We start from the raw sequence: 1,141,850 nt of genomic DNA, 5'->3' as shown, positions 1-1,141,850 counted from the left end.
TTTCCATCCCAGATTCCTATTTAGATGCGAGTCTGACCGCGTTTGATCCCAATCTGACACCAAGCCTGGCTGTGGATTCCAGCGTCCAGTGCCGCCTGGCCCACATCAAAGAGACAGGAGCCCCTTTTTGTTCCTTAACGAATACAATCTGCCGTTTAATTTGTGCGGAGTGTCGGATTAACCAGGCCTTTGAGGAAGGTGACATTCACTGTTTTCTCCCTTCCTTTCCCCATTTTTTCACATGCTTTTTCCCATCTCCAGCCCCCCCTTTGGGTTTGTAGTTCAGCTAAGTTCAGGCAGACATTTAGTTCACATTTAACATGCTGTACGGATAGACAGCAGGAGAGGGAACGAGGTGGAGAGAGGGAAGAAAGGAAAAGGAGTCTGGGTAGCTGCTGATTAGCTTCACTTTGCAGCCTAATGAAGAGACGGCTTACCTATTAGTCTGCCGTATCCCAGTGTCAGGTGCCAGGCTTCGGGATTTAGGAGACGACACTGGTTTAGAAACGCACCCGAAGACTCATACGGTTGCGATGCAACAGCAAGCTCAGGAGCGAGGGATAACGGGGAGGAGCTAGAGGCCTCTAAACAAACACACAAACACAAAACATCTGCGCTTGGCAGCAAACAAATGTGTGATTACCTTGCGGAATGCGGCAGGCGCGGCAGGCAGGTGATCCACAGAGGTGCACAATGACATGAAATCCAACAGCTGCGGTTTTACCCAAGGGCCAGACATCCTCTTCAAACCTGTTTACCAAACCTGTTCTAAGAAGTTTGAGGAGCTGTTGTGGGGATAAATGCGAGAGAGATTATGAATGAATGGCTGTTTTGGTGCATCCATGACTTGGAGGAGTTGGTGGCACAGGTGAAAAGGGTGAGATGCCTTGCACTGTTCTGCAGACAGATGGTTTCTCCCCAGGGAGCCTCCCTCCCTTACCTTTCTCCGTCATTTCTGCAACGTAAGACTTCTCTCCGGGTATCGCGCTGACGCGGCAGCCCCTCTGCGCAGATCCGGGAGCGTAACGCGAAGAAGCGTCGCCCAATCTGCCCATCTCAGCCCCTAGCCAGACGTGCCGAGTTTTTCAGCCCCTCCAGGTGAGAACGACCGCGCAACCGGTGTCATTTTCTCCTGCTGATCCCCAAAATACCTATTCATTTCTCTCAGTCAGGTTTCCCTGCACCTGCACAAAACTGTAGGAACTAGCAATTCATTTCCCCTAGCACATCGTGTCCACATGGCTCTGAATGCACGATTACCCTCTGAGTATCAAGGAGGGATTGTAGCTTAGGAACAGTAAGCTTTGATTGCAGTGAGCATGTTCTTCATTAGGGATCTATTAGATTCTGTTTTGCATATTTATATTGCATATGGATATGTTTTGCATATCTAGATCAAAGGCTTGTTTGGATACCGTACAGAGGACAACATTCTTGTTTCTTTAAGATGGTTCTAATACAAGAACGCAAGGGAAAGCATTTTCTTTCGACTTTTCCTTCAAAGTCATTTTTGGAGCATTATGCGACTTAATAAATTATGCAGTAAAAATAGACAAACCATAATCATGTTTACATTGAGCAGGCCTTCATTATGTTTTTAAAGAAGTCATGAGCTCCCTTTTATTATTATGTTGGATGTTCTCTGAGGTCCTCTTATGATGTTTTTAAGATTTATACACCAAAAAACATAGTTTAGAAGTAATAGGCTATTTTCTATCCTGTTTTTAACCCATCATCAGAACAGTCTGTTTGAATAGTTGTGGGCGATTATAGAATTGAAAGTAAACGCCCACTGGTATGACTGGCTAACAGTTGTGTATGCTTGACTGCCTACATCCTTCATAGATGGACAAGACACTATAAGTGATTTAGGTTAAAATGCATAAATACTGAGCACACTCTAAAAAATTCTGGCTTAAAAACAACCCAACTTGGGTTATTTGGCAAACCAGCGCTGGGTAAATATTGGACAGAACACATGCTGGGTTATTTTGATCCAGCTGGTTGGATTAAATGTTTTTACCTAACATGCTGGGTTGTTTTAAGTCAACTATTGTTTAAAAATGATTATATTGCTGGCTTAAAATGGGCTGGAAATTAAAAATCACACACAGAATTATAGAGGCAAAAGCAATATTCAAAAGATGAACATTTATTATTAAGCAAGGACACCAGTGGACAAAAAAATAAGACAAATTGAATTTATTTGGTTTAATACAGCATAATCTATAATATTACATACATTTAAACTTGTTTAACAATCGTTTTATAAATAAAAAATGTAACATTTAAAAGTGTATTCAGTCATTCTCTGTAATCACTTTTCACAGAAATAGTGCTAATTCTCATGCCGGTGTGTCACTGGAATCTGAGCCAGTGAAGGGCTGCTGTTCGCCGGGGTAACTACGAAACTCAGAGCGCTGTCTCACGTTTCACTCGTAGCTGAAGGATGCTGTGTCTGACTCCATAACCTGCCCATAAATACAAGAAGACTGAGATTAGAGAACATATTTTAACATCAAATTAAATTAAATTCTGTATTGTAACAAATAAAATCAGTTTGTTATAATCAAGGCAAAAGGCGTTTTCATCATGTGAATCGACCGCTGCCAAAGCAGCTGACTGAAATCTCATCCTTGTATGTTGCTTTGTGTATATAATATAATTACAGCACAGTAAACACTTTATAAACTAAATAAAATGTACACAAGCCTTTATTTCACTGAAGTAGTGTACACTCTAAAAAACTGCTTGGTTAAAAACAACCCAACTTGAGTTATTTGGCAACCCAGCGCTGGGTAAATATTGGACAGAACACATGCTGGATTATTTTGACCTGGTTGGGTTAAATGTTTTTACCAAACATGCTGGGTTGTTTTATTTTAGTCAACTATTGTTTAAAAAATATCATATTGCTGGCTTAAACTGGAACTGGAACTCACACAGAATTACTAGAGGCAACAGCAATAATCACATGGACAAAATACAAGACAAACAGAATTTATATGGGTGAGTCAGCATAGTTTACAATATTACATACATTTTTTACTTTTTACTGAAATAGTGGTAATTCTCTTGCCAGTGTGTCACCGTAATCTGAGCCGATGAAGAGCTGCTGTTCGCCAGGGTAACTATGAACTTCAGACCGTGGCCTTGCGTTTCACTCGTAGCTGAAAGATGCTGTGACTGACTCCAAAACCTGCCCATAAACAAACAGTACTGACATTACAGAACATATTTTAACATCAAATAAATTACATTCAGTACTATAACAAATAAAATCCATTCATTTTATGCAAGGCAAAAGGCGTTTCTGCTGACGCAGCTGACTGACATCTCGTCCTTGTATGTTGCATTGTGTAAATTACAATTTACAGCACAGTAACGACGTTATAAATGAAATAAAATGTATACAAACCTTTATTTTGCTGAAGAAGTGTACCAAATTGCGGTGCTAATAAGCGCTTTCTCCTGAAGAGGACTCAAAAGCCAGCGCGACGACTGTAACCCAGCAGCTGAGTTGTTTCGTCAGTGACAGGCTTAACCCAGTGGTTGGATAAAAAAAAAATAAAATAACCCAGCTTTAAAAATGACCCAGCAACTTAGTTACAAAAAAACTACCGAGCACCTGGGTAAACAATATTAAATAAAACCCAATAAATAAGTCGAACCCAGCATTTGGGTTAAAAAAAAATATAGTAATAACCCTGAACATTTTTAGAGTGTACCAAATCGGAAGCGCTCAGAACCGCTTTCTCTTGTAGAGGATGCAAAAAGCCCACGCTCTGATTGTTTTTATAGTACAATTATCATGCCATGTCAAAAGATCAAGGGAATTGTGTATTGGTTTTTTATGCAAGGAGCTGGCTGCCTATGAGTGAGTCATGAATTGTTCTGTCTGTTGAGTGATTCAGTCTGTTCATTCACTCAGAGCTATTGTTCAGAAAATACTGATTTTACCATTGTGGTTTCAAAGCATTTGGCAACATAATGTAAAATGTACTTAACAATTAATAGTTAATTACAGCTCAACTTTCAATAGTGTTATTGAGGAAGTTTAGATCTTTACAATTGCATCCGATCGCTGTAGCACTAGATAAACTAACATTGCTTTTTCACAGTACTGCTCATTCCTTGCTACTCTTTATTACTGCAGACACCTGTATCTTCTTCAGCTAGCCATCGAGTGGAGAGAAATCTCTCTGTATTGTGTTTCCCATTTGTGTATTTGTTATGTGACAAATACACCTTAAGTTCTTTAACCACAGCACTCAATTTACAGCGAAAGGTTCATAGGCCTGGAAGTGCGGGCAAATGCAAGCACAGCGTAAATGAGTCATTGCGAGGAGAAAGGGTCGTGATAAACAGTACGTCTGCTTTGGGCAGGCCTGAAATGAAATTCATTAGGTCTGCCATCGTTTACATTTCCTCCCGCTGCCTCGAATTATATTTAGTGACAGCTGCTTTGATAAGCCGCACTGTATGTTTCTGGGACTCCAATGTATTGAATTTCCATTGGGATTTCTTTCATAATGTGTTTCATTTTCTTCTCTATAGCCTTTTCTTTTTCTCTTACTCCATCCCCTTTGCAATGGTGTGGATCAAGTCCTGAGGAGGAATATAACATAGATGTAGTTCCACCCCACCGGTGCAGATGAATGGAATGGGTGGGGCCATTTCCTGTCGAGGAGAAAAAAATAGGCGAATGATGAATTATCTTTTCTGCTTATCATCATTATCATAAGTCCGTAATTACTGATGACATTTTACAAATTACTAGGCCCTGTAATCTTTCTCTTCGGCCAGGAGGAGTCATTGAAGCCCTACCTGCCCTCCCCGCATGACCTGTCATGATCCTTCGGCTGTGTGTGTTTCAGCACAGGAAGCCAGATCTTTTTTTCTTTTCTTTTTTAATTTGTTCACTGTCTGTCCTTTTAGACCACTCGTCACAGGATATAGGGAGAATCTCTTGACCAACCTGGCATATAGGAAACTTTCCAAGAAGAAGGTACCAAATAGGGCCATTTCCTTTATTTCTTTTATGAGAAATGGCCAGTGAAATTAGGTACTTAACCTTTAGAAAGAGCTGATCATGCACCTCAGGAGGTCAAACTAAATATAATGTGAGCTGCTTTTTTCTAATCATTTAATTTGAGCTTTGCAGTTTTACAACCCTTTTACTAAAATGTTGGTCTTAATACAGAATAAAATGAAAATAGAATATCTCTATATTTATTTATTTATTTATTTTTTTTTTTTAAAGGAACACTTCTCGATTTGTAACATTCATTAGATGTCCATTAGATGTCATGAAATGATGATATTTATAGTATGTATTGATCTAGATTTCTGTTCTGTATGTACTGCGGCTTTTTGCTTTAGATTGTATAAACATGAATATGTTATGAACAAACATGAATTACATAAATGAACCTACAGTAGTAACTGATGCAAAAATAGTTAATTCTGAATTCTGAATGCACTTATATGTGACCCTGGACCACAAAACCAGTCATAAGTAGCACGGGTATATTTGTAGCAATAGCCAGCAACAGATTGTATGAGTCAAAGTTATCAATTTTTCTTTTATGCCAAAAATCATTAGGATATTAAGTAAAGGTCATGTTCAATGGTGATATTTTGTAAATATATCAAAATGTAATTTTTGCATTTGGACAGCTTTAAAGGCGATTTTTCTCAACATTTAGATTGATTTTTTTTTTTTTTTTTTGCACCTTGAGATTCCAGATATTTTAAATAGTTGTATCTCGGCCAAATATTGTTCTATCCTAACAAACCATACATCAGTGGAAAGCTTATTTATTCAAATAAATCTCATTGTGATGTTGCATAAATCAGTTTTTAAAAATTTACCCTTATGACTTGTTTTGTGGTCCAGGGTCACAAATTAACCTGTTGAGTCCTATTGTAGAATGTTATATAAAATAACTTAAAAAAAAAAAAATGGTAATAGTTACAAATTTAGCCTATAATTAGTTGTCACTCACTAGCGATTATAGCCAGTTTGGGACCAAAATTAGTTTGAGCTTATAATCAAAAGTGACAGTGAATAGCAGTTCAGCAAATAATGTCAAAAGCAAAATATTTCAATTTTTGGATACAGTCTAAGGTCAAAACTTCTAAAGTGGGATAGGCCAATTTTTGTAAGGGAAGCTACAGAAATTTGAACTGTTTAAAACTAATTATTCATGCTAGGTTTATATACATTTTAGATATTTTTTGAACACATCTTGTAGTTTTCAAAAAACTAAAATTGTGCTTCTAATGCTTCAAAAATTGTTCGACACCAAAGTGTACCTTTATTCTTGGAAGTTTTCAGATTCCTGTAACACTGCTGGTTTTTTATGCCACAAGATTGTGGGTTAGCAACCAGAGAGCTTGAGAGGTTACAATTTACCTCAAAAGATTAGAAGCACAACACAGTGTTTATCTTAGCGTTGCTATATCTTGCCAATCAAATACATTTTGCAGATCATTTTCAAGATGGTATATTCAGCAACACATAATGACCACATGAGCTGTTTTCCAACAGAGCACAGTCCTTCCATCTAATTTACCCGGGCAATGCTTTCTATGCCCAGTTGTTCCTAGCAGAATGGAAGCTTGGCAGGATTATGGGTAGGTTGCCCTTTCAGGAAGTCGGCCTTACTGGCAGAAAGATGACCGAGGTTATTTTCCTTCGGTGATAATAAGTAATGGCTTATATAGATCAGTGAGCCCTAATCACAAATTCCTCCCTGCATCTCATTACTCTAACATTCTTTTAGCTGTATCAGCGGCACCGCCACTTAGGCGATAATTTTCTCATCGGTCAGTGCTGAGTGGATCAGAGTTCTGGGCGAGATGCAACGGAATGACAATCCGCTGGCCAGAAAACACGAGGCTGAGAACAGTCTGTACCTAGACTTCAGACTTTTACAAAAATAAGAAAATAGAGCTCAAAGAAACTAATTAGACCATTAAACTTTTACAGCTGTATTTTTCTTAGATTTTATTTTTAAGAAAAATCCCTCATAAGATTTTCTCTATATTTCTGTGCTTTTTAACCAACACTTTGCAATGCACTTCAATATTTTGCACTTTTTGCTCATGCTGAGTGCCCGAGAAAGACGAGTGTTGCGGTAAAGTCTGATTCAAGCGTAATACGCTCTTCCGCACCTGCACTTTTGAAATGTCACATGGCCTGCAACCCGTTCCCCATCAATCTTCGACAGCATTTCCACTTGCTCGTGCTCTGTTTGGTGTTTGTCGGCGCTGGATGTTTGAGTTTTAGGTTGAATGGTCTGCTTACACAGAAAATATTGAGACTTTTGTTTTCTAATTGCTGTTCTCAGCAAGTTTTTGTTTATGGCAGTGTTTGTTTGCCATCGAACAAGTGTGTGTTTATGTTTTCACGTCCATTTGTGTTCGAGGACCGTGCTAATGCTGCTCAGACAGGAAGTGGAAAACCTTCCTCCGCATCTCGCAGACGAATTCTATAACAGAGTGCCACATTTTATGAGCAAGGACGGGAGGGAAGAAAAAAAAAACGGGGAGGGAGGGAATGTGACTACCTGCTGCAGTCTACGGTCTGCGGGCGAGCGGAGAGCCGTGCATGACCTCACCGTCTGAGGGGGCGGAATACACTGAGCCGTTTCAACAGTCTTCCAGGACGCCCCTGTTTATTTTTGTCTATGGAATGATGGGAAATTTGACTGCTGCAGAAACAAACTGACACCCTTGTGCAGCCAGCCGGCCACGCCAGACCAGGCCAGTGTGCGTGTGTGTATTCGTTCTGTTTTTGGGGTTTGGCTGCGCTGGGCAGGAGGCAGAATGGAAAGGATGGCGAGGCTGTGAGCAAAGTTTGCTGTTCCGTGGCCCATAATGGTCAGATTGTGTTTAAAGTTGAAACAAGACATAATCGGCGGTAATTCACTCATGTGTCTGTCTGCAGTGATTACATCCTTCTCCACCATCCTAAATCAAGTCCTTTCAGTTACGGCCAGCTGCTCATAACATGTTTGCTCAGCGCTCGTTCCATACTCCATGTGAATTTCCACGCCGTTTTTAACCTTTTTTTAGACGACCGATTAATTTATCGACTTTGAGTCTGAATGCCACTTGTGTCAAGTAAACTGCACCTTCTGTTATGTTTGGTCGCACGCCTCGTTACGTTTATGTTCACACAGAACCTGTAACGTGTACGGCAAAGAAAAGCCTTTTTGTTCTAACTTGATATCAAAACCTGATGTTGCACGAACCTATCTTTCTAATGAAACGTGGTTCTCTTTATGTTGCTATATGTGGTAGCAGGTTGGACGGCGTTCGTTGTTTTGCATGCCCACCCTTCAAACGTTCCAGCCACAGCTGCACCGAATCACCTTGTTAAATATTGCCGGAAACCTGCCTCTTTACCACCCACGTCTGCTTTCATTCACCAAAACCTTTATAATGATAATAAATGTCAGTGATAATAAAACTTTGCCAGCCATACTCCCCACCCACCCACCCACCCACCCACCTTTCCGCGACGTTATTTACATTTGAACCCAAGGAAAATATAAAATGAGAGGGTGTAACGCTATCTGGGTTTTGAGCGCGCCCATGATGTCGTTGACAAGCATAATTTCTTCACTGACAGCATGGCGGTTAGTTATTTTTATTCTTTAATTGTGTAATTGTTTTTTGATGTGTCAGTCATTAAATTCTACAAAAAAAATTTTTTTTTTTTGATTATGCCTGTCTTATAGATGTAGGTTTTGTACAAATGTGCAAAAAGCTGAGGTGGGATGTGGGGGATGAAGGAGTCTAATGTAAATATCCCCCTGTGTTCAAACATCTGGTTTTGGGGTGGGCTGTTAGGTGATTTGTGTCTCATCTGTCCTGATTCCACTAGTTTCTTATGGTGGGAACCCCACGTACGCCTTCTCTCAAACATGTTTCATCCTCTTCCACCCTAAATAATGCAGCGGGAACTGGTGTTTCTAACATATCTGCAGCTTTCTCTTATTGGATTTCAGGGGGAAACAGATAAGACACCTGCAAGTTTGTATCAACAGCCGTTCCAATCTCAGCTGATATTATACAAAGTTGGCCTTTACTCAAGTCTGAGTCACCTCCATCTGTTAAAACTAAAACTGTCAGTTGATTAAACATATATGTATATAATTGTAAATTTATTTGTAGTTTATTTGTAGCACTAATTTGACAGCACAAAGTGCAAGCATGGTTTTTGTGAACTTTTGTCATTCAAATATGTTGCTTAGATTAGTCACTGTTGTTTTAGTATTATTTATATATTATATATATTTATATAATATTTCAAATTAGCTTTTATTTGAATATTTTTTGTTTTAATTGTAATTTTAGTCATTTAATGTGCTTTTGTAGTTTTTTAAATATATTTATATTTAGCTTGAATTATTTTATTTCTAATATTTAGGGCTGCCTTCAACTAAAGATTTTTCTGGTTGACTAGTAGTAGCACATATTAAGCATTAGTCGACTATTAGTCACACGTTTACTAATAAACCATATAAATCATAATAATGAGCCTTTAATTGCCTATTTAGCCTAATAAGTGCTGAAGCGCACAAAAAAAGCTTGCCACAGCGCATTGGCGGATATAATAATTATGAATGTGTCTAGAAAAACATCAAGGAGTCTAAATGTCTTTAACGTCTTTATTGATAAACTAGTGCTTTCTTTGTTTTCGAGATGAAGAAGAGATGAAGTCGGCAACACTGATTCGTCATATCCGCAGTAGTCGATGGACCAGTATGCATGTTTCATATGGATTGCATAATTTGAGTGTTTGTTTTAGGGCTGTCAAACGATTAATCGTGATTAATCGCATACAAAATAAAAGTTTGAATTTGCCTAATATATGCGTGTACTGTGTGTAATTATTATGCATATGTAAATACACACAAATTAATGTATATATTTAAGAGAAATATGTTATGTACGAAATATTTGTATTTATATATAATATAATTTCTATGAAAATGATAATAAATACATATACTTAAATATTTCTGAAATATATACCTGAATGTTTTTGTATTTATATAAACATAATAATTACACACAGTACACACATATATTAGACAAACTAGACTAAAAAAAAACTGCGAAAAATCATTTGACAGCCCTAATTTGTTTTCTATTTGAATTGGTTAATTTGAAAGTAGACATTTCACTCTCTGTAGACATATTTTTCATGTCTGTAAGGCAAGTGTACAGTTTCGAAGTTTCGTTCTCAAGTTCACAGAGACCGAGACGGCATAAAAGCACATGGTTGCTTTCATTATTTTACAAAAGCGCAACGTTTCGTTGTTATTGTGAGATAACAGATTCGAAAGGTGTATTTAAGAGCAAGTGACTGCATTGGCACCTCCATCTGTCATGCAGGGAGATGCACCGACACTTAAATAGCACACATTTATCTGGGTTAACATTAGGTTGTGCGGCCATGTAAAAATGCTACTAAATGTATCTTTGAGATGTAAAGTGATATGTAAGGTCGATGAATGATAGGTCATCGTTTGGATGTCCTGCCTGTACTATATTACCACATAGACCAGCTGTTAACGATCTGTCCGCCACGGCGTCTCATAAAATTTTGATCGACAAAGCCTCTTCTCGTTGACTAAAGGTTAGTCGACTACTGGGGGCAGCCCTACTAATATTTATATTTTATTTCAGCTCTATTTCAATGAACTAATGTTTTTTTTTTTTTTTTTTAAATGTGCTTTAGTTACAAATAACAGCAGTGCAAACCACATGGCTTTTTGCTTTAGCATGGGCTGAAGAGATTATAAAAATCTTTTCTTCTCCATTCTGTATCACGAGGATTGTCATTTTTAAACCTCAAGCTCACTCAAAATAAGATCAGATCTAAATCTGGATTAGCAATACGTCACCAAAGATCATTTCTGCATTTAATGAGGATGCAATTGTATATGCGGCGTCATTCGAAAAACCTGGTTCGCTCATTGAACGGTGCCAGAAACAGCCAGGTGGCCCTAATAATGCAGGCGGAGCCTGAAACCAGAATCCGAGTGGAGCTATTTATGACCTACAGAAGAAGATGAGAGAGATGGGGAAAAAAACGGTACTGCATAATTTGAATGTTTATATGAATTATGCTTTTGATTTGCTGACCAAAGCTTGCTTGTTTGAACACAGAGGTCCAACTCCAGAGCCAGGCCGACTGCATTAAGACATCTGTTTTAACTATGCACGACAAAAGTCATTGACCTGACAGTGGATTTACCAGACCTTTTTTTTTGTTTCTTCTCTTTTATTTTTTTTTCTCCGTCAATCTCTCCCTCCTCCTCTTTCATGTCCTTTGCTCCTGTCTAGGGTGTGAGACGACAGCCATAGCGTAGAGGGAAACCGCCGTTGCGTGTAGATGAGTCGTTGTGCTCTGTACCCGACTGCAAATGAACATCTGGCCGGCATATTGGTTCCATGTGTGAAAATGAGATCCGTCCGAATAATGACCAGGCTCAATCAGGATTCAAGGGGGGGCAGATGAATGCATGCTGATCCTGATTTGCTCGACAGTTCAAATTGGCAGCACCTTACATAATTAAAGAGCAATTGGCCAAGATTAGGCGGGCTTCGGACCCTGACCGATCATTAATTTAGAACCCCGTCTCGGGCTCTGGCCCCCTGCTTTTTACTACCCCGCCAACCTCCTCTGGAGTTTGCCAAAGCACTATCAGCTGGTAGCTATTTGTCAGGAACCCCCCTCATAACGACCTTAATTGTTTTAGACAAACAAGCAAGCTTGTGGCCTAGGCTTGTTATACAGGAAGACATGGCTTCTTTGATCCGAACTATATTCCTTAGCGAAGCCTCGGAGCTATTTACCGAAGATATTTATCCGCGGATAGACAGACAGACAGACAGACTTTCAGACTCAAAATGTCCAGTTTATGTCTGTGCCACTTGAGAGATAAAAGAAACCTCAACGCTTAAAGCAGTAGTTTACGCAAGAATGGACTGTACAGAGCAAAACTGCAAATGCTTACAAAGAGTGCAATTCGTTCATAAAAAATGAACTGAATGAAAATCGAATACACATTTTTATGATGAGCATGTATTCATTTCTGAATAAAAATGCACTTTTTAACAATGTGCTGATACTGTAACAAAAAAAAAGAAATGGAAAAAAAAAAAACTTCTTAAAAGAATTAAATTCTATGACGCATAATACTTATAAAATTATACACTGTTCAGTAAGATTTTATGTTTTTAAAGAAGTATTTTCTGTTCATCAAGGTTGTTTATTTGATTAAAAAACACATGGAAAAAAACAATATTGTGAAATATTATGGCAATTTAAAATAGCTGTTTTTTTTTTAATATACTTTAAAATATAATTTATTCCTGTGATGCAAAGCTGAATTTTCAGCATCTGTTACTCCAGTCTTCAGTGTCACATGAACCTTTAGAAATCATTCTAATACGCTGATTTATTATCAATGTTGGAAACAGTTTTGCTGTTTAATATTTTTTTGAAAACTGAAGTTTTTTCAGGATTCTTTGATAAATAAAACGTTAAAAAAAGACAGCATTTATTTAAAATAGAAATCGTTTGTAACAATATAGACTACCGTTCAAAGTTAGGGGTCAGTCTTTTTTTCTACCGTTTTTTGAAAGAAATTAATACTTTTATTATCAGGGATGTGTTAAATTGATAAAAAGTGAAAAGTAAAGACTATATTGTTAGGAAAAATTCTATTTGGAATAAATGCTGTTCTTTTAAACTTTTAATTCATCAAAGAATCCTGAAAAAGCACAGGTTTCAAAAAGGAAAAAAATATATATATATATATATATATATATATATATACATTTCAACATTAATAAATCAGCGTATTGGAATGATTTCTGATAGCAATAGTATTTCTTAATATTATTTTTTTAAATCAAATAAATGGAACATTGAGCATAAGAGACTTCAGCAAAAACCATTAAAATAAATATTGTGAATAATCCTTCAACTGTTTTTGTTTAAAATGAAAGTTAATGGGGGCCAAACAACTTCGGACCCCACTGACACTCATTGTATGGATAAAAAAAACACTTGGATTGACATGATGATGAGTAAAGACAAAGCTTCACGCAAAAATTTTGTCTCTGAGCTTTGCTAAAAAAAAGGCCTGTAGAAATGTTTATGCATGGTCGTGTCATTTGTCATATTACTCAGCGCAGGTGGCATTTGAGGCGAGTGTGGCATAATGTTTGCATGAGTGCTGACGGTGGCTGTTATGCTTCATTAAGGGCCATAAATGCTGCCTTTGTAAGGTGTTGGTGGGGGGGGGGCTATTTGGCAGTCACATTGTAAGGTAATCTTGAGCGAATCCGCTGACAGATTTTCCAGGTATCACGATATGACAGCACACCAAGATTGTTTAGAGAAAACACAAGCTGATTTGGCACGACGATTCTCAGCGTGATACGAATAAACAAAGCGCAAACATTCCCATTGTTTATAGCCGTCGCTGGGCAACGGCTCCCGCGCAGCACAGCCGTCCGTCAAGGGCTTGGCCGCGCGGATGGTGTCAGTGATGGAACGGGCGCGTGAGAGGAGGAGACGTAATCAGGAGAATGTGCAGCAGCCCTAAAATGAAAGGGGCAAGTCCATATGTGTGATTCTCTAGCCGTAAACAGCTCGCAGCCAGTTGCAATTACAACGTCAGACGTGACTGCAGCTATAATCACAGCAAGATGGACCTGCAGCCGCCCGGCTCTCATGACTTCTCGTTCTCACTCATACTTGTCGGCACATCTGCGAGCTGAATCACAGATCGCGCTGGAGATCGGCGTTCATGTTTTTTGGCTCGCTCTCACGTTGCGCAGCGGCGGCTTCTGGGATCGCTCCCGGCGTCTGCAGGAAAAACGTGGCAGCGGGGCATCAAACAAACAAGCCGGCGTGAGGCATGTACGTCTGCGTACGCCGGGGGCCTGACTTTCTGCCCATTTGTTGCAGATCGCTGCCTGCTCTCCGCTCCTTTCTCTTTCATTTCCCTCTATAATCGTTTAATCGCTCACACCCTCGGGGCCGAGATGCCACACCTACGCTTTTCTACCAAGTCCTCTTCAGGTAGCAGCATGCTCCGATTGTCTTCCTGTACGTTTCTCAGCGTCTTCTCTCTGCAACAATAAGGAGAATGCCCCTTCTCCTTTTCTCTTCCGCTATCTCGCTCGCTCGGCAGCTTTGTTTAGAAAGGGGCCATGGAGACGGTAGAAAGGGGGAAGAAAACGAGAAGAGGGGAAGCGCTCTGTTTTTGTTATTAAAAGATGCTTTCACTCAGGAATGTGTGCATTAGCTGTAGATTGTTTCCTATTAGCAGCTTATCTCCAAGGCTTTTGGCTAAGGGCCTGGCCAGAGCTTTTTTTTTTTTTTTTTTTTTTTTTTTTTTTTCCCCAGAGAGAGAGGGAGAGAGAGTGTCAGGCTTGATGAGAAAGAGACCATGCAGGGCCTGGGGAATTAACCACTGCTGCCATAGAAACCCTGAAATCCATGACACTGGCAGGCCGGTCTGTGACGTGGCAACACCCTTGGCTGACCAAGCAGAACTTGTGCCCTCACCTTAGTAAGAGTGAAAGCATGAGAGAGAGAGAGAGGGAGAATGTCAGTGTGCTTTCGTTGCACATATTGTTTGAAATCATTAGTGAAGGGAAGATGGTGGCTTAATAGTGTAGTGGACTGTCAAGGACACAACAAACTATCACAATAGAGATGCAACTGTCTTTTAAAGATATTGTGACACTTCTGTGCGACACTTGACATATCAAGACTTAATTTGTCTTCTATTTAAATTGATTTTAACAAGACAGTGCAGTCATTAAATTATTTTTTAACCCTATACTTACAGAAAGTAAAAAATAATAATACTGTGTGTATGTGTGGCCATATGAAGTGAGTTTAATTTTTGTTTGTTTTAAAAACTTTGTTTTTAATGGTTAAATTAAATTGTATAAATCAAAAAAAACATGCCTAATTAATTGAAAGAACAGCAATTTATGAAAAGCTTAACAAAGAGTATATGTTTAGGGTCCTATGAAATGCGCTTTATTTATTTTTTTTCTCAAATTCAGTTTTATTTTTCTCAAATAAAAAATTCCATTTTTAATTTTCTGGATTCCATTTTAATGATTTAATTAATGTTAATACTCAAAAGCATTTTAAATTAATTGATTTTATTAGAAAAACAACTTTATTATTATTTTGTTATTTTTAGAAATACTGTGTGTAATTATTTTTTCTGGTAAATAAATAAAGGCATCGAACATTAGTTGTTTAATGAAATTAAAATTAAATGAACCTTTCCATGTTTTTGAGAAACAAAATGCAGTTTACTGTTTAGATTAAAACATGCAAGAAAAATGTGATTATTGCTTAAAAAAATCATGTTGTAATAATAACTGTATTAGTAGTAGTACTATTATTACATTGTCAAATTTCTGTCACAGTTTCTTAAAGTTAAACCAAACTTTTATTTTGACGGGTTGCTGAAGACTTTTAAATTTCTGTTTGTATATAATATGATGATAGTTTTTCTTTTTTATTTAAATGTACTGACCTACTTTTGATTTGACATATAAATCATAATAACGAGTCTTTAATTATCTACATACATAGCCTTAAAAGCACTCAAGTTCACCCAAATAAAAGCTTTCCAGGGCACACCGGCAGATAATAATTACGAATGTGTCAGGGAAAACTGCAAGGGGACGTTTTAATAATTTATTAATAAACTAGTGCTTTCTTTGTTTTCGGTTAAAAAGATGAAGTCGACGACACTGACTCGTCATCTCCACATTAGTAATTCACCTGTTTCATACAGATTACATAATAGAGAATAGGCCTATTTGTTTTCTGTTTAAATTGGTTCACTCTCTGTAAATACATGTATTTCACATCTGTAAGGCAAGTAGGCTATACATAGAGTGTCGAAGTGACGCGCTTAAGTTCACAGAGACCGAGACGGCAGAAAGCGCATCCTGTTTGCTTTATTTTACAAAAGCACAACGTTTTGTTATTCTGAGTGCACACAAATAAACATAGAGCCTTTACAGATTCGAAAGATGTATTACTTTTATCTGTATGACCAAAAAGGACGGAGTATTTTAAGCGCAAGTGACCGAACCTGCGCCTCCATCTGTCATGCAGTAGTGCGCTACTATTCAGCTTCCGCACTCCGCGCAGACACTTCAATAGCACATGTTTTTCTAGGTTACCATTAGATTGAGCTACCTTGTAAAGTTGCTACTCTTTCAGATGAAAAGTCATATTTGAGGTTGATGAATTATAGGTGAGCGTATGGATGTTTTGCCTGATGTACTATATTACCACATAGACCAGCCGTTAACGATCTGTCCATCACAGACAGCATGACTTCGCCACTTTGTGTGGAATTTTTTTTTTTTTTACCGAATAAGCGACCAATACAATTTTTGGTTGACGAAGCCTCTTCTTGTCGATTAACGGTTAGTCGACTAGTAGGGGACAGCCCTATTAAAATGTTTTGTAATAATATTGAATTATTGTTAAAATAATGTATTTTTAGTGTAAATAATAATAATGCTAAATACTATGTTCAATATTTAGCAGTAAATTATAAATGCATTTTAATTTCCAGCGCAATTTCCCTTGTGTTCCCAGACTTGTGGATAGTTTTTCTTTTATGATGTTAGAATGTGCAGAGCAAACTTTTTATGCTTTTATGTCTTTTAGACATGGCATCTGCCCCCGAGTGTAGTGTCTGCTGCCTAACAGATGCTGCAGTGAACTAGTTTTGTCTCTGTGTTTGAGAATACAGGAAGCAAGCTTTAACAGTCCCACACTTTCAGCAGGCAGATTAGTGTCGTCCAACAGAAGTTCTCAGAGAGCTTGTAAAAACCATTCCTGAACAAATGTGCGCACAATTCTCAGCATTCCTACACCACTGCATCGGTTGGCTTTGGAAAGTACGAGAGTTCGAAAACATGGTGTTCATATTCACTTTTATAGAGGCCTAATTAGGGATTTGTGTGTTTTCACAAACAGGTTGTTCATGGATACAGATGTTAAGCTTCCTCTGTGTTTGCTGAGCTTGGCCCGTAGGCCAGGACTACCGCAGACTATTTGCTCAGGGATAACTTCCTGCTCAGCTAGCACATTGCTGTTTCAGCATGCTTGTCTCTTTCTTTTGTGCGCATAAAGTTAGAGATTATATTTTTATGATACATCATAGATAATTCATGAAGTGCGTGCGGGTTTGCGTCGGCAACTTGCTTAATGTGTGTTACGGAGATGGGTCTGCAGTTAATGGGACCCCTGGCAAATCCGGCAGGAAAAAATAAGTCCGGTTTTGCTCGGCCCCTCCTGGTCGTTGGCTTTTTATTTTTAACTTCATTGTTGTAGAAAGGAGGATCAGTGCTGGCAGCCCTCCTGCCAGCTGCACTTTTATCTCCCCGGCCCTTTTCAGATGAAAAATACCTCCAGAAGCCTTACAAAACAACTGCACTTTTAGGCACACTCCAAAAAAAAGAAAATTATATTTTTGCTGTGCATTCAATAGAACGCCCCTCCTTTTTAATACTTAAAACCATATAGAATATCGAAGTCCAGTAAGAGATTTCTCTCCACAAGAGGGAGAAAGATCGCCTGGAAAGCAGCAAATCCTGAAATGAAATTTGGCTTAATCCTCGTCTCTCCTCTTTCTCAATGCTAACTCCCCACAGATGTCCCTCTGCCGTCTCCCTTCCTGCATGGAAAAGTGACTGGAGGTCGCAGACGCGTGCTACCCACTGATAAATCTCAAACAAAAGGTTGCGATTCAGCCGAACTCTGGTCAAAGTGACTCCGCCGCCGTAGCCTTTTTAAACCTTGTGACTGCTATTGATTAGCAGCTGTGTCGCTGCCCTCTTCAGACAACACCGCTGGGACGTCCCTGCTATTTCTGGGTACTCGACTAGACCAGATTTCCTCCCAGAACGGTTTGTGTTTGGAAAGCAAAGGTTATTTATTGTTTGCGAAACAGAAATGGGAAAAAAAGAAAGGTGTACATCATTAATGAACGCCTTTTCGACAGGAAAGGTACCATGTGATTTATTATTCATGCATGCCTGGCAGATGAAACAGTCTGGAATGTGTGTATCTGTTAATACACTATTATATATATAACTGAATTTAGGCACTACAGCAAAACGCATCAATTATGAATTGGCTTTCTAAGGATATAGCACTAAACTTTGTTCTGTATTTAGTGACTTTTATTATACTGTTTTCATTCAGCAGACCTGGGGCTAGATTCACGAAACATTCTTAAGAATTAAATTCTTTTTAAATGCAATTTTCTTCTTATTTTTAATTTAAGAATTATGTTAGGAATATTTTATATTCCTAAAAACATTTATGAATGTTTTTGTCTTCACGTTTTTTCTAGAGATGCACAGTATAATTGAAATGTTATTGGAATTGGCCGATAAAGGCTTAACATGTAAATGTCGGCATTAAATAATTTAATACAGATTTCTTCCATTAATATGTAATATATTGTTTCAAATCGATTATTAAAACTTAAATACAAGGAGCTTCAAATGATTTCTTGAATTTTTACAGAACTTTCACTCTAAATCCACAATTAAAAAAAAAAGTGTTATTTTCAAAACTTTCTATGTAGTCGTACTGAAAAAAAAACAAACTTAGAAATGTTTATTAGTTAAAGTTAAAAATAATTTGCTTATTTCTGCACAGGAGAGAAAATATGTATTTATATTGGCTGTCGGGCAACTTGTCTTAAATCAAAAGTTAAGATGTTTAAGGAATGTCTTGGGTTGTTTTAAATATAACACTAGCCATAGATAATATTACTGTTACTAGGTGTGTGCACAAGTAGTTCAGATTTTAATATCTTTTTTTTTTTCTGTTTATGAAAATAAAATCTTAACTTACTTTATTAGAAGATTTCCACAAATCAGGTTTTTAGCAGGCTTTACACTGTTCGACTGGTAGACGCTGTGAATACATCATCTGGTTTCAAAAAGCATTTATTCCCAATTGTTCAACAGTAGCTGAATATTCTGATAAAATTAATATGAATATGACTGCAGAGTAATTAGTCGCAACGCCTCAGGTGATTGGCTTGTATCCAGAGAGCCCATTTTTAACAGATAGCTTTCTCCAATTATTCTAGACCCTTTGCCTTTAAACCCTCGCGTTTCTCTTTTCCAAAAACTGTCAGCGCTAATGGTTACATTTCCATCCGTTATCCTTCTGACCTCCTCAAGTCATCAGACTGTCTCAGTTCTGTAGTTTCTCTTCGGTATCTGTGATGTGGCATGTGCCCACTCTTCCCCAGGGGCCCGGGGTCAGTGAATCATCCTCTAGCAGCTTTGTTATGCTCTCATTTGGGAGCCCGGGGAGCACAGGTCAGCATGGGCACAGAATATGATGAGACTTCTTTAGCTCTGGAGGCAGGTTCATCCTGCTCCCCAAGGACAGGTAGAGGTATGTTCAGCTATATGATGGTTTGCAGAAGCCGCTGTGTACAAATGTACCAGTGGGCTTTGTTAGTATGCCTGCCCCTGCTTTTGATGAGTCAGAAACTCTGATCTGTTTCTGTACAGCTAGCCACACAGTTAGAAAGATCGCTCTTCCCTCTCTACATTCTTACTCTCGTTGCACCGTTCTTTTGGAAAACTGGAAAAAGTGTAAAAAATCATGTATACTTTTGTATCCTTAAAGGGATAGTTCACCCAAGAATGAACATTCTGTTATTTATTACTCACGCTTAACGTCGTTTCAAACCTGTAAGACCTTTGTTCATCTTCTGAACACAAATTAAGATATTTTTGGTGAAATCCAAGAGCTTTCTGACGCTGCATAGTCAGTAATGCAATTTTAACAATGTCCTTACTACCTTTCTGGGCCTTGAACTTTGTAGTTACATTGTTTTCTATTAAAGTTTAAAAAAACCTGTCAGATTTCATTAAAAATATATTCATTTGTGTTCTAAAGATGAACAAAGGTCTTAGAGGTTTGGAACGACATGAGGGTGAGTAATTAATGACAGAATTTTCATTTTTGGGTGAACTATCCCTTTAAGTGCTGATATGAAGTCTTTATGTATTCATAAGGTATATGTATGTATTTTTAAAGCGACTGCCCCAGTGACAAATTTGTGATTTGCAGATTTTATTTGTTATTTTTTTTCCCCCACAGTGCATACATATACATGACTGGATGCAATATATGCAGTATTTCCAGAATCAACAATGTTGTACTAATGAAATCATGCTCTCTTTTTCCATATACTCTCATTCCAGTGTTAAGATCCAAGGTTTTCTTTATCAAATGCACATCAATACAGTATAGAGCAGCAGTTGCTGGCAGTGAAATGCAATTTCCTGCAAGTTCCCTAGAGGACCCACTGAGTTAAAATGGAGATATACACACACTGTTGTTGAATACAGGATGAGTAAAAAATACACATACATAGTAAAACAAAAAGAAATTAGTACTTTTATTCAGCAAGGATGCATTAAATTGATCACAAGTGACAGTAAATGCATTTGTAATGTTACAAAAGATGTCTGTTTTATTTTAACATTCTGTTCATCAGAGAATCCTGACAGGAAAGAAAATGCATCACAGTTTAGAAAAAGAAGAGATGTTTCTTGAGCAGCAAATCAGCATATGAAAGATCATGTGACACTGAACTGGAGTTACAACTGCTGAAAGTTTATCTTTGTCATCACAGGAATAAAAACTATTATATATATATATATATATATATATATATATATTCAAATATAAATTGTTAAAGCATTTTAAAATGTATTTAAATAGAAGTTGTTTTTGCAGTATTTCAGAATATTGCTGTTTTTACTATTTTTTTTAATCAAATCAGTGCAGCCTTTGTGAGCATGATAGACTTCTCAAAATATCATTCCTGATATGGCTGTGATTCAGCTGTAGGTAATCACAGCTTGCTGATATACAGCCATATCACACGGCTGCGAGTGTAAAAACAGTATTGTTTATAAAATTATAGTGGTTTTGAGTGTTTTTCCGCCATGACACTCCGCTGAGAAATACCGCAAGCGGAGTGATACAAACGATGATGTCACTAGAATATCACACTCCTCTCAGCCAGTCAAATTTGAGGACTAGACTAACCGTTGTGTATATACACAGTTGAGGTCAAAAGTTTACATACACCTTGCAGAATCTGCAAAATGTTAATTATTTTAAAAGGAAAAACAAAGCATTAAGAGCTGGGGCGTGAAAACTTTTTGAATTTAATGGTCAGGGTAAATTGAACATATTTTGTCTTCTGGAAACATGTAAGCTTCCAAAGGGCAGTACTAAATGAAAAAAATATGATATTTAGGCAAAATGAGAAAAATGTACGTGTCTTCATTCGGTTCAAAAGTTTTCACCCCTGAACTCTTAATGCATCGTTTTTTTCCTTCTGGAGCATCAATGAGTGTATGAGTCCCTCAGTGGGTAAAGATGGACCTCAAAATCATACAGTCATTGTTGGAAAGGGTTCAAATACACAAAAATGCTGAAAAACTAAAGAATTTGTGGAACCTGAAGGATTTTTCAGGACAAACAAAGGGACTCATGAACGAGCATCACTTTACAAAAAAAGAAAAAGAAAAAAAAAACAGCTGTGGATCATTCAGGTAACAACACAGTATTAAGAATCAAGTGTATGTAAACTTTTGAACAGGGTAATTTTTTTTTTTATAAATTCAGCTGTTATTTTTTCTTGTGGACTATGTGTAAACATCTTTTATGTGAAGTATATTATTCAGGTCAGTACTAAATAAAAAATAAGATGATTTTGTATGATCAATCTTGGTCAATTTTGGTAAAATAATGTACATTTTGCAGATTCTGCAAGGTGTATGTAAACTTTTGACCTCAACTGTAAATATAAATTGATGTTAATTTTATGAACTGTAGGTTAGTGACAGGCTTGCGTTTAGTGATATGCATCAGTTCATTATTTTTTTAAATTCAAAACATTCAAGTATACTTCATTTATATTTCGTGTCATTTTCATATCATATAATTTCATGCCTTTTTTAAATCATTAATTTGATTTGATTCAATTCGACACCAGTTTCCTTTCCTCCCTGTTTTCTCCCTCTATATCCTGCGTTTACCCCAGAGCTTTAAAAGAGCACAAAGATGTGTGCCGTTACGCTGTCGAGCAACAGCACCAGTCGCTGATGAGCATTCGTTCCCAGTGTAGTTTTTCCTCTCGCTCGTTTAGCGAGGAATCATCATGATGAGGGACCGAGTGTGCGTCTTTGTGCAAAGCGTTAAATTCTGCAGGAGGGAAATAATGGCGGTCCTCAAGGCCAGCACCATGGCAACCGGTGGATTATCAGGCCAGTGGTGTGGGCTCAAAGTGGGCACAAAGAGCAGCCGAGCAGCACCAAGACTCTGACTGCTTTCATTACCCTCATCTGGCTATGTACACACACACATATCTCTGTTTCTCCTCACAAAGCTATACTGTTATCTGTGTCCAATTAACTGAGAAACATCTTACTTTGCTTGTCTGTTTATTTCTCGCTTTCTTTCTTTCTGCCTTGCTCTGACGGTCTATCTTTGTGTCTCTCTTTCCATTCTCTTTTCAGTCTCTTTTCTCTCTCCATTTTTCTCTCTCCAACTCTGACCGCAACTGTCACACACAACATTAACTTACTGCCATATTTTATCAGTACAGAAAAGCAGCCTTTAGTCATGAAGTCTGAACTTGATTGATACCAGACGTGGCAAGCTGTTGAAAACGCTGTTTACATTCCCCTAAGAAATCAGATGAGGCCATTCTCTCCCTGCGCTCTGATCTGAAGGTGTTTAAACTCACTCATAACATTGTCAGAATGAAAATGCCCACTGTAGTACATCAGTACATCACATCCTCCATTTGTGCATCTGAATAAATCTATTGCATATATATCAATGAATTTGATACGATGTGTATATACATTTATAAAATAGGGTCTGTAGCATGACTCTGCGCTCTTGTAAAGCATTGGAAGACATGTAATGAAACCTCTTTACTGTTTGATCCCTTTAACGCAGTACTGAATGAGTTCTCTTTCCCATGAGCCCAGAAGCATTATGGGTATTTGAGTGAAATACTGCTTTTGTCAGGCCTCTCATGCAGGATATATTACGTATTATTTTCTCATTTTAAAGTTCTCTGTGTCGGTGTCTTCAGAGGACATGTCTAGAGCCTTTCTTTCTCTCTTATATATTTCTCTCCAGGCTTCCACTCTTCGGGTGAAATATGTACGTTTTAATGCTCTTATTCTGTTCTTTGCCTCCGTTCTTCTTTTGTTATTAGGTTTGTAACTGATTGTAAATATAGGGTGGACGTTAATGTGTTCCCCTCAAGTGGGAGTCTTGATAATTTTGCATAAATTTTATGCAACCGCATAGCGACACCCTGGCAACAATCCACAGCATCCTAGCATTGTGGCAACTGTGTATTTTTGAGAAACAATGTTTTAGATTTGTATTTTTATTTTGTTTGTCCTTGGATTATAAGAATAATGCTACAGCGACATACTTAAGGCAATTCTAAAATAATAATTGGAAAGAATAAAGCAAGTCCCAGATTATCACTTTTTTTTTGTTTCGATCTTTTTCTTTCATTCTTTCTGTTTCACTCATGCCCTACCGCTTCTTTCCCAGTCTATCTACACACGTTCAGAGGGGAAAATGAACAAATGAATAATTGAAGAGGAGAGCTGAAATTATTCTCCTTGCCTAGAGCTTGTTTCTTTCTTTTTTTTTTTTTTTTTTTTTTTTTTTTTACCACCTCCTTTTCTTTCCTCGAGACTCAGGTTGCTTCAGTAATATTGAACTTGCACGAGTCTAGTCCACAGGTGATGTCATAACATATTTGCACAATCCATTCTTGATCTCCATCTTTATCAACATCTTTTTTGAATGTTAAGGCATTTACCTGTGCAGACAGGCCACGCTGTCGTCATGTTTGCAGGGCTTTAGCAGTTTCTTTTGATTTATTCCTTTGTGTCAACGTGTGTAAAATATTTAAGTGCCACTGATTCCAGTAACCTACATATATTTTCATAATCCAGTGTTTTAGGACATTTCTGAATGTTATAGATGTTTAAATGTTCAGATTGGACAATGAAGAAACATGAAAGTACCCACAAGTGCGGGTGTGTCTATTATGGAAGCCTTCCAAAAAATAAAAAAAAGTTTATTGCAACTTTTTATCTCACAATTCTGACTTTTTTTGGTCAGAATTGTTATATACATTTTTCTCGCAATTTTGAGAAATGAAATCAGAATTGTGAGATGCTTCATTTCTCAAAAACATTTTAAAAAGTTTAAATCTCATAGTTCTGACTTTATAACGCAACATATCATGTCCTGTTTTGTTCCCCTCAAAATGATACTTTATAACTCGCAATTGCAAATTTACATCTCACTATACAGAGGAAAAAAAAGTCAGAATTGTGAGATACAGACTCTGATTTTTAAAAAAAAAGTCCAAATTGCGAGGGGGGGATAAAAGTCTGAATTGTGAGTTACAGACTCGCATTTGTGAAAAATGTGAGAGTTGCGAGAGAAAAGTGAGAATAGTGAGATGCAGACTTACATTTGTGAAAAAAAACGTCTGAATTGCAATTATGAGAAATGAAATCAGAATTGTGAGACATAAACTCAGAATTGACTTTTTTCTCAGAACTGCATGATATGAACTTACAATTGCGAGAAATAATGTCAATTATGAATGTGGGTCAGTATCTCACAATTCTGACTTTTTTCGCAAATGTCTGTATCTCACAATTTCTTTTTTTCTCAGAATTGTGAGATAAATTCGCAATTGCGAGTTAAAAAATATAATTTTTTTCTGGGGAAAAACAGGACTAATATGTTCTCAGAATTGCAAGTTTAAATCTCACAATTCTGACTTAATTTGCAATTGCGTGTTATAAAGTCAAAACTGCGAGATAAAAATTGCCATTCTGACTCTTTCTTCGCAAAATGCAAGTCTGTATCTCACAATTCTGACTTTTTATCTCGTAATTCGGACTTTTTCGCAAATACGAGTTTATATCTCACAATTCTGACTTAATAACTATTAATGACTTAATAGCGATATCAAGTCAAAATTGTGAGATATAAACTTGCAATTTTCAGATAAGTCACAATTGCGAGATAAACTCGGAACTCTGAGAAAAGTCTGAATTGCAACTTTGTTTCTCAGAATTGCGAGCTTAACTCTGAAAATGTAGGGAAAAAGCAAAAAGTCAGAATTGTGAGATAAAAAGTCGTAGTTACCTAGTTTTTTTTTTTTTGAACAGGCTTCCATAGTCTGTACACTTCTTTCAAAAACTATGTATTAATGATCTTAACTTATCTTAAACTTTTGATTGGTTGTATGTGTTTATATTTACGTATGTTCTTAGTCGCACTGCACCGTATTCCATTATTTTGTCATATGTGTTTACATATTTACACACATACCGAAATAATGTAATATAGTATAGAGTGCCTACATAGTCGCAAAGTCTAAGTGCTCACCCACCCACCCACTCACGCACAAATGTAAAAGTTGGCCCCCATCACGCTCAGAATGAATCAGCCAGTGTCTGTAGATTGATGGAGAGATAAGGGAGGCTTTTTTAAGAGGAGAGCTGGGAACATGTGTTTTAAATAAAAGCTTCAAGGCAAAGCCCCATAACCAGTGTTACATTACAAGAAGGAGAAGATTAAAACACAGGGAAAAACATGCTTCAGCATTTTTATATCATCCCTTATCGGCTCTACAGCTGGAAGTCTGTTGCACTTAAACTCTTCAACGTGAAACCATCCCTCTTCCCTAATCAGCAGAGAAATGATACATGTGTGTATGAGCTCCGACTGGAAATTCGGAAGGCCCTCGCTCAATGGAAAGACTGTACGCTCGCTCTCCTGCGTTCCGCCTGGCTCATTTTTTCTCTTTAAGCTCCTGTGTGTAGATGTGGTGCCTGCAGGGCAGCTGAGGGTAATGTACAGCCCACAGATGGATGGAAGTTAATAGGCTTACATACTACTACTTTTCTTCCTCCTTTTTCCTCGTCATTTTTCTTTTTTGTCCCGTTTTCCTTTTTTTTTTTTTTTTTTTTTTTTTTTCCTTGTTCCTTTCCAGTCTGTCAAAGTAAACTGTGGGAAGCATTATCCCTTTTCTCATTTGACGACGGGGAAAAAGGCCCGTTGTATTCAGAAACTAAGGGTGGCAAACTGACTCACTCATTCGTTCAGTCTCTCTCACACAATTCATTCTCTCATTTCGCCTCTCACACCAGGGATTTCTTGTTAAGCAGATGTCCCTCAGCCGTCACCAGATGTCGTAAGCAGTTTTTGCAGTAGTCTGGTAACGCAGACTGAAAAAAGTGTGCGAGGCAGCAGCTTCCTAGTGTTTGTGAGCAGCTTCATATGCATGTGAAACAGCTGTGCGTGTCACCTAGGTGCTCTTTTATGTTTTGTGTACTTTACTGGGGGTTCCTCCAGGCCGCCATTATTTCCTGGTTTGTGTGAACTGACAGAACATGCACATGAGTGTACCCTGCTAACTCCTTCAATATGCCTTACTGGTTTTATGTGTTACACTGTAATACGATATTGATTTGAATAGCTTTTTTAGCAAGTAATTTGTTGTAATTTGGCCTAAAATCAAATAAATCTATATGTAGTTGATATAAATGTTGTATATGTATTAGGGGTGTCGTAATATACCGTTACTGACGATAATCGTGATATTAATGAAATAATCGTGTTAATTGTCTCACTGTACCGGTTATGGGAATATTTGAAAATGAGTAGTACACATACATCAATATGACACATAATAATCCAGTGCCAGTGTCATTATAGAGCATTAAACTGTGATTTGTTTAATTCATACTCGACATCGGAGGGATAAAAAGTCCACAAGCAAGACCCACAAGGAGTAATAGAACAAATTATATATAGTTTAAGTCTGTTAACATATTTACTGACATTTCGCTCGAGACTTACTGATATAAAAATTGTAATTAAACTTTTTTTTTTTTTAATTACTACTTGTGCACAATGCACGTTACTTAATATTAAGCCTAAAATATGTTTTAATGTCACTATTGATGAGGATTGTATGATCTTTAAATAATATCGGTCTTTAAATGCGAACTGTTTAAAGTGTACCTAAAGTATACTTGCAATAGTTCCACTTTAGCACAATCAAATATACTTTAATATATCTTTAGTTGGACTTTAGCACTACTTCCATACAATTAAAGTGCATAAAGTACAAAATTAGTTGTTCCAATTTAGCAGACTTTAAATGTGCCAATTTAGTGTGTACAAGTGCAATAGCAGGGTTTTTTTTATGTACACAACATGTAAATGTTTTTGTAGTATACCTAGTATGAAATAAATGTATTTTAAATACATTTTAATATATTCATTTTTCACTAGGGATGATTGTAACAGTATATGGTTTATCTGCTTTCTTCAAGCCATCTCAGGTATTTTCATATGTTTAATGTATATTTATATTATGGTACAATTTCCTTACAGAATACTGTAAAATAAGAATCAGTTCATAGAAGTTGTTTCAAACACTCAGTTGATGCTATAATGCAAGTTTGGAGTAAAAATATGTACTTTTTCTCATAAATTGTCTTACTAAATTGTCTCTAAACTAAACAGTTATCATTGTAGTCTCTTCTGTTTAGTGTATTTGTTCCTTTTGTATGCAATGGTCAAAAAAGGGGAAAAAATACATAAAGATTAACTTGACTGATAGCATGATTTATTTATTTTATTATTATTATTATTATTAGTCATGATTAGTTTTTTTTTTTTTTTTTTTTCAAGATTTCCATACATATCACAATATATTGTTATTGTGAATTTTTGAGCCAATGTTTTGAATTTATTATTATTATTATTATTATTAGTAGTTATTATTATTATTATTAGCAGGGGTGCTCATAAGGTTTTTTTTCTTTTTTTTTTTTCCCACCTGGTTCTCATAAGAGTACCTGGACATTTGATTTGGTCCTCACACTGCACATAGTGTGACCCATTAAATATAACTTTTAAAAAAAAAAAGAAAATAATAGAGATAATAATATAATTGGACTTTATTTATTTAGTTTATATATATATATATATATATATATATATATAATAAACAAAATAAAAAAGTGTGGTAATAGTATTATATTTTAAAATAAAAAGTATTAAATAAAAATACAATTAGTTTATAGTAAACAAAAATAAAATGCAAATATTTACTTTTATATATGAATTTTAATCATTTTCAAACCTAAAATTAGCAAGCTTTTATTTTGGCGAGTTCCCGGCAAGCAAGTATACGCGAAGAGCGTCAGTGAATGAAATGTCACATTTTTACATTGTGATTTGAAAACGAATAGCCTAGAATTATGCTTTGAATAGAAACCTTATACAATATTACAGTTTGTCGATCTAAAGTTGTGCATTAATAGTGCATTAATAGCTGTCAAACATGTCGGCACACAAATGCAAGGTCTGAACTTATTTTCACAGCGCATTTCTTACTTTGGTCGCGTATGCGGACCTGTGGACCACTTATGTGCACCCCTGATTATTAGAACTTAGTATAGTTTTATAATATGTGTTATAATATTTATGTACTATTTTTTGTCTTAATTCACACTCAGCATTTGTTCTTTTAATTGATGCCAAAAAATGCATGGAAAATGTTTAATTTCAGCTATAAATACTTTAGCATAGCAATATTCCAGCATTATGGTAGCAGATTTCCCTTGGGTAAGCACTGCTTAAATTTTCTTCTTTTCATGTTAAAATGTAGATTTTTTCAGTGTACTTGTTGCTCTTTGTCTTTGTAGTGCATGTAAACGACGCCCACTGAGAACTTTTGTGTTCAGTTGTTCTACTAAAGTGTGGCTAAGTATAGGCTAAACTATGCAAAGATCTAAAAAGCATGTGGTGTTGGGAGGTTTTGTTAAAAGCAGCTACATTTATTGCTTTGTCTATCTCCCCTCATTTCCCAGACTTTTTTCTTGTTTGTACTTTTTTTTGGACTGCTATGCAGAACTTCCTTAACCTCAATTTTTGATTTGGCTGCAAACTGAGGGAGGCTGTCTGCTTTTTGTTTTCTACTAATGAAACACTTGTTCTCAAATTGAGCTGTAAAACCTGCCGTCCGAATGAAGCGGTTATGCTCCGCATGTGTGCGAAAGGCAGCATGTGTGAAATCTGCCCTCCTTTGGCCTTGCCTCTGTGGAAATAGTGGATTATACTTTAAAATAGGAGAAAATTCAAATAATAAGCCTTATTCCCAGTGATGAAACAAAAGATGGACAGCAGCACAGTAGTCCATCAGCATTCAGATACGCTTGTTTTCATTGATTCAACAATCCAAGTTTGGTTCTCAAAGGACTGTTTTTCATTTAATGTCAGTTTGTTGCAGTCGCTCGCTCAGGTTTGTGTTTACCAGGAGGGAGAAGAGAGTTCTTACGGGTTTAAGCCTGTAATCTTCCTTGGATGGCGGCGGTTAAACCAGAGAGGACGTTGAGAGCTAGTGTATGTCCGCGGTATTGAGATTTTGTAAATGAAGGTCAGAAAGGTGAGTGGCGTCAATCTTGACGAGCATCTCTTCCTACAAGCCTGAGAGCGTCTTGGAAATTTAGTGGTACAAATGAATAATTTAGATTTATTTCCTCTCGTTGGATCAGCGGAAGGTACAGCAGAGATCGTAGCAAAGGCCGGCACAACGAGAATTAGCTCAAATCCCCAGCGAACGTACGCTTAATCTGTATTTAATGATAAATAAAAGACGAAGGCAAAAACGATAGGGATATGCGGAGTCAGTCTGTTGTGATTAAACTGGAATTTGGAGCAAATCCACTGTTGCGTGGGGAGTCTAAAAAGTGCTATTCCAAAAAACATTCTTAAATGGGCTCATGGTGTCGATTGTGATTAGGCATGCTATGCTAATAAAAACTCATTATCACATAACGGCAACAGCCAGGCTGTTTTCCCTCACTTTTTAAGCAGACGAACACAACTGTACCCCAGTCGGAACAGACTTCCGCATTTCGATGTCAAATTGTGAACAATTAACTTTCTTTCCAAAGACTTGTAGAAAGTTGGAAGCCTGTGTTGTTCACATGGGACGTAAGCAAACCGTCAACCAGAGTTTACACCTGCAGTAGCCTGGAGGTCTTGTGTTTTTTTATTTTAGTTCCCTCTTGCATTGTGGCTTTTGGCTTAGCTATTTCCTGATTATTTCAAGCTTCGCACTAAGTAGAAATGGAAGCAGTTGTACGTAGCGAAAGTCAAGTCAGTCAAGACAGAAAGTCAAACTGCAACCTATAAATATCATTCAAGTTTATATTGACTTTAGTTTGCGGTCAAGAAACAGCGGTATCGTCGCACACAGATGACTACCTGTAGGGTGGCCGGGCTAATTTCACAGGCTGTTGAGTAGCTCTCAAGCGTGGAGACGTATCGCCGCTTAGCATGTTCTGTTAGCACGACAGCCCGTCTTCCTGTGAGGCAACGCGTTAACGCGGCTCACCTCCCCTCTGGAGATCGCCGCGGATTCCTTCATGCTAAATCAATTACGGTAACTATTATTAATCTATCATGCTGTTTCTCCATGCTGCCCTCCCTACCCTCCCGAACAGCAACGACTCCCATTTCCTCTTTTGAAAAATGGCCATTTTGTGTTGTGTTTTTCTTTGTGCTGTGTTAAAGAAAAAAAGACAACAAAACAAGGCTATTGGTAAAGTGATAACATCTGTTTGGAGGCGCTGGATGCCAGGAGTAAAAATGGTTTCCTCTTGTCTGGGCCAGTGAGAGCCTGATGCTATGCAGATGTGCAGCTGGGCCCCAACTGTAAAAGTTATAAGTATTGTCATAACATTGTTCGACTTCTCCAGTATTTCCTGTCTTCTGCTTAGCACTTTATTACAGATCCTGGACAGTGTCCAGCTCAGGAACGCTCCGAGTGAGTAAAAGAGAGGGAGAATGTGAGAGGTGATGGGGGGAGATCGAGAGCCTCTCTGACTTTTGTGCTTGGCTGATCAGCAGCATTCACTGACTTCTATTCTGCTTTTGATAGCCCTCAAGTTGTTGTTTAAATAGCATTGCAGGAGCTCAGAGGAAGTGGGAGGATGACGCGTGACAGGAGAGATAGAGATGCTCATACTCGTACAGGGAAGAGGACAATAAGAGGCAGACAGGTTCACAGAGTTGTCAGGTGAAGGAAAAGATGAAAAGTTCTTTCTCAGTACTTTGACACTGTAACAAAACCTAGTAAGCTGCCTTCATAGTAGGCAAAAGGAGGGCTTCATAATTGTGCTGTCTGTGTAGATAACTTTCTTGGCCAAATCTGAATGCAGCACTGACACAACTGTTAAAACATTTGCAGTCTAAAATTTGTTCCGATCCACCGATCGACTGGCCAGGGACTGGAATTCCATTTCGATGTCACATATACGGCGACTGATAATGTATTTGTGACATGCCAAATAATACTAGATGCATATTGCGGTACAAAAAAAGATATTTATAATATATGATTTAAGTAAGCAACATTGCAGGATGTTTAGCCGAATATCAACATGATTGCAATGTGACACTGATTTTATACAGTAGTAGTTCAATAAACAAGAAGTTAAAATAAAGTGACTTACATTTGAAACACAGTATCGACTGTTTTTGCTCAATTTCGCTGATGAAAATAGTTCCAATCAAAGCCACAGCAGAACTGCTGCCTGTCCTCGAGCGACACAGCGGTGTTTCATTACTGAGTGAATTCAAGTTTTTGAACAAATCAAGTCCATGATTCCGAAACCCATTCATAAAAGAGTCACTTGCCTCATTTCTATAGGCATCTGCCTTTGAATGAATCGAATGACTAAATGAGTCATTTGTACAGTTATTTGCCGCCATCTACTGGTAGTTTGGTTTCATATTTAAAAGTATCATTGCATTTTTCCCAACACTTAAAATTTTTAAAACATTGATCTTTTTGAAATTTTGCAGTGTAAATGCATTTATAGAGAATATCTGCATGAACTGTAATATTTAATACATTTTTATTATTAAAATATTTTTTTAGGTATTAAAGAAAATCGTAATCTTTAAAAATCTGTATCGGCAGGTCACGCTTACAAAAAAAAAAACACAAATTGGAATCGGCCAAAAAATTGCAACCGGTGCATCTCTAGTTTTTATGTTTATGTGAGGCTGCATTCCTTTTGATCAAAAAACAGTAAAACAGGAATATTGTTATTATTAATTTTGGAAACCTGACTTTTATTTTAGGTTTTGTTTTTCCATTCATTTTTATTTCAGTTCATGGAAAAGTTATTTAGTTTCCATTGATGGTGATAACACAGACCATGTGTTTTATGCTTATTTAAAGGGATAGTTCACCCAAAAACAAAAATTCTGTTGTTAACTGCTCACCCTCATGTTGTTCCAAAAATGTAAGACATTTGTTCATCTTTGGAGCACAAATTGAGGTATTTTTGATGAACTCCGAAAACTTCCTGATCTTTCATAGACAGCAACGCAACTTACACGTTCAAGGCCCAAAAAGATAGTAAGGACATCATTAAAATAGTCACGGAAGAGAAGAAATTGTTGAATTAAGTCAATATTTTTTGCACAGAAAAAGTATTGTCGTAGCTTCATAAAATTAAGGTTGAACCACTGATGTCACATGGACTGTTTTAACAACTTCCTTACCACTGTTCTGGGCCTTGAATTTGGCAGTTGCATTGCTGTCTATGCAGGGTCAGAAAGCTCTCGGATTTAATCAAAAATGCATATCTGAATTTGTGTTCATAAGATGAACAAAACTCTCACAGGTTTAGAACGACCTGAGGGCTAATTAATGACAGAATTTTTATTTTTGGGTGAAGTGTTCTAAGTAAATCACATATGGTCTTCCATGACGGTTAGCATGCTGCCTGTTAAGGCCTCAGTAGAAAGTGAGGCAGCTCACTAGGTTTTGGAAAAGAGCTCTTGTATCCTCTTGTGAGAACAGAAAAGCAGAGAGTGGGCATGAGCACCAGCTGATTCAGTCAAGGCTTGTGTTCATTTCCTGTCGAAGATGCCGTCTCTAGACAAGAAGAGAAAAGGGCCTTTCTTTCTTACTGAGCCTGTCCTGAACTCTCTGTCTCCCTCGCTTTCCTCTCACACGGACACGGCTCACTATCTCCGGCTTTAAAACTCACATAAATGTGCTCACACAGTCAAAACCCAACCTTTTCTCTTTCGCTTCCCACTTTGGCCTGGAGCCATTGATAAAGAAAAGACTATTAACACACTTGTATTCTTTGCGAGTCTCCATCCACAGCACAGCTTTCTGCCCCCCTCTGACTATCGCCTGGAGGTCCGCGGAACTCGGCTCTCCGTTCTGGCAGATTTTCCAACTGGCCTTTTTCCACAACATGTGCTTCAGCTTCTTTGAGTGATCAGCATGGTAATCTTTGATTTCCATGCAGATTCACGATCTTCCCAGACATTATACTTAACTAGCGTGCCACTCGTGAACGTATCTGTCTGGCTGTCAGTCATCTTTCATGCCGGCAGACTGCATTCGCAACACTTTCAGACAGGGAAGAGTTATCAGCCTGAGCACATAGCTGGAACCAATCCCCATTCTGATGCTCTCAGCAGGCCTCACTGCGCAAAGGCATCTCTTCAATATTCAGTGTTTGTGTTGTTTCATGGAATTAGCTGATAAGGTCATTTAAAAAACATGCACCTGGTAAAAAGTTAACATTTACCAAACCACAGATGGAAGTGCTGTGTCATGGGAAAAGTGGCAAGTTGATTGGAATTTGAATTGCATTCATAAGAGTACCACAACACATGCTTGACGTGGAGTAGAAGAAATTGTTGAATAAAGTGGTAATTTTTGTTTTCTTTGTGCATGTAACATTAAAGTTGAACTACTGATGTTACGTGGACTATTTTAATGTCTTGACTATTGTAAAAAAAAAACAACTAGGGCTGTCAAAAGATTATTCACGATTAATCGCATACAAAATAAAAGTTTGAGTTTGCCTAATATATGTGTGTGTACCGTGTGTAATCATTATGTATATATAAATACGCACTAATCAATTTATATATTTAAGAGAAATATGTTATGTACAAAATATTTTTATTTATACATAAAATAAATTTTATAAACATTCTAATAAATACATATACTTGTATGTGTTTGTTGTTCATATACATATTACACACAGTACACACACTTATATTAGGCAAACTCAAACTTTTATTTTGTATGCGATTAATCACGATTAATCATTTGACAGCCCTAAAAAAACACAATTTGTTGAGCCAACTTAAAATAATGTTACCCTGCTGCTGCCTTAAAATTAAGTTCAGTCAACTCTAAGTTTAGTCAACTTGAAATGTTAACTTGTACTAAGTGACAACAGATATTCGAGTTAACTAAACAAAAAAAAAATGGTTTGTTGAACTTAACAGCTGTTTGTTACCCAGCTGCCTTAAAATTGTAAGTTGAATCAACTCAAATATCTAAGCTGTCACTTAGTAAAACTTAACATTTCCAGTTGACTAAACCTTTTTTGAGTTGACTGAACTTTTAATTTTAAGGCAGCGGGGTAACAAATTATTATTAGTTGACTCAATAAATTGTTTTTTTTTTTTTTTTTTTTTTACAGTGTACACTGTAAAAAATAAAAAACAATTTGTTGAGTCAGCTTAAAATAATTTGTTACCCTCCTGCATTAAAATTTTAAGTTCAGTCAACTAAAATAAGTTTAGTCAACTTGAAATGTGAAGTTGTACTAAGTAACAACTTAGATATTTGTGTTTGCTAAACTTAACAGATGTGTAAGTAATGCAGCTGCCTTCAAATTTTAAGTTGATTCAAATCAAATATCTAAGTTGTCACTTAGTATAATTTAATTTAAATTTTCAAGTTGAATAAACTTGTTTTGAGTTGACTGAACTTAAAATTTGAAGGCAGCCAGGTTACAAATTATTTTAAGTTGACTCAACAAATTGTTTTTTACAGTGTCACTTTCTGGGCTGTTTGAACTTGTCAGGTCTGAAGGCTCTCAGATTTCATCAGAAATATCTTAATTTGTATTCTGAAGATGAACGACATGAGGGTGGGTAATTAATGACAGAAATTTCATATTTCAATTTCATATGAACCATCCCTGTAATTTTAATGCTGTTTTCTCAAAATAAATTTTTCTTTTTGCTGCCTCAGTTCAAATCAAATTTAATTTAAAAGGCAACTCATTCCTGTTCTAAATGACGCACAACTCTCGGTGTGAATATGAGTGTTTGCACACGTGTGCGTGCATCTCTGAACTTTCATGTGTGAAACCTGTTAAGAATGATTCACTGAATCAGAGTTTCACCAGTTTACAGAATTGGAAAATGGAAATGAGAAAAAAACAGGTAGAAGAAAGCTGTGTGTGGGATTCCCCTCCCTCAGAAATGCTGAGTCACAGTTGAAGAGGTGAATAACTAAGCTTGCACCTCATGTGCAGACATTTACTTGAGTTTAGTCAAAACTGTGTCGTATATTTACCAATGTGGCTGTATTTTGCCATTTAGAAGGTCAATCAGCAGATGAGTGGAAACTACTGCTGTGTGTGTCTATGTGCACATGTTGGGGTGAGGGTCAGTTAAGTTTTTACAATTTTTGCTAATAAAGCAAGTTGAGAAAAGACAAGAAATTAAAAGGAAGGGAAGGTTGAAATCCAACTTGTGACTCCCACATGAAAGCCTCTGTTTTACATGTTTAGAGCTCTAAATTTCGAGCCCACAGCTCAACAAACTGTATTTAGAGTTAAATAAAAGCTTTTCTCAGACGTGTCAGTTGCATCCCACTGCACCAGACGTCACTCACAGCCACAGCATGCGCATATGCGCCTGTGCCTTCATAGCTCACAGCTCGCCCATCATTTGTCATCGTGCGAGTGTGTTTGTATGCTGTACGAGTGCTGCTGTTTTCCCAGCGTAGGGCGTGTAGGAAAAGGACATTAATATCGGATGGGTTTACCATGTCTGATACTGGTAAGCCCCCCTCTCACAGTGACGCAATGCTTTCTAAATAGCACTGCTGCAGCTGCAAACCTCAGCTCTCATTTCTGAGGGGTTTTTCTTCTCCCTCATCCCCTCCTCATGCTCGAGCACAGTGCTTATTCTCATGAAGAGCATATCACAGGGGATAAAACAATGGAAATGAAAACCGGAGACTCCGCCAGATTACTTTCTCCTCTGAATATTTCTCTTGGTTTAATTAACAAGTAAAACTTTTATTCGTTACTTTAAAGAATAGTTCACCAAAAATTAAAATTCTGTCACTCACTGAGATCCCATCCCCCTCTCTATCCCTTTTTCCTGACTGCATAATAAAGGCACTGAAACACCAAAATGCATAAATAAACAAACAGAAATCATAATACACTGCTGTTCAAAAGTTTGCGATCTTAATGTTTTTTAAAGGAATTTCTTCTGCTTATCAAAGCTGCTTTTATTTGATCAAAAATACAGAAAAACAGTAATATTGTGACATATTATTACAATTTAAAATAACAGTTTTGTATTTTAATATACTTGAAACAAAATTCTGTGATGCAAAGCTGAATTTTCAGCATCATTACTCCATATGATCCTTCAGAAATCATTCTAATATGCTGATTTATTATCAGTGTTGGAAACAGTTGTGCTGCTTAATTTTTTTTTTTTTTTTTTTTTTTTTGGAAACTGATTATTTTTATACAATTCTTTGATGAATAAAAAGTTTGAACGTACAGCATTTATTTTAAATAGACATCTTTACTATCACTTTTTATCAATTTAATACATTGTTGATGAATAAAAGTATTAATTTCTATGAAAAAAAGAAAAAAATGTACTGACCCCAAACTTTTTAAAATGTTGTTGAACATATATTGTTGAAAAAGATTTCTATTTTAATACAAATGCTGTTCTTTTAACGTTTTATTCATAAAAGAATCCTGAAAAAAATTCACAGGTTTAAAAAAAAATATTAAGCAGCACAACTGTTTTCAACATTGATAATGTGTCTGTATATATATATATATATATATATATATATATATATATATATATATATATATATATATATATATATATATATATATATATATATATGTATATATATGTATATGTAATATTATTATTATGTCATAAATTTAAATGTGTACATTTTTAAGTTTTTACATAAAAAGCAAACAAGGCTTTGAAGTATACTGCTATTTTTTTGTATCTTAATTTTATATTATAGTATATAATAATATATATTACATACTGTGCAGAAAACATAAGATTTTTCTATTATATATTTTTACATTTTTAAATAACATTCTTGGGAAGCAAATTTGCTTTAGCTACATAAATATATAAAGTACAATTTCAGTTCATTTTACATTTAAGGTTGGCTTCATCCTTTCTTCTGTGCAACCCAAAGACAGGTATTCTGCAGAGTGCTAGTTGTTCTTGTTATAGATTCATGTCATATGGCTTTGGAACAATGTAAAGGTGATAAACCGATGAGTATTTTCAGTTTTGGGTGAACTATTCCGTTACAATGAGGTGTTAGCACTCCTGAGGCACTTTTTAAAAACACGTCTCTTTCGCTCACAGTTTCGCAGTGCCTGCAAATGTCAAGGTGGCCACCTGCGAGAAGCAGAAAATCTATTTCTCCTTTCCACTCTTGCATGGGCAGTGGCCTCCAGAACCCTTAAATTGATTTCTGAGTTTTCTGCCTCTGCTCTGGCATCTTAGCAATGCTCTGAAGTGATCTGTTGTTGAAACAGGGCGTACCTTTTGTCAGATGTTGGCTGACATCAGCACAAAAGCTATCAGAATTTCGCCAATGTGGCCTTGGTTGTCGTCAGTGTTTTCCTTGTTACAAACATCCTTTTAGAGAGCTGAGTAGAATCTGTAATATAAACCAGCGCTGCTTAATACACAGTCTTCAAAGTATTTTTTTTTTTCTTGTCATCATCACATTTGCACCTTGGTGCATTAACAAATTCATTATTAAAGTCAAAAGTTGTGTTTGTTAACATTACTTAATGCACTGTGAACTAACATGAACAAAAACTATTTTTTATTAACTAACATAAACAGAGCTTTATAAATAGTGTAATAAAAGTATTGTTCATTGTTTGTTCATGTTAGTTAATACATTAATGTTAACAAATGGCATCTTATTGTAAAGTGTTACCATAATGATAATCAAACGAGATAAAGTACTTTTCATTTGTGAAGTATTTAATGCACTGGAAATATTATAAGAATGCATGTTAAAGTAATGTAAAAACATTTTGGGTTTGATTTCAAGCTGTATAAAACCATAAAATTGTGATATTTCTATAAATACATGATATAATACAGTGCTATAATATCACTGAAACCTTTTCCCAAATTCAGTTTTATTGGTTTCCAAATTCCATCCCCCCATTTTAATTGCTCTGGATTTTATTTGTTTTTTTGCATTTTAATTTTTCTATACTCTGTTTTAATGGCTAATAATATTAATCCAAATGCATGTCTAATTAATTAAAATCATGAAATTTACACACAATTTTATTTATTTTCTTTTCCATTTTTTATTTTTCTGTACTCTGTTTTAATGGCTAATAATATTAATCCAAAAGCATGTCTAATTAAATGAAATCATGATATTTACACAATTTAACAGCAGTTTCTTAAAAGTATAAATTAAATTACATTTTTTAAGCCACTATTTTTACTTATGATTTTTTTTTTCTCAAATTCAGTTTTATTTTTTACCAAATTCTGTTTTCTATTAATTTTATGAATTCCGTTTTAATGATTTAATTATTATTTATTCAAAGAATCATGATTTAATAATAATTTTAAAGTACTACTACTTTTTGTTAGTAGTAGTACTGTCATTATATTAAGTAATATATTATATTATATTATATTATATTATAACATATTATTATAACATTTACTAATCCACATCACATTTTGATTTGTGTAATGACATACTTTTAATTTATTCATCCAAAATTTGGCAAATTCCATAACATTCTGTGTTATACATTATACAGTAAATTCCATTTTAATGACTGAATTCCATGATTCTGTCCATATTTTCCACATTGTGGAAATCATAGGGCCCTATAAATATTTATTATTTATTAACCTAGTAGTAGTAGCGACTTTTATTATCCTCATTTTGTTTCAGTGGGTTTCAACATGTGTTCACTGAAAAAACAAACAATATAATTATACTATTAAATGTACTATAATATTATTTTTATTGTAAATAATTTGTTTTCATGTTGCGCTTGACCTTTCCAAAGTTGACTAGCTCTGAGAAGTCACATGATATGTAAAAGTTGCACATCTCACATCTAAGTGTGGAAAGGGTGGACTTTCCCTGCGTACATTCTGCACACACACACACACACAGCGTCAACAAATAGACCAAACATAATTACTTATGTTACCGGGTCTGTCAAACTGTCTGGAGTAGACACACATGCATGTAATTGCTCACAGTGGGATATCCAACAGGGCAATTGAAAACACACAAGTCGCATTTGAGCCAAGCAAAATAACAGAAATCAAATTAATAAATGGTTAAAGCTTTGCATACCCCTTTATTTGTCTTTTAACATCAATGTAAAGTCCTCCCCCGTCTATAGACCTTGTCAGATTTGACCAATGACGCACAGGTGTGTGTTTCCTTAAGCATTTATAAATACCTCATTCTTGCCGATGTCATGTGGCAAATGTTCCTCTCGCTTTAAATACACATTCAAATTCGTACAGCAGGTCAGCTCCGGTAATTAAGTATTGAATACTGCTCAGAGAGGCCACACTGACCTTTCACTCAATTATCGATCGAGTTTGGCATTTTGACAGACTCTCGTTACAAAGGTGAATTAGGTCCCGCGAGTCCCATGATGTCACAAGGTCTCTTACCCGTGGCGTCAACAGCAGTGACACCTGAAGTGAACTGGTACCGTGCGCTCTGATTGGTCCGTCGCAGACACCTTTTCCATAATGTGCATCGGAGACATTCAGACCATGTGTCTGCTGGGTTTATTATGTCTGAAACAGAGCTCATGTCATAAAGGAAATAAAGTAGGTGTTAGGTTAATAAAGCTTGTAAAGTATTTAAGACTATTAGCAGTTTTATTGATCTGACTGAAGAGAAATCTGTATTCCACATACATTAGCTACTTAGGTTGATGGATCCAACAAGGGATTGCTCAGTAGAAGGGCATTTTGGCAGACAAAGTGAAACTCTTGCCATTGCTTCAAGGATAGGTTTGACGTTTTTCAGGCCAGTCGATAAAACAACAAGACATTCGAAGTCTTGCACTGCAGTGATTTTTACCAAGGTTAAAGGTCGTTTTTAGCCGTGACGCAAAGCCAAGTCATTTAGTTGATTTGCTTAACTGTAGGCAACTTGGCTTTTACTTATTTGTTTTATGTATTCTTATCTTTTACAATTAGTTTTGGGTCCTTTTTTATATTAAGTGGCTTTAACTACTGTGTACTTACTTTTAAAATAATCATTTGATACAGTGCACTTATTGTGTACGTGCATGTTTTTACATTGTACTTGTATTTTAAAAAATACATGAGTGTAATTACATCTGTAATTAATTTGTGTAGTAACATTTAGAATTACACCTTTAAACCTACCCATACCACCAAACCTGTCTTTAACCTTACCCGTATCCCACCTCAATAACAGCAAAAGTGTTTTGCAGTTAAATATGAACACAATAAGTACATTGTATTTATTTTATGTAAGTATACCTAATAGAAAGTGGAACCCAGTTTTGTTATATACATGCTATTTCTTCATTATATTATGTAGAATAAATGAGACACAACTGATCTAATCAGAAAATAAAATAATAAAATACAATTTAAAATAATTCGTAATTTCTTGACAAAACAAACTAATGTAGTTCATAGTTCTTAGCTGTAGGCGTTATATGGTTGCCAGAATAGCAACTTATTTATTGCTTATTATTTTGTTCATTTTATTTTTTTGCTATTGATTTTATTTATTTTAATTCTGATTGTCTTTAAAATTAAATTAAAATTAAAAGATTAAATCTAATCATAAGTGGGAACTATCCATTTTATAATTATGCAATTTAATATCTCTAAAGAACTATTTATTAATAATGTATAAGTAATATAGTTCATTAGCTTAACTGTGCACTGTTTACATAGCAAGTTGAATTTTATTTTATATTTTGATTGTCTTTATGTATTCAGATTATAAACAAATACTATATACTTTGCATATATTGTCCAGTAATTTCAAGTGTAGTAAAGCAAACTCATTTTGTATTCATTTTCATGTTTGTGTGGTCATACAGAAAATTAATATCAGTCAGTTGCTTATTAGCATGCATATTACTAGCATATTGGTTGTTTATTACTGCTTATAATTTAAACAGGGTTTAAAAAAAGTGCTTGAAGTACTTGAATTTGACTTTTTGAAATGTAAGGCCTTTAAAGTTCTTGAAAATAGCAATATTCCTGAAGAGGTACTTGAAAAGTGCTTAAATTATTAAAACACAATGTATCTATGAAATAAGTGTTTAATTTTTTTTCAATAAGCACATATCTTTTCACACAAAATTCATGCAAATAAAAAAAAAAAAAAAAAAAAAAAAAAAAAAAAAAAAACACTTTTTTCAGGCTAAGCCATTAGTAGTACTTACGATTACGCGAAACGAGGAACAGATAAACCAAATAAAGTCATTTATCCTGGATCCACTCCAACTGATTCAAACTTTAATTTTAAGTGATTCACTGGCAAATCATTTGTTTCAGATCGGGACTTCAAATTATGTATTGCGAATAATTTGATTTAGATTTGGACTTAAGAATGAGTTCGTGAATCATTTGATTTAGATTGAAAAGGGTTTGTGAATTATTTTGCGAAGTGAAGGATTCAAATAAAATAATTTCCAATGTGTGTGAGCAGTTTCACTTTTGTGCTTCACTTTTGTGTGCCATTTTGTTTTATTAGTGAGATCTCTGATTGAAGATTGAAAATTAAAAAAGTAGTTCTTGAAAAGTCTTGTAGACACTTTTCTATACCATGAGGCCAAGGGATAGGATTTATGAGTGGCAGTGAAGCAATGCAACTGAAGTACTTTTTTAATGGTTGTGAAGTTCAAGTTCAGATGTAGTACCTGCTTGGACAGTGAACATGTGTTCCCTGAAGTGTTATCAAAAACTTTTTTTCCTAGATAAAACTTGTAAAAGAGTTAGTTTTCCTAGTGCATGTTTAGATGACATTTACCATGTTCATTGGTCTCTGGTGAGCTCAAACTATCTTTTCTTCCACTTTGCAGTGCCAACTGAAATAGATGAGTAACCCAGTCTCTCTACATTCAAATCGAGGGTCATCCTATGCATCGGAATTCAATAATTAGAGCCGAAATATAGTTCTGTAATCAGTAATTCTTTTGGTTCAAAGATTCGCTGTCATAAGACTCCTGTGAAAAAGAACACTGTGACCCAGCACTCCACTTCCATCAATTCCCTTCACGGCTGTTTTGATCACTGCCCACGCTAGATAGGCTTCGATCCACTCAGCCACCGACGCGCACCGGGTCATGCTCAAGCCTGTGCCTGTTTGTTGTAAACCCGCTAGCGTAGCCCACCTCCATGCATGCAATGAGCACGCTCTCCCCACAGAGTGTGTTCAAGAGCAGAGAAAAAGAACGAAATTGTAATTCATCTATTGATCACAGCTGCTTTGCTCATCTCTATAGGTTTTGGTCTGAGAGATACTCGGAGAATGGCCATCTCCCATAATCCTCATCAGCGGCATTCAGTAACCACAGAAAACAGCTTGTGGCCAGGATTTTCCTCCTATAGAACATTCAGAAAATCTTGTAAAAAGACTGATCACTCATTTATGCATGTTATAATATTTAATAAAAGCATTCTCAATTTTTACAGCTGTATTTCCAGTCTTTTTCAACTAGGGAGAAAGTCTGCAGTTCTGAAATTACTGTTTGCATAAATCTTTATCATTTCAAAAGATCAAGGAAAATTTGATCTCTCATGATATAAAGTTCTCAAAGTATGAAGCTGTTCAGCTTGAAATACCTTTTGAATGCAAGTTATAAAAACGAATATATAACTGATATTTGCTATTTTTCAAATATATTTTGTACTTTGTGAACTTTTTTGTATTCATGTTAAATTTAATTAGACACACACATATATGCATTTTTATAAAATGGTTTATAATTTATATAAATATAAAATAACTAGAAAATATATATGAATAACTAGGAAATTGTTTATTATAGTTCAACGTTTTACATATAATATTCACATAATTTCACGTTTGACAAATATATAAGTGTATTTGAGGTGCGTATGCGCTAAATAAAAAATGCGCTGGATAAATTCAGACCGCTCATTTGCGCACTGAAATCTGTGAATGCACAAACACTGTTTTAGATGGATTATAATACTGTATAAGATTTCCATTGGGACTAAAAGCATAAATCTAAGCTAAACATTGCCGGTTTCAGAGGAAAATGCAAAACTGTGACATTCACGGACACGTTTCCCTCGACAGCGCTAAACCCCACAGTGCATATACTTGCCGGCAACATGCCAAAATATATTTGCTGGATTTAGGCTTGAAAATAATAAAATGCATATAGAAAGTGAAAAATTAAAAAATTAATACGTAAAAGGAAAATTGGGGCTTTAAATTAGCTTAACTGAAACTAGTCAGTACAGGTGTGTCAGGTGCCCCAAATATGTTCTAGGTCTTTAAGGGTTAACTAAATAATGTGCAATAATAATATAGTTACTACTTACTAATTATTTAATTTTTAATAGTTATATTTAATGGGTCACACTATGTGCAGTGTGAGCACCAAACAAAACCTTCAGGTGCTCTCATTAGAACCAGACTGAAAAACTGTCATTTCAAAGCAGCTTCACAGTATTAAATAGGAAAGTAACAGAATCAATAATGCAAACTTTTGCAAAAAATTTGGTAAATCCAAAAATCTGCTGTAAAGCAGCTGTAGCAAGACAATAGTGTAATGATTCATTCATATTTAGAAAATAAAAATCATAGAGCTTTGTTTGTTTTTTAAATGATAAGAGAATTTTCTTTTTCTGAGTGAACTATCACTTTAAGTTACTCCGATTAACACTGAGCCAGCAATGGTGGGTCACACAGCAGCTGCACAGCTAGTCTAGCCCCTAATAATAAAACAATGGGTTCAACGGTAAAATCACTGTTCCCACAGGCCACGTTAGACTGAGTGTTAGTGTCACTGAAAGGCGCTTAATGGTTCACGCTGACTTCCTATGACTGCAAAAGTCACATCTTATGAATCCGTGTGAGTGAAGGAGAACGAAATGAGTATTTTACTCAGTAACACACTTTATGAGACCTGACAGCAGTTTGCACGCTGGCTCTTTGTCTCTATATGCCACATTCTATTAGTGAGATTATTTTTAACTTTTGAGGGGTCAATATCTTGATTATTCAGTGGCAGGTTTATGACAAGGTGCAAACATAAAAGTATACCCAGTGTAATAGATATTGGATTTCATTTACGGAATAAATAAGGGTCAAGACTCTGTGCTAATATAACTTACACCGTCGAATATTTGTGTGCTTGACTTTCAGCACTTTATTAAAATCAAAGTGTCACAAAATGCCTACACACCAAACCCCTTCATCTCTTGCCTCTGGTGCCCTCAGATGGGATTTCCAGTGGCTGCATTAATTAAAAGTCCGCAAACCAGCACATTTAAGCATTTGGAGAGTTAATTAACAATGGCTTGCGTGAATGCTAAGGTCAAGACAGAAAGTGTGTTACAGGGACAGAATAAAAATTGCTGAATGTGTTATTTCATTGTTAAGAGCGTCAGTTGCACCAGACGAGAAAGAGGTTGGATGTAGGTATCTTTTAGATATTAGAGTTAGTGTGAAAATTGGAAACAGGCAAGTCATTCAATTTGCCTGAGGGCAGATGGGGGCCCTGTAGTTCGACACTCTTCCAGATGGAATTGGTAATGGACCTTAGCACTGCTTGCGCCCATTAAAAACATTGTGCTATCTGGATCCTGAGGAACAGTCCAGCACATAGAGTAGTATATAAGTATAAATGTTATAAATCAGATTTGGCTGGTTTCATCATATCTGTATGTTGGAGCAGTGAGTCAATATTCAGTTTCTACAGTTTGGCTGGCGCTGCATTTGTAACTTTTGGCATCCTTGGTGGCTCTATACTGAAAAATAAAGTATTTCCCGTTCGGAGGTCTTAGATTTTGTTCCGGTAACTTTTCGGGCATATGCCTGATTAAATTTTACTAGTACAGTAAAGGCATAATGGTTGAAAGGAAAGGAACAAATTACACCGTTCATGTCTCCATGTGTCTTTTTGAATGTGGAGGCCCAGAATTGTGTCCTAAAATAGATTCTCCTCCTCCACTGCTGGCCTTTTTGGCGGACGCTGGTCTGTGTGACCTGCCTGCTCTGATTAGCTCAGTGGTGGGGAAGCAGCCCAGTGTTGGGAAATGAGCAGAGCTCGTCAGGCCAGCGGGGTCAAGGTGAACATGGCCAAGAGGCTGTGACAGACTTCAGAAAAACTTAACTTCCTCATCCTCAACTTCCATTTCCTCATCCTTCACTTCCGGATCCTCTTTTTCCCTTTTTTAGGACTGCCAAATGCTTATAAATTTGAATAAAATACACATATATGTGTAATATATATGTTGAGGTGTGATTGAATTTTAATTTGACAAATTAAATTGTAATCCTTTATTTAAACTGTATATAAATAGTTATGGTAACATTTTACAATAAGATGCCATTTGTTAACATTAGTTAATGTGATAACTAACCTGACCGAACAATGAACCACACATTTATTACAGTATTTATTCATCTTTGTTAATGTATTAGTTAAAAATAGAGTTGTTCATTGTTTGTTCAAGTTAGTTCAGTAATGTTAACTAATGTTAACACACAATTAATAAATTATTTATTAAAGTATTGTTCATCCTTAGTTCATTTTAGCTAATGTAGTTAACTAATTTTAACTAATGAACTGTTGTGTACATTTATTATTTTATTAGATAATGTATTATTAAATGTTTTTATAAGTATCATAAGTATTTTTATAAGTATCAGATACCAAATCAGCATATTAGATGATTTCTGAAAATTCAGCTTTACCATGAAAGGAGTGAATTATTTTAAATATATTTAAATAGAAAACAGTTGTTTTAAATTTTTAAAATATTTCACAATATTGCTGTTTTTACTGCATTTTTGATCATATAAATAGGGCCCTATGAAATCAGTTTAATTTTTTTTTAAAAATTCTGTTTTTCCCATTTTAATTTTTCTAGACTCTTGACTTTTTAACATTTAAAAAATATGAATCAAAAAGCATATCTAATTAATTGAAATCATGAAAATTACACAGTTTAACAGCAATTTATTAAACATTTAACAAAATTGACATTTTTAAGCTCCTATAAAGTAAGCTTTATTTATTTTCTCAAATTCAGTTTTCTTTGTACCAACTTCTGTTTTCCAGTAACTTTCTGGATTCCATTTCATTAGTTTCATTAAATTTTAATAATCAAAAGCGTCTTTAACTAACTGATTTTATAAAACATTTATTTATTATTTTATGTTTTTTATTTATTATTTTTTAGAAATACTGTGTTGTGTATTTACATTTTTCTGTTAAATAAATTCTATTAAATATTTTTTTCTGGTAAATATTCCTTTAAAAAATGTTTTAATAATAATTTTATTATTATTAGTAGTAGTAGTAGTACTATCATTACATTAAGTAATATGTTTCTGTCACAGTTTCTTCAAGTTTAACCGAACTTTTATTTTGACAGGTTGCTGTGAAGACTTTTAAGTTTCTGTTTTTAAATGATACGACGATAGTCTTTTCTCACAAAAAACGGTAAAATATTTCACAGAAACTAGTCCATATTATGTTTGATTTAAGTGTACTGACCTACTTTTGATTTATTCATCCAAAATTTGGTAAATTCCATGACATTTTGCGTTATACGGTAAATTCCATTTTCCAATCATTGATTTCATGATTCCGTCTGCATTTTTAGCATCATGGAAATCATAGGGCATAATAAATCATAAATGCTTCAACATAAATGGTGAGCATGAAAGACATCTTTCAAAACATTAAAAATGCATACTGAGCCCTTACCTAATTTTACTACATGAACATATTAAATTGACACCCTGGTATTTTTATCTTCTCATTTTCTAGTTCATATTTTTTTACTATGAGTGAGTGTGTTGTATTTTTCTCATTGCAAAATGATCAGATTATGGTGCTGTAATGTTCTTCGCTGGAATAATTATCGTGGGCTGTTTTGGCCTTCTTCTATTTCTTCATGCAATCACACTTCCAGGAACTTCCCTCTCAATCAGAGCTTTATTATGACTTGATTGGGTTCATGAGGTACTTACAGTGGAATCTCAGTCATTGCCTGCAGACTGATGGAGGTGTTGGCCCCCATCCCCTAATATGTCTTTGCCATATTCCAGACATTTAGCCCCGGATTTAATACAACAAAGTGCCATTCATTACCGCAGTGCCTGAAAACTCCCGTAATTATCCAAATTTAGCACAATGAAATTTACTCAACTAGCTCAAAAGTCTCCCACTCTTTAGCAGCTAATTTAGAGAGCTCACTTGTCCAGGGTTGCTAGGCAATTACAATCCACGAAACTGCTCAGACGCTCTACTTGTGAAGCCGATCCGACGAATAGTACGCTTTTCCGACATTCCACAGTCAATGAACACATCATGTTAGTTTTGCCAAATCCCATAGTGCTTTTGCCAAGTCGCACTTTACCATCGCAAACAGACAAAGAGAAATACACAATTAAATAACGTGTGAAATGTTCCTTGTGCCTTTTTTCCCGTTTCAGCTTTATTGTACTTAATGCACAACCAAACACCGCTGTGCTGTTGTGTCAGTCAGGAGCGTTTTGTCTGAGCTCGGTGTCGATGTATAGTGATTTGAGCTGATGGGCACTGAACTATGGAAGCTCCATGGAGGCTTCATTAGTGTTAGTTGCTGGCTGATGGTCCCTTCCTGTGTACTCTGAGTGGGTGAATGATTTCTGGGCAACATGATGGAGGATCTCAGTCTGAGCCTCTTGGAGTTTGTCACGCTACTGCTAATTTTAGCTTAGTGGGGCATTGCCTTCCCGCAGCTTATCATTTTTTCATCTTCTTTACCCCCTTTTCTCTCCAGTTTTTCCTGTAGTTTTTGACTGCAAATGTTCCATTGAGGTGGTTGTTTTGATTGCTTTGTTATCAGTGTTGGTTATTTCTCATTATGACAAAGTCTAAGGGTGTCTCTTGAGAGAAAACGTTAGAAAATGTTTACATTTCAGGTATAATAATAGGTATAAGATATATAAATATCAGTTTAATTGGTATGTATTGAGAAGTGTGATATGTTAATGCCTGTTAAAAACTGATATTTTTAAAGGAATGGTTCACCCAAAAATTAAAAGTTTTGGATTTTATCAAAAATATCTTAGAGAAGTTCACTTCCAGAACAAAAATTTACAGATAATTTACTCATCCCCTTGTCATCCAAGATGTTTGTCTTTCTGTCTTCAGTAGTAAAGAAATTGTTTTTTGATCAAAAACGAAAACGAATATTTCTTTATGAATGAAGAAAGAAAGATATGAAAATCTTGGATGGCAAGGGGGTGTGTAAATTATCTGTAAATTTTTGTTCTGGAAGTGAACTTCTCTTTTAATTTGTGTTCTGAAGATGAACGAAGGTCTTACGAGTTTGGCGCAACATGAGGGTGAGTAATTAATGACAGAATTTTCAATTTTGGTTGAACTATCTCTTTAATATTGTATTGAACATCTCCGTTCAACATATGCATTATGACGTTTATTCAAAAAGTATTTCTCTTATTTCTTTAGTTATGAAAACAACTTTATAGAGCTCTTGTAAGTTATAAAAGTTGATGATTACCAAGAGATGAAATTCAGAAAAGTAAGAATAACAAATATTTTGAAGTAATTAAAGTACAATCAGGAAAAGGGTAATTATACGCATTTCTAAAAAAGTTGCCAAGTTGATTTTTTTTCTAATGTGTCCCATTATACATTGTTGTATAATATAATGATGAAAATCTGAAAAAGAAAAACATTTAGAAATGATGTTGAGACCATCTGGTGAATTGAATAACAAATGAACAAATAACATAGTCTGATGCTTTCATTTAAATAGTCCGCTTAAGAGAAAAAATCATTCCAAAAGTCAGTTTTATACGTAACGTAATGTCTGTCGCCTACCCTGAACCCCTGATCTAGTAGCAGCAAGCGGTCTCAACTAGATCTGACCATGTTTATCAAGTGAAATGGTGTCACTGTTATATCAGATCCTACGCAGTGACTGCATACACCACGAAATCTCAAACAAAATCTCTCTCACTCTTTCTGCTTTTGAGTGGGTACATTTGCCAGACTGTTCTCTGAGGTGAAGCGTATGAGTGTTATCCTTGTGAATTTGATATTTTCTCTGAGCGCAGTAAAATATTGGGTTCTGAGTTACAGGGCAATTATTGTGATGCTCCATGTCTGACAGTGAAACTGATATGAGCTGAAAAGCTCTGGTTATATTTTCGAGTATTTTCCAGTTGGCTTAATTGCACATAAATGGAAAGCGAGTCTGTGTGCTCTTGCTAGGTGTGAATACCTCAGTGTGTAAGCGTGTGCATGTGGTTTAGTTCTTTTCAATCATTCTCAACAGTGGCATTCTCGTAACTTGTTGTTTATTGCAAAGCCACAAACGTACAGCAGCCCACAGCTTACTTTAGCAAGCTTATGTGAAATTTACAGCAGAGAAACACTAGTTGAGTGGAAAAAAGGCTGTCATTGTTAGTAGTACGGAGCGGCTCACGTTCAGGTCCTGAGTGTTGTGTAGTATAGACTGTCTTCTCTCCCACACATAGACAGCTTCACATGTCTCTGTGGCCTGTGTTTCCCCTCCAGGGCAAGGTGAATTGAGGTTTCTATGTCCTTCTTTCTACACAATATTACAGCACACACTATTAAAGCAAAGTGTGCCAGAGTATTGCTAGTGGCAGTTCCCACAGACTCTATTTTACGTAAGTTGGGGAAGAATTAAAAAAAATGGATTACTTGCCCCCGGCCTGCAGAAAATATTTGGAAAATGTTTCATTGTGAAGTCTTATTTTACAAAGAGATACCTCTCAATCCTTCTATTTATCTGTTTTTTTTTTTGCAACATGCTTCGATTGGCTTGTGACCCGGCTAAAGGCCAAAACTAATATGAAGTACATGTCAGTAACATGCATGAGGGGTCAAGGAAAAATCTTTTGAAAATAGTCTTTAAAATATGTGCCATGGTTTTAGAACCCTATGAAACCAATGTATTTATATTGGTTTCATAGGGTTTTTATCTCTAAAATCCATATTATCATTTTCAAGAAATATCATGGCTCTGAAAATACAGTGCAATCAAGTAAAAACAAAATGTCAAATTAACAGATTCTCGGATTATTAAATTATCAGAAAGATCTCTATTATATATATTTTTATTTTTTGCTGCATGTTTCAGCACTTTGGTTACAGCATGTGACTGCTGACAAATATTAAGAAGCAGTGAAGCAGTTGTATGCATTTAATATTTCTATGGAATAATCATAAAAGTTGGTCAATACTGTTCAAAAATGTAATCGTTTTAATGAGGATTAAAGGATTAGTTCACTTCCAGAATAAAAATTCTTGATTTTTCTTTCTATGGTCGAAAATAAGGTTTTTGAGGAAAAGATTCCAGGATTTTTCTCCATATAGTGGACTTCAGTGGTGGCCAGCGGGTTGGAGATCCGAATTGCAGTTTAAATGCAGCCTAAAAAGGCTCTACACAGTCCCAGACGAGGAATAAGGTTCTTATCTAGTGAAGCAATCGTCATTTTCTAAAAATAAATAAATAAAACGTATATATACATTTTTAACCACAAATGCTTGTCTTTGCACTGGCTTGACTTCATGCATTACGTAATCACATTGGAAAGGTCGCGTGTGATGAAGGCGAAAGTACCGACCCTGTGTTTACAAGGCGAACGTGCAAAGAAAGTCAAGTGCCCTTTACAAAATAAGGTAAAATGTCAATGTCGGACGATTTTGAAGTTGGAAGAGAAAATGAGATGGAGCTTTTCGCCCAACCCTACCTTTTTGAACTGGAGTACAAAGATGAAGAAATAACCATGTGTGTCCTTTCCAACATGATTTCGCAATGCGTAAAGATGCGGACATGCATTGCAGAGCTAGTGCAAGATGAGCATTTTATTTATTTATTTTTTTTTAGAAAATGACAGATCGCTTCGCTAGATAAGACCCTCATTTCTGGTCTGGAATCGTGTAGAGCCCGTTAAGGCTACATTGAAACTGCAATTTGGACCTTAAACTCGTTTGCTCCAATGGAGAGAAATCCTGGAATGTTTTCCTCATTTTTCGACTGTAGAAAGAAAGACCTGAACAGCTTGGATGACATGGGGGTGAGTAAATTATCAGGAAATGTTTATTCCAGCAGAAAACAGAATTTATTGTTTTTGTCTCAATAGATGTTGATTTGTAGATCCAAGTGTATTCTTCTTGATCAGGAGGCACTTTTTCTGTGACTGCCAGTAACCCGACTGGCCTCTGTGACACACGAGCAGGTGTGCCGGTGAAGTCATGCCTGAACTCTTTGCTCTCTTTCCTGCCCGTCATTGTCAGTCACTTTAACTATTGTTTCGGGTCAGCTGGCCCCATGTTATGACATCCAGGACGAGTCGACACAAACAGCATTGAAGAGGACCTTATGGAGGTGACAGATGACACATTTAGAGGCCAGCTGCGGCGTATCCGGATTTCCTCTCCTGTCACCGAAACAGGATGTGTCCTCGGAACTGTTTCTCTGAAGAGGATACCACATATCTAAGGAAGACCTAGATAAGGGATACGGGTGTAGCGATAGTGTCAAAAGGCCTAATGCCTTTGTAGCGGTAAGGGGAGACCGGAGCATTGTTCGGCCTCTGGAATAGATTATTCCAGAATACATAAAGCCGCCTTCTATTTGCACAAGAAGGAGGGAGACCTTTAATTTTTTTCGCAGTACAATAGGCTACTCTCATGACTACAGCCATAAGCCCTCTGAGTGCAAATGGATATCTGCGCTTCACACTTTCAGATAGAGACCCGTCTGTCTTTGATCATGTCCTCCGATTCAATCTGATTTGGAGAGAAAACCAAGGCTCAGATAGGCTCATGTATCAGCGGGGTACGCCACGGTGCGATGCAGGGCAGGACAAAGGGGGTGGATGGGGATTTGGATAGAGATAACAGAAGGGTTGTCTTTGAATGGAAAGCTGAAGCCCATCTCCTCAGAGAGTTTCGACAGCTTGAATTTGGGCCGAGGGAAATAGTCGCTGTGGCAGGTTGACGTTTCCTCCATTTCTGTCTTGCATTTCCTGTAGATTCATTCCCTAGTTGTTTCTAAATGCCAGAATTATCTTTGCTGTAAATGTGCAGTTGCAACTTGCATATTTAACTTGGCATATTGGGTCTAGACAGAAGTGGCACTGGTTCTCAACCTTTGTCCACAAAATTTCATAATTCCAGAAGTTTTAAAACCAGAATATTCTTACATAAGTGTTTCCACTCTTTTTACCTAATGAATATACTTGATTTTTCCAGTAACTTATGAGTTACTAGAAAACAACTGACCATTTCCAGGTCTAGAAATCACAAATTAAGGCCTTTTTACACCAAGAACGATAATGATAACTACAAATACAACGATAACTATATTTGTGCCCACACCAGTGAACAATAACTGTCTGGTTTTGTTGCATTAACATGACTTTAACCAGTAGATGTTCTCAGTATGCACATTTTGAGCATATCTAAACGGTGAATCTAGCGTAAACTATCTGATCTCTAAAATAGTAAATGTAGTGGAATAAAACAATACGTACTCTTTTTTTTTTTTTTTTTACTGTACATTGTTACAATTTTTTAAAACTTAAATTTTGCAGCTGTCTTAAAATTTTAAGTTAAATCAACTTAAAAATATGTCATTTCAACTCATAAGTTAAGTCATTTTAACTTATTTTATTGTGGTGAGCTGAAATTACTTGTACTTTAAAAAAAAATATATATATATATATATATATATATATATTGAAAATTGAAAATTTAAGGCTGAACTTGAGTTTTTAAGTTGAAACTGGTGACAATTTTTAGTGTAACCTCAAAGGAGGCAAGACAATGTTGTACAAACTAGTGCTGAATTCCTTAGGTACTTTTATGATATATGTTTGCTGTACAATGTCGTCTGCTATTTCAAATGCACAAGCCCTTCAAATTTAAATGAAGTCTGATTAGCTGTCAGTGTTTTAGCGTTCATCAGCTGTAAAAAAAAAAAAAAAAAAAAAAAAATTCTGAAAATCATCCTCCTGTATCGCTATTGCTATAGTTGTGGTGTGAGCTCTGCTATTCTCTTAAATTTGAAACAATTTTTAGAACGTTATCTTTATGTAGCCACTGCTACAGACTTTAAACTTTGAGAAATGTTAAGTTTATAGACTTTCAAAAAATAGAACCCTAAGAAATTCACTGTAGTAAAAAAATGTGCCGACTGCTCTCTGACACGTGCTTAAATAACGTTCCGATTGACTACAGATGATTCGAAAACGTCCTTACTGCTTTTTAAAGACTTGATCCTGACGTGAAGCGTTTCGAGAGCGACGTGGAGAAATGTGAATGTGATGTGGGAATATTACCCTGAACCGTGGCCTCCCGGGTTCTAGGAGAAACGAAGGTTTCACAGAATATATTAAACCTTATTTATCAAACTGAATTATATAATTACGACTCCGTTTCAGCAAGAGACTTCGGATTTGCGTAAACCCGGTATAACATCCACCTAAGATGGGACTTGATGGTTCGATATGTCTGCAATTGTATCCAGATGTTTGCCGACGGCGTTTCGATGCTACAGCCTGAGCCTTGAAAAGTTGATGCAGGATTTCTGAAATTGAAATTGTCAGTAGGGGTTCACCTAATTTCCCCGCAGCTGATTAAATAATTGTTTATTTAATGTAAGAGGCCCCGCAGATTGCCTAAGTGAATTACATGTAATTTCATTTCACCGGCTTTGTGTGCAAATCGCCCCCTTTAAACCAAAGAATCCTTTCTCTTACATCCACACAGCATGCCAAATGCATTATTAGCCCTTATTTTCACATATTACATCTGTGATGTGTGTCAGTCTCCAAGCATCCCCTGCTTCCCCTCATCATTTTAACTGTCTCTGCTTTTAGGCACCATTTTGCTGTCCACCTCACCAAAAACTGACGTTCGCAGAGGCCTTTAAATCTCCCTGGTGCTGAAAGCTATTATTTTCAGCTCTCAAACAGACATTTTTCATAGGCGCCGCATTGTTTAGCGCCGAAAGTCGACAATGGGCGCGAAACCGGTTGCAGAACCTCGAGAGCAGCTGATTACCGTAATAGGTTTAAGACAGAAAGGTGTGATGTTTCTTCCCCGCCTCTTTCACCTGAGACTGGAAGCTTTTAATGGAGAGCTTTATGGGATTGTGGGAACATGCTCGTTAAATAAATAGATGTAATTAGGTCCTGCCTCTAATTACTTCAGATTCCTCTCACCAGGACCGAATTAGTCCGACTCCCTAGAGCGCCTAGTGTTAGGCATGCGTAATCAATCACGTACAAACAGAATGCACAGGCTACACCCACAGAAAGTACCAGAGTGCAGCAGGGTCATTCATCACAGCCCGCGATGCAAACAAGAACAGCCATTTTGTTGTTTACCGCGAGTACCTCTAACCCCGCGCTACCTGTACGCATACCTTTGTTGTGTGGAAATAAATGATCCCCAAAAAATACATAATCCAGCCTATTATTACACCTCATCGCCAGTGCAGATGAAAGGTAGCGCAAAGTTTGTTTTGATTATGATTAGTGGTGTTTTAACCAGTGACGGCGCTGTGTGATAATGCATGGCACCTAGCGAAGGCCGTGACGGATACCAGATAGCGGGAGCAGCGCTGAGAGCAGATACAGTGATAAACTGGAGCAGGCCAGGAAACAGACAGGGCCTGGGCTCTCTGCGGCCCCTCTAGCCCGCGGAAAAAAAACAATGCATCACCTCACAGCACGGCCAGACGTGGCAGGCGAGAAAAATCGCCCCACACTTTGGGAAAACAAAGACAATCAGGGCTTTCTCTCGTTCGCCTCCCCTCCTTTTCCTTTGGTGAGCAGCTGCAGCAAGCCAGTCAAATGTGTGTTTTTTTTTTTTTTTTTTTTTTTTTCCTTTTTTCTCTCGCCAACTTGTCTTTTTTTTTAGATGTAATGGAGGGAGAAAGAGATTTAAAAAAAAACAACCTGGCAAGGCAAGGTACGCATACGTTTTTACAGATGGCAGACCGGTCCAGTTGATAATTGAAAAGGAAGTCTGGGATTGTGCACCATTCAACAGGAGAAGGCTATTTCTGGGGTTTCCTGAGTAACTGACCCCACGACCTGCTCCTAAACCCATTCACATCTCAACTTATTGACACTCCCACTTTTATTTGACTCCGCCCTACTACTTAACATTTAACAAACTGTCACTATAATTGGCTTATTTTGTGCATTTTTTTTCTTTTGTTTTTGTTTTGGAAATCGCTTTGAGCTCAAGTCAAGCAGACATGGTCAGCCACTCCATCTGAATTTGTATTTATGAGTTTATTTTGGTTGTTTTATATACTACCAGTCAAATGTATTTTAATAGATTTTAAATGTTTTTAAAAAATATTTTTCTGCTCACCAAGCCTGCATTTATTTAATCCAAAATATAGTTAAAAGCAGTAATATTGTGAAATATTTTTACTATTTAAGTATTTAACTGCTGTTTGAATATATTTTAAAATGTAATTTAATACCTGTGATTTCAAAGGTGAATTTTTTGCATCATTTTTCCAGTCACATGATCCTTCGGAAATCATTCTAATATGTGGATTTGCTGTTGAAGAAACATTTCTTCTTATCATTATCAATATTTAAAACAGTTGAGGTTATTTTTTATTTTTTTTTTTAAGTTTCTTTGAATAGAAAAATCCAAAGATCAGCATTTATCTGAAATAATTAAATAAATATATATATATATATATAGAGAGAGAGAGAGAGAGAGAGGAAGAAATTATAGAAATTAATACTTTTAGTTAGCAAGCATGCTTTAAATTGATCAAAAATGATGATAAAGACATTTATAACACAAGATTTCTATTTCTTTTCATCAAAGAAACCTGAAAAATTATACTCTGTTTTAAACATAATAATAATACTAAATGTTTTTTTTTTTTTTTTTTTTTTTTTTAAGCAGCAAATCAGAATATTGGAATGATTTCTGAAGGAACATGTGACTGGGGTAATGATGCTAAAAATTCAGCTTTGAAATCACAGAAATAAATTACATTTTTAAATATATTCAAATAGAAAAAAGTTATTTGACATAGTAAAAATATTTCAGAATTGTACTGTGTTTGCTGTGCTTTGGATCAAATAAATGCAGTCTTGGTGAAGAAGAGACTTCTTTAAAAAAGAAACAAAAAAAATCTTACTGTTCAAAAACTTTTGACTGGTAGTGTATGTATTCTAACACGGGTTATCACGGGCAGTGGATAGCACAGTCGGATGCAGATATGATCGGCCGTTCATTCCGATTTAGTTTTGGCTCTAAGAGTCAGAGCTTTTGATTTATGTTGTTTTAAATCCAAAGCTTTTGGCTGACTGTATACATAACCATATAAGCTTTCTGGATGGCTAAACAGGAGGCCCAGCACAAATGAATGATTTGACCAACAAGATAAATTATCAGTTGTGTTCACACTGTGTGTAGGTTGTATGTATATTAACTCTCTGCGGCTGTTATACGATGAAGGACTGCGGGCCAGGCGAAGGGAACACGTGTGAGTGATTTGGCTCTGGAACCCAGAAGACCAGGGAGAAGAAATCCACAAAGCTGATGACGGACACTTTGTTTGGCTTGTAACGCTAGAACAGGATAGGAAAGAATAAATCAATCAATCATGTCTAAACTGTCAGGACTAGCATGTGGCCCTCTAAAAACCCCACTGAGATCAGAAAATATATACATTCTCGCTTAAAGCTTGTAAGAAAGCAGCGATTCTGACATAAATGAGCCGTAATTCGATTTTGAGATAATCTTGCAGCAAGGTATTGTGGTTTTGCGTCTTAAAGGGACAGTTCAACCTACAAAACTTATACTGGTGCTAATTGAAGTACCAACAGAATATTTAAATGCATTAAAGCCATCAACATAATATGGTAGCACTAGCTTAATGCTTAATGTCACGGCAAGCCATTAGAAAGGTGTTTATGTACTTTCGATGAGTATACCTACTTTTTTATGTGCATAATAAGGACGAGAGATCCCTCCCTGAAATGCTGAGCACATCAGAATGATGCTCCGCGGTTGCAAAGGGCAGTTGTCAGAGTGACTTTGCATTTGCTGATAATTCACGGAAAACATTGCTCCATCTCATTAAGTTATTGCCATCATTTTTATTCTTTATGATTGTGCGGGCTACCGTCCCTCATTCTCTTTTCACATTTGTTTTCTACGTGTCTATGATTAATGGGAGATGTCGAAGCGTAGAGTGAGCAAGCATCAGCGAAGGTGAGATCATAATTAGTTTAGCTGATGCAGGGCCCTCCAATGGCGCATCTGGATGGAAAAATGACCCTATAGGAAGCTGGCGGCGCCCCAAAACTTTTTACTGATACGTTGTGAAACACCCGATGAATCAAGTGCCCTTTTCCCTGCCAAAAAAGCTCTAGCGAGTCGAAGCCAAAATTATGTCTGCAGAAAGCTTTCCATTCTAAATGTATTAGAGCACAATTAGGAGCATTGTACTTTTCTGGCAGGAGAAATGTGCTCCCTGCACAAGCCATCTGAAGTTGGGCTAAATAAATCGTACACATTCTATAAGGCTAAATGAGTTTTACAGGGACCATAATCGAGATAATTCCTGTGATTTGCCCCGGTTGACTCTCGGGATTTACTTGTAGTTCTGTCCGTTCCCGGCGGATGATTCATGTGGCTATATCTCTCCTTTTTTTTCCTGCTTGAGTTTATTTTTTCCCCTTCTCTCACAGTAGAGTGCAATATTTCAAGCTACTAGATATTTTGGGTTCCAGCCATGTATTTAAAGGTTCACGTCATGAAGAGACGTTTATTGAAAGATCAAAATATTTCTGTCAGGCCGGTGGTTCTGAAGTTGGTGGTGTTGTCGTTGACGCAGCGGTATCCTACAAGGCCTATAAATCACAAGAAGGTTAATTAGTGTTAGAATCAGCTTGGTTCTATTAATTGTGCCTCATCCTGGCTTTTTGATTGGACACATTGTGTCTCTCACCATCAGAGCTGCCATATCCAGCTACACCCTGCTGAGTCTTGGGATTTTCTTCTCCTTTTTTCTCTCTCTGCCTCTCTTTCTTGCTTTCTCTTTTACATTCACCTCTCATGTCCATGCTGAGCGTGAATCTCCATCGCTCTTTTTCTCCACAGCCTGCTTTTTTTTTTTTACTCATTTTGGCTCTTTCTTTTTTATGATTTCAGAGACGGCGGGGCTCGGGGGTCTTCTGCGCCAACTGTCTGACCACCAAGACCTCGCTGTGGAGGAAGAATGCCAACGGCGGCTACGTGTGCAACGCGTGTGGCCTCTATCAGAAGCTGCACTCGGTAAGGGGGGAACTAAGAAAACATCGGTGCAAGGGACGGCGAGAACGCCTCGCCAGCCCACCCACAAATCGCAGAAACAGAGTTCAAAATGAACGGAGAGGTGACAGCATAGCTGCTCCGGTTTGATCGCTTCATTTCCGTGCTGTCAGGCGAGGGCCCCGGGGGAAGAGCCCTTTTGGCCCTCCTCAGCCCTGCAGCCAGCTAATGGCCCTATGGAAGTAATTTTGCACCAGCTGGGAGCCCCACTTCCCACAGTCCTAACAAACACCTGACCTTAAAACCCGAGACACAATGCCCACTGGCACCACCTTAAAAACCCAGTCAAGTGGAGGCTTTCTTTAACACTTACTCACTTTCATGTTGTTCCAAACCCGTATGAATTTCTTCGTATTATTAACCTTTATTAACCAGGCAATCACTTAAGAATGCATTCTTACACTACCAGTCAAAAGTTTTTGAACAGTAAGATTTTTAATGTTTTTCAAGAAGTCTCTTCTGTTCACCAAAGCCTGCATTTATTTTTTTTATTTTGTATCAAAGTACAGCAAAAGCAGTAATATTGTGAAATATTTTTATTATTTAAAATAACTGCTTTCTGTTTGAATATATTTTAAAATGTAATTTTTTCCTGTGATCAAAGCTACATTTTCAGCATCATTACTCCAGTCACATGTCCAATTCACATGATCTTTCAGAAATCATTCTAATATTTTAATTTGCTTTTTAAATAATAATAAATTATTATTAATATTTAAAACATACGAGTACCTTTTTTTCTGAATTCTTTGAATAGAAAGATCTAAAGATCAGTATTTAACTCAGATAAAAAGCTTTTGTAACTTTATACACTACACCATTTTTTTTTTTTTTTTTTTTTTTTGGAAAGAAATGAGAGAAATTAATACTTTTATTTAGTAAGGATGTTTTAAATGGATCAAAAGTGATGATAAAGACATTTATAATGTTACAAAAGATTTCTATTTCAGATAAATGCTGTTCTTCTGAACTTTGTTTATCAAAGAAACCTGAACAAATTCTACTCAGCTGTTTTCAACATAATAATAATAAACTTTTTTGAGCAGCAAATCAGAATATTAGAATGATTTCTGAAGGATCATGTGAATGGAGTAATAATGCTAAAAATTCAGCTTTGAAATCACAGGAATAAATTACATGTTAAAATTTATTAAAATAGAAAACTGTTATTTTAAATAATAAAAATATTTCAAACTTTGGATCAAGTAAATGCAAGCTTGGTGAGCAGAAGACACATCTTTAAAAAAACATTAAAAATCTTAAATCTTAAAAACTTTTGACTGATAGTGTATTTACAACAGCAGCCTGGTGTGGAACACAAAATTAGATGTTTAGCAGTATGTCTAAACTGCCTTTTTTCATATGATAAAGTTAATGGCTCTTTCATACTATGCAAAAAAGCAGCTTGGAAAATGCTAAATATCTCTTTTTGTGTTTCAAAGCCTGTAAGTCTATAAAAGTTTGGAAAGGTGAAAAAATAATAGAAATTTTGTTTAAAAAATTCCTTTTAAGCATTTTTAAAATCTCATTTACGCTATAGAATAAAAAATTGTGCTGTGCATCAATTAATCGCAGTTAATCGTATCCAAAATAAAAGTTTTTGTATACATAATATATGTGTGTGTTCTTTATATATTTATTAAATACACACACGCATGGATATATTTAAGAGAAATATGTTGTGTATATATATATATATATATAAAATTTTTATATATAATATTAATTATATCAATAAAAATACATGTGAATATTTTAAAAATATATACTGTATTTATATATACATAATAATTATACACAGTACAAACACATATATTAAGTAAACAAAAACTCTAATTTTGGATGCGATTAATCTCAATTAATCGTTGCAGAGCACTAGTAAAAATCACATTCATTTTTCTCATAGGGGTGTTGATTTTGAATGATAACTTGTAAACCTTTAAGAACAGAACTTTGAACTCCAAGGTTTTGCATTATTTTATTATTTTTTAAATAATTGTTCAGTTTTACAGTGGATTTCCTTGTGAAAAACTACATTACCCATGATTCTGCATAGAAATCTCCATCAGTCAAAGACTCAAGATAAGCAAATCGCTGTTAAGCTGTTAAAAACAGTCTGTAACTTTGTCTTTTTTGTGCAGTTTTAACATTTTTCCCTTTTGAATCAAAGTTTGTAATGTTGTCATTTACCTCATAGCTGGTTGGTTTGATTCATAGCTTATAAGTAAAAAAACATAAATAGCAAAAAGCTGAAAAAAGTGAGTTGGCACTTTTGCATTTAATAGTCATACACACCCTTTCTGTTTATTCGAAATTACATTTTAAATATGATGACATTTATGAATGCATGAAGCAGTAAATATTTTATTCATTCTTTGGGTTAGTCTATGTGAACTGCGCACAAGGAAAAGAAACTGCTTGTTTCTGGACTCTGTCACTAAATGACTTAATTTGATTTGCTTTATCGCTTCAGTTCTCTGCTCTCCCAATTTAATTTTGATCTGAATTAGCATTTGTAGCCGTACCTAAAGCATTGTCTGCAGCCTTGAAAGTGTTCTAGTGTTCTTCTATTTCCTTTGAAATGGTGTCTGGATAAACACGACGGGTAAACAGACTCGACAACGTGAGCAATTAAGCAGAGAAACAGAAAAAGCATTGTGCTCGGGCATGTTGCTGGACTTAACGTTGGTTTTGCATTCTAATCTTTGGAGCTCCTTCAGAATTGGGTCAAGTCTGTGAGCATTACGGTTTTTCCGTGTCTTGATACGCGATGTCGGAAAGTGCTCTTTGCCTCGGTGGCCTCGGGCTATCGGGACCAGCGCCTGGGTGGCACAGGCTCGGAAACAGGGGGCCGACTGAATCAGTGTGGTCGGCTGGGGTAAGGCATTAGGCACCGCAGCGCCCGGACCACAAGAGGCTCTTTCAGGGGCCATGCCACCTGGTGGCTTAAGTCGTGCTAACTTGACCCGGCAAAGGCGCTCACATCTGCCCGTCTGTCCGCACCGCATCATCAGAGAGCCTGCAATCAATGGGCGCTTCACAGCCGAGCCTGTGAAATACTGTACGTTCTATTTACTGCGCCACATTAAACACTGTCTGAAGTAAATAAGTTTCCTCATGCTGGAAGTTTTTCTAACTTTGACATTTATGTTGGAGTTCCATCATGCATTGATGCAGCAGCTGCGCTGATGCTCGCATCACTCTTTGCTTCGAGTTCCTGGGACAGAAAAAGTGGGGTGGCCGTGACTTTAAGGGAAATGGGAACGGTTCTCGACAGTTTTACAACTGAGATCACACTGATATTAAAAGCAGAGGGAAGATGAATTTGATGAAAGTGGAACACGGTAGCTTCAGTTATTTCTCAGGTCTAATCAAACACGCAGACAATAACTGGTTACAAGAGAAATATTGTGAAATGTTATTCAAAATGTATTATAAAATTTGTTCCTGTGTTGGAAAAGCTGAATTTTAAGCAGCCATTACTCTTCACTGACACATGATTTTTCAGAAATTAGTCTAATATGCTGATTTACTTAAGAAACATTTTTTATTATTATAAGTGATTATATCAGTTGTGCAGCCTAATATTGTGGGAATCATAATAATTTTTCAGAATACTTTTATGAATAGAAGTTTTAAAAGAACAGCATTTAAAGCCTATTGATCAATATAATGCATCCTTGCTAAATAAAAGTATTAATTTCTTTCAAAAAAAAAAAAAAAAACTTACTTAGCCCAAACTTTTAAATGGCAGTGTACAGTAATAATAATCAAATGTTCTCCAATTTATTAAGTAATTGTATTTCATGTTCACATACACTGCTGTTCAAAAGTTTGGAATTGGTAAGTTTTTTTTTTTTAAAAAGAAGTCTTTTCTGCTCATCAAGGCTGCATTTATTTGCTTAAAAATACAGAAAAGAAAAAAATTATAATATTGTTACTAAATAATATTAATATTGTTACTAAGTATTATAATATATAGTAATATTGTGAAATATTATTGCAATTTAAAATAGTGGTTTTCTATTTTAATATACTTTAATACAGAATTTATTCTTGTAAAGCAAAGCTGAATTTTCTGCATCATTATGCCAGTCTTTATTGTCACGTGAACCTTCAGAAATCATTCTAATATGCTCATTTATTATCATTGTTGAAAATAGTTGTGCTGCCTATTTATAATATAATATAATTAATTAATGAATTAGTGAATCTTTTTCAGGATTCTTTGATAAATAAAAAATAAAAAGAATTTATTTAAAATGGAAATCTCTTGTAAGGAAATAAACTACTGTTCAAAGTTTGGGGTCAGTAATGTATGTGTGTGTGTATATATATATATATATATATATATATATATATATATATATATATATATAAAAAATTTTATTTTTATTTTTTTCTTTGAAAGAAATTAATACTGTTGTTCAGCAAGGATGTGTTAAACTGATAAAAAGTGATAGACTTACAGTTTTAGAAAATATTTCTATTTTGAATAAACACAGTTTGTTTTTTTTTTTTTTTTTTTTTTTTTTTTTACTTTTTATTCATCAAAAAATCCTAAAAAAAACAATCACATGTTCCAAAAAATACTAAGCAGCCCTGTTTCCAACATTGATAATAAATTAGCATATTAGAATGATTTTTGAAGGATTTTAAAAGTATATTAAAATAGTAAACTGTTATTTTAAATTGCAAAAATATTTTTTTTCTATGTGTTTTCTAATTTAAAAAAAAAAAACATTAAAACTCTTACTGATCCCAAACTTTGGAGCAGCAATGTATATTACAACTTCGCTGTATTAGCACAGGAAAGAATGAATCATGCATTAAAAAGTAGCCGACGGAAAATAAGTCACAGTGATCGTTTTGACAATTGCAAAGTGGCACTAGAAGTATTGGTGAAAGAGTGTTGTAGAACCGTTAGAACCTCAGTTATGACCTATTAATAAAGACTGCTACTTTACGTTTCATAAGCGTACAGTGCTGGTAAAAATGTGTATTTTTCCTCAGCTTGTATATAGAACTAGCAATAGCGTAGATCTGTATTTTATTAGTTCTAGCTCACCACACACCTTTGATACTTACAAGTGTGATACTGTGTGCGTGATGATCTAAAGCCTGTGTAATCCAGCGGTGGACCGAATGACCAATTTAGGCATAGTCTTTTTTTGTGCTCTTCTCTGTGTTTTTACTGTAAAGTAGCTTCTGCAGTGGACCATCAGGTTGTGTACACGTTACACTCCACTAGAAGCTAATAAACAAGATGTGGAGATGTCTCTCCGAAGCCCTCGGGATCCTCCGAAACACTGCCGATTGGCTACAGGATTTGTTTGCCTGATGTTTCTGTTTTGGGTTTCTGCTATAAGATGCTGAGTCATCTTCCGCAGTTTGATTTCTGGAGCCGAGTAACGGCAGCGGGGCTGTTCAGTAAAAGATATCTCGTAGTGTTTCAGGTTCTCGGTCTGATAAATAATCGAGTGACTGTTTCACTGATGGCGCGCTAACGCGGGCCAGCGGAGACTGTGTCCTTCATGTCAGCCTGGCAGTCGGGTTTCCAGTAGTATTTTTTATATTTTTGAATAAAAACTTTTATATGCTGTACAGAAATCATTTCATAATAGCACCTCATAAAACCTCACTGTAGAGAGCCCTAAATGGAGGTCTGGGCTCCTCGTGCCAGAACACATTGCAATAATAAATGTCTCTCAGATTTTATCTTCTAATAATAGGAGCCGACATGCGCCGTAGCTGTGCGTCAATGCCCGGCATAAAACTTGCGGCTGCCTCCGTTTTTCTGATTCACCGTCATGGAACTTTTTATGTGGGACGCAGAAAGAATACGTCGTTCGTTCTCCAAAAAGTTCTCGCTGCTTCTGAACTCTGACCACCCGTTGGAACAAGAAAGCCCAAAAGGTAGAAAGAAATAGCTAGAATAGCAGCAAGTTTTTTTTTGTTTTTTTCCCCCATTTTCACACACAGCACAGTCGAGACAGGCCTTCCAGGCTCTTTTGAGCATTTCATACATTTCAGTGTTTAAGAAAAAAAACTAAGCTAAGGTACTTAAATTGTCAAAACTAGATAAGATGAAATAAATAGAGAGATACTCAAGGTTGCCGAATAGCTCTACGGTGTATTATTACAAAAGAGACAACTTGTAGAACTATTTTCTTTTTGTGCCATATGTATTTATCATTTAATCTTATTTTTGTATTTTATTATTTTGTAAGGATTTTTTTTTTTTTTTTTTTTGGTCAGAGGATGGGTGTGGTGTTGTCATGTGCATTTAGTGCCATACACAATTTTTTTTTTTTTCCCTTTTTTGTCATATACACTACCAGTCAAAAGTTTCTGAACAGTAAGATTTTTAATATTTTGAAAGAAGTCTCTTCTGCTCTCCAAGCCTGTATTTATTTGATGCAGAGTACAGCAAAAATGGTAAAATTAAAAAAAAAAAAATTTAATGTTTGGAAAAAAAAAAAGTTTTCTATTTGAATATATTTTAAAATGTAGTTTTTTCCTGTGATTTCAAAGCTAAATTTTTAGCATCATTAGTGTCATATGATCCTTCAGAAATCATTTTAATATTCTGATTTCCTGCTCAAAAAACATTTATTATTATTATTATGTTAAAAAAAACAGCTGAGTAGAATTTTTTTCAGGTTTCTATAATGAATAGAAAGTCTATCTGAAATAGAAATCTTTTGTAACATTATGCATGTCTTTATCATTACTTTTGGTCAATTTAAAGCATGCTTGCTAAATAAAAGTATTAATTTCTGCAATTTCTTTCCATAAAATAAAATAAAAAATGATAGTGTATAATGTTACAAAAAAGTATTTTATTTTAAATAAATGCTGATCTTTGGATCTTTCTATTCATCAAAGAATCCTGAAAAAAAAAATTACTCAACTGTTTTAAATATTGATGATGATAATATGTTTCTTGAACAGCAAATCAGCATATTAGAATGATTTCTGGAGGATCATGTGATGCTTAAGACTGGAGTAATGATGCTGAAAATGTAGCTCTGGTCACAGGAATAAATTACATTTTAAAATATATTCAAATAGAAATCAGTTATTTTAAATAGTAAAAATATTTCACAATATTACTGCTTTTGCTGTATTTTGAATCAAATAAATGCAGGCTTGGTGAGCAGAAAAAACTGCTTTAAAAACATTAAAAATCTTTCTGTTCAAAAACATTTGGTAGTGTACATTCTAGTTTAATACACATTTATTGTATTTTTCTTTTAGTTTTTTAAGGGGTTTTATTTTTTTATTTTTTTAAGAAGCACAAAAGGTCAAGTCTGCCAGAATTTGCTATATATTCTGGTTCTTTTTAAAATCCTTAAATTTTATTATTAAATGTGCAGGGACCACCAAACGTAATCCCACTCTTGTCAGTTGTTCATTTTGTACTAGTAAGTAGATATAATCAAAGGCTTTAAGCCTTTAATATCTCTTGTCTGGTTTAATATTTAAAACCGAAAAATCAAGAACTCAGCCACAGATAAAACAAGCACCATTCATTTAGTTAAATAATAATAATCCTTATTAAATTAGACTGAAATGGAAACAGGAAAGAATGCCTTGTTTCTGAAGTGTGCAGTGAGGGCCTGACATGGTCCGGCAGTAGAGGGCACTCTTTCTTTTTGTCTGGCTTTCATCCCCGTCCTCTCTTCAGACAGACAGCCTGCCTGACATGTTCCAAAGAGTGAGCGCTTGCATTTTAACACCATCCATCACCGGGCATTAACCGAACTTAGGCAACACAGTAAGATTTGTTTTAGATTTAACTCCGGTCCCCAGTGGCCAAACATTATTGAAAATATGCATCTCCCGTTTCTTCCTCTAGAACATATGGTGCGGAGCCAAAGGCTAGGTTGAGGCGGCTTTGTCGGGGCTACACTTCTACATAAATTATTTTTCCAGCTTTTAAGGAAAAAACGGGTACCAGAGAAATGACATTTTCCTTCGGGCACATTGAAGCGCACTTGTGCTTCCCAAGCCTGCGAAGGATTGCTTTCCTTAGCCTAAGAACATGACGGTGGATCTGGGTGCTACAAAGGCAAGTGGCTACCGTACATGATTGATTCCCCCGATGTGCCTCTACCTCAAAGTCAACAAGCAGTTGGAAGGTGGTGGTAAAGGGGGGAGCGACATGGTTCTTCTGCCAATTATCTCTGGCTCTGGGTGAGTCGTGGGTGATCTCTGCATCAAGCGAGGGCTTGGAAGAATGTGTCTGGCAGTGTAGCAGAAGACTAGATGAGTTGCGTCACCTTACTGAAGTTTCCCCCCGAGCCACTGCCTACCCGGATGGAATCTGAGCTCAGAAAAATAGATTACAGACAAGTGCTCCATTCTTTCCCTCCTGTTGCAGGTCTGCCACCGAAGGAAATATGCATATCTCACATCTCTCCAACCACAGTAGTTTCCATTTTAACGCGGACGTAAAGGATGAGAAATGAGAAGGAACATACTGTTACTTCAGGCTTTTTCTTGTAGAGCAGCACAATTGATAACCGTTTCACTCGTTGATTCCTGTCTCTTCCCGGTAGTCGAGTCACTTCGCTCATTTATATTTGTGAACTCAATGTACTGCCTTGGGTTTTTGAGCAAGGCTTACGTAGTCCAGTGAAAATAAAGCAGTAATTAATAGCCATTTGATGGCAGATTATTATGCTAACCAGCCTAATTACAGGAGTGTGTCCTCCGAGTCCCAGAAGGGATGAATCACTCTGCTGAAATCACAATATTAGATCAGAGACGTTTTTATGAGGCAGTAAATAGATCAGGTCCAGTCTTGCACACATTTGGGGAAGCGTGTGAATATTTGTTTGTTCGAATCACACTCGAGGAGAGTGCACCCAACCGTATCCAAATCTGGTATTAAAAGCGTTATATTTTTAACAGAGAAGCTCTGGTTGCAGTGTTTTGGGGTTTTTAAAAATTTAGTTTAAAAACATGTCTACATCTTTAGAAGGTTACTTTGGAAATGCAATAGTTTACTCTATTTAAAATGTAGTGTAAAAAGTAGTGTAACTCTTACAAGTACTTTATTAAAGTAGTGTAACTGATTACATTTGATTACTTTTCTAAATGTTTCATTACTCATTTTCAAACATTTAAACCAGGCTGGGTTAACCTTACAGTAGTACTCAACACTGATTACTGTCAGATTTTTAAAATCCTTCAAATTAAGATTATAAGACTACATTTTAAGGCACAGCCATCACAAAATCAGACTTTAGCAACTCTTTTACTTTGAGATTGTTCTAATGTTAAATACAGATTTAAAATCTAAGATGTAATTTAATACCTATGATACTGTTTTTGAAATCAAATCTTTGGTCAAAGTCAAGGTAAAAAAAAAAAAAAACAAAGTTTAAATTAAAAAAATAAATAAATAAAAATAAAGCATATACTTAAACCCAAATAGAAAATAAAATAGTCATGAAATCATTCTATTCTGTCCTAAACTCATGAACCACTGGTGATTCATATTTTAGATAAAAATAAGCATCATGTCACTGACCCCAGTTGACCTTTTGCAAACAGCTTGATTGACAGGCAAACTGACCAATCATAATGCTAAATTTGCCATTCTGTCAGACAAGCAAATCAGACAGGAGAGTAGATTATCTTTGGTGGATTTAAAGAAGTTCACTTCCTGAACAAAAATTTTACACATAATGTACTCACCCCCTTGTCATCCAAGATGTTGATGTCTGTCTTTCTTCAGTTGTAAAGAAATTGGTTTTTGAGGAAAACTTTTCAGAATTTCTCTCCACAAGTTTGAACTTCCAAAATGCAGTTTAAATGGAGCTTCAAAAGGCTCTAAATAATCCCAGCCAAGGAAGAAGGGTCTAATCTAGCGAAACGATCGTTTATTTATTTTTTTTTTTAATTGACAATTTATATACTTTTTAACCTCAAATGCTCATCTTGTCTAGCTTTCCGTGAACTCTGTGTATTCCGGTTCAGTACAGTTAGGGTAGGTCGAAAAACTCCCATCTCATTTTCTTCTCCAACTTCAAAATCATCCTACATCGCTGCAAAAATACCGACCCGGTGTTTACAAAGTGAACATACAAGGAAGATAAACGCCCTTTACAAAGAAAGGTAAAACAGGAATGAAGAAAATGAGAATGGGAATTTTTTTCGACAGTTATTGTTTCAATTTTAAAGCTGAGACATTGTTTCATACCAGAAGTGACCTGCTCTGTCTTGTCTGTTGGCATGTTGTCAGTTTCCTCTTTGCTCCACAATGTATTTTTCACTGTGTGAGAACATGAGGTGTAGTGTGAGAGCGGCATGGTTTGTCGTACATAGCCTCCTTAACAGTAACTAAGGAGGGTGGGTTTTTGTGATGGGTAAATTTCAAAATCTAACGATTTGCATGTCTCTCTTTCAGACCCCCAGACCGCTGAACATCATCAAGCAAAACAACGGCGAGCAGATCATCCGTAGACGGACACGCAAGCGCCTGAATCCCGACCCCGTACCGTCCGAGCAGGTTGGTTCCAAGCAGCAGCGCGTCAACAGCGAGGAACGTCTCAACGGCAGCCCCTTAGAGAGGAGGACTGAGGAAGCAGGATCCGATGGGTCTTTATCACGTGCCGAGGCTCAAGCCCAGTTGGGAAAATACGAGGCCTACGGTCCCTCGGGACCCAAAAGTCACCCTAGCCCCCGTTCCACCCACGCGTTCCTCGTCAACCAGACGCTGGAGATCCATAAGCGTATGCCACCCCTGCATATGCACAAAAGCCCTGTGGACGGCGGGGCAGAGGGCAACGGGCTCAGCGCAGGAGCACCCCAGGGCGGGGACGGCAAGGGAGGTTCCGAACGGGGCAGCCCTATTGAGAAGTACATGCGTCCGTCGAAGCAAGCCAGCTACTCTCCCCCTGGAAGCCCTATTGAGAAGTACCAGTACCCGTTCTTCAGTCTACCCATCCTTCACAACGAGCTGCAAAACGAAGCGGACTGGTTGCGCTTCTGGACTAAGTACAAGATGTCTGTGCCGGGCAACCCGGGCCACTATTTGAGCCCCGTAGCTGGCCTTCCCAATCCGTGCCAAAGCTTTGTGCCTTACCCTGCCTTCGGCTTACCGCCTCATTTCCCCCCACCGACCCCTTCTGGACCCGAAAGCGACACGCCTCTCGATCTGGCCATGAAACATTCCAAACCCAGTCCTACGCCCAACGGGACCCTCGTCGCCAAGGAAAAACGGGCATCGCCCGTTTGCGAAAGGGAGCGGGAGACGGAACGCTCGGAAGAACCCGAAGAGGACCGCCCAAATTCGCAAGTCCCCAAACCGGAGAAGGTGGATCAGGCCACGCAAGATGAGATCTCGAGCAAATGCGCCCACTGTGGCATTGTCTTCCTGGACGAGGTCCTGTACGCCCTGCACATGAGTTGCCATGGTGACGGCGGGCCCTTCCAGTGCAGTATCTGCCTGCACGCTTGCACCGACAAGTACGATTTCACAACACACATCCAGCGAGGCCTCCACCGGGCCGCCCCCGAGGCCAACGCCAACCCCTCTAACCAATGAGCTTTACAAACCTGCAGTGCGAGCACAACTAGAGCGAGCGCTTGTACGAATGAATGCATTGAACTTCTTTGCTTGAAATGTGCCAAGACGGATCATGGTGCCTAAGCAGCCAATGCAAGAAACTTCAGTCAGCATAGCATTTCTGTGGGAGCTCACACACACACTTCGAACGAACAAAAACTGCTTTCGGTACATGTAGCTACTCAATCTAGATATATTTTATTAGTCCGGATATGTAATTTTCGACAAGGCAGTTCAGCAAGCAAGGTACATCTACTCCAATCTAACGCTTCGTTTCTCGTCGTCGTGTGTTTTATGGAAAGTTCTCTTACCTGGTTCTGATAAAAAAAAATGAGGATGTGTTTCTGCATGTGTGGCTCGGTGTAGGAAAATGTGGCAGTCGTCTGTCACTATGGCAACAGCATAAATGACTGCCGTCCTCAAACAAACATCCAGCATCCTCAGGGAATGTGTATGGCTGAATAGACAACATTAGTTTATAGTCTGTCTCTAGTTAACATTATACTAAATGTCTTATGGTTTTGTTTGTTCTTGTGTTATAGTTATAGGGTTAAGAAACTCAAGTCACAGAATTCCATCAAACTTTTTTCAAAGCTGCTGCCTTAGTTGCTGGGATGCAATTCTCTACTTTAGAATTTGGGAAGGAATAAAAAAAAATATTTTTTTCTAGGTTGTTAATAGTAAAATCGTATTATCAGTGCCTGATATATTGTACAAAGTATTTTCTACATGAGATATGTTGATATGCAACATTGAACTCGCATCTGAATAAGAGCCTCGAGTTTGGCTCTGACAAACGTTTACATTTGCAAATGTAGCAAACGACGTAATGAAGCAACACCTGAACTTACTTTCTTTTTTTTTTTTCTTTTTTTTTCACAAAAACAGTAAGACGATTACATTTCCTTTCCTCCAAAGGTGGAATATTAAACAAAAGTACTAATTTTGTTTTTTTCTATTTTTAGTCTTTGGCCACAAAAGGGCACTATTCATTCCATTTTCTGTTGCCTCTCCTTATGTACTTGTGCTTTGTAGTTGATGAAGAAGCTTGTATTGGACTGAAGTCTTCCTGTATTTTTCTCCTGCTCTTCTGAAACCGAACATTCAAGGGAAACTGATGAGTCTGCGCTTTATTTGGACACTCTACGGGAGCCAGTGCTCTATAATATAAATATGATAACTTTCTGCCAGTCTAAATTCATTCTGTTCCGCCTTTAATTCTAAAGAGCAGTTGAAAACACCTTTGACTTGTTTTTTAACCATTTTATTCAGTGTACTGTTGACGAAACGTAATAACTGCAGGTGTTTCTGGTGCCTTTCGATGGCAGTTGTCTCAAAGAGGCATAACATTGTTATTTATATTGTTGTTTCACCCAGCTGTACTTTGGTTTTTATGCTCCTTTTGCTATTTTTAGCACGTGGAGTGGACTACCTGAGCGACTGAAAATGTGTTTTTATTAATGAGCTCAGAAATGATCCAAACACACTTTATCAAGTCAAGCGCTTGATATATATATATTTTAAAAGCTGTTGATGCATCTTCAGAGTTTTCCATTTTATTTGAATAGGAAAACGAAATTTTAAACTCCCAGATTCTGTTTTTGTTTGCTAGCAAACAAACAGTTTTTTGTTGTTTTTGTTGTTGTGCTCCCTCTCCACACTTGCTCCTTTTCATGGTCACAGGTTCAGAGTTGGGTCTGGTCTGACTTCTTACAGACTGTCTTACAGACATTATTTATATGAACTGGGGAGAAGGGGGAGAGATTGAGGCTCGAAATGTCTGATTTGCTCTCTCTCGGTTTCTCCGGAATAGCCTTACAACGCTGCTTAACTGCAAATGCCTCTTAAAAAATAACTGAAATCATTATAGACCGTCGCTTTTCAACAAACCATTTATACAGTTGGGTATTAAATAACATAAGATTCTTTATTTTTATTTTGTCTAAATTTCATTTTAATTTGAAAATGTTAATGCTTGCACTTCAGTTACTCTATTGCAAAAGATGAAAGATGAAATGTGTTATTAGCATGCTAAGTACAGGTACTGCATTATAATAAATGAAAGAGAACTTGCCTATGTTTGAAGGCCTTAGCAATATTGAAACACAAGGAGTATTTGATGGAGCCTGGAAGCTTGTTTGGCCAAGGTCAAGGCAAAGGGCATAAATATGTAAATGTTTTAACCATTATTCTTAGAATGTTGTTTTTACACTTGCTGCATTTAAAGTGCATAGATGATGATTTTAGGATTTTCTTTTTTTTTTCAGCTGCCACCTTAACTTTTATTTTTATTATTATTTTTTCTTTCTTTTTTGTGTGGTAGGTTTTTACATGCAAAAAAGGTTCAATAAAGATGGCAAAGATGTCTGTTACATCTAAACTTGAATAATAATGATGATGACGATGATAATAATAATGATAATAATAAAATAATAAAACATTTTAGCAATTTTTCTGTGTACCTTATTGTGTCATTAGAATTTTTGTCTGTTTGTTTGTGTTTTTTTGTAATTTAAGATTCAGGGACTTTATTGCTTCCATGATGTTTTTTGTTTTAATATATTACGGCTGTCACAGTTCCTCGATTCAATTTGAGTACTAAATCATCAACTGCAATTTGCACATGTCGAGTAACCGGCAAAAATACCGGAAGTGACGCATTCAAAGAACTAGATTCCATGAAATGCATTATTAGATCTTTTTTCAATGCTGCATGATATAATAAACCCATTTAAAATAATAATGCCATTGGGAATTCAAAAACGCTATGATTCAGTTATTCATCTGGGAATGCCATTTAATCAGATTTGTAAAGTAAATAATTTATAATAATGTATAATATAATATTTATATTTAGAATTGTTATATAATTATTATATATTTTTTTAACTTCCAAAATGTAGTTTAAATGTAGCTTCAAAGGGCTCTAAACGATCCCAGCTGAGGAATAAAGATCTTATCTAGTTAAACGATTTGTAATTTTTTTGGAAAATAAAAATTTGTATACTTTTTAAGCACAAAAGCTTAAGCACAGGCTCTGGGATGTGCGTTCACAACGCTACGTACTACTGAATCATGCTGAAAGGTCACGCGGAACGTAGGCGAAACTACAGACCCAATGTTTACAAAGCAAACGCACAAAGACTAAGAAAGTGCAAGTAAGTCAAACGCTGTTTACAAACAAAAAAGGTACAACGATGTTGGACGATTCTGAAGTTGTAGGAGAAAATAAGATGGAGTTTTTCGCCATTCTTTACCTTTTTGAGCCGGAGTGCACAGACGATGAACTTACACGTGATTCGTAGTAGTGATGGGAAGTTTGGATCATTTTACCGACTTGGACCTTTGAGTCAAATCTTTTTTCAAATCATTTCGTTCATTTTAGCAATATATAATTAAAATGTATAATTAAAACACATCTACTGCTTACACAAACGTGGATCACACTTCAAACAAGACAAAACTGTAATGCTACAAGAAACAGAAAATATTAATTCATTGTTTACCTGGGTCTTTAGTCTATGATTAGCTCACCTCACCTCTTATCTGACAAGTTTTTGGGTTTGAGTCATTCGTTCATCACGTGACAGTCCCATAAGCTCAAACAATGCAGTGTGAGCTGGAAAAAAAAGAATTGATTAGTTCATCTCTCGAGTCTTCAGGTTCGAGTCGTTCGTTCATCACGTGACAGCCCCGTAAGATGAACGAACGACTTGGAAAACCCGAAGACTCGAAACAGGTGAACTAATTCCAGTACAGAACCTAATAGGATGTTGCGCATGCACGACTGAACAAATCACTCCCCGAGACGACTTGTTCTTCCTGAGTCACATTAAAGATTCGTTAAAAATGAACAAATCATTCAAGTGTGACCCATAACTAATTCGTAACATCGTGGACGTGCATCCCAGAGCCTGTGCTTACATGAGCTTTTGTGCTTAAAAAGTATACAAATCTGTATTTTTCGAAAAGCTTTCTGCTAGATCAATCCTCGGCTGGGATCGTATAGAGCTCTTTGAAGCTGCATTTAAACTACATTTTGGAAGTTCAAAATCGGGGCACCAATGAAGTCTATTATATGGAGAAAAATCCTGAAATGCTTTCTTTAAAAAACATTTATTTACAACTGAAGACAAAAACATGAACATCTTGGATGACAAGGGGGTGAGTAAATTATTTGTAAATTGTTGTTCTGGAAGTGGACTTCTCCTTTAAACAAGGATTAGATCGCGCTGTGAAGTGTAAAAACAATCGGCATGCCGTTTTTTACAGTTTTGTTCAATTAAAAACTATTAAATATGTATTTAAGTCATTTTAAAGGCTATTTAAAGGATAGGTCTATTCTTATTACCACCAAAATTGATTATCATCCAATTACTCAGTTAATCATCAGAACAATTGACTGATTGCTCGATTACTAAAATTGTTAGTGACAGCTCTATAATATATTTGAAAATGTAATTTATTCATGATGGCAAAGCTGAATTTTCTGCAACCATTACTCCAGTCTTCACTGTCGCATGATAATATATGTATCACAAGTAATTTACACATTAGCTTTTTCTATTTCAAGTAAATTAACATTTTCATAGTTTTTTTTTTCAGTTATTTCAATCCAGTGGCCAGCAGTCTAGCTCTACCCATGTCTATTGATTATTCTGTTCAATCTGAAGAGCTAGATCTAACCTTTTGACGGTTGATGAACATGAGTCGCGGGATTGTAGTATCTTTGTATTCGCCGTGCCACATGACATACAATCCAAATGAAACCTCTGACCTCTCACAGAGCTGTGTGGAACTGCTATTGATCGCCATCCAATTGTTTTTTTCTCTTGTCCTACAAGACTGCTGGTTAAGTGCTCATTTATACATACAGTCAGTAGGATGTAGGCTAGTTTAAGTTACTGAAGGAAAAAGATATTTGCAGCTACGTAACTTAAGTTGCATGTTTGTCTTCTTTTATAGTGAAGACTTGTGTATTGAAATATTCAATTAGATTTTTTTTTAGTAAATAGTGAAAAATTTCAGCCTCCTCTTTACTCAAAAAATTGCCTTAAACTTTTCTTCGACTTTCTACTAGTCGAAAAAGCCATCTGGCATGAACAGTGACTTCTTTTGATTTTGCTTTTTTCAGTGCAAGTTGATTCCATTTCAAAACACTCCTCTGAGATAAAAGTGAGGATGAATGCTATCCACAACTGCCATAACCCTTTCTCCAAATGTTCTCTTGCAGTGACAGCTGCAAATGGAAGTCTTCATAGCCTCAATTTTTCCTTGCTCTTTCTTATTTTTGTCCCACTAACTCTTTACTCACCTTTAAAGTCAAAGGCCAACCAAACCTTGAGAAAAGGTCCCTGACCTCTGTGTGGCTGGCCAGTGGATGTTGAAGAGACAGGGCAGTGAGTCTTTGAAAGCAATCCTCACAGGACTCTTCTGGACATGTAGCTGGTCAGCTCTGCTCACTGTGGGATACTGGATGAGTAACTGTCACTCACATGAAGGTGATTCATTGTCTGGGGTTTTATGGCAGAAAGGCTTTAATGCCGGAGAGGTTGTCTGGCTTCTGGACTCTTGGAGTTACATACTTTACTCTATAAAACTCTGCTGAAGAATCCTGCAACGACATTGAAAATGTGACATACAAATGTGCAGTTTTAGAAAACCACAATTTACAGATAATATACAACTTAAGCGTTTATTGCAAGGACTTAATAAAAATGAATTAAAAGTAATTACAAATTAATATGAATTATAATGAAATTATAAGTAAGCAATAAGGCTGAAAAGCATTACCTGCTGGGGGAAAAAAGTTGGCTGGTTTTAGCTCGTTAGCAGGCTGGTTTTAGAAGGGTTTTGGCCAATTTGTTACAGAACGGCACCAGAAGGATGCTCTTTAACTGCGCTGTTTTTTCAGTTTCACTTTCGCTTTTGAAATCAATCACGTCCAGCAAGGAGAGAGGAGGGGAAGAGGGGGCAAGGCCCACAGATGACCCCCTTGGTGCCGGCCCTGCTTCCTTAGCTGGCCAGGATGAGAGACCAGTTGGAACAACCTGCTAAAACCAGCTTGACCAGCCTAGCCAGGCTGGGAGACCAGCTAAAAGCAGCTACTTTTATTTTCATACAGACCATTTTAGGCTGGTTTTAGCTGTTTTTTTTCCAGCATGATTGTTAGTAGGGCTGGCCCCTAATAGTCAACTAACCGTTAGTTAAGAAGAGGCTTTGGTCACAGAAAAAAAAAAAATCCAGAGGAAGTGGCAAAGGCACACAGTCCGTTACGGACAAAATATTAATGGCTGGTCTACGTGGTAATACTACATCAGGCAGGACATCCAAATGCACACCTATCATTCATAGAGCTCAATGTCTTTTCACCTGAAATAAGTAGCAGCAACTTTACATAGCCACTAGGGGTGTAACGATACATGTATTCGTACCGAACCATCACGGTATGGGCATCTTCTGAATGCGTCTCTCACTGACAAAGGAGTATAACGTTACTTTAAAGGCTTGTGCACTCAGCTTTCTGCGAAATGGAGCTTTGTGCTCTTGTATCCTACCTCTTTCATTCGGCACAAATCCAAATATTCCATAATATTTCCATTTTTGTAATGCATCCAAATGCTAAACTAGTATTTATTATGTAAATTATAGACTTTGTACTTCAGTCACGTTCTAACGGTGACACAGTAAGGCGGCCGCACTGATGTTTGTTTCACTGTGTTTTATTTTGATAAAGTGCTGACTGCGTTGTCAAGTTAGCAATGCTAGAAGCCTGAAACTGATATGTTTTGTGTTTGTGTGAGCCGGCGCAATTACTTCAACTTTCCTCATACCAGCAAAATCATCTTAAACAAAAAACAAATAGAATGTCTAATGTCTAATAGTCGACTAATGCTTAAAATGAACGACTACTAGTCGTCCAGAAAAATCTTTAGTTGAGGGCAGCCCTATTAGGCACAATGCGTGTCTGTAACCCATTCAGCTGCCTCGACTACCTTAATGCTTCCATAAAAAGGTTACCACATTATACAAACCAAAAATGTGTATTGATATGTTACTTTTTAAAAGGTGAATTCATTAAATGTTATCCTCCTGCTCAAAAATACTTCCTGACAGTGACAGTAATGGCAATAGGATGCATTACTAGGTGTAACATACCTCATCTTATGGAACTCAAATAATAACAGATAATAGTAACTCCTCTCATATTTTTTAATACTTTATATTATATTTTCTCACACACATCTCATCTGTTTATCTCTCAGCATGAAGCATGAAACCGCTGTTTTCCTTCTTAAAGTTTAAAATGAACCTATTTGCGGCACAGCAAGTGTTTGCAAGCGTCATTACAGTGTGAACTGATTTATATAAAGTACCATACCTGACACCAAATAAGTAATACAGCAATATCTCCTCCGCACTTCAGAAACCGCGGGCTTTCACACAGATGCGTGCACACGTTTTGACAAAGAAGGGCGTGGCCTCAACAATAAAGGTGAATGACGCCAGCGGGGGTCACTCATACCACATTCAATAAATAACAAACAGTTAATTTTGCCGAAATACGTAATACACGGAACAGTTTTGACGCCATATGGATTGTTTATGCTAAGGGTGTTTTGCAGTAATACACAGAACCGTTGAGTGAAGCCGTTCTTTATCGTGAATAAAACTGCTACAGTCGACCTCTCCAGACACATCGACGCGTTCGCCATCTTGGAACGGTCTATATGTCGTCACTCACAATAAAAATCAATGAGTTTCAAGATGCAACAACATTACCCCACCTAGTTGCAAAAAACTTGTACAGGTAAGAATGTGTTTACAAGTTTTTAAACAAAAGTACCTTTTTAAATGCCTTGTTAGCAGTGTATTGTGTTGGTTTAACAAATGCATCTTCTGTAGTCTGTTGAAGATATAGATATTCATACATGCATTAAAAAAAAACACAGCTGTTGACCAATCAGAATCAAGGACTGGAACTAACCGTTTTATAATAAAAGTGAATGTAATAATAATATAAATACGAATATTTATTTTAATAATATATTATTATTTAATAAAAAGGGCAAATCCAGCGTTATGGATCTGACATGTTGCATTAGGGATATGACATAAATGCTTAGAGAATGTATATGTTACCAATATACCAAACCATCTGTTTATATTTTAATAAACCCTTGTTGATAGTCTAAACATCAGAAAAATATCGGTCTATGCACAAGCTTCTGTGTTAAAAAAGGAAATAATCATGCGTTATGGATGTGACAAAAAATGGCACCGTTTTTGAGAGACTATATAGGATTTCTGCGAATTAAAATGCACAAACCAGACGCAATAATACCCAACAAACAGAGAAGCGATGGCTCTTCACAGAACATGTAATTGTTACTTTATTTTAATTTAAATGTGGCTATTTATGAGGAATATGTACTGTTATAGATGTGACAAGCCTGAAAATAACACTTACCAAACTATGGAAAATCATGCACTGAAAAAAATAAAGCTTTAAAAACTTTAAGAGAGATCTCACATAGGTATTTGAACCACCAAATGTTGACATCTGTGCTATCAGTATAGTAAAAACCTTTGGTAAAAACTTTATTTTTTCATGGTAAGGTTGACATTTGCATGGAATTACATGGAAAAACTAAAACTTATTTATAGCCTACAACTGCACTCATGCTTGTTATATTGCTAAATTGACCCTAGACCGTATTGTGTATAATTTTTAAGATGCAAATTATTATTAATGCAATAGTTTTATTAAGTATCGTCATTATTAACATTGTCTTGAGCATTTTATTGACAGAAGTCAAAGTTAGCCGACTGAAAGTTCTGCTGCTTGAGGCCAGTAGACAGATTACATGATCTGAAAGTGAGAATATCACAATCAGAATTTAATCTCGACTGAGAGCACAAAGATCAGGCAGTATCATTCATCTCTGCTTGCTTTTGTTGTCCTGCATGTATGGTCAAGTACTCAGACTGTGCCTAGGGCATGTGTATCTTTGTGTAGATAACAGTTATGGACAAATCAATTGACAGACAAACTAATTTCCATTCCCAATTAAACAAACAAACCAACCTCAGTCCTCGTAGCCTTTCCAACACACATGCAGTAGCTTTATAGTTCCTTCATATATGTTATATACATATTCACTTCATCACCAACTTATAGAAAAAGCAAGACTTGATTTGAAACCTTGATTTGCGTGCATGGCACCCAAGGCCAATGATGTTTTTTTCCTCACTCCCTTGCTTAGTTTTCATCAGCGCCGTGACCTTGGTGAGCAGTTCGATTATCTATCAGCCAAAAGAGGTTGCTTTGCATGTAAACAATATTCCGTCAAAGATGGAGGAAGTCCTTGAATATCAAACATCTGCATCCAATATGCTACTCCTCAGGTCATCTGGGGTGGAGATATGAGCTGATTTGGACATATATATTCTTAATGATATATATATATAATCTTTTTTCATGAAGTTTTTAAAGTCCACTACTTGCAGTACCAATTTCAAAGTTAACTTCAGGCAAAAAATATTAATTAAACAGAACTTTGTCTTTCCCTGGGCAAAATGTTAAAGATGGGTCTGCAGCCATGTGGCACATTTGACATTAAAACTGCAATAAGTTCTGGTTGTGGGCAATTATCCCACTCAAAGTTTATTCAAAACACCAATTAAGAAATAAATCTTGACGTAGGCCAACAACATTGCATCTAATATTATTATTCTCTTTATTTTTGCTTCTTATTTCTGTCCTCTTCCTTACTCAGTCAATACATACCTATCAGTTAGCAGGATGGTGAGGACATTGCCCCTTTCACCGATAAGAAGAAATAACTTTGAGATTCCTAAGTGTTTTGCCTCTTCAAGTGCAAGTGAAGATATTCCTATCTTCTGCCTTTTTATAATTTAAATCACAATGGACAATTGTACACAATGGGCTTTATCATAACAGGATGATTATGTACGCTGTGCACAGGCCTTTATCTTGGTGAAACACGGCTACTCGACTGACCTTTGTCCGGCTGCGCAGGCGTTCTAAACTGCCATTGCTCATTGATACACAATGCACCTTGTTCAGTGCCCTTCAGGTTTTCCCCAGCTGTACTCATTCCATCAACGTTCTTTGCAGAGGACTAGCTAATTTCACTCAAGCTGTATTCATCACCGGGCAGGTCCGGAGAGGTAGAACACTGTGGAATGAACAACAATTAGTTTTGTGAACATATTGGAAGACTGTTATTACAAACTTGGCCAGAGCTGTTGCCTTGGCCTAAAACACCCCCATTACAATTGTATTTTTTTTTCAATTGAATTGATTTGTATTGCGCTTTTAACAATGCATATTGTTCCAAGGTGGCTTTGCAACCCCAGTTAACAAGCTAAAAGTGACTGTGGCAAGGAAAGACTTTCTAAAATGTAAACTTTAGAAAAGTTGATTAGGGTAAAATGATCTGGCTGACACATTTTTAAACAAATTCACACAAAGTATTTATATTCACATAGATGCGTGGGTAAATTTGACTACATCCAACTGCACTGTTCAGGATATAACAATATAATGATTTTTTTTTTTTTTTTTCCGCTGGTCTAGTTGGTGCAATTTACCTTAACTTCATGTATTTGACAGAAGCATTTAAGGTACACAATGCATTCATGTTTTATGTGTTCATGGATTCCTGGGAGTTAAACCTATAACCTTGTGTGGCAAGCTCCATTGTCTCTCTAATTTGTACTATTTGAGTTACAACAATGCAATGCAATATTTACAGGCCCTATACCACTCAAGATTGATCTACTTTCATTTTTAGCAATTTTTATATATATAATATTTATATTTTTAATTAAATGTTACATTTATTTTAATGCTTATTAAATTAGAATGATATTTTAAGAAATATTTCTACCAAAACACATTCTTATTAAAGAAGAAGTTCACTTTCAGAATAAAAATTTCCTGATAATTTACTCAACGCCATGTGATCCAAGATGTTCATGTCTTTCTGTCTTCAGCTCCAAAGAAATTACGTTTTTTGAAGAAAATATTCCAGGACTTTTCTCCATATAGTGGCCAACGGGTTGAAGGTCCAAACTTCAGTTCCAATGCAGCTGCAAAGGGCTCTACACAATCCCAGATGAGGAATAAAGGTCTTATCTAAGTAGTGAAACGATCAGTCATTTTCTAAAAAAAGTTAAACTTTTTAACCACAAATGCTTGTCTTGCACTAGCTTGACTTTGCGTGTTACATAGTCACGTTGAAAAGGTCACGCGTGGTTAGTTCTTCATCTGTGTACTTCAGTTCAAAAAGGAACTTCATCTCATGTTCACCTCCAACTTCAAAATCATCCAACATCGTTGTTTTACCTTTTTTTTTTTGTAAAGGATGTTTGACTTTCTTTGCATGTTCGCCTGGTAAACATTGGGTTGGTACTTTCTCCTATAAGTCACTCATGACTTTTCCAACATGATAACGTAATGCGCGAGGTCGGGCTGGTGCAAAACGAGCATTTGTGGTTAAAAAGTATATACATTTTTATTGTTTTATGAAAATGACCAATCATTTTGCTACATAAGATCATTATTCCTTGGCAGGGATCGTATAGAGCCCTTTGAAGCTGCATTGAAACTGTAATTTGGACCTTCAACCTGTTGGCCACCATTGAAGTCCACTATATGGAGAAAAATCCTGGAATGTTTTCCTCAAAAACCTTAAATTCTTTATCACTGAAGACGACTGGAATCGTAAAGAGATCTTTGAAGCTGCACTGAAACAGCAATTTGGACCTTCAACCTGTTGTTCCCAGGATTGGAGAACAATCCTGAAATGTTTTCCTCCAAAACCTTAATTTCTTTACGACTGTGTGATTGAAGATGAATTGAAGATGATTTACTTGCGACTGGGTCACATGGGGGTGAGTAAATGATCAGGAAATGTATTCTGAAAGTGAATTTCTCTTCTAATACTTTCAAGACTCACACAAATCACTTTAGGAATTATCCATGTTAGCTAGCTAGATAACATTATTTCAAGTAATATTGAATACATCACAAAAAAACTCATATTTAAGTTAGCAAAGAATAGAAAATAAATGTACATGATTAATGAATGTAAAATTTGAAACTGCAGCACACACGTTATATATTGTGATCGTAACGGCTTCTAATAAAATAGGAACACGTGTATGACAGACACTGTGGCTGGCATTGGATGACACTCCATGATGGCAGATGGGGCACAGGTGTGGTTGATGGTGGCCCAGGGGCGGATCCGGGCATGACAGGAGCTAGTGAACCTCAGGATGGGTGTCTTACAGTGTGAGTAGAGAACAGAAATGTTTTTAGAGCAACATAGAGAGACAGAGGTATTAATAATATTCAACAGCAGATCAGAATGACACGAAACATCTCTTTTTAGCATACTGTACAAGCAGAAGATTTGTAAGAAGATTTGTCGTTTGAGATACAGAGACGGTTGCGCAATATCAGTTCAGATATTCCGTCTAATGTTCTTTCTAATTGTTTTAGTGAAACAATATTTGCACTCTGTTTGCACTGTAGGAACTATTAACTTCCGAGCTGTTTTTTTTAGTGTAAGTGTGGATGTCCATGATTCCATTTTTTTTTTTTTTCTTTTTAGCCAATTAATAATAGCAGAGAAAATTTGTGTACCATTATAAAACTGAGGGATAGAACGTACAGTTACTTGTTTACTTACTTGTTTACTTACACATATATATATATATATATATATATATATATATATATGTGTGTGACCCTGGACCACAAAACCAGTCTTAAGTCGCTGGGGTTTATTTGTAGCAATAACCAAAAATACATTGTATGGGTCAAAATTATAGATTTTTTTTATGGTGAAAATCATTAGGAAATTAAATAAAGATCATGTTCCATGAAGATATTTTGTAAAATTCCTAGTGTAAATATATCATAACTTTTGATTAGTCATATACATTAAGAACTTTATTTGCACAACTTTAAAGGTGATTTTCTCAATATTTTGATTTTTTTTGCTCTCTCAGATTCCAGGTTTTCAAATAGTTGTATCTCGGCCAAATATTGTCCTATCCTAACAAACCATACATCAATGGAAAGTTTATTTATTCAGCTTTCAGATGATGTATAAAGCTCAATTTTGAAAAACTGACCCTTATAACTGGATTTATGACCCTGGGTCATATATATATATATATATATATATATATATGAAGTCTGTATCCTAACTTTTTAAATGCGTAAGTTATTTTCTGTGACTGTGTAAGACTTCCGATTTATTAGCTGCTAAAAATAGCCAAAATAACTATAGAAGAATAACAATGTCAGTATTTTTCCCCTGCTTGCAATGATTTTGCAGAAATTATTAAATTCATACACAAATAGGACAGCTGAGAGTTATAGGCCATGCATACACAGTTCAAGAAAACGTGTAGAGTGAGTAGTGCCATAAATATTAACTGATTTCTTAAAATGAATAGTAAAACTAATACTGCAGCGCTAGTTACATAACTGTGAACAATAAGCGCAAAGGGAAATGAATCATGCCGCTGATCATTTATTTTTAATCTGCACTGTTTTTGACTAAAATAATTATGCCCATCTGATAACAGCACGACACTTTCACGCAATTTGCATGCCACGATTGTACCGCCGCCGTTTTATCTTAATTCCTTAAGGTTATTCTCCATTTTTGATACAGGTTTATCAAAGTATGCAATTAAGCATTAGATAACTCTGTGACACTGAGTCACTGGATGTCTTTCTTCTTCATTCTTGCCTATGTTATGCAATTAGCACTTCATTAGCGATGAGAATCGGCCCATTTTAGGTTGGGGTGTCTGACGGCCACATCCCCAGGTTGTCTTGTGATACCGAGGAAGGAGAATCTGAGGATGCGCACTGCTCTAATGTCACGAGTCACCAGTGGCCACATCGTCCCCAGTGACCGAGACATCTGAACATGTTGGAGCAGCCACACCGCTGCCACATTAATGATTTATGAGTGACCTGGCTCGCCCTGAACTCCCAGACACTGAATGACAGGCGTCAGACAGCTAAGCTGAAGTTTGCACACTAGACAGAAGAGGACTGTGAAAGGCAACCAGCTTCGAATTCATGTACACTTAGGTTTTTCTTTCTTCAAAAAAAAAAAAAAAGGAAGAGCAGGCTACACTGTTTAAAAAAAAATCGCAAGAAACTATTTCTATTTACTTTTCTAACTTTCTAAACCAGTTTATGTCAAGAATGCATGGGCAAACCATTAAACTCCAGACCAGCAGGAGGTGCGATGGGCTGTAGAAATGTTATTTTATTTTTTAAGCAAACTTTAAATAAGTTGTTAACATTTTTAATATAATACTGCCGTTCAAAAGTTTGAGATCAGTAAGATGTAATGTTTTTAAAGAAGTCTATAATGCTCATCAAGGCTGCATTTATTTGATCATAAAAAAATTTTTTGGAACCTTTGATACTTTTTTCAGGGTTCTTTGATGAATAAAAAGTTAAAAACTAACATTGTAAGTCTGTTACTTTTTATCGATTTAACACATCCTTGCTAAATAAAAAATGTAGGCCTACTGACCCCAAACTTATAAAGGTAGTGTATACTGTTAGAAAAGATATCTATTTTTAAAACGCTATTTTACGTCTTAATATTTCACAATATTACATTTTTTGCTATATATTTTTTTTATCAAATAAACACAGTCTTGATGAGCATAAGAAACTTCCACTTAAAGGGATAGTTCACCCAAAAATGAAAATTCTGTTATTAATTACTCACCCTCATGTTGTTTCAAACCTGTAAAACCTTTGTTCATCTTCAGAACACAAATTAAGATATTTTTGATGAAATCCAAGAGCTCTGAACCTCAGACAAACCTCTGAAGCTCAAAGCACAGAAACGTGGTAAGGATAAAGGAGAAGAATTAATGAATAAAGTTGTTGGTTTTTTTTTCCTTTGCGTACAAAAAGTATTCTCGTAGCTTTGTAAAATTACGGTTGAACCACTGATGTCACATGGACTATTTTAAGTAAGTCCTTACAACGTTTCTGTGCCTTGACCATGGTAGTACCCTTGCTGTTTATGGAGGGTATGAAAGATCTCGAATTTCATCTAAAATATCTTAATTTGTGTTCTGAAGATGGACGTAGGCCTTATGAGTTTGGAGCGACATGAGGGTGAGAAACAACAGAATTTTAATATTTGGGTGAGCTGTCCCTTTACTTAACTGAACAAAACAATGCGTGGAATGTTGGACACATCATACATGTAGCAAAGGGGAAGGGGCAACATAATGTTTTAAAATTCATATATTACATGGTTGGGTACATACTTCACAGTGTATAGTATGTCATTTGAGATGCAACTTTGGACAGTGTGGCCCACTTGTACATGCGTTGCATGTCATACATGCATCTGTACATGCATTCTCAAGTAGCCAAGGCCGCAAATGTTGGTATTGGGATGGGCCCATAATTAAAATTACTTATAAAAAATTTGTATAATGTCTAAATACTAAATACTAAGTAAGTTTACAGTTTCTTCATTAAAAAATTCAAAAATGAATTTAGTAATTCAGAAACAGTATTAGTTATTTCAAGCTACATTAACATTTCAGTTTCTGTTAGTTTGAATGGTATTTAATAAAACCTAGTTTTGTTGCATTCCAATAACCCACAGACTTTCAGCGTAGATATGTGCGGTAGTGTTCTGAGAGAATCCTGGGGCCAGTTGCATAAACTTAGCCTCTATGTTAAGACAGTTTCTTAAGAACTAGTTTGACCAACTAGCAGTTAACATTTTAATCAGTCATATATTTTGGATTCAACTTAGACTAATCTAAGTTTTTATGTAACAGAATTTTACAAATTTTGACCAGACTTATAGAAAGAAATTAGATGACTAATTTTTAAGACTAGTCTAAACCTTTTATGCAACTGGCCCCTGATGTCATAGTCTTCTTGCATGAAATTTTTTTTTGTTTTTTTTTATTTATTTGCTACTGCTGCAATAATTTTTTGGAAGGTCATGAGAAGAAAAAGCAGTTGATACTTCTTGAGCGAGAAGCCTACTCATTCTTCAGCTGTATTTTTCTTTCTTTTATTTATTTATTTGTTTCTTTTTGAGTACTGTTATTTATAAAGCCCTCAGAGAGGTAATAAGCTCTTTGACCTCAGAGATGAAGGAGCCGGCCCGGATGAGATGATGACCCGTTTATCTGGGATTCCAGAGGCCATGAGCGCACCAGTGAAAAACGACTGGTAAGCGCTAGTGACACTGCACAGTATATAGATTTGACATTTGTGAGCTGAGCTAATAAATAGTGCGCTGACAATGCCAGGGTCTGGTTGTAAAAGGAGACACTGTCCCCGATACATTTATCTACAAGTGTTGGTTCAAATTTTCAGTGTTATTTTTCATCCTTTCAAAGGACACGATTTCACAATGAAAAGAATTTAGCAGCAAATGCTGATTTATCATGTAATTAAGCTATTAAGTGACATATTTTCAGTCATGGGTCGGCTCGCAAACAAGGAGTTAATTTCCTGTAGCAGATTTTGTCACGGCAGCCCTTTCCCCTAATTGTTCCCTGTAAAGCGTAACTGGTCTATCACACAAAATGTGATGACAATTAAATTCAGGTGGGCTGAAGGAAGACAGTAGGCCAGCTTGATAGCGGATACAGCTTGTTAAAATTCGCCCCATCCAACTTATTATAAAGCTAATAAAATCAAACTATCCAGTTAACATCTGTGCATATGGTGCACTTGGAGTGCGGGTTTGAATTGTCAGTCTGAATTGCAAAATGAGGACTACATGTATGAAAAAAAGAAAAATCTGTCTCCTGAAGTGAAACCACCGGAGAACCACCGCATTACAACATAACTAAAAGCAGTTCCAGATTTCCGCACATTTTTCTTGTCCTGTTACATCAGCTATAGTTGCATTACACTAGAGAAACAACAAAAAACATGAAGCAAGCTGAAGCGAAATGACTTTGTTGTAAGTTTTGAAATATTCATTCCATGAGGAAATGCCTTTATATGCTTGACGTGCCACAAGATTATTCAACAAGGCAAATGTTTGTAACATAACTCTTTAACTCTTTAAAGATGTAATGGAACATGTTTACTCCTGTTCCTAAAATGTGGCAGTGTCTTCTTTGGTGTTAAGGGAGATAAATAGTTGTACGTGATCTTCTGCCAAACCCATGATGCTTTGCAGTTTTGAGAGTGTTTCAGCTGCACATTTTTCATCAGGTGTGCGTAAAGAAGCAGTGGTGTAATTAGTGGCTCCTGTGCGCTGAATGCCAGCATTAATTACGCAGAGTATTAATGAGAAGTTATCATGAACAAAGTTTCAAAAATCCACACCTCATTTATCTCCATGGCATCTCGACAGCCTGACTAATGCAGGATGTCACCAGGCTGGAGTTTAATTAAATGCTTAATGCAAGCTTCTGTTTGCTCTGTGAGTCCCTTCTCAGTCACTTCGTGTGTTAGCCTGACTGCTAATGTCATTGCACAAATATCTTTCTGATCTCTTTGCTCATTTGAGTCCAGTGTTATGAGTGTTTTTTTATTACCAGGTACAATAGGGCAGCTTTGTGGAGCCAAGGATGTTACATAAAGCTAGAATAAAAGATGAGCCATCAGCATAATCCACTGTAGTATTAATTACCAACATTGAAGTCCTTTAAAAGAGGAAATTTATTTTTATTCATTAGTGAACGCTTGATGTTTTTTCATGACTAATGATTAAGCTTCCGATAGCTAGATTTGTAATTTTTGGTATTATTTCTGACTAAATAAAAACTAAATAATATTTAAGCTATGACAAATAAACATATGCTTGATAAATTATTTTATTATTATTATTATTATTATTATTACGCACTGTACCAATGCACTGTGACGCTCCACCACTGTGTGTGTGTGTGTGTGTGTGTGTGTGTATATATATATATATATATATATATATATATTTATTTCTTTATTATATTTATATTTTATTTCAGTTAACATTTTGAAGTGTATATATATATATATATATACACTTCAAAATGTTAACTGAAATAAAATAAACTTTTTATTTCAGCTAGTTTTCTCAACATTTCTCAATTTTATTTAGTTTAACATGTACCAAAATAACTAAAACCGAAATAGGTATGAAAAAAATGTTCTTTTCCAATAAGTTTAAACAGATTTTTACCTTTATAAGGCAATTTTTTTCTAACCTTACTACACTGCCCTCCAATAGTTTGGAAACAGTGGGGTTTTGGACAATATTGGCATGAATCCTTTTTAATTTGTGATAATTTTGCGCTGATAAGGAACAACACAAACTACGAAAACATATTTTTTTACATAAACAGTTTATACATAGAAAAAACTTAAATTTTCTATTTATCAAAATATCCACCATTAGCAGCTATTACAGCTCTGCATAATCTGGGCCTAAATTCATTGGCAATCAATTGTTGAAGCCATTAAGGTGTGCTGACACAAAAATCTTTTAAAAATCTCAGCCAAGTTTAAACCAGTAACCAGGCATCACAGCTGGTAAAGGGGCATGTCGGACTTTGACATGTATATATTGCCATTATTATGTAATCAAAATGAAAATGATTATTGCTGGTCTTCAATGATAATGTCAAGTTACATTAATGTATTTGAACCACAAAATAAGGATTTATGGTGATATCGTCCAAAACCACACTTAGCCAGGGGTGTTACCAAACTTTTGGAGGGCAATGTCAAATTCTTAATCTGAATCAAAAAAATTAAATGGTAAAACACTATAGGGCTGTTATGAATGCTTCAAAGTGTGTTTTTGCGTTTTAATGTGGACATGATTTTTTTTTAAACTGTTTATAAAATACCTTTGTACATGTGGACTAGGCCTAACCTACATCTCATAGTGTATGCGTGCACTCTCTGAGTGTGTGTGTGTGTTTTTTTTTTTTTTTTTGCAATATACTTGATAATGTCAAATCGCATATGGATTTGGCCGCAACAGTTATGACATTATCGTAGAAACGATATATATTGAACACCCAAATAGACATATTTAGGCTATATATTTATATACATTAACCTTTTAAGTGTCACCATATATTGCAAATAAATTCTAATGTAATCATGACAAACTATATATCTTTGGAAAGGTCTAAGACTCCTAAATATATATTTTACCACTGTTATTTGCTACAAATTATGTAGGAACAGTAATAGATTAATTTATGACAAGAGTGCACCTCAAAAATCTATATCATTACAGGAGTTATGACATTTGTCACAAAAAGTCATTGTCTTTTCCCCAATCATGTTTTAGAGATCATAATAAATTATATATCAACTGAAAGCTTAAAACGTCAAAATTCATTCTGTGATAGCCATTTTAAAATTGGACATTGTATTACCATGGAAATGGTAATTTAAAATCATATTACAAAAATGTATACGTTCATGAATTATAATAATTTAAGTTTGGATAGTGCACTTTCACATCTATGATCAAAAATGGGGGTGACAGTTAAAGGGTTGAAAATAAAATAAAAATAAAAATAAAATGACCAAAATACACAACACAATTATTAAAAGTTTTAAAATAAAATGAAATGTAAAATTTGAAAATAAAAGTAGTATAGTATATGGTAGTATATTGGCATCTCAATGATTCTAAAATAACAATGTGTCTATTAAACTTAAAATTCTGTTTCTCACCTGAGAATTAATGACTGTTGCGTAAAGATTAATTATGCAAACTGTATAAATAATTTAATTCTGAACATTGTTTTTTCTCTACCAAACAAATATTTTGGGGGCTGTTCTTTAGAGATAAACCAAAAAGTTGAATTTATCAGTACACTGAATATTAAAGAGATGATGACTAATTTCATATGTATATAAAAAATATAAATAATTTGAAAGAACATTAGCTGATATCGGTCAATCTGTTTTAAGATTCATTCATTCATGCGTGCACATATGTTGTTGTGAATTGGTTTGTTTAGGCTTAGTCATTTGTCCCACTGAGACTGTTTAATTTTGTCTTTCATCTAGAATCCTGTGTATCAAATTCAGACACTTTTTTAAACATTTATAAGAATGTGCTCATGAAAGTCAAGTAGGCCCAAAATTAGCGGGAAATTGGATTTTCACAACAAATAAACGGTTGGGGGGAGACTGTGTAATTTGACTTGCTAAAAGGAAGTTCCTGTCTCTGCCAAAGCTAATTATTCTCCTTATCTGGGTCTTGGCTCTTTAAATACGTGTGTGGAGTTTGACTTGGGTCCCTCTGGCATGAGTAAGTTTACATTATGCTCAAAACATGAAAATGATGAGCCATATTAAATTTGCACTGAATTTACTTAATTTGTCTCTAGTCAGACACGTTGTTGGCTGTTTTTGCAGCTCGCTGTGATTTGCCTTTGTGGATTTTTGTAAAATTCTGCTGACTTCAAGCATACTCACTCAGCTGTCGTCTCCTGCCACGGTTTCATTCTAAACAATGATAATGTGAGGAGACTTTAGAGTTGTTAAAATAAAATAAAGTTTGTGCTTGACTTCCCATGCTCACTTATGTAGGACACATTGAACAAAACAATGCTTTCCGTTTCCATACAGACCTTTTGGGTGATACAAATAAGAAAGAAATCTAATTCTTTGAGATCAGCACTTTGTTTGACTCCTAATCTAATATAAAATAATTTTGCACTTAATTATTTTACTCAACATAGAGAAATCATTTTTTGCTTCAGAAGTGAGGAGGTTGTTCCAAATATCAGAAATGTTCTTGTAGTTAATGAGACTTATATTGTGACGAATTTGTTTCTGATAACAGTTTGTCATGTAAATTTTGACTGGTGCATATGGATATTTGCCTGTTACGGCACTCTGTTACATTATTTGTTCATCATTTGAAGATTCATGGCTGCTGTGATCAATAGACAATTCACACTCCTTCAAGCGGACTTCTGTTTGCTGCCTGCTTTCCCAAATTCACCCCAGAGTCTTGCTGACCTCTAGAACTTACACATACAGAGTACAAAACTGTGGATAGAAATCTTCTGTTCCTAACATGCAATTTATCAAGACACCATTGTAAATCAATACCTGAATCAGTACAGTATGGTTAAAAAGGCTGGTGCAGGATGAAAGTCGAGGTTAAGCTGCATGAGGAGGAAGACTGTAGATTTTCTGACTGTTTTAGCCATTTATCTCCCTCATTGTGTTTTCTCCTCATCTCTCACTAGTGTAATATCTGCTTGCATTCACCAGAGATTGAATGTGTAAAATTCTGTAATGCATCTCAAAAGATCAATAGTGCAAGATTAAATCAAACTGCAGGTTAAAGATGTAATTTATTTCACAATCAGAGCCTGCCTGCTGCAGTTTATATGTGGGTGCTGTCACTTTTAGCCTGTTACATTAAAGGATGGTATTGTTGGTCAGCATTCAGAGCCTCCCTAAAATCTGGATGACCACCTGAATGATATCTGTCTGTATCGGAGTGATCAAAATGTGTAATTAGTAGCAGTGAATCCACTCATTTGTATGTGTTAGCAAAGCTAAAGAGCAAAAGAGATCCTGATGTAATCACTTTTAATTATTGAGATGCAAATATGTGATTTTCAGAGCAAGCTTATGGTCGGTTTTTATGACTCATTTGACACTGTGAGTATTATTTTTGCTGATATTTTCTAGCTCTTTGCTCTTTCTTGACTTCCAAATCAATAATAGCTATAGAGACCAATAAAATATCTAGGGATGCACAGTGTTAGCCGATGTTGGGTATTTAATTGCGTGCTCACTTCCATTACATTAACATTTTGCATTTACCTTTTCTGTCATCTAATGCTCACTTTTGAGAACAACACATAAACTGAATTGAGCTTAATAATGACACTATTTTCTTCTTTAGAGCTGCTTAAAGGGATAGTTCACCCAAAAATGAAAATTCTGTCATTACTTATTCACCCTCATGTCATTCTAAATCCATAAAACCTTTGTTCAACTTTGAAATAGGGCTGAAACGATTAGTCAACATTATCAACAACGCTGACAATAAAATTGTCAACAAATATTTTTGTTGTCGAGTAGTAGTTTGATATCATATGACCTAATGTAAGAGTCTGCAATAATGTGGTTTGAGCAGTGTGGCACTGTAGCGCAACACTGTAATTTAGCCCTTTTGGATGTAATTTAAGCGAAGACGACACACACAGTGCCAGTGTTGCCAAGTCTGCAGGTTTCCCCCTGAATTGGACTACTTTAACGCTTTCATGTCCATGGGTTGAAGCGACCCCAAAAACTATTTTGCCCCTGCAGTGTTAATTTTACCAGGGGAACCCCACCAAAAAAACGTGTGTTTTACCTCTCTAAATGCAATTTTTAACAGGGGATCCACCTCGAAACGGCATTGGGCTAGTTCTGGGCTAGTTTTGAGTAGCGATTGGGCAGGTTTTGTTGTGAAAACCTGGCAACCCTCCCTAACAAAACACTTCAGAGCAAACACAGCCAAACTTGAAGCTGCTGATTGGCATTTGCATGAATGTGTAAATATACTGTATGCTGCGCACTTTCCTCTAAATAACGAAATAAACACAAAAAAACTGACAGCAGTGTGAAAGCAGCAGTTAAAAACGCATTGCACGAGCTCTGCAGTTCGGTACTCTATTAAAAGGTCCAGTCATATCACATTTATTTATATGGTACTTTATGCAATAGATAGCCTCAAATCAGGCAGCTTTACAGTATTAAACATGAAAAACCAGAGTCAGTGTCACTTTCATTTGGAATTACAACTTGATTTTCTGTTATAAAGCAGCTCTCCAATGTGGGTCTAGCTAATAATTAAAGGGGTCATCGGATGCTAAGTTCACTTTTACATGTTGTTTGAACATTAATGTGTGTTGGCAGTGTATGTACAAATCTACCCTATAATGATAAAAACCCATGCAGTGGTTTTTAATTAATCTGTGAAAATAATATTCCCTTTTTCAAATCGAGCCGTTCTCAGATGCCTGTTGTTGTGGCGTCGCACTGACAGAGGCCGCTCCCAAGATAGTTGATTGACATGAGCTCTTACCTCAGATCAGTTGTAACAGTCCAACCTCCATGTTTTGATGCCGGAGCAGGGATGTAAGTTAGATAAGAATTAAGCGATTGAGGTGTTGTGTTGCTGGATGTAATAATGAACGCAGTGGTCGTCATTTACTCCCGACATCTGAGCTGCTGAAGATGCAGTGGATTACATTTGTTTGTGAAGGGAATGCGCCTCCCGATCCGTCAATGTTCGCGCGAATCATTCATGATCCAGCTTCACTTACAGCAGAAGTGAGTATAAGGGTTTTTTAATGAATCTTTGCGATCGCCTTTCCTAATAATGTGCTAATTAGCAAGTTTAGCGGCTAAATGCAGCTAAAGTAAACAGGCTCGTCACTCCACAGAGAGAACAGAGGGGCGGGGTGAGCAGAGCTCATTTGCATTTAAAGCAACCTCGACCAGAATGAGATGATTTTTGCAGAGCTGGTTTGACAAGGTAAAAAGGGTGTTGTTTTACACTACCGTTGAGAATTTTTAACCAAAGTATATTATAGACTTTTCATTAAGACCTTAAAGAATCATATCAACTTGTGAAAAATAGGCATCCGATGACCCCTTTATTTAAAAATATGTATTTTATTAAAGTTATAGTTTGGTTTGGAGAGCTCAAAGCTTAATCTAGCTCAGAACTTTTTTGACTGTCATGACCCTATAAGGTATTTTAAAAGGGATTATATTGTGAATAAAAGCATTTATCCAAAAATAAAACATCACTTACCTTTTTGTTTCTTGTCCATATGACTTACAAAAGGAGATGTCAGGCAGAATGATGCCATTCAGTCACCTTTTCTTATAGCTAATAAGTGTTTTCATACATTTTGTGATACTTGTGGCGGGTGACGGCACATATTAATTTGCATATTTATGACGTCATTGCATCACGTTTGCGTTTAGATGAGTTTTGGTAACACAACTGAATGTCCAATAAAGCTGTTCACATTATATTTTCTGTTGGCATACATACATTTTTTTTTTTTTTTTGTATAAATAGTAAACAGGACCCTACAAGTTAACCAGAAATCATTATCTCGGGTGGAAAAGAAAGGTGTAAGAGTCTCACCAAACATACTTGGGTGGCCCGCCCAGGTAAAGTCTATGTGTGGGAAGCACTGCTAATGAAATGGTGAATAAGAGAGTTTCTCTGTCCGTCATCTCATTTTATGTGCCAAATATATTTATTTGTGTAAATTAATTGTATAATTGTAATTACATAATGACTTTCAAAAGCTGAAGTGAATACCTTTATTTATGCATTAGAATATGTCTAGCTCAATATTTTAACAAATTGTAAAAGCTGAATAATCAAAGTCTACTGATTAATCAGTGAAATAATCATTGATTAGTCAAATAATTATTTTAGTAATCATTAGATTAATCAATTATCAAAATAATCATTTGTTACAGCCCTACATCAGAAAACAAATTAAGGTATTTTTGATGAAATCCGAGGGCTTTCTGACCTTGCATAGACAGCAACGCAACTGACACGTTCAAGGCCCAGAAAGGTAGTAATAACATCGTTAAAATAATCCATGTGACATCAGTGGTTCAACTGTACTTTTATGAAGCTACACGAATACTTTTTGTGCACAAAGAAACAAAAGCAATTTCTTCCCTTCCGTTTCAGTCTTCAACGCTCATTTACAAGGGTACAGAATGCATGCGTAGAACCAGGATACACTGCATCTTTAGTTGCGTTGCTGTCTATGCAGGGTCAGAACACTCTCAGATTTCATCAAAATATTTTAAATTGTGTTCTGAAGATGAACAAAGGTCTTGGAACAGATTTGGAACGACATAAGGGTGAATAATTAAGGGAGTAGTTCACTTCCTGAACAAAAATTTACAGATAATGTTCTCGCCCCCTTGTCATCCAAGACGTTCATGTATTTCTTTCTTTCTTCAGTTGTAAAGAAATTATGTTTTTTGAGAAAAACATTTCAGGATTCCTCTCCATATAATGGACTTTTATGGTTTGAACTTCCAAAATGCGGTTGAAATGCAGCTTTGAAGGGCTCTAAATGGTCCCAGCTGAGGAAAAATGGTTTTATCTAGTGTACTTTTTACCCTTAAACACTCGTCTTGTCTAGGTCTGCATGAACTCTTGTTTTGTTTTTTTTTGTTTTTTCTGGTTTAATACAGTTAGGGTATGTCGAAAAACTCCCATCTCATTTTCTCCTCATTTAGGACGATTTTCGTGGAGGAGAAAATGAGATGGGAGTTTTTAGACATTCCCTAATAAACTGTCTTGAACCGGATAATACCGGAAAAAAAAAAATAATAATAACCAATCATTTCGCTAGATAATATCCTTATTCCTGAGCTGGGATCATTTAGAGCCCTTTGAAGCTGCATTTAAACTATATTTTGGAAGTTCAAACTCAGGGCACCATAGAAGTCCATTATATGGAGAAAAATCCTGAAATGTTTTCCTCCAAAAACATAATTTCTTTATGACTGAAGAAAGAAAGACATGAACATCTTGGATGACAAGGGGGTCAGTACATTATCTGTACATTTTTGTTCTAGACGCGAACTACACCTTTAAAGACGGAATTTTAATTACTGACACTTATTGAACTGGTTTTAGTTTTAAGACGTTTTATTTACAAAAAATAATTTATAATTTTAAGATTGTGGCAGTCCAACAAAAAAAAAAAACATACTGATGTTAATTCATATTGACTTATTCTAAAACCCTTATGTATGATTGCAATCTTAGATGCCAACATGCTGAATTTTATTTTTTATCACTTACCTGAAGAGCTTAATTTACCAGTCATAGACTGCATGATTTATTATGTTGACCAAGGACATTGAAAATCTTGGGTTAAGTCAGGGCTAAGTCTAAAATATATTTACATAACCCTGAACCACATATCCTTGGTTTATTCTCCGCTGTGCTGCCTCTGCTGAAGCGTTAGCAGCAGCCCTGACAGCCCTCCACAGCCCAGTGAGAGTCGTGAGTCAACATGCCAACATACAGTCTCGGTTTGAGAGAAACAGACCAGTAACTTGGGCAATCTTTTTTTTTTCAGTAAATGTACTGTAAGAGGTTGGAGCAACAGCTATGACAGTCACACCATGAGCAGTGAGTATGTAAATCATAGGGTGTTATATAATAGATTTGTTTTTTTGTTTGCTTTGTTTTATTGCTTTTCTTTTTCTTTTTGTTTTGCTTTTTTCATTTAGCTTTTTGTCCTTTTTTTGTTTTGTTCAGGGTTGTCTTGCTTCCATCAGTGAGTTTCCTACTGTTTCTAAGTGCTCTACCTAGTGTTAGTAGCTTTTTACCTTTCTCTCTCACCCCCTCAGCGAGCAGTCTTACACATGTTGTTACACATGTTTCCCTGCAAACACACACATCCTCTCAGCATCTGTGCGTTGTGCTTGACATGTCTGAGGCGCACACACTGGGAGGATATGACTGCTCTGGATGAGATCAGAGAGCAAAGTTGGACCTGACGGAAGACATGAATTAGAGCTTGGGATCTCTGTGGGAGCTCGGAGTCGGAAGCAAGTGTGGTGGACGGTGCGATCACATGATCAGACCCTGGAGCGCTAATTAAATCGGCTTGAAGTTGCAGCAAATTAAAAGGGGAATAAATTAAAGTAATTTACTTGTCGACCCTCCGCCCACCTGCCATGTGAAATGAAGGCTTTGTTACAACCTTTCACCTTTGTTTCCAGCTGTTAAGGTTTACTGTAGTCACCCATAAGAAGTCTATTGATGGATTTGGGGGTGGGCGCATGTCAGAGGGTCAGGTTCGAGTCTCTTTGTTTGTGTTTCCTTAAGAAATTGCTGTGATTTGTGGTGGGTTTCATGCTCCCTGGTGTCTTTTTCACAATGCATTGTTCACAGGAGGAGTTTACACTCCGTTTATTTGTTAAGCGGACCTGTCTTTGGTCACACCACAAATGTATATCATGCTGTGTTTAGTAAGACTTACAATTATACTTGTAAATGTTAGTAAACAACTTAAAAATGTGATGGCACAATGCACTTAAATATGTGCATTTAATGCTCATTTTGACAGCTTAGACTCTTTTCAGGATTGTCGAACGGATGTCATCATGTTTTTCACCTTGGTCTCCTATGAAGCAGTTGCAGTCCAGTGCGAAATTGTGACCTGATTATTCTATATGTCGAGTAATCGGCATCCTCTCAGTGTTATTGCTGGAGCAAATAGTCTTATGTTGGTTTTTTGACTTGTTCTTCTTCAAGGTTGTTTGCTTTGGCTTTTGAGTGAACTTTATTTGTGCATCCTCACTGTGAAACCTTGCATTCAACTCCACAAAAGAAAAAAGCACACACATTTACACAGTTTTATGGTGAATTCAGCGGATGTGTATAAGTGATATGTATTTCAATGGAGGCTCTCTTGCAGACGGTTTATTTTTTTTAACGCACGGGAAGACAAACCAACTGCTTCTCCTTAGGGGGAGAGAAAAACAATGAAACTGAAAAGGAGGAAAACGGCATAGAGCACATTATTTTCTAAAGTAACTGCAAATGTGGATGAATGTTGAATGGATGGTGCTAAGAGTGAAGGCTTTCTTGAGGTGATATTAAGAGCAGCTAGATGTGATGATTTATTGATGTGCCATTAGAATCTCTTGGGGTAAACAGGATTAATGCACATAAATTATGTCAGCATTTATTGAAATGAGATTGGTGAACGCCTGAGATTGCTGTATTTATGAACATCATCACCATAGATGTAATCCCTGTCTTTTTCAGAGTGTTTTATATGTTTATGGTGTCCAGCGATTGTGATTAATCTTGTGGTGTCTTGTTGAAAGCTGTGTTTACTCTTTTTAGGGATCTACAGTAGCTAGAAAGTCAACGGCCGGTTTGATCATTAACATACTGATTGCTTTAACTAAAGTCTAGCTCATTTTGGTGACATCTAAGGCTCTGTGAGGCATTTCAGTTCATGATTGTGACTTTATATCTCACACTATGACTTTACATCAAGGGACCTATGAAACTTGTTTTCCCCAAATTCTGTTTTTCATTTCTGGCTTCTATTTCAGTGGTTAAATTAAAATGTCAATCATCAAAAAGCATGTCTAAATTATTTAAATCATAAAACATTACCAATTTATTTTTTATTCTATTTGATTTTTTTGGATTGTGAGAGTTAATACTGATTTGTCATCAGTCTGTGGTAATTGAAATTAATTAATAAAACTTCAATCAATCAGTCTTTTGAAAATGTAACAACAGTTCCTTTAAAATAAAACACAGCGGTTTTTTTTTTTTTTGTCTTGTCGAAAAAAGTGCTGTACAACAGAGGCTTACTATATAAATAAAACATTAATGAAAAAAACTCTTGATGGATATTTATAACTAAAATGTTTAGATTCAGCTGAATTGTTTAAATGGCAGTCTTTTGGCAGTGTAATTATTACATACAGTAGTCCATATTATTACCGAATTATTACATATATTATCAAATTCTAAAAATTACCTATCTATATGTCAAACAAGTGTCATTCACTCACTCACTTACTCACTCACTCACTCATTCACTGACTGACTCATTCATTCATTCATTCGTTCACTCACTCTTATTCACTCTCTCATTGACTCATTCACTCAATTCACTCACTACTGACTCACTCATTCACTCACTGACTCATTCATTCACTGACTGATTCACTCTCTCACTGACTCATTTACTCATTCACTCACGCACTGACTCGTTCATTTTTCATTCATTTTCTCACTGACTCATTCGCTCACTTACTCATTTATGCATTCACTCACACTCACTGACTCATTTACTCACTCACTGACTCATTTATTCACTAACTCACTAATTTATTAATTCATTTACTCACTCACTGGCTCATTCACTCACTCGTTCACTGACTCATTCACTTATTCATTCATTTAATCACTGATTCACTCATTCATTTACTCACTCATTTACTCACTCAGTGACTGACTGACACATTCACTCACTAACTCATTTATGCATTCACTCACTCACACTCACTGACTCATTTACTCACTCACTAGCTCACTCATTCATTCATTCACTCACTCGCTACTGACTCATTCATTGACTCACTAACTCACTAATTTATTCATTTCTTTTACTTACTGGCTCATTCACTTATTCATTCATTTACTCACTGATTCACTCACTCCATTCATTCATTCATTCATTCACTCACTCACTCACTCATTTACTCACTCAGTGACTGACTGACTTACTCATTCACTCACTCACTAACTCACTCATTTATACATTCACTCACACTCACTGACTCATTTACTCACTAGCTCACTCATGTATTCATTCTCTTACTCGCTACTGACTAATTCACTCACTCACTAACTCACTAATTTATTTATTCACTCACTCGATACTGACTCATTCATTCACTCACTCACTCACTAACTCACTAATTTATTCATTCATTTACTCACTCATTGGCTCATTCACTCACTCACTCACTCATTTAGTCACTCAGTGACTGACTCATTCACTCACTCATTGGTTCTTTCTCTTTCTCACTGACTCATTCAGTCACTCATTTTCACTCACTCACTCACTCACTCACTCACTGACTCATTCACTCACGGACCCATTCATTCAGTCACTCACTTACTTACTCAGTCACATTTTATCTCACAATTACCTCTTTACTTATTTGCATATTCACATATAAACAATTTGTAGGAGTCTGTCCTCTCTCCTGCTAATGGCTTTGATGACATCCTCTGCTCTTTTGCAGTCTATATGATGTGTGTGTGTGCGGGTCTGAAGAAAGATGCTTCACACACACTGTCAGTGTCACCATAGCTCAGGTCAATGTCTGTAAATGTATGGAAATGAGCCTGTGATGCCTGCTGAGTTTTTTAATGTGTTCATCACTGACAGTGATGAACAGTCCCAGTGCCTTGATAAACTATAGTTTAGCAGAGGACATGGTGGGAGGTATAACATGAAAACAAGATCAAGTCATACAATGCTACTTTAAGGACTTCTTCCTTTTCTATTTCTCACTTTCTTATTCTCTCATGTCTGCTGTTTTTCTCGTTCCTTTGTCCAGTTTTACAAAGACTACAAAGGATGCTTTATGCTTTGAATCTCATCTGCAAATCAATGTTATGTTCTCTTTAGTACATATAGAACGTCAAGCTTAGTCATCAGTTGTGGTCAAATACGCAGACTGCTTTAATCCTGCATGCACTTGTCAATATGCCCGACAAGTCGGTCTCTCATGTCAATATACATTGAGGGCCATGGCCTGTACTAATCCTTCATCTGACATCAGGGGAGGTGCAGCCTTTAGTCGTGTCTGAGTCTAACATTTCTCCAAGAATAACCTTATTTAAGCCCCTCAGCCAGAAGTGTCCTGAATTATGAATTGGTAGGGAGGACATCTTAAGCAAACCTTATGATTCTGACTCTTTGCAGTCAAGTTCATGTGAACTGCTGAGGCTGTTTGAGAACCTAACAAATAAATGTGAAATCATAACATGTAAACAAACAAAAACACTGTTGCACTGAATTTTTAACTCTGTTTATTACTGTAGTTTGATGTAAAAATTGTTATATAATTGTAGTTTGTTCCTGTAATGGTAAATCTCATTTTTCAACATTTCAATTACTTTTGTTATTTTAAAATTTAATTTAAAAACTGTGATTGCACTGTCCAAATTGACATCAGTATGAGGTAGATGAGGTCTATAAGCCTAAAAGATGAGAACGATAAGTACAGCCTCTTCATTGTCTTTGAAAACTTTTCTATATCCTTAATAACAAGACATATGTAAAGACTCATGAGAAAAACAAACCTTGGTTTAACTTTGCTGTAGTCAAAGAGCGCTCACCACCATAGTGCCAGACAATTTATCATCTGACGTGTTCCTTGTTGCCATGGATACATTGCCTCCTTGGCATGCAGTGGAGATAAAGCATTGTCATGTCTCTATCCAAGAGTGGTAGATCAAAGAGCAGTAGTTTTACTACATGAATGGATTTTCTTATGGGCATATTACCTTTAAGGTCTCTGGAAGGATGCCTGGCTGAAAGTTACCTCAAGTGTTGCATTTACACCGTCACAGAACTGACAATGAAGGGCTACTGTGTGAGCATAACGTCAAAAATGATACTTGGTTGATACAAGCTACTGTTGAATGTCACTGTATTTGTGATGGATGACTACTGTGTTTCCATTGTGTAAACGATACAGAGCACACATATAAATATGTATATATACATCATTACATGTGCATATATATGCATACATTTTTCAAAGATATTTATCCTCATTCCTGAGCCAAATAACTTTGACAGTTTATTCATATTTTTATATAAGCACTTTAGCCCCATTTCAACCTACCTACTGAGCTGCTTGCAAATGCAGCTGGCGAACTTTTTAAACGGCAGTTAAACTGGTTCTGAACACTCAGCATAGGCAGCAACTAACATTGACACTAGCAACTCAGATTTAAGGCCCGTTCACATCAAGAGCGAAATCTATAAAGTTTTAATAATTTCAATTCTGTGAGGACAAGGAAATCCACATGGCATCTACAACAATAATGACACAGAGCAACAACTGTGTTGCAATCACTTTCAGAATTTTTTTTTTTCTGGGTGATGAACGATAAAAACATTCACTGGCAATCAGAATCCGCCTGGTTTTAAAGTGGAAGTGAAGCAGTCAGTCAAGTTTACATTTAGTAAACTGATTTCCACTTTACTAAAAAAAACAAAAAAACAACATGTGTCCCTGGACCACAAAACCAGTTGTAAGTCGCACCGGTATATCTGTAGCAATAGCCAACAATACATTGTATGGGTCAAAATTATCGATTTTCCTTTTAAAGTAAATATCATGTTCCATGAAGATTTCCTGCCGTAAATGTATTAAAACGTAAAATTTAATTAGTAATATGCATTGCTAAGAACTTCTTTCAGACAACTTTAAAGGCGATTTACTCAGTATTTAGATTTTTTTGCACCTTCAGACTCCAGATTTTCAAATAGTTGTATCTCGGTATCTAAAACGTATTTATTCAACTTTCAGATGATGTATAAATCTCAATTTCAACAACCACCATCTTGCAATACCGCAATGTGTGATGTCACAGAGGGAGGCGAACTTGAAATGACTGTTGAATCCAGTTGCATTTGAGCCGATACGGTGAGGGTGGAAGAAGGTTTGGGGTGAAGAGCGGGTCAGAAACAATTTGTGTTTACATTCTGACATAATTTTGTATGCTTTTGCTCAAGAAGATAAATCAGTTTGGTACTGTGCTGTCCACGCTGCAGCTTTTTTGCATGTATGCACACATAAACAATCTATGGTTATCGAAGCTTGTGAATACCACATTGAAATCTCTTTTGCGCTGTCTTGTGCTTGAATGGATTAAATGCTTTAATGTTTAAACTGACAAGAATTAAAACACATGAGAATGATAAACTTTCTTCAGCAACCAGCACTAGCCGGATCATTCAGAAAGGTGTAGCATCCTGTTAACAGCAGGAAAGCTAATGGTATTCGCAGATGAACATACAATTTTACATACCTTGTCATCCAAGATGTTCATGTCTTTCTGTCTTCAGTCGTGAAGAAATTATGGTTTTTGAGGAAAGCATTTCAGGATTTTTCTCCATGTAATGGACTTCATTGGTGCCCTGATTTTGAACTTCCAAAATGCAGTTTAAATGCAGCTTCAAAGGGCTCTAAACGATCTCAGCCGAGGAAGAAGGGTCTCATCTAGCGAAACGATCTGTAATTGTTTTTGGAAAATAAAAAATTGTATACTTTTTAAGCACAAAAGCTTGTGTAGCACTAGCTCTGGGATGCGCGTCCACGACACTACGTACTATCGAATCACGTCGAATGGTCACGCGGAATGTAGGCAGAACTACAGACCCAGTGTTTACAAAGCGAACACGCAAAGACTAAGGAAATGCTGTTTACAAACAACAAGGTACAATGATGTCGGACAATTCTGAAGTTGTAGGAGAAAATAAGGTGGAGTTTTTCGTCATACTCTACCTTTTTGAGCTGGAGTACACATTCGATGAACTGGGTTAAATGTGTTATATTTATAATAAACTTTTTTTCACTTAGCGCATATGAATTATTGGTTTTATTAATTTACATGTTAGGTAACTTTGTCTGTTTTTGCTCCACCAATGAAAATAGTTCCAAACAATGACATTCAAGCTTGAAGTAAGCCACTTCTTGTCTTTTCATTTCTTCGTTTCATTTACATAAATGTGATTAATTGCAATTAATCTGCATATCATATAATTAATTTGATGTAAAATCTTTATTCAGTTGAGAACCCTAGTTTAAATCTTGCAGGAGGGAGGGGTCCCCATCTTTGTCTTTGTCAACTCTTTTCCTCCTCTCAGGAGCTCCTTCTGTGTCTGTTAACCCCAGTCTATCCCTGCTCCCAGTCCAAGCCTGAGCTCTGTCACTGGGTGTCAGACTGGTGCTGTGAGCTGAGCCAGCAGGATCACCATGCTGCTGATTTATTCATGGAGACCACTTCCCACGATAACTGTGTTTAAGCAACGAGAGCAACGAGAGCAGCTCGTCTGCATGTCAGGTCCAATGGATGACTCGGGTTCTCCTGAGTGTGTGGAGATCAGAACCTTTTTCATGCCACATCAGCTGCTGTGTGCAGAGATATATAGATCTTGGAAAGCAAGCCTCCGCGCTCCGGCAGACGTTCAGGCCCTGCTTCTGAGACACGGGTTTGGCTCTGTGGGTATGCAGGTTGATGTTTCCTGAATAATTCATGAGCCACTCAGCATTTTAAGTGCTCTTTATTGAATTGCACAGGCCCACGATTTACCGACATCACTGGCTGAGAAAATTGCATGTTGCATGTAAAGGAATAGTAAACGGAGACCCAAGAAAATATAAGATGCTTATTTTGCAAGTGTACTTGACTCCAGCCTTGTACATGCTGTCCAGAGAAAATTGAACGAAAAACAGCAAGGCTGAACTGAAAGTTAGGAAAGACCTTTGGGGAGAAGAAAAATGGGTTGAAGGTCAAAGTTTCAATGCAGCTATCAAGGGCACTACATGATCCCAGTCAAGGAATAAGGGTCTTATCTAGTGAAACGATCGGCCTTTTAAAAGAAATAAATGTATATTTATGCACGCCCATGCACTTCTTACACCTTCGTCATGCATGACCTTTTCAACATGACATACGTAACGTGTGAAGTCAAGCTAGTGCAAGACGAACACTTGTGATTTAAAAAGTAAATACTTTTTTTAAAAATTTTTCTTAGATAAAACCCTTATTCCTCAGATGGGATTGTGTAGAGCTCTTTAAAGCACTGAAACTTCAATTTTGACCTTCAACCCATTGGCTCCCCTTGAAGTCCACTATATGGAGAAAAATGCTGTGTGTTCATGTATGCCTAGTTATTTTTTTAATAAGATTTTTCATTACCTCACATGCTGCTTGGCAACAAGCAAGTTCTTTAAAAGCACAAAAACACACTTTACCATGATGACTGGATTTTATATATAAAGTGCTTCATAACTGTTTTTGTTACGTCAACCAGTTGCACCACTTGCTGTAATTTCACCTGTATTGTCTTTCATTTTTGTGCATGCGTTGTGATATGCATGCACACAACTATTCAAAACATTTATGCATATAAATATCATGGATAATTTGAGTCAGTACAAAAAAGTTTACTGTCACTAGGTCATATGGAAATTACAAATAGAACTTTTATGGTTTTTATTACCAGATTGATCAGGCTATCGATTTTCATTTGCCAGAATGGCTGAGGTCCAGTGCTGTCATAGGAAAATGAATGAGTAAAAGGCAGGGTCATAAAGATTCCTGTGCAACCCATCTAAATTTTGTATTTACTATAATCTATGAAGAGGACAAATAATGTAATGGGATAATCAGGGACATATGGAGTCCTCGATATTCATTTGAAATCAATGTATGGTTCAACTGCGGACAAATATAGAGGACAACAATTGAAATGTATAACAAAATCAATCCTTATGTTTATGTGAAAAACACTGATTAATCATCACAGTTTTATGAGTTAAAGGAAAATTTCACTTCCTGAACAAAAAATTACAGATAATTTACCCCTTGTCATCCAAGATGTTCATGTCTTTCTTTCTTCATTTGTAAAGAAATTATGTTTTTTGAGGAAAACATTTCAGGATTTCTCTCCATATAATGGACTTCTATGGTGCCTGTGAGTTTGAAATTTCAAAATGCAGTTTAAATGCAGCTTTAAAGGGCTCTAAACAATCCCAGCCGAGGAAGAAGGGTCTTGTCTAGTGAAATGACCAGTCATTTTCAGAAAAAAAAAAAAAAAAAAATTACAATTTATATACTTTTTAACCTCAGATGCTTGTCTAGCTCTAGTGTATTCTGGTTCAAGACAGTTAGGGTAGGTCGAAAAACTCCCATCTCATTTTCTTCTCCAACTTCAAAATCGTCCTACATTGCTGTTTTGTAAAGGGCGTTTGATCTTCTTTGCATGTTCACATGAGATGAGGAATTTTTCGACCTACCCTAACTGGAACACACAGAGTTCACACAGAGCACGCAACAAGATGAGCATTTGAGGTTAAAAAAGTATATAAATTGTAATTTTTTTGGAAAATAACAGATCATTTCACTAGGTAAAACCCTTCTTCCTTGCCTGGGATCATCTAGAGCCCTTTGAAGCTGCATTTAAACTGCATTTTGGAAGTTCTAATTTGGGGGCACCATATCAGTCCATTATATGGAGAGAAATTCCTCAAAAAACATAATTTCTTTACAGCTGAAGACAGAAATACATGAACATCTTATGACAATGGGATGAGTAAATTATCTGTAAAAAAATTTTTCTGGAAGTAAACTTCTCCTTTAACATAAGCTTCAGAAAAAACAAATTGCACATTTTGTGGGGTTTATTTTGGTCAGGACTGATAGGTAGCATATATGTGTGCATATTGATTTGTTATTGTCACCTATTATTGATGGAATTTTACATTTGGGAGAGTTAGCTTGGTCTTTTTTTCTTTGGCATTTGAGTTTTCATAAAATAAACAAATAGACCTGTCAGGCATGATTTCCATTTGAATAGGGACAGAAAATTGATTGACAGTGTTTCCAGGAAGTCAACGGTGTGGCTGCTATCAGAGCAGGAGAGTCATTTACTGTCTGACTATGAACACTGTTATTGAGTTGATGATGAGATTTCCCAAAGGCCTGAGATTAGCTGAAGTGAAAATGTTCTCTGTTGGGATTTAGCAAAATGCATGTGATTAACATGGATTGAATGACCTTAGAGCCACAGGCATCTCAGATAAGACGCAAAGTTCAAACCTAAAGAGGACAGTAAATCAATCGTGCATCCCTCTTCCTGCACGCATGACACTTAAGTCTGATGCTAAGAGGCGGCTTGATTAGACGCACAGAATTGCTGTTTGCTTAACATACGATAATGAGCTTTGCCGAAAAGAAAGGAACCATTATTGTGGATTGAAATGAAAGTACTTGAGCTTAATTTCTCAACAGTACCACTCCATTGGACCTGCATGCGAAGATTTCATTTGAATCAGCAGTTGAAGAGTGTATGATACCCAGAATGACCTCATTTTGTCTCAGCACTCTTGCTTGTCCTCGCGGCCGTTCTGATCGGAATGGTTTTCACAAGCTAATTGGGATATGCTTTGGCAGAGACGTGCAGCTGAATATTATAGTTACCGCTAGGGAAGAAAATGACCTCTGTCCTGGGCTGGTGGCTATGGCAGTCTTATTTTAGTATGATTGAGATACTAGTAGTTATACTGAGATGCAAGTTTTTATTAATCAGTTTTATTTCCATTTACATTTTAATTTAGTAAAAGTTTTAGTGTTTTTTTTTAATTAGTTGTAGCTTTTGTTATGTCTGTATATTTATTATCAGTGTTGGGGAAAGTTACTTTTAAAAGTAATGCATCGAGTTACTCCCTAAAAAAGTAACTAATTACGTTACTTAGTTATTTTTTATGGAAAGTAATGCATTACTTTACTTTTGCGTTACTTTTTAAATCTGGGCAGGGCTTGCTTCTTTGTTTTTAATATAAAAAGTTCTATTTTTGGCAAATGTAAAAGCCTGTTCACACCAAAAGCCTCAGGCTTTGAGAAAAGTAAATTCACATCTGTACACTAGACCGCAGAAGAAAAAAAATGTCAACTCTTCAGCAGTAAAAAAAAAAAAAGGAAAACAAATGTTAGATTATTTTGAGTAATTTTTGCTTATTAGTACCGTTGAATTGGATCATGGAAGGTTGGCAGCAAAGACATTGGTTAATAAAATGGGATTAAATGCATAAAGGATACTTATAATATTTAACATATTTCATTTTTGAAGGTTTGCGTCATATTCTGAGTTGAATTTCACTGTGTTTATTCATTTTGAGGAATACTGAATCTGTTTTTTGTGAGTGAGATGAATTAATGCATGTTCACATTTATTCTATAACTAACATCTTACTCCCGATTTCTCTCAACATGGGGACAGGAGAGCTTTTAATCAATAAATGGGGGGAAAAGTAACTCAGATATTTTCTTGTTAATTAAAAAGTAAAGCGTTACTTTACTAGTTACTTGGAAAAAGTAGTAATATTACGTAACTGGTAATATTTACTTACTTGTACTTACTTGTATTTACTTGTACTTGTAATGCGTTACCCCCAACACTGCTTATTATTAATGTTTATTTCAATTTTAGTTATTTTAAAATATTCAATTAAACTAAATGCAACTAGCTAAAATAAAACGTATTTACTTTTTACTTTTTAAAAATATTTTATTTTATTTCAAGTAACTTTTTTCCTCTTTCTTTTTTTTAGTAACCCTTTAAGACCTAAGGGTAAAATAGGTCATTTTCACATATTTTTTCAGAAAACAAATGGCTTTAAAAAAGGTACAGTTATTGACCATTAATGTTGTATGGTGAGTTTGTAAACAGAATTTAATTAGAAATTAAAAAAAATAAATAAATAAAAAAAGCAAAAAAAAAAAAAACAAACAAACAAACAAAAAAAAACAGGAATACATTTTCTGATATATATATATATATATATATATGTGTGTGTGTGTGTGTGTGTATGTGTAAAGAAAAAATGAAGTATTTTTGTGACACTGGGTTGCAGTTTTTATTCAGGAGGCTTTTTTGTTCATACACCCATACATTTACACCCACTCCTCCTTTGCTGTGTTTTTGTTTGTTTCATTTGTTATTTTATGCAATCCAAAACTCTGCGCTCCCTATCTCTCCATTCAAATTCTTCCTTCCCGCTTTCCTGAAAATCTGCCGTCATTTGACGACAGGGCACCAGAAATTACCGCAATATGCCATATAAAAAGCGCAAGTTGTCTGCTGTTAGGAGCAGAATTTTTTTGATAGTGCAAACGGTTGAAGAGTTATGGTAACATGAATACAGCTTGGTTTGATGTGTTGGCGCCGACACAGTCGGTTTAAAAGGGTTAATGGTTTTACCCACAAATGAAAATTCTGTCATTACTCACCCTCATGTTGTTACAAACTCGTAAGACCTTCATTCATATTTGGGACACAAATGAAGATATTTTTGATGAAGTCTGAGAGCTTTCTGACCCTGCATAGACAGCAATGCAACTACCATGTTCAAGGCCCAGAAATGTAGTAGGGACATTATTAAAATAGTCCATGTGACATCAGTGGTTCAACCATAATTTCATGAATACTTTCTGTGTGCAAATCAAACAAAAATAAAAACTTTATTCAACAATTTCTTCTTTTCCAACATCTACTGCAGCAAAACTCTTGTCACGTCCCATTGTTTTAATCCTTGTTTTCTAACTTTGGTCAAAACTATCTCACAGAACTGTTGATATTCATGTTTGCTGTTTACAGAAATGCCAAATTGGCATTGCTGCAACATCCATCATGTTCAGAAGTGAGTCCTGTATTCCTTCCTGGAACAATCATTTGGAGAATCACGGCTACATGTTAATGTGGTTGTCACTCACAAAACTTTGCATTGTGTATGTGATCATAGTTTATTTCAATTGTTAGTTGTTTGAAACTAAAATCCTTCGTGCCAAAAACCCAAACACTCATTACCTGCAAAAGTTGGCAGTGGCAGTGGCCAAAAAGTTGGCCAATTTCTCAGTGCAAACTCAGAGATAACTATTTGGCTGGAATTGAATTACAACTCTAGTGGTTGTCAGAAAACAGATGATAAATCAGCTGGGAATTTTGGGTGGTGTGAGAAAAACACTGACGTTTTTGATTTGGACAGCAATAACATCTCAGACGAGTACCTGTAAATATTGAAATTACATTACGTCCCTATCTAAAACATCTGATAGATGCATCTTTACATGCCACTGAATCATTTCACAGGATGTAGAAACTTTGTGACTGCACAGGAAAATTGTGCGATGGTGGAAAAGATAACATCTGAATTTGGCAACAACACTTTGTGCCATGTCGTAGGTTACAGTTTACAATATCATTTTCCGTTGTGTGTGGATGGAAGCTGGTTTCATACTCCCTCATTCGAATAAATACCGCCCACATGAAATTTGCTCATCCTTGCCTTTTGACATTTTAAAAGAATACGCTGTGAAACTTGTCAAATAAATTAGCATTTTTTACTTTGAAAGATCAAAATACTATATAAAGACAAAGGCAAGGGGAAGTTCACAGACTGGCCTGTGATCATTTTATACAAACTGCATTTGTCATTGTTTGTTCTGCTGTATTTTCTTCTGTTGTGGTTAAAGGGCGTGACATGCATGCCGTAACTGGTTTTGATTCTAATTCATTCACATAAAATACCCCAAGGCTCTCTTTACTCTTTTTTTCTGGCATTTTCCTGTTGAGATCTTTTAAATGTTTTGTTATGCTTTTGCACTTGTTCTTATACATACTTCAGTCGGAAAGTGCCAGTGCACATTCTTATCACGGCATCTTATTAACATACCGCCACATTCAAACCACTGTGCAAAAACAAAGGTGTTTTGCCTGCTAAATGAAACATCTGAATTCATTTGTATGTTAGTCACCTAATTGTTAAAACAACAAAATGTTACAAGGGAATTAAATCGGGGAATGAACAAATCTATATATTTGTCCTTGTTTGAGTTTAATAGTTTGCTTTTTTGTAGATACCCTTTCGTTTTATTTGAGAAACACATGAGGCCAATGTGTTGTGAAATTAAAAATGGTGTGAAATCAATAATGGTGCAGTTTATTTTTCTTGAAATCAATTTATATTTCATAGTTTTGGAGGTTAAACAAAAAACATCATAAACATCCAAATTTTATTTTTCTTTATTATATTGCTATTATTTATATTTCATAGTTTCAAAAGCTAGGGTTAAGGTTAGGGTTAGTTATCAAAAAATATGACTGTTTAAGTGAACTGCAAATTTAATTAGCTCTGCCGGTGTGACAAATAAATGTGTATAGAAATATTAGATAACACTTTTAACTTATTAGCATGCCTATTAATGAGCAGCAAATTAGGATTTTATTGAGGCAAAAGCTGTAGTTAATAGTTTAATAGTGAGAACTGGACCTTAAAATAAAGTGTGATCAAATATTCTACATCGTCAGTTAATTCTAACATTATGAAGTCACAAAGACTATTTATTATACAAGAATTGGAAAATGCTATTAAAAAAGTTTATTTAAATTGCACAAATGATTGTCGTCAACCAATCAGTGTCTTTGTATGGCTGCTTTTGCCAACACATGATAAAAATAAATTCAGAGCTCACTTTCATCTTTGAAGATTGCATAATGAATAATATTTTCAGGCTCTCGATCTTTTTATGTAATTATTTAATCAGTGGAAGGCCCTGTGAGTGGCATTTTTAATTAGTTACATCGTCTTCAATTATTTCCAGGTTGTTCGATGACATCTTAGTCATCCTTGAGTCTTCCTAATGCATATGAGCCATTGCCTTGAAAGAGCAGAGCTTTAGATTGGGCCCTGCCTTTCATGACCCTCATTACTGCAATTATCATTAATGAACATGATCCATGTATCATAATTAAAAACATAAGTTTTTTTTTGGTGTGTGTATCCTTCAGAACTAGTTTTCTAGTGTCAATCACAAAAGCTATTTATTGACCACCTTTTGCTAATGATATATTTCCACTGTCAACAGAAACATCAATATCTGAAGTTGTTAGTTGAAATGTGATTCATGTATAGCTGACTTAAAGGAGAAGTCCACTTCCAGAACAACAATTTACAAATAATTTACTCACCCTCTTGTCATCCAAGATGTTCATGTCTTTCTGTCTTCAGTCGTTAAGAAATAATGTTTTTTGAGGAAAACATTTCAGGATTTTTCTTCATGTAATGGACTTGATTGGTGCCCCGATTTCAAACTTCCAAAATGTCATTTAAATGCAGCTTCAAAGGGCTTTAAAAGATTCCAGCCGAGGAAGAAGGGTCTTATCTAGCGAAATGATCTGTCATTTTTTTTTCTGAAAATAAAAATTTGTATACTTTTTAAGCACAAAAGCTCGTGTAGCACAGGTTCTAGGATTCGTGTTCACGTACTATTGAATCAGGTCAAAAGGTCACACCGAATGTAGGCGGAACTACAGACCCAAAGCGAACACGCAAAGACTTAAGAAAGTGACAGTAAGTCAAACGACAAAAGCTACAACGATGTCGGACGATTCTGAAGTTGTAGGAGAAAATAAGATGGAGTTTTTCGCCATTCTCTACCTTTTTTAGACGATGAACTTAGACGTGATTCATAGTAGTGATGGGAAGTTCGGATCATTTTACCGACTCAGATCTTTGAGTCTTGTTCGGCAAAATGAACAAATCTTTTTTCAAGTCATTTTGTTCATTTCGTTCATTTCGCTCATTTTAGCAAAATATAATTAAAATGTTACGTGTTACTTCCCTAACACATCTACTGCTTACACAAACATTGATCACACTACAAACAAGACACAACTATAATGCTATAAGAAACAGAAAAGATTAAATTATTGTTTACCTGGGTCTTTAGTCTATGATTAGCTCACCTCTTATCTGACAAGTTTTCGGATGCGAGTCGTTTGTTCATCACGTGACAGCCCCATAAGATGAACGAATGACTCGAAAAACCCGAAGACTCAAAACAGGTGAACTAATTCCAGTACAGAACCTAATAGGATTTTGCACATGCGCGACTGAACGAATCACTCCCCGAGACGACTCGTTCTTTCCGAGTCACATTAAAGATTCATTCAAAACGAACAAATCGTTCAAGAACGACCCATCACTAATTTGTAGCATCGTGAACGCACATCCCAGAGCCTGTGCTAAAACAAGCTTTTGTGCTTAAAAAGTATACAAATTTGTATTTTTTAAAAAAAAAAAAAATAATAATTTGACTGATTGTTTCACTAGATAAGACCCTTCTTCCTTGGCTGGGATCATTCAGAGCCCTTTGAAGCTGCATTTAAACTATATTTTGGAAGTTCAGAATTGGGGCACCAATCAAGTCCATTATATGAAGAAAAATCCTGAAATGCTTTCCTCAAAAACCATAATTTCTTCACGACTGAAGACAAAAAGACATGAACATCTTGGATGGCAAGGGGGTGAGTAAATTATTTGTAAATTGTTGTTCTGGAAGTGGACTTCTCCTTTAAGAAAGTCAGCATGTTTGGAACTCATTTAAATCTTATAATCTGGCAATAAGGCATTGTTATTGTTATTGTTAGCTTTAAAGGGATAGTTCAGCTAAAAATGAAAATTCTGTTATTAATTACTCACCCTAATGTTGTTCCAAACCTGTAAGAACTTTGTTCATCTTTTGAACACAAATTAGAATATTTTTGATAAAATCCAAGAGTTTTCTGACCCTGCATAGACAGCAATGCAACTATCACATTGAAGGCCCAGAAAGGTAGTGAGGACATTGTTAAAATAGTCCATGTGACATCAGTGGTTCAACCTTAATTTTATAAAGCTACGAGAATAATTTTTGTGCGCAAAGAAAACAAAAATAACGACTTTATTCAACAATTTCTGCTCTTCTGTGTCAGTCTCCGATGCATGTTCATGTGAGTACCATGACAAATGCCTCCTGGTCCTTACTACCTTTCTAGGCCTTTAACATGGTAGTTGTGTTGCTGTCTATGCAAGGGTCAGAAAACTCTCAGATTTCATCAAAAATATCTTAATTGTGTTCCAAAGATGAACAAAGGTTTTACATGTTTAAACCAACAAGAAGGGGGAGTAATTAATGACAGGGTTTAAATTTTTGAATGAACGATCCCTTTAAATGCAATTGTATCTTGCACACTATGACCGTGATCCATAAACGTGTTATAGAAAACAGGTTCGATTTTGATTTCATGCTGAGTTTTAAAAGAACATGAAAACAGGACCTCAGGGCTGGATTTATCAAAGCCTTCCATGAACCCAATGTTGTTTATATTTGTATTTTTAGTGCTACGATTAATGCAGGAAACGCAGGAGTTCGGGGGCTTAGGCGGAGAATGAAAGAAAACCTTGAGGTGAACCTTTTTTCAAAGCGAACCACAAACTGTTCCTGTCTAGTGATGGCAAACTGATAAATGGATGGCTTTACTTTGAAGCTGTTGTGTTAAGGGGAGTGGACACCTGGTTATCTTGATCAAAGCCTCGAGGTCATGCGCTCTGGCCCGCGTCTGGAGTCACGAGTGATGGCGATTCTGTGCGACATGACACATCTTTGACATTTAATTTCACCCATCAGATAATAGCACAGAGGAGGATGGTAGCTCATTTGTGTCGCTATGGAATAAATCCATGGGTTTTATAGGGTAAAAACCACTGAAACAATGAACAATTGAGCTAAAAATGGCTCTGAAGTCTAACAAAATAGTTTTTTCTGCTTTGCATATTCCTAAAAAGATATAAAATAGGAGTCAGTCAATACATTAAACTTTAGTACTCACATCCATTCAGAATATTATCACACTCAGAAATGCAAAGTGATGCATAAATGCATAAATGAATAATTGAACTTGGATAGATATCGGTGAGTTATATGTTGGTGGACAATAAATGAGCTTGCATTTGTACCAAACCTTGGCTGTGCTGTTTTAAAAGAGTTGTGAGTCATCCTTCTCTTGGAGAACTAAAAATAGATTCAATCATTTGGCAGCTCTAGGCTTTGGATCATTTAAACAATATAGTACTAAATTAAACATTACTGATGCATGCAAAGGCTGTGAGAGGAAGCACAGAAAACTGAAATCTGGATAAAATATATCTAAAATTGATCAAACCTTAGATTCTACTGGCGTACTTAATAATTAATATGGTAAATGACAGGTTTATTGGGTTGCATCAGCTTCCTAAATTTAGATTAAAGAAATAGTTCACCCGCAAATTAACATTCTGTTGTCGTTTACTCGTTTTAAACCAATATGACTCTCTTCTGTGGAACTCAAAAGGTGGATTTTTGAACTACTTTTATGGTGCTTTTTTGTCATTATTTTGACAGACACACTCTAGATTCACTTTCATTTCAATGAAAAAGAAATTGGAAAAAAGGATATTCTTTAAAAATTCACCGCTTTTGATCCACCGAAAAGAGAAAGTCATGCAGGTTTGGAACTTTCATTTTTTTTGGCGGGGTGAACTGACCCTTTAACAATTGATTAAATAAGATACTGTTTATCTGTTGTTTTAAATTTATTTTATTCAGACTAAACCTAATACAATGACACAATTAAAGCACAAAAATGACAAAATTAAAGCACGACACAAACACCTGATACCCTATAAAAAATCTGAACCTTTCAAAGTAAGAGGTGATGCAGAGGGAGGCAAACCACTGTGGCTTTTCATCATTGTTCACCATCTCTGTCCACGAAAAGCTCGAAAATTACAGAGGGTGCAGAAGGCCGACAGAGCCTGCAAAAACACAGACAAAGCTGTACACACACTGACTGTGTCAAACCTGGCTTAATGCACTATCCCTGTGGAAGACTCACTTTTAAAGAGCCGAATAAAGAGGATTAGGTGCTTTTTGTTTGGAGATACTTTTCTCCTGTGTAATAATTTGCCTCAAAGTGAGATGCTGGCAGACGCTTAAAAGTGAAAACGACTTTCTGGTAATTTTAAAGAACAGAATTCACAGCTCAACAGCCTGCCAGTCATAAATGCGTCATCATCCTTTCGTGAATATGATAACAATATCAAAAGTTTTAACAAAATATCAATATCAGAAAGTTAACAAAAAGTTTTTTTTTTTCTCATGACGATACCAATAGAGGTTACTTTTTCTTTTTAAGTGTCCGATTAATTAAAGGATTAGTTCACTTCCAGAATGAAAATTTACTGACAATTTACTCACCCCATGTCATCCAAGATGTTCATGTCTGTCTTTCTTTCTTTAGTTGAAAAAAAATTACGGTTTTTGAGGAAAACATTCCAGGATTTTTCTCTAAATAGTGGACTTCAGTGGTGGTCAGTGGATTGAAAATGCAGTTTCAGCGCAGCTTCATTGGGGTCTACACAATCCCAGCCAAGGAATAACGGTCTTATTTAGTGAAACAGTGTGTCATTTTCTAAGAAAAATACAATTTTGTATACTTTTTAGCCACAGAAGCTTGTCTTACACGCTTAACCTCACGCATTATGTAATCACGCACACATGACGTAGGTGGTAGTACCGACTCGGTGTTTACAAAGCGAGCGTGCAAAGAAAGTCAGTCGCCCTTCACATAAATAGGTAAAACGACAATGTTGGATTTTGAAGTTGGAGGAGAAAATGAAAGGTTTTTTTTGTCCTACCCCACCGAAGTACACAGACAAAGAACTGACCATGCGTGGCATTTCAAACGTGATTATGTAATGCGTGAAGTTGCGGAAGTGCATCGCAGTGCAAGACAAGCATATGTGGTTAAAAAATAAATAAATTTCTATTTTCAGTTTAAGAAAAGCACTGATCGTTTCAGTAGATAACGCCGCTATTCCTTGGCTGGATTCGTGTAGAGCACTTTGAAGCTGCATTGAACCTGCAATTTGGATCTTCAACTCATTGATCCCCATTGAAGTCCACTATATGGAGAAAAATCCTGCAATGTTTTCCTCCAAAAGCTCAAATCTTTTGCAGCTGTCTTTTGGATGACATGGGGGTGAGTAAATTATCACGAAATGATTATTCTGGAAGTAAGCAACTTCTTTAAGTAGAACAAATTTAAATTATAATATTTCTGATTTGACACAGTAACTAAATCTGTTATTATTATTAATATATAGCACATTGTGTCACATATTTTACGTACATAAATGTACATTTATTAATGAATGATAAATTATTTAGTGGCACATATGAAAATACCCAACTTTTGGTGTATCCCTGACATGCTCTAGGTCGAGATCAGATACCTGTAGTTAAAATCATTGGTGTTAAAATGTCTATTCCTCACCTTGAACTGATGCATGTACCACCTCAGGCCACCGTCTCGTGAGAATAATTGCAGTTTTATCAAGGTGTCTCACAGCCGGCTCAATGCCATTCATTCTGACAGTAAAACCATGGGCTCACAATCTCTGTATTCGGCTTCCTCTGGCAAGACTTTCAGTGAATGTTTTATTTTAAAGGAATGTTAGAAATGTTAGTCAAAAAGTTTGAACTCATACAACGGTCAGCGTTTGTAATAGTAAGACTTGAACTGGATTTAATAGATTTCAAATCTTGGATCAGAAAACTAATTATGATAAATAAAAAGGTTACAACGATAAATCAATGCATCGTGAATCGATTCTGAGATTTTCAAGATTCAGTCTTGAATTCTGAGCTTAGATTGCACTGCATGCATTAGAAACAGCCGTCCTCTGCTTGCTTTCAATTCCTTACACACACTTGAACCTAAAATAATCATTCATAAAGTTTGAAAAGGTTGGAGCAAATTACAAGGTTATTGACTGTGGGCTGTGTTTACAATAATCTTACATCAGAATTATATGACGCTATTCTTCGTGAGCTTTTGAATGTGTGATTAAAAACTAGATTAGAACCAGTGTTGGGGGTAACACATTACAAGTAATGCGGGTTACGTAATAATGCTACTTTTTTTAAAGTAACTACTAAAGTAACGCATTACTTTTAAATTTCTAAGACTTTTTTTTTTTTTCAAATAAGTAACGGCAGTTATTTTTTTCCCCATTTATTGATTGACAAATCTCCTGTTGGGAAATTGGGAGTAAACATGATGTTACTGTATTCTAGACTAAATGTGAACAAACATTAATTCATCTCACTCACAAAAAACAGATTCAGTATTTCACAAAATGAATAAAAACATTGAAATGCAAACTCAGAATATGATGCAACCCTGCAGTAATTAAATATGTTAAATAAAAGAAATATCCTTTGTGTATTTAATCAGTTTTTTTGCTTCTGTCCTTCAATGATGCAATTCAACCATACTAATAAGCAAAAATTACTTTAGATAAACTAACATTTGTGCTTTTTTTATTTTTTATTTATTTATTTATTTTTTTTATAGCTGAAGAGTGATCTCCTGTACTTTTCTTTTAGCCTGATGTGAATTCATTTCACTTTTGGTGTAAAAGATCTTTTAAATTAGAATTGTTTTATGTCAAAAACAAAGAAGCAAGCCCAGATTTAAAAAGTAATGCAAAAGTAACGTGTAACATTACTTTCCATACAAAGTAACTAACGCAAGGAGTAACGCAAAATTGTAATGCATTACTTTTAAAAGTAACTTTCGCAAACACTGATTAGAACACCATCTGCTGTAAAAAAAAATAAGCTCAGAATCGATTCCAGAGAGAATTGTAATGCATTCAGAAAATCCACGGATCGTGATGCATGGGCTTATTGTCACCACACTAATAAATGGCTTGAGTGTAATGTAAAATATAGTATAAATTACATTGCTGTACTTAAGGTGGACAGTCTGTGACTGAACAGAGGAACTGTAATATCATTTTCAAAATGGTCTGAAGTACATTTTATCTTTGCAATACAACTATTGTGAATTCTGTTTGAAAAACGCTATAGTGAGAAGAGCTCTTTTTATATTAGAGTCAGTGTTTTGTGCCTTTCAACACATTCTGGCAAAGTAAAAAGACTTCTTTTACACACGTCTCCTTTACTTGCCCTGCTCCAAGCAGCAGGTCTTTGAAAACCTTGGGAACAAAAAAAATAAAAAAATAAAAATAAAAAGACCTTTAAAGCGAATACCCATGGAATGGTGGCTTTCTGAGAGAATCTAGGTAAGATAAACGTAGGCTGAGACGTTTTCTCCCTAAAGTTTTTAGCCAGAAACTTTTTAACTTGACTCCAGAAGGAATAGTAAGAATGCACCTGTATTCCACCAAGAAAACAGCCCATTTCCGTCTGAGTTCCTGTTTTAATGTAATTTTACTTTTAGCTCCCTACTTGCAATTACGCCTGGAGACTAGTTTCTGTCTTGTTTGTCATTGACTTGCATCAGATCGGGAAAAAAGGCAGTTTATTTATTTATTTATTTTACACACAGATGCTGAGGGAGCTACATGAATTCAATTTTGTGCTAATCTTTTGGTGACAAAAAAGTCTTAAAATGTTCTACTCCAATCAAGAAGCACCTACTGTAAATTTTAATTGCTCTATACAGTTTCAATTCATATTGCAGCACGCTTCCTTAAGCTGCAACACGCCGAGAATGGTGTGAAAGACCACAGAACGGCGTGCAAATCCTCAGATTATTCGCCCAAACACAGTGAGACAGTCTTAAAATCAAGTGTTAACCTTACATGACCAGAGAAGAAACAAAAAAGAGCATTTTAGAATTGTTGGGGTTTGATGTTCATTTTTTTCCCCCTCACTGTGAGCACACCACACATACATCCTTACTTTGAAATGTTTTTTGACCAGGTTTCCTTCACAGGAGGCGTTGAGGTCAGAGCTCGTCTCTCTATACAGAGCCAATCTCCTATTCCTTTTCAAATGCACTGCGTAAATCCCTGACCCATATCTCATTCCCTTTTACTCGCTACATGCGTCTGTAGTAGTAAAATAAATGAATATGAATGCACATGAAAATGAATCAGTGAATGTCTAAATTAACAAATAGTAATTTCATGAAAGGGTGGAGAATGAGTGTTTTGAATTGAGAGATGATTGCGCTTGGGTTTGTGTGTGATGTAATGTGGCACAACAAAAGCGTTTACATAGGCATTGCAGTAATTATTGTATTACAATAGTAAGAGTATCAGTATTTGTTTGTAATCAATGTTTTTGTGTCATCTGTTCTATACTGTATATTAGCATCTTTAACATCATTAAGGTATAACAGGCCATTCCAGATGCTCAAAGTTTTCACAGGATATAAGATTAGGTCTCTAAAACATAATTATGTAGATGGCACTAGCTTCATCGGTGGAATTATTTAATTTTTTAGGCTGTGATTAAGATGGATGACTTACAACAGCCTTTAATCAATATCTTTCAAGAATATGTGATAAAAGTTTTATGGTTGATTGTCTTTGCCTGAATAAATGACCAGTGGGGTTCTTTACCTTCAGACAACATGTCAAGCCTCATTGGCTGTGCTGGATATAAAAAATGAATTGAATTTTGTGAATAAACCTTCAGTTTGTAAAAACTGGTGCTATGTAATATAAATAGTGGGACTGTAGAGAAATCCTGATCTAATGACAAAAACGTACTTGTGGAAACTTTTTCGCAAGACGCGAAATACCAATAACTACCAGTGCAGTTTCCAACAGAAATGAACACTAGGGGTGGTAAAACAGAGATCACTATTTAATAGTTTTCGTACACCGTTACAGATAAAGCTCTCAATAGGTTTCGCTTTCAGGTGTCGGATTTTGACCCCCGCCAGTCAGTATTGGTAGGGTTTAGGGTTGGGGGTTCATCCCTGCTGAATAAAAATATTAATTTACTTACCCCAAACTGTTGAACAGTAGTGGAAATTGCTAGGAAAGATTACTATTTTTAATAAATGCTGTTTAACTTTTCAAAGAGTCCTCAAAAAAAGTATTGCACGTTACTAAAAAATAAATAAATAAAATTAAAATTAAAAATGAAACCGTTTCCAACACTGATAATAATCAGCATCTTAGAACGATTTCTAAAGGATCATGTGACACTGAGGACTACAGTAATGAAGTTTTCCAGCATCTTTTGCATGTTTGTACCTTTTCCAGCAGTGACTGTATGATTTTGAGATCCATCTTTTCAGGACAACTGAGGGACTTAAACACAACTATTAAAAAGGTTCAAACATTCTCTGATGCTCCAGAGGGAAACACAGAGGGAGCTGGGGGGTGAAAACTTTTTGAATTTCAAGATCAGGGTCAATTGTACTTAATTTGTCTTCCAGGAAACATACAGTTATCTTCTGTTGCTTCCGAAGGGCAGCATTAAATGGAAAAAAATTATATTTCAACAAAATAAGAAAAAATAATCTTCATTTTGTCCAAAAGTTTTCACCCCCCGGTTTCTAATGCATCATGTTTCTTTCTGGGGCGTCAGTGAATGTTTGAACCTTTTTTAATAGTTGTGTTTGAGTCCCTCAATTGTCCTTAGTGTGAAAGATGGATCTCAAAATTATACAGTCACTGCTGGAAAGGGTTCAAATATGCAAAAGATACTGGAAAACGGAAGAATCTGCAAGACCTGGAGAATTTTTCTGAAGAACAGTGCTCAGTTTAACTGTTCAGATCAAACAAGGGACTTATGAACAACCATCACAAAACAAAAAACAGTCGTAGATCATCCAGGTAACCACACACAGTATTAAGAACCAAGGGTTCCCAAACTTTTGCAGGGGGTTATTTAATAATTTCAGCTTTTTTTTTTTTTTTTTTTGTCTTGTGGGCTATGTAAACATCTTTTATGTAAAATATCTTACTCAGAACAGTACTAAATAAAAATGTTTTGTTAAAACTATTCACATTTTCTCCCAAACTTTCACATAAAACTGTATATAAAAGTTTAATTGTCAATATATTGTAGTTGTGATGTTATAGAATGCTAATATTATTGTTATTAGTTGTAGTAGAAGTATTTTTTTTTCATTCTGTTTAATTATTTGAATTCTTGTAATTTCAGTTAAAATTTTTATTTATTCTCCTGTGGAACATGGTCAAATAAATTCAAATTCCAACTTACAAACTGACAAGAAGCTGTTTTAATTTCCCAACCCTGGTAACCTCTGATTCGTGTTCAGTCCCATTGTTTAGACCTCAAAAGTCAGAAAGGGCACGTATCCAGAGTATCCTCGATTCTCTGACCACACGAAACGAGATCTACAACACGTGTAAAAGCTGTTGTGCGAGGCAAAGGCGAAGCGGCCCAGGATGTGCTATGTGCTGTGTGACCTGAATTGCACTTAACGCTTCGATTGATTAAATCCTGGAAGCTGCTGAAACTCCTCTGCGGAACGGAAGGTGCTCTTTCAATCACCCAGTGAATTTCGTCATGCTTTGTGTATCGAGCCTCAGCCACAAGAGACGCACATGGATAGAATTACTAAGGCACCCGGGGAAAGTTCGCGACAGAAGAGGGGAGAACCGAATTCACTCGGATCACCCTGACAGGTTTGATTCCTTCATTAAAACCACTCAAGTGAATTATGAGTAATTACAGTCATAGAGGCAAGTTAGAAAGCGCTTCTGCCATGTGGCCTGTCTTGTGTTTTGGCACTCCCTGTAAACAATGGCTGAAGTTCTTGAACTCACGGCTTTCATTCTAATGTCTAAATTAGGTTATGGATATGATACTAAACTGTATGGGTTTGATCTTCATTTCACCTTAATTAAAGTGTGGGTTTTGGCTCTTTGCTGCTGTAGTAATAAGAGGATGAGAACGCTCTGACTCTGCTCATTTCCCTGAACATCTGTGTGGAGGCCTGACCTGGATTAGAGGTGGATGACAATTAGACAGTAAGACGGCAGGAGTTTCAGATCAAGGGGCAAGGGCTAATAATGATACTGGCTGGAGAAATGCAAAAAAAACTGGTGTAGACATTATCAACCAGAAAAATCTCTAAACAAGGAGACTGAGTCTTTTAGCATTGTGAATTGGCATAGTAGAATTTTTTTTTTTTTCTCCCTCAATGGGGCTTTACACATTTTTTAAATTATGCATTTTGTTGTGCATTAGGACTGAAGTGAAATATCTGCAAACTTACCATAAAAAGTATTGGTAATTTTCTGCCAGGAAATGCCATGTTTTTCATACATTGTTTGTTTTCTACAAGGAGTGCAGTTGGTGCATTCAAGACTCAAGCCATGTTGAAAATAATCATATTTGCATGTTTGACACATAAATGCCACCAAAATTTTCTTTGAGCTCATAGTTTATAAATTGGGGGGCATATATCATAGGCATTTCCTTAGAGGAGGCAAGGGAGGCAGTGTCTCCTCAAAATATTGGATGAGAAAAAAAATATATTGTACAAAATAAAAGTATTTTAAAAAATAGCATTAGAAAAGTGTCTAAATAACTCTAAACATTGTCCAACAGCGACAATAGCAGGTAAAGTTACAGCGGGAGTCCGCATCTCTCTCGCTTCTCCTGAGCCCATTGAGTTTTAACAAACCTAAAGTGTGTGGTGAGTTTAGTAATTGAAAATGAATGGGGGAAAGTCACGTGAGTTCCTCCATCACATTATGATTGGATGTGGCTGGTTATGTTCAGCTGTGATTGGTTCATGCAGTAAATCCCGCCTCTTGTGTTTGTGCATGTTATGCTTTTGTGAATCAGTCTGAATGAACAATATAATGGCGTTAATGGAAGAATAATTTAAAAAGTAAATAAACAACGCACACACTTAGATATGTGACCCTGGAACACAAACCCAGTCTTAAGTCGCTGGGGTATATTTGTGGCAATAGCCAAAAATACACTGTATGGGTCAAAATGATTGATTTTTGTTTTATGCCAAAAATCATTAGGATATTAAGTAAAGATCATGTTCCATTAAGATACATTGTAAAATTCCTACTGTAAATATATCAAAACTTAATTTTTGATTAGTAATGTGCAATGTTAAGAACTTTATTTCGACAACTTTAACTGTGATTTTCTCAATATTTTGATTTTTTTGCACCCTCAGATTCCCGATGTTCGAATAGTAGTATCTCGACCAAATATTGTTCTATCATAGCAAACCATATATCAATGGAAAGCTTATTTAGCTTTCAGATGCTGTATAAATGTCAATTTGGAAAAACTGACCCTTATGACTGGTTTTGTGGTCCAAGGTCACATGTAACCTATTTATTATACCAAAATAAGACTTAAAATGGCATGAAAACATAATCTGTGGGGATTTTTAGTCAGTTATCAAATTTTTTGATTAAATGTAAAGTAAATCTCTGTGTCTGTGACCAACATTTACCAAGCTTTAATGACTGATGACCTGAAAAATTCAAAAATAGTTAACTATTAAAAAGAATAGCTGAACAGTTCACATAAAAATATATTGTTAATTTTTTACTGCCCTGAGTTCTTATTTTAATAAATGTAAAATGCTTAAAAACACCACCTTGATGTGATGCATACACAGCTTTAATAAACAGAATATTGATTAAATTGTCAATGTAAAATTATAAATCAGATTTTTATTTTCTTTTTTTTTCTTTTTCTGATAGTGTAAGTGATGTTTATTTAACCAAGAAAATGTGACTGGAATACACTGTAAAAAATAAATAGTTGAGAAAACTTTAAAAAGTAAGGCAACTTGATGCAGTAATACTTTTGAATTTTTTAGTTATTCTCTGTAAGTACTTTGTTTAGCCAAATAGCAATGCTGATTGTCTCATTTTGGTAATAGAAAAACTCGTCACAGCAACTGAAACAACAATTACTGCCACTGAGGTAATTAATTTTTTTTATGTATGATTTTTTTGTTTATTTACAAATGACAAACAGTGAATTGTTATAGAAACCTTAATGGATAACTTAGTCTAATATGTAGACAAAATTGTCTTTTTTTTGTAAAACATCTTGTAAGAGTAAGATATCCAGCAAACAGATATAAGTGGTTAAACGTGCTCTAGGCCTCAAAGCTAGACACACAAACCTCAACGGTTGCAACCAACAAATGTTAAAAAGATGAGCTCTTTACATCACAGTGCAACAGATAACTAACAATAATGACAACACGACAACAAAAAGTTTAAATTAAGTCAACAAACAGCAAAAAAAATAATCTTATAACAGTAACTGCATAATTTATTCATGCGCAATGCATGCTGGGAACTCACAAAGCCTTAGCATTTCAACAATATGAAATTCTTTGTTCAGACAACTATGTTTGACTAGTTGGGACAACATTTGGGGCAATTCCGTTGGTCTGACAAGGGTTTTTGTGTCGTTTCAAGAGTATTTGAGACTCAAAATGTTTCATAAACTGGAAAATATGCATTTTTACAGTGCATGAATTTACATTTGATTAAAAAAAGAAAAGAAAGGGAAAAAAAAAAAACTTTGAGGACAATAAAACAAGCTAAGTTGCATAAATAAAATTCAATAGTATTTTAAAATTACAATATTATGTACAAACTTCATGAATTAGTTAAAAACAACTTGTAATAAATATTTGAATTTGCTGTATTTGTATAACGTTTGCTGTCTGTGTAGAGAGTGTCCCAGGTCAGAGTCCATTTTAATAAATAAATAAATAAATAAATAAATAAAAATGATTTTGCTCAAAGCAAGTCGGGGGGATACTGCTTTTTCTTGCAGATCAGTGGGGTCTTTTCACAAATTTCCTGAATTACCTTAATCCAGTTGATCCGTCAGGTAAAAAGCAGAGCATTATTTGTGGCATGTATGTTCCTTTGTCCTTCTTAAAGTCCAAAGAATAAATCGAATTTTTCTGCAATGTAGGTATAGTGTCACCAATTTTACAGTGTATGTAAATGATGCCCCAACATAATCTGTTCTGACACCCAACATAATTTGTTAGACATCTGGAGAAATCTTCAGGCTTATGGTTTTGTTCTGCCTCAGCAGATCTTGCATCTGCATCTATCCCACATGTGCATTCATATGCACATAAACCCATAAACACACTTAAATCTTCCTGGCTGATAAAGTCTGATTGACAGCTGTCGCCCCGACAGGTTTTCTCCGACCATATCAACAGGAGAGAGGTGTGTTACAAGCACAGCTTGCAGACAAAAGCATGTGTAAGACATCTTGTTGCACCATTATTTTGATATATATCAAGACACACAAGGGCTATCTCCTCTCTAACTCCATTTCTCACTTTTCCTTTGTTACCAATCTCACTGTTTCATTGTCTTTCTCAGTTTCCAGTATCCTAAAGGCATAGTTCACCCAAAAATTTATCATGATAGAGTAACATTTTATTTAATATTTTTGGGTGTTATTGTAGTATAATAGTATTTGCAACAATTGGAATTAAGTGATAATAATTATATACTATTAAAAGATGTTTATTTTGTTTTGTTTTAATTCCCATGTCATGTGAAGTCCTATAAAAACCAGATGTTTGCAAAACACACATTACTTGTTACATACTTGTCTCATTATAAAACCTTCTACTGCAGCATTAAGCAGAAAACAAGACAGACAGAAAATAGACATACTGACTGATGTGCAGCGAAATGATGACAACCTCCTTGCATCATTTTCGAGACACTCTTCCCAACTACAACATTATTAATGTGCAGCAATTCCTCATTTTTTTCAGTAAACGTGGAGACTTGTGAATGCACATTATTTATTTCTGTATAATTAACAGCCTGGTGTATAATAATGTGGAAATTTATTGCTGTGTGCCTAGACTAATAATATACACTTCAGCCAACATCACTTGTGATAACCGTGTCTTATAATTGGAAATATATGTTTCTAAATAAGTAACAGCTCAGGAATGTTTTCAGTCCATATTACAACAGACCACTAATGACTTACAATTACTGATTGCAGAAGTCTAGTGAGAAGCACATACAGTAGCCCCTCAGATTTCTGAGCTAAATGAAAAAAAAAACAAAAACAAATGTATTTTTGATAATTAAGTTGCATTATTGTGATTATGAAGTTAAAATGCTAAAAATGATTCTAAGTATTTGCAGATCAATTTTCTGTCATCTCATTTTGTTCCTGTTAGATCTTGGATAATTCCTGATTAAATTCCTAATAATTCCCAAAAATAATGCTACAAATGCAAATTTGTATCTCACAATTCTGACTTTTTCTTCAGAATTGTGAGATATAAACTCGCAATTGCGAGTTATAAAGTCCAATTTTGAAACTGATATGTTCTCAGAATTGCAAGTTTATATCTTACAATTCTGACTTAATAACTCGCAATTGTTTATAAGCTCGCAATTCTGAGAAAAAAGTCAGAATTTGAGTTTATAAATATTTCTCAGAATTGCAACTTTATTTCCCAGAATTGCAAGTTTATGTCTCACAATTCTGACTTAATACCTTACAATTCTAAGCAAAAAAAAACAAAAAAAACTGGGAGTTTATATCGCAATTGCGACTTCTTGACTTTTTTCTCAGAATTATGTGATAATAACTCACAATTGCGAGAAATAAAGTCTGAATTACTAGATAACTTGCAATTCTGACTTTTTTCTTGCAAATGCAAGTTTGTATCTCGTAAATTCTGACTTTTTTCTCACAATTGCAAGTTTATATCTCACAATTTTGACTTTTTTTTCAGAATTGTAAGATATAAATTCGCAATTGCAAGTTATGAAGTCCAATTTTGAGGGAAAGAAAGATTGATATGTTCTCAGAATTGCGAGTTTATATCTTACAATTCTTACTTAACTCGCAACTGTTTTATAAACTCGCAGTTCTGAGAAAAAAGTCACAATTGCGAGATATAAACTTGTAATTCTGAGAAAAAGTTAGAATTGTGAGTTTATGTCTTGCAGTTCTGACTTAATACCTCCCATTTGCAAGTTTATATGGCAATTCTAAGCAAAAAAGTAAAAACTGGGAGTTTATATCGCAATTGCGAGTTAATATAACGCAGTTCTGACTTTATAACTTGCAACTGTGTTTATATTTCACACTTCTGAGAAAAAAAGTCAGAATTGTGAGTTTGTGTAAACCTGCAATTGTAAGAAAAAAGTTAGAATTGTGAGATAAAAGGTTGCAATAACTTTATTTATTAAGTGTCGGAAACAGGCTTCCACAGGAATGTCATGTTTTAGGTTGGAAAAGATAAAATGCTCTGAGCACGTCTTTGAATTGATCTATATTGCATCATGGTTCTGCACGTATGATTTACTGTATGAACACCACCATATGGTTACCTATGTAGGTCAACAAACACCCAGGTGGCTCTTTTGAGGTCTGTGTCTGCTTTCCAGCCCACGAAACATTACATGCTTTATACTCTAGCAAGGCAGTATGAAGCATGTCCTCTTACGTCAATAAATATGTGCACATGTTCAGTGGAAGGCAGGGTTCAAATAAAATATCACCATGAATGTAGGAAGAAGTGACAGGGTTACAGAAGTACTGCACTGTTGTATTATCATCATCACCATCACAGTTTGCTGCTGGCATGTGTTGCCGTCACCCCATAGTACCAGAATGTCTGGCATTGAGCGAGCCACAATCCGATGACCTGTTTCCAAAGTAGCTCAGGGGATTATGGTGACCGTTAATGACCACGGGTCAAAGGTTATCTGTATGGGTCCTTTAACCGTCAACTGCCGAGACCTCTCATTATTGGATGTGAGGAGCCTATCTGTCAATATCTAATTTTCTTTCAGATTAAATCAGTCAGAACAAATAATTCATTTTTACCAGTGTAGACTCAACCAAAGTAGTTTTATATTGCCACATATGTATATATGGGCCATGCTGTCCCACAAACAAAAAACACATTTAAAAAGCAATTAAGTATCCAAATCTTAGATGTTTACTAAGGTCCTTTTATTATCTATTGAAACCCACAATAATATTTTAAATATGAGTGAGCTTAATATATGTAAAATCATCATTTAGTGGGTACTTGCAATTGGGAGGTGGCTGTCTTGAACCTTAACCCCTAAATATCAATTTATGAAAATGATATTGAAATTATTTTTGCATTTTTTCCATTGTTGTTTTTAAAAATATCTTTTTGATTTTTTTTTTAAGTGAAGTTAAATAATATATATATATATATATTTATTTAACTTCACTTAAAAAAAAAAAAATCAAAAAGATATTTTTTTTTGCACATAATCGTTTATTTTGAGGAAAAGACAAAATTTTAGTGCAGTTTTGCAAATTTTTAGTATTTTAGTATGTTTTAGTAGTGTTTTAGTATGTGGGTTAAAATTCTGTATAAAAAACTTGGTCACCACCAAAACATTATTGTCACTAACAAAAAAAAATGTGTAGTCACGAACAAAACATGGGATGTTTTGTTAAAAATAAATACATTGAATTATCAACTAAGTTGTTAAGGTAGTTTTTGGCTCAATGTATATTCAAACTAATAAAACCTTAAGGGGTTAATCGGATGCCCATTTCCCACAAGTTGATATGATTCTTTAGGGTCTTAATGAAAAGTCTATGTTATACTTTGGTTAATAATTCTCAATGGTAGTGTAAAAAAACACCTTTTTTACCTTGCCAAAATTAGCTCTACAAAAGTCATCCTGTTCTGGTTGAAGCTGCTTTAAATGCTAATGAGCTCTGCTCGCTCCGCCCCTCTCTGTGGAGTGACGAACCTGTTTACTTTAGCCGCGTTTAGCCGCTAAACTTGCTATAGCAGGTTATTAGGAAGGGCGATCACAAATATTCATAAAAACCCTTATACTCACTTCTGCTGTAAGTGAAGCCGGATCACGAATGGTTTGTGCGAACATAGACGCATTTATGTAGATTGGGAGGCGCATTCTCTTCACAAACAAATGTAATCCACTGCATCTTCAGCGGCTCAGATGTCGGGAGTAAATGACGACCACTATGTTCATTATTACATCCAGCAACACAACATCTCAATCTGAGATATTCTTGTCTAACTTACATCCCTGCTCCGGCATCGACACAATGGAGGTTGGACTGTTACAGCTGATTTTGGGCGTGTCTGAGGTAAGACGCTTATGTCAATCAACTATCGTGGGAGTGGCCTCTGTCAGTGTGACGCCACATCTGAGAGTGGCTCGATTTGAAAAAGGGAATATTATTTTTACAAATTAATTTAAATCCACTGCATGGATTTTTATCATTATAGGGTAGATGTGTACACACACTGCCAACACACATTAAAGTTCAAACAACATGTAAAAGTAAACTTTGCATCCGATGGCCCCTTTAAGTTTGAAATCAGTATGAAATTTTCTTTTTGCCTTTTACAAAGAAAAATTGGATTGAAGATACAACAAATCTTGAAAACACTTGAAATATTGTTAAAATTGTAATTGTTGTCGGCGTCAGTAGCCTTGGCAGCTTGCTGACATACAGCTCCGTTGCGCTACAGGCATCCTGAGTTCGAATCCCGACTCAAGGACCTTTCCTGATCTTGCCCCCCCATCTCTCTCCCACTTCACTTCCTGTAAGCTCTGATCTGTCCTGTCATAATAAAGGTGAAAATGGCAAAAAAAAATTAAAAATAAATTAAAATAAAATAAAATAAAATAAAATTTTATTTGTTATTGATTTACCTCTGAAACCTTTTTTAATCAAATAAAAAAAAAATGTAAGCAAAATCTTAATAGTTCAATATAACCCTTCTTACTAAATTATATATTACTGTGGTAATGAAAATATTACTATTATATATTACAATATATATTACTTTTGGTAGTGACAAATTTGTGGAGAGAACAAATATTCCAAAACTTTATGAAAATACAATATGAGAATTAACTGCACAATTACTAAAAATGTGTATCTTGGATATTATACAATTTGCATATATACATTTTTTTTTCAACTTTTTTTTTTTTCAAGCCATTTCCAACTCTGACTTTGAACCAAATATAAATGAATTTATTTTTCCAGAACACAAAGCTACATCTGAATGGCCGTCAATAGAGAAAGATGCTTTTTGTCTACCAGCAGGGGCTTACTGGAATGTGCTAACTAGCAAAATCTTAACCCTTTGATTTTATCACAGTGGTAAAATTCATCACCAGGTAACATCCAAATTGATTACCTAATCAAGTCACACCACAGTCTTAAGGCGGCACAGACAATATGGCTCACAATGCAGCAGCCATAAAAGGACAAGGAATAATAGTCTTTGGGTTTTTCACACCAGTGTCATTTCCATATCTGTGCAGTTTTGCATGGTCTACATGCAGTTGAAGCCTAAAGAGGAGTCATTACCAGCAAATGAGCAGCGTTTGCATACCAAGAATGGCTTAAGGTGCTTGTTTTTATGCGGTCCTCTATCATTTCCTGTAATTGAAGACAAGCGTGCTATTTTCTTCTCATTTACAAGATAATTTGATGGAAGGCAAATGTTATCATTTCGGGTGGGGGCGCATCGCATCTGTTTGCTTTTGCGCAATGTTCCTGTACGGCCAATGTGACACTGAGACCTTGTGCAATAAAAGAAATGTCAATGAAAAGAAAAGTAAAGGAATTAATCTGCCAGTATGCCTGGCTATGTCTCTCTAATTACCTCGGAAATCAAGTCAATATGGAATTAGTATGCAAATAGCCACACAGGATGAGACGCCACTTACACCGGCCTGATCAAAAGCTGGTTGTGCTGTGAAAGTAATTCACGTTGAAATGCATATGCAAGAGGTAATCAAGGGCTACTACACCAGCATAAAGCATCGAGAGCAACAATTACAAGCACAGAAGGCTGACGAGGTCTAATTCGACAAAGCAATTGCTACAAGTTTCCTTAATTAACGATCACAAACGAGACACAGAACAGTGTGACAAATTGATTTCTAAAGAGGTATTTGAATTGTGATTGTGAATGGGTCGAGGAGGCATTTTGTATTTGAATTTGTAAGAAAGATGTCAATGACCCAAGACGAAGCGGGTTCAGGACTGTTGAATCTAGCCCGTGTGTTTCCATCTACCTCGAGATTGAAACATTCTGGATCCATTACTCTACCCAAGAGCCACGCTCATTTCATTTCTGTCTTGTGTCTTTGATTGGATATAATGACTCTGAAATCTCAACACGATAAGAAAGAAGAATGTGGCCACTTTAACTCAGGAGAGAGTGTATGGGGAATTGTTAAGGCCGTGATTATTGGTGTATGTTTTATTTTTTTTATTTCCTTTGTTTTCTAGGTTTAGAAAAAGTCTCATTAACACCTACAATATGCCAAACCAACACAATCTGTGATAACACCCTTACATAATTTAAACGAACACTGAATAATTTGACTCTTTTGCATCTGTTGTATGCTTAATGACACCGCAGGAAACATTATGGACAGTGAAATATGCAAACGCATTCATCTTAATTTAATTTTATTACATTTAACGTGTTCATTTGTCCTTAATAGAGAAGTTTCCTATAAAGACTCATGAATAGATTTGAAGAATATGTTATTATTAGTATTTTTTTTTAATCCTACAACTTTATTCTAAAAATTAATACTAAAAAAAAAACATCATATGCATATTCCATATTTTAATTCATTAAAAAAAAAAAAAAAAAAAAATATGTGATTTTAGATGTTTAGACCCACAATATATGGCCAATTAGAATATTCTGGGTTCAAGAGAAATTAAGCTCAATCATCAACAGCACTTTTACAAAAAAAAAAAAAAAAAAAAAAGTCTGTCAATATCTAATTTTCTTGCATATTAACTAGTCAGATCAATCAAAACAAATCACTCATTTGTGTAGACCAATAATTTGGTTAAGGTTAGTTTTCTGGGTTCAATACAAGATAGACTAGAAGACTAGATAGTTAGTTGAAAGCATTTAATTTTTGTATCAAAAAAAAAACAAAACAACTATATATATATATATATATATATATGACACACACACACACTTTTTTATTAAATATAAAAATATAAATTGTATATGCATCCAAAATGCAACATTTTTATATTGCCACAAATATATATTTACCAATTTTACCCTTTGTAAATATAAATATATATATAAAGGCTGTCAAACGATTAATCGTGATTAATCGCATACAAAATAAAAGTTTGAGTTTGCCTAATATATGTGTGTGTACTGTGTGTAATTATTATGTATATATAAATACAAACAAATTAATGTATATATTTAAAAGAAATATATTATGTACAAAATAATATATTAATATTATATAATTATACAATATACAATATTGTTTATATATAATATAAATTATATAAAAATTGCAATAAATACATATACTTGTAAATATTTCTTAAATATATACATGAATGTGTTTGTATTTATATATACATAATAATTACACACAGTACACACACATATATTAGGACTTTTATTTTGTATATGATTAATCGCGATCAACCATTTGACAGCCCTAAATATATATAGGGAAATTTAAATAATTTAACCTCATTTTTTTACTCTGCATTACAGTGAGGGGCTTGAAGTAAATAGGGTAAAACTGTAAATATTAAAATACTCAACAGTTAGCCTGTGTTAATATGCTTTTATTTGTGACACAAAATATTTACACAGTTACAGCTACACTACTATGACATCATAACATCATAAACCTTAAAATGATCATTAAAAAGGACAAAACTATTTACAAAAATATACAAATTACACAAAATTTTACAACCATTTTATCAGAAGCATTAATGTATCCTAAGTGTGTTTTTAATATTCAATTCACATTCTTGCTTCCTTAAATAACTGGTCAAAATTACTTCCATAGTAAGTGCCTCACCAATATAATACATTTTTCATTTAAACAACTGACACAAGGGGGAGCACTGGGACATTTGGGCAATTAAATTTGACATGAGGAAGAAATTTTACTTCCTAATTTTCCTCTGACCTTTTCTAATACTTAAGCAAGTAGTCCTTTTTTGACAGGTTATTATATTTGGTCAAAGGAGGTCATTTTCCTCGCAGCAGGATCCAGCGTTAACTTCCACAAAGGTTTGAACAGATGTGTGATGAAATAGAAAATCTTGGAATCCATTGTGAAATTAGTCTGGTCTTTTTCTAAAAACAGAATCCTAATCGTTTAAAATAACTTTTAGAGGCTCTCCAGACAGAAAACATTGACTTACTGGACTTAAACCTCAGTGGTAAGTTGTTTGGTGTGGTTATTTAAAAATGTGGTTATTTCATGTTATTCTGTTTGTAAATTGTTAGTATATGATATTTAAATGCCATTTAGTGGGAATGAGTTTAATTTAAATACTGTTTATTACCAGAATCAAAAGAGCATTTTTGTTTAAAAAAAAAAAAAGTTTTCTTTTGTAAAATGGAGCAGTTCATGCGTTGGAGGACAGTGGAGCCTGTTTGGTGTGTGACGTGTCCAAGGCTGCGTTTAGCAGCGGTTTGCTTTAGCCTGTAGGCTCAGATCTCTTAAACCACATGATTCACTCAGTGGTCTTTAAGGCGACTGGTCATTTTGTGTACAAACATGCCTTGAAGAAACCTCTGTAGGAAGCAGGTGCCCTGCGCTCTGAACCATGAAAAGTCATCTTAATGCTTTTGCCAGCCACTGGTGCTGTGTGTCACTGATGTGGACCAGCCATGTGAATCTCTGAATCACTCATTCCCATTGTTGGGGTTTTGTTTAGTCTCCGACATACATTTTCATGTCCACAGGGTGATCTGTTTGGTAAATATATGTAGAAATAGTGTTAACATCTGGAAGAAAGTTTAAGGTGCTTCTACAATACAAATGTTAGTTCTGTTGTGTTGTTTTCCCCCTCTAAATATTGTAGTTACAGAACATAAAATGTTTGTTGTAGATATATGGTTGCAAATGACTTATCATAACAAAATGTGTGTATTTATTTGTGTTTGGTGATTAATCGCTGCATCTGTGTTTAAAACCGATAATATTTCTTGAAACAAATCAGCATATTAGAATGATTTCTGAAGAATCGTTTGACACTAAAGACTTGGAGTAATGGCTGCTGATAAATGACATTTTTGGGTGAACTGTCCCTTTAAGACATTGTTGTGAGCCGAGTTGCATTTGAGACTATAATTCTTCACTGCTCCCTTCCAGAATAATAATACGGCCTCCATTTATTGATTCATTAGGTCTGAAAAGGACAGCGAAATGAGCATAATCACTGGTTTCGGTGAAAGTCTGGAGTTTTTTTTCCTGTTGTTGTCAGTGAAGGAGTTTAGCACTCTGAGTCTGACTGCAATCAGAGCTCCCTCACTCCTCAGTCAGTGAGGTGTTGCCACTTTAAACTGGTTGGTATGCTAGTGTGTTAGAACTAATGGCCACATCTGTCAGGAGCAGGGAAGCAGGGCCAGGTTTTACCTGTCAGTTCAAAAACTGAGCACAAGCCAAATAAACAGCTTTTTTCCATCTGTCACATCACCTCTGACTGTGTGCTGTGGGCAAGGTTCAACTAGTGGACAACACCTTTTTACACCTGGGACAGGAGGGTAGAGGTGGTGATGGAGGGATGCCAGATTGCTTTTCCCACAGGTGCCAGGGCAGCAGAATGCCGAATGAACAGTGCTCCTGTCTTATTTTTACGTCCCACCTAGGCAGATAGGATATGACATTCACATCTATAAAGTCAAGACGAATGCTTGGAGTCAGCGTTTTTGGCATTTTTTTTTCAGAGGGCTCAGTGATAAGCGTGAAGCTGGTTCGGGCTTGTTGACAGAACCGCCACTTGCTAAGACGGGCCAATGCTGGATTTACTGAATGTTGTTGTCATGCCACCTCTTAGCTCTCTACGAAGGTGTGCTGTTATTGGGTAATGATGTGTAGGGTTAGAAAATTGTGTAGAGTGTGATAAGTTGTCAGGCTAATTAGTTAGGGGGGTTAGTTATCAGGCTAACCTTTTGCGGTATTGTGAGATATCAGGCTAATGCATTTACAGTATGCATTTTTACATTTACTTCAAAAAAATAATTTAGTGACTTTGTAAGCATCGCAATAAATAGTAACTATGTAGTAATAAGTCCACTTCCAAAACAAAGATTCACATATAATGTACTCACCCCCTTGTCATCCAAGATGCTCATGTCTTTCTTTCTTCAGTTGTAATGAAATTATGTTTTTTGAGGAAAACATTTCAGCGTTTTTCTCAGTCGATCTCAGCCAAGGAAGAAGGGTCTTATCTAGCGAAATGATTGGTTATTTTCATTTAAAAAAATACAGTTTAAATACTTTTTATTCTCAAATGCTCGTCTTGCCTTGCTCTCCTTGAACTCTGTGTATTCTGGCTCAAGACAGTTAGGTTATGTCAAAAAACTCCAATCGTATTTTCATCGCTGCAGAAGTACCAACCCAGTCTATTCAAAGTGAACATGCAAAGGAGATCAAACACCCTTAACAAAAAAGGTAAAACAGCGATATAGGATGATTTTGAAGTTGAGGGAGAACATGAGATAGGAGTTTTTCATATACCCTAACTGTCATGAACCAGAAAAAAACAGTCCAGGCAGGAGTAACACAAGACGAGTGGTTGAGATTAAAAAGTATATAAATTGTATTATTTTTATGAAAATAACTGATCGTTTTGCTAAATAAGACCCTTCTTTCTTGGCTGGGATTGTTTACAACTGCATTTGGGATTGTTTGAAGCCGCATTTAAACTGCATTTCGGAAGCTCAAAATCGGGGCACCATATCAGTCCATTATATGGAGAAAAATGCTGAAATGTTTTCCTCAAAAAACATTATTTCCTTTACGACTGAAGAAAGACGGACATGAACATCTTGGATGACAAGGAGGTGAGTACATTATATGTAAATCTTTGTTTCTGAAGTGGACTTCTCCTTTAATATACTTTCTGAATATCACTTACGTGGTTGTTGGACATAACACAATAAATGTGTAAAAATCCACCAGTTAATTTTGTCTAAAATTTAAAACAAGATGTATAAAAAGAAAGCAATATTTGACTAAATTATATTTTAAGACATGCTTAATATGTTTGTTAAATTTCAGTCAAAATGTTTGAGAATGTACAACTTATACTGATCACTTTCAAGAATGATTAACTATTAAGAACTTCAATATCAGAATTCTTGATTTTTATGGCCCTATAAAATATTGTTTTCTTCTCAAATTCTGTTTTATTTTATTCCACATTTTTTTCTGTTTTAATTTTTCTGGATTATTTTTTCATATAAATTTTTCTAAACTTTGTTTTAATGGTTAAATTACATAAAAATGTTAATCAAAAAGCATGTCTAATTAATTAAAATCATGGATTTTACACAATTTAAAAGCAATTTAATAAAAGGTTATCAACAATACATTTTAAGGCCCTTTGAAATACAGTTTATTATTTTTTTCTCAAATTCATTTTTATTTTTACCAAATTATGTGTTTCCCATAAATTTTCTGGATTCCATTTGAATGATTTCATTAAACTGTAATGATCAAAAGCGTCTCTAAATAATTGATTTTATTTAAAATATATATTATTATTTTATTTATTGATTGATTTTCAGAAACTAGATTCTAGTAAATAACAATAATTTTAATAATTCACTGTCACTGTCTGATCAAGTTAAACCAAACTTTTATTTTGACGGGTTGCTGTGAAGACCTTTCAGAAGTTTCTGTTTGTATATTATATGATGACAGTTTTTCTCAAAAGAAACGGTAAAATGCTCCTGAAATGACTCTCATAGCAGTTCTAGAGATTATGTTCATGTGTTCATGGACTTGAAAACTGGAAACACAGCGAGTCCATATCGCATTTTGATTTTAAACATTGCTAAACATTGTGGTGAAGAATAGAGCCTTATGTTAGCACATAGGTGCATTATAGCTAGTTAATAGTAAGCTGCTACTTTTAGTGGATTCATATGAAATAAGTTTACATTATTCATAAATATTAAAATTTCACTACTCAGTGCTCAAAAAATTGATGGGTTTATTCATATTTGCCATGGTGCCAAATGTAATTATTAAGATCTACTTCAAGCATCCTACCGCTGGACTTTATGATTATGCAAAATAAAAGGCCTTATAATTATTTAAAGTTACAGATCTTTTCTTAAGTTATGTATTGTGACATACATCCAAAGGTAAACTAATTTTTGAAGAAGAAAAATAACACAAGGCGTGGGGATTTGGTTCTGTCTATCATTTGTTGGATGGAGGCAGATCTGAATGCAAGCCAATTTAAAATAGGTATTTTTAGAGTGAATTTTCGTTTAATGCTGAATTTAGGTCTTAATGTTTGTTGTGCATTTGTTTTGTTAAGAAACATAAAACAGCAAAAAAAAAAAAAGCTGTGTATATACTGTAGCTATATAGGCAAGTGAAAATTTGACTAGGCCAAGTTAAAATGTGAACTTCTGGTCTGCAGAAAAATAATTTTTGTTGAGCCCTGCTTTATGCTGTCTTTTAGACTGAACTATGAAATCTGAAGTGTAAGAGAAATTTAGGGTATGCATCACATATAACATCTCTTCAGAGGCAGGGTGCAATTTCCTGTAGGACCCTCACTGGTCCCAATTCTTTTGGTTTGAAATGCCTCTTGAAACTTCAATACATGGAGTGAACCCATTTCAAAACACCTTGGGTCATACCACTTCAAGCTTTGCACAATGTGACGTAGCAATTATCACACATGCTGAGTATGATAAAGCAGTTCTCCATGAATTTGTAATGGAGCCACATGTTGTTGAACAGCGCTCCAATTAGAGCGCAGCTGCACAGAATGTGACACGAGGATTGTGTCTACTCGCCCATGAACACAGTCTCTAGAATATTCATGCTGCTCAGACATCACCACATATTTGTGTCATGGAAATCGACCATTGCATTTTTTGTCTGTCCATGGCTTTCCCTTAATTTAATTTGGGGTTAGAGCATTGAAGCAAATTACATGCATGGCAAGTGACAAGCACGTAGAATATGTACATATACAACCTTAAGTAAAATACATTTTATTTTCAAAACTGTTGTTATTTCTTAAAGCTATAGTACACCCAAAAATGACATTTTGCTAAAAAAAGTACTCATCCCCAGGCCATCTAAGAATGTTTTTTTTGTTCTTTACAACAGATTCGGAGAAATTTAGCATTACATAGCTTGCTCACCTATGGATCCTCTGCGGTGAATGGGTGCCGTCAGAATGAGAGCCCAAACAACTGATAAAAAAATCTGATCAGTTCAAGGTAAGTAAATTTTCAGGTAATTTAATTGCATTATTATATAATTATTGCAAGGAATGCCATAAACTCATAAACTGAGGTAAAAATGTAAGTGAAAAGTAGTTCACATATCTTGCATGCTGAAAGCATCTTTCTCTCTCACCTCTAAAGCAACTGACATGCTAATGCTCTTCCCTCAGGCAAAATTTTACCTGAGCCGACTAAAGTTGCTCATATTTTCATAAAAATATGTACATCTGATAAACCATCTCATATCTATGTATACAAATCCAGTTTTTGTATAAATGCATTTTGACATTGAAAGACACATAAAACACCACTTTCATATTTGCATTTTATCAGATACACCCTCCTTGCTTTGTTGGTTTTTATTTTAGTTTAGGACAAGTGTCTTTGAGCATGCAAGTTATGTGAATTACTGTATATATATATATATATATATATATTATTATTTTTTTTTTATTTTGAAGATGTAAGCTTTTAGTCTTTACACTTATGACATAATACTAATCCTGATGTTATGATGAAGTGTTTGTATTTTAGTTTGTAGATCATACCTTCAATCATCACTGTTATTGTTTTCAAATACGAGGGCAACAGGCCAGAAAAGCACTTTATTTCCCTTTATGAGTGTGCTTAATTGTTCATTAGACAACAGGAAGCACTGTTGATGGGAATTTCTCACCATTTCTTTTCACATAAAGTGGAAATTAACGGCTGCTGCGGCCCTTTTTTATGTTATAATGTCCAGTATATGCATGTACTGGAGAGATGAAGAGTGGCTCATCTCAATTGAGTGGAACAAAACAGACAGGGTTAAGGACCTGAGGAGCCGGGGATTTTCATTTCAGCACTGTTTGAAGAAGCTGTTTTAAATTTGAAATAAATCACTCTTCAGGAGACTGAGCATGGAGGGCAATGAGTGTAAAAACCCTGCCTTGTCAAACTGTTCTAAAATCAAGGTCTGGGACGGTACATCCCGCTCTTGGGCTTTCTCTGGAAAATACTTGATTCAATATGCAAGTCAGCACTTTGATCAAATCCCCCATGATTTGTCTCATTCGTTTCTGCTTTGTTTCATCAGTTGTTTTTCACATATTTGTTTACTCATTTTTTATTACTTCAGTAAAGCTAAATAAGGATTTCAGCAGATGTGCTGTGAGTTCGCTACGAGCGCCGAGGTGTTTAGAGATGCGTAAAGTTCTGTGCTGACAGGGCTGCTGAAATGAACCATAAATATAGCACATAATGAAATTTATGTCATTTGAACTAGATAGACACTTTTCAAAGACCAGTGTGTAATAAAAGCGGTGTTGTTTTACACAGAATTGTTTGCCTCATGGGGGCCAACATATTGAGATCACATGTCCAATTGTTAGAGATTAAGTACAGCCAAAAAGGTTTTTATTCTGTTTACAGGGGCTTCGCAGTTCTGGAGTGGAAAAAATCCTTCCCAAATTGTTGTTTCTGGAAGTTTCCAGAAGTAGCATTGTGCTTTGTTTGCATTTGTGCAAAGATTTACATATAATTTACTCACCCCTTTGTCATCCACAATGTTCATGTCTTTCTTTCTTTAGTCGTAAAGAAATTATGTTTTTTGAGGGAAAACTTTTCAGCATTTTTCTCCATATAATGGACTGCTATGGTGCCCGATTTTGAACTTCCAAAGTGCAGTTTAAATGCGGCTTCAAACGATCCCAAATGCAGTTGTAAACGATCCCAGCCGATAAAGAAGAATCCTGTCTATCAAAACGAACGGTTCGTTTCATAAAAGTAATACAATTTATATACTTTTTAATGTCAAGCACTCGTCTTGTCTTACTCTGCCTGGACTGTTTTTTTCCGGTTCATGACAGTTAGGGTATTGAAAAACTCCCATCTCAAATCGACCTATACTGCTGTTTTACCTTTTTTGTTAAGGGTGTTTGATCTGTTTGATGCAGCGATGTAGGATGATTTTGAAATGATTTTTAAAGTTGAGGGAGAATACACAGAGTTCAGGCAGAGCGAGACAAGACGAGCGTTTGAGATTAAAACGTATTTAAATTGTATTTTTTTAATGAAAATATCCGATCGTTTCGCTAGATAAGACCCTTCTTCCTCGGCTGGACTCGTTTACAACCTCATTTGGAATCGTTTGAAGCTGCATTTAAACTGCATTTTGGAAGTTCAAAATCGGGGCACCATAGCAGTCCATTACATGGAGAAAAATCCTGAAATGTGTTCCTCAAAAAACATAATTTACGACTGAAGAAAGAAAGAACTGAACAATTTGAATGACAAGGGGTGAATAAATTATCTGTAATTTTTTGTTCTAGAAGTGAATTTCTCCTTTAAGGAACTGAGCCAATTCAGTTAATTAACCATCCCATGTGTTTTTTAAGTAATGTATAATGAGGAAAGCCTGGGGTTATGAATTATGTTCCTGGAGATTCCAGTTCTGCTTTAACACACCTGTTGATTATACATTTTCTGTTGAGTTCAAAGACCTTGCAGGAGTTTTTGATTTTGGATCTTGGAATTGGTGAATGTGAGATATGTTGTATTGATTGTAATGCGAATGCCATTATTTTAAATATTTTGTGTTGTTGCACAGTTTCAGGGTCGTAGGATTTTTCTGTCTTTTTAAGATTCATGAGAGACCCCCTTTACACTGAAATATTGAGAAAAGTCTTATTCAGGGGTCTTTTTCAGGCCAAGAAATGAGCATAAAAGGGTAGCTTATTATTAAAATTAGAGAAGTGTTTTTGCATTTTAAGCCTGGGGCTACATGTAGCTTATTAATATATTTGGTTATGATGCTTATATTCATGGTCATAGCTAGCTATGAGGTCACAGAGGTCCGGACTTTGGTACATTTTTTTTGTGCTCAAAAATAAAATTTGTTCTCTGAATGACTAATTTGTTGTTTAAAACTCCTTATATGAGGAGTGAACAAGGCCTGAGAGAGCTGGAAATGAGGGTGCGGGCGCAGCCTTGCTGTGTTGCCAGATCAAGCTATTATAAGAATCTTTGAGCTTGTCTTTTCCACTTTATTTGACACAGTTAATAAAGTGGGAAGTTGCAGTTTAGGGTTAGCGATATCTTTATCTTAACTTATTTACAAAAGACTTTAACTAATTTCGGTTTATTTTTTATTTTATTTTTTCTTTAGGTTTTATTTGGCTTCATAGCAAAACCTGGCAACACTGCATTGGATTTAAACTGACAGTAATCAAAAAAGCCCACGGAAAGGTTATTGCTACATACCACATTCGGTAAGGCAAATGCAAAAAACATCATGATGTTATTTGTCAAAAACGTTATCAACACTATCAAAACCAGTAGCATTTAACACTAGTAGATCTGATTAAATAAAATGAAATATGCAAACACCATAAGGAAGGCTTTTTCATTCAGTAAAAAAGTCATGCTAAAAACATTCATAAAGTGTGCTAGACAAAGTTATCAACTATATAGCAATGGTTATTAATTCAAACTTTAACAGTAATATGTATTGTTGCATGAATAATAAGCAACTAATAAAATGATCTACCCGTAAAATTATCTACCCTTTACAAAGTCTTGATTTTGTTTTGGGGGTGTACTAGAATATTCTTTCATGCTTGGTGGTTCGAAAAACACATTATTTTTAACATAATTTACATTATTACAATACATTTCTCCCAGCCTGGCACAAATGGCTCGATTAGTTCCGGGTTTAATGAAGGCCTGCCTTCCAAAAAACTAAATGTGTTGTGATTAGTTAGTTGTCCCACTGCGTTGCGATTGGCGAACAGCTTAGACGGTGGTTCAGTACTGCCACGGCCCTTGTCAAAGAAGCAAGTTCCGTACAACTGTTAGCGCAACCTAGATTAAAGTGATTCTTACGTTTTAAATATGGATATTTTTCTTACAAAAATGCATCGATTCACTGCAGGAGGCCTTTATTGACCCCCTGGAGCCATGTGAGGCACTGGATGGATGGATGGATGGATGCACATTATTGGACTTGTTTTGGACTGATGAAGAGAAACACCCATCTATGCCATTCTGAAGTTTGGAAGTGCCAGGATAAATTTTAATATAAGGGTGAGTAAATAATACGCTACAGTAGTGTTGGGTCCTATCGTCAGCCTGCGAGATCGCTAATACATGATATTATTGTGCTAATTTATTTAATTATTTACATACTTAGTTTCATTGCCCGAAACCAGCTCCAGCATAAGGCTAAAAGCAAAGAACATCATCGCTGATTAGCCTAGCCTGTTCTAGTGCAAGTTTATGCATTTTATAAAACACTAGCGTTAAGTGAAGCTATCTACACTGTATGATCAATAAATGTCTTACCACACACTGCACACGTCTGCGGCGCGTTATTGCTCTGAAGAGGCCACTCTAGTCAATGCTTGTGTTTATACCCGCCACGCTGCGGCTCGTTGAAGCGGCTCTCCGCACTGCATCACTAAAGTTAGGCTAATCCCCCACCACGTCCCTACCCACCCCCCCAACAGTTCAAATTTCCATAGGTGGGATTTAATTTAATCATATTCTAATGGACCACGTTGTGACATCATTGCATGCGGAAAACAAACGCTGTAGTTCAAAGGAGCTGTTCGTTGTAGTTCTTGAAAAGAGATTTTTTTTAAAAACGAAATATCTCCCTTTGGAGTTGACTTTGAGATATGTATCTTTGTAGATCTATTTTTATGCCCAAAGATACACAACACCCACTGACTAAAATTCAAAAAGTGAAAAAGCATGATAGAACCCCTTTAAGAATAATGTATGTACAATATTATATATTTGTACATTACATTTTAATTTTACTTTATGCATTTTATTATACGTTTCAATAAAAATGTAGCTGAAATTTAGCTTCTCCACTTTAAAGCAGAAGTTAACTTATTTAGTGAACTTATCAAGTTAACTCACAAAAATTTTGTGAGATCAAACTGTATAAGGCAGACCCCCTGTAGTACCGCTACAGACCCCCTAGGAGTTACGGACCTCCTTTTGAACACCCCGTTCTTCGTTTATTTTCCTGAAAACTGCCAAAGCTCGAAATTCATCATTTATTTGTTTGCAAGTTGTAGCTTGTGACATCTGATGAATGGCTCACAGCCGCCTCCGTGTTTAGTCTGGGGAGCTAATGCTACACGATCTGATATGGTTAACCTGATTTCTTCTTCTCCTGAGATATGCACCCCTAACAAGTCAGCTTATAGCTTTCATGTGTCATATCTCTGTGTATCCACTGCCTTTCGGGATACCCAAGTCAGATTTGCCTTGATCTCTGATCAAGGATTGAGATAAATGAAGCTTGGGCACGTAACGGACTGTGGTCGTGTTAAGAGGTTAATTAGATTAGACTGTCTCCATATGCAATCGTGTTTGCTTTATTATGTTCCTTTATCATGAAACCCACCGATACTGTGGCGCAAAGGCGAATGTTCCCTGCTTGTTCCTTTGGTGACACAGGATCATTAGAGCAGGTGTTTGCCATGCTTTTATCATGGGTGCAGGGTGTTCTGGGACAGAACTGTACGGTGTTTTTAGGTGTCACTCTGACAGCACATGCCCTACATTTACCGTCTCTCTACAGCACAATATGACCTGAACGTAAGCTTATTTGTCCTAAAGTGTGGTGTCATAAGGTTTAAAGGGAACCACACTCAAAAAATTATGAGTTAAAACAATCCAGTGCTGGGTAAAATATGGACAAACGCAGCGATTGGGTTGTTTTGACCCAGCGGTTGGGGTAAATGTTTAACCCAGCCCTCTATAGGTTGTTTAACCCAGATATTGGTTAAAATATACTATATTTCTTGCTTAAAATAAAAATTATAAAAGAAAATACTACTTCAGTCTTTCTACTAAAAAAAATATTTTAATGTTCAATTTGATGTGTTACTATTGATTTTGTAACTATTTGTAAAATTTCTAGCAACTTTTAGTTGAAAATTGTTTTGGCTCCCTTTTTTTTCAGTGCACTGGAAAATTTTCACCCAGAAATTGCTAGTAAATTTTAGAAATAATTACAAAGAAACAGCTAGTAACACATTAAATTGAACACATTAGTAGAAAGACTAAAATAGTATTTTCTTGCAAAATGTACTCAAATGATCTTTATTTTATTTACAACTTGGATTTTTTTTTGTACATTATAAAAATATGATGCCTAATTGCACTAATTTCACTGCAATAAATATGCCTGTTTTATAATTCTGCTACAGTGTGACCCTGTTCAACTTGAAACACATGGGGTTTATCATTAAATTTGTTTAATCATAATTTAGTTCTAAATGCACTTTACTAGCAAGTTGCTCCACTGATACTGATTATCCATTTATTGTCATATTTTCGTTGCAAAACATGCACATACTCCTGTAACTGCAAAAATGAAACTTTTAAAAAATCCTACAAATCCCAAGAACTAAATCACTGAATCCTTTCAAAAGATATTTATATAAAAGGATGCACCATAGATTTTTTTTTTTTTTTTTATTGGCTGATATAACAGGTTTTTAAATTTAGAGGTATCAGTTCATATTGGATTCATAATCATTTTTTCTATCTTTAAAAACAATTAATTTAATAGCACTATTAAATGTAATCTTTAGCAAATAGCAAAAAAAAAAAAAAAAAAAGTTTTTTCATACAGTAATTTTTTTTTAAAGCATTTAATGCATAAATAATTAAAATAATATATTATTGTTTTTAAAAATGATAAAACACTAAAAATACTGGGTTAAATACAAACCTGCGCTAGGTGAAATATGGAAAAATTAAGCCTTCTGGGTATTTTTTTTTTAAACTCAACTATTGTTTAAAAATTACTATATGGCTGGCTTAAAATGAACCCAATTAAAATTAAAAATCACTGCAAAACGGCAAAAATTAAACTTTTGAAAAAATTCTACAAATTGCAATCACTGAATCCTTACAAAAGATATTCATATAAAACGAAGCACCATATTTTGTATAGACTGATACTTTACAGATTTTCAAATTTAGTGGTATCAGTTCATATTTTGTGTGTGTGTGTGTGTGTGTGTATTTTTATTTATATGATCTATCTATTTTTATATAAAATATGAAATTTTTACGTTTATAGATCATATTTTCTATCTTTAAAAACAATTAATTTAATAATACTGTTAAATGTAATCTTTAGCAAATCTGATGAAAAAAATTTCATATGATCAATGAATGTGAAAATGGTGAAATACACTTAAATATTTGCTGATATTTTGTATATATCCAATATGAACTGATACATCTAAATAAAAAAAAAACAGTGCGTTCTTTTATATAAATATCTTTTGAAAGAATTCAGTGATTTAGTGCTTGGATTTGTATTAGTTTTTCAAAAGTGTTATGTTTGCAGTTATAGGAGGGTGTGTCTTGCACCAAAAATATGACAATAAGTGGATAATGAGTAGCCTTTTATCAGTGGAGCAACTTGCCAGTAAAGTGCATTTAGAATTAAATTATGATTAAACGCAAATGTAATAAATAACAATAAATAACAGGGTCACACTGTAGCAGAATAAAAAACAGGCATATTTTCAAACTCGCTAACTTTGAAATGAAAACAAATAAAAGAAATAAGTAAATAACACACAGAACGGCATGCAAATTCAAAATACAGGTGTTCAGTTAAAGCGTGACTCTCCAGTGGCTCACACTGTGCTGACATCGGCATTCCAGCTGTTCGCAGTAGTGAGAGGGACGACCATCACGCTGACTTTCAGAGCTTTGGAAGTCAATAGCGTGTTTATTTATTAATTTTTTTATTTATTTTTGGCCTTTCACGTCTGTCATGATTAAAAGACTTATGTGTTTACTGCAAATGTACTTTGCGGTCGAAAGAGTCAGAGAGCGAAAAAAGCGTCATGATTTAATATACTAATTATCTCTGTCAGCTAATTAGAATTTAGCATTTTGCTCGTGTAAATAGAGACAGACATGGGCACCTCTGCTGCTGCAGGGAAGGAGCGAACGTCAAGCTGAGAGCGTCGCCATTCACACACCGGCTTCGGCCTCATTAATTACGCTCAGTAAGAGTTGAGAAGCCATGCTAATGACTGTGAGTGGCGCTGAATGAAATGAAGTACACAAGCCGGCTCCTTTTTTTCTTATTATTCCTGAGTGATCTTTTTATGCATTGAAAAACCTTGACTCTAATGGATATCAGGATACTGTACTCCATGCTGCCATTGTCATGTATGTGTATGTGTGTGTGTGTTTTCTGTGAGTCAAGGTTTCCTGTTCTCTTGACACATTTTTCAGCAATGTTTTTAATAATTATACATGTCATAATAGCAGTTATGTTTAAATTACTGTATAGTCAAAGTGCACATTATTTCTTCTGTTGTTTTGATTTCTTTCATCTGCAGCAGGTCAGCAGGGTCATTATGTGGTGCTTTAATGTCTTCAGACTCTTTGACCTCACCAAGTGCGCTTGCTTTAATAGCTTCAGTTCAGCAGCTGATTTATTCATTGCGTGGGGTCTCGGTGAACGGCCACCATATGTCAGCAAGTGCTTTGCTTTGGATGGTACATCTGATATAGTGTGAAGTGTCTCAATTTGTCATCAAGAGCATTCTGGAGCAAAAACACCAGCGTGACAGCTTTCAGCAACTGCACCAAACACAAGACATTTACAGTATTAACTGCGGGGTTCTTGACCTTTTTGTGATTGTATGTTAGTGGTGCGCTGTGGTCTTTTGAAATGCAGAAGCAAAGTCTCTTTCTCTGCAGTCTGGATTTTACTCTAAATTCTTGACCCAGTTACATTTGTTGTTTACATGGTTTCTGGGTTAAGGCATATGGAACAGCATTTTGAACTACCATTCAAAAGTTTGAGGTCATTTAAATATTATGTTTTTGAAAGAAAACTCTTATGCTTACCAGGGCTGTATTTATGTGATGCCACTGTATAATACTATTATAGAATGGTAGCAAAAATACCATTAAAAATAGTAATATTGTCAAATATTATTACAATTTAAAACAGCTGTCTTGTGTTTTAACATTTTAATTGTTTTTACGATTTTTCTTTTGTTTGTTTGTTTCAGAAATAATGTCAAATTGTACAGTAAAAACATATTTAATTTAGTTCATAACATACTATTAAAGGGAACCCTGGGTATTAAGACTTTTATGGCTTAAAAAAGTAAATGATATCTCTTACTGAAACATGCGCTGATAAAAAAATCTGTAAAATTTACGGTAAAAAAATTGCAGCTGTGGTTGCTGGAATTTTAGCGTAAAAATATGGTGGCAATGTTTTTGGTTTTATGGTTTTAATTTAGATTTTACATTTAAATGCTGTAATTTCCTTAACTGATGTAATTATTATGATGTTAATATTTCAACCTACTGAAGTACAGAAAAATTCATTTAACAACATTAGGCGTAACATACAAGCCTAAAGTACAAAACTGATAAGAAAAAACGTATTGTTAACCATTTAACAGTTTTTTACTGTAGCATTTTTAGAGCCTTTTACTGTTAAATTCACGGTTATTTTTTACAGTGTATAGTAGAAAACCCATGAAAGATTTAAGTTATTTTAAAAAATTCACATCATTTGATACATATTTTGGACTATGGGGGTGCCATTAGTTTCGATGACGTGAAATGGATGCACTCGGTGAGCTACTGGCGCTACTTGTTGCTATATTTACTAATACTAAAAATACTAATGCAATGGCACATTGTGTAGCTTTTGGTTGTCCTTTTCAGTCGAAGGGCAACAAGAGAAGTGATGTAAGTCTTCACTGTTTTACTGGAGATAAGAATAGGAGAAAAGAATGGGAAGATGCCTGTGGACTAAAAAAAAAATCCTAAAGACCTGCGTCTTTGTTCTCTCCGCTTTGGCCCTGATGTCTTTGAGGCTTTTAGCAGACCACAACTACTGAGGGAGTTTACAAACAGCAGAGACAAGAAACGCTAGATGCCATCCTGGCAGGATGTAAACATGCAACACTTGTCATGACCCGCAGCCACTTAAGGAGTTTCTCAGCGTGGATTTCACTTGATATCCGTGGATGTTGAGACTCGTTTCGGGATAAAATTTGATCATACTGCATTTGGTTTAAACGTTTGCTTATATCCATTGCCACCTGTAAGCTTTTTCAATCGTGTTGGGGAAAGTTACTTTTAAAAGTAATGCGTTACAATTTTGCGTTACTCCCTAAAAAAGTAACTAATTACGTTACTTAGTTACTTTTTGTGGAAAGTAATGCGTTACATTACTTTTGCATTACTTTTTTAATCTGGGCAGGGCTTGCTTTGTTTTGTTTTTTATTCTAATTTTGGCAAACGTGAAAGCCCTTTCACACCAAAAGTGAAATTAATTCGTCTCAGGCTGAGAGAAAAATACATTCACGCAGAAGATCACTCTTCAGCAAAAACATGAAGCACAAATGTTAGTTCATCAAAAGTAGTTTTTGCTATCATTCAAAGGTCAGCAGCAAAGATACTGGTTAATAAATGGGATTAAATGCATAGGATATTTGAAAAAAGGATATTTGTATTATTTAACATATTTAATTATTGCAGGCCTGCGTCATATTCTGAGTTTGCATATTGCTGTTTTTATTCATTTTGAAAAATACTGAATCTGTTTTTGTGAGTGGGATGAATTAATGCACGTTCCCGATTTCCGTACAGGAGACTTACCCTCATAGTCCAAATATGTATAAAACAAGTTTTTTTATTTATTTATTTATTTTTTAAATAACGCAAATCTTCATGGATTTTCTACTACATATTTCAGTAAGAGACATCATTTACATTATATTAAGCCATAAATGATTTAATACCCAGGGTTTCCTTTAATTGCTGCTCAAATAGTCACCTTCTCTTCAGAGCATAAGACATCAGATGTCATGACATAAATATAAAAAAAATAACGTTTATCACACATAAAGATGCAACTCAGCTGTTGTTCTGTTGATTTTGCATATCTTCATATTTTTGTTTTATTTTATTGGAATTTTATTGTCTATTTTCCTCATTTAGATTTTGCTATGGATGACAGATTCCACATCAAGTTTCATCTCTCTCTTTTCCTGACTTGAATGAGACATTGATGTACTAACTGCTGTAGTGAGTTTGACAGTAAATGAATTAGCTTCGATTAGCCTGAGAGGCCATGAAAGTTCTTACGTTGACACCCGCTACAGTCAAGTCTCTCCTGTGTGTCCGCATATTTTAGTTTCATAGTACATGATCTCCATTTAGCATTATACATATTTTAAGATGACTTTATATCACAATTTATAAAGGCATGTTAGTTGTTATCTGAATTCTTGGCCATTAAGTTTAGCAGTTTGACATTTATTTACTTCTGAGAAGTGAGACTTGACATGCAGTGTAAGCCCTTGACTTTGAAATGGCTTTCTGTTTGAACAAACATGCATTACATAAGGCCATTCAGCAATCCAAATGAATTTATTATATTCAGTGTTTTGTTTGGTAGAAGGATTATAAAGTTATTGCCAGATGAGTAGCATTGTAATGGAGAATAATGATTTCATTGTGACCTAAATTAGTGCTAAAATGTCAGGGGGAAAAAAAAGTCCAAAAAGGTTTAGATCAGTAAGTTATCCCTTTAGCTCAAACACTAGCTATATATATATTACTAGTGTACTATATAATAATATATAATGCACTATATATATATATGTATATATGTATGTATGTATGTATGTATGTATGTGTGTGTGTGTGTGTGTAAATTAGAATGTCGTGGAAAAGTTCATTTATTTCAGTAATTCAACTCAAATTGTGAAACTCGTCTATTAATAAATTCAATGCACACAGACTGAAGTAGTTTCAACAAATTAGAATACTTCATAAGACCAATAAAAAAACATTTTTAGTGAATTGTTGGCCTTCTGGAAAATATGTTCATTTACTGTATATGTACTCACTGGTACTTGGTAGGGGCTCCTTTTGCTTTAATTACTGCCTTAATTCTGTGTGACATGGAGGTGATCAGTCTGTGGCACTGCTGAGGTGGTATGGAAGCCCAGGTTTCTTTGACTATGGCCTTCAGCTCATCTGCATTTTTGGTCTCTTGTTTCAGGTCTGGTGAGTTTGCTGACTAGTCAAGCACACCAACACCATGGTCATTTAACCAACTTTTGGTGCTTTTGGCAGTGTGGGCAGGTGCCAAATCCTGCTGGAAAATGAAACCAGCATCTTTAAAAAGCTGGTCAGCAGAAAGAAGGATGAAGTGCTCTAAAATTTCTTGGTAAACGGGTGCAGTAACTTTGGTTTTCAAAAAGCACAGTGGACCACCAGCAGATGACTTTGCACCCCACATCATCACAGACTGTGGAAACTTGGTTTCCAAATGAAATACAAAATTTGCTCCCATCTGAAAAGAGGACTTTGGACCACTGGGCAACAGTCAATTTCTTCTTCTCCTTAGCCCAGGTAAGACACCTCTGACGTTGTCTGTGGTTCAGAAGTGGCTTAAGAAATAGAATATGACAACTGTAGCCAAATTCCTTGACACGTCTGTGTGTGGTGGCTCTTGATGCCTTGACCCCAGCCTCAGTCCATTCCTTGTGAAGTTCACCCAAATTCTTAAATCGACTTTGCTTGACAAGCCTCTCAAGGCTGCGGTTCTCTCGGTTGGTTGTGCATCTTTTTCTTCCACACTTTTTCTTTCCACTCAACTTTGTTAACATGCTTGGATACAGCACTCTGTGAACAGCTGCCTTCTTTGGCAATGAATGTTTGTGGCTTACCCTCCTTGTGAAGGGTGTCAGTGATTGTCTTCTGGACAACTGTCAGATCAGCAGTCTTCCCCATGATTGTGTAGCCTAGTGAACCAAACTGAGAGACCATTTTGAAGGCTCAGGAAAACTTTGCAGGTGTTTTGAGTTGATTAGCTGATTGGCATGTCGCCATATTCTGATTCGTTGAGATAGTGAATTGGTGTGTTTTTGTTAAATGTGAGCCAAAATAATCACAATTAAAAGAACCAAAGACATAAAACTACTTCAGTCTGTGTGCATTGAATTTATTTAATAAAGTTTCACAATTTGTGTTGAATTACTGAAATAAATGAACTTTTCCACAACATTCTAATTTACTGAGGTGCACCTGTATGTATGTGTGTATATATATATATATATATATATATATATATATATATGTATGTACTTTTTTATATGTAAAAAATTACATATCGATTTTAATTAAGTCCAGTGCTCTAGTAATGAACGTGAATCAAGAAAATGTTAAAATTAGAATAAGTACCATTTGTTTGTTTGCTTATCTGATTCCACTGGGCATAATTTCACGCTCAACTTGCTTTCTCTGTGGCATGAGCTTTTTTTTTTTTTTTTTTTTTTTCCCATTCTAGGCAGCAGAAGAGAGAATCTTTGTGAGAGCAGCCTCTTGTGTCACTGTGTGGTGAGGACTGTGATATCTCTGAAGGCCAAACACCACGTTCCTCCTCAGGAAATATTGAGCCCCAGCTGATGCTCCTGGCCCCCAGGTGACCTCTCTGAATGCCCGGTCCCTCTTTTCTTCCCTTCTATCCCGCTCTGTCCGTTTTCTTCCTCCCTTGTGTACAGACTACCTTCAAACACAACAACAACTCCAGCTAGCTTCAAAGTGTTCTTTTTGTCTGTGTAGCATATGATGCTTGTTGTTTGAAGTTTTAAATGTCTTGTCATTTACGATAGAATGCAAATGCACTGAAGTGTCAGACTAGATGTGCATGTGTGGGTGATTTCTTATGCAATATGTCCATCTGAGACTGTCTTGATTTATTAATGTTTTGACATGTTGAAACACTCATTTCATATGGAGTTTTTTTTTTTGTATACATGAAGGTATGTGAATTAAAAGAAATATCTAAAGACTGACACAACATTAACTGAACACTATTAGCCATACATTTATAGTCAATAATACTTTGATGATGGGTGCTAGTTCACCCATAAATAAAAATATTGTTGTCATTTTACTGAACCCTATGTTGTAACAAATAGAGTTTTAGATAGGATGTCTGAGCTCCTGTTTTCCACACAGGGGATCCAATGTTTCTTCTGCTAAGCTTTAAAAGGACAAAAAACAACCATAAAAAGTTGTCTATACATAACAGTGTATGTGTTTTATGAAAATCTGGACACAATTAAGTATTAAGTGCGTATTTGTGCAGTTACATGATGATATGATAATGATATGACATGAAATTTTGAGTAGATTGCACAGCCTGTTTTTTTTTTTCCTGCACACCATTTATATTATACAACAAATTATTAGTCATCCTTATATGTTTAGCTGTCACATTCATCTCTCAGTGATTTTTACTAGACATTTTGATTGTAATCCACTTTAATATATACACTGCTGTTCAAAAGTTTGGGATCAGTATGATTTTTACAGTTTTTTAGAAGTCTCTTATGCTCCATTTATTTGTTCAAAAATACAGTAAAAAGTAATAATATGAATTATTATTGCAATTTAAAATAACAGTTTTCTGTTTTAATATACTTTAAAATATAATTGATTTCTATGATGCAAAGCTGAATTTTCATCAGCCATTACCCCAGTCTTCAGTGTCACATGATCCTTTAGAAATTTTTCTAATATGCTGATTTATTATCAGTGTTGGAAACTGTGCTGCTTAATATTTTTCTTTGATGCATAAAAGTTCAAAAGAACAGCATTTAGTCAAAATAGGAGTCTTTTCTAACAATAAGTCTGTACTATCACTTTTTATCAATTTAACACATTTTTGCTGAATAAAAGAATTCATTTCTTTCAAACAAAGAAGGAAAGAACAAATTTACTGACCCGAACTTTAAACAGTAGTGTATATTGTTACAAAATATTTCTATTTTAAATAAATGCGCTCCTTTTTAACAATTTATTCATCAAAGAATCCTGAAAAAAGTGGAGGTTCCAAAAAAAGCAGCACAACTGTTTCCAACATTGATAATAAATAAGCATATTAAAGTGATGTTTAAATCATTGCAATCATATTTCACAATATTACTGTTTTTTTTTCCTCTGTATTTTTGATCAAATAAACACAGGTTTAAAGGAGAAGTCCACTTGCAGAACAATAATTTACAAATAATTATTTGTAAATAAATACTCACCTCCTTGTCATCCAAGATGTTCATGTCTTCCTGTCTTTCCGTTTCTGTCATTTGCTCGTCCCGCCACAACTTCCTTAGTCTTTGCATGTTTGCTTTGTAAACACTGGGTCTGTAGTTTCGCCTACGTTCCGCGTGACCTTTCGATGTGATTCAGTAGTACATAGCGTAGTGGACGTGCATCCCAGAGCTAGTGCTATTTGATCTTTTGTGCTTAAAGTATAAAAATGTTTATTTTCCAAAAAAAAATGACTGATTGTTTCGCTAGATATGACCCTTCTTCCTCAGCTGGGATCGTTTAGAGCCCTTTGAAGCTGCATTTAAACCACATTTTAGAAGTTCAAAATCGGGGCACCAGTGAAGTCCATCACATGGAGAAAAATCCTGAAATGCTTTCCTCAAAAACCGTAATTTCTTTACGACTGAAGACAGAAAGACATGAACATCTTGGATGACAAGGGGGTGAGTAAATTATTTGTGAATTGTTGTTCTGGAAGTGGACTTCTCCTTTAATGAGCAGAAAAGACTTCTTTAAAAAACATTAAAAACCTTACTGATTCCAAACTTTTGAATAGCATATATATACTGTATATTCTCTCTCTCTCTCTCTCTCTCTCTCTTTCTCTCTCTCTCTGTCTCTTTTTGGACATTTTGCCTTTCCTGTGCAGACATGAAAGTAGCAGTGAGAGAAATTGGAATGGGATCTGGACATGACCCAGGTTGGACTAAAACTATCATTTTGTTTAGCAAGTAATGAATTCTTGCTGACATGCAGTTGGCATTATAGACTGTTAGCTTGTTATCATTGTGATGGAGCGTTATCGGACTGATCTTGGCATGATATATAACACAGATGATCCCCGCTGCTCACATATACCAACACAGAACATTCCATTCCCCTAACATTATAGTGCATGGTTCTTGCTTGGCTTTTTTTTTTTCAATTCCTGCTGTTGTTTTTTTATAACGAAAACATTCTGGATGGTTCATTGCAGATGGTATGGTGCATTTACAGTATGTCTGCATTTTTTGCTATAGCCTATTTTCTGCTGAAAGTCCTGAACGTTTAACTTATGTTTAAGTATCTTAAGAGGCTGAGGCAGAAAATCCCTTGTTAAGACAAGCTTTTCTTTCAGGGGTCTTAATAGAGGATTAGAGGAATCCTCTGGCCAGAGCAGTCATCTGAATTTAATCCACCTTGCAAGATTGCCTTTAATTGTCATAACCTGACAGAACGGAACAACAGAGACTGATGCAAAGCTCTAAATTAGCCATAGAGAATTAAAATATGTCAACCTGGTGTATCTGGCCAGGACTATCTGCATCTAATGAAAATCCTTACAATAAAAAACATGGACAATTGAAGAAAATTGACCTAATTGGTCTGAGAAGGCTCCTACATGTTATGAATACATCGGAGATCGTCATAAAATAAGCAGATAAATCCTGAGGAACACATTATATGTTTTCATTCATTTTAATCCCTTTGTGTGTGTGTGTATGTGTGTGTGTTTTTCCCCTCTGTGTCCTCTCTTAGCTGTTGAGGAATTTAATTGGAATATTTTAGCATGAGCCCGGCCTCCTTTATTTGAGCCAGATATTTAACCCTTTAACCTTTTTCTGATTGGAGAGGAGTGCTGGCCTATCGTAAAAATACCATTGCTAAGTTATCTTCACTCTAAACGTAGGTACTAAATGAAATGGCAAAAATGACTCTATTTAATAGGTGGTTGGACAGCAATGATAATGCACTCTAATGTGATGAATAAATGCCATTTTAGATGGAGTGGATAGAAAGAGAGTGAACTAGAGAGCAAGTTAGATTGCCTGAGGAGAGGTCTGATGTTGTTTTAAAAGCTCTTGACAGTCTAGTAATCACATCATTCACTTGTGTGTTTCTCTATTGTTTGCACACTTGTAAATGAATGATTAATTATTTATCTTTTTTAACTAGCAAAATGCATTCTTAATTCTTCAATGGCCATATGGTGTTTTGCTTACGTTTTAATGATATATATGGCTGTAGACCAACAGGATGAGGACTTTTTTGTTGTGTGCTTCTAGTTTAATGTGCTTTAAGCTAGCAGCTTCACTTTGAACTGGTGTAATAATGTCATGCTTCATCTAATGAGTCATTTTATGCTGGCATATTCTAATACCACAGTGTCACTTCTAATGAATTTCATAAACATTTGCTTTGAAATTTATTTGAATAACCCTGTCATTCTGAAAATGTGATATGGATATATATATATATATATATATATATATATATTTTCTAATGTCAAACTCATATGAACTCTTTGAAGCACCATAGGCATGTGCAAACATCAGTATTTATCAGTATTTTTATATATATATATATATTATTTGAACCTTTGCTCAATTATCTTTAGTTGTCTCTACAAGAGAGTTGCAAAAACAAGTTTTTTCCCCTCCTGTTACAAGATAAAAAGGGAGAGTGACGGTGCTGAGTTCCCCTCTGGATATAAATATGCACCGTTTGTGATGAGACTGACAGGAACAGTCTGTTTAACTGTGGCGGAATTGGACATTTTTCATGTTTAAAAATTATGCCTTGCAGTGTTTAGCATACTCTGATGAGCACAGTTTTTCATACAAAAATACTGCATGTAAAAAAAATACTCCAGTGATTAAAGAACATTGTTAATGAAGATGGTAAAAAATTTTAATTAATTTGGCAGTCTTGATTGTCCGTGACCCCCATAAGAACTTTTCAAGCAGTTTTGCGAAATATGCCACCAGGCTTTTTCCCAGTGCCTAGTACTTTCTTTTTATAGACTTTTTTCCCCTCTGAAGACAAACTAAATGATTATATTCTGTTTATAGGTAAAATATTTCTTGACAGGAAATGGATTGACGTAAAATATATTTCTTCAGGCTGTAATTGCTGCAAGCGATCGATTCGTTGGGAACCGCATTAAACCGGAACTCAGTTTGGTTTGGTGTGATAAATCTGATTCTTCTTAAAGCACCTACTCAGAGACCAAGAATAGATTCTTGAGATAAAGGTTTAAGACATATTAACTGTAGTGTGTTTTAAGGATCCTTGTCGAAGGTAGAGGAAGGTACTGATTTCAAGGGTGTCCAATGATCCATGCAAGATTTTGCACCCAGTCATTTACTCATTTCAACAGGTATAGATGACAGAAACAGTCTCCCATTTGCTCGTTTTAGACTTTGCTGGCAGTGCACTCAGTGAAATGACTATCATTAGCTTAAATATCTTCAACTTGTCCTTCCTCTTGTGTTACTTGAGGTATAATCACATTCAGTGGGACCTAAAAGTCTAAAACCACATTAAAATCTGTTTTATTTTTTCTTACTTAAATGTGAACATTTAAAAATGAGTCCCTTTCATAAGTTTTTGACATTGATTATGTGAACTCCTTTGTGCAGACATTCTAATGTTCTTTCTTCCTTTGAAGCACAAGATGCTCTTCTCAAATGTTGAATCTTAAGATCATCTGGCTTTATACAAAGTTCATTTAATGCAAAAAAGAGACAAATAAATTTAAAAAGATCTCAGACATTTGGTCTCCCATATTATATTATATTATATTATATTATATTATATTGTAAAACGGTTCTATATAGATAGGGGTTCCCATCATAGGATCATTTTATGGATTTAATTTTTGTTTTATTTTAATAAAATTGTATGGTTTAAGCAACTGTAAGCATAAGCATAAGCATAGCACATCAAGTGTTGTGTGATCATTTAAGACACTTTCATTAGCATAATGACAACCAATATATAACACAATAATTCATAGTGCAACAGTTACAAGAATGAACACAAATCCATGTTTCTTTATTTATTCATACTATTCATTCTTTTTCTTAAATTGAATAAACAGCACACCCCAGTCATAAATACATGTTGACTGCTAGAACCCACAAAAAAAACTGAATGTTAATTGAATGTTGGACAAATAAATACATTTAAAGTTAACTTCTTAACTTCTGCAGTGATGTAGGATGATTTTGAAATGATTTTTGAAGTTGAGAGAGAAAATATGATTGGAGTTTTTCGATATACCTGAACTGTCTTTAGCTAGAATACACAGAGTTCAGGGAGAGTAAGACAATACGAGTGTTTGAGATTAAAAAATATATACTTTTTTTTTTTATTATTATTATAAAAATAACCAATCTAGATAAGACCCTTCTTCCTCGGCTGGGACAGTTTACAACCACATTTGGGATCGTTTGAATCCGCATTTAAACTAAATAAAAAATAACATGCATTTTGCTTGATCACTCTTATTTTGTTAAATTTATTCACATTTTTACAGATTCTGCAAGGGGTTCCCAAACTTTCGCATACCACTGTGTGATGTAGTTTAATCATTTTAAGTAGCTAATGTAAAAAGATACATAAAGCACTGTTTAGCCCAAAGAACTGTTTTTGTGCAAATCATTTATTTATTTATTTGTTTTGGCATAAAGGGTTCTTCGGAGTTGAGTAAAAAACCTTTATTTTCTATGTAGAACCCCAATGAATAAGTGTATTATATGCTGTTCAATGCTTGAATCTGATTAATAACTGCATTTTAGCCTGCTTTTAACAGCTCAAGCCTACATTACTAGGTCTAAAATGACATTTTGATCATTTTAGTATTCTGCTTTAATTGAGAAGAAACAAATGACTGAGCAAAATTTTAGGTTGTCTGTTTCTTTCCTCTGTTACTGTTCTAATATTGCTATTCCAGTCCTATTGTTGTTACCTGGTTCTGTCTTATCACTGCTGCTCTAAAAATATCAAAACTCAACAAAGAAACGTAGAAACAAGTGCAGCCAAATGTTTTTTGCTGATATGGTTAAAAAGATACCCTCTTTTTAAAGCTAAGAATACGCCAGTGTGTAAGACCCCGTTCTATAAACGTGGAGGGCGTGCAGGAGGAGCGAGAGGGTGAGAGAGGACCGATATAGAGTGAAACGGTGCACTTCTCTTGGCAGAATCACATAAGTTGAATATGTGGCTTTTTTCCCCTTTCCTCACACAGTACTCTTCAGATAGGATTATTTGTGACATGTGGGCCATCTCTCCGCAGAGGCTGGCTCTCATTAAATAGGGACCTTGGGTACGTAACCATGGAGAAGATGGGACTGGGGCTGACCGGTCTCGGCTCTTGGGACTGGTCATGAAGCGCCGTGCTTGAGACAGCTGGTTACCCAGGCAACGCATAGACCCGTTCCACTCAGTGTAAAAAATCGAAGAGAAAAACAGATATTAAAGTGTCAGCATGTTTGTTGGGATGAGGCCCGTCTGCAGCTGCACTGTGATTATTTTTTAGGGATGCACAATATTGGCCAATATTGCCATTTTTTTTCTTGGAAATGTATCTGTAGTGGTTTATATTGCAGATTTTTTGGACAAGCTCAAGTCCTTTATTTGTAATATTTAGGTTGCAACATTATCAAATGCTTATGTAAATGTAATCTTTAAAAGCAAATAATAACACTAAAATGTGACTCTGGACCACAAAACCAGTCATAAGGGTCATGTTTTTGAAATTGAGATTTGTATATCATCTGCTGAATAAATAAGCTTTCCAATAATGTGTGGTTTGTTAGAATCGGACAATATTTAGCCAAGATTTGGAATCTCAGGGTGCAAAAAAGTCAAAATATTGAGAAAATCATCTTTAAAGTTGTCCAAATGAAGTTCTTAACAATGCATATTACTAATCAAAAAATAAGTTTTGATATATTTACAGTAGGAAATTTACAAAATGCATTAATGGAACATGATCTTTACTTAATATCCTAATATTTTTTGGCATAAAAAAAAAATCGATAATTTTGACCCATTCAATGTATTTTTGGCTCATGCTACAAATATACCCGTGCTACTTAAGACAGGTTTTGTGGTCCAGGGTCACAGATGTTTGGCAAATCTACACTTTTCATAATTTAAAACAACTAATTTGAGTTTCATTTTAATTTATTTAGACAGAACTGTTTGCAATTCATCAAATAGCCACAATATGAAACCACAATAGGAAAATACCACAATATGAAAATAATTATTTATATTTCATTAATAATTAAAGTAGTTATCACTGTATTAACCACATTAGGCTGGTTTAAGCTGGTTCCCTGGTTTAGCTGGGGAGTCGAAGGTATTTATTTATTTATTTGGAAATTAAAAAGCCTTGTAAGTGAACTGTGAAGTTGCTTTAATAAATAAGAAAAGAAAAAAGAAACCGAAGTTGAATGAAATCCCCAGGCGGTGTTGCTGAAACTCCTTTCACAAAGTCTTGGTAATAAACAGAGCATTATTGTACATAAAGCAGTTCATCTGTAGTAAATTATGACAAAGACTATAATTACCACTTCAATAAAACACCAGATCATGTTCTCATCGCAGATAACAAGGTCAAGCAGGCCTCTTGTATGATTTTAAAGCCGACAAGAGGCGTATATTAAAGTCCTGAGTGTTTTTCCAAAAGCAGACAATACATTTCCCCTACGTGACAAACAATAACACATGCCATCTGTCATGGGTGGCGTCAGTGATAAACCAACACACTTATGCGTGCCGAGCTTGTGTTGCGTTTAGGCAAATAAATGATTTTCTGTACATGTCTGGGTCTTTGGCTTCTTATATGCCTTGCAGGGCCCCTCCAAGTGATGGCTTAAGATTGCCCACATGGGCTTTATTTGTTGATCCTTGGAGTCAGACATGCGTGCCCGCTGGGTAGATGTAAATGGAAAATTTGGAGAGCAGCACATGTTTTCAGCTGAATTACAATGGAATGTTTCCCATCTCTCCCTCTCTCTGTCTCTCTCCCCAACACTGCTCTTATTTCTCTCGTAATGATGATGGATTGGATACGAGGACAAAACAATAGCAATGGTATTTGACACTGTCTGTATTCCATTTTCACCGCCAACTACAGAATGTTGACAGGAAGTTCTTTTTTTTAGGTTGTTGTGTGTTTGATGGCTTGTTACCCTGGTTTTTTTTAAACTAAATGTGGATGTGTAATTGCTTTAAAAGGTTCCTGTGTTTATAGTTCAAAGGATTTTTCTCTCTATTAAACGTGAAATAAACTGATAAAATGTTGGAATTTCCGGTTAACTAATAAAGACCAAACTCAGACTAGTAGCAATGATGGTCTCCACTTCAGACCTCTGAAAATATGTATTTTCATACAACAGAGTGAATAATAGATGATAAAACTAATGAAAACTGACAGCTAGAGGCCTGAAGGCCAGAGTCTGTTTTATATGGAGATGAATTTGGCACATGACATATTTAGTTTTCTGTTCTTCTCTGCAACTACAAGCCATATTTGCCAATCAAAGTCACTAATTTTATGTTGAATGGCCTGTGAATAAGGAGTACTTATATTTTTATGTGAAAATGTAGGTGCTTTTAATACCAAATTGAATGGCTTACATACAGGGGTTGGACAATGAAACTGAAACACCTGGTTTTAGACAACAATTAGTATGGTGATGGGTCTCCTTTTGCGGCCAATACAGCATCATTTCGTCTTGGGAATGACAAATACAAGTGCTGTACAGTAGCCAGAGGGATTTTGAGCCTTTCCTCTTGCAGAAAAGTGGCCAGGTCACTACGTGCTTCTGGTGTTGGAAAACGTTTCCTGACTCGCTCCTCCAAAACACCCCGAAGTGGCTCAAAAATATTCAGATCTGGTGACTGTGCAGGCCATGGGAGATGTTCAACCAGATGTCACCAGTCTTGCTGTGTGTATTGGTGCATTATCATCCTGATATATGGCACCACCTTCAGGGTACAATGTCTGAACCATTGGGTGCACTTAAGCCCTATTCGGTCGTAATTGTTTCTCATATGGACGTCTGTAAAAAATCACCTCAGTGATAAAACTCATGGATTCGGATGGTAATTTATTCACAGTGAAAAAGAGAGTTCTGTGATCCTACAAACGGGGGAATGCGCTGTTCACGTGGCCAGTCACATTGACAAATTAATTTTATTTACAAATTTATTCTTATTATTACGTAAACTTTATTAAAAAATACTTATGTAAAATGTATTCTTATTATTTCAAGCATATTTTACAATATACAATCCTATTTGTTGTTTGATTATTTAAATCTCCAGTTTAAAAAATAGGAAAATAGAGGCGCTATAGTTATATATATTTATACGCGATATAGTTACGTATATATCTAAGCTTATATTTTTATTAATTTTGTTAATAAATTAATTATTTTTTGTTTAATATAAGTGAGTTTGTCGTACTCTTTTGTTGTCCATTCAATCAATTGACGCCAAATTTACGAATCTGAAAGTGAAAGTAAAATGTGCACGGGCATTTACAAGCTATTTAAAAGCGATTTCTTCTTGTAAACTCAGAGATGTGGATTCGGACATCGGACATTGCAATTAAAATACCACATGACCTTGGTGTTCATCAAAAAACAGTAGGTAATGCGGCCAGGGATTTTACGAGGGTTGTGAAAGAAAAACACCGACATCCTGGATTCGGACGACAGTTAAGTCACAAACTACCCCCTGTAAATGGTGAAAATCACTTACATCCCCATGAGAAACAATTGCTGTCTGAATAGGGCTATAGTCAACCTTCACATTCTGCTCTTACTGGTGGAATGTTCAATCAGTGAAGATTGGCCACCAGGCTGCACAAATATATCCATGAAACCTCCAGCATCATTGGCCAGTGTTTCAGTTTCATTGTCCAACCCCTGTAGGCTGAGCAATGAACCTTGTTTCATTTGTGTACAGAAATGGTTTTCTGTTAGTTTGCTCATGCACCTTACTGTCTATAGGTCTAAAGCAAAAAGGCTAGTTCAATCCAGTACATTTGAATTCTTAACTAGTGCTGCAAGAGGGCTGAGCACCACCATTTTGTCATCACAGATTTATTGCAATGTTGTGTACTGATGTTAATGTGCTTAATGAGGGATGTAAGTAAATACATGTTTCTGTATACAGTAAGCTTCATAAAGTTTACATTAAACTAAAGGTTAAACCAAGGACCCAACAGTCCCCCATTTAGTTTTTAAAATTTCTTTTTTTTTAATTGTACTTTTTTTTTCTGAAGTAATATTTTTCAATAATATTTTAATTACATTTTGCTTGACTGCAGTGTGACTACAAAATGTGAGGAAAAAGATTGCTGTGTATTGTCTGTAATGGGTAGAAGTCTATGTTGTATCTTTAATCATACATGCTCATTTCCTTTATTGTTCTACTTACATTACCTTTGTCAACATCAAACACTACATAAAGTTAATCTTTAAAGGGGTCATCATCCTATTCTGGTCGAGGCTGCTTTAAATGTTAATGAGCTCTGCTTGCCCTGCCCCTCTCTTTTCTCTGTGGAGTGACGAGCCTGTTTACTTTAGCCACATTTAGCTGTGTTTAGCCGCTAAACTTGCTAACTAACAGGTTATTAGGAAAGGCGATCACAAAGATTCATAAAAAAAAAACTTATACTCACTTCTGCTGCAGGAGAAGCTGATTCGTGCAAACATAGACGGATATATGTAGATCGGGAGGCGCATTCCCTTCACAAACAAACACACTGCATCTTCAGAAATTTTTCTAACACAAACACATTGATTCACTTTAGAAGGCCTTTATTAGCCCCCAGAGCTGTGTGGAGCACTTTTTATGATGGATGGATACAGACTTCAAAATCTCAACACCCATTCACTGCCATTTATAAAGCTTGGAAGAGCTATGCGATTTTTTTTTTTTTTTTTTTTTTTTTTTTTTTTTTTGCTTGACTGCAGTGTGAAGTAACAACATAAAAACCCCAATAAGGACTCTTATAGCCCATTGCATCATCATCATCATCATCGATTGAGCGATCAATCTGTAAGCTGTAATTCTAATATTTCTAGCACCCACTTACCTGCTTTTCAAAGAATCAGTTACAACCACGAGAGGAACGTTACATCACCTAATTAACATTCATGAGCCGGGCTTAGAGATTTTCAGATCATACTTAGAACTTTGGAGGTCTGTAATACCTGAGATCTGTCTGTTAACATTCCCATTCATCTCAGAAGTACATGACCTGCATTCTTCATCTTCACTCACTTCTGGATCCTTTTTTTTTTGAGAACCAGTCACCTGAGATGAAAATGCCATGTGGCTAATAATTCACATGAAAATGACATGGTGAAAACACTGATTGGTCTATGGCACGACTAAAACGCCCCAAGCATTGCTACTGACGCTCCTGAGCTCTGAAGTCAATGGCAGCGGACAGTAATGAGGTTAAATAGGAGTCCACATTCACACTTTTAAGAAATATTGGAAACATTTACTATGATAGTAGAAAAAAGGCAACATATTGTTTGCACTTAATTATTTAATCATAATGCACAGTTGCTTCTGAATGCTTTAGAGAAAGATACTTTTCACCAGTATAATGGTGTAGTTAGAGCTAAATAGCCTATGCTAACCAGCTAAACTTGGATCAAACACTGATGAAGGGCTCAAACAGAAATCCGAATCCATTTTGACAAATCACTTTGCTTTAAAATCAGAATTATTGAGCGGCGTTCAAATAAAGCGCTCCCTTTTGAGAATCCAGGACATTGATCACATCTCCACATGGTGCCACGTATCAATGTCCTGCTTCAGTCTCTGCTATAAGGTTTGGAGGGTGGTGTGCTGGGGGTTTGGCACGTGGCCCAAGGGAGCCATTTCTCTCTGTGTCATCCTCATTAGCACTCTCTTCTTTCTCTTCATTTCAGTCTGCTGCTGTTTCCAGGGCTGAAGGTCAAGGAAATGTCAACCTCTCTGGATGTGCACCGTTTTACTGTGTGCTTCATTAGAATGCACGCATTATTCACTTCTGCTCATATCTCTACCTCTCTTTCCCCCCTTTCTCGGCCGTTATCACTCCATCTCTCCTCCCTTCATTGTAGCTGAAATGAATATGCACCTGATATCAGTAATTCCAAAGCAGAGTGGCAGAAGGGACCCGAACGGCGCTGGGGCTTTTTAAACACTGCTCGGCTAATGCAGAGAGAGATGGCACTGCACAAGCTGAATTGAGTTTTTATGCAGGCATCTATCGTAGACATTGTTGCAGTCTGAGATCATGTCGCTTATTGTAATGTTTGCTTGGTGCTTGTGAGATGTATGCAAAGAGAGATAAAGGGCAGTAGAGTTGTTTGTGTTGCAGTGTTGTTTAGATGTGAGTAAACATCTTTAAAAAGGGATTGGTACATTTTTTTGAATTTTGTATTAAACTGGCAACATCATTCAGGATGTTGTGTATTCATATATTGTATTTTTAGTTCAGTTGTGAATGCTGCACAGTCCTGATGTATATGCCTGTATGAGCAGAGCTTTGATATGTGGGAAGGAGTGAGACTGAGCATTGGGGGGAGGCCAGGAGATGAAAGGGTGGGATCAATATGCCTCTTTGTGTAGCTTGTCACTCTTGTATTATTGACGTGACCTGTGGATCTCAGTGGAGATGGCATGTCAGGGACTCATCAACACGTTGTTCTAAAACTTTTTTCATTTGGTTCTTATGTGATGGTTTCATTCTCCAGATGTCATTCAGCATTATGGATGAACAACAGAGAATTGTCTCGTGTTCAACTTATTGTGACTCGGTGTTCAATAATAGTTCTTCACTTTTTATTTTTCTAGATCAACCTCAAAAAAGATACATTCTTAAAAAAAGGTTCTTTATTGGAACTGATGATTCCATCAAGGCTCTTTGATTGTAATGAAGCTTTCCATTGCACAAAAGGCTGTTGGTGGAAAACGTTTTTTTTTCTTCAGTTGAAAAGAAATTAAGGTTTTTGAGGAAAACGTTCCTGGATTTTTTTCCATAGTGGATTTCAATGGGGGTCAGCGGGTTGAAGGTCCAAATAGCAGTCTTTGTGCATTATGTAATCACATTGGAAAGGTCAAGCATGGTTAGTTCTTTGTCTGTGTAGTCTGGTTCAAAATGTAGGGTAGGGTGAAAAACTCCATCTCATTTTCTCCTCCAACTTCAAAATTATCTGACATTGCAGCCTGGTCTCATTGTTTATACGTGGGTACTAATACATAACATTTACAAGCACAAAACATACATTTTTGTATGTTTTTATTGATGCTGAAATGTAGAATTTAGATGGATTTCAACATCTAAAACGTACAAATAGCTACGTATTTTTAGCTAAAAAGCATGCAATGTCCACGTATCTTTCATATCATTAAGCTGTTCGTATCAATGCATTTTTTTTTTCATTTTATCAATAAACGATTTCGATTTTTAGTCCCCTTAACCCACCCATTTTAAATCAAATATACCTTTTTATCATTTTATCCATAAGTGATGTAGATTTTTAGACCCCTTAACCTACCCCCAAACCTAAACCTAGTCATTTTATAGCGAATATAAAATGATATAAAACATAATTGACATAAAACGGAAATTGATGCATGGAAATTGTCATTTTAGTAACAATATAAAATAAAAATTTATAGTCGCTAATCCCACTCCTTCTAAACCTAAACATAACTATTCCTGTACAATATGTACAGATATTCCTGTACATAACTATTCCTGAAAAATATGACAGACATATAAATGCAATCACAATAATTTATTTATTACAGAAATGTCAAAAGCAGTTTCAAAAGTAATCCAAATGACGATGCGTTGCAGCTGCAGTCCTCTCTGACGTATTACGGTAGGTTTGTGTGAGGTGCAGAGCAGAAGTTAAGTAGTTAATTGCTGAATATATTATTCAGATTATTATGCCAATCCACTCCATAAAGGTGTTATCATTTCCTATTAAGTAAATGAGTAAACAATTTAGTAATGCAATTGAAAACATAAGGCCATTGATATGACAACTAAAAACAACAATAATAATAAAATTAATGCCACAATTGCAGTGTTCATAAGGATTCATATTTAGGTGTCATTAATGCGTCAGTATTGTACGTTTAAATGCTGAAAATATGTAAGTATTTGTACATTTAGATGCTGTAAATACGTCAGCACTGTACGTTTTAGTGCTTCTAAAAACTTAAGTAAATGTATGTTTTGTAGAACCACGTTTTACATAAAATACATGCAAATTATCATGAGATCACGTTGGACATTGTTGTTTTACCTTTTTTGGTAAAAGGTGTTTGACTTTCTTTGCATGTTCACTTTGTAAACAAGCCCTTCTGCTTACATCACACGTGACCTTACCAATGTGATTATGTAATGCGTGAAGTCGAGCTAGTGCAAAATGAGCATTTATGGTTAAAAATTGTCTAAATTTTTATTTTTTGTATTTTGGTCCCACTTTATATTAAGTGGCCTTAACTACTAAGTACTTACATTGAAATTAATCATTTGATACAATGCAATTATTATGTACATACATGTATTTACATTGTACTTAGATTTTAAAAATACCTGTATCTAATTACATCTTTAATTACTTTCTGTAATTACATTTATAATTACACTGTTGACCCATCCCTTACACCTTAACCCACTCTTAAACCTTCCCATATCACTAGACCTCTCCCTAACCTTACCCATATCCCACCTCAGTAGCAGCAAAAGTGTTTTGCAATACAATATGAACACAATAAGTACATTGTACGTATTTTTTGATGTAAGTACATAGCAGTTATGGCCACTTAATATAAAGTGGGACTTGTATTTTTTTTTAGAAAATGACCGATCGTTTCACTAGATAAGACCCGTATTCTTCGGCTTGGATTGTGTAAAGGACTTTGGAGAATTTTGACCTTTCCAAGGTGACTACGTAATGCATAAAGACATAGTGTATATGCGCACCGCAAAGCTAGTGCAGCACAAGCATTTGTGATTAAAAAGTATATAAATGTTAAATATTTTAGAAAATGACTGATTGTTTCGATAGATACTACCCTTATTCCTCAGCTGGGATCCCTATTGAAGTCCACTATATGGAAAAAAAAAATTGACTGAAGAAAAAATGACATGAAAATCTTGCATGACATGGGGTTAGTAAATTATCAGAAGATGTTTATTCTGTAAGTGAACTAATCCTTTTAAGAACTGCTGACTGGTTCTTCAATGGCATTGTTGTAAAACAAACAAACAAACAAACAAACATGGACATTCATGAAACGTTTATTTTTAAGAGTGTGGAAAAGGTTATTGTTTTGGTTCCCCAAAGTACCTCTCAGTGAACGGTTTCTTCTTCTTCTTATTATTACTGTGAAGAACATTTTAATAATCTAAGGAACATTTTTCCATTTTAAAATTCTTTTATTCTGTGGAAAGATTCCATAGAATTATGAAACAATATATGCCAATAAGGAACCTTTATTTTAAGAGTGTATCTCAGCTTTACTTTAGAAGTTAGAACATGTCCTAAAATTGCATATTGGATTCATACTTTGAAGACCCATTGAAATCCTTCACAATCCAGACAGCTTTGACAAATTATTTTACACTCAAAAAGAAAGAAGTTCTTCTAGTGATGCTGTAGAAAAAACATTTTTGGTTCCCCAAAGAATCTTTCAGTGGCCAGTAAAAGATTTTTACTACTTATATACAGTGTATAGGTAAGAGAAGAACAGCACCGAAAAAAAGAATATTAGAGGACCAGACAAATGCAAGTCAAAAAAATTCCAGCCCCAACAGCCCTCATGCTACATTCCTCCCTAAACTGGATGTCCAAGTGGCTTTTAAAAGCTTGTCTTTACATCAGTGCAGCTGCCAGAAATTGGAAGCAATAATTACAAAAGCGCTCTCAGCGCTGAATGAGATGGTGTGTGCACAGGGCAGCTACAGAGTGATCAGTTCCTTCATTACACACTAGATACACCCACATGCCTTTCTAGCAGAGGAACCAGCGTGAAAACAAGTATTCCTGCTAGACAAAGAATACCAAAACCACCGCAGGAACAAAAGCTTCTGTCTTCAAAACATTAGCCACCCGTTTTCATTCAAAGCAAATTGCAGTAAACTAATTACACGGACAGTTCCTTTCAAGCAACATGAGGTTTGTGGCTATCTCAAGGGCACAGTGCAGATTGGAGGGCTGTGATCTCAGTAACTCGCCCATTCCAGGGTCACCCTTATTGGAAATTAATAATGTGGAAACATATTACTGTTGCCATGATGAATATCAAAGTATTCTCACTGCATTTTTAAAGCTGACTGGGACACAAGCAGAATAAATAAGTGGGAAAGATTAAGAAGCTTAAAGGTGAAGTGTGTGCGATTCTTTCAATGGCGAAATGCTTTCTCCTATTGCAATTTAATATGCAGAGACTGTTAATTAGCCATACGTAGGTTGACTCAGTGGCACTGTCAAAACGTAACAAAATTAATGGCTCAACAGTGTAGGGCAGAAAGAGCATTATGAGTGCTGTTTTTAATGATTATTCTGTCATTGCAAATGTTGCTGAATTTATTACATTTTATAAATTAGTCATCAAAATATAAATGTTTTATAGAATACTTTCTCTTGCACAAGCAACCGTGCAAAGTTCACATACTTGGGAATAATTGAGAATAAGAGAATGATTGCTAATAATTGTGTAATATGGAGGTTACACATATATGTTCCATGCTTTCAACAGACATGATGCAAAAAACTGTATGACACAGACTTTAAAATTGATCAACAGAGTCTACTGGGCATCAGTGAGCTTTTAGATAGTCAGGGTCAGCTGCATGCTTCTCGGCACGCCGCTTTATTGTATCACGCAATGGCCGAGGGGCAGATTTCATCATGCTAAAGTTGTTTTTTATCTCTCTGAAAATTTCAGTGTTTTTCTTGTGCAGCCCCAGAACATATTTCCAGTTAAATGTGACATTTATTGTAAATCAGAAATGTCTAAATTTAATTCAAATTACAGTCAAATTCCCCAAATACACAATCAGTGTTGTGATAGTCTTAGTGCTTTGGGATGGGTTGCAGATTACAAGTTATCCTATTTAAAATGTAATAAGTAGTGTAACTCATTTAAATACTTTATTAAAGTAACGTAACTGATTACTTTTTGATTACTTTTATACATTTTAATTTATATAAAACCATTAATAATTTTCAGATGACAGTCAACACTGATTACTGTCAGACTTTCAAAATCCTTCATCACTTGAATTAAGGTTATGATTATTTAATTTTAAAATCACAGCTACCATAAAATCAGACTTTAACACCTCTTTTTACTCTGAGATTATTCTGTGGTTAAATACTGAAAAAAATGAAGTAGTTATGCTAAGATAATATTCTTGAAACCAGATCTTTGCATAGCTATGACAGAAAACACTGGCTAACAATGCCTTGGAAGAAAACAGTTAATTTGGGAAAAAAAAAAAAAAAAAAAAATGAAACACAGTTATTGGATAAACTTATGTCCTATTCTGTGTCCTAAACTCCACACTGTAAAAAATAAAAAACACAATTTGTGAGTCAGCTTAAAATAATTTGTTACCCGGCTGCCTTAAAATTTTAAGTTCGGTCAACTAAAATAAGTTTAGTCAACTTGAAATGTTAAGTTGTACTAAGTAACAGCTTAGATATTTGTGTTGCTAAACTTAACAGATGGGTAAGTAACCTACCTGCCTTAAAATTTTAAGTTGATTCAGCTCAAATTTCTAAGTTGTCACTTAGTATAATTTAACATTTCAAGTTGAATAAACTTTTTTTAGTTGACTGAACTTGAAATTTTAAGGCCAGGTTACAAGTTACAAATTATTTTAAGTTGACTCAACAAATTGTTTTTTACAGTGCAGAAACAGTGGTGTCTCATATTTTAAAGCAATCAGTCCACTTATGGAAAGAAATCGATCAAATCTGTATGTGTGTAAAAATATTCAGATATACATTCCTTTTTTAAGTAATTGCTGACAATTGTGACCCTGGACCACAAAACCAGTCATAAGGGTCAATTTTTTGAAATTGAGATTTATACATCAACTGAAAGCTGAATAAATAAATTACTTGTTATGATAGGACAATATTTGGTTAAGATACAACTATTGAAAATCTGGAATCTGAGGGTGTAAAAAAATCTAAATATTGAGAAAATTGCATTTAAAGTTGTCCAAATGAAGATCTTAGCAATGCATATTACTAATCAAAAATTAAGTTTTAATATATGTATAGTGAGAATTTACAAAATATCTTTATGGAACATGATCTTTACTTAATATCCTTATGATTTTTGGCATAAAAGAAAAATCAGTAATTTTGACCCATACAATGTATTTTTGGCTGTTGCTACAAATATACCCGTGCAATTTAAGACTGGTTTTGTGGTCCAGGGTCACAGCTGTAATTTAATTACATCATAATTTTCTGTTATCATTTTTATCAGTAACTATAACAATTACATTTATTTTGTAATTAAATTATACAATTCTGTTACATGTAATTAGTTACTCCCCAACATTGTACACAAATAATTAAATCAGAAAGGAAAAAGGAAAAATCTGTTTAATGTGAATCATGTGACACTAAAACTGGAGTAAATTCTGCTGAAAATTTACCATCGCAAGAGTAAATTACATAAAAAAACATTCAAATGAAAAAATAGTTATTTTAAATTGTAATATTTATGTAATATCTTTGTATTTTACTGTATTTTGATCAGATAAACACAGCCTTTGTGACCATAAGAGACTTCATTAAAAGCATTTAAAAATCGTAATGTTTTCAAACTTTTGACAACTACTGTATAAATTTAAGCTATTTTTCTCTTATATTTCCCCAAAATTATGTAGCTTAAGAGAGACTACGGAAAATATACGAAAAGAGGAAAAAACAGAAGATAAACTGACGTCATCGTAACCATCATAATAAGCCAACTTCATGCATCCATGCTGATAGGTGACACTATAAAATGGAAGACCAATGAGATGAGCTCCTAGCTAGTCAAGCATGAGCAAAAAGTGCACTTTTAGGAACTCATATCATCAGTCATTCTTCGCACACAGTCACATCAGAAAGCAATGAACAAATCAAAGCCCAGTCCCAACAAAAGCTTTCATAACCTGTCTGTAGAGGGCCTGGTGCTTATAGCTTCCATTATGAAACTCTTATGATTCGTATTTATTCTTGCACGCATCAGTGAATATTGTGACTCTCAAATTCCGATCGCAGAAAATACACCCCGGCAGAAGCACCCAGGACGTCTCTGCGGCACGAGCGTGCGGGCTGGTTCATTAACAAAAGGACAAAGAGTAATTAAACAGCAGAAAGAAAGGGTCATCTGTATAAATGAACATCTGTTGGCGGAGCAGGGGAGACGGAAAGACACTCGAGAGCGTGTCTGGACGGAGGAGAGACGCTCTCTGGAGAAAAGCAGGAAATAAAGAGATCGGAGCCTCAGCTGCGCTGGGAAATTTCAGCGACTGCTGGAATACTAAAGAGCGTGATTGCCGTAATAAAGAAATGAGCCCTGAGCCATGTGTGTTAGGAATTTGACAGGCCAAATAAACAGGTTCATTGCTTCCGAAATCAGCGCCTTTGCTTCTCTCGGCAAAATCCTTGGCATTGTGTTGTATCTATTGCATTGGGGTATATACTGCTCTGACAACTGGGTGCCCTTGATAAAATGTCAGGACAGAAGATATAAATGTTGTATAACTGCAAGAAAACAAGTTTATTTTTTAATACACAGATGATATATATCAACATGCTTACACAGGATGTCTTATTTGTTGTGTTTTACTTTATTTATGGTTTTCTCGCTGACTGAGAGCACGGTGTGCATGCTTGGGAAAAGTAAACCTTGACGTAATCTTTTGAAATCTAATCGTGTTAGAACATTAATCCCATGTTTTTTCCTTAATAAACCAACCTTCTAGGCAGACCAACAAACAAACAAACAAATATTCATAACGTTTCCAGAACATCTTGCTAAAATAATCATTGTAATATACTGTGGTATATACTGAGTATACACCATTATTCAGTAGAGGGATTTTACAGCCAATGGTGTAGAAATACAGAGCATTCCTTCGTTTTTATTGTGCATTAGAAGAGAAGGGAGGCTGGTATATGCCAGGGCTGGGCTGCAATCTGGGCTCCAGATCTGCCACAGGCAGCAAATGAGCGTCAGGAGCTTCCAGTGGAATGCAATTACTCTTAACAATCCGGCCAGTGGCACAGTGAAAATTCATGACATTCATACCATGAGTCTAACTTTCAGAACTCTCTGTACCAGCAAGTGCTGGGAGGATGCACACAGAGAGGCAGGAGAGGATATAAATCTGTCATAGTTACTGGAAATAAGCTGTTTTAATTCATCAGGATTGGTGGTGAGCGCTTAGTATAGTTATGAAGGACAAAACTGATCAAATTTGAGATTGACGTCCAAGAAATTGACGTTTCTTTTTACAGTGGGTATTTGTTTGTTTACGCAACATTGCGCTGATTGTGCGTGTGAAGTGTGTGTGATGTTAATTCCTTAAACTGTGTTGCTTAATTCCAAAGAACAGGAGTATAGAAGGAAAAATTGATCTGCATATGTGGATTGTGTTCTTTGGATGTTAACACTATTCTGGTTGTCGATAAAGAGTGGCTTGCAGTCAATATGTTGCATGATTTTACAGCTCATAACTGAGCATTAGTCACTTGCTGACTCTCTGAACCAACAGCTTGATCTTGTTAGTATTCGTAACGTACATTTTTGCATTTTCGCTTGTTTGGGTGTTAACTGAAATTGACATATTCACTCTAAAAACTGCTGGGTTAAAAACAACCTAGCGCTGGGTAAAATATGGACATGCACAGCGATTGGGTTGTTTTGACCCAGCGTTTGGGTTACTACCCAGAAGGTTGGGTTAAACATTTAACCCAACCACTGGGTCAAAACAACCCAATCGCTGGGTATGTCCATATTTTACCCAGCGCTAGGTTGTTTTTAACCCAGCAGTTTTTGGAGTTTTGACAGCATCTAAAACAAAGAGTTAACTTATAAACAGCTTATAAACGGTACAGAAACCTGTACATAAAAAAAAAAAAATGTATACCCTCTAAAAAATGCTGGGTTAAAAACAACCCAATTTGGGCACTGGGTAAATATTGGACAGATCATATACTGTTTTTTTTTTTTTTTTTTTTTTTTTTACCTAGCTGGTTGGGTTAAATGTTTTTACCCAACATGCTGGGTTGTTTTATTTAAGTCAGCTATTGTTTAAAAATTTCTATATTACGGACTTAAAATGGACTGGAAATTAAAAATCACACACAGAGTTATAGAGGCAACACCAATAATCAAAAGGTGAACATTTATTATTAAGCAAAAACACCCATGGACAAAAATTTTGGACAAATTGAATTTATCTGGGTGAATACAGCATAGTTTACAATATTACATACATTTAAACTCGCATTTTAGAAATCGAAATTGGAACATTTAAAAGTAGCCTTTTAATTTAAGTGTGTTCACTGTAATCACTTTTCACTGAAATAGTGCTAATTCTTGTGCCGGTGTGTCACCAAAATCTAAGCTGGTGATGAGCTGCTGTTCGCCAGGGTTTTGTGAAGCTCAGACTGCTGCCTCGCGTTTCACTCGTAGCTGAAAGATGCTGTGACTGACTCCATAACCTGCCCATAAAATAAAAAGTATGGAGATTAGAGAACATATTTTAACATGAAATTACATTAAAATCTAATTTAGGAAATCATGTAAAAATATCTGTTTTCTATTTCAATATATTTTGTCTCTTTTTTTTTTTTTTTTTTTTTTTTTTCCGAAAGACTTAATATATATAAAAGTCATAACATTTCATGAATCTTTGATAATTAGAAATGTCAAAAGAACAGGATTTTTTTGAAATAGAAATATATTATAACATAAATGTCTTTACTATCACTTTCATCAATTTAATGCAAAAAACAAAACAAAACAACAACAACAACCGACAGACCAATTCTGTTTACATATAGTGATGACGTTTTGTTTTTTTGTTTTGTTTTTTTTTGTGGGTATAAAATGGCAGTTTTCAGGTAGCAGTCTGTGGAAGCCATGGGATAAAAGCATAAAAGAGGTTTAAAAAGTTTATATTTCAGAATTCTGACTTTATTCTCGCAATCCCGAGATTATATCTTACAATTCTACTAAGAAAAATCAGTTTATATCCCATACTTCTGTAGGTTTCTGTATGTTTAAGTCTTTGGTTCTTTTAATTGTGATGATTTTGGCTCACATTTAACAAAATCCCACCAATTCACTATCTCAACAAATTAGAATATGGTGACATGCCAATCAGCTAATCAACTCAAAACACCTGCAAAGGTTTCCTAAGCCTTCAAAATGCTCTCTCAGTTTGGTTCACTAGGCTACACAATCATGGAGAAGACTGCTGATCTGACAGTTGTCTAGAAGACAATCACTGACACCCTTCACAAGGAGGGTGAGCCACAAACATTCTTATGAAGTCTTATGAGGTCTTATGAAGTATTCTAATTTGTTAGAATTGGTGGGTTTTGTTAAATGTGAGCCAAAATCATCACAATTAAAAGAACCAAAGACTTAAACTACTTTAGTCTGTGTGCATTCAATTTATTTAATACACAAGTTTCACAATTTGAGTTGAATTACTGAAATAAATGAACTTTTCCACAACATTCTAATTTATTGAGATGCACCTGTATGAGTGTATTACATCTGGTGAGCTGGAGCGATTCTATGATTAACGCTTGCTTTCAGATAGGACTAAAAGATGATTGTTTGTTTTGTTTCTAGACTCCTGACGATTGCCGCAGACCCGTAGCAGATTTTATTAATTATGTCCTTAATCTAAATTGTTCAATCTCAAAAAGTTTTATGTTGATGTGGAGGATTCCAATCCTCCTCCCATCCAAAAGCATGTGGACGCTCCAGCTCACCACAAGCCAGCATCCTCCAACCTGCTGCTCCAATAAGCTTGCTCCCTCCACTCCTCCCACGCTTCCCCAAGTCCTACAGAGCTCCTCCCTCATCCTCAGCCCAGAACCCCTGGCCCGGATGGCCGCCTCGCCTGAGTCCCCAGCCAAGATGGAGATAATGGACATAATGGACATGGGGCTTCCCCTGGAGTTTACTGCCCCAGTCCTCTCTCCTGCATCTCCTGAGTCTCTGCTGGTCCCATCCAGCCCTCCTGAGTCTCCTACTTCTCCACTGGTCCTGTCTAGCCCTCCAGTGCCCATGCCTCCAGAGCGCCCTCCAGTGTCCATGCCTCCAGAGCCCACTCCTCTTGAGAGTCCTCCAGAGCTCCAGAGCATATGCCTGTGGCCATAGCAGCTCCGCCATGGCCTCCTGAACTACTGCTCTGCCATGGCTTCCTGGACTCCCTGACCCGCCGTGGCCTCCTGAACTGTCTGCTCCCCCATGACCCCCTGAGCTCCCTAACCCGCAATGGCTTCCTGAACTGTCTGCTCCACCATGGCCCCCCAAGCTCCTTGACCCGCCATGGCTCCTCGAACTGTCTGCTCCGCCATGGCCCCCTGAGCTCCCTGATCCGCCATGGCATCCCGAGATATTGGAATTTCAATATGGCTCCAGGAGTAAATCATAAAATTGTATTACTTAAATCAAATTTGTGGCTAAAAGTAGAAAAATCATAGCAGGTTTCATCCATATTCTGTGTGTTTAAACATCTGCATTTAGCTTCAAATGACGTCTTTGACGATATTCTATAAATTATATATTCTATTCTATAAAAACAAATTTCATGTAGGTTCTAACATCCAAAAGCACAGCAATACATTTTTCTCTTATTCAATGGATTTTACTTGTTTCCCTCTACTTGTTACCAGTGTTTTTCTGCCACCACAATGCGTGCGCAGCTGCAAGTGACGTCTACTCCGAACTGGTCTATTAAATCCATATATTAAATATTACTTGAACCTAAAAGGATTCTTAAACATTAGTCTGTATCTGCAGTTGTTCATAAGTAAAGGAAAGATCTCTGCTAGCACTTTCCATATGAAAACCTACAATACTAACAAGATCACAATGCTGGAAAATCAGTCATTGGAGTGTCTTTCTCCAGCAATATTTCTGGTTAGATGACACCTTTATGCTTTTTCTCATGACTCCCAACAGGTTGCAGTAAAAGAAGTGTTATAACCATGACAAATGGATCCACATCAGTACACTGTACAAAGTTGTTTTGTCAGTTGTTTTGAATTGTGTATCCCTCCAGCCCTGCTTCAAGACTCATGTTCTTTATATTGACCTTTTGAATGTCACACACCAAATATAATGTAATTGGCTACTTGTTGTAGGAGGTTTAGAGGCTGAGAAAGGTCAGCAGTATCATATGTGATGATTACATGGTAGCACGCCGGGCCAAGACGTTGTCTATCAGCATCACGCTGCTAAAAGCTCCGGCTTCGCTTGTCATGTTGCGCTCCACCTGTAGAGACACTAATTGTATGGCAGAAATGTATCTGACAAAACCACCCGATTCCAAACAACCAGCACTATTCGGAGGGCTTCAAATAAATAACGCAAGTGTCCAGATCAGCCTCAGGTTGTGCAAACAATTGAGCCCCCAAGGAGTATTTTGAGTGGTGCCGCTTAAACCACCATTAAGTTTGAGAGAATTACACGAGACTGAGGCGAGACCCTGGAGGAGCACGTCATTCTCTCCACCACGGAGCTCATTTATTATTAACTGTTTTGTGAATCTTTTATTTCATGCTCTGTAATGTATGCAGCCTTGCATTTTTAATTACATTTCACACAGTCTTTGGCCCACACTGTCACTCTGAGGTTTGCAGCCCTAAAATGTTATGACTTATTTCATTGGTTGGAGGAAAAAAAAACAAGCGTGTGCAGCCACAACACAGTGAAGTGTTCATCAACCATCAAGTATGACATTTCCTAGAAATCCCTGCTGCAATTTAACATTATTAAATGACTGCAATTGTAAGATGTTCTGTAAAGGAGGCACCTTACAGAAAGATGATGCCAGTCACCAGAGAAAATGGGAATTTGTGCTTAATGAAATGTTTTTGAGCTGCCGTCGGAGTGTAGATGTACCGTGCATCTCTTGATCTGTGAGGCGGCTTGAATATAAAAGCATTCCCCTAGAGGAGTTCAGGATTTCAAGTCTTGTAACTTCTCAAAAATCTGGCAAGTGACACTGAGGTGTGTACTTTTTGCTGAGTTCAGAGCTCTAAATAAGGATATAAATCAATTTTAGGGGTTATTTTGGAATCACATTTTTTGTTTTTCTGGATCTGGTTCTGTTTATTTATTTATTTTTCAGCACTAATCTACAGTAGGGAAGCACTCGGAGATAAAATTTACATTAACACTTCCATGTTGCTAAAATACAAAAATTGCATTATTCTGATTGATGTGAGCCTTTATTTATTTAGTGAAATTTATTTATTTAGCATCTGCAAATAAGCAATGCTCCTTGATTCTGTCTGACTTTGCACATCACATTGAAAAATGTTCCTCTGGCATGGAAGGCGAGGGAGAAAGGGAAAAACAGTTTGTGAGGAAGTTAAAAAAGAGTGAGTGAATGAAAGAAAAAAAAACACATGAATCTCTCTCTTTTTTACGAGATGTAACCTTGAGTTTTTGTGCTGCTGTCCTCTCAGGCTACATGTGTAGCCTGATATATATTGACATGGAGCTACTATAAAACAATGACTTATTTACTAGGTCTGTAAAGACGTTACAGCAGTTTCCCTGAAGAGGAATTTGTAAAACAGGGTTTTTGGGCATGCAGATGCCATTAAGAAACCTTGTTTTGAAATATAGAGTCATTCTGTGCCAATTCAACCAAATTTCAGTAACTACCCCGACTCACATTTTCTTCACAGCGATGCCATAAATGAACCATTTCTGGTTCCACAAAGAACCATTCAGTCAAAGGTTCTTTAAAGAATCAACTCTTTCTTACCTTTTTATAATCTGAACCTTCTTTCGCCACAAAGAACCTTTTGTGAAACAGAAAGGTTCTTCAGATGTTAAAGGTTCTTTATGGAACCTATGGAATTTATTTATGTATTTATTTTTCAAAGTTTGCGTGCCTATAACTCAAGAAGTATTAACAATATCTTAATATGATTTAAGATTCTAATTCTTAATAAACGTGTTTTGGACATTGTTCAGTCCCAGAGATATGGTAATCTCAATGAGGCTCCATGTCCGGATTGTTGAAAATTACCCATTTTTTGGTTGAAAACCAAATGCTACCGAATGTTGGCAGATTTGATTTTTTTTTTTTTTTTTTTTTTTTTTTTTTTTTGGAAGTGTTTGTCTTTTCTTTTTAATCATGTCTTCGAAATGATTTTGAAATAAAGGACCATTCTGGGCCAAAATCAACCAAATAATAATAAAAAAAAACCTTCCTTGGCTCACATTTTTGAATTTGCCCATATTTTTTTCTGAAGAATGAAAAACATGTATAGTGATAAAAGCCAAAATGTATCTTGTTTCCTCATTGCCAAAATATATTATTTTTCCAAAGTTTGCATGCCTGCAACTCAAGAAGTATTAAAGATATCTCAACATGATTTTAGATTTTAGTTTTTAATGAACATTTATTTTGGAATCTTCATTTCCAAGGCCCTACATCATTCAGGTGCTGAGATGTGTCTCAGTGAGGCTCCATATTCAGATTACTGAATAATACCCATTTTCAGTGGTCGAAAAACAAATGTTGGTCACTTTGTATACAACTGATATGGCAGTGTCTGAAGAATAAATAATGTTGAAAGTAGACATGTATTTTGTTTCCCTCTATCAAGACAATTTGGTTGTCATTTTGACCCCCACTACAAAATAGTGAATTACTCAGTAAATATACAGGTGAATATAAGGTGAAATGTAATATTTTGGCTTTCATCGATATACATGTTTATCTTTCTTCAGAAAAAATGTGAATAAAATCAAAACTTTTATTTTGTAAAATTACACTTTGCAATATTATCAATAAAATTACTATACTATAGTTTAAATATGTTGTACTTTAATCATTTTGATCTGTATATACTGAGTTGCATAACCCAAAGATCTGAACAGGTCTCCTTCCATTCAATTTTTTAAGAAGTGTTTGTCTTTCTTTTTAATGATATAGCCAGGACTGTCAATGGTGCCCACTCAAAAAATAGGCACGTGACACCCTTGCAATCCAAAAGTTATTGCAAAATCCCATTATTAAGCACATTAATGTGACACTAGTGTTTTAAATCTTGATTTGAACCCATACATCATACTGATTCTCTAACAGGTGGCAGCATAGCCCATGCTCTCACTGACTGAGCTGTCACTAGGAATTTATTTCTACGCTAAACACTCTTTTTCCCTGACTTGGCGGGCCCCTCAGAGCCTCACCAGCTGGGCGTCTCAGGGGAGTGCTGACTCTATTCATCATTTGGTAATTAGCCGGTTAACTCCATTAATGAACTCTCTACCCAGAGTGATTGAATTTGGAAGGCTGGGGATGGGATTGCAGTCTTTTTCCTTCTCTCTCTTTTTATCTGTCTCACTCTCTTTGCCTTTCTCTAAATCCCTCTCATTAAGTTCCTGTTTCACTAATTAAGAAGTCAGAGTGTATTGATGCACATTTGTGTGCATAATAACTATTTAAGTGCACAGAAATTAATCACTCACAGGTCACCAGTCTGCTTTGAATTGTGATATTTGTTTATATTTTAATTTTTAATTTAAATGAAAATGTGTACTCATTTTGAAATTGAGTAAAATAGTATATATAGTACATTTAACAGTTTGTACTATTATTTTATTGTTACTTACTAATAACTCTGTTATTATAACTTAGTTATTATAAAATGTATTAAAGATTAACTTGTGAGTGAGAATTAGGTGATAACAAAAGCAGTGTAGATGTTAAAATAGGTTGAAATGACCATGCACAATTAAATATCCAATACAGACAAAGCCAAATTATAATAATATATCATATCTCCCCTTTTGCTTTAAAGAGATTTGCTTTAAAGTTCATCCAAAAATGAAATGAATGAATGATTTGTCATCATTTATTCACCCTCATGTCATTCCAAAACTATATGACTTAGAAACACATCTTAAAATATTCCTATATTTTTATTTTAACTTTAACTTTGCCTCCATTGAAAGTCTAGGTAACCAAAACTTAAAAAAAAAAAAAAATCATAAAAGCAAAGTAGAAGGAATCCATATTAATCGAGTGGTTTAGTCTACGTCTCGTGAAGAAATACAGTCGTTTTGTATGATGAACGGATTTAGATATGAAGAAAAAGTCTAAATAAAACCTGTTCATAGTTCATTGCTTCACAAATCTTGGATTAAACCACTTGATTAATTTGGATTCATTTTAATGCCGCCTTTATGACATAAGTTTTGGTTACACTACCTAGACTTTCAGTGGAGGGACAAAAACTTTTCAGACTTCATGAAAACATCTAAATTTGTATCTAGAAGTTTTATTGGTTTGGAGCGTTAAAGATTTTCATTTTTGCCATTGAGCTTTTGAAATTTGAAAAGCTTCAAGTTTGGAGTTGGAATTTTAAATCTGTCATTTTCTATGTGGACTTAGATGTAGTTTATATGGATTTCTGTGGACTTATCCTAAATGAAGTATAGATCATACTGCCACTGATAAATAAAAGTGCTACCCAGACTATATACATGACTATAGATAAGAAAGTCACTCTGTATTTTCCCACACACTCGCTTTCATCCGATTGGCATAATTAATTTGTATCGTCCCTCACAGATCTTGCAAGAAGCTAATGCATATGAACAGGCCCAGATGTGTCCAAAACCAATATGTCATGCTAAGATATTCAATTATGTCTGTGTTGTGGAGACAGTATTCCTTACATTAGCAGTCTGGCATTCATAGGTCATGTGGCACGTCTAGAATGAAAAAAGAAGATGAATTTGTAATGGCCTGTCAGTGAGGGGGGAAAAAATCTAATCAGCATAAGCTGTCACTGCTAGAGCTAGTGCTCTGCCCTATTTATATTCATGTCTCATTTGATTGGCATCACCTCCTCTGGTATGCCCATCATATTCTGCCGTGTTGCATTGCCCACGTTCTTTCGGCCACATTTGATGGCCCTCAGAAGGACACACATAACAGTCTTTCAACTGCTAATCGGCAAAATTGTTTCCCTAAAATTGACAAAAGAATAAATGACAGGAAATACCTTGCCACCATTGACTGTGTTTAGTCCATGTTTGAATAGGTTGACATTTTCAAAGGCTGGCTAATTCTTGCATGGCTCAAAAATACCTTTTAATGTTACATGTAGATATATGTCAAACACACTGTGGATTGACATAGTGTACAATGTAGAATGTACAGTGTGATTCATAAACAACCAAGGTGACAATTTGTTCCAGAACCCATTTATCTTGTGACATTTGAGATATGACATACTTCGTTACAAGCTCTTGCATATGTCGATCTAAATGTAAACGGGAACGAAGATAACCAAAAAAGAAAGATAATGTAGATTGACTGATATATGGCATGCCCTTATACAGGCCATCTTTAGCTCATGAAACGTGACAAACCTTCAAGTCAATCACAGGTCTGTCAATCTCTGCTGAAACTCCATAGGTCAGGCTTTGTGACACTGGTCCAGCTAATGGGCCTCTAGGTTTGATTCTTTGCCCATGTTGTTGGCAGAGCGTGTCACAGTAGGTGCCAGACTCACAACAGAGATGTCAAGCGTCAGAACAAAACTGCAGATTTCCTGGGTTATTCATGTTGTGTTTAAACATTTTTGCATTTAGTATTTTTTATTTATTATATTACTATGTAAAAATGATCTGGTGAAACCAAAACACTTAAACATGTGAATTATTTAATTGATTACTTGCATAGTGGAAAGAAAATTAAAAGGTTTCGTAACAGGATAGAAATAAGATTAGGCCACTGCTCTGTTTGCTCAGTCAAGGTCATTTTTTATATTTTTCAAACATTCTCTGAAATGTTTTTCCACAAAATATAAATACAAAGAAGTGGATATAATATAAAGAAATTAATACTTTTATCCAACTGCATTAAACAGAATTTTTAGAAGGATGCATTAAATTGATAAAAAGTGACAGTTATGTCTTAAATTACATTGTTACAAAAAAACTTATATTTCAAGTACCTTTCTTTCTATTCATCAAAGAATCCAAAAAAAGTGCTTGAATCCGAATACCGTGTTCAGAAAGGAAATTATATGTACTATGGAACCCCTAAAGGGAATAAATACGAAATCGCTTTTGAATGCGTGCTCGCAGTTTACTTTCACTTTCGACATTCGTGATCACACGTACTCTGTGTTTACTACATAGCGGCAGTACTCACCACACGTTTTAGAAGATTAGATGTTTGTCAGTGGTGCTCCGTTTTTTAACATCAAGAAATGTTTCTTGAGAACCAAATCAGCATATAGAATGATTTCTAAGGGATCATCTGACACTGAAAACTGGAGCTTTGCCATCACATGAATAAATGTAATATTTAATATTATACATAATGTATGTATAAAGAAATAAAAAAGAAGAAATAATTTAAATTGTCAAAATATTTCACAAATATAGCTGCAAGCGATTACCGCGGTTCAAGCGCTTTAGGTATTTAATCACATAAGGAAAAAGACATTACATATTATTTAGCAAGCCTGTAACCACCTAAATTAATTATTAAAGAAAAACAAAATATTTTTTGGTCAAATTCAGGTGATTTACGATAGATATAGAAAAGTGGGTTTCGTGAAGTTTTAAGTTTCCGTTTAGGCTTTATAGGCTTTTGGGTATATTTGGAAAGGCCCCTTTTCTAGGACCCCGTTTTAGCTTCCCAAAGAATAAATTTCAACATGTTTTTGATAATTACTGACCTAGAGAGTCCAGAGAATTGCACTGTGGTGTTTTTTTCCAGACTATGCAAAAAACCTAGGACTAGTTCTCAAAAGCAGGTTTTTCACATCAACCATTTTAAAAAAGGTTTGACTGACAGCAGCTGTTCTAGAGGCACAGTTGTTCGGAACGAGGAGGTCTATCATACGCTATGAATATCGTGTCTATGTGCGGAAAACAATAGTACAGTAATGTAAAATAGATTACGCTATCAAAAAATGTGATACCGCCCCCCCAGTGGCCGATTTCTTTCAAATTTCTCACAGATCTTTTGGGGCTGTGAGTCAAACAGGCCCACCGAGTTTCATTCCAATCGGCCTCCGGAATGAAAATAATAGGTGCTCAAAATTCGTTGGCAAATGGCGGCCATGTTTTTTTGAGATACGCAAATGTCCCCATTGACACTTGTGGCACTTTGGACCAAGACAATGCACATCAATTTTCATGTTGTTAAGACAAATGGTTGCCTAGTTCTAGCCATTTTATTTTTTAGCACCACCAAGTAGCCAATATCCACGATTTTCTTCCTGTGACCTTAGCTTGTACTCTTACATAAGCGTACCAAGTTTGGCGAAGATATCTCATTCCGTTGAGCCTACGACTGACAGTTTAGGAGTTGTGAGCAATTTTGTACTTTTGAGCGCTGTAGCACCCCCGTCAGGCCGATTGGGGCGAGCCTGGGTCACGTTGTAGGCGGTGTGAGTACTGCCATCCCTCCAGCCTTCAAGTCTCTACGACTTATGGTTTGGTCTGCATGATCAGTTTTACATGGAAATCACTCATCCGTGACCATTTTAACAATTACAATAGGGTTTCAGCGCTACACGTTTGAACCCCTAATTATACTGTTTTAATCAAATATATGCAGCTTTGGTGAGCATAAGAGACATATATTTTTTTTAAAATCCTACTGATCTCTACTGATAATTATATAATTAAATGTGTGCCTCCGTTACAACCTTTCATAGTGACAAAGGAAATAAAACCTATTTGAACAGAACCTATGGGATGATAGAAATTCCACAGTGAATGAAAAAATGACTGAATCAGTAATGACATTACCTCATTTCATTATTTCACTCTGATGCCAGAGTCTCTACTCTAATTTGCATGGTATGAACTGCATATTTCTTTTATTGAAATATCATTTAGTCCAATTTGCATTCTCATTTGAGCAGAAAGTCTAAACAAATAGCCTCCTCCCAGAGGAGAAAAATGTAAGCATGGTGTAATATGGTGAGGATGGCCACAATGATAAGAGGAAACAATCAGCAAAGACCCAGCAATCACACATTTAAGCTCATTTGATCCCTCCTCTGGCAGCTCTTGTAATAAGCATTGATTTGCTCATGTACCTCGTCAGGGAAGCGAAGTCATCAAACAGTAAATGGGTATTTTTGATACAAATGACTGTTTGAATGGGGATGAGGATTTTGCAGAGTGTGGAGCAGACCGGTTTGGACCTGATCTGAAACAGATACTTTGAGACTCAACCTGCTGCTCGACTTGCCGAGACGTTTAGTAAATCCTGAAGGGAACGAGAGAGAGAAAAAGACAAAGGGAATGTGGCTTCTCATTTTGTGAACTGCCATTGAATATGGAGTGGATGGGAAATGGCATCAGAGAGCGATAGAAGGCCAGCTGTCTGGGCCGAGTGATTCAGCCCGCGCTGGCAGATGAACAGGTAACAGAAGATCGCCTCCCGGCACTCGCCGATCCATCCGCTCTCACTGGGAAGGAGAGGCGTTTTTCCCTCTGTGGCCTTGCTCTGTAAAACATTTGGCTCACTACAGATGAGACCATTTGTGTAAGTAAAAAGAGAAGTCAACACAGTCCACTTCTGATGTAGGCAGGGGAATAGTCCTTTCACATCAACATCCCAGCAGTTCTCAAGGCTGCAATGCGATAGCGCAGATGTTACTCCAAGCCAAAGGTTTTAGCCTTTTTTTCACAACTTTGCAATTCAGTCCTCATAGGTTTTTGATTAAAGAGGAGAAGAAGTGAATTACAGATGCTATGATGTAATAAAATCAAGATGCTCAAGTGCCATTTGACCTCAAATAAGCAGACACATTGACAGGCTTTTAACTGTATAAATGGCATTATTAGCCTGTGTATGAAAACGCATTCATCGGTGTACAAATAATGGAGGTGATCTATATTTTATGAACATTTGCATTAGTTGGTGTTGGCAAAAATCCAAATGCCTTAGAGGACTTCTAAAGGAATCGTATCATACATTTTTACTATTTATTCTTCTGTTTTATTTGTTTATTTATGACAATTTATTTTTCCAGTTTTTTTGCACGTATCATATAAACAGACAAACAAACCTTTTCACAATCTACACTTAAATGTTCTGCACATACTCTTTAAATTAGACTATTCTACTGAAAGTTCAATGAATACTGTTTGCACTCATAAACGTTTCTTTGTCTAGGTACAGTATTTGGTTACATAAAAAAACTTTAGCATCCACAGAACCATCCAACTGTGTGAAAGGTTTAGTAGTCTATAAAAAAAAAGTTCAAAGTAAATAATTTCATAGTTTTTTATGGGAAAAAAATAAGCAAATGAAGGTTTCTTTAGGGAACTTTTTAAAAAATCTTTAATTTAAAAAGAAATGTTGTTGTTTCCTTTGTATTACATCATTCAGATTTTTTGAATCGTGAATATGCTTCACATTGTGCAGGATACAGATTATGCTTAATAACCTGACAATGTGTAGAGGTCATATAAACGCCTTAAGCTAGTGAATCTCAAACTTGTTTCTGGTTTGGGTCCAACTTTCTTAAACTACTGTGTTTTTAAAAGTCACAAGCACCCAATTTTGCCCCTGGTTTCACTCTGTTTCACTTGATTCACTCCATTTCCCGAAAGTTTGGAAACCCCTTGCAGAATCTGTGAAAATGTGAATAATTTTAACAAAATAAGAGAGATCATACAAAATGTATGATCTTTTTTATTTAATACTGTCCTGAGTAAGATATTTTACATAAAAGATGTTTACATATAGTCCACAAGACCAAAAAATAGCTGAAATTATTCAAATAACCCCCTTCAAAAGTTTGGGAACCCTTTGTTCTTAATACTGTGTGTGATTACCTGGATGATCTACAACTGTTTTTTGTTTTGTGATGGTTGTTCATGAGTCCCTTGTTTGTTCAGAACAGTTAAAGTGAGCACTGTTCTTCAGAAAAACCCTTCAGGTCCTGCAGATTCTTCAGTTTTTCAGCATCTTTTGCATATTTGAACCCTTTCCAGCAGTGACTGTATGGTTTTGAGATTCAACTTTTCACACTGAGGACAACTGAGAGTCTCAAACACAACTATTAAAAAGATTCAAACATTCACTGATGCTCCAGAAGGAAACACGATGCATTAAGTGCCGGGGGGTGAAAACTTTTTGAATTTGAAGATCAAGGTAAATTGTGCTTACTTGCATGTTTCCCGGAAGACAAATTATCATCAGTTACTTCCGAAGGGCAGCATAAAATGGAAAAAAAAAAGATATTTCAACAAACTAAGACAAATTTGGACATCTTCATCCTGTTCAAAAGTTTTCACCCCCCAGCTCTTAATGCATCATGTTTCCTTCTGGAGCAACAGTGAATGTTTGAACCTTTTTAATAGTTGTGTTCGAGTCACTCAGTTGTCCTCAAAATAGGGTTATTTTAAGAATTTCAGCTATTATTTTTTGTCTTGGACTATATGTAAACATCTTTTACATAAGATATCTTACTCAGAGCACTACTGAATAAAAAGTAACATGCATTTTCTATGCTCTCTCTTGTTTTGTTAAAATTCTTCACGTTTTCACAGAGTCTGCATAAAACTGTAGCTGTGTCCTGGCAGCTTCTATAGTGTGCATATAAAAACAAAAAAAAATAAGTATTTTCAAATCTTATAATGTGAATGCATTTTTGTTATGTTGATGGGTTTGATAGGCGATTGTTATCAGCATATTGTTGTGCATATAAACACTCATTGTTTGTATAATTGTAGTTGGTCATGTGTCATCAAGTGAAAATTTGAGTTTGGAAAGTAGGTTTTCATGGTACAATGAACTCTTTTATCTCAAAAGAACAAGGGAAATTTGATTCCACACAATGTGATTAAAAATGTCTTAGAATGAGCATATTGGACAGCATTAATGTTCAGATGTTGCAATACTTTTCAACAATGTGAAATCTGATTGCCAGACATTTGGACAGAGAGAGTGTTTTTCAACCTCCTGTGGGTCTGAAATGAGTCAGAATGTCATTATTTTAAAACAAATTTTCCTGCAAAGCTCACATGCCTTACAGTCCAGTGGAAACATGCAGACTTATTGATGGATTGAAATCCCCAAACATGATAAAGTAAAAATAGCAAGTTAGTACATTCCTGTGGTTTGCAAAAGTACTTTTGTATGCTGCTAGTTTTGTAGTAGTTTTGTGTATTTATTAGGCAGAAGAAACTTTATTACTAGTAGAAACTCTGCATTCTAACCTTTAGTCAGATTTTAGTTTCCGAATTTACATTTACGTTTTTGATCATGCACAATGTAGATCATGCATCCAGCTAACTTGCTATTATGTTTTCATGTAAAAATGATCTCACTATGGTAAAAGGTAGTGTAAAAATGCTCCATAGAATGTGTGACCAGCAAGTTATATAAAATAAATGTCTAGTGAAAATGAAATACCACTGAACTCCCTTAGACAGCGGCCTCATCTGTTATTTAAGCACAGAATTATTTAATATCTGCTGGATGTGTGAGATGCTCAGTGTAGGAGCCCATGAGCAATGAGGTGGAGTAGGAGGCATATGTAAGGCCCAAAACAGTACAGATAGTTAGTTTGTTTGTTTGGATTTACTTTCTATAATACTAGCTTAAAATTAATTACTTATTTAATATATCAATACTTCAACATGGTTCTTTTTGCCTGTATCTTGCTAAACAGTTTGAATTATATAATATTCACTCACCAATATTTTCAGGCGGAAAGTAAAAAATTCTAAATGCTCAACAGAATGGCAAACAAGTGGATTTCTTGGAAGGAAATACTTAGTTGAAATTTACTTCTGTATCAGACCAGAGAAATGAAAGAAACACAAGTAAAATGGCTCTTCACCTTGAATAACTCTTCATGACTTTAAAAAAAGAATCAAACTATTTTTTTTTTTTATTTAACATAAAAAGTTGCTTATGAGACATTTGACACTTTGTCCCAAGAAAAACAATGTGGTTGTGTTTCATTCCTGAAACGGATCTCCCAGTGTTCTCTGATTCATTCAACCAATCTGTTTCTTTCATAGAGTGCCACTCATTCTATCTCTGAGATGTCCATGAGAGGTTATGTAGCACTGGAAAAGTGTGGACGGTGGGGATTGACCTGTCACAGATTCGCTTGGTTTAATGTGTGTGATCTTGTTTAGTCCCCTGACTCCCTCTCATTGTGAGATGAATCCCAGGGCATCATTGTCCATGAGCTGTCCGACAAGAAAAAGGTTTTATTGCAGCTGGATTTGCTATTGGATATATATATTTATATATCTCCCCTTTTTTGGCAGACATCCCAATCCTTATTGTCAACAGTAGGATATTGCAGTTCATAGGGGCTTATCCCATTGAAAAGTAGGTGTTATATTTCTGAAGAAACAGAAACTCAGCAGACTGTTTATCTTGAAATAACCAGATTAAAAAAATACACTCTGGTTTCAAAGATTCAATCTGAGATTGCTTTTAAAGAGTCACTAAGTGTTAAAAGCATTAAATAGAATGTCCTTCGTGACTGACATGAGTAATGCAACCGAATGATTGCCATAATGTCAATCATTCAGGCCGGAGACATTGTGTAAAACCTAATTCTTGCAATTGCAGAGCTCAAAACCCTTCACATTTGAACTTCACCTTGTCAGCACCGGTCAATACAATGTTCGCTGAGTGCAGCGAAGAGGAAGATAGTAATTACTGACTGGAAAGGTCAAGCACACCCAGCAAGGGTGGTAAGGTGACCTGATATACTGTGACAAATGCTATGAATGAGAAAATGCATGCAATGTATCGAACAAAGAGTCTTTTCATTAAAATCAAGCAGGAATATATTGCTTGGAGTGCTGGAGTTAGATAAAGCAGCCCTATGCCTGCTCACCTTGTCAGGAAATGAGAGACTTTTATGTGACCACTTGAATGTTAAATCACAGGGATACCAAACCCTTGTTCCTCAGTAAGATTGTTTAGCTTGCAATACACCCGTTTCATTCATGTGCGTCTTTGCTGTAAACATTTTCCAATAGTGTAAGGCTATTATGATCTTAGAAGATCTAAAAAAAATCGAACATTATATTCATAATTTATGTCATGTTGCTGAGCATCTAAGCATTCATCATTGCTTAGGTTTGTGTTACTGTATGTTACTGAGTTTTTTTTCCTCCTTGCTTTTTATAGCAAACATTTTAAACATTCTCTTTTTATGTAAATCCTTGCATGTGTATTATTTTTTTATTAGGAGTTTGAGAAATTAGAATAGACTGAGCAATATTTTGTGTGCAACGTGTTTTTCACATTGTAATTTATTTAAAACATGTTTAGAGACATGTTTTAAATACATTTATTTTAAGAATTTTTTGTTACTGATGTGCTACATAATCAGAAAATTGGGGAAAAAATATTGTATTATTTTGAAGGACTAATTTTGCAACCTTTAATATCTGTCATGCTCTTGAAAGAAAACATTTTGCCACTCACAATATGATTTCCGGATTTCCCTGGTGAAAAAGAAAAAATGCACTTACATAATGTACTTAAAGTGCTTTATTTTGTATTTATTTTGTATTAATATACTAAAAATGATTCTTTGGTAATCTTAAAGGAGCAGTTTACTTCCAGAACAAAAATTTACAGATAATGTACTTACGCCATTGTCATCCAAGATGTTCATGTCTTTTATCAGTCATAAAGAAATCATGTTTTTTGAAGAAAACATTTCAGGATATTTCTTCATATAGTGGACTTCCATGGTGCCGTGAGTTTGAACTTCCAAAATGCAGTTTAAATGCAGCTTCAAAGGGCTCTAAATGATTCCAGGAGAGGAAGAAGGGTCTTATCTATCGAAACGATTGGTCATTTTCTAAAAAAAAAAACATTTTATATACTTTTTAGCCTCAAATGCTCGTCTTGTCTAACTCATGCGCATGCGTGTCGAAAAATTCCCATCTCATTTTCTCCTCCAACTTCAAAATTCGTTGTTTTACCTTTTTCTTTTTGTAAAGGGTATTTGACCTTTTTTTGCACGCTTACTTTGTGAACACTGGGTCGGTACTACTGCCGCAATGTACACTCTTAATAAAGGTGCTTTAAAAGGTTCTTCACAGCGATGCCATAGAAGAATCATTTTTGGTTCCAAAAAGAACCATTCAGTTAAATGTTCTCTAAAGAATCATCGTTCTCACCTTTTTATAATCTGAAGAACCTTATTTTGCCACAAACCTTTTGTGAAACACAAAAATTCTTTAGATGTTAAAGGTTCTGGAACCATTTAGACAAAAAAGGTTCTTCTATGGCATCATGATGCACCTTTATTTTTAAGAGTGTAGGACGATTTTGAAGATGGAGGAGAAAGTGAGATTGTAGTTTTTCGACATACACTAACTGTATTCACCCGCATTACACAGAGTACGCATGTGCATGACAGAACTAGACAAGAAAAGTATAAAAGTAAAAAAAAGTATAATATTTTTTTTTTTTTTTTTTTTTTTTTTTTTTTTTAAATGTTTCACTAGATAATGCCCTTATTCCTCGACTGGGATCGTCTAGAGCCCTTTGAAGCTGCATTTAAACAGCATTTATTTTGGAAAATCAAACTCATGAGCACCATAAGTCAGACCAGAAGGTTTTCCTCAAAAAACATAATTTCTTTACGGCTGAAGAAAGAAAGACATGAACATCTTGGATGACCATGGGGTGAGTACATTATCTGTAAAAACTACTCCTTTAAGAACATCTAAGTGTACTCAAATGCGCTGTTTTGGGACAACATGAATATGAATTAAAATGCGCTTTTAACAAACTATCTCTGTATTAAAAATATATTTAGTTACCACTTGTAGTACACTTGAACCCAGCTATTGTATGAAGGATGGGTACAAAATTAGTGCTTGAAAATAGAGCACTTTAAGTACACTGCCCTCCAAAAGTTTTGAAATACCCAAAAGTGTGGGTACTGGATGATATCAGCATAAATATCAGCATAAATCCTTATCAGCACGACAATATCAGCATAAATCCTTATTTTTTTTTGGTGCAGATGTATTAAAGTAACTTGACATTATCATTGAAGACCAGCAATGATAATTTTCATTTTGGTTACATAATAATGGCAATATATACATGTCAAAGTCAGACGTGCCCCTTTGCCAACTGTGATGCCTGGTTACTGGTTTAAACTTGGCCCAGGTTTTTAAAATATTTTTGGGTCAGCACACCTTAATAGCTTTAACAATTGATTGCCAGTTAATGAATTTAGGCCCAGATTATGCAGAGCTGTAATAGCTGCTAATCGTGGATATTTTGATGACTCGAAAATGTATGTTTTTTCTATGTATAAACTGTTTATGTAATAAAATATGTTTTTGTAGTTTGTGTTGTCCCTTATCAGTGCAAAATTATCACAAATTAAAAAGGATTCATGCCAATATTGTCCAAAACCCCACTTTTCTAGGGTGTTTCCAAACTTTTGGAGGGCAGTATACATTATGCAAGTGCACTTTTTTTTCCTAAACATTTCATAGTAAGGAAGTGTAACTTTTTCTCAGAAATTAATCTCTATGAGATTCAAATGAAAATGCTAGCTAATTGCCTGAGACTGATCATGTTTTATTTTATCGTGTCATGCTTATTTAAGTTTAAGTACAGTATGAAGTGGAACCTTTTATTACTATAAATGATTTGAGATAAAATCATTGTGAATATAAAATGGCAAAATATTATTTTATGGGAATATAATTGCACCTATGATTTTAGCTGTCAACATGCTATTACACTAAATTAAGGGTTTTCTTTAATTCAGAACAGACTTCATCTGCATTTCTGTAAGTTAGACTTTTTTTCAGGCACCTCAAATAAAAAAGGGTTATGAAATTAAACAAGTGTTACAATGAAATTTACGACCTTTAAACTGTGTGAGAGCCCAGTTTGTTCTAAATGGAGACCTAGGCTAATGGTTCTGGGCAAAGCAGAAGGAACAAATGGAAGTGATTAAGATGTCAATGATCTAATTAGGCTGTAGTGTAAAATTACAGCCCCATATTACAAAGTGGAGCTGCCAAATGAATCCATAAAACAATTAAATAATATTTAATGTCACTTTTAGCTTGGCTTAAATTGTTTTCTGTTGACTAGCATCAGCTCTAGAACTCTTGAGCAAATTTCTGTCAGTAATTCTTTCACACGATGTTTCCAAAGTATGGTTTTGGGAAGATTTTAAATACTTGGATGATGGTTTACTGTTCAGACTGTAATTCTCATGTTGCTACTGTCTTGTTGATGCATGTTTTGTTAGACAGGGGTGTTGTAATAAAACTATTGACCCTTAGAGACTACAAATAACCAAAAAAAAAAAAAAAAGACCCAGAGATACAGAGCGAGAGAGTCTTATATACCATGAAGAATGTTATATAGAAACACTAAATGACAAACAATATCTTACGAACCACCATAAGTCCTAAGTTCAGTCAGCATGACAAATATGCATTCATACACGGTTATTTGAATTACTAAAGTTCAAATTACTAAAGTTTAATGCTAAATTGCTATAATATCATATTATAATGCTTGACTGACTGATGCTAAGTGTACATTCAGATATTTAAAAAACTATAGATATTTAATGTTATGGCGATTCTATTGCCAAGGTGTTCGTAGAAGGTTGATAATATGTACAATAATTAATTGAATTTGATAGGTGTCATTCACATTGTCCCACAGCAACATTAAATAGTGTAGATTAGTGTGCAATGTTTTATAATAATAATTTATTCTCTTAAGTGTCGTATGTTCATTCGACATATTTAATATTAGGGGACATTCAAGTAATTTGAGCATTTAAAAAAAAAAACATGCAATAGTTACTTTTTCTGGTAATTAGTTACTTTTATAATGATGTAACTCAGTTACTAACTCAGTTACTATTTGTAAGAAGTAACTAGTAACTATAATTACTTTTTTAAAGTAACATTCCCAACACTGATCATGATCTCTAAAAATGAATAATCTCCTATATGGCAAGATGCCTAATATTTAGTCATAGTCATTTTTATCACAGCTAACATTCATTTACTTTTCACACTTTCTATGTATAAGTATAGACATATTTTGCATTGTGTCTATACATACATACATACGTATGGAAAGTAAATGCTCTGAAAACTTCTGGTTCTCTTTCACAGCCGGTTTGATCAGGCGTTAATAGACTTTTTTTTTCTTCATGTAGGTGTTTTGCTTTAGAAATAACACAATAAGGCTTCACAAAGGCTGTGTGCTTAATTGTGTCCACAAGCAAAGGATGTGTTTAATTGTGATGAATGAGTCACAATTCTAAGAAAACTGGGTTTGATAAGAGAAGAGTAGACATTACAGAGGTTGGTAGAGAGCTGGTGTGAATCATTGTCACTGTTGTCCAGTGTGGCGTGATGATAAAGAGAAAGACAGGGAGAGGGGTTTGACCCCAGGAGTCTCATTTTTCACTTAACAGCTTTTTTTCTCACGTAGGCCATTCTGTCTTTATATATCAGATGGCTAAATAGGATACAGGTTCATGTGCGGAGAACATGTGTGATCATAGCTCAGAATGATAGCATTTGAGATTTAGTGTTTAGTCTTTGTGTTAAACCTGCACAGGCAAGCAGTAACATTTTCCCCTCGTGGTTGTAAATACTGTGTCTTATCGATATGAATCACTGAAAGGTGGAGTGATTAAACTGAACCTTACTGTTCCTTAAAATCCACTGTAAACACAGAAAATGGAGTTGTGTTGGCCCTGATGTGACCTTTTCAATTAAGAAGGATAAGGAGTGCCGGTTTTGTCGATGCAAGTGCTCTGAATCTGAAAAGGGCAGCAAATGGGTGACAAACCATTTAATTCTTGCAATTTTGGTAATTCAGCTATTATAATACAGTACCACCGAATAGCAGAACAATGGCACTAGACCACAGAAACAACAGTGACACCATTATTAACTGCTTCAGTATTTATGCTTTCTCTCTCACATATGAAATCTAATTCATATGTATCATTTATTAATTATTATAAAAAAGAAGCAGATCATTGCACACAAAAACAGACAAGGAAACTGTCAATAGTGTGTCTAAAATCAGGGTTCATACAAGGTGCTTAAAGTGCTTGAAACTCTTGACTTTTTGAAATTTAAGGCCTGGAAAACTTTTGAAAGCAATATTCCTGAAGAGGTACTTGAAAAGTGCTTGTATCATTGAAACACAATCTATCTATGAAATAAGTTTAACTTTCTCAATAAGGACATATCTTTCACGCAAAATTCACACAGTTTAAAAAAAACATACTTTTCCCCCCACTTATTTCAATTATTGTCATAAAAGTAGAGAGCTAAACCAGTAGTAGTACTGATAGTGTTCATTTTCAAGGAGCTTTTTGAAACTCTTAATCATTTAAACCATTGTGTCCCGGAGTGCACCAATCGAATCTCATATTGCGAATCATTTGATTTAGATCGGGACTCCGGAGCAAGTTTATAAATCATTCTGTGAATGAATGATTCACGATCCGTGCTCCAAGTCTGAAATGATGGTTCGCAAATCATTACTCAGATTGGGGGTTTGAAGCGCAGATCATGAATCCTTTGCTTCAGATCGGAACTTCGAAGCACATCGCGAATTATTTGATATAGATCGGAACTTCGGCGCAGTTCATGAATCATTTGCTTCAGGTCGGAACTTCGGAGCACAGATTGTGAATCATTTGATTTAGATTTTGTTTTTTTTTAGAATTTGAAAGATAAGACATTGTTTGATAAGTGAGATCTCTAAGTCCTTGAAAATAAAAAAACAGTGCTTGAAAAGTCCTTGAAAATCCTAGAATTTCATTTTACAATATCTGTACGAACCATGTAAAATGTAACTTACTTAAAGGGATAGTTCACCCAAAAATTAAAATTCTGTCATTAATTACTCACCCGCATGTCATTCCAAACACATAAGACCTTTATCTTCAGAACACAAATTAAGATATTTCTGATGAAATCCGAGAGCTTTTTGACTCTGCATAGACAGCTACGCAAGTGACACGTTCAAGGCCATTGCTTGTAAGGACATTGCTAAAATAGTCATGTGACATCAGTGGTTCAATCGTAATGTTATGACACACTTTTTGTGTGTAAAGAAAACAAAACAGCTTTATTTAACAATTTCTTCATGTCTCTTTTGCATGCTTGTGATGCTGCTGATGCAGGAGCCTGTGTTCTGACGCAGAACGTCTGTCTCTCTTAGTTTATCGTCTGTATATCCTGGTTTAAATAAGTAAGGCTGGGCAAAAAATTGCAAGTCATCCTCTCTGTTGAAATCTTCAGACATGTTTATGAAGACTGTGCGCCACCTTCTGCTTGTAAACAAGGCGCAGCACATCTGGGTTCTACGTCACTCAGATTGCAGGTTAGATTAATGTTTTGTAATGCACTGCTATTTTTATATAACAATTTGAATGAATTATTGTAGCTTCACGAGACAGATTCATAGGTTTTGGTATTACATTGCAAAATGTAATGCTAATGCAGGTATTACATTTTGCTCATTTGACAGTTTCATGTTTTATTGGATATACACTGTTTCTCCTCTAACCTTCCACAAAAATTTGATGTGTTCTTGTGTGCTGTAGATGAAGTGAGTATGACTGACTGACTGTCTCTGTAGAGGCAAGGCCAGATGGCAGAATCACATAAATTAGTCAAATGAATGGCTTAATAACTAAAGGCAAAAGTGACTAGTCCGAGGCATGAGTTTGCTGACGAACATCTACTCAGAGAATTTGTTTGTGTGAGCTGGGAGTGAATCTCTGACACCGCAGAATGGGTTATATAATTCCTAACCTGCTAATCTTTCACTTTGAATCAGAGTAAAAGATGACATCTTGTTCCCCGTGCTTGGAATGTGACATCTGGAGTTTGAATATTATTCATGATTTCATAAAAGCTACATTTGATGAAGCTTTGAAGTCACATTCATAGAGATTCACCCTTGAATTAACATTAATTTAATTGCGGAGGTTGGCTGAGATGCGCTTCATTAAAGGTGCCTCAAAGGTCTCTATGTTGTCAGCTAAGACACTTTCTGGTGTCTCTGATAATGAGGGAAAAAGTGAAAGTTTTATTAGCATTTCTTGAAACAATGCATGCTGGGTATTTTTCACATAAACAGAATTACCCAATTTACTTCAGTCTTTCAGCACAGCGTTCTTTCCTTTTGTTGAATTTACTGGAATTTTCAAGGATGCATTACTTGTTTAAATATTACACCTTGTCCTCTGAAATAAGCTGCAGCATTGTAATTAGTTTGTTCTGTCATGTATTTCATTCTTTTACTCAAAATGTGGACACATATTTTACCTTTTCAGCTTTATAAAGCCAAGTTTCACCTATTTGCTGTCGTCACTTTCCTGAATGGCAACTGTTTGTTCTGTAGAACTCCCTTAAATATGCTATTACATTAGATAAAATACTAAAGGAATTGGCATTTATTTAAAAATAAATAGCACACTTTTCAAGTAAAATAGTTGTTTGGCAGATCTACTATTTAAAATGAAGGCAGAGATTTCTTGGCAGTTGACACTTTGGTTTGATAATTTATCTATTCTTTGAAGTACACTACCAGTCATAAGTTTTTGAACAGTAAGACTTTAAATGTTTTTTTTTTTTTTTTTTTTAAGTCTTTTATGCCAAGCCTGCATTTATTTAATCCAAAATACAGCAAAAACAGTAACATTTAACAACAGTAACACATATTTTACCTTTTCAGCTTTTTAAAGCCAAGTTTCACCTGTTCGCTGTCGTCATTTTCCTGAATGGCAACTGTTTGTTCTGTAGAGCTTTATGTAACATGATTTGACATTCTGCTTTTGTGTTCATCGTTGTCGCTCTCTTGGTGCTTAATGGATTGATACATGGGATCAAATGACAAAGTACATAAAACGCTGCTCTGTGATTGTATTTTTTCATGCATTCTGTGCATTTCTGTTGTCATGACTGTGAATAAGTATAAAATCTTTAATGCTTTCATTTCTTTTTCAGATTTAAAATGTACATAAATGTTTTATTGTTGATATGCTATTTTGCATTGTTTTTTTATAGTGGTTCATCACCCTTAAACATGCTATTGCATTAAATAAAATACTAAAGGAAGTGGCATTTATTTAAAAATAATGCTCTTCTCAAGTAAAATAATTGTTTGACAGATCTACTATTCAAAATAAAGGCAGTGATTTCTTGGCAGTTGACACTTTGGTTTGATCTATTCTTTGAAGTACACTACCAGTCATAAGTTTTTGAACAGTAAGATTTTAATTTTTTTTTTTTTTTTTTTTTTTAAGAAGTCTTTTATGCTAAGCCTGCATTTATTTAATCCAAAGTACAGCAAAACAGTAACATTTTGAAATATTTGTACTATTTGAAATAACTGTTTTATATTGGAATATTTTAAAATGTAATTTATTCCTGCGATTTTATAGCTGAATTTTTAGCATCATTACTCCAGTCACATGATCCTTCAGAAGTCATTGTAACATTCTGATTTGCTGCTTAAAAAAACATTTATTATTATTATTATGTTGAAAACATAGCGAGTAGAACTTGAGTAGAACTTTTCCAGGTTTCTTTGATGAATAGAAGGTTCAGAAGAACAGCATTTATCTGAAATAGAAATCTTTTGTAACATAAATTCTTTATCATCAATTTAAAGCATCCTTGCTAAATAAAAGTATTAATTTCTATAATCCCAAAATTACTTTATATATATATATATATATATATATATATATATGTAATTGCATAATTACAAAAGCTTTTTATTTCAAATAAATGCTGGTCTTTTTATTCATCAAAAAATCCTAAAAAAAATTAAAGACAGTTTAAATAATATAAATAATAATAATAATAATAATAAATAATAAATGTTTCTTGAACAGCAAATCAGCATATTATGATTTCTGAAAGATCTTAGACACTGAAGACTGGAGTAATGATGTTCAAAAATTAGCTTTGATCACAGAAATAAATTAAATTTAAATATTACGTTATTTTAAATAGTAAACATATTTCACAATATTACTGCTTTTGCTGTATGCAGGCTTGATGAGCAGAAAAGAATTATGTAAAAAACATCAAAAATCTGACTTTGAAAAACTTTTGACTGGTAGTGTATGCTTTTTTTAAATATTTTGGGAACATTGTACATCTTCCAGAAGCATTGCAGTTGAAATGCATTTTAAAGAATATGGTAGATATAATAATATGAACTATTGTTACAATCTAAAATAACTGTTTTCTATTTTAATATAGTTTAATATCAATTCTGTGTTTTTCTATAATTCGATAATTCTGATGGCTATTACTTTAGTTTCCAAACTTTTGAGCCAAAAATGCCACATACTACTACTTGGCTGAATACCAATATTAATAATTCCACTTATTCTTTTATTGATTAAAAACTGGCCAACGTGCTGTTGTGTAGACTAGAGAGTTGAAATAACACTGCTAGTCTTATCGAGGACAAACTCGCCGGCTGTGTCATAAATCACAACAAAGCCCCCCTGATGAAATGACTGATAACTCCTTTAGGAAGCATTTGCCACCCCAATTAAGCTGTTAGCAGACTAATTCCTGTTTATCTGTGGGTAATTAAAAGCGGGTTGCACTTGTTTCCAGCGACTTTCATTAACCATCATTACCTGAATAAAATGAATCGGAAGCCTGTATGAAGGCTTTCGAAGGGCTCATTATCCATCGAGCTTGTCTTTACAGACTGAGCAAAAGCTCCAAATTCAAAATCATGAACATCATGTTCAGTTTGATTCTCCCTGATCAAAACATCAGAGTGGAATTCAAAAGAACTGAGTTAAACAACTGCGAGTGTCAACAATATTCTCCACCAATTAGCCAAATGGGAACATTTAGCACATTCAGTTCCTCACTGACATGGAGCGCAGTGGTGTGGTGGCAGGGAAGGAAGGCACACAGTAAGGCAGTGACATTCTCTTGGTGCTGTGTGTGTGTGTGTGTGGTCTTGCAGCGAGTCTGACAGCAGTGTGTGATCATGACATTGCTGAGAGCGGGCGGTTTGCATTAAAGACAGCAAACTCCTGCTGTGACAAGTCGTATTACTGTTCACTATGTCTGTTAAAATACATGTATAATCAAACTGTACAACTGCCTTGCTTTTCTTACTATACAGCCAAATAAAAACTTTGAATATTCATTAAGTAAAATTTGCAAAAGCATAAATCACCATAATATATAAATGATTACTTATGTGTTGCTTATAAAAAGTATAAAAAGGAAATGAAGCTTACTTAAAGGTACAGTTCACCTAAAAATATAAATTCTGTTATTAACTAATCCTTGTTTTTTAAAACCTGAAATTTTTCTTCTGTGAAGCATAAAAGGAGATATTTATAGCAGAATGAGCTGCTGTTTTCTGTACAAAGAAAGTAAATGTGTTCAAGAAAGATTTTCAAAGCAATTTTGAGAAAATATAATATGGCTGTATATGACTTGGAATAGTGCATTGTTCATATTAAAAGGATAGTTCTCCCAAAAAGGAGAATTCTGTCATCAATTACTAGGGTTTGGCCTGATATGATTTGTTTTTTAGAACCGATCCCGATCCGATCCCAAAAATTCTGAGTATCTGCCGATACCGATATCGATCCAATACCAGCACAGTTTTTTTGTACCCCAATATGTGTTGACCTGATCATCACTCTTTTGCATTACACAAAATCTACTAAATATAGACTTTATTGTAAAGAAAAACAACAAATGAACAAATATATAATTATAATATATGACAAAAATACTATTATAAACTAGGTTAGTGGATAATTCAGTAGCAAAAATTACTCTAGAAATATCATAAGTGCACAATTTTATAAAATCTGGAATTACAAAAAAAAAAAAAAAAAAACTACTTAGTGGGGAACAAATAAAAGTCAATATGTATAGGACTAAATCTGGTAAAATGATACACATTGCTCTTTGTATTTTTGTAAAATAATAAAAAAACAAGTATTTTATATATATATATATATATATATATATATATACTGTAATATTAAAAGAGATTTATTTTAAATGTATAGCAGAGTAATGAGGCAGCACCGTATGACAGATGAGACGAACAAGAAGGGCTATTTATAATCATTCATTGTGCAAAAATATTGATACGAAAGGCTCCAAATACAGAGCGTCACAAAGCACTTTTGCGCATCACGTGCACAGAATGTTGCGCTTGAAGCAACACAGAGTCACATGCTCCGCATACAAAATTTCAAAGTACAGAGATATTAATGCGTAGTGTATTAAATCTGTGCAATAGTTTATTGAGACATTTCTTTTAAATTTCTTTACATGACAACTTTATGGTGTAGTGGTTTATAATGTGTTTATGGTTTTGTGGGGCTTAACAGTAAGACGGAATGGTATACGCACAATACCGGATTTGGATCGGCCTTGTCTGACCGATACCCTGATCCGAATGATACCGATACTGAATATCGCATTAGTACTCCCCTATTAATTAGTCGTTCCAAACCCGCAAGAACTTTGTTCATCTTCAGAACACAAATTAAGATATTTTTGATGAAATTCGAGAGCTTTCTGACCCTTCATAGACGGCAACACAACTACCATGATCAAGGTCCAAAAAGGTAGTACGGATATCAATAAAATGGTCAATAAAATTATCATTTTTAAGTGAACTATCCCTTTATGATACTTTTATTGTGCTTTTTTTTTACCTCCTGTATCTTCACAGCCTATGGTCACTATTCACTTTCATTGTATGGAAAAGCACAGCTATCCGTTCTGATAAACCTCTTTTTAGATGTTTCAGAGAAGAAACAAAATCATATAGAAATGCAGTGATTCACGAGTGAGTATTTATGTTTCCCCTTTTCATTTTCCGGATGAACCCTTCCTTTAAAATACAGTTTTACTAGGTGTATTGGGAGCAATGTGTATGTCTCACCTCAGAATAACAACAACATCGTTAATGGCATATGAAAGAGTTCAGAACTGGCTGCCCCAGAATATATTTTTTCTATTTTGTTGCCCATGGTAACCACATTACTTCATTATTAGACAATATATGGTGGAAATGTGAATTCTCACGGCACAGTGTAGCGGAGGAGGGAAGACTCCTGTTGGCTTGCATTTACTTTTGATAAATTATCCTCAAAACCAATTTTAAACAATGAATGTCAGTGTGAAACCTGGAGCCAAGTTTATTAAAACATCTATTTTGAAATATAAAGCTTGGCTTCTTGGTTTCAACGTAGGATTGTACAGATGGTAATTAATAGCTGACAGTGAAAATATTTGTAATTTATATCTGTGTAAAACTTGAGAAGTTGCGTAAGAAACAGAAACTAATTTTCTTTCATCTAACTGCATGTCAGATGTCAAAAAGACAAGGTACAAAAACTGCATTTAAAATGAAATAAATCTTTCAGACTGTAATCATTTTTTTTTTTTAAATATTTCTGTATGTAGCTGCGAATTTGTGCATGATTCAAAATGGATATTTTATTCATTTTATAAAAAAATCATTTTATTAAATACATTGAATTTATATAAATCGAAAACTACAGAATCAGCCAATCCGGCATATTTTTATTACATTTTTAATATTGGCAAAGAAGGAGAAGCCGTCTAAAATAACAGTTTGAGGGAATTTGTTTCTAAACAAACTAAATGTCCCGGCCTCTATTTCTGAACACAGATGGCATGGTCCGTATGCCTGGCTTTAACTGTGGAATATGTTACATGCATCGATGAAGGAACAGAAGCTGAGATAATTGTACCAAAATGATACACATGCCTCCTTCAAAATGCTGAGTATTTTGGCCATCTGCTGCGTTCACAGTGTTACCTGCGACCTCTCAGCCGTCAGGCCGTCCTGAATCACACCGGGGAAGCACTCAGCTGCTGAGCCAAGGTGCAGAGCTGATCATGAATTTATACAACATTGTGTCTGGGGTCAATTAACAAGCCAAGTAATGTGAGCTGTGTGAGAAGGTGGGTAGTATCAAATGCACAAATAATTACCCTAATGTATGACATCTCCATATCATCGGATCCCCCTTGCTGATCTGTTTATTTTAAAGGAAAGATGAGTAAAACAACCTCAAACGTAACTGTGCACAGAGAAAAACTGTCGGTTGCATATTCAGCAGCTTCTGTGGTGCATTTCAGTTCAGGAGTCTGCTCATTATAGGCCTTGAAAATGTTCACCTCTGATCTAAAGCTTTTGAAGTGGGGATTTGGGTCAAGAAGTCAAATGGGGTGGTCATTATGAGATTCGAGCAAGTAGACATTTCCGCTTAATGTGGCAATGATAAAGGCTGTGATATCAAAGGCGATGACATATTTCTGAAGGGCATGACTTTAACCAAACGCAGACGGCCTTTCATTTAGATGGTGTAGTCATTTGAGATTTGTGGGGTTGCCAGGAAAATAATCCACACCATCTGCTTTTTTTTTTTTGTAGTGCTTTTAACATATTGATGTATGTTACACAGAGGCTAATATTCATGTACTTGCAAATGGATACCAAGCCAGCACTAGCCAAACAGTATAATGGTCTCATTTATCATACTTTTCATCATATACGCTATTGAAATTTGATGTTTGTTCATAATGTAACTGACCTCTAAATATCAAATCTGTTATCTTTATTTGATTATCACTATGGGGAGCAATTAACTGAAAGTGGTGGAGCCACTGACTGAACTACCTTTTTTTTTTCCAGTAGCATGATGGTAGCTCAGCTGTCAAAATAATGTTTTTCAGTAAAAAGATGTTTGGTCCAGTAAGTGTTACACTGCTCTTCGTGAAATTTTGTGACCACAGCCAAATTTAATGAATCCGTAAAACCTGCTCTCTTAAAATGGCTTTCTCTCATATGAAGAATCTGAGGTAACACTTTATTTTGATGGTCCCTTTTGAATATTCTGTTGACAATAAGTAACGTTGCACCCATATGTCAACTAACTCTCATTACAGTATTAGTAGACTGTCTACTTAAGTTCACTTCCAGAACAAAAATTAACAGATAATGTACTCACCCTTGTCATCCAAGATGTTTGTGTCTTTCTTTCATCAGTCATAAAGAAATTATGTTTCTTGAGGAAAACATTTCAGAATTTTTCTCCATATAGTGGACTTCTATGGTGCCCCCAAGTTTAAACTTCCAAAATAGAGTTTCGATGCAGCTGCAAAGGGCTCTAAACAATCCCAGCCGAAGAAGAAGTGTCTTATCTAGAGAAAGATAGGTTATTTTCCAAAAAAATGTACAATTTATATACGTTCGTCTTGTCTAGCTCTGTGATGCGCATGCAAACTCTGTGTAATCCGGATCAGTAAAGTTAGGGTACGTCGAAAAACTCCCATCTCATTTTCTCCTCCAACTTTACATTGCTACATTGCTGTTTTACCTTTTTTTTTTTTTTTTTTTGTAAAGACCTTTTGATCTTCATTTCATGTTCACTTTGTAAACACTGGATCGTTACTTCTCCAGAGATGTAGGACAATTTTGTAGTATTTAAAAGTATATAAATTGTAAATTTATTTAGAAAATACTTAATTGTTTTACCAGATAAGACCCTTCTTCCTCAGCTGGGATCATTTAGAGCCCTTTGAAGCTCCCTTTAAACTGTGTTTTGGAAGTTTAAACTTGCGGGCACCATAGAAGTCCACTATATGTTGAAAATTCTGGAATGTTCTCCTCAAGAAGCATAATTTCTTTATGACTGAAGAAAGAAAGACATGAACATCTTGGATGACAGGGGGGGGTGAGTAAATTATCTTTAAATGTTCTTGAAGTGAACTACTCCTTTAATCAAATTTGACCAAGAAATCACCCCCAAAAGATTATTTAATGTTATTGTTGTTGTTACATAAGAAAAATGTGAAACAGACATTACAAAAAGTAGCTTTAGAATTTAGTCATTAGCTATGTTTTCATTACCCTGTTTTTATGTTCATTTTGAAGTATCGCACCAGAAACAAGTGAAGGAAACACAAAAAAAAAAAAAAATCCCTTAATTCCCAAAATGTTTTTACACTTGCTTGAGGTGGTTTTTGACTTGTGCAAAGAAGGGTTAATGCGAATAATGGGAGAAACAAATTTGCCGAAAACATTCCTCTGCGCGCATCAAAAAAAGTCATGTGACTTTGTGCTATGAGTTGGCTTAACCTAACTAACCAGCTGACCGATCTTGTTGCACAGCATCTGAAATGTTATTGTTATAATTCTTAAATTCCTGAGCGAAGTCTGTCATCGAAGTATTTCTGTAAAATCAGAATTGTCTTACACAACCACGGTCCCAAAGAGCAGGTATCCATCTCCAAAAGCATTGACCACATTTATTGTGTTTCATGAATAAAGGCATCCGATAGCGAATCAATACGTTTTTGTAAGAAAAATATCCATATTCAAAATGTAATAATCACTTTAATCTAGCTTGCGCCAACTGGTCGTACATGGAAGCCTTTCCGGGTGGACGACGTAGACGTCGGCGTTGCACATGTGCTGGTGAGTCTCACACAAACTAGCATTTGTTTACAGAAGCAAAGGAAGCAAAGTTTCCTTACTTTCGTATCTTTGCTTATATTGAAATCCTCTGAAATTTTCTTTACAAATCCTCGTTTTGTACTTCTAATTTGTGACCGGAGCTGTGTTTACCTCTCTCCATGGCACGTTCGTCACTTCTGAGCAGCACATGCACAATGCCGACGTCCTACGTCATCTGCCTGGAAAGCCTTCTAGATTAAAGTGATTATTACACGTTTTGAATATGTATATTTTTCTTACAAAAATGCATTGATATGCTACAGGAGGCCTTTATTCACCCCCACTAGAGCTGTGTGAGGCACTTTTTGTTATGATGGATGCACTTTATTGGACTTGTTTGGACTGATGAAGAGAAACACCCACTCATGCCATTATAAAGCTTGGATGTAAGGGTAGTTTTTAATATAACTCCTACTGGATTCATCTGAAAGAAGGAAGTCATACACACCTAGGATGCCTGGAGGGTGAGTAAATAATGGGCTAATTTTCATTTTTGGGGGAACTATCCCTTTAAATTGATAACTTTGAATGGAAACCCAGCTATTGAGTCATTCCTGATTCATTCAGGAATTAAGTAAATGGAAAGGTCTTTATAAAAAGGCCATTGAAACATTGTTTCACTCGGTTTGCTCAAAATCCAGGTGCATTAGTTGTGTTAAAAGTTTAAATGCATTATTTTTTCTATTACTAATTATTAAAGGGGTCATCAGATGCAAAGTTCACTTTTTCATGTTGTTTGAACATTAATGTGTGTTGGCAGTGTTTGTACACATCTACCCTATAATGATAAAAAGGTGATCGCCTTTCCTAATAACGTGCCAGTTAGAAAGTTTAGTGGTTAAACACGACTAAATGTGGCTAAAGTAAACAGGCTCATCACTGCACAGAGATAAGAGAGGGGCGGAGCGAGCATAGCTCATTAACATATAAAGCAACCTCGACCAGAACAGGATGATTTTTGCAGAGCTGATTTTGGCAAGGTAAAAAGGTTGTTGTTTTACACAACCATTGAGAATTTTTAACCAAAGTATATTATAGACTTTTCATTAAGACCCTAAAGAATCATATCAACTTGTGGAAAATGGGCATCCGATGACCCCTTAAGATCAGCACTTTAAATCATCAGCCCTAATTTTTATGTTTATATATTCGCTACAGTTATAAAGTATCTCCTTCAACGCTGCTGTTCCGGTGAGCAATATCCACCCATTGTTTGTTAGATCTAATCTAGTCACCCATTAAATTGAGTCTTTGGCCTGAAAGACATAGAAAAGTGAGCCTCAGAAACAAAAAATAGCTGGCTGCTCTCATGGTGTTGTCTAGAAAAATGTCAGTGTTGCATTTCAAAAGGGCAGCCATTAATTGTCGGCAAGGACTTCCGCAACCACAAGCTGTATTAATGCATTTGTATCGCAGGCGCAGTCTTTAGTCTTGCCAAGCTGATGGACTCTTAGGGCTTCAACAAAAAGACCAGCTCCACTTTCCACCACGGGAGACTAATCACCATGATTGACCACCCTTGAAGCGTTGTCCTTCGATTGCCACCACTGTTTTGGTCAATCTGTCATCCCTCAGCAGCAGTCACTTGTGAAGCAGTATGTATGAGCATTGGCCACCTCAAGTCTATCGGCGTCTCTGGTGCGTTGCAGAGCGCAGCAAGGAAATCAATCAGCTGTTTCAGTTGTCAGGGGAAATCTGATTCTGTCTGATCAATACCTGACTCTTTCCGATTCTACGCTGGCAACTACAGCGAGCTACGACGTGAAATAAGATTCCAGCATATTTTAGCCAACATTGTGATATTCCCCACTGGGATCTAAATACAGCATGCATTGAATACGGCCAACAAAGTCATTCCGCTGGGATCTATACAGTATTTACTGTACAGTTTTACTAGTATTTCACATTCAGGATTGATTTTTTTTGTGCCTTATTGGTTGCTTGCACTGTTTTGTGTAACTTATGCTAAGTCCTTCTGTTTATTTTCTGTATTAAAGCCAATGAGTGTAATTTCCCATTTCCTTCATCAATGATTGGTCAAGCAATTGGTCATGCACCAAAAACAACTGATTTGGATGAGTCCAAGTTTAAATGTGGCTTCAAACGATCCCAAATGCAGTTGTAAATGATCCCAGCTGAGGAAGAAGGGTCTTATCTAGCGAAACGAACTTACAATTTATATACTTTTTAATCTCAAACGCTCGTCTTGTCTTGCTCTCCATGAATTCTTGTGTATTCTGGCTCAAGACAGTTAGGGTATGTCGAAAAACTCCAATTGTATTTTCTCAACTTCAAAAATCATTTCAAAATCATCCTACATCGCTGCAGAACTTCCGACCCAGTCTTTGCAAAGTGAACATGCAAAGAAGATCAAACACCTTTCACAAAATATAAAACAAAGATACATGACGTTTTTGAAGTTGAGGGAGAACATGAGATGGGAGTTTTTTGACATACTCTAACTGTCATGAACCGGAAAAAAAGCTGTTTGGGAAGAACAAGACGAGTGTTTGACATTAAGAATATATATTGTATATATATTGTATTATTTTTATGAAAATAACCGTTCGTTTCGCTAGATAAGACCCTTCTTGCTCAGCTGGGATCCTTTACAACCGCATTTGGGATCGTTTGGCACACTGAAACTGCATTTTGGAAATTCAAAATCGGGGCACCATATCAGTCCATTATATGGAGAAAAATCCTGAAATGTTTTCCTCAAAAAACATAATTTCTTTATGGCTGAATAAAGAAAGACATGAACATCTTGGATGACAAGGGGGTGAGTACATTATCTGTAAATGTTCTGGAAGTGAACTACTCCTTTAATCAAATTTGACCAAGAAATCACCCCCAAAAGATTTTTTAATGTTATTGTTGTTGTTACATATGAAAAACATGAAACAGACATTACAAAAAGTAGCTTTAGAATTTAGTCATTAGCTATGTTTTCATTACCCTGTTTTTATGTTCATTTTGAAGTATCGCATCAGAAACGAGTGAAGGAAACACCAAAAAAAAAAAAAAAAATCCCTTAATTCCCAAAATGTTTTTACACTTGCTTGAGGTGGTTTTTGACTTGTGCGAAGAAGGGTTAATGCAAATAATGGGAGAAGGAAACAAATTTGGCACCATATCAGTCCATTATATGGAGAAAAATCCTGAAATGTTTTCCTCAAAAAACATAATTTCTTTATGGCTGAATAAAGAAAGACATGAACATCTTGGATGACAAGGGGGTGAGTACATTATCTGTAAATTGTTATTCTGAAAGTGGACTTTTTCAAATGAGTGGACTCCTTTAAGCTGACACATAAGCTGGACACATAGCTTAACTTATTTCCAGTTCCCATCTTTTTCACTTCCGGTAAAGCACTTCATCTTAATGCTTCAGTGGTGATATTGTGGGTTTGGAGTTTTATTTTTTTATTCGCATCCATGTGAGAAACCTGTTTAAACAGCCAATTTATCTAAAACTGCTGTCCTTGTATTTCCAATAAGAGTGTAATCTCAAATTTAAGGAAGCAGAGTGGGTTGTTATATTGAGTCCTCCAAAGGCAAATTATATCCAACTGTTGCCCATCTCATCTGCACAGCACCCTTCAAAATGCAAACCTTCTCCACATGTCGCTGGCGAGCAGAATAGATATTGAAAGTCAGTGTTACTGTCAACGAAGCCTCTGTGGTTCTATGCAAATTGACAAAATATAACATGAATTTGTGGTGTGCATATTAAGATGACATCTCACATTTTCTCTCAGAGAGAAAATGCTGTAGTGAAAATTATTATTTGCTCAGAAAACATGGAGAATTATCATGCCAGAAGATGCTGTTTATCTATTCGGCATTGTCTGGGAGTATAAATACAGTTTGTATGTTCTGATTTAAATATGAAGGCAGTTCATTTTAATTTATTTTATTTTATTGTTTATAGTTCTCACAGATTCCAAGATAGGCTTCAAGGCTGTTCATAGGGAAGCATGGGAATTAACACCAAGTTGATCCAGCAGGTGCATACAAAATCATTTTTTTCCAAAGTCTGATTCTTCAAATAATGTGTCGTATGTTCTTTTTTTCTTTCCATTTCTCCTTTTAGCTCAATATAGCCTCAGTCCCCGGAATCATAAATTATTGATTGTGTTATCACGACCATGGAGATCATATCTTTCTTGGCTCTTCAAAAAGTTTATCAGTGTATCTCTAGTATTGAAGGCTGGAAGTGAATAACAGGATTACTTCTGCTCAATAATGTAAAGATTTCTATGTTGGGCGTTCACTCAGTATCTCTCTAGTGCTTTGTCATTGTAGAGGGTTGTCTACATCATCTTAAATAAATCAAATTGGACACGATTAGCAGACTTTTCACAAACACTACAGTAAGTGCTTGTGCTTTGATTTGTTGTGCATATAGAAGGTTTATCGCCTTTTTACCCTCATTGTGAATTTAGTTTTCAAGGCATTTCATCATTGAAGATTGTTGTCTTAATGTGCAACTGTGAGGAGGAATATTGTTAATTTATGCTCTTTGGTTAAGCACTTTATTAAATTATCTTATTGGGGCACACTTAAGCGCTCGATTAGGAGGCCTTGCTAATGAAATGTTATGCACTAAATTTTATATATTGCTTTCTGTACTCTGCATTTTTACTTAAAGGCATAGTTTACCTAAAACCAAAACATCATTCCAAACTTGCATCACCTTCTTTCATGGGAGATTCTGAAGACTGTTTTCCATGCTATTATACAATGAATAATGAAGACAAAATCACCATAAAATGATCATACAGTGGTCAATGCTGTATGATTTGTGTGCTGCATTTCAAGTCTTCTGAAGCCATATGTTAGCTTTGTCTGAGAAAAAAGATTAAAATCTTGCCATCTTGTAAGACTTTAACCCCTGAACTCCAGATTTGTGAACAAATCATTCAGGCCTTTTTTTATGAACTGAACCAGTCGTTTAAAGATCTAACTCAAAAGGATGATTCATTGACATATTGTGAGAATCAGTTCAATTCATGAACAAACCATTTAGGGTGGATTTGGAATCAACTGATTCATTCAAAAGATTTGAATGAATAAATACGATCAGTATTAACTCTCAATTTGGCCTGTTTCTACGGTGCCGAGAGAGCTCAATGTGCAACATCATCATCAATTTGACAACACACATGCTGCAGATGCTCACAACACAACTAAAAACAGAGCAAAACAGAAGTACGCTGCAAATACAACACAAAGAAATAAAGAAAAGTGCTGCTAAACAGAAACATGCTACAAATACTCACAACACAAAGAAACGTGCTGTAAATACTCACAACACAAAGTAACACTCTGCAAGGATATGCTAGGATAGGTAGGTTTTGATGCTGGAATGCTGTTTTTAGCTTGTTTATGCTGGTCCTTTACTGGTCACGTCCAGGACCAGCTTAAACCAGCTAAGGACCAGCAAAGAGCCAGCATAAACCAGCAAAGGACAAGCATAAACCAGCTAAGGACCAGCTAAAACCAGCATCCCAGCATCAAAACCTACCTAACCAGCATATGCTGTTTTTTTTTCAACGGGGTGTTGCAAATAAGAAGTTTGCTGCAAAAATAGAAATGCACTGCAAAAACTCACAACACAAACAAAGTAACACACTGCAAATACAACACAAATAAAGAAATGCACTGAAAGTGCCCACAATACAAACAAATAAACACACTGCAAAAACAGAAACGTGCTGCAAGCACAACACAAACAAATAAACACACTGCAAAAACGGAAACATTGCAAAAAAAAAAAAAAACACCATCAAATAAAGAAACACTGCAGAACAGAAACGTGTCGCGAATACTTACAACAAAGAATTGAGCAGCAAAAACAGAAACGCACTGCAAATACTCACAACGCAAACAAACACGCTGCAAATACAACACAAACAAAGAAATGCCCTGCAAAACAGAAATGCGCTACAAACACAACACAAATAAAGAAATGCACTGCAAGTGCTCACAACACAAACAAATAAACACGCTGCAAAAACAGAAACGTGTTGCAAATGCAACACAAACAAATAAAGAAACACTGCAAAACAGAAACATGTTTCAAATACTTACAACACAAAGAATTGAGCTGCAAAAACAAACTCACTTAAAATACTCATAACACAAACAAATCAAGAAACATACTGCAAAAGCAGAAACTCACTGCAAATACTCACAATACAAACACATGAAGAAATGTGCTGCAAAACAGAAATGTGGTAACATGGTAATCAATGCAGAGAAGAAAGAAAGAAAAGAAAAAAGAAACATGGTTAATTTTCGTATTGTTGGGGTAATTTTGTTGTGGTGCTATTTCTGTTGTATTTGCTACTTTGTGAGTTACTTTGTGTTGTGAGCATTTGCAACACGTTTCTGTTTAGCAGCACGTTTCTGTATTTAATTGTGTTGAGCATTTGCAGTGTGTGTGTTGTCAAATTGATGATGTTTTCTTCATTTGTAGGCCACCGTATGTTTCTCACTCAAAACTAATGAAAACATGTCACTGTAACATACCACTTTTATAGTGCTTTTTGTCATTTTAAAGCTTCACAGTCCTAGTGCTTATTTACTTTCTTTAAATTGAAAAGAACAGCCATTCTTTACAATTTCACCTTTGGTGCTCCACAGAAGAATGAACATTTGGAACAGCATTAGGTTGAGTATTTTATATTGAATATAATTATTATTTATTTATTTATTTATTTTTCTGCATTTTCGGCCCTGAGGCAGACAGATAAGAAGGATAAGACGCTTAACACTCTCAATGTTCATTTCAAAGTGAATCCAATAGATTGCATCTGTCTGAGAATCTCTGAATTTGACTCCCGGAACTAATGCAGCTCTTTTTCATATGATCTTGTTCTATTTCTCCTCATATTATAGAATATGTGTTTACCATGTGACACACAGCTGGATGCTATCCTAGTTTACTATTATGGTTGTAGTGGTACTGTTCAATTGTTCTTTTGGCACAGCTTCCACTCCAACCCCCTTGGGAGTAACTGTCCCTTTAGTTGAATCCTCAGCCTGTTTCCGAAGCAGTGAAACAGCTCTCCAATAAGCACACAGGTGTTGGTAATTATCCAGTCACTCGTCTAAATAAGTGAGCACCTGCTGCCGACCACTTAAGGGCCTCTCCTCCACCTGGAATACAATTCCCACAATCCCCCTGGGCATGCTCATTCATGACAGGATAGAGCATAGAAAAGCCTGCTGCTAGGAACAGAAATGAAAATAGACTCAAAGAACTCAAAACTTGAACTATGTGTAAAGACAATCTCTATCGAGGCTTGGATCTGTTGCGAAGGATTTGCAATAGGAGATATGTGATATAGTTCAATCCACTGGGAGTAGTGTAGTTCTTCAATAGGAATTATGCCTTTACACACAATTTTTACTAATTAATTTGAAATAACTCTGACTGATGGTATTAACAGAATCATACGCCTTTGTTTAACAACCCCTAGAGCTCACAGTGGGTTCGTCTTTAGGGGTTTATTGTGAAGTTATAATTAAAATTCTATTCCCCTACGGAGAGAATAAGTACTTTTTTTTTTTTTTTTATTCCCGAATCTGAAGTCCAAACAAAGCCAAATCAGAATTAACTGTTGCTTTATATTTGGAACACAAAATTAATCAAATTATTAGAGGAACTAACTGTTGAATCATTTTCTTTCTATGACTTTTTGAGCATTTTGACTTTCAAATGATATCATATCAATTGACAGCTTTGAGATGAGCATAAGAGCTGAATTACATTCTCTAAAATATCCCATTCGGATCTATCTTCTATATTATCATTATACTGGTGATGAAGGTCACAAAGACCCGTCTTTCGACACTACCCAAAGCCATGACCCGTAGCTTTGATACTGCGCTAGTTTGACACACTTGTCAAGTGTTTCTAGAGTACTTGCCACGTCCAATGAGACTCAAGGATGTGCAGGGGGGAAGACATTTTGAAGAACACACCCTTGGCGTCGCCAGTGCAACCTATGAGTATCTATGACACCTGCTCACATTTAGCCTTGTCAAGTACAATCATATCATCAAAAGTATGCTAGGCAGAACATGCCCCCTTTCTCTTTATCTCTTCCATAGAAACTGTGATTGCACCACACTGTACTTACATTTTTGCTTTGTTTCAAAAATCCATCAACTACTTGGAGGGAATCATAAGAGCATTCCTGGCCTGGAGTCTGTTACAAAAGGTAGGCAACTTAATGCTGCTTTTTAAAGGCAACCCCGGGTATTAAAACATGTATGGCTTAAAATAATGTAAATGTCTCTTGTCTCTTATTAAAATATGTAGTGGAAAATGCATGAAAGATTTATGTTATTTAAAAAATCACAGTTTTCTACTTATTTTGGACTATGGGGGTGCTATTTCAATGACATCAAATGGTTGCACTCTGTGAGCTACTGCTGCTACCTGTTGCTATTTTTACCGCAACACAACTCGGAAATAATCAACCCAAAAAATATATAGATACAATGCCACATTGTGTGGATTTGGGTTGTAATTTTAAGTCGAAGAGCAGCAAGAGAAGTGATGTAAGTGTTCACTACTTTCTTAGCAATAAGAAGAGGAGAAAAGAATGGGAAGATGCCTGTGGATAAATAAAGTCCCGCCTCTTTGTTCTCACCACTTTAGCCCTGATGCCTTTGAGGCTTTTAGTAGACTACACTACATGGTCTACTAAATGTGTTTAGACTCCTTGTGGGGAAAAATTGATAGTTCGACGTTTGGTTTAAGACTACAATTTTATCCATCGCCATCTGTAACATCTGTCAGTAGCTTCAGTCATTGTATCATATTTTATTTTTAGAGTTGTGTATTCCAAGTTGTGTTGCAGTGATAATAGCACAGAGTCCAACCATTTCACGTAACTGAAATAATGGTGCTCGCATATTCCAAAATATCTATAAAGCGATGTGGATTTTTTAACTGCTGTTTTTCTTTTGTGATGGGGTAAGTAAATAATGCTACAATTTTCATTTTTGGGTTATCTGTCAGGGCTCAACGCTAAGGGTTTTTTATGGCTTTTTTTTGTACTTGCCCGGTCAAAGTTTTGTGCCCTCCCCCCACAAAAAAAAAAAAAAAAAAAAAAAATTAAATATTTGCTGTTATCATGGGTTTTGACTCATGTTATTGTTTATTTTAATAAGCTTATTTGACACCAAAATTTTACATACCAATTAAATTGTACAATTCTCGATTCCAATTTCGATACCTACTAGCCTAACTAAAGTTCAAATATTATTTGTTTGTTCAAAAATTATTTTATTATTAATATTTTATTACAAATGAAAAGATGCTTTAGGGAAAAACAGCACAGACTCAAAAGCGCAAACTCAGTCTCTGCAAGCAGGTGGCGCTTACGGAATAACAATGATATTACGTTTCTTTGGTTACCGCTGTGAACAAAGCAGCGCCGTGCTTATGAACGCTACTTTAAATGTATCATACATGGGTAAATTCAAAGAAAACGCCACGTAAACTTTTCTTAAAACAGTCAGTTCTTCTCATACATTCATATAAATCCCCGTTTCAATATTTAGGATAATGTTTCCAACATTTTTACGCATTGTGAACTGTGATCTTGCTCTGCCTGCCTCAGTGTTTTTTTCTCATTGTGTTCATCTTCAGCGTCTCTGGCCTCTGTTTACGGATGTTTAAAGAGTTCGTAATATTACATTTTGAAAAATGATTGCATGCAGTTTGTGTGCTAGCCCGGAACAGAGATCGTTTGTAATATGTCCGGTCGATCGGTGCATCTACTCCACTTTATTAATTAATTATGGATTGATCATTGTTAAAGCTACAAAACTAATTGTCAAGACGAGTATTTTGACATACTTTTGTAGGCTGTTTGTCTGTCACAAACGCGTCTCTCTGTGGTCGCTTAAAATTTTAAATTAACAAGGCTTAAAAACAATGATAAACAAATGATAAACTTTCGTGACGACGCCACACTGACAAATTCGGCAACTGTCCCGAGCGTCTTTCACGCTGGCCATCGGGCACTGCTTATTGTCATGTACTATCTGTCCTTTTTAAGATTTAAGATTATTTATTTTTTGGTGAGCTACCCCTTTAAGACACCATTTTTTTAGCCAAATTCCTTGCAATCACATTATTTATATACTATTATAGTAGAATCACCTCTTTTTTACATTTTAATTTTTGTTAAAGCTGTAACAATATTATTGTGTTTCTGTCTTTATTAGATTTTCTTTTTAATATTTGTGTTTGCCTTTTAGTTTAGTTTTAGACATTTAGTACTTAAAGATACTTTAGTTCTTAAGCTTATTTTAGTTGGTTGCCATGGCACCATTTCTAATTTTTCCATTTATTTTTTCCTCAGCATTTTTCAAATATCAGAAGCGTGACAATAAGAAAACTGCTACTAACTTTCAAACCTTACCTACGTCCTTGCCAAGGCGAAAGGAGAGATGTGTTACTTCTTGAGTGTCATGTTTTTGTAAGGCCTAGATCAACTTTTACCACTACGGGCACCGATATGAATCAGATGTACTTCAAAGCTTGGAATAGGCTTTCTTTGTTGTCCGTCTGAGTTTCTCATAAAGTGTAAATAAGGTCAACCGAGAGACAGAGGAGTGAGAAGAGGGATTCATCTGATGTGGTAGACACCATGTGTTCTTCTGTGTGAATGTGTTAGAGAGGAGAGAGAGAGAGAGACAGACTCAATCAATGATATGTCTAGTGACTGAAAGCTCCAGATCTGTCTTTCCTCAGCTTCTTGTGCTATTCCCTCTCCCCTTTTGGCAACATGCGTTACCAGTATCGAGTGAAGAGTACCAATGTTGCATCACTGGTCAATTTTAACAGTGTCCTTGTCTGCTAAGATTGGCATGTCCAAATATATACCAAACAAAAAGTGAGTAAGAGCTAATACGAAGACTTAAGAGCCTTGTGGTCTTGCTTTCTGTTTTTATCCTTCCGTTCCTTTAATTCGATCTCATCCTCTTCAGATTTAATTGTGCTTTTTGCTAGTAATTAGACCTGTACAGGACGGAAGTCTGTTTCCTGACCTAAAAGTCTAATTGATCATTGGGTTCCCTCAAGGTTTTCCAATAATGCTTTTGGATTTATAAAAATAAAGGTATGCGGTGAACATTTTGTCCAGAACATAAATTACACATAGTCATACCTCAGTCTTTTGAAACTGTTGTGTACTTCAAAAATCTAAGACTCGCTTGGTCAGTGCGAGACATTAATGAGTTTACAAATGATTCCTTCCCTGACTCATAGTACCATAACTGTGATTTACAAAATGTATTACTGATTGAATTGACTACAAACAAAACTTTCATTGGGTGACATGTTGGAACTGTAATCAAGCTTTTTTTTTTATATCTCAACACTATCAGTTTAAGGTACGGTGTCATGTAGGTGGTTCATCATTCCAAACGCAACAGAGTAGGGCTGTCATGATTCCTAGATTTAATTCAAGTTTTTTATTTTTAAAATTGACTGTAATTTGCCTGTGTCGAGTAACCGGCAAAATACCGGAAGTGGCACATACATGCAGCATTATTAGACCGTTTTCCAAGGCTGCATGATATAAATTCATTTAAAAATCACAATAAAGCGTAATGCTATTGTGAATTCACAAATGCTACGATTCAATTAAATAAATATATATACGATGCATGTTTAATATATGCGCTTTAATTATTTACATGTGTGTAGCTTACGTGCACCTTTACAGTAGTTGCTGCTGCACACAAACTGTTATAATTTGCAAATAAATTCTTTAAAAATCAGACAATGTGATTTTCTGGATTTTTTTTTTTCTCATTTTGTCTCTCATAGTTGAGGTATACCTATGATGAAAATTACAGGCCTCTCTCTTCTTTTTAAGTGGGAGAACTTGCACAATTGGTGGCTGAGTAAATACTTTTTTGCCTCACTGTGTATGTATATATATATATATATATATATATATATATATATATATCATTTATAAAATCTTTCTCATTAAGCTAAATGTTTATCGCGATTTCAAAATAAAAGTTCAAGCTCTTACTCTGAGTTTACACGTTTTGATCTCCACATATTCGAGAAACTACAACAGCTATAGTATTTTTTGTCGTAAGAATTGGGCTAATATTAAAGATTGCGTGGACACTTTAATTAAATGTTGTTTAATCAATATTAAACAACGACTAGACAATGCTGTTTAGTGTAAAAACAATCGTCAGGCCGTTGGCATTACATTACAATGTACATTAGTTTATAATTGTTTATAATGTTATGTGTTTGAACAGTTGTCTTCAATAAAACCATTTGATTACTTGCTTTTGATACTTTATTTGAACTAATTATTATTGCCTCATTGCTATTAAGTAACTGTGAAGCCTATTGTTCGTTTGGGTCTTATATATATATATATATATATTATTATCCAATTACTCGATTAATAGTCAAAGCCAAATGGGCTTTTAGCGCCACTCACTGGATATTTTAAATTGAAAGTGATGCCAGACGTAAAAGAAGCAATGTTATATAATTTTGCCAAAGGCATGTTTTTCACAGTGACAATTATATGCCACCAATGCAGTTAGGATCTCTAGAGTAGCAGCATCAAGTTGGCTGGATTGCAAATCGAACAGATCTATATATAGCTTATATAACCACACTTGTTTTGAATTCACATGCTGTTCGAAACCGCCGATTTTGCGCTGTTTAATGTTCCCATTTATTATTCTACAATTTGTTTGTTGCATGATTCAGGCGGTGAGCATGTTAATCTTTTCATTTATACAACATAGTCTACTGCAATTTAACTCATTCTCCTTTCACTCTCAATTGCTCTCATTCAGCCTCGTATAATCTCCTCCGCTTGGAGTCTCCTCCCTCACGGTGTGGGGCCTTCTTGAAGACTGAGGCTTTGCACATCAAATTCATTAGGTCTGATTGGTTCGTTAGAAGCCAAGCCAGCTCTCTAATGACCAGTTTAATGAATATTCAAACACTCTTTCTGGCTCTCCGTCCAGTTCTGGCTGTTACACCCTCATTGCTGAGAATGAAAAGACAAAGCCAAGTTGTTTAACAGCTTGCGAGGCTTGGCCAGCATGACTGATGTCACACAGATGAATCTACATAAACTGTGGTCGCTCATGCTTGTGAACTGCCTCAATAAACTCTCTGGTAGGAGTTCTGTCCTTCAGGTTTTCATCTTTCTAAAATAATAGTTCATGAATTCTGTCATAATTTTCTCAGCCTCATGTCATTCCAAACCAACTCCAAACTTCATTCTTCATCCATTCTTGCATTTTCCAAACTGCTTGTCCTGTGGTCTCAGGGATGCTGGAGACTATCCCAACATCTCAAGCTGGAAGCAGGAACCTGCTTTCTTCTATAAAACACCCAAACATAAAACAGAATAATGTGTTTGTTGCTCTTTTTTCCATACTGGTACAGTAAATGGGTAGACCTTTTAGGCTTTCAAGGTTTGTGTGAGGAAAAGACTAAAATACAACTTGTAACAACCTTGGCTTGTTTCTCATACAGATGATTTTGGAAAATAGCACACCCCTTAGGGAGAAAATAGTGCAAATCATGGATTACTTTTATACCACTTTTATTGTCATTTTTGGAGTTTGATAGCTCTTCTTTCATTCCTTATTCCTCATTCATTCTGTTTACTTTTTATATAGAAAGTTGTAGATGTTTGAGATGACAGGGTGAGTAAATGGGTGCATTGTTCCTTATCTAACAAGCATTGCTTTTTGTTGTATCTTGCCTTGTGGTAACCAGCGTAGAGGGACAGTAACAGTGTCTCAGCTGTACTGAGAGTTTGGAAGGATTTAAACACTGAACAATAGCCAAGTCTCCTTGGTAACAATGGCAAAACTGAAATAATAGCAAACAAATAAAAAGGCTGCAAGGAGCTGTGGGTGCACGAGAATGTAGAACGTGATCTGTTGGGACCAATTTTACTAGTAACAATAGAAACCTAAAGCATATAAACAACGACTGTTCCAGGCCTCTAAGGCCTCTGAGCAGCTGCCCAGAGAAATTTCAGCGTTGACACATAAAGACCGTACCCGTACTTCATTTGCGAGAGTACATGCATACAGTACTGTGGTTTAAAAGTTGTGTCATAATATATTTAAAAATATTTTTGAATAATGTCTATTATGCTCACTAAAGTTTTTTTTTTTTTTTTTCTAAAACCACAGTAAAAAGTAATATTGTCAAATATTACTGAATTTTAAAAGCAATTCATTTCTGCGTTGTCAAAGCTGAACTTTCAGCAGACATTACTTCAGTCTTCAGTGTCACATGATCCTTCAGAAATGATTCTAATGTGATGATTTGGTGCAACATGTTCTGTACAGTGGCATGCGTTCAAACATTTACTGATGCTCCAGAAGGAAACACGATGAGAGCTGGGGGGTGAAAACTTTTGAACAGTATGAAGATGTCCAATTTTTCTTATTTTGTTGAAATGCCTTAATCTTCAAATTCAAAAAGTTTTCACCCCCCAGTTAATGCATTACATTTCCTTCTGGAGCATCAGTGAATGTTTGAACCTTTTTTAATAGTTGTGTTTGAGTCCCTCAATTGTCCTCAGTGTGAAAAGATGGATCTCAAAATCATACAGTCACTGCTGGAAAGGGTTCAAATATACAAAAGATGCTGGAAAACTAAAGAACCTGCAGGACCTCGAGGATTTTTCTGAAGAACAGTGCTCAGTTTAACTTTTCAGAACAAACAAGGGACTCATGAACAACCATCACAAAAGAAAAAAAATGTTGTAGATCGTCCAGGTAATCACACACAGTATTAAGAACCAAGGGTTCCCAAAATTTTGAAGGGGGTTATTTTAATAATTTCAGCTATTTTTGTCTTGTGGACTATATGTAAACATCTTTTATGTAAACTATCTTACTCAGGACAGTACTAAATAAAAATTAACACGCGTTTTGCATGATCTCTCTTATTTTGTTAAAATTATTCACATTTTCACAGATTTTGCAAGGGGTTCCCAAACTTTTGCATGCCACTTTATGTTCAAATAAACAATATTTAATCATTTTTATTATGTGGAATAAACAACAGTTCATCTTTTAATATGTTTATGTATATTTAGACAAAAAATGAAGACTACAGCTTGGCTATGCAAAAACCCACTTTAGCTCAATTATAATTGTGCATGTAAACATGCTGATTGTGATACACTGGGTGCTGGGCATCATTCAGGTTAAACCACTTACCTGATACATGCAAAATGCATTGAGTGTGAATGTGTGTGAAAAGGCAAATAGAAATGTTAAAAAAATGAAATCCTAGTAGAGCGCTGCACCATAGGTTAATGTGGTAATATCGCCTAACCCCAGTAAACTGTTACTTTTAATGTTTGAGCTGCGCTTCACACTCTGTTAAAGAATACTTAGCATTAACTCTCTCCGCTGTAATGCAGTCCATTGACTTTGATGAATCTTTTTAATATCGGTTTAATACCCTTTCTTGTAAAATCAAAGCATAGGCACTGGTGAAAGTCACTGTGTAATTATGATTGATTCCATATGACATTTGAATCCTTTAGCGGAAACGCTGTTTAGTCCCATCAATAGGTCAATGGCTAGTTGAAGAAAGACACGGTCGGCCCAAATGAAAAGCTTCTTAGAGACCAAAACATCCCTAAACCGGTTTGCAAAGCCTCCATAATTCCTCTCTGTGCAGTGAAACACTGACTCTGACTGTTGGAGACACAATAGCACGTGGATCTTGTACAGCCCAGTTCCACCATTAACAAAAGGACTTCGGTCATTTATCAAAAGTTTCCCGTCTGCAGTCGACACAGACGAGCAATAAACGGTTCAAGGCTCTCCAAAGTGTGTTTTCTGCAAGAAATTCAGCAGCATCGTATTATTTGACATTCATCAAAGATTAATACAACAGCGGTGGTGTTGTTTGCGATATCAGGGACTGCATTCGTGCACTCATTTCACTTTGCAATGTGCTTCTGTTTACTGTGGGGCTGTGACGACCTGATCGCATACCGTCGTATTCTCAAACAGATGCCGATACGCCTCTAAATTTAATTTCTTGCGCAGGGTCAGTCAAGGTCTCGGGAGCAGTGAGACTTGTCGTATTAGCCAAGCTTTATAAATAAAAAAAAATGGGCCCGGAGGAAAAAAGATAAAACAAACTCTTTGATGAAAAATGATTTCTCGTCTGGTGGCTGTAATGTGAAATACTCAACACTCCGTTTGTTTTATTTAAAATGGGGGCCCAGATGCAAAAGCGGCTGAATCAGAATGTACCTCCTGATCAGAGAGCAATTTCCTTGAATGCAAGCCCTCATTTTTGAAGTGAAACTTTTCACACCCACAACTCGATGTGTGTCACGAAAGCTACTGTAGACTCTGTTGGAGATAGCCTTTCCTTCCACTCCAGATATAATTATTCCATCAATTTGACAAGCCCAAAGGGTCTGGGGTATATTTAGGTTTCTTTCTGATTGCTGAGGCACTGGTTTTCTCACCAGCACATGGGTAATTAAGGGGCAATTTTCTTTAATTGACATATTCAAATTAATTATGGATTGGGAACATATAATAACTTCTGGCTGGCGATGCGAAGTGGACAGCATCAACTTTTTTTTTTTTCTTTTTTACAGAGTCATTTTGGATTGTAATATGCAATAAGATATGCAGAAATGCTGTTTAACCACAATCATGTAATTATATAATATAGAAATATATTTCCATATAAATAAATAAATAAAGTAAAAAACTTTTTTAAAAAAAGATTTTTAAAAATATGTAAAAATGCTGTTTAATGACAGTCAATTAAATATTCTATACTTAATAAATAAACAATAAAATTCAATAAAACATCTCTATCTATCTATCTATCTATCTATCTATCTATCTATCCTTAGATTTATTTATGTATTTATTTTTAAAATTAAATGTAAATTCATGTCCCAGTCACATTTTCAAAGCAAAGCAAAGCAAACAAACAAACATTACTTGCACTAAAAAATCTATATTGTAATTTTAAATTAACAATGTAATTAATATACTATTATATTTATTAAAACCAAGTTTAATTCTCATCTGTTTAGTGTTTGTAAGCATTTTACATTCATTCAAAAATAAACTCAAGGCAGTAACAATTTAAACAATATATTTTATTTAATCAGTTATATATTTAATGTATGTACTGATGTTTAGCTTTTCTTTTTTCATAATAAACTTATTTTCAGGTCATCAGTCATCACAGCTCGGTAAACACTGGTAACAGACGCTGAGATTAATTTCACCAAGCTGATTACTCACAAAAAAAAAAAAAAAAAAAAAAAAAACATCATATTTTCAGGCCATTTGAAGTTTGATTTTGATGTGACAACGTGGTAAGAGTTGTTTACGTACTTTTAAAAATTAGTCTTCCATTAACGCTGTTATTGCTCATTCAGACTGATTCACAAACACAGATCATACAGGAACACAAGAGGCGGGATTTATCGCATGAACCAGTCACAGCTTAATATAACCAGTCATATCCAATCATATCGCGAAGGAGGCATTGCCACACTTTAGGGGGTCTGTTAAAACTCATCTATCTATCTACCATTAGAAAAGAGAAAAGCTTGTCTGGTAATATTATGCATGGCTACAGTTTCTAAGGTAGGATTGGTAAGCAATGTTTTAAGTCAGGGCTCAGGGAGGGTCAGTTTCTTCTTTATTCTGTCAAAGTCTGACAATTCTTTCCTCTTCTCCTGTCTATCACATCTGGCTTTTCATGCCTTTGTCTCTCCTAACAGCGGCGGATCTATGGCTTTTGCCACAGGAGGTTGAGAAAGAATTGATGGGTGTGATGTTAAAGCTCTGACACTTTTAGGCATTCAACAAGACATTAGTCAGGCAGTGAACTCACCCCAGACTGCCATCATTACTTCTTCTTAGAGCCCTTTTCTATGGAGTGGAGGGAGAGACCGTGTAGATCTCCTGATCTGAAAACAGTACTGTGCCTCAGCAGATCTTACAGTGCCACACATCACTGTCAACTACTGCTACCAGCCTACAAATCTGTTTGTAGTTTCTAAACATGGAACAACACAGCATTTAGTGTTGGCCATGATAAATGACACCCACCTTTGTCCTCATGCTCTTTCCTTTTATCTCACATCTTCTCTTCCTGTGTATTTTATTCTGATAGTGAACATTAGGACAACACACCAGAAGAATGTCATTTCATTTATGGTGAATCAATAACTTCATTCATATTCCTTGCATGCCGGCTTTATGATTCAATCTAAAATATTGTGCTTGCAATTCAAGCCATTATACACAGAATCGTGATGGACAACCTAATGGTAAAGTTAAAATCTGCTTTTTCCTACTGAGTGACCACATGCTTACTAATGGCCAGTAATGAAACCGTAATTCACTTTTTCTTTCTTTCTTTCTTTCTTTTTCTTTTTCTTTCTTTCTTTCTTTCTTTCTTTCTTTCTTTCTTTCTTTCTTTCTTTCTTTCTTCCTTCCTCCATCCATTCTCCAAACCTCTTTGCAAGATCACACATTATTTGATTTATGAAAATTCTACACTTAAGTGGATTTGCATTTACTAGACTTATTTTATCATTTTAAACAGTATGTAAATTGAAGTAAAATTACTAAAAATAAATAAATAAATAGCAATGGTTAAAAATACAGAACAACTATATGAAAAACTATATGATATATATATATATATATATATATATATATATATATATATATATATATATATATATTTAAATATTTTATATATTATATTTGTAGATTTTATGTTTTTTAAATTATGTATTATATACATTAATTAATTATACATAATTATTATATAATTATATTTCTTATTCTTAAAAATACAGAACAACAGATCACAATGAGCACATGTAAAATATATAAAATCAATAAAAAATATTAAATCTAAAAGGCATTAAATAAAAAGTGACCACAATGCAATCCAGGGGCTGCAACCTAGGTCCCATTCGCACTGAAATCACATTTTATCATTTTATTTAAATACAGGGCTAACTGCAAAAATGGCTGTGAATGTACTTTGAATTCACACTGTTTTGTTTTTCAGCAAACAAGGTTGCCATGTTCAACTTCCGTCTACTGCTAATGAATCTGAATGGCAGGTGCGACAAAGCTGATGCCCTCCATAATGCACGCTTCTCCCGGTTATGATGGATAAGAGCTTGAAAGGCCTGAAGCTCAACAGTGCTTCAGACGGGTGCGCTTGTTGCTTTCGCCCAGCAGTAAATTCAAAGAGCTGGGTGGGAGGCCACGGGGAGTGACGACATACAATAAATAACAAGCTAAGAAACTCTCGAACACCTCGAAGGCGAGCTGTGCTCGTGACTTAATGAAGTGTGCAAATGAGGTCACTTTTCTACTCATAAGAATAACCCATCTTGAGCCTCAGGGCTGGATTGATGCATTGCATCTCCTCAAATGACCATGAGCTTTTTTAAAGCAGATGTTTCTGTATCTCATTGCTCAATGCCCTTGAAACTTGTTTTGCTCTGGTGTGATGCTTTGAGAGCAAGCAATGCACAGAAAGAAATCAAGGGTGATACTTTTAAGACTGGCACTGACTGATCTTCTACTTTTATTTCTTATCAGTGTCTTTTGATAACCATGCAAACGGCTGCGCAAAAGGAAAGACTTGGGTGTGTATGTATTTTGTTGACTTACAGCTAAACTTGTCTTGTGAACTTTTGATATAAAATCAATAAAAATGATCAGTTTCAGTGGCGGCATATTTGCTACATTTTGCCATTTTAGAGCATCAACAATCCCTATTTGCATTTATTTATTTATTTTTTTGGGTCAAGCATGAGATTACTTTGTGAAATCAGTACATTCTTATTAGCTGTTATTTGATTTTATTTTATTATTTTAATTATTTTATTTTATTGGTACTTTATCTTTAAAGCTTCTTTGTAAATGCCCTCTGCTATAATTGGCTAACCTCTTTGCATGTAAAATAGAAACAGTGCTTATGGGTTATACGTTTTCTGTCAGGTCCAGTATAGTTGTTGCGACCCCATTCTTCAGTAACAGCCTCTTTGCAGGTTCACAGAACAATATGTGCTGAAATGTGCTGCAGAAACTGTTAAAGGCTGGACTGAAATGATCAGTACTTGTTAAAAATAAACATCCACTCTGAGCCAAAAACAACACAATGTTTAGCCAACTTCTAGTTAACTGGAATAATAACATCTTATTTCTGTGTTTTGTAATTATAGAATCTGTTGTACTTCTTTCCACCAGACTGGCCCAAGTTGCTGGACATTGGATAGGTGTCATTGTCATATGTTATGCATTCATCTCTCTGAAAACAGAAATCCAATTATTTTGGATTGAATCTTCCAGCTTAATTTCAACAGATGGTCTTTTTGGATGAGAGGGCATTTCAGTTTTCAGTTTTGAAACTTCCATATGTTTATATAGTAATTCAAGCTATTTTATTTCAACCAGGATTTTTTATTTTTAAAATGAAAAACTCAGATATATCCTACAACCTAAAGAGGAAGATTTATCAAGCAAATTGTGTAAGTTTGATCCAAGCAAACCTGTAAACTGGAAAGTTACAATGAGTCTCAATTGTGTCCTTGATCTAGTGCTCCAGGGAGAGCAATTAGTATACGCTAAATGACTTTGAATTAAACTTTTCGGCTAAATGACATGTAACTAATCATATAGTGCTTCTAATATCGCCAAGGCTAATACATACCATTCTCATTTACTGTACAGTGTGAACTTGGTATTTGAAGACTGGCAAACAACACACATTAAAACTGTTTATGAGTTCTAAGTGAATGGCTTTGGAGTGCAGAGATATCATTCCCCAAATGTCCAGTCGCATTGAGCCAATCTAATATTTAAGGGACCTTAACTGGATTTTAATTTGGTGTGTTGGAGGAAGGAGGGAGAAGAAGGTTACTCTCTTGTACTCCAAGCAGAGGAGAAATGTGGATTTGATGAGGTGCAGTCATGATTCATTCTCTGGTGGATTTTCCACCATCTTCCTCTCTCTCCTGATCCTGTCATTGAGAGACTGCGATGAGTAAAGGTTATATGCTTATGCCTATGACTATATGATTTATTGCCCTTTCCTTTGTTCAGAGGGGTGTGGATCTGCAGAACTAATGAGGATGGAATTCCACTATCTAATTAGTGCTTGAGAGCATGTAGTGGCTAAAAAATTGGATGAATGACTTTGGTGAATGTTTCCCTAACTCGACATTTCGGCTATTCATACGGCTCAGGCTCTCTTCTTTATTGAAAAATACCATCGTATAAGATAACCTACAACCTTAGAAAGATGAAAATAATCATTTATACAGCATTTATAAGGTTTATACAGTATTTATACACTATCTATCTATCTGTTCAAACATGCTGCATCAGAGATTTCAGCACCTTGGACAGTTTTATGATTACTGTATGAATGGAAAAAGGTGGTCATTTGAATTTCATTCTTAATTTTCAGAAATGATGTGCTGCATATTGATCTTGGGTTCCGAATTATTAGAAATGACTTGTTAATAACTAAAATGTGGTGAAAAATGAGTACTAGTTATGACTGAAGTGTTGGTTTGGGCGATAGATAACTGTTTGAGGTAATTGAAATCCTTTGAAACGTCTTTGTTTTCTATTATATCTGTCTAGTTCTTCAAAGTGTGTGTGTGAGAGAGAGTGTGAGTGTTGTGTTTCATGCACGTGGTAATTCTCAAGCTCTCTTCTTTATTTAAAAATACCATATAAGACAACCTAGAACACCTTAGAAACATAAAAATATATATCTGTTCAAATGTGCTGCATCACAGATTTTAGCACCTTGGACAGTTTTATGATTATGTATGGAAAAAGGTGGTCATTTCAGTTTCATTCTTAATTTTCGGAAATGATGTGCTACATATTGGTCTTAGGTTCCAATTTTTTGAGAATGACTTGTTAATCATTAAAAAGTGGTGAAAAATGAGTACTAGTTGTGACTAAAGGGTTGGTTTGGGTGATGGTGAGATGACTGTTTGAGGTAAATGGAATCCCTAGAAACTTTGTTTTCTATTATATCTTTCTAGTTGCTCAAAGTGTGTGTGTATGAGAGAGAGAGAGATAGAGAGAGAGAGAGAGAGAGAGAGAGAGAGAGAGAGAGTTGTGTTTTATGCACGTTTGAATTCTCAGGCTCTCTTCTTTATTTAAAAACACTATATAAGGTAACCTAAAACACCTTAGAAATATGAAAATATCTTTCTATCTGTCTGTTTAAATGTGCTGCATCATAGATTTCAGCACCTTGGACAGTTTTATGATTATGTATGGAAAAAAGGTGGTCATTTCAGTTTCATTCTTAATTTTCGGAAATTATGTGCTACATATTGGTCTTAGGTTCCAAATTATTGAGAATGACTTGTTAATCATTAAAAAGTGGTGAAAAATGAGTAATAGTTGCGACTAAAGGGTTGGTTTGGGTGTGGTAAGATGAATGTTTGAGGTAAGTGAAATCCCTTGAATCTTCTTTGTTTTCTATTATATCTGTCTAGTTCTTCAAAGTGTGTGTGTGAGAGAGAGTGTGAGTGTTGTGTTTCATGCACGTGGTAATTCTCAAGCTCTCTTCTTTATTTAAAAATACCATATAAGACAACCTAGAACACCTTAGAAACATAAAAATATCTATCTGTTCAAATGTGCTGCATCATAGATTTTAGCACCTTGGACAGTTTTATGATTATGTATGGAAAAAGGTGGTCATTTCAGTTTCATTCTTAATTTTCGGAAATGATGTGCTACATATTGGTCTTAGGTTCCAATTTTTTGAGAATGACTTGTTAATCATTAAAAAGTGGTGAAAAATGAGTACTAGTTGTGACTAAAGGGTTGGTTTGGGTGATGGTGAGATGACTGTTTGAGGTAAATGGAATCCCTAGAAACTTTGTTTTCTATTATATCTTTCTAGTTGCTCAAAGTGTGTGTGTATGAGAGAGAGAGAGATAGAGAGAGAGAGAGAGAGAGAGAGAGAGAGAGTTGTGTTTTATGCACGTTTGAATTCTCAGGCTCTCTTCTTTATTTAAAAACACTATATAAGGTAACCTAAAACACCTTAGAAATATGAAAATATCTTTCTATCTGTCTGTTTAAATGTGCTGCATCATAGATTTCAGCACCTTGGACAGTTTTATGATTATGTATGGAAAAAAGGTGGTCATTTCAGTTTGATTCTTAATTTTCGGAAATTATGTGCTACATATTGGTCTTAGGTTCCAAATTATTGAGAATGACTTGTTAATCATTAAAAAGTGGTGAAAAATGAGTAATAGTTGTGACTAAAGGGTTGGTTTGGGTGTGGTAAGATGACTGTTTGAGGTAAGTGAAATCCCTTGAATCTTCTTTGTTTTCTATTATATCTGTCTAGTTATCTGAAAGTGTGTGTGTGTGTGTGTGTGTGTTGTATTTCAGAGATGTGGGAATTCTCAAATTCTCTTTGTTATTTAAAAATACCATATAATACAACTTAGAACACCTTAGAAATATGAAAATATCTATCCATCTATCTGTTCAAATGTGCTGCATCAGGGATTTCAGCACCTTGGACAGTTTTATGATTACTGTATGTATGGAAAAAGGTGGTCATTTCAATTCCATTCTTAATTTTCAGAAACGATGTGCTACATACTGGTGTTAGGTTCCAAATTATTGAGAATAACTTGGTAATAACTCAAAAGTGGTGAAAAATGAGAACTGTATGACTGAAGGGATGGGTGATGGTAAGATGACTGTTTGAGGTAAATGGAATCCCTTGAAACATCTTTGTTTTCTATTATATCTGTCTAGTTTTTCAAAGTGTGTGTGTGAAAGAGGGTGTGTGTTGTGTTTCAGACACGTGGGAATTCTCAAGCTCTCTTCTTTATTTAAAAATACCATATAAAATAACCTAGAACACCTTAGAAATATGAAAGTATCTGTCTATCTATCTGTTCAAATGTGGTGCATCAGAGATTTCAGCACCTTGGACAGTGTTATGATTACTGGAAAAAGATGGTCATTTTTTTTAAATTTCCAGTTTTAATTTTCAGAAATTATGTGCTAAATATTGGTCTTGGGTTCCAAATTATTGAGAATGACTTGGTAATAACTCAAAAGTGGTGCAAAATAAGTAAACGTTGGTTTGGGTGATGGTGAGATTACTGTCTGAGGTAAATGGAATCCTTTGAAACCTCTTTGTTTTCTATCATATCTGTCTAGTTGTTTAAAGTATGTGTGTGAGAGAGGGAGGGTGTGTGTTGTGTTTCAGGCATGTGGGAATTCTCAGGCTGTCTTTTTTTATTTAAAAATACCATATAAAATAACCTAGAATACTTTAGAAATATGAAAATATCTCTCTCTGTTCAAATGTGCTGCAGTTGAGATTTCAGCACCTTGGACAGTTTTGTGATTATGTATAAAAGGTGGTCATTTCAATTTCATTTTTAATTTTCTGAAATGATGTGCTACATATTGGTGTTAGGCTCCAAATTATTGAGAATGACTTGTTAATAACAAAAAAGTGGTGAAAATGAGTACTAGTTATGACTGAAGGGTTGGTTTGAGTGATGACTGGGAGATGACTGTTTGAGATGAATGAAATCAAATCATACTGTATCTGTCTAGTTGTTTAAAGTGTGTGTGTGTGTGTGTGTGTGTGTGTGAGGGTGAGGGTGTGTGTTGTGTTTCAGGCATGTGGGAATTCTCAGGCTGTCTTTTTTATTTAAAAATACCATATAAAGTAACCCAGAACACTTGAGAAATATGAAAATATCTTTTTAATGATATATCTATCATTCATTTTCAGAAATTATGTGCTACATATTGGTGCCAAATTATTGAGAATGTCTTGTTGATAACTAAAAAGTGGTACAAAATGAGTACTTGTTATGACTGAAGGGTTGGTTTGGGTGATGGTGAGACTATTTAAGGTAAATGAAATCCCTTGGAACTTCTTTGTTTTCTATTATATCTGTCAAGTTGTTCAAAGTGTGTGTGTGTGTGAGAGAGAGAGAGAGCGAGAGAGAAAGAGAGAGAGAGAGAGGGTGTGTGTAATATGAGGGGAATATGAGGGGGTTGGTGGACAGAGAGGGAATGCCGGGTGTCTGCGTACTTGTGAGGATGAAATTTGACTGGGTGTTTAGCCTGTAGATGGCAGGAGTGTCCTTCTACAGTGCAATCAGCCAGTCTTAGATCTCACGTTCTCAACTTCATACAAAGATGCCTTTCGTAGGAAATTATTATAAAATTAATGCTGGAATGGTAAAGATTACATTAGCATCAAGATTCTAAGTAAACAGTTATTAACATGAGGACTCCAAAACTTAATTAAATTAAATTGTTAATTCATCTACAGCATGTTTGACTGAATTAAACATGGGATAGTTTTTACAATGCAGTCTTTAAATGATGTTAAATTTACTGTTATGTGCATATATGTGCATGGCCAATGGATTGTTTTAATATGTCTTTTATATAAGCAACAAATTTTGCATTAAGAATCCCAAATGGTCAATAATAAGGCATGCAAATGAAGCATTTGCATATGTACGCTCTATTTCAAATGTTTTGTTTTTATTTATTTATTTTATACCTGCTGGGAAAACAAAACAACAACAACAACAAAAACCCAGACTGAGCTGATTTCTGGTGTTAGCTGGTTTAAATTAGTCTTCCAGTCTAACAGTGCTGGTTTACATCTAATTCATCTGGTAAAAAACACCTCTGGATAAGATCATCTAGTAGACCAGCTTGCCTAGATCAGCGGAACAGTAAACCAGCTCAGACTGTTTTTGTTTCCTCCCCCCTCAGCAGCAGTGCTTCATTCATTTATTTACTCATAAATGCACAAAATTTTTTATTTGAGCAATTCTGAAACATTGAGATCACATAGTTAATCCACAGAATAGCAAGTGAATAGAAGTCGGTGAGCGAGATCACAGCGCAGAGAGTTTGGCCCCTTTTGGCGAGATGGTTGAGTCCTCGTCAAGGTTGCTGTGGGATCCCAGCATCACCGTTCACTTCGAGCCACACCGCGATCCGCTCCGCTTCTGGCTGAGGGAAAGAACAACTACCTTCATGTGAATATGAACATAGATGACACAGAGGGGCACAGCGTCAGATCAACGGGATTCCTGACCGTTTTCAAGAGAGGATGTATTAGATGTGGTCCGGTGGACTCCCAAGCAAAGAAAATGGGGATTAAAACTGGAGTTACATTTTGGAATCTGATATTTTTTATGATGGTCACATGCGTGCGAGGTAAGTCACCAGTCTCGAGGAGTTATTCGGGGGTTTTGCATCAGTGTATACGGATGGGAACGAGCTCGGAGTGGATGTAGGGAGAGGAGAGCCAACCGTGCAGCAAATGCTTGAGAATAGAAGCGCATTTACTCAATGCAGGCATTGAGCGAGGACTCAATAAATATTCTTGCAGTATGCTCGAGCGGATACGTGAGTTGCTTGTGGTCATTAAGTGATGGATCACAAAGTAATATGAGGGCGTAGAGAGATTTTATCCGAGCTGTTTTACATACTAACAGCACGCAGGGTGGTTTCAAATAACCACTGTTAGGAAACGGCTAATTACTGTAGATGTGGGGAATCTCAGTCGAACGCGCGTTATGAGTGCTTATTTTCGGGTAACGCAGCTCCATATGGGTTGGAGATAGAAAGCGAAGCACGATTCCTTATGGTATAGTAGCTAACCAGCCACCAAAATGCACCATTAACACATGTGGTAGTCTATAAGTAGTCTAGAACATGCTGGATAACGTATGGCACGTAAGATTTCGACCTTACACTTGTCAGGGTACCATCTCACCCAGCATCTCGCGATGGAATTGACGCGTCTGGACGCCTATCGATCAGTCTTGATTTGGAGGATTTAACTGTTGCACGCCGTCTCCATATACAGCATAACACGATCACATATAGGTTTGAAACACCCTCGGCGTTTTCAGAGGGTTTTGCTTTTTTGAAAGAGTCTTGGTGTGAGCTTTCATCTTTGTGATATGGAATATACAAGGCTTTTCGATGCGAAGTTTTAGAAATGTGCGAATTGTTAGGTTTCTGGTTTCAAAAAACCTTTGTAGTTTGATTGAATTTAGTGGGGTGGAGGCAAACCCCTGGGCAGCACTTCTGCCTGATGTATCTTGGTCATTACCACCTGCCTAGCATTTTAATTTGCATCAGAGCTGATTCATCTGATGCTAAACGGTTTATAAGAACAGTACCGCCAGCTCAAATCAGATCTATTCATTCTCAGTCATTATTTTATAAATATAAACACATAAGCTATTTTTAGTTTGATTATTTTTCTATAATCTTGATTAGACGCTTAGCGCATTAAGTATGTCGTTACGCGGAATGAATACTGAAAAGGCTTGATGTGTTTCCTAGTTGGACTGGAGAGATATGGATAAACAGCAGTACCGGTGTCCGTAAAGTGCGAGAGATGCAGTCTTGTTGGCTGATAACCCGTCGCGTGGTGGCAGTGTGACGAGATCCCGAGGATAATTAATGCGATCTAGACCTCACATCACTGCCTTACTGCTAGATAGAGAGACCGCGCGTTGTTCAATGAGTCACTCTGACGGGCAGTTGTTTCATGTACTTAAATAAATACATAAACTCTTGGTGTGAACATATATTAGACTTTAATTCATACAACCAGACTAAGACGGTTGGCTGGTCTTAGGTGGTTTAACATAGTCTTGCTTGATCTCTCAGCCTGGCCAAGATGGTATTTAACTGGTTTAACTCATTTTAAACCAGAAAACTCATCCAGCAAGACCAGCCTGTGAGACCACTTTAGGCTAGTTTAAGCATTTTTTAACCCCCCAGCAGGGATGTGGTCAGTAGATATATGCTTTGTGCTTTAAGATCAGCAGGCCTTTGGACAAAACTTAATTATGGACATTATTTCTACGGCTGCTGAATTAAAAAATCACTGTTCTGGAGGGTTATTCTGCAGGTGGTAGATTTTTATATAAACCAGGTTCATCTCTACTAATTTCTTGCAGCAAAGGCACATTTTCTGATATAAGGAAAACCAGCAGGGCGTAACTGGAATGTGAGGACATTGTGAGATCATTTCGAAACTGATTGGAGAAAAAGAGTTTATGATTTTGTCATAGTAGTATAAAAATATGAGCTACAGCTTTAATAGTTGAACAGTCCAGTGTTTATGTTTTAGTATGCATTATTCAAATGAAACAGTTTGACATAATGGGGCAATAAGAGGCCTTGAGGTTGAAAAACCAGTCATAAAGGTCATTTTTTTTAAATTTGTTTAAATGAATCTGAATGCTGAATAAATAAGCTTTCCGTTGATGTGTGGTTAGAATAGGACAATATTTGGCAGAGATACAACTATTTGAAAATCTGGAATCTGAGGGTGCAAAAGAAAAATCAAAATATTGAGAAAATCACCTTTAAAGTTGTCCACATGAAGTTCTTAGCAATGCAGATTACTAATCAAAAACTAAGTTTTGATATATTTACGGTAGGAAATTTACAAAATATCTTCATGGAACATGATCTTTACTTAAAATAAAGAAAAATCAATCATTTTGACCCATATAATATTTTTTTTTTGGCTATTGCCACAAATATACCCGTGCTAAGACAGGTTTTGTGGTCCAGGGTCACATATGGGAGATTAATTATATAATTCAAATTCTGTATAGACAATTTTTTGTGTTTTAGGGTCCGCCAACGACAGCTTAAACTTTGTTGTTTGCTGCTTAAGCCACGTGAAGTGAAAATAAATGGACTGACTGTCAAATAATAGAATCATTTGTCCTCATTAATAGAGTAGAAAAGTCTAGTTTCAAAGTTTATTTCCTTAAGTTATGCTGTATCTAATTTCACAAAACAGCAGGGTTCTTTAAGTTTGTTTATTCTGAAAGGCTGCTTAATAAATCAAAATTTACGGAAAAAAAATAATATATTAGTCTGAGGCTGCTATGGTTAACCTGGCCTATCACAAATCTAGTTTGTCTGGCTTTATCAAAAGCCTCTTTAATCTCACTTGCTTCGAATTAGTTGCTATAAACTGACCACAGATCACCAGCTAGAAGCCGAATATGCCTACTCACTGGTGCACATACGGACCCAACTGAGGACAAGTCCTGAGGGGATGGATTAATAGCTGGAAGAGGCATCATACTTGGGATCAGTGCCCTATCTTACAAGTGTAAAATCCAGCATGTTACAGTTTGCCGCTGTGTAACACTGCCTCTTCTCTGGCATGCCTGAAAGAGGCTTTTAATCTCCATGAGCAAAGCATGGCTGTTGAAGAGCCAGGTGCAGAGCAGGGTCATTAAAGTCCCCAGATGTCTGCAGTCAAATAGATTTTAGGAGCTCCTCTTTTACAAAAAGCATGTTTAGGGTTGTTTGTGTGAATATGCACCTCCTACAGGATGATTTCTAGCAGCCGTTTGTGTGCGTGAGGCTTGTCGTGTAACATGTTCTGTAGTGTTTCCTATCAATTGACAAATAGCACACTGCCCTCAGGTTGGAATTACGTCTCGTGGGAAATTGAGCAGCCTCGATAAAATGGATCCAATTAGATGGTTTCTGTTTATTGGTGGACACATGAATAGGGCATAAAGGGACGTGAATACCTCTTCTGAAGGGAAGGTTACGTCGGGTTGAAGATGTGTGCTTCTGCTGCAGACCATGCTGTTGCCGCTTGGATATTCATCACCTTTTCTCCCGCCCTGAGGAGAATCGATTGGGAGATGGAGTGAACCTCGTGCAGTAACAAAGCTTTGCATGGACGCTCAGTGGATCACCTATAGTTTTCCCTGGACTTATCTTTCGTTCTTCTCTTTAACAGCTCCTGATGATCAACGTTGCATGAGTCATGCACAAATACTCACACCCATTTTGGTCTCTTGACTTGTACTTGACTACATCTGAAGTGCTAAACAGCTTGTAGTGCAAAACACGCAAAAACACTGACAGATGGATGGCTTTTCAGAAGGGATGATGTTTTAAATTAGTGGACAAGAGAAGAGGTAGTTGGAACACAAGTTGCTCCTTTGAGGGTCTTTATTATTCTACATCCCTAATTCTACCCAATACCTGAACTTAACAACTACCTTGCTAACTATTAATAAGCAGCAAATTAGGAGTTTATCGAGGCAAAACGGTAGTTAATGGTTTGTTAATAGCAAGAAGTGGAGCTTAAAATAAAGTGTGACCGAAGCTTTGATTTCGGGCTTTGTGGTTATTTAAAAAAAACTAAAATATGCAGTGTAAGCAGGTGCCAAATATATAACATTTTACCATGAATGGAGTGAATGGAATTTTTCATCATTCTTGTTGGGAATAATAATTAACATAATTTCAGATATGCTAATGCTGAGTACATACCATAGATGCTTCATTACTGCTATGACATTGTATTTTGCATTATTTTTATTGAAAATTTTTATTATAATGTGAAATCTGCTAACTTTGAGTTAATTTACTGACCATAAATATTTGTTAGCGATATGAAACTGTGTTTTGCATTATTTGTGTCTTACAAATTGTAATATATTTAAATAAAAACACTTATTTTCTGTCAGTTAAGACGATAAACTAACGCAATCTCACGACCAATTCATACCTTGTAATTCGTACAAGGTGGCTAATTTGTACTTTGTACGATTTCAGTAACTGGTAGGTTTAGGGGCGGGGTTAGGTGTAGGTCATTCGTACGAATTCATAAGTACTGTGCAATTCATAAAATATGTAAGTTTTAGCTAAAATCATATGAATTTGTACGAGTGAGGTCATACGAATTTACCACCTTGTAAAATATGTACGAATCATACAAACAGCCTCCTTGTAAAATATGTACGAATTGCCATGAGATCAGGCTGGATAAACCAGTAGGTGGCGACAAGTGACTGTTAAATGAGTGACTCATTAAATCATTCCTTTAAACAATTTATTTAAAATCACTCATTCATACTGAAATGAAACAAGTGAGTCATTGAATTATTCACTGAATTATTTTGTAACACTGATTAATTCGGGAAGGCTATCGTATTGCTCTGAGATGGAAAACTAATTGCTGTGACCTTGTTTGTAACTTCATTGATGGAGAAAAATTACTCAATATAATGACCAATATTGTGTCTCAACAAAATATTCCACAAACGTGTCATTATATGGTTACCTAAAGAAAAAAACTATAGATATTTCACACAGACTTCTGGTGTCTCTGTAATATTCAACAGAATTAAAAATTATGTTGAATTTCCTTGTAAAATTACCAGCCATTTTATTGGAATGTTTACAAGCATATATACCTAACCTCACTTTGCATTTTAATTATTATGTGTCTAGGGAAATAACCTGAAATCCCTAAAGGTGAAACTGCAGAAAACAACATTCTGGGATGCACAATTAAGGCTGCTTCAAGCACAGAATTCCCATGTACTTCATTAGAAATTGAATTATGCATGGGATTGTCATATATTGTTAACTGTTCTTAACCACCCTAGGCATTATTTACCATATGCTGCATTTCAGTGCTGTAACAACCAAAATGAGTTTGGATGTGCAATGAATATTACATATCTATATATAAATCATCAAACCATCAGCATTCGTGCCAGCCTTGTACTGTAAGTCACGTCTGTGGTAGGGTTGGTGTTGGTTGGTGAGAGCCAGCAGGGGGCACTAACTATTTCATCACTGTGATCTATGGTCCCGTTTACTACCTTTTCAGCCATAGCTTGTAATTGAGCATCAAGGAAGGAAATAACAAAAGGCACTGTCCAGATACTATGTTGATGTTTAGAGTACTGTCACACAATGGTAGGCTACATGAGTGATGGGTGAGTCACGACCTCATTTCTTGTAAAGGGCTTTCAGTGCATGAAGCACAAATGCACAGTGATTTATACACTGATTTTATTTTAACCCACAAGAACTAATTTCCTTCAACAGAGGCTATTAAATGTTGTATCAAAGCAATTTTGCTGTCTCTCAGCAAAGACTGAATCCATTTCAGTAGATCTTCTACAAAAATAAACGAAGCGTTGTTGCAGCATATGCAGTCATACTGAAGCATTTTTCTGACCTCAAAGAAGTGAAAGGCTTCCAGGGTGACAGCTGTGTTGGAAACATGGTCTGATTGGAGCCCTGTGTCTGTCAGGAAGGATCAGGTGCAGAGGCGTGGAGCTGTCTGTTTTTGCAACTCATTCTCACCACTACCTGTTGTGACAGAGTTGCTCAGTCCATACTCACCTATAAACATTCACAAACACATTTACAAACTGCTACTGTGGAGCCGCAGTGTCAAAAAAAAGAGAGAAAAAGCTGTTTGTTTTCATCATGCCGGAATACATCTGTACTGCTGCAGTATTCAGCAGCTACTTGCATTCAAGACATGCAAAATTCAACGGAGGAGGGTATTTTTACTCCAGTAATTTACTTTGTGACCTGTACTCTATTTTCATTTTGGGAAATTGTTACTTTAAAAACATAATATGACTTCTTACCAGTGTTGAGCAACGTCAGGACACAGAATCGTAATTTGAAGGAAGAAAAATATTCAAAAGAATTGGGGTGGTATACCATAATTAGATCCAGTGAATGCATATGCATGCCTTTGTGTGCCTGTGCACTGCTATTTTTACCAGAAGACTGGCAAATTTCCTAGACGTGTTGGACCTAGACCTCTGCCCTCATCAGAGTGTCCATGACCACAGTGCAGAGCCAGGCTTTTATGGGTCAACTTCTGTGAATGAAGAAATGACATCAAAGTCCATTCTGAAGTGACAGAGAGGAGTCGCCATCCCTCAATGACAGCCAATGGGGGTGATTCAGAGGAGGTGGGAGCGTGCGGCGTTATACATTTGACCTTTAGCCTAAGAATTCATGAGCAGGTCTTATGCACGGAGGCTCTCGTCTGTTTCGTTCTGCCTCATTGTTTTCAGCTGAGATGCGTTTAATACAGTCAGTGATATATTTGCGGTCTCATTGTTTCACAAGGGAGGCGTGTTCGTGACCGCTTCTCATGGTGGGCCTCTTGTTTGAGGGGAAAATAGCTGTCAGTACGATCTGGGTTCCCTTGAATTGGGGCTGCCTCATGCTGAGCCTCTCTGCCAATTTCCTCAAAGCTCATTTACTCTTTTCTCCCTCCAGTTCCCCTCACATATGTTGTTTCCCTTTCATAGACAGCAGATATAAATAATATCTCTTTGAGCTCGCTGTGGAGTAATATTTTTGTTAATGAAGAAAGAATGACACGGATACCTGTTGTCGGCTAGAGGACACAGCTGGACGGAGATCTGGACTAGCTTGACCCCTTGACCTTTTGTTCCCAGGCTTCTGGCTTCGGCAGAGGATACAGCTGCTTGCCGGGTTGTCATATTAGATGATTCCATAAATGAATAAACCCAGCTTTTCCCAGAATTCCTTTCGTTACAATATTAATATCATAAAGTGCTTGTGACTATGACTTACAGTCAACAGAAGCCAATATATTTAGCTACATTTAAAATACTACATGCCCCAAGCAAAGTGTAATTCTTAGAAATGTATCTTCTACTCTCTTATTTAATAAAGCATGAAGAGCTCCTAGCTGAGCGGGCTGCTTTGTAGTGTTGCTATTCCAAGTTTCAGGTGCCATTCATCTGAATTGAATCACCACGATAACCTATTTAAACTAGTTGTGCGAAACAAAGTTTGTTATGTAATGCTTTTCAACTCTGTTCCGGCTCAAATGTCACTGAATCACAACGCCCCCGTAAGTTCATCTGATAACGCAATCTCAGAGCACAATCTAATTAAAATGGCAAACATTTTAAATTAGCGTGTGCTATTTTGGGAGCGTGTCCACACGGTTTGAGATATGCAGAATGCAACTTCATCAGTTTTACCTGGGTCAAAGTCACCCTGAGATCATTTGTTCTAGTCCAGGAAGATTTAAAACCAAATTTTGAGTTACGGCCCTTCACTTCATCTGGTTGACAGTGCGTGCTGCGAATGCTGATGTTAGGCAAGCTTATCGCCTTTGTAATTAAGATTCATTATCACTATGCATATTTGAGTTATTTTTCACCCAGAATGCTTAACCATCCATGTCACATGGTCGGTGTCACATGATTTAGTAGTAGTTCACATTGCTGAAGGCTAATGTGATCTCCTGTGGCCTTTTAAAATATTACTTCAGTCGAATGGGGACTTTTTATAGCATTCTTGTGAAAGGCTTGGCTTCATGCCTTGAACGATCTTAGACGAGGATGACTTTGTTCCAGCTGTTTGCTGTTCTGTACCTGCAGAGGGCTGCAAATCTAATGAGGCTGGAAAGTTTTTGGAAACACTTTCGCTCCACAGAGGAAAGAACAAGCTCTCATCAGAATTTATATGCTTCAACAGGCTTCAAAAGGCCAAAGACTGGCTGAGGGAGAGAATTATAATGACTACGTGTAATTGCACTATGATTTATTATTATTGTCTGGCTGAGCTAGTGCTCAGAAAGCTACTGTGGTATTGTATGTTTAAATAAGTGAGGTTTTATAAATAATATTATTGGTCTTGTTAAAAGGCTAATCCACTTTCAGTGCTTTAATTACTGTAGCTCTGTGTTTTCGCCAGAACAAACCAGAATACATGTTTCAACTATGAAGGCCAGTCAATAGCTAATACGGGGAGAGGATGAGCAGGTTGAGTTGTAATTATGATGTCAGCAGCAGGTGTCTGAAACACAATCACTCTCATCTACGAGATACATTTGTCTGCAGAGCCACAGAGCCAGACGTCAGTCAGCTTCCAGACTCTAAGGCCTTTGTCAAGATGGAGGTTATTGACTAATAATGTGAAACTTGGACATTATTTCTTTTTATTTTAATGTTGTAGTACTGGATTAACAAAAACTTGTGTTTACTGGTTAGATATGTTTTCCATTAGCGTTATGTAAATAGATTATTTTTCATGCTTTATTAAATTCAATATTTCCACAATAACATGCCAAATTCCAAACCCTCAGTGACTATCTTTCCAGCATATGAGCTGTGACGTCAAAGGCAGCAGACAGGAAAAAAAACTCCATTTCACGCTTTTTAGAGCCCTTTAGAAAAAAAAAAAATCTGTCAGTCATAAAATATCTACTTTATCATGAAATACATGACTGATATAGGCAATATGTTGCTTGCAAAAAATATTTCATTAGAGTATATGGTTACTTGCCTACATATATATGCGTCTATATTTTAAAGTGAACTATTTTAGAATAAACTGTATTCCTATTTCGACAGTGACGCATCCTGTTAATAGATCTGATATTCCCGTTCTCAAATATGTGTAAGTAAATGTATTTTGTCTTTCACTGCAGCGCAGTCAAGAAGCAGTTCTGAGACTTTGAGACTTTAATTTGAAAAATGTAAAATGTAATTTTTCCATGTCTCCTGGAAAACTCAAAAGTGAGTGGCTGCTGGTGAGCTGAGAGAAGAATAAAGTAACTTTTAGACTTTATGGATACCTAGGCTACTCAGTGTTTGACTTTCAAATTATTATTGATTAAATATGATTATTTCCGCTCCATACCAAAATAGCACACGTACGTCTGCAAGATGTCTGTTAAAGATCACTTGATCTGGAAAGCATTTGCTGTGTACAAACACCTGACAGATGTCTGTATGTCAGTTTTATATGCATTCTAAACCATAAACATCTTATAGACATCTAATAGACGTCTATTTGACATCTGATAGGAGACGTCCTATAGGCATATTACAGATGAGCAAACACTCTAAATAATGTCTTGCAGATGTAAATGCAGACATCAAATAGACATCTCCATGATGTATGTGTGCTATCAGGGTAGACGTTGTGTATTTTACGAATTCTTGAATGCATGATTTTTTGCTAATTTTTTAATGTGCATATTTATATTTGCAGTTGAAAAAACTGCCTTTGACCATTGCGCTTATGTTTCACATCTTTTTCAGTGTCTCGCACATACACTGTAAAAAACAATTTGTTGAGTCAACTTAAAATAATTTGTAACCTGGCTGCCTTAAAATTTTAAGTTCAGTCAACTCAAAGTTTATTCAACTTGAAATGTTAAATTATAGCAAGATTATTTATTTTATAGATATTTGAGTTGAATCAAAATTTTAAGGCAGCTGGGTTACTTACCCATCTGTTAAGTTTAGCAAACACAAATATCTAAGTTGTTACTTAGTACAACTTAACATTTCAAGCTGACTAAACTTATTTTAGTTGACTGAACTTAAAATTTTAAGGCAGCAGGGTAACAAATTATTTTAAGCTGACTCAACAAATTGTGTTTTTTATTTTTTACAGTGTAGTTGTAAAAATGCATTGCTTAAGTTAAAAGTTCAACTTTTAACTCAAAAACATATCTCTAAACTTTGATATTTTTTTCCATTCCATTGCTCTGTGCTTGACGTTTTAAATACAATAAAAAATGCACATTGTGCAAATTACCACTAATTATTTCAATCATAATGTCACTAACATAAGCACAAAGTCTCGGCTGGGTTTGTGTGGTACCGTTTCATGAATATCAATATACTGTATAATCTGACATACAAAACCATTGATGTCACACATTCTGTCTTTGCTTTTCTCCAAGATCACATTGGGATGGTATTGTATAATCTGACATGCAACAGTCGCAAAGGACAACAAATCGCACAGTGTGCACCAATTTTACACCCCTGTCAGTTGGTGTAATGCCAGCAGACAGGCAGGAACACTGCTGTGTTTGATAACATAATAAATCTAGTAGTAAAATCAAAGATGAAGCAAACAATAAGAGCTCAGTATCTGCATCGCATAACAACAATAGAGAAATTACACACCAACACAAGCATGTGTGAACGTCTGAAGGAATAAAAGGGTTTCGCTGCTAGTTTGCGGTAAGACGCAAATCCCTCTAATTACCAAGAGAGCGTTTGACATTTTTCAGAAGTTCCAGAGATTTGGCAGGCGTAATTATCGCTGGTGGTTGCATAAAGTAAAGGGCTGCACTGTAAGTATTTTTTGTAATAAGGGATAAACTTTTCTCTATTCTAGTAGCCTAGAACTCACACCGTCACCTTTTTTTTTCCCCCAGCTGTCCTGTGGTGACATTTGGCATTTCTTAAATTACTTTGCTGATACGACCAATAATTAGGAATGAAAAACAGTCCTTTTTCATTTTCAAAGAGGCTCCTTGGCTAATTGGCTTTTCGTTGCAGTGCAGTTTTGAGAGAGTGCTGACAGGAACTACTGGCTCACCTCTTAAAACCTGTCAAAAAAAATCGCCATCCTACATCAGTATGGCGGTGGCCATGACCGTGCATAGATTTCTGTAATAATTTGATTTCTAGCAGTGAGACAAAGTCACATCTGTGGTCTCATTAAAGTTTTCTCAGATCAGGCCCTTTTCAAGATGCCGAGGATCTGTCTGTCCTCCTACGCTTTACATTGTCACCCTTGTTTCTCACACTTGCAGAAATGAGTTTGTTCTGGAAATTACACGTGTGAGGTGGAAGGTGTAATTTGACCCATTATTTACATCAATTTGTGACTTTTCCCAAGTCTGTGTGTTTAGTTGCTTCACACCACCGCTGAGACTCCACAGGCTGTTATTATCTATTGTGTATATATTATACAGGGGTGCGCAGCTGCTCGTTGTAGCTTCTTGTGGCATAATTATAATCTGTGCACAAAGTAGCGATTGATACTGCTTAATTGGATCTATACAAACATTAACTAGATCTTAATGTCAGATATAAAATGTATATTGAATGAGGAACTGACTTTAGCTGGTAACATTAAAGCCTTTTCGAACCAAGTCCAACACAAAATATAAATTAAAATCTGACCACATCCAAATTCAAATCCAGTCATAGGGCTATACTCTTATAGAGGTAAACACATTAAGCTAAAGAGGAAAAAAATGATAAGGGAATTTTATATTTTTTATTCAGTTTGCAGAATAATACTGATCTCCAGCCAAAAATGAAATTCTGTCACCATTTACTCATCCTCATGTCATTCCAAACCTTTTGAAAAATGTTTTGGTGCCCAATGACTTCCCTAATATGTTTGAGTAAATGATGACATACTTGTCATTAGCTGCGTTTCCATTACTCCTCAAATTGCGAATTGAAAATACTCCTAATGGAAACACATCAATTTTGCAAAAACTCCCATATATTGCAAAAAAGTTTTTACTTTCACATGAGGTGGTTTTTCAGGCTATTCAAAAAAGAAATATTTCGCAAAACTGTAATGGAAGCAGTTTTTTCACATTTACAGGTCATCTGACGTACATAAGATGTCACGTGGTTATTCTTTAATGTGCTATAACATCTAAGAAACACCTCAAACGTGGTTGATATCAAGTACAAGGGGCTTTCTATGTCATTAATTAACCCTTTATTTACACTGCACTAGTCTGCAACACATTACGGCTCTGACACGGCAACCGGAGCTGATTGCGGCGTGTTTCAAAAGTGTCCCAGAAGCCCACGTCTATTACAGTTTAAAAAAATGTGTTGGCTGCGATATATGTAGACCTACTAACATCTGTCAATATGATTTATCGCAGGAGAAAAAAATTCACTTTTTTTTCAACATTTATAAAAAATTGCAAAGGTTTTGCGCAAATCTATAATGGAAATGCAGATGTTGTTGAGTATATATTGTTGAGTATTTATTTGACACTTTAGGTAACAATGAATAGTAGAACATTGTTGCAGCAGCAGGTGGCGACAAGTGACCGTCTTTATGAAATCACTGAGTGTTTCATTCAACATTCATTTATACACCAAAGACAGAAGAATGAGTGAATTTTTTGAGTGACTCGTTTAATTATACACGCAACCAATTTATTCAAATCACTTAAACATTTAATAACTAAACACTAGCTGTGTTTCCATTACGCTTCAAATTGAAATTGTGAATTCACAAAATTTCGCAAAAAAACTCCCATATATCGCAAAAAAAAAGTGTTTACACTTACAGGTGATTTTTCAGACAATTCGAAAAAGGAATATATCACAAAACTGCAATGGAATTTTTTTTTTTTTTTGCATTTACAGGTCATATGTAAAAGTCACATGATCATTCTTTATTGAACTGTTAACCTCCAAGAAACATCTCATACGTGGCTGCACTCAAGTGTAAGGGGGTTATAAGCACCATAATTACGTACCTTACTGTGTGTTTCATGGCAGTTTCAAAGTGAAATGTCCACAGCGTGGCGCTAAAACACGCGTTTTATATGTGACCGTGGTGCGTTGTTATTACCGTAGTTTCACGGGGTTCGTACCAGAACTCTTCATCACTCAAGTGCAATGCCGTATCGTGTGAGCTACTGAGCAAAGCTACCGAATAAGAAAAATGCATGCATATCAAGCTGTATACGTGACAGCAACGTTGAAAGGTATCCATTTTTAAATCATTTTTGAAGTCATAATATTCTGCAAGTAACTGTGTGAAAATTAGGCTTTATTAATCTAAATTCTCTACCTGTAAATCATACTTTCTGTGAAAAGGAATAGTTTTACTGCCTGTAGTGTTCATTTCAACTTGGGTAAGGTTTTTCAGTTTTTCAGAAATGCATATAGAGGCACGTATTTCCAGTGAGCCTATGTTGTCTTATTTACACGGCATTATGGCTCTGACATGGCAACCAGAGCTGATCGCTGCCACTCTGGTTGTGGCATGTTTCGGAAGTGCATAAGTCTAAACGCATAAGTCTTCTTCAAATAATTAATAATAATAATGGCTATAATTAATGGTTAGTATGACATAAACCTACCCAGAGCCGTCGCCATGACTTATCGCAATAGGTTTTTTATCAACATTTATAAAATATTGCAAAGGTTTGGTGCAATTCTGTAATGGAAAACATTTTTATCAATCATTCATTTCATCGTTTACTCATTAGAGAACAGCACCTTTCTTTCCCTCTCTCTTTAAATTCATGTTAAATAATGCTAGTTATTTTTATATTGCTTATTGTTAAATGTTACAAAGTTTATATAGCTAAATGAATAGTGTACCATTAGAATCAGAATAATTTAAAGATATAAACCTAACCTCTGAATTAAACAATGACACCTTGCAGTTTGATATTTAATGCTCTTTGATTAGATATCTTGTTGTGCGTGCTTTTGTGCTGAAAATTGAGTAGGATAGACCTTTTTTCCTCCATTATCAAATGTGGCATCTTTCACGTCTCCGCATGTGCTTGATTGTAGGGATGAGAAATATCTCTGTGAGTATCAGGGATTACTTATGTCTTTAAACGCAAATGTCAGCCCTGCAGAGGCTGCACACTTAATGTTGAGTCATGCTGATGTTTTCATTCAAGTCCCCTTATACAAATCTGAAGATATGTTGAGCTTTTCCTTTGGGATTTCCAGACCCTAGTTTAAATGTCAAGTGCTCCAGCTGGAGATGGCGCACAATGGCCTTTGAGATGTTGCCCCCTGCTTTTCTGCCTCTGTCATTCCACTGTATATTTGCCTCTTTTCTCCCCTCTCCTCTTCCACCTTGACTCCGCTCCCTGCCGTCGCAGTATAAGGCCGATGTATTCCAACAGTGCGACTGCTTTTATACGTACAGCAGTTCTCAGTGGTAGAGCTCATTCACTGACACACACATACACACACAAACAGGTTGCTGAAATACTGTGCGAACGCTCACCAGTTGTTTGCCATGCTTGAAGGGTTTTCTTTTTTTCATCTTCTCTTGTATTGATCTAGTCTCCATATGTAATGACATCCATGCTGCATGGCTTTAATGTCAGACGCTACATGCCTTCTGCACTTCGTTGCTTTTAATTTGCCTCTTTGAGTCAGACATCCCCGTATTTCCAAAGCCCCCCGATACATTAATTAAAGGATTTCTGCAACAGTGTACTTCAGAAGCCTATGGTAAGGGTGGCAATAAAAATATAAATAATCACTTACACTCAGACTACCATGTGGAATTATAGCCCAAATATGCCCTGTTTTGAGTCAGACACTCATGTTTATTTAATGAGCTGTTGGAAAGCTAAAATACTGTGACAGTCACTTTAGTGTCAAGTTTACCGGTGTAGACTTTATCCTGAGAGGTTTGTTGTGAAGTTCCTGGACCTGTCATCACACAGTGTGTGCTTTTTTTAAAGGAGACATTGGTGTTATTTTTATTTTATTGTAAGTGAGAAATAACTTTTTGGATTTTGCAAGAAATTTTAAACAAGAGTTCTGCTCGAAAGCACAAATATCTGTGTTTGGTTCCTTTTTAATTTTATTATGTGTGTAAAATGACATTTGGTACAATTAAATTTAACTGGAAAATCTAATTCCAACATCTCTTTTCATAGTTTGAACAGCCTTTTAGGCTTGGATAGCATTTTAGGCTTTAACATCTGTCAGTAATTGGCAAAGTTAAGTTGTCTAATGTAAAATGATAGTTGCTATAATGACCTTTGACCTTTAGAATGCGTTTAGTTAGGACACTCACAATTTGGGCAAGAATTAGTTATTTTCTATTTGTAAAATGATTTGTACTGGCAGTGTTTTGCAGGATTTTTTAATCAAATTTGAATTTGAACATTTCAAGTTATAGAATAGGGTGGCAGAACATTTCGTTTTACTACCTGTATTGCAAAAAAAAAAAAAAAAAAAAGCTAAACAAACAAACAGACAAAAACAATTAACAAATAATTAAAAGTACTTTATATTTTTTATATTTTTGAAAGAATTATTGGATTGGATATTGGAATTTATTGGATCAAAACCAATATTTTTTATTAATATATTAACACTGTTATATAATGTATTTAAAATGTGTTTTATTCCCATGATTATTATTATTATTTTATTTTTATTTATCTGGAGCCATTACTCCAGTTGTCATTCTACAGAAATCATTCTAATATGCTGTTTTGGTGCTTGAGAAACATTTCTTATTATTATTCATATTGAAAACAGTTGTTTTTGTTAAACAGCATTTATTTGAAATATGACTCTTTTGTAACATACAGTAATGTAATATGCATCCTAAAGTATTCATTAGTTTCATAAATAAATACATAAACTGAAAATTTGTATTATTGGTATTCAGAAACAAACTTTTGAAACAGTAATGCATATGAATTGATATCAACTGTTTTTGGAAATATCCAAAATGCTGTGTGTATGCTTACATATGACTCACATTAGGTTTCAGCTGCATCAGTTCAAATTCAAGTATTAAATTGAAATTTAAAAAGCATTCTCTGAATGGCGCACTATCCTGCAACAGGAGCGGATGAGTAGAACCCACTGGTGCTGTTGATAAGGAGATTGCAGTACTTGAACTTTAAGCAAACTTCCTAAGGAGCACAGGTTCCATGTAACCATAATGAGGGACACTTAAGACCTTCATCTGTATTCAGTTTGTGGATTGTCAATAAACCGATGGAGATAGTGGTCTTTGTGGAATCATAGGTTTAAGGCAGAGGTGAACTCAAATTGCTGAGGCAGGCCTAGAGAGGAGATGAAGAACAAAAATGCACAGTGATTGTATATCATCAGACATACTGTAACAAAGTATCTTGATTGATTTTAAAAAACATGAAAGTGATTTCAAGGTAGTTTGGGGACCAATTGCAAGAGGTCAGTTATTGTTCACATGTTCGACAGTTCATTCAGTCCAGTGGGAGAGGAAAAGGCTGACTGTACACATAAACGTTTCAGTGGATGCATTTAAAAGAGAATGACTGAAAATGGGTCTGTTAGTTGGTCTCTAGCATCAACAAATACTCTTTCATAGCCTTTCTTCTAATGGACTGAGGGAAGTCCTTGAGGACAAAGTTCATACAGTCTTCAAAGCCTCAGGACTCAAAATTTTTCTGCATCTACAAAACTATTATACTGGGAAACTATTTGGCCGTCTGCATCTATCAGCAGATTGCAAACGCGCAGGCTCTTTGTGCCATCAAATCTTTTATACATTATAGCTTAAATGAGAATGCTTTATTCCGACTGTTACATTCTTAATCATTTTTGGATTTTATTTACTCTCTCTAGGACTGAGACACACACGCAGACAGTCTTTTGTTCAGAATTAAGAGGCTTTTCACAGTCCTCCTTGGTGCGTTTGGAATCGTCTCGGGCTTCAAGACTGCGTTTGCTGACCATTTAAAGGAGAAGTTCCCTTTACTCACCCCCTTGTCATCCAAGATGTTCATGTCTTTCTTTCTCAAGAATAAGAAATTATGTTTCTTGAGGTAATCATTTCAGGAATCATCTCGTATAGTGGACTTCAGTGGTGCCCCCAAGTTCGAACTTCCAAAATGCAGTTTAAATTAAGCTTCAAAAGGCTTTAAATGATCCCAGCCGAGGAAAAAGAGTCTTATCTAGCAAAACTTGACAATTTATATACTTTTTAACCTCAATTGCTCATCTTGTCTATGTCTGCATTAACTGTTTTATGAACGTTTTACACGTCAATACAGTTAGGATGTCGAAAAACTCTCATTTCGTTTTCTTCCCCAACTTTAAAATCGCCCTACACCGCTGCAGAAGTACCAACCCAGTGTTTACAAAGTGAACATTCGTTTAGAGCCATTTAAACTGCATTTTGGAAGTTCAAACTTCAGGGCACCATTGAAGTCCACTATATGGAGATGATTCCTGAAATGTTTCCTCAAGAAACATAATTTCTTATCGACTGAAGAAAGAAAGACATGAACATCTTGGATGACAAAGATGTAAGTAAATTATCTGTAAATTTTTGTTCTGGAAGTGAACTTCTCATAAAAATGGATGCAGGGCAGAAATACGACTATAATTGCATTTTGAAATATTTAAAATTTGATAAATGCAATCAGAAACATTATTCTATATAATAAATAATATTATAGATTTTTTATATTATGTATGTTTGAAATAATTTATTTAACTTATTAATGAAAAGAAAGATAGAATAAGGTTAAATGTTGAAGGTCCAGGAAATGGAAAGGCAGAGCTATGCTGTAATAGGACACTTTCATCAGTTCAGCTGTCTGCTTTCCTCCATTTCCTCCAAAGTCACTTTGCACTTGTGCTTCTGGAACATTCCTTGAGTTCCTTCTGAGAGGTACTGCAGTTCAGCGATAAGCATTGCTCTCTTTCACATTCATTCTTCCGCCATGCTTCCCAGAAGTCCTAAAGTCCTATCAACGCCTCCAGCCAGTGTGTGTGACAGGGAAAGTGTGTGCTTTATACATGTGTGCGTGTTTTTCCTCTCTTAAGTTATTGTTTTTGTGCAATGTGCTTATAACCTTACATCATGCTGTGCTTTTCAAGTTTGCATTTTGTAAAACCCTGAGAGGTTATATAGAACTAATATTTTTTTCTGATTATTTCCATCCTGTGTTTTTCACACAAATGTTCATGTTTCACCTTCCCTTACACTTTTGAGCTTCAGTTGCTTCTCTGTTTTGCCTCGAGTAACATCACAGGCACAGTTTAGAGAGCGTTTAAAATTAGAACAGCCACATACGGCACAAACACACTCCAAACACATAAGGCCTGCTGTTGCTCTCAACAAAAAATGTTTGTTTACAGCAAACATGGAAAACTCATTTGAAAGTGACATTTTTCATAGTCACATTTGGAGTGTTTGTGCGGTCACTGTGTTTTTCAGGAAAGCATCCGTCGTAATCCTAGTCAATGAGCATTACTGCCGTCGTGCTGATGCGATTTTACAGCACACAAATATATCAGAATCTAAACAATGAAGGTGGCTCGAGACGCACAGCGTCTTGGCCCGGTTTTCAAAACGTGCTCTTCCAGGCGCGAGAGAACGCAGGCCCCCGTCATTGTTGGCTCCCCATCAAAGTGAGCTGGGAAACAAGGCTAGCCAGCTGGGAAATGGCACATCAGCACAAACAGAGCCAATCAACATTAGCCCAGGCTCACCCCGAGAACAATAATGCGAGGGCTGGGAAAGTATTTACCGGCGCTGTGCTGGGCTCCACAGGGTGCATGATCCTTACTTACCCTCCAACCTGTTTTAGACATTAGAGCACTGTGGCTTTCATTAGAGCAAAGGACTCTTTTTCATCATCATCATCTGCCTTTATCGAGGCATCTCCAGAGGTGGGGTGAACACCTGCTCGTGCGAATGGAATGCCGCTATGTGTCGGCAAATGAGCTAAGGAAATTAAATGTGCTTGGTACTTCATTGAGCTTTTTTCACATGTTCAGTGCTTATATGGAAATTATGTGTACTATTAGTACATTTTATTTGTACTTGATGCATATTTAGCGACTAATTATGAGCAGGAATAGAGAATTTGCCAGAAAATTTACTCACCCTCACACCATTCAGTATGTAGATGATTTTTTTTCTTCATCTGAAAAGATTTGGTCCCTTTGAACGGGTGCCAACAGTCCAAACAGCTGATAAAAATATCATATATAACATATAAATAATAAATATAAATGTCCTGTGGAGTGAAAATCTGCATGTTCACTATAAACAAATTCATCATTAAGACGTTTTGTCCTTTAGCTGTCCATTATAACACTTGAAGGGATCCGAATCCGAATACGTACATGTTAGGAAAGGAAAAGATGTGTACTACGGAACCCCTAAAGGGAATAAATACGGTTTTATGGGAGGAAAAAAATAGATTTCAGTACTTTCTCTTCCAATTATAACGTTGGGTAATTATACTGTATACATTGCGGAGCCGCTATTACCGTATTGACCCGAGTATAAGGTGTTGTTTTTTTTTTTGTTTTGTTTTGTGTTTTTTTGAAAATGCATCTATAAAAACGTAGTCGTCTTATATTTAGGGTCTAGACTTTGACATGTCAATACGACACCCACAACAATAGGTGGCGCCAAATACGCGTAAAACGAGTGTGTCAAAAAATACATAATATATTGTTGTACTTAATGTTAGAACATCGCGAGCGAAAAGCCAACATATTCTCAGTCCCAACAGCGGCATGACTGTAATGTTAGCCTGATGGCACCAAACTTCCTCTGTAAGTGATTTTAAAACGTGAGAGAGTACCAAGATTTGAAGACTACAATACGATTTCACTTCTGCGTTTAATGAAATTTTGGTAGGCTACTAGATGAAAAGCCTAATTGTTATATAATTCAGATGGGCTACCTGTTATTTTTATGGTATATCAAAAAGTGTGTATTTTTAAATGTGATTGTTGGTACATTTTTATCACATGATTGTTGATTGTTGGGTCGTTTTATAATCAGTGTCTCTTATATTCGGGTCAATACGGTAATATGCAGTGCATTGAAATCGCTTTAGAACAGGCCTTTACTTTTTACTTTCACACATTTAACAAGATTAGATGTTTGTCAGTGGTGCTCACGATCTGCAAATCATCTGCCATCATCCCATCAGTCATCTCTCCTTACTCCGTTTATGTGGTAAGTAAAATTTTATGTACTGTAAAGTAACAGGCTACCCCTAGCAAACGGCTAACCATGTCCCTTGAGTGACTCCGTGTAAAGTGTTATTCGTTTTTCATGGCTTTCCGAATATGGATTCAGTATTAGGGCACACCCCTAGTTGTCCTCACACATCAAAACTAGGGATGTAACCATATTAAAATCTCACCATATGATGATCTAAATGAAGTCACATTTTTTTTTCCACATTATTTATTTATTTATTTAGCAATATTTAAAAAGTAAAAAAAAAAATAAAAAAAAAAAAAAAAAGTTAATAATAACAACAATGACAGTAATAGCCATATATTTAATAAAAACTACACTTTTTGCCCGGAAGACCTATAATTTCATATTGTCATGTGACCACGATAATATGGAGATAGCAAAATTGATAATATCCTTACATCCCTAAAACCCACAGACATATTTGTTTAGAACAGCTTTTGTGTTTTCACATGAAAACGGTGCTTGATATGTGCATATTCCACTCCTGATTCAGACAAGATGACTGTTTTGTTGGATAAAATAATATTATGAATACAAGGCCTATTTTAGCCATAGGCAACAATTTGAAGTTAAAACCGTCTTGATGATGGATGTGTTTCTTGCAAACACACAGCTTTTTCTTATCACAAGATGTTAATTGATGGACTGGAGTTGTGTGGATCACTTGGGAGTTATTGTGATGTTTTTATCAGCTGTTTGGACTCTCATTCTGAAGCATTCCTTTAAACTGGATATCCGCAGTTGGTGAATGATGCAGGTTTTGACTGCAGAAGCGGTGCAACTGTTGTGAATTCAGCTCAGCATGTGGCATGTGAGAGAGTATCGCTCTCCATGGTGCTGAATATCACTTGCCTGTTTAGCTCAGGCGTATTTATGAAGAGAAGGAAAGACCTTGCCTGCATTGCCTCAAACATTTCTGTGTATGTGTGTGTGTGTTTTTCTTTCTAATATAGTATAAAACGAGGAGCAAGATTGGGTCTGTATCCATTCTGCTCTGTCAGCAGGAGCACTAGCACTAAAATTAACTCCTGGAGATAAAAGACCAGCCACAGTGTTTGGCAAGCTGTATAAAGACTTATTTCACTCCAACTTTGTTGTTATATAATTAAAAATGGGCAAACTTTCTTTTGTTTCTCATTGATATGCTGACATTTAATTTAACAGAAAAAAAAAACAGAACAAAAAACATATTTATGATTTACAAATGAAAACATATTTCCCTAATTTAATTTTACTGCCATCTTAGAGCTTGGAATGACTATTTGACTACTAAAATGCTCTTTTATAGTCACATTTTATGTTTGATCTTTATGTCTTTGTATAAAAAATAAGATGGCTGTCTCAAATAACACTATTTCACATTGATAGTATTGCAATTTTGCATATTAATATGAACATTTGCTATTTTGGTGCATGGCTTTATTTTGCTATGCTTTAACCACTTTTGTCTATATTCTTTAATAATAAAAATAATAATAATAATAGTCCACACTTAAAATCTGGGATTAAACATTGGTAAAACTTTAGTATAGGGAACAATTCTCACTATTAGTTAGTTACTTATTAGCATGCCATTAACATATTGGCTGTTTATTAATACCTGAACTTAACAACTACCGTACTAACTATTAATAAGCAGCAAATTATGGGTTTACTGAGACAAAAGCAGTAGGTTATATGGTTTGTTGATAGCGAGGACTGGACCTTAAAATAAAGTGTGACCAACATTTAATTGAACAGAAGTATCAGAAGACATAAAATTATATTAGAAAAAAAGAATGGAAAAAAGTAGCTATTTCAGATGTTTGGATCCCGCTATACATAAATTATACTGACCAAAATTATAAACACAACACTTTTGTTTTTGGCCCTCTTTTTTTTATGAGCTGAACTCAAAGATCTAAGACTTTTTCTATGTACACAAAAGGCCTATTTCTCTCAAATATCGTTCACAAATCTGTCTAAATCTGTGTTAGTGAGCACTTCTCCTTTGCCGAGATAATCCATCCACCTCACAGGTGTGGCATATCAAGATGCTGATTAGACAGCATGATTATTGGACAGGTGTGCCTTAGGCTGGCCACAATAAAAGGCCACTGTAAAATGTGCAGTTTTATCACACTGCACAATGCCACAGATGTCGCAAGTTTTGAGGGAGCGTGCAATTGGCATGCTGACTGCAGGAATGTCCACCAGAGCTGTTGTCCATGAATTGAATGTTCATTTCTCTACCATAAGCCGTCTCCAAAGGTGTTTCAGAGTATTTGGCTGAACATCCAAACGGCCTCACAACCGCAGACCACGTGTAACCACTCCAACCCAGGACCTCCACATCCAGCATCTTCACCTCCAAGATCGTCTGAGACCAGCCACCCGGACAGCTGCTGCAGCAATCGGTTTGCATAACCAAAGAATTTCTGCACAAATTGTCAGAAACCGTCTTAGGGAAGTTCATCTGCATGCTCGTCGTCCTCATCGGGGTCTCGACCTGACTGCAGTTCGTCGTCGTAACCGTCTTGAGTGGGCAAATGCTCACATTCGATGGCATCTGGTACTTTGGAGAGGTGTTCTCTTCATGGATGAATCCTGGTTTTCACTGTACAGGGCAGATGGCAGATAGCGTGTATGGCGTCGTGTGGGTGAGCGGTTTGCTGATGTCAACGTTCGTGGATCAAGTGGCCCATGGTGGCGGTGGGGTTATGGTATGGCCAGGTGTATGTTATAGACAACGAACACAGGTGCATTTTATTGATGGCATTTTGAATGCACAGAGATACCGTGATGAGATCGTGAGGCCCATTGTTGTGCCATTCATCCACGACCATCACCTCATGTTGTAGCATGATAATGCACGGCCCCATGTTGCAAGGATCTGTACACATGTCACCCACTGACTTGTCACCCATTGAGCATGTTTGGGAAGCTCTGGATCGGCATATATGACAGCGTGTTCCAGTTCGTGCCAATATCCAGCAACTTTGCACAGCCTTTGAAGAGGAGTGGACCAACATTACACAGGCCACAATCAACAACCTGATCAACTGAGGAGATGTGTTGCACTGCGCGAGCCAAATGGTGGTCACACCAGATACTGACTGGTTTTTAATACAATAAAACTGCACATTTTAGAGTGGCCTTTTATTGTGGAGAAGTGCTCACTAACACCGATTTAGACAGATTTGTGAACACTATTTGAGAGAAATAGGTCATTTGTGTACATAGAAAAAGTCGTAGATGTTTGAGTTCAGCTCATGAAAAAACAAAAAAAGTGTTGCGTTTAGAATTTTGGTCAGTGTATGTAAAATAAGTCATATGGAGTGGGGTCTGAAAGTCCACATTGAAAAATCTTTCAGTGTACATTCAATTTACAGACTTATATTAAATTACTTTCATTGCGATGTGCAATGATGGTTTAAATGGTTATTCAAGAGCAGCTGTGTGCAGTATTGCAAATATTTGAAACCCTTAATAAGCTGTGGCATTCTGACCAGTGAAGGTCTCAGAACCAGCTGAATTATCTTTCTCAAGCTCTGGCATGTCAGGCAACAGCAGAAAGCAGAGAACATTTTGCAGTTTCTCTCTGACATGAGACAAAGAAAAATGCACGACAGACACCAAGCTGTCAAGGACAATCTATCTTTCTTTTTTCTCCATCTCTGTCACTGCCTTTTTTTCTTTCTTCCCTCCTTTCTTCATTCCTTGTTTCAAAAATATACCAAAACTCTTCCCAAGCCATTAAGCCCTTGTCCAGCGCTTTCACAGAAATAGCTGCAATTCAATATTTTCATTAGAGCGGTCACAGATGTGTTTTTTTTTTTTTTTTTTTTTTGTAGGGTGATTAGTGGAAAATCTCTTATTAAATGTGTTAATTATTTCTTATGTTTTTGTTTTTATACAATTAATTGTATTAAATGAACATGTTAAACTGACAGACTCATTTTTTAATATTTCGTAGTCTTATCTCTGCTCAATGGAGAGTCTCTATGGTGTGCATGACTCTGATTGTACTATGTGTCAAGTTAAGTGCTATTTTCTGGTGATGATGGTCCCTGCTGAAATGAGGCAGAAGGAGAGGTGTAATCTTTCTTTCTAATCTCATTCTGTGCTTAGTGTCTCAGAGGCAAAGGGATCTCTCGCCCACATCTCACGACTGCTAACTCACTGAAGTTTTCATATCGCACGGCCGTACAGTACTCTCACCCCTTCATCCAAATGAGGCTCAGCTTTCTGTAGGCTTCATATTACCATCCTCAGACCCACACAGAGTTATAAATTCATCATTTTTGCATGTAATTCATCAACAATGTCTGTTTAAAGAGATAGTACTGCCCAAAATGAAAATACTGTCATTATTTACTCAGCCTCATGTTGTTTCAAAAGCTATTTATTTCCCAATGAACAAGGGCAAACAAAAAAAAGTAAAAAAAAAAATATATATTTTTTTACATTTAAATTTAAAAGAACACAAATTACAGAAAAAATTAATTAAAAAATGCATAAATTAATTAAGAGCATTAAATACTCCAAGGCACTCATGTGGTAAAAGTAAAAAAGCCTTTAATTTACTGGGCTAAATCATTAAAATTGTTAAAAGTGTAGATCCATGCATTTACACAGACTTTTTCAGGATGCCTTCAGGATAATTAAGTAATTAATTAGTTACCCAATGGGGCTGAACTTCCTGAAGGCTTCATATTACTATCCTAAGTCCCACTCATAGCTATAATTTAATATTTTCTGATTGTAAATCTTTAAATGATGCTCATTTAAAAAGGTAGTTTACCCCCAAATTAAAATACTGTCATTTTTTACACACTCGTGTGTTGTTCCAGGCCTATATTCTAAAATTTATTTCCCAAAGAACACAAAAAATATATATATATAATTAAATGAAACGGAATTGCATACATTTTAGGTAACATTTTAGTATAGAGAACAATTCTCACTATTAACTAGTTGTTTATTAGCATGCCTATTCATAACATATTGGCTATTTATTAGTACTTATAAAGCACATATTCTGCATGACCATATTCTACATCCCAAATCCTACCCAATACCTAAACTTAACAACTACCTTACTAATGACTAATAAGCAGCAAATTAGTAGTTTATTGAGGCAGAAGTCCTAGTTAATGGTTTGTTAAAGGAGAAGTCCACTTCCAGAACAAAAATTTACAGGTAATGTACTGATACTCTTGTCATCCAAGATGTTCATGTCTTTCTTTCTTCAGTCGTAAATAAATTATGTTTTTTGAGAAAAACATTTCAGCATTTTTCTTCATATAGTGGATTTCTATGGTGCCCAGAGTTTGAACTTCCAAACTGCAGTTTAAATGCGGCTTTAGATGATCCTAGATGCAATTGTAAATGATTCCAGCTGAGGAAGAAGGGTCTTATCTAGCGAAGCGATCGGTTATTTTCATAAAAATAATACAATTTATATACTTTTTAATGTCAAACGCTCGTCTTATCTTGCTCTGCCTGAGCTCAGGTTTTTTCCGGTTCATGACAGTTAGGGTATGTCGAAAAACTTCTGCCTCACGTTTTCCCTCAACTTCAAAATCATCCTATATCGCTGTTTTACCTTTATCATTAAGGGTGTTTGATCTTCTATCCATGTTCACTTTTGCAAAGACTGGGTCGGTACTTCTGCAGCGATGTAGGATGATTTTGAAATGATTTTGAAGCTGAGGGAGAAAATACGTTTGGAGTGTTTCAACATAGCCTAACTGTCTTGAACACAAGACAAGCATTTGAGATGAAAAAGTATTTAAATTGTATTTTTTAAATGAAAACAACCAATCGCTTCGCTAGATAAGACCCCTTTTCCTCGGCTGGGATTGTTTACAACTGCATTTGGGATCGTTTGAAGCCGCATTTAAACTGCATTTTGGACGTTCAAACTCGGGCACCATATCAGTCCATTATATGGAGAAAAATCCTGAAATGTTTTCCTCAAAAAACACAATTTATTTATGACCGAAGAAAGAAAAACATGAACATCTTGGATGACAAGGGAGTGAGTAAACTATCCGTAAAGTTTTGTTCTGGAAGTGGACTTCTCCTTTAATAACGAGAATTGGACCTTAAAGTGTGACCACATTTTAATTAAATAAAAGTATTTTATTTATTTTTTAACCAACTAGCCACTTAAATATTCTTCCTGTAGGTGTTCTTCCTGTATCATATATCTCTGTCAGAGCTATACCTAATTTCTGTGTAAGGCATCAAAAACCTGCTTTTAATATCTGTCATATCTATTCACACTGGCGTTCTGCAAGAAAGCAATATGGAAAATGTGGCAATGGGTGTTATATCAAACACGGCCCCGCGAGAAACGTTCTCCGAGACAGGAGCAATCTATTTAAATCTAGCAAGTGTAATCAGACAGCCTCATCTGTGACTAAATGTCTAATGTAGAACAATGGGACCCTCTTTTCCCAAAATATGTGCCGCCTGCTTGGTTTCTCATTATTGATCCACATCCCTATGAGGAGATGAGATTTGTGGTCCCTTTGGTTCACATAGCAACCAGTGAAAAGAACACATTAGAGGAAATCTCCTCAGTGGACTCTAGAGAAAATGGTGTTCTTTCTTTTTTTTTTTTTTTTTTTTTGATCTGGCTCTGTAATTTAAGTCGTCACATCAATGGGTGCTTCAGGGAGTTTCCAAAGGCATGCTGAGAAACAGCTGTTAACAGATGAGGTTCTAGACAAAGCTCTGCCATATTGTCTTTGTCAGAAAACAATGTGACCTCGTTGGGGAACCCTAACCATATGTATTCCAATTTGAATCGTAACAAGTCATATAAACGCGCTAGAGTTCTACTTTGATTTGTTATTAATTGATATGAAAGTCTGCATATTGTAGCACCTCAGGTTGGAGAAGTGTAACATCAAGGACTCCTGTAATTTCTTCACGTTGTGTTTTACTACAAGCATGCAGGCAGCGAGCGCCCACTGATCTGTCCTGGGGTTTGATTTATGTCCCAGTGATGATCATGCCTGCAGGAGATCCATATTTCATTAATCAAATGTGTTCCACTCACATTCCTCACCACGGGCAGAGTTGTAGTGTCGGTCGTTGTAAATTCCGGATCACTTTTTTTTTTGTCAGGGTCCAAAATTACCACTCTGCGAGTGCCAAATGCTAAAAAGTGGTTTTGATGAGTAAATATGTTACCGTGCCCTTTTAGACATTGCATATTGCTTAACATCATCATAAGCAGGTGTGAAATGAACTTCTGCAGAATTTTTACCAGCCATCCACTGTACACACTTTACGATAAGGTTTTATTAGTTAACAGTAGTTAACTACTTCAGTTAACATGAACTAAGAATGAACAATACTTTTACAGCATTTATTAATCTTATATCTAATATTAATCTAATTATAATTTCAGCATTTACTAATGCATTATTAAAATAAAAAGTTGTGTTTGTTAACATTAGTTAATGCACTGTGAAATAACATGAACTAACAATGAACCACTGTATTTTTTTTAATTAACTAACGTTAACAAAGATTAATAAATACTGTAATAAATGTATTATTCGTTGTTTGTTCATGTTAGTTAATACATTAATGTTAACAAATGAAAAATTATTATGAAGTGTTAGCATTTATTCTAATTAAAACAAACAAAAAAAAAAAAACGTCAACCTAGATTTTTTGTTTGAATTCTTTAAATAACTTTAAACTTGAAATATTCATAAATAAATAGAACAAAATGTGAAAAGCTTTTGCTCAGTGACTCTTTCTATAAGTTGCATCGATATGGTCATTATGATTGAATCAGCTGTTCAACTGATTCATTAAAAATGATTCATTCATGTGTCTCTCTCTGAGCTAACTGAATCACTCAACAAAATCGCAGATTCATTCAGAAAGAAATAACAAGCTATCTGCATGAACAAGTAAATAATTGCATATTAATTCAACCTAATTCTTTAAAAAATGCTGACTAGTTCCAGAACTACCAATTTTGTTTGTTATTGAACTGTCAATCAATAATAATATAAAATGAATTATAAATCCGTTATCACAGTTCAGACTTTTTTCCTCACTATTTTGAGAAAAAACAATTGGAAGACATAAACCTGCAAATCTGAGGGGAAAAAAGTCTGAATTTTGAGATTTGAAGTCGCAGTTACCTTATTTATTTATTTATCAGCATAGAATAAAACAAATGATCCGTTCCTTCATTTATAGGCGACTGGATGTGTACAGCCATTCCAGTGTGCTTACTTATTGATTCGAACATATAACATTCAAAACTATTAGCGATTGAGAAAAAATAAAGTAACGGATGTGCGTTTGCGGTGCTTGCATAAGCGACACTAAAGATGGGGACTAACAGCCAATGAAATGTGTTTTTCTTTCATCTTTTTCTGAAAAGCATAATCAAAATCAATGACTTGCTGCAACATAAGTACCTTATTACAATCGGTGACAGTCTGGTGTGAAAAAATACCCGTATTTGGCTGGAGTCCTGTGTTAATTTTGCAACCGTGATCATAAAGGATGTTAGTCTGGCTCTCGCTGACGTAAGCAGAGTGAGAGAATCAAATCAAAGAGATTCAAAGCGCCTAATAATGAAAAATCAGTCTCTTTATCTCAGTGGACAATTTAGCATCAGAAGTTGGGCTGGGAAGCCACAAGATTTTTTTTTTCTCATCTTTTATTGTTGTAACTCAAAGACAAAATTCTCAGCTCCGCTGAATATATATTGAGCATTCTCATTTGCATGGCATATGCCCCTTGTTGGCCTCTATTCGTGTTATTATTTTTTCTTTTGTTTTAGTTCAGGTGGAGTGCCATGCATGGCATATAAAGATGGCTTTGGAGAGGGAGAGAGGCGTAGGCAGCCCATGTGAAGGCAGTGGCCCCAGGGCAGGCAATGCAATGCAAAGCAAACAAGCTTAACAAGTGAAAGTGCAGCTGAGGCCCACCACTGCACCTCTCTCCAGCTCCGTGCCTCCTCCCCGCTCGCCTTTCCTCTCTACCCAGTAGAGATTTATGTACTGTGACACCACATCATATTACTGACCTGGATTCCCACTCCTGCTTGTTTGTCCAGCTGTTGTGACTGTTTTAACACCTTTTCTTTCAGTAGGAACCACTGTGAGCACACACATGTAGCATTCTAGCTCTGTTGTTGGATTCCTGTCCCTTTTTCGTTTTTTCTTAGGACACTGTGTCCTAAGTAGCAACCGAAATACCACTCCGCGTAACTGTGCATTAACATCAAATAACTTCTGATTGGCTGAGATTGTCACACTGCACAGCAGTGATGTGGACAGTGTGGACAGAGAAACGGCCTGTCATATTGCATCTGGCCCATACTTAGAGGAAAAGTTCACCCAAAAATGAAAATTCTCTCATGTCATTCCAAACCCATATGACTTCCTTTCTTTTGTGGAACATGAAAGATGTCTAAAAAACATTCTGAGTGCTTTTGTTTGTTTGTGTCTTTGCTTTTTATTCAGTGAAAATCAATGTTCTTCAAAAACATCATTTGTGTTCCATCTTAAAGGTAAATTATGTTAGATTTTTCATTTTTGCGTCAACTGTCCCTTTATGTACAGATGCATTAATTAATGCGTTGAACCTGCTTAATGTCTGCTCTTGTTGTAACATTTATGTTAGTATTAATTTAGTACCATTTAGAAAATTTATAGTTTTTATTATTATTATTTTGTGTTTTTCCTGTTTTCATTTAGATTTTAGTTAAGGTTTTAGTAATGTGTTTTGGTTATTATTATTTTTTTAAATTAATATTTATTTCAGTTTTAGATTCAGTTATTTTTAGTTAAGTTAAACTAAAATAAAAAGAGAAATGTTGCTTTGGTAATATTCTGTGTTTTTTTTTTTTTTTTTTTTTTTTTTTTTTTTTTTTTAGGTAAATTTTTAGGAATTTTGTTTTGTGTTTTGGTTATTTTTTAATTAATTTTTATTTCAGTTTTAGATTTAGTTATTTTAGTAAGTTAAGTTAAACAAAAATAAAATGAGAAATGTTGCTTTTGTAATATTTTGTGTTTTTTACTTTTTTCATTTTAATTTTAGTTAAGTTTCTAGGAATTTTGTTGTGTGTTTTGGTTATTTTTATTTTTTTTATTTTTTTTTTTTTTTTTTCAGTTTTAGATTTAGTTATTTTAGTAAGTTAAGTTAAACTAAAATAAAATGAGAAATGTTGCTTTGGTAATATTTTGTGTTTTTCCTGTTTTCATTTTAAATTTCATTAAGCTTTTAGAAATTTTGTTGTGTTTTTTTTTTTTTTTTTTTTTTTAAATTAGTTTTTATTTCAGTTTTAGATTTAGTTATTTTAGTAAGTTAAGTTATACTATAATAAAATGAGAAATGTTGCTTTTGTAATATTTTGTGTTTTTTTACTTTTTTCATTTTAATTTTAGTTAAGTTTCTAGGAATTTTGTTGTGTGTTTTGGATATGTTTTATTTTTTTTTAATTAATTTTTAATTCATTTTGCAGATTTTGTTATTTAAGTAAGTTAAGTTGAACTAAAATAAAATGAGAAATGTTGCTTTGGTAATATTTTATGTTTTTCCTGTTTTCATTTTAATTTTAGTTGAGGTTTTAGTAATTTTGGTGCGTGTTTTGGTTATTTTTTTAAAATGTATTTTTATTTCAGTTTTAGATTTAGTTATTTTAGTAAGTTAAGTTAAACTAAAATGAGAAATGTTGCCTTGGTAATTTTTTTGGGTTCTGTTTTAATTAATTTTAGTTGTTAATGTTAATTTTAGTTAAGGTTTTAGTCATTTATGTGTGTGTTTTGGTTATTTTTGTTGTTGCATTGATAATTACAGTAGCTGAAATAAAATAAGTTTAAGATTTGTTCTATATATAACAAAGGTGGACAAAGTCCAAAATACAAATCTCAAAGAAAAAAAAATCCTTATTCTGAATAAAAGGGCCCTTTTCACCACCTACTAGAAGAAAGAGCCAGTACTCAAAATCTTTTCTTCTTATCTGATTAATGATTTGTGGTCTGACGCATTTTTAAAACACAATGACACAAAATTGAGCTTGTGCAACTGGAAGCCTTTGTGTTCAGATACTTCAGTACGTTACAGTCTAATCCTTTTTCTCTGGCACATTCTTGTCTTTTGTTGTTATGGATGGCCTCTCCAGGTGCTAAGCAGTGCATCAGTGTGACACTGCAGAGATCAGGAAGGATAAACACTTTTAAATAAGTATAGAAATGAAAACAGGGAGATAAGATGCAAGCAGGTTTATTATCCAACAGGAATGCAGAGGAGGAAGTTAATATATTTATTAGCTTGTGCGATTTGCAGCTGTTTTGCGAGGGTGTTATTTGCATTTCTATAAAATCCACAGTGGTAATCTGTTTCAATTTTTGCGTGTGCAAGAGGTATATTACTTGAACGCGCATACATTTAACCATGTTTACCTGCATTTGCTCTTGTTTGCATTCTTGAGAAATCCATAATCATGATCTGATTTGCCTCTTGGCGAGAACCTCTTGTTTGTGTACGAGATGACGATTATCCTGGGTGAAGACAGAATCCTTCTGAATAACGGACAAGCTCTAATTTCCTGTTGCAGACACACCCAGCATCTGTCACGCTTCTGCAGACAAAAACTTCCACACAATTACACGATGACAAACACGTTCTGACACCAGACGGACGGCCTTGCTGAGTTCTGTGTCTGACCGGAGGGTGCAAGTGTTGTGGCCTGCTGTTTGATGCTCTTTTACCCAGAAATCCATAGAGGGCTGCTGGATGCTCTCTTGATCTTTTTGCTTTGCCACAGTGTAATTTGGTATTTTAATGCCTATTAGATACAGACTCTGATGGCTTAATATTAAAAGAGGCAGAATCTGAAGTGTTGTGTTTAATTATTCATAAAAATCACACTGCTGAAGATTATTCCAGCATCATATGGATCAGGATTATAGTGATTTTGCATTTTTAAATCAATTGAATTTTCAGTTTTACTTTTCAGTTAGTATGGATTTATGTTTATAATACAAAATAATGCAACAATTTAAAAGGATTTGACTGTATTTTGGATTTTTAAATGTAGAAAAAAATATTTTTCATTTTAATTTTCAGGTTTACTTTTAAATGATCGTCCAAGATGTTCATGTCTTTATTTCTTCAGTCGTAAAGAAATTATGTTTTTTGAGGAAAACATTTCAGGATTTCTCTAAACATAGTGGACTTCTATGGTGCCTGCGAGTTTAAACTTCCAAAAATTTTAAATGCAGCTTCAAAGGGCTCTAAACAATCCCAGCTGAGAAAGAACGGTCTCATCTAGTGAAACGATCGTTTATTTTCTAAAAAAATTACAGTTTATTTACTCTTTAACCTCAAATGCTCATCTTGTCTAGCTCTGCGATGTGCATGTGTACGCTGTGCACTCAAGGCAGTTCAAGGCAGTTATTCACATCTCATTTTCTCCTCCAACTTCCGAAATCGTCCTACATCGCTGCAGAAGTACCGACTCTGTTTTTACAAACTGAACTTGCAGAGAAGGTCAAACGCCCTTTACAAAAAAAGGTAAAATAGCGATGTAGGATGACTTTAAGGTTAGAGGAGAAAATTAAATGGAAGCTGCATACGCATCGCAGCATTTGCGGTTAAAAAGTGTATAAACTGTACTTTTATTTATTTATTTATTTATTTGTTTTTAGAAAATAACTGATCCATTCACTAGATAAGGCCCTTCTTTCTCATCTGGGATCATTTAGAGCCGTTTGAAGCTGCATTTAAACTGCATTTTGGAAGTTCAAACTCACGGGCACCATATAAGTCCACTATATGGAGAAAATTCCTGAAATGTTTTTCTCAAAAAACTTAATTTCTTTATGACTGAAGAAAGAAAGACATGAACATCTTGGATGACAAGGGGGTGAGTACATTATCTGTAAATGTTTGTTCTGAATCTGAGCTAATCCTTTAGGTTTTAGTGTTTTGTAGTTTTTTTATGGTAGAATTGTATTAGTTTTGTTTATTTTATATTTCTTTTTCAGTTGTTTTAGGTTGAATTATACTTAACTAAGATGAGGGATAAAGATAATATTGTTACATTATGCATAAATCTGAGCTGTGCTAATCTAAAAAACGTGAAATCATTATAGCTGAAGACCTTTTTTGACTGCGAAGGAGCCACAGTGGAGTCTTGTATTGTATAACACATTTAAATGTGTTTAAATGTGCTACATTTAAATGTGTTAAACAGGAATCACGACTGCGGGAAGCTCAGTGCATCTGTAGCTTGTTGATTCTAGATTCTCAAGCAGAAGCTGAGAGAAGATGCATGCTGATTGTCATGACAGTGAAAGAATTATATTTACCAAACGAAAGCTATAAGAGCTCAGAGACAAGGCGGGGATATTTTATTGCTGTTTTTTAAGTGGCATATATACACTACTGCTCAAAAGTTTGGGATCAGTAAGACTTGTAATGTCATCATTTATTTGATCAAAAATACAGAAAAATAACAATAATACTGCAAAATGTTATTACAATATAAAATAATAGTTTTTATTTTAATATACTTTAAAATATAATTTATTCCTGTGATGCAAAGCTGAATTTTCATCAGCTGTTACTCCAGTCTAAAGTGTCACATGATCCTTCAGAAATCATTCTGATATGCTGATTTATTATTGGAATTATCAATGTTGGAAACAGTTTTTTGGAACCTGTGATTCTTTTTTCGAGGATTATTTGATGAATAACAAGTTAAAAAGAACAGCATTTATTCAAAATACAAATCTTTTCTAACAATGTAAATCTATGCTATTTTGCTATGCACTTTTTATTAATTTAACACATCCTTAGTGAATAAAAATATTAATTTCTTTCAAAAAAAAAAAAAAAAGAAAGAATTAAAAATTTACTGACCCCAAACTTTTGAACAGTAGTGGATAAAAACTGAAAAAAAGTGTCACAGATTCCAAAAAAAATCAGCAACACACAAATTCAGCTTTGCATCATAGGAATAAAATATATTTTGGAGTATATTAAAATAATAATAATAATAATAATAAAAACAACATTTTGCAGTATTATTGTTTTTTCTGTATTTTTGATCTTGATGAGCTTAAGAGACTTCTTTTTAAAACATTAGTCTTACTGATCCCAAACTTCTGAGTGGTAGTGTACATATTTGTAATACTTTCACTGTATAAATTGCTTTGTATACTTGCAAATATAGAAGGGAATCATAATATTTAGGGGTCCCAAAGTTTGAAAACCACTGATTCTATTATTTCGCTGTGTGCGGATCATTGACATTGTAAACGATTATTTAGTTTGGTTGTTTATTATTTCATTTTATTATTATTTTTTTTGTTGTTGTTTATGCTTTTTATGCTTTTTATTGTGATAAGACAGTAGAGAGATGACAGGAAAGAGCTGGGAGGAGAGAAGGGACCGGCAAAGGACCCCGAGACGGGAATCGAAACTCGGTTTGCCGTGAGCGCCAGTTGCGCTATATGTTGACGCACTAACCATGAGACAGTTTGTTTTGTTAAACACTTGTTTTTAATTTAATTTGGCATTCATTGTTTTATTTCATTTTATAAGTTTACCTTTTGTTTTAGTATGCAAAAACGACCTTAACCAAAAATGAAAATTCTGTCATTACTCACCCTCATGTCATAACCCATAAGACCGCCGTTAATATTCGGAATACAAATTAAGACATTTTTGATGAAATCCGAGAGCTTTCTGACCCTGCATAGACAGCAATGTAACCGATACGTTCAAGGCCCAGAAAGGTGGTAAGGACATCATTAAAATAGTCCATGTGACATCAGTGGTTCAACTGTAATGTTATGAAGCTATGAGAATGCTCATTGTGAAAAAAAGAAAACAAAAATAACAACTTCATTCAACAATTTCTTCCTTGTCAGTGTTTAACGCATGTTTTTTTTTAATCAGTGTCACTACCTTTCTGGGTCTTGAATGGGGTAGTACCATCGCTGTCTATGCAGGGTCAGAAAGCTTTTGGATTTCATCAAAGATATCTTAATTTGTGTTCCAAAGATGAAGAAAGGTCTTACGTGTTTTCATTTTCATTTTTGGGTGAACTATCCCTTTAATGTGGATAAGCGCACAAACATTTGCTTCAACTTCACTACTTCAACTTTTGACTTGTGAGTTTCTCAGGATGTCACAGTAGCGTCAGTCGTCCTCTCATGACACCACACAGAGGGCCTTTACTCAGGCTCCACCGCAACAGCTGATTTCTTTCGATCTGCTTGAATGAAACTGCTGCTTGGGGCATTTTGTCTTCATATTCTCTCTTTCAATCTGTCTCTCCCATTTCTAAGCCTTTAGGTAATAACAAAAAATCTGTAATGCCAACACATCCAAATTATCCATGAGAGTCTCAAATCTCAGCTTGTGCTTGTTTGTCAACCAGGAGGATCTAAATAGATTTCCACATAAAAAGATGGCTTCTCTGCATGAAGAGCAAAATACAGCCCAGTTTAATCAGCAAAGCTTTTCTGCCAAAAAAAAAAAAAAAAAAAAAAAAAAAAGAAAGAAAGCAAAACTTGTTTTTGAGAGTTCATTGCAACCTTTATACGTTTTTCTCACTGTCATCTAATTTTGATAAGTCTTGGATCTGGAGTAGAAAGCATTTTGCCACATTACGGGACCCGCAATGGAGCGTTATGTCTTGAGGCAACATCGTTTCCTCTAGTTTCATCATGCCTTCCCTTATGAGCATTGCCGTGGATCTCTACGGTCCACTAAATCCCCTCGTTTTATGGCTGAACATGGCAGAGCTGACAGCCAAGCACTTCTACTTTCATTACAATTCAAAAAGAAGAAAAAAAAAATGGCTTCCAATTAATCCTGCTGGTTAATTAACTGGTAAAGCATATTTCAGAGACCCAGGAGGGACGTTCGGGAACGCTGCGAGATAACCAGCGTTTTGATTGTCAGTGCATTAACAGCAGATGATCCTATTTCTCATTGAGTGGTGATGTTTCTAATTACTCTTCCTATTAGTGTTGTTTTAATTGTTAATTATAAACTCTATTCCGCTCATATTGAATATGAGTACGTTAGACAGCTCACATCACCGAAGCCCCGTCCTTTATGTCATTTTCTAAAACAATGGCCTTTCGTTTGAGATGTGTCAGCGCGCATGGCTACAAATGACTCTGGGGAACTAAGCGCAGGGCTTCATCAGACAAGCATGTTGGATCATCGATCGGCACATCCTGAAAGGGTCCAGCCTGCCATTTCTAAGGCTTATCAGAGGCAATCTGCCAGACTGTTATAACACTTTTTGAGAAGAAAGCTCTTAAGACCTTGCTAAAGCTTTGGGACGGAGCATAATTATTCATGAAGGAGCTCATGCAGCCGATTGAGCTGAGGTCCCAGAATGCCCAGGCTAATTTCCACTCCATCCGACTGCCTGAACGCAGTGAGTGGGAGTTGCGCTTTGCATGGGAACCACTAGGGGTGCAGGAACGATTCTATACGTCGGCAGAGCAACCCGACCACTGTCAGACATGACAACCACGCTGCTGCGGGAGACTCACAGGGGAAGCAACTGGAGAAGAGGGGGTTGTTAAATCAAATAAAGCACTTTTCCCCTTTGTCCTCCCCCATTTGTCCTCAATCCGAAGTGCCAAAGTGAAATTTTATGTCCGGCTCTTTCACTGGTAGACTCTGTTTAAAGGTGGGAAGTCGGAGAAGGAGGAGAGGCTTTGATGCATCTTTAATTAGCATCGTGACTTTGGCGCAATACTGAAACATCTCCAAAGAAAGAATCAGATGAGCTAAACACCTTGAGTCTTTGATCAGCAGTCTTGCGAAAGAGACAGTAAAGAATATTTGCTTTTAATATGCACAGCCTCATGAGAGACGAGAAGATTTGAGTCTCCAGAATCTTCGGAATGTGGTTAGAATAGTTCAGCCGTACTTGTTTTGCTTTGTGAATGCAACTCTGCTTATGAAACTTTTCATTTCTATTGCCTGGAACTTTTATTATACTTTTCAGCAAATGCTAGATGTAAAGAGATGCTTAACTTTCAGAAAATGTACACTGTCAACCTCAGGAGGTCAAACTAAATATTAAATGAGTTGTTTCATTTTCAATTAATTTTATATGAGGTTTGGACATTTTTGCAGCCCTGCTGACATTTCATTTCTGAACAGATGAATAATAAAGAAGATAAAACCCTGATTTGTATATATTAAAACAAAAAAGTTAGATATTTATAAAAAACATATTTGTTCTAAATATAAATATATTTTTATTATATTATATAATATACTTTTTTTTTTTACATTTCTTTCTTTCTTTCTTTCTTTCTTTCTTTATTTTAAAGAAATATAAATCTCAACATGAGCAACAAACATTTATTTCACCAAAATACTGCAAAATAATAATATTGCAAAATATTATAACAATTAATAACTGGTTTCTAAATTAATATATTTTCATTTTAATTTATATACACTACCAGTCAAAAGTTTTTAAACAGTAAGATTTTTAATTATTTTTAATTTTATAAGAATTCCTATTGTGTGCTAAGCCTGCATTTATTTAATACAAAATACAGCAAAAGCAGTAATATTGTGAAATATTTTTAGAATTTAAAATAACTGCTTTCTATTTGAATATATATTTTAAAATGTAATTTTTGTTATCAAAGCTACATTTTCACCATCATTACTCCAGTCTTCAGAGTCACATGATCTTTCGGAAATCATTCTGATATGCTGATTTGCTGTTCAAGAATTGTATTATTATTGTTATTATTATTAGCATTATCATCAATATTTAACAGTTGAGTACATTTTCTCAGGATTCTTTGATGAATAGAAAGATCCAGAGACTAACATTTATCTGTAAAAAACTTTTGTGATGATAAAGTGACATTTATAATGTAACAAAATATTTATATTTTAGATAAATGTTGTTCTTCTGAACTTTCTATTCATCAAAGAAACCTGAAAAAAAAAAAAATCTACTCTGTTTTTAACATAATAAATGTTTTTTGAGCAGCAAATCAGAATATTAGAATGATTTCTGAAGGATCATGTGACTGGAGTTGATGCTAAAATTCTGCTTTGAAATCGCAGGAATAAATTACATTTTAAAATATATTCAAATAGAAAACAGTTATTTTAAATAAAAACATTGTCAAATTTTATAGTTTTTGCTGTACTGGATCAAATAAATGCAGGGTTGGTGAGCAGAAGAGACTTCTTAAAAACATTTAAAATCTTACTGTTCAAAAACTTTTGACAGGTAGTGTATATTTTTTATATTTGATTTTATATATAGTTCATTTTCATATAACTTGCATGTTTTAAAATAAGTGATAGCTGAATTTATTGTGTCACATTATTCTACAGAAATCATTCTAATATACTGATTTGGTGCTCGAGAAAATGTCTGAGTATTATCAGTGTTGAATCAGTGTTGCACTGCGTAATATTTCTGTGGAAATCATGATACTTTTTTTTCCAGAATTCATTGATAAATAGAAAGTACAAAATAAGTGGAAAGATATTTAAAACAGAAATATTCTGTAACATTTTAAGTATCTTTATTGTCACTTTTAATCAATTGCATCCTTACTCTATTAATATATATAAATAAAAACTTTAAACAGTAGAGTACTGATGTATATATAAAACAGGCTTTTCAGGCCATTACACAGTGCTAGGCTGTAGCTGGTTTGAAAAGTGCAGCTCTCATTAGACAAAAGACAAATCGGAGCTGGCACTGCGCAAACAGCTTTAAATCCTTGTTGCAAACAATTCATGGTTGAACAAACAGAAAATGCATACTTTACAAAATAAAAAACAACAACAAACAAGACAAGACAACAAGCAGCCAGCAGCCAAAAATAAAATAAAAAAAAATCAGGGAGAGACAGGCAAAAAACCCGGACCACGACAGAAGGGACATAGATGGTATCTGAGCTTCTCCTCCCACATATGACACACATAAATGATGCTTCCGGCACAATCGGAGCTCGTCCAAGTTCCATTCCGCATCAATGCTGGAAAATAGCAAGGCAATGAATATGAAAGACTCTGGCAATCTCCATGCATTTCAACGAGTAAAGCAGAGGACGTGAGATAGCATCTCTGTTTAGAGAAACAGGTTTAGCCCAGTGCACTGGATGTATTTGCTTTGATATCTGAATCAGTGTTGAATCTGATCGAGGTGTTGAAGCTGGTCGACACTAAAACCTCAAGATGTAAATGGGACATCCGAAACAATATGTAGCATGTTTGAGAATCATTACAAGAACCAGAGCAGGGGAAACATTTGGAAGTAAAGTAGTTTCATTTCTCGCCTTGTCGGTTTCAATAATCCATTCAAAGCCAAGTCAATGTGAGTGAAAGTTCCTCGTGTAATAGTTGGTCTTTATGCCACACACTGAATTTCCAAGTCAGCTGTCTTACACCCTGTTATTCGCATTATAACGTTTGCTAGTGCTTACAGACACACTATGGAGGATTTTATATATTATTTTTCAATAGAAGTGAATTACTGAGCCAGTACATGACGAAATTAGTTCGCTTTTGCCTTACCTCAAGTCACTAGAGAAAGCCTACAGCAATGATTTATATTCAGAGCTGTTGGTTTGATTTGGCAGGAAATTTTGGGCGTTCAGCCTCAAATTAATTTGTGCAGAAGAACGTAAAAAAGTATTGATGCTGATGCATAAATAATAAATACTAAAGGACTAAATGTGACCCTGGACCACAAAGCCGGTCTTAAGTAGCACAGGCATATTTATAGCAGAGGTTATGTTAACCGAAAATTGTCTGTCATTGACAGAATTTTTTTTAGAAGTGACGGAAAATTTGAAGGCCGTCCGTCACTTTGATAGATTACACTAAGGGTGATCTAATGTAAATTGTAGCTGTAATTCACACCCCTGTCCAGTTGGTGGCGAGTGCACTCCAGTGTGGCAGCAGAGCACGAGATACAGAACAAAAACGAAACTGTCACAAATGTTTTCGTATGCGTTTGATTACGCACAGGCGAGTACACAGAAATTACAACGTTCTGTCACGCGACATTAAGGAGAATTTCCTAGTGAAATGGACAGAGTTTGAAATCTGAGACTTTGCTCCATATCAAAAGTAACACAAAGCCTAGCCTATTGCTATTTATTGGAAGGAAGGCACACTATGTACTGTTTACGCACTATTCATCAACTGAAAACAGCATAGACCAAAAGATCAATTAGGATTTAAGAATCAATATTGGTTAATTAAAATGAGAATCTATTAAAATCGAAAAATCATTTTTTGTTGTTGTTGTTGTTGTTGTTGTTGTTGTTTACCCAGCCCTAGCGTATTTAGTTGTTTTCAAACACTGCGATATGAACAAAAATAAAATCTATTAAATGTGTTAATATAATTAAAATATGAAAATTAAAATGTCGGGTAATAATAGATTATAAAGGAATTTTAAAGTCTAGCGCAACCTCTGATTGGTAGTAATAGCCAAAAATACATTGTATGGGTCAAAATGATCGATTTTTCTTTTGTGCCAAAATCATTAGGATATTGAGTAAAGATTATGTTCCATGAAGATATTTAGTAAATTTCCTACCATAAATATATCAAAATGTCATTTTTTATTAGTAATATGCATTGCTAAGTGCTTCATTTGGACTTTAAAGGTGATTTTCTCAATATTTTGATTTGTGCACCCTCAGATTCCAGATTTTTGAATAGTTTTATCTCGGCCAAATATATCAATATATCAATAAAAAAGCTTATTTATTTAGCTTTCAGATGATGTATAAATCTGAAATAAATAAAAAAATGACCCTTATGACTGGTTTTGTGGTCCAGGGTCACAAATGTCATTTTATTTTCAGATATATCAATACAATTAAAATTTGAATCTCATATGAGTGTAATTCTGCATAAATATGTAAATGTGATCATGCATGTCTAGACCCAAAATAACCACAACACAGCATTATGGCTTAGTGTTTAGTGAAACTGTCATCTTCATTCCCTTTTCTAGCTGTTTGAGGATTCAAGTATTGGGATTGGCAGCTACTTCAGAAGCTCTAATTGAACAAATAGTTTTTTCAGGCCTTTTAGTACCTCAGAGGCAGCTCAGATCCATGTTCATCCTTTGCAGAAAATTCCACAGCATAATTTTGCTCCTTTTTTTGTAATAGCAGCCCATCAGCTCTAGCCAAAATTTAGAATTCAGTCTTTTTCTCTCTCTCTCTCTCGTTTTGTTGATTTATAATGCTTAATGCTTTCGCTTTTTCGCTTTAGACCTCTTTTGTGTCTTTTAAAGATCACTGAAACAAACGTGCGCAGCTCACTGTTAACATCATTTATGACATGAAACAGAATGCCACGCTTGGGAGATATCAAGTCACGGCGATTTAGCCGGCCTTAGGTTGTTTTCTGATCTGCCTTGCTGGGAGATAAGTCTGGATTCTGCGACACTGCACAAGCATGACAGCACCGTGACAACTTGTATGTGTGTGAATGTGTTTGCAGTCTGCGTTCTCCGTATGTATATGTTTGTTTATGTCTAAACATGCCCTTTTCATGCCAAGCGACATCTATGCACACAACTTTAGAAGCAATCAAGCAAATAATCTTTGTTGTTTAAAGAACTGTTTTGGGTTTAGTACAAGTTAAGCGTAATAAACAGCATTTGTGATGATGTTGATTGCCACAAAATTATTTTGGCTTGTCCCGTTTGTTTACAGACTTTTTTTATCGCTTTGGCTCATTTTTTTGAAACAGTCTTAACATTGTCTAAACTGTAAAAGCAGTTGTCATATCACAATTCTGTTGCATGTCTGCAAAATTTAGCAACTTACCCAAAATATTTAATTCTTCATTAGAAACCTGGTTATTGGATCACTATATGCTAATGCCTCCAAAATAAAAAGTGTTCTATTAAATTTTTTTGGTTTGTTTGTTTTTACTATGGCAGTCAACCCTGGAAATATTTATGTACAAATAAAAAAATTGACACACTGACTGGTTTATCTAGCTGGATGATATTGCATATCACGCTGAGATTTTTAGATGATTTAGCTTTCAACAGTTAGTAAATGTTTACTGGGAAAACAGAATTTGATAACTAAATGGGGCATTTTGCATGTGACGGCTCACATGATGAAAGACTGTTTAGAAGTCATAAAGAATATGACATTTTCAAAGATAATCAACGATCAGTTTTGATCAGCAAGTAACGTGCATTTAGCTATTGAGCAAATTGTAGACATTTTGCCGCCTTGGAATTATAAGGTTCTATCTGCATTCTGAGCAGTTTTGAGATATTGAGCTTCAAAGTTTTTGGGTTCTATAGACTTCTGTAGATAGAACCATTTTTGTTTTCTAAAAAAAAGGCCCAAAATGTACACAGCTTACTAAAGAAACAGCACATAATGTAAATAAGATGTCACAGAATAATAATATGTGAATAACTCAATTTTGACAAAAATTGTCAAATCTGATAGAACCTTATAATTCTATAAAACGTCATATAGAACCTTATAATTCCAAGGCGACAATTTGTACTAACTCTTTTGCACACATACCAAAGCAAATTTGCAATTTAATCCTGTTTGCAAAAGAAATTAAAATCTGGTGTGAAGAAGAAATTAATTTTTCAAAGCTGTGAACTGTGTTTTGAGAGAAAATGCAATTCAAGAAATAAACTGTTATTAAAAAAATAAGCAGTTATTTAAAAAAAAATACTGTGAGGCACTTTTAATGGAAGTGAATGGGTTGAAGTCTGAGGGGTTTAATAGCCAAAGTTTGAAGGATGTAAAAGCAGAAATATTTTATAATATAATTTCATAAAAGCACTAATTTAGTATTGACTTTTAAGGTAAAATTTGTGTATTATTTAAGCAATAACAGTATTCTCAGAATTTTTACACCGTTTTAGAATTGTCAGCCACCGAAAATGATTGGGCGAAAATGGAATTTCCAGTTCTTGGCCGAAAGAGAAAAAATGCCTAGCAGTGTTCAGAGTGCGGTTCTACTCTCCTCTTGGCTTTGTTGAACTGTACATTATTTGGGTAATTATTTAAAAAAAGCTAAATCTGATTCTGTTGCATATAACTGAATAAAAATAATAAATAGATATTTAATATTATTATATTTATTGTCCAATTTTATTGTGTTATTTTCAGTAAAAGTGTGGTTATTTTATTGGCTTGTGTTTTATTAAATTTAGTATCATTCTTGAGTTAAATTTAAAAATCTTACAAAATTACTTTATATTCTTTAATAAAATAGTAACTAATTATTACAAAGCAGGTTCAGGTTTGGTTTTCGGCCAAGTGCATCCAGAATTTTCAGTTTCCATTTCGGACCAGAATTTTCATTTCGTTGCAACCCTAGTTTTAGTGTTTTGCATATAGTTAGTAAATTAATTTTTGACAGTAAAATCATGTTAACACTGCTTGTATCTTGTGGCTATACTATTGATTGTATTTTAGCTTTAACAGATTCACCCCACTTTCACTGTATGAGCTTTACTGTAACCCAATTTTTTACTGTTTTTCCCCCCCCCCCCCAAATTTTAAGGTTTTGTGGAAATCAACAATATGCCACTAAAATAAATTTAATTTAAAGTCCAAAAATTGACAGATATTGTACTCACCGCTTGTCATCCAAGATGTTCATGTCTTTCTTTCTTCAGCCATAAAGAAATTATGTTTTTTGAGGGAAACATTTCAGGATTTTTTCTCCATATAATGGACTGCTATAGTGCCCCGATTTTGAACATCCAAAATGCAGTTTAAGTGCGACTTCAAACGATCCCAAATGCAGTTGTAAACGATCCCAGCCAAGAAAGAAGGGTCTTATCTAGCGAAACGATTGGTTATTTTCATAAAAATAATACAATTTATGTACTTTTTAATGTCAAATGCTCATCTTGTCTTACTCTGCCTGAACTGTTTTTTTCCGGTTAATGAAAAATTCCCATCTTAATTCCCATTTTAATCTCATGTTTTCCTTCAACTTCAAAGTCTTATATCGCTTTTTTACCTTTTTTGTTAAGGGTGTTTGATCTTCTTTGCATGTTCGCTTTGCAAAGACTGGGTCGGTACTTCTGCAGCAGTGTAGGATGATTTTGAAATGATTTTTGAAGTTGAGGGAGAAAATACGATTGGATTTTTTTTCGACATATCCTAACTGTCTTGAGGCAGAATACACAGAGTTCAGGGAGAGCAAGACAAGACGAGCGTTTGAGATTAAAAAGTATTTAAATTGTATGGCTGCTTAAATTTAATAAATTAAATTTTTTTTTATGAAAATAACCGATTGTTTCATTAGATAAAACCCTTCTTCCTCAGCTGGGATCATTCACAACCGCATTTGGGATTGTTTGAAGCCGCATTTAAACTGCCTTTTGGAAGTTCAAAATCGGGGCACCATACCAGTCCATTATATGGAGAAAAATCCTGAAATGTTTTCCTCAAATCAAAATTTCTTTACAGCTGAAGAAAAAAAAACATGAACATCTTGGATGACATGGGGGTAAGCACATTATCCGTACATTTTTGTTCTGGAAGTGGACTTCTCTTCTCTGAATATATGTCTGATTTTACCGAGAAATGCACTAAACATACAGATGCATACAGTCACATACAATGCTTTACTTCCGCTCAATTTAGCAGAGGCTTTTTTCCTTGCGAGACGTGACTGTTGACTTTGATGCCACTGGCTTAGTAGACGTCCCTGTGTAATGAAAGCAGTTAAGGCTTAATTTCATGCTAAATAATGACTGCTCATATGCACTACTCATTAGGTGCCTTCAGGAGAACATTGCTGCGGTATTTAGGTTACATTGCATAAGTTGGCCTAGCAGAACAAAACACAGCCAACAAAAGCTTGTTGTCATATGATCAAGAGCTCTAAAGAAACTAAACTGTGCAAAGAATCCAGTGAAAACTGTGACGCTAACCAGCAATTGCTCATAGAATATGCTGACAGCTGAATAGATACCAGTCTCAAGCATAAAAAGGAGTGGAATAGCAATTAGCTGGATGTTTTGTGTTTAGCTATATATAAGTAATATTTTCCATTTCATTCTTTGTCTTAAATCCCTTGACTTTAGCATAACATGCTAATTTTAAACACAATGCTCTGCTAAATACAAACATAACATCTAAGCAACCATTGTTCCTCGCCTTGTTTTCCTTTTCATCAACCGAATGACCCCGCCTGCTCGAATCATTTAAGTGTTTACAGCGGTATTCATTACGCTATCTTAAGCCTGCCGTTGCACAATAGGCTAATTGCAAGAAAACACAATAAAACATGCTCTCTTTAAGATGGCATGCTATGCTAATACCGTCAATACAACCGCTAGCTGTTATAATAATTATAAGAGAGACATTAATCATTGATGTGTGTCCTTTCTGTAATCTTCTGATTAAAGAGAAATGTACCAACAAAGAAACAGAACCAAAATAAAACAGCAATCCTGTTTGTGTTTTTGCTAGATGATGGTCTGATAATGAGGCAGGCGCTAATATATGCGTGGAATTAGCCAGCAAAGGTTTAATACCAAAACAAAAGCCTGCTTCTAAATCCAGTCTATCATGAGGAGCATTCATGGGGAACTGAAGAATCAAAAGGTTTGACTGCTTTTGAATTGAGGTACGCTAGCACTTAAGTTAGCATTGATATTGATTGTAGCAAACAAATGGTGTTGTTCCGTTCCAAAAAAAGCTTGATTTTCAGCTTTTGTGGTGTATCTTCACAATATCTAATCAGGAAGTTGGATATTTATCCTAGTTAAGCTGAGAAAGCTAACTTACTGATCTGCTATATAGGCTTCTTCTTCTTCAGCCAAAGCTTTAAAACTACAACCACCAAACTCAGGTCAGACCTTCAGACTGGCCTGAAGTTAGTTGCTATATAATTTCTAACTAATCCGGCTTATGGTTTTCGAAAACCAGACTATCAAAACCACCTAAAATTCCATAGACTTTCATTCAGGGGGTGAACATTTTTGTACAAAGAGACCTATGGTGCATCTAAGCTGTTTATTGCAATAGCAAAGCTTAACAACTCCCTACTTAAAACAGTTAAAACCAGCCAAAAGCAGCCATGCAGCTTAGGTCGGTCTCCTAGGCTGGTTTTAAAGTGGTTTTGGCTGGTTAAGCTGGGAGACCTGTTAAAAGACCAGCCAAGGTTAAACCAGCTATTTTCATCTTAAACCAGCTAAGACTAGACAACCAGCCTACACTGTAAAAAATAAAAAACACAATTTGTTGAGTCAGCTTAAAATAATTTGTTACCCTGCTGTCTTAAAATTTTAAGTTCAGTCAACTAAAATAAGTTTAGTCAACTAGAAATGTTAAGTTGTACTAAGTAACAACTTAGATATTTGTGTTTGCTAAACTTAACAGATGGGTAAGTAACCCAGCTGCCTTCAAATTTTAAGATGATTCAACTCAAATATCTAAGTTGTCACTTAGTATAATTTAACATTTCAAGTTGAATAACTTTTTTTGAGTTGACTGAACTTAAAATTTTAAAGCAGCCAGGTTACACATTATAAATTATTTTAAGTTGACTAAACAAATTGTTTTTTACAGTGTAATCTGATTTTAGCTGGGTTTTTTTTTTACTGAATCAACTGGTTTTAGCTGGTTTAAATATGTTAATCATGCTAGCAACATACTATAAACTTGCTAATCATGTTAGCAACATGCTAATAACTTGCTAATCATGTTAGCGACATTCTATTAACATACTAATCATGCCAACAACATGCTAATTATCCTAGAAACATGCCAGCAACATGGTAGTAACTTGCTAATCATGGTAACAACTGCTGGTAACTTAATCATGCTAGTAACATGCTACTAGCTTGCTAACCATGTTAGAATCATGGTAGCAACATGCTACTTGCTAATCATGCTAACAACATGCTAGTAATAATTTAATCATGTTTGAAACATGCTAGCAACAAGCTAGTAACATGCTATCAACTTGCTAATCATGCTAGCAACATGCTAGTAACTTGCTAATCATGCTAACAACATGCTAGTAGCACGCTAATCATGCTAGAAACATGCTAATAACATGTTAATCATGCTAGAAACATGGTAGCAACGTGCTAATCAAGCTATAAACATGCTATTAACTTGCTAATCATGCTAACAACATGCTAGTAACATGTTAAATCATGTAAGCAATGTGAATCAATGCACTAAATCATAGTAACATTAACTTTCATACATTTACAACTGCTTCAAACTTTCAGACTAGGCTTTCTCAAGCCAACTCAAAGTTTGTTCTCAAACTTTACTCATCTAGTTTATTTTTTTTCTGCCAGTTTTTAGTTAATGACTTTTCATTTGAAAAGCTGATAGTGTTTTATTGTTAGTTGTTTCCTGTTTCCACACGGTTTGTACTCTCTCTTATTGTTTTCTTACCAATTAGTAGGCCCAAATGGATTTATCTACTTTTTTCACATTTACTGTACCAATTATGGGGAAAAATCTGTGGAATTCTCCGGAATGGGTTCAGATATGGTAATATGTGTTCAACTGAGCTGAGTAGTACTTTAGCTGAATGTTTTATTCAATGGACAACTTTATGAATGATGGGGATTCATTTTTGTTAGAAATCTGCTGTGGTTTCAGTTTTTTAAAACTGCTTATTTCTTTAGTTTTTTTGTTTGGCCTTGTTGTTGTAATATGGGTAGCTTTAAGTCTTTAGTTCCATGGTCTGTTGGAGTTCGTCTTGTGTTTGTTTAAAGAATATAGTATTTAAATCCTCACATGGTTCAGTTGAAGCTAGAATTTGTGGCAGAGGTGGTCAGCTTACACAAAACATTTGCCTGCAAAGTCATATTTTATAATGATGATCAGTTGTTACATACCATGATGAATGCAATTTAAGGAAGCTTTAATGTGTGATTGCTAGCAACACATTTTGAAGTGCCCTGCTGTGCACATGAAAGCGAAATAAAGGAGGCGAGGAACCTGTCGTACACCTATGAACATTACAAAAGCCAATGAAAACTGTCCTCACTTTCCATAGCAGATTGCCTGAAATGACAGAAAATTGGGTTCGTTTTTATCATGAGGCACATGAGGTTCAGTCCCACCTCATCTCTCCCACCGTCCTTTATTCCTATAAGTGTTTACATCGTTCTCTCTCTCTCGCTCTTTATATGTTCCCTCTTTCCCTCTTGCTCTCTTTTCCTTTATGCTTCTTTCCTCACTGAACGAGGCTAATGGGCACAGCCCTGGTTACCATAGTAACCAGCAGATACGCGTATGTGAGTGTTTGTGTCTTATGTAGCGAGGATTTTCCTTATGACACAGACACTCTGTCACACACTCATTTGCGTCTGATGTCTGATTGGATAGTAAAAGATAAGAGCAAGTGATAAAGTTAGATAAAGCAGCTGCTTTGAAGTGTTTTTTCACACGTCCATTTTATCCGGGCTTTAAAACTGTAATTTTTTGAGTGTTTGACATGCATGATTGCGCTTGCAAATCTGTAGTCAAATTCTTCAATTAGTCCACATTCATTAAAGTGATCTGGTGCAATGTGTTAATGTTGTTAAGAATTAAGATAGGATATAGTCACAACAGTGATGAAGGCATTCGTTTTTTCTCTATGCAGAAACTGAATGGTTGTTAAATGCTTGGTGCTTTTTGTAGGAGCTGAAGAATTTGTTGGTTTTTATTCATATCTGAGTGTGAAAATGTTAAATTCATATTTGTTTATTCAGTGCTATATTCATTTACCCCTGTAATGGGGTGCATTTGGATGCTTTTTCACATCAATTATTGATTTAAGATTCTTTTATATACGTTTTATGATGTTGTTTTTGTTAGTAATCAGTGTATGAGTGAGTGTATGATGATATATTGATTTTTTTTTCTTTAATGGATTGACTGTTCTATTCCCTAGTATGAAATGGTACATTTCAACCTGCAAAGAATCAATATTTTGAGCTTTGAGCAGGTTCTTCCTTTAGTCTCAAGTGCAGCATTGAGACACAAGGGGAAATGGACCATTCTGTGTCAGGGCTGGCCATTCTGAGAAAAGGCACAGATGGAAGAGACCCTCTGGATTTTGAGAGCCTCTCCAAGCTTAGTTCAGTCACATGCACACACACACATAAACACATGAGCCAAGATTGAGACCCTTTGGCCTGTGTGCAAACCCACTCCGCTGATGTTAAAAACATGCTAATGCAAAGTGGGCTGAGTAACAGCATTGGTTAAAAAAAAATTGGTTATTTGGCTTAGAGTAGGTGGATACCCACGTCTCGTTACCAAGTTTGGCTGCACTGTATACAGTATAATGCATAAAGCCTCCTTCATAACATTTGTAGTGGAATAGGGCCCTTATCTGTTCTGCCATTACCATATTTGTTATTGATGTTATTAGAATTTTTTACTTAATATTTTTAAACCATTTAAATGGTTTAAAACATTAAAGGGATAGTTCACCAAAAAAGTACACTATGATTTCTTCTTTCAGACGAATCAGAGTTAATATTAAGAAAATTTGTCCTTGCTCTTCCAAGCTTTGTAAAGGCAGTTGAGGTTTTGAAGTCTATTGAAGTGCATTCATGCATCATAAAAAGTTCTCTACATGGCTCAAAGGCCTTCAAAAGCAAATCAATGTATTAGTAAGAAAAATATCCATATTTAAAACTTTATAAAATGTAATCTCTAGCTTCCGCTAACTGTCATATTCTACATCCCTAATCCTACCCAATACCTAAACTTAAAGGGGTAATCGGATGCAAAACTCACTTTTACATGTTGTTTGAACATAAATAATATAATGATAAAATGAGAGCTCATTAACATTTAATGGCAAATGCAACAAAGTGACTCGCTGTGGAAAGGGCTGATTTTGACAAGGTAAAAAGGGTGTTTTTGACATTACCACTGAGAAATTTTAACGAAAGTACGTTATAAACTTCTCATTAAGACCCTGACGAATCATATCAATTTGTGGAAAATGGGCATCCGATGACCCCTTTAACACCTACCTTGCTAACTACTAAGCAGCAAATTAGTAGTTAATTAAGGAAAAAGTCAGAGTTAATGGTTTGTTAATAGTGTGAATTGGACCTTAAATTAAAGTTTGACTGAAAAATGTCAGAGGATTTTGATATAAGCTATGAGGAGACTAGTTTTCCTTTGCCGTAAACAAAACTTGGTTTTCACAAGACTAGCATATTTTCACTGGAACTTACACTACGTCTACATCCGCTGGAACACCACTCTTTCATGAATACGCATATGACAGTTATTGGAAGTCGTTTGGATCACTTTTTATGATGGATGGATGCAATTTATTGGACTTCAAAATCTGAACAGCCATTCACTGCCATTATAAAGCTTAGAAGACCCAGAATGTTTTTTAATACAACTCTGATTTGTCTGAAAGAAGAAGGTTGTATACACCTAGGATGGCTTGAGGCTGAGTAAATTATTAAATTTTCATTTTTGGGTGAACTATTCCTTTGACAACTGTTAAAGGTAAACTTTATCAAATCCCAATATAAATATTTATTTTTTTATACTGTACAATTATAATGTTGAAATTCTTAAGTTTTAAATGACAAATTTAAGTTTTAGTATTGTATTTTTATGTTTATGTAAATACATATACAATATAAAATATTATGTAAATACAATATAAAATTTATGTAAATACAAATTTATACCATTGGCTACTATCAAAGTAATAATTGATTTTTTTATATCAGTGATATAATGTACAAATGTACAATACACATAGAGTGAAGGGCATATAAAAAGCAAGAAACCAAGGTCAGAGTCGTGCGAGTAGTATTAGGTGAGTTCAGAAACTATTTTTAGGTTAGCTCTACAGAATCGATTCAAAGCTCGAAAGGTATGTGCCGAAAAGCATGAATTTCTACTTTCATGAAGAAAAGCTCTATGGAAATGAAGCTCTTTGTGTTCCATCATCTCATTGTGACAAATCCCTCTCATTCAAAGGCAAGCTCAGTCCTTAAGATCACCCATATCAGCGGTGCCCTGCTGTGACAGACCTACAGTGACAGGCTCGCTCTGCTCTGAGCCTACAGTAAGAACGAACTACCATAGGTTAGGCACTGTAATGAAGCAGCAACAATAGCCTCATGACATGCTGACATGCAGACTTCTGGCGCTGAACATGTGATAAGTGTGGCCACAGGCGTAGTGTTTGCTATAATAGCTGCGGAGGCATCAGTAGATCAAGTGTTGATGAATGTGTCATGATGTACACTGTAAATAAAAAGCAGGATTTCACACAATGTCTGTTAGTGTTACTTGGAGAGTCCGCGCTCTCGGGTAGGTCGCTGTGTAACCTGGCCATGCTTTTACCGCGGGACACCCGTAACCTCGTGGTCACACTGGAGCCTAATAGTTTATCCAACCCTCAGGTCTACTATCATGATGCTCATGGTCTTTTTCCCAGCAGGGTTTCACCATTTGCCTGCCTTCCCCTGACGCACCAGTAATTGAGCAGGATCAAAAGAGTAAATGCAGCTACATTCACTGAAACTCTTTTTAATGGGGCCTTTGAACAGCTAGAGAAACATCCACTATAACTACATTTACTGTAGTGTTTATTTCGGCCACTGTAATTTGCCCATCTCTCTTAGTACAAAGAAACTGGCTGGCCCTTCTGCGTGGGAAGTTGCCGGAAGGTGTTGTGCTAAAGATCAACTGGGGTTTTAAAAGTGAATATGGGTGGAGACAGAAATGTAGCCCCCTAATTACTCCAACACCCTATTCATGCTCTGATTATTAACTATAGGATGCTTTACATATTGCGTAATTAGTCATTGATTTATATAATCGTGATTTTATTGGATTCATTTCAAGAGGTAGTTGGCTTCTATTTCACACTAATTGGATTCAAATGCAAATACAACTTGATTTAGTACGTGTATAATGCCTGTAACCATAGTGACAGACTCTGTCTTGTATCTAAAGTTTGAAATTGCAAGGCATGTGTTTGTTATCCAAATTTTGTTGTTTGATTTATTGTATCGATCTATTGGGTATGCTCATTTCCCCATTTTTGTACATTGAAATTACCCTTCCCATCATGTAACACACTTTAAAATAATCTTAAAAATACTAATAATTTAATAACACTGTTAAATGTAATCTTTAGCTATATGAATATTCATATTTTATACAGCACATTGTCATGATGCCTGTAAACATGTTGCATTTAAAACCATTGCTGATATTTTGGCATCTTTTAAATACTAATATAGTATATATTTATAATTTTAATTATTTTGTATATATTCTCAGTTCTTATTCTTATTTTTATTATATAAATATATTAAGCACACATACATACATACATATACACTACCGTTCAAAAGTTTGGGGTCAGTACATTTTTATTGTTTCTTTTTTTTTTTTTTTTTAAGAAATTAATACTTTTATTCACCAAGGATGTATTAAGTTAATAATTAAAAGTTTATTAAAAGTTAATAATAAATAATTTACATTGTTATAAAATATTTATATTTTGAATAAACACTGTACTTTTTAAACTTGTTATTCATGAAAGAATCCTGAAAAAAAAAAATCACAGGTTCCAAAAAATATTTGGCAGCACAACTGTTGATATTATTCAACATTGATCATTCTAATAATAAATCCGCATATTAGAATGATTTCTGAAGGATCATGTGACACTTAAGACTGGAGTAACAGCTGATAAAAATTCAGCTTTTCATCACAGGAATAAATTCTATTTTAAAGTATGTTAAAATAAAAAACATTATTTTATATTGTAAAAACATTTTGCAATATTACTGGGTTTTTTTCTATATTTTTAATCAAATAAATGCAGCCTTGATGAGCATAAGAGACTTCTTTAAAGACTATTACAAGTCTTACTGACCCCAAACTTTTGAACGGTAGTGTATATAGGGCTGTCAAACAATTAATGGCATAAAAAAAGTTATATGTGTGTGTGCTGTGTGTAATTATTATGTATATATAAATACACACAAATTAATGTATATATTTAAAAGAAATATGTTATGTACAAAATATTTTTATTTATATATAATAGAAATTATTTAAAAATTATAATAAATACATGTACTTATGAATGTGTTTGTATTTATATATACATAATAATTACACACAGTACACACACATATATTAGGCAAACTCAGACTTTTATTTTGTATCCGATTAATCGCGATTAATCGTTTAAGCCCTAATATATTATGAAAGCAAAAACTTTTATTTTGGATGCGATTTATTGTGATTAATTGCAATTAATCGTTTGACAACACTAATTCCGTTGTTGGATAATTTTTCATCTAATATTTATAATTTATTTCAGCTTTTAGTTACAAAACAAATTAGTTTTAGTTAACAATAACAAAACTCTTTAGTGCTTATTTTTAATTCATTTAGACATACAGAATTTTAATTTCACCAATTTATTGATTATTAGCCATAATATATAAATAAATACCGGTATTGACTGGACGTTTAATGTGAATGTCTAATTTTTAGCAACTTAGAATGTTACAGACTTTTCTTGCTTTTCATTCAACATCTCAGGCTGTCATAATTATAAATGTTGATGCTTTTGTCTCCACAAGTATGAATATGATTTTTCAGCATGGAGGTTTGAAAGAATGAGTCACTCTTGTAGTCACAATTACCTCCCCTCATTTGTCTTCTTTTATTTTTATGTCTCTTTCACAGGCACAGATACACAATAAGCATTTTAGTCCTTGAGTCAACACAGCTGCTCTGAAGCACTTGACACCTTGAATGTCTCTCTTTGAGTGTCCCGTCATTGTTAGCCGACGTCATGTTACCGCAGTCACCCTTTTGTAGCAACTAAGCAGTTCCACTCTTCCGCTTTTCTGTGGACCTTCCGCCCCTTTAAATAGTTTTAATTATGTAATCTCCACAGCCCAGATTTCTCCATGCGCGCTGGTTGCCGCAAGCATGTGTGAAGGGTTCTTGTCCTAAAATAATGGAATTTAAGGTATATAGTAATTCAAGGGCTAGCGTAAACCCTCAGAGGATACGAACTAGGGACTTCGTTCAATGCGAAAGACTGCCAGATATAGACCACATTTCACACTAGGGCTTTTCCTTCGTTGGATCTGAGGTCAGAGAGGGTTACTCAAGAGGGAGAGACAATCCGATGCAGTAAAATTCAATTGGTCAAGATGCACAGTAGGCCAGAGGTGACGGCGGTAATGTGAAGTTATACAGGTGCTGTGTTCCACCTTACTTCAGGACACTGGTTTATTAAAGTAGGAGACCAGCTGTGTCCTTCACATTCACAGCTCCTCCATGAGCATGTTTAAATCAAGACGCTTTCTGGGTGCAGTACTAAAACCGTTGCCTGAGAAAATATATATACTGCTGGCTTCCTTACACTTGCGTCTGTGTACAAGCTTGTACTTTTCTGGCCGACTGTAGGAATTTGTGTTGCAGCACTTTGTCTTTTAAGATGAATTGCTTGTGTTGTGGTGTTTTGCATTTGTATGTATTTATAAATCTAAAGGGGGAAATATGTACACATTTATTTTCTTTTTTGCTTCCCGTTGAAGGGGTGGCGGAGCCAAGTGGTTAAAGTTCTGGGCTGATAACCAAAAGGTTGCAAATCTTAATTCCATAAGGCATAGTCTTTGAGTTTTAATCATTGTGTCAGTGAGCTTGTCATTTACAGAAAATCCTATCATTATTCACTCATCTTTATGTAGTTTTTTTTTGCAGAACAAACAAACAAATTTTTACTACTCTAAGTTATGTCAAAATATATCAAAGGTTTCACTCTCCAAAAAGGACATAAATGTAATAATCATAAGACTTGGCTTTTGACTATGAATATGACTGATGATTCACTATTAAAACAGTTCAAATCATTGATCATAGATTAATACTTCCATAGTTTAACAAAAAATGAACATGATTTTTTTTACTCACCTTGTCGTGCTTGTATGCCGTATTTTTTTAGGTGTGTCATTAACACCAAATGCCTTTGGTTCCTTCTTGTGCTGTAACCATTAAACTCTTTAACATATAAAGTTCTTTATTGGCATCTATGGTTCCATGAAGAACATTTAAAGTGCCCCCATGCCATTTTTAAGGTTCCTAATATATTGTAGGAGTCTCCTATAATAGGTTTACATGCATGCAAGGTCAAAAAATGCATTTAATATAATCTCATTTTCCAGCGCTTCTCAAACGATTCATTTGAAGCAGTTCAAAGATTCAGACTCTTAAACCCCTCCTTTCTGTGAGCCTATTCTGCTTTGATTGGTCAGATGGTCCAGACTGTTCTGATTGGTCTACTGCGTACAGCGTGTGTCGGAAATGATATGCCCATTACCATAGTTCCATATTTTGAATAATCAATAGAAGACATAAACATCTGTTATTTACCATACTTACAGGTTGTGATTCAGTAAAGCCAGTTGGTCCAAATAAAGCTGGTCCAAGCGTTCTGTGAATCTCGAGATTAGAAAAGCAGTCGTCAGTAAAATTATGTGTTTGAGGCCAGCCAACTAGAACATAGGTGGGAATTATACAAATGTGTTACCCCGTGATGTGTAGCTGTCACGAAAGTGGGATTCGAATTGGTAACGACTCATTTAAGCCAAGTTGATTTTTTTATTTTGAGAGACAATGGGCCTCATTCATGAAACGTGAGTAAATATATGAGTAAATTCTGAGCGCTTTGCGCATAAAACAGACCTTCCTGAAAACTCTCCTCCGGATTCACAAACGCTTCGTAAACGTCCGATTTGATAGTTAAACGTGTATGTTAATGAACAAATAACTTTGTTTATCGTACACTTTCGGCTTTACAACTTTGCAGATTATTTACGTTCACATACATCTACATTACACATTTCATCCATTACACATTTCCATTACAAAAAAAGAATCTTTACAGTGGAAAATACTTATTCAGTTTATTAAAATGTCCTTAACACTAAAAAAAAATGGTTCACCATATGGTTGTTTCAGGAAGCCAAAACGTTTTTTTCTGTGGTATCACCGTGAAAACCTCTGTTATTTTTAAGAGAGTATAACATGAAAAAGAAGGGTTCTTTTAAAAACTGCGCTCTGTAATGTTCTTTCCAAAAATAATTCTTCTATGGCAGTGCAGTGATAACCCCCTTTTGGAACTTTTATTTTTAAAGACATTTTTTGGATTCAGATACTTGAAATATAGCACAAATTTGGATCTACTCAGTCATGATTACTAATGGTGTATCAAAGAGGGCTTCTTGAACTTTCTTCAGCATTCTTTAACTATTTCTTTGGTGCTCCACATTCAAGTTTGAAGTGACATGAGTGTGTAAAAGATTTTTCTTTTTAGATGGAATGATGCTATTCAAGGAGTTAGAAATACCTTAGTTTGTAACGTTCACTGGTTTATTCATGAGTTTTAGCAGAAACCTGTCAGGGGTACACTCTTAAATAAAGGTGCTTTACGATGCCATAAAAGAACCTTTTTTGTTTAAGTGGTTCCATAAAGAACCTTTAACATCTGAAGAATCTTTCTGTTTCACAAAAGGTTCTTTGTGGCGAAAGAAGGTTCTTCAGATTATAAAAAAGTAAGAAAGAGATGGTTCTTTAAAGAACCTTTGACTGAATGGTTCTTTGTGGAACCAAAAGTTGTTCTTCTATGGCATTGCTGTGAAGAACCTTTTAAAACATCTTTATTTTTCAGAGCGTATTTTCTCTGTGTCGTGGTTAAGATTTAGGTCTAATAACTAAAGAGATACTGGTTTAAAATCTGCAAGAAGCACAGGCATTATGCCATTAAAGGCACCTTTATATCACATCCTTTTGTGAAGGTCATGGTTGTGAAAGATTCAAGTAAAGAAAGAAACAACATTTCACAGCCTTCGTTCATGCGGTAATAAATAAAGATTCCATTCTTCACACCTTTTCCACCTTTATCCTTTTCTAAAAACTCTCATTGTAAGTGTTTTTGAAGTGACATTATTGGAGCAATTTTAGCAATTGAGAAAAGTGAGACAGAACTATCAGTGGGAGTACAGGCTGATGACTGAGGGTGTGAAAGATACTACTGGAGATGTAACTGTACAGAAGAGAGGCAAGGGAAATGATAACACAACAGAGGTGAAAGAGGGCAAGAGGATGTCTAAAATGTCTAGAGCAGAGCAATCTGTCGGCTGCAATGAAAGCCCAAATAAAGTGAGAGTCCTTACTAAAAAAGCAGAAGTCTGAACTTCCCAATACTTGGTTATAACTTTTTTTTTTTTATTATTGTTTTTTTGTTTTATTTTTCTTTTCAGAATTATTTAAATGATTATGGACTATTTTCCCTTTGGACTATTTGGACTATTTTCTCTATCACAGAAGCCAAGCTGTGTAGGATTACATTAGTGATCATTACAAAGCCTACCTTTACTAATGAGCTAGTGTCAGCCACTACCCTGTGACAGAGAGTGTGTGTTTTTGTGTATGTGTGTGTGTGAGAGAGACAGTCAGACAGACAGCGTGATGAGAGTGTGACTGCGAGCAGGCTGATTAAGGCAGGTGCAGAAGGTGTTTGGTGTGGATTTGTGTGTGTGCATGGAGACAGCTGGAGGGCTTTGCTTGGGTTATTAGAGGACTGAGGAGCCATCAGGATCGATCAGCTCCGCCAAGACGACCCGACATGTAACCGATGCCCCTTTAATTAATCCTCATCACCCAGCACAACACACACACACAGATATGCAGTGAATTGGAAAGTCACTAGGCTCCATTTTATCGATGCATCCTGTCTGACTGGAACATCAGACCTATCCTAAAGAATGGGAGTGTGCTTATCAGTGATTAAATGTTTTTAATCAGCAGATAAATGTATTGGGGCATGATGCAAATCATGATTATTAAAGTGCAAACTCCTTGTCTGTAGGTGCTGTTAGAGTTCATGAGCAACTCATTTCTAAAACATGCAAACTGAAAAGTTTTCACAGCCAAAAAAAAATATTATTTTTGAACATTTTATTCATACTGCATACAGTTGAGGTCATACACCTTGCTGAATCTGCAAAATAAAAGGCATTGTCCAAAATGCACATTATTTTTTATTTAGCTGAAGATGTTTACATATAGTCCACAATACAAAATAATAGTTGAATTTAAAAAAATGACCCTGTTTTCATACACTTGAATGATCCACAGCTCTGATTGTTATTTTTATTTTTCAGTGATAGTTGTTCATGAGTTTGTCCTGAACAGTTAATTGGCCCACTGTAGAAAAATCCTTCAGGTCCCACAAATTCGTTGGTCTTTCAGCATTTTCCAGCAATGGCTGTATGATTTGAGATCCATCTTTTCACACTGAGGACAACTGAAGGACTCATATGCAACTATTACAGAAGGTTTAAACACTTACTGATGCCTCAGAGGGAAACACAATGCATTAAGCTGGGGGTGAAAACTTTTTGAATATATACTTTTTGAAGATATTTAGGCAAAATAAGGAAAATGTACACATCTTTATTCTGTTAATGCATGTTTTTTTTCTTTCTGGAGCATCAGTGAGTGTTTGAACCTTCTGTAATAGTTGCATATGAGTCCCTCAGTTGTCCTCAGTGTGAAAAGATGGAACTCACATTAATACAGTCATTGTTGGAAAGGGTTCAAATACACAAAAATGCTGAAAAAAAAAAAAAAAATGTGGGACCTAAAGGATTTTTCTGAAGAACAGCAGTTTAACTGTTCAGGCCAAACAAGGGACTTATGAACAACTATCACTATACAAAAACAACAACAACAAAAAAACAAAGACAAAAAAAGAGCAACTGTGGATCATTCAGGTAACAACACAATATTAAGAATCAAGTGTATGTAAAGTTTTGAACAGGGTCATTTTTATAAATTCAGCTATTATTTTCTCTTGTGGACTATATGCAAACATCTTTTATGTGAAATATCTTATTCAGGTCAGTACTAAATAAAAAAAAAAAATACATGCATTTTGTATTATGTAATCCCTCTTATTTTGGTAAAATAATTAACATTTTGCAGATTCTGCAAGGTGTGTGTAAACTTTTGACCTCAACTGTAAATCTATACTGTACTTTCAGCAAACTGTATTTACATTTAAGCTGTATTTTTACATTTAAATATAAATTGTTATATTTCAGTGTGTATAAAGATATGATTGGAATGTGTGTGAATTCATTAGATTAGACCGTTTATGATAAACTAAAAAAGAATTCATGAGAAAAGACCAAAATACTGAGAGCGTAACTTTGGTAAATTATCCAATTACTGAAATGCTTTGTTCAGTCTTGATGATTAAAACGATGCTTAATGTCGTCAAACTCCAGTGCCATGCACTGTAATCTTAAAGCTTTTGTTTTGTATTATGCTTCGGTTATGGATCCAATCAAAATCCATATTACATGCATGATTTAGGCCATCATTGTGAATAATGTCATGCGGCAAATGTGTGACCCACTGTGCGTCTTCGCTCTTAATTCGTGTGACAGTAGACGCTTAATCCTGACAATTATCACTCAACAAACAAAGCTCGGTCTACCAGACAGACGTGATGTACGACCTCTCACGGTGACGGTCGTGTAATTTTTCACGCCACCTTGCCACCGCGTTCCAATAGCATTATCTGGCCTGTGATTGACAGTTTGATCAGTTCTCCTCCGTCTCGTCCTCCCCTCCATTTTCCGCTCATGCTAACGACATGCTCTCTGAGGGAGCTATTCTGTCATCATTCTCGGCTTCTCGCTCTCTGTCTCACTCATAGCGCCTGAAGAAATGGTCTTTTTGTGCAAGGCAGCAAGGGTTAAACGTAGTCTATACATTGGTAAAAGAGCTCACTTTGTCTCTTGATGACATGTGTCAGTATAGATTGTGTGTCAGTGGGAGAGGGGGGTGAGCAGAAATGACGAGGGCCTGGCATCAGTGACACATGAGGAATATAGCTGTAGGCCAGAAATTACACTAAGCTACAGGAACTAAAAAGATAACGGGACTCACTGTGATTCACTAAACATTGTGCACTAATCAGAATTGAAGTTAAATTCCAATTAAATTCCAGAATTTGAATTTAATTGGAATTGAGGTAGCAAATAGGATGCAAATTTGCAATTTGTATTTAAATGTAAGGAAGTAAAATTAAAGTGAAAAATAAAAGTCTTAGTTCTTATTAGTTAACCATTATGTTTTTATAGAAAAGCTAAGTTTAAAGGCATATTGATCTTAAAGAATTAGTTCACTTCCAGAATAAAAATTTCCTGATAATTTACTTAACCCCATGTCATCCAAGATGTTCATGTCTTTCTTTCTTCCATCGAAAAGAAATTACGTTTTTTGAGGAAAACATTCCAGGATTTTTTTCCACATAGTAGACTTTACTGGGAGCCAACAGGTCCAAATTGCGGTTTCAGTGCAAGTTCAAAGGGTTCACAATCCCAGTTGAGGAATAAGGGTCATATCTACTTCACCAGAAATGCTCGTCTTGCAGTAGCTCGACTTCACGCATTACAAATTTATTTTGGAAAGGTCATGTGGGACGTAGGCAGAAACACTGACCCAAGGTTTACAAAGTGAATGCGCAAAGAAAGTCAAACGGCATTTACAAAAAAGGTAAAACAATGATTTCTGATGATTTTGATGTTACCCTTTTGAATCAGAGCACACAGAAGAACTAACCACACATGACTTTTCCAATATGATTACATAATGCGTGAAGTCGTGGATGTGCAACGCAGAACTAGTGCAAGATGAGCATTTGTGGTTAAAAAAATAAATTTTTTTTTTTTTTTTTTTTTTTAAGAAAATGACCAGTCGCTTCTTCAGATAATTCCTCACCTGGAATTGTGTAGACCCCTTTGAAGCTGCATTGAAACTGCAATTTGGACCTTCAACCCATTGACTCCAGTTGAAGTCCATATATAGAGAAAAATCCTATAAGAGAACTAATTCTTTAAGGTATGATCACATATGCAAAAATTTTGCTGGCAAAAACCATTAATTGTCAAATTAAGTACAACTCACACCAAAGAAACTTTCAAACCAGGCAGCTTTCTTTTGGTCAGCATGACGATTTATCGTGATCAACTTTTTCACTCTCACACGAAACTCCTGATCATACAAATTCCTATTGAAATCACTGGATTTTGCTACCTGCTCTCACAACGATAACGCACCTGTGGGAAGATGCGAGACGCGAGGCGCGAAACACATACCAATCACTGCTGTTTCTAACAGAAATGAATACTAGAGGCACTTGTAATTGTTTTCATGTTTCACTTTCCGAATGTAACAATCTTGGTAGCTCAGCCGGCACAGAATTGGACTGCGAAAATCCTTGGGTACAAATTCTGTGAAAAGCGACTCACGATGAAAGAGCTGAAAAATGAGAGAACGGGAAAAAAAGCTAAAGCGGCATGCTTGCAATTGCGTTTTTACATCATATTTGCTTTTGTTCATACTATCGGGTAGTTTTAGGTGTAGAGCAGATGGTATGTTATTTTAAAACGTCACAGAGAATTAGAGTTATAGCACCACTCAACGGACATTTCAAGCCAGAACTGCTGTGACACATACAAAACCAATGTCACACATTGGTTCTGGGGGGAAAAAAACAGTCTTTTAGCCGCGCTCAAGTGGACATTTCACATCGAATATTTTATGAAACGTACATGGTGCTACATATTTCGCATCTTTCGGAAAAGTTCCCACAGGTGCGTTTTTGTCATGAGATCAGGTTGGGATTTTGCCTGTGAAATTTTGCGGTAAATGTGCACTTCCAAATTTCTTGAATTAGGGTGGAAGGCTTCATTTCCAAGAATGGATTAGTGTACATGAGGTAAATGTCTTACTAATTATAACTCAATTGTGGACATTTCAATTCAGATTCCAACCAAGTAATTTAAAGTGATACAAGAGATACATCAAGTCAAGCTGCACTGTAAAAAACAATTTGTTGAGTCAACTTAAAATAATTTGTAACCTGGCTGCCTTAAAATTTTAAGTTTAGTCAACTCTTCAACTTGAAAATGTTAAATTATACTAAGTGACAACTTAGATATTTGAGTTGAATCAACTTAAAATTTTAAAGTAGCTGGGTTACTTACCCGTCTGTTAAGTTTAGCAAACACAAATATCTAAGTTGTTACTTAGTACAACTCAACATTTCAAGTTGAATAAACTTTGTTGACTGAACTTAAAATTTTACAATTACAATTGGCAGCAGGGTAACAAATTATTTTAAGCTGACTCAGCAAATTGTGTTTTTTTTTATTTTTTATGGTGTGGTATAAACAGCTGTGAATATTTCATGCACATTTGGTTGGTTCTTGCTTGCCATCAAGAACTCCATCTATCCTCTGAATCACAGGTCCTACCTTGAGGATACTGCTGTCATATTAGTGGAGCATTAAGAAGACAGCATGCCCCCATCCACTGAGGACACTGCTTCCATGAAATCTGAATGTCAGCTAGGTACAAACCTTGAGTGGCAGATATACCTCACACTGAAATCTAATAAGCACCTTCATAATAAGACACATTCTGGTAGCCCTATCACATATAAAGGAGGGATATGAAAAACCAACACCTTCAGGTCAGGAGTGAATACTTTGTTGTTTTGGTTGCTAGAAGGGACACATTTGATTTGTCTGGTTGATTCAGTCCTCGTATACCTTAAACCACAGTTAATTGGAACCACAAAAGTTGCTGAAGGATCTATACCTGGTTATAGTTTATTTTATAGACGTTTAAACTTGTAATTGGGTTCTTTTTGTACAGGGTAATAGAAATGTCTCAAAATCTAGTGTGCTTGTCCACTACTTTATGGGCTGTAGATGCAGTAATACCCCTTACGTGAATCACATAGCCAGTTAAGCTAGCAGGTCAATATTTTAAGCACAAAAATATGTGGCATACATGAATACTAAGTAGAACAAATGCACCTAGTGCACAGCATAATCTGCTGCCTACATTTGTATATTTGAATACAATCAATACTTTGTGCAGCACAAATCATTAGCAATTGTGCAAATGACATTTAACATGAAAACTAAAAATTGGAAACTGACTAAATGTACTGTATTTGCATTTAATGCCTAAAATGCTTTCTAGGTACTTGGACAGCTGACTAGATTTTTAGATCGTAGATCTCTAATTTGTGCTTTTTTTCTTAGTATCTTTGGATAGGGAATATTCTCACTCGTTTTGATAGGGGCAATTGTTTTAGGTCTGCTGAGAATTAGAAGTAGGAGTTGGGAATAAAATATTCCTTTCATCTGACCTTTCCTTTTAAGAAGACTTTGTCATTGGGGAATGCAGTTTAATAATTCATTAAAGGGAAAGCCTCACTTCCTTTAGAAATCTCATTTTTCTCTAGAAAAGCTTTCTTTGAGGTTTAATAATAATCTGGTGTCCAAAGACCTGTGGCAGGTTGGCAAATTTAAACGTACTTGTGGATTAATGTCTGTGTTATGTTGTTTTTAAAATTAAAACTGTAGTCATTACATGTATGATAATGTCAATTTGTAAATAATATGGATTTTATATGCTTTTTTTTCAGTCAGTTTTTTTTTTTTTTTTGCTCTCTCTTTCTTTCTTTTATAAAATAATACCAGATGCACTCAGATTTGGCATCAGTTTCAGCTGCATCAGAGAACAATAGTCACTGATTAACCGAAATTTGCACAAAGTATATTATATTACAGGTTCATATAGGATCAAATCTTTTTTTTGCTGGTATTTTTATGACCTAAACGAAATTCTGGTTGTCTTTACAACATGACTTCTGTGCTGTTATTTGATTGAGTTGCTTTGTACTTGCATGCTTGTTTATTATTGTATTACTATGTGTCATCATAGATGATCGGTGCGCAAAATGTTATGTAGAAAAACTGAAATATTGATTGCTGGTTTTCATATTCAAATATGCCTGACTAGGGCTTCCTGACAGAATATACTGATGTTCAACTCTGAAAATAACTCTGTATGTTAGTACACAATTCTAGTATTTTCCTGATCTAGATTTTTTTCCCCAACAAAAGCTAAAATATCTTGTAAAAATAAGCAGGAATTTTAAATTAATTCAAGTGCATCAACTGCATTTAAACAGATTCAATCCCAACCCTATTGTACTTGTACACATTCAGTTGTTCTTATTCTGTTTGACTGTAGAAACTCCTTAATGCTTTTAAAAGGAATTAAAGCAGATTTGAATCGATACAACATGGTACCAATAGGTCTTGTTTAAGAGAAGTCTTGCCTTAAGGTTAGGTAAAAATGAGCTTGATCTTTTTTCTTTCCCCTTTTAAAGCCACAGTCTTGCCAGACTACTCAGCTGCATTGTCAGGGGTAAGAAAGATGTGGTGTGGAAATGCTGACCCAGGTGGCGCCAGCCTTTGTTGTAAATATGGGGTGGCAGGAGAAAGCACAAGTGAAATATAGAGAAAAAGAGAGTGGCCAGCTGCCAAGGTAAAAACGAGACACAAACCTTTGCCAACAGAACCTGGACAAGAAGAGAGGACGAGCATACCCTCACACCTCAGTAATCAGTATGAACATCTACATAGTGTCAGGATCAACAAACAGCTTGAGAAAAGAGCAAGACATGCTTCTATCTTTGTAATATAATGAGCAATTAGCAGTGTTGTAGAAATAATACGCACAAAAAGCAGATTATTAATGGTCTAATTGTCTTTCTACAAATAGAATACATATTCCTTCTGGACAATCCAGATTAAGTTACTGATCATCCTAGACAAAATAGAAACATGTTCCAAAACACAGCTTCCAGGGGTTTAAAACAATTTAACTGATTTCTAGCTGATCCAAGTTGGCCATTAGCTGTTTGATTAACACTAGACAACCAGCTAGTTTGTTGTTGTTCCAAGTTGGTCTACCAGCTTAGATGACCAGCTAATGACTAGCTGGAAACCAGCTAATATGTTCCAAAATCACAGCTTCTAGGTGGTCTGGAACAGCTTCTATGGGTAGTTGTGGCCTAATAGAGAGTTGGGCTTATAAACCAAAGGTTGTGGGTTTGAGTCTCATTATTGGCAGGAAATATAGGTGGAGGGAGTGAATGAACAGCTCTTTTTTTCCACCCTCATTACCCACCTTTGAGCAATGTACCCAACCCCCAGTTGCTTCCCGGGGACAACTGGTAGCTGATTTGTTGCTGGTCCAAGATGGTCTACCAGCTAAGATGACCAGCTAATGACTAGCTTGGACCAGCTAGAATCCAGCTAATGTGTACAACAAAAACACAGCTTCCAGGTGTTTTGGAACCAAACCCATGTTCCAAAACACAGCTTCTAGATAGCTTGGAACAGCTTCTATGGGCAGTTGTGGGCTAACGGTTAGAGAGTCAGACTTGTAAGCCTAAGGTCACAGGTTCGAGTCTCAGTACTAGCAGGAAAAATTGGTGGGGGAGTAAATGTGTGCACATTTGGGTGAAATGCAGAGCACAAATTCTGAGTATGGGACATGTCACATCACTTGACTGATTTCTAGCGGTTGGACTACCATTTAATCACCAACTGGTAGCTAGTTTGTTGCTGGTCCAAGATGATCTACCAGGTTAGATGACCAGCTAATGACTACCTTGGACCAGCTAGAAACCAACTAATATGTTCCAAAACACAGCTTCCAGGTGGTTTGGGACAGCTTCTATAGACAGTTGTGGTCTTGTGGTTAGAGAGTTGGACTTGTAACCCAGAGCTCACAGGTTTGAGTCTCAATACCAGCAGGAAATGTTGGTGGGGGAGTAAATGTGTGCACACTTGGGTGAAATGCAGAGCACAAATTCATTGTATGGGATGTCACATCACTTAACTAGTTTCTAGCTGGTGTTTCTCCACCTTCCGCTTGAGGATGGCCCATAGGTGCTCAACAGGGTTTAGGTCAGATCACCTTCACCTGCACCTTCCTCTGCAAGGCATTTGTCATCTTGGTGGTGTGTTTGGGGTCATTATCATGTTGGAAAACTGCCGTTCGGCCCAGTTTCTGAAGGGAAGGCATCTTGTTCTGCTTCAGAAATGTACAGTATATAATGAAATCCATGTTTCCCTCAATAAACCACAGCTCCCCAGTACCAGCAGCACTTATGCAGCCCCAGACCATGATGCTACCACCTCCATGCTTGACTGTAGGAGAGACACAATTTTCTTGGTACTTCTTACCAGGGCATGACCACACATGCTGAACACCATCTGAGCCAAACAAGTTTATCTTAATCTCATCAGACCATAGGACATGGTTCCACTAATTCATGCTCTTGGACAGGTTGTCTTCAGCAAACTGTTTGCGGGCTTTCTTGTAAGCCAGCTTCAGAAGAGGCTTCCTTCTCGAATGACGCCAATGCAACCAGCTTGGTGCAGTGTGCAGCATATGGTCTGAGCACTGACAAGTAGACCTTCTACTTCTGCAACCTCTAAAGTAATGCTGGCAGCATTGCATCTGTTTTTTGAAGCCAGGTTCTGCACCTGACGCACAGAACAACTATTCAGCCCGTCTTGGAAAACCTTTGTATGACCCTGGCCACAGTACTGTAACTCAGTTTCAGGTTGTTACTGAACCTCTTATAGCCTAGGCCATATTTGTGGAGAGCAACAATTCTAATTCTCAAATCTTCAGAGAGTTCTTTGCCATGAGGTGCCTTGTTGAACATCCAGTGGTCAGTATGAGAAAATTTTACTCAAAGCACCAAATTTTATTGTTTTTTGCTTTTTTTGTAAAAACATTTTGACAAAAACATGAACATGATGAATAGGACATGTGGCTTTGCATGGTTAAATGGCATAGTGCTGTTATCACTTAGGGTGTACTCACTTTTTGCCAGCTATTTTGACAATAATGGCTGTATGTTGAGTTATTTTCAGGGGACAGTAAATATACACTGCTATACAAGCTGCACATTGACTACTCTAAAATATATCCAAGTTTCATTATAGTATTGTCCCTTGAGAAGGCCAGGGGTGGCGAACGTTGGTCCTGGAGAGCCGCAGCCCTGCAGAGTTTTGCTTTAACCCTAATCAAACACACCTGAACAAGGTAATCAAGGTCTGAAGGGGTACTAGGAAGCTACAGGCAGGTGAGATTTTATCAGGGTTGGAGCTGAACTCTGCAGGGCTGCGGCTCTCCAGGACCAGAGTTTGCCACCCCTGACCTAGGCTAACAATTAACATTAAACAAATGTTTCTATTTGAACAGCTTCTTGAATCCTTGTAAAATTAAAGAAAATGTGGTTAGTTTAATTTCAGCAGTGTGTGGGCTGCTCAAGCCTACGACATGCCAAACTTTTCATTAGTATGAGTGATCTCCTTTTGATCATTGGCTCAAGTGAAGTTGCATGTGTTTGTGTGAGTCAAGATTTTAGCGGCTTCTTTATAAGAAGCTTACATCCTCTACTTAAAGTCTCTACTCTACAACATGAATCACCAAAAAACTTTTGATAATCATTCCCTCAAGCCATACATTTACTCAGTATTAAAGACATACGTTTTACTCAGTAAAAAAAAGCACGTAATGTTTCATAATGGGCAGAGGCGGTCAGATGATTCAACAATTTTTTTTTTCTCTAAGCTGATGATCACCTCAACTACAACAAAACAAAACTAAATCACTTGAAAATGTAGGTAGGCTTGTGGTTTCGAGATGTGTAGGTGCCTTAACTCCACATAGCCAGCTCTACTACACTTCTCCTCTATCCCCCATGATAATTAGCCCCTTAAGGGAGAGAAGAGAGATAAATAGTAAATCTTAATTAGGTGGGTTTTTTTCATTATAGGCATGTCAGTTTGTTTTATCAGCAACTTCTCAGATGCTATGCTGAGCTCTTTTAGCCTGCGTATTAGATGGAGTGGACTAAAATCTCTGTATTAATCTTGTTACTTAAGTAACGGTGGGAACTGGACAATCTTCCAGCTGTCTTCCATCTCTGGGGACACGCATAAGGGGGACACGCTCGCAATGGAAGAGATTTATTTCCTCATCAATGGAAAACTTGCTCTCCGTGGGTAGCATTTACTTCTCTTTAACCTGCATTACTCTCTAAGCTAATCTTAGCATGGCTAGTGCCATTTGTTGTTGCGGGTCCTTGGAAACTAACATTGTTACTGTCTTAGTAAATACAACAAACAATGATAACTAAGTCTATGTTCAAAACTAAGCTTTAAAAAGTTTAGCTTTTTGCTAAAACTTGTTTAGCTAATTGCGCTAACCAGCAAATAGCTGAATTTCATTACTTGTTTATGAGGAACATTGTACTTTTCTCTTGCTATCCTATATATTGTGGCTTAGAGGTGCTTGTAAAACTAATCTACCTCTAAAAACTACCAAATTAAGATTAAGGTGTACTTGCAGTCTCATAAGAAAGGTCGCTAACAGCTGTTCTTTATTTTGTAGCTTCTGTTGAGCCACAATTCTTCAAACCAGCAATGAAAAACGATATGTACTTGTACTTTATAGCATCACACAATTCCTGACTGTCTACAATATTCACTGATATTTTAGTAACAATTGTACACAGCGCAGTATTTTTTCACAGGTCCCTGGACCTGGTTTTAGCCCACTACAAAGATGCATAATAAAATATACTTTACATGTTATGCTGAAATAAGTGTGGCATTTCTTATTGCATCATAAACACAAACTATTTCAGTAACAGTAAATGCCACTTCAGGCTAAATCATAGTTCTGTGTGTGCATTTTATGGCTTTGATTACACTTAGGCCATGATTTAATAAAGGTTTGCTAGTATGCATGCATAAAAATTGCCGGAGCTGGTCTACTAACTATGTTTACTTGTTATTCCGTCGCTCAGAGGCGCAAAAGCACGTCTTGCCTGTTTTGGTTTATCTTATTTTTCTTAATGAATACGCTTTGGTGCTTTCACACAGGGTGGTGTCAATGCAGGTAGTTTAAATTGCATCTGCAAGTGATTTATCAACCTTGAAAGTCATTCCGATTTGGTAAATGCCTGTGCAAATTCATTACGACCGATATGCAGGTATTAATTTGATTTAGGTATTACGATCAAGCCCTCATGGACGATAATGGGCTTTCACTGAATATCATCAGATTTTAAAATATGACAAAATGCTTGTATAGATAGATTGATAGAATATAGCCTACTATATATTTACTACATATGTGAATGTATACAAACAGCATACACATTTTGTTAGTTTGCAAAGCAAAATAGTTTCTACTTGCATTGGCTTTTGGTAAGCCAGGGCCTTGGAGTCTGTGTAAAGAAGCTTTGCTTACCAGATCTCCCTTCTGTCTTGTCATTTTCAGAAGTGAGACCCATTGGACGTTGTCATAGCAAATCTACAACCCACAAAACTGACCATCAGTGACCATATGACGAATTCATCCTCACAGACACAGTCTGTTCCCTTTCTCTACTCTAAGGAATTGCCGAAACTAACCATTGTTAATGTATGTGTGTGTGCGTGATAGAGCGCTTCTTCCTCACACTCCTTGGCGACCACGTTGGTGCTAATTTCCCATGGCAGCTTATGGTGCAATTAGAGCCTGGAGGGCCTCCACCCTTCACACCGAATCACTGATGGGCCACTGAACAATCAGGGGCGGCAGGAAGCAGATCGTGCACAAGCCCAGGGTTGTGAAAATATACAATAAATAATCTTGACAAAATAAAAAAGAGATAAAAGTTGTGTCCCACATAATACACTATGCAGTTATGTACTTAACCGCCTAAAATCCAGAAGAAATTGCAGTGGCAAAAGCTAAATAGTTTGTTTACAACATGGATAACAAGTAATTCTTCAGTGAAAAACATTCTTTGTTAAAGGAACAGCTTACCCTCATGTCGTTCCAAACGTAAAACCTTCATCCGTCTTCAGAACACAAATTAAGATATTCTTGATGAAATCCGAGAGCTTTCCGACCCTGCATAGACAGCAATGCAACTGACACGTTCAAGGCCCAGAAAGGTCGTAAGGATGTCATTAAAATAGTCCATGTGACATCAGCGGTTCAGCCTTAATTTTTATGAAGGTACGAGAATACTGATTGTACACAAGGAAAACAAAAATAACGACTTATTATTCATTTCGTGATCAGTCTCCGCTGTGTGTTCACAATAGTACCACGGTGTATGCGTGTGGTGTTGCTGACGTAGAACACAGATGCGCTGCGCTTTGTTTACAAGCAGAGGAAGACGCACACCGTACGTAAAACAGTCTTTGTAAACATATCTAAAGATTTCAGCAGTTAGGACGACTTTTTTGCAGAGCCTTACTTATTTGAACCAGAACATGCAGGCAATTAACTAAGAGAGGTATCATGGTACTTCTATGAACGCATGTCGAAGACTGACACGGAAGAGAAGAAATTATTGTATAAAGTCATTATTTTTGTTTTCTTTGCGCACAAAAAGTATTTTTGTAACTTCATAACATTACGGTTGATCCACTGATGTCACATGGACTATTTTAATGATATCCTTACTACCTTTCAGGGCCTTGAATGTTGTAGTTGCATTGCACGGTCAGAAAGCTCTTGGATTTCATCAAACATGTCTTAATTTGTATTCTGAATATGAACAAAGGTCTTATGTGTTTGGAACAACATGAGGGTGAGTAATTAATGACACAGTTTTTATTTTTGGGTGAACTAACCCTTTAAAGTGAGTTGAAACCCTTTAAAAATGAAACTTCTGTCATAATTTACTGAACCTCATGTCATTTTAACCCTGCATGTTTGACAAAAGAAGATAATTTGAAAAATGATGGTAACCGAACAGTTGCTAGAAGCCACTGACTTCAATAGTATGGGAGGAAAAAAAGTTCTACGGAAGACAGTGGCTACCATCAACATTCTTCAGAATATCTTCTGTGATCAAAAGAAGGAAGGCATTTATAAAGGACTGGAGCAAAATGAGGGTGAATAAATTAAGACTTTTTTTTTGGTGGGTAAACTATACCTTTAACTCAGATTCTTCACACCATTATGTCATAGACGTGTGATGATTATCGCAGTGTACTGTAAAGCCCAGAGCCAAAGAAATGGTGTGCTTCTCTTTCTGAGCAGACAAGATGGTACTCACTGCAGAACACAAGATCCAGGGGGCGAGGTTGGATCCAGATCCAACTCCTCCCACCTTGCAGATACCTACTCATCTCCACCCCCTGATCCCTAAACCCACCTATCTCCACCCCCTAGACGCAGATCCAACCTCGCCCCCTTGATCTTGTGTTCTTCAGTGAGGACCATCTCGGAGAAGCATATGAGTTTGCTATCTTAAAACTGCTACCAAAAAGTCTTACAGATGTGAGGAATCTGAATGGGTTAATATGGTTCATTGTGGCCACATTCCAGCAATATTCCACATGATTGTCCCAGCTCGCCGTTGATTAGATCAGGACAGACTTTGCCTTCCAAACAGATGTTATCTGCTCAGGTTTTGCGTTGTAATGCGCGATAGAACTGGCTCAGTTGATTCATTAGTCATCAGATTGGATTCAGGGAATTGGGTTGCTTGAGTCACTCCTGTGTTGAATTCGTGGGTGAGAGAGGGCAAAATGCCGGTTCATTTGAGACAGACCCAGATCAATTCCTCTCACAATGTGGCAATAAATTACAACTTAGAAAGCTCAAAGGGATGCTAATTCATTGCCTAGCTGCTACCATGTGCAACATCAAGTGCACAGCTGTTTTCTGTGACAGAAAAGCTGTTAGTCAAGTATTTTATTCAGAATAGAAGCTGCAGTGTTGTCGTTTTCTATCATCATAAAATTGAGTTTAATTCCGTTTTAACCGACAACGCCATTCTTTGTTATGGGGAGCATTATTGTTTTGTTTAGTTGTGTGATGTAAAGTTATTTTAAAATGAAAACCGTGAGCACAGGAACACCACCTTGATGTATAATATAGAATTTCTATTGGCCTCATGACTGCAGCTTCTAATTGAAGATTGCCTTAATTATACAAACAAGCTTTCCTTCACTCAATATGTTATTGAATTCCACTGAAAGCTTGTGAGACAGGTCCTCACCGACATAAGTCACAGTTTCACAATGGCTAATAAAACTGCCAGGAATGTCCAATGTTTGTCAGACTGTACTGACCATCAGGCCAATCTTACTAGGGCCTTCAAATCAACTGTATAGATATACAATTAAAAGCCAGTTCACTCAAGTTTACTCATTTTCGAAATGTGGTCTTTCATGTTTGGTTACAAGACTTGCGTCAATGTTTACTATCAGTTTTGACATGTTGAGTGTGATTGTAACTGTCTGTTGAGTCTCAATATAAGACATGAAGGTCTTTGTTGCCTTTAAAATTGCAGTGTGCATAAACCTGTATTTATCATATTTGTGTGAACAGTGAATATTTTTGACAAATAGGACTGTATTGCTGTGAAAAACAGTAATTTTTAATAAATGCATTTTTTTTTCACAAAAATTGCTTTGAGTTAGTTGAAATGTTATCCAGAATTCATGATAAAGTGTTGTTTATCATTTTGTCATACTGCTGACCATAGTGAACACTCTTCTCTCTTTTCACTTTGCAGGTTTCATATATACGTGTGGTGGAACATTAAAAGGAAGGAATGGGACCATTGAAAGTCCTGGTTTTCCATATGGATATCAGAACGGGGCAAACTGTACATGGGTTATTGTAGCAGAGGAGGGCAACCGAATTCAAATAGTCTTTCAGTCATTTGCAGTGGAGGAGGACTATGACTTTTTATCCCTCTACGATGGACACCCACACCCAGCTAACTTCAGGACGAGGTGAGTGCTGTTTATAATGACCGATTTACATAAAACTATAATTAAACAGCTGCGCAGTAACTGTATCAAGTAAATCTGAGACTAAAATACAGTAAACAGTGCATACCTGATCATCGAAGGATAGAGGAAGCACTTTGCTGAGTGTAATTTACGGTGTGCCTGTAAGCAACTTGACTATGATGCCAAATGAAAGCGCTGCCAAGAACTCTCCCTGGATAATTGCAGTAAAAAAAATTAAGCACTATTTTTTAACTTGGCCATTGTTTGATGCACTCTTGTATCTATTACTCTCAGCCCATTTAAAGCTACATACCTAAAAGCCACTGTAGATACTGTACATAAAAATGTCTTTCAGTTAAGCCTGAAATTTAGAAAGGCACAAAAGTCTTTCTCAAAAAAAAAAATTCTACCAACACTCTGGAAGTCCGCAATGAAGACACCAGCGAGATTATGCACATGAAGGGTCATTGACAGCTTCCTTTGTTGAATTGCGGGCAATTTATTTACACATCTATGCTGTTTATGGTCAGAGCTGGTCAATATGGTGAACATATCTGTTGGAAATTTCACAGAAAACATTGTATGTGCTTGTTAGAGGAGGATGTTTCCAGGTACTTATATTTTGCGGTGTCATGTACACTGTCATGTACTGGGACGGCAGACAAGGATGTTAAAATGAGAAGCAAATCTGGCATTATAGTAAGTAAATATGTTTGTAAGGTAGGGAAGATTAAAAAGCCTTAAAATGTATGTGATTTATTTATTCATTCATTTATTTATTTGTTTTGCTTCAGCAGATTTTGGGTTACTTCATGAATTTATCACATCTGTAACTGGTTTGTATTTTTTTAATTTTATTATTTTTATTTATTTATTTTTCTTAAGTAGTTCATTTTAAACAGTTCTGCTGCATCACAGATTTGTGTGTATGTGTTTGTGCATTAAAGATGCATGCATGTTTGTCTTCGTGTATTATGAATTAGGCAATGAAGTAAAAGTGGTGTCAAGGGATTTGCGGTCCCATTTGCAGAATGGATCGATACCTGACAGATCCCAGCTGTTAACCGGCTGAAATAGTACAGTCCGGTCTGTCTTTTCCATGTGGACTGCATTGCCATTGGTACATATACTGTCAAATGTTAAATATGAATATTTTCTCAGGGAATAGTGAAAACAAACAAACAAACAAACAAAAAACTACTTTATTTTTTTAATAATTTTTTCTGAATTATTTACTTTAGATTATATGCATAATGTATTTTTTTGAACACTTCAAAATCAAATAAATAAAATAAACACCTTGCTTAACAGCCTTTTTTAAGTCAGTACCTAATAAATAAGTAAATGTGGCAGATTTTAAGTCATGACCACATAATTTAAGACAATTTTTAAGCTATATGGTAACTGCAAACGCATTTATACTCACAAAGTGTAAATATTTATTTATTTATTTATTAGTAGTTAGTTAGTTAGCAGTGTTGGAGAGTTATGTAATTCAATTACAAAAATAAATGTAACTTTAATCATTTGCAGTTACTGAGAAAAAAAAATACATCTTAATTAAATTACAGTTATGAAAATGTTAACAATTACAAAGGGGGTTACATCTGAATACTTTCACACACACCCACTTACAGTTTTAATTGACGTCTTTCCCAAAATGGAATTAACTGCTCTAAAATATTTGACAGCAGTGATTCAGGAGCTTAGCACACAAAATAAGACACATGCTTATTCAGTAACTGTTTTATTTCCTGTTTGGGTTTGTGTATATGCTTTATTTTTTAAGATGAACAGATTCCAGTGTTTCCTGTCATAGCTATGCAAAGATTAGATTTCAAAATCAGGATAATAGCAATTAAAATATTCCTTGTTATGATTTTAAATCTGTATTTAACCTCACAACGGCCTCAACATTAAAAAGAGGTGCTAAAGTCTGATTTTGTACTGGCTGTGCTTTAAAATTAAATGATTATAATAATTCAAGTGATGAGGGATTTTGAAAGTCAGTAATCAGTGTTGAGTACTACTGTATTGGTTTGAAAATGATTAACAGTTGAAAACATTAGAAATTTAGAAAAGTAATCAAATGTAATCAGTTACATTACTTTAAAGTAATTGAAATAGTTACACTACTTATTACATTTTAAGTAAGTTAACTTGTAATCTGTAAATTATTACATTTCCAAAGTAACCTTCCCAACACTGTTAGTTAGTATTAGTTAGTCTCTTATAGCCTCACATTTACTTAACACATTGTCCTCCTCTCATTCTTCCTCTTCTCTTTTGCTCTCCTGCATGGAGGAGATATTAGAAGGGGGGATGTGTGGAGAAGAGGAAGGAGGAATAATGACAGAGCCTAATTAAACAGTTCAAGAAGTAAATAATGCAGGATTCTGCAGGCACTACATTTGTGTCTTGCATCGCCGTGTTCATTGGCATCACAGACAAATTGCATGTTGCTATTCAGCTTTAAATTATGCACTGCAATTAGGGATTGAGCCCTCTTTCTCTTTCTGTTTCTCTCTCTCTCTTCTCTTGTCTGTTTGAAAGGAGATATACTTGTCTTTTATGGCCACTACTATCATCCTTAGAGGTCTGGCATGAATACCTTATTGCGTCCTAAAGCCCATTAACGTTTATACGTCTTTATATACGTATATATCCATATTTAAAGATTTTAATTAATAGGCATTCATTTAGACTTTAATGACCTCCAGAGGCGTCTTTGTCCAAGCGTACAGAGGGTGTACTGACCTGTATAAAATATTGTGTGTGTTATGTCAATGCTATTTGGGTAGCCGGTTTGTTTGTTTGTTCATTCGTTTGTTTTCTTGTTCTTTCTGTCTTGCCTGTGAAAGATGTGTGGGCGATCAAGCCTCAGATCTTGATGGGTGATAGATGCTGTCTGTCCTGATTTTACATCAGTAATGATTATTAATGTGACCTGGCTGGGCCTCTAAAAAGAGCTGTTTAAATGAATTATAAACGAACAATGTGAGGGACTGAACCTGGCGTCTACAGATATCAGTGATTAATCTTCAAATATGTACAGATCTGTCTGAATCATTTACAGCTTTGCTCAGAAATATCAAAACGAATTCTAAATAGGTTTAAATGATGATTTGGTTGGCAGGCAATTAAGCGTCCCCTCTCGCACTGTAATTGCATAAACATCTGGTATTCTGTGTGAAAATAGAGCTCATGTCTTATATATAATGGTTGACTGGTGTGTTTATTTTATTTATTTATTTACTTATTTATTATTAAATTACCAAGACTGATAATAATGGAAAATCACATCAAAAATGGTAAATAATAATGGTTAATCACATCAGTCTTGTCACCTCTGATTATCTTATGTCCACTCACCTGTTGTTTCAAAGACATGCTGCATTAATCAATGAAGTAATTATCATAATTTAGCTGCCATCTTTAGCTTATATCTTGTATTAGTAAATGTGCGCTATTGTGTTTTTGTCAAGAATGGCTATTTGTTTTGTTTTTTTGAGTGAACTATTCAAAGAGTCGTGTAATCATGTAACCCAGGGGTCACCAAACTTGTTCCTGGAGGGCCGGTGTCCTGCAGAGTTTACCTCCAACTTTCCTCAACACACCTGCCTGGAAGTTTCAAGTATACCTAGTAAGACCTTGATTAGCTGGTTCAGGTGTGTTTGATTAGGGTTGGAGCTAAACTCTGCAGGGACACTGGCCCTCCAGGACTGGGTCTGGTGACCCCTGATGTAACCTATAGAAAGACTCACTGAATTAATCAGTGCACATACTGTATTTCAGTGATTCTTCTTGGTAAACAGAATCAAAATATATTACCTGGTTGTTGAAGATATGATATAGTTGCTAAGGCTTTTTAAATAGACTTCCATTGGCATATAATAATTATCTGGTTAAATACTATTTTCATTAATTATTTTGTTATTATCAATAATAGTAATACTAATACTACTACTAATAATAATGATTATTTGTAAACTTGTTGGATTAAACTTGGATTAAAACCAAATGTTATACACCAGTTTGATGATGATGATGATGATGATAGTAATAATAGTAATAATAATAATAATAATAATAATAATAATAAACAAACAATATTAGTATTATTAAGCCAGTTTATATTATACACCAATTAAAAAAAGAAATAATATTTAAAAATTATTATTAAATTATTAAAAAAAATAAAATAAATAATAATAATAATAATAATAATGAATTAACAAACATTTTTGAAGTACTGTTTAAATTAAAGCCAAATAGTATACAACAATTTAATAATAATAATAATAATAATAATTAACAAACAAAATTAGTATTATTAAGCCAGTTAATATTATGCACCAATTTATTTTTTTATTATTATTATTATTATTATACATTATTATAATATATAAATGTATACTTTCATTTTATAATTTTAAATATATAGTCAAATATTATTATTAGTAGTAGTAGTAGTAGTAGTATATTTTATAGGTGTATAATAGTTACAAAAGCCCCTAAATCCATCTGACATTTTTCTTTAAAATTAGCATTTCTTTCTGGCTACTTTGTATAGGTTTCTATGTAAGTACTGGTACTTCTGATTGGGCTGAGGCTGGAATTTAGCGAGTTTGAAGTAAAAGTATTTGATGAACATATAATATGTGTCAGGAGCATTCACTCAGTATCATTATTTCATTTTTGACCGAGATGGCTTTTAGCTGGTTTTGCATCTGAACTCTTCATATAAATATATATATATACACGACTATATATATATACATATGGTATATATAAGTGGTAGCCTGTATATCCTAAGCCTCCCTTCTCTGCGGGAGTTGAGAAATAATAGGGAGTCATAGTCTTTCATCTTATTCCATTGTGCTCCCTTTCACCTTCACTATGAAATACTGTATATTTTCTTCTCTTTTTTCTCCTCGCACCCCTTCTGTCTATGCGGAAAGCACTCATACATGTTGCTGCCGGGCTGCGAGCAGTTCATGTAGTAACACCGGGTATCACTATGTGTGTCAGACTGTGAAAGAGACCCCCTGAGTGAAGCCAGGTGTAATTGCAGACGCTTAGCCCGTGGAGCTAGCAATGTAATTAGTCATCAGCATGTAGCGAGGATGGGACAGAGGAAGCGAGAGCAGCCACCAGCAATTATTCATCCCCGTCCTGTCACTCAAAGCTACCCATCGCCATAAATCATTTGCCGTTTGTTTTGGCGTCTGATCGAGGTGTCAGTGCAGGAGCACTGTACTGACGCATGGACGGAATGTGAAAATCAAGAGGTGCTGAGATTTAGACTAAATTCATCCCTGTGTCTTTAACTCATACATATGTATGAGATGCGAATGCATGCGAATACAGGAAGACTGTGAGTTGCTTATAAAAACATGCATGCCTGCTACTCACTACAGTTGCACTGGCAGCTGAAATGGTGATATACGCTGACAACAAGGAAGTTTCTAGTGTCTGTGGACCATCTAGCCACTAAAAAGGGGAATTAATAAGAGAATTTTAATTTTGAGTTGCACTGTCCCTTTAAATGCACTTAACGCTTACCGCAACCATACAGTTCATCATCTTTGAGGCTGTAAAACCCACAAACTAACCTCTCCCCCTCACCCAGTCACTCTCATTACACTTTCTAGGAATGCAGGGTGAAATTCATTCAACCTTGAGTTACTAGTATCGATTGTAGGCTCGGAATACAAGTCTGTCACTCCATTATATTTCGATGGCCTGAAAGAGGTGAGTGACACGTCTTTCGTGTGGCTTCTCGAATGATGTCTCACATACCAAGTGGCCTGTTTTGAATAGTCAGAGAGGGAGAGAGAGTGACAGACTACATTTTATCCCTATCTAGTGGATGTAAAGGAGTAGCAGTCTGGTCTGTTGCTGTGCAGTGTTTTCTGCCAAGAGCAAAGCCACGGTAGAGGGAAAGAGGGCTCTCTCTCTTTCTCTGGCTCTGGCTCCGGCTCCATCTAGGGCTTGGGTTACTGACATCTTGTGGTAAATGTGTAAAGTGCAGTATAAACTCAGGATGTAGTGTTTGCATGTACAGCTGTATTCTGGGTAAATAAAATTGTCTCATAGTTTGAATGTCAATAAGTCTATCTATCTATCTATCTATACACTAATGTGTTTAAAAGAAGTACTAATGCTCATCAAGGCTGCATTTATATGATGAAAATACAGCAAAAATAGGAATATTGTGAAATATTATTACATTTAGTATAACTGTTTTTCTATTTTAATGTTTTGAAATCATTCTGTAATACGCAGATTTTATTTTATTTTATTAATAAATTATATAGGATTGTAGGAATAAATTATATTTTAAAACTTTATTTTTGGCTGCTGGAAAAGAATGATGATTTTCATAAAAATAAGTTCTTCAGCAAATAAAATAAAATAAAATAATAAATGAAATTAAATGAAATTAAATAAAAATTAAACAAAATAAAGTAAAATAAAATCTGCATATCATAGAATGATTTCTAAAGGATCACGTGACACTGAAGACTGGCTTAATGGCTGCTGAAAATTCAGTGGGAATAATTTATATTTTAATACTTTATTTTTGGCTGCTGGAAAAGAATGATGGTTTCCATAAAAATAAGCAGCATAAAAAATGTGTTCTCAAATTTTTTATGCTGCTTATTTTTATGGAAACCATCATTCCTTTCCAGCAGCCATTAATCCAGTCTTTAGTGTCACGTGATCCTTTAGAAATTATTCTATAATATGCAGATTTTTATTTTATTTTATTTTATTTTATTTTATTTTTTTATTTTTTTTATTTTTACTTAATAACAAATTTTTCTTATTAATGTTGAAAACACTTATGCTGCTCATTATTGTGGAAATCATCATCCTTTTTTAGCAGCCACTACTCAATGTCACATGATCCCTTATTTTATTTCATTTTTGCTCAAGAACGATCTTTTTTCTCTCTCTGGATTCTTTGAATAGAATGTTCCAGAACAAGCATTTATTTATTTAAAGTTTTTGATATTAATGCATTCTTGCTAAATAAAAGTTTTCAAAAACATTGTACTGACCGCAAACTTTTGAATGGTAGTTTATGTTTCAGTGGCCTTTTTGTCTGTATGTTAGTGTGCTGTTCTTCTTTTAAATTTAATATATGCGGTGGCCTCAAAAGTATTTGTATACTTAAAAATCCCAGTTAAAGAAAAAAAATTAAATCCTCCAAATCTGTATGACTTTTGACCACTCTTTTCAATATTATGAAAGCAAAAGAGGATTAGGCCTGTCAAGCTTCAAAAAGCACCATAAATGTGGTCCATTTGACATATTGCACTACATTCCAAGACTTCTGAGATCATATGATATAGCTTTTTGTGAGAAACAGACTAAAATATAAGTTGATTCCCTTCCTCTCAACTGCTAACTGTAAATCAACGAGTTAAACTTCAGAACCAGATCAGTCTGATTCATGAACAAATCATTTTAAAAAGTTTGTGAACTGGATCAACTGATTTAATAAATTGTCCTGAACATACCTTGGGGCAGATGTCAAGATTTTCAGAAAGTAATGTCTTAAATTTCACACTACTTTCTAAGTGTGACTTAAGTGTCCAAATGCTGTATTTTCCCCTCTTTCTGTTTTCTCTCTCTCTCCCTCTTGCCCCTTTTCTCATTTTGCAGCAGTGGTTAGAGTTCCATTTCACAAGCTAATAACAGTATTAGCCCAACAGCGTGGAAAGTCTTCATGCCTTGTTGACCATGATGAAGTCCATTGCATGAACATCTGTTGTTGAACAAGGTGGCCGAATACCCTGCAATCCACACCTGTTTAAGTTCCCGCTGAGAAGTACACTGTAAAAAAAATGCTGCCAGGTAACCTAAAAATATGTTTCATGCGGTAACATCCAAGTTAACTGGTTTTGTCCAGGTTTAAACATTATTTACTGTGACAGAGTCAGCCCGGCTACATTAAGTTACACTAATGAAGGGGATTTTAAGGGTTGGATCAGGTGGAAATAACTCCTTAATGAGGTCATATCACGAGGAATCAAATTTTCCTTGATCTTTTGAGATAAAAGAGCTCAATGTACTATGAAAACATACTGTAACCTTCAGAACTCAGACTTCATCCTCAAACCAAAAAGAGCAGCTATTAAAATAAAAGGGATAGTTCACCCAAAAATGACAATTCTGGCATTAATTACTCACCCTCATGTCGTTCTAAACCCGTAAGACCTTCGTTCATCTTCGGAACACAAATTAGGATATTTTGGATGAAATCCGAGAGCTTTCTGACCCCAAAAGGTAGTAAATTAGTTAAGGTTGAACCATTGATGTCACATGGACTATTTTAACAATGTCCTTAATACCTTTCTGGGCCTTGACCACCACGTTGCATTGCTGTTTATGCAGGGTTTAGAAAGCTCTCGGATTTTAACAGAATTATCTTAATTTGTGTGTTTTGTTATTTGACAAAAATCGCAGTAAAAACAGTAATATTGTGAAATATAGTTAATGTTTAAAATAAAAGTTTTTAATTTTATTATATTTTAAAATGTATGTTATTCCAGTGATGGCAAAGCAAAATTCTATGCTGATTTGGTGCTCAAGAAACATTTCTTATTATCAATGCATTTATCTATCTAGTTAACAATGCACAGATAAAGCAGAAACGGCAGGTTGAATTTCCTTCAATGAATATTTTAGCATAAGTACTGATGTTAATCCAAAAGATAAAAGGCCAGACTTTATTTAAAAGAAAATAATCTGAGATGACTTCTTCCTGATTCTGTGAATTTTCTCATGCTCCTAAAATAACTTTGCACCGCTAGTGTATTTTTTAGCCGTTCCTGCATTACAGTATCTTGCATTTGAATTTGTTTGCACTCTATTTTCATATTTTCTTCGTTACCAGGACTCATAGCGATTAGATTTCGGAGCATAGTTGTTAGTATTAAAGTTTGTAGATGTTTGTGAGTGAAGCATTCAGGCTGCTGCGCTTATACTCCTTTGTGGTCGTGTGAAAACAACATAAATCAAGAGCGAGTAGCCTGGCACGCAGTCAAAGCCGAAGTGGTCGAGCTACTGGTCTATTGTGATCATTCACTACTGCACTTGTCCCTTACGCCCTTCCCCTGACTTTACACTTTCAGTGTATTCATCTCTAACACATTGCCCTTGGCTTTGGCTGCAGGGACTGCCTTCATTATTATCCACTAAATCAGGACTACTTTGTTTTGGTTTTTTTTAGGGGTTGTTGCTTTAATAGAGTCGGGTAAAAGGTTTATGGCTTGTTTCCATTTCATATGAGGCTACATGTGTTTAAATAGTGGATAAATCACTGGATACAGTAGGTATGATGTGTTGAGAATTGGAATAACCTCCAATGACATTTATAAATGTGTATAATCACAGCAGACTTGTTTGAATATTCATGCACACATGCACAAATCTAGGACTTATAAATAGTGATGCACCAAAATTAAATTCTTGGCCCAAAGCTGATAATTCTAGACACAATGACTGTCTGAAAAAACAAAAATAGTTATTTTAAATAATATTTTATTAATGTGTATTATTATACAAAATTTATTCTTTCAGTTTTCTCATGCAACTGTTAAAATACAACAAATAAAACACATATAAGGATAATGATTAATTTGTGGTTTTTGATGTCCATCCTAAAATGACTAAAGGGTCATTCTGTGTCAACTCAACCAGAGGTCCCCTGCTCAAATTTGTGATTTTGCTAATATTTATTTTGAAGAAAGATAGACATGTATAGTAATTAAACCCAAAATATTAAATGTCATTGATACATATTTACTGCGCATTCCAGTATTTTGTAGAGTGAGGTCAAAATGGCAAATTTCTCCTTAGATTCAGAGTTACAGGAGGGTAAAAATGACTTCAGAAAGATGGCAGCATCATTATCTTATTTTCACATTGAAAAATGTAGGGCCTTAAAAATATAGATTACAAAAGAAAAGTTTATGAAGAGCTAGAATCTAAAATCATATTGTGATATCTTTAATGCGTCTTGAGTTATAGGCACTCAAACTTTGGAAAAAGAATATTTATGGCACTCAGACTGGTATGTTCAGTGCAGTTGTCTTGACAGAAAGAAATGAGATACATCTCTAGTGTCAACATTATTTGTTCTTCAGACATTCCTCTTTAAAAGAAGTATCACATTTTTTCAAACTGACCCACATTTGGTTTTTGACCACTGAAAATGTGTACATTTTAACAATTTACTCCTCGAGCTATATTGAAATTCCAATATCTTTGGAACCGAACCATACAAGGCCACGAATATGAAGATGCCAAAAGGAAAGTTAGTTAAGACCCAATATTTAAAAGGGCATTAAAATATCTTTAATACTTCTTTAGTTACAGGCGTGCAAACTTTGGAGAAAAACATGAAAAGTGCTGTTTCCCCATTTTTGAATGGTCACCATTGGCACATAATGCAACAAAGATTGCTAAAGGCAACAGATTTTACTAATAGAACTACCAATCTCTGTGTGAAAATAGGATAATGATGCTGCCATCATTCTAAAGTCATTTTTTAACCCCCTCTGAATCTAAGATGAAAATTGTCATTTTGTCCTCCCGCTACGACATAGTGGATTACTCAGCAAATACATCTTTCAAAAAGTATTAGCTAAATCAAAAATTTGAGCCAGGGAAGTTTTTGAAATTTGGTTGATTTGACACAGAATGACCCTAAACTGGTCAGTTTAGTTTTGCTTCAGTCTGTTTTCCCTTTCAGCTGGAAATGTTTGGTGCATCTCTTCTTGTCCATCATGTGTGTGCTACATCAGAGGAACATTGAACGAAGTCTGGTTCTACAAGCTGATCATCTTCTTCATGTTCTCACGACCCAAATTCACCTCAGCAAGATTATCTTTTCCACACCTTGATGTAATCTACTTATCCTCATCTTGCCAGCAGTTTCCCAATTAGACCTCAAGCCCTGTTAGAATTTTGTCATAATAGGTATAAAAGTGAGCAAGGAGGGCTCTTTGAAGTGAGCAATCGTGACGCTCCGTTGCGTTAAGAGGGGCTGCCAGTGTTTACCCCTTAGGAAATGCTGTTTCATCTCCCGCTCAGCATTCGACGCAGTCCATGGGGAGCACAAGGACAAGCGTGATAGGCGTGAACTCACCCGCGGACGAGTGAAGGTGCGGTACTGAGGTCTGTCATCGCTGGGCCTCGAAGCCTGCAAATGGATTTTAGGATCATATAAGAGCGGTGGTGATGCACCACTCCAAATGCAGGTGGGGGAATAATGGGCTTTGTCTGCTGGTGTTTATATTCCTGCATGATGGTTTAGAATGAACAGATGTTGTATTACAAGACCCATTAAAAGAAAAATACGATTCATTTCATTTCCTGTGCAGATTTTGCATTTTTTCGCCAAGTAAGGCCTACGTTGTTACAAGATCTGAAATAAAGCAAGTGAGTTAGTCTAACATAAAATTTAACAGAGTGATGGAATTTAAATAACTAAGATGGATGGACAGGTGGATGGGTGTGAATGTGAATCTGGCAATGTTTTGGCACACTGGTTGTTATAAGTATAGCAGCAGTTAGAAAACATAAATCTGATGAGTGGCGTTAAAAGGTTAATGCTCTTTTGCATTTGAAAACAGTGTAAACCTATGTTAAAAAAAGCAAACGTAAGATAAAAATGCACTTAATGTAGGTTGTTTTTGACTCATACCCAAGCGCTCTACATTGAAAGTGGAGTGTTGTAGCTACCGAGCAAGTTTACAATGTCAAAAAATACATATTGAGCTGTGATTCGTATGTAACGCTGGACCACAAAAACAGTCTTAAGTAGCCAAAAATACATTGTATGGGTCAAAATTATTGATTTTTCTTTTATGCCAAAAATCATTAGGATATTAAGTAAAAATCGTGTTCCATGTAGATATATATATATATATATATATATATGTTTTTTTTTTACATTTCCTACCTTAAGTACTGTATATCAAAACTTAATTTTTGTTTAGTAATGTGCATTGTTAAGAACTTCATTTGGACATCTTTAAAGGCAATTTTTTTCCAGTATTTTGATTATTTTGCACCCTCAGATTCCAGTTTTTTTAAACAGTAGTATCTTGGCCAAGTATTGCCATATCTTAACAACCATACATCCATGAAAGCTTATTTAAAAAAAAAAAATACCCTTATGACTGCTTTTGTGGCCCAGGGTCACATATGTCAAAATATATCAGTTTACAAATTATGCATTATGGTAAAAGTGCTTTAACCTTTAAGTAATATTGTGCAAGGAAACAAATTTGTTTTTATTAATTGGTAATTTGCCTCTGTAATCATAATGTGTGCGAGAAGAACAAAATGCCTAGTGCGTTACTGCTACTACTTAATGTATTATAAACAAAACCTAATTTTATATATATATATATATATATATATATATATATGTATATTCATTAACATTAGATCTAGATGAATGTTATTGTTATTGTAAGGCGTTATTTAAATGAATTTCTGCTGCATTTATTTGTTCACGGTTTGAGTGGTTCATATTTGGATTTGGAGATATGAAGTACAATATATCTTGCATAAAAAAGTTTCTTGGGCAAAGAAACTTGCATAATAGTCTATTTTTAGCATTGTTCCGACACCTGCACTTCACCCAGACTGCATGAACCATTTTTATTATTGTTGGAGGAACCTTTCTATTAATCTCACCGATGTACAGTAGCTCCGCTCACCTGTCTGCATTTCCTCCAAATGATTTCCTGCAGAATGACCCCTCTGTCAAACCCAGCTCTAATCTTAGGTTGGTCTCACCTCTTCAAACCAAGAGAGGAAAACACAGCCTGCAGCATACAGCTCAACCTCTGACCTCTGACAGGTCTGGTAACAGTGAATGATAGACAGATGCTTGAGCAGACATGAGCACTAATGATGGACTTTGCCACGGTTGGAAACACCTGAGGAAATGTGCCTTCCATACACGATTGCTCAGTTCCAAAACCTAGTGAGCTGCCTATGGAGACAGCGTTTTAAGACATCACAGGTGCACTCCCAATGTGAGTGCTGTTCCAAACTGTAGGCTGCCTCTTCGAGTACCTCATTTTGGCCAAATTCTCAGACAGGATCACATGTATCCCTCTCAGAATTTGTTTTGTATTTGTCTGTGCTTTTTTATTAAAGTACAAAGTTTTCACTTTAATTTTACATGTCTAGTACAAATATGTGGTCCTGTTTCATTAATACAGTTCAGAGGCGTTTCCTCCGAGGAGGCAAGTGAGGCAGTTTCTCATCAAAATATTGAATGAGAAATTGTACAAAAATAAAACAACACCAGTTTTACAAAATATAGCATTGTATAAAGTGTATAAATCACACGTTTTTCTAAAAAAAAAAAAAAAACATTGTTCAACAGCGACACCAGCAGGTAAAGTTACAGTGGGTGGGAGTCCGTGTCTCTCCCGTCTCCCCTGAGCCCACTGAGTTTTAACAGAATCCCTAAAGCGTGCGGTGAGTTTGGTGGGGGTAACTGAGAATGAATAGGGGAAAGTCATGTGAGAGGAGGCCTTGCCTTCATTGTGATATGACTGGATATGACTGGTTATGATCAGCTGTGATTGGTTCATGGGATGAGTCCCACCTCTTGTGTTTGTGCTCGTTCCACATTCACGAATCAGTCTGAGTGAACAATATAACTGCATTAATGGGAGGACTAATAGTAAACAGCTCACATACTTAGATATAACCACTTTCTTACATCAAAAATAAGACTTAAAATGGCCTGAAACATGATCTGTGGGAGTTTTAAAGGAGAAGTTCACTTCCAGAACAAAAATTTACAGACAGCTCACCCTCTTGTCATCCAAGATGTTTGTGTTTTTCTTTCTTCAGTCGATAAGAAATTATGTTTCTTGAGGAAAAATTTCAGGAATTATCTCCATGGACTTCAATGGTGCCCGCAAGTTTGAACTTCCAAAATGCAGTTTAAATGCAGCTTCAAATGGCTCGAGGGAACGATCCCGGCTGAGGGAAAAGGGACTTATCTAGCAAAACGGTTGGTCAATTTCAAATACTTTTTAACTTCAAACGCTCGTCTTGTCTAGGTCTGTGGGAACTCTGTTTTTTTCCCGGGTCAATACAATCAATACAGTTAGAGTATGTCGGAAAAACTCCCATCTCGTTTTCTTCCCCAACTTCAAAATCATCCTACATCGCTACAGAAGTACCGACCCAGGGTTTACAAAGTGAACATGCAAAGAACATCATATGCGCTTTACAAAAAAAAAGGTAAAACTGTGATGTAGGATGATTTTGACTTTGAAGAAGAAAGTGAGACGGGAGTTTTTCAGCATATCCTAACTGTATTGACCCAGATTACACAGACTACGTATGCGCATCACAGAGACGAGACAAGACGAGCATTTAAGGTTAAAACGTATATAAAATATACATTTTTTTCGAAAATGGCCGATCGTTTAGCTAGATAAGACCCTTATTTCTCGTCTGGGATCGTTTAGAGCCGTTTGAAGCTGCATTGAAACTGTATTTTGGAAGTTCAAACTTGCAGGCCCTATTAAAGTTCACTATATGGAGAGAAATTCTGAAATGTTTTCCTCAAGAAATTTAATTTCTTTACACCTGAAGAAAGAAAGACACGAACATCTTGGATGACAAGGGGGTGAGTAAATTATCTGTAAATTTTTGTTCTGAAACTGAAGTTCTCCTTTAAGGTAAATCTCTGTGTCTGTGATTTTGATGACTGATGATCTGAAAATTTCAAACAGTAGCTGAATATTAGTTCATAAAATATATTGTTTAAATTGTTACTGCCTTGAGTTATTATTTTGGAATGAATGTAAAATGCTTAAAAACACTAACTTGATGAGATACATACTTGGCTTTCATAAATAGAGTATAAACAGAATTGTTTTTCTGATAGTGTAAGTAATGTTTATTTACCAAGAAAATGTGAAAAAAAACCCTTTGCCTCCTTGTTTTAGAATACCACTGCACACCACTGATATAAAGTAAACTTTTTTCTTTATTTACCCTGAAAGAACGTAAGTGAAATGTGACAACATGCCCCTACAACTAGCCTCGCGTTAGGTTGTGTCCCCACTTTCCCCTATGCTATTTAGGCAGCTAACTAGGTTTTGTAACAGAGCTAATGTGTGATGGCGTAGGGGTTCCTTCTGAGGGCAATGCTGCCACAATTTCCAGGAAACCATGTGTAGCGTTTTCATATTTGATTAATGTTATCACCCTATTGTAAGAAATAGGCCTCTGTTGGTCTGAAATGAAATTTAGGTTTTACAAAGGGGAAAAGATTTCAAATTACCAGAGATTAAGATGTTCCAAAGGGAAAACTAATCTCTTGATGGAGACAGTGCTTTGTGTTAAAGCAACTCTGTGCTATAAAGCATCATTGTGTGTTGCCTTTGTGTAGCAAGGCTTTGTACTAGAGAGCTTCCAGTCTTTTTCAGTACATGATAGTCTCATAAAAGCACGGCTTTTCACTCGAAGAAGGATCGCTATTGTGACATTAGGTGGATTTCAGTGCTGCACACTTGACTGCCAGTATCCCCACATTATGGCTCCTATTGCTCTGTTAAATTGCTGTCTATACATTTGTTTAAGTGTTTTGTCTGAGGATTGTTCATGGTTCGATGAATACATTAGCTGACGAGTACGTTTTCTCCCCCTAAAGAACCAAGTCAAGTTTATTTTTAGATTATCCTCCGCTGCTTGGTGATTATAGTAGGTAGGTCATTTTTAGAAAAGGTTGAAAAAAGTACATCCTGTGTCATCCTGTATCAGCCTTTACAACTCAAAGCGCAGTCAAGGTAATCTGAAAACGATGAATCATCATCCAACTCATGATGGATACTTTTCTTAATTATGCTCTGTAATTTATTCTGGAGAACATGGTGCACTGTATCTTGAATTGTGTTTTCTCATTTAGATACTGCTCCCTGCAAATAGCACATACTATATACAAACTGTCGCACAGCTCAGTCATTTCCTCTTTTTTTCTGAAGAGAAATTCGAAGATTTATACAGCCTATTATAAATAATGATTCCACTGATGTCAAAGTTATCTACAGCCGTATGTGATCTAACTTCGGCAACGCTTTGTTTTAGAGTCTAAATCGTCAAGTCAGCATTGTTTGCAGCCTCAGGTTTTTTTCAAGCAGCATCATTCCAGGAAGCCTGACTGCTCGTTAATGCCTTTTGCTGTCAGGCTTTAAATGAACAAGACGATGAGCAACAACATAACAATTGGAGCATCCAAATACAAACTGATTCATTGCAATCACCTGGTGGGAGAAACTGCAGGGACTGTTGGAGAAAAACTGCCATCTCCCTTCTTTTCTCATTGTGTCCTTTTCAGTCAAAGATAGGTCTGACACTTCCTGGGATGGTTTAGTCATTTTTGATTACGTTGATTAATTGGGTGTCAGTGTTTCATACTGCTCATTAATTTCTAAACATGTCTCTGACTTAGACTACAACATTCTCTAAGGCCAGACCTTTGCAAGGTTCTGCAGGGGGTCTGTGAGCAAATCTTTGAAAACCGTTGTATATTTGATGATCTACAACTTTTTTTTTAGTTTTGTGATGGTTGTACATGAGTCCCTTGTTTGTCCTGAACAGTTAAACTGCCTGCTGTTCTTCAGAAGAGTATTTGAACCCTTTCCAACAATGACTGTATGATTTTGAGATCCATATTTTCACACTGAGGACAACTGAGGGACTCAAACACAACTATTTAAAAAGGTTCAAACATTCACTGATGCTTCAGAAGGAAACACGATGCATAAAGAACTGGGGGGGTGAAAACTTGAAGATCAAGGCAAATTGTACTTAATTTGTGTTCCGCGAAACATGCAAGTATCTTCTGTTGCTTCCAAAGGGCAGTAATAAATATAATAATAAAATGATCTCAAAATCATAGTCACTGCTGGAAAGGGTTCAAATATGCAAAAGATGCTGGAAAACTGAAGAATCCGCAGGACCTGGAGAATTTTGCTGAATAGCTGTGCTCAGTTTAACTTTTCAGAACAAAGAAGAGACTCATGAACAACCATCACAAAACAATAAAAACAGTCGTAGATCATCCAGATAACCACACACAGTTTTAAGAACCAAGGGTTCCCAAACTTTTGAAGGGGGTAATTTAAAAAATGTAAGCTTTTTTTTGTCTTGTGGACTATATGTAAACTTTTTTTAGTAAAATATCTTACTCAGGACAGTACTAAATAAAAAATAACATGCTTTCGGTACGAACTCTCTTATTTTGTTAAAACGATTCATATTTTCAGATTCTGCAAGGGGTTCCCAAACTTTCGCATGCCACTGTATCTATCTTCTAAAAAAAAAAAAAAGTAAATAAAACAAAGAGTATTGGAGTATGTTTTACAAGAAAATACTATTTCATTCTTTGTACTTCAAAAGTTCTAGTTTAGTTCAGTGTTTTACTTGCCAGTTGTTGTTGTTTTTTTTTTCTGTAATTATTTGTTAAATAATGGGTCAGTTAAGGTAGAAAACTCTATATTTAGGCAGTGAAAACACTAGAGCTTCATTCCAGTTTCCACCGTAAGGAAGTTGGCATTTCTTCTAGTTTCCTCTCGGCATTTAAACTCCCATTTAAACCTCTTTCCTTGAAACCAGGCATATGATGACCTTTGTAATGTAAATAAGTTCCCTTAAATTACATTAACACCAAGGACACATCATTTTTCATGCAACAGTGGGTGTAAAGCCCTCACCTCAAATTCCCTTGACCTAATGCCCCTGTTTCTTTTGCTTTGTAGCCTGACTGCAATAAACCAAAGACCCAGGCCCATTATAATACACACTGGGAGGCTACAAACATACTGAACATGTTTGATTAACTTTTTACACAAAGTATCATCGTGGGACATCCATTTTTCTTCATCCCCAAAACCCTTGAGAGTCGCATAGCCAGTAGATGGGAGGTATAATGTAGTCATATATGCAAATGAGCTCTCAAGCAGCATGTGGTTTGTAAGTGGGCACGGTGCATTTGTCTCTCCTGTCTAAGTCTTTGCATTATGTCATTCGTGAAATCCACACAATAGCATGCAATGAGACACGCCAAATTGCTCTCTGAGGATACGTTAGCCGAGTAGATGCTGCAATTAAAGAGATTTTAGCATCGAGCCATCTTGTCGTCTGATGTTGAGTGCTTATGCTTGCATTTAACTCAGAAAAGTCTTGGAAAAGTATAATAGAATACTGCTTGATACCAGACTTCTAGCTTCTGAATCTGAACTTGTGTGGAAATCCAAAAATCTTATATGTTTGAGGTACATCTGTATGATTTAACTCAAACATGGCGACACGCAGGGAGATGTACAAAGTTCATAATAATCATTTTAGTTTGGGGGAACATGACTCAGTGAGTCAAAGTTCCTACATTTGATGTTTATAAATCTTTTTAGCAAATGTTTGTAGAGAGAGCTGAGTAAAACACAGTAAATTATCCTCTCTTTTGATAATTGTACAACTGCAGAACAAATGCTAGCATAACATTGTTTACCCTTCATAGTTTGGTTGCTAGGAGAATGGCAATTAAACACCTGCAAAGCTAACACCAACGTTGTTGTTTTATTTCCTTTTTTAAAAAATATTCACTGAAAAAGATTTTGGAATATCTCATGTCTGACTTAAAGCATACCATTAAGCCCTATTATTTATTATTTATAAGAGAACTTGCTCAAATAACTTGTCATGCTCATAGGAAGCTCATAGGAAGGAATATGTTTCATAATAAGATACAATTATTCTGTGTTTGGGAGCAACTAACTAAAAGTAGTGGCACTGCTAACTACGTTTTCCTGTTTTTAATGATGGTTGCTTCGTAGTGTGAGAAATTGTCACATTGCTATTTTTAGCAATTACTGAAATGTAATTTAAACTTAAAGCCCCCATTGAAATCAAAATTTAGTATGAACATGTATGAACTTTTAGCATGAATATGTTAGCCTTAACATTATCTATAAGCTGGTGTGCTCAAAAACAATTTGCATTTAGAAGATATAAGCATTCAAAACTTAGTCTCCAACTTCCCCCAGTATGGATTTTGATGACATCACCCTGCCACTTTCTGTCCAATCAAAAGCTCTCTAGAGACCGATGCATCCCGCCCCCTACATTATAAATAGACAATAAAGCTGCGGCTGAAATCTGTCACTTGTTCACAGAATTTGTATTTTCTGTATATTAAATGGCACATAGTGCACTATACAGGGGGATAGGGAACAATTCAGACAGTGTAAATATGCTTTTCGCTGGGGCGAAAGAAGTCTGGTTTTGTGTTGTCACACGAACCACCTAGGGGTGTGCGATATATATATATCTTCTACGATAATATCGTAATTGTTTTTTTAACGATGTTCAATTACCTATTAGGGGTAAAAAAGGTACAAAGATGTCCTTTTAAGGGTACTGCTCCAGCGACAAGCTGTTGTATCCAAAAAGATACAATTTTAAAATTTGTGTGTATAGAGTGCAGTGCCCGCATTACGTGAAGTCTCGACAAGTGCGCGTACACATTAACAGTGCGTTTTTTTCACTGAATGATTAAGTCTATTAAAATACATTTAGAATGATCACAAATTTAAGACATGGGGACGGAAGATGTATAGATTTATTCCACTTTATATAGTTAATCAGTATTGCGTTACAAGTAACGCAAGTTACGTAATATTATTACTTTTTCCAAGTAACTAGTAAAGTAACGCATTACTTTTTAATTGACAAGAAAATATCTGAGTTACTTTTTTTCAAATAAGTAACGCCAGTTACATTTCCCCCAGTTTATTGATTAAAAGCTCTCCTGTCCCCATGTTGAGAGTAAGTCGGGAGTAAGATGTTAGTTTTAGAATAAATGTGAACATGCGTTAATTCATCTCACTCACAAAAAACTGATTCAGAATTCCTCAAAATGAATAAAAACAGTGAAATTTAACTCAGAATATGACACAAACCTGCAATAATTAAATGTTAAATAATACAAATATTCTTTATGCATTTAATACCATTTTATTAAACATTGTCTTTCCTGCCGACCTTCAATGATCCAATTCAGCCATACTAATAAGCAAAAAATACTCAAGATAATCTAACATATTTTCTTTCTTTTGTTTCTACTGTACAGACGTGAATTCACTTTTCTCAAAGCCTGAGGCTTTTGGTGTGAAAAGGCTTTTACATTTGCCAAAAATAGAACTTTTTATATTAAAAACAAATAAGCAAGCCCTGCCCAGATTTAAAAAGTAATGCAAAAGTAAAGTAACGCATTACTTTCCATAAAAAGTAACTAAGTAACGTAATTAGTTACTTTTTTAGGGAGTAACTCGATATTGTAATGCATTACTTTTAAAAGTAACTTTCCCCAGCACTGATGAAGAGTGCCGTTTTTTTTCTCTCTAAAATGATCATGATTACAAATGTGATATTGATTGTTCTAGAACAGTTCAATAGACAATAATTAAAAGACTTGCATTGTAGACACCATTATTGCCTGTTTTTGCTCTATTTCGTCAAAAAAAAAAAAAAAAAACATTCCAAACAAACATTTTGTTGGTTCAATCGTAATGACTCACTTATTAACTGTGAGTTGCTGCCACCTACTGATGGTTTTAATTCCACATTTAAAGTATCTTTTTATTATTTAAATAATTTCAGATATCAGCATTCAACGTTTTATGTTTAAAATATCAAAACATTATTCTATGCATTTGTAATTGCAGGCTAAATACATTCATGACCTGCATTATACAGTGTGTAAATGCATTTAAACGCACACCCCTAGAACCACGCAGCGCGCTCACAACCTGCTCCGGTCCAGAGACACGATGGGCTTGTTAAGTGATGATGTAATGCGTCCATTGAACGCACCAACAAACGCTGTTTCCGGGTCCAAACCCCAACTCATTTCGCTTGAGAATACTATCTCAGCAGCCGTTTATGAGCACTGTTTATTTATATTAATCATTTAAGCTAAAAGTTTTCAAATATACAGTGTACACTACAATCTTTTTGGTAGTATTATATCACATTGTGTGTGTATAATTAGTACCGTTTGTTGTTTTCTCATGTCATCTGAGCGTTAGGACCCGGAAGTCACGGAAGAGGTGACGCTTGACGTCAGACTTAACAAGCGAATAGCCTGGAGTGGATCATATGTGCAAATCAGCACAGGCTATTTAAAAAAGGGGGCGGGACTGTTGGATATGTCTCACCCAGTCTTCCTGTTTCAGTTGAAATTTCATCAACACATAGAATAACGCAGCATGTTTCAAAGCACTTCAGTGGACCTTTAAATTTATTCTTCTGAGACTAAAATTTGACTGCTACCTAGAGCTTTTAAGGCAAAACCACCAAACTCCAGATCCTCGGACTGACTCGGGTTGCCTTTTCTAACTGATCGGACTTATGGTTTTCGTAAAAATGAAGATTAAAAATTGTAAAAATCCCATAGATTTACATTGACGTTCAAATGAGCCAAGACTATCTATCTGTCTATCTTATTTTATATGTGCAGCTGTAAATAACACAGTCAAGCAAAAAAATCTCCCATCTCACTCACATATGAAGCACTGAGATCCATTTTAGTGAACTGGTTCGTTCAGTCCCCATATATGAGATCCTCATTTTTTTCTGTAGCAGATAAACGCCAAATTGATATCAGATGGTACTTGTGTACTGTTTTGATACTTGTCTGGTTGGAAAATGTCTTTATGTGCACTACAAAATCATTCACAAGCTGTTCACGCAGGTGTTGAACTTAAAGACCTTCTTCATCACTGATGTTTGGATGCTTTTGCAGGTTTTGATTTAATCAATTGTGGGAAAGAATCCACTTCATCCAGATGTCTTTGTGTCTTTTATATTGTGAAGTATCCTGTTTTTGCTTTACTAAATGAAAATGTATCCAAGTGATGTAGTGAGTGTGTGATTTATCCAAATTGCACAGCTGATTCAAATCATTTTGCTAACCTATTTGACCAGCTCACTGAAAGAAAAAAAAATCAAGAGTTTAGAAGATACACTCACAAATCAGACATCATTCTTCCGATTCTATACCCTACAAATCACATGATATTACTCATAGATATTATTCATAACTGTTTATAATAATTCATATCAATTTGTACAGTCTCATTCATGTTTTAACAAGATCTTCTTATGGCCCGTTATAACCTTGTTTTTGTTTTTTTCCTAAAAATGATATGTTTCCGTGCAAATTGCATCATGTGAATTAATGCAAAATCATAAAAGTTACTCTTTTTCATGAGATTGAGTTGATAGTTTAGTAGTAGGTAACAAAAGACTGTAGTTTAATTACTTTGTACCTGCAGTTTGAAAAAATACAAGCTACTCATGTTTTAAAGTACAGTGTAAAAAACAATTTGTTGATTCAACTTAAAATAATTTGTTACCCAGTTGCCTTAAAATTTTAAGTTCAGTTAACTCAAAAAAGTTTAGTGACAACTTAGATATTTGAGTTCATTCGACTTAAAATTTTACGGCAGCTGGGTAACATGCCCAGCAAATTGTTTGTTTAGTCAACTCAAATATCTAAGTTTTTACTTAGTACAGCTTAATATTTCAAGTTGACTAAACTTATTTGAGTTCACTGGGTGTAAAATTTTAAGTCTGCGAGGGTAACAAGTTGTTTCAAGTTGACTCAACAAATTGTGTTTTTTTGTTTTTTACAATGTAGATAGTCTTCATCCAAGTGGAACAGCTACCAAAAAAACAAAAAGCAAAAACAAAACACTGGCCTATTTTATGAGCATTTTTGAAAGGTGAGGCTGACAGTGCATTTTATGCACATCAGATTCATTGAATGTGCAAGTGATTGTCATATGGTTATTTTTTACAAGGCTGCTAAAAGGTTACTACTTTCCTCAATGTCAGATTTTATTTCCTGCGTTGATGTTACTTCAGACTGACACATTGCTTGCCACATTGCAGAGCAAACATATTTTTATTTCAAAGCCTAACCCATCACTGAGACACGTTGAGGCATATTGAGACGCAGGAAAATTGTGAGGGACTGCGAATGCTGGATGCTGTGCTCATGCGGTGAGGGGGGGAGCGTGTGAGAAATACAGAGAGAAAAAGAAAGAGGGATTGGAATGGATAAAAGGAAGTGACTAGAGATGACACAGTCTCTTTTTGCTCTTTCTTCCTCACTTCTGAAATTTTTCCTGAAAGCCCTGGGATTTAATTAATGCTGAGAGTGTCCCTGACAGCCACATCCCAGCCTCTGCGCACTGACGTTGGAGTTATTTATTCACAATTTTTTAATATCGCCCAAAAACATCCTAAGGCATGGTGCTTTCTGCTTTATAACTCACTAATCTCCCTTTTGCTAAATATCACAGTAGTGGCGAATTGGAAAATGGAAACGACGCACATCAGTGGAATGCTAATATCCATCCGCAAAAAAAAAAAAAAAAACCCTCACTGACATCACCTCAGATAAACTGTCTGCTTAATGTACTGTGACTAGGGCTTCTATTCAGTGGCTGCTTGTGAACTTCTGTTGCATAATAAAAACACTATGCTTTCACGTGTGATCTTTGGCCAGTAACCCCTAGCCACCATGGCACGAAGGGCAGTTGCTGATTCTCTTGTATTTTGTCCTTTGAGATATTGCTTTCCTTGAGTTCTCTGCGTTGCCAGCCAAGAAAAGGGCAATAATGCAATGATCAAAATGATTTGCACCCCATTTCGAAGCTCACTGCAGCTGGAAAACTGTCAGGGTGGTGGAGGGACTCATGCTGATGTAAATACGCTCATAAAATTTGCCAAGTGTAAATTGCTCCATCTACTGGCTGCATGTTTTGTCCATACAGTATGTGGCTTGCTCCATTGCTTTGATTTGTCTTGCCCCAGAAACACATTTTGAGTTTTATGCACTGAGTGGAAAATGAAAGTCTCTGCTTTCTAATGACATCCTTATTATTCTCCAATTTGTTCTGGAGATTCTATTGTTTAAATGGTGGTTGCAATAAATTGTTTTTGAGAAAATGGAGAAAAGATTACAAACCGTTTCCAGTCTTTTTTTTTTTTTTTTCAGTTATGATCGTTTCTATTCTGCTGAGATGACTACAATGATTTGTCACATTAAACAGCATAATTCGTTTGAATTCAGTAAAACAGTTGGAGTAATTTAGGAGTTCAGATTTTGTTTTAGAAAATAAAAATAACATGTACATACATAGACTAAGAAGGTTTGTGATACCTTAAAGGCTATACATGTCTTTTTTATTTTAGTAATTATAATAAACCTATCTTACAACAATTTCAAGAACAGTTACAAGTTAATAATAATAGACCAAATAAAAGAAGAAAAAACACAGAATAACATTAAAGGGAAAGTTCACCCAAAAACGAAAATTACCCCATGATTTACTCATCCTCAAGCCATCCTAGGTGTATATAGGCATATGACTTGATCTTTTTTGAGACAAATACATTTGGAGTTATATTAAAAAATTCCTGGCTTTTCCAAGCTTTATAATGGCAGTGAATGGCTGTTGAGATTTTGAAGTCCAATAAAGTGCATCCATCCATCATTAAAAGTACTCCACACGGCTCGGGGGTTAATAAAGGCCTGAAGCAATTTGATATGTTTTTGTAAGAAAACTATCCATATTTACAACTTTATAAACCATAATCTCTAACTTCCGTTAACTTTTGTATTCCTGTTTATGTGAAAGTGGCATTCCAGCAGATGGCGATGGATGTAGACATAGTGTAAGCTCTGGTGAGAATATGCTAGTCTAGTGAGAACCATGTTTGTTTACAGGAGCAAAGGAAAAACAGTCTCCTCTTGGCTTATATCGAAATCCTCCCACATTTTCTTTACAAATACTCGTTTTGTACTTCAGATTTGTTTCCAGTGTTTTGTTTTGCTTTCTCCTCGTTCATGTTTGTCACCGTGTTTGCCCATATGTACGCCATCCACTGGAAAGCCACTTGTGAGCACAAGTACAACAGTTAGCAGATGTTAGAGATTACAGAAGAGCCAGAACATTTTTTAATACAACTCCGATTGTAAGATAAAAAAACTCAGATGCAGAAGAAAGTCATATACACCTAGGATTCGTGGGTGAACTGTCCCTTTAAGAAGGGAGAAAAGGCTATAAATTCTGAGAAAAAAAGAGTGGTGGCAAATTTTCGCAGGCAAAATCCATGCTATCAGGAATTTAGTGTGAGAATGGAAGATTTCCCCATGCAGGTCAAGTAAATTTTTTAGCATTCACCCATGAAAAATGGCTTGGTTTCAAAATGACTTGTTTGTGAGCTGTGCTTTATCATCACTACACTATCAAAAATAGATAATGTACCTTTTGTGCCTGGAAAATTCCAGTCATTTTGCTAATGTGACCACAACTTTATATAAAAAACATAACTTGTGTGCCAGTTTACATAATGAATCAATCCTGAACAGTGAGGCCAAAGGCAGCAGATGAGGAATATAAGCAGGGGTGCACATACGTTTTTTTTAGCCTGGTTCTCATAAGAGTACCTGGAGATTTGGTTTGGTCCTCACACTGCACATAGTGTGACCCATTAAATATAACTCTAAAAAATGTAATTAATAATAGTGATAATAATATTATTGGACTTTATTTATTTAGTTTTTTATAAAATAAAATAACAAAGTGTGGTAGTACTAATATTTTAAAATAAAAAGGTAATGTAAATGTATTTTAAATGTAAAAATAAAATGATAATATGTACTTTATTTAAATGAATTTTCATAATTTTCAACCCTAAAATTAGCAAGATTTTATTTTTGGCGGGTTGCCGGCAAGTAAGTATATGCGCCAGTGTTGCCAAATACGCTGTTTTCTGGCGGAATTGGGCTACTTTAACGCTGTTGCCGCTGGTTGAAGCGACCATAGGCGTAAGTTCTCAGTAGATATGTGTAAGTAACTTAAGCTGTCAAGGCTGTTTTATTCACTCGGATGAAGTGATTTTTTTTCTCTTTAATACAGATGATGCTGAATCATTAATAAATTAGTCATGACAAAAAATGATGATATCCGATGTATTTTTCTATGAGCGATTGTTACTAAGCTTCGTTTACCGTAGCTTGTCATGCACTAACTAACACAGCCTGTGTTAGTTAGTGCGTGACCTACCAATGTGTTGGGTGTTGCTTATTATGACGCTAAGTGGCAGATCAGTGGGCTTGCTGTGGTTGAATATCTAAATAAGAGACATCCTCATATTATAATCATAATATGACCGCGTGATGAACCTATGAACCAAACTCATATTTAAACAGCATGCTATGTACACATATCTATCTTTACAAGTACAATTGTGGCTGGATTATTTGTGTACCCTTCAAAAAGTGCTCTTGAGAAATATTATGTTTATTGTCCCCCCTACTGTTAGTTGAAATTTACGCCCTTGGAAGCGACCTCAGAAACGTGATATTTATCCTCTGGAATGCAAATTTTACCAGGGGAACCTCGCTAAAACATGTATTTTACCATGTAGAACGCAATTTTAAACGGGAGACCTCCATCTAAATGCGACTGGGTAGTTTTGGGCTAGTTTTGAGTAGCAATAGGGCGGGTTTTGTTGTGAAAACCTAGCAACCCTGATACGCATTTCAGGTTTAGCGCTTCTGACTAAAGAGTGTTCAGTAAAGAGCACCAGTGAATGAAATGTCACATTTTTGCACTGTGCTTTGAAAACGGCAGCAAATAGCTGAGAATTTTGCTTTAAAGGAACACTTTTTTTAAAAAATAGGCTCATTGTCCAACTCCCCTAGAGTTAAACATTTGAGTTTTACCATGGGTGCAGCAGGCGCAATGATATTACGCAGTGCCTGAAAGTGACCGGCACTAAGTTTGTGTAGATGCAGAGTTGACGGCTGCGTAATATCAGGGTACGGCATCAAAATTCCTTGATTATTACGCCGAAATGAGAATATAGTTCCTAGTCGCAACTTTTCATTTTTCATCCGTCTTTGCACATGAGTCAAGTTTTAAATAGGAAAAATATTGAAACCCTTTGGTCATTTTTGAGCGAGATGCTAACGGTCTAATCTGATTCAATGATCTATGCTAAGCTATGCTAAAAGTGCTGCTGCCAGACCCGGAGATCGGCTGAATGGATTCAAAAATGGTAAAGCTCAACTGTTTAACTCTTGGGGAGTTGGAAAATTAGCCTATTTTCAAAAAGTGGAGTGTTCCTTTAAGTTCGAATAGAAATCTACAGTATCTACAGTATTACACATTGTCTATCTAAAATGGAATTGTGCATTAACAGCTGTCAACCATGTCAGTACGCAAATGCGTGTCCTGAACTTATTTTCACAGCGCATTTCTTATTTTGGTTGCACATGCGGACCTGCGGACCACTTATGTGCACCTCTGAATATAGGCGCATTTTATGCTTTTAAAAACATACAAATTGGGCACTACTATAACATTATTCATAATTATTTCAGTTTATTTGTTGCTGAATTGTTGTCAGTCTAAAAAAATGCTTTTATAGCCAGACCGTGAGGTAACAACATCTACATTACCAGCCAGGGGTAACTAGACCATGCTATCCAGCCTGGCCTTGACCCACTGGGACTGACAAGACAAACTGATCCACATTTGCGACAGCAGCTCGTTAAATTGTTCCCATCTTTGTCACTGAGCTCCCTGTTGAGCCATTTTGTACTGAAAAAAAGCAAACAATAGGGTAGATGTGGCTTGTCTGAACTTGCTCAACGCTCACGTATCGAAATGAAAAATGAATGCACTGACCATATGCTGGATGGCCCATGGGCAACCTCCACCAGTCTAACCCAATCATTGGACTTTTTTTCTTTTTTTTTTTCTCAAATATGTTTGCTCTTATTGCCTGAGCAAAGTAATTTTCCCCGGCTCGGCAATGTTGGTCTCTTAAGCAAAGATGAATGAGTCCCGCAGTTCTCCGTAATGCTTTAGTTTCCCCTGGAAAATGAGAAAATGTAAGGATGGCCCTTCAACATGATGTCCTGTGTACATTTGATATCATAAAATCTGTGATTTACCTGATATAACTGTAAATATCTTGACCCGAATATGATTTGAGATTAACGCAGGTGCTGCGATGTCAACAATCGTGACAAATGGCTGACACACCAGCTATGTTTTTGTCTCCGTCTCTCTTTCTCTCTCTGTCCCTCGGAGTGATGCGAGCATCGGGCCACACACGGCTGTCATGAAACTTTGAATCTTTTTTCATTACCAGAGAGAACAAGGTTTTTGCCATGGTCTGCTAGTCAGTTCATTACGCATAGGACAGAAATACAAGGATTCAATTAAGCTAGGCTTTGATTTGACCTATAGGATTTCTGCAGAAAGAAAACGAGACTGTGCAAATGAAACTTTCTGGCAGGAGCAATTCAACACTACACCAGTAATGGTCTTGCATACACACGTTACGTTTTTGTAAATTGTGGAGACTTTCCATAGACTTCTATTCTATTCCTGTTTGCATTGTTGCACTTTCAGATAAACATCAGTTAGTATTTTTAATATATATATAATTTTTTTTTTTCCCTAGTGAGGACTGTAGGCAGGTCCCCACATTGTCAAAAAATCCAGGTTTTACTATCCTTAAAGTAGGAAAAAAAAAGAACACACACACACTTTGAATATTGATACAATTTTTTATAGATACAACGTTTGTAACATTATTAATTGGTTACCAACATTTAGAAATATCTAATGTAATCTTGCTTTAAATGCTATGTGTGTGTGTGTATATATATATGATAGCAAAGCTGAATTTTCATCAGCCATAACTTAAATTTTCAGTGTTGCATGATCTGTCAGAAATCATTCTAATATATCTTTCTAATATATGCATTTTTTTATTAATATTATTAATGTTGAAAACAACAGTAATATTTTTTGTTGGGTTTTTATGTTGAAAACAGTTGATGTTTTATTTTTAATTTTATTTATTTTATTTTATTTGTTAGAAACATTGATGCATTTTATTTCCAGAATTATTTAATGAAAAACTGAAATGAAAATGTTTGTCTGTGCGTGTGCATTCTTAATATATTTATTAATAGTATTACATTTATATTATAACTACTGTCCAATGATATTTATTAAAATTTCTAAAAAGTTTTATTTAAACATAAGAAAAGAGTTGATTTGCTAAAATGTTTTCCAGCACCAGGGTTGCCAGGTTTTCACAACGACACCCGCCCAATTGCTAATCAAAACTAGCCCAAAACTAGCCCAATTGCATTTCGGTAGGGGGTTACCTGGTAGAAATCACGTTCCAGGGGATAAAATACATGTTTTTGGCGGGATTTCCCTGGTAAAATCACATTCCAGGGCCTAAATTTGAAGTTATTTAGGTTGCTTAAACCTGCAGACATGAAAAACAACCCGCGGCAACAGTGTTAAAGTAGCCCAATTCCGTGGGAAAATCATGGACTTGGCAATGCTGCCCAACACCACATAGAGAAACCACACAGAGAAAGAGGGATGTTTTGGAAAGCATGTTTGATTATTTTCTCAGTTTGCTCACTTGTAAAGTTTTATGTACAATACAAGGTGGCACAGCATTTTATCCTGACCTACCCTTACTTGTAGAAAAAAGTAACTTATCTGGCTAAGCAATGTTATTTTTAAAGCAGCCGACCTTCTGTCATACTACTTATAGCTGCTCCTCAACACTGCTGTCATGCATTGACCATGCATTGCGTAAGACGAACAAAGGCCATGGAGGTTTATAAACTCGAGAGAAGTGCCATCCAGTAAGATGTCAGAGAGACAGAAGCACATCTTCATTCAGAAATGCAGTCGTCTTTATTTCTTTTCATAACAAGGCAACCTAACAGCCGGCTCTATCTGTATGACGAGGCAAGAGGGCTTTTCCTTCCGACGCCCTTGCAAATTTTTGTCTCTCTTATCTTTCTCCCCACCCAGCTGACTCCATGCCAAGTCCTTTTTTTTCCCTGTTTCTCTCTTTATTTATTCAGTAGGCGAACGGTTTGTCCTCTGGTGCAGTTGCCTCATGTGAGGGGGTGGAAGAGGCCACCAAGAGAAGGAAGAAAGCGTTCTTTGTGATCAGGGATCTGAGCTTCCCAGCAAGCCAAAGGGCTCTGGCTCAAAAAGGCTGTCTCAGGATCTGTGAGGAAAGAGCCAAGGCCAGGTTTAACATCTCGTTGCTAGTATTTTAGATTGGATGGTGAAGTGCAGGGGTACATTTATTTGAAAGCACAGTGAATGCTTTACGAAGTTCATAGAGTCGTTTCAAATTTATTCCAGTGAGTTAGATGTGACAAGAACAAAAATGGATGTTTACCAGAACGTAACCCGATCAGCTGGGATCTTAAAGTTGTAAAAGTACAGTCACATTGATTAAGCAATTCCCAGAATTGACGCCCTCTGTTAAAGATACATTTCTGTTCTCTCTGAAGCTTAACAATAACTTAAGGAAAGACACTGTGAACACTGTACAGATTTGAACTTTTTATGAGATATTACATTTAAATAAGCAAATTCATAAATCAGAAAATAACAGCTGGGAAAAATGGGAATAAAATAATAAATAAATCAAACAAAAGATATAGAAACCTAAAAATCTAAAAACTAAAAAAACAACAGTTCACCTAAAAATGTTAATTTATCCAGGTCATCCACCATTGGAACAGATGTGGGGAAATTCAGCATTACTGTACATCTCTTGCTCATCAGTGGATCCTCTGCAGTGAATGGGTGCCATCAGAATGAGCGTCCAAACATCAAATTAACCAATCCATCCTAATCCAGTCCATTCCATTTTGTCCTCCTACATCAAAATCTGCTGACATAATTGGATTTTTTTGGACTGTTTTTGCTTTTAAACAGTGCTTGATCTGTGCATATTTCTCTCCTGGTTTGGACGAGATAACTTTTTACATTGGAGATTACAAATGGGTAGGGGACTCATATTTTATCAAGAAGCAATAATTTAAAATAGTTAAAAACATCTTAATGATGGATTATTTGATTGACTGGAGTTGATGGATTATTGTGATGTTTTTATCAGCTGTTTGAACTCTCATTCTGACGGCACCCATTCACTCCAGAGGTGAGCAAGTGATGTTATGCTAAATTTCTCCAAATCTGTTCTGATGAAGAATTCATCTACATCTTGGATGGCCTGAGGGTGAATACGTTTTCAGAAGATTTTCCATTTTTTGTGGACTATTCCTTTAGCAAACCCATCTGTGAAGACCTTCAGAATATAGATAGAAATAAAACTGAAAAAAGTTTGGTGCATTTAAGCTCTACTGAAGTGGAAATTTCTGGCTCGGTGCATGAGAAAAAACTAATTTTGACAAATTTGCCTTTACTGATGTGTACTGTGATTGCAAGCCACAGATGCAAAAATAATGTGTAATAAAATAAACACTTAAATGTTACCATAAACCTTACCACTAGTCTAAAAGAAGATTTTGTTATGGAGCAAAATATCCAAATTGACTAATGCCTAAAAAAGCATTGTCTATAGTGTCTTGCCAATATATAACAAGATTTCAGCATGAGACTGACTGGATGAATCCCTCCACCGTAATGTTTTTAAATTCAGACCCCTCTGTATCCTCTCAGCAGGGCCTTACGCAGCAGATACCGATACTCTTCATCAGTTTCAGTGCTGCTGTTCTGTAGGTCTTGTAAAACGCTCGCTGTGCCACAGAGATAGCATTCCTCCAAATATCATTCTCCAGAGGCCACGATTGGCTGACTCCCAGGGTTCATTGAATGGGCTACTGGGAGTGTGCTGAGGTAAATAGTTGATGAGAGATTGCTCAGATTAATTAGCTCAGCTCATTGTCTTGGCTAATTCAGTCTTCCGCATGACCAAGTCTGAAAACGTAACCTGTTTTGTAAAAAAATAAAAAAATAGAAGGGCATATAAATAGGTTTTTCCCTCTCCTCCTCCATCCTTCCTTTCAGATTGCAAACAAATACTATATACATTTTCCAGATTAAATGCAAATGACAGTGGCATTTTCATATTTGTACTCAGTTAGGAAATTAGCATCTTAATGATGTGAATCATAATGAGCTGGTGTGTTTACTCTCTAATGACACAAAGAGTGTGTTTGTCTTTATGAGCAGATGAGCAGTCTAAAAGTTCCAGTAATCCTTATCAGGTGATATTTTATATGTATTTGGAAAGCTGGCATGAAAGTACTTGCCTCGTCCGGCCAGTTGACTGCTTTGTGAAATGCTTTAGTCCATTTAAATTTGCTTTTGTAAATATTATACATGCATATTTCATGACTTCATACTGTATATTTGAGATACTACATGGAATATTTTAATTACATATCCATTTAAATAGTCCTAAAAACAATGTGTGTGTGTTAGAACGATTTAAATTGAATTAAAGGAGTTAATAAGCGGTTTAGAAATGGTTAAAAACTGGTCCTAAATATGTATTTTCCCTTACACATTCATGTTGATTTTAATTTGAGATTTTGATGTTAATTAAAAAAAAAATGGCCATGCACACGTCAGCAAGTTATTATGCAAGTGCGAGTTATTTATGCAAATTGGAATGAAAACAGTTCTCATAATATGAATTATAAGCTAATGCATGCAAAGCATGCAACCCTCCATATGCACACAATCATAATTGTATGTCATGCAAGGACAGATACTTTATGTACATACGAATGAATACACGTCAACATGCTAATGAGTTTACAGTGGTGTGGCATATATCTCTGCAGCATCCAGGCTGTCGTAAGGGTCACTCTGCACTCCAGGTTATTCCTGCCTAGAATAGTCCAGAAAACAAATGACTATGTAGGCATGACCAGCACGGCTTGATAAATTTCTCACATTTCCAGCAAATGAGTGCAGTCAGGCGCACATTAGAGCAGAATGGCAGTGGCATTAAATATTCAGCAGTGCTCTTATTAATGTTCATCCCATCAGCCAAATGCCAATCCTTACCAAGAGAGTGATAGAATGATTATTTTCACTTCTATTTCCTTCCACCCTGTCGTCCCAAGTCCCCTTACCCTGAAGAAAAAAAAACTCTGAAAAGGCCGTCAGCACAGATGGCAGCAAATGCGGTGGGTTTCAATTACAGTCTGAATGCCAAACAGCATTTACTTGATTCTGGAGTACCTGCGTCTACTTGAATGTAACAAAATGCATAGGGGAGACCCAGGCATCTCAGTAACTATAAGGTTTTGAGTCAGAAGTCCAATTCCACGCTTGGTTATTTCTCTACTAGCAGTGGTTTTTGAAATGCTGGTTTCAAAATGTTGAGTTCTTTTTTTGGAATTCTGTCCAAATTCAGTCCAAATCTGTCAGTATTTGTGGAATATATATATATATATATATATATATATATATATATATTAGGGCTGTCAGTTTAATGCGTTAACTTAATTAGTTATGAAAAATAACGCAATTAAAATATTTGAAGTTAATGCACTGGCCCTGCCCCCAGGCCTGTACGTCATTTTATATTTCATATAGTTGACTGTTGACAAATATTATGCAGGGCAACTCCACAAATGCAGTGATGCTCTAAAATTCAAACTATTGGTGCAAAAATGCCCCTGTATATGTTTTGTCTCATGTTTTTATATATCACATATTAAGATATCACTCTGGCAGCAGTTCAGTAAATAAGAAGTTGATACTGTGTTATATTTTAAACACAATATGTGTTTTTGCTTAATTTTGATGAGAACATATTACCTTTGAAGCCATTGCAGAATTGTTGTGTGTCTCCAGCAACACAACGGTGTTTAGTTTTTGAATGAATACATATATATACAGTAAAGGCCTTTAAATTCTGAAAAATCTTTCTATTTTAAATATCGATTTCATTTGGTGTTTACTCTTCCAGGAATCTTGAGAAAAAAAAAAGTCAAAACTGATAATAATAGGAAATATTTCTTACTTCACAAGAATGAATTACATTTTAAAAGATATTACAATACCATTTTAAATTGGTATTTTTTATCAAATCAACATTGGTGAGCATAAAATAATTTTTCTAAAAAAGCATTAAAAAGTATTACAGACTACAAAATTTAAAATGGTAGTGTATAATGATTATATATTTAATTCTTTTTTTTAATCAGGTCAGGCCAGGTTGTCACATATTTAATCTTTTGTAATTTTATACTTTTTTTTTCTATTAGCATTTTCTATTAGTTTTTCTAGCATTTATATACTAGCATTTTTTCTATTAGTATTTCTATTAGCATTCTTTCATGTAGTTGACTGCTGATAAATATAATACAGGGCAACTCAACAAACTCCTTTTTTTTTTGCTTCTGTTTAAATGTAGCTGTAAAATCTAGAGTATTTAAAGGTAGGTTCTCATTATCACAACTTACCCTACATAGGGTGACAACACGTTTGCGGATATGTTGTCACAAAATATCCACACAATTTTCCCGTAAGAACGGGTGTGGCCATTTGTAAAGTCAGGCTTCTGGCCTCATCCATGTCCAGCTATTTTTAGTTGTACAAAACAGATAGTTTTGCTGCTTGATACTGAAAAGTTGTGAGTCTTACCAAATTATTTTAATGTGTTGTCTGAATTATGAACACGGTGGTTTGTAGTGCAGTTTTACCGTTTACTGCATGTTGTTATTCTTGTTATTTTCATATTATTTCCACCTTGAGGAATAAGGTGGATAAGTTCAGCATATGTTCAATGAGTGATTTTCTTCTGGGCATTGACAGTAAAAATATTCAATTGTGAACCCTGAGATATTTACTGTAGTAAATGTGACAACTAGCCTCTGTGTCCTCTCTAAACATTATTTTCTACAATATTCCCCCAATGCTGTGTATCATTATTCTGCCACTAGCATCCAGCCCCATGTGAAGAAGAGAACAGCCTTTTAAAAAGGAAGAGAAACAGTTCTCCTATTAAAAAAAATCAATCTATCACATTATGAGGCATTGCGGGATTCATGACTGGAAAGTGTTTGTGGTCAGAACTGTGAAACTAATTGCCTGTGAGGGAAAATCAGATAATTTTATTTTCTATTGTCAATATTTGTCCAGGGTCTTTGAAGTGCCACATCCGTGGGTGCTTTTGGCTCGTTATCCGTGTGGATGCAATGGAATGATTCGCAAAGAGAAAGGGAGGGAACATGATAAAAAGATCTGGAGAGGAAAAGTGAAGCAGAGGTTAATAACTTGCAGAGAACTAAGAAAAATAAGCTAAAATGCTGGAGCCACACGGACCATTTATATCCAAGGAACAGAGCTAATTGCACCATTTGAATAGATTTGGAGCTAATGGACTTTCCTCCCCCTAAAATCTCAGATTTCTCACTTATCATGCATTAGGTGAAATGGACCCTCTGTACTGACCAAGAAAAGAAACTGCATTTGACAAACAGACATGTTTTTCTCTTTATGCTAAAGGATGTGGTACACCTGTAGCCGTAAGGTTTTTTTTTTAATCTGAAAAGGTCATATCTTGTGTCAGTTATGTATGAGCAAAACCTGATTTTGAGACCAAACCTTTCCAAAATAAACATTATATATATAAAAACCAATATTTAAAACTGCATTTGTGTGAGAATGTGTCCTGGTATTTCCTGCATGGGGTCCAACCTTTTTTTTTAAGGGTGAGGAGATAGAAAATACAGTTTGTACAATATAAAGTGAGTAAATGTGTTACATATCATTTTATATATAATACATATATTAATTAATGTTGGTGTTATATTAAACTTTATACAACACTATAATATTTTGTCAAACACTTCGATATTGTGTCAAAACAAACTGTAAGACATAACATTGTAAGTATCGTCTGATTATGGATTATAAACAAATGTAAAAGAAGTTCTGCAGAGGATCTAGCAGAGTTTCTTTTTCTGAACTTAATTGGTCACAGTCAGGAGCACATGGTGATTTGGGTATCTGAAAGTTGTAACACTTGAGAATATTATTTCTATATTCAGATCTCGTTTAAAGAGATATTCTGCTGTTAGTGAGAGCTGTTCAGCTATTAATATGATTGAAATTTGAAGTAACTCAAAGAAGGTAATAATCATACTTGTGTTCTCTCCATTGGGGTGACTGTGTTTAGTAGAAGCGAACTTGTATTTCTCGGCCTTGGGGTGTTTATTTAAATGCTCTTTGTTCTGCATGTGCTCGGAGAGATCAGCGAAAGATGGTTTGATCCAGAACTGCTATTTAAAGGAGCGAGTAAATGACGTCTGAAGATTTTGTCAGTGTTCCCAGGAATAATCTAAGAGCGGTATTCAAACCCGAGACCTTAAATCCCTCGATGTGTGCAGTGTTTTGTCTTTGCTTTCAGGAAAGGCACCAAATTAGCTGAAATTCTGTATGAAATAATACTTTGATCTACTTCTTTGCACAATGACAACATCCTCAAGCTTTTATCTTAGTATTGTTCATCAGAACCTTGTATGCATGAGTATGTTTTTGATCATTTATTATTGATGTAAGAAGATCATTAGTTACCACGTATTTACAAACAGAGAAATTAAAAGTGCAGATTGATTCATGTATATAAAATACCTGCATAATGTAAGGCTGGTATTATACATGGTAGTCTCCTGTTCATCTTTCTTCTTAAGTGGGTGTTATTATTACACCTCTGACTTGTAGTTTCACCTGTTTCTTTTTCAGAGACAAATTACCCCATTCAATTTGTATTTTTTATTACGTTTTAGAACAGAATGAAGAATGAAATTGCTCTGTGTCTTCGAACTGTTAATAACAAATTAAGAAAAGACAACATTACTTATGACTGAAAATTATATAACAAATGTCAGTAATAGTAATAATGGATTTTACACCATTCAGAAACTTCATTTGTGCTAATATCTGACTCACAGTGTATTTTGCTTTGAGATCTATTCCTGATTCGCCTCAAATCCAAATTTTATCCTCAGAAGCTGATTATTTTATTTGTCACCGTTACTAATTATTGTGTGAATAGGAATTGAGACCCCATGTGCATTAGCTTGTGGGTCTCACAGATCTTGTGGGTCACCGCGATGATGCCCCGGGTCTGCCGACATATGGACTTTCTAGCTAGGCCAGCTGTAATGAACGGCATGTCAGCATGTTTCTAGAGGGCTGACGGTCCCGTGGCCTGTTTTAACCTTTACCCAGATGACCGAGCAGCATGTGGAACCGTGGCCTCTCTTCTCCTACCTGGCCAGACTCATAAATCAGGTACCAGACCGCTACAAAGACTCATGTTTACGTTGATCGACCTCCATCCATGCTATTTGCAAAGCAAAGAAAGTGTATTAGGAGTGAATTAACCAAATGAGAGCTATTTGGTAGAATATAGCACTCAGTGAACAGGTCACCGCTTGCTGACCGGTGAATAGATATAGTATTAGACTTGAATAACCAGTCTGGCTGTCCCTCACAGATCGCTTCTGCAGATTAACAAGTCAGGACCGAGTTGTGTTTTTGTAGACCGCCATGAAGTCAAGGGTGACAGTGCTATTCAACAGTCTGAATTATTTCCGTGAGTCCACACAGCATGTGACATGCGATGTCCTCCCCCTCAACCGCACCGTAGGTCAGCTTTGTTATCAAAACTTCCCCCGCTTGATTGCCTCCGATCTGATTCTAGATCAAGTCAGTCATACTGAGTGGGAGTAGACAGGTCTCTCCACTTAACAAAGATGAGCTAATACAAAGTTAAAAATACTGTGAGATCAAACATCATAATGTTTTGAAAGGGTCTGTGAGATGCCTTTGAAGTTATTCTGCAAATATTATTTTTCTTAAAATTGTTAATATATATTTTGCAGGCACTTATCTCAGAAGAGGCAATCTCAGAAATGTATCACCCACTATTAAAGGAATAGTTCACAAATGATTGAATGTTTCAAATCTGTATGCTGGTGTTTTTTCAGTGGAATATATAGGTTCATCAATAAATGAGTTCATCAATAGTATTAGCAGAGTATTAGTAGACAGTCTGCTTAAAGGGATAGAAATTCTGTCAATAATTACTCACCCTCAAGTCATTCCAAATCCGTAAGACCTTCAATTTACACAAATTATCCGTAACACAATTTAAAGTGCCCCTATTATGGATTATGAAAGGTTCATATTTTAGTTTTGGGAGGCCCCAACAACAGGTTGACGTGCTTGCAAGGTAAAAACTTTTACACTTTTATTATCTTATAATATGCATTTAGATTTACCTTATTTGCTCAACGACTCCTAAACGGTTCGCACAACGAATCATTTGTCCAAACCCCTCCTTTGCGTGACACTAATCTGCTGTGATTGGTCCAGTGCCCCAGTCTGTTATGATTGGTCTACTGCGTGCAGCGCATTTCAGAAACGAAACGTCTATCACCATTACTCTAACCCACAGCTCGGTGGTAAATATCCAAACAGCCATGGTATATGCATTAGCCCAGCGCAGAAACGTATTGATAAAGCACTGCAGTTTGTACACCAACATATTGCTCTATTCTTTATCAGAACTCCAAGTAATAACAACAACAAACATTCGCTATTCGTTGATACATTTCTAGACAATTGCGAGTGAACAAATATTGATGTTAGCCGGTTAGCCAGAGACCTACGAGCTGTGCGGCGCAAACACAACACACACAACTACATACGTATTTTGCATGCTACAGAGTACATGAGAGCAAAATCTTTTAAAGGATTACTCCACTTTCATAATAAAAATTTCCTGATAATTTTCTCTCCCCCATATCATCTGAGATATTCATGTCTCTCTTTCTTCAGTTGCAAAGAATGTAAGTTTTTTTGAGGAAAACATTTCAGGATTTTTCCCCATATAGTGGACTTCAGTGGTGCTCAACAGATTGAAGGTTAAAATGCAGTTTCAAAGCAGCTTCAAAGGGCTCTGAACAATCCCAGACCACAAATGCTCGTCTTGTCATTCTTCTTCATTCTCATTTTCTCCTCCAACTTCAAAATTGCCCTACATTGCTGTTTTACCTTTTTTTTTCCCATAAAGGGTGTTTGATTCATTTTAAAAATTACTAATTTTCATGATACGGAATTGACTCTTTCTTTTGAAAGACAATAACTTTATACACAGAGCACTTTTCGATTTAAAACTGAAGGATGTTTTTATTCACTTAGAGCTGTGTTACTACACTACATGAAAGGTCATTTTCCAAAATCCATGTTGGAGCCCTTTAAGATATTTTTGATGAAATCTGAGAGCTTTCTGACCCTGCATAGACAGCAACACAACTGACATGTTCAAGGCCCAGAAAGGTAGTAAGGACATCTTTAAAACAGTTCATGGGACATCAGTGGTTCAACCTTAATTTTATGAAGCTACAAGAATACTTTTGTGTGCAAAGAAAACAAAAATAACTTTATTCAGCAATTTCTTCACTTCCGTATCAGTCTTCGCCACGTGTTCAGGAGAGTATCACTATGCATATGTGTTGTGCTGCTGACCCAGGAGCAGCTGTTCTGTATATTCTGGTTCAGATAAGCAAGGAAGAGAAACACCTGTTGAATAAAGTCATTATTTTTTGTTTTCTTTGTTTAAAAAATATGTTCTTGTAGCTTCATAACAATACGGTTGAAGCACTGATGTCACATGGACTATTTTAACAATGTCCTTACTGCTTTTCTGGGCCTTGAACGTGTTAGTTGCATTGCTGTCTATACAAGGTCAGAAAGCTAAAAATATCTTGCTTTGTGTTCTGAAGATGAGCAATGGTCTTATGGGTTTGGAACGACATGTAGGTGAGTAATTAGTAATTTTTTCGGTGAACTATCCGTTTGATATCTTCACTTTATTTTGATGGTACATTCTACTACTGTAACTATACAAGTACATGTCAACTTATTCTACTAACTGTAACCCTAACCGTAACCTAACAGTAACACTCTACTGCTTTAATTAGTTAGCTGATGTGTAGTTGCAAAGGTACTTACAATCAACAGAATGTCCATCAAACCATCAAAATAAAGCATAACCTTCTTAACTTGGCCATGCATTAGCTTTGTGTAAGGTACAGATCAAAGTTTAGGATGTTTTTTTCCTGAAAAATCTTCATTTAAAGCTCTCAGTTAGTTTATATGCACATCCACAGTCAGAAATGGCAGTTTGGAAAGACATGGGGGACATTTTAAGTAGACCGTTCTTATAATATTCAAAAATTCCCACCAAAAAGTGTTTAACAACTGAAAAAGGTAGCAAAACAAATGTCTCTTCGCCAGAGGCGAAACCCACTCTTCTGTTGTACACCACTATGTTTGCCTCATAAAATCCCAAGCTCATTAGCCAGACAAGTGCATCCGTGTCCATGTTAGTGAACAGAAGGTTCCATATAAATAGCAGGGTCTGCTTGAGTGGGAGACTGGAACTGTCCTCGGCAGCAGATTGCTTTGGGGTAGGGGGACGAGGGGAGCTGGGGTGGAATGCAGGCAATTTCCCCCCACTGAGGGAGAGTATGGTGCTGATGGAATGTGGATTTTGATAAGACGGTATGTCTGTGTGAGTGGTACGTCTGGCTGGGCAGATATAGAAGGAACAGAAGGGTTTTAATCTGGGGTAGTGAGCTGCAGCATTAGCAGCTGGGGCGTGCTATAGCCCGCCGTATTTTGCCACACAACTTTGCGATTTGTTTCGAGGCGTAGGAGATACAGTGTTTGATTCGCTGAGTGGTCACAGATATTGGGAATGGATCTCTCGAGTTATCGCTCGCCCACACGCTTGTCTTGTCCTCATTTAATTACTCTACTGATGGGAAACTCTTTGAAAGTTAAAATCTAAAGCAGTGGTTCTTAACTTGACTGGTTCGGGTCGTTCTTATTATGCAGAACCTTTCGAGCTTTGTAACTTGAACTGAAACTTAAAGAATGAACATGTTTTGAAGTTCAAGGAAGTATTTCTTCTGAGCAGACTTTCAGAAATATGCTCAGACATTTAAACTTCAGTTGTAACATGATTTTTGCACAATGGAAAGAAAATGAAACTGATACACTAAAATAAAGGATTGAGAGTTGAGGGTGTCAACTTTAAATGGATGGATCTCCCAAAAATGAAAATTACCCCGTGATTTACTCACCCTCAAGCCATCCTAGGTGTATATGACTTTCTTCTTTCAGACGAATACAATCAGAGATATATTTAAAAAACAAAAAAACAAAATAGTCCTGGCTCTTCCAAGCTTTATAATGGCAGTGAATGGCTGTTTATTGGAAAGTCCAATGAAGTGCATCCATCCATCATAAAAAGTGCTCCACACAAATTTAATTCCACAAATGAATTTTAATGAATGAATGAACATTCTTTTAACTTTCAAGACATCTTCAGCTGTGATGGATTCACTGTAAAACTCAGTCTCTCATGGCTTAGTACTGTCTTTTATGTTAGTTCTCTGGGGACTTTGCACATTGTTTGAGGTCATTTTAAACTACAACAAGGATTTGTGTCTAACAGATTAAAGTGTGAGCTCACAGAATTGTCAATGGACTGAAATGAGCTAATATTAGATATCGCTTTCTTCAGCCAGTGAAAATTAGAGTAAATATGACTGGGATGCTGATATTCATTATCAGTAGAGTGAACTTATGAAGGTTTTATGGTGTTTAGACAAATCTATATTTCTGGCAAGTCAATTTCTTGAAGCTGTTCCGTTTTTCCTCCTTTGTTACAGCATTTTAATACATCAAGCAATGTTCTGAAAATTGCATTTCGGTGGAAACTTTCTTTATAGACTCCCAAATTGCTCAGTTATCGTGGTTCGTAATTTTATACGGCTGTCAGTTTGAGTTTTTCCTCATTTATAGAAACACAGAATTGCTCACAAAGAAACATCCCAGGTTACTTTCATTGACTTTCACAATTGTGGCAATTGCACAAATTCTGAACTTTAGTCCATTGTCTTCCAATATGACAGACCTTTGAGAGAAGTGAGCTTAAAGTTATGAATGACTATCTGCAAGAGCCGTCTTGACAAATGAAGATTTATGGACTGTTTTTCCCCATGAGAGGCATTACATCTTTTTGGGGGGAACTGTGATATCATCCATTTTCATTTGGCTGAAAGCTTCCCTGAACCCTAAGCCCCCTTCACCCACATTTAGATTTAATAGTAATGATAGGATATATAAAATGTCAAAAGGTAAAAACAAATGAACAGTCAGTCGTTAAAAACTCTCTGTTGTAGGTTGCTTTTTTATTCCCAGTGCTGCATATGTGATCCCTTCTTTCATAACTTTGATTCTTTTTGCCATATAGCTTGCATATAAATTATGTTCTTGGAAATAATGTCCATGTAATATAAATAGACTCACACCATCAGTATAGTAAAGGATGCTGCCAAAACATTTCAGTGTGTGGGTGTATATGTATATTCATATAAATTAGTGTCCGTCATTGTTGAGCCAGTTACAGCCCACTATGCTGTACTTAGGATTTCTCAAAAGTAAGCATAATTTACTGTTATATTTAAATTTCACAGTGAATATCACAAGTGTGCGTGGTACCAACTTGATGGGAGTTTTATTTTATTTTACATTAAACAAAATCCTATAGAATTTTAATATCAGCCATTTATCAGTAATGAGCTGTAACATAAAAATCATATTATGGAGGTTATTTGAGACTCCTCTCACAGGACTAATTGTGTAAGTCTTGCAATGTGTCATATTATCCTTTATTTTACCTTTTGTACAAGCTACGAAATGATGACGATCAATGTAATGCTACATGGCACCACGTATATTCTACCCACTTATCAAAATCTCACATCTGACATCAAAGGTGTCCAGTTTAAATTGGTCGAACACCCTGCAGATCCACAAAACCAATAAATGGCCTCGCTGTTTGACCTGTGTCTAGTTCTCCAGTGAGAGAAATGAATTGTCTTGACATCTCCATCTTTATCAAGTTCATTTGGTTTACGGTTGAAGTCCCTGAGCAACGAACAAGACCTCATAAGCCTGTTTAAATATCTTTATTAAACCCATTCATCTTTACTCTCATCCTAAAATGTTACTCTCTCAGACGCGATCATATGTAACCACGGCAAGATGAAAACAATCAAATAAGCGGAGGAACTGCACCTTCCCTGTGGAATCACATTATCCTTTAACACTCGAGGACTTTTAATGAGGAAAAAAATCAATTGACTTGAATCTATGACTTTGAATATTGCACTCAGATTAAGGAAAGTACTTAGAAAAGATGAATTTTCACTTACAGAGTAACATGATTTTATTTGCTCATAAACTCACACTCTGACTGCATATAACAAATACCCTGAAACAGATGCTACTGGAGCAGATCAAACCCTCCAATCAAACCTTAAGCGGTAAAGACACCTCATTTTTTTCCACGATTCCCCGCTGCTCTACCTCTGTGACAACACTGAGTGTTTTATTTATTCCTCCCCCGGGTTGTGTAAGAAAGCTTTACCACTCTTTAAGTGCTTAATGAGACAGACAGACAGAAAGAGAAGCAAGAGAGAGACTGACAGAGAGACAGAAACAGAGAAATCTCATCATAGAAATAAATGAGTATGAGTACAAATGAGCATATTTGGCAAAATGTAATTACCGGATTAAAAGGAGGGGAAATGCACATTAGGAATAAAGCAACATTAGAGGCAGGGGTGTAATGGTGTCTTTGTGGAAATGTTTCATGTTCTTCTAGCAGCGGATCAAAGTGTTTTTATTTCCTCATGGTAAAACGGGATCTTGGTAATTTTCTACCGTGTTGGAAGCATTCATTTAACATAAGAAATAAAAATGAAATATAGACTGCCCTCTCCATTCAAAATGAGAAAGGCGTTATGTTTATGAGTCATTTAGGATAGTAACTGTTCTTTCAAGACAAATACGTGAGAAAAAAAATGTTTGAGAAAAAAGGAAACGTCATTTGCCTTTCCATTTAAGCTGTATATTAGATAGGGTCCTGTGATTTCCGTGGTGCGAAATTTTGGATGAATAAATCAAAAGGTCAGTACATTTAAATAACAAAGCGATATGGACTAGTGTCTGTGAATATTAAGCCGCTAAAATACTATTTAAATATGAATGCTGCATGTTCTGCATGTCTCTGTGAATGTTTACTGCACACATACTGAAGCAGTGTTTTCAACATCTGCCGCGTCATTATATAAGTGCATGAACACATAAACATATTCTCTAGAATGAAGTCCCTTCATCTGCATTTTATAGTTTATTTTGAGAAAAATTATATTGTCATATCATATACAAACAGAAATGTAAAGGTCTTCACAGCAACCTGACAAAATAAAAGTTCGGTTTAACATAAAGAAACTGTGACAGAAATGTATTACTTAATGTAAGTGATATTAAAACATTATTTTTTTAAGGAATATTTACCAGAATTTATTTACCAGAAAAATGCAAGTACAACACAGTATTTCTGAAATAAGTGAATGAAATAATAATAATAGATGAGCTTTCTGTAAAATCAATTAATTAGAGATGCTTTTGATTATAAAAATGTAATGAAACCATTAAAATAGAATCCAGAAAATTAACGGAAAACACTGAATAAAACATGTTTAATAGGTCCTTAAAATAAAATTTTTGTTAAACTAAATTTGTTAATAAATTGCTGTTAAAATGTGTACAATTCATGATTTCAATTATTAAGCATGCTTTTTGATCTTTTTTTTTTTAAACCATTAAAACACAGTCTAGAAAAAATAAAATGGAAGAACAGAATCAAGAAAAATTCAAATAGGAAAAAACAAAACAACAAAAAACTGAATTTGTGAAAAAATTTCATAGGGCCCTAATTAAAGCTCTATTTAGACATGGTCAGGTAAAATTTTGTTGTGGGGTAAAATTCGATGTGGGGATGTATAGAAATTCTGGTTTTTACAGGGGTTAGTCAGTGATTTTTTTCGACCAAATCAGATTTTCTCCTACAAACATTTACAGGGTTATTCCACAAAAGTGGTGCTTTTTCTACTTGGAAAAAATTAAAAATAAAATAAGTTAAATTATATATTTTTTTAATTAGATGAAGACACCTTCACAGATGAAAAAATGAATACTTATGCCAAAAACATTGCTTAACGATGAGATTATATTTAGAACAATATGCAAATATGTGTTTTTTGTTTTTTTGTTTTTTTTTCATTTTGCAAATTAAAAGTCCTGCTGAAAAAGAAAAATCAGTGAGGGGCAGGCCAAAAACCTCACCCTTACCAGCATAAATGCCATTTTTAATTTTTGAAAATAATATTGAATAGATTTTTATGTATTATTAATGAAAGCAAACATAGTATGTTTTTAAGTTGCATATTTATTTGTTGTTATATTACAGTATATCTATGTTTAATTATATCTTAGGGACGCAAAAAGCACCGATTTCGTGGAATGACCCTACAGCCAAATTAACACTGTATTTTTTTGAGGAACATCAAGGTTATGTGGTAATTCTAATTCCTGTCTGTAACCAAATATGTAAGTTTCAAAGCAGGAATTAATCCAAAAGTCCTTCTGGAAATCCTTTTTGACAGTACAGTAACCGCATAAGCTTTGATCTTAATTCTGTCCATATTCAGACAATAGACTAAGAACCACAGAGCTTCCGGTTTTGTCAGAATCAGTATATGAAATCACAGAAGTCCTCTGTTAAATCAAACATTCTGTAACATCCTGTTTAAGGCCTGTCCAAACAGCACTTAAGTCTTTGCCATCTCCGTATTGCCTTTGAACATTTTATGAAACACTTGAGGTCAAAGGTTTGATGCTGGAGCGCTATTTCCTACACAGGAATCTTTCACTTTCTGGACAGTTTTCGGTTAAACTGTCCTTTTAATCCTGACTCGTATGACAGGCTGGTTTTTGACCCTGTCAGTATGGTGCCTTTTAAAGTGTGCAGCGTGAGCTGATTGGTGGCTGGGAGCTTGAAGACAGAGGAGTTTGCTGCATGTTCTCGGGCCAAAAGCAGAATGTCCAAGCGATTTAAGCCCCGATGATCATCTAACGAGCAGCAGAGAGTCGAGGCTCCCGACTGTTTTGGCTGTGGGCAGAGTGAGGAGATAGATTTGTTCCAACTCACGCGGTAGTCGAAAAAAGCAGTTAGCGAAGCCCTTGGGGATGGATGGACTCTGAACGGAGCTGCTGTTCCTTTTAAAGAGCTCAAGCGCCACTGATCTCCAACAACCTTTAAAACCTAGTCCCACGGTCTGATGTGCAAGTAGCATTTTGCATGCATGCTTTAACTCACCCCCAAGACTGAAACAGAATATCTATAACATTGTTTTGTAATATAAAGTACAAAGAAACCTTTGTTGTTTCAATGGTCTTTGATTTCAAAATAGAACACAGACTGAGCATATGCACTCCCTGTGATTTGGAGTCTCACTTAAGATGGCCAAATGTCCTGTGAAGTCCACCAGACCATAAACGTAACCATACACATACATTTAAGGTTTGTACTGGAAGATTGTGTGCCAGCCAGCCTCACAGATCCAAATCATTTCCTTTGTCCCGCGAGAATAATGATAAGGTATCTGGTAATGTGCAGCAATTCAGACAATAGTAGACTGTTGGCATTATTCAGGCAGGCTTTGCCAAGTGAGCACAAGCTGGTGATTTACTTAGTATTTTATGCCTCACTTCCCATGATGCAGTTTGCCAGAGATGTACAGTACTTAGTGTTTTATATAAAACATTTTTTGCCAAGTTGCTTTTGATTGCATAAACATTGTGTCTTAACCAGGTGTAACGGGATACAGCAGCAAGTGATTTCAGATTTAAATCTGAAATTAAACAACTGCAATTTACTCTTCAAATCTTCTGATTGGCTGTTATCGTGTCAAATCATTAGCCTTAATAGTTTTCCACAGTGCTAATATGATTTCTTCCTGTAGAAGGAAAATGCTTTACTCCGCAGCTGTGCTGTTTGTTATTTCACTTTATTTAATATGGTTGGCTAAACATTTGACGGGAAAAAAAAGATTATACTTTGTTAAGAAGCAATTGGGTCATGTGTGAATTTACGTAAGATTAGGAACATAGGTCTTTTAAACCATTCTCTAACAGTCTTTGAAGTTTATGACAAGTTTAAAGGTTAACATTATTAAAACAAAACTGCAGTGTCCTAAGGATATTATTCATAGGCATTATAAATATTTCAGTCTCACTGTGAGTTCATTAGCATAAACAAAAGAAATTTCATCCATGTGACACACATTAGCTGACGCACACATATTTGAGCAAACACCCACACGCATGTTTAAAATCCGCTCCGCATCCTAACATGTTGCTGACCTAATCGATTTTCTAAATGGAGATAACTGCCAGCTTTGCTAACACACGATTTCCTTATGCAGAGTGTGTGTTTCGTAAATGCCTCTAAATATATGTTCTGTAGCATGCTGGTGGCTTATAATGTTGGTGATGTCTGGATGCCCCCAAGGAGTGGTTTGACGAAATGACTTCTTTGCATGCACACATGAGCATTGGGGATTATTCTTGAGCTTAAATAAAGCAGGAAAAAAGCCTAGTGCTTTCACATCAAGAAAAGATGTGCAATAATATGAGCATTCTGAAAGGACAGGTTCAGATTTAACTAAACACTGCCATATCCAATTAGTTTCACACTATGTTTTCTATATTTTTGCCATGTTGTCATTAGCACTGAGCTTATTTTTTAATTGTCAACCTACTGCTTATGTTAGATCTGTGTATAGATCAATTTGTGTCACTGAATTAAAAATTGAATCTTTGCATTGCATGAAAAAGATATGTTTATGTGCTCACATAGAGCATTACACTACACTACTGCAAATCTAAACGTTACCAAGGCTGCATTTGTTTGATAATAAAAATATTTATACTGCAATAATACTTGCAATAAAAATATTAATACTGGGACATATTATTACAATTTAATGCTTAAAGGATTAGTTCATTTCCAGAATCACAATATCCTGATAATTTACTCACCCCCATGTCATCCAAGGTTAAAGGTCCAAAAGGCCTCTACACAGTCCCAGCCGAACACTAAGGGTCTTACCTAGCAAAACAATGACATTTAAAAAAAAAAAAAAAAAATTCTATACTTTTAACCACAAATACTTGTCTTGCACTAGCTCTGCGATGTGTGTCTGCGACTTCACCCATTACGTAATCATGTTGGAAAGGCAACCTGAGCTCATGACAAAAACGTAGATGCGAAATACATACCGCCTTGTACGTTTCGTGACATATTCAATTTGAAATGTCCACTGAGTGGGGCTAAAAGGGTGTTTTCTGGGTTTTTTTTTTCCTGGAACAGATGAACGTACCAGGATTCCCACGGGTCCTTGAAGTACTTGAAAGTTCGTGAATTTGAAAAAAAATTTTCAAGGCCCTGACAAGTTTTTGAAAATAAACATACATAGATACAGGTCCTTGAAAGTGCTTGAATTTAGAAGTTTTCTGGAAAAAATTCCATATTATTCCCTCCGGTTCGCTAATGTGTTGTTTCGCCAACACTTTGTGGCCTATACATACTAGCTTGCATAATTTACGTTAGTTAGGGTGACCATATTTCCCTTTTTTCCCCGTACATGTCCTCTTTTTGTACCTAAAAAATGCCAGGATTCGGCCAGGATTTGTAAATCGCCCAAAATGTCTGGGATTTGGCTTTTGGTTTCTACGGTCACCATTTATTGTGTGTGTTTCTGTATTAAAGCCCTAGGTGGGACTGTTTTCTTGATCCCGCTCCCGCTGAATTTTGGGCAATTACCGCCTGCTCACGCAGTCATTCTAACATTGAATATAATTTTTGTGCATCAGAGAACCACTATAGTATGCAAAATATTTAAATCTCCTTTGAATGAGTGGCTATTCACTTTCACTTTCAATTTCACGATCACACGCACTTTTTTCACAGAATCGGGCTGCGAAGGGTTGATTTTCTCCAGTGGGTTAAATGTTTGAAATATTGCATAAATTACATTTGACTGAAACGATTATACTGAAACATTTTGCATTCTACCTGTGATAAAACAGGTTAAGGTTAAATGTTGTGATGGCCACTGGTAGGAAGCCTTTTAGCTGTGCTTATGATCAAACTGCACAAGAGTGACTGTAAAATATAAATTTTAGGTATGTGGAAAAGTATTTTTGCATAGTTGTGTTTGACACATGAAAACTGTAACAATGTATCTTACAATGTAACACGATATAACCTTGCTCTCACCTGAAATGTGTCCCCACATTAAGTCCTTGAATTTGAGGCTACTGGACCTAGAAAGTCCTTGAAAGGTCTTGAATTTGAAGTTAACCAAGGTGTGGGAACCCTGACGTACATATGGCACGTTTTACGTGAGGTTGGTTTTGTATGTGTCACAGCAGTTCTGATTGAAATGTCCGTTGAGTGGCGCTATAAGTGTAATGCTCTGTGACGTTTTAAAATAACTTACCATCTGCACTACACCTAAACCTGCCCGACAGTGCAACCACAAGCATGCCGTTTTAGCTTATTTTTGTGATGTCGAATCTCTAAGCTCTTTCATTGTTTTCATGAGATTTGTATTCAAGGATTCAGTGTGGAAACGCTAGGTGCGCCGCCTTCTCCTTTCCGAAACGCTCTGTAGTTTGCGCTCCCGTGGTGTCTGCTGTTGCTAAGCAAACATGACCTGCGCTCTTAGACGCGGAAGTTTCAGCAAAGGACAAACGGATTTCCAGCACTAAATTCTGTTGCTGTAGCTCTGCTACCTAATTTATTTTAAAGTGACTATCCTCTTCCCGTATTGTTCATCTGTTTCTCCATCTTGGCTGAGCTTTCAATGTTGTTACGGGAAAAGATGAAGCTAATTGGTTGGTTCTTGTCACATGACCTGCAGTGCACTTTCGGCATTCTGAAAAGTTGAGATGTTTTTATCTTGATGTGACACGGACACACCTAGAAAAACCGAGTGCGTCGCACCTATGTCCAAATCCGTGCCGGCTGAGCTCCTGAGCAAGCTTGTTACTTCTGGAAAGCAAAACATATGGAGGTGTAATCATAACTGTGTACGAAAAAGATTAGAAGTGCTCGCTGTTTTACCACCTCTAGTGTTCATTTCTGTTGGAAACTGCAGTGATATGTACTTGTTGATGTGTATTTCGTGTCTTGGAAAAAGGTTCCCACAGTTACATTTTCGTCATGAGATCAGGTAGCGGAAAGGTAATGAATTCAGGTGATATGTGTATACAATCTTTCTTGTCTAACTTCTGCTTATTTCTTCTCTCTTTGCTCTCTTTAGGTTAACGGGTTTCCAAATCCCACCTCCCGTCACAAGCACTGGGTCTGTATTCTCCTTGAGACTCACCAGTGACTTCGCCGTGAGCGCACACGGCTTTAAAATCTATTACGAAGGTAAAGATTCCAGTCCATTCTGTGTTGTGCTACGTCTTGTTACACTATATTGTCATTTATTGTGCATATCAGATGAAATCTGCGGCATTAATTAACAGCCGCTCTGCTTGGCGAGTTAAAGGCTACCCTGCAATCTGTGCCAATCATAATTGTATTTATTAAACCTCAATGAAGAGGTGGTCTCTGACTACAGACCTCATCACTCCCTATTAAACTTCATCAAATTACTGTCTGGAGGCTTTGCCTAAAACATTTTTTCCCCCTCTTTTAAACACTTGCATCAGATTCCAGGAAGATGGCACAGAGCATTATATCACCACCTAATTCATTCATTTTGCATGTTAACTAATGGATGGTGAAGGGTACATGACGTCTATCTCTTTAGTGCATTAGTCTTACCTTTTTTCCAGTGGCTTGGCTGTGCTTTATAGCCTCCTAGTCTTATTTAAGAAGATCTACAGGCTAAGTGTTTATTTATTCGAATGAATACATGAATTAATAAATTAATACATAGACTGCTGACTTTGCTCAGTAAATATAAAGTTATATCGAATCATCTGTCCTTTATAAAATGCGTCATAATGCATATTAATGTACAGCAGAGTTGGGTTTTTTAACTTCTTTTCTTATCAGAGCATTTGGCGGCCTGATAAATGGGAGGAAAAACATTCACTACACATATTAGCTTTGGTAGTGAGGTGGTAGGAGGGAGATGGATGAGTGTGGTCTTGTTCGTGTGTAGCAGAGCCGCTCTGCATGTCTTTCATTGTCTGATCTGAGTCACTTGAAGTAGGCTGCATCAGCCTGAAGCATCATTTACTGTGTTGTTTCAGTGTCTCGCCCTGGTTGCCTCCCTTTCCTTTTAATTCTTTTTTTTGGATCAAACAGTGCAGGGAAAGAGTGTCTCACTACTGCAACGTCAAACTTCTTTTGTCAGGAAGCTGTGGGCTCTAATATGTTCTTGTACTCAGATTAAAGGAGCAGTTCACCCAAAAATGAAAATTCTGTCATTAATTACTCACCCTCATGTCATTCCAAACCTGTAAGACCTGTTCATTTTCAGAACACAATATTTCTGATGAAATCCAAGAGCTTTTTGACCCTGCATAGACAGCAATGCAGCTGACTCATGTTCACGAGAGTACCACGACGCATGCATGTGGTGCTGCTGACGCAGGAGCCGGCGTTCTTTTGAAGAACATCCATCTCTCTTAGTTCATCGTCTGTATATTCTGGTTCAAATAAGTAACCTGGCTGGCACTCGTTTCCGGCTCGTGTTTCCACTGCCAGGGAGCGGAACTCTCCACGCCACCAACATGTGACTGCAATTGCTTGTTATCTCTTGCAGAAGGAGAGCGTTGATCTCTTCTGCTGACCATTTTTGAACTGACATATTTAATTGTTGTGTTAATGGTGTTAATTTACCTGAACTCCGTATGCTTTTAAAAAAAGGCTTGTTCGAGAAGCATCGCGCAAACGGATTGTTGTATGACATCAAAGTACTGCCAGAGCAATTTAAAAGCATAAAGAGTCTCTGCTCTCCAATTGTTGTTGCAGTACATAATTTCATATGCCAATCGGTCTGCGCTGCTCCGATGCATCTCTAACAAGCTAATGGCTCCTTTTAACTGTGGTCTGTAGTGGAAGCTCCGCTTACTGACATCATAGGTTCCCTTGTTTGAGACCAGCAAGATTTCGGGGTCAGTTCAGAACCAGGATCTGGGCACTGGCAAATCATTTTTTGAGTGGAAAAGTGGGGTCCGGTTTCCAATTGGGCTCTAGCTCCGACACCAGTCCTGGTGGAAAAGCAGTAACAGTGCATTGAGGCTCTATGTCAGAACACTGGCTCCTGAGTCCTGACGCATGCACGTCTCGTGGTACTATCGTGAACGCACAGTGAATAGTGACACAGGAAGAGATGAATTTGTTAAAGAAAGTCATTGTTTTTGTTTTTTTTTGTGCACAAAAAGTATTCTTGTATCTTCATAACGTTACCACTGTTGAACCACTGATGTCACATGGACTATTTTGGGCCTTAAACATGGTAGTTGTGTTGCTGTCTATGCAGCGTCAGAAAGCTCTCGAATTTCATCAAAATATGAAGAGTTTATTTGCAAAAACCGGTAACTCCATTTGTTTTTTTTTTGTGTTTTTTTTTTTCAGAAACCACATTTTTTATTGCACATTGAAGTAATGTCAATCCAACTGCAGTTTGGTTGTTTTGATTAAGTAATAATAACTTAAACAAATACAGGTAATTTACAAAATTGAAGTTAATTGAAAGTATTAAAAAGTTTGTTTTATAGCAAAATCAGATATCTCCACATTTCATGTTTTAGAGAACACAGTGCTGCTGTTGCAAGTTTCCGTGAAAACGTTTCAGCTTTTATTTTCCTTTTACACCCTGAAGAAGATATCACAGGTTCATCAAGTTTGCTGAAATTATCTGTCCTCAATCGCTTTTAGTCCGTTTTGACGAAACTCTTCTCAGCTAGCACAAGTGAAAGTAGTATTGTCACCTGACCTGAATACAGCGCTGATTCGCTGGACTTGAGTTTAAGAATGTTCAATTTCGAGTAAAACCAAGCGGCAACCTCCTGCTCTCTCTATTGAAACCAACACGGAAGTGATTAAACTGCAGTTTATTGACTGGCCGCTAGAGACTGGCTCTAAAAGGGAGTCAATCCCATAGACTCCCCATGTTAAAATGCCCAACTTTACAGCAGAAAAAATATGTTTACAGCCTGGTAAAAAAAAGTGGTTTTGGTCTATATAGCTAATTTTGCCCTTCATGTCAACTGTGAGGAGGGTGAATTTTTTTATAACTCATCCGTTTAAATTATATTAAGACTTAAAGTTCTGCATAATTTAGGGCGTGGCCGCTTGAGTGACAGGTGGATTGCCGCTGCTGTCACCACCGTCGTGCTAGGTGGGCGTGGTTTCAGCAACCAGCTCCACCCACGTCCCGCCTTTTTGCCCATTTTCGTTTATTCAGGAGTGACGTGTAGTGACGCGATTCCTAGATGGTGATGGCTGACTCCCGCCCACTATGAGCTACAGAAATGCCCTTCAGAAACCTACGGGTGACGTCACGGACACTACGTCCATATTTTTTTTACAGTCTATGAGTAAAACGCTGCACTCATCACTGTCACTTTCTAGTCAGCTAACCAATCAGAGTGGAGGAGGAACGGGACTAATACCAACCACCCTGCTTCTACTAAGACATTGGAGAAGTTAATATTGCTTGTCTCCAAGTATTTAAGTCTTTATCAGATGAAAATGCCAGACTACCATATTACTGTTATGAAAAATAATACTTAGAGAAACATTTCATTCGCGACGCGTCTGCCATATTACTAAAGTGTATGTCATACCATAGCAACCACAGCATCTCAACAGAAAAAAAAACGCTGTGCTCTCAAGCGCTTACAGCTGTGCGTTTTAAGCAGTGCGCCTGGCGTTTTCAGCTGTCTAAAAACACTTTGGTGGACACGCAGCCTAATGCACGGCAATCAGCTATTTTTTTTAAAAGTGGCGTTTATCGGTTTTTGCAAATAAACTCTTCATATCTTAATTTGTGTTCCCGAAGATGAACAAAGATCTTACGGGTTTGCAATGATATGAAGGTGATTAATTAATGACAGAATTTTCATTTTGGGGTGAACTATCCCTTTACGTAAAAGTGATTGGTAGTAAATAAGAAGTCACATTTGGCTTAATAAAAAGATTTTTTACAGTTAAGTTTCTGGGTATAGTTAATTTAAAACACATCTGCATGGAAATGTAACTATTTAATTGTATTTATTTTTGAGAAAAATCTTTTTATGGTGTAATTAAGTGTCAGATGTACGCTTTATTAAAATGTGTTGTTTTGTTTCTAAAGATATAAAGGTGCATTTTTTCTTTCCAAGAATCTAGACAGATGTACTTTAAAATATAATTAAATGCAACTCTAAAAAGAGAGTTTAATACTTGATTCTCTCAAAGTCATGGTGAAACACACTCATGGTTGTTATGGAGGGTTTTATTAAGCACTATTTTCTTTTCTCTTTTAAAATATGCTTATAAAAGATCCAAGTAGAGTGACTGACTTTCATGTCATGTTTCAGACCAAACTGAGAATGTAATCTGCACCTAGAGACAGCAATCTTCACTTTCAATAAAAACAAATGAGGTCTTTGGCCTGTTTTATGAAATGGACTTCAGTACTCGTGTACCTGTATGTACCTATTTTTGTAGAGTTGCACTAGTTAGCCCCACCTACTGAGTCTAATTGGTTCAAAATGACGCTCCACAAAGCCATTTTATTATCTGTGTTGATTTTCTGTAATTTTGTCATGTTATGCTGCATTTTTGTGCTCAGTGTGAACTGACAAATTACTGTCCTCTTGAAGCTTGTCGCATCATGCCTGGTTAGGGCACATTGTTACACCAGTCTGTCTGGTGGCATTGCAAACAACTGGAGAGCTTATAATAATCATAACTTATAATAATGTGCTATTTGTATTTTTGCTCCAAAATCAGGAGATATTCAAAATCAAGTGAAATTCAGCTGGGGATGAATTTAGCTGAAGTACGTGCTTTGGGCTTCCTGCATGTTTACATAATCAAATGTTTCATAATGTGGACAGCAGTTGGGAATGCATAGCCTCATCAAGCAATCTGTCCCAGAAATGCTAGGCTGAATAAAGTTTCATGCAGTGCAGAGTTCCTGGTGTGACTGGTAATGATCTTAATGATTCAACATGAGCGGATGGAGGCTGAGGTTGGGGAGGTGTAGCTGCATGTCAGTGACAACGGTATTGGCAACAGACAAGATATGAATGGGAACGTTTCTATGGTGGCTGTGGATGCGGCATTCACTACTGTGACTGTGTCTCTTACAATAAGATCAACGTAGGAATAAATGCCAGCTTTTTTTTTTGATCAAACATTTATGTAATTTTATATGACTTGCAGTAGCACTGGGTTCACTGGGTTCAACTAAAAACTCAGTGTTTGCTTGTGTTGTTTACGGTCCCTATTTTCCTTATCTGTCTCTGAATTAGAGTATGGCAAAATTGGCAAAAGCATGCTAAATGGTAGGCAGTCTTCCAAACAATTAATAGAGATTATTTTTTTAAAGGCTCCTTGAATAATTTTTCCCTAGGGTCCACTTATATTAAAGTACCAATATTATGCCATTTCAAATATTGTCTTTCATGCACTGTGTAATGTAGCTGTAGATGAATACAAACAAAACCAAAAGTGCACAAAAAATGAAGTTATTGTCTCCCAAAAGAAGAATCAACTCGGAACAGCCTGAACGAGTCATTAGTCATTCGAATCTCACTTCTGTGACCGTTGGCCAACCTTGACCAATTTGATCTGCCCTCAAACACGTCATTTTACTGACGACTGCTTTTCAGATGTCAGGGAGTTCAGTGCAGGATTTACAAAACATTTGCTCTTGAAAGATGGCTCAGTACCCAGTTTATTTGGAACAGCTGACTCCACTGATTCACAACCTGTAAGTATGATAAATAATAGATGCTTATATATTCTATTGAGCGTTCAAAATACAGAACTATGAGAATGAGTGTATCGTTTCTGACACGCACTGTATGCGGTAGACCAATCACAACAGACTAGGCCATCTGACCAATCAGAGCAGAGTAGGCTCACGAAAAGGAGGGGTTTAGAGAGACTGAATCTTTGAACCGATTTAAACAAATCGTTTGAGAATCACTGGAAAATGAGGTGATTTTTAATGCATATTTTGACAAAACGAAAGCGTTGTTTGGCCTTGCATTCATGTAAACCTATTGTAGGCAACTCCCGAATACTGGGAACCTTAAAAAATGGCATAAAGGGGAACATTGAAGGTTTTTTTCTTTTGTGAGTGGCCAAAAATTGTAATGAGAATTCAATTTAACTGGCGATTGAACTGAATTACAATTTAACTGGCATTTTTGTTTTAGTTATTCGTTTACTTTTTCCTGCTGTGCCTTTAACACTGTAAATTTTGCATGTTTGCTCATTCATTAATAGTTGCATGAATAATTTTGTATTTGCACACACAATAGAACTTCTCTTTAAAAATATTCACCTAATTCACAACTGCATGTGTGCACAACTATTTTATTTTATTTATTTTATTTTATTATAAAAATAAAATAATATTTTATTTTATTTTTTGAGCACTTAGGAGGAAGTTTTTAGTTCTTTCTTTCTTTCTTTCTTTTTAAGTAAAAGATTGTTAGTAAAGAAAGTCATATTTTGCTTAAATAAAAATGATTTAAATCTTTTTACAGTTTCTGGCTGTAGTTTATTTAAAAAAACATCTACATGAAAATGTATGATAGTATTTAATTTTATTTATTTTTGAGAAAAATCCATTTATGGTGTAATTAAGTGTCAGATGTGCAAAATGTGTTAGGTTCTAAAGATATGAAGGTGTTTTTTTTTTCTTTTTAAGAATCTAGACATAGATGTACTTTAAAAATATTTTTGAATGCAACTCTAAAAAGAGAGTTTAATACTTCATTCTCCAAAAAGTCATGGTGAAATAAAGTCATGGTTGTCATGGAGGCTTTTAACCATGATTTTATTAAGCAGTTTATTTTCTTTCCTCTTTTAAAATATACTTATAAAAGACCCAAGTAGAGTGACTGACCTTCATGTTGTGTTTCAGAGCAAACTGAGAATGTAATCTGCACCTAGGATGTGCGCACAACTATTTTATTTTATTTTGTTTTGTTTTATTTTATATATATATTTTTTTTTTGAGCACTGAGGAGAAAGGTTGGAGTTCTAAAAGCCAGTACAAAATCACGGAAATCTTCTATTTCTTTCTTTCTTTCTTTCTTTCTTTCTTTTAAACTAGTAAAATGTCCTATTTCAGCTCATTGGTTCTTTTAATTATTTATTTCTTGTTCCTTTTTGGGATTGCATGTACAATGTTGTTGTTGTTATTCTTCTCCAGCACTAGGATCTGAATGTTTTTACATGTTGCATCATTATTTTAGCTCCCCTGGTACCTAATGAGCAGTTCCTGTCAACAAGTAAAAGTGTGTTTTGGCATTACTTTCCATTCACTCTTTTATTCTGCTGCGCACAACAAATGAATCTAGATATTCTTGTCTTCTTGCACCATGGACCACCAGTGATTGCGTGTTTCTCTCCAGGTATCTCCTTCTAGCTCTTGCGTTCAGATGGGAAATGTTGAATGCGTTTAAAAACAGATGACGGAAGGAGAAAAACATGCACAAACAGCTAAAATAACTTAGGAATGTTTCCTGAAGGATTTTGGAATCATTCTTTTCAAACCGTGACAAATAGACAGTTATCTAAGGGCGGTGTGGGTGTAGAACATGTTGATTTCAAAGACACTACTCTGTCACCAGGGAAACTAGCTTCTCTGAGAGGAAGTCAGCAGTTCTACTCCTGCTCTTGTAAACACATGCCTGGAGCTATTGTTCTCACGAGGGCCGGCACAAGTAGAATATATCTTGCAACATCCACACGGAGCCTGGTAACCTCCAGAAGGTCTCTTGAGCTCAACCAGATCACTGTAATTCACTGCTTCGCTCCTAAAGGAGAACCTCTTGCACATCTAAAGGACCTCGGAGACCTTCTGAACGTAGAGGTTTTCGTTCAGTATATGAATATTAAAGTGTGCTTTATTATTAATGGTCCAAGCTAACTTTATTAAAAATGTATTCACGACTAAAATGGATATCTGAGCAAGTGTTTAGTGTTCCCTGTGGCCCTAAGGTTTATTTTTTCATAGTATTTTCATGTAATGTTTTTGAAAAACAGATTTGCCAGTGAGATTGTTAGAATCCGATGCTGCTTCCACTTTTCATAATTCTTAATTGAAAGAACGAAAAAAAAAGAAAGGTGAAGTTGGATTTTATAATAAACCGTGAAAAATCTACCTTGATTAGGATTGATTGTTTTATTACTTAATTTAATTTAATTTAATTTTATTTAATTTTATTTTATTTTATTTTATTTTATTTTATTTTATTTTATTTTATTTTATTTTAAAAAACTGTATTTTGAATTAGTGTTGTCATGGTGCTTGACTTTTTTGGAGTTCATCTGTTGAGTGAATCATTTAAAACATTCACTAATAATGCTCAAAATAAACTAAACCTACTGCACTCTTAAAAAAAGTTTCTTTATCGTTGATGGTTCCATGAAGAACTGTTAACAGTAATAACATCAATATTCCATCGCCAAAAAAAAAAAAAAAAACATTATTTTTATGTGTGAACAAATCATGCCGCAGAAAAGTCACTGAATGAATCAGTGATTCAAACTGAGTGAATCATTTTGTTGAACTGATTCAGAAGTTTCGATTCTGTGGGATGAATCTCAGTTACTTTACTCTCTTTTATTTATTTATTTATTTAGCATTTATGTAAAATGCCCTCACCTTATTTAAATATGCTCCCTCCCAATTTATTGGGCCTCATCATGTTCAATAGAAATAATTACACTATTTTATACATCTCCAAAACTGCTTGTAGAAAATGAGTAAGCGGAATTCTAGGGCCCTATGAAATTCGTTTTATTTTTTCCCAAATTCAGTTTTTTATGTTTTAATTTATGTGGATTCCATTTTTTTCCATTTTAATTTTTCTGGACTCCTTTTTAATGGTTAAATTGAATTTTATTAATCAGAAAGCATGTCTAATTAATTAAAATCATGAAACTTGTACAATTTAACATCAATTTATTAAAAGTTCAACAAAATTACATGTTTAGAGCTCAATGAAATGTTTTATTTTTTCTCATCTTATGTTTTATTGTTATTGTTTTAGCATGTCTAACTATTTGAATGCACAAAAACAACTTTTATTATTCTCATAATAGCCTTATGAAATGTTTTCCCCCCTCAGAAATTCTCTGTTGTGTATTTACAGTTTTCTGGTTATCAAATGAAGGCATTAAACGCTGATAAAGTTCATCTTTTAATTAATGAAAATTAAACACATTTTATTGTTTGGCAAATAAATAGGATTTACTATTAAAATGTAAACATGGAAGAAACATTGTGTGATTATTACTTAAAAAATAGAGTTTTGTTATTTTTTTTCAACACATTTCTGGCACAGTGTCTACAAGTTAAACTGACCTTTTATTTTGATGGGTTGTTGTGAATTCTTATAGATTTCTGTGTGTATATATGACCCTAGATAAATTACTGCAATCGTCAAGCGCGCTTCAGTACGAGTAATAAACAAAACTGTGCCATTCACTTATTCAGACTGGGAGACATGCAGAACATGCAGGATTCATATTTAATTAGTCTTTTTGCCACATATATTTATAGATACTGGTCCATATCACGGTTTGATTTAAGTGTAATTACCTACTTTTGATTAATTATTCCAAACTTTGATCAATTCTGCTCACTAAAAAATGTTGGGTTAAAAATAACCCAACTAATAACCCAACTATGGGTTGGTATAGCACCTTCCCATCTATGGGTTATTTTAACCCAATGAATTGGGTTAAAATCCAGTTGGGTTAAAAGTAACCCAACAGTTGAGTTAATTATTTAGATTCATTTATATCAGTTTTTATTTATTTATTTTTTAATAAAATACACTATAACACTACTTTGTTTTCAAATAAATATTTTGTTTATTTAAATATGCAAATATTTTTTTTTACAAATATATTTTGAAATGTAAAACAATCATACTGCTAATGTTTACAAAATAAGTGTACAAGAATGTGAAAATATAATACATTTAAAACACAAATATGCACACACAACTGACATATTTTCAAGATGTAAACTGAATTCAAAACCAACAAATGTGACTCTGGTCCACAAAACCCGTCATAAGGGTCAAGTTTTTTGTATTTAAATGTAAACATCATCTGAAAGCTCAATAAATTAGCTTTCTATTAATATGTGGTTTGATAGGATAGAACAACTATTTGAAAATCTGGAATCTGAGGGTGCAAAAAAATCTAAATATTGAGAAAATGGCCTTTAAAGTTGTCCAAATGAAGTTATTAGCAATACATATTAAGAAATTCAGTTTCGATATACTTATGGTAGGAGATATACAAAATATCTTCATGGAATATGATCTTTACTTAATATTCTAATGATTTTTGGCATGAAAGAAAATTTGATAATTTTGACCCATACAATGCAATTTTGGCTATTTCTACAAATGTACCCATGATACTTATGACCAGTTTTGTTGTCCAGGGTCATAAATGTGTATCAATTCATATTTATTTATATCAACACATACACAAATGTGCACAAATAAAACAAACATAACATACAAACTTTTATCAATAAAACAAAAATAAAAAATCATAAACACAAGTAATAATAATAATAATAATAATAATAATAAAACAAAGTAAATCTGCTGGCTGCTGGACTTGTTGATAATCAGCAACATAAAAAGTTTTTACTGATCAATAAATACAAAGTTTCTAAGGAAGAGGTAACGTGTTGAAAGAACTCCTGGAATATGAAAGACTGTGTGCTGCAAATGGGTGCAGAGGAGCTTTGGGTAGTTGATGTTATACATGTAGAAATGTTTGAAACACAGATCCAGTGCTTGTAGTAAGGTCTTCTGTTCCACTGCTTCACCGTTGAAAATGCTAAAAACTTGGGAGGAGTTCTTGGAGTTAGTGCAGCAATGCTGGTGTCATCCGGTCGCATAAAACTTCCTTCATCGACTCCTTCCTCTGTGATAAGATGAAGCAGAAGAAGAAACATTTTACAGATAAACTAGAAACATTTTTTCATAATTGCTGGAAAACCTACACTACTAATCAGAAGTTTTTGAACAGTAAGATTTTTAAAGTTTTTTTAAAGAATTATTTTCTACTCACTAAGCCTGCATTTATTTTATCCAAAATACAGTAAAAGCAGTAATATTGTGAAATAATTTTACTATTTTAAATTACTGCTTTCTATTTTAAAAGCTTTGAAAAGACTGGACAATTACATTTTAAAATATATTCAAATAGAAATCAGTTATTTTAAATGCTGTATTGGATCCTGAAATGCTGGATGAAATAAATGTGGGCTTAGAGAGAAGGGAATTCTTTAAAAACATTAAAAATCTTGCTGTCCAAAAACTTTTGACTGGTAATGTATATGGATCACTAATATAAATAGTTTACTTACCTTGAAATATTTCAGTTAATTGGCATGTGGATGTTTAATGTATGAGATTCCACTGTTGTAGTTTTTCCTTCACTGAAGAACCCAATGTCTAAAAACAAGTATAAACACATTTAGTACACATTTAAAAAACATGCAAATCTGTCATAGCTTTATAAGAGAAATGGCTGTAAGTAGAGGCGATTCTAATATATGCATAACAATATTCAATGTAAATAAACCATAAAAACACTTTTAGTGTTATTACAATTAGTGCTCGCTTTCCAAACAACTGACGCTTGCCCTGTTTTGACCAGCAGGCGTCGCCGTTGTGTCACGAACGATTGGAAGCGGTGAATCATTTTGCGAAGCGATTCGTTTAATTGATTCGAAACTTTGAAAAGCTTCGTTTCTCCCATCACGTCTTTCTTTTGGGAAAATCTGATTATTTTTAGACTTTTCTAAACAGAGAATTAACTGAATTTGAGCGCGTCTCTCTGAGCTGCCGCTGAGCGAATCTTACATGCTGGACCGAGAAGTTGAATGATCCGTGCGGCGCGGTTCAAATCAACACCAATGTCTCATTTAGCATTAGCCATTTCCCATATAAAGTAAAATGTGATAACCATTAGTGCGACCCAACAAACTGTAGTCAGAAACCGTATGTCTAGATCCCTTCATCAGCTGTAAAATAATACTAAACCTGTAGTAATGGTAGACGGTGATTTCAGTAACATAAGTACTCCTATATACATTTCACCTTACATTATTAACGTTAGGTTACTGTAATACATCTCTAAACAGTTTTCCAACTTTCTGCTAATTTTTATTACTTTATTACTGCTAGCGACCTAACTGGGACAGCTACGTTAACGTTTAGTTATTAGTTTACAATGGAGCTCATTCTCCGCAGTAACGTTACAATACACTGACTAAAGGAAACTACAACTTAGTTTAAAAAAAAAACAAAAACAAACATACAACAACAAAAGTTCAATTTTGAAGTGCATTTCACGTTCTTCTTATAAGTATAATGTTATAAGAGTTATCAAAACCCTATTACTCACCTCACACTGATGCAGCAGCAGCTTCTTCTGTCGTCAGTCACTGTTGACCGTTAAAATTTGAACTGTCGCGGCGGGAACCAATTAAACCCAACGCTGGGTTATTATTAAAAACAACCCAACAATGTTTAAAAAAATAACCCAACGTTTTAGAAAATAACCCAACACTGTGACCCAATATGTGTAACCCATCTATTGGGTTAAAAAATAACCCATCTATTTTTACTGTGTGTGACTTTCTGCGTTAAACTGTGAATTCCATTTTTATGACTGGATTCCACATTGCTGAAACCATAGGGCCCTAGAATTCTGACACCAGAAAAATGTCTTAATTTTCATGAAAGTGTCATGAGATTATTGCGTAGTGCTGACAAGTAATGAAACAGGACACAGACAGTTTAAGCAAAAGCTATACCTAATCTATGAAATATAGGATGAAGTAGGATCTTTTTTTTCTGCGCAACATGCAATGAATTTACAGTTTGTTTGTGTTTGTGAGCACATTCACTTAATCAGGAAGATCTGCACCATTGCCAAAGGTCCCAGAAAGTCATTGCTTTTTTTTTCTCTTTTTTCCCTCCAGATTGTATTTCCTTTTCAATTTGAAGCTTTCCTGTTTGCCTGGAATATTTAATATCCTTGCTAATGACTATCCACCGCTGGCCTAACATGCATGCCTCCTTCAAGCATATTTTCAGGTTGAAATTAATTGTATTAATTTATACTGGCGTCTAACTTCAGGCTTATTTGTGAAGATCATTTCCCAGCGGTAATGGGGGAGCTGCTGCTTTATTATGAGTGCTTCTGCTGACCTCTTCGGTCTCCTGTCACTTTATTTTGAGTGACAACAGACTGTCTCTCATACTTTATCATAATTAACAGTGAATTAATCAGAAGATGTTCAATAACCCAGAGTGTAACCCACCATCTGCAGTTAAAGTGTTTAGAGGAATGGACTATATGGGGTTGTGGTAGTGCTCTGATGATGACTGACAATGGTTATGGGTATTTTTGGAGGTAGGATGACATTATTAAAGCAAAAGGTTCTGAATGATAGGTTAATATCAGTTCTCAATGTGACTAGACAGCTGCATAGTCGCATATATGTCAATCATGAAAAAGATTGTGTTTCATTTTAGTTGTGGATATGGGTGGTGTGGGGTTTGCATGTTTTAAAGGCATGCATTTATTAAACAATAAATACATTTATTTTATTTACAGTACCAATACCATTTACAATTCCATTTACTTAACAAAGAGGAAGAAATTAATATTTTATTCAGCAAGAATTCATTAAATTGACAAAAGTGACAGTAACACCTTATGTAATATAAAGATTTCTGTTCCAAGTAAATGTTGTAAATGTTCACTAAAATTCTTTCTATCAAATCATCCTTAAAAAAAAAAAAACTGTAGTAAGTAAATATTTATTTATTTATGTATCTATATATCTAATAAATGTATCCTTCTTGAGACTTTTTAGTTTGGTTTGGCTTTTCTTGTTTTGTTTTGCTTTGCTTTTGTTTTATTTTGTTTTGCTTTGGTTTTATTTGATAAAAATTATAAGATTATCAATGTTAACATGTTAACTTTAGATATTAATAATGTTAAATATGTTTGGTGTTTGGTTTTGCTTTGCTTTGCTATTTGTTTTTTGTTTTGTTTTGTTTTGTTTTGTTTTGCTTTGCTTTGTTTGTTTTTTTTTGGGGGGGGGGTGTTTTGCTTTGCTTTGCTGTTTGTTTTTTGTTTTGTTTTGTTGTTTTTTGCTTTGACTTGTTTTTCTGTTTCATTTTGTTTTGCTTTTTTGTTTTGTTTTGCTGTTTTATTTTGCTTTACTTAGCTTTTTTTTTTTTTTTTTTTGCTTTGTTTTGCTTTTTTGTTTTGTGTTTTGCTTTGCTTTTGCAGTTTTGTTTATGTTTTGTTTTGATCAAAATTGTAAGATTATCAATGTTAACATGTTACCTTAAGATATTAAATATGTTTGGTTTGGTTTTGCTTTGTTTTATTTTATTTAGTTTTGCTGTTTGGTTTTGCTTTGTTTTGTTTTGTTTTGTTTTCATTCAAATAGGTTTAACTCATGTTTGCTATTAGAATGAGAACTTAAAAGCCAAATAGCTTTAATATTTTCCACACATTATAAAAGAAATTATAGCTGCCATTATATTTTTGGCAGGTTTGAAAACCCCTTGATTATTCGACCAGAGATACTAGAATATTTGTTGGTGTAACTATGACATCTACCAGCAGGGGCCAACAGGGCCGCTCTAACCAGCCAGACCTTGATTGGTTGATTAAGATGGATGAAACGATCTTGAGATGAACCCCAACAGCACCACTCAAGCAATAAATGTTATTTACCCTATCCTTGATGATCCCTTTATTTTGTTTTGCACTGAAAATATAAATCTGCAGTGTCTGGGACCAGCAAACTTAGACAGCAGGTGGGACTGGGAGCATCCGTCTCATACAGCTCCGCAGCACAAAGGATCAGTTGTTTACTTTTAATTGAATCCGCAGGTGATAAAGAGCATCTAATCTTCGAGCGTGGGTAAAGACCAGTCCTGTCAATAATCAAGTCTCTCATCTAAGCGTCTGCTGAGGTATGTCTTAAACACTCTTCTGCGGGAAGAAGAAGAAGTGAAAAAGAATAAGAAAAACTGTCAAAGCACCCTCCTTTAATTTCAGATCGATGATTTCTCCAGAGTTCTTGCCTTCTAATCCATTAGTCGGCTTCCTGTTTCAAAGAACGCCATCAAAGCTTGTCCATTAAAGCATCTTGTTCTTGTCTTAATAGCCAAGCTCTTGTCTTATTGACTGCACCTTTGTCATTTACAAACTCAATTGTGTGATGTCTGGGCTGAAACTAAGACAAAATGACAATGCTGGTGTCATGTAAATCTCATCTTTCACATTTGTAATTATAGATGAGCTCATTAATTGTTGGAAAATATTGAAAAAATATCTCAAGGGACTTTTTTTCCCCCCTTACACAGGTAATTATCATTGTACCAGATGCTGAAATGATCTACTTCTAAGTGCTTGTCATGAATTGGGCCTGAAGAAGAAACATAATGTAATTAAGAACTGTAGGTTTATAGGACAGTCATAATAATTGCATGTTATATATAGATAATTGCTACCAATGTTTACATCTCAAATGTGCCATTAACATATTAATTTTCTTAGATTACTTCAAACGTTGCAGTGAGTGTCAGAAAATGTGTCTTTCAGCAAATCCGTTTGTGACAAACTGTATGACTGCCACTTCTTGACAAGTTCAAATCCTTTGTGACTATAAATCTTACAGGTTTAGCTAGCATGTGGCTTGACATTCTGCAACAGTCCTTCAGATTTTAGACAAAGCCTGTCTCAGTCCTTCAGATTTGAGGTGTTGTGCCGACACAAAAGCTTCTTACAGAATTAATTAAACATGTGCATGCTAATTGCTGCCATCCAATAAAGATCGTTTGCCCTCAGGGCGCAAAATGAGATGCACAGTTCAATTGAAAATCTTTACTTGTCTGACTTCGCCAATTTGAAAAGCTGCATGTTGCAGATTACCGGGTGGTTAAGAGAATCATTTGACCTCCAAAAAAAACTGACACACTACGTGACGAGATACTTAATTGATCTAGTCAAAGATGACAAAGATCTTGGTGCAGAGACGTGACGGAAGCCAGCCAAACTGATATACTTAAGATATCAGGACTGACATCTGTCATTTAGAAGTTGATCACAAATGAAATCTGCTGCATTTTACAATATGCACTTTAATTGTCTGCCTTACTTATTTACCTGCTGTCTGAAATTATAGAATTGTTTGGTTTGGTTTTGCTTTGTTTTTTTGTTTTTTTCGTTTCCTTTCTTTTTTGTTTGGTTTCATTTTGCTTTGTTTTGTGTGTTTTGTTTTGTTTGGCTTTGCTTTGTTGTTTTACATTGTTGTTTGATTTGGTGTTGCTTTGTTTTTTTGATTTGGTTTGTGTTTTGTTATTTCTTGTTTGCTTTGATTTGTTTTGCTTTGTTTGGTTTTGCTTTTTTTTGTTTTTTTTTTTTTGTTTGGCTTTGCTTTGTTGTTTTTGTTGTTTAGTTTGGTTTTGCTTAGTTTTTTTTTGTGTTTTGTTTTGTTATAATTTTTGGTTGGTTTTGCTTTGTTTTGTTTTGTTTGGATTTACTTTGTTGTTTTTCGTTGTTGTTTGGTTTTGCTTTTCTGTTTTGTTTGGATTCTGCTTTGTTTTGTTTGGCTTTGCTTTGTTGTTTTTCAATGTTGTTGTTTGGTTTTGCTTTGTTTTTTTTTTGTTTGTGTTTTGCTTTAAGTTATTATTTTATGTTTGTTTGGTTTTGCTTTGTTTTGTTTTTCTTTTTAGCTTGTTTTTTCGTTTTGCTTTGCTTTGCTTCTTTTGTTTGGTTTTGTACTTACATTTTACTGTTGCATTTTTGAGCTTATACCATTTCTCAATGTTATACAAATCATAATGAGCTAATAATAATAATAATAATAATAATAATTACGTTTTAATTTTAATGTTTATGCAAGCTCATATGAAAATATATGTGCAAAAACCAACATTTTTGTAGAAATTCCTACGATCACTTACTGTATAAACAATGTGGTTTTACTTCTTACTGTAACTATAACTCAGTATATATATAAGAAACATCAGTGCCGCAAAAAAAACAAAAAAAACAATACCCAAAAAAAGTTTTCTTTCTTTCTTTTTTTTTTAACTAGTAAACAAAAGACTATGCATTTCCCTATGAAGTCTCCAAGAGGTCTCTTACTCCCAGCCCACCTGATGTGTTGTAATTAGACTAAGGAAATAGTCAGTGCATTGTTAAATATTCGATGTCCCGAGAGCAAGCACTGATGTGCTTTTTATACAGACTGTCTGGCCTTCCTTTTGTCCCCAGTTCAGTTGCTCTCATTAGCATTAAAACAGCTTCTTGACTAGCCTTGTAGTACTTCCGTGACCTACTTCTAACCCAGGCTTGTACTTCTGTGTCAACTCCGCACGAGCCTCCTCGCTGGGACTTGTGGGTAGGAGAGGATGTCACCCTTCTCCTCACACATTGTATCCATCATTCTCCATCTGTTGGAGTGGGCTGAGCCAACACCTCAGAGCACACCTGCTGATAAAAGCAGCCGAGCCTATTGAAGATTAGTGCCAACCGGTCACGGCCCTTTAGGGCTGCGCTTTCCCATGGTGCTCTGCTTTCTCAGCTCTCCTTCTGCTGTGCTCTGCTCTTATCAGGCCTTTCAGCCCCTCGTCTTGTGCCTGCTGCTACTATGGTCAATCCATCAATAAACAAACTTGCTGAACAGCAAAGGCTTTGGTGGACACTAGTGTTGCCTCTTTTTTAGTCTAATTAGACTCAAATTAGCGGCGTCACTCTAAATGTTTTCTAACTAAGCTTAATTATGTAATGACTGAGACTGAATCACTTGGTTATTTTGATACTATTCATCTTAGAGGTGTTTTGGTTAAATGAGAGGGAGATTAAATTAAGATTAAATTAATTAGCCATTTAATGGTTGGTGATATTTATTACAACTCTGTAATGACTTCTAGACTGGTTAAATGCAGTATGCAAAACTTTATAAAAACATTATACAAAGTAAAAGAAGTTATGGAATATGATTTCTGCCTAAAATAAAAATAAATAAATAAAGTAACATTTTTATTATATTATTTTATGTATTTTATAATATTATCTATCTGGTTTTGTTTTGATTTTTTTTTTTTTTTTTTTCTATGTGAAATAAGTATGCCAGCTGGTTCTGCTCCAGCCAGCTTACATTTGTGCTGTAGAAAATGCTTGACAGCTGGACAAGTTATACAATTTTTCTGATACTTTATCCCATCTCATTACCATCCTAGCAAGATCTGGCAGGATATACTATAACTTCCCACACGATTTACTTCTCGAATCTTGACTGCTCTCCCCCCTATTCTCTCTGCAGCAGGGAAGAGAAAGTGCAGTGCTCAATGTACACGAGTCATTTTGCATCCACCGCTGCTCTTCCCGCATTCAGCAATACTCTCCAGACTAAGCTGTGGATTATACTCCAAGAGCCCTGACTGCAAGTTCTGCAGGGCCTCAGCTAAAGTTTTCTAAAATGAATGTGTCACATTCGCATGAGATTATTTCAGTGCAGATGCATCAAAGAGTTTGCGCCAAGTGTTCATAGACTCTCTCCATCCCCTTAGCTCAGGTCTTAAAAATGGAAGACAGTGTAGTTTTAATATTCCTGCAGCAGCTTGGCTTTGCCTCCGCTCTGACATTTTAATCGCTGGGAGGGAGTTAGAGCCGTGAGCGTATGTATCTGCTGGATTTGGCTTGGCTCTCTTAAAGGAATAGTTCAACCCAAAAGACATTTATTATTTTTATTCTTAAAAATAAAGGTTCTTTATTGGCATCAATGGTTCCATGAAGAACCTTGAACATCCATGGAACCTTTCAAATGCAGAAAAGGTTCTTTAGATTTTCAAAATGTTATTCAAATTGGTTAAACATTGTTTACTAAAAGGTTCTTTGAGGATCCAAAATGGTTCTTCTACGGCATCACTGCAAAAACACCCTTTTGGAACATTTTTTTTTAAGAGTGCAGTTATTCACATATTATTCCTAAACAAAATAACTTCAGGTTTGTGTAGAAAAGGAAAAGTAATGAAGATTTGTGAGCAGATGACCTTTAAAGATTCAAAAAGGATGCAAAAAAGTCTATACCATTGTATTCCTAGTTTACAAAGGTTTGTGTGAATTAATAGATTGAATGCATGTTATTCATGAAAACGTAGGGCCCTTTGATTTCCCTGATGCTTTTCTTTACTGTATAACGTGGGATGTCACGGAATTTGTTAAATTTTGGATTAATAAATCAAAAGTAGGTCAGTACACTTAAATCAAAACACGATATAGAATAGGGTTTGTGAATATTAAGCCACAAAAATAATATTTAAATATGAATCTTCCATCTCCTGCATGTTTCTTTGTGAATGAATGGCACAGACCTGCGGTTTCATTTTCACAGCAACCCGTCAAAATAAAAGTTTGGTTTAACTTGAAGAAACTGTGACAGAAATAGATTACTTAATGTAACGATAGTACTACTACTAATAATAATAATAATACATTTTTTATTTAAACATTATTTTTAAAGGAATATTTACCAGAAAAAAAAATACTTACCGGAATATATTTAGCATTAAAATGTAAATACACAACACAGTATTTCTAAAAAAAAAAAAATAATAATAAAATAATAATAATAATAATAATAATAATATTTGTTTTAATATAAAATCAATTAATTAGAGATGCTTTTGATTATTAAATTTAAAGAAACAATAAAAATGGAAAATTAGTGGAAAAAATTAATTTGAGAAAAAAATAAATTATTTAATAGGGCCTTACATTTTTAGTTTTTGTTAAACTTTAATACATCGGTGCTAAAATATTGTAAGTTTAATTATTTTTAGTTAATTAGAAATGCTTTTTGATTAATACAATTTAATTTTTACCAATAAAACAGAGTTTAGAAAAATTACAACAGAAAAAAAAGAGGAAAACTGAATTTGGGAACAAATAAAATGTGCCCTAAAAATGTGTTGAAAATGATTGTCAGCACTTTCATTACACTGTCTTCCTAAGACAAGTAGCACTGTCAATTTTATGAATTAATCATTTCTTTTTAATAAATTAGTTAGCCTACTCTGGTTCACAAAACTAGTCTGAATTAGCATCTCTGAAATAACTGTATTATTTTCTTGCCGTTGTGCTAGTACACAAATCATCAGAGAAGAGATATAGTTTCAAGAAGCAGAAGTACACCCAAAAATATAAATTATGTCCTTATTTACTCACCGTTATGTTGTTACAAACCCTTAAAGGCATCATCGGATGCCGACAAGTTGTTGTGATTCTTTAGGGTCTTAATGAAAAGTTTATAACATACTTGGGTTAAAATTTCTTAATGATAGTGTAAATCAACACCCATTTTACCTTGTCAAAAACAGCTCTGTTCAGAGCAAGCCATTTTGGTGCATGCCTCTTTAAATGCTAATAAGCTCTGTCACCCTGCTCCTCTCTTCCATGGGGTGAGAACAGTTTGCCGCGAAACTTGCTAACTAGCACATTATAATGAAAGGTGATTTGCAAAGATTCATAAAAAAAGCATGATACTTACTTCTGTAGGTGAATCACAAACGGTTTCCACGAACATAAACACATTTAGGTAGATCGGGAGGCGCATTCCCTTTAAAAATAAAAGTAATCCTATGCGTCTTAAGCGGCTCACATGTCGGGAGTAAACGGCGACTGCTATGTTTGTTAGTACATTCAACAACAAAACACCTCAATAGCTTAGGAGGCATTCTTGGCTTCCCCTGATCGCGTGTCGAAACAATGGCGGGCTGTTTACAGCTCACTCAGGTCGGGTCTAAGGTAAGACGGTCATGTCAGTCAACAATCGTGGGAACAGCCTTGATCTGTGTGACATCATTGTGTGGCTTGATTTGAAAAAGGGATTATGATTTATAGGAATTTAAAAATGTAATATATTTATCATTAAATAATGACAAATTTGGTTGTGTACACACACTGCCAACACACGTTTGTGTTCAAACAACATGTAAAAGTGAATTTTGCATCCGATGACCACTTTAAGTCTGTAAAATGTATCTGTGAAACACAAATGAAGATATTTTTTAATGAATTCTGAAAGATTTCTATCCCTCCATTGAAAGTCTAGATAACCAAAACTTAGAAGGTCACAAATGCACTGTAAAATGAATCCATATAAATTGAGTGGTTTAATCCAAGTCTTGTGATTGCTTTATATGATGAACAGATTTCAGTGGTGAGACAGAAACCTCTCAGGTGACATGATTATCAGTGAATAATGACTTCAGTTTAGTTCTGTTCCTCGTACAAAACTATTGAACGACTTGGAATCTAGAGCACAGGTCATAGATTCAAGCTTTATGTTATTTTTATGGTTTTTGTGTCCTTTTTGAAGCTTGAAAGTCACAATCCTTATTCGATTCAGAGTGCAGGGAAAACCGATTCCTCATCTTTGTTGTCATACAGCACATGGTTTGACTGATATGGAAGTGAGTGAGTAAACGATGACAGAATTTTCATTTTTGTGTGAATTGTGCCTTTAAAGATAGTGGTGGTAAAAAAAAGAGCTCTATTATATGTTTGAGGTGACACGTGATATTGTGGGCGTCGTATTGAGGAAGTGACTTCAAAGAGTTCTGTTCCATTTGCAGGCTGCTTGGCACCCGCTGGTAATGCAATGGATTGGAGGGATGACCTTGTTGGGGAACGTGGCGGAGTACAGGCTTCTTGGTGTGCAGACACATTGCGAAAAAAAAAAAAAAGCGGCAGCATTGCCACACCATCAATAACAATTACAAAGCTGAGGAGCTGTCGGCTCCTGCAGGATATAATAACACAAAAGATAACATGCCTTGAGCATCAATGATACCCATTTTCTTTTTCAGCATGGGAGAATATGAGTGCATGAGGTTATCTGAGGTGTTCTGCCATAATGAATCTAATCATAGTTTTAGAATGCAACACGCCCACTGAAAAAGGCCAAAACGTTTGTTTTAATAAATTAATGAGTTGATATTTTCCAAACGCTTAAACTACTTGTCAATAGTTTGGAATAATCAAGATTTTTTCCTGTTTTTGAAAGAAATCTCTAAAGTTTACCAAGGCCATGTCTTCAATTATAATTATTTTAAAAAGTAATCTACTTCTGTGATGGCAAAGCTGAATTTTCGGCAGCCATTATGGTCCAAAGTGTTAAAGCATTCTTCAGTATCTTCATGTTCCACAAAACGTTGTTCAGGAAGGTATGAGGAGGATACAAAACTCTGCAAAGCACCTGCTACTTGCACATTATTGTTACTTGGCTATTTGCCATAATGGCAAATTTGAATAATGTGAGGTTATTATCTGATTAACATTTCTTATCTGATCCACATTACCTAAAGATGACATCAAAGTATGATAGCAGTGATTTGCAGTTAATAATTGAAGAGCACCTGATTCTGGTTGTCGGAGCGGCGGGGTGTGTGCAGGTTTGCTTTATTTAGTTCTATTTAGAACAGTGAGAGCGGTGCTGTGAGGCCCCATGCAGAGCTGCGCCACAGGGCTGCATATGTTGTGAGTCTGTGTCAGGTTAACATCTGTCCTAACTCTTGGGAAGACTGTGATGTGAATCCCACTCAGTCACAGTCTGAATGCGGTTGGTGTGTGCAAGTAGGTGTCTGTATGTGTGTCTCTGTCTGTCATTAGCGTGGTGTTACACCGTATGTTTTTCTAAACCCACAGAGAGGCTTTGTCAGCCATTGTGGTGGCAGCATGTTATTGTTCCACGACAGAATCCATTCAAGGATTTTGTGCACATGCAGACTAGGTCTCTGCGGTATACCCGTGCTAAAAATCGACTGCAGTGCAAAGTTGTGTGTTTTTAAAGCACATTCACTGAGTTTGACATTATTATTTGTGTAATTTATTTAAACATCACATTTAGATTTGTAACAAAAGTTAATTTGTTTGAACTCATTGCTTGCAGAATTGCATTGCGTACATAATTTTAATGTATATGTTATGTTTTGATACAGTTTGAGGGGGAAAAAATATTAAACACTTTTATTTATTATAACAGAACTGAATGCATGCTAAATATTTACTACACAAAAAATGAATAATCATAAACTATTCACATTAAATTAGTGAATCTATTGACAGCTCTGTTTTTATTTGCTTTGCTTTTTATTTGTTTGTTTTTTTTCAGTTGCTGTTTTTGCTTTTGCCTATGATTTTGACTTGGTTTTGATGCATCTATTTATTAATAGAATGAATAGGCCAGTACTTCGTAATCAAGGGGAAATTACTGAAATTAATAAATAATCATTTATACATTATGGTTAAATCTAACTCTATAAAATACAGGTACAATAAATAAATACATACTGTCGAATTGTTTAATCATGATTAATCGCATCAGTTTGTTTACATAATATACATGAGTACTGTGTATATATATATATATATATATATATATATATATATATGTGTATGTATGTACACAATATAAGTGTAATATAAATGTCATAAATATAAATATATATTGCATATATTTCTTAAATTTATACATGTATATGTGCATTATATATACATTTAAATATAAATAAATGAATAAATAAATAAATAAATGCTTTCAAATCAATTCCAAATCACATCCCAAATAGTTTGTCTATTTACATGTGTTTGTATGTATGTATGTATATAAATATATATTACATATATTTCTTAAATATATGTATGTGTGTGTATTATCTTACTTTGATTATTCAATTTGAAAGCACTAAAATGAAAAAAAAAAAACATTAATTCAAGATTTTAAGTGAAATAATACATTTTCTCCCTCAGTGTTTTTTAACTAAAGAACATACAGTTCTTACAATATCAGGAATGACAAACTAAATTGCGTAATTAACTCATTTAATTGGAATACTTCCAGTTCATATTAATAAAAAACTGTAACTATAATTATATAAGTGGAATGGGGGGGCTTCAAATGTTGTGTTGGACAGTAGAGGGCTTTGAGTTAAAAGGGTTGAGAACCACTGGTAGAATCTCTCACTTTTTTCCTTTTTTTCTTTTTTATCTATCACTATTTCTCTCTGTCAGCTTTTGCTGTTGCTGATGCCTTTACAGTTATTCTACAGGGACTTCTTGTGATACAGGCTGCTGTCTCACCACCATCATGATATGATGCTTCCCGTACTATACATTTAGGGTCCCGGCTCCTTTTTCATGCTGTTGACTTCAGCAGAGACATTTTCAGTGCAGCGTGCTGGAATGCTTAGCAGACATTGCCAGGCTACTGATGCATGCAGATGCGGGTCAGACAGGATTAATTAAAGCAGAGTAGCTGCCATGCAGAAAGCTGCCATGGTGTGTACACTTAACAAAATCACATCTGAACAAGGTGAGCCTGCAAAGCCTTGCACTATCTGAGGCCAATATGTTTCTACTTCTCTCATATATTCAAATTCAAACCTCTAAGGCTCGGATGTCGCCGGCTCGCTAGTCACCGCAGAAAACTTGCCAGCATCCACTTTAGTGGTGGGCATGCACGACAATAGGATTGCAGTGGCTGTGGCAGAGGCATTGCTTTGATTGATGGCCTAGCTGAGGGAATGACCTTGAGAGTGGCAGAGTAGGTGTAGAGGGACGCATTCATAGCCTTTGTAATGAAGATCCCAGCCACTTTCTCATATGGTTGTGTTTGTAGGAGTTTGTGTCCACGTGTGGATGAAAGGCATATCCGTCACCACCACTCCAAACCAAGAGCAGCGACGTGATTTCTTTTGATAGTCGCCGCTCTCTGTTTGACTTTCCTTTTACTTAAAAGCAGGTTAGGACTGTCAGTTAGAATTTGGGGTAAATTCAAATAATTATATGCTAATTAATCAATCATAATCACTATTAATAATTGGTTATCAATATGTCTGTATTAATAAATAATGAATTAATTATTCATTAATAAGTATATGACTGCTGTTCAAAAGTTTGGGATCAGTAAGATTTTTTTTTTTTTTTTTTTTTTTTTTTTAAAGAAGTCTCTAATAAAAAATAGAAATATAAGTTTATATATGTATATAAGTTTTTACTATCACTTTTTAGCAATTGAGCACATCTTTGCTGAATAATATATATATATATATATATATATATATATATTTTTTTTTTTTTTTCTTTTGGTTCTTTTTTTATTTCAAATTTCATATTATTGTTTATTGTGATTAATTGTGATTATTTTATTGTATTAATAAAAACTTTTTTTTAACAGTAAGCAACAAATCTGTTCAAAAGTTTGGGATCAGTCATTTTATTTATTTATTTATTTATGAAAGAAACTAATACCTTTATTCATATTATTGTTTATTGTTGATTCAAATTGTGATTATTTTATTGTATTAAAATAAAAAACAAAAAATATTTTTTTTAACAGTAAGCAACAAATCTGTTCAAAAGTTTGTTATTTTATATAACAATAATAGTACACAATATTTTTTTTTTTTTTTTTTTTTTTACTGTACTTTAGATCAAATAAATGCAGCCTTGGTTGAAAGATCGGTGTAGAATCCAATTGCAGAAGTTTATTATAAACAACAGCAAACATACACGATGAAACAGGCAAAGGGTCAATAACCGGAGAAGCAGTCCAAAACGTGAAAACGTAATCCAAACAGCAGAGAGTTTAAACAGGCAGTGGGTCAAATACCTAGCAGACAGTCCATGAAAGCAACCGTAACAATAGGGAAATCCAGGGAGCGATAGTCAAAGGGCAGAAAAGGGTCAAACCTTGAAAACAGTCCAAACGTGCAAACAATCCAACAGGGGTAATCCGTGAAATCAAGAGTCCATAAACAAAGCAAGGTCGCAACAGGTAATCCAACAGAGTAATAATAAACGCTTGGTAAGGCAGGTGAAACTGGCAATACTTCGCGACGTGTGAGCACATGGTGAGTCCTTATATACTGCCAAACAGGAAGTGACAGTAGAAGCAGCAGAGGAGCATGCAGGCAGTACTGGGGTGAAGGCTCCCTCTGCTGGCTTGGCGTTACAGAATCCCCCCCCCTAGGAGCGACTCCTGGCGCTCAAACAACAGTCCAGGTGGGTGGGGGAACAGAGGCAAAACAGGGGGTGGGATGGAGGGCCAGGTCCATGTAGAGCAGGTGGGCCTAGATCGTGGAGCAGGGACAGACAGTGAAGCACTGGAGGACCTGGACCATGGAGTAGTGGCAGACAGTGAAGCACAGGAGGACCTGGGCCATGGAGCAGTGGCAGACAGTGAAGCACTGGAGGACCTGGACCATGGAGCAGTGGCAGACAGTGAAGCACTGGAGGACCTGGGCCGCGGTGCTGTGGCAGACAGTAGAAACCTGGAGGACCTGGGCCGTGGAGCGACAGCAGACCGTGAAATACTGACGTGCCTGGGCCGCAGAGCAATGACAGACAGTGGAACACTGGAGGTCCTGGGCCGTGAAGCAGTAGCAGACCATGAAGTACTGGAAGGCCAGGCCAGGGCCGTGGCACAATGGCAGAGTAGGGAACCATGGTGGGGCAGGCAGAGCAGACAGAACAGGAGGCCATAGCGAGGCAGGCAGAGCAGGCAGAGCAGGAAGCCATGGCGAGGCAGGCAGAGCAGGCGTAGCAGGGAGCCATTGCAGGGCAGGCAGAGCGGTGTGCAAATGAATGATTTCTTTGGCCTTCTTGATAGCGACATGGCGGGCAGAGAGTTCATGATAGGACGCCGCCCCCATAGGAGGATCTACAGCTTGCGCTGACACCTCTGGGGGCATGGGCGCAGATGCTTGGGCAGGTGTGGCAGGGCAATTATAAATGGCCTTCATGGCCGTGACTGGACAGGCAGAGAGTCCGTGGGGAAACGCCGCCCCTTGAGGAGATTCTGCAGCCGGGGCTGCCACTTCTGGGGGCATTGGCGCAGAGTCCTTAACAGAGGAGGCCTCTGACGTAGACTCGTGGACAGACGAGGCCTCTGGCGCAGACTTGTGGACAGGTGAGGCCTCTAGAGCAGACTCGTGGACAGAAGAGGCCTCTGGAGCACAGTATGCTGCCCACATACTGAGGATGGCTACGGCCATTACAGGCAGCACAGCAGCTAGTGGGGTGTCTGTTGACCTTGTGGGTGCTGATGTTATGGGCTTGTGGCTTGTGAATGTGGGCTCTGCGTGGCTTGGGAGCGTGGGTTCTGCGTGGCTTGGGAGCATGGGCTCTGCGTGGCTTGGGAGCGTGGGCTCTGCGTGGCTTGGGAGCGTGGGCTCTGCGTGGCTTGGGAGCGTGGGCTCTGCGTGGCTTGGGTTAGAAATGTTATAGGGGACCAGATGAGGATTTGGTAGGATAATAGCTTTTTGCCTTGAGTTAGGGAGACCTGCCGTGGCCGGACTTGACTCAGGGAGGCCTGCCGTGGCCGGACTTGACTCAGGGAGGCCTGACTTGACTCAGGGCCGTGGCCGGACTTGACTCAGGGAGGCCTGCCGTGGGGACTTGACTCAGGGAGGCCAGCGTGACTTGACTTGACTTGGGAAGAACAGCGGTGACTTGACCTGGCTCAGTGCAGTCCAGCTGTGACTTGACTTGGCTCATGAAGATCTGCTGTAACCTGCTTGACTCAGGTCAACAGCAATGGACTTGATGGCTTGAGCTCAGGGACACATGGCTTGACTCACTTGACATGGCTTGACTCAGGAAGACATGGCTTGACTCAGGAACGACTGGCTTGACTCAGGAACGACATGGCTTGACTCAGGAACGACATGGCTTGACTCAGGAACGACATGGCTTGACTCAGGAACGACATGGCTTGACTCAGGAACGACATGGCTTGACTCAGGAACGACAGGAACGACATGGCTTGACTCAGGAACGACATGGCTTGACTCAGGAACGACATGGCTTGACTCAGGAACGACATGGCTTGGCTCAGGACATGGCGACATGGCTTGGCTCAGGAACGACATGGCTTGGCTCAGGACACAGCTGTGGCTTGGGAACGACTGGCTTGGCTCACAGCGACATGGCTTGGCTTGGGGCACAGCTGTGAACGACTGGCTTGGCACAGCTGTGACATGGCTTGACTCGTGGGGCACAGCTGTGACTGGCTTGACTCGTGGGGAACAGCTGTGACTTGGCTTGACTCGTGGGGAACCACAGCTGTGACTTGGCTTGACTCGTGGAATACAGCTGTGACTTGGCTTGACTCGTGGGGAACAGCTGTGACTTGGCTTGACTTGGGGAACCACAGCTGTGACTTGCTTGACTTGAACACAGCTGTTGCTTGACTTGACAGCTGTGACTTGGCTTGACTCTGGGGAACAGCTTGCTTGCTTGACTTGACTCTGTTGGCTTGACTTGAACTGCTGCTTGACTTGGCTTGTTCTTGGGCACAGCTGCTGCTTGACTTGCTCTGCTTGACTTGACTACAGCTTGACTTGGCTCTGACTGGGGGCTTCTGCTCTGTTGCTTGACCGGGCTCTGCTGCTTGCTTGGCTTGGCTCTTGAACAGCTGTGGCCTTGCTTGACCGGGCTCTGAAGCTTGGCCGGGCTCTGTGACTTGACTCTTGCTTGGCCGGGCTCTGTAGCTTGGCCAACAGCTGTAGCTTGGCCGGACTCTGTAGCTTGGCCGGACTCTGTGGCTTGGCTTGCTTGGCCGGACGCTGTAGCTTGACTTGACGCTGGAGCTTGACTTGACGCTGAAGCTTGACTTGACCCTGGAACTGACTTGACTTGGAAGCCTGACTGGACTTGGAAACTTGACTTGACCCTGGAACTCGACTTGACTTGGAAGCCTGACTGGACTTGGAAACTTGACTTGACCCTGGAACTTGACTTGACTCGGAAGCTTTTGACCCTGGAGCAGCAACTGTGGCTTGACTTGGTTCTGCAGCTTGACTTGGTTCTGCAGCTTGACTTGGTTCTGCAGCTTGACTTGGTGCAGGAACAGTAGCTGTCATTTTAGCTGCCCATACAGCCATTAGGGGTGAGTCCAGTACGTGTGCCATCATGAGGCGTGGCTTGGAGACAGCGATTACCTGGTGGAGTGGCTCTGGGATGGCAGCCATCTTGTGAACTGGCTTGGGGAAGGCAGCCATCTTGTAGATTGGCTCTGGGACGGTGGTCATCTTGTGAACAGGTTTGGGAATGGCGGCCATCTTGTGAACAGCCATCTTGGGAGACTCTGGCGTGGCGGCAGCCATCTTGTGTGCAGACTCTGGCGTGGCGGCAGCCATCTTGCGTGCAGACTCTGGCGTGGCGGCAGCCATCTTGCGTGCAGACTCTGGCGTGGCGGCAGCCATCTTCTTGCGTGCAGACTCTGCGTGCAGACTCTGGCGTGGCGGCAGCCATCTTGCGTGCAGACTCTGGCGTGGCGGCAGCCATCTTGCGTGCAGACTCTGGCGTGGCGGCAGCCATCTTGCGTGCAGACTCTGGCGCGGCAGGCATGGCGTGAGCAGGCCCTGGCGCGGCAGGCATGGCGTGAGCAGGCCCTGGAGCGGCAGGCATGGCGTGAGCAGGCCCTGGAGCGGCAGGCATGGCGTGAGCAGGCCCTGGAGCAGGCTTTGGCTTGGTGGATGTGGCTTGAACAGGCTTTGGCTTGGCAGGCATGACGTGCACAGGCTGTGGTGTGGTGGTTACTGCGGGATTGCGGGGTCCCTCGTCCACAATCCCAACAGTGTATGGTGATCCGCTTAGGAGCAGAGCATGATCGATATATTCCTCCAGTGACCAACAAATTTTTCCCCCTGGCAGACTTGAACTAATGGGCTCGTTCAAACCAAAACGAAAAAAGTCCTTAAGTGCCACATCATTAAAATCTACTTGATAACACAGTCCACAAAAATCCTCGACATACTCCTCTATGGACCGGTCGCCTTGACGAAGGCAGATGAGACGGGATACTGCTGGGTTCATGATTCTGGTTGTGTGTGCGCTGTAACTTCTGCTGGCTTCAGGGGAGGCGAAGTATTCTGTAACGTGAACACTGAGGCGGTGTAGAATCCAATTGCAGAAGTTTATTATAAACAACAGCAAACATACACGATGAAACAGGCAAAGGGTCAATAACCGGAGAAGCAGTCCAAAACGTAAACGTAATCCAAACAGCAGAGAGTTTAAACAGGCAGTGGGTCAAATACCAAGCAGACAGTCCATGAAAGCAACCGTAACAATAGGGAAATCCAGGGAGCGATAGTCAAAGGGCAGAAAAGGGTCAAACCTTGAAAACAGTCCAAACGTGCAAACAATCCAACAGGGGTAATCCGTGAAATCAAGAGTCCATAAACAAAGCAAGGTCGCAACAGGTAATCCAACAGAGTAATAATAAACGCTTGGTAAGGCAGGTGAAACTGGCAATACTTCGCGACGTGTGAGCACATGGTGAGTCCTTATATACTGCCAAACAGGAAGTGACAGTAGAAGCAGCAGAGGGAGCATGCAGGCAGTACTGGTTACTGTGCATAATTTTGTACAATTTTGTACTTGTACAGAAACAATATGAAAGCCAGTGGTTTAATATGTTGTCTTTATTATGATCATCATTCCTCTTTTATGTCCTCTGGCGTTACGATTTTTCTCTGTAGCACGTTAGTCTAGAATACAAAAGAATGTAGGACACGTCAGTATGTATCATTTATAATATCAGGTGACACGCACAGTGGTGGGTTGAATAATGTAAGTACGTGTATGACAAGTAAACAGTAATTAGTTTTTAGAAACTGTCATTATTTACTTGCCCTCACATCATTCCAAACTTTCTTTCCTCTGCATTTTTTTTTTTTTTTTTTTTTTTTTTTGGTCTTACTTTTTTGTATAACTACATTTAATTTTATTTTATTTATTCAAAGAACTTGAATAAAGTGCATAAAATAAGATAAAAAAAACTAATTAAAGGAGAAGTCCACTTCCAGAACAACAATTTAAAAATAATTTACATCTTGTCATCCAAGATGTTCATGTCTGTCTTCAGTCGTGAAGAAATTATGGTTTTTGAGGAAAGCATTTCAGGATTTTTCTCCATATAATGGACTTCATTGGTGCCCCGATTTTGAACTTCCAAAATGCAGTTTAAATGCAGCTTATCTAGTGTCTTATCTAGCGAAACGATTGGTCATTTTTTTTTTAGAAAAATTTGCATACTTTTTAAGCACAAAAGCTTGTGTAGCACAGGCTCTGGGATGCGCGTCCACGATGCTACGAATTAGTGATGGGTTGTTGTTGAACGATTCGTTCATTTTGAACGAATCTTTAATGTGACTTGGGAAGAACGAGTCGTCTCTGGGAGTGATTTCATTCAGTCGCGCATGCGCAACATCCTATTAGGTTCTGTACTGGAATTAGTTCACCTGTTTCGAGTCTTTGGCTTTTTCGAGTCGTTCGTTCATCTTACGGGGCTGTCACGTGATGAACGAACGACTCGAACCCGAAGACTCGAGAGATAAACTAATCAATTCTTTTTTCAGGCTCACACTGCATTGGTTGAGCTTATGGGGCTGTCACGTGATGAACGAACGACTCAAACCCGAAAACTTGTCAGATAAGAGGTGAGCTAATCATAGACTAAAGACCCATTTAAACAATGAATTAATCTTTTCTGTTTCTTATAGCATTATAGTTTTGTCTTGTTTGTAGTGTGATCAACGTTTGTGTAAGCAGTAGAAGTGTTAGGGAAGTAACACGTAACATTTTAATCATATTTTGCTAAAATGAACGAAATGACTTGAAAAAAGATTTGTTAATTTTGCTGAACGAGACTCAAAGGTCTGAGTCGGTAAAATGATCCGAACTTCCCATCGCTACTAGGAATCATGTCTAAGTTCATTGTCTGTGTACTCCGGTTCAAAAAGGTAAAATATGGTGAAAAACTCCATCTTATTTTCTCCTACAACTTCAGAATCGTCCAACATCATTGTACCTTTTTGTTTGTAAACAGAGTTTGACTTACTTGCACTTTCTTAGTCTTTGCGCGTTCGCTTTGTAAACACTGGGTCTGTAGTTCTGCCTACGTTCCGCGTGACCGTTCGACACGATTCAATAGTATGTAGTGTCGTGAATGTGCATCCCAGAGCCTGTGGTACACAAGCTTTTGTGCTTAAAAAGTATACAAATTTTTATTTTCTGAAAAAAATGACCATTCATTTTGCTAGATAAGATTTCCTCGGCTGGGATCGTTTTGAGCCCTTTGAAATTTAATTTAAACTACATTTTGGAAGTCCAGAATCGGGGCACCAATAAAGTCCATTATATGGAGAAAAATCCTGAAATGCTTTCCTCAAAAAACATTCTTCACGACTGAAGACAGAAAGACATGAACATCTTGGATGACAAGGGGGTGAGTAAATTATCTGTGAATTGTTGTTCTGGAAGTGGACTTCTCCTTTAATAATAATAAGTAATAAATAGGTAGAATGATAAATAGAAAGAGAGATTATATATGTATATATGAATATGAATATGTATATTAAAAATACAAGCAGAAATAAACTCAATAAAAATACAAGCAGAAATAAACTCAATCTTTAAATAATATGAAGCATTGGTTTAATGTTTAACAAGTGTTTTATAAATAGCAGGTACAGCGGAGGTTGTGTTGTTCTCACCCTCTTAAACTGCAATGTCAATACGTGCGCGCATTCATATATATATATAATGATATTCTGCATTGTTTCACTGTCTTTGAGTTCCAGCCTCCAACTTCCTCCAACTGTTTCCCACAGTGCATAAACCTTTTTTACGACTGTGCCTCCCCACGCCTTCTCCTTAATATATCTTCTTGTTTTATGACATAGAGAATGTATTATACATGCAACAAAATGAGAGAGTCAGTCATGCTTTTAGTCCATGTCCTCCTCAGGAGAACAAGTACTATCTCTGTGTTTCAGGCAGGGGCTGTTGGGAGACTTTCCATTCTCTCCTGCTATCTGAGCACTACAGCATGGCCTGTCCCTATGTTGTTCTCTTGTACCTAGTCTCATGCTGGCTGCCATTTTCCTTTGACATCATATAGGTCCCTGGACCTCATGACATAATCACAAGAAATCTGTAACCTCTTTAACGCATAGAACAATCTTAAGATGGTGGGAACAAAGGACATTGATGGGCGATTGTGATTTTCCATAAACCATCTAAGAGAAGGCCACGCTGCCAAAAGAGCGGGGGGGAAATCAGTGGTCCTGGCAATAAATAGGTATTTGAACCTCCTCAAGGGGGTTCCTTCTGAGAAATTGTATGATTACAATCTTTCAGGCTCTGACACATAGCAGTACGCTTCTTCACCTGGGATGCAGGCTAAGAGGCGATGATAAAGTGTCCTTTTCTCCTATTCCTTTTCTCTTTCTTTGTAAATGTATATATTTTTGGCCAGCCCCCATTTTATTTCCTCGTAGACACTGCCATTAATCTCTGCAGTCCGTTGTTTGTAACCCCCCCAGAGCTATAAGGTTGGGAATGGGAATCATTTTATCTGCCATCCTGAAGAAACAAGCCAGGGCTTTCTTGTACTAAGAGTGTTTGGGTGCTGTCCATGGTGCTGATCACCTTTTTCTGCTAGGTTTCCTACTGCAGTCTTGTCAGTCTAAATTTTGTATGTGATATTTTGACAGTACAGCATGATTTACTGTACTGTACACAAGTTTGGGGTCAGTAGGATTTTCTTTTTTTTTAATGTTTCTGAAAGAAATCTCCTATCTATGGAAGCCCATTTCTCCCACTAAGTAAAACATAAAAAAGGTGTTGCGATCTTTTAACTTACAATTCTGACTTTTTATTGTAATTGCGAGCTTCCATCTAGCAATTCTGTCTTTTTTTCTCAAAATTGTGAGATATAAACTTGAATTTCGAGTTATAAAGTTAAAATTGCTAGATTCTGACTTTCTTCTCACAATTGCGGCATATAAGCTCACAAGTCTGACATTTTTTCTGAGAATTGTGAAATATAAACTTGCAGTTGCGAGTTATAGTCAGAATTGAGAGATATAATTGCAAGTTTGTATCCACAATTCTGACTTTTTTTCTCAGAGTTGTAAGATATAAAATTGCAATTGTGAGTTATAAAGTCAGAATTGCGAAATATAAACTCACAATTTTGACTTTCTTCTCATAATTGTGGCATAAAAACCTGCAATTCTGACATTTTTTCTGAATAATAAATAAATAAATAAGATTGAAATTATTGAAAATCAGAATTGTGAGATCAAAAGTCACAATTACCTTTTTTATTTTTTATTAAGTGGCGACAACGGGCTTCCATACCTATCTTAATGTTCACTAAAATGACAGAATGTCAGTAAAAACATAAATATTATTGCAGTTTAAGAAAATGTCCAAATATGGCATAATAACTAAATTTTCAGCAGTCATTACTCCAGCCTTCAGTATAACGGGATCCTTCAGAAATCATTCTGATATACTGACTTGATGCTCAAGAAATATGTTTTATTGTTATCACAGTTAAAAACAGCTGTACTGCATATTTTTACATTTTCTTCAAGGATTCTTTGATGAATAGAAAGTTCAACAGCATTTATTTAAAAGTCTTTGCTGTCACATTTGAATAATTCAATGCATCTTTGCTGCATAAAAGTATTAATTTAAAAAGTGTTTAAAAAAAAACATATCTAATTCTTTAGCTAATTACCTTAACTAATGTTTTGCATATATCATGCTTTGTATAGGAAATTGACTCTCTCTTTTGATGTAGCCCTATATATTTCTAAAGCTTCATTTCAATTGTAAGGTAGTACTATTTCTAGGATGGAAAAAGCTTCTGCTCAGCCTACCCAAATGGATTTTTTAACATATTGTTATCTATACCTTTACCATAAAGCTTTGCTAGGAATAAATTCATGTCAAATTTATTTGACATGGAGATTTAAGGAATGCTTTAGTGGCCGACCTAATTGCATACAGAGATTTCCAATTTGGCATGAACCTTCTGAGTGCTGTAAGATGGACTCAACTCAAGCATGCCAGGAGAGGCAGACAGAGGATAATTGAGACGGTTCGCCTGCATTGGAGGCTCAAAATGACATTAGAAGGAGAGGAGGCAGGAGAATCGAGCACAGCTGTGGAGAGCTTCACTGAAAGGAGAGAAAACCTCCCGAGAATGGCTGAGAATTCAAACAGGAAACAACAAAGAAACAAGCAGAGGTTGCCGTTGTAATACACAGGAGATAGTGAAAGGAAGTAGTAGACAGTGATAACTGGGAAGATACAGAGGGATGAAAAATGTAAGAGGGCTAGCAGAGTGCTGATGTTTCTCTGACAGCCAGCCACTTTTGGGAAGACAAAACAGGCACGCGAGAGGGAATTGAGACTGAGCGAGATTAATTTTATTGGATATTTTTATTTACTTTCTTAAAAATCTACCAAGCAGCAAATGTGAGTGGTGTATACCGTAAATAAAACATTACTATTATTGATTTACATTTGAATTGTAAAAATTCTAATCTAACCCTTGCTGATAAAAAGTTTGAAAAACTTTTGAAATTTATCAAGGAGAAAGTATTATAGTTTGTATTAATATATTGAAAGATTTTTTCCTTAATTACATTTTAATGTAATTAATTTTAATGCGTAATAACTACATTTTACATTATTCATAGTCAAATATCCATCAGCATGTGCAGCCTCAGCCGATATCTTTCTAGGTTCTTGATGATGAAACAACCTCATCCGGATTTGTCAATGGACCTCTTGTTTTTAGATCTTGAATCTTTTTATCTAAAGCTGTTTATGTCCAAGCTAGTCATCAGTCATTTGACAGAGGCAGTAATTGTCAAACGATCACCGCTTCAGGCCAGAGCTTCAGTCATTATCTCAGTAAACGCTTAAGAAGAGCCAAGTCAGGTCGCCTTGCTGATCGTCTCATATAGTTTTTCTCGGCTATAGCCTAAATTCTTTCAAAGCTACTGAAAAAAAAAACATGGAAGAGCTTTTGAATGCAGTTGTACATCATTAACATTCATACTGCTGTACACATCAAGGTCTTCTTACAGGGCTCATGCACAGTGCTGAAAAATGTCATCCATGGGGTCTATGATCTGACTTGATATTCCTTATTTTCCCTCCCTTAGCCCATGCCTCATGACATTATCTCAGTGCTGGGATGTGGGATAGGCATTGAATATTTTATAAAATGCACAGAACAACATGAACTATGTTTTTGGAATGTAATATGAATCTTTAAACTGGCCTATAAAATACTATTAACTTAAAGGAGAAGGTTACTTTCATGAACAAAAATTTAGAGATAACAACAATCACACAATTTGCTCTAAACAATCCCAGCCAAAGACGAAGGGTCTTATCTAGCAAATTAATTTAAAAAAAAAAGACAGTTTGCATACTTTTTAAGCACAAATCCTCATCTTGTCTAGCTCTGTGCATTCCGGTTCAATACAGTTAGGGTATGTTGAAAAACTCCCATCTGATTTTCTCCGCCAAATTCAAAATCGTCCTACATTGCAGTTTTACCTTTTCTTTGTTAAGGGTGTTTGACCTTCCTTGCGTGTTCACTTTTTAAACACTGGATTGGTACTTCTGCAACGATGTAGGATGATTTGGAGGAGAAAATGAGATGGGAGTTTTTTTGACATACCCTAACTGTATTGAAAAGGAATGCTACAGTAGACAAGATGAGCATTTGAGGTTAAGAAAGTATATAAATAGTCTTTTTTTTTTTTTTGAAAATAACTTATTGTTTCGCTAGATAAGACCCTTCTTCCTTGGCTGGGATCGTTTAAAGCCCTTTGAAACTGCATTTTGGAAGTTCAAACTTACGGGCACCATGAAAGTTCGCTATATGGAGAAGTATCCTGAAATATTTTCCTCAAAAAACAAAATTTCTTTACGTCTGAAGAAAGAAAGACATGAACATGTTGGATGAAAACGGGGTTTATTAAATTATCTGTAAATTTTAGTTCTGGAAGTGAACTTCTCTTTTAATAGACCTTTCTGCACTCCCAGACCTTCACAGAAAGAACAGCAAACCTAGTTTTAGTAATCACAATATTTCCATTAACACTTTTTATTTATTTGTTTACTTTTTGCTATGGTTATGTCACCTGCAACATACTAACAACACTGAACCACCAACAGATTTCTTTAGAAACCACTGTGTTCTGATGTTGTTTCGTGGTCTGATGAGGTCAAATAGAGTCTGAAGTAGTTTAATGTGGCTTCTTGTGCATCTAAAATGGTCTAATATGGTCGATCTGTCTTCATCTGAATTTTTCTTAGTCAGTCTGAAAGAAAAACCTTCAACTGTTAAGCTTTTAAAGCAGTAGTTCACCTCCAGAACACAAATTTACAGATAATGTACTCACCCCGTTGTCATCCAAGATGTTCATGCCTTTCTTTCTTCAGTCAAAAAAAGAAATTATGCTTTTTGAGGAAAACATTTCAGGAATTGTCTCCATATAGTGGACTTCAATGGTGCCTGTGAGTTTGAACGTCCAAAATGCAGTTTAAATGCAGCTTGAAAGGGCTCTAAACGATCCCAGCCGAGTAATAAGGGTCTTATCTGGTCATTTTCTAAAAGAAATAAAAATTGATATACATCTTAACCTTAAATGCTCATCTTGTCTCTGCCATGTGCATGTGTACTCTGTGTAATTTGGGTCAATAAAGTTAGGGTATGTAGAAAAAATCATGTTCACCTCCAACTTTAAAATCATCCTACATCGCTGCAGAAGTACCGACCCAGTGTTTACAAAGTGAACATGCAGAAAAGGTCAAACACCCTTTACAAAAAAAAGGTAAAACAGCAATGTAGGGCGATTTTGAAGTTGGAGGAGAAAATAAGATGGGAGTTTTCCGACCTACCCTAACTGTATTGACCCGGATTACACAGAGTACGCATACGCATCACAGAGCTAGACAAGATGAGCATTTGAGGTTAAAAAGTATATACATTTTTATTTGTATTTTTTTTTTTTTTTTTAAGGAAAATGACTGATCGTTTCACTAGATAAGACCCTTATTCCTCGACTGGGATCGTTTAGACCCCTTTGAAGCTGCATTGAAACTCCTGAAAAATTTTTTTCCTCAAAAAACATAATTTCTTTACAACTGAAGAAAGAAAAGCATGAACATCTTGGATGACAATGGGGTGAGTACATAATCTCTAACTTTTTGTTCTGGAAGTGAACTACTCCTTTAACACCATTGCAGAATAACAAATTTATTTAAAACTCCTATTTTTGCTCTTCCGAAACCCGCTGTCTCTGTTTTCACCCATCTCGGCATGTCTTTATGTCTCTTTTGGGATGCTAATGTTGAATTACGGTCATTTTCATATTTAAAACTGCCATTAGCTATTGCTTTCACATTTAAAAGGTTGTGGTAATTTGATAAATCGTGGTCAGATCAACCCACATTTGCTCAGGGCTAATAAAGAGTGAAAGACCAAATTTTTGAAATGCAAACAGTGAATCTTGATTAGCATTTATGCCGTTAAGATGAGCAGCCTATCAATTTCCATTTTAGCATGGGTCAAATGCAATCTGTGGCTGATGATTTCATTTAATCATAAATGATACTCCATCCTCATAATTAGGAAATAGAAAAATGTTTGCTGTTCCGACGCTCTCAGACCAGCAACAATAATTAATAAGCCGAGTTAATTAATTACACCTACACAGAGCAAAAAAAGCGTCCCTTAATTAGTAAGAGGAGGTAAGCAAGGGCATCCTCGCCGAGGCCTGATCAAAAGGCAGCTGGAGTCCTTTTTGATGAGAATCAAAGGAAATGGCACTGTGGTGAAGATGGGCCGCTGATGGTGGGACGCATTAGTTTGCAGTCTGTCTCCTTTAGCCTGCACCTGCGAGCACAGCCTTTCCATACCAGAGCAGGCCCGCGATCAATACACAATCGAGCCGCGGCTGATCTTTAGGTTCCGCTGATGACATTAAAGTAGCAAGGTCAGATTTCCATCAAAGTTTATGAAAGCAGTCGCCGAGCTTATTGCTATACAACCGACGGATTGCAGGGACGCGAGGTGGGGTTGGGGCCGAATAATGAACATATTCATTGTCTACAGTCCCTCCTTTCATCTTTTGTTCGGATTCATTTACAAGAGCAATCTTACCTTTGGTTTCTGTGATCTCACAAGGCAGATGATCAAAGTGTGTAAAGCTTTGGTTTAGCCATGATGGATTGGAATAGATGAGAGCGGCGTACTGTATGACGCATGTTCTCTATAATCCAGCCGAGGTCTTGTGTAGATAGAAGACGCAAATGTGTTTTGACATACACCAACAATCAACCGCAATGGGCTTTTGTTTTTGTCCATTTTGCCCTTCCATTCGTAACCTCTGACATGCCGCGTTGTCTACGGCTTCGCTTATCAAGCCAACAACATTGATAGTTCAGAGAGGTACGTTTGCTCTAAATTAGGTCATTTTTAAAGCATTACGACCCCCGAAGACCGCCGAGATGATCAATTGTCAGGCCAGGCATCTGAGCGTGTATGTGAATTGGCCTTTTTTCAAAATATTAGGTTGTAGGTGGTGATATGAATCATCTTGTGGTGCTCTCGTCCAAAATACCAATACTTTACCAAGGCCGTGATGTTTTTGGTCAGGCTTTAAGTGACCCCTTTATTTATTTCTTTTTCTAGTCTGCTGTATCATCCATCTCAATAATAAAGTATGATTGAAAGTATGCCCCGTAGACCTCTTTTTCACGTTTGGTTTTCTCTCCCACCTTGGTTTGCTTAGTACAGAACTATGCCTGTAATTTTTTATCTTGGGACAAATATGGAGAAAATACTGTCAGAGCGAAACGCAGGCCAAAATTTACCTTCCATCTCAGCCAAGCAGCTGTGTAAACGCCACGCAGGACTGAAAGTCCACGTCCAGGAGAAGACAAAGAAATCCAACCCTTCTAGCCATGCAGTCATAATTGTGATAATGAAAAGAGAATATCTCCATTATACCTCTTCCAGAATTGAACGGCGAGGCCAGCATGCTCATTGCTGCTTGCTGGCAGATGGAAATGGGTTTAAGGATCTTATTATTCCTGAGGGATTGTAAGTAGATCGTCGCCTTGCGTCTCTACCCTGAAAGGAGAATAATTTATAAGCACGAGAGCGTTGAGGCGAGGTCGCAACACATTGTAATAAAGTCACCCCTTCGGCACCAGTCTTTGGCTGTATTGAAACCAAATTGGGATGCTAATGCATCGGGGCCTCTTAGGTCATATGCCTCTGGAAAACTTCAAGTTGTTTTCAGCTCGTCTTAAGCTGCGGATGACAGACTCCTCCTCCGGAGGGATGAGATGTTTGTTTTTTTTACGTGGCGTCGTCATGTTGAAGTTGAGTCTTCTTGGACCTTGTCGCACAAAGGGCTGGGGGATATCGTCAAGCTCTCTACTGAACCTCCATGTGCTGATGGGAGAAGACAGCTGTTTGTGAAAATTGCCGTCTCAATTTTAGCATGCATGAGTAGTTCTTTAGAGGACACTTGGGTAATTATAAAAAAAATTATGAAATCTGTGAAATCAGCTTTGCTCCTCTTCTTTTTTTTTTTTTTTTAAATAAAAAATGCCATGTAGATGAGAATGGCAGAGGGGGCCTCTTCCATTGTCATCTACATGACATGATTTATTATGACTGTGATCTCTAAGATCAGTAGTCTTGTTACCGTGTATATTCACATGAATTTGTCATTTTGCTTGTATAATTTTTTTGCACCCTTTTTTCTTTAAAAAAAAAAAAGAAAAGAAAGATGGAGAAGCAGTAGGAGAAAAAGTTGAGGTTGCAGTAAGGCACTGAATGAAGGTAATTGCAAAATTTGAAGGTATTAAAAGGCAGGTAATTTTTTTCTAGGGCTGTCAAACGATTAATCACGATTAATCGCATACAAAATAAAAGTTTGAGTTTGCCTAATTTATGTGTGTGTACTATGTGTAATTATTATGCATAAATAAACACATTCATGTTTAGGTTTAAGAATTCCATGACTTCTCGCGAGAGGGAAAAAATGTTTTAGTCGCAAAACATTGCTTAATGAAAATGCCGTCATTTTGCAAAACTTTTGTATCGATATTTATAAAATATCACCATGGTTTTACGCAAATATGTAATGGAAACACGCCTGTTGTAGGGTGGTTATGTCCACACACCGCCACTGCTAAGGCTCATTTATATGCAACTTGAATTAATTTTCATCCCATATGCTGTTCCTTTAAACCATAATTTGTTATGCTTTGTTGCTGTACTACTGAAACAGGTTGCATTTTAATGTTCATGGAACACCCCCTTTCACTTTTGTTGGCTAATGGTAGTGATATACATTGAACCTGAAATATTCATTTAAAATAGCCACTATCCTAGCTTAATATGCAGAGACAGCCCAAAAAGTTTAAGCACTCTGGCACTTACAAAACATTGCTCATTGCAACCTGTCTGACACAGCAACAGTGATTTAACAAATGGCATGTATTTGGGGCGGGGCATTAGTATTTCTGCCCAATAGCAGCTGGAGGGGTGTGTTCAAGAAAATTAGAGTTATTATTAATTAAGCAGTTATTTATTTTGCGCTTCCTTTTAGTAACGCTCTTCCTTTTAATGACACATTTGCCCTTTACCTAAACAAGAACAATAACAAAAAACTTTCAAAGAAAGTATACTTGTAGTTGCAGCCTATATTCAACTTAAAATGCCAATAATACTTTATATCCACTAGCTTATGGCCAAAAACATTGCAGTGATTTTCTAGTTAAAGACAAAAGAGAATCAGTCCCTTCCTGTTAGTGCTTTGCTGTCCACCTACCTAGATACTGGAGATTTTTGCTTTCCCTTTGGGACTCAACAAAAAAAAAAAAACATCCGAAAGTACATCCAGCTTTTTTACAAATGCAATCGATAGACCACATATTAGCTGGTACAAAAGATGGAACATTGAGGGCAGGAAATGCCCTGTCACCCGAGAATCCAAGCTGCAAGGTCCAGCCCCAGCGCTACATGTCTAAGGCAGTGGGACGGTGATGAATGGCCAGCCCAAACGGAGGTCTGCTGATAAGACAGCCAGCCGGTTCTACAGTTTAAAACCCATTCCCCAACCTAAAGATGAGTCTTCAAGCTTAGATATGTGTAAAGAAGTGAATCTTCAAACCAGATAATACTGGCATAGCCTCAATTTGTTGTAAAACCTAGGAACGTTTTCAAGCCAAGTGTGCGATTCTCCGTCTTCAGGGTTTTAATTCTGTGAATTGTTTCCCCCCGTTACTGTTAATGAAAGATTAATAAAAATCTGTTCTCTTAAGAACTTTTGCCTTCAAAGTCACTAAGATTTTCTGTGTTGAATCCTCAAAGTGTTTAAGCAGTTCAAGCGAACTTGCAAGAAAAAAATAAATGCCAGAGGGACTCCTCTGCCACAAAAAATAAATCCCAGCAATGTATATTTGGCGGGATTTCTTGAAATTTGCAAGCTCTATTTAATTTTACATGACTACATGCTTGCTGTTAGAGACGCCCCAAAATATGTCATTGCTAACATTTTCTATGCTTTGCATCTTCAGGAAGTTTCTTAATAAAACAGCAGAGAAGGAACCAATACACCACTGCGGTGTCTTTGTGCGATCACTAGAAAAGATGAAAGAATACTGTTCCTGGCACTTTCTCATTATAGCCCTTTTGAGTGCTTCTCAACCATTCAGAACTGAGAACTTGCCGTTCTTTCTATGAATATGGATTTGTACAGATTGCTTGAATGAAACATTTAGAATATGTGACCTGTTTTTTCCGTATCGGTCGGAGAGAGCTCCACGGGAAACCAGGCAGCTCTGTGCCGCTTCCTTAGAGGCGATTTCTAAGTGAACCTAACACTGAATCCAACGGTGGTGGTGGCGGTTTGAAGGGCAGTGGTGATCTTTTACAGAAACTCTTTAAGAGGGCTGAAGAGAGGATCGTGATGGGCCAATGAAGGGCATTAACAAGCTTAGATGTTATCCCCCTGTCACTCTGTAGCTCACACTGCTCCTGAGAGGAGATCTCAGACCCCTGGAGAAGGCCAGACTCTCCCTGGGGCATGTCTGTGTCACACTGACTTATCAGCAAGATTACTGGAAGATTTGTAACCTTTGCTAAATTATACTGGAATTCATTTGGATGGCTTAGGCATTATGTAAATATGAAGCAGGGGAGACAATTTGCACTACTATTTTAAAAAAAGAATCATTTACATCAAAATGTGATTGATTATGTACAAAGGAGACAGTATCTGTGATTTGTTTGTGCCATTGGGGACAGTGCAGTTGTGTCCTGGACAGAGGTATTTTGTGGCATCATATGTTCTTGTTCGCTGCTGGAGGTCCTGCCATTTTTCCTTGTCATGGCTGTTTGTTTCATCGCTCCAGCACGCAGTACTTGTTTGGACTTTTTGTTTTTTCTCATTATTGCTCATTCTGTTTGGACCGGTGGATATAGTATATAGTTCATGCAAAAATGAAAATTCTGTCATTAATTACTCCTTCTCATGTTGTTCCAAACCCGTCCCAGATAGCACAGTACGTCTGCAAGATGTCTTTTAAAGATCACCTGATCTGGAAAGCATCTGCTGTGTACAAACATCTGACAGACTTCTGTAAGATGGTAGTTTTACATACATTCTAAATCACAAACATCTTAAAGACATCTAATAGACATCTGTTTGACATCTGATAGGAAACGTCCTATAGATGTATTGCAGATGAACAAACACTCTAAAAAATATGTCTTCCAGATGCAAATGCAGACGTCAAAAAGACGTCTCTGTGATGTATGTGTGCTATCAGGGGTGAGACCTTTGTTCGTCTTTGAAGCACAAATTAAGATATTTTTGAGGAAATCTGAGAGCTGTCTGACCCTGCTAAGACAGCAACGCAACTACCACATTCAAGGCCCAGAAAGGTAGTAAGGACAACGTTAAAATAGTCCATGTGACATCAGTGGTTGAACCTTATTTTTATGATGTTTCGAGAATAGTTTTTGTGCGCAAAGAAAACAAAATAGCAACTTTATTTAATTATGCATCACAGAGTTGGGGAGTAGCTAGCTACAAGTAGTGACTCTACTAACATAACTACATTTTCCAGTAGCGTGACAGTAGCTCAGCTACTTTTAAAACAGTGTCGCTTTTCCAGTAGCTAACTACTTTTTCCAGCAATGTAGCAGCGTAGCGCAACCGAAAGCTACATTCCCTTTTGCATTCTGACGAGTCACTAACCTGTAATGCATTGAAGCAGCACAGCATCTTCTTCTGACTAGATCACAAGCTAAATTTGTAAACTTACCGCCATCTGTTGCGATATCACGCATCTCGTGGCTTTACAGTCTCTCCACCAATAAGAGATTGATGTTTTTGCAAAAGATGTACAGAATATTTCACATGAATCAACTGTAAATGATGGGGAAACTGTAAATCAAATGGGAAAAATGTACACAAGCATGCATTCCACTCAGGTCACAAACAGAAAGGAAATATGTAAAATAAAGAGAGACAGATGCCCGAAGAGCGAGTCATCTCTTCACCTTTCCAGAATATATTTAGTCTTACTGTAATACTGTATGTGAAATTAATTAATTAATTTATTTTCTCTCTCAAACTGCATGATCATGTGATCCCAATATGGCATCCGCATTAGGAAATGAGGATTCGCTGGAATGCTTTTTAAAAATGCATTTTGACCAGTACAGAGACACTCATTTAAAAATGACAAAGCACGGCATGGACAGTTGGCTAGTTTTTGTTGTCTTTTCCGCTGATGTACTGGATCTCTCATTTTCGTTTCATTGATATTCCCGTCGGCTTCAATGACAAACGCGAGTGATCCATCACCACTCTAAATGGCAAAATTGACAGCTCTCAAGGGCTTTGAATGCCTGTTCTGCTGACACAAGATTATCACATTTATCCTTTTTTATTTAATCTTTCCAATGTGACGCTTTTTCACATCCAATGTGGTGTTGGCGGTTTGATGCTTGTTCCCGACACTTTCATTCCCTAAATGTAAATCAGACGTCAGCATGTTCCAATCAACACCATTCGCACAGACAGAGATGTTCTAATACTTTTGTTCTTCTTAATGTGCAAAACACTCACCCCTAAGATCTTTTCAATTATCCAGGCATAACATCCTGAGATCAGGGGCCACTGTTTTGACAAGGGAGAGGCATGCTCGGTTGATGTCCGTCATTTAATTCCTGTTCCACTTGCTCTGAGATAGAGGTAATTAGGGATATTAAATAAAGGGAGTTGCCAAGTGAATAAGTAAGGGCATGGTATATGACTTTGTCCAACTGCATGTCTTTTTCCTGGAGTCCAGTGCATCGAAATCATAATGTAGCTCATTATTAGAGAAAACTAGAGGTCTAATGTATTCATTTAAAGATGTATTGGCGTTTTATGTTATTTATGTCGGTCATTAAGAAACCCTAGCCATACTATGGATTATATTTAACTCCAGAGATCATTACGAGCAAGACTTTTAGCTAGAAATCCATAATTTGCTGAGAATTTGTGAGTACTTAATAAATAATTACAAAAGTACTAAACAAAACCAAAGCCTCTGGGAAAACAGCTAAGTGGTGTATTACGGCATAACATAGTGTACAATGGAACAGTCTTTTGTAAAAGATTATTATGAGTGTTTGTTCAAGAAAACAGGATTAGAAAATGGTTGTTGTGACATCTCAACATAGTTTTTGGGCAATTGTTTCTTATGCCTTTGTGTTTTTATGTGGCAGTTGCGTCAGAGCCTTTTTCGTAAGTCATTTTGTTTTCCTTTGTGGGGTTAATGTTCTTGCCGTATTGTTTGACATAATGAAGTAATTAATCTTGCTTGATAGATCTTTTGTTTCTTACTTTTCTTGGTATAATCAATAGTAATTCATAAGATCAGCAGGGAGAAAAATGCCATTTTATATTTCATATTTGCTGTGGTAAACACTCTGGTTTCCTTTGCAATGCTTGTTGGGTCTTCAGAAATAAAGACACACTAAGTCCAGTTTAAGATCTATAAACAACAGTGTGAAAACTTAAATAGGCCTCTATTGTTAGAGTTGTCTGTCTAAACCTTCTAAAAGTCAGTAGTGAATTCATGGCCTCCCGCTAGCAAGATGTCTGATGCCAAGCCATGTGTAACAGCGCAATCAATGTACCTCTCTCTTTATTTCCAAAACTAGTCCCTGGGCCACTTTAATTTCTAAATGCTACCGCTCTGCCCTTGGTTTGGATCCAACCAGAACATAAAGCATGAATTGGCGATTAAATAACAAATAATTCAGATAAAATGTTGTGTTTTTGCTCCTGTAGCCCTTGGCTTGTCAGCGTGGCATGGTAATAGTGCCAAGAATAATTTGTTTACTATGAATTACAAGGAAAAACTTGTTTACATTCTTGAATGTATGGTGAATAACTAGTCTGACTCAACACTGAGAAATTTCACTATGCATAAATGCTTTTTTTGGATTAGAAATTAAATAAATAGATAAAAAAATTAATACATTTATTCAGCAAAGATGCACTAATTAATCAAAAGTGACAGTACAGACACATTTATAATGTATTTCTATTTCAAAAAAGATTTCAGTTTCAAATATATGCTCTTCTTTTGAACTTTCTAAATAATTAGCAATCAATGCTGGCGGGGAAGGGTATCATGGTTTGGGGGTCTATTAAAGCTGTAATCGCAATATAATTGGATATGACTGGTTATGATCTGCCATTAATTGGTTAATGCAATACATCCCGAGAAAACAACTCACATACTTAGATATAACCACTTTGTTACGTCAAAATAAAACTTAAAATGGCATTAAAACAAGATCTGTGGGAGTTTTTAGTGAGTAATCAGCTTGTTGAAATTAAAGTAAATCTCAGTGTCTGTGACCAATATGTAGCTTTGATGACTGATCTGAAAATCTAAAATAGTTATATAGCTACTTATTTTAATAAATGTAAAATGCTTATTAACTTGATGAGTTTCATACATGGCTTTAATAGGGTGACCATATATTTTAGTTAGCAAAAAAGAGGACAGTGGGAGCCTGATGTGTGGGGGGTGGAGGTGGGTTGAGGGGGGTTAAAAAGCCCCCAAAGTCAGTGTTGCCAAGTTTGCGGTTATCCCGCGGAATTGGGCTACTTAAACACTGTTGTCGTGGGTTGTTTTTCTTGTCTGCGGGTTGAAGCGACCCCAATAACGTGATATTTAGCTCCTGGAATGCAAATTGTATCAGGGGAACCCCACCAAAAAAATGTGTATTTTACCCCCGGAACAGAGGGACCCCCCTCGAAACATGATTGGACTAGTTTTGGGCTAGTTTTGAGTGGCAATTGGGTGGGTTTTGTTGGCCATCACAAAGCTTAACATGTTGCACAGTTTTGTCACAGGTAGAATGCAAGATGTTTCAATACAAGCATTTCAGTCAAATGTACTTTATACAATATTTCAAACATTTAACCCATGGGAGAAAATCAACCCTTTGCAACAGTTTAAAATCAGCCCAATTTTATGCAAAAAAAAATAAATAAATTTGGAAACGCTGCGTACAACACCAGCTGCAGGAATCAGATTTAACTGATCATGGGTCAACACAAGAGTACGGAGAGATGACTGACAAATCATGCTGGAGGTTTTGCTGCTCAGCAGATAATGTGCTCATATCTGATCTTGTAAGATGTGCTCCCTTTATACAGAGTGTGTGTGATTGCGAAATTGAAAGTGAAAGTGAAAATCTGCTCATTCAAAAAAGAGATTAAAATACTCCACATACCATAGTGTTCCGTGATGCGTGAAAATTATATTCAATATTAGAATGATTGCATTCAGCGGGAGCGGTATCAAGAAAACAGTCCCGCGTAGGGCTTCAATACAAAAATTCACACAATGAATGGTGATTGTAGAAAGCAAAAGCTGAATCCCAGACATTTTGAGCGATTTAGAAATATTGGCCAGACGCCTTTTTTAGGTATAAAAAGGGGACATGTCCAGGGAAAAGAGGACTTATGGTCACCCTAGCTTTAATAAATACAATATTGGTTACATTGTTAATGTAAAAATATAAAATATATGTTTTTTTCTCCTTTTCTTTTTCTGATAGTGTCGATGTACAACATAATTTTCTTTATGAATAATACAATGCTAAATGTGATATTTTTCCTTTTTAGAATTGCAGAGCAGTTCTTGTGGGAACCCTGGCGTCCCGCCTAAAGGCATCCTGTACGGTACACGCTTTAATGTAGGCGACAAGATCCGCTACAGCTGTGTAACCGGCTACGTGCTGGACGGCCATCCTCAGCTCACCTGTGTGACCAATGCAGGCAATGCTGCCGTATGGGACTTCCCAGTGCCCATCTGCAGAGGTAAGCAAGCAGCCAAATATTTCTACATGTGACGTGCATGAACAATACACTGCAAACGTGCTTGTGCATTTCCCTGCATGAGTCCTTGATGTTTTCCTGTGTTCCTTTGTCCTTGGGGATGCTTGTGCGTGCATGCATGGGTGAATATAACGACAAGTGGCTATAGTGAGATATAAGCACTAGGCTATTTTGATTAGAAATGGCGCAACAGATCGAGCCTTTCGTTTTGAGGCCTCTTGAACATTAGAACCACATCACATCTTCGCTCTTGTCAGCTCTTCCATTTCCATGTTTATTTTGTATCCTTGTGTTTCGTTCTTCCATTCTTTCATTTAAAGCACCGTAAGGGTCCTTTTGCATTAATTTGACTCTTTCAATCAGTTTTTGATTCCCTTTCATATTTCAACTCACTTTACTTGCCCACACTGTTGTTTATCCCCCTGAAAAGATGAGTCAGGACGCTGTGTGTTTGTTGCGAATGTATCAAGATTTATTGTCCTGTGTTCAGACCAATTATAATGTGCATTAGCCATGACCATTCTCAAATAAGAATCTCTCCATAGACAGCCTGCGCCAGTTTCTGCATCAGCGTGTTTAATAGAAAGGGGGAAATGACAGCGTCTGGATCATGCTTGCTTTGGTTGGACACAAATTGCAAAGCCAACTGTGCTTGAATAGAAAATAGCCTGAGGTACTAAAATGTGGAGCCTCAACCTGGCCCAGAATGCACTGGGGTATGGAGGAGCAGACCCCACCGTGTTTGCTGCACAGCTTTGAGCTTTTATGTCTTTTATGTGAGGATGTGGTTTGATTATTGAATATCTCACTGATTAACTGTGGAATTGCATACAGTGCTATAGCACGGATGTGATTTTCCTTCCACATTAGATTTACTTACTTTACATTTTATAATGCATGTTGGGTTTTGTGTCTGTATTAGTGCATTTAGTCCTTGAATATTCATAAAAAACATCACAGAAGATTCTTAATTTTCTACTCATAAGTTACCTTGACAAAAAGTGAATCTTTGTGTTAGATGGTATCTGCCCTTTTCCCCTTTTATAAGCAAAGTAGATGGGAGATTTTTACATAAAAGCAGCTCTGAAATTATTTTTGCCCGGCAATTTACAGTTACCATTAATTTTAGATTAAAGGGGGAAAATCCATTTTAAACCTTAAGTCAGAGGACCTTTAGAAATACTGCTTCCGCAAATGTCAATGTTATGCTAAAATTCTGTAATGTATGCATCTCTGAATGCAGAAGAGGAGATATAAAAAGCTCTCAAGAATATTTGTGGCCCACTGGGACTTTTCATTTTCACTACTAATTGCATTATAGATACTCTGAGTTATTTTTATGCATCTATTTGTTTATTTAGTGAACCATTCATCTAGTATTATTATTATATTTAAACTATAGTATATTTAAAATTCTATTAACGCTATGAATCATGTCTTATTATAGTTTCATATATATATATATATATATATATATATATACTGAAAGATATAATACATGCTGCATATTCAGCATTTTGGTATTTTAGAACTGACTGAAACAAACAGAGGTTTCTGTCAGCTGTTTTTTTAACTTCAGTTTCAACAGTGTTTCTCAAAATTGCTTGTTTGTGCATATCTCCATTCTTGGATGCCTTTGGCACAATTGGTCAGTCTGTAGTATCAAGGCGTGAAATAGGCATGACAGCACTGCTGCACAGGTAGCCGAGCCGAAAGTCGCAGAGATTTTTAACCAGAGTGAAAACTCTTAGCCCACACATTGCCAAACAATACAGTCAACACCCAATCCCATTCTGCACCACGCCATGGGACTTGTTTATCGTAAAAATAATCTCATTAGACAGTGTGAGACCCTGAGAGAATTGTCATTTTTTTATTTTCCTGAGCATTTTATGTTTTGAAACTGAACAGCTGCCTCGATGAAAACAAAGCTCTTAATGCAGTCAGCAAAATCAATGCTGCTTTTTTAGACTGAGAAGCAAACCATTTTGTATCTGGAAATCATCCAGACGAGCTCTCGGCATGTTTTATTAACATATTGAGTGGGCTAATTTGGTCCAGTAAATTTTGGCTGCTAATAAATGTTTGTGGATGGGCTCAGTCCTCTGCAGAGGTCAAGGATAACAAACTGGTAAACCCAAGTGAAATGGGCCATCTTGTCACGGCTGAGGGAATGTATCTCTGTTAATCAGACAGCTATAAAATGGCATCATTTAGGTCAGAGACTGAATTTCAGATACGCTTCAAGCTTTGAATTAGCTGAATGAAGTTAGCTCTTATCATCGCATGCCTTCGCTGTAAACAAGTCCCAAAACCTCGGCTGGAAACCGGTGCTTTTAAAGGTCAAGCATGTAGCGAGTTGAAAAAAAGAAAAGCAAATAACGTCACTCTGATGCTGGAACTGTAATGGGAGTCAGTTAATTAACCAAATCGATCATTGTACGTATTTATGGCTTCCAATGATCTTTACCCTTCTCCACTAGTGCTTATGATCCTAAACCAATCCTACATAGCAAGGCCAAGTGTGGAATAGCTAAAATTATCCTTTGTCGGATGGAATTCCTCAAGGAGCATTAAAACGCTGATAATTCGACGCTGAGGCCATGAGCCTTAATGACTGGCTTTTGATGTGCTAAACTTTAATTTTGACAGGGTCTTTTTTTATTAAGGAGTTCAGACTCGCTGTGGGCTGCAGCAGTCGTGCCTTTCCTTTCCTCTTCCTGTCTGGCTTTGACAACCATGGGGACCACCTGCTTAACGACGTAAATCCCTGATCAATCCCACACCACTTTGAGCAGCCCTGCCGAAATTGGAGCTGACACCCGCACCCTTCTTAAATGCAATGCTCTTGCCAGGGACTGCTTATGCGCTGACTTGATTGGTTTAGAAAATCTGTCTCTAACTGCACAATTTAAGCCCAAGAAGACATGTCTGACCAAAAAAAAAAAAAAAAAATTACACGCCTGTTTTTTTACCAACATTGGTGATTCGTCAATCTGACCAGGACAATAGAATGATATTTTACTATTATTTATTATATGTTATTTAGAGTGCTGGGTAGTAACTAATTGCATGTAATCTGGATTATGTAATCAGATTCCAAAAATATTTCATTTTAAAAAATCTTATAATCAGATTACAGCTACATAAATATACATAATTTACTGAAAGCGATAATCTAACTGTACATATACTATAAATAATTGACTATACATACACGTAACCTAAGACAGACTATACAAGTACTTTACATAATAACTGTGCATGATAATGTGCAGAAGAGGTATTTAAGGTTAAGAAGCAAATATTGCAATATGATTTGTGGTGCATTGACAAGTAAACATTTGTTAAGTCCTTATTAGGTCCTTGAAACATGAAGCGTTAATAAGAAAGTGTCTGGTGTAGTGTTGTCACGGTACCAAAATTTCAGTATTCGGTACCAATACCGGTGAAAATCCACGGTTCTCGGTACCAATTTCGGTACCAAATCAAAACACAAAAACATGAATTGAACAATACACTATTTTTATTAAACAAACAAAAATAAAACAAAGTTTTGGCTTGGAAGCTGGTATTTTGGGTTGAGGTGATGAAGCATTTGCTGGAATCCACATTTTTCACTGTATAAACTGGCACTTGATCCATACATGTGAATTCAGCAACAGCTCGGTTCAGTTTTCTTGCCTCAGGTGAGTTTTTGTCGTACTTCTTCTGCTACTGAAAAGCATCTGGAACCGTTGTCTACTTAGGAGTTTGCTTTGGTGGTTCGTGGTCTTCTTCAGCCTGCAGCTGTAAAAGGAAAATATAATATACTTAAGTAAAACAATGGGCTGAGTCTGACTAAATGCAACATTAGATTGACACCAGCTAAACAGAACTTTATATATAACTTTTCAGTAAATAACAAACCTCAGCTTTTATAATAAATTTAGATAAGATTACTTATATTGAGTGTATATCAATGTTACACAGACGGAAGCTGTCCTATTAAAAACACTTTACAAAAAGATTCCATTTAACATGACTTAAGTGTTACATAGCAATTATTCTTCATTTCAAAATGTATTAATTTTTTTTTAAATTAAAAGTTGTATCTGTTGACATTATTTAACGCACAATGAACAAACATGAACGATCAAATGTTTATATAAAATAACACATTCTCACACATTAATTAATGTTCACTCACTGTAACTTGATGTTAGATAATATATTAAGTCATGTTAATGAATGGTATCTTTTACCAAACTATACAGGACTGTATTTGACTGTACTTTTATTTAATCAAACTGCACAAACTATATTTCATAGCCTAGAACTGCTTTTCTGATGGACCGATTTTAAGGATATAAACATTACCAAATGTACCATACATTTGTACATTTGCTCTCTAACACACATATTTTAGCTACACAGGTCATTTAAAAGCCTCTGGTGTGTAAAAATAGTACACTATCATGTCCTTTTTTTTTTTTTTTTTTTTTTTTTTTAATAAACGCTATAGGAGCATTAAAACACGTAATAAAAGACGTTTATTCTAATACTCACGTTAGCATTAGCCGCGCTTATGCTAACGATTAACTAAGCAAATGGCGATGTTTATTTAGAGTATAATTTTTATAACAAAAACTCTAGATATAAAATTAAATAAAAACTTACCTGCTTGAACTTTCATTAAATCTGGGTGTCGGTCTTTGGGGTGTTTTATTAAGTTCGATGTATTTCCTCCTTTTGAGAGTAAACTTTGATGACACCGTTTGCAGATGGGTTTCCGATGATCTACGATGTTGCCCTTGTCATCAGCCGCAAATACAAAATATTTCCACACGTGGCTCTTTCCTCCTTTCTTTTCAACAAGCCGCATTCAGAGCAGCCGCATCAGCAGCACCGCCAGTCGCCGTGTCTCTGTGCTTTTATGAAGAAGACGCAACTGCGCAGTGCGCACCTTTCGGATAGCGCAGCAAGAACCGGGTTGACTGGGTGCTCGGTACCACCGGTACTTAAGAAAACCTGGTACCGTAACATTTACATTTTTTTGATACCGACCTGGTACCGAAGTACCGGGTCTTTTGACAACACTAGTCTGGTGCATATAGAGAGGAAAGAGTGTGTTTCTACAGGTGGTTTGTCTAGCCCACTCACCTGTATGTAGCACACTCAGAGGTGCACAATGTTTTCTTTGCAACATGTAGTGTTTATAGGAAAGTGTCTAGTGCACATAGAGAGGAAAGAATGCGTTACTACAGGTAGTTTGTCTAGCCCACTCACCTGTGTGTAGCACACTCAGAATTGCACCGTGTTTTGAGTTTTGTGGAAAAGGTTTCAGAGGGGGGTGAGGTGGTTGGAATTGAGGGCTCTAACACTTATTATTTAGGTCTTCTTCTTCTTCTTCTTCTTCTTCTTCTTCTTCTTCTTCTTCTTCCACTCAGGGAGTCTATGGCAGCCCATAGAACCACTTGCAGGAAAATTATGAAATTTGGCACACAGATAGAGGACAGTCGCAATATTAACCATAGCAAATTTGGAGTCTCTATCACAAACTCTCTAGCGCCACCAATAGGCCAAATTTGCACTTATGTTTCTGCCAATAACTTTTAAATTGTAAGATCTAGAAGCAAAATATTTTCCCTCTGATTCCTTGGCTCATGCCAAGTTGAATGCATACCAAAATTTTAATTTCTACAGGTCGAGATTTTTTGCAATGTTGAATTTTTTGAAAAATCTACTCGTCCTAGATGGTTTGTGATTTTCAACAAAATTGGCTCAGATCATCTTTAGACAATGCTGGCCAAAAGGATGTCCTTGCGACCTTTCTGGGCCGTTTGAATGTGTCAGTTGCGTCACTGTCTATGCAGGGTCAGAAAGCACCGGATTCCATCAAAAATATCTTCATTTGTGTTCTGAAGATAAACAAAGGCCTTATGGGTTTGGAACAACATGAGGGTAAATCATTAATGACAGAATTTTCATTTTTGCATGAACTATCCCTTTAAATGTATTTCAGTTAGTTGCAAGGCAACATTTGTAATAATCATTTAGTTAAGTTTTCATCTAATATTTGTTTTATTTCATCTTTATTGCGATTAACAAAAATTATTTTAATCGTAATAATTTTAGTGAACGGTAACAACACTGCTATAGAGAACCTTGTAAGAGTCTATGATGCATGCTTATGAAGCATTCTTAAGTTTTCTTGACAGATAATAAAGGACTGTTGCTGGGTAGAAGGGATTTGGCTCCTAGAGTCATGGGGTGATGGAAGGCTATTTAATCTGTTGCAGCTTTTTTGCAGAGTGGGCGCTGCCATTGCCACATTTTCTAGCCTCTTGACACTTTCATATGCTAATGTTATCTCAGTGTATTTTGCTTATGTACTGCCACTGTTGTCTTTAGTGCAAATAATCTAATTAATGTAGTGTAATGTACTGAGTATTAAAGTTCTTCTCATGCATAAAATAAATTACTATTTTAATTTTTTTGTATTTTGATCAAATAAATGCAAAACTTTTTTAAAAAAATCTTACTGATCCCTTTTTTTTTTTTACTTTCCCTAATAATTGTGTTTATTATTAAATATACATACAGTATTATATAAATAGATTTATTTTGTTATTATTTTCTATTGTATTTATTATTATTCTTGCTCTTTAGATGTAATTTTGGGCTTGAGAAAATCACAGTTATTACGATTTAATAAATCTCATTTTTGAGCCTAGTTATAAAATCACAAGTTTGACAGGTTGTTATATGCATCTGTGCTGTGATAATAGAAATAAGAGATCAAAATAATAACATTTCCTGTTTTCATGAGAGACTTTTAAGGCAAATAAGAAAACAGGTCACACACTATAAGGCACTGTATTATACTGGTGCTCCTTAGTAATTTCTTTCTATCTCATGTCTTTGTGTTAGTGAATAAGCAGCACAAATGTACTTTGATGATTATGCTAAATTTTTTGTTGTCTGTTTCACCTACAGATGATATTCTTCTTTGACGCACATGTGCGTCACTGTCTTTTGAAATTAAATACTATTCACATAACTACCCATTTTCAATGCAGAAAATTCATCTCGAGTAGCATCTTAAAAGTTCCTCCGGACATTGTGTGAAAAAGATGGTATATTTAGAAATGAAAACATTAACACAACATCAGTCGTTTCAGATATTGTAACATTTTCTGACTTTCTTTTTCTGATTCATTTACTGGTTAATCAAGTGTGTTTCGTCCAACTTGTTAGCAAACAGTTGGCTCATTGGGTTTTGTTAGCTAAAAGTAGCAATCTAGTTAATTTTAGGTGGATAACTGTTTTGTGGTAACCCTTCTGTTGTATTCATTGGTCCAGGGTTTTTGCTTCAACGCCAGCTGAAAAGTTTGAGAACCCCTACCTTGTATAAAGACAAATGCTCTAATTCTACAGCAGTAAGGTACCACACTGCAGATGCTATCTGTATTCCATTAGCTTAAACCATGCAGCCATAACGATTTTGATTTATGCGGTGGTTAGAAAGATCTCGCCACAGTCTGTAGGACAGTATGTAATTCCCCTGAATTCAATTCCTATGTGCAACTGTCAGTTAAATGATGGACGAACGCCATTTATTACATGAGTACAGCTATGGAGTGCAGCAATGACCGTATTGGATGATCTGAGATGGGAGCTCTGCCAAAAGAGGGAGGTGAATACCTGCATCAGAGGAGACTGCTGCAGTGAGCTCACTCTGGGTTCAAAAGTACAGCTGATACTCAACTGAATTTGAACGTCCATGGTTTGAAGTTGAACTCTAGTGCAGATTCAGCCATTGGCCAGAAGTTGATACCAACTTTTTCAGGTTTCTCAGCATCCCTCTTAGAAAGAAACAAAGTGAGATGTTAGTTTTTGAGTCAGCTCAGCAACATGTATTAGTGGAGTGTGTCATTTCTGCACTAATAGCAGTACCAAACAGAACTGCAGTTGGTTGTATTAGAAGAACACAAGCATTTTGGTGAGAATTATTGGCTCTTAAATTGCTCCATTGAATTGAAGAAGTCAATTTTGTAAGAATCATTTTACGTATTTACACATGAATACATTTTTTTTGGCTCAAACCATTATTTGAGCCATAAGCTGACATTCTGGACCACTCAAACATTGAAGTTTTGAAAGTTTTACCAAGCCACAGTGTTTATGTTCTCCTGGGAAGTCAGTCTATAAATGGCTTACTACTTGCCAGCAACATCATCCATTTGTTTTTGCAAGGGGGCACCAGTGCCCTAGACAAGATAAGACATGACCAAAGACAAAACAAGAGTTTTTGACAAGTTTGTAGTTCTGAAAATATGGAACATGTGTTACAGTTGTCTTTTATTGTCTAAGGAGACGCACATACCAAGGTGTATAATACACCGCTGTTCAAAAGTTTGGGATCACTAAGATTTTTAATGTTTTAAAGAAGAATTTTTTGCTTATTAAAGCTGCGTTTATTTGATTTAAAATACAGAAAAAACAGTAATACTGTCAAATATTATTGCAATTTAAAATAGTGGTTCTCTATTTTAATATACTTAAAAATAGAATTTATTCCTGTGATGCAAAGCTGAATTTTCAGCATCATTGCTCCAGTCTTCAGTGTCAAATTATCCTTCAGAAATCATTCTAATATGCTGATTTATTATCATTGTTGGAAACAGTTGTGCTGCAAAATATATTTTTTGGAACCTGTGATACTTTTTTCAGGATTCTTTAATGAATAAAATGTTAAAAGGAACAGCATTTATTTATAATAGAAATCTTTTGTAACAACATACACTACCGTCAGTGATTTTTTTCTTTCTTTCCTTTTTTGAAAGAAATTTATACTTTTATTCAGCAAGGATGTGCTAAATTTATAAAAAGTGATAGAAAAGACACACTGTTAGAAAAGATTTCTGTTTTGAATAAATGCTGTTTTGGCTGTATCACAGGTTACAAAAAAAATATTAAGCAGCACAGCTATAAATAATAAATTTGCATATTATAATGATTTCTGAAGGATCATGAGACACTTCAGAGTGATGAAAATTCAGCTTTGCATCATAGAAATAAATTATATTTTAAAGTATATTAAAATAGAAAAATGTTATTTTCAATCACAATATTTCATAATATTACTTTTTTCTGTATTTTTGCTCAAATAAATATAACTTTGATGAGCATAAAAATCTTACTGATCCCAAACATTTGAATGGCAGTGTATATTTATACAATGGCCATGTGAGATAGATAGATAGATAGAGATAGATAGATAGATAGATAGATAGATAGATAGATAGATAGATAGATAGATAGATAGATAGATAGATAGATTTTCGTGTCTCTGCATGGTATTTAAAAGAAAAAATAGCAGTCTCGCTAACTAGCATGATCACACAGACCTCTTAAAGACCTCAGTGACTTATTACACAGGCTGCTGCGCCATATGCCACAGTCGTTCACTGCCTTTGGTGTTTTTTCTTCACATCAGTGCAGGCAGCCTATGATACATCCATCATGATTTAAATAGTGAAGTGATAATTACTCCCACTGTTTTTGCTCCCACTGCCATGTTTAGCAGTTGCGATAACAGTTTAATGCCAATTAAGGTATTACTGCACCCTCTTGCCCTCACAATTCCATTTCAAGACATGCAACAAAAAGCTGCTTGGAGATTAGACATAAAACAGATTATAGTAAATATCAGTGATAATGAAAATAAGGTCTGTGAAACGAATCGAAATAGTTTTTATTAATACCTCAGAAAGTATCTTTTGGACCTGTGCAGTGGAAACACAAGACAGGAAAGAAAGGATGTTTGTCAGGTCGTTAATGTGACTACGGTTGTGGTTTTGTTTGGACAGAGCCATGAATTATTCACAGTCCTGCCTGAAAGGAAGAGAAAAGAGCCTCAACTTTTATTTGATCTATTTTTAAGTAACACGTCAGTGACAGACAGACATTATATTTAGGAATGTTAATATTAGACACAGAGTAGCCTGGCAGTTCTTTGATCGCTTCTCTAAGGTAATCTTCACACACAGAGCGCGTCTCCCGGTCTAACACATTGTGTGCTCTTTCTCTCACTCTGCACAAAAATGAAGTCTTTTTTTATTGAGGTATTGAGATGTACAAATTTTGATTGTGTTTTTTTTCGCACTGTCTCGTCTTGGACACCGGCCCCACTTTCATGGTGGAACAATGCTGATGTAAGCGCTAGTCCTCTTAGATGCTAAATGGAAGTGGATGTCTAGGAAAAAGCCCTGAAATGTCACCTCGTTCCAAGGCTTAATGCCAAATGAGCTTCCCATTTGATAACTTGTGGTATGAATCAGCTAAAAAAGCAGTGCGGACATCTCCTTAGCGCTTACAGTTTGGAATAAAACACCAGTAAAAAGCAAAAAACGCTTTATCCTGAGAGTTCAAAGATTACTAGAAACAGAAAATTATTTTTAAACCAATAATTTGAAATTTGTTATGCTTTTCATTTACATTGAATAGTCATATAATGTAATGCAGTTTTGTATTGGTGGGGATGAAATGTTACTTTATACCAGTTCTTGGAAGTCATTCACATACAGTTGAGGTCAAAAGTTTGCATCCCCCATTCAGAATCATTAAAATGCATGTTATTTTTTATTTACAGACCTGAATAAGATTTTTTACTTAAAAGATGTTTACATATAGTCCACAAGAAAAAAATAATAGTTGAATTTATAAAAAAATGACACTGTTCAAAAGTTTACATTCCTTCGATTCTTAATACTGTGTTGTTACCTGAATGATCAACAGCTGTGTTTTTTTTTTTTTTTTTTTTTTTTTTTTTTAGTGATAGTTGTTCATGAGTTCCTTGTTATCATGAACCACTGCCCACTGTTCTTCAGAAATATCCTTTAGGTCCCACAATTTTTTTGGTTTTCCAGCATTTTTGTGTATTTGAACCTTTTCCATAAATGACTGTATGATTTTGAGATCCATCTTTTTACACTGAGGGCACCTGAGGGACTCATATGCAACTATTACAAAAGGTTCAAATGCTCACTGATGCACCAGAAGGAAAAAACATACATTAAGAGCCAGGGGGGTGAAAACTTTTGAACAGAATGGAGATGTATACATTTTTCTTATTTTGCCTAAATATCATATTTTTTCATTTATAACTGCCCTTCAGAGGCTACAGAAGATAGTTACATGTTTCCCAGAAGACAAAATAAGTTGCATTTACCCTGATCTTCAAATTCATAAAAGGTTTTCTCCCCCCCTTTAAAGGCTATCATGAAAAGCTCACATTTATGAGAAAAAAATTCTGACTTTATTTCTCACAATTGCGAGTTAATATCCTGTTATTCTGACTCAGGATTGTAAGATAAAAAGTCACAATTACCTTTTTATTTTTTATTCAGTGGCAGAAACTGACTTCCGTGCTATAAATGAAGCAAGCATAATGATCAAACACATCCATCTAGCGCACATTTAAAGAGAAAAATGAAAAAAAGTGTAGTAGAACGCAAAAAGTTTTAAAGCAGCGTCTGAGTGTGAATATTTAGTCCAACAACACTGAGATGTTTTACTTATAGATGGAGCACTGATGTTTCATGGTAAAATTCCAGTTAAAGTTAATGAGGAAATTACATTCTGTTTGCTCTGTTTGTCAAGTTAGATCCAAATGGATTCATTATGAAACACAAGTGCTCTGCTCCCCCCAAAATCCCTACTTCAAGGCCCCTGCCCTTCGGATGCTCACTTCCGATTGAAATTCGCCCAATTCAATTGACTTAAATTATCAGAAGAAGTCAACACTGTCATTCCCGTAGCTATCATGTTTTGACCAACTGTACAAAACATTCCTGCCCTTTACAAAGCAAACAATTTTAACCTTGTCTGTTGAACTGTGTTAAATTAAAAGACAGCCAAGCCCTTAATGCTAGATTCTATCTGATGGAGCCTTTGTGCTCCTATCCATTGAATGATAGTTTGGTACAGCAATGTTCTGACACTTTAATGCCTGGCTTGCCTGGGCTGTCTACTCCACAAACGTTCACCTGTCAGAGTTTCACCTGCCCACTTTACTCATGTGAAGCTCTTGAAAGGTTATTCTCAAGTTTTATTAATGGCTTTGCTCCTACATGCTTGGTTTTAAGCACAGAAGGAAGTTTTTGTTAAGTTCTGAAGGTCAGATGCTATCGGAAATCTGCTGGGTTGATTACAGGTATAGTTTGTTTCATGTTGTTTCTATGTATGTGCTTTGCAATTTGATCCTTAATTCTACACGAGGAATTTGATGTGCTTGCTTTTTTTCATGTGTAATTTCATATGGTAACTCAGTACATAATTCAGTGCACCAAAACATAGTTCTTATAAATCCATCTTATTAAATATTTAAACTCTGCTTTTAGAGATTTAAAAATTGCATACAATATTAAAATATACAAATATGTGTTGCGTGCTGCAGGCTAAAAGTAATTGTACAACATTTTTGTTCTTTTCTTTATTTGCTCTTTAAATGAGTATTTAAATAAAATATGTCTTGAAAACAAATTGATAGCATGATTAGCTCGGTTCATTGTATATATTATTCATGATAACGCGCCTGCATAGGTGTAATGCATTAAAATATGAAGCGAAACCATGAAAGGCATTGTATAATTGATGAAGCTCGCTCTGAATTGAGGTAATAAAGAATAAATTAGTAAACACATAATGAAATTCAATCTGGTCTGGTCAATAAGACAACAGTCTTCAGCTCACGCAGTATCCAACTAATTATACACACATAAATATATTTTTTCATTCTTTTTTCCCCGTTGCATTTAAACAACCTCCCATCTCTTAAGTGACTTTGTATGTTTGAAGTAAGACGATCACAGCCGTCGACGAGCCATCCGGCTAGATCGTCCCTTTACCCCAAGGGCCAGTTAATATGCTGTGCCTAATCCTATCCACAGAAACAACAAGCACAGTGATGAATATTTACTGAGCTGAATGGTGCTTATCTCCTGTTTGGCATGGAGGACAAAGAATTGCAGATCCTGTTTATAGAAGTACATTTACATTTTTTCACCACGCTCATGCATAATTGAAGCAACATATTGAGAGATGTCAGATATATAGCATGTCCCTATAGGCACCGTTAATGTAGTCTTCTGTATTTAAAGGGGGAGGAAATCCTTCGCTTTTTAGTCTCTAGCTCGTTCAAAATTCAGCATACCCTGTTTTGAATCGACTGCTTTATAGACCCTCATTCTCACATCAAACACTTGTTTATGAGGTGGCTGAGAAATTAAGCACTCAAACACTACGTGTTATTTGAGTTATGTTGTTTAACAAATTTCTCTCATTATCTCGATCTTATAGTAGAATGATTAATTGAGTTCAGCTTCATTATTGCCTCTTTTAACATAATTGCATTGCAGCTTTGAGAGCCATTTTGTTTCAAAAATCAGTTGAATACAGTTGAAAAATGAATCTCAGAAATCATACCTCAAAGTAGCATGTAGGAGAGGATACAGTATGAGTTCCATATCTTATATATATTAACATTTATCTCATTCAGACCATACTTTTTAACCAAAGCTTTTCAATACCGCCTGAATGGATTAAAATGGATTGCATGATTTTTTTTCCTATTCATACTATGAGACACGATCATCATCTTTATAAAAACCTTGTCAGGAAAAAGGTGGAAAACGGATTAACTTACAGCTATATCTGTTCATATGGGGCTTTGACTGTTCACCATTAATACATGATGATAACACTCAAAGGCTTTACTGGGACAAAAGACATCAAAAATTCATTCACTGTTTTCTTTTATTTATTATTCCTGAGGAATTCCACCTCATCCATTTTTATGGAGAATGCCATACATGGCTGCCATCCCAAAATGTCCATGTTCAATATTCATTTGACTCATCACTTTTAATTGTCATTTTGTCATTCAGCAAAGATGAGGGTCCTGGAATTCAATGCACGAACCGAGCCAATTCAGCACACCATTCGTCTTTTTTATCCTGTGCCATTACCGGTTTGGGGAATTACTCTCAGCACCGGGTTCCATAACACCATTGCCATAGTAGATCATAAAAGTGAAGTATGTCATTTTTAAACACTTGAAATGTTAATAACCTTTCTCTCATTCTAGTTTAATATGAAGAGACAGCTGTGAGTAACATGTTTGATGTTCATTCACCTGAGAAGTGTAAACAATTGTGCTTTCAAAACATGTCTCTGTTTGTTTGAGAATTCCGACCAGCCTGGCATAGCAACAGTGGCTCAGCCAATGGTGTGTGTTTAGAGGTGGGGCTAACTGTTTACTTGACCAATTGCAAATGGGGGGGGGGAGTTTAGGAAACAGTCATTATCTGACTGTTAACTCTATTAACTGACTATTAAACAATGGTAATGTGTTAATACTGTTTTGCAACTTAAACTATGCAACTATGAGCTCTAACTGAATCTGAAGGTATATCTGGGTTGAAATGTAGATTGTAATATTTTAAGGTATTGTTTATGACTATTTTGAGTGTGGTGAGACAGAACGTTGAGTTTAGTGCTCATTTAATAGAGGGTAGCATTGTGATAGACACATTTCGATATTGAAACGCACCCGGCTTTCGCATGTCAACTTATCACCGGGACATGCTACAGTGTCACAACATGTCAGAAAACAAAAGGACTCTTTAAGGACAAGATCCTTGAATGGAATTGTAAAAACTAGTGTATAAAGTTTCATGTTGGCTTGTCACAGAGTAGCCTAGTTTCTGCTCAGTATTTAGACATGTCAGACAAAACTTGTTTGACTGACCGTGCCTGACTGAAGTTACTTTTACTGTCTGAAAGTTTAATGTGAACATACAGAGCTATCGGGTAATGTGAATTAGACGTTTTGACTGGCTAGTATGTAGGTCACAAAATGTCTGAGGGAATGTTTTAAACCCAGCGGTTTGGTGAATAAATTTAGTTTTCTTTCATTTCGAAATGGGTTTGATATCAGCGATGGGCAACATTCAGAATTAGCTTCCTTTCAAATCATATGGTAAAGTGTGAATTGAAATAGGCCAATCCCACATGGCGCTAAACTGGAGGTTACATAAAAGACTGCAATTTTAAGAAATTCAACACATAAATAAGACAACAAAATAATTTAAGCAGTCTGTGTCATCTGTGTTATAAATGTAGATAAATCATAAAGATTGTATACATTGTACAGAAATATGTATAAATAATGGCAACACTTCTTGTATAGCATTTGTTCATTAGAATTGAACTAATCTTTTCAGGTTTAAACATGAATTTTAAAAGCATTTTAAATTAAATTTACAATTTACCAGTGAACAGTAGTATTTTTATTAATATGCATTACAATAATCAATAAACACTGCACTTTAAAAAAAACGGCAGCTATGGTTGCCGGAATTTTACCGTAAAAATATGGTAGAAACGTTTAGTGTTTTATGGTTTTCACCTAAATTTACAGGTAAATACCGTAATTTCATTAACTGATATAATGTTAATGTACCAACCTAGTGAATTACTGAAATCTGTTTTGTACCTTTATAATACACTGTTAACCACCAAATGATGGTGGTGATGAGAAAGTCACATGATGAACCAAAGCCCATCACAAACAGCTTTTAAATATTAACATATATAGAAGGTGCACAGTGTCATTCACGCAAACACTAAACACCATCATGGAACTGAAATAATGCAATGAACATTAATTTAACAACATTAGATGTAACATACAACCATAATGTACAAAACTGATAAGATAAAACAAGTTATTTCAACAAAAAAACATTGTGTGTGTCAAACAATGAGTGTCAATTTACGTTTATTCACTGTAAATTAACCATTTAACAGATTTTTTCTGAAGCATTTTTACAGTTTTTTTATCATTAAATTCACAATCATTTTTTACAGTGTGGATAAAATAAATGCTGTAAAAACGAATTAAACCTAATATGGTAACTTAACAAATTGAACCGTATTGTTCAGTTTATTTCTTTTGGTGTCATTGCAGGCATTAATTATTAATAATATGTAATGTTTCTTGAAAAAACTGATAAAAAACTGAATGATAATGTCTTTTGGTCATTTGTTCTGAAAATAAAAATATATGCCATAATATATGAAGAGTTCAGATGCAAAACCAGCTAAAAGCCATCTCGGTCAAAAATGAGATGATGATACTGAGTGACTAATCCTGACACATATTATGCGTCCATCAAACACTTTTACTTCAAACTCACTAAATTCTAGCCTCAGCCCAGTCAAAAGTACCAGTGCTTACATAAAAACCTATACAAAGTAGCCAGAAAGAAATGCTCATTTTAAAGAAAAATGTCAGATGGATTTAGCTGGTTTTGCATCCGAACTCTTCATATAATATAATATAATATAATATAATATCATATTTGCTTTTATTTCAGATTTTTTTTGTCACAATATATTTGTTAATGTTTGTCGCCTCTATATAAAATCAGTTCAAATTAGTGTTTAAAAGGCATTCTTAATTCAATTTTGAATGCTTCACAATCCTTTTTGATATAAACATGCTCATGAAAGCCTATAGTATTATAAAGAAAAAAAAACTGTATCCCTTGGGCCTTTTGCTTTTTGATGAAGAATTAACTGTTTTTGATTTCAAGGGCAGAGAGTCATGGAAATAAAATTTCATGCCACAACACATCAAAAGGAAATCTGGCACCCGAAAACATAAGCACATCAACCCAGTGAAAAGCAAAGCACTAATAAGGCACTGATGTAAATGAGGGTTTTGTAAAATGATCGATCTAGCAGCTCAGAGAACAATAGCAGGTGCCCAGCCTGTGCCAGAGGCTTTTTTCCTTCCTTGCTTTCTTTTTTTTTTCCCCTGCTGCATGTTTCTAATCCTAGTTGTAGTTTGGTGGGGTTTGATTCTTCTCAAGGGTCCTCCTATAGAGCCTGTATGATAATCACTTCAAACCCATCAGCCAGTTATCACATCGAGATATTGACACTCGAATGTGGGAACCATCTCAAATTAAAGGTCTCGGCAGCAAATTAACACATTTAGAGGAAAACACACATTGTACAAACACGCTTTTTCTAGGGTTTCACATTGTGCTTTGACAGTAATTGCCTTATGGCATGTTATACTTTTATTTCTTTCACCATTTGACAGTTTATTTGGACGCCTATCAGACTCTGGACATGTCAGCCAAGGCCAGCTTGATTTTGGTAGAGCAAAATGGGTGAGTAAGAGAAGAGATAGGAAATGTAAGGAGGACAGACGTAATGAAAGTAAGAGCTGGAGAGGCATGTTCTCCGATCTGAGGCCTGTGATGGCTGTGACAGCTACGTGAGAAGTAATAATAGCAGTGGAGAGGCACAGTCAACAGAGCCGAAGGGTTTCTGAGAGCGGTTTCATGAAGATATATATATATATAAAAAACAACAACAGAACTCTTATTTTTCTAGTGTTATTTCTAGTTTTCTATGACCTCCTCGTGTTGAAATTCTGTAAAGTGTAGCCCACACACTATCGCTGTTTCTCACAGTATCGCTGACATTTTTAAAATGGCTGTAAATGCTATTTTCACAATTTTTTCTTGTCTTATTTGCAGTGTTTGTTAAATGCAGTCTCAGAAAAAAAGCATAAAAGCTGTCACTAGGGAGGTACTCTTTCAAATGGTACACTTTTGAACCTTATTTACCCCTAAAGCGTGGATGTTAGTAGCTTAAAGGTACATATGAGTAGCCTTTGAAACAGTACCGCTTCAGTGACAGCTTTTTTACCTTGTACCTAGAGTGTATGCATGTGCATTTTAAGTTAATGCCAAATTGTAGAATTATACATGCTTGTTAGTGTTTGTGGGACGGATTATAGTTCGACCAAACTTGGCTTTTTCTTATCAGTTGTATTGGTGCCACCTATGTCTCACCTCTCCCATCAAAAGATTTGCACAAGCATTCGGCAGCAAACGTGCGGTTTCCCAGGAGTGATTGTCACATGCCTTCACTTTGTGCTGCCAGCCAATAGTAGACAATGAGGTTCATCCTCAAAAGTGACGGGAGGCAACAGCTTGCTTATTCTTCACTAGGGCGAGCTGGAAGATGTAGACAGCTGGAGGATGTCTCTATAAGCCAAAGAAGACAAAAGAAGAAGAGAAATGCCTCAGCTCTAGAGGACAAACCTGCCGGATGTAGACAAAATGGAAGGGGATTGCAAAGAGTGAGATCGGGGAATACTTGGTTGCTCTTGTGGACATTTTGTCTCCAGTCTGTCAATGTGTATGTGCATTCAGTGAATCTAAATTTTGTTTATTTGATTTTATTTGATTTTATTTTCCCACTTTATATTAGGAGGCATATACTATGCACTTACATCAAAAAATAAATACAATGTACTTATTGTGTTCATATTGTATTGCAAAAAAACTTTTGCTGCCACTGAGGTGGGATATGGGTAAGGTTAGGGACAGGTTAGGTGGTATGGGTAGGTTTTAGGGCATAAAGAAATGGTCAACAGTGTAATTATAAATGTAATTGAAGAAATTAAACACAAATGTATTACATGCATGTGTTTTTTTATGTATTTTAAGTTTCTAATGCTCATCAAGGCTGTGTTTATTTGATTCAAAATACAGAAAAAAATTATATTGTGAAATATTATTATGACGAAAAAAAACCTTCTTCTATTTTAATATACATAAAATCTAAATTATTTCTGTGATCAAAGCTGAATTTTTCAGCATCATTACTCCATCACTGTCACATGATCATTCTAATATGCTGATTTATTATCAGTGCTGAAACAGCTGTTTTGCCTAATATTTGTATGGAACCGGTGATACTTTTTTTCAGGATTCTTTGATAAATAAAACGTTTAAAAGAACAGCATTTATTTAAAATATAAATCTTTTCTAACAATATACGCTACTGTTCAAACGTCCAGGGTCAGTACATTTTTATTCTTTCTTTTTTTGAAAGAAAATAAATGCTTTTATTCACCAAGGATGTGTTAAATTAATAAAAAGTGATAGCATAGATTTACATTGTTAGAAAATATTTATATTTTGAATAAATGCTGTTCTTTTTAACTTGTTATTCATGAAAGAATCTTGAAAAAAAGAATCACAGGTTCCAAAACTGTTTCCAACATTGATATTTCTAATAATAAATCAGCATATTAGAATGATTTCTGAAGGATCATGTGACACTTAAGACTGGAGTAACAGCTGATGAAAATTCAGCTTTGCATCACAGGAATAAATTATATTTTAAAGTATATTAAAATAAAAACCATTATTTTATAATATAATAGCATTTCGCAGTATTATAGTTTTTTTGATCAATTAAAAGCAGTCTTGATGTGCGTAAGAGACTTCTTTAAGAAACATTACAAGTCTTGCTGAGCAGTGGTGTACAATGTAGTACAATGTAAAAACATGAATCTACACAGTAAGTGTATTGTATCAAATGATTAATTTAAATGTTTGTGGATAGTAGTTAAGGCCACCTAAAAGTGGGACCTATTTTATTTTATTTTATTTTATTTTATTATTTTATTTATTATTAATTTATTAATTTAAATGTAAGTACATATTACTTACCTTACACCTGAAATAAAGCAGGACCTTATTTATATATATATATGTGTGTGTATATATATATATAAAATGTTTTTGGTTTTGGTTTTTGCAGTCTGAAATAGTTTAAAGTGTAAAGCTACCACTTGTCAAAATGTTACGTGTACAGCTACTGTATATGTTATGAAGTGTACAAGTGTGAGTTAGAAGCCTGAAAAGAATGATTAGACTGCTCATTGACAGGAGAGAGGGTGGTTTTTTAGCTGGGCGTAGTTAGGTATCACTCAGTTATATTCGTTCTGGCTTGAGCTGCCAGTGTGGAAATGAAATGGCTGAGACTATTAGCACAGCGCTGAGTTATATTTTGGAACAGATGTACACCAAACCATCAAATATTTTGGCTGAAGAAAAGTCCAAAAATGTTGACCTGTCCATCACTTAAATTGCTTTATACACCATAGTTCCAAAGCGTTTAAAAATCCACAGTAGGGGTTTTCCTCAATCCAATGTTACCTTGAAAGACAATAAGAGCCATCTTGTTTCTGAAGCAGAGGCACATCGCCTTTTTGCAATTAAATTGTGCTGTTTACAGAACTTGACCCGTATGATCCCTAGCTACTGATTTATTGAAAATACAGCTAATTGGATGCATGCTTCTGTAGGGTAATGACAGATGTTACTTCAGTAAGCCGCGAGCTTTCACTTGCCCACGTACTCTTGCTCCTTACCTCACGCACGTGCATAAACTGAAATTAAAATTAATTTGCAGACAGACTGAACAGTCACTCAGTTCTAGCAATAAAAGACGCTCTCTCAGACGCTCCTATACATGGAATTACATTTAGCCGTCAAAGTCTTTATAGTCTGATAGGCAGGGTCTGAAAAATATATTTTCTTTTAGATCCTTTTCAGTTAGGTAGTTTGAGATTAGATAAATACAATCAATGAAACGTCTCTCCATGTGTCACTTTGTGGGGAAATTGCAGAACACAGTGTGAACATTAGAGCTAAAGCTCCTCACACATTTAAATGGTATCACACTTTTGTTTTGACATGATTATCATAAAAATCTGCCTCTCACTTAAGGGCAATTTTCTTTTTTCTTCTTTTTTTTTTTTAAAGTTTGTGATGAAACAGCACTTTAGAGAGAAGTGTTATAATTCACAATCACTGCCTCTCAGGAGAACTTCGGTTTAGCAGAGTATGTTGAAAAAGGCTGATTACACATCTGAAAGCATTAATTACCACAATGTCTCTGTGCTCTCTGTGCATGTGTGTGTGTGCTTTTTAAAATGTGCCCCAAAGTAAATTACTGCTGAAAAGACTTTTTAGAAGGATGTATCAAAGAATGGACAGAAGGCAGACTGAAAGACAAAAGAAAATTACAATATGTATAAATGTATAAATGGCAATAGGACTAAAAGTAATGAATATGTAGATGTGTGCACTCTGCTTTGAGGGAAATCTAACAGATTAAGAGCAAAAAGAATGAGTTTCTTTCTTTCTTTCTTTCTTTCTTTCTTTCTTTCTCCATGGTGGACCTTCCAATGACATGATGGGTTAAATGTTTTTACCAAAAATGATGGGTTATTTTATTTAAGTCAACTATTGTTTAGAAATTATTATATTGCTGGTTTAAAATGGACTGGAACTTATAAAAAACACAGAATTTCTAGAGGCAACAACAGTAATCAAAAGATGAACATTTATTATTAAGCAAGAACACATGGACAGAATACAAGACATTGAATTTATTTGGGTGAATACAGCATAGTTTACCATATTACATTTAAACATATAAGTAGAATTTTAATTTTAGTATATTCAACCATAAATCGATTTTTAGCAAAGTAACACTAATTCTCATGCTGGTGTGTCACCGAAATCTGAGCTGTTAACTGTGAACTTTAGACCGCAGACTCGTGTTTCACTCGTAGCTGAAAGATGCCATGAGATAACTCCAAAAAACTGCCCATAAACAAACAGTACTGACATTAGAGAACATATTTTAAGATTAAACTTGAATTAAATAAAATCTATGGACGAATAAAATCCATTTATTTTATGCAAGACAAAAGGCTTTTCCCGCGAAACAACCACTGCTGTCACAACTGACTGACATCTCGTCCTTATGTTGCATTGCGTAAAATAATACCGTACAGTAAAGACTTTATAAATGAAATAAAATGTACACAAACCTTTATTATGCTAAAGTGCAATTCCACGGCGCTGAGAAGCACTCTCTCCTGTAGAGGACTCAAAAAGCCTGCGCTCTGACTGTAATTCAGCAGCTGGGTTGTTTCGTCAGAGACAGGCTCAACCCAACGATTGGGTAGAAAAAAATAACCCAGCGTTAAAAATGACCCAGCAACTTAGTTACAGAAAAACTACCCAGCACCTGGGTAAAAAATATAAAATTACCCAATAAAATGACCCAACAAGTTGAACTCAGCATTTGGGTTAAAAAAAAAAAAACAGCACCTGGGTAAAAATATTACAAATAACCCAATATTAAAATGATGCAACGGGCTGAACCCATCATTTAGGAAAAAAATAACCCAGCATTTAGAGTGTAGTTTTATTATTTTAATAAATTACTGTTATTTTATTTAATGTTGTTTTATCATATTATATTTTTGTGAAACTGGGATATCCCAAATGTCCTCCAAAAAAAAGTTTCATCTTTCTTGGCTTACTTCTCTAGACAAATTTGACCTGAAAGTATAGTAAACAGGCACACACATATAAACAGCCGTTTGCATTCTGACAGCACCACACCCTGATCAAGAGCTCCTGTTTTCTCTAACTTATCTACACCATTAATCTAATGCATATTTGGACTGATACACCGGCTGTAATGACTGTTGGTACAAACAAAGATTGAACTTTCGATAAATCTCCTAAAAGTCTCAAATTTATTTTACAAGGTTGCATTCCGGGATTTACCAAGGAAGCAAGTCTCAATACAAACAAAGAATCACAGGTGGAACGAGAGGGAATGAGAGAGGAAAGGGAAAAAAAACAAAACTGAAATCCAATAACAAGCTTTACACTTTGTCAATACCCTCACATCAAGGGCACTCAAATAACAGGATTAGCAAGCAGCGGTACAGAATCAACAGCATGCATATATAATTTGCACTGATTCATAGTGCTTGGAGAAGACTGAGAGGCTGAAGGTGACTCTCCATGGCAGCTGGGAGCAAGACTGTCCTGCATAGCCTTCAGTAGCGAGAAGGTAGTTTGTGGCCACATTTAAAGGAATGCATTTCACTGTTGATTATTTGTTTGATTCACTTTTATTGACAGATTTTAGTGACTGAGGGTATATATGAGTTGTGTGGAGTAGTGTTCTGAAATGAGAAGGCAAAGTCCTCAAAATGTTTTTAATTAAATGCAAATTCATGTCCCAGTCCCAGTTTCTTTCTTCAGAAAGAAATTATATTTCTTGAGGTAAACATTTCAGGATCTTTCTCCATATAGTGGACTTCTACGGTGCTTGCGAGTTTGAAGTTCTAAAATGCAATTTATATACTTTTTACACTCATATGCTTGTCTTGTCTAGCTCTGCGATGTGCATGCGTAGTCTAAGTGTAAACCAGGTCAGTACAGTTAGGGTATGTCGAAAAACTCCCATCTCATTTTCTCCTCCAACTTCAAAATCCTACATCGCTGTTTTACCTTTTTATTTTGTAAAGGATGTTTAAAACTCTTTTGCACGTTCACTTTGTAAACACTGGGTTGGTACTTCTGCAGCGATGTAGGACGATTTTGAAGTTGGAGGAGAAAATGAGATGGAGTTTTTTGACAAACCCTAACTGTATTGATCCAGACTAAACACAGAGTGTGCATACGTATCACAGAGCTAGACAAGCATTTGAGGTTAAAAAGTATATAAATTGTACTTTTTGTAAATTATCCATAATTTTTTGTTCTGGAAGTGAACTTCTCTTTTAACAATGTAATCAATATTTTATTTATTAAAGCCAAGTATGAATCTCATCAATCATCAAGTGTTTTTAAGCATTTTACATGTATTAAAATAATAACTCAAGGAACTAACGATTTAAACAATATATTTTAGTTGTGAACTTACGCTCAGCCATTGTTTTTAATAAATAACTTTTAACTAGAGTAATTTAGAATTTTTTTGGATCATCAAAGCTCGGTAAATATTGGTTACAAACAGAGATTTACTTTAAATTACACTCAAAAGTACTATAGATCATGTTTTTATGCCATTTTAAGTCTTATTTTGACATACTGTAACAAAGTGGTTATATCTAATTGTGTGAGTTATTTACTTACTTTTTAAAGACTGATTTGTGAACACAGAATGCTCACAATTGGGCTGAATGATTAATCAAAAAGTAATCGAAACCGAAATTCTGAACCTCTAAAGCCCAAAGTACTTTTCACTTTTTTGTTACGTGAATTTTGGCTACTTGTTTGTGTGTGTACATACACTAGCAAAGTATATTTTGTGCTTAACTGATGTATTTTATCAGTGGGTGGTGGGGTGGGTAGGTGTATGGGTTCCCCCCTCAGTAGAAATCATGTTCGCATTCCGGGGTAGAAATCCCTGCCCCCCTCCATTGTCGGGCCCTTGGAATCATCCTATTCCCCCCCATCCCCCTTTACAGTTCCCCTGATCAATCGTAATCAAGGTAAAATGTTCAGTTAATCGAGATTTTGATTTTAGCTCAAATTGTCCAGCCCTAGCGCACAAACACTGCAGGTGGGATTATCGCATAAACCAATCACAGCCAATCATAACCAGTCATATCCAATAATATTGCGATGGAGGCATTGCCTCCTCTCACATGACTTTCCCCCATTTATTCTCAATTACCCCCCACCAAACTCACAGCATGCTTTTAAAACTCTGTTGGGCATTGTCTCTTTAGAAAAATTAGGGATTTAAACACTTTTTAATGTTATATTTTATAATATTGTCATTGTTTAATTTTTGGTACTACAATTTTTTTTCTCATCCAATATTTTGAGGAGGTACTGCCTTTCTTGCCTCCTCGGAGGAAACGTCCCTGGTATATATATATATATATATATATATATATATATATAATAAATCCTTTCACATCCCCAACAGCTGGCCAAATGTTCAGTCTTCCAATGGCTTGCGGCCTTGTGCTGTGCACTCTTCCTTATGTGATTGCTTACGTATAATCTCATGTTTGTAGCCATTATGTGTGTTTGTGTCTGTGTGTGTGCGAATGGCTGATGATTAACACATAGTGATCTAATGGGGTCAAAGAAGCCTTGTGTCAAACTCAAGGTCCTGTGTGTGGTACATCCACATGTAACTATCTATCATGTGTCTTTTGGGGAATGAAAACTCTTGGCTGCCCCCATTTCCTTGTGCCTCATTACCCTCCGAGTGAGTGCAGTGACCTTTCAATGGTCCAACCTGCATCCGCCCCACTTCTGCGTATATCAGGCGATCATGGCATGATGAATGGCTGGTTAGGCATGATTAGATTACGACACCATATTTGTGGGATTTTACAGTAAGTAATTTCAAGGGAAGCACTTATGCTGAAACAGATTTAAGAGCAGAGAGAGATTTTCACTTTTTTCCCTTCTATTGTCATCAGAAATGTATATCGAATTCCTGCAACTCTTTTCAGAGATTCAACTTGCTTGCAGAAATGAAGAACATTATTTTGAAGACCTATTGACTAAAGACCATCGAATCTGCAGTCATAATGAGCGAATGTGGCCAGTTAGCTGTTAAATGGGCCGTGATGGATTACCCAACAATCGATTTAGTTTCTGATATTAGATGTCTGTGGCTTAGTGTCCATTTTGTGTCTTGTTGGGAAATAGACTTACGATGTGGTTTCGTCTGGATGGCGATGATATTAAATACTCAGTCCATTGTTATAGACATCAAAAGCTGTCATATAATTTTATAGACTGACCTTAACAGTAACAGGCAATTTAATAGCTGGTCATTTCGAAGTACTTCACAAAAGGGGCTGTGTGTTAGAAGTGTTTCATTGTTAGAATGATGCAGCATTTTCCAAGCCGTATTATTTAAAGCGAAATTTTTCCACACATGTCATTCCTTCACTGCTCTGTGAGAGAATAATGAACAGACTAAATGCAAAGCTTCCGGATAGGGAAGCTTTTTAACGTTGGCTTCTCTCCACAGTCCAGGAGGCACCAGTGAATCGTTGCTGTATCGTTTAATTACTTTAGCGCGGGATGGATCACATTCCTGTCAGACAGGGCTAAGCTTGTAATTAAGTGTGCTAATTAACAGCTGTTGTAGCAGGATCAGGACTTCCAGTGTTTTTGGATTGAAGATGGGTTAAAGCTTTCCAGCACCAAACCACTGTTACTTCCTGATTAAGAAAAGCGAACAGTGAGAGATGTGCTTTATAGAACAGCTCACACAGAAATTAAAGAAGTTCACTTCTAGAACAAAAATTTACAGATAATTTACTCAACCCCTTGTCATTCAAGATGTTCATGTCTTTCCTTCTTCAGTCGATAAGAAATTATGTTTCTTTAAGAAAACATTTCAGGATCTTTCTCCATATAGTGGACTTCAATGGTGCCCCCAAGTTTGAACTTCCAAAATGCTGTTTAAATGCAGCTTCAAAGGGCTCTAAACGATCCCAGCCGAGGAACAAGGGTCGATTTATCTAGCAAATCAATCTGTCATTTTCTAAACAAATTGACAATTTATATAGTTTTTAACCTTAAATGCTTGTGAAAAGGATGCAAAAGCATCATTAAAGAATCATAATGTAGTATGCTGTAAATAGAAGATTTTTGGGATGCGTTTTATTGATGTTTTATTGATTGTTTGCCATTTCTATGTAATTAATTATGAAATGTACTAGCACTTTAGTGAAACATGTTTCTACACAGTATTTTGTTCAAGGTATATATTTATGAATGTATTTTAGACCTTTCTAGAGTTTGTTTTAAAAAATAAATTATATTTAGTCTTCTGAAGTGATATGATTTGTTTTGTCTGAGCAACAAACTTGAAATTTAACTTATTCATTTAGGCTAGTTTTATGAAGTACATGCTGACAAATATTGACAAAATGTTTACATTTTTTCATTTAGTGGATGCATTTATCCAATATTTCACTGAAGATATTTTAGATACATTTTGAAACCTGACTCTGCCATGTTCGTGAGAGAACATGAATAAATCTTTCTTTTGAGTTAAATCTTCTTACCAAATTTGTTGATCCTGTTCACAAAACCAGTCTGAATGATTTTCAGAGCTAAGGCAGATGTTTCATATTTTGGTCTGTTTTTCAATCAAAGCTATTGGCCTTAGAAGTCTTTGAAAATAATTTATATTGTCCACTTTTAATGATACTTTTATGTGTTTGAAACCCTTTGAAGGGTGGAAAGACATGAAAGGCTCAGTCCTCAGTCATTGTGATTGTTTGAACAGTGCAGTTTTTCAATTTTTGTGCTCAACAAAAGAAAGTCATAATGCTTTGCAACAACTTGAGTATATTAAAACATAATTTTCTTTTCAGATTAAATATTTCTTAAATTTACCCTTCAAGCAGACAGATACAGCTCAAGTATGAAATTTCTTGTCATGATTTTAATTTGCGCTTTACAAAAATACCTAGAATTTGTAGGGTACAGACGAGTTATCAGATACGCTGTCCTGGTGTGTGTAGGACACCTTTGCGCTAAAAGGTCTCTTCCCACAGTCCTTCCTTCCTGAGAGTAAATTTGCACAACACTGCAAGCTCTAATTGCTCTGAATGTTTAGCTCAGTCGCACATTAAGCGCAGTGAATTAATACGAGCCAGAGAAACGGCGCTCCCCGCAGGGCCGAATGACATGTCTGTGTGGGTGTGAGGAGCAGAGATAGCGAGTGACGTCCTCTTCCTCGCCCTTGCAGGTACTCTGAAGCACCACTTTTTGCAGAGCGCATGGGGATTATGCTTAAATTGATCATACGATTACAGTTTTACATGAGCGTGCGCAAATGATTAGCACAAGGCCATTTCAGCACCTTCTCAACGGTGTGATTGAAGTGTCAATGATCTTTTGTAAAGCCAGCCAGCCATCCGGTGACTGGCCCGAAACCCACAGCTGCTCTGCTGAGCTAAGTCATTTCTCTATTTAGGAATTATTCTACGATGATGAGTCAGCTGTTTCCTCTGACACGGCACAGCAGAAGCTGCTCTCCAGAATATATTTTGCTAATTTGGTTTTCCCATATATCCAGAGACAAACTGTACATTTTGACCCCAGTCGTTGGCTGACAAAACCCAGAAGGCTGCTTTAAATTCAGACTAAGGAACTGACTCGGGCTGCATTTGTAACCAGCATGAGTACATAATCAGTGTTAGTAAATACAGTTACAAAAAATACAACATACAATAAGAGAGGCAAAGCTGAGAGAAAAATATGCCAGTGTATATTGTTTGTGTATTTCGATGACAAATTTGGACCCAGAAATGATCTAAATCTGACAAAACCAAAAAAAAGGACATCTTGTTCATTTGTTAAAAAAAAAAAAAAAAGTATTCTAACTATAGTATTCACTATAGAACTAGTTCTAACAGCAGCAGTCTGTGGTGGAATGTACTCAGTTAGTTAAGTAAACTTAACTGTACGTGGTTATTGTTGTAACTATTGGCATGTTTGATGCTGTGGATTTTCATAGTCTCACTAGTTTATTTACATTGTCTGCTATCAATGTAAAAAAGATGTGCAGATTTAGAAACACTTTATTAACGCTTTAACTGTCACTCCCTATCTTGAACACAGACATGAAAATGCAAAGTTACATTTTTATAATTCATGAACGAAAACATTTTGTAATATGATTTTGATGTACAATTTCCATGGTAATACAATGTCTGATTTTAAAATGGTTTTCAAAGAATGAATTTTGAGATTTTAAGTTTTCAGCTGATATATCATTTCTTAAGAATTCTATTGCGTGATAGGGAAAAAGGCAACAAAGAAAGTCTTTTTGTGGCAAAGGTCAGAACTCCTGTTATGATGTAGATTTTTTAGGTGCACTCTTACATTAATCTATTACTTTTCCTACATAACACAACTTGTAACACACAAAAGAGTGGTAAAATATCTATTTAGGAGTCTTAGACCTTCCCAACAATGTACAGTTTGTCAAGATTAGATTAGAAATTATTTATAATATGGTGAAGTAAAAACAGAGCGGACGGTGACAATTAAAGGGACAAAACCTTTTGTTGGTGTGATGAAAATGAGTCTAAACTAAGGGAGAAAATGTGTTAAAATGTATATTACCAGTGCTGGGTATAGTAACTGATAACATGTAATCTGGATTACATAATCAGATTCCAAAATTTTAGTACTTGTAATTAGATTATGTTATGTCTTAAAATCCTCATAATCAGATTACAGTTGATTATGCTTTTATATGGATTACATTAGGGATGCACGATATTGGATTTTTGCTGATATTTGATATGCTGATATTTTTCAATTCGCCGATAGCCGATGCTGATACTAATATATTTCCTTTTGTCTGGAAACAGCACCAACTTTCTCCTGTGCAGAAATATTAAGCAACTTATTTTTAATTTTGGTTAGTTAAATAAACTTTATATCAATTGCAGCATTTTTATTTTATTTTATTTTGTTTTATTGTATTGTATTTTATTTTACTCTATTTTATTTGCAGTGGTAACCTTAACATTTTAATTAAAGTGATTTTTTATGTTTTAAATATTGATATTTTTCCTACAAAAATGCTCATACCCCACCCCCCCAGAGCCGCGTGAGGCACTTTTTGTTATGGATGGATACACATTATTAGACTTGTTTTGGACTGATGAAGAGAAACACCTGTCTATGCCATTCTAAAGCGTGGGAGTGCCAGGATGAATTTTAATATAACTCTGATTGTATTCGTCTGAAAGAAGGAAATCATATACACCTAGGATGCACGGAGGGTGCCGGTGTACAGTGGGTACGGAAAGTATTCAGACCCCCTTAAATTTTTCACTCTTTGTTATATTGCAGCCATTTGCTAAAATCATTTAAGTTCTTTTTTTTTTCATTAATGTACACACAGCACCCAATATTGACAGAAAAACACAGAATTGTTGACATTTTTGCAGATTTATTAAAAAAGAAAAACTGAAATATCACATGGTCCTAAGTATTCAGACCCTTTGCTGTGACACTCATATATTTAACTCAGGTGCTGTCCATTTCTTCTGATCATCCTTGAGATGGTTCTACACCTTCATTTGAGTCCAGCTGTGTTTGATTATACTGATTGGACTTGATTAGGAAAGCCACACACCTGTCTATATAAGACCTTACAGCTCACAGTGCGTGTCAGAGCAAATGAGAATCATGAGGTCAAAGGAACTGCCTGAAGAGCTCAGAGACAGAATTGTGGCAAGACACAGATCTGGCCAAGGTTACAAAAAAATTTCTGCTGCACTTAAGGTTCCTAAGAGCACTGTGGCCTCCATAATCCTTAAATGGAAGACGTTTGAGACGACCAGAGCCCTTCCTAGAGCTGGCCGTCTGGCCAAACTGAGCTATCGGGGGGAGAAGAGCCTTGGTGAGAGAGGTAAAGAAGAACCCAAAGATCACTGTTGCTGAGCTCCAGAGATGCAGTCGGGAGATTGGAGAAAGTTGTAGAAAGTCAACTATCACTGCAGCCCTCCACCAGTCAGGGCTTTATGGCAGAGTAGCTCGACGGAAGCCTCTCCTCAGTGCAAGACACATGAAAGCTTGCGTGGAGTTTGCTAAAAAACACCTGAAGGACTCCAAGATGGTGAGAAATAAGATTCTCTGGTCTGATGAGACCAAGATAGAACTTTTTGGCCTTAATTCTAAGCGGTATGTGTGGAGAAAACCAGGCACTGCTCCTCACCTGTCCAATACAGTCCCAACAGTGAAGCATGGTGGTGGCAGCATCATGCTGTGGGGGTGTTTTTCAGCTGCAGGGACAGGGTGACTGGTTGCAATCGAGGGAAGGATGAATGCGGCCAAGTATCCTGGACGAAAACCTTCTCCAGAGTGCTCAGGACCTCAGACTGGGCCGAAGGTTTACCTTCCAACAAGACAATGACCCTAAGCACACAGCTAAAATAACGAAGGAGTGGCTTCACAACAACTCCGTGACTGTTCTTGAATGGCCCAGCCAGAGCCCTGACTTAAACCCAATTGAGCATCTCTGGAAAGGCCTAAAAATGGCTGTCCACCAACATTTACCATCCAACCTGACAGAACTGGAGAGGATCTGTAAGGAAGAATGGCAGAGGATCCCCAAATCCAGGTGTGAAAAACTTGTTGCATCTTTCCCAAAAAGACTCATGGCTGTATTAGATCAAAAGGGTGCTTCTACTAAATACTGAGCAAAGGGTCTGAATACTTAGGACCATGTGATATTTCAGTTTTTCTTTTTTAATAAATCTGCAAAAACGTCAACAATTCTGTGTTTTTCTGTCAATATGGGGTGCTGTGTGTACATTAACGAGGAAAAAAATGGACTTAAATGATTTTAGCAAATGGCTGCAATATAACAAAGAGTGAAAAATTTAAGAGGGTCTGAATACTTTCCGTACCCACTGTAGATCGCGGCTTCGGCATGTGTTTTTCGACCCTGTACTGCACACGTCTGCGGCGCGTTACTGCTCTGAAGCGGCCACTCTAGTCAATGCCTGTGTTTATACCCACCGCGCTGCTGCTCGTTGAAGCGGCCCTCCGCCCTGCAAGTTAGGCTAATTCCCCACCTCGTCCCTACCCACCCCCCAACAATTCGAATTTCTGTAGGTGGGATTTATTTTAATGATATTCTAATGGACCGCGTTGTGACATCATTGTGACATCGAACGTTGTAGTTCAAAGGAGCCATTCGTTGTAGTTCTTGAAAAGAGATTTTTTTCAAAACAAAATATCTCCCTTTGGAGTGGACTTTGAGATTTGTAACTTTGTAGATCTTTTTTATGCCCAAAAATACACACCACACACTGACTAAAATTCAAAAAGTGAAAAAGTATAATAGCACTCCTTTAAATTGTGTAGTTGAAGAAACAGCCATATACAGTATGTACTTGTGCCCACACGTCTGTGGGCTCTGGTATCATAACACTTCATAGTTTCTTGATATCTTAGGCTTTGTTTTGACATGGCCTGTTGGTGCGAGCAGAGTCCACATCCCCCAAGCAGAGCAGCGATGAATCAAACAGCTCGAGAGCAGATGATTTAGCTGCTGCAGTTGCATCAATGCCCTCAGTAGCTTCTCTCTTTAAGGCTGATTGTGATTTGAAGGGACATTCTGGATGGCCATCTTCATTTTTGCTTGTGAGTGTCATATACAGAATAAAAAAGAATAGATTTAACCAGGAAAGGCTGTCCTATCACATATATCATTCATCTAAAAAATGTGATAAGGGTAATCATTTTTAAATCTAATAATAGTCAGTCCTTGGAACATACAAGTGCTGAAGTTAAAGAAACATCCCTATAGATTATTGGAAATTGCTAGTTGATAAAGTACACTTATGAGAGTTTGAGAAGTGTTTTAAAAGTTTATTTCTACAAGGCCTGAAATTCCCCAAGGCCAAAAAGTGTATATAGTTGAAGAGACACCCAAAAATAGAAAATAATGTGTGTTATCAGGTACATGGATTCAAATTCGGATGCTTTTATATTCCCAAAGCTCTACATAGGTATCATTTATTATTACATCTCGGTCATTTCAAAGTCTCCTCACAGCAGTTGAGATCAAAAAGTTGAAATGGGTTTGTGCCTCCTGGGGGCTCCAAAGCATGGAAATATGTTTGTATGCCCACATTTGTTGAGGTTGTCAGGACTGACATTTCAAAAATCTCCTCAGAGACTGTATACGAAGGGACCCGCGCGGTCCCGCAGATGAGAACTCACCTGAATCCACACCAGGCTGAGCGTTTTCTCATTTCTCTTCAGAGCTTCAAGATATCTTTCAGTGCATTGGCTTCATTTCTTTTGCCCTCCCACAAACATACTTACTACATTTACAGCGCCGGTTCGTTTATCATGTCACTCGCCCTCAGGAAAAAGTGTCAACGCAAATATGAATATTTGTGAAAACAAAATATGACACTATCACCACAGAAGGCTCTGGAGGACTGCGGAGATGTCAGTAAGGATGCTGTGTAACTGATTGATTTTAGGGCGAGGAGCCTGTAATGCAGCACAGATGTGATTTTAGAACTGAGTGACCAGATGTGACTGTTTGTCAACAACAGTAGTTTTGAGGCTTAGTGGTCACACTGGCTGTTTTTTTAGAATAGAGTATTTAAAATCTTTTAAATAATAATCAGACATATAGAATAACATAACATGTCAATTATGATACTCCATAATGTTGTTTTAAAATGTTTATATATGTAGAAATATAGTAATCTCTGATGTTTTTTTGTCACATGCACAACACTGTAAATATTATTTTAATATTATTATATTATATTATATTATATTATATTATATTATATTATATATTTTTGTATTATATATAACTTTATTTTAAGTCCAATAAATTTGTATTTCAATTACATTACAATTATGTAAATTGTTTATTTGTTTTGTGCAGATGTATTATTCTAATAATAATAATAATAATAATAATAATAATAATAATTGTCAAACAAACAAATACATCTAAAACTTATTTAGTTTATCAATTATTTTTTTATTCATTCCAAATATTTCCACTGTATTATTATTTAGTTGTTATTTACATTATATAAATAAATAAATACATTATTATTAATGTATGTATTTATTTATTTAATTAGTTCTGTTGTATTATGTAATAGATTAGTTGGGATATTATTATTATTATTATTATTATTATTACTGTTAATTATATAATAATAATACTAATAATAATATTAGACAAACAAACAAATACATTTAAAATTAATTTTATTCATAAATGTATTTATTTATTTATTTATTTATTTATTTATTCAAATACTTCTATTGTATTATTATTTAGTGGACTAGTTGGAATATTATTGTTATTATTCTTTCATAATAATAATAATAGTAATAATAATAATAATAGACAAATAAACAGATACATATAAAATGCATTTTTATGTATACATTTATTTAATTATTCATTCCAAATACTTCCATTGTATTATTTAATAGATTATTTGGAATATTATATAATAATAATAATAATAATAATAATAGACAAATATATATAAAATATTAATTAATGTATTTATTCATTCTAGATACTTCCATTGTACTATTTATTACATTATCTGCAACATTATTCTATAATAATAATAATAATAATAATAATAATAGACAAACAAATGCATATAAAATTATTTTTTACTTATTTATTTTTATTCATTTATTCATTCTAAATACTTCCATTGTATTATTTAATAGATTACTTGGTGAACTATTCTATAATAATATAGTAATATTTATAAAATTTTATAAATTACTAGGTATGTTCCAACTATTTTTATCTTTTTTCTTTATTTTCTGTCTATTCCAGACTGGACTACGTGCATGTCAGTTGTAATCCTGCCCCCTTTATATGTTGCATATTATTCATTTGCCCTTTTTAATGCAATAAAACCAGAATTAGTCTTGTACAATATAGCCATACCTATGAATACAGTACGTGTCCATTTGAATTGATTTGCATTTGACATTGAGCATGTATGAATAATACACATACAAATGCACTCTTTAGCTGAGCGTTCTGCAGTCAGGATGTGTTCATTTCTCCTGCTCTTCGATGACTGGATTAGACCAAAGCCCCCAGCGTAGCTCAGTGCAGTTCAATCACCATATTCCACCCCTCTCAACTGTCACATCACATGGATTATACAGAGACTCTATCAAGCTCAGATTCCACCTCCAGTCGCTGACAGGTGCCTTCCCCCCGAGAACACAATATGTGGGTAGATAGGCCATTGCATGGAAACACAAAATGAAAGAAATAGGCTTTGTGACAGAATGTGATTTAATGGATCTGGCCAGGTGATGGACTCAGGACATATTGTAAACAAAGAATGGCTTTTTCAATACAAAGTCAAAGCCAAAAAAATCAAAAAAAAAAAAAAAAAAAAAAAAAATTTCCCAGATTTTCAGTGGTCTCTGAGTTTTAGAACCCACTGTATATAGTAATGGCCCATTGCAGTTTGTACATATATTGTCTAGTCAGGCTGGCTTTTAGCTGATGGACAGGAGAGTGTCACGTTCCTGACACCACATCTCATCCCATGGGCCTCTGAACGATCATTTGCTAGCATGTTTGTGTCTGTGTCTGCCATCATAGCATCAGCCTTTGTACCAGTCCTGCATTTCAATCCATAGTCCTGTCCCAGAGCCGTGTCTGGAGTCTAGCTGATGGGCTGAGCGTAAAAGATGCGCAGGGGAGTCAACAACTGAATTTTCAGCATAGCTGGAAAAACAACAATCATTTCACAGCTTATTCACACAGGAGTTTTCAGCATGGTTTAAAATGAAACCTTTTCTTTTTATATTTGTTGGTCAAATGTTGAATAATTCATTTAGGTATCTAAGATTTTTAAAAAAATGTGTTTTTTATTTCATATTCTTTATTTTTATATATGCGCTGTAAAAAATTAGATGATAAGCAAGTCTTGGCAACTTGTGTTCTTACATTTCTTCATTTCTTCAACTTAGAATACGTTGAGCTATTTTATTAAAGTTACATAAAATTTAACTTGGTTTTCTGAAGGTGGTTTAAGTTAATTTAAGATGAAATTACTTGGTCTGATAAGGTGATTATACTGTTCATAAAAATTTAAGGCAGCATCTTAAGTTTAAGTTTAAATATATGGAAGTATTTTACAGTGTGTGTACTTTCATTTTCTTTTTAATATGGTGGACAAACAAACATATACAATTAGATTTGTATTCATTCATTCATTCATTCATTCCAAATGCTTTTATTGTATTATTTCATTACAATTGTTTGGGATCTTATATAATAATAATAATAATAATAATAATGTTATTAATAATATTAATAATAATAATAATAATAATAATAATAATACACAAACAAATACATATAAAATTCTTTTTTTGTAATTTATACATTTATTTATTTATTCTTTCCAAATACTTCCGCTGTTTTATTTAATAGATTATTTGGGATATTATTATTTTTTCAATAATAATAATAATAATAATAATAATAATAGTAATAATAAAAATATAAAAACAAATACATATCAATTTTTGTAATAAATGTTTTTTTTTTTTTTTTTTTTTTTCAAATACTTCCGCTGTTTAATTTAACAGATTATTTGGGATATTATTATTATTCAATAAATAATAATAATAATAATAATAATAATAATAGACAAACACACAAACAAATAAAATATTCATTCATTTGTTCATTCATTCACCCAATAAATTCCATTGCATTTTTTTTTTTTTTTTTTTTTTGTCAAGACTTTAAAAGATCTTTAAAGGCTTTTGACAGTTAATTTTACTGTTTATGTAATTTTAGTTACTTTTCATGTTTTAAAGTAATATTGTGAAATATTTGTACTATTTAAAATAACTGCTTTCTATTTTAATATATTTTAAAATGTAATTTATTCCTGTGTTCAAAGCTAAGTTTTCAGCATCATTACTCCAGACTTCAGTGTCACATGATCCTCCAGAAATCATTCTAATATGCTTTTGTTCTAATAAACATTTGTTATTATTGTTATTTTTGTCAATATTTAAAAAAAGCATTTATCTTAAATAAAATGCATTTGTAACATTATAGATAGATAATGAACCTTTTGTTCGGCAAAAAAACCCAGAAAAAATTCTATTCATCTGTTTTCAACATAACATATTTTAGCAATTAAATCAATATTTTTAAATACAACACACTTGGTACTTGAGCACTTCTAAACCTATCGACCATGGCTATCGGCTAACAGAGAGTTATTTTTATGTATACTGGTGGTACAATACCAGCTATGCATAGATCATGACTGTACTGTTGACCCCATATTTTGACATATTTATAACTATATTCAAGGTGCCTTTAACAGCACAATATGGATTGGAGGTCACGTTGGCTGTTTGCCCATGAACAACTGTGGAATGAGAAAATCTGTCTTTTTTTTTTTTTCTTTTTGACCCTATATGTTCTTGCGTTATTATTCCAGTTTGTATGAAATCCAGTGCTAGCTCATCCACATTTGACACTGAGAGATGCATAAAAATGCAGAATTGATTTACAAATGACTGACACAAATATTTCCCTGAGGGAATCTATCATAGCCCACAGTCCGTCGCTCCACATTACAATGCAAATGTCAAGGCCGAGCTGCTTTAGTATTTATTGAAACACACACCATCACTTTCCCCTTTTATCATTTAAGTCGATTTCTCTGATTTGTAAGGATTTATCTTGGTGTATAAGTGTTTACATATTCTGCAACACACCAAAAGGCCACCTCAACACTGACTTTGGTTAGGATCATTTTAAACATGCCCACAGGCACTAAGTCACACTTTATCTGCACACATTTCACAAAATGTGTGTGAGCTGTGCTCATAAAAAAAAAAAAAAAAAAAAAAAAAAAAAAAACCTTATTCGTATTCTTGTTACATATCTAAGTGAGATGCAGCCACATTCAGTGTAAACAATAGAGAGAAATACACTCTCTCACACTTGCCCAAACACACCTTTGTCCATTTTGTCTCCCGAGTTCCTTTTATGTAATGGAATTTTTATGAGGCTGTCAATCACATGCTCAGTGACATTAATAGTTGTGTGTGCGTAAGTGTGTGTGCGTACTTTTTACTGACATTAGCATTGATATTACTGTAGTTCGGGTTTTATGTCTCATGACTTTTCCTAGCCATCAGAGTGTGGAAATGTTTTAGGACAAGCTTGCATTTGAAACACCAAACATGTATTTCAGACTCCCTCTCCCTCTTTGTTCTCACACCTTTGAACCATGTCATACCATTTCTTTTGTTTGTTTGTTTAAGTTAATTCATTTAGTTTATATGGTTGTAATGTTCAATGAGAGTGTATTTACCTAACTTCTTCTACTATTTACTCACTCTGCATCATTCCAAACCTGTACAACTTACTTACTTGCTTTAAATGCAAAAGGACATACTTAGAAAAATGTAGCAACTGCTCTTTTGCATACAGTGGAAGTGAATGACTGTCCCTAGTCCTCATGCACTTTTATTCTATGCACAAAAAGCAGCTTGAACATTCATCCAAATATCTCCTTTACTGTTTCACGAAAAAAAAAGTCTTGTAGATAACAGTAATATTAAAGGATTTTAGTGCGCTTCCAGAATAAAAATGTCCTGATAATTCACTCACCCATGTCATCCAAGATGTTTATGTCTTTTTTTTTTCTTCAGTTGAAAAGAAATCAAGGTTTTTTGAGGAAAATCAGTTTTTTTCTCTGTATAGTAGACTTCAATTGGAGCCAACACATTAAAGGTCCAAACTGCAGTTTCAATGCAGCTTCAAAGGGCTCTACACAATCCTATCTGAGAAATAAGGGTCTTATTTAGCGAAACAATCTGTCATTTTCTAAAATACAAATTTATTTACTTTGTCCAACTTTGATCTTTTTTTTGTAAAGTGCGTTTGATTTTCTTTGCACGCTCACTTTGTAAACACTGGGTCGAAACTACGCGTACATGGTTATGTAATGTGTACGTTCGAGCTAGTGCAAGATGACCATTTGTGCTTAAAAAGTATATAATTTTAAGAAAATAACTGATTGTTTCGCTAGACAAGACCCTTATTCCTTGCCTAGGATCATGTAGAGCCCTTTGAAGTAGAGGTCTTCATGGAGGACTTGAGACCCGAGGACCCCGAATCTATTACCTTGGGTCCCGGGTCTGTTTAACATCTGTGTGTAGTACCCGAATCGATCGGAGAACACCGCACCCGCCAGTAATCAGTGTCGGTCAGCACTTTGTGTGTGTTTTGTAACTTGCAACTTGTAAAACTAGGATGAGAAAAGTGTGAGCGGGACATAAGGTGGGGAAAAAAACGTTTGATGCGAAGGTATCAAGCTGTCTCATGTGAATTCCTCCTTTAAGCTTCATAAGATTAACTAGGTGGAGCTTTAAGCATATGTTTTGTATTGTTTTCTTTTACTGAAGAAGAGACGCACCTGTTATTGAACACACACAATGGTGCAGTGCAGAAATGTCATGACAGAAATGTCACCTGCATGTGCAAAACCATGTCAGGGGAGGCGCGCAGAGTGGTAACATGATAAATAATTGTTGATTACTAATTTGAATCAGTACATTATAACGAAAACAATACCTTAAATAAATTAAGAGTATACCCACTTCTCCAGACACCACTACACCACTGCGCATGCGTATGCGTTTTTTGAAAAAAAAAAAAATAACTGCTCCGAGCTAGAATAATGAATAAATTAAGAAGGTTCTTTCACTCGCCAAGAAAGAGGAACAGCCTAACATGAACGGAAATGTTAGTGTCAAGTAGGATTGATCGCAGTCAGGGCTACTAACAGTAGGTAAGCCAAAAAGTTTATTTTCGCAACTTATTTATTGACTTGTTAATAAGAGTTTGCTGTACAGTATGCGTGGACCGGGTGCAGTCAGGTCTGTGTCTTCCCAGCGGGTTCGGGTCCGCATCGGGTCCGGGTGGTAAATTTAAGGCATTTCTTGGGTCTGCACAGGTTTGGGTCTCATTTTCAATTAAAAATGGGGTCGGTTCCATGCAACAAATTTACGGGTCTCTTCGGGTTCAGGTACAAATTTTTGGACCCATGAAGACCTCTACTTTGAAGCTGCATTGAAACTGCAATTTGGACCTTCAACCTGTTGGCCATGACTGAAGTTCACTATACGGAGAAAAATCCTGGAATTTTTTTCTCACAAACCTTATTTTATTTTCGACTGAAAAAAGAAATAAATGAACATATTGAATGACATAGGTGTGATGTAAATTATCAGGATTTTTTTATTCTGAAAGTGAGCTAATTCTGTAATACAAACATTTACCAAGATCATTTTCACTACAATTGATAACTGAGACGCAAAGAAATTGAATGAACTTCAAATGAAGTCCTTTACCACAGATGACAGCGAATATTAAGAAAATATCTGACTGCTGAATTCTATGATTATCCAATTACAATAGAGTATTGCAGAGAACTGTGTTCCAAGGGTAGTTAATTGGTAAATATTAGAAATGTAAGAGATACCAAGGTTTCCATTAGTCTTTCAGAGTGCATGTGCTCTTGTGTATTTCTGCCTGTGAATGCATGTAGTGTATGTACGTCCTCAACGTTTAATGTATGCAAATGTATGCGTGTGTGCGCATCGACATGGCTTCCGTCCCGGACATGTCAATGTGTCTCTCGTAATTGTTTCAATGTAACTCTTCTCGTTGCCAAGAATTTTTTGCACCTTTACTATGTGTCGATCCCAGGGTAAAAGTGATTCTCCACATCGGAGCATCGCTTTCTACATATTTATGTACGCACTATATGTACGTTCACATGGCTCTGTGCCATGACTGTATGCACATATGAGTGGATGCTTGTTTGTATAAATTATTTCGATATAATTTATCATGTTTGCACAGACTAGTCCATGTGTCTTTATCTGTACATAGTTCTATTTGCAACTCGATTTCAAAAAAGACAAAATTACAATTCGCAATTGGTAAATTCAAAAAGAACGCACTCAAATTGAATTGGACACCTACTAGCAGACGAGACCAGAGATGAGCTCTGAGTCTATTTGGAAATGCAGCTGGGACCTTGTTTTTCTGAAAACCTTGTTGTGACGGAAACTTAAACGAGAGAGGGCCAAAGCTTCAAAAGCAGCCGGAAGAGCCACTGCCTCACTAAAACATGATAAAAGGAATCACGGGACAGCCTGATTTAACGGCACCGGCTTCTCTCTCACACGCTTAATATTGAACGAACTCGCCGTAAAGCTATTTTTAGCTCCCAACAATCGGCTGGAAAAATCCTCAGTGTGAATTGGCGCAACAATTTGGTGTACAACTGTGAAAAGTGGCCTCGATTTAGTCCAAAAGGTTCAGCTGTCATTTTCTACTGTATAAGTATGTCTAGAAATTAAAGGCCGATTCCTAACACAAGTCTTTTCGTGTTTGGTTGACAGCTGAGGACACATGTGGTGATACTCTGAGGGGTTCAAGTGGCATCATTACGAGTCCCAATTTCCCGAGTGAATATTACAATAGTGCGGACTGTACGTGGACCATACTTGCTGATCCCGGAGACACCATCTCCATCATTTTTACAGACTTCCAGACGGAGGAAAAGTACGATTACTTGGAGGTGGAGGGGTCCGAGCCGCCAACAATATGGTGAGTCCACAAATGTCTTGCCCACCGGTGTTTCTTCCCATGCTCATGCGTCTTGTGGTGCAACCGGTAGCAGCTTCCTGTCAAATCTTTGCCTAATCCCATGGACATCTTAAATGAGCCATCGCCCCCATCTGTGATCTCACCTTTGTAACTGTGTGTTATCCGGCGAGTCTCAATTAGCTGTGATTTAGATGTAATCGTGCATGTTTTAACAGCGGTGTTTTTGCTTGTGCATCATGTGTCGTTTCCAGCTGTACCTTATGGATGTAATCGTTAGTCATAATGGAAGCGTCTAATGTTTATATCATCGCAATATTTCACCTCTGCTGCTTATTGATTGCCCTCAAATTGGGCTATTGATTCACTCCCTCCAGCCTTGTCTACCCTGGTGATGATGGGTAAAAGATGGGTAATTATTACTAAGATTTTTTGTTTTCTTCTTGTACGCTGTGCTACATTTGTTAAAAGGCGAAAATCCATTGCGTGCTTGTGCTGCGTGCAGCTCTTAGAGGAAATGAACATGAGTATTGATCGCCCCAAATGCCCTTCCTCTTCACTTTAACATTAGAAACGGAACTCAAGCCAAGTTTTTAATTACATCTCATTTGGAAAGTATACTTTTGACATCAGTCAGTGTCTTATAGGGCTGCATGGAGTGCTCAGATGTTGCTGTGGGGTGCCAACTAAAGCAGTTATTTTATTATTTATAATTTAGTGTAATATTGTGCAAACAAAGGAAAACAAAGAGTGGTGCTTCAAAGCACGTACTGTATTTTATATAAGGTTAAAATGCTTCATTTTTATTCTTGGCTGTGCAAATGTTTAATAAGTAAATTACACAGATAGTTAGTGTTACATTTCATGCAATTATTTGCTGCTAATTGTCAGTTAATGATTGTTGGCATGTGATAACTAGAAAGGGAGGCATTTGTTATTTTAGCATTAATTTGGGTTTTAGTCTTCATTTTAATCTTTGTAAGTAACAAAGAAAAAATGTTATATTAATTTAATAAATTGTCAAGTGTGATATTATTAACATTATTTGAGGGAAAATCTCAGCTGAATAATTGACATATTTCCGACATTAACAAATAATTTTTGCTCATTTTATGTCATAAGGTTTGCTTTTTTAAGATCTTTAAACATTTGATTCATTTTCTAATTTCAAAATTAGATTTTATTATTTTATTTTGTTTAATTATTTTATTTCTAGTTTAGTGTAGTGTTTATTAATATTTAAATGATCTTTTATTTTTATATTTTCACTTTTTTATTTTAAGTTTAGATGTTTTAGGAATTTTGTTGTGTGCTTTTGTCATTTTTGCTATTTGTTTATTTATATAGTGTTCATAAATTTTAATATTATTTTGTTTGTGATTTTTAGTACTTAAATTTAGACTTATATGGGTTTTATTCTCCATTTTAATCTTCGCTAGTAACAGCAAAGAAAAAAATGTTAGATGAATTTAATAAACTGTTATGTGTGATATTATTATTAACATAATTTGAGTGAAACTTTCAGTTTAATAATTGACATTTCTGGCATTAACATATAATTCTTGCTCATTTTATGAGGTCTCTAAATATTTGGTTCATTTTCTAATTTCAAAATTAGATTTTTTTTTTTTTAGTTTTAGTTTAGTGTAGCATTTAAGATTTTAAATTAAGATTTTAAATTATCTTTTATTTTTATATTTTCAGTTTTCATTATAGTTTTAGATCAAGTTTTAGGAATTTTGCTGTGCTTTTGTCATTTTTGTTATTTGTTGTTGTTGTTTTTAATATGTTTATATAGCATTCATAAATTCTAGTTTTAGTTTCAGTGATTTTTAGTACTTCAATTTAAATTTATTTTATGGGTTTTAGTCTCCCAAATTTCTGTTAAATAATTGACATATTTCTGACTTTAACATATGATTCTTGCTCATTTTATTTCATAAGGTTGGCTTTTTTAGATCTTCAAATATTTGGTTCATTTCCGTTTCAAAATTCGATTTTTATTTTATTTTATTATATATTTATAAGCTAAATATATATAATAAATATATATTTATTTATATTATTATTTTGCTGTGTTCTTGTCATTTTTGTTATTTGTAGTTGTTGGTGTTGTTGTTTTAAATATTTCTGTATAGTGTTTTTTTCGTTTTAGTGATTTTTAGTGCTTCAATTTAAACTTATTTAAGTTAGTGCAAAAGCAACATTTAATTTCTAGCATTTTAAATAAATATTTATATTTTATTTCAGCCTTGTTTCGATGACCAAAAACTATTTTTAATAGTTTTAGTTACTGAATCACATTGTCAGACATAAAATTGCATAAAGACACAATTGTGGCATATAAAGTGCTAATTTAAAAATAAAATTAAATAAATAAAGTCGAATGAGTTTAAGATTTTTACCCTGAGCTGGAAACGGGCTCCATGGTTTTTATGCGTATTATTGGTTTTCATTTTTTTTTCAGGCTTCGTTCATTAAAATGTCTAAAATACAAAGTGCTTTTAAATTTAGGTCTTTTCATCTTCAAATACAAATGTACAGTCATTTTTCCCTAGAGCTATAATTTATCTAGTTAAAAGCTAATGTAACTGATGTGTGTGTAATGGCATGTGACACTTTATTATGACACTAAAAATATTTTTTTTTTAATGTATGTCAATAAACCAAAATCAAGCATCTTAAATGCATGTAGCGCTTAATTCATTTTTTGCAGGCCCTGTGACTAGCATTTTGTTTTAGTGTACGATGTGCTCATTTGTTACCTGTCATCAACTCAAATGTGGTGCAGGAAAGGCAGGATGTCCCATATCGTGCTAAAAAAAGACAGCAAGAGTGTCCCTTACTCTCCTCTGCGGAAGTTGGCAACCCAAGCAGCTCCGTTAAGTGCTCGTAAGATTTCCTATGATGCGAAGCAAGCGGTCGAGGGGGTACGTAATGGTTTCAGGCACGCAGCGGCGACGTGTTAACACATTGTTTACAGTGATTTATTCAAACCAGTCTCTTAGCGGCGAGCGAGGGGATGTCAAAGAGGATTTTTAAAGCGAGCCAGAGAGCCTGATTTGAATATGCATGCTATGTAGATGTGCCGGTCGTTCTCCAATGCTGATTGCTGCATAAACAAAGCACAGCGGACATCTGAGGGAGCTCCTGATACATGTAGATGTGAACGCAACAAGCTTCACTGCCCCGTGTTTGCACTGCTCATTCATCCGAGACTAGATCAACAGATAAACCTGCCTCATCACTTAATCATATCTGGCATTAGTTTTGCTGCACATTAATCTGTCTCGTGTATAATTAATTTGTTTTGCAAACTTGTGCGCGCCTGACCTTTTTTGTGAATTCGGATTAGGCGACGCCACCCCTCACCTCACCGCAGATCTCGCCTGTCGTTTACGGAGTGTCCTGACATGTCTCTCGCGTGCTTCTGGGTCACCGACTTTCAGTGATTACCTTTTATTGGATTAGTCAAAGCCAGGAAACGTTGGAAACTCCTGAAAAAAGCACCACAGGTAGTTTGGTGCGCTCCGGCGACGTGTAATTGATGTCTTTAATAAAGGATGAGCTTCATTCTCTCTGCTGCAGCCTTAGTGCTCTCTGATTGAGCAGCTTATTTACTCAAGTGTTTTCTGCTCAGAGTATCTCTGCATGTTGGGCAGGTCGCCCTGCCAAGTGCCCCGATGCACCCGGAGCACAGAGTTCAAGCAGGCTAAGGGCAGGTGTGCTGGAAATTGAAATGATAATATAGATATATTAATATGATAATTTATTGGCTATTTTGCACCTGTTTGCTGTTGCAAAGGCGATTTAGGAAAACAAAGAGTGGTGGTTCAAAGCATGTACTGTATCTTATATGAGGTTACATGTAAAATGCTTTGTTTTTATTCTTGGTTGTGCAAACGTTTAATTAGTAAATTACACAGACAGTTACTGTTGCATTTCATGGAACTATTTGCTGCTAATTATCAATTAATGATGTTGTAAATGGTGTGTGATAACTAGAAAGGAAGGCATTTGCTGTTTTTAGCATTAATATGAAGGGTTTTATTCTCCATTTTAATCTTTGCAAGTAACAGCAAAGAAAAAATTATATATTCATTTGATAAATTGTGTTATTGTTAACATAAAATGAGCAAAAACTGTTTTAATATTTCAGTTATTCAACTGAAATTTTCACTCAAATTATGTCATAAGCGTTGCTTTTTTTAGATCTGTAAACATTTGTTTTATTTCCTTATTTCAAAATGTATTTTATTTTATTTTATTTTATTTTTTTGATTGTTTAAACTAATAATAATATATAATAATAAACAATTATTATTATTATTATTATTATTATTATTATTATTAACACATTTCTTAGCATTCAAAATAATTTTCATTTATTTTAGGTCATGACATATATTTGTTTTAATTATTAAATAAAATTAAATAAAAAGTTTATTTATTGATTAAAATTTGATTTTGAATTCCAGATTATTATTATTATTATTATTATTATTATTATTATTATTATTATCATTATTATCATTATTATTATTTATTACAATTTCAGTGAAAAGGTGAATTGGACATGTAACAAATTTCTTTGAATTACTTTTAAATTAACTAACTAAAAAGTTTTGTTTATTTCATGATTTAAATTAGATTTTAAATGCCAGGTAATTGTGGAAATAATAATAATAATAGTAATAGTAATAATAATATTTATTATCATTGTTATTATTGTTATTATTATTATTATCATTATTATTATTATTATTATTATTTGTTTGCTTGTTTGTTTCCATTTCAGTGAAAAGGGGAATTGGATAATTAACCCCTTTTTTTAAGCATTTAGAATAATTTTCATTTATTTTAGGTCATAACATTAATTTGTTTTAATTATTTTTAAATTAAATAAAAAGCTTTGTTTATTTCTTGATTTACATATTTTGAATTCCAGATTATTATTGTGGAAATAATAATTATTATTAATAATAATAATAATAATAATAATAATAATGTTGTTATTATTACTATTATTATTATTATTATTATTATTATTATATAACACATTTCTTTGAATTATTTAAAAAATAAATTTAAAAAAAAGTTTTGTTTATTTCTTGATTTAAATTAAATTTTGAAATTTTGGGTTATTATTGTGGAAATAATAATATATTATTATTATTATTATTATTATTAAATAATAATAAAATGTTTTGTGTATGTCCTGATTTAAAATGGATTTTAAATTCCAGATTTTCACTCATAGACTTTTAGGCCCCACTGCTTTATATCTGATGGCTTACAATTGCTCATCCCTTTGAGGTGTTGAACCATTGCAGGCATTAAGGTGTGTGCTGCTCGCTTTACCAGTCTGCTTCTCCCCTCTCAATTCATTTCCCTCTGATTTAAGTTCCCCTGAGCTTCCACTGATAGCTGCGTCGTCATTCCTCCTCTGGATCCGTCACCCGGCTCTTTAAGAGGGCCACAGTCTGCTGCATGGCTCATGATGCTGTTCTGACAGCTTCAATGCGGCTGGAGTACAGATATCTCCAGCAGCTCTTGGTCTGTGAGCTTGTCCAGCCTGTCAGCATTTCAAAAAGTCGTCACTTCAGCTCGAACCCGCTGTGCGAGTCAGAAAGCACCGAGAGTGATTAGATCCAGCGTTGTTGTGAGAGCAGCCGTGATTGAAGCCGGAATGCGACAGTCTGGCTGCCATAAACGTGTTGTAGCGTTGTATCCTTTCCCTTAAAGTTTTATCCGCTGTATCTGCCAAAGTACAATTTTAGAAGTGCTACATCTCAGGGCTTAAAGTCAAAAAAGTTGTGGCCTAAACAAATGACTCCTGTCCGGAAATAGATATCTCACACAGCCTTTCAAATCAAGGCCTGAAATGTCTCGGTTCTGCTCGGGACGGAAGAGGAATGAGCCATTTCTCTTCGGGGAGACAGCGGGATTAACTCCAGACAACTGCTCATTACCTCCCATCACAATTTATCCTCTACTTTTATTGGAGATGATTGGATTAGATCACTTTTGTCCCTCACCATCACTCACAGGAAGGCAGTGTATTGACCATGTTTAAAAGGGCAAGGCAACCTCACTTACTGTTTACTCCTCTGTGGGAGTCCAGTGCATTGTAGTCATAGATAATTCAATGCCGCAGACGCTTCCTTTTCATTCTCCGGGCCGTGTTGTGGAGAGCGTGCGATAACTCGCGGTTTATTTATCTGAGGCGCAGGTTATTTGAGCATTGGAAGATTGTGTTTGCGAGGTGAAGGCTAGTTTGCCTTAACGTGTTTGCACCAAGATGATGTTGTTTGTTGAATATCATACAGTAGCCTACCTTGACAGAAGGGTATGCAGAGAATATTAAAAAAACACAGCCTTCAGGATGTGACCTGGTTGTTTAACTTATAAAGGACTCTACTGAGAAGTGCAACATGGTGATGAAAAGCTAACCATTAGCATTCCCATAGAGTGTTCTCACAACACGTCATCAATTGGAACTGAATGTAAACAATACCACTGAACCGAATGAGACTCACATAATTTGCTGATCATTGCTGCAGAAAATAATCAATTATTGTCATGTTTTGGACTGTACTAATCGGTCGGGAAAAACATTTGAAGTACTATAGACTGTCAAACGTTATAACAAATCAAGGAGAAGAGTGCAAAAAACTGTCTGAGGAACAAAGGCGTTTGTGGTTGTAGGGGTGTGCGATTTTGACAAAAAAATTATATAACGATAATTAGACAGTATTTTGCTGAGTGTGTTATTGTGCTGGTATCTTAAGGACTACCATGGACAGTTGAGTCCTACATTTTTGGATATTCTTCATATTCTGTGTGGTGGTCAGTTCACACTGATAGAAATAAATCTTTTCCAATAAGTTTCAATTGATTTTTACCTTTTATGGGCATTGTAACTGTTACACGGAATGAGAGGCGAGAGGCGAGCGGATCCATCTGCGAGCTTTTATTAAAGGGGCGAGACAAAAACATGGTCGTACAGGCAGAGTCCAACAGGAGCAAACGGGAATAACACAGGCAAAACGTAGAGAATAATCCAATAAACGAGAAGGAATCCAAAAGGCAGGCAGCGAACGGTCGAGAACGGGGAGCCAGGCGAGGGAATCAAAAAAAAACACTAAGAACTAGGAACGAGGAAACGAGGAAACTAGGAAACGCTAACAATGGAAATACAAACAATAACAATCCGTGACTTGCATGGGGAAAGACCGGGGCTTTTATAGTGACGCTGATTGGTCACATACGATGACGCAATCAGCGTGAAGGATACTGGGAGATGTAGTCCGGGGTGTAAAGCAACAGTCAGTGTGAGATAAGGTGAGAGTGACCTCTGGTGGTGAGCGGACCGCGGAACATCGACCAGATTCGTGACAGTAACCTTTAAAAAGTCTTTAAAAAAAAATTATCTGTTGAGTGAAATTCTTACATTTAGGCTGTTACCAAGCAAATGAAATCAGTATCAAGAAAATTCGACTTTGCAACACAGAAGTGACATTTAGATGTATTTACACACTGTTTACTGCAAGTCATAAGTGCATTTAACCTGCAGTTACAAATGCATAAATAATGTTTTGATATTTTAAACATAAAACATTGAATACTGATATTTATAATTATTTAAATGACAAAATGATACTTTAAGTGTGGAATTAAAATCTGCCAGTAGGTGGCAGCAAGTCACAGTTAACAAGTGAGTCATTGCGATTGAACCGAATCATTTAAACAGTTGAATCATTCAGGAACGAAACACTGTCATGTTGCTCAGAGACACAAAATGGTGCTGTGGCTGTGTTTGGAATGATTTTTGTTGGCGAAATATAGCAAAAACAGGCAATATGGTGTCTAAAACGCAAGTCTCTTAATTCTTGTCTATTAAGCTGTTGTAAAAAAAAAAATCAATAACACATTTGTAATCATAAGTTAAGTTTAACTATATGAAGATTACCCTATGTAGTGGAATAAATCTATACATTTTCTGTCTCCATGTCTTGAATTTGCGATCGCTCGAAATGTATTTTAATAGACTGAATCATGCAGTGGAAGAACATACTAATGCGCACTAGTCTAGACTTCACATTATACGTACACTGCACTCTGTAGATGTTATGAATGGTTTTTGCAAAATACTCGATAATGTCAAATTGAACATTGTTAAAACAACAATTATGATATCACAGTCGATATATATCACACATTCCTATGTGGTTGGCCAAACTGAAACAGGATTTCTAGGACAAGAATCTTGACAACATTCATGTTTGTTCTTATCATTTCCAGTCAGGCAGGTGAAATGTTAGGCTAATATCTTAATTAATACTACTGGTACGTATCTTTACCACCTATTAACTTCAGTTTGTCCAATATTGAGCCCTTTCCTTCTTACTAAGTCATTCTCTATATGATTTAACAGCTTCCACACATTTTTTCTATGCTTTAGACAGCATAAATTAACAGAACGACGTATTCAGTAGTACATTAACTGTGCAATCCATGCTGTTGTTAACATCTGAGTATCGCCAATATGGCCACGCAACCGGCCAAATCATGACGCAAGTGCAAACAGCCAAAAAATATTGAAAGAAAATTCTAAATACTGAATTGGGTTTACATGAATGTGTAAACTCAAAAGTTTACATGGTATTTTCTTTTCATCTAACCTCCTTTTAATGTAGTATTCAAATGTGCAGTGCTGCTTTGTTTACACCGGCAGCCAAGGAAACGCTGTAATGCGTAATCCATAAGCGCCACCTACTGTCAGAGAGTGAATTTACATCTCATTCAGCCTGTCTGCTGTTTATGTTTTCTGCAGATGTTTTATGTAGCATTATTTAACAAAGCTAAAGTCAGAGCATTCTGTTTTGCTTAAGATTTTCAAATTATACAATCTAATTTATATCAAAGACTGCTCATGCCATATGTAGCATGTTTGTTTGGATCGTGATTAAAATACACTGGATCTGTAACTGTTTCATGCATTCTGATTTCTACAGTCAGGGAACTTAAGTTTTGGGTTGGTAGAATTTTGAGAGATATTATTCAAAGATAAAACAAAGATAAAACAAATAAATCTTAACCTGTGGTTTTATTTTATTTTATTTTATTTTATCTAAGTGCAAAATAAATTTGGAATGTCATCAACATTTTGACTTGTTTAGTACTGCTTACAAAATGCAGCTCTTAGTTTAACACGTTTACCATGCTGAAATCTATTATATAGATTTTTCCCCAAAATCAGAGCAGAAAATGTGAAAACGACTGCAGATTGTGTCTAGCCGTGACACACACACAGGCTGTGTGCTTGAATGCCAGCAGAGGACCCCTCCAGCTCACTCTGTGTTTGGAAGAGAGGCGGGAGCGGGAGGATAATTAACAGTGCCCTTTTAATTCTGTGAACATGTAAAGCAACCTGGCATCTAAAGGCTACAAATACAAAGTTACCTAACCATGATGAAAAATGATACAGACTATCAACCCAGCAAAAAGGCAGAAAGTCTTCTCATGTTGTCAGGATGAAATCTCTTTAAGAGACACGATACAGTCTTTTGGAAAATCTTTCATCAGCTTTATTTAAAATTCTTGATGCGTGTTTTTAATAAATGTACATGATCTGAAGCAATATAGATACTGTGTAGTTGCTTTATCTGTGGATATGAGCTTGAAATTCATCATGACTATGACATTGAAAAGCCCTTCCTTTTGTAATAGACTGCCACACAAAGGTGCTTTTCATATAATTTGTGCTTTTTTTCATTTCTTTGCCAAAAGCTTAAATAACAGCAAGGGGGGTGTGGGGAGACTAAAGTGAATTGAACATCAATTGAGAGTAATGTTATGCATTCCACGTTCCAATCAATTTTGTTGGCACACTAACCGACGTTCACTTCTGGGAAATCTACAGCACCCGGACGGAAGCAGCATTCTGAGCAGGAAGTGCCTTCGGTGTGACCTTGAGATACATGGACTTTAGGTTACCTCAGAATGTACACCCAGCGGATTTTATTGTATCCGTAATCACATGCTTAACAAACATTATTTACTTGATCGATGTAACTCTGAAATTACATGCACTCACACATTACATTATCACTGAAAAGTTTGAGATTAGTAAGACTTTAAATGTAAATTTAAAGACTTCTTTCAGTTAAAAAGTCTTTAACTGAAAGAAGTCTTTCATACTCACCAAGGCAGTATGATTAAAATTTGATTGATTAAACATTTGATTAAAATACAGTAAAACTGTATTATTATGAAATATTTTGACAATTTAAATGTTTTCTATTATATATATTTAAAATGTTATTTATGACTGTGATAACAAGGCAGAATTTCAGAATTTTCAGCATCGTAACTCTAGTCTTCAGTGTCACATGATCTTTCAGAAATCATTCTAATATGCTGATTTGGTGCTCAACATTTATTATTATTATTATTATTATTATTATTATTATTATTATTATTATTATTATTATTTTCAGCGTTGAAAACATTTGTGCAGCTTAATACCATGTTTTTTGTTTTTTTTGTTTTTTTCAGGACTCTTTGATGAATATAAGGTTCAATATGCAAATCAATCTTTTGCAAAAAAAGTTGACTGTATGACTACAATTCAGTACTTGTGTACTGAATAAACTTATTAAATGTCAAAAAATAAATAAATGAATAAATGAATAAAACATATTAACTAAAACTAATGACTCCAAACAATTTAACAGTAGTTTCTGCAATAATAATAATAATAATTATAATAATAATAAAAATATTTATTATCGTTGATGTTGTTGTTGTTGTTAATAATAATAATAATAATAATAATATACATGCATCTACTCTGTATTTCTTTCTATTTTAAATTTTTTAAAAGTAGTATGTGTATATATTATTATTATTATTATTATTAATTTTATTATTGTTGTTGTTGTTGTCATTGTTGTTAATAATAATAATAGTAATAATATACATACATGTTCTCTCAATTTCTTTTCTGTGTGTAAAAAATGTGTATAAATGCGTAAATTCAATTCAAATTCAGATAATTAATTGATATTATTAATAATAATAATAATAATTGCAGAAACTACTGTAATGTTTATTATTATTTTTATTATTGTTGTTGTCGTCGTTGTTGTTAATAATAATAATAATAATAATACACATGGTAATAATAATAATAATAATAATAATAATAATAATATACATGCATGTACTCTGATTTTCTTTCTATTTTAATTCTTAAAATGTGTATTTTATGTATGTAAAAAATGTGTATAAATGCATAAATTCAATTGAAATTCAGAATTAATTAATTTCAAGAGTATGAATAATAATTGAGTATGAGTAATGATTGCAGAAACTACTGTTAAAATGTTTGTGGTCATTACTTTTAGTTCATTTGTTGTTGTTAGTTACTATTAATAATAATAATAATAATTCCAGAAACTACTGTAAACATTTTTGGGGTCATTGGTTTTAGTTAGTTCATTTGCTGTAGCTCATTTGTTATTATTATTATTATTAATGTTAGGACACCTGGGCACTGCACAATCCTGCATATGCCACACCATTTTCTATCCTGTAATGTAACAAAACGTTCCTATTAGTATAAGCTCAAATCACACATACACTCTCTACACACTTGGTGTCCTTCAAAAGCCTTTAGCAGCTTAAAACAAAACCCAGGGTCTCTTCAAAAAAAAACACACACACACACACACACACACACACACACACTCGGATGAGCTATAACCCATTAAAGTTGGCCTTCTCCTAAAGTGCTTTCAGAAAGTGAGGAGAGTTTGGAGCTCAGAGTTCAGTGACATTCAGTGGGTCGGGATGGGCAACGTTAGGGCATTTATCAGCGGCTCCACAGACCTCAGGCAGCTCAGAGAGCAGCCGGCCTAAAGTGGAGGTGGCAGGCAACCAGAGGCTGTCAGCTTTGCCAAGTGAGAGATAAGAAGCTCGGACAGCAGTGCCTGGCAGGAGTTGCAGTGTTCTGGAGCGTCACAGTCCTTCAGAATGGGTCTTCCAGAGCAATTCCTGCCAAGTCCCCATCACGCTTAGTCACTGTAGTCAGGTGGGATCCTTGCTAATCCGGCTAGTGATCCCACTCGTTCTGTACCTCGGACCCCCCTTGAGGGCTTAGTGGTCCGAGGCCTGTTTGCAGGTGCATTTGTACAGGAGCCGAGACAATTAGTGTGAAGCTAACGGCTCTCTGAGAGGGCTTTGTACTGAACAAACCTTCCCTGTGTGCTTTATTTTATCCCTCTTTCAAAAGAAAGCTCGTTTTTAGACCGGTACTTCTCTACTTTAGACCCAACACTCTCAGGGAAAAAGGTACAAAAGATGTCACTGAGGTGGTACCTTTTCAAAAGGTACAAATAAATACACTTTAGGTACTAATATGTGTAGACTTTTGTACCTTTTTATCTGAGAGTGAACATAGTGGAAAGATATAAACATAAGTACATAATGAGGATATTAGATAACACTTTACAATGAGGTCTCATTTGTTAACACTAGTTAATGCATTAACTAACATGAACTAATAATGAACAATGTATCTTTACAGTATTTATTACTCTGTTTAAATGTTAGTTAATAAAAATGTTCATGTCCATGTTAATTCATAGTACATTTACTAATGATAACAGATACAACTTTAAATGTTAATAATGTAGTAAGCTTTTGAATTTAATATTAACTAACTTTAATAAAAGCTATATAATTATTATTCATGCTTACTAATATATTTAAATAATGTTAACAAGTGAAACCTTATTGTAAAGCATTACCAGATATTAGAGGATAATAATAATTTTCCAGTATAATGGAAATCCCATGTTATTCTGATATATGAAATGTATTTTGTTACAAGAATTTATAACAATTATTTGTATAATTTATAATGAATTTATAACAAAGATTTAACAATAAATGTTTGGGCATATTAAAGAAGAAATGTTCTTTAATATTTAGTTTATTTACATTAATTACATTTAAAATTAAATACATTTATTAATTAATTAAATATTACAAGATATAATCTACTGTATCTACTGCATGTCAAATTCTACAGGTTTATTAACATCAAATTATTGTTCATGATAACTACTATAGTTAATTAATGTTAACAAATTAAACCTTATTGTAAAGCATTACCAGATATTAGAGGATAATAATAATTTTCCAGCATAATGGAAATGCCATTATTCTGATAATGAAATTTATTTTGTTACAAGAATTTATAGCAATTGTTTTTATAATTTATAATGAATTTAGAACAAAGATTTTTTTTTTTTTATGAATTACATTTATTCATTTATTAAATATTATAAGATTGTCTCTGTGTCTACTGCATGTCAGATTCTGCAGGTTTATTAACATCAAATTATTGTTCATGATAACTAATATAGTTAAGTAATGTTAACAAATGAAACCCTATTGTAAAGTGTTAACGGATATTACAGCATAATAATCAATTTCCAGTATACTGGAAGTATGATATTATTCTGATATATAAAATGTATTTGCTATAATAAAAAAAATCTTAAAATGTTTATTACCTTGAAATATTTATGAAATAAATGCATTATTAATACATTATTGTTTTTATACATTTTATCAATGTTGTTGTTATTACTTTTGTTATATAATAACAAGTGTTCTATAATATTTAGTTTATAATTTTTTTCCATTATTTTTCCATTTTTATTTGTATAAAATTTGTACAGGTTTATTAACATCAAATTTTAATGTTTATTACCGTTAAATATTTATTTTAAAAAAAGTTAATGTACAACACATATATTATTTTAATTATGTTATTATTGTTTTTTTATCGTTTTTTTTATCGTAATGTCATTATGGGATTAACTGATATCTAATGCTAACTAAACTATTTAATATTTAATCATTTCCTGGAGCAGCTTACATGTTATTGTTAGTCCTGCTTCAATTATTATACAAATACAAGCACAGGTATTTGCTAATATCAGTCAAAATCCTAAGCAGAAATCAGTACAATTCTGAAATCTGCACATTGACTCTCTCTTTATCCAAAGGCAGCGGCGCGTGCCACAATGGCTCAGGCTGTGGCATGAATTTCATTCGGAGCTGTGCGATAGAGCCAAAATGGCTGCCAGTCAGGAAAGGCCCGTTAAAAGCAAAAGCAGTCAACTGATCGGACATCACAGTTGCTCTGTTTTACGTGCTTTAGTTTGTGTCCAATACGAAGCGAAGTGAAGATCTGTGTTTGATTTGTCTTCTGTGTCCAACGCCATTCGCTCAAGGACAGAGAACGTCTTTTTGTTGTAGATCTCCGTCCCCAGGGAACTTTAAATACAGGGTTTTTGAATACCGCCTCAGCCGATGACTGTAAGGACGAGGGAAGCCATTAGTGCGGAGACGTATGAGAGTGTCATGAAGAAGTGGGTTTGGAAGGAAAGCCTTCGGCTTAAAGTCGCCATGAACTTGCATTTTAATCATACTCCCAGATGGTGGTTTGTAAGGTGGAGATGTGTGATAAATTCCTCATGAACATATTGGGCAGCTGCTCTGCCAGCCTGCTACATATCAATTGAGCCTGTGAATGAGGAGGAAAAAGCCAATTACATGGAAATTTGTCAAAATATGCAGCATCATGTGTTGTTTTTTCTGTGTATTGGCTTAACTCTGTGTTCTTGGAGGTATCCATCTGTTTTATTTGCGTGACTGTTTGTATTTGCGCACTGGCAAAAAGCAATTACGCTTTATTCAGCATGCAGAGCTTTTTAAGTCACGCACTGAAAATGTGAATTATTTCGAATCTACATTAAAAAAGAAAACCACATATTAGACCAACAATATTCCCACAGTTGTTCTTCCAACTAGACAGTGGTGTTTGAACAAACAGTTTCATATTGAACAATTTGTCAGGGTTTTTGAGTTTCCAATATGCTTTGCGTCATGAATAAATGAAGCACATATTGTTATAGGAATACTGTTTTGCCATTTGCTGTCTTCGTTGTTTTTTGTCACGTTTAGTTATTTTATGAGTGGTTAGATTAAGTGTTCATCTTTATTGAAAAATATGTTTTTGTGAGAGATTAACTTTTTATTTACCAAATATTCCTGAAATGTTAATGTTAAGCAGCAAAACTGCTTTCAACTGATAATTCGGCTTTGCCAACGTATATTAAATTTAGTGTTGTTCAAACGATTAATCGTGATTAATCGCATCCAAAATACAATTTTTTGTTTGTATAATATACATGAATCTGGAGCTCAAAACCAGTCATAAGGGTCAATTTTTTAAAATTGACATTCATACATAATAAAGCTTAATAAATCAAGCTTAATGAATAAGCTTTCAATTGATGTATGGTTTGTTAGGACATGACAATATTTGGCTGGGATACAAACATTTAAAAAATCTGGAATCTGAGGGTGCAAATATCTAAATATTTAGAAAGTTGTCCCAGTGAAGTTTATAGCAATGCATATAGCTAATCAAAAATGAAGTTTTGATATGTTTATGGTAGGAAATTAAAAAAATATCTTCATGGAACATGATCTTTACTTAATATCCTAATGATTTTTGGCATAAAAGAAAAAATGATCATTTTGACCCATACGATATTTTCTTGGCTATAGCTACAAATATGGTCCAGGGTCACATATGTATATACAAATATGTATATACAAAGACACACACACATACAGTATATATTTTTAAAATATTTACATGTATTTACATGTATATATCTCTATTCCTATAATTTATATTATATATAAAAATATTTTATATATAAACATAAAATATTTTTCTTAAATATATACATATATGCATGTGTGTGTAGTTTTATATATATAATAAATATGCACAGCACACACACATATATTACGTACACAAAAACTTTAGTTTTAGATGTGATTAATCGTTGCCCAGCACTAATTTAAAAAGTTATTTTAAAGTGCAGTATATTACTGCATTTTAGAGGCATAAGACATGAATAATAGTGTATTTTTCTATTGTTTTTTTAAATATGTGATTGTACAAATGCGGTTTTTGTGTGTGTGTTTTGCAGTCAGGGCTTTGTAAGCCGGTGGCCTGAATTCTTCAGTGATGAATTAAACATTCTGAGAGTCCCGGTAAAGATAGAGATTAAACGTGGCTCCATGTACCTTGTTTTCCTTTGTGTTGTGGAAGCTGTAACTCTCTGCTGTTCTCCAGCAGTGTAATAGTTCATGTTTTGGCTGCGCTCTTTGCATCTGTAATAATGTCCACTGCCTTGGCTAAAGCCTTTTCCATTGTGGACACTGGGCACGGTTCCTAGAAAGGGGCGGTCTGCGGGAATGCATTACCATTTAGTCCGAGTTTTATCCTATTAAAAATCCACTTTAATTTGAAGATGACTATTTGCAGCATTCCAAAGCTTCCCTCTTTTTATATTATTACAACACAGGAAAAAAATGAATAAAAGTTTCCTTCGCATTGTGTGCACAGTGAGCTGAAATACTTAAAGTGCTTAGTACAACTGGATAAAAAACATACTTACGGAAATGAAAAATAATAGTGTAAGTGCCTCTGTAGCTTTAGTGTGAATAGGGTGTTTTTATGACGTGTCATCTGAATGTTTACTGAATGTAAACAATACCACTGAACTGAACAAAACTTGCAAATTTAGCTGATTATTGCTGCTGAAAATGTTTAGTTATTGTCATGTTTTGGACTGTACTAATCAGTCAGACCAGGAAAACATTTGGAGTACTATAGTCTGCCAAAAGTTATAACAAATCAAGGAGAACAGTGCAAAAAACTGTCTGAGGAACAAAAGGTGTTTGTGGTTGGCCAGACTGAACCAGGATTTCCAGGACAAGAATCTTGAAACATTCATGTTTGTTCTTATCATTTCCAGTCAGGTGGGTAAAATATTAATAATATCTTAATTAATACTGCTCGTATGTATTGTATGTTTATGATTCAGTGCTTTGTCTCGCAATTATATTGTTGAGTAATTATACTGTATATAAATTGTGGGCATCAGGGATCCGCTGTTACTATAATATGCGGGGCATTAAAATCGCTTTTGAATGCACGTTCGCTTTACTTTCACTTTCGAATTTCGCGATCACATGTACTCTGTGTTTACTACGAAGCGGCAGTACTTACCACATGCTTCACAACATAAGATGTTTGTAATTTGTGCTCAGGACCTGCAAATCAATCGCCATTGCCCTATCAGTCATCTGTCCTTACTATGGAAGCCCATTTCCGCCAGGTAAGAAAAAAATCTTAAAAAGACTAAATCGAAATTATGAGATAAAAAGTCGAAATTATGACTTACTTAAGTCATAATTGTGAGATGAAAAAAGTAAAAATTCTGATTTATGAAGTCGAAATTATGACTTTAAAAAATCAAAATTATGCCTTTATAGGTCGAAATTGACTTAATGACTTTATAAACACATTGTTCACAGAATAGTGGTCTAATGATAAACAGGACATTCTGAAATGAGTTACTTTGTCTTAAAAACAGTTTGAAAGACCAGGTTTAATATACACCTCATTAATAAAGCATATACCATTTACAGAAAAGCAGAATATAGCCCAGAGTTGCACATTCTCATTTTCTTGAGATAGAACGTGAAATATGGATATGAACGGTTCACACGCAAAGTCTCACGTTAAGGGTTTATTCTTTATAACAGTTTTCAATTCAATTCAATTCAAATTTATTTGTATAGCGCTTTTCACGATACATATCGTTGCAAAGCAGCTTTACACAAAATTGACATTTTTACAATATATGTAGTAGTAGCTTGATGTACATATGGCAGAGATGTGTGGTAAAGATCAATTAACGATGTAATCAAACAGACAAAGAACACCATAAATTAGTAGCAGAATTCGGTAGTGCTGTATGTTTTCAGGGTTGGCATCATCTGTTTATATTTCAACTTGTAAAGTCATAATTTTGAGTTTTTATCTCGTAATTAAGTCATAATCCACTTTTTCATTAAGTCATAATCCTTAAGTCATAATCCACTTTTTATCATAATTTAGACTTTTTAAGTCAGAATTTCTACTTTTTATCTCGTAATTATGACTTAAGTCATAATTTTGACTTTATATCTCATAATTTTTTACTTTTAAAGTCATAAATTTGACTTAGTAAATCATAATTTCAACTTCTTATCTCGTAATTATGACTTAATTAAATAATAATTTTGACTTTTCAATTCATAATTTTGAACCTTTATCTCATAATTTCCACTTTTTATCTCATAATTATGACTCAAGTAAGTCATAATTTCGACTTTTTATCTCGTAATTATGACTCAAATAAGTCATAATTTCGACTTTTTATCTCATAATTTTTACATTTTAAATCAGAATTTCAACTTTTTATCTCATAATATCGACTTAGTAAGTCATAATTTCTACTTTTTATCTCGTAATTATAACTTCATAGTCATCATTTTTTACCTTTTATCTTTAAAGTCATAATTTTGATTTAGTAAATTATAATTTCAACTTTTTAACCTGTAATTATGACTTAACTAAGTCATAATTTTGATTGAAGTCATAATTTTGAACCTTTATCTCATAATTCCACTTTTTAGCTCGTAATTATGACTCAAGTTAGTCATAATTTAGACGTTTTATCTTATAGTTTTGACTGTATAAATCAGATTATCGACTTTTTATCTCGGAATTATGACTTAAGTCATATTTAGACTTTTTATCTCATAATTATGACTTTTAAAGTCATAATTTTGATTTAGTAAGTCATAATTTCAACCTTTAATCTCGTCATTATGACTAAAATATGTCATAATTTCGACTTTTTAAGACATTAATTTTTTTCCCACCTGCCGGAAATGGGCTTCCATATCTTAATCTATTATACCTTACTACTCTAATTTTAAGTTCAGTCAACCCAAAAAAAGTTTATTCAACTTGAAATGTTAAATTATGCTAAGTGACAACTTAGATATTTGATTTGAATCAACTTAAAATTTGAAGGCAGCTGGGTTACTTACCCATCTGTTAAGTTTAGCAAACAGAAGCATCTAAGTTGTTACTTAGTACAACTTAACATTTCAAGTTGACTAAACTTATTTTAATTGACTGAACTTAAAATTTGAAGGCAGCAGGGTAACAAATTATTTTAAGCTGACTTAACAAATTATGTTTTTTATTTTTTACAGTGTAGAACGTGTTCACTATTCAAGCACATCCCTATTAGGTCCTGTACATAAATCTGCAACTTTTTAAAAAATGACTAATTTGTAATTTATCACAAATTCATTCTATTATTGTAACATGCAGTAATACCTGTTTAGGTTAGAGTGTGTGTTGTGGGAGAAACAAAAATCCAGCGTTTAGCCCCTATTGTCCCTTATATTGTTTGTATTGATGATTTTTTGCTTGCATTACAGTTGATTAGTCTAGAGACATTAGCATGTTATTTTGTGCTGATTGTGTTGATAGTATTCAGGATAATTAACATATTGAGTAATGTCTGTTGTGAACTAATTTATGGTTGAATTAGATTAACAGAATTTGATGCAAATGTTTCTTCAGCCTGTAGTGTAATTATGTCATGATAATGAGGCTCTCCTAAGCAACAGACTCATTAAAATGTTTCTACAATATAACTATAAACATAACTATAATAATGAAACTCATATTTCTTAATAAATAATGGTGGAACTAGCTGTGTAAGTATTAGAAAAAATGTTTGAACAAGTTTTAAACTTTCAGAATTTACATATAGATGAAAATATATGCATATTATATGTACTGTGTATGTTTAGGTCTAATTATAATGTGTTAATAATCAGGAATATGAAGGAATACATTACCTAAAAATAGAAAACAGTGATATATAAAGACTTTTGGCTGGTACTTTGCAACAAACACCTTTCTTTGCAAGCTGCCAGTGAGAGACGGCAGCATCTCTTGCTCTGAGTGCGGAGCCTGACAGCTCGAGATGAACAAAACGTTACAAATGAGCGGATGCTGCCACCAGCGCCCTCATCTCTTAAATCTGTAGCGTGCCGAGGCAAGGTGACGAACAAAAGAGAAACCTCTCTCAGTCATCTATCCAACAACAGGCCCTTCTGAATGAAGAGGCAGCGCTCTATTGTTATTGATTGTTAGGGAAGGTGTCCTAGATCTCAATGTGAAACTATGATTCAGGGGCCGACAATGAAGGGACCAGGCTTTTTCAATTATGTACCTGTGCTGGGGAAAGATCATTTAGAAATGCCCATCTGTGGCCTTGCCACACAAAAACAGACCCTTTAGAAAAAAAACAGAAGTTTGTGACTTACAAAACATAAGTGTCTATAAACTGACATTACCACAGTTCTCCATTTAACACCTCACATTTTTATTTTATTTTATTTTATTTTATTTTATTATTTATTTATTTTTTTTATAATGCTATACTGAGAAGATTGTATAATTTTATTAAATTTGTATTTTACTACTTTTTATTTATTTATTCATTCACTTATTTATTTATTATGCTTTTTATGTTGGTCCACATTCAGTTATAGATTAAATGTTTTTCACAACTGTTATATTCACAAAACAGTATTTTTATTAATTTATTTATTTATTTAAAAGTTGTTTACAAATATTGTTTTACAAAATATTTTATTCATAATTTTCTATTAAGAAGATTTCGTAATTTGTATTTTACTGATTTTTTTATTTATTTTATTATTCTTTAAAGACAGAGTTAAGTTGGTCCACTTTCAATTAAAGATGGAATGTTTCTCATAACATGTTATATTCACAAAATGTTATTTTTTATATTTTTTGTAAAGTTGTTTTACAAATATGTTTGCAGAATTTATACAACTAAACACTTAAGTAAAATGTTTTTATTTTATTTTATTTTATTATATTATTTTTATTATTGATTATAATTTTATACTGAGAAGATTGTAGCATTTTAATCTGTATTTTACTGTTTTATTTATTTATTTTTTAAAAAGAAAAGAGAAGTTTATTTGTCTTACACAACGTGTTGCAGAATTTAAAAAAAAAAAAAGATCCGTTAAAGACTGTAAAAATATTGCATATAAAAATGGTAAAATATTGTTAAAAGTTCAGTTTTTAATTTACATCTTATAATTTACAGTGAACAACCATAAATTGATGTTGCCACAATTCTTTCAAAATTTTATTTTATTTTACTTAATTTTAAGTTATTTTACCATTATTAATTTATTTAATTAATTAAATTATTTATTTATTTATTTATTTATTTATTATACTTTAAAGACAGAGTTGTGTTGGTCTACTGTTAATTAAAAATGGAATGTTTCTCAAAACTTGTTATTACAAGTTGTTTTACAAATATTTCCACAGAGTTCAAATAACTAAGCACTTGATTGTTTTATTTTATTTTATTTTATTTTATTTTATTTTATTTTATTTTATTTTATTTTATTATTAAAAAAACAGAAGTTTATGTGTCTTACACAACATGTCTAAGTGTCAACATTTGTTGTGGAATATAAAAATGATCATAATCATAATCATAAGACTAAAAAGGCTGCATTTAAAAAGTGTAAAATACTGTTAAAAGTTCAGTTTTTGGAAGTCATTTTATAATTTACAGTGAACAAATTCACTATGTGACAGCTCACATTATTTTATTTGATTTTATTTTTTTATTAAAATAAGTCTCTTCCTTGCTTTATCTTTTTAAAGTTGTTGTCAGTATATTATAAAGATTAAAAAAACAGGTTTAGTATAATAAGTGATGTTTTTTTCTTAGAGAAAATTTGGTTGTAATCTATGAAATTTAATATGTTGCTTATTTTACAATAACGACTTCTGTCTTTTTACCATGTATGTGTAAATGAAAAACTACAAATAGAACACATTCTGGTGTTGATGAAGCAGTACTTGAGCTATATATTGAGTCTGTTGTGGTCCATACGATTAAAAGTTTGCTAAACACCGGTCTCTCTTTTACGGTTAATTTTTTTTTTCTCTGATTACTGCGTCGTTGTCCTTTCTCTGCACAAAAGTCACTCCTCCTGCTGTAAAGGAGTTGAACTCAACACACTTGCCCTCCTACAGTACGTTCTGAGTGACAGGTCTGGATACTGTGATCAACAGAGTGTAGAGAATTGATCTGTTCCTACAAGATCCTGTAAACCTGTTTACAATCCTCTCAGCGCCCTGCACATCAAGACTCACACTGAAGCCTGTACAACAGCAAAAACAAACAGCCACACCAGAGGATGGAACAGTCCAAGTGATTAAAGTTGAATGTGTTGTGATAGTGATGGGCTTTTTAGGATTCAGAGCAGGTTCGTGGTGGAAAGGATGAGGGAGATGAGCAGGTGGGCCGCCACACAGAACACAGCTGCTGCGTAGCGACAGAGAACAGAGCGAAAACACCAGAGTGCCACGCTACAGACGTGACTACAGACATGCTTAAGACTCTATCCGCTTGTCTCTTCCTAAAATATTCATTAGGGCTGTTCATTAGGGGTGAAATGAGGTTGGCAAATCGCATTTTGATGCGTCTAGACTGGGTGTCAAAAGCAGCATGACGATGGCTTATGTGCTGTGGATTTTCAAGACCCTCTGATCATGGTTACATTGACGTTAGTACACTTTTAATTCAGGATGTGATGTTGCTCATATGCTTATATTCTCAAAACAGTTCAGATTTTTTGAAATATCACTCAGATCTCTGAGAACTGAGAAGATTTTTTATTTTATTTTGTTTAATTTTTTTATTTTGTTTTTATGCTTTAAAGACGTCAACTTAAAGTTTGTCAACTTAAAGATGTAATGTTTCTCATAACGGGGTTATTTAATTTTTTTTTTTTAAGTTTTACAAATATTGCAGCAGAGTAAAAAAAAAAAAAACATCACTTGAGTAATGCGAAGATTTATTTTATTTTATTTTATTTTGTTTATTTTTTTTACTATGTTTATATTACCAAATTAAAAACTCTAATTTCATCAAGTATATATTAGGGGTGTGTGATTTTTAAACTTTTTTAAATAAATCCTCGATGATCAAATATATAGGGAAAAATAGTATTTTATTCAACTGAAAAACACAAAATGAAAAAAAAAAAAAAAAATATATATATATATATATACATATATATTTAGGTGCATTGTGATATGAACTTGTACTTTATGAAATTAAACTTCTATTTTAATGAATTATATGCAGTAATAAACATGTAAACTAAAGGTGCATGATTCTGCATGATAAACTGAAAATTGTTCTTTTTTTTTAAATAATTGGAGATCACGATTCTCTCATGGTTCTGAAGAAATAAAAAGAAATCTAAACAAAATAATTAAGTAATAAGTAATTTAGTGGTTCTGACAGAGTGTTCATTGCTTAGGTCTTTTGAAAAAAATATTCAAAATAAATTTAAAAACAAAAATAAAGTCTTTTCACTATTGGAATCTCTTAATGAATGATTCAGTGACAAATACTTTTTTAAACAAAGCGGCAGCCTCCCGCTCTCTCTATTGAAACCAACACGGAAGTGACTTAAACTGCAATTCATCGACTGGATAGAGCTAGAGACTGGCTCCGAAAGTGAATCAATCCCATAGACTCCCCATGTTAAAATGCCCAACTTTACAGCAGGAAAAAATATGTTTACAGCCTGGTACAAAAAGTGGTTTTGGTCTATATAGCTAATTGTGCCCTTCATGTTCTGCATAATTTAGGGCGTGGCCACTTGAGTGACAGGTGGATTGCTGCTGCTGTCACCACCGTTGCGCTAGGCGGGCGTGGTTTCTGCAATCAGCTCCACCCACGCCCCGCCTCTTTTTTGATTATCCGGGAGTGACGTGCAGATTGGCGTCAGATGGCGACGGCCGACTCCCGCCCACTAAGAGCTTCAAAAATGCTCTTCAGAAACCTACGGGTGACGTCACGGACACTACGTCCATATTTTTTACAATCTATGTGGAACTGGCAGTTGTCGCCACCTCCTGGCAGAAGAAAATATGTGTTACAATACATACAAGTGTTAAAATACTGTAGACAATACGTGTTTATACCCAACTATAAACTTTCATACCAGTACTTTTGTTATTTAAATGTCTGTAACACAGAAATAATGATCATTATGTGGTTGAAAAGAATGTTTGCTTTGCTCTTTCTGGATCAGCAGCAGCATGAATGCAGATTTGAATGTCTTTAACACCTGTTTCACGTCATAATTGTCAGTGGAGCGTGAAAAGCGTGATATGAAACAGTTGTAACAGACACTGTTTTATCGTCATTCAGGAACAAGATCGCGTGGGTGTTTGAATAGGGATTGCAATCTTTTACCGATTAATGGTGCAGCTCTAATGTAAACACTGCTAAATGTTTTGGGAGGATATCGTCAAGTTCTCACGGGACCCTATAGTATATATGCATTTTCAGGCATTTTTACATTGCTTCAACGATAATAGCTACAGCTGTACAGTGAAGAATTATTTTGTTTATCTATATATATTCACACAGCAAAATGCTATTCAGCTGTTATTATTAATAGTCACCTTCTTTTCAGATCATTAGTCAACAAATCCTCTGTAAACACCGTAAGTGCAGTGGAGGTTGCAGACACACAGATGGATCTTTAATTTAACTGAACTGAGTGCTCGCTAAAAACCAGCTTGCTCATAGATCATTCTGTGTATTAAGTCACCACAAGTTCATTTTAATTCTGACTTGTTGCTTTTTAATTAGTCGATTAATTATCACCAGACAGACCCATTCAAGCCAATTTGTGGAGTTACAGTCATTATGAGTGGGAACTATCACTGACAATCAAAGCAGTCAGCCAGTCACAATGAAGTGGAAGCACTTCCTCTTCTCACTTTACATATTTCTTTTGTTTGTAACCCAGAGACATTTATCACAGTTTTAATTATGTAATACAAATGTTTACAGATGTATTCTTAGATCTAACTGTATACTGTTTTAACAATCTTGTTTTTTTTTTTAGCTCATAATGGAATGTAATAACATCAGTATTTCAAAAAAAATGTCTCTGCCATATAGGGTACGACGGGGCTAAAGGTGCCCCGGAGTAAAAGGCGGCTTTGATTTTATTTTCGTCTAAACCACTAGATGGCAGAAAAACCTGGCATAGCACTTTCCAAAACATCCGCTTTTCAAGATGCACATACAAATTTGACTGATCCTCAATAAGTATTAGATATATTTTGAGACAAAGGTCTTCTTATTGATTTTCAGTTTTGTTTACGATAATTAAAGCAACAGTTTCTAAATGGCGAAGGAATATGTAAAAGTGTGGTAGCCCGTGCTGTTGGGGCTAAAAGGCACAATAATTAACATGATAATTAATAGATGGCTGACTTTTCCATTTGTTTACATGATTTAGATGGTAAATATATATTATGTTGGGTGTCCATCTTAGAGATAATCACCAAGTTTATAATGAAACCATCATATTTAACAACATGCTATTAATCATATGTGACCCTGGACCACAAAACCAGTCATAAGTAGCACGGGTATATTTGTAGCAATAGCCAACAATACATTGCATGGGTCAAAATGATCGATTTTTCTTATATGCCAAAAATCATTAGGATATTAAATAAAAATCATGTTCCATTAAGATATTTAGTAAATTTCTTACCGTAAATATATAAAAACTTAATTTTTGATTAGTAATATGCATTGCTAAGAACTTCATTTGGACAACTTTAAAGCCAGTTTTCTCAGTATTTTTTTTTTTTTTTTTTTGCACCCTCACATTCCAGATTCAAATAGTTGTATCTCAGCCAAATCTTGTCCTATCCCAACAAACCATACATCAGTTAGATAGCTTATTTGTTCAGCTTTCAGATGATGTATAAATCTCAATTTCAAAAAATGGACCCTTATGTTTTGTGGTCCAGGGTCACATATCAATAAAATATAATTTGTTTTTACTACTGTAAATCTATATTAAATTATTATAGGATCTCCTTCAATGCTTTCAGAATCTTTACTTTTTAAAATGATTTTGTTTTTGTATTTTAATTTATTTTTTTATATTAACATATTTTAATGACAGTATAATTATTGAACAAAAGCTAATTATTTTATTTTATCCAAATAAGCAGAAAATAGTACAAACTTTGCTGAAATTGTTGTTTTAAACAAGTAAACTTAGATTAGATTAATTTAGAAAAAATACTGTGTACCTTTTGCCCCATGCTGGTAAGCCTTTTACCCTGCGTGTGGGGTAATAGGTCCCACTTGCGGCCTCCTACATTTATAAGATCTTTAAACAAAATAAACAACTTGTGTGATTTATTTTCACACAAAATCTGCTGCTCCATAAATGTTCAATACAAATATATATTTTTTCTGCAATCATACATTTCGGGTGCAGTGAAAAGCACATTTTTTCTTAAGGTGTGCCTTTAGCCCCGTTGTATCATATCTTTAAAAAAAAAAAAAGTAATTTACGTACCAATGAGCACATATCACTGCATTTTTCAACAATAATGTACGCTAGAGGCAGTAAAACAGCGAGCACTTGTAATCGTTTTCATACACAGTTTTGATTATAGCTCCATATCTTTCACTTTTCAGACGTAACAAGCTTGCTCTGTAGCTCAGCAAGCAGGAAATTTGAATGAGGATGTGAAACCTTGGGTACGAATCCCATGAAAACATGACTCATGATGAAACAAGCTAAAACAGCATGCTTGCGATTGTGTTTTTACGCCACAATCGCTTTTGTTCATGCATATCGGGTAGATTTAGGTGTAGTGCAGATGGTACATTATTTTAAAACGTCACAGAGCATTAGACTTATAGCACCACTCAATGGACCAGTGTCACATAAAACGTACAATATGTACAATCTGTTCCAGGGAAAAACACTGAACACTCTTTAGATATTTCACATCGAATATGTCATGAAATGTACATCCGCATCTTGCGATAAAGTTTCCACAGTTACGTTTTCATCATGAGAACATGAGAACTTAAAATGTTTTGCTTCTAATGCACATTTAATGCCTTTTTAAGAGTCAATTATGTGTTCAAATAATTCTGGTAACATTGTAATCATGTTACCTAAACACATGAGGTGCTGAGCTGGTAGCGTGTGTCCATTGCCTAGGCTACGGTGCAGAGTTTTGTTTATTATTCATAGAGTTATAATACTTAATCATACATTCTGTCATGCTGCATGATTAGAGAAGCCCTCTAGCTGAGAAACCTTTGGGAAATATGAAGAACTGAGAGAGAGAGAGAGCTGTGTAATCCATTACAATCCATTCCTCTTTGGGGAATTAGCCCTCTTATATGACAAACGAATGGCACTTATGATGGGATTTATTACTGTCACCTTCCCAAAATACTGGGTGTGTGTTTTTTTTCTAATATGTGAATCCAATATGTCTACAAAGCTAATGACAAACTAATTGACACCTGACTGTGATTGATTATTCGATCAATCGAATGATTGATGCCTAATAAACACACCATAATAGATTTAGGCTTATGGTACATAGGATTTATTAGGGATCATGTTACTCAGACATATTTCATCACACTGTGCAGCTGAAAGTCCAAATTCCCATTTAAAAAAAAAGCTCTTTTCTGTGATTAAAGACACTAAACCGTCATTTCAGTCTGGGTGCACATAATCACATTCACTCCGGTATCACAGCGTTGCTTTGTGATCTCAGAAGTCAAGCTTCGTACCCAAAATAGCGCATTTGCACAAAACAAGTACAAAGACCTCTGTGAATCATGTGCTAGAAGAGGAATCAGCCAGCCGAACTCAAATGACATTTGCCATCACGCATTGTTCACTGTAAATACAGGCTTTATTGAAATGGCTTTTGGGGGTGTTGGATACCAAGCCAGCGGTGAAATATGTTCCTGAGTAAAAGCATTGCGAGGTCATTAGCTGGCGTACGAGGTTCATTTATTCTCCAGTGTGCCACGCCGCCTTCCTTCCTCCCTCCCAATCTGATCCGCAAAATGGAGGTTCTGGTCGCGGGCCAAACAAGATATTCATGTGGAAATGTGACCAGCGTGCAAGATGTCTCAATGTGGTGGTTTCTGATTTACATAAGCTCCACAGAGTCACTCACAGAGAATTCTTCCAAGTAACTTAATTATTGGCACTGTACTGAGACAGCAGCATTGACAAAGTATGTAGCATCCACACAACATACGAAAGCACATACACACACACACACAACAGTTCCTTCTGGTCCTTGAATGTGATTGGCTGAGAACCTTTTCCAGCAGTGCAATATTCTAGTGATATCAGAACTCCAACCGTTTCACCGATTTTTCTCACAGCAAGTGTCATGGCGGATGCCCAAATCCACTACAATTTTATAAATAATACTGTTTTTGTGTCACAGAGTGTAGTTTTTTTTTTTTTTTTTTTTTTTTAGGTAAGAATGTACTTGTTTAGACTTCAAATATGTGGTTTGTTAATAAAGATAATGTCTTTTTGAAAATTAGCTTCAATGATTTCAGCGATGTGAGCTTCAGGGCATCAGCGGCCATGAACCCAGTTCTTCTGGAATTTGTCTCTAGCTTATCATATATATATATATATATTTTATTATTATTATTTTAGTTAATATTTTATTTTATATTGTTTATAATTATTTCACCTCTATTTTGACATTTTATTTTCACAAAAGTAGTTTGAAACAATAAAGTACACACCAACAGCTATTATTATTCTAATAGTAAAGAATATAAAGTGTGTACTGTATATGTGCATACACACACACATACACACAGTCAGTGCTCTGATATACACCATTAAATTTACATAAAATATAACGATGAGATTTTGCCTTCAGCCAAAATTATTTGTTCTGGAACAAATAATAGATTTATGAGACCAAAGATTCCCCTTTAGATTTAACCAAAACAAATTGTATCTATTGTTTAACCACTATAGACACATCAGAGTTGGTGGCAAATTCAGAAGATCTGGTCGAGGTAAGGCTGCTCTCGGTGGGTTCATGAAGGCCAAATGGTTGCTGACCCCTGGAGCTCACATCTCCAAAAATGTTGAAGCAAATTTTCTAATAGACACTACCTTAACTAACAAACCACATATTCGAAGTCTAAACAAGTACGTTCTCACCTAAAAAAAAACTCTTAAAACTACATTCCGTGACACGAAAAAGTATTATTATTAAAAGCATAGTCAATTTGAGCATCCTGTATGACACTCGATGTGAGAAATACTGCAAACGGTAAAATGGTTGGCGTTCCGATATCACTGGAATATCGCACTCCTCTCAGCCAATTAGATTCAAGGACCAGAAAGACAGGGTCGTAAAAATTCCATCATAATCTATTATTACCGGTCATTTTAATTTTCTTTTTTAAATTATAATAGAACATTTAATTGCTATTTTTTTGTTCACATGATCATTTTTTCATATATTTTCTACAGGACCATATAGGCTCATGCATTTATTCTGAATAGAATAGATGAACAGAGACTACTTTGCATCACTTTTCATGTTCAACACCCACACCCTGCAGTGACAGCAGAGGGCACTAAAAACAACAAAATACTCTAGGGCTGGGTAAAAAAAAAAAAAACTAAAATGATTTGTTAAATCCCAATCAATCTTTTGGTCTATATGCTGTTTTTAGTTGATGAATGAACAGTACATAATTGCATTAGGTTAAGTTTTGTGCTTTGTTACTTTTAATATGAAACAAAGTTTCAGATTTCAAAATGCTATCCATTTCTGTCCAGCAATAAATACCGTTTTGGCGCTCTTTAATTTGGCATGATAGATTGGTGTAGCTTTACTAGGTACTCGCCTGTCCGTAATCAAACACATAGTGAAAGATTTGTGACAGTTTCATTTTTGTTCTGGATCCTGTGCTCTGCTGTCACATGGAGTGTACTTGCCACCAACTGGACAGGGGTGGGAATTACAGTTACAAGTTACAATAGATCACCCTCAGTGTAATCTGTCAAATTGACGGACATCCTTTAGATTTTTCCATCACTGATAAAAAAAAAAAAAAAATGCAAATGACAGACAATTTTCAGTTAATGCAACCTCTGATAGATATATATATATATATATATATATATATATATATGTGAAGAGTTCAGATGCAAACCAGCTAAAAGCCACCTCAGTCAAAAACTTATTTGCACAGCTGATTTTCTTATTTTGGTCGCTCTAACAGACTATATATATATATATATATATATATATATATATATATATAAAGTATCTATATATATATATATATATATATATATATATATATACAGTGTGTGTGTGTGTGTGTGTGTGTGTGTCCCAGATTGGTCCAGCAAGTCAACCACAGAAATAATGAACATGGCAACCACTTGTTATCATCTGTATTTTTTCCCCCGTCTGTTAAGCATGATTGTTCACAAAAAGCACCTTGCAGTTTGGATAGTGTCGGGTCCTTCCCACTGTGCTGAGATGGATATAGTATGGCTCCCACAATGCCACAGGGGTGGAGAGGCCTTGACTCCATGTAGCGGAGAACAAGGGGAGAGTGCATCACGAATGGAAGAAGGGAGGAAGGATGGGAGGTGCATAGGGAAGGAGGGGTGCTCTGCCACAGAAGGAGTGCCCGTGGAGAACACTGATTACTTACTTTCAAAACATCAGTTTGATGGAGAGACGCGAGCGGCTTCCCAGCGGCCTCTCATTCGTCTGGGCTACGGCGGCCCGTGATTGATGAGGCGACCGCCGGTGTGAGACCCATGCTGTAGAGCCCGCTTTCATCTCGCTCCCTCTCTCCATTGCTCCGCCATGCTCCTCTCTCTCTCTCTCTTTTTCTCTTTCCATGTCTTGCCCCCCGCTCTCGCCATGGGAGCACAGGTATACAGGATGCTGATGAAGTTTCAGAAAGAGTATGAGTTCATTTCTGTGTGTGGCAGTAACAATTGCTGTGCTATTTATAAAAGCTTATTCTCAAACTAGTAAACCGAGATTAAGCAATGCTTCAACCTAATAAATAGATAGATAGCAAAAGCAGAGGTCTCTATATTAGTGCTGCCACCTGTCTTAATTAGCGGCTAGACAATTAAGACAGATTCCCTGATTAAGGTACATGCTAACGGCTGTCATTTGCTAATAATGAATCGCTCCTAATTTTGCACAGAACCACTGAGAGCTATTGATCTGAGAAAGGGATGTGACTCGCATGGCAAAAGCTTAAAAGCTCGCCAAGTCCATTATGGTCAATGACGATACGCTCTTATTTTTCCTTGCCTCGTGAGAAGGCTTTCTCCCTTTTGTCTCAGTCTCCCTTTTTGAAGTTTTTTTTAGTGAAGTCGATGTGTTTTGAAGCCACATTTCAATGTCTGGAGTCTGAACATGCTCTGTAGTTCAGTGTGTCTTTTGCTGCATTTATTGATTTCACTGGGTCATTCACATCATTCACATGCATCTCAGCTTTAGGCCAGCATCTGAAATCTCACACACCCACACTACATTAAAGCTGCTATATAATCTTGTCCAATTCGTGGCACAAGTTGGGGTGTAATTTTGTCTGAATTAGTGTTTACCTGAAGGACCTTTCCTTGCTGGATGTCTGAGGTGTGTTGGAGAGCATTTCTGTTAGTGTTCATAATGCCATTTCCTAACAAGACAAGCAAGATTTCTCTCCACACTGAAAGCAAAAATTCTGCATCACTCAACAAAACCAAATACTAACTGTTGTTGTCACTGTCTTGTATTGAGTGATAGTCATCTCATAGACAGTGAGAACCTTTCTGAATGCTGAGATTCAGAAAGTTCTTCGAAAGAGTATTGTGAATGCAGCCTCTACCTCTTTCTCCTCTTATTAAATCTTTATCTTGCTCTTTTCCTGACTTTTTCTGTTACTTTTGTCCACTCCTACACATCTCAAACTCTCTCCTCTGTTCCTCCTCCATTTCTCATCCATTCTGCTTTACTCGTTCATTTTTCTCTTGCCATTGTGCTGGCTTTGGCAGAGCGTCTGCTGATCCTTTAAGGGTCATTCTACATAATCTCCACTTTTGGTATGGGAAGATGTCTTAAAATGTATTTCTTTTTCTAACATTTAAACTTAGATCACATTATTAGATTACCTTTTGACTTTATGAATATATAAATGACAGCTTAATAATTTTAGTATTTTTTTGTTCTTTTTTGTGCAATTATTTAAGACCACGTGTACAAGACCTGATATACTGATCTTGACTGTTGTTACCCATAAGGAACGTAACACCAGTGACAGTAACACCAGTGACAATTTTTATGAAAAAATGCATTTTACAAAATGGCTGCTGCAAGGTATCAAACCACATGTTGTCAAGCATGGTAATTTCACTAAATTAAGTAGTTTAATCCATGTGTATTCTAGTTTTTTTTTACAATTCCCTAACAGTAAAGTAGGTCATACCAGTGACTTCAACTAAAAGCGATAAAGAGATAAATGAGAAAATTTCTAATAACTGAAAAGAGTCGATTTTTGTTGAACGTAACACCAGTGACAACTCCAGGGGACCACTACTTTTATTATATATTTTATAATATTTATTCAGCATTTTTTAATGGCATGTACATCATATACAGTATTTAATTGTTATGAATACATTATTGTATTTTAAATGGTAGAAAAACCTGTTTTGACCTCAAAATAAAGCACTTTCCCTCTGTACAATGGCTATGGGGATGAGCAGTTTTTGTGGTAGTTGGAATTCGGTATAATTAATTTAAAAACAAATATTGCCACATTAATGGCTCAAAAAGGTGTAATTGTTCAAATAACATACGACATAATGTAACTGATATAATATAATGTTTAATGCACTTCATGTGGTCAATAACAACAAATGGAATATACTGAATTTATTTTTCTTTGCATTTCTATATCAATTTGGTACAAGATTATCCTATTTAAAACAATGTGATAAACAAGTTAGGTCAAAAGTAATCTAAAAATAATCAAAAAGTAGTCTGATTATATTACCTAAAATGGGATTTTATCACTGACTACAATTTTTGTCTCGCAATTTGAAATCAGTAACGGATTACAATTTGTAAGTAATCTGCCCAGCTCTGTGTATGTGTATATGCAGTATTAAGTCAAATAAATCAACATATTAGAATAATTTCTAAAGGATCATGCAAGTTTTTTCTTTAAATATATTCTAGGGCTGTCAAACGATTGATCGCAAATAATCGCATACAAAATAAAAGTTTGAGTTTGCCTAATATATGTGTGTGTGCTGTGTGTAATTATTATGTATATATAAATACACACAAATTAATGTATATATTTAAGAGAAATGTCATTTATGTACAAAATATTTTTATTCATATATAATATAAAATTATATAAAAATTCTAATAAATACATATACTTGTAAATATTTCTTAAATATATACCTGAATGTGTTTGTATTTATATATACATAATAATTACACACAGTACACACACATATATTAGGCAAACTCAAACTTTTATTTTGTATGCAAATAATCGCGATCAATCGCGATAAATCATTTGACAGCCCTAATATATTCATATGGACAACATTTAATTTTTTGCATTTTTAATTTCTAATATTTCACAATATTAATGACAAACACACACAGGTCAAAAATTTGGTATAATTATTATTTTTGAGTACTTTTGAAGGATTAGGTTAAATGTTTAACGCAACCTTCTTGGTAGTTTTATTTAACTCAGCTATTGTTTAAAAATTACTATATGGCTGGCTTAAAATGAACCCAGGTTATAAATTAAAAATCAGACGCATAATTACTAGGCATCAGCAATAATCAAAAGGTGAACCTATTCTGGGTTCATTTTAAGCAAGAAACATACATTTTAAGCAACCTAATGGCTGGGTTAGACCATATTTTACCCAACACTGGGTTGTTTTTAACCCAGCTTTTTTTTTTCTTCGAGTGTACCTTGCAACAGTTGCTGTTTGTTTTAAATTATAGAATCACATGTGCACATGTTTTGAGCAATATTTGTTTCCTTGCAGTACCATATCAGCTAGTCTTATTTATAAACCGTTCCCATCCCGTGTGGATTAACTGCACTGACGTGGTAGGATTTGCTCATATACCACTCTTTGCTCATCCATGTGTTTGATAACCTCCTCTTCCTTTTCCTGACCTTGCCTTCCAACAAACATCCGCACACACATCCACACACACACACACAGAGAGCAGACACCTTGGAATGAGCTATGTTGATTAAATTACATTTATCCATGTGAAAGGGTTTATTGGCTTGCATGGTGATTTATTCAGAGGTAGATATAGCCGGTGTGGAGGAATCTGAGTTCTGGTGTTGTGCTTGGTTTCAAACACTGCCAGCTTCTGCAGCCCCCGAGAAATTATGTTACTGCAAAATTCACACTTATTTAATTAAACTGTCAGGCAATTACAAATGTGGAAACATGTGCTATTCAGGAGGGTGACTTGCAGCCGAGACGATCGCATCAATAAGCTAAAGCAAATACGCCGGTGCACTGAAATTCACTTTACGATTAAAGAACAAAGCTGTATTTCTGTTCCGAAGTGGGCTGATATACAACAAGGGCATTACTGAAATGTTACTTTCCAGTGAGTCATCTAAAGACATACCTGAGGGAGCTGCATTTTGTCCCATGGCACCTATAAGTTTTAGCTGACATCTAGCTGAGGTTTCAGTACTTTCAATGAAGCAATGGAGGGCCCACCTGCAAGGACGTGGGTGGGCTGTTTTTCTAATTAATTTGCATGCTGCAGACAAGAATACAGAATAAAGGTTTTTTTGTAACCTTCTCCATCAATTTGACTAATTTTGATGGTGAAACACAATTTGCATTTTATGCACTGAAGAAAAAAGTTTCTGCTTTTTAATTATATTATTGCATGCCAAATAATAATACAGTAATATTGTTAATTGCTAATTGTTAAAGTAATTGGCCTTTAAAGATTCCAAACGGTTAAGTTGAGATAATTTAACTACAGTATATGTTTCTACTGTTTTTTAATGATATGGGTATATGTAATGTCAGGCTCATACATTTTATACAAGCTGATACATTTCTGTAAGCAAGTATTCTGTACTGTGTCTCTTAACATACTCTGGTGTTATTTAAAGTTTTTTTTTTTCATGCTACAGCTAGTAGTAAAGCAGAAGAGATGATTGATTCACTGACATTCTCTGCTTCTGTTCTGATCTGTCACACCACATTAAAAAGCATAAAAAGCATTCAGTATATGAATTTTGGAGGGGATTAGAGAACTGGAAACCTGAGACTTTGAGCTAAAAATATAAATAAATAAATTAAAGTGGTCATATTTAGACTCATTTTGATGGAGCAGAGTTCATGATTGGGTGGGCATGTACAGTCTGTTCTATAGTACTGGTCATGCATCGATAAATTAAAAGAAGTGCAATGTATGTCTGTCCAAAATCAGTATCAAGTCTATTTTGGCATGGACTGCTTTATGAGCATATAGATTACTGGCAGCAAAAGGGATAGGACTAAAGCTTTTAATGCTATGCCTTTAAATTTAAGGGGCATTTGCCATACTTCATTTCCTAAAGTAGATTATGCCATAAAATGGGAAGGGAGGGAAAAAAAGCTTTGACTCATAATTAATTTATGATTTTTATAGGAGCAGATGTTTAATTTATGGGACTCCATTTCTAATTTGAATTCACTGAAACATGTAAAGTCATGAACATGGAATGGTTTATGTGTGCATGTAATGCTGTTTTGCGATTTTGCCACTGCATGACAAGAATGTGACGAACATATTCATGAAAGTTTTATATCAATTCCTGAATACACATTTCAAGGACACATTATTCAAATGTCAGGAAATTTGTCCCTTTGGGAGGCTGTGGAGCTGTGTGAAATATTATATCAAACCAAGCAAAAAATGTGTGTGACTATACTACAAATTGTAAGATTTTGAACAAAACCTGTATAATAAAGTCCAGTATGAAGTATATTTAACACTAATATGATTTTTACATGCTTGACACATGTCAAGATATCGTTTAGCTGTCTTACTTTACTTTATTTCGCTGATCCCTTTAACTCATTCTCTTTACTGTAAGTAACACTGTACCAACACATCTACTAACTCTCATTGTAGGATTAGTAGAGTATTAAAGATTAGAATAAGTTGACATGTACTTGTAAAGTTACTTATAGTTAGTAGAATGTCTGGATTTCAAATATGATTTAATTAATAATGTACTATTCCATTTTCATATATTAGCATGTGGTTAAATGTGTATTAAGAAATACAAATGCATAATGCTAATCATTTCATTATCATTACATTATTTTTATGCTTTTATATCTTTATTCAACAACATACACATCTGACAAATTCAAATATGGAGTAAACTAGTTAATAATAATTAAAAAAAGCAGTGTTGCAGTGTTTTTTAAATGTCGATAATTAATGATGGCATTTCCGTTAACCGATGTTATGCGACTAAAACGTAATTTTTTCCTCTTGCAATAAGTCATGGCAATTGATGTTGGTAGGTTTACGTACGTCGAAGCCTCCAAACTAGCCATTAATTTAATTGTAGAAGACGTAGGTATCTCTTTATACAGAAGTATTGTGTACTCAGTGCGACAATATGTGACCATGGACCACAAAACCAGGCATAAGTTGCACGGGTATATTTGTAGCAATGGCCAAGAATACATTGTATGGGTTAAAATTATCTTTTGACCCATACAAATTATCTTTAGATAATTTTCTTTTATGCCAAAAATCATTGGGTTATTAAGTAAAGATCATGTTCCATGAAGATATTTTGTAAATTTCCTACCGTAAATATATAAAAACGTAATTTTTGATTAGTAATACACCTATAGATCGCAGATTTTCAAATAGTTGTATCTTGGCCAAATATTGTTGTATCGTAACAAACCATACATCAATGGAAAGCTTATTTATTCCATTTATTCAGTTTTTAGAAGATATATAAATTTCAATTTAAAAAAATCAGCCCTTTTGACTGATTTTGTGGTCCAGCGTCACATATGAGGTGTTTTTTTGAGGCTATAGTGCATTAAAGAATGATCATATGACTTTTATGTACCTGCAAATGCAAAAAGGCAGCTTCCATTGCAGTTTTGTGAAATATTCCTATTTCAAATTGCCTGAAAAACAACCTCATGGGAGTGTACAAACATTTATGCGATATATAGGAGTTATTTCATTTCTCAAATTTATTTTCAATTCGCAATTTCAATTTTCGCAATTTGAAGGGTAATGGAAACTTCGATTTGTCTTCGTTTGGAAATATTTTCACATGTGGACGAGATAACATACAAAGAAACTGGAAATACTGTATCTGTGATAGAAGTTACCAAATGTTAACATATTGTTACACTCGGGAGTCACGCTCTGTACTGGAAAAACATTTGGAAACAGTCATTATTTTTATATTTTTGTTTGGTGACACTAGTGGTGCAGAAATGACAGACTTTACCTTTAAGTTTAAGCAAAAGAATGTATACTGCCTGTGTGTGTGTGTGTGTGAGCAAAAGAGAGAGAGACCGAAAGATAACAGTAATGATATGGCTCCGCTCCAGCCTGTGAAGGCCATTAAAGTGTGATTCATGTGGCCATGTCCTTTAATGACATCTCCAGTTAGTCATCAATAAAGTAAGACAGATGTAGGATGAAGATGGAGCATTTTGATGGGTGGAGGGTTGGGGTTACAGTGACCTCTGTCCTCTGTTGCAGCACCACGCTGATTCACGACACACTGCACGCATGCAGACGTACACACACAATGATGTTTTTTTACTTGTCAGAATGTGCGGTTTGTGCGCACCGCCTCTCAAAAGCGTCTAGGGAATGTGCTGACTGTATCTAACCTGGCTTGCACTTCATGAGTAATGGTGGACTAAGTGTTAAGGTGCTTGTACTCCGTTAAATGTCCCAAGTGCCATGCCTCAAAATGTCAGAGTATTAGATCGGTGACCTTGGTAGTATATTACGAGCTTTCAGAAAGTTTTATACTTCAAAAGATAAAATATTGACTATCCAAACATCTACTTAAACAGACAGATCATTTAAACTCATTTTGACAGTGCTATCTATCATTGTTCATCTACAAATGTGAGTTTTACAGCCCCTCTAGACAGATGCCACGTTGTTATGAATGCTTTTTTGTTGTCGCTGTTAATGGGTGACGTTCCGTAACAAATGTAAAGAGCTTTTCTTCATGTTTTCACAGGCTATCCGGAATGAATGTCCCATCTCCTATTGTTAGCAACAAGAACTGGCTGAGGTTACACTTTGTTACTGACAGCAACCATCGATACAAAGGCTTCAGCGCCCATTATCAAGGTAAACTGCTCGCTTTGTCATTGCAAATGCATGGTTTTCATGGCTAGCATTGCTCTTGTGAACACTGTAGCGAAAGTCTATTCGATTGTCCTCTCTGGATAATTAATTACGTGATTAATTATCTTTAATTTGAGTATTTTTGATGCACAAAAAAAAAGAGTATTGGAGTTTTAAGTTAAACACATTTTGATATCAATTATCATTTTGTTCCAGATGTCTAATTAATGCAAGCATGAGAAAGATAATTCAAAATTGTGTTGATTGTCATTGACTTCAGCTCACATGGCTCTTTTTGCAATAACTTTCAACATTCAGAGTCAGAAAAGTGTTTTTGTTGCCAATGCTTGAATGCCTCTTTCCTTTTTCGGTTGATTTGTTTTGTTTTGTGCCGTTTCTCCAAACTAACTCATATTTCAACAACAAATCATGTTTTGTCATTTTTGGAAGTAGCTATCTTTTTGCTTCTTTCATAAAAAGGGAAGCTCAAATGTAATAAAATGGTGGGGGTTGAAAGAACAGAACGTCGAAAAGCAAGCCGCTTTTAAGTTTTATGCTTTGACAGGTCATCCATAGCCATAATTTTCTCATGTGCTTGGCTGCGTACTGTGTTTGTGAACTACTTACACACATTTACCATAAACCCGATTCCTATACAACCGTTCACTGGAAGCTGTTCTATAGAAGTCTGGAGTGAAATATGAAATTGTTTGCCAACCCTTACATATCTGTGTTGTTATCTTACTGAAGTGTTGCGTAATGTTGTTTTATATGGAAATTCATATACGTCTTTACTGGGTCTTTTGGATTCTCTTCTGAGCCTGTAGTAAAAACAAACCTCATTTGCATGGATATATGATTTTTGTATGAAAGCTAGTTTGTGCCACGGGGAAAAAAAAGTAATTGCAAATTATTTTTTACAATTCTAAGAAAAAAAAAGTATTTTATCTTGCAGTTGCAATATATAAACTCACCATTCTAAGAAGAAAAGTCAGAATTATAAGATATAAAGTTGCAATTACTGTTCATTTTTTTTAAATTCTGTGGCAGAAACAAAGAAAGAAAAAAAAGAATTGCGAGATTTAAACTCAGAGTTCTGAGGACAAAATGTATAAATTGTAAGATGTAAACTAGGAATAACGAGGAAAAGTCAGAATTCTGAGTTTATATCTTGCAATTGTGAATTCAGAGTTTACATCTTCAACTTTCGCAATTACCACATTTACCTTTTTATCCCTTGCTGGAAATGTACTTCCCCAGGAAGGCTTTGTGTAGAGATTTAGAGATTTTTGTCAGGTCAATCTGCCTCTATGTCCAATCCTCTAAATAGACATGCAGTCATCTTGGATAATTGAAAATGTGAGCAGACATTTGGCTATAGGATTGGATTTGTTTGATTTGTGTAAGATCCAGGAGTGCTGATTAGAAGCTCGCTGCATTGAATTGAGCTGGCGTGAGTTTTGACTGTGAAATAGCAGGTACTCACTGCTTCGCCGGGACAAGTGATCGGGTTCAAAAAGCAACATCTGCACTGCGCTTCAGGACACAGCCCAGCAAAATCCAATTTAGCCCCCTGATTCATCTGAAAGAGATGCCATCAGAATGGAAGCCCATTCCATTTCGGCCCGCTCCACTCTTATTCACATTAACCAGCTGTTGCTGGTTCAAGATGCCAGTTGATGGAAACGCTCATCTGCAGAAAATAAAGCTGTTATTGGCAGGGCTTGTTTGGCTTCAATATACACAGACTGCCCGGGTCTCCATCTGAGAAACTGAGAGTCCAGGAGCAAGAGTATGAGGTAGACATGTTCTTCTTCTGATTATTAATTCTGAACCAGTAATATGACAAAAAAAGTGTTTTACAAAAATTGTGATGTGTTTCTTAATCTCACACAAAACTATACAAAAATATAGCTTTTCTTCATATAACATCCATCCATTTAGCACGTTTTAATCTATTTAACTGATTAAATGTAAAAAAGACAATAGTGCATATAGTATTGAGAAAAAAGTAGAATTGTACAGTAAAAATAAGTGCAAAATAATTATATTTATTTATAGTTTCATCCTATTTATGTTATTTTTGTTTTATTAGTTAGTCACGTGCTCTGTAAATCTTTTCCATTTTTGAACATTGGAATGGATTCCTTTAATGAAGCTTGGTAGTGACAGTGAGTGTGAAGTTTTTGAAAGTGACCTTGTGCCGCATTGTGATTGTTCCACCGGGCATTGTTGATTCACTGACCGCAGGGAACGATGGGGAATGTGAATTCTTTATGCTGGAATCAGATCATTGAGAATTTGATGCTGGCGGCAACAGGCAGAGAGTGGAAAGTGTATGACATGGCTCTTCTTTGGCTGATTGAAGTCCAGGCGTGCTGCTGTTTTCTGGATCGCCTGTAAAGGTTTGGTGGTGGTAGCTGGAAGGCCTGCTAGTAAAGCTGGCTAGTGAAGGTCTCACATTCATAAAATCTAATCAAATTCTCAATATGGCACTGCAGCTCTGACCAGAAGCTGAACTGATGAAATTATTATATTTGAAATAATGAGTCAGAGTACAGTAACTTGGCAAAATGGAGTGTGTGGGAGGTCTATAGTATCTTCAAAAATTAATCACTAACAGAAATGTTATAAAAAATGTAGAAGCCCAGATACATTGGACCAAAAAAAAAAAAAAAAAAAAAAAACACACACACGATAGATAGGAATTACGATTTTGAATAGAAATATTACCGAACATTTGAATTAGACGCTGACAGTACGCCAATGATAACAGTAAAGAGAAAAGAACGATCCAACCGCAGAACGATCAGCGCACATGAATAACTCACGTTTCTCATTGCTCACGTTTGATGCGCTCATAATGATATGTGCCATTCACACAGAATGCGCTTTCGTGTTAACAAACAGGCAACTGGGGCAATGGAATAGGAAAAACATGTAAGAAGATCTTCTTTAAATTTGAATGCCGTGTTATGCCGTTTCATGCATGAGATGCTTCAAGAGATGCAAGCGTAGCAGTCAAACGCATCCATTTTTACATAAAATAAATAAAAGCAGCACAATCTAATAAAATAACTACTACTGTATGTCTGATATTTAATGTTTGTATCATGATGACAGGCTGAAAGCTGCTGTTCATTGTTTTTACAGAACATTTATAGTTGTTAATAGTCTACTGGTGTTATACCTTCAGTCATTTTGAATTTAAATTACCTTGACTTTTGAGATTTTTTTAAAGCATTTTCCTCATTATTTCGGAACATATAATATGTATAAGACAAGTTTGTACAAGATGTAGTTGATGCATCTTTTCTGCACAGATATTTAACAAGTGATTTGTGAACATTTACATCATGTTGACAACTTCATGTGTGGTGTAATTAGAAAGGATTTTTTTAACTAGAGGGTTATTAGAACAAGTTACTTGAATCATATTGTAGTTACATTTTCAAGTTAATTAGTTAAAAATCATAAAGAATCGTGAATCGGTCAAACGTTCTGGAAAAAATCAAGATTTACATTTTTTGTTATATCGTCCAGCCCTACCTGTCAGGCCTTCATCTTCGGGAAAAAAAAATTAAGATATTTTTGATGAAATCCAAGAGCTTTTTGACCCTACATGTACAGCAACGCAATTGACACGTTCAAAACCCAGAAAGGTAGTGAAGACATTGTTAAAATAGTCCATGTGACATCAGTGGTTCAACTGTAATTTTATGAAGCTACAAGAATACTTTTTGTGTGCAAAGAAAACTAAAATAATGACAATTATTCTCTGAAGATGAACAAAGGTCTTGGTTTGGAATGACAAGTAATTAATGACAGAAATGAAATTTTCATTTCTTTAAGGCCAATTTACACATTCCCCCTGACAAACACCGACCAAAGCAGTGTTAATTTCGTCAACGAAGATGGCAATGAAAAATATTCGTTAACAAGCATTTTTTCTGTGACTAAGACAAGACGTTGACGAGCTAAAAGTAATATCTGATCATAAAAACTATGACAAAATATATGCCATGTCTTCGTTGACAAGACAAAACAGGACTAGAATGTTATTTGAGGACTATGGGACATTCAAAATACATCCTATAGGCTAAGTTAACTGTCTTGTCTTTCAAAATGTGTGTCCCTGTCATTGGATCATATGGGGTGTTTGCATATCTAGTCTCAGTATGACAGCCGCAGTGCTGAACTAGCGATCTGAAACAATGGCCTCAACACCCGAAGGGTTAGAGATAGGGTGACCAGACGTATCGTTTTTCCCGGGAGTCACAATTCGTTAACTTCTTTAGTGAAGGCGGGATAGGCGGAATCGCGCACACTCGCACGCGCGCGATCAATTCAGTGCTCAAATACACACACAGTATCGTCTATCGTGTTGAGTATCTCACGTAAATACAGTCAGTTATGGCTTAAGTGAACGTAAACAGGTGGGTGAAGACTGAATGTGTATCAGTATTACATGCATGCCTTTCGTCCTAAAGGGACAGCATTCCTAATTAAATACATAGCCTATCTGTGTCATGGGAACTGCAGTTTGACTAAAAGTAATGACTAAAAGATGACAAAAATGCAATACTAAAACTATGAAAGACTCAAATGACTAAAATATGACTAAGACTATTAAGCATTTTCGTCTCGAGATAAAGACTAAGACTGTCAAAATTAACACTGGACCAAAGCGCAACAGACACATCCATCAGTTTTTGTCGGATCAGTGTATTACCCTGTCTACCTCTGTTGGCATTGTTTGCACTTGTTTTTGCTGAATATGCATCTTACCATTTGTCATGTCTGAAATGTCTGAGAACGTAGTGGTCGGTGTCTCTCAGCGCAATGTGAATTAGCCTTTAAGAAAATGGTTATAATGCAAAGTGCATTGTCACCTAGGTTTTTTTTTTTTTTTCTTCAGTACCTGCTGCTGGTACTCAGGGAGCCACAGCTTGTTTCTGTGTGCATTAAGAATGTGAGTGCATCTTGCACAAATGAAATGCCTTGTGTTAAGAGTGAGACATCATTCAGCCCCCCAAAGCAACTAAATAAACACAGTGGTTTGCATGTACAGATGGTAATGGTGTCAAATTCGCAAAGCAAACTTCTCCTTCAAGCTGAAGTCATTTAGAGGTGAGCATGGTAATGAAGAATAATCCAAGATAAGTCATGTAAACTAGGGCAGAGATGTTGGCAAAGGGCCAAGAGAGCCAGCTTTCATAACGCCAATAAGAATTGCAAATGTGCAAATGGAGTTCTTCTACCAAACTTGGTCTTGCAGCTTTTGATGACACAGCAAGCACTTTGCAACACTTCTTGCTTACTTCTCAGAGTAGGTCAGTTAGAAATAGAACTTGAAATATCTGTATGTGGCCACAGGTCCTCTGTCATGCCTTCCCTGGAGTGGAAGCCACATCTAATAAAGTCCTCCTTTGATGGTCACTCCTGCCACCGTCCATTTAAACTGGATGCAAGATTGTGGAAGCATGGTCGTACTGGATTCACAGTTTGCCTGAGGGAGTAATTATTTGGCTGGACTCTGCAAGGTCTATGTCAAACACAATTCCTTAGGAATTTCCTTAACTTAATGCCATTAGTGCCACAGAAACAGCAGTCTACAATGAAGACAATACTCTACACTATTGCCTGCTGTGCATAAGTTGGCCACTTTAAATGTCCTTCTAAATGTCAAACAAGTGGAACATTACGTTGTGATCTTTTGAGCAATGTAGCATTTGAACTGGAGAAGTGTAAATGTGAAATAAATCTAATATGCAGATCAAAGTTGTTGACATTGCTTATCAGCATAACAACATAATAAAATAAAGAATATCACTTTGTTAGTGTTTCATAAAGTGTAGTGTTGTCTCAGCAAGTCTTGAAAGAATAGCACTAAGTATGAAAAAACAGATTTCATAGTCAAACTCTGGCTTCAGTGTCTTTTGGATCTGTGCCTGGGCATTAAGCTCTAGGCAAAAACAAGTTGACAAAGTAGAATGTAGTACCATTGTCTCAATTTTTAGGCAGCAGAATCCCAGAACCTCTTACTGAATATTTTAGTGCTAAACTGCCCATCACCATCTGTACAAGGCAAGCAAGACAGCACTGAGTTGATATTCCTTGTGGATATGGTTTTCTAGACGACACTGGAAAAATCATGTTTGCTTTTATTAAAAAAAAATACAAATAAAAATAATAAAATAAAATAAACTTTAATTGATAAGTTAAAAACTTTAAATAATATATAATAAACTTAATTTGCATGGCTTAATGTGGAGACACCATTCAAAATTAGTTTTATAGGTAGTTAAATTCAGTTTAGTTATATTTCAGTTTTAGGTTTGCTATCTATTTATCTATTTTTGGCAAACATTATACTTTTTGAGAAACTTAGGATTTGGAAGAAAATCTTCCATTGACTTTTGTTCATAGAAACAATTTTGCTTGACGTTGTGAGTTAGTATTTCTTATTATATTATTTTAATTCATTGTCATAATTCTAAACACGCATGTTGTTGTGCAAAATTGTTTTACTGTTTAATTCATTTTTTTATTCTTTTATTCGTTCACCTACAACTAAACTCAATGAATAATAAGTCTTGAAGATTCACAGGCCATATTTTATACCTGCATTGAAAAATACAGTGGATAAAACCAGTGCAAACAGTCCATGCAAATAAACATATTTTAACACAACATCAGTATTTTTAGAGCAGAATTTCCCTTTCACTTCTACTCTAAAAATGGATGAGCTGTTTCTAAGTGGGAAAAAAAATGTCATAAAATCAATCTTTTTTTTTTATCTAGTTATTTTGGATACAGGAACATTACAGTCTAATTGATAAACAAGCTAAATAAGCATGAAGAGGTTCTCAAAACAGAATCATTTCTAAGAACAGCAGGAAATCAGATGATATGAATGATTTCAAATAGAGAGACAGAGAACGTGCTTTGACTATAGAGTGGTTAATAATTTATATTTATACCATAATAATATAATGTGCACCAAGTCATGGTTCATCTCTTACATATGTGATTCTCTGGACAGAGCAATGCTTGATATGACTATCCTAGCCAAAATGTTATTATCAGAAGCATAAGCTACTATTTTCTTTACTGGTCGGCAGTGGTTATTAATGTTTACTCATATATAAGCAACCTAAGGGCATACAGAAGGTTTTTTTCATTGTTGTATAGATTATTCACAGAAGCAGAAATAACAGCCAAAGTTACCCTTGAGCAGCAGTGGCTCATCAAACTGCTCGATTTAACAACATAAGCAGTGTTTATCTCACCTCATAGGTCATTTACAGTTTTCCACTCACTTACTTGAATGACTTTAATAACTGAAAAAAAAGAACTGAAATATACATTGAGTTTTGTTCTTGCAGGGGTCAGTAAGACCGTTCTGAGGCCACAGCTGATATTAGACACCCTCAGCCTAGAAGAAATTCTCCATTAAAGAAAATGCCATCCACTATTCATTGATAATGCACAGATTTGATAAGCGTCTGAGTCCTTAGGGGTGTAAAAGTCTTTAAAGGGTAAACATCCCCAGGAGAGAAATATATCCATAACTCTAATGGCTCTCAGTGTTGCCATTACTTCTTGACAAGAGTATCGCACTTGGTCTCAGCAGAGGAGATTTATCCAAGAGTTATGTTAGAATTCACTCAGGAAGGCTTTCAGATAGCTGGAAAGTGGCAATATTCCACTAGCATTATTATACTTCATCATTAATCCTAATGGTTTTATTAGAGACAGTTGTTTAATGAAAAGCACAATCAAGCAATCAACGAGCTATAATTTGCATTTACCCATACGAATACTAATCAGATGCAAAACCCGTGTGGCCCTGTTGCTGGTGTAGCCATAACTGAGGTGTTATGTAATGATGCCCTCACTTGCTTGACAGTAAGAAGGTGAAGGTCAGTTTTATGGCAGGGAAATATGATAGTATCACTATTTCCTTTCTGATAACAAATGGTGCGCAGGATCCACGCTTGACTTTGGCCCAGCTAATAATCTGACATCCAGGGCGGAAAACAATTACTGTAATCTATCCTTGACTAGATGGACATGGGGATAGGTTGCCAAGGGACTCAGCAGAGAGATAAGGTGGCAATGCAAGGACATGTCTGAGATCACATCAAAGATACCTGGAAGAGCCAATGTACATATAAAATGAAAGGCACAGCGGATTGAATACACTTTTTATGCTGTTGCTTGTTAATTATGTGCAAGAACCCTGTTGGAATTGCTCAGTTCTTCTTCTTCTACTCCAAAATGCATTTTTGAGGGCCTACACATGCACAAAAACTCATGAAACTTTGCACACATGCCAAAAGTGGTGAAAATTTACATCTAATATGGGTTTCAGAAGTGGGTGTGGCAAAATGGCTCGATAGCACCACCTATAAAAATTCAGTGAAGTACCCCTCGAGCTATTCAAGTACATGTACGAAATTCGGTAGACACATTACATACCAATACCTACAAAAAGTCCCTCGGTACGAAGTCTGAAACCAAACAGGAAGTCTGTTATTTTTAATTTTCTCTGCAAGTTGTATGCTGTTTTTGCCATGTGCAGCCAATGTATGTTAATGAGCTCGTCCTACAGATTTAAACAGATCAACACCAAATTTGGTCAGTGTTATCTAAAGCTCTTTGTGATGTTAAATTGTGAAGATGTTGAATTTTCGTTGAAGGGCGTGTCCGTGGCGCCCTGACAAACTTCAATGTTTCACCATGAAACAGGAAGTTGTTATAATTCAGCATAAAATGTCCGATTTGCACTAAAATGTACATATTTGATAAGAGTCCTGACCTGAACACATGCCCATTGCCATATTCAGTTTTAGGCCCTGTTTACACTAGTGTGTTTTCGTTTTAAAACATTGTTTTAAAATGAAAACGATCCTCATCTACACTGGCGTTTTTCACTGCGTTTCAGAAACTATCTCCACCCACACTACACAACCAAAAACGCATGTCACCTGACCATTCATGCAGGTACAACCATAGATATGTATAGGTAGATGCCCTATTATTTAGATGGTGGACGAGTAAGGTGCTTATAGCCGTGGAATGGGGCATATACACACCTATACATATCTATGGGCATAATGTTATTGTTTACACGGTCGCCAATGATACGCAGAGCGAATGTGGGCAGCCACACCATCACTTTCAAAAGTCTCCGTTTTGATCCGTTTACACTGAAATGCAACCCCGGAGTTTTCAAATTAAACAGGGTCTGCAGCGTTTTCAAACGTCTCTGTTTTTGAGGGTCAAAAACAACAGGCGGTGTAAACAACAGACTTAACCATAGCAAAAGTTATGTGTTTTAAAACTAAAACGCACTAGTGTAAACGCAGCCATAGTCATAACGCCACCTGTTGGCAACAGGAAGTGATATGTTTTACGTTGTAACAAACTCCTCTACGATGTTAAATTGCGAAGATCTTGAGTTTTTGTTAAAGGGCGTGTCCGTTCGCCATGGAAAAAATAGCTGTTGTAACTCAGCCCTACAATGTCCGATCTCCCCTAAACTTCACACGTCTAAATACTAGTATTCCGTTATAATCATAGCGCCACCTGTTGGTGACAGGATATGTCGTGTTTTACACTAACTCAAACATACCATGTTCAATCTGCACCTGCAAACTTCAAATGTTTGATAGAAGTCCTGGCCTGAAAACATCTGCATGCCAATATCCAGTTATAGTCATAGCGACACAAGCTGGCAGCAGGAAGTTTGGAACATATAAATGACTTTGACATATTTCTCCTATATTTACCACTTAAAAATGCTTTAAAATGCTTTAAAATGCTTACCGTTCGCTGTTTTCCTAAAACCACCGGGTGCGAGGGCCCTTTTAACGCTGCTTGCAGCTTTAATTGTGTTTTGAAATCTTCGTTTAACTTTAATGGAACAACCAGGTGAAGGTGCGAATCTGGAGCAACCGTGACCGAAAGTACATCAACAAGAAAAACAAATGTTTGTGATAGCAAACCCTTTCGAACCCATCACAAGTAGTCAGGTTTAAGTTGATGAGTTCCTTGCAATGGGGATTTGAAGATTTGATTTGTACCCATCACATCCTGTGCAGCTCAGTGGAGCAGTCATTTCCAAGAAACCATGAATATGTTGACCTTGGTTAGCTGCTGACAGCTGCTCGATTTTTAAATTAATTAGTGTTTGAAAAGCGCTCTTAGCCCGAATAGGTGTTGAAATGCCTTTGTCACACATGTGGAGGCTCAGGAAAATGTTAAATGACTAATTATAGATGTAAAATGTCAGTTCGGTGCCATAAAGAATTTGAAGAAAGTTTGGTTTGACAGGTAATAGACAGTAATTGTGGAAAGCTTGGTTTTTATTGCCTGTATAGATGCATATTTGGGGTAGAATGAATGTGGAATAGCTTATTTGCATTAGAATATACACTGTATTTAGCATACACATGTGCGTTTGCCAGTACAGATTGCTGATGTTGCATCCAGGCTGTTGGTTGGGAATTGTAATGAATGAGTTTGTGTTTTAATGTGTTGTCTGGTGTGTTCATAGTCTGATCTTGGTTTTATTGATGGCGTACGTTTTTCGCCATTTGCAGTACTCAAAAAGCGATAAGCAAATTACTTTAGATGTCTGAGGTGATTGAAAGACATGCTGAAACATCATTTAGGTTAATAACCGGTGAAAAATGGCTTTCGTTTTCACAACCAAAATGTGTCGGCATCACCATTATTCTGGTGTGTGGCCATTTCTGCCAAAATTTCTAATTAATCTAGTGTGTTACAAGTTTACATCAGTGTTTCTACTCAGGTTTATAATGATAGAACATCCCGGAACTGTTAATGGGATGATCTGCCACTGCTTAAAAGAGTTGTGATTATGATTGAAGTATAAGGTTAGATTTGTTTTCTCATGGTAGAAAAACGGAAGTATCATGGCAATTAGCATTATGTGTAATTTCAGTGTGTTTTAATGTACCTTTAAAAGCGGTTTAATGTCATGTCATTGACTAAGGTCAGCAGTCCTTTCCTCAGTTTTAATGCGTTGTCACTTGCAGAGCATCTCATTTGCAGGCCTCGTGTCAAATGATTTATTCAGCATAAACCTTTTAAGTAGAAACAGGTGCCAGAGCAAATTTCCATCTACAGAATAATTTACTAAACCTTTGGATCTGGGTGTGTCTGTGTCAATAGCATATTCAAATTAATGCTAACTAGGATCATGTAGAAGGCTCTCCGAAATCAGTTTTCATTGGTTTTTATTTATTTATGGTGATAGGCTGATCCAGTGGGTGGTTAATGGATGTTCAGTAATGAAAGTGAGGTTCCATTAGTAGTTGATAAAATGATTCCATTTTCACCTGGATACTGTAGGTGTTATAATCACATATCGTTCAAAAACGGCTTCATGCAGATATAGATGCATTTATATATATATGAATCATATATATGACCCTGGACCACAAAACCAGTCCTAAGTCGCACAGGTATATTTGTAGCAATAGCCAAAAATACATTGTATGGGTCAAAATGATCGTCAAAATTATTGAATTTTTTTATGCAATGCCATGCCATGAAGATATTTTGTAAACCTCCCACCATAAATATAGCAATATGCATTGCTAAATGCATTGCATTGCATTTAGACAACTTTAAAGACGATTTTCTCAATATCTTTTTTTTTGCACCCTCATATTCCAGATTTTTAAATAGTTGTATCTCAGTCAAATATTGTCCTATCCCAAAAGACAATACATCAATGGAAAGCGTATTTATTCTATTTTTTTTTTTATGTATAAACCTCAATTTTAAAAATTTTATCCTTACCACAGGTTTTGTGGTCCAGGGTCATAAAATTATTATATATTTTTTTCACAATAAGGATTGAGGAAAAAGGATTGAGTCAGTTATAATCTGTATCTAGCAACACTATTCTTCAAATAGTGATACATCTCAGGAAGAACAATAAATTTGTCATTTTAAATCCATGAGACGTTAATGGAACACAATCAGCTGTATAATAACTAGCTGTAGTGTAGTTTTGTTTTAGAGTAGGTATTAAAACATGGTTTTGATGTACTGCTTCTGATTTTTTACACATACGGTAAGACTTGATATACCCTGATACAGTAGGTAAGTAATGTATGTATTTATTTATTGGTTTGTTAATATTGTTTTGAAGAATTTGATTGATATTGGACTTAGATGATTTATCGTGTGTTTAGAATTTTGTTAAAATCACAGCTTTTAGCTTTTCTAGCTGTGAAAGTCTTTTTTGTGAATCATGTGGACCTATAAAAGTGTTTTGAAGAATAAAGTTATAAATGTTGGAACAGTGTTTGGTAAAAGATTATGTAAGGGTGGGCAAACATCTTATTTCATTCATAATCATAGGCTGCCTAAACTGTCAAATTTAGGCCACTCTGTAACAAAAATTGTTTTATTCCTCTGAAAGACGAATGTATTTGAAGTAGGAAGTAGAGCCATTGTTGAATGTGCATTTGCATGGCTCTGTACAGTAATACTACATCCAAAATTTACACAGAGTTTAGAGCCCCAACATGTTCTCTTTTCCTGTGTCATCCATTTCAGTTGAAGAGACAAACATTTACAGCTCTATTATGCACAAAACATAAGTTGTTTTCTATGAAAATGTATAAATCCCATTGCCAATAATATCACAGATGTGGTTTTAAAATGTAAGGCTGTTGTTTGCTTATAGCGTCATGTGTTCAAATGATTACGTATTAAACTGACAGAAGACTTATTAGTTAAATTACACTAATTTCATACATTTGTTCATATAACACAATTTATGGAATCTCAAATTTTCTTCCTGGCTGTTACTGAGTTCTAGTCCCTGTCACTCCATCTGATGGCAAAGCCGGGTCTAATGTGATGACCAGGAATTGTTTGCGTTGCTTTGCACTCATTATGCATTTCTTAGTTAGCTGGTTTAATGACAAGCACCATTTACAAAGGGAAAAAGATGCATTAATACAATCAAAGTTTTTTCCACAATGTTATGTTCAAATATTCAGAGTGGACTAGTTATTATTATCTTCATCATCATCATCATCATTATTATTATTATTATGAGCTTTTGCATTCCCAACAAGACTTCTGTTTGACCTTTGACATGCTGGGCTACATGCTTGTCTGGATTAGCCCTAAGGACCGTGCCATTTGTCTGCATGCATGTCAAACAGCCACTTTTCCCCCCGTAGGAATACCTTGGCAGACGTTTGTGGCCCAAAATACTTCACAGAGGCATTAGACAAAGTCTGCTTCACATCGAATGGTGTAGACATGCAGCGCAAGCTGAAATCTTCCCCTTGTCAAGGTTGACAACTGAACAGAAGTCCTGTCCCTCCACTCCTTTATTAATCTTTGTTTTCCTCACTTTTTCATTTGATGCCCTCGCCTTTGATTCAACACATGCCTATATTTTCTGTTCGCAGAGCACTTTGGAAATTGTCGACACTGCTATACTTTTCTGCTCTTCTCTCTCATGCGCTTGATGATGGTTTCTTTTTCAATGCTTACAAGTTTATTTAAAACCTGTTTCACCTGATTTCATGTTTTTTTGTTTAATTTCTTCCCCTTGAACTAGTGAAAAGGTCTGTAGATTTCAAATCTAGAGGAGTAAAATTATTCCCTGGCAAAGACAACAGCAACAAGTTTTCTATCTGTGAGTCTACCCTTTGTTACTATTTTATGGTAAATCTGTGTTACTCGTTCGGAGTCGATTACAGCAAACAGTGACTGTGAGATCATTGCAAGATCATCTTGTGCTGATAAGCGTTTATCGGCCAAATCACAGATGGATTTCTGTTCCCACGAATATCTCACAAGCAGGCATTTCCAGACGATTTAATTTAACCCCCCACTGAGAGTTATTTCCTCAAAAGCATGAATGGCAGTTTACCGTAAAATTGTGATTTGTACACCGTAATGAGGGAGTGACCTTGTGTCTGCGCTCGTTTTATGCGTCATAAATTCCTATCATTTTTATATCAACATCTAGTTTGCCTTAGCTGATCTTCATTTTATTTTCAAAAAGAAAGATTTGCTTCTATGGCCTTTGGTCTAAGAGGTTAGTTTGATGAATGATAGATTAAGCATAGAAAATGTTTAACTCTGCGAGTTATGTAACAGACATGAGACAGTTATGAGCCTAGTTCACTTAAGCATAATTATGTAATTTGATTAACAAGACATGTTTCTTCACTTTAATGTTCTGACATGCACTCACATGTCTCTGAAACATGAAAAATCTTAGTTTTTTTGCAATTGCTGCTTAGTTCATTCAGTATATATTCAATTATTAAAACAGATAAACTAAGATGGAGCCAGCCTTATAGAGTTAAACAGCTCTTCGACAGAGGTTTTAAACATTTTTATGCAAAATGTAATGATAAATATTGTTGTATGGATAAAAATGAATAAAATAAAGGGCAGATATGTTTTCATGTATAAAGACCCATTTTTACTGTAAGCATAATTTTATTTAACGGAGAAGTCCACTTCCAGAACAACAATTTACAGATAATATACTCACCCCCTTGTCATTAACGATGTTCATGTCTTTCTTTCTTCAGTCGTAAAGAAATTATGTTTTTTGAGGAAAACATTTTAGCATTTTTCTCCATATTATGGACTGATATGGTGCCCTGATTTTGAACTTCCAAAATGCAGTTTAAATGCAGCTTCAAATGATCCCAAATGCGGTTGTAAACAATCCCAGCTGAGAAAGAAGAGTTTTATCTAGCGTAACAATCGGTTGTCAACTTTTTTGTTCCGGTTCATGACAGTTAGGGTATTTCGAAAAACTCCCATCTCATGTTCTCCCTCAACTTCAAAATCGTCCTATATCGCTGTTTTACCTTTTTTTGTTAAGGGTGTTTGATCTTCTTTGCATGTTCACTTTGCAATGACTAGGTTGGAACTTATGCAATGATGTAGAATGATTTTTAAATGATTTTTGAAGTTGATGGAGAAAATGAGGTCAGAGTTTTTCGACATACCCTAACTGTCTTGAGCCAGAATACACAGAGTTCAGGCAGAGAAAGGCAAAACGAGTGTTTGAGATTAAAAAGTATATAAATTGTATTATGTTTATGAAAATAACTGATCGTTTTACTAGATAAGACCCTTCTTCCTCGGCTGGGATTGTTTACAACTGCATATGGGATTTAAACTGCATTTTGGAAGTTCAAAATCAGGGAACCATATCAGTCCATTATATGGAGAAAAAAGGCAGAAATGTTTTCCTCAAAAAACATAATTTCTTTACAACTGAAGAAAGAAAGACATGAACATCTTGGATGACAAGGGGGTGAGTACATCATATGTGAATCTTTATTTTGGAAGTGAATGTATAATTTAATTTACATTTTTGAAGCCCTTTGAGGGTCCCTGGACCCCAGTTTTAAACTCCCTTCCTTTTAAACTGTTTATTAAGAACGTCATGTAAAATGGAGAAGGAAAATTTGTTCTGTGGTTAAAACTCTTTTTTTCGCTTAAAGACAGTCCAGGATTGGAAATTTAGCTGTAGATATGCAGCAACAGTCACTTCAGCTTGAGATAAACGACAACAGCATGTCTCCCATTGACCAAATATTTAAAAACCTGCAATGATCTTTAACAACGTCATGTTTGTTTTAATCGTCTCTTTTATATTTTGGTTTGCTTGTGCTCTTCTTATTTTCCTTTGAATGTATTTGTGCTGTCAGAGTGTGCCATGTTTTTTCGATTTAGGTTCATTTTTTTTATTGCTTTATTTGGGGATCGTTATCTGCTGATATTGCTTGCATGACCAATCTCCCTTGCCATTTCCAAACCAGCAGTCTCTCGGTCCGTCAACAACACAACACAGTGAGCAAAGTTTGCACCATGCGGTTCTGATCTAGTACCCATTGTGAAAGTTATCAAGCTAGCTTGCAGTTGTCAAACATGGGAAATATCAACTATTGCTTTATTTTTCTTGTAACTTGCATATTGTTGTGAATAATGCACTGTAAGCAAACCTTCCATAATTTCAGGCCTTTTCCATTCTGTGTGTGAAATTAGCTTTTACTTTTATAGCTATTGAGGGAATTTGAAGCATGTGGCCTTTTAGATATAGTGTGAGGTTAGCGGAAATGTGGTGTAGCACTTTTCAAAGTGCTAAATTTTTCCTAAGACAGCCAAAGAATATGCAAAAACAAGTGCGTAAAATCGCTTTCGGTACAGTTTAGCTTTGAATATATTGCTATGGAATTGTTACACTAAAGATACCCGCACACATACTCTGTATTTATAGCGTATTGTCAAAAACACCTGCAGGTTGAGGGTCTTTTGTTAGACTTTATAGAGCTGGATGTAATGGTTTAAAGTGCTTCTGGCACTGTGTCGTTCATAGATCCCTGTTAAAATGACCTTAGATTGAACTCTGTGCTTCAGTTGTACTGCTTACATGTCAAGTGGAGATGAGAAGCCGAACAGAACAGCTCTAATGCTTTTGGAATATGTTTTAAATATATGCTTCTGAAAAGAGCCCATCTTGTTTCATTGTTAATGCAACTTGCCTTGTTGCATTCAGAATCCAGTGTTAGAAAGCAAATGAGCCTGAAGCATAAAGAATTTTCTGTTAGGAACAAAATGTGTTCATAAATACTGGTGTTCCATGACATCATGCAGTTAATAGAATTAAGATTGAATGTTTACAGTCGACTGAGCAATCATTGACCTTTTATGCTTTCTGTGTAGTTATGTAGCAATATTATAAGTTACTGTGATTATGTAAACGCATAAATGTTCAAATGCAGAATACAAATGTAAAAAAATATCTGTGATATCAAACATGGAGATAGTCTGATCCGCTGTCTAGGGTCCTGTCCTAAAAATTATATTTTTGAATAAACCAACGCAGTATTAAACAACATATTGGTCATTTCAAATGTGCCATTTAATACTGTTTTACTATTAAAATACTATAATACTAATACTATAATATTAATACTGTTTTACATATGTATATGCACTGCCGTTCAAAAGTTTGGGATCAGTAAGATTTTTAATGTTTTTTAAAATCTTTTCTGCTTATTAAGGCTGCGTTTATTTGATTAAAAATACAGAAGAACCTAATATTGTGAAATAATATTGCCATTTAAAGTAGTGCTTTTCTAGTTTAATGTATTTTAAAATAGAATTTATTCCTGTGATGCAAAGCTGAATTTTCAGCATCATTACTTCAGTGTCGAATGATTCTTCAGAAATCATTCTAATTTGCTTATTTATTATTGCTGCCAACTGTGATCCTTTTTTCAGCATTCTTTAAATAAAATGTTAAAAAGAACAGCATTTATTTCAAATAGAAATCTTTTGTAACAATATACACTACCGTTCAAAGTTTGGGGTCAGTATTTTTTTTCTTTCTTTCTTTCTTTCTTTCTTTGAAAGAAATGAATACTTTTATTCAGCAAGAATGTGTTAAATTGCTAAAAGTGACAGTGAAGACTATCAGAAAAGATTTCTTTTTTGAATAAATATAGATTTTTTTTGGCACACAAAAAATATTATTACCTTATCGTAATACCGATAAACAGCTCAGCCTAACTGTATTGTATTTTTATTTAAATTCAGATATCTCGGGTATTAGCCATTCATTTTCATTAATACTCCAAAAATGCAAACCTCCATGGAGGTTTATTTTGAAATATTTCTTTTTATAATTATTTAGTTATTCCTTTACTTATTTAAGGTGTCTAGATGTGCCTAAGGCTGATTTTTATAGTGTTTTAATAATGAATTATGAAGGCCCATGTTGGTTTCACAGTCGAACTAGCTGGTATATTACTTTATTGCTATATGAAAACACATTTTGTCAATAATTTGGCATGACACCATGGATGCACATGTCTACACTGATCATGCGGAAGTGAGTGCATGAGACTGCATGTTTAATAGCTTGTTCGCTTGCTCGCCCTGTTTATGTGTTCACCTGAACGCCCCATTTTTTCCTGAAGCATGTTGGCGAGGTCCAAGAAAGGGCATGAAGCATTGAGTATTTATATAAAGCTATGTTTTATTTGTGATTTGTTTGTGCATTGGCCACAAATTAACAATAAAAACACCTATGTGATATGCTCATAAGTATCTGATCAGAATTACGCCTCCTTATTCATATGATTATGTACGCTTTATGCTGTGCAAGGTAATGGATGTGATTCTGCCGATGTCGTTTTTCTATTTACTAGTCAGTTCCTATCACAGAGTAAAGACAGTTTAGCTGGGGATGTGTGTGTTTTGAATTTATGAATGTTTTTGTGCTTGAATTTGTGAGAGAGTGTGTGTACGTGTGGGTATGTATTTGTCTGTGTGAATTAAAGGGATGCAGAGAAAGAGAGGCAGAGGGTAAGTTTGAGGGAATGAGAATAACAGGTCTCTCAGAGAGTTCTGCTTCTCTGACTGTTGATTGAGCTCTAAAAGCCCTGTGGGTTTCATACTCCACTGGCCTTGAATGTGAGTAAAAAAAGGCAACTTTTCTAAACATAGCAGACGGATAATTCTAAAGAAGGACCTGGGAAAAAAAGAAGTGCACTAAAATAACCCCCAACTTCCAGCAGAAAGACCTAAATTCTCTCAGGCTGATGGATGGTGAAAACTGCAACATGATGCTTCAGCTCAGAGCCCATTAGAAGAGAACAGCAAGTTAAATGCCAAGACAGTCCCCTGACCTCAACACGTTTTTGTTTTTTCACACGGCCAGTTGGGTCCTATTAGTTTTCTTCATTTTCAAACAAAGTGCTGCTGTTTCAAGCATATGTGTTTTGATATAAGAGAATGTTTCTTAGCAACAGCACTTGTGTATGGAAAAGAGAATAATGATGGGGTGAGACTAGTTTTGTTAATACTCACACTGTTTTGAGTTATAATTCAGTATACTTAAAAAAAAAATAAATAAATAATTGCGTGCTGCAACTTTAAAAGTAAAAAGGTTTTATTATAGGCTATATTTGAAGACTTCAGATGCAAAAACCTCTGTCTGTCTGAGATTCCTTTCACTGAAATTAGCATTTTTGTCAGACTCCCATGTTTAGGGTCTGTAATTTCACTTTAATCACAAAAGAGAAGTTACTATACAGTTGTTGAATGCCTTACTTTCAAAAATGTCCTTATAAAAAAAGTTAGTTTGAAAAATCTCTGGTGGACTTTTTGGAGTTTTTTGCATCTGAAGTCTTCATTTTGTCTTCTGGGAGGCTTAATCACAAAGGTCAGCTAAAAATACAACATTCTAGTGTGAGTATTTTAAATGTGCTTTTACTATCTTTTATCATTTCCCTAAAAGTTCAGTTATAGCTACACGTACATTGAAGAGGTTTCAGCACATTTCATCACTGAAGATGAAGAGGTATTACATCAGACTGTAACTGGTCACAAATTCAATCAGGAGAATAAATGGTTCAGCAGAAATGATGACTAATTGACATTGAAAATAATAGAAAATTGAGAAAATCACAAGGCATTTTTTTGAAGGAGGCGAGATTGGAGAGAGAGTTGTCTTGCTACAAAGACCTGAGAGTCATTTTGGGCATTTTAATCAGATTTTAGTAGCTTTTTTTCATCAGCACTGGCTCACATCCAAAAGCAGGGCCAAATTTGATCAAGCCTTTTCCAAAAGGCTTACGGTCAAGATATTGGTCGGCCCTTTAAAATACAATCTGTTCTGGGTCACTGAATGCCTCATTACACAGTAATTTGTGGTCAAAATTACTTGAAGCACAAAATTACTGAAAACTATCACTAAAAGTTAATTAAATCTACAAATGTGTTGTTTTGAGCATGTACACTACCAGTGATTTTTTAAGATTTTTTTCATGTTTTTTACAAAAGTCTCTTCTGCTTACCAAACCTGCATTTATTTCATCCAAAGTACAGTAAGAACAGTACAATTCTGAAATATTTGTACAGTTCTATTTGATTATATTTTAAAATGTTTTTTTCCTGTGATCTGAAAGTGTACTTTTTTAGCATCATTACACATGATCCTTTAGAAATCATTCTAATATTCTAAATTGGCTCCCAAAAATAATAATGATTATTATTTTGTAAACAGCTGAGTATATGTATAGTAAACAACTGATTTTTTTCAGGTTTCTTTTATGAATTCAGAAGAACAGCATTTATCTGAAAAAGAAATCTTTTGTAACACTATAAACGTCTTTATCATCACTTTTGATCAATTTAAAGCATCCTTGCTACATAAAAGTCTAAAAATATTTCAAAATGTTACTGTTTTTGCTGTACTTTAGAGAGAGACTTTTTAAAAAACATTAAAAATCTTACTGTTCAAAAACTTTTGACTGGTAATGTATATTCTTAAACAAATGACCAAAGACTTAAAATGTCAGAGGCGTTGTGTTATATTAATTATAATTATCGTTATTTTTGTACAGGCACACACGTAATGCCCATATGTTAATGTATTGTTTGAAGAACTATTGTAAGTTTCTTAACTTGAACTGAACTTTATTATGTTCAGTAAAATGAATTGTCAGCTCAGCTGACTGGGATTCAACAAAAAGCTGAAGGCTTTTATGCAGTTGCTCTTTCAGAATAAGAGGAAAATCTAATTTTGTGTCAGTTTTCATATCCAGGCAGAGTAAAATCCAGTGCACTTGCAGGGCTCAAAGTATCAGGGTGTTTGTTAGCTTCAAAAGCAAGAAAATGTAACCTAAATCCCACGCATGTCTGTAAATACACCCTGCACATGTGTGCAGATATAACAATGCCTTTTTTAAACACATTCACACTACTCCCACACTCAGTTATGTTATACTGAATGTTTCACGATGTGGGCTGATGTTGAATCAAACATGCAAACTTTTTTTCTTGACATTCAGGGTTGATTTGTTTGTTTGTGGCCATTTTCAGAGACAAATCATTATTGGATGTTTGGACTGCCAAGTTGACTGGTGAATGTGAAGATGAAAGGATAGACAGAGAGATAGATAGAGTGATAATATTAGCCCGATCTTACATATTAAAGACATTCATCAAAAACTGTCTGTTTTCGTCTGTCTTAAATCACAACATGTTAATTACTTCATGTGTAGTTTTTGTTATTTGCTGTTGTCGCCACCGATATGAGTCTACATTCATCACACCCTGGAGTTTTCCATTCAATTTAAACTCTGGCAAGTCAAGCTGCTTTTCCTGATTCCTGAGTTAAATAACCAATTTTTGGAGCAGGCAGTTGGAAATTATAGGCACCATGGTTTATTAGTCCTTTAGTAATATGACATCATTTAAAAGCATCAATGGGTAACTTATCCTGCATAAGACATTGAGTATGTAATATTTTAGACTGAATGTTTGGACTTTATCCACCTTTTTCTTTAACACGGAAGTAAGAGTGAGACTTTTGGTTCCTTAGCCGCTACAGAGAAATAACAATGTGCAGTAAATGGTAAAACTGTTTGCACTACAAACCAGTGTGCTCATAATTAAGATAATACTTTAAAATAATATGGTAAGACACACCAATTTGTGATATCAAGCAGCAAAATGAGCTGTTTTGTACAACTAAGAACCATAAAATGTACAAATGGCCGCAACCACTATTACGGAAAGAAAACGGTGGATATTGAGACATAAAAGTGTTTAGGTAGTTGACGTAAAATATTTTTAGGAAGTCTTATTATATAAGTTCTGAAACTGCATAAAAAATCCTTGTACATTCATTTACATATTAACATAAAATCTTGATAAAAAATCCATGAACTTACATGTCAATTGCCAGGTAAAGTGGGAGTTGATTTGAAATACTAAGCATGGATTAATAGCATGAATATAAATGGTAATTAACTTAGTCACAGTGTGGGTTGAGTATCTCAATGTTCAAAGCTCTGCAAAATACAGGAAAATCACATTTGGACAATCTATTGCTTTTGATGTTAGTCACAGTTTCACCCATGCTTTGACAAAATCAACCTTTGTATCGGTTTGACATTTGCATATGCTCTATTTTCCCATTGCACCTTTCCAGAACCGTTAATAGTTAATGAAGAAGCCAGACTGAATCTGTAAAAAGCGTAAAAATGGATTCTTGGAGGAAAAGCAGGTTGAGGTGATTGACAGAAAAGTACTTGGAAGTTCTATAATGTTGAAGTTAAAGCTTTAACAGCTTCAGTATGCATTACCGCTTCAAATGGGGCTAATTTTCAAATTGCTCAGCAAGATGAGTAAAGACCAATCTATCAGTTTTTCTTCCTCTGCTTGTTTCCCCCATGTCTTTTCTTGTTCTTTTTCCTCAAAATCACTTAGAGATCATGTTTAAACTCATGAATAATGTAATATCGTCTAGTCTTTCCACTTTATCTTGTGTTGTCCATTTATGCGACATAAAATTTCTGTCATTACCTTTGACTTGTGGGATAAATCTACTAAACAGTTGCATCTTTACAGCATGCGGCATTTCGGAAGAATAATAGAACTGCATCATGAGTATTATATCATTAAGTCTTTTTTCAACATTTGTATAATTTATTCAGTTGCCACTAAACCAACAGGAACAGTGTGTGCAAATATAATACGCATCCTTCAATCTTAGAGAATTCCTCCAGTGTCATGACCACACTTCCATCATTCAATCACAAGCCATTTCTGGAGAGACAGGAACATCTTGAGCCTCACTTAAAGGAATTTATGATCCGGCAGGTGTTTACTAGTCTGAATCAGTAAACAGAAATTAGAGGACGCCACTGTTCCTCATTAGATTATGTTAAGAATCAAAAAGTGTTGGGGACAGTTGAACAAATGCAAACTCATCCACTTAAGTACAACTACTAAGACTGGTATAAGTGTAAAAGTCATTTGCAAAACTCAAAGTGCATTTGCACTGTACAGTCATTAGAGTTTCTTTAAAAGTTCAGGATGCATAAAAAAAGTGAGTGGGAGTCATTTTGATTTTACAGTGCTGTGCTTGTGTGCATGCTGATGATAGTGAGCATTTCTGCATTATGTTGAGACTTTGTACTAATCAGCATATTTTAACTGCATGGTTAAATTAAATATTAATTGTGCATTAGTTTCATCACCCTACAAGTGTGTACTGTGTGTAAAGGGCTGCACATTCACTCGGTTGGAAAATGAGAGGTGACACTGTCTTCTCGGCCCCAGATAGAAAGTTATCAAAATCACTCATCTTCAGACTAGTCACATGGCCCATGCCAACCACTCTAACCATCAGCCTTAGCCATTTTTAGACTAGGTCACACATCACGAATATACATATATATACACGCGCATACACACACTTCTTAAGTCAGCTTTTCTCCAACATAGTGTTCATTCACTATAATCTACTATTAATACTACCGTTTAGCATGAAAAGCTGTTAATACGGCCTTGGATTTAGCAGATAGACCACTTTAGAAGGTGTTGTCACACTTTTTCAGATAATTTGAGGATGTGTGCGTTGTGTCTTTGTTTGTGTTCATATGTGGGTTCTACCTCCTCTTCAAATTGTAACGCTGGTGTTATGTATGTTGTCAGCAGTTCTGTGAAGCCGTTTGCATGAGGCTTGCATGAGGAAAGCTATGTTTATCCGTATGTATGTGTCTAATGGCAAACTGTGCTCTAAATTCACAGTAAACGAAGGAGGAATCAAACAGGCCTCTAACTCCTGTCCAGACCCGGGGGGAACCTGAAAATGGCAAGCGCATTGGCAACGACTTTAGGTAATCACCTTTAGGTACTGTGTGTCCTGATAACAGCTTCGCAAGAAGGTATCCGGTGACTATTATTTCCGCATTCTCCACCAAGACAGCTAGCATTAGATGCTATTAATCACATTCTGATAGATCAGTTACAAAATTCTGATGTTTCCTTATATTTACCATCATATGTGCAGATACAATACATAGGGCCCTATGAAATTCATTTTGTTTTTTCACAAATTCCATTTTTTCAAGAGGGTTACATTTTTTTTTTTTTTTTAGATTTTGTTTTAATGGTTAAATTAAAATAATAATAATAATAATAATAATAATAATAGTCAATAAGAAATAAGCAATCCAGCTAGAGATTGTGACTTTTTTTCTCAAATTCAATTTTATTTTAAACAAATTTTGTGTTTCTGGACTCCATTTTAATGGTTATATTACTTTTTAATAATCCAAACCATCCCTAATTAATCGATTTTATATTAATAAATTAATAAATATATTAAAAATATTATTTTATTCATTTATTGATTGATTCATTGTATTTATTTATTTTTAGAAATATTGTGTTGTGTATTCACATTTTTCTAGTAATTTTTTTTTTTTTTAATAATGTTTCAGTAATAATTGTATTATTAGTAGTAGTGCTATCATTACATTATTAAGTAATATATTTCTATCACAGTTTCTTCAAGTTAAACCAAGCTTTTATTTTGACAGGTTACTGTGAAGACCTGCAAGTTTCTGTTTGTATATGATATGACGATAGTTTTTTCTCAAAAGAGCAGTTTTAACGATTATGTTTATATGTTCATGTATTCATATATTGAGGCTGAAAACACAGAGACCGTCATGCATGCTTCAGTATGTGCATTGTAAACAAAACCAGGCGTCTGCACTATTCATTCGCACAGAGACACGCAAAACATTCAGGATTCATATTTAATTAATATTTTTGTGTCTTATTATTCACAGACAGGCATTCTGATTTAAGTATACTGTCCTAGTTTTTATTTATTCATCCAAAATTGGCCAAAGTTCTGTGACATTCCGTGTTATACAGTAAATTCCGTTTTTATGACTAGATTCCACTATTCCATCCACGTTTTCCACATTGCGGAAATCATAGGGCCCTAAATATTGTAATATTGTTGCAGTGTTCGTACTTGCTGTACAGATTGTTTTTGTACATTGCACTGGACTGTTTTAGCAGAAGATTTAAGATTATATGCAGGCAAGATAAAATCATTTTAACTCAAGTCAATATTTAATGTCCACGTTTTTATTTATTGGAAGAGTAGTTGCGTAATAACTGGGATAATGTACGGGCAGCCCTTACGTATTCAGTTTTCCAAGGAGAAAAGAAACCTGTATTATGTATACAGCGTTTCTACACTGATACTTGTCATTAATATTGTAACATCTGAATATCTTACAGTAGTGTCCTCTGTTTAGCACTCCCTGAGCATATAAATCATGTTCTCCAGACCAGGCTCTTCCAAGACTTTCCCAATGTCATGCTAATACCAGCTCCACAGGGAAGCTGACAATACGAGCATGGCTTTACCACTAATTAGGGCTAGTCGATTCAAACTGTGACATTGATGTTATTTCAGGTTTTTGTGTAACATGGCTTTAGAATTCCAGAAAAACCCCAGTGAATTCTGATGGAGCATTTGATGTTTATTAGCAGAGGGTTTTGCACGCAAGATTGCGCAACATGTTGCAAAAGAAGTGTTTGCAGTTTCGGGAAATGAAGGTGTGTGCTTGCTGAGTGGATTTGTTGAGTTCTGCTCAAGCTCAGATTGCAGGAATTGTTAAAGGTATGGAAGAAGCTTCAAACTAGACCTTTATAAAGTATCAAGACGCACCACAGTATTGATTGTATGCTAGCAAGGAGGATAAGACGCTCTTTTGATATCCTTTCATTTATTTATTCCCCTCTTGTGCATGCTGCAATACTTTTCTCTCAAACTTCTTTGTGTATGTGTGTTGCGTGCTTGCGCAGAACTGAGAGCAGACGGCATATTAAATTGAAATTTGAATTTTTTTAGGAAAGACGCACAGCATTTTTCTGTGCCCTCTTGCGTGAATGACTGCTACTGTGGTACCCACCATTATAACCCACTGAACTGTGCTTTTAGCTATAAAAGCCTCATTTTCATGTGCATCAAATTAAATATGGCATTCACCCTGATTATTCAGTCATGCTAATGGATTTGTGTTGGATCTGATTTGTTTGTCATCCTGTGTGTGTGCATGCGCACATATGGGTCTGATCCCTACAGTATTGGTGCCACAGCCCAGTTCACATGTGATGAAGACCACGTTCTCCAGGGCTCCAAGAGCATCACGTGTCAGAGAGTGGCGGAGGTGTTTGCGGCATGGACTGATCATAGACCTGTTTGTAGAGGTGAGTCTGTTACCTGCAAATCACACTGAACATGTTTCTGTTTAAATTCAAGAAGTGTAAATCAGATTAATTTTAGACTGTTTATCAGTCGGCATTCTGGTCCTACAGTTTAAAGGGATAATTTCCCTAAAACGCTTCTGTCAGCATTTACTCACCCTCATGCTCCAAACTTACGTGTGGTAAAAAGATTTTGACACTGAAGAAAATGTTCACACTGCTTTTTGTCATACAGTGAATGTAGATAAAGTACCAGAGGCTGTTCATATAAGATCCAAAAAAACACCATAAAATTAGTGTATGCAACTTGTGAGCTATATTCCAACTTTTATCACGTCGCACGATACACTGTCAAAAAAACATGAGGACCAAAAAATCGTACCTTAAGGCGTACAACAGCTAGTCACATAACTTTTTAAACTTTTTTACCTAGCAGTGCCTTAAAGGCACAATATGAACGTTTTTGCCGCTAGAGGGCACATATTCAAAACAAGCAAGAAACAAAGGCGTAGGTTGATGATGTTGTGATTGAGTGTGGAATCATGGGAGTTGTTGCCTTCATCCTCACAGCCGATGCAATCCGTCGGAAGTCGGGCAGAAATCTTCATTGATGAGCTAATGTATTAAAGACTTGTTAAGGTCACTGTAGTATGATGTAGAGTGGGGCTGAAAGTTGTAGAAGTGAAACGAGGCCACTGGAGCAATTGCTAGTGAGAGACCTAAAAAAAATCACCCTATGATTTACTCACCCTCAGGCCATCCTAGGTCTATATGACTTTCTTCTTCAGATGAATGCAGTTGGAGTTATATTTGAAGATGTCCTGGCTGTTCCAAGCTTTATAATGGCAGTGAATGGGCGTTGAGATTTTGAAGTCCAATAAAGTGCATCTATCTATCATAAAAAGTGCTCCACATGGCTCTGGGGGTTAATAAAGGCCTTCTGAAGTGAATTGATTATTGATTTGTGTTAGAAAAATATCCATATTTAAAATGAATAAACCATTATGTCGTTTGCTTTTACGAGAGAGATGCATTCCAGTGGATGACGTAGGATGTAGGCAAACATGGAAGCAAAATGGAGAGAGCAAAACAAAATTATCATGAATTAGAAGTACAAAACAAGGATTTGTAAAGAAGAAAGTCTGAGGATTTCGATATATGCCTAGAAGGAGACTGGTTATCCTTTGCTGTAAACAAAACTTGGTTCTCGTGAGACTAGCATATTCTCACTGGAGCTTATGCTACGCCTACGCCCTACATCATCCGCTGGAACACCGCTCTCTCATAAACACATGTATGACAGTTAGTGGAAGCTAGAGATTATGGTTTATAAAGTTTTAAATATAAATATTTTTCTTACAAAAATGCATTGATTCACTTTAAAAGGCCTGTATAGCCCCCTGAAGCCATGTGGAGCACTTTTTATGATGGATGCATGCACTTTTTCGGGCTTCAAAATCTCAACACCCATTCACTACCATTATAAAACTTAGAAGAGCCAGGACATTTTTTAATATAGCTCCGACTGTATTAATCTAAAAAAGAAAGTCATATACACCTTGAATGGCTTGAGGGTGAGTAAATCATGGGGTAATTTTCACTTTTTGGTGAACTGTCTCTTTAAGAGTACATATTAATACTTTAAGGTAGTAATATTCACCTTTTAGGAATAGATAAGGTACAAAGTTGTCCCTTTAAGGATACTGCCTCAGTGAAAAGGTATACATTTGCACATTTTTTTCTGACAGTGTAGCTTTTGCCAGAGACTGAATCTAGAGTTACTGTTTGCAAAAATCTAACCCTTTAGATCTTATTTGTGCATATTCTGATATGTGACACTGGACCACAAAAGCAGTCATATGTAGCAAAGGTATATTTGTAGAACAGCCAAAAATCAACTGTATGGGTCAAAATTGTATATTTTTCTTTTATGCCAAAAATCATTAGGGTATTAGGCAAAGATCATGTTCCATTAAGATATTTGGTAATCTCCTACCATAAATATATCAAAACTTAATTTTTGAGTAGTAATTTGCATTGCTAAGAGCTTCATTTGGACAACTTTAAAGGTGATTTTCTCAATATTTTCTCAATTTAATTGTATGGAAAATGAGCAGCTTGAATATTCCTCCCCCTCCTTTTGAGTACCAGTGAAGAAACTAAGCCGTACGGGTTTAAGGGTGAGAAAAATAATTTTTGGGTGAACTATCCTTTTAAGATTAAACCTACACAGTCTTTATATAGGTTGTCAGCCTTTCTTATATCAGCGTTATGAATGTGGGTCAGCCGTCGTGAAGAGATATTTCGTCTGAATACTTAGTAGGATTAATTATTGCTGGAAGGGGTAGGTTAGAAGGGGTAATATTAATTAATTTCGGGAGTGTTTGCAGTTGTCTTGTGACAAGCTTACTAATCAACTCTTTTCCGCTGGATCTGATAGTATTGCCATGGCAACTAGTAAAATTCAGAGCAGAATTTGCATGCCAGCAGTGACTTCTAGCTTTTCACAGCCCTAATGGCTTTAAGTGTCAGTTGGCTGCCCTGGGCAAACAAACAAGAATTGGACTGTCTCCATCATTCAGGAGGACACTTTAATTATAGCTCAAAATGAAGTGGAGTGACACAGACACTTTCATCAGCATTTCGGGATCACAGCGTGTTCTGTTTTTTGGCTTCTATTACTTGTTCATTTTAAACACTTATCATTAATTAAACAAGCACAATGGTCATGAATTCATTTAGCCATAGCATTAAGCTAATTCTCATCTGTTTTTAGTGCTTATTTAAAACAAGGGCATCTTGCTAGCAATGTAGTCTTCAATCTGTTAGTTAGCAGCTTGCATCATCTAACAGAAGTGACTAGCCAGCTTTAAATCCCAGTTGCGCAGGGGTGGGAACGTTGTAAAACTGCACCGCTATTAGCACAAATGATGCGTTTCTGTGCAGTGTAATTTGCATAATTTCCTTTTATGAATATTATCATGTATTAACCTGCATTGTTTTGACCTGTGCAGAATTACTATGCATGTAAAATCATAATTATTTTAAATTGCAAGGTTTATAAATGGCTTTTATTGACATTTTAGTTTATCTTGCATGTTTTTTAATTAGATCAGATAAAATATTAAACGGGATGTAATAAGAGGGGATATTAAGCTGTCATATGGTCATGTTACAATGTGCCCAGCCTATGTATTTAATTTAGAGCTGCCAAACGATTAATTTCGATTAATCGCACACAAAATAAAAGTTTGAGTTTGCCTAATAAACGTGTGTGTACTGTGTGTAATTATTATGCATATATAAATACTCACAAATTAATGTATATATTTAAGAGAAATTTTATTTATATATAATATACATTATATAAAATATATATATATATACGTGTAAATCTTTCTTAAATATATACATGAATGTGTTTGTATTTATATATACATAATAACATATATTAGGCAAACTCAAACTCAAATTTTGTATGCGATTAATTTGCGAACAGCCCTAATTTAATTAGATTACAATAGACTTTTTCCCAGTGACCAATCTCTCTTAAAAGTGAAATGGGTCTTCTTCCTTTTCAGTCACAGCTGTGGATAGCCACTAATGAAAGGGCTTGCATGTTCCTGTTCTGCCATCAGCCAGTCAGGCCGACATTTTTCTTCAGTTCCAGAGTAGTCGCATTGGCATTTACTGCCCAGGCTACTGGCTCAAAAACTTCTGTCTGGAACGCAGAGTGCCTCTGAGCAAAGATGGCAGATTTCAACCTTCCAGAGAGCTCTGCACTGGCCAAGCAACTGCCATTGATCTGAAAGTGAATGCTAACATACTCTGCAGGTGTTATGGACCTCTATGAGCAGAACCTAGACAGTGCGACCCCAAGTGGCCTCGTAGGGAAATCTCAGGTGATACATTCCAACTTATATTTATTTATCAGCTGATAGAAAAAGACAGAAAATGTACTCAGCCCAGATGGCTGAGTAAAAACTCATGTGTGTTGAGTCAAGTGCAGTAATTCTTATCTTTTGAAATGCAAAAAGGCAGTTGCGCTAGATGTAGAAGGACGAGCACTCTTAAATAGGTGGTATTGTTTCCGAGATGGACTATTAATGTGAGTTGGTGATTGTTTGGATGAGTGTAGTGGGAGTTTTGTGGCTCTAAGGCTGCAGCATGCAGGAAAATGAAGGTGTGGAACTGTGTTGGAGGTTTAATGATGTAATTGATCATTCTGGGTGGCGATTGTTTTTTAGTTCAGCCTGTTCCAATGTCTTGGAGTCTCCTAATCTTTATGTTTGGTGCTGACTTGGCCCATTTTCCCCGCAGAGGTCGGATTCAATGTCAGGAAGTGTAAAACAGCAAATATGGCTGGATATACAAGGGATACATAAAGGAGGTTGTTTTATCTGGTGCAATGGGCAATTATCTTGATTCTTAAAACTAAAAGCTGAATGATAAGCTTTTTCCCCATTGGAAAAAGCAATGTTCTTGATTTAAAAGATTTGGTAATGGTAGAATCACAGTAGGCAGTCAGGCTAATGTACTTTTAAACCAAAGAGAAGAAAAATAGGTAAAAGAGGAAGGAAATTGGTCTTTGAATTTGTTAACGGTATAGTGGGACTTTTTAAGCAACTCTTTCTGTGATTACATTGTTTCAAGGTTAGGTGGCAAAATGCGATTTTACTTTGTAAATGACTAGGTCATTCATTCAACTGGGTAGATTACTTACAAATTGTAGTCCATTACTGATTCATAAGTTCATCTCAGAAGTCCTGCGTTCATCTTCGGAACACAAATTAAGATATTTTTGATGAAATCTGAGAGCTTTTTGACCCTGCATGGACAGCAACACAACTGACACGTTTAAGGACCAGCACGTGACCAGCATAAACCAGCATATAAACAGCTTAAATCAGCACATTTTACATTTAGCTTTAAATGTAGCAAATGTCAGTCTTACGCAAGCAAGAGTTCCTGTCATTGTTTTGTGAAGGTGGGATAAAAAGTGACAGGTTATCGTTGGCCAAGTAATGAATTGTTTGCTCATCCTGTCCTTTAATTTTATAGATAATTTCTCTCTGGCTGCTTTGCTACAGGCGAGAGAGCCAAGCCAAGGCCGTTCATTTAGCAGGCCGTAATTGAGCTGTCAGGGAAGGCACAAGCATGCGCAGATATACGTCACTGTGAGAACTGATGTAGCTTTCTGGAACGCTTCCCCGAGCTCTTAAATCGCAAGCTTGTCCATAAGTCGTTGTCGCTAGTATGTAAGAACAGTACAACAACACTGAGACGTAGCGACAGGAATAACAGCAGGGATGGACTTGTGAATTGTTTATGGACACCCTGTGTACAACGCATCAGTGTTGTAGCTCTTAAGAGAAAAGTGGAAAGGACTAAGAGACATTATGAGATGAGATAAAGTGATGGAGAGAGAGATACAGAGGGTAAAACAAACAGTAGACGCATGTACTGTCATTTATTGTCCAGTAAAAGGACAAGAAGACAGAAAAATGTGTCAGAGAGCAGTTTTTATCTCATCAACCAAATTAGTACTGGAAAAAGATTTTTGACACTAATGTGTCCTAGCATTTTAATCAAATTATTTAAAAAAAAATATTGATTTTAAAATGTTTTATGTACACTACCAGTCAAAAGTTTTTGGACAGTATGTTTTTTAAAGAAGTCTCTTTTGCTCACCAAGCCTGCATTTATTTGATCCAAAGTACAGAAAAAAACAGTACAGTTTTAAAATGTTTTTACTATTTAAAAAACTTGTTTTCTATTTGAAAATATTTTAAAAAGTATTCCTGTGATTTCAAAGCTGAATTTTTAGCATCATTTCTCCAGTCTACAGTGTCACATGATCCTTCAGAAATCATTCTAATATGCTGATTTGCTGCTCAAAAAACATTTATTATTATTGTTTTTATGTTGGAATCAGCTCAGTAGATATTTTTCAGGTTTCTTTGATGAATAGAAAGCTCAGAATAACAGCATTTATCTGAAAGAGAAATCTTTTATAACATTATAAATGTCCTTTTCATCACTTTTGATCAATTTAAAGCATCCTTGCTAAATAAAAGTATTAATTTCTATAATTTCCTTCCCAAAAAAATACTGACTCCAAGCTTCTGAATGGTATAGTGTATGTTACAAAAGTTTTTATTTTAGATAAATGCAGATCTTTGGATCTTTATATTAATCAAAGATACCTAATCAAAAAAATATTGATAATAATAATAACCATCATCAGCTAATCAGCACAGAATGATTTCTGAAGGATCATGTGACACTGAAGACTGGAGTAATGATGCTGAAAATTCACATTTGATTGCGGGAATAAGTTACAATTTAAAATATATTCAAATAGAAGGCAGTTATTTTAAATAGCAAAAATATTTTGCTGTATTTTGGATCAAATAAACGCAGGCTTGGTGGGCAGAAGAGAATTCTTTAAAAAACATTACAAATCTTACTGTTCAAAAACTTTTGACTGGTAGTCTACGTTACCATTTACCAGCATTTATTTGATTAAAAATAGATATTTAAACTTCTATTCTGTTTAATATATTTAAAAATGTAATTTATTCCTGTGAAGACAAAAAGCTGAATTATTCCAGTTTTCAGTGTCACATGATCTTTCAGAAATCATTATAATATGCTAATTTGGTGCTCAAGAAGCATTTCTGATTATTATTTATGTTGAAAGCAGTTGTGATGTTTTATATCATTTGTATTTTCTGATTTTATGTAGTATTGTCTCAGTTAGTTTGTGCTGTCTGAAGCCATAAAAACAAACAGGTACCCAAGTGACAAGAAGGTAGTAATTTAGTAAATAGCTAAATATGATAGAAAATATTATGTAAAATATTATGATAGAAAGTATTATTAAAACAAAAACATTCAGGAAACATTTGATATTTTTATGCTGATAAACAGTATTTCATATTTTATTTTTACAAAAGCAAAAAAATAATTTGTCAAATTAGCTTGGTCTGCTACATTCTGCTCTTTTTGATATGCTGAAGAAAAAGCTGTGCATAAATCAGTGCTGTGGGAGAGAAAGAGAGCAAGGTGTTGCATTTGTTTAACCACAAATATCTTGTAGCCAGGGGTAGAAATCATCCTGTGATACGCAAGGAACTTGCTAGCTGTGTCAGATTTGTGTTAAGGAGTGCCTGCAGCTATCTGGACAGCTGCCTTCTTCGTTGGGGGTCTGAACATGACCACCTACTGCGCAAGCTTACAAAAAAAACCCCATCCCCCTGCAGTGTTACCCACTCCAGAACCCACTCAGTATGGATAAGAAGTGTGTTTCTGCGTGTGTCCACGCCCCCATCTTTGTCTCTCTCACACACATGTGAAGTTTGTGCAACTATCTCTCAGCAGGTCCCTAACCTTTAGCTCTCGACTAAATCACTACCTTCATGTCACTTGGGTGCCTGTTTGTTCCTGCAGCTACAGGCTGCACAAACTAATTGAGAAGATGCTACATGAAATCATGCAGAAAATTGCCAGGATCTATGTTATTTTTTTGACATCCCAGGGGTACGCTGAGTTAATCAGAAATTTTAGTTCATCCATTTATCGGACCCGACACCTGACATCCTCCCTTTGCATTTCCTTCCTTTTTTGGGGGGATGTTAAAAAGTATGTTGTGATTAAACAGGGGAATTTGTTGTTATGTGAAATTAAAGCCTTACTAGAACAGACCTCTTAAAGGTATAGTTCATTAAAAAATGAAAATTCTGTCATTAAAGGAGAAGTCCACTTCCAGAACAGTAATTTACAGATTATGTACTCACCACCTTGTCATCCAAGATGTTCATGTCTTTCTTTCTTCAGTCGTAAAGAAAATGTGTTTTTTTTTTGAGAAAACCATTTCAGGATTTTTCTCCATATAATGGACCGATATGGTGCCTCGAGTTTGAACTTCCAAAATGCAGTTTAAATGCGGCTTCAAACAATTCCAAATGCAGTTGTAAATGATCCCAGCCAAGGAAGAAGGCTCTTATGTAGTGAAATGGTCAGTTATTTTCGATAAAAAAATACAATTTAATTACTTTTTAATCTGAAATGCTCGTCTTGTCTTGCTCTCCATGAACTCTGTGTATTCTGGTTTAAGACAGTTAGGGTATGTCGAAAAAATCCAATCGTATTTTCTCCCTCAATGAACCGAAAAAAACTGAGTTCAGGCAGAGCAAGACAAGAAGAGCTTTTGACATTAAAAAGTATATAAATTGTATTATTTTTATGAAAAATACAGCCGCATTTGAGTTCGTTTGAAGCCGCATTCAAACTGCATTTTGAAAGTTCGAACTCGGGGCACCATATCAGTCCATTATATGGAGAAAAATCCTGAAGTGTTTTCCTCAAAAAACATAATTTCTTTACGACTGAAGAAAGAAAGACATGAACATCTTGGATGACAAGGGGGTGAGTACATTATCTGTAAATTGTTGTTCTGGAAGTGGACTTCTCCTTTATTTACTCACCCTCATGTCATTCCAAACCCATAAGTCCTTTGTTCATCTTTGGTACACAAATAAGGTATATATATTTTTGATGAAATCCGAGAGCTTTCTGACCCTGCATACAAATATCACATTCAAGATCTAGAAAAGTAGTAAGGACATCATTAAAATAGTCCATATAAATAGTCCATATAAAATATAAATGTTTTTAATAGTTTATCTATCTAATATGTTGAAAGAAAGGTATGCTGTATGTATTTTTTTAAATAATTTGCTTAATTTATCAGACACTTATTTAATCTAGGGAAAAATGTTTTTATAATGTCATGCATTATTTTCCTTACCACATTCCTTTTTTTAATTGGGCTGTGAAAAAATATGAGAAAATGTGACTGTGACTACATTAAACGAGATTGCTTTCAACAGGGATAAATATGATTTGTGCCAACCACAACGTTTTTAGCGCAGTAAATTATTGGCTGTCGAGAGCATGAAGCTATTGAGATTCAATTTTGTATGATGAACACTTTTGGTACTTGATGTACCACTTGCTGTCTAAAGTGAAATCTAGTTTTTATGTTTTTTGTTTTCCTTCTCACAGTTCATGTACTGCATATTAGACATGAGATACATGTGTAATGTGATGTAATATTTTACAAATTGCAGAGGTTCATAATATGTTATTATTAATAAACATACACACACATGGCCTCAGCTCTCGCTGGCTCCACATAGGTTTATTGGTATTCCTCCCTTACGACTGTTGATAGGTGATTCACGAAAACATCTCATCAGTTCAAGCTAAAGTTTATTACGGATGCCAGACTGGAGAGGGCTTGTCACAGGATACTTCTCTAATTAGGAGCCCCTTGACGAGAGAATGACTTTCAGAGGAAAAAGAACGCTTTCGGGCCTGAAGGAGCCTCACGGTTCCCCTGCGCTTGCCTGAGATAATGAGTTATTCATTTTCAAAAGCAATCAAGATGTCAGGAGCCGATAGTGAAACCTGCTGCCGTTGGAGATAATGCCTCCTTGTCTTTTCATCAAAGCCCTGTCACTTTGACATCAACCATGATAAATGCGGCAAAAATACAAGAGGCTGGATTTGAGAAGGCGTAAACCCGCAGTCGTCAATTTTAAGATATCACTGTCACTGGCTTTGGGAGAGAAACACCAGAGCGTGTCTACTTAGCAAATTATAACTGACGTTTCTATATTAAGATGACGAATCAGGCCCAAGTGTGTTTGGCTAAGCCTGCTTCGAATTAACTCGTTTAGCCGGCATGAAGTTAGTCATCTGAGGATTTGATTGGATTGCTAATCGTTGACAAATTAAGACGGTCATGGGTGACTGGTGGAAGCTTGTGGCTTATATTCCAGTGTGAGCCGTGCAAATCCCGCAAAAACATTACGAGCCGTAAGTGAAACTCAATCCCTCGAGATGGTGGGGTCGCAGACTTTTTTTTCCCTAATTATCAAATCAATAGTAGAAAACATTAAGTGGCCACTGACCGCAGCTGAAACCAATTAGCTGAGACTTTGACATGTTTTTGAAAAGAAAAGTCACTTTCCTGTTTTTGTTTTTTCAGTTTTCTCATTCTCTTTTTTTATCTCTCTCTTCCTCTATACAGTGAAAACTTGTGGATCTAATCTTCAAGGTCCATCAGGGACGTTCACCTCACCGAATTTTCCCATTCAGTACGAGAGCAACTCTCAATGTGTGTGGATCATCACAGCCAGCAACCTAAACAAGGTAAGAGCAAAAATGCAGTTATACTTAACAAAGTATGTTACATCTGTTGCACTCTCTTCTTACTATGTTTATTCATGGTTCACAGGTCAAGGGGTTTCAAAACCAAATGATTTTCCCTTATAGTCATCAAAGATATTGAAAAATATATAGTTTTAGAATTAATTAATTAATTTTTTTTTATTAAATTTTTAAATAAAATATATATATATATATATATATTTTTTTTTTAATAAAATCAATTAACTGGAGATGCTTTTGTTTATTAAAATAATTAATTAGACAGGCTTTTTGATTAATCAAATTGAATTTAACCATTAAAACAGAGTACAGAAAAATTCAAATGGAAAAAACTGAATTTGGAAATAAAACAGATTTCATAGGGCCCTATAATTATAATTAATTTTTTGTGGTAATAAAAATAGATGTAAGTGAACAATAGCCTTTAAAGTGACCTAAAATACATATATAATAGCAATGAGGCAATGATAATTAGTTCAAATAAAGTAAAAAGCAAGAAATCATATGGGTTTTTTTTTTTTTTAGCAAAACTTTTAAAATACATAATTTATTATAAACAATAGAGCTAATGTACATTACGCCTTACAACAAAGTCCTGCAGAAGGCGCCAACGGCCTGACGATTGTTTTTACACATTATTGTGTGATCTAATACTTGTTTTATATTGACCAAGCATCATTTAATTCAAATGTTCAATTAATCTTTAATATTTGGTCATATCTTTACAACAGAAATGTTATAGACACTGTAATTTAATTAATATGTGGACATCAAAATGTGTAAACTCAAGAGTGAGGGTTTGAGGTTTGTATTTTGAAATTGCAATGAACAGTTAATTATTGACCTTACAAAAATGATGAAATGGCACGTTGCCTTCCCAAATGAACTTTATAATGAACCCAAACTCACAGCAACATGCAAAGATATGAGAGAGTTTGAGATGCTCCACACAAAATAAAATCAACGATTTTTTAAAATTGAATACTCTAATAGATTCGACGAATCATTGTGTTATTGCCCTGGGCTCATGTTACTAGGCTTTTGTTACAAAAGTGTTAAAAGTGTAAAAAGTGACAGCTTGCATATATGTTTTTCTTTCCCGTGAACACTGCACCCACCAGAAACATCATGTCCATTAAAACTATCATATTTTTAAGTCTGTTTTAGATGAAACCTCCAAAATTATGGTATATTTTAAAATTAATTTTCTTAATTATTATAAGCAAAAAGTGTTGTCTAAAATACAGTGGAAGAAATCACCCATTCATATTTAACATTCAGTAAAGTTGCACCTTCCACATAATGCTAATTTCATTTGCTCATCCTCGTATCACTAGAAAATTGGTTAATAAACACTACAGTTTAAAGGTTTGGGGTCATTTTTTTTTTATTCAGCAAAGACATTAAATTGATCAAAAGTGACAGTACAGACTTTTCCATTATTACAGAAGATTTCTGTTTCAAGTGAATGCAGCTCTCAAACTTTCCATTCATCAAGATTTCTGAAGAAAATACTGCCACACTTCATTAAGCAACACAACCATTTTCAACTGATAATAATAAGAGGAAGTGTTTTTGAGCACATTAATCTGCATATTTGAATGATTTCTGAAGCATCATGTGACACTAAAGACTGGAGTAATGAATCCTAAAAACGTAGTTTTGCCATCACAGAAATAAATGACATTTTAAAATATATTACAAAAAAGTAAATGATAATATTTCACAATATAACTGTTTATTACTGTGTTTTTTTATCAAACTGGTGAACATAAGCGATTTCTGTCAAAAACATTTTAAAAAAATTACCGACCCAGACTTTTGAAATGATAGCGTTGCTTTTTAAACCATTTAGATGTTCTATGCAATGAAGGGCTGAACGGTTTGAATAAGGTGTCCGAGGTTCTCCTACCACTCTACCACCCCTAGTGGTGCCTCTGCTGTAAAACCGTGCTCCACAGGTTGTCATTAGTATTCTGGTGTGACTCTGCTCAGCTTCTTGTACAGGGCCTGTGGTGATGCTGTCGCTGTTTCAGAGAGAGAGCGAAAGAGAAAGAGAGTATGGGCGTCTGCTCCTTTGACTGCCCTGCCTCTCCTGGCCTTCAGTGTGATTGCTCCTGGCCTCCTCCCTTGTCCTTTTTTGCCTGTTATTGTGGCCTTGCCCCCAACAAACAGCTCCCAATCCGTCCCTTCTTCCTCACAAAGCCCTTACACGTTTATAGGGAACTGCATGATGGGCTTTGTTAGTTATGTGTGTGTAAAGGTGAACAGAGTCTGTTTTATTGCTCTTGTGGATTTTATAGCCACACTTCAGTTTAATTCCAACATTTTGAGATGCACCCCCGCAACGGCTACATGGTGTGGAGAAAATATAAGACTGTGAATGTGTACAGGGAGATAATCAGTGTATAAATATATGAATGTATGACAGAGAAAAAGAGAGATGATACTTTTGTAGGATGGAGAGGAGAATTCAGTGATGAACAGGCAGAGTGACTATAGGCTGGTAGTCACAAGGAATTGTAAGGAAATAAGTAATTTTGATTTGTCTTATAGGATTAGTTCACTTTCAGAATAAAAAATTCCTGATAATTTACTCACCCTATGTAATCCAAAATGTTCATGTCTTTCCTTGCCGCAAAGAAATTAAGGTTTTTGAGGAGAACTTTTCAGGATTTTTCTCTATATAGCGGGCTTCAGTGGTGACCAACAGTCGTTTGAAGGTCCAAATTGCAGATTCAATGCAGCTTCAAAGGGCTCTACATGATCCCAGCCGACGATGAATAAGGCTCTTAACTAGCAAAACGATCAGCCATTTTCGGAAAAAAAAATTCTATACTTTTTAACCACGAATGCTCATCTTGCACTAGCTCGACCTCATGTTGGAAAGGTCACGCACGACGTAGGCGGAGGTACCGACGCAGTGTTAAACAACAATGTTGGATGATTGTAAAGATGGAGGAGAAAATGAGTTTATCACCCTACCCTACCTTTTTGAGTACCCAGACGAAGAACTAACCATGCATGACCTTTACAACATGATTACGTAATGCATAAAGTCATGGACGTGCATTGCAGAGCTAGTGCAAGATGAGCATTTGTGGTTTAAAAGTATTTACATTTTTACTTTTTTTTAAAACTGACCAATCGCTTCATTTGACAAGACCCTTATTCTTCAGCTGGGATTGTGTAGAGTCATTTGAAGCCGCATTAAAACTGTGATTTGGACCTTCAGCTCGTTGATTCCCCTTGAAGTCCATTATATGGGGAAAAAATCCTGGAATGCTAGAAAAAAAAAAAATCCAGCTCATGAAAGCCATTCGGTCAGAAATTGAAGTTCACTGGCCTTTTTTTGTTTTGTTTCTCAACCCTACTCATGACATGTGAATTTATATCTCTCCCTTACATTTGTAATGACAGCTAGAACAGCATTTCAGCCATGTCTGTGTTGTCAAAGCAGGACCTTGCAATTGATTCCAAGTGATGTGACTCATTGCAATTCATCTTGAAATAGCAGATCTATTGAGAGCGAACAAAAAACACTGAAAATTCTTCCTAACCTCAAGTCAAGGCCTCTGTGATTGACTCTTGCTGTGGTGGAATGATATACACAAGCAATAAATGAAAGCGAAATAACCATTTTCTAAGTTTGCAAAGTTTACTCACGGATCTATAAAGAGGTTTTGTTTTTAACCAGTTTGTAAAAGTAGAGGGTCCCGATCATGCCGACATTCACGTCTCCTACTTTGACTGTTCATTCAGAGACTTTCGCAAACTTCTGCAGGGCCAAAATCACCCAAGGCATTAGCTGGAAAGCTGTGTTTTACAACCTAACTTTCTCAGGACCATTTAAATGTTCAGAAGGCCGTGATGAAATCGTCTGGACATTTTCCCATCGTATGATGGATGGAGGGTAGCATGAAAGCCTTGTGGGCCATAGAGAGATTTTTTTTTCCTGTTCCTACTTTTTTCAGTTCGCATTTGACCACTTTGAAAGGTCTGGAACTCTGCCAGCATGAATAGAGACGCTTGTGTTGTTTTCCTCCAGCCTTGGATTTGGCGTGTTGTTTTCGATAAATCAAAGAGTTTGTAGACACTACCCTAAGAAAAAAGTTTTTTCTTTCTTATCTACCCCCCGCTCTCAGTTCGCTCTCAATCCGGTTCAAGCGCGTAGCGCTGAAACCCTATTGTAATTAGAATGGTCACGGATGAGCGTTTTCCATGTGAAACTGACCAAACCATAAGTCTTGAAACTTGAAAAAAAGTTTAATTTTCGACTCACCGTGGCAAAGGGATACTAAAACGTTTGAAGGGGGCCAGGTCACTTTTAGTAAAATGTCTATAACTACTGAACGGAATGAGATATCTTTGCCAAACTCTGCACACTTATGTAAGAGCTCAATTGCAGAGATTGGCCGCTTGGTGGTGTTATAAGAGGTAAAAAAAAAACTTGAAAAAAATGGCTATAACTAGGCAGCCAACATGAAAATTGCTATGCACAGTCTTGGTCCAAAGAGCCACAAGTGTCAATAGGGAAATTTACATATCTCAAAAAAAACATGGCAGTCCATGGCCGATGAAGTTTGAGCACCTATTAGACAAGGCTACAGAGGATAATCGGAATAAAACTCGGTGGGCGACCTCCTCGTTCCGAACAACTTTGCCTCTAGAACCACTGCTGTCAGTCAGTTTTTTATTATTATTATTATTATTGAGAAGACATGAAAAACCTGCTTTTGCGAACAAGTCCTAGGTTTTTCATTCAGTCTGGAAAAAAACATAGTGCAATTCTCTGGACTCTCTAGACCAATAATTATCAAAAACAATTTACCCATTGGGAAGCTATAAAGGGGTCTTTTAGAAAAGGGGGCTGTCCCAAAAGCCTATAAAGCCTAAACAAAAACTCAAAACTTCACAAAACCTTCTGAGCACATGCAACAAGTGATTCTAAACAAGCATGGAAAGTTTCAGGGAGATCAGACCACAGCTGGTACTATAACAGTCGTAAATGTTATAAAAACATAATATTTCTATGGTAAATCACCTGAATTTGCCAAAAATGCTTCTTAATAATTGATTTAGGTGGTTACTGGCTTGCTAAATGATATGTAATATCTTTTTCTTTGTGTGCTTAAATACCTAAAGCGCTTGAACCCGCTGGTTGCAGCTATCTTTTTTTCTCTTTTCTTCAGTAAATATTTCTCATATTTCATTTTGATGGCTAATTTATGTATAGACACATAATTTAATGTTTGTAATTATTTTTATTTATTTATTTATTTTATTTATTTTATACTAAGTATAGTTCAAGCCTGTTAACATAATTGCTGATATATTGCTTGAGACTGATATAAAAATTGTAATTAAACTTTATTTGGAGTGCTACATGTGCACAATGCACATTTCTTAATATTAAGCGTAAAATATGTTTTAATGTCACTATTGATGAGGCTTAAATGATCTTTAAATAATATCGGTCTTTAACTATCGGAATCTAAAGTATACTTGCAATAGTTCCACTTTAGCACAATCAAATACACTTATTTTTATTAACTACACAAAATGTATTTGTAGTATACTTAGCATGAAATAAATGTATTTTGAATACATTTTAGTATATTTTGGTAAATATTGGTAAAACACATATTAAACTATTCTTTTGCCCAACAGAAATACAACTGAAAAACAAGGCTATAATTGCAACAAACAGCAGTTGATGTTTTGAACAGGTAAAAAGTGGATGAGTATATTAGGCTTAGCACCTGTTCAATGACAAGCCTCTGTCTCCCCTGGTTTTGTCTTTTTAAAAAAATCCCATATTCAGCCATTATGGTACCATGCCTTATGTACCTGTCCCTATTTTAACTGGTTCAAAAAACGAATTGCCATTTGTTGCAATTATAGCCTTGTACTAATTGTAAAACATTTTCTGAAAGTGCAATTAATTGGTGGGTTTCACTAAATTGCAGAGAAAGCATGTGGCAAAAGCCATTCATCTACAGAAGAGAAATGCATTTGGAGCACAAAGGTGCATTTCAGGACATCAGATCAGAGATTTAAATAGAGCTTGGTCAACCACCAGGCCACCCTGTTTCAAGTGAGCAATTGCTAATTGTCTCTTACAGCCTGGGAACGTTATTGCTCACTTATTTTTGGCAGACAATTTTAGGGTGGCGATTTATTTATATTGCACTCTGTGCTTTAACCTTGGTGAGAGTGACTTGGATTGTGTCGGGCCTAATTCAATTTAAAGTCCATTGTGACGCCTTTGGATTGTGAGAAAGTGGGAAACAATGTCAGTTTGTTGTTTGTTTGTTTGCTTGTCAAAATGAAGATATAGAATATAATAAACGGATCACTGGTTGAACAAGGGATTTGTTAACTCTGCTTAACTCGGCATGCATATAGAATCAAGGCCGTTGCATCAGGCACACATTGGACTAATTCATAAGTAGAACAAATTTCTGTGTAATTTATTCAGAAATGCAGCACATGCATTGAATTTAATGGGACAAATTACCAAACAAAAGCTTTTATGTGCGATTTACACAGTCATTGGCTTGTGTTTAATGAACAAGGCCCAAATTATGTCCATCCTCGTTCATATTTACCACTGTTGAGTTGCGTCCTCTGGTTTGAAAAGGGAAGTCAGCATTAAAAGCCGCTCTGTGTATTTGTAGATGGATGTTTTTCAGATTTCAGTTATCCGTTCTGAATGGAGCATGACCTGGTTTATCAAGCAGAAACTAAAATGCTGTCGCCCCATTGGTCTTTCATTGGAGAGGATGCCCAGATTGGGCATTAACCTCAGAGGGAGCATCAAAGGTCAGTTCACAATGGGCAGAAACATATGTCCCCTCATCCATGTTGAGACTGTTCAGTTCAGGTTGTCTTCTTATTTATTTATTTATTAAATTCTGTGGTTGAAAAAAAAACAACAACTTTTGTACAGTATATTACAATAGAACCAGCTAATATAATGTATAAGAAACAATAGCTACGTTTACATGCACCCAAATAATCCACTTGTAATCGGATTGACGGTTCAATCCGATTGAAAAAACGTTAATGTAAACACCCTAATTGATCCGACTGAGCTGGATCGGAATGAAATTTCAATCGGATTGAAGGGGGTGGTTTATTCCTTTTCTAATACGATTGAGAGTGCATGTAAACACTCGAGCGGATTGAAAACTGAAACTGAAAAGTCTGCGCATGTGCAATGACGCAGAAATAGCCTAATGATGTATGAAGCACGGAATGAGCGGTTCTTTCTTTTGAATAAAGTGTTGTATAATGCGTGTCATGTCATAATCTTTCTATTCGCTCGGCGTCTGTGAAGTGGAGCATGACAACTTTCCACCAGTCCTTATTTTGGATTCTCATCCACAGGCAACCCGTGTTGGGCGCGGGGAGTGGCATTTTTACTGCGTGATAAATATGAGTAGCACAGCACAGCAGTTTATATGTATATTTATCCAGAAATGGATAAATATTAATTCTGCTGTTAAAAACAAATAAAGTAACGATATAGGAGATTGGTTATTATGTGCAAACAGTGAGAAACTCTATATTTGTGCAGTGTGCGCATGTCAAAAAAAACTATTCCGATTTAAAGCTTGTGACATATAAACACGCACATCAACCCGATCACTTTATTTAGCGTTCATGTACACACTACAGTCCGATTCATCAATCGGAATGAATTTAATCCGATTGAACCAAAAAGTGTGTATGTAAACGTAGCCACTGAAAGCTACATTAAAAATCTTATAATTTAAATAAAGATGTATAGAGAATGCATTGTCGTTCAGGAAAGGTACATAGTTGTTTATAATCTTTGCAATCGTGCCTTTTTTCTGTCAATAATGGGATACCCAGAAGCACATTTTTCAGGATGTATTCTTTCTTCACATCACGCTTGCATCAGGGGCTTTAAAAACTTTTTCAAGGGTTACTAATAGCTTTTCACTATCAGCGATAAAAGGAAAATGTATCATTCTTCATAGCGTGTTCCCGTCCTTCTGGGAGCCAGAACAAAAACAGCCCCATTTTGATGCTTTGAAGAAAAACTGAAAATTTAATCTGGGATTTAAAGCCCTCTGTTGTCACTGCTTGTGATCATGTAAATATTCAAATCATTATTTTCATCAAATACTTCACAGTTTCAGCCAATGTTGAATTTGTTGTTTTTTACACAGACTAACGGAAGAAGCAAGTCAGTCTAGTTTGTGTTTTGATTTTGAGCTACATTTTCTTGCTGGATGACTTTTGTTAGAACAAGCTGGATTGCTTACCTGTCATTTTGAGGCTGTAACGTTTGTTCACCAGTACTGTCGTTTGACATGGTCCTGTCTTGACAGCTCGCCATGTGCTGGAGGGCTGACATGATAGTACTGAAATTCTGCTCCAGGTGAAACTACTGAAATAGTCTCGTTTGAGTGACATGATTGAAAATTCATTGAACAGAAGAAAGTGAACATGATGGTAATAAAAATTCTTTATATAAAGCTTCTAGGAGGGAGAAAAATAAACAGAACGCAGTGTTGAACTAAAGTAATAGGCCATGACAGATGACAGTGATTTACAGTGTTTTTATTTCATTTTAGGGGTGTTTTTAGCCATAACACAAACATAGATGTAAAATCTGACAAAGCCTCAAGTGGCTTATTGCATTTAATAAACCGCAGCATTCACAATAAGATTGAAGTATGATCATTAAATTACATGTATTAGGGATAATAATGACAGTATGCTGTTAATAATATGTGACCTTGGACCACAAAACCCCAAAAAATCGTAAGTTAAATTAAAAGTTAAATTGAGATTTATATAACATCTGAAAGCTGAATAAATAAACTTTCCATTGATGTATGATTTGTTAGGATAGGATAATATTTGGCAGAGATACAGCTATCTGAAAATCTAGAATCTGAGGGTGCAAAAAAAATCAAAATATTGAGAAAATCGCCTTTAAAGTTGTCCAAATAAAGGTCTTAGCAATGCACATTATTAATCAAAAATGAAGTTTTAATATATTTCTGGTAGGCAATTTACTAAATACCTTTATGGAACATGGTCTTTACTTAAAATCGATCACTTTGACCCATACAATGATTTTTTGGCTATTGCTAAAAATATACCTGTGCTACTATGATCTGGTGTTGCATATAATATTTACATTACTATTAATTATATAATTTTTGCATTATGGATTTATTATAATCTAAAGGATTTATTTATTTTAATCATGCACTGGCTGAAAGTTCCTTCTTGTTTTGACCTGAACAATCATAGTTTGAAGTACAACACTTTAGAGCAACCTTGTAATTTTCTGACCAGTGGTCAAATGATGGCTTGTGCTTTCATTCTTGTTTTTAAACTGCATCTGTGAAATGCTTGGGTGATACTACAGCCGCGAGTCCACGCTGGCAGTAAATCCCAGCAGGATTGTGTGACAGTTGAAGTAGTCTGGCTTAGAGAAACCAGAGATCCCATCTTCTGTGAACTTAATCGGGGGGAAATGACACTACGAACAGCCCTATGGGAGCTTGACATCCTGGCAGCATGTTTTCTGTTTTCACCTTGAAGAAGCATCGGATCCCCATGTGTATATGTGTGTTGTTACACGTTTGTGTGTTTGGAGGACTTGTATATGCGTTCTTTGAACTGAAAATATTATATACTTATTTTGCCACTGCACATATACTAACATTCAAAAGCTTGTGGTCAGTAAGATTTTACCAGAGCCTGTTTATTTAATCAAAAATACGGTTTAAAAAAGTCATTCTAGTGCTGGATTTCTCAGTTTTAATCGATTCTCATTTTTATGAAGCGATATTCGTTCTTATGTCACAAGAATCGATTAGATTAGCCTGTTTTCACTTAATGAATGGAACATATAGTGCACCTCCCATCCCATCCAATAAATCACAATAAGCTTTGCGCTTTGTTAGTTTTGATATGAAATTAAGTCTGAAGTTTGAAATTAAATTTAAAAAATGTCCATTTTATTACAGTATTCAAACAATAAGTGCCGTTTTGACGTGTTTAATGTGGAGTGACAGATCGCTGTAGCGCCTCAATACAAGATAGGCGCACATGAACTGATCATCTCCTCTGATTTAATACTAGTTTCAGCACAAAATAAACATGAATGAACATCCGAAGGCATGTTACAAGAAAGAGTACAACTTACCGAAATCCGTATCCTGTCTCATGTAATCGCTCAATCAGTGTTTCAACCGTGCAAGGACGTCAGTATAACAGCTTGTGAACAATATGTCACATAACGTCAGTCAGCTAGAAAAATTAACTCTAGAGAGGAGCATTTAGCTAAATATACACTACCATTCAAAAGTTTGAGGTCAGTACATTTTTATTGTTTCTTTTTTTTTTTTTTTTAAGAAATTAATACTTTTATTCACCAAGGATGTATTAAGTTAGTAATTAAAAGTTCATTAAAAGTTAATAATAAATAATTTACATTGTTATAAAATATTTATATTTTGAATAAACACTGTACTTTTTAAACTTGTTATTCATGAAAGAATCCTGAAAAAAAAAAATCACAGGTTCCAAAAAATATTTGGCAGCACAACTGTTGATATTATCCAACATTGATCATTCTAATAATAAATCCGCATATTAGAATGATTTGTGAAGGATCATGTGACACTTAAGACTGGAGTAACAGCTGATAAAAATTCAGCTTTTCATCACAGGAATAAATTCTATTTTAAAGTATGTTAAAATAAAAAAACATTATTTTATATTGTAAATACATTTTGCAATATTACTGTTTTTTTTTCTATATTTTTAATCAAATAAATGCAGCCTTGATGAGCATAAGAGACTTCTTTAAAGACTATTACAAGTCTTACTGACCCCAAACTTTTGAACGGTAGTGTATGCACCATATAACATATTCATTATCATTTTAACTGCTCTTCAGTGTTTAATTTATGTTTAAATAAAAACTTAAAGTTTTTATGACAGACACCATTTAAATGTTATTTAGTAAAAAAAAAGTTAAAATGTAATTTTAGCTTTAAGTTACAATTTTGTAACAGTTGTAACAGCCCTAAGTACTACTGTAAAATATCAGAATTTAAAACGTTTTCTATTAAAATTAAATGCAATATGACCATCAATAAGGATTCAAGATTCTTTGATAGAAAGAATGATATAAATGTTAAAAGAATAGCATTTATTTTGAAAAAAAAAAAAAACCCATTAATGCAACCATGTTAAAAGGATGAAAAATAAAAATGTCTTCCCAAACATTTTATTTTATTTTATTTTATTTTATTTTATTTTATTTTATTTTATTTTATTTTATTTTATTTTATTTTATTTTATTTTATTTTATTATTTTATTTCATTTTATGCAGTTTATAATAATAATAATAATAATAATAATTTCTTTCTAAAACAAGACATTAATTTAATGCATCCTTGTTAAAAAATAAATAAATAAATAAATAAAAAAAAAAAACTAAAATTAATAATAATAATAATAATAATAATAATAATTTCTTCCAAAACGTTTTGTTTTGTTTTATGCAGTATAATATATGGTTCAGTAAAATGTACCACTTAGCATTAATTTAATGCATCCTTGTTTAAAAAATAAATTAATTAATTAATTAATAATAATAAATAATAATAATAATATTAATAATAGTAATAATAATTTCTTCCCAAACTATTTTATTTTATTTTATTTTATTTTATTTTCACATTTCATTTTATGCAGTATAATATATGGTTTGGCTAAATTTACCAATGGGTCTTAGTACTGATTTCAGTGTGTATATGAATGTGTGCTTCAGTTGGTGTGTAGGTTTGGTGTTTTTATGTGTCTGGACTGCTGTCCCACACTTGTTTGAACAGCATCAGGCCAAACCAGATTCATTTTCCGAATGCTATTTAAATAATGATTCTGGATTAGTTTTAAAAACAATCACCCGTCAGAATGACGCACTTCCATGTTTGATGGAATAGGCCTGTACTGTATATCAGTAAATGCGCTGGAACGTTTCCTCTGGCCTCTCTGCTCCATTGTAAAGTCATAATTCTGCTCTATTACCTTATTTCTTCACCATTCAATACTCTGGCCTCAGCGCCTCACTCGCCCTCCAACAAAAGCATTAGCTTACGACTCCAATCGCCATGACAACCGCAGACAGGCAGGGCAAGTCCCTGAATACAAGTTCCTGTGTCGACGATGTGTTGTGTGGCTGATCTGGGATCAGGTTTTAGATTCTTTTACACCGGTATCCTTAATATTAGATATCCAGAAAACACACTGCTCCTAGATCAGCGATCTCAAGTCTAATTCCCAACTATTTCATCCAGTTAAATCCAGCATCTCTGCCGCGGCGCCGCATTTGTTATTTGGTGACCTTTAGCGAGACAGGGACTCTGGAGTATTTCGTATTCAGTTACATGGAAAAAACAACTTTATTATCTGTGCCGAGATGCTGTCTGAGCATCAATCATCAGTCCTAAGTAGCTCTCATACATCCATACCTGCTAAGCCCCAGCTATAGTGAAGAGCTCATCGCCATGGCAACTAATTCCACCCAGTATCTCTCAATGGGTTAATCAATATAGAAAGTTCAGGCCTCTCCATATGCCTATGGCTCTTCCACACCTCTAATCCCTGTTTCTAAAGCCTTGATCCTCCTTTCCGAATTCCTGGTTATCCAAGAGATGCGCTGGTGTTTAAATTACTACATTTGAATGAATCAATTGATTGTGCTGGGTGTAATGGGTATAATTAGTCTGACTTTTCATATTGATTTTTTTCTTTCATAAGGATCAGTTCCCAAAGGACACAGAGAAGCTGGAAGCTCAAAGGCGGGAAATAAATGCAAAAATGTCCCATTTAACCAAAAATTGCTGCTAATAATAGTAATAACCTTTACTGTTTGGGTCATGATTATACTATTCTGTTAAACACTATAAAAACTGGTACGTTTATAAAAACAAACAAAGACAATTCATTTACAATGTTCAGTAGAGGTGAGTTCATCATGCTTGAATGCTTAAAGCAAACTTGAGGATGTTTTTTTCTGGAAACTTTTACTTTCTAATAAAGGTGAGGTTTCTTTATTCGCTCGGAAATTCAGTAAAGAGGGTTTTGGCCGTCTTCTCTCTCTCTGTTTCAGTCAGCTGACAGGATTCAATTATGCAAGAGCCATAAAGTTTAATTCAGTTCATTTGACACATCACTAAGCATTATGCCTCATTTCTGCCGACAGGTGATTCAGATTAACTTTGAGGAGTTTGACCTAGAACTGGGCTATGACACACTAACCATCGGTGATGGAGGGGAAGTGGGAGACCCGAAAACCATTTTGCAAGTGTGAGTTTCTTATCCGCAGTCGGGGAACGACTGGTAAGATGATACATAATTTACACAAGTAGGACATTCTGTGCTGTTCCTTATACAGTATTCCTATCAAGCAGTCTCATTGCTCTGGGCAGTGTTTGTTTGATAGGAATGACATTCCAGGAACAAAAATGAATGTTGAATGTCCTACTAGTGTAACTAAAAGTGTTATGTTTTTTAGAATCCATTCAGATGTTTGTTGTCCTCTTTTGGCATCCTTGGAGTTCAGGATGTGTTTGTCTTAATTTATGAAGAACGATGATACAACGCATTTCATTTCAAGTTATTTGGCATCTGAGATTTTGAAGACATCTTTAAAGACTTTTTGTAGACAAATAAAAATTGTGCCTGCGAATAAATTACTGCTAAACAATTGATTCATTATAATAAATTATAATGAAACTAATTAAAAGTAATGTAATGAGTAGATGTGCTCAACCTTTGGTCTGCTATATTCAGTATGAAGTGATATCTTTTGTTTACTGTATGTGTGTCTAATTTCTCTCTTCTCATCAGTCTGACAGGCAGCTTTGTTCCCGACCTCATCGTTAGCATGACCCATCAGATGTGGCTTCACCTCCAGTCTGATGAAAGCGTGGGATCTATAGGCTTCAAGATCAACTACAAAGGTACCTGAAAGGATGTGAATAATGTATAGTCACTTTGGGAATGGTCTAGAAAAACACTAAAAAGCAAACAAAGAGTTGCTCAAAGAAAATAAATAAAATCTATGTATTATTAATACAGGATTGTGGTTTACGTGATCTCGGTTATTGGTGATAACCACATTAGTGTAAATATAAGTTAGACTTAACATTCATTGTGAACAGGAAATGCTCTGATTTATTTTGTATTTATTTATGTTTTTTATCTAAAAGTATATACATATAAGATTAAAATTACCTGTACAATGTGGATGCGGTTCACGCCACTAAATAAAGAATAAAAAAGGTAATTTTGACTTTTTATATCAGAATTACGAGATGTAAACACACAATTGTAAGTTATAAGGTCAGAATTGTGGGATATACACTTTCAATTGCACAAAATTGTGAGATTTTAACTGACTTTTTTTCCTCAGAATAGCATGTTTGTATCTCGGATTATTTTTTCTCACAGTTGCCAGTTTACATCTTGCAATTCTGAATTTATACTAACTTGCAGTTCTGACTTTTTTCTCAGTAATGTGAGATAAAATGGCAATTCTATTTTTTTCTCAGAATTGCATGATGTAAACTTGCAATTGTGAGTTGTCAAGTCAGAATTGTGGGATATTAACTCGAAATTGCAAGAAATAAAGTCAGAATTGTGAGGTATAAACACAGTTGTGAGTTATAAAGTCAGAACTGTGGGGTATAAAGACTTTTTTCTCAGAATTGCCTGTTTGTAACTGAAGGTTCTGACTTATTTTCTCTAAATTCTGACTTTTTCTCAGAATTGCAGGATATAAACTTGTATTTGCAAGAAATAAAGTCAGAATGGTGAGATATAAATTCGCAGTTGCAAGTTATATAGTCAGAATTGCAGAATATATTAGCTCACAATTGCGAGTTGCGAAGTCAGAATTGTGGGATTTTAACTGACTTTTTTTTTCCTAGAATTGCATTTGTATTTAAAAATTCTTTCATTTTTTACATCTCGTAATTCTGAATTTTTTTCTTAGACCTGCGTGATACAACCTCAATTCCAACTTTTTTTTCTCAGAAATTTGAGATATAAACTCACAATTAAGACTTTTTTCTCAGAATTGCATTATATTGCAATTGTAAGTTATAACGTCAGAATTGCGAGATATAAACTCTCAGTTGCAAGTTATAAAATAAAAACTGCAAGACATAAACTCCCAATTTTAAGAAATAATGTCAGAATTGTGAGATAGAAACTCGCAATTGCGAATTAGAGTTAGAACTAAAGTGTATATCTCGCAATTCTGACTTTTTTTCTTGCAATTCTGAGTTTATAATATACAACTCTCTTTTTTTCTTAGAACTGCAAAATATAAACTTACAGTTGCGAGTTAAAATGTCCTATTCTAAGGGAAAAAACAGTGATATTTTCTCAGAATTGCACGTTTATATCTCACAATTCTCACTTAACTTGCAATTGCATATTATGAAGTCAGAACTGTGGGATATAAACTCACAATTGTGAGAAAAAGACTTCTCAGAATTGTGTTTATATCTTAAAATTCAGACCTTTTTTCTCGCAGTTGCAAGTTTACATCTTGCAATTATGTATTTTTTCATAGAACTGCGTGATACAAACTAGCAATTCTGACTTTTTTTATCAGAAATGTGAGATATAAACTTGCAAATCTGACTTTTTTCTCAGAATTGTGGGATAAAAACTTGCATTTGCAAGAAATAAAGTCAGAATTTGAGATAAATTTGCAGTTGTGAGTTATAAAGTCAGCATTGTGGAATATAAACTCACAAAGTAAGAATTGACATAAACTCTCAATTCTGAGAAATAAAGTCAGAACTGCGAGATATAAATTTGCAGTTTGTATCTCGCAATTCTAACTTTTTTTCCTGCACTTGCAAGTTTATATCATGCGACTTTTTTTTTTTTTCGCGGAATTGCAAGATATAAACTCACAATTGAGTGATATGAAAAGAGTGATATGTTCTTAGAATTTGTTCTTAGAATTCTTGCTTAATAACTTGCAATTGTGTGTTATAAAGTCAGAATTGCGATATGTAAACTAAATTTTGAGAAAAGTTTAAATCTCACAATTGTAAGTTTTTTTTCTTGCTCTTGCAAGTTTATATAATGTAATGCAAAAAGTCAGAATTGCGAGTTTTTACCTCAGGTTTATATAACGGGCTTCCATAGTACAACAAATAATTAATTGTCGGGGAAAATTTTGTGACTGTGGCAACGCTATTGTCAAGGTTAAATTGAGGAAGTGTGGCAGAGTGATAAAAAAAGACCAAACAGCTTCATTTGCAACTGCAAACAAACAGAAAGGGAAAACAAGGTAGACCAAAATTGTACAAACAACCTGTCTGGCATAAGCCCAGAGTCAATCAAACATCCAACCTTCATCCTTGTTTTCTGATCAAGTGAGAAAGTGTTTTTCACATCCGCTGCAAAGCAGTTTAGACATCAAAAGGCCAGACATTATTTACCTGGACATGTCCACTATTTCCTGCATGAGTATTCAGTGTACATTCTTAGTAGTCAGTGTGCATAAAAGCCAAGCAGTTCCCACAAATCACTTCAGTGGTCTCTGCTGAATGCACGGCAACTAACTTTCATCCCGAACACATGAGCTACATTCACTTGATAGAAGCAGCAATCCCTACAAAACCCATATCTTTGATTATCTCTCCTCCCTCAAGGTTTTGTAATAAATTAGTGTCGGGGTGATGAACAGCGTGCCATTCAGTATAATGAGAGAGACTGACTGAGGTAGACAGAGAAAGAGACCGAGAGAGCAAATGAATCCCCTTAAGTGCAAGACCAAAGATAAAAAAAAAATAAAAAAACAGATTACTGTACGATATCCCTGGGAGAGACGGGGAAAATATTACAGATTGTATTAGATTTGTCTTTTTTCGCTTTTCTTCTCTACACCTACTATAATTCATCCTATAGATGCCACAGAAAAGCACAGTGGCTTTCATAATTTTCAATTTTTATAGATCTAATTGGAGCTGTCAATCATAAATACCTAACGGTCATACATGAGAGGATAAAAAAAATCTATAGCTTGAACATACATAATGTAGCACGGATGAGCTTGGTGGCTCCCACTATTATGGGATGCCACAATAAAAAAAAAAAAAAAAAATTCAAAATATTCTTCATATATTCACCATTATAGTGTCAGTCTAGAACAGTATTATTAGAATTATTCTAATATGGAGCTGTTCTAACTGAAAGAATATCATGGGTTTAACATTAAGTAAGGTTGAATGAGAGTTGAATGAGATTTTGAATGTCAGATTCTGTTATGCAGATTAAAAGCCAATGAGAACCCATATGATATATGATGTGAGTATTATATGTGATATATAATATAAATCAAGGTCCCTTTGAGAGATCCAACCTCAAAATGAACACATTAATGGTTTACAGCACTTATTCATTCAATGGAAGAAATATTGAGGTTTCAATTGTCTTGTTCCCCAGTAGTTAATTTTCCTGTCAGGTCACGGTTTTGCACAAAAGGGTCACATGACATATTTAAAATGATTATTTGAATGTAAAAGATATTTCAGCTTTTGGAAAGGACATGATGTGAATCTATAAGGAGAATAGCCAAAGAATTGCAAAACCTATTTCAATAGATTTTAAAAAGTGTTTACCCAGTGTTTTATCTGGCACATAAAAAACGTTATGAAATAACAATATATTGGCTGAATAAAGAACATTTTTGGGTTGTGACTCTCTGTTTGAGAAGCACTGCCCTAGAGCACCGAAGAGATATAGTTTATCCCATCTATGAGTGTACACTTACAATTCAAATGCACTCCATTATACTGACATCTGTGACAAATGCATAATCTACACGGGTCATTAATTGTGTTTACGTGACTGAAGTTTGATGGCTACATTTCGCTTATTAATACAGCTACATCTGTCATTTTCCGTTGATGAATTTATACCCCTGTGTTTTACCTCTGAGGGTGTACTGTGTTCTTATTTTTTGTGACAAACTTAATGACATAAAAACATAACACATTTTCTTGATCCCAAAGGTTCAAATTAACATATTAAAAGTGTAGACAGGCACTGCTGAAGTGTTACCGTGATTTGTATTCATTACAATGCAAATCGGCCTATTATTCTTAACTCCGGCGGTCTCATTGTTATTTATATGCATTTTGGCATATAAAAAATAATAAAAATTATAAAAAGCATCAAGGCATCAGGGCTTTTGAGTTGTGGCTTGACTGTTTTTGAACTGATTTTAAATCTCTAGATTAAGATTTAAGAACATTTTCCTTAAGCACATTTTTTGTGCAGTAGAGGTTTATTTTGGTGTCTATAATATCTTCAAACAGTATGTCTTTGATAACTTAGTGTAGGTGGCTGTGCTCGTTTAATATGTATAGCCATATGCTCAGTTTAGTTATCCTCCATTTGATGTCGGTAGCCTTGAGTCTCTGCTGCTAACTTAAAGACTGCAAGTTTGACTTTGTAAGAAGCACAGGTGTTATGGAAAGAAACTAGTGGTGAATTTGAATGTAGATCCTGATTACTGACTGTTACCGGTTACAAGAGTTGTTAAATGGCCTTTTTGAAACTTTTGTTGAATAATTCCAAGAGGAACAGTCTACTCAGGTCTTTCTTAAGGTCTCGCTTGCAACGACCCAAGTTCGATTCCCATCTCTAGGTCCTTTGGCGATCCTGCTCCCCTCTCTCTGCCCAGTACTTTCCTGTCATTTATCTACTGTCTTGTCCATTAAAGCCACAAAAAGCCCAGAAAAGAGGGGAGACACTGTAGGCAAAAATACAGTTAGTAGAAAGAAAACATCTAAAAGACTGTTAAGTGTTTCTTATATAGCACCTTATCTATTTGTGTCAATAGATTTTAATTACAATACATATTTTTAAATGCTGTTTTCTCAAAATGAGATGAAATAAATTCATAATCTCCACTTCAGTAGCACTTACACACACCTATTTATCTATTTATTCCTGTTTATTTCCTGAAGGTTTTTACAGAGGGATTTGTTCATGTATAATTTGCTTGATTATATACATCATTTTATTCCCCTAAAAATGGTGGAAATATATTGTTTTCTGTTTGTTCTAATTATTTTCTGAATTATGGAGTGACAAAAATAAGATACCCAAAATTCCCCCGTAAACACATTTGACTCTAATATGTCAAAAACTTTTGAAACTGCCTTCATCCAGTGTTTAGATTTTTGTACTAGAAATGTATGCAAATTAGTGCATATTTCACTAAATAATGCCTTATTCGCATGTTTAAACTTAACATTTTAGAAAACTTGCGATACAAAAAATGTTTGCAATTATCAATGTAATCAATCAACTGTGTAAGTAACTATTATGATAGTAAATAACTATTAGTTAATATTTTTTACCCATTCACCTACAGCGTCTCGCCATCAAAATGACATTTTTTGGCTTTTAGTATGAATATGTTAGTCTTAAAGGAGAACTCCACTTCCAGAACAACAATTTACAAATAATTTACTCACCTCCTTGTCATCTAAGATGTTCATGTCTTTCTGTCTTCAGTCATAAAAAAATTATGGTTTTTGAGGAATCATTTCAGGATTTTTCTTCATATAATGGACTTGATTGGTGCCCCAATTTTGAACTTACAAAATGTAGTTTAAATACAGCTTCAAAGGGCTCTAAATGATCCCAGCTGAGGAAGAAGGGTCTTATCTAGCGAAATGATCTTTAATTTTTTTCGAAAAATGAAAATTTGTATACTTTTTGAGCACAAAAGCTCATGTAGCACAGGCTCTGGGATGCGCGTCTACTGCTTTTCTTAAAAACCATAATTTCTTTATGACTGAAGACAGAAAGACATGAACATCTTGGATGACAACGGGGTGAGTAAATTATTTCTGAATTGTTGTTCTGGAATTGGACTTCTCCTTTACAGTTGTCAATAAGCTAGCATGCTCCAAAACAATGACAAAATTTACATTTAGAAGATATAAGCATTCAAAACTTACGGTCTCTAACTTCTGCCAATATGGATCAACGATTTTGATGACATCACTCTGCACTTCTGCTTCTCATCAAACTTTCTGTCCAATCAAATGCTCTCTGGAATCCTACCCCCTACACTTTAATAGATGCTAAAGCTGCAGCCGAAATCGGTCACTTGTTCACAGAGTTCGTATTTTCTGCACTTAGTGCACTATATAGGGCAGTGGTTTTCAAACCAGTCCTGGAAGCACCCCTGCCCTGCACATTTTGTATGTCTCCCTCATCTAATACACCTGATTTAACTCATCAGCTCATTAGTAGAAACTGCACAACATGAATTGAGTGTGTCTCATAAGGGAGACATACAAAATGTGCAGGGTAGGGGTGCTTCCAGGACCGGTTTGAAAACCACTGATATAGGGTAACTATGTTTTCCATTTGGGAGAAAGAATCTGGTTTTGTGCTGCTTCACGCAAACCGCAGCAGCGTGCACACAGTCTGCTCCGATCTAGAAACACGATAGCACAGAGCGGATCGTATGCATGAATTGGCTCAAATCACAAAATGTTTTGGACCCATTTAAATTCTACACAGAATGCTACATTTTATAGTGATATGGATGAGATTGTGGCTGTCATATGCTGTCAAATGCAGTTTTACCAAGCTTAACAGCTCTGGCCAAGCTTATTAACATTGCTTCTTTTAAAGATGAATTTGTTTGTATTCCGCATGGCCAGACCGCATCGATATCTTCAACGTGGTCTAAAAACCTCATTTAATGGAATGCTTCAAAGAAATAAAACTCCGCCTGGGAGTTTGCCTGCGTGTACTTGACTCATGTGAGTCGTGTTTTAGAAGTGCCTCGTTTTGTGTCTCAACTCCACATAAAACTCGACTTTGCGATAATGAGCACTTTCTTGAGAGAGATAAAGTCAGCATTATTGAAATGAAACAATATCCATGGGATACACAAAGGGAGAGATAAATTACTTGCCATTTTCCAATGAATAAGAAATGGTTTTGAGATTAAATTTATTTATAGGCTTTTATGTGAAGGCCGGCTTAATGAGTCCTGCTATATGGTAAATGCTCAGAATGCTTTTTGATATATTACATGCCAAAGTTCACTGATACTTTGTAATTCCCTGGCTGTTTCAAGAAGAAAAACACAGGCCCCAAACTTCCCCTGTGTGGGCCGTCTGTGCTTACATATACAGAATCAAGCTTTTGCCTTTGATTGGATAACTTGTTAGCACAATTGATCTTCACAGTGAGGTCCTCAGGTTTACAAGTGCACCAAACCCCATCACATTAAGCAGCGTGAGAGAAGCGTAGAGGTTCGGATCTGACACGCTGACCTCACATCGGAGTGTAGCGCTGTTCGGGATTATTCACACACCATCAGCTCCAACGAACAATTTGTGCTTTATTTTTTGCCTCATCATAAATACAAAGCAGTAAATATGGCCTAACCTTCCCCTAGCCACCCCTCACGATTGACCAGTGGAGTAAAGCATTGTAGTAGTCATAAAGAGACTGTCATGTCGGAAATTAATGCCATACATCAAGCATTGGCCAAAGACCTCCATTATACCTCAGGAGAAATCCCCATCCTACATGTTCAAACTTTGATTTGGTTTTAAATGAAATTTAGTGGACGTTTTTTCTACCGTCCGTCCTTTGGCAAACCCTCAAGCATCCTTATTCGGAACAGAGTTCATAGTTCAATTGTGCATGGCCGCACAAAGTGTCTGGGAAGATGTATTGCCCATTCCAGCAGCCTGCCGCCCACTGAGTCAATGCTATGCAGATGAAAGGTGTTATCTAGGTATGGTGACCCCCAGAGTCGTTTTTTGTACTCGTGGTGCAAACGTCCTGGATGGCCGGCTCTGCCATTAAAGGGTCCAGGTGCTGGTGCTTATCTAGGCTGAACAGAGAGTTTTGGTGGCACTCTGTTCCAGTCAAATTCCCGTGAGGTGCAGAACATCTGATGAAATCAGTCCGTCATTGGATTTTTGCAGTGCAGTTTGGTGCCAGTTTCAAAGCTACAATTTAGTAATTTGCTATAAGTCTGTAGATTTATCTTGCACTTTAACATGGAGAGGAATTGACAGTTAATTTCTCTTAACTAGGAACTCAACCAGCAAGACTTCCTTGGGCCACCAGCTGCACCAGAAAGATCATGCTGTCTGATTAGCATTTTTTTTTTTTCTGGTGAAAAAAATTGCAGTCAAAGCAACCAGGCGAATGGATACTAAATTACTGATTATTGCATTTTTTTTTTTTTTAGGATTATTGTAGTTGAGTTTTTTTTTTTTTTTATTCAGGATTATTGCAGTTTTTGTAGTGTTATTGAAGTTTACTGTTCGGTCTACTGTTGTTTTTGTTCATTGTTTTTTGTTCCCATCCCATACATATATATATATACATATATATATATTGAATTTAGTATCTTTTCATGTCATTACAATGTTTAGAGCACATGAAACAAAGTGTGTATATATATATATATATATATATATATATATATACCAAACTTTGTATAAAGATGATTTTGAACTTTATGTTATGAAAGATATAACAGAATGATTTGATATACCATTTTGCAACATGTGTGGAATGCTTAAGGGGAAATTTTCCCCTTATATTCAATGTATATATACATTGTATCTAATTAGCATATTAATGTGTTTTTGGGGCAGCATGTAAAAAAGAAGAGTAATAATGGGAAATAATTTTTCTTTTATAATAATATGCAATATGTCATGGGAATATTATTATGCATATGTAAAGCATGAATTCTGCATGAGATACAATGTTTGTTTGTTGCATGTATTGTGAATTAGTGTTTACTGATTTTTTTTCTTAGTAATGATTCTAAAGATAATCTTTGAATAATATGTTTTTACAGCTATAATTGAGCATATTGAGTCTGTCTTTGAAACTAACTTTTACAGTACTGTAAATAGTTTTTGTCTTTTTATGAAAATATACTTTATACGTTGTCAATTATGTTATAAATTATTATATTTAGATGAATTATCGTAAGCAGTGTGCAGCTTGTTACAATTATTAGTCAAAAAGTCAAAACAATACTTTTTACAGTACTTTTTTATAAAAAACTTTCCTTTATATTTTAAATTATATCTCAGTTACCAACAGTATATTTAAATATATGTAATATAAATATATTTATATTTTATATTTTTATAATATAAAAATGCCTATATATTGTATTATTAAATATTAAATATATAAAATATAAAACAGCATAAAAGATGGTGTTTATCTGAAAGTGTAATGATGCAAACATGTTTCCTTGTAAGGGGTAGGTTTAGGGTTAGGGTTAGGTTAGGGGATAGATAATATCGTCTATGGCAATAAAGTCTATGGAAAGTCCCCACAATGCACAAAAACAAACGTGTGTGTGTGTATGTGTGTTCAACAGATTTTTCATCCTTTTTTCATTAGCATTAATGAAACAGATATGCAATACTGATATGTAAATTAATCTGTTGCATCTCCCAAAATGCTTAAAGGGGTCATCGGATGCTAAGTTCACTTTTTCATGTTGTTTGAACATTAATGTGTGTTGGCAGTGTATGTACAAATCTACCCTATAATGATAAAAAAAATAATCTGCAAAAATAATATCCCCTTTTTCAAATCGAGCCATTCTCAGATGCCTGTCGGTGTGCCGTCACACCCACAGAGGCCGCTCCCACAATAGTTGATTGACATGAGCTCTTACCTTAGACTAATGTAAACAAGACCGTCTTTCCACAGAGAGAAGAGAAGGGTGCGGTGAGTAGAGCTCATTTGCATTTAAAGGAACAACCCCTTAGAATGAGATGATTTTTGCAGAGCTGATTTTGGCAAGGTAAAAAGGGTGTTGTTTTACAAAACCGTTGAGAATTTTTAATCAAAGTATATTAGAGACTTTTCATTAAGACCCTAAACAATCATACCAACTTGTGGAAAATGGGCATCCGATGACCCCTTTAACAAACATGCTTAAAGTCCTGGTGTCCTCTACAGTGGACATGTAAGAAATTGATGTCATCTTTCATAAAAGTCATATTTTGATTTGAAACCCCATAACATTTTCCTGAGATGTTGATTAATGGCAAACAATTAGAAAATTTGTCAAATTTAAATGGTCATTACAAAATATCATATTTCCATAAGGTTTTAAGGTTTTCCATAAGGTTTTTTCTGTGACATTTAAGGTCACAGAAAAATTCTCTAAAATATGATGTCCTCTACAGACGATAATAATCCATAGCTGGTTGTCAGGAGGCTATATATATTGTATATTTACTGTATGTAAAGCGTACAGTATTCTGCAGCAGTGGAAAGTGGACATGTGATGTTTACCAATCACTATTATTTACATCCTTTCTCTGTAGAAATCGACAAGGAGAGCTGTGGGGACCCAGGCACCCCTCTGTATGGGATGAGAGAAGGAGATGGATTCTCTAATGGCGACGTGCTACGCTTTGAGTGCCAATTTGGATTTGAGCTCATTGGAGAGAAGACAATATCCTGTCAGAACAACAACCAATGGTCTGCCAACATCCCCATCTGCATTTGTGAGTTCTGTCAGTGCTACTGTACGTTGCAGACTGATTAATTGCTTTGGAAATGTTTTTCCTGTCCTAGTTTGGTGCTACAACAAGTTTTATAATGTATTATTTTACCGTTTTAATCAAGAAAATTAGGCTAAATTTAACAAAGTGTTTGTTTTATGTTCTCAAATCTGTCCTATTTTAAGCAGTACCATTTTGAAATTGAAATTTATGTTAAAATACTTTTTCCCTTTCCAGTAAAAATACTGCCTCAAATAAATTGGTGGGAATATATGTTAGCTGACCAGAGGCAGATATTGAAAGTGTTTAGCCAACAAGTGATTAGATGTGACACCAGTGGCACAGAAATCACACTTCATTTTTTTACTCAAATTTTTCATGTTCCATAAGAATGTCCTTAAAACTGGATTTTATTAACTTTCCTGTCTTTGCCTTTCTTCGAAATGAATGCAGAGATCTCTGAGGGAGCTGAAATAATTGGCTTATATATACAGCCAACCTAGAGACTCCTTCAGCTGCACTGACATCTGCTATATTTTGATATTTCACCTGTAGGCTCTTTGCTTAAAAAATGCATAGCTGAAATTTCTCCACGTCTAATTGGAAGATTGAACAAATCAGCTCTATTTATAGCCCGAAGTCCATCTATGTCATAAATGCAGTTCATCAGAAAGCGCAGAACCTAATCAACACTGGAGTGACAGTCTCCATATGGCATATTAAACGCATACACATGGCTAAATGCTGTATTATTACACTGATGTATGATGTGGCATGTTTTTATATGTTGCCGGCTGCCGGCGTGTGCCATTATGGGAAAAAAAACATTAAATTAAATTGAAATTAGTAGCTGTTCTATTTTATTCTTTCAGTTCCCTGTCTTTCAAACTTCACTGCACCCATGGGCACAGTCCTCTCTCCGGATTACCCAGAGGGCTACGGGAACAACCTTAACTGTGTGTGGCTGATCCTATCAGAGCCCGGCAGCCGTATCCACTTGGCCTTCAATGACTTTGACCTGGAGGCTCCATACGACATCTTGACCGTGAAGGATGGAGAGATGCTTGACTCGTCTGTGCTTGGCCGTTTCACCGGGGCAGAGGTGCCGTCCCACCTCACCAGCAACAACAACATTCTCCGTCTGGAGTTCCAGGCTGACCACTCCATGTCGGGCAGAGGTTTCAACATCACCTACACCAGTGCGTGGGCCACTTTTAGATGGGTTTCTAAACTGCATTACGTCTGCATGGAGCATTTGTTTAAACATATATGAAGCATGAATTCGGCATGAGACGTAAAGTTCGTTTTAAGCATGTGTTGTGCGTTAAGGTGTACTGATAGCAGGTCCTGTTGTTGTTGCTGTTGTTTTTGTTTTTTGGTAATGATTAATAATATAATCTTATCTTTAAAAAATGTTTTAACAGCAATAATTTAGCACATTGAAAGCAACCGTTTGTACCTTCTTTTATAGTACTATTAACAGTTTTTGTCTTTTGATAAAAATATCCTTTATTCTTTCTCAGTTATTTTTTATAAAATGTGTCTTATATTTAATCTAAATATTAAAAATATAAATATAATATAAATACATAATTAGTCCAATAACGTCAATACAGTACTTTTTACAGTAGTTTTTTTTTATTTAAAAAACTTTTTTATATTTATATTCGTATTTGTATTTAGATCTCGATGAACAACAGTATATTTAAATATATATTTGAATTTTATATGTAATTGAATTATATATGAATATGTAATTAAATTACCTTTATATTGTATTATTAAATTAAATTTTGTATATATATATTAAACTATATACGCTGCCGTTCAAAAAGTTTGGGATTAGTAATATTTTTTATGTTTTTTAAGAAATATTTTCTGCTCATCAAGCCTGTTTTTTATTAAAAATACAGAAAAAACAGTAATATTGTGAAATATTATTGCAATTTAAAATAGTTGTTTTCTATTTTAATATACTTTAAAATATAATTTATTCCTGTGATCAAAGCTGAATTTTCAGCATCATTACCCCAGTCTTCAGTGTCAAATGATCCTTCAGAAATTATTCTAAAATGCTGATTTATTATCAATTTTGGAATTTCTTTTTTTCTGGAACCTGTGATACTTTTTCAGGATTCTTTGATGAGTAAAACATTTTTTTAATAAAGCATTTATTTAAAATAGATTCTTTTTTCTAACAATATACACTACACTTTAAAGTTTGGGTTCAGTTTTTTTTTTTCTTTCTTTCTTTCTTTGACTTTTATTCAGCAAGGATGTGTTAAATTGATACACAGTGATAGTAAAGACTTATATTGTTAGAAAAAAAAAAATATTTTGAATAAATGCTGTTGTTTTTACCTCTTTATTCATTAATTAATCCTGAAAAAAATCTCAATAGTTCCAAAAAAATAGTAAGCAGTACAATTGTTTCCAACATTGATAATATATCAGCATATTAGAGAGATTTCTGAAGAATCGTGTGACACTGAAGACTGGAGTAATGGCTGAGGAAATTCAGTGCTGCATCACAGAAATTAATAATATTTTAAAGTACATTAAAATAGAAAACTGTTATTTTAAATTGCAATAATATTTTATAATATTAGGTTTTTTAAACTGTATTTTAATCAAATAAACAGAACTTTGGTGAGCATAAAAAAGCAGTTTAAATGAAAGTGTTTCAATTAAAATTCATTTTCATTATAATTCACATTTTTCATCCTTCATTAGCAATAATAAAACAATTAGAAAAGAAAAACTTTGTTAATAAGCATCTTTAGTCATTTTAACACTTACTGAAAGACCGACATAATGTTCCATAAAATATAAATTATGGATTAAAATATAAACAAACAAACAAAAATGAAAGAGTGTCCTTTTACGGCAACGTCCAGGCATGTCAAATCCTTTGTATTTCCACCAGCGCACCGAATCTCCCCTCCGCCCCTCATTACCACATACATGACTTTAATCTACACAGTGCCTTCTTGATGGTCCTTCTTAAAGGAGATGTGAAATGTCACGATAATCCATCAAAGTCCTTAAAGTAGTCATCAGTTTGCATGCATATTAGGTGCACTACAGTAGTCGTTAAGGTCGAACGCTAATATCGAGTTCTTTAACAGACTGACACCTAACTGTTGTCTGTTAAGAGCTGTCAGTGCCCTGATGGAGCACGTTAAATCTGTATTCATTCTGACAAACGTCATGTCCTTCTTGTAGGCCTTTCCTGTCACTAGACATCCATCAGACTCTGAGGGTGTTGTGGGGACAGCAGCTTTCTTGGCCAATCACCCTGGGCCTCTATATATGCTTCATGGAGTTATGATAAAAACAGCTGGAAGGTCAATAACACTAAGCCTAATAAACAAAACCTTGGGTGGAAACCTGTCCTACAAACTACCACAAATCCTTATTCTTTGAGTGTAGGGCAAATTGAAGTTCACCACCTGAGATGAAGTGTCTTTCAAACTTTTCATCTTTCTAACAACCTTGTTTTTAACTCATCCACTTGTTAAAGTGATATTTTTTTTTTTGGTCGGTGACATTGTGGTGTCATAAATGCTTTGACTACCCAGAAAATCTATGGCGAAAGCCTGTTCATGACACTTCCAATTCCAGATTACTATCTTGTGTCATTCATTCTTACAGCATTTGGCCATAATGAGTGTCCGGATCCAGGAGTTCCCCTGAACGCCAGACGTTTCGGTGACAGTTTCCAGCTAGGCAGCTCCATCTCGATCATCTGCGAGGATGGCTTCATTAAGACCCAGGGAGCAGAAACCATCACTTGTGAACTGAACGGTGGCAAGGTGATGTGGAGCGGCCCCATTCCAAAGTGTGAAGGTATTTATTAAGGCCAGCTACCACTAGAAGTAGACAGGAGTCCCCAATAAGTGGACAGTTGTGACTAGTTTTCTGTGTGAGTCTAAATGGAATAGACAGTCACCTGTGGGTCACAGAGACAGGGGTTAATAGGGCATGTAAACCGGAGGGCATGTGGTGGTGAGCAGCCTGTCATCTGTCGTTAAAATCCTTGTCAATCCTTTGAATTTCGCTCAGCATGTTTCTAATTATGCAGTAACACTATTCATATGGTCAGAGGAGTAGAGTGACAGACTAACAGAGTCGCCCACCAGCACTTTTAACACCTTACTGTAGGTTTAATGGTATTGTAAATATGTAAATTAAGGTTTAATGTACAGTCTTTATTATTTAACTGGTTGTCTGATTTAAGTACACATACAGTCATGGCCAAACATATATGCACCCTTGCAATTCTGTCAGAAAATGCAACACTTCTCTCAGAAAATTGTTCCAATTGCAAATGTTTTGGTATTCACATGCTTATTGTTTTTTGTTTGCACTGCAAAAAAATTTACACAGAACTCAAAAATGGACATGACAAAATTATTGGCACCTTGTCAAAATTGTAAGAAATAATTGCTTTTCAAGCATGTGATGCTCCTGTAATTTGTATTTAGACACAGCTGTGTCAAGTAACAGATGTGAGCAATATAGTAATCACACTTGCAAACAGTTAAAATGGAGAAAAGTTGACTCAACCTTTGTGTTGTGTATCAAACTGAGCATTGAGAAAAGAAAGAAGTGTAAAGAGTTGTCTGTGGATTTGAGAGAAAAAAAATGTGGAAAAACATGGACAATCTCAAGGCTACAAGTCCATCTCCAGAGATCTTAATGTTCCTGTGTCCACTGTGCGCAATATCATCAAGAGGTTTACAGCCCATGGCACTGTAGCTAATCTCTGTGGATGTGGACGTAAGAGCCAAATTAATGAAAAATTACAACGAAGGATTGTTCGAATGGTGGATAAAGAACCCTGATTAACTTCCAAACAAATTCAAGGTAATCTGCAGTCACAGGGTACAACAGTGTAAGCTCGCACTATCTGTCGAAAAGGGACGCTATGGTAGGAGACCCAGGAGGACACCACTGCTGACACAAAGGCATAAAAAAGCAAGACTGAACTTTGCCGAAACTTATGTGACAAAACCACAATCCTTCTGGGAGAACGTACTGTGGACAGATGAGACAAAAGTAGAGCTTTTTGGTAAAGGACATCACGGCACTGTTTACAGAAAAAGAAATGAGGCCTTCAAAGAAAAGAACACAGTCCCTACTGTCAAACATGGTGGAGGTTCAGAGATGTTTTGGGGTTGCTTTGCTGCTTCTGGCACTGGATGCCTTGACTGTGTGAATGGTATCATGAAATCTGATGACTACCAAAAAATTTTGGGGTGCAACGTAGTGGCCAGTGTCAGAAAGCTGTGTCTCCACCAGAGGTCATGGGTCTTCCAGCAGGACAGTGACCTGAGAAACACTTCAAAAAGCACTCAGAAATGGTTACAAACAAAGCGCTGGAGAGTTCTGAAATGGCCAGCAATGAGTCCAGATTTGAATCCCATCGAACACCTGTGGAGAGATCTCAAAACAGCAGTTAAAAGAAAGCATCCTTCCAATCTGAATAACCTGGAGCAAAAGAATAGTGGTCCAAAATTCCAGTAGAGAGGTGTAAGAAACTCATTCATGGTTACAGGAAGCGACTGATTTCAGTTATATTTTCCAAAGGGTGTGCTACCGAATATTAAGTTAAGGGTGCCAATAATTTTGTCCAGTGCGTTTTTTTTGGGTTCTGTGTGGAATCAGATTTGACTTTTCTTCTGTGTTTTTTTGTGTTGTTCCAATGCAAACACAAAATAACGTGATTACCAAAACAACTGCAACTGCAACAATTTTCTGAGAGAAGGGTTGCATTTTCTGACAGAATTGCAAGGGTGCCGATATTTTTGGCCATGGCTGTACATGCTACCTTATGTCATGATGAAAACATATCTGTGGGAACGTTTCGTTACATATCACTGCAGTTTCCAACAGAAATGAACACTAGAGGTGGTAAAACAGCAAGCTCTTGTAATCGTTTACTTACACAGTTATGATTGCAGCTCCATATGTATCGCTTTATGGACATAACAAGCTTGCTCAGTAGCTCAGCCGGCGATGAAAAAGCTGAAAGATGAGAGATCGAAAAACAAGCTAAAACGGCATGCTTGCGATTGTGTTTTCACGTCACATTCACTTTTGTTCATTATATCGAGTAAATTTAGGTGTAGTGCAGATGGTACATTATTTTAAAACATCACGGAGCATTAGAGTTATAGCGCCACTAAATGGACATTTTTAGTTTTTAGTTTTAGAACTGCAGTAACACGTACAAAACCGTCACATAAAACGTACCATATGTCTGTTCAAACATTGTTTCGGTGCTACTCAATGGACATTTCTGTTGGAAACTGCAGTGATATGTACGTACTTATTTAATGTCTTGCAAAAACGTTCCCACAAGTATGTTTTTGTCATTAGACCAGGTTGGATACATGTGATTATAGGCAAAATGAAAACAAAAACAGTAGTTTTGTGTGTGTCAACTAAAATACATCTCTCTTAATCTACAGCTCCCTGCGGAGGCCACTTTTCAGCTCCTAGTGGAGTTATTTTGTCTCCTGGGTGGCCTGGTTACTACAAAGATTCGCTCAATTGTGAGTGGGTCATAGAGGCTGAACCCGGACGCTCCATCAAGATCACATTTGAGAAGTATGCTTTTTAATTTGAATAGATATTTTTGTCTTTGTACGTCTGTCTATTTAAATGGTTCACTGAAAAGTTGAACTTCCAACAACAAAGAAATCTGGATAGTGTAAATGCGCTACCATTAAAATGTTAAGGGTCAGTCAGATTTTTTTGTTTGTTTGTTTTTTAAATAGTACTTTTATTCAGCAGGGATGCATTAAATTATAAAAAGTGACAGTGAAGACATTTACAATGTCACACGAGATTTCAAATAAATGCTGTTCATGCAAACTTTATTCATCAAAAAATCCTGAAAAAAGTTTCACGGTTTCCACAAAAATAGTAAGCAGCACAACTATTTTTAGCATTGATAGATGTGAAACTGAAGACTGGAGTAATGACTCCTGAAAATTTTGCTTTGCTATCACAGGAATAAATTATATTTTAAAGATGTCATGAAGTGCCTTTTTTATTATTTTGTACTGTTCTCTGAGGTCCACTTATATTGTTATCAAAATTTTTTACATCAAAAAACATCCTAATTTAGAAGTAATAGGCTATTTTCTGTCCTGTTTTGACCCCTCATCAGACCGCTCTGTTTAAATAGGTGTGGCGAATTGTAGACTCAGAAATAGATGCCCACTGCTATGATTGGCTAATAGTTGTGTATGCATCCTTTCACAGCATACATCCTTCATAGTTGGACACTGCTATGATTTAGGTTAAAAACACTTACTGTAAGTACTCAGTACATATCAAATGGTCTGTAATAACAGACAAAGCAATAGTAACCAGTTACTCACATTTGTGTTGCACACCATTACTGTGTCTAATTGTGCCTTGTTTGTAAAAGAATTTGCTGTAAAATGAGCAGGTGAACAAAGGACCTTTGTTGTCTTCGGAGCCTTCTTTATTGTCTGATTTCTGAGCAGACCTGCATTTGTCTGTCTCATTATTTACCCACTATGTGTGCGAATCGGTGGGCGGGGCTAAACATGCAGTCATGTGGAGGCAGGCATTGTTTGGCCACACTTTTACGTCATGAAGTGGCACAACCTGTCATTTTGTCAGATTGGCTTCAATATAAGCTGTTTTTAGACTAACAAAAAAGCTTTGAGTTCTGAAACTTATACAGTTAAGGTCAGAAGTTTACACCCCCTTTCAGAATCATTAAAAATGTTAATTATTTTACCAAAGGGATCATACATGCATGTTATTGTTTTTTTTTTAGAATAGTTCAAAAGTTTACATCCCGTTGATTCTTAATACTGTGTTGTTACCAGAATGATCCACAGCTGTGATTTTTTTGTTTAGTGATTGTTGTTTATGAGTTCCTTGTTTGTCCCGAACAACTAAACTGCCTTCTGTTCTTCAGAAAAATCCTTCAGGTCCCACAAATTCTTTGGTTTTCAAGCATTTTTGTGTATTTGAACCCTTTCCAACAATGACTGTATGATTTTGAGATGCATCTTTTCACACTGAGGACAACTGAGGGACTCATATGCAACTATTACAGAAGGTTCAAACATTCACTGATGCTCCAGAAGGAAAAACCATGCATTAAGAGCCAGGGGTGAAAACTTTTGAACATAATGGAGATGTGTAAAGTTTTCTTATTTATCATATAAATATCATATTTTTTTCATTTAGTACTGTCCTTCAGAGGCTACAGAAAATGTTTCCCAGAAGACAAAATAAGTGAAATTTACCCTAATCTTCAATTTAAAAAAATTTTCACCCCCAGCTTATAATGTATTGAGTTTCCTTCTGGAGCATCAGTGAGTGTTTGAACCTTCTGTAATAGCTGCATATGAGTCCCTAAGTTGTCCTCAGTGTAAAAAGATGCATCTCAAAATCGTTAGAAAGGGTTAAAATACACAAAAATTCTCATGAACAACTATCACTAAACAAAAAAACCACAGATGTGGATCGTTCAGGTAACAACACAGTATTAAGAATCAAGGGGATGTAAACTTCTGAACCTGGTCATTTTTATAAATTCAACTATTATTTTCTCTTGTGGACTATATGTAAACATCATTTATGCGAAATATCTTATTCAGGTCAGTACAAAATAAACAATAATATGCTTTTTCATGGTCCCTGTTATTGTGGTAAAATAATTAACATTTATAATAATTCTGAAAAGGGGATGTAAAATTTGTAGAATGTAGAATGTTTTCATAGTACAATGACCTCTTATAATATTGATTTCTCATTTCATGATCCTTTTAAAATATATTCAAATAGAAAACCATTGTTTTAATTTGCAATAATGTTATAAATATTACCGATCAAATAAATGCATCCTTGATGAGCATAAGACTTTGTTCAAAAACATTAAAAATCTTACCGCCCCCACACTTTTGAACAGTAGTGTACTATGAATGGAAAGTTGTATCATTGCCGGGAAGGACGTTTAATTACTCTCTATTTTTCCATCCAGATTTCAGACGGAGTTGAATTGTGATTTCCTGGAGCTTCACGATGGGCCCAATCTTCTCTCTCCTCTAATTGGCTCGTTCAACGGCACCCAGGTGCCTCAGTTCCTATTCAGCAGCGCAAACCACCTGTACATGCTTTTCACCACTGACAACAGCCGCTCAAACAGTGGCTTCAAGATCCTGTATGAAAGTAAGTGTACAGTAAACTTGCCATTTGAAAGCAGCTTTTGTTAATATGGAGCACCAGCAGGCAGTAAATACAGTAATTGGAATGCTCTCAAAATACTTTTTCTAAGCTTCATCTGTTACACTACTCCTAGGCGTAACGGTGGATGCCTACTCGTGCCTGGATCCAGGGATTCCAGTCAACGGTCTTCGTTACGGTCAGGATTTCTCCATTGGCTCCACCGTGTCTTTCGGCTGTGACTCGGGCTACCGCCTCAGCCACGAAGAGCCATTGGTCTGTGAAAAGAACCACTGGTGGAGCCACCCACTACCCACCTGTGACGGTTGGTCTCTTGAGACATTCGTAGGAAAAAACGAGCTGTGAATGAAACTGTTTGTAAAAGAAAAAAAGGTGATGTGTTGATTTACATCTCAAATAAAAGAGATTCAGAGTCACAAAACGAGCTTAATAGACCGTATTACTAAAGCAAGACAGTGCTAAATAGCAGACTTGTGCTGGGAATGAAACCTCCGCTCAACGCTGGATGAAAGACGTTACCTATGTCTTACCCCGTCAGAGCTCCTTAGGCTGCCTGTCCTTCGGCTATTTGATTACATTCTTTCGCTTTGCCTTCTCGAAGGCAGCTAAACTGAAACAATGTGATTCAATGCAAGGCCATTAGCCCATCGCTGAGGAGGACTCTGAGAGGCAATTTGCTGTGAAGGCTGCTTCAGCTGATAGGAACTGATGCGCTCACCAGATTAGACATCCAGGGGCACTTTTTACTGCGTGCAGTCATCTCACTTGGAGTCTAAATGCAGCATACATTAGAGACATGCACCTGCCTGTACTGCCGTCTCAGGTAGCAGAGGGCTGTGTGATACTGTAGATCTTTCCTCCACTGAGCACCATGCAGTGTTTAATAAAAAAAAAAAAACCACATGGGTACTGAGACAAAGATAGCATCCATTATATGAGGTAAAAGAGCGGTGAAGTTTTCAACCAATTTGAGTGTTTTCCTATTCCAAGAAATAGTCACGCTGTTTTGTGTATGCTTCTGATTCAAGTAGAACCTTTTTTTTTCTTTTATTAAGCTTTATTTTACGCAAGTATTTTTATTTAAATATAGGCTCCAGCAACCCTGTGACCCTACATGCAGTAGGAAAAGTGGTTTTGAAAATGGATATATGGATGGAATCATACAGGGCATGTTTTATACGCTACCAGTCAAAAGTTTTTGAACAGTAAGATTTTTATTGTTTTTTTTAAAGAAGTTTCTTCTGCTCACCAAACCTGCATTTATTTGATCCAAAGTTTGATCCAAAATATATTTTTAATATATAAAATAACTGATTTATCTGAAATAGAAATGTTTTGTAACATTAATAATAATAATTGTTTCTTGAAAAATGTTTCTTGAACAGCAAATCAGCATATTATAATGATTTCTGGAGGATCATGTGACACTGAAGACTAGAGTAATGATGCTGACAGTTTAGATTTGATCACAGGAATAAATTACATTTTAAAATATATTCAAATAGAAAGCAGTTATTTTAAATAGTAAAAACATTTCACAATATTACTGCTTTTGCTGTATTTTGGATCAAATAAATACGGGCTTGCTGAGCAGAAGAGACTTCTTTAAAAAAACATTAAAAATCGTACTGTTCAGAAACTTTTGACTGGTAGTGTATGTATATGGAAACTATAAAGTGAATGGATTTAAATTTAAAAAAAGGGCTTTTATTGACGACTTCTTTTCGCCCAGGTCTGATTTTAAGATTTTTGATAAATTTACAGCTTATTAACTGCTTTATCACTCAAATCCCGATAATATTGTTGGTAATGGAAAGCAGTGAATGGTATTAAAGTGGAAAAGTGCTTTTCCATTAGTTGTCTCAGATTTTGGACCCCACTGAATTGTCATGGATACACATGTATTATGGATCAAACAATCTGGCTGTCTTACAGTTTTAAAAAGAGTCTCTTATGCTTACCAAGGCTGCAGTTATTGATCAAAAAATACAGTCAAAACAGCAATATTGTTAAATAATCTTATATTTTAAAATAGCTGTTTTCTTTTCAAAAAAAAATATCGTTTATTGTGAAGGCACAGCTGAATTTCGGCAGTGCTTCAGATCCTTTAAAAATCATTCTAATATGTTTACATTTGCGAATACTTTTTTGGAAAAATAATACTTTTTTTTTTCCCTCAGAATACTTTAATGAATAGGACGTTTAAAAGAACAGTATTTATTTGAAATAGAAATAGAACTTAGTAACATTATAAATGTCTTAATGTCACTTTTGACTTACTGATACTTTTATTTTAGATGTATCCTTGTGGAATAAAAATATTAATTCTTTTAAAAAATAATGTTAACATTTTACAATAAGATCTCGTTTGTTAACATTAGTCAATGCTTTAAATAACATGAACTAACAATAAACAATATATTTATTAATGTTTGTTAATGTTAACAAAAGTTCATGTTTATGTTAATTCACAGTACATTAATTAATGTTAACAGATACAACTTTACATTTTAATTACGTTAAGTAAATAAATAAATTATATTTAAATATTGTTCATATTAACTATCATAGTTAATGTTAACAAATGAAACCTTACTGTAAAGTGTTACCAAAATAATAATTTAAAAAATGAAGCTTTTGAACGGTAGTTCTATTCAAGTGCTTTGAAGATTCAGTCTCTAGGAACATCTCTGGATACAAATGTTAATTCACCTTTGACATGTTAACTCATAAGTCCAGAATATGGGCTGATAGAAGAGTAAAATCCTTTGTGGTTATGTATTTCCATTTACATATATTGAATTTAAGTGAAAGGTCTGTTTAAGTACCTTACTCCCTCTGCCCTTTAGCACTCTGCGGCGGTGATGTTCGAGGACCGGGAGGCACCATCCTGTCCCCGGGATACCCTGAGGTCTACCCCAGCTCCCTTAACTGCACCTGGACTGTGGAGGTCAGCCATGGCAAAGGTAAAGCAACAATTGATATATGCATATATATAATGAAAGCTATATAAGCATTCATTCTGACAGGCCAAATGCTCAGACTAATGTACAAATTGAAAAGCAAGCTTCAAGAGTCTATCACATCGTCTAGGTAAAGCCAGCCATAGGTACAAACTTTCATGAATACAGATTTAGGTACTTGTCCATGCCCTACTCTGAAATATCATTATACAACCTTTGAGGTCAGTTCCTCTGAATTTTAATTTCCCATGGCTGCTAATGCATATCAATTTTGAAGGCCATTATGTTTAGTGGACAGATCAGTTGGAACTAAAAATACATTTTTCCCTTTCTGACAAAAAGGCAAAAAGGGTCAGTATCAAATTTTTCTTTGTTCTACATGACTTCAGCCAAGTGCCGTCGCTTAAATTCACAGGGCTTGAGAAAAAAGTTTTAATGAACGGGCTTCCGTTCTCCTGGGCCTAATGAGTAGGCTGTACCCTTAGTGGGGCCCACAAGTCCCTCATGCCTCATATAATAAAGTTGACCCTAAACACTTGATCATTCCTTTTAGTCTTTTTTGTTCGTTCTTTCTTCCTTCTCCAAGCTCCGCCAGACAGTCGTGTCAAAGGTTGACCAAAATCTTGAACCATATTATTAGTTGGTTCATTTGTGCATTGGTTTTGTTTCCCCAATAGGCGTTCAGTTCACTTTTAACACCTTCCACCTGGAGGATCATCATGACTATCTGCTCATCACTGAGAATGGGAGTTTTGTTCAGCCGCTCGCCCGCCTCACAGGCGCAGAACTACCCTCGCCCATCAACGCGGGGCTCTATGGCAACTTCAAAGCCCAGCTCCGCTTCATATCTGATTTCTCCATCTCCTACGAAGGTTTCAACATCACATTTTCAGGTGAGCGATGTCCTGAGAATAACCTCTCTGAAGGGCACAGGGACAGTAGTTGAGTCTTATTACAGTATATAGGGTATCTGGGTCATAGCATCAAAGTATCAAACAATAAAACACATTAGAATGTGTCCTGTTTAAATTTATTTATTCTGAGCAAAAACAATGACTATCACAAATTTTTACCATGATTCACAGAAGATGCTCACTAAATGTCATTCAGTGTAAAAATAGTTAATATATCAAAAAAATTTGACGAATAATCATTAGATGACTCTGTTTAAGGATCACAGTGCAGTGGAACTAATTAATTGTAATTTTAGATGTTTATCAGTCTTTGCCACTATCCTTTAAACTGCCTGGTTTTAGCCATTTGTCAGCAAGAGGTTTTTAATAAATTAAAATATAGTAAAATATATCATATCATTTTGTATAAATATATTTGATACGCTAAATAATGATGTAAGATTATTTCGCTCATATTTTGACATTTTATATTCATGAAAGCTATTTGAAACATTGTAAATGGAATTTGACGTAGATACCAAAATTGGATGTCTCATCTTTGACTCATCTACAGTATTGTGATATTTTCGTATCATTTGTCCGAACATTTTAATATTTTTGAAGAACCCAAATGATTTGTGATAGAAATGCCAATGGTAAATTTAATAAAAAACAATGTAAATGGTTTTATATTAAAAACATAAAAAAAATTAAAAATAAAATAATTAATAAAAATAAAAAATAAATAAAACTTATTTAAAAAGTAGAGCCGTAATTAATGGAAGCCCGTTTCCGCCACTGAATAAAAAAATGTAGTGAGTTAACATTTGCAATTTTGACATTTTCTCAGAATAGCAGGATGTAAACTCGCAATTCTGACTTTTTCCTCGCAAATGAGTGTTAGTATCTCGCAATTGCAAGTTTTTGTGTCTCACTTTTTTTCCTGCAATTCTGAATTTTCTCTCTGATTTGTGAGATATAAACTGTATAAACAATTGCGAGTTATGGAGTCTAAAAAAGTAATTTTCTCAGAATTGCAAGTTTATATCACAATTCTGACTTAATAACTCACAAATGCGTGTTATAAAGTCACAATTGTGAGAAATAATAAAAGTGGTAATTTCCTATTGTTTATTCAGTGGTGGAAATGGGTTTCCATAATAATTCAAAAATAAACAAGAAAAGAGAAAAAAAAACAATACAAATATTTTCATATTTTCATATTTTCAATTTTATTACGTTTACCCCTTACCCATAATAAATAATGCTTATTATGTGATATCTTTCAAATTCTGTTTCCCACAGAATACAACCTGGAGCCGTGTGAGGATCCCGGAGTGCCACATTTTGGGCGCCGAAACGGTTACAGCTTTGGCATCGGAGATACCCTTACTTTCTCCTGCAATATGGGATACCGCCTGGAGGGAGCACCAGAAATCATTTGCCTGGGAGGGGGTCGGCGCATGTGGAGCGCACCTCTGCCAAGGTGTGTTGGTACGTTGTCAGCTGTTTTCATTCATTTAAACTTTTATTCTCTTGATTCATTACCAAATGGCACACCACATGGACATATTGCTGATTCTAAAGAAAGATAATGCTGACGAGTTCACTTTGACTGTCAGCCCGATGACAGAAATGCCTTTAATAATGAACCTGTTTTTATGGGGGATAAATCAGAGGGGTTCAAACAGTAAAAGGTTCACCTCAGTTCACCTCAAAATGAAATATATATCATTATTTACTCTCCCTCACATCTATTTAAGCTTATATGACTGTATTCTTTAGTGGAAGATAAACAAAAAAACTATTTCATTATAATGCAGGTGAATGAAGACTAAGGCTGTCACAATAATAATAATAATTAATGTTATATGTATATATAATACAGGGTGAAATTATGGTAAATGAATGATGACATGAGCTACTGTTCTCTCCAATATGACCGTGGTCACTCGCCTGATTACGATAGAGTAATTGGTTCTTGCTGTTTCCCTGGAAACACACAAAGAGTCATCATGTTTCCGTGCAGAGGGGTCACGTTTCCATTTTGGTTCCTAGAGCTAATAAACTCCAGGACAGGGGTGGTTTGCCACGCCAAACTTCCTTCACAGTTGCTTTCACAATTCAGCTCGGCTGGCTCCTGCCGAGAGCGTTTGGAGTGATTTAGTGCTGCTATTGTCATGTTTCAGTGTTTCTTGATTGTATCTCTCAGTGTATCTTGCTCACCGGCGTCAGTAAGTGACTCCTCGGCAATAAAGCATTCATCAGACGTAGACGGAGTGGGCTGAAGCGGCATCAATTGGAAGTTGGCCATGCATGTCACAAGACAGGGGCATAAACAAAATGGCAATTATAATAATGGAGAACTTTCGGAGGTTTGCTAGTGACTCCATACTTTCCTCCGGTCATGAGGGGTCACCGGCCATTTTTCACATTAATTGAAAAAAATAATAACTGCATTTATCATGGCTGTTTGTGGTCAAATTTATTTATTTATATTGTTATACCCTCAATCAGGAGGTTGTGTCCCCACAATATTCTCTTTGTGTATTGCATTGTCCAGTGCTAGAAAACTAATCAGTTCTGGAGATCAAGGATCAGGTCCAAACAAAGTTACTACATCCAGTGGTATATTTATGTATTAGTGGCACAGGGAACCTACACAAATAAACCCCCCCCACCTATTTGCTTGTCACATTTATTAGGGCTGATGCAATATCAGATTTTCAATACACAATTATCATGGCCTAAAGGATTCACAATAGCAATATTATTGTAATATCCATAAAAATTATGTTGAGAAAAAAATTGTCAGCACTCAAAAAAATATAGCTTGTTAAGTGAACTTAATTAAATTAAGGTAAACTTTACATGCAATTAGTTCAGGTTCATACAACAAGACTAAAACAAGTTCAGTTAAACAATGTTTTGTTGAACCAACTTAACATTATTTGTTTAATTGAACTTGTATTAGTCTTGTTGTATGGATCTGAACTAATTGCTTGGAAAAGTTTTTTTCTAATTTAAGTTGACTGAGCAAGTTATTTTTTGAGTATTTAGCAAAAATACATATTGGCATATTAAAGCAGAAGTTCACTTCCAGAACAAAAATTTACAGATAATTTATTCACCCCCTTGTCATCCAAGATGTTTGTGTCTTTTTTTCTTCAGTCGATAAGAAATTATGTTTCTTGAGGGAAAAAATCAGGAATTATCTCCATATAATGGACTTCAATGGTGCCCCAAAGTTTTAACTTCCAAAATGCAGTTTAAATGCAGCTTCAAATGGCTTTAAATGGGTCTTATCTACCGAAACGATCTGTCATTTTCGAAACGATTGACAATTTATTACTTTTTAACCTCAAATGCTCGTCTTGTCTCGCAGAACCTGATTTTACCAAGTACAACACGTTCCTGGATCAACGTTGTTGTTGACCCTGGAACAACATTGTGATTAACCAATCAGATTTGAAAAAACAGTTTATAGTTTTTGTGAAGTTTAGGCTTACAATCAGTGTTTGGTGCTTGTACATCAGTGTCATTCATCTATCAGTTCCTCTGATTTTAGGGATTACTCATGGGTAAGGTTTGGTTTAGGTGTAGGGATGTGGTCAAGATTAAATTTTTTTAATTAAAATGTTGTTCCAGGGTCAACAAAATATGTTGAACACATCTAACTCAGCAAAATCAGTTATGATATGTCAAAAAAAAAAACGTCTCCTTTCTTCATCAACGTCAAAATCATCCTACATTGCTGTTTTATCTTTTTTTTATATAAAGGGCGTTTGATCTTCTTTGCATGTCCACTTTTTTAGTTAGTTGTGTCAACAAAAATGATTCATGTAGTCCCAACACAAAATGATTAAGCTCAATTAGTTTTTACAAATTTAAGAGGGCTGAAAATAATGGAAATAAGTTAGGTAAGAACATTTCTAGAATTTAGTTGTTTTTGCTCTTTTTAACCAAGTAATTTAAACATTAAAAATCCTTTTTTTGAGTGAGTCAGATTCATATTTAATTTAGTGTTTTCTCCTTTTTTAGCCAGTGAATCACACTGAAATACGAGTGTAGGTAGTTGGAGATAATGCTTGTAACCATAACAATACAAAAATGCACAAAAGAATCTGCACTTCCTGCAGACTGGGGTGACTAACACATTTATCTATTTACAAAATCCAAAAATACTCCCACACTGGCAAGCAATCTTTTTTTGAGTATAGAGTGTCACTTTTGTCTGTCATCTCTGACACGGTTTTATACAGCAGTATTAGCTACACACTACATTGTCATCTTCTGTTTTTTACGCTATATGACAGGTGGCAAACATCATTTAAGATATAGTTCACCCAAAAAATAAAAATTTGCCATTAATTACTCACCCTCATGTTGTTCCAAACCTGTAAGACCTTCGTACATCTTCACAACACAAATAAAGATATTTTTATTGAAATTCAACAGCTTTCTTACCCTGCATAGACAGCAACTCAACTTAAGGCCCAAGGTATTAAAGGAGAAATCCACTTCCAAAACAAAGATTCACATTTAATGTACTCACCCCCTTGTCATCCAAGATGTTCATGTCTTTCTTTCTTCAGTCATAAAGAAATTATGTTTTTTTGAGGTAAACATTTTAGCATTTTTCTCCATATAATGGACTGATATGGTACCCCGAGTTTGAACTTCCAAAGTGCAGTTTAAATGCAGCTTTAAACGATCCCAAATGCGGTTGTAAATGATCCCAGCCGAGGAAGACAACCGCATTTGGGATTGTTTGAAGCCGCATTTAAACTACATTTTGGAAGCTCAAAATCGGAGCACCATAGCAGTTCATTATATGGAGAAAGAAAGACATGAACATCTTGGATGACAAAATATCTTCATTTGTGTTCTGAAAATGAACGAAGGTCTTACGGGTTTGGAACGACATGAGGGTGAGTATTACTGACAGAATTTTCATTTTTAGGCGAGCTATCCCTTTAATCTTTGCCACATTTTTCACCCCGATGAGTGTGCGTCTTTGTACTGTAACACCTGGAGGAGCTGAGAGTATTTTTAGTTTTGGATTAAAAGCATACCTTCCACTTGAGGGGAGGTAGACAAAGGCGATGTATTAATCAAAATCACTTGACAGTAACACAGGCCTTAGCTTTCCCTCCCATCCATCACAACTATCGATTTTACATTGCAAAAAAAAAAAAAAACGAATGTCCTTTTTTAAAATAAGGACAAATGGACCTTCTAGGCAACAATTAGGGCCAGGGGTTAGAATAAGCAAGTGTGCTAGAAAAGAAATAGACATAATGGCACAATTTGAACTCCCTCTGACCCTCTGATCTGTTTTGGTTGACCAATGACCAGCGAGGGTTTATTTTTCCAGTTGCATTTGTTGAAACCGGTGGCACTGAAATTACACAGCCCAGGTTTAAAACTTTTAAAGTTCTTCCAATATGTTTGCTTTAAGCAGTAACCTCACAGATCTGTTCAAGGAGGAATATGTTAAAGCCAATACAGAACCACTGAAAACGAGCCAGCTATTTTCCACCTTGCTTTCTTTAATCTATTCCTTAAGATGAATCTTTCCACTGGTAAAGTCTCCTGCAGCGTCCGATCTTTCTCTTATAGTGCTATTAATCATATGCGGGTGACGTTTATGAGTTGAGTCAAGCTTGTTCAGTGGGTTGCAATAAGAATTACACTATCTGATCACACATTATGCTTTTTCTCATACAGAGACCACAGGGCATCTTCCCTGTTACGTACGTACTGTTAACTTACTTAATCGCTTAACTTAAGTGTTATCACATATTATGCCAGACAAGGTGCTGCTTTTGTATGCTTGAGATTATGCTGTGATAAATCAGTATTACATCTTCATTTTAGCAGGCATGACATTTGAGATGTTAAGCACCTTGGGATTTGCCGGTAAAGCAGTCACACAGATGGTTTGTTTCATAGACAAGATTTGAATAGATTAAGAATGTCTGTTTGTACCGTGGTAATCACTTTGTAAGTAGTGACTTCGTGTGTGGAAGCAATTCATTTGCCAGAGGTCCAGGTGTTGTGAAACACCAGGATATATCAGTATCTTTATATAACCTCAGGCAGTGGTCTAAAGAATGGGAAGCTGCCCACAAAGGCCACGTTTCAATTAAAGTCGTAATGCAGATTCAGAGCTGAATAATGCATTCAGTGGTAATCATGCGCTTCGAACAAATATCCAAGGCTAAAGTCCTCTGATTCATTCAGTTTAGTTTAATTGATTTGTATAGAGCTTGTCACAATACAATTTGTTTCAAAGAAGCTTTACAGAGATTGCTGCCTTATAAACCCTGCAGTACGCAAGCAAAAGGCAAGAGTGACAAACTTAAGAACACTTAAGTACACAAGGAAGAAACCTTGGGTAGATATTGTGTTGCTGGTAGATACTGTGACTGCATCATTTAGAACCAAGAAACGTCCTTCTTAATTGAGTTTTTTCTCATAATTTCAAGTTATTGCGAGTTAAGTCAGAAATGTTAGATATAAACTTGCAATTCTGACTTTTTTTCTTACAATTGCGAGTTATTGCAGGTTATTATGTCAGAATTGCGATATAAACTCACAATTCCGACTTTTTTCTCAGAATTGCGAATTATTGTGAATTACAAAGTCAGAATTACGTGATACAAACTCACAATTCTGACATTTTTTTCTTATAATTGTGAGTTATTGCAGATTATTATGTCAGAATTGCCAGATATTGTGAGTTATATAGTCAGAATTGCGTGATATAAACTCACAATTCCAACTTTTTTCTCAGAATTGCCAGATATTGTGTTATATAGTCAGAATTGCATGATATAAACGTACAATTCCAAATTTTCTCTCAGAATTGCCAGATATTGTGAGTTACAAAGTCAGAATTGTGTAAAATAAACTCACAATTACAACTTTTTTCTCAGAATTGCCAGATATTGTGAGTTACAAAGTCAGAATTGCATGATATAAACGTACAATTCCAACTTTTCTCTCAGAATTGCCAGATATTGTGAGTTACAAAGTCAGAATTGCATGAAATAAATTCACAATTCCAGATTTTCTCTCAGAATTGCCAGATATTGTGAGTTACAAAGTCAGAATTGCATGATATAAACGTACAATTCCAACTTTTCTCTCAGAATTGCCAGATATTGTGTTACAAAGTCAGAATTGCATGAAATAAACTCACAATTACAACTTTTTTCTCAGAATTGCCAGATATTGTGAGTTACAAAGTCAGAATTGCATGATATAAACTTACAATTCCAACTTTTCTCTCAGAATTGCCAGATATTGTGTTACAAAGTCAGAATTGCATAATATAAACTCACAATTCCGACCTTTTTTCTCAGAATTGAGTTAGTGCGAGTTATTACGTCAGAAATATGAAACATAAACTTGCAATTCTGACTTTTTTTCTCAGAATTGCATGATATAAACGTACAATTCCAAATTTTCTCTCAGAATTGCCAGATATTGTGAGTTACAAAGTCAGAATTGTGTAAAATAAACTCACAATTACAACTTTTTTCTCAGAATTGCCAGATATTGTGAGTTACAAAGTCAGAATTGCATGATATAAACGTACAATTCCAACTTTTCTCTCAGAATTGCCAGATATTGTGAGTTACAAAGTCAGAATTGCATGAAATAAATTCACAATTCCAGATTTTCTCTCAGAATTGCCAGATATTGTGAGTTACAAAGTCAGAATTGCATGATATAAACGTACAATTCCAACTTTTCTCTCAGAATTGCCAGATATTGTGTTACAAAGTCAGAATTGCATGAAATAAACTCACAATTACAACTTTTTTCTCAGAATTGCCAGATATTGTGAGTTACAAAGTCAGAATTGCATGATATAAACGTACAATTCCAACTTTTCTCTCAGAATTGCCAGATATTGTGTTACAAAGTCAGAATTGCATAATATAAACTCACAATTCCGACCTTTTTTCTCAGAATTGAGTTAGTGCGAGTTATTACGTCAGAAATATGAAACATAAACTTGCAATTCTGACTTTTTTTCTCAGAATTGCATGAAACAAACTCACAATTCCAACTTTTTTTTTCTTTTTGTTTATATCTCACAATTCTGAAAAAAAAAAAATCTGAATTGTGATAGAAAAAGTTGCAATTACCGTTTTTTTTTTATTCAGTGGCAGAAACAGGCTTCCATACTGTTGTGTATTTTATTGTACAAGGGGTTGACAGACTGTTGCAGCTTATGTTGGGTGAGATTTTTTGTTATTATTATTATTCTTTTTTTATTTATTATTATTATTCTTCCTTTTACTAGAGCTGATTTATTAATTTCATGATCACATTTTTTTTTTTTCTAAAAAAAAAAAAATTACATTTATTTTCTTTTTCTTTTAGTTTATTTTATTAAATTTATTTTATTAAAAAAAAATATTAGGGTAGCTCAATCTAGACACGCTGCTTACCTCATAAAAATGATGCTTTCGAATGTGTCTGATTTGCTGAGATTGCTAATTTGCATGCTGGTACATATTCATTATAGCCAAAGGCAGAGATTGATAAATCATCATTCTGAAGGGAGTTGCAGCCCAGTCACATGACTCCCAATATACGATGACATGCTTTATGAATGTATAATCGGCTTATCAATTATTCATCCGAAACCATCACTCATATAATTCGTAATTCATAATGTATTCTAAACTTTAATTGCGGCTGTGAAAAACTATTCAATATGTTGATCCCCGTCGATCTAGCTGGCAAAACTTTCACGACCGTTCATTTTCCACCATTTGTTCATTCCTTTTTTACTGTAGAGGAAGGCTTTATCATTAGCATAGATATTAAAACTGTATTTTTAAGGTCTCTTTGTTGCAAGCTATATCTTACAGGGCATGTCTTGTACATTTTTAATGTATTCGGCTTCAGTGCTTCTATTGCAAATGCCAGGGAGAGACATTAACGGAATCCTTGTGATTAAAGCACTGCTTGAGTTTCTCATTTGGAAATGAACTTCAACATCTTGTTCGGTCTTACTTTTAAAACAAGTTTTGTGCCAATGATATGGTGTGAACGGCGATGCTCATATATATTTATTCCCCGTATGGATGATTGAAGATGCTTTTACATATCCAAACTCAAAATGTGTCATTTATTTTTAATGTTTTATCTGTAAATCGTGTCTGTGTATTTTTGCAGAGCTGTGAGAGAGTGTGTATTGAGGCACAGTTCTCTTAAAAGAGTCAAAAGACAATTTATACTGTAAAAGAGATAAAAATCTCTCAAATCCAGCACATGCTCACACAGAAATACAGTTAAAAGCAGCATGGATTATTGTGAACATCTTTGTTCACACACAGCATCACACCGGTATTTACTGGTAATGTAACTTCTTTTACTGGAAAACTGCCATTTAAAAAATTGATTTACTGGTATTTTTGAAAAGGTTGTGTTCACACATGATCTCTAAAAGCTAATTTCCCAGTAAAGACTATGTGTGAAAGGGGCTAATGACTATAGAAGCTCCTTTGTGCAAAGGTCAGATTTCTTTGCTCTACAGCAAAAAGGAATATTTTTACTAAAGGCTTCAGAATTTCTGACCCCACTGAATTCATGAACATAGAAAGTCCATCGCATAGTTCTTTAAACAACCAGCTCATTATGAAACAATGCATTTTGATAATAAATGGTTCACATGTCAACATCTTGTTACAGAGAACATTAAATTGTTCATATGCTTCTGAGACTGAGAACTGCAAGACTTTCAAGGCAACCAGAAGGACTATTCAGCAGAAAACAATCAATGAGCGGTTAGGGAATCATGTGTTGGTGGAGATACTGTACGTGGTTTTGTTCTGAGCTTTAAACAAACTTTGCAGTCAGTCCGTTTTGTATTGATGTCTTTCAGATGCTTTACCCAGCAGGCTTTTTAACTTTCTTACAATGTCTTTCAATGTCAGTTGCCTGTCTCCCCCTCCTTTGTTTTGCCTTTTCAATACAACAGCTTCTTCCTTAGACTCTTCCTTTCCTCTTTCCATGCAGTCCACAGAGAGAAGTGCACAGCTCTTCTCTAATCAGTATAATTGGGTTACAATGCCGTTAGAGTGAACTTTAGGCCTATCAAGCTTATGGAAAATGTCAATATTGCTCCCTTTAATTTTCTGTCATCTGACAACGGGCTTGGGTAGCTGTGGCTTCACTTTTGTGTCGGGCTCCCTGAGGGGTTTAGAATGGCAAAATCTCATCTTGTGCCGCATTAAGCAGTTTGCTTTTAATTTAGGAGTAAAAGGATAACAAAAGGATTTCCACTGATTATCAGTGGGTAAAAATGTCTCTGCCAGCTTAATCCATCCTAGTGCTCCATAAGGACAATAGGAAAAGGAATTGTGAGGGAAAGATGTCTGTCATGTCTGTCTGTTCCGTCCATCCATCCATCTGTCCATCCCCTTGACTGTCTGTCTGTCTGTTTATCTGCTGTTCTACATATCTGTCCCGGTGTTGCCAAGTCTGCAGTATTTCCTGCGTAGTTGGGCTAATTTTATGTTAGTCCACTGACTGAATGGAAAACCCCCATCCCCCAGAATGCGATTTCGACCAAGGTGGGATAATTTTGATACAATTTTGAACACTAGTGGGGTAGTTTTGGCTGTGATTGGGCTACTTTTGAATTTTATCGATACCAATTCTGATTTTTTCTTATCAGTTTAGATTTTTAATGCTTCCTAGTTTCGATTCCGATAAAGTAAAAAAGTCAAACATTTAGATGTCAAATATATTTATTAGGGCTGTCACTAACGATTATTTTGGTAATCGAGTAATCGGTCGATTATTCTGATGAATAATCGAGTAATTGGATAATTATAATTCATTTTTTGTAGTAGTAAAAATAGACCTAAGTGAACAGTAGCCTTTAAAATGACTTAAAATACATATATGTGACCCTGGACCACAAAACCAGTCATAAGGGTCTTTTTTTTTTTAAATTGAGATTTATAAGTCATTTAAAAGCTGAATATATAAGCTTTCCATTGACGTATGATTTGGCTGAGATACAACTATATGAATATCTGGAATCTGAGTGTGCAAAAAAAAAAAAAATCAAAATACTGAGAAAATCACCTTTAAAGAGGTCATCGGATGCCCATTTTCTATAAGTCATGAATGATTTGCGCGAACATAGACGGATATATGTAGATCGGGAGGCGCATTCCCTTCACAAACAAATGTAATCTACTGCATCTTCAGCGGCTCAGATGTCTGGAGTAAATGATGACCACTATGTTCATTATTACATCCAGGAACACAACACCTCAATCGCTCAATCGGAAATATTCTTGTCTAACTTATATCCCTGCTTCGGCATCCAAACAAGGAAAGTTACTGGACTATGACAGCTAATCTGAGTTAAAACGCTCATATCAATATGCTATTGTGGGAGCGGCCTCTGTCGGTGTGACGCCACATCGACAGGCATCTGAGAGCGACTCGATTTGAAAAATTATTTTTAAAGATTAATTAAAAAACCACTGCATGGATTTTTATCATTATAGGGTAGATTTGTACATACACAGCCAACACACATTAATGTTCAAACAACATGAAAAAGTGAACTTAGCATCCGATGACCCCTTTAAAGTTGTCCAAATGAAGTTCTTAGCTATGCATATTACTAATCAAAAATTACATTTTGATATGTTTATGGTAAGAAATGGAACATGATCTTAATGGAACATGATCTTTATTTAATATCCTAATGATTTTTGGCATAAAAGAAAAATCCATAATTTTTACTCATACAGAGTATTTTTGACTATTGCTACAAATATACCCATGCTGCTTAAGACTGGTTTTGTGGTCCAGGATCACATATAATAATGAGGAAATAATAATTAGTTCAAATAAAGTATCAAAAGCAAGTACTCATGTTGTTTTATTGAATAGAACTGTTAAAATACACAATGTATTATAAACAATAGAGCTAATGTATAGTTGTCAACATTTGAAGTGGATCAAAACCTTTCATCAAAGTTGTCCTAAAATCAAAACAGTACCCGTTCTTGTCTTAGGACAACTTTGATGATGAACTCTATTTCATTCACCACTGTACATTACACAGTGTAACAAATGAATTAAGTGAAATCGAAATGCGCGTCTTATCGGATACGCAGTTCTAGGAAATTTTGAACTGGTTCTAAAATGGAATTGGCTCTCGATAAACTTTTTTGAATAGTAGTCGGGCTGGTTTTGTTACACAGACCTGGCAACCCTGATCTGTTTTCATGAGTATATAAAAAATTTGGTGTTTTCCAATGAAGCTTAGTGCAATTCCTGTTTGTGCTATCTGTTGACCTTGCTACGCAATGAGTCCACCATAGAAAAATGTAAGGAACATGAATGATTATGTAAGTCCTTTCAACTTGCTCACACAGAGGCAGACCTCCCAACTGGTGTGTGAACAGGTGTGATGTGTTTGGAATTTAAATTGTGTTTCAGAATTCAGTTTACCTGATTATCTGTCAGGGTGGTTCGAGCTTCTGACCCACACAAACACTGCATTGCAGATTCATCAGTTTTGGTTTCCCTTCAGTTTTGTTTCCTGTGGTTCAGAAGGTCATATTCCATCATAAAGCAATTTCAGCAATGTTTCGCCTGCGTTGCTACTGCATTTCAAATTGATTTGTTTTTCCCAAACACCCCAATTTCAAATGTGCTTGTTTCTTGTGTTTACAAGAGGCCTGGTAAATATCGAAGTCCCCTGATAGAACGTCTAGTCATACCATCAAGACTCGCCACCTGTTTTTTTACTGTTTACTCCAAGGATTAAGCTAGATTAACACAGAGCGATCCTGTCTTAAGGGAAAAAAGTGAAAAGTGAAACGTGGCTTCGCTGAACCCTGTACCAATTGATCATTTGCTGTGAAAAACATTTTTTTACACTGACCGTCTGAGTTGTCTGGCAACTGCACAGCCAAATTACAAAGGAATTAAGGAATGTGCACCCCATGATGCTTCGATGATGATAAACGCATAGATGAGAATACAGTCTTGCACTTGAGGCGGTCCGCTCACCTCTAACTTATGAAAGAAATGGTAGCAAAATTGCCTCTCAGTAGGCACTGAGCTGTATCAATGAGTTCATTATGTTATTGTGCCAGATGACATGCTGGATGGAAATACAGGTTATGATATACAGTACAAGAGCTTTCACGTTGCCTTTCATCATATCAGCCTTGTATTGAAAAGCTCCTGTTGATGAGGTTTGTGTGAGATGTTGTGTCACTCATAATGGTTAGAAGCATGTTCTGTTCAAGAGGTTTACAGCTGATATTTGTGGGTTTATCAAATATATGGATTGTAAGGCTTATGGCTCCAGATAATGTATAATAGTAATACAAATGCAGGGTGTTCATGTGAATACAGCTTTTCATAATTCATAATTCACTCTCACTTTGCAAAGCTTCACTAACCTGCATTGTAGCACTTGTCCTTTTTTTTATTTCAAGTGCAAACATAACTTTCAGAGCGTTTTTTCTCCTGAAAATATCTATTTTTTCTATGACTAAAATTATGAATAATTATGGTAACCAGTTTTTTTTTTCTCTAGTTTTTTCCTACCCTGCTGATTATATCCTGTTCTCTATAGTCATGGAATCTTCAGAGCTGTGTAATATTAGGAATTTGGCAGTTCAGTTTTAAATTAAATTTACTTAAATGATCAAAATAATACTTGATACTTTCTATAAGCTTGCTCACTTAAATCTTCAACATTTCAGCATTTTTGCCTACAATGAGGTGATTTGTATTTTCATTACATTTGAAAGTATGAAATATTGTTTGTATTCAGGCAAATTAGTCAGTTGATATGAGATTCAGATTAGGGGTGGGTGATATGAGCAAAATCGTACTCACTCATATGACAATATGAGTAATTTTATTTAATAGTAATGAAAAATATCACAATATACTTATATATTTATACACAATATACTTATATTTTTGTTATCAAAAATGTTGATATCAACATTTTTGATAACATAAATTTCATAATGCTTTTCACCAGTGTCAGTATCACTAAAAAACTAAGACTAGCCTAAATATTAAAAAAATAAAAAAATAAATAAAAATAAAATCAAGGTCACTGAAGACAATTAAACAGTCAGCAATTAAACAAGTATAAGAAATTAGTTACAAGTAATGGGACAAAAAAATAAAAAAATAAATAAGAAATGCTACATACATTGTATAAACTAATCAAAAATAACAAAACTCTCCATAGTCTTCACTGTGTAAATTATATATATTTTTCTTATTATTAGATTACAAAAGTGATTCAGTCAGGACCAGCGAGAGATGTTTTCTTTTGTTGTTTGATTAAAATGAATGACAGACAGTAGGAATATTAGACTGCTGTCACTTTAAGAGCAGCCCAGATCCAATATACTGTTACACATGTGTTTTCTTTCTCAGCTGTTTGCTTTCACTTAACACCTAAATTACTTTTTTTTACGAGGATGCTTGCATAAACGGGCACATTTTGACACATACATGTGCGTGAATTTAACTGTTCAAGGCCTATAAAGCGGCAAAAATAACTCAATATTCCCACAGTCTATGGGCACGGTTTTTGCATGCATGCTGATTGCTTTTCAAAAGCTTAAAATCACTTTTAAACCTCAATGCTTAAAGCATGTGTAAACTATACGTTTTCCTGACTACGTAGTACAACAATGTCATGTGAACGAGTAACCGCGATAGAGACAATAGTCCAAAATCTCTCAGCTTGACAAATTTTTACCAGTTAATCGTGTCAACCGGGATGTCGCCCACCCCTAATTCAGGTTGCTCTTTTACCCTTGTGTTCTGCCATTTCGGCACATTTGCACAACAGCAGTTTCTCAATATTTGAGCTCATGGCAATCTTTGCTCATGCGTCCATGGGCTGAAATCATCCACTCCTGTCTGAGTGAGCCTTCTGGACAGTCTGGACAATCTTTGTCCGTTTCCAAGCAAACCAAACAAGAGTCAGGCACGACAACACAGAATGACAGTAAATGCAAGCCAAACAGTAACATCTGAGAGAGGCGGACATTTGTGCCTGGTGATTGTTGTCTGAACTCTCGTCCACTGATTGAGCAGCGTCTTAACGTTAGAAGAAACAGACTGAAACAGCTTCAGTGGCTTACGTGAGCGCAGCGAATCCTTTCTGTATACTCCACAAATGATGTTGTCACCAAAGGAAGGAAAGCCTCCTGTCTCTTTACCAGAAGCAGATCTTATCAGATTGGCCTTTCATGGTGCCAAGTGACTGGCTTAAAGACATCACACACAAAGATTCAACAGGAAAGAATCCTTTTCCACTGGATTAGCAAAAGACACTTGTTTGCAGCGGCCATTTAGTATGGATGCATCTAAACACTGCATATAAACCATTTGGTTGATTGATGCATGTTTTGTTTATAGTCCACAACATAATAGGGATTAGTGTTAGGCCCCACAATGCACTTCATTCATCGTTTAATTGTTTTAAATGAGACCATTTTTCTAAATGACCACATTTATCTTTTTTTTGGAGAGGATGTTACGTTCACTCTATCCAGCTGATTGTTGCATATTATGTTTTTTTATGATAAAGAGTAATACTTGCAGACACTAGTGTTAGTTGTGTACTATCTTTACATACACATATACAGTGCTGCTTGAAAGTTTGTGAACCCTTTAGAATTTTCTGTATTTCTGCATAAATATGATGCAAAAATCATCAGATTTTTACCAAAGTCCTTAAAGTTGACAAAGAGAATCCAATCAAACAAAAATATATACTTTGTCATTTAGTTATTGAGAAAAATTATCCAGTGTTAAATGCAGTATTTGTCAGGTGCAAAAGTATGTGAATCTTTGCTTTCAGTGTCTGTTGTGACCCCTTTTTGAAGCAGTAACTCCAGGTAACATTTTTTGTAACTGCTGATCAGTCCTGCACAATGACTTGTAGGAATTTTAGCCAATTCTTTAGTACAGAAACACTGCATATAAACCATTTGGTTGATTGATGCATGTTTTGTTTACAGAAACATTCTTTAGTACTTGAACCCTGTGATGTTGGTGGGTTTCCTCGTAAGAACTGCTTGCTTCAGGTCCTTCCACAACATTTTAATTGGATTAAGGTCCGGAATTTGACTTGGCCGTTCCAAAACATTACCTTTGTTCTTGTTTAACCATTTTTTGGTAGAATGACATGTGCGCTTGGGGTCATTGTCTTGCTGCATGACCCACTTTCTCTTTAGATTTTAGTTCATGGACAGATGTCCTGACATTTTCCTTTAGAATTTGATGGTATAATTCAGAATTTATTGCTCAGTCAATGATGGCAAGTCGTCCTGGCCCAGATGCCCAAACCATGATACTACCACCACCATGTTTCACAGATGGGATAAGGTTCATCTTATGCTGGAATCCAGTGTTTTTCTTTCTCCAAACACTCCAACGCTTTTTATTTAAACCAAAAATTATATTTTTGTCCCATCCATCCACAAAACATTTCTCCAACAGCCGTCTGACTTGTCCACGTGATCTTTATCAAACTGCAGACAAGCAGCAGTGTTTTTTTGGAGAGTTGTGGCTTTCTCCTTGCATTGTTCTCCTGATGATAGACTCATGAACTTCAACATTAACCAATGTGAGAAAGGCCTTTAGTTGCTTAGAAGTTATCCTGGGGTTCTTTGCAACGCAGAAACTATTATAGATCTTGCTTTGGAGTGATCTTTGTTGGTCGACCACTTCTGGGGAGGGTAACTGTGGTGTAGAATTTCCTCCATTTGTACCCAATCTGTCTGACTGTGGATTTGTGAAGTCCAAACTCTTTAGAGATGGTTTTGTAACCTTTTCCAGCTTGATGAGCAACAACAACTCTTTTTCTGAGGTCCTCAGGGATCTCCTTTGTTTGTGCCATGATTCACTTTCACAAACATGATCAGACTTTAATAGATCCCTGTTCTAGAAAACAGGGCATAAACTGACACCTAATTGTCATTCTGTTGACTGAAAACACTTCAAATTAACTGCTAATCCTAGAGATTCACATACTTTTGCAAAATTTTCATAATAAATAAATGACAAAGTATATATTTTCATCTCATTTGTTTAATTGGGTTCTCTTTGTCAGTTTTCAAAACGTGTGTGAAAATCTGATGAACTTTTTGGACATGTTTATGCAGAAATATAAAAAATTATAAATGGTTCACAAACTTTCAAGCAACACTGTTTATACATATTTAATGCAAGACGTATTTTAATTTATAAAATTCATTTGTTTGCATGCGTTGTGGTACTCTCGTGAATGCACATCGAAGTCTGATGCAGAAGAGAAGAAATTGTTGAATTTTTTTTTTCTTTGCACACAAAAGTATTCTCGTAGCTTCATAAAATTAAAGTCGAACCACTGATATAACATGGACTATTTTATCGATGTCCTTACTACTTTTCTGGGCCTTAAACGTGTCAGTTGTGTATTTATTTTTATTTTTACAATAAAGTACAAGTACATCACATGGCTTGGTGGCGCAAGATGTTGTGATTATCACATAGGCCATAAAGAATGTGTGTACAGTTCCTGTAGCAACATAGTATATATTGTAATTGAAAACTGCATGTCTGTGTATATCTCACTACAAATTTTGAAGGCTGCACACATTTTATTTAGTGATTTGATTAAGCTGACGTGTCCTGTAAGACAATATCATCGCTTCATTAACAGCAGAATTGGAGTGCTTGTCTGATGTGTGCAGGAGTGGCACGCAGGGGACACTGGTGCCCTAGGCAACTGCCAATATCGCCTGTGCCAGAATCCGCCACTGAGTATCCTTCATTCCTTCAACATATGAGTGTAATGATAGTTAAGTATGCATAAAACCTGTCCTGTGTTTCTGAAAGTTCCCTACTGACCGAAGGTCTGTGCCAGGGGCAATTTTAGGATTTTAGTCTTAGGGGGGGTGCTCAGTTCCTGACCTGTGCATGAGCTTGTGTGGTTCAGAGGAATAATTATTGCCTTAAGTGTGAGAGGTCACAGGTTTGAATCTCACTTTTTTTTTTTTACTTTTTTTTACTTTTTTTACTTTTGTTATATTAAAATGTAATTTATTTTAGGCACCATTTCCCATTATTTGCATTTTAACGCAAGTCGAAACTAACGCGAGAGAGCTTAAAAACCTTTTTGCAAATTAAGGGATATTTTCTGAAATTTGGCATTTCCATCATTCGTTTCTGATCCAATGCTTTTAAATGCGTATAAAAACGATGATAACAGCTTGTGACAGCTTTGTACGGCTCCATATCAAACATTGCCATCGACTTATGATCCAGTCGACCACTGACTAGAGCAGAGGTCACCAAACTTGATCCTGGAGGCCCGGTGTCCTGCAGAGTTTAGCTCCAACTTGCCTCAACACACCTGCCTAGAAATTTCAAATATACCTGTTAAGACCTTGATTAGCTGGTTTAAGTTTGGTCAAGTCAAGTTATGGTTGGAACAAAACTCTGTAGGACACCGGCCCTCCAGGACAGAGTGTGGTGGTGACCCCTAGACTAGAGGGATAGTTCACCCAAAAATGGAAATTCTGACATTTACTTGCCCTCATGTTGCTCCAAACCTGACTTGTTTTTTCTGTGGAGTACAAAAGAAGATGATGAATGTTGGTAACCAAACACTTTAGGTTGCCTTTGACTTCTATTATATGGAAAACACACACACACACACACACAGAAATCTTCTTTCATAGAAGAAAGTCAATCATATAGGTTTGGAACAACATGAGGTTGAGTAAATGATGACAGAATTTTCATTTTTGGGTGAAGAAGTCATGGAATAACCTCTATCATGACAGCTTTCTGAAGGTTTTAGCATGGTGATGGAAATGACAGTGTTAATGTATTTGGTCTTGGTGGAATAGATCTGCTATACTGCTGAATTGCTGCTGCTGTTGGTTATTGCTGTTGTAGGTTATTGTTGCTGTTGATAGAAGTACAGAAACTTGCTACTGCCAATACAATCAACAATATGGTTTTGGGAGTATGTAAGACATACTGCTGTTGCACAAATAGCATATATAATAATCTGTAGCAGATCTATACAGGTCGAGCTGGGGAGGTGGAGGGTTTCAGAGGAACTCTGAAAGCACTGTGTGAAATGCTAACCAGCCATTTGAATGTAAAGCAGCAAGCTCACTGGCTGTGTATCCAACATGAACTAATCAGCTTGTGCCAAGTAGTTTAACGCAGTGAATATCATCAGTTTGTGGTAAGGACCCATCAGCATGCACCATCCAGAGTTTTATGACAGAACTTGCTATATAGCTTAATAATAGTCACTTTTCAGCAAGTGTAAAGCGTTTTGTTAATCACAAACCCCAAGTAAGTTCTAGAAACGACTATATGGGCAGGTATCAAACCTCTCACTGTCTCCCAGTTCTGAGATTCTGCTTCCCCCAAGCTCATCTCTTACTTTCTGCTCTGTCAGATTAAACATCACTTTATAAGCCCTGGCATCTGACTTGATTCTCAAACTCCCAGAAACTCCCATAATTTTTTGAACATACTGCCTTCCTCACTGAAAGTAACATTCTGAAGTACCACATTTTTCCGAACACAAGGGTCAGTTTCAGTTGCCTGTCAGACTGGATCAGGTTGTGTAAATGAAACAGGAGTCCACTACTACTATCCGCAAACATTACTTTTGACAGGAGCGCTTGCAATCCCAGCCCAAGCCACATTCCCCGGGCCATTTCAGAATTGCACTTAGGTATTTTTTCATTGCTATGCTCTGAACAAAACATGTGTAAAGCAACAAAGCACCGGAAAACTCAATCTACCACACTGTAATTTCTGGAACGGGCTCACTTATTTAGATTGCAGGTCAGCTGTTAACCTCATGGGTTCTGGCTTCTAACTACTTTTTTTCTCCAGAACTGAATGAAAGTGAGAAGAAGGACATATGGGAAAAGATAAGTCTCACCCAATGTAAATTCACATCATGTCCTGGGCTGACTCATTGAGGAGGGGGGTGTATGTAGGTAATTTACTAAATGGAGGCAGTAACAGTGGTGATTTATTCAAAATATGACACTGGTAATATCGTCATAACATGGAGCAGCATGGAGAGAAATGGCGAGGGGATGTTAAATAAATCAGCCGGGCTGTGTTGCTTTATGTTGGTCTTTCTCCTGCACCAGAATACATGATGGATATTAATACACCTGTTTTTACTGTCTGTTGTTCCATTAAATCTACATTTGATGGTTATTGTTCAGAGTCAAACTTATATTCCCGAACAACGTGGGATTTTGAATTAAAGCTACGAATGGCACGACTCAGCTCTGTCGATTTCACTTTCCAGTCCCGCCGTCACACGAGCACCGCAGACTCGTGCTGTCCAGACCAATCATTTTGAAAATGCCATATCTGTATTAACGCACGGTGAGCTATTACAGCAGCAATATGGCCGTGTGGTGTGTTTGTGTGTAGCAAAATGTTAACTGAATATCTTTATATAATAATAGTAGGTGACGTTTTGATTACTAGCTTTGTGCTTGTGTTACTCCATTTTTTCCCCAATGTTCCATGGTTTTATTTCCCATCTCTAGCTGAGTGCGGCTCATCTGTCATCAACAATGAAGGGATTCTGCTGTCACCGAATTACCCCATGAACTACGAGAACAACCACGAGTGCATTTACAGCATACAGGTGCAGGCTGGCAAAGGAATCAACATTTCTGCCAGAACCTTCCATCTGGCCCAGGGTGACATTCTGAAGGTATTTCCACACTTACGCCAAATTTACAATGCAACAGTGGCACAGAAGCACTTCTGAAGTGGCATTTAGGTGACTTTACATAGACTGTTTAATGCTGCTCAGAAGCAGCTTAAATGCCTTTACACAGCAATTATAACTGTTTACTTTGATGCAAGGGAATGATGTAGATCTGAGCAGGTATAATTTAGTCTGGCTTTTAGTCTTGGTCACCAGAATGAGAGTATACACTGTAAAAAACAATTTGTTGAGACAACTTAAAATAATTTGTAGCCTGGCTGCCTTAAAATTTTAAGTTCAGTCAACTCAAAAACAGTTTATTCAACCTGAAATGTTAAATTATACTAAGTGACAACTTAGATATTTGAGTTGAATCAACTTAAAATTTTAAGGCATCTGGGTTACTTACCCATCTGTTTAGCAAACACAAATATCTAAGTTGTTACTTAGTACAACTTAACATTTCAAATGGATTCGAAATATGTAAAACTCAACTGTTTAAATCTAGGGGGAGTTGGAAAATGAGCCTGTTTTCATAAATAGTGGAGTGTTCCTTTAATTTGTGTTAATGAACATCACATACATTTTTATTTTTTCCTTTCATCTTAAGACATAGAATATGTGACTGAGAGGGTCCTCCAGTTGTTGCTGTACATATCCAGATAAACAAAGAGCATGAATGAAATGGCTATCTTAGAAAGTCTGTTCAAACAATAACTTTTTTTTATTATTTTGGCTTTATATAGAACAAACATCAGGCCGTTTTCTTTTTATCTTGCTGTTTTTTGTGTGATCTACATTTGATCTCAATTCCTTTCAGATCTATGATGGTAAAGACAATGCGGCTCACATGCTGGGGGCCTTCACCGGTTCATCTATGCTGGGTCTGACCCTCATCAGCACCTCCAATCACCTTTGGCTGGAGTTCTATAGTGATGCGGAGGCCACTGGAGAAGGCTTCAAACTGGTTTATTCCAGTAAGTTATTACACTGGCTTTATACACTGCACACACTTCTACACACAAGAGTTTGACCTTAGTAATAAAGAATCGCTATTCACCAAATAAAGTGCCCGTCTTAATAAAGAGTACCTGAGTCATTCACATTGCAGACGATTGACAGGAAGAAGGCAGCAGATGGAATGTTATTGCTTTATTTTGACCAACAGAGTGTTTTCTGTGGGCAAGTGATAGTTGGTGAAGGCTTCTACAGTATATTATCAATATATCTTGCATATTGCCACATATGTGAGCCATATGAGTTTTTCTTGATGATACTGTAGTGTGAGCCAAACATATACAATAAGGCGCAAGGAAACATAGTTTTATGTGGTACTTCCAAACCAAACAGCTACATAGTTCTGTGTTATCAGGCCATACATAGCTGATAGTGGTGCATTAGTTGGATGAATTGGTCCTTAATTGCAGTTCATAAGATTTTCTATGGATGTTCTGTGGTGGGCTGTGAACAATGTGTGGTATTTTAATGTTTGGCCTTGTTCTAGGACTCTTCATCTCTTGAATGCATTTGGTTCTGTGTATTGTCTGATGCATTACTGTGCAGTTCTCATATCTGTGGTACACAAGGTCATAGATCTGGTTTTTATGGAATTTAAAATCAATTAAACAATATAACTCAGTAATAGCTGATTTAACTGATCAGTTCATGTGACGAAATATCTAGATAAATGTATATCGTACAAATGTACAAACATTACACTAATATAAAAATGTTTTCATTCAACAATTGAAAAGAAACATAAAAATAATACTTGTAAGATTTGTAATGTTTTTTTAAAGAAATCTCTTCTGCTCAGCAAGCCTGCATTTATTTGATCCAAAATACAGCAAAAGCAGTAATATTGTGAAATAGTTTTACTATTTAAAGTAACTGCTTTCTGTTTGAATATATTTTAATATGTAATTTATTCCTGTGATCAAAGCTAAATTTTCAGCATCATTACTCCAGTCATTAGTGTCACACAATCCTTCAGAAATCATTCTAATATGCTGATTTGAAACATTTTATTGTTATTATTATTATCAATATTTAAAACAGTTGAGTATATTTTTACAAGATACTTTGATGAAAAGAAAGATCCAAAGATCAGCATTTATCTGAAATAAAAAGCTTTTGTAACAATATACACTATACTGTTCACAAGCTTTCAAAAGAAATGATAATAATAATGACAAAAAAAGTAATGAGCATTTATAATGTACCAAAATATTTCTATTTCAGATAAATGCTGTTGTTTTGCTACTTTTGCAAACTAGTCCTAGGTTGTTCCCTCAATCTCAACTAAACCGCTGCAGTACAGTTCTCTGGACCCTCTAATTCCATAATTATCCAAAAAATATTGCACTTTCTGTTCATCAAAGAAATCTGAAAAAATGCTGAAAAAAATATGCAAATCAGCATATTAGAATGTTTTCTGAAGGATCATGTGACTGCAGTGATGATGCTTAAAATCCAGCTTTGAAATCACAGTAAAAATGACATTTTAAAATATATTCATAGAAAACAGTTATTTTAAAAATTACGAATATTTTTTTAAAAATACAGTTTTTGCTGTGAGACTTGGTGAGCAGAAGAGACTTCTTTGAAAAAGCATTAAAAATCTTACTGTTCAAAAACTTTTGATTGGCAGTGTAGTCACATCTGCAAGGGATTATTTACTAAATGTAATTGCATCATTTTCTACTGCTTAATTCCAAAAGATTTGATTTCCTTAGAACTCAACAACCAATAGATAGCAAAAGCCTTTATTTACACAGGAAGGACATAACAAAAGCATGAGAACATCTGAAACAATCAGCTTTTGGTCAGCTCAAAGGGATTATCAGGAAGTGGACCTGGAGAAACATGACTGTGTCTCCACTGACCTTGGCTTTGTTGGCCCAGAGCCAGAGTTGTGCAGGCACTTGGTCTGAATTCGGTGCGCTTTAATGCTATTGTGCTCGCAGTGTGGGATTCAACAAGGTTTTAGTTCCAGTGGGGGGTAAAGTATTAACCTGCTGGTGGGCTATCTCATTTGAAATCGACTAAATCCCTGTCTGTCTACGATTCCATTCCCCCTGAAGGATTAGTCATTTGAGTGTATAATAAAGGTCAGAGCGAGCCAGAGAAGCCAGGCCACCTCCAGTATCTAGATGTTGTAATTTAGAGACCTGATCCAGGACAGGGGGGGCGAATGTAGCTGATTAAAATAGCATTGTTTATTTGGTCCTAATCTCAACCCAAGCGTGCTGTGAAACTACTACCTGTAATCAACTAGCAATCAAAGCCGGGTGTCAGATTTTAGTGAAGTTTTTGCCTCCACCTACAGTTGATGCTAAATGCTGTTGTGTTTATCTGTACTTAACAACTTGCAGCTTAATGGTGGACCGCTGATAAGCCATACAAGTCCCCATGTGGTAATCTTAAGAGACCTATTATTTTTGAGAGAGTGAACTCTGAGATAAGAGGATTTCGCTAAACCAAGACAGCCTTACAGTCTTTGTAACACTTTAATAACTTTGTCACAGTGAGTTGATCGTCATTGTTTTGTGTTGCAGAGCTAAAATGTGATACTTAAAGAGTTCACAAAAATTTACAGATAATGTACTCACCCCCTTGTCATTCAAGATGTTCGTGTCTTTCTTCAGTTGTAAAGAAATTATGTTTTTTGAGGAAAACATTTCAGGATTTTTCTCCATATAATGGACTGCTATGGTGCCCCGAGTTTGAATCCCAAATGCGGTTGTAGATGATCCCATCCGAGGAAGAAGGGTCTTTTCTAGCAAAACGATTGGTTATTTTCAATTAAAAAATACAAATACTTTTTATTCTCAAACGCTCATCTTGTTTTGCTCTCCATGAGCTCTGTGTATTCTGGTTCAAGACAGTTAGGGTATGTCGGTAAAACTCCAAACGTATTTTTTCCCTCAACTTCAAAAATGATTTCAAAATCATCCTACATCGCTGCAGAAGTACCGACCCAGTGTTTGCAAATTGAACATGCGAAGGAGATCAAACACCCTTAAAAAAAAAGGTAAAACAGTGATACAGGATGATTTTGAAGTTGAGGGACAACATGAGATGGGAGTTTTTCGACATACCCTAACTGTCATGAACCGGAAAAAAACAGAGTTCAGGCAGAGCAAGACAAGATGAGCGTTTGACATTAAAAAGTATATAAATTGTATTATTTTTATGAAAATAACCAATCATTTCACTAGATAAGACCCTTGTTCCTCAGCTGGGATTGTTTACAACCGCATTTGTGATCGTTTGAAGCCGCATTTAAACTGCATTTTGGAAGTTCAAACTCGGGGCACCATAGAAGTCCACTACACAGAGAAAAAGGCTGAAATGTTTTTTCCTATTTCTTTATGACTGAAGAAAGAAAGACCTGAACATCTTGGATGACAAGGGGGTACATTAGTACAGTATAAGTACATTATCTGTAAAAAAAAAAAAAATAAAAAAAAAAAAATAATAAATTCTGAAAGTGGACTACTCCTTATAACTCGTCTTCATGTCGTTTAAAACCCGAAAGGCCTTCGTTCATCTTTGGAACACAAATTCGAATATTTTTAATGAAATCCGAGCGCATTCTGACCCTGCATAGACAGCAGTGGAGCTACCACATTCAAGAAAGGTAGTAAGGACATCAGTGGTACAACTGTAATTTTATGAAGCTGCGAGGATACTTTTTGTGCGCAAATGTAACAAAAACAATGACTTTATTCAACAATTTCTTCAGTAAAAATATCTAAATGCTTTCTCAGAACAAAAACTATTAATATTTGCATGTATATGAAATAATAAAATGCTAGTGTTTGTTAATACCTTATTATTAAAGGTTACTTTGAAAGGAAACTTTTTTCAAAATTAGTACTTAATTAAAATTCTGTGATATACTGAGTGAGCTGCCATGTGTTTTCGGCTATTTCTGAGTCCTGGCTGTTTAATGATAATGAGTCATAGCTACACAATTAATAACAGGATGTGTCGCACAGTGAGAGGGTCTGTGCTTTGGTTCTGATTATGGCTCCAAATTAACCAAGCACTTAATCTTAATTGTTCTGCCTGCTTAGCAAGGGACCGTCACTGCCTACCAGCCCAGTAGGATCTTAACTTCAAATTGTTGCCGTTAATGATCACATTAATGGCAAACTTTTACAGCTTTGCCACAGAGCAGCATGAAAATATCAGGCGAAGGAAAAATTTCTGCAATCATCACTGTAATGACCTCATAAAGCTGAATGCAGTTCGGTTTCTTCTCAGTCATATTCTGAATCTAGTCTCACTGAACTTATAGTTTCGTTTTTGACAGGTTTATGCAGGGATGTTTCAATAAATGCCACAGTAAAACCACTTTTGTTAAGAAAATGTTGACACTGTCTTGAGTCAAACACCCATCAGTAATCTAATACCCATAATGTCTTTTAGGTTTTGAGCTCTCTCACTGTGAGGACCCTGGGGTGCCCCAGTTTGGCTTCAAGGTCAACGACCAGGGCCACTTCTCTGGCAGCACCATTACCTACAAGTGCGACCCTGGATACACACTGCACGGCAGCGGTGTGCTCAAATGCATGACGGGAGAGAGGCGAGCCTGGGATAATCCTCTTCCTTCCTGCATCGGTAAGACTTCAGAAGCTCAAACTGGGTAGAAAAGATGTACAGTAAATTATTAGCGTACTTTGAAGCTGAGTCAAAGCCGTAGATGAGTATAATAAGAATAAGTACAGTCTTTAAATTCTTTCAGCTTTGACTATTGCTTGACAATACAAAGTCATTATTTCATGAATCTTGGATGATAAAAGCCTTTCCACATCAATAAATTTCAGGGCCTTATGATTCTACTAAAAGAATGCAAGTGATTTCTTCATAAAAGCACTGCTATTTGCATCCTAGTAGTCTGGTAGAGGAAAAAAACACAACAAAATGCATAGTTGATGTTGTATAATGGACGTGGTTCCAGGATAATGCATATGTTAAGATATTTTCCATTATATGTGGGTACCCCGAGTTCAAATCTGACTTGTGACATTAAATAATGACTTCAGGCAGAGAAAATGTAAAGGAAAAAAGAATAAGCTGTGAAGCTCTTTTCAAATATCTGTTTATTAATATCCAAATGTTCCAGTACTAATATAGACTAATGTAAATGTACTATCACCACCATGTATATGGCTATGAATTTAATAATGTGCTAGGACTATAAGTGTTGTACATACAAAATGAAAGTACATAGAAGTTACAAAGGATCATTGCTGTTAACGGTGACTCAGTACAATACTTTGGTCCATTCGTTCGCAACCAGAGCTTAATGTAGCAGCAAGAATCGTGGATGATTTAAAAGTTTCAAGGTTGTGCTGTATACTGACTTTTCTGATGTTGTACCTGAAGGAACACGGATCAAAAAGCAAAAAAGTGCAAATATATGAACGTTGTAGGTTAAAGGAACAACATCATTTATATCTAAATCAACATATTAAAAAATACAGTTAACAGTAATGCTAATTTTTGTAGAACTCTCTAGTTCTCACTTTTAAAGGGATAGTTCACCCAAAAATGAAAATTCTGTCATTAATTACTCACCCTGATGTTGTTGCAAACCAGTCCTTTGTTCAACTTCAGAATACAAATTAAAGTATTTTTGATGAAAAGGTAGCAAGGACATTAAATGTTAATTTGATGTTAAAATAGTCCTAAAATAGCTGAATCAGTGGTTCAGCCATAAGTTCATGAAGCTACGAGATAGGGCTGAGCGATTGATAATGATAATTATAATATATATAAATTCCCCGATAAACGATAACAGGAGTTCGATAAATGTTCGATACCATGTTGGTGTGGCAAAGGCTGAACGAAAGAGTGCTAGTCATTTAAAGCGCGCCACACAGACCGCTTGTTCGAATCAAAGTTCAAATGGCGGCGCTGCGCCAACTTACTAGAACAGATGCGTTCACTCGCTGTTGAATCTCGGTCACGTGACCACTAAACAGTTCTGTAAGATCCAGTGTGAAGCACTTGATTTCAGTGAAGAACACAAATAACTCTGTTTATAGCCAGATGAAACAGTGCTGACAAATAGGAGAAACGCTGTCTGCAACGATACAGTCAGAAGAATTTTTAATCTACAAATCGCCATCATTTACCATAGATTTACTGTAGTAGCACTAACTGCACAGTGGTGTTGTGTCAGAAATGTGGGTATTTGTGTCAAATTTTAATATATAATTAATGTAGATGTGTATTAAATGTATTGAAGGAGGAGTAATGAAATATAATTACAGTATTTTTTATTAAGCTATAGCGTTTATCCATTTAGGATAAACTAAATGTATTTAGACTACTTTTTTTCATACAAATACCTAGAAAACATGTTACATTTTTACCATGGTATTGAGGTGCTATATTTGTGGTATAACTGTTATTATCATGATCTAAATGTATGCTACTATGGAAAACCAATGGTTAATTAAAAAAAAACCTCAGACAGTCACCAGTTGATTTGCTATTATCAAATGTGTATTTCTAAGTGATAAAAAATGTTATATTATTATTAATATTATCAGGCAACACAAACCTGTTTCTTGATTTGAAACAATTTTGCTCATTAAAATATTTATTCTGTTAAGGAAAAATGACTGGAAAAAGTGTAAAAAAAAATTCAAAAATGAACTGTTTATCATGTTCTGATCATAAAGAATAGTTGAAAGTCATAATTAACCATTTGGTTTTTACAACTTTCACATTGTAGCAAAAATCTGCCCTAGAATGTGAATAAAATGTGACGTTTATCGTGATAATAATCGACATCGTCTGATATGAAAAAAATTATCGTGATAATTTTTTAATCGGCCATATCGCCCAGCCCTACTACAAGAATACGTTTTGTGCATGTAGAAAACAAAAAAACGACTTTATTCAACAGTTTCTTCTCTTCTGTGTCAATCTTCAACACATCTTCACAAGAGTACCACGACGCATATTGAGGACTGACACAGAAGAAATTGTTGAATATAGTTGTTATTATTGTTTTCTTTGGACTGTTTTAACAATGTCCTTACTACCTTTCTGGGCCTTAAATGTTTCAGTTGCGTCACTGTCTATGCAGGGTCAGAAAGCTCTCAAATTTCATCAAAAATATCTTAATTTGTGTTCTGAAGATGAATGAAGGAACAACGTGAGAGTGAGTAATTAATTGAGACAGAATTTTTTATTTTTTCAGGTAAACTATCCCTTTAACTAGCATGTGTATTACTAGCATATTGGCTGTTTATTAGTGCTTATGAAGCATATAATGCACTGATCCCTTAATCCTAAACAACATAAATGACTTAAAACGACATATATTCTTATTATAAATAATTATCGCTTTATCTCCTTAACATCCTTTTACTGCATGGAGATTTTTTATTGTAATAGAAACCACATTTAAATTTCGGTAGTGGCGAGTATGCATCGCTCCACTCTGATCTCTCCTCGTGGTTATCATAACTGAGCTCAGTGTTGCTCTTAGCCATTTGTCATAATTATCAAAGGCTGCAGTATAAGCCCCTCCCCATTTCTGTAGCTTGCAAAGCAAATATTGCTGATATTCTGCACAGGAAAAAGCACATTCCTAGCAGCAAGTTCCTAAAAGGCCACATTGTGCTGCTTTAGTAGAACTTTAACCTTTTGAAGTACTATAAATCCGTCTTAAATGAAAACAAATGGCAAATGTTTCTTCACAAAATTAGGAGTGGTGGAAGCCCCTCTCCCACACCATCTGTGATTAACGGTGCAGGTTGTTAATATTGTAGCTGATGCAGGGGGTCCCGGTTGAGATATGGAGATGATTCTTCATCAGGCGTAGCACATGAGGGCTTGAGATAGGGCTGTGTGCCGCTATTACTTCCTTCATTTTCCTGATGAATGGTGATTATGGGGATTTAGCCTCCAATGAGTTGGATATTGGTATGTCTACTGACCCCAGATCAGATTTGCTCACTATTAGATTTAGTCTTAATGAGGTCTGATTAGACTCAAAGCGCTCGTCTCAAATTGCTTCCGCACGGCAGACGTAGATAAAACACGATGGCTTTCCTGTGTTAAACACAGAGCATGTTTTTTCGTCTCGTTTCGACGGTAGGCTTGCAAAATACTAATCAGCCTTGAAGTTTCAGGCTGATATTTCTGCCAGCATTAATAATACATACTTAATAATGTGGAGGATATTTCACTTTCTTTGACAGGCGAAATGTGCGGGTCATTTGATGTGACCTTTACCAAAAGTGAGATATATCAAAATAGTGAGAAGGCGTATCCATTTCGCCATTCCTTTTTTTTATTACAGATGAAATATTTAACTATTTTTATATTTTTTCATTCAGGTAAAAGGTGTGAATGAGACATTGCAATCCACCAGTTTTTGCAGAGGAAGCTACATCACCGCAATGCTAAATCAGCATTCCTCTCAGCAGCAATGCCATAATCTGCGGGCCGAAACGCGCAGTCATAAACACACCTAGCGTGAGACGGCTCAACACGTCATGTTGTCATAATTGCGCTAAGAGAGAACGGTCGAATTTTCAGCTGCAAACCAGAAGCCCCTTCAACTCCCAATCTCCCCGCATTGATTTTCAACGCGTGAGCAGCCAATCAACGGTGATTGAGCGCTCCTAACTGTCCAATGACACGTGATTGAGCCGCTGCCCTGATGAGCGATGAACATGGCAGGATGTTGGTTTAGCGAGAGGCTGGGGAGGAATACGTTTGGAAGATGCCTCTATTCCGGATGTCTAAAAAACACTTTAATGTTCAGATTAATCAAGTCGCAATCTGAACCCTGTTATTCAGGCTTCATTGAGCTGTGCGTCCATTGTTTGTCATGTAGATGGTTTATGCAAATGAGGCTCGGTGACAGGAATTGCTGAAAAGGGAATCATTAAGAAACGGTGCATGTCTCTCTCGAAACTGTTCCTCCCGGCCCCTGCAGTTTTTTACAAGAGGGAGAATGGGAAAGACAGGATAGGGGAAGATAGAAAAGGAGTCTGAGGGGAAAAGCGAGTGCCTGCAATTAAAGTTTCCTAATAAAGTGCTTGTGAAAGCCAACTAATAATGAACCGAGTGCACAGGGCTAAAGTGGCAAGTCTGAATGCCATCAGGAGGCATCAAAATGGACGTCAGGCTCATTTGTTCATTTGATTGATGCTCTGACTTGAAGCTGACAAATCACCTTGGCTGCTTGTGGGGAATTCGAGGAGAACAGACGAGTGGTGAAACAGACTAGGTGAAACTGTTCCAGTCATAGCCACCATTGTTGCGTGTCCCTTCATCTATGCATACTTTTTACCCTGTGGGCTTTTAGATATTAAACTTATTTTAAAATACACGTAAAACTCGGTATAAGACAAAATACAGCTCAAACTTGGTAGATGAATTCTGTAATTTTTTTCACCTTTGAACTGTTAGTAACTTTTCCACCACATCTCAAATTTATCATGATGGAAGTGATGGAAATGATAATCTAATTTATTAGCTAGCATTTTATTAATCCTAAATATACACATTTTGTAAATAAGGTGTCTGTATGTGCAGTGTGAATTGGCCTGTATATTTAAAGGGATAGTTCACCCTTTGAAAATTACCCCATGGTTTACTCTCCCTAAAGCCATCTTAGGTGCATATGACTTTCTTCTTTCAGACAAATACAATCGGAATTACGTTAAAAAATGTCCTGGCTCTTCCCAGCCTTATAATGGCAGTGAATGAGGTTTAGGATTTTGAAGTCCAAAAAACTGCATCCATCCATCATTAAAAGTACTCCACATGGCTCCGGGAGGTAATAAAGGCCTTCTGGATCGATGCTTTTTTGTAAGCAAAATATTCATATTTAAAACTTTATAAACCATAATCTCTAGCTTCTGCATTTATGAGAGAGTGGTGTTCCAGCGGATGACATAGGCATGACGATGTAGGCATAGCATAAGCTCAGATGAGAATTTGCTAGCGAGAACCAAGTTTTGTTTTCAGTAAAGGAAACCCAGTCTCCTCTTGGCTTATATTGAAATCCTCCAACATTTTTCTTTACAAATCCTCGTTTTGTACTTTTAAGTCATGACCGGTGTTTTGTTTTGCTCTTGTCTACCGTGCTTCTACGTTCGTCACTTGTGCATTCGCCTATGTCATCCACAGGAACACCATTTTCTTGTGAACGCTGCGTACAACAGCTGGCAGAAGCTAGAGACTGTGTTTGATAAAGTTTTAAATATGGATATTTTCTTACAAAAATGCATTGATTCACTTCTGAAGGCCTTTATTAACCCCTCGGAGCCATGTGGAGTACTTTTTATTATTATGATACACCTATTTACTACCGTTACAAAGCTTGGAAGAGCAAGGACATTTTTTCATCTGAAAGAATAAAGTCATATACACCTAAGATGGATTGAGGGTGAGTAATTTTCATTTTTGGGTGAACTATTCCTTATAAAATATTAAAATTGTAATAATTATTAATGGTAAAATTGTTAGTGATATGCATAATCTGTATTTTCCCAGAACAGTTACAGACAAAAGATGTTTTATTAGCGTTACCTCTGTATGTAATACTTTCATATTTTTTCTGATGGATTTTGATATTTTCAGAATTGTTTGTTACAGAAGGTCAACATCATGATGTTGATTATTTATGATTATAAATGAAATAAATATAGTCAGCTATAAAGTTAAAATTACTTTACCATTTACAATAATCTCCAACACTGATATAGTCAGAAATGTATCAAAATGAAGAGAAACATTTAAGTATTTTAGTGAGGAAAACACACCTAAAAGGTGTTTTTTTTTTTTTCTTTTTTTGAATAAAATAAGCTTTAAAGAAGAAGATAATTTACTCACACCCTTGTCATCCAAGATGTTAATGTCTTTCTTTTTTCAGTCATAATAAAATTATGTTTCTTGAGGAAAACATTTCAGGAATGTACTCCGTATAGTGGACTTCTGTGGTGAGTTTCCAAAATGCAGTTTAAATGCAGCTTCAAAGGGCTCTAAACGATCCCAGCCAAGGAAGAAGGGTCTTATCTAGCAAAAAAAATCATTATTTTCTAAAAAATAAAAAATAAATTACAATTTATAATTTTTACTCCGTGTACTCTGGGTCAATACATCAAAATCGTCCTACATCACTGTTTTACCTTTTTTTGTAAAGGGCGTTTGACTTTCTTTGCACATTCACTTTGTAAACACTGGTTGGTACTTCTGCAGCGATGTAAGATGATTTTGAAGTTGAAGGAGAAAATGAGATGAAAGTTTTTCGACCTACCCTACCCTATGCACATCGCAAAGCTAGACAAGACGAGCATTTGAGGTTAAAAAGGATATCAATTGTACATTTTTTTAGAAAATAACCAATAGATAAGACCTTGGCTGGGATCATTTAGAGCCCATTAAAGTACATTTTTGGAAATTAAAACTTGCGGGCACCATAGAAGTCCACTGTGAACTTCTCTTTTAAGAAGCCCACACATCGGACACTGAAGATGATTGAGATGGAATCACACATCTAAATGTGTGTGTTTACAGCAGATTTTACTCTTCAGATTTTATTAGAGGTAAAATAAGTATGTTTAGTCTAATGGGACAGTAAAACAAAACCTCAATACATTACATGTGGCTGACTGTAATTGACTGAGTTACAAGTGTTATCAATATATATTGATCATATAAAATAAAAGACGAGCTGTCCTGGGATGTACAGTAGCTTCAGTAGTTCAGTTCCCCTTCCCTTTTTTTTTTTAATAAATAAATAAATAAGATGTGTTATTATATGCAATCCAGAAACTTTTTGCACCGTGTTTAGATGTCTGAAAACCTCACGGTGCTTTATTGATCTTACTGCTCGTTTTACACTGCTTTTTATTCTTGGATTGCCCCGATCGTGTTGTGCTTGTTTGCCAGGCAACCCTAATTATTTCAACACTCACCTGCAAATCTTCAGGGGCCGTGATGTGTTTGTACAAGTGTGAGAGTATGCATAAACTCACCACTGTTTAATTCTTCAATTCTTATTCTGTCTCATACTCCCGCCTAATTTTGTCCTTTCTTTTTCCCCAGCTGAATGCGGTGGACGTTTTAAAAGGGGAGACGTCTGGACGCATTTTGTCACCAGGTTATCCGTTCCCCTATGACAACAATCTGCGCTGTACCTGGGTCGTCGAGGTGGATTCGGGCAACATCATCAGGTGCTGATAAGGATTTGTTTCCAACTGTCCATCTGCTGTCCATCTTCCTCTAGAATTAGCGATCGGAGAATTACCGAGCCTATAAGAATGCAGCCAGCGAATTCAGCTGAGACTAGAGGTCTTTATCTAGTAATAAACCTCTAATGGCAGATCTGGCCACTGATGTACACAGAGAAAAGAAGACATCAGATGAGCTGATGGTACCTCGTAAATCTCTTTGTTTACCGCAGGCACGGCCAAACTCATTATAAAGCTAAAAACGCTGTTGCGCTTTTAATGTCGTGCTACAATCTAATAATTTGTCCTCTTTCCAATTCTCTCAGCAGCAAAAGCTTTTTGAAATGGCATACTCGTTCATTATTTGTTCATCTGCGGCTGATGTCTCGATCAGACCAGATTGCTAAATTGTTATCAAGGACTGCTGCTCAGAAAGGAGATGCGATTGTTCTCCTCAATTATTGAACCCTGGAGCATAATATTTGCGATATGATTGTCTTACACTACCTTTGTCTCATTCGTCACAGCTCTGCAAAGAATTTTAAACATTCATTTCTGCCAAATCAAGCCTTTATCTACTGTATTCCAAGTAAATATAGAATAATCTGCTGAGAAATGTAAACATGGAACACTTTGAGGATTATCTTTGAGATGTTTTAATCATTTTAATTAGACTTTCTTTATATTTTCGTATTTGAATTTTAGTTAATTTGTAGTAATTTTGTTGTTTTTGTCTCATCTTTTGTTGTTTTTAATGTCTATAAAGTTTTTATTAATTTTTAATTCAGTCGTACTTTAATTTAGTGCATCAAGTGCATCAAACTTAATGAAAATTAGTAATTTTGTCTTAGCAACTAGCTGAAATAAAATAAGATTTAAGTTTTTTTTATTTCAGTTAATGTTTATTTAATTTCTATAATAACTCTTGCATGCTTTTTGTTTTGTGCATTGAACTAAGTTGTATGTCAGGCCATCCTTTGTGTCTCTCACTGTACATTATGCATCTAATGAAGCATGTCTTGTATGACCGAATACGTGTACATGTGTTTATTTTTATCTTAACAGCCTGCAGTTTCTAGCCTTCGACACCGAAGCGTCCCACGACATCCTGAGGGTGTGGGACGGGCCTCCAGAGAATGAGATGTCTTTGAGGGAGGTGAGCGGCTCTCTGCTGCCTGAGAACATCCACAGCACCCTCAACATGGTTACCATTCAGTTCGAAACTGACTTCTACATCAGCAAGTCTGGATTTGCCATAGAGTTCTCAAGTGAGTTCTGTATTTCAATTGACAGTATACAGTAACTGCTCATAAGGTGTTAATTGACTGTTAATTGGGATGGATGTGATTGCAGGTTCAGTGGCCACTGCCTGCAGGGATCCTGGAGTGCCTATGAACGGCAGTCGTAATGGAGACGGTCGCGAGCCTGGAGACACTGTGACCTTTCAGTGTGATCCTGGGTATGAACTGCAGGGAGATGTGAAGATTACCTGCATACAGGTGGAGAACCGCTACTATTGGCAACCAAGCCCTCCTGTCTGTATAGGTAAGGCTTTACATTGGAATTTAATTAAAGGAATGAAGCTGATAGAATGAGTATTTGGCTTTAGAATTATACAGGCTTTATCACAGCTGCACGAAAGAAACACTCTGTGTAACATTTGTGTAATCTTTTTATTTTCAAGCAATAATATTAAATAAACATTACAATTAAATATACAAAATGTATTTAAAAAAAAAAATGGGTAACTGCATTGTTAGCTAGTTTGGGACAAAATGTTCATTTGTATGCATTGTTTAATTGTTAACACTTTTACAATAAGGTGTCATTTGTTAGCATTACTTACTTGGGGTTACTCCACCCCAAAATGAAAATCTTGTCATTAATCTCTTACCTCCATGTCGTTCCAAACCTGTGAAAGTCTTGTTCGTCTTCAGAATACAATTTAAAACCGCAAGGCTTGTGACTGTCCAGTTGACTGCCAAGTAAATGCCACTGTCAAGACCCAGAAAAGTATGAAAGGCATCATCAAAATAGTCCATCTGTCATCAGTGGTTCAATCTGAATTTTATGAAGCGACGAGAATACTTCTTGTACACAAAGAAAATAAAAATAATGACTTTATTCAACTATTTATTTATTCAAATATTCTACAAGACTATTTTGATGATGCCTTTCATACTTTTCTGGGTCTTGTATTAACTAACATGAATGAACAATGAACAATACATTTATTACACTATTTATTAATCTGTATATATATAGATAGATAGATATATGAAATTTGCTTTTAGATTTATTTATTTTGTGTTAATTAATTGCAATGAGCAAAAATCATGTGTGACACAACTAAATTTTCACTTTTTAGTCATGTTAATTAGGTCAGTATTTCTTTTTTAGTTATCGCCAAATTATGACTTTAATTGTTGTATGATTTTAATTGTTAGATGCTGTTTCCACCACTAAATTAAAACCTTTTTAGCTCACAATTAATTTTTTCTTGCAATTGCAAGTTTACGTCTTGCATTTTTCTCAGAATTGCGTGATGCAAACTCACAGTTGCAAGTTATTAAGTCAGAAGAGCGTATATAAAGTCAGAATTGCAGGACATAAACTTGCAATTGCAAAAAAATAAGTCAGAATTGTGAGAATTAAGAATTAAAACTTGCAATTCTGACTTTTTTCTCATAAATGCAAGTTTGTATCTCGCACTTCAGACTTTTTTCCCTCACAGATGTGACCTTATATCACAAATCAGACTTTTTTTTCTCAGAATGATGAGATATAAACTCACAATGGTGAGTTATGAAGTCCAATTTTGAGGAGAAAAAGGAGTGTTCTTAGAGTTGCAAGTTTATATTTCAGTTCTGAATTCACACAATTCTGAGAAAAACAGTTCAATCAAAGAACATGGGATTTGTTTTTCTCTGTGTTTTAAAAAGGTATGATACACCAAAGTGTGCTTTTATGTATATTGTAGATGCTATATGCTGATCTGTAAACATTAGATAAAGCCTCATACATAAGAAGGATTGTTTTTCTAATTTTTCTAATGCATATTCATGATTTTGAGACATCTAAGAGGCTGAGTTAATTGGTACATATTGCTTTAGATGTTGACAACAGAACTTGTGTCTAAAAAGTTCTCTGAAATTAGGCAGTTTTTATCAGCCCATTCTCGAGAGTTGCACGCAAACTGAGGGACCGACACCATTGAGATTCCTTATCATCTCAGTGACATGAAAGTGTGCCCGAATGAATGAATATCAAGTTACGAGATACGGATTGTCTCTTTCTTTCAAAAGATACTTCATTTGTGGAAGCAGGAAAGTGAGGGTACAGGATTTTCATCTTATCCTTTCATATTCTAAATAACCTTTCTCTCTTGCTGTAGTTCTCATTCTCATATATAAGATATGAGCGCTTTACATGGCCTGGTTCCTCAGAGGAGTTTAACATTTTCTCAATATCTCTGTCTCTGCATGTTCACTCCAGCACTCTTTCTCTGGGCTCCTGGTCGCACAGATGTTCAAGCCGCATGTTTTAATAAGAGATTCTCCTCATGTGTTACTAATGCCCATATGCCGCTGATATGAGTCCTCTGTGTTTTCCCAGCTCCGTGTGGGGGCAATCTCACTGGTTCCTCTGGGTTTATTCTGTCGCCCAACTTCCCTCATCCATACCCGCACAGCAAGGACTGCGACTGGCTCATAGCCGTCAACTCTGATTACGTCCTATCTCTTGCATTTATCAGGTAAATAAATCTATAACTTATTCTGTATGGCTGTGATATTGCTTTAGATTGTGGAATATTGTGATTTTTTTTTTTTTTTTCTTTTTTCAGTGTTGCACAGAAACACATAATAAAAATTCATACAGTCAAAGGGGGCAGATACAAAAACAAAACTGAAAAAAGAGAAATATAGATATAAAATGCAGTACACTTTCATATATATATGAAATAGGGGTGTCTCAATATTACCAGTTACTACAGTATATGATTTATCTGTGTTCTTTAAGTACAGTTGAGGTCAAAAGTTTACATCCTCCTTTCAGAATCTGCAAAATGTGAATTATTTTACCAAAATAAGAAGGATCATACAAAATGCATGGTATTGTTTATTTAGTACTGACCTGAATAAGATATTTCACATTAAAGATGTTTACATATAGTCCACAAGAGAAAATAATAGTTGACCCTGTTCAAAAGTTTACATCCCCTTGATTCTTATTACTGTGTTGTTACCTGAATGATCCACAGCTGTATTTTTTTGTTCATTGATAGTTGTTCATGAACAGTTAAACTGTCTGCTGCTTCAGAAAAATCCTTCAGGTCCCACAAATTCTTTGGTTTTTCAGCATTTTTGTATATTTGATCCCTTTCCAAAAATGTCTGTATGATTTTGAGATCCATCTTTTCACACTGAGGACAACTGAGAAACTCATATGCAACGATTACAGAAGGTTCAAATGCTCACTGATGCTCCAGAAGGAAAAAACAGCCTGGGGGTGAAAACATTTTGAATTTCAAGATCAGGGTAAATTTAACATATTTTGTCTTCTGGGAAACATGTAACTATCTTATGTAGCCTCTGAAGGGCAGTACTAAATGAAAAAATACTATATTTAGGCAAAATAAGAAAAATGTACACATCTTCATTTTGCTCAAAAGTTTTCACCCCCCTGCTCTTAATGCATTGTTTTTCCTTCTGGAGCAACAGTGAGTGTTTGAACCTTCTGTTCTTGTTGCATATGAGTCCCTCAATTTTCAAGATGGATCTCAAAATCATACAGTCATTTTTGGGAATGGATCAAATGCACAAAAATGCTGAAAGACCGAATAATTTGTGGGACCTGAACAGCAGGCAGTTTAACTGTTCAGGACAAACAAAGGACTCATGAACAGCTATCTCCACAGCTGTGGACCACAGTATTAAGAGCCAAGGGGATGTAAACTTTTGAATGGGGGTCATTTTTATCAATTCAGCTTGTGGAATATATGTAAACATATAAACAATACCATGCATTTTATATGATCTCTCTTATTTTGGTCGAATATTTAACGTTTTGCGGATTCTGAAAGTGGGATGTAAACTTTTGACCTCAACTGTGTTTTCATATGGATAATGTATATTTATATTGCAATATCAATAGCCTTTATAAGATGTGTATTTGAAAGTTTTTGTGCACAATTTATGGACAATCAGATATATATTAGCAGCTTCAGGTTAATATTTGTGGTAGAATATTGAGAAAGGTTTGTATGCTTACCATAGATGTCTAGAAAGTTTTGTGAATGCAGACAGTGCGTTTCTCTGTCACAAGGTTAATATCAGCCGAACCCTCTGTTGTGTTGGGGTCAGCGAGTTTTAAATTGTGGCCGATGAGACAGTAAGACGCGCTATCGGAAATAATCTTGCAGTGCGCATATTCCTGGCCTTTCGTTTATGCCCTCACTTGAGCTATAATATCTCAAACTGATAAGTTCACGAGTTCATTTAGAGGCTGCTGTGTCATAACGCTGAATTTAAAATGAGCACCCATGGTGTCCTTCGACATGGCCGCAGTCGACGTGTTGAGTAATTATGTAACGGCGACTGCTATCACTGTCTGAATTAAAATGCATTTCATGTCTGGGAGAGATAATGAGCCCAGCTGGAATTCTTTGCTCATTTTGTCTGTAATGAACCTGATGGTGGTCGTCCTTTTTTTTTAGCTTCCCCACGTCTTGCCTTAAAGGTGTAGAGCGGTGTCTCTGCCTTGAGTGATGTGACCAATTAGTATAAAAGCAGGGTTGATAAATTTGCTTCACAGTCCAATCATGTTGCTAATTATGTCCATTTTTCATTTAGCCAACACGTAGCGATGCTCAAGCCGTGAGCAGGATTCTCCGTCCAGCCGGGGTCAGTGTGGGGTTAAGTTCGAGTGCTGTAGGAGTTTGTCGTATTTGACAGTCGCCGTAGTCTTCCCTCCACACTAATAGCAATGCTAATAGCACCGCTAGCATGCTCCACCTGGATCAAAGGGTGTCGTGAGGGTCTAGTCCAGGCGTGAGGCTGTGGAATGTTAATCAGGATTCGCACGCAGTCAGCGAAAGAGGAAGTGCTTAGGTTTCAGGATTTCTTCTTTTGTATATCTGTTTCTCACGCTCGCACTAGCGCAGACTTTGAAATATCGGCGAGTGTTGAATGTTTAAACTTTGCCTCTTCTTCTCTTTGACTCATCATCTAAGAGCAGTTGCTTTAATGACAGCAATAACTCAAAAACAATCTCCCGTTCTGCCTGTGTGTCACAATTTACAACATTTATCACAACAGGAGCTGCCATTTGAGGCTGTTTTGTGAGTTTTCTGCACCTAATATTTTTCAAAACCTTCACAGCTACTAGTTAAAGCCATACATCAGCTCCAAAACAGATGATTTAGAACTTTTTCCTGTTTTTTGGGGGTTTTTTTTACCCAGCCCAGCAGGTAGTGTCATTCTCATGGCTGGCGTTACATTTGAAGTAGCCTCTTTCTCATTTGAATTTTGTCCTCTCTGAGTAAATAAGCATGTTGGAGTTCTGCCAGAAGGGCAATGTCTCAAACAGGTTTCTAATAAATAGCTCTCGTTCGGTTCCATCTCAAAGACTTTCATTACACAGTCCATTACTGACTTCTTTCTCCTTAAAAAATCCACAATATGAAATATGTCCACAATGAAATTGGAAATGAACAATACACGCGCCATCCCTCCGAAAAAAGTGACCTCTTTTAGCGACACTACAAATGTAATCCCAGCCGGGTGTCTCTCTCTATTTAGCAACTGTACAGTTTGTGCTATCAACCTGATTACCGCAGAAATAATTGTTTTGTGATTGACAGCTACAGAGGGTATGGAGTGGGGGAAAAAACCCACTGCATGTGTTTATCAGAAATTAATGGCTTTTTTAATGTGGTGTAAAGGATCTTATCCTGTGTATGAATTATCCTATAATAACCCCTAAGCAGTGGATTCTGACGCAGTGAAGTGTGGAAAGCATGCTTAGCATTCTCTCTCTGCATAATAGGGGAAAAAGAGAATGTAAATCTGATTCAGTCACAATCCATCTCATGCAAATGACTCCACTGATGGGCAAGACCTTATCGTTGCACCTTACTGCAAATGAAAAGGTGCAAGTGTTTATATGTGGGGCTTTCTGTATTGGGAATCTCAGAGCATGGCTGAGCTGCTGATACAGCGCTGGGAGTTTTTACATCTGAGTTTTAAAAGTATGTGAACACTGGTTTTCAATGCCTGGATATTTACAGTGGCATGCGAAAGTTTGGGAACCCCTTGCAGAATTTGTGAAAATTCGAATTTTAATGAAATAAGAGAGATTATAGAAAATGCATGTTATTTTTTATTCAGTACTGTCCTGAGTAAGATATTTTTTGTTGATATTTTTTATTTATTTTGTTACAATTATTCACATTTTCACAGGTTCTGTGAGGGAAGTTCCCAAACTTTTGCATGCTAATGTATATGCAGGCCATGTGGACAATAAGAAACCTATACCTATATTGAATAGGGCTGGGTACTGACACAAATTCCACAATTCAAATTCTGTTTGCAAGGTTGCAGTTCAATTTGATTTCGATTCATTTCAATATTGATTATTTTGGATATATATCAGGTACAGCACATGGCCAATTTTCTCGGGGAAAAAAACTCAGCTAATGCTATAAAACATACATGAGAGTCAGTTAATTGATTTGTATACAAAATTACTTACATTTTACTCAATTAAGTATTTATTGTTTTAATATTGTAAAAAATGGAAAGAATATGAAATCTGAGACTTTGTTTCATATCAAAATGAACAAAGCACAAAGCTTTTTGAAATTTATTGGATGGGATGGGCATGTTACAATGTTCTGGTCATTAAATGAAAACAGGCTAGACTAATCAATTCTTGGGATGTAAGAATCAATATTGTTTCATAAAAATGATATTTTTTACCCAGCCCTTATACATATACACTGCCCTCCAAAAGTTTGGAAACACCCCTGGCAAAATGTGATTTTGGACGATATCGGCAGAAATCCATATAATTTTTGGTGCAAATACATTAAAGTAAATTGACATTATAATTGAAGACCAGCAGTAATAATTTTCATTTTGATTACATAATAATGGCAATAATATACATATACATATACAACTTGGACCAGGTTTTTAAAAGATTTTTGGGTCAGCATACCTTAATAGCTTAGAGCTGTAATAGCTGCTAATGGTGGATGTTTTGATCAATCGAAAATTTCCGTTTTTTCTATATATAGACTGTTTGTGTAATGAAATATGTTTTCGTAGTTTGTGTTGTCCCTTATCAGTGCAAAATTATCACAAATTAAAAAGGATTCATGCCAATATTGTCCAAAACCCCACTTTTCTAGGGCGTTTCCAAACTTTTGGAGGGCAGTGTTTTGTATGTATGTGTGTGTATATATATATAATTTTTGATGTTGTTGTTGTTTGGTCTCCCCTATCACTCTAAAACAGGCTCCACTTGCTTTGTACATATTTTACTTTATACTGCCGTCTGCAAAGTTGATCTCAGGACTCGCATATCCAGATCACAGCCTAGCGTTTGATCCCTCTATTCAGAAATCTCTTCTTTGATCTTCTATCCTAGCTTCAGCATAGAGCCCAACTACGACTTCTTGTATATCTACGATGGACCGGACAGCAACAGCCCGCTGATCGGGAGCTTTCAGGACAGCAAGCTTCCAGAACGAATAGAGAGCAGCTCCAACACCATGTACCTGGCCTTTCGGAGTGATGGCTCTGTCAGCTACACCGGCTTCCACCTGGAGTACAAAGGTAGACCCTGACATTTCTAAATGTCTAAACCCTTAATTAAATACAGTATATCACACATATAGTGGACTGCAGAGTGAAGTTTTATTGTGACTAGCATCTAGCTGATGGTTTAAAGAAAAAGTTCACCAAAAAATGAACATTCTCTCGTTTACTCACTCTTACTTATTTATTTTTTCCCCCCAGAACAAGAAAATAGATTTTTTAAGCATTACAGTTCATAGTTCATAGTTTCCAGACAAGCTTCAAAACCCCCAAAGTCTTTTTTTAGATGAAAAATGTGTTTATGTTGTAAAGAAATCCCAGTTTCAAACCAATAACTGTTCATTGTGCAAGCTAAGATATGCCTAAAGTGATTTTCATCCCTTGCTTCCCCTGCACCTTCTCTCCATCTCACACAGCTAAGCTGAGGGAGTCATGCTTTGATCCTGGTAATGTGATGAATGGCACTCGGTTGGGCAGTGACTACAAGCTGGGCTCCACTGTGACCTTCTACTGTGAGGCAGGCTATGTCCTCCAGGGCTATTCTACGCTTACCTGCATTATGGGTGATGATGGCAGGCCTGGCTGGAACAGGGGGCTGCCCAGCTGTCAAGGTAGAGTCTGCAAGTAAAGATGGATGTGTAAGAAAATCACTGAGAATAAACAGTTCGGGCCTGCTGCCGCAGACCAAACAAAATTAATCAAACTCCTAAAACGACTTGCGCATGCTCCGCTAGCCAAGATCAGTTCTATCGAGGCTGGTGTCTCAAAAATAGCAGTTCATCATGAATGTTGAAGCACAAAGTAATGAGTGATCTGGGTGTTTGTGTGAACAGCACCATGTGGAAGTCGCTCTACTGGGACAGAAGGAACCGTGCTGTCACCGAATTTCCCAAGGAACTACACAACGGGACAGAGCTGTGTGTACTCCATCTCTGTACCTAGGGAGTTTGGTGAGTAACTGAAAATACGAAACAAAATCATTTTCGCCACATTTAGCAAAACACAGCAAAGCCAAGACATAGTGGAGTTATGCAATTAATGTGTTTGCTGTATTTATAATACAAATTCTAGTGTTTTTATGTGCATTTTGGGGTAAATTAGGCATATCTCTTTATTTTCTGAATATGTTTTTAAACATGATTAACTCTGTTAACATGTTAAAGGGATAATTGACACAAAAATGAAAATTACCCCATGAATATTCACCCTCCTACATCATACGTCATCTGCTGGAACGCCACTTTTTCACGAATATGCATACAACAGTTAGCTAAGATAGAGATTACTGTTTATAAAGTTTTAAATATGGATATTTTTCTTACATAAACTCAGCAACTCACTTCAGAAGTCCTATATTAACCCCCAAAGCCATGTGGAGTGCTTTTTATGATGGATGGATACACTTTATTGGACTTCAAAATCTCAAAAACAGCCATTCACTGCCATTATAAAGCTTGAAAGAGCCAGGACATTTTTTTATATATAACTCTGATTGTATTCATCTGAAAGAAGAAAGTCATATACATCTAGGATGGCTTAAGGGTGAGTAAATCATGGGGTAATTTTCATTTTTGGGTGAACTGTCTCTTTAATAAACACATACTGCTCTAATATAATCCAAGTTCTTATGGATATTACACACAATACGGCTTCAAATGAATGTCTGAGTGTATGAAATCATATTTAATATCATACTTTTGAATTACTAGTAAGCAGTGTGCCCTTGTAAAAAAGAAGTGTGCTTAATTGAATGTACACTTGTAGTGTACTTAAAATTTTGAATGTGTATTTTTAGGACTGTGCTTATAGATATAATAATAATATAAATATATCATATTATAGATATAATATAAATACAATATTAATGAAATAAAAAGCCACTTAAATGTACTTAGAGCCAATTTTCATGAATGTTCATGGCGTTTTGTCTTGTGGTCAAAAAGGCACTCTAAAGTCCATCTAATGGCATTTAATGTATATTTAAATGAATACATTTTTAATTAGTTGCAATTAAAATTCAATGTTAATACTTCAGTTTGCACTTACAGTAAGTATATATTTTAAAGTATATTATTTCCATAACAAGTGCTCTTTTTAAAAGTATTCTGAAGGGTATGTACTTCTTTTCCCACAAGGCTGAGTCTCATCTGTACTACATTAAAGTATGCTATTCTCCTGTATTCATTTCTATACATTTGATTTGCTAGACAGGAGGTGTGTAGCTTAGCAACTAGCTTTCTCGTCTTTCTTTCATACTTGAAAGCCATCTGTCGACAAAAAAAAAAAAAAAATGTGGACTTGTCTAGGAGCTTGGTGTTGCACAGTAAGAATATTTCATAGTCTGAGAGCGTAGTCAGGTTGGCGTCAGCGTTCCTGTGTCACTGCACAAAGACCAGACCTACCAAACCAACAGATGAAAAAGAGATGAGAGTGTGAACTGAAATTAATTTTGGTACCGTATGCAGCTCTGATTCAGAGCATCTGTGAATAACAGCAGTTTTAGAAAAGCTGCTTTGGAACTGTGACTTGTTAAGATAAAAGCAGCTAATAATTTTAAAGGAGTCGAGGTACTCTTTTTGTACTAAACAGGACCAACTAAATTTAAGTTACCTAAAGAAATAGTTCACTCAAACCCATATGACTAACAAAAGATGTCTTCTTTTGTGTTCCACAGAGGAAATAAAGTCATTCAGGTTTGGAACGACACAAGGGTTAAAAAAAAAAAGCAGAATTTTCATTTTTGAATGAACTATCCTGTTAAAAGTATAAGAGCAAATGCAGAATTTCTCAATAGTTATATGCCACCCAGAATCCTTGACCTGCTGTATTCCAGGCAGACTTGAAATGTTTGCAGACAGCCTATGATTGTAATATCCAGGCGCCAGTTGGAAAATAGTACAGAGATGAAAGTGTGAAATGAGAAAGCACTTCAAACCTCCCAGTCCCGGTCTCTTGTCTTAGGGTTCATTTTCTTGCTAAAAGAAAGCCACTTTGCTGTCTCAGTCCTGTACCAAGAAGTCAGTGGTGTTATGAGGTATGTGGTGTCGAAAGGATAGAAACCATGACGAAAAAACTCTCCTCTGTAAATGTTGCTGTCAGTTTAACTGTTATGAGGATTTTGGACCTCCCTCACAAGCATCGTTTGGCATTATGTGAGCTGTATGTGATGTCTCCCTTGAGTCCCGTCTCTGGTCATTGGACTGCTCGCACTCTGATGGAAGGTCCTAAATGGGATAGATGGCATTTGAAATGAAGCCTTCGTAAAAAGCAAACGAAAAGTGAAAAACATGATAGCTTTGCAAATGAAAAAGCGTGAAAATGAATAGTCAGCAGCCGAGGTGTTTTAGCCCCTGAAATGCATACATCACACCATTGAACGCGCCATGCCATTTTAAACATTGGCATATGTACACGTAGTACTAAACATACTGTGAAATATTGCCTGCCTGTTCAGTTCTCAACATAAATATTGACATATTCAAATTTCTCTACTATGCTCTAAAGTATTTCTGTCAGATGTGTGGGATACAGAGTGTGGCAATGCTTTTTTTTTCTTACTAGAACCAACAGCAATAAAAATATCAGTACCAGCAAGTAAATGCAAGGTAAACAAGCATATTTGCACTGGTTTCCCGAATGGATGTTTGGATAAAATTCAGTATTTAAAGGATTAGTTCACTCCACAACCCTATGTCATTCAAATGTTCATGTCTTTCTTTCTTCATTCGAAAAGAAATTAAGCTTTTTGAGGAAAACCTTCCAGGATTTTTTTCCACATAGTGGACTTCAGTGAGGATTAATGGGTTGAAGGTCCAAATTGCAGTTTCAGTGCAGCTTTATGCTTCGACTCTACATGAAACAATTTGTCATTTTCCAAAAAAAAAAAAAAAAAGTAAATGTATATGCTTTTTTAAACCACAAATGCTCGTCTTGCACTAGCACTAGTGTCCACGACTTCACTCATTACATAGTCATGTTGAAAAGGTCACATGTGATGCAGGTGAAAGTACCAGACCAGTGTTTACAAAGCGAATGTGCAAAGAAAGTCAAACAAAAAGGTAAAACGATGTTGGACGATTTAGCTTCGCTTGATAAGTCTCTTATTCCTCAGCTGGGATCGTGTAGAGCCCTTTGAAGCTGCATTGAAACTGCAGTTTGAACCTTCAACCCATTGATCCCCATTGAAGTCCACTATTATGGAGAAATATCCTCAGAAAGCTTAATTAAAAAAAAAAGAAAGACATGAACATCTTGGATGACATGGGGTGAGGAAATTATTAGGAAATTTTAATTCAAGAGTCATTATTTGCTTCACCTTCATGTTGTTTCAGTCTTGTATGACATTCTTTCTTTCTTATGTGGACCAAAAAAGAAGATTTTAAAATACAAAAAAAAACAAAAAACAAAGATAAAATGTTCTTCCAAATCTCATATATTCTACAAAACACTGTTAATTTCGTTGATGAATAGTTTTCGTCAACAACATTTTTTCACAGACTAAAATGAGATGATAACAAACTAAAACTCGTTTTGAATGACAAAAGTTATGATGAAAATCTATTGACATTTCCGTGAACTGATAAAAACGAGGCGAAAATGTTAGGGAGGGACTAGTTGGGAAGAGATTTGTTCAGAACGAATCTGCTGCGTGGTTAGGAAGTTAGATGTGCACATTTAAACTATAAGATAGGCTATTGATCTATCCAACGAAACATTGTCTAGCAAACATTTGCTGCATGTCTCATTCAAAAATGTCAGTATCTGGGATTAAGAGAAGAGCAGACAAATAAATAAATATGACGACGCAAAAGAGAACTCAATTTGATCCGGTTTTCTGAGAGCAGACACCGAAGCACCACTTCTCACACAGCACACAGGTACTCGTTGTACGCGTCACATGAACGAAACAAAATACACACAAAATGATGTCGAATTGTCCATTTTAAGGAGTATTCACATAAACACACTAGGTTACGTCTTAGGTAAATGTAAACAGTTGGGAGAATATCAGATGTTTGTCAGTACATTGCATCCGTGCGTTCGGCTTTAAAGAGACAGCAGGCTAATTTAGTTGCCATTGTCTGCAGGGTTGCCAGGTTTTCACAACAAAACCTGCCCAATTGCATTTCGAGGAGAGTCTCCCAGTAAAATATGCATTTTTTGGCAGGGTTCCTCTGGTACAGTTCGCATTCTTGAGGCTAAATATAACATTGTTAAGGTCACTTCAACCTGCTGACATGAAAAACAACCCATTTTATTAGCCCTAATAAAGATGAATCTAAATGTATTTATATAAATAAATGAGTCTGCCTGAAAGAATGAAGAATGTGTTATAAAGAATGCATAATTAGCCTTTATTACCATTGACATTTCATTGAAAAGAAGACCGTGTTCTTGTTTGTTTATGAGAAATGGTTTCATTTAGTTATAATATAAAGGCATGTTGTATTTCACAACAGTTAAATTGGTTAAATCTTGATAAAACCTTAATATCAAACCTATAGTAATTAGAGAAATGCTTAATAAATGCATTACATCAACTAAACCCATTAGATTTTAACTGACTAAATCTACTGTAGATTTAATCGATTACGATCCTATGGTATTTAGACTAAAACTAAAACAATTCAGGTGACTAAAATATGAATAAAACTAAATGGCATTTTAGTCAAAAGACTAGGACTAAAACTAAATCAAAATTTGCTATCAGGGTGGGTAAATTGTGACAGGATTTTTTATTTTATTTCATTTTTTATTTTTTGGGGTGAACTAGCCGTTTAAGAATTGGCCTATTTTTTATTGCATGAATTGATTTTGTAATTTAAACGGCATTCTAAATTCAATTCTGAATGGTGCACAAATTTGTTGCTACTAGGGAAAAAGTAATTGTTCGGGTATTTAGATGGATTTTAACCCCAGGTAAATAGTACCTGAAACCAAGACATAAACTATCGCAGCAATTTGTCTTGTTCCCCAGAGCTGCAGTTCAAGCCATTAGTAATGATTGGAATTGCAAAGGAGCTGAGGTTCTTTTACATTAACGAATAATTAGTAAACCATGCCTATCTTTCAAAGTGATATCCGCTTAACATTATCTGCAAAGGTATATCCATTACGCTCAATTAACAGGCAAATGTCAAATAGTGTGTTTAAAAAAATGAACAAAATGCAGTCCTGGGCAAAATACTGTGTCATACTTAACCAAGCACTGCTTTAATTAGTCCTGTTTGAGTTCGGTGTACATTGGCCATCAGCAGCTCTGTTAGTTCAAATCACTCAATGTGCAAGTTAAACAAGTTAATGTAATAAAGCAGTAGAAAGAAAAACGAACAAATAGAGGGTGAAAAAAAAAGAAAGAGAGGGAAGAAATCCAGGACGGGAGATCCATAAGTCTAGTTTGTGCTGATGCTGCTGAGCGTCTGCATGGTGGACACCTGCTGGGAGGGGGAGCATTCCATTATCATGCACCTGAAGTATCGTCAAACATCCAGGCCAAGAGAGGGAACGATTAAAAGCTTAAAGTGCCTTGTAGAACAAAGCCTGGGCTGAGAGTCTGTGCTGGAGTCGAGATAAATATCTTACGGTTGTCATAAAAGCTTTTGTTTTGTCAGATTCAAAAACGGCACGGAGGCAGATCATATAAGCCAGAGAAGTTCAGCTGTGTGTATTGATTCCTAAAATATTGTGAAACCAGTCTGCTGGTTTTATTGGTGGCTGTGGATTGGGCATAGAATGGCATGCACAGTCCTTCGAGACTGGGAAGGAATCATAAAAACTGGCATCGCCATTGCTACAAGTAGTTTTTTGGCACATAAGTCCTATATAGGCTATTCGATGGCCAATACCAGTCTCTAGAGAGCAGAGTGCCTAATGTAATACTGATATGTATACATTTATATAAATATTTATTCATTTGGCAGATGCTTTTACCCAAAGTGATCAACAAATGAGGAGGAATACAACTAAGTCATTCAACCTTAAGAGGCAATGCTGTGATATAAAATTCCACAGTTGCTGGGAAAAGTATAAAAGTGTGTGCTAGATTTGGACAAGACGAGAACTGAAAGGAGGAAAGGAAGAATACTACTGTACTAAGTACTGTAAGAGCAGTTGTAGTTTTGAGTGCTCATGATAGAGTTTTTGAAGGTAGAAAGGGATTGTGTTGTTTTAATGCCGTTGGGAAGATCTTTCCACCATCGAGGTTCACCGACTGTGAAGATTCAGGAAGATTTTGTGCTTTTTTTTTTGGTGGTACATAAAGCACAGCTCTTGAACTGACTGCAGATGTCTGAAGGCAATGTACATTAGCAGAAGTGAGTGTAGATGGAACCATAGTGATCGAGTGAGAACAATGTAACGATGGCAAAAAAGATGTACATACAAAATTTTTCTTTAAAAATTCACAAAAAATGTATAAAATTACAAACCATATTTTCTATAGACTATCATTTAAAAGTTTAAGGGACTGTGAGATTTTTAGGTTCTGAAAGAAATCTTATGCTCATCAAAGCTACATTTATTTGATCAAAAATATATAATATAATATAATATGATATAATATAATATAATATAATATAATATAATATAATATAATATAATATAATATTGTGAAATCTTATTAAAATTTTAAATAATTGTTTTCTGTTTTAATATATTGTAAAATTTATTCCTGTGATGGCAAAGCTGATTTTCTCCCATCATTTCATATTATTACAAATATTGAAAACAGTTGTGCTGCTTAATATTTTAATGGAAATGATGGACATTTTTACAAGATTCTGATTAATTGAAACTGTCACTTGTGATCTAGTTAATGCATCCTTGCTGAGTATAAGTATTATTATTTTTTTAATTCTAATCAGTATTTTTGTCTTTTTAAAAAGATGAAAAGATCCACTGTCAGATATTTTTCTTATTTTATGAATAAACTGTGCAATATCTTCTTAGCTGTTAGATTGATGCTTACATTAAGACAAAAAGGCCGTTCAAAAGTAGGGGTCAAGAAGATTTTTAATGTTTTTTAAAGAAGTTTCTTATGCTCATCAAAGTTACATTTATTTGATCAAAAATACAGAAAAAAGTAATATTATGAAATATTAAAATAACAGTTTTCTATTTTAATATACTTTAACATATAATTTATTTCTGTGATGCAAAGCTAAATTTTTAGCATCATTACTCCAGTCTTCACTGTCACATCCTTCAGAAATCATTCTAATATGCTGATTTATTATCATTGTTGGAAACTGGAATTTTTTTGGAACCTGTGATACATTTTTCAGGATTTTTTGATGAATAAAAAGTTAAAAAGAACAGCATTTATTCGAAATACAAATGTCTTTACTATCACTTTTTATCGATTTAACATGTCCTTGGTGAATAAAAGTAAAAAAAACAAGAGAAATTTACTGAGCCCAAACATTGAATAGTAGTGTATATTGTTACAAAAGAAATAAAAAAGCATATTAGAATGATTTCTGAAGGATCATTTGACACTGAAGTATGTAGTGATGATGCAAAAAATTCAGCTTTGCATCACCGGAATAAATTCTATTTTAATGTATATTAAAATAGAAAACCGCTATTTTAAATTGCAATAATATTTCATAATATTACTGTTTTTTCTGTTTTTTGTTTCACATAAACAGCCTTAATGAGCAGAAAAGACTTCTTTAAGAAGCATTAAAAATCTTACTGGTGCTAAACTTCTGAATGGCAGTGTATGTTCTCTGAGAATGAGTTTAAATATCATATATAGTTTTTATTTATTTATTTATCTTTTTATTGTATCTTGTTTTAAGGATGCTTAGACATACAGTAGATGCACAGTAAACAGTCATTAAGGAAAGATTTTCTTGCAGTGTTGAAGAAACAGTGAGCAAACACTTCAGATTTTAGAGGGAAATCACCACTCGAATACACACACACACACACACACACACGTGCGAATGTGCACATATATGCTCAGACGTACCTTCCTCCATCGGCTCTGATCTGTAGGGCAGAGCTCTAGGGCCCTCTGTTAAAAATGCAGCACTCCACTGCCTTTTTTTAATGTTTCATTATTCTGTCACAAAGAATGATGCCAGCAATATTTCAGACAATGACAGGTTTGGTCTGAGAGATGCATTATTCAGAGCATGCACCCCCACCCCGTGTTCCCGTCGGCTCCCACCGCCCCCGCTGGCCCCGGGCAGGCAATACAAGTATGTAGGGGAATCCTTGCTTGCAAATGGTTGGGGGTCAGGGGGAAAAAATCTAAATTGATGATCTCTGTCTGTTAAATATTCCACGCCGAAGCCAAAACCTTCAATTAAGGCTTCATTACTGCCTGGGTGTTTTGGAAACAGTTTTCTGCGAGCTGTACAAGTGGGCATAATGTGTTTTTAACTGTTGATCAGAGCGCTGCATGAGTGAGCGTGGTTTTCACAGCTTAAGATAGTAAACATTTATGTTGCCAAACAGCACTAAGCCTTGGGTGTTGGAGCTGCAGAGTGGCATGTTGAAGAAGTAATCAGAGCCGCCTCTCAGTGAGATGTTAGTTTTACTTCAGAGCATTAATTATCTGGTAGCTTGTCTTGAAGATTTCAATTTAACTTTGAATCTTTAATCAGTTGAGAGCCTTACGTTGAGCTTAAATATATGCTGTGCACCACGCATTAGTCAAACGCTCCTGCGGTCGTTGTTATTATGTGAGAAGCTCGGTCTGGTCGCCTCAGGCGCTGTTAATAGGCACTTCGTAGGTATTACATTAGCAGACATGTCCCCTTATTGGAACATTAATAATATGTTTTCTGAAGTTTTGAATCGTCTCATGGCTCAAGATAAGGTAATTTGTATTTCAGAAAATCATATTTCATCCAAAAGTGATTTGGACAAATATTAGCTTCAAAACAAAGATTTACAATGACATCTGAATTCACCATTAAGCCTGAACCATAACAGTGAGTAGTGGCAAAATATTGCAAGAATTGTCTCAAATTTTAGCTGTGATATAAAGATAAAAATTACATTTTTTTCTGTCATTCAGCTTGTGGGTATACATTTTAATATTTATATAGTTCTACTGAAATCTTTAAATAATGTTTTTGCATGTGTGTGTGTGTGTGTGTGTGTGCATGTAAGTATAAAACCATAAAAATCATTACTTAAAATAAAATAAATGTTAACTGAAATAAAATAAAATATTAAAATAACCTTTTTTTAGCCAAGGCAAGTGACCAACATTGTTGGCATTTTAATTTAGTTTAACTAAGCAAATTAACTAAATTAACAAAAACTAGTTAAGCTAGTTAAAAATGGGGGGAAAATGCTACTAACAACTATTTAAACATCTATAAGAAAAAACTAAAACTTTAAAAAAATACTATAACAAAAATTTACATGAAAATGGAAAATCTACAAATAAAAACTGTAAAATGTAAAAATAAATATATTAGTATCTCAGTGATACAAATGTAACTAGTGTGTGTGTGTGTATTAAATTAAGTGCTATATAAATATATATGCATATATATAATCATTAATATGTTTATATATTAATATAATATATAATTTAGGTAATTTAGTTTAACTTACAGATTAATTATTAACTTATTAATGAATTATTATTAGTTTAACTTATTATTAATTTATTTTAGTTAATTTAGTTTAACTTAAGCAAATTAACTAAATTACAACTAGTTAAGCTAGTTAAGTAAAATGAAATAAAAAGCTATAAAAACTATTTAAACATCTATAAAAAAGAAAATAAAAAAACTAAATTGCTATAACAAAAATTAACATCCAAATAGAAAATCTAAAAATAAAAACGGTAAAATGTAAAAATAAATCTGTTAGTATCTTAGTGATACAAATGTAACACTAGTGTGTGTGTGTGTGTATGTGTGTTAAAATAAGTGCTATATAAATATATATGTATATATATATATAATCAGTAATGTTTATATATTAATATAATATATAATTTAGGTAATTTAGTTTAACTTACAGATTAATCATTACCTTATTAATTAATTATTATTAGTTTAACTTATTATTAATTTATTTAGTTAGTTTAGTTTAACTTAAGTAAATTAACTAAATTACAACTAGTTAAGCTAGTTAAGTAAAATTAAATAAAAAGCTATAAAAACTATTTAAACATCTATAAAAAAAAGTAAATAAAAAACTAAATTACTATAACAAAAATTAACATGAAAATGGAAAATATGAAAATAAAATTCAGAAATAATTAAAAGCCTTAATAGTATCTCAATGATACAAAATAACACTAGTGTGTGTGTATTAATATATGTATTGTACGTTCATGAATACATTAAATAATGTTAACAAATTACACCTTACTGTTAAATATTAGCATTATCAATAATGACCAAAACTTATTTAACTGATATTTTGTGGATGCTTGTTGATATTTTTTGTGGATAAGTAAAGACAAATATGAATGTATTGATGACGCATAACACACCATATTAATATTTCAGTTGATCATTAGGAATTTGCTTTGGGGTACCTTCATATGGTATTGAAAATAAGAAACACTTACAGCAAGGTAGTAATTCAAAACGAGTGCACACAGAGATATTAAATAAACTCCCTTTTTGAATGCCCAGGGCGACCATTAGGCCAGTTACAGTTTCAAAATTTTCTGTCATGGCTGTCAGTTAGAAATAGTCAACTAAATAGCTTTTCCCCTGGCTGACTCTGACCTCCATATAAACACAAACACACACTCAAAACAGTCACAGTTTCATGTCTTTGACATAGACGCTCTCTTGAAAAGGGATCACTCTTCTCACTCTACAAAGCTATTCTAAAGCCTGTGAGAATTGGGAATTGCAAGCCCCTGAGCCAAAACATCAAAACAGAACAGAAGTCAAGGCAAAGTTCATTTACCAGGGAAGAAAGAGAAAGCAGAGGAACACCAGGGCTCTGTATAATGCTTTTGTTGTGTTTTCTGACTCCAGTCGGACCAAAGGTGCTAAAGTTCTCTCCTCTGGTAAATCACAGTCAAGTGCCATTTCTTGACTTTGCCGTTGGCTAAAGGCAGTTAAGCGCTGCGTTTTCCTAAAGCAATTCTCAAATTAATATCTCAGTGGTAGGGAGGTTGTGGCGCTTCACTTTTAGTTTCAGTATTTTGCTTTGTAGTAAGCTACTAAAGATCTTTGACAGCTGTGAGATTAGATTGTACAAATGTTTTAACAGACCGAACAAAAATGGATCAAAACTCTAGTTCTTCTTGTGAATATAAATGTCTTTGCGAAACAAAAGTCAAAGTTAATATGATCTTAATGTATACTATTCTTCAAAAGTTTGGATTTTTAGAAATTGATCTTTTAATTCAATTGAATTTTAACAAGATTGAACAAGTATGACAGTAAATACATTTATAATGTTGCAAAATATTTCTATTTCAAATAAATGCAGTTCTTTTGAACTTAAACCCCCAAAAAAGTATCATGGTTGTTAAAATATTAAGCAGCCAACTGTTTTCAGCGATGATGATAATAATAATAAGTGTTTTTGAGCACATCAGCATATTAGAATGATTTCTGAAGAATTAAGTGACGTATTGACTGCTGAAAAATCAGCTTTGTCATCTCAGGAATAAATGACGTTTTACATTATATTGAATTGTAGTATTTCACAATATTACTGTATTTTTAATTAATTAATTTGTTTATTTATTTATTTAATGCAGCCTTGGCTAATATGATAATCTTCTTTTAAAAACATTTTATTTTATTTTTATGTATTTATTTTTTGGGGGTGGGGAGGTTGTGCATTATTTATATATGTTTTGTTTTGTTATTTGTTTGTTTGTATTTTTCGTTCATATACAGGCTCTGAAAATACACCTCAAGGTCTTTTAGCCTTGTTAACTAGTCAAGTCATCAAGGTTAGTGTCAGCTGATTGTCAGGGTCAATGCACCTGTAAACATGCACAGTTTTGATGCCTTCATGGCTAATGTCCAGGTAATTAGCAAGGAAGCAGATGTTATTCTGTCAGAAAACAGTGAAGGTTATACGTCCGTACCACTTGAAGGAAATAGGCATATATCTAATTGACCATGCAGGGTGACAAGGTCCATTATAATTATCTAAGTGCTTACACCACCAGAATAGTGCTCTGATGCACCGTAAGAGACAGTAAGACAGCACAAGCCTGTCTTCAGTGATAATTGCAAGCTTACGTATGCAGTTCACGAGTCTTGCTGCTTATATACAGTTAGTTGATTTACTGTGCTAAAAGTTCATGAAACGTGTACGTGTTGATGTCATTCTCTCCTATTTACTATAGATAGAATCCTAGAGTGGCATAGCAGCAGTAACAAACACAGCTGGAATCATCAGTAGATGCTTTTATTTAAGGTAATCTGGAGTACACCTATTAGAGAGACAATGGTACAAGGCACTTAACCTCCGGAGCAACCTAGTGTTAAGTGCCTTGCTCAATGGTACGATGATTATTGTTCTCGTTTTGAGGGATTGGCTACCACTTTACCGGAGGTTTAACCCTCAAAGACTCCCAGCACTGCTAATGATAATGAACTTTATTGTATCTACCTTGAAAGCAACTATATCAGGAGTGTTTCTTCTGAGGGGGTAAGGGAGGCAGTGCCTCCTCAAAATATTTGGTGTGAAAAAAAAAAAATGGGTAGTACAAAAAATAAATCAACGCCAGTATTAAAAAATATAACATTAAATCATTGTTTTTCTAAATAAACATTGTCCAGCAGTGACATCAAAAGGTAGTTACAGTGGGAGTCCACGTCTCTCTCGCCTCCCCTGAGTTTTAACAGATCTCCCTAAAGCATGCGATGAGTTTGTTGGGGGGTAACTGAGAATGAATGGGGAAAGTCACGTGACTCACTTAACACGATATGATTGGATATGACTGGTTATGATTGGCTGTGATTGGTTCATGCGATAAATCCCGCCTCTTGTGTTTGTGCGCGTTCCACATTTGTGAATCAGTCTAAATGAACAATGTAATGGCGTTAATGGGAAGACTAAATTAAAAAAATAAGTAAACAACTCACACGCTTAGATGTAACCACTTTATGTCAAATTAAGATGTAAAATGGCATGAAAACATGATCTGTTGAAGTTTTTAGTGAGTAATAATCTGTTGGAGTTTTTAGTGTGTCTGTGATCAATATTTACCCAGCTTTGATGACTGGTGATCCGAAAAATTCAAAAATAGTTCAAATTTAACTATTAAAAAGAATAGCTGAACGTTAGTTCACAAATAAAATATATAGCTAGGGGTTCAAAAGTGTGTAACGCTGAAACCCTATTGTAATTGCTCGAATGGTCACGGATGATCGATTTCCACGTAAAACCGATCGTGCAGACCAAACCATAAGTCGTAAAGACTTGAAACTTGGAGACTTGGAACAGCATGACTGAGGCTCGCCCCAAGCAGCCTGACGTGGGGCGTTACAACGATCAAAAGTATGAAATCGCTCATAGCTCCTAAATCGTCAGTCACAGACGTCAGTCGTATCGGGTATTTTGGATTTTTTGCAAACCTACTAGTCCTAGGCTTTTTACCCAATCGGAACCAAACCAGTGCAGAAGGAGTTTCTGGAGAGTGAATATCAATAATTATCATTGTTGATAATTATCATAAACTTTCAACTCACTGTCGCAAAGGGGCGCCAAAACATTCAAAAGGGCCAGGGCCACTTTTAGTAAAATTCTCTAGACTCTCTAGGCCAATAATTATCAAAAAATGTTTAAATTTACCCTTTGAGAAGCCATAATGGGGTCGTTTAGAAAAAGGGCCTGTCCAAATTTACCCAAAATCCTAAAAAGCCTAAAGGGAAAAGTCAAAACTTCACAAAACCTGCTGAGCACATCCAACAGGTGATTCTAAACAAGCATGCAAAGTTTTAAGGTGATCAGACCACTGTTGGCACTATAACAGTCATAAACATTAAAAAACATAATGTTCCTATGCTAAATTACCTGGATTTGCCAAATATGCCTTTTCAAATTAATGATTTAGGTGGTTACAGGCTAGCTAAATAATGTTTATAAAATTTAATAAAATTCATACTTGGCATTAATGAATAGAAAATTGATTATGTTGTTAATGTAAAAATATAAAATAGATTTTTTTTTCTGATAGTGTAAGTAATGTTTATTTAACCAAGAAAATCTGACTGGGACATGAATTTACATTTGATTTAAAAAACATATTCAGACACCGGATATAATTTTTGATATTTTTTTACCAGTGGGTGCAGGACACTATAGGTCATTTATGTAAGTGTGGATAGCAAAATAAAGTAAACTGTGACATATTATACACAAAAATTCTTTATACAGTGGACTACAAATGAAAATGAAAAAAAAATTGCGGACCAAAAATTGGATTTAACACTTTGACGTGGCCATGTTTTGTTACATACCTTTCTATCAAAATTATCTGACATTCTCAACATGAATTTGTTAACTCTTGAGTTCTTGTCATATTTTATTACCATTTTCAAAACTATAACCAATAATCTGTGATAATGTGAGAAATATTGAAGGTGTCATTCATTTGTGATTATCAAAATGAATTTGTTCACAGTTTAACCCTGAGTTCTTGTCATATTTTATTACCATTTTCTAAACTATAGCGAATAAAACCATTACTTTTATGTACTTTAATGCCAGACCAAAACATTGGGTCTGTGAGTGTTGACCGCTACATCACAACTAACTTAAATAGCTTATTTAAATAGCCAGCCAATGTTCAGAGCTGCCTCAAGTGTTTGTTCTCCATCAGTTTAATGTAATGACAATAAGAAAAATATTTTTCGCCTTCTGCAATGTCTATGTTTAGATATAAACAGACTTTTAGAGCTACTCCCTCCATTTTCTCATCCTCTACATCTGCGTGCAGCATGTGTTGATTCCTCTGTCCCCACCATGTGGCGAGCGGAGAAGGTGCTATCTATCCTCGGCACACGGCACTGCAGATAGAACATCCTTCACTGATAACAGGCGCACAGGTGGCGGTGCTTTTTCGCTACCTTGCTTTATTTTCATTCCTGTCTGGATATTTTGTGTGTGGGTGTGTGTGGATGAGGTGTGTGTTGCATCTGGGTTCATACGTGTTATCTATCAATTATTCATATGCAGGGGATATGGCTTGTGGGTCATGTTTATAGGATGGTATTTCATGTGTGCAGTGAGAAAGAACAAACCCTGAACCTTTGGGGCGTTATTGGATACAGATGTGAAGCGGACAGCTGAAAGAATAGAGTTTTTGGAGAAAGTGGAGGTGGAGGTTTGAACGTTTCTGCTGATTTGCCAATCTGCAGTGAAGGTTGCGCATGTGTGCTTGTCTCATCCTCGCTAGCTCTTCGTCTGCACATCCAATGAGCCCTGCGGAATCTCCCACCTCAAAGAGATCCTGGCAGATTGTGCGAGAGCATCTCTGTCCCTACGGGACCAGGCATTGATGTGTGAGGCGGATGTCCAGCCCATGCCTGCAAATCCAGACAGGTGTGCTAGGAATCAGAGCAAAGACCTCTGCCATCTAGCCCCGAGCAAGAAGATGGCCCTGGGGTATAAATCTCTGCTTGAGTGACCTCTCTCCTCTGAGTCTAACTGAAAGCCCCTCGATGTAAGGAGTGAGTCTAATAAGAGAACAAAGACATGGAGAAGCTCAGACAGCATACTGAACAGTGATATGTGCCATATGAAGCGTATGGCTTGGCTGTGCGTGCACGTGCCTGGATCGGTGCACTCGCTCATTAACTCAAGCGTAAAGTCATGTATAGGCTACCCGTGCATCTATTGCAACGATGATCTGACCGTTCATTTCTATGGAAACAGCATGTTTCTGATAAAGCAGTGTTTGCCTGTCTATGAAAAGACACCTGAACAATAGCACCATTTTGATGCAGGGTTGACGTCTCACAGTCACCTAACAACACCAGCTTTGCACCTCAGCAGGGATTACTGTAGTTGTGACTTGTGAATTGTGATAATGCTGTAGGTAAGGGACCAGCTCTCACTATTAACTAGTTGCTTATTATTAGCATGTGTATTACAAGCATATTGGCTGTTTAGTAGTGTTTATACAGCACATATTAATGGGTTAGGGTTAGGGTTGGGAAAATTAAGAGTTAGGAGCAAACTAAAGTGTGAATGTGAACTGTTAATTTAGTTTTCGTTGTACTTTTTCACCTTAATTTTTCTGTTATATATATATATATATATAAATTTTATAATAATAAAACTACACAGTAATTTTTATGTTAGTTAGTTAAATAGGTTTTATTTAATTTAACATTTTGAAATATTTAACATGTTTTTTTTTGTTGTTTTTTTTTTTAGATTTTATATATTTTTTTAGATTTTAAGTTTTAAACCCAATTTTATAATATATGTCATGGTAAAATAAATACTATAATAATTCTATAATAATAATACTATGGTCATTTTCATTGTTGTTAGTTAAATAAGTTTAATTTCATTTAACATTTTAATTCAAAATGTTCTAAATTTTCAAACATTTTAAGTTTTTGTATACATTTTTATTATATATTGTACCATGTCAAAAAATACTATAATTTTAGCATAATAACACTACATGGTCATTTTTAGTTTAGTTAGTTGTATAGGTTTTATTTCATTTAACATTTTAAAAGATTTAATATATATATTTTAAGATTTTAAAAGTTTAAAACATTAAAAAAAAATAAACCCAATTTTATTATATTAAAAAACATATATTATATTATTATATAATAAAAAAATATATATATAATACTTTTGTAATAATAAAATTACAAGGTCATTTTTATTGTTGTTTGTTTGTGAATGTTTTATTTCATTTAACATTTTAAAAGTTTTATATATTTAAAAGTTGTTATATTTGTAATATAAATTAATATAAATATCATTTTTATTTAAATAATAATATACATTTATAATATATATTAAATAAAATAATAATATAAAATAATTAGTGCTGTCAAACGATTAATCACGATTAATCACATCCAAAAAAAACTTTTGTTAACATAATATATTATTATGTATATATAAATACACACACATGCATGGATATATTTTAAGAAAAATGTTATGTTTATATATTTAATATATTGATATATAATATTAATTATATAAATAAAAATATAAACATGCAAATACATGTAAATATATTTTCAAAATATATACTGTGTGTGTGTATTTATATATACATAATAAATATACACAGTACACACACATATATTATGTAAACAAAAACGTTTATTTTGGATTTTAATTAATCGCGATTAATCATTTGACGGCACTAAAAATAATATAAAAATAATATACTAATCCAGTTTTATAATATATTGTACCATGTTAAAAAAAAATGACTATAATAATTTTATAATAATAAAACATGGGCATTTTTATTTTAGTTAGTTCTGGAGTCATGAAAATGTATTATAGTTTCATCTTCATCTGTATTATAGTTTTTACCTCCAGTAACGTGTTTATTTTAAATAGGTTTTATTTCATAAACATTTAAAAGTTTTATTTTGGATTTTTAAATGCTGAAGTGTGTTATTTTTTAATATTTTCTCATAACAAAGCTTTATTTAGAGATATAACAACCATATAATTAAGCATGTGATTAGGTTTATAATTAACTTTACCAGTTATTATAAATTATGATATAACTATAATTACGCAATTAATTGTAATTACTCAATTGTATATAATTGTATTTAATTTATAATTTATTACTTACTTTTAAGTACCTTGACTTTCCTGCTTTTCTGAAAATTGTAAAACATTAATTCTGCAGCAGGGTTGCCAGGATTTTTACAACAAAACCCGCCCAATTGCTACACAAAACTAGCCCAAAAGTAGCGTTTTGAAGGAGGTCCCCTGTTAAAAATCGCCTTCCGGGGGGTAAAAATACACATTTTTTGGCAGGGTTCCCCTGGTAAAATTAACATTCCAGGGACATTACATTATTGGGGTCGCTTCAACCCGCAAACATGAAAAACAACCCGCAGCAACAGTGTTAAAGTAGCCCAAATCTGCAAGCAACACTGTTCTTTTGTTTTTTTGAGCATCCCCACCAGATTGACCCAACAACATTGATTCAACCAGTGGTGTGAGTTTGGGGGCGGAGCTGTCTGTTTGACTGTCCACTGAACATTTGACTTTTTTTTAGCAATTTCGTTTGCTGATGCTAGTGGAGCTGAAATTACACACCACCTCCTCAATCCACCTGAGACATAGGTACACATTCCACTCTGTCCTCATAAGTTGTTTTCGCCGCTTGTACGCTCTTATCACATCAAAGATGGATGGCTGCAGACTAATGGAGAGGTGCTGATACACATGTCTCCAGAGGGGAGACGCAAATCAACAGACTTGTCCACCCCTGTCTCCTGCGTTGACCCCATTGCAGACTTGACTGAGGGGGTTATCTAATCCAGGGCCTTATAAACTTGAATAAACACCTAAACTGAGATGGAAATCCAGGCCTGAGGTCCAAAGTGCAGTGTTGGTGTGCTGTGCTTGGATTTCAGTAGCAGCCAAGCTTTATTGTATCTTCAGTGGTAATTAAGCAGCAAAGGAAAGACCTTAGCATCATGTACTTTTCAGAGGCAAAGAATATTAGCTGAGGTCTTTATTAGTTCTCAAGGAACTTGAATAAGCAGGACATTTATGCTTTATACTCCATATGCTTATAAGTTTCTGTGTTCTTCCTTGGCGGAGCACTTAGCATGTGGGGAAATGTTTTAGCCGGAGCACTCACGTTTTAATTGTATTTTTTTTTTTTATGGAACCCTAAAGATATTGGGTTATTGCCTATTATCATCTGGGCAATATGACTTGACGTCCAGGTTTCATTGTAATTTCACATATTAGACATTTTCACATTTATTCTGAAGGTTTTATTGCACTTAATATGAGCTGATGACTTGATCAACTATCTCTAATCCAATCTTAACCTAACCTCGAGTCATGCTTCAAGCGAAAAACATTTGACATATGACTTTACGATCTAAATTCTTTTTTTTCCACTCTTTTTGCTATGAAACATACATATTCTATTCAATTCCTAAAGGGATCGTTCATCCAAAAATGAAAAGTCTGTTATCTTTTATTTACCCTTATGCTGTGGAACTCAGAAGAAGATATTTTAAAGAATTTATGAACTGTTGTTTTCTACACAATGATGGACCTCACTCATTTTGGACCTTAGTGACTTTCATTGTATAGAAAAAAAAACATTAATTAAAATTTCACCTATTGTGTTCCTCAGAAGAAAGTCATACAGGTTTGGAACGACATCAACTATGACAAATTTTTAATTTTGCGTTGAGCTATTACTTTAGCATTAGTCTGAATTTTAAACTGAGTTGCTTGTAAGGTATTTGGATTGCTGCAACATCAGGGGCGATTCTATCAAGGGTTATTTTTATTTTGCTCTAACTGCAAGAACACTGCAGGAGCGGTATCCCAGCATCCTTTGCAGGTTATGCTAATGAAAGTAAATTGAAATCATGCCTCTCTCCACCTGAGTTGTCACGGGGAGAAGGAAAGGTGTATCCCCTCCCCATTCACTTCTGTTTCTTTCAGAGAGCAAATTGAATTGGTGATCCAGTCCAGCTTTAGAGATGGAGAGACAGAGGGAGAGGCAGGGAACCAGAGAGCTATTTTTTATTTCTGAATTGTGTAAGTCATGAGAAAAGAGGGAAAAGGTGTGAATTAATCACAGGCCTCATTTCCATAGCAGCCGGTAAGCATCTGTCAGAGTGTGTTAAGCGTAAGAGGACGTATGGAAAAGGCCAATCTTTTGCAGTGGTTGGGAGTTGTGCAGTGGAGAAAGAAACGGTGAATTAAAGCTAAAGCCCTTTTTGAGAGTGCTAGCATGATGAAAACTATCTGCATGTGAGTGATGCTTGTCATACATACTTTCATAACATATAAATGTTTCTGCCCTATGTGAGTGCGTTAAGCCACTGTAAAAAGCCACTTTCCGGGAATATGGTACAAAATGAAACTGCTGTAAAAATGATTAAAACAATAACAACATGCAAGTTATAAAGTCAGAAATGTGAGATATAAACTCAGAATTCTGAGAAATAAAGTCAAAATTGGGAGATATAAACTCACAATTGTGACTTTTTTCCTCAGAATTACATGTTTGCATCTTATAATTCTGACTTTAAAGTACACAATTGCTGAGAAGTTATACAGTCAGAATTGTGAGATATAAACCTGCCATTCTGAGAAATTGTGTGATATAGTCTCGCAGTTACAAGTTATAAAGTCAGAACTGCAAGATAGAAACTCGCAAATCTGACTTTTTTCTCAGAATTGCAGGATATAAACTCACAATTGCGAGTTATAAAGTCTGAAATGCAAGATATAAATTCTGACTTTATTTCTTAGAATTGCAAGTTTACATCTCGCATTTCTGACTTTATAACAATTGTGTGCTACGAGATATAAATATATAATTCTGAGAAAAAGTCACAATTGGTAGATATAAACTCGTAATTCTGAGGAAAAAAGTCACAATTGTGAGATATAAACAAACAGTTTTTAATTTTTAATTAGAATTACATTTATATCTCACTTTTCTGACTTTATAGCGTTCAATTACAAGTTATACACTCAGAATTGTGAGATATAAACTTGTCATTCTGAGAAATTGTCAGAATTGCGTGACATAAACTCACAATTGCAAGTTGTAAAGTCAGAATTGCAAGATATAAACTCGCAAATCAGACTTTTTTCTCTGAATTGTGTGCTATAAACTCGCAATTGCAAGTTATAAAGTCAGAATTGCAAGTTTCTGAGAAACAAACTCAGAATTATGAGATATAAACTCACAATTGTGACTTTTTTGTGAGTGTATCTCTAGCAATTGTGACATTTTGTTCTCAAAATAGTTTTTATATCTCGCAATTCTGACCTTATAGCACACAATTTGTTATACAGTTATAAAAGTTATACAGTCAGAATTGTGAGATATAAACTTGCAATTCTGAGAAATTGTCAGAATTGCATGATATAAACTCACATTTGCGAGTTATAAAGTCAGAATTGCAAGACAGAAATTCGCAGATCAGACGTTTTTTACAATTGCATGATATAAACTGCAATTGCAAATTATAAAGTCAAAATTGCGAGATATAAACTTGCAATTCTGAGAAATAGTCAAAATTCTGAGAAATAAATTCATAATTGCGATGAACTCACAATTGACTTTTTTTTTCAGAATTGCATTTATATCTTGCAATTGTGACTTTTTTTTATCTCAGAATTGTTTAAATGTCACAATTCGGATTTATAGCACACAATTGCGAGTTATACCATCAGAATTATGATATAAACTTGCAGTTCTGAGAAATTAAGTCAGAATTGCATGATATAAACTCACAATTGCAAATTATAAAGTCAGAATTGCAAGATAGAAACTCGCAAATCTTACTTTTTTCCTCAAAATGTGATATAAACTCGCAATTGTGAGTCATAAAGAGAAGCAAAGTCGCAATTCTGACAAATGAAGTCATAGTTTTTATCTCACAATTCTAACTTTATAACTCGCAGTTGAGTTTTTATCTCTCAATTCTGGAAAAAAGTAAGAATTGCAAATTTATATCTCACAATTCTGAGGAAAAATATCAGAATTTTTAAATTAAAAGTCGCGGTAACTTTTTTTTAATTCAGTGGTGGAAACAGGTTTCCATACTTATGCTCAAAAAGGCTCCATTTGATTTAAAAAATAAAGTAAATACAGTTATATTGTGAAACATAATTATTATTTACCCATTTTTTCAGCAAGTTCGAAAGAACAGTGTTTATTTGAAATAATTTTTTTGTAATCTAAGAATCTTTACTGTCAACTGTTGATACATCTGTTAATAAAAACATTCATTTCTTTCCAAAAAACTGTCCTCACCCCAGGCTTTTGAATGGTTGTGTATCTAATAGTTCTCACAGCCCAAAGTGGGGTTTGTGCATCTAATGCTTTAGAGTGCTTTTAAATGCTTTTTAAAGTGATGGGACACAAAGTGTACCCTATTAGTGGAAAGTGCCAATACTATAAATAGAAATCTGCCCAATTAGTATTCTGTTTGTGAGCTGCTGGAGGAGTGTGCAAACTATCAGAGCTGTGAATATTGATTCATGCATCCACTTGTTTTATCTAGTTTTTCAAGTTTTTTTCATTATTTAATTTCCTGTCAGAGTGTCACAAAGATGCACAGACCATTGCTTCATCTTGAAGCGCTGCTCACATGTCAAGCACACATCCAGCTTCAAATGGCACGTCTCAAAAAAGGGCTACAGGAAAGCAAAAGGAAGTGTAAGGAATGGCATCAAGAAGCTGAGGGTGAGCTGTGTATCAAGAATTACTGAACTTTGTGGATTCTGCAAAGGAAACAACTTTCTCAGTTGTCTATAAATGTAGTCTGAATTTCCCTCTAGTGACACCTAGACTATCTTTGTAAAGAATATCATTTTCATAAGCAGTCTTTTTGAAAGTCCTTTAAACAGTCCTGAAAACACTCTACTTCATGTAGCAGTGATTGCAGCTTCATTGTATTTAAATTATATTGATTTAAGTTTTTGACTGATTTAGTAGCATATGAAGTATGTCATTTTGTAAGGTCTGGCATCTGAAACACGTTAATATATACTTTTTTTGAGCTGTACTTGTACTAAAATGCACTTTAGTCCAGCTGTTTCGTTCTGAAACACATTTTTTGCTTTTAACATGTATTTTATTGTAAAATATATATACTTATTTTGAGTTCTGCTACTTAAATGCATTTTGACATTACATTTTAATGTCATATGAATATTACATAAATACATTTAGTCTTTGTCCCAGAACAGTGCATTTTAAGCACAGTTTCTCTCAGTGTCACTATACAAAAGTAGTCTCTGACAGTCATGTCACCCTGTCTTCATCTTTAAAACTTTTCCAGAGTAGCAAAGCGATGCATTAGTGACTCCTGGCCTAATGTAATTATAATGGGTTGAGTATGATTGCAACCATGTACTACTTAAGCCTTGTACATTATTAATCGGTGCGTAAGAGGGATACGTCTTTTGTTGAGATTCAAATTATAATATAAATGATTAAATAAACTGTAAACTGGCAGAATATCATTGCATTTTTCCCCTTCCAAATTGATTTGTTTCTTCTCATTGCCCCATTTTGTTTGGAGCATGTGAGCGAAACCTCTGACATGAAGTGGTAATTGTCTTGACATCGCTAAAGCCTTGGAGATGGGGAAACTTAAGAATAATGCATTGAGGACCGCCGCTGTCTTCCCTTCCATTGTTCTTATCAAAGGCATGGGGGACAAGTCTACTCCCAGCACGCACGCTGGCAACAGACTTGATGAGCCATGATTCATTTTCCAGAGTTTGCAGCCACCTTCAATAACAGCCTAATTTCATAAGTACCCACATTGCATACTATAGCTCAATTTCAAATGTAGAAATCTGCCTGCTGCCTTGTATGATTACATCCGAACTGAAATTAAACCTCATGAGAGATTTGGAACACTCTGCACAGGCAGGACATAAATGTCAAATCTAGAATATAGTTAGAGTTTGGCATTAGCCATTTTTATTTGGTTAAAAATTAAACAATTATTGAGAAAGTACATAACCAATCAGTGTTTAAAATCACCATACCTTAGCCTCATTCACAACGTTAAGCTTGTAATATTGTAATTTGAGTGGTTCGGGTCGATTTCTGAGTTTGCCGCCGTCCGTATTTGTCATTACGTCTATCTGTGTATATAAAGGAGGAGTCCTACCTAGTAGGTTATATCAAGTGTGTGGATGCTGGAAGTGGTAGATCATTTGTAGCCTCTTCTTACAGCAGCTAATTGTTAACATAATTTCTTTCAGTGACATTTGAAGTTTATGACAATTACAGATTAAACTATACAAAATTGAAATCTTCAGATAACGCTATTACACACTAAATACACATAGCCATGAAATATTTGAGAACACTGTAAAGCCATAATCATAATTTGCAAGGTTTGATGTGATCTAGACTAACTTTACAATCGTTAGATGTGTAGCAGTGTTGCCAAGTCTGTGGTTTTCCTGCGGAACTGGGCTCCTTTTGACACTGTTGCTGTGGGTTGTTTTTCATGTCCGTGGGTTGAAATGACCTCAGTAATGTGATATTTAGCCCCTGGAATTCAAATTTTACCGGGGGAGTGGGCTAGTTTTGAGTAGCAATTGGGCGGATTTTGTTGTGAAAACCTGGCAACCCTGGTTGGTAACATGATTTATTGTAAGTCTTTTTTTTCAGTCGGTCAGAACAAAACTGAAAACTAAAAAAAATACATAGCATACACATATTGAGTGAAACTTTTTTATTTTATTTGAACTACTTTTATTACAGTTTTGTTTAGCTCTTAGTTTTGTTGTTTGGTTTGGTCCAGTCTGGTTTTGGCCGTCAGCTTAAAATGATTTTTTATTGAGGAGCTTCTTACAGTGTTTCCTAGCTTTGGTTTTCATTTTAGCCTTCTTGAGCCAGTGGAGGTCATTTATGGTCATTTATGAAAAATGCATTACAGACATAGAAGTATAATCATTGCAAATTAAACCAAAGTTTTCGAGTGATTTCAGTTTGAGATTTCACTGACCAGTATCACTGTTATCACAGTCAGTGAAATCAAACCGAAAATAGCATTTGTTGTCCAGAATTGCGCAGCAGGTGCCACTGTACGCAATGCCGATAAAGCTAATCAGGTCCAGGTAATCAAGCTCCTTGTTTACCTCGAATGACAAATAAATCATTTTTTCAAAATTGGTTTCTGCAAGAGTTTGATTACACGCTTGTATTGCCGAGCAGAGAACTGTTTAATCACACAGTAGCTATGCTGAGCATATGAGGCACTCCATCGATTCTTAGAGCCCTGGTGAATCACTGTAATCTGTGCCAGGTTTCAAAAACACTGTAGTCTGAGACAGCAGTGGCCCTAGAATCTCTGTCCATTCACTTCATTTATATCATGGCTTAGCAACTGTATCTGCGCCCAGAATTAATTTCTGCATTATGACACTTGAGGTTTCTATATATAAAGCTTTTTGCAATTAATTTCACCATGGCAACAACAGAGAGATGCCAGTGAGGTCAGTAGAATCCATATGCAACTTTTTTTCAAAGTTTCGGTCGTCGTGCAGTGTTTTGTTGAGTCTTGTCTAATCCTTAAGATATACTGTAGAGTAGGGATTTGATGTAATGATGATGAGTAGCATACTAATGATTTTCTTCTAATGGTGGAAACATCAAAGCATTGGACGGCAAATGAGACTGTAACAAGTGCACCCAGTGGAGGACAAAACCAATGCACAGTAGCACTCAGCATGGTACCAACACATAATAGGGAGATGTTACAGCATGATGGCCAATTTAAAAGATTTAAATAAACATACAGCCTTATTACCTTCGAGAGCTCTCGCTGGTTTAAAAACGTGCAGATCTATTGAAGAAAAATGATTCTGCGTAATGTAAAGTGCTTAGTGGCGTCTAATTGGGAATCTGAATATGTGTGATGTGATGAAGAATACTGGGAGAAAGCCTTTCAGGACACATTTGCTGCTTGTAAGCTCCCAGCTGGGATCTTAACAGCTGAGAGGTCACTTGGGTTGCGGTGCATAATAATTGTCATGTTTTGGTCCATGTTTCATGAAATATTTTGACACGTTGCCTGTTTTTTCCCGCTTTAGTTCTATTTGGACAGTTTGTCCTGTTCCAGACATCGCTGAATGATGTTGTGGACATTTATGATGGGCCAACACAACAGTCCTCTCTGCTGTCCTCTCTCTCTGGGTCTCACTCAGGTAAAGCTCAAATGTCTTATACTTCCCTCTCGTAAAACTGGATGCATTACCATTCATCACAAGCCATTGTTCAGATGCAATATTGTTATTGCGAAACATAAAAGAGGCGCACAAAGAAATGGGGTTGCATTTCCTGTGCTTTGGGACTGCATTATGTCTTTTGATATCTGTTCCATAGCTTGAATATATTCAGAACATTACAAAACAAATCCTGTTAACAAAGACATGGTCAATTTAAGAAGAAAGAAATACCATAGACGGAGATAAAATAACCGGTGTAAGAGTGACGAGGCAGAACGAATCCTGTGCGTATATCATAATCTGTGTTCATCACATCTGTTGGACCATCCTGTAGTAAATAGAGCCTTCCTTCAGAGGCTTTTTAGCTGAAAGGCAGTTATTGTCATTTGATTGAACAGCCACATAGGAGTTCAAAGTAAAGAGACCCTTCTATTCAGGCATTTCCCCTCTGCAGATTTATTCCTCTATCAGAAGTCTTTTGAAGCCAAAAATGATGCTCAGTGCAGTGATTTTTGATGTGTACAGATCACTCCGAAATGCAATTTTAAGATTTATTTACTCCCTGTCTGTTTTCCAGGCGAGTCGTTGCCCTTGAGTACAGGAAATCAAATAACTATCAAGTTTACTACAGTTGGACCAGAAACTGCCAAAGGCTTTCATTTTGTCTACCAAGGTCAGTTTTCAGATCTATGAAATATGTATATTTATATGTACTCTATTTATGCAGACTATTGAAAATATTTTTGGTATTTCCTATAACAATGGTCAGTATTTCAAATCTGTATTTTCAAAACTTATAATTATTGAGAACATTTGTTTTAGTTAAATGTATCATAAAGGTTTCCTGTAGCTTTTCTTTGCTAAACGTGACATGGAATGTACTTTTTTCCAGGGTATTTAGCCTTGCTACAACAAGATATTATTTTTTGTTCACTGTGCTTTATGTTTTATGTGCATATCAGTATTTATACAGTTGAAGTCAAAAGTTTACATACACCTTGCAGAATCTCCAAAATGATAAAAATGTTATCAAAATAAGAGGGGTCATTCAAAATGCATGTCATTTTTTATTTAGTACTGACCTGAGTAAGATATTTACATATAGTCCACAAGAGAAAATAATAGTTATATTTATGAAAATGACCCCGTTCAAAAGGTTACGTATGCTTAATTCTAAATACTATGTTGTTGTCCCTGAATGATCCACGGCTGTGTTTTTTTGTTGTTGTTGTTTAGCAACAGAAAAATCCTTCAGGTCCCACAAATTCTTTGGTCTTTCATAATTTTTGTATATTTGAACCCTTTCCAACAATGACTGTATGATTTTGAGATCCATCTTTTCACACTGAGGACGACTGAGGGACTCATATGCAATTATTACAGAAGGTTCAAACACTCACTGATGCTCCAGAAGAAAAAAAACGATGCATTAAGAGCCAGGGGGTGAAAACTTTTGGACAGAATGAAGATGTGTACATTTTTCTTATTTTGCCTAAAGATCTTTTTTTTTTTTCATTTTGTACTGCCCTTCAGAAGCTACAGAAGATACTTAAACTTTTCCTAGAAGACAAAATAAGTGAAATTTACCCTGATCTTCAAATTCAAAAAGTTGCAAAAATGCATCGTGTTTCCTTCTGGAGCATCAGTGAGCATTTGAACCTTCTGTAATAGTTGCATATGAGGATCTTATAAACATACAGTCATTGTTGGAAGGGGTTCATATATACAAAAATGCTGAAAAATCACAGAATTTGTGGGACCTGAAGGACTTTTCAAGAACAGCAGGCCGTTTAACTGCTCAGGACAAAGGACTCATGAACAACTATCACTAAACAAAAAAAAAAAAAAAACACAGCTGTGGATCATTCAGGTAACAACACAGTATTAAGAATCAAGTTTATGTAAACTTTTGTATGAGGTCATTTTTATAAATTTAACTGTTTCTTTTGTGGACTATGTGTAAATGTTTCTCATGTGAAATATCTTATTCAGGTCACTACTAAATACAAAATAACATGCATTTTGTATGATCCCTCTTATTAAAAAAAAAGAATTACCATTTTGCAGATTCTGCAACTTTTGACTAAACTTTTGACTTCAGAAAAAATTTAGAGCCACACAGGACCTTGAAATATAATGCCCTTTATTCTAAAGCATTTTAAATTTCTTTTTCAGCTTTAACCCTCTCCCACACATCTTCATCAAAGTCCAAAACATAGTCTGTTCCAGTTTAATTATTATATTCTCTACCTTAAGGGTTTTTTTTGCCATTCAAGATGCATAGTTATATCTGTGTTTGATTTGGTTTAGCAGTGATTTAAATTGGCATATAAAAAGATCTCTGCAAAGTTACAAGCAAAAGAACCCGGTTGAGCCCAGAATTTGTTAGCAGGTCAAGACCTGACATTTTCAAGTTGTGTTTGTTCCACTTACTGTGTAAGATAGTTTTCAAACCAGCCTTTTTAAAGGAAGGTGTGTACATTGAATAAAGGTCTTACTCTAACAGATACCCAAGTTATTTATTTATCTTTGATTAAAAAATTCTGCCGCTTCCACCTCAGTCACAGTCAAGGCCATTTCAGTATTAATAGAAATGCAAAAACACTCCATTATGAGGTAAAACTCTCTAAGCTGGCATGTTTCTCATGTGCGATCTTGTCACAGCTGTACCGAGGACCAGCGCCACGCAGTGCAGCTCTGTTCCAGAGCCTCGTTTCGGCAAACGCATTGGCAACAACTTCGCCGTGGGCGCGTCGGTGATGTTCGAGTGTAACCCGGGCTACACGCTCCACGGCTCCACTGCCATTCACTGTGAAACCGTCCCTGATGCTCTGGCTCAGTGGAACGACACGCTGCCCACTTGTGTCGGTAAGTTCAAACCTCGCCAGCCCCTGAGAGCGATGCATAATCGATGTGGCCTTTTGTCTTCACACATTTGGTTGTGTAACCAAGCATACTTAGCTAAATGATACATCACCGTGAAACAAAATGCAAGCTGAAGTAATACTGTGCAAAATGTGACAGGGAGTTTCTTTTAGGTGAGCAGAGTTAATTAAGCAGATTTTAGGACAGGGAAACAAGCTGAGGCTGGCAGAGGATCCTTGTGAAAGCCAAATATCATGACACAAACAGACACCTCTTCAGCTGTTAACTTAAGTTTCAGAGAGGTGTTTAGCAGTATAAAAAGTCCACCTGTATTTGTTTTGCTTGCTCTGCCAATCTTTCTCTCTCACTTTTTGGATTGCTAAGCAGTTCATTATTATGTTTTTCTTGGCATATTTAGGCTAGGTGAAAAGAAACCCTCTCGAGTACACACACTCAAATTAGCTGAATTAGCAGGCCAACCATTTAGCAGTATGCTAAAACAGAAGGCTAATCTGTTTGTGGCATGTTGAAATGGCAGGATAGCTGTATGGAGTATATACAATATTTATAACTGTATGTAATGTAAAAAATTGTGTTTTTTTTGGGAGAAGTCACAACTATGTTATGTTCAGCCATGTGGTTTATGTCAGGTATCTGCTTTATCGTGTCACAGCTTGTTTTATTTCTCTGCTCGTCTCAGTGTATTCTGCCTGAAGGGTCAGCAAATATCTGTGATATTTCACATGATTACCTGAGCACATGCTGCATTCTATATATCACTGGTTAAAAATGAATGACCCCAAAATTGCAGGGAAGTGAATTTGGTTAATAATTTAAGAATCTGACACAGATATATTGAGCCCTGCTCCATATCTGGCCTCCCTGTTTCTTCTCGCTCTCTGCCCCGCTCCCTTTCTGCTTTTCTTTTTTTTTAGCAACGGGGGGACATCAATCAGGATGTCTCTACCCGCTCGTAGCTGTTTAAACAAAGTGATTGGCTTTGACCTCTAGATTATCCCCTTGTCCTTGACAGATAGCATCTTACCTAAGCATAGGATAACAAAGACGGTTCTGCCCTGCCAGAGTCAGATAGCAGCCTGTGCTTTGTTATTGACAGATCCACTCGGTGGCTTCTAGTGCTGCTATAGACAATAGTTGGCAGCAAACAGGAGAAAACTGCTAAAACAGGCTTTTCCTGTGGAAGACAGGCAGCACATTCTTTTCTGACGTATCTATGCTGCGTTGTGCTTTTTAAACGTTCTCCCAAAAATAAAAATTCTGTCATAATTTTCTCAAACTCTCAAGATGTTCCAAATAAGTTTATCTCTTCTGCTGAACACAAAAGAAGATATTTTTAATTTTGACTTAGTGTCGAAAAAATACCATAGAAGTCAGTGGCTTCTGTCAATTGTTTGGTACCTTCAAATTTTGTGTTCAACAGAAGAAACTCTTGTAGATTTGAAACCACTCTATGGTGAATAAATGATGACAGAATTTGCTATTTTTAAATGCAGCACAAATGAAATGGCGTTATTTAGTTTGGAGATGAAATACAGCAGTTTGGAGAACTAGGAGAACAAAAAAGGTTTAATTCATCCAAAAAATTACTCATACTCCGCAGAGCAGAAAGTTTTAGCTGTTTTTACAATGAAAGTCAGTGGGGACTAAAAAGCACCCCGAAGCTATTTAGTCAGGTTTGGATCGAAATGAGTGAATAAATGATGACAATTTTCATTTTTTTGGTGTGCTGTCCCTTTAAAATGTATCTGTATACACTGCTGTTCAAACGTTTGGGATCACTAAGATTTTTAAAGTTTTTTAAAGAATTCGCTTTTGCTCATCAAGTCTGCATTTACTTTAAATATTATTACGGTTTAAAATAATATTTTTCTATTGTAATATATTTTAAAATATAATTTATTCCTGTGATGCAAAGCTGAATTTTCATGAGCAATTGCTCCAATCTTTAGTGTCACATGATCCTTCAGAAATCATTCTAATATGCTGATTTATTACTTTTATTGTCAGTGTTGGAAACTGTTGTCCTGCTTCTTTTTTCGGGATTCTTTGATAAATAAAACAACATTTTTCAAAATAGACGATATAAGTCTACAATGTAAGTCTTTGCTATCACTTTTTGTTATGAATGTAACATATCCTTGGTGAATTAGTATTAGTATTAATTAGAATTATTTTTTTTCAAAAAAGAAAGAATAAAAACATAATGACCACAAACTTTTAAATGGTAGTGTATATTGTTACAAAATGTTTCTATTTTAAATAAAAGCTGTTCTTTGTAACGTTTTATTTATTAAAGAATCCTGAAAGTATCACAGGTTCTGTTTTCAACATTGATAAGAAATTAGCATATTAGAATGATTTCCGAAAGATCACGTGACTGAAGACTGGAGTAATGATGGTGAAAATTCAGAAATTTTCATCACAGGAATAAATTACAAGTTAAAATATATTCATATTAAAACAGTTATTTTACACTGAAATAATATTACTGTTTTTTCTAGATTTTTGATCAAATAAATGCAGCGTTGATGACCAGACGAATCCCAAACTTTTGAAAGGCAGTGAATATATAATTTTTTATCATTGCTATTTTTCATTGTGCTGTAAAACAGTGACCTTTTTCATTTCATTAATTTTTATTTTTTTTACTTTACCTAAATGAAAATCTAGTCAGAAGCTGATTACAGCAGCATACTGTAGCAACACCTACTCAGTATTGGTTTAAAAAAAACAAGTGTATTTTTAAAGGTAGGAAGGCATTAAGGCCTAGTCATGAGTAATCATACAGCAAAGTTAGCTTTGATTATTCATCAAAAGTTATTTCTCTTTTGTACCTTGGCTGATGAATTCCTTCCATTTAATTGAAAGCTAATGCTTATTGTAACACATTTTCCTGTCTTTTGATTCGTCTTCGCAGTGCCTTGTGGAGGGATACTGACGATGCGTAAGGGGACCATTTTGTCCCCGGGTTACCCGGAACCCTACGATAACAACCTCAACTGTGTGTGGAAGGTGTCTGTTCCTGAGGGAGCTGGAATCCAAGTGAGTGGAGGAGCTTGTTTGAAGTTCCTCAAATTAAATGTTTCAGACAAGAAGCGTCAGTGATGGAAAAGTTTAAACTACAATAAAGAGAATTCTTAATGTCTAATTAATTATGCATAAGGCAATGTTTAATTTAGAAATGATGGGGAGTACAGTTCTACAAACTTCAGTGCCAGACTGTTTTTTTCACCTTGCCTGTTTTTTTACTCTGGTTGTAGTAATTTTGTTGATGGAGCATTAAGAGTGTTTATTGAATTTGCACACTGTGTTTACATGTTGCTCATCCAAATACTAAAAAAAAAAAACATCACTCTCATTATACATTATAATCAGGGAAGCTGTCTGAACTAGAAGCATCTGTTTCAGTGTGCCGTGGCTTCTGTTGACACTCATCCAGTTTCTATTTTTAATTCCGCACTAAAATAATATCCTAGCGTAGATTGTCTTGCTATTAATATTTTTCAATATATATTTAAATGACCTTTCACAATTACAGGATATCAAAGCTATATAACACACATGTTTTTTAGCAGTTGTAGCATCCGTTGTATCGAAAAAGTTTGGGGTCAGTAATAATGTACAATTTTGATACAGTTTAAAATAACTGGCTATTTTAGTTTCATTTATCCCTTTGATGGCAAAGCTGAATTTCAGCATCATTATTCTACTCTTCAGTGTCACATGATCCTTTAGAAATCATTCTTATATGCTGATTACATGCTTAAGAAACGTTTATTATTATTTACTGTTACATTTACTATTAAAATATTGAAAACAGCTGTGCTGCTTAATATTTTTGTGGAAACCGTGATAAGTTTTTTACATTTTTTTAAAATCTACTGACCATGGTGTGTGTCAATTTGTATGCCTACAATTACCTGTAAGATTTTATTTTAGATTTATTGTTCCTTTAGCTTTGACTTTAGAGCAGATTTGTCCTTGTTAATAAACAGTCAGAGATGTTGTTGTCCAGTGTAGATGCATTGTCCAGGCTCCACATACAGTGCATCATGGAAAGAAGCTCAGTACATTAAAAACATTGTCTGTGTTCTTTCGTTCTACCTGTTTTTACTCATTTACTTACTTTCTTTATAAATTAGATTCAAGTTGTGAGTTTTGCCACGGAACATAACTGGGATTCTCTGGATTTCTATGATGGCGCAGACAACAATGCACCCAGACTAGGCAGCTATTCAGGTAAGAGTTCAACTACCGGAAAGTACATACTTTTTCCTGTTTTGGGATCGAAAATCTCTTGCCGGAACATATTTCCGTTCACTATACAGCAGAAATTCTCAAACTTTTTTTTCCAGCTGTTAGATTTTAAAGGAGAAGTTCACTTCTAGAATGAAAAATTTACAGATAATGTACTCACCCCTTTGGCATCCAATATGTTCATGTCTTTCTTTGTTCAGTCGAAAAGAAATGTTTGTTCTTGAGGAAAAAAAAATCAGGAATTATCTCAATATAGTGGACTTCAGTTGTGCCCCCAAGTTTGTACTTCCAAAATGCAGTTTAAATGCAGCTTCAAATGGATCTAAACGATCCTGAGGGAGAAGGGTCTTATCTAGCAAAGCAATCTGTCATTTTTCTGTAAATTTTTGTTCTGGAAGTGAACTTCTCCTTTAATACTAGAACAAATATTTGATCTTTTTATTAAGTCTTTTATTTAGATTTTTTTATTTTATAAAATTAAATTTCATTTAATTAGCTATTCATAACCGCAGTTTAAGGGTTTAAAAATGTGGAATATAAACTAAAGACTGGAGTAGTGTTGCTGTGGATAAAGTTAATTTTAGTAATCATCATGAGGAATGAGGTAGGTTACACAGCGTTCCCCCTGGACAACGTCATTATTCAGAAAAATCTCACTGCTGAATGCCACTGTTGACCAATTACAATCAAGTATTCCAGAGCACCATATAATAAGCTTGTGTTGTTCATATCTTAATTAACATTACTGAAATATTAAATTAGGAGTAGTAGAATGCCTCTATCCAAACAAAATGATCTTTGCTCTTAGTCTTTACAAGAAATGAATTCAAATGAAAACATCAGAGATTCCTTGCCACAACTTGATATCATTAATTGAGTCACACCTTGAAGAAAGTCAATCGTTTGTAATTTTTGGAGCCAGGAAACTTGGAGGAGGTGCATCATGCTGTTTTTGGCTAGCTAATTAATTGCAATGTCTGGCAGCACATCTAATGGGTGCTGCACCTGACTACTCAGCACTTTATTTGTTTGTAAACAGAGCAACCAGAGAAAGTGTACTGATGCTAACAGCTTGTCATTGTTGAGCCCTGATGGCTCAATGGCCTTCTTGTCATTAGGAGAGGGTGTACAGTGTTTGGAACAGTGTTTCTGGGCTGTTCCCAGATGATGGGAAACTCTGCTTTATAGTGTCCTGTTGGGAACAGTGACTTTATCTTGCTTTCAGGGACAGTCAAGGTTTTTATGGCTGCGCTGCAGGAGCAGTAATTGAGATGGTTCCAGCAGCTCGGAAGTTGACCTCAGAGTTGAACTGTACCACAGGAAGTATTTAAAACAGTGAGGGTGTGGTGTCACAAGACAAATGTTAACAGGTGTACGAAAACTTTTCATCGCAGCATGGACATTTAAGATGTTCCCATTAATGAAAGTCTGATGTGGTGTTAGGCCACACTTTGTTATGCTCAAAATGTCTTTGCTTGGTAATCCACCTTATCTGTTTCTTATTTCAACTTCAGCTAATGTGATTTTGACTGCAAAAGTGAAGAATTGCAGCTTTTCATAATCTTCTGCAGTCTATTGCATGCATAACACAGTTTCTTCTTTATCAGGAACTACCATTCCTCAGCTCCTGAATAGCACATCTAACAACCTCTACCTGAACTTTGTGTCAGACATCAGTGTGTCAGCAGCAGGCTTCCATCTGGAATACACAGGTACGGAACAACAGCAGAGTGTAACAACATTACTCTATTGATTCCTTTCAAATGACCATGTTCAACAGGACACTCTGTGTTAAATAAAGCCTGCATGTACAGCCCCACCCTAGACCTTAACCTCTTGGGAAAGTCTTTAGCTTTTCAATTTTCTATAAACATAATGTGTATTAGATGGATGGATGGATGGATGGCTGGCTGAACAGATGGATGGACAGACAAATGGACATATGGACAGATGAATGGACAAATAAATGGATGGATGGACAAATGGCAGATAGATAGGTACAATAGATAGTTAACATAGACTTGCGGATGGATGGACAAATGGACATATGGATGAACGGATTGACAAATGGACGGATAGATGGACAAATGGTTAGATGGTTAGGTGTATGGCAAAGAGAGAAGCACAGTAGATAGACACAATAGAAAGACAGAATCGCAGATGGATGGACGGATGGATGGACAAATGGATGGATAGATGGACGGATGGCAGATAGACAGGCACAACAGATAGACACAATAGAAAGACAGACTCACGGATGGATGGACAAATGGCAGATAGACAGGTACTACAGATAGACACAATAGAAAGACAGACTCATGGATGGATGGATGAGTTGATAGATGGACAAATGGCAGATAGACAGGTACATTAGATAGATAACATAGACTTGCGGATGGATGGACATATGGACTGACAGATTGACAAATGGATGGATAGGTGGATGGTAGATAGAGAAGCACAATAGATAGACACAATAGATAGATAGAATCGCAGATGGATGGACAGATAGATGGACAAATGGATGGATAGATGGACGGATGGCAGATAGACAGGCACAATAGATAGACTCAATGGAAAGGCAGACTTGCAGATGGATGGACATATAGATGGACAAATCTATAGATAGATGGGCAAATGGCAGTTAGACAGGCACAATAGACGCAATAGAATGACAGACTCATGGATGGATGGACAAATGGCAGATAGACACAGATAGACAGGCACAATAGAGAGACACATGAGGCAGAGATGGATTAATGGATATATAAATAGACTGATACTACAGATAGTAATCAAAGGGGAGAATGGCAATGGAAATAGAGATGGTCCCAGCCAATAGTCATATTTTCATATCAGAATTTGGCAAAACGATCTGTATGGCTGCAGGTGCTGAGCCAGAGAGAGACACCTGTTCCACACAAAACAGAGCCAGATGTCCACATTTATATCCATAAAATAATTAGCCAGAAAACAGTCCTTCTAACCACATGTTTTCAGATACCAGCACAGCGAATCCTCACAGGCTTGCTGAAATACAAATCTATCCTTTTAGGAGTTCAGAAACCTGAAATCTTCTGCACACACTAGCTGTCAGTGCTATTCTGTGGAGATTTTTTGTTTTTTTATATCAGATGATTGCAGCAGTTTTGAACTCTATGTGTTTACAGCTATTGGCCTAGATACATGTCCAGAACCTCAGACTCCAACCTATGGGATTAAAGTAGGGGATCGATACATGGTGGGAGATGTTGTCATGTTCCAGTGTGAGCAAGGATATTCTTTACAGGTGAGGCCAATATGTTGTTTAAAATATGCAGTGCATGTGATGTATTTTTTGCATTGATCACTTCTTCGCAAACAGTTTTGTCATATATTCCCGAGAGCACAGTGCTGTATTTGTGATTTGAAAATAATGATCTGTTTTGTTTTTGTCTAGGGAAATGCTCATATCACATGCATGCCTGGACCAGTCAGGAGGTGGAATTATCCGGTACCTCTTTGCCTCGGTAAGGTTTTCTGAAATGGATTGTGGAAGATTGTGTTTCTCAGTTTTGAATTCCTTTCATCAGCAATTGAATGAGAGGCTCCATGATGGGTTATGTGAGTTTAGGCTGAAGTTTGATTCATCATCTCCTCCTAAATTCCCCTCCTGTCCCAGCAGGTTTTATTTCATTCCAATCCTAAAATGCAGAGTGCGGCAGAGTTTTCGATCACACTGTAGAGTATTGTGATGGATTATCTGGTGTTTATTTATGGGGCTGTTTTTAAAGTGAAATCCAACTAGACCCTTTATGTTTCAGTGTTTGGCTTCATTTTTCAACTGTTTTAGCCTCAGCCAAGCTGAAAATCCTGAAATACCCAGCTCAATAATTTACCACCCAGCTGCTCGTACACATTCTGAATGCAAGCGCTCAAACTATGACTTTTTTAACACTCCTTTACGGATGCTTTCTGCTCAACTCAGAGGGCAAAGATATCTCTAAACTTGAGTTTACATGAGTACTGTTGTTTCGACACTGCCAAAACCTTTTTCCAAATGAATGTCAAACTTTTTTAACACAAACATGACCATGTTAAACATTTAGAAACATTTGTTTTTCAACACACTCGAAGGGAAAATGATATTACCTCAGCCATCCTACAGTAGGTGTATATAACTTGCTACTTTCAGACAAATACAATTGGAGTTATATTAAAAAATGTCCTGGCTCTTCCCAGCTTTATAATGGCAGTGAATGGCTGTTGAGATTTTGAAGTCCAATAAAGTGCATCCATCTATCATAAAAGGTACTCCACATGCAGGCCTTCTGAAGCAAAGAAAAATATTCATATTTAAAACTTTTAAACCGCTTGTATGTGCGTTCAAGAGGCAGTGGCGTTCAAACTGGTTTCCAAACACATATTGTTTGAACAAACAAGACGGCCCCACATCTAACTCACACCATTGCTTACATTATAATGCACATTTACAACTGTAATGAAAAAACTAAATTTTGAGTACACAAGGTGGCCAGGGTATCCCTTAGTACAGATGAGCTTTTGCCTGTCTTTAAGCCTTGAGTGTTGCAAACCAAAAATATAGCGACTCGAGAGTAGAAATGATAAGTTTGCTCAATGATTTGTATGTGTTTGTGGGGACGCACTCTTCTCCATCTGCTCCTTGTGAAACGCAAGATGGAGATTCTCTTCGACTGCCAAACTGATGTGCCAGACGTCTCTCTCCCTTTCACTGCATCAGCCCATCCTGTTTCTAGCATATCCTATGTGGCCAGCAAGCTTTCCTATAAGACCAAGTTTGGGTCTTTTTCCTCAGATCAGTCCATCACTGATCAAGGGCACCTTTTCTATCTTTTATATTGCTTTGGCTCATGTTTAAGTTGGCTGTCCCTTGACCTGCCCAATTCCCTTTGGCTCCTGTTTGAAAGAAGTTGGAAGGAAGTTTCTACTACTTACATATGCTCAACATTGTCCAGCCTTGTCTGTGCCAAAACTAGTTCACAGTTAGCTGTGATCTACATAAAACTGTTGGAATCACGACTTAAAACCCCAGACATGTTGATGCTTTTTATCATGTTCCTCATTTCTATAAAAGAGACAATAGTTTTTGTTTTTGTGCCAAACAAATAGAATGCAGATCAGAATTTCTTTTATTCCTATAAACAGCTTTTATTTCTGTTTAGAGCATTTCTGCTTCTGTTTCACTCCTGCTTGAGCAACAGTTTAATCTTAGAGTAAGTGAAACGTAAAGGACTGAACACGAGAGTTGACGTAATAAATGGAATTTCTGAATGTTCCCAAATGTTCAGATTAAAAGACTATTTTAAGGTACATCAGTTTGTCATATTTGTCCAAAAGTGTTGTTCGTTTCTTATAGGGGGAAAAAAAATTAAAGGGTTTGACTTGTGACTTTTTTGTGCTGTATGCATTCAGTGATGCAGTAGAGAAGAAGTGCATGATGTGCAACCCTTTTGGTTTTGTATAAAGTTAATCTTTATCTGTATATTCACAGCTCAGTGTGGTGGAGCCATGACGGAGGTTAGCGGAGTGATTCTGAGCCCTGGTTTTCCTGGCAACTACCCAAGTGGTCTAGATTGCACCTGGACGGTCACCCTTCCCATTGGTTTCGGTACATGTCATTAAACTGTGCAGAAATGAGCTACATCATTTTGTGCCTTTCATCAGTGTCACTTACTGTTGTCAATATGTTGTTTAAGGAATCCACGTGCAGTTCCTTAACTTCTCCACCGAGGCAATCCACGACTACCTGGAGATCCGAAGCGGGCCTAGTGAGACCGGTACAGTGATTGACAGGTTCAGTGGGCCGCAGGTTCCTGAATCACTCTTTAGCACCACCCATGAAACCAGCTTCTTCTTCCACAGCGACTATTCCCAGAATAAACCTGGATTTCATATTACATATCAAGGTAAGACATTTCCCAAAGCCATAGGGGCGTCTTATTATTGAGTTATTTACAGCGGCCTTTTGCATTCATCCTTCTCATTTGTTTGTTTGGTTTTTTTCAGCCTATCAGCTGCAGAGCTGTCCTGACCCTCGACCTTTCAGGAACGGTATCGTAATAGGCAGTGACTTTAGCGTGGGCATGACGGTGTCTTTTGAGTGCTTACCCGGTTACTCACTCATCGGCGAGACCTCTCTAACGTGCCTCCATGGAATCAGCAGGAACTGGAACAACCCTATTCCACGCTGTGAAGGTGGATTTTCACTCTTTTCCTCAATATAAATTCTTTATACACCACGTTTATTTGCTATTGAAATTGGATGACCTCCGCGTTTCATGCATGCAGCTGCTCACTGTAAGTTATTATGAAAGTGTCATTGCTTGCTTACAGCTGATAACATTATAGGCAAGCTCACGAGTGAGATTTATTGCCTTATCTCAACAATATTACTAGGTAATGCGTGATGTTAAACAGCGCCACGCATCTTTATGGTGAGAACAAATTCTCAATGGCTCACTGATCAACATTACTTCCTAGAGCAAAATGAGGTGATGTCATAGCAGAGCGATCACGGCTAGGAGATGAACTTTAAGAGATAAAACCTTTAAAGATGCACTAGGTCATTTTGTTCTTGTTTCACCAGCTTCTGTTCATCTTCAAAAGTCAATATGAAGCAGCCTTGGGCTGTATACTGACATCTTTTGGCTGAGATTGGAACTGGTTGATTTGCTCTAAAATGTCTTCAAAGTGCAACAAAGTCCAAGTAGATTCCAAATGTTTCTAAAAGAGAGTAAAAATCTAGTCAATAAGCATTTTCTTTGAATGCAGATGTGTATATGCACCAGTATAACTATATAAAGTAAGAAGCAGCAATATCTGCTTAGATATATTTTATGGAAACATTTTTAAACATGAAAAATGTCACACGGAGACTTCTGTGAATATGTTTGAGTGATGGCAGGAATCAGAGATTTAATTTGATTTGTTGAAATGGACAATACGATTCACTGAATCATGGAAATGAATCAGTTTATTGAAATGAATTGAACAACACTAATGTCATTATTGCTACACTGCAAAAAATGCTTTTCTTACTTAGATTTTTTGTCTTGTTTCCAGCCAAAATATCTAAAAATTCTCAAATCAAGAAGGATTTTCTAGACAAGCAAAAATTATTGTCTTGTTTTCAGGAAAAACAAGTCAAAATTAAGTGAGTTTTTGCTCGAAACAAGCAAAATAATCTGCCAATGGGGTAAGCAAAATAATCTTGTTTTCCACTTGAAATAAGATTATTTTGCTTACCCTATTGGCAGATTATTTTGCTGGTTCTAAGCAAATACTTACTTAAATTTGATGTCTTTTTTCTGAAAACAAGACAATAATTTTTGCTTGTCTAGAAAATCCTTCTTGATTTAAGAATTTTTAGATATTTTGGCTGGAAACAAGAAAAAAAAACCTAAGTAAGAAAAGCATTTTTTGCAGTGTACTGACTTTTACATCAGTGATATCAAAGTAAGGAAGAATCACAAAAAGATTCTTAACCAAATAAAATGTTGATTAAAATCATTGCAATATTCATGGTGTTATTTTATTTTATACTAAGAGGAAAAACAAAGCAAGTATTTCATGAACATTCAATATATCACACAATCACAGAATGGATGCAGAATCCTGTAATGATGTTTCTTTTACTAAGTGCAGTTTTCACAGTATTTGTAACTTGCTATTAATTTATTCTGGGGTTTACCAATATCACGTTTATAGATAATGGCAGGTCATGAAATCTAAACATGTCAGCTACAGTGATATGGGACCAGTCATATGTAAAATAAAATAGCTTTTCCTAGACCACTATTTTAGGGTTGTGTGTAATCTCGTTTACATTAAAGGGAAACACTGCCAAAAAAAATGCTTTACTTGCTTAGATTTTTTGTCTTGTTTCCAGCCAAAATATCTAAAAATTCTTAAATCAAGAAGGATTTTCTAGACAAGAAAAAATTATTGTCTTTCTGAAAAAAGAAGTCTTTTCTTGGAACAAGCAAAATAATCTGCCAATGTGGTTAGCAAAATAAACTTATTTCAAGAAGAAAACAAGATTAATTTGCTTGTTTCAAGCAAAAACTCACTTAATTTTGACTTTTTTTTTCTGAAAACAAGACAATAATTTTTGCTTGTCTAGAAAATCCTTTTCGATTTAAGAATTTTTAGATATTTTGGCTAGAAACAAGACAAAAAATCTAAGTAAGAAAAGCATTTTTTTGCAGTGTAATTCACCCAAAAATTACCCACCTTCATGTCGTTCCAAACCCGTGAGACCTTCATTCATCTTCAGAACACAAATTAAGATATATTTTATGAAATCTGAGAGCTTTCTGACCCTGCATAGACAGCAATGCAACTGACACGATCAAGGCCCAAAAAGGGAGTAAGAACATTGTTAAAATAGTCCATGTGACATCAGTCGTTCAAACTAAATTTTATGAAGCTATGAGAATACTGTTTGTGCACAAATAAAACAAAAATAGCAACTTTGTTCAACAATTTCTTCTCTTCTTAATACCTTTCTGGGCCTTGAACGTATCAGTTGCATTGCTGTCTATGCAGGATCAGAAAGCTCTCTGATTTCATATAAAATATCCTAATTTGTGTTTCGAAGATGATCATGAGGGTGAGTAATTAATGACAGAACTTTCATTTTTGGGTGAACTAACCTTTTAAAATATTTTTCTTGCAGAAATGTTATTCAGATGTTAACATGACTTTTTTTTCCTGTGTTCCCAAAAGCTCTGTGTGGTGGAAACATCACCTCCATGAACGGCACCATCTTCTCACCCGGTCACCCAGCCGAATACCCCAACTTCCAAGACTGTGTGTGGAGCGTCCGTGTGCCGCCTGGAAACGGCATCTACATTAACTTCACTGTCCTCAGCACTGAACCCATCTATGACTACATCACTGTGTGGTAAACTCTCAGAGGAGTCTTTTAAATATGTCATGATGTTTTTATTAGAAATCAGTTAATATTTATCAGTGTATGATAAATAATAATAGCACTGAAGACATAAGAGAGATTGGACTGCATATGCAGATAAACGAGCCACAAGAACTGAGAGTCTTTTGTGACCACACTCCAAACGTCCTTGAACGTAAGACACTCACTCTTGTGTGCAAAACAGCCTGCGGTCCTCTGAAAAGCCTCAAAGCACACTTGCTCGTGTCTGTAGAAGGAAATCATCCTTTAAATCTCCCCAAAACACTTTTAGGACTAGCTGCCACCTCATTTGCTTGGTTAGGCATCACAGTATCTCTCCATTTGAAAAGTAGTTATATAAATTGCCTTTGCACAGGTCCTCAAGTCAGGAGACAATTTTCAGGATTAAATTCAGTTTCGCTTCTGGGTTCCCTAATGTGGTGTCTTGTTACCAAAAGGGAAACTTCACACTTGTTTTGTTTGACTTTGTCTGGTGTTGGATGACACTACCCAGAGGTGACACCAAATTGTGCATTAGCTAAATATTTACTTTAGATGCAGACGTAATATTTCAGTGTAGATTTTTTTAAAAAGAGTTTAGTTATGTTTTCCATTAGTATGTGTTTACAATATTATACACAAAAATGTAAACTTAAACACTTTAAATTTGCCTTAATTATCATGTTCGAAAGTTATACTTGGTTTGTGGGCATAAATGACTTTCTGCAGCTTTTTTAATAGTTATGCATAATTTCCCTTCTGAGCTTTGTCTCTTTAACCTTTCAGGAAAGATTTTTGCTAATTGGGAATACTTCATTTTATTTGCTTTCTGTAGCTACTGGTTTTGCTGTCCTCATGGAAATTAAGCCCATTTGCTTTGGTGTTTTAGACTCCAAAGGGAGTGTGTCTTCAAACAAGAAGAAACATCTCTAGAGGTTTGCCAGGCTTAATATAAGGAATAATTAAACAACAATACAGATTTTATACTTAAAGTTCTTTAAGGAAAAAGTTGCTAAACACGACTTGCAGTCTCCCAAATTGAAGCTATTTTTGTAACACAGCATGCAACTTTTGAAGTTATTGACATGTATCTTATTGAGAGATTTTGAGAGACGGAGTCACAGATAACAGCAGGCTTTAGTCAGAGTTTATGTCCTTATAGAGTCAATTTAGGCCAGTTGGTTGTTTGGAAGAGCAGAGACTTTTGACTAATTGTCCTTCACATCGTTGTGACACCAAGTTGCGGGGGAGATGGAATAATGCATTGAATGAAACCCAGGATAAATCCAGTAATTAATGTCAGCTGTTCACTTTTCATATCAGAGGTCCCTCTTGTTTAAGAAAAATTCCGGAGGGTACTTTTATTTATTAATGGATTCTGCGTACCCCACACTCACCATTTTTTTAAATAATGCATTTTTACCACAGATAGAGGTTACATTATTATTGCATTTTTCTTACTTTTTTGCTCTGCAATTGAGATTGCATTTATGTTGCAGTTCTTCAGTCAGCCCCAAAATCTGCCTGACAACGTGCTGTACTAAAATTCATGGACAAACTCGCAAACACGCTTCTGTATTTCCCTCTCCATCGAATCCTTGGTGTACTGCTCCTAGTGACCATCTCATGCATCATAGGTGACCTAGATAAAACAGTGTCTTCTGGTTCATTAGTCCAGCTCTATCGTTCATGTACCGGACGAAGACTTTATACTTTTCTGCTGGGCTGGCCTAATGTACAGACAGCGGCAGATAAGGCAGGAAGATAGCTTAATAAACTGTAAGACACAGAGAAATGACTGCCTGTTTTTGAGATGCGCTTCTCGCTTTTTCTTGCAGTCAATAATAGGGGAAATATTGCTGTCTCCGCTTAAAGTCCCATTTCAGACAATATGGCTCATAAAAGCAGCCTTCAGCGATGTATTGCAGCAGAGATCAGTCTTCAACTATGAAGCACGTAGTTTATTTACTCTCAGTGTAATTTCAGAGTCGTTATTTTCGCTGGGCCACTAGGTTAAAGTCACGTTTCAGTGACTTAAGGTTCATAAAAACAACTTTAAGTGATAAAGTGCAGTGGAGATGAGTCCTAAAATGTTTAATTTATTTACTCTATGTGTAACTGTAAAATTCTTTACTGAATGTTTCAGACTGATTTTATGCCCACTTTTTGTATCCTTTGTTCATCATTTAATGAATTACTGCATGCTGTGATGATCAACAGAGAAACTTTTAACAAATCCTCTTTACCACCCACAATAACCATTTTGTAAACTAGGCGGAATGTATAATGAGCTTATTTTTCCAAGAATAGAGGTGTATTTGCACTGAAAAGAGCAACCCGGACTCATGAAAATATGTGCCTCTATATACATTTCTGCAACACCGCAATTACGTACCTTATTGTACGTTTCACGGCAGTCTCAAAGTGAAATGTCCAAAGAGTGACGGTAAAACACACATTTAATATGTGACCGTGGCACGTTTTGATTACATTGGTACAGGCACAAATCAAGTATAGGTATCTGCAGAAATGTAATGGGCGTTACCAGATCAGTGGTTGAGGCCAAAACAGAGAGGCGTTTTTCGACCATGTTATCTAATTTGGCTGACATCGTAGTCAATGAAAAAAAAAAAAAAAAAAAACACAATTTGTTGAGTCAACTTAAAATAAATTGTTACCCTGCCTCTGTAAAATTTTAAGTTCAGTCAACTCAAATAAGTTTAGTCAACTTGAAATGTTAAGCTAAGTGATAACTTAGATATGAGTTGACTAAACTGAAAATTTGGTTTAAACTTAAATTAATAACTCAAATTAAGTTAAATCAACTCAAATATCACTTAATTGTCACTTCGTACAACTTAACATTTCAAGTTGACTAAACTGTTTTGAGTTGACTGAACTTAAAATGGTAAAGCAGCAGGGTAACAAATTATTTTAAGTTGACTCAACTAATTGTTTTTTCAGTGATAGGTTTAGGGGGTGGGGTCAGGTAAGGGGATAATTTAGAAAGATTTAATGATTTAGAAACATCCAGCAGTTTGAAAACACCCCAAAGTCAAAAACGCCCACTGTTGCTCTGCAGAGACCTCAATCTCGCTCGAATTGCTAAGTTTTTATTATTCTGAGGTACGTATTGCGGCTGTTTAGAATTCAAAAATCCGATGAGTGTCGCTAAAGGTTGCTCTGTCGTGTTGGAAATATCCCCTACACCAAACCAAACCTTAATCATAGCCAATAGTGTTAACAAATGAAAAAGTGGCATAAAAACACATTTGTTGATACTAGTGTGCTATTTTAACTGCTTTATGCAGATTTGAGCTGTTTTGTCAAAGCGTTGTTTCACAGAGTTCGTACCGGAGCTCTTCATCATTTTCATCTTCAATCCTGAAAAAAAGAATCACAGGTTCCAAAAAAATATTTGGCAGTACAACTGTTTCCAACATTGATAATTCTAATAATAAATCAGCATATTAGAATGATTTCTGAAGTGATACGTAAGACTGGAGTAACAGCTGATAAAAAAAATTAAGCTTTGCATCACAGGAATAAATTATATTTTCAAGTATATTAAAATAATAAAAAAATGTATTATTTATAGTATGTAAACATTACAATACTTACTGATCCCAAACTTTTGAGCAGTAGTGTATATAGAGGCACGTATTTCCACTGAGCCTAGGTAGGAAAAGAGTGACAGCAACTTAATTTAAATACTTCCAGGTGGTTTTTGCACTGACAAATATTATTTAGAAATCCTTTTCCTTACTTAAGCTATAGCTGTGGATAAATTGTAAATCTTAGTCACTCCATTTCTGTTTTTTTTTTTTTTCAGGGATGGTCCTGACCAGAGTTCACCCCAGATCGGTCAGTTCAGTGGTAACACAGCCTTGGAGTCTGTCTACAGCACATCCAATCAGATCCTCATCAAGTTCCACAGCGACTTCAGTGGAAGTGGTTTCTTTGTGCTTAGCTACCATGGTGAGATGCTCCACATACTTCAGGTCCCATTCGTAGACTTTTTTTTACCAGTTCATCCAATCAGCACCTCAATGACCACCATGGTTTTTAACAATAAAAACTGCAATTAAATAGTTGACCCAACTGCCTCTGTGAGAGGCTGAATGAGTTACACTTTTATCCATTCATAGAATTTTAATTGAGGGCAAATTACATATTTAGACTTTGTAGCCTCATCTATATGTAAGCCACATGAACATAATCACACTTATGTCTAAATATTTTTTTTTAGAGTTGTTTAATTTTAACCTTGGAACTAAATAACATAAGATGCTTTTCAAGAACCTGAAAAAGGTTTCAGTCTGTAAACAGGAATTGGTAAAACTTGATGCAGTTTGACTCAGTAAATATCTGTCATTACTGTGTCTTTTAAATCCTCACCAGCCATTTAAAGTGGCTTACATATACACTGATCATACTGACTTTAGTCAATGTCTGACTTATAGTTTGTTACATGCTTTCATATTGATCCTCAGTGCTTAATGATTCTGAGATGCATTGAAAGCAAATAACCATTTCAGACTGTGAGTCATGCCAACAATCACAAGGTTATGTACAGAGTTCTCTAATTAGTCTGGTTTGTGTATTTTCCGTTAACTTTCTCTAAATCAGGATCTTCAAATCTGGCCCACGAGGTCCACTTTCCTGCAGAGATTAGCTCTAACCCTAATCAAATACACTTGAGCATGCTAATCAATATCTTCAGGATCATTAACGCAAAGCCAATAGAAGGCAAGCCTGCAACCTTTAGCCAAAAAAGCGTAACGGCTAAAGCTAACACTTCCGGTTTGGGAAAGGAGACCAGAGGCCGTTTTTCTTTGAATGGATGTCAATGGATGTCTTATCATGTAATTAATTGACCACCTATCGGCTAATTTTCAGCATTTTTCTACACCAAAAAAATGCAGTTTTAGTAAGAGAAGTCACTGACTTGAGCTTAAGGCGTTTCCCATTCATTCCTATGGTATCCGTAAATGGTGATTGAGTGTCCAAACAAATCTGAACTGAAATTCAGTGACGTCAAGGCTGTAATGTGCAGTGTTGGGCAAGCTACTTGGAAAATGTAGTGAGCTAAGCTAACAGTTACTCTTCATTAAATGAAGCTTAACTACACTAAAGCTACAGCCTTGGGTAATGTAGCAAGCTAAGCTACAGCAACATGGCAAAAGTAGTTTACTACATCTAAGCTATTTTTTACATTTTCATTTTTCTATTGAACCAACATCATACCAAGTCAATGCTCTCTCAGTGATCAATTAAATTGTCAGTCATACAGGCATAAAAGTCCAGTTTAATTGTTTATTCAACCACTCTTCCAAACCAATTTGGCAACAAAAATCAGTATAATGTACAGGGCTGGGTTTATCTCATATTTTGGGGGGTTGGGGGGGGTTGAATTCTTTCTTGAAAAACATTTTTTTTTAAACAATGGCACCTGTTTCAGAATGTTGAATGAATAAAACAGGGAAAACACGAAATTTTTAAATAAAATAATTTATACATATAATTGAATAACATAGTCTATATATGAATGGGTGTTTGTCAACTGATTGCATGCCATCAGTGTTGACAGCTTCGTAAAAAAATAGCCTAATGGAAGTGCTGTAGTTTTGCTGTATATAGCTACTGAAATATGACAGACCGCACAAAAACAGCACTTTAATTTACTGCCATTTTTAAAGATAGTAATTGATTTCTTGAATACAAGACTGTGAATAAAAAACCAGACCCTGTTACTATCTCCTTTAACTTTAACCGTATTCAGAACCGAACGAGGATGAAAAAATAAATAAATAAATAAATAGATTTGCCTAAACAATCCAAAACAAATTTAAAGCGAAACTGAAAGTAAAGTTGGGCTTATGTAGACTACCTCTCTCGCCACAAATACAAATGTTTCCATATCTGCAATGTATTTGAAGCGAAAATATTATGCATTGGGTAAGCTTTGTACTTCATGCACGTCGACGGAAAATATCATGATGAGCAAAAATGTGCCACGGGACCGGTGTTCACGCTGAACTGCACGTAACACACACTATTTAAATTGAGTAGTGTAAGTTTTGGGTGACTGTGTTTTATTTCTCAAATGAACAGGCTGCAGTGATAGTGCGCGATCAAACAGCTGAATAGTATATTCCGGCATTTTGGTCATAGTAAAGGCATAATTCGATACTGCAAAGTCCAAAGCAGTTTGAAGTGTCAAGAATATTAGCAAAGATTAGTATAATTCGTTTAGACTAGAACACTGTTTAGTTCTTATTTCGCTATGGAACCTGATCGTTTTTTTTTGCTAAGAACGAACCGAAACATTTTGCCTTTCGCCATGAATTTGACAACCCACACCCACCCACTCCCCATCTTGTTCTTCTGAGTTTGAGATCTTCCCAGAGCACTAGACTGCTTCAAAGACTAAAATCAAGGCGCCCACCACTAGTTCAAGTACTACGTTTTTTTCTCAATACCGCTACAGTAGAGGCAGTACGTGCATTGCATTCACGCCTTTGCATTGCAGATTATACAGTTTTCTGTTGCTACGTGGGCGCTCAGTTTTTTTCTGACATTTAGCTAAAATATAAAGATTCAGCGCTTCACATAAGCAATTTGGTTGTCTCGACAACAAATGCTAGACTAAGACACACTTTTCTCATCTCCTCGAATGCAAAAAAACCCATTAGCCTTTATAAATACAGTGCTGTATTATAAATACAGAAAACATGTACATTTTCAATCAACACTTCTTTATTTACCTCAAGTCTGCAAACACGCTGACTGTGCGTTCACACCAGACGCGACTTGCGCGTAGTTGGACGCTTGAACATTTTGAGTTTACTCGCTTCACTCACGCGTGAAATTCGCTTCATTCGCGTGTGAAATTCGCTTCACAACAGACGCGAATTCGCGTCATGGGAGGGTCTTCTGCCAGGCATAACTCAGAATAAGCTCAATTTGCCAGCTTTAGCTAGCTTGTAGTCTCAATATGTATATAAATATATATAGCTCAAATTGAGTAAAGTTTGAAAATTGAGTTTTTTATAACTTACCAGGTTGTCCGACCTCTTCACTCACTTTCTTCCAAGCAAGATCCTTTTTATTCCTGTTTTTATAGAAGTATGAAGAAGTATCATACAGGTCCGGGTGTCCACATACAGCGATAATGATATTGTCCTCCATTTTTGCTTGGGATTTCTGCCTCCGCTCGCTAATCACACCACTACTAGAGCAAGCTCCTGATTGGTTAACGCGGCGCGAATATTCGCCAAAGTTCAGATTTTTCAACTCGCGCAAATCACGCGTTCACGCGTCAAACGCCCAAAACGCTCCATTCGCGCCGCGCCATTCGCACGAATCGCGCCGCAGGATGTCTATTCGCGTCTTTGCATTGACTTAACATGTAAATCGCTCGCGCTTAACGCTTCATTCGCGTCTGGTGTGAACGCACCTTGACGCTTCATTCGCGTCTGGTGTGAACGCACCTTGAGATGCTTCAAACTGCTCGCCGCTAGGGATGGGCGGATCGATCCTGAAATATCGATACTTTCGATACTGACTTTGTATCGAAAGGATCGATCCTCACATAAAAATATCGATTCTAAGTGCATTTTTAACCATTAATTTTATTTATTTAACAAGAAGTTTGGTGCATAAAATAAGCCTCTAAGAGGAACAACAGACTATTAAAGAAGTATTGTGTAGGATAGAACTATTTCTCCTGCTCATCGGAACACACGCAAATGCTGAAAGTCAGAACCAACCAATCACAGATAGTGTTCGCTGCTGACGCTTCATTCAACATTGATAATAATCGGAAATTATGTTTCTTCCTCTTGTTCTCATGGCATTGAAATAATAAAGCATTATTTAAAAAAAAAAAAGTTTCTTGAGTAGCAAAGTATATTAGAATGATTTCTGAAGGATCATGTGAAACCGAAGACTGGAGTAATGATGTTGAAAATTCAGCTTTGGTCACAGATGCTTTTTAAATTACATTTTTCAAAGTATATTAAAACAGAAAATAGTTATTTTAATTGTTAATTTTCCCAATCTTGCTGTTTTTACTGTTAGTTTGTGTAAGTAAATTTATTTAAACTGGTTGTTAAAAGTTCAGATTGGTTATTATATCCTGTAATCGCTGTCTGTAAGAAACAACTTGTGCTAAAGTTTGACCTGGCAGCTTTTTACACACACACACACGCACACACACACACACACAAACAGTTTTGCTACAGTAACCACAGTATTTGTAGTAAAACTGCAGTAACAAAAAATTTACCATGGTTAACACTCTCTCTTTTGGCTTGCTTCCTTTTACCATGGTTAACACTACAGGAACATTATTTCAAGCATAATATTTGTAGCAAAAACCATGGTAATAATAATTAATAATACTACTAATAATAATACTACTACTAATTATTATTATTATTATACATTTTAGTACTTATGTAACACCATGGTTGTTTTTCATCAAGTACCCTCCAAGGTACACCTTTGTACCTTATCTACCCTTAATATGTGTGTACTTGTATGGTACTAGTATGCTCCCTGGCTTTTAGGGGTAAAGAAAGGTGCACCTTTGAGGTTACTGCCCAGTAAAGAGCTAAAATACAAAATTTTAGTACATTTTATTTCTGACAGTGTTATCAAAAAAAAAAAAGGGAAAAAAAAAACACTTATGAAATGTTTAAAACACATGACTTTCAAATATAATGTTAAGTAAGTATAATTACTGATTTTATTCTTTTAATAATCTAAAAGATCAGTTTAGTTTAGAGGTATCGGTATCGGTATTGATATCGACGATACTTGGCTTGAAAATATCGGTATCGGATCGAAAATAAAATATGAGGTATCGCCCATCCCTACTCGCTGCACTTCATTCACGAGAGAGGCGGGAGGATTAATACGGTTTGACTGACAGTTTAATGAGCCAATGGCGTCACGAGGTTTAGTGGCGGTGACGTCGCTTACTGACCCAGGATCAGTGATCCGTAGCAGTTATATTTCCGATTTGAGCTTAAAGTATAGAAAAATATATAGCTTTTAGCTTTTGTTGACGCTACCGCGCTACTTGATCAAAATAAGAGCTTAGCTACTGAAAAGCTATTTGATTCAGAAAACAGCGACGCTACTGAGAAATGTAGTTAAGCTAGTAGCGTCACTACTTGTAGCGACGCTACTGCCCAACACTGGTAATGTGATTGGTTATCAAGGCGCACGTGTTCCAAGTTATCCATTATGCGTTCTCCAATAGTAAGTAATACAGTCCTTCTCATCTCTCAGTAGTAAGTAAAACTCTACATAGAAACTCATAGGTAGGTGAGTTTGAGCAGGGTTGGAGCTAAACTCTGTAGCGCATTGGCCCTCCATGGCAAGATTTGAGGAACCCTGCTCTAAATCCTTTATTAAATGAATAGCCTTAAAAATTAAAATTATTTCATTTACTCACCCTCATGTCAAAAGTATTTAACTTACTTTTTGCTGTGGAATGCAGAAGGAAAGGTTTTGAAGAATGTTCATGCTGCTCTTGTCCATCATGTCCTGAAACCAGCATACAATAGTCTGATCACTGGTCACTATTCACTTTCATTGCATGGCAAAAAGCAGCGTTACGTTCTTAAAAGGATTAGTTCACTTCCAGAACAAACATTTACAGATAATTTACTCACCCCTTTGTCATCCAAGATGTACATGTCTTTCTTTCTTCAGTTTTCAGTTAAGTTTCTTGAGAAAAAACATTTCAGGAATTATCTCCATATAGTGGACTTCAATGGTGCCCCCAAGTTTGAACTTCCAAAATGCAATTTAAATGCAGCTTCAAATGGCTCTAAACAATCCCAGCCGAGGAAGAAGGCCATTTTTAAAGTCATTTTCTGAACGAATTGACATGAAATGAGCGTTTGAGGCTAAAAAATATATAAATTGTCAGTTTGTTTAAAAAATGACTGATCGTTTTGCTAGATAAGACCCTTGGCTGGGATTGTATGGAGCTCTTTGCTCTTAGAGCATTTTGGAAGTTCAAACTTGGCACCACCATTGAAGTCAACTATATGGTGATAAATCCTGAAATGTTTTCCTCAAGAAACATAATTTATTATCGACTGAAGAAAGACATGAACATCTTGGATGGCAAGGGGGTGAGTACATTATCTGTGAAGTGAACTCCTTTAAATAAAACCATTTTAGTTCAGGTTTAGGTTAAGAAAGACATGATGGTGAGTAAATGATTGCAGAATTTTGGTTCTGCTATTCTAACACTTTATACATATTTAATGTTGTGTGTTGACAGATGTGAATGAGAAAACTCTTTCATTGTGAGATTTTATTCTCCAAACCATATTGTTTTATCACTGCAAGTTCGGTTTCTTCACTCGTCTTTCGTGGATTGCATTTCTGATGACAAATTTTCCATCTGCAGATATTTTAGACTGTGATGCGCATACATAACAAAGAGAAAGGATTGTCTGTATTTACTCAGATTTGCCCTGGGAATACCCTGTTCCATCGTAATGAGTTTAGCTTTGATTCCATTTGATTCTGAGTAAATGGGACACAGAGCCTGAAAGACAACTTTATTTCCACCAACTGCTTTGATATGAATTAGTAAAAATTACCATCCATTAAACTGAAATATTCATCTAGTATTTAGTATGTTATCTAATCATATTAGGGCTCTGTCGGGTCTGCCAATCTGCTCTCTGATGTCGCGTCCTCTAGTGTTTTAAAGCCAATCTAGCCAAAGCAGCTTAGACAGGAATCTATGGAATATGATTATGTGCTCGGAATGGGCTCTCAAACGCAGAGATCATGCCCTCCAAATTCACTCAGGTTTATTAGCGAGGCTTTACTCAATATTCCGTCCAGACACCAAGGACATCAAAGAGGCATCTCTGAGTTAGAGAAGCGCCAAGTAGCCCATTTTAACGACTTAATTCTGAAGTCTCATTCTAATGACTCTCAGAAGTACACACGCTCACAAACTATCCGTTTCCGCCTCCCCGGTCCATGATTCATCAAAGAACAACTCCAGACAACAACAAAGAAGGTTTGTAATTGCATAAATTTAGTGTGTGTGGGTTTTTAAATCACAGGCCTCTGTTGCTTTTTTTCCCCCTCCTTTTTCACACCCACTTGAAAAGCCTCTTGTACGGAAGTGTAGTGTCTTCAGCCACATGGCTGCCGATCAGAGCGTCAACCATCATCTCTCCGGGCTGCCCCTTTTGTTGCTGTTCCATTTTGGCCACGTACCCCAAAACACAACAGGGAACCCATCAGGAAACAAAATGAGAAGGAGCCACATGCTAAGTGGGCTTCAATAGTTAATTAGTGTGCTTCCAACTCAGTTTTTTGAAACCTCAACTTGGCATGAGAAGACAAAGTCTTCCATCTTATGATGGAAGACTCAGCTCATGATGTCCTCAAAGCAAAGAGCTCAAAGGTTTCTGATATCCATCTTAATCAGTGTGAAGTCTCTACAATTACAGCTTTATGTCAAACTTCGAATCAGCTTGACTGTTTCGACGTCCTGTTGCGTTCGCAGTTTTCATTAACACTAGAATAATTAACTCGCCAATTACGCTGTGCATGGCTACTTGGTAATTATCATCAACACTCGTGGCTATCTATACTTTGCACAGGAAAGGGCCGCAGCGCTGTTATACGCTCACAACAAATGCATTACTCATGCAATCCATAGCTGGATGAATGTTCAGTTAATTTCTTCTCTTCTTAAATGATTCGCTCATTATGCGAGTGGTTTTGTTCTTGGCGTCGCAACGACTGTGACACGCTCACTTGCTAGTGCGTGTATCAGTGCAGCGCTGTCGGTGATGTAAGCGATTGATAAGGCTCTGTGTTAACGTCGCAGAGCGGCCCGTGGCGCAGTGATAGTCACCCTTCCATGCGCCTCAGTGTCACCCTACTTAATCACATCATTATTTGTCACGGCAGGTTCCTCTGTCATTAGTACTGACTAGATGCCAGCGCAACTGTGCCGAACGTCACACTGCGCCGGGGCGTTTTATCGGAGGAGGCGGAAGAATTCAATGAAAAAATAATGGGCTGTACGAAAATAAAATGAGAAGTATTATGAAATATGACATTTAATGATATTCACATCAATATCTGTCTGTTCAAAAGTGATGCCGGGGTGCAGCAACTACTTTGCCTTCATTAAAAGAGGGGTAAAAACTCACATGAGGAGGCAGTGCTTTCATGTCGCTGTGAATGGCTCGTGATAATGTGTTTGGCGTGAAAATAAGTTTGGCCACAAATGTGCAGACATAAGGTGTGGTCACAGTGAAATTTTGGTGAAATTTCATTCATTGTAGTGATGTATGATGCATACACCAACCATATTTCTGTTGATCAATGCATTGAATCTACATAACTAGCTTGAACCCCTTGCAAAATCAGTGTGGGGAAATCACCCTCACATTTCACTATTTTGGAGATAACTTTGTACAGATAAATACATTGATAAATAATGTATAAATGCTAAATAAAAACACCTTTTGCTTTTATATATACTTTTCATTACATTTTTAAGAGTTTTAAGTCTCTTACAACACATCAAATCTTTGTAACAACATTTTTCGTCCTCTTCTTTCACAGCCTACCAGTTACGAGTCTGCCAGCCTCCACCAGAAGTGGCCAACGCAGATATCCTGATGGAGGATAATGAGTTGGAGATAGGTATGAATACATGTTGTTATTACTATTGTTAATAAAAGTGGTTCTGATTCTGTTCAGGTTGGCTTGAGGTCCAGTGTACCCGATTTGTTTAAAATTAAAGTGTGTATTTCTTTTTTTTGTTCTCCTATCCCATTTCATATAAAGTAATTTATATAAAGATTTTAATCGATTTTCATTTTTTTATGAAATGATATTGATTCTTAAATCTCAAGAGTCGAATAGTCTAGTCTGTTTTCAGTAAATGAACAAAATGTTTTAGCGCACCTCCCATCCAATAAATCCTAATAAGCTTTGTGCTTTGTTATGAACTATGAAACAAAGTCTCAGATTTCAAATTTTGTCCATTTTATTACAATATTCAAACAATAAATACAGAAAGAGTACTACTTAAAATCCGTAACCTGTCGAATGTAATCGCTCAATCAGTGTTTCAACCATGGATAGACGTCAGTATCACGTAACTTCACATTTACCTCAGAAAACCATGTTCGGTGACCATAAACTGGTTAGTCAACTAGAAAAATGAACTCTAGAGAGGAACATTATGCTAAATATATGCACCATACAGCATATTTATTATCATTTTTACTGTTCTTCAATGTTTAATTTATGTTTGAATAAATTCGTCAAGTTTTTATGTCAGCCACCATTTCAATGTCTATATTTCAAAAAAGGAACTGGAGTAGAAATATGTAATTGTAACTTTACTATTATAAAAAACTTTATTGAGTGTACTTTAAGTATTTGTATACAAATCAGTTAATTTTACTCTTCAGTATTATAGTAATGTAGTACCAACTGACTCTCATGTATGTTTTACAGCATTAGTTGAGAGATTTTTTTACATACTGTACTGTACCTGACATATATTCAGATTAATCAATCCTGAATCAAATCAAATAACAAGCTTGTGAATCAGAATCTGATCGAATTGGGAAATTTGTGTCAAATCCCAGCTCTAAAATGTACAGTGGCACTTTAATAACATGGTTCTGTTTGTTTGCTTGTCTCTAATACCTGGAGAAAGCTATTCCTGCTTCCATTCATACCATTGTTCCCCCAAAAATAAAAATTCTGTCACAATTTATGTACCCTCATGTTGTTCCAAACATGTGTGACTTTCTTTCTTCAGTCAAACACAAAACAAGCCATTTGAAAAATGGCTCAGTGTTTTTGTCTACACAAAGAAAGTGCATAAGGGCCAATGTTGTTTTGGACCCTGTTGACTTTCTTTGTACAGACAAAAACATCTTCTTTTGTGATCCAAAGAAGAAAATCAAACAAGTTTGGAACAACAAGAGGGTGCATGAATCCTGAGAGAACTTTCATTTTGAGGGGAAATTTTCCATTTAGAGTTTTTCAAAACGAATCAGGCGCCGGTAAGACATCTGCTATAATATAATCACATATTTGCCAAAACTGCCTTGTGCTTTGCATACATTTCCACTCCACCTGTAACAGGAGTCTCGACACATTCCAGCCAACTGTCATCTGCCCTCAGTGCCAAGTGACTACTAAAATAGTTCCCTAAATAAGACCTGTTTGTAGCACAAACGTTTCACCCACAGGCATGTTGGCATGAATGATCAAGCCTGGCTTTTGTGGTGCTACAGAAATTAGGCCAATACTGTAAACGCGATAGATTCACCTTGCCCTGTTGCCTAGACACTAGCAGTGCATAGGAATGCTTCTCCGCATAGGAACACTTCAATGCGTCACACGTTTGATGTTTTCCAGGTGCTTACGTGCGATTATTTTTAGATAGGCGATGGTGTCGGGGTTGTCATGCAAAGCCAATACGAGCGATTCATTAGACAGGGCTGCAAACACTGCTGTTTTACAGCTCAATTATCAACCTCTTCAAGTTTAACATTAAAATATATACATCACACCCATATCTCTGGCATCTGTCTCCATTAAAACCAAGGAGGTTCGCTGTCCCACCTAATTAAACGGACACTTAATCATTGCAACTCTCTTTCTCTCTTTGTATCTCAGGTGATATTATCCGCTATCGCTGTCACCCTGGATTCACCCTGGTGGGAAGCGAGATTTTGACGTGCAGGCTGGGAGAGCGGCTACAGATGGACGGGCACCCTCCTTCCTGCCAAGGTGGGCATGCTCTTCAAGAACAAAGCCCCTTATATGACACAGACCCACCAGCTTCCATTTACCAGGATTACCTGCCTAATGCATCCTCTTTTAGACACCAGAACCAGCGCAGAATGGGGGTTAAAGGTTTCAGCGTGTTAGAGCGTGTTGCCGTGGAAACGTCCAGCCTCCGTCCGCGAGTAAATCGCAGGATATTGGGAACGCTAGACTATAAGCTCAAATCACTCAGACGAGCATCATACATGTAATGGAGGGTAAAATGTGATCAGAGGCGGTATTGCTGATAGCCCATGAAGAGCTCAGTCATTCCCTGTCACTGCTCCTTCCCTCACATTCGCTGTTGATGAGTGATGCGGCTCTTGGAGTTTAGTGGCTCAAACAGCTGCTGCCATTAATCTTTCATGGCTCCATCCTTCTCCCTGCAGCCCCACGAGAGGGGACTCACTTTGTTAGAATTTGTCCTGTGCTTAGATTCAGGAAAGTGCCTGGAAACGGTAGTTCAATCATTTGTCATGCACATTAAAGCAGTTTCGAAGCGGGATAAACAAAGTGAGCCATGGAGCAGGAGAGCTCATGAAGTGTTTTGCAGAGTATGTAACATTTCAGGCTGACTTGATGAAAAATTGTGGCTTCTTTTTTTTTTTCCAAGATGACAGACGATGGCCGCCACCTACAGTTTCTAAAGAAATATGGTACCAGGCAAATTATTTGCTGCTTTAAAACTGATGAATTAGTGAGATCAATAGATACCAGACCTGATTTCATTAACTATCAAACTAAAGATATTTTAGTTGGGTTGTTGTTCAACAACTTTAGACTTGGAGTTTAGTTTAGTTTGCTGAATTTGGTTTGATGCATTTCAATGCAATTTGATGCAATTCGAGTGTAGTCTTTGTTTAGTTTAATTTCTCTTTTAGTTAAGTTTAGTCTTGTCTAGGATTGTTGAGTCAAGTGTAGTCTTGTCTTGTGTTGTCTAGTTTAGTCAATATTTTTTTAGTTTTAATTATTTATTAATTTAGTCTAGTCAAGTTTACACTGTAAAAAACAAAAAATATAATTTGTTGAGTCAGCTTAAAATAATTGTTACCCTGCTGCCTTAAAATTTTAAGTTTAGTCAACTCACATAAGTTTAGTCAACTTGAAATGTTAAGTTGTATTAAGTGACTTAATACAAACTTAGATGTTTGAGTTTGTTAAACTTAAAAGCTGGGTAAGTAACCCAGCTGCCTTAAAATTTTAAGTTGAATCAACTTAAATATCTAAATTGTCACTTAGTACAATTTAACATTTCAAAGATGACTAAACTTTTTTTGAGTTGATTGAACTGTACATTTTAAGGCAGCTGGTAACAAATTATTTTAAGTTGACTCAAATTGTTTTTTACAGTGTAAGTTTGTTGAGTTGAGTATTGTATTATCTACTTTCACTGAGCTGATTTCAGTTTAATTTAGATGAGTTCAGTTTTGTTAGGACTAGGATTGTTGAGTGAAATAGTCTTGTGTTGTCTGATTTAGACTAGTTTTATTTAGTTCGGTTAGGTTAATATAATCTAATCTAGTCAAGTTTTATCTTTGTTGAGTCTTGTCTTGTCTAGTCTAGTTTTAATGAGCTGATTTCAGTTTAATTTAGATGAGTTAGTTTACTTTTGTCAGGTTTAGGACTGAGTCAAATGTAGTCTTATCTTATGTTGTCTGGTTTAGACTACTTTTATTTAGTTTGGTTAGGTTAATTTAGGGTGTATTTACACCTGTCTTGTTTGGTTCAATTGAATCGAACTCAAGTTCATCCCCCCCCTTGGTGCAGATCTTTTGGGCAAGTGTGAAATTAGCAATCGCATTCGATGCAGACCAAACAATGAAGTGAACTAGTGGACTTTCATGGTGTGAATACACCCTTAGTCTAATCTAGTCAAGTTTAGGTTGGTTGAGTTGAGTCTTGTCTTATCTTGTCTCTTCTTAAACTGATTTCAGTTTAATTTAGATGAGTTAGTTTACTTTTGTCAGGTCTAGGATTGTTGAGTCAAATGTAGTCTTATGTTGTCTGATTTAGACTAGTTTTATTTAGTTTGGTTAGGTTAATTTTGTCTAATATAGTCAGGTTCCGTTTTTTTGTCTTATCTAGTTTAACCAAGCAGATTTTGCTTTATTTAGATTAGTTAGTTTACTTTTGTCAGGTCTAGGATTGTTGAGTAAAATGTAGTATTGTCTTGTGTTGTCTGGTTTAGTCTAGTTTTATTTAGTTTGGTTTGTTGAGTTGAGTCTTGTCGTATCTAGTTTTACTGAGCTGATTTTAGTTTATTTTTGTCAGGTCTAGGATTGTTGAGTCAAATATAGTCATGTCTTATGCCTATTGTCAGGTCTAGGATTGTTAAGTCGAATGTGGTCTTGTATTGTGTAGTCTAGCTTTATTTCGTTTGGTTAGGTTAATGGTTAAGTTAATTTAGTCTAATCTAGTCAAGTTTGGGTTAGTTGAGTCAAGTGTTGTTTAATTTAGATGAGTTAGTTTATGTATGTCAGGTCTAGGATTGTTGAGTCAAATATAGTCATGTCTTATGTTGTGTCTGGTTTAGTCTAGTTTTATTTAGTTTGGTTAGGTTAATTTAGTGTAATCCAGTCAAGTTTAGGTTTGTTGAGTCTTGTCTTATCTAGTTTTACTGAGCTGAAGTCTGAGATGAGTTTGTTTACTTTTATCAAGTCAAATGTAGTCTTTTCTTATGTTATCCAGTGTAATTTAGTTTAGTTGAGTTTGGTGCAGCTAAAGTAGTCTAATCTAATGGAGATTAGGCTTGTTGAGTCGAGTTTAGTCTTGTATATAGTCTTGTATATAAACTATAGTCTTGTATAGTTTCTTTGATCTGTTTTAAGTTTATTCAATTCACGTTTATTTAGTTTAGTTCAGTCAAGTTTGGATTGCTTAATTTCATCTAGCCTAGTGACGTTTAGGCTTGATTGGAGTGTTGTTTTATCTAATGTAGTTTAATTTCTCTGAGCTGAGTTCAGAGTACCATATGAAATATGACTTTAGTAGAGTAGTACCACATAAAATATGTCCATTTCATTACTACAAAACCCCTATAATTATCTGCTTTGTACAAAATTTATAGTCAGTGTCTTTTTTCCCCCACAGTGCAATGTCCTGCCCATGATGTCCGATTTGACTCATCTGGGGTGATTTTGAGCCCGGGGTATCCAGACAGTTACCCCAACCTGCAGATGTGTTCATGGAGCATCAACGTGGAGAAGGGCTACAATATCACTCTGTTTTTTGAGTTTTTCCAGACTGAGAAGGAATACGACATTCTGGAAGTGTTTGATGGTAGACTGTTTTTGTTTTTCACTTAAACTAGGATGTTATTGTAAAAGTATTTATTCTATAGAAATTTCTGCAGAGTTCACATAATCCACAAAGTCATAAAATTACTTTTCATTTCACTTTTCTTTTTTGTCTTTTTTTTTCTTTCTTTTAGAAATACAACGTATGAAAAGTGAATCTTGAACTGATATTAGTCTAATAAGAGTGGATATGCCTTTCACAGCGTAGTCACCATTTGTGGCCAAGGCTGTTATTATCTACATTATGCGTTGCCCATTTTCAACATTTTTTTTTTGTTTTTCCAAAAAGTAATTTCAAAAGCCTAAGTCAAATTGTGTTCTACCTAAGCATTAGGTTCTTTTATGAGTTTTGTCTTTTTTGACAGATGTAATTTGGTATAACAGTCCTCCTGCAAATTGTCTTTCTCTTTCTATTTCTTTTGAAGGACCCACAATTCATAGTCAGACACTGGCCACATTGAGTGGTGACCTCCCCACACCATTCAACATTACAACCACTGGCCACCAGCTTCTTCTGCGCTGGTCAGCTGACCACGGCACCAATAAGAGGGGGTTCCGCATCCGCTATGTCGGTGAGTATCAAAGTATGTATCCATTTAAATCTCTTTATTGCTTGCACGTTTTCCGTCTCTGGTCTTGAATCTGAATGAGCATGTATACTTTGAGCTGAAGAGATGTGTTTGGGTAGTTGACATAAAATAATTTGGGATAGATGCCCTGCAGTGTGACTTGTTATACTCTTAATTAAAAATAATTCATAATTTCCCATATTTTTGCATTTAGATTACCTTTGCTGTTGCCTAACACAAACTTTAAAAGCACTAATAATTTATTAGCACTGTTAATATTCTCAAAATGAATATCCATGTGTCATACTATGTGTTAAAATGTTGTGAAGGCTAACTTAATTTTAAAAAGGATTGATCGCAATTGATCATAAAATCATTGAAATCTAAAAAAACTTGTCTGACCCTGTATTTCTTCTATATACATTTTATTATTATAACCCTAAAATCTGCATAATGATATGGAAAAAGGTTATTGGATGTAATGTGTCAACTACCAATGTCTGACAGAATTGTATGAGTGTGAGTGCATGTGCATGCATATGTTTGTGTATTTTTGTGTGAACATGGATGGACATGGACATGCTGATAACATTTCTGTGTCAAAGTGACTTTGTTAGGTACTTTGATGGGTTTGTTTTGTCTTCTTTGCCCAAGAGAGGGGTGCATACTAGCTTACGTCAGCCCATATATATGTTTGACAAATGTCCTTTGCAGCTTAGGTCATGGACTTCACAGTCTTTCAGAAAAAATCATACTGACAGAACAAGTAAGGTCTGAGACCCATTGGCCCAGTGCTGTGTGGTTAAGTGAATGCTACACTTGCCGTTGTGGATGTCAACCAAAGACCTGGGGACTCCAAATACACGTATTGCACACTTTTTTTTTTTTTACCATACCTTACCTTTCAATTCCTTAAGCTTGAGTGTGTGTGCTCAAATGTAGTAGAGCGGACTGAATAGGGACAGACAAATCTACAGTGTGAGGGCTTTCTGTGGTCACTTAAAGTAGATAGTTTCCCTTGTGTCTCAGTGGTTTTTCTGCGAAAAGACTTTTTACGGACATGGGAAATGCATCATTCTCATGTCCACGACCAACTCTGAAATCTGTGTAATAACAAAGTTTGTTAAACCTGACGATCATGGAATTCAGCATCCTGTGAGAATGATCTAAAGAGCTTTCTGTGCTTCAAAGAAAGCAAGAACATCTGACCATCACATAGTGTGAATTTTGTCAGAGATTTTTAATTTAGTCTTAGTCCTGTGTAAGATGTACTTTTTTTTAGTCATTCTAATATTTAGTCAAACTTGTCCTGTTTTGTTTAGTTGGCTATAAATGTCTAAGCATTTTAGTCTAGTTTCAGTCATTGAAAACATTTTCTAGTCTAATCTACTGGTTTACATTGTAAAAAACACAAAAATACAATTTGTTGAGTCAGCTTAAAATAATTTGTTACCTTGCTGTCTTAAAATTTTAAGTTCAGTCAACTCACAAGTTTAGTCAACTTGAAATGTTAAGTTGTACTAAGTGACAACTTAGATATTTGCGTTTGTTAAACTTAAAAGCTGGGTAAGTAACCCAGCTGCCTTAAAATTTTAAGTGGAATCACTTAGTACAACTTAACATTTCAAAGATAACTAAACTTTTTTTTTTTGAGTTGACTGAACTTTTTGAAATTTTGAGGCAGCCAGGTAACAAATTATTTTAAGTTGACTCAGCAAATTGTTTTTTACAGTGTATGTTTGTTGAGTTGACTCTTGTATTATCTACTTTCACTGAGCTGATTTCAGTTTAATTTAGATGAGTTAGTTCAGTTTTGTCAGGTCTAGGATTGTTGAGTGAAATGTAGTCTTGTGTTGTCTGATTTAGACTAGTTTTAGTTTTAGTCATTGAAAACGTAGTCACATTTCGTCATGTTGCATAATGGTTAAACTGATTAAAAATTATTATCGCTGAAAATTATAAACGCACTAATTGTTGTCATTTGAGAAATGTATTTTTACATTTCACATATTGTACTTTCACCGCAATAAGCACAAGTCAACAGAATGTGAACTCATACTTTATTTTCTATTTATCTAGTCTATGGATTTATTATAGGCTATTTAATATATAAATTAATATCAAAGACTTAGATATGCACTGTGTACATTATGAAAACTTATGAAAAGTAAGTGCATTTATTCAGCAACCACAATCGCAAACAAAACAGTCGAAATCTCGTAACAGAACACAGACTGGCTGAATGACATTTTCACTTAAGCTGAACATCTCACATGGAGATTACTAAACTCAAGCTTGCTTGTTTGTAGGTATTTACAGATCATCGCCTGCATTTTCGCAATGAAGAGAGAGCATGCACACATGGTTGAAAAAAGGAAGCAAAACACTAGCCAGAAAATGTGTCCTTGTAACAGAGAGCTCTGATTTGGGAATTTGAACTCTTGATGTCTGGCAACCGTGCACATGAAAGCTCACATAGTAGAGCTCATACAGCAGTCCGCAATAATATTGTCTCCTTTTTTGCAGAAAATAAAAATTTTGGTAGAGTTTTTATTTTTTAAGATACATTTTAGTCTCATCTTTTATCGTAAGCAATATTGCATGTTGATTGAGTCACAGTTATCGTTTATTAAACTCACTGTCGCCTCATCATTGTCTCGTTTTAGTCATGTGGGGAAAAGCTTGTCAACGAACATTTTTAGTTAGAGTTTTTGTTAACGAAATTAACACTACCATGGCATTATTATATAATTAGTGTACTTACAGTCAAACCAAAAATTATTCAGGCACCAGATATTATTTTTGTATTTTTTTTTTTTACTAGCGGGGGCAGGACACTATCGTTTATTTATGTAAGTGAGGATAGCAAAATAAAGTAAACTGTGACATATGATGCACAAAAGTTCTTCATACAGTGGACTACCAGTAAAATTGATAAACATTTGGGACCAAAAAATTGATTTGACACTTTGACCTGACCATGTTTTTTTTTACATACCTGTCTATCCAGATGAATTTGATAGCTCTTGAGTTTTTGTCATTTTTTATTACCATTTTCTAAACTATAGCGATTAAGCTGTGATAATGTGAGAAAACTTGACGGTGTCTGAATAAATTTTGGTTTGACTGTATTTGAACAGTGCTCTATAAATAGTGTTTATTATTTTATTATATTTTTCATTATATCATCAAATATATTCATTTTTTTCATAGTTTGAGATTACATAAAAGTCATACAATTTTTGATGATGAAAAAAACATTTTTTTAGTGTTGTTTTATATCATATTTATTTATTTTTTTTAATCAATCTTTTAAATATGGTCTCAAAATTTTACACGCCGCTCTATATAAATTGTAATATAAAATGTTGCAGATGAAAATCCATATTAATGTTGTTATTTGTTATTATCTGTCTTTGTTTTTGTTGATGTATAGGTATAAGTGCAATTTTAAAGAAATGAAATACTGAGACCTTCACTATATATCATCACTATTCATTGTGTAATCTGGGCTGGTAACCAAAGGGTTCAAACCCGAGCAAGGGGCGATCCCTGGGCAGTCCTTAAGAGATTGTGCCCTTGAGCAAGGCACTTAACCTCGGGTTGCTCCAGTGGACTGTTTCTATTACTATTAATTCCACTTTATTGTGTACCTTATTGAGTGGTAATGTGCATATCACATTACTGCAGGGGCAGGTGCTGAAATTTATCCTTGTAACATCACTGCATGTGTAGATTTTAGTTTCAAAGTGCTTTGGAGTGTTATAAAAACCCACCCTACCTCACCAGTCAATAGCTTTCCTTATTTGCAGTGAGCAACATATTTTCACTTAGCAATATCTTCTCACTGACTTTCCATCAAAAGGACTTGAATTCCTTTCAGGAAGGCCATTTCTGCTAGAGGGTGCCAGCACTCCTCACCTCAGTTTTGTTTTCCATCACAGTTGAATGTTCTGAACTCAGATTTAACTGTTGTTAGGGCCGCACATCCTGGCTGAACTTCCGTTCAACTCAAGCCTGGAGTGAATTTAACCGAATGAGGTGCCCGTGAGAGTGAAGGTCAGATGCTTACGCTTCCTCTAGCCTGCCCGCTTGAGATATAAATAGGCTTCGTACCCACATCCTCTTCACACTTCTGTGATTGGTGCAGGTGCTGAAGGAAGTCATGTTAGGCCGCGTTTCGGAGTATCTTTGAACTGAGATGAAATGCAAACTGACATCCCACGTTCTAAGTGCTTTTTAGGCTTTAGCCTCCTGTCAGTTGGTTTCGACTTGTGAAATCAACGATGAATGGCTCGTTCGTTTCCGTCGTTAGGATATGAAAATTTCCACATCAACATGTTAATACTTTGTTTCAGTTCAAAGGCTGAGAATCAGTTTGAATTCGCTCGCAGTCTGTTGTGAAACTTGGGTAGAAACAAGTCTAACATTATGAAAGCTTCTGTCTGTGGAGCTCTCTGTTGCTGTCAAGGTCTCTCGCTGAGTTTGATTGACGTGGTTATTGATGTGCTTATGTTTGGTTTCAAGCAGAGTGTGTGACTACAGTGCCTTCAGAAAGTATTCACCCCCTTGAATTTTCTCATTCTGATCCCCTTACACCATCAGATTGTAAAACATATTTTAAAACACAATATTTTTTATCTTACTTCCAACCATTCAATACATGTATCATTTTGTAGAATACACAATGATTCACACTCAAGTGAGGCCATTCCAGGTTTCCGTTCAAGACCTTATTTTGTAGTATTTGCCGCATCCTTTTGGTTCATTTGTCCTGCTTAATGGCCTTAGCCCCCTTATGCAGATATCTAACTAAAGTAGATTTTCATCTATTTGAGTCCATTAGTCTTTTTTATAGCAATTATAGTAATTTCTTTTTTAGCAGTTATTTTATCATTCTGCCAGAAAGATTCCCAATAATTTGGGTACATCTTTTTTTACAGCAATTTTTATTCTAGAGAGCAGTGGGGAAGTGAGAAGAAATATAGACATATTTAAAATCAGTTAATTTGGCTTGCCACATCATAGCAGAAGAAATGCTTTTATACATTCTGAATGCACTGTTTATGCATGGCATGCTTATGTGTGACTGAGCTTAAAACAATAGACATAATACTTAGCAATGATGTTTTTCAGAAATGAGTTTAAACAATTATTAAACCGTTAAATTATGTGTGGTGGTGGTGGTTGTTTTTTTTTGTTTTGTTTTTTTTAAAAAAGAGGTTTCGAAATAATGAAAGATTCAGATTTTAGATGTATATTTTAAATTATTGTACAAATGCATTACAAACAGCATAAGTATTGATAATTATGGGTATATTATTTGCTATATTATTTTACAGTTTTATACAGTGACTCTGTAGATTTCATTACATTGGATAACAAATCAAACCATTTGTTTTTTAATAAATATATCTAATACAGTCAAACCAAAAAATAATCAGACACCAGATAGAATTCTTGTTTTTATTTTTTTACTAGTGGGTGCAGGACACTATAGTTAATTTATATAAGTGAGGATAACAAAATAAAGTAAGCTGTGACATATTATACCCAAAAATTCTTCATACAGTGGACTACCGGTAAAATTACTAAATATTTGGGACCAGTTATTCGGACACTTTGACCTTGACCTTGTTTTGCTGAAGTGTTTTTTCTTTAATTGCTAATGCGACCTTTTTACACCACAGACTGAACAAAATTAAGCATTTCTGGGTAATTGGACAACAAAGTTTTGATAGTTGTGTAAATATTGTCATACAAACATACAAATGTTTGGTTGATTGTAATCCATTGCATACGTTTCTATCAAAGTTATCTGAAATTATTAAGATGAATTTGTTCTGACACACAGTTTAACTCTGAGCTCTTGTCATAATGTATTACCATTTTCTAATTATAGCGAATAAACTGTGATAATGTCAGATGTTGAAGGTGTCTAAATAAATTTTGGTTTGACTGTATATAGCCTCTCATATGAAACATACAGTCTACTGTTTTATAATTAAGACAAAAGATTAAATATGATGAACTATGCCTTTGGTTAGTGCCAGGACACTGAGAATTGATTTCATGCCTCCACTAAAAGCTGGTTAAATTGCATAATTGACTGAAACATTTCAAATCGGTTTGAGAAAAGGTCATAATTTCGACAGATGCAATTAAATTCATGCGTTTTTAAACTGTTGTAAGTGGTCAAATAATTTGTGTAGCTGTTTTAAAAGTTAAAAGAAGAAGGAGTTTAGCAGAAGGTAAAGAATTCTTTTTTTCCAGAATTATTTTCTGTAATACAAATTCCATTGCTAAATTTCAGTGGGCGAAAAGAGTAATAAACCAGATAATGTGACCTTTTCACAAATGATAAAATATTCATCTGCAGCCTGTGTCTCCAAATGTCTTCAAAACACCAGGCTGAGGCATGTTGAATGAGGCACATAGGAGTTTTACAGTATGTTATTAAAGCCGAAAGGCTTTTATAAGTGCCTTCAGAAAGTATTCAACCCCCGTGAAGCTTTTATAAGTAGAACTACTATGTGCTTGAATGACAGAATGAGCCCCATGTCACAGGGCTCTGCTCTGGGTGGTGATTAAGGAGCTGATGGGGTCTGGTTTCTGTCTGTCTGTTTGAACAGCTCTGTACTGCAGCACCCCAGACTCTCCCCTCCATGGATCCATAAGCAGCCAGACTGGAGGACACCTAAACAGCCTGGTACGCTGGGCCTGTGACCGCGGATACCGGCTTATTGGGAAAAGCACCGCCGTTTGCAAGAAAACCTCGTTCGGCTACTATGCCTGGGATGCCCCGGTTCCTGCTTGCCAAGGTAGGACCAAGCAAATAAGAATGTTTATTAGTCCATTTTGGATTGAGTAGGCTGGTGAAGGGACAGTTCACCCAAAAATGAAAGCTACCCCCTGATTTACCCACCCCCTTAAGCCATCCTAGGTGTATATGACTTTCTTCTTTCAGACAAATACAGTCGGAGTTATATTAAAAAATGTCCGGGCTGTTCCAAAGCTTTATAATGGCAATAAATGGGTGTTGAGATTTTGAAGTTCAATAAAGTGCATCCATCCATCATAAAAAGTGCTCCTCACGGCTCCGAAGCTTAAACACCTTCTAAAGCAAATCAATGTGTTTGTATAAGAAAAATATCCATATTTAAAACTGATCTTGTCTAAAAACTTCTGTACAACAGTTAGCGGAAGCTAGAGATTACAGTTTATTAAGTTTTAAATATGGATATTTTTGTCACACAAATGCATCGCTTCATTTCAGAAGGCCTTTATTAACGCCCTGGAGCTGTGTGTACTTTTTATGATGGATGGATGTTTTTTATTAGACTTTAAAATCTCAACAGCCATTCGCTGCCATTATAAAGCTTGGAAGAGCCAAGACATTTCTTCATATAACTCAGATTATTCGTCTGAAAGAAGAAAGTCATATACACTTAGAATGCCTTAAGGGTGAGTAAATCATGGGGTAATTTTTATTTTTGGGTCAACTATTCCCTTAACCCAAGTACACTGTAGGTTCAATACTTTATGGTCACTAGCCATTTAACCGGCTTTGACATGATGTTATTTACTAGTGCCAGCTCTTTCTAATTTGCGAAAACAATGACTGTTTTCAAACCGTTTTTCCATTCATATTTAGCTAAAATATGGGAAGGTGTCAAATTCTTGTAATTTCTGCAGTCATTTTAGGAGTTTTAGGCTTTACAATGTCATGGCAACACAATTTAAAAATTGAATATAACTTTGCACAGAAAATGCTTTTTTATCTGACTAAAATAATTTTATATTGTTTACATATGCTGAATCCACTATCGAAATTGTGAGTATTTTAACATTTACAGATCGGCCCCTTTTACTTTTATTGTAAGCGACTCACTATGACCTAGATTTTCACTGTGATCTAGTCCTTTTTTCTGGCAACCCGCACTGGGGGGAAGGTTACTTTGGTAATGTAATTGGTTACAGATTACAAGTTACTGTATTTAAAATGTAATAAGTAGTGTAACTATTACAATGACTTTATTAAAGTAATGTAACTGATTACATTTGATTACTTTTTAATTACTTTTCTACATTGTAAACTGTTAATCATTTTCAAACATTTAAAGCAGGCAGCGTTAACCTTTGGTACTCAACACTAATTACTGTCAAACTTTCAAAATCATCACTTGAATTATAATTATAATAATATAATTTTAGAGCACAGCCACCACAAAATCAGGTTAAATGCAGAATTAAAATCATAATAAGTAACTTAATAGCTCTGATACTTTGGACAGCTATGACAGGAAGCACTGGCTTCTAACAATACCTCGGAAAATACAGTTAATCTTAAGAAACCCAAACAGGAAATAAAACAGCTTATTGAATAAGCATATGTCGTATTTAGTTTCCTGAAACATCAGTGTCTCATATTTTAGAGCAGTCAATGCAATTTTGGAAAGAAGTCAGTCAAATCTGTATGTGTGTGAAAATATTCTGATGTAACCCCCTTTGTAATTGTTCACATTTTCACACATTTTTTTCTTAGTAACTGTAACTTATTACATTTATTTTGTAATTACATTATGTAACTAGTTACTCCCAAACACTGCAGATCAACATCATGGCACAAATGCTGCCAACGGAGTATTAAACTTGCATAAAACTTGTATTCTTTTCACACCTGTATTTTGTTGACTAAAACACCCAACAGGCCTTTTTTGAAGTCAGCAGGTAGTAATTCAGTGCTTGCAGATATGATCAGTAATTTTCCTGACGCATCTCTAACAAGCTTTTACGGTCAGTGATGGAGACGCAGTAATTACTGTCGCCGCTCCTCTCACTGATACTGTTTATTCATGATCTGTTTCATTTGTCACATTAATGACTAATCTTTAGAGCTCTCTTTATCCATCTGTGTAGTTTATCCTGCTCCACCTATCCTCTCAGATGCGGCTTCACAGTAGAGTAGATGAGCCTGACTAAATAGTTTCTGAGGCGGCGCATTCATGCAGGGTCCTTACTCCTGCGCTAATGTGACAGAACTGGCCCCAACTCCCTCTAAGGGCCACAGGCTCTGGTGCCACTAACATCAAGTGACACTTAAATGACTTCAAAAGTGTTCTGGGCACTTTTTTTTGTTTTTTGTTATCCCAAAGCAAAGCAACGAGAGTTCATCTCGCTTCACTGTCAAAAGCCACTCTTGGTGAGGAACGGCTTTATACTTGTGTGTTCTTTAATTACTGGGGGAGGTTATTGTTTGGCCTCTAATGGCTGAGCACTGACAGTCGGATGGTAAGGGTTGTAGCTATGTTTCTCAAATGTACCAGTGGTTTTGCTGCACAGTAAATCTAGAGGGCTTGTGCACAGCAATGATTCATACTTAGTGTCATCTGAAAGTACTGTGCGTTGATAAATAATATGTTCCAGTCCTGCTTGCATAAGGGGGAAGGAGAGCAAGAAGCGAGATGGAATGTTCCATTGGCTGGTTTGCCACGCTGATGACAAGCAAACTTATAGTGGAATAGTTCTACTCTTTGAGTGCTATTTCATTGTTTGTGAAAAAGATCTGCCATTACATACAGGCGAACCTTGACTTTGATCGTCTGAAGTCCTAGAGTCATTTTTCTTTTGCCCTTCTCTGCTTGACTTTTCAATTAATACTTTTAATACAATATTGATCTCTCTTAGAAAGTTTTCAGTCTAAACTTGACTGACTTTACACACTAGTTAATTGATAAGGCTACTTAAAGGGACAGTTCACGCAAAAATGAAAATTCTGTCATTAATTACTCACCCACATGTCGTTCCAAACCTGTAAGACCTTTGTTCATCTTCAGAATACAGTTACGATATTTTTTGATGAAATCCAAGAGCTTTCTGGCCCTGTATAGATAGCAAAACAACTACCATGTTCAAGGCCCAGAAAGGTAGTACGGACATTGTTAAAATAATCCATGTGACATCAGTGGTAATAATACATACAGTCAAACCAAATATTATTCAGACACCAGATGTAATTTTGTATGGACACTATAGTTAATTTATATAAGTTAGAATAGCAAAATAAGCTGTGACGTATTATACCCAAAAATTCTGCATAGAGTGGACTACCAGTAAAACTGATAAAAAATTTGGGACCAAAAATTTGATTTGACATACCTTTCTATCAAGATGAATTTGTTCTGACCCAGTTTAACTCTTGAGTTCTTAAAATATTTTATTACCATTTTCTAAACTATAGCAAATAAACTGTGATAATGTAAGAAATGTTGAAGGTGTCTGAATAAATTTCGGTTTGACTGGACTTCATAATGTTATGAAGCTACGACAATGTTTTGTGCGCAAAGAAAACATAAATAGCGACTTTGTTTAACAATTCCGTGTAAGTCAAGCTCTTGGATGTCATCAAAAAAATCTTAATTTGTGTTCCGAAGGTGAAAAAAGTTAATACAACGTGGAATGACATGAGGGTGAGTAATTAATGACAGAATTAAAATTTGGGGGTAAACTATCCCTTTAATACTGATTCTTAATGTAAAGCGATACTATAAAATAAAGTATTTGGTGTTTTTAACTTTGTGGACAACTTTAGTTTGGGGGTGGCCGTTGTTATAATTATTGTACTGTTTTCTTGTTATAGACAATATTAAATTTTTAAGCATTAGAATGTAAAGCATGGAAGATGGATATTCATTTGAGATTTGCTACAAAATTACATTTCACAGTGTTATTAAATTTGTGTTTATAAATCAATCACATTTAACTAAACAGCACTTTTTAACAAAACAGGTTGTGTCAAAGCAACTTTACAGTTTTAAATAGGACAATAGTGCGTCTATAATGCGAAAATATAGATACATTTAAACAACCTCTTCACTCTCAGCTGGTAACTGATATGGTACAAATATATCATTTGTCCCTAAAAGACCACAGGAGACCAAATCTTTTTGGCCAATATATTTCTAATGACTTTTTAACTCATAAACGTAGTATTGACCTTTAATAAACCCGCTATGTGTTCATAAGCACCTGAAAAGCAGCTCCAATTACATCTTGTAAAACCAGCCAATCGAATAACCAATTTTCAATGCTCTGATGGTGAAATGGGGTAATAAGCAATGATGAGAGTTTTTTTTTTAATTATCTTGTCATAATTATATTTTCAACTTATTACTTAACACTCCATATGTCTATCTCATTTTCACACCCATAAGCTGTCTCCTGTGGGGTGCCCAAGGCTCCTGTGAACGGAGGAGTGCTTGCCATGGACTACTCAGTGGGTACACGTGTGACCTACTTCTGCAACGATGGCTACCGGCTGTCCTCCAAAGAGTTGACCAGTGCTGTGTGCCAGCCTGACGGCACCTGGAGCAACCACAACAAAGTCCCTCGCTGCTCAGGTACAGGCCCGCTCTTAGAGATGCAGAAGCCCTTCGGCATGAATTTTACAGCAGATAAAGAGATCAAGAGACAGTATAAAGGGAAAGAGATGGACCTGTACACAGACATAATCGGCTTTTAATTGAGTATGTTTACTTTAGGTTGTGCATTCATATTTCCAGCCTGGAAAATCAATTGCATTATTTAAGCAAGAGAAGCAAATTTTATGATACTGTTGTTATCAGATTTTATTGCTGATTTGGAATGTGTTATTAAAATATAATTTAGATAAACAGTTTTGGAAATTTCAGTCTTTTTCACATTCAAGTAGGCAGGAGCTGTGCTTGTATAGAAAATAGATGCCTGGGGCATAACAAGATGGCCGCTGAGTGAATCAGCTTGCCTTAAAGGGACTTTGAGAGCTCTCTTTGCTTCAGCTTTAATCGTCAGTTATTTATGAGCCAATTATATCTGCCAAAATGATGCCTCTGTTTTAAAAACATGTGAGCTGCCTACTTAGGCTGCATTTTAAAGCATCAATTTTAACACAAAGCCTGTTTTTAAAGGTAAAGATCAGAACTGTTGCCTTCTAGGACATCTGTATTTAGAAAAATTCTTTGTAGTAAATAATAATACATTAATACATCGAAAAAAACATATACTTAAAGGGATAGATCACGCAAAAATTAAAATTAGCTTATGATTTACTCACCCTCAAGCCATCTTAGGTGTATATGACTTTCTTCTTTCAGACAGTAGAAGTTATATTAAAAAAAACTTTGTAATGGCAGTGAATAGCTGTTGAGATTTTGAAGTCCAATAAAGTAATTAGTTTAGTTATGATGCTGCCTTAGAAGGCTGCTACCTATTAAAATAGTATGGCAGCTCAATACGTTTTAAAACATAATCATTTTAAAAATGCCATTAGATTCTGAATATTGTTTTTTGATGTATTTGCTGCACAGTTGTGGTTTGCCCAAGTATCGGCTCTTTCTCTCTGGAACACGGAAGATGGCGGATCGTAAACGGTTCGCATTATGAGTACAGGACTAAAATCATCTTCACCTGTGATCCTGGCTATTACCGCTTAGGCCCCGCCCACATTCAGTGCATGGCCAATGGTGTGTGGAGCTGGAAGAACGAAAGGCCCCACTGCCAAAGTAAGTGTGTAATTTAACTCTAATCCAACAGCTGTTAGTCAAATGTTTAAACCTTGCAGTTTGTCCTTGTTTGTCTTACCCTTTCTCTTCACTTCGCAGTCATCTCATGTGGGGATCTGGCGACACCTCCCAGTGGCAAGAAGATTGGAACTCAGACCTCCTTTGGGGCCACAGCCATATTTACATGTGACAATGGGTATATGCTGGTGGGATCTACTGTGAGAGAGTGTCTATCTTCTGGTCTATGGAGTGGAACAGAGACGCGCTGCTTGGGTAATGTGGTGTACATTCACTGCTGCTGTTCACATCTGCATGTTTGCCTGGCAGTGGTCCAACTTTATTTTTAAACCTTGTTAAGTGTGACAGAACTGTCGTCAACCTAGTTTCTAGTAGTAACCATTCAGAATAGGGGTTTGCGAGATATATGCACAATTTCACATATCGAGTATATCGCAAAAACAAACAAAAACACACCCACAGAGTGCATGCATGATGTAGATGATGTGTACATTGCGTGATGTAGATTAGACTACTGTGCGTACATACAGAGTTCATACATTCACTGCATGATTTCGTCTATTAAAATAGACATAAAACATTAATTTTATGTTTTTTAATTTATGTCATCTGATATAGTTAAAGGATCAGTTCACTTCCAGAACAAAAATGTACAGATAATGTACTCACCCCCTTGTCATCCAAGATGTTCATGTCTTTCTTTCTTCAGTCATAAAAAAATAATGCTTTTTGAGGAAAACAGTTCAGGAATTATCTCCATATAGTGGACTTCTATGCTGCCTGTGAGTTTGAACTTCCAAAATGCAGTTTAAATGCATTTTGGAAGTTCAAAAGGACTCTAAAAGATCCCAGCCGAGGAAGAAGGGTCTTATCTAGCGAAAACTCCCATCTCATTTTCTCCTCCAACTTTAAAATCGTTCTACATCACTGCACCGACCCAGGTCAAATGCCCTTTACAAAAAAGGGTAACAAAGTAATGTAGGACGATTTTGAAGTTTGGGGAGAAAATGAGAGTTTTTCGACACACCTTAACTGTCTTGAACCGGAATGCACAGGGTACGCATGCGCGTTGCAGAGCTGAGCAAGATGAGCATTTGAGGTTAAAAAGTGTATAAATTGTAATTTAAAAAAAAAAAAACAACCGATCGTTTTGCTAGATAAGACCCTTCTTTTTTTCCTGGGATCATTTAGAGCCCTTTAAAGCTGCTTTTGAACTGTATTTTGGAAGTTCAAACTCGCGGGCACCATAGAAGTCCACTATATGGAGATAATTCCTGAAATATTTTAATCAAAAAACGTAATTTCTTTACGACTGAAGAAAGAAAGACATGAACATTTTGAATGACAAGGGGTGAGTAAATTATCGTTAATTAAAATTTTGTTCTGGAAGTGAACTGATCCTTTAATATCACTAATTTTCCTCCAAATTTCTGCACAATTGCAAAAGGTGATATTGATTTAATGAACAGCTCAATAAACATGAATAAGTAGCTTGCATTTTAAGCACAACAGTTTTTTTTTTTTTTTTTTTTTTGCTGTATTTCAACAACAAAAATAGTTTCAAACAAAGCCACAGCCAAACTGTTTTTCATCTCTGAGCAACACACAATGGTGTTTCATTATTGAATCAATCAGCCGTTTTAACTCACTCATGTAGTGATTAGCTTCCACTTACTGGCAATTTTAGGTTTATATTTAAAGAATATTTCCCTTTTTAAACAAACCATTTAAAAAAAACAGTATTTAATGTGTTTTTTTTTCCTTAAAGCATCAAAACATTATTTATGCATTTGTTAAATATGCATATGTCCTGCATTAAACAGTCTGTGTAAATGCATCTAAATGCCACTTCAGATGCAGATACTGTGCCACCTCTGCATTGCGAACTCAAATGTTGTTGATACTGATTTAATTTAGCCCTATAGTGGCTTACTTTTTTAATTTATTGATTAAATTTTTGTATTTGACAAAAAAAATGATGCACACATATAATTAGGTTTAAAAATAATTGGCCCATAGAAAATAAAAATCAATTGAAACTTTTTGGAAAAGTTCATTTATGTTACTCCTTCAAACATCTTTGTTAGTCAGCTGTCCACAGCAGTCCTAAATATGCCAAAATACCAGCACAATAACATGCTCAGCAAAATATTGTCCAATTATCATTATCGACAAAATATCAAGATATTTTTTGTCATTATCGCATGCCCCTTATTCAGTTTGTGCGTAGGTTTTATATAAAATTTTCTCTTTACCACATTTTGCAATTAATGCCTTCACTATGAAATAATAGAAATGGAATTGTGAATGTGTGTGTATATACATTTTTCTTCTTTTATGAAAAGAAAGTTCAAAAGATCAGCAATCCTTGCTGAATAACAGTATTAATTTTCTTTATAATAAACCTTACTGACCCCAGACTTTTAAACGGCAGTTAAAAATACACACACATAGTATCTAAGTGCTTGAAGTGCATTTGACCTCAATCATGTTTCTTTCTCCTGCTCCACTGAAGGTCTCACTTTTTTGAATTTACATGCACTCCACTAAACACTTAATTACATGAAGCGGTTAGTCTCTCTAAAAGCATTGGATGTTAATATTTTACAGTGTAATGTAGCTGCTGCTCAGACCTCTCACTTTAATCACTCTCTCTTCTCTTTCCTTTCCTTTCAGCCGGCCACTGCGGTTTACCCGAGCAGATCGTCAACGGTCAGGTGATCGGGGAGAACTTCGGCTACAGAGACACGGTAGTGTACCAGTGTGTCTCCGGCTTCCGCCTCATCGGCTCCTCTGTGCGCATCTGCCAACAAGACCACAACTGGTCCGGACAGCTGCCCATCTGCGTCCGTGAGTTTGGGATTCGTGCTTTTCTCTCTCAGACAAGCTGTGGAAAATTACTGAATTCATGAAGAGATTAATTCAGACAGAGGGGTTTAAGCACCACATGCTGGGTGAAAAAACAGATGCAATCATATATATTTTAGCTAGAGCTGTCAATTTAAGATGGTGAATAGGTAAAATTAATGATGATTAATGTCATTTAAAGCTTTGAATCAATCGACAGGCCTAATTTTAGCACATCCTACTGTTGCAGTTTTTAACTACTACTATATCTAGGACACATAGAGTAGCTCTATTGCAAACAAGCATAAGGGGACATGACATCATGACACAGACACTCCTCAGAGCTCTGTTTCTCCTTCTTAAATGGCACTGGCATTTAAAGTATCCACCTTAAGAGCCCTCTGAATTTAGGAAGCTATTTATATAAAAAAAAATGTGCCATCACTGTCATCTCCCACTGCACAGTGACACACTGGGTCCGCACTCACAGCCTACATTCATCAGACACGCACTGCAGCAAGTCTGCCTCACTTCAATGGGGGCGTTTATTTGTTTGAAGAACATTTAGACGAAATGAGCTGATAAAAAGGAGCTGCAGGGAAAGGGGTGAAGTAACTCTCACCAAATGCTGCAGTATTTGAGCATGCAGTATTTATTCACATCATCTCCCAGTTTATTAAAGAGATAGTTCACCCAAAATGCAAATTCTGTTATTTGCATTTTTTGGATGAACTGTCCCTTTAAGGGACACGGGTGATGATGAATTGTCAGGGCTGATCCTACGTTTTTATATCCTGAAAGCTGTGTGATACAGTATCATTATCTGTTTATACTAAATCAGCAAATAGTTTAAAGTTGGTTTTCAAGCGGTGGGTTGTGATCTAAAATTGGTCGTAGGCCTGGCTCGCGTGAGATAAATTTCTCGGCAAAACTGTTTGAGAGCCACTTTGGTAATATTTGACTGTCGATTGATTTGGTTCGACTTTCATTCATGTGGCATCTCCTGCATGATCTTTCAGAGAATAGCAGTCAATTACAATGAAAACAGGGCTATTGAGACATCTCTTTTGATAATGGTGATTGTTGCTTCTCCAATACATTACTTTAACATGGCGTCTGAAACAATCACAGAGCTATTTTGCATCTACAAATCATCTCTCACTTTCTGAAGTGGAATAAATCAAAAGGGAAGAAAGCCAATTTTAATGCCAGACAAGTTGCACCAGGCTTTGTGAGTCCTCAATGGATCTAACCAATAGCAGCTGACATACTTGATGTATTAATCGTTTACTCGATTTAAAGACCCCATGAAATGAATAAATATTGGATTTTTGTGCAGTACTTTTAGTTTGGGGGTCTATTTGCAGATGTACTCCTAAAAATACAGTCATAAGTAGCATAGGTATATTTGTAGCAATAGCCAACAATACATTGTATGGGTCAAAATGATCGATTTTTCTTTTATGCCAAAAATTATTAGGAAATTAAGTAAAGATTATGTTCCATTAAGATATTTTGTAAATTTCTAAAACGTACTTTTTAAGTAGTAATATGCATTGTTAAGCTTCATGCATTGCTTCGTTTTCATTTTAACAACAAGTTGATTTTCTTAATATTCAAATTTTTTTTTTTGCACCTTCAGATTCCAGATTTTCAAATAGTTGTATCTCAGCCAAATATTGTCCTAACAAGCATCAATAGAAAGCTTTCAGATGATGTATAAATCTCAGTTTCAAAAAATTGACCCTTATGACTGGTTTTGTGGTCCAGGGTCACATGTATTTATCTATAGTGCTTTATTTTCTTAGAAAAACTAAGCAAAAATATTACGTCCCCTTAAGACCATCTACCTTTTATTAGAAATTTAAAAGTGGTAAGTTGTTATTCTCGACTGTGATATAACCTAAAGACTATATAAAAGCCCTTACTTCCTATTTTAGTAGGAAACATGTCAACTTTGGAAAGAAAACCATGATCATCAAGCGATTTCGCGGGTTCTTTAAGCATAAAAGGTTTTGTCACATCTATGCTATCTACATTTCACAAGCTTTGCACTACAAGCTGAAATCACAGCTTGTGGGGTACAAAAAAAGAGGGAAATGTGTGGGTACATTTTCAGCTATTTTAGTATACAGTGATTTGGTTGGAAATTTGGGCTACAGAGAGTCTTTAAATGAAAGGGAAATTGCCTCCGTGCAAAGAGAAACAAATTACAACTGTGATTATGCAAATGAACTGTGGCTTTTTATGAGTGCAGAAAAGACGCATAGTGAGGAACAAAATATACTGTAGCCTGAAAGAGCTATTACAAAAGCAAATATACCTCTAAATGTGTCATATCAGCAAAAGAAATTTCACTTTAATTAAATAAGAGCCCTTCTGGAGCTCAGTATATGAATTAGACTCCCGAGTTAATCAGTGCACATTGTGGAGACCTATGGTGAGACACGTGAGGATTGGCCTGTCATTTTCGGCTTACAAGTGTATTCATAATACACAGCAGATGATAACAACTTGCAGTGCTGGCATCAGCTCCATATCTGATACTGATTGACAGTTTAGGTCTAATACTTTCCCCATGTAAATAAAGTAAACTCAACCTGGCATGTAATTAAAAGGCAGTATGTTGTTGTTAGATTGATGTACATTGCTGTCTGTATGTACTTAAATGTCTAAACTGAACATTAGAGTGACAGCTCTCACCCGAAGGCATTGAGTGTGAATCTTCTGTTTACGTGCTGTACCACTTCATTCAGCCAGCAAATGCCTGCAATTGAGCACAAATGGTACCGTGTTGCCCATTGCTATTAGAACAGCGGGATTTCATTGGACTACTGTTCCTTTCACACATAGACTGTTACAGAGCTATTAAATGAGACACCTCCAGACAAAATGTCTGGATGTGCAGTACATACAGTTTGTGGTTTTTGTGGATTTTTTATGCTGTATATAATCCACCTAATCTAAAGTTTGGAGTCTGTAAGACTTTTTCATGTTTCTAAAATTATTCTTTAGAAATCCTTCTAATATGTTGATATGGTGCTAAGAAATATGTATTGTTATTATTATTAAAGGATTAGTTCACTTCCAGAATTCACCCTGGTGTCATCCAAGATGTTGATGTCTGACTTCAATCAAATAGAAATTAAGATTTTTGAGGAAAACTTTCAGGATTTTTCTCCATATAGTGGACTTCAATGGGAGCCAACAGGTTTAAGGTCCAAATTGCAGTTTCTATGCAGCTTTAAAGGGCTTTACACAATCCCAGCTGAGCGATAAGCGTCTTGTCTAGTGAAACAATCACTAATTTTATTAAAAAAAATAATAATTATGTCGTTTTTTATCACAAATGCTCATCTTGCACTAGCTCTGTGATGCACTGTGATTACGTAATCATGTTAGAAAAGTTGCACGGTTAGTTCTTCATGTGTGTACTCTGGTTCAAAAAGGTAGGGTAGGGTGAAAAACTCATCTCATTTTCTCCTCTAACTTCAAAAAAATAGTTGTTTTGCCTTTTTTGTAAAAGGCGTTTGACTTTCTTTTCAAGTTCACTTTGTAACCACTGGGTCGGTGCTTCTGCCTACGTCACATGTGACCTTTCCAATGTGACTGCGTGATGCGTGAAGTCATGGATGCAGAGCTAGTCCAAGACGAGCATTTGTGGTTAAAAAGTGTAGAAATTTTTTGGTTTTTTATAAAGTGACAGATTGTTTCGCTAGATAAGACTCTTTTTCCTCAGCTGTGATCATGTAGAGCCCTTTGAAGCTGCACTGAAACTATGATTTGGACCTCAAACACATTGGTTCCCATTAAAGTCCACTATAAGGAGAAAAATCCTGGACTGTTTTCCTCAAAAACCTTAATTTCCTTTCGACTCTAGAAAGGAAGACATGAACATCTTGGATGACATGGGGGTGAGTAAATTATCAGGAAATTTTCATTCTGGAAGTGAACTAATCCTTTAATGTTGAAGACAGCTGTGCTGCTTAATACTTGATACAGTATTCTTTATTACCAAATATTAAGTTAAAAGAACAGTATTTATTAAAAATAGATTTTTTTTTAACTACGCAAATCTTTACTGTCACTTTTGATTAATCGAATGCATCCCATGCTGAATAAATGTATTAATTTCTTTGAAGAAAAAAAGTCTTGCTGACTCCAAATGAGACCAATGCATTTTTATACTATTTTTTTTTTCAATGTTAGATTTTTTTTCTTTATTTTTTATAGCTGTAAATTATACAGCTAACTTGTACAGTAAGTCCATACATTCAAAAAACTTTTTTATTATGGCATAAGATGCAAAACATTACATTGCTTTTTATTTTAACACATTCTAACTGATGCCAAACATTTTAGGTTTTCAAGTCATTAAAGAGGTCATGAACTGATTTTGTTTTTTATTTTGTACTGTTCTCTGAGGTCCACTTATAATGTTATCAAGATTATTACATCAAAAAACATCCTAATTTAAAAGTAATAGGCTATTTTCTGTCCGGCTTTTATCCCCCCCTCAGCAGAACGCTCTGTTTGAATAGGCATGGGGGATTGTACACTCGGAAGTAAACGCCCACTGCTGTGATTGGCTAACAGCGTACATTCATTCCTCATAGATGGACGCCACTGTGATTTAGGTTTAAAACACATAAATAACTCAGTACATATTAAATGATCTGCAAGAAGAGACAACGCAATAGTGACCATGTAATGAAAACAGTTACTCACATTTTTGTTGTGACATCTCTGTCTGATCCAATATGGGAGCACAGCATCGTCTTTTAATTTCGTCTTTTAATTTAGTGTCTATTTAGGTTAGTATCTCTAATATCTCCCTGAGATGTGGGAGTGGGCGTTGCGTCGCTTACACTACTGGTAATTGTAAACAAATCCACGGTAAAATTAAGTAAACAAAAGACTGATTTCTTACTGATGCGTTCTGGAACTTCATTAAAAATAAAGTTCATCCACTCTTTCCTAACGTTGGGATCAGAAGAAAGGCAATGCAAAGACTGTTTTTTCCACAAATTGGCACCGCAGAGCATCCTGTTGTTTTCAGAGCTTTATTGTTTGGTTTCCCCGTAGACCTGCACGTTCGCCTCTCTGGTAAACACTACATGCGCGTCGGCACCCATAGCCTTGTGGTTAGTGCGATGACATGAAGCGCAACTGCGCTCACAGTGACCCAAGTTCGAATCCCACCTCAAGGTCCTTTGCTGATCCTGCTCCCCTCTCTCCTCCCAGTACTTTCCTGTCAGCTCTCCACTGTCCTCTCACAATAAAGGTGTAAAAGACCCATAAAAAAAAAAAAAAACACTATATGTGCAAATCGGTGGGCGGCGCTAAACAGGTAGTGATGTCGATCTTCTTCTGCAGAGGCAGCATTTTATCTACTAATATTACATTATATCAGAACATTCCAAAAGCTGACGTTTTGGCGGACTGCCTTCAGTATAAGGTGTTTTTAGACTAATGACAATGTTTTGAGTTCTGAAACTAACAGGATGCTTTTATAGTACAATGACCTCTTATATATCAAAAGATCAAGGGAATTTTGTTTTCTCAGTTCATGACTTCTTTAAAAATAAAAAACACTGATCATTATTTGTATCTGTAACTGGTGTTAATATGTTGAGCGTGAAGGGTCCAGATAAATACGTACATGTGATTGTGTCAGCGAATAAAACCTGCCTTTGTTTCTATTTATTGATATTTAGACTGTGGTGCTGTGCTGTGGTGCTGTGGAATTGCCTTTTTATCAAGGAGAACCCGAATCTGATTTATTGCTTTTGAGCTGGCAACTCACCAAATAAATGATTAGAAATTACAGAGGGAAAATGAACTAATTTCCCACAGTGACCAATCAATATAAAGGGCACATCTATTTTCTCCCGTAATTTAATCAGGCTCTAAAAATGTTTCCGTCATTTAATACGTACCTGTTGTGTGAACTCATCCCATAGTGCTTCACATAATTTCTTTTTTAACATGGTGCTTATATGCCATATTAAAACGTCTCACTCTTGTCATCTCTAGCTATCAGCTGCGGGCACCCGGGGAGCCCCATCTATGGGCGTACCGTAGGCAATGGCTTCAACCTGAATGATGTGGTGAGCTTCTCCTGCAACATGGGATACGTGATGGAGGGCCCTTCTCGGGCTCAGTGTCAGGCCAACCGACAGTGGAGCCAGCCACCACCAACGTGTAAAGGTGGGGAGAAAAGTTAAGTCTTTTATTCACACGGAGCTTTGCCTGATCCACCGCCTGACAAAATTAAAGCACCGCAGTGCACTCTGTGGGTAAGGAAAGGGGTAGCGGCTGTTGCGATGTTGCTAAGTGGCTGCCAATTGCGGAGTTTGGTGGCTGATAGTACACTTACAAAAATGTTGTTGATGATTCATAGTAAGGATACACAGCGTTATACAGTTGTTATATGTTATAAGTGTTGTGCATATAGACTTTGATACAGACTGCATGTTCTGTGATAATTCATTCTGCATGTGTGCATTCACTTGTTATGGCATGTAGCTGTATGATATAAGATACTAACAGTTGGCGTGAAGTTATATTAAATATATTAAATAATGTATAATATCATATTTATATAATATACATGTCAATAATATATTTTTAAAAAAATGTTAAAATTAAATCATTACAGTCAAAATTCGTCCTATGTCTAAGATTCAGATATTTTTATAATGTCTTAACAGTATTGGATGTGGATGTGTGTGACATACTAAAAATGGCAAATTCTCATTCTGCATGCATTGCATGCGTGGAGCATCTGACCTACTTGTTTCCACCGAAGTCACTTGCTTAGTGCTTCTGCCAAATAACACATGTCTCTGCTTCTGTCCTCTTCCTTTCTTCTCTTTATTCAGTTGTCAATTGCTCTGATCCTGGGATTCCAGCCAACTCTATCAGGCAGAGTAAGATCGAGCATGGAAACTTCACCTTTGGCACGGTGGTATTCTATGACTGTAACCCCGGTTATTACCTGTTTGGCTCACCTGTCCTCACCTGCCAGCCCACGGGTCAGTGGGACAAGCCGCTGCCCGAGTGTATCGGTATGTTTCTGGCATCTTTCAATGAAAATTTGGCAGTGGCATTGTGGTGCTAATTACTATTCATTCCTGTAATCGAGGGGAATTAGTTGCACGACCCTCTTCCCGCTGCTTAAGATCAGTGGTTATAATTGAGGGACAGGTGGAACACAGATTTCTATGGCAGATTAATTAGCAATGTCAGTTTTTTTATTTATTTTTTTATCTGATCCCTGTTTTATTACGTAAAAGTTGAAACACAGCACATCCTCAGCCCGTGTACAGCTCAGTAAGACACGCTCTGCAGCAGCTGCGAAGTCGACGGGGCCTGTGCTTACATTTTGCCCTGACAAGGCTCCCTGCTGTCAGAGATGCCCTTTCGCCCGGTCGCCACTTCTGCTTTGTGCGTCTGCATAATCCTCCCTGTAGTTTTACATGCTTGATCCTAACACCAGTTGCTGGGCTCTTTGAACACCAAAGTGACCCTACAATAAAATCTGGGATGCATTACATAAAAATGCTGACGTTTGCTTGCAGTCTAGGTCTATATGAAAGGTGTTTATTGTTTCTCAACTGGATATGAGATTGGCACACTTTACTCAATGCTTTATTTATATTTATGTGTGCTCACACCGGTTTGTGAACACATTTTCTGCTGACATACCAACATAGAAATATGCAATTGATAGTACATGAGACTTATTTTTAACCTTTCTTGATTTGACTATTATGTTGTATGTTGTTTTACATTGGATACACCGTATCCATTCAAATTACATCACATATGATTTTTTTAGTGCTTTCAGAATGATTAATCGTGATTAATCACAATTAATCACATCCAAAATAAGTATTACATTCATTGATATTAATTTTAAATAAAAAGACTATCTATTCAGATGATATTACATATGTTTTTTTGTGCTTTCAAATCGATTAATCACGATTCATCGCATTCAAAATCAAAGTTTGTGTTTAATATTAATTAATAATATGTGTGTGTGTACTGTGTAGATTTATATTTACATACATGTATGTGTGTGTATTTACATATACATATAAATATACACAGTACATATATTACGTAAACAAACTTTTATTTTGGATTTGACCGCACTATTTTTTTATGTTAGCTTGATGATGTTTCTGTGCACATTGAAGGGTCCTAACTTTTAATATCATTAACATAAATTATGTTAAAAAATTGTATTACATTAAATTATTTTTTAAAATAAATATAAACTATATTCATTGTTTTTATTCATTTTAAATTAAATTAATATTGTTATAAGCTTAGTAGTGTGCACAATCAGTGAGGTCTGAGCAAATTTTCAGAAAGTGCTGATTATAGTGCTCCTACAGGAAGCTGAATTAGTAACATAATCATTGAGATCAACTGGAGCGATTATATAATTAAAAGTAAAGAGCAGCTTTGTTTCAAGTCCTTTGTTTTATATAAAATCATATTCAACTTGTGAATGTGTATAGAGGAGTGTCTGCCGATCCAGTAACCGTGTTCGCACTTTTCTTTGTCTGCACATGTATTGAATAGTGGTGGACTGCGGACATCCTGGATCTCCTCCCAATGGAGTGCTGAGCGGGGACAAATTCACCTTTGGCGCCACGGTGCGCTACATCTGCACGGGTGGCCGGCAACTGAAGGGCGAGTCCTCACGAACCTGCCAGCTCAACGGCCATTGGAGCGCACCCATGCCCTTTTGCTCAGGTAGGACGAACGCACACATCTATCAACGCTATCTGGGCGATTAAAGATGCAAAGAGCCATTACTTGCTGCCTTAGAAGAGATTTGGGATATTGTTAGCTTCATTAAGTACATGGTTTTTGTCATTGTCATTATATTTGCAGAGATTGGCTGGGTTACATTGTACCCCTACATAACCATCTCTGTTGTTGACATGTCAAGAGCTGTCAAGTTCTGTGTTTGTGGACAGATATGAAGGCCCTTTTAACCCTTACTAGGCCGATTACCTATAGCAATGACATCATCATGCAACACAAAAGTAATAGTGGAAAGGTCTACGCAACAGTTAGCTGCAGTCAGCTAATTTGATTGGGTAGGCGATATTCCAAGATTGCCGGTATTTCGTAAAACAGTTTTGGATCAATCCGTTGCCTGTGTTTGCAACACTTCCTGCTTTGGCTTCTTTTGTAAATATTTTCTCTGGCAGAATCAGCAAAATAGTTGTCAGTGTTGTGTTTGGAATGTAATTTACTTGATATTTTACAACAGATATTTCTAGTCGTCTTTTAATCCTCAGCCAATTTGACTGGCTCAGTTGTGTTCCAAGAAACTTGATATACAATCCAACTCTTGGGTGTTGTTACTGTTTGTATCAATCTGCTTTTGTCTGTGTTCCAGAAAGAATGTCAGTCTGTATATTAGTGGTGGGGATTTTTCACTGACTTTTTTTTTCTGTACGTTATATAGTACTGTGCAAAATTCTTAGGCCATTAGAGTATTTTCACCAACAAAAAATGGTTTTCAGACAGTTATTTCTAACTTTTGCTATAGTGTGTCAGTAGGAGGTATTAGGTTTACATTTCCAAACATCTCTTTTGCCAGTAATTGTAATAATCCAGTGAGATTCTGGTTTGCACAAGGAATCTAACAACAGCCAGTGCTCCACACAGAGATCTGATCTCACCACCATCCAGTCCGCTTGGAATGACATGAAGAAACAGAAAAAAACTTGGACTAAATCCAGAAGAATTGTAGGAACATCTCCAGGAAACTTGAAGAAAACTTCCTACAAAGTTACAACACTATGAAAAGTGTTAGGCACTTGTGTAAAAATGCTGTAAAGTGAGGATGCATTCAAAATAATGTAATGAATAGAATTTTTTTATCAATTAACTTCTATTAGCTAAATCAAATAAACACTTGGTGTGACCATCCTTTGCATTTACAGGGGTCCTATTATGCTCTTTTACAAAGTATTGATTGTTTTGGGGGTGTACTAGAACATGCTACATGCTTGGTGGTTCACAAAATGCATTATTTTTCACATAATTTACATTATTACAATATCTTTCTCCCCAGCCTGACACAAATGGCTCGATTAGTTCTGGGTTTGATAAAGCCCCGCCTTCCGAAAAACTAAATGTGCTGTAGTTGGTTAGCTGTCCCAGTGCATTGTGATTGGCGAACAGCTTAGACGGTGGTTCAGTACTGCCACGCCTCTTGTTGAAGAATCAAGATTCTTACGTTTTAAATGTGGATATTTTTCTTACAAAAACAAATGGATTCACTACAAGACACCTTTATTAACCCTGCGGAGCCGTGTGAGGCACTTTTTATGATGGATGGATGCGCTTTATTAGACTTGTTTTGGACTGATGAAGAGAAACACCCGTCTATGCCATTCTAAAGCTTAGGAGTGCCAGGATAATTTTTAATATAACTCTGATTGTATTCGTCTGAAAGAAGGAAGTCATATACACCTAGGATGCATGGAGGGTGAGTAAATAATACGCTACAGTAGTGTAGGGTCCCATCGTCAACCTGCGAGATCGCCGATACATGATATTATCGTGCTAATTTAATTATTTACATGCTTAGTTTCATTGCCCAAAACCAGCTCCAGCATAAGGCTAAAAGCAGCCTAATGTTTTTAATATGACTTCATTTGTATTTAACATGACAACAATTAAATAAAAACATTGTAAGTAACTAATTATAATGCTTACATTTCCTTAGTTATTCAAAAAGCAGCTACAGAAACAAGCAAAGAACATTAACCTTATCAAAGAACATCATCACTGATTAGCCTAGCCTAGTCTAGTGCAAGTTTATGCATTTAGAAACAACACTCACGTTATAAGTGAAGCTATCTACACTGTATGAGCAATAAATCTCTTACCACACTGCGCATGTTTGTGGTGCATCATGGCTCCGACACTGCCACCGGAGCTGTTCGCGGCCACTCTAGTCAATGCTTGTGTTTATACCCCCCACACTGCAGCTCACTGAAGCGGCTCTCCGCGCTGCATCGCAAAAGTTAGGCTAATATCCCACTTAGTCCCTACCCACCCCCCAACCATTCAGATGTCCGTAGGCGGGATTTATTTTAATGATATTCTAACGGGCCACTTTGTGACATCATAACATCTGGAAAACAAAAGCTGTAGTCTAAATGAGCCATTCGTTGTAGTTCTTAAAAAGGGATTTTTTAAAAACGAAATCTCTCCCTTTGGAGTTGAACTTTAAGATTAGTAACTTTGTATATCTTTTTAATGCCCAAACATACACGCCACACACTGACTAAAATTCAAAGTGAAAAAGCATAATAGAACTCCTTTAAAACAGCTTTTTGTCCTAGGTACACTTGCGCATACTGTAGTTTTTCAGGTAGCTTTGTAGGAAGATTGCTTCAAGTGTTTTTTCTAGATGTTGCCAGTTCTTCTGGATTTAGTCTGTCTCAGTTTTTTTCTGTTTTGTCATGTCATTCCAGATGGACTCGCTAGATTGTTACAATTAATGGCAAAAGGAATGTTTGAAAATTTAAACCTAATATTTCCCACTGACACACTACAGCAAAAGATAGAATTAACTGGCTTAAAACCAATTTTTGTTGGCGAAAATACTAACGGCCTAAGACTTCTGCACAGTAGTGTAAATAGAAAAATTAGTAAGCATATTTGAGGAAATTAAACGGGAAATAAAGCTTACAGGACATAAAACACCACTGATGTGAGACATGTGACGGTCAAATGTGACTTAATTTGAAACAGTTTTCAGAGTTGGAGCAAAAATGAAGTAACTGTCAATACTTTGTCCAAAATAACTATAAAGATTACTGTAATTTTATTAGCATCCACATCACTTTCTGTTTATTTTAAATGCATGCTGCAGTTAATGACTTCTGTATGACGTGATTCCAACTATATCATTCCTAGGTGTCGTTTTTGTTCTAGTTGTAATGTGGACTTTCCTGTTCTGATAGAATCAGAAGTGATGTTTTATTAACAAATTTCGGGAGGAGCACGCACAGATAATTAACTCGGCCATTTCATCATCAGCAATCACACTCCCTATCCAGTCAGCACGAGAGAATCCCTACAAATAACCAAAGCAGTCTTACCGTCATTTTTCTCGTCTCGCAGCACCCCTCCACCACCCCAACTCCTCACCTTCAGCCCATTCCTTCCCCGGGGGGGTGGGGGAGCGCTTTGGGTTCGGGCTAAAATGCCTAGCTCGGACCCCTCTTCCCGGGCAGGAGCAGTGCCCCGGGCTCGGGAATGATTACCGAGCTCGGAGCCCTCTCCCGGACAGCACGCCAAATACGCATAACCTTTACTCAGTTTATTATATGCAAGTGTGAACTCGTGAATGATTATTAAAACTTTAGTTATTTACTCAGTATTAAAGGGATAGTTCACCCAAAAATTACAATTCTGTCATTAATTAATCACCCTCATTCCAAACCTGTAAGACCTTCATTCACCTTTAGAACACATATGAAGATATTTTTGATGAAATCCATGAGTTTTCTGACCCTGCATAGACAGCAACGCAACTGACACGTTCAAGGCCCAGAAAGGTCGAAAGAATACCGTCAGCAGCATCACATGTACACATCCTGGTACTCTCATGAACGCATGTCAAAGACTGACACGGAAGAAAAGAATTTGTTGAATAAAGTCACTATTTTCATTTTCTTTCTCGTAGCTTTATAATATACATTTAAACCACTGATGGACTATTTTAACCTCCTTACTATCCTTACTCCTTACTACTTTTCTGGGTCTTGAACGTGTCAGTTGCATTGCTGTCTATGCAGGGTCAGAAAGTGCCCGGATTTCATCAAAAATATCTTCATTTGTGTTCTGAAGATGGATGAAGGTCTTACGGGTTTGGAACGACATGAGGGTGAGTAATTAATGGCAGAATTCTCAATTTTGGGTGGACTATCCCTTTGGCATTTTTTTATTGAAATAGCTCGAAACAACTCAATTTTAGTCCAAAATGTTATACCTACTCACTGTTTTGCTGGCCACATTCTGTCAAAATGACTGATTCAGAATGGAAGAGGGGTCACAGACTAAAGCCTTTAACATTTCTTTCCAGTTGCAGCAAATTTATTCTTGAGGATAAACCCCTTGAGATGCACCATCTCGTTTTCAAGGGGGTCCTAATCCAATTCCCCGTCATGTGTAGCCTGCTAAACAGGAATACCACACAAACAGACTTGTAATAGACTGAATTAGCATGCAATTTGTTTAGTATCTTTCTCTCTGAATGCATGGGTGTATTTATTCCTTCAGAGCTTGCTATTGAGAGTATATGTTTAAGCACAGCTTGAGTTGGAAATAGATTTACTTTCTATAAACAGTCTGTTCTGCCTCTGGTTTTTGTTTAGTTAGTCATTTTATTACTCATTTAAGTGTAGGAGAACCTCAGAAAATAGCTTGGGTTGTACAATCAGGTAACAATTGCTGGGATATAAGTTTGGATGACTTCCAAGCAGCAAAATGTCTTCAAATAAAGCTTGTCAGTTCTTCCGTGTGAGAAGAAACTCATTGGACGCCCAGCAAGGCCATGAGAATCCGCCCCAGCGGCAGAACCATTAACTCAGCAGAGGTTTGAGTCGCCGGGGCTGTTAACACTCACCTGCTGAGAGACGCGGCCAGGACTCCCTATGATTGTCTGATGACTATGTAAATGAAGTTTACGGTTGAAAATCGGCCGGTGGGGCGCCACCTTAAGCCTTCGTCCGACATCTGTGAGGTGTATAATTAATCTGTGGGTTTGCTGTGCTGTTTTTTTAATACATTTTCCGTGCTTTTTATTGAGATTACATGCAGATGGCTTTGGGCATGGATAAATACACAGACACAGCTGCAGGAGGCCTTGTCTGTTTATGTTGTGGAGGCTTTACAACAGGAACAGGGGACTCTTGAGCTGCGGAGACCAGACCGAACATGTACATTTCATTACAAACACAACACAATACCCCACCGTCTCACTTCCGTTGTTCATTCCGTAAATGGAAAGGAAAGGCTTGTACTAACTGGGAAAAATCCAGAGGGGAACCTCAAAGGGCTCCACATGTGGGTTCCTACACCCACACGTACAACACGAATTTTGTTCAGCACCAAATATGGCTTAGAGAGATTTTGCATAAGCCATACGCCATCCGCGCACAAAACGCTCTGCAAGGCCACTTCAAATAGTTCTGAACTCGGTGCGCTAGCGGCAGCTGAGCCTTTGTCACATAGAATTATTTCGAATCAAGGACCCCTGTGTCCAATGCCTCACCTAACTCTTATTCTCGAACACTGTCACATTGTCCTTGGGGACTTTAAAGGGAATTAAATATAAACACGCAGGAAAGGCATGGAGTGAGAGAACGGCTCAGTCACTGGCATTTTGAATGGTTTTATGCCACACTCTGGTTCAGTGAGCTCAACAAGTCCCGCTGCCTGGAATAGTCTGCGTATGGTTGTGCCCTTTAAAAAAAAGATTTTGTGCACCAAAGCACTGACTTTGTAGTGGAGGACTCGATTCTCCCTCTTAAAAAAATACTGCATGTTTGTATGCTTGTGGTATTGAGAAGGAGCTCTTGAATTATTAGAAATCATGCTGAAGGTTGTGCTGCTTTTTGTAGAAGCCTGTAGACTGAACTTTGATTGGTTTGGTTGATTGTAGTGTCCTTGTGTTTTTAATCCAGCCATCAGAATCATTGTTCATGATAAACGCTTGATGTGCAATTTTTTTTTAAGCTATAAATTAGTCCATTGTATCTAAGAAAGGGTCTGAATGACCACAGATGACATTTGGTAATGTGTGTGTGTAAGATGACTGTCTCTAATACTGTCTGTAACTGTTCAGACTGAGCATTTATTAGACTAAGCAGCTCTGCTTTTGTAATCAGCAATGTCACGCCTCATTCCCATGATGCCTTTGTTGTTACGGTTAGTAAGATGTGCTTACTGTAACTACTTAAGTTGTTCAACAATGGATATTGCTGGTCGTGGGGGTTCAAAGTCAAAGTCTGCGTAACGTTGTATTATCACTATCATCAAGGGATAGTTCAACAAAAGTTACAATTGCCCCTTAAAAATGTCCTGGCTCTTATAAGTTTTATAATGGCAGTGAATGGCTGTTGGTATTTTGAAGTCCAATAAAGTGCATTCATCCATTGTAAAAAGTGCTCCGCACAGCTCCGGGAGGTTAAAGGCCTTCTCAAGTGAATTAATGCATTTTTGTTAGACAAATATCCATTTTTAAACATTTCTAAACTGTATTCTCTAGCGTCCATGCATCTTTAGCATTCATGAGAAAGTGGCATTCCAGCGGATGATCTAAAACGTAACCAAACATGGTGACGAATGCAAAAGTGTCGACTGTGGAAGTGCAGAGGAAAGAGCAAAACAAAACACTGGTCATGAATTCGAAGCGTAATGTTGGAGGATTTTAATATCAGCCATGAGGAAACTTGTTTTCTGTAAACAAAAAGTGGTTCTCACGAAACTAGCATGTCATCCACCAGAAACGTGTACGACAGTTGGCGGAAGCTAGACATTACGATTTATAGTTTTAAATATGGATATTTTTCTTACACAAACACATTGTTTCACTTCAGAAGGCTTTTGTTAACCACATGGAGCCGTGTGGAGTACTTTTTATGACATATTTCTGCACTTTATTGGACTTTAAAAAATCAACAGCCATTCACTGCCATTATAAAGCTTGGAAGAGCCAGGACTTTTATTATAAGTCTGATTGTATTGATCTGAAAGAATAAAATCATATACAATATATACATATATATATATATTTGAGTGAACTCTCCCTTTAAAACTGTTACATTGATGAAATAATATAGTATCTTTATATTTATTTTACATTCAATTTTTGCTATTGCCTATTGACGTGTTTCTTTTTAGCATAAAATAAGAAGTAACACTGTCATAATGATGATGTAATTTAGTAGAGCACTAAGTGAATTAAAGAACAAATAATGTTAACAGCAATGTCCAACATGCCTCATCTAGTGTCAACACAAATGGATTAAGTAAACTTCCTTCTGACAAATTTAAATTGATTGCACGCAATAAAAGTAAGCTGTGACAAAATGTTCAAGAATCGTGTTGCATTAGCTCATTTTAATTAACAAAATTGCACAAGCAGGAAAAATCCATTTTTTGAGTGCATGTTGCTTCTGATTACCAACTCTCGTTGAAAACAAATCACTTCTGCTCACTTTGTCATTACAAATCACCATCAGTGTGAACGTACCTAGATAAATGACATGTTGCTGGAAACTTTCAGGCAGTCTTTGCATAAATGTGACTCTCACACGCACTTTGCATAATTTTTAAACACCCACTGTTTATCCATTAAACCTGCGTTAAGTGTCTGTGACCCATAAAGCGTGAATACAGACATTGTCTCTTTCCAATTCCACTGTATGTGCTCCAATCCTCTACAGAGATCCATGACCCAGAAAGGAGGAGGCAGAGAGAGAACAACAGCTAGGCAGAAAGAGAAATCTCTCTTCCTCTTGGTCCTAGGAGGCTTTATTCTCCTTCCTGGTGCTGTGTTCATCTGCCTCCAGGGTTTTCTGGGTTTCATGGCACAAAATCATAGCAGCGCAACTTCATCCTTTTTCCTGTGTGCTGTGCTGAAGGCGTTTGTACACACAAACATGCGCTCACGCAGGGGACTGCAGCCTGTTAGAAAGGACTGAGTTGATATTTTCGTGTGTGCATCTGTTGCACGAGCAGCTCTTGAGAACAGTTAGAGATATCCCATGCTGTTTTACAACCTTTTGTTTTAATAAGAGTCCAAACCGAAGCTATTACAAGCCTTTGACCTTGTTGCCGGCCTCTTCTAATTGCCTGTTTCCAGAGAGAGGTCTCTGAGGTAAAGCCTCCCGAAGTTATGACATGATCTGACCCTCTTAAAATCAACAAACAACCATTTACTCTTTGCCCCCGAAACAGCCTGATATCCAATTAGCACAGATACCGGCCTGCATCAGTGAGGGCTTTAGTGCCCACCTGGTGGGAAGATCTTCTGTCCTCTCCCTGCTCACACCTGAACTTCCTGTGGTCCAATTAGAGGGACTGTAAGTATGTGAGGGCTGCAGCCAAAGGAGCAGCCTCTAGCAGTGAGCCTCTCTCAAGACTTAACTTCCCAGCTCTACTTGAGCTTTCTGGCACTGCTTGACTGCAGATAGAGCGAGCTGACTGCACACTGATTGAGACAGAGCAGCTGCTAGCTCAGACCGCGGGGATTCTGCTTTTCTTAAAGGTGAAGTGTGTCACTCCTATGTCCCTGAAGGAACTCAAACAGAATTGCAAAAAAACTAAAATAGCTTCCAATCAGTTCTTCAACTTCACCTTCTGCTTGCGGTTTGGACAAACAGCTGATCCTGGACTGTTTTTAATTTTGTTTTGAATTTTGCAAAATTGAGTTTGAAAATACTAAATCAATATTATTTATAAGTAACAAATGGGCTGTCTCGTGGGTCCTGAAAAAGAAAGAAGTTTAAAAAATTAACAATCTGTATTCATTTACTCACCTTCATGTCTTTCTGAACCTGTTCCGTTCTTTTGCAAAACACAAAAGACATTGTAAAGACAGTTTCAGCTGTCTTTTCCATACAGTGAAGGTCAAAAACATTAGACCACACTGACAGTGTTGTAGTCAAGGCTACCTAATCTGAGACCAATGTGTGTTGAGAAAAGACAAGACTAAGAATTTGAGAGGTTAAGGACAAGACAAGGCCAAGACCAAGGCGGGGTGAGACCGAGTCAAGGCCAAGACCAGGTCGGCGCCGATAGCCTCGTGGCCAGTGCGTCGACATGCAGCGGGGGTCCCGTGTTTGAGTCCCAGCTCATGGACATTTTCCGATCCCGTCCCTCCTCTCTCTCCCACTTCATTTCCTGTCTTACTACTGTCCTATCAATAAAAGGCAAAAACGCCAATAATAAATCTTTAAATAATAATAATAATAAAAAAAGACCAAGACCGGACCAGCACTACTCAAATTTATCGAAAGGATCCACATTTAGTGCTTGAGAAATGTCTTATTTTTAATCATATAGTTAGAATAATAAGACACTTATAGAGCTGTTACAAATCAGATGAAATTACAACAAAAAATTATCTTTGTACTGCAGTGGTGGCACAAAAGCTGCATCTGAATTGGTACAATTGCAAATGCAGAAATAATGTTGACAATAATGTTTTAAAGCTAAAAATGCGTTTAAGTCAACTGAATACATTGAATTTGTATAAAAGCAATATCAGGTTTTTGAAAATAATTCTCCTGCTATTTATATCATATAATTATATCATGATGTAAAAATTCAGATCTCATACAAGCACTTTTTTTGCAACAATATCTTGAATTTTGTGAGGAAAATCAATTTTGGTGACATTTTTAACACAATCCCACAATAATTTCTGACCCGGCATAACAGTATAAATCAGTGGTTCTCAGCCAGGGGGTCTCAAGATGACTTAGAATTACTTAAAATAAGACAAAACAAGTGTTAAACTTAACTAAAACAGGTAAAAATCCAAGATATTTCTAAGTATTTGGTTATTTTTATAATGAATATACATCTTTGTAGACTAAGGCTAAGCTCAAAAATACTTTGGGTGAGTGGGGGGAGGGCCTTCAACACTCCTAAAAATAAAGGGGCTTCACAATGCCATAGAAGAACCTTTTTTGTCTAAATGGTTCCATAAAGAACCTTTAAAATCTGAAGAACCTTCCTTTTTCTTCAGATTATAAAAAGGTAAGAAGGTAAGAGATGTTTCTTTAAAGAACCTTTGACTGAATGGTTCTTTGTGGAGCCAAAATGGTTTTGCTGTGAAGAACCTTTTAACGCACCTTTATTTTTAAGAGTGAAATATTGTACAATAAGGCGGGACTGAAGTCAAACATTGAGATCCATTGGTATAAATCAAGTTATTTATTTTTGTTATTTAGTTATTTTAATTAGGTATTGATTGCATTTGACGTTGGAAGTTTTTCATTCATTAACGTAGTGATCTCTCTGTAGTTGTGATTTTGACTGGTCTTGAAACAAAATCCTCTTAATCTGAGACTAAGGCAAGACAGAGTACAAATGTGGTTGAAGCTGAGTCAAGACCAGGACAAGATCAAAAAATGCTCTTAAGACCGGTCTCAAGATCAAGACTGGTCTCAAGTACTACAGTGTTACACACTGACTTTCACTGTGTAGGCAAAAACACTTTTCTTAGAATATCTTCTTTTATGTTCCACAGAAGAAAGTCAGTCAAACAGGTTTGGAATGACATGGTGGTGACTAAATAATGAGTTTCACTGTTGAGTGATCTATCTCTTTAAATACTAGATTACAGCAGCCTTAATTTGGCTGTTTTGTATCTGACCCATATCTGTTGTTCAAAAGAACATTTGACCCAAAGTGAAAAATCAACCCTGACTGCTAAAAGCCACTAAAGATGCCACTGATCAATAATCCATCTTTAGTGCCCAACTTCTCCTCCACTCAAGTTTTGTGTGGATGCAGAAAGATGACATTTTATATTGCATCAGTTTTTATCTGACGTAATTCTGTCAGCAGCATTGCCTCAGAGTGTGAACTGCATGTTTGCAGTGACTCTTTTGATCAGAAGTGGCTGTACATCAATTTGTGACATGCAAATGGACATATACCCTCGCCTCGCGCGTCTATGGTGGTCTCAGGGCTGCCACTGCAGATAAGTGGAAGAGTTCCAGCGGGACAGCTAATACAGCAGTCCCCTCCGTCTGCCCTTGAAGTGTTATGCTTGGTCAGCACTCTCTCCCTGACAGAACACGCTCTTGGGAGTCCAAACACCCACACTTCCCGGCTCTCGCTCCTCTCGTCCTCTGCCACCAGCAAGAAAGACAAAGATGGAACATGACATAAAAACATACACCTTGTTCCGCAGTGACATACAAACACGCATAGACCTCCCAGGAAATGTACCACTCGCTCTGCCCCGGAAAGGGTTTACCATTACGAGTCACCCTGCTGTATCACGCCCCAAGAAAAGTACATGGCGCTGTCACAATGCATCTCTGCACGTGGTGGAAGTCTAAGAAGTGTTTACCACTTCATCTTAGTGTGACCGGTGGGGTGCCCTTTCCTTCATCACACCACACCCTGAGAAACAGACCCCTCTGTGCGCACGTTCTCTGAAAGGAAATCCATCCTCCTCACTTACAGTAGCTTGAAGTTCATGTCAACATGCATCTTGTCCGTCCAGCGCTGTGTGATGTATGGCACATGCATGCGATTTACAACACAGACTGCGGGATAAAAACCTGCCAGTCATGCAAGGGTCAACAACTGGGCCTTCAGCAGAAGAGCCTGTTCAGGCAGCCCACTGACGTATTAATAAGTAAGAAGAACAGCCTGCAGTCCTTTAATAACAGCCAGTTTAATCTGTCCCTTGGGCCGGCCGCCACTAGCCCTGCCTACCGGACTCTCCAGCCACACTGATATATTAGATCAGGGGATGTTTTTTTTTTTTTTTTTTTCATACAGCTGCCTGTTCTTAAATAAATCATTACTTGTTTATGGAGCTGGCTGGTTTCGTTGACATAGGCTGGCTCTGGATGTTTACTGGCCTGATATGAGAAGGCAGTTTTTGCCTTTAGGGTGCTGGGTAGGGTTGCACTTGCATCAAATGTTCATATGGTCTTTAGGACATGAAGTTCACATGTAGTGAATGCTAGTTAGTTTGTAGAAAAGTCAGTACATAATTTAGTAGCACAATTTTGTCCTAAGGCAAAAGTTCACCCAGGTTGTAAGCTTTCTGCAAAGTATTGTATAGTCACATATGATGTGTACATTTATTGAAGAAGCCTTACAGTAAAAACAGTAAAGCTGTAAAATATTATTACAATTTAAATTAGCTGTTTTCTACAACAACATTAATATTTTTAGAATAAAGTCAAAATTACAAGAATAAAGTCGACATATTGCGAGAATAAAGTTGCAGTTACGAGAATAAATTGAAATAATTCAAGAATAAAGTCTTAATATTTTGAGAATAAAGTCAGAATTATGAGAATAAAGTCAGTGTTTCAAGAATAAAGTTGAAATACTTTGAGAATAAAGTCAAAATTACGTGAATAAAGTAAAATAAAAATGAGAATGAAGTCGAAGTATTTCAAGAATAAAGTCGGAATGCTTTGAGAATAAAGTCAAAAAGTAAAAAATTACGAGAATTAATTCATAGCAATTACAAGATTAAAGTTATAATATTTTGAGAGTATGTTCTAGCCTATTGCACATGCAAATTGCCCGGATTGGGAGCACTGGGATATATTCCAAATTCTCAGCTTTCAAAATGTGTCCGTTTTATTGAGAAATACAAACAATATGTCTATGTGGTGTGACAGATTGCTGCATTCACCTCAGTTTCAGCAGCATGTGAATCAGTCATCTTTCCGATTACGAGACATTCGTTTTCAAAGGAATTCATTTCATTCCTTCTGATGTTCCTTCACATTTATATTGTGTTGTCAACTTGAAATAAAGAGGAAATATACATTTATAATTTGTATTTCGTAATAAAAGCTGAGTTGTGTTACATTAAAAGCAACAAAGCACAAAATTATTGCACTTACTGGGTGGCTGGCACACTACAGATAATGAATGGAAGATGTTAAGTATTATTTCCAATCATTTACTGTATTATACCATTAATAAAACAGCTTGTGAATAGTCATTTAATGTTATATATGTTATATGTTATATAAGGACAACAATATAACTTATGTTAACGAGTTGGAGTCCGCTTCAACCTTTAGAACATTTTATTGTAGTTTTTAATTAAATCTATGTGAGGGATGAAAGATTAGATGCCACAGATGTTTTTGCGGAGTAGGTTATGGAATTTTCACAAAGAAAACAGTCAAATTTGAAGAAACGAATGTCTCATAACCAAAAAGACGATTGACTCACATGAATACAGCAATCTGTCCTGCTACATTAAAGAGTGTGAAAAACACATTATTGCAAAACACATTGTTTGTATTTCACTATAAACTGTCAGTGACTGACAGCTTTTGAAAGCTGAGACTTTCTTTTATATTAAAGTACCAAAAGCACAAAGCTTATTGCTATTTTTGGGTGGCTGACACACTACGCATAGGCCTAATGAATGTAATCAAAGACGTGAAATATTATTTCCGAGCATACTTTCCCTGCAAGTATGACACATGGTATGATTTCTGCTAATAATCCCACATATATTCAAATAAATTCTAGTGGCCTGGCAACTTCTCCCGGTGTTCCCGATCCGGGCCATGTGCATGCGCAGGCTATACTCTTAAAATATTCTAACTTTAATTGCTACAATTTAATTCTCGTAATTTCGACTTTATTCCTGAAACATTTCAATTTTATTCTCAAAACATTTGGACTTTATTCTCAAAACATTTCAACTTTATTCTTGAAATACTTTAACTTTATTCTCGTAATTTCAACTTTATTCTCGAAACATTTTGACTATATTCTCAAGAAATTTAGACTTTCTTCCTGTAATTTCAACTTTATTATCGAAACATTTCAATTATATTCTCAAAACATTTGGACTTTATTCTCATAATTTCAACTTTATTTTCGAAACATTTCGACTTTATTCTCGAAACATTTAGACTTTATTTTCATAATTTCGACTTTATTCTCGAAACATTTCAACTTTATTCTTGAAATACTTCAACTTTATTCTCGTAATTTCAACTTTATTCTCAAAACATTTTGACCATATTCTCAAAAAATTTAGACTTTCTTCTCGTAATTTCAACTTTATTATCAAAACATTTCAATTATATTCTCAAAACATTTGGACTTTATTCTCATAATTTCAACTTTATTTTCGAAACATTTCGACTTTATTCTCGAAACACTATGACTATTCTTGAAATTTAAACTTTATTCTCAAAATATTTCTGCTTTGTTCTCGAAATATTTCTACTTTATTCTCCTAATTTCGACTTTATGCTCGAAATATTTTGAATATATTCTCAAAATATTATGACTTTTATCTCGTAATTTTAGATTTTTTTTTATTTTTTAATGTGGCACTGAAACACTGTCATAGTTTTCTATTTTAATAAGTTTTAACATGTCATTTATTTCTGTGATGCCAAAGCTGAATTTTACTCCAATCTTTTTGTCACATGATCCATCAGAAATCATTCTAATATGCTGATATGATGCTCAAGAATCTTTTCTTATAATTATGAGCTGAAAATTGTTGTGCTGCTCAACATTTTTGTGAAAATAATGAAAAGTTCAAAAGAACAGCATTTATATGTAGTGATTTTTGTAACAATGTGAGCCTTTACTGTCAGTTTTGTTCATTTTGATGCTCCCTGCTGAATAAACAGGTTAATTAAAAAAAAAATATTGATTCCGAATTTTTTAATGGTAGTGTCTAAATGTATAAAAAATGCAACTAAATCTAAAAAAAATGATCTATATCTAAAAAATACAATACAAATTTAAAATTTTAAAAAGTTGTTTTAAGTAGTAAAAAAAATCACAATATTACTGCTTTTGCTGTATAGAGAAGAAAAGACTACTTTAAAAACATTCAAAATCTTGCTGTTCAAAAACTTTTGACTGGTAGTGTAATTTAATAAGCCTGCTATTTTTTATTGGACTGTATGAGGTTTTAGCTAAGTGTAATTGTGCAGCGCTCAAATATTCAGTAGTGCTTACATTGTAACTTTAAAGCCTAACACAGCTCTAGTGCAAATCGGTGCTAAGTTATAACTTGTGCACAGCTACCACAACCAGCCCCTGATCTATTTTAGCTCTCTTGTCCAGGGTTTCAGCAATAAGTCATGGTTTCTAACACTGTGTCCTAACAAGGTTTCCAGCGGCAGGCGATTTGTCTGTGCACGCTGAATGTGAAACTTCTGTGCGACGTGACACAATCACCACTGATCACTTTGTGCATTTTTGGTGTGTCAAGATTATTCATAAGCCCTGTGTGAGCACAAAAGTGCATGTGCAGGTGTGTGTCTTTGTGTGAATGTGTGCGTTTGTGTGCTGATGATGAATGGAGCTCAGGTTCAGGTGAGGTGCAAGGCTGCAGGGCCCTGAGCTCAGATATATGGAAGCAGCAGGAATCAATCAGGAATATCAATTTCCAGAGAGCTGTAGCAAAGCCTTGAGTGCATGGGGGGAAAAAAAAGATGTCCTCCTCCAAGATTACATCCTGAGAGGGGCTGGAAAACAGGCCCGGGACTAGTCATCCTTTTTTATTCATTTGACAGTAGAATAGGTTAAAATGGTACGTTTTTCTACACTTGATGCAATTTTTCTATTTCTTTCTTTCTTTCTGCCTCATATTTTGATATTTCTGCAGTCACATAAATATGCTTGTGAGTTTAAGAAAATATCTCTATAAATGAGACTAAATGCTCAGCAGCATATTATAACTTCATTTACACAACAAGAAATGAGCATGATAGAAATAAAAATACTTTATGTACTTTTAAAAAGTAATTTTTTTCCCATAAATTTATCAAACAAGATGGAATGCTTTAGAGTTAAACAAGCCAACTAATGCACAAAAGTCATCAACTCAATTACTTAATGGTGATATTGTGATAAAAGGAACAGTAACTAATCTAGCGCCCATTTATAAAGGATAAGTTTAATATTTTATCCAATATTTTAAGCCATATACATTGGAGACATGAAAATTTACGATATAGTTGGAGTGACCCTCACCTCTTTTCAATCTCTATTGTCTTTTTTATTCCTTTCTCTGTTTCCCAAGGTGATTCATCAGGGACATGTGGTGACCCAGGCACACCATCCCACGGTAGCAGAGATGAGAGTGACTTTCGGATACGCAGTAAAGTGCACTTCAGCTGCTCGGTGGGATATGAGCTTTTTGGCTCCGCAGAAAGGATGTGCTTCCCCAACGGCACATGGTCCGGTACTCAGCCCTCCTGCAAACGTAAGCGCCTGCAGCAGATGACATGATACAGCATCTCTAACACTGCCCAACTCCCACATTGCACATTCTCTTTTACTTGGCTGGGTGAATTCAGAAGTAGGACATCTCAGCCCTAAGCTACTTAGTCAGTAGTTTGTTTTAACAGGTCATTGGCTGAACTAAGGCTTTGCTCACAATGCACACAGATATACGATTTTGTTGTCAAAGCCAGTATTTAGAACTGACTGTCATGTTGCATGTAATGAAATCTGTTCATTCAGATAAAGGGATCAAGATTTGGCATGTTAGCATGCCTATATTAACCCCTGCAGGTATACCGTACCAACACCATCTGGTTCCAAAAATCTTCTTGCTTTCTGCCCATATTTTGATCCATGCTTTTTTCATTTAATCTTTATGCATTTGATGGCCATTCAAAAGAAGCCACCATATTCCGTTGAAATTGATTTAAAAACAACATTTTTATTTATACACTACCAAAATTTTTAAACAGTAAGATTTTCAATATTTTTTAAAATAAGTCTCTTTTGCTCACCAAAGCTGCGTTAATTTCATAAAACAGTAAAAACAGTAAAAGTTTGAAATATTTTTACAATATAAAATAACATATATGCTTGTGAGTTTAAGAAAATATCTCTATAAATGCGACTAAATGCTCATCAGTATATTATAACTTCATTTACACAACAAGAAATGAGCATGATAGAAATAAAAATACTTTATGTACTTTACAGTAAAAACAGTAAAAGTTTGAAATATTTTTACAATTTAAAATAACATATATGCTTGTGAGTTTAAGAAAATATCTCTATAAATGAGACTAAATGCTCGTCAGTATATTATAACTTCATTTACGCAACAAGAAATGAGCATGATAGAAATAAAAATACTTTATGTACTTTTAAAAAGTAATTTTTTTCCCGTAAATTTATCAAACAAGATGGAATGTTTTAGAGTTAAACAAGCCAAAAAATTTTAAACAGTAAGATTTTTAATATTTTTTAAAATAAGTCTCTTTTGCTCACCAAAGCTGTGTTAATTTCATAAAACAGTAAAAACAGTAAAAGTTTGAAATATTTTTACAATTTAAAATAACTGATTTGTATTTAACTATATTTTTAATTTAATTTATTACTGTGATTTCAAAACTGAATTTTTAGCATCATTACTCCAGTCACATGATCCTTCAGAAATCATTCTAATATTCTGATTTGCTGCTCAAAAAAACATTTATTATTATTGTTGAAAACAGCTGACTAGTTTTTTTCAGGTTTCTTTGAGTAGAAAGTTCAGAAGAACAGCATTTATCTGAAATAGAAATCTAATGAATGCTAAATAAAAGTATTCATTTCAATAATAATAATAAATGTTTCTTGAACAGCAAATCAGCATATTAGAATGATTTTTGAAGGATCATTTGACAGTGAAGACTAGAGTAATGATGCTGAAAATTTAGCTTTGATCACATGAATAAATTTAAACATTTTAAAATATATGCAAATAGAAAGCAGTTATTTTAAATAGTAAAAAATATTTCACAGTATTACTGCTTTTGCTGTATTTTGGATCAAATAAATGCAGGCTTGGTCAGTAGAAGAGAATTCTTTAAAAACATTCAAAATCTTACTGTTCAAAAACTTTTGACTGGTAGTGTATATGTTAAATAATTTTTTTGGTGTCCATATGTTTTTTTCTTTCTTTCTTTTTTTTTTTTTTAAAGAAACTATACTTTTATTCAACAAGAATGCATTAAATTGCTTTAAAAAAAATTACAGTGAAGAACTGTATGTATATTTACTTCTAATTTATATAAATCCTGTTCTTTTGAACTTTCTGTTCCTGAAAAAAAGTATCATGCTTTCCTTTTTTTTAAGAACCTTAGTACAGGCGAGAAAAACAGATTACATCTCTCAAGAATTATGTTTGAAAAATGGTTGCTATAGTAAAGATTTAAACAATAAAAGTACCAAAAGACTTTCTCATCAGCACCTGAGAGTTGGTTTAGAAGCAGAGAATGAAAAATTGGGAATTTTCCTTTTCTCATTATTGCTGGTCTAACAGTGGAACTTATTTTGAACCTTTTAACAAGCATTGGCTTGTTATTTCTTTTGTAGCACTATTAAGTGCTGAACAGAAGACCTTCCTGTTCATTTTAATAATGATATTGCATCCAACCCCCTGGAAGCAAGCATTGTCTTTATTATACCATAAAATAGTCCCAAAAGTAATTTATCAGTGACAAACAATAAAATCAACTACCCTCTAAATAATATATCACCGTCCACATTGTTACCTGATGTTTTATTTGGGCCTGCTTTCCTGTATGCCCTGCTACAGTTGTACAGTTGTCAGAGTCCCACACCACGTAATAAACCCACATTTTCCCCAAGGCTGTAAAGTCTACAGCACAAATGAAAGATGACTAGCCACTTCCAGACTCAAGCAGGCAGTGTTTTCTGCGGAAACATGATGCACCATCTTGTTTTCCTGCTCCGAGACCTGACTAATGGTATTTCTCGCAGGGTTCCCACCTCCCACAGAACATATAGTTGACATGACCCAAGCCATTGTGCGGGAATCATTTTTGAGAGACGGCAATTGGCACAGGGATACAGGAACGGTGACTAATTGAGGGGGAAGGCGTCGGGCTATAATCCGTCCCCCATGCAGCAAAATGACAAGCCCTGTGGGAATCACAATGGTCAGCATGTCATCGCAAGACAAAGAGAGTGCTCAAGTTTGCCGTCATGGAGGTGTACCGCAAGCGCTGTCTTTTTAACAGCTGCACAGAGAGATGATTCCATCCTGAAAGGAAGCCTGAGTTCCTCCATTGCAGTCAACCAAAAAAGCACTTCGGCTTGGACGATTAATAGGTTTTCAGCCAGTTAATTCACTCAACCAGCATCTCTGCGGAAATAAAGAGCTCTCTTTTTTGTCCTTTCATTTCCTCTGTCTTGCTGCCATGCTCTGGGTATGATCTACAGGCCTGTCATACCGTATCTTCAAACTTCATCCCCGCTCATTTAAGCCTTACAGACGCTAATACCTCATTCTGTTATAGCCACTGTCCCGTAGCATAGTCATTACATGGTCAAAGACGTCTCTCTAATGATCTCTGTTCCTTTAGACCGTCACTTCTTCCCATCATATGTCCATAATCTTAAAATAAATCAAATTTAGAGGAGGCTACTTGAAAAAGAAATATACAGTTTTACACATAATGGATCAGATTCTTTTACTAAGTACTTCATGGCATAGCATTTGTATTATTAATTAAAAAGCTCATAGCCTCATGTAGACAGACCTTTGACTGAACAGCATATGGTCTTGTCCACACTGCCACTTATTCTTGCCAAAAAACCACCTACTTAGACAGTTTTGTGAGCAATATGCATCGGATGGTCAGCGAACAGACTGTGTGTGCCATCTGAGACTAAGGAACATGACAAAAATACAAGGCTGGACAAGACACTAGGAGTATATATGTGATCATTTTAAGTTGCCAAAGCCGTTTGTGTAAAACCACAATTTGTGAAAGTGACAGTGTATATGCATTATTTATTGTACAGTATTTATTTGGGGTTGGTAAGATTTGCTCACCAAGGTTGCGTTTGTTTGGTCAATCTAGTAAAAGCAGCAAAACTGTAAAATATTGTTACGATTTAAAATAGCTGTTTTCTATATTAATATATTTTAAAATCGAATTTATTCCTGTGGTGGCAAAGCTGAATTTCCAGCATACGTTACTCCAGCACAGTCCCTTTTAACGAAAGTCCGTTTACTCGGCAACCATATTTGCAATGCCTGGGGCAGCTCATACAAGACGAAGTTCTATCTAAACAAATGGGGGAATCCTGAAATCTCAATTAAATGACATATTTCAAAAGCAACAAAATCTGAAATTAACTGCTTCATGAATATTGTTTCTTATGCTCAAATAGCGTTTAAAAAGATTCATTTTCAGACTAGACCGGCCCCTAGACCAGCTATGAGACTAGACCGACCCCATTGGCTGGTCTCGTCTCCAACAGAGCTTCTAACAGTTGCTGCAGTGATGCAGTAACTTTACCAATCAGTGATTGGCTCTTTCAGTTAGAAGGTGGGACAATTCCGGCATGTCGCGCGTTGCAGTTCCTCCCATTTATAAATATAGGAGTGAACCGTCTTTGTATTTCTATAGTCTTTGACTCCAGTCTTGAATGTCACATGACCCTTCAGAAATGATTCTAATATGCTCAAGTAACATTTCTTATTATGTTGCAAACAATTGCAAACAACACTACGTAATGTGTTATATGGAAACCATGATGCATTTTTCGCAGAATTATATAATGAATAGAAAGTTCAAAAGAACATAATTTATTTGAAATAGAAATCATGAAGACATTATAAAAGTTTTTATTGTTAGTTTTAGTCAATTTGTTGCATCCTTGCTGAATTAAAATCTCAAACTAGAGTACATTTACATAAATCTCCTGATTCTGTCAGATAATGTCTACAATTTTGATGTCTGTAATATCTGTTTGGAGTATTTAGAGATAATTTTTTTAAAAAACAAGTTTTTATGGCAGCCATCGTTTTAAGTGAATATATCTCATAAAAACATAATATCTTAAGAAATCCGAGACTTTGCTTGTTCCTTCAGTACATAAAAATGTTTGTGCTTCTGGGTCAAAGTGACTCGAAATGATGGAGCATGTCACGACATAGTACACCAGGGAAAACAAAGAAATGAGATACATCTGTGAACAATAGGAACAAGTTGAGACTAGAAACAACAAGAAACCTTGAGATACAAAGTAAAAGCAAACGAAAGAAAGATTGACACCCCTAGATATTCCCTGTGGTCACTAATGAAATTACTAAATAATGTGACATTTCACTCAGGAATGTTAAAGTATTAGTACACATAAATGTGAAAATTCTGTCATTAATTACTCACCCTCATGTCGTTCCAAACCCGTAAGACCTTCGTTCGTCTTTGGAACACAAATTAAGATATTTTTGATTAAATCCGAGAGCTTTCTGACACTGCATAGAAAGGATACCATAGTAAAAACTATTTTAACAATGTCCTTACTACCTTTCTTGGCCTTGAATGTGTCAGTTGCATTCATCAAAAATATCTTAATTTCTGTTCTGAAGATGAACGAAGGTCTTACATATTTGGAACATGAGGGTGAGTAGTTAATGACAAAACTTTCATTTTTGGCTGAACTGCCCCTTTAAGTGTCAACTGGTAATAACTTCTCATACATTTTGTTTTTTAAATACTACAGCGGTGCAGTGTGGAAACCCTGGGACTCCCAGTAACGGACGGGTGTATCGACTGGACGGCACCACCTTCTCACATTCTGTCATCTATTCCTGTATGGATGGCTACCTGCTGAGCGGCTCCACCACTCGTCAATGCCAAGCTAATGGCACTTGGTCTGGCACTGCTCCCAACTGCACCTGTAAGTGTGAAACAAGTGAGACATGGCAGGGTATTTGTTGAACTTTAAATAGAAATGAAGGGTTGTTTATTTTCGAATAACCAAAAAGGCCTCAGTAGTGCTTCGTTACAGGTTATAATGAGGAGATTTGAGGGATGTGCTAGTGGGATTCATGTGTAAAGCTGTACTAAAAATGCATCGTCATGGTAGCAGACTTTGACTGATAGAGAAAAGTCCTCTTGCTGAGAGTTCAGGGGACCAACTTTATGAAAGTTTAATTCAGGCATCACCATGAGAGTAACTGGTTTTCCTTTGAATACAGAAGGTTAGAAAGTTTTCAGTGCATTCTGAGGAAGAATTGGGTCAGAATTAGTGGGATTGCGGGATCCGGTTACTCTGAGGTAGCTTTGTTCTTTTGTCAAAGGGAGGAAGATGTAAAGGTCAGAATGGTTTCTCTTCTGCCTCTGTTAGATACTAAATCAATTATTTCATAGTTCTGCCATGGACATAATGGTAACATTATATTTTACAACTTATGACTGTATGAACTACCGAATTCTGCTTTTTTTAAATATAAAACGTACTGACAACCACCAGATAGTACAATAGATGCTACAATACAAACATATGGTACAGTAGAAATACACATAATGAATCAGTGTTCTTTATAAATAGCCTGTCAGTAAAGATTTATGGCTTTTAACTGTGTATTGTAGGGTAACTTACAGTTAACTAATTCACTCGTTTTACTTTTGTATTTTAAAATTTTTCGGTAACATTTCAGACTTATTTTGCAGTCTGGTATATGAATCTATAATGATTCATGGTAGGGTGGGCAATATGACCAAAATCTTATATCACGAGATGAGTAATTTTATTTCACAGTAACAATATACATGACAATATATTTTTGCTTTAAATAAGGTCTTTATTATATCAAAATTTTTAATACCATAGAAATTTGATACCAAAGGAATTGTTGCTACCAGTGTTAATATCAGAAAAGAGCTAACACTAGCCTAAATTTTAAAAAAAGAAAAGAAACAGAAACAACTCAAGCTCACGGAAGACAAGTGAAATAAGAATAAGAAAGTCATTTTAAGCAACAGGACAAAAAGACTACACTTCAACAAATAAATGAGAAATGCTACATGCATTGTATAAAGTAATCAACTGTATAAAAACAATGCATATTCTTCACTGTGTAAATTAAATATAAATATTTCTTCTGATTAAAGTTACAAACGTGATTTAGTCAAGAGCAGTGAGAGATTTCCTCTCTTTTGTTGTTTCATTAACATTAATGAGCAGCAATATTAGACTGCTGTCACTTTAAGAGCTGCCTGGGCCCAATATACTGTTACACATGTGTTTTCTTTCTCAGCTGTTTGCTTTCACTTCAGACCTAAATTACTGTGTTTACGAGGATATTTGCAAAGACAGGCACTTTGACACATAAAACTGTTTGCATTTAACCGTTCAAGGCCTGTAAAGCGGCAGAAATAATTCTCGTCTCTCTGACAGCGCTTAGAAATAGTCACTCAGACAGCACGCGCATGTAGCGAAATGGTATTTTTTGGCTGCTATTGTTTCAGTGCTTTAAAATCACTTTAACCGCAAAGTTTTCGTGACCACATACCAACCTACATCACGTGAGCGTGTAACCGTGATGAAAGCGATAGTCCAAAATCTCCAGATTTGTACTGGTTAATCATGTCTACCAGTGTATCACCCACCCCTGATTCATAGGTAGGGGAGAGTGGGGTAAGTTGAGCCAGTGGGTAAGTTGACCCACCCCCTGTATCTAGGCAACTGTACACTTTTACTATCATGTGACCATGTGTTTTGGAATCAAACATAATTTCTGCCAGACTGTGAAAAAGAGAAACACGTGGGAGGAGTGGAAGCCACCCATTTACTTTAAAACAGGGGTGGGTTACTTATGGGATACTTGATCCTGGAGGGCCAGTGTTCCTACAGAGTTTAGCAGGACTCCAACCTGATCCTGAAGACCTTGATTAGCTTGTTCAGGTGTGATTAGAGCTAAACTCTGCAGGGACACCAATGTTCCACACCCCTGCTTTAAAGGAGAAGTCCACTTCCAGAACAAAAATTGACAGATAATGTACTCACTCCTGTGTCATCCAAGCTGTTCATGTCTTTCTTTCTTCAGTCACAAAGAAATTATGGTTTTTCAGGATTCAGGATTTTTCTCCATATAGTGGACTTATATGGTGCCCCTAGTTTGAACTTCAAAAATGTAGCTTAAATGCGACTTCAAACAATCCCAAATGTGGTTGAAAACGATCCCAACCGAGGAAGAAGGATCTCATCTAGTTATACAATTTATATACATTTTAATGTCAAACGCTCGTCTTGTATTTCTCTGCCTGAACTGTTTTTTCCGGTTCATGACAGTTAGGGTATGTCGAAAAATCTCATGTTCTCCCTTAACTTTAAAATCGTCCTACATATATACAAATATTTATGATGCATATAGGTCGTTTAGCAACATATGAACCTATGCAAATCAAAGTATTTGCCTGAATTTGGTAAGCTAGCTAGTTTTTTTCCAAAATGCCAGCTGTGGGGCAAAGTGAGCCAAATGCTGTGGGGTAAGTTGAGCCAACACTTTTTTTACCATAAGGTACTGAAGTTAAGTTAAATCTCTGAAGGGTAAACTGCTATTTTAATGTGATATTACGCAACTGGTTTAGTTTATCTCATATATATATATATATATATATATATATATACACGCATATTGTTTGCAGCTTATTTGATAGGGACAGTGTACAAGTGCACCAAATTCTTCTCTGAGAGCCAGAAGATGCTTTTCATCACAATATAATCAAATACATTTTTCCACCTGTAGTCGCTAATGCTCTGTTCAACATTGCAGAAAAGCTATCATGCCAAGAATCTTTTAACTGAAATATTTATTAGTTTCAGTGACATTTATTCCTTCATTCTAATTCAGTTTTTATTTCGTTTTACTCAACAGACTCACTGTTTAGTCTGTTTTTGGGAAGGTTAAAACTTTGGTGTTTGATAAACTTCATTTGAAAATGAAATTTGATTAGTAAGGTAGTTTTTAAATAAGGTTATATTAGCTTTAAAATTTCACATTGAATCAGATTCAGTCAGATGGTCAGTTTTCACCCAGATGGTTTATCTTACCCACTGACTCGGGTCAACTTACGCCCTAACAATTTTTTTAGTAAGAAGCAATAATTCAGAACCCTTTGTCATAGATACATTCTGGTCATTTAAAACGACCACGTAAGTAAAAAATGGCTCATCTTATCCTACTCTCCCCTACATATTATTCCAAAGAAAAATGTTTGTCTTAGTAATCATTTATTTAAAAGCATCAATATCTTCTAGGTCAAATGGACTATTTGATGATGTTAACCAGTAGCCGAATAGCTATTAGTTCCAGCATTATATTTGCTCATGATTAATGTACGGTTCACGCTTTGAATCATTTGAATCTATTTCAGCTCAATTTGTGAGTGATGAAACGCTTACATATCTAGTTGATTAAAAACTCTCACGGTAGTAGTTGTTTGAGTAATGATGAAGAGTCACACAACACAATAAAACAGCTTAGCCTGCTTAATGTGTCCAGGTAAGTTGGCATTATCATCCATAATCACATCCTTTAATGCTCTCAAACGTTCACCTTTAAACGTGGGCGTATTCCCTGCATACTGTTGACTGGAATTATATGGGTGGTGCACCAAACCAGCTCTGATTGATGCAGCGCTACATGTGTTTATTGAGTGGGGCAAAAGCGGTGATACATGGCTGTGTCCAAGGGAGGAGTCACATTAGCATTTAGCGTTAGCCATTTCTCACCATCAGCTGACATGTTTATGTGCGAGGCCGCTGATGGATTTTACAAAACATCATTTTCCGTCCTTTTTCAAAAGACACAAAACGTATGGCAACTCAAGGGTGACAAATAAGTAATGGTCCACCATAAATCAATAGAGGAAATTAAGATGTTGCGTCAGGGAAATAATTAAATAAATGCACCGATCGAACAAGGTTTTGTCAGGCACAGTAAAGTGCAAAGCCACAAATTTGTTGCATCAGAATTCCGGTGGCGCCGAATTCTTTCTCACATCATTCCAATCCGACCTCCTCTTATTTATCCATTGGAAGGAATGATAATTGTAAAAGATCTGTGGAATTGATTCAAAGCTGCACCTCGGGGACGCCGGTGGGACGGGAGCCTTGCTTGCGTGGTACTATTGATTTCTTTACATAATAACAAGATCTATCATTTCACATAAAAAGCCAGGGGTCCTAAAGATTGCTGTAGTGTAAATGAGTTGTTAAAGATGATTTGTGAACGTGGCTTCCCAAGGTTTGTTTCGATAGCTTCAATCACATTTCCACAAAAGGCTATGATTGCCATCTGATGAGTTGTATTAGATATTGAATAAAGATCTACACTGCTGTTGTTTGGCAGATTGTAAATTGCCCAGACTTTTAGCTCAAATAGAGACTATTAGCGCATTGTACTCAACACAGTATTTTGTTTTGGCCTATGAATATTGTAAGTGTGATCTTTACTTTTCAGTGATCAACTGCGGAGAGCCCGGAGTGCCAGCGAATGGGCTGAGATATGGTGAGGACTTTACCATTGGACAAAACATCACTTTTGTGTGCCAGCCTGGCTATACAATGGAAACCGAGAGTTTCTCCACCATCACTTGTACCGGAAATGGTACCTGGAACGCCCCTGTGCCTTTCTGCAAAGGTAAAACATATTTTATCATGAAAATTAATAGTTATAATAAATTGTGGTAACATTTAACAAGAAGGTTCAATTTGTTTACATTAGTTCAAGTGTTAGGTATTATGAAATAACGATTAAAAATCATTTTACAGACGTGATTCTCAACCTTTTTGACTTGAAGGCTTATAATTGTCCAACACAATATTCAAAGATTTTTCTCTGGTATCTCTGCACTAATTAGTACAGTTTAAAATATTATGTTTATTAACAGAAACTGGGAGTGTTGATAAATTAAAAATGATTAACCATTCTGATTTTTGTAATTCCAGAAAATACAAGATTCTGATTTTTTTGTTCTTTAGCTAAAAATAGTTATTATTTAATTTAATTTGATTTGATTTAATTTCATTTTATTTTAACATTTGAATTTAGTTTAAATAAATAAATAAATACGAACAAAATGTACTGTATGTCATCCTGAAGCCCCCAAGAAGGCACTGACCCCCTAGTTGAGAACCACTTTTAATTTTATTTATTTTAAATTGAATAAATGAACATTTGTTAATGTACTATGAACAAATATGCATTAACAATGAATAGTAATATATATTAATATAGCAAAATATATTAATAAATAGCATTTACAGTATTTATTACTTAAAGGGGTTATACAGTTTTATGGCTCTTTTAATGTCTCGTGACAGATCACTGTATTGCCTTGTTAGATCAATCAACACATGAACCAATTGTCTTTTCTTATTTACTTAAAAAACGAGATAAATATGAATGTATTTTATTTCAACTTTAGCAAGAAAGACATCAATACACACCATTTTTCAAATTTAAGTCCACCAAAGTTAATCTACTTTCCTATCTGATTTGTTTATTGGACAAAATGGCAGATTCTGTGTTATGACTGGTCAGATCGCCTGTCAATCAAGCTGTCTGGGAACGGTTAATTACTCACCCTCATGTCTTCCAAACTCATAAGACAGGGGTCACCAGACCCGGTGCAGAGTTTAGCTCCAACCCTAATCAAACACACCTGAACCAGCTAATCAAGGTCTTACTAAGTATACTTGAAACTTCCAGGCAGGTGTGTTGAGGACAGTTGGAGGTAAACTCCGCAGGACATTCAGGCCCTCCAGGAACAAGTTTGGTGACCCCTGCTGTAAGACATTCATTCATCTTTGGGACACAAATTAAGATATAAGATAAGACAGCAATGCAGCTGAAATGAAGATCAAGAGAAGAAATTGTTGAATAAAGTCAATATTTCTGTTTTCCTTGCACACAAAAGTATTCTCGTAGCTTCATAACATTACGGTTGAACCACTGTCATCACATGGATTATTTTATCAGTGTCCTTACTACTTTTCTGGGCTTTGAATGCGTCAGTTGTGTTGCTGTCTATGCAGGGTCAGAAAACTCTTGGATTTCATTAAAAATATCTTAATTTGTCTTCTGAAGATGAACAGAGGTCTTATGGGTTTTTGGGTGAGCAGTTAATGACAGAATTTTCATTTTTGGGTGAAGTATTCCTTTAATGCATCAAACTAGTATGATAAATCAAATCTTACTGTAAAGTGTTTCCTAATTTCCCATTACTCCCACACCCAGGCTTCATCGTCCCAAGATTAACACATTACTCTAGCATTTTCTCTGCCTAGTAAAGCCAAAGAGCTTTATTGTTCAAAATGCAAGGCCTGAGATTGTTCGCTCACTTATATATCTGAACATCTGGCCCCAACTGCCCCAAGCATTAGACGCACAGATGCTTCCCCCAGAGTGAGTTGAGGTCTTCCAGCTTTGTGTCTTCTGCATTGTGATGGATGTCTTGTTTGAAATGTAGAGCTAAAGAGGGGGAGGAATGTTTATCCCCTGTTGTAGGTCATCTTTTCTTGTGCGATTGCGCTACAGTGAATGGTAAACATTCATGTTTTATCAACCAATCACGCTGTTTGACAAATGACAGTCGTACGACGGGAACACAAACACATTTGTAGACTGAGCGTTCACCCCTTAAGGGCTGTGTTGTCCCCATTATTATAATCAGCTTTGACCTATGAGCCCTTGCATTTCTCGTAATTAATTTCACAAATGACTCCTGTCATCTTCCTACAGCCAGGAGATGAACTGGGAAGGAATATATGAAGTGATCTGAAATTGAATTCCAGGTAGGCCTATGGACGATGCATTTGTGATCCTCACCAGTGCCCTGGCCTCGAATGCCATTTTCGTAAGCTCATTTAGATAGACACAGATGTCTCATTTATTTCTGAAGGCAGCGGCCTCCTCCCGTCTCTTAAAGGACACGTTGTGCATACATATCTGACGAGCCTTGAACTTCATATCCTCGGTCTGAACTGATATTCTGTCTCTCGGAGCCATTAATATGCAAGCTTAAGTGAGTTCACTCAAAAAAGAACCACTCCCACCTCTGTCAAACGCTTCAGGTGCGGGGAGGATCCTGACATTGAGTGTGTGCGTGTCCCTTCTGTCTCTTTCCTGCAGTTGTGTATGGTATGTATGAAATATTCATCAGCTTAGGAGCTCCAATCTGGTCCAGGCCTCTTTAAAGGATGCCAACACTGATTCTGATTAATAATACAACAATGGGCTTTGTTAGAAGTTTATTGGTTCTATCAACATGAGTTGAGCGAAGACAACACAATCAGCTCATAAAGAAGCAGTCAAAGCGTAGTTTTTGCAGGCAGTAATCACCGTCTGGCTAGAACTTTACCTTGGTATGAAGAGTGTGTGTTTGTGTACGTGAGCGTCGTACTGGGGTGTTGCACCATAAGTGGGGGCATGTGTCATCATGAGTGCCCGTTTGAGCAAGGCATTGGCTTCCTGTCTGGTAGAATGTGATTGATTTTAAGGGCTCATGTGGTATCTGAGGACTGATAACTGGGGAAGAGGACTTACCTCACAGAGTTGTGCGGGCAGTTATTGGAAAAGATGGGGCCTCAGGGTAAATGTAACTTATTTTGTCTTCTGGGAAACATGTAACTATCTTCTGTAGCTTCTGAAGGGCAGTACTAAATGAAAAATTATGATATGTAGGCAAAATAAGAAAAATGTACACATCTGCATTCTGCATTTCACAAGTTTTCACCCCCCCGGCTCTTAATGCATGGTTTTTCCCTCAGTTGACCTCAGTGTGAAAAGATGGATCTCAAAATCATACAGTCATTGTTGGAAAGGTTTCAAATACACAAAAATGCTGGAAAACCAAAGAGTTTGTGAGACCTGAAGGATTTTTCTGAAGAACAACGGGCAGTTTAACTGTTCAGGACAAACAAGGGACTCGTGAAAAACACTAAGCAATCACTAAACAATAAAAAAAAAAAAAAAAAAAAAAAAAACAGCTGTGGATCACTCAGGTAACAACACAGTATTAAGAATCAAGGGGGTGTAAACTTTTGAACAGGGTCATTTTTATAAATTCAACTATTATTTTCTCTTCTGGACTATATGTAAACGTCTTTTATGTGAAATATCTTATTCAGGTCAGTACTAAATAAACAATAACATGCATTTTGTATGATCCCTCTTATTTTGGTAAAATAATTAATGTTTTTAATGATTCTGAAAGGAGGATGTAAACTTTTGACCTCAACTGTACCTCCTATGGAGAATTATGTTTATTTAATGTTTATTGCTAGAAATAAATCATATCATATAGAGTTTTAAACTGCATTTATTTCTTAGTTGTTAGTAAAAAGTTTGCATAAACTGCAAACCGCATATTAAAAAAAGGATAAAAAAAGCTCTGGAAACCCATCCCATTTGTTTTATTTTAAGGATGTTAAGACATTTTTTACTGGAAATCAAGACAAATGTGCTTTATTTAATTCTGGTTACATTCTATTTCTGTTAGACATGTTATTCTAAAGTATGAACTTAACTCTCCTCTGTTTAACTTCTTTCTATAGCCGTTACCTGCGCAGCTCCACCACCAATCTCGAATGGCCTCCTGGAGGGACGTGACTTTGAGTGGGGCACCAGCGTGAGTTACAGCTGCTCCCCAGGATATGAGCTCTCTTTTCCTGCTATTCTCACCTGTGTGGGCAATGGTACATGGAGTGGTGAGGTGCCCCAGTGCTTGCGTGAGTACTGTACTACTCTATTAATATTAATCAAACTGACTGCTTCATCCCTGTGGGTGTTTGCAACCCTATGCATGCCAACATTTCCCAAAAAACTGCAGAAAGTTCATACTTTGCTTTATGTCTGCAACTTATCTACTTGCTGTTGACAAGGAGGTCATGTTCACACACTGATTGATTGGATCATCACTGAATGAGAACATATAGGTCAAAAATGAGATCTGCTGGATTAGATAGAAATATTTGTTTAGAACACCAGACAAGGTGGACTTAGCATGGTGGGATATCAGTCTGTTTCAGTACAGTGCTATGTAATGTCTAAGATGAAGAACGTCCAGACATGGTATGAGAATTTAAAGTTTAAAAAGCTATCACAAAGGTACCCTTGTTTTAGCTCTCGCATGGAACAAAAGCAGGCAATGTTAAAAAAAAAAAAAAAAATGCTTGAAAAAGAAAGCATACCTCTGACTTTGTCAGCGTACTGATTTTTTTCCTTCTCTTTCTTTTCCACTTTCATTTTATATCTTGACAGCATATCTATAATTCATCAAGAAAAGTCAAGTTTGTAGTGCTAGATCTCAGGCACAGTAGTCTGACCAGCATATTTATGATGGATCAGTCAGCTGGTGACGTCAACCATGTGATTGATTTTCCCTCCAGAGACCTATTGTTTGCCTGACAGTGGCAGGGCAATGGATAACATTTACCACAGAAGTTGGGACTTCCCCCAGTTTCATGTGGCTATGTTCAGAATAGCATAATAGCATATTATTCTTACTATTCCTGCAGCATATAATATGTACTCTAGCATTTAAAAGTTTGGGGTCAGTGTGCTTTTTTTTATAAAGAAGTGAATATATTTATTCAGCAAGGATGCATGAAGTTGATCAAAAGTGACATTAAAGACATACAGTTGAGGTCAAAAGTTTACATACACCTTGCAGAATCTGCAAAATGTTAATTATTTTACCAAAATAAGAGGGATCATACAAAATGCATGTTATTGTTTATTTAGTACTGACCTGAATAAGATATTTCACATAAAAGATGTTTACATATAGTCCACAAGAGAAAATAATAGTTATATTAGAATAATAGAATATATAAAAATGACCCAGTTTGAAAGTTTACATCCCCTTGATTCTTAATACTGTGTTGTTACCTGAATGATCCACAGCTGTTTTTGTTTGTTTGTTTGTTTGTTTGTTTAGTCATAGTTGTGATAGTTTAGTGATCTTTTCACACTGAGGACAACTGACGGACTTCTATGAAACTCAGGTTTAAACACTCACTGACGATCCAGAAGGAAAAACGATGCAAGAGCGAGGGGTGTAAACTTTTGAACAGAATGGATATTTTTATTTAGCACTGCTCTTCAGAAGCTACAGAAGATACTTACATGTTTTCCAGAAGACAAAATAAGTTCAATTTACCCTGATCTTCAAATTCAAAAAGTTTACACCCCCCGACTTAATGCATTGTGTTTCCTTCTGAAGCATCAGCGAGCATTTGATACTTCTGTAATAGTTGCATATGAGTCCCTCAGTCGTCCTCAGTGTGAAGAGATGGATCTCAAAATCATACAGTCATTGTTGGAAAGGGTTCAAATACACAAAAATGCTGAAAACTGAAGAATTTGTGGCACCTGAAGAATTTTTCTGAAGAACAGCAGGCAGTTTAACTTTTTCAGAACAAACAAGGGACTCATGAACAACTGTCACTAAACAAAAAAAAAAAACAGCTGTCGATCATTCAGGTAACAACAGAGTAATAAGAATCAAGCATATGTAAACTTTTTAACAGCGTAATTTTTATAAGGATTATACATGCATTTTGTATAATCCCTCTTATTTTGGAAAAATAATTAACATTTTGCAGATTCTGCAAGGTGTATGTGAACTTTTGACCTCAACTGTATAATGTTACAAAAGATTAAATAAATGTCAATTAAAGGCAAAAATGAAAATTCTGTCATTAATTACTCACTCTCATGTCGTTCCAAACCCGTAAGACCCCTAAGAGCACGAATTAAGATAGTTTTGATGAAATCCAAAAGCTTTCTGACCCTGCAAAGACAGCAATGCAACTGACATGTTCAAGACTCAGAAAGGTAGTAAGGACATTGTTAAAATAGTCCATGTGACATCATGGGTTTAACCTTAATTTTATAAAGCAGCGAGAATACTTTTGTGCACAAAGAAAACAAAAATAATGACTTTATTCAACAATATCTTCTCTTTGCTGTCAGTCTTTGATGCATGTTCACAAGAATATTTTCAAATAAAAAAATATATTCAAATAAAAAAAAAGTTATTTTAAGCCATGACGGTATTTTACAATATTCACATTTTTACAAAAGCCACAAAAAACACTGGACCGCCTGCTACATTTGCCAAAATTTGCAGTATACATTTATCAGAGCACACAGCTTGATGCTATATCCCACAATGCAATCTGCTATTTTGACCTTCCATTTCGAGTGTGATGAATGAACTAATGGTAGCCAATATGTGTATATTGCAGATTTTTCACTAAACATCACATTTCAGAGCTTTTAAATATACCTCACATTACTGTATTTACATCACTTTTTTTCTCTTTCTGAGAAGAAGCTGTCAGCCTCATTCATGACTAACTAAGTGTTTCTTTGTGATCTCTGTGATTATAGCTAAGTTCTGTGGAGATCCTGGAATCCCAGCTTTTGGCTCGAGAGAAGGCCGCAGTTTCATCTACCAGTCCGAGGTGTCATTTAGCTGCATGGCTCCCTACATCCCAGTAGGCAGTACTACACGCATTTGCCAGGCTGATGGCACCTGGAGTGGATCCCAGCCTCGCTGTATAGGTAAATCAATTATACTGACACAGTTTGCATGTTTAAACCATATGTTAAATTCCCAGTGAAGCAGACTGCCATAATAATTATTATAAGTATGTATATCAAAACCTAATAATGCTAAAACCAGATATTCAGCCAGCTGAAGCTGACCACTGCATCCAACTTGGCTAAGCGAGAAGCAATTATGGTCACTTAAGTCATTTGTCTCTTTATGGTTTCATGGTTCAGTTCAGCAAAAGCTAGGTGGCTGGCCAGAATTTCAAGTTTTGCTTCAAATAACACTTTCCAGTAGCTCTGGCTGCTGAGTCCTGCGATTACCGCCCACAACGAAAACCCCTTTTTTCGCCCAGTGCACAAACAAGCTCAAAATTATTTAGCAACAACAACCCCAAAGAAATCAATGCCCTCCCACAGCCCTGGCCACCCAGGCCAGTGCTGTTCCAATCAGGCCTGATGTTGTATTGACACAATTATGGTGGGAAAGAACGAAGCCACTCCTTTTTGTGACCTCAGAACAAGGGAAGTGGGAACAGTTGGCAGACGTGTAGAGAGTATGAAGTTTGGAACAAAGGCCAGGGAAAACAAAATTGCATGAGAAACTTCAATTTGACAAACTCAGTTCTTGACGGCTGGCAGTGGCAGCTGCTGTAAAGTTATTGTCCTCTGCTTCTCGGCTCAGTTCCCATGGACCTCCTCAAACACAGGTGCACTGAGGCATGTACCTAATAAATACCCAGCATTTATTAATCTTAGTTAATGTTAAGTTCTATATAGTACATATACATTTTAGCCTTTCAAGTTGTATAAATTAACATTAATGTAAAGGCATGAATTAACAATGAGAAGCAGTATATTCAAATTAACATAAACCTAGATTAATAAATCCTGTTAAAATTAGTTAATGCATTAGGTATAATGAACTCTAAGTATTACAGATTCATCATTTTTAACTCCATTTTTAGCACAATTTTATTTAAATGCTGCTATTTATCACTTTTTTCAACTTGAGTTTAAAAATGTTTTTTATTTATTGTTAAAAAAAACTAAAAGAACATACTGACGTTGCTCAAATTTAGATCCATGCTGTTTATATAGATCTTTATACTGTTTGTGTAATATAAATCTGATTTGCAGGACTATTTTCTGTTCCTGACTTTTAGTGTAGATAACTTTAGTTGTCTATAGTTAAACTTCCCGTTTGAGTTGGAACTTAAGCTTCAAGTTTTAAGTCTTTGTTCCTCCCAGGGTTTATTTCGCATTCTACCCTTACAGATTTTTCCCTTGTTACTTTCACCCCCTGGTTCCCTTACTGGAGGGTATTAAGGCACTGATCTCTTTAAAGCTGCTTTAGGGTGCGTTTGAATTGCGTGAGACACCACAGAGACTGATGTGAGCTGAATCAAAGTTATCATTCACAAAGAATTGTTTGTCTCTTTTAAAATATAGAGTCATGTGAGTTAGTTCAAACAGTATTCCAATTTAAGTATACATGCATACCATATTTCTTTACTTTTCCTTCTCTGCGTATGAACTGGCCTATGGCTGTATTATCTTCATCCATTTCTTCATGTCTCATTAACAAAGACTCTTCTCACTGTCCCCCTAAGTACAGTGTTTATCTGATTAAACCCCTCAGTTTATATATCCATGAGGGAGTCCTTCTCCTAACGTCAATAAATACATCGATAATTGTTTTTAATTGAGCAAGTAATTGAATAAATGGTCCCAACTCTGTGAGGCCATTATTGAGGAGCCGTGAACAGCCAGCAGGAGATTTGGATAAGCTCTGATTGGCGTTTTAAGCATTTAGTGAATTGTGCCAACAGAAGATGTCAGCCATCGCCCCAAAGCAGGTATAATCATTTAGCGCTTTCAATGGAGCATTATTATGGCCTCATATTACACCCTCGAAGACACCATGAAAAAGAAATATAGCGTGGTGGGGGGTGGAAATTAAGTGCTCTAAAAGGCCACTACATATTCATACACAACAATTCTTATTGAATGAATCCTATTGGCTGTTCTCACTGACTGAGATAAACCCCATGTAGTCTAGTTCGGTGCCACAGACGAGGTTAAACTCAAATAATTCATGTTTATTTCTATAGCACTGATGACGATACAGCTTCACAGAAAATTAAAGTTTCTACATCACATTTACAAGTAGCTTATCAGTGGTGAATATGTCAAGGTGATATCCATATGGCAGAAATGTACAGAAAATAATCATGCAGTTAGTTAATGACATGTATTCAAACAAACGGTGAACACTATTAACAGCAATGATTATATGTTGCAATCGAACTTGTAGGAAAATTTGGTAGTTTTGTATATTGGTTCAGGGTTTGCATCATCTGAGGTCTTCAGAGGGGTTGCCATCGTCTCTTCTCACGTGTTCGGTGATGGATTGTAGTGTGATAGAAGACTGGTTAGGTACACAAGAGCTAAACCATTTAGGGCCTTATAAGTAGTAATATTTTGTAACTGATACAGAACTTAATAGGAAGCCAGTGTTTCTAAGTTTCTAAGATGGAAGAATGCCGTTTTTGTGAAATATGATTTTCAAAAGACACGTTTCTGTCTAATATAACAAGTTTTTGACAGCAGAGGAGGTAGCAGTACATCAGTCTAGATGCAAATTGTAATCTAAGAGATTATATGTACTGTTTTTTTTGGTCCAGTAAGTAATATCTCTGTCTTATCCAAATTTAATAGGAGAAAATTGTTAGTCATCCAATCTTTTGCATTTTTAACACACTCTGTTAGCTTAGATAATTTAGAAGTTTCATCTGGTCTTGTTGAAATATACAGTTGAGTATCATTAGCATAACAATAGAAACTAATCCCATGTTTTCTAATAACATTACCAAGGGGCAGCGTGTAAGTTGAAAATGGCAGCAGGCCTAAGACAGATCCTTGCGGCGCTCCATACTTTACTGGTGTTAATTGAGATGAGTCCACATTTAAATAAATAATCAAATTCAACTAACCTTAAAAATGTGCATTTAAAGGGGTCATGAACTGAGAAACCAACATTGCCTTAATCTTTTGACATATAATAGGTCATTGTACTATGAAAACATCCTGCATGTTTCAGAACTCAAAACTTTGTTGTTAGTCTAAAAACAGCTTATATTGAAGGCAGCCTCCCAAAACGACAGCTTTTGGAATGTTCTACTCTATGATGTAATCGTGTGGATAAGCACCGCCTCCACAGAAGAAGATCGACATCGCTGCCTGTTAAGCCCCGCCCACCAATCTACGCATTGTGTTAAATGAGAAGTCCACTTCCAAAACGATTTCGAAGTTGAGGGAGAACATGAGATTAGAGTTTTCCACATACCCTAACTGTCATGAACCGGAGCAAAAACAGTCCAGGCAGAGTAAGACAAGACGAGTGTTTGGCATTAAAAAGTATATAAATTGTATTATTTTTATTAAAATAACCGATCGTTACGCTAGATAAGACCCTTCTTTCTCGGCTGGGATCGTTTACAGCTGCATTTGGGATCATTTGAAGCCGCATTTAAACTGCAGTTTGGAAGTTCAAAATCGGGGCACCATATCAGTCCATTATATGAAGAAAAATGCAGAAATGTTTTCCTCAAAAAACATAATTTCTTTACCACTGAAGAAAGAAAGACATGAACGTCTTGGATGACAAGGGGGTGAGTACATTATATGTGAATCTTTGTTTTGGAAGTGGACTTCTCCTTTAACCAGAGAGGTAAACGTGCAGGTCTATGCAGAAACCAAACAATAAAAATGGCTCTGAAAATCACAGGATGCTCAGGACGGAAAATCAGTCTTTTGCATTGCCTTTCTTCTGATCCCAACATTAGGAAAGAGTGGATGAACTTTATTTTTTATGAAGGTCCAGACTGCGTCAGTAAGAACTCAGCCCTTTGTTTACTTCATTTTACCACAGATTAATTTACAATTATCTATAGCGTCAGTGACGCAATGCTTGTTCCCTTATCCTTATCTTATCACCGAAGTGACACATTTCAATGCGGGCTTTTCAAAAAGATTGAAACTAAAAGGCAATGCTGTGCCCCCATATTGGATCCAACAGTGATGTCGCAACAAAAGTGTGAGTAACTGTTTTCATTACATGGTCACTATTGCTTTGTCTCTTCTAACAGATCATTTTATATGTACTGAGTTATTTATGCACTTTAAACCTAAATCACAGCAGCATCCATCTATGAGGAATGAATGTATGCTGTTAGCCAATCACAGCAGCAGGCGTTTACTTCCAAGTCTACAATCCACCACACCTATTCAAATAGAGCACTCTGCTGAGGGGGGTTAAAAGCAGGAGAGAAAATTGCCTATTACTTCTATATTATGTTTAATTTAGATAATGTTGTTTGATGTCAAAATCTTAATAACATTATAAGTGGACCTTAGAGAACAGTAACAAAGGCAGTTCATGACCCCTTTAGGTAAAAAATTGTGCGTCCAGTTGCAGATTCATCTGTCAGTTGGTAGAAGCTGAGAAATTAGGCAGATGGTGAAATGAACAGGTTGTGTGACATTACCTTAGAGTACAAGAAAATATGATCCAAGCAACAATAAACACAGGTCACTTGCTGCGAGGACAGGTTTATGCTGACCTGAGTGTGTTTTGTGCAGCGCAATATTGGTGACCAAGAGCTGGAAACAATCAGAGACATTTAGAAACCCAAATTAAGAATTTTACCACATAGTCAATGTCATATTTTATTGTGTTATATTATATCATTTGTTTTTCAACTGTCTATTAATGTTTTTGTTTCTAAACATGTATCTCTTGTGGTGTCTGATTTTTAATACTTGTAAAAAAAAAAATCATAGATGTGAGAAGATGCGAGTCAGTAAATCCGATGTACTAGTTTCTACTTGATACTTTTTGGCCTCCTGGTGGGCTCTTCCTTCAAAGCAAAACGAACACTGTCTGCAACACTTTTCTCAATATGGCAATGCAGTCATATATTTTCTGTGTGCTGACTCAGTATTAGAAGCTCCATGCTCAAGAAACGGCATGGAAAAGGGGTTGGTTGTGTAAGCCTTGCAGGTTGTCCTGTCATTTGCACGCCTGCATTGAATCAAGGGTCTCTGCGTCAGCTCAAAAATGTGCTCTACATCCCAATTACAGAGCAGCACAGCTGTGTCGTAGCAGATGCACTGCTGCAGCAACACTGCCCCCTGCTGCGTCTCCATCAGCCCACCATAAAAAACAACTGTTACGACACTGCTGCAGCACTTACATAAACACACAGGCCCCATAACAATCACTACAAGCGGAGTCCTAGCGCTGCTTTGAGAGATGTGTTTGGGCTCATGAAGAGCGATGTAGCTCGTATTTAAGAGAGCTGAAATGCTGTTATGCTGTTGTGGTGGTGAAAAAGAAACTGCCTCAGTTGTGACAGAGAAGAAGATACTGAGAAGAAGAATGTGACTGGGTGTTCATTTGTTTTGTCTTTCTTCTTCCTTTTTTTTCAGAGCCAACTCGTACTACCTGTGAGAACCCTGGGACACCCCGTTATGGCTCTCTCAACAGGACCTTTGGCTTTAAGGTAGCAGGATGACTGCATTTATAATAGAAATCATGTGGAGTTCATGTCAGCTTGTGTGCTGCTCTCATTAAAGCTAATGAGGGACAAACCACAATTCTAAGAAATAAGCAGTAATATGAACTAACTACTCTGAAATGTATTATTTTATATAAAAAGTAATATTAATTTTGCACAAAGAGTTAGATAAGATGGGAAGATAAGATGTTGTTAATTTATATGACTTTTCCAGGTCTAGAAATTAGTTTTATAATTCTTCAAAAAAAAATATATATAACACAATACTTGTTATTTTAATGCCTGACCACCTTGTTGAGAACCACTGCTTTTTAAAGGAAAAAATAATCAGATATTATCCTTTATGTTATTACAACCTGAAACTACAGCTTCAGATGACATGGAATATAGAGAATTTTTTGCCTTTTTCACAGCAGCAAACCATTTTATTCACAGTCATCACTGCCGAAGATCTACATTTATTTCACTGAAGAAAGAAATTAATACAGGGGTTGTAATAACAGTTTCATTTTTAGGTGAACTGTTTCTTTAGTCTTAAAATTAATAGTTGAAACACAAATTTGCCTTCAAATAAAGATTTAAAATCTTCCCTCATTCTTCCACGAAAGCGATCTTTTCAAAGAATGATTGATGGCTTTTCTCAAAGACACTTCAGACTACTCAGTGTAGGCCCTCCATTCCCTCACATCCACTACAAAATATTATTAAGACCTCTCAAGACATTTCCACTTGAGGAGCGGTGAAATGTATGCATGGATGTAATAACACCACAGAACCACTCAAAAAGAGCAAAAAAAATACTTCTCAGTAGTGCAAATGAATCTGATTATGTTTTGTCAGGGGAGCAGGACAGAGGGGTGAGCTGAGGGAGACATGAGGAGAGAAAAACACAAACTCTGAGACTGCTGAGGAACAGCGTTTATTGCCAAGATGTGCTGGCATTAAGAATTCAAGTCGTTACAGTATCAGAGGTCAAGCCCTGCAGAGGCTTCATGAACGGCTAAATATCATCCTTTCTATATTCGTAAATCATTTGTCTGGGCTCGAAAAAAAAAAAAAGGAGCCAGTCAAGCTCTTCTGCTTTCCGGGACTTAATGATGTTGGAGTCGCTGCGAGGAGATACCGCGCACCCCAGATAAGCGCCAGTGTCTATGGCTCATCAACCGTGTTCACAGTGAGCGGGGACATGTTAATCAATTATTGTGCTAAGCTCACATGCCACGCTTTAATTTTTTACTTCCCTTCGTATGTGTGCTAATGCACTGTGCCCACTGGTTTATATGCAACATTTTTTTGTCTCATGTCCTTGCTTGTTATAACATACATTAGCCACATTCACATGAGGAGCCCTACCATATATTATAGAAATAAGTGCCACTTTACATCACTAGTGGTCTGAAAAGGAGGTCACAAATGCCTCCTAAGTGCATGTACTGGTGATTACATTAGCTGTAGGTAAAGTAGGTAAGTACATATATGAGAATATCCGCCCGACATTAGCACACATCCATTTGAGCGAGTCTGGAAAGCAGATGGCGTACGAGAATGCAGAACCTGAATGATGTGAAATTTCGAGTGGCATCTTTGTAGTCGCAGTCTTTTGTAGCATCTGTCCTCAGGAGTGAAACTGTCATTCAAAACTGCAAGTATTAGGTGTTTAATATTGTGTTTAATCTGCCTCCAGAAGAGAGTTATGGGGATACTGTGTCTGTGTGTTTTTTGTGTAGGTTGGTAGTATGGTGTCTTTCCAGTGTCAGCCTGGTCACCTGCTGCAGGGCTCCACCACACGCCTCTGCCAGGCAGACCTCACCTGGACTGGGACCCAGCCGGAGTGCATCCGTAAGTGTACTCCCTAACACGTCCATGGGACCCTGTTAAAATGGCTATTTATATTTGTGAGTGAAGATTCTTATTTATAAAGGTCAGTGCAGAATGTATATGTATAGAAATGGGTCCACAAGAACATCTCATTTGGGTCCAAGTCAAAACTGAGACCAGAAGAGAGTCAAGTTCAAGTCCACATGCTGCTGAGTTATAATTGCTATAATTTCATGTTTTTAGTCTTGGCCATCAAGTCTGAGTCCAAAACCATTGTTTGTTGTTTTTGGTCTTGGTCTTGGCCATCAAGTCAGAGTGTGAGGCCATTATTTCATACTCTTTGTCTTGGACCTTATAAGTATGAGTCCAAGATCATCATTTCAGGTTGTGGTCTGGTCTGATCTTGGACTCTGTCTTGACTCGGACTCAACTCTACTCTGGTTTAATTCCCTAATCTGGTTTAATACTCTGATTTGTGGGTGAAGTTTCTCATTTATAAAGGTCAATGCTGAATTTATTTGTATAATTAAGCTATAGAAAAATGGGTCCACAAGGGTTGTAGCCGAGAACAACTAATTTGAGTCCAAGTCAAAACTGACACCAGAAGAGAGTCAAGTTCAAGTCCAGATGCTGCTGAGTTCATGACAAGAACATGAACATGAAAAATAAATAATTACCAAGAACATAAAAATATGGTTTTGACCCTCGAGTCTGAGTTCAAGACCATTGTTTCTTGTTCTTGATCTTGGCTGTCAAGTCAAAGTCTGAGGCCATTAAGTCATACTGTTTGTCATGGTTATTTTAAGTCATGGTCTTGGACTCTGACTCAACCGTATTCTGGTCCCATTCAGATTTATGGGTTAAGTTTCTCATTTATAAAGGTCAATGCAGAATGTATTTGTATAATTAAGCTACAGAAAAATGGGCCCACAAGTGTTGTAGTCTAGAACATCTCATTTGAGTCCAAGTCAAAACTGAAACCAGAAGAAAATATGGTCTTGGTCTTGGCCCTCAAGTCTGAGTCTATGACCATTGTTTCCTGTTTTTGGTCTTGGCCCTCAAGTCTGAGCCCAAGACCATCATTTCAGGTCTTGGTCTGATCTAGTCTTGGACCCTTGGACTAATTTATAAAGGTCAATGCAGAATGTATTTGTATAATTAAGCTACAGAGAAATGGGTCCACAAGTTGTAGTCGAGAACATCTCATTTGAGTCCAGGTCAAAACTGAGACCAGAAGATAGTTGACTTCAAGTCCACACGAAGTCCACATGCTCCTGAGTTCATGACAAGACCAAGAATATAAAAATATGGTCTTGGACTTGGCACTGTGTCCAAAACAATAATTTCTTGGTCTTGGCCCTCAAGTCTGAGTCCAAGACCAATGTTTCTTGTTTTTGGACTTGGCTGTCAAGTCCTAGTCCAAGACCATAATTTTTGGCTCTTGGTCTAGGCCATCAAGTCTGAGTCTGAGCCCATTATTTCATGCTCTTTGTCTTGGACCTTATAAGTTTGAGTCAAAGACCACAATTTCGAGTCTTGGTCTTGTCTTGGACTTTGTCTTGACTTGTACTCAACCCTATTCTGGTCTTGAACTTGACACAAACTACAAAACTAGTTGAACTTAAATTAGGCTCAGCCTCAGACGTCACGCCCACGGGCCGTTGGCTGAACGTCTGATACATATGGCACACAAAATTGGAAACACTTCAGGAGTTTCAAAGTCGTTATCTGATTGGTTGAATTCTACAGAATTTCTGGGAGACTTGTGTGTTGCATTCTTTAACATTACACTTGGAAACAAAGATGTTGTGATGCCAAACCACCTCATAGAAGAAGAAATCCATCATGTTTACAATTGTGACAATTAGCGCTTATCAGAATCAACTAAATGCTGGATTTTAAAATACGTCCAGTATCAATTTTACATACCAGTCTGTTATTGTGGGGAACATGACACTGCACAAAACGAAACATGACTGGTTGCTTTACCTGTCAGTTATATGGCCTCTTGGGCGGTCCTTGGACATTCAAAGCAGCCAAGGTTTCCAGACCTATCGTCAGTCTGAAGGTCTGGCTATTAAATGCCAGTTGTTCTATAAATAAGAGGTTAATATCAGTTAACATGAATTTGAGACACCATATGGCCAGTTATTTTGTGTTTTTACTCTGCTAATGACAGTTCCAGCAAGTTAATATTCATAATGATTGTTCATTTCACAACATCCATCATGTGCTGCTAAGTCTAACGGAGTCGTTCGCCTGAAGAGAGCAGGACGTTTTTATTTCTGTGCTCGTATTAACATCAAAAGAAAATATGGTGGAAAATACACTAGAAACCTATTTACGAACACAATCTTTTGCAATGTAGGCTTTTATGATGCAACATAAAGTACTAGAGTGAACTACACGCCTATTGTTTTGAAAAAGATGTCTGGGCTTGATAGAAGTTATACTTTCTTTTTACTCTGACTGAATATAGATGTTTATAGCTGTAGTTTGTTAGATTGATTACCATTTGACACTCCCTGCTTGTATAAATTAGACTTCACAACTATCAAATGATGTCATTAATTCTCAGTGGCACACTCCTGATATCCATTTTATGCTTTATGATTGTTATTAAAGGAAATATTCCACATAGTAACCCAGGAATCACAAGTTTGGTTACACAGCAGCAACTCTGTCAGTGTGAAAACACCATGCGAGTTACACTGTGGCTATTACTTATTGCTTGAACTAGCAGTGTGAAACAGACCTGTGGTTGACTCTGAGACTACTGTAATGGTCTGACCAATATAATGATTCTCTGAGGCTCATTTAAACTGATGATGTACATACTCAACCATACGAAAAAAGAATCACTTACAAAATGTCTCATTTTATCTGAAAGAGGGAAGATTAATGTTTCTTACACAATGGCCACTTGAGTTGAATTGCTTCTGAATTATGTGGCTGATATATGCGAGTTGTGATACCCTGACTACACTCCCCAGGTTCACTTCATCAAATGACAAATCGTAGTGATAAAGGTCTGTGCTCTTAGAGAGTTAAAGCAGACTAACTCCTTAAATAATCTATTTTAATTACTTTTCTAAAAATAAAACACTTAGTTTGTTTGGTTATAATACCAATTGGTTGCTCTTTGTTGTCACAGTGCACATCCCTGACATCACCTCAGGGTATTTAAATCACAAATAGATGAAGATGATTCACCCAGGTCTGGTGGGTTTTCACGGTGGGCTTCGAGGCTTGTGATTGGATTATGTCCATTTACCAACAGAAGCTCCAAAATCAACAGCATTAAAGCAGGCTGAAGTACGAGAAAACAGCTGGCCTCCAATTTCACAAGACAGATTGCCATTCAGTTGAAGCCTTTCGAAAGCTAATTACATTTTGCATCATGCCACTGCCCCAAAGTTCTGTCATTGTTTTGCAAAAATTAGGAAATTAAAGAATGAGATGGCTAGGAAGACACAGCGCTTCCCCCCCCACTTAATTGTAAATCTGTGATAAAACAGCTTTTGCGTGCTTGCACCTAATCACACCATTTTTTTCCCCCAAGAATAATCGAGATCATTCTGTAATTACGCACTGTAATTTTGTTTACACAGAGCAGTTGGCTACTCACAGAGTCAGGCTGAGTGCTAAATCATCTTTCTCATTCCCCTCTTTTATTTTACACAGAATTGGATAATGGCTGGCTGTCCTTTCCATTAGCGTTCCACTAGATTCGTCTCCAAAGAAATAATGTGTTTTTGTTTTGGTTTTTTTTTTGTGTCTTGCTCTGTCCAGAGTATTTATTTATTTACTTCAAGTGGGCTGTATCATATGATTTATAGCAATGGAAGTTTTTGGCATGCAAAAAGATATAGACAAAAAAGCAACAGGACAAAAAAAACTACAGTAGAACAAATAAATGAGAAATACTGCATACATACAGTGGCATGCGAAAGTTTGTGAACCCCTTGCAGAATCTGTAAAAATGTTAATAATTTTAACAAAATAAGAGAGATCATACAAAATGCATGTTATTTTTTTATTTAGTACTGCCCTGAGTAAGATATTTTACATAAAAGATGTTTACATAAAGTCCACAAGACAAAAGAAAATTGCTGAAATTATTCAAATAACCCCTTTCAAATTTTTGGGAACCCTTGGTTCTTAATTCTGTGTGGTTTTTTTTTTGTGTTTTTTTTTGTTTTGTGATGGTTGTTCATGAATCCCTTGTTTTCCATTGAATCCATCTTTTCACACTGAGGACAATTGAGGGACTCAAACACAACTGTAATAAAAGGTTCAAACATTCAGTGATGCTCCAGAAGGAAACATGATGCATTAAAAGCGGGGGGGTGAAAACATTTGAACAGGATGAAGATGTCCAAATTTTTCTTATTTTGTTGAAATATCATTTTTTTTCCGTTTAGAACTGCCCTTCGGAAGCAACAGAAGATACTTGCATGTTTCCCGGAACACAAATTAAGAACAATTTACCTTGATCTTCAATTCAAAAAGTTTATGCATCGTGTTTCCTTCTAGAGGATCAGTGAATGTTTGAACCTTTTTTAATAGTTGTGTTTGAGTCCCTCAGTTGTCCTCAGTGTGAAAAGATGGATCTCAAAATCATACAGTCACTGCTGGTAAGGGTTCAAACATGCAAAAGATGCTGGAAAACTGAAGAATTGGACCTGGAGGATTTTTCTGAAGAACAGTGTTCAGAAGGGACTCGTGTTGTAGATCATCCAGGTAACCAAACACAGTATTAAGAACCAAGGGTTCTCAAACTTTTGAAGGGTGTTATTTTAATAATTTAAGCTATTTTTTTGTCTTGTGGACTATATGTAAACATCTTTTATGTAAAATATCTTACTCAGGACAGTACTAAAAAAATAACATGCATTTTGTATGATCTCTCTTATTTAGTCAAAATGATTTACATTTTCTCACTAAATTAGCTGAATTTATTGCATTAAACAACTGCACTCCCATATTTTGCAGCAATTTAACTGATAGTTTATAGTTTATTTGCCTGGTAACATTCTTTTCTTTTGTGGCTGTACCGTTGATGTAGTGATCATGGATAGAAAGCCTATCAAAGTCTTGGATAAAAGAACTGGGTCCGGTGCACCGAGCCAAAACCTCAATCCCGGCTACTTTTGATCAAAGTCATAGTGATGGTGGAGCTGTTGGAATGACTGAGTGAGCATTGGCTTGCGTTTGATCTGCCGGTGTGACAGGTAAAGGTGCGCTCCCTTTAAGTGCCGTCTGCCAGCATGCATCAACGTCTGCCACACTCAAGGTTCTCCGCCAGCTTTTGTAGGCACAGGAACGTGGCGGTGTCAGCTACTGAGCGAGAGAGCATAGATCCTCTCTAAAGAAACACGCCATGTTGTCTTAAAAGTTCAAACTTCATTTTGATTTGGCCCACTGAAGTTTGAAGTCTGATTATATGGGGACCGAGACTGTTTGCTGGATAGCGCTTTCATTTCTTTTGTTTCTGTTTTTTAATTACTCTTTGTTTCCTTTGTAGCCCACAGCTGTAAACAGCCAGAGAGTCCTGCTCATGTGGATGTAGTAGGTATGGATCTACCCTCCTATGGTTACACGCTCATCTACACCTGCCAGACCGGCTTCTTTTTGTCTGGGGGGTCTGAACACCGGGTCTGCAAGTCTGATGGAACCTGGACTGGGAAGATGCCTGTGTGTCGAGGTATCAAACACTTCTATTTTCTATTTCTGTTTAACATTTCTATAACATGCATACAGAATATTCCCATCAGAAATACTCAATCATGTCAGCGCCGATAGCCTTGTGGATGCACCAATATACAGCACTGTTGCGCAACGGGTGTCTCGTGTCTCATGTCTAGTATCGATCCTGACCCCCTCTCTCTCTCCCACTTCACTTCCTACCAGCTTTAATTTTACATTTTAAAATAAAGTATAATTGATTTCTCTCTATTCTCTATTATCACACATTTTGCTAAACCGGACGACATTTTGCCTTTATGATAACTGTGACTTTGCACTTCCTGCCCAAGTGAGCATGTGCCCAGGTGGGGTGCTGGGGCGCTAGCGTGTGGCCAGCATGCTGCAGTGCTGTCAGTGTTTTATCAGCCTCGTCTTCATTCTGTAGCTCCGAGCGCTGCCAGAGCAGCCAGCACACGCCGCCACGCGTGCACACAGCTGTACACTTCAGGCTTTCCAGTAATTACTGCACATAAACAGATGTGATTGTCTAAAAATTCCCAAGCGGTCGACACAGAGCTTTTCCAAACTGTTCTGGGGCTGTGTTTCTGTCCTAAACAGCCTTCTTGTGAATGTTCAGTTATGCTGCTTGATATGTTGACCATGTCACCCCCCCCCTGCTGTCTCCAGTCACCTGATTTTTCTTTGTGAGAGGGAAGAAAGGCACACTGTTGCCTGGGGATGTTACTGTACGCATGAAATCATAAAAGTGATGCCAATTTGATCTGTCAATCTTTTTTAAACTAAATGCCTTTATTCATTTTTGCTCTTTCTTTCCCAGCGGGCTCCAAACTCTCCGAAAAGCCTATTAAACCAGTCCCAGGGACACCGAGTCCGAAGCTAAATGGTGGGTGCGCTGTTATTACGAAATGGGGTTTCATTTGAAAGACCACTTATGAGTGTTAAGTGCACCTCATTTAAGATGCATAATTCTGGCTGAATATCTCCTCTATTTGGCCACAGAGTGCAATGGTACCTTAAACAGTTACTATCCGTGATGTATTCCAGACTACAGCCCCAGGAGGAGGGGACTAATGAGGAGAAAACGGGTTCCAGTTAGTTTGACAGTAAAGTAGTCTGCCAGCCGCAAGAAACTCGACTGGAATCACAAGATAATCCTACTGAACTTTGCCAGACTTTCTTAGAGCATATTACGCATTTTACGTTTATATACTTGGAGAGCAGGATTTAGTAGGAGACAAGCTGGTGTCCTGCAAAGATTTAAGCGTGCAATGATGAGGCTCCTCCGGGCAGGAGCACCTGCAGCAAATATGAGTCACTTTCTAGAGTCCGTGACAGAACGGACAAACTGGATATCCAACGTGTTTCCAGAAATTGATGGATCCCAGAATCAGTAAGACACGAAGAACCCTTCGAGCTACTGGGTTCTGAAATGGCAGATTACAGGAAAATTGACTGCCTTTGTAAAGACTCAGAGCGTGTTAGCTGAAAACTCCAGCCAACACATTATTTCTTATCTGGCTCCATTATAAATATCTTAACTGAAAAACTGACTACTTTGTTGAATTATGGCTAAGTTTGACTTAATCATTTGCCTTGCTAGAGCAGTAAGATATGAGAGGCTATATTACTGTACATAAATATGATTATATATAATCATATTATCATATATTTAATATAAATATATACCATACCTTATACTACTTTATATTAAATATATATATTTATGTATATATTTTAAAGTATGTATATTTCTGTGTGTTTACAATACATTGTAATATCCATTTTATAACATCTTCTAGATATACAGTTGAAGTCAAAAGTTTACATACACCTTGCTGGATCTGCAAAATGTTAATTATTTTACCAAAATAAGATCATGCAAAATGCATGTTATTTTTTTATTCAGTACTGACCTGAATAAGATGTTTCCCTTGAAAGATGTTTACATACAGTCCACAAGAGAAAATAATAGTTAGATTTATGAAAATAACCCCGTACAAAAGTTTGCATATGCTTGATTCCTAATACAGTTGTTACCTGAATGATCCACAGCTGTGTTTTTTTTTTTTGTAAGTGATAGTTAATGAGTCCCTTGTTTGTCCTGAACAGTTAAACTGTCTGCTGTTCTTCAGAAAAATTCTTCAGGTCACAAATTATTTGGTTTTTCAGCATTTTGTGTATTTGAACCCTTTCCAACAATAACTGTATGATTTTGAGTTCCATCTTTTCACACTGAGGACGACTGAGGGACTCATATGCAACTATTACAGAAGTATCAAATGCTCGCTGATGCTTCAGAAGGAAGCACAATGCATTAAGAGCCAGGGGTGTAAACTTTTGAACAGAATGTAGATGTGTATGTTTTTCTTATTTTGCCTAAATATTCTATTTTTTTCAGAAGCTACAAAAGATTCTTACATATTCCCACAAAGACAAAATAAGATAAATTTACCCTGATATTCAGTTCAAAAAGTTTACACCCCCGGCTCTTAATGCATCATGTTTCTTTCTGGAGCATCAGTGAGTGTTTGAACTTTCTGTAATAGTTGCATATGAGTCCCTCAGTTGTCCTCACTGTGAAAAGATGCATCTCAAAATCATACAGTCATTGTTGAAAGGGTTCAAATACACTAAAATGCTGAAAAACCAAAGAATTTGTGGGACCTGAAAGATTTCTAACTGTCACTAAACAAAAAACCATTCAGATAAAAACACAGTATTAAGAATCAAGTGTATGAAACTTTTGAATTATTATTTTCTCTTGTGGACTATATGTAAATGTCTTTTATGTGAAATATCTTATTCAGGCCAGTACTAAATTTAAAATAACATGCATTTTGTATGATCCCTCTTATTTGGTAAAATAATTAACATTTTGCAGATTCTGCAAGGTGTATGTAAACTTTTGACTTTAACTGTATGCAGATGCATTGTATATTTCATAATATATGTCCAGAGATTGAAATGACTACTATTGAATAATATTATTTTAGTATTATTATGAATAATATTGAATGTGTAATTAATTTGTTTATTTGTTCACAGTTCCTGACGATGTGTTTGCCCCTAACTACATCTGGAAGGGCTCATACAACTACAAGGGAAGAAAACAACCAATGACTTTGAGTATCACAAGCTTTAATACAACCACGGGTAGAGTTAACGTCACATTAACAAGCAGCAACATGGAACTACTGCTTTCAGGTTGGTTTATTATTAAACTCTGCAGATTCACTGAGCTGACAAAATGCATTATAATACAGGCATACAAACAGAGGAAGCAAACATGAGGACTGTGTGTTCCTGCTATCACAGAATCAGATTCAGACCATCAATTAAACGAGTAAAATTAAACTAGACCGTTAACGAGTTAGATCATTAGACTGACTGTACCACCTTCCTCTTCCACTCATGAGACTCACTGAGTCTTGATAAAGATGACATATGCTTTACATCATCTAATTAATCTTAGACACTGCTATTGGCCGGCTATCAGGAATAATCACTGGTGAATAAAGGTGAATAAACCACCAGTCACTCATGTGAAAAATGGACTTGTCAAAATGGTATTATGATCATAACGATGGGAGCAACAGCGAACCATCAACTGATTAGTCATCAGCTAGAGTGCCATTAACCATGTCTGTGTGTCCTCAATTAAGTTCTTGTTTGTAGTTTAGAGAGTGGGCAGTTAGATCACGAGGAGTATTTATAGACAAAGAGCAGTGTCTTAGGTAATGCGGGCCTTGTCAATACTTTTATTTTGTGTTCAGACTAGAAAGTGCGTGCGCTCGTGTGTGTGCTTAGAAAGAGACAGAGAGAGTGACCGAGACAAGAAGAGAGCAATAAGAGGATGAGACACATGTACGTGGAGCGTGTAGACAGCTGTCTGCTCTCTGTTCTCTGTCATAGGTGTCTATAAGAGCCAGGAAGCACGTCTGATGCTGTTGGTGTATCATGTGAAAGCGTCTTCACCCACTACACTCAGCAAGATCAAAGAAGAGCAGTGGACCCTGGATGGATTTGTATGTGCACGTGTCTTATTTTAGTGCTATTATCTTTTTAGGTTATTTTGCACAGGATGCAGCGTTAAATACTAAAATGAAGTGGTGGATAAAGTACACACATCCTGTACTTGAGTTAAATTGCAGTATTGCTCCAGTAAAAATACAAGTATGTTACATTTCTACCAGGATTATTATAGTCAGCTAAATCTAAATCTGAAACTAAAATTAAAACCATAAAACATTTTGATTACTTGAAATAAACATTGACGGAAATAAAAACAAATTATAAAAAAATGGTAACACTTTAGAATAGGGATCACATTAACTATTAATTCAGAGTTTCCCCTTAATAAACTCCTAATTTGCTGCTTATTGACGGTTAGTTTAGTTATGGGGTGGATTAAAGGATTAGTTCACTTCCAGAATAAAATTTCCTGATAATTTACTCACCCCCTTGTCATCCAAGATGATCATGTCTATCTTTCTTCAGTCGCAAAGAAATTAAGGTTTTTGAGGAAAACATTACAGGATTTTTCTCCATGTAGGGGACTTCAGTGGGGATCAGCGGGTTGAAGGTCCAAATTGCAGTTTAAATGCAACTTCAAAGGGCTCTACACAATCCTAGCCAAAGAATAAGGGTCTTATCTAGGGAAACAATTGGTCATTTTTGAAAAAAAAATGATAATAATAATAAGCATTTATATACTTTTTATCTACAAATTCTTGTCTTGCACTAGCCCGACTTTACGCATTGCGTAATCACGTTGGAAAGGTCAAGAGTGACATATGCAGAAGTACCGATTCAGTGTTTACAAAGCGAATGTGCAAAGAAAGTCAAACGCCCTTTACAGAAAAAGGTAAAACGACAATGTTGGACTGTTTTGATGATGTTGGAGAAAATGAGATTGCAAAACTGTTTTCCCTAAATTTCCCTTATTCCTTGGCTGAGATCGTGTAGAGCCCTTTAAAGCTGGATTGAAACTGCAATATGGACCTTCAACCCAAGTCCACTATGTGGAGAAAAATCCTGTAATGTTTTTCTCAAAAATCTTAATTTCTTTTCGACTGAAGAAAGAAAGACATGAACATCTTGGATGACAAGGGGGTGAGTGAATCAACCCCTTGTAAAATACGGTTCTAAAATACGGTCATAATAATGCAGAATAAGTCATTAATATGTGCTTTATAAGTACTAATAAACTGCCAGTATTCTAGTAATGCTAATAAGCAACTAGTTAATATAGTGAGAATTGGCTCTTAAAATAAAGTGTTACATAAATAAAATACAAAAAAAACATTTTATTTCAGCTAGTTTGCAACATTTCTCATTTTGATTTAGTTTAACTTAATAACCAAAATTATAACTAAATTAAAAAATTTAATTTGATTCAAAATATTATAAAACTATAATGCTATTTCAAAACTAAAACAACACTGAATTCTACTTCAGTAAAAGTACAACAGTAATCAACTACTGCAATCATATTAGTCATTAAATATGATTTGTGAACCAGTTCAGTCGACTCAAAAGAATGATTTATTTACTAATCAAACATGATTATCTGGTTCTGACAGCGGGCGTTGTTTTTTCATTTCAGAATAACAAGGAATGACACATTTTTTCTAAAATATTTAGTAGTGAAGTTAAAAATCAGATAATATGCATTAGAATGCAGCAGCATAGACGTTTCTGATCATTTAAATGTTTCTTAAAATTAACTTGAAATTTACTTGAACTATCTACCTTTTTCTTCCTATAAGAATGGGCGCGGCCATTTGTAAATTTTATGAGTCAGGCTTCCGGTCTCATCCGCGTCCAGCTATTTTACAAAACAGCTTGTTTTGCTGCTTGAAATTGCAAATTGTTGTGTCTTACTATATTATTTGAATGTATTATCTTAATTATGAGCACACCGGTTTGCGGTCTGCACATTGTTATTCTCATTATTTTTCCTATAGCGGCTAATGAACTGGAAGTCTCGCCTTTTGGCTTACTTCTGCTTTGAAGAAAAAGGTGGATGGTTAAGGAATAAAAAATATTTAATTACTGTCCTCCATTGATAATGTCAATGCAAAGTGCTAATAAGCTATCCGTTTATTTTGCAGTTTTATTTTGACAATCTGTGTGAGAAGTAGTGATTATAAGTGGAAAATATATTTCTCTTGGTTTGATTGTTCACCATCAGGTGTCTGCTGAGCCAGATGGGTCCACATATGTCTTTCAAGGTTTTATACAGGGTAAAGACTACGGCCAGTTTGGCCTGCAAAGGCTAGGTATGGGAGCCCTTCCTGATATTTTCTTACATGCTATGTTTCATTGTAAAATATTTAATCTCACCCTGTTTCATCTATGTATTTTTTAGCAAAAAAAAAAGCGAATTAAACAGACACAAGTTCATACTAAAACGAAAACATGTTTCTCGATCTCTTGCAGGTCTGAATATGTCGGAAAGTAATAATTCGTCCAATCCACCACATGGTACAAACAGTAGCTCTGTGGCCATAGCAATCCTTGTGCCTTTTTTCGCCCTGATATTTGCAGGCTTCGGATTTTATCTCTACAAGCAGCGGTGAGTCTCGCCGTCTGTCCTCGTTTGTCAAGTTTGTTTGTGGAGTTGTTATTCCAGACAGATCAGAATGAATTTAGAAATTATTCTCTGACAAAATCATCATCATTTGTTCCAGGATGGAAAGAAATAGCTGGTGACAGATCCCGTCTTTAGAGACAGAATTAGCTTGTTTGCAGGTTATTGAATGCGATCATAATTAGATACTAGCTTTCTTCCCTGCGTGATTCCACGTACCCGCTGCCGCCCGACATCTCAAAGCTGCTGCAGATTTCATTCTAATGACGTTTTCATGTCGTGTCTCATGTGTGTTGTTTGGCTCTGACAGGACTACTCCTAAAACCCAGTACACAGGCTGTGCGGTTCACGAGAACAACAACGGGCAGGCCGCCTTCGAGAACCCCATGTACAACACCAACGCAAAGTCCGTGGAAGGCAAAGCTGTCCGATTTGACCCCAATCTGAACACAGTCTGCACAATGGTATAATTAGGTCCGCCTGACGCGAGAACATCTGTGGATTTTTTTTTTGTTTTTTTATTTAAGGGTTTTTGCTTTGTTTTGTTTTTTTAAATGGAGGTGGAAACAATCGCATTACAGTCATGGACGGATTTGTCTGGAACTCACAGAGGATGTCTAGCACAAACGCTGTTGCCCTTCCTCTGATATATAAAGCACACTCTTCAGGAACCGTTTGACCATGTGCGTCCACGGAGGACATGTATGAAATATGAAACACATTGTCATGGGGGATGATTTTGTTTTTGTGTTTTTTGAAGACTCACTCTGAAAAGCTTCTTCATGACAGAAAGCATGAAGAGATTCTTCTGCTACCTTATTCACACTCTGTGAGTGCTTCTTCACAGTTGACTGGGTATTTTTTTAGGGGAAAGGGATCTGTAAATCTACTTGCATATATATGAGGAGCATTCACCACCTATATTTTTGTGCTATATATTACCACATGGGAGACCAAGAGAGAACGATTCTAACGAGAGTTTATGAGGAAATCCACATCGACCAATACGGTTTTGTACGGTACACAGTTTTATTTACAGCTCATTCACAGTCATTCCTTTAGCTTCGGTTCATCTCTGTGATTGGACATTGAGGCATTCTGTGATGTGTGGGTAAAACGAGAGAAAATGTGCAGAAAAGTGGTGTGTCGTTACCTCCTGAGGTTTTCTTTTTAATAATTGTTATAGATCTTTGATATTCAGTGTGCGTGTCTGTCGATAAGCACCCGTCTTCAGTATCGGCCGTAGGACAAATGTCAGCATTTTGACCTGAAGCCTGCAGACTAGTTTTTCTTTTCTATTTATTTTTAATTGGTGTTTCGGTGCGGAAGTGTCATTGAGCTCCATTTGTATTTGGTAAACAAATTTGATATGATAATTTGGTCATTATAACAACTTGCCATTCTTATTATTACTCTTATTATATAAAAATTTGTATAAAATGAAATGCACTTGACATTTATACAGTATACTTTTATATAAACCTCAGAGTACATACAGTAACAGACAAATGCATGTTTCTTAAGGTATATTGATATATGGTGGCAACAATATGATCATATCTATCGTGTACATACGGCCTGTGAAACACCTTTCCAGTTATGTCTGACCCTACTGATTTGACCTTAAAAAATCTGACGAAAATGAAGACGTATCACATTGACAACAAGTGTGGTAGGAAATAAAATTCGGAACACTTTTAGTCATAAAAAGCGGGGTCAGGCACTGCCGGTCATGTGTTTTCGGGCCTGCAAGCTGTGAGATTCATTCCAGTGCCTTCTAAAGTCCTCACCACCACATTTTCCTAAACAGGTCACATGTAAGGGTATTGAAAATGATGATGTGTCGGTAGAATGAATGTGATATTACAGTCCAGGTACGCTGTTGTGCATCGGCAGGAGTGAACGCTGCAGTCTTCAGGAGGCTATGCTGACATCACTGTCCTGGAGTTCCAAAATCAAACCAACCTGTGATATTTTTTTGCATTCATTTTTGCACTCAGCCATAGGGAACTGCAGTCTTGCACGTCATTGACGTCATTTTAATTTAGTATTTATCTCTAGGATTTTTTTTTTTTTTATTAAAACATGGCAGATTTTTACACAGTGCCTACCAAAAACCATGTGACCCAGGTCTGCTGCTTCCTCACTTCCTCGACTCATTCTTCACCTCTGCCATATAGTCCTTTTATTTCTCCCCGCCGATGAAACGTTGTTCAGAAATTAAGTTTTATCCAACGCCACTGCCCGTCCGAGACGTTTTAAGTTCCTCCGCCGGTCTGAACTTATTTGCCGACAACAGCTTTTGCTATAACTGACTGCAATAAAAGAAAAACACACATTTATGATAAAAAAAGGACACTTTTCGATCCAACAGATGAATATTTGCAGTACAGCTGGGTACTCCTCCCATGTTAATGCATTCAAAAGAGATCTAAAAAGAGGGTTAAAAAAGAATAAAAAAAGTTTTGTAAAGAAATATATTTTTATGAAGAAATTATTTGTAAAATGTATGAAACTATTATGTAAATTTTCAATGCAATGTAAGATTAAAAAGGCTAATTCCTTTTGTAATGAGTGTTCTGTCTTTTCCTAGTTTTGATGATCATCTCGAACATTTACTCAAGGTTTTTCTTGTGGAAATAATCAATAGTGAAATGTGGGCTGCAAAGATAAGCCAAAATCAACAGACCAAAGATATCATCATGTTTCAACGTGTTCTCTTAATATTATTCAAATAATCCATCAGATCCGTCTCATAAGCTCAGTGTGAGCATTGTTCTGCACACAACATGACTGATTAGAATTTCACAATTAAACATTCCTGTTTACCCCCTGCTTAAATGTCACACTTGTTGGCTTCAGTCACATTTGTGTTGCTATGCGACCGCTTGATTGACACCTTCTATCACAATTTGATGCATTGAGTGCAGGAGTTAGAAACTGCTGAAATCCCTGTAGGGTGGAGCAATCTCATTTCCCCTTTGACACTGTCTTAATTGCAGTAGCAGTCTGTAAATTAATAAACTCCGCCCATGACAGCTGGGATTGACGCATCCATCAAATGACAATGTTGCCGAGTTCATGTATGACTTTGTGGTCAAATGTGCCTCATGTTATTCTGGCTGATCAGAAGAAGAAGATACTTCCAGCAAACTTCGGAAAAACTCTGAATATTGGTTTCCTGTGGGCCTTGAGTGAATCAAGGGAGTAAGTATATGACCTGGATGCTACCATTTTTGCTTCTTCTGAAATTTGCATGTTAATTGCAAAGATCTTTTTGTCAGAACACATAGCTACAGTACAAGTTTGGCATCTACCAGCAGGGGTGAACTGCTGAAGCTAACCAACCAATAATATAATATACAATAATATAAATCCTATTTGTCAAATCAACCAGAGACATGAAAAGCCATCTTTGAGATTTCTATTGAAATTCTATTGACAGTATTATTGTATAGTGGGAAAAAGACATGAATTAAAGGTAAGATTATAGAATATAGGGTTTTCCCTGCTGTCTCAAAGAAAGATGAAAGAATAGATGAAACAAACTCATGAAGTGCTCTTTTCTTGAAGGTGTGCATTCCTGACACAAGACAGACCTTGAGATACTGAAGCTTACACAGCAATGAATGTAAGGACAATTCCAGTATGGCAAGAATTCAAACAAGGTGAAAAACTGTCATTTTTATTATTATTATTAAAGGAGAAGTTCCAGAATAAAAAATTACAGATAATTTACTCACCCCCTTGTCATCCTAGATGTTCATGACTTTCTTCAGTCGTAAAGAAATTGTTTATTGAGGAAAACATTTTAGGAATGTTCTCTATATAGTGGACTTCTATGGTGCCCGCGAGGTTGAACTTCCATAATGCAGTTTAAACGCAGCCTCTAACTTCAAAATCATCCTACATCACTCTTTTACCTTTTTTTGTAAAGGACGTTTGACCTTCTTTGCAAGTTCACTTTGTAAACACTGGGTCGGTACTTCTGCAGTGATGTAGCAGGAGAAAATGAGATGGAAGTTTTTCGACATACCCTAACTGTCTTGAATGGGAATGAGTATGTATGCGCTTTGCAGAGCTAGACAAGATGAGCATTTGAGGTTAAGAAATATATAAATTGCAATTCTTTTTTAGAAAATAACCAATCGTTTTGCTAGATAAATCCCTTCTTTCTCGGCTAGGATTGTTTAGAGTCCTATGAAGCTGCATTTAAACTGCATTTTGGAAGTTTAAACTCGCAGGCACCATATAAGTCCACTATACGGGGAACACTCCTGAAATGTTTTTCTCAAGAAACAAGAAACTTGGATGACAAGGGGGTGAGTAAATTATCTGTAAATTTTTGTTCTGGAAGTGAACTTCACCTGTAATAATAAAATATAGAAGAACTTACAGAAAACAAAGGAACACTCCTAGATTACCAAATACTCTGTTTCTTGAAGACGGAAGCTATGGAAATGTTTTCATTAAACCCAACACATATGAGATTAATCAAATAGCCTAACGTTATATGCACAACATAACCTTCATCAGCATAAAATGATGCAAATGCACATAATGCGTGATAGTCAACTTACCTTAGGTGCTTTATATGATACCAAAGTCCTTTTTTTTTTTAAGGAAAGTGGGGTTGTGGCTAGGGATACACCTCAGAACGGAAACAATTAAAAAAAAAATTCTCCCTATTAGATTGTGTTTTATTAACGTCTACACCTACCCCAACCTTAAACCTAGCCCTTACTATAATACAAAAACTGTACACAGTCGGTTCACTCGACGAACATAATATATCATTTGCAACGTCTCCGGGCAGCAAATTCGGGCATCCAAGACCAAGTCCTGTCTAAATGAATGAGGGAATGCTGAAATCTTAAAAACTGCTTGCCGAACTCACAATTAAACTACATAAATTAAATCAGAAACAAAACCTGAAATTAACTGACCATAAATGTTGTTTCTTGTGCTCAAACAGTGTTAAATAGGTTTATTTTTCAGGCTAGATCAGCCACTGCGCATGTGCAGTCACAAGCGCCAGTCTCGGGTTTCAATGGAGATTCTAACAGCAGCTGCAGTGATACAAAGACTGTTTATAAAGTTTTAACGGTTTATAAAGTTTTACATATGGATATTTTTCTTCAACAAATGCATAGTTACGTCAGTAGGCCTTTATTAAACCCCGGGAGCCATGTGGAGTTCGTTTAAGTATGTTAAATCTTCAAAATCTCGACTACAATTCACTGCCATTATAAAGCTTGGAAGAACCAGGACATTTTTTAATATAACTCTGATTGTGCTCGTCCGAAAGAAGAAAGTAATATACAGCTAGGATGGCTTAAGGGTAAGTAAATCATGGGGTGGTTTTCATTTTTGGGTAAACTAAGTCAGTTGATTCAGTTCAGTAACTGTAAAGTTGGGGGGGGTTCAGCAGGGATTTGTCTAACTAAGCGACTAACATTAATGAATATGAAATGGAGAAATATTGGATAAATACATTTAAAAGGTATTTTTGTCAAAAGTCAAACACTACAACAAATTAAAAAGAAAAAAAATCTGCCAGCCAGTGGCTGACAACCAATATTTCCAAATGATTCATCATCACCACCACCAGGTTTTAATGCTCTCCCACCTCAAAAATCGTCTTGGTTACGTATGGTAACCCTCATTCCCTGATGGAGGGAACAGAGATGTTGTGTCGAGTGTACGACACTAGGGGTCACTCTTGGGAGCCCAAACACCTCTGACAACAGTGAGAAAAGGCTAACGAAATTAGTGTGCAGAATTTGCATAGCTGGCCATGCCCCGGGCATCCAGGTATAAATAGGCCAGCATCTACTGTCGTTCACTCCAACATTGTGTCCAGTGTATGACACTATACTGCACGCCACAACTGCTGGACCGCGCCACGAGTGAACGAGGGCACAGATATCAACAAGCCAACATGTGGAATAAATCACCACTTTGTGACCTTCCAACGGCCAAGAACTTGACCTGCTCTCTCACTGGAGAGCCGCCATAAGGCAGAGGTCCTTCAGCTGGAGCCTTTCCTTATAGTAAAAACAGTAGGAAAACAGCTGAGAATCTTGGCAAGAATGCTGGGACGAGGGAGGAAAGCCACCAAGGAGATCACATCCTACCCGAAGGAGAGGTAACGTGAAAAACCACCTAAGGACTTACAGAGGGAGTGCTACACAGGGAGGATTCTGAGGTGGGCTTCACATAAGGAGAGATAACCGAAACTTAGAACCTAGAGACAGAGCCTGTCTCAGGATAAACACCGCATCTCAAGGGAATATAGGTGGAAAACACACATATGGGGCCGCATGAGGATCCTCTACATGTGGAGCACCAACCCGATTCAAGAGTTCACATGTGGCAACCTACCCTGTATTGGGTTCTAATAGCAAATTCCTCCGCCGAACTTGGCTACATGAAATGTGCTAGAATGATGTAAGGAGTAGTTAAGGGTTCACCTGGGGAAACTTACTGAACTGAAGAAGTGTAATCACCCTAAGGGGGAAGCTCTATAGCAAGCTCTACACCATACCAGTCTCCTGATTCCGGGACCTTGGGTTTAGGACTCCGGAAGACACTGGCTCCATTCGCAGATTAGTGAATTCAGCAAATGTATTAGGTGTAGCCCAGAGATCTGGGCGGGGGTGCCAGATTGTGCCCTTCCCCTGAGAAAGGAGATTCTTTCTCAGATGAATGTGCCAGGGAGGGATTGATGATAGCAGCACAAGCTTAGAGAATCAGGTTCTGTTGGGCCGAAACAGGGCTACCAGAAGAATCTGTTCTGTATCCTCCCCGACATTGTACAGTGTCTGTGCAATAAGGCTCACTGGGGTATAAGCGTGCTTGCATAAGCCGCTCGGTCAGCTGTGTGCCAATGCATCTGTACCAAGGGGGGCCTCTGTCAGGCCGTACCACCACTGGCAATGAGTGGATTCTGGTGAGGTGAACAGATCTACCTGTGTCTGGCTAAACCGACTCCAGACCAGCTGGACCGTCTGAGGGTGGAGCCTCCACTCACCTCGGAGTGAAACTTGTCACCCGGAATGTGAGTGGCACACAGAAGCTTGAGTCTGTGCTGGCTCCAGAGCAGGAGATGGTGGGCCAGTTGTGACATGCGAAAGGTGTGTACACCGCTCTGGTGGTTGATGTATGCCACAGTCGCAGTGTTGTCTGTGCGGACCAACACGTGCTTGCCCTGAACTAAGGCCGACACCTCTTCAGGGCCAGAAGCATTGTCAACAACTCCAGGCAATTGATATGCCACTTGGAAGCAACTGTTGTGACAACAGTGCATCTGGACACCTGTTCCAAGGGAACCCCTGCCTGTAGAAACAAAAATGTGTCCCCAAGGGCTAAAGGTATCCCCATCTCAGGACTCGGGTATGAAGTCAGTGCTACTGCGGTTTCATATGCATCAGGCCCAAGCCTTTGACCGGAGAGAACTTACAGGCCCTGGATGGGAGCCTTAGGGGGGTCCCGTCAAGCGGCAGCGTTTTGTGGGGAGTGCACTGCAATCACCCTCTCCGCATGTTGAACCTCCATAAGCCCCCCTCGCCAGAGAGTTGGTATATCGCGTTCTGGCTGAAAACAGAGCCTTCCGCAATTTCGTCAACTTCTCGCGCACTTGCAGGAAACAGGCACTGGAAACGAGCATGACAGTCGTTACCCAGATGTCTATTATTCAGCTCTGAAGGTTCAGGACTTTGATCTTCTTGGCTGCCCATTTAAGAACAGCCGCCATTTTAGTGTCCACCTCCAGCTGAGAATCAGCCCCCTGCAGAGGCCTGCTTAGCTGAAGCCTCAGTTTCAAATGGCTCACGCCCTCCTAGCGATGCTGCCGCTGTCCATTCTGCTCGTTTAGGTGCTCAGAATAAGAAATCAGCTGTGCTGAGACTCATCCGGAAGCTCGACCGAGGGATACGAGGAGCGAGAGGTTTGCAAGGTTTTCACCCAGCAGAACCTTCTTCGCTTCCTATTGGTCTGCCTTGTACCCGGAAGTAGAATGACCGGAACGGGAAGCAGTCAAGGTCACAACGATCATGTCGATCGTTTGGGGAGGTAAGCCACAACCAGATGAACACGGAAGGAAAGGCATGTTTATCAACACACAATCCCAACCGTGCCAGCTCTTTGAGAAAAATTACTCTTTTAGGAGGAATATTTGCTCTTCAAGATCAATGTTGAAGCACCCAGGGGAACTATCACAACACTTATCTGTGTCTGAGAAGGGAGAGACCGCTGCTTGTGCTATGGATCCAACGACGAAGAGGTGAATGGTGCTGCTTCTCACAGACAGACGCTGCATTCGGCTCCGAAGAACAGAAGTGAGCAGATGGCACGCTAGCCTATTTATGCAAGTTCTGCACACCCAATTTCATTGGCCTTTTCTCAATGTTGTCAGAGGTGTTTGGGCTCCCAAGTGTGACCCCTAGTGTCATACACTCGACACAACGTTGGAGTGAACGACAGATAGGGAGCCCAATTTAACCCTCCAGTATAAACTTGCAATATTTTAAACTCCAACCTAACAGAAAGCCACTTCAGAATACGAAGATGCAGTAGTATAATCCTGTAGTCTAATGCTTACTTCTGCCACAGTAGCTAAGGTTCATGTCCAACCTTTCATCTCACCACGGACACGTTTTATATCACAACAGCTTCGAGCATGTATTCTCTTTGAGACGAACCAGCAATTTTTCTCTTTCTACATCATTTCACGCCAATAGTAAGATCAAGGTTACTGGTAAAAGTTCTCCTTTGCCACGGTAAACTGGGAGATGACACAGCAGCGTTTTGTAGTGCTCCTAGCATACCACTTTAAAGCCGGACACTGAAGAGGATAACAGAATCACAGGCAGAGAGAGAGAGAGCTTAGAGTACAAAGAGCAGGAGTGAGTGTGATAACGAAGGCAGGCTCCAGCACTTATTTACTTTCAGCCTTAAATCATATGTTTCATTCACTCTTTCTAGCACATACTGGAGAGCATATTTTACCTTGACCTGTTCATGACAGAAGCAGCAGCAATAGCAGATTCCTGAACGAATTGTTCTTTTGAATCAAATTTTTTCAAAAGAATTACTTGGTCTGGCTGCAAAACCAGTCAGGGCTTCCCAAAAGCATTAGGAGCCTAAATCGTCAGAACCATTGGAGACAATGGTTTCGACATTCTACTTATAAACATAGACTTGCAGAGAAGATTATTTTTCTAAAAATCTTTATTTGTGTTCACCTGAAAAAAGTCAAATACAGTTGAAATCAAAAGTTTACATACACCTTACAGAATCCGCAAAATGTTAACTATTTTACCAAAATAAGAGTGATCATACAAAATGCATGTTTTTTTATATTTAATAATGACCTGAATAGATATTTCATTTTAAGATATTTCACATAAAAAATGTTTACATATAGTCCACAAGAGAAAATAAAAGTTGAATTTATAAAAATGACCCCATTCAAAAGTTTACATACACTTGATAGTGATAGTTGTTCATTAGTCCCTTGTTTGTCCTGTACAGTTAAACTGTCCTCTGTTCTGCAGAAAAGTCCTTCCGGTCCCACATATTCTTTGGTTTTTCAGCATTTTTGTGTATTCGAACCCTTTTCAGCAATTAAGATGCTGATGCATTAAGATGCATTAAGAGCCAAGGGTGTAAACTTCTGAATGGAATAAAAAAGTGTACGTTTTTCTTATGTTGCCTAAATATCATATTTTTAAATTTAGTACTGCCATTCAGAAGCTACAGATAAATACTTATATGTTTCCCAGAAGACAAAATAAGTTAAATTTACCCTGATCTTCGCATTCAAAAAGTAGTTTAACTGTCCAGGACAAACAAGGAACTCAAGAACAACTATAACGAAACAAAAAAAAAAACAGCTGTGGATCATTCAGGTAACAACACAGTATTAAGAATCAAGTGTATGTAAATTTTTGAACAGGGTCATTTTTATAAATTCAACTATTATTTTCCCTTCTGGACTATTGTATTGTATTATCCCTCTTATTTTGGTAAAATAATTAACATTTTGCAGATTCTGTAAACGTTTGACTTCAACTGTACATCTGGGATCAGTAAATGAGTGAAGGGTTAGAATGAAAGGTTTGGAGTATCTATTCAATGAAGCTTAAGCTCCAGTCCCCAATTCATTGTACTTGCATTGAATAGAGCAACCAGCACCGCCTTTATATTTACTCCTTTCATGTTCCACAGAAGACTGAAAGTAGGGTTGAGAACAACATGAGGATGAATTTTGGGGGGTGAACTGTCCCTTTAACACCTTACCCTTGCTCTGCTGTGTAGAGGAATGCATTCAGTCATGAGTTTCCATCTCTGGCATGCCTTGCGATCACCATTCCTGCGCGTCTACAGCAGATCCCATACTGTTGTTCTCATTTCCCACTGGCTGCAGATTCAGATTGCAAATGCACTCATGGTTACTCAAGAGAGCGAGTGCAGATGTCTTCGCTGTGTTTCTGTCTTTCGTCTGCATCTGCCTGCATCCGTGCGCTAATGAGATTCTTAGAGGCCTGATTAAGCACACTCCGCTCAAACCTCAGCTGTGACAATGGCAAGCCCGTCCAGTCCTGGTGAAGGGCATGACCTGCAAAAGGGCAGCTAAAAGACAGTTCAACAAAATGACTGATCAAGAAGGATGGGCAGAGCCTTGGTGAAAGAGAGAGAGGGAAGTTTCTCTTCCATTGTTGCTCAAGGTCACTTTCCTTTCCGCTCGCTGAAGAACAAGTGTCTCCTGCCTTGAGACTTGATGGATGTCTCATTCTGGACCGACACTGTGGGCACCATATGAGAATAAATGCATGACAAAGCCCTCCAAAGTAAAGCTCACAAGAGAGTTATGATCATTTCCAATTAAAAGTAAGCAATTTGGTTGTCATAGAGGAGTAATGGAAATTCATATTCTTAGACTAGGAAACCCCTCACCCTAAAGGTAATGGTAATATGCTGGAAATGACTGTCCCTATTCATTCCTCAAAGCACCAGTGATTTATGCAAAATACTTTAAGAGGTAGCGCTATTGTCATTAAAAGCAAAGGACAACGTAAGGGCATCATGCATGGCTCATATGCACCAAACAGCAGAACACATTCACCTTAGGTTCACTCTACATGAAGGTGATGGCTCTGTAGAATATGTTTTTGACATACTTGTTAATTTGTCTAGATTAATTGAAAAAAAAGCCAATATTCTATATCTGAAAGGGTATAAAATATTAGGTCAGGGTTAGGTTTTCAACACTATTATCAAAATTTTACTTCACAACAAAGTTACAGCACCACAACATCTTGCCAAATAACTCCCTGTCAAACAGTTACACGAACAAAGAACTGTAATCTGACTTTCCTTTCAGCACAACTGCCACAAACATTTTTGTCCTCCATCCAAATTTTATTCTACACTTGCAATAGGTTTGTTCTCAAATAAATACTACAAAGTAGTATTTTGCCAAGCAGTTTAATTTCTTGTCACAGTTAAAGTTTATTTCAGGTAAATGAACCTAACAAGCTGCAATTTTTTCAAAGGGAGTAAATAAAACTATTCCTTGCCATTCTGTACCTCTACCCTGATAGCACACGTACATCACAGAGACATCTATTTGACGTCTGCATTTACATCTGCACGACATATTTTTTAGTGTTTGCTCATCTGCAATACGTTTATAAGACGTTTCCTATCAGATGTCAAATAGACATCTATTAGATGTCTTTAAGATGTTTATGATTTAGAATGTATGTGAAACTGTCATCTTACAGATGTCTGTCAGATGTTTGTACACAGCAGATGCTTTCCAGATCAAGTGATCTTTAACATCTTGCAGACGAACGTGTGCCATCTGGGTACACAATACCCTAATAGCACAGGTACATCACAGAGATGTCTATTTGACGTCTGCATTTACATCTGCAAGACATATTTTTAGTGTTTGCTCATCTGCTAGATGTTTATAGGACGTTTCCTATCAGATGTCAAATAGACATCTATCAGATGTCTTTAAGATGTTTATGATTTAGAATCCATGTAAAACTGACATCTTACAGATGTCTGTCAGATGTTTGTACACAGCAGATGCTTTCAGATCAAGTGATCTTTAACAGACATCTTACAGATGTAAGTGTGCTATCTGGGTAACATAAATTGAATCAAATCTATTCGAGTCTAACACAGTTTGGCATTAGTGGTTAGAACACTGTGTCCTGGTTCTTTACCCTTAAACCTTATTTGACACAAGAACTGCACTTTGGTGAAAAAACACCTAGTATTGTGGTTCTTCACATTTCTTACAGTAATGAATGTCATGTTATTGTAGTTTTTATATAAACAGACCCTATAGAGTAGACTGTAGAAATGCTTTAAAGTCTTGATGGTAAGTTTTGTTCACCGCCATATTGGTAAAAAGGAGTAAATAGAAATTCACAAGATCTCCAACAGATATGAAATGCATTAAGCTTATGTTTATTCATAGTGCTTTATTCATCCATTAAGGAGTGTGAGGCAGCATCAAACAAGTACTTGCATGGAGTGTGAGCACCATCTGGTGGCTATGAAATGATTTTCTGGGCATTAAACTGAACTAACTGTGAAAAATTAATAGGTTATATATTAAAAACACTTATTATGAAGACTCCGACTTCCATAGCTGTTCATGGCAGTAGTAATTTGTCTTCTTGTATAGCGTGTTTGTGCATTTTCATTTTCATTTCCAAGAGATCGCGAATTGTAAAGACTGATCTTTTGACAACTCCACTGTAAATTAGGGTTATTCATCAACTTGAATCGTTTGAATCGCTATTGTGTACATACAGTTTTCGTTGCTCTAAACCTTAGATGTCACAGTTTCAAGAATACTGATAAAGCAACGTATGTCTTTGCTATAAACATTCTCATCATCACTGTTAGTAACATAAAAATAGCAACTTGTTTTTTTCGGAATAATAATAATAACAATATAATATTGTATTTATATAGTGCATCTCCAGTGCTCAAGGTCGCTTTTACAGTGAGAAAAGAAAAACATCAGTACAATAAACAAACATGACAAACATAAACACAAGTGACAAACAAGAATTCAGATTTCAGAGAAAGTTATTTCTACCTTACTAAATACAGGGCCCATTTTAATGTTTGACTGAGCGTTTGCCTCAACTATAATAATTGTCTAGCTCCACCAGAATAACATTCATGAGGGAAAAAATAGAAAATACAGCCATGTGGATTTGTAATAATAAAAACTGCATTTTGTTTTCATTCTTTTAATTTTTTCAGTGTTTGCTGTACTGCGTGTGTCTGTGATGCATCCAGTATAAGCATCAGTTTCCCTCATTAACATCCAGCTCGTTTTAAAAGGAGCTCTCGGCGGGAGGGGGGCGTCGCCATTTTGTTTGTTTTAGTGAAACTGTACAGTGGGAGGAGGGTGAGAAAGGTACCCTAGATACGGTTACTAAAAACGGAAAGCTACGATAGGACCGTTCCGCGTAAGTACTTTCGGCGAAAGCATACATAAAAACGCATTTAAGTGCATGCATTGGAATCATAACCATTCGATATCGTCATGCAACTTGCTAGAAAATTCCATCCTCCTTCCCTACACCAGCGACAAATGACAGACGCTGTGAAACATCACGTCTTTATGTTTTCACAAAAAAATCGTAATTAGCGCTAAAACTGACTTGCGTGAAGATTGCGTTTGGCATCTTTGCGTGTGCAAAGCACGAGCAAAATACGCACATGGCGCGCGCCGCAGTACAAATTCCAGGCAGATGTTGATCTCGCGACAGCAGACCGTTAGCTTATTAGCTCTTCTATAGCTGCAGTTTTCCAAAACGTATGACATTATTAACAGTTATTACATTTATCGTACATTTTGTAGAAACATACATATTGCAATAACACCATTGCGAGCTGAATAATAAAAGTGCAGAGGTGCGCTGATACTGTTTGGTCACAGTGCATTAGTCAAGTGTGCGCATCACACAGGCCCCGGCATCACTTGCAGTCACACACCCATCTATATGTGCTGAGAGGATATTTAGGAATACGTTACATTAAGATAATTATTTTAATAAAAATATTACATAATTCATAAAAAAAAAAACTATAAATTACTTAATGCATTTTCACCAAAAGACATCAAACGCATTACCAGAAATTTTAAAAAATGTAATGGGAAATTATAATTATAAATAAATATATAATACACTAAATGGATTTGCTAAAATTATGACTGCTGTCTTTAATCTAATCTCATATTACTCAACATTTCTGATAAACACCCAACAAGGCAAGAAGACACCTAAATAACAACATCCATCGATTTTAAAATTTGTGAAACGGTTTCATCAACAACACATACGAAACCGATTTAATAAATAGCATATTTGGTTCATGACTAAATGTGTAGTAATGAAAATGCAAACTACAGTAAGTTTTAGAATGACTTTATTTAAAGGTTCAGCCCTAACAAACTAAACATGGATACATGAAATTACAAAGAATACCTTAAGAAACTTAATTGAATGTTGGTTGCACACTACCAGTCAAAAGTTTTTGAACAGAAAGTTGCATTTATTTGATCCAAAGTACAGCAAAAACAGTAATATTGTGAAATACTTTTACTATTTAAAATAACTGCTTTTTATTTGAATATATTTTAAAATGTAATTTATTTGTGATCAATGCTAAATTTTCAGCATTCATTACTCCAGTCTTCACTGTCACATGATCCTTCAGAGATCATTCTAATATGCTGATTTGCTGTTCAAGAAATAGTTTTTATTATTATTATTATTATTATTATCAATATTTAAAACATTTGAGTAATTTTTGATCAATCAAAAGACACAAAGATCAGCATTTATCTGTAATAAAAAGCGTTTGTAACACTAAACCATTCAAAAGCAATGGAATTATGGAAATTAATACTTTTATTTAGCAAGGACATTTGAACCTGATCAAAAGTGCTGATAAGGACTTTTATAATGTTACAAAATATTTGTATTTCAGATAAATGCTGTTCTTCTTAACTTTCTATTCATCAGAGAAACCTGAAAAAATTTTACTCAACTGTTTTCAGCATAATAATAATAATAATAATAAATGTTTTTTGAGCAGCAAATCATAATATTTGAATGATTTCTGAAGGATCATGTGACTGGAGTAATGATACTAAAATTTCAGCTTTGAAATCACAGGAGTAAATTGCATTTTCAAATATATTAAAATAGAAAACATATTTTAAATGGTAAAAATAAACAATATGCTAAATGTTTTTACTGGTTTTGCTTTGGATCAGGTTTGATGAGCAGAAGAGACTTCTTAAAAAAAAAAAAAAAAAAACATTGAAAACCTTACTGTTCAAAACTTTTGACTGGTAGTGTATTTTATGACAGAAAGAAGTTATTGAATTTCAAACAAACAGCAATGTTTTGATACCGCCACAGATCTAGGAGGAAATCAAGGGATTTAAACCAAGTATGGCTTGATTAGTTGAAGTTTTCTCTGGTATAAAGAAAAGTTGTTTAACATAACGTTAAAAAAAACACATCACCTTTTAAACAAATTGTGCCTAACACCAGTATCATTTTATCCTGCAGGTTCAGCGTCCCCCACCACCTCAGTGTGAGAAGGTGCAGGGACGATGTTCTACGCCCACTTTGTCCTCAGTAAACGTGGGCCGCTGGCCAAAATCTGGCTAGCGGCCCACTGGGATAAGAAGCTGACCAAAGCACATGTGTTTGAGTGCAATCTGGAGAGCAGTGTAGAGAGCATCATCTCTCCAAAGGTTAATGGATTCTCTTGAAATCATGCTGTTCAGGTTTATTTTTGTCCATGTTTCTTGTGGATTCCATTTTTTCTTTATTTGTTTTTAAATGCCATGACAAAGCTTAAAATGCCTTCCAGACCTGTTGAGAGTAATAGTACAGTTCAGTTTGTAGTCCTACAACCCAAACAAGGTATGACTAGTTATGTTTACATCCACAATGCTCAATCGGAATGAATCCAATCTGATTTAAAATTCTGAAAGCTCTGTTTATATGAACCGTAAACATTGCAATCCAATTCACATATTTGTTTACATTTTTTCCCTGTGGTTCAGATTATTTCAGCTCTGTACCAGGGCTATTTTGGTAATATTGAGATACTATTACAGTTTATTTTTATTATTAAAAGTACATATAGTACAATCCGGTACAATGCAGTAAATCCAATCAATTTAATTCAGATCAAGCTCAATCGGATGGATTTAAATGTTTACACAAAGGCTTTTCTGTCCATTTCACCCATCAATCTGATTATAAACGAAATATTTGTGGGCATGCAAACATAGCTACTTTAAATTATGTGTAGAACAAACAGTGAAAATCTCTTCAGTAATGTTCAGTAATGTAATCACAGACCTTATTCTACTTATAAATCAAAAGCCGCTATTCTAAAAATCTCATCAGAAATTCTTTCTGGGTTGGCTTTTAAATTGACATCATGACCGAGTAGCTCTATAGCAGCTCCATTTATTTATAATATTTGCTTAATTTGATAGGTAAAAATGGCTCTCCGTACATCCGGTCACTTACTTCTGGGCGTAGTGAGGATCTACCACAGAAAAGCCAAGTACCTGCTGGCGGACTGCAATGAGGCTTTTATTAAGATTAAAATGGCTTTTCGCCCAGGTAAGTTGTGGCTGGACTACATAAGAAGTTGGTCCTGTTATACAAGCAAGAGATAATATATTGTGGACTGTTTGACACAGGTGTGGTCGACCTGCCTGAGGAGAATCGTGAAGCTGCCTACAACGCCATCACATTACCCGAAGAATTTCACGACTTTGATCAGCCTCTTCCAGACCTGGAGTATGTTTGGCTTTAACTTGAAGATATCAAAGGCTAAATGTATAAATGTAGTTAGACTTGCATGTAATCAGTGTTGACCCTTTCTTGTGTTGTGGATTGCAGCGACATAGACGTTGCTCAACAGTTCACCCTGAATCAGTCACGTGTGGAGGAGATCACCATGCGAGAAGAAGTGGGAAACCTCAATCTGCTGCAGGAGAATGATTTTGGTATGGCATATGCACTCATGGAATTGTTTTTATTGTTTAAAATGATTATGCACTAACATCGCATTGTCCTCATACAGTAGATAACTTATTTTCCTCGACAGCTGATTTTGGGATGGATGACCGAGAAATGATGCGAGAGGAAGGTGCATTTGAAGTGGACATCATCCATGGGGCGTCTGCGTCTAACCTGCTGCTAGAGTCAGAATCAAGTAGCGGACAGATTGCTGACAAGTCCAATCACCTAGAGTACGACCAGTACAAGGATGACTTTGGAGACAACCCTATGGAGAGCACAGAGGGAGGCATGCTGGGTAAGAGAGCCATCCATAAGCACTTACACACTGCAGTGCATTAACAAGCGTCCGGTGAGACTGAGCTGACCGCTTTCTGTACCTACAGTGGACAAGCTGCTTAGTAACGAGGATGGAGGTGGTATTTTTGATGACCCTCCGGCTATCACTGAGGGTGTGATGATGCCCCAGGACCACGGTGGAGATGACGATGATGATTTTGACAACCTTTCACGTAAGAATGCGTATAACATAATGATGTTATATGTTACGTGTTTGGTACTATGCATAATAATTACATTTTTGCATTTTGTTCAATAGCGGCTGGAGGCCCAGACAGTCCTGATTCTGGTCCTGTGGAGCAGCTGCCCACCATGACAGACCAGACTGAACAGACCACCCTAGTCCATAATGAGGAAGAGGCCTTTGCTTTGGAGCCCATCGACATCACAGGTCAGCCAGAACAGAGGAATAGTAGTAATGCAGTTATACAAGGCTCAACAATAAGGTTGGCCAGTTAACAAACTGTCACTAGAATTATGACTATGTCTTATGTCTTATATGTCTGATCATATAGTTTCTGCTTTAAGTATGTCACCAAGGTAAAATAGTTTACAGCAGTCAGCATTTAATGTGGATCAAAACCTTTCATCAAAGTTGTCCTAAAACCAAAATTATACCTGTTCTTGTCTTAGGACAACTTTGATTAACTTATTTGATCCACTTCAAATGTTGACTTTAGTTGATTGCCATGACTTAAAGGAGAACTCCACTTCCAGAATAACAATTTACAAATAATTTACTCACCCCCTTGTCATCCAAGATGTTCATGTCTTTCTGTCTTCAGTCGTAAAGAAGTTATGGTTTTTGAGGAAAGCATTTCAAGATTTTTCTCCATCTAATGGACTTCATTGGTGCCCCGGTTTTAAACTTCCAAAATGTAGTTTAAATGCAGCTTCAAAGAGCTCTAAACGATCCCAGGTGAAGAAGAAGGGTCTTATCTAGCGAAACGATCTGTCATTTTTTTTTCTTTTTGAAAAATAAAAATTTGTATACTTTTTAAGCACAAAAGCTTGTGTAGAACGGGCTCTGGGATGCGCGTCCACGATGCTACGAATTAGTGATGTGTCATTCTTCAACGATGCATTCATTTTGAATGAATCTTTAATGTGACTCAGGAAGAACGAGTCATCTCAGGGAGTGATTTGTTCAGTCGCGCATGTGCAACATCCTATTAGGTTCTGTACTGGAATTAGTTCACCTGTTTTGAGTCTTCGGGTTTTTCGAGTCGTTCGTTCATTTTATGGGGCTGTCATGTGATGAACGAACAACTCAAACCCGAAGACTCGAGAGATGAGCTAATCAATTCTTTTTTTCCAGCTCACACTGCATTGGTTGAGCTTATGGGGCTGTCACGTGATGAATGAATGATTCAAACTCAAAAACTTGTCAGATAAGAGGTGAGGTGAACGAATCATAGACTAAAGACCCAGGTAAACAATGAATTAATCTTTTCTATTTCTTATAGTTTTATAGTTGTGTCTTGTTTGTAGTGTGATCAACGTTTGTGTAAGCAGTGGATGTGTCAGGGAAGTAACACATAACATTTTAATTATATTTTGCTAAAATAAACGAAATGAAGAAATGACTCGAAAAAGATTCATTCAATTTGCTGAATGAGACTCAAAGGTCCGAGTCGGTAAAATGATCCGAACTTCCCATCACTACTACGAATCACGTCTTAAGTTCATTGTCTGTGCAGAGTATGGCGAAAAACTCCATTTTATTTTCTCCTACAACTTCAGAATCATCCGACATTATTGTTGTACCTTTTTGTTTGTAAACAGCGTTTGACTTACTTACACTTTGTTAGTCTTTGGGGGTTCGCTTTGTAAACACTGGGTCTGTAGTTCCGTGTGACCTTTCGACGTGATTCAGTAGTACGTAGCGTCGTGAACGCGCATCCCAGAGCCTGTGCTACACAAGCTTTTGTGCTTAAAAAGTATACAAATTTTATTTTCCAAAAAAAATTACTGATCGTTTTGCTAGATAAGACCCTTCTTCCTTGGCTGGGATCGTTCAGAGCCATTTGAGCTACATTTTGAAAGTTCAAAATCGGGGCACTATATATATGGAGAAAATTCCTGAAATGCTTTCCTTAAAAAAACATAATTTCTTCACGGCTGAAGACAGAAAGACATTAACATTTTGAATGACAAGGGGGTGAGTAAATTATTTGTGAATTGTTGTTCTGGAAGTGGACTTCTCTTTTAAAGGGGATGTTGGATGCCCATTTTCCATAAGTTGCTTTAGGATCTTTAGGATCTTCACTCTTTTTCAAACACTCTTTTTCCTGGTCAAAAACAGCTCTGTTCATAGCAACCCATTTTAGTGCATGTCTCTGAATGAATTTTGCATCCGATATCCCCTTTAAGTTTTGGAAAAAAATTATTAACAAATTTTACTGTACACCACATTAATTTATAATATTTTATATTTTATAATTATTCATTATCATATGAATTATATAAACAATTATAATTATGATTAATTAATCATATTTAAAATAATAAACAAGTCACCATGCCATCATTTTCCAAAAAAATTACAATATTAAAAATAACAAATAATTTATTAGGTTTTTAATGGTTTTTTACCTTTTACTTTTCTTAAGGTTTTGTTTTATTGAGGTTTTTTTTGTTGAGTTTTGTTGAGCCCTTATACATTCAAAAACTTCCAACCAAAAATGAATATTCTGTCATCATTTACTCACCCTTGTGTCATTCCGAATTGTCTGTATTTTTATTTTTGCTGAACAAAAGAATACAATAAATTATATTTTAAAAAATGTTTGAAGATATTTGAAAAATGTTGATAATCAGCATTGCTGGGAGCTAAAACCATTTAGTTACCAACATTCTTTAAAATATTTTATTTCTGTTCCACAGAAGAAAGTCAGGCATAGAGAATGATTTCAGGGTGAGTAAATGATGACAGAATTTTCATTTTCAGGTGAAATCTCCCTTGCGTTTTGTCCCAATGTACCTGAACATCTCTTGCAAACAAACATAATTTTTGTTGTCTTAAATGCCTTGTATCAGACTATATCCTTATAGGTAACACATTAGAATAGGGAACACATATTCAATATTAACTAAGAGTTTTCCCTCAGTAAACTCCTAATTTTTTGCCTATTAATAGTTAATAAGGTAGTTGTTAAGTTTAGGTATTGTGTCGGGTTATAGTTCACCCAAAAATGAAAATTCTGTCATTAATTACTCACCCTCATGTTGTTCCAAACTCGTAAGACCTTTGTTCATCTTCAGAACACAAATTAAGAGGGCTCTCTGACCCTCTATAAACAGCAAGGGAACTACCATAGTCTAGACACAGAAACATAGCAAGGACATCATTAAAAAGTTGTTATTTTTGTTTTCTTTGCCCACAAAAAGTATTCTCATAGCTTTGTAAAATTACGGTTAAACAACTGATGTCACATGTTCTTACTACGTTTCTGGGCTTTAACCATTGTCAATGGAGGGTCAGAGAGCTCTCGGATTTTAGCAAGAATATTTTAATTTGTGTTTGAGGAAGATGAAGGTTTTACATGTTTGAAACGACATGAGGCTGAGTAATTAATGACAGATTTTTCATTTTTGGGTGAACTATCCCTTTCAGGGATCTAGAACATGGTCATACAGAATAGGGCATTCATTTTTATTCTGTAAGTACTAATAAACAACCAATATGCTAGTAATATGCATGCTCATAAGCAACTAGTTACTAGTGAGAACTGGGCCTTAAAAATAAAGTGTTATCCTCTTATAATATTAGTGAAGGAAACCAAAGCAAAAAGAAAGAGGAAGCTGATTGTGGACAGTGTGAAGGAGCTGGACAGTAAGACCATCCGTGCCCAGCTGAGTGACTACTCTGACATTGTCACCACTCTGGATCTGGCTCCCCCCACCAAGAAGCTGATGATGTGGAAGGAAACAGGAGGAGTGGAGAAGCTCTTCTCTCTGCCAGCTCAGCCCCTCTGGAACAGCAGACTGCTCAAGGTCAGGAAAGATCTCTGGAACAAGCTGTGAGACATTAATAGAGGCTTTAATGCAACAAACTACATAAGTGGCCTTGGATGTGGCTGTTTTTTGGCACTCTTTTACTCATAATTTTACACGGAAATCTATTAAAACAACTTATTTTGACAGTTTTTTGTAGTCTTGCCATTAGACAATGCTGAAGTGCCAAACAGAAACTTTATTAGAAATCTTTTCTAGTATCATCTGTCCTGAGACCAGCTCTACTTCTCTGTGTAGATGTTCACACGCTGCCTGACCCCACTGGTGCCCGATGAACTGAGGAAGAGAAGAAAGGGTGGAGAAGCAGACAGCTTGGATGAGTTCCTTAAAGACCTGGAGAACCCTGAGGTGCCACGAGAAGAGGCTCTATCTCAGCAACGAGACATCATTGGTAAGAGAGGCTGACTCATCTTGATCAAATAAATATAACCTTGGTGAGCATACCAACTTTACCGACACCAGACCTTCATCAGTAGTTCTCTAGTATGTCTCAAATGCCCATGTTTGGTTTTTTGCAGACCAGACCATCCTGGAAGAGCCCAGTGTTCTGCAGGCTTCAGCCATGGAGGGCAGTCGCACAACCCTGGATGAATCCGTCATGCCTCCTCCATCTGGACCCCGTGGACAAAAGCGCAAAGCCCAGGACACAGAGCCTGCCTTACCTGTGAGATTTTAAATCTCAGATTTTTAGTGTGGGTCACTGTATGTGGTTTGTTAATTCTCTTGCTTGTTTTCTCACAGATGCTTGAGGACGATCGTTCCTCCATTGTGTCCACAAGGCACGTGAACATGCAGCCGGTGGACCTTCCACCTGAGGAACCAACCAACATCTCACAGCTCATCCCTGAACTCGACCTGATAGGAGAGAAGAGCAAAGAGAAGAAGGATGATGATGACGAGGAGGAGGTGAGGAGGCTTTAACAACCTCAAATTAGAATCAATGAGTTAAATTAGACTAACTCAAATAACTCAAGCATCATGATAGCACAACTTAAGTTTTAAACCATCAGATCGAGTCACTCATTTCTGAATTTGTGTTTAAAAGGAGGAGGAAGGTCAAAGCGGAGACCAGGATCAGGAGGAGAGGAGGTGGAACAAGAGGACGCAGCAGATGCTGCATGGTTTACAGGTTTGGCAGAATTTAAACATAGACTTTTTGATAAATGAGATCTGTCCGGGCATATTTAATATGAAGCATAAAATGGTTTTATATGCATAAATACCTTCGACTGCTTCCTCTCACTTTCCACAGAGAGTCATTGCTAAGACCGGAGCAGAATCGATCAGCTTGCTGGATCTGTGCAGAAACAACAACAAGAAACAAGCAGCTGCTAAGTTCTACAGCTTTCTCGTGCTAAAGAAACAGCAGGCAGTGGAGCTCAGGCAGGACGAGCCCTACAGTGACATCATCGCCACCCCCGGCCCCAGATTTCACATTATATAGACTTTTTATGGTCAACACTGGCAGATTTTATTCTTTTTAATAGTTTTGTTTGTATATAATGTGTTATGTATTTCAGTGCATGTGCATTTTCATGCATACTACATGTGTGCTCAGTCTCACAAGCAAAAAAGACTTTTATAAAGTGCTTCTTTTAACAGTTTCTCAAAACAAGCATGCACATTGGGAAAAAAACTAAATGGTCCTGAACCTGGTTGAGGTTGAAAATGTAATGCTTTTGTTCTCAGACTTAGAACTTACAAAAGTGCTTATCTTAGAAAACAGAAACGGTCAGAATTGTAGTAGGTGTTCATAGGAAAGTACAAATCTAATTGCGATCATTGAAGTGAAATTGCACAGCTCAGCTGTTGCCTCTTAGTTTGTTGTAAGGCTTTGAACCTTCAGCTCTCTTTAATCACATTTTCAGATGCTTCGGTTTCATTATTTAATGGTTCCTGTTGTTTTGCATGCTTTGAATTACATGTTGACATGCAACATACTTGTGTTTACTTTCATGAAAGTATTTTCTTTGTTTAAACGTAAAAGAGTAACATTTTAGCTGCTCCAAAGATAAAAAAAAAAAAAAAAATTCATAGTTTGTATGTTTAAAAAATATATATTGAATGAAGTATTGGCCTACAGCGTGTTGTTTTTGTTTTTATTTTTTCAAAAACCTACTACAACACTATTTTCCTGAATTCTCCATGAGCTTCAGTGCTGTGAACATTTACCCAAAAGCAGTTTTAGTTTTGCTTGTCAGCCAGACAAATAAAAATAAAATGTTATATACTGTGATATACATTTGTTATAATAATCTTGTGCCATTTGTTGTAAAGATCATTTTTGTAATTGTGCAAGCACTTTTTAAAACAGTCCATAGGTCTTTGGTTTTGTCGATGTTACCTGTGACAACTCTATGTTTTGTATATCACAATAATTAAACACTATCTGTTACAGTGCAGTAAAGTCCTTTATTTAAATGCCTTGAAAACTGCTTACTTTATTCTTACACACGTTATTTGCCTTTAGCCCTGACTTGATACGACGGTGTTATGTCATTTTTGTAATAAAAAGTAATGAATAAATCCCTTTGTCACTTGACTGATTTGTTTTTCAATTATTCATCCGTGCCTCAGGGGGCGCTGTGACTATGCATTTGCGTATCACCAGCGAAGAAGACTGGAAACAACACGCGAACTAGCTACGGTTTGTGCATGAGGAGGTTATATGCTACTTCCGAAAACAGGTAATGTCAAATTTTTAAAAGATGTCAGCTTATGTCTAGGATATATATATATATGGTACCTGCCGTAACGCTGTAGTATAAACTGAATCTTTGATGATTTAATCATATGACTGCTGCAATGCCACTGAATAGAGTCAATACTGTCAGTCACATAAAGTTTGAATATAAATGTACACTGCCGTTCAAATGTTTGAGATCAGTAAGATTTTTAATGTTTAAATAAGTTTCTTATGCTCATCAAGTCTGCGTTTATTAAAAAATACGCAAAGAAAAGTAATATTGTGAAATATTACTGTGTAAAATAACATTTTTCTGTTTGAATATACATTAATTTATTCCTGCTGATCCTTCAGAAATCATTTTAATATGCTCATTTATTATCAGTGCTGGAAACAGTTGTGCTGCTTAATATTTTTGTGGATTCTTTGAATCAATAAAACGTTAAAAAGAACAGCATTTATTTAAAAGAAATAAATAAAGAAATCATTTCTAATAATATGCTCTACCGTTGGGGTTTAGTAAATTTCTATTTCTTCTTTCAAATAAATTAATACTTTTATTCAGCAAGGATGTGTTAAATTGATTGATGTGATAAATTAAAAAGTGATAGCAAAGACTTACATTGATAGAAAATATTTCTATTTTGAATAAATGCTGTTCTTTTAAACTTTTTTATTTATCATAGAATCTTAAAAAAGTATCTATCACAGGTTACAAAAAAAAAATGTTTGGCAGCACAACTGGTGCCAGCATAGATAATTCTAATAATAAATCAGCATATTAGAATGATTTCTGAAGGATCATTTGACACTTAAGACTGGAGTCCTGCATCACAGGAATAAATTATATTTTGAAGTATATTATAATAGAAAAAATTATTTTATATAGTAATAAGACCTGACAACATTATTGTTTTTTCTGTATTTTGATCAAATAAATGCATCCTTGATGAGCATAAGTGACTTCTTTAAAAAACATTAGAAGTCTTACTGCTCCCAGACTTTTGAACGGCAGTGTATATGTTACTAAATCAAAATAATAATAATTTGTATTTTCACAGTAACACATAACCAGAAATAACATCGTAACGCATATTATTACTGCATATTTTTCCACTCAGGAAAACTCGTCAGTCGTCATGCATGTTTGTCAGCGATGTGTGAGTTTTTTGCTCTCGAGGACTTTATCTGCAGCTCTCCAGCAGTCGACACGCGCACTGCATCAGCGCTCACATCTCATGCTGCTGCGGCACAGCACCAGACAGCCGCTCGTCCACACACTCTCACAGAGACACAGCAGAGAGACATGGAGACACTTCACGGACCACCAAGCTGCTTCACCAGATGTCCATAATAAAATTGATCTTGCCCAAAAAGAGGTTGTGCCATTAAATTCTGACGTGCATCGAATATCAAGCCAAGTGTCTCTTTCAGATAGTCAAAGTATAGGTATGTGTTATAACTACTTATCTACTTCCATGTGGATCCCTGATTGAATTGTCCTGCTAATATTCTGTCTTGTTTTCTGTAGATTTGGATGCAGTTGTGCGTCCTTCTCCACTTCAGGAAATCAGTGAGGAGGAAGCAGTCCAGATCCAAGTACCTTCTGCCCTTCCACCAGAATCTTCCACACTCAGACCTTATGTGGATAAATCAGAAACTCTCAGCAAACTGGTTCAGCTTGGTGGGTTTCTTATCTTAAGTATGTTATGTTGGACTATTTTTGGTTTGTCTAATCTTTTGGTCAATTTCCAGGTGTCAACCTTTGGGAACTAGAACAGAGACCCAATGTGGGTTCTATGCTGGTTAGACTTGACTTCCATGCCGATGTTGCACCCAGACTGCTCTTCCTCAAGGATCTGGGAGTTGAGGAGTCTAAACTGGGGCGACTGCTCACCAAGAACCCCTTCATCCTCACAGAAAGCCTGGACAACCTTGAAGCCAGGTAGGAAGCACACACACACACACACACACACACACACACACACACACACACACATATGTATACAGTTGAGATCAAAAGTTTACATCCCCCTTTCAGAATCATTAAAAACGTTAATTATTTTGCCAAAATAAGAGTGCTTATACAAAATGCATGTTATTGTTTATTTAGTACTGACCTGAATAAGACATTTAACATAAAATATGTTTACATATAGTCCACTAGAGAAAAATAATAATTCAATTTATAAAAATGACCCAGTTCAAAAGTTTACATCCCCTTCATTGCTAATACTGTGATCTTACCTGAATGATCCACAGCTGTGTATTTTTTTGTTTAGTGATCTTTTCATGGGTCCTGAACAGTTGAACAGCCTGTTGTTCTTCAAAAAATTCTTCAGATCCCACAAATTCTTTGTTTTTTTTTTTAGCATTTTTGTGTATTTGAACCCTTTCCAGCAATGACTTTCTGATTATAAGATCCATCTTTTCACACTGAGGACAACTGAGGGACTCATATGCAACTGTTAGATAAGGTTCAAATGCTCACTGATGCTCCAGAAGGAAACACAATGCATTAGAGCCAGGGGGTGAAAACTTTTTGAATTTAAAGATCAGGGTAAATTTAACTTATTTTGTCTTCTGGGAAACATGTAACATCTTCTGTAGCCTTTGAAGGGCAGTACTAAATGAAAAAATATGATATTTAGGCAAAATAAGAAAAATGTACACATCTCCATTCTGTTCAAAAGTTTTTACCTCCAGCTCTTAATGCGTGTTTTTTCTTTTTGGAGCATCAGTGAGCTTTTGAATGTTCTGTAATAGTTGCATATGAGTCCCACATATTATTCAGGTCAGTACTAAGTAAACAATAACATGCATTTTGTATTATCCCTCTTATTTTGGTAATATAATTAACATTTTTAATGATTCTAAAAGGGGGATGTTTACTTTTGACCTCAACATATTTACAGACTAATTTGCTGCTTTTAGAAAGATTTGAGCCTTCACATGACATTTAAACGTCTCTCAGACTGCCTCACAGACCTCATAAAAGTTACCTTCTCTTTTTAATCTTTTGATTTTAAGGGTGGCCTACTTGAAATCAAAGAAGTTCAGTAAGCAGTCTGTGGCTGCTATGGTGAGCAAAGCTCCATACCTGCTTAACTTCAGTGTTGAGAGGCTTGACAACCGGCTTGGATTTTTCCAAAAGCAGTTGGGACTCAGTGCTGAGAAGGTAAAGTGGAATTACATGTATATTTCTATAGAACAAAAAAGAGTCACTGTTAAGACCCACTCATGCATATAAATATTTTTGTTCATTTGTTTGTTTAAACCAATAATGAAGTGGATGAATTTACCTGATTTTCATACTGGCCTTTAGCATTTGGAAAAGAGCTACATTTAATGATTTTTACTTTTAGACCCGAGATGTTGTGACTCGCCTACCAAGACTACTGTGTGCCAGTTTGGAGCCGATTAAGGAGAATCTAAAGGTCTGACACTTTGTTGATTTTGTTTTTCTGTATTATAAATATTTATTTTTTTCGTAACACTTTACAATAAGGTTAATTAAATAAGATTAAGATTTATAAGGATTTATAGGCCCGGTTTTACCAGGATTAGGCCGTAGTTCAATTAGAACAATTAGGTAGTTTTTAGAAATATAACTTAGATTATAAAAATTACTGGTGTACATCTTGAGACAAAACAATGAATCTGACATATATTAAAATAAGTCAGTGCAAGTTTCTTTCAGTTAAAATAGCCCAGACATCCATTTTAGTCTGGAACTAGGCTTAAGCCTTGTCTGTGTTAATTTGTTTAATTTATTAATGTAAATTAATTTATTAATCTTAGTTGATGTTAAGTTCAGCATTTACTAATGAATTATTAAAATCATGTTGTGTTTGTTACCATTAGTTAATGCACTGTGAGCTAACATGAACAAACAATGAATGGCTGTATTTTCATTAACTAACATTAATAAACATTATTAAACAGAGTAATAAATGTATTGTTCAATGTTCTTTTGTGTTAGTTAAAGGATTAGTTCACTTACAGAACAAAAAATTACAGATAATGTACTCACCCCTTGTCATTTAAAATGTTCATGTCTTTCTTTCTTCGGTTGTAAAGAATTATGTTTCTTTTTTTGAGGAAAACATTTCAGGATTTCTCTCCATATAGTGGACTTCTATGATCCAATTTTGAACTTCCAAAATGCAGTTTAAATGCAGCTTCAAAGAGCTCTAAACAATCCTAGCAGAGGAAGAAGGGTTTTATCTAGTGAAACGATCATTTTTTTACAATTTATTTATTTTTTAACCTCAAACACTACATCGCTGCAGAAGTACCAACCCAGAGTTTAAAAAGTGAAAATGCAAAGATCATCAAACATCCTTTATAAAAAAAAAAAAAAAGGGTAAAAACAGTGATTTTTTTTTTTCTTTTTTTTTTTTTTCTTTCTTGCAGTTGGAGGAGACATGAGTATTTAGATGTACCCTAACTGTCATGACCAAAAAAAGCAGTTCACACAGAGCTAGACAAGACAAGCATTTGAAGTTAAAAAGTATATAAATTGTATAAACTGTAATTTTAACCGATAAATAACCGATCCTTTCGCTAGATAAGACCCTTATTCCTCAGTTGGGATCATTTAGTTCCCTTTGAAGCCGCATTTAAACTGCATTTTGGAAGTTCAAATTTGGAGGCACCATAGAAGTCCATTACATGAAGAAAAAACCTGAAATGTTTTCCTCAAAAAACTTGAAAAAATTCTTTGACATGAACATCTTTAATGACAAGGTGGGTGAGTACGTTATCTGTAAATTTGTGAGCTAATCCTTTAATATATGTCAATATATGTTAAGTAATGTTAACAAATGACATCTTTTGTAAAAGTTGTACCTTTTTTTTTTTTTTTTTTTTCTCAATTGTGATATTCAAATGTGACTAATTAATTTATTTCTCTCATCCAGGTTTGTGAACTGGAGTTTGGGTTTCGTGGAAATGAAATCCAGCACATTGTGACTACAGTTCCTAAAGTTCTAACCACTAATAAAAGAAAACTCACCCAAATATTTGACTTTGTTCACAACACCATGGATGTTCCACACTCATTAATTGCAAAGTTTCCACAGGTACATTTTGTTGTTTCTTTTTTTTCATAATAGCTTGGTTCAAAGCCCTATAAATGTAAAGTTGTGATTGTATGTACAGATGGAATAATTTAACTGAGATGCTTTGCATAGTATTGTTTGTTTATTTACTTCTATTAGAAATGAGAAATAACTGGTGTATTGTGGAATTTTAAGTGTTAATTCAAAATTTTCCATGTGAGTTTACTTGGTACTGTGCTAATTTTTTTTTTTTTTTTTTTTTTTTACTTCTCAAAGATCCTTAATGCCAAATTCCTTCGCATCCGTGAGCGTCACTTGTTTCTAGAGTACTTAGGCCGGGCCCAATACCAGCCATCTCAACCCAACTACATCTCCTTGGATCGCTTGGTGTTCCTGCCTGATGACGTTTTCTGCTCAGAAGTAGCATTAGCCACTCTTGAAGACTTTGAAAAATTTCAGAAAACGTTGTAGATGTACAGAATTAATTAAATTAATGTCATAGTTGGGTTGTATGAACATTAAATATGTATTATAAAACATAAATAAACATTTAAAAGTTGAATTGGAAGTAGCACCTGTTTGTCTTTTTTCTTGTGATGATATATTCAGTTTAATAGGAGGTTGGTGTACTTGCTCAAGTTAAGTTAACCTTTCTTTTCATTTGGGGCAGCGGCATTTTTTTTTTAGCTCTATAACCTTGTTAGGGAGTAAGTTGAGATCCTCCACACCTCACGTACCTGAGGTATGTGGTTTGGTCTATTTTGACAGAATAATGTTTTTAAACATTATTGTTTAAATGCAACAAATTGTTTCCCCCATGTTGTATAAGCAACATGGGGGAAACAAATCTAATGACAAGAAATTGAATCTGTTCCTCCAGTCCCATGGAGAAAGATGTTAATGCAGTGGCTTAAAGGATGTTAATTATATTCTGTATAGGGATTAATCTTAACAGTAGCATAACAGTATCAGTACCAGTGTTTTATAAATATTACAACCTCCTTGTATAAGAAAAATGGGAACATAATCTGATGGCTGAAATCCAGCTGTCCATCAGTGTCTGTTGATTCGTTTCTCCAGTCCCACCGAGAGACATGTTGAAGCTTAAAAACTGTTTGTCTAGCATCATTACAGGAAGCACGAACCTAAGGGGAAAAGTCAAAACAACAGGCTTTGACAACACTGGTAACCTAAAAATTTAGTAGGTGAAGAAGTTCATTTCAACCTCTGTTATTTTCATTTAAATGATGATTAAACCCCAAGACTATTATAAATGAGGAGGTGAGCATACATAAAAATTTATTTATCTGTAAAGCTCTTGCAGGACACTGGTGTCTGACATTAAATTCCAAAAATGTTTTAAATGTCATTTCCATCATAGAATATGACACTGTGGTGTAAAGGTTCATGACTTTATTCTGTAGTTGTAAATGCATATTACATATTTAGTTTATATTAATTATTTAATAGAGATTGAAAATGTGGGGGGAAAAAAACATTAAAAAAAAAAACATTTAAAAAACGGTCAAATTGTTAAAGCCAATGACCCTACGCAATCTTTTTATTATTATTATTATTATTATTATTATAAACTGCAACAAAACATATACAATCATAACAAGACATCCAAATAACAAAATAAATAAATAAAAAAATCGGGTTTACAATTCACATTTTAGATATAAATAAAAAAAAAAAAGATACACTTTGACAAAAACAAGATAAATACAATTGTCAATATTCCAAATGAATATTTCACTTTTCAATCGACTTTAACTCTTTAGCAAATATAATTGTATCTTTAGATTTTTTACTGTCGATATATTGAAGAGAATCCATATATGCATGGAAATCAATCAAAAACCTTTCATCTACCGTACGCTTTTATTTTTTTATTTTGCAATTATGTACATATTAATACAAATATATACATCTCACAACAGAAGTAGAAAAAGGGTATACAGAGAGAATGATAATAAATAAAAAAAAAAAGAAAAATTTAAATTAAAACATTTAATTAACCAAATTAAATTGACACAGTGCTTCATGAGTCTTTTAGCTTTTCTGTTTCTAATATTTTGCAATGTAATACCATATTGTTTAATTTCTTTAATAAAATGTTCACAATTTTTAATCTACCCTACGCAATCACATGCTGAGAAAAGCCGATTGCGCAATCACCGGACGGACGTCACTTATCCCACAATCCTGTGCGACTTTGCTAGTGAGCAGAAATGGCGTCGAGGGCACCAGGTAAAATTTTGTGATATTTATGTGACTGTTTTGGGAAATTGTGAGCGTGTGAATTTGTTGGCATCATTTTGAAGAGTTATTTTATAACCTGTCTGTTTTCTGTGCTATTCGAATGGGTGTTTGTAGACGAGGTTGTTAGTTGTGTGATGTGAAGCACTGGTGTCCTCTACTGTGTGTCCCCGTCCGCACCAGCGGGCTGTACGTTACCAGTCGAAATATGACAATGTTCTGTTTACATTCCCACATCACTTGTTCAAAAACTGCTTATTTGTGTCCTAATTATATTGTAAATGGTACATTAGGAAGAGAAATAAATGCTCCGTGATTCACTCACTGCTGGTTACCCGGTTGTACAGACGGTTGAATGAATCTAATGTCAACTGTGACATCAGGCTTATCAGTGATTTTTCTGCTAAGTTATAATAACCCAGTTCCAACCAGTCATAAGCACCATATCCATTAACCACAGAATACATTAAAATCCTGTGGCTTAATTTGAGCGTGTGCTGGCTGGATGTATCTACTTGTCTCGTTACTTCTCTAATTTTAAATGTTATGTATGTCCCTGTACAGCTGCGACCAGTAGGCTCATGGTGGGCTTTAGGAAGTGGTACTACAATGCATGCGGTTTCAACAAACTTGGTAAGCAGTGCTTTCTCTTTACCATGCAGACAAAACATTCTTTAGAACTTGTGACCTTCATGTACTGATATTTACATCGTAACACTGACATTCAAAAGTTTGGGATCAGTACGATTTTTAAAATGAATTCTCTTATGCTCATCAAGGCTGCATTTACTTGATCAAAAATACAGAAAAAACAGTAATATTGTGAAATTTAAAATATTTGTTTTCTATTTTATTAGTATTTTTAAAATATAATTTATTCCTGTGATACAAAACTGAATTTAGTGTCACATTATCCTTCAGAAATCATTCTAATATGCTGATTACTGATACTTTTATTATTAATGTTGGAAACCATTGTGCTGCTTAATATTTTCTTGGTTATTCAGTTATTTTTCAAGGGTATTTGATGAATAAAAATGTTAAAAGAACAGCATTTATTCAAAATAGAAATGTTATAATAATATAAGTCTTTGCTATCACACATCTTTGGTGAATAAAAGTATTAAAGGAGAAGTTCACTTCCAGAAAAACAGTTTACAGATAATGTACTCGCCTCCTTGTCATCCAAGATGTTCATGTCTTTCTTTCTTCAGTCGAAAAGAAATAGTTTTTTTGAGAGAAACATTTCAGGATTTTTCTCCATATAATGGACTGATATGGTGCCTGAGTTTGAAATTCCAAAATGCGGCTTCAAACGATCCCAAATGCGGTTGTAAACAATCCCAGCTGAAGAAGAAGGGTCTTATACAAAACTGAATTTTCATCAGACATGATCGGTTATTTTCATTAAAGTGATAAAATTAAAAAATGTAATATTTAATACTTAATACTTAATAAAGTATTCTTCCTCAAGACAGTTAGGGTATGTTGGAAAAACTCTGATTGTATTTTTTCCCTCAACTTCAAAAATCATCTCAAAATCATCTTACATCGCTGCAGAAGTACCGACCCAGTCTTTGCAAATGTGAAAATGTAAAGATCAAACAATTTCTGTTTTAAATAAATGCTGTTCTTTTTAACTTTTTATTTATTAAACAATCATTATCACAGGTTGCCGCACAACAGTTTCCAACACTGATAATAATTCAGCATATTAAAATGATTTCTGAAGGACCATGTGACACTAAAGACTTGAGTAATGATGCTAAAAATATGCATCACAGGAATGAATTACATATTTAAAAAATTAAGTGGAAAATAGTTATTTTACACTGAAACATTTCACAGTGTTGCTGTTGTTTTCTGTATTTTTGATCAAATAAATGCAGCCTGGATGAGCATAAGAGATGTCATTAAAAATATTTAAAATCCTGCTGCTACCAAACTTTTGAACAGCAGAGTAAAATGCAAATGTACCAATTTCTTTCTCATTACATGTCATATAGGTTTGATGCGGGATGATACCATCAATGAAGACAGTGATGTGAAAGAAGCCGTTCGTCGGCTCCCAGAACAAGTTTACAATGACAGAATGTTCCGCATCAAGAGAGCTCTGGATCTTTCAATGAAACATCAGATTCTTCCCAAGGACCAGTGGACTAAATATGAGGAGGTGAGAAAGCATGTCAGCCGAATGTATACCAGTTTTAGCTGCTTTTTCTTTGTGTAGCATGCCTAAATTTTTTATTTCACATGAAGTAAATAATCTACTGAAAAAAAAAAAAAAAAATTACAATGTTTTGTTGTCATACGTACGAACGTAGATTGTAGGAAAAGCATGCAGCTCTTTTTCATATAATAGAAGTGAATAATGTGAATGACCATTTTTGCGCATTTCAGAATATAGTGCATGAGTCATAAGGAAGGAAGTTTATATTTTTCTGTATATGGTTTTATTCTTCACCATGGTTTTGGATAATACCATTGGTTAATGTACGTCTATTTAATTTTCTGCTTCAAATGTTTTGAACAATTAATATTTTTCCTTGCAGGATGCGCATTACCTTGAGCCCTATCTGGATGAGGTTATTCGTGAAAGGAAGGAAAAAGAGGAGTGGGCGAAGAAGTAGGATGTATGATGAGACTGAAACTCCTCTTTGGTGTGATGTCTGCTGTCTTGTATTTAAGAGAAAATGTATTATGTGATGAGTCCCTGTACTTATAAAAATTCCCTTTCTGACAAAAGTCTTCAAATGCCTGTTTTTTTTTTTCCCTTTGAAATGGGAAAAAAGTCATGACAATGTTTTGTACAGTCAATAAATCTTTCAACAGACAAAAATACAAACTTTAAAAACAATGAAATGCACAATTTTACTTTTACACTTTTACAATACATAAGTAAAATTTAATAACTAAAGTGTTCACTATTCATCAGTTACAAAAGCACAATCACACAAATCCTGTTATGCATGTATAGCTGTAAATACTTTGAATTCTTTATTGCACATCATAATATACACTATTATACAATATATATAACAAATATTTGTAGCTACAGTCGTTAAATAGTTCTGTAGTTATAGCCGTTAAATATACACCATAACTGAAATCTAGGCTTTAACTGCGTAACCAAGGTTTGTCATTTTTCAACAATTACAGAACATTAACTTTACCAAGTTTGAATTTAAATTGACATAGTTATGCCTTTTATTTAGTATGTAGTACTTTGTGTGTTCATTCTTTTTAGCACTTTAAACAGCAAATTGATCACGGCTATAAATTAGCTTTATCTCGCTTTCTAAAAGTTTGGACTGGAAAAGATTTTTTGAAGTTTTCAAAAAAAAAATTTAAAGTCTCTGTGTTTGATAATTTACTGATACTGATTTTGAAAATTTAATGATCAAATGTACTGTGTAACTTATAGTAATTATAGTAATAGTGTAAATTTTATTTAAAATAATTTTTCTATTTTAATATTTCTCAAAATATAAAGTATTCCTATGATGGCAAAGCTGAATCTTCACACTCATTTCTAAACTTAAAGGAGAAGTTCACTTCCAGAACAACAATTTACAAATAATTTACTCACCCCTTTGTCATCCACGATGTTCATGTTTTTAATTCTTCAGTCATAAAGAAATTGTTTTTTGAGGAAAACATTTCAGGATTTTTCTTCATATAATGGACTGATAAATATAGGACAATTTTGAAGTTGAGGAAGAACATGAGACTGGAGTTTTCCGTCATGAAACGGAACAAAAACAGTCCAGGCAGAGTAAGACAAGACGAGTGTTTGACATTAAAAAGTATATAAATTTATTTTTTTTAAATTATTTTTACTGAAGTAACCGATCGTTTCGCTAGATAAGACCCTTCTTCCTCGGCTGGGATCATTTACAACTGCATTTGAGATCGTTTGAAGCCGCATTTAAACTGCATTTTAAAAGTTCAAAATCGGGGCACCATATCAGTCCATTATATGGGGAAAAATGCTGAAGTTTTCCTCAAAAAACAATTTCTTTACAACTGAAGAAAGAAAGACATGAACATCTTGGATGACAAGGGGGTGAGTAAATTTTTTGTAAATTCAGAATAAGTTCTGGAAGTGGACTTCTCCTTTAAGTGTCACACAGGCCCTCAAAAATCATTCTATGTTGATTCAGTGCGTAAGAAACATGACCCTGGACCACAAAACCAGTCATAAAGGTCAATTTTTCAAAATTGAGATTTATACATCACTTGAAAGCTGAATAATTAAGCTTTCCATTGATGTATGGTTTGTTAAGACAGGACAATATTTGATCGAAATACAACTATTTGAAAACCTGGATTGTGATGGTGCAAAAAAAATCAAAATATTGAGAAAATTGCCTTTAAAGTTGTCCAAATAACGTTCTTAATGTATATTACTAATCAAAGTGATAAATGATATATTTACAGTAGGAATTTTACAAAATATCTTAATAGAACATGATCTTTACTTAATTTCCTAATGATTTTTGCCATAAAATGAAAATCTATAATTTTGACCCATACAATGTACTTTTGGCTATTGCTACAAATATACCCCAGCGACTTAAGACTGGTTTTGTGGTCCAGGGTCACATATCAATGCTGAAATTTAATTTCTCACTCCATCATTCTTTGCTCTCTCCGTTGGGTAACACTGTTGACTGTGTCAATGAAGTTTCCTATGACACTGTTGAAGGAGTGCAGCATGGAGACTCCCAGCTCATTGCTTGTCTCGTTGATATCAGGATCATAGGCTCCAAATAATGGTGTACAGACTTCTATATGTCCTTTTCCCTCCCTATCTAGGATGCCAACAAGTTCAGTCCGAGCTTGTTGGAACTTATCCCTGTCGTAATTTACCAGCGTCTTGTCATCTAGCGGGTAGGTTACACCTTCAGGATAGCAGTCACGAGGAACGGGCAGCTCAATATATCTGTGAGACAATACATAATACAATCAAATTACAAGAAAAACATCCAAATAGCTAACAATGAACACATGGTTTTACAGTACCTCAAAGCAGGAAAACCCAGAGCCAGCATATTAAAAAGATGGCGGAGAGCTGCTGTGCTCAGTGGATTTCCCAGGATCTTCAATTCCTGTAGCCCATGACAAGGTGTTAGTGCTTGGGTGAGCAGATCCAGTTTTTCATCATCCAGTGCACATTCTTCCAGACCCAGACTAGTGAGTGTGGCACAACAGCGATGCAGAAGCTTCCGGAAGGTGTTGGGAAAGAGGTCAGCTACCTCATGACCGCTCAGATCCAGCTTTACTAAGTACTCACTGTGCAGGCTGTTGGCGAAGTAGGCCATGTCCAGTGAATTAAGACTGCAGTTCGCTAGCTCAACACACTGCAGAGGAGTGCTCAGTGGACTGGCAAATCAAAACAAGTGTTTAGGAATGTCCTCAATAAAGATTGAGACATTACAACATTGGAATTTACACCAAATTAAGCAAACAATACTATTAATGAATGACGTTATATACGTTATAAAATTGACAAAAAAAAAACCTCACAATTGCAATAAAAAATAAGTCAGAATTGTGAGATAAAAAGTTGCATTTACCTTTTTTATTCTTTATACAGTGGCGGAAATGGGCAATTTTTATACAAAAAATTTTAACAAAAAAAAAAAAAATCAATAAGTTTAAATTATACAGATCTCAGATTTGACCTCAGATCTATAATGAAATTGTTACATTATAACAGATCTCTGAAAAGATTTTTGAGTGATTCAAATTTTTGAGCTACCAAGCCTGCATTTATATGATCAAAAATACAGTAAATTGATAATAAATATTATTAAAATTTAAAATAACTTTTTTCAGCATCAACTTCAGTCACGTGAAATCATTCTAATATGCTGATTTGGTGCTCAAAAAACATTTACTTTTATATATAAATACTGACCTCAATTTTTTTTTAAATGTAGTGTATATACACTATCCTAGGTATATATTATTAAACATGCTACATCTGCTTCTGGGCTGAATTAATATCTTATGGGTCAGATATTGTTTGGGTACCATAAATCACTCTTGTTAATATGCACCTATGAGACGTGATGTTTTGACTGTTATAAGACACGTGTGCTGCTATTTACAGTAAATATAGAACATATTGTGTTTCCAGAGTCATGTCCTGGCCTACTTCGAGTTTGCAATGGGACAGCTGTCTGCAGTCCAGCAGTTACACAACAAAGAGCCATCTGAACAACAACAACACACTAAACAACAGATGATTAGACTAGAAACAATCAAATAAGAGTGTCAGATCTTGTACACTACCATCCAAAAGGCTGGAGTCGGTAAAAATAAATAAATACAAAAATATTAAAGAGATTCTGTTGGTAATTACTCACTCTCATGTTGTTCCAAACCCTTAAGACCTTCATTCACCTTTGGAACACAAATTAAGATATTTTTGATGAAATCTGAGAGCTTTCATCAGCGTTAAAATAGTCCATGTGACATCTGTTGTTCAACCGTAATTTTATGCAGCTATGAGAATACTTTTTGTGCAAAAAGAAACAAAAATAATGATTCTTTTAATAATTTGCTCTCTCTTCCGGGTCAGTCTAAAAATTGCAAATCATTCTATCTGTGGAAATATTTAGATATTTTTATGAAGACTCTAGGAATGTACAGTGTGCATCTTCTTCTGCTTGTATACAAGGTGAAACGCATACGGGTTCAACCTCAGAACGCCGGCTCCTGTCTCAGCAGCAGAATTTAATAACAGAACTTCCATTTTGGGGTGAACTATTCCTTTAAGCAGCAGTTTTCAATATTGATAATAATAAGAAATGTTTCTTGAGCAACAAATCAGCATATTAGAATCATTTTCTAATAGAATGAAGGATCATGTGACACTGAAGACTGGAGTAGATGGCTGCTGAAAATTCAGCTTTGCCATCACAGCAGTAAATTACATTGTAAAATATATTCAAATAGAAATATTCACATAGATTTAATACACTGTATTAATATTTAACAAAAACACATACAATATTTTAACAGATAAATGCAGCTTTAGTGAAGCTTCTTTTTTTTTTTAAAGAATTAAATAAATAAAAAAAATAGTGTACAGCTGAAGTCAAAAGTTTACATACACCTTCCAGAATTTGCAAAATGTGAATTATTTTGCCAAAATAGGGGGGATTTTTTATTCAGGACTGACCTGAATACAATATTTCACATAATAGACATTTAGTCTACAAGAGAAAATAATAGTTACATTTATAAAGATGACCCCGTTCAGAAGTTTACATACACTTGATTCTTAATACTGTTTGTTTGTTTAGTGATGGTTTTTCATGAGCCCCTTGTTTGTCTTTAACAGTTAAACTGCTATTCTTCAAAAAATTCCTTCAGGTCCCACACATTATTTGGTTTTTCAGTATTTTGTGAGTTTGAACCCTTTCCACCAATGACTGTATGATTTTAAGATCCGTCTTTTCACACTGAGGACAACTGAGGGACTCAGTTGTCCTCAGATTGAAAAGATCGATCTCAAAATTATAGTCATTGTTGGAAAGGGTTCAAATACACAAAAATGCTGAAAAAGCAAAGAATTTGTGAGAGCTGAAAGGTTTTCTTCTGAAGAACAGCGGCCAGTTTAACTGTTCAGGACAAACAAGGGACTCAAGAACAACTATCACTAAAAAAAAAACACACAGCTGTGGTAACAACACAGTGTGTAAACTTTTGAACAGGGTCATTTTTATAAATTCAACTATTATTTTTTCTTGTTGACTTTATGTAAATGTCCTTCATGTGAAGTATCTTATTCAGGTCAGTACTAAAAAAAAATAACATGCATTTTGGTAAAATAATCAACATTTTGCACATTCTGCAAGGTGTATGTAAACGTTTGTATATAATATAATGTATATAATAGTATGTGCAGGAATTTAAATGGCAGCTGTGGTCACATTATGGTTTTATATTCTTTACCTCAGCAGTTTCCTCAGCTGTCCCGTCAGAGTGGAGAACCCCAGATAGAGCTCTCTCAGTTCGGTCAGTTTGCTCATCAGCTCACCCAGAACTCCCATGAGGCCCTCGTCCTCTGGACCCAGCCTGTGAACATTAAAAGCCTGCGCAGGAAACGTGAGCGAGCGCAACTGAGGGAACTTAAGCTGGGAAAGCAGTACCTCAATGTGTGGAGCCTCCAGATGCACATTGTGCACCACTTCCAGCTTCTGCAGGCCATGTGATTCCACCAGCTTCAGGAGGTAAAAGAGGTTCCTGAGGCTCAGCGAGTCCACACGCAGGCCTACAAAATGCAGTTTTAACGGGCAGTGTCTGCTCAGCAACAGAGCCTGAGCAACCACCTCGTAGTTCCGTCCAGTAACAAAAGCATCTAAACGCACATCTACCTCCACATCGAACGCTGACGGTGCCGCTTGGCCGGCCTGCATGGACACCATAGTCTCGTAGCACATACGGGTAAGAAGCTCAGTTCGTGCCCAACGGCCGAGAGTCCGTCTGCAGGAACAAACCTGGTGTTCTATGTCTTGCAGACCAATTAGATCCACCACACGTAGCATTTTTGCATACGTGCTTGGAGCTTGAAGAACATAGTCCCTTAAACCTGTGAGAATGGCCTCCAGACAGAGCCTGCAGGTGCGGGACATGAGATCATCTGGACAGTCCACCGTCCTGCCCAACAGTTTGCGCAAGTTGAGCTCTGTCAGAGGCCACGTCTGGACCAAGTCGTGGAGCATTGAGGCCTCCTCACGCAGATAGCTGGCTTTGAAAAGGACTGGGTAGAGATTGTAAGACAAGCAGTGGAGGTTCTTACACGCATTTTGGCCGGTTTGAACGAAGCCCTCAGCTGCTAGGAACTTCAAGCTCTTCATGGCTGTGTTCGTCAGCTCCCAAGATCAAGAAATCTTCTTAGAGCTGTCAGCCTTTAGGAGATGTGGAGTGTTTCTTCTGCCCTTTTTCAACCAACATATACATGTGCGTCAAGCCAAGAACAGAAGAGTGCTGAGCGAGAGCATGAGGAGGGAGGTGAGAGGGGGTTAGTTATTTATAGAAGCAGCTGTCTCATACTCTCATGACTAACAGGCAGAGGTTAAACAGCAATTAGATTTTGGACGGCTGGAAAGGAAAAAGTAGGCTCTTACCTGTGACCATCAATGGTGACATTCTGTGGCATTTTTGTCAACTTGCCAAATTTGTATGACTTTGAAGTTAAACATGATTAAAGTCTCTGTGGGGAACTTTTTACGGAGCCCCTCAAAAAACACAATGATATTAAAAAATAATTAAATGGGAGTAAAAATTCTATTTTACACAAAATGTATTTATTTATTTAAATGTATATATTTATTTGCAAAATTTTTGCATTCATCCAAACATTTCTGCTGTCAGAATTTTCATGATGGAAATAATAGAAAAATGTTTTTGCGAGCGAAAGTCATTTTTTTATCAGGGATTACTATATAGTTCTGTGAAAGAATGTAAATGTTTTGCATGTTAAAGTTTCTTTTCAGGGAAACAATATATTTGTGAGAGAGTGCATAACTTTTGCAAGCCAATGCAAAAGCATTGAAATATCTTTTTTCCTTATCACCATGGCCCTTAGGGGCATCAAAACTTTTCCCCTTAAAGGTGCCATGACTTTTACTGTTGCTCTGTGACATTTTGTGAGCAAAATCCAGTCATTTCCGTCGGAATCCTCGTGACAAGGAGTTTTGTGTCAGGATGGATACGTTCTCACATAGATATTGCTGGTCACCAATATTGTGTTTGTTCATTGTGTTAATCAAGAGAAAGCTGCTTGGTTTTAAAGTTACTGTGTGAGCAGTGCTAGATGCATTGCTGCGCTATTGACAATGGACAACTGATCCTATTTTTGCCTGCAAAATTTTGCAGAATTTCTGATAATGTGAATGCACCTTAAAACTCCCAGTCATATATATTCCTATTTACTGGTTTTCACCAACGAAAATTAACCTACTAAGGTCTTTAAAGTCTGTATAAAGCAATATTAAATGTGTTCTGGGTTTGGCACACCTCAGAAAAATTAAAAGAAAATGGCAAGTAAATAAAATATCAAAAAATAAGTAGTATAACGTTAGAGAGTTTGCACTTACGTCACGGTTTGGTCAGTTACCCTGATGCCATATTGGTGATACTGGATGTAAAGGACGATGTGTTAATGTAGTACTGAATAGTTGTTCTGCTAATTTATCCTGTCTAAACCACGGAAAAACGTGTGGAAGCTGCTAAATCATATAGAGAAGGACTTAGTAAGTAGGAAAGGGTGCAATATTTTGACAGAGTAAAGTTAACTGGTGGTAAAGATATGTAAGAGCAGTATTAATTAAGATATTAGCCTAATATTTCACCTACCTGACGAGAAATGATAAGAACAAACACGAATGTCGTCAAAATTCTTGCCCTGGAATTCCTGGTTCAGTTCAGCCAACCACAAACACCTTTTTTACCTCAGTTTTTGCATTCTTCTCCTTGATTTGTTATAACTTTTGACAGCCTTTAGTACTTCTAATGTTTTTCCTGGTCTGACCGATTAGTGCAGCCCAAAACATCACAATAATTGACCATTTTCAGCAGCAACAATTAGTAGATTTTCCGAGTTCAGTTCGACTCAGCGCTGCCAATATGGCCAACGGGTGACGCTTCGTGAAAACACTGCGTCCACTGTCGGCGCTGAAACCACGCCCACTCGCGGAAAAGTTGCAGTCTCTCTTAAGTGTTAAATACCGCTAACTATCAAACTGTATACATTTCTAACATTTATAATGCGTCTAGAAACAATTCTCCGAATTGCCTTTACACGAACTTTAAAAATAATAATTAATAAATTATCTCACCATTCTGCTCCATACTTTAAAAAAGTGCAATTTCCCATACTTAATTTTAACATTTTATTTAGCTTCGTACATCAGTTTTGTTGTTTTAACTGTGATGTCAGCAATAAAACGTCATTTTTTCCTAAAATAATATTAGCAGCCCTATTTAGAACATAAACATGCAATATGATTGTAAAGACTACCTTTGGTTTAAAAAAAACACTGACTGCAGCCTATGAATATAAGCAAGCTAACTTAAATCTACATTAATGGGAATAGTGATATATTTAACATACATTAGGAGTGGTCATATCTACATTGTCTAGCAAGCACATTCCTGAGGGAAAAGTGTGTTGCACCTCACAAACGCAAATATTACAATCATTGTTTTTGGAAGTATATACTAACATGATAGATTTTCCAAACCAAAAAGGAAGTCTGTCAAATGCACTATTATCTACAGATTAAACTGTTCCGTTTATAACCACATGGTGGAGCTGCACACCCAATATAATGAATGCAGGCTCATTCTATTGACTAAGATTATATTTTTGTGCAGATGCAGTTCTCATATCATCAAAAAGAGTGGTTCGGCCCCTATTATTGCAGAAATAATCCAACTTTGTGTGTTTGGCAGATGAACAACCTGTTTGTTTTTGCAGAAAAAAATAACACTGCTTATGAGAGTTCGCTATTCAGTCAGTCATTCAGGAGTTTTCCAGAACTCTTACGCAGGGTGGTAATGGTGATGATGGTGGTGATGGTGGTGCTCATGGTGATGATGGTGTTCGTGTCTTTGAGGAACGGGCATTAAACCCCCAGGAGGAACAGCTGGCCCGGGCTGTACTTCTCTATCATGGTTACTTCTGGAAGGTGAAGCAGTCTCACGGGCTCGGGCACGGATGCGTTTGCTGGAGCTGTGCAGCAGAGGTTGCTGTTGCTGCTGTTGGGATGGATGGCACCAAGTCATAGGGTGATGCCCATGGAGCTTGCTGGGTTTGGTTGTGGCTCCACTATAACCCACAGACTTGCTGCGGTTGCGGAGTGACCTGAGGAAAGGTATAGACTTCCCAGATGGCTCCACAGGGCTGCAGGTCTCGGGTTGAGAACGACGATGATGGTTATGGGAAGAGCTGTCCTGAGGCTGCTCCTCAGCACATGTTTCTGGAACTATGATAGTAGCATAAGAAAGCTCTAAACATCTAGTCCTCTAGAATTAGAATAGAGTAAAAACGAATAAAACTGGTTTTCATAAAATTGAGATCAGCTATTTTCACTTGACTTTATGTAAAATATCTTGGCGAAAAGCAAAGAATAAATATCAAGCTTTCACCTTCAAATCGAGAAGTGTAGTTCTCAATTCCAGCCAGATCCAGATAGTGGTTCCTACGTTCTGTGTTTTCATCTACAGCGTAGTGCTTCTTCTCCGAAACACCCAACTGATCCGAGTTCAGTTGTCTGACAGAAGGAAATCATAGAAAAGAATTCATATTATTCAATATTGTGTTGGTAGCAGTGTTGTGTTATCTAAAACTATTAAAATTTATTTCATTAATTTAAAGAAAGTTTAAAATAAGATATTAAAATAAGATTCAAACTTATAAAATCAGAAATGTTGCCTTGGCAAACAGATAAAATAAAACAATTAAAAAGTACTAAAAATATATATATTTTTTACTTAAAATGACACAGGCACCTAAAAAAAATTATTAAAACTTCATTAAAATTAAAACTTAAAATAAAAATAAAATAAAAGCTAAAGATATTAATAAATACTATATTAGTAAATAAACAATACTAAATAACGGTTTGTTGTTATAATGTTATTCCATTTTATTCCACTAGTTAAATAATTCTAATTTTGTACACATTCATTTCCTGTAGTAATAAACTACCAGTCAAAAATTTTTGAACAGTAAGGTTTTTTATGTTTTTTTTTTAGATTCTTCTGCTCAGCATGCCTGCATTTATTTGATCAAAAGTACAGCAAAAACAGTACAATTTTGAAAATTGTTTATAATTTTAAATAACTGTTTTCTATTTGAATATATGTTAAAATGTAATTTGTTCCTCAAATTCAAAGCTGAATTTTTAGCATCATTACTCCAGTCACATGATCCTTCAGAAATTATTCTAACATTCTGATTTGCTGCTCAGAAAACATTTTTTTTATTATTATTATTGTGTTGGTATAGTGTATAATGTTACAAAAGCTTTTTATTTCAGATAAATGCTGATCTTTGGATCTTTCTACTCAAAGAATCCTAAAAAATGTACTCAACTGATAATAATAATAATAATAATAATAAAAACACCACATCTTGAACAGCATATATATTTTGAAGGATCATGTGACACTGAAGACTGCAGTAATGAAGCTGAAAATTTCACTTTGTTCACAGGAATAATTCATTTTAAAATATATTAAAATAGAAAGCAGTTATTTTAGGTAGTAAACATTTTTAACAGTATTACTGCTTTTGCTGTTTTTTGGGTTTTTTTTTTTTTGATCAAATAAATGCCGGTTTTGTGTGCGGAAGAGAATTCTTTGAAAAATTTCAAAACTTTTGACTGATAGTGTATTTCTCAAGAATAACTTGTGATTCATTAATATACAGAAGACTAAAAATCACCTGATTTGAGAATGAGGGCTCTCTGCACACCGTAATGCGTCCTCCATTTGATCCCGCTCATTCAGAGACATCCCAGCATCCCGATCTCAAGAAGGACAGAAGTTAAAAAGTCAGTAACACTGCAATATATCATGATTATTTCAGGAGATAAATCAAATAGATGAGACCATTTGTTTATCGCGACAGGTTCAGCCTTCACCTTTTCTATTGCCTTTTCTGCTGGTTAATGGAGTGACACTCAGCTTCACACGCAAGGTTGTGCCATTGCTAAGCACCAGCTGTTTGACTGAGGCCTCGACCATCTCACAGATCGTCTGCATCAGGCTCAACATATTCTGCAACAAACACAATGAGAGAAACTCACTAAAAGCCGAATGATTATTCATTACTTTAATGAGATGGTAAGTCCTCTATTGGTACTGAGCTTTACCTCTCTGGTTATTTTCCCATTGCTGTCCAAATCATACAATGTAATCATCCATTCTTGACGATTTTCATCGATGACAGACACATTACACTCCTTGTCCTGATATCAACAGTACAAGAAAGATTTGCGATCATTTTTATATTAGCATGACGTTTATTAAAACAAGATATCCTACAACTCAGAAAACAATTCACAAATTAAGTGAAGTTTTACCAAACTAATCTTTTAAACTACCATTTAAAACTTTAGGGTCAGATTTTGTTTTTGAAAGGAATTAATACTTTTATTCAGCAAGAATGAATTCATATAAATCAATGACAGTAAAGATATTTATTATTTCTAAAAATCTATTTAAAATAAATTCATGTTCTTTTGAACTTTCTATTTATCCAAGAATCCTGAAAAAGTCAGAACTGTGTGATATAAACTCACAATTGTGAGTTATAAAGTCAGAATTGTGAGATATAAACTTGTAATGTTAACTTTTTTCCTCAGAATTGCATTACATAAACTTGCAATTGCGAGTTATAACGGCAGAATTGCGAGATATAAATTCACAATTCTGATTTTTTTTATTAGAAGAGCATGATACAAACTCACAATTCAGACTTTTTTTGCAGAATTGCATGATATAAACTCACAGTTGCATGTTATAAGTCAGAATTGCGAGATATAAACTCACAATTCTGATAAGTCTTTTTCCCCCTATAATTCACAATTGCAAGGTTACATCTCACAATTTTGAGAAAAAAGTCATAATTGCTAGAAAAAAAAATATTATTTATTGCAATTCTGACTTTGTCACTCAATTCTGAGAAAAAAAATCAGAATTGTGTTTATATCTCACGATTCTGACTTTATAACACACATAATTGCATGTTTATATCACGCAATTCTGAGAAAAAGTAAAAAATGCAAGATTATATCTTGCAATTCTGACTTTATAACTCACAATCGCGACTTTATATATCAATTCTGAGGGGGAAAAAAAGTCAAAATTGTGAGTTTTATCATGCAATTCTAAGAAAAAAGTCAGAATTTGTGAGATAAAAAAAAAATGCATTATTCAGTGGTGAAAAAGGGCTTCCATATAAAGCAGTTATTTTAAATTACAATATTTCACAATATTACTGTGAATAGTAGAATAATAGTAAATGCAGCATTAGTGAGCACACGTGACCTCTTTCAAACTTTTTTTAGTTAGACCACATTAGTTCTCAAACCTTCATTTTATCATACGCAGTTTTCTGTATGACATAAACTTACATCATTTTTCCCATTTCTCCTGAGTGAATCTTTGAGTGGATGCTGTCTTTCATTTTCAGAAGAAGAAAGTGAAGATTTGGGAGTCTCCACTACTCTCTCTGGTGGCAGTGTTACTACAAAAAAAAAAAAACAGATCTTACAAAGACTTTGACTAAGAAAAAAAAACATCTGTCCAAAATATTTAGTGACAGATTAGTCTGTATTACTTTGCTTTAAACAAAGGCACTGTTTGTTAATGTGTTTCCTTTCAAGGCTCGACTTACCCTGCAGCGAGCAGTACTGCTGTGACAACTGATCTTCTTTTGGATCTCTACCACTCAGATCCTAGAGTTAAAGAGGCAAAACAAATCATTCAAACTTTGGACATCCAAAGAAAACAATGGATTCGAGTGCAGCTAGTGTATGCAGTAAAGGACCCACAGAATGAATTAGATTAGATTAGAAAGCATGGAAAACAACAGCCATGCTAGTTTATTTGAAAGGAGAACATCTGTAAAATTATAAAGTGACAATCATGATCTATAAACCTTTGCATTGCTAAGTCAGTTTTGTATATAATTTGTGTAAAAAACCTGTTTTCAGGCTGGGAAACCAGCCCCCATAATGAATTCACCAGGAACAAGAAAAAAATCACTTCATTCTTTGCACTCCTGTGGTCTTAAGCCCAATTGTTTCCAGATACATTGCACTGCTGGTTTCTGAGGGAGGAAGTGAATTGCCCTCCATGACAAAACAGCTCAACATCATCTGTAATCCTCCTTGCCACAACCCCGTCCCTCTTACACTAGCAAAAAACACTAGTGTGCACTGAGAACATCTGACTATGAACTTCTCAGATCATATTCCAAGATTTTAGCATTTTCTAACTTAAAGTAATGTCATTTTGCTTGCAACAATATTCCTGGGAAAAAAATACCACAATGCACTTTATGATATTCAGAGAATCCTTACAACACTCTGCATTTACAGAAAACTGCTGTGGGCAACCACCATAACAAAAAATGTTATAATTTATAATTTAAAATATATCCATCACACATTCCTATTAAATGTAATATTATGTAATAAATCTATTATTCAGAAAGATGAAAGAGTTAACACTGAATATGAACAGAATTTCTTCTCAGACAAGGACATGATGTAGACACGTTGTTACTCATGCCAGCTTTGACATCATGCAAAACTATAAAACCAGATATTAACTCACAAACTCATTAAGTATAACACCCACAGTGTGCTCATTTGAGGCCAGATGTGAGAAGCATATGGTTCTTGACAAACTGCATTTGAAGTAACACACACAACTACCTTCTTTTACGAGCCAGACCCATGAATCTATCTGGAGAAACCATCTTAAGAACATGCAGTCAGCTTCCCTTCTGAGTGAACTCGTTTGAAATTAACCCAACACAAATTAATATATATATTTGAGGTGCGCCGATATTGATAAGTAATTTTGTTACTTTTAACTTAGTTATAAAGTACTATTAACTATGGGCAATATTAAAAATCTACACTATTTTTCTCTAAGTGCTAAAAACTGCATCACAACATTATAATATACAGTACATTACACAGTAAGTTACAATATATGTACATTAACTTTGAAATTTGCTAAAGATTTCTTAAAGGAAACCCTGGGTATTATGACATGTATGGCTTAAAGGGGTCATCGGATGCCCACTTTTCACAAGTTGATATGATTCTTTAGGGTCTTAATGAAAAGTCTATAATATACTTTGGTTAAAAATTCTCAGTGGTAGTGTAAAACAACACCCTTTTTACCTTGCCAAAATCAGCTCTGCAAAAATCATCTAATTTTGGTCAAGGCTGCTTTAAATGCAAATGAGCTCTGCTCGCTCCGCCCCTCTCTTCTCTCTGTGGAGAGACGAGCCTGTTTACTTTAGCAGCATTTAGCCGCGTTTACCCGCTAAACTTGCTAACTAGCACATTATTAGGAAAGGCGATCGCAAAGATTCATAAAAAAAAAAACCTTATACTCACTTCTGCTGTAGGTGAAGCTGGATGACGAATGATTTCCGTGAACACAGATGCATTTATGTAGATCGGGAGGCGCATTCCCTTCACAAACAAACGTAATCTACTGCATCTTCAGCAGCTCAGATGTCGGGAGTAAATGACAACCACTACGTTCTTTATTACATCCAGCAACACAACACCTCAATTGCTCAATTCTAGTCTAACTTACATCCCTGCTCCGGCATCAAAACTTGGAGGTTGGACTGTTACAACTGATCTTAGGTAAGACGCTCATGTCAATCAACTATCGCGGGAGCGGCCTCTGTAGGTGTGACGCCACAACGACAGGCATCTGAGAATGGCTCGATTTGAAAAAGGGGATATTATTTTTACAGATTAATTAAAAACCACTGCATGGATTTTTATCATTATAGGGTAGATTTGTACATACCAACACACATTAATGTTCAAACAACATGTAAAAGTGAACTTAGCATCCGATGACCCCTTTAATATAACGTAAACGATTTCTCTAACTGAAATATATTGAAGGAAACCTATGAAAGATATACATCATTTTAAAAAATCTATGTTTTACACATATTTTGGACTATGGGGGGGGGTACCATTTTGATGTCAAATGGTTGCGCTCAGTGAGCTATTGTTGCTACCTGTTGCTATTTTTATCACAGCAATTCAGAATACACAACTATGAAAATAAAATACTGATATGATTCCCACAGCTACTGAAAGAGCTTACTGGTGGCAATGGATGTAAGTGTAGGCTTAAACCAAATATCGTACCATCGATTTTCCCCACAAGGAGACTAAACGCCCCGGATATCGAGTGAAATCTGTGCTGAGAAGCTCCTTCAGTGGCTGTGCCATCATGACAAGTGTCGGCATGTTTACAATCTGCCAGGGTGGCATCTAGTCTTTCTTGTCTCTGCCGTTTGTAAGCTCTTTCAGTAGCTGTGGTCTGCTAAACGTCTAAAAGGCATCAGGGCTAAAGTGGAGAGAACAAGCCCATTCCTTGCTCCTCTTCTTATCGCTAGGAAAAGCAGTGAAGACTTAAGTCACTTCTCCTGTTGCCCTTTGACTGAAAATTACAACCAAAAGCCGCACAATGTGGCATCGTATCAGTATTTTATTTTGTTGTGTTGCGGTAAAAATAGCAACGGTTAGCAACTCACTGAGTGCAGCTATTTCACGTCATTGAAGGTCATATGTCGGCCCCCATAGTCCAAAATATGTATAAAAAGATGTGGATTTTTACAAATTTTAAATAATTTTAAAATCACAACACGTCATCATTCGGGGATATTGGATTTGAATGTAATTGAATGTAAACAATGCCACAGAACCTAATGAAAATTGCATATTTTGCTGATTTCGTTGTTGCAAATGGTCAATTATTGTAATGTTTTGGGCTGTACTAATCGGTCAGACCAGGAAAAACATTTGGAGTACTATAAACTGCTGAAAGTTATAACAAATGAATGAGAACAGTGTAAAAAAAACTGTCTGAGGAACAAAAAGGCATTCGTAGTTGGCCAAACTGAACCATGATTTCCAGGACAAGAAACTTGACAACATTCGTGTTTGTTCTTATCATTTCCGGTCAGACAAGTGAAATATTGGCTAATATCTTAATTAATACTACTCGTACATATCTTTACCGCCTATTAACTTCAGTTTGTCAAAATATTGCACCTCTTCCTGCTTACTAAGTCCATCTCTATATGATTTAGCAGCTTTCACACGTTCTTTTCTGTGGTTTAGACAGCATAAATTAGCAGAACAACGTATTCAGTAGTACATTAACTGTGCAATCCATGCTATTGTTCACATTTGAGTATTGTCAATATGGCCGCGCATCCGGGTAACTGACCAAATTGTGACGCAAGTGCAAACCCTCTACACCAGGGTCAGAAATTAACAAGGGCTTGTGGCAAAAAAAAAAAAAAAAAAGCCACCAAAATGAACAAAAATGCCCCATAAATTAGAGACAAATGGGCAAAAAATGCCCCGTATTATGGCTGTCACAATTAAAAAAAAATGTGAAAATGAATAAAAAGTGCCAATTCATTTAGATTTGCTCACATGGCATCAGATTGCTTTTTACTCAGTTCAGTGAAGCGCTGAGCCTCATAACCAATCAAACTCACTTCTGTTGAACTTTGGAATGCACTGGCCAATCAGAGGAGCTTAGGTTAGTCAGCGCTGAAAATGCCGGAGCTGATGAGGATGTGTGAATTCCCTCATGATAAACACAGTGCAGATACAATGTACATAGAGGATTAATTTTTTTTTGCAGAACTTGTGCTAGACTACGTTAACATCATGTACCAACATGAATAGCCAGAATGTGATGTGCCCTAAACTAAAAAAAAAAAGTTTATATTGTTTTCTATATCGATATTAATAATCATTATTACAAATATTGCCCCTTAATGGAAAAGTTCATTTCTGACCCTGCTAGATACACTGCATATTTGGTTAAGTGTAAGTTACCATATACTGTGAAAAACCATAAATTGTTTAACATTGCTTTATATGAAGAGTTCAGATGCAAAACCAGCTAAAAGCCATCTCGGTCAAAAATAAGATAATGATACTGAGTGAATGCTCCTGACACATAGTATACGTCCATCAAATACTTTTTACTTCAAACTCGCTAAATTCCAGCCTCAGTCCAATCAGAAGTACCAGTACTTACATAGAAACCTATACAAAGTAGCCAGAAAGAAATGCTAATCTTAAAGAAAAACGTCAGATGGATTTAGAGGCTTTTGCATCTAAACTCTTCATATATAATTTTACTATAAAATACATCCAAATGTATGTTTTTTTGCAACCACAAATTATATAGTATTATAAATTACCATATAGTTCACGATTAAAAACACGACATTCCCAGAAGCCTCTGCATGACACAACACATATGATTATATTTTCTAGAAATGCTTTTTCTCATTATTTTACCATTAATGTACATTTGGAAGTCTTGTGTTACATTTCCTGTAAAATATACAGTATTTTTTTTTTGCTGTAAAAATGAGTACAGGTAGAAATATACTTTTTTTTTTCCACTGATGTTTTTTACCATAAATGTAACAGAAATTTTTTCATTGAAATATTGGCACATACAAAACCCATTAACTTTTTCCATCTACTAAATTCCATCTTTTGCAAGCAGTCACATCCAAATGTGCAACCATAAACCAATCTCTCTGCATCATGCTGCTGAAAGCAAAACTTGCAGTCTGACAGAAACCTGAAGAACAAAGCCCAGAGAAGTGTGATGAGTGATCTATCAGTCTGCCAATGATTTCTCCCATCATCATGGCCAAGCCTCTGCCACGCTCTGCCTGCTCTAGGGCCTTTGATGTGGGCTCAGATTACCAGCTTGGAGGGTTTTTTTCCTGCCCTGAGCCGGGTGTCACTGGGCCAGACACCCCCTATCCCAACTCCAGTTCCTCTTCACCACCCACTCACACTGCTGTCTGTGCCCTCTCACGAGGTTCAGAACAGTACCTGGCTTTGTTTCCTCTCACTTCCTGTCACCAAACACCTGGATGGAACCCTTATTACATGGTGAGAGAGAGAGAGAGAAACAACATGCCGTTTGATCGATGATCACGGCTCAAGGTACTAGAATATCTAACACCATTCGCTAAAAATGTTGAGGCTGGACGTGATTGATTTAATCTTTCGTGGTCTTGGACTAAACTCAAACGCACCATGCCTTCCATGTTTAGATGGGCAATCATTCAAGTCAAAACTGCATAATGGCTTACAGTTGTACTATTCTTTTCTTACCCAAACTTGATTTTATTAGCATGGACTAATGGCATACAAGTACTTAGAGGCATAGCTCACTGAAAAGTAAAAATTCTGTAATTAATTTGAAGAATGTGGGTAACCAAACGGTTGCTGGTAGCTGTTCCATACTATGGAAGTCTGGTTACCAACATTTGTTAAAATATCTTCTTTAGTGTTCAGCAAAAGGAAGAAATTCATACAGGTTTGGAACAACTTGATGGTGAGCAAATGATGACAGAAATTTAATATCTGGGTCTTGGTACTATAAAATCTCCAGTCTAATATAAACCACACATCAAGCTTACAGTAACATTCTCCAGGCATGTCTAGGCAAACTAATCATGCCAGCTGACAAAAGCTGCCCTTGTTTTTCTATCAGACAAATATCCACACACGGAAGCTGAAGGTCAATAGAACAGGACAGAATCAGTACACAACTTGTATTTTCAGTCCCTTTACCCATTTTTATTTATTTTTTACATTTCATTTTAGTGTTTTACTGATCCAGCCAACAACTTTTAAGTGTTGGCAGTCAACAGACTTAAGTAATAACACTTAATAAGTCTGCTCATTTAAATTATTCAAGAAAACATTGCTGTCATCCAATGCACCCTATTCTAAAGAGACATGGATCACTGCCTCCAGCACACGCTTCCTTCCTTATGTCCTTTGAAGTGGGACAGAGAGGAAAAAGGGTGAAAGAAAGGATTCCAGCCTTTCCAAGCAAACACAGACTCCTTTGAGCTTTCTGAGACTAAAATCTTTCAAGTGTCGCTGGCTTTATGACCCACACTGCACGATACTGCCATGAAAAAAAACAGCTGCCTAATTAGATCCGAAACACACTGGAGACAGAAAACACACACGTGTTCTAATTTAATGACTGATTCAGTTTGAATAAATTCTGTCTGTAAAATGAATGAGATTTGGACTTCTGAAGCCAATTTATTCTTATAATCTCACATTTTGGAGACTATTTTGTATGTGATGTACATTCTCAGGGGTGGAACCCTTTTAAAAGCTATTTATATTTACACTTTAGATACTAATATGTATTTTGAAGGACTAAAATATACCTTTAAAAGGATATTCACCCAAAAATGAAAATTACCTTATGGTTTACTCATCGTAGGTGTGTATGACTTTCTTCGTTTAGATGAACACAATCAGTGTTTTATTTAAAAAAAAGTCCTGGCTCTTCCGAGCTTAATAATGGTAGTTAATGGCTGTTGGGATTTTGAAGTCCAATAAAGTGCATCCATCCATTTTAAAAAGTACTCCACACATCTCCGGGGGTTAATAAAGGCCTTTTGAACTGATTCGATGTGTTTGTCTAAGAAAAATATCCATACTCTAGAACAATGGTTCTGCTGGGTTCAGTGTTGCCAAGTGCACGGTTTTCCCTTCAGAATTGGGCTACTTTAACACTGTTGGTTGTGGGTTGTTTTTTATGTCCATGGGTTAAAGCGACACCAATACTGTCATATTTAGCCTGTGAAATAAGAATTTACCAGGGGAACCCCACCATAAAAAAAGTGTATTTTATCCACCAGAACTGGGGACCCCCATCGAAACGCAATTGGGAAAGTTTTGGGCTTGTTGTGAATAGCAAATGAGCAGGTTTTATTGGTAAAACCTGGCAAATCTGCTTGGGTTACTGTCAGAGTGCTGGCTTTTCATTCTCAGGGGAAACCGAGTCGTCAGCGACGCCAACTTGGTGGACTTCTTCAATGAAATTAAGGTTTGTATACATTTTACTCCATCTATAATTTCTTTATTGTGCTGTTATTTTATTTTACACAATGCAACATACAGACAAGATGTCAGTCAGCTAAATGCATCAGCAACGAACAACATACAGACGAGATGTCAGTTAAATTCGTCGGCAACAATTGTTTGCGTGATGATAATGCCTTGCATAACAAAGTGATTTTATTTGTTATAATACTGCTTTAATTCATTCAGATTTTAAAATATGTTCTCAAAACTCTGTACTGTTTTTTACTGACACGTTATGAAGTCAGTCACGGTATCTTTCAGCTATGAGTGAAACGTGAGATGGTCTGAAGTTTTCCGTTTTCCTGGGGAATAGCAGCCCATCGCCAGCTCAGATTTCAGCGACACACTGGCACGAGAATGTGCACTATTTCGGTTAAAAAGGATGACAGAGAACCGTTTAATACACTTGAATTAAAATATTACTTTTAAAAGTCACGAGTTTAAATGTATGCAAAGTTGAAAACTATACTGCATAATTCAATTTGTCTTATATTTTTGTCCATGAGGGTTTTCACTTATTAATAAATGTTCACGTTTTGGTTATTACTGTTGCCTCTAGTAAATCTGTGTCTGTAATTCTAGTAATTCTTATAATTTCCAACTTAATTTTTGTTCATATTAAGCCAGCAATAGTAATTTTCATTCAGTATTTGAGTTAACTAAAACAACCCAGCATGGTGGGTCAAAGATTCAAGCCAATTGGCTAGGTTAAAATAACCCAGCGCTGGGTTTGTCCATATTCGACCCAGCGTTGTGTTTCCAAAATAACCCAGATTTGGTTGTTTTAACCCAGAGTGTATATTTAAAACTTTATAAACCATAATCTATATTATCTTATTAACATCCCCAGAGCCATGTGGAGTACTTTTTTATTATGGATGGATGCACTTTATTGGACTTCAAAATCTCAACAGCCATTCACTGCCATTATAAAGCTTGGAGGAGCAAGGACATTTTTAATATAACTCTGATTGTGTTCGTCTGATAGAAGAAAGTCATATACACCTAGGAAGGCTTGAGGGTGAGTAAATCGTGGTAATTTTCATTTTTGGGTGAACTATCCTGTTAAGGTGACAGATTTGTACCTTTTTTTCTGAGAGTATACAGCAGACGTGGACATTTGTGTCAGCTGATGGTGTCATGCACTCATCCGGAAACTAAATTGTTACATTGCTTTGTCACTTAAGTTAAGCGACACATAAAAACTAAAATCCGAGAAACTGTTAAATCGCCTGAAAACAGCACCACTAAATGCACTGTGTTGTACATTTCCTTGGTCCTAACCACCAACCCTGATCTCTGAATTAGACGTTGAACGCACACAGCATCACCACAACAATCCAACGCCTTTAGCCCGAACCACTCATCTATTTTGCAAGTCTTTTGCAGCAGCCTCCTCCCACCAACTACACCTCCTTTCGCTCCTCCAACCACTTTCCCCCATTTTCCCATCACAGCCTCCCTCTGTTTTCAAAACCAATAACAGATGTGTGGTGGGGCTGCGCTCAAAGACCCTGCTGTTCTGGCTGCCAGCCATATGCATTTCACACAGTGATGAAGGCTCCAGGCTCCACTGAGAGAATGAGAGCAAAGGAAAAAGAGGGAAGAGACCCAACACCATTTAAATACAATGCTGAGAGTACAGTGTAATGTGGAGAAAGACGTCCAGTGCCTGGTTGTTTTCAAATATGACTAGCAACTGGCAGTCTGAAGTGTGGAAATAATGAAGACAATTTATGTTGATTTACATGTACATCTCTTCACTTCTAATAGTGTAAGCTAGGTATACAAATGTTCAGATCCCACGGAATATGTATGCTCTACTTAGACTTAAACAATAGGAATACTTGCAGCTTGTCCATTACATAATGTACAAATGAAAGGGTTTTATAGCAACATTGTTTATTTTAATAAGCAATTCCCGTATTAAATAATGCTAAGCAGATCAGTAGTCTATTCCATGTAAGAATGCAGTGTGTAGTGACTATAAATATATTTAATGTACTTCGTTGTTAAGCATTAATCTATATAATCTAGCAATGTTTCATAATGGTTTAATTGAAGTTAAGATAAAATGTTATCAAAGAAATTTGTACTCATCAACCAAATAACACTTTACAGGTTTAACCCTTGAACATCCACTCATAGATGTAGTTATGTAGTAGATGTAGAGTGGCAGTTAACTTAAATCTGTCCTGAACATTAAGAATTGTAACCTTACTTGTTTGTTTCTGTCCACTTCACCAATACAGCCAGCCTCCTTGAAAACATCTCCTGTTACAACAAAAATGTCCATTTAATAACCATTTCTTATGTAATAGCTATATTGATAATGAAGTTTTATCACCTTACCCTCTGGATTTTCTCTCCGTTTACATGCTAGGATGGAAAAAAAAAAAGAATAAAACAACAATGAAAATAAACTCGCTTGATATAGAATCTGCATGTTATTCGCAAAGTGCCTTACCAGGTTTTGATTGAAGTTTTCCCATGTTGATTTCATTTATGGAAAGGACTAACGAGCTGTCATTTTAGAAACAGGTGTGACATCTTCTGTGCCATAAACGAAGCAGAGCTGGATATGCATGTTCCCATTTAAGTCTGTCCATATTATTGTTGGAGACTGTAATGAAGTTTGGGACACTCTTCCGTGAGGATTTGCCACACGCTCCCTCGTTGTGTGGAGGAAGCGCAACTTGTAGTACTCACCCTCCCTTTGACGATCTACACCTCCTTGTTTTTTTTAGCCCACTTTATTCATTGGACAGCCTGGTAAAATTTGCATGCAAATTCTTATCCAAGCCTTATACGTAAACTACATTTTCGGTTTTCATTTCTCCTCTGAAAGACTCACTTGTTGCAATTTTCAGCAAGCTTTTTAAAATGACTGATTGCGTTTCAAGTTGAACACAACATGAACCAAATACACATATTTTGGTTTTAGTTTTAACACACTTAAATGCAAAATAGTATGTTTTAAAAATGTTAATTGTACTGCATTTCATTAAACAAAATAAGAGTTGCAGTGCATTTCATCAATCAAAAAGCCATTAGATTGTAGCGCCCTCTGGTGATGTCTTGTACATGTCGCGAAATAGAAAGGTGATCCATTTCATTCCTTTCTCTCTCTAGTTTCACACTTTACACAGCAAAATGTTCTTGATAATCACAACGTCCAGCTAAAAACCTAACTTCACAGTGTGTGCAGAGAATCAGAGCAGATGAAATATGAAACAAACACTGATTAGTCAAAGAAAGAACCAGTATGGGCTATTCTTTAAGACTGTCCACTGAGAATGTAGAATTACTGTATGCATAGATCTGAAAAACAAAGAACAAACAGCAACAACAACAGCATAAATAGTAAAATAGAGGGTTTTCGCAACACATCATCAATCGGCCATATTGGCGGCACTGAACGCATACAATGCCACTGAACGGATGAAACTCACATATTTTACTGATTATAGCTGTCATGTTTTGGGGTGTACTAATCACTCGGAAATACATTTGGAGTACTATAGACTGCCAAAAGTTATAACAAATCAAGGAGAAGAGTGCAAAAACTGTCTGAGGAACAAAAGGCACTTGTGATTGGCCAAACTGAACCAGGATTGCCAGGGCAAGAATCTTGACAACATGTTTGTTCTTATTTCCAGTCAGATAGATGAAATATTAGGCTAATATCTTAATTAATACTGCTCATACATATCTTTACCACCTATTAACTTTAGTTTGTGAAAATATTGCACCTCTTCCTAGCAGAACAACATATTCAGTACATTAAGCGTGCAATCCATGCTGTTGTTTACATCCGAGTATCTCCAGTATGGCCACACATCCGGGTAACTGACCAAACCGTGACGTAAGTGCAAACCCTCTATTAGATAAAATGCTATGTTTTACTCTGTACCTGTTAATCTCATTAAAGAACTGCTCTGAATAATCAACAAACGACACCTACACTGTAAAAAATAAAAAAACACAATTTGTTGAGTCAGCTTAAAATAATTTGTTACCCTGCTGCCTTAAAATTTGAAGTTCAGTCAACTAAAATAAGTTTAGTCTACTTGAAATGTTAAGTTGTACTAAGCAACAACTTAGATATTTGTGTTTGCTAAACTTAACAGATGGGTAAGTAACCCAGCTGCCTTCAAATTTTAAGTTGATTCAACTCAAATATCTAAGTTGTCAGTATAATTTAACATTTCAAGTTGAATAAACTTTTTTTGAGTCGACTGAACTTAAAATTTTAAGGCAGCCAGGTTACAAATTATTTTAAGTTGACTCAACAAATTGTTTTTTACAGTGTAGGGGAAGAAAGGTGCAGGTAATGTGCTGGATATATTTAAAGAATCAAACATCTCACATGCAAAAGCCTGTGAAGCTGTAAGATGACCTACAGACCAAGACAAAAATTTGAGGCTACCTCTCACTCAAATCAAACTAAAAGTTTTAACAAGAAACGGAACAGACTACGGTAGAGGATTAAACATCTGTATAATGTGAAATCAGGAAATTCTGTTAGAACAAGAGAGAACTGATAAGTGAACACAGTGGAGCCCAATTTTGTCCTTTAAGATTATCTTATTATGTTATGAATAATAAACCACTGAAAGATAAACTGAAACTGATGTAAACTGTAATAAATCATTCACTTTCTGCTGGTGTACCAGTTAAATATGAGGTTATTAAAAAAGGTTAAAAATAATTTAGTTCATAAACATGTTTCCATATGAAGCATTTAACCATTAAATGCTTTATTATTTTATAACAGCTAAGAGGAGTCATTGATCCTTCAGCTTTTAGTTTGCAGTTTTTTATTAATTGCACACAAATGTGTAGTAAGTTAAATGTAAAGAGGGCAATTTGGTGACCCTCATTTTCATTCAGAGGAGCAGTAGTTGCAGTTGTGTATGTTGACCAACAAGTGCTTCGGTTTTGGATCGTTCCTGTAGCATGCAAGCAGCAACCTTTTTTCTCTTCGCTCCTTCTCCTTCCGTATTTTCTTCTCCTCCTTTTTCTTGGCTTCATCCTCTATCCAGGATAACAGAACAAGTGCCACTTTTCTTTTGCTTGTTTTGATGTTCACTTTTTGCTGGGTCTCATTCTTGGGACCTTCAGGAAAGGTTACACAGGAAAGGTTGTCTTTCTTTTTCTGAGAGGTGTCATCCGAATGGCCTTGAATGGCTTTAGAGTCTCCCGCTTCATTGGGGTCATGTTCCTCACATCCCTGGACCTCCACCACTTCACTTGCCAGCACCTTGCTGTCACTCTCCACCCAAGCAGCCATTCTTGGATTAATTTCAGCCTCCGGCAGTCGGGGGCGTTTAGACTTAAAGTCACAGGCCCGGAGGGTCTTCCCTGTGTACTCCACATATTTGTTCTCCTCATCCTCTATGTCAATGAGCATGAGTTGTGGAGGTGGCTCTACCAGAGAAGAAGTGGACAGCTGAGGCTTCACCAGGCTGGGAGGACACACTTTAGCTGAAGAACATTCCAGAGCAACAACTTCATCAGGTGGAGGAACCACCACCAGTTTGGGAGGACCCACCTGAAGAACGGAACATGGCAGGGACACTTCCTCAGGTGCAGGAGCTGGCTTTTGAGCACGCATGGGTGATTTGGTCACTGGCGGCAGGAGTTTGAAGCAAGCGGCTGGAAGAGCGAAGTGTTCAGAGACACTTGGAAGCATTGGAAGTTCCCCCTCTATTGGCTTCAAAAAGAAAGATTTGACTGGAGTCTGCTGAGGTTTGACCTCCACAAGAAGCGGAGCTGGCTCAGTAGTCTTTTGTTTCTTCAGTTTACTCTCCTCCTTTTTCTTTTTTCCACCCTCTCTATGCTCACTTCCTCTCTCCATCAACTTTTCTAGACTCTGCATCTCTCTGAATTTGGCAGACTCTCTTTTTTTCAGAAGCACATGCCCTCTCTCCTTTACCTTTTCAAGGCTGAGTGTTTCTCTCACTTCTTCAGCCTTGCTTTTACGACTCACTCCCTCGTTCATTCCTCTCTCCTTCTTCACCTTTCTCTTTACTCCTCTTTCCAGTGCATATTCTTGCGCTGCCCACTGCTGTGCCCTCAGTGGTGTCTCCCTTCTGTGCAAAAAGTGAGCAAAACGCTCAAAAAGTTGTGTAAATACACTGCTAAACAGTGCCATTGCGGACACAAAATGCTGCAAGTGAATTTAGTATTTGACGTCAATATCTGCAGAAAGTCACAAAAGTAGCTTTCGAGCTTTTCACTCCTAACACGACCAACAGAAGACAAGAGTCAGAACAGCAGTTTAGAGCTCCCAGAATGGAATCTCCACTATGATGTCATAATAGTGTGCTGAACCCTGAGAGCTCTGAACTATGAGAGAAGCGGCAAACATACACATTCACACTAGTGGCACCAAAAAATAAATTAATAAATAAATACTGACTGATATAAAACAAGTGTCCCAAAATGTCCTTCTGAAGAAAAATCTTGATTGCTACAAATTATTAATATACAGACATATTAAAAATACAGTGTCTATTTACACTAAGTGTTGGCAGAGGCCATATACACTAACTCTGCCCAGCAATGTGTGATTGGACTAGTCAACACTACAAAAAACTGCTGATGACCATCAGTTCCAGTGGCACAGAGGACAAAGTGCATGTTTTACTCTTTTCAATGCAATTGACCCAGGTTCGAATCCACCATCTGGCTTTTCAAATTTCTTCTCCCTTTTCAAATCTCATATCATACCGGAAAGGCATTTATTTTAAATAAAAATGAAGAAAATAACTGAAAAGTTGAAAATAAAGCATCAGTTAGGGTTATGGTTGGTGCAGAGAGGGCTTATTATCCCAATTTGCTTGTCATGCGTCACCGCTTCAGTGTCAGAACGCTCTATCAGATGCCACAAGAAAACAACAAACGGTGCTAACATACACTCACAATGTATTACAATACTACCAAAAAAAAACTATAATCCTCCCTTTTAACTCCATACCGAAATCCCAGATAGCCAGACAACAAGAATATTCATATAAATAAAAAATATATAAGAATCATTTGTGTTTGGGACACTGTGAGCATGGAGACTGTAGTGTACACCATAAATTTGAAAATATTTAGCTTAAATTTTTATATGTCAAGTCAAGTCAAGTCACCTTTATTTATATACCGCCTTTAACAATACAGAATTGTGACAAGGCGGCTGTACAGTATTAAATAGGAAACAGTACATCAACAATGCCAAAGGCAACATTAAACACTCACATTATAGGTAAAGGTAGTTAATCAAAAACAATAAAATAAAATGCAATATTGTGTTAAGAGAAAGTGTCCCCAACTAAGCAAGCCATAGGCGACAGCGGCAAGGAACCAAAACTCCATCGGTGACAAATGGAGAAAAAAAACCTTGGGAGAAACCAGGCTCAGTCGGGGGGCCAGTTCTCCTCTGGCCAAAGTTCCCATGGTCTTGTGCCGACAGCTGTCTAGGTGATGTGGTCTTTAATGTGGATCCGTCTCTGGGGCTCATCTAGTTGATGTGGACTCCGCTGACATTCAGGGCTGTAGAGGTCGTCTCTAGGTGCTGATCCACCGTCTGGGCTGGGTTCGGACTGGATCCGGGGGACTGCAGTGAACATCTGATCTGGATACGGACTGGATCTGGTGGTTAATGTGACCTCGGAATAAGAGAGAAACAGACGAAACAATATTAGCGTAGATGCCATTCTTCTGACGATGCACCGAGTACATCGGGTGTTATGGGAAGTGTTCCCGGTTCCGGTTGACCTAATTAGTGCAGCCTAACAATCCTGTAACGGATTTGAATTATAAGAATGTGGATTTGTTATGTGTAAGCAAGGTTAAAGAGATGGGTCTTTAATCCAGATTTAAACTGACAGAGTGTGTCTGCGTCCCGAACATTGTAGGGTAGATTGTTCCAGAGTTTGGGTGCTAAATAAGAAAAAGATCTGCCGCCCGCGGTTGATTTTGATATTCTCGGTATTATCAAATTGCCAGAGTTTTGAGAACGCAGCGGACGTGAGGGACTATAATGCGATAAGAGCTCGCTCAGGTACTGGGGAGCTAAACCATTCAGGGCTTTATAAGTAATTAGCAAGATTTTAAAATCTATACGATGTTTAATAGGGAGCCAGTGCAGTGTAGACAGAACCGGGCTAATATGATCATACTTTTTGGTTCTAGTAAGAACTCTAGCTGCTGCATTTTGGACCAGCTGGAGTTTGTTTATTAAGCGAGCAGAACAACCACCCAATAAAGCATTACAATAATCTAACCGTGAGGTCATAAACGCATGAATTAATGTTTCAGCATTTGACATTGATAGCATAGGTCATAGTTTAGATATATTTTTGAGATGGAAAAATGCAGTTTTGCAAATACTAGAGATGTGGTTTTCAAAGGAAAGATTACCATCAAATAGCACACCTAGGTTCCTAACTGATGACGAAGAATTGACAGAACAGCCATCAAGTATTAGACAGTGTTTTAGGTTATTACACGCTGAGGTTTTAGGCCCAATAACTAACACCTCTGTTTTTTCAGAATTTAGCAGTAAGAAATTACTTGTCATCCAATTTTTTTTTAACTCAACTACACAATCCATTAGTTTTTCAAATTGGTACGTTTCGCCAGGCCGCGAAGAAATATAGAGCTGGGTATCATCAGCATAGCAGTGAAAGCTAACACCATATTTCCTGATGATATCACCCAAGGGTAACATGTAAAGCGTAAAGAGTAACGGCCCTAGTACTGAGCCTTGTGGTACTCCATACTGCACTTGAGATCGATATGATACCTCATCATTTACTGCCACGAATTGATGGCGGTCAGATAGATACGATTTGAACCATGCCAATGCACTACCACTAATGCCAACATAATTCTCAAGTCTATTCAAGAGAATGTTGTGGTCAACAGTATCAAACGCAGCACTAAGATCCAGTAGCACTAACAGAGAGATACAACCACGATCGGATGACAAGAGTAGATCATTTGTAACTCTAATAAGAGCAGTCTCAGTACTATGGTACGGTCTAAAACCTGACTGAAAATCCTCACAGATATGAATAAACAGTGCTCATAAACATCTCTTAAGATAGTATTCGCAAGTGAAATAAATTGAGGCTTGGATCTGAAAACAGCATTCCTTGGTGCGTTCGTTAGACGTCATCACTTAACAAGCGAATAAGGCATCCATTTAATAAACTGAATTAAAACTATAATTTAAACTCAATACGTAATTACTGCATACTGTTTTAATGTACTACAATACTGACGTGCAGATAATTGCATCTATTTGCAATAAGTATTATAAAAAGCAGAAAATCCTGCTATTTTAACATAGTGTGAATCTATAGCTATTTGCACTTAGTGTAAATAGAACCCACTGTTATTTGCACTTAGTGCTTTCTTAAATGAGGTTGGTTGGTACTTACATAAGGCCTAATGGTTAGGGAGTCGGGCTTGTAACCGAAAGGTTGTGGGTTCAACTCATAGACTGTAAAAAACATGGACGCAGTGTCCGTGACGTCACCCGTAGGTTTCTGAAGATCATTTTTGAAGCTCTTAGTGGGTGGGAGTCAGCCGTCGCCATCTTGGAATCACGTCATTGCACGTCACTCCCGGATAATTGAAAATGGGCAAATAGGCGGGACGTGGGTTGAGCTGATGCTGAAACCATGCCCACCTAGCGCGACGGTGGTGACAGCAGCAGCAATCCACCTGTCACTTAAGTGGCCACGCCCTAAATTATGCAGAACTTTAGGGCTTAATATAAATTAAACGGATGAGTTATAAAAAAATTCACCCCCCTCACAGTTGACATGAAGGCCAACATTAGCTATACAGACCAAAAACACTTTTTGAACCAGGCTGTAAAGTTGGGCATTTTAACATGGGGAGTCTAGGATTGACTCCCTTTTGCAGCCAGTCTCTAGCAGCCAGTCGATGAATTGCAGTTTTAGTCACTTCCGTGTTGGCTTCAAGAGGGAGATCGGGAGGTTGCCACTTGGTTCAACTCCCAGGTCCGGCAGGGATTGAAGGTGGGGGGAGTGAATAACCAGTGCTCTCTCCACCCTCAATACCACGACTGAGGTGACTCCCTTGAGCCAGGCACCGATCCCCCATCTGCTCCCCGGGCACCGCAGCAATAGCAATATGGCTGCCCACTGCTCCAGGTGTGTGTTCACACTGTGCGTGTGTTTGTTCACTACTCACTACTGTGTGTCTGCACTTGGATGGGTTAAATGCAGAGCACAGATTCCAAGTATGGGTCACCATACTTAGCCACACGTCCTTTCCTTCCTTTCCTTTTTTACATACAGTATTACTTCTTAGTAATACTTACCAGCAGAAACAAATACTCCCTTCCTTCAATCTCACTGAAGCTGAGCCCTTTAATGTCTTTAAATAAATACCAAGAAATAAAAGAATTCCACAGCATTTCTGCTTCATCACATGAAGAGGTTACAGTAGGTTACGATATAATAAGTAGAACTCTACAATAACAATGGTCATATAACCTTACAACCGAAGCTTAAAAAAGAAAAAAGAATGACTAAAAGAGGAGGAAAAAGAAAATCAAACCTTTTCTTTCTGCCTGTATGCTCTGGCATCTGGGCAATCATTCTCCTCCTCCTTGTCGGTCTGCAAATGAGAGTGTTGTTCTTTAAGTCAGCTGGGTTTTCAATCATTGATGCCAGGGACCCTCAAATCCCCAATCCTAAAATTTAAAAAACAGACAAAAAAATTATTAATAGAAATGTGTAAAATATTATTTGTTACATTATTTAGTTTCTACTTACTATACTACTTACTGTAAATGCATTTGTTATGTATATATTTTTACATTCATTTTTTTTCTTGTTTGATTATTTGTTTTAAGCATCTTTGTATTTTACTCCCCTTGTTTGTTGCTTTTTCAGTAACTATTCAGATAGTGACGACTTTATGTCACTTACTGTCTTACTTACTGAATCTCTCGTTCATTCAACCGATTCTTTTAAAACGTCGATTCATTGACGGATGACGTTCTGAAGCTTTTTAAAAGCCAACGTATTAAAACGGACGTTTCGTTTATTTGTCATGTGAAAGTAACAAAACAACGGATCTTTCAATTGTCTGCAATCGCTGAAATGAACAACAGGGTGCGTCCCGTACAGCCACAAGTAAGCAGCTTTTACAAATATGACATTGTTGTTAATCTCTCTGAATTATGTTCTAAAACAGTAATGAAATGCTTACTTGATGTGAACACCTCAGGTTCAGCCTGTGTCAGCGAATACCAAATCGGGATGGCTGGAGTTTCAGGGCAAAAAACCCGATATCGAAGAACAAGAGGTCAAATATTTTACAGTTGTTGTTTGCAATTAAATGTAATTAATAGTACAAAACAAACCCTAGTAAATAGCCGTTCCTTTTTATATTCGCTGCTGTCCGTGAAACATTGATGTATCAAGAATTAGCCTGACTAAGTTAGGCAGGTAGAGAAATGACAAAGTAATGGAGTTTTCTGGTTGGATATATAGATAAACTACTTGAAGCCTTTCCTCCACTTCCTGATAACAAGCTGTGTTGTGAGCGACATCATAATCGCAATCCTCCAAACAATCACAAGCATTTCACAGGTGAAAATGACTATTTGCGCATGTCCCATTGCCTTTGCATCTTCGGCATTTATATTGTGTATTATTTTATAAAAGGTTATAATGACACGTTTTCTTTCCACTTTTAGAAACACGGATCAGTGTTATATTTATGTCAACAGATTTTTTTGATGGTCTTCATATTGGAAATTCTGGCCAGGTGGTATAATGGCTTTAAGATGTTTTGGAAGGTATAGTTATCTCTTTTATTTTCTTCTTCTTTTTTTAAGGAACTTTCCACAAATACTATAAGCTATTTACAAAAGAAAATACTAACATGAAAGTAATTGCTTCAGGTGGCATTTTATTTATTTATTTATTTATTTTCTGCTTTGTAACTCTATGACTTTATGATTTTTAATTATAAAAAATTAAAATATATTAAATAATTTTTTTTTAGTATAATTATGATGTTCGTGAAATGTGCCTTTTAGTTTTCTTTTAACCCATTACTTTGTGGCATGCTAATGCCAAAATCTCTAATCTCTGAAACTTGATTGTGCTGGTTTCAAAAATTACAGTTACAGTCTCACACAATGACTTTTGTGTTAAAATCTCTCCAGAGCAGGGCAAACATAATGAACCTCCTGATCACCTTGACTCTCTTTGTGGGATACCGGATCACTAGCAATCCCATCGCATTTGCAGTTTTCAGGTGTGGAATTCTTACATTAAAGCTGTTAAAAGTTACAACATAGAAAGTATATTTTACAGTTGATGTCAAAAGTTTGCATCCCCCTTTCAGAGTTGTTATCATTTATTTAGTACTGACCTGAATAGGATATTTCACATAAAAGATGTTGACATATAGTCCACAAGAGGAAACAATAGTTAAGTTTACATCCCCTTGATTCTTGATACTGTGTTGTTACCTGAATGATCCACAGCTGTGTTTTTTTGTTTAGTTAGTTGTTCATGAGTCCCTTGTTTGTCCTAAATAGTTAAACTGCCTGCCGTTCTTCAGAAAAATCCTTCAGGTCCCACAAATTCTTTGGTTTTCTAGCATTTTTGCATATTATTTTGAACCCATTATTTTGATCCAACAATGACTGTATGATTTTTAGATCTGTCTTTTCACACTGAGGACAACCGAGGGACTCATATGCAACTATTACAGAAGTATCAAATTCTCACTGATGCTCCAGAAAGAAAAAAGATGCATTAAGAGCCAGGGGATGAAAACTTTTGAACAGAATGGAAATGTGTACATTTTTCTTAATAAAATATTTTTTATTTTAGTACTGTCCTTCTCAGGCTACAGAAGATAGTTACATGTTTTCCCAGAGGACAAAATAAGTGAAATTTTCCTTGATCCATCTTTCTTGTGGACTATATGTAAACATATTTTATGTATTCTTGTATTATGTATTCTTATTCAGGTCAATACTAAATACAAAATAACATACATTTGCATGATTCCTCTTATTGTGGGAAAATTAACATTTTTAATGATTCTAAACGGGGGACGCAAACTTTTGACCTCAACTGTATTTCACTACTTATAAAAAACAGCAACTAACCAGCAGAATGAACTACTACTATTACTAACATTGTGTGTTATAAAATTACACTCCACACAGTATACTCACTAGTTCATTTGTGCTTTTTAGGTGTCTACGTTTGATTCGTCTGATCTTGTGTCTTTTTTCCATACAAGACATGGACAGGACACTGAAAGCCACTTTGCAATCCTTCTCAGAGATGAAAATAATATTTTTTATAAGCATGGTTGGCATTCTGGTATGTATACATATTTACACTTTAAATCTTTGTTGGTCAATTTGAGCAATTAAGTTGTATTTGCTTTAATTGTTTCTCAGGCTTTTACTGTTGCTGGGGTCGACATGTTCAGTACTACTCTTCCATCAGCCTTTGAGAATCTGCCTCATACATTTTACACTTTGTTTGTCTGCATAACCCAAGACTCATGGACGGATATCTATAAGAAATTACAAGAGTACAACTTTCATAATACATTCTACTTTCCAGAAGCATTCATCATAATACCCACAAGCTTTCTTCTATGTCCAGCATGAACTCACAGTAACGTTACTCATGTTTTCCAGAGATGAAATAGGAAACACGTTTTGGACCTTATTGTACTTCTCTACATTCATCTTATCTAGCGGCCTAATGCTTTCAATGTTTGATGCCTGGATACAAGGCAATTTCATTGTAGCACAGAAACACCAGGCTGAGCAACAGCATCCAACAGTTAATGCCTTGTTCAAGGTATGGACCAGAAAATCATAGACTTGTAGGTGGCCTCTTTTGATTTGGGCCATTAAAGGCCAATTCACACTGCACCGACAGATGCAGACCAACACAGACAGTCACCAGATCATAGTACATCACTTCTTAGATGTTTCAAGAATTGATTCAACATTGTTTCAATGTGTTAAGTCAGCAAAAATAAGTGTCGACTAACGCCAGCAGATGCCAACGGTAGCATACTGGATAACACACTGATCAGACAAACATGTTTGTTGGTGTCTGTCGGTGCAGTGTGAACTGGCCTCAAAAAGACCACCCAGAATACCTTATTTATTAAACTAATAATTGATTCTGTCAATTATTTTAAAGTTTCTCAATGAAAATCTAGTCTTTGTTCATAAAGCTAAAACTTTAAAGGAGAAGTCCACTTCCAAAATGAAGATTCACATGTAATGTACTCACCCCATTGTCAACCAAGATGTTCATGTCTTTCTTTCTTCAGTCGTAAAGAAATTGTTTTTTGAGGAAAACATTTCAGCTTTTTTCTCCATATAATGGACTGATATGGTGCCCCGATTTTGAACTTCCAAAATGCAGTTTAAATGCGGCTTCAAACGATCCCAAATGCAGTTGTAAACAATCCCAGCCGAGGAAGAAGGGTCTTATCTAGCAAAAAGATCAGTTATTTTCATTAAAAAAAAAAATACAATTTAAATACTTTTATTCTCAAACGCCCGTCTTGCCCTGCTCTCGGCTCAAGACAGTTAGGGTATGTCGAAAAACTCGAATCGTATTTTCTCCCTCAACTTCAAAAATCATTTCAAAATCATCCTACATCGCTGCAGAAGTACCGACCCAGTCTTACAAAGTGAACATGCAAACAAGATCAAACACCCTTAACAAAAAAGGTAAAACAGTGATATAGGATGATTTTGAAGTTGAGGGAGAACATGAGATGGGAGTTTTTCGGCATACCCTAACTGTCATGAACCGGAACAAAAACAGTTTAGGCACAGTAAGACAAGACGAGCGTTTGACATTAAAACGTATATATATAAATTGCATTATTTTTATGAAAATAACTGATTGTTAGGCTAGATAAGACCCTTCTTTCTCAGCTGGGATCGTTTACAACAGCATTTGGGATCGTTTGAAGCCGCAATTAAACTGCATTTTGGACGTTCAAAATCGGGGCACCATAGCAGTCCATTATATGAAGAAAAATGCTGAAATGTTTTCCTCAAAAAACATAATTTCTTAACGACTGAAGAAAAAGACATGAACATCTTGGATGACAATGGGGTGAATACATTATATGTAAATCTTTGTCTTGGAAGTGGACTTCTCCTTTAATGTTTTAACATGAACAGGACTCACCACATGCCAAACTCGAGGCTACGGACATGATTCATGTGGATATGGTGGTTAAGAAGATGAACAAGAATAAGCATCAAAAGCCATTGAGGAGTGGCTATACAGAAAACCTGACTGTAGAGAACTACGAAAATTTGGTCATCATCATGTCAGCGATACAAAGACACATAGATGAATACTTCATCATTAAACGAGAGCTACAAAAGTAAGTAGAAAAATACTGAAAAAACGATACCTGGTTCTTTCCAGGTACATTTGTGGATACAGACATATTCAGTCTTCAATGTCTTGCAGGAGTGCAGTGGAGGAGATTAAGCAGCATGACCAGGAGACACAGCTCAAGGAAACCTCCTCTTTGGAAAACCTGGTCAATAATGAGATGGCCACTGGAGACATAATCTCCACTGTCATCAATTTAAGCAATGTAAGTTTTAGGAATTATCTTTAATCAATAAAACATAGGCAAAAATACATGCTTCCTCAACTTTTCAGCTAAAATTAAATCAAGAGTTGGATTCTGTTTTAGGCACATCTTCTAGACACCAGTACAGACTCACCACATCTCAACAAAAGCAAGATACTGAAAGCTGAACAGGCACCCTAAGCTCAAGACGACCCATTCCTCACAGAACTGGAAGACAATTAACTTTGTATTTACAGTTTCCATTTTCAATTTGTAGACCTCTGTGTCGTAGTGTAGACTACTGTGGTTTCTGCATTTAACTATCAAAAGCTGAGAGTTCTGAAAAATTTTGTAAATTTGAGTTGTAATGTGATGTAATTGTGAAATGTGACTGTAGACAATTTACTATGTTTAATGACAAACACCACTCATTCTGACGTAGCCTGTAACTGTACTGAAAATTCCTGTTAATAAAATTCACCCTACAGTTACTTTGATGGCAACAGCAGGCGTCCATCCTATACGAGTCCAAACGTAGCCTTTTTCTGGACGAACTGCATTGTTGGTAGAGGTCAGCTTCTTGATTTAAAATATTCTGATGGTGCATGACAGACGAACTCCAGGTATTCAATTATTCTTGGCAAGTCCTCTTCAGGGCCTAAGCAAAGAAATAAATGCATTTATGCAGCTGTTACATAAAAGAATCTTAAAAACATTTTAACCATGCTTCAAATTAGGATATGTGACTAGTGATGATGCACTCACCCCAAGATATTCAAGTTTACCAATTTAATGTAAATATCCTTTAATTAATTGAATACTTGGTATAGGTGATATTAGAAATGCAGCACATTTGTCAGTAAGGAACAAAAGGACAGTATTTCTGCATTACTTACCAAGAATATGTGCCTGAATCAAATTGATCTTGAGGACTGGCCTGAGTTGGGATCAACCAAGTTAAAGCAGTACTTTTCTCACAGTACTGGTCCTGGACGAAACCACAAATCTGTGCGTCCTCTTCATTATATTTTAATGACATCTCTTATTTGATAATAGACACCCTGATCACAAGAAGTGCTGGTTATTGAATAGAGAGTAGCAGACAGAAAAGCACTTTGAACAAACATAGAAAGAAGCGGTTACTTGGTAGAACATAGACTTTGATGTGACAATTGTTGACACAGACTCTGGTGCTTTGATAGGCTATGGAATTTTAATTAGAGAAAAGGAAGAATAAATGCCATTGAAACATTTCATTAAAGCACAAAGATTTTGGAGGGAGAAAACACTCATACACAAGCTTGGATGAAAAGCCCTTCCATTTTTCAATCTGAAAATGTGTCGTCTACCCTTTCATTTGGTGGAGACTTTTTTCCTCAGATGCCAGCACCTTGTACTTGGTGCTCCGTAACCGTGCAGTGTCTCTGTGGAGTCCCCTGGACTTTAAAGTAAAGGGGAAAACAATATTAGCATCCGTAATGTTCAAAAATTTTATTTTTAAGCTTTGTATAACTTTTTTTTTTCCAAGAAAAAGATAACATTTCTTGAAAAGAAATCCTTCTTGAAATCAAAAAAAGAAGGGAAAATTTAGAGAAACAGAAACAGACGTTAGAAATCTTCGAAGTTTTACGTAAATTCTAGACTTCATACCTGTTTCAATCCGGATTATTCTCCTGGATGGATGGTGGATGAAGCAGACGCTCCGGAGACTGCAATTACTATAACTTACTTTTTACCTGTGCAGTTGTTACAAATTTTAGTGATTTAATTTTAGTTTAACATTTCGTTTACAAGTGTCTTGTAAAGTCATTTCTGATTTAAACCGTCCTTTTTTTGTTTCTGTAATGCGATAACAGCCAAATTCTACAATAAATGTCCATTAAAAAAAATGTCCTTCGTTTTGAAAACGAATTATTGAATAAGGGATTCAGTATATTTTACTTTACCAATAAAAACTGATCCTTATTTTCAAAATAAATTAAAAAAAAAAAAATGTAATTTTTGCTGTTTAATGTCATTAAAATTAAATTAAGCAAGTATGTTGCATTAGTTTTTAATGAACCACAACAAAACAGGGCTGCACTTTAAACTTTTTAATCCGAGCAAACCTTTACCAATACTTTCTGTTTATTGGCTACACATCATACAAACTGGGAATGTATCAAGTATAGTCTATGAAAGTGCTAAATGACAATGCAAAGTTAATGGTCATGTTTCCAAAAAAAAAAAAAAAACATCATTACTATGCAGGATGATTTAATATGAGGTCAAACCTGTAAAAACTGGCCATCACTTTCGATGTAAAATTTTCTGGAAAAAAAAAAGAAACAAACAAAACTAATAACACCAACTATAATCACCAACTCTACATAATCTATTCTTTCTTTCCCCTTATAGCATGACGTCATTAAAAAAAAAACACCTCTCTAGAGCCACAGACCACTCTACCTGTGAAGTCGTAATGAAGACAATCAAAACATGGCAACCTGTTCAGTGTAATACAACAAATGAGGCTGTTGTCAACATGAACCAAAAACTAATCTGAAAAAAGAAACAAGTTTTTAGCAACTAAATGTAGATACTGAATTTTTAGCAATTCATGAATATGTAAGGTTGATTATTTGATTGACACAGCAAACACTAACATAATTAGGCAATGTATATAAATAAGAAAAAGTACAAAAAAGGCACACTGATGAGCATAGTAGAATTAAAAGAAAAAGAAAGAAAAACATCTCTTCCCCACATCTAAGATCTTCCAACAATTAAGTATCAGTAATAGAAATATTCTGGTGTAATACATTTTAAGATCAATCAACAGTGTTGGAGTTTTCAAATGCTTTAAATGCATTGCTTTTGTTGCACAAACTAAGGGATGATGTGGTGACCGATAGCATGCCACAGATGCTGTCTATAAATTTAAATTGTATTTAACCTAGAAAATTCTTTGGAAAGCCTCTTGGTTACTGCACAGTATGTTTCGTCAGAGAGGGATATGATTGGCCTTCTGCAAAAGTTTGATAATTGGTTAACAGATCTATTAGTTTGGCCACACATGCCACACACACAAGACACAAAATAACATTTTTTGTTTTTAAAGAAAATGACTGAGTTCGGCAAACAAACGGAAAAAGCAAAAGCACTGTTGTTATCTCTCTACTGCTTCAGAAGACCTGTGAAGTGTCTTTATGCGTATATATGCATAATATTTATGAGCCCAAATGAAATACACAACACAGGATAATCAGAGGTATTGTGTGTAGTAGTCACAATAGATATTAGGTAATAAATGCCATCACATTTTCAGGAGCGTAAATTTACATAAAGTGTAACCTTTAGTAAGCGAATAGGGTCTTCTGCAGGACAATATGCTGAAGAACAAACAGTAACACTTCGAATATTTCAAAACACTCCTCATAACATGAAATGTGCATTGTGACTTAAGTTAAACGAAAAGAACATTAGTGTTTTTAAATGAAGCAACAAATTGAAATTCCTAAAAATGAGAGCTGTAAAATTAAAAACAAAACAGGGCAAAAAACTCATAAAGGCAAAAAGTTCAGGTGTTAATGGTGGCTTCTGTAAGAGCCAAGAAACTGTAAGAGCCAAGAAACATTTGATTGAAGCTTTCATGTAGAGGTGTCATGACAAATCAATTCGTGAATCGATTCTCTGATTTTCCGAACGCATCGCAATTCACTCTTGAATCGATTCTTAGCAGTTTTGAACAACAGATGGAACTGCCTGCTTTAGAAAAACAGCCATTCTCCGCTTGCTTTCAGTTCCTTACACACACCACTTGAACTTAAAATAATCATTCATAAAAAAAGCGAATTACAAGAGTGTTCGCAGGCTGTGTTTACATTAATCTCGCGTCATAAAAACATAAAAGCCAAGGTGCAAGTACATTTAACGCTTAAAATACTCAGTTGAACGCTTTTTGAAGCTTTTGAGTGTGCGGTTAAAAACTAGCCTAGAGCACCATCTCATGTTAAAAACTAAGCTCAGAATCGATTCCAGCATTCGGAAAAACCACAGAATCGATCAGTGTTGCCAAGTCTGCGGTCCTCCCGCGGAATTGGGCTACTTTATACAGTGTTGCCGCGGGTTGTTTTTCACGTTCGCGGGTTGAAGCGACTAATATTTAGCACCTGAAATGCTAATTTGACCAGGGGAACCCCACAAAAAAGGTGTATTTTACCCCCCTTCAAACCGCAATTGGGCTACTTTTGGGATAGTTTGAGTAGCAATCAGGCGGGTTTTGTTGTGAAAACCTGGCAACCCTGAAATCGATCCATGTATTTTCTTCTGAACGTAAACATTGCTTTTTCTTTTCAGAAAGATACAACTATGTCAAAAATCATCCATTTAATTTCCGTTCATCTCAACTTAAAAGAAAGAATGAATTTCCAATCTAATACAGATGGAGCTTTCTCTCATGGCACCCACAGCAAAATTTCTAAAGATGACCAAAGTGGCTTTGCGTGGCTTGAAACAAAAATCTTGTCATTCTTAATCGAAATGTCATAACTGGATCTTCCAGTGAAAATGACAGACTTCTCTATGATGATGTGTGTTCCTTTCTCCAATCATTTAGCGCATGTAAATCTTTCTTACAATCAACTGCAAGCTATTCAGATCTGCCTCCGTCCAATCAACACAACAACGAATATAACCAAGTCCCCACCTAACATTTTTTTCTTCTCCAAATACCTGTTTTACTCGGATGTACAGCGCAATATGGAAGAAAACACCTGTCGCTACTTTCATTTCATTGTGACTAATACTTAGCAACATTCACTTATAACCGTGTTCTTATGTGCACAAAAATGGTTCTTACACAAAATTACACTCTTACTCTCTTTCTAATGTTAATAAATCCAGATTATTCTACATAACCGTCCCTAAAGTTAGCAATTAGCATAATTAGCGCCCTAACCATCTCCATATAATGGCTTGTAAATAGTATAGGCCTAACAACACATTTTAATACAGAACCTATACCAGATCTTAGTTCTTCAAATTTATAATCACATATAAATCTTTTAGGCTTAAAACATTTCATGTTTCTAAGGCCACCTGGACTGATTTTTACATGCGTGCAGTTTTAGTTGGTTGTAAATTTTATGCTAAATGTAAGGAAAAAAAGTGCTAAGATATTAATGAATCATGATTTCTGTGCAAAAACATTCATACACACACAAATACGGTTAGTGAATGAGACCCACTCTTTTCTCATTGACTTTCATCAGCTTGAATCTGACCACATTTTCCTGTTTCTTCCACCAGACGCGGTGCTTTACGCAACCGAGACGAGTCCCGTCTAACCCTCGTTCGCTTCTCTCCGTTTCTGAATGAGCAGTTTTGTTTTATTTAGTGTTTTGGCACAATAAGAGCACTCAGTTGGTAAACATAATTAGACTCACACTAGGTGCACTTCTTCCTCCCACTCTAAGGAGAGGTCGGTAACCTGCGGATCTCGATCAGTACTGCTCTCAGGACAAATTGCGCTAGTGAGATCTACACTCCCGCCTGAACCCTCAGAGTCTGGCTCTGCTTTAGGAGGTTGTGCATCATCCACACATTCTAGCTCCAAAAGTTGTGATGCCAACACATCTGCGCTCTCCTTCATTAGCGACAAGGAGCCCTGCTCAGGACTCCCCACCTCATTATCCTCGTCCTGGGCTTTGGCAGATTGTCCCTCTCCAAAAACGGGTGGCTCAGGACTGGCGTCTGAGGTGGCTGAGGGAATCAGTGCAATGCTCTGTGGATTCATATCATGGAACCAGGCCATAATGTTGCCAAGCAGGTTGGCATTGGTGGAAGGGTCCAGGCAGTCTGGGTCACTAGGGGTGAAGGCGTTACCCAAGGCATCAGGGTAGGAATTCATGTTAAAGGGTGTATAGTGGCTGGTAATGTTGCCCAGTCTCATAAGGCTGTCTCCCAGCTCCAGAAGCTCAGAGCTGCTCATGGAAGCTCGGGGGGGATCTGCGGTATGGGGGGCAGAATCCAGTCTAGAGGGCAGAGAGGAACCACTGGCACCTACAGAGGCATCGTTACTGAGCGCATCCTGAGGCTCGGGGTCCAAGGCCAGCCCGGACTCCTGTAGGGACAGCTGAATAGCCAACAAAATATTGGGGTCATCTTCATCCAGAGAACCAAGTGCCTGAGGGGATAAAAAGGGTTCAAATTCTCAATATATGCTCTTTGACTCATTGTTAATAGGATAGATCACCCAAAAATGAAAATTAGCCCATTTACTTACCCTCCAGGCGTCCTAGGTGTATATGACTTCCTTTTTTCAGATGAACCCAACTGGAGTTACATAAAAAATTCTCCTGACACTTTCAAGCATTAGAATGGCATAGGCAGGTTTTTTCAAAACAAGTCCGATAAAGTGCATCAGTTTACCTATCGCCTCAGCGTTTGCCACTTCTGAGCGGTGTATGCGCAACGCCGACGTTTTACGTCATCCGCCCAGAGCTGCTTCCGTGTACGACCAGTTGGCGCAAGCTAGATTAAAGTGATTCTTACATTTAAATATAGATATTTTTCTTACAAAAATACACTGATTCACTACAGGAGGCCTTCATTCACCCCCTGAAGCTATGTGAGGCACTTTTTTTATTATGGACGGATGCACTTTATTGGACTTGTTTTGGACTGATGAAGAGAAACACCCCTCTATGCAAAAGCTTGGAAGTGACAGGGTAATTTTTAATATAACTCCGATTGGATTTGTCTGAAAGAAGGAAATCATATACACCTAGGATGCCTAGAGGGTGAGTAAATAGGATCATTTTTATTTTTGGGTGAACTAACCCTGTAATTCAAGGAACTCCACTACTGTTCAAATGGGGTCAGTAAGATTGATTTTTTAATTTTTTCAAAGAAATTATTACTTTTATTCAGCAAGGACGTATTAAAAAGTGACATTAAGACATTGTGTTATTAAAGATTTCTATTTTTAAATAAATGCTGCTTTTTAACCTTCAATGTATCTAATAATTCTGAAAAAAATATATCAGTTTCCACAAAAATATTAAAGAGATAGTTCACTCAAAAAAATCATTAAAAAATGAAAATTCTGACATTAATTACTCACCCTCATGTCATTCCAAACCCATAAGACCAACAACATCCTTACTAACTTTCTGGGCCTTGAACGTAGTAGTCGCATTGCTGTCTATCTTAATTTGTGTTCCGTAGATGAATGAAGGTCTCACAAGTTTGGAAAGACATGAGGGTGAGGAATTATTGACAGAAATGAATTTTTGGGTGAACTATCCCTTTAAGACATTAATAATATTACTAAATTATTACTAAAAAATATTACTAAACTATTACTATCTATTTTAAATAAATGCTGCTTTTTAACCTTGAATTTATCAAATAATTTTGAAAAAAAATGCATCATAGTTTCCACAGAAATTGTAAGCAGCACAACTGTTTTTAACATTGAAAATACAAAATGTTTTAGCATTTTAGAATGATTTCTGAATGATCATGAGAGACTAAAGACTAAAGTAATGGTTGCTGAAAATTCAGTGTTCATCACAGGAATAAAATACATTTTAAAATAAATTCAAATAGAAAAGAGTTTTTTAAATTGTACTAAAATGTCACAATACTGTTTTACTGTGCTTTTGATCAAATAAATGCAGCCTTGGTGAGCACAAGAAATGTCTTTAAAGAAAAAAGTACAAATAAAAAAATCTTACCAACCCCAAATTTGTCAACGGCAGTGCGTTTTTAAATAGCATGTAACATCTTCTCTGGTTCATGAAAATGTAAAAAATCATTTAATTTTGCATTTTTCATTGACTAAATTTAATTGCTATTTTAAAGAAAATTTGACAAAAATGAAAATATCAAATACTTACTAAATTATTTTAATCAAAATACAAAAATGTGACCAAAGTAAATAATTGAATGCTGTATCACGTTAGGAAATATTTAGATATAAACACAATATTCACCGTGGAGATCCCATGCCTTTGTGTACTGCCTCCCTCATGTGATTCTGTAGACACAAATTGGACATACAGTAATTTCAAACTCAGTAACACTGACATAAAGCAGCTCTTTTAGTTATTTCTATCCTAACATTATGTGGGGACGCTATCGCTGTAAAGGAGCTGTACCTGAAGTGTTGTCATTGGAGTCATGCGGTTCAGGAGTGTTACTGCGGAGGCTGTGCAGTCTGAGTAGGTCTCCTCTACGCCGCTGCCTGTGTCTCCGTCTGTACTGAAATTCTGAGTATTCCTGCAGGAACCATCAACCTCAGTTTAATTACAAAAATACATGGCTTTTTGTCAAGGAGCAATAATTAAGTAATAGAGCATTGTAGAGATCTGACTTTGATATTATAAGTAGTGAATAAAAGAGTGAATAAAATGATTATTTAAAAAAACGTGGCCAGTGTCTCTAATCCATACTACTAATATGGATTAAAATGAAATACAGTGACTCTTCAACATATTTGGACTTAAGTCACGCTTAAAAATTAATTTCCTGGAATTATAACAAAATGTAATATAGCAAAATTTCTAAACACATTTTTATTTAAAAAACACAAACACTTTAAAACATAAAACACTCCCCAAAAAGAATGTTTTATAATTACGAACACAAAAACAAAACCTAACTATTGTCAGTATTTGGATATTTTCGTTTTGTTAAGCTTTAGTTAAAATGTAGTAGAACATGTTCATGTTTAATACAATGAACTACACCGGTTGTTATTCTGCAAGGACCTTTATGAATTTACATCCTGCCTTTATTGGTTATATCATTAGTCATTGAAAAAAATTAATCACAGTTTAGAATGCTAATGTTAGTTTTGAGAAAATGTTTGTTTACAGAAGCCTCTTAGTTCAATATGTACAGTAATTATCCGTTGCAACAGAATTCATACTTTTTAAGTGTGCTTAAGTGTCCAAATCCTGTTTGAGGTCACTGTATTTAGGCATTAAAACATAAGAAAAACAGAATATATTAAAAAGCTTACATTCTAATAATTTTGCAGTTGTTAAAAAGACTGAATGCGGATCATTCACACAGGCAAACTAAATGCATGACAAAGCAAACTACAAGAGTGTCCACATTTCAAGAACGGTGAAGTTGACCACAGGACAGGAATTCTGGTTTATTTAAGTATTTGAGTTGAGTAACGGCATAGTCGTTTATCTGGAATACTCCAGGAGATGACCAGCCTTGACAGCTAAACACCAGATTACATTAATTCTACTATCATAATGACAGTACATATGAATGACTACAAAATTAACGCTGCACCAAATTTTGAAGAATGTTTTGTTGTTGTTATTTTGTCTTCAGCAGTACCTGCGGCTGGCCTCCTGCATTGTAATTGCTCTCACGCTGTGCATTTGATCCCCGTACTGGGTGATTCCTCACCATCTTTGGACACAGAATGAGATTCAGTGACTGCTAGTACTTTACAGCAACACACAACACTCTTACATTATTACTAGGACATCCCAGAGTGTCAGACGGTATTAACAGTCTAGTGAGCTACAACTTGCAATAGCAGAGGTTAGTTAAAACTGAAAAACATGTAAACACAGAGTGATGCAGCAATACCTCAGGAGAGGCAAATCCCAGATACTCCCAGTCCCACGTCCCACCAGCAAAACTATAAAAGAAAAAAAAAGAGTGGCTGTAAGGCTTTATTTCTGTTAGTATAATACATTTTGAACATGGTACAAAGGTAATATCATGTTTTGTGGACATTAACCATAGTAATATAATAGAACTTTAAGAATATTTCATAGAATAAGACAATTTTCATGTTTAATACTGTAAAGATGCTTGACACAATCTGTATCGTATAAAGCGCTATACAAATAAAAGGTGACTTGATTTGACTTTTAAGCCACAGAGCTTATATTTCGGCAGAAAACCGCAGGGAGACCTTTCAGGTTCTTCTTTGTTTGCAACAGATCTACAAAAAAATTAGTTTGTATCCTTGATGGTATTACCATGGTACAAAAAGTATTGTAGTATTACCATAGGACAGTGATGGTAACAGATGGTAACACTATGGTATTTTAAAAAAAATACCACTGAAATGGTACTGAAGTTCATGTAACATGTTTTTGTTTTTATATGGTGTTTGCATATTGTACTCTATGACAGCGTTTTAGTGCCACGTTAAAACTTTTTTTCTAAGAAAATATCTAAGATTATGAGATTAAATTATATATTATTCTGAGAATAAAGTCGAAAAACTATGAGAATAAAATATATTTCAAGAATAAAGAAAAATATTAAGAGAATAAAGTTGAAATGTTTCGAGAATAAAGTCAAAATGTTGAGAATAAATTTGAAAAACTATGAGAATAAAATATAAAATATTTCAAGAATAAAGACAAAATATTACGAGAATAAAGTTGAAATATTTTAAGAATAAAGTTGAAATTATGAGAATAAAGTCGAAATATTTCAAGAATAAAGTCGAAATGTTTCGAGAATAAAGTCGAACTGTTTCGAGAACAAAGTCGAAATTATGAGAATAAATTTGAAATATTTCAAGAATAAAGTCTAAATGTTTTGAGAATAAAGACAAAATGTTTCGAGAATAAAGTCGAAACGTTTCAAGAATAAGGGCAAATATTTAATTAATATTTAATTCATTCATAGCAATTAAGAGATTAAAGTTATAATATTTGGACAGTATAGCCTATTGCGCATGCAAATGGCCTGGATTGGGAACACGGGAGATATTCCAAAATCTTATATTTTATAGCGAAATACAAACAATATATCTATTACAATAATGCATTTTTCACACTCTTGATAGATCGCTGTATTTGTTCCAGTTTAATAATGTGACATTCATTTAATTAAATTAGACTATACTGTTTTCTTTCATGCCTTCTGATTGTTCCTTCACTTTTATATCTTGCTATAAACTTGAAATAAACACATTTATAATTTGTAATAAATATAATATAAAAATAAATTATAAAATTATAAAAAAATATCATTTTAAAATTTAAAGAATTTGTGTGAGTTGTGTTATATTAAAAGCAACAAAGCACAAAATGATTGCGATTGGCTGGCACGCTACAAATAATGAATGGAAGATGTGAAATATTATTTCCAATCATTTACTGTATTATACCATGAATAAAACAGCTTGTGAATAGTCACATATACAGGGGTTGGACAGTGAAACTGAAACACCTGGGTTTAGACCACAATTAGTATGCCGTTTAGCCTCCTTTTGTAGCCAATACAGCATTATTTCATCTTGGGAATGACAAATACAAGTCCTGCACAGTAGCCAGAAGGATTTTGAGCCATTCCTTTCGCAGAACAGTGGCCAGGTCACTATGTGATGTTGGTGTATGAAAACATTTCCTGACTCGCTCCTCCAAAACACCCCAAAGTGGCTCAATAATATTCAGATCTGGTGACTGTGCAGGCCATGGGAGATGTTTAACTTTACTTTCATGTTCATCAAATCACTCTTGTCACCAGTCTTGCTGTGTGTATTGGTGCATTATCATCCTAATACACGGCACCACCTTCAGGGTACAATGTTTGAGCTATTGGGTGCACATAGTCAACCTTCACACTCTGCTCTTATTGGTGGAATGTGCGATCAGTAAAGACTGGCCACCAGGCTGCATAAATATAGCCATGAAACCTCCAACACTATATTGGCCAGTGTTTCAGTTTCATTGTCCAACCCCTGTACATTATACAGCCTAGCTCAGAAAAGACAACAACTTTTCTGTTTATGAGCTTTTATGTTAACAAGCTGAAGTCCACTTCAACCTTTAGAACGTTTTATTGTTGTTTTTTAATTATATACATGTGAGGAATAAAAGGTTGGACGCCACAGATGTTTTTTGCAGAGTAGGTGGTGGAATTTTCACAAAGAAAACTGTAGCTTATAATTTAATGAACTGCCTCACATGCATACAGTTATGTGTCACGCCACATTAAAGAGCTTGAGCTAAAGAACACATTATTGTAAGACACATAGTTTGTATTTTGCTATAAAACTGATTTTGAAAGCTGAGACTTTTTTTATTTTAAAAGTACAAAAAGCACAAAGCTTGCTTTTGGGGGCTGGCGCACTACAAATAACAAATGCAATCAAAGACATGAAATATTATTTCCAAGCATACCCACGAGTAAAATATGGTATGATTTCTACTAATAATCCCACATATATTTGTAGTATTAAAAATGGTTAAATAGGAGAGCTACAGCACCCCCAAAGGAATGTCGATTGGGTGTGTGAGCTGATGTTAAGATAAAAAGTTGTTCCTGTTCAGTCTGTTAATAAATATCATATTTCAAGTTCAGTAGTATTTTGACTTCATTCTTGTAGCATTCAGACTTTAATCTCGGAATATTCAGACATTACTCTCATAGTATTTAGACTTTACTCTCGTAATATATTGATTTTATTATTATTTTTTTATTTTTAACGTGGCACTAAAACGCCGTCGTAGTACTCCAGGGTACTTCCACTGCTATGTTCCAAAAAAAACAGTACTACCGTGGTATTTTTTTTTTTAAATGTATACTAGTATACTGTGTGATAATCTGGCAAAAACTGTAAATGTCAACACAAGGATTTACCTGCGGCGAGGAGCCTCGGGAGAATCATTTGGGGCTACACCTCGAGCCACAGAGGCCAAGAACTCCCGTCTCTTCTGCTGCACCAGATACGTGGCACTGATGATCTTATGGCGAGGGGTGCGGAGGTAAGGCCTGTTCACTTTCTGAGCAAGGTCTTCGGTGACCATCTCTAAATCAGTCTGTATATGTTGGGGAAAGACAAAACACACCAGCATATTGTGCAAGAAAAGGTTAAACATAAACAAATCACACTGCATTGTTCTCTTAAGTGGTGGATAGATATCAATCTCAGTACCTGCATAAGTTCAAATATTTCTTTCTTTGTGCTTTTGGGCTCCAAGAAGAAACTATACGGATAAGAGCACTTAAGGATGCGTCGGGTCTTGAGAAGTTCATGCACACCATCCTCAATGAACGTGGTGTCAGGTGGGGCTCCTTCCCCTTGAAGAAACAGATACGTTGACATTTTTACATGCTCAAAATACACTATACACATGTTTAGAAGAACATACTACATTGCACTTAAAGGGATAGTTACCCAAAAATGTAAAATCTGTCATTAATTTCACACTCTCATGCCGTTCCAAACCCGTAAGACCTTCGGTTATCTTCAGAACACAAATTAAGATATTTTAGATGAAATCTGAGAGCTTTCTGATCCTGTATAAACAGCAGCACAACTGAAACATATTATGGCCCAGAAAGGACATCCAGGTGACATCGGTGGTTCAACCTTAATTTTATGAAGTCATGAGAATTTTTTTGTGTGCAAAGAAAAAAAAAGGCTTTATTCAATAATTTCTTCTCTTCTGTGTCTGTATCCACTGCACGTTCAGGAAAGTAATGCAAAAGTATTCTTGTAGCTTCATAACATTACTATTTTATTTTAACAATGTCCTTATTACCTTGGATTTGCTCTTGGATTTCACCAAAAATATCTTAATTTGTGTTCCTAAGACGAACGAAGATATTACAGATTTGGAATGACACAAGGGTGAGTAATTTATGAAAAATTTCATTTTTGGATGAACTATACCTTTAAAACTAAAGGCACACACAGTCCCTGCTGAAAACACTATAGACATCACAAAATTTGTAATGATTTTACTGGTTATAATGGGACTTGTATTGGTTTTAATGGAAACTGTAATGGACGCTGTGGGTTTTAATTGGTTACTTTCTATTGGTGGTTTGTTAAAACCACTAAATCCTAATGGATTACGTCATAAAACACAATACAGAAAACCATTTTTAATGGTTTTAATGGTTAAAAGTTGATGGTTTGTAATGTATGTAATGGTATTTCTAATGGAAACAATTAGATTTTCTGTGACGGTTTCCATTGTTTTGTTTTGTTTCAGCAGGGTGGATGTAAAATATGTTCTACTCACTTCCAATAAAAGCTTTGCTCAGTTGTTCCATCTTTTCTTTGGCTGTTTTCAGGAGTCGTTCTTCTAACTAATACAAAATAAGCATCTTTGATGAGTGACTGTCAACAAATAGTAAGCCAATCACTCAACTAGAATGTTACAAGGACATTCATTACATAAATATTCCTACCTGGTAACTGTGTTCATGATTCTTGTATCGTGTGTAGTAATGCATAAAACGGTCAAGCTCCTGAAAACTCTTGTGCTTTTTTTCTGCCTGTGAGGAGACAAAAACATAAGCAACAGTAACTTCAGGATGGATATTTAAGCTCATACATAAACTCAGAACAAAAGCACAGAACCTGTTTAGTTACTTTTTACACATGAGAAATATGAACCTGGAAAGTAAATGTTTAGTGTTGAGCCTTTTATTCACTAGCACCATGCACAGCAGTGCACAAAAAAAAAAAATCACAAAAGATCCTAGTAAATGCATTCCTTGAATGGCTGCCATGTGTGTAAATTTTATAATCATTAATCATTTTAGGCGTGAGTACCTCAACAGTCATCTCCTTGGACTGTTCCTCCACCTGTTGGATGACCTCGTAGCGCGTGCAGCGATAGTATCCTCCAGTAGAGGAGCTGTGTTTCTTCCATTCCTCAAGACAAATCCAGCAGAAATCATACTTGCACTGCAAAGAGACCCAGATGAGAAAGAAGAGCAAAGCAGAACTCATTAAATACTTCTGCGAACACTAAGGAGCTATGAATTTGATTTAGAAATTGTTTTGAATTATACAATCAATCCCAACTGCTTTCACACATTCCAACTATCTTTCTTTTTATCAATAACAAAACAGCAAGAAATTCCAATCGGCATGCGTGTTGCTAATCAACAAAAGGAGTGTACGATTTCATAATATAAATAACCGTCCAGGCACGAGCGAGCATTCAACATTTGTTTTTGCGAGTGTGACGTTGCCTTTCCTCCACGTGCTAGTGGTGTGAATAGCTTCCCCTTCCCCCTGCCCTGTGCCTGTCACTCAAAGCCTTAGTTAAGCCTTCATTAAGAAAATAACAGTGAGGCTATAGCCAACGCACTTCCTTTGTTCAAACACCTGCCTCTGACGTCAAAGAGCTGTTTTGCATCACACATGCATCTTGTGTCAGGGTCAAACAAATGCAAACACACTCATATGATATCTGAGAATAGAGCTTTTAATAAAGGCGATTTTACGTTACATTGTACATAATAGGACAAATAGTATGTAAATACTCATTTAATGCCTACACATATGGACAAGGATATTATGACAGGAATAAGTTATTATCTAATAGCATCTCAGAAAACATCAGTTTAATCTCTTCACTCTGTTGAATTTCCTTTAGCTTAGAAGTAAAATGCTCTAAAATAGCAAAATTGCCAAATTTGATTTGAATTTCTTTTATTTGTTAAATACAAATTACATTTCAGTTCTTTAATTTGATTGGACAAGCAGTTTTCTAAGACTGTTGATATTTCTTATAATAATATAATTTCTTATAAAACAGCTGGTCAGCATTAGTTGAAATTATATTAAAATAGAATAATTATAATAGAAATTATATTAAAAATCTTAATCAGTTTTATGCTGTTGTACTGAATATCACAAAACTGCAAGTAAAATCGATTTATTTAAAAAACAAAATCTTTATTAAACTTTATTTGCTTTCAGTTAATTGATTCAATTGCAGTTTTAAACATTAATGGAGGCATGCTCTGATTTTATAAAAAGTTAAAGGGATAGTTTACCCAAAAATGAAAATTACCCCATGATTTACTCACTCTCAAGCCATCCTAGATGTATATGACTTTCTTCTTTCACACAAATCGGAATTATAATAAAAAAAATGTCCTGGTTCTTCCAAGCTTTATAATGGCAGTGAATGGCTGTTGAGATTTTGAAGTCCAATAAAGTGCATTTATCCATCGTAAAAAGTGCTCCACATAGCTCCAGGGTGTTAATAAAGGCCTTCTGAAGCAAACTGATGCATTTGTGTAAAAAAAAAAAATATTCATATTCACAACTTTATAAACTGAAATCTTGTTTCTGCTGACATACACACGTTCACGAGTGTGTGGTATTTCAGCGGATTGAGTAGGAAACAGGCAAACACAAAAGCACAGTGGACAGAGCAAAACAAAACAGCAGTCATTAATTAGAAGTACAAAATGAGTACTTTTAAGAAAAATGTTAGAGGATTTCGACATAAGACTGCTTTTCCCTTGGTAAACAAAGGAAACTGTGCTTCCTTTGCTCCTATATACAAAACTTGTTTTTCACGAGACTAGAATGCTTGTGCTAGGCCTACGTCATCCGCTGGAACGCCACTCTCTCATAAACGCGCGTATGACAGTTAGTGGAAGCTAGAGATTACACTTTATGAAGTTTTAAATATAGATATATATTCACGTAAACTCTGATTTTACGGTCTTACTGAAATAGTTCTGATAATTCGCTGTGAATCCACTATTTCCTAAGCATGTGTCAATTAATGTAGCTTCTCATTGTTCTAATTACTTTATTTAATAATAAAGAATGTAGTGTAGCGCACAGACTTTATAATCATTGTGAAATTGCTTTTTATTTTGCTGCTTTGGCAGTTATAGGGTTCATGCAGAAAGTTAGCAATCAGCTAACGTATCCACCCTTATTGTTTTAAGTGTTTACAGTTTAGCAGCTAAACTTTAACTGAGGGTATGATTTGTTTGCATGAGAGTTAAACAAAATGTTTTTATGTCATTATTTTAAGAACAGACTGGAGCACTGTATTGTTGTTTTATGTAAAGGTGTATGTATGTAAAGGTTTTTTATGTAAACCTACCCAATTGCTACTCAAAACTACCTAATCGCATTCATTAAAAATCACATCCCAGGGTGTGAAATGCATGGTTTTTGTCGAGGTTTCCCTGGAAAATTCGCATTTCAGAGGCTAAATATGATGTTAATGGCGTCGCTTCAACCCGCGAACATCAAAAACAATTGCGGACTTGGCAACACAAATGGTAGCACTCGCTAACTTGCTAAAGTACTCCTCTCTATACCAATCACAACAGACTTGGCCAGCTGACCAATCAGAGCAGAGTAGGCTTATGGAAGAAGGGATTTACAGACAAAACTGATTCAAACGAACCGTTTCAAAATCATTGAGAAATTACCGTATGTATATTCTGAGACAATTACAATGTTTTCTGACCTTAAATGCATTTAAACCTGTTGTAGGGGACTCCAACACAATATTAGGACACAAAAAAAAAACACATGACCTGCTTTTTAATATAACTCTGATTCTATTCGTCTGAAAGAAAAAAGTCATATACACTTAGGATGGCTTGAGGGTGAGTAAACCATGAGGTAATTTTAATTTTTGGATGAACTATTCCTTTAAAAACATAAAATGTCCCAGAGGTTTTATTCCTGGAGCCAAACATTGGTCCTTAATAAATGTGTCATACATGTATGATTACCAACTCCACAGACAGAATACTTATTCAGACATCTGACCTTATTAGTCCGCAATGTATCAGCTGATAATCATCAGCCAGCCACAATTTAGCGGGCGGACACTCGAATGCCTGTGAATGTTTTTGTCCATGTACGCCTTTCTGTACTGACCTTCGCGCACTGCATGTGATTACAGCCTTCATTTTTCTGGATGGGGGATTTGCAGTTGGCACAAGGTTTGGAGTTGGTGAGTAGCCACAGGCAGTTGGCAGCATCTTCATAGGCTTCACTCACACCAGCCACTGTTCAGACACAGAGAGGAGCTCAATCTTAAAATCTACAGCAGCAGGTTATATATTGTGAACATCCATTAAATAAAGGTGCATCCATTAAGTAAAGGTGAAGACTGAGAAGTCTAGAGCTCCTACGTTCTTCAGGCCTCATTTCAGACACTTTCTGCAGCCACATCTTCCATGTCTCACAGTCACAGGGTTCATGAGCATCACCGAGACACTCCCTGAGAAGAAACCCAAGAGGTAAACATGAATAGTGCTCTGATGGCATTTTCCACAATAAACATTAAAGGGTTAGTGCACCCAAAAATAAAAATTCTGTCATGAATTACTCACCCTCATGTTGTTCCAAACCTGTAAGACCTTTGTTTATCTTCAGTACACAAATTAAGATATTTTTGATGAAATCCAAGAGCTCTCTGACCCTCCATATTCTCGTAGCTTTATAACATTATGGACTATTTTGTCAATGTTGTTGGTACCTTTCTGGACCTTGGTAGGACTGTGGTAGGATCCTTGCTATCTATGGAGGGTCAGAGAGCTCTCAGATTTCATCAAAAATATCTTAATTTGTGTTCTGAAAATGGACAAAGGCCTAATGGGTTTGGAACAGCATGAGGGTGAGTAACTAAAAACAGAATTTTCATTTTTGGGTTTTTAAATAACAAAAAAAATGTGTAAAAGTATGATATTTGGGGTAAAAAGAACCCCTTCTGTTGGGGCTAAAAGGCACAATGATTAACATGATAATTAACAGATGGCTGATTTTTCCATTTGTTGACACGACATGGCTAGATTCAGATGGTAAATATCATATATTATGTTGGGTGTCTGTCTTAGAGATAATCAGCATGTTTATAATGAAACCATCATATTTAATAACATCATATTAATCGTATCGCATAAAAAAGTATCATTTGTTGTTACTACTGTAAATCTATATTAAATTATTATGGGATCTCTTTCAATGCTTTCAGAATCTTTACATTTTAAAATGATTTTGTTTCTGTATTTTAAAATATGTTTTATATTAACATATTTTAATTACAGTATATTTAATGAACAAAAAAAAATATTTTATTTTTCAAGATAAGCAGAAAACAGTACAAACATTGCTAAAGTGATTGCTTTTAACAAGTATTAACTTAGACATTAAAAAAAATATAATAATAATAATAATAATAATAATAATAATATTATATATATATATATATATATATATATATATATATATATATATATATATAATTTTTTTTTGTTTTGTTTTGTTTTGTTTTGTTTTGTTTTTTCGGCTAAAGTATTTGTATCAATACTGTGTGCCATTTGCCCCATGCTGGTGAACCTTTTACCCCGTGTGTGGGGTAAAAGGCCTCCCTTGCCACCTCAAACATTTATAAGATTTATAAACAAAATAAACGGTTTGTAGAATTTTTATTTTCACACAAAATCTGTTGCTCCATAAATGTTCAATACAAACGTATATATTTTTTTGCAATCATACACTTTGGGTGCAGTAAACAGCACATTTTTTCTTAGGGTGTGCCTTTAGTCCCGTTATACCCTATTTTTATTTTGTGTGCAAGTGTTTTACTGCATTTTATGGTAATAAAAATACTGTATTACACTAATGAGAATCAAATTTAACACAAAGAACAATAGGAATTTCAAAACTCTAAAAACTAAAACGGTGTCAAAACATTAAAAGAAATCTTACAAACTTTAAAAATATATTTTGTAGCAAACATTTAGATTTTTAGGTACTAATATGGATAATTTAGTGGTTAATAAATGTACAAAATTGTGCTTTTTAGCTTTTGTAACATATGGTAAAGCCCCAGAGACAGCTTTGCTCCTTTTTTCTGGGAGTGTAAATAAAGGAAACAGCTGGTTAACGTACCAGCAGAAGAGATGGCCTTTGCCACAGTCTACAGCAGGAGCTTTGAGCAAAGGGAAGCTCATAGGGTCAGAGGCTCCAGGGCCTGGCCTAGTCAGTCGTACGGCTCTTTCACATCTGGCAACGGGGCACCAGCGAATGGCTGGATTATTATCCACAAAAGCCTGGTGATGGAAAAGAAATGTGTTGAAACTTCCTCTTTGTTTTGGATGACGTGAACGACCCATTATCCAAACCAATTTTAATCTGTAAATCATCCAAATCAAATCGACGTGATATTTACCCAACAATCAAACATTTGACTTCTGAGCATGTGTGTTTACAAAAGCTTTTTCTTGCTTGAACAAACACTGGCATAAACTCAACCAACAGCAGGATGCTGTCAGCATTTTGATTCAAAGCCAACGTCAGACAGTCTATGATAAGAAAAAATTAAATGGCAGCTTTGAAATGGATTCTGGTGCTTTGTGAGCTGCAATGGTACCTTAATGTCAAACTGCAGGTAACGCTTATCCATCTCTCTGGAGACAACGCTTTCAATGACCTCCACAGGAACCAGCTGGAAGCAGTCATATGCAGGGCAAAAGATGTTATGTGCTTCCCCTTCTTGGATCTTCATATTCAAAAACCTGACATCCAGACAAACCGTGTTCAAAGACTGTGAATACATGGATTATAAACAACCTGCAATATAGTGTTTTTTTCTCCAGTGGAGATGGATTTTCCTATCCATTTTTAAGTTTTGAAGCGATATAAAAAAGTTTTTCTTTGAGGGAAAGAACTATTCATCACATGAAGCACTGCAAATGCCAAACAGGAAAAAATATATATCTAAAACATATATAACTATTGACTTCAGAAAGCTCTCGGATTTGTGTTCCAAAGATGAACGAAGGTCTTACGGGTTTGGAACGACATGAGAGTTAGTAATTAATAACAGTATTGTCCTTTTTGGATAAACTATCCCTTTAAGAAAATATCTGATATGATCTGATCTTGTGCATTAAACAAAACTTATATTTCATTCCTTACCCTTCCCAGCATGCCCTGCAGAACTCGTGTCCACACGACATATCCACAGGGTCCTCAAACACAGATATGCTGCACATGCAAATCCCACACTACATGGGCATAAGATACATTGAACAGAGTGTGTTAATATTCTCTTGAATTTTTGTGCATTGAAAGATCAAGAATGTGGATCATAATGTTATGCATGTCAATTATTCTAACCAGGGCAAGGCCATCAGTAGGAGACAGGCTGATCTCATCAGGGGAGGTGACAGAGGAGCGAGTTGTTCTCGGAGTTCTAGGTGAAGGCAGAGTGTCCCAGGCATTGTAGCCACTCGGTGGGGGAGTTGGCATCTGAACACCTGAGCGCTGGCAGCAGTCCTCCGCATTAGACATCCAGTCTTCAAGAAGCTTTTCCCTGTCCCAATCTGTTCAGAAAAAAAGAGGGTTTAAGGGATTAGTTCACTTCTGAATTGAAATGTCCTCATAATTTACTCACCCCCATGTCATCCAAGATGTTCATGTCTTTCTTTCTTCTACATATATACACTTTTTAACCACAAATGCTCGTCTTGCAGTAGCTCTGTGAAGGTTTCTACATATTTTTGCAGCGTTGAGTAGCCTAATGTATCAAAGACATATCTCACAAATCGCAATGAACTGAGTGACAGCTCTTAATGATTATTAAGAAAGTATGTAAAGTGATATTGATTTAAAACAACAGTTAAATAAACAAGAAGTTAATATTAAGTGATTTCAATTGTCTGACTATAACACTGTTGCCTAAATTTGCTCTATTTCGTCAACGAAAATGGTTTTAAACAAACTCACAGCTAAGCCACTGCTCATCTCCATTCAAACACAACGGTGTTTCATTTATGAATGAACGTGCATTTTTAAACGAATCTAGTGAGTCAATGAATCATTTACCCATTAAAGGAGAACTCCACTTCCAGGACATCAATTTAGATAATGTACACACCCCCTTGTTATCCAAGATGTTCATGCCTTCCATTCTTCAGTCATAAAGAAATTGTGTTTTTTGAGGAAAACGTTTTAGCATTTTTCTCCATATAATGGACTGACATGGTGCCCCAATTTTGAACTTCCAAAATGCAGTTTAAATGCGGCTTCAAACGATCCCAAATGCAGTTGTAAACGATCCCAGCCGAGAAATAAGGGTCTTATCCAGCGAAACGATTGTTTATTTTCATAAAAAATACAATTTATATATGTTTTAATGTCAAACGCTCGTCTTGTCTTACTCTCCCTGAACTCTGTGTATTCTAGCTCAAGACAGTTAGGGTATGTCAAAAAACTCCAATCGTATTTTTTCTTCAAAATTGCCCTATATCGTTTTTTTACCTTTTTTGTTAAGGGTGTTTGATCATCTTTGCATGTTCACTTTGCAAAGACTGTGTCTGTACTTCTGCAGCGATGTAGGGTGATTTTGAAATGATTTTTGAAGTTAAGGGGAGAAAATACAATTGGAGTTTTTCGACATACCCTAACTGTCTTGAGCCAGAATACACAGTTCATGGAGAGCAAGACAAGAGGAGCGTTTGAGATTACAAAGTATTTAAATTGTATTTTTTTTAATGAAAATAACCGATCATTTCACTAGATAAGACCCTTCTTCCTTGGCTGGGAATGTTTACAACCACATTTGGGATCGTTTGAAGCCGCATTTAAACTGCATTTTGGAAGTTCAAACTCGGGACACCATATCAGTCCATTATATGGAGAAAAATGCTGAAATGTCCTCAAAAATCACAATTTCTTTACGACTGAAGAAAGAAAGACATGAACATCTTGGATGACAAGGGGGGTGAGTACATTATCTGTAAATTGTTGTTCTGGAAGTGGACTCCTTTAATAAAGAGAGTCACTTGCTTCATTCCTGAATTACTCAGCCATTCAAACGAATCAAATGAATGAATGATTCCTTAATTAAATCAGTCACTTGCCGCCACCTACTGGCATTTTTTATCTTTTCAGTTATTTAAATCATTTAATATTTCCATATTCAAAATTTTATATTTAAAACATTATTCTCAACATTAATTGCACTCATGCCACCTCTGAGCCTCATTAAACTTCTGAAAATACATCTACAAGCCACTTTTTTTTTAATGTGACATAAAAGATGACAGTAAAGATGATAAAAAAAAGTTAGAAAAATGCCATTACAAAGGTAAAAACAAAATCCGCTTGTAAATCAATTTAAAGAGTATAACCTCGTAATGGGAAGGCTACTTTCTGATCAGATTTTTTGATTATTGATTAGAATGTGCTCCTGAAATTTTTGACTGTGCTCCTAAATTTTTTAAGTGCATGTCATTTAAAAAAAAAAAAAAAAGGTAATGTGATAACCTTTCCAACATGACTGTGTGATGCGTGAAGTCGAGCTAGTGCAAGACGAGCATTTGTGGTTAAAAAGTATATCAATTTGCTTTTTTGTGTTTTTTTTTTGTTGTTTTTTTTTTAGAAAATGACCTATCGTTTTGCTAGATAAGACCCTTATTTCTCAGCTGGGATTGTGTAGAGCCCTTTGAAGCTGCTTGGAGATGGATCCTGGTTGCATAGTGCCTGTTTAGGACATGCGCCAGTTGCCAGCTCTATAATATTATAAGAGAATTCAATCAAAAAAAATATGAATCCACCTTCCGTCTTTTTGAATGTTGAATGTGAAATTGGTGCCAAATACTTCAATAAAGATTAAGCGTGGAATGTTCTGGTTTGCCCAGTGATGAAGACAAGCCAAACCCTTTTGCTTGTAATATCTTGAAGAATGAAGGATCTTGGATATTGGCCAAATTTGGCGTATTTCTTTAATTGATCAAATGGATCAGCTGGCACAGTGACAGCCCTCTGCAATATATTACCTTTTCATATCTAATCCTTTACAAATATGTACTGCAGCAAAACTATGGTAGAAGGACCAGATGGTACTTACGGAATACATATAGCATGTAGTCCAAAGTGTTTCAAAGAATACTATGAGCACAGTAAAACCATTAAGTCAGAGACGTTTTATTTGTGTTCAAAAAATCTTTAAAGGGGTCATCGGATGCCCATTTTCCACAAGTTGATATGATTCTTTAGGGTCTTAATGAAAAGTCTATCATATACTTTGGTTAAAAATTCTCAATGGCTGTGTAAAAATCACCCTTTTTACCTTGTCAAAATGAGATCTGCAAAGGTAAGACGCTCATGTCAATCAACTATCGTTGGAGCGGCCTCTGACGGTGTGAATGGCTCGATTTGAAAAAGGGGATATTATTTTTGCAGATTAATTAAAATCCACTGCATGGATTTTTATCATTATAGGGTAGATTTGTACATACACTGCCAACACACATTAATGTTCAAACAACATGTGAAAGTGAACTTTGCATCCGATGACCCCTTTAAGATTTTACCCAGCTACCACAAACTATTGTAAAAAAAAAAAAAAAAAAAGTTGCATATAAACCCAGTGATATTGTTCGACTTCAAAAGTAGCTGCAGTAAATCCATACCGTGAGCTCGCAGCAGGGCCTCGGCCGTGAAAAGAGGAGCCTGCAGCATATCCGCCGTCTCAACTATCAACATGTCTTTCAACCGACGCAGGTCTTGCAGTTTCAATCCCTCATATGGCTGGAGAGAAAAAGAAGAGAGAATGACAGGTTTGGGAGAGGGAGGGATAAAGATGAAAAGTGTAAAGCAAAGAGGGTGTAAGAGGAGAAGTGATGGAAAGGGAACCAATAAAGCTTCCCTTTTAAACTTCAATATTGCTCAGCTTGTCTGGAACAGCAAAACGAAGCAATCATGAGTCTGCTGCTGGCAGTTAGGTCAATCCTCTTTCAACTGGTGCCCTATCCTTTGACAGTACATTACCAACTTATGATTTATCTTGAACTCACTTCCTCAGCGCACAGCACATAGCTATGACTAATGAAATAACAGCATACTCACACACGCACAGTGAACGTTAGTTTCCCTGTTTGTAAGGCTGCAAACTTCTGCCTATATTATATACTGAGCTATAAATTGATTAACAAATCCAACAAATGGAACAATAAAATTAAGTTTGTTTCAAGATACGCTATTACATTAATTGCAAATAATTTTAGAAATCAATATTTTCTGAGAAAAAACTTGCACAGGAAGATATTTATGTATGAATATATATATTTTTTTTAAATTTTGCAGTATATATTTTTATATATATATACACACATTTATTTATATATACACATTTTTTAAGATTTGGTGTTCTGGAAACATTTCAGTTGAGGTGTTGAGGTCAAAAGTTTGCATTTCCTTTCAGAATCATTAAAAAAAAATGATAATTATTTTACCAAAATAAGAAGGGATCATACACGATGCATTAAGAGCCAGGGGGTGAAACTTTTTTGAAGTTGAAGATCTGGGTAAATTTAACTTATTTTGTCTTCTGGGAATCATGTAACTATCTTTTGTAGCCTCTGAAGGGCTGTACTAAATGAAAAAATATAATATTTAGGCAAAATAAGAAAAATGTACACATCTCCATTCTTTTCAAAAGTTTTCACCCTCCGGCTCTTAATGCATTGTTTTTCCTTCTGGAGCATCAGTGAGTGTTTGAATCTTCTGAAATAGTTGCATATGAGTCCCTCAGTTGTCCTCAGTGTGAAAAGATGGATCTCAAAATCATACAGTTGTTGGAAAGGGTTCAAATACACAAAAATGATGGAAAACCAAAGAATTTGTGGGACAGCAGGCAGTTTAACTGTACAGGACAAACAAGGGACTCTAACTATCATTAAACAAAAAAACACAGCTGTGGATCATTCAGGTAACAACACAGTATTAATAATCAAGGGTATGTAAACTTTTGAACCGGATCATTTTTATAAATTCAACTAATATTTCTCTTGTGGACTATATGTAAACATCTAAACTTACTAGTGTATAAACAAATAAATGCTAAAATATCTCACAGCCATACCTCTCGTCGATCAAGGGCGGCATACTCCGCTTCTATCTCCTGAGCTCCGGCATCCTGAGAGAAAACCATCTGAGACTCCAGACTGAGCGCCAGCTCCTTGTGGTGCTGTTTCTCCGCACAGTCACACGGCGTCTCCCTGTCTTCGTTCTCCACGAACAAATCTGCATTGTTCTTCACCAACAACTGTAAATCACAAGACTAAAACTTAGCTAGTGTCTTCACTAGAGTCCTACAATAAACTCAGAAAAGTATGGTCATGGAGTCTGGCCACATACTAAATAGTCTAACAGAACTTAAACTGAACTGGGGCTTTGCATTAAATCATCTGAAAATACAGTAAATACATTCTTAACTTGGAGGCCTGAACTACATAAAAAAAAAATAATAATAATAATAATAATGAAAAAAAAAATCTTGTTACCTCAACACAGTTTTTCATGCCAGCCGCCGCTGCATAGTGCAAGCAGGTGCTCTTTTTGTTGTCAGTGGAGTTGACATTGGCTCTCTCATACTCGCCCTGGTCCAGCTTGGCTCCGGTCCACTGCAGGATCATCTGGAGGCACTCAGCCCGCTTCTGTTCATCCTCCTGAGGGCGGCTGATCCGCGGCTGCAGCGCCCCCTCGCTCAGCAGGATCTGCGGGCCCATGCACAGCAGGTGCAACGCCGTCTCATTGTGAACATTGCACTTGTTGGGATTGCCATCTTTGGCGAAAATGAAAGACCTGCAGGAAAGGAACGAGAGCAAGTACAAACTGTAAATCAGAATTACATTCAAGAATAGAAATTACAACAGCAAAACACAAACAGTAGACGCAATGCAAATTATTTTGATTCAGACTTCATTTAATTAATCATTTCGACTGATTTGGAAACAGCGTCATCTAATTTATTAAAAACAACCGCATAAAAAGAACAAATCGTTTACAAACCAGTCATCATTATAGCTTATATAAGCAAATTGTGCAATATAGCAATATATATCTCTTTAAAAGAGATGATCATAATTAGAAAAATGTGTATGAACTATAGGAAGCTCCAGGATTTTAAAGGTTTTTAGATCTTATGAATTTTTCAGGCCTGAAAAACTCAAAATTAAAATATTTCCAGAAATCATTTTTATTTGCTCAATATTAAATCTGTGATTTATTAAAATCAGACAATTTGTCCAGCCTATTTTTGAAGTAAAAGATACAGATATTTGTAACTTAAATGTGTGAGACTTCCAGTTATTTTAGCTGTACAAAAAGAGTCCATTATGCTGTTTGATATTGCAAACCACCTGGTATTTGTTATCATGGTATTTCAATTTACTATCACAATCTAACACACAGGCTTGTAGCAAAAATACAAAAGAAATTAAATTTTTACCATTTACTCCACCCTGTTATTCTTCTATTTATTTACCTTTAGTAGCTAAGTAATCAGAAGTACATTCACAGGAAATAACCTGCTTTTGCATTAAACAATGAGGTGGACAGAATGACATCATATCTTCCTGTCAACGACATTTGTTTATTTTGCATGCTCAGAGCCTTATAGAAGGGTGCCACGCATTGAACAAGAGTTATGCATCGTAACTGTTAAAGGGATAGTTTACCCAAAAATGAAAATTCTGTCATTAATTCTTCACCCTCATGTCGTTCGAAATCCATAAGACATACATTCATCTTTGCAACACAAATTAAGATATTTTAGATGAAATCTGAGAGCTCTCTGACCCTACATAGACAACAACACAACTACCACGTTCAAGGCTCAGAAAGGTAGTAAGGAAATTGTTAAAATAATCCATGTGACATCAGTGGTTCAACCGTAACGTTATAAAGCTACAAGAATACTTTTTGTGTGCACAGAAAGAAAAACAATGACTTTATTCAACAATTTCTTCTTCCATGTCAGACTTAATTTACGAGAGTACCACGACTCCTCTGCTTGTTAACAAGTCGTAGCACATCCAGGTTCTACGTCAGAACACCGGCTCCTTCACCAGCAGTGGTATTTCGTTGATGAAAAATTTGTCAACAACATTTTTTTCACCGACGATAATGAACTAAAACTTGTTTTGAATGACAAAACTATGACAAAAATTTATTGACATTTTCGTCAACTAATAAAAACCAGATGAAAATTATCATGATTAATCATGATAAAACTTTAATATCAAAAATATACAATGAGTTGTAAGATGAAATGCTTAATAAATGAATTACACTGTTACTAAACCCAGATTTTAGCTGACTAAATTTACTGTCAATTTTACTGTTGACTAAAACTGAAACAATTCAGAGGACTAAAATATGACTAAAACTAAATGGCATTTTAGTCAAAAGACTATGACTAAAACTAAATCAAATTTTGCTGTCAAAATTAACATGCACCACATACTGATGTAACATGGACTATTTTAACAATGTCCTTAACTACATTTCTGGGCCTTGAATATGGTAGTTACATTGCTGTCTATGAAAGGGGTGTGGCTCTGCTGCAGACCCAGTGCTTCACGCAATTTCACTACCCTTTGTTTTTGTCTGGTTTGACAGTTGATTTATGTTGGGTTTTTTTCACTGCTTTTTAAATATGAATACTCGCTGGTTTCTGGTTTGGTTGGCAGTGTGCCCGGCCGTGTTTGTAATCGTGGCCAGCTCGGAAGCGAGTGTGGTGACTGGCGTCCTCACCTACACGTGGGAGGAACTTTTATTACTCTTATCCCGGTCTCGACTCTGCAATTTACAAATGGATTTACCGGTACACTGCTACAAATTGGTAAGGAATTCGAGGACAGATGATCAAAGGCGTTTTTCTAAGAATTGAGGATCGAGAGGAGGGGTCCGTCAAAGGCTCAGAAGAAGAGGTTTTAAACCGCCTTATCAAATTTTACCAGTAATCACCTTATCAAATTTACGTTCTCTGTGGAATAAAATGGATGAAATGAGCTAAATGAGCTAAAATCAACTATGACAGAGACTTTAGGCAAAGTCATCTGTTATGTTTTAAAGAGACTTGGTTAAGAGAAGACATACAGGACATCGTTTTAAATGGCTATACAATGATCAGAGCCAACAGAGACAACGTCGCATCTCGTAAGTCTGTAGGAGGAGGTTTGTGCTTCTATGTTCACAACAAATGAGCAACACATTTTGTATGTACTACAGACTATGAACTACTGTCAGTGTCCTTCGGACTGTTTTATTTGCATCGGGAATTTGGACAGATTACTGTCATTTTAACATATGTTACGGGCCCAAATAATGAAGAAGCCGCAAACAAAATAACAACCAATCTCAATTCTTGGAGATATGAATTTGTGTGACTTATCAAGTTATTTGCCTACACTCTATCAGCATGTGGACTGTCCCACACGACCAACACGCACATTGGATAAATGCTTTGGCAACATAGTAGATGGATATAGGGCTGTGTGTCGACCTCCTCTGGGAAGGTCAGATCATAATATTATACATCTGCTACCCAAATATCGAGCTGTTTAAACAAGAGAAACTGGTGACTAAAGAGATACAACTGCGGACAGATCAGAGCACAGAAGAACTTAGAGACTGTTTCGAGGACACAGAGTGGCAATTGTTCTTTGATGCATGCAAAGATGTACATGAGACACCATCACATCTTACAGAAGTTTTTGTGAAAGTAATTGTGTTAAGACTAAAATAATTCAAGTGTATCCGAATAATAGGTTATGGTTTACTAAAGATCTTAAAATGTGTTTAAATGAGAAAAAAAGCTGCTTTTTTAAATGGTGGAACTGGTTAAATATAAAAAGGAAGGAATTCAGGAGTCTAATCAGAAAATTTAAATTAGCATAAAGATAAGATCGAAAATGCGTTATATACAGACAATGCTAAGGTGGCATGGGAATTTAAGATCCAGGATTCATATTTTAATTTATTTAAATACACGGATGATATGGCACTCATTGGAACAGAGGGAGACATGCTGTATTATAATTACATAAATTGCTCCAAAATTGGTGTAAATTGAGTTCACTGGACATAAATGTAAACAAAACCAAGGAATTAGTCATTAGTAGGAATAAATTACATTTTATTTACAGGTTAGAACCTTTGATACTTGATGGACATCAAATAGAGACGGTTTGAAGTTCTAAATATTTAGGAATTTTTTTTATAGTAATTTGACATTTGCTGGAAATATTGAGTATGTTTTTAAAAAAGCAATGCAGAGAATATATCTTATTTGGAGGTTGCAACAGTTTGATGTGAGTCAACATATTTTGGAGATGGTTTGAGAGTGTTATATGTTTTAATGAGACTATGTGGTATGGACTACTGCCAGTTGAAGGACAGCAAAAACTGGGTAGAGTAGTTAAAATTGCTAGTGCAATTGTAGGACAACCACAAAGATTAAATGAAATCTATTAAACAAGAGCTAAACAAAAAGCACAGGTGTTTACTGAAGATTGCTCTCATCCTTTGAATATTACATTTCAGCTTTTACCATCAAAAAGACGTTTTAGGCAAACTCAAGCAAGGAAAATGTGCATCAAATGTCATTTGTGCCAACTGCAGGTAGAATTTTAAATACTGGGATCTGAATGTGAGTAGGGGGATGTGTTACTTGTCTTTTATTTAATTTGTGTGATAACGTTAAATGTATTTTTGTGGTGAAGCCTAAGACAAATTTCCATTTGTGGACAATAAAGTGACTTAACTAAACTAAACTAAATGTCAGGAAAAAAATATCTTAATTTATGTTCCGAAGATGAACGAAGGTCATAGGGGTTTGGCACGACACGAGGGTGAGTAATAAATGACAGAATTCTCATTTTGGGGTGAACTATCTCATTAACACTTGTGGATTACACCATGTTGTATTGCCCAATCAGCATCCAAAACCAGAAGTATCATATATATTGGTTTTATAAGCCTCTATAAAACACCACAGGCACTATTTAAAGACGACCTTCGTCTTCCTCCCAGAGATATTGCTCAAACCAATAAAGAAGAGCTGGTGGCATCTACCATTTTAAAATTCCATAACGTATGAAATTAGCGCATTATTATCATAACAATATTAACAATGAAACTGTCACAACACTGTTCAATACAGCTAGAGCCCTGAGTGTCTCCATGCCTGGAGGTAATTAGCAAGAGTAATATAATTTTCAGGCGATTAATTGCGGGAGCTTCAAAGTAATTGATAACAGGTTTGAAGTACACCATAGAATGGACTTAGGGAAATGTACAACCTTGTAAGCTTTAAGAGTGAATTTAGTGATTGCATTCAGCCGGCTTTAATGCCTTTTAGTGGAAATGACTCAGCGAGCTGTTCTGGGAAGTCTGTGATGTGAATCTGGCAATGGGAGTTTATTAGTTGATGCAACTGAAAACAACAGCTTTAACTCCCTGCATTCCCCAGCCCTTCTCTCCAACTGCAACTGCACTTGGGAGGCCAGAAAGACTGGTTGAACTACCAAGAAATTGACACAGACACCTGTTAGCCATGTGACTGTTAAATCTAGTGAGATGTAACAATAGAACCTTAGTGCAAGAATGACATAACCACATCTTGAAATACAAATCCAAGCATTTAAGCTGGAATGACACCAACTTCCAAAGGATAATGTCTAGACAAGCAGGTGACAGACATCTCGCGCTTTGTTCTGCTGTATGCTAGCTAATGAAAGTATAATCATTATAAAAACAAGACCACACAAACTATAAACATACGTTAGGCCAAAAGCCCATGGCATTTGGCCACATTTGGCCTCAAAAATTCTGGGTGTAGTCTAGACGGGCAGGCTCTTTTCCGAAGAATCAGTAGCGGCCAAAAAAGTGAATCAGGTCCAGTTAAAACTACAGAACTCTTGTAATAGCTTTTAAGTTCATAACCACTTCAAACTAGCCGTTACAGCTTGGGTGGTGGTTCTAGCTATAATGTTTGTAGTTCAGTCAACGTCTTTGTGACTAAGTTGTAGAATTGCATTTTTTTTGACCTTGCAGTGTAATCTGACTGGCTGATTTAAAGCAACTGAGGTGAAGTCTGCCTGGAAACAGGCGTCTGTTCTGTCTAACCCTTTTTTCTGTTCAAGCTTAATATTGTGGTATGATCTGTAAACCTGCATATAAACATAAGACATGTACGTCACTTTACATGTTGATCAGATGCTTTTCCTGTCAAAGTACACCAGAATAACCTGCAACGTGGGCTAGAAATTATGTTCAAAGGGAGATATGTTAAAACACAGAAAGATACGGATCAACTCATATTCTGTCTATTCCATTAAATTTGATGTGTCAAAATGAGAAGCAATCAGGCTGTGAAAACATTGAGGTTACTAGTAGTGTGCTCCAATGAGCTGCAAAATGAAAAGAGGAAAGTGAAAAGGAAAGAGGAGGAACACAGTTCTCAGTATCTAGCTGTCCTAGCTACTAATTACCAACCATTTTCTCAGAGGGGTGCATTAACTACACTAAGTCAGAGATGGCATCATGGCTCCAAGTGGTCTTGTCTCAAACACCAAGAGATGGAATTCAACAACCATGTAAAAATAACCTTGCATCACACAAAAACGCCACAGGCTCTACATAGTCTTCCCATTCCATGCATATTTGCTTTAGGTCTGTCTGTTAGGGGCCAACATGGGAAGGTTATTCACTGTTTTTTGTTCTCCCTGAAACAACAAATCTCTACAAATTCTGCTGTGCTTTTTGGGTTTTCCCATTACATCAATAAAAGTCTAACAGTCTTATTCCTTCTAGGCTACATATTAATATTAAAAGGACAGTTCACCGAAAAAGGAAAATTCTGTCATTAAATACTCACGTTCATGTCATTCCAAACCCGTAAGACCTTCATTCATCTTCGGAACACAAATAAAGATATTTTTGATGAAACCTGAAAGCTTTTTGACCCTGCATTGACAGCAATGTGACAAATTCAAGGTCCAGAAAGTTAATGAGGACATCATTAAAGAAGTTGTTCACTTCCAGAACAAAAAGATACAGATAATACAGATAATTTACTCACCCTCTTGTCATCCAAGATGTTCATGTCTTTCTTTCTTCAATCGTAAAGAAATTACATTTTTTGAGGAAAACGTTTCAGGGTTTCTCTAAACATAGTGGACTTCTATGGTGTCTGCGAGTTTGAACTTCCAAAATGCAGTTTAAATGCAGCTTCAAAGTAGGGCTGTGAACGATTAATCGTGATTAATTGAATACAAAATAAAAGTTTAAGTTTGCCTAATATATGTGTGTGTACTGTGTGCAATTATTATGTATATATAAATACACACAAATTAATGTGTATATATATAAGAAATATGTTATTAATATACAAAATGATTTTATTTATATATAATACAAATTATATAAAAATGATAATAAATACATATGCTTGTAAATATTTCTTAAATATATACATGAATGTGTTTGTATTTATATATACATAATAATTATACACAGTACACACACATATATTAGGCAAACTCAAACTTTTATTTTGTATGCAATTAATCGCGATTAATCGCTCACAGCCCTACTTCAAAGTGCTCTAAATGATCCCAGACAAGGAAAAAGGGTCTTGTCTAGCGAAACGATTGGTTATTTTCTAAAAAAAAAAAGAAAAAAAGGTGACAATTTATATACTTTGTAACCTCAAATGCTCATCTTGTCTATCACTGCATGAGCTCTGTGTATTTCGGTTCAAGACAGTTAGGGTAGGTCAAAAAACTCCCATCTCATTTTCTCCTCCAACTTCAAAATTGTCCTACATCACTGCAGAAGTACCGATCCAGTGTTTAGAAAATGAACATGCAAAGATGATCAAACGCCCTTTACAAAAAAAAAAAAAAAAAAAAAAAAAAAAACAGCGATGTAGGACGATTTTGAATGTGGAGAAGAAAATCAGATGGGAGTTTTTCGACATACCCTAATTGACTTAAACCGGAATACACAGTGTTCACGCAGAGCTAGACATGACGAGCATTTGAGGTTAAAAAGTATATAAATTGTCAATTTCTTTAAAAAGACCCTTCTTCCTCGGCTGGGATCGTCTAGAGCGCTTTGAAGCTACATTTAAACTGCATTTTGGAAGTGCAAACTCGTGGGCACCATAGAAGTCCACTATACGGAGAGAAATCCTGAAATGTTTTCTTTAAAAAACATAATTTCTTTACAACTGAAGAAAGAAACACATGAACATCTTTGATGACAAAGGGGTGAGTACATTATCTGTAAATTTTTGTTCTGGAAGTGAACTTCTTTAAAACAGTCCATGTCAAATACTGACACAGAACAGAAGAAATTGTTGAATGAAGTCATTATTTTTGTTTTATTTGCGCACAAAAAGTATTCTCATAGCTTTATAACATTACAGTTGAACCACTGCTGTACTTTTCTGGGTCTTAAACGTGGTAGTTGCTTTGCTGTCTTACTGTCTTACAAACTTACTGGTGTGGAACGACATCTGGGTAAGTAATTAATGACAGAATTTTAATTTTTGAGTAAACTAATCTTTGAACTAATTATAAATTGTAATTTAATAACTAATAATAACACAATTTAATAATAACAGTTCTTTATTTTGCTCACTCTGGCATTGAAATTTAAGGTGAACAATCACAACTCGACCAGTAGAGGCTAGTGCTTGTATTTTGGTGCACACTCATTCACAGATTCCTACCTGATGAGGCGTGTCATGGCATGGCGTGAGGCGTAGTGCAGGGGTGTGTTGTGTTGATAGGGCTCCCCATAAGATGCGTTGGGCTCCAGAGCCTCTTTAAATTGGGGGTTGCTCTCATAAAGCTGGCAAGCCAGGCCTTCGTCTCCACTGATAAGTGCTTTACGAAACTTGGTGGCGGTATTCCCCATGGCAGGAGCTTTGGTGGGAGCCGCAGAGCGGCCCACATTAAGTTTTCAGCACTCAGCCAGCGTGAGAGTGGATGGGCCGCATACCGCAAGTCCTGTAAACACATCAACACAATCACAGCGTCTGGAATCTGTTATTTACTGTGTGACATCATGGGATGTAAAATCAATGTGGAAAATCAACAGCAGCATATTGCAATCTCTATTTAAAAATCTGACACTAGACAATCAGGTTTTGCTCTAAATGTGATACATAATCTCTATGCCCATCACTAGTCCATTACCTTAAAGGAGAAGTTCACTTCCAGAACAAAAATTTACAGATAATGTACTCACCCCGTTGTCATCCAAGATGTTAATGCCTTTCTTTCTTTGTAAAGAAATTAAGTTTTGTGGAAAACATTTCAGGAATTACCTCAATATAGTGGACTTCTATGGTGCCTGCGAGTTTGAATGTCCAAAGTGCAGTTTCAGTGGAGCTTCAAAGGGCTCTAAACAATCCCAGCCAAGGAAGAAGGGTCTTATCTAGCAAAACGATCAGTCATTTTCTAAAAAAAAAAAATAAAACGTATATACTTTTTAACCTCAAATGCTCGTCTTGTCTAGCTCTGCGATGCGCATGCATACTCTGTGTAATCTGGGTCAATACAGTTAGGGTATTTTTGATCGATTGTTTCGCTAGATAAGACCCTTCTTCCTCGGCTGGGATCATTTAGAGCCCTTTGAAGCTGCATTTAAACTGAATTTGGACGTTCAAACTCATGGTCCACTACACAGAGATAAATCTGAAATGTTTTCCTCAAAAAACATAATTTCTTTACAAATGAAGAAAGAAAGGCATGAACCTCTTGGATGACAATGGAGTAAGTACATTATCTGTAAATTTTTGTTCTGGGAGTGAACTTCTCCTTTAACCTCCAAAGCTTGACTCAAAAATACAAAAAAATATTGGACAAAAATAAGACTGGGGTAGCATTACTGTTTGTCATGATTAGATCCATCAATAGTCTTTCTGGACTCTGAACTTAATCCATAAAGTCTGAACATTTCTTGAGAGATGACAGAGTTGATAAATGAGATCGACTGTTGTGTTTGCACTTAAAAATATATATATATACACTACCAGTCAAAAGTTTTTGAACAGTAATTTTTTTTAATGTTTTTTTAAAAAAGTCTCTTCAGCTCACCTAACCTGCATTTATTTGATCCAAAGAACTGCAAAAACAGTAAATTTTTTAAATAATTTGATGATTTAAAACAACTGTTTTATGTTTGAATATATTTTAAAATGTAAATTATTCCTGTGATTTCAAAGCTGACATCACATCAAAGTTGACAGTCACTTAACCCTTCAGAAATCATTCTAATATTCTGATTTGCTGCTCAAAAAACATTTATTATTATTATTATTGTTGCAGAATTTTGAGTAGAATTTCTTTAGGTTCTTTGATGAATAGAATGTACAGAAGAACAGCATTTATCTGAAATAGAAATCTTTTGTAGCATTATAAATGTCTCTATCCCCATCTCCCATCTTTCTCCAGCATCTTCAAAATTACCTTCCTGAGGTTTTTTTTTTTTTTTTTTTTTTTTGACCGATCGTTCCGCAGGATAAGACCCTTCTTTCTCAGCTGGGATCATTTAGAGCCCTTTTGATCAATTTAAAGCATCCTTGCTAAATAAAAGTATTAATTTCTATAAAAATTAATTAAAATGTTACTGCTTTTGCTGTATTTTGGACCAAATAAATGCAGACGTAGGGAGCAGAAGATACTTCTTTAAAATAAAATACTAAAAAAAAAAACAAGAAAAAAAACATTAAAAATCTTAATGTCCAAAAACTTGTATTTGTAATTGACTGGTAGTGTTTATATACACTGACCAATTGCAACTTCGCACAGCCATTGAAGAGGAGTGGACCAACATTTCACAGGCCACAATCAACAACCTGATCAACTCTATGCGAAGGAGATGTGTTGCACTGCAAGGCAAATGGTGGTCACACCAGATACTGACTGGTTTTCTGACCCCCACCAATACAGTAAAACTGCACATTTTAGAGTGGCCAGCCTAAGGCAAACCTGTGCAATAATCATGCTGTATAATCAGCAACTTGATATGCCACACCTGTGAGGTGAATGGATTATCTTGGCAAAGTAGAAGTGCTCACTAACACAGATTTAGACAGATTTGTGAACAATATTTGAGAGAAATAGGCCTTTTGTGTACATAGAAAAAGTCTTAGATCTTTGAGTTCAGCTCACGAAAAATGGGGGCAAAAACAAAAGTGATGCGTTTATAATTTTGGTCAGTGTATATGCAAATGTTTTGAAATTGCCAAAGTGTTTACACATTCCTGGGAAATCAACCAACAAATGACTTAACTTTTGGCCATTAAAACAAGACTTAGAGTAGTAGAATGAAGGTCTTGAGAACATTTTTTAAAAGTTGAACTTTTGACTTGAGCGCTGAGTTTTTATAAAGCCCTTCATAGGTTTTTCTGCTTTGTAGCATATTAAATAGTAAATATTTATACCGTTCAGCTATAAATATAACTCATACGCAGCTACTGCACTATTATGAGAAAAATAAACACACTACTATCCAACTCACAAAACTATCTTCTGGAATTCCCTAATGTAACAGAACAAGTCTGCTTTACAAAATGCTAATTTGCATATGACCACATTGTGCAAATAACAATCTTGCAGGTGTCCTTATCTGATCTGATTGTTACCCTTTTTTCGAAACATTTAAATCAGATAAAACGGCTGTGCCTTTATGATAAAAAAGGGCAAGTATACTAAAAAAGAAACCTTTTTAAAAGGTTACATGACCTAGGGGATCTATAATGTTTCATCAGCAAAACAAACCAGTATGCATCATGTCATGCTCTAATAAATCTGCTTGAGAGGGTTGTGGGAGAGGAGAGGGCGGCAGCAGGTGCACCGATCGGGCATGAGTGAGTGGGAGCCGGGCGTTCGACCCGGTTTTTTAGGTCATTCTGTCTGCTCTGTTGTTCTTTTCCACATCATTTCCCATTCACTCACATTTAAACAAAAATGTCTACGGAGTTACGTCAGAAACAAAGCACATTTTAGAACTCAGAAGGATCATTACAAACTCACTTTGGGCTTGTGGTCGAATTTTCAGGTGGGACGTCTGAGAATGCAGAACAGATGAATTAAGAGCAGCACTTGGCAGGCACACAAAGAGAGGGAAACGGTTCTACAAGCTTCCCCCACACTAGAGCTCAATCATTAAACATACTGTGTGTCCATTAATGGAAAAACTCCATTTGCATTCATTTTACAGGCAGTGGGCTACTTTCAAACAATGCAGGCTTTGTGTTAAAAGATGATCCTCAACTGCCGTTATCACTTTTAACAACGTCTGAAACTACAGGCTAATTAATCGCCATGGCTCACAAGAACAGCATGCAGTAACCTGACATTTAAAGTGACAGTACCAAACCTTTATCATTATTTTTTAGAAGACAAAATGAGAAATGTGAAGTGACAGTCTCTGTGAATATTCGCTTTTATTGCATGGTTACACTTTTCAGTCAGGTGGCTTTAACTACTATGTATATGGGCCATTCTACAGAGTTAGAATTGGAAACGTCTTGTAAAAAATTCCAAAAAATTGTATGTATGCAAATTGTATAATATACATACACATTTCTAGTAATTGTGTAGTTAATTCTCATATTGTATATTCAGGAAGTTTTGGAATATTTGTCCTCTCCTCAAATTTGTCACTACCGAATCACAGTAATCATAATGTAATTAGAAGGGTTATACTGACCTATTAAGATTTTGATTACATCTACATTGTAAATAGATTTTTTCGCTATTTTATTAACTTTTTCAATGGTAAATCAATAACACTTGGATTTTTAATAATATTTTAAGTGTTTTAATATTTTAATTTATGAGATTTGTTGTATTTTGAATCCAATTTTTCTTTGTGAAATGCAAAAAGTTGATCATACTGATTTCAAAGTTAAGATTCATTAGTTTGAACTTACACTGGACCAGAAAATATCATAATATCTTAGTTGATTAGTTAGTTAACTTAGTATACTTTATTTTATTATATAGTTTTGACAAAACGTCCTATGTTTTAGAAGTGACAGCACATTTTCAGTAGTGACAGTAAAGCTGTGTTAGTGTCACATTACAGAATTTTAACTTGCAAACAAAAACACAACTAAAGCATACTAAAATACTAAAAAATTGCATAACTGTACTAAAATTGTTTATTTCCCCCAAATAAAAGACTATGTGTTTAATGATGACATGTTTCGGTCGTGACTGTTTCAATAGTGACAGTTTTGGTTACTTTTGAACCTAGCTCAGATATGCTAATCAGCACATGGTTAGCTAGTACCATGTTATCAAATGTTATTGAATAACTCCTAAAAAAATACGTGCTTAGTTGCAGAAAAATGGTGTCCGGTAGTGATGTTTTTTAAAGTTACACACAGATTTTTCAGACTTTTGAACACATTTACCTCAAAATGATGGGGCTTATCTACTCATACCATGTAGCTATGACAGTGAGAGTGACACATAAATATTTCCAGATCATAAATGTAGTTAAAATCAGTCTTAGCCAATATATACAGTGTTTCAGTAGTGACATGAAAATGCAAGACACTTTCTTTTTTTACAAAAACTTTCCTAATTCACAAAGAAAATATAAAATTATTATTTTTTCTGAACTTCGCTTTTTAAAACAATCACAGAGATGCTTTTAAAAACAACAATGGGGAAATATAACAATTTCAATATCATTTTCACAAGATGAAATTTAGGGGTTAGCGTTCGGGACAGCCCAATAAATGATGATTTTAAATATCTTAGCTTACTAATATTTTAAATATTGTTGATTTCAATAGATAACAGAAGGATCTTGGCTTTTTAAATGTGTTTTTTAATCGTGGGACAGCAGTTCCCACCAATTTAAGTACATTTAAATTAGCATTTGTAGTTACGCTTAACCAAATCATTATCCCAAAGCTATAACCCTCAGTCCTTATCCTATCCTTACTCCTAAAAGCAATCCATACCTAAAACCTGTGGGAATTTTCCATAACAACATGTAGTTACATAGCAAATCGGCAGTCTAGTTAGTATTTAATGTTAACAGACAGTAGTTAAGGCCAGTTAAGTGTGACCCATTTTATATTTCCCTGTCTATGTCACTGGTGACATAGCTGACATGCTGCACAACATCTCCTTTTGTGTTCTTCAACAGAAAGTCATGCGGATTTGCAACAACATGAGGGTGAGTAAAGGATGATATAATCTTCTCTTTGAGTGAACTACCCTTTAACAATACACAAGAAGTCAACATGGTTGCAAACTTAAACACATAAAACGCTGTTTACAGATTACTTAGTGGTTTCAAAAAGAAAGCAGTTACTAACAAACACACACAAAAGACTGAGTCTCACGTAGTCCATGTCAGTGTATACTGCATACTAGTTCTGTGACTTGCTTATTTGTTTTTAGTGGTGGTGAAGCTAGCTGGATTTCTCATGAAGCATTTGCAGCAGTTCTCTAAGAATAAAACTGGGAATATCATTCAACAAACTAAAGCTTTGTACCAGTAGTTTTCAAGGATGCATTTACTGTGTTGACAGCTAATCAGCATCATTAGTCCAGTTCATCAATACCGGTCTATGGCTGACAGACCCCTTGCATTAAAGCCATCTAGCAACAAACATGTTTGATAAAGCAGAGCTTTTCTTTTTTCACACTTCTGAACTGGTCAAGCGGAGATTTCGACACTAAGGCGTGTTGACATGAGCGATCAACACACAAACAATCACACACGTACCTCATCTCTGATTTGGACGTATCCATTAAGCGTTGACACATCGAATGAGCAGAGCAAGCGGCTTGTCAAAAGCTTATATCAACATTGTTGTCGGACAGCAGACCTTCGATCATGTCAGAGATTATGTAAAAGAAATGATAAAGAACTGTATAATCATAGGGGTGGTGCTCGTGGCTGTGTTTGCTGGTCATGCTCTCATTTCATAGGACAATAATCTGCGTCTCCTTCGCGGTGTTAACGGTAGATGACGGACAGAGTTGAAGTGCCGCTTACCGCCACCTATCGAGGAGTCTGAGGAACAGTGTAATATTCACCTAATATCAAGGTCCACTCAAAAAACGTTTTACACATAAAGAAATTAATGTTACAATAAAATTGGTTTAAATCATAAACGTCATATTAGTAGCCTTATAAATACACTACCAGTCAAAGTTTTTAAACAGTAGGATTTTTAATGTTTTTTAAAGAAGTCTCTTCTGCTCATCAAGCCTGCATTTATTTGATACAAAATACAGCGAAAGCAGTAACATTGTGAAATATTTTTGCTATTTAAAATAACTGCTTTCTATTTGAATATATTTTAAAATGTAATTTTTTCCTGTGATCAAAGATACATTTTCAGCATCATTACTCCAGTCTGTTACATGATCCTTCAGAAATCATTCTAATATTGCTGTTCAAGAAACATTTATTACTATTATTATTATTATTATTATCAATATTTAAAACAGTTGAGTACATTTTTTTTAGGATTCTTTGATGGATAGAAAGAACCAAAGATCAGCATTTATCTGAAGTAAAAAGTTTTGTAACATTATGCACTATACCGTTCAAAAGCTTGAAGTCAGTATAATATTTTATGTTTTATTTACTTCTTTTATTTTATTTTATTTTATTATTATTTAAAAATAAATTATAGAAATTAATACTTTGATTTAGCAAGGATGCTTTAAATTGATCAAAAGTGATGCTATAACATTTATAATGTGCCAAAAGATTCCTATTTCAGATAAATGCTGTACTTCTGAACTTTCAGTTCACCAAAGAAACCTGAAAAAATTCTACTCTGCTGTTTTCAACATAATAATAATAATTCTTATTGTTTTTTGAGCAGCAAATCAGAATATTAGGATGATTTCTGAAGGATCATGTAAATGGTAATGATGCTAAAAATTTAGCTTTGAAATCACAGGAATAAATTACATTTTAAAATATATTCAAATAAAAACATCTTTTTAAATAGTGAGAATATTTGACTGTGTTTGCTGTACTTTGGATAAAATAAATGCAGGCTTGGTGAGTACTAAAAGAGATGAAAAAAAAAAAAAAATTAAAAAACTCACTTTTGACTGATTGGTAATTCAATTTTATTTATTTAAAAAGGGGTTTTAAAATAAACAATTACGGGAGCACAAATCTGCAAAATCCAAATCTGAAATAAATAAATAATTTAATAATTAATCTTGTAATTTTTCCTTTAGTCTTTTCAGAATTTAATATTAATTACATTTATTAAATATTTATTTTATTTATTATATAATATATTTTATATTTAATTTAGTCTATGTTTTTTAAACTATGCGTTATATTCTTAGTAAAGCAAAAATAAACCTTTTAATGTTATGTGAGAGGTGTATATTTTATATATATATATATATATGTGTGTGTGTGTGTGTGTGTATGTATGTATGTATGTATGTATGTAAAATACAGCAATAACTTTAGATTACAAGTGCAAAAAAACATTTGGTTACAAATGTGATGTGTTCGGAAAAAAGTAACGCATTTGCGCCACCTAAAGGAATATATCGACTCTGAAATATCATTTAAATTTCAGTCTATTGCACGATAAGCAGATTCTACAGAAATATGAACTAAACCAATCTGGATGTTAGTATTGAATCTGTCATACATTTGTCAAATGATTTTGATGAAAGACAGTGTCTTTCCCCTTAATTTACAGGCAGTTTTTATAGGCCTACATTCTTTAATTAGGGCACGTTTTTGATCAGTACTATTTCAAGCAGCAGTCAAAACTAGGTCATCCATTGACGACAGCACTTCTGCTCAAGCTAGATAGCTTTCTTGAGGGTTTGTGCACATTTTGACCACTTTGGACCTTTATGTAAACTAAGGACTTGTTTATGGACCCCTTTCACAAGCCTGTGATGACGCGTTTTAACGTCATCATAAATCCTTTAAACTTTTTTATATTTTGATTTTTAAAAATATGTATGTACATTTATAACACTATACTTTGTATTATACAACCTTATCATCAAGTTAAAACTAGTTAACACTATGCGGGGGTGTTTCTAATGCCCCGTCTATGGGAGGGACAGTAAATTTGACATTGTTCTTTCTTCTGACTGCCGATATCAGTCTCTCTCAATTTTTTTCCTTTGATTGAAAGTCGTGAAAACACTATCGTGTAGTTTTTCTTTTGCTATTTGAGCAAATGGTAATGCAAAAAATATGTTTATGGTACTCCCCCATTCACTGCTCTCGGATTTTACCCAACTATGACAACTTTCGCTATGAGAAACCCGAAATGTGAGAAAGGTCCATTACTGTATGACTCAAATAATAGGCTTACATTTTCTGTATTTAAATGTTACACCCTTTGGTCTATTTGCTTACCTCCTGTTAGGAAAACAAAAGGAGAGACAGGGTGTACAAAACCAGACCTTCATATTGGGAACTTATGTCTAATATTGACATGCCTTTTTCAGTTGAAGTTCTCAAATAAATCTATTTGAAAATTATTAAAGTAACATTATCGTCGGCGCCAACAGTCTTGCGGTTAGTGCGTCCACATACAGCGCTCAGCGCGACCCGAGTTCGAATCCTATCTCGAGGTCCTTTGCCTCTCTCCTCCCACTGCTTTCCTGTCATCTCTCCTACTAATCTCTATATACAAAAATGCATAACATTATCAATAAAACACAAGACTGCTATGTTGTGATTTGCATCATTTATTTCACATACAGATGTTTCGGTAAAGTTTCCGAAGGACCAATTGTCCCTCAGTACACTTCAAATAAAAAGACAACGACAAAAGAACATGACGGATTCTTTTTTTAAAACAAGCACAAATGACAAACCAAAAACCCAACAACAAAATACAACTCAGGTGGACATAAACTGATAAGTTCACTGTTAAACCCAAAGATATTGCCAGTTTCTGCTGACCAACTTGTGCCTGGCATGCCCATGATTCATACAATAAACATTCAAGCCACAGGGCATATAGGAAACCTGACTGAGAAGCTAAGAAATGAATCTAACAGGAAAAATGCCAATTATAAAAGAGAGGATCATACCAGTTATGAAAACATTGAAGTCAAATGGACTTGGTAAGTTAAAATAACACTGAAATAATATATCGAAGAACATCTATTTAGATTTAAAAAAGCAACATTCACTACTTTGCAAACAACTTGTTTAGATATCATCACACAGAAACCATTTTAATCCATTTTCAAATGTATACAAGCAAACTGTGAGAGAAATGACTATGTTTGCAAACTCATCTTTCAATTTTAATAGCTAATCAAGGTTACTTCTTTAATATCAGCAGGGTTAATCTGCCACGCTGCTGCGTAACTGTGACCTTCCATCTTTTATTAATAGGTCATGTCAGTAAACAATACTTTTATGCAATAATAGGGAACCTGAAATGTATATACATATGCAATCTGAGACCCCTAAACACTTAAAATGTGTTTGGTCACGTGAGCGGAGGATGATGAGGTTATGAGGTGGACAGGGAATTAGGGAGGATTGGAGAAGCTATTTAAAGCAACTGGAAAATATTATCCGCCGTCTGGAGTGACTCACTCATTATTTTTAATAAGTGTTGGCAGAAGCTTAGCATTTTTGATTATTATACAATCAAATACTCAAATCTATAGCTGGGTATGTGTGTTTATTCTAAAATGCTTTAAGTTTATTATATGTCGTGCTAGAAAAACTCATTTTTCCATATAGATTCAAAGCCTTGGTGCTGGAGCACAAATTAAGTAATGTTTTCTCATTCTGTGTAACTGTTTTAGAAGAACAAAGCATACTGGAAGATTTGAATGATTCATTTGCGTAGTTTATTTGAGCCATTTCGCTTGCTTTCTCATATTCCTAGTTAAAAAACAAAAGAAAACAAAATATATTTTTCAGCACAGGTATGATTTGCAGCATCCCGATGAAGCCCCATCCCAAGCATGCACCGTGGGACTAGCATGCACAGCAGCACAACGCAAGTCACTCCAGACAGCACCGGACTCTCACTAACTTCCTCCACCACCACAGATTTGCAGCATCTGAACTCTCCCGAGTTGTTATAGAGCTGTCAAGCAAAATGTTACCTTTACCGCCTTGCTTATTGAGAGAGAGAGAGAGAGAGAGAGAGAGATGCTAAATAATGGTTTAAGATGTAACACGTACAGGAATGTATAATGAAACTTGTGTGTCTCCCTTAAAGAAAAGGCCAAAAGACTTTCATGGAATATGACTGTATGTACGAATGGATGTCCACTGATGTATGAAAATACAACGAAAGGTGTGAGATGACATGGTATGCATGTGTTGCATGTTCACAGTATGTACAACTGAATGTGCATGCTCGTGTATTTTGTGTGTTTTGTAGGGGATCATGGCTGTTTCCTGTGGAGGAATGGCAGGTCGGAGGTGAGAGGTCAGTGTCTAAGGGTCACAGTGAGCTAGAATGAGGTCAGACTCGGGGCAACTGCTTTTCAATGAATTCCTTCACAGCAGACATCTCCTGTAAAGCCAATCAGATAACAGTATGAGTGTTAGAACTAGCATAAACAAATAATATTTTGCATGATTTTAGTTCAGACCTCATTCTGTTATAAGTTCATATGGAGTGTCGTATAAAGGTGTTTGCTTCCATTTCCAACAGTTCTTAGCAATATTTAGAATACACTGTCAGAAAACCCTTTTATTTACCACTAAAGTATGGAAAATATCAGTGCATTTTGAAAAGGTACCGCCCTAGTGACAGGTACCGTGTTGTAGCGTTTAACAGAATTAACAGAATTAAAAGAATTTAAAGAATTTAATACTTTTATTCAGCAAGGAAGCATTTAATTGATCAAAAACAATACATGAGAAGACAACGATGATCCCTGAAGTTTGGGATCAGTAAGATTATCTCTTATGCTCATCAAAGTTCCATTTATTTAATCAATAATACAGAAAAAAGGTAATATTATGAAATAATATTGCAATTTAAAATTACAGTTTTTATTTTAATATACTTTAAAATATAATTTATTTCTGTAATGCAAAGCTGAATTTTCATCAGCCGTAACTCCAGTATTCAGTGTCACATGATCCTTCAGAAATCATTCTAATATACTGATTTATTATCAATGTTGGAAACATTGCTTAATATTTTTTGGAACCCGTGATATTTTTTCAGGATATTTTTACAAAGAAGCATTTACAGCAAGAATCACATTTGTTCAAAAGAAATATTTTCTAATAATATAAGTCTTTACTACCACGTTTTATCAATTTAACGCATCCTTGGTGTATGCAAGTATTAATTTCTTTCAAACAAAGAAAGAATGAAAAAAAATACTGACCCCAAACTTTGAATGGTAGTGTGTATTGTTACAAAAGAGTTCTATTTTGAATAAATGCTGTTCTTTTTAACATTTTATTCATCAAAGAATCCTGAAAAAATATCACAGTTTCCAAAAAAAAAATTAAGCATCACAACTGTTTCCAGTCCTGATAATAAATGAGCATATTAGAATGATTTCTGAAGGATCGTGTGACACTGAAGACTGGAGTAATAATGCTGAAAATTCAGCTTTGCATCACAGGAATAAACTATATTTTAAAGTGTATTAAAATAGAAAACCACTATGTTAAATTGCAAACATATTTCACAATATTACTGTTTTTTCTGTATTTTCCGTTTTTAATCAAATAAAACAGTCTTGATGAGCAGAAAAGACATAAAAAAAAAAATTGCACTGATCCCAAACTTCTGAACAGCAGTGTACTTAATGTGAAAAAGAATTCTATTTCAAATTAATGTCTTGAACATTCTAGTCATCAAAAAATATTGCATTTATCATGGTTTTTACAAAAAATAAGCAGTACAACTCTTTTTAACATTGATAACAAAAAGAAAGTTTCTTGAGCACCTAAACAGCATATTTGAACGATTTCTGAAGGATCATGTGACACTGAAGGTTGTCATCACAGGAATATTATTTTATATATTACAGTTATTTTAAACTTTAATAATATTTCACATTACAGTTTTTTGATCAAACATCAAATGCAGCCTTTGTGAACAAACTTCTTTTAGGGTGTGTTCACACTTGTAGTTCGGTTCATTTGGTCCGGAGCAAAAAGGGAAATTATACATTTGGTCCTGGTCCGCTTAGCGTTCACACTGACATTTTTGACAGCGAACCTAAAGATACAAACCTAAATGCATAATGATAAGTTCACACCCTCATTGGTCGGGTTGAATGATGTATATTTCATGACGGAACTCACTGAACACTCCAAACCACCAAAAGGAAAAGGTGCGTTTGAATTTAAGTACCCATTTACTGATCGGTCTTCTCACTGCCGCTAAGTCGAATACACCTAACGCCGTCTGCTAAACTAACCGTGCTCGTTGCGTGTATATGATTTTATTTTCACCACCTGCAAACTCACAAAGAGCTCATGAAAGGCACTTTACCTCCTTGTTGCTCCACGTTTGCCCTCTGCTCATTTTGTTTTGGATACACCTCTTGTTCCCTTCGTGAAATCATGTCACATAGCGTCACATCTTGTCATTACTTCCTGTTTTTGGTTTGTTTAGACGTATTTGGTCTGTGTTGTGTTCATATTTCATTCGAACTGCACCAGAGTTCATTTGGTGCACACCAGGGTTCGGATGGCAGCGTTCACACTTACTCAAATGAACCGCACTAACAAAGCAATCGCACCAGAGTTCGTTTTAATCGAACCAAACATGACAAGTGTAAACACCCTTAAAAATGTTAAAAAGAAGTGCAGTAACACACAAAGAGCTACTAATCAAATGAGGACATATAAGTTGGTCTAAAAGGATTCAGCAGTTTTAGAAGGGGTGATATTGTGAAAGCCTGCATAATGAATTCGAACATGTTCAGTTTAGGTTTCTGTGAGCATAACATGAGTCTCACCTGAGGACAGGAGCTATGCATGAGACCCGGGTAGGTGCGGAAGGTGACATTCTGTGGAGAAACGATGGTCTTGAGTTTCTCTGCCGTCATGGCCCCGAACTGCACAGGGATCATGGGATCCATCTCGCCATGACACTGCAGAATAGGAGTGCCCTTGTTTCCACTCCCACTTGCAGCCTAACGGATAAAAAAAAGCAGGTCCATATTGATAGACGTGCCTATTTACATATATACTTATTTATCCTCACACAAACTCCCTGCAGACGTCTAGTACCTGTGGGAAACTCTTGTGAAGTGGAAGCCAACAACTAAGTCCAACAACACCCGCTAGTTGCTGCTGAGAGGTCAGAGCGGTGTAGAGAGAGAGCGCTCCACCCTAAAGATCAAACAACGAAAACGGAACTGAAAAGCATCCGCAATGTTATCCATTATGTGATAGCATGAATGTTCACGATTGATCACTTACCTGAGAAAAGCCACCAAGAATGATACGATTGGATGGTATACCATTCTTTACCTCGTGATCGATGATGGCCTTTACTGTTGAAGAAAAGGAGTGGTTTATATTTAGTGCCACATAATCAATTTTCAACACAGAACAATATTCTCTGTCATGAAATTAGTCATGCGGTTTTACATTCGCTGACACAGACTAAGCCAATTTTTAGATGCTTGCTAGTCATGGGACAGCTGTAACTGCCCCAATGTGCATGTGTGTCCAAAAACAAATTTTGCTCACTGTTCTCTGCTGCTCTCTTAATCCCTGCTTCATCCTCTGGTGATTCTGGGCTTAAGCCTATCAGATCAAACCTGAAACGAAAAACAATATACAAGAATTAAAGGATTGAAGATCCAAGAGTCCAATAGTGAAAATGCTTTTATTCATCAAATTTTCCCATATTATATTATATTATATTATATTATATTATATTATATTATATTATATTATATTATATTTTATTGTTTAGCATTTTATTAATACTTTTTTAAAAATATTATATTACAGCATATTACATTATTTAACATTTTATTAATACACTTTTTTCCATATTATATCATTTAGCATTTTTTAATACAAATTTTTCAATATTATATTACATTATATTATATAACATTTTATTAATACACTTTTTTCCATATTATATTATATAGCATTTTTAATGCTATTCCATATATTATATTATAATATAATATTTAGCATTGTATTATAGTATTTTATAATATAGTATATTATTTAACATTTTATTAATACACTTTTTTCCATATATTATTTAGCATTTTATTCATATATTTTTTTCCATGTTATATTTAGAAATGTATTAATATATATATTTTTCATATTATAAGACATAATATATTATAACATAATATAATATCACATAATATAATATTTAGCATTTTATTAATACATTAATACTTACGCATATTTTTCCTAATTATATTACATTATAGAATATTATACTATTTAACAATTTATTAAAGCAATTTTTCAATATTATATTATATTTTATATTAGATTAGATTAGATTAGATAATAATAGTTCAAAAGAACAGAATGAAATCAAACATGCATTTTTGTCTGTTCCTGTCTTGCTTTAACCACATGTATGTAACATCTGACCATCTGTACAAAGAGCCACTTGATTTGATTAGTGACCTAAAATAGCACAAAATCTGAAATATATCTTTATTTTACATCATAAATTAAGGGGTCAAAATTCTAATAGTTATTTATTCTCAGGTTTCTATTACATTTTTAATCCCCACTGCACTTTTATTTAAATGTTCCAGATTTTTAATGTTATCCACAGCAGAGGAAACTTACCATGAGGGCATCGTCATCTTCATGTTGAGCGTAACAGGAATTCGGGGTCTAGAGTCAGAAAGTATGATAGACTACTTGTCAATAAATTACAAAGCAAATCAAGTGAAACTAACATTTTTGCATTGCATAACAATCAACACAAAAAAATGCAACTGCAATTCTCAGGCTTTCACTTACGCGTGTGGGCAGATGTATTTGATGTATGGCAGTCGGATAGACGTCATGGCATCAGCCCAGCCGTGTCTATAAAAAGTAACATGACAGGGTTATTTCTACACCAGGCCAGGGGGTATTAAAAGATCCAGCAACAGGCAGGTAATAAACACAACATACCCTGTGTCGCCCAAGCCATGAAGGAAGATCACCTGCAAAGTTAACAAAATATGATGTGAAACCTATCTCCGCAAAGCCCCAATGAGGCCAGACTTCCTGTGTGTTGCTGACTCTTGGTTATTTTATATGAAGACACCATCTCAATAGCAAACTTGAGCTTTCTATGAATCTATTCACCCTTCTCTTGCAATAAAGGTGCAAGAGAAGCAGCCTATTTGAAGATTTGGACTGTAAATGAGAATCTAAGGAACAGTAAAGGCTGTACACTCTTAAAAATAAAGGTTTTTCACGATGCCATAGAAGAACCTTTTTAGTCTAAATGGTTCCATAAAGAACCTTTAACATCTGAAGAACCTTTCTGTTTCACAAAAGGTTCTTTGTGGTGTAAGAAAGTTCTTTAGATTATAAAAAGGTAAGAAAGAGATGGTTCTTTAAAGACTGATTGGTTCTTTGTGGAACCAAAAATGGTTTTTCTATGGCATCGCTGTGAAGAACCTTTTAAAGCACCTTTATTTTTAAGAATGTATGTTGACTATTAAAGAAATAGTCAACCCAAAAATGAACTTTAACACCCTCATGTCATTCCAAACTCAAAATACTTTAGTTAATCTTTGAAACACAAATTACGATATTTTTGATAAAACCCGAGAAGTTTGTCCCTCTTTTAAAGAGTAGTTAACCAAAACTTAGAATATCCAGAAAGGTCATAAAGGCATCTTAAAATGAATCCATAGGAACCGAACTGTTAATCCAAATCCTGGGAAGAGATACAATTGCTTTTTATGATGAACAAGTCTAATCTGTGACCCTGGACTAATTTGTGACCCTGGATTGTAGCAATAGCTAAAAATACACTGTATGGGTCAAAATTATCGATTTTTCTTTTATGCCAAAATTCATTAGGATCATGTTCCATTTAGATATTTTGTACATTTCCTACCTTAAATATATCAAAACGTAACTTTTGATTAATAATATGCATTGCTAAGAACTTCATTTGAACAACTTTAAAGGTGATTTTCTCAATATTTTGGTTTTTTGCACCCTCAGATTCCAGATTTTCAAATACTTGTATCTCGGCCAAATATTAGACTTTCAATGGAGGGACAGAAACCTTTCAGATTTCATTAAATAAATCCTAATTTGTGTTTTGAAAATGAACCAAAGTTTTACGGGTTTGGAACAAGGATGAGTAAAAGACTAAATGTTCATTTTTGGGTGAACTGTACCTTTAAGGATACTTAAAATAACTGATTTGGTATATTTGAAGCCTGTCCTGTGTAATGCTAATGAATAACTTGGACAACTTTAGATTGTAGTTAATGATTCGACTGGTCTCTCACCACAGCCGTTTCCTTCTCCGTCCCAGCCAATGTCACGGCTTCCGAGAGCAGGGGTACAGACATGTTGTTGCCACACATACAATGTGAGGAGTGCTTTTAGGAAAACACAAAAACCAAACGTTCAGATGCAATCAGTACAACATATTTACGCAAAATAAAAAGGCCCAGGCAATAAGTAATGGATAAATGGTCATTAAAGATACGAACCAGACGATTTTAGAAAGAAACGGTCAGCAGGCTGCAGAATGATTAACAAAAGTTGGTTTAATTACTAGTGTTACAATCCATGCCCATCTAAAGCTAAAAGTTCTCTACTGCACCTGCAGAGCATCTAGACGTGAACAAGAAAAAGCATGTTGAAAGGTAAAGTAAAAATTACAGGGTGATTTAACCTACTGGCTATGGTGTTAATCATACAGACAGAGGTTCATTTTCTGCTGGTGGCTGTGCTGATCACAAGTTTGTACTTGCAGACATCTGCTTAATATGAGTTCTCAGAAAACTGTTTCTAATAAAGCCTAAATGAAAAGCACGGGTCCCTGTTTTCCTGGAATCACATGACAGCACTGAGAAATCGAATCTTGACAGCTGCAGGAGGCAAAACACTCCAGTTTAATGGTTTCATCCGTCTTTGAGTGGCCTGGGTGACCCTATCACAAGTTTAAGCCCGGAGTGTTTCAACACTTGAATGAACTCCATGTGCCAGTCTTGGTTTAATGGGTCAGTCTGGCGTTCTGGACTTTAATACTGCACATGTTATCAAGTACATCTATCAAGTCATCCACTATTGATATCTCCACTAAATGCCAGAAAAATACACTTTGAATGAACCAGTATGCATTTGATTACTCAACGACTTACGCATATTAATAAATGACTGTATTGATCAGCTCTAATGCGTCAGTGCGATAATCCTTCTCGTGTATGCTGCTATGAATATCACGATCATATCTTCAAAAAGAAAGGGAAGAAAGGGATGGGCTGCGAAAACAATAGAGAAATGGGCGAAGCTTAGCTCATTTTTTTCCAACCTGGCGGAATCAAGAACAGGATACATGTATAAATAAAGCCGCTAGGTCGTTTCATTAATACTCGAGCGACATGATCGCGGTTAGGCAGCTTAATCCTGTTTCGCCTGTATGATTGTCACAATGAATCCACAGCCTCAGAGATGGAGCTATCTGGCTCTCTCTACCCCCGCGAATAAGCCCACTATTACGCTACCCAACGACAAGCTTGCGCCTTTATAGCTAGCGATAAAGCCAAGGTCAGGGGGTAGAGTAAAATTTAGGGTTCAGGCAGGAAAAAAGCAGATATAAACAGCGGCCCACTGCTACAAATTTATTGACTCACCGCTTGCTATCCCAGATCACAACGGAACTTCCGCTCCTTCTGCCGGAGAGGGGCGGAGACATGGCACTGTGATGTCACCGCATTTGCTCAACCGCGTGAGCTTGAATGTTGCAAAAGCTCTTTTTTTGAACATTTTTTTAGGTACACTACCAGTCAAAGGTTTTTGAAAAGTAAGATTTTTAATGTTTTTTTTTTTTTTAAATAAGTGCTTCTGCTCACCAAGCCTGCATTTATTTGATCCAAAATACAGCAAAAACTGTCAAATTTGGAAATATTTTTACTATTTCAAATAGCTGTTTTCTATTTATTCTTTTAAATATTTTAAAATGTCATTTATTCCTGTCATTTCAAAGCTATTTTTTTAGCATCATCACTCCAGTCACATGATCCTTCAGAAATCATTCTAATATTCTGATTTGCTGCTCAAAAACATTTATTTTTATTGTTGAAAAGGTTTCTTTGATGAATAGAAAGTTCAGAAGAACAGCGTTTATCTGATATAGAAAACCTTTGTAAGATTATAAATGTCTTTATCATCATATCTTTATCTTTATCATACTTGCTAAATAAAAGTATTCATTTATTACAAAAAAAAAAACTTACAAAAGCTTTTTATCACAGATAAATGCTGATCTATGGATCTTTCTATTCAAAAAAGAATCCTGAAAAAATACTCAACTGTTTTAAATATTGATTATAATAATACTAATAAATGTTTCTTGAACAGCAAATTAGCATACTATAATTATTTCTGAAGAATCATGTGACATTGAAGACTGGTGTAATGATGCTGAAAATTTAGCTTTGATCACAGGAATAAATTACATTTCAAAATATATACAAATAGAAAGCAGTTATTTTAAATAGTAAAAACATTTTACAATATTATTGTTTTTGATGTATTTTGGATCAAATAAATGCAGTCTTGATGAGCAGAAGAGACAACTTTAAAAAACATTAAAAATCTTACTGTTCAAAAACTTTTGAATGGTAGTGTAGTTATCTATAAATATCACATTATTTGTAAGAGCAAGGCTACAATGCAATGCAAAATATTAATTTTGCATTTTGTACAATCACTAAAAACTTGTTTTAACACTTGCATAAAGTAGTTTTCATAAAAATAACTTTCAGCACTTTATTTATATTATTTAGTTGCAACATACTTTTAAGTTAAGAAAACCATTCGTTATAACAATAAAATATCATTAAGGGTTTTCTTAACTTACATGTGGTTTGTTGTATTGCAGCAAATAATGTTGATGAACAATGACTAGCAATTTATTTGTAGTGATGGATGCTCAAAATGGTTATTTATATTAACATTTATATGTGAACATGAACTGAAATTTTAGCTCTAGCATGAGCACCAAATAACTAATAGCAGAATAATATAGATTGTTATAAAATATGTGCTATGAAAAGCCAAAAGTGAAATTAACCCGGAAACTTTCTTTTTTTCACAAGCTATATAAATCCACCAATGTTACACACTTTGAGGACTCAATTAAAACACATTTTCTGGTGGTTTATTAATGTCAGCTTTGGTGCAAGGTAATAATGCAACATAAGATTAAATGGATTAATAAGACATTGTAAAACTGAGATCAAAAATAACAAAATCTCCACTAGACGGCATTCTTTAGAGATGTTTTTTTTTTTTTAAGTAACAGACTTCTTGCACAGCTCATCTGTTCTGTTATTTGACATAAGCATACATGAAGTAATTATGCTTATATAGCCTAAGGTTTATTGGCACATTAGCAGAATTGCAGATGAACAAACCCTTGTGAAGAAATCCCTGTTGAAAACATCAAAGAACACACAGGTTCTATCAGTTCATCATCTCACCCTTATCAAAACTCATGCACACTTTTATAGTTTCACACAGCACACGTGAGATTCCCTCTCCTCCATTTGTCATGATATGAACTGTGTCTGGGGTGTAATGGTCTCCACTTTGTGATCTGCTGGGTTGGCTGCTGCTTCATAGTTGCAGATTGTGACCTCGTGCCTACGAGCCTGAAAAAAAGGGTTATAAGATACCAGATGAAGGTGACTGCTAAAATGCAGATGCTTCTGGATTTCTTTATCTTATTTTTCTTTCCAATGGAAAACAAATAGCATGCACTAGCATAATATTGTCAGAATAAGGCACATCTTCCACCAGTTAATAATAATGAGGATGGAAGTGTTGTTACTGACCTCCGTGTACTCTCCCCGCAGACCAATGTAAAAGACACGAGTGGATTCTGCCCCAAAGTTTCGAGATATGTGGATTGATAAGTGCTGCACGTTGGAGAATCTCGCAATCCTATATAAAATGTTGGCGGATGGTCAACACAGAGTTATAGTGTCCGGCATTACAGGATGTACTATTAATGTGTGCACATGTTAACATTCTAAAATTTGCTTACTTGGTTGGATACTCAAGCTCAGCAAGTGGATCCCTGTTTAGACGAAACGCTTGCTCTGGCTCTCTGCTTGTATCATCAAATGACATTTGGGGGATGTTCTTGTACCTGCTCAAAAAGTACCTACTTGCAACACTCATTCATGTAAACTGTAACTGCATTATCCATATACGAAGCAAGTGATGTAATGGTAAATTTCTTTCTTCTGTTACGACAAAGAAACAAACTCATCTACATCTTGGATGGCCTAAGCTATTTCTTTAAAGCCAAATTATACATTTTTAAGATTTGTTATAAAATTATTTTTAGAAAACATTTTGTTAATTTATTATCATTTAAAGGGATAGTTCACCCAAAAATTAAAATTGTGTCATTAATTACTCACCCTCATGTCGTTCCTTCATCTTCGGAACACAAATTAAGATTTTTTTGATGAAATCCGAGAGCTTTCCGACCCTGCATAGACAGCAATGCAACTACCACGTTGAAGGCTCAAAAAGGTAGTAAGGACATTGTTAAAATAGTCCATGTGACATTAGTGGTTCAGCCGTAATTTTGTGAAGCTACAAGAATACTTTTTGTGCACAAAGAAAACATAAATAACTCATCAATAATTCAACAATTTCTTCTCTTCCCTCTCAGTCTTTTTTTACACGTTCAAGATTGTACCACGACGCATGCATGTGGTGCTGCTGACGCAGGAACTGGGGTTCTGAATAGAACGTCCATCAAATAAGTAAGACTGGGCAAAAAATTGCAAGTCATCCTCTCTGTCGAAATCTTCAGACATGTTTACGAAAAGTGTTTTATGTACAGTGTGCATCTTTTTCTCCTTGTACACACATCAGATCTCCAGGAGCGCCACATGCATGTGAGACTGAAGAGTAGAGACTGCTGAATAAAGTCATTATTTCTTTTTACTTTGTGCACAAAAAGTATTCTCATAGCACCATAAAATTACAGTTGAACCACTGATGTCACATGGACTTTTTTAACAATGTCTTCACTACCTTTCTGGGCCTTGAACGTGGCTGTGTTGCTGTCTATGCAGGGTCAGAAAGCTCTCAGATTTCATCAGAAATATCTTAATTTGTGTTCCGAAGATGAACGAAAGTCTTACAAGTTTAGAACAACATGAGGGTGAGTAATTAATGACAGAATTTTCATTTTGGGGTGAACTAACATGTTAAATCTGTTAAATCTCCAAAACTATTTTACATGTTCTAATATTTAGCCTTTTACACACGTTCTCTTTATTACCTGTTCACAGTTGAAACACTTATTCGTGTAAACTGCAACTGCATTATCCATATGTGACACAGCAAGTGAATGCAAACTCACAGTCTCATTTCAGCTGGGTGTGACTCATCATCTTCTCCAGAAATAATGATTCCTTTGAGCTTCACGCTACCTGTAAACCTGAAAATTTAACCAAATGCACTATGCCCATTTCTGTTGGAAAAGCACTTAGTATTCAGGCAAATTGTTTAAAAATTATGTTAAACAGAAGATAAGTAAGAACAGAAGAGAAAATGATATGAGAATGGATGTTGCTTGCAACAAATCTTACGGTATGTTGAACAGAAGCTCCTCGTCAGCATCGCTTTCAACAAACTGAAAATAAAACAGGACACATACATTAGAACAAACAGAACAGCAATCTGACAACCGAGCAATCAGTTAATTTAATTTCTCACTGTTGACTTTCACTTAGAAGTGTTCATATACAGTAAAATAAGCATGCATATGCAATTAAGTATGTACAGAAGTGCCTCAATTCGCAGTTTGGATCATTTAACGTCTGTCACACCTCCTGCATAACTAAGACTTGTTATTTTGTACCTTCTCTCTGTCAGTGCGTTGATCCCAAGGCTTGAACACCAGTTTACCGTCTCCGTCTCGGCTCTCGTTCAAACACTGAAGCTTCTCGATATCAATGCGTCTGTACAGTTCATATTCCACTCCTCGCTCCGCTGGCTCGTGTTCGCATTCACAGCAGCCGTGACCGTGTCCACCGCCGTGGCCGTGACCGTGTCCAGACATGGCGTGGAACTTACAGTTCGGAACCGGGAAAGGGCTGAAAGACTCACAACTACGCTTAAAGGAGAGTTGTGTACGACAGCTCCAGCGGCTTCTGTGACACAAGCTAAAATCGTACAGTTACACAGGTGGTGAAGTGCAAAAGTAGACAACACGCGAATACGAAACGTGGAACGTGATTGGACCACAGAAGACAAGGGAACCAATAAGGAGCAGAGTTCGGAGTCGCGTTCTTATGACGTTTAACGTCTCATTGGTCGCTCGGCGTCATCGTAAATAAAGTGGAAAGAGAACCGGCTGTGTCATTAATAAAATAAAGATTTTGACAATTTACTCAGTGTAATATTGTTTTAAACCCGTATCATTTTCTGTTTTCTGTTTAGTACAAATATTAGATGTTTTTGGCATAACGACAAGCACCTATAGGCAATATGATAATAATGAAGATTAAAAAATTAAGTTGAAAAACCAGTTATAACTGGATCATAATAGCGAACACAATTCAGTATAAAATGTAAAATTCTCATAAATTAATAAATGAGAACACGATGAGAGCAACACATGGATTTTATTAAAAATGTCCATAGAACACTTCATAAAATCTATTAAAACGAATTGATCTTTCATTCAAGGCGAGGTCCAGGACTGCCAGGTCCAAGATTTGAAATAAATATGATGGTGTGGAAGTGTACAGTCCTTGAACTTTTTACATCTCATCTCATTCTCCCTCTCACTCTACAATAAAATCATATACTTAGTCCCATGAAAACGCAATGATTACTGTAAGCAATTAAACATGTAACAAAGAGTCTGGGTTCTGGTGTCACATGGTAATCTGTAGTGTACCACTTGTTTTTTGTGTTTGTAAAAAGCTTACAACATGCTATGACAAGTGAGCGGGGATGGTTGCTGATGCAGATATTTTCTGTGATTGCGTCCGGTGAGCTGCACTGATAGTAATAAAAAGCATAAAAAGATAGAGGTGAGAGGGCATTGCACATTTCCTATGAAGCATTACAGCAAAAAAAAAGGTTTCCTCTTCCAGTCGTACTCTCTTCTATCACACGCACGAAGACATTTTTCTCTTTATCGCCGGGAAAATCTGTTCTTGAATGCTTTGATAGTCTTAGCCATCATCGGAGCAACTTCTGAAAAACAATGAGTGGTAAAGAAGTGGTGAAAACAAATCAAACAACCAGTTCAAGCAATTAAAAGAGCAAATATTGGATATGATCTTGTCTACATTAATGGGCCATTCTACAGAATTGGTGCAAACTGCTGTCCCACAACCAAAAAAAAAAAAACACATTTAAAAAGCAGTTAAGTATTCAAATATATAATTTTCTCTTTAGACTCACTTTTGACCTGTGGCTTTTCTCTGGCACTGTGACCAGCAGCACTGCTGGGAGCAGAGAGGCGTGAGGAGGACTCAGGGGGACTACTAAAAGAAGACTGACCGCCATCACTGGGTCTCATGAGTGCGCTGTAGTTCGTTGCTGGTCTGATCCTGTATATGAAGAATAAGCATAATATCTGAGCTACAAAAAATAAAATAAAATCCACCTCTGTTGAACTGCCAGATTGTCAGCAGAAACATCACGATAAAGAGTCATCTACATGACTAATGTAACTTTGTGACTAATGCACCATTCACTTACTTGGTAGATGGGGGAGCAGCACTTGTGCTGGTAGAACCATTTTTAGTGCCAAACTTCTCCTGTCTGCGGCGGACATCTCGTGGAGGCTTAGCAACAGAGTTGACATATGCCATTTTAACCTGCCGCCCTGTTAAAAGCACACAATACAGTTGTCATTGTGAACAGTTTACTGAATCCTCACCTATATTTTTATTGCACTCAATGAGGTACAATGTACATTTTCTATGCAAAGATCTATGCAAGAAATACTGATTACAGCCTGTATGTACCTTTAGGTTTGTTTGCATGGGCAGATGTGATGTTCTCCGTGAGCTTGCGCAGGCGCTCTTCCCTTTCTTCATGGAGCCGGAGATACAGCTCCCTCCAGGATTCATACTCTTGTCGAGGTACATGTTTAAAATCCCGCTGGCAGTGTTTCATCCACAGATCATCTGAATCTTCTGTGAAATACTGAGTAGAGATTATTGAAATTAAAAAATTGTCCAAAAAAACAATCAGCCTTAAATCACCATGCTGTGTGCTAATGAGAAAATTTCATATGCAGCGTTGATCTTAAAATAAGCATGAGTGAGAATGTAATGTTCAAATTTTGGGGTCTGTAAAATGAAAACATACATTTTTTTTCTGGATGCATTGATGAATTGAAAGCTCAAAAGAACAGCATTTATTTGAAATAAAAATCTTTTGTCAATTGATCAAAAGTGACAGTAAAAACATTACAAAAGATTTTTGCATCTCTAAAAAAATCTTTGCATCTTTGCTGAAAGTTCTAAAAAAAAAAAAAAATTGTACTTTGTTTTTAAAATCTGTTCGAAAAGAATACATAAGAAAAACACAAGTAGTTCAGTAAGAGAACCAGATCAGAGATGAGATTACAACTGTGAAATAAATAATCTGCACGTGACTGTGTTGACACACATACTGGATTGCACTGCTCAATCCGGCAAAGCTGCTCAGGAGTGCATCTCTCCAGAACCGGTTCCAGAATCTCGAACGGCACTCCACCCACTTCATCAATTGCTAAGAGAATACAAGAAATACTAGTAAAACGCTGACTCATTTCAGGTCAATTTGTGGTTAACATTTCAGCCAGCCTGAACCATCATGGCATCCTTTACAGATCTTAAACATGCCAATTCAACAGGATAGGGTTCACAAAAAAAAAAAAAAAAAAAAAAAAAAAAGGTCTCTGATTATTTACGCTCATGTCGTTCCACACCCGTAAGACCTTTATTTATACATATTAAGATATTTTTTTACGAAATCCGAGAGCTTTTGGACCCTGCATAGACAGCAACGTAACTGGCATGTTTAAGGTTATGAAAGGTAGTAACGACGTTGAAATAGTCCATGTGACATCAGTGGTTCAACCGTAATATATGAAGCTACCAGTGTTGCCAAGTCTGTGGTTTTCTTGTGGAATTGGGCTACTTTATCACTGTTGTTTTTCATGTCCACCAGTTGAAGCGACCTCAATAATGTGATATAAAGTCCCTGGAATACAAATTTTACCAGGAAACCCTGCCAAAAAATGTGTATTTTACCTTTTACCGGTGGACACCCTCCAAAATGCGATTGGGCTAGTTTTGGGCTTAGTTCTGACTAGCAACTGGGTGGGTTTTGTTGCAAAAACCTGGCAACCCTGGAAGTTACAAGAATACTTTTTGTGCACAAAGAAAACAAAAATAGCAACTTTATTCAACAATTTCTTCTCTTCCATGTCAGTCTTCGGCTACTTTCACATTTATCTGAATACATCTGAAAAGTTTTCATTTTAAAATGCTCTCCAGCCACACTAGCGTTTTCAAGTGTATTTCAGAAGTTTCTCATAGACACTGAAACGTTGTAAAACATTAAATTCGCCCTGCTGTGCATGTGTAGAACCTCATAAAAGCTCACTGAGGTGTTTCAGACGGAAAAGATATAACGTTAAGTTTTCACACAATTTTTCTGGAGGGAGCATTTTATTTATGGAAATCTCATCACTTACTGACGCGTCCATGTCGCACTCACTCATGTTTGATCTAAAATACAACTGCCTTCATGCCACAAGCAATTGTGAGTAAATTTTGTGTCATCATTTTAGGACTGTAACATGAAAAGCGTACAAAGTAAAGATCTTTAGCAACAGTATGAAAGCATACAGAACTTAACAGGCACAATTACCAGTATAAACATAGATGCCTATTGATACAATATGCGTCACATGACTAAACATGCATCATTTTCAAAAGCCTTTGATTTCACAGTCCATACTACAACACAAAAACAGCGTTTTCAATTTTGGAGAGCGCTTTTAAAAAGCTCAGTTTTTCTTGACAAAAACGCAGTCTCAGCGTGGACGGAAGGTCAAAATGGAGAGAAAAATATGCGTTTTCAAACAAAAACAGTAGGGACACACCGAATTTTTGGCTGAAGCCGAACAAAATGAAACACTGGGCCAAAGGCCGAACACGTTTTTTCGCATTTTTTCCTTCCCCATGTACTGTATTTTGCCATTTTTTCTCCATTGCATAAATTAAATAGCCAAAATGGCCTTTTTACGGTTTTGTTCTGCTGAGGAAGACCTCAGTGCTCATTTTTGTTGACAACAGATTTATAAATGATTCTCATTACAAATTTGGGAAGATGTTTGTTGCACGTATCACATTGTCACATGCCTTTAAAGAAATAAATAAATAAATATGTAACAGCAAATGGCACGCAACAGTGTTTCAGTGCAGATTTTGCTCGCGCTTTGGACTTTGAACTCTGGTGGCACGAGCTTGTGCAGCGCCTTTTGAATACATGCATGTATTTGAAAACATAACATTCTTCAGTTCATTTACTAACTGTTTACTAATCTACTAATTACTAATTGGCCATTTCATGATTTCAATCATCATACAGTAACAAGCAACAGCCACCCCTTCCTCTTCTTATCGAAGACATGCAATGCAGTGCAAAGCAGTCTCTCGCTGTCGATGCTTATTGTAATAATGATTTTTGTGTCTTTCCCTGACAATTTTAAATACTTTCACACTGCCGACATGTTTGCTGCATTAGTGCGCACCTCTATTTGATCGCGTCACGTCATTGTTCAGTACAATTTATTTGGTCTTTTCGCTTATTTCCGAACAATTTTGGTTGCTGAACATTCGGTACATCCATACAAAACATACTAGTGCCACAACTCATGTATCTGCATTCCTCTACCTGTAAACAAGGGACAGGGCATCCAGGTTCTCTACCAGAACATCAGATCCTGCATCATTGAACTCTCGTGAACACATCGACTGACACAGGAGAAAATAAATTGTTGAATATATGTTATTTTTGTTTTCTTTGTGCACAAAAAGTATTCTTGCAGCTTCATAACATTACAGTTAAATCACTGATTTCACATGGACTATTTTATCAGTGTCCTGACTACCTTTCTGGGGCTTAAACGTGGTAGCTGCATAACCATCTATCCAGGGTCAGAAAGCTCTCGGATTTCATTAGAAATATCTTAATTTGTGTTCTGAAGATCAACAAAGGTCTTAAGGGTTTGGAATGACATGAGGGTGAGTAATTAATGTCGATTTTTATTTTTGGGTGAACTTATTTTTAAAGGAACACACCACTATTTTTGAAAATAGGCTCATTTTCCAACTCCCCTAGAGTTAAACAGTTGAGTTTTACCGTTTTTTAATCCATTCAGCCGATTTCCGGGTCTGGCGGTAGCACTTTTAGCATAGTTCAGCATGTCTTATTGAATCCGATTAGACTGTTAGCATCTCACTCAAAAATGACCTAAGAGTTTCGATATTTTCCCCATTTAAAACTTGACTCTTCTGTAGTTACAATGTATACTAAGACGGAAAATGAAAAGTTGTGATTTTCTAGGCTGATATACTCTTGTTCCGGCTTAAAAATCAAGGAACTTTGCTGCCGTACCACCTGCTGCACCCATGGTACGGCAGCAAAGTTCCTTTATTAGTACGCCAGAATGAGAGTATAGTTCCTAGCCATAGTTCCGTTGGTCTTAGTACACGATGTAACTCAGAAGAGTCAAGTTTTAAATAGGAAAAATATCAAAACTCTTTGGTCATTTGAGCGAGATGCTAACAATCTAATCAGATTCAATGATCTATGCTAAGCTATGCTAAAAGTGCTACCGCCAGACCCAGAGATCAGCTGAATGGCAGTTGGAAAATGAGCCTATTTTCAAAAATAGTGGCGTGTTCCTTTAAAGTGCTGGCACTGTCACCACATTTCTTACACAAGCAAACTGTGACTCTTGATTATATAGGGTTAAACTCCCCCAGTAACAGCACATTAGGGTTAAAAAAAAAAAGTCTTTAATCATTAATTACTGTTATAGCAAATGATCAGAAAATAAGAAAACTCACAGTCTATATTGTTCTGTAGGACTCTGATGCACTGTTCATAGAGAGACATCATTTTCGGCAAATACGCAGTCTTGGACCCAGAATACACCACCATTTTGGAGTTCAGTCGTCGCCCTGCATAGCCACCATCCTCTTCCTCATTTGAAAGTGGGACTGGAAAAGAAAAACAAGATGGTTTGAGTCCACGCAGATTCGGATTTATACACTTATTTTATTTTTTAATTCAATTGTCTTCAGGTATGTTAGGCAAAAGTCTGATTTAAAGTGTTCTAAAACTCAAACACATACCTTTGCGTCTCTGGGGGGACAGTGGTGTAAGATCAATGGAGGGCAGTGGTCTGTAGTTGGGCTGGATGGCTGGCAAAGGGATATCAGGCAGTGTGGGAACTATATCCACTACCTGGAAATACAAATAATGATTAGAACTCCATGTACACACGGACAAATGCTGGTTTTTCCTATCACCTCATCTGAGAAACAAGTTCAACCTCACCTTTCTGCGCTTCTCTGGAACAACAGGCGTGGTCATTGCGGAAGAGGATGGCTTTGAGTGTTTACTACTGGTCCCATTGGCTTTGCCAGACTTGGAAGAAGAAGAAGGAAGCGAGGCAGGAGACTGAGAGGGTCGCGAGGACTGCTTTTTCTTCTTTTTGCTTGGGGTCGGAGCGTCGTATGTGAGAAAGGATTCGAAAGACATAGTTGGAGTCTCATAAGGCTCCTCATCTTCATCCACTGGCTCTGGAACTTCCCTCCTCTCCCTTGATTTTCCTTAAAGAAAAAAGCAGATTCAACTAAATCCTTATACAACTTAGTTTTAAGTCATTTAATGAGAGAAAATGCATTAAATCAATTTATGTTAAAAAAGATTTCTATTTCAAATAAATGCTGTTTTTTTTTGTACTTTCTATTCAAATAAAAAAATTACAGTTTCCCAAAACAGAAATATTAAGCAACAAATTAAGCAACAAATCGGCATATTAGAATGATTTCTGAAAGATCATGTGACACTGAAGACTAGGGTAATGACTAATGAAAATTCAGCTTTGCATCACAGGAATGAATTACTTTTTAAAGATTTATTACAAGAGAAAAATATTTACAATATGGCTATATAATATATTAATAATGTCTTCTTAATTTGACTGTTTTTAAACTGTATTTTTGGTGAGCATGAGAGACTTCTTGAGGGATATTCTCATGTCAGCCACAATAAAAGTAAGCAAAATTTTCTTACCATCACTTCCTGCTTTCTTTTCCCTTTTGCTCTCGTGTGGGCTTGAATGTCGATTGTGTTTAGATTTGTGACTCGACCCACTCTGTTGCTCTCTGTCAGCTCTATGCGGCCTCTCCTCGCTGCTGCTGACACCCGTGGGACGATTCTTCCGTCTCTCCTGTTCCCGAATGTCTTGGGAATTGTGCTCTCTGACTGGCTCTTTGTGTGGCTTGCTGTGTCTAATGTCATTGCGCGGGGGACTGGGCTCTGGCTCTGGCTCAGGCTCCTCTTCTGGAGGGCTTTCATATTCATCTGACTGATACTCTCTTGCACTGCTGTGCCTGTACTGTGAGCTGTAGTGCTGTGGAGGGGAGGGGGAGTAGCCATGTCGGTATCCCATCTCTTCGTGTTGTTCCTCCTCCATAAATGGTGGCTCTTCTGGAGACCGCTCCCGGACTCGTTTGTGCCCTCCAGACTCATTAATGCGTGAGTGGGAACGCCCCTCCTTTACACTTGGTCTTTTGATAAACATGAAACACATAACATATACTTATTGATCTTACAAGACAACATCATCACAACAAGGGGTTCCAAAATTAATACCCACCGAACATCAAATCTGAGTAAAACTCATCAGAACTGGTAACCGTTCAGAGGTTTGGGGTCAGAAAGACAAAATTAACAAAATACTCCCGTAAACCTCTGTACACTGGAAAAAGCATGGTTTAGTATATGTCTGCTTAATTCTTTTGAGAGAGGTTTTATTTTTTCAATTTTTACGCAAAATAGAATGGGTTTCATTGACGCCAGAGGGTGTCCTTGTGCAAAAAAAACCTACAAATGCGTCAGAGTAGTAGCACTAATGACGTTCCGTTCCAGCTTCTCTAATATGGATAAAAACATCGTTATTGCTGTAACTGATTAAAAAAAAAGATATAACGTTAAACTATTTGAATAACGAAATGTAAGGACAATAAACACTTGTCCGCAATAATATATGGTTTATCTGTGTTCTTCAAGCCATCTTGTGTATTTTCATAAGCCACTGCTAATCGATTTAACGGTTACATTGAATATGAATATAGAATTTATTGTCTGCCTCATTCTGTGATAAGAATCCACATCAGATCACATAAGGAAGTTATTTCAAACACTCGACTGATGTTGTGAATTAAAAACAAGTTATAATGTTTTTTATACTTTTTGTTTTTATAACTTTTGCTGGACAACAGGTTTAGAAAGGCTTATCACTGCATGTCATTAGAATAGAAGATGCTCTGCGTGTGTTGCTTTTTCAGATATGAGCGGGGAAGCGTTTCCTCATTTTAGCATGTGAAATCGCAGGCATACATACAGCAAATTCCGAGAGAAATAAAACAAGGAAGTTTATTTAAATGCAAAACCGAAAAACCGCAATTCACAAGCGCATATTAAACCATGGATGTTGTACCAAACGGTTCGATATTATATTGAGTATTGTGACATCCCTAACACAAAAGGCCTATTTCTCTCAAATATTGTTCACAAATCTGTCTAAATCTGTGTTAGTGAGCACTTCTCCTTTGCCGAGATAATCCATCCACCTCACAGGTGTGACACATCAAGATGCTGATTAGACAGCATGATTATTGCACAGGTGTGCCTTAGGCTGGCCACAATAAAAGGGCACTCCAAAATGTGCAGTTTTACCACATAGCACAATGCCACAGATGTCGCAAGTTTTGAGGGAGTGTGCAATTGGCATGCTGACTGCAGGAATATCCACCAGAGCTGTTGCCTGTGAATTGAATGTTCATTTCTCTACCATAAGCCGTCTCCAAAGGCGTTTCAGAGAATTTGGCAGTACATCCAACCGGCCTCACCGGGTCTCGACCTGACTGCAGTTCGTCTTCGTAACCGACTTGAGTGGGCAAATGCTCACATTCAATGGCGTCTGGCACTTCGGAGAGGTGTTCTCTTCATGGATGAATCCCGGTTTTCACTGTACAGGGCAGATGGCAGACAGCGTGTATGGCGTCATGTGGGTGAGCGGTTTGCTGATGTCAACGTTGTAGATCGAGTGGCCCATGGTAGCGGTGGGGTTATGGTATGAGCAGGTGTATGTTATAAACAATAAACAAAGGTGCATTTTATTGATGACATTTTGAATGCACAGAGATACCGTAACGAGATCCATATGGGATAATTTTTGTGCCAATAAGAATGAACGTAACTTTATTAAACTGAAGGTAACTTTCCAAGAAACGATCAAAAATATGCCACTGCAAAAGAAGAAAAACACAATGAAAATGAAAAAATGAACTCAGTCGCACGAATTTAACATGCTCTTCAAATATGCTTCATTCTTTGTTAATGATTTTCAAAGAATCGTTTTCGCGAATCATGGATTCTGAATGCGTTGCCACAACTTTCGCTTACGCTTCGCAAATTTTCGTTTGCTGTTTTGGCACAAACCTCTCGTGGGGGCGGGCTTAACAGCGATCTACTCTGATTGGCTAATGAGCTTTTGATGGACAGTTGCTCTCTGACCTGGAATCACAGACGGTGACGTCAGTGGCGCACATATTGGAAAGTTGTTGCGGTGTGCAATACGTCGTGCTTTGTTTATATTAAGTATTAATGTTATTAGTATTTCACCTATGGTCGTCTCTTAGTTTCTAAAGATGAGCTCCCAGGAAAGACACGGAGCAGCATCATCTTCCACCTCAGCTTGTCCCTCAGGGCAGCTTGAAGTAGGTTCGTGTTGCTAAAGTAACGTTAATCAATAACATCGATAAAAGTTTTATTCATGTACAGTGTGCAACAGTTCTGATAGTTTCTATAAACAAAGCACGACGTATTGCGCCACTGACGTCACCGTCCGTGCTTCCAGTTCAGAGAGCAACTGTCCATCAAAAGCTCATTAGCCAATCAGAGTAGATCGCTGTTAAGCCCGCCCCCACGAGAGGTTTGTGCCAAAACAGCAAACGAAAATTTGCAAAGCGAAAGTTGTGGCAACGCATTCAGAATCCATGATTCGCGAAAACGATTCTTTGAAAATCATTAACAAAGAATGAAGCATATTTGAAGAGCATGTTAAATTCGTGCGACTGAGTTCATTTTTTCATTTTCATTGTGTTTTTCTTCTTTTGCAGTGGCATATTTTTGATCGTTTATTGGAAAGTTACGTTCAGTTTTATAAAGTTACGTTCATTCTTATTGGCACAAAAATAATCCCATAGATCCTGAGGTCCATTGTTGTGCCATTCATCCACGACCACCACCTTATGTTACAGCATGATAATGCACGGCCCCATGTTGCAAGGATCTGTATACAATTCCTGAAAGCTGAAAACATCCCAGTTCTTGCATGGCCAGCATACTCACCAGACATGTTACCCAATGAGCATGTTTGGGATGCTCTGGATCGGTGTATCCACCTTATTTTTCCCATAAGAGTGGGTGCAGCCATTTGTAAATTTTTTGTGTCTGGCTTCTGGTCTCATCCACTTCCAGCTATTTTTAGCTGCACAAATAGCTCGTTTTGCTGCTTGATATTGCAAACGGGTGTGTCTTACCATATTATTTTAATGTATTATCTCAATTATGAACTCTGGTTCGTAGTGCAAACTGTTTTACCGTTTACTGCACTTTGATATTCTTCTCGTTATTTCCCTATGGCGGAAAACAGCTTTCTTCCACACTGAAAAATAAGGTGGATACGACAGCGTGTTCCAGTCCCTGCCAATATCCAGCATCTTCGCACAGCCATTGAAGAGGAGTGGACCAACATTCCACAGGCCACAATCAACAACCTGATCAACTCTATGCGAACGAGATGTGTTGCACTGCGTTGGGCAAATGGTGGTCACACCAGAATGAGATGATTTTTGCAGAGCTGATTTTGGCAAGGTAAAAAGGGTGTTGTTTTACACTACCACTGAGAATTTTTAACCAAAGTATATTATAGACTTTTCATTAAGACCCTAAAGAATCATATCAACTTGTGAAAATTGGGCATCCGATGACCCCTTTAAATAAACTATTATTTTAAAATTGTGATCATGTTTTACTGTATTTCTGAACAAACAAATCAAGGCTTAGTGAGCATAAAAAGCATTAAACTCTAACCCCAAACTTTTGAACAGTATTGCATATATATATATATATATAAAAATATGCAATAAACAATTTCATGACCAATAAGAAATATTTATCACCCATAAATTTCTCAATTCACCCGCCACTGGCAGTTGTGGCAAAAAGTTAATTTTGGACCACAACAAAAAAAAATATTCTAAAGAACAGCCGTTTCTGTTTCAACTTCTTCACTAAGAAATTTTGCAGCAGATGCTTTGTCAAGAATCTTTGTGATCAGATATGCATTCATCTCTCCCCTTTGTGGAATATTACACTATTCTTATTACCTTAAAAGGTTAATTGCAATAATATGAACACACAATATATCATTTTAAAAAGCTAACCTGTCTGCTGATCTCTCTGGCACCAGCTTTTTCCACCTGGCCACAAGGTTCTTTGCTGCCTCTCCAGCAAATTCATGTTTGCGCAGAGAATTCACAGTCTTTCCAATGCCCGTTTCCTGGAAGAATTGCAGAAAACATAAACATATTAAAAGCTATGGAACCAGATGCATTTTTTAAACTATTAGACCAAATGAAGAGTAATACTTCATAACGTAAGTAATATTTTAATCTTACCACCAGGATGTCTACTGTTATAGGAAGCTCCCCCAGCCTTTTGAGAGTTTTCAGCAGCTAGACAGAAGTAGTATTATAGAATGTTAATGTTGGACCATGACAACAATATTGTCAAAATTAAGTGTTTATCTGCAAACTTACAATGTTTACAATGTTTTTAACACATTATCCTAAAATACCAATCACATAATTCTATAAAACTAACCACAAAAAAGAGAAATGTACAGTGATGCATAAACCATACCAAAATACATATAAAATATAGACAAACCATAAAGATGTATTACACTGGCAGTAGCATATCATGCACCATGATGTTTACATATTTCAAGAAATAACTGCCATGGTACAAGTAAAAAATGGCATGACCATGGTGCAATGTCCAAATAACATGGTAGAACTGTGTTTTTTTATGTTGCTGTAAACAAAGACAACATAGTAAATAAGACTAGAGCCCGAATTGCCAAAACAAACATTTAAGTGCACTTGCAAAGTGTAGTCGTGGCCTACAGAGGAACATGGGGGGTTGCATTGACCACAAAGTTGGGCAGTATTCTCAAACTCCGTTAAGCTTCCTATCTAGACAACATTGTGAGGCATGGAATGAGCATTCTACCGCGACTCTGCACATTAATGCCCTCTACATCGGCAGATCACTAGGTTTAGAGACACAACAATCGTGTCTCACAGGGAGTAACAGAAACTCGGGGCCTGTCTGCATCTGTCACTGCTATCGTATTAAATCGCTGTGGTTGACATTTCTGATAACTGAGCACAAGCTTCTGGGAAAGTGCCTCGATGCTGTTCCTGCTGTCGTAGCTCTGCATATCGAAGCATAACGTTATGTGAGGAGAAAGCTCAATCCGGATTGATCTAACTAAACCATCCATTTCACGGTCTGCTGCGCTTGTAATTGTTATACGTGGGATTTCTAGATAGCAATGTTGATCGAACCTCAGGCTAGACACTCGCCGAAGTGCGTATAACACCGTCATACACGGTGCGAACGGGGCGACGTAAAGCATTCGCTTCGTCTCGCCGAAGAGGTTTCTTACCTTGCGAGGCTCTTGATTCTCTGAGAGCCTTAACTGCAACTTCTCGACTGCTTCCAATATCTCCTCCGCCATGTTTACAGCTGGTACATGTTGCCCGGAAGCCACAACAGCAGTAGTGGTGGGGGCCTGCTGTTGTTTCACTGCTGCGAACTTCCGTCACTCCAAATGGAGATTCCGGAAGAACGTCATACTGCTGTTATAAAGTCATCCTAATCACTTGGTGAGGTCATGATGTACTTTTGTATTTATTGTCAAGCTTTGATAATACAGCATTGTGCTCGTCAGACACATCTTACGTAGGAAGGCCAAAGTAGTGAATTTTTACTTGCAAACTTTAATTTGCTTATAGCATGCCTAAAAGTGCTTTAGAATGTATTAAATAATTTTATTTGTTACATTGATCAAATACAAGGACTCACCACAACAATATGAGTGAAGCATGTTCTTAAAAACAAAAATGTGATACCATTTAAATGTGTGAGGAGCTTTTGCGGCCAAGGATGTAAGCATTCAAACATCATCACAGAGTATATACTATACTATATATACACACACACATTAGTGTATGTTTTATGTATACACATAGTGTATGTTTTAGTCTATTGACTGAGACATTTTAGCGTTTTTAGCATTTTAGCACAAATCTGTGTATAACTTTAAGGAACGTCACAACCAAACACCTTTTTTTCTGCAGTTAAACACACTTTTTGGAGTTATTCCATAACATTTAGTTTTTATATGTGTACCACTGTTCAGAACTGTGCTAGCAAACCATGAGCTGATTAGCATTTTGAACTGGGCCCTAAAATTGTCACTACCGTGACATCTTTGTGTTTTTTTTGGGGGGGGGGGGTGTTATCCCATTAAATTGTCACTACCGAAACAGTCATGGCCGAAACATTTGGTGGAGTTTCGATAGTGACATCTTTGTTTTTGGGGTGTTATCCTATTAAACTGTCACTACCAAAACAGTCAAGACTGAAAATGTCATCATTGTTTCGGTAGTGACAAAAAGGGAGCACATAATCCTTTATTTTGGGGAAATAAACACAATTTTAGTACAGTTATGCAAATTTTGTATGTTTTAGTATGTGCGTTAAAATTCTCTGTGATATTACAGAACAATGCTAAAATTAACATTACTGTCACTACCGAAAATGCTGTCACTACTGAAACATTGTCAAAAACAAAGTACAAATACTGAATTATCGACTAAGATGTTATGATATTTTTTGGTTCAGTGTATATTCAAACTAATGAATCCTTAATTCAGTCATTTTGATCAGCCTTTTGCCTTTTACAAAGAAAAAATGGATTCAAAATACAACAAATCTTACAAATTACACTTGAAATATTGTTAAAAATTTAATTGTGATAGGTTTACTTCTCAAAATGTAGATGTAAGCAAACTCTCAATAGGTCAATATAACCCTTCTACTTAAATTATTATTACTGTGTTTCGGTAGTGACAAATCTGGGGAGAGGATAAATATTCCAAAACGTCTGAAATACAATATGACAATTAACTGCACAATTACTAGAAATGTGTACCTTGGATGTTATACATTTTGCATACATACAAATTTTGTGGGAAAAGACATTTTTCGTTTGATGTTTCCTACTCCTGACTTTGGACCAATTCTGTAGAATGGCCCATATATTTTATATATATAAAGAAGAACACATACTGACAATGTAAATATTGGGCAAATATTGATGATGTAAATACTAAAGCATTGTCTATGGCCCTAGCTGTAAGAATAACACTGCCTCTGTGTCCTATCAGGTTGGTGTTAGGAGGACAAGCTGGATATGGACAGTGTTTTTTTCGGGGAGGGGTGGATGGCTGTATATGGAGAAGGTTATGTAGGTGGGGTTGAGGACTGGTAGGATTGTGTTGCAGAGCTGTGGTTGGTTCATCTTTTCCACTAACTCCTGCTGCCAACAGAGCTCTGACTGACAGACAGACAGACAGAGAGAGAGCCAGATTACCAAGAAGAGAAAGAAAACAGTGTGGATTCAAGAACTAAGAGAAAGCGAATGAAAGAACAAGGAAGGACAAAGAAGAACTGGAAGAGAGCTATAAAGTAGAGGTAAAACATTCAAACTGTGCTTCTCTTTCTTTTGGACATCTACATTTAATTAGACATCGATGTGATTTTTTTAAAAAAGCAACAGAATATTGACGTGAATGTTTTAAAAGCAACAGAACATTGCTTATACTTCTAATGCATGAATTAGATTCACATATAATTAAAAAGATTTACTATACGCGTGTTTCATGTGACATGCTTACTTCATATAGATATGCTTGAATTTATGTGAGTTTATTGAAAACCAATAAACTCACATAAGGATATGCATGGATATGCATCCTTGACGTCTCACAATCCAAACACAGACTCATAGAATTTCTTATCAAAGGCATCCCACTGTAGTGGGGTGGTCTAAATATAAACAGACCCCTGCCAGAGTCAAAAACAGAGAATGACATGATGGTTGCTTCTCACTCTCTATAAATAACAAGCAGAGCAAAGAGCTTGTTGGAGGTTGGCATGCAAATACTTTAGTCGGACTTTCCACGACACTACAGCATTTTAGACTGAAGACAGACAGCTAGGCCTTCGGCTTTTAGGACTGACATGTGAAACAGCTGCTTCTTTCCCATCTCTTCTTACCCTCTCATCCTCTCTCAGTATCTTTCTTTTCAAAGTTAGAAATTTCCCTCCCCCCCCCTCCGCTTACCTCTCACCTTTTTATATAACCTTCTTTACAGCATCAGATAAAAGAACATGAACCTATCACTTTTCAATTAACCTGACAGGATCTCCAGATGACTTTCATTGAGCTATCTGGGTCAGATGGTTTGATGAACTTTCATCAAACTACTGCAAACCTGAAAATTATTTCAGTCATTGATTATTTCCCCTCAAGAATTTTCCTCTCCTTGCTGTAAGTAGCTATAAATGTGCTGTGGTTTTGTGTGTGCATGTCATAGGCCATGCAGGGCCAGCAGCTGCCGTGGTGTAATATAAGAGGTGACAGTCGTGTTAGTGCTTTATGACCGACATTATGTTGCAACACTCCTGAAATCTTATAAGCATCTGCAGAAAACTTCAGATCTGTTCCAAATGATAATGTCATGAAATCAGGGCAAGCAACATACAATTTACTCATTTAATCTATCATCAAAAAAGGTCATATTAAGATAATTATGTTCCTTAACATATGGTAAATCTTGCCATATTGAGGGTCCAGCTAGGAATAAAAGTATTCTGAATGGGGAAAAAACACAACTGTGAAGATGGAAAATGTTTGCATAAAAATGGTACACTACAAAAGGTTGATTTTTGTAACATTTTAGCCTTAGCAAGACATAAAATAGGCAATTTTATTAAAAACAACATTTCCACTGTCATTTCCATCACAGAACTGAACATGATTATAATTTAAAAGGCACTGTTTATAAAAGCCAAAATCATTTTTGCCTTTTGCGGTCATAAACATTCCTAACATTCATGCTTTTAAGCACTGAATTGCCCATTTAAATCATATACTAATAGCTTTTTAATGCTGTTATTATTTTTTCTTTTTAAACTAGACCTTTATTTTGAACACCTGTTGATAGCACTCAAGCAGCAGCCCTTTGTGTATCTATGTCCCTGGTGAAAAAGGTTGTCATGGTAAATGGGTGGATTCACTTTGCACCACGACTGAGTCATATCCATGCATTTCCACTTGAATGAAAACAACTGCATCTGAAACCTAAACCTGTGTTGTGGCACAGATTGAAATTTTTAAGGTGAGATGGGGGTGAGAGAGGGGGCAGGAAGGGAATGATGACGGTGTGAGGGTAATTTAAGCAGCACAGGCCCTGCCATTCTTCCTATGTGGCTTTGGATTATTTTTAGAAGAAATGTAAGCACACCTGTCTATCACAGTCCAATCATGCTTGTTTGTTTGTCTATGGGTAGTCTGCTTTGTTCTGGTTATGCAAGTATAACAGAACAGTCTTTTCTTGAAATTTTCAATATGCTGATTGCACGCTGGGCAAAATTTATAGTTATACTTATGCATATGCTGCGATCTGTATAAGCTACGTGGCTAAATATTTGCGTCTGGTAGTGTGCATTTATATTTAACTTTAATATCGGGCAAATGGGAGGGGATTACTGATGTAAGAATAAACACATTCTCTACTACATGCTGACTCCTATAATAAAAGTCAGATGTCAGTGCAAATGGATATTACATCCATGATTAAATTTAGTAACAAAACTGTATATAGTGTCCTCGTTTTCATGGTTTTCATGCATTTATATCAACAGAGAGACTGCATGGAATATACTTGTTCAGTTTGGAATACAAAAATATGCATGTTACTTTTAAACTACTCAACTTGCTTATAATAAATTATAACCGTGGCTATCTTTTTTGGAAACTCCCCTATGAGACCACATGCACCTGTCAATCAGCATTATATCCTCCCACTGTAAAAGAGTAAGATGAGATCAAGTGTAAACCCATCCACATTGACTATGATATTATAAAGCATATGATATTTATTGAACTCATACTTACTGTATGTTTATTGCATTTCTTTTCAGGTGGTGTGCACTGACGCAGATCAATCACCTTCCTCCACTGTTAGTTGAGGAATCGCAATTGTAGTCCGTCTGTCTGTCCATATAGTATCTTGGTTAGTCAGTGCTCTTGTGATACAATAAAAGTGTCACAGCTTCAAAATCAGTCTGTCAGTAAAAACCTTAAAAGACACTCAAAATTAAGTGTTATTGGGTAACTGTGATCATCGGCTCAGAATTTGTCAGTTTGAAAATTTGTTGACCTGACTGATAAAAAGCTATCCTCTAACCAGCCTACGCATCACAATGGCTCCCAAGAAGAAGTCACCACGCCCTAAGAAGTCTATTCCTGAACCAACAACAGTTGAGAGTGGAGTGGTTGTCCCAGAGCCCGGTGTTAAGAAGCTAGAGCTTCCTCTTAATATTGAGCAGCTGAACCGGCTCAATGGGGTGCCCTTGCCACCCCCTGTGATTCGACCTGGGGAGCGAGGTTTTGGCTTGGGCAGTGAGCTCACCCGCCCCCTCCATGGATCCGCTCTGCTGGAGGAGCTGAGCCGCATGAGACAGGAACGATTCCTTACCGACATGGAAATGGCCTGCAAGACCAAGGCATTTGATGTTCACAAGCTAGTTATTTCTTCAGTCAGCCAGTATCTTCGTGAAGTCCTGGCCAAGGACCCTGGACTCAAACGACTGGAACTACCTACACTCTCACCTCTCGGTAAGCCTTAAAAGATATTATTGAGCTCAGGGGCTTCACCTGTGTGGCTGGAGACCCATCCTCCTGCATAGCGTTTAGCTCCAACTCTCATCAAACACAATTGAACCAACCATTCAGGTGTGCATTTCCCAAAAGCAACTATGGTCACAAGTTCCGTCATTGACATAGAGCTCAGTGGAACTTGTGACCATAGTTAACCAATGATGCTTTTGGGAAACGCACCCCAGGATAATTCTGGATCTGATTCAGGACCTGAATCGATCAGGCAGGTGGGTTGGAGCAGGTTAGAACTAAAATTTCTAGGACAGTATGTATCCAGGACCAGGGTAGAAGACCTAGCTGCGTTTGTTAAGTGTCCCCAATATTTTGAGTGACCCAAACAACTGGAATCATGCTTGGCATACATATTAAAAACATAACATAAACATAACATATACTGTATGTGTTATATTTATCCTCAGGACTTGCCAATGTGATTACATTTGCTTACCTGGGCCGTGTGCACATGTCCCTGTACACCATTGGCTGCACTGTGTCTGCAGCCAGCACCCTGCAAATCCCTCATCTTCTCCAGATGTGCATGGACTTCCTGATGGCCGAGCTGAATGTGCACACTTGTGTGTACGTGTGGAACATTGGTGCTGCATACGGCCTGATGCCTGTCCGTGAGGCCGCCCGACGTTACATCCTAGAGAATTTTGCCCAATTTTCTGAGACAACCCAATTCAACCAACTCACCCTAGAGCAGATCACATCTTTCCTGCAAGATGACAGCCTATCTCTTCCTTCAGAGGTCACCACCTTTCAGGTCAGTGTAAAGAAAGAAGGATGGAAGGGCAAGAGGAATAGGGGTTTCGCAAAGCTTGGGAAGTCCTATTTATACAGTGACCCAAAAGCTAAATATGTTAGCGAACACAGCACATACTGTAAAAAGAGATATAGCTAGAGTCGTGAGAAGGATATAAATATGTACATGATGAACGCTATTTATATTGTAGACTGAATTAGATACTATACATGGATCACTCACTTTAACTTTTCTTGGAACCTAGATTGCAATGAAGTGGTTAGACTTTGACCCAAAGAGGCAGGAACATGCTGCAGAACTGCTGTCTCACGTGCGTTTTGAGACCATCCCTGCCAGCGAGCTGGTTAGTGAGATCCAGCCAGTGGCACGTATGATGTTAGATCCTCAGTGTCACCGTCTTCTGGTGGATGCCATGAACTACCACTTGCTGCCCTACCAGCAGAACACACTGCAGTCACGACGCACAAAGGTTCGCGGAAGCCAGAATGCTCTTCTAACCATTGGAGGTCGTCCTTCACTAACGGAGCGTGCCTTAAGTCGAGAGGTACATATTGAAGAAATTTCAAACCTTTGGACAAAGTTCATGACATGTAATACTCTTGATATCATAAATGTCCAGTTCTACTTCTGGAGGAGTACCTTGGCTATGTGTTCCTGATTTAATTAGTCTGGGAGGCCAGGAATGTGGTCCTCCAGGAGCAGGACTAAAATGCCTGTTCTGTCTACATAAAGAAATTAATTTTTGATTCTCTTTTGATTGCTTACTTACCTGTTTTACTATGCAAAGGTGCTTTGGAGAGATCCACGAGAGGGAACGGCTACATGGCGTCATCTTACTCAGTTGCCAGCCAAGAGTTTTAACCAGTGTGTAGCTGTGATGGATGGATTCCTGTATGTGGCAGGAGGAGAAGATCAGAATGATGCCCGAAACCAGGCTAAACATGCTGTTGGCACCCTTAGCAGGTACGTTATCACAAGTAATTTAGTCATTAGTAGACCCTATCAATCAGTTTAAAACTGGGGTGGTCCAATCTTTCTCCTGGGGTTACTGTTGAGCAGGGATGGGCAACTTCGGTCCTGGAGGGCCACTGGTTTGCAGAGTTTAGCTCCCACCCTAATCAAAGGTTTGGGACTAACCTCTACAGCAGGGATAGGCAACCCCGGTCCTGGAAAGCCACTGTTCTTCAGAGTTTAGCTCCCACCCTAATCAAAGGTTTGAGTGTAACCTCTACAGCAGAGATGGGCATCTCCGGTCCTGGAGGGCCACTGTCTTGCAGAGTTTGGCTCCAACCCTAATCAAAAGGTTGAAGCTAAACTCTGCAGGACAGTGGCCCTCCAGGACCAAAGTTGCCCATCCCTGTTGTAGAGGTTAGTCTAATCCAGGAGTGTCCACACTTGGCCCTGGAGGGCCAGTGTCCTGCAGAGTTTAGCTCCAACCCTAATTAAACACACCTGAATCAGCTAATCAAGCTCTTACTAGACATACTAGAAACTTGCAGAGTTTAGCTTCAACCCTTTGATTAGGGTTGGAGCTAAACTCTGCAGGACACCGGCCCTCCAGGACCAAAGTTGCCCATCCCTGCTGTGGAGGTTAGTCCCAAACCTAATTAAACACAATTGAACTAGCTAATCAAGGGTACCTCTAGACAGGTTGCCACTTTTCAGGAAGGTAGCCCTCCAGGAACAAGATTAGACATCCTTAGTCTAAAATCTAATACACAGATTTGACACAAATTACCTTCTGATCCTCAGATACGATCCTCGCTTCAACACTTGGCTGCATCTTACCAGTATGCGCCAACGACGTACCCATTTCAGTTTGGTGGCCACTGGTGGGCGTCTGTATGCCATTGGTGGTCGCAACACTGATGGCCTCTTGGCTACCATTGAGAGCTACCAGCCCTCTACCAACTCTTGGCAGCTCCGTACACCAATGGATATGCCACGATGCTGCCATGCCAGTGCTGTCCTACCGTCGGGAGACATCTTGGTGACTGGTGGGTATGTTAACTGCGCTTACTCCCGCTCTGTCATTCGTTATAGCATTGACAGTGACACTTGGAGTGAGCAGGGAGAGTTGGAAACACCTCGTGGCTGGCACTGCTCTGCAACAGTAGGTGGCAAGGTGTACGTGGTAGGAGGTAGCCAACTTGGTCCCGGCGGAGTCCGCATTGATGTGATGACCATGGAGGTCTTCAACCCTGAGAGCAAGGAGTGGACCAGAGCTGCCACCCTGCCCCTGGGAGTGAGCACAGCTGGTATGTCTCCACTGGGAAATCACCTGTACCTGCTAGGTGGATGGAACGAAGCGGAGAAACGTTACAAGTCAGCAGTCCAACGCTATGACCCAGGCACTGACAGCTGGTCAACAGTGGAAGATCTGCCAGAACCCATAGTGGGAGTGTCATGCTGCGCCCTTCCCTTGCCACCACGCCACACGACCCGCAGACACCGGAACACACCTTCCCATGAAGATCAGAGCAGTGTGACACAGCACAACACTGCATGAGAAAGAAAAGCTGAGGAACAACAAAGAGCAAGAAAGACAGGGTGAAAGGAGAGAAAGTTGAGTGTAGAAAAAAAAAAAGAGGGAGCAAGAGAGAGATGTATAGGAGAAATGGAAATTTAGAGAGTAGAATGTAAAGAATAACAACATGAAGGGAAAAGCACAGAAATCTTTGTTTTTAAGTCTTGTTCTTAAACTCGAAAGATGCATTAGGTATACAGGGAGTTCAAGGAAATGGTACTACCTAGGGCCCACTTATAAAGAATGTGAAAGGTACATTACACAAGAGCCTCTGCAGTGCGAGGAATTTAGTAAGGTATCTGCTTATGTTTCTGTGAACGACTTTTAGAAATTGAGCCATACAGTTTTATTGAAAATACCATAATTTGCTAATTCAGTAGTACTGAATTAAGTAGCATCAGTTTATTTATTTCTCACATTATTTATTGTTTTGTTTTTTTAATTATCAGTTTTCGCTCTTAATAACCAAACCCAATAGCTGCAAAAGTTGTTCAGGGGTACTTATTTTTTTTATATGCAAGGAGGTGCAATCCAAAGTCAATCCCCCCCTCTCAGACACCAAACCATTGATGCTCCCCACTGAAGAACATGAATACTACCACACATCTTAACCAACATGATTTTTAGACTGGTCATGAATTAAAAAAAAAAAAAAAATGATGCTTACCATCTTTCCTGATTAACCCATTTGTGTTTAAATGGTTAGTTATATTAAATGGTATTTATGAAACAACTATCTATAATGGTATATGATAAAACAAAACTTATGAAAGAACCAGCAAAAATGTGACTGACTGGAGAGTCTGAAGTGTATCTAGTACTAGATCGCTGGGATTTCACTGAATAAAACTTAAGAAAAACAAACGGTATGTCTTCTTTCCTTAGCACGTTCACTACAACATTAAAATCACAAACCATCCCAACTGTCAAAAGCTAGTGTCTTGGTAATGAAATGCATGCACTTCAAAAAGCACTTCACATCACACAAATGTTCAGATCAGTGTTTTTCAAACCTGCCCTGGAGGCACCTCTGCTCTGCACATTTGCATGTCTCCCTCATCTAACACACCTGATTCAAATCATCAGCTCATTCACAGAGACTGCAAGACCTGACTTGTGCGTATCTAATAAGCAAGACATACAAAATGTGCAAAACAGGGGTGGCCTCCAGTACAGGTTTGAAAACCACTGCTCTACATTTAAAAAGGTCACACCCAAGGATATGAAGTGACAAGCTCTTTCTAAAATTTGTACCACCTAAATAAACACAGCTGATATTTCAGTTTAAATGACTTACTATAAAGTTCAAACAAGTCATATTTTATAATCTTCACTGAGAACTTGCATGCCACAATAATACAAACTATGTGAAGTGAGCAACACCAGTATTGTACATCACACAAATAAAGACACATGGACCGCATCACATTTGGGCTTTTCTTTTATTTGTTTGTTACAAACTGGGGAAAAAAGGTGGTCCTTTACTTGCCAGGGAGGATGATGCCATCATACTGAAAGACAAAAAAGCAAGTGTAAGCACATTTAGAAATAAAGAAAACGCTGAATATCCACTCAAACACAGTCTTATGTGTATAGAAACATTTTAACTGCCTTGGAAAACACTTCAGTTCATCAATAATACAGCCCGCATAATTTAACGACAGCGTGATTTATCATTTAAAAATGTGTACTCTAAAAATAGCTACCAGTGCATAAAGAGCAAACCGTCCTGGCATATTAAGTAGGTCTACCAAAATCAATTTTAAAATGTAAAGGGAAGATTGGTACACTGTGTGGCGAGGCAAACAAGGCCAGCTACAATTTTGTACATCTGCTTGAACAGAGTGTTTGGGAACTGAATCAATGTAGGTATAAGCCATTTAAACACACCTTCTGTTGGAACCAGCGCATTGCCTCCTCTTTGCGGATACGGTGCTTGGCGCCGATGCGGCCCTGCTTCCTCTTTTTGTCAGCGATGCTGAAACCGGGTCTGCCAAGAACCTACAGTGAACACAGAATTAAAAATGCTTATTCATAATTCAACAAACAACAATGAAATTACAGATTAAGGTTCAATGTTGATAGCTTTCATGTTTACTGCACCACAACCAATACTAATTCATAAAAAAATCTGTTAAAATATAGATACTTCTAGACAATATTATTGGTTGAACTGCTTTTGAAGCCATTATAAAATACTCATATACATTCACCCGTCACCTTTTTACATCAGTATTACTAAACCACAGCATCTGTGCGCTGCTCAAGAACCGTTCTGCTACACACCGGTTAAGAACTACTGTATTCACCATTTGAAGTGGATTTAAAAAAAAAAAAAATTGCCCTAAGACAAGAACAGGTATTGGTTTGGTTTTAGGACAACTTTGACGTTGACTACTGTATACTTTGTTTTAACGGCCATCAAAAACCCTGTTTTTTTATTCATTTTTATACACATTTATAATACTTGGCATTATATCAAATTACAAAAAACTAGTTACCACTGCTGGAGTGTTTTTTTTTTTTTACTATGTCTATGGGAGTGAAGGTAATTTTGACATTTTGCCCTCTAACTGCTATTATCAGTCTATTTTTCTCCTCTTTTTGAAAGTAATGTAACACTACCATGAAGTTTATCCCTTCTGATTTTTGAGAAAATGGCAACGCAAAATATATTTGATGATGTCTCCAATTCACCATTGTAGAAGTTCACCCAATTATGATGACTTCTGCTGCTGAGAAATCTGGAAATGTGAAAAATCCATTGCTTGCTTTATCCAATTTATTGACTAGTAATCATCAGTAAATTACTACCTTTTTGTTACTGGTTTTAGTACTCTGCTCTGTTTTAGCTATTCTAAAAATCACTGTATATCACAGATTTGAGGCTTATTTGCTTTAACTTTTAATTTCAGACAGCCTAAAGCATATCAGGAAGCCCTTCCTAAAATTAGTACTTTTGTTTGTTGGTTTTATAATAGATATTCATATGAACAAGTGTAGTGGCAGAATAAAATACTAGCTCAAAACTAAAACTTCTAAACAAAATAAGTAATGTAAAGTAATGTAAACAGACGCATAAATGTGACCCTTTTGGATTAATAAAAGGCAACTCACCACATAAAAGTCCAAGCCGTAGATTCCAATGCTTGGGTCGTACTTGATGCCCAAATCGATGTGTTCCTGGATACCAAAGCCGAAGTTTCCTGTGTCTGAGAAGTTGTTCTTTCTCAACTCGTACTCACGCACCTTCACAAAAACACACATAAATAAACATCTGCTTACAAACAATACAACATCCATGAACAACACCCGACTATGAGTGAGGTACAGCCCTGGCTAATGTCAGCACACAAAAGACCAAACATTTCTCTCACCTTCAATCCCTTCTCCAGGATTTCCTCAGCCTTGGCTCCACGGACAGTGCAGTGGACTGCAATCTTTTCATTTCTACGGATACCAAAGGATCGCACAGTGTAGCGGGCTGGTGGGAGACACATTCACTTAATTTCACTTTAACACCAAGGACTATAAATCCACATTCATAAGACACAGCCGATAGAAAGAGATGGAAATATACACCTACCCTTGGAGAAGACCGGAGTCTGGCCTGTAAGCTGCTCCAGCACCTTAGCGGCACGGGTCAGTCTGTCACCACTCTCACCAACACAGATGTTCAGGCACAGCTTGCGGATGCGCAGCTCCTTCATGGGGTTCTCCTTCTTCTCGCTCTGGTCCTGTACAATCACATACAGCCCAAAAGTTAGCGGTCATGAAAGCGGTTCCTTCACAAACCTCTCCAGCTCTTTAACTAACAAAATAAAGCCATAACTCTTAAAAAATTAGGTGCTAAACAAGAGGCAAACTCTTAAAAAACTATTAGCCGCTACATTATGGCCATGGGTCCGAAATTAACATGCCCGGACATATCCACCATTCGCAAAGCTAACGTTACTAGCATGGCAATATAAGCCAAAAAACGATCAATATTTAACATTACATACAACGGAGCTGCCGGTTATTAATCCGGACCCTGTCGTTTCCACAAAAACAAAGTAAATGTAGTACTGGAAGCACATTTGTAACTTTAAGCTAGTCAATGACGTGCCATCTCGGCACTACAGCACACTCTGAAGCTAACGCCAAAATCTGCCGCATCAAATCATTCTGGCCACAAATACTGACATTATTCTGTACTTCACAGCAATAGGGACTGATAACGATGTGCTTCACGTGTTTATTGCATGCAAGCAGATAGATGTTTGTTGATTTTAATGATACTCCTTCATGGTCACAATTTCTCCTGTACTCACCGCCATGTTTGATCACTAAGAAGAGGACGATATACTTCCGGCGCAGAGAATTTATGCTGCATTTTGAGTCCACAGAACTACACCGCCCAGCATGCCTCGCGCTGAAGGACGAACGTCCGGTAGGCTAATATTTAAAGACTTCAAAATTAGAGTCGAAGTTTGGTAAAAAGAGAACAAGTTGGTGAAGGGAAAATAGTTGTCAATAGGACAGAAGATACATTATTTATACATATATACAGGATTATGTAATTATTTGGTCAATTCAGTAATAGCCTACACGTTTATTCAGTTTCACTCTATCAAATCCATCTAGCTGTGCCTTGGTCAAAAATACAAAGTTAAATACTTAAATATTTACTTTCTCAGAATAACAAATTATATACTGAAAAATAACTGAAGAAACAATTTCCACTCAGAAACTGCTAGAATATTTCACAAAAATATTCTGTTGAATTAAACATGAAATTCTGAAGAAGAAAAATCTGAAATAGTATTTTCTTCTTAAACATACTCCAATAATCTTTGTTTTATTCACATCTTTGAAAAAACAATGTTGTACTCTTTTAGTCCATCCCTGCTGTACAGTATACAGAAAAAAAGCAGTTAATTTTTGTTGCACTTTTGTGTACCTTGGTAAATACATTTGACATACAGTTGAATTCAAAAGTTCACAGCTCGCAGAATCTTCAAAATGTTAATTATTTTACCAAAATAAGAGGGATCATACAAAATACATGAAAAACAATGCCAGGGATGTAAACTTTTGAACAGAAAGAAGATGTGTACATTTTTGCCTAAATATCATATATTTTTCATTTAGTACTGCCCTTCAGAAGCTACAAAAATACTTACATGTTTCACAGAAGACAAAATAATTTACTTTTACCCTAATCTTCAAATTCAAAGCGTTTTCACCCCCCGGTTCTTAATGCGTTGTGTTTCCTTCTGGAGCATCAGTGAGCGTTTGGTAACCTTCTGTAATAGTTGCATATCCCTCAGTTGTCGAGTCCCTCAATGTGAAAAGATGGATCTCAAAATCATACAGTCATTGCTGGAAAGGGTTCAAATACACAAAAATGTTGAAAAACCAAACAATTTGTGGGATCTAAAGGATTTTTCTGAAGAACAGCAGGTAGTTTAACTATTCAGGACGAACAAGGTTGTCCAGAATAACACTAGAGGTGAAGCGATTCTTGACATGATTATCACTAACATGAAATCAGTGTACAAGAAACCTGAAAGTCTCCCCCCTGTTAGTTCATCAGATCATATGTGTGTCCCGTGGAGCCCTAAAGCACAAGTAAGACCCCCTCAGCACATTAAGCGAGTAATACAACCTATGCGAGAATCTGGTCTGAATGAGTTTGGGAGATAGATTACTACTTAGTCATGGCAGGACATAAATGAAGTAAAAGGTACTAATGAAAAAGCTAATGCTTTGTATAATACTATCTTGCCTGAAATTGACCGACATTTTCCAATGAAGACTGTAAAAATGTATCCCTTGGACAAACCATGGATCACTGCAAAGATTAAGCGCTTAATCTGTCTGAGACAAAAAGCCTTCAAGTGAAGAAATCAAGTGCTCTATCAAGGTTCTACAGAAACAAAGTCCGAAGAGAAATATGTGTGGCTAAAAAATACTTTTACAAATCCAAAGTGGAAGGTAAAATAAAAAGGGGTCCGAAGGCTTGGCACGGCAGAATTAAATCAATGTGTGGATCTGTGAAAGAGATGGATCGAATTGAAGTTCCGGGAATTAATTCCCAAGATTTTCCAAGATTTTTTAATGTGATCAACACAAAGTTAGTCAAGGTATCCCAATCTCTCCCGTCCCTTAAGTGTGCTGATTTACCTTCTTACCTCCCATCCCTACCTTCGCCTACTATGTCAGAATGGGAAGCGTATAGAAGACTGTCCTCCGTTAATTGTCATAAATCTTCTGGCCCAGACATGATCCCTCCAAGAATATTGAAAGAGTTTGCATGTGAAATCAGCAACCCCATTCATGACATCATTAATAGCGCCCTTGCGGAAGGTGTTATTTCTACACAATAGAAAGAGGCTACTGTTGTACCTATACCAAAATCCCCCCCCGCCCACCCCAATATTGAGGAACTGAGGCCAATTTCATTAACATCTCAGTTGTCAAAAAATGGCGAGAAATTTGTTGAGCAATGAATCTTGAACAACATCAACCCAAATCTAGACCCTATGCAGTTTGGTAGTTGACAGAACCATTCCACAACTCACAATCTAGTTTAGCCTGATGGACCTTGGAGTGAGACACAGCCTTATTCCATGGATTGGTAATTTTATCTTTAATCGTAGTCAAAGAATGCATTATCAGGGATTTCTATCTGATCTTTCTATTGAACCATATTGGGGCCCATAATTTTTGGTGTATGTAAACTTTTGACTACAACTTTATAACCTTAAAACAATACAAACATTTGGAATTCATGTCTACACTGCAAAGTATTTGCATCTACTCTGACTAAGGTCCAGAGAGGACTGTCTTTTAGGTCACAGACCTTAGTCAAGTTAAACACAGTATTGAATTTAATATGGATGAAAACCAGGCTGTGAGGAATAGATTAACAGTCTTTACAATGGCACACACTATATTCACATCTTGTTACTTCCGCAAATTAAATGTTTTAAAACTGTTTTATTAAATGTTTGTCCACTGAAAGTGTTGTTTGTTTGTTTTTGTTTTCAGAAAGACATTTAGTCAGCTGAACAATCAGTTTGTTGTTAAAGAACAATAATCCATCCCTAATCTAAATTGCTAATTTGGTCCTTAACACAGCAAAATAGAAGTTCATGAAATCAGACTTCATATCCAGTTCATACAGACTACCAGCCAAAAGTTTTTGAAAAATAAGATTTTACTTTTTTTTTTTTTTAAAGAAGTATCTTCTGCTCACAAAGCCTGCATTTATTTGATCCAAATACAGCAAAAACAGTAAAATTGTGAAATAGTTTTACTATTTAAAATAATTTAAAATAACTATATATATATATATATATATAAACTGTTGAGTACATTTATTCAGGATTTAAAACAGTTGAGTACATTTTTTCAGAATTCTCTGATGAATTTTATTTGTCAGAATATGGAAATGAAATATGTTATTGTCAAATATGTTAAATATGATATGACACTGCAAATAAATTTATTTGTAGAGTTCACAATGCTCCATATAAGGAGAGTTTACAAAAGCTGCTTTCCCTGTACATTTATGATAAAACACAAAATAATTTAAGCAAATGGCAACGGATGATCCTTTTCATTAAAAAATTATTTTAAAGTAATATTGTATTGCACAATGTTTACCTCTCCATATTCAGAGAGCATTACAAAAAAAAAAAACATTCATTTTTTAAATATACATGCAATTCCTACACACACAATAACAGCCAGTAAGCATATATATACATGCTTAAAAGAACGTTCAAAGGCAACAATACTGTCTGTGCCACTGACTGGGTGACTCACAGCATCAGTGTCAGGAACCAGAGCAGTGGTAGGACTTGGCACCTTCAAGACAGGAAGCCCTAATTCTCTTTGCTCCCTCAGAACACTGGTCAGAAATGCAAGAGCTCGCTTGGGAAATGCAGGTGGGGAGAAAAGATTATGCTCGAGGACAAAGAAATGGGGTAGTGAACCATTTAGTGCACATCGCTCAAAGTATCCAAGGACCTTCATGAAGGAGACGGATAGCTGGCCTGGTGACCAAAGGGAATCCTGCACTCTGTCTGAAAGGACGTGGAAGAAGGCTGTTTTCCCATGGTAGGAACACAGAGGCTCAAGCTCTTTGGGATACTTCTGCTTCAGCCCCTCAATCAGACACTTCAGAAGCCGCAAGCAAACTTTTCTAAGACAGGTGAGAAAATGTTAGACGCATCAACACAATAATCTACGATATAACCCACTATAAACATGAGTGTTCATTCATACCGACAACACTTATTGGAATGTCCCTCACAGCATGTCCTCTTATTGCCATGAAACTGCATCATTTCCTTTTCAATGTGAGAGAAGGATATTCGCCAGCTCTCTGAAAATGAGTATCTCAGATATATCAATTTTATATGCTAAGGAAAGAAATGTTTTTGTAATGACTGAGTATGTATTGTGCCAGCATACCTTTGGCATCATCTTTGAGGTTTCTTCCTTTTGGTCTCTTTGGGACAAAATACACAGCCTTACTCACAAACTGGCGACGACATTTCTTTCCAAGCCATCTGTCTATGTTGGGACCTGCCCGTGCTGCTTGTGGCCAACCTTGTGGTACCTCAAGAGTAGGTACGATATCTACAGACATCACTTCATCGTCTTTCTCTTTCGGCTTAAATTCAAGGGTCACCGCCGGCGAATTTACTAGATTTCTCTGTATCACCCAACCTTCACCTGTGAACGGGTGGCAAAAGCATAGTCTTAAAGTTATACACTATCTTTTTGAAGTTTGATAATGACTGCTGAAAATTCATTCAAAATGATTTTTGAAAATATTTTTTTTTTAAGTTTTAAATGGTAATAATATTTCATAATATTACTGCTTTTACTTTGTTTTTGTATCAAATACAGTTGAGGTCAAAAGTTTACATACAACTTGCATAATCTACAAAATGTTAATTTGCAAAATAAGAGGGATCATACAAAATGCATGATATTTTTATTTAGTGCTGACCTGAATAAGATATTTCACATAAAAGACATTATAGTCCACAAGAGAACATAAAAGTTGAATTTATAAAAATGACCCTGTTCAAAAGTTTACATACGCTTGATTCTTAATACTGTCTTGTTACTTGAATGATCCACAGCTGTGTTTTTTTGTTTAGTGATAGTTGTTCATGAGTCCCTTGTTTGTCCTGAACAGTTAAACTGCCTGCTGTTCTTCAGAAAAATCTTTCAGGTCCCACAAATTGTTTGGTTTTTCAGCATTTTTGTGAATTTAACCCTTTCCAATAAAGACTGTATGATTTTGAGATCCATCTTTTCACACTGAGGACAGCTGAAGGACTACTATTATAGAAGGTTCAAACACTCACTGATGCCAGGGGTGAAAACTTTTGAACAAAATGAATATGTGTATTTTTTCTTATTTTGCTTAAATATATTGTTTTTATATAGTACTGCCCTTCAGAAGCTACAAAAGATACTTACATGTTTCCCAGAAGACAAAATAAGTTAAATTTACCCTGATCTTTAAATTCCAAAAGTTTTCACCCCCCGGCTCTTAACGCATTGTGTATCATTCTGGAACATCAATGAGCATTCGAACCCTTTGTAATAGTTATGTATGAGTCCCTCAGTTTTCCTCAGTGTGAAAAGATGAATCTCAAAGTTATACTACATCTAAATGTCTTTTATGTGAAATATCTTATTCAGGTCAGTACTAAATAAAAAATAATAAGCATTTTGTATGATCCCTCTTATTTAGGTAAAATAACTAACATTCTGCAGATTCTGCATATGTATATGCAGCCTTTTCAAAAACAAACAAAAATGTTACCCCAAAATTTTTGAATTGTAAAATTTTATGAAAAGCTGTCTAAACATGGTGTACATGCTGTTGAGAAACAGATCAGTAAAACACACCTTGAAAATGGCTGGTAATGAATTTGCGGACCAAGCGCTGCATTTCTGCTTTGATTTTGGTGGCTGAGACGGTTAGTCCATCTTCCAGAAGAAAGTGCTGGATTTCAGTTCGTGTGGATTTGTAAAGCTTTATCTTATAAAACAGTCCTTGATATTCTTCCAGTTCTGACAACACAAGCCTTGGGACTTTGAGTTTCAGCATAATGTCAAACTCATTGGGCTTGTTGATCTGTTGGTGATAAAATTATAGTTTGTCATTCCATTATTCCAAAGATTCATGAATAATTTTAGTCATACTTTGTTCTTTAAGACGATTATAACACTATCGTTCAGCAGTTTGAGTTTGGTACCATTTTTTAAAAGAAGACTTATGCTGGATTCATTTGATTAGAAATACAATAATATAGTAAAAAGTGTAATGTTGTTGAATATCATTACAATGGAAAAAACAACAACTGTTTTTGTAATATATTTAAAATGTAATTTATTCATGTAATGGCAAAGCTGAATTTTCAGAAGCCATTTTCTCCTCCAACTTCAAAATTGTCTTGTTGGTGAACGTGCAAAAAAAGGTTAAATGCCCTTTACAAAAAAAAGGTAAAACAACAATGTAGGATTTTGAAGTTGAAGGAGAAAATGAAATGGGAGTTTTTCGACATACTTTATGTCTTGAACTGGAGTGCACAAAGTACACATGTGCATGGCAGAGCTGAACAAGACCAGCATTTGTGGTTAAAAAGTGTGTAAATTGTAAATGTTTTTAGAAAATAACTGATCGTTTTGCTAGATAAGACCATTCTTTCTTGGTTGGGATTATATAAAGCCTTTGAAGCCGTATTTAAACTACATTTTGGAAGTTCAAACTCGCGGACACAACAGAAGTCCACTATATGGAGAACATTTCTGAAATGTTTTTCCTCAAAGAAACATAACCTCTTTACAACTGAAGAGAGAAAGACATAAACATCTTGGATGACAAGGGGGTGAGTAAATTATCTGTACATTTTTGTTATGGAAGTGAACTAATCTTTTAAAACAAATTAAAAAAATCATCCCGTTAAGACCCAATTGAAATCAGACATTGAGTTACCTTGGAAATTGTACTTTAAAATCTTTTAGCGGTCTCCTCACCATTAGAGGAGGTGTCAAGTGTCAATTACGGTATTTTACAATTAAAACTTTTTATAATCTTGACAAAATACCTATCGTCGGAAAGGTCTCGAGTCTTAAGATTCCATATTTTGTGACAGAAAAATGCATCAAAAAAAAAAAAAAAAAAAAAAAGACGTTTCAGTGGAGTTTGGATGGCACCTGGTGGCTGTTTGTGGTGTGGTATAATGCCCTAAATGAAATCTCACAGGAAACTAATTTTTTTTTAATATCAACATCAAATTTGGTACATACCTTATTTAAACACATAGCTTTAATTTTATAGCAATTTTAGGGTAAAACCTGTTTTGTAAAATACGTATTTATATAAAATTCAAAAATGTTAGTACAGTAAATTTTAACTTCTATAACTTTTTGATACTTTCACATTTTGAAATGATTCCACTTCTGTAATCTGTTGATTGTCTACTTTAAAAAGTAGGAGGACTTCCAACCTTATGTCTGTATTCAAAAGTGTTGAAGAATTCAAACAATTTAAGTTTGGATAATGCACTTTCGCGTCTTTATTCAGAAATAGGGGGTGACATCTAAAGGGTTCAGTTAATTAGAACACTGAATAATTTGTTACACTATAATCGTCTTTACAGTCACTTCTGATCAATTTAATTTAATATGTCTAAATAACAGTATTTTTTTCAGGGGGAAAATAAATAAATAAACCAATCAATCTTAAAACTTTTAAATGGTAGTGTATGTTAAAGGGACAGTTCTCCCCAAAATTAAAATTCTGTCATTAATTACTCACCCTCATGTCATTCTGAACCCGGAAGACCTTTGTTCAACTTCTGAAAACAAATTAAAGATATTTTTGATGAAATACAAGAGCTTTCTGACCTTGCATAGACAGTAAAGTAACTACCACGTTCAAGGGCTAGAAAGGTATTAAGCACATTGTTAAAATAGCCCATGTGACATTAGTGGTTCAACCTTAATTTGATGAAGCTATGAACGCCAGCTTCTGCGTCAGCAGCGCCACACATGTACGTCGAAGACTGACACAAAAGAGAAGAAATTGTTAAATAAAGTTGTAATTTTTGTTTTCTTTGCACACAAAAGTATTCTTATAGCTTTATAAAATTAAGACTGAACCATTGATGTCACATGGACTATCTTAATGATGTCCTTACTACCTTTCTAGGTCTTGAATGTGTCAGTTGCATTGCTGTCTATGCAGGGTCAGAAAGCTCTCGGATTTCATCAAAAATATCTTAATTTGTGTTCCAAACTTGAATGATTCTCTTACAGGTTTGGAACAACACAAGGATGAGTAATCAATGAGAGAATGTTCATTTTTGGGTGAACTATCCCTTTTAGTTATGGGCAATATCTGATTCAAACTTGGGCAACTCTATCTATTTTTCAGTACTATCATTTAATTTTTTTTTACCTTCACCATCTCATAATAGCTGCCACTGGTGAGAACTGAGACCTCTCTGAAGAAGGGATGCTCTTCATTATTCTTCAGGAATTCCAGCAGGCTGTCGATCAGATTGTTTACTATCTTCACAGCTTTCTGTTGGTCAAGCTTACGCAACCGGAGATCTCGACCTCTCTGTCTGATCAAGCGGTCCAGCTCGGGCAAAATGGAAGAATCATCTCCAACTTTAAGATAACAAAACAAGTATAAGCAAGTGTATTGCTTCTCTATAGATCAAAAAGCAGCATAGTAAAGATCCTCCTCATTACTTGAGCTCCTTTGACTTTCCATAATTGTGCTGTGCAAGTCCCAAATTCAGATAAACAGTGTTTGCTCCTCCGTTCTGATGTTCGATCCAGTCTGAAATTTGAATGCAGTATAAATGCAAATGAATTATGAATGGCAATGTGCTAGATGTGCTTATTTCTTTAAAGATCTTCTCGTGCACAACCATGTCAATTAAAATCATAAACAGAGAGTAATGGACTAGCAACTAGCAATGCTGATATCATTATTGTTTTACAGATGGTTGTGTAACACCAGAGAGCTTTACACCCTGTTTTATGGCTTTCATAAGATTTAAAAGTAAGAACATAACAGGAACTCCAAAGCCTAGAAAAAAAGGAATAGAAAACAAAAGAAATGATAAACTGCTAAAAACCTCAGAGACGTTTGAAGTGTGTATTTTGCAACAAGAACAGAAAAATTTCACTGCACTTACTAAAACTTACAGGACTGTTTAAGCTAGTTCACTTTGTGACATACTCTAAAACCAAACATTATGTATTTAACACTTATTTAACTGTTCACAAGCGTGCTATTCAGTGATATGCATGAATCCAGACTTACCCACTTCCTGTTCTAGACAATCTGATCTATTAACACAGAGAAACAGCACAAGTATATTGATTCTAAGCTCCTCCCCGCCACATCACATGATCTTTCGCTTTACAGTAAAAGGTTCAGGGTGTGACTGTGTTCCAGTGATGTAAAACCGAAACTTAAGGAACAGATCTATGCCTGATGTTTACCTGTTCATGTGTGAAGCAGGTGATGTGTGTACAGATGTACTGTATCAGCTAAAAGCAACATCTTTATGTACAAAGGCCTTAGGCTTTTGTAATATCCTGATCAAGGTGTACATGGTTAACCTTTAGAGGTTTTAAAAGCGTTGGCACACAGCTTAAATGCATTTGAATGATGGCTGTTCCATGCAAATTTCTTCTGTCTTCTTTAATGTTTTTTGAGACTTTAACAACAACAACAGACTGTCAAATTAAAAACAGCTGGCTGAATTTTAATAAATAAAAGAATGAATAATTGCTTTTCTTTTTACCAGCAAAAATATCTTTTAGCCAAAAACTGCACTGTGTGTACATGACGGTAGTTTAGTATTATTTTTATACTGTTATAGTATGTTTTAACATTTTGAATTAGTTTTTATTTATTTTTATATTTTTAGTAATTTTAGTAGTTCAGCTTAAACATTTCAGTTAGTTGCCACAAATATACAGACGAGGTCAAAAGTTTACATACACCTTGCAGAATCTGCAAAATGTTCATTATTTTACCAAAATAAGAGGGATCACACAAAATGCATGTTATTTTTTATTTAGTACTGACCTGAAAAAGATAATTAAAAAGATGACCCTGTTCAAAGTTACATGCACTTGATTCTAAAAGCTGTTGTTACTTAAATGATCCACAGCTGTTTTTTTTTTTTTTTTTTTAAAAACAGGTTTTTTTTTTTTTATTAAACCGCCTGCTGTTCTTCAAAAAATCCTTGAGGTCCAACAAATTCTTTGGTTTTTCAGCATTTTTGTGTATTTGAACTCTTTCCAACAGTGGCTGTATGATTTTGAGATGCATCTTTTCACACTGAGGACAACTGAGGGACTCTTATGCAACTATTACAGAAGGTTCAAACTCTCACTGATGCTCCAGAAGGAAACACAATGCATTAAGAGCCAGAGGTGTAAACTTTTTGAATTTGAATATCAGGGTAAATTAAACTTATTTTGTCTACTGGAAACATGTAAGTATCTTCTGTAGCTTCTGAAGGGCAGTACTAAATGATATATATATATATATATATATATATATATATATATTATTATATATTATATATTATTATATATATTCCTCTTATTTTGGTAAAATAATTACCATTTTTGCAGATGTAAACTTTTGACATCAGCTATATTTTTTAAGTGTTAAATCTAATATTTGCATTTTATTTTCTTTCAGCTTATGTTTTTCAACGTTAATAACACTGAAAGTTTCACAATTCAAATGTTCAAAAACAAGAATCTTAATTATATTTATCATGTTCAAAAAGAATTTATTTATGAATGCACTTACAATAAAACCCATTCATAATGCTTTGACTTTGACAAGAAATAATAATGGCACAACTGATGAATGATCATTGTTTATTTTTATAATCGTTTTCTCCTAAGGTGTTCAGAAGTACATGGTTTCCTCCTTTCCTTCTGAAGCTTTTACGGTGGGTTTTTATCAGCATAAGCCAGTCCTTTAAAACCGTGCTCAGGTTCTGAGACATTGCAGTGTAGGATGTCAATGAGGCTTGCTGGGTGTCTGACGGGATGATTCATTTAGTTTTGGCGGCCTTCTGAGCAGACTTGGTCACCTTGCCACCACTGGAGGCTTTCTTGTCAACAGCCTTGATCACACCTACAGCGACGGTCTGCCTCATGTCACGCACAGCAAAACGACCTGAAAAGTAGAAATGGTATGGTAAGGAGTTCAAATTAAAGCAGAACATTTAATAAAATAACATTCATGATGATACTTACCCAGTGGTGGGTACTGAGAGAAGCTCTCCACACACATGGGTTTGCCAGGAACCATAAGAATAATGGCAGCATCTCCAGATTTGAGAGCCTTGGGGTTGTCCTCAAGCTTCTTGCCAGAACGACGGTCGATCTTCTCCTTGAGCTCAGAAAACTTGCAGGCAATGTGAGCAGTGTGGCAATCCAGCACTGGGGCATAGCCCTGAGAGATCTGACCAGGGTGGTTCAGGATGATGACCTGCAAGAATGAAGGGTAAACAATGAAGCACTTCATATTATGAACATCATGCAGATAATATTCTATTACTTATATCTAACCTGAGCTGTGAAGTTGGCAGCCTCTTGAGGGGGGTCGTTCTTGCTGTCTCCGGTCACGTTACCACGACGGATGTCTTTGACAGACACGTTCTTAACGTTGAAGCCAACGTTGTCACCGGGGAGAGCCTCAGCGAGGGACTCATGGTGCATCTCAACGGACTTGACCTCAGTGGTCACGTTGGCAGGGGCGAAGGTCACAACCATACCAGCCTTCAGAGTTCCCGTCTCAACACGTCCAACAGGCACAGTGCCAATACCTGAGGGAAACACAATGTTTGAGTGACAGCCGACATAAAAATTGTGAATGAATGAAATTGAAGGGCATGTTGTTATTGGAAATGAAAACTAAAACTGTAGCAATTGCTTCCGTTAAGCCGAATGAAAAATAAAACCAACATAACTTGGAAGTACTAAATTTATTTTTATTACTCCAAAACTAACTACAACAGTCTGCACAATCATTTACATTTTAGATTCATGGTATCCACCTTATTTTTCACGTAAGAGCGGGCATGGTCATTTGTAAATTTTATGGGTCTGGCTTCTGGTCTCATCCGCGTCCAGCTATTTTTAGCTGTACACAACAGCTCATTTTACTGCTTGATATTGAAAATTGTTGTGTCTAACCATATTGTTTTAATGCATTATTAGCACAATGGTTTGTAAAGCAAACTTTTTTTTACCATTTTTTGCATTCTGTTATTCTTCACGTTATTTCTCTATAGCAGATAATGAACTGGAAGTCTCACCCATAGGCTTACTTCCGCACTGAGGAAAAAGGTGGATATTATAAAGCTTTTACAAAATGTCTGCATTAAACATGAAAATGCTGTTTGTGAATTACTTGATAAGGATTAAGCATTAGGATTTCTTAAAATATTTTAAAAACACCCATGGAGTTTTAAGATTTTATTAATTTACATGACTTTTCCAGATCTAGAAATCCTTCATATTTACAGGTTTCCAAGGTTCTTTAAAGAAAGAACCAAATGAAGAAAGAAATATCTTTATATATTTAGTTAGTGTGGCTTTTTAATGCTTGTTTTGTCTTATTTTAAAGTCATCTTGATGCCTCTTGGAAATTTTCTTAAGCCCTGTTTGAGAATCACTGCAATGACACTAAACTGAAAATGAAGCAGAAAGAAAATGAAAGCATTTTTTAATTACACCAGTTGCCACATCAGCTATGGCAGCCCTAAAAACTAAAACTGATGTAATAACAAAAAGTGAAACTAGAAAACATAGCAAAACAAAAACTACAAATAAAAACAAATAAATATATGTGACCCTGGACTACAAAACCAGTCGTAAGAAGCACAGGTATATTTGTAGAAATAGCCAACAATACATTGTATAGGTCAAAATGATCTATTTTTTTATGCCAAAAATCATTAGGATATTAAGTTAAGATCATGTTCCATGAAGATATGATGTAAATATCCTATCATAAATATATCAAAACTGCATTTTTTATTAGTAATATGCATTGCTAAGAATTTCACTTAAACAACTTTAAAGGCGATTTTCTCAACATTTTGATTTTTTTGCACCCTCAGATTCCAGATTTTCAAATAGGTGCATCTCAGCCAAATATTGTCCCGTCCTAACAAACCAAAGCTTATTTATTGAGCTTTCTGATGATGTATAAATCTCAATTTCAAAAGAACTGACCCTTATGACTGGTTTTGTGGTACAGGGTCACATGAAAAAAAATTATTTTAAAATTCAGTCACCTTGCTTGGTTTTAAATGCCTACCTCCAATCTTATACACATCCTGCAGAGGCAGACGAAGAGGCTTGTCAACAGGCCGACTGGGTGGCAGGATGGAGTCCAGGGCCTCGAGAAGAGTAACACCGCTGGCAGCACCTTCCTTCCTCTCAATCTTCCATCCCTTGAACCAGCTCATCTATTGTCCATAAAGAAAATACAAAACAAAAAGCATGAACAAATGCAATGATCACAAACCCTAACGAAACCCTTCCAATTCAGGAAAAAGCAGATGCTCACATTTGTGCTGGGCTCCAGCATGTTGTCTCCATGCCATCCAGAGATTGGGACGAAGGCAACAGTGGTGGGGTTGTAGCCGATCTTCTTGATGTAGGCGCTGACTTCCTTGGTGATCTCCTCATAACGCTTCTGGCTGTAGGGAGGCTCGGTGGAGTCCATCTTGTTGACTCCAACGATAAGCTGTTTCACTCCCAGAGTGTAGGCAAGCAGGGCATGCTCACGGGTCTGTCCGTTCTTGGAGATGCCAGCCTCGAACTCACCAACACCAGCAGCGACAATCAGCACAGCACAGTCAGCCTGGGAGGAGAGAGGAAAAAATCATAAAATTTATATTTAAACAATAATAATGCAACAACAAAATCATTATGCACAGTAACCTGTGATAGGTTTGTTGTAATACAAAAAATAACCTACCTGAGAAGTACCAGTAATCATGTTCTTGATGAAGTCTCTGTGTCCAGGGGCATCAATGATGGTGACGTAGTACTTGCTGGTCTCGAATTTCCAGAGAGAAATATCAATGGTGATACCACGCTCACGCTCGGCCTTCAGTTTGTCCAGCACCCAGGCGTACTTGAAGGAGCCCTTGCCCATCTACAGGCATATTTGAGATGTTTGTGAGACAGAATGTTCAAAATAATAATATATACAAATAAAAGATGATAGATAGATAGATAGATAGATAGATAGATAGATAGATAGAAATAATAGCTTGCATTACAATTGAACTTCTTTTTAAACATAACATCTATAAGTGATGCATTAATGGGACTGCTTTAATTATCATAATTCTTTCCATTTCATAAATGATTATATTGTAATAAAAATGCAAGCATATACACCACCAGTTAAAAGTTTTCAGATTTTTCTGCTTACCAATCCTGCATTTTTTTCATCCAAAGTATAGCAAAAACAGTTTTGCATTTTGAAATATTTTTACTATTTAAAATAACTGTTTTCTATTTTAATATATTTTAAAATGTAATTTATTCCTGTGATTTTAAAGCTGAATTTTTATCATTACTCCAGTCACATGATCTTTCAGAAATCATTCTAATATTCTGATTTGCTGCTTGAAAAACATTTATTATTAATACTGCTGAAAAGTAAAACAATTTTCACGTTTCTCTGATGAATAGAAAGTACAGAAGAACAGCATTTATCTGAAATAGAAATCTATTGTAACATCGTAAATATCTTTATCATCTTTATCATCACTATGATCAGAGTCATATCGATCAATTTAAAGCATCCTTGCTAAAGTATTCATTTCTATCATTTCTTTCTCAGAAAAAAGAAAGAAAATGTATACTGACTTTTAAATGGTATAGTGTATAATGTTACAAAAGCTTTTAATTTCAGATAAAGGCTGATATTTGACTTTCTATTCATCAGAGACTCCTGAAAAAATGTATTCAACTGTTTTAAATATTAAGGAAATTAAAAAAACGTTTCTTGAAAAGCAAATCAGCATATTAGAATGATTTCTGGAGGACCATGAGACACTGAAGACTGGTGTAATGATGCTGAAAATGTAGCTTTGATCGCAGGAATAAATTACATTTGAAAATATATTCAAATAGAAAGCAGTTATTTTAAATACTAAAAATATTTCACAATATTACTGCTTTTGCTGTATTTTGGATTAAAAAAAATGTAGGCAGTCAGTTTGTACATTTAGAACTGACTGAGTCCGATACAACTAAACTGTAGATGTCGCTCACAGCACATGTTGTTTAATAAGACACGCCCAGAATATACTTGTCATCGACACACATTAGTCATCGGAAGTCACCCGGCTGTAATGACGTACCTCAGCTGCTTCTTTCTCAAACTTCTCGATGGTTCTCTTATCGATGCCCCCACATTTGTAGATGAGATGGCCGGTGGTGGTGGACTTGCCAGAATCGACGTGGCCGATAACCACGATGTTAATATGAGTCTTTTCCTTACCCATGTTGTCAATTTACTGTGGAAACACATTGCTGGGTTTAGTTTCGCCAACATTACCCGGTCTTTTAAAGTATTCAAGGAATTTTGGCAATAAATTCACAACGGTCAAACCGAATCAAGCGAACAGGCTCGTGTGCGCGCGTTCCAGTCAGGGTAATCTCTGCGTGAACGCGCACCATCGGTTGCCATGTCCGCATGCTATAAGAATTTAAGTATTATATAATAAAACGAGATTGTAAAGTCGCGAGTCGATATAATCGCAGTTTCGGGGAGGTTTGCTTAAAGCTTGGTTCACACAGCACAAATAATTGTGATTAATCAACCGCAGCTGTTGAAATTCTCACACACACACCGTTTAACCCTAACATCGTTTCCATAATACGTTATCAAGTACTAAATTAGAAACCTGCCTTTTCGTTAAACAAATGCCTTATTTCCATTTTTTCTCCAGTCCAGCTTCTTTTTGCCTGATCTGGCAACACCCACCCCTCCCTCTATTCACTTCGTGTCCTCCATGTTGAAGGACTGGAATGACAGCACCAGCCATGTTCTCTCCAGCTTTGCCAATAACTTTATGCTCTCTACATGCATGTCAGTGAAAAGAGGTAGTAGAGATTTAAAAGAATCCTGAAAGCAAAAATGAGCCTGGTCCAAACCAGCTACCCTGAAAATGTAACTATGAAAAATTAGACAGCCTTGATATTTTAAATGCACTTGAATGCTTTAGCTTATAACATATAGCCTAGCAACTCCATAAGTATGAATTAAATGAGTCCATAATAAACTTACCTGACTACAAGCACTACAGACAGCCCCGAGCAGACTGGAGAGAAAGGAACGAGTCACACTGGCCGTCTAAATTTATACGGGTTCAGACAGGGGTGGGATATGAAAAAACACCTAGACCACATAGATACTGCTCAGATGAGGGGTACCATTGGTAGCTTTGCTGTGGATTCACTAGTTGCGATTGGAGGAGAAGACATCAGTAAAGCAGACACGCTGTAGAAGAAACCCGGCTGCAGCACGTGTTAAAACAGCTGCGAGACCATGACAAATCATATTACAGTTGCTCATCCCGAATCCCACCCCAGTTCCCCATTGATGACAGGAGACGAAGCGCAATTTCAATTTTTAATACCTTTATTAGTTTATTGAGCAGCTTCTTTCCAAATTTTACTGTGGCATCAGGTGCAGTTCTAAACCATTAACACAAATTTAACAACTGAAAGAGGCACTATCAGTCAATAAATGGAGCCACATTTAAATCCAAGTTGGTTTCCTTTCCTGCGAAAATTTTTCCGATGGGTTTTAATCAGCATAAGCCAGTCCTTAAGTAGAGTGCCCAGGTTTAGAGAAATTCCAGGAGGTTGGGAAGAACTTGCCGCAACCTTTGGAACGGCTTGATAGAGGGATATTCACTTGGTCTTGGCGGCCTTCTGTGCAGACTTCGTGACCTTGCCGGAACCACCGACTTTCTTCTCAACGCTCTTGATGACACCAACAGCGACGGTCTGCCTCATGTCACGCACAGCAAAGCGACCTGTGGATGGAGAACGATTAGCACCAAGTTCTTCACAAAAGCAGCAACCGATACTGATGCAAGAGAGTGGATTAGCATGACATGAACTTACCAAGAGGTGGGTAGGTAGAGAAGCTCTCCACACACATGGGCTTGCCAGGGATCATCTCAACAATGGCAGCATCTCCAGATTTGAGAGCCTTGGGGTTGTCCTCAAGCTTCTTGCCAGAACGACGGTCGATCTTCTCCTTGAGCTCAGCAAACTTGCAGGCAATGTGAGCAGTGTGGCAATCCAGCACTGGGGCATAGCCCTGAGAGATCTGACCAGGGTGGTTCAGGATGATGACCTAAAAAGACAAAGAAATTAGTACACGCGTTCACAATTAACCCTGGAATTCAAGTGACTTGGTGACCAAGATGATGGGAGAAAGCCTAACCTGAGCATTGAAGCTGCCAGCCTCCTGAGGGGGGTCGTTCTTGCTGTCTCCAGCCACGTTACCACGGCGGATGTCCTTGACAGACACGTTCTTAACGTTGAAGCCAACGTTGTCACCAGGAGTGGCCTCAGCAAGAGACTCGTGGTGCATCTCAACAGACTTGACCTCAGTGGTCACATTGGCAGGGGCGAAGGTCACAACCATACCAGGCTTGAGGACACCAGTCTCCACACGACCCACGGGCACAGTTCCGATACCTGTAAAGTTGGAAGAGCGTTAAAAACCAAATCCAAGCGTTTTGGTTTAAACTTGAAAAATTTGACAAGTTATACCAACCTCCAATTTTGTAGACATCCTGAAGTGGCAGACGGAGGGGCTTGTCGGTGGGACGGCTGGGAGGCATAATGGCATCCAGGGCATCAAGAAGAGTAACACCGCTAGCGTTACCCTCCTTACGCTCAATCTTCCATCCCTTGAACCAGCCCATCTAAAAACAGACAGAGTCAATTTAGATGTGATGACAAGCACACCGAACAAGCTTTTCCACTCATGGAATTCGTTTTCCACAATCCCTGCATAGACAAACTTACGTTTGTGCTGGGCTCCAGCATGTTGTCACCGTGCCATCCAGAAATTGGGACGAAGGCAACACTGGCAGGGTTGTAGCCGATCTTCTTGATGTAGGCGCTGACTTCCTTGGTGATTTCCTCAAAACGAGCCTGGCTGTAAGGGGGCTCGGTGGAGTCCATCTTGTTGACTCCAACGATAAGCTGTTTCACTCCCAGGGTGAAAGCCAGGAGGGCATGCTCACGGGTCTGTCCGTTCTTGGAGATACCAGCCTCGAACTCACCGACACCACCAGCAACAATCAGCACGGCACAGTCAGCCTGGAAGGAGAGGAAAAATCCATTAAGTCAAACCTCACCCTAACATATTAGTCAAAGCACAGTTCTGCATGGGTGGAGTGTGGCCATACCTGAGAAGTACCAGTAATCATGTTCTTGATGAAGTCTCTGTGTCCAGGGGCATCAATGATGGTGACGTAGTACTTGCTGGTCTCGAATTTCCAGAGAGCGATATCAATGGTGATACCACGCTCACGCTCGGCCTTCAGTTTGTCCAACACCCAGGCGTACTTGAAGGAGCCCTTGCCCATCTGTTTTGCAAACAGAAATTAAAAAAAGTTAAGTGGTGGCATTTAATCATTTTTTAACGTTTTGATATAAAATATTAAATTTTAGCTTGAACCACAAGTGATCTGAGAAGTTAAATAGTGGAAATAGAACTGCTTGAAAGGTTGAATGGAACCAGCGCACATGTTGAGCGGCCTACAAGGCGCCATTACAGAATCTGCAACGTCATAGCAAGTCCCGCTTAAACTCCGCCCACTCCCACACCCAGCCGGCTTGAGCCCAGGAACGCGTGCTACCGCCGCCATTTTGGCTCTTGTTACTCGGAGTTGTGCCGCAAGCGGTTCACAAAAATTCACGAAACAATCAGCACAAGTGTTAAAACTCTCACCTCAGCGGCTTCCTTCTCGAACTTCTCGATGGTTCTCTTGTCGATTCCACCGCATTTGTAGATCAAATGACCGGTGGTGGTGGACTTTCCGGAGTCGACGTGGCCAATAACCACGATGTTAATGTGGGTCTTTTCCTTTCCCATGATTGATTAGTTTCTGTGTTAAAAAAGGAAAAGTCAAGTTGAATAAAAAGGCATGAGTGACGTACAGACTTTCCATTATTAAAACTTTCGAGCGGGGATTTCTTAACAGGTAGATGGCCCCGAGTTTGAACCGGCCTAGTTCATCATAAGGCAACTGCGACACGTGTTTCTTTGGAGTAGCGCGGTATTAAGTTACAGGAAAAAATCCAAAATGTCTGAAAGGAATCCATAAGGATGCAGACATCTGGCTCTCCAGTCACTGATAACAGTTGTTGGATGCGAGAACGTGTGTAAGGCTTTTAACAGGCCCGCGACTTCAAGTCTCTCAGTGCCTTTGTTCTTTTCCCGGTTCCCATTCTTTGAGAGATAAACGTTCACGGAAATAATTGAAAAAGGCATTAAACCCCAAATATCCTCTAAATATATTACTAATTAAAAAGGAACCTCAATTAAGAACACATAATCAAAAAGAAAGCCATTGTAGAGACCATAAGTGGTAAGAACACGCAGAGTAACGAACCAACGCTGAAAAATTACTAGAAACCATCAACCTGAAGAAATTTTTTCAAAATTGTCCAAAAGTTCACTAAAAGACGATAATTGACAGTATTAAAAAGCAAGGCCTAACCAACAGAGAAAGAACTTACCAAGATTGAGAGATCACTCCTCAGCTGCTGCTCCCCTTTGCCAGGTAACAGAAAGAGGAAGAAAAACGCTTTGGTTGGAGAATTTATACACGGTAGGAGGACCGACTAGTATGCAACCCCCCGCTTCCTCTCCCTCCCCAATCGACCCGCAAATCACACACAATTGAGTGAAATTCTCCCCGCCTCGTCAAACATACGTCACTACTTTGTTTCACAGAGCATCTGCTTGACTGTATGAAATCGTATTTTTACAAATATTTGAAATGTGTTGAATGAACCATAACTGGAAAACATCTGACTGATTATACACCACGCTTAACGAGCTAACAAATCTATAAGAGAGCACGAATAATCATTTTTAACGTGAACGTTAACGTATAGCCTACTACAAAACGTCTTTTCAATTTAAATTCACGTTGTCACAAGATGCTTACCACACAAGTTTGCATTTTTGGTCTCCTTATGATGAATGACGGCAATCATCACTATAAAACTGAGACCGCATTATGTATCACTGATTGAATTTCGTTTAAATTAAATCACTCCATCACATTTAGTTTGCTAGTTCACAATTAAATCTGTGGTTTTGAAGTATCCTGAAGTAGCTAAAGGGGTTTACTGGTTGTAAAATATATGCATAGCCAGCAAGTGGTTCATTTTCTAATTTCTTTCTCACGTTTGTGCTTATTCCCACGGTCTTGTTCACATGCTTTCAATCACAACAGTTTTAGAAGAATGTAAAGAAAACTGAATTTTATTTTATTTTATTGTTTTAAGAAACAACCAGTCTTTCTACCCCCAGAGACCGTGCGATCAGACCAGTCTGTATGTAAATTAGTCAGCAATTTACCATCAAGCCCAAAGTTGATAAGGGCACTCAGGTCTATTGTCTCAAATGCATCTCCACCCAGTGGTTCATCAATTCAGATTTAAATGCAATCAGATAGGACTATTTGCTGAACAGTGAGATTTAAAGATCCTATTTTGAAACATAAGCCCATGGGAGGCAGCAAAACTTGTGTAATTTCCCATAGTTTGTATGCATTTCATGCATTCAGAGTTCTTTGTTTTGCGGGTGTGGGGAATTTTCAAGTCCTTTCGGTGCCTTACAGGCCTTCAGTGCCATCTTCAATGCTTTGCATTCCTCATAGCCTTATTTCAAACCTCTGGCATCTCCCCCTGAACCTCCGATCAACTCTCTCTTCCTCTAGGTAACAGATGCTAGCCCGACAGCTGCTATTTTCAGTCAAGAGCAGCAGCACAGACACAGACGCTGTCGGGCGACGTATACTGTGACAATCAAAGCAGCACGCAGTGGGGTCTAAAAGTCAGAGACCTCAATAATATTTTGAAATAAAAAAAAAAAAAATCCTGGTTATAAATAGTTTTAAAAATTCCTAGCATGGACAACCATTTAAGATTCTATTTAAAATGTGTGGCATTGATCATGTATAAGCCTCTGTATGGATAGACTGATATATTTGCTTCATCTGAAACTTTGCTTTTTGGCTCATTTTCAAATTATGCTGGAGAACATGATCATCCTGTTTTACACAAACTCGTGAAGATCATACAGCTCAAAAGTGCTACTGTCAAAAAACCAAACAGGGGACTTAACACTTGTATTCTAATATAATTATTTTGAATTAAAGCAAAACATAAATCTAACATTAAAAACATAATAGAGGTATTTTCCCTAGTGGTTGCAGATACTTCACTTCAGATAAGTGAATGTCTTGTAGGCAGAGATTACACAGAAGACTGGCTATTTGAGTAAAATGTAATCAGTCATAATTGAATGAACAGTGGTGTTGTCATCGTCCTTGGGCATTGTCATTCATGCAAGCAACGGTTTGCATAGTCAACAGACAATAAATTAAAAAATGAATTATACACACAGTATAAACAATTTTTCTAAATGCAGCAGTTGTAATAAAGTGTGGGAAAATTAAGTGGGTTCAGGAGGACAATAGAATTTAATATCATTTGTGTCCACAAAAATTAACAACACATTGTACACTGCGTAAAGGAAAAAATAAAAATAAATAAATTAAACCTAGTCCTGATTCACTCATGGCAATTAATTTTATATCAGTGTAAATATACATATACACGAGTGAAAAGTTTTTGAAGAGTAAGATTTTAATGTTTTTTAAAAGAATTCTTTTCTGCTCACCAAGCCTGTATTTATTTGATCCAAAATACAGCAAAAGCAGTAATATTGTCAACTATTTTTACTATTTCAAATAACTGCTTTCTATTTGAATATATTTTAAAATGTAATTTATTTCTGTGATCAAAGCTACATTTTCAGCATCATTACTCCAGTCTTCAGCGTCACATGATCATGAATCATTCTAATATGTTGATTTGCTGTTCAAGAAACATTTATTATTATTATCATTATTGATATTTAAAACAGTTGAGTACTTTTTTTCAGGACTCTTTGATGAATAGAAAGATCAAAAGATCAGCATTTATCTGAAATAAAAAGCATTTGTAACATTATATACTATACCATTCAAAAGTTTGGAGTCGGTATAATTTTTTTTGGGTGGGGAAAAATTAATGATAGAAATGAATACTTTTATTTAGCAAGGATGCTTTAAAAGTGATGATAAAGACATGTTACAAAAGATTTCTATTTCAGATAAATGCTGTTCTTCTGAACTTTCTATTCACCAAAGAAACCTGAAAAATTCTACTCAGCTGTTTTCAGCATAATAATAATAATAAATGTTTATTGAGCAGTAAATCAGAATATCAGAATGATTTCTGAAGGATCATGTGACTGGAGTAATGATGCTAAAATTTCAGCTTTGAAATCTCAGGAAAAAATTACATTTTAAAATATGTTCCAATAGAAAACAGTTATTTTAAATAGCAAAAAAATATTTCAAAATGTTACTGTTTTGCTGCACTTTGGATCAAATGAATGCAGGCTTGGTGAGCAGAAGAGAATGTAAAAAACATTAAAAATCTTATTATTTCAAAAACTTTTGACTGGTACTGTATATTAAAATAGCTTTACTTTAATATTGCAATTTTGTTTCAGTAGCCTACTGCTTAGTATACCACGCTTTGTGATAGCTGTCAGTATATAATTTTGAAATAAGAAATACAATGAAATATCAAATGAAATGCTAGGTAGTTAGTCCAGTCAACTTGATAGTTGGGAAACAACTAATCTAAATAAGAAAGACTGAATAACTCTGATTAAGTAAACTTAAACTTACAGAGCAAGCAAATAATCAAACAAATCCTTTTGAAAAGTCTCATCAATCATTTTCGTGGTCTTCTTTAACAGTAATCCCCTAAAATGAAGTAAACAGGATTATGCAGTAAGTAACCAGTCATATGACTGATATATCAAAAATAGATTCCACAGCATTTGAGAAAAAAAGCACCACATGAGTTCACTATGTGAAATTACAGTGACCCCCCACCTTTCTTCTTTATTTTCTTCACACACACACCAAAGATGATTACTATTCACAGCACAGCTGTCTTTAAGTCCCACCCCAACATACAAAAAAAAACACATGCATATCCTGCCCTGTTTCAAACCATTTGTCTTTTTGTATACTGCAGTGACTCTTGGTCTGGTCTGGCCTGTTTACCTGGTTCATGTAGCAGTGCAATGCTAACAGGCTTAATATCTATTTGTCCAGATAAACCGCCATTTGGTTTCTATCTCAGACACTCAACAAGTGTGGGGGAGGGCATGGGGAATGTGTGCCACGAATCAGCGTCAGTGGCTGGCATGGGAACAGTGTTGAGTCATGCAATACAGAGGGAAAGGCCTGAACTTTTCCCTGAAGGCTCAAACACAGAGCAGGCCTCACTGCAAGATAGCTTTATGTTATGGTTTACTTGTGAAATTTGGCTGCTTTGAATGACAAGTCAGTCTGGACCAAAATATCTGCAAATGTAAAGTAAATGAAAAAGTATTTAATGAAACTGAAAATATAGTCATAAATATTAAACCAAATTATAGGTTTCTTACAACAAATCAAAACAATTAAACTTAAATGCAGAAATCCTCCACCTCCCCCTCAAGGCAACAAACTGACACTTGCAAATCCTCTCCATGTGTTATGCATTTCTAAGGTGTAATGCAAATGGGTGGGGGTCAGGGAAACAAACATCTGCATGTGTGAGAACCCCATGGGTCCGTCTCAGACCTTTGGTGAGAATGCAAATGTCCATGAATGAAAGAAAGTCATTCCTATTCACTTCACAGCTGCTGAGCGAGATATTGCTTATCGTTAGTAAAATAAAATAAAATAAATTTTTTAGTTTTTTAAAAATCTCACCCATCTAAAGACCTACAGTTCATATATGTGACCCTGGACTACAAAACCAGGATAAGTAGGACGGGTATATTTGTGGCCATAGCCAACAATACATTGTATTTTTCTTTTATGCCAAAAATCATTAGGATATTAAGTTAAGATCATGCTCCATGAAGATATTTTGTAAATGTCCTACCGTAAATATATTTTAAAACTTATTTTTTGATTAGAAATATGCATTGTGAACAACTTAATTTGGACAACTTTAAAGGCGATTTTCTCAATATTTTGATTTTTTTGCCCCCTCAGATTCCAGATTTTCAAATAGTTGTATATCGGCCAAATAGTTGTATATCGGCCAAATATTCCATACATCAATGGAAAAACTGACCCTTATGACTGGTTTTGTGGTCCAGGGTCATTTGGACCACAAAACCAGCCATAAGGGTCCAACTTTTGTCTTAAAGCTGAATAAATAAGCTCCATTGATGTAGGGTTTGTTAGGATAGGACAATATTTAGCCGACATACAACTATTTGAAAATCTAGAATCTGAGGGTGCAAAAAAATTAAAATATCGAGGAAACACTTTAACCTTGTCCAAATTCATTTCTTAGCAATGCATATTACTAATCATAAACTACTAAACATATAACTACGGTAGAATATTTACAAAATATCTTAATGGAACACGACCTTTACTTAATATCCTAATGATTTTTGGCATAAAAGAAAAATAGATCATTTTGACCCATACAATGTGTTGTTGGTTATTGCTACAAATATACCCGTGCTACTTAAGACTGGTTTTCTGGTCCAGGTCACACATAAGCTTAATAGGTTTCCTCGACTACGTCTTTCAAGCAGAAAAGCAAAATATGACTCATCTGATAAACAATGCAACAGGGCAAGATCAAGTTCATAGAGCAAATTCTTTGCTCCTCTGAACAGCTAGTAAAAGTGTAACACGAGAAAGGTTATTTTATTGCTCTACCAGTCGTATTTTTGTCCTCATGGTCATGAACTACAGATTGCTCATTTACACTTATTTAAACTATGGAAAGGGTGCATTTACAACGATAGGAGCGATTAAAGAAACTAACCTAAAACAATTAAATAGATTCGCTGTCTTGTTGATAAAATCGATATATTACGTCAAACTTAGCACTATATTAATAAAACAAAAGGTTAAAACGCCCAGTGACGCTTACATCAGTGTCATACATGTAAATAAGCACGTGAGATCTTGCCGCATTCACCAAGTACATCCGGGTCGTTTTCTCAGCAGTGCTAAGGTAAGGTGGACGTGTCGAAGCTTATCTGACATAGGCAGTTACGTTGTTCAAATATGTGGTATTATTGCCCCTTGACTTTAGTTATAGTAATAAACAAATTTAAGATATGTGACATTTAAACGTACTATCTGATGGAAAATGTGAGAGTCATTCTTATAATCTAGCTATTTATCAACTGTGATGCGCCATCTGCTGGCCGTTGTTGTGAGAAATCGAGTCCCCTCCAATACTATGTAAAGCCTCATGCAATATTTACACTTTAGCCATTAAAATAATGTGAGGTTGTTTATTATGTAATCGCACTTAGGAATACAAATGTTTAACTAATGATCTATTCATCCATATTACAGAACAGACAACAGGTGGTGACAAGCAGATAGAACAGGACTCTGTACTGTGAAAATACCATTGTATTTATTGAGCATGATCAAAATTATAAATGAATATGAAATAGTAATACTGGGCAATTGAGATATTCAAGGCATTTAAAAAAAAAAGTACTGGCCATTGAGACTCAAGTAAGACTCTCTGAGTGTTTCAAATAAACATTAATGTTCCACGTCTGGCCTGTTCCAGTACATATGAACTGTATCTGCTAGTAAAAGTATAACAAATTATGATTTTCATGAAAACATAAAGTGGCCAAGTGCTGAACTGAATGACACCGTTTATTTACTTAATTAGCAAGTTCAAAATTACCTGAATAGCACTCGTACCACAAAGCAAGGCATTTTCATTGTTAATGCATTAAAGTGCTTATTAATAAGTGTTTTCAAATGTAATTACATTTAGATAAAACCCCTGAATCAGTTTAGTTTCACCACTGTAACAAAAATTACACTTGTTTGAACGGTATGACATTAAGAAATGGAATTACTCTGAATTCTCTGTTGCATTGTATTATGATTAACTCTGAATTGTTCAGCAATGAATAAAATATTGCCAGACTAATAAACTACATGTTGTAAGGCACTTCAAATGCTCCCTTTAAAACCCTGAATGAAGTGTAATTAATACTATCACAGTCCACATTAATAGTGATCAAAACTATAAAATATCACATATTGGAATTATGTAGTGACCTAAAAAAATGTCACTATCAGGTCCATTTATTAAAAAGAAATTATAAAGTAGGCATATTTTATATTTGTCTTTTAAATCATGAAACGGTATGAAGTTTGTCCAAATGTTTGCCTGGCAGTGTGTGTTAAGTATCAATATTCGTCTGATTTGGTCAACTGGAATGTTTGTGTGTATCCTCCGTGTTTGATTCCTCATCTATCCTGGCCCAGCTCTGAATCTTTCCAGTGCCAAAGATCACGTAAAAGATTGCTCCAAAAGCGCTAATCCCTGCTGACAACCAGAACACGTTTCTCCATCCTGTAACCGAGTGCTGTTCGGAAAACAAAGGAAGGGAGAACACATAAAAATGTCAACGTTCGCTGATGAATTCTTTTAAACAACCGCAGTGATACACAAGGTATAAAACACCAACTTACATCTTTGGTCAGGTAACCCACAGCAATTGGTGCAAGAACTCCAGGGATGGTCCCAAAAGTGTTTGTGATTCCTAAAAGTGTACCCGCATACCTGGAAGAAAAGAGCACAGGAGGAGATATAACTATTGTAATAAAAGTGAAGCTTGTAAAGATTGTTTTTAGGTTTAGAAACAAGCTGTTCAGTTTGTAGTCCTATAACCCAGAAGACAATTAGTATGTTAAAACGTTATTTTAATTAAAAATTCAAAAACCCAAAGGGAACAAAAGGTGAAGTAGCCTTCTGGGTTGGCCTAGAAATTGATGTAATGAACAGCTCTGTATATAATAATCCAGACAGTCTTGGTTTTGTACCGTGGAGCAATGTCAATCTGGTTAATGTAGACACCAGCAGCACTGAATCCCCCGAGTGCACTGGACAAAGTGAGTAAACTCACGGCCAGCACACTGCTACAACCCGTGAAGCCTACAGCGAGCAGGCAAACAGCGGGTAGAAACAGACCTATGGCACACAAAACCAAAATATTAATAAAGTCACAGTTAAACTGCAATAATACAGTCTTTAGTGTCACATGATCCTTCAGAAATCATTCTAATAAGATGATTTGTTTCTCAAGAAAAATTAAATTATTATTATCAATGTTAAAAACTTTGCTTCTTAATAATTTTATTGAAACAGTGACGTGTGATCGTGACCGTGATCATTAAAAGGTCTGGGAAAGTAGGATTGAAAAAAATAAAATAAAATTTTTATCCAGCAAGGATGCATTAAACTGATCAAACGTGTCAGTAAAGACATTTATAATTTTACAAAAAAAAATTCTATTGCAAATAAATGGAAAATGGTTTTAAAATTCTCTCTATTAGATATTTATTTGTTATTCATACCAAGGAAAGTAAAGATTTTTCGGACAGCTGTGACACTCAGGAGCTCCCTCTCCAGGAGGTTGTCTGCCAGCACACCTGAGCCCACTGAGAACAGCCAGCCAGCCAGATAGGGTAGAGAGGAGAGGAACGAATTCTGATTGAACAAAACAAAATGAAATAGAGTAAGAGACAGCATATAAACCAGACTGATTTAATCGAAATATCCTGATTGCCTCACCTGTCGCAAATCAAAGTGGAGCACAGTGTCCATGTAAGTGGGAAGTGAGGTGAGGAGAGTGTAATAAGACCAGTTGGAGCACATCTGTGGGATGATTATGGCCCAAAGAGGCACAGATAACATCATAGACAATATAGGCACTGACCAACCATGTGCCGTCCCCTTAAAAACAGAGAAATACCAAATCAACATAATAGATCCAAACCTCAGGTTACTTATGGAGAGGAAGACATGTTGGGAATTCATGTTATTTGATGATTCCTTTTAAATTTAATAACATATTTGCATATCATCATGCTGGCTTTTATTTTTTTTTCTAGCATGAATTATTCACTTGAATAAAGAATGAGATCAAAATGAGTTCATACCTGTGAACCTATGGAGTTAATTATGTAATATTTCTCTCTGTCACTAATTCTTGGGTGAGTTCGAGGTTCATCTGACACGAAGATAAACCAAAACACTGCCCAAAGGAATCCTACACCACCTGGTGGTAAAAACACTTTAATGGATATATGTTTGAATATAAAATCTACAGTAAACACTTTAAAATAAGGTTCCATTAGTTAAGGTATTAACTAACATGAACAAACAATGAAATGAACAATACATTTATTACACTGTTTATTCATCTTTATTAATGGAAGTAAATAAAAATACAGCCATTCATTGTTAGTTCATGTCACTTCACAGTGCATTAACTAATGTTAACACACACAATGTAATTTTAATAATGTATTAGTAAGTGTTGAAATTAACATTAAGATTAATAAATGCTTTAGAAGAATTGTTCATTCTTAGTTCATGTTACCTAAAATAGTTAATGTTAACTAATGAACCTTATTGTAAAGTGTTACCAATATACAAGATATGATGGTGTTATATTACATTAAATATGAAGACAAGAGTAAGGACTGTTAAGTATTTTCATATATTACACAGCTGAGGTCAAAAGTTTACATACACCTTGCAGAATCTGCAAAATGTTAATGATTTTACCAAAATAAGTGGAATCAAGCAAAATGCATGTTATTTTTTTATTTAGTACTGACCTGAATAAGATCTTTAACATTGAAGATGTTTACATATAGTCCACAAGAGAAAATAATAGTTTCATTTATAAAAATTACCCCGTTCAAATGTTCAAGTGTGAAAATATGGATCTCAAAATCATACAGTCATTGTTGGAAAGGGTTCAAATACACAAAAACACTGAAAAACCAAAGAATTTGTGGGATCTGAAGGAGAACACATAAAGAACATCTAAAGAACAGCACGCAGTTTAACTTTACAAGACAAACAAGTGACTCCTGAACAACCATCACTAAACAAAAAAACAGCTGTGGATCATTCAGGAAACAACACGGTATTAAGAATCAAGTGTACGTAAACTTTTGAATGGGGCATTTTTTATAAATTCAACTATTATTTTCTTTTGTGAATTATATGTAATTGTCTTTTATGTGAAATATTTTATTCAGGTCTTATTACAAAATAAAAAATAACATGCATTTTGCACGGTCCCTCTTAGTTTGGTAAAATAATTAACATTTTGCAGATTCTGCAAGATGTATGTGAACTTTTGAACTCAACTGTATGTCTTTACTTGCACTTATGATTAAGTTGATGCATCCTTGTAGAATTAAACTATTAATTTCTTTCAAAACAAACAAACACACAAAAATCCTACAGATCCCAAACTGTTAAGCATTCATAATTTAAATATTATTTTTTCTCACCACAGGAATAGAAGACTGCTGGCCACCCCAGACTATGGCAGATGAAGCCAGTGAGAGGAAGAGCCACAAAGGCACCAAAGCTAGAGCCTGCACCGGAAAACGTCATCAGACGAGCCCTCTCCAGTGGAGGAGCCCATCGGGCCCACATCGCCATCATGGCAGGGAAAGTCACACCCTAGACAAAAAAGATGCAGACTTGTTTCAAATACAGACATTCTCTATTTGAAACATCACTGTGGAGTATTTTTAGGCTATTACAAACGCCCTCTAACCTCCCCAAATCCCTCCAGTGCACGCAAGGCAAACAGCCACTTGGCTCCAAGTTTTGCTGACAGTGGAGTGAGGAGAGTGAGAACTGCTGTTCCAAGCACACCCCCACCTAGGAACAGACTTCCTCCAAAGCGACCTGATAGGTAACCTCCTGGGATCTGAGTAAACAGGTATCCAAAAAAGAAACCACTGAGCAGCATTCCCTGCGTTTTGGAATCCCATGGGTATCTTGGAATCTAGGAAAAGAAAAGTAAAGAGAGAGGAATATGACAAGGACAGAGTATTAAAAAGTATTACAAGTATTACGTGTTATTAAAATACATGTTTGTGCAGATGCACCAAGTTCAGTGCATGAAAAGCTGCATGCAGTTTATTCTTACCCCATCTGGCTGTTCTAAACTTTGGCTGTTGTTGTCAAGTGTATGGGGGGGTACTGGACACTCATTTGATACATTGCTATTGGATGGTGACTGGTCACTGGTTCCATTAACCATAGCAACCATGGCAACACTGAGATTTACACGTAGACCATAGACCACAGCAAAGCCAAAGAACATCATAACAGCCAGATTGCATCGTACAGAGCAGCATTTGGGAGGCACTGTTACACATACAAACACACTCTGAAATTTCAAATAATTACACATTAAAAAACAAACAAACATTAGTTAAGATTACAGTCACTTAGTACACTACCATTCAAAGGTTTAAGGTGAGAGCTGAAATGAATACTCATATTTATTGAGGATGCATTAAATCCTGAAAAAATGTATTGTGTTTCCACAAAAATATTAAGCAACACAACTATTTCCAACACAACTATTTCCAACATTGATAAAACAAATTACATTTTAAAATACACTACCAGTCAAAAGTTTTTGAACAGTAAGATTTTTAATGTTACTGCATTTATTTGATCACAAACAGCACAATTCTGAAATATTTTAACTATTTTTAGCATCATTACTCCAGTCACATGATCCTTCAGAAATCATTCTAATATTTTGATTTGCTGCTCAAAAAACACTTATTATAGAAATCTTTTGTAACATTATAAATGTCTTTAACATCACGTTTGATAAATTTAAAACATCCTTGCTAAATAAAAGTATTGATTTCTATAGAAATTCTAAAGAAATATCTGATATCTGAAGAATTATGTGACACTGAAGACTGGAATTAAATTACATTTTACAATATATTCAAATAAAAAGCAGTTATTTCAAATAGTACAAATATTACATAATATTACTGCTTTTGTTGTACTCTGGATCAAATAAGTGCAGGTTTCGTGAACAGAAGAGACTTCATTAAAAAACATTAAAAATCTGTCCAAAAACTGTTGACTGGTAGTGTATATTAATCTACAAAAGTTATTAAAAAAAAAATGCAGCATTGGTGAGTTGATTTGGTAAGTGGTTTCTTTCAAAACATAAAAAATTCTTACCAACCCAAAATTTTTGAATGGTAGCATGTGTGTGACAAGACCTACGAAGCTCATTTAAAACATGAAACAAACCACTGCATTTCATGCAGATATTTAACAAACTGCAAGAGGGTCAAACTGTAGACTAACCTATGATTTTTTTCACTTCCTTCTCTAGAAGTGGTGCAGTGTCACTATCCTGGTCGTCCGTGGTAGAGTTAATGGAATAACCGTTTTGTAGTGCCATGATCGTGGATCAAAGTGTACGTTTTGGACTGAGCTTGAGTTAGATTAAGTATGACATCCACAAATCCTGAAACAAAAGCAAAACTTTTCAGATAATGCAATTGATCTTATTTGTGTTTTGTTCGCTGTTTTATCAATGCTGTATTTACAACCGGGTCATTCCGTGTCAAATTTCAAAAACTTCCCTGGCTCAAATTTTTGATTTTGCTAATATTTTTTTCTGAGGAAAGATAGACATGTATACTGATGAAAGCCAAAATATTAAATGTCATGGATGAATATTTATTAAGTAATCCAATATTTTGTGGAGGGTGGTCAAAATGGCAATTTTCACCTTAGATTCAGAGTCAAGCTATAGGGGGGTAAAATGCCTTCAGAAAGATGGCAGCATCATTATCTTATTTTTACACAGAGATTAGTAGTTCTGTTGGTAAAATATGTTGACTTTAGCAATCTTTGTTGCATCATGTGCCAATGATGACCATTCAAAAATGGAGAAACAGCACTTTTTCTCCAAAGTTTGCATGCCTGTAACTCAAGAAGTATTAAAGATATTTCAGTGCCCTTTTAGATAATCTTAACGAGCTTTTAACAAGCAAGAAATTTCAATATGGCTCCAGGAGTAAATTGTTAAAATGTACACATTTTCAGTGGTCAAATTGAAAAAATATGATACTTATTTTCTTTTAAGAGGAATGTCTGAAGAACAAATAATGTTAAGACTAGAGATGTATCTCATTTCTTTCTGTCAAAACAACTGCACTGAACATATCAGTCTGAGTGCCATAAATATAGTTTTTCCAAAGTTTGCGTGCCTATAACTCAAGACATATTAAAGATATCACAATGCGATTTTACATTTTAGTTCTTCATAAACAGAATCTTAATTTTCAAGGCCCTACATCATTCAGTCCCAGAGATATGGGGATCTCAATGAGGCTCCATGTCCAGATTGTTGAATATTACCCATTATCAGTAGTCGAAAACCACATGTTGGTCACTTTGTGTACAGCTGATAGATATTTTATTTAAAGAACAAGGTCTGAAGAAGAAATAATGTTGAAATTAGAATTGTATCTTGTTTCCCTTTATCAAAACAATTGCAATTGCAAAACAATTGTGTTTAATCCAAGAGACATCAAGATCTCAGTGCAGCTCCAAATTTAGTATCCTACCCATTTTCAATGGTCAAAAATGTAGTTTTGTGTTTATCTAGTCATTTGTGTTTACAATGCAAATATGCGAATAATAACAGTAACCCAGTGACTAGGATTGTACAGTGTGACATATCAGATTATGAATGAACAGGATTAATTGTTAACTTTTAGGTAAAGTATGAACAGTGTGCAATGCAAAATAAGATTACCATTTTCCTAGGGTTCAGAATTACCCAGTGTTAATTATTTAAAGTATGAGAGAATTAAATGTTTGAGGTACTATCAGTGAATCTGCCCAATTTTTCCCCTTTAGCAGTAGGTACTACTTGATCTATGACTATGTTTCTTATTTTATGACAATAATGAATCCAGATCTAATAATTAATCCAGGTGAGGCACATCTTGGTCTATTGCAACCACACTTCCCTATAAGGTGTGGGATTTGTTTCAAACATGTTATAATACTGCATGTTTAAACTCTTGGTAGCTTCAGAAGCTGTTAAAATAAACATAATCCATTCTTCCAAATCCATCTGATTCAAATATAGAATCTTATGAATAGACTACAGAAAGCAAGGTAATGTGCCTCAACTTGACCATTTCAATGCACTTTCAGCACTCAAACAGGTGTGTTCTATGCAATTGTTTTGGTAGAGAGAAACAAAATACAGTTCTAATTTCAACATTTCTTCTTCAGACATTGTTCTTTAAAATAAGTATCAGCTGTATACAAAGTGACCAACATTTGGTTTTTGACCACTGAAAATGGTTAACATTTAACAATCTGGACATGGAGCCTCATTGAGATTCCCATATCTCTGGGGCTGAATGATGCAGGCCCTTGAAAATTAAGATTCCTAAATAAAAGTTTATTAACAAAAAGATTCTAAATCATATTGTCATATCTTTAATTCGTCTTGAGTTATAGGCATGCAAACTTTGGGAAAAGAATAATTATGGCAGTTGACAGAAAGAAGCGAGATACATCTCTAGTTTTAACATTATTTGTTCTTCAGACATTCCACTTTAAAAGAAAAGAAGTATCATATTTTTTCAAACTGATCCACATTTGGTTTTTGAGTACTGAAAATGTGTGCATTTTAACAATTTACTCCTAAAGACATACTGAAATTTCAATATCTCTGGAACCGAATCTCATAGGGCATTAAAAATAAAGATACCAAAAGGAAAGTTTCTTAAGGAAAGTTTCAATAGCTAAAAGGGCATTAAGATATCTTTAATACTTCTTGAGTTACAGGCATGCAAACTTTGAAAAAACCTGTATCTTGACTCTAAGGTGATTCATTTTGACCTCCCTCTACAAAATAGTGGATTACTCAGTAAATATTCATCCATGAGATTTAATATTTTTTTGCTTTCATTACTATACTATCGTTCCTATACATGTCTATCTTTCCTTTCCTTTCCTTGCTAATATTTTTCCTTATAAAAATATAAGCAAAATCAAAAATTTGAGCCGGGGGGACCTCTGGTTGAGATGACACGGAATGACCCATTTCAGTTTTCATAAATTTCTGTCTAGTTCTCCACATCAGTGTTTGAGATCATCAGTCCCATCTTCTATTGAGTCTTTCTCTTTCCTCTTCCTCTTTCGTTAAGCAAATATGTCTGTCGTTATATAATGTTTAAAAAAAATTCCAGGGAAATTATGTGAAAATGTTTTTTGTTTGCGACCTTCCAGATTCCTTTCAAATACTATTACATCTTTAGGATTGTCCATCTGCCTCCTCATTTAATATGGTTTAAATATTTCTTGTTTAGCAGTTTAAGTTTATTAAATAATAAAAATAAAATACTTACTCAGAGGTCGACTGCATCTACCGGGAAGCCCAAACCTCTTGTAGCACCTTGCTGAAAATGTCCAAGCGCTATAGACAATATAAAATACCATACAAATTACAATTATCTCTAGCGTAGCACATGACAGTAACTTAACATAACATTCGACAAGCACAAAGGTTAACAGAACGGATCAGCTGACATCAGCAACATCCAACATCTTTATGTCAACAGCATCAGTGACCATGACATTCTTTATCTTGTGTAACGTTACCTGAACCCTGGAGAAAATAAAGATGCAATTCACTTCTTCAAGAGCTTTACTTTAGGGTCCTTCTACTTGTCTATACTGGACCCATCTCATGAAAAAAAAAATAAAAAAGCGAGAAAACATTAGCTTAATGTAAAAACATGTTACAAAGTTTTGCATTTTAATTCATGTTACGTTATATACACAGATAATGTTAGTTATACAAACACAAAGTTTGACATACATTGCGTTATTTATTCTTACCATTAATACGATTCATAAACAGATGTTGGATTCAGTCGCTGGATGCTTTAGAAGAAAAAAATCGTTTTCAACCCTGCCATAACCACACAAACCGTTTTAATTACTTCTATAAATGGTAAATGTTTAATTTACCGGGAGACATTAGTGCTGACCCGGCTTTACACTATTGTTGCTTTCCAAAAGAGCCACAGTTCTTGTTTTGCCTGATCTGCAGCTGTGTTGATCACATGACATCTTGAGACTTCCCCGTGCTGGAAAACATCATAATGTAAACACTCTGGACCGACTGACTGTACAGATGTCTATAGACAGGTTTAATGCTATGATATACACATCTAATATCTGCAGCCATGGACGCATTTGTTTGACGTCAGCGGTGTTTTCGTGTGTCATGTGATTGAATGAGCAGAAAGTTATCACAGTAAGTGCACAATGGCTATAATTAAAATATTTGTATATTTCTAACATATATAACATTTATAAACGTGTGTATATCTGTTTCTAGCTTAGCGATATCAAGGCTGTATAATCGCAAATATTAAAGGAGACGATACCGAAGGCCATTAATCGTTAAGTTGCTATGAAAGTGTTTCGTAATGTTCTTAATTTTTGTTTGTTGTGCATCTTGAATAAATACTTTTGACATTTTAAAATTGTGTGGCGCAGAATTAACCCACACAATTTATTGTGGGTGACGACTTTACTTATTCACTTCCTCATAATGCTTTCCCTTCCTGTAAGTATAATCTGTTAAAAGGGATGTAAATATGTTCACATCTTCAGGCTCGGATTCAAGTATGGCTTTATCAGCGGCTGTTCGCCTCATCGCTGTGTCTGGGTGTCTGTTGTTGCTGTGTGGATCATCGTGGGGCATTAATGCCACAGTACCTCTGGTGATATGGCACGGCATGGGTGAGACACTGTCTACATCACATCCACACCTGTTCAAATAAATAGGCCGGAGTCGTTGAATAATGTGAATCATTAGGGTAATATACAGTGGTCACGTTACAAAAAGGTTTTTGTGTATACAGTGGCTTACGCTAACGTTTTGAAATGCATCATCTTGCAGTTTTTTGTTTTGCACACACACAAACACTCACTAACCATCAAATGGGCTCAGCAGTTTTTGTTTCTCAAAAATCTGAATATGAAATCTGTTTGTAACTTTAAGTTTAGTGTTTTAGTATGCAAGTTAAAATTCTGTAATGTGATGTTTGCTACCAAAGCATTACTGTCACTACCGAAACATGGGATGTTTTGTCAAAAATACTGAATTCAACTAGGATGTTATGATGTATGGTTCAATGTATATGCAATCTAATGAATCCTTAACTTTAAAATCAGTATGATCAACTTTTTGCCTTTTCCAAAGAAAAAAATGGTTTCAAAATACAACAAATCTCATACACTTGAAATACTGTTAAAAATTTTATTGTAATGGATTTTCCTCTGAATTTTTTTTTTTTTAATAAAATGGCAAAAAATATATTCACAATCTAGATGTAAGCAAAATCTTAATATGTCAATATAACCCTTCTAATTATTTTTTTTTGTGTGTGTTTTGGTAGTGACAAATTTGGGGAGAGGGCAAATATTCTAAAACTCTGAAAATACAATATGACAATTAACTGCACACTTACTAGAAATGAGTACCTTGTACTTTATACAATTTGCATACATACAATTTTTTAGAAAATTAAATTTTTTTTTCCCCAAGACATTTCCAACTCTGACTTTGGACCAGTTGTGTAGAATGGCCCATATAACACGGTTTTTGAAATCAAATTTGTTTTTGTTTTTTTAAATAATAATAATAAAAAGGCTGGAGACTGCATATTTTTTTGTGGAAACCATGATCTTTTTTTTCAGGAATTTTTAAATGTATGTAATGCATCCTTGCTAGTGTTACACGATATCCCGGTACTTAAAAAATATCGCGACCCTGCTTTTAAAAACGGTACGATTCGGTGCTAGTACCGATACTTGAAGAATGTATTTTAATAAGAGGCGTATTTCTGCATGTCTGTGTTAGTGAATGGCGCAGACTCGCAGCTTTCTTTACTACACACATACACGTGACACTTGCGGTGTTTTCAGCCTCTGCCGCTTCAATATACGAGTACATGAACATAATCTCTAGAACTGCTCTAAGAGTCACTTCATGAGCATTTTACAGTTTCTTTTGCGGAAAACTATCTTCATATAATGAAGACCCTAAAGGTCTTCACAGAAACGCGTCAAAATAAAAGTTGGGTTTAACTTGACAGTCAGAAATATATGAATATATTACTTAATGTAAAGATAGTACTACTACTAATAATAAAAATATTATTAAAACAATGTTTAAGGAATATTTACCAGAATTTATTTACCAGAAAATTGTAAATACACAGCACAGCACAGTGTTTCTGAGAAAGAAAAAAAAAATATATATATATATATAAAATTTATTTTTTGATTATTAAAATGTAATAAAATTATTAAATAGAATTAATAGAGAAAATTAATGGAAAAACAGAGATTCACAAACAAAACTGAATTTGAGAAAAAAAAATAAAACGTATCTCATAGGGCCTTAAAAACATGTATTTTTGTTTAAATTTTGCAAGTTTCATGATTTCAATTAATTAGACATGGTTTTTGATAAAATTTTTTTAATGTAACCGTTAAAATAGAGTCTAGAAAATTAAATTGTAATTTAGGAAAAAATAATACAGATTTTATAGGTCCCTCTTTATTTTATTTGTGTCTTTGTTTTGTTATAGTGGTCCTTTAGTTTGTTACTTGCATCTAGGTTCTTATTAAAATAAAAATAACAAACAAATGACTATGTCATGATATAAATTGTTGTTGTGAAATAAAATTACTATATTATGAAATGAGATTTGGCTTTATCCTTTAAGCTAACTTACCAATATAGAAAATATCTCTACCTGTAGGCTTGGTAGTTGTTCACCATAATCCTGTGTAGTGGCACTTGCATGTGATTATTATTATTTTATTTTATTTATTTATTTTTTTTTAAGGGGGCATGAAATGCTTTGTTTTAATAGATAAAATAATTATGACCTCCATTTGGATCATCTATTATTCAAGTACTTTTCCTGTTGTTCTATATTTTTTCGTAGTATCGGGTCAGTAGTAGTATCGTGATACTACTTAGTCAGGTATCGTATCAAAGTCAAAATTTTGGTATTGTGGCAACACTAATCCTTGCTGAATACAATATTAATGTCTTTTAAAAAGAAAAATTGAATCGACCCTAAACTAGTGAATGGTAATGTACTAAGTGAATCTTCACCATTTAAAAAAAAATCGAATTATTTGACATTCCATTTGTTTGTATATCACATTTCTCCTTAATAATAATGCACAAATCCATAAAATAGCTTCTCATTTTTTAATTTCATCCATATTTTGTCAGTAGGGGTTATTATGATCTGCAGTACACAACATGTGATTGAAAAATGATTATTATTTATAATATTAACATTAAATTGCTTCTCTAATAAACACCTTGTAGTGCCATGACCTATGGAAATGACATCATTTTGGTGAAATTACCTAGAACCATGTTTACCACATTAATAGAAACACACCTACTGAGTGATGTTTTGAGTTTACCATAATTGCTCATTTTCACTGTTATTTGTTCATCTTTTTGCAGGAGACAGTTGTTGCAATCCACTGAGCATGGGTGCAATGAAGAAGATGGTGGAAGAGGAAGTCCCAGGAATATATGTGCTCTCCCTGATGATCGGCAAGACTGTCGTACAGGTAAAACAGGTCCATATCCTCAATTCGTCTCATGCCTGTTGTTGTTTCAAATGAAAAGATCTGATTTTGATTTTTGTTTTACAGGACACTGAAAATGGCTTCTTTATGGATGTTAATGAGCAGGTGTCATTTGTGTGTAATCAACTGGCTCAGGACCCTAAACTGAAGGGAGGCTACAATGCAATGGGCTTCTCCCAGGGAGGGCAGTTTCTGTAAGTGGTTATTTATTCAAACCAATCCATGCAAATATTATCAGAAGACTAATCATGTCGTTTTACCTTTCTGTCTTGTTTAATGTAAGGCGAGCGGTTGCACAGCGCTGTCCAGATCCCCCCATGAAGAACCTCATCTCAGTCGGTGGACAGCATCAGGGTAATATGACACATGTGCTCTCCTCACTGGTTGATTTACTTCCTGAAACTAACAGTACATTTGTTCCTAAAAGTGGTTACACAGCAACCATGTTTCGATTTCATAAGGGAAATGTAACCATTTTGAATTATCAAGTAAAGATAAAGTTACTTGGAATATTTTGAGGTTACGGCATTTGCAGTCACAGCAGTACAATGTTTATAAACAGAAGTGAAAATAATAATACTAATAAGAATAAAATGTTTTTGTTAAAAGAATTATATTTATGTTTTAATCTTGAGTGACTAAACTCGACGATTCAAACGTGTCTCTTTTTTTAACATGCATTTTTTGTCATATATGATTCTCTTTTTTTTTCTCAAACAGGAGTGTTTGGTCTTCCACATTGTCCTGGTGAGAGCTCTCATATCTGTGACTGGATTCGCAAGATGCTTAACTCAGGAGCCTACACCGATGCAGTTCAAAAACAGTGTGTGCACAGCTGCTTTTGTCTTCTCAATAGGCCATTTTGTCATTTCAGAAACACAATGACTGTTAATCTGAACATTCACTAGTCAAGCAAATTGATTGTCATTTTATTTCAGCTTGGTGCAGGCACAATACTGGCACGATCCCCTCAATGATGACTTGTATAAAAAGCACAGCCTCTTCCTTGCTGACGTCAATCAGGAACGGGTGAGTCTCAGGATGAAAGAGAAATTATAATAAAAAAATAGATTTATTTGTGCATGTGGTGTAAATTAATGTTATTTCTGTCAGGTGGTGAATGAGACCTACAAGAAGAATCTCATGTCTCTGAATAAGTTTGTCATGGTTAAGTTCCTGCAGGACACTATGGTAGATCCTGTGGATTCTGAGGTACATCAACAGTATGAAATCTCGCTTTTATATTTAGAAGAGGACTGAACTATTACTAATTGAACTGTCTTTATCAGTGGTTTGGCTTCTATAAACCTGGTCAAGGTAAAGAGCTGGAAACGCTGCAGGAAAGTGCTATATATAAAGAGGTAAACTTTTTCCTCTTGTTTATTATCTGCGTTGAACCGGAGTATTTTTTGGCTTTCTGTTATTTTCTTTGTAACACTTTATAACCTGCATTAATTTATTTTATGAATGATACTGTTTCCATATTCCCTTTTTAATTGAACCTTGCCTTGTATTAGGTATATATAGGGATTTATCTACCTTTATTTTTTTGGCAGGATCGCCTGGGTTTGGCAGCGATGGACTCGGCAGGGAAGCTTGTGTTCCTCGCCACAGATGGAGATCACCTACAGTTCACCCGAGAGTGGTTTAATGACAATTTAATTCCCTACCTACGCTAAATACAGTAACACACTTATTCCTAATGAGGAACGCACACTCACACACAATCCAGTGTCGGCTAACTTTAGCATGCTTATAACTACTGATTCCGAGTCTTATATAGAAATGAAGCCAGTCTTGCTTGTTTTATTGCACTGATCTGATTTTTATTTGATTGATTTAATCAGAAAATCATCCTTATTGTTTAACTTGTGATTTTAAGAAAACATTTTTCAGTTCATTTTTGTCACAGAATAAATCTTATAAAACTCTATGTGGTGTTTATTTATGAATCACATGAAGAGTATACTGTGTAATTAATTAGAGACTAATTTTATAATGCATCAGACGTAAACATACTTTGCAAAACAAATATATGCAATCTGGTGCCACAGCTTGAGGCAGACAGTTTCTGATAACAGAACGTCTATTTTGTCCTATGTGTAGACGTATTTTTGTTAGTGTTTTTCCTACATTTGTTGAAAAGTTTAGGGTCTTGAGCATTATATAAGTCTCTTATGCTCACTAAGGCTGAATTTATTTGATCAAAAACATACTTTGCTATTGTACATTTTCTGTACCATCACTTTTGAATAAAGGTCAGCTATCCTTGTAGGGACTTTCCATAGGCTTAATGGTTTTATACTGTAAAAAACATATTTTCTGTCGCCCTGCACCAACCCTACACCTAAACCTACCCGTCACAGGAAACTTTCTGCATTTTTACTTTATCAAAAAAACGAATTCTGTATGATTTATAAGCTTTTGTACCTAAGGGGACCTTAATTTAGGTGCCCAACATGACACGAGTCCCATGAGTGTGTGTGTATGTAAGTCCCCACCAATATCTACAAACCAAACACACACAAACTGTTTAACAGCTGTGTGTGTCTTATAAATGTTGATTAGAGTTCGGCACTTTTCAGAAGTATTGTATTCGAATATTTGGGTTAATAAAAACGAATATTTATTTAAATTAGGCTATGTTAACCGAGAAAGATGTTATTCTTAAAAAAGTCTGTCACCATTTCTGAACCAGTTTATGAGGCGTTATATCTCTGTTTTTTATTGTTGAAAATCTGATTTAAAATTCCAAACTTGGCGAGGCAGACGACCAAATACAATCAAATTGTCGACATGCTCCACAGCGCCACCCAGCGCCCAGTAGTTATAACTGACTTCAGGATGGCTAACATGAACATGCCTTTATCATGGATTCCCTACATTAACGGCCAGGAACGCTACAAGTAGTCAAATTCGAATAGTGTTTTTATTTTTTTGAATAATGGACCCTTTTCACAAGACTGTAATGACGTGTTTAATCGGTAATCAGCATCATAAACCCTCGAAAATACAAACAACAACAACTAGTTAACGCTAATCCGTAGGTGTTTCTAATGCAGGATAAATTTGACAACGTCTTTTTTTTTCTTATTATTTTTGAAAGTTGTGAAAACACTGTCGTGGGGTATATATAGCTGTGGTACTCTCCCATTCACTGCTCTCCAAGTTTACCCAAATATTGAGATCGAATATTGGACTATTTGTGCACATTCTGGGTTTCATGGGACTCTTTTCAAAAGACTGTGATGACGCGTTTTAACGGTCATCATCATCATCATAAATCCTTGATTTTTTTCATATTTTGATTTTTAAAAAAATGTATGTACAATTATAACACTATACTTTGTATTGATCACCTTTTCATTAAGTTACAAAAAGCTAGTTAACGCTAATGCGAGGGTGTTTTTAATGCGAGTCTGTGGGACGGACGGTAAATTCGGCATCAGTCTTGTGCCCGTTTTCGACCCCTGCCAAATTATTACCCCCTCTCCTTGAAATCAATACCTGATTTGCCTAATCCTAACCCTTCCCCCACACGTAACGCTAAACCTACCAATACTAGAGGGGTAGTAATCTGGGGTGAGGGGGCATAACACCTGAAAAGTGAGAAAGGTCCACGACGTCATCAGTCGGGCATATTGGCGGCATTGAACGTAAACAATGCCACTGAACTGAACGAAACTCGCACATTTTACTGATTGTTGTTGCTAAAATTGCTCAATATTTGTCATGTTTTGGGCTGTACTAACCGGTAAAACATCTGGAGTATTACAGACTGCCTGAAGTTATAACAAATCAAGGAGAAGAGTGCAAAAACTGTCTGAGGAACAAAAGGCGTTTGTGGTTGGCCAAACTGAACCAGGATTCCCAGGGCAAGAATCTTGACAACATTCGTGTTTGTTCTTGTGGTTTTCTGTCAGGTAGGTGAAATATTAGGCTAATATCTTAATACTGCTCATACTTATTTTTTATCACCTATTAACTTCAGTTTGTCAAAATATTGCACCCTTTCCTGCTTACTAAGTCCTTCTCAATATGATTTAGCAGCTTCCACACATTTTTGTACCGCTTTAGACAGCATCAATTAGCATAACAATGTATTCAGTAGTACATTAACTGTGCTGTCCTTGCTGTCTACATCAGAGTATCTCCAATATGGCTGCAAACCCTTAATGTTCCACATCACCTTTCTAGTTACACCATAAAATGCAAGAAAGCTGGAAATGTCAATTATATTCAACAAAGCACATCAAAGACTCAGAAAAAAAGTGATGTTATTTATTGCAACAGTTTTAATGTTTGCTCTCCAGTACTAATTCTCGGCCAAATGAAGACAAAAAGACAAACGATACAAAAGAAATTCCTTACTTGTGAGCTCAATATAATGGAAAGTAAAGTTTAAGAAGTTGGAATTAAAGTTAAACTAGTTAAAGCATGTGTTGAGAGCAAGAGGTGGACACAAGTCATGTAAATCCAGTATCTGTACAGCAGATGGTCATCAGATGTCAAACATGTACCATGAGCATCACAACGTTACGCTGCGTGTCCTTCTCTGCCTCCTCTCCAGTTTGTGCCAAAAACACTCAAGACATCAAAACGCTTTCCACACCTTTCCGTCATGAACCATGGAATGATCATTTATTTATATTACAGGGAATGTGCATGTGATCTGGAATATGAAATCAAGAGGGAAATGAGTATTCCTAAAGCAACTATTGTTTTTTTTTTTTTAAACAGTTTCAGTCACGATTGGAAATATAACTATGATCCTGTAAGTCGCCAATTCGTCCTCTATGATTTGACACAAATCTTCATTCTAATTTTCCCTAGAAACAAAAAATTAAAGTTACAGTAAATCTCTGCGTTGGTGGTCTGAAGAGGGACATTTATGTGCTTCAGATCTGAATTGCATACGTCAAAAAGAAAACAAAATGACCCCCCCAAACACCTGCCTCCTGACCAAAGTATCTGAAAATGAAAAACAAACTAATGACACCAAAAATACAAAATATGATTAAAATGACTTGCTTCCTCATGTTGGCCATTCACGTTATTTTGCTTAGTATGGCTGCAAGACAACAACGAAACAAAATACATGAAAACACCTCAACTGTTGGCAATCAATTTCAAGTGCTAATGTTTTAAATCAATGGAATAGAAGAGAATGGAGCCCTGCCGCTGACTGAGCAAGTGCTTGTGATAAGCAAGCAGTCACGTCACTAGCTGGAGGAAGATATGATAGCCGCTGTGACTGGCTGATAGGAGAGTGGACCTGGTTGGCATTCCATTCTACATTGTAGTTTAAGCTCGTTGGTCAGTCAGGTAGGACATTGCAATGGGGGTGGTCTCGCTCAGGATGGTCCTTTATCCTGCAATCTCAGTCGCTGTGGTGACCAGCTTGCTACCGTCCCATACGGTTTTGAATTGTTCAGGGACTGGGAGCTCAGTCTGGAATAAAACAGCAATAGAAAAGCAATTACTCACGCTTATTCTAATCATCTTTGTAATTGTAGACGAATCGCTTCATCACTTACAAATTCTCCATCTTTTTGGGGCACCAGCACGTTCATCTCTGAGCTCTTAGCACTGACGATTTCACATGACAGAGAGTCCTTGCTCAGGTACACATGGCAGCCATCTGTCTTGTTGATGGAGATGGTTGGCACCTTACCCATAACCTGAAAATCAACAGAAGAACAATGACTCAGAAATAGATGCAGAGGCAAAGAGTGATGAGAAAGAAAAAGTGGCAGTATTAAGATATCGAGTTGTTTAAGAATTTAATATAATATACCTTTAATTGAAATTCATATTTTTTTAAAAGACATCCGTGATGAAGAACCTTTTCATATAACCATCATTGCGCTCAAAATGATTGCATATGTGATGAGCTTAAAATTAAGAAGTGTTTTTTAGAGGACATGTGCAGTCACAATCAATCGTGCCTGATTAAATGTGATCAGATCACCCAAGACTGATGTTAATAAAACACTAATTTGTATTAGTTCAGAAGGGGGAGTGTTATTAATATGTATCAGCATGTTAATACATTTTAATAAACAGCAATATTTACCTTAACACATACTGAAATTTTAAAAAGAAAAATGTTGAAAGTGCTTTTACACATTTAAAAAAAAATAAAAAAATAATAAATATATATATATATATATATATATATATATATATATATATATATATATATATATATATATATATATATATATATATATATATATATATATTTTTTTTTTTTTTTTTTTTTTTTTTTGACTTTTAGATTTTTTTAATCCCACAATTCAGAATTTTTTCCTTACCATTCTGACTTTATATCAATTTTGACAAATTTTGAACAAGCCCTAATTTATATATATATATATATATATATATATTTATATATATATATATATATATATATATATATATATATATATATATATATTTTTTTTTTATTTCAGTGTAAAAACTGAAATGCAAACTGAATTCTGAGAAAGTAGTTTATGTCTCACAACTCAAACTTTTTTCCCCCTCATAACGGTGAGATATAAACTGAATTCTAAGAAAAAAAATTTGATACACAAACTATTTTTCTCAGAATTCTGAAAAAAAAAAAAAAAAAAATCTGAATAAGCTTTTATTTTTTTATTCTGTGGCAGAAATAAGCTTTCATTCAGGATCTAATTTCAAAAAGAAAATGAAAAACAACAACAAAAAAAAATAACACATTTTTAATGCTTAAAGTATACACACCTGGACCTTAACATCTTTGCAGTTGATCACCTCAATAATGCCCACAACGTCGTCAAAGACAAGACCCAATTTCTTACAGTTATCTGAAAAAACAACAACAAAACAACACACTTAGGTCTCACCTTTCTACCTATATAAAAACAAAGTAAATAGGAGGAACTAAAGGTAGTGTGTACATACCTAGAGTAATGGAGTTGATCTTCCCCTTCACCTGTAAAGTGCTGTTGTTGCACTTAAAGGCATAAACCACCTGTTTCAGTTCTGTGTCACTGATCACAAGACCATGAGCATTGTCATGATTTTCCTGTAGGGGAAAAAGCCCAAGAGAAAATCAGCAGAAGTAGTTAAACAAACCGAGCAAACAGTGTTGTGTCTTCACAAAAACTCCCAAAATTCCACTGTCTATGTTTAGTCCAATACTAAAACAGCACATCTTTGCTTAGAAGTTTTTTTATTGGGGTGTATAAACATATCTAAGATTGAGATGGAAAATACCTTTCAAAATGGTATTTCCAAAAATAATTTTAGCTACATATACAGACTGTAAGCGGCATACTGACTCACTCACCACTTTCCATTTCTTGCCATCCAGCTCCAGCACTGGGGGCAGAGTTCGGGCTGGGCTGGCTGCTGCTGTGGGACGAGCAGCGAAGGGTTTGGGTCCAGAAGGCAAAGGACCTCCTTTGGCTTTGAGTGCAGGATTCTTGTGGGTCTTCTGGTCATCAGACACATGCTTCAGTCCTTAAAGTGAGTTAAGAAAACAGGGATATTAAAGACAAGTCTTTAATAAATTCCTGCACCAGGGAACACAACTGCTGATAAAATATACACTTTTTGGTTTTCAATCTTCACTTGTTGGATTTTTTTTTCCTCTGAGTTCAGCCTTCTGCGTGGAACAATAACCGATAAGCTTGATGAACAAGGGACATTTTGACTTTGAGTTTCTACTAATCACCTATAGATTGTGTGGTGACCCATGATTTGTATGGGTAGGGATGGGAACAGTGTTGCGTAGTTTTCAAATTAAATTTAAGTATTTAAAAAATTAGTTACTTTGGATAAAAATTGTTTGCCAAATGCACAAACAAACAGACAAACAAATAAATTACAGCTGTTACAATGAGGGTTAATTTAGATAACTAAAACAGAAACTAAAACCATAAAAAAAAAAAAAAATTGTTACTTAAAGTAAGACAAACTTATATAACTTTATGTAATAAAATAAATAAAACTAAAATGAAACTATACAGACAATAAAATAAATAAAATAAAAACTGGTTTAAAATATTAAAACATTACTAGTATAACAATGATACTAAAACACTTATAATGGTTATTTAATAATAAATAAATAATTTATTACGGCTGTTACAATCACAGTTATTTTAGTTAAACTAAAACCATCAAAAAAATGTTAGTTGAAATAAGAGACTTTAAGGTATAATATATATATATATATATATATATATATATATATATATATATATATATAAAAAAAAACTAAAGATGTAGGTAGTTGGCAACATTCCTCTTTTAAATTTAGTTTAACTTTGCATAATAAAATAAAAAAAAAAAAACTGGAAAAAAGAATAAAAATCCAATAAAATAAAAACTATAATGACACACAAACAATTACTATAAATAAAATTAAAATGAAAACTGAAAATATAAAAATAAAAACTGGTTCAAAATACTAAACATTAATAGTATAACAATGATACTAAAACATTTATAATGGTTATCATTTAATAATAAATAAATAAACAGCTGTTACAATCAGGGTTAATTTAGTTAACTAAAACTGAAAGTAAACCCATAAAAAATTAATATAAAAACTGAAATAAGAGAAACTTTAACTGACGTAAAATAAAAAATAAAATAAAATTATTATTATTATTATTATTATTATTATTATTAATAATAATAATAATAATTAGGTAGTTGGCAACATTCCTCTTTTTAAATTTAGCTTAACTTTATGCAATAAAATAAATAAAACTGAAATAAAAACTATTTAAACTATAAATTATTTACCACTAATAAATAAATAAATCTGTTAGAATCAGGGTTAATTTAATTAACTAAAACAGAAGATTAAACCATAAAACATACTTAAAATAAGACAAACTTTAACAGAAAAACTTTAACAACAACAAAATAAATGAAACTGAAATAAGATTTAAAACATTTAGACATTAAAAAAAAAATTTTATTAAAAAAAAAATAATTCAGAAATGTATTACTGACTTACTAAAAACATGAACATATCGCAGTGATACTAAATTAACACTTTTATAATGATTATTATTTAATAATAATAATAATAATAATAATAATAATAGACAAATTAGATACCCTACAGCCTCATGGCAGTGCACTAACTGTGCCCTTTTTTTTTTCTCTTTTTTTTTTTTAATCATGAAGGCTGCATTGACCTTTATAAATATATATACACACACACTGATGCTCCCATTAGAGTGCATCAAGTGGAACAATCTGCATCACTTCCAGTCAGTCAAAAGGACTGTTTAATGCTTTAGCAATGAAACTTCCATCATCTAAAAAGCAATAAAAGTGCAATTGAATGATTTGTGCACTATAGGCTTTACTGGACACATTTTGAACCTATCCATTTTCCCAAACAACATCAAATCCATTTGTAGTACTATATTAAGTTAGGGATGCATTTAATACCTTTAGTAATATCAGCTCCCTTGTTGATGGAGGCAAAGAGAGCATTGCGATTGGATGGGCCAGAGTCTCCACCTGATGATTTGTCAAAGTCCATGGGGGGTGGAGGACCTGGGGGAGGTGGGGCTGGTGCTCCTCCACTCGGGGCACCTCCAGAGGCCGAAGCAACCGGACCCTGTTAAAAACCAAAATGCTTAAATATTTAGGGAATTTACTTTCAGAAGACAAACTGAACACACAAGAATGTGACTCACAGTCTTGCTCCAGCTCAGTCCAGTGGTGTGGTGCTGCTTGATGTAGGCCTGCAGCTCGGTCCAAATGGCCACATAGGCATTGACCCAGTCCACGTGCGTCTTATCTCTAAAAATAAGACGATAAGGATAAATGACCGATATGCCATCTTGCAGGTGTACAGACAAGGTGCTTCACATCACAGACAGACACATACTTTTCCTTGTAATCCTTGAGCACACGGTTTGTGTAAAACATGGCAGCGTCCTGCATCTCCTTCACATAGGGCCCTGGCTTTGGTGCCTGACACATTCACAAAGAAAATGGATAATGCTTATTGAAAGAAATGAATAAACAGAGGACAAAACTCCATAGCTGGCAGTCAGGAGGATATGATCACCTTGAATTAGTCACTACTGATAAGCCACTCCTAAATGTAATCTAGAAGCTTTCATTTTCTAAAGCTCATTTGCAACCATTTGTATTGTGAAAATATACAAATAAATGTGAATTGAATTGAATTGCTGACAGTCACAGACTCCACCCTCTCACCATGGCAACCCAGCCGAGGGCGGGAACGCTCTCGCTGACAGCGGAGAGGTGGTTGAAGAAAGGTGAGGAGCGGTTCTTCTCACGGAACGTCTGCACCTCCTGGATCACTTTAGACACGGGGGCCAGCAGAGAGGTCAGGGCAGACTTAAAAAAAAAAAAAAAAAAAAAAAAAAGACAAATGAGATGAGAAAATGTTATAAATGTTATACAAAAATAATAAATGTCAATGGAGTCAAAGTTAGACCACCATATAAAACGTTGGGTTCTGTTAAGCTTTTTTTTTTTTTTTTTTTTTTTTTTTTTAAAGAAATTTAACATCTTTATTAACCAAGGATGCATTAAACTGATCAAAAGTGACAGTAAAGACATTTATTATGTTATAAAAGACTTCAAACAAATGTTGTTTTGAACTTTCTATTCACATCATTGTTACAGTTCACTTCCAGAACAAAAATTTACAGAATTTACTCACCCTCATAATCCAAGATATTCTTATCTTTCTTTCTTCTGTCGTAAAAAAAAAATTTCTTGAGGAAAAAATTCATTTTTCTCCATTTAGTGGACTTCAGTGGTGCCCGTGAGTTTGAAATTCCAAAATGCAGTTTAAATGCAGCTTCAAAGTGCTCTACACGATCCCAGCCAAGGAAGAAGTTTTTCAGCCTACCCTAACAGTATTGACCCGGATTATACCTAGTACACATGTGCATCGCAGAGCTAGACAGGACGAGCATTTCGGAGCCCTTTGAAGCTGCATCATTGCACCATTGACGTCTACTAAATGGAGAAAAATCCTGAAATGTTTTCCTCAAGAAATATAATTCCTTTACAACCGAAAAAAGGAAGACATGAACATCTTAGATGACAAGAGGGTGAGTAAATTATCCGTAAATTTTTGTCCTGGAAGTGAACTACTTTTTTTTAAGCAGCAAAACGGTTTAACATTAAAAGAATTTTTGAGCACCAAATCAGCATATTCGACTGATTTCTGAAGGATCATGTGACACTGAAGACTGAAGTAATGACTGTTGAAAATTCATCTTTGCCATCACAGGAATAAATTATAACATTTTTAAATATTAAAACCATTTTTTTTTTAAAATTGTAATTATGTTTTCACACCATTACTGTTTTTAATGTATTTTTGATAAAAATAATGCAGCCTTGTTGAGCATAAAAGACAATAATTAAACACTAATTAAAAACATCAAATCATACCAACCCCAAAATTTTAAACTGTACTGCAGTAGCAAGTCTTATTTTAACATGGGGTGTGCGTTATCGACAAAAAAGAAATCTCGATTTTCTGGGATTTTATTGATAATGATAATTAGATAATAGTGTGTGATATTGTGATATTGTGCTATTGTGATATTGATAGTGTGATATTGTGCTGATATCTTAGGGACTACTGTGGACAGCTGACTCGTCAAGTTTTTTATATTTTTCATATTCTATGCAGTCAGTTCACAGCAGTGATAAAAATGATTCTTTTCCAATAAGTTTATATTACCTTTCATGAGCATTTTTACCTTTATAAAGCCATTTTTTCTAAAAGTGTGCATCAGTCAGTCAATTTAATCATTTAATCAGTCAATTATAATAATAATAATAGATTTAGGCTGTTACCAAACAAATTAAATCAGTATCAACAAAATTCATCTTTGCAGAAGTTGCATATGAAGTGGAATTTAGATGCATTTACACTTTAATGCAGCTTAGAGGGACATGGAATGCTTTAACCTGCCATTACAAAGGGTTTATTAATGTTTTGATTTTTAAACATAAAACGTTACTTAAAGTGAAAAGATACTTTAAATGTGAAATTAAACCCAGCAACAGGTGGCAGCAAGTCACTGTTAAGCGAGATTTATTGCGATTGAACCAAATCATTTGAATGGCTGATTCATTCAGGAAACATCATGTTTCTCAGAGACACAAAACAGTGCTGTGGCTGTGTTTGGAATGATTTTTGTTGACAAAATAAAGCGAAAATAACCAATATGGTGTCTAAAATGCGTCTCTTGATATTAACTTACTTTTTATTGAACTGTTATATAAAATCAGTATCACATTTGTAATGCTGATTTTTAAAGAAAAACATCACTCTTTGTGTGACATTAATTAACTGTATGAAATTCATAATTCTAAAAGCATTTTAATACACGGAATCATGCAGTAAAAGAACACACTCTAAATGTGCACGCACACTAGTTTAACCTAGCAGACCTCATCACTAGTCATGTATAAGTGCATTCTGTAAGTGTGTTTTTGGTTTTGGCAATAAACTCAATGTCAAATCACACATCGTAACACACCCCTGTTTTAACATTTAACACCATATGGTGCAGGGACACTTACATCAGAAGGTTTCTGAGAGTTGGAGGCAGTGACCAGAAGCTGTCTTTGACAGGAAAAGGCCTGCTTCATCATCTCAGCCTATGACACGAAACAAAGGATAAGACACATTGAGTGAAGTCTTTATCAATGTGTGCCAGTGTTCAGAAGCTATAATGACAGTGCCACATTACGCACATGCTTTTGGACGTCACCCCCTATCTTCTGACTGAGGGCAGCGTACTGAGCCACAGGGCCAGAGATCAAGTTGTCATAGGCATCAACATACACTGCAACCACTAAGGAGAAGAGAAACAGAATTACACCATATCCAAACCAGACACAATACAACATTTCCAGCAACAAGCACTTAGTCTGTCTGCAAACATGTTCCAGTGCCAGAGTTACACTATGCACTCAGAGTTCTAAGACTGTAATTTACAGGGCTTAGCCAAAAGATATCCCACTCATAATTATGATATTCTCTTGCAAGTCTAAAAGCTTTTTAGTAACAGTACAGTACAGGTAATACATGCATCTTCAACAAACTACATGATTAAGCTTTACACAGCAAAGCTTAATTCCCAAGTTCAAAATTTTAACTCCAATGCGCTAAACAATGCCAATTATTGTCAGACATATCTGGTTTGCATTTTTCTTATTACCTCCAGATGCAGCAGCCGAGCCACCTCCACCCCCAGAACAGGACATGGCCTCCAGACGGCCCACAGCCACCTCCAAACGCTGCACTAGACCCGCCAGCTCTGCCATGCCTGATCGGTGAGAAAGAGAAAGAGACAGCTCAGTGATTGCAAAAACAGAAATTTTACAGAAATCACCATAATCAGATGTGATTGTGAACTTCGTCAATTGTTAGTAAGGAAGGTTTAAGCAAACTTCAAAATGATTGGAGAAATTTAGCATATGTCTTAAGAGAGAAGTCATTTTACCAGAAAAATCAAGATGGTTTTATTAAGAAAAACCAAACTTAAATCTAAAAGAAATAATAAATACACTACCAATCAAAAGTTTTTTAACAGTAGGATTTTTAATGTTTTTAAAGAAGTCTCTTCTGCTCACCAAGCCTGCATTTATTTGATCCAAAATACAGCAAAAGCAGTAATATTGGGAAATATTTTTACTATTTAAAATAACTGCTTTCTATTTGAATAAATTTTAGAATTAAATTCATTCCTGTGATCAAAGCTAAATAATATGCTGATTTGCTGTTCCAGAAACATTTTTATTAATATCAATATTTAAAACAGTTGAGTACATTTTTTTCAGGATTCTTTGATGAACAGAAAGATCAGCATTCATCTGAAATAAAAAGCTTTTGTAACATTATACACGGTACCATTCAAAAGCTTGGCGTCAGTATAAATTTTTTCTAGAAATTAACACTTATTTAACAAGGATGCTTTAAATTGACCAAAAGTGATGATAAAGACATTTATAATGTTACAAAAGATTTCTGAACTTTCTATTTACCAAAGAAACCTGGAAAAAAAAAATCTACTCTGCTGTTTAACACAATATATAAATGCATAAAAACAAATGTTTTTGAGCATCAAAATGAGAATATTAGAATGATTTCTGAAAGATTAATGATGCTAAAAATTCAGCTTTGAAATCTCAGGAATAAATTACATTTATTTATATAACAGTTATTTTAATTAGTAAAAATATTTCAATTTTTTCTGTTTTTGCTGTGCTTTGGATTATATAAATGGTAGACTTCTAGTGGTAGTGTAAATATATTTAAAAAATGCAAACAAGTTGTTCACAATTAGATTAATTACAAACATTTACAAAACAGACAGGGTGAATTTTATTTCATGCCAACTTTAAAGGATATTTTTGTAATTTGCAATTTGACTACAACGACGAGCAACAGCAGGCGTGTACATAAAAAGTCAACAGATGGAAAACATGGATGCACAATCTGCAGAATGCAGGACGTGCCATAACATGTTGTCCCACAAAAATGCTAAAGGAAGAAAAAAAATCTGCAAGTGAGGAAAGAAAAATGTGCCAAACCTCTAAAGATACAGAAAGGAGGAAGTAGGTCTTGTTTGCCTTCTCTGGGCAACTTTCAAAGGGCAAGTCCCTTTTTACTGCCCCTTCACATGCACATATACACCAAACAGGTAACATTACGTAACTGAAACCTGATACATGAATCTGGCTCACAGACTCACTCCTCCTTTCACCTGAATGACTCTTCTGGGAATTGAACAGGTATCCATAAGAGCACATAATCACCTGCCTTTAATGAGAGCTAGCACCAAATCCTGAGGGAAAAATCCCACTTATTTGTAACTCCTTCAGGAATCGCAAATTTCCCAAGACTGCATTATAACTGTAGTGGAAAACTATTAACAGTGAAGTACATGTTGGATACATTCAATTGCACTAGTACTGAGAAATGGCTAGTTAACAATACTGTTATATATAAATAATAACAGACTCCTCTGTGGCCACAAACAGCTGTGGCTGTTGTTTCCAAAAGTGCAGGCAACTGGAATGAACAAAACATTTGATCACACAGGAATAAAATCACAGAAGCACATTCACCTTTGAGGAAACAAAAACACACAAGCAAATGCAAAAATACAGAATTTCAACAAGCACATTAGAGTCAAACTAGATTCAAATTTCCCTTCTCCCCTTTTTTCGGATTGTAAGAAAATATTCACATTCAAATCAGAGTAGTCAAATTGTCTTGCCTCGAGTAAACAATTTCAGACCAGTTCTTAATGTCCTCTCCTTAAAACCAGACCGAGGAGGCAATTAATAAAGAAACAGCCACTCACAGATCTAAACTGCTTATCACTTGGGTTTGAAATTAACTTTTTCACTCACCAGCCAAGAAAAAAAAACGTACAGCCAAGCCATTATACTTAAACTAGATTAATAAAATCACTGCTAAGATTTACACAAATTCATTACAAAATCAGCAAATCAAAAGCTTTGTTTTACAAGTCAATCGTTATTTGTGATTACCATAAAAACAATAAAAATAAAACAATTGTCATTGTAATTTCAAATATGATGCGTTTTAAAGACGTGGCACTTCTTGTTCTGTGTACGACCCTCTTTGCACTGCACTTTTCTAAAGTTTGAGGTTTCTGGTTGGAGGACATTATCTGTGAATGTGATTTCACATTCAGGTGAACAGGTGATTTCACCCATATTTATTGTGTAAGTTAGTGGGTGTTTATTTAAAATCCAGCTTATGACACACTAAAGGCAGTAGTTTCTGTGCTTCAGTATAAAAGCGCTGGATTACACCTGCTCTAAACTCTCCAGGTAACACCCTAAAGATAAACATAAAAACAAGATAAGAAAACTACAGTACATTCAGAAGGAACACTGAAACGTCAAGCATAAGGGTGCAAGCTGTGCTCCTGGACATAAAAACAGGTCATTTATGCTTCAGGACTAATAAAACTAGGCCACATCACATCCATTCTCGGCATAGCGCTGGGTGAGATGTGCCACATTCATCAAACATACATGCATACATACATACATACATACATACATACACAACTCTACCAATAGTCCACTGTCTGTCTTGACAAACAATCAAGGCATTAATAGGATTGCAATAGGATACGAGGCAAGAGATTTGATGTGATGTGATTTGATTTGACTGAATAATCAGGCCAGCCGGGCAACACGGGCGAGCGTTCAGTCAGACAATACAAAGCGACTGTTTATAGAAAATAATATGAAGACGGAAACAATGTAGCAATCGCGATGAGCTTGCGTTCAGATTTCCTGCACTTCACGCCCGCCCCACTTCCTATATTGCGCTGTAGCGATTCTCAATCGGATCTTTTCAGTGAATCACTTGAACCGATTCACAAGAATTGGATTAATAATTTATTAATTAAACCGAATGATTCCAAACGGTTTTCGAGTAAACAACTCAAACACTAAAACCGAGCACAATGAATGAGTTTTAAAACGATGACCAATGATTTAAATCGATTTAGCAAAATATTATTCTGTAAATAAAAGTAAAATTACTGGATTGGTCAAACGAGAGTTTCATAAACACGCATGCGAAACGGTTCTTTTTACTAAAAGTGTTTGACGTAATGACGCAAAAGAATCACTGAATTTGAGTCGGTTCTTCGACATGAACTGCTCGAAAGAACCGATTCGCACAAGCGAGTCTCACTTGCCACCACTGGGCGCTGAGCTCTGCAAGATCAGGAACTTTTCCACCCGACGCATTACACTGCTGTTATGCAATCTGCTAACATGCAGTTGTATGATAAACGCGGTTTTATTCATAAGGCCTACTGCCACTGTGAGAATTTATCGCTTTTGGCAATATTATGCTCGAGCGATGCCCGTTTCAGTTGTCATGATTTGCGCTGAGGCGCAGCGGCGCGCTGTGTCTAGAAAAGATTTCGCCGGCAAGTCGCTTAACACAGATATCTAGCAATGCAGGCAATGCATTCGGCCTTTTTTCCTTACCGTCGCCGTCTGAGAAATGTTACAGTGGTCCTGGCTTTAGTCTTTGATGCTGAATGGGTGTGTTACGGGTTCCCCGTCTGCGTTGTCTTCCTGTATGAGCGTGTTGAAGTTCCCAGCTGTCACCGCGCGCCGTTTCCGCCCAAACTCCACCAACTGCTCCGCTTCCTTATAAGGACAAAGGAGAGAGAGAACGAGTGTATGATAGAGTGATGAAAAAGAGAGAAACAGGAACAGGAAGAATGTAGATTTTAGTACGATTATGTGTTTGTTTATTATTGTTATGAGATCATTCGGTCTAGGTGTGTCGATATAATGTTCATGTAACAAATTCCCACAGTCTAACATATAAGAAATGTGACATAATTGTGTAATAATGAAAGTGCTTTTTTTTCTCAGTTTTACTTCTTGTTCACTTAGAGTTTTGAAGTCTTGGCCAACAATATTTTTAGAGCCGGAGGGGAAAAGAAGTCTGGGATTCAGTACAGAGCCTTGTTGGCCAAACAGGAAGTGTGGATGCCACAGTTTTGATCTGACAAAACAGTGCATGGAATTACAAGTGGCCAGCTTTCACTGGCTAATAATAAATGGACAGTTTTCAATAGTTGGTCATTGTGCTTTAAACTGGGGCATTTCCAAACTAATTTTCAGAATTTTGGTTTATTTTACAGTGCCCTTGTTATGCATGTTACATGTACCTCTTATAGTACAATTATGTAAAATTTATTATTATTTCTTCTTGTGGACTACATGTAAACGTCTTTTATGTGAAATATCTTATTCAGATCAGTACTAAATAAAAAAATAACATTTATTTTCTATGATCCTTCTTATTTTGGTAAAATAATTAACATTTTGCAGATTCTGCAAGGTGTATGTAAACTTTTGATCTCAACTGTGCACTTTTTTTTGACTGCAGATGAAAAATCATGTGGTCATCCACTTAGATCACAGTAATTAAAAATAAAAATACAGATGGAATCTAATTTGGTCTCAGATGAGTCAAGCTCCATTTAAAGCAGTAAATGTGGTTTGGTTCTTGCTTACTGCTTTTCTAAAACACTGCCCTTTAAGGTAAGGTTTACATAAAATTGTGTACAATCATAAGAGGCCTTGGTGAAATTCAGAACAGAAATCAAGTACAATAAAATAAAAGACAGCTGTAAATATATGTTTTTTTATTTACTCCAGTTATTAGAACAAGTCACATGAAACAGGGAATTCTTCACTAAAAACAGCAACAAAAAAGCATGGATTAAAAAAATCCCTTCATTTTCCCCCATGCATTTAAAATGTGCAAGACTCAGACATGTGGGGGGGGAAAACACACGCACATTGTCTAGATAACATTCAGCTCTTTCATAACAAACCAACGAACATTGGAAGTGGAGTGTCTCATTTCAAATGGCTGAGATGAAACTACCTTAAAACCGAGTGATGATTTCTGATGAATCAACAATCAAAAAACTCAATACTAATGCAAACCAAGTGCAACAAAAACATGATTCGCTGACTAGTGGCTAATTCCGGTTTGAGTAAGCCAGCCAGACCCCATCCTGTTATATTCATTCTCCAGAACCAGAGGGGGTATGCGACTAGCCCCAGTGCAACATCTAATGCAATTTCCAGTGTACGATATCACCTCTTCAAACTCCTGACAAACATGGCTATTAATGCTGCAGACGTCACTTTTGCTGGTGTTTAAAAGTGGCAAAGGGGCATAAATGCACCTTTGACATTCAGCCACGCAAGACCGCAGAGTAGCACACGCATCTCGATTTAATACATGCAAACCATAAAAAAAAATCTGTGGGAAGCAAAATCTTGGCTTCTCATGCATACAACATGGCATTATTTGGTGCCATAGGACTCAATCTCTGCATTGTTACCACAAGTAAAAATATACAAATTAATAGACATGCCAGGCAGTGTTTGGATGTGACAGGCTGCCTGTCATATCAGGAAGCTTCATAGAAAGGGGACAGTGAGGCAGGCTCAGTTATCTGCGGTGAGATGTGACATTCTGGTTGGGAAAAGTTTCTCAGAGAGCTACTCTGAAATTCCCAACCCTTTCCAGTTGCCGCTGGCACATATATCGCTCGTCTTTCTCTGCAGTGAAGCAGGTACATTCTCATTGTCTTTTTGAGGTGCATGGCTCTACAGATTTGACCTTTTGTCATTTTCCACCATTCGTGTTTTAATGCATTTTCATTTTGGCTCAGACTGGGCTGCGATTCAACCCAGGGATGCAGGTGCAGAGGTCATTCCTGACATCCTGCAAGTCCCTCCTGAATTAAAGTCATTGACATGTGTCGTGGATGAGGGGTGAACAGTGCATTGGGGCGATACGAGAGGTTTGGCCTATATGCTAAAGCAGCTCCTCTCTTTGTTTTTTAGGTTTGTGAGGACCTTGGCCGTTACGCAGAGATCCGTTTTGGGGTTTCAGGAGTTTTCCACGCTCTCGATCAGACCAGGGGATTCCCGCTTGGCCATCATCACTTTCCAGATCAGAATCGGAGTGCATGAGTGCAGAAGATGTGGGAGCAGGAACTGGCTTCAAGCGACCTGGAGGAATAAGACGGGGATAAGCTGAAATATCTTTGCGATGGAGAATGTATCATATAGTAAAATAATCAGATGGTTAAAAGGATAGTTCACCCAAAAATAAAAAAAATCTGTCATTAATTAATTACTCATCCTCATGTTGTTCCAAACCCGTAAGACCTTTGTTCATCTTCAGAATACAAATGCAGATATTTTTGATAAAATCCGAGAGCTTTCTGACCTTGCATAAACAGCAACGCAACTGACACGCTCAAGGCCCTCTGCAGGGTCAGGAAGCTCTTGGATTTCATTAAAAATATCTCAGTTTGTGTTACGCAGATGAAATAAGGTCTTACGGGTTTGAAATGACCTGAGGATGAGTAGTTAATGACAGAATTTTCACTTTTGGGTGAACTGTCCCTTTAAAAAAAACAAAGGCTGTCAATTGAACAATTTCATTTATGTACAAACATTAAAAAAAAAAATAAAATAAAAAAAATAAAAAAATAAATATATATATATATATATATATATATATATATATATATATATATATATATATAAATAAAACTATAAATAAAACTATAACTATATAAAATACATTTATAATCAATTATTAATATTAATCCAAATACACTAAATATATTGACTTCTAAAGCCACTTTTTGTACACAACTGTTCAAAGTCTCTTATGCTCACCAAAGCTGCATTTATTTGATCAACAATGCAGTAAAACAGTAATACTGTATAATATTAATACAATTTAAAATAACAGTTTTATTTTTTTATATATGTATGTTAAAATGTAATGTATTCCTGTGATGGCAAATCTGAATTTTTAGCAGCCATTACTGCAGTCTTGGGTGACACATGATTGCACAAAATTATTCTAATATACTCATGCTTGAGTAGCATTTCTTATTATTATCAGTGTTGGAAGCAGTTGTGCTGCGTAATATTATGTGCAAAACATTCTTCATAGTCCAAAAAAAAAAAAAAAAAAAAAAAAAACAACAACAAACAAACATACAAATAAATTTTTATATATATTTTTTTAAATAAAAATATTTTGTAATAATGTAAAAATCTTTACTGACATTTTTGATTGATTTAATGCATCATTGCTTTAAAAAAAAAAAATAAAAAAAATAAAGAAATAAAAACAATTAAACATAATATTGTTCAGCAACTGACATCCCTAAAAGGATCACATAATTATCTTCAAATGGATAATTTTATTACCAGGTCTTGGTAACTGTAATTCCAGACTCTCTTGATCGTCCCCCTCCAGCATTTTATAGCGGCTCTTTCGTCTCACCTTACTTTTCCGTCTGTTCAAGACAACATGCACAATTTTAATGAACAATAAACTGATTCAAAAATAAATAAACTGATAAATAAACAGATTATCATCCATTTAAAGGATTAGTTCAATTGCAGAATGAAAATTTCCTGATAATTTACCCACCCCTCATGTCATCCAAGATGCTCATGTCTTTCTTTCTTCAGTCGAAATTAAGGTTTCTGAGGAAAACATTCCAGGTTTTTTCTCCACATAGTGGACTTAAATGGGGATCATAAGTTTGAAGATCCTAGTTTCAGTGGAACTTCAAAGGGCTCTTCACGATCCCAGCCGAGGAATAAGGGTCTTATCTAGTGAAACAATGTCAATGCTTGTTTGCACTAGCTCTGCAATGCGTGTCTACAACCTTACGCATAACGTAACTACGTTGGAAAGGTCACGCATGGTTAGTTCTTCATCCGTGTACTCTGGTTCAAAAAGGTAGGGTAGGGCAAAAAACTCCATGTCATTTTCTAGTCCAACTTCAAAATCATCTGACATTGTTGTTTTACCTTTTTTGTAAAGGTCATTTGTTAGTCTTTACATTATCGGTTTGTAAACACTGGGTCGGTACTTCTACCTACGTCACACATGACGGCCTAAAACTAACTTTTTGTTACACCTGCCAATGGCCGGTGATGTGAGAAAAATTACCAGTCATGAAACTAATTTTGGAAAAACAGGCAGTTACTTTATATGCATTTATGCTGTATGTGATGAGTGGGGCCGGGCCGAGAGACGTGGGAATGGAGCGAGGCCAGTGGAGTATAATGATAATGAGCGACACCTGCGCCACTCACCTTGAATGCCTCCGGCGGGAACCGGCAAACATTCAAACACTTTAACAATAAATTAAACAAACCCAAAAGTAAAGCGGCAGTCGTCCGTGAGGGGCTGCCGCTTTACTTTTGGGTTTGTTTAAACCCACAGAAAACACAAAATAAAGTCCAGGCCCGGTCCTCTCTCGTCTTCCACTGTCGACGCTCCTCTTTTTACCCTTCCGGAGCTCCTCCGTGGGACTCGAGACCGGTGAATGGCGCAGGTGTCGCTCATTATCATTATATTCCACCGGCCTTGTTCCGTTCCCACGGCTCTCGGCCCCGCCCCACTCGTCACAGTCTAATTACTACATTTTCATGTCAATCCATGTTCATATTTAGTGCAAACGATGAGCTGTCACTTTAATTCAGTATGTCCAGCACAGCACAAATAGATTCTGTGTGGAAACGATTGCTAAACTGCTGCAGATGCACCGCTCCTGGAATGCACTGCCGGACCGCAGTTGCTTATGAAAAACAGCTAACCAGTCACAATGATTTTGTCTTCAGAAAAGATTATTTTATTTGCTTACGTCACAAACAGTGATTCTCCTTAAAAACTGGCTGTTGATCTAACTACATTGCATTGTTATAATTCGTAAAAGTTTTACCTGCCAACCAGGCGACTGACACGGTTACATATACTCGTCAACACTGATTTTTACTCTCATTTGGCACTTGGCGAGTGTTAATTTTAGGCCCTGCGTGTGACCTTTTCAATGTGATTATGTTATGCATGAAGTCTAGCTAGTGCAAGATGAGCATTTGTGGTTAAAATGCATATAATTTTCAAGTTTTTTTAAAAGAAATTACAAATCGTTTAACTAGATAAGACCCTTATTCCTCAGCTGGGATCGTGTAGAGCTCTTTGAAGCTGCACTGAAACTGAAATTTGGACCTTCAACCCATTGATCCCCACTGAAGTCCACTATATGGAGAAAAATCCTGGAATTTTTTCCTCAAAAACCTTCATTTCTGTTCGACTGAAGAAAGACATGTGGGTGAGTAAATTATCAGGACTTTTATTCTCGAATAACCCTTACCTTCGACAACAGCACACAATACCCCATATTACAGTCGCTATGGCAACCACGATCATGAACGATGCTATCGTCACATATAATACACTCCATTCTGGAAAAAAAAACATCCAACAACATAAACAGACCATCAAACCTCATGTGACCTAACTTCACAAACAGCTTCAATCCACAATGTTGTGCTTAGCGTATGCTCACCACAATTGCTCTCAGTGTCCCAAAAATAAGTACTGAATAAATTCTCCATCCAGAATGGGTGGCAAACACAACGTCTGGTAAAGGAATCGCATTCCCCGTGACTGGAGCAGTTCAGCTGGCAGACTAGGGAAAGATCAGACAGTCGATAAGAGACCAGTGCTGGGCACTGCTGTAATAAAAACATGAGTTAATGAGGCATCTAATGAATACTCACTAACTGTGTCCACTCGCCGGGCCCTAAAGATAAGGAATTCATTTTTTTGCTTCCGAAATTTGTTGCGGAGTTCCATAGCGACACTATGGCCAGCCAACGGAGGTCGTCCAGGACCTCCAGACACCAGAAATACCAAGCGAGTGCTGTAAAAGTAAGTACAATCATCATATATATGTAAAATATCCACCTTTTCTTCCTGTAAGAGCAGGTGCAGCCATTTGTAAATGTTATGGGTCTGGCTTATGGTCTCAACCACGTCCAGCTATTTTTAGCTGTATGTTTTACTGCTTGATATTGAAAATTGGTGTCTTAGCATATTTTTTTTAATGTATAATCTGAATCATGAACTCACTGGTTTGTAGTGCAAACAGTTTTACAGTTTACTGCACATTGTTATTCTTCTCGTTATTTCCCTATAGCGACTAATGAACCGGAAGTATCGTCCATAGGCTTATTCCCGTGTTAAAGAAAAAGGTGGATATGGAAGAAAAAAAAAAAAAACAGCTTTTGATATCGTTATAGAGCATGTGAGTGTGCATGATTTTAAACATTTCAGAACCAATGTTTCTTTGGTTATTATTATTACATTATTATTCTTTAGCTTGGGTTAACATCTCTTCCATATGTACGTCAACTTGACAGTCACCACTAGTAAGCTACTACTACTAAAAATGTTGTAGAAACTATAATTTTCTGTAAAGCTGCTTTGCAATGATTTGAAAACCGCTATACAAATAAACTTGAATTGAATTTAATTGAATTTTAATTAATGACACTATGGTTGAGTAAAATGAGAAATTCTCCTGCATTTTTTTTTTTAGTGCTGTGAAACAATTTAATCAGATCTGTGGAGGTGGGCATTAAGTTTAGCACTGTCCATGAAGCCTGAACTTGGGATAATCTGGACTGACCTGTGCTCATTGAAGGCGCTAATCTCTCGCACTGTGATGTCACTGTCCAGGACACCCAGAAGGACGCCAACCTGCCTGATGAGCATATCCTTCTGTCTGCGGGACACCTGAGCCACAGCAACTTCCAGGATCAGCTCCACCAAGTCTCGCTCATAAACATCTGAGGAACAGTAAGAGGATATCATTAAATATTTTTTAGTTATTTATTATTGGCTCACAATACCAAAATTTCAGTGGCTGATAGCAATGCCAGTGAAGTTCAATTTCCATTACCAATTCCATACCACAGCCAAAACAACACTATTAAACAAACCTTTTAAATTTTGTTATAATTATTACATTTAAACAATAGCATGTAGCCTTCAAGTATTAATGAATAAAGTAAACAATTCTTTAGGCATCTAATAGTTGTGATCTAATTATGTTATAATCAAATTTTTAAGTCAGTTCTTTTGAACCAATTAGTCTTTTTTTCCATTTATTTTTTGACCGAACTCAACCACATGAAATTACATCAATGTTAGAAATTAAACCTAAAATAATAATTACAAAGAAAAAGCATAAACTGCAACATATGACCAAAAAGAGCTTTATGATAAAGTTTTAGAGCTTTAGCAGCATATTGAAATATGTTAATGCAATGTTGTTAAAGGGGACATTGAATGTAAAATTTACTTTTACATGGTGTTTGCATATAAATGTGCCTTAGTTGTGTGTGGACACAACCACAATGATAAAAATCCATTCACTCCTCTTTTTTTAATTCTCAAAAACCTAAACAGTCTTAATTATCAAGCCATTTTGATTTTCATTTTGATGACATTATAATGCTCAAACCCCACCCACGACCGCTGACAGATTGTCCCATATTAGCATATTTCTGCCCTCAGCCAGTTGTACGCAGCAGCTCACTCATTTAAAGAGACATGCAATGAAACGGCTCGCTGTGAACAGAGCTGTTTTTGACAAGGTAAAATGGGTGTTGTTTTACACGACCATTGAGACATTTTAACCAAAGTATGTTGCACATATTTCATAAAGACCCTAAAGAATCATACCAACTTGTGGAAAATGGGCATCTGATGTCTCCTTTAAAATTATTAGTTTTATGTGACTATCTTTTACATGAACACTGACCTGGTCGAACTTCTACAGTGCCTCTGTCAGTACTGGTCTTTCCCTTACTGTCAGTTACAGTCAGGGTGAAAGTGTACTTCCCTTCCACCAGATTACCAAGAAAAAGCACTGCCTGGTGGTCAGAGTTATTCAGGACATCCTAGAAGAGTAAAAAAAAAAAAAAAAGAGAGATCACATTTCAATGGCATCCCAATCACTGTGGTCCTGATGTGTGACTCCACCTTCAGGAGGAGGAACAAACAAAGAAACTGGACCAAATTAACTGGTCTCACTTGTTCTGTCACTACCACATAGTAGTAAACAAAGACTGTGACTGTCTGAATATTCAACAGAGCTATGAATGTCATTTGAATGTATGGAAAACGGCCAGTATGAATTTCACTCTACTGACCCCTGCAGCCGGGCTGCTGTCTTCACGGGTCCAGAGGTAGCTGATGCTTCCCTTATCATCTGATGATCGAGAACCATCCAGAAATGCTGTGCGGATGGGAAGAGTGATCGGAGGACTGGAGAGCACTTTGGCCACTGGTGGCTGATCATCCTCTATTTTAAAAAAGAAAAATCGTTCTAATATTACAGACAGACAACCACAGAACAGGTTGACATGCCCTCATAAACTGCAAGAACAAGTCCTTGAACAAAGTCTAAAACCTGCCTGGATTTAATTAAGGAAACACACCTTCTCTCACAATGACAGAGACTGTGTCAGAATTCTCCAGGCTCCTTTCATCTGTCACTGTCAATGTGAAAATGTACTCGCCCTCCTGCAGACCGGTCACCACGGCAACTGCAGTGTCTGCATTATCAATTTTCACCCCTTCTGGGCCCCTGTGACACCATTAAGAAATGCAACTATGAGTCTACAGTTAAATTAATTACGTGATGAAGTTAGACATTAAAGGAGAAGTCCACTTCCAGGACAACAATTTACAAGGAATTTACTCACCCCCTTGTCATCCAAGATGTTAATGTCTTTCTTTCTTCAGTCGTAAAGAAATTATGTTTTTTGAGGAAAACATTTCAGCATTTTTCTCCAAATAATGGACTGATATGGTGCCCCAATTTTGAACTTCCAAAAGGCAGTTTGAATGTGGCCTCAAACGATCCCAAATGCAGTTGTAAATGATCCCAGCTGAGAAAGAAGGGTCTTATCTAGCATAACAATCGGTTGTTTTCATAAACATAATACAATTTATATACTTTTTAATGTCAAACGTTCGTCTTGTCTTACTCTGCTTGGACTGTTTTTGTTCCGGTTCATGACAGTTAGGGTATGTCAAAAAACTCCCATCTCATGTTCTCCCTCAACTTCAAAATCGCCCTATATCACTGTTTTACCATTTTGTTAAGGGGGTTTGATCTTTTTTGCATGTACACGTTACTGGGTCGGTACTTCTGCAGCAATGTAGGATGATTTTGAAATAATTTTTGAAGTTAAGGGAGAAAATACGATTGGAGTTTTTTGACATACCCTAACTATCTTGAGTCAGAATACACAGAGTTCAACGAGAGAAGGGCAAGATGAGCAAGATTTCAGTATTTAAATTGTATTTTTTTTTATGAAAATAAGTGATCGTTTTGCTAGATAAGACCCTTCTTCCTCAGCTGGGATCGTTCGAAGCCGCATTCAAACTGCCTTATGGAAGTTCAAAATTATGGCACCATATCAGTCCATTATATGAAGAAAAATGCTGAAATGTTTTCCTCAAAAAACATAATTTCTTTACGACTGAAGAAAGAAAGACATGAACATCTTGGATGACAAGGGGGTGAGTACATAATATGTGAATCTTTGTTTTGGAAGTGGACTTCTCCTTTAAGGAGGCTTTGATATCATTTCCCTCTAAACCACTAGATGGCACTTTCCAAAACATCTGTTTTTCAACATACACCCGGAAAATTGGCTGATTCTTGACACGATAACAGACAGCAGCATAAAGTCAATTCTGTGCATACTTGATCTAATATCTGATGTTTTAAAAAATGTTGTAGATTTAGGTAGCAAAATTAAATCAATAAAATTATTCAATATATCTTGAGACAAAGGTCTTCTAAATGATTTTCAGTTTTAAGATAATTAAAACAGCATTTTTTGGTATTTGAGATAAAAAGCACCCTTGCTGTTGGGGCTAAAAGACACAATAATTAACATATTAATTAATAGAAGGCTGACTCCATTTGTTGACATGTTAAATTCAGATGGTAAATATCATATATTATGCTGGGTGTCCATCAAGGGATAATCACCATGTTTAGAATAAAACCATCATATTTAAAAACATGCTTTTAATCATATCATATAATAAAATATCATTTGTTGTTACTACTGTAAATCTATATTAAATTATTACAGGATCTCCTTCAATGCTTTCAGAATCTTTACATTTCAAAATAATTTTGTTTCTGTATTTTAAAATGTTTTTTATATTTACATTTTAATGACAGTATATTTATTGAACAAAAAATAATTAAAAGAAAATAGTACAAACTTTGCTAAAGGTGATTGTTTTGAACAAGTATTAACTTAGACATTATTTAAAAAAAAAAACAACAACATTATTTTAACTAAAGAATTTTTATCAATACTGTGTGCCTTTACCCCATGTCTGGGGTAAAAGGCCTCCCTTGCCACCTCATACATTTATGAGATTTTTAAACAAAATAAACAACTTGTATGATTTATTTTCACACTCCATAAATGTTCAATACAAATTTATTTTTCTGCAATCATATACTCCAGTCTTGATTCACATGATCCTTCAGAAATCATTCTAATATGCTGATATTGTGCTCAAGATTTTTTAAAATATTTTTAATATTGAAAATAGTCCTGCTGCTCAATATTTCAGTGGAAACTGTGATACAGTACTTTCAGGATTATTTGATCAATAGAAAGTTCAAAAGAACAGCATTTATTTGAAATCATTTATAATATTATTAATGTCTTTACTGTCACTTTTGATCAATTTAATGCATCCTTGCAGAATAAATGTATTGTTTAAAAAAAAAAAAAAAAAAAAAAAAAAAAAAAAAAAAATCTAAGAACCCAAACTTTTCAATGGTACTGTATGTTAATTTAGTACTGATTGTACTAAATTAATGCGTTAAGATCAGTCCAAACAATTATATTTTGTACATTAAGTTCATTAATTATAAATATACATGCAGGGAAAGTGTGTAACATGCATGTGCAACTGACTTGGTCTTTGTCCAATGGTACGTAGCAATTTTTTGGTCATCGCTGCTCTTGCTGCCATCCAGCGTGGTACGATCGACAGGCAGCGTCAGCTCCTTGTCTGGACCAGCATCCGCTACAGGTGGCTTGTTATTTTCTGGAAGGATTTCACATACAGTGTTCTCAAGCACAAACAGCAGCTTCAAAATACATGTACAGTTTAAATATGAATCAGAGTGTTCTGTCTTTTAAAAGATACCTGGCTGGACAATGACAGTGACCTGAGCTGTGTCTTGCTGGCCAGACGAGTCAGTGACGGTTAGCTGAAATGTGTAGTCACCCTCCTGCAAGGCAGACAGCTGCAGAATGGGCGTCCTCACACCCTACAGAAGACAAATGTGTGTTTACTAATCCACTCAAACATAATAAAACATAATAAACATAAATGACATTCAAAATAGCATTGTCTTTCTCACGTACTTGCATCTCGACCACTTTGCCTTTGCTTTCAGGACTGAGTGACCACTCGTAGGACAGGTTGTCATGGTCATCAGTACTTTGGTTACCATACAGTGTGATATAGTTGCGTGGCAATGTAATCACTTGGTTAGGTCCAGCATTAGCTGTAGGTCTGTAGTCCGTGGCCTTGTTAACTAACAACATGGCTTGGGTTGAATTCTGAGCTCCATCCGAGTCAGTCACTGTAAGACTGTTGGAGGAAAAACAGATGTAGCTTAACAACCTTTCCAAACACACTCAAGTGTTAAAGTGCCTCTATTATGCCTTTTTTCAATATTGCCTTTCATGCAGTGTGCAGTGTAGCTGTATCCCTGATAGCACACGTACATCTCGGAAACGTCTATTTGACGCCTGCAAGACATCTGCAAGACGTAGTTTGCTCATCTGCAATACGTCTATTAGACGTTTTCTATCAAATGTCAAAAAGACATCTATTAGATGTCTTTAAGATGTTTATGATTTAGAATGCATGCAAAACTGTCATCTTACAGATGTCTGCCAGATGTTTGTACACAGCAGATGCTCTCCAGATCAAAAAATCTTTAACAGACATCTTGCAGATGTACATGTGCTATCTGTGCTATCTCATGTGAATGTAAACAATCTGCAAAGTTATAAAGCCAAAAGTGCACGATAAATAAATCCTCTATTTGGACCAGATGGTTCCACTGAATCACAAGCTGTAAGTATGATAAAAAATAAATGTTTATATTTTCTATCAAGCGCACAAAACATAGAACTATGAAAATGGGCGTATCATTTCTGACACGCACTGTACATGGTATACCAATCACAACAGACTGGACCATCTGACCAATCAGAGCATAGTAGGCTCATGGAAAGAAGGGGTTTAGAGAGAATGAATCTTTTGAAATGCTTCGAATGAATCGTTTGAGAATTGCTAGAAAATGAGGTGATATTAAACACATATTTGGAGATAACTAAAGCATTTTTTGACCTTGCATGCATGTAAGGCTATTATAGGAGACTCATAAAACAATATTAGGAGTTTAAAAAATGGGTGCTTTAAATATATGCAGACAGACTGGTTTGCCTGGTACTGGCTGAGGTCTAGAGACTAACAAAATGATTAGATAACATCAGTGGTGGGCAGTAATGTACTTAAGTACATTGAGTCGGCAACTCATTGATTCAAATGATCCGTTTAGAGCGAGTCTCCAGTGAACTGAATTCACAAGTAAGAACCAGGAGATCCGAGCGTGTGCGCGACTGATGCTGCAAAAAGTTATGTTATTATGTCGAATTTTAGGTCGAATTTGTGTCAAATTTTAGGATTAGTTATTGTAAGTGAAAATCATATTTAGGTCAAAGCTGTCGGTTGTTGTTGGCGCCAATAGCCTCGCAGTTAGTGCGCCGACATACAGTGCAACTGCGCTCACGGCAACTCAAGTTCGAATCCCGGCTCATAGTCCTTTGCCGATCCCACTCCCTTCTCTCTTCACCCAATGCTTTTCTGTCTAATCTACACTGTCCTGTCCAAATAAAGGCATAAAAAGCCCATAAATAAATCTTAAAAAAAAATAAAAAAAAATAAAAGCTGTCTGTTGTTTGTGAATTACATCTGCTGTAAAGGATGATCTGTTTAAGCAGCGTCTCTATGTTTTAGGTCAAAAAACAGAAAATTTAAATAACAGATTGAACAAAAGAAATCATCCACGTTCATATTCCCCGCTGCTGTAACGTTAGCAGTTTTATAAAAATGCTATGCAATTAGCCCTACGTGACGTCTGTTTTTATATTGTTTTTATAACAGTGTAAACTTTTATATTGTTTGTGTAGACAGATATGTTTATTCATAACCATACTAAAAATGAGTAAATATTGTTAGCTGATGCTAACTGTCTAGCGAACAAGCTTGCTGGTGCTAAGTTGAGTAATTTTTAACTATAAAGTCCAAATATTTTTATTCAACCAACTAGATAGATTACATCCGAGGGAAAAAGAAAGAATGTGATGTTCAGAACATGGTAACTACAGTAATTATTAAAGTGGGAAGTGATGCCCTCCTTTGTTTACACAAACAATGTTTGAAAGGAAAAAGTCATTATGAAAATATATTTATATTTTCCCTAAAATGTTCTTGCTAACCTCAGGCATTCTCGTATCATGTATAACATTATGCAAAACAACAAGCTTTAAAACACCTTTTTCTTACTGGTGAAAATTAGATGGTCAAATCTGTTTTCTCTCAGGTATATCGCAGTGTAAGCTTCACAGTAAATATTACTACATCACTCTCGTCAACATAGCCCATATCAACAACAACAATGTATTTTTACTTCATATAGTGGTTATTTTGGGAAAAATCCCAGGTATTTTAAGCAGTAGGATTATAAAAAAATATGTGCTAATATAAAATTCAATTAAGTAGCCTATATAAAATATCAAAATAAATCTATCAGTACTTTTTTTTTTTAACTTAAGTAAATTAAAAAAAAAAAATCAGCTACTTTTGTACTTTCACTCGAGTAAAATTGAAAGAGGAGCATTTTTACTTTTACTGGAATAATATTTTATTATACGTATCTGTACTTCATCCACCACTGGATAAGATAAGACATACCTGAAGGTGTAGTTACCAGGAACCAAGTTGGTGAGAGTGAGAATAGCAGTATCACCCGAAGCCTTTTCCTCTCTGAGAGGCCCTTTTACCTCCTCCCAATGCCACGTCACCACTTTATCATCATCAGTACTCTCTGAGAAACATAAGACATTTATGATCACAGATATTTCATTAGTTACACTTTGCCACCACGTTTTGGATATTTAAAGATTTTTCTGATATTCTGCTTAATAGAACTTATATTAAACACTTCATTTGTGTGTTATTTTGATGTTCCCATTAGTTAGTTTCACAATCAATAAATTGTAGGGATGTAACGGTATTAACAATATCGTGGTATCGCGATAGCAAAACTGCCTCGATATTATTGTGGTCACATGACGATATAAAACAATAAGTCTTCCGGGCAAAAAGTGTAGATTTTTAAAATATATTTACATTTTTTATTCTAACATAAAAGGTCTTTAAATTTGTGTTTTGGGCCATTATGCTTTGGCACAGTATCTGTCAAACAAACTAAAACCGAAAGCACAATATGGCTTAATCCCTTCATCAAGTCTGTCTTTGCTGCGTGTTTCAACTTTTGTTCAGGCGATCAGTTCGTGATCTGGTATTTTCTGCGCCTCAGAACGGCTCAGTTCACAGTAAATGCAGTAAATTCGTTTACTGCATGTGCTATGAGTTTAGAGTACATTTGCCAACTCAGCGGCCACTAGTTATGCTTCATTTCTGCAGCAGACGATTACAGCATTTCACTAGATTTGTAGTGAGATGCATTTTTGTAAGCCTGTTTTCACTGAGGCTGGGGTTTTCTGTCAAAATAAAAGCTCTACTGCACTTTCCGTCAAAATAAAAGCTTAAAAGTGCAGTATAAATTACTGCAGTCCAAATTCAAAATGTGCCTTTCAAGTGTAGAAATTAGGAAAGAAGTATTGTAAATTCCCTACTGTTGTGTAAAGCAAAAATAATATACCTATGAAATATTCATTTTCATTTATTTACAGTTACATTTGTTTTACAATATATGTTATTACTGTCATTGTTATTATTATTATTTTCAAATTTGCTCGGCTTGCTAAAACACCAGTGTGTGAATGTAATTTACACTGTGACAGTATAACACAAATAAAAAGATAAACAAATAAAAATGTACACTTTCTTCCCACCTAACACCGCCCCCTGCCTGCCCCGCCCCCAAAGCCTTCATTGTCTTTTTTTTTTTTTTTTTTATTTAAATATCGCAATAAATATCGCATCATAGACTTTATATCAAGATATTATCGTATCGTATTTTGATATCGTTACATCTCTAATACATTGTCTGCAATATTATTTCTTTTATAAATGCAGCCTTGTTGAGCATAAAAGACTTCTTTCAAAAACATTATAATAAGGATAAAACTATTGGTTTAATAAATCTGATACGCACGACTGCCGTCAATCACAGTTGAGCTTGTAGGCAAAGAGATTTCCTGGTACTTCGGAGAAACCACTGCAACAGGTGGCTTATTCACTCGTGGCTCTATAGAAAACAAGAAGCACAGGATTTATACATATTTTATGTGACATTTATACGGGCTGCCCAAACAGTGCGCTGAAAACTGAATCCAGTACAATTAGCAGGTACATCAATACTAAAGTTACCTGGTTTGACAGTAACGTTGACATATCCCTCCCCATGAGCACCGTCACCATCCACTACCACTTCAAACTCATAGAGGCCCACTGTCAGCTAAGGAAAACATTGTTTGGGATATTAGGAAAGCTTATAATAGTCAAGCCTTGCAGATAATTAAAGAGTAAGAAATGCATGTTTTATGTACCTTACTGAGCTTAAGCGTCTTGCTGTGTTTACCCTCCATTTCTCCACTGTAGTCTTTTGGATGCGTCCTCAAACGCCAATCGAAGGCATAGTTAGCCCCTAAAGGAATGAACAGAAATTAATACAAAAGGCCATAAAGGAAGAACTAAGTACAATGGCTTATTTAGAGCAGTACCTGAAGGGGGCGCTGGCACTACGAAAGCATTGAGCTCCACCTCATTGCGTGGTAAAGTGACCTCCACATTTTTGCCAGCAGAGACAACTAGCTCTCGCACTGTTACTTAAAACAAATTACAATACTCAAGGTTTTCATCACACATCACAGATCACATACAAGTCTGCTTCGTTTTCATTTACTTTGCAAAACTCATAAGACCGCTTGTAAATGCATACAGTATGATAACACAGTTATAGAGAGCAGTATGTTGTACCAGCTGGTGTTGGCGGTGGAGTCACGGAACGGGTGTCAGACGTGGACTGTGGTGACTGATTACTGTTGTTCACTGCTGAATGATCCACAGTGTCTGCAGCCAGTGTTGAATTATACTCGGGTGCTGAGAGAGCTGTCTGTTGTCCACTGCCACTGGTGGACTGGATGGTGGTCTCACCAGTTATATGCACAGTTATATTGGATGTGGTCAGTGGTGCTGTGGGTTTCACTAACAAGTCCTGTTCTATTTCCTGTGAGGGTTAAATATCAGTTAGTTCACAGTGATATGCTGCAAAATAATACTTCAGGGCAGTGATTTTAAACTTCTATTCTATTTTGTCAAAATAATTTAAAATAAATACATTTTTAAAAGTCACCACAACATAATGTACAACATAAAAATGCATATTAATAAATGTACTATTGTTATTAAATATTTAACTTAATATATTAAATAAATAAAAATAAACAATTAATTAAAAAAATAAATATTGAATGATTGCTTGTTAATAATTAACTCTAAATGAGCAGTAGGTGATAGAAAAAATAATCCAAAATGGTATTCTTTTTTGATGCGATATTAAAATTATATACTATTTTGTTATTTATTTAAATAAGTCAAAAACTCCATAATTTTAAATGCCTCAAGTGACCACGATTTTATAATGTACAGTATAAAAATGCATATTCATATATATGCTATTATAAGTGTTATTAATTTTGTTATATATCTTGATTTATATTACATATAAATATATATTAGATATATTTCTTAAATATATACATGTATGCTTGTTTATATATACACATATAATTATAATAATTTTTAAATACAAATATATGCATATAAATATACATAGTATACACATATATATTATGTAAACACAAACTTTTATTTTAGATGCGATTAATTGCAATTAATCTGTCTGACAGCACTAACTTAAGTATTAAATGAAATAAAATAATTATTTTCCTTTTTAAAAAATGAATTGTAAACAAGCATTAGATTACATCAATCGGCCTACATGTAAAAATATGGGAAATGACAATGCACAAAATTAAATACCTAATACTGAACAATATACATTTGTTGCAAACAACAGTAACAGTTTTTGTGCTTTAAGATAGTGGGTCTCATTTACTAACTTGAATAATGTGGATTCATCAACATTAGAATGACCATTATAACAACATATGCATCTTTCCAGTGAAACACATTTATTGGAATATTTCTATGCACTTATTTGTAAATGAGATTCAATGTTAAAGTCATTTGAGATCATTTAATATAGCTTACATGCTCTGTTTCCCTGATTACTCTGATATCCTCAGCATTTCGAGGTTTCCTGCCCATGCTCCTGTTCAGCTCCTGCAGAAGCCCCAGAGATTTTCTATGTGGCTGAGGAAGCCAGGTAATGGAGCAGCCTTCTTTTCTACCACAGGCCAGTAATACACATCTTCCACCGAGACTCCACACAGCACCGCAGGAGGGCTTCAAACAGCAGGATTCCCAGCACCGAGGCCCTCCCCCGTCCACTGCCAGCGGCTGCCAGCCCAGGCCGATGATGCTGCTCCAGTGGATACCCAGTACACCGCCTGTTACTGTGCATATGCTGGAAGAAACTCCTGAGAGAGGGAAAAGAGACATACACAAAAACAAATGTTAATCAGGGGAAAACAGGCATAAGAAAGAGAAAGTATTAATTAACATGACAAACCTATGGCAATAAAGTATCAGTGTTTTGGATGTATGCATGGGGATATCAGAAAAAAACAACAACAACTTTTTTTTTAATTTTATAATTAAATTATTTTAATTGTATGGCCAATAACTGATAAATGTTTATATACTACACTATTTTGTCTAAATAGATGAATATATCAACAAATAAATAAACAACTTCCTTGTTTTAAATACCACAGGTGATTTTAGTTACCACATCTTTATAATGCATATAGTTGTTTTGAGTTTGCGATTGCATTTATGTGTTGTATGAAGAGGTATTTAAATGTTATGTAATGTGTGATGTAATGTGCAGAAGAGGTATTTAAAGGTTAAGAGGCAAATAGTGCAATATGATTTGTGGCGCATTGACAAGTAAACAGTCAAATGTTCACTTGTCAATGCACCACAAATCATATTGCACTATTTGCCTCTTAACCTTTAAATACCTCTTCTGCACATTATCATGCACAGTTATTATGTAAAGTACTTGTATAGTCTGTCTTTCTTAGGTTAAGTGTATGTACAGTCAATTATTTATGGTATATGTATAGTTACATGTATAGGTTTAAAAAATTGTTTCTATGTCTAGTTTATGTATGTTCATATTTATGTTTATTTATGTAGCACCGTGGTCCTGTGAGACACGACATTTTGTTCCACTGTATGTCCACACGTGGCGGAATGACAATAAAGCTCGACTTGACTTGACTTGTTAGGTTATGTGTTAAACTCTACACTATTTTGTCTAAATAAACGCTGAATAAATAGGCCTAAATCAAATCCCTCATTTTAAATGTCACAAGTGACTTTAGTCGCCACAATGTTATAATTCACAATATTTAAAAAAAAATGCATTTCCATTATAAACATTAAATTAAATATAAAAAAAAATCCTTAATATTAAAATAACAAATATTAAAATAAATTAAATATTTTAAATTGAGTAATTATTTTTGTTTTTAAAATTTTAAATGAGCATTAGATGACATTAAATGCAATCTATGGAAGCCCGTTTCTGCCACTGAATTTTTTTTTTTTTATATAATTTTTTTTAAAGTAATTGCAACTTTTTCCTCACAATTGCAAATTTACATCTTTTTTCTCAGAATTGTTTGATACAAACTCACAATTCTGTATGAACTTTATTACCCACAATTGCAAGATTATATCTCACAATTCTGAGAAAAAAAAAGTCAGAATTGCGAGTTTGTATCATGCAATTCTGAAAAAAAAAAAATCTGAATTGTGAGATTATTTTTATTTTTTATTCAGTGGTCGGAAACAGGCTTCCACTGTAATCTAAGTCTAAAAATAGGGGTAATAAGCATACACAATCAAATATATTTGCAATATAGACAGATTTCTAATACTGAAATCTCTCATTTTGGCCAATATATTGGAAACAATGTACAATTCATATGATATGGAAATCTATTAATTTTACAGATTTCCCACATAAGATCAACTGCGAAGCAATAGGCTATTGACAACTCATGCATGCAGACTCGCATCTATCCTTGATACGACGGGAAATAATGTCTGTCCATGCCACCACAAGACAAGACTGTTTATCATACAAGTCACTAACACGTTGAACTTGTCTGCTCTGACAAGTTTCAGGAAGTCAGAGTTGAGTTAGACATCCACCCCCTTTCTCAATTCCTTCATAGACACTGTTTTGTGTGTAAAGACTGTAACCATGACAACAGAGGATTGCTTATTATGGGCTAGCAGTGAAACTCAAACTGCAAGACACAGCCCCACCCGTGCAGTTTCTCTTTGGGGTGGGGAACTACGGGCCTGTTGTGTGATTTCCCCCTTTTGTGAAAAGGAACACAAAGTGTCCATTATGCTTCCTTCCAAATCAGTGCCATCACTCATGGCCACAGTAAGTCACCAATATATACTCATACACGCTAACAACAGTTGACTATTTGTCCAACATTCTACTAGTCGGTTAATGATGCTGAATAGTGTTTTTAGTTTTGATATTTTTTAATGTTGTTCTACAGTCTACTTTCACCATTCTTCTGCCATTGAAAATCTATGAGACCTGCTTACCAGAGACTGAGCAGAGAAAACACAGACAGAACAGGTACAGTGAGGTAAACTGGCCGGGCCATTTCCACCTGTGCATCCTTGGCTCCACATTGGGCATCTTCCAAGGAAGTGCGAGGATCTTGGAAAGAAAAACACACAAATCATAAAGCCAATTCACCTGACCTATATTAAACAAAAGCCTAGTCTACAACACACATTAGTTTGATTTAAAAGGATAGCTCATCCAAAAATATTCACTCACCCTCAAGTCGTTCTAAGACCTTCGTTCATCTTCAGAACACAAATTAAAGTAGTTCACTTCCAGAACAAAAATTTACAGATAATTTAACGCAGTTTAAACGCAGCTTCAAAGGGCTCTTAACAATCTCAGCCAAGGAAGGAAGGTCTTATCTAGCAAAACGATCAGTTATTTTCTAAAAAAAAAAAAGACAATTTATATACTTTTTAACCGCAAATGCTCGTCTTGTCTAGCTCTGCGTGAACTCAAGGTTCAAGACAGTTAAGGATATGTACATCTCATTTTCTCCTCGCTGCAGAAGTACCGACCCAGTGTTTGCAAAGTGAACATGCAAAGATCATCAAACGCCCTTTACAAAAAAAGGTAAAACAGTGACGTAGGATGACTGAAGTTGGAGAAGAAAATTAGATGAACTGGAATACACAGAGTTCATGCAGAGCTAGACAAGACGAGCATTTTAGGTTAAAACAATTTTTATTTAGAAAATTACCAATCGTGTTGGTGCTGATAGCCTCGTGGGCAGCGCACCAACATATGGTGCAGTTGCGCTTCAGGTGTCCCGAGTTCGGATCCCACCTTGTGGACCTTTCCCGATCCCACCCCCATCTCTCTCCCACTTGCTTCCTGTCATATCTCCACTGTCCTATCCAGAAAAACGCAAAACTGCAAAACTGCAAAAAAGAAAAGATCGTTTTGCTAGATAAGACCCTTCTTCCTCGGCTGGGATTGTTTAGACGCCTTTGAAGGTGCATTTAAAATGCATTTTGGAACTTCAAACTCGTAGGCGCCATTGAAGTCCACTATATGAAGAGAAATCCTAAAATTTCTTTACGACTGAAGAAAGAAAGAAATGAACATCTTGGATGACAACGGGGTGAGTACATTATCTGTACATTTTTGTTCTGGAAGTGAACTTCTGCTTTAAGATATTTTTGATGAAATCTGAGAGTTTTTTTTAACCCTGCATAGACAGCAATGCAACTGACACCTTCAAGACCCAGAAAGGTAGTAGTAAGGACATCAATAAAACAGTCCATGTGACTTCTGTGGTTCAACCGTAATGTTATGAAGCTACGAGAATACTTTTTGTGCACAAAGAAAACAAAAATAAGGACTGATGCAAGAGCTGGTGTTCTGACGTAGAACCTGGATGTGCTGGACCTTGTTTATAAGCAGAGGAAGACACACACCGTACATAAAACACTTTGTAAACATGTCTGATGTTTTTTCAGAGAGGATGACTTGCAATTTTTTGCTCAGCCTTTCTTTGAACAAGAAAATACAGATGATGAACTAAGAGAGATGAACTAAGAGAGCAGCACCACAAACAGACGTAGTAATACTCTTGTGAACGTAAAGTATGCAAAGTATTCACTACCTTTCTTGGCCTTGAAGGTGCCAGTTGAGTTGCTGTCTGTGCAGGAGAATTAATTGTTCTGAAGATGAAAAAAGGTCTTACGGATTTGGAACGACATGAGAGTGTGTAATTAATGACAAAATTGTCATTTTTGGGTAAACAATCCCTTTAAGTCAACTTTACAAATGCTTGTACAATGCTTGTCATACCTTTACAATACAGAAAGCCCAGCGATACCGGGAAGCAAACAATGTGAGATGTGAGCAGACAGATGAAAAGTCGTCCACACAAACACCTCCTGAAGCCACAGCCACATGGCACCACAGCACTCTGTAAATACAGGGATTTCTATCACAAACTCATATTAAACAACTTAAAGCCTGTAAATATTATCTTAGTTATATCAACACCCAAACTTATATCTAATACCATGTCCTAATCTAATTCAAACTTTCCCAATATTATTTTGATTTACTGATTCCGAAATCTAAAATAAAATTATTTGGTGATGCCACATTTAATAAATGAATAAACACAAAAGAAAACTTGTATATTGCTTGTATATTTATATAATAACTTTTATATGTGACCCTGGACCCTGGTCACAAGTAGCATGGGTATATGTGTATGGGTCAAAATCATCAATTTTTCTTTTATGCCAAAAATCACTAGGATATTTAATAAATATCGTGTTCCATGAAGATATTTAGTAAACTTCCTACCGTAAATAAATCAAAACTTAATTTTTGATTAGTAATAAATTTATGAACTAATTTGGAGAGCGATTTTCTCAGTATTTTGATTTTTTTGCACCCTCAGATTCCAGATTTTCAAATAGTTGTATCTTGGATAAATATTGTCCTATCCTAACAACACACATCAATAGAAAGCTTATTTATTCAATTAAACAAATTTACTTTTATGACTGGTTTTGTGGTCCAGGGTCACATATAGAAGCTATTACATAGATGCACAAGCAAAATATTTTAAAGTCAAAAAATGTCACAGCTTATAATGAAGTGAATCAGCATTTGACATTTGAAAACTAACATTCCCAAATATCAAATCTCAAAAAAGGTATTGTTTCAAGACATACTATATTACTTAAACAATGCGACATTCAGGTGAGAAGTTCTCAAAAGGACAAACAATCAATGGCTGGTATTATCAGGATGCAAAGGAATGAATAGTTAAAGAGATTAGTTTTCAAAATGACGATTTTGACATTTATTCACACGCATATTGTTCCAAACCTGTGACTTGCAATCTCATGTGAAACACAAAAGGAGCTGGAGCTGGTTGACAGCTGCGGTCATTTTTCATTGTCACGGCATTATTTTACACACAATGAAAGCGAAAGGTGACTGAAGCTGTAACGCTGCTTTTTTTCATAGAAGAAATAAACTATTCTTTTAACACATTGATTAGACACTGGTTTATATGAATCTCTGTCGTTCATTCATAACGCCAAGGGAGTTATCAGAACACACTGGTTTTGATGTTATGAGGGACAGACAAGTCTGTCAGCCAAGTTTTAGTTAAGAGCGTCGTGCTTGTGATGCGAACATTACATGACAGTTAAAGATGACACGTCGCATTTTAGGACAGAAACGGGTATGTGAACGAGACAAGGAAGCGAGCAGGTGTAAAGAGTGTGAAGATCCGGGCTGGCAAACTGTCATCGCATAAATAAATACAGTAGTGCACTGGGTAAACGGATTCATTAGTGGTAAACCCTTAGGGGTTTATTTTCCCTACAACCGCATGCTGAGTTAGCAATGTCACTTAACTGAGCGACCCTAAAATGATGCTGATGAACAGATAATCATTTAAAAGATGACTTTAATCACCACCGCTGTTTAAATTATACTCAAAATTGGCATGTCAGTTCAGAATCTAAATGCGATTTTAAATATAACGTTCACCTGCAAGTTGGAAACGTTCATTGCGCACAGCTGCATTCTGCATTTGTAACCCCAAAATGTCACATCTCGTTGACAGTGTTGTTTTTGCTGATTTTCATGTATAACTGGTTAAAGCTCGGGCGTACACGGCAGGTTTCGGTGATTACCAGTGGCGAACCCAATGACAGGTTGCTAACAGCTGTTCAGTGTTGGTTACCACTGGATATGAAATAACTCACGAATGAGCGAACATCATCGCTCGACTCTGTATTTATCGACACGTTGACAAGCAGCATTAAATAATGTCACTCACCTGCTCAACGTCAGTCAGATTTCTTTAGCGCAAAATGACATTAGAGCCGTCCAGCAGCAGCACCTGTTTTCATCTCAATCTGGGTCGTTAATCTCTCGCAATCGCACATTCACACGGAAACAGACCAGCGCTCACAGCAGCGAACCAGCGCATTTCCGCCCCGCACACCGAGTTGTCATTTTGAAAGTTTAGCGTTTGATCGTATAACAGAACTGAAATTTTAATGATAGTTATGGTTGTATAAAGTTATCAATAGATTTAGAGGTATAACAGAGTTCTAATAATACTGTTTATTTAATTAAGCAATAAAGATGCCACTCACAAACATGGCCGAAAACATTCTCTGAAACGTCACTTCCGGTTTTTAATTTCTCATGTCCTGAAACACGAGATAACATAATATGAAACATAACAAAAACGTAGCTTTATATTATAAATGAAAATGTATAAATGTATAAATCTTAGGAAATACATAGTTTTAGATAAATAAGTAAAACTGAGATTTAACATTTAAATGTAACTCTAATAGTTTGGGTTAGGATATATATTAAACCTTATATATTATATATTATACCTATATATATATTATACCTTAAATGTATAAAAATTGACATGTAAAACTGCATTTATTTTAATACGTTTTTTCACATAAATTTATATAAACTGCATAATTATGGCTTTATTTTAATGAGACTAATTATAAAAAACACTGGTTACGGTTAATTCTAACCGTAGACAAAATTTAATTTAATTTAATTTAATTTTATTTTATTATCTATTTGGTACGCACTATGTTTATTTTAATAATCATACTGCTGATTTCATTTTACTACACCAGAGAGCGCTGTCTTTCTTATTTGCGGGTTTTAGCTCTAGATCTAAACAGATTCACATGGAACACCGCACTACACGGAAACACTGACTGTGGTCTGTTTTCCTCCATCTGTCCCCGTTTAATGTAAATACCAGAGGGTAAAATGCAATTCGTGTACACTACCAGTCAAAACCTTTTAAACAGTAAGATTTTTAATGTTTTTAATGCTGTCTCTTCTGCTCACCAAGCCTGCATTTATTTAATCCAAAATACAGCAAAAGCAGTAATATTGTGTAATATTTTTACTATTTAAAATAACTGCGTTCTATTTGAATAAATTTTAAAATGTAATTTATTCTTGTGATCAAAGCTACATTTTCAGCATCATTACTGCAGTCTTCAGTGTCACATGATCCTTCAGAAATCATTGTAGTATGATGATTTGCTGTACAAGAAACATTTATTATTATTATTATTATTATTACCTTTTTTAAGGATTCTTTGATGAATAGAAAAATCCAAAGATCAGCATTTTATCTGAAATAACTGAAAATACATTATTTATACTTCAATTCAAAAGCTTGGAGTCAAGGTTTTTTTTTTTTTTTTTTTTTTTTTTTTGGAAAACATTATAAATTGATCAGAAGTGATGATAAAGACATTTAGAGTGTTACCAATGATTTCTATTTCAGATAAATGCTGTTCTTCTGAACTTTCTATTCATCAAAGAAACCTGAAAAAAATCTACTCAACAGTTTTCAGCATCAACATAAATGTTTTTTTTTAAAGGCCAATCAGAATATTAAAATAATTTCTGAAGGATCATGTGACTTAAGTAATGATGCTAAATAATCTGCTTTGAAATCAAAGGAATAAATTACATTTAAACATATATTCAAATAGAAAACAGTTATTTTAAATAGTAAACAATTTTACTGTTTTTTCCTGTATGTTGGATCAAATAAATGCAGGCTTGGCGAGCAGGAGACTTCTTTAAAAAACATTAAAAATCTTACTGTTCAAAAACATTTGATGGGTAGTGCACACAGTAAAACAACAGAGTAAAGGTTTGGACTTGGATTTTGGGCTGTGTTACAAATATAAATGGTATCTACGACAAAAATACAACAGAAAAAATAAAATTAAAACAATTTTATAGAAGCAGACAGCAAAGAAAAAGCAGTGCCCTCATGAACTGTCTGAGAGAATGTCAAGAGTGTGTAATCTAGGCAAAGGGTGGCTTTTGAAAAAAAAACACATGGTTGTGATTCATTTACATTTTGCACACTACGTAATTCATATTTCACTTGTGTTGTTTCATGGTTTGAAGTACTTTATTGTTTTTCTAAAACAGGAATGATAAAAATAATGAGGATGTCTTCCCAAACAGAGCATTTCCATACATTTCCTTCAAGCTATAGCGAAAACAGACATATCCTGGAAGTATAAAAAGGAAGCTGACAGAATGCTGCATGTCCTGAGGAAATATCTGGGGCAGCAGACATGAATGAGTTGAGGTGAGGGGGAGGGGGTATTGGTTATCAGTGATGTCATATCTGTCTGCAAGGACCAAAAGACTCACTGTTTGCTTGCTTCAAAGGATTTACAGCCCTTTGGTATCTGGACGCTTTGAAGAACTGATCCAGAATCATCAAGGTCAGGGGTCAAAGCAGGGCTCCATATCAGTAACATCAAAACAGCCCTTAAGCCATCTGTGTATTCAAAAGTACAGGTTTCTCAAGTGAATTGATCCGCTTTACAACTTGAAGCTTAAATATTCTTCTGTCACTTGTGACATGATGACCTCAGACCAGCAAGGAACATGTTCTTGTGTAGGTATACCTTGCATACTTTGCATTTGTCATACAGCTTGTGTTTGAGATGCCAGTGGTCAAGTGTTGCAGCAGGAAATTTACATATGACTGTGAAAGGAACAGAGCAGGAGATTAAAAGCATGTCCGGTGGCAGGGCCGGCTATTGTATTTGAGTAGTGAATTTACTATAACAATGACTTTGGGAAAGCAGGTTTTTCCTGACGACATTACATTATTGTGACATAATAGTTTACCTCAAAATGAAAATTCAGTTTACTCATTCATTCCCCCTCTTATTAAGAAAATGGCATCTGGAACTGAGGCAATGAGTAAAGATGGGAAAATGCAAATCAAGCACTTTCAGGACATCCTGGGTCAGCAGAGTGGCTGCCACTGAGACAAATGGGAATGCTATTGGATAGCTTTCTCAAGGTATCATACACCTGCATTGGTTTACAAAGCCTAGGGCTGTCACTGAGACAGGTGTGTTTCAGCTAATTTGTCAGGTATAGCATTTTATACATACATTTTAAAAGCACCTTTAATAACCAGTCAAACCTATATTCCAAATTAAATAATAGTTAAATAAGTTTTTAAAATGTTTTGATAATGTTTCCAGTAATTTTTAGAAAATACATTTCTGAAGGTTTTTTAAAGTTTTAAAAACATTTTATTTTCTTCCTTATCAGAGCATTAGTGAAATGCTTTCATTTTTTTCATTTCAATGGATAGTTCACCTGAAAATTAAAATTCTGTCATTAATTACTCACCCTCATGTCGTTCCAAAGCCGTATGACCTTCGTACATCTTCAGAACACAAATTAAGATATTTTTGATGAAATCCAAAAGCTGTCTGACCCTGCTTAGACAGCAACACAACTGACACGTTCAAGGCCCAGAAAGGTAGTAAGGACATTGTTAAAATAGTCCATGTGACTTCTGTGGTTCAACCTTAACTTTGACAGATACGAAAATACTATGTGCGTGCAAAGAAAACAAAAATAACAACTTTATTCAACACTTTCTTCTCTTCTGTGTTCATGCATTCAGGAGAGTACCATGACGCATGCTGTTTGAACTTGTCAGTTTTGTTGCTGTTTATGCAGGGTCAGAAAGCAAAAATATCTTGTCCGCCGAAGATGAACGAAAGTCTTACAGGTTTGGATCAACAGGAGGGTGAGTAATTAATAAAAGAATTTTCATTTTTGGGTGAACTATCCCCCTCTAAACATCATGGGAATATTACTTTAAATGTTCTCTGAATGCTTTGAAACAAGTACTACAATGCTTAAGAAACACTGGACAAACTTAAAGGGGTCATTGGATGCCCATTTTCCACAAGTTGATATGATTCTTTAGGGTCTTAATGAAAAGTCTATAATATACTTTGGTTAAAAATTCTCAATGGTAGTGTAAAACAACACCCTTTTTACCTCTGCAAAAATCATCCCATTCAGGTCGAGGCTACTTTAAATGCAAACTGCTCGCCCCGCCCCTCTCTTCTCTCTGTGGATTTAGCCACGTTTAGCCGCTGAACTTGCTAACTAGCACATTATTAGGAAAGACGATTGCAAAGATTCATAAAAAAAAAAAAAACCTTATACTCACTTCTGCTGTAAGTGAAGCTGGATCACGAATGATTCGCACGAACATAGACGGATATATGTAGATCGGGAGGCGCATTCCCTTCACAAACAAACATAATCCACTGCATCTTCAGCAGCTCAGATGTCGGGAGTAAATGACGACCACTACGTTCATTATTACATCCAGCAACACAACACCTCAATCGCTCAGTTCTTGTCTAACTTACATCCCTGCTCCGGCATCAAAACATGGAGGTCGGACTGTTGCAGCTGATCTGAGGTAAAACGCTCATGTCAATCAACTATCGTGGGAGCGGCCTCTGTGGGTGTGACGCAACAACGACAGGCATCTGAGAATAGCTCGATTTGAAAAAGGGGATATTATTTTTACGGATTAATTAAAAACCACTGCATGGTTTTTTACCATTACAGGGTAGATTTGTACATACACTGCCAACACACATTAATGTTCAAACAACATGAAAAAGTGAACTTAGCATCCGATGACCCCTTTAAGCCTTTATAAAAAATAGCCCATGTTTAATGTATAAATAACATTTATGCTAACATTTGCAGAACTTTTTTTTTTTGTAAACGTTGCTGGATTAATGTTGTCCTTGTCTAACAAGTATCACTTTTACAAATGTGAAAATACTAGTGAGCTTTTGATGATGGGCATACACTTATTTACAAGATTAAACAACTTAAAAAATAATAATAATAAAAAGGATAATAAATAATATAATAAAAAATGAAAGGTTTTGAAATTCTGATTTGAACAGCTGGAAAATCAAATGCTGCTAATTCGTATTTTTTTCAAATTACAAAAAAAAAAAAAAAAACAGGTGGGTAAAAACTGCATTTGTTTAATTTAATACAGATGTTTAACTGAAATTTTAGGATTTGAATACAAAAGTGTGAAAAGTCAAATTGACATATACTATGTTAATGTGAGCTAAGATAGTAGATTTTGCAGAATACATTTTGTCTTATGATATTTCTGTGAAGGTGGATGGGTCATTCTTCTATTTTATTCTGGCTAGACTAAAAGAATTCAACTGAAAAACCCCTAGTAAAGCCTGGAATACACTACACGACTTATTTTAAGTTGTAAACAAATTTTTAAAACACTAGGTATCATACACTTACCGACTTTGTAATTAGTGACAAAGGAAAACTGGCCCTCAAACACTACACAACTGAAGATTATACACTACCAGACTCTCACATTGCTCCAAACACTACAAACTCATGCAGAAACATGCAGCTTGTTGCTAGGAGACTCTTGACAAATGAAAACAAAATGTGTTCTAAAAACGGCTTATCCACTTTTTTTTGAACGCTGAGGTCTTGTCTGACCCGAGTGGTGCTTTACATTTCCGGTGTTGACGATTTGTGCTAATTACCCTGTCAGATTTTGCTACCTCCCATTAAAACAGACGACAGACAGTGTTGGTAGCATAATCTGATAGGTAGCATTATTTGTTTGAACACCGGTCTCTGGTGTTTCTAGTCAAATTTTCCAAGCCAATAATATAACGTTAAACCTGTGCACATTTTTATATTTAGTTACATTGAAAAAGTTTCAATTCAGTCTCTCTTTTTTTTTTTTTTTTTTTTACCCCGTTTTATCACAGATTCCTACCTGGAACACGAAAGCACCCAAACAGAAGTTAGAATCCTTCATGGTGCCACTCAGGAAAAAGGTGAATAAAAACAGGGTTGCCAGGTTTTCACCAAAGCCCCTTTAAGGCAAGTCACTCAGCGGCCATCTTTGAAACGCCTCTCGGAAGGCAAGTGCAGATCTATTTGAATGGAGAAACATCAAATTCTCCAAAGCTGTTTAACAAGCTTACAATTAAATTTTATATTTGAAATCAACTATGAAATCTGACAACACCTGCCTCATAAATATTGTTCCTTATGCTCCAATAAAAAAAAAAAATTTTTCAAAAAACGTCTCAGAACGCTGACTGTATCTGTAGCAACTGGGGTTTTGCGGCCATAATGAGCATTGCGTCCCCCTCCAAAAAAAAACAAAAAAAACAAATCGCGGTACAGAGGATAAAGTACACTTTTTTTTTGTTGGGGTTCCCCTGGTAAATTTTTCAAAATATTTCAGGGGCTAAATATGACATTATTGGGGTCGCTTCAACCCGCGCACATCAAAAACAACCTGCGGCAACAGTGTTAAAGTAGCCCAATTCCGTGGGAAAATCACAGACTTGGCAACACTGCATAAAACTGATAGTTCTGGTCCTTGATTCTAATTGGTTAAGCCACATTCAAAGCCATTGTAAATTATGCTACATACATACACCTTTGTTTACATCTGTGTGTTGCTCTGCAACCACAACCATTTCTGAGGAACTACATTGTTTGGTGGAAGAATAATGTTTGTATTAATATCATTACACTTTATTTGCTCTGTTTTATTTAGTGAAAGCTTACTACGTATATGGAATAACCGTTTTATAAAAGCAATAAGCCCCGTCCAGCCGTGGTTTACAGTGAATTTAAAACAGCTAAGGGGGATTTAACAACAACCCCTAGCTGTTATAAATTCACTGTAAACCACGGCTTGATGGGGCTTATTGCTTTAGAAAATATCAATCATGTTTGATATCCTCCAACTGGATATAATTAGTCTGAAGCTAAAAAACTATCCTGGTTGACTGATAACAAAACATTTTATCTGACCTTTTGCTAGTCATCTATGAAGGATAATCCTAGTAACTCGAACCAGAGTCAAACTATTTATAGTGCACTGAAAGCTGCTTTACTTGAAAACCTGACAACAATAAACTGCAGAAATACTAGCTAAACTGACATGAATGTGTACTATTACAAGTCATGCAAATATCTTTACTACTTATACAACCTAATCCTATTTAAAGCATTTGGCTGATATAATAAAATTAGATCACATGTATATAGCACGGACACCACACATGATTAACTTGGACACTTAGTGTAAATAATCACATGAGTCTTACATATAATTATCCTGTACTTAAACATTCAAATGTCCATTAATAAGCATTAACGCTCTTAAATTTAATGTCCAACCATTTCTGAATCATTCATGGAATTCAGGTGCATACAGCGTTTCAAGATAGCAGACTGGTTTGGCTGATTTGTTTGTCTTTGTGTGTTTGGGTTGGGTGGTGGACATGGACTGGTGGATGAGGTAATGAAGTACAATTTAACAAGACACAGCCTGAGGTGTACACCACTACTGAAGGAGTTGAGGTATTCAACTGTAATTGGCTCTATAGCTTCGGGGACTTGACATTTAATGTGAAAATATGCTACTTTACGAGTTTCAACATCACATCACACACCACCTGAGTTTATGGGTAATGTAACAGCGATGTGTCACACACTCAAACAATGATTAAAAAAACACAAACAAAACAAATAGACGACATATGAATGGATACATTCAATATTTATTCATATAAATGGCTATAACGAGACTGTGACATATGCAACTGACAAATTATGTACCAAAAAATAAAAAGTGGTGGTGATTACAAATGCACATGTGAGTAAAAAATACTGAAAGCTTCGGTTTAGACTATGCATAACTACTCTGAATAATGAAAGTTTGTTTATGTGCGTCTGTGTGTGTTTAAGGGCTACAGAGAGCTGCCTTGTGTCACATGATACACAGGTGTGATATTACAGCAGGAGAGGGGAATTGTGGGTGGGACTCAGCCAGACAGCAAAAGGACACCTTGTTTCGAAAAACAGAGCGCTGTCTTAAAGATCACTCCACAGAGGATTGATGGATCCAGATCCTGTTGGCATGCTAAAACTCGTTTAGGTTATAAAACAAGATAGAGTTTGTAGAAAAATGTTCTCAAATGATCTCTCAACATATTTTAGCTTGGTTACTCATGATAAAATCCTTTAGCTGAGAAGTGGATCTTTGTTTGTGCTAATAGCAAAAGGCCCTTCAGCTTGAAAGCCACAATCATGCGGAAAGTCTTATTTTAGACTTTTAGATTTTATAACTTGTGTTGTGCTGAAAATCCTTATTTGGTCAAAAATGGCAAAATGATATGTTATCACCAAAGCTTGGATTTTCTTTCAGTTAGCACAGGTTTAGTTTTTCTTTTTAGAGTTGATTGGTCACAGGCCTCAGCAATCTGACCTTAAGCACTTCAGTTTTTGAGTGAAAAAGCCTTTTTTTTCGTGTGAATACTTTTTAACTCTTTTTATTATTTTAAAAAAATTAAATCTGACCTCAAGTTATGTCAATCACGTTTACATACTGCCTCCAAAACTTTTGGCCATCATTAAAAAATTTGGATCGGTTTTTTGGATCCTCCCTCCCTCTTAACTTCCTGTCAATTATGATCTGTCCTGTCACAATAAAGTCAAAGAAATGCCAAAAATTCTTTAAAAATAATTAAATAAATAAACACAACCTCACATTGTGTCAATCACGTTTACACATTACCACCAAAACTTTCGTCCGTCATTAAAAAAATAGGATTGTGTTTAATTTTCTGCATTTTTTCACATCCATAGCAAGCATTTTGAGAGGTGTTTTGACACTTCTGAGCCACCCTGATGTTCAGTGCAGGACTAATTTTGACAGATACAAAAAACGCATGCGAAAAGTTTGGAGACTCAGTGTGCAAGGACCTCAAGTCTAAAATTCTTGTCCGAAATGTTCGCATGTAAAAAAAAAAAAATACAACCTCACATTGTCAATCACGTTTACACACTACCACCAAAACTTTGTCCGTCATAAAAAAACAGATCGGTTTCAATCTTCTGCATTTTTTGCATCTGTAGCAAGCATTTTAAGAGGTGTTTTGACACTTCTGAGCCACCGTGATGTTCAGTGTGTGACGAATTTTGACTAATATGAAAAAGACGCATACGAAAATTTCGGATTCAGTGTGCGAGAAGTTAAAAAGTAAATACGACCTCATGTTGTGTCAATCACATTTACACGCTGCCTCTGAGACTTTTAAAGAAATTTTTACGGACACAAAAAAAGCAGAAAATAGAACCTGATTCCAATTTTTTTTTTAATAGATGAAAGTTTTGGAGGCAGTGTGTAACCATGATTGACAATGTGAGGTTGTATTTTTTTAATGTGTGAACATTTCGGACAAGAATTTCTGACTAAACGTTTCGCAAGCGCTTTTTCGTATTCGTCAAAATTCATCATGCACTGAACATCACGGTCTCCGTCATAAAAAAAAAATGAGGATCAAGTTAAATTTTCTGCTTTTTTCACATCGGTAGCAAGCATTTTGAGAGGTGTTTTGACAATTCTGAGCCACCTTGACGATCAGTGCATGACGAATTTTGACAAATATGAAAAATGGATGCAAAAAGTTCTGACTCTGTGTGCAAGGACCTTATGTCCGAAATGTTCACACGTTAAGAACTTAATATGATCTCACGTTGTGTCAATCACATTTACGTACTGCTTTGGAAACCTTTGTCCGACATAAAAAAAAAATTTGAATCAGGTTAAATTTTCTGCATATTTTACATTCGTAGCAAACATTTTGAGAGGTGTTTTGACACTTCTGAGCCACCGTGATGTTCAGTGCATGACGAATTTTGACGAATACGAAAAGATGCATGCGAAACATTTAGACTCAGAAATTCTTGTCAGAAATGTTCACACATTAAAAATATATACCCTCACATTGTCAATCATGGTTACACACTGCCTCCAAAACTTTCATCTATTATAAAAAAAATTTGAATCGGGTTCTATTTTCTGCTTTTTTCATGTCCATAGCAAGCATTTTGAGAGGTGTTTGGAAAATGCTGAGCCACTGTGACATTCAGTGAGTGACTAATTTTGACTAATATGAAAAAAACACATGAAATTTTTGGACTTGGTGTGCAAGGACCTTAAGTCCGAAATTCTTGTCTGAAATTTTCGCACGTTGAAAAATAAGTACAACCTCACGTTGTATCAGTCAGGTTTACACACTGCATCTGAAACTGTTGACTCGCTTCTTAAATGGAACGTGGCATCAGTTTACTGTTGGGGATTTGTCGTGTCGCACCGTCCCGCATTAAGTGTAGACAGCGTCACTGATAATAAGGGGTTCTACAGTATTTTGTTGCAACGCACCGCTCATGTCCAGTGTAGACACCGTGTAACAAGGTGAGAAAAAGATCCTAAAAAGTGGAAAAATTAACCAAATAAAAAAAATAAATAACTAAATTCAAACCAAAAAATTCTGTAAGTTTTAGTCCAATTTGATACAACTTGCACTTTGAGGAAAAAGAAAATCCTCTCTGTGTCAAAATGACTTGAAGACAACATGAGGGTTAAATCATAAAAATATAATATAAACATTTTAAAGTTTTATTGTTTTTTTCCCTATTGTTTATAGATCTAAATTTACACTGCTGGAAACATATTACACCTATTACGGTCAATTGAAACTGGAAAAGTTAAAGTGAATAAAGTGTTTCAATGTGGCTGAATGTTGAGTGTGAAAGTGTTCCAACTGTCAACTCAAATTTGCATAAGCCATATCCGTGGTACAAGTAATGGTTTTTTGAAATGCGATTTGTGTGACCTCAAGTGAACGTGGTGAAGGTTATGTACACAGAAAGAAAAGGTAAGTATGCTGGTGGTGTGTATGTGCGTAAGAGGAATGAGCGTGTCCTAGGCGTGGTGAAAATCCCTCAGTTGTGCTGGCACATTCTTCGAAGGGCCGCACCCTTTCTCACACCCTCCCTTACCTGAGTTACCTGAGTTGCTAAGTGCAGTCAAATACAGACAGGCTTACAGCGTTCAGTTTCAATCTCACAATCATAAACCTGAAGAAGGAAACATGAATCTGTTCTTACGCAAATGAACTCAGTTCAGAGAATTCTAAGAAAACTTCCCTACACCAGTAAAGGTGAAAGTCTGGCAAAATGAGGATGTGTTTAAAGTCTTTTCCTTTCTAGGGTGGGGCAAAATCCTCTGACTTACTCCACCCCTGCACATACTAGCATGCATGGGTACTGCGCTCTTGCTTACAATCTGCAATAAAGCAACCAATAATCATTACGGCCTCATAAAGTATGTAGTGTATTGCTCTCAAGATGCCTTGACATAACAAACTGTACTTTGATCTCACTTAAAAATATATTAACCTTAAGTATTTATCTTAAAACAAAATGTGATTAAATGCTGATATAGGAGTCCTTTCTAATGGTTGACCTTTACACTCCGAAAAGCTGATTTATTTTATAAGTTTACTTTAATTTTTGCATTTTTTAGATTATTTTGAATAATTCAGGTAGGACAAGTGCTAAAACGTATATTGGTGTATATTAAAGAAAGTGTTTTTTAAAAAAGAGAATAGGTGCAGATATTTCCGCACATCTTCAATGGTTTAAATACTTTAATCTGTTGTTTATTATATGTGACCCTGGACCACAAAACCAGTCTTAAGTCGCTGGGGTATATTTGTAGCAATAGCCAAAAATACATTGTATGGGTCAAAATTATAGATTTTTCTTTTATGCCAAAAATCATTAGGAAATTAAGTAAAGATCATGTTCCATGAAGATATTTTGTAAATTTCCTACTGTAAATATATCAGAACTTAATTTTTGATTAGTAATATGCATTGCAAAGAACTTAATTTGGAAAACTTCAAAGGCGATTTTCTCAATATTTTGAATTTTCTGCACCCTCAGATTCCATATACTGAAATAGTTGTATCTCAGCCAAATATTGTCCTATCCTAACAAACCATACATCGATGGAAAGCTTATTTATTCAGCTTTCAGATGATGTATAAAGCTCAATTTTGAAAAACTGACACTTATGACTGGTTTTGTGGTCCAGGGTCACATAAAATCATTGTACCAATGTTGACTATTTAAGACCTACAGTATATATAAGTCTAAGTGAAAATGTTCAGAAAAATATGTAAAATGTAATAAAATATATTGTATATAAAATAATGTACACTATAAAATCTAAATATGTTTAGATAGAGAGTATACAAAATATTTAAATAATATTTATGGAAAAAAAAACAAAAAAAGGAAATGACTGGATATTTGATGTTTGGAAAAATCCTGTGATAAAAAACAGCACATATTAACTTTTATGATTTTAAGATGGCCCTCTTTCGTAAAGTTGTTGTTTACACATCACGTGCACAGCAACTTGTTTTGATGCGATCTTCAGAAACACGTTATTCTATAGAAACGTGAATTATTAATGAATAATTTACCTTCTATACCGGTCATACAAAAAAAACTCAACAGTGTGATCATAACCTGGGTGCGCCTTTGTCCTGTGAGTAACAATCCACCATCTGTCTGTCTGCTCGATATGGAAAGAGGAAGAGAGGGGTGAGCTGGGATATGGAGTGCACCCGTGGAACTGCACGGAGCAAATTTGTACATTTTTGGTCGGTTATGCAAATAGATCAACTGCAACAAAGCCTGCCGTAAAAGCCCTATTCGGCTTTATCCGTATTGCATTCGGCTTTATAGTTGTCAGTTGTGCTGTAATTGTCTCCTGTAGGTGAGCGGTGACGCCGGCGATGTTTGGGAGGAGTTTCACAACTGAAATTCAAAGGGTTGAGTCGTTCATTACGAACCGAGTGCTGTGTTATCTTAACGGCGCTGAGACGTTCGGGCGGGCAGGACTCGGCCGAACGCGAACAGGTTTCGCCAGGGCTGGTTTTCGCCTTGAAGCTGAATAGCACTGGGTGGGGTTTCACCGACACAAGGAATGTACCGCGGATGCGTTCGCTGAACAGGGGGTGAAATAGCCGACTTTTTCGGGACGGAAAAAAGTTTCATTACCGGCGACTGCAAGTAACTCCAAACGTAAAGGTAAGAACGAGCGCAAGAGTCTCAACTTTCAAAAACTCGAGCAACAAAGTGTGACCGTTGACAGTGCAGAAACTTCTCTACCGAAAGCTATTTTTATTCTTAAACGTTGTTTACACTTTAATCTGATAGAGATTCGGAATTGTGTATACTCTATATACTATAGCAGCCCATTTGAAGGACTTTTTAAGTAAACATTAAAACAATTGAGAATTATATAACTTGTTTGAACAGTCGCTTTGAAGATGATGGAGTGAAGCTTTGACAGCTGGCTGAAAATAATAGCGTATCTTTTCATAAACTTGATTAAATCTATAAATCATAAGTATTTTATTAGAGTACAAGCCTACTATTGATCTTTGAAATGTGATTGTTCAGTGCCTTGGGTGCTCAGAATTGTTCTTTTGTTATCAAGTAGGACTTTGGTAAGGGATTGGTTCAGGATCTGGTCTCTTTACAATGCCACCATGGTCTTTAAAACATTGCACAGCTCTAAATATTAAATTATCAATCCATGTAAATCCATGTACTTGCACTGATTCTTTTTTGTGGGTGAGGCCCAAGTAAATTACACCATGAACAGACATGTGCGTTCTGTCATATTTCATAATTCCCTACATTCGGTTGGGCCCGAGTTATAAGACACATTTTCACTTGTTGAAACACGAAGCTTCTTTTTTTTTTGAGAGAAATTACTAAGAGGGTGTTGTTAGTAATAGATCAGTTGCTGAAATGGGAGTTTAGGTGAATCTAGCCTGATTTCCATGTAGGCCTAAGATACTAATCCTGATCTAAAACCTGTTGGTGGTCTTTTTTAGATCGACAAACATTGGACTTTTAAGGGAATATGGAGGGTCACATTAGTGTTGGATATGAGTTGAGAAAAAGAGTGTTTATGTATAGAATGTCAGAATTAAGAAAGCACCAATATTATGGCTGATACCAACAACCCTATAAGTATTTCCATATTATGGACAATAACTGAAAAAAGTTTGAAATTTATAGGGATAGCTCACCCAAAAAATAAAATTCTGCCATTAATTACTCACCCTAATGTCGTTCCAAACCCGCGAGACCTTCATTCATCTTCAAAACACAAATTAAGATCTTTTTGATGAAATCCAAGAGCAAGGGTACCACCACAGTCAAGGCACAGAAAGGTAGTAAGGACATCGTTAAAGCAGTCGATGTGACATCTGTGGTTCAACCATAATTTTACTAAGCTACAAGAATACTTTTTGTGTGCAAAGAAAACAAAAATAGTGACTTTATTCAACAAATCTAGGCACCATTATTGACAGTACCACGATGCATGCATGCGCACTTCTCTGCTCGTAAACAAGGCACAGTGAAAGTGTGTTCTACATTAGCAGCACCACACGTGTGCATCATGGTACGCTCGATACTGGTAGCAGATTGACCCAGAAGAGAAGAAATCATTAAATAAAGTTATTTTTGTTTACTTTGTGCACAAAAAGTATTCTCGTAGCTTCATAAATTTAAGGTTGAACCACTGATGTGACATGGACTATTTAACGTCTTCACTACCTTTTCTGGGCCTTGAACATGTCAGTTGCGTTTCTGTCTGTGCAGGGTCAGAAAGCTCTTTGATTTCATCAAAAATATTTGTGTTCTGAAGATGAACAAGGTCTTGCAGGTTTGGAACGGCATGAGGGTGTAATGACCGAATTGTCATTTTTGGGTGTACTATCCCTTTAAATCCTACTTTATTTTGTCTAAACAAAAATACCACCACAACCTACTAAAATCAATCAATTTTAAAAGCTAAAATTGAATTTAGTCACAACGTTATTATAAACAATCTAAAAAATCACACATTGAGATTTGCAAAGATTAGATTTAACAGAATTAGTAATTTTTTTTTTTTAAGTATTACCAAAATATTTATGTAAGTGAGGACTAGGTGATGGCAAAGTTAATCTAGGAGGAAATGAGTATGCACAGTTAAATAGCCATTGGCCAATACCAATAAATAAACTAAAGAACCAAAGTATTAGAAAATAACCAACATGACATGAAACAAAGTCAGCATCCAAATATTGTTTATAAAATGTTTATAAAAAGAGTAGTTCAGTATTTCTGAATTATCCTTTATCCTGCCTGTGAATATCACATATAATTAGTTGCAACTGGACATGTAATAGAATTTCACAATAAGCCAAATATTCATAAAATAGTCATTAAAGTTCATTAAAAAAAAAAAAAAAGGTTATAAAAAAATCTTTTTGTTGGCTGAAAATAATTAGGATTATAGCAACAAGTAAGCTACTGAAACACTGACTACCTGTTATATGTCAGTCTCACTGCCTATTGTTAAGGTTATCCCAAGAATGTAAAGCATTTTCTGCCTAGGTAATTTCTAATTATGTTCTTGTCCTACAATCAAAAAAGAATGTATGTACATGAGCGATGTCCGGCAGACATGTGCATGAGTACATCTTCTCAAGAAGTAAAGCGGATTTATGCAACTATTGGCACATGCAGTGTAAACCCGCAGGTATAAAGTTTCTCTGCTTTGGCGTAATGTAATTTCATAACATGTCTCTTTACCAATACACATAAACTTGAATTATTAGTATTATCAGTCAATCACTGTAGTAGATAAAGACTAAAGGCTTAAACAAAGTTCAGTTTAGACATTAGCAGTGAAGCAGTGCATTGTCTGGTATTCTTGGCTGAATCCACTCCAACATGATTTACTGGTCTGGGTGTCAACTCTCATATGAGAAACATGCTGACAGCGCAGCTTTCAGATTAGATTAGAAAAAAACGATAATTATCATGACTAGTCATGAGTAGATGCAAATATCTCTATATAGATACATTCCAATAACATTTCTGTTAGCTAGTGTTGAAGAATCTCCTGTACATATGGGTGTTTACATTATATAATGCACATGCTATGAATCAGCCACTGCATGTTAGTTAATTTATGACCTGCTCAAAGTCTGATTCTAACGTGCATAGTTAACTCAGCGAGTCGCTTTCACAAGCTCATCAGCAAAACACTCCCTTCTTTGATTCAGTCACATGTTTCTTGAGTTTTTTTCCCTTTTGGTTGATGTTTTTTTCATTTCCCCTCTTGCCCACAATGAGTCACTCGCCAACAGGCTGACAGTGTTTCCATAGTGATGTCTAAAATACAAACAAATGCGCACAAGTGCCTACAACCTACAAAAACCTTCATACTGGGGCCTAACCTTGCTAAGGGGTCATTGTCTGGAAGATCACAGAACAGCTAGGAATTTCATATGTACACAGTGAGACAAGCAGCTAGTTTTTCAGCAGGTCGATCTATAATAGCACGAAGTAGTATGTTTTTTTGGGTTACTTTTTTGGGTGTTATGCAACATGTACCATGCAAATTTAAAACTCTGACTTAGCATGCAGAATTTGTGCTTCCTGAATCTTCTGTATGGTAAATCATAAAAAAGTCCCAAATACAGTGTGTTCTGTTTGTTATTGTATCCTGGTACTAAAAGGCTGTTTACAACAATTACAACAAACATGTTTCCAGTACTAAAATTTAAACACTTCCTGGAAGATTTATTGTTGGTAGAAATAATGGAAAAAATTCCACATGCTTATTTAGTGAAACACTGTGTTTTCAGGTTGTTTTCCCTGCTCCACCATGGCCCGTCGCTCACAGAGTTCTTCATTGGGCGACAACCCCCTGGATCCCAATTACTTGCGCCCGCATTACCGAGAAGAATACCGCATGGCTATTGATGCCCTGGTGGAGGAAGACGTTGAAGGCTATTACAACTTTTTACAAAGTGCTAATATAGTTGACTTTTTATCAAGGTCAGAGATTGAGCATATTAAAAGCACTGTGCATTCACCACAGAGTGCTGGAAATGTACCAGAACTGCCATATCGAGAAATAGATCAGGATGGGTCTTCTGACACCTACTGGCCATTGCATTCTGACTTGGATGCACCAGGACTAGATCTTGGCTGGCCTCTGCAGCAACATAGTTTTGTGGGGCCCACAGAGGTCACAATGTTGGTAAACCCCCCTGACCCGGAGCGGCCCAGCATTAAGGAACAGGCCCGGCGACTCATCAAAGCTGCTCATCAGGTTAGTGCTTTCGAATTTGTAAATTACATCAGTAAGCATTTTCCTTAGTAAAAACATCTTACCTAAACATATGTTTAAAGTGATGTATACTTACAAGACATTAAGACTATGACCAGCAACTCCCCTGTTATTGCTCATGGAATAAATGAAGCATGGCAGGCTGTGAATAGGGCATTTCTGCAATGACTTCAGTAAGTTATCAGTTAGTTCTTTAAGAAAACTTGACTTGAATTTGAAAGTATACTAAAGTGTATAATTAAAGTATGTAATGTCTTGTAACTTGACTGGTTTTAATTGGCAACTCAGGTCATTCCTTACTGATAACTTCATGTTTATTTCCTCTCTCTAACAGGTAATTGCAATAGTGATGGATATTTTTACAGATGTTGATATATTCGCTGATCTTTTGGATGCTGCAGCACGTCATGTGCCTGTCTACATTCTGCTGGATGAGCAAAATGCTCATCATTTTGTTAACATGGTGGCAAGCTGTAAAGTTAACCTGGAAATGATCCATGTAAGTTGCATCAACTTGCCCAAGTTTTAATTTGAGTTTTAAGAAAATGCTTAATGGTGACTTAATGGTTTCAGATGATGCGGGTACGGACAGTGGCAGGCATTACCTATTTCTGCCGCACAGGAAAATCATTTAAAGGTCAAGTGATGGACCGTTTTCTTCTGACAGACTGCAGAGCAGTGATCAGTGGAAACTATAGGTAAGCTCAGTGACATTTAACTAATGCATGTCCTTTGGTATGTGACACAGATGACACTAAACATATTTCCTTCTCTCTTCCAGCTTTATGTGGTCTTTTGAGAAGATCCACCGCTGCATTGCCCATTTGTTTCTTGGAGAACTAGTTGCCACATTTGATGAGGAGTTTCGTATCTTGTTCGCTCAGTCTCAGCCTCTTGTTGTTGAAAATGCCCTTGTACCCATGCCACAAGACAGTACAAGTAGTTACCTGGGCAACCAGTTTGGCTTAAAAAGGACTCAGTCACTAAGGAATCCCAGAGGATATCTTCGCCAGCCTGAACTTACGGGTTACCCATTTGGGGATCGTATTGACTCCATACTACCTTTTAGGAGAGATGACCCGTTTCGCCATACACTTGAACCAGGTGCAGGTCCTATGCAAGTTACAAAATATGCATCACAGCAGTTCAGGATGCAGCAGTCACTCTTGGATCCCGGACGCTCAATGTTAGCCTCCAGGCAGCTGGAAATTAATGCCTTTAAAAGGCATAGCTACGCCGAGGGCACCCGTGAGACCTACGGCTCCTCTCGGCAGTTCATGAAACAACGTGTAATGAACAACTTGGAGGAGATGGAGTCGCATTACCAGCGAGAACAACATTACTACCATAGTGAGGGCATGGGACCGGATTCTGAGCGTGGGCACTACGACCGGCTTAACTACGGCATGTACCAGACAGATCAACAATCTGATTCTGGATATCCTCCTGAACTTGAAGCACCAGGGAATCTAAATGTTTTATCCTCTGCTGACCTCAAAAGTGATTCAGAAAAACATTACTCAGGAGGGGGACGGTACGGTCCACAATCCCACAAGAGGCCTGCTGCGGGCCACGCATATGCCTGTCAGACTTCGCCGACTCAGCCACATCCTCCAGACCACAAGCAGCTGTTCTCCACTGGAGAGCAGGTACGGCAGAGCCAGGACCCCAGTGTGAAGCAGGGATTGCGAAGCTGGAGAATCAACTCTTATCTCAGCGCTTATGAAGATGCAGGAGAGGAAGGCCTGCAACAGCCAATGGGCCCAGATGCTTTTGATGAGCCACAGCAACAACTTTATGGCTCAGAGGGACCAGGTCTTCATGTGAGAGAGCGTCCGAATAAGCCAATTCTTGATTTGCGGCCACGCTATGGTAAACCCATCATACAAGATAGGAATCAAGTGAAAGATACTGGCTTTGATCTGGGTCTCACAAGTACTGACACATTAAAGCCAGCCATTTCAGCTTCATCACTAGCATCTTCGACAGACAATGAGAAGGATTCAGAACCGAGGGAATCAAGGGAAATCAGCATTACCAAGCACGAGTCATTCCGATCTCGAATTAACCCAATGCTGCAAAGAAGCTCAAGACTAAGATCTTCTTTAATCTTCAGCTCCTCAAAGCTGGAGCAACATAGCTCCTCACAAGCTAAGCCTGGTGGGGAGTTACAAGAGGATAACAATGAGAGTGAGCCTATTCGATACTCATCCATTGTGGCAGAGATTCTGGAGAAGAGGAGATCACTGTCAAGAGAGCCGTTTGACTGGAATAAGCATAAAAAAGCAGATGAAACAGATGGTAAAACTGCATCAACGGGAGATCTGACTGCGATCAAAGATGTCAAAGAGGAGCCTATCAAGCCTGAGAAACCTGACAACCCTGAACCTGAGAAAAACAAAGTTACACAGCCAACGGAGCCTTTGAGATCTCCACAAAAGACGTCTTCCTTAAACATAAATGATCCAGCAAGCAGACTTCAGTACTTCAAAGATTTGGAAGAAAAGAGAAAGATCTCAAAATTAGAGTTAGATTTGGGTGCTAAAAGTCAAGAAGCAGCCATAAAAAAGCTAGACGTCTCTGATACAGCAAACAAAGTTCCAAATGTCCTTGTTACTTCAGAGGAGTCCACTGTAAAGAGACAAGAGCCAACAATTACGTTAACAGATCCTGTACCACAGCGCCTGGTGATTGCAAACAAACCTTCTGAAGTCTGTGTAGACAGGCCACTCACAAACAGCAAGACTCTTACAGAAAGCACAGCTGATGCATCTAAGAAAGAGCCCGCTAAGGAACCAACTAAGTCACTTCGGCCTTTCCCATCACCCAAGTTCTTAAAACCATTCAAACCCTCTCAGTCTGCTCAGCGTCGTATCTCATGCGGTGAGGAGATTCTCACGGATGCAACAGATGCTGAAAAGAGTGAGCTTAAGAAGTCTCGCAGCCTCAGCTCATCGGGCATCACTCGTGCAGAGTCCAAAGAAAGCCTGAACTCCCTAAGCCTTGGCAATTCTGATGGCAAAGATACAAAGGCCCTTGATTTCCTCAAGAAACAAACACAGAGATTAAAGGGTTTCCTTGGGCCAAAGGGAGAAAAGAAGCACTCAGTCTCCAACTCTCAAGAGGACAAGTCAATGAAGACAGTCCCTGAGGTGCAAGAGGAGCCCTCAGACAAAGAGAAACCATCTGAATCCATATCATCTTCAACCACAGTAGAGAACAGCAAACCCAATGCTAAACCGACTCCATCACGCTATCAGTCCTCTACCTCAAATGTGATATTCAGCAGCAACCTCAGGGATGATACCAAGGTGATCCTAGAGCAAATCTCAGCAAACAGCCAGAAGAATAGACAGCAGACTGAAGAGTGTGCGAAAGGAGAGGGGGACAAGAAAGAAGAAGTTTCCAATTCATCCAACCAATTTCAAAACCGGGGCCGGTTCAGTCGACCTCAAGTCAACCCACAGGAGAGGGATAATCTGTTGAAGAGAATAGAGAGCATGCGTAAAGAAAAGAAAGTCTACAGTCGTTTCGAGGTACTGTATCGTAACCGAGAAGAGTGTTGCTGGGACCAGGGAAGTGTAGAGAAAGCAGAGCAAAGTCTGATTAGATCAATCACATGAGATCCTTGTACAGTATTTGTAGTGAACTATTATTTTATTTCTGCCTATATCTTATATATGAAGTATATCAATTCTGAGCAAATGTAGCATTTTAAGTTATAGTCCACCCAAAAACAAAAATTCTGTCATTAATTACTCACCCTCATGTCGTTTAAAAACCTGCAAGACCTTCGTTCATCTTTGGAACACAAATTAAGATATTTTTGAGGAAATCTGAAAGCTTTCTGACCCTTTGTAGACAGCAAGGGTCCTACCATGGTCAGGGCACAGAAACGTAGTAAGAACGTTGCTAAAATAGTCCATGTGACATTGACGGTTAGTCCATGTGACATTGACGGTTCAACCGTCATTTTACAGAGCTACAAGAATACTTTTTGTGCCCAAAGAAAAAAAATAAAGGGTGGTGGCGGACTGTCCCGGGAGAGAAGAAATTTAATAAAGTAAAAAGTGTTTTGTTTTTTTGTTTTGTTTTTTTGTTTTTTTTACACAAAGTATTCATAAAATTACAGTTGAACCACTGATGTCACATGGCTATTTTTACGACGTCCTTACTATATTTCTGTGCCTTGACTGTGGTAGGACCCTTGCTGTTTATGCAAGGTCAGAGAGCTCTCAGATTACATCAAAAGTATTTTAATTTGTGTTCTGAAGATGAACAAAAGTTTTACTGGTTTGGAATGACATGAGGGTGAGTAATTAATCACAGAATTTTTATTTTTGGGTAAACTATCCTTTCAATGTCCAGGTATATTTATCAACAAATTCTATTTTTTCTTTTACATGTTAATTTATTATTTGACTTTTTTTGGTATGCCTAGAATTTCAGAATCTCAACCTTTAAGATTTAAATCAACATATTAATTTAAATATCAGTTTGTTTGCAGTCTGCAATCTGTTTTAATTCATGATAGAAATAAATCAAATAGACTATCACAGAATCTCCTGTACTATTTGTGGGTTGATGGATGAGAGATTATTAGGATGTTTCACTCACATATCTGTCACTCTGCTTCAACAGATGGGGAATAACCTGGGATAAAACATGGATGAAGGGGCCAAATATTCCTCACAGAGAACTGTAAAGAGAACCTGATACCATACTAAAATAAATGTACCAAACATAGAGAAGCAAGTAACCCGCTCCAGATAAAAGTGTCTGCTAAATGACTAATAATCTACATGGTCTATGGATCTCATAAACAGACCACGAAAATAGCACAACCTCAAATATGAGGATTCTTGCTGCAACAGGAGGAATATTCCTCGCTCTGTGCCAATCTGAGCCCGCAGATGATTCACTTGCCCTTATAAGGCATCAGGGCATACCTCATTACAGTAATCACACACCATCTCTGCAGAACACAGGAACAAAAATCAGGCCAACGGAGGGTTTGAGCTTCAAAAGGCTTTTCTTAGAAATTTCTTTTTCTACTCGACCTTATAGTTCTACATAATGTACAACTGTACAGTTTCCAACTTCCAAAGGAAATTAACGTGTCTGGGCAGAAGCTGAGATATGCTACTCTGAAGGCACCAAAACACACCCTCTTTTAAGTAAACCACATAAATGCCCCAGGACACGTCATGCTGAAATTATGCTTTGGTGGTGACTGTGCCAATGCATCATAGGCAGAAAGGAAAATGGAGATGCTTGGTAGACAACGCTTCTACTTTTGAAGGCAAGGAACATAGAAACTATGGAACCTGAAACTGTCAGGAGATGACTGGAAAGTATGTAAGGGATGTATGAAAACGAAAGGAGGCCTGTTCATTCATTTTTTTCTCTATCAACAGTGTGCTAACAAGAATGTGGATTGAAAGCTGAGAAAGCGATATGAGTGGAGCTAAATGAATTTTACTTCACTGGCAATCAGAACTTGCAGTATAATGGCGTCAGACATACTACACGTATACATTTCTGCATGAACTGTGCTGTCAAGAGAAACTGTAAAATATTAGGTTGATAAAGATACTCTCAGGACTGGGCTTTAGCCTGTATTTTGTCAATGCAAAATTTAATTAAGACAGAACGGTATTACTGAACACCAAAGATTTCCCAGAGTGCCCTCTGGATGTGTCATAGGACTGATTTGTGGAAACTGGAAGTGGATCTAATGAGGAATATCTGATCTAGAAGTATGATGGAATTGAATTTTGATAAGCGTGTCATTAGTACGTTTTTTGTTTATAAATGCAAATCTTGGGGAATTTAGACTTGTTTACAAACTTTTTTTATTGTGTATTATAAATTCTAAATAAATGGTTTAGAAACTTTTATATTCTGGGTATGGGATGATTTGATATTGGTTTATACCAGTATTTGTTCACAAGTATAGAGTTAAATTAGAACAATAGAACAAAACGGAAAATAATACATAAGCCGTGTAAAATCCATATTCGCTGGAAGGTATTAGATACTCAGCTCAAGTTCGCAAAATCTCTTTCAGATATTCATGGTGCTTTTTCACAAGCGTCCATATGCATCTCTGCATTTTGGGTGTGGCTTAACCCTTCCGGAAGCTTGGTCAACTGCTCCAGCTTCTGTCGCTCTGTAGAAACAGACACATAAAACACACAGGAAAGTATCAGATTACTCTGAGGATGATGTTGATCTCTTGTTTAAGGTCCAATGTTAAGAGTTCAGATCCAGGTCCACAGACACTTGGGTATGAGGTTACATTCCTGTGTGTTCCCATCATTGCAAGTACTCTAGCCTTAGGAAATTCAGAAAAGCATACTACTCTTAATATGTCTGTCGTAACGTTATTCAGCAGAGTAGTATACTAATATGCTATTCTGAATTCAGCGACTGCCTTGTTCAATGGCCAAATGAGTCATTTTGGAAAAATGACTAGACTAATTTGACCTCTACGTCTGAATGAAACCAGATTTGCATTAAATGGCACACTATTCCTGCAACTACACACTGATTGTACTTGAGAAGACCATACAAAATGAGCAATGGAACAAAATTAATAATAAAACGTACCAGCCTTCAACAGCTGCTCAGTGGTATACTCTGCAGACTGTATTTCTGCTGGAAGTCTTTGTAGAGTCTGGAAAAAAAGAAGAAGAAGAAAAGCTATTATCAAATGCTATTGTTCTATAATGAATAAAGCAGTTTCCATTTTACAGTTACAAATAAAGAAAGCTCAGCTGCTTTTAGTTTAATATCCATTCTCATAGGCCACTTACAAAGACGGTGGACAGGCTTTTATGCTGATCCATGAATTGCTGAAGCTGATTCTCAAACTTCATCCTAAAATTAAATTTCATTATGTAAAATAAGACAACAACTATTAAACTATTTCCCTTCGCTGTTTAAAATAGTCATACCGAATCTTTCTGTGCTTTAGTTTGGTCTCCTGGATCTGAAAGCAGTACTGCTTTACTACTTCCTCCTTCTGATGGTTCTGCTCAAGCTCCCTAGAGTTTTACAAGTTAGATCATAAATAAAATGATGGCCATCTAGTCTCACAAACATTTCTGTTGACATCACGTAATAAAAATGACAAAATACTGCTCTTGACGTCATCCTATTTTAAAAATGATTTGTGCAAGGTATCGCGTGAATACACACCCTTTAAAAGACTCACTGACCTGAGACCAAAGCCCAGTGTTAAGGTGACTCATGCTGTGATTCACGTGACCAGCTTCCATATGAAGTGCTGTAGTTCAGAGTCTAAACACCCATAAGTGTTATATAGATATTTACGTATGCTTACCTTTGTGCCTCTAGCTGAAGGTCCTCACATTTGAGCTGCAAAGATCTGTTTAACTCTTATGACAAGAGTATTTACGTTAACACAGTAAATATATCCAATAACACAGCCTAAATGTAATTTATGGGTTCATTGTTTGGTTTTAGACTAGAGTACCTTCCTTTTCATTCACTGTTGCCTCCAACTGTAGGCCTTCAGCAGTTACTACAACAAAAAAAAGTACACTGATCTTTACTGTATAACTTTTTCATTTAAATGATCGGTACTGTAATGTGTATACATACATGCATCTTCCTCCTCCTTTCTAGCACATCTAAGTAGCATAGTTTCCTTCACTTCATCTTCAAGGTTTTTCTTGGCTGAAATCAATATATGGTTGTAAATTTGTTTTTCTTTATAAAAGGTGTTGATTTAAACTCTGATTGACAGACTGATTCACAGTGGCCAAATGACCTTGTTGCAGCTTCCTGAGTTTGATTAACAGCTCTGCTGGTTTCGGCTCTGCCCTCCTGACTATTAAAAAAAAAAGATCAAATGTTTTGTAAGAAACACAAAGGCATTAAATCCCATTGAGTGGACAGAGATAAAAGTTCTGGTTTATGGGTTAGGCCCTCACTATATAATAGGGCAAACTGTGAGAAGTAAAGTCGTCAGTTTAGAAGGATTATTTTGTAATTTACTTACATTATAAAATGTGAAGTAATAGAAAATAATGAGTAGATTAGCTCGTTAATGAGTCGTGTCATACCTGGGCTTTCTGGAGTCTTTATAATATCTTCAATGTTGAATGATGACTCTGTACAAAACAATTTTTTAGCAAGCTGTAGTACTTGAAAATCAAACTCAACCTGCTTAGCTAACTAGTCAACACCTCTACACAAAAACACACAAAACAACAACCCACCAAGTATCACACTCATTTCGACGCCAGTTGATAAACAGTAAAAAATATATGTATATATCTAAATTTGTGAGGTAAATATATTGAGTAGGATGTGTTTGTTTGTACGCGGGTCTTCAAAAGTCAGTTGGCAGGTCTTTCTCGGCTCGTGCACATTTAACAGCTGTTCACGAGCATCTGTCTTTTGAACGTTCTGCTGTTGTGTTGACCACTTCTGGTCCTCTTTTCGTAAAAACCCGATTTATTTAAATGTCGGTGTAATAGAAATTACGTGATAAGTTAAGTTTTGAATAAATTAAAAATAAATATTGATTTAGCAACAATTACACACTTTACTTAACTCTAGTCACACTCCACCTCACGTAACCGCCGTTTGGTTGTAAATTGGTCGTTTGGCGCCATCACCCGGGAAAACACGGTACTGTAAAAAATAAATAAATAAATGTGATTCTAGACCACAAAACCGGTCATGAGGGTGAATTTTGAATAAAATCTGAATAAATAAGCTTTCCGTTGATTTATGGTGTGTTAGGATAGGACAATAGTTGGCTGAGATGGTGAAATCTGATGGTGAAAAATAAATAAATAAAACAAAATATTAAGAAAATCGCCTTTAAAGTTGTCCAAATTAAGTTCTTAGCAATGCATATTACTAATCAAAGTTTTGACACATTTACTAAATATCTTAATAGCACACAATCTCTACTTAATATCCTAATGATTTTTGCCATAATGATCATTTTCACCCATACAATGTATTGATGGCTATTGTTACAAATATACGGGTGTATACTTACAACTGGTTTTGTGGTCCAGGATCAGTATAACAAATAAAAATTTGCTGTACAAAATATCTAGTGCATTATCACACAATTCAGACTATAGATTTGTGAATAGAATTTTATTAAAGAAATAGGAATTTGCTGTTAAAACAATTAATTACAATACTTTTTTTTATATTAACACTTGTAATAACATGGACTTTAAATGTAATTCTTACAGCCACAACAAAAATTAAGAAATATTGTCAAAATGTTCCTGGCTGATTCTAAAAATAAGTACTCTTGGTCTAACAACAATACTAACTTATCCCGTATAAAATGAAAGAAACAAAATGAACAATACAACAATGTTCATGCATGTTGAGGAAAAAAGCATTTTTGGATTAAACAGAACTAAACAGTCAACACTGTTGAATGTCTCCCTAAATTAATTAATGCAACTTGATTACATTTCACACATCAAGGGAAAAAAAACAAACTTGAACTGCATGTGACTCTCGTAGATTCACATACTTCTGAACTAAAGGCAGCATACATTTCACATGTATAACCAAAACAACAACCATATATCTTATGAATGTCTATAAACATTTTTTCTTTAAATCTGAGAGGAATCTTTCTTGTAAAGTCACTAATGTATGCATGTCTGTCTGTATTTCTTGTTGATGTAAGTTGTGACAGTACAGTACACCAGAAACAATGATATGTTGTTCAACATTAATTCAAAGTTAATGATTGCAAGTTAACAGATATATATATTCTCTGGTTACAAAATCCCTGTAACAGAGAATATTTATGTCTGTTAAGTGACACAGCAATGCAATTTTAAAATTTTACTACATATATATTGAAACTGCATCACTAAGGCAGGAAGTAACTAACAAATAATTAATGTCTTTTTGACGAAGGAAGCTAAATTAATCATACTGATGAAAAATCCTCTATATTTTGAACAAAAAAAAAAAAAAAAAAAATGTAAAGCACGTATTTTTATTTTATTTTTTTTTTGACAAATTGAATATTATTCTGCACTACTAAAGATAAGCACAAACAAGATCTATAAATTAAGTAGAAGCCCTTTCAAGTTTTTTGAGTTTACTAAAAAGAGTTTAATAATTCGGTGATGGTTCCATCCCATCTTTTACTAACTTCAAAGACCTGGCTGTTTAAAAAAAATACTGAAAAGTACTGTAATACTGAAAAACTAAACAAAATTGTTTGGACGGAATACTTTTGCTAAATCGTTTATCAGCAAAAGTGCTCAAACTATATGTGCTGCTGCAAGACTCTTTTTCATTAGTACTGTATGTAACTTCCACACTCATAGTGATCACTTCCAACGCTGTTTTGCCTCATCATAATCCACTGGTTGTTATAGCAGGACCAGTCCTGTACCGGCCAATCAGCATACGCGACAGTGACCACCTCATCCACTGGACCACAGTTCATAGGTCTGAGAGGAGGCTCGACATTTTGAATAACTTGAGAAGGGTCAAACTGCCCTGGGTATGCATAATGAGCAGGATTCCTGAACTGATCCTCGTACATACAGCTGTGAATGCACATTTGAACTTCAGAATGTGTGTTATTTGCTACAGGCAGTGCATCATTGTCTGTGCATGTGGTCGTAAGGCTTTGGTCTTCGATCTCGGGCGCCACTGTGGTTGTGTCTCTTAAAGATGTTCTCTCAATGATGACAGGTCCCTCCTGCAGTGACAGGCTTACCTTAAACACAGGCTCCTTTAGTTTGTTTGTACATATTGCTTTGTTAGGATGACCCTTCTTCATTTTTTTGGACATCTGGTGGGTTGGAGCTCCATCAGGAGCTACAAAAGGCCATGCATCAGAAGGGGGCAGCACAGAGTCTGCTGGACGCTTAAGAATCTGACTGGGACCTTGAGAAATAAAAGAAAATATAACAAAATCTGCTTGTAACATTCTTAAAACAAAATTCATTTACTTGAGGAGAAATATTCCAAATACAAAAACAAAAAAATAGCAAAAAAATATATATATTTTTCTTAAACAAAATAGCAGCTTATAGGATACTGATACAAAAAAAGACAATCAGCTATGCCATGTAAATAATGATGTCATTATGTCATATTGAGTGACATATCGGACTGCGCCATCTAGACTTTCATGACAGAACTTTGAATTTTTCCATTTTATTTCTCTATTTTAATAAAACCTAAAATGTAGTTTTCAGTCTTACCCCAGTGGCAACCTCACAAATTTTGCTAGAATTATGCTTAAATCAAAAATAAGGATTTACCAATGGGGTAAAACAATTAGACTTAATTCAAGGTGTATTTTCTGAAACATATTCTTAAAGGAAACCCTGATTATTAAGACTTGTATGGCTTAATATAACGTAAATGATGTATCATACTGAAATATGCAGTAGAAAACCCATGAATGATTTACATTATTTAAAAAATCCACATCGTTATACATTTTAGACTATTGGGGCACCATTATATATATAAAAAAATAAATAAATAAATTCAATATACATATATACTGACCTGTGGTGTTGTTATCAGAAGGGGGCAGCGTAGACTCTGCTGGGCATTTAAGAGTCTGACTGGGACCTTGAGAAAGACAAGAAAATCTGTCAACATCTGCCTGTAATAATTTTATTAATTATTATTTCTACTTTGCTTTCCAGTATAAATATCAAAACATTCTTCAAACAAAATGCATTTACTTCAGAAGTAATACTACATAAAATAATGAAACCCTTAGAAAAAAATCATAAGGCACTCAATATCCAGTTTATTAATTTAATTTAATTTAATGTAATTTAATTTAATTTATTTTTCTTTATCTTATTGGTGCCATTTATAATCCCTACCCAGAAATGAGCACATTTCCCCTTTTAAGAGTGCTTGTTTAGGGTAAAGTATCAGTTTTCCATTTTATTTCTCCATTTTAAAGAGGCTTCACATAAAAACTTTCATGTATTCATCACATTTTTTAATGGCAATGTGCAAACAGCTTCTAATGAAACTTTAAAAACATGGGCCATTCTACAGATCTGGTGCAAACTGCTGTCCCACAACTAAAATTGTCGATTTTTTGACAACAGGACAGTGGAGAAATGATAGGAAGTGAGTGGGAGAGAGAGAAAGGGGGTGAGATCAGGAAGGATCCACAAGGCAGGATTCGATCTCGGGAAGTTCAAACACATTTTTTTCCCAAAACGTTTTCAACTCTGACTTCGGACCAATTCTGTAGAACTATAGAACACTCATATTTACTCACCTGTAGTGTTGTTAGTTCCTTCTTTGAAAGACAACAGACCTGATCTCCACCCCACATCGGCTCCACAGTTCAACACCTTCATGCCTTTTTGATAAAGAAATGGTGCGTATTATAAATCTCGTAGTGACACAGGTTTATCCCTCACTGATGAAGTAAAACAATTATGTATTATGTGCTTTGATGTGCTGTACTCACACCAGTGATAATCCTTCTGCAGCACCTCACTTATGAGACATGCAGACAACCTCATCACCTTTAGAACAACATGAATTTACCACACAGCTCTGCACAATCACATCTAATGCCCATAAGTCTTTAAAAAAAGGTAGTACCTTTATACGTCCTCTTCCGTCCTCTTTCTCCAGCTGGATAGCAATATTCTCAAGCATCTCATTTGTGTTGCAGTGTTTACGCTTTTTAGGCAAGAGCTGTGGACGGAGCACTTTCTGCCGTCATGAAGATATTCGTGTGAGCAGCAATATGGCGAGATAGCAATAGAAATATGGTGTCAGTTTGAAGCATAAAATAGTAATCAACTCAAACAGTTTCCTATTGGGAAGTGAACAGAAAAATAAATCTGTGAAAAATTGTGTTATGTACAGATAAGGAGAGTTCACTAATTCAATTGCATAAGTTTCGATTCATAAGTTTCACAACCTAAAGAAACACTTACTAAGTAGTTTCGCTGGTGATCACAGCCAGTCAGATGGCTGAATATTTTTTTCCTCTTCAGCTTCATTGAACACAGCTGACACAGGTAACAGCATGGAGGTGGATTCCCATCCACACTCTGGCACTTGATAACAGCTTGTAGACCTGTGACAAACATGCTCGCACACAGTTTGGTGCAGTGAATTTAAATCAATGCATAATCTTTTGCATGTGATTATTTTGCTAGATTACATAGTATGCGGATACACTCACCGATAAGAGGCTTTTGACCATTGTAGTTTTCTAGAAAATCTTCCATTGATTGAAACTGATCAGAAGGAGTCTGAGTAAGAGCAGACTGGGCAATTGGGCTTTGTGAGAACTTAAAGGTGTCTTCTGCTAAGGTGTCTGATTGAGCCTCCTCTGTAAATATAAATGAGAATTACACAAACACCAAGTAAAATGATATTTATATACAGTTAAAGTCAAAAGTTTACATTTTACCAAAATAAGAGGTATCATACAAAATGCAGGCTATTTTTTTATTGAGTACTGACCTGAATAAGATATTTCACATAAGAGAAAATAATCGCTGAATTTATAAAAATGACCCGGGTCAAAAGTTTACATATACTTGATTCTTAATACTGTGTTGTTACCTGAATGATCAATAGCTGTTTTTTGTTTAGTGATAATTGTTCCTAAGAGTCCCTTGTTTGTCCTGAACAGTTAAACTGCCCGCTGTTGTTCAAAAAGTGTCATGTCCCACAAATTCTTTGTTTTTTCAGTGTTTTTGTGTATTTGACCCCTTTCCAACAATGACTGTATGATTTTGAGATGCATCTTTTCACAATGAGGACAACTGAGGGACTCATATGCAACTATTACAGAAAGTTAAAATGATCACTGATGGTCCAGAAGGATACATAATGTATTAAGAGCCGGGGGTGTAAACTTTTTAAAATCTGAATATCAGAGCCAATGTAACTTATTTTGTCTTCTGGGAAACATGTATCTTCTGCAGCTTCTGAAGGGCAGTACTAAATGAAGAAAATATGATATTTAGGCAAAATAAGAAAAATGCACACATCTTCATTCTGTTCAAAGGTTTTCAACCCCCAGCTCTTAATGCATCATTTCTCCTCCTGAAGCATCAGTAAACATTTGAACCTCCTGTAATAGTTGCATATCCCTCGGTCCCTCAGTTGTCCTCAGTGTGAAAAGATGGATCTCAAAATCATACAGTCATTGTTGGAAAGGGTTCAAATACACAAAAATGCTAAGAAACCAAAGAATTTGTGGCACCTGAAGGATTTTTCTGAAGAACAGCAGGAACTGTTCAGGACAAACAAGGGACTCATGAACAACTATCACTGAAAAAAAACTCAGCTGTTCATCATTCAGGTAACAACACGGTAACAATCACGTATGTAAACTTCTGAATGAGGTCGTATTTATAAATTCAACTATTATTTTCTCTTGTGAACTATATGCAAACATTGTTTGTGTGAAATATCTTATTCAAGTCAGTACTAAATAAAATATAACATGCATTTTGTATGATCCCTCTTATTTTGGTGAAATAATTAACATTTTACAGATTCTGCAAGGTGTATGTAAACTTTTGACTTCAATTTATATGTATATATATATATATATAAAATGAAGTACACTACCATGTGCTTCCCAGTTGGTGTTGATTGGTTCCGGTTCCTGTGAATTAGACTCATCATGACACTGACTTAAATCATGTGTTGCAGCTGGTTCCAGTACTTCTGTTAGCATTTGGGTTCTGATCTGCTTGATAACAATCTCTACATCTCTTACAGGCTCTGGACTATCAGGTGAGCTTTCATTCCTGAAAAATCCAAGCCTGTTGGTTAGATCCTGGGTTAATTCTGGTACCACATGGCTCAATGAAAGAGATGATGTTTGCAACTGGACTTCATATGGAGTGACTTGGGCCAGGTGCAGTGGATGTGATTCATAACTGACTCCAAATGATTGGACAGAACTGTCATCATCTTCACCAGCATGCACAATGTCATTCTGGCAAAGTCTTGGTCGTGTTATGACAGAGATTGACCTTGCTTCATTTAAACACTGGTTTTCAAATGGCATTATATATCTTTGTGGGCTTCTGTCTGGGATCACAGGTTGATGCTGATTTATGTGCTGGCTGAAGACTGGAGCTGGGGAGCTTTGTAGAAAAGGTATTCTAGATGAAACATGAGAATCCACTAGACTCTGAGGTGTAGATCCATCCTGGCATGTGAATAATGGATTAACAGGATCTGCAGTTCTATGGAGCGTTGGATTTGGTGTTGGATTGGTTGAGACTTGTTGAGATTCAATCATACTTAAACACTTTGACCTCGATGGTGTTGCAGATACACGCTGTGTTGGGACCAAACATCCTAAATTCGGAAGTTGTGCAGTCCCCTTTATATTGTCAGACTCTTGCTGCCCTTGAACACTGGTTTCATTACCTTTCACAGAATATAAATACATTAGAATACACTAAACATACTTTAATATCTAATTGCTACAGTATTCTTTCTTCAGCCGTGAAGAAATGAAGGTTTTTGAGGAAAACATTTCAGGATTTTTCTCCATATTGTGGACTTCAATGGGGATCAACGGGTTGAAGGTCCAAACTGCAGTTTCAATTAATTTTCAAAGGGCTCTACGTGATCCCAGCTGAGGAATAAGGGTCTTATCTAGCAAAACGATTCATTATTTTCTAAAAATAAAAAACAAAAAATAAAAAATTATATATTTTTTAACCACAAAACGACCCAGTGTTTAAAAAAGCGAATGTGCAAAGAAAGTCAAACGCCCTTCAAAAAAATAGTAAAACAATATTGAATGATTTTGAAGTTGGAGGAGAAAATGAGATGGAGTTTTTTGCCCTATCCAACCATTTTGAACCGGAGTACACAGACAAAGAACTAAGCGCACGTGATCTTTCCAACATGATTACGTAATGCGTGAAGCACGGATGTGCATCACAGAGCTATTGCAAGACAAGCATTTGTGTTTTTTTAGTATACGACCGATCATTTTGCTAGATAAGACCCTTATTCCTCGGCTGGGATCTTATAGAGCCCTTTAAAGCTGCACTGAAACTGCAATTTGGACCTTAAACCCAGTGATCCCCATTAAGTCCACTATACGGAGAAAAATCCTGAAATGTTTTCCTCAAAAACCTTCATTTTTTTTCGATTGAAGAAAGAAAGACATAAACATCTTGGATGACACAGGGGTGAGTGAACTAATCCTTAAAGTCATATCAGACATATTGCAGTATGCATACCTTCAGACAGGCTGTTATATACAAGCGAATGAAGTGCATTAGAGTTTTGCTGATCCTTAATCGTCTTCATCTGAGCAAAAGCTAAGACATTTGAGGAAAGAAGATGTGATGATTGTTGATGTAGTGGAATATTCTGTTTTATTATTTTTCATATCCATATTCAGTTATTCATTACGGTTTATTCTTTTTAATTCTTTTTGTCGCACCAGTTCTATATTCATATCATTGTCGTACATTACTCACGTATAGTCAGTATTTATACTTATTTTCCATAGATGTAGTATATTTTTCTTTTCTCTGACATTAAAAAGTACATTTTGTTATGATAAAGGGATCTTTGGTACATTTTTCAATCATATTTTTTTATATGTAAAGGATGTTTTACGAATTTGCTTTGTGTGGTATGAGATGTTCTTTTCAGGAACTGGTGTTTGTAGAAGTGATATCTGAAGGATGTTAACACTGCTGTTTCTGCTTGAAGGGTGTAAAACCACAATATGCATATCTCGGGTCTTGTCAGCGTGACCTTGTCTTGATCTGAAACATGTATATATTTATATACACCTATGCCTCTGTTGTTTCACCTCTCTCTTTTTCCTCTGCTCTCACCGTATGTGCGAAGGCTTTTGTCTTTGACTTCTGAAGATGTTTCACAGAATATATATTCAATTTGAATTATGTATCCATTTTAATCTTTTTCTTGGATTTTACTTTTTTATCATTATTATCATTAGTAATGGTTATCATTTATGAGTTATGATGTTTATCCCTAATAAATTACAATTTTACTGAAAGACTTTGCCTGCCTGAACTCATCTCATTCAATTTTGCATCAATCATTAATTTAGATAGACAAGTGCCACTAAGCAGTTCTCTTTCCTTTAACTGTTAACTAAACTGTCTTTTAGCGCCTTTTTACTCTGGATAAAAGCATCTGCTAAATTAATAATAACAGGCTTCAAACAACATATTTGAAAATGAACGCAGATAAATATTTCTGAGGTGACTGGTCTTAACTGCAGTCTGTAACTTTTTTGGTGTTAATAATTGACAGAATTTATACAATAACTGAGTACATCATGAATCCATTTTCCAAACCATGATTTTGGCTTATCCTGAATCACTACATTACACCTATAATAAGTTTTTATATTCAGACTATTTTAGACTGGTTCTGGTAGGAACTGCTGCGGAGTAGCCCAGTACCTGCATGACTCTTCATAGACATAAACAGAGAGAAGTAGCATGCAGCACTGCCACAAGATGCATGCAGTTCTGTTTATTAACCACTAGAGCGCTAAAAGTTACAGACTGCAGCTTTAAAGAGCTACATATAACGTAATGTTTTCATTAATTACAGCTATTTTCCACAAGTGTTGAATGAAGGAGAGTTGGAGCGATAAGATAAGATATAAAAGACAGACCATCAGGAACAGGCAATGATGTCATCTCCTTGTAGATGACTTCATCCACACTCAGAACCTTATCAGACAAATTGGAAGGTTAGTGAGGAGACTGTTTTATTATGTAAAATTATGTAACAAAATGATTTAGATTTTTTTTACCTGTATGTCACCTGTTCCCTCCTTCTTTTCAACATTTTTTGCGATATCCATTAGAGGGCGAGCCAAAAGAGTCAGGTCTGTATCAGATGTCCACCCATGAGCATGATGAGATTTCTGTTATGGGAAGTTCCAAAACATAAATACACAAGAAAACCGCTACAAGTAGAATTAGAAGACAATAAAAGTAGTTCATAAAATGTGCATTTAACCACAACACGAGAAGTAGAAAAGAATGCAGTTTCAAAGCTACAAGATATAATAGTTTCTACATCCTTCAGTAAAGAGTAAATCAATGCATTAAATCTAAACAAAAATATGCACATAAGAAAATTAAACTTAATAAAGCATAATTGTAAATGTACATAAAAAAAAAATCCAAACATACTTAATAAATGGACTCAACGTAATAAAAGATGAAAGAAACGTAAATCATATATTGACATATGTGACCCTGGGCCACAAAACCAGTCATAAGGGTCAGTTTTTTAAAATTGAGATTTAAAGGTCATCTGAAACCTGAATAAATAAAAATAAGACAATATTTGGCTGAGATACAACCATTTAAAAATCTGGAACCTGAGGGTGCAAAAAATATATATACACAAATTTATATATTGAGAAAATCACAAATTACAAAATATCTTCATGAAACATGATCTTTACTTAATATCCTAATGATTTTTGACATAAAAGAAAAATCAATAATTTTGACCATACAATGTATTGTTGGCTATTGCTACAAATATACCCATGCTACTTGGTCCAGGGTCACATATTACTTTAAATAAAATGAAAACACAAGAATCTGTCATGTCAAGTTGAAAATCTTTAAAAAAAAAAAAATAATCAAAACCAATAACTTACAATGTAATTATATCTGTGAATGCTGCCCATGATGTGGTTTCTGATATCAGCCTTGGTTATTCTCAAAACGCAGACATCACAAAAGTACAATGCAGGCTGATTATATGTCAACACCTCAGTGATAGAGCTCAGACCTGAAACATTCAAACAGGTTCAAATGCACACACAAAATAGATATTAGCCATTTCATGAACTCCAAGGACTAAATCATCTTAGATGTTGGACCTTCTCTTACCAATAATGGGCTGTGCTCTGTTCGGATTGTGCAGATATGAACGTATGGAATTGTACAGGTGACTATGGCACCCTGGAATGCAATACAGTACAATTTTACCAAAGGGACAACTAGGGTAAAATATAATTTGAGGAGTGTGCTAGAAACTGAGACAGAACAAACCTGGGCCATTGCTAGCAAACATAACTGGGTTGCTGAGAAGACAATAAACCAAAAAACACAGAAGCAACTAGAGGGCGAAAGAGAGAAAGAAAAAATAGTACAGTGTCTAGATGGGATAAACTTCAAAACTCTCCACATGGATGTTCAGAATAGCATACTAACATCCTACAATGTGTATATACTGAGTGGAATAAGCCAATTTTCTCTTATCAGTGAGGCAATGTCTGAATGAAATCTTTGATAATGTGTATTGTTATACTCTTTCTACTGTGTAGTTCTGTGTAGGCACAAAGTAGTTTCCATTGCGAACGTAACATATGATGTTTACTTACAACTTTTGCAAGTCTAGTGAGTGCAACCGTCAGAAAATAATAGCAACCCATCGTATTCTGTTTGACTCATAATCATAACTATTAAAGTTTCAGTTGATTAACGGAGACAAAATGGCTGTAAACACAACATGACAACAAACCGCCGACAGGCAATCGATATTGTCATCCTTAGGGGAAAAAAAGACATCAAGTGTTTTTAAAGTGTGACCGCGTTTAGTTTAGTCTGATTCTGAGAGAGTGCCTGCTATCATCCAAACACGTGCGATTAGCTTGTCTATTACATTCGATAAAAACTCTGACTCAACAAACAAAAATGTTTTAAAAGTGGGTTTTCAAAGAGTTAAATTGATAATTTGCTTGCCTACCTGTACTTTATTCTTTAGTGAGGTGTAAATGCGTGCTGCGTGGTTTGGAGGTGTGTATAAGGTCATGAATATTCATGAACACGTCAGCAACGCATCATGAATATTCATGAACTGAAAAGTTCGTAAATCATATTTGATGAATTGAAACCAAGAATGAGGAAACTGAACTTTTGTAGACCTTTAAGAGCTAAAAAAAATGAAAACATTTAAATGTGAACGAATTTGAATACTCTAGAAAAAAAAAAATACAAACAATGGCTGCACACTTTGTGTATGTTTTTTTTATACATGTAAGGTATCATATCATTATTTTTCGTTTTTTTTTTTTTTTTTTTTTTAAATCGTGTCTTTACATTTCACAATAATAAGCATGCTTTTGCTCATTTATAATGTGTTTTGCTGTGTGATCTCCTTCCCCTTCAAGGCTGAGGAAGTGATAAACTATCCAAAAGTATTGTGTTGTCTCTCTGAAGGCCAACGTGACCTTCTCAGAAAGAGATTAAAGACAAGAATTACTGCTGCTGCCATTAAGTCTTCTTGGCTTCAGTACAAGAATTTCCAAAATGTGTGGGTGTGTATATATTCCTCATCTAAATTTATGTTTTCACCTAATCACACAGTACATTATAAACCTATCTGAGCATTTCTTTCGTCTGTCTCTGAGGCTTGGTCCACTTCTCTCTTTTCTGTTCTTAAGACACAGATGTTTTCAGTCTTGCTTACCCAGGCAAAACATAATGACAAGAGGACAAGAACATGGTGACATGAACACAGTTTGAACTGGAAACAGGACTCTAACACAGAAATGTGTTACTGGTAGACTGGTAAAAAAAAAAAAAACTGATGGTACAACTCTCCTGTTGGGAAAAAGCTATCAAATTATATTATTATATGTATACAGTCATGGCCAAAAATATCGGCACCCTTGCAATTCTATCAGAAAATCCAACACTTCTCTCAGAAAATTGTTCCAATTGCAAATGTTTTGGTGTTCATGTGCTTATTGTTTTTGTTTGCACTTCAACAACATACAAAAACAGAGAAGAAAAGTCAAACTTTATAAAACTTCACACAGAACTCAAAAATGGACTGGACAAAATTATTGGCACCTTGTCAGAATTGTAAGAAATTATTGCTTGTCAAGCATGTGATGCTCCTGTAATTTGTGTTTAGACACAGCTGTGGCAAGTAACAGGTGTGGGCAATATAGTAATCACACTTGCAACCAGTTAGAATGGAGAAAAGTTGACTCAACCTTTGTGTTGTGTCACACTGAGCATGGAGAAAAGAAAGAAGTGTAAAGAGTTGTCTGTGGATTTGAGAGAAAAAAATGTGGGAAAACTTGGACAATCTTAAGGCTACAAGTCCATCTCCAGAGATCTTAATGTTCTTGTGTCCACTGTGCGCAATATCATCAAGAGGTTTACAGCCCATGGCACTGTAGCTAACCTCCCTGGACGTGGACGAAAGAGCAAAATGAATGAAAAATTACAACAAAGGATTGTTCGAATGGTGGATAAAGAACCCCGATTAACTTCCAAACAAATTTAAGCTGATCTGCAGACACAGGGTACAACAGTGTCAGCTCGCACTATCCGTCACCATCTGAATGAAAAGGGTGGTAGGAGAAAAATCTAGGGTAAGAGACCCACTGCAAGACTGGAGTTTGCCAAAACTTATGTGACAAAACCACAGTCCTTCTGGGAGAACGTACTGTGGACAGATGAGACAAAAGTAGAGCTTTTTGGTAAAGGACATCACGGCACTGTTTACAGAAAAAGAAATGAGGCCTTCAAAGAAAAGAACACAGTCCCTACAGTCAAACATGGTGGAGGTTCAAAGATGTTTTGGGGTTGTTTTGCTGCTTCTGGTACTGGATGCCTTGACTGTGCGAACGGTATCATGAAATCTGATGATTACCAAAGAATTTTGGGGTGCAACTTAGTGGCCAGTGTCAGAAAGCTGTGTCTCCACCAGAGGTCATGGGTCTTCCAGAAGGACAATGACCCGAAACACACTTCAAAAAGCACTCAGAAATGGCTACAAACAAAGTGCTGGAGAGTTCTGAAATGGCCAGCAATGAGTCCAGATCTGAATCCCATAGAACACCTGTGGAGAGATCTCAAAACAGCAGTTGGGAGAAGGCATCCTTCAAATCTGAATGACCTGGAGCAGTTTGCAAAAGAAGAGTGGTCCAAAATTCCAGTAGAGAGGTGTAAGAAACTCATTCATGGTTACCAGAAGCAATAGATTTCAGTTATTTTTTTCAAAGAGGGTGCTACCAAATATTAAGTTAAGGGTGCCAATAATTTTGTCCAGTGCATTTTTTTGGGTTCTGTGTGGAATAGCAGATTTGACTTTTCTTCTCTCTTTTTTTTTGTTTGTGTTGTTACAATGCAAACAAAAAAATAAACGTGAGTACCAAAACAATTGCAACTGCAACAATTTTCTGAGAGAAGGGTTGCATTTTCTGACAGAATTGCAAAGGTGCCGATATTTTTGGCCATGACTGTATGATCTATAGTTAATCAAAGACTTCTTAAGCGTGTTTATTCACACCATGTTTTATCTGAGAGGTAAATGGGGGTCTGGCCAAAGAGAGGAATGCTTTTGAACCCCCACACAAAAAGACCAACTATGTCTAGGGTCATGCAGATCAATCCATTAACACATATACATTCTTACACCTCCTTCAGATTTGTCAGCTTGATTGGTTGTTTCATTCTACATAAATGATGAGAATCTGCATGAAGTCTCTCATGCACAAAACTGAGTATGTTAACTTCAAAGCAGTCAGTCTGAGCACGTCTCAGGTTGATGGGCATCAAATCAGCAACATTCCAATTTTCAGTCTGAAACAAGCCTTAAACATGTCCTAAACAAGTCCTAAATGCCCAAACAAAGGGTAATAAAAGTCCTAAAACAGTTTTCACTCCACCCCCACCCTCTGTGTGCTATTAGTTGTGAATTTGATTGGGTGTTTTTTTATTTGGGTAACAGTATAAGTTGAGAGTGATTGGTAGGTTTGGTGCCCTAATATGAACTCTGTAATGAATTCTCCGGAAGTCTGACAACTTTGGTCTACAAGAATGCAGTGTGACTTGTCGACTTCAAAGATTATTTGACCACAGTCTTCTCCATCCTCCCCAGTTTCTCTAAAAAAAAAAAAAAAAGAAAAAAAGAGTCTTATTCCAGCACAGATTATTGGCCAGTTAATGCAAACAATGGCACCTTTGTGGAAACTGCCTGATAATTCTTATTGTTTTTGTGTTTAATAGTTTTATATGTGGTGCAAATACATCTTCTTCACGTTTCTTTAAGACCAGACACTGAGGTCCTGTCCTTGAATGTTATCTGAGTGAGATAATGAACAGAGTAACTCTCTTTTCGCTGTGCCTGGTGCAAAATTTTTAACTTTTATCTTTCTCATTATATTCAGAATATCACTGTTCACTGTATACCATATATTCATTATACATTCATTTTCTATCTATCTATCTATCTATCTATCTATCTGTATATCTGTATATCTACCTATCTGTATATCTATCTATCTATCTATGTGTGTTTTGTGACCTAGCAGTTAAAAAAATGCTGTTAAAAGCTTAAGAGGAAGTTGATGCTCACAGATGAGACATTTCATTACATGCCCATTTCTTAAACTGTGTTAAAACTACAATCGCTTTATACAGTACTCTATTTGGCTGACGAAAAACACTGGCACAAGGACCTCAAGTATTTGCAAGAATGTTTCAACATTGCAAGAAATGTTTAAGATGGGGTTCAGTGGGGAATTTCCTGGTCCTTCCTGTCACGTAGCACAGACTATAAAATGATAATGCATTTTATAAGACTTTTTGCGTTCTGCAGATATTTTTTTTTCCCTTCAGAGTGTCTTATTTATCTACTTACATCCTGGGTTATATCTGATTTATGTTTTAATGCCATTTTCATTTTGCTTTTACAACTTTTATGCTTATTTGATTCACTTATTGGTTTTTATATTATTATTATTATTATTATTATTATCAGACTTTGTCTTGTGGTTGTTTGTGTATCAAGCATACAAAGGGGCAGTCCTAACCTAATGGTTAGAGAGTCGGAGTTGTAACCCAAAGGTTGCGGGTTTGAGTCATATATTTAAACTGTTTGTGCTCAAATATGATGCTGTTAAGAGAAAACGTGATGATCTTGTGCTGACATGATGAACTGAGACCTCTTTGTGTTGTTATTATTATGCTGACATGAGGAGATATAGACTAGCCATAGTGGCCTAAATGATATGTATTGCTTATGGAAACCTATATAGAGCGTGCAGACACAGAGTTAACAGATTCTCTGCAGAGTCTCTCGGCTTCATTATCTCTGATAATAAAGTCTATCTTCTGGCATCAATACCTCAACTCTCCGAAGCGGCAGAAGCCACCATACTCTCTGAATTGGCTAATTGCTATTCTGGATCGTCTGAGATTATTTATCATAAACTGAGAATTTATTTTTCTGTCTCCTTATAACATAAGACTAATGCAGCTTGATGCCATTTATTTTAAACCTTGTTGGATTTTAATTTGACTGAAAGAGTACCTTTTGGTGTTGAAGATTTGCAAAGAACAATAGTCAGAGAGAATGTGTTTACAGTGTTTACAGAATGTGGCTTATTAGCAGCAGTACAGAGCAGATGTCCGCTTCACTCTTATGCTCTTTTCTCTCGTCTAGACAAACAGTTCTCACACCCCACCCCCTCACAGACTGAGCAAAAACAACAGACATCTGCACATCTGAAAGTACAAGAAACTGAAAGAGAAGCTGTGTGACTACGAATTGTAGGGTTGAAAATGTCTTTTCTGTCTGAGTTTTGCCTTGCTAGTTAAAGGCCACAGGCCAGATATAGGCCATCTTTCTTTCTTCTCCTACATAAAGCTGTTTGGAAATCACCTGCACATGTAATCTCATACATCTATTTTCAAGTGTAACCATGAGTTGTTAATGTTGTCACATCAATCTTCTCTCCTCTGTATTTTTTTTCAATTCAAACTGTGCTGATTTCCGACAGTGGTTTCAATAGAGGGTGGTGACAGACAAGAATTTTTACAGTTTTGTATCATCATGATAGCAATGTTTCCTCAGTCATTTTGCAAATCCTACAGCCAGAATCCACTATAGGAAAACCACCTTCACAGAATATAGTGTGAATGTGAGAGTATGTGTTTTGAATGTGTGTGAATGCATAAGCATGGTGAGTGTGTGGATTTTGTGTCTGTGAATCTAAAACAAGAGAATGAAAGAAAGAGCGTAATGTAAGAAGCACATGTACTTGAGAATTTAAAATTCAAACTGTCGTGTGCAGAGTAAAATATGTAATACTAAATTGATAGTAAAAACTGTCAGCTATGTTCTCACTGTAGTATACACATATAACATAATGAACTGCAAAAAAAAACAAAAAACATTTTATTAGTATACGATGCTTGAAGGGATTGTAAAATTGAGGTAGCCTGGTGAAATTTATGTTTAAAGTTGATTAAAGAGAATATAAATGAAGGACCCTTTAAGATCTCATCAAAAGCACAAAATGTTCTTGTAATTTGTTTCTTAATCATGCATCCTCCAGGCTCAGAGCAGCTTAGGTAGTTAAAAATGTAGTTCTACTGACACCTACAGGGTTAACACTGTATAACATCCCAGAGTCTAATTAGTTTATTGCTTCATTTTACAATCAAACTCAGTGCTACATGAGTCCAGGTAACTATCTACAAAACATAGCATTTAATAAAAAGCAGATAAAGGGGCATGCAATTATTCAACATGTTAAATAAACTAGTTAAACAATCTTTCAAATCAAACTAACATACAGAAACAGAGCCAAACCAGAGATTTAAATCACCTTAAACAGATAAGAGCTCACTCCACAAGAGACAATCATAAACCCATGCTCAATAATGAATAATTCCCTAGTATATTTGTCATGCCACATGTCTATATCATTGTCTTTTCACATTCAAGAACTGGTGATTTAACCAAAGCAATTAACAGGCTACACTGTAAAAAAAAAAAAAAAAACACAATTTGTTGAGTCAACTTAAAATAATTTGTTACCCTGCTGCCTTAAAAGTTTAAGTTCAGTCAACTAAAATAAGTTCAGTCAACTTGAAATGTTAAGTTGTACTAAATAACAACTTAGATATTTGGTGTTTGCTAAACTTAACAGATGGGTAAGTAACCCAGCTGCCTTAACATTTTAAATTGATTCAACTCAAATATCTAAGTTGTTGCTTAGTATAATTTAACATTTCAAGTTGAATAAACTTTTTTTGAGTTGACTTAACTTAAAATTTTAAGGCAGCCAGGTTACAAATTATTTTAAATTGACTCAACAAATTGTTTTTTTACAGTGTGGTAAGAATTTAGGACAAGCAAAAAGAGAAAACAGCGTCTATAGACTTCTCTCCAATGGTGTTCTTTATGTTTTGTTTCTGTAATTTTCTCTCCCATTCATGACTCATTTTTTCACTGTGGTTGATCACTGTAAAAGAAGGGTGAAAAACAGTTAAACACTAAATGACTTATCCATACTCTGCATGTACACACTGCATTAAATATCGAAGGGCAAAATTCATCAAAAAAAAAAAGCTCACATTTTGGTTAATAAATGATTATTACTTACATAGTTTCATAAGAGCTGTCTTTTGTCTTGAGGAAGCGCATGGCAAAAAAAGCCCCAGCTTGCAACACCAGCACTAGGATGATTCCTCCAATGAAGCTGGACAGGTCAAATGATGCTTGAGAGAAATTAGGGCCTGACCCTGTATCTGTTTTTGCGAGTGTGTTATGAAAGAGAATGAGAAAGAGAATTTAGTAAACAACAACAATAGACATGATAAGTTTTGTACAGTGAAATTCAAATACCTCACCTTTGCCACCACCATCAGTAGACCCACTATCTGCTACAATAAACAAAGCATACATATAAGCAAGCACATGCATTCATTTGCAAACATACAGAGGTAATGATTATCTTTATTTATTTATTCATTTATTTTGCTCACTTTGGCACATGCCAGTCTCATTGTAGACAGAGCAGCCTCCATAGTCGTCGGTGTCAGACATGCATCTTGTGTCATTTCCTGAAAATGAAATACATAATACTGACATTCAATGCGGATGAAAACGGGTCTGTGAAGAATAGACTTGCAGGCTTTACAGTGGCACGTACTGCATAAAGGTCATAGATCACATAATTTTCACAACAACTTTCAAAACTATTGCTGACAGTTTTTTTCCCCCAGAAAAATGTTTCGTTCAGCTGAAGAAAAAAAATTACGTTGAATTACAGCCCACTGAACGCACTGTACTTCTATCCCTCACCGCCTCGTTTTCATTCCTCTGAAAGTTGTATATGACGCTACCCCTGGCTATGATCTATGGCGTCATCCAGTGGTCTGGTATTTTTGATATATCTTTCCATGCGCTCGAATACCTTATTGTACTGTACCTTATTTTGCTGTAAAAGTGGGCGCGGCCATTTGTAAATTTTATGTGCAAGGCTTTCGGTCTCTTCCACGTCCAGCCATTTTCATTTGTACAAAACAGCTAATTTTGCTGCTTAATACTGCAGATTGGTGTGTCTTACATATTATTTTGATGTATTATCTTAATTATGAACACAATGGTTTGTAGTGCAAACAGTTTTTGATTTACTGCACGTTGTTATTCTTCTTGTTATTTCCCTAATGAACCGGAAGTCTCGCCCACAGGCTTACTTTTGTTATGCTGCTTAAGACTGCAAATTGTTTTTTGTTATCATTTTACTTTTAGTTTACCATTCTATCATAATTATACTGGTTTGCTGAACAACTAGTTTTACTGCTTGGTGTCATTTAAATGCTGACACCATTTTGCTTCTCAGTAATGGACTGCATTCGAATATACATACAAACTACGTAAAAACAAACAGAATTTTTTTTTAACAAAAAAAAAACCTTTAATTTACTGTTTTTACAAGATGTCACTAAAAGTATGTTTGGTCAGACTGAGCTTACTTCTGAGGACCTATTTATGCCCAAAATATGATTGTACTAGCATAAACATATAACGTATATAAATGATAATGTGGTCTTTATCGTAAATTATAAAATGGATAGTTCCGGTCTTTGATTCTGATTGGTTGAGTCGTGTTCAAAGCTGTTGTAAATTACTCTACAAACATACACCTTTGTTTATATCTGTGTGCTGCTGGGCAACCACTTTGTTGCAACCACAATGGTTTCTGAGGAACTACATTGTTTGGTGGAAGAATAATGTTTTTACTAATATCACTACACTTTATTTGCTCTGTTTTATTTCGTGAAACCTTGCTACGTGTATGGAATAACCGCTTTATAAGCACTGTGAAGCTGTGGCTTACAGTGAATTTATAACAGCTAAGAGGGTTGCAGGCACTCCGCTTCACATTGTGCCTAACAACGCCCCTTAGCTGTTAGAAATTCACTGTAAACCACGGCTTCTTGGGGATTACTGCTTTGTTATAAAGCGGATAGTTCCGTTCCTTGATTCTGATTGGTTGAGCCGCGTTCTAAGGCCCTGTTTACACTAGTGCGTTTTCGTTTTAAAACTGCGTTTTAAAATAAAAATTATCCTAGTCTACACTAGCATTTTCTCTGCGTTTCAGAAACGATCTCCGTCTACACTACACAACTGAAAACGCATGTCACATGACCATTCACACAGGTACAACCATAGAGTAGATGCCCTATGGCAAACGCAGCCTAAAATGTTGTAAATTACTCTACAAACATACGCCTTTGTTTACGTCTGTGTGTTGTTCGGCAACCACTTTGTTGCAACTACAACCGTTTCTTTATTAATATCATTACACTTTATTTGCTCTGTTTTATTTTGTGAAACCGTACTAGCCAGCCTAGCGGAAAGGGGGTTCTTTTTTTCCAAAAAGTGGACCTTTTCAGTTCCCACCCATTTTGTATTTAACTATGAGGTTAAAATACTTCATTTTGTTGACTACTCATTCACCAATTTGCGCTGTATTATCATGTCTGCTAGTATCTTAGTAAGCATGATTTTTGTATTCACCAAAAATATTTACTACAATGTTGTCAAACTGTTTACCAAGATGTCACCTTGTTCAGTAAATATACACAAATACCTAAAGCAATAAGTTAGTTAATTAAATGAACGACATTTTAATGCAATAAATGAACACATTGTTTAGAAAATTTTATACATTTTAAAGTGAAATTCATTCATTTGGTGTATTTTAAGAACTCAAAATTAAGAGATCCAACCCATGTTCATTGTGCAAATTGAACAAACAAAAAGGTTGATGACAGTCTGAAAAAAAGGTTCTAGAACTGCCCCTGGTCAGAATATACTGTGTTCTTCCTTGACCCATGCCACACCCTTCCGCTGAGTTTTTTGGGCCCCTTTCAACCTCTGAGCCCTATGCACTCTTTCCTCCTTTTCAAAATACAAATATCAAGAAAGGAATTTTATGCAGCGTTTTTTTAAATCAAATTTAAGGCTTTTTGTTACTTTTTTTAAAGACCTGCAGAAATAGAATTATTAATATGGAATAAGCAAGATTTCGATAGGTACCACAATTCTGCCGCAATACCATAGTGCAGTCAGTGTTACAGTAAAAATAATCCATATTAAATGATTCTGACTATCGTTGCGCACAGTTTTTCTCCTGTTAGTCAGCGCTGTTTCATCTGTTTAAATCGCCGTGTCATTGTGTTCTTCACCGAATTCAAGCGCTGCACTCTGGATCTCACAGCGCTGTTTATTGATCGCGAGTAAACGCATCTGCTGTAGTAAACGCTCCGCTGCTGTTTGAACTGTGATCTGTAGTGGATAACGCGCGCTTCAAACGACTATCCATAACGCGATTTTTGTCTTTCCAAATTTAAGACCTCTTGAAATTATAATTTAGACTTTTCTTATACTAATTAAAGTATTTAATACTTTTTATGGGTTTAAAAATTCGTTATTTAAAAGAACACTTGTTGATTTAAAAAAAAAAAAAAAAAAAAAAAAAAAAAAAAAAAAAACGTACATAAATTGTGGACCTTTGGCTGGATGGGGTGGGTCGTTCGAACCACCCGAACCCCCCGTGGCTACGGGCCTTACATAGAATAACCCTTTTATAAAATCACAATCATATTTTGGGTTAGTTTAGGACCTCAGAAGTAAGTTAAATCTGACTAAGTGACATCTTCATTTGTAAAACAGTAAATGAAAGGTTTTTTTAATTGTTAAAAAAATTCTGCTGTGGGTTAATGTTGGGTTATAGTAAATATAACTAGCTGCAACTAGCATATAAAAACAATAGTCTATGGAATGTCCCAATTGAAATAGTTGTGTGTGTGTCAAACAGAGCAAGCACAGTCAGCATGTAAACCTAGTTATATTTTAGATATGGGTTTAAACGAAAGAGAGACAGAGACTGCGTTACACAGTTGGTTGCCTTGGCAACAGTGCATGAATAGACGAAAAGATGCTGCTTCTTGTTGAACATCTCTCTCTCTCGCTTCATGTCTCCTCACACTTATTTCCAGGAGGGTAGATAATGGTGTTGAATTATTTACTAAGACTGATGTCTGTGAGGCTGGCAGCTGTAACTGCGCGTGTGCCTGCGTTTGAATAATTCACCGGGTTGTTCCTGAGATCGCTCTCCATGGCTAGGATCACATGTCCGTCAGTGGGATCCTCTGTAAGTGTGTGTGTGTGCACAAACAACATAGACATTGCACAGGAGAATACATTGAAACTCATAAGCTACATGTGTTCTTTTACCGTCATTACAATTTTGCCACACACAGCGTGTCAGGTTGAGGGCCGGGTCTCCGCTGATGCAGCCATTACACGAGTCAAACTGAGAACAGTCTCCAATGGGCGAAACTGTCAGGCCATCAAGAGATAAAAGATGTAAGCTTATATTCTCACCTGCTCACATAACACTCACATATGATAGAGAGAGAAAGTTAGAAATGTTATCAGCTAATTTACAGATAAATCACATTGAGAGAGGGAAATGCTGTGCTATTCTAAATTAATACATATGAATCTCTTAATAAATTTAAGTGTTGTTCAGCAGTACTTAAATGCAGCGTTAAAACTAGACTTTGGATCTACTAGAAGACACTTTTTCCTTAGTGTGGACAAATTCAACAAAAACTGATTTCTCAAAACTCATAAATAAGATTTTACATAGATTAGGTTGGTGTTTAAAAGTTTGTATTTATCTAAAAAAATTCTGAGCTAAAAATGATTAAATAAAATGATTAAAATAACAATAAAGAATCATATAATTATATAATTCATAATCATATAACGGCTAAGACACATAAGAGCAGAAATAAAAGGAGGTTAGATTTGCAGAATGTTAACATTTTAGCTAAAAAAAAAAAAGCTAAAATGTATATTTTTTAAGGTTAAGATACATAAGCATTGATATTCAAGCTCATTATTGTATTGACACTTACCTGAAGTTTGTGAATTGGTTATAATAACCTGCATTAGCAGTATAGTTCCACAAAGTGCGGCCCACACACACCTCATCCTCAAAAAATTGTAAAAATCCCACCTGTAAACTGTGAACACAATGCACAAAGTTCCTCATTTAGAACAAGAAATGTTGACTTAAGTTATCAATAAAGCAACAACTTAGCATATGAAACACTATTTAGCTCTGAATCAGTCTAACAATCGTAACTTTTTCTAATCAGACTTACTCTGCTAAACGCTGACCCCAATAACGCAACTAAAGTTTGATGCAAGCACTAGACACCAACAAGCTGGAAGTAAAACACCTGATGAACTGAGAAACCCGAATGCTTTACCTCACTTCAGAAAGCTTGAAACTAAAAAACTTAGAGTAGAAGTCATAAATGCACACGTGCCTGTCAAGCTAACATCCAGTCCTAAATGTCTGTGTCCTCCAGACAAAGGTCGTTGTGAACTGTGAGGAGCATGTGTTGTGTGTGTGTGTGTGTGTTGACGTCATGGCCTCTGATTCAGCGAGACTGGAAGGTGTGTAATGTGAGACAGGTAACTTGGCAACCAAATGGCAAATGACCAGTCTTGATATCCACACCACTGAAGATATTCTGCTTTTCACAAGCAGACTGCAGACATTTGTCACACATCACTCCCAAAAGATGCAGGTCTCCTGCACCAAATCATTATAAACAGTCACCAGCATGTCCATACTGGTTCTTTTGACCTTCTTTCTGCTTGTCTGTCTCTATGGTGGCCTAGAAAAGGATTTGAGATAAAGCATTGTGGTGTAAAAGAATAAAAGCCTGTGTGGATGCCATATATTTTATATAAAATACATTTCATTTTTACCCGAAAATGTACAGTATTTTGTATTTTCTTGCTCCACTGAAGTACATTTTGTAATATACACTACCAGTCAAAAGTTTTTGAACAGTAGGATTTTTTAATGTTTTTTAAAAGAAGTCTCTTCTGCTCACCAAGCCTGCATTTATTTGATCCAAAGTACATCAAAACAGTAAAATTTTTAAATATTTTTAGTATTTAAAATAACTGTTTTCTATTTTAATATATTTTAAATATGCAATTTCAAAGCTGAATTTTTAGCATCATTACTCCAGTCACATGATCCTTCAGAAATCATTCTAATATTCTGATTTGCTGCTCAATAAACATTTATTATTATTATGTTGAAAACAGGTGAGTAGAATTTTTTCAGGTTTCTTTGTTGAATAGAAAGTTCAGAAGAACAGCGTTTATCTGAAATAGACTTTTGAAATATCACTCCTGAAATATCACTTTTGATCAATTTAAAGACTTCTTGCTAAATTAAAAAAGTATTCATTTCTATAATTTCTTTCCCCCCCAAAAAAAAAAAAATGATACTGACTTCAAGCTTTTGAATGGTATAGTGTATAATGTTAAGATTTTTAATTCAGATAAATGCTGATCTTTGGATCTTTCTATTCATCAAAGAATCCTGAAAAAAAAAAAGTACTTAACTGTTTTAAATATTGATCATAATAATAACAACATCAAAAAATGTTTCTTGAACAGCAAATCAGTATATTAGAATGATTTCTGGAGGATTGTGACACTTAAGACTGGAGTGATGCTGAAAATGTAGCTTTGAACACAGAAATAAATTACATTTTAAAATATATTTAAATAGAAAGCGGTTATTTTAAAAAGTATAAATATTTTAAAATTTGACTTTTTGCTGTACTTTGGAACAAATAAATGTAGGCTTGGTGAGCAGAAGAGACTCCTTTAAAAAACATTAAAAATCCTACTGTTCAAAAACTTTTGACTGGTAGTGTATTTTGGCATTTGAAGGTTTAAACGAAAGCTGTGCTTTGTTCAATATAATTATTGCACATTTGAAATATATTTTAGCCAGGAAAAACACTTCATTGAACAACAGGGCCAGAGCAAGAGAGCCATAGTTTGGCATAGTTACATAACAAGGTCTCCTTTCTCTATCTCTCAAATCCTCTGCATCCTCGCTGTCCTCTTGAATGCTCATTTTTTAATTTTAATTAAAAGTCGCAGCATAATAAACAAAGCAGAGGAGTTGATGCTATACGGAATGCATATGTGTAGGTGCGGGAACGCATGCTTATGTAGGAGGAAGTAGTCACTGCTATCATTGCCACATCAGGGATCAATGCAAATCAGGTCAGCATTTGTTTTTGCAACAAATTCAGTGCCTACCCAACGTTTAATTAAAACCCGCTGAGAATCTCCCTAACCCACACCATCACTCCTTGAACGTTTTGTAATGTCTCACGACACACAGACAGATCAATAGGTAGTGCCAAACCACGTGAATAGAGAGAGAGTGGGCGTCCTCCTCTAGGGAGAACTAGGTGCAGAGAGATAAAGCCGCGCATGTGCTCTGCAGATATTAGGTAACTGGGAGAAATTCCGCAGTACACCCCCCACCACACACGCACACAGACTTCCCGCCAAAAAGGAGCTCAAGGAGATACAACGGCGGAATGTTAAACAGTGTCTGTGCTCTTATTTCTAAAAATCCAATTCTCATTGACAGAATCTCACAGAATCAAACATACTGAACCTCAGAAATGAGCTTATGCTGTATATTTGATTGGTGGAGACACATGAAGTGCATCAGGCCAATAGTGCTTTATTGTATAACGTACAATGGTGATTGTTACAAAACAGATTTGTGGAAAAGCTGTTAGCCAGAAAGCTGTTAGCTGCATTTAGAAACACATAACATGGTGCAGTTTCCTTAAAGGGGTCATGACATGAGAGTCTTTATATGCTTAATACATCCTGCAAGTTTCATAACTTAAAATGTCCTCGTCATCAAACTCTCAGAAAATGACTCGTTTGGATCCAAGGTGCAAGGCCACGTCACCCGGGCGCAGTTGTTTGCATAAACACCGCCTCCAGAGCAAACATCAACCAATAGTCATCTTCTCACCACAGACCCCGCCCACTGGCGTTCAGTCGCTTAACAGCTTACACTTGATTATGCTGAATGCAAGTGTCACTTTTAAAGCGAATAGAAATTACAATCACTGCCGCTATTGTGTCTACACCTGATACAGCACACAAATGCACAAATGCAATGTGAGTCTGTTGTCAATAGGACAAATGAAGTGAAAGAACGTTCGCTTTGATGTGTGTGGTTTAAACAACTCGTTCGCGTCTTTGTACAGATACCAGAAGGATCCCAGCGTAACGCATAAGTTGATAGTTTATATTTAATTGCATCCCGGATCATTTCTGAGGATTGCTCAGAGTATTTTGTTTTGTAAACAAGGCACAGTGTCATGAAGAGTTCACAAAGAAACATTTGTTAAAAGATGAAGTGGTACTAGATCAGACTGCAGCTGGATCATAAACGATAAGTAAATGTTTTTTATAATGCTTTGTCTGGAAATGACCATTTTATTTTGATCATATTGTCAAAACACTCACACGCAGTAGCGAGGGGGCTTTGATATGGTTTCCAATGCAATGCCGTTAGCCAATCATAACAGTGGCCGATTCCTAACAAGCCTTAAAGGACACTCCCCTTAAAACAGGTCATTTAAGACAGAGGGTCAAAATGAGGATTGAAAATAATCATATTTCCACATATTTATTAGTTTTTTTTTGTGCAAAAAAACTTTATTAACATTATAAGTAAACCTCAAGGACATGATCACCCGGGGATGCTATTAAAAATAAACCATTCACTTGTTCTTTTACTCTGGGACCTGTCTGATATCTATACAAAAACGCGAACGAGTTGTAACCAAACGCGTCAAAGCGAACGTTCTTTCACTTCATTTGTCATACTGAGGACAGACTTGTGCGTGTGGACTGTGTGAGAAAGCAAACGCACATCTGTTTACTGTATCCAGTGTAGACAAGATAGAGGCAGTGATTGTAATTTCTAGTTGTTTTTGACGCAACACAACACTCACATTCAGTGTAACCGAGTGTCAGCCGTTAAGCGACTGAACGTCAGTGGACGTGGCCTATGTCCATAGATGTATATACGTAGATGCCTCATTACCGACTGTTTTTATAGGCTGCTATACGTAAGCCTTGCGCCATATTGTAATGGTAAACTTGACGTCATTTACCGTAGTAATCTGTCATTAACTATAGGTCTGCAAACCTATACGGTGAATGACGTCAAGTTGACCGTTCCAAGATGATGGACGCACGTGCTTGGAAATCAAATGGGGAATCTATACATAGGAGGTCATGGAGGTCAAATGGGGAGTCTATACATATCTATGCCTATGTCGACGTATTGCTCTGGAGGCAGTGTTTATGCAAACGACTGCGCTTGGGTGACATCCCCTTGTCCAATCGGATCCAAAACGAGCCGTTTTCTGAGGATTATTACATAAATGTTTCTTTTTATTGATGGGGACATTTTAGGTTATGAAACTTGCAGGATGTATTAAGCATACAAACGTCTTCTGTATTAAAATATTAAGGGAAATTTGGTTCCTCAGAGGTTGTTCAAACCGATCCGTAAAATCTAGTCTTGTTGGTGTACACTAATGTATTCAGGTTGATTGAGTGATATCAAATAATATATAATACTGTTAATTTAAATGTATTTTTATTATTTTATTGTAGACTGTCTTTTACCAACAAGCCCTCAGTTTAGTCAATCATAGCAGTTCTTAAAGATGGATTGTTCAATAAATTCTTCAGTATCTTCAGCTGACACTTACAGATACTCTGCTCGACCACGGAAAGCTTTAGAGGAGCATTGCTTATAAAAATCCCCAGCTGGTGACCACCGGAAGCGTATGCCCTTTTATAGAGAACAGGAGAGTTCCCCAGTATTGTAGCGCTCGCCCACCTGCTTCATTGAAATGCAGAGCCACACGAGCACTGCGACGCCTACGCACCAAATCTGCCGGGAAGCGCCATAACCTCCATCATCTGCAGGGAAATTATGTCATACTTATAACCTTCAATCATCTGAATAGTTAAAAATAAATGGTACATTAGGCAGATGCGCGTGCGCGAGTTGCTTGTTTGCGACATAGTACATTTTAGCTTTGTCACTTATACAAGGTCATAAATGAACACGGTGGAGGTGAAATTAATAATCGTAGAGTTGTGCCACGTACCCCAATAGTGCGGCACAACTTACGTCATACTCAACGAAGCGAGCAAGTTTTTCAGCACCATGGACAGCAGTGACTCACGCTCACATTCAAACTCGCTCACGCGTTCACGGACACTGCAAAATCACACGCTTGATTTGGCCAGCTCTTTGTATTTTCAGATAAGTTTACTAGTTAAATGTGTATCACAGTGATTTTTTATGAAGGCCCTGTGTATTTTGGACCACGCAGGGATTGCCTTTAACAAGGCAGATTGATTACACTTTGTCCTCTCTCCCGCCGTCGCAGTGGGCGGGGTGCAAGAATGCGGTATTTTTATGAATGAAAGTACGACAGAGGCTGGTGTCCCTGGGAGTCTCCTGATTGGTCGACCGGGGCAGAATCGCCCCTCATCATCGTAACTGACGTCAGAGGGAAATCGGTGAAGGTATAGCTCGCAGCCCATCGGAGCTGAGTGTTATACAGAAGCGATCGAAGACCGAATACAGCGGAGCTACGAAGGAACCTCGCTTTGGAAGAAGAACAAGATATCTTTTCTTAAGAACTGGATTTGCAATACCGCGGACCCCGGTTCTTCCCTGGCAGCTCGGGCTCAGTTTTCAGCGCTCGCTCCAAGAGATCTTCAGTTGGATGGTTGCGTGAAGAACTGTCCGCTTTGCAATCTTCCACAGCTTCCGTAAGTCTGTTTTATGCTTCTTTATCTACTCCGTCAGTCTTGTTAAATTTGTGTGACTAGTAGCTTTGCTGTCAGAAAATCTCTGTGAGGCATTACGGGATGGTATTTTTGGGTCTCGTATATTTTACGTAGCCTAACCTTGACTGTTATATCAGTCCGCTTGAAGAACACCCAAATCTGCTTTGAACTTCAAAACGGTGATTCCCAACCAGTCGCACGTTTAACCCTGCAGGATCCAGGGGATACTTAGAAATATCTAGTTTGCTTATAAACCTACAAACCTATTGAAATTATGAAATGACTTGTGTGCAATTGTTGCAAGTATGTTTGAATTAATATTAATGACAATGCAACGTGATGTGAGTTGCACTCACATTGCAGTTTTGGATGATGGATGCCAAAAAAAACATTGCACATGCACATTACCAGTACAAAATACCACATGACACCAAAACACTAAAATAATGCGATATGCAGTTAATAAACATCATAAAACGTAACCTTAACCAAACCAAGACGTAAATATACAGATAGACGAAATACTGACATTTTGTTGTATTAAATTAATATAGAAACTGACGAATTTATAATTTTAGGGAAAAAAGCAGCAGCTGTTTTCAACACTTATAATAGTAAGAAATGCTTCTTGAGCAGCAAATCAGCATATTAAAATGATTTCTAAAGGATCATGTGACACTGAAAACTGGAGTAATGGCTGCTGAAAATTTATTAATAGAAAACAGTTATTTTATAACAATTTAACTAACTTTAAGTGTATAATTTTATAGTTGTTGATCAAATAAAAGCAGCAAAATTTAAAAACATTACAAAATCTTACCATCCCCAAACCTTTGAATGATATTATATTATATTGTAATATATTATATTTAGTGCTGTCAAATGATTAATCGTGATTAATTGCATCCAAAATTAACATTTACATTACAATTACAGTATGATTTTAATGTAAGAAAGAATGTTTAGTTATAATACATCCAAGAATTCTTCAATAAAACATGATACACATATAATATAATATAATATAATATAATAAATATAATAATTTTTAATAAATAAACAACATATTTTTCTTAAATATATACATGCATGTGTGTGTGTGTATTTATATATACACACACAATAAATATACACAGTACACACACATATATTATGTAAACAAAAACTTTTATTTTGAATGCAATTAAGTGTGATTATTGGTTGACAGAACTAATTATATTATGTTATTATATTATATTATATTATTAAATTACATTATGTAACAGGATTTTATTGCAGATTTTTTTTTACATATTTCACAAGTAAATACTCTTTTTACATTAAAAGTGTATTGTAATTGTAATGCAAACTTAAAAAATAAATAAAAAAAATCAAATGTGCAATGTATGCATTTGGAGAATAAAAGTGTTCCATTAGCTTTTGCCCTTGCCAGCATCTTCAGTAGCGCTTGTAGTGTGCAGACTATGGATGTCAGATTGAATAAGATGTTGTTAACTGCTGTTCATCTTACTCTGCATGTCATTATGAGGTCAGGCCTTGGAGTGGAGCGTGGGAGCTGCAGTGCTCCACAGAATGTGACAGTCACTGTGCTGTGGATTGCGTGACTAAATCTTCTCTCCCTCTCCCACAGAAATGGCCCTGAACGACTCTGAAGTGGGCTTAGAAGTCATCTTGGCGATGGACCAACTGCTGGAACTCACCCCTTCCAATGTGCCTCCTAAACCCCTGGAGGCCTCAGTAATGACTCCATGGGATGTGGCCCTGTGTGTATCAGGAGCCTTGATTTGCTGTGAAAATGCAATCGTCGTGGCCACTATCATCTCCTCGTCATCTCTGCGGGCGCCTATGTTCCTGCTAATTGGCAGCCTGGCCTGGGCGGACTTCCTGGCAGGGGTGGGACTGCTTTTGCATTTCCTGTCTCGCCGGTGCGTATACTCAGAAGCTCTAGAGCTGGGGAGCGTGGGTCTGTTGGTGAGCGCACTCAGCGCGTCCGTATTCTCCCTGTTGGGAATCACCCTGGACCGGTTCCTCTCACTACATCGCGCGCTAACATATGGATCCCGCCGCACGCACACACAAACACGCTGCGCTCTGGCTGTCGGCTGGACTCTTGCAGGTCTTCAAGGTGCCCTCCCTGCCATGGGCTGGAATTGCTTGCACGATGAAGACTCCTGCAGCATTCTTCGCCCTTTGACCCGAGTGCACCTGGCGACCCTGTGCGGCGGGTTCCTGCTGACCTTGGCTCTGATGCTGCAGCTCAACGCCCGTATCTGCCGGGTCGTGCTTCGCCACTCGCACCAAATCGCCCTTCAGAGACACACTCTACCATCTGCACGCACGCACACGCGCCGTCGGGTTCACACACTCGCCCTCATCCTCGCCACGTTCGCCAGCTGCTGGATGCCCTTCGCCTTGTATGGTCTCTTGGGCGATGGATCGTCTCCAGCTTTGTATACTTATGCCACACTGGTTCCGGTTACAGGAAACTCTCTGCTGAATCCTCTGATCTATGCCTACAGAAACACACACATACAGAGAGTGCTGCGACAGGCCTGCTGCTGTTGTCTACCAAACACACCCAATAAAAATACACACACTCCTAGTGATGTCTGACATTATGTGCTGTAAGCACAGCTGAACACTTTGGAAGATTCTATGGTGCCATACAAGATTCCGGTTCATGTTTTATGTCTGTTCCTGTTTGGGAATATCACTGTGCCAGTTGCCAAATCTCTCCTCTCATTGATGTTAACATGACCACTGTCAGTGACCTGAGCTAATCTGAATCATTTTATTAAATTCTAAAAAGGATTTATGTAACTGTGTGTGTCCTTTTTTACTTTATACTGAGAAGACTGCCACTGTATCCTTTTAGCTAGGTGCCAACTAAAAGGGTTCAAGCAGAAAACCCTCCTGTCCGCTTTAATGTCTCAGATTTGTGCCTCATTTTACATCCTCTGAAGTTCAGAGTTTACTGATGGAATCAAAATCATTTGCACTTTACAACAATGACTTGACTTTTAAGCTGAAACGTGTTTGAATTTTTGTTTGTATTTAATGATCAAATTATTTGCCATTTGTTATTCTGACTGATGTTTTTTATACTTCATAAATGTCTTGTTTGCACTTACGATGTATTAATGTTGCACAAAATGTCCAAATGTAAGAATGAATGTTTTATTGTTGAAACAAGATGTTTTATGGAAAATGTTTATAATGAATAAATTGTAACTTTTGTACATGTGTTGTATTTTTTCAGCAAACATTTTATCATATTAGAAGTCTAAAAATGTGTGGTTTTAAATCATGATTTATTTGAAATATTAACCCAAATAATTGGCTATGAACCAAGGTCAACTAAACCCATAACAAAAACTTCCATTACTTGAAATGAAATATTAAAAAACATGTCAAATTTGAACTAAAATAACTACAACTGAAATTAAAATTGAAAGTATACGGAATATATTAAAGGAGACATCGGATGCCCATTTTCCACAAGTTGGTTCTTTAGGGTCTTTGTGAAATGTCTGTAATGTCTGTAACAACTTAAAATTCCTTAATGATCGTGTAAAACAACACCCGTTTTAAAGGCATAATATATAAGATTTTTTAATTAAAATATCCAAAAACCACTAGAACAGTGTTATGTATTTTGCTACCTTATGTGCTTATATTATCCCAAATTTTTCGAAGAATGTTTAAATCCAGAAAAATAAGCAATTTTAACTAATGTAACGGACCATGTCCTTGCCAATGACGTCATACAACCTTGATTTTCCAGTTTTATTTAGTAGAAAACATGGAAACCCCAAAGACACTTTAATATGTTAGGAATTTTATTAGACAGGTGACGAACGTACAGAGTAGTATTATAACAGAACTTTCAACACACTCAAATGTATCTAGTATGATAAAATAGCACTGCTTTTTCCTACATAAGCATGACTGGAGGGAGCGGAAACGCTCAACTGTGGCGCAATAAAAGTTCTGCTGCTTTCGAGCCGTGTATCGCACTCATCCTTCATTAGCAATCACTCCAGCATCCTCGTTTTCATTTCCATGAATTTCAGCCCCACCTTGCTTCATACTACTGTGACCTTAATAAGTCTTAATTAGCTCATCCATGAACATGATTTCTACCCGAATGTTTTGAATATGCGCCCTCTAGCGGCGAAAACGTACATACTGTGCCTTTAACTTGTCAAAAATAACTGTTCACAGCGACGCATTTCGGTGCATGTCTCTTTAAATGATAATGAGCTCTGCACACACGACCCCTCACTTCCATGGAAGAGGAAAAGCGATCTGAAAGTAATCATAAAAATACAAAATGTGAGACTTACCTCTTCTGGAGGTGCAGCTGGATCATGAAGAGTGGGTACTGTTCCATCCTTGAGTTTTAACTTTTTAGCAAAACCTTCAATTGTCCCTGGTTCAGAAAGCAGTCTGGAGTAAATTCGTGGATTCGTGCAGACATAAACGAATTTAGCTGCATTAGGTGACGCGTTATCATCAAAAACAAAACAAATCCAATGCGTCCTCAGTGGCTCTGATGTGGGAGAAAAGTTTTTTATTCACTTTTACATCCAACTACAAAACACCCGCATTGCTTATGAGCCACTGTTGTCATTATAGCTGCTTTAGTTTAAACTGATTATCGTTTGTTTTACTCGCGTTTTCGCATCTTCCCTATTAAATCCATTCACGCTGAAAGCTCTTTAGCCACTCAGTCTGGCTGAGGGGGCGTGTCGCGGCGGGAAAGTGACGTCAATGCATACCGTCAGTTGTCGTGGGCAGGGCCTCATCAGTATGACGTCATACTAAGAAACTCAAAACAGCTTGATTTAATACGACTGTTTAGGTTTTGGGGGGATTAAAAAAAAGAATGGAATTTTATCATTGTAGGGTGGTTGTGTCCACACACTGCTAGGACATTTATATGCAAGCACAATGTAAATGTGAATTTTGCATCCGATGTCCTCTTTTAAAAAATGGATGTTTAAAAAAACGAATAAAATGTAAAATAAATTTAAAAAGTAACTATAACAGTATCTTAATGATACCAAAATAAATATCTAGAATTAAGTTACATGGTTTTTAACCCACAGTAAAAATCAACCACCAAGTGCCTTTTTTATTGTGCAGATGTTTTTTTTTTTTTTTACCAATTGCAAGGTTGTGTTGCTGACTGAGTATGAAGGACACTTAAGGCCAGTTCACACCAACATTGATAAATATAACAATATCAGCATTCCACACCCAACACCCATATAACATTCTGTTTATTATATTGTACATTGCCGTTTTGTTCTCTACCGCTTTAAAATTCTGTCATTAATTACTTACCGTCATGTCGTTCCAAACCACTAAGACCTTCGTTCATCTTCGGAACATAAATTAAGGTATTTTTGGTGAAATCCGAGAGCTCTCTGACCCTGCATAAACAGAAACGCATCTACCGTGTTCAAGGCCCAGAAAGGTAGTAAGGACATTGTTAAAATAGTCCATGTGACAGTGGATCAACCTTAATTTTATGAGGCTACAAGAATACTTTTTGTGCACAAAGAAAACAAAAATAATGACTTTATTCAACAATTTCTTCTCTTCTGTCAGTCTTCACTCATTCACACATTGAAATAGTCACAGACTATTTCAATGATGTCCCTACTATTATTCTGGGTCTTGAACGTGGTAGTTGCGTTGCTCTCTATGCAGGGTCAGAAAGCTCTCAGATTTCATCAGAAGTATCTTAAATTGTATTCTGAAACGAAAAAAACCAAAATGTTCTGAAAGTTGTTCCAGTGATATCGTTTCTGTGTCATTATAGTTGTAGCATGGAATTACCTATTTTCAATGAATTAGAACAATTAAATATTACAACATTACAGTTTTCACCTTTAGTGAATGTGCTTTAAATCTTTGGATTTGTCTTAAAATCTCGTTTACAAAGTATAAACACTAATATCAAATTATTGTAGATGATCTGAAAACAAAGTCATTAGAGGCTGGCCTGTTGCATTATTTTTCAAACTATTAATGAATCTCAAGACCACCTGTGTGGTGAATGTTTACTTCAATTGAAGCAGCATAATTGGCATGCTGAAGTACAGTCTCTAAAACCCCTTGCACATGCAAGCTCTAACATGTAGCAAAAAGTTCAGCTATGCACACACTATACACACTCTTATGAAACATCTGTAACAGCAGCCAGACAGTATTATACATAAGATTTTATTTCAGTTGCTGATAGAAAATTCTTGTAATTACCCACATACATCAAATAAAACAATCTCACTTTTCTTTGATTTCAAAAAATCTTGCATCATTTCTAAAACTTTGGCATTAAAACAACAGGCATTATGAAGCAGGCACTTGGACTGAACAATGAAAAAACTACTGGTAGTACTGTAAGGCTGACACAAACATCATTCAGTCAGACCTGAGGGCTGCGAAACACCACAGCCGGATGACATTTAAACAGGTAACGACTTTTGGTCACGGAGCGTGAATACATACTGCACTGAAATACAACGTTGTTTCATCCTACAAGGTGCAAGAACTATCATAGACACAAAACATCGTACTATTTTAAATATCTGCATTATAAAGTGTGTCTAGTCTTGGCAGTAATGAAGGCTTTATTTGATTAGTTAATACAAAGTAATATTAAATCGTGGGATTTTAACAGAAACTATACTGAAGAGGAAAATATGGAAGTACACACGCGCACACACACACAGTCTCGATTTACCTTTGGCCACATTATACAGAGGCACAGGCGCTCTGAAACAGAAGAAGGCTTATCAACTAAATAATTCACTCGCTCATTTAGATTAGACTCAACCCTCTGGACACACACGCGCTCACACACACAATGTTTGGCCCTCTTCCCCTTATTTGCTTTTGGCCTCACTGCAGGTAAACAGGTAATATGAGAAGTGTGAGGTCTAAAAGGAATGATTTTAATGTCATCGCACAGATGACGAAGAGCGGGGTGATAGCTTTAGTCAGACCACTCATCATCATCAAATTCAGATGAATCATCCTCGGAGTCGCTGCACTCGACAGCAATGCGGCGGGACAGGATGGCTGCGACATCGTTGCCCATGTGATCTCTCTTCTCCTGCTCTCGCTGCTCCTCCACTTTACGCAGGTTAAATCCTACAAGCACAGACACAAATACAGCAAGCTCAGAGATTTTAAGAAGCATTACATATTTCCAATATAGAAATGATCAGAAAAGCTTGTAAACGAGTGATCTGTTTCAGGTAAAATCAGCATGTTAGAATGATTTCTGATAGACCATGTGACACACATAAATAAAGTGCTTTCTTTGCGTTGTGTTGTCTATGCAGTTTTTTTTTAATCAAAAATATCTTAATTTGAATTATGAAGATGAACAAAGGTCTTGTTTGGAACGACATGAGGGTGAGTAATCAATGACAGAATTTTCATTTTTGGGAGAACCCGTTTTTACATTGTTATATTTGTTTAATCTGACTAAACAGAACTTGAAAATGTATCTAGGTATGTTACCTTGACGGATAGCTGCAAGAAGGTCACTGCGACCATCGCTTGCGGCTGGAGCAGGCTGGGCTTTAGGTGCAGCGGGTGCAGAGACTCCTCCTGAGGGAGGTGGGGCTGGAGCAGAGGGTGGAGGAGGGCCTGGAGGAGGAGGTGGAGGGGGAGGAGGAGGTGGTCCACCTCCCATGGGTGGTGGTGGAGGAGCTGGAACACAGGGATCCATGGGTGGTGGAGGAGGGATGGAAACGGCATTGCCGGAGAATGGAGGAGGAGAGGGGGGCGAATCGAAACCTTGAGGTGGTGGAGGTGGGATCATGCCCCCGGGAGGTGGAGGTGGTGGCGGTGCCAGAGGAGGCGCCACAGTTGGACGGCCTGGAGAAGTAGGCATGGCTGGCGGAGCTGGAGGAGGATGGCTGGGGCTTAAAAGACTGCCACGCTTTGGAGGAGGACCTCCAGATACATCATTATACCTGTGAGAGGATAGACGCTTGTCAGCTCAGAAATGAATCTGCACTTGAAACTCAACAAGACAGAAACAGAAGACAAGCTATTTCGAGACACTCACGGCATGTCTGGAGGTGGTGGCGGTGGGAAGTCCTCTTGCATTGGAGGTGGGAGAGGAGAGCCGGGATCATAGCTGTAGGAGTTAGTGCTTTGTTCCAAATAGCTATCGGAGTGATTATATCCATCATCACCAGAGCCAATACTGCCGTTCAACACTTCTGAAGAGTTGCTGTTAGAGACACAAAGAGTAATATTACACATAGATATCAATAATTTCCTATAACAGTCATTATGCAGCATGCTATTTTTAGAGGGCTGGATAATGCCAGATTTCACAATCCAATTCGATTTTGAGTCAACGTAATGTCAATTTGCACATACTGCACATCAGGTAGAGTAGATGCCAATTTACTTAAACGAAAACTCTGAATATTAGGACTTGTAATATAAAATATAACATATGATTAGCATTGGGTATCAAGAACCGGTTCCAAATTTTGAAGACCCTGGGTATTCGATAAGACGTGTGCATTTAGGTTACGCTTAACGATGCATTCACATTTTAATGTGATTTTAAAGTTTAAAACCAAATGATTTCAGCTCAGGAGGGAAAAGAAGCGCACACTTCTAAAGCACGAGCACAATGAACAGCAGTGTGGGTTCCCGGCCTGTGTTCGTTCTCAAATGAATTTCCACTGCAGAATATGCAGAATATGTGCAAAAATACGTCAGTATATCATCATCAACACAGCTGTTTTTTGTCGAAAGTGAAAGTAAACAGATGAGAAAGAAAATGCATGTGTAACAGTATTTTTAGATCTGCATGCGTTCGGTGTTAAAGAGACAGCAACCTAATAAACGTGCTGCCTGTCATTAATGTTAATTTAAAGAACAAAAAAATAAATAAATTATTAATTATAATAAAATATTTATATTTATATTTTATTTATGAAATAAAAACCTTTGATTTAAATTTCTGTACCTGCAATTTGTTTAGTTGTACTTTCAGCTTTTGCTCATTTATTTGCTTGTTCCTATTTTATTACTGACTATTTACTTGTCTTTAATCATTTAATGTTTGAAATTTATATTAGTCTAGTTGTTTTTGCTGCTGTATTTTTTGTTAAAACTATAGGCAAAAGGCCTAAGTGTTCTGTAGGCTGCTGATTTTTGCTCATGTTATTTAGCTGCAACAGAAAGCTTTGTAAAAATACAGAATAAAAATGTTTGACTTAATTTTTTATTGACTTTATGTTATTGGAATGAAAACTATAAATTGTAAGAATCGGAATCGATAAAATTCAAATGATACCCAACTCTACATAGGATGTCTCTTTCTAAAATACGTAGCAGAAAATCCATGAAAAACTTACGTTATTTTAAAAAATCCACATTATTTTATACATATTTTGGATTATAGGGGGATTTCACTCAATATCCAGGGCGTTTAGACTCCTTGTGGGAAAAATCATGGTATGATATTTGGTTTAAGCCTACACTTACATCCATTGCCATCTGTTAGTTCTTTCAGTGCTGTGGTCAACATATCAGTATTTTATTTTCAGAGTTGTGTATTCTGAATCATTTTGAATTGTAAAAATAGCAATAGGTATCACCAGTAGCTCACCAAGTGCAACCATTTCACATCATAATGGCACCCCCCATAGTCCAAAATGTATAAAACAATTTTTTTTTCACTAACGTAAATCTTTCATGGTTTTTCTACTATACATTTCAGTTAGAAACATAATTTATGTTATATTAAGCCATACATGTCATAATACCCAGGGTTCTCCCTAGTTATTTTTTTTCTAGCTAAGTAACAAGCAATGAACTCTGAATGGTTTTTCTGAGGTAAATGTGGCATTACGTGACATGCTGTTCACCAGCTGTCTTTCCACGGTTGAAACACTGATTGAGTGATTACATGAAACATGATATATTACAGTAAGCTGTACTGTTTCTTTCAACATAACTAGTAAAGAGGAAGAGATGATCAGTTCACTGCCGCTTGAACGGAAGAGGCTACAAAGATCTGTCACGCCATAAAAGAGCATCAAAATGACATTTATGGTTTGAATTTGGTATAAAATTGAAAGAATTTGAAAGCTCAGACTTTTTACAAATCAACTGTCATGAAACTTATTAAAGTTACTGGATGGGAGATGTGCTTCAAATAATCTTTACTTCAAGTATCAACCGAAAAGAACTGACTAAAACAAATTCTTGGGATTTAAGAATCAATACTGGTTCATCAAAATTAAGTTAAAAATGTCCACTTTTTTCTTCCTGTACAAGTGGGCGCAGCCATTTGTAAACTTTATGGGTCTGGCTTTTGGTCTCATCTGCATCCAGCTATTTTTAGCTGAACAAAACTGCACATTTTGCTGCAAATTGCAAACTGGTATTATTTTAATATATTATTATACATTAAATTATGAACACGCTGATTTGTAGTACAAACAGTTATTTTTCACTGTTATTCTTCTCATTATTTCCCTATAGCGGATAACGAACTAGAAGTCTCACCCATCGTTAAAGAAAAAGATGGATAGTCAGCCTGGCCCTAGTTTTTCTTACCCCATGGTATCGTTTTTGGGGACAACGAACTCCTCCCCCATTTTCCGGCGTTCCCATTCGTCTTTACGGGTTTTGATCTTTCGTGGGTTCAGGTTCCTTCGGTTAGGGTTGTCATCTTTCTTCTTCTGCTCTCAATAAACACAAAATTAAACACGGTTACAGAAGCCCATGCATTCCGGATGGTATTTTGAGATGTTGCTGTACATGTGTAAGCATGATTCATACTCATGTCCCACCTTGTGTTTGCGTTTCTCTTTCATAATGTCCTTGGTATCTTGAAGCATTTTCTCTTTCCAGAGGTCAAAGAAATAAGACGGGTCAGTGTAGAACTTCAGAGCCTCCTTACCATCCTCCCTGGAAAACAGAAAACACTTTAACCACCTTATACACCTTTACATGCAAATACTATGTTATTCAGATTTTATATGGTCAGAACATGGAGGTTAGATGCGACGGTGTGTTTACCTATAAGAGCTCAGGTTGTTGAGTGGGGGTGGCTGGCTGCACGTCAGATAGGTCTCGTGGATAGGCTGCGGTAGGGACACCCTAATGAAGAGCTGCTGATCTTGGATGAAATTGGAGTGGAAGGCTTTGCGGCTGGTAATTGCCTGAAGAGAAACTGGAACGAGAAAGCAAACATTGGAGAAAGGAAAAGAACAGAACAAAGAAAGATAATGACATTTGGAATTCATATTTTCGAAAAACCACAAATTAAGGCTTTGTTCATATTGCACATGGATCCGATATTTATGGCTACTGTCATTTTTCAAGTGATTATATCAAATCTGTGTTGCCATAGTAATCACTCTGACGCCAAGAGATACAGGGAACAAGATGGGGAAACCACTAATTTTGCCTCTGCCTTTGACATGATGCTTACTGAACTCATCAAGTGCAAGTGAATTCAGACACAGCTTTAGACATACTACTGCACTATGTGTAGGACATTACAGTGAGAGGTATGAGAAAGCATATGAAATCAAATAGGGATGCACCGATACCGATACTGGTATCGGGCCCGATACTGAGCTCCTGTACTCGTACGCGTACTCATTAAAATGCCCCGATACCAAAGGCAGATACCACACAGCATGTGACAAGTGCGTATTCAGGCAAAGAAACACCGACAACAGAACAAGAGAGAGCAGAATGGAGTCATTAGAAATTAAGGATGTCTACAAAGTATATGTATGCAAATAATATAATGTTAAACATTCAGTATCAACCCTTGTAAAGGCAAAGCACGCAAAATGGATTGAGCGCGCGGCGGCGAAGATGCGCGGCTTGTCGACTTAAGTTTGTAGTTTGGTCAGATATGTCAAAAACAAGTAAGTAAAGCAATGCACAAATTATTTAACGGTAGAGAGAGAGAGAGAGAGAGAGAGAGAGAGATTTTTTGTTGCGTGATCTTCATGGATGTTCACATATTTAGCACACGCATCTGTTGGATTAAAACAAATTCGTAAATATGAAACAAAACCTATAGAGGCATTCACTATAAACCTCATTTATTTTTAACCTTAAGCAGACACGACTGTACGACGAAAGTGAAACTAGCAGTCTGTGTGAAACGTGTTAGGCTGTACTGTACTTGAGCGCGTTGCACATGTTTTGCTTGCTTCATGAGTGCTTCTGCATTATTTGAGTCTCTTTAGATTATAGCCCAAATAGCAGCATGTTTCAGATTAAAAACTAAGGGATATATAGTCAAACTAAAAATTATTCAGACACCAGATATACACCACCTAATTTTTGATCTATATATATATTTTTTTTTTTACTAGTGGGTGCAGGACACTGTTTATGATAATGTGATAATGTGAAAAACATCTGATAATGTGAGAAAAGGTATCTGAATAAATTTTGGTTTGAGTGTATCTATTTGATAAATAAAATTAACCAACTAATACATATTCTTTGTTTCCGTACCCAATATTTTACAAATTTACTGGTAAATTTTAAAATATTGGTATTGGTACTCGGAATCGGCAAGTACCAAAAATAAAAGTATCGGTATCGGGCGAGTACTAGAAAAAGTGGTATCGGTGCATCCCTACACTCAAAATTGATGGTTCACACTGAAACGCATTAAAAAACAGATTTTGCATGAAGAAAAGGTGCAACACTTTTAGAAAAATAAAAGTTATTGGTTAAAAACAAGTAACTTTATGACCATCCTCAGAGCTGTCATCAGATACTCCTGACAGTTCAACTTTCTTTAACCTTTATTTAAAAAAAATAAAAGTTTTAATCAGTTTTCATACCACAAACAGATGTGGTTTGGGTTTGCAAAATAAAAAATATAAGGCGTTTTATTTTTTAGAGTAAAATCAAAGACACATGAAAAGTAAATGAGAAGAAAATCAAATAATTAAAAAATAAAATAAAATAATAAATCATAAGAGCTAAACAATACCTTTAAATATGCAAAAAAAAAAAAAAAAACACATTAGAAATAAACAAGAGAAATAATAATAAAATACAGAAAACAAAAAGAAAAATAAATATACACTACCAGTCAAACGTTTTTGAACAGTAAGATTTTTAATGTTTTTAAAGAATTCTTCTATTTGATCCAGCAAAAACACTAATATTGAGAAATATTTTTAGTATTTAAAATAACTGCTTTCTATTTGAATACATTTTAAAATGTAAATTATTCCCGTGATCAAAGCTGAATTTTCAGCATCATTACTCCAGTCTTCAATGTCACATGATCTTTCAGAAATCATTCTAATATGCTGATTTGCTGTTCAAGAAACATTTTTATTATTATCATCAATATTGAAAAGAGTTGATTTTTTTTTCAGGATTCTTTGATGGACAGAAATACCCACAAATCAGCATTTATCTTAAATAAAAAGTTTTTGTAACATTATACACTATACCATTTAAAGGCATTTATAGAAATTTTAGGAAGAAATTACAGAAATTAATGCTTTTATTTAGCAAGGACGCTTTAAACCGATCAAAAGTGACGATAAAGACATTTATAATGTTACAAAAGATTTCTATTTCAGATAAATTGTGTTCTTCTGAACTTTCTATTCATCAAAGAAACCTGAAAAAAATTCTACTAACAATAAATATTACAATGATTTCTGAAGGATTATGTGACTAGATTACATTACATTTTAAGATATATTCAAATAGAAAACAGTTATTTTAAATAGTACTTTGGATCAAATAAACGTAGGCTTAATGAGCAGAAGAGACTCATTTAAAAAAAAAAAAAAAAAAAAAAGATTAAAAATATTACTGTTCAAAAACTTTTGACTGGTAGTGTATAAATAAATAATAATACAAAAGAACAACAAAATAGTTGGGTACGGAAAAAAAGAAAACAAAACCCATTAAATACCCATTAAATAAATAAACAAAATAAAACAAATACTGTTGTACTTTCCTGGAATCAAAATGCAGAATTAAAAATTTATTTTCTGTAGCACACCAGTTTGGTCCAAAAAAAGATTTTATTAAACCGAAGCTACATATCACTAACACGCCACATTATTATAATGAAACTCCTTGCGTATAACTCAGTGTCTCTTACCTTCCTCTTCTTTAGGGTCCAGCTGGGTGACTTTGACCTGCAGCTTGTCCACTCTCTCTCCCAGCGTGTTGACCCTTTCGGCAAACGAGCTGGCCTGGACAAACAGCTCGCCAAACACATCCTCTGCATACTTGCCTATGATTAAACAACAGCTTAAAAGCAGCAACACACAAGTGATTTTTTTTCAGTATACACACCATTACACAAACACTTACTAAGTGATCCAAGCTGGCGAATGATGTTGGCAAGTGTGATGTTGGTCACACACTCCAGCTCACTCTTGATCGTATTTGGCAGTGACTGACGACAGAGGTGTCGTGGTTCGATGTTCCGCGTCACCAAAGGCATGATGGGACCTTATCTGTCACCTTCCTCTTTGAGACAAATAAAATAAAAAAAATAAATAAATAAAAAAAAAGTCCAATGCATTATGTATTCTGTCATTAACTGGGCTGGAAGAATCTATAACATGGGCTGGTGCTTTTTTTTCCTCATTAACAGCCATATATGTGTCCAAAGCAGAACCAAAACTGCTGTTGTGGTTCTTCTACCCAGATGCAACTTACATCCCAATTTCTGCAATTAACCCCAGCGAGCAACACTTCTTGTCTTCAGACTATTTATATTCTGCAGGAATGTTATTTTAAAATGTGTTTTATCTGTTTTTAAAAGGTCACATGTGATCCATTTACAAATTAGTCATAGCGTTACACCATGTTATGAATCACTGTATATAACCTACAAGTCAAAAGTTTTTGAACAGTAATATTTTAAATGTTTTTTGAAGTCTCTTCTGCTCACCAAGCCTGCATTTATTTGATCAAAAATACAGAAAAAAACAATATTGTTAATTATTTCTGCTAATAACTCTTCTCTATCTGAATATATTTTAAAATGCAATTTATTCCTGTGATCAAAGCTACATTTTCACCATCATTACTTGTATTCATTGTCACATGATCCTTCAGAAATCATTCTGATATGCTGATTTGCTATTCAAAAAACATTTTTATTATTATTATTAATATTTAAGAGACTTCAGTACATTTTTTCAGGATTCTTTGATGAATAGAAAGTTGCAAAAACAAGCATTTATCTTAAATAAAAAGCTTTAGTAACATCATACACTATACCATTTGAAAGCATTTATAGAAATTTTAGAAAGAAATTACTTACTTTAATGCTTTAAACTGATCAAAGGTGATTTTTGATCTTTTACTTTTTTGATCACTTTAATGATCTACTTTTTTGATCACTTTAATGATCTACTTTTTTGATCACTTTAATGCTTTAAACTGATCAAAGGTGATGATAAAGACATGTATAATGTTACAAAAGATTTCTATTTTTAGATAAATGCTGTTCTACTGAACTTCCTATTCTTTAAAAAAAAACTCAGCTGTTTTCAACATAACAATACATGTCTTTTGAGCAGCAAGTCAGAATATTAGAATGATTTTTGAAGGATCATGTGACTAGAGTAATGATGCTAAAAATTCAGCTTTAAAATCACAGGAATAAATTACATTTTAAAATATATTCAAATAGAAAACAGTTATTTAAGATAGTAAAAAATATTTTAAAACGTTACTGTTTTTGATGTACTTTGGATCAAATAAATGCAGGCTTGTTGAGCAAAAAAGACTTAAAAAAAAAAAAAACATTACAAACCTTACTGTTCAAAAACTTTTGACTGGTAGTGTATAGACAGGATAAAAATCATTTTACACATTTGAACCCAATTTTAAGTTAAATGTAATTCTGATTACATTCACAAAAATGTCTGTGTATAAAGGAAAAAAATGTTCACCCACCAGACTTCCTATATTGGGAGGGAGTGGAGGCTACAGTTCACAACATACCAGCCTAACTTTGTTTGTGACAAGATAAGATCAAATCAAAGCTGTTCGCAGTGAACGAATTTCCAGCCCAAAAGTTAAAGCTGTGGCGATATCAAACTGGCATAGGGTTATTTGTCACTATTGTTTAAAATGGTTCAAAAAACTAGTAGCCGAGGCCTAAACACTCTGAGGCGTCTGTACAGAGCAGGAAGTGATTAGCTTTAGCTGTCTACATACTGTCAACTCGCCACCCCAACTGCGACTCTTTAAAACTTTACGCACATATAAGTACTTCTCAGTCTTACCTGAATATATAAAAAGATTTGGCCTTAGATGCCGACGTCTTCTGGCTTTTGAACTACCTCAGCAGTACCATTTCCTGAGTTTAATGCCGTCCATAATTTTCTAAGCCGACAAAATGTCTACAAGTACTGTAACAAGAGCTGTATGGCAGCGACAGCTCTGTCCCGCGTTTGGTAACTTTTCATTGGACGGTGCGGGTTAATCCAAGCATTCTATTGGCTGACGCGTCCGTCAATCACAGAAAAAGGGCGGATATGGAAACTGGAATCTTGAAAGCGCAACTCCACCCTAGCGGCCTGAAAACATCTGTTCGCAGTTTCTACACGGAGGGGAGGGCTAATCAACATTCCTAAACGTCGGGCCAGTCCGAACAAATCCGAAACATGGCGAAATTCAGGGCAGGAAAAAGCCACAAGTGGTAAAAGATCAAGAAATACCCGTGATTTGTCTTTTAGCATGCTTTTAGCAAATGCAGCGGAAGAATTCATTAGTCACCGACAAACAAATAGGACACAACACTAATGAACTCGTTTCATTATGTAGTTTATTTCATATAAAATAGTGCACTTGTAAAATATTGCACGTAGCCCTGTTGTATAAAACTGACGTTTAAATTAAACATGACACATCGTCATAGATTTAATTGTGCGCACAATGCAGAGTTGAATCATTGCAGTACCGTTCACAACCACTAGAAGGCATGTCATACCTTGTGGAAAGAAACAAAATACTAATATGCAACTTCATCTCTTTAAATGTTATGAATATTTGTATGTATATCTACAATTCAACCTCACTAAACGACAATGTTGTAAGTTTAAAGTCCTCTACTGAATTAGAGTTTTGCTTCTGCATCTAAGTGTCGTTTGCAAGGTTATCTGGGCTGTTCGCTTGTCCTGATCCAGCTGAGTGTGTATGAGCTGTGTGACTCGGCCAGTTTGTGTCTCAGCACTATGTGTCCCGGGCCATGTGCCGAATGCACGAGTTGGAGTCCTGAGATGCGGAGGGCTCTCAGTACGCTGTACCAGAAACGCACCACCTCCTCTTCGGCACCATCCACCTCAAACCCCGCCCACTGCAGATGAATGGTCAGAATGAGCTGATTGATCCTTCTGAGAGTTCCATCCTTAATCCAGCTTTCTAAAATGCGCCATTCAGCGCTCTCCAAATCCATACGCAGGACATCCACCTACATAAACAGACACTAAATGAATGTGACATTATGGGAGCAACCAAAAAGAAAAGATTACACTTCAAAAAAAAAAAAATTGAATTACTTTGAAATGTTTTTATTGAATGACTGGTGATTAAATACACATATACCCTGAAGTGCAACTCATCTTATGAGTCACTCTTGCAATGACGCCCATGTGTGAACGCAGACTTAAGTACATAAATTGAGGTGATTCACTACTGATTCAGCACTGGATGGCAAGTGTGAAATTATACGTGATTTGTAGTACAGAATCTTAGAATGAGTGTATTTGGGTGTAAGTACCATGGTGTGGCCCAGGGAGTCCATAATGTCAAGCAGCCTGTGTTGTACATTACCCACGAGGCCCGCATGACGGCGTGGATTTCTCCAGTCTAACCAAGCACGATGATTCTTAATAGATGCAGGCTCTCGACTGCCTCGACTGCTGGGGTCAAACCGATGAACCTCGCACCCCGCATGCAACATTGTGTCTAAAAATGTAGCATCCTTTCCATCCAGACTATAAAGATACAGACAAAAGATTCCAGTCATTTGAAACAGGCTGAAACATCCCAATGAACAGTTCAACCAATTACGGTTTCCCTGCATCAGTCATGACATGTTGAAGAAAACAGCTACAGAATCTGGGACAACCTTCAGCTTTGTTTTGTTTTTTGTTTTTCTAAAGATTATATTCAACAAATCCCACCCTTTCAGCCTAACAAAGAAACAGGGATCCCTAAATGACCGGCATTCTTTGAAATAAACAAGTCAGGTCTCAAATGTGCTGGCTTTTTAAAAGAATACCTAAAGTTGAAACAGAAGACACTGTTAGATCAAGTACTACCTTATACATACTTCAAAAATTAGTGTTCATAGCAAGAACACAGGAATATTAACATTGTCAGACAATCTATTTTCTAAATGTATGTTATTGAGCATATGGTTCATTTTCAATCTTTTTTGACCTTTTAATTTTTCATTTTTAGAGTTTTTAATTAATTTGCTGAAATTATAACTTCTTTCTGCCAGACTTCTAAAATCATTTATTCAGCTTAAATTTTGCCCAACCCACCCACTCTTTCAGCAGCCTTGGCTTTTCCTATTCATTTTTTGAATAGGGATTTTTATAAAGAATCTTTGTTTAATAGTTAAAAGCCATGAATCAAACCAACCAGCTATGATTACAAAATTTTATTTGAAGCAAAAAGTATTTGAAAATCAGGCAAAAGACAAAAGTACAAGACTGTGTACTTAATGGCTTCAGTGAAGGAAAGAACTACTATCCCATGAAACATTGTGTATGAAATAACAATAATAGATAAATATAAAACTATTAACCTAAAGATGTTAATTATGTATACAGAAAACCCAATATTTCACATTTATTGCAAAATAGTTTTTTTTGGCATGGTTTGTTTTGCTTCTCTGATTGGTGTTGTTTTTTTGCATAATCATGGGATTTGGCACCAGGAATTTCACTGTTAAACACGTATTTTAAACAAATACTTTACACAAGTATATTAAAGTATTTAACAATAAAAAAGTTGAAATAATAGGGGCTAACAGCTTCAACAAAAGCATCTATTAACAGCCTTGTAGCTCAAAGTAGGTCTGTCTTTAAAGATTTACAAATTATCATTAAAAATCTTTTCGCTTATTGAGAAACCCGACTGAAACCCACTCTATAGACTGCAGGCTTGTATTCAGATCTGCCTCCATTCAATCAACAACTGATGGATAGAACAAGGCCCCATCCTGCATTTGTTTCTTTTTCCTTTACCCGTTTCATTTGGATGTGCATCACAATATGGAAACAAAGATCTGTCACTATTCCCATACTTGTGTTTTTTAAGGGGAAACTTCAAGTAAATAAACATTTTGTGGTTTTACTTTTTTCTGTAACGTAATATAAGGGCCATTCTACAGAACTGCTGTGCCGCAACCAAAAAATTCATTTAAAAAGCAGTTAAGTATTCAAACCTTAGATGTTTACTAAGATCCTTTTTATTATCTATTGAAACCCACAATAATACTTAAAATATCAGTAAGCTTAATATACATAAAATCATCATTTAGTGGTTACTTGCAATTGGGAGGTGGCTGTCCCAAACCCTAACCTCTAAATTTATGAAAATAATATTGAAATAATTTTAGCATTTTATTCCATTGTTGTTTTTAAAAATATCTTTTTGATTTTTTAATGTAAAAATGTAATTTTTTTTTTTTTTTTAAAGTGTCCCGCATTTTCATGTCACTACTGAAACAGTGTATATTTTAGTACATTGGCTGAGACTGATTTTAACTACACCCCTTATTTATTAGGAAATATTTATGTGTCCCTCTTTCTCATAGCTACATGGTGAGTAGATAGGACCCATCATTTTGAGATAAATGTGTCCAAAAGTCTGAAAAATCTGTGTGGAACCTTAAAGAATGTCACTATAATTAAACACTTTTTTGGGAGTTATTCCATAACATTTAGTTTTTATATGTGTACAGATGTTCAGAACTGTGCTAGCTAACCATGTGCTGATTAGCATCTTTGAGCTAGGTTCAAAAGTATCTAAAATTGTCATTACCGAAACAGTCTTGACTGAAACATTTGGTAAAGTTTCGGTAGTGATATCTAAGTTTTTTGGGGTCTTATCCCATAAAATTGTCACTAATGTAACAGTCACGACCGAAACATGTCATTATTGTTTTGGTAGTCACAAAGGAAACACATAATCCTTTATATGGGGGAAACAAACAAACTTTTAGTAAAGTTCTGCAAATGTTTAGCATGTTTAGTATTTAGTAGTATTTTAGTATGTGGGTTAAAATTCTGTAATGTGATGTGGTCGCTACCAAAACATTACTGCCACTACCGAAAATATGCAGTCTCTACTGAAACATGGGATGTTTTGTCAAAGATAAAGTATATTGAAAGATCAACTAAGATGTTATGATAATGTTTGGTTGAAATCAGTATGTTCAACTTTTTGCCTTTTGCAAAGAAAATTTGGATTCAGAATACAAATCTCATAAACTACACTTAAAATGTTGTTAAAAAATGTAATTGTTATTGACTTACCTTTGAAAAAAAGAATAAAATAGAAAAAAAAATATTTACAAGGAAGATGTAAGCAAAATCTTAATAGGTCAATATAACCATTCTGATTAAATTATACATTATGTGTTACAGGAGTGACAAATTTGGGAAGAGGACAAATATTCCAAAACTTTCTGAAAATACATAATGAGAATTACTAGAAATATGTACCTTTGATATTATACAATTTGCATACATACAAAATCTGGGCCATATATGTTTACCTGAATGAGTAAGCCACACAACCCCATTTGCGCTTCCAGTGGTTGATGCACAAAACATCTGAGTGACCAGGAGTGTGTGTAGATCGATTCCCCTCTGAACCCTGCACCACAGAGCAGTTCACCTGCAGAGTGTGACAGGAAAAAGATCCTCCTTAAAAGATCCAGATATGTCGCTCTGGAAGTGACAGTCCATTTTTATAACACGCAGTCGCATAGTGTTACGTAAGACAGCTGTAAGCACGATCGAGCACGGAAACAGAAACGAACATTATGTTGGTGTACCTCTATTGTGGTGATGAATTGGGTGAGACGCTGCAACTCTGCACCAAACGACGGTTGTTCTGATGCCCACGGCTGCAGTATCAGCTCTCTACCCGCGGCCTGCAAACACACAAACACAAAGCTCTCCCTCATCTTGGCCAAATTTCAGATGCACATAAAAAAAACGTACAAACAGGGATGAAGTGGAGGAGGGTCAGGCATTCGATAGCCACTGAAAAATCTGAGCGTGCGCAGCGCTTCAGGCAAGAGAAGTTGCAGCTTGTTTGGGGTCACAGAATGTGCCCTTTTGAAACCAGAGGTTATATGAGTGAGAACAAAAGAAACAGAACTTTTAAACCTGGACTGTTGGAAATGAAGCCTCTCCCAAAACATACAACAACCCTGTTTAGTAACCATGGAGACACTAGACTAGAGGAAGAGGGGATATGACTCACTGAGGAACTCACTGTTGTGGGGGAGGTGGGGGCGGACAGCGAGACTAACAGAGAAAGGGAGAGAGTGAGAGACTTATTTTTTCTAGAATTTTTCCATGTTAAACTGTCCAGAAGGGATCTCCGTTTATTTTGCCAAGTCAAACATATGTTTTCCAGACCCTCCAGATAAAGTGACAACAGGGTAATTTATTCATACTGAAATTCAATCAGTTTACTACAACAGTTTATTTTCTTCTGAGTTGCATGTCGGGAAGACCCTCCACCTAAATCTGCAAGATAATAAGTTACCTGAATCTCTAGCGAATGTGCGATTACCTGGCGTCCTTCAAGCTCGTTTTCGTCCTGATATCCTGTAAGTCTTGAATCCTCGTCGGTCCAAAGACCCAACACGCCGCTTTCCAAATCCCGCTCATTTTTTCTAACCCCAGACGACGCTGATCCGTCACTCTTCTTTATGCTTATGACGAGAAACGCAGGTTCGTCACCGCTCTTGCTGCTATATGCGCGCGGCACCGTTAAACTTACCAGTAGTTGGACTAGCAGTAGCACCGGCAGACCCATAATTAATATACGGTGGGAAACGCTTCTCAATCTGCTAAAGTTACAAGCGGCCATACTTCAGTTCTCTTGAGTTTGTAGTGACCTGTGGGAGTGCAGACAACAGAAATGAAGAGTCGGCGCCACCGTGACTCTCTGGCTTGAGGGCACTGGGATCGAAAGCTCACGGCTGGACAGTGTATCAACAAATAGCAGTAAGCGTGAGTCAGTGTTTGCCTGCACCTCCCAATTTCCCCACGAGGAAAAACAGCTTAATAGACGTACTAAATAATGTACTAAAGCGGTTTGCGTGATGTTTAGTGGACAGAAATTAGAGCAGTAAAGATAATAGAAGTCAGTGGAATGTCCCCACAAACTCATTCACACTCAAACAGACCCGCACACACACCACCCACACGCGGGAACACATTCACTACTATACTACAGTGTAGTATGCAAAAACACCGCGTCAAATGAGTAGGATGTCCAAATTGCCACTATTCATAATGCAGTAGGTGAGTAATAGCCTCGTGACGTAGCTTACTGCATCTGCTGGGATTCTGTAATGTGCAGCTAGTGACCACTTTATTATACAGTAGTGGTCAGGAATTTAGTGTGCCTCATCTTTATAAATGACAAAAATCGGGCAGTTGGGGAAATGCATCTGAGTTATTGTCTGACTAACAATTAAAACTCTCAGGAATAGCCCTAATGGTACTTTGCGACATCCACCTTGCAAACAAAAGGTCTATTTGCGGTAGAGCCGGTGTCTTTATACAACAGAAAACACAAACAAATCGTTAAAATCGACTTGTTAGTCAGGGGTGTCTTGTACGTCGGTTTCCCATTAAAAAACGTTCCCTTGCTGCTTTTGCGTTTTTCTTACGTGATTTGTTAATGAACATTTAGAGTATTTGATGACAGCTAACGCAGGGGACTGATATCCTTATCCTTATGAATATCCTGGCTATCCTTATTTTTAAGGATCTATTAACATTGTTCACATATGACAATCTCACTAGGGAATGAAAAGTCCTACTTAACCATAATTCAGATAACAAGCTTGTATGTTAAAGAGATATTTTTAAAGGGGACGCTAATGTTTTGAGTAATTTTTGAAGTCTTTTTTTGTGCCCTGGAAGAAATTGGAACATATCATTAGGCCACAAACAAAGGAAGAATAAACCAACTTTTTCTTTAATGCTTAAGTCAGGGGCGCCACCTTTTATGAAAACGCAAACTTGTTCCATCCTTTTTCATCACAAACCAGTGTGTTCATAATTAAGATAATACGTTAAAATAATATTGTAAGACACATAAATTTGCAATATCAAGCAGCAAAACAAGCTGTCTTGTACAGCTAAAAGTAGTTGAACACGGATGAGAAGCCTGACCCAAAAATTTACAAGATGGATAGGGTATAGCATTGGTTTGGACAACAGGAACAGGTGCATAATAATTGCATTTAAATATAAATGCATATCTGATATTGGTTTGATGATGTTGGCTTGATTGGATCTTAGAATGACAAGCAGCCAACATTGTTTTTTTATTTTATCTTTAAATTATTTTGCATTTCTGTAAATGCAAATGGACAGTGAAATAATATAGAACAATATGACGATCTAATGCATGTTATGCCAAGAGCATTTTTGTTGCATATATAATGAAACATAAAATAATAACCAAGAAACAGGAGTACACTACTGCAACCAGACAAATATGAGCAAATGACTCAAAATAGAGAATGCACAGAACCTGATAGTGAACAAAGTAGGTCTCTTTCTTTTTTTTCCATGCATCTATGTAGACCTAAAATATAATATTAGATAAAAAGCCAAACATTTGTTTTAGATGTGCAAGTCCCTTGGGTTGATCTGTTGCAGATAACTGTGTTGTAACTATCCAATATTTTCACATTCTCAACACAGTGGGGCAGCAAAAGGATGAGAAATTTAAGTATCATACCCCCTCCCCCACATACACGCACTCTAATACCATATATTTACAAATAAAAACTGATCAATGAAAAATACATTATAAAAACCTACCACACAAATAAAAAATTCTCTTGGCCTCCTTCACTCAACTTCCTTTCCATAAATTCTGTAATTCCCATACAACCTTTTCTTCATCTGTCTCAAATCTCTGCTCGTGTCCTCATCTGAACTCCTCCGAGCTGCTGTTCGAATGTCTGACGGCAAAAGCACAATTGCCTCGTTCCAAACGCCTGAGTGGTGCTGCGTGGCCCAGAATGCAAAAGAGGCACCAAAACCTCTCACACAAGAAAAAAAGAGAACTGTTTTGATAACATTTTAAAAGGAAATGTTATGAAATATAACATTATAAAGAACCATCCAGTTTAAACATGCTCATGCCGCACCCTCTTTCATAAATCATAAGACAAATAATGTTTTTATCATCAAATGTAATTGGACTATCATCTGAATGAGATCTGAAATTTTGTTAAACCTTTTAGTGATAATAATTAGACGTTATTACCCATTGTATTTTTATTTTCCTGTTGGCCACCATTGGACCGCATTTCATTTTCATTTTCATTTAATTTCCCCAACCACAGAGTAGAGGCAGGACAAAATTAAACAATGATCAGAACAGAATGTGTATTTAAATATTTTCACCTCAGATACAGTATATGGAACAGACAGATACAATATTTCATCACAAAAAATCACTGTACGACACAGCGGACCACAAGAAATACGAACAGAGGGATGAAAGAAAAAGAGGAGGCGAATATGCATTGTCCACACCCTGAGTTCCAGGCCTTCAAATCCAGGGTGGAAAGTGCCCTGGCCTCTAAACATTTTGACAAGGACAGCATCATTCGGGGGGCAGTGCATGGGTGTCTGTCCTCCTGTGGTGATAAAAACACACAAATGAGAGTTGGATGTTGGGCACAAAGTGACCATGCTGCAGATCCAGAGCGACGGTTGAAGGGATCGAATTTAGACACATTCCTGTGGGACCAGACCAGGCCACTGATAGAAAAGATTACTTAAACTGTACTTGCACAAACCCAAGCTGAACAATTTAAAGCCACATAAAACTGGTATTTCCCTCATGTGTCCTTACAGCAGTTCCAAAACACTGTCATGACATTACTGCTTTAACATGTCTCTTTCAGCAGGACTCTGAGATACGGTTGTTTTCATAGCAGTGAGCTCCTCAAGTGATGGAACCATTTGAGTAGCTTATGTACAAATGCTGTTTTTTTTTTTTTTAAATGTTGAACTTAAAAGTAAGAAGAGGGCAGAGTTTGTGCAGTCACCATTTATAGATGCTGAAGGAGTGGACCGACCTTTAGGATTAAGTAATCTCCCCAGTGACAAAATCAGAGGAGCTTTTGAGACTAAAACAGACAGAAAGAGGGAGCAAGATCAGGATGTAGACAAAAACCTTTTGTGTGGTCTCTCACATTGGTTTCATTTTTGGGCATCACTGAAATGTGGGTATGTGTGAATCACATTTGCACAGTTGCACTGAAAGAAAGGGACAAGGTTGTTCCTGCATTTTATCAAATTGGTTTCTTCGTGATACTAGCAGTGTCCATTCTTTGTTAAATAAGTCCCTAGCCCAAGCTGTATAGCAATATTAGTTTGCAAGACTGTCTTTTTGTGCGTGCATTTGCGGTTGCAAGTCAGCGTATGAAAAGTCTATGCAAGAACGTGAATGTTTTGTGATCACATAAGTATGCTTGTGTTCGTGCATGTGTTTCTGTGTGTGTCCACGTGTATGGATTTGGATCTTGATTGTCACTGCTGGAGAAGTCTTTATTTAGTCCATAGCTCTGAAACTCTTCAGTCTAACTCAGTAAGTGTCTTCCAAAGCTTATCCTTTAAAAAAGATTAAAAATATGAAAAGGGTACTGTCCATTTCATCTGTCGAGAAAAGAAGAGAAAAAAAGAATAGTCAAATGAGGGTTAGGATTAGCCTCAATGCATAATGACAAAAACCTATATCACAATATAGTTTGTGGCAGCATTCGAGTATCTACTTGAGCAATGTCATAATGCAATCATCTGAACCATTTCACAGAATTAATATCTTACCTCTTTAGGGATGCCAAGGTAATTCCAACTACAGGCTGGTGACGGTGAAGCCTTCTTCGCTAGGCTGGTCAAGAAGCTGGCAGAGTACCCCTCCCCGGGCTGTCTGGGGTGCATAACGGTGTCCAACGGGTGCATAGCTGTCCAAGTTACCATGGTAACCCATCTCTTCATGCTGAGGGGAAGAGTCCAGAGTCCCACTCACACATGAAGTTGACATGGACGGACCTCTTTGTAAAGGGGAAGGGTAGGACGAATGGGATGGAACTCTCATCCCAGAGACCATCAGTGACATGTCCCGTTTGTGGGAGGGCAAAGAGACTGCTTGTGGTCGCTGTTCCTCATAGTTTTGGGGGCTGCTAGCAACACTTCCTCCTTGCCCATACCAGCAGGGAGAGCCACTGTAACTGGGGGAATCATACTGGGAGAACTGGTCTTTTGGGACCCGATGCGGACTCATGGCAGAACCACACTGTGGCAAGAGGCGAGGGGTTGGCGAGAGGGTTGGGCTAAAAGTCCTGGCAGCATGCCCGTAAGTCTGTGAGGGAGGACCAGGCTTAGGGTACTGCTTTAGGGCATCTGACTGATTTGATAAACTGGGGGATACAGAGGCAGAGTCTGGAGGGTAGACATGAGCAAATCTCTCATCTGAGGAGGGAGTAGAAGTGTGGACAGAATACGGAGAGGGGTATTCACAGGACTCTGGAGCATGGCTGAGAGGTGACAGGCTACTACTGTCTCCACTGTAGTAGTCCAGTGCTTCCTGGTATACACCCCCTGAACCCATCTGCCCTGACCCTGATGGGGCTGAAGGCTTTTGAGATTTGGTTTTTGGCTGTGGTGGACGATCTCTTTGGCAAGGAGAGAATCCTCCCCTGCCTCCCCTGCCTCCTCTCGGCTGTCTACCACCTGTAGCACTACGTTTTGGCCCTCCCCCTTGCATAGGGGGGCTGGCAGGTGATCCTGGGGGAACAGAGCATGCTTCCTTCTCATTGTGTGTCTCTGACTTTTTCCTTCGCCCACGACCTGGTTTCGCCCCCCCTTGGAATAGTACATTCTGACTCCAGTTGTAAGAAGGGCCTGCTGAATTCTCATTCCAGTCAAGCATTAGCTTCTCCAGGCTTGAAAGGCTAGACTGACCCTCAGGCATAGGAACATCCCTTGGGCGAAATGCTCCCCCCACAACACCCATCCCTCCTCCACCAGTGTGAGAAGAATCTGAGGAGGATTCAGAGAGAGTGTCAGGGCAAGGGCGCTGTTTGGCTTTTTGGGGTGTGTAGTTTGAGATGTCCAGAATGTCTTTGGATTCTGATCCAGTTCCAGCTACCCCATAGTCAGAGTAACCATGAAACTGATGAGTACCATATGCATCACCAGCCCAGTTATTTCCCCCTTGTCTGTATCCCCACTGAGCTGTAGAGGTGTACTGTCTGCAACCCTCAGGCGGAGAAGAGGATAAGGAATAGGGGCTAGACTTTGACAATGACATATAACTTCCACCTGGTGAGGTTGGGCCAGATTCCCCTCGCTGTATGGCTGAATGGGGTGGGCCTGGATATCCACTATAATTGCGCTTGGCAGAACCCTGGTAGTTGGAATAACTCATCTGACACTGTGCAGAGGGAACAGAGGGAGTTTTTGTGCCATATGTAAAGCTACAGTCACTTGGCCTTTGCTGCTGTTGTTGCTGCTGTTGAGGGAGGGGGTAAATGCTTCCTCCTTGAGGAACCCCAGCGCTATAACTTGGTGGATATTGAGGATAACCTCCAGATGGATGTGGAGAGCTGGGTGAACGGGAAAGCAAGAGTGCAGGGGATTTAGGGAAGGAAGGGGTGGGAGAAGTCTGTGAGACACTGTATGAATATGAGGGTTTAGTGGTCGAGCTGCCTTGAGTTTGGGGTGAGGGTAATTGCGTCCCTTCCCCAAGACACGCTGCGCCTTTAGGACTTCTTTTAGGAAAGGCAGGAGACCAACGATGGGCTGCACCAGGGCTGCCACCTTCATATCCTGGGGTGAGCTTACGACCTTCCTGGCGTCCAGCGGGGCTGGACATGGAGATGTCTAGCAGGTCAGACGAGTCATCAGAATCAAGAAGAGAGCGAAAATATCCTGCAAACAAACCCTGAGACTCTTCTCCACTGCCTACCCCTCTCATACCTGGGCTGTGGTACATACCCCCCTTACTAGCCTCACTGCTTTGAAAACTTCCACGAGGGGAGCAAGGGCTCTGATAACTGCTTGCTTTCTCAGAAATATCTCTGTCACCTTTCCCCATCCAACTGCTATTCTCATTTTGCCAGTCTTGCTCTTGTGCACCTGGACCATTTTTTAAAGCCCCATTCTTTCGTGATCGGCGCTTTCTAACCTTCTCACCTTGTGGAGAATCACCTAAAGCTGCCCTATTTATTCCCCCAGCAGCACCCTTGCCTCTTTTTCGAGGAGTTCCTGGTTCAGATGAAGGGACCTTCCGCTTCTTGCCAATTGTTTCAAAGAAGTCACTGAATGACCTCTTAAAGGAATCAGAGGATCCAGCTGCTCCCCCTCCTCTACTCCCCATACAGCCTGCACGACCACCTCTCCTGCGGAATCCTGTGAGGCGGTGCAAAAGAGTGGACAGGGATGGATTTTCTGGTGGTATGTGGAAAGTTTCAGGCTCTGTTGGGGTCCAGCAGCGTGGGGGAGAGCAACGGCCTGTGCTGGGAGGTTGTCTGTTCAAAAAGGCCAGTTTGGAGAGGACATCTGCATATTCTACTTTAACATCATTGGTATCGTTAACATAAGAGGGCTGTGGAGACGGTAGCTTTACCGTTCGCCGCCTCCGAATTTTTTTTGGCTCTGCGGCATTGGCTGCTCCTACTCTGGTCTCATGCAAGTCAGGTTGTCCTGGTAATGCCTGTTTAGGAGGGCGTCCCCTGCGTCGCTTCAAGATTACAGGAAGCTCTCCCGGTGGAAACATCACCATCACACTCTTTCCATTGTTCTTCATGCGGAGTAGTGCGGTGGGCTCTCTTGAAACATTAGGTCCTGGCTCCCCTCCTACACCCCCCTCGGGTCCCTCTCCTGTTGTGACTCCTTCTCCACGGGGTCCAGCACTCACTGGCTCCAGGGATGAGATCTTGTAGCTTTTCTGTCGTCGGCTCATGTGAACAGGTATTCTGGCTACTTTTACGACAATCCTCCTCACACCTAAATAACGTCCCTGTCGCCTCCCTCTAACTGAGTGGTGAGTAACAATGCCCTCTCCTTCTGATGTTCTCATGCTATGATTTGGTGTAACATCTGCTGATATAGTTGGCAATGGTAAAACCTCAAATGATGAGCCAGCATCACACACCTCTGGGGGATGCTCCTCCATTGGCCTTATGTCCTCTGTTCTCCAGATTGTATTCTCCTCCTCTTCTTCATCCTTCTGGTCCATTTCTCTTTTGAACATGTTTTCCTCAGCAGCTCTACGTAAACGGGATGATTTACGAAGATGGCAGGGGAAACGTGGCCGGCCAGAGCTCCGCAGGGTATACTTCCTTTCAGCCTCCACAGAGGTCATGACACTGGCTTGGCCTGTTATACGAATTTGGTCTAGGTCGCTGGTGTGATCCATTTCTGGCTTACATGTTGAATTGTTTTCTGCCTCTTCCTTGGGTAAAGTGGAAGGGTTGTATTGAGGAGGTGTCACATTGTTTGGGGGAAGGGTGGTGTGCAACAAAGGGGCCGACTGAACATGTACATTAAGTGTGTCAGTCTTAGACGGTAAAGACAGGTCTTCTGGAATAAGGGAGGGGTCCTGCTCCATAAGTGAGGAGCCAGTGTCTGTAGGCGTGCACATGTCTTTCTGTGTGCACTTGTGTGTTAGCGTGTTTGTGTCCATCCACATATGTGTATCCATTGGAATGTGGGTATGAGGCTGCAGGTGTGTGCTCGACTGTGTGAGCGAATGTGAGTGTTGTGTTGTGTGCATCTGTGGTTGTGTGGTTTGCTGCATGAGCATTTGTTCTTGTGTGTGTATTTGCTCCACATAATCTGTCTGCCTACGTCTCCTTGCTCTACGTCGAAGTTGCTCCTCATGGTTCCGCAGACCATTAGCTAAAGAAGGAGGCGAATAAAAGCTGTAATGTAGTGAGCTGGCTGGATTAGAATCAGTGGGTCCTACAGATGTGCCCCCAGGCTCTTCATCCCCCTCCCATAAAGAGGGGCCTTCATCATCACTGCAGTCCTTGTCAGCCAGTGCCTCACAAGTCAAACGAACACCTCCAGAGCGCAAGCGACCTGACAGACGGCTCATTACCCCCAAAATTGCAGATCAGGATCTTCGTATTTATATATATATGTGTGTCAGTGATGGTTCCGTGTTAAGTTTCACTGTGAGCTGAGTCCAGTTTAGCTGGTAGGTTGTTTCATCTCTTTCCTCTCTCTGTTATTCTTGCCCAGAATGATTTGGACCATCAGGCTTCACACAGTCTTGGGATTCCCAGTTTTCAGGAGTGCAGACGACAGGTTATTTCCAAGGCGAAAGGAGACAAAACAAAAGATATGTTCATATTTACTTACTGCTGAGGAATGCAAGCAATTACTGTACAACATAGTTGAAAAAGCTATTGAATTAATTGCAGCTGTTCTTACCATGTCTGCTGCTGTGGCCATGCTTTGTGTTATCCCTGTGGGCGAAAGGACACTTGTCACTATGGCGATACAGTTAGAGAACAGTTGTAACCATGGCAATAGAATATGAGTGGAACGGTAACCATGGTTACATAGTTTTTCTTTCCAATGCAATAGATTGCAGGCCTCACTATGGCAATACGACATATGTCTCACTGGATAGGCAACTGTCTTATATGCTTTACATTTGACTATTTAAAGCATTTTAGGTAAACTTTCAGTACAGAAAAATAAACAAATAACAGGCACGCAAAATCTTAAACACAGTTTAACATCTGTGATATCTTGCAATAATCAAAAATCACTTAAAAATCCACAATGCAAAGTCTGAATTTACAAATTAAGAGAATCACCAACATCATCTAGAAACTGTTGAGAAATGTTTAAAGCAAAATGTATGTTTAATGTTAAATGTATGTTTATATCTTAACATGTAACATATTTAAAACCGCGTATGTCGAACAAATATTTGTCCGCCACAATTGATTACTTTTCAGTTTTATTGTGTGATGTGCCATGATGTCTTGTTAACATTGTTTTTAAAAGACACTGTGATAGTTTCCACATATTTTGATGCAAAGTATTATTAAATGTATTTCAAATGTGTACTAAATGATTTCAAAAATGTCAAAATTGTAACTGATTGAAAATTTGAGCCAGTAAACATGGTTTATTTCAAAACTCTATTCAATATCTAAATACAAAAAAGTTTAAACGAGTTTACTATTCAGCTCTCACTAACAAAAACCTACATATATACATAAAAACACCAAACACATTGGTGAGGTACACAAAAAATATAACCTACAGGAAAAAGGCTAGGATGCAAAGAAGTTGGGACATGGCAGCAGGGGGCAGCAAAGAGACAAGAGGAAGGGGATGTAGAATGATACAGAGTTCCAGAAGAAAGAGGTGGATGGATGAAAGAACATGTGAATGAAGCGAAAGTAAAATAGGAAAATTTAGAGAAAAAACACATTTTTCAAAATTAAGGAAAATAAACAAGTGCGTGCAAAAATTTTTCAAACAAAAGAAAAGTTGTCAGTTTTACAATTTACCCATGTTTATCCAACGCTCTATTGTTATTTTTTTCCGCATGTGAAACAGAAAATGAGATCTTAGAATAAAAGTGGATAAACCATAATAAATAAATAAATAAAGACTCTACAGCCTACACATGTGCTGTACTGTATAACCCAAGAATTCTGACGCTGTATAATATTTTTGTGTGTGCATAAAACCTTTAAAATAGAAAGCAGCAGCTTTGACATTCAGACAACAACATGCTTTTAGAACAATGTTGCACAGGATCGAAATGAGATCGGGATGAATAAATGATGACAGAATTTCATTTTAGACGAACTATTCCTTTAAGAATTGCACTTCATTTGTGATAAACACTGTAGTGATGTAAGTAAGTCCAGGGGCTGGACTCTCTCACACACAATACAGTTCTATCCATCTCTCAGTCTGCTCCACATGGTTTTTATTACTAACTGGCAACGATAAGGAAAGTGCAGAAAGAGAGAGTGAGCGAGCGAACCAGAAACATGTGCTACAGTACATGGTGCCGAACAAGCTGCCACACTTGCATTCTTGAAGACACTGATACAGAGACAAATATACATAAAAAACACACCCTTGCGCATAATACCTCACGTTTTTGCTTAGAAAAATTAACGTATTTAGTATCCACAGTGCTTTATTTTCACCTCAAGTGCTGGTGAAACTTTACATTCGATACACAGAATTATTTCTTCCACCTAGAAAACAAAAGAGCATTTCTCCCGTACACTTAATATTCTGTGGCACAAACAGAATTGCTGCAATCAAGTGTTCAGAGCCATGGATAAGCTTCCCACACTACTGTATTGCCAGTTTGGCCTGATCTTCTTGTGCTTTAATTCTCCCAGATTTCAGCACTGCCTGCTCACAGTTTTCTTTTCTCACAGGTTTTTCAGAGAGATTTAGATCTGAACACATTGCCGGTTGCTTCAGAACAATTATTTTTTGTGTGTGCTGGAAGGCCCGTGACCTTCACTCAAAACCAAGTTTCTGACACTTCTTTCAAAAGTGCTCTCCAAAATTTTTCAGTCTTTGCCTGACATCTTGAATCCATGCACATGTTCGTGGTGCCAGCGGCAACAAAACAATCCAAAACATCAATGAGACTCTCTTGTGTTTGCCTCTCCTCGTCTTTGAACGCTTCATTTTGTTGTCAGTAAACATAGTGATGATGTACTGTACCAAAATGGTCTGATTTGGTCATCACAAGGATTGCTGTAAAGACATGTTCAGCCGCGTTTTGGCTACGATCCTGCACTTAAGTCTCGCTCAGCAGTGAGGTCTACCTGGCTCTTCAAACATGTTAGCCTTTCATTGGGTTTGCGATAGATGGTGAAATCCTGTGTTTGAAGGTCAACTTGAATCTGTGTGCCAGCTGAAGACGTTTTTCTACCATTTGAAGTATTCTGTTGTGAAATCTTCCTCTAACGGCCACATCCTGTGATGTTGACTACCGCTCTGTAGGCCTTAATCTCCTTGACACCAATTCGAACACTGAAAACAAGAGCATCAAGGTCTTTGAAGATCAACTTGCCGATTGTCATGCTTGGCATCTATTGGCTTGGTATCTAATCCATTTTACATGCTCATTGTACAGCACACAAGAACTCACAGCAGGACTCAAGACTGCAAGACTGGTTGTATTAGCTATTTTACAGTGCATTTTATTTTGTATTGCATCCATAAAATGTATCATAAATTTACTTAAAATTTCCTGAATTACATGATTTGATCAAATAACTTCAAGTAACAAACTAATTACTATTAACATACACTAAAATAGTAATTAATTACAGTTTAATTAATTATTTGGCCTTTTATGTTTCAGTTTGTTCCCTTGCCAAGATTTCAACAATTTGCTGAAAGATTATTTGGACAAATCATTTGCATAGACAAGGTGCGTTTCATGACGTAACTGTTAACTAGAAACATGATCAAACAAACAAACAAACAAACAAAACATTCTGTCATCATTTACTTGCCCTCATATAATCTCAATCCTGTATGTCTTTCATTCATTGACTTTCAATGTACAGACAATAAAAAAAGTTTCAAACACACATTTTCCTAAATTATTTCTTGTGTTTCGGAAAACAATGAACGTCTTGCACATCTGGAACTACACAAATCTGTTTCAGTTTTTTCCAAATTCTGTTTTTGTTTCTGTTTTAATTTTCCTGGGTTCAGTTTTTCTTCCGTTAACATTTTTGTAGACTGTTTTAATAATTAAATTAAAAATGTAATAAAAAAGCATGTGTAATTAATTTAAATCACAAAACACACACAATTTAACAGCAATTTATTAAAAGTTAAACAGACATGACATTTTAAGGCCCTATGAAATATGTTTTATTTGTACCAAATTCAGTGTTTTCCGTAAATTTTATGGATTCCATTTTAATGGTTTCATTTGATTTAAATAATTGAACGCATCTCTAATTAACTGATTTTATAAAAAAAAAAAATATATATACATTATTTTATTTACTGTTTTTTTTCACAGATGCATTTTTACGGAAAATACATTCTGGTAAATATTCATTAAAAATAATAATAATAAAAAGCAATATATTTCTGTCACAGTTTCTTCAAGTTAAACCTAACTTTTATTTTGACGGGTTGCTGTGAAGACCTTTAAGTTTCTGTTTGTGTATGATATGATGACAGCTTTCTCACAAGAAACGGTAAAATGCTCATGAAGTGACTTTCAGAGCGGTTCTAGAGATTAAGTTTATGTGTTCATGTATTCATATATTGAGTCGGCAGAGGCTAAAAACACAGCGAGTTTCATGCGTTTCATTATGAGTGTAGTAAATGAAACCGTGTGTCTGCGCCATTCATTCACACAGAGGCACGCAGAACATGAAGGATTCATAGTTACATTTTATTTTTGCAGCTTGATATTCACAGACATGTGTTTTGATTTAAGTGCACTGACCTAGTTTTGATTTATTCATCCAAAATTTGGCAAATTCCATGATATTAAGCATTTTATAGCAAATTTCATTTTTATGACTGTATCGTGGATTCCACATTGTAAAAAAAATCAAAGGACCCTACATGAAGGTGAATAAATGATGACAATTTTTATTTTAGATTAAACTATCCCCTTAACTTGTAATGCCAACTACAAGGGTCAAGTCCATATAGTGAAGAAACAGAAAGGAGAATCAGATAATTAACTAGCATGTCAGTCAGTCCTGTATTATATGTCTGCATCTTGAATCAGATGTAGATGATGTTGTCCGAGGGTCAACAGGTAGGTGCACACGAACCAGTATAGCTTTTAGATCACCCTTAAATTCCATTTCACTAATTTGCTCACACTTTAAATTTGCTTTCTGTCTCCTTCTCTCTCTCTCCCTCCTTCTCTTTCTCTAATTAATACCACTCATTAATTAAGCATCAGTCTCACAGAAGACAGGAACAAGCACAACTGCAGAACAGCACTTTAATTACAGTCACGCACACACCGAATCGCTCACAGAGAGTCTCTCAGATATTCACACACATTCCTCCTCCTAAGCGTTTGAGAGAGAGAGAGATTGAATGTCTGGAGCTTCTCCTACTCTTCTCTCACAGTTCTGGCACCATCACATATTTGCCTGCCAGGACAGACTAGTGAGCTGGATTAAGTCAGTGATGAGTGTGTGTGAAAGAGAGAGAGTAGACATGAGCGAGGCTAGCAGTGGTCTGCTTTGTGTACTAATTAAATGTGGCTTTCACTCTTTCCAAACTAGTGGCGTGTGGTAGATCACTGAACAGAGGAAGGCACTCCTTGGGTTTAAGTAATTAATGTAAGTTATGTTTATACAGTTTACAGGTTAAAGATAAATGGAACATGAAGAAATACATTTTGTACCATTTTGCTTGTAATTGTATATTTTAATATACACTATTTATAAGTTTACACAATTTTTTTTACGTAACTAAGTGCTGTCAAAATTAGCGTGTTAACGCAGGCAATTAATTAGTTAACGCAGGGACGGGGCTAGGGTTGGCCAACCCACTCACAACTGCTGCTTCTGTCTCTTTTTTCTTTACAAGAATTGTTTATCTTTTCAACGTTTAGCCATGTGCTCTTCAACTGCACACACAAATGCACCAGCAGTTTTCTATATCATTTCATATTAAAGCATAAATGAAACTACGATCATGCGTGTCAGATAAACTTGTACAAGTTTACTTCACCATTTTACAAATAAATCTTAATCTAATCATGACAAACTATATATATCATTGGGATGGTCTAAGACTCCTAAATAAATATTTTACCACTCTTTTGTGTTACAAATTATGTAGGAAAAGTAATAGATTAATTTACGACAAGAGTGCACCTCAAAAATCTACATCATAACATGAGTTCTGACCTTTGTCACAAAAAGACTTTCTTCGTTGTCTTTTTCCCTATCACGCAATATAACTCTTAAGAAATGTATCAACTGAAAACTTAAAATCTCAAAATTCATCCTTTGAAAACCATTTTAAAATTAGACATGCATTACCATGTAAACTATACATCAAAATCATATTACAAAATGTTTTCTTTCATGAATTATAAAAATTTAACTTTGGATAGTGCATTTTTATGTCTATGTTTAAGATAGGGAGTGACAGTAACAAAGGGTTAAAGTAATAGCACCCAAATAACGTAATAACCCAGCTTCTGGGATGTCTATTAATCAAAGAACAAAAAATTAATCAGTATTTAATTTAGAATTAGTTTGTCTGATAACTTTATTCAATTTCTGTATATTTCATACTTGCTGAAGGGCACAGGTAAATATTAAATTTATTATAATGGGTTTATGTGAAGACTGTTAAATTAGAATGTGTTATTTGTAAAAGTCTAACAAAGGTTAAAATTGATAGCTATCAATTATACTGTAATGTTGAATGGCTATAGTCAACAGTTACATGTTAGAAAAAAAAGAATTTCCTAGAGACATCAGTAATTTTGGATCAGTGTCACTCACCTTCAGCCATACATAAAAATGCCATTAAACAAATATAAAAATTACACTGTCTTTATATTGTTTCTACATTAATTTGAAGATTGAATATGAAATTATTTCAATATTAAAGTATATTTAAAAACTTTAATGTTAGGTGGGATTAGGGCTGGGTGATTTTTCAGATTTTATTGATTAATTTAAATTTAATGTTTTGTCATGATATTATTTTTTGGAAATTGAGAAATTGCGATTTTGAATAGCAATATTACCAAACGTTAGAATTAGACACTGCCAATACGCGCTTTTGTGGCCAGTGGAATAGGAAAAACATGCAAAAAGATGGGAGTGCACTTTTTTTTAACTTGAGCGCTACATTTTTTTAATGCCGTTGCAAGAGACACGAGTGCAACAGTCAAACATGTCCATGTTTACATAGAAAAAACAATGGAAAAGCAGCACAATCAAATAAAAAAACCTGTGAAGAACTACTACGGTACTTCTGATATTTCATGTTTGAATCATGGTGACAGGCATTTATAGTTAATAGTCTACTGGTGTTATAGTCTAAGTCATTTTGAATTTGAATTACCATGACTTTAAAGATTTTTTAAAGCATTTTCCTCATTATTATTTCTTAACATATATTATGTATAAGATAAGTTTGTACAAGATGTAGTTGTAGTTCATGCATCTTTTCTCCAAAGATATTTAACAAGTGATTTGTTTAACATTTACATCATGTATGATACACTTGGAATATGTTCTTTAACTAGAGGGTTATTAAAGAAGAAGTTACATGTTCAAGTTGACTAATTAAAAATTGTAAAAAAAAAAAAATAAAAAAAAATTATAATCTGTCAAATGTTCTGGAAAAAATAAAAATAAATAAAAAATTAAGATTTTATCTTTTTGCCATATCGCCCAGCCCTAAATTGGATTAATTGTGATTAATTTCAGAAAAATGTGCAATTAATTTGTTAATTTTTTTAACTGATTGACAAGATATTTGTACCATATTAGTTATTGGCGGATTTTATAGATTTTCCATTTACAATTTAAAAATATTAAATATTTAATTGTACATGCTCATTTTCTCTATTTTTATTTTACCTTGGCCATCCACTCACTTAAAAGTATATATTAAAATCACTTATAATTTAATAAAAATAGTTAGATGCCATTTTTACTACATCTCGATATGAATATCCATGTTTCATACATGTTGGGATGCCTAAATTTATTTTTAAATGATTGTTTTTTTATTAGGTAACACTTCATTTAAAACCTTTATGTATAATGCATTATGAAAGTAGTTTTAATGCATTAATTATGCCTTGTAATGCACCTTATAATGCATTGCGCTATCATGAATAGTTATAACCACAGTTAGTATATTATAACACTCATCAATTCATTGTTACACTATGCATTATGATTTCACGATATAATGTATTACAATGCACATTATTAATAATGATAATGCATTATACCCTTTAATAACCATTTATAACATATTATACATAAAAGGTTTGAGGAAAGTGTTATCTTCTTTTAATTAACGTATTTCTTGAGGGTTTTTTTGTTTGGTTGTTTGTTTTGTCGTTACTTATTATTCTAAGTAACATTTTATAATAATCACAATCTTTTCACTCTTATAATCAACAAATCCTCTGTTAACAATGAGCTTAAGGAAGACAAAAGAGAGCTGTGAAACATTATCCGCTGATGTCGCTTTTGGACAGTGTAACTTCAGAAAGATGAGTAGTTTACACACAATTTGATCTCAGATTTGTTTTTGCTTTTTTGTACTAGCTATTAATTATATTCCCTTCAATTTCCAATTTTGTGGGGCGTGCCTCCCTTAACCCCTTTCTGTACTTTCAACCTTTTTTGTATCTGAATTAGAATGTATTTGACTTCTCTTCCTGCAGTTTCCTCTCTTTGCCTTCCTCCAGTTTTATGCTTTTTCGGTTCTCTACACACGTTTTGTCTCTTTCTCCATTGCTCCAATCCTTTTAACTGCTGGAATGCTCCCCAGGGGGATCCAAACAGCTGGTAACATTTAGCCAATCACACAGATGCCTTCAGATTCACTGTCCAATGACAGACATGAAAGCCTACATTGATGCCCACCTGTCCATTGGCAAAATCAGCCATGCTGTAAACAAATACCACAGCACAAAACAAGATTATGTGTTGACTCATCCTGCAACAAGACTGAATGCTCAGAATGGTATTTATTTTAGATCTTATGAAATTTCAACCAATCACAGCCTAAATCAAGACCAAAAAGCTAATTACATCAGACATAAAGGGGAAATAACTCATCAGGAATGTGCAAATAATCAAAAATTCTATAAATAAGTATACATACATCCTAAATATAGTGCAAGTGCTCTTGTTCTCATCTAAACTGTATGAAATTGATTATACCACGTAGGTACAACAAAACCAGACTGATGCAGTGATTGGAAATACTCCAAAAAACACTTTGAAACACACCCATAGACACATGCATTGTCTAGTCTGTATCTCACATGCAACTTTTTTCTGAGTGTGATGTGCAAGTATGTTTGCACAAGTGTTTGTGCTGGGAAGTGTGTCTGTTTACAGAAGTGCAAAGGAGTGCTTTTGCGTGTGTGTGTGTGTATGTGTGTTTACACAAGTGTGTGTCTGTGTGTCAGTGGGTGTGTTAGGGAAAAGCACTCACTCAGTTCAAATGAGAGTGCAGTTGTTGCTAAGATACAGGCAGCAGCCCCGACAGTGTGTGAGGGCGAGTGACAGAGAAAGAGAGAGAGAGAAACAGAGAAAGTTAGAGCAAGACAGGGTGAGAGAGAATATAGGAGAAAGCTTAGAGTGGGGAGGGGGTGGTTGGGGTAAGGAAGGAAGGAAGGAAAAGGCAATGGTGAGGAGGGAAATGAGAGATAGAGGAGAAAGAGAGAGAGACAGAGAGAGAGAGTTAGAGTAAGAGAGAGGTAGAAGTGGGTCATAAGATCCACAGAGACACTCCAGTGACACTCTGCAGAAACACAGCTGTCATCACACACACACACATACACACACAATAGCTCCGTTCCAAAACCTAGTCAGCTGCCTCAGTGCCTACATAGTCAGCATCCCAACTGGAACCTCATAAGTCAGGGGTTTACTAACTTTTTAGTGCCACGGACCCAAAACATGATGATCCTCTTGTGTTCCTAAAATACAGCTAAATTTAGTGACACTTTACAATAAGGTTCATTAGTTAACATTAGTTAAAGTTAGTTAACATGACCTAAGAATGAACAATACTAGATAATGTTTATTTCAGCATTTACTAATGCATTATTAAAATCAAAAGTTGTGCTTGTTCACATTATTTGATGCACTTTGAATTAACATGAACGACTGTATTTGCATTAACTAACATTAACAAAGATTAATAAATACTTTAGTGTATTGTTCATTGTTTGTTCATGTTAGTTAATACATTAACATTAACTAATGGAAACTTATTGTAAAGTATTACCTTATGTTTTCATGTATACATCCATTTATGTAGTGTTTAAGGAAAAAATAATGACAATGCAATTAACGATTAAGAGGAAGTGTGTGTAAAATTAATGTGTTAATGTCTTTAGTATTTTTCTAAAAAAAAAAAACTTGTAATCTCTCTCTGTCTTTCTTTTAATTTTATAATTTGAAAACCCCTGTCATAAGTAATTGATTTGGAAATCCCATCTAGGCAGAAACTCGATGTGTCATATAAATACCGTTCTGCATGTTAAGTGCATAACAGTGACTCTTAGTTTAATTCAATGCAAGTGAACTCAAACAACGCAATACTCTACAACCCATAAATATAAAATGCTATTCAAAAGTTTGGCGCTGGTAAGATATTTAATGTTTTTGAAAAAATCCGTTATGCTCACCAAGGCTGCATTAATTTAAGTAAATAAAAAGTCAAGTAAAAACAGTTATATTGTGAAATATTGTTACAAAATAAAACAACTTTTTCTATTTTAATATATTTCAGAATGTAATTTATTCCTGTGATGGCAAAGCTGGATTTTCAGCATCATTACTCCAGTCTTCAGAGTCAGATGATCCATCAGAAATCATTTTAATATGCTAGTTTGCAGCTCAAGAAACATTTCTTTTATCGATATTGAAAACAGGAGTAGTTTTTGGAAACAACGACACATTATTTTCAGGATTTTTTTATGAATAGAAAGTTTAAAAGAACAGCATTTATTTAAAACAGAAATCTTTCATGTCATTACAAATGTCTTCCCTAGTAAAAGAGTAATATATTTAAAATACATTTATTTCATACTTAGTTAAAATCTATTAACATATTTACTGACATATCACTTGAGACTGACGGATAGAAAAATTATAATTAAACTTTGTTTGTAGTACTACTTGTACACAATGCAAATTTCTTAATATTAAGCCTAAAATGTCTTTTAATGTCACTATTGATGAGGACTGTATGATCTTTGAATAATATCTGTCTTCAAATGCAAAATATTTAAAGTGTACCTATAGTATACTTGCAAATATACTTCAGTAGCCTATATCTTTAGTTGGACTTCAGCAGTACCTCCACACAATTAAAGTGCATTAGTACAAAATTAGTTGTTTCAATTTAGCAGATTTTAAGTATACCAGTTTAGTATACTAAAAGTACAATTGCAGGGTATTTTTTATCAAAGGGGTCATCAGATATCCATTTTCCAAGTTGATATGATTCTTTAGGGTCATAATGAGAAGTCTATAACATACTTTGGTTAAACTTTCTCAGTGTTAAAAAAAACCCTTTTTACCTTGTCAAAATCACCCTTTTTAAAGCGAGCCGTTCTGTTGCATTTGCCTGTAAATGCTAATGAGCTCTGCTCAGCCCGTCCCTCTCTACTGTGGGGTGATGAGCTGTTCTGTTTACTTTAGCTGCATATAGCTGCGAAACTTGCTAACTAAAGATGCAAAAAAACCCTTATACTCACTTCTGCTGTAGGTTAAGCTGGATCACGACTGATTCACATGAACATAGACACATTTATGTAAAATGCTGGGCGCATTTCCTTCTAAAACGAAAGTAACATTAATCCTCTGTGCCTTCAGCAACTCAGATGTCGGGAGTAAATGATGATTGCTATGTTCATTATTACATCCAACAGCAAAACACCTCAGTCGCTCAATCTGAGACATTCTTGTCTTCCTCTGCACTGGAGTTGACACAATGGCGGTCGGACTATTACAGCTCAGTCAGGGTGGGTCTAAGGTAAGACGGTCATGTCAATCAACTTGCCAATCATGTCAATCGCAGGAGCGACCTTGGTCGTTGTGACGTCACACTGACAAGACGCTGAGAATGGCTTGATTTGAAAGGGGGCATATTTTTTTATCAAAAAACACCAATGGGTAGATAATTTTATCATTATAGGGTGGTTGTGTACACACACTGCCAACACACATTTGTGACCCTGGACCACAAAACCAGTCATAAGGCTCATTTTTTCATCTGAAAGCTGAATAAATAAGCTTTCCATTGATGTATGGTTTGTTACGATAGGACAATATTTGGCTGAGATACAACTATTTTAATATATGGAATCTAAGGGTGCAAAAAAATCAAAATATTGAGAAAATCACCTTTAAAGTTGTCCAAATAAAGCTCTTACTAATGCATATTACTAATCAAAAATTAAGTTTTTATATATTTACAGTAGGAATTTTACAAAAAATCTTCATGAAACATGATCTTTACTTAATATCCTAATGTTTTTTGGCATAAAAGAAAAATCAATAATTTTGACCCATACAATGTATTTTTGGCTATTGCTACAAATATACCCCAGTGACTTAAGAGTGGTTTTGTGGTCCAGGGTCACATTTATGTTCAAACAACATGTAAAAGTGAGTTTTGCATCCGATGACCCATTTAAGTACATGTAAATGTAATTGTAATATACTTAGCATGAAATAAATGTATTTCAAATAGATTTTAGTATATTTATTTTGCACTAGGGTTTACTGTCACTTTTAATCAATTTAACGCACCCTTTCTGAATATAAGTATTAATTACTTTATTAGTATCTAAATTTTAAACACCATTTCTCTGTTTTTTGGCAGAACTCATCATCGTGCATTCTGGGATTTACGTTTCAACTCGGGATACGTGATCCTGCCTTAGAATTCGCTGAACAGAGGTATAACAGGAGAAGCATAATTAAGCTGTGTGCATCCTTTAAAATGCTTCCTACAGGCAGCTCACTGTCTTTCTTCTGGTTTCCCTCATTTGCTTTCAATGTCTCCGTCATTCCTCTACTCTGTTCTTCTTCCTTCTCATCTGCATTCTTAATATCTCCCGCATCTCTTCTTCTTCCCTCTCTGTAACCTCGCATTCCCTCGTCCCCTCCCCTCCTCCCTCTACCTTTCTCACTCGCTCCCTCTTTCTCTTTCACTTTCTATTACTCGAACGCTCCCTCTTGTCCCCAGCTGCAGGAAATTCCTTATAATCTTCATCACCAGAGACTGCATTCAACACTCAGCCCAGCCAAAAACGCACACGCCACATGCAGGCACCTATCTTACTTCTACTCATTGTCTTTTTACATATTGCTTTCTTTATTTTCTTGTGCTTGTCTACTAGGTTATTTTAAGAGAAGCAGAGACTACACCATCCTGACCTCCCGCCCCTCTGCTTGGTCATATGACCGCAGCACCAGCTGGGAACATCCATCCAACAGCAGCTATAAGTGAGAGGCAGAAGGAATGAGTGAGACGGCGCGTTTGGTACACATACTAGGGATGCGTATTGTGGCCATTTAGTCTAGTTGAGTACTAAACAGCTAAATCTGAAGAGATTTGAGGTACCAGAAATGAAACAAGGGCATTCCTGTTCTGTGTACAGCATCTGCAGATGAAACTGCACATGGTGTACCTTCATTTTAGCACCAGTCATTCACACTTCACGTCTGAATGAAATGCTGAAGGAAACAGGAATTGAAAGCAGTGGAAAGCTAGGAGAGAAGAAACAACACTACAACACACTCACTAGCCTTCTTATCTTCAAAGAAAGAGCAGGAACGGGCAATTTTAACTTAAATGTGCAAGACTTCAAGTGTCAGCCACTTTCAGTTATTTTAGTTGTACAAAAACAGTCCATTACACTGCTGATGTTGCGAACTATTATTTGTTGTCTTGTCATATTATTTTATTATTGTGTTCTTAAGTACACTGCTTTGTAGCGCAAATAGTTTTAGTGTTTACTGAACTTTGTTATTCTTTTAGTTATTTACCTAAAACATAAACACCTTAAAATGACGCTGTAAAAACAAAAGGTAATTTTCTGCAAAGACATTATTCTTTCATTTTACATACACTTCTGTTAACTATAAAACACAACGCAATACAGTGCAAAATTCACAATACAGGTAAACCATGTACAAAATCAAAACACAAAAGAACTATTAATAGTTGATTTAATAATAATTGAGTATATAGCAGGTTAAATAAATTGGCAGTCTTACACATTCACAGGAAATGGTTTACTACAGTGTAGAAAAATGGATAGAGATGAATGAACATTACAACATGAGTAAAGACCAAGACAGATAGTTAAGTTTTTTTTTTAAATATCTAATGACAACGAACTCCCAAACATCATGAATAAAACAAGTACATTTTGATAAACTATACTATTTTAACATTTTAGCATTTTAACCTGTGGACAAATATAAAGACATAATAAAGTTAAATTTAACAATTTAATAATAATAATAATTTAATATTATATATATATAATTATATAACATTAACTACATTAGTTAACATGAACTATGAATGAACAATACTTCTACAACATTTATTAATCTTAGTTAATTTCAGCATTTACTGTGCATTATTATTTTTACTATTTAAAAATAACTGTTTTCTATTTAAATATATATTTTCAAATGAAATTTATTCCTGCGATTTAAAAGCTGAATTTTTAGCATCATTACTCCAGTCACATGATCCTTCAGAAACCATTATAATATTCTGATTTGCTGCTCAAAAACTTTTATTATTATTATTACATTGAAAACAGCTAGATTTTCTATCAGTTTTCTTTGATTAATACAAAGTTCAAATGAACAGCATTTATCTGAAATAGAAATCCCCCCCCCCCAAAAAAAAAAAAAAAAAAAAAAAAAAATGGTACAGTGTATAATGCTATGAAAGCTTTTTATTTAAATTATTATTAAATGCTGACCTTTGGATCTTTCTATTAATCAAAGAATCCTGAACAAAATGTACTCAACTGTTTTAAATATTGATAATAATAATAATAATAATAATAATAATAAAATGTTTCTAGAAGAGTAAATCAGAATGATTTCTGAAAGATCATGTGACACTGAAGACTGAAGTAATGATGCTGAAAATTCTGCTTTGATCACAAGAATAAATTGCAAATATATTCAAATATAAAGCAGTTATTTTAAATAGTAAATAAAGTAATTCAAAATTTTACTGTTTATGCTGTTCTTTGGATCAAATAAATGTTTGGTGAGCAAAAGAAACTTCTTTAAAAAACATTACTGTTCAAAAACTTTGGACTGGTAGTGTATGTGCACTTAAACTGTGGATATTTATGTTGGAGAGTCACAAGAAAGAAACCTGCACTGGTTTTTATAAGAACTTGCCTTAGGATGTATTTTGATTTATAGATTTTGTTTCAATCTACGAGTAGCAACTTTTTTTAATATTCAAAATAATGTGCAGCATCATTTTTTAAATAATGTGCAACACGTACATCTCCAATAGAGGTGTTTTAGAATTTTCTGTCGAACTAAACAGATTCTGAAAAACATGTCCTGAGACCAATTTATTCCACTGAGTTGCAGTCCAGTTTTTCTTTTTCTTTTAAAACATTTAATTTAAATGCAAGAATGCATCCTTTTTGAACCAAGTAGTCCTAAATACTTGGAAAAGTCTCAACGCAAGTTGCTCACCATCCAAGCTGTGACATGGGGGAAAGAAAGCCCTTCAGAAAGAATTGGGCACTAGTAAACCATCTAACATAATCTAATCAAATATTAATGATTTACATGTTGTTTGACAAAAAATATTGCCTAATTCTGTATGGCAGCCGGTGGAGAAATCTGCTTTTTATAACCAGATGGTGTAATTACAACATCTACCAGCAGGGGCTAAGCAGCAAAACCTTGACCTCTTCTCATCCCCAACACATACCTGTGTCTCTGTCCACTCACTCCATCCACACCTCCATCCAAACTCACATTTATCTGCTTCTCACGTTGTGTTTATCCATGCCCTAATCTCTCCTTTCCGCCTGATATTCAGTAAACAGCTCATCAACCAATCAGCTCACACATACACCATCATTTCATCCGGTGCGTCTCTCCGCACAGGAACCTGGCGTACCTCTCTAACCCACGTCCCTCTCTGGATTGTGTCTAATGCACAGCCGTTCTCTCGCCCGCCGGCTCTTACAGCACACACACCCTACACATAGAGACATATGGGCGTACGGCACACACACTCACACATATTGAGTTAGACCTTGAGGCCAGTGTTTTGTAGAGGGGCCTCTCCACTGCGGCCCTGACTTCCTGACTCCCCCCCCCAGCACCCCTGTTCCACTGTTGCCGTGGGAGACGCTGCTGCAGAGCCCGTTGCCAAGGAGAAGGGCTGCTGGCTGGCTGTTTAAACAACAATGGCCGCCTTGTGCACATTCCAACTCTAGACACTGACAGCATGTTAAGACCTGCTTCAAAAACACACATACGCGCTCTCCCATCCTATCCGCCTGCGTCTCGCACACTAGTATGCACATATGCAGATATTCCCTTGACTTTTTCATGTGTTCTCTCACTCACGGTCTCTCGCTCACAGGGGCTTTATTCAAAAGCATCTGTTTCTTTTTAGCCCGCACAGCTCATTCTCTCGCTCGCTCGCTATCCCTGTCTCTCATTCCCTGTTTCCATGGTCTAAATCTCTCCTTTTCTCATTCAGGATGGGAGTGTGTAGTGCACTCATCCATCTTTCTGCTGTACACTCCCTCTATCATCATATCCAGAAAATTCCACTCCCTCCTACTCTCTCTCTCTCTCTCTCCCTCTCTCTCTCTCCCTTATCGGCCTTCAGTACCTCTGCTCTTCCCCCACTCTCTCACTTTCTTCTGTTTCTTTATCTCTTTCTCCCTCTCTCTTGCTCGCTCTTTCTCCTTCCTCCCTTATCTCCCCATAGTACCCCTCCTCTTCCCCACCATCTCTCACTTTTTGCTATGTCTCTCTCTCGCTCACTCTCTCTGCACTGTGTAATCTCACTCGCTCTCTCCTCTGTCTCTGGCAGAGGAAGTGTGTGTTCCCCAGGGGGAGCTGGGCTCATTAACTTCCAGCAGACAGAGAGAGAGAGAGAGAGAGAGAGAGAGAAGAAAGAGTGAGTGAGGGGGAGAGAGAGTGCAAGAGAGAGATAGAACAGGAAAAGGAGAAACAGGGGGAGGGTGAGAGAGTCTGCAACAGTCTGAAGGTGAGGAAAAGACAGGAGGTGGAGAGATAGGAAAAAGAACGAAAGATTAGACAGAAAGAGACAGGATGGATAGAGAGATAGACTTCTGATCAATCACCCGGGACTGCATTCATATCCTGTTTTAATGATTTTTAAATCACAGTTTCATACATTCTATTAATATTAGAAGAGTTCTTCTGCAAATTAGTTTATTTAGTCTCAGCCATCTATCTATCGATATATATATATGATTGAATTGTTTATTTTCAGTATGCATAGTTCAATTAGGGTCAGCAAATTGAGTCTCTAGCGTTACAAGAGTATCCTGGGGGGCAAACAGGTGTTCGAAGCTGGCTGCTTGACACAACAACACCCACAGTCGTGTGTGGGAAAGCTGAGGTCACTGATGTAAATTTAGCACTGGGACCAATTTTAATCATGATTTCATTATAAAAGCACCATGCCTTAATCTCTTGAGAAAGATACTGTACTGTAAATGGGGAACTGAGCAGACAGGATTGATGATCTGTGGACCCCTGAGCAGGTGGAGGACAGTTTTCTGCACGATACTGAAGTCTGAATAGATTAATTTGATTCTTTAGAATGTTCTGCCCTCCTTACATTTAGCCTACTGGACATTTAGAACTTTGTGGCTGTTTTTTCTTTGTACTGTTGAGTTGAATTTATTGTATTTATAATGCATTAATGGTAAAAATGCAACATGTTTTAGAACTAATAATAATACATTTTAAATCATTATGACATTTAACTTATCACAAATGTTTACAACCAAATTGATGATATTATGAAATATTTAAGAAATTTGAGATTTTTTTTATTTGAGTGTCATCAAGTGTCATTGGTAACACAATAAGGTTCATTAGTTAACATTAGTTAAAATTAAGAATTAAGAAAAACTAAGAAAGAACAATACTTCTGCTGCATTTATTAATCTAAGTTAATATTAATTTCAACATTTACTAATGTTAACAAATCACACCTTATTGTAAAGTGTTACCATTGTATTTATAATAATAGAATCTTAATTTATAGTGCATTAATGGTAAAAATGTGACACCTGCAGAATTTTTATAACTTTTTATAACTAATAAATAATACATTTTAACTGATTATGACATGGAATTTGTCATGAATGACTTGCCTGTTCACAAGCAAGTTTACAACCAACTTGATATTATGAAATATTTAAGAAATTTGAGATTTTTTTTTTTTTAATTTGAGTGTCATTAAGTGTCATGGGTAACACTTTACAATAAGGTTTATTAGTTAATGTTAGTTAACTACGTTTGTTAACTTGAACTAAGAATGAACAATACTTCTACAGCATTTGTTAATCTCAGTTAGTGTTAATTTCAGCATTTACTAACGCTTTTTAAAAATCATAAGTTGTTTGTTAATATTAGTTAATGCACTGTAAACTAACATGAACAATGAACAACTGTATTTTTATTAACTCACATTAACAAAGATGAATAAATAGTGTAATAAATGTATTGTTCATTCATGTTAGTTAATACATTAACTAATGTTAACAAATAACACCTTATTATAAAGTGTTACCATTATATTTATAATAATAGAATATATCTTAATTTATAATGCATTAATGGTAAAATAGCCATTAATGATACATTTGATCCTGTTATGACATGGAGTTTGTCATGAATTATTTGCTTGCAAATAAAGCAAGTTTACAACCAACTTGATGATATTATAAAATATTTAAGAAATCTGAGTTGTTTTTTTTTTAATTAAAAGGTGTCACCGGTAACACTTTACAATAAGGTTCATTATTTGACATTACTTAACTACATTAGTTAACATGAACTAAGAATGAACAATACATCTACAGCATTTATTAATCTTAGTTAATATTAATTTCAACATTTACTAATGCATTATTAAAATCAAAAGTTGTGTGTTAACATTAGCTATTGCACTGTGATAGTAAATAGTGTAATAAATGTATTGTTCATTGCTCATTCATGTTAAATAACACATTAATTAATGTTAACAAATGACACTTTATTGGAAAGTGATACATTTTGATGATAACTTGATGATATTATGAAATATTTAAGAAATTTTATTTAAAGTGTCATTAAAAGCACAGCTATCAAAAAGCTACACTGATATACTTTAATAAATTTGCAGGACTATATTGCAGACATATTTACAAAACACACCCTGTTCATTTATGCTCTTTATGAATAATTTTAAATCATTAAAATTAAGAAAAGTATATTTTATACTTCAGTTGGAATATGCTCTGTTCTCCTAAAATCTTAGTTTGAATGACAACTGAAAGATTTTGCTTCCGTGACGCAAGACTTATCACCATATTTCGGATAGCACTGAAGTAACTGGTATTGTTAAAAAAGCTTCCTCTGCTTTCATCATTTTTATACTTTTTGCAAAATGTATACAATTTCACTAAAACGTAGCCGAATAAAGTAAAAATGATTGTGAAACTGAATGTGATTAGCAAAATTTGGAATGAATAAAAAAGTGTAGTCTATGTCTTATGTTTTAAAATCATAAGCACAAAGGATCAAAAGACAAAGTTTGAAAAGCATGATTGGCTCGGGTCTCCAACATGCCTCATTCACTTTTCTTTATGAAAGCGCATGAACATATACAAAAAGCCATGTTAAATCAATGTCGCCGTTCATGTAGTTACAGAAATGGGAAGTGCTTCGACTACATAATTGAAAACAATGAGCATATGTGAACAGGCTGTCCGGTGTGACCTAAATGATGTATGGAATGAAAACCCACACTTACCTTAGACATTGATTCTCTCAATCATTTCTCATCTCACTCTCAAACTGCATGTTTCCATGGCAATCTTTAGCCAGGCAGTTTGTTACCTGAAAGAGAGAAAGGAAGAGCGAGAGAAAGAGAGAGAGAGAGGGAGAATAGAGAAAGCGAGAGAGAACGACATATGTCAGGAAAGAATGCATATTCTCAGTATCAGCTGATGTACGTTCAACAATATCATAAATGTAAAAATGCATGAGTTGCATTATTTCAGTGACGTCTCACAGTAACTATCCAGTTAGTGATATTCTTTCAAAACCATAGGCTTCCATAAAAGCTCCTAATGGATGAGTTTTAAAACTGGAAAACGTAAAGATGCGCCAGGCTCGTTTCCGGCGGACGTTATGAGCTTCTGTCGTGTATCTGTGTATCTCACAGCATGCACGAGCTGTTGTTTATGTGATGTATATGTGTTTCTCAGTCTACCGCTGCTTCTCTTCTCTCTCTGTTTTTTTCTCCCCTCCCTTCTTTCTCACTCTTTAATAATTGAGCTGGTTCTGTCTCTTGTTAGAGTTGGCTCGTTACTGAGAGACACAGAAACCAGCCAGGTATACAGAACCCCTAGATACCCGCTCTCACCTTCTCTCGCACGAACTCCATCATGCTCACAAGTTCTCCGTGTCTTTGTCTCTCTCACACACACACACACATAGTGATGCGGATAAACTTAGCAGCCTGCAACCGAATGCCTCCCCCCTTTCTCCCTAGACTGAGGAACCGAGGTCAGAGGTGAAAATCTCTCCAAAAAACCAGCTCCAGCCAGCCAGCAGGGAATGAAAAAGTAGACGGAAGAGAGCGAAGCTGTGTTTTCGTGCTAAGTATGTGCAGGGTGCGATATACTAGCTGTGGCCAAGGTCAGCTTGAGCCAATGCTATGTCTCTCAGCTCTGCCAATCAGAGGTTTCCAGCTGTTGTGGGAAACCAAGCTTCCTTTACAGAATAAAGGTTGCCATGGAGACCAGAGCTATAAGACTAGCCAACACTCTCTGACAGGTGGACACAGTAACACATGCACAGACAGTCCCCCCCCACTCCCTATTCAACCCAGTGTTTCCCTTTAGACAAAATACTCCATGAAAACACATTTGCTAACTCATTTAGGCTACATAATGTACACTTCCAATGCGTCCTCACGCGTGAGTTTACCTCATTACCTGTCAGTCTCCATGACGACATATCATATAGCTAAGGAAACTGTATGTAGTAATACATTTCCTCGTTTTTAGAAATATCCGCGTTTGCGTAATGCCACCATGTGCGTGTTTGGGACAGAGCAACGCGCCTGTTTTGTTACGTTCCAAGCGTGTGGCGTGAATAATCGCGCCTGTCACAACATAAACATCTTCGCGCCACCGTCGCTCGCACAGCGAGAGCCGAAAGACTTGCGCCAACGCGCCACTGCATTGCTCATCATTGCCCACTATCAAACAGTGGAGGACATTAGTTTAAAAAAAAATAAATAAAACGAAACACCTAATTGGCATGTTACGACAATGCTGCGTAGTTTTATTTTATTTTATTTTAGTGTATATTTTTATATATTTATTAACATGTCTGGCATTTTATGTTATTTTACGACAGTTAAAATATATTTAGAAATATTCTGTCTTTTTTTTTCTTTTGTGTATTGATGCTTTGGCACTGCATGCTAAACAATCATGCCAGTAAACTACTTTGAAATTAAAAAAAGACAGACCGAGGCTGAATAATTAGTCGGACTAATCAAAAGTGCAGTCACTGGCGAGCTCCAGGCAGGCGCGTAAGGCTGCTGTCGTCTCCCCATAATAATCACCCAACGCATCAGACGCTCATACATGCCGTCAGTCAACAGCCACTTATGATCACTCATCAGTATTCCATAGTCAGTGGGCACTACATTTATGTTTGCTCTGTTACACAATATATACATGCCAAGCGGTCAGTTTCCCTTCGGACGATATATTCTTGTGTAGATAAATTCTTACATAAAAAGTCTATCGCACACACGTGTTATTCAACAGAATTATACATGTGTCTGTGATATTTAATAATGACAATTTACATCTAGTAACATGTCTGAATGTAGGTGAGCGTACCTATGGAGAGTGTGTGTGCGTGTGTGTGTGCGCGCTCGTGTGTGTGAATGCGAGTGACCTATCGCGAGCTCAATGAATGGCAGCGATGAGGTTAATAAAAATTCCTTCAATAGAAAACACAAACCCTCGTGAAATGCGGCGCGGCGCAGGGGAAGACTATGCAAATTTTGGCTGTGAAGCCAGACGCGCGCACTCACCGGGAGGCGCCGAGCTCCGCTGCTGCAGCTGTGGTGCTGCGCTCCTCACGACTGGATCACAGACCGTTCGGTGTCATGCAACATCCTAAAAGCAGAAGAGTCTGTGTGAAAAAAAAAAAAAAAAGAAAAACCAACAACTATGTATGAATGTCGGAGGTTTTGGTCATCTCGGTCCTCTTCTGTCTTGCGACGCCAAACAGGCTGTTCAGCATCTGGTTTTTAAAAAAAGAAAAAGAAAACAAAAAAATGCACAAAAAAATATTTGCAGGGAGAACAAGGGAAAACTCGCGTGTTGTTGTCACCACGGCGGATAAAAAACTGAAATTGTAGTAACAGGGTACCGCAGTTTGTCACAGGAGCGCCCCGGGAGTGCAGCGAGCGCGAGAAATTGGAATGAGCGCCGTTCTGCGCCGTTTCTCGCCCTCTGCAAACCAACTCGGAGGAATCTAGTCAGAGAGAGCTGTAGACGTGCCTTGTCGACCGGGGCATCCGGGCCTCCGTAGATTCTTGTGTCTAGATTTTTTTCCTCTTCTGGAGGACTCTGGGTACTGAAGTTCTGCTCGTCGTGACTTCATTCATTCTCTCGTCTCCCTCTCTCACGGTGTGCGCATCAACCAGACAGTGCGACGGGGCTCTGAAGAAATTCAATTAGACCTGCATACGTGACACAAATGATTTTCTGATTTGCATATTGCACATTACATTAAGGTGATCTTGCTCAGATCAGAGAGGAACAGTTATGAGATGTTTCTTTCAGTGAGATGGCATTAGAGTAGCACCCATCTGCTTTGAAGGGCTATCACTAAAGATTATTTTGGTAATCGAGTCAACTGTTCTGACAATTAATCGAACAATTGGATATTTATAATGAATTTTTTGTGAACCTTTAAAATAAAAAAACATACATTATTGCAATGAGGCAATTATAATTAGTTCAAATAAAGTATGAAAAGCAAGCAATCATATGGTTTTATTGAACAAAACTGTTAAAACACATACCTCTGGTTTTACAGACAAGGTTTAAGCCTAGTCCTAGACTAAAATGTAATCATTAGACTTAAAATATATCATTCCTTTTGTTTTGTTTCAAGATAAACGCCAGTAATGTTTTTTAAGGCACGTTAATAAAAATTACTTAAATGTCCTAAATGAACTATGGCCTAATCCTGGCTTAGTTTAAACTCTGTCTGTGAAACCAGGCCATAATATATTAAAGATAACTTACATTACGCATTATAACAAATGACTGCAGAGGGCGCCAACAGCTGACGACCTGCGATCCAATCGTTGTTTAATATTGACTAAATAAGATTTAGCAATCCATGCTGTTGTTTACATCCGAGTATCGCCAATATGGCAACGCATCCGGGTATCCGACCAAATTGTGATGCAAGCGCAAACCCTCTATCCACCTTTTTCTGAACGCGGAAGTCTCGCCTGGATGACTTTACATTTCCAGTCTCTGGATTTTCTAGTCAAATTAACATTTTCAGAGCCGATAATGCAACATTAAACCTGCATACATTTTTATATTTAGTTGTATTGAAAAAATGTTTCAATTCAGTCTATTTTAACATGGATTTCTATGGAAACCGGCACATGAAAGCACCCAAACAAAAGTTAGAATCCTTCTAACTTTTCTGGGAGGCTATTCTGCCAGTTATTTGACAGGGACAAAATGCAATCTTTTTTTTTTTTTTTTTTAAATCGAGGAATCTTGATAGCCCATGTTAATTCACTCAAAAAAAAAAAAAAAGAAAAAAGTAAATTAAATTAAATTAAAAAGTAAAGTAAATTCTGTCAGGATTTTTTCACCTTCGTGTTGAACCAAACCTGTATGACTATAAACACTAAAGAGATATTTTGAAGAATGTTGGTAACCAGTTTTGGACTTGTATGATCAAAAAAAGGAGAAAGAGAAAAAAAAAAGAGGAGGATGAGTACAATATGACAGAATTTAAATTTCAGGATGAACTATCCCTTTAAGAAAGTGCATATGAACTCATTCATTCAGAAAGATTATGATGGTAAGTATATAAAGGGATGAAAAACTCTCCCATGACTGTGAACATGTAGTAAAAGAGCCTTAAAATCCAAGGATTTTTTTAAAGGAATAGCACACCCCAAAAATGAATCACGCCAACCTCATGTTGTTTCAAACCTGTATGACTTTCTTTCTTCCGCAGAACAAAAAAGGAGAAGGCAAAATGACAGACTCCGTCATTCACTCACTTTCATTGTAAAGGTACAATGAAACTGAACAGGGGCTGAGGCTGTCAGTCACTAACACTATGCCCAACATGTTCTATTGTGCTCCATGGAATAAAGAAAGTCATACAGGTTTGGAACAACATGAGGTGATTCATTTTTGGGTGGACTATCTCTTTAAAACTGAATGATGTCCTATAATGATGGAGCACAATATATAACGTCCTTGATATGAACTGTGGGCTGTGAATAATATAACAGCTGAATCTATTAGAGATCTAGACATTGTCAAAGATCACAGTCCAATACTGTCTCTGCTCTGCCCTCCAGTAATCAAATTTTCTTCGAATTTTCTTTCATGGTCCAAGCTCTCTCAATATTCCCTTTCGCCATTTAAAAAATTGGACTTGGAAAAATGTATATCCATATTATTTGGCTGTCCTAATACAGTCTGCGCTAACATCGGTCTGTGACTAATTGCAGTTTTATTTGATTGCACTGATGTATTCACCTGGTGGGCCCGTAGAGAACTGCTTTGTTGTTTTGATTATAGTATTATATAGGCTCTTACACAGTGATAGCTGATATACAGGTTAGAAAAAAATAGCTTTATATTATGTTGGAAAACCTCTGTCTGAAAATGTCATTTCATTAAAAAAAAAAAGAGAAATGAAATCACTTCAAAAAGAAGTGTTTACTTGATAGATAAACATTTTAAATATGAAATAAACAGATTGTAAGAACAAATTCAGCTCTAAAAGTCAAGCTACAACAATCTGCATATCTGAAGCTACACAGCTGTTAAGTACCTGCTTTACCACCTATATTCCTTTTTTTTTGGTAACATCTGATTCTTATAAACGGGGACAAATGCTGAAATGTGCTAGAAATTAATCATCAACACACATCCCCAGGGCTGCAGAGGAACACGCTTCCCTGCTGCAGCAAAATGTAGATGCAACAAGCTGTTTAATTTATAAACGTAAAACTCGAATCTGCAGCAAGAACAAAGTGCCAGCTCAGTGCAGGTACGGAATGTACCATCATGACTACAAACCCCAGCAGGATAATTAATAAACCAATACAGCATACTAAAAACCCCGCACATCTCCCAGGCTCCACATCACGGTTCTTCTGCCATCTTGTGGAGAGCAAATGAATTCAGCCACAAGCAATCGAACGTTTGTCTGTCTTTGAAGCACACTGGTGTTTATTTGAGAGATTCATTTTATTCAAGGATTTGCCTGTTCCTGCTTTGAAACAATCTATATTGTATAAAGACTATATAAGGTGTTATATAAGTAAAGGTGAGAGTGTATGATGTGCATGCAGAGTAAAAGAAACATGTTAGACGCAATGGTTCAGTAAGCTCAGTATAATAAAATGGCACAAACATTACATAACTGTAATACACATTCTTCAGTTCAGGGTTACAGTCTGTCCCTGTAGAATATCACCAATCCTGAACACAGACACAGGTTTGATATTCACTTAAATTATCAAAGATTTGAGATATGATGTAAAATACAGTGTAAAATGCAGAAAACAAAATAATAAAAAAGCAGTAGTTTTTCCTTCTCATTTTAAAAGACAGCTCTGAATGAAGTCTTTTCTGAATGTCAATACCGTGTCTTTAAAGCCACAATAAAGCCCAGTTATACAACAGAAGTGGTCTCTAGTGAGATAATATAAGATTGTTAGCTTCAAAGTTAAACAAAAAGGATTATTATAAAGCAATAACATAACTAGCTAAGTGAACATGGCCTAGAGAAACAAACATGAGACTATGAAGACATTTCAAGGCACATCCTGATTAGCTCTGCCTTGAGATGCATACACTAATATTTCAAGATTTCATCTTTGGCTTTGGAATATCAAGACCTTTGCATCCAATTAGTTATTTTTGCCAGGCAAAAACAGAAAGAATAAACTGTTACATTCAAAAATGCACATTCAGAAACTGAATCGCATGTAATTAATTCGTGTGGCCTTGTTCTCGAGCTTGAGTTTGACTTTAGACCTGTATATTACATGAATCACAAAACACCACTGATTAGATAGAAAATCTCAGTTATCCAGGTCTGTTGAATGTCTAGTAGAGATTTTCTGTTCCACCTGTATATCAGAGCTATAACAACTCCACTAGGAACCCATTAGAAATGACTTGAATAGTCTACAAGAGACAGAACATTCAAATACAGTGGTGGTAAGATATAGTAATATGATTGAATAGGTAACTAATTGTTATTGCTTAACAGAGAGATGAAAAGGGTTAGTTCACCCAAAAATTACATTTTGTCATTAATTACTCATCCTCATGTCGTTCCATACCCGTAAGGCCTCCGTTCATCTTCAGAACACAAATTAAATTTATTTATTTATTTATTTTTTTAAATAAATAAAGAGCTTTCTGACCCTCCATAGACAGCAATGTAACTGAAATGTTCCCAGACCCCGACCACGTTCACACAGCAGCAGAATACGGTTGTCAGTCCTGTATGTGAGTCATTAATACGGTTACGTTCACACACAGTACGGTTATTTACGGATGTGACAACCACATTCTATAACCAAACTCACACCCGTAAATCTTCATGACTCACAACCGCATTCTCGAAACACACGTGCTGTGTGAACGGAACAGGGTAAGACAACTTGTCCATCACGTCATTTAGTGTGAGACAGAGCCACTCTGCCACACAAACGCGCCTCTTCCGTGTATTGTGTGCTTTCGTGTGTGGTTTCGGTAACTTACAGTGACGGAGACATTAGCTGCGTGTCATCTTAAAGTTTTATATCCAGTCTCCACCGAAACCGTTACCGTCAGTTTTGTTCTGTGCGCGGCTCAAGTGCTCAGCTCTTCATCCAAATATAAAAGCTGCTGTCGGGTAATGAAGGTTTGATGAATTAACTCGTGGCTCAAATGGACTCTTGTCGTGTCAGAAAGTGATAAAACTTATTGAGGTCACCATCTTTGATATTACTTTGGTCACTGTTGCTATGGTTACTAGTAATAAATACGGGCTGACTCTCGTTGCACGTTCACACAGACAGCATTCGAGACGCTTCTCTAAGCTGTTGTGTGAATGTGACATTTCGATTCACACCTGTAAGTAAATGTGGTTATCAATCCCAAAAACTGACAGTGTGAACATAACCCCAGAGTGGTTCAACCGTCATTTTATGAAGCTACGAGAATATTTTTGTGCGCAAATAAAACAAAAATAACGACTTCATTCACCAATTCTTCTCTTTCACATCACCGTCCTCCACCATTATCGAAAGCACCATATCGTGATACCTTGGGGGGAAAAAAGTCTCTCGATAACAGATCTGTTATTTTAACAATGTCCTTACTACCTTTCTAGGTCTTGAATGTATCGCATTGATGTCTACGCAGGGTCAGAAAGCTCTCGTCTTCATCAAAAATATCTTAAGTTGTGTTTTGTAGATGAACGAAGGTCTTACAGGTTTGAAATGACATGAAGGCGAGTAATCAATGACAGAATTTTCATTTTTGAGTGAACTATCCCTTTAATGTGTATTAATGTGCTGTTGAAGTTTAAGTTAATGAACCAACATTCTGTTACTTCAGCCTTAAGACAGTGACCCGATCTTGCTGTTTGAGAGCAGTATCTTGGAAAGTTTTTTTCAGTTTGAAGCTCTCGAAATAAAGCACAGAATATGAGAAACTGCACTAATGCATGTTCTTTTGGATCAAAATCAGTTTATGGAGGTATTGTGATAGAAAGTAAAAGGCAATTGCATCTTTCCTGAAGGATATATTAAACTAATGCACTTAAGTGTATATGCGTCTATCACAGGTTTTCTCCAGGCTGGTACTGGGGTTCAGTAGCAGTAAAGTAGTCCTCCAGGAAGCTCTGCAGGTACTCAAAGGTGTGCCTCTCGTCAGGATCCTTCCGCCAGCACTGCAGCATCAACTCATGCAGAGACGCCGGGCAGCCCTGCGGACACGGCATTCGATATCCACGCTCCACCTGCTCCAGAACCTCTCTGTTGTTCATCCCTAGACAAATCCATACAAACAGAAAAATAAACATATTTGTGCAGCAACAGGTGAGTCTTTCCATGACTAGGATAAAAAACAAAAAAATCATGAAATAAACTTTTTTTTCTATTATTCAACAAATGAAAGAGCTTTCAAACAAATGACGTGCTTAAACTTCAGAAAGTGTTGACTGTCAATCACTAAAGGTCGAAATAAATATCAAAAATTTATTTTTTATTGATTTTATATGGTTTTTGATTTTTATTTAGTCAACAAAATGTAGGACATCAAACAGTTTAACATTTGTTTCATTCATTTTTAAATAAATTAGTTAAATTAATTATTATTAAAAACGAAAACACTAGTTTTGAAGTTAAATATTAAAATACAAAAAGAAAAAAGAAGCAAACAGACAGTGTGTATAAAAGTGTAGCCATAGTAGTTTAACAAACACACACCTGGGTAAGGCACTCTGCCCTTGGTGATGAGCTCAGTCAATAGGATACCAAAAGACCACACATCTGATTTGATGGTAAATTTACCATAAAGAGCAGCCTCCGGGGCGGTCCACTTTATCGGGAACTTTGCTCCTATAATATGTGAATCAAGGCAATCAGTTGAGGACATTTAATAATGATTTATGAAAATTGCAGATCAAATAGAAAGCGCTGAACCGAAGTACTGAGATACAGTGGCACAAAATAGAGTAATGAAAGATGAAAATTGTAGTGCAGTAAAATGAATATTAGAACAAAATGAGCTGGAATGAAATTGAGTAGAGGCCAAGGAAGAGATAAATAATATTTGATAGTATCAAATAAAGGAGGAAAGGAGAAATTTGCTGAGTAGATTAAGATGGGTCATAGATTGTGAATGACCTTGTCTAGCTGTGTACTCATTGTCCTCGATGAGTCTAGCCAGCCCAAAGTCTGCAATCTTACAGACCAGACCGTCTCCAACCAGGATATTGGCAGCTCGCAGGTCTCTGTGGATGTAGTTCATCCGTTCAATATAGGCCATGCCTGCAGCAATCTAGAAGAAATAAAAGCACTTTCATCACTTTACTTAAGAAGGGAGATTGACATTAGTTTTAATAAAGACATGCTCTCAAGATGCGTCTTGGCACATTTATTTGAGGCATCTTATTTTTTCTATGGTTATTTTTTCTATGACTTTCGAAAAAAAAACCAAAAAAAAAACATCCACATCTCGCATGACTCGTATGAATCAGCTTAATGGTCACATTGTATTTTTTGCTTTACTAGACAGAACACCAGCTCATAAGATTCATTTGTTCAGGAATTATTCTAAATTCTTGGTTCCAACCTTGTCTCAATAATGGATAATAATGGTTTGCTAGATATTTGTTGACTAAGAAGCTTTACCTGGGCTGCCATATCCACAAGTTGAGGCAATTTTAGATTTCTGCCATCTCCATCTTTCAAAAAGTCCAACAAGCTTCCTAAATCGCAGAAAAAACAAGACAAAATGTATATGTACATTTATTTATAATATTTTTAAAATATGTATATAATACAGAAACATAGATTATCGTTCAAAAATCAGTCAGCAAGTTTTTTAAATTATTTAATACTTTTATTCATCAAGGAAGCATTAAATTGATCAAACATGGCAGAAAAGACATTTATACTTATATATTAATTTAAATAAATGCTGTTCTTTTTGAACCATCTATTAAATCAAAGAAACCTGAAAAAAATGATCATGGTTTCTACAAAAATAAGCATCCAAAACTGCTTTCAACATTAACAATAATAAGAAATGTTTTTTGAGCAAATCAGCATATTAGACTGATTTTTGAAAAATCATGTGATGCTGAGGACTGCAGTAATATCTGCTGAACATTCAGCTTTGCCATCACAGGCATACATTACATTTTTAAATGTATTCAAATAGACAATAGTTCTTTTTAAATTGTAACAATATTTCACAAAATATATCGTTTTTACTGTATTTTTAAATTCAGCAAATGCATCCTTGGTGAGTATAAGAGACTTATTTCAAAAACATAAAAAAATGTCACCAACTACAAACATTTAAATGTACAGAGGCAATAAAGAGACATTTGCAAAAATAAAAATAATAGCAATAGTTTCTCGTGCGCACACAATAGTTTGTTGTGAGCATGACGCAATAGCTTCTCGTGCGCACTCAATAGCTTCTCGTGAGCATGACGCAATAGCTTCTTGTGCGCACACAATAGTTTCTCATGAGCATGACGCTGTAGTTTCTCGTGAGCATGCAATTGCTTCTTGTGCGCACACAACAGTTTCTAGTGTGCTCGACACAATAGTTTCTAGTGCACACAACGCAATAGTTTCTTGTGAGCACACAATAGTTTCTCGCACACGCAACAGTTTCTTGTATGCAATAGTTTCTCGTGAGCACACAATAGTTTCTCTATTTGTAAGCCCACAATAGTTTTTTGCATGCACAGAATAATTTGTGTGTGAAAGTCTTTTTTTATTTTTGCAAATGTCCCTTTAGGGGCTCCGTACGAATGGTAATGCATTTAAACATATTGGCTTTGTATTTACTCAGACATTTTCATAATTTCCATACCTTGACTCATGAACTCAGTGATGATGTAGATGGGCTCCTCAGACACTACAGCATACAGCTGTACCAGTTTATCATGACGGAGCCTCTTCATAATCTGGGCCTCATCCAGGAAGGCCTCTGGAGACATAGTGCCTGGCTTCAGGGTCTTCACTGCAACTTTAGTTGTGCCATTCCACATTCCTACACACAGAAATGGGGTCAGACACAGTCGAAAGAGCCATTTGAACAAGGCAAAGTTTAAGGGATGAAAGAAGGGGATAAAGAAAAACAGATGGAATATGGCCACACACCAAAGCAACAGGAAGCTGGGATTGCTGTAGATTACAAAAGACTTAGCTCCAGAGAAAGAGCTGAACTTTTATTTTTTTTTAATTTATGTGGATGTGCTGTTGCATTTTTAATGTCACAATGAACATCGACACAGTGCTAAAATGCTATTGAGGTTTAGCTGATGTAGCACTATATCAGGGATTAGCTGACAGTTCACAACCATAGACTGATGCTTGGCAAAGCAGGGTCAATCACAGCACTTGTTCAGCATGTTCAGCATTGTGAACGGCCCACAAAAGGACACCTTTCCATATTCTCTTGTCATTATGACTGCATTAATCAAATTTTAGATTGAAATAGACGTAAAAAAACATGCGAAAGTGGCGAAGGCCAGAGCGTCCTTTGGAAACACTGGCTGTAGCATTAGCAAACGCTGACGTGGACATCGACACTGGGTATCATCGTATCCCTCTCACCCATCCAGACGTCGCCAAAACAACCCTGACCCAACTTCCTGTTGAGCTGCAGCGTTTCACGGGAAATCTCCCAGGCGTCCCGCCCTAAACCCATCGTTTGGGGCGTGGAATTTGGACAGGCTTTAGTCAAGTAGCAACATAAACCGTCATTACTACCTGTTAAGGGTGTTGAAAGAGAGAAAGAGGGAGGGGGGATGGAAAAGGAGGGAAAAAGGGTGGCATGCAATGTTAGAAGGACCAGAGGGAGAGAACAAAAACAGCACAACCTTTACGTTATTTCCCTGACCTCCGTTTTTTTTTTATCTTCAGTGCCTTGCCTTGGACCTCTTTTTGCAACTGAAGTCTTCCAAAACATTTTACTGTAAAATTATGAGAATGTCTAATTTTGTAAAAACATTTTTAAACATATTTTTAATGCTTATGTGACGTACATTTAAAAAACAATACAACTCAGTGGTAACCAAAACATTATTTGAAATATCTTTGGTGTTTTGCAGGAGAAATAAAGTCAATCATGTTACGACATGAAGGCATGTAAATGACAAAATAATTTGAATTTTTGGATGAATTTTCTTTAGGAAATTTTATATAACTGCAAGGCTCTGTACCACAGGCAGGGTGGGCAAGGTGTGCGAGGTTTGTTCCCTCCTTCCTGCAACATGTTCCCATGCTTTTAGTGGTTCCTACCCATCCACACTTCACCAAACTGGCCATTGCCCAGTTTCTTAATGAGCTGAAGTGACTCCCTGGGAATCTCCCAAACATCCTTAGTCTTCACTGACAGGTCAGCCAGCTTAGGCATGCCCCGCCTACAGCTGCCAATCAAACGGCAGCACAGGCCTGCTGCACGCTCTAAAGAACAGAGTACGGAGAAAAGGAAGACACAGATAGAAAAGAAGAAAAAAAACGCAAAGACACAAAAAGCAGGCTTCATAAAACAAACATTTACAAATACACAAAATGCTGCTTAAATCAGATTAAATAAACATTCACAAGCACACATATGCATGAAAAACCAGAATGATACATGTTCACTCAGCAGAGGGCGACAGAGATCATTGACAGTCAGTGGCTGTAGCATGTCAGACTGTGTTGCTGTGTTGAGTTATGCTTAAGGATGTGATAAATGTAAATTATTATTTTATTGTAAGAATTATAATTCTATAAAATATAATAATAATTATTATTATAGCACAAAAACCTGATTAATCAGCTCATATCAACAAAATGAGTGTTAAAATCAATTTGTGATTATGCTTTTTTTGTCTCACACTACACTACTGATCGAAAATTTGGGTTAGTAAGATTTTATTAATGTATTTTAAAAATAAGTCTTTTATGCTAACCAAAGCTGCTTTTTTCCCCATCACAAATACAGTGAAACGGTAATATTGTGAAATATTATTGTAATTTAAAATACCTGTTTTTTTACTTAAATATATTTTAAAATGTAATTTATTCGTGTGATGGCAAAGTTGAATTTTCAGCATCCTTACACCAGTTTTCAGTGTCACATGATCCTTCAGAAATGATTCTAATATTCTGATTCGGTGTTTAAGAAACAGCTGTGCTGCTTAATATCTTTATTGAAACCACCATACATATTTCAGAATTATTTGATAAATGGAAAGTTCAAAAGAACAGCATTTATTTAAAATGTCTTTAAAAATGTACTGTCACTTTTGTCCAATTCAGTGTTTCTTACTGATCACAAACTTTTAAAAGGTGCGGTGTACATCACTGTATACTAGTGTACGGCTTAAATTATGTTAGCGATCAGCGCTACTCTAGTTCATTCTTTTTATTTGAAGCAATAGTCTGGTAAAATTTAGATTAGTAAATGTGGGGCATTACATATTTACACTATTGCACTACATATTTAAATATGTAGAGTATAAACTGAGAAAAAATTGTTTAGCACTTGAAACTGAAAGTAACAGTTCTGTGGTAATGGTTTGCCCCGTATTTGGGGTGGTAGGTGGCCCAATTTTAGTTTAACTGTTGAAGGGGTCTATTTGAGAAGAACCTGTGTATGTTCATGAGAGTAAATGTGCATGTGGGTGTGTGTAAGCGAGCAGATTCAACAATAACAGTGAAACAGGAAGGCTGATAGCACCAGACTAAAAAGGTCTAGTAGGAGGATCACTAACAGAACTGATACAAATTATGCACTCGGCCGAAGCAGAGAAGTCATTTGGGCAACAAAAGAGGAAATGAAGATGGGCAAAGATAAACTGACCTGCTGATAACTTTTTTTCCCACAGTAAATATCAACATGCCACATAAAGCGGCAATAAACAGTGCTTCCTTCTGATGAAATTCTTTAATATAGACACAAAACCTATGTAAAAAGCCTTTACAATGTACTGTTATGAGTTTTAAAATCACAGTATGTTAAGCGGGAGGTGTACATGTATTGCGCTGACCTGTATAATGCTCCACCAGCTCCTGGACGGTATCAAACTGTGTCCTTGTTGTGATGTAATAACCGCCATTGTCCAGCTTCCTAATTTTATAGTGCTTGACATGATCGCCCTTCGCATCATCCCAGTCTCTAATAGACAAAGAGTATGCTCCTGTAGAGGGGAAGGATAGACAAATTCAATGGATTTAAAACTATTTTTATTAAAGGAAAAAGGAAAAAGGAAAAAAAAAAAAAAGAAAAAAAAAAAAAGGGAAAATTACTAAATCTCTTTTCAGCTGCACTAACCAACTGCAATGGCATTTAGGTATTGTTGTGTCATTGTTTCAGCTTCTGGTTATGGGCTTCTATTCACATAAACTGCATTACAGAACTTCTCTATTATCTGTGACCCTGGACCACAAAACCAGTCTTAAGTCGCTGGGGTATATTTGTAGCAATAGCCAAAAACACACTGTATGGGTCAAATTGATTGATTTTTCTTTTATGGCAAAAATCATTAGGAAATTAAGTAAAGATCATGTTCCATGAAAATATTTTGTAAAATTCCTACTGTAAATGTATGAAAACTTAATTTTTGATTAGTCATATACATTGTTAAGAACATTATTTGAAGAACTTTAAAGGCAATTTTCTCAATATTTTGATTACAAAAAAAGCTTATTTATTCAGCTTTCATATGATGTATAAATCTCAATTTTGAAAAAAATGACCCTTATGACTGGTTTTGTGATCCAGGGTCACATTTGACAATATTAATCACCGCTATTTTGCTGGATCTTATTAGATTTTTCCAGGTTTCCTATGCACAAATTGTAGGCTATAAAATTAATTCAAGGGATTAATTAAATATATTTAACACTGTTCATTTTAAAACACTGTTGACACTTTCATTTACTGTTCAAAGGTTGAAGTTGGCAAGTTTTTTTTTTTAAAGTTGCTTTTGAAAGAAGTGAAAATATGTTTAAAGTATTAAATGTATTTCTTATATTATTAAATTATGACGTTAAAAGAACAACATTTATTTGAAATAAACACTGTTTGTAACAATGTAAAAAGTCTGTACTATTACTTTTGATTCATTTATTACATCCTTGATGAATGAAAGCATTCATTCGAAAAGGCAGCATTTATGCACATATTTCCCCATTAACACTAATGACTGAAACCATAATTACATAAATATTTTTTCTTTCCTTAAAAATTAATGTGTTAGCTACAAAAACAAGATTAATCACAGTACTGCATATTATCACATATGATTTCAGAGTCTCTACTGAACGCAAATCAAATATATTAGTGTTGTCAAATCGCTTAATCATGTTTAATCACATACAAAAAAAAAGTCTGGGTTTGCCTAATACATGTGTGTACTGTGTGTAATTATTATGTATATATGTATATGTATATATAAATACAAACACATGCATGTATATATTTAAGAAATATTTACAAGTATATGCAATATACTTAATTTTAATATAATTGTGTTTTTTTATAATATAATTTTGATATAATTTATATTTTATATAAATACAACTATTTTGTACATAAAAACATTTCTCCTAAATGTATACATTAATTTGTGTATAATTACACACAGTACACACACGTTAAACTTTTATTTTGTATGCGATTGATCGTTTGACAATCCTAAAATATATACACTGCCATTCAAAAGTTTGGAATCAGTAAGATTTTTAATGTTTTTAAAGGTCACTTATGCTAATCAAATTTCCATTTATTGGATCAAAAATAGTACAGAAAAAAGGTGATACTATAAAAAAAATATTGCAATTTAAAATAAGTTTAAAATATAATTTATTCCTGTGATGCAAAGCTGAAATTTCAGCATAATTACTCCAGTCTTCAGTGTCACACGATTCTTCAGAAATCATTCTAATATGCTAATTTATTATCAGTGCTGCTTAATATTTTTTTTGGAACCTGTGATACTTTTTTCAGGATTCTTTGATGAATAAAAAGTTAAAAAGTACAGCATTTAGTCAAAATGGAAATCTTTTCTAACAATATAATCAGTCTTTTCTGTCACTTTTTATTAACTGAACACACACTTGCTGAATAAAAGTATTAATTTCTTAAAAAATAAAGAAATGTACAGATCCCAAACTTTTGAACAGTAGTGTTGTTAGAAAAGATTTCTATTTTAAATAAAAGCTGTTTAACGTTTTATTCATTAATAAATCCTGGAAAAGGTATCACAGGTTGCAAAAAAAATATTAAGCAGGACAACTGTTTCCAACATTGATAATAAATCAGCATATTACAATGATTTCTGAAGGATTGTGTGACACTGAAGACTGGAGAAATGATGCTAGAAAATTCAGAGTTGCACCACAGGAATAAATTCTGTTTTAAAGTATATTTAAATAGAAAACCACTATTTTAAATTGCAATATTATTTCACAATATTACTGTTTTTGGTATATTTTGAATCCAATAAATGCACCCTTGACGAGCATAATAAACTTCTTTAAAAAAAAACCAAAATCTTGCTGTTCCCAAACGTTTGAATGTACATACTGATGAATTAAGTTTAAAATAATTGATAAAATTAAAATTTTACCTTTTGTTGTCTCGCTCTCACGTATTAAGAATGTTCCTCTAGGATTGTTCTGCGCTAACAACTGTCGTTCCGCATCCTTCCGGCCCATCTTCCCAAAATACCACCTGCATGAACAAACACCAATAAAGTACTGTAAAGCTTGCATATGATGTCACTGTAAATTCCTGAAATGGCATGTTCACGTGTAACTCACTCCTCAGCTTGTATTGAGTCCACAGGGGCCACATAGTTACTAGGAATGTACCCGGAATTCCCTGTGTCCAAAGAACGAGCCTCCCACCAGTCGCCCTCGCTGCGAAGGTTCAGAGAAAGTAATATCAAAAAGTGGTACAAACAGATGAGGATAAAGGAAATGAGACAAGGGGACAAGGGGAACAAAAGAGAGAAGCAAAGCAAAAAAGGAAGATATGTCTGGTATTTGTGGTTTATATGTGAAGACTGTGTGAATCTTATTCTAACTGTCCCGCTTTCAACTCACGTATTGTTGATAATATGGAACTTCTCTCCTTTCTGGAAGCTCAGGTCATCCTCCGTACGGGCATCATAGTCATAAAGGGCTATAAAGAGCGTTACGCCACCTGAACAAACACGCAAACGTACTTGGTTTTAAGGAAGTAACACTTTCATTCACTCCAACATAATAAACCACACCGAAAATCACACCTCAACACACACTATTACAGACCTGTGATGTTGGCTGGGCGGGATGGGGTGGGAATGGATGAGGGACCAGAATTTGAAAAATCATTAAAGTTCGGTATCAGCCCAGAATTAAAAGTGGGATCGGCGATGTAACGGGAGGGTTCTGATGACTGGGTCCCATTGTCACATGAGTTGGGATTCGACACAGTTTTACTGGCCTTCCTCTGCTTACAGCAAGCACAGCCCATAATATTCGATATTTTCAAAGCACACAGCTCATCACCCTGGAAACAGAGCTTCTTCCCATAGAAACAAGACAAGGAATAAATTAGATACAGTCGTATTTAGTAAGTTACTTGATATTTAATGCATTGTTTTAAGGTATGTCTTGCCCATATTGGGGAAAAGAAAAAAATCTAATTGTGGTTTTCCTGATAAAAACTTTTGATTACGATTAAAAATGTGATTAAAAATGTTGACCCAACCTTTTGTGGTTACATATCAATAATAATAACAAAATAATTATTCTTCGTATTTTCATTTAATACAAGTATTAAATACAGTTGAAGTCAACATTTACATAATAAAACATTTTACCAAAATAAAAGGGATCATACAAAATGCATGTCATCTTTTATTTTGTACTGAATAAGATATTTCACATAAAAGATGTTTACATATAGTCCATAACAAAAAAATAATTTATAAAAATGACCATGTTCAAAAGTTTACATACACTTGATTGTTAATCCGTTGTTGTTAGCTGAATGATCCACACCTGTGTTTTTTTTGTTTTGTTTAGGGATGGTTGTTCATGAGCCCCTTGTTTTTTCTGAACAGTTAAACTGCCTGCTGTTCTTCAGAAAAATCCTTCAGGTCCCAAAAATTCTTTAGTTTTCAACATTTCTGTATATTTTAACCCTTTCCAACAACGACTGTATGATTTTGAGATCCATCTTGTCACACTGAGGACAACTGAGGGACTCATATGCAACTATTACAGAAGGTTCAAACACTCACTGATGCTTCAGAAGGAAAAACAATGCATTAAGAACCAGGGGTGAAAACTTTTGAACAGAATGACAATGCGTACATTTTTCTTATTTTGTCCAAATATCATATTTTTTATTTAGTACTTTCATTTGGTACTGAAATAAGTTCAATTTACCCTGATCTTCAAAATTCAAAAAACTTTTTTGCTCTGAATGCATTGTTTTTCCTTCTGGAGCATCAGTGAGTGTTTGAACCTTCTGTAATATTTGCATATGAGTCCCTCAGTTGTCCTCAGTGTGAAAAGATGGATCTCAAAATCATACAGACACTGCTGGAAAGGGTTCAAATACACACAAATGCTGAAAAAGCAAAGAATTTGTGGGACCTGAAGGGATTTTTTCTAAAGAACACTGGAGAGTTTAACTGTTCAGGACAAACAAGGGACTCATGAACAACTATAACTAAACAACAACAAAAAACAGCTATGGATCATTCAGGCAACAACACAGTATTAAGAATGAAGGGGATGAAAACTTTTGCACTATGTGGACTATATTTTATGTGAAGTATCTTACTGAGGTCAGTACTAAATAATAACATGCATTTTGTATGGTCCCTCTTATCTTTTGGTAAATTAATTAACATTTTACAGATTCTGCAAGGTGTATGTGAACTTTTGACTTCAACTGTGAGTTAAATAAGCATTAAACTACTATTATAATACAAATATTTCACTGTAAAATAAAAAACTAATATTTAATAATAATAATAATAATAACAATATTAGTAATTTCTTTAATAACTGCAACATTGAAATACTAATATTTATGGCTGTTTTAATTTCTTTGCTTTCACACATTTTTTCAAAACATCAAGCTTTTATGTTTGTGGAAAATCATAGTAAGATCCTTAAAGCTTCTCTTTTGTTGACAATAGCTGGTTCATAAGCACTTCTCAAAATGAGTTTAGGAAGATGTTTGGTGCATGCTGTATTACCAAATTTGTGTGGATCAACATTTACTGCAAAGCAAACCTCTGAGACACTAAAGAAACACTGGATCATGAGTTTGCGTGCAAAACAACACAGTGTCACTGTGAACCACACAGCACACGTATTTACTTAATTTGCGATTTGATAACCACACTAAGTCACATCGCGATTTTAGTTTTATTTTCAATCGTGAAGCCCTAGCTTAAGTGTTTAAAATGATTTTGGGGGGTCTCTGTATGATGATGATGTTTATGGTTTGTCATGACATATTGAAAAGTTTTTCTACTACATTTCTCTCAGTGGTCAGTGTGTATGTGTAGTGAATGAACTGTGGGAGTTTAAGTCACTGGGATTCGGCTCTCACCAGATCCTCACATCAGCTTTCCATATACACCATCTTCCTGGGTACAAAGAGAAAGATGGAGAGAGGAAGAAAAACAAAGACACAATGCATTTTTATAAGTAACAGAACTTAAGAAAGTGAAATTACTTCATATTTTGTAACTTAACACTTTTTCGCGTTACTTCCTCTTACTTTCCTGTCTAGAGAAAGGGAAGTTCTCTGTTAAAATTCCCCTTGAAAATGTACATTTGTGTGCAATGTCCACTCTTTCACTGTATAAAGCTATGTCCTGTATTTCTATCTAACTGACCATCAGTGGATCAACAGGATGCCAGTTTTGCGAGCGTTTCCTGTCCGGCCCACTAAAGCCTCCCACTCATTTCCTGCTGAGAGGGGAGAGGGTCCAGCTGCAAAGGGGCAACACATTAACAAAACATACTGCTCCACCCCTCGGACAATCTGTCCAATCTATGCTTTTCTCTCTGCCTCGTAAAAATATTCCAACTTACTCTAAGATACACATAAACATCCCTTCAGAAGATATCACAATGCACACACACACACACTTCAACAATTATCACAGGCTTTTCTTTTCAGTAGGTGTGTATCATTTTTGCTGGAGAAAACAATACAGGACTGTTCACCACCCATGGTTATTGTTTCCATGTTTATCGTGTCTCTTCAAGAATTTCCCATGATTCCATAAGCCTGTTGTCCTAATCATATCTTCAGCCTATCTATATGCAGAATTACAATGAATAAATTATAAGTCATGATACAGAACACATCAAGTAAAAACAACAGCTTATGCTGATATCTTACTTTCTGTTCAGACAATCATTTGTAATTCAATCTGCACTCATAGAAAAAGTCCTGATCACTTTTTAAATTCAATGCTTGTTGGAAAGGACTGAACAAACAATGGGCTCATTAAACAGCCGAACATGAAAGAGCATAGTTATTGACACAAGTGAATAAAACCAAACAAGTATATGTGTAAGAAATGAAAACCAGCTCCTGTTTAGTTTTCTTTAGAAAAAACTGGAAATACAGGGAGAGCAGGCTGGGGGAGAGAAACAAGCAAAGTTTTGGAGAAAAAAATCATAACACACTAAACGTGTCTATTTGCCATCAGGTCAAGCTTTTTAAAGCACTTTTTGCTATAGCGATGCACTTTAAGGTGATCACTTCCATCTTTTGTCCCCCCCTTTTTTTAAAGACTTTGTACGGTCTTTTTAGTATGGCAAAAGGACTAAGAGCTAAACTGCTCAAAGTTGTCTCTGTCAAAAGACTTAAAGGAATAGCTCACACAGAAATTCAAATTTTGTCATTAATTACTCATCCTCATGTCGTTCCAAACCCATAAGCCCTTCGTTCATCTTCGAAGCACAAATGAAGATATTTTTAATAAAATCCGAGAGATTTCTGACCCTGCATAGACAGCAATGCAATTGACCGTTTACAAACAGCTTGACTGACAGGCGATCTGACCAATCATAACGTTGAATCCATCATTTTGTCTGACAAACAAATCAGACAGGAGAGATGATTAACTTCAGTGGACTTAAATTTGAAAAATTGTATTTCCACGGTTAAAATAAAATATGTTCTGATGTTCATTCATGGTTTTTTTTTTGTGCTTTAAAGAAGAAAAGACAATCATTTTGTGTGTCATTGATCGGTCACAACACGGTATTTACTATTTGAATTTCTTAAAAAAAAATGACATTTTAAAAGCCGAGACCTTGTTTTATACCAGAAGTAACCTGCTCTGTCTTGTCTTTCGGCATGTTGTTAGCTTCCTCTTTCCCCCGTGATGTATTTTTCACTGCATGAGAACATGATGTGTGGTTTCGGACATAGCAACTAAGCGAAGGGTCAATTGACATGTTAGTTTAAAAAAATATGATAAAATAGACATCAGTGTCAACCGTAGTTCAACCGTAATGTTATGAAGCTACAAAGATACTTTTTGTGCACAAAGAAAACAAAAATAACCACTTTATGCAATAATTTATTCTCTTCCCTGTCAGTCTTCGATGCACATTCATGGGGTTGAAGACTGTTTGAACCACTGATGTCACATGGACTATTTTAACAATGTCCTTCCTACCTTTCTGGGCCTTGAACATGGAACACTCTTAAAAATAAAGGTGCTTTAAAAGGTTCTTCACAGCGATGCCATAGAAGAACTATTTTGGTTCCACGAACCATTCAGTCATTCTTCAGATGTTAAAGGTTCTTTATAGAACTATTTAAACAAAAAAGGTTCTTCTATGGCATCGTGAAGTATAGTTGCGTCGCTGTCTACGCAGGGTCAGAAAGCTCTTAGACTTCATCAAAAGTATCTTCGATGTGCTCGGAAGATGAACAAAGGTCTTACAGGTTTGGAATGACATGAGGGTGAGTAATGTACCCGTACCCTGAAAAGCTGCAAAGAAGAAGGTACTAATATACCTATTTTAGAGGTAGATAAAGTATAGAGTTGTTTCTTTAAAGTACTGCCTCAGGAACAAGCTGTTGTACCCCTAAAGGTACAATTTTACCTCACACCACTGTGAGCATTAGTGGTAGCTATTTACCACAGTAGCTAGGCAAAGGTTTAAGAGAACCCATTATCTTACTGAAGCTTTTTTTTCTTTACCACCACACCACAAAAAAAATAGCACTTGCACTTATCTGCCGCAGGTGCGTAATTACAGATCCAAAGAATGCGATATACTCTCCAAAGGCTGAGACAAGCAGCTATAAGAAATAAAATGATATACAATAATATGTGTGACACAGAGCATGAAAAGATGCAAATGACATGCCATCAATAGGTCAGTAGTTCACTTCCACAAGTCAGATTGGTTTCATTCCAGTTGGAATCGGCACTATAGGTCACATAAATCTACCTAGGTTTGACATTCACTTTTTTAGCAAATTGAGCATGGGTACGCACCAAAAGCTCTAGTGTGAAGCTGGCCTTCATTGCAAAGTTTGGTATCTTCTGAGCTCTCTTCTAAATATTATCAGAGACGTTGGGGGTCTCTTCCTCAGGAGAAATGTCTAAGAAGAACTTTAGCAAAAGTCCCAAATTACTCTGTTCAATATCAGTGGTGTTTCAGAGAAAGAAATTGTGATTTAAAAAAAGAGGAAGCCAAATAGTACATCTCTAAGGCTTGCTGTAAAATTCACTCTTTTCAATGGAAGCCATTTTAACAGAAGCGCAGAGATGGCTCTACTTTCGGTGTTTAAATATATTCTAGACCTGCGAACATAGACACCACATTTTTTTTTCTAAAAGAGGTTTGACACGTAACATGCGCCAACACCATCAGTCACACAACTAAAAAAAAATATATAAAGCAGCGACAAAGTCTAATCCAACAACAAAAACGCAATGCTACAGTTGAAAACGAAGGCATTTAAAAACTTTTGAAAGTCTTTTAAACACACAGTACAGCCCAAAGCCCATAATCATCAAAAGTTATTTTAGGTACGTGGATGAAAAAAGATATAACTACAGAATAAACTACACACAGAATGGAAGATGACTGATCAAACAATAAGTCTCTAAGATGTTCTAGAAGGTTATAAGAACTTAAATAATGCAAAAGAACCCAGGGCTGCAAACTCACAAGCTCAATATGTGTCAAACTGTCAAAATGAGTCCTCTCACATTCTCACCAACCATAGCATCACAGCTGTCGATAAGAGGAAGTTGCATTTGAGGGTTTGAGGGCTTACCAACAGCAAATGCAGAAGACCATCTAGTCTGTCACTAGAACAAAGCCCATAATCAGATCACAACTAAAGCAAACTTCATAAGCTTAAGTTCAGGTTGTGTAATGAGTGTTGCATCACCTTTCTGAATTCTAGATTTAGCGAGATGCTTCACCTATAGGGCGATAGCTTACTACGATTATACCAGAATAGGAAAGTAAAGGAAAGATGGTGAGAAGCTGCTGCTGGACAAAGATGTTTAACAGTTATGAAGGCTACTGTAAATGTTGAAATTTAGTTACACCCTCTCACACTGACACCTTGCAACATACTGGTTGATAATTTAGTCACAAACACTTGGACACACCTTTTCTGAGAAGTTTTCAGTGAATAAGATAACTCTCTTTCTCAATTAATTTTTATCAAAGAAAAACAAAAAGGTCAAACAAAGATGCTGAAAGTGTATGGGTTACAGCGTGACCAATGCATAATATACACTACCAGTCAAAAGTTATTTATGCTTTTTAAAGAAGTCTCTTCTGCTTATCAAGCCTGTGTTTATTTGATCTAAAATACAGCAAAAACAGTAACATTTTGAAATAATTTTTACTCTTTAAAATAACTTTTCTATTTGAAAATATTTAAAAATGTCATTTATTCCTGTGATTTCAAAGCTGAATTTTTTGCATTATTACTCCAGTCACACAATCCTTCAGAAATCATTGTAATATTCTGATTTGCTGCTCAAAAAAAACATCAAAAATCAGTTTAAAGCATCCTTGCTAAATAAAAAAATTCTTTACAAAAATAATTAAATAAATAAAAATACTCCAAGCTTTTGAATGGTATAGTATATAATGTTACAAAAGCTTTTTTTTTCAGATAAATGCTGATCTTTGGATCTTACTATTCAAAGAATACAGAAAAAAAGCACTCAGCTGTTTTAACTATTGATGATGATGATAATAATAATAATAATAATATAATTATAATGATTATAATAATAATCAGCGTATTAGAATGATTTCTGAAGGATCATGCGACACTAAAGACTGGAGTAACGATGCTGAAAATGTAGATTTGATCACAGGAATAAATTACATTTTAAAAAGATATTCAAATAGAAAACGGTTATTTTAAATAGTAAAAATACTTCAAAATTGTAGCGGATAATACAAAGTATCATTTATTCATATCAGTCGATATAGGATGCTCAACTTAACACGCTCATTTCCTATATTTTTATATTTAGATTATCTTTGCCGTTAAACACACCCTTAAAGTTAATCACTACACAATGTAAACGTTCAAAATGAATGTCCAGTTTTCATACTATACATTATAAACATGTCTGAATTAACCTGTAGCATTAAAATTATGTACTTGATGTTTTAGACAACATATCAAAGGTTTTATTATCAACTATTCTTATATAGACAGCATATACAGCATTGTGTACATCTTCGCCTTTTGATTCTGTTTCCGCTTTTTTGAGTCCGCATTTTTGTCAGTGCCTCTAAGCAAAAACAGAAACTAATACTAGATTAACTTTCAAGACAATTTATACAAGCAACCAAAACACGTAATACAAAAACTGTGGCAAAATGCATATCAAATATGTATAAAATAAATAGCGTATACATATTCACATACACATTCATGGGCCCAAGACAACATCTTAATTGTCGCGCACCCTCTTTTTCGGGCCCACTATCTTACATGATGACAGGGCCAAGGACAACACTACAGGTTGTCCCACTCAAAACGCTTTAGGTTTACCATCCTTATTTTATTGTCTTTATTTTTTTTCTTGCAGCTCCTTCATTCTTCGCTTTCCCTTTTCCCCACTTCTCCCACTCTTAGGCAGAGGAAGTTTCCTCCCCCTCAAACAGGAAGTCTTGTGTGAGTGGAACTGGAATGATAGGACACCGGGAAACAAGTTGTCACACTGCAATCCCCTCTCTCTCTCTTACACACACACAAACACACACAAACACACACAAACACACACAAACACACACAAACACACACAAACACACACACATATTCACAAAAACTTTAATGGAAACACTCCCTAAACAAATAAACAACAGACATACAGTGCATGCAAGCAGACAAAGTTGAGGCTCCAGACAAACCTATACAGTAGACACACACATACAAGACCAAAATTAGAGGGAAACACAGATATGAAGTGGTAAAGAGGGCGAGAGAGGGAAGACAATAGCAAAGTGTGTCCTGGGAACAGTAAGTCAGGTGTCACAAACACAGCTACTTCCTTTTTCCACATGATGTCAATTTCCTCCAGAGTGAGATTCCATGAACAGGCCTTTCACGAACAGCCAGTATTTTAGACCTGATGCGTTTGAAAAACTAAATATTTGTACTTCTTTTTAATCTGACATCTCAATCAGTTCTTTCTAATGAAACCAATTGTGGTCTTACATTTTTCTACTGAAAGGAAGTTCGGGAAATTCAACTGATTTAACTGAATTAATGTCAGCCCGTCAAGAAACCTTAGCATACAATGTACTTACTTTAGCAAACTTATACTAACAACCATCCTGCATGAAAACGACAGGTGCCGCAACAGTGCTGAGCTATGCGCAAAAGAGCTAAAATGTGTATCAGAGACTTGGTCAGTTTTACCATGTCGCATTTTGGACAATTTTACCGGACAGCCGCACCCACTTCCTCCTATAGCGCCAGGGGAGAGTAGCCAGGAAGTGACCTTGTACAGAACAGGAAGTTATGAAGCCTATGGCCTAATCTAGTCCTAGAGACATTCCATTCTGTTTTTCGCTCTAGGACAAACTCACTGCTATTTAATTTGATCAATCAAACCACATAATAATTTTGAAATGACTGGTTATGAAAAGAGTACAACAGCAAGAGCGCTCGTGATTCTCATCATCAGTCCAGTCTTTCATTTGCCATTTGTTTTTAGACTGTCAATAGACTAGAGAGGAAGGTGCTTGATATAGTCTTCAACGTTTACTAAGGCCTGGTTTCACAGAAAGGGCTTAGACTTAGTCAGGATCAGGCCATAGGTCAATTAGGACAATTAAGTCGTTTTTATAAATGCGCCTTAGGAAAAACATTACAGGTGTGCATCTTAAGACAAAACAAAGTTTCTTTCAGTTGAAACATCTGAGACTTACATTTTAGTCTAGGCTTAGGCTTAAGCCTTGTTTGTGTAACTGAGGGTAAGAGTAACAATCAAACCATAGAATCAAAATGACAACGGTATAACAAACTCATCACGAAAAAAGACCAATACAAGATAAATAGGCTGAAAAGCAACCAATATTTATAGATGAGCAGCACATACATGTAGATATAACGACAGACACTGAAGCTCTGAAACCACAGCAGCAAACTTCTCACTTTTGTGTTCTCATTATCTTGCTCTCCATCTTGAGTTCATTCACACAACATTACCAGACACAAATTTGTTGTTTAATGCAAACAGCAAAAGCTGAGTAAAGAAATGCACTGCAAAGACTCTTCAATGCACCTGCTGTCCAATCATTTGCTCATCCAACTCATTTAGAGCTTTCAGATCAACTCAGTTCTCTTTCACCCCTCACGATGTGTCTCGACCTTGTTTGTCTCTCACTTTTGTAGAGGAGTCAGCAGACTCCCTAGGGGAACTAACAGCTTCCACTATCTGAACCAACTGAACTACTCAATGCACTCTTAAAATTATTTAGTTAAATCTCTGGTGCAATCAACCAATACATACATATACATGTACATACCTTCATAACGTTCATATACATAAACACACACACCAATTAAACAACTCAAAACCTAAACGCATTACTAAATAAAGCATGTACGCCCGTTAACACCCACATTTGAGATTAACTTTAGGTCAAACAAGTACATTTTTCATACACCCTCTTATGGGAACCTGCCACTGACATTTGCACTTAAAAATACTTATTTCACATCAACTTCTTGTTAACAAAACTAACTGTTTTGTTGTAAGTAAGCAAAAATGCGTAAAAAGAGTAATTTATTCCTACCTTTATGAATCTCTAACACGCTGGCAGTAGAGGTGGATCAGGCGGGACAGTGTAAATTCATATGAACAGTGGACAGACAGACACAAGAGTCCGTGCGGCTTTCAGCCGGCCGCGGATGCGCTCGCTCGAGTCGCGCTGTGTCCGGAAGGGCTTAATTCCGCGCCAGGCGAAGTGAGAACCGACTCCACCTCCTCTCAGCCCAGATCTACATATTCATGTTGTTTCCGGGAAATTATATTTGTTTGCAAAATGCTTCACACGGCAGTGAGGTTTTATCACCTAAATAGAGCAGTTAAATGTCATGACTCGTCTCGTTTCGACCACCACAGGTGGTACTTACGTTTTAGTCTGTTTTATGAAAGTTACTTATAGTAGTTGGCATTTTCTTAGACAAAGGCGTTGGTAATTGACTGCAACAAACATATTTGTGAGATAAAACATTTAGACACCATAGCTGTGCGGTAAACGCTATTATCAGATACCCGCGCTGGTTTGGATGTTACTACCGGAAAACGTTTCTTGGCCGGTACTGAACCCTGGTGGCTGTTTTGTGTTAGTTCTGCAGCGAATGGGTGTTGAAAAATAATTTTTTACAGTTTATTGAACTTTCCACGATTAGGGTGCAAATGTATATGACCTCAAAATATGCTTAAAAAGGAGAAGTTCACTTCCTGAATGAAAATTTCCTGATAATTTACTTTACTTTTTCCTGATAATTTACTTTACTTTACCCCATGTCATCCAAGGAAAAAAAAAAAAAAAGATTTTTGAGGAAAACTTCACAGAATTTTTCTCCATATAGTGGACTTCGATGGTCGTTAACGGTTGAAGGTCCAAACTGCAGTTTTAATGCAGCTTCAAGAGCTCTACACAATCCCAGCTGAGGAACATGGGTCTTATCTAGCAAAATATTTGGTAGTTTTCTAAGAAAAATACGAATGTATATACTTTTTAACCACAAATGCTCCTCTTGCAGTAGCTTGACCTCACACGTTACTTAATCACGCATGAGTGACGTAGGCGGAAGTACCAGCCCAGTGTTTACAAAGCGAAAGGGCAAACGCCCTGAACAAAAAAAGGTAAAACAATGATGTTGGATGATTTTGTGGTTGGAGGAGAAATTGAGATGAGGTTTTTCACCCTACCCTACCTTTTTGAACAAAGTACACAGATGAAGAACTAACCAGGCATGACTTTGTCAACGTGATCACGTAATGCATGAAGTCGCAGAGCTAGTTTAAGATGAGCATTTGTGGTTAAAAGGAAAATTTTTACTTTTTTATAAAATGATTGATCATTTCACTGGATAAGACCCTTATTCCTCAGCTGGGATTGTGCAGAGCCTTTTGTAGCTGTAGTGAAACTGCAATATGGACCTTGAACACGTTGGCCACCATTGAAGTCCACTTCATGGAGAAAAAATTGTTGGAGTGTTCCTCGAGAAACTTAACTTCATTCTGGAAGTGAACTACTCTTTCAATTTAAAGAAAATTATGTAATTTCAGTGGTTGTGCATTCAATTAATTTTTAATTAATGATTAATTTGAATTATTAGTTTTTGTGTAGTATGTAAATAGTGTGAAAGATTTGATTTGTGTGCAGTTTTACACCTTTAGATAAATGTATATATGTACGATATGTACACACACACACAAAAAACAATGTCAATGTAAGTATTTTAATTGTAATTTTGTGTTAGATAATAGTTTATCGAGCATATTTGAGGTCTCACAAAAAACAAGACCTTACTGCTTCCAAAAAAAAAAAAAAAAAAAAAAAAAAAAAATCATGGGACATGGCAAGTGCATTTGTGGAATTTGCCTTGTGCACATCATATACAAACAAATGAATCAAAATAGTAATGTCATAGTAAAATATTTTATTATACATAAAAATGCACAAATAACAACATCAACAAAATGTGCTTTTTCATCCATTTTACCCCACATTAAATCAGCTCTCAATCTGAGAGAGAAATAGGCAATGTAGAGATCTTAGTGTCAAACTCATATAAACATTTATCAAAACACACAGAACAGAATACTGCAGCAGGGCAAAGACACATTCACAGTATATAAGAGAAAGACCACAACGAGGCAATTTACTCATAGGACATGTGCAAAATTCGCTGCCTCCCAAATCCAGTCAAGATCCAGCAGCTGATCATCCAGCCTATATAAGCCAAAAATAATGCAAAGAAAAGAGAAAATGGAACTAAATTGCTCTCAAGCCTTTGTGCTTTTAAAGTGTGATTGTGTGCAATTTGTGTGTCAACACACGCTACAATCAGAGCATAATAGTGTATACAGGTCATCCCTTGTTTTAATGCTCTTGTGAGCATATTAGGTCATGTAGCGTGTAATTGCTCTGAGAGCATAAAGTAAAGCTGCCTGCATTCGTGCCTCCATCAGTAACAGGTTCACATGGACCTGCATGAAAAGAACAAGACATCTTAAACAAGAAATATACCGGCATTTGTACTACAATGAAAACTTAGCTATGATACTTTTAAAAGGAGTTTTTGGTCTGACATATCTGTCAATTCTAAGGTGAACCACTAGAGGACACTAAAACATCACTCTAAAATCCAAATTAATTCAACAATTCAGAAAACAAGAGAGCATGCATGATTCAGTACCACTGCTGAAGCAAATGCAAGGTTTTAAAATATGAACACACTTGAATCATCAACAAGAAATTTTACACATTTTGTACCTTTTCTGAATGGCGGAACTGCCTCCAAAAAGAGAAGTACATTCTTGGTGTGGTTTTCTCCGGATGGCAAGCCACAGTCTTAACATACACTTTTAAACCGCGTTCTAACAGCTGGTTGACTTCCCCATAATTGTAATCGTCATACCTGTGTAGGTGGACATGCAAGTGCACATCAGATTCACATTAACCACCAGAATTTTAACCACCAAAAGCAATGCATTTGTATGTCTACCTTTTTCTTCTTAATGTACAGTCTATATATATATATATATATATATATATATATATATATATATATATATATATGAGCTTTTCTTCTTATATAGACACAACCCTAAACCACCTCTTTGTCCCATACGGCTGAACGTTCTAAGGTCGATTCATGACTATGATGCATGCATGACTGACCTGATGCCGTAAATGCAGTGAATATAGTTCCAGATGGCTTTCCGCAGTGTGGAGGTGTCCACGTGTGAGTGCATGGCCATGGTGTGATATGTGAGCGCACATACCACCTGAAATTTCTCATCCAGAAGCTGTGCCATCTCTCCATACAGTCTGTTCATAAGAGAGAAACCGTGATCTTCCCATGAATAGTCCTGAAAGCACAAAATCATACACAAACTCACAAATCGTGATACAACCAGTACTGTTAATGTTAGCTAAAACTATTAAAACTTGTTTTTGGTAATTTAAATAAAGCTTAAATTAAAGGGATAGGTCACCCAAAAATGAAAATTACCCTATTATTTACTCATCCTCAAGCCATCCTAGATGTATATGAATTTCTTCTTTCAGATGAATACAATGGGTGTTATATTATAAAATGTCCTGACTCTTCCAAGGTTTATAATGGCAGTGAATGGCTGTTGAGAATTTGAAGTCCAATAAAGTGCATCCATCCATCATAAAAAGTACTCCACATGGCTCCAAGGGGTTAATAAAGGCCTTCTGAAGTGAATCAGTGCATTTGTGTAAGAAAAATATCCATATTTAAAACTGAAACCATATAAACCATAATCTCTAGCTTTCACTAACTGTCATACTGAACAGCCATTCACTGCCAGGATATTTTTTTTAAATATAACTCGCATTGTATTTGTCTGAAAGACGAAAATCATATTCACCTAGGATGGCTTGGAAGTGAGTAAATCATGTTGTAATTTTCATTTTGGGGTGAACCATCCATTTAAATATAAATATTACATGAACAACTTAACTAGAACAACTTGACAAAAATGAAAAATTTAGAACTTTAGAACTAAATAAACTGTTTAAGCTGAAGTATTAAAATGTGCAAGTCTAAAATAAAAATAGCAAGATTTAGCTAAATACAAATGTTATAAAACAAACCAAAACTAACAATGAGACAAAAAAGACAAAAACATAAAAATGACTAAAAGCTTAATGTGAATATATAAAAACAGACGATAATTCAGAATTTAAATGCTACAACAGTATATAAGTAATACACTGTATATAACAAGATATAATACCTATTGTATACTTAAACTAAAACAATGCTTTCTATTCGTAACTTTTGTGTAAATCTTTAATACTGTGTGAGAATATATAAGAGTATTGAACCTGAGCTCTCATGGTTGGTGGGGCCTGCACTCCTCTAGGACTAAAATCCTGGTACGTAAAATCTGCATCCACAACAAACCGTGAAAAACAATCAGGAAGGACAGACCGCTGTACTGTATGGGAAAAAAAATATGACACAGGTCAGGCAGTGATAAAAAGATATGAAACATCTATTATACACTACCAGTTTTTGTTTTTTAAAGAAGTCTCTTCTGCTCATCAAGCATGCATTTATTTGATCCAAAGTACAGCAAAAACAGTAAAATTTAGAAATATTTTTACTATTTAAAATAACCTGAAAAAAGTCTACTGAATAAAACCCACATCAGAATATAAGAATGATTTCTGAAGGATCATGTGACTGGAGTAATGATGCTAAAAATTCAGCTTTGAAATCACAGAAATAAATTACATTTTAAAATATATTCAAAGAGAAAACAGTCATTTTAAATAATACAAATATTTTACATTTTAGCTGTTTTTGTAGGCTTGGTCAGCAGAAGAGAGCATTAAAAATCTTACTGTTCAAAAACTTTTGACTGGTAGTGTAAGTCATTTAAAATGTTCATCTTATGGGGAAAAATGCATTCAATGTTCTAACATTTGTTTAGGAAGCCCAAAATTTCACTAATCAACTTTTCATGTAAATGTCTACGTGCAGAAGCTACAACAGAGGACTATTTTAACCCAGAAGAAACCCTGCAATTGGGTGTAAAATATGTATATGTGTGCTCATACCATCAGCATGTTCCAGCAAACTCTCAGTCCTTTCTCTTTCAAAGCGAGTAACCATCTCTTCTTGTGTAAACTCTTCACCTTGCTGCTGAACCATCATCATCCTCTCCATCAAAAGCTTAACCTCGTTCACAGCCTCAGACCACTGCGCACAAACACACATACACACATTAAAGAGATTTACCGGAGCAAAACAAATTAAATATTCTCTTTAACCTGTGATCAATGCGTCAGTCACAAATCAATACCTCTTGATGATTTCTGGCCTTGTCTCGGGGAGAACAGGACTCTGTGGGCGAACACAGTTGGAGCGACTGATCTCCCGACTGCTCTGGCTCTGGGAGAATACCACAACCCCAAACAAATGAGGCCAGAGAGTGGGCATGGCTCATCAAAACAATAGCCTGAATCAGCTCTGCCAGGGACCACCGAGCCTCTGCACCAGGACAAACCAATTCCTGTGAAGAAGAAAAAAAAAAAAAAAAAAAAAAAAAAAACTTTAAATAAGTAGCAATACCAAAAAGGTGTCAATTGCATAATACAATACATATCCACCTGTAAGAGTGGACGTGGACATTTGTACATTTTATGGGTCTGGCTTCTGGCCTAATCCGCGTCCAGTTATGTTTAGTTTATACAAAACAGCTTTTATGGCTTGGTATTGTAAATTGATGTGTCTTACCATGTTATTTTAATGAACTATCTTTATTATGAACACACTGGCTTGTAGTGCAAACAGTTTTAGTGTTTACTGCATGTTGTTTTTCTTCTCGCTATTTCCCTATAGCAGCTAAAGAACCAGAAGTGTCGACCACATAGACTTACTTCCGCATTGAAGAAAAAGGTGCATACATTTTTGAAAAGACTGCTTGACTGTCTACTTTAAATTTCCACTAGTTTCTCACTTAATTAAAATACAGTTTCAAAGTAGCTTCCCCAACACTGATGATTTGTACTTTTTACCTGTATGTGTTCCTGGGTGATGATCCAGGGTCTGTGTGCAAGCAGTTTGTTGAGCGTCTGCAGGTGTTGTATTTTAGGTGGTGCACAGTGAAGTCCTCTAAGCCAGGACTCATCTCCACCAGCAAGCAGAAAAGCAGTGCTGTGATGCTGCACCAGGTACGAGCACTGGTGACGTGCAGACGCCTGCACAGAGAAAATTACTGTTGTGTAGATAACAAACACTCATTTATGCTTGAAACTTGCAATCTAAAGGTACTAAGTCTTACCAATATGATTATAAAATGTCTCCATGACAGAGGGAGAGGGCCATCCAGCTGGAGCAAAGCATTCTGGGTGCGGAGGAAACAGTTTAGGTAGGTGGGATGTAACCCCATCATCATGTTGATATGGTTTACACGTCCCTCTGACAATAGTGCGCCTGACATCACCTCCTGTGCGGCCCCTTCCTCTAGAATCTGAAACAAACAGATATGCGGAGAACTCAAGTTTTGTTCTGTAAACACTGAACACTTTCCCAAACTTTTCTGTAAGCTAGGGCTGTCACGATTCCTCGAGTACTCAATTTTAAAAAAATCCTTGACTGCATTTTGCCATTGTCGAGTAACCGGCAAAATACTGGCTACACGATGTATTAAACCCATTTAAAAATCTTAGGAAAGCATTATGCTATTGGGAATTTAGAAACGCTATGAATCAATTAAATGAATATGCGAAGCAGGTTTAATATATGCACTTTAATTATTTATTTACACAAACTGTTATCATTTACATGTGTTGAGCGTCTCAAACTCCATCTCTGATGTGTAAGGTAAGTCATTTATAAACCTATGCAAATACAGGGGAATACATTAGTATCTTTCTCAGTATGCTAACTGTTTACTGCGATTGCAAACTAAAAGTAAAAAATAAGAGTTTTGATGTCACAAAATGACAGTGGCTGTAGCATTTCTGTCGTAAAGAAATGCCCAAATATTAAAGATTAAATGGACATTTGAATTTAATGTTGTTTAGGCAATATTAAACAAGGATTAGCTCGTGTAGTAACATTTATTATAATGCGGAATGTACGCTAGCTATTGTTTACAACACATTGTGTTTTAACAGTTTTTTTTTTTTCAATAAAACCATATGATTACTTGCTTTTGATACTCTATTTGAACTAATTATTATTATTGCCTCACTGCTACTATATACACTGCCCTCCGAAAGTCTGGAAACGCCCTAGAAAAGTGGGGTTTTGGACAATATTGGCATGAATCCTTTTTCATTTGTGATCATTTTGCACTGATAAGGGACAACACAACTTACAAAAACATATTTTATTACATAAACAGTTTATACATAGAAAAACCTTAAATTTTCGATCCATCAAACTATCCACCATCAGCAGCTATTACAGCTCTGCATAATCTGGGCCTAAATTCATTGTATTCTAAACTTAACTGGCAATCAGTTGTTGAAGCTATTAAGGTGTGCTGACCAAAAAACCTGGGCCAAGTTTCAACCAGTAACCAGGCATCACAGCTGGCAAAGGGGCACGTCTGACTTTGACATGTATATATCGCCATGATTATGTAATCAAAATGAAAATGATTATTGCTGGTCTTCAATGATAATGTCAAGTTACTTTAATGTACTTGCACCAAAAAGTGATAAGCATTTATGCTGATATCATCCAAAGCCACACTTTGCCAGGGGTGTTTCTAAACTTTTGGAGGGTAGTGTATGTATTTTAAGTTAATTATCTGATTACATGATTAATCAACTACCAAACTAATCATTAGTGACTGGGTTTTAAGTTAATATTTCAATTATTTAACAACACTTTTACATGTTCACAGTCCCCAGACATGCAGGAAAACAAAATATTTTTAATTCAAATGTATTTCTTTCTCACATTTTTAGGATTTAACTAATTATCATCTTTTCAACACACCTGGCCCCTGCATAAAACAACACACACACCTCTTCAATTGGGATAAAGGCACTGGGCCCAGAGGGCAACGCCTGGGGTAGGTCAACTCCTGCTTCCTGAAAAAGAAAGGGTGACAATACAGACTAATATAGATAGATTAGTAAACATAAAGCCCTCTGTTGTCCATTTGAACAGTTTTGGAAAAATATGAACCCTATCAGAAAGATAGTAATGTGTATAATCACATAGCTGGAACCAAGCTATCATAATAATAATAATGCTTCTGATAACATTTAAAAACCATTCAGCACTTCTTTACGTCATTGTGCGGTTTATTACGTCACATAAAAAATTGAATACGTTTATTAAACATTTCGTATTTTAAGCTACTTTTCGCCTCAGTCAAAAGGTTCACACTAAATACTCCTTTTAAATCATTTATTGGTTGTTGTTGACGATTCAATGAGTTGTGCGGACCGATTCCGTCCAAATTAAAAATTAATCTATTTTTGTGAACGGCTTTAACAAATTCGCTCAACAAAACAATTGAATACCTTATTCACATCGCTGGCTCAAACTGACATTCAACTGACTTTAACGAACACTTCAAATGATAGCTCAGGCAGAGCATCGACTGTAAACTTTACCGTGAGCCGTACACAAACACACAGGACTAGACGCCATACGAAAGACTCGGTCAGACCGACTAAATGAACTCACCTTCATCTGACGAATATAAGTGTCCAGAAGTCGCAGGTTTAACACAATAGTAATGATGTAAAGTCTCGGAGGGTTTGTGCTCTATGACTTCATTGTGCCTGTAAGAGTCTGGCTTCTGGAAAGCAGGAAACTGCACCGGGAGGAGGCGTGGCGTACGTGAACACACAGCGCCGGACTCTTGCATCACCTCTCCGGCGCAGCATGACGCAACCCGCCGGTAACGGAGATCAGAGCTACCGGCTCCAGCTGCAACCGGGTGACTGTATCAGACATGACCTGCCGGTATGGTACTACTGTAGTATGGACGAAACTGTAAACGAGTCATCTTGACAAAGCTGAGGGCGTGATTCGTTTCGGGTTAGGTAAAAACATAACAATTTAGAAGTTGACGCCTTCATACATGAAATGAAAGCTGGTAGATCACGGACAAGCAACAAATCTGTGTATTATCTCGTCATATCAACCTAAATTCAACAAGAATTTAAAATTCACCCTATCTTTTTTCTAAATGCATCTTAATTCATCAATGCATTTTTTCCCAATAATCCATGAACATCACAGTACAGAAGAACAGATCTCTCACCACTTCCGTTTTATTGCAACTTTAAAGTAATTAAACTGACCACATGGTTGCTGGTCAGTGAAGTCCACCAGAACCACGGTAGGTCAGTTTTCTTAGCCTCAGAAACCATGAACAAATTGCATAAGGTTAAAAAACTTTCTCGGCTATATGAAATAAGGGTTATTTACTACCCAACATGAACATTACAACTACTTGCATCCAACATAAAAAATGGGTCATAAAGAAAAAGATGATTAAGTGTAATAGAGAAGGTTCTTTAGTTGTTGAGAGAAAGCCTCATTCACTTTGTCTACAACCTTTCGTTACTCCTAATGTTGTATAACTACAGCTGCTACACATATACACAGACCCTTATGCTTACATTATACATCCGTCTGTACCTGGGGCTCCTGATAATTACGTGGAACATCTTCTCTTATGTAACCATGTATTAAAGTGAAATCAAGCCTAATGCACAGCTGTTCGACACAAAAACAAGGACACAACAAACAAAGACACAGACACAAAACTGGATTTTATTGAATCATCACAAGCGGTATGTTTAGCACTTGCCGAGCCAGTGAATGTTTGCCTGTGTTACGTGTGTGTGCTGTGTCTGCTTTTGTGTGTGTGCTTTTATTTGAGAAAAGCATTCATGATCAAGCATTCACACATTTGTTTCAAGTCCAATCTTATATTAAATTACCATTATATATATACTCCATATAAAATAATATTTTCGGGGCAAAATCTGGAAGAATGACTTTGAGAAGGTAGAATAAAGAGAAGCAAAGACAGAATGAAACCTTCACTGGATTTAATGTACACACCACCTCCCCACAGGGAAGACTTTATTGTCCAGGTTGTATGTGAAGATCTTCTCAGATCATATGGGAAGATTTTTACTCAGCGCACACAGGGTTTTGTTAGGGGGGATGGCTGTTTGAAAATCAACACCTAATTCAGAGCAAGCGTGGTCAGGTAAACCATGGTCACCATCACAGTCAGTGCTCCATCCCCATGGACAATAGTGATGAAGGTAGAGTAGCAGATAGAAATGGAGTGGAGGAACTGAAGCATTAGGGTCAGAGGTCACAGGAGGTGTTTTTTACAAGAAAAGGAAGGAATGGCAGTGTGAGAATTAGATGTTGGTGACTTCTCAAACAATCTTGTTCTCCAGGGCAGCGATCCTTTTCGTCACAGCTTCCAGTGATGCTGTTGTCAAGGAAATAATGCAATAGTAGCATCCTAACCAGCGCTAAACATTTCTGATGCCTTATACATTCTGATGCTTTAAATATTTTTCTCACATATTTTTTTTAGAGATGCACCAATACTAAAATTTATGGAATACTGAATATTATTGTGACTTTTTATCTTAGAATTCTGATGTGATTTCTCATAATTGCATGATATAAACTCCAATTATAATTATTTTTTCTCACAAATGCTAGTTTGTATCTGGCAATTCTTACTTTAATTTTGTATATCTCAAAATTCTTATATTTTTTACACAATTTTGACTTTTTTTTTCTCAGAACTGAGATATAAACTGGCAACTGCGAGTTACAGTCAGAATTACAAGATATAAACTTACAGATCAGACTTTTTCTCAGAATTGGTAGATAAAAAATCTGAATTGAGAGATACAAACCAGCATTTGCAAGAAAAAAGTTGTGAGTTTATATCATGCAATTTCTGAAAAATGAAGTCAGAATTGAATTTTTATATATTGCAATTCTGACTTTATAACTCACAATTGTGAGTTTATATCTCACAATTCTGAGCAAACAGTCAAAACTGCATGTAAAAAAGTCAGAATTGGAAATAAAGCAATTGGAAAAAAAAGTAAGAATTGTGAGATACCAACCTGCATTTGCAAGAAAAAAAATATTTTTATGCAATTTTGACTTTTTCTCAAAAATGTGAGATATAAACTCGCAACAGCAAGTTAGAAAGTCAGAATTGCAAGATAAAAACTCACAATTCTTACTTTTTACCAATTGCAATTTTATATCTCGAAATGCATGAAAAAACGTGAAATATTTTTCTCACAAATGTGTGTATCTCACAATTGTTACTTTTTTTCTAATTGCGAGTGTATATCTCGCAGTTCTGACTTTATAACTCGCAATTGCAAGTTTATATCTCGCAATTCTGACTTTTTTCACGCAATTTTGACTTTTTTCTCAGAATTGAGATATAAACTTGCAATTGTGAGTTATAATCAGAATTGCAAGATATAAACTCACAGATCTGACTTTTTTCTCAGAATTGGTCGATTAAAAAAAATCTGAATTGCGAGATACAAACTCGCATTTGCAAGAAAAAAAGTTAAAATTGTGAATTTCTATCATGCAATTCTGAGAAAAAAGTCAGAACTGTGAGTTTATATCTCACAATTCTGACTTTATTACTCGCAATTGCGAGTTTATATCACAATTCTGAGAAAAAAGTCAAAATTGCGTGAAAAAAGTCAGAATTGCGAGATATAAACTTGCAGTTGCGAGTTATAAAGTCAGAACTGCGAGATATACACTCGCAATTAGAAAAAAAGTAACAATTGTGAGATACACACTCACATTTGTGAGAGAAAATTTTTCATGTTTTTTCATGCAGTTATAAAGTCACAATTGCAAAACATAAAGTCAGAATTGCAATTACTAAATTTCTCAGAATTGTAGGATGTGAGATTGTGAGAAAAAAGTCAGAAGTGTGAGATAAAAAGTCACAATTACCTTTTTTATTCAGTGGCAAAAACAAGCTTCCATAAAAATTTTGGTCATTATGAGAAGCCAATAATTATTTCTATTTTATGGCTGATAACCAGTAAATTACCAATATTGTATATTACAATATTGCCAGATATATATCCAGTAAACCCAATAAAAATCAGCTGTTATGCAATGTGGTACCACTATATTGTATATTGTGCATCTCCTAATTTCCTTGCATTTAAATTTAATTCAAATACTTTGACTCTAAATGTATTTTATCTCCAAACTTCTCTCAGCATTCTGTAAGTCAATACTGATATTAAGCACAATTGGAATTTGTGTAGAGTAAATTTTTAACCTGAACCTGAACACAGGAAAGGATATATTTCTTTGTTAATGCCTGTAGTGCCTCCTCCACTTTTTTCTGGAACTTGACAACAGAATTACATTCACAGGGATCTTCCTCTGCAAGTAACAGGACAGTAAAAACAAATTGTTGATGAAATTCTAGTTTGAAAGTCATATTAATCTTTTTTTGTGATTTTATTTACCTTGACAAACATTGATTTGCAGCTTCTTGGCAATTTGGTTCATGGTTTTGAAGTCAGCCGTGTAGAAGTAATGGTCAGCGACAGGTTCAGAGGCGATTTCTCTCAGCTCATCCTCAACAGCATTGCCAACACCCACAGCATACATCTTAAAGCCTAAAGCACAGACACAGCACACTGTAAAACACTCAGAACTCAAACACACTGTTTGCATTGCATTTCTGTGTGTTTTTCTTTACCAACCATTTTCCTTGGCCTTCCTGGCAGCATCTCCGATGTAGTCTTGTGACCTGCCATCGGTGAAGACAATGCCGACCTTTTCCACCCCGGGTCTGGCGCCCTGGTTAGGACTGAAACTGTTATCCACCATGAAACTGATGGCATGGCCAGTCATGGTTCCCCTCTCCATGTAGTCCATCTTTTTCACTGCATCTTTCAGGGCCTTTTTGTTGTTGTAGCGTCCCAGAGGGAACTCCTGCTTCACAGTGCTGGAATACTGCACCAGTCCCACATGAGTGTTTGTCTCGGACACGTCCAGTTTGTCGATGATCTGGTTGATCCATTTCTTGACCAGCTCGAAGTTCTCTGGTCTCACACTCTTTGAGCCGTCGATCACAAAGACCACATCTGTCGCTGCGTTACTGCAAGCTGGGATGAGAGAGACAGAGGATGTTTATAGTAACTCATAAGTTTACAAACTGGGTCCAGGAACCCCCAGGGGACCGCAAGAGGGTGCTGGGAGTCAATAAAAAAGTTGAGAGAGAAAAACAAAATAGTTTTACAAAATAATTTTTAGGGCTGTCAGAGTTAAAGGCAAAATATGTACGTTTTTGCTGATAGAGGGCACATATTCAAAACAAACAAAGAACCAAAGGCGTAGTTTGATGATGCTGTGATTTGTGTGTCTTCATCCCTGTCTTCATCCTCACAGCTAATGCAATCCATCAGGACTGGGCAAAAAATCATGTCTATGAATAAGCTAATGTATGTAAAGACTTATTAAGGTCTCTGTAGTGTAAAGCAGGGTGGGGCTGAAAGTTGTGGAAGTGAAACGAAGACACTGGAGTGAATGCTAATAAGGGACGAGCATGATACATGACTCAAAAGCAGCGGAGCTTTTATTATGCCATAGTTGAGGGCTTCCGCTCCTTACATCCATGCGTATGTGAGGTAAAACAGTGCTGTTTTATCACACTAGATACATTAAAAGTTCTGTTATAATGCTACTCTGTGTGTTACCTGTCTAATAAAATGCATAACATATTAAAGTGTCTTTGGGATTAGCATGTTTTCTAAAAAATAAAACCGAAAACCGAGGGTGTATGACGTAACAATGTAAGTACACAAGTCAGCAAAATATATAACACTGTTCTAGTGGTTTTTGGATATTTTAATTAAAAATGTACGTATTGTGCCTTTAACATGTATACATGTATGCTTGAGATATTATATTATAAATTAAACTCTGAAGAACAGTAAAATATTATGAATATGTTATGTGGTGCATAAATTTAGCTAAATTCTCAACTCTAGCGTTCATTTTTCTAGCTGACTAACCAGTTTACGGTCACCGAATGTTTTTCTGAGGTAAATGTGACGTTACGCAACACTGTTTACAAGCTGTCATATTGACGTCTTTTGCGAGGCTGAATCACTGATTGAGCGATTACATGAGACAGGGAGACAGGATACGGATTTCGGAAGTTGTACTCTTTCTATTAACATACCTTAGGATGTTTATTCATGTTTATGTCATGCTGAAACTGGTATTAAACCAAAGGAGATGATCAATTCGCCTGCACTTTGCAATGGCAATTCTCTTGAACCGAGGCTTCAGCCATATCACTCCACATTAAACAGCGCCAAAACGGCATTTATTTTTTGAATATTGTAATGCAATGGACAGAATTTATTACTAATACTTATTACTAATTTGTTTAGTCACATGGTAGTAGTTTGTTTAGTTTGCTAGAGTGTTTGGTTAGTAGGCTGTGAAAGATAAAATATCCTTTGGCCTTTAAGAATCTGATTTATCTTTAAAGCAGAGGTTTTATATACAGTACATCAAACACGGCACATGGCTATTAAGTCTTTTGCTCATGTCTTTGACACTTACCCAACATTTATACATACTCACCGCTGCATGATCGGCCGTCGCCCTGGAGCGTAAATCCCTCTCTGCAGGCACACTTGAAAGATCCGGGTGTGCTGATGCAAATGTGCTCACAGTCATGATCGCCTGTCGCGCATAGGTCCGACACAACCGCTACCATGAATGTAACACACACACACACCGGGTGGGGGAAGGAAGGGTTAGGAAGGACAGAATTACTCTATGTGAAGTGGGAACTCAAGAAAATCGATGCGTTTTAACAATCCACTGTGCTCAAATGAACAGCAAATCTTTAAAACACAGAAATATGTCAGAGATCCAGACACCTGAGGCCTGGAGAAAAATAAAAGTTTTGTTTAGTCTCAATGTTGTTTGTCTCAGGTGGCTGTTGCTCTGATTCAGACTTTCTACTGCATTGGTTCTCAACCTTTTAAGGTTTGAAATCATCTGAAAACTCAAGCTGAGAACCAGTGGCTACAAACACATCAGTGGTTACACATGCTTTTATACTTCCTCCCCCAGAGACCCAAGTGCAATGGAGCATCAAGCACAGGGTGGAGATCTACGTCTGGAAGTGAGATTAATGATAACATGCCCTATGGATACACCTTTAATATCAGCGGCCATGGTGAGTCTCCAGACCTCTATTCCCTCCCTTTCTTCCTCTCCCCTTCTCTTACCACAGAAGGCCTCCTGGAACTTCTTGGTGAGCTTCTCAATGAGGCTGTAGCTCTCCACGTAGTCCACGTGGTCCTCGAGAGGCTCACTGGCCATCTGTCTGAGCGTGGTCATGTCCACGCGACCCACTCCGATGGCGAATATCTCAATGCCGGCCTCCCGCGCCCTTGCTGCAATGTCACGGATGTTGTCCTGTGGTCTGCCGTCAGTCACAATAATGGCCACCTGTGAATATTTATTATTGATGTATTTTACCTAAAACTGCATGTTCGCTGGGGCCAGATTACGTAACAGAAAATGCATGTTGCCAAAGAGGCTTAACATTGTTAATGATGTCAATATGGTGGTTTTATGGGATTTCTAGGACTCTGACCTTGCTGATGCCAGGGGATTTGCGCGCTCCCTCGGCTTCAGTGAAGGCCACGTTCATGGCAAACTGGATGGCGAGTCCGGTCATGGTACCGGTGGATAGTGGCTCGATCTTGGACACTGCTTTGACCAGCGCTGCCTTGGTTTTGTGGGACTTCAGAGAGACCTCGTTCTTCACCCGACTGGCGTAGTTTACGACGCCCACACGAGTAGCATCAGGCCCAATGGTCAAACCGTCAATTACTTTGGTCATGAAGACTTTGACCTGCTCGAATTCAGAGGGGCGGACGCTTCGAGAGCTGTCGATGATGAACACTACATCAGTGGGCTTGGTGCTACACAAGCCTGCGGCTGGAAAGAGTAAAATAAGGAGGAGAAAAGTGCTCACCAGTGCTCAAAAATACAGTAAAAACAGTGATATTGTGAAATATTATTAGAATTGAAATGAACTGTTTTCTATTTTATTATATTTTAACATTTAATATATTCCTGTGATGACAAAGCTGTTTTTTTAGCAGCTATTAATTCAGTTATTTTTGTCACATGATCCTTCAGAAATCATTCTAATAAGCTAATTTGGTGCTTAAGTAACTTTTATTATTATCAGTGTTAAAAACAGTTGTGCTGCTTAATATTTTTGTAGAAATTGTAATACTTTTTTCGGAATGAAATGGAATGTTCAAAAGAATAGTGTTTATTTGAGATAGGAATATTTTGTAACATTATACATGTCTTTACTGTCACTTTTGATTAATTTAATGCATCCTTGCTGATTGAAAGTCATAATTTCTTTCAGAAGAAGAAAAAAAAAGTCTTCCGACCCCAAACTTTTAAACAGTATTAGACATATTGGAGTGAAGGGAAAAAAGTGAAAAGCCAGACTGCAGTCTGCAGGTAACTCCATAAATGTACAGTGCTGGCTGTTCTCATAATAACTCCCATTGATTATACATTCAGCCTCAGGTATGTATGCAAACACAGATTCACATTCACACACACACACACACACACACACACACACACTCTCATGCAGTACAGGGCCTCTTTGTGTACATATGTAGTGACATTTGAAACCTTAAAAACACATTTTCCTAGAAGACATACAAGTTATGTACAACCACTTGTAACATAACCCTAATTACCCAGTTAATTGAAGTTTCTCTGGTGTTTTTTAATGCATATACCTATGCAAATAAAACTAGTAATTTAATAATAGATTCTATAAGCATAGCTTTCGAATGCAGAAAATGATCTTGAGCACAAGAGGAGAAAATAATTCTAAACAGAAATTTAAATGAGAAAAATGCTAGATTAAAAAAAAAATTAAGGCTTCACAGACATGCTCTTAAAGGTCAAAGGTCACATATTAAACTCTGCCATCCAAACTGTTGTGTAAAACAAAAATGTACGCAAACATAATGATTTTAAATAAGATGTCAAAATGAGTAGCTTGGCTTAGTTGTGTTTGGATGCTGGTCTGCATATATTTAGGCTTCTTAATTATCTTAAAGTGACAGTTCAACCCAAAATGAAAACTCTGTTATCACTTGTATGAGTTTCTTTGTTCTGTTGAACACAAAAGAAAATATTCTGAAGGATGTTGGAAACCAAACATTTGCTATTAGCCATTGACTTCCACAACTTCTTTTGTGTTCAGCAGAAGAAAGAAATTCATTAATTCAAAGAAATCGTTTTGGAACAACATGAGGATAAGTAAATGACAGAATTTTCATTTTTGGGTGAACTACCACTTTAAAGCAGCTTCAGCAAAAAAGATTATGCTGATTGGCCTGTATTTTTGCTATTCTTTGTTATGATTGCACTATAAAATGCTGTTTTAAATTAAAAAAAAATTAACCCAACTATTGGGTTAGCCCATATTTTTGTAGCATGCAGGTCAACCTGCACTAATCAACATGCATTTCCATGCATTCTCAGCAAGGAACACAACTACACAAAACGGATAGATAGACTCATTTTGTGAGTTGGGATGAAGTTTGCCTTTCATTACAGTATTTAACAGCAAAACATTAATCCTATTCATACTGGGTTATTAGTATCAGTGATAAATGAATGACACTGATGGATCTGTTAATGATGCAGTGTGTTTTCTTACCCATAGCAGCAGCATTTCTCAGATCCACGGTGGCTTGAGCTCCCAGGATGCATAGCAGCATCACAAACCCCAGCAATGTCATACTGTAACGCGGCGTGAGTCCTAATGACCTGCTCGACAACCAGAGACAGACTGATTCACAGAGAGAGAAACTTGCAGGTTATCAACACACACATATTCACAGATACACACTTAAGTTTGGAGACGCCGCCCTCAAATCCATCTCCCCTGAGGTGTACGGGCTGTTTTGGGGGAGGGGGGATGGGGGGTATACCTGCTCTGAAAAACCTAGAGTTTGGGTAGGAAAGACAAACACACCTTGATCTGTGTATGTGTTTGTGTAAGGGAAACCAAGTTCATTTGGAGCCCTAGGAGGGGTCTCTAGCTTGGGGTTGAACTCAAATAAACATTAAGATGAATCTGTCTTTTCTGGGCACTTTTCCTCTCAAATTAATCTCACACACGCAGGAATTTATGCACAGGAATTATGTGGGAAGCCTCCATTCCTGATCCAACACAGGCGGCTCTGTTCTGACTGTGTACGTGTACGTCTGTGTTTTTCTACTATATGCACCATGCAGTGTCTAGTATGTCCGTTGGGAAATGCAAGTATCCACGTGAGCACATGCAGGTCTGTGTCTGGGAGATAAAAGCTGACCATGCGGAGTATGATATGGCGTTTCTATTAGAGGTGTGGGCCACATTTGCACCTGTAAGTGCAAAGTAGTTAAAGATTTCATTCATTATTTTTTGTTACTGTCAAGTCTTTTTAAACCTAACTTTCTTTTATGAAACATGAACAGAGATATTTTCGCAGAGTGTCTATAATAAAAATGAATAGTGACCACCGCTGTTAAGCAAGATTGTCAGTGAATGACTTAAATTTCAGCTGGTTCCTCATAAGAAGCTATTGTATGGCTTCAAAAGACATTAAATGCACTGCACAAATTGTATAAAAATGTATGCTTTTTATCATTTTAGCTCGACAGCATCTGGTCACCATCCGCTTTCACTATTTAAAAGAAAGCACCTAAAACACTGCTAAACGACTCATTATTTTTTCCCTCCAGAGATGAAAGTCAAATGAGTTTGGAATGTCATTAGGGTGAGCAACCCTTTAAAACTGCATGTGAAGTATCCAGGAACACTCCGAAAATAATTCTCCGGTAGTCACCTGTTTGTCTATGTAAATGAGGCATGTGTGTTTGTTTTATATATTGCATAACACAGCAATTAAGGTTTCTGAACACATACTGTTTCTCCTGTTTCCATCCATCGCTAACCTGCCATGTGAAGTGTGCCAGTAACTCTGACAAGAACATTAAAAGGTTTTTTCTAGCACCATCTGCACCACACTGGCATGCTAAAGTCTCCTGGAAAAACAGCTTGAGGTTTTGACCAAATTAAGTGTAAACTAAAGTATATGAAACATTTTAAAGATATATTAATAAATATTTTAAATACTTTCTATACAGTGGAGATCAAAATTAGAGAACAATCTGTAAATACTTAATTTTTTCTGAAATATTGTTAACCTTCATCGCTCAAAATTTGAAGGAGTATCAGCTGTCGTTATACCACTGTTCTACTAACATGTTTGACAAAATATCTAAGGCATTTCAACAAAAACCTTTATTTTGTTGAAAACACAGCAATCAAAATTAAAGAACAGCAACCACTGTAGCACAAAAAATTATTACAACTAAAATTTTGGAGGTTTACAGCTGTTACAGCTGTGAAATTCGTAGGAATGTAGAGGCCCTTGCTTTACACGACTTCAGCACATTTGCGGCCACAGGACATCACTAGTTTTTCACACTGCGCTGGTGTGATCTTGGTCCATTCTTCTTCCACTCTCATAGGCTACGTTCACACTGTCAGTTTTTGGGATTGACAACCGCATTTACTTACAGGTGTGAATCTTGTAATGTCCTGTTCACACAGCAGCTTACAGTAGACTTTCAAATACTGTCTATATGGAGGTGTAACTGGAGTCAAGCCCATATTCCTTACGGGTAATATCAAAGATGGCGACGTCCATGAAACTTTATCATTTTCTGACACGACAAGAGTCCAGTCGAGCTGCGAGTTCATTCATCAAAACTTCATTAACAGCAGCTTTTATATTTGGGTGCGGAGCATTTGAGTCACGCACAGAACACAAAACTGACGGGGGCGGCCCCGGTGGAGACTGGATATATATATATATATATATATGTGCGTACCAAAAATGACATATAAATGCAGTTTCTAACAGAAACTAATACTAGAGACAGTAAAACAGCAAGCACTTTAAACTGCGTACACATTTATGATTACAGCTCCATACGTTTCGCTTTCCGGGCATTACACACTTGCTCGGTAGCTCAGTCGGCATTGATTTGGACAAATCCCATGAAAAACATGACTCGTGACGAAAAAGCTGAAAGATGAGGGATCGAAAAACAAGCCAAAATAACAGGGTTTTTTTTTTTTTTACATCACATTCACTTTTGTTTATACTATTGGGTAGGTTGAGTTTGGATTTACACTCATATGTTCCGGGAAAAAAACAAACACTCTTTTAGCACCACTCACTGGACGTTTTACATTGAATGAGTCATGAAACGTACATGACGGTACATATTTCAAGTCTTGCGCGAAAAAGTTCCCACAGGTACATTTTCGTCATGAGATCAGATTTCCCAAACGATGACACATCCTTTTCCACCTTTCACTGACATCCTTACACTGTTCAGCACTGACCTGGCAAGCAATTCCAGCTGCAGTGCTGAACCAATTCCCAATTGAGAGTCTCTGCATTATCTTACCGCAGGGGTGCTCAACCCTGGTCCTGGAGATCGACTTTCCTGCAGAGTTCAGCTCCAACCCTGACCAAACACACCTGAACCAGCTAATTAGGATCTCAAGGAGCACTTGATAATTACAGACAGGTGTGTTTGATTAGGGTTGGAACTAAACTCTGCAGGAAGGTCGATCTCCAGGAACAGGGTTGGGCACCCCTGTCTTACCGCATTACTCGCCCATTTGTCTTACATGGATGCTCATCCTTTTTGAGGGACATGATTGAAATAGTATCATTGTAAACTTGCAACATCTGAGAAGTCACAAATTTGGAATGATCAACTTCCTTTGCAATGGCTGAAAGTGTCATCCTTGCATGTGGCCTTCATTTGGACAACCTGCTGTCGCAGGGTTACAGTCACCTTAGAGTGGCCCCACCATCGTGCAATCTCAGTGAAAATTGGAGGAATGCTGCCAGTTAAATAGGGTTTGACATATAAATTAGGAAATTAGCACCAGGTGCCAGATTAACACCAATAACCGGGAGGTATCTGTAAGTGTTCACTAATTTTGATGAGAGTTCTTTTTAATCATCTCATTTAAGACTTGTATACTGTGCTTCAGAATATAATTAATTTATGAAATATGCCTAAAAACTACCCTCCTACACCTGTTAGGATAACTTTAAATAGGACTATGCAGTGAGTTTGGAAAATTATAGGTTGTTCTCTAATTTTGACCTCCACTGTATATTTTGCCATGTATCATTGAGCATGATGTGAAGATTTATGTGTTTTAATTTTATGCACTTACATAAAGCAACTGACATGGTTATTACAGGGATTCAATTTCCCATCTTTCTTACACAAACAGCTTCAGGTTACTATCTCATAATCGTATAAACAGATCTAGCTTCTGGCTTGTGACCAAATGATAAACATGACAGTGGTTACGTTACTGTTTAAACCGAATGCCTGCCTGCCTGTCTTCCTGCCTTCCTTCACCGTGCTTCCCCTGCCAGTAAGGACACAATAATCTGAAACACATAAATCAATTTTTTACATTTATTTATTAAAAGCATAGATGTTACATGTAAGCATAGCTGTGCCTGATTGTAGCATGCGTGTGAATATTTATGCATATATTTGTGGTTTAAACCCAAAGGGGTTTTTTGCATTTTGCGTCAAAAAACCAAGCCTGAAGTACATGTTCATTTTAAGGCTCATTATAGGTAGGGGGTGTGTCTTCTGCTTTCATCTTGAGAGCTTCATCATAAGAAGGCAACTTCATCTGTTAGTCAAAAACACAACACATATTCAAATGATTTATCACAACATTATTATTAAATAACTACATAGTCGATCTATTTGTGTTAAACAATCAATAAAATGCTTCTGATTGGTCAGCGACTTGGAATTTGAGGTTTATAATACATGTGACCCTGGACAACAAAACCAGCCGTAAGTCGCACTGGTATATTTGTAGCAATAGCCAAAAATACACTGTATGGGTCAAAATGATCCATTTTTCTTTTATGCCTAAAATCATTAAGATATTAAGTGAAGACGAACATATTTTGTGAATTTCCTACCGTAAATATATCAAATTTTAATTTTTGATTAGTAATATGCATTGCTAAGAACTTCATTTGGACAACTTCAAATGCGATTTCCTCAATATTTTGAATTTTTTTGCACCCTCAGATTCCAGATTTTTTAATAGTTTTATCTTGGCCAAATATTGTCCTATCCTAACAAACCATACATCAATTGAAATCTTATTTGTATAAATCTCAATTTCCAAAAATTGACCCTCATGACTGGTTTTGTGGCCCTGGGTCACATATATGTTCAAAAAAAAAAAGTAAATGTACATGTTATACAACAACATTGAAACTGCTGTATCGTGTGACACTAAAAACAAACTCCACTATAAATGCACTCACTGTCACAGAATTTCCACTGCAAACACTGACAGCAGCCATCCTTTCTGCCTTCAGAGCATAGAAACACTTCATTGACACTTGAAGAGCGTACACCTACACAGAAAACACAGGGTTACTAATAAAAGCCCAAACGCACAGAATTATTCCAAACATATAAATGAACACACACGTATATGCAAAAATTATCCTGAGTGCAGTTTAATTTCCCTCTACCTTTTCCCGAATCCGTCTCAAGGACAGAACACACTTTATGACTGGCTCTATACATCACATTCATACCTCAAGTTCCTCTTACATTCCCTCTTCTACAGCTAAAAAAGCTCTGCTTTAGACTGTACAAATCAGACTAACAGACAAAACAAGACTGTGTGTGAATACAGGTGTATGTGTGTTTTTAGGAGTTTTTATAGGACGATTACATATAGGATGATTAACTACATTTAAAAATATTTTACAAAAACATTTCAGCAATCTAACACTTAATTTCTGGTTTGCATATCATTTCGAATCCCAGTTTTTCAGTCAACATCATACACACATGTTGGTTTTATACCTTCAGCAGTATGTGCAGCATAAAGAAGACAGAGTACCACATGGTGAACTCGCCAATATCCTCCTCACTTAACCTTTCGACTTTCAGCTGACTCTTCTGTTAGAGACATACATACAAGTACACATTAGTTTAGTAGAATTATGTTCAATTAAAGTGTTCAAATAATGCAGTTGTCATGAAGTCAACGTTTAGTTTTGTGTCAAAATCTATGTTATGTATCTTACTACAGATTGCAGAATTTCTCTGTAGGCGGGGGTCCCTGGCAGACCCCAGGCTCCATTAAACATGGACAGAAAACTCAGACTGAGCTCCACCATCATCATCAGCACAAAAGGCAGCACAAACATTGGGCCCTTAAACAGAGAGAAACAAGTGTTGAATTTTCTTTCTAACACACATTTAATCATTCACACTCCATATATTAAAAAAAACTATATAGACTGATCATATTTGAAATGTGTAGTTTGGAGAGAGTGCTAGGATTCCTTGTTTCACCAGCTTCATAAATATTGAGACAAGCTCTCTTTCTGGAAGCTGGGTAAATATTGGTGTCGGCTGCAGAGTTGAAATCTAAGGTGCACGCTCACACACTAAACCACTGCTTATGCACACTTACGCATGCACATGCATACACATCCAATAAAACAAAAACAGACCAGACCTATTTAAAACCTATTTATCACCACCACACAGACCGTTTTATTACAAATTTAGTATGTATATTTGAGTTCAGTAGCACAGATTTATTATTGTTCTTGTATGAGTATTTATTAGAGTAAGTTATTTGCTGTGTGCATTTAAACAACACAGAAATCATTGTATAATAATGTGTAAGTGAATGTGAATGTAAACATTCATACACACACAAAGACACTCAAAAGTTTGGGATCAGTAAGATTTTTAATGTTTTTTTTTAAAGAAGTCTCTTATGTTCATCAAAGTTCCATTTATTTGATCATAAATACAGAAAAAAATATTATGAAATATTATTGCAATTTAAAATAATTATTTTCTTTTTTAATATACTGTGATGCAAAGCTGAATTTTTTATCAGTCATTACTCCATGCAGTCTTCAGTGTCACACGATCCTTAAATCATTCTGTGCTAATTTATTATAAATGTTGGAAACAGTTATGCTGCTTAATATTTTTTGGGAACCTGTGATACTTTTTTCAGGATTCTTTGACGAATTAAAAAGCATTTATTCAAAATAGAAATCAATTTGTCTTTACTTTCACTTTTTAGCAATTTAACACATCCTTGCTGAATAAAAGTATTAATTTCTTTCAAAGAAAGAAAGAAAGAAAAAATTACTGACCCCAAACTTTGATCGGTATTGTATATTGTTACAAAAAGATTTCTATTTTAAATAAATGCTGTTCTTTTTAACGTTTTATTCAAAGAATAAAAGTATCACAGGTTACAATAAATAAATAAATAAATAAATATTAAACAGCAGAAAAGTTTCCAACACTGATAATAAATTAGCATATTAGAATGATCTCTGGAGGATCTGGAGGATCATGTGAGTCTGAATACTCGAGTAATGGTGCTGAAAATTCAGCTTTGATCACAGGAATAAATTATATTTTTCAGTATATTAAAATAGAAAACTGTTTTTTCTGTATTTTTAATAACAAAAATTTATTTTAAATTTCAAAATGTATTTTTTTTTTATTATTATAATGCTTGGGAAATGCATGTTCTTCTTTACTATTTTTCCAGAGAAAAAAAAACAAAACACTTTAACATTTATTCATTTTAGTATTTAGTATGTAACTAGATTGATAATCACCTTATGCAATATTGAATGTTTTCTATCTGTATTAATGTATTCAAGTGTATTTTGTAATGCATTACTATTTTTCCACATTTTACATTTATTCGTGTTTAGAGTATAGATGGAAACTGTATTTTTCTGTCCGTGGCAATAAACATGTACACAGTACCTTGCGTTTAGCGAAGAAGACCAGCACAGCAGAAATCGACATCAGAACCAGCATCAGGATGTTAGTGCTGATGTCAACTGGAAAGAAACAAAGAGAGAGAAATTGAATGGCTTCCAATTTAATATCTTAAAGCTATCTTAAACATTTTTAACGTTGTTGTTGTTGTGCTAAATGACTACGTAATTTATGTCTTATACTGAACAATGTTTGGTCAAATGTAGCATTAAGGGATACTGTTTTCATAAATAGCTTTTTTTTTATTACAAGGATTACAAAACATACAATATTCAAAAGTCTGAGGTCAACCACACTTAGTCATTGGAATTTGAAAATATACGAAACAATTTACAATTCTGTTATTCTAAATGGCATTTTGACAGTCTTTGTGTCAAAATGTGTTCTGTGCCATGACAGATCGCTGTATAAACGCATTGGAGACCTGCTTCTGGGATGGTTCAGAAACGTCCTATAAACACAAACATTGACTTGAGTGGATGCGATCAGCTCCGGTGGCCGTGTCAGATCCGTTAACCTGCTGTAGACTTGTACAGTGTAACAAGTGGAGTCCGTTCAAATGGCAGCGCGGAGCGCGAGTGAACGCGATTTAACGCGAATTTAAAGTAAGGCCACATGTAATCACTCAATCATTGTTTAAACTGCATCAACAAAACAGCATGGAAATAAAATGCCACGTAGCATTTTATTTACCTCAGGCAAGTCATCAGTGTCCACAGCTTGTTGGTTCACTAGAGAAATTAAGTCTGGAGAAGAGCATTTCGCCAAATATTAAACTAAATACTCATTGAATCTGATTAGACCGTTAGCATCTCGCTCAAAAATGACCAAAGAGTTTCGATATTTTTCCTATTTAAAACTTGACTCTTCTGTGGTTACATCGCGTACTAAGTCCGATGGAAAATTAAAAGTTTCGTTTTTCTAGGCCGATATGGCGAACTATACTCTCATTCAGAAACTTTGGTGCCGTACCATGGGTGCAGCAGGCGCAATGATATTACTCAGCGCCTGAAAATAGTCTACCTGTGCAAGCAGGTGGTCACGTTTTTTATGTTGACCGAAGTTAACCGATTTTCAGGCGGTGCGTAATATCATTGCGCCTGCTGCAACCATGGTACGGCAGCAAAGTTCCTTGATTATTACGCCAGAAAGAGAGTATAGTTCCTAGGCATACCAGCCTAGAAAATCACAACTTTCCATACAATGTAACTACAGAAGAGTCAAGTTTTAAATAAGAAAAATATCGAAACTCTTTGGTCAAAGAAAAAAAAGATTCAATGATCTATGCTACGCTATGCTAAAAGTGCTACCGCCAATCCTGGAGATCGGCTGAATGGATTCGAAAACGGTAAAAAAAAAAAAAAAAAAAAAATAACAAACAAACAAAAAAATTCAACTGTTTAACTCTAGGGGAGTTGAAGAATGAGCCTATTTATTTTTTTAAAAAAAGTGAAGTGTTCCTTTAAGTTTTGATTATTATGTTTAAAAATAAATGGTAATTACATTTAAGTTTGGGTTAAGTTGTTAATTGTAACCTGATAATGTAAAAGAGCTCCCTATAGTTCAAAGCATAAGCTGAAGTCGATTTTTATCACTAAAACGTTTAATTTAATAAAATTGTAATTCTAACTAAATGCATTTAAGAAAGAGCAGCTTGTTCAGTAAACTAAAATGTAAAAAAAAAAACAAAAGTTTTCCCCCCTGCTGTTCATACCGAAAATCATACAGAAACATGATGTTAAAACCGAGGTACATACCGTCTTCTGGGTCACTAATCAAACAGTACATTTGTGATACTGATCATGTGAACTCTTAGGACAAAACTTAATATGCAATTCCGAAATCCAGAAGAGAAATGTAACTTTTGAACCTTGTTTAATATCTGAATGAAGTGGCTGAGTGGTGTGAAGTGAACTCACAAGCACGGTGCCCTTTGGTAACCCTTGATTCGTGATAGGAGACAGAAATGGTGTCTTTATCCAGTGAAACCGTTAGAATGATGCCCACCAATGTCAGCATATTAACACTCTAGACACACACACACACACACACACACAGAGGGTACAGATAAAATGAATGTAACAGAATGAATTCATAAAGGTAAATGTGTGTCTCAGTTTGTGTGTATTCTGGCAGCCGGCGTGTTTGGTCTCTCTCCTCCGAGCCAACACCAACAGAACAAGTTACACAAGAACAGCGGTTCATTCAGAAAAACCTGTAAAAGTGTAAATTACATAACATAGACACAACCTCCTTTCCCAGCTAGATATGCTATACAGGTTTAAAAACACTCCGGCTGACAGAGTTTCCAGTAAACATCTTTATTCCTAAACTGATGATGCCCACAATTATATAATGTGGTTGAAGTATCCTACTCAAATTGGATTGATTTCTCACTCTTTTTTTCTCCCCAGATCATGATGTGAAATTGTTTCTTGGTAGTCTATGCATGTAGTACATTCAGTATCTCTCCCTATCCATCTTATCTATTGGTTGCTAAATAAATATCAGCTTCAGATAAAGAGATGGCTAGTGCTGTACGACAAACATTGTGATAAAAAGAACAGTCAATATTGAATCTGACTGTGATGTGACTTCAAAATGGCCCCTGCTTCCTGTAAATGCACAAACTTCTTCATTAAGTGTATGCAGTGAATAAACAACAAAAAACAGCAACAAAATGGCCGTGCTGTCCTTTACTCTAGGAAGTCTCTAGAATTACTGCAAACAAATCCTATACTAACATGAGTTACTGCAAACAATTACAACAAGTGGATTAGAAAAGGAAGGCAGTAATGACTTAATTGTAACCATGTAAACACACATTGTATACAGTGTATGTATGTGCTTGTATATAAAGCTGTTACCAGATATACGCCGGCAAATAAGACGGTCGCGGTGGTGACATGGCAGCAGAGGGTACGGGTTCCAGACATCTTTCTCTTCGTCTCTTGCACAATGACACAAACAAGATGAAAAACTCACAGACAGACACACAAATCCACCCTGTTTCTGACGAACACACTTGTAAGTTCCTGTGTGGTTATCAGAACTTCCTGTGTATTTTCTGAGAACTGGATTATTTTTGCTATTATTTTAGGCTGATTTAATTGATTTCTATCAGAAGTTCCTCTATTTCAGTCTACACGTTAAGCTCTGTAGAAGGATAAATCACATTTTGATGCATAATAGTGTTTCATCTATTGCCCAAAAGATGCAACACTGAAAGAGGAAATGACAAACACACATATTTATGGGCGCACATACAACATCAGGCACTAAAATCAGTTTTTAACCAAAGCAACTTTCAAAGCTGTCCAAGTAACTCTTACAAATAAGTTTATCATTTCACTTATTATTAATGATGTTTAATTGTGCTTTTTGCACAAACTATCCTTTTAATATCCTTTTTGGTGACCGCTGAATAAAGTGTTACGCATGAACTCCTCACAACACGACTCAAGTTTGCATTTCCAGTTAATTTGCAAGTATTTGGAGGTCAGACGAACAAGAAAACATGTCACAGACTTTTGCTTTTATCTCACAACTTTTCCCACCCTATCTGAAAGCAACCAGAGACAGGAAGTGGAAGGGAACTAGAGCGTGCATTTGCGTATATGTGAGGGTTATATTAACACGGTGGCGGTTTGCGGTGTAATGTTCGTGTGTGGCATCTTTTACATTTTCTTTGTGCAAATGCATCTTTGTAAAAAAAGATGCATCTTCTCACTTCAGTGTGAGTGTAGCTGAGTAAAGCTGTGGAGAAAGAGAATGAAAGCATCTAGTGATGAGAGGGATGAGTGATGGCAGAAGAGGACTGAACGCTTGAACAAAACTTTCAAAAAAACCTCAGAAGCCTGTTGAGGATTGTGCAATCTCTTACACTGAGATCAAGTTTTTGTAAAATACGCCCCCTTGTGGCAAATGATAGTTTCTTCTACAGGTGCTCTTGCATATGTACATGCTTTCCCTCAATCTCCATTTAGGCCAAAAAGGGGGTCTGAACATAAAGTTTTGACTTGGGGCCTGCGATTCCTGGTTGTGTCATTGACACAAACAGGTTCTGTACATTAGTGGTTGTGGGTATGCATGCAAATCTTGTGAATATACATAACAACAAACACAGTAAATCATCAGTGAAAGAGCATTTTAATAGCTCCTGCACACCACAACAAAAAACAGAAGACAAACATATAAAGAAATGAAAAATATCGCTCGCAGATCTCCACAGTCAGTACCCTGAAATACAACACAGACAGTTATTAGCAATATAAGGCAACACAAAATGCAACTTCAAGTATCAAGATACATTTAAATGGTATATATGAAATTTTATTTGAAATAAAATTGAAATTAAATTAAATGTTTTTATCTATATATCTACATATATAAAATAACATATTTGACATTTAGAGTTTTAAAATAAATATATTCTAATTCTATTTTTATATATATTCTAATTCTATTTGTTAAAATATATTTAATTACACAGTGGTTGTCATGACATGTTTCCTAACAGATTAATTTAAACATACATTAAATAATTAAGACTAACAGGTAAACTACAATGTACAATATAATTAGCATTTAGTGTAATATTTTACAAAATGCTCTTCTCTAGACTTAATTTCTCTAGTGAATTAACAAGCTGTGGACACTGATGACTTGCCTGATGAAATGCTTAGTGATGTTTTATTTCCATGCCGTTTTGTTGACGTCTTTCTGCAGTTTAAACACTGATTCAGTGATTACATGAGGCATGAAATGTTGATTCATTTTTATTTGCGTTAAAGGAGTTCACTTCCAGACCAAAAATTTACAGATAATTTACTCACCCCCTTGTCATCCAAGATCAGTGTTGGGAGGCATCACTTTACAAGTAATGGAATTTACGTAATCAGATTACTTTTTCAAGTAACTAGTAAAGTAACACATTACTTTTTCATTTACTAGAAACTATGACTTACTTGTTCAAAATGTATGTATTTTAATCCCATTTTATTAACCGATATTATTTACCGATTTATTAGTCTCTGCTGCTGACCTTTGTTGATCCAATTCAACTATACTAATAAGCAAAACTTACTTTTGATTAACATTTGTGCTTAATTTTTCTCATTGCTGAAGAGCATTGAACTTCCTTCTCCTACTACTTCTACTGTACAGACTTGTCCTTCAGCCTTAGGCTTATTTATTTTACTTTTTGGTGTAAAAGGGCTTTTATATTTGCTAAAAATCCATCTTTTTATATTAAAAGCCCTGCCCAGATTTAAAAAGTAACACAAAAGTAATGCAAAAGTAATGTAACGCATTACTTTACATAAAAGTAACTAAGTAATTAGTTACTTTTTTATTGAGTATCGCAATATTGTAATGCATTACTTTTAAAAGTAACTTTCCCCAACACTGTCCAAGATGTTCATGTCTTTCTTTCTTCAGTTGATAAGAAATCATGTTTCTTGAGAAAAATCATGAATTATCTTCATATAATGGACTTAGTTTGAACTTAGTTTAAATGTAGCTTCAAATGGCTCTAAACGATCCCAGCCAAGGAAGAAGGATCTTATCTAGTAAAACAATCTGTCATTTTCAAAACAAATTGACAATTTATATACTTTTTAGCCTCAAACGCTTATCTTGTCTAAGTCTGGGTGAACTCTGTTTTTTCCAATACAGTTAGTGTAGGTCGAAAAACTCCCATTTCATTTTCTTCCCCAACTTCAAAATTGTCTTGCATCACTGCAGAAGTACCGACCCGGTGTTTACAAAGTAAACACGCAAAGAAGATAAAAAAAAATTGTAAAAAAAAAGTAAAACAGCGATGTAGGACAATTTTGACGTTGAAGAAGAAAACAAGACGGGAGTTTTTCAGCATACCCTAACTGTATTGACCCGGATTACACAGACTACGCTTGCGCATTGCAAAGACGAGACAAGACAAGCATTTAAGGTTAAAAAGTACAGAAATTGTCAATTTGTTTCGAAAATGACAGATCGTTTTGCTAGATAAGACACTTTTTCCTCGGCTGGGATTGTTTAGAGCCATTTAAAGCTGCATTTAAACTGCACTTTGGAAGTTCAAACTTGGGGGCACCATTGAAGTCCACTATATGGAGAACATTTCTGAAATGTTTTCCTCAAGAAACATAATTTCTTATTGACTGAAGAAAGAACATCACAAGACATGAACATCTTGGATGACAAGGGGGTGAGTAAATTATCTGTAAATTTTTGTTCTGGAAGTGAACTTCTCCTTTAATACTAGTAGTAGAAAGGAAGGAATGATCACGTTCACTCGCGCTCCGCGCTGCCATTTGAACAGACTCCATTTACACTGCACAAGTCTGCGGCATGTTGACGGCTCTGACGCGGCCACCGGAGCTGATCGCAGCCACTCTAGTCAATGCTTGTGTTTATATCAATCATGTTTCTGAACCATCCCTTAAGCAGCTCTCCGAGGCGTTTATACAGTGATCTGTCATGCCACATCAAAGACACTGTGTTGTTTTAGTATCACTAAGATACTATTATTAGTCCTAGTTATTATTAATATTTTAGATTTTTGTTAGTTAAACTAACATTGTTTTAGCAATAAGCTGAAATAAAATAAGTTTAAGGGGAGACACTACAGGCAAAAACACTGTTTTTCATTTTGGCCTTTTTGGTTTTTCATAAAGAAACATATTCATTTTTTCAGACTAATGGAAAAGATTTTTGTTCCTGTCTATATCCTGAAGGTTTTTACAGAGGGATTTGTTCATATATAATTTGCTTAATTATATACAACATTTTACTCCCCAAAAAATTGTACAAAATATATTGTTTTCTGTCTGTTCTAAGTATTTTCTGAATTATGGAGTGACAAAATTCCCTCTGTAAAAATATTTGACTCTAATATCAAAAATCCAGTGTTTAGATTTTTGTACTAGAAATGTATGCAAATGAGCACATTTTCATTAAATAATGCCTCATTTACATATTCAAACCTAACATTTTAGAAAACTTGTAATACAAAAAATGTTTGCAATTATCAATGTAATAAATCATCTGGGCAGGTAAGTTGACAACTATTAGTTAATTTTTTTACCCTATTTACCTGCAATGTCTCGCCTCAAGACTTTTACTAAGTTTTTTATTGACTTTATTTCAGTTAATGCTCATTTAATTTCAATTTACAACATCTTTTTTAATGGTTTAAGTTTAGTTAACTACAATAATCCTGATTCAACACAAATACAACACACAATCACTGCACCTTGCAAGGAGAAATAAAATACTCTTTTTACAAATAATATGAACTATAATATGAATTAGCTTTTCCCCAGTCTTTCATTTTTTTTCTAATCCAATCTTTTTCTAAATTTTCCATAAAAATGATAATTCCTCATACTGTTTTTCCAAGCAATTATAAAACACACAGTATATACACATAGACTCTCCATACACATTAACACAAAAAATATATATAAACATGCATCACCTGCTGTTGTTAAAAGCCAATTGGTGAGAAATCACAATGAAAGTTAGGCTCTGCCTCACTGACTCTGATTGGCTGGCTGTGTCCCATGTCTTCAGACTCCACTTTGACATTGGGGAGCAGGGGGTCAGGGGTGGGTTTGGGCAGACTGGGCTGCGACGGCGCTCCTTCGAGCTGAACGTAGTGCTGCTGGGGCAGGAGCTGGGAGTACTGACTCTCATGACCCTGTGACGATAACTGTGGCCGAAACACCGCCTGTGTATACTGACCCGACTGACTATACATATCAGTAGTCCAAGGGTAGGCCTGAAATGCTTTATAGAAACACATAAGTTACTACTTTACTACTACTTTAAGTAGATGTTTGTTTTCAAAGGTGTAATGTGGTTGGCTTACCATGAACTCCTGACTGTAACAGCATCTGGTTGCTGGTTTGAGACTGGAGATACGCATGTCCGCTACTGGTGTATGCAGGCAGGGTGTTGTTGTTTCCTGAGGTGAGGGGCAGATAAGGAGCACTGCTGCTCTCGGTGGGGTTGGGCGTGAGGTAAGGAGAGGGTGTGAGGTACGACAGGTGGGAGTACTGGGGCAACATTGTGCTGGACTGTTGGGGCATAAGACAGCTGGTTTGTTGGGGTAACAGAGTGTTTGTTTGCTGAGGTAATAAGGTGTTAGACTGTTGAGGAAATGTGTTGAGCTGGAAAGTGCTGTTCTGTGGAGCAGAAGTCATGTAGCCATCATAGTCAAACCTGTGAACAGCAAAAACACATTTGAGCAACTATATCATGTGACATCAAAAGATTTGATTGAGCACAGGTGATATTTCAGGAATACCTGCTACTGTACTGTACTGTACGTACCTCTACTTCTGAAAATCACTATGTAAAATGCTCTGTGCTGACCTCTGGTGGTTAATAAAGGAACTGCACATGATGCATAACCTAGTTTCATACTAACCCGGTGTCAGTCTGCAAACTCAGCGGGGTTGTGTCTGCAGAGCTAGGCTCGCTGTGTTCAGGTGTGTCCAGCAGCAGGGACACGGTGTGAGTAGGAGGGTTGTATGCCGTGATAAGAGGCAAGGAGGCACGTCGTATCGGAGGAGGACTGTGCATGGGAGGGGGCATGTACTCCAAAAAACCTCCTTGAGACACACAAGGTGTCATATCAACACAAGCTGGACCTGATGAACACAGAAAACTGTCTATGTTTTGAATGTGTAAGCATTTTCAATTCGTTCTAATTAATAGTTTAATTAAATGACTTAAACCTAAGGTCCTTAGGTTAACTAAGCAGTTTAATCCCTAATGCATAATTAAATTAAATAGCTTAAGCCCTAAAATATAGCTTAATTAAACCGTTTAGGTGTATGTTTGAGTATGTGACCTGGTGGACTGGTGCAGCTGGTCCGGATGGTACTGTAGGGGGGAAGTGTTTTTCCAGTCTTGGCATGTTGAGATGTAACAGCAGGAGCTGAGAAAATTGGTGGCCTGCACACACGAATGAATTATACAAGCGATTATGTGCATTGCATCATAGTATGTTTGCTGCACTGCGTCAATGGGGTCACTTACCTGTTACCCTGGGCACAAAGTTGACCACGACTAGCAGGTGGCTTTTTTCCTGTGGCTTTTGCTGTTTTTCTCCATTTGGCTCGGCGGTTTTGAAACCACACCTGGTGTGAGGATCAGAGTACAGTTATTGACACTTGCATGCATTTTGATTCATTTATTTGTGATCCTAAGGAATGGATGCCCGTGAACAGTGACCATGATTCTTTGGGGCGTAACACCGATGGCGGCAGCAATCTCCTTTCTCTTGTCTCCATCAGGGTAGTGATCGTCCTGAAATACACGCTCCAGCTCCTCCAACTGATCTATGTACATCAATGTTAAAAACAGTTTTTGCTGCTTCGTGGTTTTTTTTTGTGGAAACTAATACAATACCATTTAAACGTTTGTTATAGAAGACTTTTTCTGCCACTGAATTTAAAAAAAGGTAATTATGACTTTTTAATCTCACAATTCTGACTTTTTTCCTCGCAATTGCGAGCTTACAACTCAGAACTGTGAGATATAAACTCAGAATTCTTGTGGGTTTTTTTCTAAAAATTGTGATATAAACTTGCAATTTTGAGGAAAAAAGTCACAATTGCTAGATATAAACTCCCAATTCCAAGAAAAGAAAAAAAGTCAGAATTTATGACAGAGTTTATATCTTGCAATTCTGACTTGTTTCTCACATTTGCGAGTTTATATCACACAATTCTGAGAAAAAAGTCCAAATTGTGAGATGTAAACTCACAATTCTGAGAAAAGCCACAATTGTGAAATATAAAGTCACAATTTTAAGAAGAAAGTCAATTGTGGGACATGAACTTGTAATTCTGAAAAAAAAGTCACAATTGTGAGATATAAACTTGCAATTCTGAGAAAAATGTCACAAGTGAGAGATATAAACTTACAATTTTGAGAAGAAAGTCACAATCGTGAGATACAAACTCACAAAAAAAATATATATTTTTTTCAGAATTGCAACTTGCGAACTGCAAGTTTATTACAATTCTGAGAAAAAAGTCAGAATTACAAGATGTAAACTCATAATTGTGAGAAAAGTCAGAATTGTAAGATAAATAGTCGCAAAAGTACCTTTTTTTTATTCAGTGACTAAAATGGGCTCTCATAGTTTGGGGCCAGTAAGATTAAAAAAAAATAATAAATAAAAAAATAATAATAATAATACTTTTATTCATTAAGGCTGCATGAAAATCAATCAAAATATACAGTAAAGACTTTGTAATGTATAATATATAATGTTTAAAAAAAATTATATTTGAAATAAATGCTGTTTTTTTTTTACATTTCTATTAATCAAAGAATCCTGACAATAATGTATCACGTTTTCTACAATATACATATTGTACATTCTTCCGTGGAACACAGAAGATGATATTTTGTCCATATAATGAAAGTTAGTAGGGGTCTCAAATAACACTGGATGAAAAAAAAAGCCCCAAAGAGATATTTTTCAAGATATCTTCTTTTGTGTTTCTGAAGTTATACAGATTTGAAATGACATGAAAGCGAGTAAATTATGCCAGAATTTTAATTTCTATGTGAACTATGCCTTTAATATGTACGTTCTCTCACCGGTGCTGTAGAAAGTGCGAGTTTTTTTCTTCGGTGGCATTAGAGGAGCATCCATGCTGATGGAGGGTAAACCCTGACTGCTGGTCTCTCCACCAACCGAGGCCAGAGATATAAGAGGGGCCGTTCTGCTAGCATAACGGGTGTAGCGGCGAGTGCTGTAAACCTGCCGCAGCGTCACCTCCAGCTGTCCTGTGGGTACATCGGTGCTGCTTCCATAGGGCCGTTTGCCCAAGCATGGAGCCTGTGTTGGAACCTGAGGTTGAAGTAGAGACTGAGGCTGAAAGGGAAGTATTGTTGCATTTTGAGGAGGTAATGTGATAGACAACGGTCTTGGTGGAGATTTTATTGGAGGCTGCTGGGGGAGATCTGAAGATTTGGGGGGACATAACAAAAGGTCTTCATTCATACACCTCTCCACCGACTGATCACACACCATCACCAGGTCTATGGTGCAGTCTGGGCCCATCTGCAAAATGCACTCATCCTCTAAAGGCGGCATCAGCAAGTCGCTTGCCTCTGCATCATTATCATCATCTGTCTTATTTTCATCATTTTTGAAAGCTAATGTACTTTCCCGCTCATTGTTGTTATAGTTTTCATCGGTTTCTACATTATCTACTTTCTTGTTTGTCTCTTCGTCATCTGTGCCCTTTTCATTTTTCTGTTTGACATCTTCAGTTGTGTTTTCTTCCTCTTTCGTCTCTTTTTTCCTCTCTTCAGGTTCTTGAACTACTGTCCAATTCTCCTCAGCTATTTTCTCTAGTTTCACCTGAGCGTCCCTCTTGAACTCCTGTGACTGTTTGTCTTCCACTTCTCCATCGCTGTTTTTTTCTCTCTCGTTCTCTTGCTCTGTGTTTCTGTATCTACAATACCCTCTCTGCTCATCTTCCTCACACAGAGGACATGGACCATCTGTAAATATGACATCGCATAAAAAATACAGATACAAGTAGCAAACTAGCAATGAATGAACTCTACCTCAATTCAGAACTGATTCTGCATCCTATCACAAAAGGTACATTATTATCCATCTGACATCTCTCAGACTTTGACTGCAAGGCCTAGTTCACCTAAAATTCTGCCGTCACTTACTCAACCAGGATAACTTTATTCTGATAACAGAAATAAAACACAAAAGATACTACCCTGGTGAAAAAAACAGCATATGCTGGTAGGTATGTTTTGGTGCTGGTTTAAGCTGGTCCTTTGCTGGTTTTTGCTGGTCCTTGACCAGCAACATGACCAGCATAAACCAGCACCAAAACATACCTACCAGCATATGCTGTTTTTTTCACCAGGGACCGACATCCATTGTATGGGCCAAAGAAGAAGAAGAAATGTCTAATTATGTAATATCTTTTATGTTCTTCAAAAAAAAGTCTGGAATTAAATGAGGTGAGTAGATGACAGAATTTTCATTTTTGGGTTAAATATCGCTTTAAATTTAAGACATGGCTCTCTTAACAAAAAATAACCTCTCATTATCTATCTTTAAGGTCATCTTAACTTCTTTTTAGTCATGGCAGTTCAGAAAACACAAATCCTACGCGTTGTATTCTGTTGTTATATAATGAACGTGAAGGTGAGCACAAAAAGAAAAAACCGTGTGTGGTGGGAACAATAAAAATATTATCGCCAGAGATTTAACATTCAACTGATATTACAAACATTACTTTAAAGTGTGAAATGTGACGCTTTCTTCACGTGTTTATTTAACGCTAATTAGAGAATAAATTGAACTTCCGCCCTGAGTATCAAACCATTAGAGCTGTTATCCCTGTAGAAGTGAGACCAATTAGACAATTATCGGTGTCAAAAACAATGAGTCAATCAACTAATTTCCAGCACATCACCCACCGTAATCACTGGCAAACAAGGCATCTTCAGCCATCGTGTTGCCCACACGCGCAGACCTCTATCTGTAAACTAGATATTAAAGTGATTGAGCTTGAGTGAAGCGCAAACTCTAGCCTGAGTATTGATTGATAACCTGCAGACGCTGCTCAGGTTACATCACGTGACGTGCACACTAGGCGTGTTTCCTCAGGTTCAGTGTTGCAATCATGCGCGCTTGACCTTCAGTAGTACTCATGTTATTTCACTTGAACAGGGTGGATCTTTCTTCGTAAGCAATGAGGTAGATTTAGAGGGTAAACTTTCATTGTTTACAGCTTAAATCGAAAACGAGAGAAAATACAGTATGTAGAAATATATAGGCCTATATCTTAATGCCTGATATATCGTCTATAAATACATTTTATTAAAAATTAACGACTGCAACAACAAAAACGTCTTTATTTTATTACTTACTCATTACTTACTTTATGGGTTAAACTTAATTTAATTCTGGAGCACAAATATTTTGCTTTCATACACTCTATATTAGATCACAATTGGTTCGGTTCAAAAAATAAAAATCTTCATTTCAGTTCATAAGCTAAAAAAAAGTCTGCAAAATAGCAGCTATGTGTATATTTTAGTGTTTTTAGTATTATTGAGGTACTATAATTTCTATTGACATTTCTCGTTTTTCATGTTAATTATTTTTAATGATATAGTTTTTATGAATTATTTTAGTTTTAGTTAACTAGTTGGTGTCGATAGCCTAGTGGGCAAGTGCGCCGACATACAGTGTAGTAGTACTATGGGTGTACCGAGTTCGAATCTACCTCGAGGACCTTTCCCGATTCCCGCCCCCCTCTCTCTGTTCCATTTCACTTCCTGTCTGCTCTGTACTATCCTATCA

General features: G+C 36.0%; 35 protein-coding genes and 1 long non-coding RNA gene across 64 annotated transcripts in view; 10 read left to right on the top strand and 26 right to left on the bottom strand.

Annotated features, from left to right (window-relative positions):
• Positions 1-73,021, top strand: part of trps1 (trichorhinophalangeal syndrome I) — a 137,141-nt gene extending 64,120 nt beyond the window's left edge. For all 7 annotated transcript variants that reach the window (XM_051137234.1, XM_051137241.1, XM_051137240.1 and 4 more), the window contains 2 exons: positions 58,831-58,953; positions 69,410-73,021. In XM_051137234.1, coding sequence (XP_050993191.1) covers positions 58,831-58,953; positions 69,410-70,549 — 1,263 coding nt within the window. In that variant the 3' untranslated portion in view covers positions 70,550-73,021. The remainder of the gene's footprint in view (positions 1-58,830; positions 58,954-69,409) is intronic.
• Positions 73,022-231,768: 158,747 nt separating this feature from the next.
• On the top strand, positions 231,769-741,348 carry csmd3b (CUB and Sushi multiple domains 3b). Its single transcript, XM_051137233.1, is given in 72 exon segments — positions 231,769-232,085; positions 304,812-305,034; positions 355,325-355,437; positions 403,389-403,583; positions 444,338-444,545; positions 482,816-482,928; positions 496,550-496,627; positions 506,572-506,618; positions 506,620-506,660; positions 508,934-509,058; positions 519,155-519,276; positions 532,563-532,666; positions 533,210-533,322; positions 543,748-543,930; positions 544,800-545,126; positions 547,582-547,776; positions 550,404-550,542; positions 552,965-553,152; positions 553,283-553,471; positions 556,017-556,133; positions 556,808-557,023; positions 558,329-558,517; positions 577,657-577,826; positions 578,644-578,800; positions 583,260-583,451; positions 590,916-590,935; positions 590,937-591,043; positions 592,106-592,308; positions 592,394-592,585; positions 594,656-594,794; positions 599,693-599,880; positions 600,279-600,473; positions 600,696-600,812; positions 626,605-626,718; positions 627,317-627,412; positions 629,404-629,607; positions 632,543-632,667; positions 633,768-633,864; positions 635,490-635,594; positions 637,053-637,171; positions 637,322-637,391; positions 639,395-639,511; positions 639,600-639,809; positions 639,910-640,098; positions 642,631-642,808; positions 646,650-646,795; positions 655,448-655,528; positions 657,527-657,640; positions 660,767-660,955; positions 661,398-661,544; positions 668,174-668,362; positions 672,755-672,940; positions 673,886-674,080; positions 674,180-674,353; positions 676,775-676,948; positions 682,982-683,155; positions 683,830-684,015; positions 685,544-685,717; positions 701,787-701,969; positions 707,249-707,425; positions 711,996-712,175; positions 716,093-716,266; positions 718,935-719,108; positions 724,590-724,663; positions 726,406-726,517; positions 732,024-732,203; positions 733,023-733,088; positions 735,251-735,409; positions 736,118-736,230; positions 738,399-738,486; positions 738,647-738,782; positions 739,108-741,348. Coding segments are annotated over 72 exon segments (10,809 nt in total). The 5' UTR covers positions 231,769-231,910; the 3' UTR covers positions 739,268-741,348.
• A 10,834-nt stretch (positions 741,349-752,182) lies between these two features.
• Positions 752,183-762,797, top strand: rad21b (RAD21 cohesin complex component b). Its single transcript, XM_051137242.1, has 14 exons — positions 752,183-752,305; positions 754,424-754,611; positions 755,368-755,497; positions 755,578-755,677; positions 755,780-755,886; positions 755,988-756,197; positions 756,286-756,411; positions 756,498-756,629; positions 760,011-760,234; positions 760,493-760,646; positions 760,774-760,919; positions 760,997-761,161; positions 761,301-761,384; positions 761,508-762,797. Exons 2-14 carry the CDS (start codon positions 754,468-754,470, stop codon positions 761,697-761,699), a joined length of 1,914 nt encoding a protein of 637 aa, XP_050993199.1. The 5' UTR covers positions 752,183-752,305; positions 754,424-754,467; the 3' UTR covers positions 761,700-762,797.
• Positions 762,798-762,827: 30 nt separating this feature from the next.
• mterf3 (mitochondrial transcription termination factor 3) lies at positions 762,828-768,566 on the top strand. Its single transcript, XM_051137247.1, has 8 exons — positions 762,828-762,942; positions 764,063-764,390; positions 764,473-764,625; positions 764,697-764,886; positions 765,972-766,119; positions 766,307-766,378; positions 767,864-768,025; positions 768,281-768,566. Exons 2-8 carry the CDS (start codon positions 764,081-764,083, stop codon positions 768,473-768,475), a joined length of 1,230 nt encoding a protein of 409 aa, XP_050993204.1. The 5' UTR covers positions 762,828-762,942; positions 764,063-764,080; the 3' UTR covers positions 768,476-768,566.
• Positions 768,567-770,159: 1,593 nt separating this feature from the next.
• On the top strand, positions 770,160-773,014 carry LOC127182130 (cytochrome b-c1 complex subunit 7). Its single transcript, XM_051137249.1, has 4 exons — positions 770,160-770,257; positions 770,831-770,899; positions 772,273-772,439; positions 772,819-773,014. Exons 1-4 carry the CDS (start codon positions 770,239-770,241, stop codon positions 772,894-772,896), a joined length of 333 nt encoding a protein of 110 aa, XP_050993206.1. The 5' UTR covers positions 770,160-770,238; the 3' UTR covers positions 772,897-773,014.
• Positions 773,015-773,898: 884 nt separating this feature from the next.
• Positions 773,899-779,256, bottom strand: lrrc14b (leucine rich repeat containing 14B). Its single transcript, XM_051137243.1, has 3 exons — positions 778,235-779,256; positions 775,292-775,651; positions 773,899-775,211 (listed from the first exon to the last, which is right to left on the bottom strand). The coding sequence occupies exons 1-3, from the start codon at positions 779,137-779,139 to the stop codon at positions 774,896-774,898; spliced, it is 1,581 nt and encodes a 526-aa protein (XP_050993200.1). The 5' UTR covers positions 779,140-779,256; the 3' UTR covers positions 773,899-774,895.
• Positions 779,257-781,217: 1,961 nt separating this feature from the next.
• Positions 781,218-795,681, bottom strand: LOC127182129 (protein naked cuticle homolog 2-like). The gene is made up of 10 exons (XM_051137248.1): positions 795,479-795,681; positions 795,364-795,390; positions 795,233-795,285; positions 785,691-785,751; positions 785,428-785,540; positions 784,165-784,260; positions 783,934-784,069; positions 783,735-783,819; positions 782,435-782,559; positions 781,218-782,271 (listed from the first exon to the last, which is right to left on the bottom strand). Exons 1-10 carry the CDS (start codon positions 795,501-795,503, stop codon positions 781,829-781,831), a joined length of 1,164 nt encoding a protein of 387 aa, XP_050993205.1. The 5' UTR covers positions 795,504-795,681; the 3' UTR covers positions 781,218-781,828.
• A 4,458-nt stretch (positions 795,682-800,139) lies between these two features.
• LOC127182131 (uncharacterized) lies at positions 800,140-804,611 on the bottom strand. Of its 2 annotated transcripts, XR_007829849.1 has the most exons (3): positions 804,413-804,611; positions 804,259-804,312; positions 800,140-803,737 (listed from the first exon to the last, which is right to left on the bottom strand). It is a non-coding gene; the product is annotated as an uncharacterized LOC127182131 (long non-coding RNA). The 2 variants fall into 2 exon arrangements; XR_007829848.1 differs by having other exon boundaries at positions 804,259-804,611.
• Positions 804,087-808,883, top strand: LOC127182127 (cation channel sperm-associated protein 4-like). 2 transcript variants are annotated; one of them, XM_051137246.1, is made up of 11 exons: positions 804,087-804,182; positions 804,277-804,354; positions 804,543-804,641; positions 804,749-804,850; positions 805,223-805,314; positions 806,270-806,399; positions 806,480-806,616; positions 806,786-806,891; positions 808,244-808,452; positions 808,542-808,671; positions 808,774-808,883. In XM_051137246.1, exons 1-11 carry the CDS (start codon positions 804,150-804,152, stop codon positions 808,849-808,851), a joined length of 1,194 nt encoding a protein of 397 aa, XP_050993203.1. In that variant the 5' UTR covers positions 804,087-804,149; the 3' UTR covers positions 808,852-808,883. The 2 variants fall into 2 exon arrangements, with proteins under 2 accessions (XP_050993203.1, XP_050993201.1); XM_051137244.1 differs by having other exon boundaries at positions 806,726-806,891.
• gatad1 (GATA zinc finger domain containing 1) lies at positions 808,618-813,420 on the bottom strand. The gene is given in 8 exon segments (XM_051137232.1): positions 808,618-809,210; positions 809,213-809,316; positions 809,553-809,675; positions 809,677-809,711; positions 809,794-809,853; positions 809,965-810,024; positions 810,026-810,091; positions 813,364-813,420. Coding segments are annotated over 8 exon segments (588 nt in total). The 3' UTR covers positions 808,618-809,127.
• ankib1a (ankyrin repeat and IBR domain containing 1a) lies at positions 810,688-849,182 on the bottom strand. 3 transcript variants are annotated; one of them, XM_051137006.1, is made up of 22 exons: positions 848,990-849,182; positions 846,271-846,304; positions 842,958-843,237; positions 834,718-835,018; positions 834,297-834,479; positions 832,846-832,963; positions 829,547-829,752; positions 829,346-829,434; positions 828,798-828,942; positions 828,317-828,477; positions 826,555-826,643; positions 826,298-826,428; positions 823,199-823,333; positions 822,832-822,918; positions 822,663-822,729; positions 821,567-821,712; positions 821,272-821,450; positions 818,254-818,305; positions 817,996-818,070; positions 816,795-816,915; positions 816,630-816,673; positions 810,688-814,816 (listed from the first exon to the last, which is right to left on the bottom strand). In XM_051137006.1, the coding sequence occupies exons 3-22, from the start codon at positions 843,143-843,145 to the stop codon at positions 814,073-814,075; spliced, it is 3,261 nt and encodes a 1,086-aa protein (XP_050992963.1). In that variant the 5' UTR covers positions 843,146-843,237; positions 846,271-846,304; positions 848,990-849,182; the 3' UTR covers positions 810,688-814,072. The 3 variants fall into 3 exon arrangements, with proteins under 3 accessions (XP_050992963.1, XP_050992962.1, XP_050992964.1); XM_051137005.1 differs by lacking the exon at positions 846,271-846,304; XM_051137007.1 differs by lacking the exons at positions 817,996-818,070; positions 846,271-846,304.
• Positions 849,183-851,948: 2,766 nt separating this feature from the next.
• lypla2 (lysophospholipase 2) lies at positions 851,949-861,119 on the bottom strand. 2 transcript variants are annotated; one of them, XM_051137068.1, is made up of 11 exons: positions 861,040-861,056; positions 859,894-859,924; positions 859,687-859,779; positions 858,344-858,375; positions 858,188-858,253; positions 858,011-858,058; positions 856,925-856,995; positions 856,652-856,725; positions 856,460-856,561; positions 856,186-856,362; positions 851,949-853,766 (listed from the first exon to the last, which is right to left on the bottom strand). In XM_051137068.1, the coding sequence occupies exons 3-11, from the start codon at positions 859,762-859,764 to the stop codon at positions 853,716-853,718; spliced, it is 699 nt and encodes a 232-aa protein (XP_050993025.1). In that variant the 5' UTR covers positions 859,765-859,779; positions 859,894-859,924; positions 861,040-861,056; the 3' UTR covers positions 851,949-853,715. The 2 variants fall into 2 exon arrangements, with proteins under 2 accessions (XP_050993025.1, XP_050993024.1); XM_051137067.1 differs by lacking the exon at positions 859,894-859,924 and having other exon boundaries at positions 861,040-861,119.
• A 1,427-nt stretch (positions 861,120-862,546) lies between these two features.
• On the bottom strand, positions 862,547-865,681 carry pithd1 (PITH (C-terminal proteasome-interacting domain of thioredoxin-like) domain containing 1). Its single transcript, XM_051136027.1, has 6 exons — positions 865,296-865,681; positions 865,024-865,067; positions 864,795-864,872; positions 863,457-863,561; positions 863,245-863,353; positions 862,547-863,061 (listed from the first exon to the last, which is right to left on the bottom strand). Exons 1-6 carry the CDS (start codon positions 865,494-865,496, stop codon positions 862,960-862,962), a joined length of 639 nt encoding a protein of 212 aa, XP_050991984.1. The 5' UTR covers positions 865,497-865,681; the 3' UTR covers positions 862,547-862,959.
• A 361-nt stretch (positions 865,682-866,042) lies between these two features.
• On the bottom strand, positions 866,043-878,662 carry eloa (elongin A). The gene is made up of 12 exons (XM_051136412.1): positions 878,490-878,662; positions 877,435-877,491; positions 877,201-877,316; positions 872,759-873,255; positions 872,018-872,292; positions 871,813-871,924; positions 871,525-871,677; positions 868,074-868,171; positions 867,421-867,601; positions 867,152-867,278; positions 866,852-867,000; positions 866,043-866,641 (listed from the first exon to the last, which is right to left on the bottom strand). The coding sequence occupies exons 1-12, from the start codon at positions 878,559-878,561 to the stop codon at positions 866,580-866,582; spliced, it is 1,899 nt and encodes a 632-aa protein (XP_050992369.1). The 5' UTR covers positions 878,562-878,662; the 3' UTR covers positions 866,043-866,579.
• A 1,743-nt stretch (positions 878,663-880,405) lies between these two features.
• klhl43 (kelch-like family member 43) lies at positions 880,406-887,283 on the top strand. 2 transcript variants are annotated; one of them, XM_051136411.1, is made up of 7 exons: positions 880,406-880,582; positions 883,097-883,188; positions 883,366-883,793; positions 884,255-884,601; positions 884,846-885,145; positions 885,389-885,564; positions 886,354-887,283. In XM_051136411.1, exons 3-7 carry the CDS (start codon positions 883,379-883,381, stop codon positions 887,108-887,110), a joined length of 1,995 nt encoding a protein of 664 aa, XP_050992368.1. In that variant the 5' UTR covers positions 880,406-880,582; positions 883,097-883,188; positions 883,366-883,378; the 3' UTR covers positions 887,111-887,283. The 2 variants fall into 2 exon arrangements, with proteins under 2 accessions (XP_050992368.1, XP_050992367.1); XM_051136410.1 differs by having other exon boundaries at positions 880,407-880,582; positions 883,097-883,793.
• A 1,268-nt stretch (positions 887,284-888,551) lies between these two features.
• Positions 888,552-891,531, bottom strand: rpl11 (ribosomal protein L11). The gene is made up of 6 exons (XM_051136413.1): positions 891,442-891,531; positions 890,715-890,865; positions 890,506-890,612; positions 890,246-890,377; positions 889,019-889,129; positions 888,552-888,639 (listed from the first exon to the last, which is right to left on the bottom strand). The coding sequence occupies exons 1-6, from the start codon at positions 891,445-891,447 to the stop codon at positions 888,610-888,612; spliced, it is 537 nt and encodes a 178-aa protein (XP_050992370.1). The 5' UTR covers positions 891,448-891,531; the 3' UTR covers positions 888,552-888,609.
• A 2,965-nt stretch (positions 891,532-894,496) lies between these two features.
• Positions 894,497-900,530, bottom strand: LOC127182416 (cyclic GMP-AMP synthase). 2 transcript variants are annotated; one of them, XM_051137719.1, is made up of 7 exons: positions 900,489-900,530; positions 899,909-899,999; positions 899,610-899,824; positions 897,053-897,281; positions 895,595-895,858; positions 895,406-895,505; positions 894,497-895,322 (listed from the first exon to the last, which is right to left on the bottom strand). In XM_051137719.1, the coding sequence occupies exons 2-7, from the start codon at positions 899,928-899,930 to the stop codon at positions 894,821-894,823; spliced, it is 1,332 nt and encodes a 443-aa protein (XP_050993676.1). In that variant the 5' UTR covers positions 899,931-899,999; positions 900,489-900,530; the 3' UTR covers positions 894,497-894,820. The 2 variants fall into 2 exon arrangements, with proteins under 2 accessions (XP_050993676.1, XP_050993674.1); XM_051137717.1 differs by lacking the exon at positions 900,489-900,530 and having other exon boundaries at positions 899,909-900,476.
• Positions 900,531-902,054: 1,524 nt separating this feature from the next.
• Positions 902,055-907,644, bottom strand: LOC127182415 (elongation factor 1-alpha-like). Its single transcript, XM_051137716.1, has 8 exons — positions 907,521-907,644; positions 906,592-906,747; positions 905,193-905,372; positions 904,779-905,075; positions 904,527-904,677; positions 902,771-903,027; positions 902,456-902,690; positions 902,055-902,375 (listed from the first exon to the last, which is right to left on the bottom strand). The coding sequence occupies exons 2-8, from the start codon at positions 906,733-906,735 to the stop codon at positions 902,251-902,253; spliced, it is 1,389 nt and encodes a 462-aa protein (XP_050993673.1). The 5' UTR covers positions 906,736-906,747; positions 907,521-907,644; the 3' UTR covers positions 902,055-902,250.
• Positions 907,645-907,852: 208 nt separating this feature from the next.
• LOC127182414 (elongation factor 1-alpha) lies at positions 907,853-911,159 on the bottom strand. The gene is made up of 8 exons (XM_051137715.1): positions 911,003-911,159; positions 910,212-910,368; positions 909,667-909,846; positions 909,281-909,577; positions 909,027-909,177; positions 908,691-908,947; positions 908,366-908,600; positions 907,853-908,274 (listed from the first exon to the last, which is right to left on the bottom strand). The coding sequence occupies exons 2-8, from the start codon at positions 910,353-910,355 to the stop codon at positions 908,150-908,152; spliced, it is 1,389 nt and encodes a 462-aa protein (XP_050993672.1). The 5' UTR covers positions 910,356-910,368; positions 911,003-911,159; the 3' UTR covers positions 907,853-908,149.
• Positions 911,160-916,986: 5,827 nt separating this feature from the next.
• On the bottom strand, positions 916,987-926,566 carry si:ch1073-513e17.1 (sialin). Of its 2 annotated transcripts, XM_051137434.1 has the most exons (14): positions 926,477-926,566; positions 926,345-926,389; positions 926,105-926,189; positions 925,852-925,919; positions 922,778-922,940; positions 921,582-921,802; positions 921,204-921,437; positions 920,932-921,106; positions 919,561-919,679; positions 919,193-919,354; positions 918,976-919,108; positions 918,442-918,589; positions 918,091-918,181; positions 916,987-917,984 (listed from the first exon to the last, which is right to left on the bottom strand). In XM_051137434.1, exons 5-14 carry the CDS (start codon positions 922,872-922,874, stop codon positions 917,826-917,828), a joined length of 1,539 nt encoding a protein of 512 aa, XP_050993391.1. In that variant the 5' UTR covers positions 922,875-922,940; positions 925,852-925,919; positions 926,105-926,189; positions 926,345-926,389; positions 926,477-926,566; the 3' UTR covers positions 916,987-917,825. The 2 variants fall into 2 exon arrangements, with proteins under 2 accessions (XP_050993391.1, XP_050993392.1); XM_051137435.1 differs by having other exon boundaries at positions 926,105-926,179; positions 926,345-926,559.
• Positions 926,567-926,633: 67 nt separating this feature from the next.
• On the top strand, positions 926,634-932,075 carry ppt1 (palmitoyl-protein thioesterase 1 (ceroid-lipofuscinosis, neuronal 1, infantile)). Its single transcript, XM_051137713.1, has 10 exons — positions 926,634-926,765; positions 927,128-927,256; positions 930,015-930,124; positions 930,209-930,336; positions 930,426-930,496; positions 930,863-930,965; positions 931,081-931,171; positions 931,256-931,354; positions 931,432-931,503; positions 931,699-932,075. The coding sequence occupies exons 2-10, from the start codon at positions 927,142-927,144 to the stop codon at positions 931,819-931,821; spliced, it is 912 nt and encodes a 303-aa protein (XP_050993670.1). The 5' UTR covers positions 926,634-926,765; positions 927,128-927,141; the 3' UTR covers positions 931,822-932,075.
• A 2,334-nt stretch (positions 932,076-934,409) lies between these two features.
• On the bottom strand, positions 934,410-947,362 carry cap1 (CAP, adenylate cyclase-associated protein 1 (yeast)). The gene is made up of 13 exons (XM_051136933.1): positions 947,195-947,362; positions 943,366-943,473; positions 942,899-942,999; positions 942,725-942,802; positions 940,367-940,510; positions 940,032-940,117; positions 939,838-939,943; positions 939,587-939,758; positions 937,461-937,633; positions 937,073-937,196; positions 936,893-936,975; positions 935,680-935,823; positions 934,410-935,593 (listed from the first exon to the last, which is right to left on the bottom strand). Exons 2-13 carry the CDS (start codon positions 943,469-943,471, stop codon positions 935,510-935,512), a joined length of 1,401 nt encoding a protein of 466 aa, XP_050992890.1. The 5' UTR covers positions 943,472-943,473; positions 947,195-947,362; the 3' UTR covers positions 934,410-935,509.
• A 992-nt stretch (positions 947,363-948,354) lies between these two features.
• kiaa0319l (KIAA0319-like ortholog) lies at positions 948,355-971,790 on the bottom strand. 2 transcript variants are annotated; one of them, XM_051136827.1, is made up of 22 exons: positions 971,525-971,790; positions 969,517-969,637; positions 967,713-967,830; positions 965,223-965,551; positions 963,927-964,176; positions 963,671-963,769; positions 963,497-963,594; positions 963,318-963,405; positions 963,103-963,195; positions 961,674-961,806; positions 959,051-959,279; positions 958,830-958,953; positions 958,595-958,727; positions 956,075-956,223; positions 955,787-955,938; positions 955,396-955,534; positions 954,259-954,418; positions 953,348-953,490; positions 953,134-953,256; positions 952,939-953,029; positions 950,978-951,066; positions 948,355-949,756 (listed from the first exon to the last, which is right to left on the bottom strand). In XM_051136827.1, the coding sequence occupies exons 3-22, from the start codon at positions 967,807-967,809 to the stop codon at positions 949,560-949,562; spliced, it is 2,916 nt and encodes a 971-aa protein (XP_050992784.1). In that variant the 5' UTR covers positions 967,810-967,830; positions 969,517-969,637; positions 971,525-971,790; the 3' UTR covers positions 948,355-949,559. The 2 variants fall into 2 exon arrangements, with proteins under 2 accessions (XP_050992784.1, XP_050992783.1); XM_051136826.1 differs by having other exon boundaries at positions 963,671-963,775; positions 971,525-971,788.
• A 12,240-nt stretch (positions 971,791-984,030) lies between these two features.
• On the top strand, positions 984,031-994,596 carry fam83hb (family with sequence similarity 83 member Hb). Its single transcript, XM_051137013.1, has 6 exons — positions 984,031-984,579; positions 988,209-988,678; positions 989,031-989,195; positions 989,270-989,394; positions 989,478-992,232; positions 993,338-994,596. Exons 2-6 carry the CDS (start codon positions 988,229-988,231, stop codon positions 993,356-993,358), a joined length of 3,516 nt encoding a protein of 1,171 aa, XP_050992970.1. The 5' UTR covers positions 984,031-984,579; positions 988,209-988,228; the 3' UTR covers positions 993,359-994,596.
• A 137-nt stretch (positions 994,597-994,733) lies between these two features.
• si:ch211-199g17.9 (uncharacterized protein LOC108180085 homolog) lies at positions 994,734-997,080 on the bottom strand. The gene is made up of 10 exons (XM_051137014.1): positions 996,946-997,080; positions 996,790-996,837; positions 996,495-996,554; positions 996,326-996,400; positions 996,198-996,245; positions 996,045-996,099; positions 995,656-995,745; positions 995,515-995,578; positions 995,309-995,375; positions 994,734-994,868 (listed from the first exon to the last, which is right to left on the bottom strand). Exons 1-10 carry the CDS (start codon positions 996,959-996,961, stop codon positions 994,771-994,773), a joined length of 621 nt encoding a protein of 206 aa, XP_050992971.1. The 5' UTR covers positions 996,962-997,080; the 3' UTR covers positions 994,734-994,770.
• Positions 997,081-997,826: 746 nt separating this feature from the next.
• si:ch211-199g17.2 (uncharacterized) lies at positions 997,827-1,008,606 on the bottom strand. Of its 2 annotated transcripts, XM_051137291.1 has the most exons (15): positions 1,008,482-1,008,606; positions 1,007,785-1,007,851; positions 1,007,623-1,007,694; positions 1,007,388-1,007,521; positions 1,006,524-1,006,637; positions 1,006,383-1,006,440; positions 1,004,959-1,005,039; positions 1,003,319-1,004,131; positions 1,001,916-1,002,065; positions 1,001,665-1,001,807; positions 1,001,324-1,001,437; positions 1,001,187-1,001,244; positions 1,000,992-1,001,075; positions 1,000,253-1,000,318; positions 997,827-999,619 (listed from the first exon to the last, which is right to left on the bottom strand). In XM_051137291.1, the coding sequence occupies exons 1-15, from the start codon at positions 1,008,545-1,008,547 to the stop codon at positions 999,021-999,023; spliced, it is 2,619 nt and encodes an 872-aa protein (XP_050993248.1). In that variant the 5' UTR covers positions 1,008,548-1,008,606; the 3' UTR covers positions 997,827-999,020. The 2 variants fall into 2 exon arrangements, with proteins under 2 accessions (XP_050993248.1, XP_050993249.1); XM_051137292.1 differs by lacking the exon at positions 1,004,959-1,005,039.
• A 5,584-nt stretch (positions 1,008,607-1,014,190) lies between these two features.
• On the bottom strand, positions 1,014,191-1,030,367 carry cd164l2 (CD164 sialomucin-like 2). 4 transcript variants are annotated; one of them, XM_051136038.1, is made up of 7 exons: positions 1,030,147-1,030,367; positions 1,019,980-1,020,087; positions 1,019,291-1,019,395; positions 1,015,528-1,015,605; positions 1,015,393-1,015,425; positions 1,015,146-1,015,290; positions 1,014,191-1,015,004 (listed from the first exon to the last, which is right to left on the bottom strand). In XM_051136038.1, exons 2-7 carry the CDS (start codon positions 1,020,053-1,020,055, stop codon positions 1,014,989-1,014,991), a joined length of 453 nt encoding a protein of 150 aa, XP_050991995.1. In that variant the 5' UTR covers positions 1,020,056-1,020,087; positions 1,030,147-1,030,367; the 3' UTR covers positions 1,014,191-1,014,988. The 4 variants fall into 4 exon arrangements, with proteins under 4 accessions (XP_050991995.1, XP_050991994.1, XP_050991993.1 ...); XM_051136037.1 differs by lacking the exon at positions 1,030,147-1,030,367 and adding an exon at positions 1,020,397-1,020,456; XM_051136036.1 differs by lacking the exon at positions 1,030,147-1,030,367 and adding an exon at positions 1,020,229-1,020,442.
• On the top strand, positions 1,025,501-1,029,039 carry gpr3 (G protein-coupled receptor 3). The gene is made up of 2 exons (XM_051136035.1): positions 1,025,501-1,025,782; positions 1,027,431-1,029,039. The coding sequence occupies exon 2, from the start codon at positions 1,027,433-1,027,435 to the stop codon at positions 1,028,411-1,028,413; it is 981 nt and encodes a 326-aa protein (XP_050991992.1). The 5' UTR covers positions 1,025,501-1,025,782; positions 1,027,431-1,027,432; the 3' UTR covers positions 1,028,414-1,029,039.
• Positions 1,030,368-1,032,018: 1,651 nt separating the features above from the next.
• wasf2 (WASP family member 2) lies at positions 1,032,019-1,042,264 on the bottom strand. Its single transcript, XM_051137286.1, has 9 exons — positions 1,042,111-1,042,264; positions 1,040,180-1,040,336; positions 1,039,965-1,040,099; positions 1,036,877-1,037,030; positions 1,036,648-1,036,765; positions 1,036,412-1,036,536; positions 1,033,893-1,034,060; positions 1,033,340-1,033,797; positions 1,032,019-1,032,964 (listed from the first exon to the last, which is right to left on the bottom strand). Exons 2-9 carry the CDS (start codon positions 1,040,310-1,040,312, stop codon positions 1,032,807-1,032,809), a joined length of 1,449 nt encoding a protein of 482 aa, XP_050993243.1. The 5' UTR covers positions 1,040,313-1,040,336; positions 1,042,111-1,042,264; the 3' UTR covers positions 1,032,019-1,032,806.
• Positions 1,042,265-1,042,643: 379 nt separating this feature from the next.
• Positions 1,042,644-1,048,282, bottom strand: LOC127181488 (probable methyltransferase-like protein 24). 2 transcript variants are annotated; one of them, XM_051136256.1, is made up of 5 exons: positions 1,047,626-1,048,282; positions 1,046,904-1,047,002; positions 1,046,622-1,046,743; positions 1,043,607-1,043,823; positions 1,042,644-1,043,297 (listed from the first exon to the last, which is right to left on the bottom strand). In XM_051136256.1, exons 1-5 carry the CDS (start codon positions 1,047,950-1,047,952, stop codon positions 1,042,983-1,042,985), a joined length of 1,080 nt encoding a protein of 359 aa, XP_050992213.1. In that variant the 5' UTR covers positions 1,047,953-1,048,282; the 3' UTR covers positions 1,042,644-1,042,982. The 2 variants fall into 2 exon arrangements, with proteins under 2 accessions (XP_050992213.1, XP_050992214.1); XM_051136257.1 differs by having other exon boundaries at positions 1,047,653-1,048,282.
• A 2,815-nt stretch (positions 1,048,283-1,051,097) lies between these two features.
• On the bottom strand, positions 1,051,098-1,078,845 carry ahdc1 (AT hook, DNA binding motif, containing 1). 2 transcript variants are annotated; one of them, XM_051137431.1, is made up of 5 exons: positions 1,078,234-1,078,845; positions 1,075,927-1,076,012; positions 1,056,562-1,056,596; positions 1,051,948-1,056,399; positions 1,051,098-1,051,776 (listed from the first exon to the last, which is right to left on the bottom strand). In XM_051137431.1, the coding sequence occupies exon 4, from the start codon at positions 1,056,221-1,056,223 to the stop codon at positions 1,051,976-1,051,978; it is 4,248 nt and encodes a 1,415-aa protein (XP_050993388.1). In that variant the 5' UTR covers positions 1,056,224-1,056,399; positions 1,056,562-1,056,596; positions 1,075,927-1,076,012; positions 1,078,234-1,078,845; the 3' UTR covers positions 1,051,098-1,051,776; positions 1,051,948-1,051,975. The 2 variants fall into 2 exon arrangements, with proteins under 2 accessions (XP_050993388.1, XP_050993389.1); XM_051137432.1 differs by lacking the exon at positions 1,078,234-1,078,845 and adding an exon at positions 1,076,542-1,076,589.
• A 2,956-nt stretch (positions 1,078,846-1,081,801) lies between these two features.
• On the bottom strand, positions 1,081,802-1,103,657 carry yrk (Yes-related kinase). 6 transcript variants are annotated; one of them, XM_051136394.1, is made up of 14 exons: positions 1,103,497-1,103,657; positions 1,095,779-1,095,815; positions 1,093,474-1,093,729; positions 1,093,267-1,093,366; positions 1,092,982-1,093,080; positions 1,092,789-1,092,892; positions 1,090,206-1,090,355; positions 1,088,467-1,088,631; positions 1,087,780-1,087,935; positions 1,087,034-1,087,213; positions 1,085,836-1,085,912; positions 1,085,329-1,085,482; positions 1,084,909-1,085,040; positions 1,081,802-1,084,468 (listed from the first exon to the last, which is right to left on the bottom strand). In XM_051136394.1, exons 3-14 carry the CDS (start codon positions 1,093,676-1,093,678, stop codon positions 1,084,260-1,084,262), a joined length of 1,731 nt encoding a protein of 576 aa, XP_050992351.1. In that variant the 5' UTR covers positions 1,093,679-1,093,729; positions 1,095,779-1,095,815; positions 1,103,497-1,103,657; the 3' UTR covers positions 1,081,802-1,084,259. The 6 variants fall into 6 exon arrangements, with proteins under 6 accessions (XP_050992351.1, XP_050992345.1, XP_050992350.1 ...); XM_051136388.1 differs by lacking the exon at positions 1,087,780-1,087,935; XM_051136393.1 differs by lacking the exon at positions 1,088,467-1,088,631.
• Positions 1,103,658-1,105,360: 1,703 nt separating this feature from the next.
• sesn2 (sestrin 2) lies at positions 1,105,361-1,112,362 on the bottom strand. 2 transcript variants are annotated; one of them, XM_051137462.1, is made up of 10 exons: positions 1,112,132-1,112,362; positions 1,111,433-1,111,527; positions 1,109,763-1,109,951; positions 1,109,497-1,109,679; positions 1,108,782-1,108,991; positions 1,108,537-1,108,678; positions 1,107,799-1,107,911; positions 1,106,620-1,106,810; positions 1,106,212-1,106,356; positions 1,105,361-1,105,925 (listed from the first exon to the last, which is right to left on the bottom strand). In XM_051137462.1, exons 3-10 carry the CDS (start codon positions 1,109,919-1,109,921, stop codon positions 1,105,839-1,105,841), a joined length of 1,230 nt encoding a protein of 409 aa, XP_050993419.1. In that variant the 5' UTR covers positions 1,109,922-1,109,951; positions 1,111,433-1,111,527; positions 1,112,132-1,112,362; the 3' UTR covers positions 1,105,361-1,105,838. The 2 variants fall into 2 exon arrangements, with proteins under 2 accessions (XP_050993419.1, XP_050993418.1); XM_051137461.1 differs by having other exon boundaries at positions 1,111,462-1,111,527.
• Positions 1,112,363-1,113,215: 853 nt separating this feature from the next.
• matn1 (matrilin 1) lies at positions 1,113,216-1,121,433 on the bottom strand. Of its 2 annotated transcripts, XM_051137459.1 has the most exons (8): positions 1,121,235-1,121,432; positions 1,119,123-1,119,469; positions 1,118,752-1,118,974; positions 1,118,096-1,118,224; positions 1,116,202-1,116,606; positions 1,115,962-1,116,114; positions 1,115,795-1,115,875; positions 1,113,216-1,113,902 (listed from the first exon to the last, which is right to left on the bottom strand). In XM_051137459.1, the coding sequence occupies exons 1-8, from the start codon at positions 1,121,314-1,121,316 to the stop codon at positions 1,113,853-1,113,855; spliced, it is 1,470 nt and encodes a 489-aa protein (XP_050993416.1). In that variant the 5' UTR covers positions 1,121,317-1,121,432; the 3' UTR covers positions 1,113,216-1,113,852. The 2 variants fall into 2 exon arrangements, with proteins under 2 accessions (XP_050993416.1, XP_050993417.1); XM_051137460.1 differs by lacking the exon at positions 1,118,096-1,118,224 and having other exon boundaries at positions 1,121,235-1,121,433.
• A 3,635-nt stretch (positions 1,121,434-1,125,068) lies between these two features.
• On the bottom strand, positions 1,125,069-1,131,515 carry LOC127182344 (lysosomal-associated transmembrane protein 4A). The gene is made up of 7 exons (XM_051137611.1): positions 1,131,349-1,131,515; positions 1,130,401-1,130,509; positions 1,128,467-1,128,543; positions 1,126,741-1,126,869; positions 1,126,517-1,126,612; positions 1,125,964-1,126,056; positions 1,125,069-1,125,308 (listed from the first exon to the last, which is right to left on the bottom strand). Exons 1-7 carry the CDS (start codon positions 1,131,415-1,131,417, stop codon positions 1,125,234-1,125,236), a joined length of 648 nt encoding a protein of 215 aa, XP_050993568.1. The 5' UTR covers positions 1,131,418-1,131,515; the 3' UTR covers positions 1,125,069-1,125,233.
• Positions 1,131,516-1,132,637: 1,122 nt separating this feature from the next.
• LOC127181489 (homeobox protein NOBOX) lies at positions 1,132,638-1,141,173 on the bottom strand. Its single transcript, XM_051136258.1, has 9 exons — positions 1,140,962-1,141,173; positions 1,139,105-1,140,016; positions 1,137,725-1,137,831; positions 1,137,530-1,137,630; positions 1,137,342-1,137,445; positions 1,136,916-1,137,138; positions 1,136,355-1,136,707; positions 1,135,962-1,136,272; positions 1,132,638-1,132,720 (listed from the first exon to the last, which is right to left on the bottom strand). Exons 1-8 carry the CDS (start codon positions 1,140,993-1,140,995, stop codon positions 1,135,971-1,135,973), a joined length of 2,136 nt encoding a protein of 711 aa, XP_050992215.1. The 5' UTR covers positions 1,140,996-1,141,173; the 3' UTR covers positions 1,132,638-1,132,720; positions 1,135,962-1,135,970.
• Between the last annotated feature and the right edge of the window lie 677 nt (positions 1,141,174-1,141,850).

This window comes from Labeo rohita, chromosome 19, assembly GCF_022985175.1.
Source record: "Labeo rohita strain BAU-BD-2019 chromosome 19, IGBB_LRoh.1.0, whole genome shotgun sequence".
NCBI classification, from domain to species: domain Eukaryota; kingdom Metazoa; phylum Chordata; class Actinopteri; order Cypriniformes; family Cyprinidae; genus Labeo; species Labeo rohita.
Note: the sequence above shows the minus strand (reverse complement) of the source record. Positions and strands in the feature narration are given on the sequence as shown.

Coding starts and splice junctions, on each gene's coding strand:
- LOC127182414 (XM_051137715.1), bottom strand. CDS start 910,355: ATGGGAAAGGAAAAGACCCACATTAACATCGTGGTTATTGGCCACGTC. Junction 908,948..909,026: donor GGATGTCTACAAAATTGGAG/GTTGGTATAACT, acceptor CCAACTTTACAG/GTATCGGAACTGTGCCCGTG. Junction 908,275..908,365: donor CTCTACCTACCCACCTCTTG/GTAAGTTCATGT, acceptor CTCCATCCACAG/GTCGCTTTGCTGTGCGTGAC.
- lrrc14b (XM_051137243.1), bottom strand. CDS start 779,139: ATGAAGAGCTTGAAGTTCCTAGCAGCTGAGGGCTTCGTTCAAACCGGC. Junction 775,652..778,234: donor CAGCTGAGGAAACTGCTGAG/GTAAAGAATATA, acceptor TTGATTTGCCAG/TCCACTGAGCACTCCTCTGC. Junction 775,212..775,291: donor CTGGGTTTTCCTGCTTTGAG/GTACTGTAAAAC, acceptor ATTGTCTCACAG/ATATATTGAGCTGCCCGTTC.
- yrk (XM_051136394.1), bottom strand. CDS start 1,093,678: ATGGGCTGTGCTTGCTGTAAGCAGAGGAAGGCCAGTAAAACTGTGTCG. Junction 1,090,356..1,092,788: donor TGAGAGCGAGACAACAAAAG/GTAAAATTTTAA, acceptor TCCCCTCTACAG/GAGCATACTCTTTGTCTATT. Junction 1,087,214..1,087,779: donor TTTTGGCGACGTCTGGATGG/GTGAGAGGGATA, acceptor TTCTGTGTGTAG/GAATGTGGAATGGCACAACT.
- gpr3 (XM_051136035.1), top strand. CDS start 1,027,433: ATGGCCCTGAACGACTCTGAAGTGGGCTTAGAAGTCATCTTGGCGATG.
- si:ch211-199g17.2 (XM_051137291.1), bottom strand. CDS start 1,008,547: ATGACCTTATACACACCTCCAAACCACGCAGCACGCATTTACACCTCA. Junction 1,006,638..1,007,387: donor TTCACAGATATAATTACATT/GTAAGTTATTGG, acceptor TTCCCATAACAG/AAATCTCATCATGCTCATGG. Junction 1,000,319..1,000,991: donor AGGAACTAACAACACTACAG/GTGAGTAAATAT, acceptor GTCTTTCTCAAG/GTCCCAGTCAGACTCTTAAA.
- rad21b (XM_051137242.1), top strand. CDS start 754,468: ATGTTCTACGCCCACTTTGTCCTCAGTAAACGTGGGCCGCTGGCCAAA. Junction 760,920..760,996: donor ACACAGAGCCTGCCTTACCT/GTGAGATTTTAA, acceptor GTTTTCTCACAG/ATGCTTGAGGACGATCGTTC. Junction 761,385..761,507: donor AGATGCTGCATGGTTTACAG/GTTTGGCAGAAT, acceptor CACTTTCCACAG/AGAGTCATTGCTAAGACCGG.
- si:ch211-199g17.9 (XM_051137014.1), bottom strand. Junction 996,555..996,789: donor AAAGACTCCAGAAAGCCCAG/GTATGACACGAC, acceptor TTTTTTTAATAG/TCAGGAGGGCAGAGCCGAAA. Junction 994,869..995,308: donor TGAGCAGCTGTTGAAGGCTG/GTACGTTTTATT, acceptor CTGTTTCTACAG/AGCGACAGAAGCTGGAGCAG.
- klhl43 (XM_051136411.1), top strand. CDS start 883,379: ATGGCTCCCAAGAAGAAGTCACCACGCCCTAAGAAGTCTATTCCTGAA. Junction 883,794..884,254: donor ACCTACACTCTCACCTCTCG/GTAAGCCTTAAA, acceptor ATTTATCCTCAG/GACTTGCCAATGTGATTACA. Junction 885,565..886,353: donor GCTGTTGGCACCCTTAGCAG/GTACGTTATCAC, acceptor TCTGATCCTCAG/ATACGATCCTCGCTTCAACA.
- eloa (XM_051136412.1), bottom strand. CDS start 878,561: ATGGCGGAGGAGATATTGGAAGCAGTCGAGAAGTTGCAGTTAAGGCTC. Junction 873,256..877,200: donor CCAGAGAGATCAGCAGACAG/GTTAGCTTTTTA, acceptor GTTTATCAAAAG/ACCAAGTGTAAAGGAGGGGC. Junction 868,172..871,524: donor CCTACAGAACAATATAGACT/GTGAGTTTTCTT, acceptor GTATTCTCTTAG/CAATTGATGAAGTGGGTGGA.
- wasf2 (XM_051137286.1), bottom strand. CDS start 1,040,312: ATGCCTTTGGTGACGCGGAACATCGAACCACGACACCTCTGTCGTCAG. Junction 1,037,031..1,039,964: donor GGACCCTAAAGAAGAGGAAG/GTAAGAGACACT, acceptor TTCTCGTTCCAG/TTTCTCTTCAGGCAATTACC. Junction 1,032,965..1,033,339: donor TCTTGCAGCTATCCGTCAAG/GTAACATACCTA, acceptor CTGTGCTTGTAG/GATTTAACCTGCGTAAAGTG.
- matn1 (XM_051137459.1), bottom strand. CDS start 1,121,316: ATGACATTGCTGGGGTTTGTGATGCTGCTATGCATCCTGGGAGCTCAA. Junction 1,119,470..1,121,234: donor GAGAAATGCTGCTGCTATGG/GTAAGAAAACAC, acceptor TACTCTTTCCAG/CCGCAGGCTTGTGTAGCACC. Junction 1,118,975..1,119,122: donor AATCCCCTGGCATCAGCAAG/GTCAGAGTCCTA, acceptor AAATATTCACAG/GTGGCCATTATTGTGACTGA.
- LOC127181488 (XM_051136256.1), bottom strand. CDS start 1,047,952: ATGGCCGCTTGTAACTTTAGCAGATTGAGAAGCGTTTCCCACCGTATA. Junction 1,047,003..1,047,625: donor CACATTCGCTAGAGATTCAG/GTAACTTATTAT, acceptor GTGTGTTTGCAG/GCCGCGGGTAGAGAGCTGAT. Junction 1,043,824..1,046,621: donor TGTGTGGCTTACTCATTCAG/GTAAACATATAT, acceptor GTATCTTTATAG/TCTGGATGGAAAGGATGCTA.
- cap1 (XM_051136933.1), bottom strand. CDS start 943,471: ATGGCAGAGCTGGCGGGTCTAGTGCAGCGTTTGGAGGTGGCTGTGGGC. Junction 942,803..942,898: donor GGGGTGACGTCCAAAAGCAT/GTGCGTAATGTG, acceptor TTCGTGTCATAG/GCTGAGATGATGAAGCAGGC. Junction 937,197..937,460: donor ATGGCAAGAAATGGAAAGTG/GTGAGTGAGTCA, acceptor TTTCCCCTACAG/GAAAATCATGACAATGCTCA.
- lypla2 (XM_051137067.1), bottom strand. CDS start 859,764: ATGTGTGGCAACAACATGTCTGTACCCCTGCTCTCGGAAGCCGTGACA. Junction 856,726..856,924: donor TAAGAGAGCAGCAGAGAACA/GTGAGCAAAATT, acceptor TTTCTTCAACAG/TAAAGGCCATCATCGATCAC. Junction 856,562..856,651: donor TTCTTGGTGGCTTTTCTCAG/GTAAGTGATCAA, acceptor TTTGATCTTTAG/GGTGGAGCGCTCTCTCTCTA.
- LOC127182130 (XM_051137249.1), top strand. Junction 770,900..772,272: donor ATGCGGTTTCAACAAACTTG/GTAAGCAGTGCT, acceptor CATGTCATATAG/GTTTGATGCGGGATGATACC. Junction 772,440..772,818: donor AGTGGACTAAATATGAGGAG/GTGAGAAAGCAT, acceptor TTTTCCTTGCAG/GATGCGCATTACCTTGAGCC.
- ankib1a (XM_051137006.1), bottom strand. CDS start 843,145: ATGGGGAATACCGCCACCAAGTTTCGTAAAGCACTTATCAGTGGAGAC. Junction 822,919..823,198: donor CCAAGGAGATGACTGTTGAG/GTACTCACGCCT, acceptor GTCTCCTCACAG/GCAGAAAAAAAGCACAAGAG. Junction 822,730..822,831: donor ATCATGAACACAGTTACCAG/GTAGGAATATTT, acceptor ATTTTGTATTAG/TTAGAAGAACGACTCCTGAA.
- cd164l2 (XM_051136038.1), bottom strand. CDS start 1,020,055: ATGAGGTGTGTGTGGGCCGCACTTTGTGGAACTATACTGCTAATGCAG. Junction 1,015,606..1,019,290: donor GTGGCAAAATTGTAATGACG/GTAAAAGAACAC, acceptor TTTCATTTTCAG/GAAATGACACAAGATGCATG. Junction 1,015,291..1,015,392: donor TACTGATGGTGGTGGCAAAG/GTGAGGTATTTG, acceptor TCGCAAAAACAG/ATACAGGGTCAGGCCCTAAT.
- rpl11 (XM_051136413.1), bottom strand. Junction 890,378..890,505: donor TCCTGGAGAAGGGATTGAAG/GTGAGAGAAATG, acceptor GTTTTTGTGAAG/GTGCGTGAGTACGAGTTGAG. Junction 889,130..890,245: donor ACGGCTTGGACTTTTATGTG/GTGAGTTGCCTT, acceptor TGTTCACTGTAG/GTTCTTGGCAGACCCGGTTT.
- kiaa0319l (XM_051136826.1), bottom strand. CDS start 967,809: ATGCCCAATGTGGAGCCAAGGATGCACAGGTGGAAATGGCCCGGCCAG. Junction 959,280..961,673: donor CCTGGTAACTACACCTTCAG/GTATGTCTTATC, acceptor TTCCTCCAACAG/TCTTACAGTGACTGACTCGG. Junction 954,419..955,395: donor CACTGTAGAAGTTCGACCAG/GTCAGTGTTCAT, acceptor ACTGTTCCTCAG/ATGTTTATGAGCGAGACTTG.
- pithd1 (XM_051136027.1), bottom strand. CDS start 865,496: ATGTCTGGACACGGTCACGGCCACGGCGGTGGACACGGTCACGGCTGC. Junction 864,873..865,023: donor GAGCTTCTGTTCAACATACC/GTAAGATTTGTT, acceptor TTAAATTTTCAG/GTTTACAGGTAGCGTGAAGC. Junction 863,354..863,456: donor GAGCTTGAGTATCCAACCAA/GTAAGCAAATTT, acceptor CATTTTATATAG/GATTGCGAGATTCTCCAACG.
- LOC127181489 (XM_051136258.1), bottom strand. CDS start 1,140,995: ATGGCTGAAGATGCCTTGTTTGCCAGTGATTACG. Junction 1,137,446..1,137,529: donor CTTTGTGCCCAGGGTAACAG/GTAAGTGACCCC, acceptor TCGTGTGTGCAG/GCCACCAATTTTCTCAGCTC. Junction 1,136,273..1,136,354: donor GTTACAGTCAGGAGTTCATG/GTAAGCCAACCA, acceptor GTTTCTATAAAG/CATTTCAGGCCTACCCTTGG.
- LOC127182127 (XM_051137244.1), top strand. CDS start 804,150: ATGAACAACAGGGTGCGTCCCGTACAGCCACAA. Junction 806,400..806,479: donor TAAGCATGGTTGGCATTCTG/GTATGTATACAT, acceptor ATTGTTTCTCAG/GCTTTTACTGTTGCTGGGGT. Junction 808,453..808,541: donor ATTAAACGAGAGCTACAAAA/GTAAGTAGAAAA, acceptor AATGTCTTGCAG/GAGTGCAGTGGAGGAGATTA.
- mterf3 (XM_051137247.1), top strand. CDS start 764,081: ATGCATGTTTGTCAGCGATGTGTGAGTTTTTTGCTCTCGAGGACTTTA. Junction 764,391..764,472: donor TTCAGATAGTCAAAGTATAG/GTATGTGTTATA, acceptor TGTTTTCTGTAG/ATTTGGATGCAGTTGTGCGT. Junction 768,026..768,280: donor TAATTGCAAAGTTTCCACAG/GTACATTTTGTT, acceptor TACTTCTCAAAG/ATCCTTAATGCCAAATTCCT.
- si:ch1073-513e17.1 (XM_051137434.1), bottom strand. CDS start 922,874: ATGGCACTACAAAACGGTTATTCCATTAACTCTACCACGGACGACCAG. Junction 921,438..921,581: donor GTTTAGAACAGCCAGATGGG/GTAAGAATAAAC, acceptor TTCTTTTCCTAG/ATTCCAAGATACCCATGGGA. Junction 918,182..918,441: donor CAGATTGACATTGCTCCACG/GTACAAAACCAA, acceptor CTTTTCTTCCAG/GTATGCGGGTACACTTTTAG.
- LOC127182129 (XM_051137248.1), bottom strand. CDS start 795,503: ATGGGAAAACTTCAATCAAAACCTG. Junction 795,391..795,478: donor AAAACTTCAATCAAAACCTG/GTAAGGCACTTT, acceptor TTTCCATCCTAG/CATGTAAACGGAGAGAAAAT. Junction 782,560..783,734: donor AGCCCTCATTCTCAAATCAG/GTGATTTTTAGT, acceptor TCCTTCTGTCAG/ACAACTGAACTCGGATCAGT.
- ahdc1 (XM_051137431.1), bottom strand. CDS start 1,056,223: ATGAGCCGTCTGTCAGGTCGCTTGCGCTCTGGAGGTGTTCGTTTGACT.
- LOC127182344 (XM_051137611.1), bottom strand. CDS start 1,131,417: ATGTCTGGAACCCGTACCCTCTGCTGCCATGTCACCACCGCGACCGTC. Junction 1,128,544..1,130,400: donor TACCAAAGGGCACCGTGCTT/GTGAGTTCACTT, acceptor GTTTCTTTCCAG/TTGACATCAGCACTAACATC. Junction 1,126,613..1,126,740: donor GAGAAATTCTGCAATCTGTA/GTAAGATACATA, acceptor TGTCTCTAACAG/AAGAGTCAGCTGAAAGTCGA.
- LOC127182416 (XM_051137719.1), bottom strand. CDS start 899,930: ATGGAAAGTCAAAGGAGCTCAA. Junction 899,825..899,908: donor GGAAAGTCAAAGGAGCTCAA/GTAATGAGGAGG, acceptor GTTATCTTAAAG/TTGGAGATGATTCTTCCATT. Junction 895,506..895,594: donor CCTCAAAGATGATGCCAAAG/GTATGCTGGCAC, acceptor ACTCATTTTCAG/AGAGCTGGCGAATATCCTTC.
- sesn2 (XM_051137461.1), bottom strand. Junction 1,108,992..1,109,496: donor TCACCCAGGAACACATACAG/GTAAAAAGTACA, acceptor TCTTCTTCACAG/GAATTGGTTTGTCCTGGTGC. Junction 1,105,926..1,106,211: donor AGTTCCGCCATTCAGAAAAG/GTACAAAATGTG, acceptor CTTTTCATGCAG/GTCCATGTGAACCTGTTACT.
- fam83hb (XM_051137013.1), top strand. CDS start 988,229: ATGGCCCGTCGCTCACAGAGTTCTTCATTGGGCGACAACCCCCTGGAT. Junction 988,679..989,030: donor TCATCAAAGCTGCTCATCAG/GTTAGTGCTTTC, acceptor TCTCTCTAACAG/GTAATTGCAATAGTGATGGA. Junction 989,196..989,269: donor TTAACCTGGAAATGATCCAT/GTAAGTTGCATC, acceptor TAATGGTTTCAG/ATGATGCGGGTACGGACAGT.
- LOC127182415 (XM_051137716.1), bottom strand. CDS start 906,735: ATGGGTAAGGAAAAGACTCATATTAACATCGTGGTTATCGGCCACGTC. Junction 904,678..904,778: donor TGCTGGAGCCCAGCACAAAT/GTGAGCATCTGC, acceptor TATGGACAATAG/ATGAGCTGGTTCAAGGGATG. Junction 903,028..904,526: donor GGATGTGTATAAGATTGGAG/GTAGGCATTTAA, acceptor TGTTTCCCTCAG/GTATTGGCACTGTGCCTGTT.
- ppt1 (XM_051137713.1), top strand. CDS start 927,142: ATGGCTTTATCAGCGGCTGTTCGCCTCATCGCTGTGTCTGGGTGTCTG. Junction 930,337..930,425: donor TCCCAGGGAGGGCAGTTTCT/GTAAGTGGTTAT, acceptor GTTTAATGTAAG/GCGAGCGGTTGCACAGCGCT. Junction 931,504..931,698: donor AAAGTGCTATATATAAAGAG/GTAAACTTTTTC, acceptor TTTTTTTGGCAG/GATCGCCTGGGTTTGGCAGC.